The sequence below is a fragment of the Dryas octopetala genome, chromosome 4 (genome assembly GCF_963921425.1).
Source record: "Dryas octopetala chromosome 4, drDryOcto1.1, whole genome shotgun sequence".
NCBI classification, from domain to species: domain Eukaryota; kingdom Viridiplantae; phylum Streptophyta; class Magnoliopsida; order Rosales; family Rosaceae; genus Dryas; species Dryas octopetala.
The window spans coordinates 20851433-21799044 of NC_141369.1; the positions used below are offsets into that span (position 1 = coordinate 20851433).

General features: G+C 36.7%; 137 protein-coding genes, 5 long non-coding RNA genes, 5 other non-coding genes and 21 pseudogenes across 200 annotated transcripts; 83 read left to right on the forward strand and 85 right to left on the reverse strand.

The window, feature by feature from the left end:
- Positions 1-6734: 6734 nt before the first annotated feature.
- On the forward strand, positions 6735-13916 carry HK2 (histidine kinase 2). The gene is made up of 13 exons (XM_086238965.1): positions 6735-7058; positions 7793-8056; positions 8184-8702; positions 9156-9431; positions 9553-9722; positions 9858-10070; positions 10171-10357; positions 10536-10587; positions 10676-10905; positions 11007-11105; positions 11447-12111; positions 12790-13287; positions 13667-13916. Exons 1-13 carry the CDS (start codon positions 6750-6752, stop codon positions 13914-13916), a joined length of 3732 nt encoding a protein of 1243 aa, XP_086095091.1. The 5' UTR covers positions 6735-6749.
- Positions 13917-14002: 86 nt separating this feature from the next.
- Positions 14003-18552, forward strand: LOC147288002 (Carbohydrate-binding X8 domain superfamily protein). Of its 3 annotated transcripts, XR_015121632.1 has the most exons (6): positions 14003-14090; positions 14362-14402; positions 15263-15777; positions 16158-16409; positions 16841-16982; positions 18138-18552. XR_015121632.1 is itself a non-coding variant. In XM_086238966.1 (5 exons), the coding sequence occupies exons 3-5, from the start codon at positions 15711-15713 to the stop codon at positions 16873-16875; spliced, it is 354 nt and encodes a 117-aa protein (XP_086095092.1). In that variant the 5' UTR covers positions 14003-14090; positions 14362-14402; positions 15263-15710; the 3' UTR covers positions 16876-17179. The 3 variants fall into 3 exon arrangements, 2 of the variants coding, with proteins under 2 accessions (XP_086095092.1, XP_086095093.1); XM_086238966.1 differs by lacking the exon at positions 18138-18552 and having other exon boundaries at positions 16841-17179; XM_086238967.1 differs by lacking the exon at positions 18138-18552 and having other exon boundaries at positions 15263-15347; positions 16841-17179.
- A 5931-nt stretch (positions 18553-24483) lies between these two features.
- Positions 24484-27528, forward strand: LOC147288003 (scarecrow-like transcription factor PAT1). Of its 2 annotated transcripts, none has more exons than XM_086242296.1 (2): positions 24484-24591; positions 25533-27528. In XM_086242296.1, exon 2 carries the CDS (start codon positions 25657-25659, stop codon positions 27313-27315), a length of 1659 nt encoding a protein of 552 aa, XP_086098422.1. In that variant the 5' UTR covers positions 24484-24591; positions 25533-25656; the 3' UTR covers positions 27316-27528. The 2 variants fall into 2 exon arrangements, with proteins under 2 accessions (XP_086098422.1, XP_086098423.1); XM_086242297.1 differs by lacking the exon at positions 24484-24591 and adding an exon at positions 24606-24811.
- A 250-nt stretch (positions 27529-27778) lies between these two features.
- On the reverse strand, positions 27779-31639 carry ZAP1 (zinc-dependent activator protein-1). 3 transcript variants are annotated; one of them, XM_086242301.1, is made up of 5 exons: positions 31474-31639; positions 30032-30667; positions 29804-29894; positions 29556-29714; positions 27779-28718 (listed from the first exon to the last, which is right to left on the reverse strand). In XM_086242301.1, the coding sequence occupies exons 2-5, from the start codon at positions 30618-30620 to the stop codon at positions 28157-28159; spliced, it is 1401 nt and encodes a 466-aa protein (XP_086098427.1). In that variant the 5' UTR covers positions 30621-30667; positions 31474-31639; the 3' UTR covers positions 27779-28156. The 3 variants fall into 3 exon arrangements, with proteins under 3 accessions (XP_086098427.1, XP_086098426.1, XP_086098425.1); XM_086242300.1 differs by having other exon boundaries at positions 29804-29933; XM_086242299.1 differs by having other exon boundaries at positions 29804-29945; positions 31474-31638.
- A 1635-nt stretch (positions 31640-33274) lies between these two features.
- On the forward strand, positions 33275-35064 carry LOC147288005 (DGCR14-like protein). The gene has a single exon (XM_086242298.1). It carries the CDS (start codon positions 33461-33463, stop codon positions 34970-34972), a length of 1512 nt encoding a protein of 503 aa, XP_086098424.1. The 5' UTR covers positions 33275-33460; the 3' UTR covers positions 34973-35064.
- A 1337-nt stretch (positions 35065-36401) lies between these two features.
- LOC147288006 (putative serine/threonine-protein kinase WNK11) lies at positions 36402-38823 on the forward strand. The gene is made up of 3 exons (XM_086241392.1): positions 36402-36446; positions 37057-37568; positions 38212-38823. Exons 2-3 carry the CDS (start codon positions 37071-37073, stop codon positions 38614-38616), a joined length of 903 nt encoding a protein of 300 aa, XP_086097518.1. The 5' UTR covers positions 36402-36446; positions 37057-37070; the 3' UTR covers positions 38617-38823.
- A 1913-nt stretch (positions 38824-40736) lies between these two features.
- Positions 40737-43115, forward strand: LOC147288007 (Phototropic-responsive NPH3 family protein). Its single transcript, XM_086242571.1, has 4 exons — positions 40737-40837; positions 40931-41000; positions 41147-42289; positions 42363-43115. Exons 1-4 carry the CDS (start codon positions 40737-40739, stop codon positions 43113-43115), a joined length of 2067 nt encoding a protein of 688 aa, XP_086098697.1.
- A 764-nt stretch (positions 43116-43879) lies between these two features.
- On the reverse strand, positions 43880-45494 carry LOC147288008 (F-box/kelch-repeat protein At3g06240-like; annotated as a pseudogene).
- Positions 45495-45519: 25 nt separating this feature from the next.
- On the reverse strand, positions 45520-47538 carry TK1A (Thymidine kinase). The gene is made up of 4 exons (XM_086239858.1): positions 47230-47538; positions 46967-47111; positions 46420-46541; positions 45520-46286 (listed from the first exon to the last, which is right to left on the reverse strand). Exons 1-4 carry the CDS (start codon positions 47469-47471, stop codon positions 46013-46015), a joined length of 783 nt encoding a protein of 260 aa, XP_086095984.1. The 5' UTR covers positions 47472-47538; the 3' UTR covers positions 45520-46012.
- A 5055-nt stretch (positions 47539-52593) lies between these two features.
- LOC147288010 (uncharacterized) lies at positions 52594-57785 on the forward strand. Its single transcript, XM_086242314.1, has 5 exons — positions 52594-52828; positions 52937-53059; positions 53387-53613; positions 53965-55156; positions 57208-57785. Exons 3-5 carry the CDS (start codon positions 53392-53394, stop codon positions 57219-57221), a joined length of 1428 nt encoding a protein of 475 aa, XP_086098440.1. The 5' UTR covers positions 52594-52828; positions 52937-53059; positions 53387-53391; the 3' UTR covers positions 57222-57785.
- A 1596-nt stretch (positions 57786-59381) lies between these two features.
- On the forward strand, positions 59382-59462 carry TRNAL-CAG (transfer RNA leucine (anticodon CAG)). Its single transcript has one exon. It is a non-coding gene; the product is annotated as a tRNA-Leu (tRNA).
- A 432-nt stretch (positions 59463-59894) lies between these two features.
- LOC147288012 (Auxin-responsive family protein) lies at positions 59895-61170 on the reverse strand. Its single transcript, XM_086242259.1, has one exon. The coding sequence runs from the start codon at positions 61168-61170 to the stop codon at positions 59938-59940; it is 1233 nt and encodes a 410-aa protein (XP_086098385.1). The 3' UTR covers positions 59895-59937.
- Positions 61171-61769: 599 nt separating this feature from the next.
- LOC147288013 (Acyl-CoA N-acyltransferases (NAT) superfamily protein) lies at positions 61770-64166 on the forward strand. The gene is made up of 6 exons (XM_086241808.1): positions 61770-62033; positions 62302-62373; positions 62851-62938; positions 63127-63259; positions 63361-63399; positions 63880-64166. Exons 1-6 carry the CDS (start codon positions 61844-61846, stop codon positions 63958-63960), a joined length of 603 nt encoding a protein of 200 aa, XP_086097934.1. The 5' UTR covers positions 61770-61843; the 3' UTR covers positions 63961-64166.
- A 218-nt stretch (positions 64167-64384) lies between these two features.
- Positions 64385-64951, reverse strand: LOC147288014 (cytochrome b561 and DOMON domain-containing protein At5g47530 pseudogene; annotated as a pseudogene).
- Positions 64952-68760: 3809 nt separating this feature from the next.
- LOC147288015 (heterogeneous nuclear ribonucleoprotein 1-like) lies at positions 68761-74491 on the forward strand. Of its 2 annotated transcripts, none has more exons than XM_086239927.1 (5): positions 68761-69245; positions 69348-69469; positions 69811-70037; positions 70385-71582; positions 73919-74491. In XM_086239927.1, exons 3-5 carry the CDS (start codon positions 69816-69818, stop codon positions 73930-73932), a joined length of 1434 nt encoding a protein of 477 aa, XP_086096053.1. In that variant the 5' UTR covers positions 68761-69245; positions 69348-69469; positions 69811-69815; the 3' UTR covers positions 73933-74491. The 2 variants fall into 2 exon arrangements, with proteins under 2 accessions (XP_086096053.1, XP_086096052.1); XM_086239926.1 differs by having other exon boundaries at positions 68761-69236.
- A 3232-nt stretch (positions 74492-77723) lies between these two features.
- Positions 77724-80639, reverse strand: LOC147288016 (putative MO25-like protein At5g47540). Of its 2 annotated transcripts, none has more exons than XM_086241191.1 (11): positions 80466-80639; positions 80105-80266; positions 79833-79951; positions 79671-79745; positions 79255-79348; positions 79017-79076; positions 78717-78785; positions 78384-78482; positions 78194-78238; positions 77964-78066; positions 77724-77871 (listed from the first exon to the last, which is right to left on the reverse strand). In XM_086241191.1, exons 1-11 carry the CDS (start codon positions 80583-80585, stop codon positions 77759-77761), a joined length of 1059 nt encoding a protein of 352 aa, XP_086097317.1. In that variant the 5' UTR covers positions 80586-80639; the 3' UTR covers positions 77724-77758. The 2 variants fall into 2 exon arrangements, with proteins under 2 accessions (XP_086097317.1, XP_086097318.1); XM_086241192.1 differs by having other exon boundaries at positions 77740-77871; positions 77964-78007.
- A 6023-nt stretch (positions 80640-86662) lies between these two features.
- EMB2761 (threonyl-tRNA synthetase, putative / threonine-tRNA ligase) lies at positions 86663-91757 on the forward strand. Its single transcript, XM_086242308.1, has 8 exons — positions 86663-87011; positions 87551-87697; positions 87796-87943; positions 88862-89115; positions 89246-89623; positions 89922-90230; positions 90456-90656; positions 91053-91757. The coding sequence occupies exons 1-8, from the start codon at positions 86697-86699 to the stop codon at positions 91311-91313; spliced, it is 2013 nt and encodes a 670-aa protein (XP_086098434.1). The 5' UTR covers positions 86663-86696; the 3' UTR covers positions 91314-91757.
- A 4281-nt stretch (positions 91758-96038) lies between these two features.
- LOC147288018 (exopolygalacturonase-like) lies at positions 96039-97613 on the forward strand. Its single transcript, XM_086242435.1, has 3 exons — positions 96039-96170; positions 96380-96691; positions 96855-97613. The coding sequence occupies exons 1-3, from the start codon at positions 96039-96041 to the stop codon at positions 97611-97613; spliced, it is 1203 nt and encodes a 400-aa protein (XP_086098561.1).
- Positions 97614-98060: 447 nt separating this feature from the next.
- LOC147288019 (exopolygalacturonase-like) lies at positions 98061-99652 on the reverse strand. The gene is made up of 3 exons (XM_086241255.1): positions 99521-99652; positions 99111-99416; positions 98061-98992 (listed from the first exon to the last, which is right to left on the reverse strand). Exons 1-3 carry the CDS (start codon positions 99650-99652, stop codon positions 98237-98239), a joined length of 1194 nt encoding a protein of 397 aa, XP_086097381.1. The 3' UTR covers positions 98061-98236.
- Positions 99653-100578: 926 nt separating this feature from the next.
- On the reverse strand, positions 100579-103267 carry LOC147288020 (uncharacterized). Of its 3 annotated transcripts, none has more exons than XR_015121987.1 (5): positions 103064-103267; positions 102475-102523; positions 101749-101806; positions 101531-101640; positions 100579-101296 (listed from the first exon to the last, which is right to left on the reverse strand). It is a non-coding gene; the product is annotated as an uncharacterized LOC147288020 (long non-coding RNA). The 3 variants fall into 3 exon arrangements; XR_015121986.1 differs by having other exon boundaries at positions 103055-103267; XR_015121985.1 differs by having other exon boundaries at positions 103018-103267.
- Positions 103268-107606: 4339 nt separating this feature from the next.
- On the reverse strand, positions 107607-109022 carry LOC147288021 (exopolygalacturonase pseudogene; annotated as a pseudogene).
- Positions 109023-114226: 5204 nt separating this feature from the next.
- On the reverse strand, positions 114227-115638 carry LOC147288022 (exopolygalacturonase-like). Its single transcript, XM_086241368.1, has 3 exons — positions 115507-115638; positions 115097-115402; positions 114227-114982 (listed from the first exon to the last, which is right to left on the reverse strand). The coding sequence occupies exons 1-3, from the start codon at positions 115636-115638 to the stop codon at positions 114227-114229; spliced, it is 1194 nt and encodes a 397-aa protein (XP_086097494.1).
- A 2219-nt stretch (positions 115639-117857) lies between these two features.
- On the reverse strand, positions 117858-119049 carry LOC147288023 (polygalacturonase pseudogene; annotated as a pseudogene).
- Positions 119050-121304: 2255 nt separating this feature from the next.
- On the forward strand, positions 121305-122723 carry LOC147288024 (exopolygalacturonase pseudogene; annotated as a pseudogene).
- Positions 122724-126019: 3296 nt separating this feature from the next.
- Positions 126020-127435, reverse strand: LOC147288025 (exopolygalacturonase pseudogene; annotated as a pseudogene).
- A 5521-nt stretch (positions 127436-132956) lies between these two features.
- LOC147288026 (exopolygalacturonase-like) lies at positions 132957-136251 on the reverse strand. The gene is made up of 5 exons (XM_086240971.1): positions 136241-136251; positions 135865-135887; positions 134474-134556; positions 134064-134369; positions 132957-133945 (listed from the first exon to the last, which is right to left on the reverse strand). The coding sequence occupies exons 1-5, from the start codon at positions 136249-136251 to the stop codon at positions 133190-133192; spliced, it is 1179 nt and encodes a 392-aa protein (XP_086097097.1). The 3' UTR covers positions 132957-133189.
- A 2353-nt stretch (positions 136252-138604) lies between these two features.
- On the reverse strand, positions 138605-140020 carry LOC147288027 (exopolygalacturonase pseudogene; annotated as a pseudogene).
- A 4491-nt stretch (positions 140021-144511) lies between these two features.
- On the reverse strand, positions 144512-145923 carry LOC147288028 (exopolygalacturonase-like). The gene is made up of 3 exons (XM_086239267.1): positions 145792-145923; positions 145382-145687; positions 144512-145267 (listed from the first exon to the last, which is right to left on the reverse strand). Exons 1-3 carry the CDS (start codon positions 145921-145923, stop codon positions 144512-144514), a joined length of 1194 nt encoding a protein of 397 aa, XP_086095393.1.
- A 5388-nt stretch (positions 145924-151311) lies between these two features.
- Positions 151312-152747, forward strand: LOC147288029 (exopolygalacturonase pseudogene; annotated as a pseudogene).
- A 3298-nt stretch (positions 152748-156045) lies between these two features.
- Positions 156046-157461, reverse strand: LOC147288030 (exopolygalacturonase pseudogene; annotated as a pseudogene).
- A 5410-nt stretch (positions 157462-162871) lies between these two features.
- LOC147288031 (exopolygalacturonase-like) lies at positions 162872-166166 on the reverse strand. The gene is made up of 5 exons (XM_086240973.1): positions 166156-166166; positions 165780-165802; positions 164389-164471; positions 163979-164284; positions 162872-163860 (listed from the first exon to the last, which is right to left on the reverse strand). Exons 1-5 carry the CDS (start codon positions 166164-166166, stop codon positions 163105-163107), a joined length of 1179 nt encoding a protein of 392 aa, XP_086097099.1. The 3' UTR covers positions 162872-163104.
- Positions 166167-167819: 1653 nt separating this feature from the next.
- Positions 167820-168146, reverse strand: LOC147288032 (exopolygalacturonase pseudogene; annotated as a pseudogene).
- A 5531-nt stretch (positions 168147-173677) lies between these two features.
- Positions 173678-175113, forward strand: LOC147288033 (exopolygalacturonase-like). The gene is made up of 3 exons (XM_086240974.1): positions 173678-173815; positions 173914-174225; positions 174358-175113. The coding sequence occupies exons 1-3, from the start codon at positions 173678-173680 to the stop codon at positions 175111-175113; spliced, it is 1206 nt and encodes a 401-aa protein (XP_086097100.1).
- A 1628-nt stretch (positions 175114-176741) lies between these two features.
- Positions 176742-178181, forward strand: LOC147288034 (exopolygalacturonase-like). Its single transcript, XM_086241097.1, has 3 exons — positions 176742-176879; positions 176980-177291; positions 177426-178181. The coding sequence occupies exons 1-3, from the start codon at positions 176742-176744 to the stop codon at positions 178179-178181; spliced, it is 1206 nt and encodes a 401-aa protein (XP_086097223.1).
- A 2387-nt stretch (positions 178182-180568) lies between these two features.
- Positions 180569-182784, forward strand: LOC147288035 (protein GAMETE EXPRESSED 1-like). Its single transcript, XM_086240975.1, has 6 exons — positions 180569-181050; positions 181143-181742; positions 181819-181933; positions 182027-182213; positions 182303-182447; positions 182538-182784. Exons 1-6 carry the CDS (start codon positions 180569-180571, stop codon positions 182782-182784), a joined length of 1776 nt encoding a protein of 591 aa, XP_086097101.1.
- Positions 182785-185805: 3021 nt separating this feature from the next.
- On the forward strand, positions 185806-189981 carry LOC147288036 (uncharacterized). Of its 2 annotated transcripts, none has more exons than XR_015122007.1 (6): positions 185806-186708; positions 186804-186864; positions 187872-187948; positions 188065-188083; positions 188495-188578; positions 189525-189981. It is a non-coding gene; the product is annotated as an uncharacterized LOC147288036 (long non-coding RNA). The 2 variants fall into 2 exon arrangements; XR_015122006.1 differs by having other exon boundaries at positions 185806-186100.
- A 2308-nt stretch (positions 189982-192289) lies between these two features.
- LOC147288037 (uncharacterized) lies at positions 192290-193062 on the reverse strand. Its single transcript, XM_086242156.1, has one exon. The coding sequence runs from the start codon at positions 192861-192863 to the stop codon at positions 192486-192488; it is 378 nt and encodes a 125-aa protein (XP_086098282.1). The 5' UTR covers positions 192864-193062; the 3' UTR covers positions 192290-192485.
- Positions 193063-200064: 7002 nt separating this feature from the next.
- LOC147288038 (uncharacterized) lies at positions 200065-201249 on the forward strand. Its single transcript, XM_086241931.1, has one exon. It carries the CDS (start codon positions 200466-200468, stop codon positions 200871-200873), a length of 408 nt encoding a protein of 135 aa, XP_086098057.1. The 5' UTR covers positions 200065-200465; the 3' UTR covers positions 200874-201249.
- A 2238-nt stretch (positions 201250-203487) lies between these two features.
- LOC147288039 (F-box protein At3g07870-like) lies at positions 203488-206631 on the forward strand. The gene is made up of 3 exons (XM_086241460.1): positions 203488-204852; positions 206130-206187; positions 206280-206631. The coding sequence occupies exon 1, from the start codon at positions 203588-203590 to the stop codon at positions 204815-204817; it is 1230 nt and encodes a 409-aa protein (XP_086097586.1). The 5' UTR covers positions 203488-203587; the 3' UTR covers positions 204818-204852; positions 206130-206187; positions 206280-206631.
- A 462-nt stretch (positions 206632-207093) lies between these two features.
- LOC147288040 (F-box protein At3g07870 pseudogene) lies at positions 207094-208657 on the forward strand (annotated as a pseudogene).
- A 605-nt stretch (positions 208658-209262) lies between these two features.
- Positions 209263-211414, reverse strand: LOC147288041 (PTB domain engulfment adapter). 2 transcript variants are annotated; one of them, XM_086242467.1, is made up of 4 exons: positions 211116-211414; positions 210524-210605; positions 209792-209972; positions 209263-209541 (listed from the first exon to the last, which is right to left on the reverse strand). In XM_086242467.1, the coding sequence occupies exons 1-4, from the start codon at positions 211328-211330 to the stop codon at positions 209471-209473; spliced, it is 549 nt and encodes a 182-aa protein (XP_086098593.1). In that variant the 5' UTR covers positions 211331-211414; the 3' UTR covers positions 209263-209470. The 2 variants fall into 2 exon arrangements, with proteins under 2 accessions (XP_086098593.1, XP_086098594.1); XM_086242468.1 differs by having other exon boundaries at positions 209792-209950; positions 211139-211404.
- A 974-nt stretch (positions 211415-212388) lies between these two features.
- On the reverse strand, positions 212389-213808 carry LOC147288042 (uncharacterized). Its single transcript, XR_015122098.1, has 3 exons — positions 213738-213808; positions 213338-213411; positions 212389-212478 (listed from the first exon to the last, which is right to left on the reverse strand). It is a non-coding gene; the product is annotated as an uncharacterized LOC147288042 (long non-coding RNA).
- A 613-nt stretch (positions 213809-214421) lies between these two features.
- On the reverse strand, positions 214422-215324 carry LOC147288043 (uncharacterized). Its single transcript, XM_086242554.1, has 2 exons — positions 215220-215324; positions 214422-215093 (listed from the first exon to the last, which is right to left on the reverse strand). The coding sequence occupies exons 1-2, from the start codon at positions 215232-215234 to the stop codon at positions 214575-214577; spliced, it is 534 nt and encodes a 177-aa protein (XP_086098680.1). The 5' UTR covers positions 215235-215324; the 3' UTR covers positions 214422-214574.
- A 5309-nt stretch (positions 215325-220633) lies between these two features.
- Positions 220634-223789, forward strand: LOC147288044 (rho GDP-dissociation inhibitor 1-like). Its single transcript, XM_086239993.1, has 5 exons — positions 220634-221430; positions 221537-221603; positions 222787-223005; positions 223097-223221; positions 223443-223789. Exons 1-5 carry the CDS (start codon positions 221233-221235, stop codon positions 223518-223520), a joined length of 687 nt encoding a protein of 228 aa, XP_086096119.1. The 5' UTR covers positions 220634-221232; the 3' UTR covers positions 223521-223789.
- A 3164-nt stretch (positions 223790-226953) lies between these two features.
- Positions 226954-229049, forward strand: FLA7 (FASCICLIN-like arabinoogalactan 7). Of its 2 annotated transcripts, none has more exons than XM_086241173.1 (2): positions 226954-227178; positions 227981-229049. In XM_086241173.1, the coding sequence occupies exon 2, from the start codon at positions 228036-228038 to the stop codon at positions 228792-228794; it is 759 nt and encodes a 252-aa protein (XP_086097299.1). In that variant the 5' UTR covers positions 226954-227178; positions 227981-228035; the 3' UTR covers positions 228795-229049. The 2 variants fall into 2 exon arrangements, with proteins under 2 accessions (XP_086097299.1, XP_086097298.1); XM_086241172.1 differs by having other exon boundaries at positions 226955-227183.
- Positions 229050-230266: 1217 nt separating this feature from the next.
- On the forward strand, positions 230267-237884 carry LOC147288046 (fimbrin-5-like). Its single transcript, XM_086239562.1, has 15 exons — positions 230267-230524; positions 230837-230966; positions 231108-231278; positions 231503-231741; positions 231836-232007; positions 232117-232155; positions 232282-232350; positions 232475-232591; positions 234312-234523; positions 235391-235546; positions 235642-235841; positions 235974-236140; positions 236236-236332; positions 236600-236691; positions 237290-237884. Exons 2-15 carry the CDS (start codon positions 230880-230882, stop codon positions 237566-237568), a joined length of 2097 nt encoding a protein of 698 aa, XP_086095688.1. The 5' UTR covers positions 230267-230524; positions 230837-230879; the 3' UTR covers positions 237569-237884.
- A 228-nt stretch (positions 237885-238112) lies between these two features.
- Positions 238113-241509, reverse strand: LOC147288047 (ankyrin repeat family protein). 2 transcript variants are annotated; one of them, XM_086240404.1, is made up of 5 exons: positions 240906-241509; positions 239431-240190; positions 239140-239176; positions 238866-238999; positions 238113-238753 (listed from the first exon to the last, which is right to left on the reverse strand). In XM_086240404.1, the coding sequence occupies exons 1-5, from the start codon at positions 241429-241431 to the stop codon at positions 238345-238347; spliced, it is 1866 nt and encodes a 621-aa protein (XP_086096530.1). In that variant the 5' UTR covers positions 241432-241509; the 3' UTR covers positions 238113-238344. The 2 variants fall into 2 exon arrangements, with proteins under 2 accessions (XP_086096530.1, XP_086096531.1); XM_086240405.1 differs by lacking the exons at positions 238113-238753; positions 238866-238999; positions 239140-239176 and having other exon boundaries at positions 239427-240190.
- A 718-nt stretch (positions 241510-242227) lies between these two features.
- Positions 242228-243866, reverse strand: LOC147288048 (calcium-transporting ATPase 12, plasma membrane-type pseudogene; annotated as a pseudogene).
- Positions 243867-243926: 60 nt separating this feature from the next.
- LOC147288049 (Ypt/Rab-GAP domain of gyp1p superfamily protein) lies at positions 243927-248131 on the reverse strand. Its single transcript, XM_086240101.1, has 8 exons — positions 247892-248131; positions 246892-247605; positions 246404-246520; positions 245373-245551; positions 245193-245286; positions 244978-245055; positions 244743-244844; positions 243927-244455 (listed from the first exon to the last, which is right to left on the reverse strand). The coding sequence occupies exons 2-8, from the start codon at positions 247372-247374 to the stop codon at positions 244321-244323; spliced, it is 1188 nt and encodes a 395-aa protein (XP_086096227.1). The 5' UTR covers positions 247375-247605; positions 247892-248131; the 3' UTR covers positions 243927-244320.
- A 553-nt stretch (positions 248132-248684) lies between these two features.
- LOC147288050 (F-box protein At3g07870-like) lies at positions 248685-253882 on the forward strand. Its single transcript, XM_086240976.1, has 2 exons — positions 248685-248872; positions 253126-253882. The coding sequence occupies exons 1-2, from the start codon at positions 248685-248687 to the stop codon at positions 253880-253882; spliced, it is 945 nt and encodes a 314-aa protein (XP_086097102.1).
- A 9010-nt stretch (positions 253883-262892) lies between these two features.
- On the forward strand, positions 262893-266140 carry LOC147288051 (uncharacterized). 3 transcript variants are annotated; one of them, XR_015121919.1, is made up of 3 exons: positions 262893-264375; positions 265645-265724; positions 265878-266140. XR_015121919.1 is itself a non-coding variant. In XM_086241792.1 (2 exons), the coding sequence occupies exon 1, from the start codon at positions 262934-262936 to the stop codon at positions 264356-264358; it is 1425 nt and encodes a 474-aa protein (XP_086097918.1). In that variant the 5' UTR covers positions 262893-262933; the 3' UTR covers positions 264359-264375; positions 265878-266140. The 3 variants fall into 3 exon arrangements, 2 of the variants coding, with proteins under 2 accessions (XP_086097918.1, XP_086097919.1); XM_086241792.1 differs by lacking the exon at positions 265645-265724; XM_086241793.1 differs by lacking the exon at positions 265645-265724 and having other exon boundaries at positions 265937-266140.
- Positions 266141-279276: 13136 nt separating this feature from the next.
- LOC147288052 (uncharacterized) lies at positions 279277-280490 on the reverse strand. Its single transcript, XM_086242026.1, has 2 exons — positions 280355-280490; positions 279277-279868 (listed from the first exon to the last, which is right to left on the reverse strand). Exons 1-2 carry the CDS (start codon positions 280452-280454, stop codon positions 279468-279470), a joined length of 501 nt encoding a protein of 166 aa, XP_086098152.1. The 5' UTR covers positions 280455-280490; the 3' UTR covers positions 279277-279467.
- A 3517-nt stretch (positions 280491-284007) lies between these two features.
- LOC147288053 (glycine-rich protein-like) lies at positions 284008-284569 on the reverse strand. Of its 2 annotated transcripts, none has more exons than XM_086242028.1 (2): positions 284493-284569; positions 284008-284260 (listed from the first exon to the last, which is right to left on the reverse strand). In XM_086242028.1, the coding sequence occupies exons 1-2, from the start codon at positions 284567-284569 to the stop codon at positions 284008-284010; spliced, it is 330 nt and encodes a 109-aa protein (XP_086098154.1). The 2 variants fall into 2 exon arrangements, with proteins under 2 accessions (XP_086098154.1, XP_086098153.1); XM_086242027.1 differs by having other exon boundaries at positions 284008-284261; positions 284449-284569.
- A 2784-nt stretch (positions 284570-287353) lies between these two features.
- Positions 287354-287767, forward strand: LOC147288054 (uncharacterized). The gene has a single exon (XM_086242638.1). It carries the CDS (start codon positions 287354-287356, stop codon positions 287765-287767), a length of 414 nt encoding a protein of 137 aa, XP_086098764.1.
- A 192-nt stretch (positions 287768-287959) lies between these two features.
- TAFII59 (TATA BOX ASSOCIATED FACTOR II 59) lies at positions 287960-293252 on the reverse strand. The gene is made up of 13 exons (XM_086239801.1): positions 293087-293252; positions 292806-292976; positions 292378-292464; positions 292142-292243; positions 291947-292055; positions 291425-291528; positions 291199-291336; positions 291016-291111; positions 289876-289997; positions 289103-289235; positions 288886-289011; positions 288695-288806; positions 287960-288528 (listed from the first exon to the last, which is right to left on the reverse strand). Exons 2-13 carry the CDS (start codon positions 292929-292931, stop codon positions 288152-288154), a joined length of 1632 nt encoding a protein of 543 aa, XP_086095927.1. The 5' UTR covers positions 292932-292976; positions 293087-293252; the 3' UTR covers positions 287960-288151.
- A 2625-nt stretch (positions 293253-295877) lies between these two features.
- IQD33 (IQ-domain 33) lies at positions 295878-298584 on the forward strand. 4 transcript variants are annotated; one of them, XM_086241876.1, is made up of 7 exons: positions 295884-296019; positions 296164-296240; positions 296346-296690; positions 297023-297238; positions 297536-297646; positions 297728-298105; positions 298316-298582. In XM_086241876.1, the coding sequence occupies exons 2-7, from the start codon at positions 296169-296171 to the stop codon at positions 298409-298411; spliced, it is 1218 nt and encodes a 405-aa protein (XP_086098002.1). In that variant the 5' UTR covers positions 295884-296019; positions 296164-296168; the 3' UTR covers positions 298412-298582. The 4 variants fall into 4 exon arrangements, with proteins under 4 accessions (XP_086098003.1, XP_086098004.1, XP_086098001.1 ...); XM_086241877.1 differs by having other exon boundaries at positions 295878-296240; positions 297023-297223; positions 298316-298584; XM_086241878.1 differs by having other exon boundaries at positions 295878-296240; positions 297728-298159.
- Positions 298585-299065: 481 nt separating this feature from the next.
- LOC147288057 (eukaryotic translation initiation factor 1A) lies at positions 299066-300652 on the reverse strand. 2 transcript variants are annotated; one of them, XM_086240377.1, is made up of 2 exons: positions 300531-300652; positions 299066-299726 (listed from the first exon to the last, which is right to left on the reverse strand). In XM_086240377.1, the coding sequence occupies exon 2, from the start codon at positions 299719-299721 to the stop codon at positions 299284-299286; it is 438 nt and encodes a 145-aa protein (XP_086096503.1). In that variant the 5' UTR covers positions 299722-299726; positions 300531-300652; the 3' UTR covers positions 299066-299283. The 2 variants fall into 2 exon arrangements, with proteins under 2 accessions (XP_086096503.1, XP_086096502.1); XM_086240376.1 differs by having other exon boundaries at positions 299066-299738; positions 300531-300627.
- A 917-nt stretch (positions 300653-301569) lies between these two features.
- On the reverse strand, positions 301570-304934 carry LOC147288058 (golgin family A protein (DUF1664)). Its single transcript, XM_086241731.1, has 11 exons — positions 304762-304934; positions 304061-304194; positions 303636-303717; positions 303441-303511; positions 303219-303320; positions 303028-303117; positions 302589-302663; positions 302455-302487; positions 302271-302351; positions 302006-302065; positions 301570-301923 (listed from the first exon to the last, which is right to left on the reverse strand). Exons 1-11 carry the CDS (start codon positions 304814-304816, stop codon positions 301741-301743), a joined length of 966 nt encoding a protein of 321 aa, XP_086097857.1. The 5' UTR covers positions 304817-304934; the 3' UTR covers positions 301570-301740.
- On the forward strand, positions 304929-308824 carry LOC147288059 (lipid-binding serum glycoprotein family protein). Its single transcript, XM_086241730.1, has 6 exons — positions 304929-305484; positions 305788-305927; positions 306431-306782; positions 306938-307186; positions 307370-307495; positions 307582-308824. The coding sequence occupies exons 1-6, from the start codon at positions 305068-305070 to the stop codon at positions 307792-307794; spliced, it is 1497 nt and encodes a 498-aa protein (XP_086097856.1). The 5' UTR covers positions 304929-305067; the 3' UTR covers positions 307795-308824.
- Positions 308825-312609: 3785 nt separating this feature from the next.
- On the forward strand, positions 312610-315717 carry CPZ (Metallo-hydrolase/oxidoreductase superfamily protein). Its single transcript, XM_086241284.1, has 8 exons — positions 312610-313101; positions 313483-313645; positions 313718-313788; positions 314213-314308; positions 314382-314495; positions 314670-314738; positions 314879-314953; positions 315344-315717. Exons 1-8 carry the CDS (start codon positions 312724-312726, stop codon positions 315431-315433), a joined length of 1056 nt encoding a protein of 351 aa, XP_086097410.1. The 5' UTR covers positions 312610-312723; the 3' UTR covers positions 315434-315717.
- Positions 315600-319931, reverse strand: LOC147288061 (Beta-ketoacyl synthase). Its single transcript, XM_086241283.1, has 14 exons — positions 319747-319931; positions 319415-319644; positions 319177-319284; positions 318992-319063; positions 318770-318856; positions 318254-318405; positions 317942-318022; positions 317810-317843; positions 317629-317695; positions 317464-317540; positions 316966-317026; positions 316749-316831; positions 316422-316493; positions 315600-316273 (listed from the first exon to the last, which is right to left on the reverse strand). The coding sequence occupies exons 1-14, from the start codon at positions 319844-319846 to the stop codon at positions 316109-316111; spliced, it is 1389 nt and encodes a 462-aa protein (XP_086097409.1). The 5' UTR covers positions 319847-319931; the 3' UTR covers positions 315600-316108.
- A 1404-nt stretch (positions 319932-321335) lies between these two features.
- On the forward strand, positions 321336-325244 carry IBR5 (indole-3-butyric acid response 5). The gene is made up of 6 exons (XM_086240305.1): positions 321336-321651; positions 321851-322136; positions 322874-322973; positions 323150-323207; positions 323453-323559; positions 324664-325244. The coding sequence occupies exons 2-6, from the start codon at positions 321900-321902 to the stop codon at positions 324978-324980; spliced, it is 819 nt and encodes a 272-aa protein (XP_086096431.1). The 5' UTR covers positions 321336-321651; positions 321851-321899; the 3' UTR covers positions 324981-325244.
- A 585-nt stretch (positions 325245-325829) lies between these two features.
- LOC147288063 (zinc metalloproteinase-like protein) lies at positions 325830-330300 on the reverse strand. The gene is made up of 11 exons (XM_086240120.1): positions 330197-330300; positions 329316-329564; positions 328888-329097; positions 328485-328565; positions 328262-328348; positions 328041-328136; positions 327821-327874; positions 326657-327711; positions 326456-326504; positions 326310-326349; positions 325830-326216 (listed from the first exon to the last, which is right to left on the reverse strand). The coding sequence occupies exons 2-11, from the start codon at positions 329556-329558 to the stop codon at positions 326068-326070; spliced, it is 2064 nt and encodes a 687-aa protein (XP_086096246.1). The 5' UTR covers positions 329559-329564; positions 330197-330300; the 3' UTR covers positions 325830-326067.
- An 849-nt stretch (positions 330301-331149) lies between these two features.
- On the reverse strand, positions 331150-332214 carry LOC147288064 (mitochondrial pyruvate carrier 3-like; annotated as a pseudogene).
- Positions 332215-334725: 2511 nt separating this feature from the next.
- On the reverse strand, positions 334726-335082 carry LOC147288065 (uncharacterized). Its single transcript, XM_086239038.1, has one exon. It carries the CDS (start codon positions 335080-335082, stop codon positions 334726-334728), a length of 357 nt encoding a protein of 118 aa, XP_086095164.1.
- Positions 335083-335671: 589 nt separating this feature from the next.
- On the reverse strand, positions 335672-339642 carry LPXB (lipid-A-disaccharide synthase B). 5 transcript variants are annotated; one of them, XM_086241240.1, is made up of 9 exons: positions 338508-339602; positions 338063-338162; positions 337865-337970; positions 337560-337783; positions 337272-337344; positions 336678-336916; positions 336309-336535; positions 336025-336167; positions 335672-335885 (listed from the first exon to the last, which is right to left on the reverse strand). In XM_086241240.1, exons 1-9 carry the CDS (start codon positions 338741-338743, stop codon positions 335842-335844), a joined length of 1392 nt encoding a protein of 463 aa, XP_086097366.1. In that variant the 5' UTR covers positions 338744-339602; the 3' UTR covers positions 335672-335841. The 5 variants fall into 5 exon arrangements, with proteins under 5 accessions (XP_086097366.1, XP_086097364.1, XP_086097363.1 ...); XM_086241238.1 differs by adding an exon at positions 339626-339642 and having other exon boundaries at positions 335868-336167; positions 338508-338764; XM_086241237.1 differs by having other exon boundaries at positions 335868-336167; positions 338508-338764; positions 339100-339600.
- A 2539-nt stretch (positions 339643-342181) lies between these two features.
- On the forward strand, positions 342182-345432 carry LOC147288067 (GDSL esterase/lipase At2g42990-like). Its single transcript, XM_086239929.1, has 3 exons — positions 342182-342730; positions 343038-343530; positions 344761-345432. Exons 1-3 carry the CDS (start codon positions 342359-342361, stop codon positions 344952-344954), a joined length of 1059 nt encoding a protein of 352 aa, XP_086096055.1. The 5' UTR covers positions 342182-342358; the 3' UTR covers positions 344955-345432.
- Positions 345433-347379: 1947 nt separating this feature from the next.
- Positions 347380-349651, forward strand: LOC147288068 (GDSL esterase/lipase At2g04570-like). The gene is made up of 3 exons (XM_086239673.1): positions 347380-347813; positions 348157-348649; positions 349237-349651. The coding sequence occupies exons 1-3, from the start codon at positions 347442-347444 to the stop codon at positions 349428-349430; spliced, it is 1059 nt and encodes a 352-aa protein (XP_086095799.1). The 5' UTR covers positions 347380-347441; the 3' UTR covers positions 349431-349651.
- A 2913-nt stretch (positions 349652-352564) lies between these two features.
- Positions 352565-353668, forward strand: LOC147288069 (uncharacterized). The gene has a single exon (XM_086241909.1). It carries the CDS (start codon positions 352633-352635, stop codon positions 353302-353304), a length of 672 nt encoding a protein of 223 aa, XP_086098035.1. The 5' UTR covers positions 352565-352632; the 3' UTR covers positions 353305-353668.
- Positions 353669-355745: 2077 nt separating this feature from the next.
- ATZW10 (centromere/kinetochore protein, putative (ZW10)) lies at positions 355746-361257 on the forward strand. The gene is made up of 14 exons (XM_086240419.1): positions 355746-356464; positions 356641-356778; positions 356998-357171; positions 357409-357570; positions 358062-358295; positions 358375-358512; positions 358999-359091; positions 359458-359553; positions 359888-360016; positions 360129-360206; positions 360287-360445; positions 360535-360682; positions 360790-360872; positions 360959-361257. The coding sequence occupies exons 1-14, from the start codon at positions 355907-355909 to the stop codon at positions 361040-361042; spliced, it is 2274 nt and encodes a 757-aa protein (XP_086096545.1). The 5' UTR covers positions 355746-355906; the 3' UTR covers positions 361043-361257.
- A 481-nt stretch (positions 361258-361738) lies between these two features.
- Positions 361739-365187, reverse strand: LOC147288071 (protein disulfide isomerase-like 2-3). The gene is made up of 9 exons (XM_086240638.1): positions 364917-365187; positions 364129-364287; positions 363710-363823; positions 363271-363428; positions 363051-363150; positions 362786-362962; positions 362554-362699; positions 362207-362353; positions 361739-362116 (listed from the first exon to the last, which is right to left on the reverse strand). The coding sequence occupies exons 1-9, from the start codon at positions 365058-365060 to the stop codon at positions 361942-361944; spliced, it is 1320 nt and encodes a 439-aa protein (XP_086096764.1). The 5' UTR covers positions 365061-365187; the 3' UTR covers positions 361739-361941.
- A 2098-nt stretch (positions 365188-367285) lies between these two features.
- On the reverse strand, positions 367286-369570 carry LOC147288072 (triacylglycerol lipase 2-like). Of its 2 annotated transcripts, none has more exons than XM_086241631.1 (9): positions 369415-369570; positions 369179-369289; positions 368932-369072; positions 368728-368838; positions 368482-368625; positions 368357-368378; positions 368020-368115; positions 367782-367877; positions 367286-367605 (listed from the first exon to the last, which is right to left on the reverse strand). In XM_086241631.1, the coding sequence occupies exons 1-9, from the start codon at positions 369568-369570 to the stop codon at positions 367286-367288; spliced, it is 1197 nt and encodes a 398-aa protein (XP_086097757.1). The 2 variants fall into 2 exon arrangements, with proteins under 2 accessions (XP_086097757.1, XP_086097756.1); XM_086241630.1 differs by having other exon boundaries at positions 368020-368099; positions 368338-368378.
- An 860-nt stretch (positions 369571-370430) lies between these two features.
- On the reverse strand, positions 370431-372850 carry LOC147288073 (triacylglycerol lipase 2-like; annotated as a pseudogene). Its single transcript, XR_015121823.1, has 9 exons — positions 372581-372850; positions 372374-372483; positions 372146-372286; positions 371947-372057; positions 371735-371878; positions 371613-371653; positions 371237-371316; positions 371065-371160; positions 370431-370948 (listed from the first exon to the last, which is right to left on the reverse strand). The product of XR_015121823.1 is annotated as a triacylglycerol lipase 2-like (transcript).
- A 936-nt stretch (positions 372851-373786) lies between these two features.
- LOC147288074 (triacylglycerol lipase-like protein) lies at positions 373787-376431 on the reverse strand. Its single transcript, XM_086241207.1, is given in 6 exon segments — positions 373787-373972; positions 373974-374205; positions 374854-374963; positions 375390-375454; positions 375995-376067; positions 376207-376431. Coding segments are annotated over 6 exon segments (636 nt in total). The 5' UTR covers positions 376324-376431; the 3' UTR covers positions 373787-373933.
- A 3469-nt stretch (positions 376432-379900) lies between these two features.
- LOC147288075 (ethylene-responsive transcription factor 3-like) lies at positions 379901-381315 on the reverse strand. Its single transcript, XM_086239467.1, has one exon. The coding sequence runs from the start codon at positions 381018-381020 to the stop codon at positions 380304-380306; it is 717 nt and encodes a 238-aa protein (XP_086095593.1). The 5' UTR covers positions 381021-381315; the 3' UTR covers positions 379901-380303.
- Positions 381316-392686: 11371 nt separating this feature from the next.
- Positions 392687-397512, reverse strand: LOC147288076 (zinc finger CCCH domain-containing protein 3-like). 2 transcript variants are annotated; one of them, XM_086239836.1, is made up of 7 exons: positions 397030-397512; positions 396181-396350; positions 395929-395982; positions 394688-394804; positions 394282-394575; positions 393400-393660; positions 392687-393254 (listed from the first exon to the last, which is right to left on the reverse strand). In XM_086239836.1, exons 1-7 carry the CDS (start codon positions 397091-397093, stop codon positions 392904-392906), a joined length of 1311 nt encoding a protein of 436 aa, XP_086095962.1. In that variant the 5' UTR covers positions 397094-397512; the 3' UTR covers positions 392687-392903. The 2 variants fall into 2 exon arrangements, with proteins under 2 accessions (XP_086095962.1, XP_086095963.1); XM_086239837.1 differs by lacking the exon at positions 396181-396350 and having other exon boundaries at positions 397030-397511.
- Positions 397513-402102: 4590 nt separating this feature from the next.
- On the reverse strand, positions 402103-410311 carry AGO6 (Argonaute family protein). 2 transcript variants are annotated; one of them, XM_086239106.1, is made up of 23 exons: positions 410179-410311; positions 408616-408859; positions 408323-408528; positions 408008-408205; positions 407766-407902; positions 407570-407667; positions 407381-407478; positions 407119-407287; positions 406897-407013; positions 406685-406792; positions 406446-406508; positions 406193-406306; positions 405942-406107; positions 405739-405851; positions 405515-405652; positions 405316-405446; positions 404928-404993; positions 404008-404071; positions 403514-403625; positions 403344-403417; positions 402847-402941; positions 402724-402755; positions 402103-402627 (listed from the first exon to the last, which is right to left on the reverse strand). In XM_086239106.1, exons 2-23 carry the CDS (start codon positions 408835-408837, stop codon positions 402452-402454), a joined length of 2697 nt encoding a protein of 898 aa, XP_086095232.1. In that variant the 5' UTR covers positions 408838-408859; positions 410179-410311; the 3' UTR covers positions 402103-402451. The 2 variants fall into 2 exon arrangements, 1 of the variants encoding a protein (XP_086095232.1); XR_015121657.1 differs by lacking the exons at positions 402103-402627; positions 402724-402755; positions 402847-402941; positions 404008-404071.
- Positions 410312-433654: 23343 nt separating this feature from the next.
- On the forward strand, positions 433655-437639 carry LOC147288078 (inositol diphosphatase DSP1-like). Of its 2 annotated transcripts, XM_086240461.1 has the most exons (6): positions 433655-434107; positions 434209-434302; positions 436327-436384; positions 436489-436532; positions 436640-436821; positions 437109-437639. In XM_086240461.1, exons 1-6 carry the CDS (start codon positions 433863-433865, stop codon positions 437182-437184), a joined length of 699 nt encoding a protein of 232 aa, XP_086096587.1. In that variant the 5' UTR covers positions 433655-433862; the 3' UTR covers positions 437185-437639. The 2 variants fall into 2 exon arrangements, with proteins under 2 accessions (XP_086096587.1, XP_086096588.1); XM_086240462.1 differs by having other exon boundaries at positions 433661-434107; positions 436640-437639.
- Positions 437640-440311: 2672 nt separating this feature from the next.
- Positions 440312-441848, reverse strand: EFE (ethylene-forming enzyme). The gene is made up of 4 exons (XM_086240460.1): positions 441687-441848; positions 441338-441564; positions 440904-441237; positions 440312-440807 (listed from the first exon to the last, which is right to left on the reverse strand). The coding sequence occupies exons 1-4, from the start codon at positions 441789-441791 to the stop codon at positions 440514-440516; spliced, it is 960 nt and encodes a 319-aa protein (XP_086096586.1). The 5' UTR covers positions 441792-441848; the 3' UTR covers positions 440312-440513.
- Positions 441849-446979: 5131 nt separating this feature from the next.
- Positions 446980-452560, reverse strand: LOC147288080 (uncharacterized). 5 transcript variants are annotated; one of them, XM_086241213.1, is made up of 14 exons: positions 452317-452560; positions 451700-452242; positions 451244-451289; positions 451020-451080; positions 450728-450793; positions 450533-450618; positions 450325-450388; positions 449737-449949; positions 449102-449167; positions 448649-448728; positions 448439-448565; positions 447862-447917; positions 447550-447614; positions 446980-447262 (listed from the first exon to the last, which is right to left on the reverse strand). In XM_086241213.1, the coding sequence occupies exons 1-11, from the start codon at positions 452456-452458 to the stop codon at positions 448451-448453; spliced, it is 1482 nt and encodes a 493-aa protein (XP_086097339.1). In that variant the 5' UTR covers positions 452459-452560; the 3' UTR covers positions 446980-447262; positions 447550-447614; positions 447862-447917; positions 448439-448450. The 5 variants fall into 5 exon arrangements, with proteins under 5 accessions (XP_086097339.1, XP_086097335.1, XP_086097336.1 ...); XM_086241209.1 differs by having other exon boundaries at positions 451244-451407; positions 451605-452242; XM_086241210.1 differs by having other exon boundaries at positions 447848-447917; positions 451244-451407; positions 451605-452242.
- A 2137-nt stretch (positions 452561-454697) lies between these two features.
- LOC147288081 (ARM repeat superfamily protein) lies at positions 454698-457777 on the forward strand. Its single transcript, XM_086239706.1, has 2 exons — positions 454698-456637; positions 457235-457777. Exon 1 carries the CDS (start codon positions 454913-454915, stop codon positions 456608-456610), a length of 1698 nt encoding a protein of 565 aa, XP_086095832.1. The 5' UTR covers positions 454698-454912; the 3' UTR covers positions 456611-456637; positions 457235-457777.
- A 1732-nt stretch (positions 457778-459509) lies between these two features.
- Positions 459510-461622, reverse strand: LOC147288082 (ENTH/ANTH/VHS superfamily protein). Its single transcript, XM_086240977.1, has one exon. It carries the CDS (start codon positions 461247-461249, stop codon positions 459510-459512), a length of 1740 nt encoding a protein of 579 aa, XP_086097103.1. The 5' UTR covers positions 461250-461622.
- A 5038-nt stretch (positions 461623-466660) lies between these two features.
- Positions 466661-468243, forward strand: LOC147288083 (palmitoyl-monogalactosyldiacylglycerol delta-7 desaturase, chloroplastic-like). The gene is made up of 5 exons (XM_086240978.1): positions 466661-466948; positions 467105-467245; positions 467549-467692; positions 467773-467879; positions 468009-468243. The coding sequence occupies exons 1-5, from the start codon at positions 466661-466663 to the stop codon at positions 468241-468243; spliced, it is 915 nt and encodes a 304-aa protein (XP_086097104.1).
- A 1695-nt stretch (positions 468244-469938) lies between these two features.
- On the forward strand, positions 469939-471682 carry LOC147288084 (palmitoyl-monogalactosyldiacylglycerol delta-7 desaturase, chloroplastic-like). Its single transcript, XM_086239348.1, has 5 exons — positions 469939-470266; positions 470350-470490; positions 470595-470738; positions 470963-471069; positions 471197-471682. The coding sequence occupies exons 1-5, from the start codon at positions 469985-469987 to the stop codon at positions 471474-471476; spliced, it is 954 nt and encodes a 317-aa protein (XP_086095474.1). The 5' UTR covers positions 469939-469984; the 3' UTR covers positions 471477-471682.
- A 1262-nt stretch (positions 471683-472944) lies between these two features.
- Positions 472945-475257, reverse strand: LOC147288085 (glucan endo-1,3-beta-glucosidase 12-like). Its single transcript, XM_086239347.1, has 3 exons — positions 475052-475257; positions 473622-474944; positions 472945-473286 (listed from the first exon to the last, which is right to left on the reverse strand). Exons 1-3 carry the CDS (start codon positions 475137-475139, stop codon positions 473255-473257), a joined length of 1443 nt encoding a protein of 480 aa, XP_086095473.1. The 5' UTR covers positions 475140-475257; the 3' UTR covers positions 472945-473254.
- Positions 475258-478680: 3423 nt separating this feature from the next.
- Positions 478681-480410, forward strand: LOC147288086 (small ubiquitin-related modifier 1-like). Its single transcript, XM_086240007.1, has 3 exons — positions 478681-478890; positions 479835-479984; positions 480105-480410. Exons 1-3 carry the CDS (start codon positions 478801-478803, stop codon positions 480171-480173), a joined length of 309 nt encoding a protein of 102 aa, XP_086096133.1. The 5' UTR covers positions 478681-478800; the 3' UTR covers positions 480174-480410.
- An 876-nt stretch (positions 480411-481286) lies between these two features.
- Positions 481287-488012, reverse strand: LOC147288087 (G1/S-specific cyclin-E protein). Of its 2 annotated transcripts, XM_086242081.1 has the most exons (10): positions 487503-488012; positions 487277-487368; positions 486718-486862; positions 486337-486624; positions 486102-486249; positions 484077-485267; positions 483720-483958; positions 483562-483635; positions 482017-482449; positions 481287-481664 (listed from the first exon to the last, which is right to left on the reverse strand). In XM_086242081.1, the coding sequence occupies exons 2-10, from the start codon at positions 487330-487332 to the stop codon at positions 481632-481634; spliced, it is 2607 nt and encodes an 868-aa protein (XP_086098207.1). In that variant the 5' UTR covers positions 487333-487368; positions 487503-488012; the 3' UTR covers positions 481287-481631. The 2 variants fall into 2 exon arrangements, with proteins under 2 accessions (XP_086098207.1, XP_086098208.1); XM_086242082.1 differs by lacking the exons at positions 486718-486862; positions 487277-487368; positions 487503-488012 and having other exon boundaries at positions 486363-486386.
- Positions 488013-491654: 3642 nt separating this feature from the next.
- Positions 491655-494452, reverse strand: AUG2 (HAUS augmin-like complex subunit). Its single transcript, XM_086241970.1, has 6 exons — positions 494226-494452; positions 493734-493859; positions 493542-493646; positions 493090-493158; positions 492597-492710; positions 491655-492185 (listed from the first exon to the last, which is right to left on the reverse strand). The coding sequence occupies exons 1-6, from the start codon at positions 494346-494348 to the stop codon at positions 491835-491837; spliced, it is 888 nt and encodes a 295-aa protein (XP_086098096.1). The 5' UTR covers positions 494349-494452; the 3' UTR covers positions 491655-491834.
- Positions 494453-495428: 976 nt separating this feature from the next.
- On the forward strand, positions 495429-495495 carry LOC147288089 (small nucleolar RNA U49). Its single transcript, XR_015122198.1, has one exon. It is a non-coding gene; the product is annotated as a small nucleolar RNA U49 (small nucleolar RNA).
- Positions 495496-495662: 167 nt separating this feature from the next.
- Positions 495663-495806, forward strand: LOC147288090 (small nucleolar RNA snoR2/U65). The gene has a single exon (XR_015122197.1). It is a non-coding gene; the product is annotated as a small nucleolar RNA snoR2/U65 (small nucleolar RNA).
- Positions 495807-495866: 60 nt separating this feature from the next.
- LOC147288091 (small nucleolar RNA snoR77Y) lies at positions 495867-495949 on the forward strand. Its single transcript, XR_015122224.1, has one exon. It is a non-coding gene; the product is annotated as a small nucleolar RNA snoR77Y (small nucleolar RNA).
- A 788-nt stretch (positions 495950-496737) lies between these two features.
- LOC147288092 (Xanthine/uracil permease family protein) lies at positions 496738-502722 on the reverse strand. The gene is made up of 14 exons (XM_086242592.1): positions 502510-502722; positions 501174-501271; positions 500873-501049; positions 500136-500236; positions 499974-500049; positions 499420-499479; positions 499148-499335; positions 498966-499062; positions 498662-498748; positions 498383-498441; positions 498194-498285; positions 497771-497848; positions 497532-497692; positions 496738-497234 (listed from the first exon to the last, which is right to left on the reverse strand). The coding sequence occupies exons 1-14, from the start codon at positions 502583-502585 to the stop codon at positions 497022-497024; spliced, it is 1563 nt and encodes a 520-aa protein (XP_086098718.1). The 5' UTR covers positions 502586-502722; the 3' UTR covers positions 496738-497021.
- Positions 502723-506938: 4216 nt separating this feature from the next.
- LOC147288093 (Nodulin MtN21 /EamA-like transporter family protein) lies at positions 506939-511003 on the reverse strand. 2 transcript variants are annotated; one of them, XM_086241094.1, is made up of 10 exons: positions 510580-511003; positions 509904-510051; positions 509585-509759; positions 509002-509117; positions 508767-508826; positions 508363-508504; positions 507831-507897; positions 507615-507686; positions 507437-507502; positions 506939-507209 (listed from the first exon to the last, which is right to left on the reverse strand). In XM_086241094.1, exons 1-10 carry the CDS (start codon positions 510784-510786, stop codon positions 507075-507077), a joined length of 1188 nt encoding a protein of 395 aa, XP_086097220.1. In that variant the 5' UTR covers positions 510787-511003; the 3' UTR covers positions 506939-507074. The 2 variants fall into 2 exon arrangements, with proteins under 2 accessions (XP_086097220.1, XP_086097219.1); XM_086241093.1 differs by having other exon boundaries at positions 509904-510057; positions 510580-510973.
- Positions 511004-512358: 1355 nt separating this feature from the next.
- On the reverse strand, positions 512359-516303 carry LOC147288094 (Major facilitator superfamily protein). The gene is made up of 12 exons (XM_086241774.1): positions 516069-516303; positions 515840-515960; positions 515532-515732; positions 515330-515429; positions 515003-515115; positions 514636-514729; positions 514391-514547; positions 513931-514077; positions 513765-513838; positions 513448-513536; positions 513086-513200; positions 512359-512851 (listed from the first exon to the last, which is right to left on the reverse strand). Exons 1-12 carry the CDS (start codon positions 516277-516279, stop codon positions 512654-512656), a joined length of 1620 nt encoding a protein of 539 aa, XP_086097900.1. The 5' UTR covers positions 516280-516303; the 3' UTR covers positions 512359-512653.
- A 5874-nt stretch (positions 516304-522177) lies between these two features.
- On the forward strand, positions 522178-526041 carry GH9B8 (glycosyl hydrolase 9B8). Its single transcript, XM_086239253.1, has 5 exons — positions 522178-522522; positions 522617-522829; positions 522947-523147; positions 523273-523527; positions 525212-526041. The coding sequence occupies exons 1-5, from the start codon at positions 522295-522297 to the stop codon at positions 525872-525874; spliced, it is 1560 nt and encodes a 519-aa protein (XP_086095379.1). The 5' UTR covers positions 522178-522294; the 3' UTR covers positions 525875-526041.
- Positions 526042-529516: 3475 nt separating this feature from the next.
- LOC147288096 (Major facilitator superfamily protein) lies at positions 529517-531765 on the forward strand. The gene is made up of 5 exons (XM_086241884.1): positions 529517-529607; positions 529714-529837; positions 529923-530140; positions 530209-530756; positions 530859-531765. Exons 1-5 carry the CDS (start codon positions 529605-529607, stop codon positions 531751-531753), a joined length of 1788 nt encoding a protein of 595 aa, XP_086098010.1. The 5' UTR covers positions 529517-529604; the 3' UTR covers positions 531754-531765.
- A 256-nt stretch (positions 531766-532021) lies between these two features.
- On the reverse strand, positions 532022-533566 carry LOC147288097 (ribosomal protein L30 family protein). Its single transcript, XM_086241885.1, has 3 exons — positions 533486-533566; positions 532397-532604; positions 532022-532304 (listed from the first exon to the last, which is right to left on the reverse strand). The coding sequence occupies exons 2-3, from the start codon at positions 532586-532588 to the stop codon at positions 532173-532175; spliced, it is 324 nt and encodes a 107-aa protein (XP_086098011.1). The 5' UTR covers positions 532589-532604; positions 533486-533566; the 3' UTR covers positions 532022-532172.
- Positions 533567-534443: 877 nt separating this feature from the next.
- Positions 534444-539491, forward strand: LOC147288098 (pyrophosphate--fructose 6-phosphate 1-phosphotransferase subunit beta-like). Of its 2 annotated transcripts, XM_086239799.1 has the most exons (16): positions 534444-534681; positions 535016-535177; positions 535272-535393; positions 535605-535658; positions 535780-535886; positions 536035-536140; positions 536722-536785; positions 537243-537331; positions 537410-537541; positions 537652-537822; positions 537914-538029; positions 538160-538271; positions 538419-538503; positions 538796-538840; positions 538956-539024; positions 539155-539491. In XM_086239799.1, the coding sequence occupies exons 1-16, from the start codon at positions 534519-534521 to the stop codon at positions 539229-539231; spliced, it is 1674 nt and encodes a 557-aa protein (XP_086095925.1). In that variant the 5' UTR covers positions 534444-534518; the 3' UTR covers positions 539232-539491. The 2 variants fall into 2 exon arrangements, with proteins under 2 accessions (XP_086095925.1, XP_086095926.1); XM_086239800.1 differs by lacking the exon at positions 537914-538029 and having other exon boundaries at positions 537713-537822.
- An 866-nt stretch (positions 539492-540357) lies between these two features.
- Positions 540358-542235, forward strand: LOC147288099 (glycine-rich RNA-binding protein 4, mitochondrial-like). The gene is made up of 5 exons (XM_086242793.1): positions 540358-540574; positions 540662-540730; positions 540977-541083; positions 541164-541288; positions 541865-542235. The coding sequence occupies exons 1-4, from the start codon at positions 540430-540432 to the stop codon at positions 541275-541277; spliced, it is 435 nt and encodes a 144-aa protein (XP_086098919.1). The 5' UTR covers positions 540358-540429; the 3' UTR covers positions 541278-541288; positions 541865-542235.
- Positions 542236-542591: 356 nt separating this feature from the next.
- On the forward strand, positions 542592-545589 carry LOC147288100 (plant UBX domain-containing protein 4-like). The gene is made up of 4 exons (XM_086242791.1): positions 542592-543200; positions 543847-544135; positions 544756-544851; positions 544943-545589. The coding sequence occupies exons 1-4, from the start codon at positions 542707-542709 to the stop codon at positions 545333-545335; spliced, it is 1272 nt and encodes a 423-aa protein (XP_086098917.1). The 5' UTR covers positions 542592-542706; the 3' UTR covers positions 545336-545589.
- Positions 545590-546994: 1405 nt separating this feature from the next.
- Positions 546995-549037, forward strand: LOC147288101 (homeobox protein knotted-1-like LET6). Its single transcript, XM_086242792.1, has 4 exons — positions 546995-547282; positions 547465-547759; positions 548419-548669; positions 548772-549037. Exons 1-4 carry the CDS (start codon positions 547121-547123, stop codon positions 548979-548981), a joined length of 918 nt encoding a protein of 305 aa, XP_086098918.1. The 5' UTR covers positions 546995-547120; the 3' UTR covers positions 548982-549037.
- A 1929-nt stretch (positions 549038-550966) lies between these two features.
- LOC147288102 (chromatin remodeling protein EBS-like) lies at positions 550967-555337 on the forward strand. The gene is made up of 5 exons (XM_086239612.1): positions 550967-551374; positions 551691-552033; positions 552166-552234; positions 553491-553629; positions 554363-555337. The coding sequence occupies exons 1-5, from the start codon at positions 551302-551304 to the stop codon at positions 554387-554389; spliced, it is 651 nt and encodes a 216-aa protein (XP_086095738.1). The 5' UTR covers positions 550967-551301; the 3' UTR covers positions 554390-555337.
- Positions 555338-556388: 1051 nt separating this feature from the next.
- On the forward strand, positions 556389-560246 carry LOC147288103 (serine/threonine protein phosphatase 2A 59 kDa regulatory subunit B' zeta isoform-like). The gene is made up of 2 exons (XM_086240606.1): positions 556389-558018; positions 559515-560246. Exons 1-2 carry the CDS (start codon positions 556798-556800, stop codon positions 559902-559904), a joined length of 1611 nt encoding a protein of 536 aa, XP_086096732.1. The 5' UTR covers positions 556389-556797; the 3' UTR covers positions 559905-560246.
- Positions 560247-560554: 308 nt separating this feature from the next.
- On the reverse strand, positions 560555-561865 carry LOC147288104 (uncharacterized). Of its 2 annotated transcripts, none has more exons than XM_086241995.1 (2): positions 561753-561865; positions 560555-561153 (listed from the first exon to the last, which is right to left on the reverse strand). In XM_086241995.1, the coding sequence occupies exon 2, from the start codon at positions 561105-561107 to the stop codon at positions 560670-560672; it is 438 nt and encodes a 145-aa protein (XP_086098121.1). In that variant the 5' UTR covers positions 561108-561153; positions 561753-561865; the 3' UTR covers positions 560555-560669. The 2 variants fall into 2 exon arrangements, with proteins under 2 accessions (XP_086098121.1, XP_086098122.1); XM_086241996.1 differs by having other exon boundaries at positions 560555-561143; positions 561753-561844.
- A 165-nt stretch (positions 561866-562030) lies between these two features.
- LOC147288105 (Lycopene beta/epsilon cyclase protein) lies at positions 562031-567075 on the forward strand. 3 transcript variants are annotated; one of them, XM_086241310.1, is made up of 18 exons: positions 562031-562296; positions 562447-562564; positions 562662-562849; positions 562952-563059; positions 563503-563567; positions 563748-563853; positions 563957-564040; positions 564320-564466; positions 564551-564679; positions 564971-565038; positions 565373-565406; positions 565491-565575; positions 565743-565810; positions 565907-566020; positions 566137-566172; positions 566286-566372; positions 566549-566640; positions 566723-567075. In XM_086241310.1, exons 1-18 carry the CDS (start codon positions 562165-562167, stop codon positions 566817-566819), a joined length of 1758 nt encoding a protein of 585 aa, XP_086097436.1. In that variant the 5' UTR covers positions 562031-562164; the 3' UTR covers positions 566820-567075. The 3 variants fall into 3 exon arrangements, with proteins under 3 accessions (XP_086097436.1, XP_086097438.1, XP_086097437.1); XM_086241312.1 differs by lacking the exon at positions 566286-566372; XM_086241311.1 differs by lacking the exon at positions 565743-565810 and having other exon boundaries at positions 565902-566020.
- A 47-nt stretch (positions 567076-567122) lies between these two features.
- LOC147288106 (coiled-coil protein) lies at positions 567123-569015 on the reverse strand. Its single transcript, XM_086241313.1, has 5 exons — positions 568528-569015; positions 568003-568124; positions 567824-567915; positions 567572-567658; positions 567123-567494 (listed from the first exon to the last, which is right to left on the reverse strand). The coding sequence occupies exons 1-5, from the start codon at positions 568902-568904 to the stop codon at positions 567399-567401; spliced, it is 774 nt and encodes a 257-aa protein (XP_086097439.1). The 5' UTR covers positions 568905-569015; the 3' UTR covers positions 567123-567398.
- A 10705-nt stretch (positions 569016-579720) lies between these two features.
- LOC147288107 (lysM domain receptor-like kinase 3) lies at positions 579721-585846 on the forward strand. Its single transcript, XM_086239745.1, has 12 exons — positions 579721-580572; positions 581179-581212; positions 581332-581336; positions 581443-581604; positions 582241-582437; positions 582939-583028; positions 583452-583545; positions 583627-583778; positions 583864-583955; positions 584586-584724; positions 584865-584963; positions 585047-585846. The coding sequence occupies exons 1-12, from the start codon at positions 579957-579959 to the stop codon at positions 585209-585211; spliced, it is 1845 nt and encodes a 614-aa protein (XP_086095871.1). The 5' UTR covers positions 579721-579956; the 3' UTR covers positions 585212-585846.
- Positions 585847-588760: 2914 nt separating this feature from the next.
- On the forward strand, positions 588761-590411 carry LOC147288108 (RNAse II-like 1). The gene is made up of 3 exons (XM_086242267.1): positions 588761-589212; positions 589627-589773; positions 589969-590411. Exons 1-3 carry the CDS (start codon positions 588790-588792, stop codon positions 590356-590358), a joined length of 960 nt encoding a protein of 319 aa, XP_086098393.1. The 5' UTR covers positions 588761-588789; the 3' UTR covers positions 590359-590411.
- Positions 590412-592331: 1920 nt separating this feature from the next.
- Positions 592332-595398, forward strand: LOC147288109 (Ubiquitin fusion degradation UFD1 family protein). The gene is made up of 3 exons (XM_086240578.1): positions 592332-592678; positions 593212-594513; positions 594779-595398. Exons 1-3 carry the CDS (start codon positions 592496-592498, stop codon positions 595004-595006), a joined length of 1713 nt encoding a protein of 570 aa, XP_086096704.1. The 5' UTR covers positions 592332-592495; the 3' UTR covers positions 595007-595398.
- A 2355-nt stretch (positions 595399-597753) lies between these two features.
- On the forward strand, positions 597754-602949 carry LOC147288110 (ERD (early-responsive to dehydration stress) family protein). The gene is made up of 11 exons (XM_086239921.1): positions 597754-598067; positions 598688-598834; positions 599282-599417; positions 599662-599763; positions 600143-600262; positions 600402-600482; positions 600810-601150; positions 601272-601517; positions 601922-602246; positions 602366-602599; positions 602692-602949. The coding sequence occupies exons 1-11, from the start codon at positions 597754-597756 to the stop codon at positions 602947-602949; spliced, it is 2304 nt and encodes a 767-aa protein (XP_086096047.1).
- Positions 602950-604942: 1993 nt separating this feature from the next.
- On the forward strand, positions 604943-606935 carry LOC147288111 (Acid phosphatase/vanadium-dependent haloperoxidase-related protein). 3 transcript variants are annotated; one of them, XR_015121774.1, is made up of 6 exons: positions 604943-605129; positions 605260-605416; positions 605590-605640; positions 605943-606035; positions 606622-606744; positions 606787-606935. XR_015121774.1 is itself a non-coding variant. In XM_086240542.1 (5 exons), exons 1-5 carry the CDS (start codon positions 604993-604995, stop codon positions 606676-606678), a joined length of 495 nt encoding a protein of 164 aa, XP_086096668.1. In that variant the 5' UTR covers positions 604943-604992; the 3' UTR covers positions 606679-606935. The 3 variants fall into 3 exon arrangements, 2 of the variants coding, with proteins under 2 accessions (XP_086096668.1, XP_086096667.1); XM_086240542.1 differs by having other exon boundaries at positions 606622-606935; XM_086240541.1 differs by lacking the exons at positions 606622-606744; positions 606787-606935 and adding an exon at positions 606321-606547.
- A 476-nt stretch (positions 606936-607411) lies between these two features.
- Positions 607412-610097, forward strand: LOC147288112 (glycosyltransferase BC10-like). The gene is made up of 9 exons (XM_086240980.1): positions 607412-607678; positions 607874-607990; positions 608109-608209; positions 608362-608433; positions 608563-608644; positions 608739-608819; positions 608967-609026; positions 609190-609336; positions 609812-610097. The coding sequence occupies exons 1-9, from the start codon at positions 607412-607414 to the stop codon at positions 609977-609979; spliced, it is 1095 nt and encodes a 364-aa protein (XP_086097106.1). The 3' UTR covers positions 609980-610097.
- Positions 610098-611190: 1093 nt separating this feature from the next.
- On the forward strand, positions 611191-615061 carry EMB2795 (condensin complex subunit). Its single transcript, XM_086239434.1, has 13 exons — positions 611191-611477; positions 611610-611711; positions 611873-611990; positions 612309-612382; positions 612460-612520; positions 612612-612812; positions 612941-613233; positions 613359-613503; positions 613606-613853; positions 613941-613974; positions 614137-614279; positions 614578-614688; positions 614803-615061. The coding sequence occupies exons 1-13, from the start codon at positions 611217-611219 to the stop codon at positions 615034-615036; spliced, it is 2025 nt and encodes a 674-aa protein (XP_086095560.1). The 5' UTR covers positions 611191-611216; the 3' UTR covers positions 615037-615061.
- A 1073-nt stretch (positions 615062-616134) lies between these two features.
- On the forward strand, positions 616135-619533 carry HPL1 (hydroperoxide lyase 1). Its single transcript, XM_086239435.1, has 3 exons — positions 616135-616716; positions 617954-618335; positions 618611-619533. Exons 1-3 carry the CDS (start codon positions 616276-616278, stop codon positions 619249-619251), a joined length of 1464 nt encoding a protein of 487 aa, XP_086095561.1. The 5' UTR covers positions 616135-616275; the 3' UTR covers positions 619252-619533.
- Positions 619534-620541: 1008 nt separating this feature from the next.
- On the reverse strand, positions 620542-622947 carry LOC147288115 (transmembrane protein, putative (DUF1068)). Its single transcript, XM_086240679.1, has 3 exons — positions 622559-622947; positions 622192-622215; positions 620542-621365 (listed from the first exon to the last, which is right to left on the reverse strand). The coding sequence occupies exons 1-3, from the start codon at positions 622752-622754 to the stop codon at positions 621019-621021; spliced, it is 567 nt and encodes a 188-aa protein (XP_086096805.1). The 5' UTR covers positions 622755-622947; the 3' UTR covers positions 620542-621018.
- Positions 622948-626817: 3870 nt separating this feature from the next.
- LOC147288116 (uncharacterized) lies at positions 626818-629840 on the forward strand. The gene is made up of 3 exons (XM_086241530.1): positions 626818-627207; positions 627890-629295; positions 629482-629840. Exons 1-3 carry the CDS (start codon positions 626899-626901, stop codon positions 629681-629683), a joined length of 1917 nt encoding a protein of 638 aa, XP_086097656.1. The 5' UTR covers positions 626818-626898; the 3' UTR covers positions 629684-629840.
- Positions 629841-630310: 470 nt separating this feature from the next.
- On the reverse strand, positions 630311-633370 carry LOC147288117 (uncharacterized). Its single transcript, XM_086240982.1, has 9 exons — positions 633212-633370; positions 632546-632620; positions 632178-632267; positions 631794-631836; positions 631490-631596; positions 631155-631250; positions 630754-630944; positions 630524-630593; positions 630311-630424 (listed from the first exon to the last, which is right to left on the reverse strand). Exons 1-9 carry the CDS (start codon positions 633368-633370, stop codon positions 630311-630313), a joined length of 945 nt encoding a protein of 314 aa, XP_086097108.1.
- Positions 633371-636990: 3620 nt separating this feature from the next.
- LOC147288118 (cellulose synthase-like protein H1) lies at positions 636991-642477 on the reverse strand. The gene is made up of 9 exons (XM_086240574.1): positions 642052-642477; positions 641503-641842; positions 641119-641253; positions 640582-640701; positions 640170-640382; positions 639943-640081; positions 639381-639559; positions 638096-638446; positions 636991-637755 (listed from the first exon to the last, which is right to left on the reverse strand). Exons 1-9 carry the CDS (start codon positions 642345-642347, stop codon positions 637210-637212), a joined length of 2319 nt encoding a protein of 772 aa, XP_086096700.1. The 5' UTR covers positions 642348-642477; the 3' UTR covers positions 636991-637209.
- A 2610-nt stretch (positions 642478-645087) lies between these two features.
- LOC147288119 (Tetratricopeptide repeat (TPR)-like superfamily protein) lies at positions 645088-646805 on the reverse strand. Its single transcript, XM_086242266.1, has one exon. It carries the CDS (start codon positions 646803-646805, stop codon positions 645390-645392), a length of 1416 nt encoding a protein of 471 aa, XP_086098392.1. The 3' UTR covers positions 645088-645389.
- Positions 646806-650062: 3257 nt separating this feature from the next.
- LOC147288120 (alpha/beta-Hydrolases superfamily protein) lies at positions 650063-653724 on the forward strand. The gene is made up of 5 exons (XM_086240360.1): positions 650063-650318; positions 651211-651353; positions 651459-651588; positions 652146-652337; positions 653149-653724. Exons 1-5 carry the CDS (start codon positions 650124-650126, stop codon positions 653356-653358), a joined length of 870 nt encoding a protein of 289 aa, XP_086096486.1. The 5' UTR covers positions 650063-650123; the 3' UTR covers positions 653359-653724.
- A 6544-nt stretch (positions 653725-660268) lies between these two features.
- Positions 660269-663169, forward strand: LOC147288121 (putative WRKY transcription factor 31). 2 transcript variants are annotated; one of them, XM_086239572.1, is made up of 5 exons: positions 660269-660968; positions 661063-661161; positions 661263-661838; positions 661946-662059; positions 662157-663169. In XM_086239572.1, exons 1-5 carry the CDS (start codon positions 660525-660527, stop codon positions 662892-662894), a joined length of 1971 nt encoding a protein of 656 aa, XP_086095698.1. In that variant the 5' UTR covers positions 660269-660524; the 3' UTR covers positions 662895-663169. The 2 variants fall into 2 exon arrangements, with proteins under 2 accessions (XP_086095698.1, XP_086095699.1); XM_086239573.1 differs by lacking the exon at positions 661063-661161.
- A 1308-nt stretch (positions 663170-664477) lies between these two features.
- On the forward strand, positions 664478-668715 carry LOC147288122 (aspartic proteinase A1-like). Of its 2 annotated transcripts, none has more exons than XM_086239080.1 (14): positions 664478-664635; positions 664973-665343; positions 665454-665514; positions 665740-665834; positions 665913-666025; positions 666210-666378; positions 666508-666547; positions 666663-666727; positions 667198-667311; positions 667460-667524; positions 667657-667813; positions 667887-668006; positions 668147-668235; positions 668367-668715. In XM_086239080.1, the coding sequence occupies exons 2-14, from the start codon at positions 664981-664983 to the stop codon at positions 668449-668451; spliced, it is 1536 nt and encodes a 511-aa protein (XP_086095206.1). In that variant the 5' UTR covers positions 664478-664635; positions 664973-664980; the 3' UTR covers positions 668452-668715. The 2 variants fall into 2 exon arrangements, with proteins under 2 accessions (XP_086095206.1, XP_086095207.1); XM_086239081.1 differs by lacking the exon at positions 664478-664635 and adding an exon at positions 664672-664812.
- A 5177-nt stretch (positions 668716-673892) lies between these two features.
- Positions 673893-675214, forward strand: LOC147288123 (mitogen-activated protein kinase kinase kinase 18-like). The gene is given in 2 exon segments (XM_086242060.1): positions 673893-674946; positions 674949-675214. Coding segments are annotated over 2 exon segments (1320 nt in total).
- Positions 675215-681864: 6650 nt separating this feature from the next.
- Positions 681865-682407, reverse strand: LOC147288124 (dirigent protein 2-like). Its single transcript, XM_086240983.1, has one exon. It carries the CDS (start codon positions 682405-682407, stop codon positions 681865-681867), a length of 543 nt encoding a protein of 180 aa, XP_086097109.1.
- Positions 682408-683434: 1027 nt separating this feature from the next.
- LOC147288125 (dirigent protein 1 pseudogene) lies at positions 683435-684005 on the reverse strand (annotated as a pseudogene).
- An 899-nt stretch (positions 684006-684904) lies between these two features.
- On the reverse strand, positions 684905-685483 carry LOC147288126 (dirigent protein 1 pseudogene; annotated as a pseudogene).
- Positions 685484-687723: 2240 nt separating this feature from the next.
- Positions 687724-688324, reverse strand: LOC147288127 (dirigent protein 1 pseudogene; annotated as a pseudogene).
- A 694-nt stretch (positions 688325-689018) lies between these two features.
- Positions 689019-689546, reverse strand: LOC147288128 (pterocarpan synthase 1-like; annotated as a pseudogene).
- A 2997-nt stretch (positions 689547-692543) lies between these two features.
- Positions 692544-693068, reverse strand: LOC147288129 (dirigent protein 2 pseudogene; annotated as a pseudogene).
- Positions 693069-693769: 701 nt separating this feature from the next.
- On the reverse strand, positions 693770-696230 carry LOC147288130 (uncharacterized). The gene is made up of 2 exons (XM_086239977.1): positions 695825-696230; positions 693770-694398 (listed from the first exon to the last, which is right to left on the reverse strand). Exons 1-2 carry the CDS (start codon positions 696105-696107, stop codon positions 694016-694018), a joined length of 666 nt encoding a protein of 221 aa, XP_086096103.1. The 5' UTR covers positions 696108-696230; the 3' UTR covers positions 693770-694015.
- A 2719-nt stretch (positions 696231-698949) lies between these two features.
- Positions 698950-703632, forward strand: LOC147288131 (dihydrolipoyllysine-residue succinyltransferase component of 2-oxoglutarate dehydrogenase complex 1, mitochondrial-like). The gene is made up of 15 exons (XM_086239499.1): positions 698950-699125; positions 699535-699596; positions 699789-699866; positions 700058-700118; positions 700234-700258; positions 700604-700674; positions 700798-700872; positions 701198-701253; positions 701365-701409; positions 701526-701807; positions 701910-702004; positions 702356-702446; positions 702580-702690; positions 702942-703136; positions 703251-703632. The coding sequence occupies exons 2-15, from the start codon at positions 699561-699563 to the stop codon at positions 703440-703442; spliced, it is 1413 nt and encodes a 470-aa protein (XP_086095625.1). The 5' UTR covers positions 698950-699125; positions 699535-699560; the 3' UTR covers positions 703443-703632.
- A 131-nt stretch (positions 703633-703763) lies between these two features.
- On the reverse strand, positions 703764-709389 carry LOC147288132 (Helicase protein with RING/U-box domain-containing protein). The gene is made up of 16 exons (XM_086239498.1): positions 709268-709389; positions 708958-709056; positions 707610-708682; positions 707170-707292; positions 706995-707068; positions 706677-706740; positions 706418-706564; positions 706252-706337; positions 706019-706088; positions 705693-705818; positions 705190-705420; positions 704960-705064; positions 704728-704880; positions 704504-704592; positions 704318-704398; positions 703764-704172 (listed from the first exon to the last, which is right to left on the reverse strand). The coding sequence occupies exons 1-16, from the start codon at positions 709311-709313 to the stop codon at positions 704100-704102; spliced, it is 2640 nt and encodes an 879-aa protein (XP_086095624.1). The 5' UTR covers positions 709314-709389; the 3' UTR covers positions 703764-704099.
- A 2674-nt stretch (positions 709390-712063) lies between these two features.
- Positions 712064-713119, reverse strand: LOC147288133 (uncharacterized). Its single transcript, XM_086240984.1, has 3 exons — positions 712927-713119; positions 712408-712890; positions 712064-712326 (listed from the first exon to the last, which is right to left on the reverse strand). Exons 1-3 carry the CDS (start codon positions 713117-713119, stop codon positions 712064-712066), a joined length of 939 nt encoding a protein of 312 aa, XP_086097110.1.
- A 1488-nt stretch (positions 713120-714607) lies between these two features.
- Positions 714608-718374, reverse strand: LOC147288134 (L-ascorbate oxidase homolog). The gene is made up of 8 exons (XM_086239605.1): positions 717821-718374; positions 717556-717665; positions 716904-717174; positions 716675-716777; positions 716236-716581; positions 715396-715761; positions 715168-715246; positions 714608-715050 (listed from the first exon to the last, which is right to left on the reverse strand). The coding sequence occupies exons 1-8, from the start codon at positions 717959-717961 to the stop codon at positions 714838-714840; spliced, it is 1629 nt and encodes a 542-aa protein (XP_086095731.1). The 5' UTR covers positions 717962-718374; the 3' UTR covers positions 714608-714837.
- Positions 718375-720544: 2170 nt separating this feature from the next.
- Positions 720545-721608, forward strand: LOC147288135 (aquaporin SIP1-1 pseudogene; annotated as a pseudogene).
- Positions 721609-723882: 2274 nt separating this feature from the next.
- LOC147288136 (uncharacterized) lies at positions 723883-725731 on the reverse strand. The gene is made up of 3 exons (XR_015121908.1): positions 725571-725731; positions 724658-725117; positions 723883-724508 (listed from the first exon to the last, which is right to left on the reverse strand). It is a non-coding gene; the product is annotated as an uncharacterized LOC147288136 (long non-coding RNA).
- Positions 725732-728973: 3242 nt separating this feature from the next.
- LOC147288137 (arogenate dehydratase/prephenate dehydratase 1, chloroplastic-like) lies at positions 728974-732655 on the reverse strand. Of its 4 annotated transcripts, none has more exons than XM_086240863.1 (11): positions 732200-732655; positions 731654-731721; positions 731469-731561; positions 731019-731219; positions 730775-730855; positions 730581-730676; positions 730215-730292; positions 730050-730139; positions 729897-729964; positions 729550-729631; positions 728974-729185 (listed from the first exon to the last, which is right to left on the reverse strand). In XM_086240863.1, the coding sequence occupies exons 1-11, from the start codon at positions 732471-732473 to the stop codon at positions 729126-729128; spliced, it is 1191 nt and encodes a 396-aa protein (XP_086096989.1). In that variant the 5' UTR covers positions 732474-732655; the 3' UTR covers positions 728974-729125. The 4 variants fall into 4 exon arrangements, 2 of the variants coding, with proteins under 2 accessions (XP_086096989.1, XP_086096990.1); XM_086240864.1 differs by having other exon boundaries at positions 728974-729182; positions 732200-732651; XR_015121796.1 differs by having other exon boundaries at positions 729074-729182; positions 729849-729964.
- Positions 732656-739084: 6429 nt separating this feature from the next.
- On the forward strand, positions 739085-740947 carry ARASP (chloroplastic membrane metalloprotease). Its single transcript, XM_086242706.1, has one exon. It carries the CDS (start codon positions 739237-739239, stop codon positions 740602-740604), a length of 1368 nt encoding a protein of 455 aa, XP_086098832.1. The 5' UTR covers positions 739085-739236; the 3' UTR covers positions 740605-740947.
- A 9941-nt stretch (positions 740948-750888) lies between these two features.
- MYB101 (myb domain protein 101) lies at positions 750889-753611 on the forward strand. Its single transcript, XM_086240985.1, has 3 exons — positions 750889-751230; positions 751833-752859; positions 753265-753611. Exons 1-3 carry the CDS (start codon positions 750889-750891, stop codon positions 753609-753611), a joined length of 1716 nt encoding a protein of 571 aa, XP_086097111.1.
- Positions 753612-756017: 2406 nt separating this feature from the next.
- LOC147288140 (2-alkenal reductase (NADP(+)-dependent)-like) lies at positions 756018-760014 on the reverse strand. The gene is made up of 6 exons (XM_086241908.1): positions 759693-760014; positions 759352-759535; positions 759050-759216; positions 756949-757031; positions 756701-756827; positions 756018-756465 (listed from the first exon to the last, which is right to left on the reverse strand). Exons 1-6 carry the CDS (start codon positions 759930-759932, stop codon positions 756214-756216), a joined length of 1053 nt encoding a protein of 350 aa, XP_086098034.1. The 5' UTR covers positions 759933-760014; the 3' UTR covers positions 756018-756213.
- Positions 760015-761682: 1668 nt separating this feature from the next.
- On the reverse strand, positions 761683-761756 carry TRNAN-GUU (transfer RNA asparagine (anticodon GUU)). The gene has a single exon. It is a non-coding gene; the product is annotated as a tRNA-Asn (tRNA).
- A 3051-nt stretch (positions 761757-764807) lies between these two features.
- LOC147288142 (autophagy-related protein 8C-like) lies at positions 764808-767016 on the reverse strand. 2 transcript variants are annotated; one of them, XM_086239036.1, is made up of 6 exons: positions 766881-767016; positions 766714-766760; positions 765781-765836; positions 765636-765688; positions 765173-765291; positions 764808-765093 (listed from the first exon to the last, which is right to left on the reverse strand). In XM_086239036.1, the coding sequence occupies exons 2-6, from the start codon at positions 766748-766750 to the stop codon at positions 764999-765001; spliced, it is 360 nt and encodes a 119-aa protein (XP_086095162.1). In that variant the 5' UTR covers positions 766751-766760; positions 766881-767016; the 3' UTR covers positions 764808-764998. The 2 variants fall into 2 exon arrangements, with proteins under 2 accessions (XP_086095162.1, XP_086095163.1); XM_086239037.1 differs by having other exon boundaries at positions 766714-766766; positions 766879-766963.
- Positions 767017-772003: 4987 nt separating this feature from the next.
- LOC147288143 (Galactosyltransferase family protein) lies at positions 772004-775535 on the reverse strand. Of its 2 annotated transcripts, none has more exons than XM_086238981.1 (11): positions 775055-775535; positions 774613-774709; positions 774426-774490; positions 774122-774330; positions 773933-773996; positions 773749-773821; positions 773528-773648; positions 773104-773191; positions 772874-772999; positions 772615-772724; positions 772004-772499 (listed from the first exon to the last, which is right to left on the reverse strand). In XM_086238981.1, exons 1-11 carry the CDS (start codon positions 775162-775164, stop codon positions 772351-772353), a joined length of 1212 nt encoding a protein of 403 aa, XP_086095107.1. In that variant the 5' UTR covers positions 775165-775535; the 3' UTR covers positions 772004-772350. The 2 variants fall into 2 exon arrangements, with proteins under 2 accessions (XP_086095107.1, XP_086095106.1); XM_086238980.1 differs by having other exon boundaries at positions 774426-774499; positions 775055-775533.
- A 10639-nt stretch (positions 775536-786174) lies between these two features.
- On the forward strand, positions 786175-791667 carry LOC147288144 (Polynucleotidyl transferase, ribonuclease H fold protein with HRDC domain-containing protein). Of its 2 annotated transcripts, none has more exons than XM_086240363.1 (12): positions 786175-786525; positions 786622-786863; positions 786946-787044; positions 787184-787267; positions 787390-787476; positions 787767-787887; positions 788330-788514; positions 789005-789043; positions 789166-789668; positions 789752-790253; positions 790537-791195; positions 791384-791667. In XM_086240363.1, the coding sequence occupies exons 1-12, from the start codon at positions 786297-786299 to the stop codon at positions 791457-791459; spliced, it is 2826 nt and encodes a 941-aa protein (XP_086096489.1). In that variant the 5' UTR covers positions 786175-786296; the 3' UTR covers positions 791460-791667. The 2 variants fall into 2 exon arrangements, with proteins under 2 accessions (XP_086096489.1, XP_086096490.1); XM_086240364.1 differs by having other exon boundaries at positions 791347-791482.
- Positions 791668-792214: 547 nt separating this feature from the next.
- LOC147288145 (NEDD8-activating enzyme E1 regulatory subunit AXR1-like) lies at positions 792215-797474 on the reverse strand. The gene is made up of 15 exons (XM_086239956.1): positions 797350-797474; positions 796996-797168; positions 796757-796920; positions 796505-796615; positions 796050-796129; positions 795672-795822; positions 795477-795570; positions 794855-794943; positions 794652-794725; positions 794389-794551; positions 793558-793643; positions 793099-793182; positions 792833-793013; positions 792617-792728; positions 792215-792530 (listed from the first exon to the last, which is right to left on the reverse strand). Exons 1-14 carry the CDS (start codon positions 797385-797387, stop codon positions 792645-792647), a joined length of 1572 nt encoding a protein of 523 aa, XP_086096082.1. The 5' UTR covers positions 797388-797474; the 3' UTR covers positions 792215-792530; positions 792617-792644.
- Positions 797475-800677: 3203 nt separating this feature from the next.
- LOC147288146 (uncharacterized) lies at positions 800678-801201 on the reverse strand. The gene has a single exon (XM_086242568.1). It carries the CDS (start codon positions 801161-801163, stop codon positions 800786-800788), a length of 378 nt encoding a protein of 125 aa, XP_086098694.1. The 5' UTR covers positions 801164-801201; the 3' UTR covers positions 800678-800785.
- A 7034-nt stretch (positions 801202-808235) lies between these two features.
- Positions 808236-815313, forward strand: LOC147288147 (aconitate hydratase, cytoplasmic). The gene is made up of 20 exons (XM_086239263.1): positions 808236-808825; positions 809225-809332; positions 809424-809584; positions 809690-809782; positions 809999-810184; positions 810426-810587; positions 810675-810819; positions 810916-811058; positions 811141-811197; positions 811309-811388; positions 811469-811544; positions 811921-812106; positions 812250-812317; positions 812402-812520; positions 812699-812820; positions 813041-813139; positions 813229-813708; positions 814164-814262; positions 814355-814597; positions 814870-815313. The coding sequence occupies exons 1-20, from the start codon at positions 808537-808539 to the stop codon at positions 814936-814938; spliced, it is 2985 nt and encodes a 994-aa protein (XP_086095389.1). The 5' UTR covers positions 808236-808536; the 3' UTR covers positions 814939-815313.
- A 6562-nt stretch (positions 815314-821875) lies between these two features.
- On the forward strand, positions 821876-825237 carry LOC147288148 (putative GPI-anchored protein At1g61900). The gene is made up of 8 exons (XM_086241695.1): positions 821876-822103; positions 822632-822781; positions 823105-823704; positions 823912-824157; positions 824306-824317; positions 824564-824707; positions 824834-824878; positions 825099-825237. Exons 1-8 carry the CDS (start codon positions 822046-822048, stop codon positions 825167-825169), a joined length of 1326 nt encoding a protein of 441 aa, XP_086097821.1. The 5' UTR covers positions 821876-822045; the 3' UTR covers positions 825170-825237.
- LOC147288149 (uncharacterized) lies at positions 824382-825208 on the reverse strand. Its single transcript, XR_015121900.1, has 3 exons — positions 825107-825208; positions 824783-824866; positions 824382-824696 (listed from the first exon to the last, which is right to left on the reverse strand). It is a non-coding gene; the product is annotated as an uncharacterized LOC147288149 (long non-coding RNA).
- A 1899-nt stretch (positions 825238-827136) lies between the features above and the next one.
- Positions 827137-831533, forward strand: LOC147288150 (protein DETOXIFICATION 40-like). The gene is made up of 6 exons (XM_086239775.1): positions 827137-827742; positions 827844-828475; positions 830434-830490; positions 830600-830957; positions 831134-831220; positions 831337-831533. The coding sequence occupies exons 1-6, from the start codon at positions 827401-827403 to the stop codon at positions 831427-831429; spliced, it is 1569 nt and encodes a 522-aa protein (XP_086095901.1). The 5' UTR covers positions 827137-827400; the 3' UTR covers positions 831430-831533.
- Positions 831534-831725: 192 nt separating this feature from the next.
- On the reverse strand, positions 831726-834084 carry EMB2394 (Ribosomal protein L6 family). Its single transcript, XM_086239776.1, has 3 exons — positions 833930-834084; positions 832976-833284; positions 831726-832189 (listed from the first exon to the last, which is right to left on the reverse strand). Exons 1-3 carry the CDS (start codon positions 834070-834072, stop codon positions 831853-831855), a joined length of 789 nt encoding a protein of 262 aa, XP_086095902.1. The 5' UTR covers positions 834073-834084; the 3' UTR covers positions 831726-831852.
- A 6169-nt stretch (positions 834085-840253) lies between these two features.
- GLR5 (glutamate receptor 5) lies at positions 840254-846067 on the forward strand. The gene is made up of 6 exons (XM_086242215.1): positions 840254-841021; positions 841638-842980; positions 843229-843506; positions 843709-843740; positions 844434-844840; positions 845479-846067. The coding sequence occupies exons 1-6, from the start codon at positions 840766-840768 to the stop codon at positions 845890-845892; spliced, it is 2730 nt and encodes a 909-aa protein (XP_086098341.1). The 5' UTR covers positions 840254-840765; the 3' UTR covers positions 845893-846067.
- A 15500-nt stretch (positions 846068-861567) lies between these two features.
- Positions 861568-867783, forward strand: LOC147288153 (glutamate receptor 3.4-like). 2 transcript variants are annotated; one of them, XM_086240138.1, is made up of 7 exons: positions 861568-862032; positions 862552-862895; positions 863776-865115; positions 865361-865638; positions 866116-866147; positions 866243-866652; positions 866912-867783. In XM_086240138.1, exons 2-7 carry the CDS (start codon positions 862571-862573, stop codon positions 867371-867373), a joined length of 2847 nt encoding a protein of 948 aa, XP_086096264.1. In that variant the 5' UTR covers positions 861568-862032; positions 862552-862570; the 3' UTR covers positions 867374-867783. The 2 variants fall into 2 exon arrangements, with proteins under 2 accessions (XP_086096264.1, XP_086096266.1); XM_086240140.1 differs by lacking the exon at positions 862552-862895 and having other exon boundaries at positions 861570-862032; positions 866912-867782.
- Positions 867784-869267: 1484 nt separating this feature from the next.
- Positions 869268-872332, forward strand: SGP2 (Ras-related small GTP-binding family protein). The gene is made up of 6 exons (XM_086239575.1): positions 869268-869853; positions 870069-870192; positions 870291-870387; positions 870508-870547; positions 870682-870765; positions 871834-872332. Exons 1-6 carry the CDS (start codon positions 869524-869526, stop codon positions 871996-871998), a joined length of 840 nt encoding a protein of 279 aa, XP_086095701.1. The 5' UTR covers positions 869268-869523; the 3' UTR covers positions 871999-872332.
- A 125-nt stretch (positions 872333-872457) lies between these two features.
- Positions 872458-874104, reverse strand: LOC147288155 (hexokinase-1 protein). Its single transcript, XM_086239576.1, has 3 exons — positions 873936-874104; positions 872826-872905; positions 872458-872708 (listed from the first exon to the last, which is right to left on the reverse strand). Exons 1-3 carry the CDS (start codon positions 874047-874049, stop codon positions 872639-872641), a joined length of 264 nt encoding a protein of 87 aa, XP_086095702.1. The 5' UTR covers positions 874050-874104; the 3' UTR covers positions 872458-872638.
- An 815-nt stretch (positions 874105-874919) lies between these two features.
- On the forward strand, positions 874920-875707 carry LOC147288156 (uncharacterized). The gene is made up of 2 exons (XM_086240331.1): positions 874920-875243; positions 875519-875707. The coding sequence occupies exons 1-2, from the start codon at positions 874920-874922 to the stop codon at positions 875705-875707; spliced, it is 513 nt and encodes a 170-aa protein (XP_086096457.1).
- Positions 875708-877534: 1827 nt separating this feature from the next.
- Positions 877535-879180, forward strand: LOC147288157 (uncharacterized). Its single transcript, XM_086240330.1, has 2 exons — positions 877535-877993; positions 878803-879180. The coding sequence occupies exons 1-2, from the start codon at positions 877670-877672 to the stop codon at positions 878980-878982; spliced, it is 504 nt and encodes a 167-aa protein (XP_086096456.1). The 5' UTR covers positions 877535-877669; the 3' UTR covers positions 878983-879180.
- A 943-nt stretch (positions 879181-880123) lies between these two features.
- On the reverse strand, positions 880124-887248 carry HDG2 (homeodomain GLABROUS 2). Of its 3 annotated transcripts, none has more exons than XM_086239873.1 (14): positions 886865-887248; positions 886673-886752; positions 886227-886412; positions 885374-885618; positions 885150-885267; positions 884841-885029; positions 884178-884609; positions 883777-883878; positions 883306-883509; positions 882900-883074; positions 882487-882758; positions 881771-881860; positions 881209-881588; positions 880124-880889 (listed from the first exon to the last, which is right to left on the reverse strand). In XM_086239873.1, exons 3-13 carry the CDS (start codon positions 886329-886331, stop codon positions 881238-881240), a joined length of 2283 nt encoding a protein of 760 aa, XP_086095999.1. In that variant the 5' UTR covers positions 886332-886412; positions 886673-886752; positions 886865-887248; the 3' UTR covers positions 880124-880889; positions 881209-881237. The 3 variants fall into 3 exon arrangements, with proteins under 3 accessions (XP_086095999.1, XP_086095997.1, XP_086095998.1); XM_086239871.1 differs by having other exon boundaries at positions 881765-881860; positions 886865-887247; XM_086239872.1 differs by lacking the exon at positions 886673-886752 and having other exon boundaries at positions 881765-881860; positions 886865-887247.
- A 16432-nt stretch (positions 887249-903680) lies between these two features.
- On the forward strand, positions 903681-904839 carry LOC147288159 (vascular-related unknown protein 1). Its single transcript, XM_086242179.1, has 3 exons — positions 903681-904196; positions 904328-904399; positions 904513-904839. The coding sequence occupies exons 1-3, from the start codon at positions 903816-903818 to the stop codon at positions 904657-904659; spliced, it is 600 nt and encodes a 199-aa protein (XP_086098305.1). The 5' UTR covers positions 903681-903815; the 3' UTR covers positions 904660-904839.
- Positions 904840-911597: 6758 nt separating this feature from the next.
- Positions 911598-912264, reverse strand: LOC147288160 (late embryogenesis abundant protein At1g64065-like). The gene is made up of 2 exons (XM_086240986.1): positions 912228-912264; positions 911598-912178 (listed from the first exon to the last, which is right to left on the reverse strand). Exons 1-2 carry the CDS (start codon positions 912262-912264, stop codon positions 911598-911600), a joined length of 618 nt encoding a protein of 205 aa, XP_086097112.1.
- Positions 912265-913633: 1369 nt separating this feature from the next.
- LOC147288161 (syntaxin-132-like) lies at positions 913634-918016 on the forward strand. The gene is made up of 13 exons (XM_086239928.1): positions 913634-914003; positions 914811-914924; positions 915215-915271; positions 915742-915790; positions 916042-916130; positions 916227-916300; positions 916403-916445; positions 916526-916586; positions 916742-916767; positions 916853-916930; positions 917044-917124; positions 917201-917266; positions 917374-918016. Exons 1-13 carry the CDS (start codon positions 913986-913988, stop codon positions 917536-917538), a joined length of 921 nt encoding a protein of 306 aa, XP_086096054.1. The 5' UTR covers positions 913634-913985; the 3' UTR covers positions 917539-918016.
- A 2749-nt stretch (positions 918017-920765) lies between these two features.
- Positions 920766-923053, reverse strand: ICL (isocitrate lyase). The gene is made up of 3 exons (XM_086242155.1): positions 923021-923053; positions 920937-922539; positions 920766-920860 (listed from the first exon to the last, which is right to left on the reverse strand). The coding sequence occupies exons 1-3, from the start codon at positions 923051-923053 to the stop codon at positions 920766-920768; spliced, it is 1731 nt and encodes a 576-aa protein (XP_086098281.1).
- Positions 923054-927791: 4738 nt separating this feature from the next.
- On the reverse strand, positions 927792-929041 carry LOC147288163 (MYB-like transcription factor ETC3). Its single transcript, XM_086241327.1, has 3 exons — positions 928856-929041; positions 928318-928405; positions 927792-928196 (listed from the first exon to the last, which is right to left on the reverse strand). The coding sequence occupies exons 1-3, from the start codon at positions 928908-928910 to the stop codon at positions 928109-928111; spliced, it is 231 nt and encodes a 76-aa protein (XP_086097453.1). The 5' UTR covers positions 928911-929041; the 3' UTR covers positions 927792-928108.
- A 2706-nt stretch (positions 929042-931747) lies between these two features.
- On the reverse strand, positions 931748-933606 carry LOC147288164 (protein translation factor SUI1 homolog). 2 transcript variants are annotated; one of them, XM_086239207.1, is made up of 5 exons: positions 933466-933606; positions 932920-933026; positions 932593-932798; positions 932127-932180; positions 931748-932028 (listed from the first exon to the last, which is right to left on the reverse strand). In XM_086239207.1, exons 2-5 carry the CDS (start codon positions 932954-932956, stop codon positions 931984-931986), a joined length of 342 nt encoding a protein of 113 aa, XP_086095333.1. In that variant the 5' UTR covers positions 932957-933026; positions 933466-933606; the 3' UTR covers positions 931748-931983. The 2 variants fall into 2 exon arrangements, with proteins under 2 accessions (XP_086095333.1, XP_086095332.1); XM_086239206.1 differs by lacking the exon at positions 933466-933606 and adding an exon at positions 933160-933252.
- Positions 933607-933760: 154 nt separating this feature from the next.
- Positions 933761-936043, forward strand: APO4 (APO RNA-binding protein (DUF794)). Its single transcript, XM_086239283.1, has 3 exons — positions 933761-934010; positions 934340-934640; positions 934815-936043. The coding sequence occupies exons 2-3, from the start codon at positions 934384-934386 to the stop codon at positions 935563-935565; spliced, it is 1008 nt and encodes a 335-aa protein (XP_086095409.1). The 5' UTR covers positions 933761-934010; positions 934340-934383; the 3' UTR covers positions 935566-936043.
- A 96-nt stretch (positions 936044-936139) lies between these two features.
- LOC147288166 (polyubiquitin-like) lies at positions 936140-936953 on the reverse strand (annotated as a pseudogene).
- A 1871-nt stretch (positions 936954-938824) lies between these two features.
- On the forward strand, positions 938825-940597 carry LOC147288167 (peroxidase 27-like). Its single transcript, XM_086239284.1, has 4 exons — positions 938825-939055; positions 939453-939641; positions 939740-939905; positions 939989-940597. Exons 1-4 carry the CDS (start codon positions 938834-938836, stop codon positions 940393-940395), a joined length of 984 nt encoding a protein of 327 aa, XP_086095410.1. The 5' UTR covers positions 938825-938833; the 3' UTR covers positions 940396-940597.
- A 3233-nt stretch (positions 940598-943830) lies between these two features.
- LOC147288168 (Peroxidase superfamily protein) lies at positions 943831-945583 on the forward strand. Its single transcript, XM_086238972.1, has 4 exons — positions 943831-944175; positions 944279-944470; positions 944566-944728; positions 944947-945583. Exons 1-4 carry the CDS (start codon positions 943966-943968, stop codon positions 945360-945362), a joined length of 981 nt encoding a protein of 326 aa, XP_086095098.1. The 5' UTR covers positions 943831-943965; the 3' UTR covers positions 945363-945583.
- The last annotated feature ends 2029 nt before the right edge of the window (positions 945584-947612 follow it).

A 947612-nucleotide genomic window follows, 5' to 3' on the forward strand; every position in this document is an offset into this window, starting at 1 on the left:
ATGCCTCAAAATTGATTGACTCACCTTAACTTATTATGAGACTTAATTAATTTACGATAAGTATATTATTGTTGCGGTAAATTTGACATCATTAGACGATGTCTCAAAATTTAATTATTCAAAATTTCTTAATTTATAGCACTGTTATGATTTTTAAAGTTATTTACTAAATAATGTGACAATGTTTCACATATTAATTCAAATTTTTTGGTGATGGAGTGTAGTAAAACTTTTAATCAAAATATATATAAGAAGGCTTAATCAAGTATGACATAAATAGAAAATAGTATTCCTCCCCAAGTTATTCTCTTCACTGCAACCAAACAAATCGATCAAGAATCCCATCTCTGAAAGAAGAAACTTGTTGGAGCTTTTTCCCTTCTCATTTCTTCACTGTTGTTTGGCTATACCATAATTGTAGTAGTAGGAAAATGCTTGAAAAAGTCTCTTTATCTTCTTCTAGCTAGACTTCCTTTTAGCCAAAGGTAACGCATGGCCATTTCTATGTACCATTGGCATTGGCATCAATAGTGCGACATGGAGATCGATGAAAAGGAGCCCATTCATGCATGCCAAATACAATAAAAAACTTAAATAATTTCAACACAGACTTTTGACAACCACAAAATTAATTCACCATGAACTTAAGACTTTAGCATAGATTTATCTATTTAAGTTGGATGGGTCATAGCTGTGTTGGGAGACCAACCCAACATACTAAATTTGTATTCAAGTTTGAGTTGAACTTAAATCGATGAGGTTGATGAGTTCATAAAACATGCTCAACTTGTCAATTGTTCAAAACTTCAAATTGATTAAATTTTGAGTTTACTTTTTATAACTTAAAATTGGAAAGCTAAACCTTAAGGCTATATGCACATTTATGTTGTTATGGTTAGAAGTTTGAACCAACTCATTTTTGAAGAGTTGTAACCATTAGGGGTGTACATAACCCAATGCAACCCGACCAACCCAACCAAAATGGGTTTGGTTGGGTTGGTTTGGTTTCTAACACTCAATTTAGAGAAGTTGGTTTATAACCCGACCAATCCGACCTCAAATGAGTTGGTTAGCGGGTTGAGGTTCCACATAACCGATCAAACCCGACCCAATCCGACCAAAAAAAAATTAAATTAAATATTTACATGTCTAGTTTCTCATCTCACCTTGTTTAGAATGGTCAAAGACTCAAAGCAATAAGAACTTATTTCATCTTCCCTAGTTTCATGGCCTATGTTCTTTAATATCATAATAAGTTAATATTAATATTTTACATAACTTTATTCTTTAATATATTAATATTAATGTTTCACATATATGACTTTATTGTTTTACATGTGATTGTAATTGTTCCACCGTAAAAGCAGACATACACTAAATTGAGTATATGTGTAGAAAATAGAGACATTAATTTTATAACTTAAAGACAGTTTCATTCATTTCTAATTTGGACCTAAATTTTAATTATATTTTGAAACATGCCCAAACTGATCAAACAAACCAACCCAATCCAACCCTACTTTAATTGGTTTGGTTTGGTTCAATTGTTTCACCTTAATGGGTTGGTTTGGTTTGAAAAATCACCAACCCGAAAGTATTAGTTTGATCTACAATTTAAAAGCTAAACCGAACTAAACCGATCCGTGTTCACTACTAATAACCATTACTCGCACAAGTGCACAACATAGCTAGAGAGCTTTAATCCAAGAAAAAAGAAAAAAAAAAGAGAAAAAGAACTTGCTTCGAATCTTCGATATATTTAATTAGAAAAAAAAAGAAAGATTTTTAAAGTGAAAGTCAACATCATCGTCTATTCCGATTTGTTTTTGGCGCAAGAGACACATGGTCTGGATTCTCTTGAAGTATCACACATTCACACCCCTATACACAATTACAAAATTGCCATCAATGTTTACACCAACACAGCAAAGCCACGAGACTCTTTTGCGAAAAAGTGGAGAGACCTTTTTGGTCATTTTCAGCCGAAACGTGTTGTAGATTTGTCGGGTAGTAAATGGGTTTGTCTGTCGGGTCAGCTTTGGCCACATACGGTTTTAAGTTTAACCGGAACAGAAACGTTCAGTGGGACCCACTCCCTATCTCACGTTGATGACGTGTCGCGCTGAGATTCTTTCCTGGGTTTTCTCTCTCTGTCTTGAGGGTTTTTATAATGTGCGGTAAAAGTTGGAAAAGATGGAAACGTTATTTGTCAGAAGCAGCTGTCGTGGGCCCCCACCCAATTTCGTCACGACTCCCGAAGATCTGAGCTCAAAATCGGAGCCGAGGATTTGGACTTTGGCGTCTAGTACGCCGCTAACACCATGTTTCGCTCAGCAATAAAATAACCACAGAAGAGTTTTTTCTCTCTGTCTTTTTTTTTTTTTTAATATTATTATTTTTAGGAAAAAGAAAAAAAAAAGAAGCTTAAACTATAATTCTATTAACAATAAGTGAGAAATGTAATAATAGATAACAGAATATGCCACACCAGCCCTAATAATAATATACAGTTTTTTGGTCCTATACTCCTATGCCAATGCAATATAATGTATAATTATATGTAGACAGTTGTCATATGATTAAAAAATAGTGCACATCTCTCATAAGTTTAGCTTACCTAGGAAAAAAGTGAGAAATCAAGAGTTAAAATCATTAACATGAATGCCCACCAAAGTAAATCTTCATTGGGAGAAGAAGGCACATAGTGGTGGGTCTAAAGTCCAACTGGATAAAGTGATTTTGGAGCCTTAAATTTTTTGCCAAATAGAATGAGGAGGCATTTTAGATGTACTTGGTAGTTTCAGTCATTAGAAGTGAAAATAAAAGTATAAAAGATAAAAATAGTGAAGCATTTGATGCCATCACGTCAAACGGTCAAAGTGGCTTGAAGCATCTACTTTCTTCTTCCTTCTTTTTTTTTTATTAAGGATATCTAAATTTAAATTCAATCTTACTCACCATCCTATGTTTTTTTTTTTTAAATCCATCCTATCCTTTTTTACGACTTAATGAACATATGACACAAATCAATATTATGATAAAGATAAAATTAGGTTTTCAAAACAAGAGGTTTTATCTAATATGAGATGTAAATGTAGAATATGAGAGAGGCATTTGAATTTGATGATGCAATATTTGGAAGCTTATTGTGGAACGATCAAAGTTTATGGTGATCACATCTCGTATTTTTCGTCACACATTTTAGAATTATTATTTAAATTAAATTAAGTTAAGAAAATGCAGCCTAATAATTTTAATAATAGAACCAGAAAATAAAAAAGATTCAAATGGGTAAAAAGAAGGTACAATGGTTAATGGACAAGGTCAATGCTTCACAACTAACATACGCCCACTTGAGAGACAAAAGCTATGATGTTTAGTTGTATACTCCAAAATACAGAGTTGTACAATGCAAGGCCAAAAGTGTTGTACAATATAGAGTTGATGACTTTTTGTTTTTCTTTTCTTTTGTTTTTTTGTTTGGTTGAGTTGTGTCTCAAATATATGTCACATGATTATATAGACCTGTTATCACTTAAGCAAGTCTCTCAATGAATAAAATAGCTTCTAATGATGGTCAAACTAATCATGGTTTTGATTTAAGAGATTAATTTAAAGGCTGCTTTGTTTGAGTCCCATTATTTGTGCATTCTCATTATGAATTATTATTCCATTATATTTTACATTGGTGGGTAAAGTATATAGCCGACACCACATTTTCATAGATGCCCACATCATTAATATATCTTCCAAACACACAGCGGCAGATTAAGAATCTTCACACACTAGGGTACATCGTGCATGGTACCCATTAACTCATTTCCCGAGTAATTGCCGATTTTTTACCCATATGTGATATGTTGGTGAAATCATAATTATTAGAAATAACAATACAATAATCGCAATTTATTTTATATATTTGTGTCATGTTGTGGTAGTCTGGTAGATGACAGATACTATTTTAATAATTATAAGAAAAATAAAAGTAAGAGTGATTTTGTGAGTGAAATTATGAAAATTTATGTTATGTTCACGAAAAACCAAATCTGACTAGATTTTGGTGGTAGAAGCTCCTTAGAGAACAAAATTGTGTTACAAACAATTTGAGATGTATCTGTTATTGATGTTTAACTGATGACTTGTCCAGCATTTCTAACCCGGCAATTTACTCTGTTAGTTTCGTTTTGTTGTTTGAGTCATAGCATGCTACATTATAAAAATAAAAGGGCATAAATTTAATTTAGACACATAATTATATATGTTATTTCAACGGAGTCTATGAATTTTCAAATATTTCAAATATACACATGATTTATTATGTAAATTGAAAAATAAAATTTCGTCCATCAATTTATTGAAAGATCAGTTAAATGTCAGCTTGACTTTTGCTAACGGGGATTAATTGGCGACGTGGCACCAATTCATCATACATTTCCCGCCAAATGAGCAACACATGTCCACTTGACACAGGCCCACACACCCATCACCTCCTTCCCGCTCGTCGAACGCTCTCCTGACCATTTAGTCTCCAAAAAACATCACGTTTTCCCTCAAATTCGAATATAAATCTCTCACTTGTGTTCAACGAGTGAGAAAGAGATGATGAGTTTGTGGACCCGTGTCAGGGGTTAGGTGGACCTGTATCGCTCATTTGGCAGGAAATGAGCGACACGGGTCCACCTAACCCCTGACACGGGCCCACAAACTCTCACTTTCTCTATTATTATTAAATTGTGGGTCCGTGTCGCTCATTCGGCGGGAAATATTTGCTGAGATAGCGCCACGTCATCAAGTAATCCCGGTCAGCAAAAGCCAATCTGTCATTTAACTGATCTCTCAACGAATCAATGGACAAAAATTTATTTTTCAATTTAGATAATAGATCGGGTATATATTTGAAATATTTTAAAATTCATGGACCCGTTGAAATAGCTTATATAGTTATGTGTCTAAATTGAATTTATGCCAAAATAAAAATAAAAACAAGTAAATTACTACTTTACTAATTAGAATTTGATTTTGGATTTTATTTATAGAAAATTAGGATTAAATACCAAATATCAATAGTTTTTTAGTAAAGCAGCAAGACACTAATTTTTTTTAGTTTAGGTACTAACGTAGAGTAAAAAATTTTGGATTAGGTCATAAATCAGTTTGTTATATAGTTGTGACTGTCGAACAGTTACAGTTGTAATTGTCGAACATTTACAGTTGTGACTATTTAAAATTTATAAAAAATCAAATTTTTTAAGGGTTTTATAATTTTGATTTAGGTTTGGGGGATGAAGTCCTATAACCCAAAGACTAAACATTAAAATTTAAGCCTTGCAAATATTGAAAAAACAACAAATCAATAAAAAAGTTATGATTGTTAGACAGTCACAGTTCGATATAACCATGTTTTTTAAAGTTGGTAACTAAACTGAAATTTAGTACCTAAAGTGAAATGACATAAATATTTTAGTAGTTGAAATGAAAAAAATATTATAATTTGTTACCTAAAGTCAATGTACCTTTTTATTTATTGCATTACTCTTAAGAAAATAGAAAATAAATAAAAACTGAACTCTGAGTGGAAGCCTCTCCTCCTCATTGCCGCTTTTACTAAGACGAAAAACAGTCATCATCCTCTCTCTCTCTCTCTCTCACTGTTTCTCTATCTCACTTGTGAGTCCGTCCGTATATCTGCACTGCAGCAGCAGCAGGAAACAATACACCATCTTTAATCACTGAATGGTGCCGTCTCTTTCAACTCTTACAAAAGTAAAAGAGGCCCAGAGCAGAAAAATAAAGGAAAATTAATAAGCCAAACCTAAACAAATTGAAAAATGAAAAAGCTTTGGTTATTGTTTATGGTTTTTTATATTTTGGGTAATTTTTGATATTGGGTCTTGTTTGCTTTTGCTTAACCTTCCCCCACTAGATGATGAGATAATGATGTGCCCAACCTCATATCACTATGCTGGACACCAAACTGAAGAGAGAGAATAAGAGAGTGTGGGGTTAAAAAAGAAAAAGAAGAAGAGACACATCTATTTTTTTTTTCTCACTCTGATAATTGATTCCAGTTGGAATTTTATAGAAACCAACTCTGTCCAAACCTTTTTTTTTGGTGCAGAGTTTTTCTTTGAAAATGTTTCACTCTTGATGCTTCTTTTTGGTTGCACAGAACTGTGGGACAGTGGGAGGTAGGAAGAGCCAGATATAGAAAAAGGCCAAATATTTTCACTTATCTCCTTAATGGTCTTTTTCACAGGTTGCCCAAATAATAACAGGGGTCTGGTTCAGCTTGTTGTTTGGTATGATTGGTACCCTTCAATGTTCTCTAGAAAAGGTGTGGTCTTGATGGGTTTACATGCTTCACAGATGTGAAGAAATAAACTTAGTATTGAGCTTTAAAGTGGAAAAACAGAGGAGGCCTGGAGGAGTAAAAGGGCTTGGACCACTTGGCTTTTCTTGATTTGGTGGTTAATTGGAGTTGGGCTCTTGAAAGTTGAAGTGGGTTCCATTCAATTTCACTTCTTTGTTGAGTCTTCATGAGAGGTTTGGCATAAAGCATTGTGCTTGATGAGTTCGGTGAGCAGGTTCTGGTGAATATTGTACTGGGTTTCTTGCAAATCTGGTTAAACTTTCAGTCTGTGGTTCTCTCGGTGGCTTCATTTTGATGACTTGTTCTTCTGGAGCAGGAAAAGAGTTTGTGTCAAGTTTTCAAGGACCTGTGTGAAGTTACATAGGTGTGCTTTAGTAGCATGTATCTGAATTGCAGGCTCTCTGGCACTAATGGCATTTTACCTGCTAATTTCAAGTTGAATAAGGCAATGGAGCCTTTGCATGGGCCTAATTGTGTCAGAAAATGGAGAAGAACGCTTCTATTGCTTGGGCTTTTAGGTTTTATTACTATTATTTGGTTTTTCATGAGTTTCAATGATGGAACTTTGGGGATGAAAGAGAAGACTCCAGATATGCGTGGAGAGAAAGCTCGAGTCCTGCATCAGCATTTCAATGTCAGCAAGAACCAGCTTCTGGCTTTAGCTTCCTTATTCTCTGAATCAGATCAGGTGCTGTGTTCATGGCTCTTAAACTTGTATCGTTAAACTCTTGGTTCTTCTTTTTCCCTTCTTTTCAGCTGTGGCTTCCTTCTACATGGTGTTCCTTTTCAGAAACCGGCCCACTCTTGCAATGTGATCTTTCAGTTGCATGTGCTTTGACTTAGGAGTGAAGGGTAAACTAATTAGACAAAAGAGATGAATTGGAATGCTTGGAACATGGGACTGAATTTAGGAACTTCTTTCTCTCTTCCCCACTTCTGAATTTTGGATTTTCATTTTCCAATAGTTGAATCCAAGTCGATTTGTTAATCCTATTTGAGATGGAATTTGGTGTATGCTATCTTGTTATCTTTGTCCTTACCTTAAATGGGTTAATCCCATCCCTTTAGGAGTTTCTAGCTGTATGGGCAAATTTAAGTATTATTGTTAGTCCTACTGTTCTAGCTGTTAGCTTGATATTGTTGTTGATACATTTTCTGACAGTTTAAACTTTTGGGGTCCAATGGTTATCTAACATTAGTAACTATATTAACTGAATAGTAGATTTTTGATTATTGATTTTGCCACATATTTTTCCCTTCAGACAATAAGATGTTACTTTAAGCAATCATACGCCAGAAAGTGCCTGAGACCGTCTCTATGTATCAAGAGGAGAAAACTGCACAGTTACAAAAGAACATGCATTAAAGCTATTAGATGTTGCCTATTTTCAACTTCTTCTTACCAGTCTATGTGTATTGCAGATAAAATCATTTGAATGTACGAAAGAACCAGGACCTGGAATGCTGTTAAGTGATGGCATTTCCTGTGCTTTGAAGGTACTATGCTCGGATGAGCAAGAGTTTCAAAAGCGTCATAAATGGGTTGCAGAAAATGTAGAAGCCAAGGACCAATGCCTGATTCAGGATGATAACATCCGCAGGAAGATTGATCTATCATTGCTAGAGGACAAATCTGTATCACACACTCCGCAGTCTACAATTTCAGCTAGTAGGATTTGTGAAAAGGTAGAGGGCATGTGTCTAGTACGCATTTCATTTGTACATGTGTTACTAATGTAGAAAGTACAAATGTTTAACTCATAAGAGGTGAAACAAAATAATTGAATGTTCTGTTTTTGTTTGCTTTGATCAGAACAATTTGAGATCAGGGCCACAGGTGGAGTGTGCAAAAGTGGATTCTCAGATTTTATGTAGATTGGTAAAAGGGTGTTGGTGGATTTTTGTTGGAGTGGTTCTGTGTTACAAAATGTTTGGTTTTTCTTTGAAGTTGTGGAGGAACCAAAAACAGAAGCTGGTTCACGACTGGTCGTTGACTTTGCAGCAGAAAGTGGTTCAAGAGCAGCCACTGGCTCGGAAGAAGCAGCCAGAGAAACAGAAACAGCAAGCCCAAAGTCCTCCAAAGGTTGCTGGCAATTGGAGGAAGAAGCTCCTAATAGTATTCGTCTTATTCGGGATCATTGTGTCAATTTGGTTATTTTGGCACTTGAATAAAAGTGATTTTCTGTGGAGAGAAGAAACACTCTCCAACATGTGTGATGAGCGGGCCCGGATGCTGCAGGATCAGTTCAATGTGAGCCTGAATCATGTTCATGCTTTAGCCATTCTTGTTTCCACCTTTCACCATGGGAAACATCCTTCTGCAATTGATCAGGTAATTGTCATATCTACCTTAGGTTGGTCTTTAGGTTACTGGATTGTGCTTTCTCAAATCATCAACCTTATAAATAGTATTTTTATCGACTCATTTTAGTTACATCCTGACAGCCTTAATTGTGGATCAAAACCAATATTTTGATAAAACCCTATATTTATAGAAATTTGCTCATTAACAGGTGTGTTGCATGTGAGTTAATAGAGTATAATATTTTGAGTCTTCCGCTACTTCTTCGTCTTTTACTATGGCGTTTTTTTTACATCTTTAAGTGAGAAAACTGAAACTCCAACATGTCTTTGATTTAGTGATATTGGCTATTACTGAGATGGAAGTGGTTCTCAGAGAGAGAATCTAAATAATTTGGAAAACTATCTGCTTATGAGAATTTTGGTTGATGTGTAGTATGTTTTGGGATCCATTTAAAAGTGTAGTTGTATGTTCTTTCCACAGAAAACATTTGGTGAATATACAGAGAGGACAGCTTTTGAGAGACCACTTACTAGTGGTGTTGCTTATGCTTTAAAAGTTACTCACGCTGAGAGGGAACAATTTGAGAAGGAACATGGATGGACTATAAAGAAAATGGAAACTGAGGACCAGACTCTAGTCCAAGATTTTATTCCAGAAAGCTTGGATCCTGCTCCTATTCAAGATGAATATGCACCTGTGATATTTTCTCAGGAAACTGTCTCCCATATTGTCTCCATTGACATGATGTCTGGAAAGGTTTGCCTTTTTAGCTTTGTGCTTCCAGATTTATGTTCACAAGCAGTTCTTGCACAGTCCAAACCAAAAAAAAAAAAAGTAGTCCTTGCAAAAGCATATTCTAATTTTCATTAAAATATAGGAAGACCGTGAGAACATCTTGCGAGCAAGGGCAACTGCGAAGGGAGTACTGACTTCCCCTTTTAAGCTTTTGAAATCCAATCACCTGGGGGTTGTACTCACATTTGCTGTCTATAATACTGACTTGCCTCCGGATGCCACATCAGAGCAACGCAATCAAGCTACTGTGGGGTAATTTTGTAATTGTGGATTTTTCTTGATTTCTAGTACATGGCCATGACTTGTCTATTGTCTTTTGTTGTGAATTATTTTGTGTTTACTATCTAGAAGCTGAAATTGATCTTATTATGTGGCTTTCATAAATAGGTATCTAGGTGCATCTTATGATGTCCCATCACTGGTGGAGAAGCTTTTGCACCAACTTGCCAGCAAGCAAACAATTGTTGTCAATGTTTATGATACAACTAATGCATCTGCTCCGATCAACATGTATGGTACTGATGTTATTGATACTGGCCTATTGCACATTAGCAGCCTTGATTTTGGGGATCCACAACGCAAACATGAAATGCACTGCAGGTTAGATATCATACATCATCGAGTTTATATATCAGCCCAAAGATATGGAATTACATTTCTTTTTTTTCTCCAATCTAAATCAGTTTTCTTTTGCTTGCAGGTTTAAGCAAAAACCTCCTTTTCCTTGGACAGCAATCAGTGCATCAATGGGAGTCCTAGTCATTACCTTGCTACTTGGTCATATTTTTTATGCGGCCATAAGCCGAATAGCAAAAGTGGAGGCAGACTATTGTGAGATGATGGAACTCAAAGTTCGTGCAGAAGCTGCAGATGTGGCCAAATCTCAGGTATATTTTGGTCTTTTTTTTTTTCATTAGAAATAAGAGTTTCGTGGAAGTGGAAGATTTTCTCGTAGAAATTTATTTTTCACATTTCCAATTTCAAAGTCATATTTTTCTCTCCCCAATTCTTTATGACATGATATTTAAGTATGATCATGTTGCTGAACGTCTCTCTATTTGGCAGTTCCTTGCAACTGTTTCCCATGAGATCAGGACACCAATGAATGGCGTTTTAGGTAATTGAATCGTTCTTTAGTCAAACTGTTACTATTGTGCAAACTTTCAAGATTACCTAATCTGATAATAATTGCAATCAAAATCTAGGTATGCTGCAAATGCTGATGGACACCAATCTTGATGCAAACCAACGGGATTATGCCGAGACTGCTCATGTTAGTGGAAGAGATCTAATATCTTTGATAAATGAGGTTCTTGATCAAGCCAAAATAGAATCAGGCAGGCTGGAACTTGAAACCGTACCTTTTGATCTGCGCTCAGTGCTTGACAATGTTCTATCACTTTTCTCAGGGAAATCTAATGAGAAAGGGATCGAGGTAAAAACCAAATTGTAACCTTCTTATTGATTTATTCTTCTGTGGTTATTGATATCAGTTCTTACAAATTATGGTTCTTGGTTTTGTTTTTCTGAGAAAAGTTGGCCGTTTATGTCTCCAATATGGTCCCTGATGTTGTCATCGGTGACCCTGGACGCCTTCGACAAATAATTACAAATTTGGTTGGGAATTCAATCAAGGTTAGATATGTTTCTTAAAACCTGTTGTCCAATAACTTAATCCCTTTTCCCCCTCCCTATACTGAAATGGAAGGGCTAGGATGTCTCTTTTAAAGATGATGTTGAAGATATAACTGCTATGCTTATGATGTTCTTTAACCGTAATAACCTATGAATAACTATATAATTGGGACTTGTGGATGGTTCAGATACTCAGTCTCCATGAATTATGCTAAAAATCAACCCTATCAGATGATTATGCTTAGAGCTAGTCCATAATGTACAGTATAGTTTCCATTTTAAAAGTGTTACAGGTTTCAATATTTAATTGTTATGCTAATGTTTGTTTGTTTGAATTGAAGTTCACCCATGACAAAGGACACATATTTGTCTCGGTGCATCTGGCAGATGAAGTGAGGGGTCCACCTGATCTTATGGACGAAGTTTTAAGACAAGGGTTGAATTTAGTTGGAGACATCTCAAACAAAACTTATAACACCTTGAGTGGATTTCCCGTGGTTGATAGATGGAAAAGTTGGGAATGTTTTAAAACATTAAGTAGTGCAACAACGGAGGAACCTGATATGATCAAATTACTAGTAACAGTTGAGGATACAGGTGTAGGAATTCCTCTAGATGCGCAAAGTCGCATTTTCACGCCTTTTATGCAGGCTGATAGTTCCACTTCTAGAACTTATGGTGGCACTGGAATAGGATTGAGCATTAGCAAACGTCTGGTAGATCTGATGAATGGGGAGATAGGGTTTGTGAGTGAACCTGGCACTGGCAGTACCTTTTCATTTACTGGATCTTTTGGGAAAGGAGAAACAAGTGCTCTAGGTGCAAGGTGGCACCACTACGAACCAGCTGTCTCAGAGTTTCAAGGACTGAGAGCATTGGTAATAGATAAAAGAATCATCCGAACTGAGGTCACAACATACTACATGCAGAGGTTGGGGATATCTGTGGATATAGCTTCCAGTCTGGAATCAGCATGCTCATATCTATCTAATACTAGAAATACAAGGTGAATTTTACATTTTCAAGTATAGTTTATAGTAAGTTTTATATCCTGAAACAAATTGAATATTCAGGGTTTTAATATTCTTCTCTGACATTTAATTACCATAAACATGACAAAAAGATTAGTTTAAACCAAGGAAAGTTTGATTTAAGGAAGGGAAATCATCAAACCACTTGACAGATTTTTCAAATTTCTTGAATTTTTCTCAACTCTTTTCAAATAAAGGAGCTGACAAGAGATATGGAGAGGCATATTGCTACAAAATGAAATATCTTGATCCTGGCCCAAAAGAAGGGAAAAAAAAATATTTTTTGATTGGACAAAAAGAAAGTTTGGTATCTGTACCCACCTCAAAAGGAAAAAGAGGGCAAAGGCTACCTTGTTCTGCATCTAAACATTGAACTTTAATGTGGAAAACTAGATTCTTTATACTGCCATTTTGTTTAGGGGCTTTATAGCATCTGTTGGTTTCGTCTGAACTTTTCTGCTAAACAAGTTGGACTCATCCTGATTTCTTTTCTAAATGAGCCAACAAATTCGGTTTGAGGGTGGTACACCAACGGTTTCATGACAAGAAAAGGCTATCGATAGTTATTAAATTAATTTATGTAAAGTTTCTACTTATAACTATACAACTTGCTTTTCATGTTGCTAATGCGTTGTTGGCTATCTTGTGTGCAGTCTGTCCACATATTTGGCCATGGTACTTATTGACAAAGATGTTTGGAATAAAGAAATTGGTCTGGCATTCCATCAGTCACTTAAAGAGCACAAGAAAAACAACATCATGGAATCCCCCACAAACCTTCCTAAGATATTTCTCTTGGCTACCTCCATTAGCCCTGTTGAACGCAATGAATTAAAATCTGCCGGCCTTGTACATAATGTATTGATGAAGCCTTTTCGGTTAAGTGCCTTAATTGCTTGCTTCCAAGAAGCCCTTGGAGATGGTAAGAGGAGACTTGCAAATCAACCAACTCTTGGAAAGTTGCTAAGAGACAAGAAAATTTTGGTGGTGGATGACAATGTAGTTAATAGAAGAGTGGCAGAAGGTGCTTTGAAGAAGTATGGAGCAATTGTCACCTGTGTGGATAGTGGAAAGGCTGCTTTATTACTGCTTAAGCCGCCTCACAACTTTGATGCTTGCTTTATGGATCTCCAAATGCCCGAGATGGATGGGTAATCAATCTGTTTGCTCTTCATTCTCTAATTTGTGTTATAACTTTGAATGCAAAGGAAGCTAGAGAATGCATCCCATATAGCTAAGAACCCTAGGAAAGGTCTATTACCCAACCTGGTTGACATCATGTTGAAGACCGATGGCAGCCTCACTTGTAATTGATGAAACCAATTTTCGGACCATTGCCTAGTAACTTAGTTACTTAGAACCAGGATTTATTGTTTATTGGTCGATTGGTGGCTGATAAAGAAAAAAGATTAGTAATAAAATAAATATGAATCTTTTAGGTGTTGAGTGTCTCATGATGACAGGTTTCCCATGTAATAATCCCCATTTTGAGTATTGGTTGCAGTTTTAATACCGTCTATCATAATGCAGGTTTGAAGCAACTCGGCTAATCCGCTGTATGGAGGATAAGGCAAATGAGGAAATTGCATCTGGGGAAGCATCAGTCGATATGTTTGGCAATGTGAAAAATTGGCACACACCAATATTGGCTATGACAGCTGATGTGATTCAGGCATCAAATGAAGAGTGCATGAAGTGTGGGATGGATGACTATGTGTCAAAACCATTTGAAGAAGAACAGCTGTATTCAGCAGTGGCACGTTTCTTTGAATCTGGTTAATAGAGAGGGACTAATATGGAAGTGGTTTTTCATGGCAGTCTAACCAAGTGATTTATCTGTTCTAATTTTGGAATGATGCCCAGAGTATCAGGCTCTCCAACTAATCCTGACCACACCGCGATGACCTGGCTGAGAGACTAATTCTATCCATATTCTTCCTGTCTCCCAAATACGGTAATTGTTCAGCATTTATCTTCTCTTGATGATTTTTGTATGTGGATATGCATGTAAGCATCAAATCTGCATCATGCATTTTGACAATGCCTCTTTTCCTTGTATTAAATATTAAAAGTCTCACTGAAAAGGTAAGTAGGGAACTTTAATATAAATTCTACATTTCCCACATGTCAGAATATGGCATAGTATTGGCATTTGCACGCTGTTTTTCAACTATGTTAAAACTTGTTTAATCACAATGCCTTTTTTTTTTTTTTTGCCCTTTCAGGAATACTTTAGCTTCTGGCCGTGGGCAATCAATATGTTCATGTATGTATGTATACTCAGAGGCTGGCTAATTTGTTGTCTTCAGATCTATATTTTATGATCATCTCCCAAGGAAAATAATATAAGTGATGGCATTTCTGTACATACCCTCTGCTCTTTTTAGATTAGTGCTTTTCACTTTTATTTGTATTTGTTTCTTGATGATTTGTGTATTCTCCATTGAAGTAGGTCAGAAATAAAAAAGGTTATAATGCCAAAATCATCCATTTTTTGAACTCTGATGAGATGAATTGATCTTTCATCTTCTCAGAATTGGTGCAAGAATGCATGCAAATAAACCCAAATCCTTGGAAGTTGAAAGATTAAATTGTTCATTTCATTAGAGTTAGTAATGGCTGCTTTGACATTATATCATTATATTACAAATCTACGCATATAAAACAAAAAAACCAAAGCTGGTTTCAGAGTTCGTCTGACAATGGGGCAGCTTGTTTCTGTTGAACAATTTTGTAGGGGTATATATCACTGTTGATATTATGTAATGAAGAAGATCTTGTTGTAAAACGTGTCAGAACACTCAATGTAACATATTTTTTCACTATAGTATACATAATTGCTTGCTCAATTGACATTGTCACAAACTGATCTTGTGCCTTTTTCATTTTGTTTTCTTTTGTTTTGTTGTCTCCGTACAAACTTGCCATTCTGACAAGCTGGGATTTTTAAACATCATGTAGGGACTCCCAAGGATTTTAGAAAAATTATTACTAGGTTAAGTTAAGAATTTGAGATGAATGATCTATAAAACATGAATTGGATTTACCATTACAGCTGCTATGAAACTGAAAATTGGTAGATGAGCATATGCTTCCTATCACCTGGTTTTTTTTTTATTAATATAGCAAAAAGCTGCGCTTCAAAGAAGGGTGAAATATGGCGGCCACCAATCAGTTCCCATTATATATATCTACAGCATGCACCAAAAAGGTTCTGCACTTTCTTCTTGCAGATGGGTAAATTAAATTCTTGAAGTGGAGTTCATTTGACAGTAGTACCATTACCATTTGTTGGGATATGACAGCCTGCCTGGAGACCAATTATCATCAGATTCTAGCATGTGCCACCTGTACTGGTTTTGTTAATAAATTGATTAATTCATCAATTTGTGTTCTGCTAAGAAACTTTAGAAGTGTGGCAACTTGTTAAAAAGAGATCTCAAAAACATATTTTTAAAGTTTTGTATTGTATGTATATTGAGCTGGCTCTGGCCGTTAGGTTTTCATCTGGATAAGCTATTCATAGTGAAACTCTCTCTCTCTCTCTCTCTCTCTCTCTCTCCCACACACAACAATGTCTACTGTTCTGATAAGGATATTACTTGCTCTGCTCCTTCTCTCAGTAGCTCCACTCAAATCAGGTAAACTAGCCATACCTCTTTGAGTTTCATGTCCATGCATATAAAATCATTCTACATAAGCTAAAAGAAAAAATTCATGGAAAATGTAGAACTAGTTAGGAGCCATTTAGAGTAGATGTAAAGGATGATGAATCCCCATGCCTATTTCTTTTTGGCCTTTAGTCTTCTCTGTACATTTCCTTTCAGAAAACTCTAATAGGCATGCTGGGAAATTTACAGTCAAATTTAGGAACACTAGTATATTACCCTTCTAACATTTGCACTTACTCAATCAATATTTTCTATCTAAATTCTGTGTCCAAGAAAAGATTTTGGAAACTTGTCAAAGACAATGCTGATCATTTGTAGCATAGTGGTTTAATGTATGTGCATTACATCAGCTGCGGATTTTGAACAATGGTGCATAGCCGATGAGCAAACCCCAGATGATGAGTTGCAGGTAGCAATGGATTGGGCTTGTGGGGAAGGAGGTGCAGATTGTAGCCAGCTTCAGATGAACCAACCTTGCTATTTCCCAAACACAGTGAAAGACCATGCTTCCTATGCCTTCAACAGCTACTTCCAGAAATTCAAACACCAAGGTGGATCTTGCTTCTTCAAGAATGCTGCCATGATTACAGAACTTGATCCCAGTAAGCACTTAAACTAATTTCTTTGTAACACTTTCTCTTTCTTCCTGTTTCAAAAGAATCGAAACCCGTCTATCACATATGACCTCATTCTCACAACATGTATGTGGGATCCACAGGAGCTCGTAAAGAAATTGCTCCTTCCCCACTGTTTTTAACTTTTTACCATGAATCTTGCATACTCACATGGTGTAGAATGAAGAGAGGAGCATGTCCATGTGCCTAGAAATTAATTGTTGGCGGTTGGCCATGTGAGATTTGGATTGCCATATTTAGTTGGTTATATACACAGCACACACATATGCTGCCAAGCACACATCACACATGCATAGATAAATTATAAATGTAGTATAAACTAAAAACATTGTTGGGCAAACCCTTTTTTCTTCCATTTTTCAATTATGATAGTCATTTTTCAAAATGGTTGCCTGCAGGTCATGGCTCTTGCCACTATGATTTTACTCCCTGATTCAAAGGAAAAGCCAGATTCCAAATGCCCATGATGAAGTTTTGAGGTAGAGATTTCTGTTATGGAGGATATTAAGTCCTACCAAAATTGTACTAGTACTTGTTGTGGTATGTTAACAAGCTTGGTTTTTTCTTTTCTTATTGTAAGCTTACTGAAAACCCTACGAAAGTGAGGTTCAGGTCATTCTTGTCTCCTCTTTCCTTGGGGAACAAATTGAGAATGAACAAATCTGTAGCTTTTCAAAAGCGTACTTGTTGATAATAAGCAAGGGATATAGAACAATTGTTGTCCCACATTTTGACAACTCGAGCTTTTAATTACAATAATAATCCAACAAGATTTAATATCTTAGAGCATGAAATCTTGATTTCGAATTCTTATAATTACAACCTAGTTCCTCCACCAATCAGCATAGGCATGTTATGGTAGTGTAGGAACTGGTGTTGGCCACCATGAGCACAAATGGGAACAAGAAGGGATTAGGTGTTACCAAAATTTCAAACACAATCATGACTCGTTTGACATTTCTTAGAAAGCGCTTCTGCTCGGAAGGATGTATAAATTTTTATAAAAATTCTAAATACTTTCATGCAAAAGCACCTGTAAATTATGTGCTTCTCAAAAAATCATTTAAAATCGTTTTTATAACTTAGAAACACTTTCATTATATTTGTCAAATGCTACCAAAAACACTTTTATTGATTTGAAAGCATTTTTAATAGTTCTAAAAATAGTGCCAAACAATCCCTCATTCTCTCATTACATACCCTTTGAAAGTGATGGAGTAACGAAAAAAATTTAAGAAATTTGAGACTCTCATATCCAAATTGAAACAACAAATTTGAAAATTCTGATTGAAACTGCAATTGAAATGACAACTGAAACTACGTCTATGGCAAAAATAAATCTGCAAAATTGATTATAGAAATTGATTTCAATCGCATGCAACTGCAAATGAGAATCACTACGAAAATCTAAAATGGAACTAGAACTACAAATGGCGAATATCCAATTCTCAAATTAAATGCAAAAAACACAAAAAAGCAACTAGAATTTCAAATTGATCATAGAAACGTCAAACCGCGAGAAATATCCAAATCTCAAAGTTATGTTTTTTTTTTTTTTGCTCTGATACCTTCTAGTTTCTATCGTAGTTGTATTGGAATTCCTATTTAATTTACTTAATTCTACTATATATATATATATATATATTGTATAATCTAATGCAAGACGCGGGGTTTGCTTGTGGTATGTTTCTGCAGAGTTTGGGGGTAATTAAGAATCCTAGATGACTTGGCTACCTTTGGAGACCAAAGAGACCATCAGCAGCAGCAACAAGTCCATCATCAAAATTCAAGACTAATTTGTCGAAATCCTTGCAAGAAATTGGTGTTTCAATGCAAGTGTGTATCCAAGCGTTGGTCCACTTTCCTCTCCGATCCCTATTTTATTGGCCGCTTTCTATCTCTCCAAAGTGCTAAGCAATCCCAGCCGATCATACGTACTCTCATAAACAATAAAGCAGAGGAATTCCCTTTAGCATCAATGTCATCCTAAGCTGCAACTTTAACTGATGATCCGGTGGAGTTGTGCAAAAGATTCCCTCTGAGTTTCCTCCCTTTGAAGGAAGAACGAATTGTGTTAGCTACATAAAATGACTTACTTTTGTGCTGTGCATCCAAGCATTATCAACGTGATTACTACATCTGCAATCCATACACCAAGCAATGTAAAAGATCATCATCATTATCACCAGCAGCAATTAGCAAAACGGACAATTTTGTCCCTCAAAGTTAACTCATCAGTACAAAACTAAGAGGCAAAATTGTCCAATTTAGATTAAAATGGAACACTTCAAACAATTCGTGGACCAAAATGATACTTATAAAATTTGTAGACCAAAACAAAACTTAATAAATAATAAGTGGACCATTTATGTAATTACCTCGACGAGGATATTACTTGCTCTCCTTCTCTCAGCAGCTCCACTCAAATCAGGTAAACTAACCATGCCTCTTTGAGTTTCATGCCCAAGCATATAAAATCATTCTACATAAGCAAAAAAAAAAAAAATAAATAATAATAATAATAAATTCATGGAATATGTGGAATTAGTTAGTGAGCCATTTAGAGTAGATGTTAAAGATAATGAATCCCCATGCCTATTTCGGTTTTTGCCTCTAGTCTTCTCTGTACATTTGCTTTCAGAAAGCTCTAATAGGCATGCTGAGAAATTTACAGTCAAATTTAGGCACACTCGTATATTACCCTTCCAACATTTGCACTTACTCATCAATATCTTCTATCTTAATTAAGATTAAATATTTTCGATAAACACTTAAAATGATGGTCATTAAATCAAATTAGTAAATGGTTTCCGATTTAACTAATTTTTTATAAGGATAATCTTTCAACGAAGACATAAAATGTAAATAATTTTAATCATTAAAATATAATATGAAATAGACCCCACAAAAGATCTCTTGTTTATCCTTAAATGAATGTATATATATAGTATTTGCACAATGAACATGAACCCATTTCATGTTTGCATGCAAAATTCAAAGTAGTGCAGACTCAGTGTCTCCTTTGTCAATGGTCAGAGGTTGAACTTCTGTGAGTTCTTATGTGGGCTTTGGGCCTCCAAGGTGTCAGGACTTTTGCTCTTAGTTGGGCTTATTGGATCATTAGTAGAGGCTTCCCTTGACATGGCCCTAAAGGGCTTCGTTGGTTAGGCTCCAGCCTCTCACTGACATACTGACCTTTGTTGGTCAGGCTTTCCTCGACAACCAAATATTAGCTCAAAAGTTTCTGGATTAGGGTAAGTGATAACTGTGAGTGTGATAAAAGCTTAAGATTAAGCTAAATTCAAAGTTCGATTTCCTTCGATATAACCAAAAAAAAAAAAAAAAAACTAAATATAGCCCAAGATTTATAAAAAGGAAAGAAGGGGGGGGGGGGGGGGGATCAATTGTTCAGACACCTGAACATAAAAGTTGCAAAGATTAGTGTTGGCCAAGAAAACAAAATTAAAGAAAGAGAGGGTAGCAAGAGGGGTCTACATGTGACCCAAAATGCGCAAAAAGATTGGGGGGTTGGACCCAATTTTTTGAGTTTGCAGAGGGTGGCACTTTGGGAAGAGAAGATGAGGACAAAACCTGAGAAATGCAAAGCGCATGCAAAGTCTCATATATATATTATAACATATAATTTAATATAGTAAAAGACTTTTATTATATAAAGAATAAAGTATGAATAAATATGAAATCTACCGTAAAAAAATTAATTTTTCAGAAATTTCAGGCGGAAAAGATCGTATATTTTTTTTTAAGAAAAATAATATCTATTTTATATATTTTAAGTTGTACATTTCAATTTGAATTAAGGATTTCGCGTAATAAAGTGGTCAGTGATTAACAACATATACACATCTGGTCATATATGTAGCTGTCAATCTCCCAAAAGCCGTAACATGGTCGGCGTGATGACAGGGTGTGTGCACACAAAGTCAAGCTCTCTCATCATCATCATGGCCTTCCCCTTCGGTTCGCTCAATTCATTTGCTTCATACAATCATACTTCATATCACTTTGGAAATTAATTAATTTAGACACCAACTTATTGGACTTCGACTTCGACTTCGATACCTAGTAATGTCCTTGGTCTTTCCACTATCATGGGCCCAAATGTAGGAGGTCCTTACTTTTAGGTTTTAGGGCGTGTGCCTATGTGGGGTACAACCCTATAACTTACTTAGGCATGTTACACGAATTGTGAATATAAAATATTTATATTGTTAAATTGTGAATTTATCATTAATTAAGCTAATTATTGATTGGTAATAGAATTTCTTTTGATAGAGTTGTTAGAGCATCTCCAAGAGAAAAAACAAAATTGGCTCTTCAAATTAAACTTTGCTCACCTATGTGACAATTTGAAAAGTTATATTTGCTACCTCAAAAATTTTCATCCTAACAGACTCCATATTTGATGAGTGAAGTTCACTCAGCAAATTTGACAAGCCAAAATGAAGTCCCTAATTTGACCACCTCCTTTGTAGATTCTCTTGGAGTAATATTATCTGATGTGGCTCCTCAAATTAAAGAGTCAAAAAGATTTGAAGAGTCTGTTGGAGATGCTTTATGTACACAAAAATGTTAGTGTAAGAGCGAGCATCTCTAACATACTCCTCAAATTTGGCTCTTCAAATCTTACTTTGTTGACTTATGTAGCAATTTGAAAGCCAAATTTCTTATTTTAAAATTGTGAATTCCAACATACTATTCAATTTCATTAATTTTTTATTATTTTTTATCCTCATTTTTTTTTTTGACAAAATTTAAGATTTCATTAAATTTTAATATTTTAATATTTAAAGAGCTAAGTTCACTCGTTAAAATTGAAGAACTGACTTTGGGTCCCTATTTTGAAGAGTCCATCTATAGAAGTTGTTGGAGATGATTTATCCAACGTGACACAGCTAATTGAGCAGCCAAAGACATTTGCTGAGTCTGTTGGAGATGCTCTAAGACAATCCACTTTGACTAATTTTTATAGTTTACACATTTTTGTACGTGAATATGTGATTTAAATTCATGACTGTATTCTTTCTTTTGTTAATGTTTGTTTACTTGTCATATTTGGAAATCATATGGGCTAGCTTCATAGTTTACTTAAAGATTTGTTTAATTAGCTGATTTTTTTTTTTTGGTGAGATGTTCAACCGTTTATTCCAACAACCTGTAAAACGCAGAGAAATTATTCCAATATTTATGGAGCTCCCTCTTCCCAAATACAATGAGGCAATGAGCTACCTAGCTAGGCTGCTAGCTAAGGGTATATATGCCTATAGGGTCCACCCTCACTCCCTCACCATGTGAGACAGGACATTATTACTTCCAAATAAATGTTGAATAGTTTTGCTTTTCTGGCCTGGAAACAGCATGTTAATGTATGCATCTCTTGCCTAAGCCTTTTGAGCTCATGTACTGGTAATTCGGTAATAAGATGAGTTGTAAAGTCAGTCATTTTAAGTAACTTAAAACTTTTACGGACATAAATGTTAAATTTACTTGATACATATAATTTACAAGTAATTACATGTATCTAAGATCTACTTTAAGTTCATATATCTGATGAGAGAGTTGATCGCTATCTTTTCGTTGTTTAATGAAAGAAACATAAAACCATTTTGAGAAGATTAGAAGTCCTTTTTTACTTTAGCCTTAAGCTATGCTTACTTGAAGCAAAATATTACTCTCTGTCTCTGTCTCTCTGTCTCTCTCTTAGGAAGGACAAACACAAAATGCCAAATGGGCATCGAGAAAGGGTGATTGAAGATAAGACTTAGTGGGCCATTAGGTATACTCACTTTTACTTTTTTTTTTTTTTTTTGGTTTAAACACTCACTTTCACTTTTTTTTTTTTTTGGCCACTAAACACTCACTTTCACTTAGAGGAGACAAGGAAGCAACAAGATTCCCTTTTTCTTAGTTCTTTACTTCTTTGGCACATTTGATTCTACTGATTAATTAACATATTTAAAGGTGAGAGAATCACTTGTATGATAATATCCATGGATTCACGGTCTGAAATTCTTCTGGGGTTACCCAAATAACCCTTCTTATATATATAATGCATCCATTAATTAATTTATATATGGTTCTTCTAGAATAAGAATTTTGTGATTTCTGAAGTCCACATCTTGCAACTTTCAGAACATATAGTGTATTGTTATATTTAGCATGCGCATAAAGTGATCTGACAAAAAATAAGTACTTCAAATACCAATTCCCAACAATGAGGAAGCAAAGACAAGAAAAGAAAATGTGCTCCAATTTTCTATAATTGCTAGCTTTACGCTGTTTCCTCTCTTATTCCTTCTCTAGTGGGGTTGGATTAAAATGGCTTTATTAATTATAACATACTATGAACCAAACACCCATTACATCATTGAAAATTTGAAATAAATATTGCCCACCAAAGTGTTTTGAAATTATTATAAGCATGAATAAGCATGTATAAGGGCAACTTGGGCTTAAACAAGAATAAGCATATAATATAATGAATTAGATTGTAGATACAGATACTAATTGAGAGGCATATTTTTACAGATAGGATGAATGAATAAGACCACCAAGACAAAAGGGAACATGCATGTTAGCTGAAGTGGAAGGCACTACTTTCATATGTCATCTTAATTTATGACTTTAACCATAAGGTTGAAGGTTCTCTCTGCTCAACCGTTTGCGTCACTGTCACTGTCCCCAGATAAACTAGTTCAGGACTGAGCACCCATTTGCTTCAAACCCCCCAAAACCAAAATTACAATATTAGTATACCAAAAGGGCCAAAACCTAGTGTTTCTAAAACACAGTGGTCTATGTTCACAGCTTCAACCAAATTAAACTGTATTTTCGTTGGAAAATGAAGAGAATCTCACGTAGATGAGTTTTAAGTCTTGTCATTAAATAATGTATAGAATTTTGAATCTTTTCACTCGTTGTTAATTAATTTTGAGTTAAATACTCTAATTTTAGTATAGTATTAGACCTGACATTACATCCACATATTGGGCCGATTCGGTCATTTGTTGGTGACTCACGTGCCAATGTCACGCAATATAATTCATTCATGTACTTAGCTTAATTTGGTCTCAAGTGAGAGAGCTTGTTGGAAAATGTAGAATCCTAAATTAGGAAGTATAAGTCTTCATAACAATATATAAGATTTGGAGAGGACCTTTAAATAATGCCATAAATTAGATCAATGACCACCACAGCCAAGATTAGTTTAACCAAGTTTCAAGGTACCTTAGAGGACCCCAACTAGAACTTTTTGGTAAGTTATGTAGACATGTACTAGGAAGTTGCAGGAGAGGAGCACATACATGTATGGCTGGCTTACTTGAAGTGCCAATGAGTCAATGTCTAGACTCAGATAACACAGTTGGATCACTTGATCATGAACATGATATCAAAACCCTCTTGGCCATGATGTCATCAAGCTAGCTCTATGTGTATGTTATATGAGAGAGAAATTAAACCAGCTCATCTCTAATCACATGAACTGATGGATCATGTTACATGAACTGTTTTATATTTGTACCAACTAGTTCTAGATGCTGCATATTAACATATAATCAAAGGGTATTTTAGTCATCATTTCAAGCTAAGATGCTATAGTAGTATTCACATAAGATCTCAGTTGTACTATTTTAAAGCTGAAAACTAAGATTTTTTTTTTTTTGGTCAAACAAGCTGAAAACTAAGTCACCTTCTCTATTAAATTGGCATGCAAACTTTACCTCATATGTGAAGTACTATTAAATGTACAATAAATATTGTTGTACTATGATTATGCAAGTGCTGGTTAGGTTTCAACATCTTTTTTTCTTTTTTTCTTTTCTTATATTATATGCTGTTACGGTTAGGTTGGAGCAGATGATTGTTGTAGTAAAGGGTTTTTTGGTAATTTCAACTAGACCAAATATGCCATTAACTACTTGCAAATTTGCAATTTGCAAACATAACCCAGTGGTATTATTGTAGTTTTATAACAATTAGAGGGCTTTTGTTGATTCAGAATTTTTTATAGTCCCACGGGTGGGTTTTCTTCAGTGGACTCTGCTCTCTGTGTCTCTCTCACTCCCACTCTCAAAACTTCAAAAGACTCGGGTCTAGAGTGGAATTCCAAGATTGAAATTCCTCAGATAAGGTATTCCTGTCAAACAAAGATTTGATGTTGAAATTGGAATTATTCTAAAATTAAAGTTCTATCATTTACTAGGTTTTTCCTTGGAAATTCTCTGTTTTTCACTGATATTAGTGATTATGTTCCACTAGTCCTTTCCTTTTTGGGAAAATTTTGAGCTCTAAGTTGTATTGTCATGGATGATTCTCTATTACTGAAACTGGGTTGGTGATGTTTCTTCAAGGTATATCATATATATGAATGTTTTCTTTTTAGTGGATTTAATAATGCTCTGTTTTCATATTTTCTGTTTTTTCTGGACAGAATGAAGGTTGAAGCTTGAAATGGCTATTACTTGGCATATTAGTCTTTGTTATCCTTGTGTGTTGGGGTGTTTCTGAGATTTGGTGGCCTTTGTCTTTATGAACAAGAATTTTCATGTTTGTGAAAAGTACCAAAGTTTATCATTGGCTTGAAACAAATGGGTTTCTTATGAAATGAAAATTTATATTCCAATTTAATGGTGTTGGCCAAAGATTAAGCGCTTTGTGTTTGTCTGAGTAGGATGGGCTGATGATTTCCTGGATGAAATGTGGTCATTGTTTATTTCATATTATGGAGACCCAAGTATTAAGAAGGATACTTGAGAATCCCCCAATTCGTTAATTTCATAATCTTAAAATTAAGTCTTCTTTCGAATTCACCGTGGCAGTTTCTTCTGTGATGCATTTGGTTGGAGAGGTCTCCATACTTCTTTGGAATTTAGACTAATACTGCACCAGTAATTTCATGGTCATTATCAATCCAAATCTATGATTTGTGAAATTTTGAAATTATGTAATCATATCTTGTTCATGATTAAGTTTTGAGTTTATTATTTCGGATGAATCTATCATCATATCTGTGTATGCAGTGCCCTTTTGTTCTAGGTATCGGTGTAACCAAGGTCTCTTGTTGTCATACAGATACTGTTCTAGCAAGAGATTTTAAGGCTTCCTATATTGCACCCATGAACACTGAATAACACAAATAGAGAGACTTTTTGGCAAGCAGATTTTTAGTTCAAGTCCACAATCAGACTATTCTTCAATGCAAGCATCAAAGCAGCACAGAAGTTCAAGTATGTCCAACCGATTGTACTATCAGCCAATCCAAGAAGTAGAAGCCTACCGCTTGCCTCAGTTCCGAATTTTAGACCCCCAGCTGCATTACAATGAGAGCAGCCAAAGTACCCACTTCTCAGCTCAGAGCTTCCATGAACAATACACTTTGGAGTCTTCCTCAGCAAATGGCAGCTACACTGTTTACAACTCCCCATCAACTGTCAGTTTCTCACCTAATGGAAGCCCAATGTCACAGCAAGACTCTCATTCATACCCACCTGACCAGCACCATTCCCCTGACCATAACTATAGCTCTCCATTAAGTGTGTCCTGCATAACTGATGATACAAATGACTTCAAGTACAAGCTGAGAGAATTAGAAACCGCAATGCTAGGTCCTGATTCCAATATTCTTGACAACTATTGTAGTACCCTTCAGGATGGGACAAGCAATGCCCTTCAAGAAACGGACAGCTGGGGACAGATTATGGAAACAATCTCTAAAAAGGATTTAAAACAGGTTCTCATATTCTGTGCAAAAGCAGAAGCAGATAATGATCCCTTAATGGCACAATGGATGATGGATGAGTTACGCCAGATGGTGTCGGTTTCGGGTGAGCCAATTCAAAGGTTGGGAGCATACACGTTGGAAGGACTAGTTGCGCGGCGGGCATCCTCAGGGAGCAGCATCTACAAGGCTTTGAGATGCAAAGAACCAGCAAGTTCTGAACTCCTCTCATACATGCATATTCTTTATGAGGTTTGCCCCTACTTCAAATTTGGGTACATGTCTGCAAATGGAGCCATTGCAGAAGCCATGAAGGATGAAAACAGAGTTCACATCATTGATTTTCAAATTGGTCAGGGGAGTCAGTGGGTCACTCTAATCCAGGCTTTTGCAGCCAGACCTGGTGGACCACCCCACATCCGCATAACAGGTATAGACGATTCCATGTCAGCTTATGCCCGAGGAGGAGGATTAAATATTGTGGGAAAGAGGCTATCTAAGCTTGCGAAGATGTTTAAGGTACCATTTGAGTTCCATGCTGCTGCCATGTCTGGTTGTGAAGTTCAGCTAGAGAATCTTGGGGTTCGGCATGGGGAGGCTTTGGCTATGAACTTTGCATTCATGCTGCACCACATGCCAGATGAGAGTGTCAGCACCCAGAACCACCGAGACCGGCTTTTAAGGATGGTGAAGAGCCTGTATCCAAAGGTAGTGACTCTTGTTGAGCAAGAATCTAACACAAACACTGCTGCATTCTTTCCACGCTTTGTGGAAACATTGAATTACTACACGGCTATGTTTGAGTCAATTGATGTGACTCTTCCAAGGGATCATAAGGAGCGGATCAATGTGGAGCAACACTGCTTGGCTAGGGAGGTTGTTAACATAATAGCATGTGAGGGGGTTGAGAGGGTGGAAAGACATGAGCTTCTTGGGAAGTGGAGGTCGCGGTTCACAATGGCTGGATTTACTCCATACCCTTTAAGCTCCTTGGTGAATGCCACCATCAAGACACTGCTAGAGAACTACTCTGACAAGTATAGGCTTGAAGAGAGAGATGGGGCTCTCTATCTTGGCTGGAAGAACAGAGATTTGGTTGCTTCTTGTGCATGGAGGTGCAAACCAGGCACTAATTGATGCTTTTTCTTATTGGGACGGGCAAGGCAAACTTAGAATACAACATGTTTTTTCATCAGCTGTGTACACTTCATAATTGAAGTTGGCCGTTTTCTTTGAGACCATGTCATACCTCAAACCTTTTGGTTTGGATGGCTGAGAGAGAAACTGATTTCAGGAGCCATTGGGTTGTACATGGTTGTATTTTTATTTTATTTTTTCTGTTTTTCCTTTTCTGGAGGGAGTTTAATTTGAATACCATTAAATAAAGAAAATTAAAATGGTTTGGAGAATTCATTTTCCAAATTCACTTAAAATTGATTGAGTTTTAAGGTACATTAATTTAAAATTGTGATAGAAAATACATGGGCATCAAAAACCTCCAGGCAGGCTACTTCCACCAGTGGTTTGAACACGCTTTGATGATTTGTACAAAGCCTAAGCAACCATGATTGCTCTACTTTGGTTTCGGCAAACAATCACGTTCACCAAACCTTTAAGTTAAAGGATTTTGAGCCAAATAAAGTTTTACAAAGGTTTATGAATAACATTAGCAAAAACACTAAAACAGCTATCATATATCAGGTACTCCTGAGTCCTGCGTCCTATCTACTCTTTGAATTTATTTGACCCCATTTAAATAATTTACACTACTTATGATACTCTTCCGATCTTCTGTCGAACGCTATCGGCATTCCATCAAATCCTACCCTCCAGCCAAGAGTACCTTCCCCAAGGGCATCCTCTCTCCCAAAAAAGAAAAAGGGAAAGAAAGAATAAGATAAACCCCAAGCACCAGGCATATCCTGATGCATGAATACATTATTTAGGGCCTAGATGAATGTGGATCCAGCATCGCAGGTTAGGTTTGGACAGGTTCTGCTTTTGGCTTTGGCTTTTCTTGCTCTGGTGGATTACTTTCTGGACATAGATTGTCATGAACAACCATATCAGGGCAAGCGTTATTGCCTTCTGCTTTGTTTCCTGTCTCACCATTTTGCAGTTCATTTGCTCTACAAACAATCATATCAGGGGGATCACTTTCTTCTTTGGTACATGCTTTGCCTCTTTCAGAACCCATATCAGAATCAACAACCATATCAGAGCCAGCAACATCACTTACTCCTGATTTAGTTCTTGACTCACCATTAAGTTGCTTGTTTGGTTTATCTTCGTGTTCTGGGCTAGTATATACTACAATATCACGGCAGACAGCATTCCCTTCTGATTTAGTGCCAGACTTGCCATTATGAGCTGTCGGAAACACGTTCAATGCTGCTGCATTATGGGTGACAGTCCTTGTGGGGGGCATATCGTGATCATGTTGCCCCTCATATGTGGCTATCACCACTTTTGAATCATGAGACGCCCTCTCTACATGTTTCTTAACAGGGCATCCAGTATTTGAGCATCTATAGTAACTCCTACATAATGCAAGTGCAGATGCAGAGCAGAGTCAGAAAAAACCTTTAAAGCACAAAATTATACCAAAGATATTAATTAGAAAACTTCAAATGATAAGCAGATTCCATTCACATCCTTCTCTGAAATACACACCAAAGAAGACCAAAGTCCCAAACTAAATACAACCAAAGCTTACAGATGCATGGTGAATCAATCACACAGTTGCCCCATTGTGTAAGAAGTAATAGTATCTCATTCTTCTGATTTATCATCAAAGCAAGATACAAGACTCAAAAAGTAGGTGCAAGTTAAATGAAGGAAAAGAATGACTTAGTGATATATGCTTTTACTACATAGAAAATGGTTCCATGGAAGCTCAAAAAGACTCAGACAATAGTTTTCAAAGAAATTGTCTACGGAAGGCACTATGAGACACATTTGGCTTGCAACACCAGACCCTAACCTCAATTAAGATCCTTAAGTCCAGCTCATGGGTGACATAAAGCATGTAAATTACTCCACAGGAGATTACTGCAGTTGCAGTTTGATGATACAAAGCAGTTGCAATGATCCCTGTGAGTAAAATTTTCTTCTTTCCCCTTCCTTGGAAACATCAAACAGAAAGATTACAGGTTAAAATTCATAAACAGCTGATACAATCAGCTCGCACGGAGAAGCTCTTAATGTAAATTTAGTTTGAATCAGCAGTGAAACTATCAGACATGATTGATGCATTTTTATAATTCCAAACCAATGAGAAGAGTGGCAATTCAAGTACACACCTATATAAAGAGTCTTATAAATGTTCTCATAAAAAATAAAGAGTCTATAAATGTGAGCATTAAATTGATATATACCTTGGATTTGGATTGCCTTTTACTAACTTCTGCCCATATTTGCGCCATCTGTACCCATCATTCACGATATCAACCTCACTCGGAGTCTGAACAACAAGACGTGATTCACCAGCTGGCTTATCCACCAGAATGGAGTTTCCATTATGTTTTTCCTTCTTCCTGGTTTTTTTAATGGCAGTTAGACAAAGGTGAGGTGACTATATACCAGTGCACAAGAAAATTCAAAATAGCTAAACGCATTAACATACTGTCTTTTCGAGTCTGGATCGCCATCTCTTGTTCTATTCAATTGTGCAAGCACACCTTCATTATCTGCAACATTTGAAAGCCGAGGGGGGTCTACTGGCTCAATCCGGTTAGGTGTCTGGTCATACACATCTGACGATTTGTCTTAAAAAACAAGGTCATCAAATAAATCAAGCAAAATTTGTCACTGTAAGAACCAGAACTAGATAATAACTAAGTTACATTCTCACCTTGAGCACCCGTTAAAACAGGCTCTTCTGGTCTTTCTTCAACAATGGACACAACAAAACCAACAGCTACTGGGACGCTAACTTGAGCTTTAGGATGTTCATGCAGACCAAAGTAAACAGTATCTGTTATCTGCCCATTATGTGAGCGTTCCACTTGCTTCTTCACTGGACAGTTTGGATGCGTACATCTGTAGTAACTCCGTACATAAGCATTTCCCTTAACAAGTTTCTGGCCATATTTTCTCCAGTTATAACCATCCTCTAGCACTTTCTCACGTACTGTAGATGGGGTGCTTCCTTCTTGACCAGATTGCAAGGCAAGGGAACCGGTTTCAGGGGTTTGTGGTGCTTTCTCGGATGCTAATGAGGTCATACTTCCCACTTGATTTGATTGCAATGCAGGAACAGTGCCATCAGGCACCTGCAATGCTTTCATAGATTGAGCACTTCCTTTATGATCTGATTGCAATGGATGGATCCCATTATTAGGAGTTTGATGTGGCACATGAATTTCACTATCAGAACTCTCCTTCTTTGGTAATATATCAGAAGCAACTTTATCTGTCACATCTTTCCCTAAAGAAATCATGTGAACTTGATTCCTGAGATTGATTCTTGTATCCAACACAGAAGAGCCTGCAATTCAATTCACGGTGCCATCATCACAATTGACCTCGGTATCAAAAGAATACATATACCGCAGGTTTTTTGACTCTGATCATGTAAAATAAGTGCAAGAATGGCATGTTAAGAGCTTGATAGCACTAGAATATATCAGAGCATTCAGAAAATAACGGTCCAAGTTTCGTTCAACGAGGATCATGAATGGATGTGCATGTATACACATAACTGTGAGTGTGTCTGCATGAATATATATTGATTCAATTTGATGCATGTTACATAAAAAGTAGTAGTAGACGCAGCTCTAGTTCTAATACTTCAAAATTTGCTACTTTTCAAAAAGAGAAAAAATCAAAACTTGCAATAAAGGGAAAGACATGAGACACCATAAACAAAATTCCAAATTTTCTCCCTATTTTCAAGTAGAAAAGAAATTACCACCCAATAATTACCCAAAAATTTTGAATATAACCTTCACCAGAATCAAGGAAAAAAGTGACAATTTTCAACGAATTTAACTATTAAGTCAAACAATCCGACTAGTACTAGCTCAGTTCAGTAGAGTTTTTAGATAACGGAAACTAAAAAATGGGAAATCAAGGGCTCAATTACACTATTTTCACATTTTCTCAGCTGCCAAACAGAGCATATGCTAATTACGAGCTACAACTACAACAAATTATTTAAAAAAAAATACAAACAAAAAAGAATACATGAACCAAAGCACATCAGTTTATATCAATGATATAATAAATTAGAAAATAATTAGAATTTTAATCTGCAAACCATCAGTTTTGGGTTTAGGAGCTGAAAGCACAAACCCTATAATTTCGCGATCAGGTGCTCCAATTCCACGTGAGCCCGCCGGCTTAGGATTTAATCAGAGCCGTAGATCACGCCGGTGCTGGGGATTTGAGCTGGAGGTAGGAGTTGGGTCCAGTGAGAGATGAGTCGAAGAAGCTCTGAGGTTCCCAAGTCTAATCCATAATACAGTTAATACTACAATGGGGGGAGAAAGAGGGGGAGGTGAGATTTATTGCCTGTGGTGAGCTGCACGGGGGAATATTTGTTCCTTAGCTGTCTAAGGCTGTGATTGGCTTTCAGCCGTAGGAATATTTAAGGACAGAGAGCATGTGGGCCATTTCCTGTTTCTCTTTGGAGTTTAGACCCTGATAACGCCATTCGACATGAAATTGTGGCGTGGGTCGGACCAAGAGTATTTGGAAACCATTTTATTGTGAATTTTTTACTCAGAATTTTGGAAGAAAACTTAATGGGACGGTTGTATATGTTTACGTTTTTTTTTTTTTTCATCCCGACGTGATGGCTGATGTAGGGATGACAACGGGGTGAGTTTGCATCAGGTTTGCTAATATCATATTTGTCCCGTCGGATAAACGAGGCTTTCATCGGGAATATGAGTCCTTGGTATTGTCTTTTAATTTTTTTAATTTTTATTAAAATGATGTTAACTCAACATAAATACATAATATAACACAGATAAAATATACTAATACTCACCATATTACATTTATTAACATTCAATTATAAAATAAAACTATTAAATTTTAAAAATATAACAAAAATAAGAATATAAAATTCAAATATAATCATAAAATTATATTATATAATATATTTATTAAATTAAATGAGTATACGAGGTGGGGCAGGAAGTGGTATTACCATACCTGCATAATCGAAGCAGGTCTCCACGGGAATTAGTAGGGTTGGAAAATTTTGTTTTCCCTAATGATAAGAGCTAGACACATTCAATATATTGAATCAGTTTTTCTCAAAAATTGGTGTGCACTATAACCATTTTTTTTTTTTTTCATGCATCTTTGGATTTAATGTTTAATCTCACACTCGATGTAGGACCTAGAGCTTTATCTTCACACGTTAAATATTAGATCCAAACCTTGAGGCATGTACGACAAATAGACCATGAACCTTATGCGTTGAACTAAACCATAATCTCAAGTATAACCATGCACTAGAGATGCATACGCTCAACTCGAAACCTAAGACCATACGTTGAAGGGCATACTTGCACTTTGAATCTAAACTTTGAACTCAAACAGTAAAACCTCATATCTTAGGCCTTGGATTATAGACATGAACCCCAAACTTAGGATCCAAACTTTGAGCCACAAACCAATGGTATGAGCATCGTACACTAATCCCTAAGCACCATATTCTTGTCCTCAAGCCCAAATTTGATTTCCAATTTGCAACCACATAATAGAATTGAATTCACTTCCATTCATGTGACCTAACCATTCAATATGTGCAATTTTTTTGTTCTTGCAAGTCCGGTTGGAAATCATGTAAAAAATTGTGCAAAATATTTGAAGGAAAACAATGTTTGGCTCATTATTTGTTATAATTTGATATGTATTGACTTATAAAGAAATTAATTATTAAAGTAAAAAAGACAAAAGGTAAATACATGTCAAGGTAGGATTGCCTGATTGGTTTGCAAGGAGCCAAGCATTTTTTATTTTTAAAGTTCTACTCATTGGGGCAACAGTTGCAAAAACGGCTTTATTATAGGGACATACTTGCAGTCCTAAATATCTTATTAGACATTACGCGCTTACATACACCGCCACACATCGCACGCGTTTTCTTTCTTTCTTCCGTCAAAATCAGTCCAATTCCAATTGGGAATTTCCACACACAGCGAGCAAAGCTCAAACCCTAGCCCTAAATTTCGTCCTTACTTGTCACCAAAATCCTCAAATTCACGCTCCTCTTCAATCTCACCCTCTCATAGATCAGAAACCCTAAACCTAATTCAGAAGAAGAATGCTTCTCACTCCAGGTCACTCTCCTCGCCACCTCTCATCCCCTTCACCGTCTGCAATTTCTGATAATACCCTCCAAACCCCTAAAAATTCCACCCAAATCACTCCTAGAAACCCTAGAGGGCAGCCCACGGTCCTCGACGAAGACAGCTATGTAGCCGCAATCGAGAAGATCATCGAAAGGGACTTCTTTCCCGACATCTCGAAGCTCCGGGACCGCCTCGACTGGCTCGAAGCGATCAAGACCCGCGACCCGATTCAAATCCGCGATGCCCAATTGAAGATAATGGAGCGCCGTGGCAAGAGGGTAAATTCTCATCCCACCCCTGATGGCAAAACGCCCGGTTCGACTTTTATGCGTAATTTCACCCCTGTTGATGAATTAGATGGTAAAACCCCGATAACCCCGGGTGTTTCGAACCGGGGATTGTTCGGCGATGTAGAATCTAGCGACGGTGATGGTGGGGTCGAGGCCTTGTTGTCGCTCGACCAGTTTTTTAGGCGGTATACGAGCGAGGACAATGATAGTTTTTCAAAGATTTTGGAGAAGGTGAATAGGAAGAGGAAAGAGAGGTACGAGTATTTGACAGAAGGCGAAAAGGAGGATGTTAAGGCGATTGAGGATGTGAAGAGGGAGAGGATTACAGATGGGTACGGGACGTCTGATCAGCCGCCGAGTACATTGGAAGGATGGAAGTATACTGCAAAGAATTTGCTTATGTATCATCCTTCTGATCGGGGTGAGGCCCCGTTGACAGAGGAGGAACGGACGGTTAGGATGAAGAGTTTGGAGAAGGAGATTAATCGCACGAATACACGGTTTCATGGCAAAATGATGGATACGAGGCCAAAAGAGGATGGCACATTTGAGGTGCTTTATCCCACAGTTGCAGGTGGAACCCCGGTTCCTATGGATAGAGATGGAGATAAGTTGAAGAAGTATGATTTGGATGATTTGAGGAAGACTCCGAATCCGTTTTATGTGGAATCAGGGAAGAAAGCGGATAATGGGTATAGTTTTGTGAGGACACCCTCGCCTGCACCCGGTGTTGATGAATCACCGTTTATTACATGGGGTGAAATTGAAGGGACACCTCTGAGATTGGAGCCGGAGGACACTCCATTTGATATTGGGGGTGCTGAAGGGCCTCATTATAGGATCCCATGCCCGCCTGTAAGAGACGAAAAGGCTCACTCACTGTCAAGAGAAGCCGCACGAAAATGTAGGGAAAGGTCAAAAATGTTTCAGAAGCCACCATTGCCATCGCCTGTTAGAGGTGGCAGTGCCAGTCCAAGTGTGCGGACACTCTCCCCTGCTGCCCAGAAATTTGTAAGGAATGCAATTGCCAAGTCCTCATCTACCGTTGATGAAACTCTTCGTGCCAGTTACCGAGGTGCGAGTCCTGGGTTGGCTACTCCTAAAGGCGGAAGGAGTGTGTCAAGGCTTGGAAGAGATGTTAGTATGAGTTCAAGGTCACCTTCTGTAAAGGAGGGTTCTAATCCTCCTTGGTAATTTGCAGTTTACTTTCTTTTGGTGTTTCATTATGGTAATCAATGCTTCATTTGGCACTGGATCCTATCAGTATGAAGTTTAGAATTAGAATTTGGTATGCCTTTAGGGGCTGTTGCTATTTTGGGATTACTTTGTCAATAAAATCAACCTGCAAATATTGGCTTGCCTAACTACCTCAACCTCTTGAACTTCTATGAACCGGTCATTATAATTTAGATCATTTACTTGCATGAACTGGCAATTGAATTTTGCATCTGTGATCCGTGTCTCTGAGTCTTTAAAGGTCAGTCCTCCATTCTCACTTGTTAACTCATGGGTTGCATTTAAGGTCAACTACCTGGAAAGACTCTGGTGTAATTTTTTTTTGGCGCATGAAGCATTTTCTGGTGTATAGTCACCATGTTTTACCACCTACATCCCGGAAAACCCATCTGCCTTCAGAAAGATCTAGGCAAATTCATGTGCTTCACAAGGTCGTGTTTCAATTAAGGCAAAAAAAAAAAAGTTTCAGAAAGTCCGATTTAGTTTTGGAAAGCTTCGATTGTGGCACGGACACTACGTGAACTTCTGGTGTAAGGAGGCTCATTTAATATGGTCACCACTCACTTGTTCTAAAACAATCTTGAACCCTCCGCTCCAATTTGATGCTTTGATACTTTCACAAGCTTCACATGCCAAGTGATGCCAATTATATGTTTCCAGCTAAAAAGATTTTGTTTGTGGGACCTATTGAATTATTTGTTGAATTTTCTCAAATGAAAAAGAAACTATTCGCAACAAAATAAGAACTTTCAGATGAAAATTAAAAAGAAAATGGTGTCAATTTACTCTTGTTTCATAGGACAAGGACTATGGCCACTGAAAAACATACGATCACTTCTCCTAATTTAAGAGACAATAAGGAAATTTTTTTAAATTGGCCAATTTTTGGTTTCGTGAAAGACTTTCTCCCTTTTAATTATCAAATAATACTGAAACTCTAATCGAAAAACTCTTCTCCCTCGTCTAGTGTTTAAATCTTGTCGAGTCTTTGTTCAAGGGGGACTCAAACTTTACTCAAGGATTTAATAAGTTTCTAAAACTCCAAAAATAATATTAAATTCTTTACATGATACAAATTTTCCGAAAGAATAAAAACTAAAAGATAGACACACTGACACAGTGCCTCACGTCACGTTTGCTAAATAGGGAGGGAAGAATTAGAAGTCTAAAACGGCATGAAGTGGTCATGAACAGCTTGTTCTCCATAAGAAGAGCTGAAGAAAGTGGTCTCTGCACTCGTCATTTGACTCATTTCATCCACTTAACGGCGTCGTTTCTAGAGACTGATCCCTGTCTTCCCGGTGCCTATAAATAGCGCCGTCCCTTTAACACCATTATTATTCTCTCTTTGACTCTCTCTCTCTCTCTCTCTCTCTCTCTCTCTCTCTCTCTCTCTCTCTCTCTCCGCTTCGCGCTAAACAAGAATCTCAAGGTACTTTCTCTCATTCATCTTTTGCTCTGGTTTTCCTTCATTCATTGATCAATTTTCTATCTGATTCTCAAAAACTGTGTATTTTGTTATATAAGCCTCAGAAACTCGTTTGTTTACTTAATGCTTAATTTTTTAGTAATCACTCTTTATTCCTTTTGTATTCTGTTTTCTTGTTCTATATTTTGCTTGAATGTGTTTCTTTGTGTTCTAGTAGTCTATGTCTTTCGGTTTCTGCATGTATAATTGTAATTTGTACATGAATGAGATTGAAAATTACGCAATTGAAGCCGTAGTTCTGTAATTAAATTGATCAAGAGTCAGTTGTTCTTGACAATTTTTCAAATTATTCCTCCTCTTTTAGTTAATTATCAGATTGTGTGTTGATGATTTTGCTGTATCATAGCATAATTGTGTGTATCTGTGTAGGGAGCAAAAGAGAAATTCATTTTTCAGTGTCATGGCTGAAACTGAAAGTTGTATTCGTATTCGAGAAATTTTCTTTATTTTTTCAAATTTTTTTACTGATTTTTTGGCAAAATTAGAGTTAATTATTTGAAGTCCCTTGTGGCCACAGCTATTTCTAGCTTTAACTGGATTTGTACCTCATCAGATTGGTCTTTGAAGATGCCGGTGGAGAATCCAAATACATCTGATCGAGAACCGTTTGTGGAGGTTGACCCAACTGGACGTTTTGGACGGTATGATGATCTCCTTGGTCATGGTGCTGTGAAGAAGGTTTATAGGGCTTTTGATCAGGAGGAAGGTAATGAGGTGGCATGGAACCAGGTCCGGTTGAGGAATTACAGTGATGATCCAACGCTCCTGCATCGACTTTACTCAGAGGTTAAGCTATATAGAACATTGAAGAACAAGTATATCATTGTTTGTTACAGTGTTTGGAAGGATGAGGAGCGTAACATTCTGAATTTTATTACCGAGGTATGCAATTCTGGAAATCTGAGGGAATACAGGAAGAAGCATCGCAAAGTGTCTATCAAAGCGTTGAAGAAGTGGGCAAAACAGATACTTGAGGGATTGGAGTACCTCCACATGCATGAGCCATGCATCATTCACAGAGATCTCAATTGCAGCAACATCTTTATCAATGGGAATACTGGCCAGGTAATCATAGTTCATCAGTTGTATTCTGTGAACTTGTTTCTCCTGATTTTGTGACCTTAGATTGGGTCAACCATAGTCCCATCTCTTTTTCGTCAATACAAATTTCATAATCTATTTGGACTAATGAAATTTCTTTTCTATTCCCATACTAGAATTGAATTTTTTTAGCAGTAGAGGGCAATTTCTTTTAATGGTCACATGATCCTAATCTATGATAGTGTTTGAATCGTTTGGTTTTCGCATAACTTGATGATCACAAGGTGATAACTTAGATGTGGCTTCCAGGGTTATTATTTAGGCCTATTTTCTGCAAATGGTAAATGAATTTGGGTAGCCTATGCCACTAAATGAAGTAGGATTTCTTTATGTTTTTAGTGAGCAGACTTGTCCATCCTGTTCTTGGAATGCTACAATTCTATGTATCTACATTCTGCACTGCATCACCATAGTCCATAGTAATTTGGGTCTTCATGTCAATTACAACATCTAGATTAGTCTTATATGTTTTGATTCAAAAGTTGAATATCTAATGAAAACAACAAAATTCAGAATCTAGGAATACAAATCCTAAGTCATGTATAGCCTTTTCTCATGAACCCTCCATAAGTTTATGGCCTTGAACCATTCTGATTTTCGTTTATAGGTGAAACTTGGTGATCTGGGATTTGCAGCAATAGTGGGTAAGAGCCATATAGCACATTCGATGATAGGGACACCTGAGTATATGGCGCCCGAGCTATACGAGGAGGACTACACAGAGATGGTAGACATATACTCCTTTGGGATGTGCTTGCTGGAGATGGCGACAATGGAGATACCATACAGTGAATGTGACTCTGTTGCCAAGATATATAAGAAGGTCACAACAGGTGTAAAGCCTGAAGCCTTGAACAAGGTGACCAATCCAGAGGTGAAGGATTTTATTGAGAAATCATTAGCCCAGCCGAGGGCAAGGCCTACAGCCTCTGATCTTCTCAAAGACCCTTTCTTTACTGAACTCAATGATGCAGAGCCTGGCTCATTGCTTTCGACACCAATGGTCTCTTGAGACCTTATTTGATGAATCTAGCTAGGAGTTGGCTCTAATTTCTGAACTACCTCAACTGCTTGTTGGGGTTTCTGTTCAAGTGTATGCCTATAGTCTATAGGTTCTCTCGTAATGTCTCTCATCTGTAATGTAGATTGAGATAATCTGTGTATTCCCAGTAGTAGTTCTGTTTAGTTGGAATTTTACTGAAAATGAATTCTGGTACTATATTTTCATTACATTTTCAGAGGTATTCGAAAATTGAAAGGAAAAATGCACCAACTTTGACAACTGGGGAGACAACATTGAGTGTCATTTGTGTTTTTAGGAGGATAGTGTCAATTGAACCATCAGAACTTTATTTCTCATTTACATGGCATATAAGTTCAGATTGCTACTACTACATCAAAAAGAAGAAATAAGAATAAGAAGAACAATAATAACAACATCATTAATTAGATTATTTCTTAAAACCAAGTAATTTAATAAGTAGAGATCCTAGGATGCTGTCCTACTAAAAACTTCATAATTTCATGAGAGTGCTTTAGAAATAGTTGTTTCTCTCATTCTTAAAATCAGTGGGCTGCCCCACATTACTTCCCACAATATAGAATCCTCATATCACGAAAATAAAAACATATAATTTTCTCGGTTGAAAATAATTCTGCGATCCCTTGACAGATTAAAAGGAATGCATTGCTTGAGCTAGAAGCATCATAGCTGTACTTCAGTTCTTGAAAATTTTATGTCCTCCACTCCTCCCATATGCTATATAGATATTTGTTTGGGTAACCAAATTGTATACAAGCATATATGCATAAAAGAACAAACTGATAATACATTGTAACCAAAACCACAGAAATATAGGACATACTTCCTAATAATTTAAGAGAGAGAGTGTTAACTTTTGTTGATCTATTTCTTAACCATTTTAATTTTTGGTATTTAGTGGTTGTCTAACATATATATGCATACATACATTGATTTATAAAATGAAGTATAAGTTTACATGGGCATACTAAGCACAAGTCATTATTGGGATTGGGAGTTGTTGGGAAAAAGCAAGCAAAACCCCTTCATCCAAAGAACCAGAATATTGAGAAGCCGTGCCGTCTTGGGTGTTTGTTATGTTATGTTAATTCTACATCATATATAAACACAAAGCTTCACCCGCACTTCATCTTCCCCTTTACCATATTTTAATCGTTTTCTCAACTTCTAGTTTTAGTAGTTTACCTTTTCCATAATCTCATTCTTCCTTTTCTCTTTCCCAACACATCCTTTGAAAATCTCCATAGCATCCGATCCACCTCCTCCAAGTAAACTTTTCATGGGAGGTGGCATTGCATATATCATAGCTCTGTCAAATGATCTGGTCTGCCAAAGCCCACATCAACAAGGCCCTCATTTTTTGTAGTCAACAATAGCCACCCATTAAGTAGACTTTTCAGGGTGGCATAGAGTTTAAACTCTCAAATTATAAGAAATAAAGAATAATACTACATACACTGAATCGGATTCTAAAATTTTGGATTTCAAATGATGTGACAGTGTTTTGCCTATTCTTATTTTGGTCCTGGAGTTGGGGGGTTGAATGACCAATCGGACAGTTAGGATTTTCAACCAATTGGATGGTGTACTAGTTGGGGTGGAATGCATGCATAGACACAAAACTTGTAATGCAAGCCTATCACATGGAAAGGAGTGGAAGCTTACCATATTCTAGTGACCCAAGTTAAAATATTAATTCAACTTCTCAGTACTCGAGAACGTTTTTGAAGCCTTGAAATTTGGATATGTTGAGAGTGTTTCACTCGTGTGCATTTGACTTTGACTGGAAAATATAAGCTGCACGAATGTGTGTGAAGTGTGAACAAAATGTCTACTAAAACCATCTCTTTTCAATCATTCTTCTTTTTCATTCCCACTGGTTTGTCAATTCTAGAAGCCTTATGCATACACTATTTGTTTCGATTCTTGAGACAAGTTCCGAGCATTTTGTGGCAACTGGGCAGGCAAAAAAGCATTATATTATAAAGCACATGCATATCTATGCTTAGAGTAAAATCGACTCCCATTGCTTTCTCAAGTTTCACTTTCAGTAAATTTTGGCCTGAGAGAGCATTTTATGAGCTCTGCCAATGGAAGTTGCAAGCCCATTAAAAGATAGCACTTCTGTGGCATCAAGTCCTTTCTCTTCTCCAAACGTTGGTGCCTTGCTCAAGATTAAGATCATTTCATGGTAAGTTTAATGTTGACTCACTTGGGTGTCATCTATATTTGTTTGCATGCCTTTAAGCTTTTTTCTGTTCCTGATGTTTGAATCTTGTCTCAGGACCCAAGAGACTGGTTTGCCTGTTTCGGTTAGTGTTCGAGTCGGTGGCAAGATCTTCAACCTACACAAGGTAAGAGATTGAAAATTCTTATTGCATTTTCTTAATGAAAGTAGAGTGCTATATTATGCTTTCAACTTCTAAAATGTCCCATGTTCAACTTACTGCAGAATTTTATACCAAAGACTTAATCTTTTCACTTTATGATAATTTTTCAGCACCCACTATTTTCAAAGAGTGGGTATTTCAAGAAAATATTGGATGAATCAACTGAGCTTGAGTTACCACCAGACTTCCCTGGAGGCCCAGAGACCTTTGAGATGATTGCATTGTTCATCTATGGCTCCTCCACATTGATTGACCCATTCAATGTAGTAGCCCTGAGATGTGCAGCAGAGTTCCTTGAAATGACAGAAGATAACTGCTCTGGCAACCTCTGTGAGCGCTTTGATCTCTACTTAAACCAAGTGGTCATGCAAAGTTGGGATGACACATTAATAGTACTCCAGAAGTGCCAAACTTTACTTCCTTGGTCTGAAGACCTGCTAATTGTGAGCCGCTGCATAGAGTGTCTTGCCTTCATGTCTTGCATGGAGATCCTTGATCCGGAGAGAAGGCGTGACCATCCAGTACTCACATTGGAGGCGCTGAGCACCCGAAATTGGAGCTGTGAAATGGGGAAGGACATTATGAGTCAGGACCTCTGGATCAAGGACCTCATTGCTCTACCATTCGGGTTCTTTAAAAGGATAATAGGATCCCTGAGAAGACAAGGTATGAAAGAAAAATTTCTGAGCCCCATTATTATTTTCTATGCTAACAAATGGGTAATTTCTAAGAAGACACTCCAATTTTGGGAGAACTCTGGTCAGAGAAATGGGGATGATCACAAAGTTTCAGTGATCCTACAAGGCATTCTTGATTTGCTGCCCATGAGAGAGAAGGCTAGTCGAGCAATTCCCATCGGGTTTTACTTTGCAATTCTTTCTAGATCCCTTGAAGTGGGTTTGAGATGTGATAGTATGGCAAAGTTGCATCAGCAGATTGTATCACAATTGCACTTTGCCCAACTTGAAGATTTTATCTTTCCGAAAAGTGGAAGTGAGTCAATTTCTTCTAGCATGGAGGTGACTACAATGGAGAACATAATTTCAACATATGTATCATCTAACTTGGAGACAGATCATAGTCTTTCAGCAGGCAACTTAATTGTTGCAGAGCTATGGGATGCATATCTTTCCCACATAGCTCCTGATCCAAATATGGGGCCTAAAAGACTCATCGAACTCATTGAAAGAGTGCCGGTATCCTATAGACACAGTCATGATAAACTCTACAGGACAATGAACACTTTCCTACAGGTAACTACTTCATGATCAACTCATTGTTGACTCAAACTCATTGTTGACTCAGCAGTATTTTTCTATTCTTCAGGCACATCCAAGTGTATCACAAGAAGAGAAGTGGGCGGTGTGCAAGTACCTCAACTGCCAAAAACTATCACAAGAGACATGCATTGAGGCTGTGCAAAATGAATTGATGCCGCTGCGTTTAATTGTCCAGGCACTTTTTGTCCAGCAACTCAGCACACACCAAGCTTTCAAAGAATGCTCAGATTCATTCAGATATGTACACTGTGGAGACTTTTCTGGGAGCCTCTCAAGCTCTAGGTGCCCAAACTCCAAAAGCCAGAATCTAGGAGATAATAGTCCATACACAGATGATAGAGCAGAGCCAGCTGGAAGCAGACCCTTGAGCTTCTTGCTACAAAAGGACCTTGTAATTCAGAGACCTGAGTTATCAAGGAAGGAATATGAGTCCACTAGCTTCAGAATTCAGAGCCTTGAACAAGAGCTCATGTCCTTGAAGAGGAGCCTTCAATGGCAGAGCATTTCAAAGAAAAAAGAGCCAATTTCAACCACAGCACAGAGCATCAAATCATTTGGTAAGGAAAGTAGGTCACTGAGCAAAAAGAGCAACCCACTTGGCAATGTGACAGGTTGCATTGGCTCTGTGAATTTTGCTTCACAAAGAAAGTATGCCAGTCGACTACTGAAGGTCTTTCGCCAAATTTCCTTGTTTGGAAGTAGAAAACAAAAGAGAAAGCCAGGTGCTGCCCCCAGCCCATGGTCCAAACCAATGCAGCAGAATACTCACCAACATAAGATGTATGAAAATCAGAACTAGTAATGATCATAACCAAGGGGTGAATAATTGTTCATGTGCAATTTTCTTAGAAAAAAGTAGTTGCTGATTCACATACAACCAGGGCTTCAATATAAGAATGATATATATATTTGTGCATCTTGGCCAATTAAACGTTCATACATTCAACATGAGATTCATCAAATTAGTATATTTCAAGGAAACCATGGTAAGCCCAAACTCCCCATGTTTATACTACAACAGTTGATCATTGCTTGATTAAAATACATAGCAAAACCAAAGAAACTAACAAAATAGGCTGTGAAAGAGCTGTTGTTGTTGCTAATTAAGCAATTGGAGCTGCTTCAGAAAAAGGTGTCATGATAAGCAGCCTTGCACAAGAAATCATATACATCTTCAAAAAAAATTGTTCCTCATCGCTACCAATAACATCATATCCCAATAAGGAAGGAGGAGGCGATTAGAATATTGTATCATATGCAAATTAGAGACATTAACTTCATAAATTTAGGTAGCAACACCCATGCGTACATATGCAGAACATCACCATAAAATCAATTAGCTTTATGTTAAATTATTCCATAACTCAAAATCCCACCTACAAATACCTCATCCAAACACAGCCTTAAAAAGGACTAAGAAAAATGAGAAAAAGTAATAATACTAGATACATCAAACTCCTCGAGGTTTATACTTGATTTGATCATAACTTAGTAAAATGGCTTTAATTCAAACACCTGCTCCAGTTACTGGTGAAACTAAAGTCTCTAAGTATATTCGTCTTAATGAACTCGGTGGGCAAAATTCAAGCCAATGCAGCGCTCCGTTTACTAAGCACCCATGCCCCTCAATACGAACACACTCGAGGATTTCAACAGTCCTCCATGAACTCTAGTGTAAAGATGGCAATTTTGGTTTTCCACTCACCCACATGTTGGCTGTGAAAAAGAGCTGCTACTGTGGTTCCTAGGCAATTGGAGCTGCTTCAAAAATGGTGTCACTCTTTAAAGTTATTGGAAAAGCACCTCAAGTAATCACCATTCAGACCTGCAACAATTTTTCCATCATTATGCTGTTCCAAACAATTGAATATCACAAAGAAATAGAAAATGAAAGACTCAGAGTGTTGGTTTTGGGTGTATGCTCAATTGCCGGTTATTGGTGAAACTAAAGTCTCTGAGTACATAACTGCTTTAGACGACAAACTAGTAGGAGTATCAAAAAAAGTGTTATTTTTCTTTTCCTTGGGATTACATAATGCCATGCTGCGTCCTTTATGGCAAGACATCAAAACTTCACCATTCTCTAAAATGCATATTGGCTTCTCCCCAAAAATTACAATCTTATTAGGAATTTTCATGAGTTCAGTCCAAGATTCATTTACCCCATATTCCTTCATCACCCATATTGTAATTCTAAGATAGCAAGAGTTGTGATTCCACAAATATACACACACAGAATTTCTAATTGTCCCAACTCTCGCCGACTCACAATTTTTGGTCATAACATCAGGTAACGGCATCACCTCCTGAAATTTCTCCTCCACTAAATCAAAGGCAGTGATTCTTGCTCTTGAACTGCTTGAGCAAAGCCCTAACCAATGCAGAGAGCCATTTAATAAGCACCCCTGCCCACGCAGCCCATACAAGTCAACATTCTTGAGTTTTTCAACAGTCCATGAATTTTTCTTTAGTGTAAAGATGGCAATTTGGTTTCTCAACCTACGCGAACCACCCAATACAACCTTGTAATCTTCAGTGGTCCAATTGTAACCGAATCCATAAAACCTTGGACGAAACTTTTGTTTCGGTAAATTGTTGGTATCTTTAGTACTAGGGTTCCATAACAGAAAGCAGCCGTGGTCTCCTTTTAGACATATCAACCCATTGCAAGATCCCACAATATTCCTATACAATCAATAAAACGTTGTTCTGGGCACCATTCTTGTAACTCATGCATTCTGTCTGGAACAGGACCACCGCCGCCATCCTTCAATAGTGCTTCGTAGTCTATGGACCGGAGAGGATTGACTGAATACATGACTCTTCCTTTGACTGTGTGGCTCAGGTGCTTCCTAACAAAATGAGAATCGGAGGTTACAGCACGCCATGACTTGCATACACACCGAAATCTCAGTAAGGATTTGACTGGGAGCCTTGACAGTATTTCAACTATGATATCAGCGCCGTAGTTGCCGAAACCACAACATTTGAGCATGCAACCTGAGGGGACCAGTTGCTGCTTCCGCTTCCGGAGGCCGTCCCACATTGTTAGTTTTCGTTATAGGTGGTTGAGATTGCAGAATTTCAGAACCCTAAAAAGGCTAGCAGTGTCTTTATGCGCAAGCAATAGTCCCACTATATAAGTAGATAAATTGAAAATAATAACAGAGTAAAAAAATTGTGTTACATATGTCAATTGTGTTCAATTTTCAGGCCCAAATAAGCATATATACTCATTGTATGAAAATCAGAACTAGTAATGATCATAAACAGGGGGGTGAATAATTGCTCATGTGAAATTTTAGTAGGAAAAAGTAGTTGCTGATTCACATACAACCAGGGCATCAATATGAGAATACACATTTGCGCATGCTTGGCTAGTGTTACATGTTCATACACTCAATGCAAAGGGGTGGGAAAATTGATCCCACAAGAAAGAGACATTGGAGTTTGTAACAAATAATATGATTTCTTGCTAAAATTGTAATTAACTACAACTACAGAAATTAATCTTCATTCTATAAACATAATGAGAAGAGATGCATCTCACAATTCACAAAGTACATTTGTTAGGTCCAAACTCCCCATGTTTAGAGACTAGAACAGGCACAGCTGATCATTGCCTGATCAAAATACATATATAGGAAACCCAATGAAAATAATATAGAGGCTGTGAAAGAGCTGCTACTGTTGTTGCTAAACAATTGGAGCTGCTTCAGAAGTGTTGTCACTCGTAAATTTATGGGACTCCACAACACTTCTTGCAGCTTTCATGAGAACTTGTCCATTGACATAGTGTTGGCGACACACAGGCATGTAGACATCAGCCCCACCAATCAGTTCTGTCCGAGTCTCCTCTGTCTTCCTCAGGGTAAAGAAGGCTCGTTTTCCACACATTTCACATCGGGCTGTCAACTTGGTCACAGTATCAGCAAGAGGTACTACGTCAAGCACCGAGCCAAAGCTCCTCCTGCAAATAAGAATCATAAAAACCCATCAAGGGATTTAATGGTACTGAAAACCAGCTACAGAAGCTAACAACACAAGCATAACTGCTGGGCAAGAGTACCCAAAAAACAAGTGGGGATTTTATTGAAAATCACCTCAAGTAATCACCATCGAGGCCTGCAACAATTACAGTTTTTCCATCATGATCAGCAGCCTTGCAGCAGAAATCATATAGATCCTCAAAAAATTGAGCCTCATCGATACCAATAACATCAAGCTGTCAATATATCCCAAATTAGATTACATCATATGCATCAAATTAGAGACACTAACAGACACTAACTTCAGTAGCATTGAATCTAGATAGCAACACCAAGTTAGTACTTCTATGCAAATGAATAAGTGCCCTTAGTTTGAGCCACCCGTGACCCAGAATTTGTATCACATTTCACAGAGCAACCATCAAAACCCAGATAGATTTTAAGCAACAGACAACAGATACATGACTAATACAATTGAACCTCCTCATAATAAACCATCAATTAGCATAACACAACACGTTTCACATAAATCAAGGTCAAGATCAGATAGTGGGAAATCACTCATGTTATACAATAGACAAATATAATTAGGAAACAAAAAAAATTTGATAAACCCCAACAAATATTTCTACAATTCCCAAATTCCCAACTCCAAAATTACCTTCTCATAAGCATCTCCTCCAAAATTTTGCCTAAACGACGACAGATCAGGCAAAGCCCAGCATGGAAACTTCACCCCATCATGCGTCACAATCGAATCAATAGCATACCTCGTATCCTTACTAGATTTTATCATAGCCACATTCCTACACATAAAAAAGTGAAATTTAGCATCCCATCACCTGATTTTGATAAACAGATTTAATTTCTAATTAACAATTTTCACAGAAATAGCTCTGAATTGACCAAAAATTCGAAAATTACCGGCCACTGTTACCCTCGGACTTGATCCGGCGGAGGAGAGCGGTGGTTTTTCCGGCGAACATGGGGCCCATGATGACGTGGACCTCACCGGAGGCGGCGCGGCGGGACGGGTCGGTGTTGGCAGAGTCGGTGGTGAAGGGAATTGGGGACTTGAAGGAAGCCATTGATTTAGGGCAACAGCGAGATAGTGGATTTGAAGTGTGGAGAGGGAAGAAGAGAGGTGGGAAGGTAAGAGCTTTCATGGTGAGAATAAATAGAGAGAGGAAATGAGAGAAAAATGGAGCATTTTTTGAGTTTGAAAGATTTGGAGGGAAATCAGAAACTTTTGGTTTTGGAGGTAAGCTAAAGTTGGGTAACATTAGCTTGTTGAACACACCTCGCCAAAAAAAAAAAAAATAGAAATCAAATTATTGCATTAGCTTGTTTAGCACACCTCAAATTTTGAAAAAATACCCATTTTACCCTTTTGCCTATTTAAATTTTTGAATAAAAAAATTCCCTCCCCTATCTGGCTATCTCCAATTTCTCGAAGTAATTATCTTGATGAGAAGAAAATCCATTTTCTGACATCTCTCTCATTTTCTTTTCCATGCCTTTAAAACTTCTTTGCCATTTTTTTGGTCTTCCTTGCATTCTCAAGCTATCGACCATTATTGCTCATTTAATTTTTTTTTCTTTTTCTTTTGCGTATATATTTTGTATTGGAGTCATTAAAATATAGTTTTCATGAGGTAGACCGAAGCTATCTCCACTAGGTCCATGTATTCAATCTCCACACTTGAATGATCGGCTAAAAATATGAGTCAAAACTTGATGTTTCACAAACTTTTGTATAATCTAATAGAGTGAGTTCTTATAAAATAATTGTTTAGCCTCCAATTTGACCTTATATAAATTACTTGGTTAATTAGTAATTCAAACAAAGGTAACATGTAGTGTTTTACCTTCATGACAAGAAGTAAAAAATTAGATAAAACTTCACGATGAGTGATATAATTAAAACAAAAAACAAAAAAACAAAACTTGAAAACCTTTCTTCCTCACATAAACAACTTGTGCAGAGGATCGAACTAAAAAGAAATTATTTGATTTTTTAAGAAAGGGAATACAGTGGTCCCTCCCTCAAATTTTTCACAAGTGAATAAGAAAACTCTTATTTGTTAATTATAGATTTTATAGGCAAATGCTATGCTACAAAGTAAATAAAAAGTATAGTTGCATAAAGGTTGTGGAGAACTTACCAATTTACCACATCAGGTTTTCACTTTTCATTGGTTGATGAAGGAAAACTCTGTGAGCCTGCTGTCCAGTAGCTACTAGTAGACCAGCATTCTTCACATTACATGGTGAATGAAAAGTCATTGTCTCCAAGTCTCCAACACATAATTAACCAACTATATATTATTTTGTCTTACACCTCGCCAAACTTGCCCACCACTTTTCATATTCCTCCTTTCACAAATCTTCCTTGGGAATTTTGGAACGTTTTTTTGGTTGATAGTTATTGTGAATCTGCATGTATATAATTATTATAGATCATTTTGGTTTAATTGAAGTATGCTTTTATTTTATGGATGATTTTTTTATAGGGTGATATTCTTTTGTCATACTATAAATCTAAACTATACATTTAATTAAATGTCAACTTAATCAATAATCTAAATTCATAGTTTATTGATATAATGTATTATGTTGTTAAACTTGAGAAAATTTACCGAAAGAGTGTTATGTATAAATGTCCATTGACTTTAGGTACCAAATTATAATGTTTTTTCATTTTAACTATTAAAACATTTATGTCATTTCACTTTAGATACTAAATTTCAGTTTAGGTACCAACTTTAAAAAACATGGTTATATCGAACTGTGATTGTCTAACAATCATAACTTTTTTATTGATTTGTTGTTTTTTCAATATTTGCAAGGCTTAAACTTTAATGTTTAGTTTTTGGGTTATAGGACTTCATCCCACAAACCTAAATCAAAATTATGAAACCCTTAAAAATTTTGATTTTTTATAAATTTTAAATAGTCACAACTGTGACTGTTCGACAATTACAACTGTAACTGTTCGACAATCACAACTGTATAACAAACTAATTTGTGACCTAATCCAAAATATTTTACTCTAGGTTAGTACCTAAACTAAAAAAAATTAGTGACTTGCTGCTTTACTAAAAAACTATTGATATTTGATATTTAATTATAATTTTCTATATGTATAATGTATTGCGATTTTTTTATCAAAATAGTTAATATATTTAGAAAACCAATACAAGAAATGAAAGACAGGCCACCCCAAACAACAACAACCTACAACTAACACATGAGATAAAAAGGGCCCAAAAACCCCAAACCCAAAAAACCACAACAAAGAGCCACATTGATCTTAACCCCATCAGACACAACACAAGTTACACAAGGCATGCATTATTCCTCTTTAATTTGAACAACAAAACTACTAGTCTCTATATATATCAATGATGCATGTGATGGGACGATGCCTCAATTTCGATCCCATTATCAGGACATCATGTAGTGCTTATAGCCTTGGATATCCATGCATGTAATCCACTCATCACCAAAACCACCATTTGGATGGAGCGTGTTGTGGATAAAATTACCAAACTAACCTCGTCCCTTGCAACTTATTGTAAGATATATAGTCAATATATATGATATTGATAATTAAATTAAATTAAGGGGTTGTAAGAAGTAAAAAAAAAAATAAAAAACACAGGGAGTCGAAGAGAATACGTAGTTAAATATATTTTCCAAAGGCCAAAGCGACAAAGGGTGGTCATTTAAATTTATAAGAAAGGTGAAATAGTAATGTGAGAAATAGCTGGAGCTAGGCTAGCTAGCTAGAAAGACCAAATTAAGTCCCTTTCGTGGGGAACACGAATAAAGATGCTGATAATTGCTAACCATATTCCAACATCCAAATTAAAAGTTCCAAATTTAATTACTTTCTATGAGTATAACATTAATTGGCATGTGAGTGACAAAGTTCATATTATATATTATCTAATATAACCTGGCTTATGATGATCATAAGCTCCCATACCCAACAGTATGTTGGTTTTAATAAGGTGGAACTTAATTGTTTATTTATAAATATAACATGCATGCTGAGAATATATGGACCACCATATATGCATGCATGAATCATGATCCATATATATATATATATATATATGTACACCATATTTTGCATTTGTGGGCCTAAAAAGATAGCTCGAGTTGTCTTTCCAAAGTCAAATATATGGAGGTGAATTCACAGTGAGAATAACCGTGAATCCTAGCACCCTTCTTAAAAGTAAAATGCTTTGCTGTTGTTAATTAAAATCAAATTAAAAGACGTTTTATTCCCCCTAAATTTCAGTTTGGTGAGATTTGAATTTATGAGTATAAGCTTGCAAATATACTATACATTTCTTGTCATCCAAGTTAACATTTAATTTCGATTACAAAAAAAGAAAAGAAAAAGAAAGATATCTTAAATTCCAAATATACTTAAATTTAGGACATAATCTGTATCAAATTTTACATAAAGTTAGAGTAGTAAACTTACCAAATAATGCTAGGTGATTCACACCTACAAGCTCTAAAGCTTTAGATGGGGTTTTTTATTTTTTATATATAATATATATAGTAAATATAATACTATATAAAATTAATTTTTTTATCTTATATTTTAGGTTATAATACTATATATTTGAGCTTAACTAGCGGTTAAGCAAATTATTTAAGCTCAACTTAATTCATTCAACCATAATTCATAATGGGTTGATTTTAAGTCATATTTATATTTTACCAAATCGAGTTAAATTCGGATGCCGAACTCAAATTCAGTAAAAAGAGTTTTGGATGATCTCCCAATCGACCTAACTTGTCCGCCTCCTACCCCTAATTGTAGGTGTTGACTATTATCAAAGGATTTTTTCATTTATCTTTGACTTTTATATATATATATTTCTAGCAATGGACTTGTTTTATCTAACAAATATATCAATAATTTAATTTATGTAGTTGTTGGTTGAATCTTCTCACTTAAATATTATTTTCCTTTATTATAATTTATATATATATATATTTGCTGATTTAAGTTGTGACAATGAATCATAACATATTGTTTTCTTTTGAATCAAAATGAATCATAACACATCATGCAATCTACAAACTTTCTAGCAAACAAAGGAAATCTACAAACCAAAACTAAGGCCTTGTTTGAGATTGCGATGGAAGACCCAAAAACTGCTGTGAATGACAATTCTTAATCACCTACAGCGGTTTTGGTGTTTGATAAAAAAATTAAAAACTGTTTTTTCCCACAATTCTCAACTCCCCACAATAAAAACAGAAAGTAGGTTTCTAGGTGCTTTTGAAAGTTGCAGTGAATCACAGCAACAATGAATATTTTATTTTACCCATAATATCCTCATTGATTTCTATATTTTTAATTTGTATATTTTAAATTTAAAAATATGTCTATTGTTAGTTATATTTTATATTGTGATAATTAATTATAATATTTTATTTGCACGATTAAAATTATAATATACCTAAAAAAATAATAGACATACTTATTTAATAATGTTGTTCTTAGAAAAATTAATGCTAATAAAAATTTGTAGCCAAAAATTGAAAAAACAAGTAAAACACATTTTATTTTTACCAAACAAATAAGTGAAAGACACTTTTTGCATCATGTCTATTTTAATTATACACAGTCACAGCACTTTTACATTAACATTTACCAAACACTTTGATACTGTTTTTTGCACTCACAGCACTTTTAAAAACATACTTTACCAAACACTTAGCTGCTTTATTTTACAGTTGACTTTACTTTACAACTGACTTTACTTCACAGCTGTTTTACCTCACAGCTGTTTTTTCATACAGTAATACCAAACTGGCCTTAAGATGAAAAGAGACCAAGCAAAAGTCATCAAAATCAATGGCTAATGTTATGGTATTGGGTCCACTCCAATGTGGGTTCAAAATTTTTATGCACCTCGCACAAATGTGCAACACCATATAATGCTGGTTTTCTTTTCTTTTTCTTTTTTATTTACAAAAAGTAAAAAAGGAGTGAAGGGAAGGACAAGTAATGAGTAATCCTCCTCATTTGATCAGATCAGAGATCAAAAGCAACATTTTTCATTACCAAATCTCCGATTTTGTTTTTGACAAATTTTGTTTAGGCATTTCCCAATACACATTTCATATTCAAATCGAATTCGCATTAGAAAATCAATAAAGTCTATAAAAAGTGAAAAAAAAAAGGTGAAAAAATCTTCGTCTTCCCATTTACAGAGCCTATATATTCCTCGACCTCCCAACACCTTATCTTTCTCTCTCTATAACCTTGTGTTTCTCTCTCTAGAAATACACATTTTTTAATCTATTACTCTGTTTGGTAACTGAATTTGCATTTGGTAATCAAATAAGCACCATTGAAAGAACAAATAAAAAGGTTGGAGGGGGCATATATAGAGAGGAGGTTGAACATGCCCTCTGTTCTTATTCTTACAGTGCCTCCTCTCAGATCTTAGTTTCTTTCAAGATTTGGCATCTGGGTTTTCATTAATCGGTGGGTACGGTGGCAATCTGATTTGGGTTTTTAATTTTTTCTGAATTGGTTGAGGATTTGGATCCTAGTAAATTTTTCTGATTGATATTCTTTCTGGGTTTGTTCTAGGTGTACTTAATCCCGGGTCTAGTATTTGATCGGTGAAGGATCGGATGCTTCTAAATTGAATCCAGGAATACTTGTTTTTAAATCGGATTACAATCTGTGCGTTTGTAATATTTCAAAACAAAGGTACTGTTCTTTCTAGTTTGGTGGGTTATATATTTATCCGTATTTGATTCCAGTTGGTGAGTGGTTTATTGTGGATAAAAAGATTAGATTTTATTTGAGCTGTGGGCGTTGTTGTGAAATTGGATTTGATATTTGGCTACATTTCATTTACTGGAATTGATTTTCTCTTGTTTTTATTATACAATTGTATTGGATCCAGTATTAAATACCTCTTCTGTTCTGAATTGGGTTTAATATTTTGATAAAGGTTGCATCTTTTGTTATGAGATGGATTCAAGTGTGATGTGCATTTTGTGAATTTTCTCAAGCTTATTATTTTGGTTGTAGAGAAAATGCAATCCGACAGTGGCAAGTTGTTTATTGGCGGCATATCTTGGGACACAAATGAAGAGCGCCTGAAAGAGTATTTTAGTGTTTTTGGGGAGGTGGTAGAAGCAGTGATCATGAAGGATCGGACCACAGGCCGTGCTCGTGGTTTTGGTTTTGTAGTTTTTTCTGACCCAGCCGTTGCCGATAGAGTCATAATAGAGAAGCACAACATTGATGGAAGGATGGTAATCAAAATACTTTCTTTTGGATGAATGTAGTTTTATCCTTCAATTGCACTTTTATGTTCACTATGACCATGCATTATGCTTTTCTCTGTTAATCACTCCTTATGTCGAGGGAAGTTCATTTCCTTATAGGAATTACGGGTCTGAAATTGTAATTGCAGGAATTCATTTAACTGTGTGGTTCTGTATCCATTCAAATTCAGCAAGAGTAAATCATGCTTCCCATTCTTTTATCTTTCGTCAGTGATCAGTTTTGTTAATGCATTACTTTATTCTTCTAAGCTGGTCATTTTATTTTTAGAGCTTGTATCATTTGATCTCTGTTTTCACCGTTACATTCTCTTTTCTCAGGTTGAGGCAAAAAAGGCTGTTCCCAGGGATGACCAGAACATTTTGAGTAGAAACAGTGGCAGCATCCAAGGTTCTCCAGGTCCAGGCCGCACAAGAAAGATTTTTGTTGGAGGTTTGGCATCCACTGTCACGGAGAGTGACTTCAAGAAGTACTTTGAACAGTTTGGGACAATCACAGATGTTGTGGTGATGTATGATCACAACACCCAGAGGCCGAGAGGCTTTGGATTCATCACTTATGATTCAGAGGAAGCAGTGGACAAGGTTTTACTAAAGACATTTCATGAACTAAATGGGAAGATGGTTGAGGTAAAGCGTGCAGTTCCTAAAGAGTTATCTCCTGGTCCCACTCGCAGCCCTCTAGGAGGATACAACTACGGTCTGAGTAGAGTCAATAGCTTCCTTAATGGCTACACTCAGGGGTATACTACAAATACAGGTGGAGGCTATGGACTTGGTAGATTCAGTCCAGTTACTGGTGGTCGAACTGGGTTTCCTCCATTTGGTTCTGGTTATGGAATGAATATGAATTTTGAACCAGGGTTGAGTCCAGGTTTTGGAGGAAGTGCAAATTTTAATAGTAATGTCAGCTATGGACGGGGATTGAGCCCTTATTATATCAATAATTCAAATAGGTTTAGCAGTCCCATTGGGTATGATGGTGGTAATGGAGGAAACTCCTCCTTTTTCGGCTCGGTGACTCGGAATTTGTGGGGGAATGGGGGGCTTAATTATGGAACAAACTCCTCAAGTTCCAGTGCTTACATGGGATCAGGAAGTGGGAGCATTGGAGGAAATACATTTGGCAATACTGGAGTTAATTGGCGTTCTTCAGCAATTTCAGCTCAGGGTGGAGGAAATAATGTTTCTAACAATAGTGGGAGTCTTGGTTATGGAGCTGGCGATAACAGTTACGGTTTGGGAACTGGAGGATATGGAAGAAACAGTGTCACAAGTTTGGCCCCTACATCTTCATTTGCTGCATCAAATGGTGGTTTTGATGGGGCCTTCGCTGACTTTTACAGTAGTGGTTCAGTTTATGGAGATCCCACTTGGCGATCATCAAATTCTGAGCGAGATGGGTCTGGTCCTTTTGGTTACGGGCTTGGCGGTGCAGCTTCTGATGTTTCAGCTAAAAGTTCTCCGGGTTATGTTGGTGGTTATAGTGTTAATAAGAGACAGTCAAATACAGGTAAGAGACAGTTAACTAATATCTTATGCAACTTCTGTTTTTCATTTTTTGCAATTTTCTCTTTGTTGAAAGATAGGGAACTGTATTTAAATAAATCTTATGGCTGTCCATACAAAACCTCCAAACTTCTGGAATGCAGTGGAAACATATTTTGTGCAGAGACACTACCTACATAATCTGGATCCATTTTCTATTGGTAAACATAATCTCACCCTGAACTTGCGTGGCCTTTTGCCTCTGCATGGCTACCATAATCATCATCTAACTTGAAATGTTGCTCAAAGCAGTAATTCAAGAACTCTATTTTTTCCTCTAGCTGATGATCCATGGAGTTGGCTACTGTAGTATTGGATCTTAAATTTTTTTAAATATACAATCCTAGAGAAGAGTTATGCCCTAGTGCTTAGGTTTTTTGTGTTATGTTCCTTGTTAACTTTAACATTATGAATTATGAAAAGCTATAGTTAAGCTCGTGGTTGTGCATCATATCCAATTGAATTGTGTGATTGGGTCTAGTTAGTAGTTCAATGGATTGAGTGAAGCATGATATTGCTTATCTGAAGGTTGTACTCATAAAAAATATATATATATATATATATAAATTTCTTTCTTATAAACTTGCTTATCTTGCCTGATCGTGTCTAATTTGTTTTTGTTTTGTTTTGTTTTTTTTTTTTATAAAAAACTTATAAAATTGCTACCTTTCACTCTATTGTGCAATCCTAATCCCTTAATGGTTGACAGTCGACGCATCAAGTAGATTCCTCTTGTTGTTAGGAGTTTTTGACTTTGTCTCTGCAGAGATCCAGCATATGCTTTCCACAAAATAAAGTTGCTTTCTTCTTCTCCGTTCTATACAATCATTACCTAGTGAAAGTGTCTGTGATGCTCATAATTTCAGCCCAAAGGCAGTGTATTATCAAATATAAGTTTGCTTTTCTACATTTATACACACAATAAGTATACTCAATGGTGCATTGAAGTGAGTATACTCTTTAATGTGATGCTCCATGATTTATCTCTATAATTTGTGTTCATTTAATTCAATTAAGGAAGAAACTGAGAGAACTCTAGAAATCTAAAGAATTCTAAAATGAATATTGTTGAATATGCACATATGAATTCAGCTTAGCTTATGGCTAAAATGTGTCCGTCTCTCCTTCTCTCTTTGCCTGTGTGTGTTTACTTACATAGTGACAATATTTGTTAAATATATGTATGTATGGATACCATATTGCAACTATTGCCCCTGTATTCAACCTTTTCATAAACTCTTGCTAAGCTCTTTCATAGTCTGTTAGTTTAAAGTAATACAAATCACTAGTTGGGGCCCTAAAGTGGAGAAGGAAGGTATAGTTGGGATAAAAAGTATGGTTTTCTGTCCCATGGATACATATTCTAGTGCTGCAACTTGGAGTGTGTATCAAAGATAATTAACAACAAATGAAATAGAGGGATAGAGAATTTAGTCAATCATTGAGGTCTCATTTGGTGATCCTTATGGTCTAATTTGAGGTCAGATTTGTTATGCAGTCTTCCCATTATTGAATATATCACAGTTTAGACTATTGCAGCTGCATATTTCTTGTTTAATGGAATGCTGCAACATTTTTAAAAGGGGAAGCATTGTGCTGTTAGCATAAGCTCTCAGATGAGATACAGATTCTAGTTTTAGTGAAATTTTGTATTATTTAGGATTCATCTGCAGCCAAAGTACTATTTAGGATTCATCTGAAATTCAAAGTTTTACTCAATAAGGCTGTACCCATGAGTTGGCTAGTGGCAACACATCTTTGTGTTTGGTGTCAAAGAGCAAAATATTTATATTTTCTTGGCTTAAATATTCCTGGAAGTCATTACCATGAATATACTCCTAAAATGAAGCTGTTGGTAATACTATATACAGCTTTATTCTATATTGTATTGTCAGATAGATGATAACTTGTGGAAATTGGAATCTTTCATTATATATGACTGAATACATGTTTCTTATGGATTAATTATCAATATATAAGCTGATACTTAAAAGCTCCTTTCCTACTTTCTTTCAGGAATCGCTGCATAGGATCATCATTTCTGATATTACGACAATGTAGGTCAAGATAATCTGGTGAAGCAGGTGAATTGTGAATTTTGCACACCACCCTCATTTATATATCTCAGTAAAAGAAAGTTGGTTAGTAAGAGCTAACTGGAGTGCCCGTTTTGAAGAATTAAAGTTAGAGATAGAAGTTAAAATGGATTTTGTGTTAATGCTTGATTTTTGAGGTACCATTTTAGGTTTTTTTGTTTTGATCTTTGAGTGAGATGTAAAATCAGATTGCGGGATATAGTAAGAAGTGTATCATGCATCTCCGGGGAGGCAGCGATACCCAAAAGGAAAAAAAACAAAAAAAAAAACAAAAAAAGATAGACTGATATATATTTTTTCCTTAGAGTTTTATCAGTAACATCTCTGGCAAAGTTGTGGATTCTGGTCAGGGAATGCTTTTTTTATTCTTTTGTCCCATCTGTCTGGTTTGTTTATCTTTTTTGTACCTGAGATCACTGTTGATTTATTAGTGTGAAACGTTTAAGGGTTACCCATCTAGGGACCCCAATAAGTAATCGCATATTCTGATTCTTAGTCTTTGAGGATTCTTTATGCAACAATTTTGAACTTTTTTCTAGTTTCTATTTTCATTTCTTTGGTGAAATGGAGTGCTTGGTGGGAAAGCCTTTTCCTTGCACAGAATGAGAGCTGGCAAACGTAATATATTTTGATTATATTAGGAACATAGTAGGAACAACAATTCCAAGGTCATGCTCGCACACACACGCCCATAAGAGAAAGACTCAATTAGTACTCACATCTCTATTCCAAAGACAATGTCTTTTGGTCTTTCTTTTTTTATTTGGACAATGTCTTTTCGTCTTTCAAATGTTGAAATTTGCTTAAGATTAAGCTTGCTGCAAAACAACCGCCAACTCACCCCCATAATAGTTTTCCTTAGTGAACAATGCTATCATGAGTTTCTTGGTATGGACACAAATGTTGTTGATTAAAGAATGTCCATCATGAGTTTCAAATCCTGTCTACCATCCATTTCTCAAGGATTAAAAGTTAGGGCAACTTGTTTGGGGAGTAGAAAAGTCCCTTTCTTTTCACCAAGGAATGTCAAAGTGGCTTTGTGACCAGGCAAATTAAGAGCATATGTTGAAGTAGCGTGAATGCATTATAAACCAAAGCTATTATTTAACTTTAAAAAACTGTTGTAGAAAAGAACACAGAAAAATCTCATTGTATGATAGGGGACCCTTAAAGAGAGACCAACATTCCTGCTACTCTCATGCTCCTTTCTGCTTTCTATCATCGTTCTTTGATGTATCCGATGGGAAATTCAAAGAGCCAAAGTGGAGGGAGAGACTCGAATTTGACAGCCGAAAAGTTCAAAAGGAAAAAGAAAAGGATGGCAATTGCCACCTTTCTAAGACTTCATATCCTTTAGTGGTTGGAGTAAATAATTTCTAGGTGCAAATTCTATACAAGCAAACACATAAAATTCATGATATAAAATTGATGGTCAGCAACAATGCAGTATAGCCTATGAACTAGAAAAGTTTTATCACACCCAACTGCTATTTGAAAGTGATATTAGAAGTAGGGTGCATAACTTCAATCATAGAACACTTAACCTATAATACTTATGATAAGAGTTCCGACTTTGGTCTCCCCCTCTCTTTAGGGTGTACTATTTGAAAGTGATATTAGAAACGGGCTCATAACTCCAATGATAAAACACATACCCTCAATTAATACTTCTGATAAGAGTTCGACTATGGTCTCTCTCTCCCTTTTGAGTGTGCTATTTGAAAGTGATATTAAAAACGAGGCTCATAACTCCAATGATAAAACGTTGGCTCTCTAATACCTATAATAAGAGTTTGACTCTAGTATCTCCCTCTTTTCAGATTGCGAACCTTCGTTTTGGTCAGAGTGGTGAACTTTCTTTGAACATTTAACTTATTGATTTGGTTGCTTTCGAGATGACTGCATATTCAAATTCTGGTGGCAACTATCTACACGTAGCTGACATTAATCTTAGGTCCAAGTTGAATCACTTTGATATATTTCAAAGTTTTAGCAAGTAGTTTCCAAAGCTTGTTCACTGAGATTGTTGGCATTACCAAACCCACAAGAAAGAAAATTATATATATATATAAGTGTTGAAAAACTTCCTAACAAGTCAAGATGGCCGAGTTGGTCTAAGGCGCCAGTTTCAGGTACTGGTCCGAAAGGGCATGGGTTCGAATCCCATTCTTGACATGAGTATTTTTTCCTTGAATTTAAAATTCTTTTTGAGTGAAAGTGGTACTGGTATATAGACAACATGGTGCTCATCATAAGCAAAGCCAAACATTCAGGCAAATAAGAAAGCAGAAGTATTCATGATCATTAACAAAAAAAGAAAACTAAAAGCACATCATCTTTGTTTATGATCAAATGCCCTACACAATTGTAAGAAACATCTAAACCAAAATTTGGGTCTTCTTTAGACAAAGCACAAAGCATGTTGTCTTCAACATGTAGTAATTAGCTAGCTATAATTATGATCCATGAATTGCATGTGACATCAAAACATCACTAATTAAACACAATGGTTCGACCCACCCCCCCACCCCTCCCCTTTTTTATCTAAGATTCGACTATTTTAATGTAACAAAAAAAGAAATTTTCCTTGCATATTAATCAAACACAAAAAACAATGAAAGCCTATTGAGAAGCATTTCATTCAATCCATCTAATTTTGTGTAATATTGTACTCTCTACTGTGGATTCCACTGCCTTTATCAGACCCCCCAATGAGACCTTCCCTCCTCAGCTTCTCCTCCTTGGACTTTCTACAAAACACCACCCATGAATTCACCTCCAAAGCTATACAAACACCAATCAGAGTAGAGAGGCCCAAACAGTAGACCAACTTAGCATAAGACCTGCCTGCTCCCATTACCTCAAAACCCTGGAAAACATTCACAACACCCAGCACCACACAAGCATACCCAACAAAATGATGGTACGATTTCCAGTACCTCCTGAACTTGTTTGTAGTCTTGGGCCTGAACAACAGGGCCAGTGTCTGAAGCCCACCCAAGCAAAACGCCGCGAACCCGAGCTTCCGGTGCAGCCCATATTGGACCCCGGGTGACAGGTCCCCAAGCCTGATCCCAATAGCAAAGCCCACCGTCCCTAAGAAAAAAGCAAGCAGCTGGGTCGCCGCATGGACGTAGAACCATGTGGGGCCCAGCGTTTGTATGTGCCTGAGGTAGCGTGCTGTCACGGCTCCGATGGGCAGCATAATGCCCCAGGACACAGCATTTATGATGCCATGTACTGTTCTTAGTGTCCCAATGTTGGTGTGTTGCGTGGCGGCACTGGAGCCTGACATGACATCAAAGCTTGTTATGGAGGAGAGGTCGTTGGAGGTCGTTGGGTGGATGGTTGGTGAGTAGCCTTGGACGTACAGCCCGCGGTTCCACACGTGGTGGAGCTTTGTCTTGTTTGGCTCAAGTTTCAATGTTGCATAGATTTCAATGGCGGCGCCGCCGTGGACGGTGGCCATTTTGCCGCCGTAGAGGGTGGCGGAGGAAGAGAGTAGGCGGATGTCGAGGGGGCGGGAGAGGAGGGGGCTACGTTGGAGTTTGACGGTCGGGTCTATGATGTAGGGTAGTAGGACTATTTGGCCCGAACTTGGGTCCGGGAAGGCGATTAAGGCACGAGTCCCGGTCATTTCTGGGGAGGTCGGGTTGATGCCCCACCCGACCCACCCGGAAGGGGATATGAAAGTGCCAAAGAAAACAAGGTCTAGGGTGGCATTGTGGGAGTGGAAGGTCCATGCTATGGAGGCTTGTTGGGTGGGGAGTGTGATGCATTTTTGGAAGGTTTTTGTGGGTGTGGTGGTGGTGCAATGGGCTGAAAATGTAACATGAGGTAGAGAAAAGAGAGTGAGGAAGGAGAAGAAGAAAATGAAGAGCATGATGGGGGTGGTGGAAGAAGGGTACGTGTGTGAAAGAGAGAATAGGAGGGGGATTGAATTGGTTGGGAAGCTTTTGATCGATAACATTTATGGGTTTGGTAATGATGTGGTTGATGAGGTTGATGGGTTCGTTCATGATCATGGCTATGGAGCAATTATGAAAATTGTGTAGTGTGTCCTTAGCTAGCTTTGAAGGCAAGGCAATACTAAAGTGTTTGTTTGGTGGCTTAGAAAATGAAGGTTCAAGTGGATAAGTGGAGGTGGAAGTGTCTTTTGTGATGGATTATTTGGCCGGTTTCATCATCATTTTTGGGGTTATTTTTTAATGGAATAGTAAGTTGTGCTTGGCTTTGAAGCAAGGGAATGATTAATAAAGCTCTTGATTAATTTAATCTGCAGAGCAGCAGTGGCTCCGGTTGCTCATATATTCTCCGGCAGGCTGACCTGGGCCATTCCCTAGGTTTGGGGCCAGCCCAAGCCCAAGGGAAGTAAGGCACTTGCATTGGGCCCATTTTTGGAAATAGGCCCAAAAATGAGATTTTTGCTTATTATAATTTTAAATTTCAATATGTTGGAAACGAGGCCATTTTGTTGGTAATTTCTGTGATTGTGAGTCAGTTTGTGCGAGACTGACTGTGAGTCTGTGAGAGGGAGAGAGATCAAGGAAAGCAAAATGGAACAAGAGAAAGAGAGAGTGAGCTTGGAGGGAGAGAGAGTGATACTGGTGCCTTACATGAAAGAACACGTTCCAAAGTACCATGAGTGGATGCAAGATCCAGCTTTGCTCCAAGCCACTGGCTCTGAGCCCCTCACCCTCGACCAGGAGTACCAGATGCAGCTCTCCTGGACCCAGGACCCCAACAGTTCTCTCTCTCTCTCTCTCTCTCTCTCTCATATTTATGTGTTTTTGTAGATTGCTTTGTTTTTTCATAACGATAACTGAACTGGGTTATCTTGGTTTTGATAAATAATTGATAATTCAAGATTGTGCTCTTCAAGGTTTTATCTTTCAGGACAACAGTGAAAAGGGATCAATTTAGTTCTGATTAGTGATTGAGGATTATTTGTATAATTTCATTGTTATGTTCGTTGTTAACTTAATGATTAAATAATTGGAGATGGTTGTTGCAGAGCAGACTTTCATTGTATTGGATAAGCAATTGGTTGTGGGAGAATTCAACCATGGAGAGCCCCATGTGGAAGGTTAGCTAAATTTACACCCTCTTTTTTCACAAAATTACTATCTTCTTGGTTTTGGAGAAATTTTTTTTTTAAGGAAATAACTGTTTTGAAAGTAAAAGGATCACATTGATAGAGCAAAGTACATTTTTCTAGGAACGGTTGGTTGGATGCATTAGGATAATACATTCATGAGAAATCATGATTCTTCCCAAAGAGAAAAAATGCATTTCGGTTCTTAATTTCTTATATAACTGCAAGTGAACTGGTCATTGTCGAGTTATACCAGTTTTCGAGATATTGTTTGGTGAGTTCTTTTTTATTAGAAATTGAGGTCTTCAGAAAAAAGAAAAGAGAAAGAAGATATTGTCAGAGTAGTTGAGTGCCTATATCTGTCTAGTAAACATATTATATAAAAATTTATGTTATTAGCTTATCTACATGGTCGACTTTGTTTGTGTATTATGATTTATGATTGAGTAATGGTGTGTCCTTTGACAGCCATGGTAGGTGATGTGAATCTATATATGAATGACCTGGATGATCTGCAAATGGCAGAAATTGAAATAATGATTGCTGAACCCAAAAGGTACCTGCCTGAAGTGCTTGCGTTAATGCCAATCCCATCTTCCCTTCTTTTTCTAATTATTTATGCTCATGTTCATTTCACGAAATGCCAACACCAGAAATTTGTACCTCCTTGTTTTCACATTAGAGACTATTATTTGTACTCCATCTTGATCTAAATTTTTCATCATTTTGCTATTGCTAGAATAGTCGTGGTAAAGGACTAGGGAAGGATTCTGCCTTGATGATGATGGCATTTGCAGTTCTGAAATTGGGGATTCACACCTTCCGTGCTAAAATTGGAGAATCAAATGGAGCATCTCTTAACTTGTTCCGGAAATTGGTCTCTCTTTCTCTCTCATGCAATGTTGGCCTCTCATACTAGACATAGATTTGCAGTTGTTCTTCCATAAGGTTGACTAAACTCACATATGGTTGATGTAGGGCTTTGAGGAGACTTCTTATAGTGAAATATTCAAAGAGGTGAGCACAACTCATGTTTACGAAATATGCATGTGTGCACAGGCTTTAGTTGGTCTACGTGGACTTAGAGCTGCCTAGATCTTGCTTCTTAGGGTTGATATTCTTACTCCATTAATGACCTAGGAGTGGCTCAGCGTATTGTAATAATGGATATTTTCTTTACAATTTAACTTATGCACTGCCCAGCTTCACATTCAAAATTGTGTAAAGTTTCATGTTGTTGAAAAGGGGCCTGATACTTATATTGAAAGGAATAAGAACCACAGAGTATAGGGTCTATCAATTTGTGGGTATCAAGTCTGCCTTTCTAACTCTGATGTTTTAACAACTAGTTTTGACTAATTTCTTCAAAATCCACAAACAGTGGAAATTTAAATGTGAAGAGAAAAAAGTTCAAACCAGCTGGTTAATTCTACACCATAATTCAGTGTCGGAGCTGCATCTATTTATTTTAACATATTTTCCTGACATATATGACAGGTAACATTGGAGTTAAATGTATCAAAGGCCAAGCATGAGGAGCTACTGCATTTGATGGGTAGCTTGGTTACACATACTTAGCCGTCAAGCACTTATTTATTCATGCTATTTTTCTACATCAGAATCAACATCAACTCTTGTGTTAGTGCTTTGTATGCCAAAAGGCTTTGAGGTTTTCTAGACTGTACCATATGATGGAAGTATTAATCTTGCTAAACAGGGCTGCACAAAAATGTTAGAGCTATGAATAACATTTATCTCATATTGAAGATCATTCAGAATTGTTATTTTCCTATCCATTTTCACACTTTGTTTATTTACTTATTTCTTTTCCCCCTGCTGGCTTGTTTAATAAACTATTTGCTATAGTTATTTTTAACATTATCCGGAGAATCTAGTAGACTCTATTATGCATTGGAAAACCTTTCTGTGATCAACAACATAATACTGGGAAAAGAAGAAGAAAAACCAAATAAAGCACAGTAGTTCACAAATCTTTTTGTTCCTATCTCGTCAGAAGATCAATTGTTCCCACTGATTGAATATTTGGCCCTGAAGTTGGGTGAGTCTGAGGGATGCTGTTTGAAACTGAATTCCCAGATTGCCAGATATGATTGACTGAAGTGCCATTATCTAATGGGCCCAGAACAGCAAAGATGGTAATCTCGCCATTGGTATATTCTGCAGAGGTGTTCGAAACTTGAAAGCTAAGAGCTCTTGGCTGCATTGAAGGGTTGTAACTGGTTATAGGTGTTGTATAAATGGCCATACTCCCATTAGAATTTCGAAGAGCAACAATGGCCTGTGATCCAACCATGCCTGTCCCAGTTGGATTGATAGCCCATGCAATCCATCCTGTAGAAGCTTGAGTAGCTCTGTAAGCAATTTGGATGCTTCTGGTTGATGGAATGTAGTTCCAGTGGAGGTGGGCTTGTAGTGCCGGAAGGTCACTGCAGGAACTGAAGATTCTGTTGGTTGAAAAGGTGTAATCGGAGCAGGTTTTAGCAGAGGAAGTGAGTGCTAGAGGGAGGAAAATGCAAATTAGCAAAAAGGGTCTCGAGGTTAACTCCATGGATTATTGGAAATTAATGAAGGGCTTCTTCCTAAGACTTATTGGGGGCTAATGATTTCTGATTGTGAGTGGGTAAAGGACTTGATTCAGGCTCAACTTTGATGGACCTCTTATAATAAGAGTAGCTTGTGTCATTGAAATGTATAGGCTGGAGTCAAGAGTAGTTCACTGGTTTAATCTGCCTTTTTATGACAGGTGGGAAAAATACAGTACTCTCAGTGAGAGTTCTCTTTGTTTTTGCATGGAAGTCTCTTTTTTCCTATTATGTATAACAGGAACACCTTCTTTTCCAACCTAACACTAATTCAACCAGGAAGCATCAAGCATGGTCTAGAGAGTGTGTGGTGTTTCTTGTTTGATAAACCAACAATGACAGTAGCGGGAACCTTGCCTGAATTACTCATCTGATCTGATTGAAACCAAATGATACGTATAAACTGCAAGTATGAAGATGATTGGTGATTAGAATGAAGGGGGGAGACAACACAAGGCATTCATTCCTCAATTTCCTCTTTGAACTCCAGAACTACTGTGTGTGTCAGTGTGTGTGTGCGCGGGCGCGCTGTTTGACTAAGACTGTGTGTCTGTCTTAGTCCTGGAGACCAACCATATCCATATGTTATGTAATCCACCAACCGAAAATTACCTGAAGAAATTTTTCTATGTGATGATGACATGTGACTTATCTCATATATAGGTTTTGGATTCTTTATTATATTTGTTTTTCTTTGTTTCAATTATAGGCTTATAGCTATGTATTACAAATCTTATGTGTTATGAATTCATAGACATGACTCCACACACACTAATAAGTATTATGAAAAATTTCCTCTTTTACTTATATGCTCTCTTAGATTTATAATCTGCAATTTAGATTAGAAAAAAAAAAAAAAGTTAAGAATTTGGAACCTGTCATAACATGCCTGTGAATTTCATCATATAAGTGTTTCCTACATTCATATTGTGAAATAAGAATTACTCGTATATCTCATTAATTTATTATTTATATATATATGTATATGTGTGATATTGCTAAAAGGTTGTCAAAACTAAAAAGGCAAAGAGTCGAAGACATAATTATATTCACAGGGCCAAAGGGTAGTGTAGTCAACTAAATGTAAGAAAAGTGAAGTTACTATGTGAGAAAATAGCTGGAGCTTGGAGCTTGGAGCTTGGAGCTTGGTAGGGATGGAGTGAGATGGAGTGAAAAGGCTAAAGTCCCTTTCGTGGGGAGCACGAAGAAAAGATGCTGATTGTTAATCATATCCCATATATCCTCCAAAAATTACCAAATTTTTATTGGCCTTTCCATTTCAAGACCCTTCTTATAAGTTATAATAAGTTTTTATTGAAAGTGACCGTTAAAATGCCTTGCTGTTTTTAAAAGCGAAAAGAAGGTTTCTTTTTCTTTTCCAAATTCAGTTGGTGAGATTTGAAATTATCAATTATGAGTACAAGTATTTAAGTTAACAACTTAACATTCAAGTTTGATTAGAAAAAGAAGAAGTAATAATACCTTAATTTACAAGGGTAAAATAAGTATGAAGTTTATATTTAAATGGGTGAAAATTGAGATGAAGATTGGGCAAATATCTTAAATTCTTAATACTACACTATATTAAAGTATTGTAGTCAACCTAGCATCTGACCTCCACGTCAAGGCCTACTTCGATTACCACGTCACTCTCCTTCTACCCTGTACACTAAAACAAGGACACCAAGCATAAAAGGGGCATTGATGTAGTACTAGCCAAAGGCTTAAGTCAATAATCACACATTTTCATTCTATAGAGTTAGGGTTGCATATCTTACCTGGGGCCTAGCGTGCTCAATCTATAGTAATTATGGCCAAGGGTCTCATAGTCCTTGTCTAATTAGGGTTCCTGATAACTTATCGCCTAAGTCCTAGCTTCGGATAGGCTGCGACTCTTTGTCCAAGTAGAGCACACCTCCTCCTAGGCTAATTCTGACACAAGCTAGGCCTTATAGCCGAGAAGCTCATTCACTCCACCCTAGTTGCCTACGAACCTCACCACCAAGGACCCATGGGTACACAAGTGCAATCCTGAGCCGACACCAATACCGGGCCATCTCCAAAATGCCTCCCTCCCTAGTGCGTCCTCTGGGTGTAGGCCTCAGAGACTCCCCTATAACAAAGTCCTAAGCCTAAATCATTGGAGCTTGGGCCTTCCCTTAGTGCTAAGCTAATGGTAGCTTAGCCTTGCACATTCAGTGCACCAAGGCCCACTCAGGCCTCACACCTTCATGATATCGATCGCTCGTATCTATCAGTATCAACTCATGGTCCATCACAGACTACCATCCGTGTCTAAGCCAAGGCTAGTCTAGTCTTGCTTCCTAGGTCACCAAGCCTTACCGACCTTAGCCCACTAGTCACAAAGCTCGTCGTTGGGCCTTGGTTCTTTGGGTCTCGAGCCCATCCTTGGGCCTCGCCTCATCCACTAGACATTTCGAGCCTATGGACACGTTTATAGTCTCTTGAGCTTTTTTCTTAGCATGTCTAGACAAACAACTATCCAAAAATTACTCAAGCCTCGTTGTTTCTATTTCTACGACACATAATTCTGCTCGATCAATATGGGTATTAACATATATAATACAAAAGCACTCTCTTTTCTTTTTAATCCATTCTTAAAAAAAAAAAAAAAAAATTCCCTTCATTTTTATTTGGTTAAAAGTAATGGGCCCAAAAACATGGTTAGTTACTTAGATTTGAATTAATTTGCTAACCAGTTAGCTTTAGAGTATTTTTGTATATATATATATATTGTTGGATGGTAGACTTAGTGGTGATGGTGGTAAGGTTAAATAGTTAACAATGTTGGTCTTAATTTTTGGATTACAATGGTGGTGGTGTGTTTGTCTTTCTAATTTCATTTGGGTTCTCAAGTACTTATGATCTTTTCTTGAAATTTAATATTTGGGTTTGAATGTTTGATTGACCATTCTTGCATGTAAAGTTCTAAAATCTTACGAATGATGCTATTTACCACCCTCATGTTGCTCACTCCACAGTTTTAATAATTTCTGCTACAAATTAACTTTGCAGTCTTTGCATGAAATTTTTTTAAAGAATATCATTTGAATAAATAATAAACAGAAGATTTGGCAGCTATCATGGCCATGAGAACTTTTGTTTATTTATTAAAGTAGTGCCATAATCAACTTTTTTCTTCTACATAAAAGAGAACTACACCCTAAACTAGCCATTTAGACTAATCTGGAGAGCGATTTGGTTGTAATTTTTGTTTTAAAATAAAATAAAAAAGAAATTTGTGGTGGTTGAAATGAAAAGATGGATAGTAACAACACCCAAACTTTTATTTTGGGGGGTTTTAGTAGTACACAAATCTTATGTTCTCATATAATGACAATTAAATAACACTCGTGGACATCACATGCAATGCAAAAAAATTTAAGAATGAAAAAGCTATTAATAGAGAACAGATGAACTCATCAACATCCAATGGTTAAAAATCGTCCACATTATGGTGCATGCATCGTAAGTTTTTTCCACTTTGATCGCATGCAACCTACAAACTTTCTAGCAAACAAAAAAAAAGAAATCTACAAACAAAAGCAGGATCAAAAGAGACCAAGCAAAAGTCATCATTATCAACGGCTAATAGTATGGTTTTGGGTTCAATCTAGTGGTGTGATCAAATTTCATGGAGGTTGGCAGAGATGTGTAACATGATAGCAAATGGTGTTTCCTTTTTCCCAATAAGTATAAAAGGAATGAACGGCGAACGGGAGGACAAGTACTCCTTCCCATTTTATCAGATCAGAGAAAAACCACATTTTCGATCTCCAAAATTCTCCGGTTTTCTTCTTCTTCATAAATTTTGTTGAAGCATTTCACGCTAACACCTTTCCATAAATTTCAAATCAAATTCGCACTCACAAAATCAGAAAAAAAGCTTAAAAACGTTAAAAAAAAAAAAGTGAAAATATTTCATCTTTCATTTACAGGGTGCGTATATATTGCTCACAGACCTCTCAATACCTCCTCTTTCTCTCTCTAAAACTTCTGTTTCTCTCTCTAGAAATATACATTTTCTTAATCTCTCACCTCTCACTCATCTGTTTGGTAACTGAATTTGCATTTGGTAATCATATTAACCCCATTGAAAGAACAAACAAAAAGTTTGGAGGGGGCATATATGGAGAGGAGGTTGAACATGCCCTCTGTTCTTATTCTTCAAGTGCCTCCTCTCAGATCTTAATTCTCTTCAAGATTTGGCATCTGGGGTTTCATTAATCGGTGGGTATGGTGGGAATCTGATTTGGGTTTTTGATTTTTCCTGAATTGGGTGTGGATTTGGATCCTGCTGAAATTTGTGATAGAAATTCTTTCTGGGTTTGTTTTTTCTAGGTGTGCTTAATTCTGGTTCCACCATTTGATCGGTGAAGGATCGGATGCTTCTAAATTGAATCCAGGAATACTTGTTATTGAATCAGATTACAATCTGACAGTTTGTAACATTTCAAAATAAGGTACTGCTCTTTCTAGTTTGGTGGGTTATATATTTATCCGCATTTGATTCCGATCAGGTGAGTGTTTATTGTGGATAAAGGAGAGATTTTATTTGAGCTGTGGGTGTTGCTATGAATTGTATTGGATATTTGTCTACATTTCATTTGGTAGAATTGATTAGTTTTGTTTTTATTTTTTTTATTTTTTTATAGTATAGTATTGGATCCACTATTAAATACCCCTTCTTTTTTTTTAATTGGGTTTGAGATTTCAATAAAGTTTGCATTTTTTGCTTCGAGTTGGATTCAAGTGTGGTTTGCATTTGTGAATTTTCTCAAGCTTCAATTCTTTTGGCTTGTAGAGAAAATGCAATCCGACAGTGGCAAACTATTTATTGGCGGCATATCTTGGGACACAAATGAAGAGCGTCTGAAAGAGTATTTCAGTGCTTTTGGGGAGGTGGTAGAAGCAGTGATCATGAAGGATCGGACCACTGGCCGTGCTCGTGGTTTTGGTTTTGTAGTTTTTTCTGACCCAGCCATAGCAGACAGAGTCATAATGGAGAAGCACAACATTGATGGAAGAATGGTAATCAAATACTTTCTCTTGGATGAATGCACTTTTATCCTTCAATTGCAATTTTATGTTCAACCGTGCATTATGCTTTTCTTGTTGAATCACTGTAAATGTCTAGAGAAATCATTTCCTTATAGGAGTTACGGGCTGAAATGTAATTGCAGGAATTCATTTTACTGTGGTTCTCTATTCAACTAAATTCCAAATTCAGGAAGAGTGAATCATGCTTCCCATTCTTTTATCTTTCTTCAATGATCAGTTTTGTTAATGCATTACTTTATTCTTCTAAGCTGATCATTTGATTTGTAAAGCATGTATCATTTGATCTCTGTTTTTACCATTGCATTCTCTATTCTCAGGTTGAGGCAAAAAAGGCTGTTCCAAGGGATGACCAGAACATTTTGAGTAGAAACAGTGGCAGCATCCATGGTTCTCCAGGTCCAGGCCGCACAAGAAAGATTTTTGTTGGAGGTTTAGCATCCACTGTCACAGAGAGTGACTTCAAGAAGTACTTTGAACAGTTTGGGACAATCACAGATGTCGTGGTGATGTATGATCACAACACCCAGAGGCCAAGAGGCTTTGGATTCATCACTTATGATTCTGAGGAGGCAGTGGACAAAGTTTTGCTTAAGACATTTCATGAGCTGAATGGTAAGATGGTTGAGGTCAAGCGTGCAGTTCCTAAAGAGTTGTCCCCTAGTCCTAATCGCAGCCCTCTTGGAGGATACAACTATGGGCTCAGTAGGGTTAATAGCTTCCTCAATGGCTACACTCAGGGCTATGCTCCAAGTACAGTTGGAGGCTATGGACTTGGTAGATTCAGTCCAGTTGCTGGTGGTCGAAGTGGGTTTCCTCCATTTAGTTCTGGTTATGGAATGGGTATGAACTTTGAGCCAGGGTTGAGCCCAGGTTTTGGAGGAAATGCAAATTTTAATAGTAATATTAGCTACGGACGGGGATTGAGCCCTTATTATATCAATAATTCGAATAGGTTTAGCAGTCCCGTTGGGTATGATGGTGGTAATGGAGGAAACACATCTTTTTTCAGCTCGGTGACTCGGAATTTGTGGGGAAATGGAAATGGGGGACTTAATTATGGAACAAACTCCACAAGTTCCAATGCTTACATAGGATCGGGAAGTGGGAGCATTGGAGGAACTACATTTGGAAATACTGGAGTTAATTGGCGTTCTTCGGCAATTTCAGCTCAGGGTGGAGGAAATAATGTTTCTAACAATAGTGGGAGTCTTGGTTATGGAGCTGGCGATAACAGTTACGGTTTGGGAACCGGAGGCTATGGAAGAAACAGCGTCACAAGTATTGCCCCTACATCTTCATTTGCTGCATCAAATGGTGGTTTTGATGGGGCCTTCGCTGACTTCTACAGTAGTGGTTCAGTTTATGGGGATCCCACTTGGCGATCATCAAATTCCGAGCGAGATGGGTCTGGTCCCTTTGGTTATGGGCTTGGCGGTGCAGCTTCTGATGTTTCAGCTAAAAGCTCGCCTGGTTATGTTGGTGGTTATAGTGTTAATAAGAGACAGTCAAATACAGGTAAGAGCCACTTAGTTAATATGTTATGGAACTTCTGTTTTTCATCTTCTGTGATTTTCTTGAAAGATAGGGAACTTTATTTTAATAAGGTTTATACCAAACCTTCAATTTCTGATATACAGTGGAAACAAATGTTTAGCAGAGACACAGTCTAATTTTGTGCAGAGTAATTTGGATCCAGTTTATATTAGTAAAACAAAGTATCACCCGTTTCTTGAACTTGCTTGATTTGGCTATCTCTGCACAGCATCTACAAGCATGAACTAATTTGAATTGTTGCATCTGAACAATAATTCATGAATTTTTTTGTTTCCCTAGCTGATGATTCATGAAGTTTACTACTATAGTATTGGGTCTTAAATTTGGCTTGACATACAATGCAGGAGAAGAATTATGTTTTAGTGTGTAGGCTTTTTGGGTTATGATCCATTTTGTTAACTGTAACAATATGAATATGAAAACTATTGGTAAGCTTGTGATTGTGCTGCATAGTTCAATTGAATTGGGTGACTGGGTCTAGTTAGTGGTTCAATAGATTGAGTGAAGCATGATATTGCTTATCTGATAGTTGACTCTTCCCAATCCATGAATCTCAATGTGAAGTCCTTTATCTTATTGATTACATTGAATATTAACGGTTTTATCCTTCAATGGCTGGTCACATGTAACACATTGATACGGATTTGATTGTTACTTGAAGTACCTGGAATAGTCTTCTAGCTTATTTTTCCCCGTAATTTTTCATCAATTGCCCTTATTATGGATGATAAATTTGTTACCAGAGATATGGTGGCCTTTTTCAATTTATATCTTCTGTAAGAGGCTTTGGCAGCCTAGTGGTCAGGAAGTGTATTGCTTGAGAGCCTAAGGTTTATTAGGGGCTTTTATGCGAGTTTAGTTAAGGAATGGTGAAACTGTGGGACTTTTGCCACCCACCTATTGTGGATGGGACCCCTACTAACTTGAGTGTTTAGGGGCATGCTTAGTGTGATTTCATCATAGTGAACAGACCTAGACCTAGGCCTCCACACTCCACCTGGTCAGGCTTCAATTATACAACCACTCACTTTAATACCTCCTTAGTTACAAGCCCATGCTCCTAGGCTCAGCAAACTGTGCGACTTTGACATGAAAGAAAAAGGTTTTCAATGTTGGACTTTGGTGAAATCATTTTATTTGGCTTTTGTTGGTGTTGATGGAAGTTGTAGCTGGCCAGTGACCTTGTTTGTTACGTAACTAGATAGCTATCAACCCCTTGTAATCAGGGGCACGAGTCCCAAATGGCTATTGATTGTTCAGGGCTGAAGAGACAATCGACCATATTTTATCTTGTGACATGGTGTTGATGGGGCATTATGTGATCTCCTGTGTTCTAGTTTTGTGTGATGCTTAAGAATCTTCAGCTCCTTTGTTTGTGACTGGAAGATTATGCACTTCACATCAATGTTTTTTCCTTTCCGGAAGGAAAGGCATTATGATTCTTTCTGAGGGTGGAGCTCTCTTTTTCTTAAATTGAGTTTGCTTTCAAATTTTGCTTCAGCTGAATTTGAAGTTTTTTTTTTTTTCAATTGCTGTTCTAGATTTTGAATGCTCTCTCTCTCTCTCTCTCTCTCTCTCTCTCTCTCTCTCTCTCTCTCTCTCTCTCTCTCTACTCTACTCTATGCTTGTGCATAATTTGGGTCATAACTCCTGTTATTTTTTTATGAGATAATTATATAAAGTTGTTTTTATATGCTATGCTATGTATCTCTCTATTGTGCAACCCCAATCCCTTATGGTTGAAATATCAAGTAGATCCCTCTTGTTCTAAGGAGTTCTTGACATTGTCTTAGCAGAGGTCCTGCATATATGCTTTTCACAAAATAAAGTTGATCATTTTCTTCTTCCGAATATCTTTACTAGTGAAACGTTTCTTTGGTGTTCATAATTTCTGCTCGAAGGCAGTGCATCCTTAGTCTGTTAATTTAAGTAAAAATCACTAATGGTTTTTAGTCTCATGGATACATATTCAAGTGCTGCAATTAGGAGTATGCATCAAAGATTAACAACTAATAGATGAATTAGAGAGGGGCACAGAATTTAGTCAATCATTGAAATCTCATTTCGTGGCCGTTAAAGTCTCTTCAAATTTGAGGTCCGATTTGTTGTACAGTCCTGCCATCATTGAACAAATGACAGTTTAGATTATAATGGCTGCATATTGCTTGTTTAATGTAATGTTGCAACAGTTCTAAAAGATAAAGCATGTTGTTGTTAGCATAAACTCATGTTTTTCACTCGATTACTTATAATAATATATGTTGATGCTAAAGAGCTCCTTTTCTACTTTCTTTCAGGAATTGCTGCCTAGGATCATGATTTCTGATATCACAACATTGTAGGAGAAGATAATCTGGTGAAGCAGGTGAATTGTGAATTTTGCATACCACCCTCATTTATATATCTCAGTAAAAGAAATTTGGTTAGTAAGAGCTAACTGGGAGTGCCTGTTTTGAAGGATTAAGGTTAGAGATAGAAGTTACAATGGATTTTGTGTCACTGCTTGAGTTTTGAGTTACAATTTTAGGTTTTTTTGTTTTGGTCTTTTGAGTGAGATGTAAAATCAGATTGCGGGATATAGTCAGAAGTGTATCATGCATCTCCGGCAAGGCGGCGATACCCAAAAGAAAAAAAAAAAAAAGCAAAAAGAGATAGACTGATATATATATATTTTTTCCTTAGAATTTTATCTGTAACATTTTCTTGCAAAGTTGTGGGTTCTGGTCAGGGTATGTTTTTTTTTTATTCATTTGTCCCATCAGTTGGATTTTTTTTTTTGTACCTGAGATTAATGTTGATTTTCTAGTGTGAAACATTTAAGGGTTACCCATCTAGGGACCCCATGAATAAGTGATCGCATATTCTGATTCTTATTAGTCTCATAAGTCTGATAATTCTGAATGTAACTTGCTGTTGGGCCAGTCATTCTGGTGGGCCAGGACCCACTTCAAAACCTGGGCCAATTTTTGTGTGTAGGTCTCTCAGGCCCAAATATAGAAAAAGATAATGCCTAATTTGTGGGGAACTCTTCAGGATTTTCCCTTTTGATGGTTAGTCTTTTAGAAGTTAATGTGAAAAGAAAATTTTTGTGTGAATTAGTTGAGGGATGTGGTGGAACAAACAACATCATGATAAATTTGTAAGCAAACCGAAGTAGAACTCATCCAGGCAAAAAGGAAAGACATCCTTGTTTAGACAAACATTGGTTATGAACATGTAGTTCGTAGTTGCTATCGGGACCTTGATGCTCAAGTGAGTCATAGTTCAAACTAAGTTGGCAATCTTTAACATTACAGATTTACAGGTAACGCAATTTTAACCAGCACGAAGTGAAGTTAGCGAGTTTGAGTTTATCATTATTTGACACAAATACATATATGGCATAATTTGCTAGTATGAATAATAAATAGGTTGAATTAGTATCAAATACGAATGACTACATGATAAACTCATTTAATTGAATTGAATGAAAAACACGATTAATTTTTCATATTTCTTAATATGTATGGTATAAATTCTTGTTGAAATTTGGTCTTATTTTTAAGACTTTGCCAGATATAGGGTCAAGTTGATATTTAGTTTATGAGAAAGGTATGAGTTTGGCTTGGGATTAAGAGGGCTTTGTTTTAAGTTTAGTTTATAAAATATGTGAGTCAACCCGAATACACGACACAATCAATAAACGGATTGAGTTAGTGTTAAGTCATTTGACATGATTAATAAAATTGGTCAAGTTAATGATATTTTAAGAATTCCGACACAAATAAATGATACAATACGTACAAGTATGATCTGCTCATACAAATTGTCACTCCTAATTCTAATTCGACCCTTTCCCTTTCTTTTGGTTTCCTTTATATGAATTGTAGTTATATTATGATTTAAAAACCAAAAGACATGTGGCGAAAAAAAAAAAAACCAAAAAGACACATCACATGTGGACTGAACTTGTTTGTAGTTTTATAATAATCATGGTGCAACTGTTCTAACGTTGTCCTAGAATGGTAGACAACTAGAAGAGTCGAGTCTGGCAGTCTTTCATCTCACTGTTTACAATGTCTTACGAACTAAACTTCCCCAACAGCATCATCAGACGACTAAAAACTGAAATCAGCCAAGTAGCCAACAAATTATGATAATTGTTATATGGGTTAATTACAAATATATACCTCAACTATAAATCACTTGTCAACTGAGTATCTTATGTTCAAAAACTTTCATTTGGGTACATCAACTTCAATATTTCGTCAACTTAGTACCTCCGTTACTTTGACCGTTAGAAGGACCGTTAACTGCCTATGTGGCGCTGACGTGGCACAAGCAGATCCACCACTAAACGTTGACTTGTCTTTTAAAAAAAGCCACGTGGGCAAAAATTTATAAAAAAATCAATAAAACCCTTAAAATTATATAAGATTGAAAAAAAAAAAAAAAAACGAAGCCAGGCCCGGGCTCCCCTGCCCGGCCTCACCTCCCCACCTAGCCCCCTCATTCCCCCTTCCTCCCCCACCCTTCCCCCACCGAGGCCACCCCTTCCACATCCCCCGTCCTTCCCCCCAAACCCAGGCCATACCTTCCCCCCCCCACCCCACCCCACCCCACCCCGACCAGACCAGACCCGACCCACCTCCCTCCTCTCACTTTCTCTTTCTCTTTCTCTCTGCCTCCCCTCCCCTCTGCAACACCTCCTTCTTCCACCAATCCCCGCCCCTATCCTGCCCAACCCAGCCTCTTCATTTCCTCTCATATCACTTTCTCTTCCCCGACTCTCTGCAACTCTCTCTTACACATTACTCTTTTTTTCTTTTTTTCTTTCTTTCTTTCTCTCTCTCTCTTTCTCTCTCTCTCTCTCTCTCTCTCTCTCTCTTTCTCTCCGGCGAGTTTGGCCTCCTCCTTTCTCTGCAACTCTCTCTAGAATTTTTTCAGCCTCCTCCCCTTCTAACATTCTAGACCAGCACAACTACCACAAAACAACAGAAAGTTCACAAACAGAACAAAACGTCGTTGGCTTATCAGCTTCGATTCACGAGCTACGGTGGTCCGATGATTGATCCAAAGGCACCAACATGCTCAAAACAACGAGAGGATTCAATTGGGGGTGGTCCGACCTTGCATCGCTGCCGGGAACAAAAAGTCAACGGTGGAGCCCGACAACCTTTCCCTTCGAATCGCCGCCGTCACAGCTCAGATGACCAAATTGAAGGTGCCAAGAGACTCGCCGTGCCGAGGGGGTGAGAACCTAGTAGTGTTGCTGGGAGAGGGGGCGCCAGGGGGTGTTGGGGGTGAGGGGCGTCGGGGAAGAGGAAGAGGCTGGGTTGGGCAGGATAGGGGCGGGCTGGGGTGGGGGTTGCGATGGAGCTGACTGGGGCTGGGTGGCAGAGGGAAGGGCGGGGATTGGTAGGGGAGGAAGGGGGAGGGAGGGGGCTGGGTAGGGAGGTGAAGTCGGGCAGGGGGGCTGGTTTTTTTTTTTTTTTTGGTCTTTTTTTTTTCTATTTAATATAATTTTAATGAGTTTTTTTTTATTAATTTTGTACATGTGGCTATTTTTAAATGCCAAGTCAATATTTAATGGTGGGGTCCACATATGCCACGTTAGCGCCAACTCAGCAGATAACGGTCAGACTAACAGAGGTACTTAGTTGACAAAATATTGAAGTTGATGTACCCGAATGAAAGTTTTTGAACATGAGGTACCCAGTTGACAAGTGATGTATAGTTGAGATATAAATATGTAATTAACCCTTGTTATATTTTGCCAAATTGCTCTAAAATTTAACAATAGTGTCAGGCTTATAATTTAAAATATGAGTTCGGCTAATATGAAGAAAAAAAAAAGGAAAAAGAAAAATGATCACTCCTAAAATGAAACGAAGAGTGGTTCTTTCTCTGAAAATTTAAGTTAATTTGCAGAATAAAAGGAATTCTATAGGCTACTAAGTTCAATGCTTTTCTAAGGCTAATGCAGTTCTTGAAGCTTCTCATGCAAAATGAGAGTGCACTTATTTGGAATCGGTGAGAAATTGAAACCAAATGCATTTTTATTAGAATTTGAAAAATGATAAGCCCATATGTGGGCTACTCTGGGAACTCGAAAGAAAAAAAAAAATATAAAAACCCCCTCAAATTTTACAGTACATTTAACATGGAACCTCACAATTGTTACTAAAGCTGAGCATTGACGATATTTTGGGTTCAAGAATAGAGATCTCTTCAATAACTTGAGCTTTGTCTGCTTCAAACTGTTCATCCTCTGCAAGTGCAACAAAGTATTGTTTGATTTTAAAGTGAGTTCAAAGGATAAAGGTATGGACTGTAGTAGATTCGAAGAGAAAAAATGCCCACCTTTATCAATGTTGAAGTCACCAAGGAAACGGAGAAGCTTGGTCCTATTTGAGACAAGTACATTGACAATCTCAGGAGGCTTATTTTTGTTTGCAACAAATAGCTGTCAATAACAAAAAATAAAAAGAGAAAAAAGGGGGAGAGAGAGAGAGAGAAATTAGACTTTCAATAGATAATGCCTCAATTATTTACCATACTGAAGGGGTTAATTTTCTATATTATGCACAAACCTTGAACACATGAAAGGTCTCTAACTTGATTGTCTTCTTTGGATCCTGCAACATGTGATACCCAAAAAAAAAAAGGATTTAAAAAAGTACTGCATCAGTGTGTAGACATGAATCACATGATCATCCATGATGCACAAGTATGTGTCTATAGTTTGCATGGATGTACGTGAGAGAGAGAGAGAGAGAGTACCCTGAGAAGATTCATCAGGATTCTCATGTTATCCAAAGAGCACACATATTGAACCATCACATCAGAATTTGAGCGATCCAGTAACATATCTCCCAACAGCTGAAACAAATAATGTCATTAAAAGAAATAAAGCAAATATTCATATTCTTCCTTCTACAAGGGGCTCGTGGAGGGAGGATTAGACAAAATATGTCAGCTCACACCTCAACCTTGATAATATATACTCGATCAAATTAAATTAATGAAGACAGACAACGTGGTTCTCATGAACATATCCTAAAGACATTTAATGATACATGCAAGAGTCTCAGGATAAATATTATCTGTATATACCTTGATGGCCTGCCGTTTGGTGATGTAATTGGGAGATTCCAGCAACTGTGTATTATACTCTTGGAAGAACTGGAGCCGGTCAACAGTGGAGATAATTCAGATATTGACCATGATCGTTCTACTGAAACTTATAAAATCTAAAAGGCAAAACTAGCTTGAAGGTTAAGCATTAGCTGATGTTTTCCTGAATGCCAAACTTCTAAAAACATCTTTTGCACAATCAAATTAATTAGTCTGGAGTACAATGTTACAAGGTAGAAGTCACCAAACAACCAGAAGCATGTAGATTATAAATCTTACCCAGTCATAGTTTTTAGAAAGAAATTGGGCAACAGTTGATTTATGCCTGGTCATAAGCTCCTGTGCAAGTGTGCCAATGAGTCAGTGACCAAGCAAGTAACATTAGTAGCAGAAACATTGTTGTAAAGCATAAGTGTTTTTTCAAGACTTAAACAGCATAATAGTGTCAGTTCTTGAAATTTGATAATTGTGTAATAGACTAAAATAAAAGCATAATAACATTCAATACGAACTCAACTTTGAAAGTGGCCGCAGCATCTGATGCTATTTCAAAATTTGGAACTTGTATATAATCAAAAAACTTCTTCATGTGCTCTGATTCCAGGACATATCTGTGAATAACCAGACTCATTAATAAGAGAACCTTGAGAATACAAAAGGCTAAAACATTAATTTATCTAGAGATGTACATCCAGGTATTGGCCGGTAAGTATATCAGCAGACAGCTATTATTTTTCCTTTTTTCACCATAGCTCATAAGCAACAACCCTGCCTATTTATCTGTTTCCAACAACAAGATTTTGTCCCCCTCACAAATTGCCCCAAAATTTCACAAGTTACCAAATTGCTAGAAGAACCTATATCCTAACCAGTTGACACATATGTTGAACTTTAAGGAAACAAAATTTTTGAAAACCAATTGGTGTTGCTTACCTAGCAACGATCTGATGACGGATGCATTCCCTTGAAATTGCACCATAATATAAAGCAATATCACTGTCTTCATAACTACACAAAACCAACACAACTATTCTTCAACATTTTGATTCCACTGGCAATTCACATTTTATAACTTCTCCACAAATAAAATGATACCCTTGTATCAGAATGTCCATAACATCTATATTCCTCTCCAAGTACTCAGAAGCAATCAATCGTGACTGAAACCGTTGCCTTTGCAAATTCGCAATGATATGAGTGGCGTTTTTACGAGTCTGCAGCATAGCTTGAAAGAAATTAATTACTTAAACATAAAAGGGAAAGGGATGCAATTAAGTACACAAATTGATATATAAAACAGCAAGAAAGCAAATGAATCTTCTATTTGATTACAAGATACCCAGTAGCTAACCATGCTTAATGCTTACCCCCAGGTTGAGTTTCGAAAGGCAAACAATGAGAAGGCGGAATGTGTCCTCTTTGAAAAATTCCTGGGTAAGTTGCGCGCAAGCGTCTTTATTTGGCTCGCTTAAGCCATCCCCATACAGAACTGTTCTTATCTCCAGGATTGCTTTCGTTATTTCATCCATCTATACCAAAATGTAAAGTAAATGCCATCACAATCCATCTATATATATGTGTGTGTGTGATGTGCAATGAAACGATGCCATCAAGAAATAACTGAAAATGCATCCAATTTAAAAAACTCATCAAATTTCAACGTAAAAACAAATCCCCACATCACCAAATTAAAAAAAAAAAATGTCACCAATATAAAAAAAATTAGACCTTTTCTTTTCGCTTTTGCTCACGCATTTCCGGGTTTCCATGAACAAAGACGAGGAGGTCGTGCGTGTGCTTGACGAGCTCGGTGGGCGTGCGAGCCTTGGCCTTGAAAAGACCCTTCATCTTCAGTTTCTTTGCCGTCGGAAAAGACTCCTCATTGGTACAATGGTACCTTCCTCTTCCTCTTCCGTCTCCTACTTCGCATTTGGGGGTAGCGCCTCCAGAAAATTAGGGTTTCGGAGGAAGACAGGAAAAAAAGACGAGATTGGGAAGTTTAGATGGCACAGACAATCCATAACCGTTTTTTTTGGGGACGACAAGAAGTTGTTAGTTAACTTAGTTACAAATATAGGAACCGCGCCAAAGGGATTTCCCGCTTCAGCGCGTGCGCTCCACTACCCAATCAATTTGGGACACGTGGAATCTAAATATAAAAATCTTAAAAGATTTAGGGTTTTTTTTTTAAAGTCTATTTTTTAAAATTTACTATTCATCCGGCCCAAGCGCCACAGTAAAATACTGTAGCGGCCCACTTTTTAAAAAAGCGGTGCTACAGTAATGCCGTTACTGTAGTGCTACAGTGTTTTTAAAATGTCATTTTTCCCCTTCTTTTTTTTTTCCCCATTTCAGTACCAATTGGTACATAAACTACCCAAAAAAAAACAAATAATAATTTATGTATTTTCATGTTATAAACATGTTAAATAATAACCAATATAAAATACAAAAAATCAAGATGAGACATCCATAATCGTTTACATTTTAATAGTAAATATAATTGTTACTATCGAATAGTAACAATCACCTATTGCTATTGCCGGGCAGTAGCAATCAAGTATTATCATTATTTAATAGTAACAATCAGGTATTGTTATTGTTTGATAGTAACAATCACCTATTGAAGATAACTAACATATTTTGTTACTGTCATACAATAACAATCACCAAAATTCAAACCATAGAAAATTACAAAATTTAGATAGTAACAATCACCTGATTGCTACTGTCACATAGTAACAAATCATGTGATTGCTAATTTGATACTATCACACAGTAACAATCAGCTAATTGCTACTGTCATAGTGGCAGTTATTATTTATTGCCACTGTCGAACAATGACTATTCTCACTGTGTAAAAAAAAAACCTAGAAACAATATACATATACAAATCTTATGTATTTTTCTAACATAAACACATAAAAAACAAAAAAACTTAAACAAAAATCTTTGTTCTTTTTTTTTGTTCTTTTTTCTTTTTGGCCAATGTGACTGCAATTCCGAAGCATTGAAGGTGTCCTATAGCCAATAATGACAGCCAACAGCATGCATTTCTAAAACTCAAACCTGAAGAACAATAAACATAGTAAATTCAGTAGGCAAATACACACAGTTTAATTCCACTGCACTTGAAATTAAACTAAGTAGATTCTCAGGTTCAAGATCATTAATGTATCCACCAATTGCATCTATGTGTTCAAACAGCAAGCTGAATATGTACAAGACAAGCCACACATATACACATGCATAAGGAATCAACCAAAAACTCAACAATATTTTGGCATCTCCTCAGTAGTAATGTGAATAGACTATAAATATAAGTGAACATAAAACATACAATCACATTCAAAATTTCCTCATAAAAGGATAATGATAAAAGGTACAATAACTGTACAGAAACAAAAAAAATGTATAACTTGCAAGGTCATAAAGTTATTACTCAATTCCTTATGCAACTAAATTAAAATAGTGATTAAACCCCAGTGGCCAATTAATCAATCAGACAATCATTAACTCAACCATAACATATGTCACCTAAAAAAAAACACCCTAATCTATACATACTTTAGACAAAAGATCTAAACTTTTGAAGAAAAAAGCTAACCCGCCTTTGAAATCTTGAGCACAAGTCTGTAAAATTAACCCGAAGATCTAAAACAAAAGTGAAAGAATCAAACGAAAAAAAAAGGAGAAATGGATGGCGGTCTTACTGGTTGTTGTGGAGCGATTCGAATCAAATTTGATTGTGGGGGAGATGGGGGAGAGTTCAGAAAACCCGCAATCTTTCTCTCTCTCTCTATCTCTCTTTCTCTCTCACTGTCGGAGCTGTGAAGGAAATGAAAAGAAAAAAAAAGAGTTTTTGTGAAATTTGGTTTTGGGGATTCAGAGAGTAATCGATGGAGGTGTGGCATGGGTCACCATTCGAAGCTCTATGTTATCCAAGTGGATCTGCTTAAAGCCGATGACAACGACATCAAGTAGAGAACAAAAAGGGAGAGAGCAATTAAGCACGATGGCACCCATGGCCGTGCCCTCGCAGCGTCGTCGAGGTCTCTACAACATACTTGGTGTTAAGAAATGGGTTTTGGCTTTCTGGTCTTTGTAGATCTGCTGCAGAACGGGGAGAGAAATGGAGAGAGAGATAGAGATGGAGACAAGCAGAGAGAGGCAGATAGAGAAGGAGGGAGACAGAGAGTGAGAGACAGAAGGAGGGAGACAGAGAAGGTGAGATAGAGAGAGACGGAGTGCAGACAGAGAATGATAAAAGACGGAAGAAAGGACCGGTTTGGTATAAACTGGGCCTCCTTCAAAAACCAAAAAAAGACTTGGGTCTTAAAAGTAGTGAAAGTCTAAAATTGGACTTTATAATCATTTACTTAAAGATTTTTACTACCGGTAATAATAAAAGAGTGCTGCTATTTGCACACTTTTTTTTTTCTTTTTGCACACCCTCACCAACTTATTTTGTGAAATTACTTAATTGACACAAAAAAAATTTACCTTAAAAGACAACCCACATCATTTTGAAAAAAAAAAAAAAAAAAACTCTCCTCACACACTTCAAACCCAACACTCCTAAACCACAACTACACACCCCACCCTCAACCTCACCTCCAACCACAACTAAAACATACCCCACCCGTGACCCCATCTCCATCCTAAAATTGCCAACACCTACCTCCCGACATCAACCCGCCTTCATCGTCACCATGCATCCTGTCTCCACCATAGCCATTGAAAGTTGGAGACATGGCCTAATCTAAATTTTTTGGATTTGAATGTAAATCTAATGTTTTTTTTTTTTATCTAATTTCAATTGGTTAATCCATCCCAATACTTTTTTCATCTATTTGTGATGATTTGGAGTGAGGTTTTTTAAAGTGCAAGAGTGAATTTTCTGGTTATTCATTTTCGATAGACCAGTGTCGAACGACCTGCGAAACCCTATAATCTAAACTCGAAATTTAATCTTGAAACTCAGAAAACCCGCGCTCCAAATCATCTCAAACAGAAAAAAAAAGTCTTAAGATGGATTAACCAATTTAAATTTGATAAAAAAACCTAAATTTGCATATGAATAAATAAAAAATTAGCTTAAGGCATATCTATGGGTTGACAACAATGATTATGGTGTTATAGTAAGGTGGTGAGACCACCAACGGCGGATTAACAGTGGCGAGTTGATGGCGACTTCGACGGCTGAGTTGACGGTGGTGGAGACGACTCCGACTCTGATGTTGGTATACATGGGTGTGTTCTTGACTAGGATCGGACGGGCATGAGGTTGGGGGTGAGAGTGTATGTTGTCTGAAAGGGTTGAGTGGGTGTGTATTGTTTGAATGGATTGGGTGAGGTGTGTAAGAGAAATTTGGTAAGATTAATGAGATTTGAGGTATTTTGGTAATAAGAAGGGTGTGTTAAAGAGAAATTTTAAATTTTAAAAGATGGTAGAAGGTGTGTAGAAGAAAAGTGTGTGCAAAAAAAAAAAAGTGTGCAAATATCAGCTCTCTAATAAAAAAAGGATATACCTAAAATAGTGGAGCAATGTTTTTATTGTTGTATTCATATTGTTTAGGTTAATTTTTCTTTTGGTAAGAAACTTAAACTTAAAATTGCAAGTAGCACAATGAAAAATAACATCTTCAACTTCATATTGTTTTTGGGTAAACCCTAAAGCCTTTTATAGTTCTCGGATTTCTAGAATTCGAGTTGAATCATAAATATATAGTCCTCAACCTTCTATATATATTTTACGTGACTTTTAATTCTTTAACGTAACATATAAGATTCTATAAAATTGAAAGCCTTGAATATAGGGTGGTTTAAGATAGTTGTCTTGCTCGGCTATGACTCAAACGTTTTAGTATTGAAAAACATAAAGAGAAATGCTAGATGTCTTTTCTTTGTGCATTTTTATTCTCTTATCAATTTCGCAGTGCAATCTCTTGATCAAAACCATTTATTTCATAGACCACATTTTAAAAATTATTTATGTAAAAAATTAACCAAATCAGAAAGTACATAAAAAGATAGAAATACAGAGAAAACATAAAGAAAAGACAGCTAGCATTTCTTGAATATTACAAAGAACATAGACAAAGAATGTAAGTTCCATGATTGAATCGACAATAAGTTTTTTTAAGAGTTAAGCATTAGATGTTAAGTACTTGCTTGTGAGAGAGAAGGTTAGAGAGGGACAAACTAGTGTTGATTATATTAACACTACATACATGATTGACAACCCATTGAATAAAGTTGTCTATAATACAGTTTTCCAAAAGCATGTCATCATCATGGGAGCACTGGCAGATGCAGGGTGGGGTCAATTGACCCCATGAACCCAGAAATGCTGGGCTTGAGGAAATTTTTTTACCTTATGAAGCTTGGGTCTTGGTGGTAGGCACAAGGGCAAGAATGCAAGCAAGGTGTTTGTGTAAATGTCTAAAAGAGAAAAGACCAAAGAAAGGGGAAGAAAGGATGAGCCACGTGAAATGCATCATGAGCTTCTTAATCTGGACCCCATAACGGTTTATTTCTAGATTCGCCACTGCATGAGAGTACTATCCAGTTTTGAACATGTCCTAATTTAGTGGGAGTTATTTAGCTTTTATTTTGCTAAGTTTTTATTAAGTTGTTTGTTTTTCTTTTAAGTTGGTGATTCATGGATATGTCTTAAAGTTAAGGAGTGTTATATTTGCTTTCAAGTTTATGAATGGATTAAAGTTTAGTTTTAAAATTTTAGCTTATTATACAACATAAATAAAGATGTCATTATCGACATAAGGGCTTTTCATTAAGCATTAATGCTAGATCACATGGTGATCATAAAAAGGACCATTTATATGTCTTCACAATTAAGCTCACTTGCCATATAACTTTTCACCATAACTTGTTGGTACTTAATTTATGTGTATATCGTTGCTTATTGTAATTATAGGTGGATGATACCCTTTACATTGGAAATCATGTCTATAGTCCTATAAGTTAATGATATTCGACAATAAGTTTTGAGATAATATTGTTATCAAATAGCTTTCTAAAGTTGTGCACATAAAGAAATCGATCCTCGATTGTAAAGAAGTGTTTTTGAATAGATGTGGCGCTCAAGTGGGAGAATGTAAAAATCTTATTTGAGCTTACATTTATTTAGGAGTCCTAATTGATTAAAGATACAAGAAGAGAAGTTTTATTTGGTTATCCAGTTTCTTAAAGGTGAAGTAAAGTCTTAATCAATCAATAGGAGATATCTATCATATTAGATTATGGATTGTAAAGCTGATAAAAATAAGTTTTCTTTATGGGCTAAAAACCTTAAGACTTTCATTTATAAATATAAGACTTAGGTTCCTTCTCAGATACAACATACAAGCACAAAACCTATCCCATATTAGAAGTGCATAATGACGTATAGAGAAAGAAAGATCTTTGCTATCGCCGATATCATTAATGACTTTTCAAGGTTAGTACTTTTGTATGCATATTATTAAAACGATCTTACATATATAATCAACTGAATCTTGATAATCCATCTAAATATGTTTGACTAGTATTTGTGTAAAAATCTTGTTAATCTAATTTCACTTTTGTAATTCAAAATTTTTTTTCGGCCAATAATTCAAATGTTTTTAAAGGTGAATTAAACTTTAATCGGAATATGAATAACAGGTTTATCAAATTTAATACAAATTATACAATCCATAAATTCGTTAAAATAAAAAAAAAAAAAAAATATAATCCAAAAATTTCATTGATAAGTATTAAAGACAAGATTTGGCTCCGATTAGAAAACAAACCTGTGCAGGCCAGTGGTTAACTGTTAACCCACCTATCAAAAACTCAAGGCGTCCGAGAAAACCCAAAGCCAAACCTCCACCACTCACAAAACACACACTGTCACGCTCACTGCATCACACATTCACACACAAAGACCATAATACTCACTCAAAGAAGACCCAGATGTTTATTCTTCAGAGAATGGCCTTTTCCTCTTCTTTCCTCTCAGTCCCTCTCCTAAAGACCTCTTCTTTCCCTTCACATTTCCTTTCCCCCCTTAAACACTGCGTTTTGCCGTCGAGCAGCGAGTTCAGGGCTTTGGCTCTTTTCAGGAACGGGAATGGGGTCTCTACCTCTTCGGCTGTGGCTACTGATACTCAGGTTTCGACCCAAAACGACAAATTGAAGGAGACCCAGAAGGAGATAAGTGACAAACGCGAGAAAGTCGTACTTCCAACCAACGAGTCCTCTGAGAGCCTCCTCAGAATTCGCCATACGGTATGTACTTTGCTCACTGAATATTCTGTATCATATATTTTTTTTTTTTTTTGGGGGATTTATGCTGTTCTTGAGGTAGCTATATTGGTTTTAGTTGTTTGCCTAGTATGCTTGCTTTACTGTTATATTGAACTAGGAGGTAATGTCAGGTTGAACTTTCTGAATTTGTACATGTTTAGAAAGTAATTTTTATTTTAAATCTGTATGCTTTTGTGCCTCTACTTCCAGTTCTATGCTACTAATTGTCACCTAGATTGGTTATATCCAGTTGTGAAAAATGAGGAAGTGGGAAAGAAAGTAAAAAAAACCATGACCTGTGGATAATTGGATTGTTTAGGACCGGAGAAAAATGGTTGTACAGTGGTGGATAAGCTGGGGAAAAGTTTTTCGGAGTTGGGAATTTGAGAAGATATATGGGTATCTGTCTTTTGATAGAGTGTTAAGCTATGTTTCTTTTTAGTGAGTTCCTGAGAATATGGTGTGGGTGGTTCCTTTTCCGTTATTATGGGAATTAAGTACTTATATATGTTTCACTGCAGTGTGCACATGTGATGGCCATGGCTGTTCAAAAGCTCTTCCCAGATGCGAAAGTGACAATTGGTCCGTGGATAGAAAATGGGTTTTATTATGATTTTGATATGGAGCCTTTGACGGACAAAGAGTTGAAGAAGATCAAGAAGGAGATGGTAAGCGGAAATTATGTATCAGTTGCTCTATTTTTCATCAATTTTGGAACCATGAAAGCATTGGAAACTATTCATTAGCCTTTTTACGTCATCTGTAGGATCGCATAATTGGTAGAAATCTACCACTTATTAGAGAAGAAGTTTCAAGAGATGAAGCTCAGAGAAGAATAACTGCTCTCAACGAACCATACAAGCTGGAAATTTTAAATAGTATTAAGGAAGATCCCATTACTATCTATCACATTGGTAAGGGTTGTCACCATTTTAAGTCTCAAGTAGAATGCAAGGTGATAATTTAATATGCAAGAACTGTGCATAAATGTTTACAAATAAAGAAAAAAATCAGCTATTTTCTTGAGCTATACATACTCATTTAACAATACTAGGCAGGCACTTGATAATAATATTCAGTTTTAGCTCATCTGCTGTTAAAGTTTTGTTTTTGTTTGTTTCACTTGATGGACTTATGTATAGAATTGGGTGTATCTCTGTGTTATGTGCTATAAATGAGTGCTTTCTCCCATAAAAATTATGTGGAAGCCTTTTCAGTCTAATAGTGATGCCATTGTGTTATTCTTTTTAATTTGTAATTTGACACCAAATTTTGGTTTTGTTTGGCGGATTCACTTTTAAATAGTATGGGAAGGTGTTATTGCTAGTTCCTTTATTATTACTATTTTTTAAAATGGAAAAAGTATGGGAAGGTATTATCCATCCGATTCTGGATTCTTAATGTGTTGTTTAGTGAAGATCGGATGTGACATTTTGGGAAGTGGGGAATGACTCTTTCAGACCTTTAAATTTTTTTGGTTTATAGAGTCCTTGAACTGGCTTAATATCTAGGTGACTCAAACTCAAGTTCTGCATCAGAGTGGAAAAGGAAAAAATTGGTGAAAGAAAATAGAGGGCAGGGGTGTGATCAGGAAACAAATGTTGTTGGTGCAATTGTTCTCATTTAAAGTGGGTTACTGATTTGAGGATCTTATAGAGAATCTAATTGATTTGGCGATATGAATCTTTTGCTCAAGCTAGTTAAGTTATACATATGTTTATAGATATGCAGGTTTTCTTGTGCTGGGTTTTGATTTTGTTTGAGCTAGTTTGCAGTTAGATTAGACTGTCTATTATGTCACAATTCCTTACATTATACTAAATTCTTCTTAGGTAATGAATGGTGGGACCTATGTGCGGGGCCTCATGTTGAATATACTGGAAAAATTAACAGAAAAGCTGTTGAACTTGAATCTGTTGCTGGTGCTTACTGGAGAGGAGATGAAAAGAAACCCATGCTGCAGAGGATCTATGGCACTGCATGGGAGAACGAAGAACAATTGAAGGCATACCTACATTTCAAAGAGGAGGCTAAACGCCGAGATCACAGGCGCCTTGGTCAAGTTCTTGATCTGTTTTCTATACAGGTACTCAAATTGAATTGCACTGAATCTCTTTGTGCTGTTTACACAGATTTATCAGTTAGAAGTGCTATTAATTTCAATTATTTGGTATGAGATTCTTGCATCCAACATTTTTGTTGGTGAATTGTTACAGAATGAAGCTGGTGGGGGTTTAGTGTTCTGGCATCCAAAGGGTGCTATTGTGAGGCATGTAATTGAAGATTTGTGGAAAAAGATACACATAGAACGTGGTTATGATCTTCTGTATACTCCACATGTAGCAAAGGCAGATCTTTGGCAGATAAGTGGTCATCTGGATTTCTACAAAGAGAATATGTATAATCAGATGAATGTCGAGGATGAACTTTATCAACTTCGACCGATGAACTGCCCTTATCATATCTTGATTTATAAAAGGAAGCGTCACTCTTATCATGATTTTCCTATTCGTGTTGCTGAGTTGGGAACAGTATATAGATATGAATTATCTGGAAGCTTGCATGGCCTTTTTCGTGTAAGGGGTTTCACTCAGGTATGGTTTAGTATCTTGTTGCATACTGCTAGTCTATATTCCACACCTAAAAAGTCGGTCTATGCTTCCAAATGTTTCAATATTTTTGTTTGGAGTCATTTTTGATCTTTGTGACTAGAGAGAGACTGAAATCAGTTGGTATTATCTCAATATTACACATAGGTTTGCTGTGGCTTAAAGCACTTTGATGTATATTGCTAGTACATGCCACTGGATGACTGCATTTTGCACCCTCATCCCTCCTCTTTTGGCCTAAGATATGAAGTGGTTTTCATTTAACCTCAGCATCATTTTGCAGGATGATGCACACATATTCTGTCTAGAAGATCAAATCAAGGATGAAATCAGGGGTGTACTAGATCTGACGGAAGAATTATTGCTGCAATTTGGCTTCAGCAAATATGAAGTTAATCTCTCCACAAGGCCAGAGAAAGCTGTTGGAGATGATGATATATGGGTGAAAGCAACTTCTGCCCTTAGAGATGCTTTGGATGATAAGGGTTGGAGCTATCAAATTGATGAAGGTGGTGGTGCCTTTTATGGTCCAAAGATTGATCTCAAGATTGAGGATGCACTTGGAAGGAAGTGGCAATGCTCAACTATACAGGCAAGTCTTCAACTTGTGACAGGCATAATTTTAATGTGTTTTTATAATTGGCATAATTACCTCTCTCTCTCTCTCTCTCTCTCTCTCTCTCTCTCATTCTGTAAAATGTTCATTGGAGATTTTAAGCAATGTTTTGAGTTAAGCATATTACATGGATTTGTTCAATAGACCAAAAACACTTTTTAAATATTTTTCTCTTTTTTTTTTCACCCACAAACTGTACAGGTTGATTTTAACCTACCACAGCGTTTTGACATAACATATGTTGACTCAAACTCGGAGAAGAAGCAGCCTATCATGATCCATAGAGCTGTTCTTGGGTCCTTGGAGCGATTCTTCGGGGTTCTTATAGAGCATTATGCTGGGAATTTTCCATTATGGCTTTCTCCAGTCCAAGCTCATGTTCTACCAGTTACAGATACTCAGGTATGCAAAGCAGTTACACATTTTATGTTTCAAAAATGTCAAGAAGCCCTCAATGCATTCTCATAGGCTTCTTTGGGGTTGTCCCATGATATTTAAATGGCTCAACTTACATAGGATCACTATACTTATTCCTTCCATCTCATGAGTGATTGTCCACACCATGAATTATAAACTTGTATTTTCATTCAACAAAAATGGTTTTTGAGGGCTTACACTTCAACACTTTCAAAGTGATGGATCCATTGAAGATGGTGAATTTTTGAATTGTGGTGGGGCCATCTAAATTTCATTAGACAAGCAAATGAACTTTTATTTTTTCATTTGTCCTGAATTTTATTACTTAGGAATTGAGGTGATTGTCTTTGTATTAAAGGAAAAATTTAAATTCCTATACAGCTTGATTACTGCAAAGTGGTAACCAACAAACTGAAAGCAAATGGTATTCGAGGTAAACTGTGCCATGGCGAACGCCTGCCCAAACTGATAAGAAATTCAGAGATACAGAAAATTCCATTAATGGCTGTTGTTGGTGCCAAGGAAGTTGAAACCGGCACTGTTACAGTAAGATCCAGGTTTGGTGGGGATCTTGGCACCATGACAATTGATGATTTTGTCAGTAAAATCAAGTTTGCCTTAGAAAGCAGAGCTTCCATTTGAAGTGCTTGCAGTTGGCGAAGGGTGGTGATCCTATCGATATCAAAGGATGTCTAGTCATAGGGAAGCACAAAAATGAAACATATCAGTGGATAAGTTAAAGCAATTTTGTTACATTTTTAGTTTTATGTACCATAGTAGCATTGCACCCATATATTGTCTAGTCAGTGCAGATATGGATTCATTACATTGGAGGTTGATTTGCAGGGAGCTTGAAGTTGGTATCATTTCAAAAGGGGTATGAAAGTGTGAATCATGTCTAAATTTCATTTTAGGTTGCCCTTGTATTTGTATATACTACAGATACATTGACCAAACAATAATGTCAGGCAGAAGGCTGTTAACAGTTAAATTGGGATGCATTTGAAACTGGATAGCTTATTAAACATCTTTGTTTCTTCATACTTCTGTGGTACTTATTGAATGAAATTCCAGTTTTATTTCTTATGATGCGACTATGGTAATGTTGAAAGGCAATTATATATTTACGTTCTTGGAATATCCTACATTTGATTCAAGTGATCGTAACATTAGTTCCAACCATATCTTACATTTGATTAAGGGATCTTAACTTTAGTCGCTGGTACCACTGCACATGGTCTTAACTCTTTGTTATTAATTGATGTCGCACGTGACATGATAATTCATGTATGGGCATCCATCAAAGAACCTTAAGTTGTCACGGCATGACTTTTAAACTTTTAAGTTTGTTACTCTTTTTTCAGGGAAAAAATGAATGGTATTAACTTTACACGTGCTCTGAAAAACAAAAGTATTAGAAACAGTAATCCACAATTCACTTGGCCCAAAAGTCAAAACTTATATTTTAGAACGAAATTACCATCGAGCGCTTGACGCATCTGCCAGCTCAATACTGCAGATTGCAGATTTGCGTTCAATATTGCAAATACGTGCCGAGCGCGGTTCTTTTTACTCTCACGCTCGTATAGTCGTATGCGTGTAATGAGTCATTTAGGGTGATATTCTATTTTAAAATTTTTTTTTTCTTCAAAAATAAAAAAACAAATTTTAGTTAAGAAAATGTGTTTGATAGACCATTTTCAAAAACATGCATTTTTTTAAAATGATAAAACATCGTTTTTTTTTTTTTTACACTTCCTCATTTCTTAGCTATCATTATTTTTTAAATTTAAAAATTGTTTTCAAATTTCATACCAAACAAGTTTTCAAATTTTAAAAATTAATTTTGAAAACTCACATTTAAAAAAAAAATCTTAATTTTTTTTTTTTATAAAATTTGAGTAGGATATCAAACGAGCCCTTAGATTAAATATGTTATTGATTGTATTTCTAGTTAAAAGAAGATTGTTTTTTTTTTTTTTTTTTTTTTTTTTTGTCTTGGGAGTAATTAACAATAACTTTAAGGCTCAATTCCGTTACAAATTCCGTCAATAAGGGCGTTAAATGCTAGTATAGACAGTGTTAACATGAATTTTTTGAATAATGTAAACATTAAGTTTACACCACATGGATTAATGATGTCATATTTTATTTTATTTTTAAGGGATTAAAAGTTTTTGTTGTTTTCTTTTTAAAGTTTTTGATCAATAATTCAATATGACATTATAAATCCATGTAGAGCGAATTTGGTGTCCACATCATTAAAAAAATTCACGTCATCGTTGTCCAAAGTAGCATTTAACCGTTTTTCTTGACGGAATTTGTAATGTATGTATTATTTTGTAACTTTCTATTAGTTAGTATATTAATTTGAAATATTTTTTTGTTTGTGGACTAATCTGAAATACCCCTTATAGTTGGTAGGTGCATTTAGGGCTCACCAAATAGCCCAAGGCCCGAAGCCCACCCGAAGCCCGCCCGGCCCATTGGGCCCGAAGCCCGATTTGGCCCGACATTTGGGCCGGCCCGGCCCGGCCCGAAAATTTCTTGAGTTGGGCTTGGGCCATCCCCTTGAAGCCCACGGCCCGCCCAAAGCCCGGCCCGCTTAGGCCCGCCCAAAGCCCGGCCCGAAGCCCAAAGCCCAAAGCCCGTTTAATATCTTCAATAAAAAAAATATAGGATTTTGGCTATGTTATGAATTGAACTTGAGACCTCATAGAACAAATTTCAACTCTCAACCAACTGAGCTGACTAGTTTATTTGTCTAATTTGTGAATCATAACATATTTAATAGGTTTTTCGTTTGTTTACTCTAATAAATTATTAATATGCTTATTAAGTTATTATATAATTCTATAATATTAGTAAATAGTAATAGTGTAAAGTGTAAACTATACTATGTAATACCATAAATAATAAACTTTGAAAATTATATACAACATTACAAATTTACAACTATAATAAAACATAAATGTATATGTATATATACAACTTTTATAATACAACTATAATTAAAGTTATTAAACCATGATTGTTCATTAATTTAATAATTTGAACCGTTCATTTTATATGTTGATAGTCAAAGATTATCCTTACAAAAAATCGGCCAAATCGGAATTCATTTACCCATTCGATTATCATTAAAAAAACCATGATCATTCATTAATTCGACCATCGTTACGTCACTTTTACATATAAATACACTTGAAGAGTTGAAGAGTATAATTCTAATAACTTTCTCGTTGAAACCTTATTGTTTTCATAATTGTGAAGACCACAACGTGATTTCAACAATCTGAGCCGTTCATTTTCTATATTCATAGTCAAAGATCATCCTTACAAAAAATCAGCAAAATCAGAACTCATATACCCATTCGATTATCATTAGAAAAATCACGATCGTTCATAAGTTGGACCACCATTATCTAATTTCTACATTTCCAATTGAACTAATTTTTTGCAGGGATGATCTTTGAGTGAAAAACTAAAAAATGAATGGTTCGGATCATTGAAAACTTGGAAACACGATCGAGAGGTGAGCTTCTACATATAAATACACTTGAAGAGTTGAAGAATATAATTCTAATAACTTTCCGGTTGAAACATTGTCGTTTCCATAATTGTGAAGACCACAACGTGATTTTAACAATCTTAGCCGTTCATTTTTTATGTTAATAGTCAAAGATCATCCTTACAAAAAATTGGCTATATCGGAATTCATCTACCCATTCGATTATCATTAGAAAAACCACAATCGTTCATTAATTCGACCACCGTTATGTCACTTTTACATCTCTGATTAAGCTAATTTTTTGCAAGAATTCTCTTTGAGTGGGGAACTAAAACTTGAACGATTCGGATCGTTGAAAACACGATCGATATGTGAACTTCTACATATAAATACACTTGAAGAGTATAATTCTAATAACTTTCCCGTTGAAACCTTGTTGTTTCCATAATTATGAAGACCACAACGTGATTTCAACAATTTGACCCGTTCATTTTCTATGTTCATAGTCAAAGATCATCCGTACAAAAAATCGGCTAAATCGACATTCATCTACCCATTCGATCATCATTAGAAAAACCACGATCGTTCATTAATTCGACCATCATTATGTCACTTTTACATCTCCGATTAAGCTAATTTTTTGCACGAATTATCTTTGAGTGAGGAATTAAAATTTGAACGGTTCGGATCGTTGACAACACAATTGCATCGTTTGTTTATAAAAATATGTAATAAAATATATAATAAAACATATGTACATTTATGTTTTATTATAGTTGTAATGTTGTATATAATTTTAAAAGTTTATTATTTATGGTATTACACTATTACTAACATAATAGTATTATAGAATAACTTAATAAGCATATTAATAATTTATTGAAGTAAACAAACGAAAAAGCTATTAAATATGTTATGATTCACAAACTTAACAAATAAACTGGTCAGCTCAATTGGTTGAGAGTTGAAGTTTGTTATGTGAGGTCTCATGTTCAAATCACAACATAGCCAAAATCCTATATTTTTTTTTAACATATATATGTGTCTAAACAGGCTTTGGGCCTATTTGGGCCGCCCGTTTGGGCCTAGCCCGGCCCGGCCCTCCAAGCCCGCAAGCCAAAGCCCGATGGGCGGGCCTTGGGCTTGTGTATTAAAGCCCAAGCCCGGCCCGGCCCGGCCCGAAAGCCCTATTGGGCTTCTATCATTCAAGCCCGAGCCCGGCCCGAACCCGAAAAATTTGGGCCGGGCTAGCCCGGCCCGGCCCATTGCCGACCCCTAGGTGCATTTGTAATTAAGCCTAACTTTAATTAGTAGAATCAATAATATTACACTTACCACATTTTTATACTACAATTTCATACCATCTTACATGGCATTCATACATTGAACACTAAAAATTAAAAAATAAAACCTAAAAAAGAAAAAGGAAATACTCTTCCAGTAAAGTAATGAAACATTAGGTGAGATACAAATGTGGGAAAAAAAAAGAGTGGGACAACTAGCATTATTCTTAGTAGAATTTATGTGCCTTACGTTTGTTGGAGGTGAAAAAGCTCTTCCACACACTGTCGTAGTTTCTTATAAAAAGCAAGGCATACCTTCTTGTGCATGTGAATGGTTAGAGGCTCAGAAGCCTGGTTAGCAGTTAAATTAGCAATTCCACGACACTTAAAATTGAAGGATAATTTGACTCCAAACAGAAAACACAAAAAAAGATCACCAAAACATGAGGACCTCAGACATTAGTCCACATAAAATTAGGTTCAAGGATATCTTGGTATTCGATCAGCTTCCTCTGTTAAACTATAAAAGGAACTCATTTGAGAGTTATCAATTCAATCAATATTGGGAACTACATGGCTTCAAAATGTATTATGGGAACTACATGCCTTTTGTTCTTGGTTGCTTTCGCCATACAAGCCAAAGCTGCAGATTTTGATATCAAGAAGTATGGAGCCAAGGCTGATGGCAAGACGGATGACAGCCAGGTTTAAAATTGTTTACTACACACTTTGAGCTAGTCCATTCTTAGGAAAAGATAGCCTGACACTATACATTTAAGAGATGTACGTGGTGGTTTATATTAACAGTCTAATATAATATAATATAACATGTCAAACTTTTGAGAATATAGAATATAAGATTTTCTTTTTATATGTATTGTATTACTAAGGTTTTGATATGCTATATATGTTAGGCTATTCATAGTGCTTGGAAAGAAGCATGCGCAGCCACAACTCCGAGCACTGTTGTGATAGCGAAGGGAAACTATTTGGTTGGTCCAGTGAAGTTTCAAGGACCCTGCAAGGCACCGATTAGCATTCATGTTAAAGGCACCCTAAAAGCTCCACCCGAACCTGCAAAGCTCAAGTCCCAAGATGGGTGGGTTATTTTCCAAAACGTTGATGGCTTATCAGTCTCTGGTGGTGGCTCTTTTGATGGCCAAGGAAAGCTTGCTTGGTCCATGAACGATTGTGCCAAAACTGGAAAATGCAATTCACTCCCCATTGTAAGTTTGTCGTATGAGTTATGTTACTAAACTGTCCATCTGAACCATATATTTATATACGAATTTATCTGATCAATGGTACAGATTCACAGTCTAAGTCGAGAAATTTCTTTTTTATTTTTTTATTTTAGTTTTCTCAATTAACTGGTTTTCTTGAATCCAGAACCTACGGCTCACTGGGCTCACCAACTCCGAATTTCAAGACATAGCATCTTTGAACAGCAAGTTGTTCCACATGAACGTTTTGAACTGCAAAAACGTGACCCTTCGACACATCACCATCAATGCACCTGAGGAGAGTCTAAACACAGATGGAATCCATATCGGCCGGTCCTCCGAGATCAAGATCATCGGTGCAGACATCAAAACCGGCGACGACTGTGTCTCCCTTGGCGACGGGAGCCAAGGGATAACCATCGAGAAGGTGACATGCGGGCCCGGCCACGGCATTAGCATTGGAAGCCTAGGAAGGTACCATGACGAGCAACCTGTGACAGGGGTCACAGTGAGAAACTGCTCCATATCAAACACTTCAAATGGGGTCAGGGTCAAGACCTGGCTCGCTTCGCCGAATGGGGTGGCCACAGATTTGCATTTTGAGGACATTGTGATGGAAAATGTTAAGACCACTCCTGTGCTCATAGACCAAGAGTACTGCCCATATGGTCAGTGCCAGGCAAAGGTGCCCTCAAAGGTTAAGATCAGCAATGTGAGCTTCAAGAACATTAGGGGCACATCAGTAGACAAAGTAGCTGTGAAGCTTGCTTGCAGCAAAGGCATACCATGCCAGGGTGTCACAATTGGTGACATCAATCTGAGATACACTGGGAACAATGGCACTGTCACATCTGTGTGTACCAATGTGCATCCCACTGTGGTTGGTAAAGTCACTCCACCTGCTTGTGAAAAGTCCAGTGCTTAAGTTTATTTAACGTGATCTCATGGTTACATCTAATTAATGAGATGATTAAGGAAAAAATGAATAGGTATATTAGGCTATGAAATAATATGCAGACGCCCCTTCATGTTTGATGGAATGATGGGTGGTGAACCACATGCATATATGCAAATGCAACAGTACGTTGTATTATGTAGATTGTACTATATATTTTCATGGGGGAAAAAGAAAAGTTTTTTTAAATTCAAAATCAAATGTAGTATAAGTTTGTTCGAATATGGTGCTTAATTTGTCTGGATTCTTTTTTGGTGCTATGATAAAATAAAGTAAACAAAGATAACTAAAATATAACTAATTGATTAGACAAATAATATTTATGACTTAAAAAAACGTTAAAGGGAAAAAAGGGAATTTTAGAGGACCCTGCAAATTGCAATACACACACTTTACAAAAATGTCTTTTATTAATTTTTGTTCACATGGAGATGTGAACACGTACAAGCAATTTATTTACAAATTAGTGCTTTCTACTTCTTTGATCAAACACATGAGGTATCAAAGAAGAAAAAGAACAACACAAGCACTATATCTATAGATACAGAGCATTCCTAGTTCGTACCTACTTTCTCTGCTTCTTAATTAGATCATCAAACAGATGTAGCACAAGCAAGAGCTTGTGGGACGCCAGAAATTGTGGGCTTGACATTAGAGCATTGAGAGGTAATAGGGCCTTTGTCTCCAGTGTATTTGAGATCAATGTCAGCCAACTCCACATTGTCACAAGGCAAGCCATTACTGCATACAAGCTTCACAGCAAGTGGATCGGTAGATGTGCCCCTAATTTTCTTGAAGCTCACATTGCTGATCTTAACTTTTGATGGAACATCCTGTTTGCACTGATTATAAGGGCAGTACTGTTGGTCTATGAGGATTGGGAATTTCACATTGTTCATTACAATGTCCTCAAAGTGCATATCTGAGGCTGTACTTGCGTCAGGGGAAGCAGGCCATGTTTTGATTCTGATCCCATTTTCTGTGTTTGAGATGGTGCAGTTCTTGACAATGACTCCCTCCACTGCTCCTTCCTTGGGATATCTTCCAAGGCTTCCAATGCTTATGCCATGCCCCGGTCCACAGTTAACATTGGTCACTGTGACTTGCTTATTGCCTTCCCCAATAGAAATACAATCATCCCCAGTTGCAATGTTTGTGTCAATGATGCGGATCCCAGTTGAACGCCCAATGTGGATTCCATCAGTGTTAATGCTGTCTCCTGGTGCCGATACAGTAAAACGTTGGAATGTGACATTGTTGCACCCCAAAAGATTGACATGGAAATTCTTGCTGTCCTTCGTAGTTATGTCCTGAATTCTTGAATTTTGTATGGAGTCGAACCTCAGATTCTGCATATAATGTTATGTTGTCAGACCGTATATCTAGGTCATTGATAAGGCGATCGACTTGACGTATTAACTTGCAATACATGTTGATGAGCAAGAAGGTAAGATTAGATTGGCTTACAATAATAGATTTGCATTTTGTATTTTTGTGGCAATCATTTTGACTCCAAGCAAGTTTTCCTTGGCCATCAAAAGTTCCACCACCTGATAATGTGAGGAAGTCAATGTACTGAAAACCAACCCAAGTATCCGGTGTACTGATTTGATTGCCGTCTTCAGGAGCCTTCAATGTGCCTTGGACCTGAATCTCAATAGGACCCTTGCAAGGACCTTTGAAAGTTGCTTGTTTCAGCAGGTATGTCCCCTTCGGAATAACAAGTTTGCCTGCCGGCGATGCACATGCATCAGTCCAAGCCTTCCCCAGGGCCTAAACACAGTACAAAAATTCAAAATGTTTCAATGTAGCAAACAATTCTATAAATATCATATTGCCATTTTAATCAGAATTGCATAAGAATAATTAATGCTTACCTGGGTAATATCACTGTCGGGCTTTCCACCATATGTTGCACTTGTCACATCAAAGACACCGGATTGAGCTTTAGCTGTGGATGCTAACAAAAACAACAAAAAAACTGCCCAGATATTCAGTTTCAGACCCATATTGAATTTTCACTATATTATATCTCTCTCTTTTGTTTTTGTGTGTAGGAAGGATGATGAAACTCCATTTTAATTTCTGGTCAATTTATAGTCGGATTGGAAAGGTCAATACCATTAAAATATTCAAACATTACTAGCTATTTTAGTTCGAGTTCTTAATTAAGAAGGAGAACTACAATCAATGATAATAATTCGGAGGCGCCCCTTCATTGGTTGATGGAGTAATGGGTGGTAAACCGCATCTGTAGAATCTGTAGATGGTACCACACTATTATTATTACTATTCAAGGGAACAAAATAGAAGAGAAACGTACGTAAAATGTTTGCTTATTCAAGGGAGAGGCTGTTCCAAACTCACATAGCCAAAGCACATGCACTTTACAAAATGTTTCCTATTAGTATTGTATTTGTTACATAGAGATATGAACACGTACAGGCAGTTTATTTAAAATTTAAGAAGAAATAAATTAGTATTTTCTACTTCTTAAATCAAGTACATGAGCTAGAACATAAGCAAAGAAAGACACAAGCAATATATCTTAACACTCAGAACTTTAGTAGTTAATTAGCACTTTCTTTTCTTATTAATTAGTACTTTAGTAGTTTTATTTCCCACTCGGAACCACAACTTTACTCGTGGATGGTGATGCACATGCATCAGTCCAAGCCTTGGCCAAGGCCTATACATAGTACGTACAAATTGAAAATGATTCAATTTAGTTAGCTAGGAATTCTTAACACGTACTCAGAACTTTAGTAGTTAATTAGTACTTTCACTACAAGAAAAAACTTTACAGAGCACAAGCTTATATTTGTATCATTTGTTTTAAAAAGCACAATTAATCATGCTCTAATGTCTAATGCTGCAGCCACAATTATGTGCTTGTGACCGGTATTGGCATTACTGATAAAGATGAGGCGCAATTTTGATATTTGTGTCACACCCACAAAGACACAAATACAAGTAGTAATTGTGTCTTCCCTCTGACAATCACGTTGACAAACACGCAGACGTGGCCTGGCACGTTACTGTTATGGACATGGCACATCTACTACAAATGTGCCCAATGAGTTTATGTTTTAAAAAAAAATATAAATAAACAATATATATTTTTATGAAGACCATTTTGTGTGTTAATATTTACACCTTATTATTTTGCACTTACACAATATATATAGCACATGCTATACACTATAATAGTATCCTACAACTGGAATGTAGCACAGCTAAAGTTGCATTTCAAAATAGCATATTTTAATATTACGAAATTTATATTTTTTGTTGCTAAGTAAATTAAATTAATACTAATACAATATTTGTGAACATGTTAATTTAAATATACTATTAAATATAGTAAAAAATTACACTACAAGAAATATACTATTCCATGCAGAAAATTTCATAAGTTTCCCTACACTAATTGACAAAAGAATACAACGAAAGAGTAGAACCATCACCATGTGACCCTCTGAAATAGAGAACCCCCACATTGCCAAAATCCTAAAGATCTAATGTATACAGAGAAAACAAATTTAGATCCAATGCACACTAGAACTAACACTAACTCACTGACATTTGTGCATTTGTTGGTGTTTAGAGCACTAGATCCGCTGCCTTCCTCACAGCCTTCCATAATTTACACCCTACAGTTCACAGAGAAACAAAAATAAGAATAAGAACATACTCTAATAGGCGTTGGATACAAATATTACTATATTGAAGACTAATCTTTAATATTGAAGAACTAGAGTCTTAAAATATTCTAATTAAACTCTACATGTTCATGATACAATGACAGATTATGACAGTGCTCAATAAAACTTTGAATTAACAAATGAAATAAATTACAAACCACAGTATTGGTTATTAGGCCATACCAGTTCATTAACTCAATTCCCTCAGAGGCAAAGACTTTGCGGGAAGGGAGAAGACAACTCTTGTTATGATTTCCCCTAGCAACTGCCCTTGCATTTATGTGCGTTCTAGCCTTCACAGTATTTGAACAAGAAAGAGTAGTTAGAAAAAGGAAATTAATCACATTAGTCCAGAAGCTAACAACCCAATTGTAAGAAGACTCTTGAAACCATCTACTCACTTGATAATCTATGTTCAATATCATTCTTTTCAAAGAAGGGCTGCCGAACATACACAACCTGCAAAGAGAGTTCATATTGGCAAATTTTATGAATTTATAAGTCTTAAGAATTAAAAGAATCTCAAGAATTCAAATGAATGCCTATATGAAAAATAGACCCTAAACTCATAAATTTGAACAACTCAATAGTGCAATTATTGAAACAAGACAACAATCAGGCCAAGTATGGGAAGCATCAGCACTGAAAGTTTTGTAAATATGGGAAAGCATGGATAGCAGCATCAAAACTCCAAGTGTTTAGCGGTTATTGTGTTCATTTGGACTCAACATGACCAATCTTGTGTGTCCTCACTAACAATATGCAAACAAAGACAATATAAAGGTTTACTGAGTTGTAGAGCAAACCTACTATACTTTTCTTATTATTCATCATGAAAAACAACTAGAATCAATTCTGGGTACGTTCTATTAAAGATTTGTTAAGAAGTTGGATTACTGCAAATCTAAGAAAAATGAGTACAAAGACCATCAAAAATATGTAACTCTCCAATATACAACTAATTGCCTAATGTGGAAACCAACGGACAGGGAGTCAACATTATTTACTATAACCCAATTGGCACAACTCACAAGGGGAGTTTTACTCACCAAACAGTAGGCAACATAATTTTTCAATATTCTTAAATTTTCAATAGCAAAATCCCAAGAAAAGACAATAAAACTTACATGCATTGTGTGTCTTTCCACTACTTGTCACACCATAAGCAAAAACAACCTGCATTGTTGGTAAGTAAGCCATAAGAAATGAAAATTTAAAAAGAGAATTGAATATAAGTACTCATAGTTTTTCAACTAAAACTAATAGACTTCAGGAGGAAAGTGTGGCCTTAACACTGCTAATGGTGGATTCCTTTGCTTTTGCAAAGACCAGCCCTATACAACCGTATGTGATTCAACAACTTCAACTACAAACAATACATCAAGAGGAGGTATGTATATATGTCCCTTGTCGTTCTCAAACAAATTATAGATCCTTAACTTGAACATGTTAGAAATTTTTATGCCTATTTAATTGCAGACTTGGTGGCTCCACAGTTTTTATCACATCCTAGCTACCTAGGTCTTGGACTCTTTGGTTTTGATAGATTAATTGGTTGCAAACACTGTTTATCACATCCTAGCCGCCTAAGCAAAATCAAAACGTTTCTAATAATGCAAAATGAATTCTTTCTTTGGAATATGTTAATTTAGAAGAGCAGTATAGCCTACTATTAACACCTTCCATGAGTACGTGTTTAGCCATGACCTTATGCACCTCTTGTGGATTCGTATGGAGTCCAATGACTTTATCTGCAACAACCAAACCTTCCACAAATCCAACAATTTTCAAAACCCTGTAATTCTAAGTAAATGCAAATCAACTTCCAACACATTAACCATCCATTTTCTTTTGCGCATCCATAAATTAGCTTCACATATTCAAAATAATAAAAAATAATTATTAGAAAAATACCAAATGCATAGGTTGTGTAGCTGGAGTGTACTAATTTCTTATCTTACCACTGTTTGCGTACCAAGTGATCTGGGCGGAGCCGTCGGACTGGGTGGCTTCGATTTGCCGCCGTGGGGCGTCGTCGATGTGAGGGAAAGGTACCAGAGGGACCAGCTCGACGAGAGGAATGAGTTTTGGGTGGTGGGAAGTAGCGAAGCCGCCGGAGCATAGAGATCGCCGGCAAAGGGCTCGGCTCTGCCCTAGCTCGGGTCGCCGCAATCCTTGCATTTCTGGAAAATCAAAACAGATGGGCAGAGAGAGGAGGGAGAGGCGAGAATTTCGGCGGTGGTCTCGCCTCCATCAGCCGCCGGATGACAACGATATGGCCGGTCAAAGGCACGGCAAGAGAGAGAGAGAGAGAGAGAGAGAGAGAGAGAGAGAGAGAGAGAGAGAGTGAGGTCGGGGAGAGAGAGAAATGAGAGGCGGGGGAAAAAAATTTGGTGGGAACGTGTTTTATAACAAAGAGGCTTTTTATTTTATTTTTGTCGTTCTGTAAAAAAGCACATTTGATAACATTTGTGTTTCACTAGGAACACAAATAATACACTTGTGTCCATATCAACCATGACTTTAACACAATTATTTGTGCCTATTTTAAAAAGTTTGCAGATGTTTGTTGCCACGTGAAGGATGGTCAATTTGGACATAACCATAGACACGGAAATCATGTCCTATATAATAAGACACATATAAAAAAAACACAATCACACGTGCCTTATATAATAAAACACAAATATATTTATATTTGTGCCCTTATTCTCTTAACATGTCACAAATCTGTATTTGTGCCTTTTTTGTATGTGCCTCATGCCCCTTTTTCTTGTAGTGTTTCTTTTCTTATTAATTAGAGCATCAAGTAAGCAGAGAGGTAGAACAAGCAAGAGCATTTGGGATGTCAGTAATTGTGGGTTTGACATTAGAGCATTAATAGGTAATAGGGCCTTGAATTCCGCTATATTTGAGGTTAATGTCATCCAACTCTACATTCTCACATGGACAGCCACTACTGCACGAAAGCTTCACAGCAAGTTGAGTGGAAGATGTGCCCCTAATTTTTTTGAAGCTCACAATTCTGACCTTAACTTTTGATGGAACCTGAAGTTTACATTGATTATAAGAGCAGTACTGTTGGTCTATGAGGATTGGGTTGCCCACATTATTCATGAAAATGTCCTCAAAGTGCATATCGATCTAATGCAGTACGTACTTGCTGCAGGAAAGCAGGCTATGTTTTGATTCTGACCTCAGATTTTGCATACAATGACAAAACAATGGAACATATACATTATGTTGTCATGAATTTTAGTCATTTCCAATACAAGAAATAAGCAACAAAGTAGGCCTGTATTAAATTGGCTTAAAATGGCAATTGATTCGCAATTTTTGTTTTTTTCGTAATCGATCATTTTGACTCGAAGAAAGTTTTCCTTGGCCATCAAAAGTTCCACCGTGGATAAGTTTATCATGTTAGATAGAATTGAATTGATGAGAAATTGGATTGAATAGGAATTGGGTTTTTATTGAATCTGTTTACTAAACTATCTAGAATCAGAGTAAGAATGATATCATGTGGGCATTTGATTACTAAAATGCCCTTATTCTAAATAAATTATTTTATATACTAGTTAATAATATAAGGGTATAATGAGAAAACAATAAGGAATTGAATTTCTCCAAAATAAGGAATTAGATTACCAGTTTACCATCTCCCACCCAAGAATCCAATTCCTCCAAAATAAGGAGTTGACTTCCTAATTTCATGTGAGCACGGGAGTCCCACTTATGTTTTTATTCCCTATGGTTAGTAAACAAAGGAGTAATTCGTAATTCGTAATCGGAATCCAATTCCTTATTTTGATTCCGATTACGGATTAGTAAACATGCCATTAATGTATTCAAAATCAATCCAAGTATCCCGTATGGTCAAGTATGCCTTGGACCTGAAGCTCAATAGGAGCCTTGCGACTTGCGGGGACCTCTGAAAGTTGCTTTTTATGTCCCACTCGGAACCACCAGTTCAGTCGTAGATGGTGATGCACAAGCATCAGTCCAAGCCTTGGCCAAGGCCTAAACATAGTACGTACGTAGAAATTGAAAATGATTGAATTTAGTTAGCTAGGAATTCAAGAAATATCAGATTCGCATTTTAATCAGAATTCATGCACAAGCATAAGCTTACCGGCCCGGGTAACATCACGTACTGTTGGGTTTTCCATCATATGCAGCACTCGTTATATATAAAAACTTGATTCATGAGCTTTAGCTGTACGTGGATGCTATAATGTCAATGAGAACAAAAACATTGCAAAGAAATTCATCAATTTCAGACCCATTTTGATTAATTGATCAATGTCAATGGGAAGGGTATGTGATGAAACTCCATTTTGATTTCAGGCCAATTTATAGTCGGATTTGAAAGGTCAACACCATTAAAAATATTCAACCAATTACTAGCTATTTTTGTAGGAGTCCTTAAAGAAGTTGCATTGTAGTTCTACTTGTTTCCTATAATTGGTAATTAATTGTTCCAGCTAAGACAAGAGCAGGGTCTTGATTAACTTCTTAACCTCTTGTATAATATTATCAGTAGTGCTAGATATACCACATTTTTATACCATAATTTCATACCACCTTACGTGGCAACTTACATGGCATTCATACATTGGATACTAAAAAATAAAAATAAAAACTCAAAAAGAAAAAGAAAAACTCTGTCCAATAAAGTAATGACACGTGAGATGGTATAAGAATGTGGTATAAGAAATGTGGTAAGTATAGCATTATTCTAATATTATTGCCCTCCACCGCAAGACACCATGCCATGGCCCTTATTTCGATCAGTTTCTTTAGGCGAAGAATATTTCCAAAATAGGGATCCAATTATCAAAATCTGGGTCAAAATATTTGTCGAATGAAGAAAATAAAAACGATTTAAGACATTATATGTATCCTTATAATCTCAGAAAGCAACAATATCAACCACACTTTAACCATTACACATATAAATCGTTTACTGTACTATAATAGTAAAGTAGCTACCTTCTTGTTTTTAGAATGTCATCCTTGTAAAAGTTTTTTTATTTTATAATATAGATGATTTTCTTGTTTAATTTTTCTTTACTGGTTTTTTGCTTAGTTGTGTATTAATTATAAATATACAGTCCGTAAACAAAAAAAGAAACGGATTCATAACATCTTTGGGTGGTGTGTGGAGTTACATCCAATGATCTAAACATTAATTGATATTTCTTAGTTTTTGACTTATTTATTTGGTAAAAAAGGGAATTGTACTAGTTTATAATTGAGAAAATTTTAGCTAAAGTACTCCAACAATACCATATGTCTCTATTCAGAATATGAATTTTACTTTGTATCAATTGACCACTTAAACTTTTATTTTGTGTCAAATAATAACTTATTGCTAACCGTGTTACATTTTCGGTCCATTTCAAAGGCAAAATCGTCACTTCTCTCTCTCTCTCTCTCTCTCTCTCTCTCTCTCTCTCTCTCTCTCCAACTCGATCTCTTTCTCTCTCTAATGGTGCCCCTCCCAAAACCCACCTCCCCGCCACTCCCTCCTCCCAGCCTCCCTACCAAAACCCACCCTCCCCTAGCCTTCCCTTCCTCCCCCCACCCCCACCCCCACCCTCACTCTCTTTCTCTCTCTGTCACCCCCTTCCTCCCCGAACCCACCTACTTTGTCACTCTCTATCTTTCTCTCTCTACTGGCGCCCCACCTCCCAAAACCCACCCTCACCCTCACCTAGAAAGGGGGAATGTGGGGGTGGTGGGGGCGATTGGGATGAAGAGCAGTTGACTCTCAAACGGCAGAATTATTACACGGGTGAAGGTGTGTTGATAGCCGCTTAGTTTGATCAGGGGAAGCCTGCTTATATAGTTCGGTTTGATATTGTGCCTTACATACCTTTCCGGTTGTCAATGACTCATGACAAATAAATATGCCTTACCTATTTAAACTAGGAGAAAATAACAAGTTCCCCATAATTTACATTCCACTTAGATGAATTTTCAGATTCAGGTCAACTTGGGCCTGGTCCAAAGTCACACAACCGTACGTACTCCAAGCACCCTGCAAGGTGTCAAACACACTTAACAAAATGTCTCTTATCAATTTTTGTTCACATGGAGATGTGAACACAAAGAATTTATTTACAAATTAGTGCTCTCTACTTCTTTGATCAAACACATGAGGTATCAAAGAAGAAAAGAACAGCACAAGCACTATATCTATAGATACAGAGCATTCCTAGTTCATACGTACTTTCTCTGCTTCTTAATTAGATCATCAAACAGATGTAGCACAAGCAAGAGCTTGTGGGACGCCAGAAATTGTGGGCTTAACATTAGAGCATTGTGAGGTAATAGGGCCTTTGTCTCCAGTGTATTTGAGATCAATGTCAGCCAACTCCACATTGTCACAAGGCAAGCCATTACTGCATACAAGCTTCACAGCAAGTGGATCGGTAGATGTGCCCCTAATTTTCTTGAAGCTCACATTGCTGATCTTAACTTTTGATGGAACATCCTGTTTGCACTGATTATAAGGGCAGTACTGTTGGTCTATGAGGATTGGGAATTTCACATTGTTCATTACAATGTCCTCAAAGTGCATATCTGAGGCTGTACTTGCGTCAGGGGAAGCAGGCCATGTTTTGATTCTGATCCCATTTTCTGTGTTTGAGATGGTGCAGTTCTTGACAATGACTCCCTCCACTGCTCCTTCCTTGGGATATCTTCCAAGGCTTCCAATGCTTATGCCATGCCCCGGTCCACAGTTCACATTGGTCACTGTGACTTGCTTATTGCCTTCACCAATAGAAATACAATCATCCCCAGTTGCAATGTTTGTGTCAATGATGCGGATCCCAGTTGAACGCCCAATGTGGATTCCATCAGTGTTAATGCTGTCTCCTGGTGCCGATACAGTAAAACGTTGGAATGTGACATTGTTGCACCCCAAAAGATTGACATGGAAATTCTTGCTGTCCTTCGTAGTTATGTCCTGAATTCTTGAATTTTGTATGGAGTCGAACCTCAGATTCTGCATATAATGTTATGTTGTCAGACCGTATATCTAGGTCATTGATAAGGCGATCGACTTGACGTATTAACTTGCAATACATGTTGATGAACAAGAAGGTAAGATTAGATTGGCTTACAATAATAGATTTGCATTTTGTATTTTTGTGGCAATCATTTTGACTCCAAGCAAGTTTTCCTTGGCCATCAAAAGTTCCACCACCTGATAATGTGAGGAAGTCAATGTACTGAAAACCAACCCAAGTATCCGGTGTACTGATTTGATTGCCGTCTTCAGGAGCCTTCAATGTGCCTTGGACCTGAATCTCAATAGGACCCTTGCAAGGACCTTTGAAAGTTGCTTGTTTCAGCAGGTATGTCCCCTTCGGAATAACAAGTTTGCCTGCCGGCGATGCACATGCATCAGTCCAAGCCTTCCCCAGGGCCTAAACACAGTACAAAAATTCAAAATGATTCAATGTAGCAAACAATTCTAGAAATATCATCTTGCCATTTTAATCAGAATTGCATAAGAATAATTAATGCTTACCTGGGTAATATCACTGTCGGGCTTTCCACCATATGTTGCACTTGTCACATCAAAGACACCGGATTGAGCTTTAGCTGTGGATGCTAACAAAAAGAACAAAAAAACTGCCCAGATATTCAGTTTCAGACCCATATTGAATTTTCACTATATTATATCTCTCTCTTTTGTTTTTGTGTGTAGGAAGGATGATGAAACTCCATTTTAATTTCTGGTCAATTTATAGTCGGATTGGAAAGGTCAACACCATTAAAATATTCAAACATTACTAGCTATTTTAGTTCGAGTTCTTAATTAAGAAGGAGAACTACAATCAATGATAATAATTCGGAGGCGCCCCTTCATTGGTTGATGGAGTAATGGGTGGTAAACCGCATCTGTAGAATCTGTAGATGGTACCACACTATTATTATTACTATTCAAGGGAACAAAATAGAAGAGAAACGTACGTAAAATGTTTGCTTATTCAAGGGAGAGGCTGTTCCAAACTCACATAGCCAAAGCACATGCACTTTACAAAATGTTTCCTATTAGTATTGTATTTGTTACATAGAGATATGAACACGTACAGGCAGTTTATTTAAAATTTAAGAAGAAATAAATTAGTATTTTCTACTTCTTAAATCAAGTACATGAGCTAGAACATAAGCAAAGAAAGACACAAGCAATATATCTTAACACTCAGAACTTTAGTAGTTAATTAGCACTTTCTTTTCTTATTAATTAGTACTTTAGTAGTTTTATTTCCCACTCGGAACCACAACTTTACTCGTGGATGGTGATGCACATGCATCAGTCCAAGCCTTGGCCAAGGCCTAAACATAGTACGTACAAATTGAAAATGATTCAATTTAGTTAGCTAGGAATTCAAGAAATATCAGATTCGCATTTTAATCAGAATTCATGCACAAGCATAAGCTTACCTGGGTAGCATCACGTACTTTTGGGCTTTCCACCATATGCAGCACTCGTTATATATAAAAAACTTGATTCATGAGCTAGTACGTACTGGATGCTATAATGTCAATGAGAACAAAAACATTGCCATGAAATTGATCAATTTCAGACCCATTTTGATTAATTGATCAATGTCAATGGGAAGGGTATGTGATGAAACTCCATTTTGATTTCAGGCCAATTTATAGTAGGATTGGAAAGGTCGACACAGGGACGGATCCAGGATCCCCAACTTGGGGGGTCATGGTTAGGTAGAGCCTGGCGCCGCGAAGCGGTGGCAAAATTTTTTAGGGACCGGGCAGGTGATCGATTCTGGTGGTAGGGCTGGGTTAGTGGCACTGGGCAGCAGGGGCGACAACAGGTGGAGGGAAGGCCGGCGGCGAAATGCTGGGGGTTGGTCTTGGTCCAAATGAGAGTAATTAGTTACTTACTTCATGAAACAATATTAACGCATTGTAAGTTTAGTTGGCAGCAGGAGTGTATACACACTGATTTACTTCATGAACATGTGGAGGCGCTGGTGGGTTGGGTTGTGGAAGTGGAAATGTCAAGTGAAAGTGAGAGTGAGAGTGAGACACACTCGGGTTAGTTTAGTTAGCAGTAGGAGTGTGAGACACACACACAAACAAATAAAAAAAAGAAAAAAAACAGCCCGCTGTTGCGCTGCAGCCCTAAGCCGGCTAGGACTTTCATCGAACACCTGGGGGGTCGTCGTTCTTCTTTTTGGGGGGTCGCCCGTGTCGCCGTCCAGATGTCGCAGCCTTCTTGCTCCGCCGTCCGGGGGGTCACCCGACCTCCTAACCTTGTATGTGCGTCTGTCCCTGGGTCGACACCATTAAAATATTCAACCAATTACTAGCTATTTTTGTAGGAGTCTTTAAAGAAGTAGCATTGTAGTTCTACTCAAGGACGAATCCAAGATTTCAAAATGGGGTGGGCTAAACTTACCTTACGAGTGAAACTCTACCGTATGAATGAATTTCATTGGAAAAAAAAAAAAGTTACACCTCGTTAAGGGGAACATTATTAGCCTTACCCTAAAAATGCATATCTAAACAAAGGAAAAAAATCACACAAAAAAAAGATAGCAATACAACAATTATACATGTAATGCAAATACAATAGAACATACACTATCTAAGTTGGGCCATATGTTTCTTCAAATAGCAAAAATCATTAAGTATTGATACTATTAGAAAATTCTCTTTTAATGTGGATGATCATACAATAATAACTAGCTTGTAGACCTATAAGTATGAGTCACTTAGTTAATACCTTGAAAATGAATACCTGCACATAAAAGACATACAACTTAGAATTTTATATTGTTTTATATGCTCCCAATCAATTTTTAAATTAACCATTACAATAATCAAGTAAAAGTTTAATCGAAAAAAGAATCAAATCCTAATTTAATTATAAAAAATAATCAAAGCTCTAATTTTAAAATTGCAAAAATTTCTAATTTTAATAGATAGTTGAGCAAAAGAAAAAAAGTATAGAGATTGGGTGTATATACATATATAATACGTACCTTAGCGGCTTGGCACCCCTTGGACATTAATTGGAGGGTTGAGCTATTTGTGTAGGGTCGGGGAGATGAGTTTTGGACCTGCAGAGGAAAGAAGTTGGAGCAAGTGGGGATTTATGGGCTGTTTTCAAGGGGAGTGGAAGTAAGTAAAAGTAATTTTTTTTCAGTAAACAAAGAGGCAGTAGTTGCAGCATGTGAGAAGTTGCTCCTCAATAGAAAAAAAAAAAAAAAAAAAAAAACTTAAACTGTGGGCAATGGGCTACTGGGCTTGGGATGGAAATTGGGTGGGCTAAGCTACCTAGGTAAGCTAAAAAAACAAAAAACAAAAACATGGCATGGGCTGCAGCCCACAACGTGCATTCGTCCCTGGTTCTACTTGTTTCCTATAATTGGTAATTAATTGTTTTAGCTAAGACAAGAGCAGGGTCTTGATTAACTTAATTCTTAACCTCTTGTATAATATTATTGCCCTCCACGGCAAGACACCATGACATGCATGGCCTATAGTTCAGTTTCTTAGGCGAAGAACATTTCCAAGATAGGGATCCGATTATAAAAATCTAGGTCAAAGTATTTGTCGTATGAAGAAAATAAGAACGATTTAAGACATTATATGTATCCTTATAATCTAAGAAAGCAACAATATCAACCATTACACACATAAATCATTTACTGTACTATAGTAGTAAAGTAGTTAAGGTTAGGTCGGCATACCACAAAAACCGCATACCAACCCATAACCGATGCAACCGATTTGAACAAAATTGTTTCGACGAGTGACTGAAGCGCCGGTGACAGTAATCCAACCAATCCGACAGTGGGCGGTGGCGGTTCGAAAATCCCTAACCGTCGAACCGCCTCACCGGTGGTGGCAATGGCATTTCTTCTTCTTCTCTTCTCCTTGTGAGCATCACACAGCCACCAGGAACCAGTGAACCACCCTCCACCACCACCCTACAGCCACCACCAGGAACCTGTGAACCACCTTCCACCACCACCCCACAGCCACCACCATCCACCACCACCATCATCCTGAAGCCCGCTACCATCCCAGCCACCACCGATATCAACCGTTACCGATCAAAAACAACTGAAACCACCTGTCCGTACGGAAATGGCGGGTAGGAATTGGCCATTCCGACAGGGTGTTGGTCGGTCGTCGGTTGGGGGTTGGTGGTTTGGTAACCGTACTGAACCCAGCCCTAAAAGTAGCCACCTTCTTGGTTTTAGAATGTCATCCTTGTAAAAGGTTTTTTTTTTTTTTTTGGATATGGATAATTTTCTTGTTTAATTTTTCTCTACCGGTTTTTTTGCTTAGTTGTGTATTATACATCTAAAGGTGTGCAAACAAAAAAAGGAAACGGATTTAATTATAACATCTTTGGGTGGTGAGTAGAGTTACATCCAATGATCCAAACATTAATTTATAATTCTTAGTTTTATAATACATGTATGGTTAGAATTGAAACAAGCAAACACATGCATAAGAAAAAAAACCCAAATCCCTAATTTTGAAAAACTCTAGAGCTCACTCAAAATCCAATCCAACAAATGGCCGGGTTAGTCAAAACAAATCTTATTGATGGATATATGACAATGGTGAGGGTGTTTTACTATTATTTTTTTGTCGAAAAAGCAATGCATTAAAATATCCGAAAAAGGCACAAAAAAATACAAAGCTAGAGCCCAAAGGCCTATAACAAAAACAATAACTAACAAAAAACCCCAAACAAACAGGCCTGTCCAAGCAAAAGTCCTAACCCTAGGCTAAAGGGGTGGCTCAGAAAAACCACGCTTCCATGGATCGAAAGAAGAACCACCATGACGTGGAAGCTAGGGAGCAAATTAAGTAGCCCACAAAAGCCCTAAGATCTTGTCACATCGGCACCAAGCAGAAACCACCACCACTACTGAAGGAGAGCCAGAGAGGCACTGAAAGGCATAGAGAAGCCAAGGAGGATGGAGGTGCAAACATCCATGTTGAAGCACGTACATCGTCCAATGATATAGCGACTTATTCGCTTCTGCGACAACCACGATTCAACCATCATCACCGAAGATCAAAGGGTAGTCTCAAATCTGACGAAGATGATGGGCCGGGAAGAGAAGACTAGCAGAAGTAGTGACCACCTGATGCTTGGCTGCGAGAACTCGAGAAAGAGAACAATGGGGGGAGAGACCTCTAGATCTGAGCATCTAGCTCAAGCAAAATCACCATAAGACGGTGAAGAAATCACCACAAAGGGGTGAAGCAAACTCTCTAAAAGAGCGAACTGAGAACCAGGGAGTGAGATGGGAGGGAGAAAAAGGTGGAGGTGGGTGAGAGAAAGGCGAGAAGGGGGAAAGGTGGGGGGAATTGGGAGGATGAACGGTTGACTCTCAAAACGGCAGAATTATTACACGGGTAAGGGTGTTGATTGCCGCTTTTTAAGTTTGATCGGGGGAAGCGTGCTTATATATATAGTTCGGTTTGATATTCTGCCATAGATACCTTTCCTGTTCTTATGACAAATAAATATACCTTACCTGCTTAAACTAGGAAAAAATAAAAATTTTCAAAGAAATTACATTCCACTTCTTAGATTAATTTTCAGATTCAGGTCAACTTGGGCTTGGTCCAAAGTCATACAACCGAACTCCAAGCATGCACCCTGCAAGGCGTCCAACAAAATGTCTCTTATTAATTTTTGTGCACATGGAGATATGAACACAAAGAATTTATTTATAAATTAGTGCTCTCTACTTCTTTGATCAAACACATGAGGTATCAAAGAAAAAAGAACAACACAAGCATGCTATATTTAGAGATACAGAGCATTCCTAGTTACTACTTTCTCAGCTTCTTAAATCATCAAGCAGATGTAACACAAGCAAGAGCTCGTGGGACGCCAGAAATTGTGGGCTTGACATTAGAGCATTGAGATGTAATAGGGCCTTTGTTTCCAGTGTATTTGAGATCAATGTCAGTCAACTCCACATTGTCACAAGGCAAGCCATTACTGCATACAAGCTTCACAGCAAGTGGATCGGTAGATGTGCCCCTAATTTTCTTGAAGCTCACATTGCTAATCTTGACTTTTGATGGAACATTCTGTTTGCATTGATTATAAGGGCAGTACTGCTGGTCTATGAGGATTGGGAATCTCACATTGTTCATTACAATGTCCTCAAAGTGCATATCTGAGGCTGTACTTGCGTCAGGGGAAGCAGGCCATGTTTTGATTCTGATCCCATTGTCTGTGTTTGAGATGGTGCAGTTCTTGACAATGATTCCCTCCACTGGTCCTTCCTTGGGATATCTTCCAAGGCTTCCAATGCTTATGCCATGCCCTGGTCCACATTTCACATTAGTCACTGTGACTTGCTTATTGCCTTCACCAATAGAAATACAATCATCCCCAGTTGCAATGTTTGTGTCAATGATGCGGATCCCAGTTGAACGCCCAATGTGGATTCCATCAGTGTTAATGCTGTCTCCGGGTGCCGATACAGTAAAACGTTGGAATGTTACATTGTTGCACCCCAAAAGATTGACATGAAAATTCTTGCTATCCTTCGTAGTTATGTCCTGAATTCTTGAATTTTTGATGGAGTTGAACCTTAGATTCTGCATATAATGTTATATTGTCAAACTGTGTATCTAGGTCATTGATCAAACAATTTGACGCATTAGCATGCAATACGTGCTTATAAACAAGAGGGTACGATTAGATTGGCTTACGATAATAGATTTGCATTTTGTATTTTTGTGGCAATCATTTTGACTCCAAGCAAGTTTTCCTTGGCCATCAAAAGTTCCACCACCTGATAATGTGAGGAAGTCAATGTACTGAAAACCAACCCAAGTATCCGGTGTACTGATTTGGTTGCCGTCTTTAGGAGCCTTCAATGTGCCTTGGACCTGAATCTCAATAGGACCCTTGCAAGGACCTTTGAAAGTTGCTTGTTTCAGCAGGTATGTCCCCTTCGGAATAACAAGTTTGCCTTCCGGCGATGCACATGCATCAGTCCAAGCCTTCCCCAGGGCCTAAACACAGTACAAAAATTCAAAATGTTTCAATTTACCAAACAATTCTAGAAATATCATATTGCCATTTTAATAAGAATTGCATATGCATAATTAATGCTTACCTGGGTAATATCACTGTTGGGCTTTCCACCATATGTTGCACTTGTCACATCAAAGACACCGGATTTAGCTTTAACTGTGGATGCTAACAAAAACAACAAAAAAACTGCCCAGATATTCAGTTTCAGACCCATATTGAATTTTCACTATATTAGTTCTCTCTTTTCTTTTCTTTCTTTTCTTTTCTTTATACAAAGGATGATGAAACTCCATTGTAATTTCTGGTCAATTTATAGTCGGATTGGAATTAAAGGTCAGCACCATTAAAATATTCAAACATTACTAGCTATTTTAGTTTGTGTACTCCTTAATTAAGAAGGTGAACTACAATCAATGATAATAATTCGGAGGCGCCCCTTCATTGGTTGATGGAGTGATGGGTGGTGAACCGCATCTGTAGATGGTACTATATATAATATTATTCATGGGAAAAAAAAAATTAGAAGACAAACGTACGTAAAAAGGTTTTTTGTTCTTTTTGGCCCGGGTAAAAAGTTTTGTTTGATTAAAAAGAATGTTGTACAAGTTTCTCCAATTCTCCCTTTTATTATTATTATTATTATTATTTTTTTTTTTGCATCTCTGGCGAGCCGAAGCGCAAGATAAGAAAAACAATGAATTATGATTTATGTCTTCAAATAAAAGGGAGAGGCTGTTCCAAACTCACATAGCCAAAGCACATGCACTTTACAAAATGTCTCCTATTAGTATTTGTTACATGAAGATATGGACACGTACAAGTAGTTTATTTAAAATTTAAGAAGAAATAAATTAGTATTTTCTACATCTTAAATCAAGTACATGAGCTAGCTAGAACATAAGCAAAGAAAGACACAAGCAATATATCTTAACATACATAACATTAGTATCTAGTTATTGGATGGTATATTTATATTAGTAGGGTATAATATTAGTAACAATAATGCTAGTTGTCTCACTTTTTTTTTCTCACATTTGTATTCCACCTGATATGTCATTACTTTACTAGAAGGGTATTTCCTTTTTTTTTTTTTAGGTTTTATTTTTTAATTTTTAGTGTCCAATGTATGAATGCCATGTAAGATGGTATGAAATTGTGGTATAAAAATGTGGTAAGTGTAGCATTACTGTATTAGTAACATTCACTCATATTATGACACGTTTTGATTGGTTATACCACGTGGCGGTATAGGAACATTTAGAATGTTAGTTTTTGTGCGCTTGACATTATAACATTCATAGGTAATAGGGCCTTGATTACCGCTACATGTGAGGTAAATTAATGTCATCCAACTCTAAATTCTCACAAGGACAGCCACTACTGCTTGAAAGCTTCACAGCAAGTGAAATGGAAGATGTGCCCCTAATTAATGTTTTTGAATCTCACATGTCTGATCTTAAATTTTGATGGAACTTGATCGAAGTTTACACTGATTATAATTAAGTACAGTTAGTGGCGGAGCCTGGAAAACATACATATGGAGGCACATCGTTTCTTTATTGAGGCATTTCCACTTCAGTATTGCACGCCTGATTTCAACTTGCTTCAAAACCTTAATTAAAACAAAAAATAGCTTTAATTTAAATAGAAGTTGTTGCCTTTTAATCAACAAGAAAGAAACTTATATAATATTACAACAGAGAAACATAATAGGGACAAAAACATAGAGTTTTATATATCAGTAATGTTACACTTATTACATTTTTATACCATAATTTCATACCATCTTACATTGGACATTAAAAATTAAAAAATAAAACCTAAAAAAGAAAAATGAAATACCTTTCTAGTGGGACACAAATGTGGGATACAAATGTGAGACAATTAGCATTATTGTTTATATATATAAATGTTCTTGTAAATCAATACACTTTTCTTTTCATTACAATATGTCAGGAGTCAGGATCATAAAATTATCAATAATGTTAGTTGTCCCACATTTTTTTTCCCACATTTGTATCCCACCTGATGTGTCATTACTTTACTGGAAGGGTATTTCCTTTTTCTTTTTTTGGTTTTATTTTTTAATTTTTAGTGTCCAATGTATGAATGCCATGTAAGATGGTATGAAATTGTGGTATAAAAAATGTGGTAAGTGTAGCATTACTGTAAAATTATTTAGTATCACTATTATATATATGTCAGCGGGACCACAAAAATTTCAGTACCACAAAATAGGAGAGACAGAGTAGAGCTTGCTGTCCATAGAGAACATGAGAAGACGCTAGAGGAATTAGATGAAGAGTCTGAAGAATGAAAAGTGAACCTTCTAGAAAAGGGAAGTAGCAAAAAAAACGAATAAAAAAATGGAAGCAGGTGTGAGTCTGTGAGACCTTAAGTCAGGACTGATATTTTAAAGATTTAGTCAAAAAATCATGAAATCAATAGGTTATGTCTTTTTTCCCCCAAAAGTTGAGTGGGGGCCGTGTCCCCCCTGGTCCTCACGTGGCTCCGCCACTGATGACAGTACTATTGGTCTATGAGGATTGGGTTACCCACATTTTTCATGATCTATAATGTCCTCAAAGTGCATATCTGAGGCAGTACTTTCTGCAGGGGAAGCAGCCATATGTGTTTTGATTCTGACCCCATTATCTGTGTTTGTGTGAGTGCAGTTCTTGATTCTAGCTAATTGCCTCCACAGCTCCACTGGTTTTTCCTTGGGATATATACCTTCCAAGGCTTTCAATGCTTATGCCATAGTCTGGTCCGCAGGTAACTTTGGTGGCTGTATTTTGCTTGCTGCCATCGCCAATAGAAATTAATACAATCATTGTTTGTGCTACTGATATATGTTGATCCCAACTGAACGCCCAATGTGGATTCCATCTGTGTTAATCCTCTCTCCAGGTGCCGAGGTAGTAAAATGTTAGAATGTGACACTTGTGAGTTGTGTCGTTGTTGCAACCGAAAATGTTGACATAGAAGTATTTTCTGTCAAGTGAAGTTATGTCCTGAATTCTGGAATTGGTGATGAAGTTGAACCTCGGATTCTGCATACAATGACAAAACAGTGAATCATATTATGTTGTTAGACTCTGAATCTGGGTCATTTCCATATAGGAAATAAACAACATAGTAGGAGTATATATACTTTTGTTTTTGTCGCATTGTCGCAATCATTTTGACTCCAAGCAAGTTTTCCTTGGCCATCAAAAGTCCCACCCCCGGCCTGATAAGGTGGGCATGTTAATGTACTCAAAACCAACCCAAGTATCCGGTATACTGAGTTGGGTGCCGTCTGCTGGAGCCTGCAATGTGCCTTGGACCTAAAGCTCGATCAATAGGAGCCTTGCAAGGACCTTTGAAAGTTGCTTCTTTCAACTTGCCTGTCCCCTTCGGAAAGACAACTTTACTCGCCGACGAGGCTGCACATGCATGAGTCCAAGCCTTCGCCAAAGCCTAAACCCTGTACAACGTACATTCGCAAATGATCAGTTTAGAAAACACTTCAATTTATATCATATTGACATGTTAATCAGAATCGCATAAGCATAATGGTTACCTGGGTAATATCACCGTTGGGCTTTCCACCATACGTTGCACTTTTCACATCAAAGACATTGGATTAATTTATGATCGAGCTTTAGCAGTGGAAGCTAACAAGCAAACAGAACAAAACCATTTCCAAGATATTCAACTTCAGACCCATCTTGATTTTTTTCACTTAATTAATATCTTTTATCTTTGGAAGGATGATTAAACTCCACTTTGATTTCAGGCCAATTTATAATCTGATTGGAAAGCTCAACACCATTAAAGTATTCAACCAACTACTAGCTATTTTTATACGAGTCCTAGAAGAAGTTGCATTGTAGAAAACAAATAAAATGAAAAAATCATAGAGACATATGAGTAAGGTGTGTGTATAGGCCAAAAGCAACTCCAAACAAACACACTGTCAAGAGAATAGTTGCTGCACGTACGTACAGTCACCATTGAATGAGGGGGCTGCTATCCATCACATTAGGTGGGGAAGGAGACAATTTCTATCTAACACTAGAGGGGGTTATTGTAGTAGTGTGAGCTGTTCTTAATTACTTCTTAACCTCCTTTATACTGTCCTCTACAGCAAGACACCCCACCATGGCCCTTATTAGCTCAGTTCTTCGGTCAATGTACTTGTGGTATGATAAAAACAAAATGTATAAATTTAATTTAGACACATAACTATATAAGCGATTTCAACAGGGTCCATGAACTTTAAAATATTTCAAATATACACCCGATTTATTATCTAAATTGAAAAATGAATTTCTGTCTATTAATTCGTTGAGAGATCAGTTAAATGACAGCTTGGCTTTTGCTGACCGGGATTACTTGACTACATGGCGCTATCTCAGCAAACATTTCCCGCTAAATGAGCGACACGGGTCCACAATTTAATAATAATAGAGAGAGTGAGAGTTTGTGGGCCCGTGTCAGGGGTTAGGTGGACCCGTGTCGCCCATTTCCCGCCAAATGAGCGACACAGGTCCACCTAACCCCTGACACGGGTCCACAAAGTCATCATCTCTTTCTCGCTCGTTGAACACAAGTAAGAGATTTATATTCGAATTTGGGGAAAACGTGATATTTTTTGGAGACTAAATAGTCAGGAGAGCGTTCGACGAGCGAGAAAGAGGTGATGGGTGTGTGGGTCTGTGTCAAGTGGACATATGTTGCTCATTTGGCAGGATATGTATGCTGAGTTGGTGCCACGTCGCTAATTAATTCCCGTTAGCAAAAGCGAAGCTGACATTTAACTCATCTCTCAATAAATTGATGGACGGAATTTCATTTTTCAATTTACATAATAAATCAGGTGTATATTTGAAATATTTGAAAGTTCGTGAACCCCGTTGAAATAGTATATATAGCTATGTGTCTAAATTGAATTTATGCCAAAACAAAAATACGGATTTAGGACAGGAATATCTTAAATCCAGCGATGCACTTGTCTTTTTATGGGTTTCGTGTTACTGATCGAAGTTGACTACAAAGGGAGAGAGTAAGGCAAGAGAGTCGATGGCAATGAAGGTGGGGGTGTTAGTGGGTTGCTGTGCAAGGACAATTCTACAGCTCATCTAACTAGGTTATCCCAATAAGAAAAGTATACTTTAGATATTCAGGATTAATTATTTTGAGGTTGAATTTGAAAACTAAAATGACATAATTTTGAATATAAGGACGTAGCCTAGCTATCAGCACAAAAATATAAGCAAATATATGCAATAATTATCGATTTTATTATTAGTAGATCTTGAGTTTAAATTAACTAAGAATTTTTAGATTCAGGTCGATTTGTAAGGTTTATTAGAATAAATTCGTTAACTTTTCTTCTTTTGCATTAAATCCTTCATTTAATATAGTGATTTGTTTGTCTACTTTTCTTGGTTGTGAAAATCATTAAAAAAATATAAGAGAACTTCACTCTTACTGTGTGCAGTTATCAATTAAAGCCAATTTAATAAATATAAAAAAAATATTCCAAAAAAAGTAACCAACTTTATCTTTTTATTAAAACTTAATTTTTCTTTTTCATTTACGAATTTATTATTTTTATCTTTAGAAAGGCATATTAACATGCTCGACTTGGCATGCTCTTGTTGATGATGGATTTGCAAAAGCTATAAACAGCTCATATAATTACTAATTATAGGATATAGAACTTGAAGCCATCCAACTTTTTTGAAGGACCCTGTTAATAGCTAGTAATTAGTTGAATATTTTTGTGGTGTTGAGCTTTCCAATCGGACTATAAATTGCCCTGAAATCGAAATGGAGCTTCATCACCCTTCCAAACAGATACAAAACTAAAAAAGTGAAAAAAAAATAAAGATGGGCCTGCAATTGGTGAATATCTTAGCCTTGCACTTGTTCTTATTGGCTTTAGCATCCACTGCTAAATCCCAAGTGTTTGATGTCACAAGTGCAAAATATGGTGCCAAGCCCGGCTCTGATATCACCCAGGTAAATATCATTTTATGCATTAATTTCTGATCAGAACCCCAATCTGATATTTCTTGAATTGTTTGCTAAACTGAAACATTTTGGATTTTTGTACCGGATTTAGGCCCTAGCAAAAGCTTGGACTGACGCATGTGGATCGCCATCGGCGAGTAAAGTTGTTGTTCCCAAAGGGATATTCAAGTTGAAAGAAGCAGATTTCCAAGGTCCTTGCAAGGCTCCTATTGAGCTTCAGGTCCAAGGCACATTGCAGGCTCCACCAGATGGCAAACACCTCACAAAAAAGGATACTTGGGTTGGTTTTAAGAAAATTGACATGCTCACCATATCAGGTGGTGGAATTTTTGATGGCCAAGGAAAACTTGCATGGAGTCAAAATGATTGCCACAAAAATAAAGATTGCTCAGCTGTCATTGTAAGCCAGCTAAATCCTACCCTCTTGTTTTATTTCATGTATTGAATGCTAATGTGTCAATTAAGTCGTATGATCAATAATATAAGGTTCACAATCTGATAACATAACCTTATATGCAGAATTTGAGGTTCAACTTTATCACCAATTCCAAAATCGTGGGCATAACTTCAAAGGACAGCAAGAATTTCCATGTCAATGTTCTTGGGTGCAACAATGTCACATTCCAAGGTTTTACTGTCTCAGCACCCGGAGACAGCATTAACACAGATGGAATCCACATTGGGCGTTCAGTTGGGATCAACATCACTGACACAAACATAGGAACTGGGGATGATTGTATTTCCATTGGTGATGGCAGCAAGCAAATCACAGCCACCAAAGTTACATGTGGACCAGGCCATGGCATAAGCATTGGAAGCCTTGGAAGATATCCCAATGAAGAGCCAGTGGAGGGAATCACAATCAGGAATTGCACCATCACAAACACAGACAATGGGGTCAGAATCAAAACATGGCCTGCTTCCCCTGCAGCAAGTACTGCCTCAAATATGCACTTTGAGGACATTGTTATGAACAATGTGGGTAACCCAATCCTCATAGACCAACAGTACTGCCCTTACAATCAGTGCTCACAAAAGGAACCATCAAAAGTTAAGATCAGCAATGTGAGCTTCAAGAACATTAGGGGCACATCTTCTAGTCCACTTGGTGTGAAGATTGCATGCAGTGCTGGCTTACCATGTGAGAAAGTGGAGTTGGCTGACATTGATATCAAATACACTGGAAAGGAAGGCCCTATTACCTCTCAATGTTCAAATGTCAAGCCCACACTTACTGGCATCTCAAAAGCTCTTGCTTGTGCTACCGCTGTTTGATGGGATTTTTCACCTTATTATTTTGTATTCTGTTTGGAAGGGTGATGGAACTCCTGTTTGGAAGGATGTAAAACAGGATATATATATATATATATATCAAATAAAAATATTTTTTTACTTTGTGCGTTATAATTAATTTGGTGATGATATTGTGCTTCATAAAGCGACCTAATTAATTTTATGAATTGATAAGCACAAGACAAGCATAAAATTAATCCATTAACGCACAACTAGCATGTTACTCTCTTTCTAGACATGCACACTTCAAACCCAATTGGCCAATACTCTACAAGTAATTTAGTAGTAACTAAACAAATGAACTTAACGTCAATAAATAATCTTTTTGGTACTACTCATATGTTTAACCAACAACGCAATTTTAGATATAAGCACAAAATATATAGAAGGTTATAGCATGACACAAGTTAATTAATTAGAAGAATAATATAATTAAGGGATTAATGTCATTTTGCTCCCCACACTATTACACTTGTATTAGTTTGGTCCTTATACTTTTAATTTAGAAAATTAAAAATTCTAACTTTTTCAATTTTGTCAATTGAAGGTTATTCCGTCAATTTACATATTTTTTATTCAAATTTAGCGGGAAATGAAGAAGGAAAAAATGGCGCATGAGGGAAAAATGGTAAGATCAAAATGAAAGAAACCATTTTGTCCTAAAAGAGAACCCCACATGATTGGCACATAGTACTATGGAAACGAAAATTTGGATAAAAAATGTGTAAAAAGGACATCAATCCCTATAATTAAAGATGTATATATATATATAACAAGCCTCTCTTTTTACATACAATCTCTTAATCAATATTCAAATAGAAGGTTATAGCATGACTCTCTTTACATACAATCTCTTAATCAATATTTAAACAGAACGTTATAGCATGACACAAGGTTAACGTACCCTGCTGTTTCTTTCCGCGAATTCATAACCTTGACATATAATCACACTACATGATAAAGTCATAAAGGGCCTTATACTACTGCTCACAAACACAGTGGTATCTAACCTGTACATTTGACCTTCAATCGCACTCTACCAGGGCTCCACCCAATCCTCAAATCCTCATGCGATGACTCTAGAATAAATTTGATAACTTTTGTTCTTTTGAATTAAATCTTCCATTATTATTATTATTTTTTTTGGGGTGGTCAAACACATGTTTCATTGATTAAATTAGAAAATACAATAGATTGGCACAATAAGTTAGGCTTAATTGGAACTGGACTATGTAATTTTTAAAGTGACAAAAAGAGGACATTCCACAAAGCCAACCTGTCACAAATTACAAAAGCCCAAGAAAGCCCAAACGTAAAAAACAGTAAAACCCAAAATAAGGATACGACCCTGCCGCCGCCGCAATAAAATTAGTCGCCAGAGAGAAACATCCCCTACAAAGGAAGACCCGTGACAGCACCACACAAAATCCTCCATTTAATAATGAGTTGTTCGTCTACTTTGTTTGGTTGACTCTATACCTTTCTTTTAGGACAAGTCACTAGTGCCATTATATGAGGCTTTTACTGAAAGACCCCTAATAATCCTCCATTTAATAATGAGTTGTTCGTCTACTTTGTTTGGTTCGCCTACTTTGTTCGTGCAGACTACATATGCAGCTGCCGAATACTCAGTCAAAAATCTTCGAGCGCTCGGTAAGAACCGCTAAACACTTGGTAGGATTTATGGACTTCTACTTAAAGCATCCATAATTTTAATTAATAATCAAAGTATTAAGAACTTCAAAAATTTCAAGGTATAAAATATTAATAACTACTATAGTTTTCTCACAACTTAAAAGAGCATAACATTCATAGACAAAGAAATTGAGCTAAGAGCCATATATAGTTGGTGTATGTCTTGCGGGTGGAAGGAAATATATATTACAAAGAGAGGATAAATAAGTAATTAAGTTGCCCATGCCTTAAACGCTGGGCATGGTTTTGTTGGTAATGGATTTTCTAAAGATAAACACCTGAAGTTATTACTAATTATAGGATTCAGAAGCTGGTGAACTACAATCCAACTTTTTTAAGGCCTCGCAAAAAAAATATCAATATTTCAATGGTGATTACCTTTCCAATCTGACTATAAATTGCCTTGAAATCAAATTGGGTTTCATCATCCTTTCATTATCAAGGGTAAAAACATTTAAAATACTTTGAAGTACGAATTGAAATAATTTGGGATGTCTTAAGGAATGACTAGAGATGCTTTAAAAACGACTTGAGAAACTCTATGGTATAACTTGAGAAGTGTCAAAACATGATTTGAACTGTCACTAGATACAATTTGAAATGCACTAAGGATATAAACATTTAAAATCTCTCGAGTTATGAAATGAGATGTTCAACGAAGGATTTGGAATCGCCAAGGAACGACTTGAAATGCTCTAAGGAACAACTTAAGAAACTCAAGGGTAGGACTTGGGAAGCGTCAAAACATGACTTGTAATATTACTAGGTACAATTTTAAATGCAAAAAGGGTATAAATATTTAAAATCTCTCATGTTACGAACTGAAATTTTCAACGAACGACTTGCGATGCCCTAAGAAACGACTTGAAAAACTCTATGGTATAACTTGAGAAGTGTCAAAATATGATTTGGAATGTCACTAGGTACAATTTGAAATACACTAATGGTATAAACATTTAAAAGACCTCAAGGTACGTACTGAAATTGTCAAAGAACAACTTAGCATGTCTTAAGGAACAATTTGAGATGCCTTAAGGAACGACGTGAGAAACTCTAGGATATGACTTGAGAAGTGTCAAAACATGATTTGGAATGTCACTAGGTACAATTTGAAATGCACCAAGGGTATAAACATTTAAAATCACTCGAATTACGAACTGAAATTGGTTATATAATTCGGTTTGATATTGTGCCTTACATACCTTTCCGGTTGTCAATGACTCATGACAAATAAATATGCCTTACCTATTTAAACTAGGAGAAAATAACAAGTTCCCCATAATTTACATTCCACTTAGATGAATTTTCATATTCAGGTCAACTTGGGCCTGGTCCAAAGTCACACAACCGAACATACTCCAAGCACCCTGCAAGGCGTAAAACACACTTAACAAAATGTCTCTTATCAATTTTTGTTCACATGGAGATATGAACACAAAGAATTTATTGACAAATTAGTGCTCTCTACTTCTTTGATCAAACACATGAGGTATCAAAGAAGAAAAGAACAGCACAAGCATTATATCTATAGATACAGAGCATTCCTAGTTCGTACGTACTTTCTCTGCTTCTTAATTAGATCATCAAACAGATGTAGCACAAGCAAGAGCTTGTGGGACGCCAGAAATTGTGGGCTTGACATTAGAGCATTGAGAGGTAATAGGGCCTTTGTCTCCAGTGTATTTGAGATCAATGTCAGCCAACTCCACATTGTCACAAGGCAAGCCATTACTGCATACAAGCTTCACAGCAAGTGGATCGGTAGATGTGCCCCTAATTTTCTTGAAGCTCACATTGCTGATCTTAACTTTTGATGGAACATCCTGTTTGCACTGATTATAAGGGCAGTACTGTTGGTCTATGAGGATTGGGAATTTCACATTGTTCATTACAATGTCCTCAAAGTGCATATCTGAGGCTGTACTTGCGTCAGGGGAAGCAGGCCATGTTTTGATTCTGATCCCATTTTCTGTGTTTGAGATGGTGCAGTTCTTGACAATGACTCCCTCCACTGCTCCTTCCTTGGGATATCTTCCAAGGCTTCCAATGCTTATGCCATGCCCCGGTCCACAGTTAACATTGGTCACTGTGACTTGCTTATTGCCTTCACCAATAGAAATACAATCATCCCCAGTTGCAATGTTTGTGTCAATGATGCGGATCCCAGTTGAACGCCCAATGTGGATTCCATCAGTGTTAATGCTGTCTCCTGGTGCCGATACAGTAAAACGTTGGAATGTGACATTGTTGCACCCCAAAAGATTGACATGGAAATTCTTGCTGTCCTTCGTAGTTATGTCCTGAATTCTTGAATTTTGTATGGAGTCGAACCTCAGATTCTGCATATAATGTTATGTTGTCAGACCGTATATCTAGGTCATTGATAAGGCGATCGACTTGACATGTTAACTTGCAATACATGTTGATGAACAAGAAGGTAAGATTAGATTGGCTTACAATAATAGATTTGCATTTTGTATTTTTGTGGCAATCATTTTGACTCCAAGCAAGTTTTCCTTGGCCATCAAAAGTTCCACCACCTGATAATGTGAGGAAGTCAATGTACTGAAAACCAACCCAAGTATCCGGTGTACTGATTTGATTGCCGTCTTCAGGAGCCTTCAATGTGCCTTGGACCTGAATCTCAATAGGACCCTTGCAAGGACCTTTGAAAGTTGCTTGTTTCAGCAGGTATGTCCCCTTCGGAATAACAAGTTTGCCTGCCGGCGATGCACATGCATCAGTCCAAGCCTTCCCCAGGGCCTAAACACAGTACAAAAATTCAAAATGTTTCAATGTAGCAAACAATTCTATAAATATCATATTGCCATTTTAATCAGAATTGCATAAGAATAATTAATGCTTACCTGGGTAATATCACTGTCGGGCTTTCCACCATATGTTGCACTTGTCACATCAAAGACACCGGATTGAGCTTTAGCTGTGGATGCTAACAAAAACAACAAAAAAACTGCCCAGATATTCAGTTTCAGACCCATATTGAATTTTCACTATATTATATCTCTCTTTTAATTCTTTTCTTTTCTTTGTATGAAGGATGATGAAACTCCATTGTAATTTCTGGTCAATTTATAGTCGGATTGGAAAGGTCAATACCATTAAAATATTCAAACATTACTAGCTATTTTCGTTCGAGTCCTTAATTAAGAAGGAGAACTACAATCAATGATAATAATTCGGAGGCGCCCCTTCATTGGTTGATGGAGTGATGGGTGGTAAACCGCATCTGTAGATGGTACTATACATATATATTAGCCAAAGCACACTTTAATGGCTCCTATTAATTTTTGTTACATGTAGATATGAACACACGCAGTTTATTTAAAATTTAAGAAGAAATAAATTAGTATTTTCTACTTCTTAAATCAAGTACATGACAAGTACATGAGCTAGAACATAAGCAAAGAAATACACAAGCAATATATCTTAACACTCAGAACTTTAGTAGTTGATTAGTACTTTCTTTTCTTATTAATTAGAGCGTCAATTAAGCAGAGAGCCTTGCGAGGACCTTTGAAAGTTGCTTTTTATGTCCCATGCACTCGGAACCACCAGTTTAGTTGTGGATGGTGATGCACATGCATCAGTCCAAGCCTTGGCCAAGGCCTAAACATAGTACGTACAAATTGAAAATGATTCAATTTAGTTAGCTAGGAATTCAAGAAATGTCAGATTCGCATTTTAATCCGAATTAATGCACAAGCATAAGCTTACCCGCCGGGTAACATCACGTACGTACTGTTGGGCTTTTCACCATATGCAGCACTCGTTATATATAAAAAACTTGATTCATGAGCTAGTACTGGCCATGGATGCTATAATGTCAATGAGAACAAAAACATTGCCAAGAAATTGATCAATTTCAGACCCATTTTGATTAATTGATCAATGTCAATGGGAAGGGTATGTGATGAAACTCCATTTTGATTTCAGGCCAATTTATGGTCGGATTGGAAAGGTCAACACCATTAAAATATTCAACCAATTACTAGCTATTTTTATAGGAGTCCTTGAAGAAGTAGCATTGTAGTTCTACTTGTTTCCCATAATTGGTGTTGATGCAAATTCTCGTAAGGTAGATGCAACAACTTAGATATGCTGATCTGGCTGATCAAGTGCTTCGCTGGATGATGAAGTGGATGCTGGTTGAGATCTTCCTGTAGACAAAAACAAGATCAAAGGAGATGGACCGGTGTGGTACCAGCCAAACACACTCCGATGATGAAATCAGTGGTGGTGTTTGATGGTGGATGAGGAAGAACAAAGGAAGAACTTGGGAGAATGGGAAGAACAAGGCAAATGTTCTGGGTTATTCTCAGCAAGTTGGGTAGGCTCTTTTTTGGATGGAAATGCAAAGTGTTTAGCGTGTGTATTGATAGATTGCTAGATACCTCATTTTGTGCATATGTCTTGATATATATAAGCAAAAGGAAACCTTAATGAGTAAGATACCTGTATGTGAATGAATGGCTGCCAGAGACCCACGCACCTGGTCAGACCTAGTTGCATGCTCAGCTGCTTGCTTCCTCAGCATTGAATGCTGCATTGAATGCTCCATTAAATGCAAGGTTGGAAGGTCCAGGCAAACTGTCCAGCAGTCATGAATGCAAGCCTGATATTCTGTCTGTCAGAAGATTGTGTCAGGTGCATTCAAGTGTGGCGGTTCGTCCCATCGTGATCTTCCTGGGAATGGCGGCGGAGAGCCGAGCCGAGCCGATACGAACACATGTTTTCATGTGAAGACACGAAGTCCATGTGTGGTCGGATCGGGCATGGGATTCCAGGCCGAGCCGGTCCCATAGACTGGGGGTCTTTCCGAGCTCTAACTGGTCGACGCCAGAACCCGAAAAGAGGCCATCTCCTGTGCCGAGCCGAGCCGGACCGGGATGATCGTGGGAAGATGGACACTCGATCCCATGGAAGATCATCGGTTCGGCTCGGACCGAACATGGAGGGCCGGCGTGGAGATCCGGTCTGAGCTGGCAGAGGCGATGCCGAGTGGTGATGACGTGGGGGTCAAAGTTTTGACCACTGAGAGTCAACTCCGAAGTGGATGTTGACCAGCCACGTGTCGAGCTGTGATTAGCTGTTCGGATTGATGTGGATTTTCCCACAAACAATTGGTAATTAATTGTTCTAGCTAAGACAAGAGCAGGGTCTTGATTAACTTCTTATTGCAGCTTGCCCTCCACGGCAAGACACCATGCCATGGCCCTTATTTCGATCAGTTTCTTTAGGCGAAGAATATTTCCAAGATAGGGATCCAATTATCAAAATCTGGGTCAAAATATTTGTCGTAAAATAAAAACGATTTAACACATTATATGTATCCTTATAATCTAAGAAAGCAACAATATCAACCAGACTTTAACCATTACACACATAAATGTTTACTGTACTATAGTACGTAGTTTTATGGAAATTTCAGTTTCGAAGAAATTTTATGGAAATGTTTACTGTACATATATGGTTAGAATGAAGAAGTACAATTTCGGTTTCGAAGAAATTTTTGTTGGAAATTTTCGCTGAAATTTCGATTTAGACAAAATTAGAAAAAAAAACGACGGAAATTGTTATCAAAATACGAAAATTTTGAATGAAACTTGACCATATATATTTTTAACATATTATCTACTACATTGATAAAAAATATTGAAGAAATCAAATTATATAGTAGATTTCATGTGATATAAGGTAAATATAATACACGTTGGAGATAAATATTGTTAAACAAAATTAGTATAATGAATAAATGAAATTAGTATATTCTTTATATTCTATAATCTATAGACTAAGGCCCCGTTTGGGATTGCGGTGAAGGATCCAAAAACTGCTGTAGATGACAATTCTCAATCACCTACAGCAGTTTTGGTGTTTGGTAAAAAAATAAAAAACTGTTTTTCCCCACAATTCTCAACTCTCCACAACAAAAACAGAAAGCAGGTTTCTAGGTGCTTTTGAAAGCCGCAGTGACTCACAGCAATAATGAATATTTTATTTTACCCATAATACCTTCATTGATTTCTATGATTTTTATTTGTTTATTTTAAATTAAAAAATATGTCAATTTTTAGTTATATTTTATATTGTGATAATTAATTATGATATTTTATTTATAGGATTAAAATTATAATATACCTAAAAAAATAATAGGCATACTTATTTAATAATGATGTTCTTGGAAAAATTAATGCTAATAAAAATTTGTACTCAAAAATTTCAAAAACAAGTTAAAAAACATATTATTTTTACCAAACAAATAAGTGAAATGCACTTGCAGCATCATGTCTATTTTAGTAATTATACACAGTCACATCATTTTTATATTAACATTTACTAAACACTTTGATACTGTTTTTTGCACTCACAACACTTTTGAAAACATAGTTTACCAAACACTCAACAGCTGACTTTACTTCACAGCTGTTTTACTTCACAACTGTTTTTTCTCACAGCAATAACAAACTGGCCCTAAATCCTAATACTAAAATGTACATACTTTATAATATTTACTCTATACTGTTTATGATATGGTATATAATATTAGTGTTTAGGCCCTTTAGGATATTTTTAAGAGATAATTAGGCTTAGATACTTTAGAAAAACAGTTTTTAGATGGAGACCGGTGATGTTTTAAAATTTATAAGAAATTCATTTTAATTCATAATAAAGGCATTCCCCGATTTGAAGGGTATTTCCTGTCATTTGAAGGGTATTTCCCCTCCTAAGGTGTAGAATGTGCTTTGTAGAGGCTGCATGTTAGGTTTTAACTCCGAGATTTTAGACGGAGCCCAAAATCTTGGAGTTAAAACCTAACATAAAGCCGTGAAAGAAGTAAAATAAAATGACTTAATTAAAAACCCTAAATCACCACCGGTTTTAGTCTAAAAAAGACTTATAAAATGGACTGAACTCTAAATCTCCTTATTTTTAATTATTTTTTATGTAAAAATGTATTAGATTTTAAAAATAACTAAACGAAACACCAAAATGTTCAAAAAATCCTACCCCAATGTGAGAAAATCCTAATGTAAAAAGACATAAAAGACAACTCATTTACACACCTCATCTTCTTTCCTCTCTTCTTCAATCAGCCTTTTCATTTACACACCCTGCGCTGAGCCCTCCCATCGCCGGCCACCTCCTGGCGAGCAGAGACCACCGGCGAGCTCCCCTAGACGGCGCAGACCCCTACCATTCTTCCACCACACGACCAGGAGCCCCACACGCGCGAAACCAGCTCGAAAAACAGCCTGCCCCACCCCTCTGTCTCTGTCTGGTCCGATCGACCACCCAGACCACATACCCCATCTCTCTCTCTCTCTTTCCCTCTCTCCTGTCTCCCTTTCTCTGTCTTTGTCTGCTCTAATCGACCACCACGACCCCGACCCCAAGCCCAGGCCCTCTACCTCGGCTTCTGTCCTTTCTCCGGCCTCTCTCTCATCTCGGGTCGCAGTCCTTGGTTCCTGTCCAGCTTGAGTCGTCGCCAATCCTTAATCTCCGGCGCCGACTGCATTGACCAGCACCAACTGAGAGAGTGGGTTCAGGTGTGGCTGGGTTGATAAGCCAGAGAGAAAGAAGAGAGGGAGGAGACAGACTGATGGGTGGTAAGAAATTACCTCTGTACGCTTCAACTATATTTGGAGATGGTATGTAAGATTATCTTGTCTCACAGGTATTCAGTGGATGCTGTTCTGGATGCACTCTTGTCAAAGCCGCTTGCCAGTGGAAAGTTATTTGTTGGACGGAAACTTCGGGTAATTAATAATGTTGATATATAGTTTTATTGTCTTTTTTCATTGAAGCGTTCTGTTCAGAATTGCTGCTTTCTTACAGTTAATTATGTGAGAGAGAGAGATGGAGGTCCGAACACCCGTGCTGAAGTGCACATCGCCCAATGATCTAATGATCTAGTGACTTATTCGCTTTTGCGACAACCATAATCCAACCATTATCGCCGAAGATCAAAGAGTAGTCTTGAATCTGACAAAGATGATGGCCGGGAAGCGGAGACTAGTAGAAGTAATGACTATCCGATGCTTGGCTGCCATAACTCGAGAAAGAGAACAAAGGAAGGAGAGACCTCCAGATCTGAGCATCTAGCTCAAGCAAAATCACCACAAGGGGGTCAAGCAAACTCTCAAAAAGAGCAAACTAAGAACCAGGGAGTGAGATGGGAGGGAGAAAAGGGTGGAGATGTGTGAGAGATAGGCGAGAAGGGAGGAAGGTGGGGGGGATTAGGAGGATGAGCGATTGACTCTCAAAACGGCAGAATTATTACACGGGTGAGGGTGTTGATAGCCGCTCAGTTTGATCAAGGCCGAGGAAGCCTGATTAAATAGTTCGAGTTTTTTTTTTTTTTTTTTTTTTTTTTGGATTGATAGTTCGGTTTGATATTGTGCTTTGATCAAATAAAGTTAAAAATGATAACTAAAATATAACTAATTGATTAGACAAATAATATTTATGACTCTTAAAAAAACGTTAAAGGGAAAAAAGGGAATTTTAGAGGACCCTGCAATACACACACTTTACAAAAATGTCTTTTATTAATTTTTGTTCACATGGAGATGTGACCACGTACAAGCAATTTATTTACAAATTAGTGCTTTCTACTTCTTTGATCAAACACATGAGGTATCAAAGAAGAAAAAGAACAACACAAGCATTATATCTATAGATACAGAGCATTCCTAGTTCGTACCTACTTTCTCTGCTTCTTAATTAGATCATCAAACAGATGTAGCACAAGCAAGAGCTTGTGGGACGCCAGAAATTGTGGGCTTGACATTAGAGCATTGAGAGGTAATAGGGCCTTTGTCTCCAGTGTATTTGAGATCAATGTCAGCCAACTCCACATTGTCACAAGGCAAGCCATTACTGCATACAAGCTTCACAGCAAGTGGATCGGTAGATGTGCCCCTAATTTTCTTGAAGCTCACATTGCTGATCTTAACTTTTGATGGAACATCCTGTTTGCACTGATTATAAGGGCAGTACTGTTGGTCTATGAGGATTGGGAATTTCACATTGTTCATTACAATGTCCTCAAAGTGCATATCTGAGGCTGTACTTGCGTCAGGGGAAGCAGGCCATGTTTTGATTCTGATCCCATTTTCTGTGTTTGAGATGGTGCAGTTCTTGACAATGACTCCCTCCACTGCTCCTTCCTTGGGATATCTTCCAAGGCTTCCAATGCTTATGCCATGCCCCGGTCCACAGTTAACATTGGTCACTGTGACTTGCTTATTGCCTTCCCCAATAGAAATACAATCATCCCCAGTTGCAATGTTTGTGTCAATGATGCGGATCCCAGTTGAACGCCCAATGTGGATTCCATCAGTGTTAATGCTGTCTCCTGGTGCCGATACAGTAAAACGTTGGAATGTGACATTGTTGCACCCCAAAAGATTGACATGGAAATTCTTGCTGTCCTTCGTAGTTATGTCCTGAATTCTTGAATTTTGTATGGAGTCGAACCTCAGATTCTGCATATAATGTTATGTTGTCAGACCGTATATCTAGGTCATTGATAAGGCGATCGACTTGACGTATTAACTTGCAATACATGTTGATGAGCAAGAAGGTAAGATTAGATTGGCTTACAATAATAGATTTGCATTTTGTATTTTTGTGGCAATCATTTTGACTCCAAGCAAGTTTTCCTTGGCCATCAAAAGTTCCACCACCTGATAATGTGAGGAAGTCAATGTACTGAAAACCAACCCAAGTATCCGGTGTACTGATTTGATTGCCGTCTTCAGGAGCCTTCAATGTGCCTTGGACCTGAATCTCAATAGGACCCTTGCAAGGACCTTTGAAAGTTGCTTGTTTCAGCAGGTATGTCCCCTTCGGAATAACGAGTTTGCCTGCCGGCGATGCACATGCATCAGTCCAAGCCTTCCCCAGGGCCTAAACACAGTACAAAAATTCAAAATGATTCAATGTAGCAAACAATTCTAGAAATATCATCTTGCCATTTTAATCAGAATTGCATAAGAATAATTAATGCTTACCTGGGTAATATCACTGTCGGGCTTTCCACCATATGTTGCACTTGTCACATCAAAGACACCGGATTGAGCTTTAGCTGTGGATGCTAACAAAAAGAACAAAAAAACTGCCCAGATATTCAGTTTCAGACCCATATTGAATTTTCACTATATTATATCTCTCTCTTTTGTTTTTGTGTGTAGGAAGGATGATGAAACTCCATTTTAATTTCTGGTCAATTTATAGTCGGATTGGAAAGGTCAATACCATTAAAATATTCAAACATTACTAGCTATTTTAGTTCGAGTTCTTAATTAAGAAGGAGAACTACAATCAATGATAATAATTCGGAGGCGCCCCTTCATTGGTTGATGGAGTAATGGGTGGTAAACCGCATCTGTAGAATCTGTAGATGGTACCACACTATTATTATTACTATTCAAGGGAACAAAATAGAAGAGAAACGTACGTAAAATGTTTGCTTATTCAAGGGAGAGGCTGTTCCAAACTCACATAGCCAAAGCACATGCACTTTACAAAATGTTTCCTATTAGTATTGTATTTGTTACATAGAGATATGAACACGTACAGGCAGTTTATTTAAAATTTAAGAAGAAATAAATTAGTATTTTCTACTTCTTAAATCAAGTACATGAGCTAGAACATAAGCAAAGAAAGACACAAGCAATATATCTTAACACTCAGAACTTTAGTAGTTAATTAGCACTTTCTTTTCTTATTAATTAGTACTTTAGTAGTTTTATTTCCCACTCGGAACCACAACTTTACTCGTGGATGGTGATGCACATGCATCAGTCCAAGCCTTGGCCAAGGCCTATACATAGTACGTACAAATTGAAAATGATTCAATTTAGTTAGCTAGGAATTCTTAACACGTACTCAGAACTTTAGTAGTTAATTAGTACTTTCTTTTCTTATTAATTAGAGCATCAAGTAAGCAGAGAGGTAGAACAAGCAAGAGCATTTGGGATGTCAGTAATTGTGGGTTTGACATTAGAGCATTAATAGGTAATAGGGCCTTGAATTCCGCTATATTTGAGGTTAATGTCATCCAACTCTACATTCTCACATGGACAGCCACTACTGCACGAAAGCTTCACAGCAAGTTGAGTGGAAGATGTGCCCCTAATGTTTTTGAAGCTCACAATTCTGACCTTAACTTTTGATGGAACCTGAAGTTTACATTGATTATAAGAGCAGTACTGTTGGTCTATGAGGATTGGGTTGCCCACATTATTCATGAAAATGTCCTCAAAGTGCATATCTAATGCAGTACCTACTTGCTGCAGGGAAAGCAGGCTATGTTTTGATTCTGACCTCAGATTTTGCATACAATGACAAAACAATGGAACATATACATTATGTTGTCATGAATTTTAGTCATTTCCAATACAAGAAATAAGCAACAAAGTAGGCCTGTATTAAATTGGCTTAAAATGGCAATTGATTCGCAATTTTTGTTTTTTTCGCAATCGATCATTTTGACTCGAAGAAAGTTTTCCTTGGCCATCAAAAGTTCCACCGTGGATAAGTTTATCATGTTAGATAGAATTGAATTGATGAGAAATTGGATTGAATAGGAATTGGGTTTTTATTGAATCTGTTTACTAAACTATCTAGAATCAGAGTAAGAATGATATCATGTGGGCATTTGATTACTAAAATGCCCTTATTCTAAATAAATTATTTTATATACTAGTTAATAATATAAGGGTATAATGAGAAAACAATAAGGAATTGAATTTCTCCAAAATAAGGAATTAGATTACCAGTTTACCATCTCCCACCCAAGAATCCAATTCCTCCAAAATAAGGAGTTGACTTCCTAATTTCATTTGAGCACGGGAGTCCCACTTATGTTTTTATTCCCTATGGTTAGTAAACAAAGGAGTAATTCGTAATTCGTAATCGGAATCCAATTCCTTATTTTGATTCCGATTACGGATTAGTAAACATGCCATTAATGTATTCAAAATCAATCCAAGTATCCCGTATGGTCAAGTATGCCTTGGACCTGAAGCTCAATAGGAGCCTTGCGACTTGCGGGGACCTCTGAAAGTTGCTTTTTATGTCCCACTCGGAACCACCAGTTCAGTCGTAGATGGTGATGCACAAGCATCAGTCCAAGCCTTGGCCAAGGCCTAAACATAGTACGTAAGTAGAAATTGAAAATGATTGAATTTAGTTAGCTAGGAATTCAAGAAATATCAGATTCGCATTTTAATCAGAATTCATGCACAAGCATAAGCTTACCGGCCCGGGTAACATCACGTACTGTTGGGTTTTCCACCATATGCAGCACTCGTTATATATAAAAACTTGATTCATGAGCTTTAGCTGTACGTGGATGCTATAATGTCAATGAGAACAAAAACATTGCAAAGAAATTCATCAATTTCAGACCCATTTTGATTAATTGATCAATGTCAATGGGAAGGGTATGTGATGAAACTCCATTTTGATTTCAGGCCAATTTATAGTCGGATTTGAAAGGTCAACACCATTAAAAATATTCAACCAATTACTAGCTATTTTTGTAGGAGTCCTTAAAGAAGTTGCATTGTAGTTCTACTTGTTTCCTATAATTGGTAATTAATTGTTCCAGCTAAGACAAGAGCAGGGTCTTGAGTAACTTCTTAACCTCTTGTATAATATTATTGCCCTCCACCGCAAGACACCATGCCATGGCCCTTATTTCGATCAGTTTCTTTAGGCGAAGAATATTTCCAAGATAGGGATCCAATTATCAAAATCTGGGTCAAAATATTTGTCGTATGAAGAAAATAAAAACGATTTAAGACATTATATGTATCCTTATAATCTCAGAAAGCAACAATATCAACCACACTTTAACCATTACACATATAAATCGTTTACTGTACTATAATAATAAAGTAGCTACCTTCTTGTTTTTAGAATGTCATCCTTGTAAAAGTTTTTTTATTTTATAATATAGATGATTTTCTTGTTTAATTTTTCTTTACTGGTTTTATGCTTAGTTGTGTATTAATTATAAATCTACAGTCCGTAAACAAAAAAAGAAACGGATTCATAACATCTTTGGGTGGTTTGTGGAGTTACATCCAATGATCTAAACATTAATTGATATTTCTTAGTTTTTGACTTATTTATTAGGTAAAAAAGGGAATTGTACTAGTTTATAATTAAGAAAATTTTAGCTAAAGTATTTCAACAATACCATATGTCTTTATTCAGAATATGAATTTCACTTTGTATCAACTGACCACTTAAACTTTTATTTTGTATCAAATAATAACTTATTGCTAACCGTGTTACATTTTCGGTCCATTTCAAAGGCAAAATCGTCACTTCTCTCTCTCTCTCTCCAACTCGATCTCTTTCTCTCTGTAATGGTGCCCCTCCCAAAACCCACCTCCCTGCCACTCCCTCCTCCCAGCCTCCCTACCAAAACCCAGCCTCCCCTAGCCTTCCCTTCCTCCCCCCACCCCCACCCTCATTCTCTTTCTCTCTCTGTCACCCCCTTCCTCCCCGAACCCACCTAATCTGTCACTCTCTATCTTTCTCTCTCTACTGGCGCCCCGCCTCCCAAAATCCACCCTCACCCTCACCTTGAAAGAGGGAAGCTGGGGGTGGTGGGGGCGATTGGGATGAAGAGCAGTTGACTCTCAAATGCCAGAATTATTACACGGGTGAAGGTGTGTTGATAGCCACTTAGTTTGATCAGGGGAAGCCTTCTTATATAGTTCGGTTTGATATTGTGCCTTACATACCTTTCCGGTTGTCAATGACTCATGACAAATAAATATGCCTTACCTATTTAAACTAGGAGAAAATAACAAGTTCCCCATAATTTACATTCCACTTAGATGAATTTTCAGATTCAGGTCAACTTGGGCCTGGTCCAAAGTCACACAACCGTACGTACTCCAAGCACCCTGCAAGGTGTCAAACACACTTAACAAAATGTCTCTTATCAATTTTTGTTCACATGGAGATGTGAACACAAAGAATTTATTTACAAATTAGTGCTCTCTACTTCTTTGATCAAACACATGAGGTATCAAAGAAGAAAAGAACAGCACAAGCACTATATCTATAGATACAGAGCATTCCTAGTTCATACGTACTTTCTCTGCTTCTTAATTAGATCATCAAACAGATGTAGCACAAGCAAGAGCTTGTGGGACGCCAGAAATTGTGGGCTTAACATTAGAGCATTGTGAGGTAATAGGGCCTTTGTCTCCAGTGTATTTGAGATCAATGTCAGCCAACTCCACATTGTCACAAGGCAAGCCATTACTGCATACAAGCTTCACAGCAAGTGGATCGGTAGATGTGCCCCTAATTTTCTTGAAGCTCACATTGCTGATCTTAACTTTTGATGGAACATCCTGTTTGCACTGATTATAAGGGCAGTACTGTTGGTCTATGAGGATTGGGAATTTCACATTGTTCATTACAATGTCCTCAAAGTGCATATCTGAGGCTGTACTTGCGTCAGGGGAAGCAGGCCATGTTTTGATTCTGATCCCATTTTCTGTGTTTGAGATGGTGCAGTTCTTGACAATGACTCCCTCCACTGCTCCTTCCTTGGGATATCTTCCAAGGCTTCCAATGCTTATGCCATGCCCCGGTCCACAGTTAACATTGGTCACTGTGACTTGCTTATTGCCTTCCCCAATAGAAATACAATCATCCCCAGTTGCAATGTTTGTGTCAATGATGCGGATCCCAGTTGAACGCCCAATGTGGATTCCATCAGTGTTAATGCTGTCTCCTGGTGCCGATACAGTAAAACGTTGGAATGTGACATTGTTGCACCCCAAAAGATTGACATGGAAATTCTTGCTGTCCTTCGTAGTTATGTCCTGAATTCTTGAATTTTGTATGGAGTCGAACCTCAGATTCTGCATATAATGTTATGTTGTCAGACCGTATATCTAGGTCATTGATAAGGCGATCGACTTGACGTATTAACTTGCAATACATGTTGATGAGCAAGAAGGTAAGATTAGATTGGCTTACAATAATAGATTTGCATTTTGTATTTTTGTGGCAATCATTTTGACTCCAAGCAAGTTTTCCTTGGCCATCAAAAGTTCCACCACCTGATAATGTGAGGAAGTCAATGTACTGAAAACCAACCCAAGTATCCGGTGTACTGATTTGATTGCCGTCTTCAGGAGCCTTCAATGTGCCTTGGACCTGAATCTCAATAGGACCCTTGCAAGGACCTTTGAAAGTTGCTTGTTTCAGCAGGTATGTCCCCTTCGGAATAACGAGTTTGCCTGCCGGCGATGCACATGCATCAGTCCAAGCCTTCCCCAGGGCCTAAACACAGTACAAAAATTCAAAATGATTCAATGTAGCAAACAATTCTAGAAATATCATCTTGCCATTTTAATCAGAATTGCATAAGAATAATTAATGCTTACCTGGGTAATATCACTGTCGGGCTTTCCACCATATGTTGCACTTGTCACATCAAAGACACCGGATTGAGCTTTAGCTGTGGATGCTAACAAAAAGAACAAAAAAACTGCCCAGATATTCAGTTTCAGACCCATATTGAATTTTCACTATATTATATCTCTCTCTTTTGTTTTTGTGTGTAGGAAGGATGATGAAACTCCATTTTAATTTCTGGTCAATTTATAGTCGGATTGGAAAGGTCAACACCATTAAAATATTCAAACATTACTAGCTATTTTAGTTCGAGTTCTTAATTAAGAAGGAGAACTACAATCAATGATAATAATTCGGAGGCGCCCCTTCATTGGTTGATGGAGTAATGGGTGGTAAACCGCATCTGTAGAATCTGTAGATTGTACCATACTACTATATTATTATTATTCAAGGGAACAAAATAGAAGAGAAACGTGCGTAAAATGTTTGCTTATTCAAGGGAGAGGCTGTTCCAAACTCACATAGCCAAAGCACAAGCACTTTACAAAATGTTTCCTATTAGTATTTGTTACATAGAGATATGAACACGTACAGGCAGTTTATTTAAAATTTAAGAAGAAATAAATTAGTATTTTCTACTTCTTAAATCAAGTACATGAGCTAGAACATAAGCAAAGAAAGACACAAGCAATATATCTTAACACTCAGAACTTTAGTAGTTAATTAGCACTTTCTTTTCTTATTAATTAGTACATTAGTAGTTTTATGTCCCACTCGGAACCACAACTGTACTCGTGGATGGTGATGCACATGCATCAGTCCAAGCCTTGGCCAAGGCCTAAACATAGTACGTACAAATTGAAAATGATTCAATTTAGTTAGCTAGGAATTCAAGAAATATCAGATTCGCATTTTAATCAGAATTCATGCACAAGCATAAGCTTACCTGGGTAGCATCACGTACTTTTGGGCTTTCCACCATATGCAGCACTCGTTATATATAAAAAACTTGATTCATGAGCTAGTACGTACTGGATGCTATAATGTCAATGAGAACAAAAACATTGCCATGAAATTGATCAATTTCAGACCCATTTTGATTAATTGATCAATGTCAATGGAAAGGGTATGTGATGAAACTCCATTTTGATTTCAGGCCAATTTATAGTAGGATTGGAAAGGTCGACACCATTAAAATATTCAACCAATTACTAACTATTTTTGTAGGAGTCTTTAAAGAAGTAGCATTGTAGTTCTACTCAAGGACGAATCCAAGATTTCAAAATGGGGTGGGCTAAACTTACTTTACGAGTGAAACTCTACCGTATGAATGAATTTCATTGGAAAAAAAAAAAGTTACACCTTGTTAGGGGGAACATAATTAGCCTTACCCTAAAAATGCATATCTAAACAAAGAAAAAAAATCACACAAAAAAAAGATAGCAATACAACAATTATATATGTAATGCAAATACAATAGAACATACACTATCTAAGTTGGGCCATATGTTTCTTCAAATAGCAAAAATCATTAAGTATTGATACTATTAGAAAATTCTCTTTTAATGTGGATGATCATACAATAATAACTAGCTTGTAGACCTATAAGTATGAGTCACTTAGTTAATACCTTGAAAATGAATACCTGCACATAAAAGACATACAACTTATTATAAAAAATAATCAGGCTCTAATTTTAAAATTGCAAAAATTTCTAATTTTAATAGATAGTTGAGCAAAAGAAAAAAAGTATAGAGATTGGGTGTAAATACATATATAATACGTACCTTAGCGGCTTGGCACCCCTTGGACATTAATTGGAGGGTTGAGCTATTTGTGTAGGGTCGGGGAGATGAGTTTTGGACCTGCAGAGGAAAGAAGTTGGAGCAAGTGGGGATTTATGGGCTGTTTTCAAGGGGAGTGGAAGTAAGTAAAAGTAATTTTTTTCAGTAAACAAAGAGGCAGTAGTTGTAGCATGTGAGAAGTTGCTCCTCAATAGAAAAAAAAAAAAAAAAAAAAAAAAAAAAAACTTAAACTGTGGGCAATGGGCTACTGGGCTTGGGATGGAAATTGGGTGGGCTAAGCTACCTAGGTAAGCTAAAAAAACAAAAAACAAAAACATGGCATGGGCTGCAGCCCACAACGTGCATTCGTCCCTGGTTCTACTTGTTTCCTATAATTGGTAATTAATTGTTTTAGCTAAGACAAGAGCAGGGTCTTGATTAACTTAATTCTTAACCTCTTGTATAATATTATTGCCCTCCACGGCAAGACACCATGACATGCATGGCCTTTAGTTCAGTTTCTTAGGCGAAGAACATTTCCAAGATAGGGATCCGATTATAAAAATCTAGGTCAAAGTATTTGTCGTATGAAGAAAATAAGAACGATTTAAGACATTATATGTATCCTTATAATCTAAGAAAGCAACAATATCAACCATTACACACATAAATCATTTACTGTACTATAGTAGTAAAGTAGTTAGGGTTAGGTCGGCATACCACAAAAACCGCATACCAACCCATAACCGATGCAACCGATTTGAACAAAATTGTTTCGACGAGTGACTGAAGCGCCGGTGACAGTAATCCAACCAATCCGACAGTGGGCGGTGGCGGTTCGAAAATCCCTAACCGTCGAACCGCCTCACCGGTGGTGGCAATGGCATTTCTTCTTCTTCTCTTCTCCTTGTGAGCATCACACAGCCACCAGGAACCAGTGAACCACCCTCCACCACCACCCTACAGCCACCACCAGGAACCTGTGAACCACCTTCCACCACCACCACCACCACCACCCCACAGCCACCACCATCCACCACCACCATCATCCTGAAGCCCGCTACCATCCCAGCCACCACCGATATCAACCGTTACCGATCAAAAACAACTGAAACCACCTGTCCGTACGGAAATGGCTGGTAGGAATTGGCCATTCCGACAGGGTGTTGGTCGGTCGTCGGTTGGGGGTTGGTGGTTTGATAACCGTACTGAACCCAGCCCTAAAAGTAGCCACCTTCTTGGTTTTAGAATGTCATCCTTGTAAAAGGTTTTTTTTTTTTTTGGATATGGATAATTTTCTTGTTTAATTTTTCTCTACCGGTTTTTTTGCTTAGTTGTGTATTATACATCTAAAGGTGTGCAAACAAAAAAAGGAAACGGATTTAATTATAACATCTTTGGGTGGTGAGTAGAGTTACATCCAATGATCCAAACATTAATTTATAATTCTTAGTTTTATAATACATGTATGGTTAGAATTGAAACAAGCAAACACATGCATAAGAAAAAAAACCCAAATCCCTAATTTTGAAAAACTCTAGAGCTCACTCAAAATCCAATCCAACAAATGGCCGGGTTAGTCAAAACAAATCTTATTGATGGATATATGACAATGGTGAGGGTGTTTTACTATTATTTTTTTGTCGAAAAAGCAATGCATTAAAATATCCGAAAAAGGCACAAAAAAATACAAAGCTAGAGCCCAAAGGCCTATAACAAAAACAATAACTAACAAAAAACCCCAAACAAACAGGCCTGTCCAAGCAAAAGTCCTAACCCTAGGCTAAAGGGGTGGCTCAGAAAAACCATGCTTCCATGGATCGAAAGAAGAACCACCATGACGTGGAAGCTAGGGAGCAAATTAAGTAGCCCACAAAAGCCCTAAGATCTTGTCACATCGGCACCAAGCAGAAACCACCACCACTACTGAAGGAGAGCCAGAGAGGCACTGAAAGGCATAGAGAAGCCAAGGAGGATGGAGGTGAAAACATCCATGTTGAAGCGCGTACATCGTCCAATGATATAGCGACTTATTCGCTTCTGCGACAACCACGATTCAACCATCATCACCGAAGATCAAAGGGTAGTCTCAAATCTGACGAAGATGATGGGCCGGGAAGAGAAGACTAGCAGAAGTAGTGACCACCTGATGCTTGGCTGCGAGAACTCGAGAAAGAGAACAATGGGGGGAGAGACCTCTAGATCTGAGCATCTAGCTCAAGCAAAATCACCATAAGACGGTGAAGAAATCACCACAAAGGGGTGAAGCAAACTCTCTAAAAGAGCGAACTGAGAACCAGGGAGTGAGATGGGAGGGAGAAAAAGGTGGAGGTAGGTGAGAGAAAGGCGAGAAGGGGGGAAGGTGGGGGGAATTGGGAGGATGAACGGTTGACTCTCAAAACGGCAGAATTATTACACGGGTAAGGGTGTTGATTGCCGCTTTTTAAGTTTGATCGGGGGAAGCGTGCTTATATATATAGTTCGGTTTGATATTCTGCCATAGATACCTTTCCTGTTCTTATGACAAATAAATATACCTTACCTGCTTAAACTAGGAAAAAATAAAAATTTTCAAAGAAATTACATTCCACTTCTTAGATTAATTTTCAGATTCAGGTCAACTTGGGCCTGGTCCAAAGTCACACAACCGAACACCAAGCATGCACCCTGCAAGGCGTCCAACAAAATGTCTCTTATTAATTTTTGTTCACATGGAGATATGAACACAAAGAATTTATTTATAAATTAGTGCTCTCTACTTCTTTGATCAAACACATGAGGTATCAAAGAAAAAAGAACAACACAAGCATTCTATATTTAGAGATACAGAGCATTCCTAGTTACTACTTTCTCAGCTTCTTAAATCTATCAAGCAGATGTAGCACAAGCAAGAGCTCGTGGGACGCCAGAAATTGTGGGCTTGACATTAGAGCATTGAGATGTAATAGGGCCTTTGTTTCCAGTGTATTTGAGATCAATGTCAGTCAACTCCACATTGTCACAAGGCAAGCCATTACTGCATACAAGCTTCACAGCAAGTGGATCGGTAGATGTGCCCCTAATTTTCTTGAAGCTCACATTGCTAATCTTGACTTTTGATGGAACATTCTGTTTGCACTGATTATAAGGGCAGTACTGCTGGTCTATGAGGATTGGGAATCTCACATTGTTCATTACAATGTCCTCAAAGTGCATATCTGAGGCTGTACTTGCGTCAGGGGAAGCAGGCCATGTTTTGATTCTGATCCCATTTTCTGTGTTTGAGATGGTGCAGTTCTTGACAATGATTCCCTCCACTGGTCCTTCCTTGGGATATCTTCCAAGGCTTCCAATGCTTATGCCATGCCCTGGTCCACATTTCACATTAGTCACTGTGACTTGCTTATTGCCTTCACCAATAGAAATACAATCATCCCCAGTTGCAATGTTTGTGTCAATGATGCGGATCCCAGTTGAACGCCCAATGTGGATTCCATCAGTGTTAATGCTGTCTCCGGGTGCCGATACAGTAAAACGTTGGAATGTTACATTGTTGCACCCCAAAAGATTGACATGGAAATTCTTGCTATCCTTCGTAGTTATGTCCTGAATTCTTGAATTTTTGATGGAGTTGAACCTCAGATTCTGCATATAATGTTATATTGTCAAACCGTGTATCTAGGTCATTGATCAAACAATTTGACGCATTAGCATGCAATACGTGCTTATAAACAAGAGGGTACGATTAGATTGGCTTACGATAATAGATTTGCATTTTGTATTTTTGTGGCAATCATTTTGACTCCAAGCAAGTTTTCCTTGGCCATCAAAAGTTCCACCACCTGATAATGTGAGGAAGTCAATGTACTGAAAACCAACCCAAGTATCCGGTGTACTGATTTGGTTGCCGTCTTTAGGAGCCTTCAATGTGCCTTGGACCTGAATCTCAATAGGACCCTTGCAAGGACCTTTGAAAGTTGCTTGTTTCAGCAGGTATGTCCCCTTCGGAATAACAAGTTTGCCTGCCGGCGATGCACATGCATCAGTCCAAGCCTTCCCCAGGGCCTAAACACAGTACAAAAATTCAAAATGTTTCAATTTACCAAACAATTCTAGAAATATCATATTGCCATTTTAATAAGAATTGCATATGCATAATTAATGCTTACCTGGGTAATATCACTGTTGGGCTTTCCACCATATGTTGCACTTGTCACATCAAAGACACCGGATTTAGCTATAACTGTGGATGCTAACAAAAACAACAAAAAAACTGCCCAGATATTCAGTTTCAGACCCATATTGAATTTTCACTATATTAGTTCTCTCTTTTCTTTTCTTTGTTTTCTTTTCTTTATACAAAGGATGATGAAACTCCATTGTAATTTCTGGTCAATTTATAGTCGGATTGGAATTAAAGGTCAGCACCATTAAAATATTCAAACATTACTAGCTATTTTAGTTTGTGTACTCCTTAATTAAGAAGGTGAACTACAATCAATGATAATAATTCGGAGGCGCCCCTTCATTGGTTGATGGAGTGATGGGTGGTGAACCGCATCTGTAGATGGTACTATATATAATATTACTCATGGGAAAAAAAAAATTAGAAGACAAACGTATGTAAAAAGGTTTTTTGTTCTTTTTGGCCCGGGTAAAAAGTTTTGTTTGATTAAAAAGAATGTTGTACAAGTTTCTCCAATTCTCCCTTTTATTATTATTATTATTTTTTTTTTTTTTTTTGCATCTCTGGCGAGCCGAAGCGCAAGATAAGAAAAACAATGAATTATGATTTATGTCTTCAAATAAAAGGGAGAGGCTGTTCCAACTCACATAGCCAAAGCACATGCACTTTACAAAATGTCTCCTATTAGTATTTGTTACATGAAGATATGGACACGTACAAGTAGTTTATTTAAAATTTAAGAAGAAATAAATTAGTATTTTCTACATCTTAAATCAAGTGCATGAGCTAGCTAGAACATAAGCAAAGAAAGACACAAGCAATATATCTTAACATACATAACATTAGTATCTAGTTATTGGACGGTATATTTATATTAGTAGGGTATAATATTAGTAACAATAATGCTAGTTGTCTCACATTTTTTTTCTCACATTTGTATCCCACCTGATATGTCATTACTTTACTAGAAGGGTATTTCCTTTTTTTTTTTTTTAGGTTTTATTTTTTAATTTTTAGTGTCCAATGTATGAATGCCATGTAAGATGGTATGAAATTGTGGTATAAAAATGTGGTAAGTGTACCATTACTGTATTAGTAACATTCACTCATATTATGACACGTTTTGATTGGTTATACCACATGGCGGTATAGGAACATTTAGAATGTTAGTTTTTGTGGGCTTGACATTATAACATTCATAGGTAATAGGGCCTTGATTACCGCTACATGTGAGGTAAATTAATGTCATCCAACTCTAAATTCTCACAAGGACAGCCAGTACTGCTTGAAAACTTCACAGCAAGTGGAATGGAAGATGTGCCCCTAATTAATGTTTTTGAATCTCACATGTCTGATCTTAAATTTTGATGGAACTTGATCAAAGTTTACACTGATTATAATTAAGTACAGTTAGTGGCGGAACCAGGAAAACATACATATGGAGGCACATCATTTCTTTATTGAGGCCTTTCCACTTCAGTATTGCACACCTGATTTCAACTTGCTTCAAAACCTTTTAACTAAAACAAAAAATAGCTTTAATTTAAATAGAAGTTGTTGCCTTTTAATTAACAAGAAAGAAACTTATATAATATTACAACAGAGAAACATAATAGGGACAAAAACATAGAGTTTTATATATCAGTAATGTATCACATTTTTATACCATAATTTCATACCATCTTACATGGCATTCATACATTGGACATTAAAAATTAAAAAATAAAACCTAAAAAAGAAAAATGAAATACCTTTCCAGTGGGACACAAATGTGGGATACAAATGTGAGAGAATTAGCATTATTGTTTTTATATATATATATGTCATTGTAAATCCATACACTTTTCTTTTCATTACAATATGTCAAGAGTCATGATCACAAAATTATTTAGCATCACTATTATATATATGTCAGCGGGACCACAAAAATTTCAGTACCACAAAATAGGAGAGACAGAGCAAAGCTTGCTGTCTAGAGAGAATAGGAGAAGACGCTAGAGGAATTAGATGAAGAGTCTGAAGAGTGAAAAGTGAACCTTCTAGAAAAGGGAAGTAGCAAAAAAAACTAATAAAAAAATGGAAGCAGGTGTGAGTCTGTGAGACCTTAAGTCAGGACTGATATTTTAAAGATTTAGTCAAGTGAAGTTATATCCTGAATTCTGGAATTGGTGATGAAGTTGAACCTCGGATTCTGCATACAATGACAAAACAGTGAATCATATTATGTTGTTAGACTCTGAATCCGGGTCATTTCCATATAGGAAATAAACAACATAGTAGGAGTATATATACTTTTGTTTTTGTCGCATTGTCGCAATCATTTTGACTCCAAGCAAGTTTTCCTTGGCCATCAAAAGTCCCACCCCCGGCCTGATAAGGTGCAGGGGCGGATCTACAATGGGGTCAATGGGGTTAATTGACCCCATGAACCCAGAATTGCTGGGCTTGAGAGAAATTTTTGACCCCATGAAGATTGGGGTGTTACTGGCAGCAGTGGCAGGCAGAGGGGCAAGAGAAGCAAGTGTTTGTGAAAATGGCAGAGAGAAATGAAGAACAGCTGAACAGATAGGTGAGGAAGATGAAGGTGTCAAGTGTCACGTGAGATGCGTATGTTGTTTTTTGAATTCTAAACTTGCCAAAACGACGTGGTTTTGGCAAGCTAATTAAACCAGTCTGAGACCAGCCACACAGAAGACAGAACGACAGAAATTGAAAGTCTAAAACCAAGTCTGCTCCTTTACCCGTGCCGACGCCTGCTCTGCTTGGCTGCTTGGCTGCTTGGCTACTTCTCCCTCGCGACGCGATGCCCCTTGCTGCCTTGCTGGCCTGCTCGCTGCCAGCCTGCCTCGTTTCGTCATTTGGCGACTGCCGCTGCGCGGCTGCGCCTGCAGCCTGCTCACTTAATCTTGCCCCCATAGCAGAAGGTCTCTGGATCCGTCACTGATAAGGTGGGCATGTTAATGTACTCAAAACCAACCCAAGTATCCGGTATACTGAGTTGGGTGCCGTCTGCTGGAGCCTGCAATGTGCCTTGGACCTAAAGTTCAATAGGAGCCTTGCAAGGACCTTTGAAAGTTGCTTCTTTCAACTTGCCTGTCCCCTTCGGAAAGACAACTTTACTTGCCGACGAGGCTGCACATGCATGAGTCCAAGCCTTCGCCAAAGCCTAAACCCTGTACAACGTACATTCGCAAATGATCAGTTTAGAAAACACTTCAATTTATATCATATTGACATGTTAATCAGAATCGCATAAGCATAATGGTTACCTGGGTAATATCACCGTTGGGCTTTCCACCATACGTTGCACTTTTCACATCAAAGACATTGGATTAATTTATGATCGAGCTTTAGCAGTGGAAGCTAACAAGCAAACAGAACAAAACCATTTCCAAGATATTCAACTTCAGACCCATCTTGATTTTTTTCACTTAATTAATATCTTTTATCTTTGGAAGGATGATTAAACTCCACTTTGATTTCAGGCCAATTTATAATCTGATTGGAAAGCTCAACACCATTAAAGTATTCAACCAACTACTAGCTATTTTTATACGAGTCCTAGAAGAAGTTGCATTGTAGAAAACAAATAAAATGAAAAAATCATAGAGACATATGAGTAAGGTGTGTGTATAGGCCAAAAGCAACTCCAAACAAACACACTGTCAAGAGAATAGTTGCTGCACGTACGTACAGTCACCATTGAATGAGGGGGCTGCTATCCATCACATTAGGTGGGGAAGGAGACAATTTCTATCTAACACTAGAGGGGGTTATTGTAGTAGTGTGAGCTGTTCTTAATTACTTCTTAACCTCTTTTATACTGTCCTCTACAGCAAGACACCCCACCATGGCCCTTATTAGCTCAGTTCTTCGGTCAATGTACTTGTGGTATGATAAAAACAAAATGTATAAATTTAATTTAGACACATAACTATATAAGCGATTTCAACAGGGTCCATGAACTTTAAAATATTTCAAATATACACCCGATTTATTATCTAAATTGAAAAATGAATTTCTGTCTATTAATTCGTTGAGAGATCAGTTAAATGACAGCTTGGCTTTTGCTGACCGGGATTACTTGACTACATGGCGCTATCTCAGCAAACATTTCCCGCTAAATGAGCGACACGGGTCCACAATTTAATAATAATAGAGAGAGTGAGAGTTTGTGGGCCCGTGTCAGGGGTTAGGTGGACCCGTGTCGCCCATTTCCCGCCAAATGAGCGACACAGATCCACCTAACCCCTGACACGGGTTCACAAAGTCATCATCTCTTTCTCGCTCGTTGAACACAAGTAAGAGATTTATATTCGAATTTGGGGAAAACGTGATATTTTTTGGAGACTAAATAGTCAGGAGAGCGTTCGACGAGCGAGAAAGAGGTGATGGGTGTGTGGGTCTGTGTCAAGTGGACATATGTTGCTCATTTGGCAGGATATGTATGCTGAGTTGGTGCCACGTCGCCAATTAATTCCCGTTAGCAAAAGCGAAGCTGATATTTAACTGATCTCTCAATAAATTGATGGACGAAATTTCATTTTTCAATTTACATAATAAATCAGGTGTATATTTGAAATATTAGAAAGTTCGTGGACCCGTTGAAATAGCATATATAGCTATGTGTCTAAATTGAATTTATGCCAAAACAAAAATATGGATTTAGGACAGGAATATCTTAAATCCAGCGATGCACTTGTCTTTTTATGGGTTTCGTGTTACTGATCGAAGTTGACTACAAAGGGACAATTCTACAGCTCATCTAACTAGGTTATCCCAATAAGAAAAGTATACTTTAGATATTCAGGATTAATTATTTTGAGGTTGAATTTGAAAACTAAAATGACATAATTTTGAATATAAGGACGTAGCCTAGCTATCAGCACAAAAATATAAGCAAATATATGCAATAATTATCGATTTTATTATTAGAAGATCTTGAGTTTAAACTAACTAAGAATTTTTAGATTCAGGTCGATTTGTAAGGTTTATTAGAATAAATTCGTTAACTTTTCTTCTTTTGCATTAAATCCTTCATTTAATATAGTGATTTGTTTGTCTACTTTTCTTGGTTGTGAAAATCATTAAAAAAATATAAGAGAACTTCACTCTTACTGTGTGCAGTTATCAATTAAAGCCAATTTAATAAATATAAAAAAAATATTCCAAAAAAAGTAACCAACTTTATCTTTTTATTAAAACTTAATTTTTCTTTTTCATTTACGAATTTATTATTTTTATCTTTAGAAAGGCATATTAACATGCTCGACTTGGCATGCTCTTGTTGATGATGGATTTGCAAAAGCTATAAACAGCTCATATAATTACTAATTATAGGATATAGAACTTGAAGCCATCCAACTTTTTTGAAGGACCCTGTTAATAGCTAGTAATTAGTTGAATATTTTTGTGGTGTTGAGCTTTCCAATCGGACTATAAATTGCCCTGAAATCGAAATGGAGCTTCATCACCCTTCCAAACAGATACAAAACTAAAAAAGTGAAAAAAAAAATAAAGATGGGCCTGCAATTGGTGAATATCTTAGCCTTGCACTTGTTCTTATTGGCTTTAGCATCCACTGCTAAATCCCAAGTGTTTGATGTCACAAGTGCAAAATATGGTGCCAAGCCCGGCTCTGATATCACCCAGGTAAATATCATTTTATGCATTAATTTCTGATCAGAACCCCAATCTGATATTTCTTGAATTGTTTGCTAAACTGAAACATTTTGGATTTTTGTACCGGATTTAGGCCCTAGCAAAAGCTTGGACTGACGCATGTGGATCGCCATCGGCGAGTAAAGTTGTTGTTCCCAAAGGGATATTCAAGTTGAAAGAAGCAGATTTCCAAGGTCCTTGCAAGGCTCCTATTGAGCTTCAGGTCCAAGGCACATTGCAGGCTCCACCAGATGGCAAACACCTCACAAAAAAGGATACTTGGGTTGGTTTTAAGAAAATTGACATGCTCACCATATCAGGTGGTGGAATTTTTGATGGCCAAGGAAAACTTGCATGGAGTCAAAATGATTGCCACAAAAATAAAGATTGCTCAGCTGTCATTGTAAGCCAGCTAAATCCTACCCTCTTGTTTTATTTCATGTATTGAATGCTAATGTGTCAATTAAGTCGTATGATCAATAATATAAGGTTCACAATCTGATAACATAACCTTATATGCAGAATTTGAGGTTCAACTTTATCACCAATTCCAAAATCGTGGGCATAACTTCAAAGGACAGCAAGAATTTCCATGTCAATGTTCTTGGGTGCAACAATGTCACATTCCAAGGTTTTACTGTCTCAGCACCCGGAGACAGCATTAACACAGATGGAATCCACATTGGGCGTTCAGTTGGGATCAACATCACTGACACAAACATAGGAACTGGGGATGATTGTATTTCCATTGGTGATGGCAGCAAGCAAATCACAGCCACCAAAGTTACATGTGGACCAGGCCATGGCATAAGCATTGGAAGCCTTGGAAGATATCCCAATGAAGAGCCAGTGGAGGGAATCACAATCAGGAATTGCACCATCACAAACACAGACAATGGGGTCAGAATCAAAACATGGCCTGCTTCCCCTGCAGCAAGTACTGCCTCAAATATGCACTTTGAGGACATTGTTATGAACAATGTGGGTAACCCAATCCTCATAGACCAACAGTACTGCCCTTACAATCAGTGCTCACAAAAGGAACCATCAAAAGTTAAGATCAGCAATGTGAGCTTCAAGAACATTAGGGGCACATCTTCTAGTCCACTTGGTGTGAAGATTGCATGCAGTGCTGGCTTACCATGTGAGAAAGTGGAGTTGGCTGACATTGATATCAAATACACTGGAAAGGAAGGCCCTATTACCTCTCAATGTTCAAATGTCAAGCCCACACTTACTGGCATCTCAAAAGCTCTTGCTTGTGCTACCGCTGTTTGATGGGATTTTTCACCTTATTATTTTGTATTCTGTTTGGAAGGGTGATGGAACTCCTGTTTGGAAGGATGTAAAACAGGATATATATATATATATATATATCAAATAAAAATATTTTTTTACTTTGTGCGTTATAATTAATTTGGTGATGATATTGTGCTTCATAAAGCGACCTAATTAATTTTATGAATTGATAAGCACAAGACAAGCATAAAATTAATCCATTAACGCACAACTAGCATGTTACTCTCTTTCTAGACATGCACACTTCAAACCCAATTGGCCAATACTCTACAAGTAATTTAGTAGTAACTAAACAAATGAACTTAACGTCAATAAATAATCTTTTTGGTACTACTCATATGTTTAACCAACAACGCAATTTTAGATATAAGCACAAAATATATAGAAGGTTATAGCATGACACAAGTTAATTAATTAGAAGAATAATATAATTAAGGGATTAATGTCATTTTGCTCCCCACACTATTACACTTGTATTAGTTTGGTCCTTATACTTTTAATTTAGAAAATTAAAAACTCTAACTTTTTCAATTTTGTCAATTGAAGGTTATTCCGTCAATTTACATATTTTTTATTCAAATTTAGCGGGAAATGAAGAAGGAAAAAATGGCGCATGAGGGAAAAATGGTAAGATCAAAATGAAAGAAACCATTTTGTCCTAAAAGAGAACCCCACATGATTGGCACATAGTACTATGGAAACGAAAATTTGGATAAAAAATGTGTAAAAAGGACATCAATCCCTATAATTAAAGATGTATATATATATATAACAAGCCTCTCTTTTTACATACAATCTCTTAATCAATATTCAAATAGAAGGTTATAGCATGACTCTCTTTACATACAATCTCTTAATCAATATTTAAACAGAACGTTATAGCATGACACAAGGTTAACGTACCCTGCTGTTTCTTTCCGCGAATTCATAACCTTGACATATAATCACACTACATGATAAAGTCATAAAGGGCCTTATACTACTGCTCACAAACACAGTGGTATCTAACCTGTACATTTGACCTTCAATCGCACTCTACCAGGGCTCCACCCAATCCTCAAATCCTCATGCGATGACTCTAGAATAAATTTGATAACTTTTGTTCTTTTGAATTAAATCTTCCATTATTATTATTATTTTTTTTGGGGTGGTCAAACACATGTTTCATTGATTAAATTAGAAAATACAATAGATTGGCACAATAAGTTAGGCTTAATTGGAACTGGACTATGTAATTTTTAAAGTGACAAAAAGAGGACATTCCACAAAGCCAACCTGTCACAAATTACAAAAGCCCAAGAAAGCCCAAACGTAAAAAACAGTAAAACCCAAAATAAGGATACGACCCTGCCGCCGCCGCAATAAAATTAGTCGCCAGAGAGAAACATCCCCTACAAAGGAAGACCCGTGACAGCACCACACAAAATCCTCCATTTAATAATGAGTTGTTCGTCTACTTTGTTTGGTTGACTCTATACCTTTCTTTTAGGACAAGTCACTAGTGCCATTATATGAGGCTTTTACTGAAAGACCCCTAATAATCCTCCATTTAATAATGAGTTGTTCGTCTACTTTGTTTGGTTCGCCTACTTTGTTCGTGCAGACTACATATGCAGCTGCCGAATACTCAGGCAAAAATCTTCGAGCGCTCGGTAAGAACCGCTAAACACTTGGTAGGATTTATGGACTTCTACTTAAAGCATCCATAATTTTAATTAATAATCAAAGTATTAAGAACTTCAAAAATTTCAAGGTATAAAATATTAATAACTACTATAGTTTTCTCACAACTTAAAAGAGCATAACATTCATAGACAAAGAAATTGAGCTAAGAGCCATATATAGTTGGTGTATGTCTTGCGGGTGGAAGGAAATATATATTACAAAGAGAGGATAAATAAGTAATTAAGTTGCCCATGCCTTAAACGCTGGGCATGGTTTTGTTGGTAATGGATTTTCTAAAGATAAACACCTGAAGTTATTACTAATTATAGGATTCAGAAGCTGGTGAACTACAATCCAACTTTTTTAAGGCCTCGCAAAAAAAATATCAATATTTCAATGGTGATTACCTTTCCAATCTGACTATAAATTGCCTTGAAATCAAATTGGGTTTCATCATCCTTTCATTATCAAGGGTAAAAACATTTAAAATACTTTGAAGTACGAATTGAAATAATTTGGGATGTCTTAAGGAATGACTAGAGATGCTTTAAAAACGACTTGAGAAACTCTATGATATAACTTGAGAAGTGTCAAAACATGATTTGAACTGTCACTAGATACAATTTGAAATGCACTAAGGATATAAACATTTAAAATCTCTCGAGTTATGAAATGAGATGTTCAACGAAGGATTTGGAATCGCCAAGGAACGACTTGAAATGCTCTAAGGAACAACTTAAGAAACTCAAGGGTAGGACTTGGGAAGCGTCAAAACATGACTTGTAATATTACTAGGTACAATTTTAAATGCAAAAAGGGTATAAATATTTAAAATCTCTCATGTTACGAACTGAAATTTTCAACGAACGACTTGCGATGCCCTAAGAAACGACTTGAAAAACTCTATGGTATAACTTGAGAAGTGTCAAAATATGATTTGGAATGTCACTAGGTACAATTTGAAATACACTAATGGTATAAACATTTAAAAGACCTCAAGGTACGTACTGAAATTGTCAAAGAACAACTTAGCATGTCTTAAGGAACAATTTGAGATGCCTTAAGGAACGACGTGAGAAACTCTAGGATATGACTTGAGAAGTGTCAAAACATGATTTGGAATGTCACTAGGTACAATTTGAAATGCACCAAGGGTATAAACATTTAAAATCACTCGAATTACGAACTGAAATTGGTTATATAATTCGGTTTGATATTGTGCCTTACATACCTTTCCGGTTGTCAATGACTCATGACAAATAAATATGCCTTACCTATTTAAACTAGGAGAAAATAACAAGTTCCCCATAATTTACATTCCACTTAGATGAATTTTCATATTCAGGTCAACTTGGGCCTGGTCCAAAGTCACACAACCGAACATACTCCAAGCACCCTGCAAGGCGTAAAACACACTTAACAAAATGTCTCTTATCAATTTTTGTTCACATGGAGATATGAACACAAAGAATTTATTGACAAATTAGTGCTCTCTACTTCTTTGATCAAACACATGAGGTATCAAAGAAGAAAAGAACAGCACAAGCATTATATCTATAGATACAGAGCATTCCTAGTTCGTACCTACTTTCTCTGCTTCTTAATTAGATCATCAAACAGATGTAGCACAAGCAAGAGCTTGTGGGACGCCAGAAATTGTGGGCTTGACATTAGAGCATTGAGAGGTAATAGGGCCTTTGTCTCCAGTGTATTTGAGATCAATGTCAGCCAACTCCACATTGTCACAAGGCAAGCCATTACTGCATACAAGCTTCACAGCAAGTGGATCGGTAGATGTGCCCCTAATTTTCTTGAAGCTCACATTGCTGATCTTAACTTTTGATGGAACATCCTGTTTGCACTGATTATAAGGGCAGTACTGTTGGTCTATGAGGATTGGGAATTTCACATTGTTCATTACAATGTCCTCAAAGTGCATATCTGAGGCTGTACTTGCGTCAGGGGAAGCAGGCCATGTTTTGATTCTGATCCCATTTTCTGTGTTTGAGATGGTGCAGTTCTTGACAATGACTCCCTCCACTGCTCCTTCCTTGGGATATCTTCCAAGGCTTCCAATGCTTATGCCATGCCCCGGTCCACAGTTAACATTGGTCACTGTGACTTGCTTATTGCCTTCACCAATAGAAATACAATCATCCCCAGTTGCAATGTTTGTGTCAATGATGCGGATCCCAGTTGAACGCCCAATGTGGATTCCATCAGTGTTAATGCTGTCTCCTGGTGCCGATACAGTAAAACGTTGGAATGTGACATTGTTGCACCCCAAAAGATTGACATGGAAATTCTTGCTGTCCTTCGTAGTTATGTCCTGAATTCTTGAATTTTGTATGGAGTCGAACCTCAGATTCTGCATATAATGTTATGTTGTCAGACCGTATATCTAGGTCATTGATAAGGCGATCGACTTGACATGTTAACTTGCAATACATGTTGATGAACAAGAAGGTAAGATTAGATTGGCTTACAATAATAGATTTGCATTTTGTATTTTTGTGGCAATCATTTTGACTCCAAGCAAGTTTTCCTTGGCCATCAAAAGTTCCACCACCTGATAATGTGAGGAAGTCAATGTACTGAAAACCAACCCAAGTATCCGGTGTACTGATTTGATTGCCGTCTTCAGGAGCCTTCAATGTGCCTTGGACCTGAATCTCAATAGGACCCTTGCAAGGACCTTTGAAAGTTGCTTGTTTCAGCAGGTATGTCCCCTTCGGAATAACAAGTTTGCCTGCCGGCGATGCACATGCATCAGTCCAAGCCTTCCCCAGGGCCTAAACACAGTACAAAAATTCAAAATGTTTCAATGTAGCAAACAATTCTATAAATATCATATTGCCATTTTAATCAGAATTGCATAAGAATAATTAATGCTTACCTGGGTAATATCACTGTCGGGCTTTCCACCATATGTTGCACTTGTCACATCAAAGACACCGGATTGAGCTTTAGCTGTGGATGCTAACAAAAACAACAAAAAAACTGCCCAGATATTCAGTTTCAGACCCATATTGAATTTTCACTATATTATATCTCTCTTTTAATTCTTTTCTTTTCTTTGTATGAAGGATGATGAAACTCCATTGTAATTTCTGGTCAATTTATAGTCGGATTGGAAAGGTCAATACCATTAAAATATTCAAACATTACTAGCTATTTTCGTTCGAGTCCTTAATTAAGAAGGAGAACTACAATCAATGATAATAATTCGGAGGCGCCCCTTCATTGGTTGATGGAGTGATGGGTGGTAAACCGCATCTGTAGATGGTACTATACATATATATTAGCCAAAGCACACTTTAATGGCTCCTATTAATTTTTGGAAATAATTACCCATAACTACACATTTCCTATGTTTTTTAACTTGTAGTACCACTATTATTAATATATAATAATTAGGTTAGTTTTATTAACAATTAGGTTAGTTTGACTGCATGGGCTTTAGTTGACCGCAGCTGAGTGGGCTGCTTAGCAGCTGCGTGTGTTTCTTTCTCTCTCTCTCTCTCTTTCTTTCTTTCTTTCTTTCTTTCTTTCTTTCTCTTTCTCTCTCTCTCTCTCTGTGTGCTTGATCGAAGCCTGCTCGAAGCCTTCTAATGGATCTGCTCCGAGCTTGATCGAAGCCTTCTAGATCTGCTTTGACCACTTGTGGTACGTAGACTCCTACTTTGATTTTTTATCAGTAGAAGGTTCTTGATTCTGAAACTGCAATTTCTGGAACATTGGAAGTAAACTGAAACTGCAGTTTATTGGAGTTGTAGTTACTAACTGCAGTTTCTGAAACTGCAAATGAACTGAAACTGCAGTTTATTTGAGTTACAACTGCAGTTTCAGAAACTGCAAATGAACTGAAACTGCAGTTTTTTTGAGTTGTAAGCTTGCAGTTGTAATGTAAGTGAAACTGCAGTTTATTTGAGTTGCAACTGCAGTTTCAGAAACTGCAAATGAACTGAAACTGCAGTTTATTTGAGTTGTAAGCTTGCAGTTGTAGTGTAAGTGAAACTGCAGTTTCTGAAACTGCAAAGTAAACTGAAACTGCAGTTTTTTTGGAGTTGCAGGCTTGCAATTGCAGAACGATGTTTGTGAATGAAGATGAACAATTGTCGATTTGGTAAAGTTGAAGAAAGAGATCGATTTGGCAAAAAAAAAGAATATTAGGCGTGGTGTCCGCAAAAGAATATTAGCATTGTGGTAGTTGGTCCGCAAAGAAAGAAAGGGGCTTTAGGTGGTTTTGGTTAATAATTTGTGGTATCAGTACCTGCATGTTAACGCACTCTAATTTTTGTTACATGTAGATATGAACACACGCAGTTTATTTAAAATTTAAGAAGAAATAAATTAGTATTTTCTACTTCTTAAATCAAGTACATGACAAGTACATGAGCTAGAACATAAGCAAAGAAATACACAAGCAATATATCTTAACACTCAGAACTTTAGTAGTTGATTAGTACTTTCTTTTCTTATTAATTAGAGCGTCAATTAAGCAGAGAGCCTTGCGAGGACCTTTGAAAGTTGCTTTTTATGTCCCATGCACTCGGAACCACCAGTTTAGTTGTGGATGGTGATGCACATGCATCAGTCCAAGCCTTGGCCAAGGCCTAAACATAGTACGTACAAATTGAAAATGATTCAATTTAGTTAGCTAGGAATTCAAGAAATGTCAGATTCGCATTTTAATCAGAATTAATGCACAAGCATAAGCTTACCCGCCGGGTAACATCACGTACGTACTGTTGGGCTTTTCACCATATGCAGCACTCGTTATATATAAAAAACTTGATTCATGAGCTAGTACTGGCCATGGATGCTATAATGTCAATGAGAACAAAAACATTGCCAAGAAATTGATCAATTTCAGACCCATTTTGATTAATTGATCAATGTCAATGGGAAGGGTATGTGATGAAACTCCATTTTGATTTCAGGCCAATTTATGGTCGGATTGGAAAGGTCAACACCATTAAAATATTCAACCAATTACTAGCTATTTTTATAGGAGTCCTTGAAGAAGTAGCATTGTAGTTCTACTTGTTTCCCATAATTGGTAATTAATTGTTCTAGCTAAGACAAGAGCAGGGTCTTGATTAACTTCTTATTGCAGCTTGCCCTCCACGGCAAGACACCATGCCATGGCCCTTATTTCGATCAGTTTCTTTAGGCGAAGAATATTTCCAAGATAGGGATCCAATTATCAAAATCTGGGTCAAAATATTTGTCGTAAAATAAAAACGATTTAACACATTATATGTATCCTTATAATCTAAGAAAGCAACAATATCAACCAGACTTTAACCATTACACACATAAATGTTTACTGTACTATAGTACGTAGTTTTATGGAAATTTCAGTTTCGAAGAAATTTTATGGAAATGTTTACTGTACATATATGGTTAGAATGAAGAAGTACAATTTCGGTTTCGAAGAAATTTTTGTTGGAAATTTTCGCTGAAATTTCGATTTAGACAAAATTAGAAAAAAAAACGACGGAAATTGTTATCAAAATACGAAAATTTTGAATGAAACTTGACCATATATATTTTTAACATATTATCTACTACATTGATAAAAAATATTGAAGAAATCAAATTATATAGTAGATTTCATGTGATATAAGGTAAATATAATACACGTTGGAGATAAATATTGTTAAACAAAATTAGTATAATGAATAAATGAAATTAGTATATTCTTTATATTCTATAATCTATAGACTAAGGCCCCGTTTGGGATTGCGGTGAAGGATCCAAAAACTGCTGTAGATGACAATTCTCAATCACCTACAGCAGTTTTGGTGTTTGGTAAAAAAATAAAAAACTGTTTTTCCCCACAATTCTCAACTCTCCACAACAAAAACAGAAAGCAGGTTTCTAGGTGCTTTTGAAAGCCGCAGTGACTCACAGCAATAATGAATATTTTATTTTACCCATAATACCTTCATTGATTTCTATGATTTTTATTTGTTTATTTTAAATTAAAAAATATGTCAATTTTTAGTTATATTTTATATTGTGATAATTAATTATGATATTTTATTTATAGGATTAAAATTATAATATACCTAAAAAAATAATAGGCATACTTATTTAATAATGATGTTCTTGGAAAAATTAATGCTAATAAAAATTTGTACTCAAAAATTTCAAAAACAAGTTAAAAAACATATTATTTTTACCAAACAAATAAGTGAAATGCACTTGCAGCATCATGTCTATTTTAGTAATTATACACAGTCACATCATTTTTATATTAACATTTACTAAACACTTTGATACTGTTTTTTGCACTCACAACACTTTTGAAAACATAGTTTACCAAACACTCAACAGCTGACTTTACTTCACAGCTGTTTTACTTCACAACTGTTTTTTCTCACAGCAATAACAAACTGGCCCTAAATCCTAATACTAAAATGTACATACTTTATAATATTTACTCTATACTGTTTATGATATGGTATATAATATTAGTGTTTAGGCCCTTTAGGATATTTTTAAGAGATAATTAGGCTTAGATACTTTAGAAAAACAGTTTTTAGATGGAGACCGGTGATGTTTTAAAATTTATAAGAAATTCATTTTAATTCATAATAAAGGCATTCCCCGATTTGAAGGGTATTTCCTGTCATTTGAAGGGTATTTCCCCTCCTAAGGTGTAGAATGTGCTTTGTAGAGGCTGCATGTTAGGTTTTAACTCCGAGATTTTAGACGGAGCCCAAAATCTTGGAGTTAAAACCTAACATAAAGCCGTGAAAGAAGTAAAATAAAATGACTTAATTAAAAACCCTAAATCACCACCGGTTTTAGTCTAAAAAAGACTTATAAAATGGACTGAACTCTAAATCTCCTTATTTTTAATTATTTTTTATGTAAAAATGTATTAGATTTTAAAAATAACTAAACGAAACACCAAAATGTTCAAAAAATCCTACCCCAATGTGAGAAAATCCTAATGTAAAAAGACATAAAAGACAACTCATTTACACACCTCATCTTCTTTCCTCTCTTCTTCAATCAGCCTTTTCATTTACACACCCTGCGCTGAGCCCTCCCATCGCCGGCCACCTCCTGGCGAGCAGAGACCACCGGCGAGCTCCCCTAGACGGCGCAGACCCCTACCATTCTTCCACCACACGACCAGGAGCCCCACACGCGCGAAACCAGCTCGAAAAACAGCCTGCCCCACCCCTCTGTCTCTGTCTGGTCCGATCGACCACCCAGACCACATACCCCATCTCTCTCTCTCTCTTTCCCTCTCTCCTGTCTCCCTTTCTCTGTCTTTGTCTGCTCTAATCGACCACCACGACCCCGACCCCAAGCCCAGGCCCTCTACCTCGGCTTCTGTCCTTTCTCCGGCCTCTCTCTCATCTCGGGTCGCAGTCCTTGGTTCCTGTCCAGCTTGAGTCGTCGCCAATCCTTAATCTCCGGCGCCGACTGCATTGACCAGCACCAACTGAGAGAGTGGGTTCAGGTGTGGCTGGGTTGATAAGCCAGAGAGAAAGAAGAGAGGGAGGAGACAGACTGATGGGTGGTAAGAAATTACCTCTGTACGCTTCAACTATATTTGGAGATGGTATGTAAGATTATCTTGTCTCACAGGTATTCAGTGGATGCTGTTCTGGATGCACTCTTGTCAAAGCCGCTTGCCAGTGGAAAGTTATTTGTTGGACGGAAACTTCGGGTAATTAATAATGTTGATATATAGTTTTATTGTCTTTTTTCATTGAAGCGTTCTGTTCAGAATTGCTGCTTTCTTACAGTTAATTATGTGAGAGAGAGAGATGGAGGTCCGAACACCCGTGCTGAAGTGCACATCGCCCAATGATCTAATGATCTAGTGACTTATTCGCTTTTGCGACAACCATAATCCAACCATTATCGCCGAAGATCAAAGAGTAGTCTTGAATCTGACAAAGATGATGGCCGGGAAGCGGAGACTAGTAGAAGTAATGACTATCCGATGCTTGGCTGCCATAACTCGAGAAAGAGAACAAAGGAAGGAGAGACCTCCAGATCTGAGCATCTAGCTCAAGCAAAATCACCACAAGGGGGTCAAGCAAACTCTCAAAAAGAGCAAACTAAGAACCAGGGAGTGAGATGGGAGGGAGAAAAGGGTGGAGATGTGTGAGAGATAGGCGAGAAGGGAGGAAGGTGGGGGGGATTAGGAGGATGAGCGATTGACTCTCAAAACGGCAGAATTATTACACGGGTGAGGGTGTTGATAGCCGCTCAGTTTGATCAAGGCCGAGGAAGCCTGATTAAATAGTTCGAGTTTTTTTTTTTTTTTTTTTTTTTTTTGGATTGATAGTTCGGTTTGATATTGTGCTTTGATCAAATAAAGTTAAAAATGATAACTAAAATATAACTAATTGATTAGACAAATAATATTTATGACTCTTAAAAAAACGTTAAAGGGAAAAAAGGGAATTTTAGAGGACCCTGCAATACACACACTTTACAAAAATGTCTTTTATTAATTTTTGTTCACATGGAGATGTGACCACGTACAAGCAATTTATTTACAAATTAGTGCTTTCTACTTCTTTGATCAAACACATGAGGTATCAAAGAAGAAAAAGAACAACACAAGCATTATATCTATAGATACAGAGCATTCCTAGTTCGTACCTACTTTCTCTGCTTCTTAATTAGATCATCAAACAGATGTAGCACAAGCAAGAGCTTGTGGGACGCCAGAAATTGTGGGCTTGACATTAGAGCATTGAGAGGTAATAGGGCCTTTGTCTCCAGTGTATTTGAGATCAATGTCAGCCAACTCCACATTGTCACAAGGCAAGCCATTACTGCATACAAGCTTCACAGCAAGTGGATCGGTAGATGTGCCCCTAATTTTCTTGAAGCTCACATTGCTGATCTTAACTTTTGATGGAACATCCTGTTTGCACTGATTATAAGGGCAGTACTGTTGGTCTATGAGGATTGGGAATTTCACATTGTTCATTACAATGTCCTCAAAGTGCATATCTGAGGCTGTACTTGCGTCAGGGGAAGCAGGCCATGTTTTGATTCTGATCCCATTTTCTGTGTTTGAGATGGTGCAGTTCTTGACAATGACTCCCTCCACTGCTCCTTCCTTGGGATATCTTCCAAGGCTTCCAATGCTTATGCCATGCCCCGGTCCACAGTTAACATTGGTCACTGTGACTTGCTTATTGCCTTCCCCAATAGAAATACAATCATCCCCAGTTGCAATGTTTGTGTCAATGATGCGGATCCCAGTTGAACGCCCAATGTGGATTCCATCAGTGTTAATGCTGTCTCCTGGTGCCGATACAGTAAAACGTTGGAATGTGACATTGTTGCACCCCAAAAGATTGACATGGAAATTCTTGCTGTCCTTCGTAGTTATGTCCTGAATTCTTGAATTTTGTATGGAGTCGAACCTCAGATTCTGCATATAATGTTATGTTGTCAGACCGTATATCTAGGTCATTGATAAGGCGATCGACTTGACGTATTAACTTGCAATACATGTTGATGAGCAAGAAGGTAAGATTAGATTGGCTTACAATAATAGATTTGCATTTTGTATTTTTGTGGCAATCATTTTGACTCCAAGCAAGTTTTCCTTGGCCATCAAAAGTTCCACCACCTGATAATGTGAGGAAGTCAATGTACTGAAAACCAACCCAAGTATCCGGTGTACTGATTTGATTGCCGTCTTCAGGAGCCTTCAATGTGCCTTGGACCTGAATCTCAATAGGACCCTTGCAAGGACCTTTGAAAGTTGCTTGTTTCAGCAGGTATGTCCCCTTCGGAATAACGAGTTTGCCTGCCGGCGATGCACATGCATCAGTCCAAGCCTTCCCCAGGGCCTAAACACAGTACAAAAATTCAAAATGATTCAATGTAGCAAACAATTCTAGAAATATCATCTTGCCATTTTAATCAGAATTGCATAAGAATAATTAATGCTTACCTGGGTAATATCACTGTCGGGCTTTCCACCATATGTTGCACTTGTCACATCAAAGACACCGGATTGAGCTTTAGCTGTGGATGCTAACAAAAAGAACAAAAAAACTGCCCAGATATTCAGTTTCAGACCCATATTGAATTTTCACTATATTATATCTCTCTCTTTTGTTTTTGTGTGTAGGAAGGATGATGAAACTCCATTTTAATTTCTGGTCAATTTATAGTCGGATTGGAAAGGTCAATACCATTAAAATATTCAAACATTACTAGCTATTTTAGTTCGAGTTCTTAATTAAGAAGGAGAACTACAATCAATGATAATAATTCGGAGGCGCCCCTTCATTGGTTGATGGAGTAATGGGTGGTAAACCGCATCTGTAGAATCTGTAGATGGTACCACACTATTATTATTACTATTCAAGGGAACAAAATAGAAGAGAAACGTACGTAAAATGTTTGCTTATTCAAGGGAGAGGCTGTTCCAAACTCACATAGCCAAAGCACATGCACTTTACAAAATGTTTCCTATTAGTATTGTATTTGTTACATAGAGATATGAACACGTACAGGCAGTTTATTTAAAATTTAAGAAGAAATAAATTAGTATTTTCTACTTCTTAAATCAAGTACATGAGCTAGAACATAAGCAAAGAAAGACACAAGCAATATATCTTAACACTCAGAACTTTAGTAGTTAATTAGCACTTTCTTTTCTTATTAATTAGTACTTTAGTAGTTTTATTTCCCACTCGGAACCACAACTTTACTCGTGGATGGTGATGCACATGCATCAGTCCAAGCCTTGGCCAAGGCCTATACATAGTACGTACAAATTGAAAATGATTCAATTTAGTTAGCTAGGAATTCTTAACACGTACTCAGAACTTTAGTAGTTAATTAGTACTTTCTTTTCTTATTAATTAGAGCATCAAGTAAGCAGAGAGGTAGAACAAGCAAGAGCATTTGGGATGTCAGTAATTGTGGGTTTGACATTAGAGCATTAATAGGTAATAGGGCCTTGAATTCCGCTATATTTGAGGTTAATGTCATCCAACTCTACATTCTCACATGGACAGCCACTACTGCACGAAAGCTTCACAGCAAGTTGAGTGGAAGATGTGCCCCTAATGTTTTTGAAGCTCACAATTCTGACCTTAACTTTTGATGGAACCTGAAGTTTACATTGATTATAAGAGCAGTACTGTTGGTCTATGAGGATTGGGTTGCCCACATTATTCATGAAAATGTCCTCAAAGTGCATATCTAATGCAGTACCTACTTGCTGCAGGGAAAGCAGGCTATGTTTTGATTCTGACCTCAGATTTTGCATACAATGACAAAACAATGGAACATATACATTATGTTGTCATGAATTTTAGTCATTTCCAATACAAGAAATAAGCAACAAAGTAGGCCTGTATTAAATTGGCTTAAAATGGCAATTGATTCGCAATTTTTGTTTTTTTCGCAATCGATCATTTTGACTCGAAGAAAGTTTTCCTTGGCCATCAAAAGTTCCACCGTGGATAAGTTTATCATGTTAGATAGAATTGAATTGATGAGAAATTGGATTGAATAGGAATTGGGTTTTTATTGAATCTGTTTACTAAACTATCTAGAATCAGAGTAAGAATGATATCATGTGGGCATTTGATTACTAAAATGCCCTTATTCTAAATAAATTATTTTATATACTAGTTAATAATATAAGGGTATAATGAGAAAACAATAAGGAATTGAATTTCTCCAAAATAAGGAATTAGATTACCAGTTTACCATCTCCCACCCAAGAATCCAATTCCTCCAAAATAAGGAGTTGACTTCCTAATTTCATTTGAGCACGGGAGTCCCACTTATGTTTTTATTCCCTATGGTTAGTAAACAAAGGAGTAATTCGTAATTCGTAATCGGAATCCAATTCCTTATTTTGATTCCGATTACGGATTAGTAAACATGCCATTAATGTATTCAAAATCAATCCAAGTATCCCGTATGGTCAAGTATGCCTTGGACCTGAAGCTCAATAGGAGCCTTGCGACTTGCGGGGACCTCTGAAAGTTGCTTTTTATGTCCCACTCGGAACCACCAGTTCAGTCGTAGATGGTGATGCACAAGCATCAGTCCAAGCCTTGGCCAAGGCCTAAACATAGTACGTAAGTAGAAATTGAAAATGATTGAATTTAGTTAGCTAGGAATTCAAGAAATATCAGATTCGCATTTTAATCAGAATTCATGCACAAGCATAAGCTTACCGGCCCGGGTAACATCACGTACTGTTGGGTTTTCCACCATATGCAGCACTCGTTATATATAAAAACTTGATTCATGAGCTTTAGCTGTACGTGGATGCTATAATGTCAATGAGAACAAAAACATTGCAAAGAAATTCATCAATTTCAGACCCATTTTGATTAATTGATCAATGTCAATGGGAAGGGTATGTGATGAAACTCCATTTTGATTTCAGGCCAATTTATAGTCGGATTTGAAAGGTCAACACCATTAAAAATATTCAACCAATTACTAGCTATTTTTGTAGGAGTCCTTAAAGAAGTTGCATTGTAGTTCTACTTGTTTCCTATAATTGGTAATTAATTGTTCCAGCTAAGACAAGAGCAGGGTCTTGAGTAACTTCTTAACCTCTTGTATAATATTATTGCCCTCCACCGCAAGACACCATGCCATGGCCCTTATTTCGATCAGTTTCTTTAGGCGAAGAATATTTCCAAGATAGGGATCCAATTATCAAAATCTGGGTCAAAATATTTGTCGTATGAAGAAAATAAAAACGATTTAAGACATTATATGTATCCTTATAATCTCAGAAAGCAACAATATCAACCACACTTTAACCATTACACATATAAATCGTTTACTGTACTATAATAATAAAGTAGCTACCTTCTTGTTTTTAGAATGTCATCCTTGTAAAAGTTTTTTTATTTTATAATATAGATGATTTTCTTGTTTAATTTTTCTTTACTGGTTTTATGCTTAGTTGTGTATTAATTATAAATCTACAGTCCGTAAACAAAAAAAGAAACGGATTCATAACATCTTTGGGTGGTTTGTGGAGTTACATCCAATGATCTAAACATTAATTGATATTTCTTAGTTTTTGACTTATTTATTAGGCAAATAATAATTGATTAGACAAATAATATTTATGACTCTTAAAAAAACGTTAAAGGGAAAAAAGGGAATTTTAGAGGACCCTGCAATACACACACTTTACAAAAATGTCTTTTATTAATTTTTGTTCACATGGAGATGTGACCACGTACAAGCAATTTATTTACAAATTAGTGCTTTCTACTTCTTTGATCAAACACATGAGGTATCAAAGAAGAAAAAGAACAACACAAGCATTATATCTATAGATACAGAGCATTCCTAGTTCGTACCTACTTTCTCTGCTTCTTAATTAGATCATCAAACAGATGTAGCACAAGCAAGAGCTTGTGGGACGCCAGAAATTGTGGGCTTGACATTAGAGCATTGAGAGGTAATAGGGCCTTTGTCTCCAGTGTATTTGAGATCAATGTCAGCCAACTCCACATTGTCACAAGGCAAGCCATTACTGCATACAAGCTTCACAGCAAGTGGATCGGTAGATGTGCCCCTAATTTTCTTGAAGCTCACATTGCTGATCTTAACTTTTGATGGAACATCCTGTTTGCACTGATTATAAGGGCAGTACTGTTGGTCTATGAGGATTGGGAATTTCACATTGTTCATTACAATGTCCTCAAAGTGCATATCTGAGGCTGTACTTGCGTCAGGGGAAGCAGGCCATGTTTTGATTCTGATCCCATTTTCTGTGTTTGAGATGGTGCAGTTCTTGACAATGACTCCCTCCACTGCTCCTTCCTTGGGATATCTTCCAAGGCTTCCAATGCTTATGCCATGCCCCGGTCCACAGTTCAAAAGGGAAGGAAGGAAAGAAAAGGGAGAAAAAAAAAAGAAAGGAAAAAAAGAAAAAAAGAAAAGAAAAAAAGAAAAGAAAAAAAGAAAGGAAAAAAAGAAAAAAAGAAAAGAAAAAAAGAAAAGAAAAAAAGAAAAAGAAGAAGAAAAAAAAGAGAAAAAAAAAATTAAAAAGGTTTAGGGTAGATTGGAGTTTGGGGCCTTTGGTCAATTGTAAAGAAAATAAAATAGTTTGGGTTTTTATTTGGCTTTTTTGGAGTTTTATGTAGTTGTTTTTAAACCCTAAATTTGTAAACTCTAATATATTTCAATATAAAAAATAATTTAAAATACTCTAAAGAACCTAAACCCTAATATCATATACCATATCCTAGTTTGAGGTTTTTGGGCAATTGAAAAAAAAAAATGATTTGAGATTTCGTTTGGCCGTGTTGGAGTTTCGTTTAATTGTTTTTAAACCCTAAACCAATAAACTCTAATACCTTTTTATATAAAAAATAATTAAAAATATCCTAAAGGACCTAAACCCTAATATTCTATACGATATCTTAAATAATATAGAGTATAGATTATAAAGTATATAGAATTTAGTGTATATATTATAGAGTATAAATAATATATCAATTTTATTTATTCATTATACTAATTTTATTTCATAGTATTTGCCTCCAGCGCGCATTATATTCATCACATATCACATGAAACCTACCATATAATTTAATTTTTTTCAATGTTTTTTATCAATGTAGTAGATAATATGTTAAATAAACATATTGTGAAGTTTCATTCAAAATTTCCGTATTTTGATAATAATTTCCATCGTTTCCGTCGAATTTTTGTCGAAATTTAAAAATCTTCGAAATTTCCATCGAAATTTCCTCGAAACCCAAAATTTTATTCCTTGCCAACAACGCAATTTTAGATATAAGCACAAAATATATAGAAGGTTATAGCATGACACAAGTTAATTAATTAGAAGAATAATATAATTAAGGGATTAATGTCATTTTGCTCCCCACACTATTACACTTGTATAATTAGTTTGGTCCTTAAACTTTTAATTTGGAAAATTAAAAACTCTAACTTTTTCAATTTTGTTAATTGAAGGTTATTCCGTCAATACATAACTCTAACTGTTTAAAATTACTCGAGTTACGAACTAAAATTTTCAATGAACGACTTAGGATGCCTTAAGAACGATTAGAGATGCCATAATAAACGACTTGAGAATCTCTAGGTTATGACTTAGGAAGCTTCAAAACATGACTAGGAATGTCATTAGGAAAATTTGAAATATACCAAGCGTATAATTTGAAATGTACCAGGGTATATAACATTTAAAATCTCTCGAGTTACGAACTGAAATTTTCAACGAACGACTTAGGATCGCCTAAGTAACGACTTCAGATGCTCTAAGAAACGACTTGAGAAACTCAAAATTATGACTTAAGAAGCATCAAAACATGACTAGGAATGTCATTAGGAAAAGTTTGAAATGCAACAAGGGTATAAACATTTAAAATCTCTCGTGTTATGAACTGAAATTTTCAACAAACGACTTGCGATGCCTTAAGGAACGACTTGAAAAAGTCTAGTGTATAACTTAGGAAGTGTCAAAACATGACTTGAAATGTCACTATTTACAATTTAAAATGCACCAAGGATATACATTTAAAATATCTCGATATATGAACTGAAATACTCAAGGAACGACTTGAAATGTCCTAAGGAACGATTTGACAAGCCTTAAGGAACGACTTGAGAAACTCAAGGTATGACTTGGGAAGCGTAAAAACATGACTTAAAATGTCACTAGATACAATTTGAAATGCACCAACGGTATAAACATTTAAATTTCATGAGTTACCAATTGAAATTTTCAAGGAACGACTTTAGATGCCTTAAGTAACGACATGAGAAACTCTAAGTTATGACTTGGGAAGCGTCAAAATATGACTTGGGAAGCATCAAAATATGACTTGAAATGTCATTAGATACAATGTGAAATGTATCAAGGTTATAAACATTTAAAATAACTAGATGTATACGAATTGAAATTTTCTACAAACGACTTGGAATTCCTTAATGAACGACTAGAGATGCCCTAAAGAACCCTAAGGAACGATTTGAGAAACTCTAATGTATGACTTTGGAAGCGTCCAAACATGACTTAGGATGTCATTAGATACAATTTGAAATGCACCAATGGTATATACATTTAAAATTTCTTGAGTTACGAACTAAAATTTTCAACGAACGACTAGGAATGCCCTAAAGATCGACTAGAAAGCCCTAAGGAACGACTTGAGGAACTCTATGGTATAACTTAGGAAGCGTCAAAACATGACTTAAAATGTCATTAAGTACAATTTGAAATGCACCAATGGTATAAACATTTAAAATTCTTTGACTTACGAACTGAAATTTTCAACGAACGACTTCAGATACCTTAATGAACAACTTGAGATACCATAAGGAACGACTCGAGAAACTCTAGGGTATGACTTAGAATATCACTTGGTACAATTTGAAATGCACTAAGGGTATAAACATTTAAAATCTCTCGAGTTACGAACTGAAATTTTCATCGAACGACTTGGAATGCCCTAAGAAACGACTTGAGAAACTCAAGGGTATGACTTGGGAAGCATCAAAACATGACTTCGAATGTCACTAGGTACAATTTGAAATGCAACAAGTGTGTAAACCATTTAAAATCTCTCGTGTTACAAACTGAAATTTTCAACGAACGACTTGCGATGCCTAAGTAATGACTTGAGAAACTCTAAGGTATGACTTGGGAAGAGTCAAAACATGACTTGAAATGTCACTAGATACAATTTGAAATGCACCAAGGGTATAAACATTTAAAATACTTTGAGGTATGAATTGAAATTCTCAAAGAACGACTTAGGATGTCCTAAGGAATGACTTAAGATGCCCTAAGGAACGACTTGAAAAACTGTAGAGTATGACTTGTGAATCATCAAAACATGACTTAAAATGTCACTAGGTACAATTTCAAATGCACCAAATGTATAAACATTTAAAATCCCTCAAGTTACGAACTGAAATTCTCAAGGAATGACTTGGGATGCCCTAAGGAACGACTTGGGATGCCCTAAGGAACGACTTGAGAAACTCTAGGGTATGACTTGGGAAGCATCAAAATATGACTTAAAATGTCACTAGATATAATTTGAAATGCACCATGGGTATAAAGATTTAAAAACTCTCGAGTTACGAACTGAAATTTTCAACGGATGAGTTGAGATCCCTTAAGGAACGATTTGAGAAACTCTAGGGTATGACTTGAGAAATATCAAAATATGACTTGAAATGTTACTCGGTACAATTTGAAATACACCAAGGGTATAAAGATTTAAAATCTCTTGAGTTACGAACTGAAATTTTCAACGAACGACTTGAGATCCTTTAAAGAACGACTTAAGAAACTAGTAAGACTTGAGAAATGTCAAAATATGACTTGGAATGTTACTCGATACAATTTGAAATGCACCAAGGGTATAAACATTTAAAATCTCTCGAATTATGAAATGAAATTTTCAACGAACGACTTGAGATGTCCTAATGAACGATTAGAGAAGTCCTAAGGAACGACTTGAGAAACTCTAAGGTATGACTTTTGAAGCGTCAAAACATGACTTGCAATGTCACTATATACAATTTAAAATGAACCAAGGGTATAAAAATTTAAAATCTTTCGAGTTACTAACTAAAATTTTCGAAGAACGACTTGGGATGCCCTAAGGAATGACTTAAAAAACTCTAAGGTATGACTTTGGAAGCGTCAAAATATGACTTAAGATGTCACTACGTACAATTTGAAATGTACCAAGGATATAAACATTTAAAGTTCATTGACTAACAAACTGAAATTTTCAACGAACGACTTGTAATGCCCTAATGAACAACTGAAGATGTCTTAAGGAACGACTTGAGAAACTCTAAGGTATGACTTTGGAAGTGTCAAGACATGACTTAGGATGTCACTAGGTACAATTTGAAATGCACTAAGGGTATATCACAAATTACAAAAGCCCAAATGTAAAAAAACAGTAAACCCAAAATAAGGATACAACTCTGCCGCCGCTGCAATGAAATTAGTCGCCTAATAGGAACATCCCCTTCAAAGGAAGACTCGTGATAGGACCACCATAAATCCTCCATTTAATTATGAGTTGTTTGTCTACTTTGTTTGGTTGACTCTATACCTTTCTTTTAGAACAAGTCACTAGTGCCATTATATGAGGCTTTTACTGAAAAACCGATAATGACTTTTTTCATAGTCTAAAAATTTGCACCATATCTTGTTTTGACAATAAGTCCTTGCCCAAGCAGATCGATTTGTACTTTATCTAATAATCTTATAAAAAATTACTTCCAAGAACAAAATATTTGAGCTTTATGACTTAAAATCCACATGAAAAAAAAAAAAAAGCCCAATCTATATGCGTGTACACACCTGGAGGCGAGAAAAAACCTACCGAAAGCTCAACAAGAATAACGAAGGCTCGTTAGCTTTGTTGAGAGCTTGGCATATGCAAATGCATCTACAATTTTTAGGTTGCAGATGCATTTTTTAGGTTATCTTTTTAGATTGCCGATGACATGTTTTAGGTTGTAGATATATATTTTAGCTTGCAGATGCAGCTTTCAAATAGAGGTTTAGGTTGCAAATGGAGGCAAGAATTGCCCTAAACCCATGCATATGCAACTGCCGAGTGCTCGGCAAGAATCGCCGAGCACTCGATAAGAACCACCGAGTGCTCGATAAGAACCGCCAAGCACTCAGTAGGATTTTTGGGCTTCTACTTAAGTTTTAGGCCAGGTAGATTGTGGGTTATCTTTCTTTCTCATTATGGACTTCTACTTAAAGTACCCATAATTTCAATTAATAACGAAAGTACTACCAACTTAAAAAATTTTAATGTATAAAATGTTAATAACTACTATAGTTTTCTCACAACTTAAAAGAGCATAACATTCTTAGCCAAAGAAATTGAGCTGAGGGCCATATATAGTTGGTGCATGTCTTGCGGGTGGAAGGAAACATATATTACAAAGAGAGGATAAAGAAGTAATTAAGCTGTCCATGCTTAAACGCTGGGCATGGTTTTGTTGGTAATAGATTTTCTAAAGCTAAACACCTGAATTTATTACTAATTATAGGATTCAGAAGCTAGTGAACTACAATCCAACTTCTTTAAGGCCTCACAAAAAAATATCAATATTTCAATGGTGAATTAGCTTTCCAATCCAACTATAAATTGCCCTGAAATCAGATGGGGTTTCATCATCCTTCCAAACAAAAACAAAATAATAAATTGAATTAAACATTCAAGATGGGTCTGAAATTGATGAATATCTTGGCATTGTTCTTGTTCTTATTGAAATTAGCATCCGCAGCTAATTCCCAAGCTGGTGTGTTTGATGTGACAAGTGCTAAATATGGTGGAAGGCCCGGAGCTGATATTGCCAAGGTAATTTATATCATCTTATGCATTTCTGATCAAATTGCCAGATATTTCATATTTTGTTTGCTAAACTGAAACATTTTTCGATTTTGTACTGGGTTTAGGCCTTGGCGAGGGCTTGGACTGATGCATGTGCATCACCGGCCGCGAGCAAAGTTGTTGTTCCAAAAGGGATATTCAAGTTGAAAGAAGCAACTTTCAAAGGTCCTTGCAAGGCTCCTATTGAGCTTCAGGTCCAAGGCACATTGCAGGCTCCAGTAGATGGCAACCAACTCACAAAAAAGGATACTTGGATTGCTTTTGATCGAATTAACAAGCTCACCTTGACAGGTGGTGGAATTTTTGATGGCCAAGGAAAACTTGCTTGGAGCCAAAATGATTGCCACAAAAACAAAAATTGCAAATCTATTGCCATTGTAAGCCAACTCAATCCTAGCCTCTTGTTTGTTTCGGGATATTGTATGATGTCAAGTCGCCTGATCAATGACCTAGATTCATAGTCTGACAAAATAACATTACTCTCAACACTGTTTTGTCAATATATGCAGAACCTAAGGTTCAACTCCGTCACCAATTCCATAGTTCGGGATGTAACTTCAAAGGACAGCAAGAATTTCCATGTCAATGTCATAGGCTGCAACAATCTCCAATTCCAACGTTTTACCATCTCAGCACCTGAAAACAGCCTTAACACAGATGGAATCCACATTGGGCGTTCAACTGGGATCAACATCACAGACACAAAGATTGCAACTGGGGATGATTGCATTTCTATTGGTGATGGCAGCAAGCAAATCACAGCCACCAGAGTTACATGTGGACCAGGCCATGGCATAAGCATCGGAAGCCTTGGAAGGTATCCCAAGGAAGAAGCAGTCGCTGGAATTAGAATCAGGAACTGCACCATCTCAAACACAGATAATGGGATCAGAATCAAAACATGGCCTGCTTCCCCTTCAGCAAGTACTGCCTCAGATATGCACTTTGAGGACATTATCATGAATAATGTGGGTAACCCAATCCTCATAGACCAACAGTACTGCCCTTGGAATCTGTGTACACAGAAGGTTCCATCAAAAGTGAAGATCAGCAATGTAAGCTTCAAGAACATTAGGGGCACATCTTCCACTCCACTTGCTGTGAAGCTTGTATGCAGTAAAGGCTTACCATGTGACAATGTGGAATTGGCTAACATTAATCTCAAATACACCGGAAAGGAAGGCCCTCTTACCTCTCAATGCTCTAATGTCAATCCCAAAATTACTGCTGTCCCAAAAGCTCTTGCTTGTGCTACATCTGTCTGATGATCAAATTTGGCCGGAAGCAAAGAAAGTACTTAATTACTACAAATGTTATGTATACATATCTTGCAGGTGTTCTGTTTCTGCTTCTGTATAAGAAGTAGGTCACATGCAGTTCACATTGTATATAGATTACATCTTTAATAAAAGTGGGATATACTTGTATAGATAGGTGTCACCTCCATTTGCAATGGGACTTAAAATGTGATTAATAAATATGAATCAATTAATAACCGAATGGAATGGAACTGCAGTGATATCCATTTCAGAATTGTAACAAAAAGAAAGCTAATTTAACCACAATCAGTTCCACAAATTTTTATTTAATCATCTGGCCGGGTACACCAGTTCATTAAAAATTTAAACTGTGACAATGATGTTGGGGTTGTCCCAACTCTAGCCATATATGGCATGCACTCTAAGACTATATATACAGTAACATGACTTTTTTGTATCTGGAGAGATCACCTCACAAAGTCCATGCCACCATATGCAGGGCTATTATGTTGGAGGCAATATTGGTCGCAGTCAGGGAAGTTTGAACATGATCCTACTTTAAATATGTCCTCAGCTACATTGCCTACAATTTCAATGCGAAAAACAAATGCACGTCCAAATCTGTCTCTAAATTATCAACTACCTTGATTTTTGTGTTCTTCAAAGTTGAAAGTTAACATAGAGGTACTTTTAAGGGTCAACTATATTTTTAGTCCCAGTGTTTTTGCCTGAAATTATATTTTTGTTCTCGTAGTTTTAATTTTGTCAATTTGGTCATTTACAATCTTAGGACATTATGCACTAAACATGAAAATTTGTCTCAAATTGAAACTAATAATTTGTTTAAACTCGAGAGTTTTACTCTAAAATGCTGAAAATTATTATGTAATTTGGTGAGCCACAATTCTTTAGCAAATAAATAACAAGATTAAAATGAAAATTAATTTTAGAAAGCTCATAAGATGATATTTCATTCCCCCCAACAAAACTTTTCTTGAAAACAATTTTGTAAAAAAATTATCCTAAAATTGTAAACAACATAAAACACAATAACCAAATTGGCAAAACTAAAACCACAGTCACCAAATGTGATTTTGGGCCAAACATAGGAACTAATTAAAAATGTGGTGTACTTTTAAATATGAAAAAAGATGTCGGAGGTGAATGGGTAATAAAGTATCATAACTTTTTTTAAATTAAGAATAGAATATTATATTTTTTTCAAAAATTTCAAAGTAATAAATATTAATAACGATATGTTTTTAACAATTTCAAATAGCAGAACATTCTTAAGCCCAAAGAAACGGAGCAAACGGCCATAGTTGGTGCATGTCTTGTGGGTGGAGGGAAATATATATTACAAACAGAGGATAAATAAGTAAGAACCTGCCCATGCCTTAGCGCTGGGCGCTTATGTTGGTGATTGCTTTTCTAAAGCTAAGCACCTGAATGATTTACTAATTATAGGATACATAAGTTGATGAACTACAATCCAACTTCTTAAAAGCCTCACAAAAAATATCAATATTTTGTTTGTGGTGAGGTTCCCAATCGGACTATAAATTGCCCAGAATCAAATGGGGTTTCATCATCCTACCAAACAAAAACAAAACAATAAAGTGTAAAATTTCAAGATGGGTCTGAAATTGATGAATATCTTGGCATTGCTCTTGTTCTTATTAACTTTAACATCCACAGCCGAATCCCGAGCAGGTGTGTTTGATGTGACAAGTGCAAAATATGGTGCAAAGCCCGGCAATGATATTGCTCAGGTAAATATAATCTTATGCATTTCTGATCAAAATGACAATCTGATATTTCTAGAATTTGTTTGCTAAACTGAAACATTTTGGACTTTTGTACCGGGTTTAGGCCTTGGCAAAGGCTTGGACTGATGCATGTGGATTGCCAACAGCGAGCAAAGTTGTTGTTCCGAAGGGGATGTTCAAGTTGAAAGAAGCAACTTTCAAAGGTCCTTGCAAAGCTCCCATTGAGATTCAGGTCCAAGGGACATTGCAGGCTCCACCAGATGGCAACCAACTCACAAAAAAGGATACTTGGATTGCTTTTGACAACATTGACAAGCTCACCTTATCAGGCGGTGGTGTTTTTGATGGCCAAGGAAAGCTTGCTTGGAGTCAAAATGATTGCCATAAAAATAAAGATTGCAAATCTATTACCATTGTATGCCTACTCAATCCTAACCTCTTGTTTATTTCATGTATTGCATGTTGTCAAGTCAATTGATCAATGACCCAAATTCACAACCTCACAACATAACACAACATTATGCTCGATTGTTTTGTCAATATATGCAGAACATGAGGTTCAACTTCGTCACCAATTCCCGAATTCACCACATAACCTCAAAGGACAGCAAGAATTTCCATGTCAATGTCTTGGGGTGCAAAAATGTCACATTCCAACATTTTACCATCTCAGCACCTAGAAATAGCCTCAACACAGATGGAATCCACATTGGGCGTTCAACTGGGATCAACATCACAGACACAAAGATTGCAACTGGGGATGATTGCATTTCTATTGGTGATGGCAGCAAGCAAATCACAGCCACCAAAGTTACATGTGGACCAGGCCATGGCATAAGCATCGGAAGCCTTGGAAGGTATCCCAAGGAAGAAGCAGTAGCTGGAATCAGAATCAGGAACTGCACCATCTCAAACACAGATAATGGGATCAGAATCAAAACATGGCCTGCTTCCCCTGCAGCAAGTACTGCCTCAGATATGCACTTTGAGGACATTATCATGAATAATGTGGGTAACCCAATCCTCATAGACCAACAGTACTGCCCTTGGAATCTGTGTACACAGAAGGTTCCATCAAAAGTGAAGATCAGCAATGTCAGCTTCAAGAACATTAAGGGCACATCTTCCACTCCACTTGCTGTGAAGCTTGTATGCAGTAAAGGCTTACCATGTGACAATGTGGAATTGGCTAACATTGATCTCAAATACACCGGTAAAGATGGCCCTCTTACCTCTCAATGCTCTAATGTCAAGCCCAAAATTACTGCTGTCCCAAAAGCTCTTGCTTGTGCTAGCTCTGCTTGATGATCTAATTAAGAAGCAGAGAAAGTACTTCATTGCTACTTATAATGTTCTGTATATATATGTTGCAGCAATTGTTCTTTTTTGCTTCTGTATATGAAGTAGAAAGTACCAGTATTTTTGGTCTTTGTAAATAAATTGTATATGTTCATATCTTCATTTTGTCCCCAATGTGTGTGATCTGCTAGTTCACTACAAAATCATATAAAGAATAATAAGATTGGCTTTGATTAGTTGTGTTACCTGTCTCATGTCTTCCCTTTTTATGAGCACCAATTGATGGTATGTAACCCATCTCGGAAGCACCTGTGCCAGCCCTGAGTTGGGGCGTATATGCACAGTCTGTGGATGCTAAACTGTTCTATAAGAACCATTCTTGTGCAGCCTTGCAGAATGAGGGAAGAAGCCAGATGTAATGCACTTCTTTATAGTCTCAAAACCATTATTTGCTGACCCTCGAACTGCTCTCTAATATCCCTAGCGCGCTTCATTCTCCTCACCTGCATTCTTCGGGTCCCTGTAGCATTGCACAGCCATAGAAAACCTCTTCTCCTGATTCACACCCCCTCCTCACCATAGGCTTCCGGCATCCTGTAGTACTCACTACTCATTGGTATGATCCTCATCTGACCCCGACTTCTTCACAAGCTCGTATAATTTCTTCTTGTAACTTAATTCGCGCTCTTCTGCTTCCGTGAGCTTCAACGCCATCAAACTAGGATTCCTCATCTTCTATATCATCTCTGATTTCATCAATTTCTTCTGCTCCCTTTCTTAAGATACTCTTGTCTTGATACTAGTCTTAAAATGTTCAGCATTATTGGTTGTCCGAATACCCTCCTTTTCATCCTTTTGTGTTTCCGCTCTAATTGCTCCCTTTCTTGTTGATCACGCAACCTTTCTCCTTCTTCTGTATCCGAAGCTGTTCGTCTTTCAACCCGTCTCTCTTTTCCCTCAACAACAGTGGGCTGAAAAAAGCCCACCAATGTCATCACCTCATTAGATACCCATCTCTTCAGATCGCTCTAGCTCGCCATCTTCACTGAAAATAGGGTCTACAAATATATATTAGCCTATATTTCTTAAGAGTCGACTCAACATAGGCTACATATATTAGCCTATATTTTCCTATGCGGTTTAGGAATACCAACAAGCACCACGTGGCTGGCGCCCATTGGAAGAATGTTTACCCTTTTTCCTTTTTTCTTTTTCTAGTTTTTGAGAAAAAAAAAAAAACTTACCTTATTGAAATTGTGTGTTTTCTTTATCTTAATTTTTTTTAATGCAATTGGTTTCCGTAAATGCGACCCCTCCCTCTTCCTTCTCTTATAAAATACATGTAGTCAGTCTGTTTCTTGGTCTCAAAGTTAGATACCACTTTGCATGAAGAAGAACCCAACAGTCCAAAACTTACAGAAGCGGTGGTTCATAATCATATAGCAGAGCGCCTCCAGTTCGCATTCTCAAGCAAGGTCTCAAAAACTCCTCTCTCTCTCTCTCTCTCTCTCTCTCTCTCTCTGCGTATGTGTCTGCTTATGTTTTATATACTTTAATATTTTCTCACACCATATGGTAGTGCAAAGAAATCAAAGTGTTTTTTTGTCTGCAAAGAAATCAAAGCTTTATATTTTTATGATTGCACCCTTTGAGAGTAATAGACTGGCTTCTCTGTTTTCGGGAGGCTTCTTCAAATCCACCAATATAGAACTGAAAAGGTGAAAGATATTAGTCTTTTTCTTTTTTACTTTTAATTACTTGACAACTTAGGAGGGCATGTGTTATGGAAAACCAGACTACTAGAGGACTAAACATGTGTTACTTGACAAATTGAATGCCATTCAAGGAGAAAAAAAAAAAAAAAGAAGTTCAAATTGGATGTCAAACCATGTGGTGCATGTTTTCTTGGAATTAATTATTTGTGGTGCAATATTTTTCCCAGGAATTTTCTTGAACTCGGATGGGTGCAGTTGGTTACTTGTTTTGGTTGTAGTGTTATTACATATATGCAAATCAGCATATCTGTATTGTTTTGTCATATGAAAATAACTCTACACAATTATTAGAATCATATTTGTGACTAATTAACTTTGTTTCTATGAATTGGTTTATTCTTTTCTTGTTGTCTTTCTCTTTTGTGCATTCTAAATAAGCAATTCATTCAATTTATATTTTCCTTGTCTGCAATTTCTTTGAAACCCTTCCACCTTTCTATTCCTAGAAGCATATAGCCATATAGGTTATGTTTATCTGTGGTACTAATTAACTTATGTACATTCTGCTACTGGAACTGTAAAATGATTACCTTATCTGGAATTTGTAATGCAGGCTACTGGAGATTGGTGATTAACTAAATAAATTGGAGAATCTGTTTTGCAAGGAGGGAATTGCAAATGGACCAATTTAGGTTTCTTCTTTCCCTGTTGATCATCCTAACTCTATCAAGGACTTGTGTTTGTTTGTCATGGTTTTGGTCATCTTCTTCTGGAGAGACTGATTATAAGCCTACTGAAACTCTGGAAATATCTGGTGATGTTGCTGCTGAATTCTCCATGGACGCTCTCAATGATGAAAATGGGATTGAACGGCTTAACAATGCTAGACGAAAACTGGTGGGCTCTAAGTCCTGTTGGCATGATGCTTATAAAGGATTATTCGCAGCATGCCCCGAGATTGCTACTGATGACAATGATAAGAGAAAGAGATTTGCTTGGGATCTTAGCAATTGCTTTCGAAAGGAATCTGGAAGACCCCCTTTTCCTACATGCCGTGTTGGCTCTCCAATGAAAGCTTGCCTTGAAAAGCTGGACGAAAATGCTTTCGGAACTTACAGCGAATTCTACCTTGAAACCAACTCTATTTGCAATCAGTTACAGTTGAGTGTAGTATCTTTCTTTTAACCCATTAACTGTTAAAATATGAAGAATATTACTCTTTAACTTGAATTGTGATTTGTTCTTAATGCAGGTCTGATTTCTTCAGGCATCAAACAGAGAGATTGGTGAAAAATTTGGTAACGTCATCTGACTATGCTGAGGAAAAATTAGACACCATAGCAGAGAAATCAGAGAAATTATTGCAGAGCTCAAAAGATATACATGAATCTTTGACTTCAATTGACCAACAGACACAACAAGTGGCTCTTGTTACCAAGAATGCTAGTGAGCACATTGGTGATATAATGAAGCAGTCAGAGGCAGTGTTGGAGCAATCTGAGAAAATTGCAGCCTCTCAATTAGAGTTTGAGAAGGGACAAGACAAAATGAAGGAAAAGTTGGAAGAGGAGATGGCAATGCTTCATGAGTCTTATCATACTCTTGGTAAAGGAATTTACAGTTTACAGGATGAGACTATTGAAATAGAGAAGAAGATGAGCATAGTTGGAGACACTATGTCAACAAAGATGAGCAAGCTGCAAAGCAAGGCTGATGATATTGGAAATGTAGCAGGGATTTCATTGGAAAGGCAAAAAGAACTTCTACAAGGACAATCTGAAGCTCTTAATGGGCTTCAGTCTCTAACTAAATCCTTCTCTCAAGCCTTAGAAGAGAGCAGGAGCAATTTCATGTAAGTAAAGTAATTTTAAAACATCTATTCATGAAACTGTATATTACGAGTAATGTATTATTTCTTTATGTTGCAGGGATGTATTGCAGCAATTTGCTAAATTTGGCAGTGAACAACAGGAACAACAAGAAGAGCTTCTTCAAAAAACGGAGCATATTGAACGAGCTTCAAATTCCATCTTGGCAGCTCAGGTCACTATTTCTTTATGTTGCATACTATAATTAGTGCAGTCTATGCAATAGTTTTATTGTTTCCCTTAAAAATACTCCATTTTATTTGTGCAGGAAGCTTTTGAACAAAAGCAGGCAAACATGTTTGTTGTTTTGGATAAGCTATTCGCCTTGCTCAACACCATATTGCTTGAATCAAGATTATTTAAAACTTTCATTGTTTATGTCATATCAATGTTTATCATTTTCATGTTCACCAGCACAAAGCAAACTTACACTGTGAGACTCAAGCTTTACATTGGTACGTATACAATCATATATCTGTATTTTAAATTAAAAATGTTTTGTAAGTTTGTGACTAATTGATATATGAACAATTTTGTGTTACAGGTCTATGGATTGCATTCATGATTGAATTTTCAATCAGATTTTCAACAAATGGACTAGAGCAACAGACTAGGATAGTCACTATAGTTAGGATCCTTTATGTGCTCCTTGCTTCAGTTCAGATATTACATGCTATTTTCACGTACAGGTAAGTGAAAGAGAACTCAGCAATGATAAAATTACCTTTGATTTTTTTAATCTTCATTTAATATAATATAGATGTCTATGCAATTTTCAGGGACTATGAAATGCTGAACTACATTATGTTAAATAATCTAGCAGAAGAGGTTAGAAGCTTACGCAAAAATGCAGAGTTGTCATGGGAATCAGATGATGAATTAGAATGGTCTACATGGGTTGACACTGACATACCGGATGGCGTTGAGAACTTAAAGGACTCCAACAACTTGCAAGAAGAGATTGGAGATAATGCAAATGCAATCTCTTCAGTCACTGGAAGATATAATCTCCGCAGTCGTCCATGAACTATCTGTCCTCTTAAGAATTTTGCTTCAAACAGGAATATATTTAACAGCAATTCTACTCTCAAATGTCAAAAACTAGCTACAATACAAGTCTTTTTTTTTTTTTTTGTCGTGTATTTTTTGTTCACTTCCAGGATTCCATTTTTATGTAACATAATTTACAATAGAGAATCAAATATATATGTATTTATATGAATGCAGGCCGGAATGAAATTGAAGGCTTGAAACTCCTTTAATATAGATTTAATTACCATTTACTTGCTAATTAAGAGTTGAGACCATTATACTCCTAGATTTTCCAACTCAGATAATTAGCAGTGAACAAAAAAGTTGATCCCACAAACATGAAAGCACAGTCATTTTGTAAGTTATGCCCAGTAGGCAAAACACAACTTACAAAGTTTTTATTTTCTCACACCATCTCCCTTCACAATTCTCTTGAGTGAATCAAAGCTTGGAAAATGAGTGAGTACAAAGTCATAACCCAACGATCCATTTGCATCTTAATGATGGGAAAAACTCTTCCTGCAATTGGATCGATCATACAAAATACAAAGCACTGAAGTCAAGTAACATAATAATCTTTCACCACTTTTCGTAATCAATATTTGTTTTTAAATGCAATAATAATGGGTTTTTTTTGTCTGTACAATAATAATGGTATAGCTGAGAATAAAACCCTAGCCGCTAGAGAGAAAAAAAACCTCCAAAATTTTGTCTGTGGCAGCCTGAGGATTCTCAAGACTACCGTAGGCTAGTGATTTAGTTTTCTTAGGTTTTGAGTCTCTCTCTTGATCAAGGGTTAGTTTTAGTTGTTTTTATTCTTAAAGAAGATTTGTCTAGGATTTTTCTCTGACTTTTTGTCACTAGAGATGAACTCTAGCCAGTTTCTTGTTTGTGTGTTTTCATTTATTTTTTAGGATCAATGGTGCTTTCGATCTCGTTTTGAAGGGTGAGTGGTGTGGGTGCGATTGTTCGTGATCACACGGAGAGGTTGTAGTGGTTATGGCCTTCCCTCTTGGTCGTATTGCTTCCTCCCAACAAGTAGAGATTGAAGTTTTTGCACGGGATCCGATTTGTCTTGGGTGCTGAGTTTTCTTTTATTCTCTTGGAGTTCATTCAATTTTAGATGATGGAGGAGGATTTAACCTTTAACAGACACCTTTTGGAGAAGACTAAGATAGTTTTGAATTTAATTGTTTGAGGTTTGTTGTAGTTACGTGTCTATAATTGTAATGGGACAGCACATGCACTTGCTTGGTTTGTTTTATATTGTGTAAATCTTATTGGGTTGGTGCGGAAGCTATTGTATGGCTTCAACAGCAGCTTCAATTTGACTGTAACTCGTTTAGTTTTCTTCAATAAAAAAAACATAGCTGAGAATGTCGGCAAGTGCATGTATACTTCAGAATCCTTGTGGGGACAAAATGTCACCAATAGCATCATAAACTTTGAAATGCCACTGTAGAAAGTAAAATCGTGATTAAAAAAAGAAAGAAAAAACAAAGAATTGGGTAGCAATATGATAATTGGCTTATTTAATTGTATTCTTCATCAAGTGTAGGCTGTGTAGCTTAATTTGTCATTGTCGAGACTCTATTATTTCCATCATTCCTTGATAATCTACTTTATTCCCTAGTGTCATTTTCAGTCTGTATAAAAAGTGTGAAAGACTGGTGAGATAATTGGGGCGCTTAGCACTTCAAAATCGTGTTCGTTAAGCAAAAGATAAGATAGAATTAAAGGGCATGATTGGAAAGTACTTTAGTTGCATGTTTCTCTTTAGTGGTTATTAACAATGGTATCTTCCTTTACTTTCAGCATTATTATTGGTTCTTATATAGTCTGTCTTTGTTTTTTTCTTTGTCTGGAAGATTTGAATTTATGATCTCTTCTAACAAAGTAAAAACAAAATATCATTTTAATTACCAATAACTAATTGATAATATTTTGTCCTTTTTAACATGTTGATTGACAAACAGAAAATGTTATACGTGCCTATATAATTGTTTTATTCCATGAGACTTTTAAACCCTAACTCTATAGAAAACCATCAATAGATCGATGCTCTCTCTCTCAGATATGCAATACTTTCCCAGTTGAAACCCTGTTATCCTCCGTACTTAACTTATAATATGCTCACAATTGATGGCTCCAAACTGCTAGAAATTAAATAGGCTAACGATTTATATCAAACTTACAAGAGAGTACGTAGTTGGCTAATAGCATAAGTAGCTATTTTATTTTGTGTTTTACAATGTTTTCCATACTTGACGTCCTACCAAGCATATACTTACAGCCAGATTTCAACGTCAACAATTTCAAAATCCCATTTTTTTCACACATGTAGATGATTTACAACTTTTTTCAGACAAGCATATATTAATGTTAAAATATTAAAATAAAATAATTAAGCACTGAAAAAACTTAAAATGAGCCATCCGAGGTCTTTCTCTTCATGAATTTGATAGTACAAGCCATACCAAATAATAGGGTATGTCCAACTAGCCATAACACTAAGGATATATGATAAAGAATGCATGCCGTTGTTGTTGGACTAAATTTTGTGACGTTTTCTGTTTCCTGTTTTAATTTTTTGATGCACATGCACTTGGAACACATCCTTTGTCCTTATAATTGATCGTTAAATGTAATATACTAAATATCTACTTTATTTTTTTGTGGCTATGAATAAATAGACTGATAAGTTGTAGGAAAAGAAAATCTTAAACCAAATGATTTAAGCTATATACACTACTACAAAAAACGTAATAGACATCGGTCAATAGACAACGGTTTGTATTTTTGCCGTTATCTTAATTTACCACACAACGGTTTTTAACAAACCGTTATATTAAGGTATATTATCCCATGGTATTTGGTTTGATAATTTTTCCTAACAATTAACAGACAATAGTATTAGGGAATACCGTTGTGTTGGGCAAGTTTCAAAAAAATAAAAATTTTTACGGGTCTTTGTATTTGACAAAGCGCATATCTGCGTTAATAAAATCCTATAACGCCTTAAGTCTTTTGGGTCAAAGCCCTCTGACTTCAGCCACTTTCAGACACTCACACACACCGATCTCCATCTTCATTCTCACATCGATCTCCATCTTCATCTTCACATCGATCAGACTTCACCATCACGCATCTCCATCTCCATCTCTATCTTCATCACATATCTCCATCTCCATCTGCATCTCATACCGCATCGCCCATCTCTGCATAAATCGACTGAAACATTGAGAAAGCCACAAACCGACTGAAACAGAAAGCCACAAATCGCCCATCTCTACACTCCCTTTCATTTCAGGTACATTTGGGTTAGGGTTTTTTTGGGGTTCATATAAATCCAAAGCTGGTGTCAAAGTTGCCAACTTAAAAGTTACCAGGAACTGTTTAGATCTATATTGGTTAGGGTTTGAAATGTTTCGCTCATTTGAAGCTCGATTTGGAGTTGAAGATAAAAGAACAAACTTCAATTTGGAGATTTTGATCTAAGTTCAATTTAAGGTTTCTTTCTTTTTATTATTATGTATTCGATTTTGGGGTTTAAGAGCGGCTTTAAGGGCAGAGGGGTTTGCTTTCCAATGGGTTTGTGGATTTCTAGTGCCTGATTTATGTTTTAGGAGAGGGTAGGGCTAAGATTTTGACGATGGGTTTTTGCGTCATAAAATGGGATTCTGGTTGGGTTTGGGATGAGATTTTGTTTCTGTGGCTTAAAGTAGTTTCGAGTTCAGTTTTGTGGTAGATTTTGGTTCCAGTGATTTTGTGGGTGGGGGTCTGTTGTCATCTTTGTGCTTTGGAGGCTGGGTCTGGGATTTGTAGGCTGGGTCTGGGATTTGTAGGCTTTTGAAGGTGGATTCCAACTAAATTTAGGGTGGGTTTCAATTACTTACCTTGGTTTTGTGTAGAGCAAAGGTATCAACCCAAATCTCTCCACCCTTTTCCTTGTCTCACTCCGTCTCTCTCATTCTAATAATTGTTTTCAAATTCTTGTTGGATGGCTCTTTCAGATCAGCAGGTGGAAAATATAGGAATTGGAAACCAAGACAGCTGACTACTAGTTCTCACATGGTATGCTTATTGTTTGGTGTTTCAATTCACATGCACTTTTATCATTCTAAACTTCTATTAAGATTTATTGACATGTATTTCTTGGAATAAGTATTAAGCTGTTAACCAAACTCATTTTGATTAATTGATTCTCTAAGTACTTTGAAATGTGGTAACTTATTCACTGATCAGTTCTAATTTGCTATTGATGTCAAATGTATCCTTGTTCCATTTAATTGCTAACACGCTAGATTAATGTTGTTATTCTTTAGCACTCCAAATGCCACTTGCATGCATGCTGACTTGCAAGATAGATTCTTTTTAATTTCCCCCCTCCCCCATTTTTATGTTAAAGAAACAGTAGGCCACATAGAGGGGAGGTTCAATTACCAAAATCTTTTAGGTTATATGATCAACAAGCTTTTTGCATCATGGTGTTGCTTTTTTCTCTAGTCACTTATTTAGAGAAATGATAGAACAATAGAGTGAATTTCCTTTGTTGCAAAACACTTTTAAAAACTTAGGAAAACCTTATGATCTTGAGTCATGAGAGATTTAAAAAAATGGTTAGTTTTGAAAAAAAAAAAAACAAATGTTTGTGGAAGGTTTCCAGGATATTGACCAGTTAGTTGAATTATTAATTCATTTACTTTGTGATGTCCCTGGTTGGTGTGAAAAAATGTTCAGGTATTAAATTTATGGTACTTTTCATTTTTGTATATGTTCTAGTTCTAGGCATTATTATATTCATATCAATAACTTAGAAATGCTGCACCATGTGCTAGCTAGCTACAGATCTAATACATGCAATGTCAATGATGCTCACGTATATTACTATGTAGTACTAGATAGAAAGATGATCATAGTGAAATTTTTGGGTGGTGGCAGTTAAATGGGAATTATATATATATTAATAAAGGGTAATATAAGGTCCACTAAGTTACTCCAAATTTGATTAATATATTTCATCTTATGGTTATATATAGTTTGAATTTACTCATGTGTATCTCTGTCATGTGTGCTTGCAGTCAAAATTGGTAGGCCTGGGTATTGAGTAACGAAGCAGTTTGATGGGGATACAAAGCAAAGGTCTCTTTTCTTCCAGGTGTGTGTTTCATTTTGTTATACATATTTTCCTCTAATTTGAAGTTCTCATTCGTGGATATGTCGAGTACAGAGAGATGGACTAACTAACATGTGTGTTCTTCGTATTTTATGCAGATTGAACATAGAATATCTTGTAAGTACCGAACAAAAAAATTTAATTGGTTGGGTCATATATTTGATGTACTGCTCTTGCCACAATGTTTTCTCAAATTTTGTGCATGTTTGTCTTGAAATGGTTGATTCAGTTCTTTTTTCTTTGCATCATCTCTTTTCTTTATTTCATTTTTCTGAGATATATCTTTATTTCTTGAACTTTACTTTTGATTTTAGAGGTATTGGTTTCTTCTTTGATAACTGTGATAAATATCTTTAGAGAGGCATATAAGATTTTTTAAACTGACATTATTTCTCTATTGGTGCAAGAATTAACTATCGTAGTTGCTTTCTACACTCAAAAAACTGAAGCTTCTATTCCCATGCTATCTCACTGTAGTTTCTATTGTTAATATTTGTTATTTATTTCTTGAGTTGTATCTACTTACAGATCAGCACTTGCATTAATGGATTTTACTGTGATCAATTCATCCCAAAAGAGTCCCAAAATGTGGACTGAGAATTGGAGTGGATGGTAAGGTGCCTAAATAATCCTATTACTTTCTAATGTTTGGAACTATTTTTTTGTAAATCTGAATTGATTTATTGTATCATATCTTTTTGATCTGATTGTATTTTATTGGCAACGTACCTTCAAAACATTTTTGATTGGGTTTTACTGATATGAGGTTTGTTTATTGATTTTGTAAATTATATGGGTTTATTGATATAGGTTTACTGATATGTGCTTATTTATTTTGCTTGATCTTTATTGATTTTGTTTACTGATATAAGTTTATTAATTTTGTTTACTAGTATGGGGTTTGTTTATTGATTTGGTTTTAGTTGAATCAATATTTTGGTTGTTCAAAATGTTGTTTTCTTTTGTTTAGTCTTGGTTGCTCAGCTTCATGTTGACAAAAAACTGAGTTCGCAACTGGAGGTCCGGTCCTCAAAGGAGAGGTCCGGACCTCAAGCCTAGGTCTCAAACACCAATCTTACTGGAGGTCCAGTCCTCAAGGTTGAGATCCGGACCTCAAACCTAAATTTCTAAATCCAATCTTACTGGAGGTCCGGTTCTGAAGGGCTCAGTTCGGACCTCAAGCCTATCTTTGTATTCTATTTTCTTGTGGGATTGAATGCTGGATCAGAATGAAATTTTAAAGCTTGCATGATTATTCAAATAATAAGTTGGGCACTAGGAAAATTGACCAAACATGATTTGTGCACAGACTTTGTAGTGATGATCATTTACAAAAATTTCAAAAAAATAAAAATATTCACTTATCTGCAAATGAGAAACCCAATAATGAAAAAAATACATAGACCCAACAATGTTTGGTCAAGATACAAAAAGTTAGTGGATTTTTCTTCTTTCAAAACTCTCTTACTTGACCAAATAAGTGAATATTTGTATCTTTTTGAAATTTCTCTGAAGTTTATCTAAATATGACTTTGTGTGTGTTTGTGCTCTTTTACAGGGACTTTGTTAGTTTTCTTAGAACTTTGGAGTTGGGGTAGCTACTTAAAAAGGTATGGGAAGGAGGAAGAACAACACTTATACCCAAGAAGATATTGATGTGTAAATATACAAAATTATCAAGGATTATAATAGTGTTTTCAATTCTTCTATTTAGAGCTTGCATATGACTTGCATATTGCTTTGCATTGCATTGGTATCCTATTAGTTTTGTTTTGATTGTAGTTGGCAGTAAAAAGCTGGCAGATATGGATGCATATTCTTATGACTTAGGGGGGGTCAAGTTGGAAAGAAGTAAATGTGTTATGTTAAGCTAGGGTTTTTTTTTTTTTTTTTTGTGCCTCTTCTTTTAAGCTAGTTTGACGTACTGAATGTATTTTTTGTACAACTGATCACACTTATGGAATCTATCATGTAATGGAATCTTACATATATTTATGAAGTGTCTTTTGGTTTAATTCTGAGCATGAGCGTGCATTGTTATACTATAACTAAGTGCTGTATTGCATTGGTTTTCAATAAAAGCCAATGTACCAAAGCATTATATACATCAAAATCAAATCGAAATTATTATCTTACACAATGGTTATATGGTTAAAACCAGTTGTACTAATTAGTGTCATCCTACAATGGTTTTCAACAGAAACCGTTGTACCAAAGCATTATATACATCAAAATCAAATTAACATTATTATCTTGCACAACGTTTATATGGTTAAAACTGTTGTTTAAAGTGTCTTCATACAACGGTTTTCAATAGAAACCGATGTACCAAAGCATTATATACATCAAAAGTAAATTGAAATTGTTATTTTACACAACGGTTATTATACATAAACCGTTGTCGTAATGACTATTTCACCTCGTGTTTATACTTAAAACAGTTGTAAAATACATGCATTAGGGTATAGAAACCGTTGTCTCGCCTATTAGTACACATCGGTCTTTAAATAAAAATCGATGTCTAGATAAGTACGCAACAACGGTATCTCCTAAATCATTGGTTTTTGAGGGTGTATATACAACGGTTTTAAATTAAAACCATTGTGTTAATGTTTACAAGACAACGGATATTACCCGTTGTCTATTGGTACCCCAATAGACGTCGGTCGATTAGACGACGGTATTTTGGCAACTTACACAACGGATTTTATCCGTTGTATATTACGTTTTTTGTAGTAGTGATATACTAAATTATAAGGGTGGCAGTGACTACCACTACACTACTAGTACTAGTACACTTAAGTTCCCATTAAGAGTACTAGCAAATGAAAAAAGTTGGAGCAGTTGACTCTATCCTTGTTTCCCACTTATTATGGACAAAATTTCAGCCACATTGTCACTCTCTTCTCGATTCTTATTTGGTAACTTCTTCAATAAAATTTTATATGCTCCCTCATCATTACTAGTTACTCCTCAAACTCAAAGATGAGTTGTTCGATCTATAGAATATTTCGTATGTCATATAATTATAGTCAACATCGGTAATACAAAATCTAAACTTTTACGATTAAAAAATAAACCTATTAATCCGAAAGTAAAAAAAAGTCTGTATAGCATACGAATTGGCTTTTCGGAATGAATTATGCAGTTATTTCCTATTTATTTCCAACTGCATATATCCTCATAGTCATGGTTATATATGTAAGCTTATATGTTAGGTTCTTGGCATTGCATAATCGTCAAGTAATCTGCCTCTCCACCCATTGCCGATTGGTTTTGGATTGGATACTCTAATTCTATCATGGTATCAGAGCCAGGTTATCCGCGTGTAAGGCTCAAAATATCGCCACACGTGCGGGGGCGTGTTGAGAGTAATGTGGAGCAATGTCCCACATCAGAAAACTAGAGCTTAACATATGTGCTTATAAGTCTTGAACCTCTCCACCCATTGCCAATTGGTTTTGGGTTGGATGCTCTAATTCTATCAGAGTAATGATATTTAGACCAAATTAATTAACTGACCAAATAAGAAAGAACAAATGAGTATCACTTGGGGAGGTGGTCCTCATCTCCACATCTCCTCAAGTGATACCTCATTTAATCCTTCTCATTTGTTCAGTTAATTTGGTCCAAATAGCATTACTCAATTAACAACACCTACCGCACTTGTAGTACTCCCCCATTGTGTAGTGTATGCAAAGAGGTGTCTATACAAATCTAAATAAATATATAGGTATAACCTTACTCTACAACTTACAAATTGACAAATAAATTGGGAAATAGGAAAATTAGAGACTTCGATATCAAGACCTTCACAATCAGAACTCAAATACTATGTTAGAGATCACTCGACTCCCAAAAAACTTGAACTTATTATAGAACAACAATGTATGCCAAGCCAACAATCCTCCTTAATTTCCTCCTCCCCGCTCAGAATATTATTAATATAATCTTCATTATATATGTAAAATTAACAGTACAACGTACAGACAACAAAGTGCCTTTATCTATTTCTTTAATTCATGAAATAAAATATCCCAACAAGAATGTTTTATGTGTATATATATATATATAATTATATATCAACACTAATTGAAGGTAAAATAATAAATTTTCGATTCAATTGTGGCATTTGCAAATTAATAAGTTTAATCCAAAACAGAGTACTGGACTGAATAAGAGAATTAAACAATTAAGCACCATTACCCTTATGCATGCCAGTTTAAAGCCACAATGTTCTGATACTCAGAAGTGCAAAATTTATAAGCTCCACATTCATAGATGAAACATTATATATATATATATAGATGTATTTCACTAACATACCATGAACAAAAATATATTGGAAGAAACATGTTTACATGGATCACCATCTAATAATTAAAACTAGAGTATGATAATCTTTTGCCAATCCATGCAAGTAGCTAGTAGTAGTACTAGTAGTACTATATATAGTAGTACGTGAAGCAAAAACAGGATCTAGCAACAAATTGTTACATTAATTCATTGATTTAATTTCTTACATCAAGATGGCATAGCGCATGCTGTCACTCACCATTAGATGATTCATTTCTGTCATCTGCGCAAACTCAGCAGATGCCCAAACCCCATCAGCAGCCCCATGAACATGAGGAGGCTGATCAGAGAAGCAAGAAAGAAGAGAAAATGGCAGAATCACAACGCTGTACACAACCGAAAACCCTTTAATCCAACCCGAAGAGGACGATCTCATTCTACGATTCATAGGACGATCATCATGATGATGTGCAAAAATTGGCACTTCTGCCAAGTTATTCCCACCTCCAATATTATTATTCACCATGCTCTCATCAGCTACTCTGGGGGATTTCCTTATGTTCTGGAGGTTCTGCCTCATCGTTGCCAGCACATGCCACATGTTCGCCGGTAGCCGGGTGTGTAGATCACCCGCCGGGGTTCGCCGGAATCTGGATGTTGGGTTTGAAAGGTGAGGATGGAAAGGGGTTGGGAGGGCCAACTTTTTTTATATGGCTTTTGATAATGGCATGGTAGCTAGCTGGTGGTGGAGTTGCTAGTGCTAGTGTTTATCACAAAGCAGGGTTTTTATGGGTGGTACTACTGCCTTTTAAGGGCCTTCACATATATAATATTTTGTGCCTATCTCTGTGGGGTACTACTGACATATATCGAGGCCAACATTCCAACAGAGCTGCCTACTCAATTATAAATGCTAAGCCTTTTTATCACAAATAATTCTTTTAACTTTTATCTAAATATCAATTTGGTCCTTAAAGTACATTTTCACTCAATATAATCCTTCATCTTTATTATAATACATCAATTATTGTCTTTCTATTATAATATGCCAAATTTTTGTCAAAACTTGTCATGTGCGGTGCACGTGACCCTTTTCTGAAAGACAAAACAGTCTTCACACGTCCCACAACCACCCAAAGTGTACTCTTAAAAAAAAAATGTTAAAAATATAATAATTAAAAAACATAAGAAAAGAAATCTCCAACCCAAGTCTTAACACACAGAGTGTGTTCTGTGTGCTAAGACATTTTAATCTCTAAAAGAAGGTTTTGTGCAACAGACGTGACCATTTTGTGACCATTTTTTACGGCAATTGAAATAGAATTAAATGAAAAGGTGATCTGTGATGGTAAATATAGAAGATCACATTGACTACAACTGTGCTGTAAGAATCAAATTGATATTTTGATCAAACTTGATTTGTGATAAAAAGCCAATACTCAATTATAATAGTCTAGTACTACATATTTATAGCACAAAAAGGGAATTTAATTTTTGAGTTGCCTTTACAGTTCATTTGGTACAAACTGAGGGGGTGGGGGTCCCAGCTATAGATGGGTGTATGAGGCTTGAGAGACAGAAAAGTCATGAGTTGCAGATCGTATCAAATCAGATCATTGATGGACCTTGATTTTAATTAAAATATGATGATCAGAGAGAATTGAATTTCTACCATTTGATAACTACTGAACTTGATCTATATATTCTCTACGATCATGATGTGCATAATTAAGCAAGTCTCCTAGCTATCAGCAGGGTCCCAGATTTGGACTGTGTGTTGGAGAAGAATCAAATACTCTCAGCTTTAGTGTGTGATATTGATATATATTTCTATAGACAGCCCTGGTATCATGGCTAGCTTGCTATATATCACTCCACTTAATTAGTCTCTTACAGGTGTTATCAACATTATGTGTTCTCAACTATTTGATCAATGTACAAACCACTTTTCACATCGAAAATGTAAAACTTGCCTTACAGCTAGAAATTAGTATATATTATTCTAAGTTGGTTATTCTAATTTTTATCATCAGATGTACCTATTTAATCAATTATCAATATTAAAATTAATATTAATCTATATTTTAATATCTTATTAGATCAAAATTATACATATTTGTAAAAAAGCTTCTGTGTAATGGTGTATAAATATTTTTGTATAGCCCCTTCACATATAACTTTACTCTCTCTCATGATATATATATATATATGTATGCCAATCTCACCCTATCAAAGTGGGTATGAGAAGCTTTTTTAGTGTCACGTACTAGTGCCATTCACAACCTATGTCTTTAATCTATGTACCCATTACCCACGGTTTAATTTATACCGTCATGAAGATTGAAGAACCAAAACCAGGGTTTTCGATCTTTTTGACTTTTTAGTTAGTTGTTTCATTTGGGACAACATAATTTATAACAAAGTGGTTGACTGAAAAGTAATTAATTAGGTACAAACTACGGAGGAATTGTTCATGAACCTGCATATTCTAATTAGTTTATAATTAACTAACAAATTAAAGACCTTGTACGTTATTTGTGTTTTATATCTATATCCACAATATTGACTTTAATTAATATGGTACGTACATTGCCTTAATATGAACAAAAAGGGAAACTATTTCATGCCCTTTCTTAATTAAGAGTACATGTTCATGAATTTCCGAGTGTATATATTATCTTCTTCGTCTATATATATTAATTTAGTACTTGTAGGAAGACACTAGAGAATCATGAGTGCTTAACCAGGCCACATTACATCTCCAATCATTTATAATTTATAATTAAAAATGCCTATTAATGGATCCAACTTGGAAATGGTCAGTATGTACGTAAAGGTCAAACTTGTAGATAAGTCTGTCTTGATGATTTCTTTTCTTAATTTGGTGTTGGATTAAACGCGCTAAGTAGGTCTAGAAGAAATCGCATACTCATACTTCCACTTTTGACCCTTGTTCAATCGGTCAAACAAAATATCCTTCATATATTTATAATTAATAATTAAAAAATGTGGATTATACCTTAAGTATGGTACGTACATGGTAAGGCCCCAAGGCAACATCAGAGTGGTCTATATATACAAATCAAAGCTATGAAATATGTAGCCTTGTTGGTCCCCCCAGTTATTAGCATTAACATAATGTAGTCGCTTTCTCGGCTGATTGATTAAGAAAAAAGGTATATATGATATTCTCTTTTTAACTAATTAAAGGTCACTCCTTCTTTGTATTAATTCGTTAGCAATTTGCAAGTATAATGGTGGTCTTACCTAAAAGGCTAAAACTATATATATGGTATAAATCATACTTAACATATGCATTGGACATGTATAGTAATACCATTCATTAACCAACAAATTAAAATGAAAAAATAAATTAATTAATAGAGGAAAATCAAAGCCATGGGACATTAATACTATAGTATTTAGCAATAATGCTAGTTGTCCCATATTTTTTTTTCCCACATTTGTATCCCACCTGATGTGTCATTCCTTTACTGGAAGGGTATTTCTTTTTTCTTTTTTAAGTTTTATTTTTTAATTTTTAATGTTCAATATATGAATGCCATGTAAGATGGTATGAAATTGTGGTATAAAAATATGATAAGTATAGCATTACTGTATTTAGAAAATGCCTAGCTTTCTTTCCACCAACTATTGGGGTTTTTGTAGCTAGAGTGCGCAAGTCACTATGTATAGCTGCTTCACTGAATTGTGAGATTGTGGAGTTTGTAATTGTGAGATACTCAGACAAATTTCTTGTGTGTATATGGAAAGAAATTTGTATGATATTAAAAGATGACAGGTATTGAAATTTAATGATAATTTTTTTATGGTTCTAAATATATGTTATTTTTTGGGAGGTGCTATTGACACTCCTAAAATGTCATCCTACACTCCTCTCTTACTTTTTTATTTTTTTCAATTCTATTTATTAATACAGTTGTCAAATTTACCCTTACATTTTCATATTCTTTTTTATGTCAAGATTTTTTTTATTCTTTTACTAAGGGTTGTTCAAATCAAATCATTAATCATCAATTTAGATGTCAAATACATACAAAATCTCCCTTTTATATTCATCTGAATAATCTCAGCATAATAGCTTAATTCCTTATAATTTCTTATAACTTCTTAATTAATTTCATGCTATAAGATAAAATTAAACAATATATATGTAATTGAATGTGATTTAATGTGATTAAACGTGTATAGATATTGATTCTATGATGATCCATTTTTATATTTAGATAATATGATGCAAAGAAAAAGAATTATTAACTTTGAAAACAATTAAGGGTAAATCTGGAAATTAAATTAATAAAATAAGATTAAAAAAATAAAATTATAAGAGAAGTGTATAATGACTTTTTTAGAGTGCCAATAGGGCCTCCCTATTTTTTAACTAGATTGTTCTGTCATTTAATATCACCCCATGACATGTACAACTCAAAACAAATTTTTCTCCACCGATTGCCTTTGTCATTGGTTTTTGCAGTAGCTTGTTATTCTTGTGCATAACTTTGGTTTAGTCAAGGAAATTAAACAACTCTTTGGAGGTACGTTGTTGATGTTCAGACGAAAATTCAAAGAATTAAAGAGCTGTAATTGTTGATCTCAAAATGAACACCGAGAACAATAAGAATAAAGAAAAGGAAAGCCTTTGATGTTTCAACGCTTTGAAAAGTATATGTACGTACATTTGTTTTCTTATGTTCTTGTACAAGAAAGGGCTGTTCTATTGACACCTTATTATTTGCTCATATTGCACCCCATCTACTCGGGAGACTCACCCTACATTTTTAAGATTTGATTTCATCAATGTACCCCCATTATACCAACTACACCTTACTAACTTAAACTCATAAATACTCACTTTACCCATCCACTCCACCCCCTCCTCTCTATTTTGAGAGGTTCCTCCTTTACCAATTTATGATAAGGGAAAAGAAAATAAGTTTTATACATTACCATGCAGTCTTCAAATTAGCATGCAACTACCAAATTTAAACACTTTCCCACCCAGTTTCTCAACAACCAAACTGAACCCAGCCAAACAAGAAACAAAGCCAAAGCTTTTTCTCAACTATGCCAATGCTCTTGCTCTTCTCAAATATTGATTAAAAAATTACAATTTTTCCAACAACACAAACTCACCCCAACCAGTCCCACACCTTGTAGTGCTACATATGAGAAAGAATGAAGCTAAAGTTTTCCTTCTCCTGCATCATAACCAGGGACGGATGCAGGATCCCCAACCTGGGGGGTCAAACCCAGGTAGAGCCTGGCGCCGCGAAGCGGCGGCAAAATTTTTAGGGACCGGGCACTGCAGCAGGGGCGACGGCGTCACGGCTGGCTGGGTTGGGCACTTCGGCTCTGACCTCTGTGTGTGGCTGTGTGGCGACTGGGTTTGCTGTTAATGAATAGGATTGATTATTTGATATTGACGAAGAGCGGAAGTGGCTGGGAGCAAAAGCCATTCTGTTTTGTTTTAATTCCTAGCTCAAAACGACGTCGTTTTGAGTAGGAAGTTAAAAAAAAATTACACAGCCCACTAGCCCAGCCCACTAGCCCACTAGCCCAGTAGCCCAGCCCCTTATTCAGTCTTTTTTTTTTTTTTTGGCCACGCAGCCCACGCCCCCACGCAGCTCCTCTTCTCCTCTCTCTCTGTTTTTCAATTTTCAATTTCTCAGTGGAGCAGCGGAGCTTTCATGGCGTTTCATCACCTGGAAGGCTGGAGGCTGGAGCAGCGGAGCCCTGGAGGTCGCCTTCTTCACGTGATCACGTCGGGCCGTCGTCGGGGTCGGGGGGTCGCCTTCTTCACGTCGAGGGGTCGCCTTCTTCACGTCGGGGGGTCGCTGGTGTCGCCGTCCAGAGGTCCAAGCCTTCGTGCTCCGCCGTTCGGGGGGTCGCCCGACCCCCCAAGCTTGGCCGTGCGTCCGTCCCTGATCATAACTACGAGAATACTAAAACAAAATGGAGAGAAATGGTCTACTCAATACACTTGAGGCTTGTTTGTTGGGCAGAATATGGGCTTGGAATATGATAAGTTATATGTTTACCATATTTGGGCTGCAAATATGACTTTGGATTAGAAAAGGCATAATCCTACATAGTCCAGCCTAAGTTATATGTTGTAGGATAACTTATCCAATTAAAACTTGAAGGATTAATATTCCAATCGTGTGATACTTCAGCTGAACCTCTCGTGTGATACTTGCTCTCCACGAATTCGATTTCCAACAACGGTGGTCATCTCCGGCCACTCATCGCCAGCAAAAGTCATCTCCGACAAGTCATCTTCATGTCTCACTCTCTATCTCTATATTTGTCTCTCGCTCACTCTCTCTCAATCTTGTTTAATTCTCTCTGATACCAGTTGTTCTTCCATTGTTGCTATGTGATCCATCTTTTCACTCTTAGATTCGGGACTTGGTTGTGAGCTACGAAAGAGTTTAGGTTTTTCTTTTTTCTTTTTTTCTGAGGGTTTTTCTACTCTCTCTCTCTCTCACTCTCTATTTATGTCTCTCTCTTAAAAAAACATTGGTTACTTTTTTGAAAAACAAGACTAAAATAACATTATTTAGCTAATCGTGCCTTTTAGGCCCCGTTTGGGATTGCGGTGAAAGATCCAAAAGCTGCTGTGGATGACAATTCTCAATCACCTACAGCAGTTTTGGTGTTTGGTAAAAAAATTAAAAACTGTTGTTTCCCACAATTCTCAACTCTCCACAACAAAAACAGAAAGTAGGTTTCTAGGTACTTTTGAAAGCTGCAGTGAATCACAGCAACAATGAATATTTTATTTTACCCATAATATCCTCATTGATTTCTATATTTTTAATTTGTTTATTTTAAATTAAAAAATATGTCTATTGTTAGTTATATTTTATATTGTGATAATTAATTATGATATTTTATTTGCACGATTAAAATTATAATATACCTAAAAAAATAATAGACATACTTATTTAATAATGTTGTTCTTAGAAAAATTAATGCTAATAAAAATTTGTAGCTAAAAATTTAAAAAACAAGTAAAACACATTTTATTTTTACCAAACAAATAAGTGAAAGACACTTTTAGTATCGTGTCTATTTTAGTAATTATACACAGTCACATCACTTTTACATTAACATTTACCAAACACTTTGATATTATTTTTTGTACTCACAGCACTTTTGAAAACATATTTTACCAAACACTCAGCTGCTTTACTTTACAGCTGACTTTACTTCACAGCTGTTTTACCTCACAGCTGTTTTTTCACACAGCAATATCAAGCTGGCCCTTAATAGTTTTGTGCACCACCAAATATGGCATTGGCTTAGATTTATCTTTTCAATCTAATCACACACGTTAAACGTGGCCTTAAGAAACATCTAAAAGAGTATACCTAATCACACTTCAACCTTTGAATATTGTTGTGTTTATTTTTCTCGCTAAATTCTTTGTTCATGAAAAATGTTTATATCTGTATGATAGATATATATTTAACTTTTTAATCTTTACGGATTTACTTTTTCACGATTACAAAATAACTATTCTCACTATTATATATGTCTTAACGTATCCGTAACAATGACAAAATTCAGACAAAACCTGAATTGATTTTCGAGGAGCCTTTGGTTGTATCATCATCATTTGGGTAACGTACCAAAAATTCCAACACACATATATTAACTAAGAAAATATTAGGACAAGGACAAAAAGTTGGTGAACAACAAGGCAACGGTCGGCACTTGTTAGGTTGGCCCAATAATACGCCAACCCTCCTCGCTGCCCAAACCTTCTTGAAGCTTCCAGAGACGCAAAACGACCCCGTCCCAAATCAACAAAACCCAATACGCGTCGTCAACCAAGTGTCTCTTCTTTCCCCTGTCTTCAACCTAAAACATTAGGGCTTCTCTCCATTTTTCCCTATTCTCCCTCAATTTATATACTCCAGTAAAAATTACCACTACCAGCAATTCCAATTGTAAACTCAATTTTGAGTAGTCCCAAATACCTAATTCGATCTGGGGGAACAGAAAAAAAAAAGTTCGGGGGTTTCTTCAATTTGGGGAAAAAAAAGTTCCAAGGGTTTCTTCAATTTGGGGAAGATTCTGGGAAAGAAAGAGTGTAGGAGAGGATTTGGCATTTGCCTAAAAGAAGAGCTTTCTTTCTTTCCTCAGAAGAATCAAAGAGCTCGCCTTCAATCCAATCATGGATCCCCATTTCCCAAAATCCCCAATCGCTCTAATCTTCTTCACCATCTTCATCGTCCTCTGCTCCTTCACCACCGTCCGATCCGAGCAGCACCAGCCCGATCCCACCATCATCAGATTGCCCTCCGAGTCCAAACCCGCGGACCCCTGCGGCGGCGGGTCGCCCAGGTCCCCCACCACGTGCCCGGTCAATTGCTTCCGACCCGACCCGGTTTGCGGCGTTGACGGCGTGACCTACTGGTGCGGGTGCCCGGACGCGCAATGCGCTGGGGTCAAAGTCGCCAAATTGGGGTTTTGCGAGGTGGGTAGTGGGGGTTCGGCCCCTCGCGCCGCTCAAGCTCTGCTCCTGGTTCACATTGTTTGGCTCATCGTCCTCGGCGTTTCGGTCTTGTTCGGCCTTTTCTGATTTGTTTTTACATTTTTCTGGATCCGAATGAATTCATTGTTTTGGTTTGTTCTCGGGAGGCTTTGCTTGTGTTTGGTGGAGCTTTTTCCAGTGTTTGATCTCCAGTCAGAGGCGCGAAATGAAAACAGGGATTTGATGGCAGCTTTGGCAGAGCATTTGATGACAAGCCATTGATAACATCGTCTATGGCTGCCACTGGGGAATATCGTCGAACACATCGGGTTCAATGTAGATTTATTTTGGGTTATTGGAAGAACCCATCTAAGAGGAAATTATTTGTTTCATGGTACATGTAGAGTGTAGTTAGGTCATGATTATCGATCTTTTTGAGTTTATGTAGATAAGAATTTTCCCCAAAAGATTTTATTCATCATTATTTGATTTTGCGCTTCTGAACGTTTCAATTTTTTTTTTTTTTTTTTTGGTTTTTTGGTTTGTCTAGAAGTTTTCTATAAGGATGAAGCATATTCAACACTCTAATTGATGAGGGGGTTTAGAAAGATTTGTCCAGGGCTTTGATTTGAAGTACTAAACATTGGAAGAAACAGCATACATATAAACTTGAGGCATTTGTATAGATCTTTCCAGGAAGTTTTGAACTAGTAAACCTTGGAAGACAACGTACATCAAGAACTAACCCAACATTTTGTGAAAATCGAATTGAGGTCACGTTCACTTACTCCAAAGAATATAGTAGAATGAATAGGAGTAATTTTCATTTCACTCTAAACAATGAACCTACTCCAAAATCAGAAATTACATTCCGAATATGAATTTACTTCATTTTCATTATGATTCTAGATGCTTAGTAAATAACTTAATGAGAACTTTTCTAACAATTCTTTCTTTTCTCATTCATTTTCACTCTCATGCATTTTCTCTCTCATTCCATGTTAGTAAATGTGACATAATTGGATTGCTCTTGGGTTGGGATATAAACTAGCAAATCCTACATATAATTTTGGAAAAGAACTTTCTTACATCAGGGCCTCTATGTTGGTGGAGAAATTATTCTGTATAATCGATATATTGACACGTGGTATAATCAGTCTATGTGTTATAATATGAGTGAATGTTATTAATATTATACCCTATTAATATAAACACATCATCCAATAATACCCTTATAAGTTGAATTGGTTATACCACATAACAGTATATCATTATATCTTATAATTTTTCATGTTGGTGATCCCACATAACCAATCACAGACTCCCAGTTATTGGGGTATATTTTCTCATAGTTTTGCCGGGGGTCATCATTGGACCGGTTCGATATTATTAAGCTAGAGCTTGGGCCAAACCTTTGGAGACAGTGTTGGACCGAACTTGGGCCACGCGGACTGGAACATGTGGGATGGGTTGGCATGGCAATACGTAAAAGCCTAGTCGAGCTTACATAATATTTTGTGCTAGATTGATTCAAGTTCAAACCATGTCTACCTTAGACCTTAGCCCATGCCTCTACATAATAAAACTTTGATTATTGTAATTAATTAATAATTACAAGAGCTTATATTCTTCATGCCAGATGTAGATTCCATTTGAATGTTATTTAAATATGGATTTTTTTTTATAGGATAAGTCCTTTTTTTTTCTTCTTTTTTTTTTGTCCGTAATAATTTAACAATCACAATGAAGACTATGAGGCACAAAAGAAAAACTTACATGTAAGAAGTATATATATATTTTTTCTCATAAAAAATTGTCAAATAACTAATATGTGAGGAGGTCTTATGAATTGTGGATGTATACACTCGTTACATACAAGATTTTCTCGAATCACAATAACTCTTCTAAGAAAAAACGTTTTAACAGTCAATCCTTCTTGATACTCCATTGCAGTTTCAGTTGTTTTCAAAATTATAATTTTAAGAGCTCTATCTGTACTTGTAGAAGCTTCTTACTCCTTTTAGCACTCTCCTACATAATAAAATGAGGTGCGAATATAGTCTTTTTGGGCTAATATTTGTAGGTTGGGTTGGCTCATTCTTCTAGGTTGAGTTGGCTAATGGCTATGCTTCCAATTGCCAAAGATCCTCTTCTTCATGGTTTTGTCATTTGCTCAGGTTTGCTATCTTATTATATTATACAGCAGTCACTTTTTCAGTTTTTCCTAAACAAAATTTAATTTTGTTTGGATTATTTTAAGCTTTTGGGCTCCTACCATATTCATCAAAGATGTTCCTCCACCGGATTAAACCAACTCCTAGCCAGCTACATTGCAATTTGTATCTGTGTTTTAAATATAGATTGAAAAAGTGCTCCTTTCTTTTTAATACTACATCAATAGCCAAACTAGTGGGAAGTAGAGTCTATTTGGTTCTTATACAAAGACTTTCTGGCTGCTGGGTCAACATCAATAGGGCCAGCATTCCATTGGCATGGAACTAGATGCATATAATTTTCATTTTTCTGCAGTAAATCATGGCTATATTGTCTAAAATTCTAAATTGAACGGTCAAGATTGTTGGGACCATCAATTTCCTTTCCAAAGAGAAACCCAACTTTTCCCGAGAGCATTATTCAATTGTGGATCCCACACAACACAATTTCCTTGCAGTTTCCGTCTCTTTGAAAACTCATTTCACATCTTCTCATCAATTTCATCTCAAAAGAAATTGATCTCTCTGCTATAACAAACAATCTTCTACTTCTCTTTTCATCTCTGAGCATCCTTCCTTTACTCTTATATCTTCTTCTCCTCAAAAATCATGGACTCAGATTGTGGACTACAGTTTAGAAGGAGGAGGAGTAACCAACGAGGAGGAGATCAATCAGCAAGTGGCATGGAGAGTCTACCATATCAAATCATCCTTGACATATTTTCAAGGCTTCCCCTGTCTTCTCTGGTGCAATTCAGGTATGTATGCCGATCTTGGCGTATGTTAGCACAAGACCAACATCTTGATAATCTGTATAACTCCGACACAGCTGAGAACAGTGTTTGCCTCATCTTCCACTGTGATAACCCTATCAGAAACCAGCTTTATTTTGTAGATTACCCTTTTAACCATTGGGGAAAAGACACAGTAAAGAAAATTTACACACCTTTCTGTGCTTTTATGCCTGAGTTTGATGTGGTAGGATCATGTCATGGTTTGCTGTGCTTGTCTGATTCATTATACAATGATGCACTATACATATATAATCCATTCACCAGGGATTACAGAGAGCTGCCTAAGTCCATGCAGTATCCTAATCAAGAAGTTATATATGGATTTGGGTTTCATCCAGTGACTAAGGAATACAAGGTGGTTAAGATAATCTATTATAGGCATGCATATAGAGGCTCATGGCATCGCTTTAGAGTCCATCCCCCAAAATCAGAAGTTCAAGTTTTCACTCTGGGAAGCTCCACATGGAGAAGTGTAGGAAAAACATCTCACTACCTACATCACCGGCCAGCACAGGTCTTGGTCAATGGAAGAATTCATTGGGTCACTTGGAGACGAAGCTATCACCCAGGTCGCAAGCTCATCTCATTTGACTTGGCAGACGAGCAATTCAGGGAAGTTTCGAAACCCGAATTTGATGGCTTAAAGAGGTGGGATTACCATCTGCTGGTTTTAAGAGGTTGTCTTGCTACAGTTTTTTACTGCAGCTTTGGGAAATTGGAGATATGGGTTATGAAGGAGTATGATGTGAAGGAATCATGGGTCAAAGAGTTCAGCATAGGAAGCCACATACCAAAGGCATTGAAACAAGATGTTGACAGCTCCTGGAAGATTTCAAAGATTGCTATAAAACGAAGATTTGTTCGGGTTTTGTGTGTTCTGATGAATGGCCAAATCTTGTTGGAGTATAAAAGCAGAGCTTTAGTTCTATATGACCCAAATAGTGGAACTTTCAAGGATCTTGTATTTCAGGGGATGCCAAAATGGTTTCAAACGGTTGTTCATGTGGGCAGGCTCAATCAGATTCATACCCTTGTTAATATGTGAGGTTCAAAAATGATGAAATTTACGCTTCTTTCCTTGTAAGTCTGCTGATTGAAATAAATCTCTGTTATTGTTGCACAATCTTACTCTTTCCATAGACTATGCTGCCATCCATTTCTGAAGGTGTATAAGTGAGTAAATCCACAATGTACCACTGATCTTGGATGATCATAAAAGAAGTTCGATAGATATAGATTTATTATGGGTTATTGGAAGAACCCATCAAAGAGGAAATTATTTGTATCATGGTACATGTAGAGTGTAGTTAGGTCATGATTATCTTTTTGAGTTTATGTAGATACCAATTTGAATTTTCCCCAAAAGATTTTATTCATCATTATTTGATTTTGCGCTTCTAACGTTTCAATTTTTTTTTTTTTTTTTTTTTGGTTTTTTGGTTTGTCTAGAAGTTTTTCTATAAGGATGAAGCATATTCAACACTCTAATTGATGAGGGGGTTTAGAAAGACTTGTCCAGGGCTTTGATTTGAAGTACTAAACATTGGAAGAAACAGCATACATATAAACTTGAGGCATTTGTATAGATCTTTCCAGGAAGTTTTGAACTAGGAAACCTTGGAAGACAACGTACATCAAGAACTAACCCAATATTTTGTGAAAATCGAATTAAGGTCACGTTTACTTACTCCAAAGAATATAGTAGAATGAATAGGAGAATTTTCATTTCACTCTAAACAATGAACCTACTCTAAAATTAGAAATTACACTCCCAATATGATTTAACTTCATTTTCATTATGATTCTAGATGGTTAGTAAATAACTTAATGGAAACTTTTCTCGCAATTCTTTCTTTCCCCATTCATTCTCACCCTGATGCATTTTCTCTCTCATTCCATGTTAGTAAATGTGACATGATTGGATTGCTCTTGGGTTGGGATATAAACTAGCAAATCCTACATGTAATTTTGGAAAGGAACTTCCTTACAATGGGGCCTCTATGTTGGTTGAGAAATTATTCTGTATAACCGATATATTGACATGTGGTATAACCAGTCTATGTGTTATAATATGAGTAGATGTTATTAATATTATACCCTACTAAACAGTTCTGGCTGAAGATGTCTTCACCAGCCAGCTGACGTGAATGTGCTTGCTTGTTGATATATGCAATTGAGTGTGGTTGTTGGTTTATGTAGTTTTGTACATCTTTCTGCCTTCCAGCAGATGTATTGCTCTTCCTATATACTCATTTTTTTTTTACCTTTCTTCCAGATTGATCTATTATAAAATTAAGTATATTATGATTAAGTGAATTCAATGTTTCTATCCATGTTTGTTTTGGTTGAAATTGCAGGATGTGTTCAATCTACTTCCAAATCTCAATGTGGCTGAGTTAATCTAGGCGTTTGCAGGTATACAAGCGAAGTTTGAGTTATATGCATGTTGAGTGGTGTAAATGAATTCTCTGTGTAGTATTGATAGTGATTTTCTTGTATGTTTTCAGTGGAGTAATGCAAAGAAGAAACGAAGCGGTTACAGTCAAGCACAAATTGATGAGGTGCGGGTTGAATGGGGAGAGTTTGTGACCTTGACTTATCTGTAGCCCTGTTGGGAGGTATTAGGTTCTTAGGGTTTGCCATTTTGTTGATATTTAGATCAAGTTATGCTATCATGCCATATTTTGGTAAAGAAGGCAAGTGCTAGTACACGTGGTTCTGATTTTTGTAAATGTGGGCAGATTATTGAACAAGGGTGTAGATGTTCAGATTGTAGGTAAATTGCTGCCATGACAATAATTTGTAAGTCTAGGCAGCTAGGTTTTGGTACACATGCCATTGATTGTTATCTTGAACAAATATTGATTGCTTTAATGAATAGATTTTGAATGAATGGATTTATAGTTGAATGAACTTATATGGTTGAATGGATTTATGGTTGAAAATACCAAAAAAAAAAATGCAGGCTATATTTTTAATTGCAAAAATACCATAAAAGCAACGCCCTTTTTTCTTGTGTATTGTAAGAAGAGGCAAGGAAATGGTTGTTGCTTATGCAAAGGCAACAAGGATTTCCTTGCCTATTGTGAGAATAGGCAAGGAAAGGGTTGTTGCCTATGAAAAGTCAACGAGGATTTCCTTGCCCAAATTTCTTCTAGTGATATTAGGCAACAATAGAGTCGTTGTCTATAAATAGAATAGGCAATGACGATACTGTTGCATAATGTAATAGGAAATGAGGCCATTTCCTTGCAGTTTCCGTCTCTTTGAATACTCATTTCACATCTTCTCATCAATTTCATCTCAAAAGAAAATGATCTCTCTGCGATAACAAACAATCTTCTACTTCTCTTTTCATCTCTGAGCCTCCTTCCTTTACTCTTATATCTTCTTCTCCTCAAAAATCATGGACTCAGATTGTGGACTACAGTTTAAAAGGAGGAGGAGTAACCAAGGAGGAGGAGATCAATCAGCAAGTGGCATGGAGAGTCTACCACATCAAATCATCCTTGACATATTTTCAAGGCTACCCCTGTCTTCTCTGGTGCAATTCAGGTATGTATGCCGATCTTGGCGTATGTTAGCACAAGACCAACATCTTGATAATCTGTATAACTCCGACACAGCTGAGAACAGTGTTTGCCTCATCTTCCACTGTGTTAACCCCATCAGAAACCAGCTTTATTTTGTAGATTACCCTTTTAACCATAGGGGAAAAGACACAGTAAAGAAAATTTACACACCTTTCTGTGCTTCTATGCCTGAGTTTGATGTGGTAGGATCATGTCATGGTTTGCTGTGCTTGTCTGATTCATTATACAATGATGCACTATACATATATAATCCATTCACCAGGGATTACAGAGAGCTGCCTAAGTCCATGCAGTATCCTAATCAAGAAGTTATATATGGATTTGGGTTTCATCCAGTGACTAAGGAATACAAGGTGGTTAAGATAATCTATTATAGTCATGCATATAGGCCATGGGATCCCTTTAATGACCATAACCCAAAATCAGAAGTTCAAGTTTTCACTCTGGGAAGCTCCACATGGAGAAGTGTAGGAAAAACATCTCACCACCTAGATCACCAGCCAGCACAGGTCTTGGTCAATGGAAGAATTCATTGGGTCACTTGGATCAATTGGAGACCTTGCCCACATTGTAAGCTCATCTCGTTTGACTTGGCAGACGAGCAATTCAGGGAAGTTTCGATACCCGAATTTCATGGCTTAGAGTTGCCGGGTCGCTTTAAGGGGACTTACCATCTGCTGGTTTTAAGAGGTTGTCTTGCTACAGTTTTTTACTGCACGTCTGGGAAATTGGACATATGGGTTATGAAGGAGTATGATGTGAAGGAATCATGGGTCAAAGAGTTAAGCATAGGAAGCCACATGCCAAAGGCATTGAAACAAGATGTTGACAGCTCCTGGAATATTTCAAACATAGCTATAAAACGAAGATTTGTTCGGGAACGGGTTTTGTGTGTTCTGATGAATGGCCAAATCTTGTTGGAGTATAAAAGCAGAGCTTTAGTTCTATATGACCCAAATAGTGGAACTTTCAAGGATCTTGTATTTCAGGGGATGCCAAAATGGTTTCAAACGGTTGTTCATGTGGGCAGGCTCAATCAGATTCACACCCTTGTTAATATGTGAGGTTCAAAAATGATGAAATTTACGCTTCTTTCCTTGTAAGTCTGCTGATTGAAATAAATCTCTGTTATTGTTGCACAATCTTACTCTTTCCATAGACTATGCTCCCATTCCTTTCTGAAGGTGTATAAGTGAGTAAATCCACAATGTACCACTGATCTTGGATGATCATAAAAGTTAAATTACAGATGTAGATTCACAACTTCTAGTTATAGACAACGAAATCTATTCTATGCAGGAAATTGAAAGGTTTCCTAAAGTTTTCTGTATAATCACCATAAATCACCATCTTCAGCCATCATCAACCACTTCCCACCCAAGGAAAAGAGCTATCTCCAAACAATTGCCAACAAAAAAATTTACATTCATTATATCTTTGTACATGATTGTCTGCATGCCTTCAAAATCATCGATGCTATGAAGCAGCTAAAACCCGTGTGAGATGCTACAGATGCGTATTCGCCCTGAGAATGATAACTAAAGCTTCTAACTCCGCTTCATTCCAGTGCATAACAACTCTTTGTACCGATCTGTATATGGTTTTTGCTGATCCACTTGGAATAGAACCATTTTTTGGAAGCTCAAAACTCAGCCAGCCTTCCTAAATCAATTTTTGGTTGAAAATGAATGGACATTTGATTTAAAGCTTGTTTCATAAAAAGACTCTACATAGAAAAAGAACTGTTGCCATACTTTTTATTAGCTCTGTGCCGGCTTTTACTAGTACTTTTGCAATCTTTATCTTATCCTGCAATTTGTGCATGCAGGATGGTAGAATTGGACCAGTTGTTTCGGAGACTGTTATATCTGAGAGATGTGGAAATTAAAGATCTATCTGAGACAAATAGAATTATGTTCTGATTGATTATGTAGGAAGAAAATATATACAATTCTTTAAAATATTCTAAGAAACTTCATGACATATAAATGTGCTAGATATGAATATGCAAATCCGTCCCCTGATTTAAACAAAATTAAGTGCAAAGTATACTGTATACATGCAGAAGAGAGAACATTTCTCGTGTTGCCTAGCGGGTTGATGGGTTACCTCTGACTACCAGTACTTCTCAAGCGCTCCAAGATGTACTTTTCGCCTGTTAGGCACTCGACTAAGCCTTCAAGAATAACCCCAAAAAGATAATATCAAACATTCTGAAACTAGAATACAATGCTTGAAGCAAACTCACAAGTTAATGTTAAGAGGATATAAAACCTCAATGACACATCTTACTTCTACCTAAATGAATATTTGCATCCTAATGTGTGTCAACAGTGCACTGCGGTCACTGGTTGATTAAGAAATTATAGTTCTAATAGCTAATTTTGCAAAAGGAACTATTTCAATACGGAGAGATCAAATATTACCATTGGTATAATCTCGACAGTCATGATGGCCAACCCTCAAATTAGTTTCCCATGCTTTGTTGAATTCACATGCTATATCTATAGCACCTGCTTTGGGATATCCAACAAACCAGCATTTGCTTCTTGGCAGTTTCGACAAATTCCTCATAAGAACAACTCCTAACAAAAGGAACAGAGACCACTAAAATACCAAAAAAGAAAACAATTCAAACCAAAAATTCAAAGTCAAAGTGTATAAATTAAATCTAAACACAATCTTCAAATTATACTTCAGACATTAGGAAAGGTGACATGTGAAGATTTTTGTTCTAACGATTCTCATCAAAGCAGTCCCAAAATTGTTTGCACTGCATGAACAAAATGTTTAAATTCTATGCTTGTACATTACAAATTGCAGAAAGTGAAATGACCAAAAGTTTTCTTTGATTCATTTCATTTATTTATTATCAAATTCCCTGACAAGAAATTAAGTTGATCAGTTAGAATCACAACTTGCTTCATGCTAAAAGGAGAGGTGTACAGAGAGTGTATAACATCATAACCCTGACTATGAAACAAACAGTTGCAAGAATCAGAAAGGAGCATCTTTCAGTGCAAAGAGAACAAATTTTTTAAATATCGTGTTACATAGTTCATGATGATAACTGCGAAAACAGAAATAACAACAAAAATCTTCAGGATCAAATTTTCTAAATATTGTGTTACATAGTTCATGACGATCACTGTGAATACCTGGTATTGCTTTACCGGATAGAACTGCAAGTGCTGCATATATGTTTTCAGGATCTTTAGGCTGAAAATCAAAAACCAAGGCCTGCAAAAAGAGACTCAATGAAATTAGAGAATAAACTTTTGTATAGTAAGGAAACAGAATGACACATACTGCAACATGCTATAGCGAGTAAAAACCTATGCAATCCATTCAAAGCAGATACTTTATTCTAGAGTGCATAAACCACTGAAAACCATATCTTTGATATAAAGTCCTCAAAGATTCAAGGACCAAGGATGAGAAAATAAAACCCAATAGTGAATTGATATTTACAAAAATGAAGAATTTTCAATTTCTAAGAATACAGTGATCAAGCCAAATAGATTTAAGAATCTAAGAAAAACCCATGTTAGGATAAGAAGGTAGAAAAGCCTTAGAGAACTTCAGATATAATTCTATATACAATGCCCCAAAAGGAAGTAAAAATATTCACATAACCCACAAAGCAAAACAGGATTATAGTAAATCAAAGGCCCAGAAAAGATTCAATGAATTAGCCACCTTATCTAAAAAGGCTAAACTAACGAAGAAAGATACCAAATAGAAACCTACATGAGAATTGGAGGGACGAGAACCTGAGAGTGAGGTGGTGGTGGTGAGGAGGGTTTGATAACAACCATGAAATGCTGCACATCCCAGAGACTGAGAGAGTAAACAGCAGATGTGAGCAGCTGGGCAGGTCCCTTTGTGGCTCTTAGAGGCACTGCTGCAACGTACACCTCATCTCTGCCTCTCGCTACTGTTGGTTTCATAAGCAGTGAGGCCATTTGCTTTGGGAAAGACTGAACCAACCATTAGAGGCTCGGAGCGGTTGAAGACGAAGTTATGGACAGCAAAAAAATGTAAATTAACAGTAAAAATTTTTAGGGGATAATTCTGTGACTTGTGTCCACTGGGTTAATCACTATTTGACTATTTTGTCAATTCCATCCAAAAATTATAAAAGACCGAGTGTAAAGTAAGGGCAATTTTGGTGATATCAAAATGTTGTGAAAGAAAAAGTTGGGAGATGATGGTCCACGCTTTTTATATAGTTTTTTTTTTCAATAAGGAATTTGAAAGTGAATCGTTCGTTCAGCAAAAATGTTTTTGTGTAATCATTATATCATCAATATTACTAATTCAAATAAACTAATACAAAAAATCAGATGAAAGACATGAAATTTAATACTTAATGTACCATACCCGATTGTCCATGTTGTTACCACAATTCTCAAAAGTTTAAAAGTTCATACCACTACAAGAATTTCATCCGATTATCACCGTGTTTTATAGGGTCCTAAGCTTCATCTCACACTGTCAATAGTGCAATGGCCAACGGTTGTCTAAGTACACGTTTTCCATTGGTGTCGGACTAAAAAGTTAGAGTGATATTGGTGTTATTTAAGACCATTTACAGTTATGAGTTTCATTTCAATTTTATTACAATAAATTAAATTTAAAGTAAAATGATAATTTATAGAGGTAGAGTTCAGTTTAAATTAGAGATCAATAATTTATTTAAGAGATTATAAAATTGAACTCTAAAGTAAAATTTATTTTAATAAATTGGTTCACTATGTGAAAAAATATATTTCTACAATCTCTCTTACGTCGACATATGAATTACAATTGAATTCAATAGATTCCAAAATAATTCACAAAATTGAACTATTAAACTAAACTATAGAACAATCACTGCGGATGCTCTAAGCCCACCATTAGCCTAGTATCATCACTTGAAAATTGCTCCACTATTTTGTGAACAGTGTCAATTGAACACACATAAGTTTTTAAAAATTATGCGCCAATTGTTATTGGCACCCAATTTAAATAAAACCATTTCCTTATTGTTGAGATTTAAGATCCATACTGCACTTGTCATTTTGACTCCCAGTTGTAAGACTATAGGGCCTATCGTCATTTTCCTCATCATCTGAAACCAATGAAGAAAGTATCAAATTAAAAAATGGGAAAAATTTACAAATAGGACACATACTTTGATGGTTATTTCATTTCATGACATTAATTTTGCTTTGTGTTAATGAAGAACACATACTTTCATTTTGTGTCAATTAAGGATCATGTTTTTTTTCTTTATCTCAACTTTGACCCGACGTTGGACACATTAAAACTCCACCAAATTTAAAAAAATTATACTATATTTAAAGATATGCATCTCCTCTTTACAATCATATAAAGATCACCCAAATCGGATTTCTACAATTCCAGATAATTGGCCTTAAAGCAGGATACCTGAAACTGTCCGATTTTCTAAATTTTTTCCTAGAAATCCGATTGTAGAATTTCTAGTACCCTACTTTTGGGCCAATTATCTGAAGTTGTAGATATACGATTTGAGTGATTTTTATATGGTTGTAAAAAGGAGATGCATAGCTTTAAATCAAGTATAAGTTTGCTAGATTTGGTGGAGTTTTGATGGGTCCAATGTTGATTCAAAGTTTAGATAAAATAGGGTCCTTAATTGACATAAAATAAAAGTATGTGTCCTTCATTAATACGAATCAAAATTAATGTCCTGAAATAAAACAATCATAAAAATATGTGTCATGTTTGTAAATTTTTCCCTTAAAAAATTAAGAAAAAACCAAAATACACAAAAACACTTTTTTGCATCTTGATTTCCATCAATAGTATTGTAATTCTCCCTCAAACCCCCTTCCTATCATACCACCAAACTGCAATATCAGTACCAAATTTCAACATACCCAATTTCCAGATAGAGAGAAGTGGATCAGCTAGGAAACTTAATAAACTGTAAAAAAAATAAATACCTTTGGATATATAGCTTTATGGATTGCCTCAAATCCTTTCCAGGAGGTATACTGGTTCTTAGCCCTGCAAGAGCCTAGAAATCCAAATTAACCAAATAAATAAATGAAATTCAGGAAAAACTTCAAAAAATAAAAATACCAAAAAAGGGAATAAGAAAAAACAATTCCAAAACAACCCACCCAAATCTAGTCTACAAACCCTCCCAAAGAAATTGCTCACGTCAATAACACCATAGCTATGAACCAACACTGGTCATTAACTCAAAGCTAAGATGAAGGACAAAACAAAGAAATTAATTTTAAGAACAAGGCAAAGATATCACAAACAGCCCCCAAGAGTCAAGACCTCAAGGGAACGACTGGAGGGAGGGACTGTAGAAGAAGCTCTCTATTTGCTTACCAGTGAGGTGGGAGCTTTCTCTCTCAAGAACCAAGAGAGAAGCTCCTGCTTGGATATTTCCATTTTCCAAGGTGAAAGCGTATAAACAAATAGAAAGAAGCCTTCTACATGTGTAGCTTCCAGTACTTCACTTTGGAAGTAGGGATGACATTGTTAAAATAATTTGGTATCTCAATAACTCATTACATCCAGCTCGTACCCAATATGGGGCATTAAAATAATTAAAAAATATGGGCATGATGGATTTCAAATATTAAACAGAACAAGTCAGGGGATTAGCACGAGAATTAATAGAAAAGTCTGAAAAGAATTAGCATGAAACATTGTTGTAGTATACTGATCAGCATCATGTGCTACCATGTCACTTGATGCACTTTGCTAGAAAGGAAGATAAATAAATAAATAAAATATTTAAAAATAGTAAACTTGATCAAGCAGAAAAAATGTATAGGTGAGACTTGAATTGTGAAACAAGTAGTACCATGATCTTATTAATTACTCAAATGCAGCATATATAATTAACTTCATGATCGATCTTCTATCAAACATACATGGAGTAGCACCGTACAATAGAATTGATCATCATGCATAACTTGGAACCCAAACACCAACCCCCCCATATAGTACAAGCATATATGTCCAGTGCCATGCATGTATGGCAAGCTATCTAGCTAGGATTGGTGGGTTCCATACCCCATTCTTATTAACCTATATAATTAGACCACCAAATAAAGACACAATATTGATCGAATTTAATACACAAGCACAACCCCCAAAGAAGCACTAGTACACAACACATGCATACTGTCTTTGAGCATATATATTTAAGCTTAATTATTACTCAGCTGCCTCAACTTTCACCCCAACATGAGCTGGCTTAATCTCTTCCTCGTCAACTGCTGCAGTCGTAGGCTTCTCTTCTGCCTTAACCATCTCTTCTTTACTATCTTCAGCTGCCGGAGGAGCCTCAGCGGAGTCATCATGAGCATCAGTAGTAGTATTAATCTCCTTGGTCTCAGACTCCACAAGTGCCACAGCAGCAGCTGGTTCAGCTGGTTCAGCTTGTACCTTAGGATCATCAGTACTAGTCTTCTCCACTACTACTGTTGTTTCTTCTGACGTCACACCTTCTTCCTTGGCCTCCTCCTCTACCACCTCCTTTGTCTCAACGTCTTGAACAACCGGGGTTTCATCAGCTTCCGCAGCCACCACAGCCTCTGCCACCTCTTTTGGCTCCTCCGCTACTTCAGCTGGTACTGTTTCTGCTGCCACTACTTCTTCTTGATCAGCCTTGACTGATTCCTCATGATGATGAATTGTGTCCTCTACCGGGAGGGCTGTCTTTGCTGATTGAACCTGCAGGAGTAGTATAGTAGTAGTAGCATTCCATAATTAAATTAATTAAGAACTAGCCACTGATTAGTGAACCAGAACCAAAAACAAAAACGTTACCAGTAGTGCACACAAAATGAATCGTCTCACCTGAACAGTGGCCATGGGATTAATTCAAAGGAAAGGGAGACTGAACCACAAAGAAGATCGATTATTAATAATTAAGGCAAAGCTAATAAGAGTAAGAAGGCCAAGAAATTAGAAATGGTTGCGATGGATTGATGAAAGCAATGAGAGCAATGGGATGGTTTTTATAGAGGTACGTTGATGATCGAGACCATATTGAAAGGGTACGTCCCAGCAGCTAGCTAGTGAACTAGGGGGGTGGTGGGGGTACGTGCATGAGGGGCCACTCGAGGAATCTTGGGATTTGACACCTCATTGATCAATGGAGTTAGCATGTTAGGTAATTATTAATGTTAAAGAAAGGTTTAGATATTACCTAGGTTAAAACCGTTAAATTAACAATATTCATGCTTGGCTTCATCTCCTCTCCTGTTGGAGGAACTTTTCCATTCCTATCTCACAAATCCATTTTTTATTTATTTATTCGATCAGAATAGAATAAAAAGATAAAGATAAAAGAAAATACATGAATTAGTTTATGAGGTGGAGATTGAAAAGTTCCTCCACCAAAAAAGAAGCCAAGCATTTTTCTTAAATTAATTTAGTGGTTGTTATATAGTCTTTCTATTGGGGGAGGGCCAAATTAATAATGGAGGGTTACTTTTTTGAGAAAAACTTACATGTACCTGTGTTAGGGACATGTGATGTTACAATTCAATTAGAAAAAAGGGAGAGAAAGAGAGAAAGAAAGTGAGAAAAAGGAAGACAACCAATAAGAGAGGAGAGGAAATATCATGTCAGTGTAACATGGTTATAGGAAAGTTCTTCTCCATTTTTTTATTTTTTTCATCTAAGCCATCATTATCTTTTTTTTGGTTAAGTAAGCCATCATTATCTTTTGGTTAATGATATATCATCATATCCAGTCATACATGCATGCATATATCACCATTCCTTTTTACCTCTCTCACCTTATCCCTTTTTCCCATTGATTAATTTCTGCCATGCATGCATGTCACCATTGAACCTTCTCCGGTGTATAGTAAAGTAATGTTACACACTTACACGTATTATATTTCCTAATTATTTATCCTATTTTTTGGTACAAAATTATTTATTCTAACTGTAAAGGTGAGACCTACTCATATATATATAACTAAATTTTATCTATATAAAAAATGTGGTATTGACCATGCCAATATAAAATATGATATAAATAATTTTATTGTTGCATGTATCGAATAGTAACAAATTATTGTTGCAAGAAAAAGAACTCAATCTCTTTTCTCTTAAATTATTGTTCTTTTTAATTCCAAGGAGAATGGGTACGTATTCTCAAGTACTACATTCTAATTATTATTAGGCAGATATATCAAGATAACACAATCAACAAGTAGCCAAATTGTGAAATGTCATGCCAATTGCTTAACATCAGCCTAGTCACCAAAGGCAAGGCCGGTGTTAGATACAGGACCCTACCCACCAGGCCACCAATAGGCACGATGTGCTTCTGGGAAAAAACATAAAATTCTGACGTGGAGCATCCAATGGTCTGTCACCTTGTGCCTCCTCTATATATACTAAGTATGACCCAAACCTAGTGGACCCCAGTTATTTTGGACAAATTTTGACTCACAAGTTTTGGGACCCACTTTCCCTAGTCTCGTTGGCTGAATTGGAACACAGTCATACGTGCCATGATGTATCATACGTAATTCATGTTGCAACATATAGTTACCTCCACCACCTATCAAGCTAACATTCAATTTGGTATCAAACCAAAATGTTCACCAGCTTGATAATAGAATTAGAGTGTTGCTTTCATCAAGAGCATGTGGATAATCGCAGTCAGTGATTGATGTGAAACTTGGTGTAAAACATTAATCAATGATTAATAGGCGCATGTACATTTAACAGTAACTAAATAAATTTAAAAAGTAAACATACCAAAACGAAAGGATAAAAAATGTTTTGTATGCAATTTTAAGGTGTTTGAGGAGTTGGTTCGGAGATGTAGTTATAAAGTCAGGTACCCGAGTTCGAGTTTTCAATTCAACCCTTAGAGCAATGAGTAAAGGAGATAAAATCTTTTGTGAATCCCTTAAGCCCGACATTGATTAATTGTCTTTAACCGACCCAAGCGATTAATCTGGAGCACGAAAGTTAGTACAGGACACCCTCGATTATCAAAAAATGTTTTGTATTCATACAAATTTATCCTATAGAACTTTCCAATAGTTAAAACCAAACAAAACCATAATTGGTGTCAAGGTTTATTTGATAATAGAGTTTTTAGATTTTGTCTGTAGAGCAAACACATAACCATATGTAAACACTCATTTTATCTTTAAATCCTTTTAACAGTATATTTTCTTCTAATAAAATGTAATTTTGTACTATTAAATAATAAACATATGTGGTGCATTATTGGTATGGTAGAATGTCTAGAAAACTCGAGCAAATTCAATCTTTGCTAAAGTTTTCACCAACATTAATAACATTCTTTGTGTGATTTGACTCGAAAACCAAGTTTTAGAAACAAAATTCCTTGCAGTTTAAAACCCAAGAACAAATCGATCTACTCCGTGATGAGTGAATGTAATTGAAAACTTCGTACGCTAACAGGCGATGATGGCTTGGGATGGATGTTGTGAGATTGAAAGCATGATTGATTGAAATGGTACGTGCCGTTTCATTCAGATTTTGCAGAATTTCAGATCCTTGTTTGGGCGACGAGCCCAAAAGGCTATGTGCTCCCCCAACTCTTAAAAGCTCGCAAAGATGATGACTTTTAGGTTTTGGGTTGGACGGTGAGGTGGACCACCAAGTGGAGCCCACAAGAGATTCACAGCATATTGGGTCAATCAGAGAGTGCCACGTGGCAAACAGTCCACCGACCACGTGGTGGGATGGTGGTTCTCTGTCAGCGTTGGACATGATTTGGTCCTACTTTTGGGTTCAATTTGCGGGTCCACTTGATGAATCATGGATGTATTGACAGATTGGGGCTATCATCTTTTTTTTGGTTACAAAGGGAGGCTAAGGAAAGAGGCCTAGAGGGGGAGGGGGGGATCGAAACCCGGTGAGGTGGGGGGCAGCACAACTGCTTGGCCAACTGGCCTATCCCAAGTCCTCTTGGGGCTATCATCTTTATTGTGTCATCTCATAGACTTGGATCTACCGTCTACGTGGGGATGATTATTATTTGTAAAAATTATAAATATATGGGGTTTGTAGCTTTAGTCGTTAAAAGTAGGCTAATTTGCACATTTATTCCCTGAAACTAAAATCTTGTCTCACTTATTTTCTTTATAGTTTATTGTTTTAATTTATCTATATAACTATAAGTGTCTTATATAATTTGAAATTGTCAAATTCGTATATTCTACTGTTTAAAAAAATGACATAGCGTCTACGTAGCATGAAATGAATTGACAGTGAAATTAATGGACTTGACAATTTCTACAAATGTTAGACACAAAATAAATTTACATAAGATAAATTGATATAATAAACTTTAAAGGGGTAAAGTGATATGAAACTATAATTTCAGTAAGCAAATGTGCAAATAAGCCATAAAAGTGTATTACTACATATATTGGAGATTTCAATTTCAAATCTCTTCTCAAGTTCAACTATTATCTCAACTTTTGAAATTCTAATTAATGTTATAATATTTTATTTGTTCATATGTAGACTCAGTTTGGATCTCATTTATTTATAACAAGTAGAATATTGTCATATCATCTATCACATGAGTTGATAATCGAAAATTAAGAAAATAGTTAATACCTCTAATATTATAATATAAATGACCATAAGCTAGAGCAGTAAATGTACACATATTCTTTGTCACCTTCTTTATTTCTATTTCACCTAGTTGATTTTGTAAATTACATAAAACTATCCACTTTTATCTAACACAGCTAATTTTTCTCCACATACCTCTTTCTACCTAACATTTCTTAAATTACGCACAAATTTAATATATGTATTTATTTAACATGAAGAAAAATGCTAGGGAATAGGGATACCACGTACACTTTTGGTACTATATGTGTATCTTCTATTTTATAGAGATGAGACTCACTAGTATAAGTGAACCCACCTTTGTTAAAGATGTAATACACATGTGATACAAAAAATGTGTTACCCAAAACATTACTCTTAATATGAAATGTAGTTCCATGGCCAAAAAAATATGAAATGTAGTTACACCTTTTTTTTTTTGTAAATTGCAATGTAATTGAGGGGTTCAAAAGGTTCTCATCTGTGAAAGTCATTGACTATGTTGGGCTTCGGCCCTCCATAGTACCAAAAAACAAAATTATGGGCTGCAGCTCCAAGAAGGAGACTATGAGGCCCATAAGCCTCTTAGAGATTGGGTTTAAGGCATGCTATTGTATCTTCACCACAAGCCTTTTATGCGACCCCGAATTACTTGGAGGGGAGTTGGTTCTAACCTTCCAAGGAGTCTGGCCCAGGTGTCTTTTCGTTGAACATGGAGCTCCGAAAAATAAAAAATGGTAAAGTGGCTGTAAAACGCCCTCTTTTATGTTTGTTTTTTTTTTTTTGGGAAAATGCTATGCATCTCCCTTCTTTCCTTTTCAGTCCCATTCCCTCCATATCTTTTTGCATCTTATTTAATACAAATAACACAAACAAAACTATTGCTCTCTACATAAATAATAAAGCTATTTGTATTATCTGAATTAATCATCAAATATATATTCTTTCTAATATGAGTGAAATCCACATGTGTGGATTCACATAAGTGAACTCTACCTATATTAAAAAGATGGTATACTAAATAGTCAGTTAATACGATACAAATAAAGTTTATTTGTATATTTACCCTTTGAAACTATAGTTTCGTCTCACTTTACTTCCTTAAAGTTTATTTTCTCAATTTACTTCATAGAAGTTACTCAGGTGTCTCACATAATATGAAACCATCAAGTTCGTTAATTTATCCCCTGCCATGTCAGCAATTCAAACGGTAGAATGGATGAACTTGATGATTTCGATTTATGTGAGATACAGAAGAAACTTACATGGGATAAATTAAGACAATAAACTTTAAAGGGGTGAAATAAGACAAAATTATAATTTCAAGAGGTAAAAGTGCAAATACCCTTACAAATAAAACTACTTGTCATTACTTATATGTACACCAAATGGTCTCATTTTATATTTTTGTTCTTAGAACCGGCCCCGGCCCAAATTGAATTGTAATTTTAATAGAAATTATTTTGAATATTATATTATAATAAATGTTTAAATTGTAATTTTTTTAAAAAAGGAAAGAAAAGAAAAGAGCAGACACATTTATGCGTGGAGAGTGGGGACTACATTTCTTTGAATGGCATGTTGTTGGACCACATGCAATCAGTCTAATAATCTCTCATACAAAATACAATACAAGGGGATGAGCTGCAAGAACACACACATTTCTATTCCCTATTATTCACTTAACATTCCCCAAATCTTTATCAGCTTCTCTGACAGTCTCGTGTTATGCTAGAATGTAAGGCGCATTAGTGACCTACACGTTCTCTCTCTCTCTCTCTCTCTCTCTCTCTCTCTCTCTCTCTCTCTCATATATTTCGGATCACCACAGGACCTTTTCTCACTCTGTTTGACAATTTATCCTCAATCCCACCTATCTCTCTCTGCCCCTTTGAGAAATTCAACATTCAACAACAACCCACCCCAGAAAGCTAGGGAGACAAAATCCAGTTTCTTTTCCTTTTGCTTTATTCCCTCTTTTGCCTTCAGGGTTTTCTTTGTTTTTGCCTCTCATTTTCTCTTTGCTTTCATACAACAAATTCTTTCATTTTCTGTCACTTTTGTGCCAATTCTCTCACTGGGTTTGTTTTATTTTCTTTGTTTTTGTAAAGCAGACTCTTTGATTCTGTTTTTGCTGTAATGGGTTTGTTGGGTTCTTGTGCAATTGGTTATAGCTAGTTGGGTTTCTTTGTGACTGTTGATGAGGTGAGGTCTGTTGGTTGCTGGAGCTATCTCAAGTTCCAAGGACATGGGGGGAGGAGAGAAGAGTGAGAAAGAAGTGGAAGAACATCAAGAGGAGACTGATTATGAAGGAGAGGGGATTGCCAGACAGAGGAGTGAAACTTCTGTCTCTGCAACTGAGGATGAGGAAGAAGAAGAAGGAAGCAGTACTAAGATACAGTTGGGCCCTCAGTGCACTCTTAAAGAACAGATTGAGAAGGATAAGGTGTGTTTCTTTTCATAAAAGATAGTATCTTTCCTCTTATGTAATTCTTGTTTTGGGTGGTTGACTTATTTTTTTGCTACTCTGGCGGTTGACTTTGGTAATTCAGGATGATGAGAGCTTGAGGAGGTGGAAGGAACAGCTTCTTGGGAGTGTGGATTTTGAGAATGTTGGAGGTATCAAATTCCATTTCATCAACTCAGCTTTATGATTTCAGTATTTCACTACAATTGCATTTCAGAATTGTTAAATTTAATTATGTCAATTCCCCTTGACTTTAATTTTTCACTGTTGATGATTGCCAATGATCAAAGTGGTTAACTAATAGAACATTTAAGTGTAACTTTTCCCCTCACACTTTTTCTTTGCACTTGGTTTTTTGTGCCTTGTCCTTTTCCTGCTTAATAATGATTCCTTATCTTAAGAGTACTTGCATCTTAATATTTGATCATTAGTTCAGTCGGTATTTCCCTGTTATGCTTGTTTACAAAGAAAAAATCACGTCAGAATTCGAACATGTTTCCAGTTTTGACCTTTACAATTCCACCAATTGTTATGTTGCTAATATATGGAGATAAAAGGCTAAGATCATTTTAGAGCATTGTTGGGCTATATGCCATTATGCCCATATTTGATTATATGAACCTCTTTTTGATGTAAAAGGGTCCTCTATTCTATCATGTTAGGTGCCTACAGTATACAAACACATTTGCAACATTTGGAATAATTATGAATAATCTGCATTATATTCCTTTTAATCTTGATCATAACATGAAAGAATATCAGTTCTACATTACCATTCACATAACTCAACTTTCTCAAAAACTGTTCATTTCATGCTGCTGTTTGTGAACACTTCAGAGCTATTCTCTTCCCCATTTTTCTGCAAATGGTCTATCTTGCAGCATGAGACCGTAATATAGACTTGATACTAAATCACCCATAATTGTGAAATTTTGAAAATTAATGATTTTTCACTTATTTGTCATTTCACTAAAAACTTGTTGCCCCTCCAATCTTGTACAAGTTAAAGAGGAAATTGTCAATTATTGGTTTTCTTTTATTTTTGTCTCATTCTGTAACCAACCTCGTGGTTACAGTCGGCCATATTTATGAGGTTATATTTATTGGAGAATCCTAAAAAAGCAGCATGGTTTTATAATTTGATGGTGGGGCTCTATATTTAGAAATAGGAATTTGGCTTTCTGTATTCCAGCTCTCTGTTTCTATTGTTTTACACTCTGTGGAGACTATAAATTTCAATAAAAGTATGCCGTATTTCATCTCTTTCCTCTTTGTTTATATTTTTTCTTTTGCCCTTTGCATATATATAATAATTGTTTGCCTCTTTTACTACAGAAACTCTTGACCCAGAAGTGAAGTTCCTTAGCCTGTCAATCGTCACTCCTGATAGACCTGACATTGTTCTTGAGATTCCAGAAAACGGAAAACCTAAAGGCTCATGGTTCACACTGAAAGAAGGTAGTCGTCACAACTTGAAGTTTTGCTTCCAGGTTAGCAATAACATTGTGTCTGGCCTCAAGTATACCAACACTGTTTGGAAAACTGGTGTTAAGGGTAAGTAAGCTATATCTGCATCCTAGATTAATCCCATAAAATGAAACATCACGCAAATGAATTGATCCATTCACAAGGATTTTAATTTCAGTGGACAGCACAAAAGAGATGATTGGAACCTTCAGTCCTCAGCCAGAGCCTTACACACATGTGATGCCAGAAGAGATCACCCCTTCTGGCTTGTTTGCTAGAGGATCATATTCTGCAAGATCAAAGGTAAGCCAAACCAGTTGAAGTAACTTAATCTCACTAAGAGTGCAGTATTTGCATTCAAGTTTTCAGTTCAAAATTGTTGGTTCCACAGCCACTATTTTGATAATCCAAGAGTGCAGTATTTCCCAAGTTACATAATCTTACTATAATTAAACTGATTGAAGTAATATAGTCATCACTACAGAGTCTCATTCTGTTCTCTCTATCTGTCTCTGGTTTTGCAGTTTCTTGATGATGATAACAAGTGCTACTTAGAAATCAATTACACCTTCGATATCAAAAAGGAATGGGCTGCTACTTAAACAGATAATTTCCCAGTGAGCGGTAGCATATCTCTTTCATTTGGCTGATGTTCTTCCACCGCAATTAGTTTAATATTTTTCCCATTAATGATTTCCAATTATTACTTACTTCCATGGTTATGTTAAGTTAATTACTAGAGTTTCTGCATGTGGTTAATTTTCATAACATTGGATTGCAAAGAAAGAGAGAGAGAGTGTTTATGTGAGGGGATTCTTTGGTTACTACTTACTGCCTGTAATAAAGGTGAGCTTAGATTATGTTTTTAATACTATGCATTTGCCTGGTTTGTGGCGTTGCTATCTAGTTGTGGTTGCAAAGCATTGGTTGATATTGCTTGTCATTTTGATTCAAAAGTTGTCTAACTCAGATATTGACAAGACTATGTTGAAATAATGAAAGAAATTTGAATATGGACCGTGAATGATAAGACAAAGGATGGGAAACAATGCAAATTAATTAGGGGTGAGAAAATTGAATGCACTTGTAGTCTTGCACAAAAGGATTGGCTGCAGTGGCGTCTGAGACTCCATGTTATCAGATTAGAGGTTCATTCATTCCAGCATTTTCTTGCAACACAATATTTCAGTCAACCGAACAATTTTTGTATGTGACACGGTCACATGTGAGTTTTGTCTCTCACAATATGTATGTATATTCTATCATATAATGGTAGGTCATGTATACATGCCGAGAGAGAGAGAGAGAGAGAGAGAGAGAGAGTATGTATATTCTATCATATAACGGTAGGTCCTGCATACATGTTGAAAGAGGGAGAGAGATCACACATGCATGTAACTGCCGCATACCTTAATTATTTTGGCCAACCTGTGTTGTCAAGCTATCAAACAATTAAAATGCATGGTAACCCTCACGTTACATGTGTCATTAAGCTCATCAAATAGTTAAGATAATTTCAGCTGATCTTAATTGATTGCAGCTTTAAGAAACCATAGTTGCAATGGGTTGGTCACAGGTGCTTCAAATTCACACTCAAACATGAGTTGTTCATGAGTTTTTAGAATGCACATGCAATATGCTTCACTTTCAAGTTTCAAATACAGCAGTATTAATTTTCTAGTATGAACACAGCAGCAGGGTTCAAAACGGTCACTCTCAATCTCACATTGTGTTGGCAATTGTCATGCCCCTTGTTTTTTAATAATGGAAGGTGCATAAGGTTTCAAAGATCACTACCACAGCTGAAAAGAACCACCAAATTTTTATTAGAAAATAGAATCACTAAATCAGCTTGATTGTGCTATCCTAGCTGCCTTCTACACCTGACAATTACACACCATCCTCTCACCTCTTGACTCATCTCATATGCTTGTCCACATCTCATGTCTTTGCATTGATCATTGTATTTCTACTTTCTTAATAACGTACATGAGAATGCAAATGGGTTAACTTCGTCTAAGTGCAAAAGTAATGCAAACTTCATGTTCAAATTATATGAAAAATATAAACCATTAATTAGGATTATCTCATCGATCTAATATAATTTGAATCAGGTTAGGCAAAGAGTTTGATGTCTTCTAATATAATTAAAAATATTTAGTTAACAAAGACAAACGGATCCACAAGATTTTTATCATATTTGTTAAGCTTAATTAATCATGTGCGAAAACACTAATCCTAGCCAACTAATTGGTTAGATTATTAAAAATTGCCATCACACCCTCCCATGTAGAAGACAAATCCCACCTCTCTCTCTCTTATGTCAAAGTTGATACATTTAAATGATTAATTGATTTGACCGCAAATACCAATGATTTTCACATGCCTTTAAATATCTTAGCATTTATATACCAAATTTTATAGATTCCAAATCTATAAAATATAATCTCTTTTGAGCTGCCACATTTAATAGATCATAATAATAAATCAACAATGTGAATACACAACAAAATTAATCGTATAGGTGGGTTAGTATGAGATGAGTTTTTCTCCTTGTAATCCAAGAAATGTGAATGGCCAACCATTAATCCTCAAAAGGAATTGTTATATAATCAAACATTTTTTTTTTAAATTCAAGAAAGGAAAATTTATTATAATGACAATGGAGCAGTGTTTAATTTCCTCTTGTTCAATGATGTCCATGGTTGGTTCTTAATATATAGCATAATTAGTAATAATTTTCAATTATTCTAATTAATTATGGTTATGGGGTAACATTAACAATTCTTTCTAAATGGTTTTAGACTTTTAGTTGGCATGTGAATGTGATCCCCCAAATTAAATTGGCATATAAAAATTCACAGTCTAGCATAGAGTGGTGGGGGTGTGTGTGTGTCGGCGGGAGTAAGACAGTAGGACATCACGAAACGGTGTCGTATGCCTTCTACGATGGGCCGCTAAGCTAACATTAACGGCGTGGCGTAGTTTTCTCGTGAGCGAGTGCGCATGTTTGCCGAATCATTGGGTACAGTTGGCACCGCACACGGCACACCAACCAGACAGCCAATGCCCGTTGGCCCAATTCCCTTGGTGGGCCCCCACTATGCCATTCTTAATCCTCAATTTCTCCCCTACGAGATTTTGATTATATTTTCCAGTATCTTCAATTATTATTTTTCTTTCCAGCTACCAACACAATTACCGGTAGAATCATAGAAGTTTCTCATAATTAATTCTTTCATTAATTACTGGTATTTCTTTACATAATGTTAAGAAAATTATTTTATTTTATAGGTTCCAGTTTTTTACAGTATCTTTTGCTTTGTCCTTTATAAATTCATTAGTAACTACTATTTAGTAATTGATCCTAACAACTAGCACCAGGAAAAAGAATCCCATGAAAAGGTGAAGAAGTTAAATTCTCTTCTTCCTTTTGACCAAGTCCCAAGTGTACCATACCAACAAAACTTTGAATGAAGTCCATTGTATGAAAAGAGGTACTCCATAACCATAAATCTTATAATGAAGGTAAAACCAACCTTGCCATGAGAAGATACGGTAAATGTATCCATCTACTTAGATATCATGATGATTATGCATATTTACGAACATCCAGTTCATCTGTATCACCAAAGACTTGGCCGGTATCAATGGCTTTAGCTACTCTTTCTACATCTTTTACTCTTTCTTTGCCTTGGAGTTAGTTGATGTTGTGAGTCAGTGCCTTGTCCTTTTCCAAGTTCCTAACTTGGATATTACCATCCAGTAAATAACAGCCACAACCAGTGTACTTCTACTCCCAGCAAAGAAACAAAAAAGCCCAATTACGAATTTTTAAGCAAGAGTGCAAACTACCCATGAGAAGATAATTTCATGAGAAAATCAGGCAGAAAATTTTGAATGATGGGGTAGAGTGAAAGTTTAGAGTCTCAATGCATTAAACAACTGATTAGATGAATGTGATTTAGAAAGCCCACCCTACATAGACTCTTTTGCTGATAAAGCTATTCCAAATTTCCAATAAAGGATTTCTTTATTTTGAGAAGCATCCTCAGTTTAAATACAGCCTTATATACACTATACACCCACTCCATCTTTGTATCTCCTCACCACCAGCTGGTACCATCCCAAATTCCCCACTGCATCTTTTGTTTTTATCTCACCAAGAATACCATCTTCACTTTATATAGTCTCAGCTCATTTCAGTCTTTACTGCATTATCAACCTCCTCAAGCACCATTTCTCTCTGAGTTCCTCTAGGTGAGGTCAGTGTTCTTTAGTCTCTGCTCAGCTCAGGCTGCACATTTCTAATGTTTTTGTGTGCAATTTTTGGCTACTTCTTTGAGATTGTGATGGTTTATTGCTTGCTTCATATTCTATGATATTTTATATATGGGTGTTAGTATGGGTGGTAGTATTAAGTTTGAGCTGATCTAGATCTGATATGCTGATGTGTGACTGTCGACACTTTCTCTTGTTCTTCTAGAAAATTTTTGACTTGGGCTTACTGAGAAGCCTCTAGTGAGGGTGAAAAGCACGAGGTACAAACACATTCTAGCCTTTCTAGGGAAAAATGGCATTTTGATCTAGTTTTTGCCAATTTGTAATTTTTTATATTCAGGGGCAGAAGCAGGGAATTGGGTCATATTCTAAGTGATCTTCGCCTACATTTCTTGTCTCAGGTTTCCTGTATAACAGATTTGTAGTGCCATTTACTGTTGCATCTGTTCTTTTAGTGTACATTAGATCTTTTATTAAACTGCTCTTCCCACTTTAATGGGCAATTTTCCATTTTTTAAAAGTCTTTAAGTTGTTGATCAAGATCTAGTTTTTCTCAATAGAAAGGCTCATTGTGTTTTTGAGCTCTAATTATTCTTGCAAAGATTTGGTGAGCTGGGTTTTGTGGAAACACAGTTCTATTGCACCGAGAAAGGTGAAAAAAAAGTTCGGATCTTCGAATTCAATTGGAAAACTTCTACTCACAGTGTGATTAATTGGCATTTTACCACTGGACATGTCTTAAGCTGAGATTTAAAAACATAATTGGCATTTTTTCTTGCAGGAATTTGGAGAGCCTGGTCACCATACAAAAAGGTTTCACTAAATTTTTGGATAAGATGGAGATTCCTGTGGTTTTCATTGCGCTACTGGTTCTGTGTTCTTCATCAGCATATGCTCAAAAATCTCCATCTATAACCCCTACTCCAGCCCCAGCACCGGCACCCGATTTCGTGAACCTCACAGATTTGTTGAGTGTGGCTGGCCCATTCCACATCTTCCTTGGTTACCTTCAGTCCACCAAAGTGATTGAGACCTTCCAAAACCAAGCCAACAACACTGAGGAAGGCATAACTATCTTTGTACCAAAAGATAGTGCCTTCACATCTCTTAAGAAGCCTTCTCTGTCCAATCTTACTGCTGACCAGCTCAAGTCATTGGTTCTATTCCATGCCTTGCCACATTACTACACTTTTGCTGACTTCAAAAACCTCAGCCAATTAAGCCCTATAGCTACAATGGCTGGTGGGCAATACTCTCTGAACTTCACTGATGTTACAGGCACTGTGCACCTTGACTCAGGATGGACAGACACAAAAGTGAGCAGTAGTGTGCATTCCACTGACCCTGTTGCACTTTACCAAGTTGACAAGGTTCTTCTTCCTGAGGCAATCTTTGGTACTGACATACCTCCAACCCCAGCACCAGCACCAGCTCCAGACATTGCTCCAGTTGCAGATACTCCAACATCTGATGGAGCTGAAGGCTCATCTCCAGGATCTTCACCAGGAAAATCTTCTTCTTACAGAATCATCAGCTGGGGTATTTGGGGTCACTTGGTTTTGGCAGTCTCAGGTGGGCTGGTCTTGTTCTTGTGAGGAATGAACTGCCACCTTTGAAATCCATTAAGTTATGTTAAGAGGGAATATTGGTATTTTGCTCAATTGCTTTGATTTGAAGCCATTTTTTCTGGACATATATGTGTTACTGAATCTCTGTGTATGGGAATTGGATTTCTGTTATCTAAATGAGTAAATGGCATTTATTTGATCTATTTTTTATACAGAGAATGGTTGTATAATTCTAAAGCTTATGGTTGATCTATTTTTTATGGTTATCTAAAGCTTAATTCTTGTGTTGCTTCCCAAATACATAGTATATGTGAAATTTTTATTTTATGTCGACTGCCTACTGCTTCTTCTAAGCAGAGTGAGACTGGAAGTCCCAGATGGTGCTGACACCGATGTTTAGCAGCATAAAAGTAATAGGAAGATGTTTGTGGCAATTACCTAGGAAGTAGCTTTTTCTAAAGAAGCAACTCCTTCTCTCCAGTGAGCTGATAAAAAACTAAAAGACTTCCTCTGCACTGTGATTTCAATTTATGGCCTAAGAACTTATCAGTTCCACAACCCTATCACAACAAGAAAAATTTACATGTAACAGGTGCATACACCATTCCTCCTACTATGGATACAGAACTAGCGCGATGATGCGAGAGAGAGGTTGTGTCCACTTGTGTGCACCCACTAAATTTTTCCAACATCACAACACTCACATTTTCAAACTTCCGCATCATTAGCCCAAACCATAGGTTCCAGTCCAGGCCCAAACCGAAACTATTCTCCCTCTTAATTATGACCCAAGAAGTTCAGCTGGAAATTTGATAACCTGAATTGAAGGAAGACTGACACATCAAACAGCTCTGGACACAGTTATACACTGCAGAGTTGGTCAACTATTTAATCACATCAGCTAAAATATGCATATTAAACTGTTTACAAGTTACCCTTTCATTATAAATTTATAACCTTTTTATTTTTGCCAGTAAACTTGTAACATTCCAATTTGTTTCTTTTTATTGGAACAACTTTCATACAATTCTTATTTGTTTTGAAATGTTAGATAATGTATAGAAAACTATTGTTAAGCTTACATCGGACTAGAAATCAATAACACATACTTATCATGAACAAATTGGACCTAAAATGTTTCAGTCATGCTTAAAAAATATCAAGTTCGTGTCATAGTTGAGAATGAGTTGAGAAATATCAAGATGCGCATGAAATCTCGACCCATGTCATTGATAATCTTAAGTAAAAAATCCTCAAGTTTGAGATTTCATTTTTAGAAAACCAAAAGGAGTGTGCTTCTTTATTTGTCATTTTTTTGGATTTGACATTTTCTATTTTGTTGTATCCCCATTTTGGCATAGGCTTCGCATTAATGCCAAACAGACGTTCCCACGGAAAATTGAATGGAGGGTGGGTGTTGTGTTCCATATTATTAGACATTGATTAGTAGAGACATATAGATATATAGACATATCACATAAACAAGCAATCATCTTGGCCTCTCCTCCTCTCCTCCTCTCCTCCTCTCCTCTGCTTTTGCATTTTCCTTTTCCTTATTGCCTTCCCCTGGCTCTTCGCGCGTCCTACGCCTACACGCTTTTCTCTCCTTCCCTCACTCTTTGCTTCTTTCTTTCATCAAACACAACACATAACTCTCTCTCTCTCTCTCTCTCTCTCTCTGAACAACCTCCAAACTTGCGCAAAAACAATGAGAAAGTCCTTCAATTTCAGTATTATGTTCTGATTCTCTCTATAAGGTACTCTCCCTCCCTCCATTTCTCTTTCTGATTACTCATATCCCGACGTGGGCTTTGATTATTTTGTTTGTTTATTTCCATTACTGCTTGATTCGATTACTGGGTCAATCCTGGAAACGCGTTTTTTGATGATCATGCACGTTGGTTTGCATCTATGACATGGTTCCTCAATTGGATTCTCTTTTGTTTTGACATACATGGATCTAGTTTGCGTTTCTGTTGTTGTACGGTTATTCATTCCATGCTAAGTTGTCCAACATTGTAATCTTGATGGCTATTTAAAATATGTGATTTTTGTTTCGGGTCAATCAGTTTTAGCTTTTGTACTGGGAATTCAGAACAAAGAAAGAGAAAGATGTCTGCCTTTGAGGGAGTTATTGTTTCTGATACATGGCTGCAGAGCCAATTTACTCAAGTCGAGCTTCGCAACCTGAAATCAAAAGTAAGTTTTTTTATGATTTGTTATGAAATGTATGCATTTTGTATTCTATTGAATTGATAGGCTATATATGTTGTTTGGAGAATGTATGTGATCAAGCAGAAATTTTGTGCTGACAAGTGAAATGGGTTGCATTGGTTTTAGTTTATTTCGATAAGGAATCAGTCTGGTCGCGTTGCAGTGAAAGATATACCAGCTGTTTTTTCGAAATTGAAGGCTTTCAGTGAACTGTTCACCCAAGATGAGATTAAGGCTATCTTAGAGGAGTCGTGCAAGGATAATGGTGAAGAAATTGATTTTGAGTCTTTTCTTCGGGTGAGTCTTTGAAGCATGAGGTTATGTCTTCCTTTTCTTGTGCATTTGGATTAAATTTTTTGTAATTGGTGGATGAAAAATGCTTTAGCTAAAATTGAAACAGAATCAAAAAGTGGGATCTTTTGAATGAACGGACCTTATTAACAGTTTGGTTCCTTTTGACTACATTCATGTTCTCATATTTGTTGGACAATGAGAAATTAATGGGATTTGCTAAATGGTAGGCACACTTGAATTTGCAAGCCCGCGCAACAGAAAAATCTGGTGGTTCAAAAAATTCTTCTTCATTTCTCAAGGCAACCACAACAACTTTTCACCATGCAATCAATGAATCTGAGAAGTCTTCTTATGTTGCCCACATTAACAGCTACCTGGCAGAAGATCCATTCTTGAAGAAGTATCTTCCACTGGATCCATCTACAAATGCTTTATTTGATCTTGCAAAAGACGGAGTTCTCCTCTGGTAGGGGCACTGGACGGACTCAACAATTTTCTACTCAATAGTGTCAACAACGGACATTTTCAAGTTTGTTGATTATTTTAGTTTCTTTATGTAGTAAGCTTATCAATGTAGCTGTTCCCGGGACTATAGATGAGCGAGCTATCAACACTAAAGCAGTCCTTAATCCATGGGAGAGGAATGAGAACCATACCCTTTGTCTTAACTCTGCAAAGGCTATTGGCTGCACTGTGGTTAACATTGGCACACAGGATTTGGTTGAAGCAAGAGTAAGTTGAGCCCTGCCAGCTACCCATTGGAATCTTCTTGTTACTTTTCTCACATGTTCTATGTTTGCTCACTTTTTCTTAACATTTTTACCATATGCTTATTTTTCAGCCCCATCTTCTACTTGGCTTGATTTCCCAAATAATCAAGGTATGCAGTACGGATTTTTTCCCTTCTTGCCTTTGTATCTCATAGATAATAGAAACTACAATGATTCACAGCTTGTTATCAAGGCTTAAACTATTATCTTGTCTTCTCATATGGTGGCATTATCAGATTCAACTGTTAGCCGATCTCAATCTGAAGAAAACTCCACAACTTGTGGAATTGGTGGATGACAGCCAGGTCACAAAGTTTTTATTTGTTTCCCTCTATGCTTAATTAGATAAGGGTGGATAATCTCTGTTTACATTTTTTATGTTTGTGGATGAACATATAAATTTACTTCAGCTATTATGTTAATTGGCAGGAAGTGGAGGAGCTCATGGGCCTAGCACCTGAGAAGGTTCTACTAAAATGGATGAATTTTCATCTGAAGAAATCTGGCTATGAAAAGCAAGTTACAAACTTCTCTTCTGATGTGAAGGTAAGAGCAAGCTGACCAGCTTAGTAATGATAAGCATTTATGCATAAACTTAATAGCAATGGTGTTACTTATGGCAGTGCTAAAATCTATACATTGAAATGTCAGTCAACATGTCACCGATAAGGGGGTGGAAGGTATATCCTTCCACCTTGTTGACATCTCGGAAATGTCTGTGAGATATTGGTCCTTGTCAATATAGGTGACAATTTGAGGGGAAAAGCCTCATTTCCATGGTATTGTGCTGAATACCCACCCAAATTTTGGTAAATGGTATTTCAGGAAGCTTTTAGCTTTACCCAGTTTCTCTTTCAATCTCCTGGCCTCACCAGCAACCACAATGGGTGGGAAGGTGAAGGTCTTGAGGATCATTTTAGCTTCTTCTGATCCGGGTATTCAGGGAGCTGCAGGCCATTTGTCCTTTCAGCTTTCAACGGTCCATTTGGGTTGGGCCGGAAAGGTGGGTTATGTTAGTGGTTTGGAGGACTTTGAAGGGTCGGCTGATGGATTAGAAAACTTGGAAGAGCTGAAGGGGAAGTGAGGAATCTTCCAGAAAAGTAAAAACTAAATGAATTTCAATTTTGCACGTTACATACTGTGTTCAATTCCTACTTGTCTACACTATGTGATTGAGCAAATAGCATTGTTCCACAAGCCTGCTTTCCTGAATGGCTCTACAGCCCCCATTAACAGGTCTCGTCATGCTTACACTATGTAGGATGAGTTTTTTTAATGGTTTCCACACATATGTAGGGTACTGAGCTGTTATGCACAAATTTATACATTAGAATTTTCCTCATACCATTGAGGCTTGAAAGCAAAAATGAAACAAAGATGTTTTTACATATTAGTATTCTAGTTTCATGGCTGTATCTGGCAGCAGCACACACCTCTTTCCACGCTAGATGTCATATGTTATTATATTTATCATACGGATCTCTTATTTTATTAAGTTTTAAATGTTTGATTGATGCATTATTAATTAGTTTAGTATTTCCTACAGTTTCATCAAAATTTCAATGTTTAAAAGAAAATTTCTGTTGTTTATGTAATTTTTACGAATATATCTATTGATATTAGTATTCCCATAAGTCCAGACCACCGATATTTCCACCAACATTGACGTTTCATCCTTGCTCATGAGTGATGACTTGGCTAGTTTAGTAATGGGAATAGTTTATTTGATTTAATGTATTTGCATTCACTTTTTCATTAAAGGTAAACATTCTTCTCCCCCCTAAGTATAACCATAAATAACATAACATTAGAGGGATCTTAGATGCTTTTCTTCCCCATCAATTCTTTTTCTTGACAAGATATAAAGTCTATCCCAGCCCCTCACTTTTTACCACCTCAGCCAAAGCCTAGGTATCAGCAACTAAGATTTTTCTTATCATAGATTTTCCATCTCAGAAATAACAATGCAGCTTTGGACTACACTTCCATTAAATGGTGGGAAAATTGTAAAAACATGGTATTACAATTGTATTTCTAGTCTCCTATGAACTAACCTCGAAATTATCAATTATGAGGGAGAAGCTTTTATGTGTATCATACATCATATTTCATTTGAGTCACTGTACAGCTAGAATTTGTTTCTTACAAATAAAAGCAAATATACTGCATAAAAACTTGCATCTAACATGTTTTTCTCTTGTTTTAAAGTATGATGTAGAGTTTTTTCTTGGCTTTGTGATTATATAATAATTTTATGCATTTGCAGGATGGAGAAGCTTATGCTTACCTGCTTAATGCTCTTGCACCAGAGCACTCAGGCCCTGCCGCCTTGGATATGAAAGATCCTACAGAAAGAGCAAACCTGGTTCTTCAGCAAGCAGAGAAATTGGATTGCAAAAGATACCTCACTCCTAAAGACATTGTTGAGGGCTCACCAAATCTTAATCTTGCGTTTGTTGCACAAATATTCCAGCACAGGCAAGAAACAGTACTTCTCAAGTGTTAATTTAAGCTTGCAGATTTGAAAATTCATTCTCCCCCCCCCCCCCCCCTTTTAATTTTCTTTCCATATTACTTGAATAAGTTTCATTTTGAATTGAGATAAATTGTCAATTGCAATCCTCTTTACTGTGGAAACAGGGCTGATGTGTGATGTTCTTTTAGAACTTAGGTTACTGTTCCTTGCGCTTATAGTATGTACTAATTGTAGTTTATGAAATCATTTTCATCTACTGGACTTAGCATGTCATCAATGTCATGTGATTGATTTTGATTTCTATTTTTGTTTCTCCTTCTAAGAGATTGATTCCAATTTCTAATCCTTGTCCATCATGGACTCGGATTCCTGAAAAAAAGAAAAAGAACCGACTATGAAATTAAAATAAATTAGAAAGGTACTGTGAAACATAAAAGAAGACTGATGGACCCTGGTGCGGAAAATTCCAGCAGAACCAGAAATTACCAGAATATCCTTTCTTTTGCTTTGACTTCTTGTAGCCTGCATCATTGTGATTCTATTGTTATATCTTTCATTTGATTAAGCTATCATTATGAGTTTATGACATAAAGAAAATAATACTTCTGGTGGTCCTGTTTACCCTGTGGGTAATGCAATGAGCCACATAGACTTGACCAAAAGGAAAGAAAACAAACTGATTCTGGACTTGCTACCCTTGTGCTACCTAGTAAACACACTATTGTATTTGTTTCTTTATTCTCCTTCAATATTACTTAGTGGTTCTGATTTTTCAATTTCCAAAGTGTGCAGTAATTTGAAACAGTGCCCAGTGCCTCTTTGTGCAGCTTAGTTATACTGTATTAATTGTGTGCGGGTTTCTCTTGCAGGAATGGCTTGACTGCTGACAGTAAAAAAATGTCCTTTGCTGAGATGATGACAGATGATGCCCAAACTTCTAGGGAAGAGAGATGCTTCCGACTGTGGATTAACAGTCTTGGAACTGCTACCTATGTCAATAATCTTTTTGAAGATGTCCGAAATGGGTGAGATTTTTTTCCTCCTCCCCCTGACCCCCTAGAAGAACATCCATGTTAAGCCTGGCTAATCCATGATTGATATATATCCCTTGTGCATGCAGATGGGTTCTTTTAGAAGTGCTTGACAAAATTTCTTCAGGATCAGTCAACTGGAAGCAGGCAACAAAGCCTCCGATAAAAATGCCATTCAGAAAAGTTGAGAATTGCAACCAAGTTATAAAGATAGGGAAGGAATTAAATTTCTCCCTTGTGAATGTAGCTGGGAATGATATTGTGCAAGGAAATAAGAAGCTCATACTGGGTAAGTTTGAAGATTTTTCCTTTAGGTTTTTTTTGGTCTTGGTAGTACTGCAAAAGTGAATTTAGGCAAGCTCATTGTTTAAGTGGCTCCATTTTAATATAAGTCGTAACTCTACTTCCCTCTTTTCCCCAGCATATTTATGGCAGTTGATGAGGTTTAGTATGCTTCAACTCTTGAAAAACTTGAGATCACACTCCCAAGGAAAAGCAGGTAAAGAGATTACCGATGCTGACATTCTAAATTGGGCAAACAAGAAAGTTAAGAAGGCGGGTAGAACTTCCCAAATGGAGAGTTTCAAGGTAATTAAATAAACAATGACCTTTTAACTGACAGCTTTGATCCCATGATTAGTGATTTAATGTTTATGGTTTTCTATTGAACTTTCAACTTTTAGGATAAAAACCTTTCAAGTGGAGTTTTCTTCCTCGAGCTTCTTAGTGCTGTGGAGCCAAGGGTGGTCAATTGGAGTCTTGCTACCAAGGGGGAAACTGGTATGTCTTTTTTTGTAGTTCATGAACAATGTTGTTTTCTTTTATTGAAATTAGTTGTAGACATTGAACATTGGAAGTTATATTGTGCTTGCTTAAAAACTGAATGTATCAAGCTCCTAGGTTTCTGGCTTTCTTGGGATCAACTTATTGAGATGGACATGTATATAGAATGATACTCATATAAAACAGTGGGAAAATTTTCTCACTTCATTGTCATGTTTTTGTTGTTATCGTTGAACTTTTCACTTAATTATCACAATATTGCAGAGGAAGATAAGAAGCTGAATGCAACGTATATAATCAGTGTTGCCCGAAAGCTTGGTTGCTCCATTTTCTTGTTACCAGAGGACATTATAGAGGTAAGGATATCAGAGTTGACTAAAATATTTATAATATACTCACCTGTGTCGCTTTGACTGAGATTTATGCAAACATCAATTACTTTGTGTCCTTTGTTGGGCATGATTAGGTCATTTTTATTTGTCACTATAGGAAGTATTTGGTTATGAGGAACAGTCTAATTCCAAAATTCCAGATATGGAGGAGTATTGAAACCTTCTTTTTCTATAATACTTTTTTCGGAGAGCAGGATTTAAGCCTCTATTATATTTCTACTCTAAGAATCCTTAGTTTTCTTGATAAATATTTGAATGCTAATTGGTCCAGCCAGTTGAACTTGCTGCTCTTTTCCTTCCAGGTTTTTTTTTTTATTTAACTTTTTGTCATATGTTATATTGAGTAAATTGGTGGTCAAATGCTTTCTTTCTCATCTGTTTGTTTGTTATACTCAAACCTATTTAAAGCAAAGAAGACCACTAGGCTAGCTGATGTTTGTGAGTTGACCTGATTATTCAGTTGGACTAGATTCAAACACAACCACAATTTACATTCTGTGATGGATTATTAGATTGGTTGGTTTAACATCCAATTGCACTGTCGTGTGCTTTGGTATGACAGGTAAACCAGAAGATGATCCTTATTTTGACTGCAAGCATAATGTACTGGAGTCTGCAGCAACCAGGAGCAGAATCGGAATCAGCCCTTAACAGTCCTGATGACTCCCCTACAGCTGCCAATGATGGTGAGAACAAGGCAGTTTTGGCTAATGAATTCTCCAATTTGTCTCTTGATGCTACCTCCCAAGAGATAGGAAATGAGGAACCCTCAAAAGTCGAAAATGAGGAATCCTCTCTAGAAAATAAAAAACCATCCGAAAAGGTTGAAGGACAATCCTGATGGAGAATGACAGGATATACTTTTTTTTTTTTTTTTTTTTGGTTATACAGAACAATAGGAATAAGAGGAAACTTGATTGCAGTTATCAGACTCTCTTGCTCTTCACGCAAGTGAAAGTGCTCATCTTTTAATGGGCTTGTAAACCACAGGGAAAACAACAAATTCTTGTACATTTTTGTTAGAGTTTATTGTTCCTAGGTATATTCATTCAATGGGTATTGCATTAATTTTGTTGAATAATGTGAAGGGGGGAGAGCATTATTTGTTATCCTTTTTTACACTAGTTTTGTCAACTATTTTCAACTTAAAGCTGAGATCTTGGTCCTGGTTATTTTGTACTACAAGGCATGTGCATTGTGTTTGCTCTAGTATAAAGCCCATTGTTGTTTCATTACTTTTCCAAAATATCAATACCACAAGTGTATAGAAAGTTGATGGTACGGATTGGGATTCAGCCATCACGTGACCATTATTCATATTGTTTTTTGGTCAGAGACCATTTATTCATACACATAATTGTAAAGACGCATTGCACAGCCAACCAAGAGGTAATCACTAAATTTATATTTAAAATTACTGTTATGAATTACACGATATTTTTAAAAAAATCTGTGGAATTATTATATGCTCGGAGGAACAGAAGTTACCAAAAAAAAACACAACTAAAGCACTCTGAAGCATTCAACTTATAATTTCCAGTTACATCTTCGGCACATGTATAAGTATTTTATTCATAAAATATGGAAAAAAAAAAAATTAAAAAAAATTTGGCTAACCTACATTCTTTCTTGTTCACTCGGCACGAGGGTAGCAGCATAAGGGAATAAAGATGTTCTAGGACCATTATGGATATCTTTAGTAAGATCTTCATCAGATTTTTCTTTTTCTGCAACAACCATAAGCAATTCAAGGCGTTTGTCAAAAATCAATGCACTCTCATCTCTCTTGTCAAGCTCAGCAGCTTCAGCTTCAAGCCATTTTTCTCGTAAGTCATCAAGAAGATTGCGCTGGTCTGTATTGAGCTCAGCTCCTGGTGCACTTGGAACAGTGGTGCGAAGTGATGAATCCCCAGATGGTGGAGGCAGTGTCAACAACATTGCTCGGAATTCACGAGTTTCAGCAAATGTCTCAAAATTACAAGCTATTGTATCCAGACAAAATTCCCTTATCTTCAGAACACCATACCTACACACGATGCCATCATTCATGACATTGTAACATGGCTAACAATTACTATAGCTATTGATCAAAATATCATAGGAGAAATTGGGGGTTAGGGGATAAAGGAGCACCATACATATCTGACAATATCAACCAATGGCACAATTCTGCAGGTGAGATATTTTCCAGGTGCGGCAGTAGTACATCAGCTACAGCACGCTTAAGAGGAAATAATAAGTATCTAGAAGCAGCATCAAAAATTTCCCCACCCTGCTCAGTTAACGATCAGTATTAGACCCAAAAAATAGTAACAGAAACTCTCTTTTCAGCAAAAATAAATGTAAATAAAATGTTACAAGATTTTTGTTCTCCATTAGAAGCACCAATTAATAATGTAAAGTTTAAACTACCTGATCAGGGTCTATATCCGTCAATCTGTCAGTGTACCTGAACCAACCATGGAGTTGAAATAAGTTGCATGACAAACAATCCGAAGATCTAAAACATGGTTGATCACAAAACTGTACAAGAACAATGCTGCCTAGCCAATAAATATCTGGTTATTGTATTAATCAAATAACTACCAGAAATAATTATAAACAACCAAAATACCAAATTTTCAAAGTAGAGAATAATTTCTGCATAATATTGTAATTCATCTTTGACATTCTAAATTGTTTTTAAGGAAAAAGAAAACTTACATATACTCAATCATTTTCTCAAACGCTTCTGTGCTCAAATCATGTTCCTCAAGACATGGAAGGGTGTCAATGGGTGCATCATTTTTTCCTTCATGGAAGTCCTTCATACGGGATAATCTTGCTTTAAAATATTCCGATCTTGATGCTAAAACCACTTGGTGGCATCGAAAACTCTTTCTATCAACTCTTACACAAACATCTGCTAGATCATCTACAAAATCACTGATTTGCATTGTACTAACACAAGATATTAATTCTTTGACGCCATTGTCTAGGTTGGGTTCCCTGGTGGAGTTGGCAAGGGAAATCTGAAGGATCTTATGCAGGGCAGCGGGAAGCCGATCTTCTTCAGGAAGTGATACACCTTGTAAGATGAACCGTTTTTTAGAGCTGTCTATGTCTTTCAATGCTTTGTACTCAGAAAATTTTTGGTGAACCAGTTCTTTCTCGAGAATCCTTTGTAAAGATTCACATTTACATACTTTGCAGATCCTCACAAGATCCTCCATATCATCTACAGAAACCTCTAGTCTGTCGGAATAAAAGAAGTGGATGAGGCTGTACAAAGCAGGATATGACAACTTTTCTCTTACAAATCTTACTTTTCTGCGTTGTTTCCAATCAGTCACAAACTTTTTTCTGAAAAATGATGACCGAGCACTTAAGATGACTCTATGAGCTTCGATGGCTCTACCTTGAACGAAAAATACCACATCTGGAGGGAAGTAGTTGGTATTGGATCCATTGTTGGATGGAAGACCTACTCAGGGGCATCAAATGGTGAGTCACGTTAACATACATATTGTTATTGAAAGAAAAGTATGTAAGACCAAATGTGCTGACTGACATCGACATTGATGAAAACATAATAGGCTTTAGCTTAAGCTACTAGAACAGGAGTAGGACTGATCAAAGTTTCCACAGCATCACTACTTTAGTGTGAAGACATCCGAACAAAAGTATGGAATTTAATTCCACCATTTCACACATTCAGATTAAGTTAGAGCCAATAACATCGTCTTCCCTATATTTCTGAAATAGAAACACAAATATAAAGAACCTTTACTTGTGCGCCTCTTCATTACTAAATCAGAACACATGAGAGTGTCAACACTCAACATATCTTATTCAAAATAAGCCAATCCTCGCACTATATTGATCAAGAAATGAACTAAGAAGCATCCTTCTTCCTTATCCTAACACTACATTGAAATTCTCATACCCATGTACTCATACATACATACTAAAAATATGAAATTATATGCCAATACAAACAAAGTCTCCAACTTTCCACAACCCCTTCAGCTATAGACACTGTATCTTAACAATCAACAATTCAACACCAACCCATTTCTTCTTGCTGAATTCGAGTCCGACCCATTTAGCCTCGCACCCCAACACACCAAATCCAAAACAAATTCACACCAATACATAAGAAAATGCGGGTCTCAATTTCACAATAAACAAGTAAATACCTGAACTTTGAAACTGGGTATTGTCAGCTTGCTCCAAGTAAGCCCCATTAGCCTCACAGCACAAGAACGTCTCTCTCAAAGCGGCCTGCAAGGGGCTCAGAGGCGGCGGCCGGGCCTCGAACGCCTTCAGGAGCTTCCTGACCTTCAAATTGAGCGCGGCGTAGTGGCAGCGGTCGCCGTCGAAGGTGTGCTCAGAGCAGATGGCGCCACTCTCGAGCAACATGCGCGCGGCCTCGAGGTGGCCGGCGAGGCAGGCGTAGTAGAGGGCCACAGAGTCCCACTGGTCACGTGCGTTAACGTTGACGCCGGACTCCAGCAGGTACGTGAGGCGGTCGACGTCGCCGGCACGTGAGGCCTCGAAAACGTCGCCGTTGGGGACCTTCTTGAGGGGGATAGAGGAGGAGAAGTCGGAGGGGTCGAGGTCGATCCCGTCTAGGTCGGGATCGATGGTCCACGGGTGCCGCTTTGGGGTCATTGGGGTCGGGTTTTCGGGGGGCTTAGCGGGTTGTCGGGGTTTTGGGTGCATAGAGGTGGTGAATGGCTTTGGCCAAAGTCTGCATTTTTTTTTTTTTTTTTTGAGAAGTGGAAGGGAAGAAAGCAGTGGCAGTTGGGGGTTGGAGGGAGATTTCGGTTATGCCTAATGTATAGTACTGGCCCTACTGGGTGTAGAAAATCAAAAATATCTTCTTTTTTTTTTTTTTTTTTATAATTATCCAAAAATTAAACATATTAACCACCAAATTTTTTTGGAAGATTGAATGGTGGTCATGAGTGTACATTTTCTATAAGAGGCCTACTATTAAATTCCTTAACATGTGATCTACTACATTAATTCTTTCCCATGCTGTTCATTATACATTGAATACTTTAGCATACTGACATCTGTTTACATGAGAAATTTTTGCGTACAATTTTGTTCACACAAAACTGATCAAATTTAAGGAAGAACTCCTAATACTTGTAATATTTATCCAAGAGGGTGTTTCCTAAAATAGGTGCATGTGCTGCTTTTGCATGTATTTTTCTACATTTTCCATCATAGGATTGCAGTCTTGTACATGCCTAGTGGCATATTCAGATGAAGAGGGTGAGATTGTGCTACATTTTGTCACAAATTACCATTTATGAGGAAATTACAGATTTGGTCCACTAATTATATAGCTAGTTCAATTTTGGTCTACGAACTTTTTTAAGTTCGGTTTTGGTCTATTTAATTTATAACAAGTTCTGTTTTGGTCCTTTCCGTTTATTTGGAGTGGACGGACGTTTATGTAAGGGGCAAAACTGCCATTTCACCATATTAGCATGTGTCAGTTGGGGGGTCAAAAGGAGTCAAAGGCTGTTGTGATTCTGAATTGTGCCCCTTCTACCACAGCCTCATTCTCCAAATCTTCATCTGGTTTGAGTATCCCACATTCAGTAGCTATAGCTCTTGCTGTGTGCACATTGTCGCCGGTTATCATCTTAATGTTCACTCCAGCAGCTCTGCAAGCATCTACTGCTGTTCTGACTCCCGGCCTGCATGGATCCTTTAACCCCACAAGACCTAACAATGTCAGCCCACTTTCTTCAAGCTTCTCATGAACTCGTCCATTCTCTTCTTCAGGAATTTTGTGGGCAAAGGCAATGCACCGCAGGCTTTTGGCTGCCATGTTCTGAATAATTGACTCAACATGCATTCTTTCCTCATCATTTATGGCTCTCACTGCCCCACTTTGACCATAATAATTTGAGCACATGGCGAGTATCATCTCAGCAGCTCCTTTCCAGTGGGTTTCCGTAGCCTTTTCACCATTCCTCCTGATCAAAACACCGCTTCTCTTTTTCTGTGAATTGAAGGTTTCTACATGGATTATCTCACAGCCTTGTTTCACTTCATCAATATTCATACCCAAATCAAACACAGCCCAAGAAAGTATTGCTTTCTCAGTTGGGCTACCAGAAATCTCAGGGAGGGATGAAGAATTTGGTTTACAAACACTGCCAGTTGTGTTTAAACCAACAGCCTGTTGGAGCAATTGGAGAATGGTAGGTGCTATATCTGAGTGATTCTCTTCTGTCATTACTTCTTTACCGAGCCAGAACTCTGTAACCTTCATCTCATTCAAAGTAAGAGTGCCTGTTTTGTCTGTGCAGATTGTTGTGGCTGACCCCATTGTCTCACAAGCAGAGAGTTTTCGAACCAAAGCATTGTCCTTCATCATTTTCTTCATTGAATAAGCTAGAGTCAAAGTGACAGCCAGAGGCAGACCTTCAGGAATTGCCACAACAACAATCGTTATTGCTGCAGCTATAATACCAACAACCCCATTCATCACATCATCAAACTTCGTTTTACGGCCATTGAATTCCTTGTTTCCCATGTCATCTGTGGTGTTTCCTGTGAAATAACGAATTAGAGAAACCACAAGAACAAGTAGAGCCACTGCCAAACCAACCTTTCCAATATATGAAGTCAACTTGTTGAGGCGAGTTTGTAATGGTGTCTCCTCATCCAAATCACGGCTTATTGAGCTCATCATCTCCCCCCACGCGGTGTTCATGCCCACAGATGTCACAAGCATCAAACCAAATCCATCTGTTACCCTTGTTCCAGATAACAGAAAGAGATTGTTTATAGGCTATCTCACCAAAATAAACCATGCTAACTCACCAAAATAAAGCATTAGTAATCTGCCAATTTGCAAGTATGAGAAAACCTGGGATAATGCACCATTTAGCTGTCAACAAGAATCACAACAGCCTTTGACTCCTTTTGACCCCCCAACTGACACATGCTAATATGGTGAAATGGCAGTTTTGCCCCTTACATAAACGTCCGTCCACTCCAAATAAACGGAAAGGACCAAAACAGAACTTGTTATAAATTAAATGGACCAAAACCGAACTTAAAAAAGTTCGTGGACCAAAATTGAACTAGCTATATAATTAGTGGACCAAATCTGTAATTTCCTCTACCATTTCTGCATTTAATTAAAAACAAGGAAGAAAGCAAAGAGCCCAAGTTGAGATTGTGCCACATTCTTCCACAAAACCAAAGACAAGCCATCTGAATTCTGAACCCCTTTGAAGCAGATTCCCAGGAGAAATTGTATTTCATTCAGTGACATTTAATTAAAGACACAACATCAAAGCAAAAATTACAGGGCATAAAAATGTGATGCCCGAATTTGCAGTGTATCTAACCGCGTATATGGTAACAGTTAACAAATTTACATTGCTCACCTCCTACAACATCCTAATAGACAACAGAAACTCTCTTTACTTGGTTGTTCCTTTACAGGAACACACACAAAGGCGGGGTTACAACAAATTCAGTTTGCTTCCCTAGGGGAACAGGAACGAAGAAGCCCCCCAACTAGGTTGTCTCACATTTTGCAGCTTAACCAGCTTGATCAGCTGGATACAGCATATGCTAATTGTCTTCCAATTTTAGAGAATTTAGCCGTCTAAATCTCTGATCAAGCTCTGCCATCACTGCTGGTTCTTGCTTTTTCCTTTGCTTTGATATATTGTTGGTTGTCATTGAACCTATCTTATCAAATGCCACCTGCATGCGTGTGAACACCAAATTAGAAGAAAATCGTTTTGACACCTTATATTCACAGATTGGGAAAAATAATGCACCTTCTCCAAATTCTGTTAACCCATGTCTCAGCAATCCATTTTAACATCAGTTATAAATTTATGATTGATCTGTTCTCAATTACTGGGTAATGATTCATGCCAAACGATTTACTTGCTAATTTTACATACATGTTATGTCAAGTTTCCCTCTACTGCATCATTGATAAGAAAACAAAAAACAAAAATGGTGACTGCACAGAAATGTGTTACCGTCAATAACTCATCAGGATCAAATAGGTGATGAGTGGTTCTCTGCAGAACACTGATTACATCACCAACATGATGGGTTAGAAGCAACTGCTCTTCCTTCATCTGCAATAGAAAATCACAAAATCAATCAAACTTCTCCTGTTCTAGTGTCTAATATTTCAACAGAACATTAAATGATTGATAGTCAAGAAGCAAGTGAATCTGCAAAAAGCAAAAAATTTAAAGGTCTTATTACCTTAAAGATTGCCAAAGCCACATGAAATAGAACTTTTGCCCCCTCATAGAAAAGGACATCCCAGACCCTTAGAGTAGTCTTTAAAAATAAAAAATAAAAAAAAAGAATGAGCCCCGTAAAAGTGTTAGTCCCAGGAACAACCTCAAATTAGTCACTATCTTTCTATTGGAGAGAGAGAGAGAGAGAGAGAGAGAGAGAGAATCAATTGCTTTAACCTCTGAAGGCAAGCTCTTCGAAAAGAGGCACAGAAACCACTCGGTGGCAACAAGGGAGACATCAAATTCCAATGTTTCCAAATGTGTCGCTATCCTGCATTTTTCTTCCAATTTTTAGAAGATACACAGGAGAAGGGAAAACATAAGACATTTCAGGCTAAGTCACCAAAAGGAAAATACCTTGGGCACTTTTGAGCAAGGAAATCCTTGAAAACTCTTTGTTCAACATGGCATCCTGATAAATTATTTGTATAGCAGTCACTAACCAAGACATTTTCCAAGAGGACGGCTAGCATCCAAAATGCATCTTCCTCTGTTTTCATCACAAGCAATAACAATGCTGCAACATAATTTAAGCCCTGCACCAAGAAAGCCGAACCATTCCAGATAAGGAAGTAAACATCAGCAGTGAAAGATGAATTAACACGTATGAGATTAAGGCAAAGGAGAAACCATTGTGGTGCTTTAAATCAATTATCTCGGAAAATACATGAAATAAGATATTCTCTACAGCAATTAGAGAGAAGTGGAGATGAACCCCCAAGCATTTTGTGATTGATAAATTTTTCCAGTCAATCCTATTGAAATATTTTACAGGACAGCAGTATAACTCATACTTCAGTGGGGCACAAATAGGAGATAGTGAGATAAAGTGTTGCGATGGTTGGGGAAACAACAGAAAGGTACTGTTTTTCTTTGATTAGTTACTACATTTGGGTAGAGCAGTTGGCAATTTCAAACGCAGGATATCTCTTTAGAGGAGAAGTGTGACTACTAGATTGATTCAACATGAAGAATACAAAACATTGCTGCTTAACGATTGGATTTGAAAAAGAAAAATAGAACAAAAAAAGAGGGGAGGGAGGATATCATTTAAATGTATTTTATTTGTGTAGATTAAAGGTAAGATAAGGAGGGAAAAACGGAGGGATGGGCAGAATCTGAACCAAAATCACTTGTAAAACTTACATCTGTGAAAATGTTTGAGGATATATCTCTTGAAACACAATATGATTGAAAAAAGTAGAATTTTGAACATGCTTCAATTTTTGGAACAAGATTAATGTCTGGGCCATGAAACATACAACAGAAGTATTTCCTAATAATATCAGTTTGTAACATTATAAAATGCTTTGCACATTCATGCCCATGATAGTTAGATAACTTTAAGAGTGGCTCATGCATATTATGAAAAGGTACAGCAGACTGACCTGACAATAGCCAACCTCAGAATCGCGGAAAGAATACCCAACAAGGACACGTCGGAGAGCAGCATGACCCTCTGGAGTGTCTAACCATGGGTGACCAGGGAAGGTACGGGGCAGGTCCTGCACATAAAGTTAAGGAATGAATTGCAAGAAGTGGTGGGAATATAATGGCAATCCAGATATAGCCTATCAGGAAAAAGTAATGGAAGATTTTCCCAATGGATTTGTATAAGCAGAGAGCAAAATGCTAAAACTAGAAATTTCCAAATTATTACCATGAATCACAAGATCAGCCACAAAAGAGAACTAATATTCTAGCATAAGGCTAATGTTTTCCTAAATCCATCCTGCTAATTACTTAATTCTCAAAAGGAAGCTAAACCCAAGAAGATCATACATATATAAATCCAAATTCCTTGATCAAAAGTTAGGCAAGATCCTACATTTGCCACAACCATAATTGCAATCCAAAGAGAGGCAAAGGAACTCACATGATCAATCTGCTTTGTGGCAGCTGTGACCTTGCCCTCCACTGCCTTTGTCAAATCATTGTAATAGCTCTCCGGAACCGTGGACTTCTTCTTGGCTGCCCCAGATAAAGAAAACCACACCTTAGGCCGGAGAACAGGCGGAATTCCCTTCCTAATCAACCTCTTCAAAGTAATGGCATTGGCCAAAGCTGAAAACTTGAGCGAGGATTTAAGGGCAATCCCTTCAGAAATGGAAGGCTGCAAGTACCAATTTGCACCTTTGTTGGCCTCCAATGACCACCAAACCCTTCCTTGTTGCCTCACCTTCTCTCTCACCTCATTCAACACATTAACATCATCCACATTCCCTTCTACTGTGAACCCATAAAGGTCTTGGAACTTTACAGTAAGATTAGCCCTCTTGGCATGGATGCTGGGTCTCAAGATTGGTATTTGTGATTGTATTTCAAAGGAAAGCTCTCTTTTGTGCCGAGTTCCATACATTTCTTGGGTTATGGTGATAGATCAAGAAGAAGAAAGGGAAAGGAAGAGCGAGAGAGAGAGAGAGAGAGAGAGAGAGAGAGAGAGAGAAAATATGTGGTGAGAGGTCCTTGTCAAACAAGAAAAACCCACCAGCTAGAAACCATGAAGTTTCTATATTGTAGCCTGAAAAGCTTGAAATTGAACAGGACTGAAGGAGAGGCTGCAAAGTCTCTGCTTTCTTCAACTGGGTTCCTACAGATTTGATGATAGATGAGTCAGGCACAAGATAGATCACCAACAACTTACATTTGTGATGTCCATGAAAGTCCCTTTTGTGCCATTAATATACTCTAGCCAACAAAAAAATTTCTTTTTTTTCTTTTTTACTTGTGGGCTTTTTTTGTAAAAAAATAAAATATTTTCAAACAAAAAAAAAAACCCAGAAAAACAAATGAAGTGGGAAAAGAAAAAACACCCAGAAAACAGATATTTCCAGCAATGTAAATCCAGAGAGAAAACGAGGAAAGAAAGTGAGTACCTGAAATGGGGTTTGATTCAAAGAATATTCTAATTTAAGAATAAAAGGATGGAGGATTAAGAAAAGTGGGTTACAAAGATCAGCAAAGTCCGAATTTTGGGGGATAATTTAAGCTTGCAATTAGAGGGCACAACAGAAAATTGGATGGTCTGAACTGGGCTCTGCTTCCCTGGTCAACAAAGAGAAAATAGTGAAGTAGGAAGAGGTCCAATTTGTAAAACAAATTAGTTTTGTGGGTATTCTGCGTTCAAACTTATTTCTATAAATATATTTTTGGAACGCTATTGGAGGCTTGGAGCGAGTAGGTACTAGGTACTGAAAAGAAACACACATTCACACTGTACAGAAATAAATTAGTTTTCTTTTTGCTGTTTTCTGTTTTTTTTGTTATTTTTTGTTTTTGAGAGAGTTTTAGTTATTCCCGCACAAAAAAAAAAAAGAGAGTTTTAGTTACAAATAAATAAAAATAAAATAAAAAGAGAAACATAGGAGGAAAAATTCATGCATTTGGTTCTTGGTTTTTTGTTTTTTTAGACATGGATTTGCCTTCAATGTTGAATGTCCTACACATTTGACTTTTTCTCTTTTTCTTCATCTTACTTTGTTACTTTTATTAATCACAATCTTAAATACCTCCATCTAAAAGCAGAAACTTTTCTAAAAGCAAATTAAAATCTGAATTTAAAAAGAAAAACTCAAAGAATAAGTCAATAGGATTGGAGCAAGGTTTAAGTTACCTCATTTACATCCAAACAAGTAGTTGAGTTCAAGATTGAGGACAAAAACAGTCGACATGGTTGGGAACTTGGGAGTTGGGAAGGGCATATCCGTAATTAAACAGCGAAGATGGGGGCATTTTCAGGCAGTGTCATCTAACTGTTTCATGGCCCGCGAAATGATTGCCCGAAGTGCTGGGGAGCTGGCATTTGTGGGACCTACTAAAAGTGGGCCACTTCCCTTTGAGCGCGCCAAAAACGAAGGGTGTTATCACGTGCCGGTGTCTTATATAATGATCTGTGTTATCTGACGTGTTCGGACATGGCACTCTTATCTTGCATACGAACGATCCACACGTGTGCCGATGCAGTTGCATGGATTCGGAGTAGGGACCAAAGCACAGGATCCTTGCTCTTTGCAACCCAAATTTAGCATCACCATATCAGGACATGTGTATGTGTTTAGTGCTGGGCTGGCTTGCATTGTTACAAATACAAGAGCTTTGGGCCGGTTTACGGTGGGTCCCAATGCTGCGGTTTATTACTCGTTTTATTCGATAAATAGCTTTTTTTTTTGGCCTGCGATAAATTAGTATTTTTTTTTTTTTTTCAACCATGACAATCAAACATCTTCAATTACACGTGCTATCACCTACTTCTTTCCTTCACTACAAAGACAAAAACTAGTGTTGCCTAAGAAAAGTCGCCATCTCAGCAATGTATTATGTAGTAGTACAAATGTACAATGCAACACATACTCAATTAAATAGATATCAATGATACAGGGCATGACCTATTGTGGGTATGATTGCTTTGCTAGCTACCACCAGTGAAGGCTGAAGCATACTAGAAAGTGATCATGATGCAACCCAATGATCATTAGCATCATAAATAACACTTTGGTTTGCTTTCTCATGAAGGAAGATTAATGCATACAAACTCTTGTTTTAGATGATTTAATATATCCCTTGCATGTTGTTGCAGTTAGATGATCCATCCCCTCATAAATAACACTAGCTAGTACTCATTCTGTAAAGAAAATTGTGAACACTTTGCTTTTATCTCAAAGATTTTCAAAGAAAGAGAGTTTGCCAAATTTTTGGTTAAGTTTTCAAAGCAAGATGCCAAGTTTTTCCACTCTGCTTTTTGACATTGGGTTTTGCTTTCTTGGGAACAAAGATTGCATGTATGCTAAGTTACAAACTCTGCTTTTAGATCAATCATCCACACTCTACCATCTCTTTTGTAACATATAATCATTTTTAAATCTAGGATTTACTACTTTACCATCCTATATTGTTGGACAACAAATCAGTGTGAGCCGACTAGTAACTATGGTCCAGCATCAATATCTTTTTTTCCAACTTAACCACTTAAATCCAATTGAGTTTGGTCAAGTCTAATAAACTCATTAAGTGTGAGATTTTATCTCAAAAAATTTCAAAAATATAAGTAGTGAATTACTTAACTTATTTATCCGAAATTATTATGTCACCTTTCTAAGGTGAAATTAATTCATCACCTATGACTTATGTTAAGCCACATCTCAATGCTAATTTAGTTAAATTTCATATGGATGCAATTCTAAATTACAATATTAATTCTTGTAATGATAATTGTGAAAATTTTGCATCTTTATGAAAGACTTCCAATGTAGGGTGTCAAAAAGAGGTAATGGTTTTCTTTTTGGTTAATAGGTAAATGGTAATTTCTCTTAAATAATCTTTTCCCAGATAATCTCTATCTTCTCAAATATCAATGCAAGCCAAATATGAAACAATATTAATAATTCTATTCTATTGACCTGGCAAGTGGTAATTTAATTAGGAGCATCTGAACGTGACCAAGTGTATGACAGCCCTTTATCGCCAAATATGGTCCAAGACATTACCCTTTTTATTTGCAAATCGAATTGAGAAAAATATCAAAAAGAGCTATTTTTTAAAGGGTACGTGAGCCCACGACCCTACCATGTAATGTTTGTTATGAACATTAGTTTATAGATAGTATCTACTACGTACTGTGCACTAATTAATTAGTTAATACAACTTTGTGTACGTGGTGTTGTCCCCAGCCCAATTCAAACAAATTTAAGTTGTTCAACCGCTCTTGATTTCACTTCTAAGCGTATGCTTCATTCGATTGAATTGAAACTTGGTCTACTTCCAAAATTTAGTCTTACAGAAAACTAGTAGTTGACAATGGGTACTAGATTAATTAATTTAATTGACATTAGAAAATAAATATTGAACGGTTCTATGATTTTTATCATCTCTTTTATTTTATTAGGAAAAAAACTTATTACGTGTTCCATTTACAACAACTAACAATGCATTTCCCATATCCATTACAATTTACTTCATATGACTAGCACAGACCCAATAAATGTGAGAGACAGTTTATACCACGAGTGTAGCGATCTTTTTGGCAGTGTCTTCAACCCATTTATCTGTCTAATCATCACCTTTTAATTTTTCTTTTGAAAAAATTGTATTACTTCGATCAACAACATACCAGAATCTAAAATTATTTGTCTTACTTTTCTAACTATAGTACTGGTCTCCAACTACCTATTGCTTTAATCATATTCATCTTCACAATTTTATAAGAGTACCCAAACTCAAATCTCTCATTTCAGAATTTTTTTTTTAATGATTAGTAGTAAAATAAAAAGAAAAATGTTTAATGACCTATCTATTTTTTCCCAACTTTTGTTTTCCAACTTAGAGTCGTCTTACTTAGAGCATGTGCATTAGTTTTAGCTATAGCTTTTAATTAAAACCACAAACTTGTACATTAGTAAATGTTATAACTAAAACTCATTTATATATTTAGCTTTTATCTTTTAGTTTTCAGCATGAGATCTAACTGTAGGACATTCTCCAATCAGCATGCGCTATATCCTCAATTTCTCTCTCCTATTGACAACATCTGTGCACATGGAATCCAGCCTTTTTTTTACTTTTGAGCTTGCAATAGTTAAATTTTTAACCATTGCAATTTTAATAGCTTAGCTAAATGCTAACCAACGTAGATGATTTTTGAGCTAACCAAGGCACATGCTCTTACACAACATTAATTCATTCGAAAAAAAAAAGAAAAAAAAAAAAAAGAAGAATGAATGTATTAATGTTATGTGAATTAGAAATAAATAGTTTGAAAAGATGTTGGAGGAAATAACATCCTCCAATAAACAATTTCAAGGCTCTATTAGACTATGACCTTGGCTTTCCTAAAATTGCATCGGGTCTACATTCTCTTTTGAAACTGTTATTGGGCGTGGGTACGTTAAGGAACAAGCCCATGCAATTGTTCACATTGGTAACGGGACATAAATTGGGTCATCTATATGAGGTCCAAAAGCTGCTTACTAAAGACTTTATCTGCTTGGACTAGTTATTGGGCTCGCCTTCATTATTAGATTCAAGATAGTAATATTGGAAAAGCTTGTACGCTTTTGTTGCTTGTGATGCAAGTTTTCCTTTTGGTTGTTATAATATTGATCTGTTAGTTCTTCCTAGCTCTATCAAGTTTGAGTTTGACCTACAGTCAGCCGCCATGAGAGGTGGTGTTACAAATACTATTGATGATCATCACTCAAAAACGATTGAAAAGGTCATCAGTATCATCAGCACCTGATATTGTTATGGGCCGAACAAGTTTGTAACTGTTAGTACATGGGTAATGAGACCTAAATTTGATCATCTATATGAGGTCTAAAAGCTGCTTTACTAGAGACTTTTTCTGCTTGAACAAGTTATTTGGGCTCACCCATATTATTAGATTTACGAATAGGAATTAATTGGAAATCAAGTGGAGTCAAACTTATTATGGTTCCCAACAGGAAGCAAAGGTTTGTATGTGATCAAGAGTGGCACCAGATAGAGAACAAACACAATGCCTATCGTTACCTTCCCAATCTCTCTGCTCTCCTTCCATCTTCCTTCTTCTCATATTCGAATTCGCCAACAATGTTTCATTTTTGTTTGTTATCTTTAAATTTCAGTTCTCTCAGTCTCAGTCAGTCTCCTTCGATTTATATATGTTTCTCATCTAACAGTTAGTCTTCTTTTGTTTTATTTTTATTTTTAATTACAGATATCAGATTAATTGTTGTTTAATAAGTTCACTGGATTGAGGGATTTCTGTGTTAATTTCTAGCGTAAGGTAAGTTTAATCACTTCTCTGCATTCGGATTTCGGATTTTCTGTTAAATGAATAAATTGTTAATTTCTGTTATATGCATAAATAAACCCGATTACTAAGTTCTAAATCGTTGAGGAAAATGCTAATTGTCCCAAACATTTTTTCCATACTTGTAGTTCCCAACTGATGTGGCATAAGTTATTTGATATGGTTTACTTTTTTGTTTTTTTGTTTTTTAATTTTGTCTTATAGAGCCAACTGCAATGGTTAAGAGTGTTAAGATAAATAGCATTTTCCAATGGTTAAATAGTTAATTAAAACTGTTGGCCAAAAAAAAAAATAGTTAATTAAAACTGATCAGTATCCTCGCAGCAAATGCAGGCGTGTGTGCAAATCTTGGCGTTGTTTACTCTCAGACCCCAAGTTCACCAAATACCTATTTTCAGGAACACCCACTTGCCTTTTACTCCATGTTTGGAATGACAGAGCCTCCCACCACTTCCGCTTGGTTGACCTTTACAAGGCCTCAAACCCAAACCCAAATGATATCAAACTTAAGGAGTTTTCCGTAGCTTCTGGTGTAAGAGTTGTGGGTTCATGCAATGGTTTACTATGCCTGGTGGATCTGCGTACAAACGATGGCTTTTTTTATATATCCAACCCCATTATTACTGGTGAGTCTTTAGCTCTTCCAAGACCTAATAAGATTATTAGTCTTCATTCCTTTAGTTCTGGGTTTGGTTATTGTCCTATCTTTGATGTATACAAAGTGGTTGTAATTACCACTCCAAGCGAAGGATTTGAATCTGAAGAAGAAGGAGAGATCATGGTTTTAACTGTTGGCTCTCAGATATGGAAAAGCATTGGGAATTGTGTATACCCTTATCTTGGGGGTATATGTAAATCATATGGGACTTACCTTAATGGCTTTCTTCATTGGACTGCTCTATGTAGTAAGAGTGGTGCCTTCATATGTGCCTTTGACATTGGTAGCGAGCGTTTCCAACAGTTTCCACTACCGCCTTGTCCTTTGGAACAATCTTTTTACAATCATTCAAATGAATTTTTGCGAAAACATTTTTTTAGACTTGGAGTCTTGAGAAATGAATTACCACCTCATCAGCTATAAAGCATGTGAAATAAGGAACTAATGGATGAAGTCCTGAATCAGAGGCTGCTTCCTTAAAAAGAACCAAATTAGACCTACTCACAACAAGCTCAGTGAATTTTTCAAAATATAGCTGCAAAGGCAACAAAAAGAAAAGAAAAAAAAAAAAAAAAAAGGTAAACAAGCTCCGTAGATGATATGTGCTTACGGTAGTTTAATGTCAACAGGAAGTCCATCATCCTTTTGTTTCATACTTTTTGCCATCAGAAGGAGCTGCAAGTAATATAGACAAAGCACAAAAATTCAGTAAGTAATGTTGGGATGAGTACTTTTCTTACTTAAGGTAAGTTGTAACATAATCTCTTGCAAATGCGGATGCTTATGCTTATTATTTTTATCAAAGCTCTTTTGAATACTTGTTCAAATTAGAAGTTATTCATGCAAGATGAGACTTTTGAACTATAGTTAAAAACATCTAGATTGAAGTTTAGCTCATGGTGTGGAATTACCAAAAAAGCCTATAAATGCTGACTGAATCCTTCTTTGCCACTTTGAACTCATAGTTTGATAGGAAACTTTGAGTTCAATGACAATTTGCAACTGAGTGCAAGTCTCACTTACACTGCAGACTCAATGGCCTTCAAGTTCAAAAGTAGTAAAGCGCTACGCAGACCCATACAAATGGGTCAGACACTATGCGGTGGAACTCTCAGTGGTGGCTTAACCTTTTACCTTTTCTTGTGTGGCTGTCTGGGTTTGTGTGATTCTCATTGTGCAATGCAAAATGGCATATTTTCTTCTAACTAATGCAGTTGGATAGAGCAAAAAAAGGGGTGGATTTGAAGCTTCTAAAAATTGTGGAAGCCATCTTCTTAATCCTATTGGAAATCAAACAATGCAAGGGGCTGTCTTTGCAAACATTAAGCAATGCATCGGCTAGCTGAAAACAAGATTTTGAATACAAATTGATTGACACAAACAACTACAAATGAATAACGGATGATATTTTCAAGCATAAATGTAGAAAATATATAGTCCTAACCACATCATTCACCTTTTTCTAGCAACATATATTCACCTATGGCAGTACAAACAAAAGCCAAAACATATTTACAAACAAAACCCATTTCGAATTTCACCCAAAAAGCAAGAGCGTGCCAAACTGCCAACTGAAACTTGTGGGGGCACTCAACAAAGATCAAAGAAAGAAAACGCACACATTTACTTCATTACCTGTGCTTCGAGAAGTAAACTTCGGTTCAGAGTCTTCAGACTCGCTAATAGAGCTAAAATTGAAAAGTAAGTGGGAAACTTACAGTGAAAATGAATATTCACCTGCTCTAGCCTCTTTCATCCATCCAGCACTAGCGTGTAAGCTTCTTTGTTGCAGTATTGTGATTTGTGATGGCGTAGGAAGTGGGTAAAACGACGGTGTGCTGTTAGTGTAAGACGACATAAAACGACATAAACGACGGTGTGACATTGTGATGGCGGTGCTGTATAGGGTTGGGCCAAAAGTCGGGGTAGGCCCAAGATCATAAAACGACATTCCAGTCTATTATAAAAGAGGGCTGCTATTTGCACACCCCTTTTTTTCTTTTTGCACACCCTTTTTCTCTTTTTTTCTCCTATACACCCCACACACTTACCTCAAATTCAAAACCTCTCAACACACACCCAACCCATTACCAAAATACCCTCATTTCATTACACACCCTCCCCTCTTTCCCTCTCTTTTTTCTCTCGTTCACACCCCCTTCCCCTTCCCCTGTTTTTTTTTTTTTTTTCCTTCTTCTTCTCCAACCCTCCCCCAGCCAGTCCCTCCACCCAACCCACCCAGCCCCTCAACCCCTTCCCTCTCCGACCAACCTCCCTGCATGCAGCACCGGCCACCCTCCTCAATCCCTCTCTCTCCTCCCCGCATGCAGCAGCACCACCTCACTCCCTCCCCCCGTTTCACCCGACCCACCCAGCCCATCTCTCCCGCACCCTCCCTGCACCACCTTCCTCCCTCTCTCTTCCCCGGCAGCACCACCTCCCCGTCACATTCTCTCTCCTAGCTCCCTTTCTCTCTCTCGCGACTCCACCTCCCCGCAACACCACCTCTCCTGCAAGCTCCGCGAAGCCCAACTGCCGGCTCCAACTCCTTCCAGCCACCTTGTGCAGCACTGAGCTCAAACACCCGCCCGCCCAACTGCCTGGTCGCATCGTCGATGGAGCAGCTGGGCACTTCTCCGGGGTGGAAGCTCAACGGTGCGACGCGGGAGTGGCGCTGGCAGCAGCTTGGCTCTGTTAGAGACAAGACAGAGAAATGGAGAGAGGAGAGAAAATGAGGAGGTGACCGGTGGTGGTCTCACCTCTCGCCCAAGCAGAAAAAAAAAAAAAAAAAAAAAGGTGGCAGTGGTTCGGCAGACCAGTGCCGAACCCGTCTGTTTCGTTCGACAGGTAACCGCCGAACGAACCTAGTTTGTTCGGCGGTTACCTGTCGAACGAAACCGACGGGTTCGGCACTGGTTTGCCGAACCACCTGCCACCCTTTTTTTTTTTTCTATTTGCTTGGGCGAGAGAGAGAGAGAGAGAGAGAGAGAGAGAGAGAGAGAGAGAAAAGAATGTGGTAGTGGTGGTGGCTGTTTTGGTGGTGCAGGGGCTGGGGGGGTTGGTGCAGGGGCTGGAGGCCTAGGTGGGTTGGGTGGAGGGGGGAGGGGGAGGGGGAGGGGGAGGGAGGGAGGGGTGGGTCGGGTGAGGGGTTGAGGGGCTAGGTGGGTTGGGTGGAGGGGCTGGCTGGGGGAAGGTTGGAGAAGAAGAAGAAGAAAAAAAAAACAGGGGAAGGGGGGTGTGAACAAGAGAAAAAAGAGAGGGAAAGAAGGGAGGGGGTTTATTGTCTTTTTTTTTTTTGAGTTTTTTTTTTCTAATAGGGGTGTGCAAAAAGAAAAAAAAGGGTGTGCAAATAGTAGCTCTCTTATAAAAACAAAATGAGGTGTCTTACCGAAAAAGCCCTCCCCGCCTGAATTGATTTAATAGCCCGCCTCATTTGAATTTGAGATTGAGGTGCGATCAGTGTGAGAGCTCAGAGAGTTGAGATTGAGGTGCGATCAGTGTGAGAAGCTCAGAGATCTTCTTCCATGGAAAATTTGGGTCCATGCCTTCTGAACAAAGAGGATCACGATGAATCTGTCTACGATCACAACGAAGCCCTCTTTGGGCCGCCTTCGCCGAACGCTCCGCCCAATCCTGAGCTGCCGGTGCCTGAGGCAGTGCCGCCGGCGAATCCTCCGCAGGTTCAAGCAGAACCAGAGCCTCTTGATCAAGCAGGAGATGAATTTCTCGCTGATCTGACCTTAATGGCAGCCACCAACTTCGACATGGCCTTGGACGGCAATACGCTGAGGGTCCGTGATAAAGAAGCTTTCAGGACTGCTGTTCCCAGATTCTTCGGCTACAATCACAACGTCTTTGCAACTGATCTGCGGGACAATGTAAGCAGTTCACAACCTAAATCTTATTTCCTAAATTTTATTCGCTTAAATTGTTTAAATTATAAATTTATAATTACACTTGAACTTTAATTTGTTAGGGTTTTATCCTTGAGCTTGAATATCTGCTGATGCTACCCCCGAAGAAAAGAATTACGAGGGCACTGGATGGTATGGAGTTTGTTTCTAAATTTGGTTTGAATTGTTTTTAACTTGTTTGTTGTTTTATGAATTACAGAAGGCATGGCTTGATCCTCAGCTTGTTTGGTGATGCACTGATAGATTGATGAGAAGGTAATTAAAAATACTTGTTTCTCATAAATTTGGTATTTCTTGATGGTTGATGTGCTTGATCGTGTGTTTTACATTTTCTCAGCCCAAAAACCATTATCACCCCAATTGGCCTTGTACTTCTCTTACTTTTTTGTCTGCATCTTGAAAGCCATTTTGCATTTTCATATGCTCATTAAATTCCATCTTGTCTCTGTGCCTGTGCCTATTATATCACTCACTGTGCAGCACCACCTCTAGGCTCTAGCTCCCCATTTCAGATGACCTGTCATTCTGACCAATAGAGCAACCTTGTCTTAGACCTTGGCACCTCTCTGTGCTAGTGTTACTTTTTAGTGTAAAATACAATTTTGGTCCTTAGTTTTGTCCTATATTTTTTATTTTCCTATTTTAGTCTCTTATGTTTTATTCTAATTTTCATATTTTAGTCTATGTGTAACTAATACACTGACACATGGTATAACCAATCTAACGTGTAAGAATATTATTAGACAGCATGTTTATCTCTCTTAGGCAGTGATGGAGCCATGAAAACATACCTATGAGGGCACCATCGTTTCTTTATTGAGGCATTTCCACTTCAGTATTGCACACTTGATTTCAACTTGCTTCAAAACTTTTTAATCAAAACAAAAAATAGCTTTAATTTAAATAAAAGTTATTGCATTTTAATCAACAAGAAAGAAACTTATATAATATTACAACAGAGAAATATAATAGAGACAAAAATATAAAATTTTATATATATGTCCATATAATAGAGATTGACATTTAAAGACTTAAAGTCTCAAATGCACAAATAAATCAAGGCTACAAGAGGAAAACGAAGAGAGAAATCATTTACTTATTTCAATAGACCATTATATTGCATTGGAAATTTGGGAGAGATAGAGCAGAGCTTGCTGTCCGTGGAGAATAGGAGAAGACACGGGAGGAATTAGATGAAGAGACTGAAGAGTGAAAAGTGAACTTCCTAGAAAAGGGAAGTAGCCAAAAATAGAATAAAAAAAGGAAAGCATGTGTGTGAGTCTGTAAGACTTTAAGTCAGGACTGATATTGTAAGGGTCTTTTAGTCAAATAACTATGAAAACAATAGGCCAAGTCTTTTTTCCCCAAAAGTTGAGTGGGGGCTCGTGTCTCCTTGGTCCTCACGTGGTCCTGTCATTGTTTTTAAGGTATAATATTAATAACATTCACTCATATTATGACAGATATATTAATTACATTACATAGCGTTGTATCAGTTACACTAAAAAATCTCTCTAATTTTAGGACATTTTTGTATTTTTGTCAATTGAATCAACGGTTTGATAGTGTGAGACATATGTGCAACTGTGCAAGGGCTTAAAATTTCACCTTAAATTTAAAAAAGAAAATTGCTCATTGTCGTCACTTGTCTTCCTCATCCCCTGCTACCCGGCCACACTCCACCCCTCCTCTCCTCCACTGCCATAGCTACTGTTTTCTTATGCCCCCATACAAGAAAATAAACCAAAATCCAAAATTTTCCTTTCTTTTTAATGTTATATTTCTTAGCAGCCGAACAAATCAACAATAAATTAATAACAGCCTTCACACAACCAAATAAAATGAAAAAAAAAAAAAAATCCATAGCCTCCATATCCTCAAATCCAATGCCCACAACCATGAACCAAACCTACAACCATTAATACATTTGCAGATCAGCTAAACAAACTGAAAAATGATATTGACGAATTATTGGGCAACAAACTTAAAAATTTTAATTTATTAAAACCACCTTTGAGCGAAACCCAGTTCAAGAATAACCATCTCAAATCTAAAACATTTCTAGATTTCGCACTGGGAAGGCCGAGTTAGATTCACATTCATATGTTAATATTACTTAAATACAGATTTGCTCCCAGGAACACAACTTTAAAAATTAAATTGGGACATTTCTTGATAAGCAAACCCATATATAGGAGCTGATTCTGTGTTTACTTAGTGAGAGAAAAAGAGGCGAGATTTCATATGTTCATGTATCATATAGTAGTTTGTCATGTGGAAAATATAATATAACTGTACTAACATTGACTTTTTGTCTTTGGAAAATGCAGGTAACCAGGTATTTCAAGGTCCACAACTTTTTCTACTGTTTGAATATAAACATATAAATAGTTGTTATTATAACAACATGTAAACATGTAGATTCTTCTCTTCCCTATCCATATTACCACTCAATCATTCATTAGGTGGAATACAAAGAAGCTTTCTTCTTTGTGCTTTTGTATATTTCTTCCAACAATGGATGAAAGTAAGAGTTGTAAGAGTTTTCTTCTTTGTGCTTTTGTACTTTGAATGTTAGGTACTAAACAAATGGAATCCAAATGTTAAGTTTCAGTCACTTATTATATTTTTTTTTTTAATATAGTTGTGACTAGTAAACAATTATATTAGAGTTTATAATAATTAGATTTATAAAGATTCAAAGATCAGGATTTAGACCTAAATATTAAAAACTACTATTTACGGTTTGAGTTTTCTTTTATAATATTAGGTGAATGTTAGAATACCCATACTAGTGTTTTTTTTTTTTTTTTTTTTGTAATATTCATAAATATTTAGTGAATGTTCGAATGCTCATACTACCATTCACGGTTATGATAGCGTCATATTATGCAGGAAACCATGTCTCTCTTGGCATAACATCAATATATGACATCAAAACCTATGCTGCCACTCTCAGCGTACTTCAAAATCCTAGTGTTTCACGAGACTGTCACATTGAGGCATTTGACCAAACACCCTAACTGCATATTCCGAAGTGCAATACTTAGCGTACGTACACTTGGATCAAACAATTGGTAACTAAGACATCGGGCTCAAGCCCAGATACCATCATGCGAGTGTGGGCTTGTTGGTCGGATTGAAATTCTTGGTGGGTGTTCTTTGGTTGTGAGTGAGAGTAGAGAATGTGCAAATGGGTTGTCTTTTGGTAAACAGGTTTTGAAGAGAAAGACAAAATTTGGTTTTGGCCAATGAAGCGAATCGCGTTTACCAATTGTTCGAGAGATGACGTACCGATATGTTTAATTTTTTTAAAAAAATTTTGGTTCTTAGGATGTAATTAAACTCTTAAGTTTGCACTGGTGCAATCTTTACTCTGATCCTTATTTTATTGGCCACTTTCTACGTCTCTAAAGTGATAAGCAATCGCTAATAACGTGTGCATTCATCTATCTTTTTCAAATGTTTATTAACCATTAAAGTCTACTCATTAGATTTAGGTGTTGGATTGAAATTCTCTAAGCCCATAAATGAAGGCTTAACCATGTTCCCGTTGAAACATTAATTTAGAGTTTTTGTGAAGTGGTGAACTCATATGTCTAAAACAAATAGAATTATTGGAATATGAAAGGGTGTGCTATGGAAAAAAAAAAAATTAATATTTGTACCATGTGTATGATATGACCACATAGTGTTACGACTAGTGACACTTCTCTTGGCCCTGTGAGTTTCTATGGAAGCTTAAGGTTTCTCCTAAATTAAACACTTTCTTATGGCTTTTTTTCCATGATCATCTTCTCACCAATGTTCAACGCGTTCGGCGGAATTTAGCTGCTCATGATCTTTGTCCTTGTTGTGGTACTGCTTCTGAAACTCTAAATCATCTCTTTCGCAATTGTTGTTTTGCTCTTCCACAGACATTGGAGTTTATGTATCCCCTGGCCTCTCATTTTTCTCTCTAGCCTTTGGTTTTGCAGGAAGTGGAGGTGCTCCAAGGTTTTTTTCAGAAAATTTTGTGTTTCCTGTTTGCCCTCAATTGATTCTTCTTCAGTATGCTAGGGAATGGATGGATGCTATTAGATCTATTTCTGCCAATATTTTCCAAGCAAGTGATTTTTATCAGTTGGTCTGCTCCTAATATAGGTTGAGTGAAATTGAATGTTGATGAGTGTTGTTATGGTGTTCATAAACATGTGGGTGCAGGTGGTATAATTCGTGATAGTGCTTGCAACTGGCTTAAGGGTTTTTCCTCCAATTTGGGTGTTGGGAGTATTTTAGAAGCGGAGCTATAGTGGATTTTTTAGGGTCTCAATCTTGTGTGGGATGAGGGTCGCATTCAAGTTCTTGTTGAATGTGATATTTCTACTGCGGTTAAGCTTCTTACGTGTCCAATTGGGGTTTGCCATCCTTTTTACAGTCTGATTAGTTTTTGCAAGGCTCTTCTTGGCAGGGATTTGAATTGTTCTATTGTTCAAATTCTTAAATAAGCGATTTCTGCAGCTGATCACATGGCTGGGTTGAGTGTTGGTCTTTCCTTAGGTTTCCATTTGTCTAGTAATCCTCATTCATCTATTGTTTCTATTTTGGATGACGACCTTTTAGGTCGGGCAAAGTTCGTGTTGTGCCCTTGCAATTTTTGTTTTTGATTTTTTGGAATTAAGCCTGCGTTATTACCAAAAACAAAAAAACAAAACAATACTAGTGGCACCAATTTTTTTTTTTTTTTTACTTTTGGTTATTAATGACAACTAATGTGACAAATGAGATATAATTTCTTATTTGTTATAATTAAATAAGATCAAAAGTAAACGTAAATATGCCACAAATAAAATATCATCAAATGAATTGAGATCTAAAAAATTAATATATTAGTTGATGAGGCGGATCCATAACATCATATTTTTGACACAAGTTTTCAATGGGGCACATTTCATATAAGATTTCAACGATCCGAATCGTCTATTTTTTAGATCTCCATTAAAGAATCATCATTATAAAAAATTAAGTTAATCAAAAATTATTTACCTAAAAAGATTAAATGGTCAATAAAAGAACACTTGAAATATTGATAATTTAATCTTATATGATAAAAGGTTTTTGATTTACCTAATTTTTGTAAAAATATCTCTTAATGAAGATCTAAAAAATAGACGATTCGGATCGTTGAAATCTTATATAAAATATGCTCTATTAAAAATTTGTGTCAAAAAGATGATGTCATTGATCCTTCTCTTAGTTGATACCTTACCTCTAGTACAACTCTCCCAGAAAAAATCAATTCCCAAATCTATACTGCATAGCATAGGGGTGTAATATATCTGGTGGTCGTTTTACCCATTTGGGCCTTCTTTGGAGCTGGCTGGGCTTGGACCCAGTGCATTGCTCAACACCCTTTCAGATGATAGGCCTAGTATGGGTAGTGTTAGTTTCCTTGTTTTGGGCTTCGGCCTGCTAAGAAACTTAGGATATATAGTTCGGTGATGCTGGTAGTATCGATATCTTGTTCTGTTTGAGTTTTGGGGCAAAGAAACCCTAGGTGCAAGTTTGATTGGCAGCCGCTATGAAAGACGGTACCATAGGAATCCGCAGGTCAATAACATTCGAGTCATCCCTTGGAGTAGTACCCGCCTCTCGTATTCTTCGCTTAAAAAGATGTAAAAGATCATCATCATCAGCAATTAGCATTGATGATCTCCCTGGGACGTTATTGGTTGAAATCCTTTGTCGACTTGCTTGCCAAAAATTGGTTTTCCAATGTAAGTGTGTGTCCAAGCGTTGGTGCAGTCTCCTCTCTGATCCTTATTTTGTTCACCGTTTTCTGCGTGTCCAAAGTGAAAAGCAATCGCCAAAAATCCGTACTCTGATAAACCCCAAAGCAGATGAATTCAATGGAGCATCTGATGATCCGGTGGAGGTGTGGAGCAAAAGATTCAGCCTGAGTTTCCTACCCCCTCGGAAAGAAGGGGAAAAACTAGTTGTGGTAGCAACGTACAAGGACTTAGTTTTGTGCTGTGTAAGCAATGAAGAACAGTGGGATGATCATGTTGATCATTACTACATCTGTAATCTATACCTCAAGCAATGGGTTGCTCTTCCTCCCACCCAAGCTCGTCCCCAAAGGGTCGAAGGAGTACCGATAGGTTTCATCTGCGATCCCTACTATAAGGTAGATACACAACAACAACAACATATCATTAAATTTAATGCTGCATATAGGTTCAAGGTTGTGAGAATTCATCCTCTACATCATTGGACTTTTAGTCACTTACCCAAATGTAGGGTGGAGATCTTCTCTTCGGATACGGGTGAATGGAGAGACTCTATTGTATCATCCCCACCAGTGGCACCAGTGGGTTCTGAAGATATCAGGTTCTATCGTGCCTTTGCTTATAATGGAATGCTGTATTGGTCGACCAATATTAATATTCTTATTGGGTTGGATCCTTTCATGATCAACAACAATAAAAGTTGTTCCAGTAATGGTGATGATTATGAATATCATATCATTGAATGTGATACGCCTTGGTCTGGATACGGCTTATTTACAGTTCATTGCCTAGGCGTTTGCAGGCGAGGGTGTTTGCGGATGTGCCACCTCCACAAGCCTACCAAGAGTCTAGTGGTCTGGGAGTTGAGTAAAGAAGAACAAGTTGCTGCTGCTGCCAATGGCAATGGCAAATTCTGTTTGAAACACAGGACAGTTTATTCACTGGATCCGAAAATGTTTACGGATATTGGTCCCAAGATATATGATGAACTGTTTTCGTTTGACCCAAATGATGACGATATCTTATATCTACGTTTGCATTACAAATCTCCATACTATTTCAGGTGCAACATTCGTACAAGAAGGTGGTCAAAGATAAAGATGCAAGCAGAATTTACAACACCTGATCGCTGTTTGTTCTCATTTGTGCTCCCATGGTGGCCCACACCAGTTCCTACACTACCACAGCATGCCCATGGCAATTGGTGGAAGGACTAGCTAGCTAGTACTAGATTGTAAGTCTATATATTATGTGTGTAAATTAATCTAAACTTAAGTTATCTGATGTATATGTTGTACTTAGCTTCAGCTAACATTTCTGCATTTGTATATGTTTTTGTGCTTATGATACTTCATAATTTATTTTTTCCTTTTAATTATTATTTTCTGGGCTAACTGCTTCTTTGATTGTATTATGGTAATGGAGCATATCATTATTTTTTTGGTAAACGAGCATATCATTATTAATAATAAAAGCAGAAATATTTATATATTTGGTGATGGAGGCTTGAGCAAGTCTAACTTTTATATATTAAGTTGGAATATTGGACTTGCATAGTTTTGGGTTTCATTTTTGTTATTGCAATTGGTGTTGATCTGTTTTGGCTTTGCTTGTTTGTTTCATATTGCTTTATATATGCAGCACTTCTATCCAGACTTAGCCGTTGTTTTTGTTTTGTATCAGATCATTAATTTCTCTGGTTTGGCTCTTTGCTATACATTTTCCTTCTTTATTATTATTATTATTATTTGCCTTCTTCTTGGCCTTAATTGTTTAGAAAATCAAGGTGTGGTTTAGTGTAATTAAGGAAACCATGTGACTCTTGTACAGTTTTACTGTCCAGAGACAAAAAGAGCACTTCATCCCCCTAAAAAACTTTACTCTATATATATATATATATATATAGGTGGCCTTTGGAACAAGTGTGTGTGTAAGGGCTGCTCGTGGCCTGTCAGGGGGATGGGATCACAGGTTAGGTTTGATTTTGAACAGTTCGTCTGAGATGTTTGTATCTATATTTTTGCCTTCCTAGCTCCATGTAAAAATTGTAAATAGCTACCGTTTGATGAAATGAAGCTTTAATGTAATGATTTTGAATGTTGTATAACTTTTGTTAATTTGTTGGAGTGTTAGCTGCAGAAGCAGAAATAGCTTGAAAACCTTGCTCATTTCGAGCATAGCCAACAGTAATTGCATTATATATATGATTGCAAACTATGGTTTGGCATCAAGTTAAATATTTTTCTAGCATCAGATATATTAGCACATTTTGCATACAAGTCCAATGTGGCAGTTGAGACTATGAAATCAGATTGGAATTTTGTCTTTATAGAATGTTCTGAGTGCCTAACCTGTATGCTGATAATAATGCACAGGACCTGAAAACGCTAGCATAGGTAGATTAGCTCACCTCCATTCCTACTTTCTGCACCTCATTAAATATTGTTTTATTCCCCTAACAAACTGATCTCATTCTGATTTGGTATGGCCATTATATTCCTAGAATGGGTTTTGTTTTCTGGTTGGCTGTGAGAGGATGGCTGGTCACTCTTGATAGCATACAAACCTTAGCTCCCTGTGCTGGTACTTTTTGTGTCCTTTGTAATATAATGTTTTGAGTCTCACAAACATTTATTTTTTTGAGTGCCCTTTTCCTAATGGCACCTGTACAGTCTTAATGCAAACGTGCATATCACATTTGAGTTTGACTGATTGTAGTTTCCTTTTGTATCCTAGACATCTTGCTCCTGGTCTGGCAAGCAAATTTTAGAGGGTGTGAAATGGTTGTCTTGCAGAAACAGTTTATCATGTGTTGGATGGAACGGAATAACAGAGTGTTCAAGCATGAATCAAAGTCTCCTCTGGCTGTTGTTGCCCTTCTTATGCCTGTTTTTGTGGTGGGGTTGTTTTCCATTTGTTTTTCTGTTGGGTGTTTGTTTTATTTATAGGTGCTGCTTTGGCTTTTGATCTTGTAGCCCGTTGCAGCTTGGTGTGGTTGTTTTCCCTTTGTTTTCTTGTTGAAACTTTTATTTTGTTCAATTTGGACATAATGCTACTTTTGTCAAATAATTAGAACAAATTTTAGTCATGTGCTTTGCACATGTCTTATACCCAAATCAATTAAAATTAGATCCCCAAAACAATCTCTTTCATAACCATACATGCTTTCAGAACAAACAATTGAATTCGGCACCCATACTCATTTTCACATAAAAGCGGCTTATGATATCGTCATTATGCAGGAAACCATGTCTCTCTTGGTAACATCAATATGTGACTGCACATTCCATATTGCCATATCAATATTTGACAGCAAACCCCCATGTTGCCATAATATAAATATATGACAGTTACCCCATGTTGCCACTCTCAGCGTACCTGAAAATCTTAGTGTTTCACAAGACCGTCACATTCCGAAGTGCAATACTTAGCGTACGTACACTTGAATCAAACAATTTGTAACAAAGACATCGGGCTCAAGCCCAGATATGATCATGCGAGTGTGGGCTTGTTGGCCGGATTGAAATTCTTGGTGGGTGTTCTAAGATGATCATGTTGATTGTTACTACATCTGCAAATTCTCTACTTTGACTCACAACCAAAAAACACAACCGATAGGGTTCATCTGCGATCCCTACTAGAAGGAAGAAGAGGTAGATACATAACAACAACATATCAAATTTAATGCTGCATATAGGTGCAAGGTTGTGAAAATTCATCCTCTACATCATTGGACACGTAGTCACGTACCCAAATGTAGCGTGGAGATCTTCTCTTCGGATACTGGTGAATGGAGAGACACAATTGTATCATCCCCACTGGTGGGTTCTAAAGTTATCAGGTTCAATCGTGCCTTTGCTTATACTGGAATGCTGTATTGGTCGACTAATACTAACATTCTTCTTGGGTTGGATCCTTTCATGATCAACAACAATAAAAGTTGTGATATTCATATTAATGATTATGAATGTCATATCATTGAATGTGATACGCCTTGGCCTGGATACGGCTCCTTTAAAGTTCATTGCCTAGGCGTGTGGAGGCGAGGGTGTTTGCGGATGTGCCACCTCCACAAGCCTACCAAGAGTCTAGTGGTTTGGGAGTTGAGTAAAGAAGAACAAGTTGCTGCTGCTGCCAATGGCAATGGACTAAAAAAAACCTATTCTTTTTTTGCTACAATTAATACCTATGGATAACCATGCTTGTTTGGACAGGATACGCATAACCATGCTAGTTACGTACTTTGTGTGCATTTGTGCACGCAAATGTAATGAGTTGGGTTAATAAAACTCAGAAAAAGCTAGATGAGTGGAATAAAATCCCCATTTCGAAGTGACTCCCTTTGGTTGGTTACATGATGTTTTCTTCTGATATTCATTCTGCTCGTATAGTTTTCTTTTGCCTCTTTTGAGGTTTTTAGTCTCCTTTGTTTAGAGCTTTGGGCCTTTTACTTGCTGTTTGTAGACGTTTTGGGCTTTGGTTAATTTTCTACCTCCTTTCCTGGGCTGGACTTTGTTGCTTTTGTGCCTTATTTTTTGTTTGGTAAGAGGGAATTTTGTGCCTTATTTTGGGTTTGATAAATTTTTATTTACCAAAAGTAAAATTATAAAGAATTGCATATTTATCTCCCTTCCACTATGGTAAACCCATTTTTTGTGACCCAAAACCCATTTTGGGTCACAAATAGTGCTGTGACCCAATTCTCACATTTATGGTGCTGTGACCTATTTTGGGTCACAGTGTTTTATACATATTTAAAATATGCCTAATATTGATTAAGTGATATTTAATTGATAATTTTAAATTTAAAGTATAATAAAAATGATTCTAGTGATCTTATTTTAATGAGATCTTTAAAATAAGGTCAATATTGAATATATTTAAAATAAGAAAATTTCATAAATTAGACAACATAAGCCTTACAACATCGGGACTTCAATAACCACAAACAAGAAAAACAACACGATGATTTAAAGGAAAAACAAGTACAACATGATCACTAAAAGAAAAAACAAGAACAATACGATGATTTAAAGAAAAAACAACAACAACAACTGCATTCGACATGACAGAAAATGAATCGAACTTCTTATTCACATATAATAATTATACAAATATATAAATATGCTTGATAATTGGATAAAACAAAAAATAATCATGCAAATATATAAATGCATAAAAACTTACCACATTGGCATCATTTGCACCGCTTGCACGCATTCGCTCGGCCTCCAATAAGCAAGCATAAAATTTGTTGCAATCACGCGCAATATCTTTGAATCGTGCTTTAACACCGCCAACCTTACGAATTGTTTCACCCCCCATGTTACGCTTGAAAATTTGATAAATTTGTTCCCAAAGCATGACGGCTCTATTTTGGGCACCAAGACAACCGTCGGGAGACCTCTCTAGGTATGCCATCACTAGGGCTTCATCTTCAGCTACCACCCAAGCACTTCCTCTTGGAGCCATGACAAAGAAAAAAAAAATTTGTGTAAATTTGGTAAACAAAGGTTGTAATTTGTGATGAAACCATATGAGTGTTGTGTGATATATATAGACCCATTTGAAAATATAGCTGTTGGAGGGTTTGGGGAATTTTTTAAAATTTTTTAAATGATTTATTAAATATTTGTTAAAAAAAAAAAGGATTTGGCCGATCTGGACCGTTGATTATCAACGGTCCATTCATCTCAGCCTTTGATTCATTTTCCGGCCCATCTAAAAAAAAAAAAAAATGAACAAACCACAGCAGCCGTTGATCACCAACGGTCATCTCATCTGGACCGTTGGTGACCAGCCCAGCACGCCACGCGTCAACAGCCAAGCAAGCCAGGCGTTGCAACGGTCATCTCCAGCCTTCAGCCGACAATTGCGTCAGCAGCAACAGGCGCGGGGCCCACCTAGCTTTTTGCCCATCTTTTGCTTCTCTCTCTTCACGTGGGTGGCTTTGCTGATTTTGGGTCACACACAAAATGGCTCACACTGAAACCCTCTTTTGGGTTACACCCTCTTTTGGGTCACATTTTCCGGCCCATAGTGTTAAGGTGTGACCCATTTGTGACCCAAAATGAGTTTTGGGTCACACTTTCCGGCTGCATAGTAGTAGGCCTTATATTGTTAGAAAAAAGTTTTTGCGTGTCTGGATGGGAATTAAAATTTTTGAACTTTGATTTCTGATGGACTTTGGATTAGACAGATGCATACATGTGCATTGATCACGTGCACATGTATAAATATATATACAAGATCAAGTTTAATGTGAGTGAATTAAGAGGATGCTATTAATGTGAAACATAACTAAGATCCAGTTTAACCAAATATTTTTAATCAAGTGCAAACTTCCGAGGCATTCTTGTCGTTGAAGATTCAAAGTCTCATTTCCACGTACATCACCATAAATCATAATCAAATTGATACTACATTAAAATATGAACTATAAATTATAAATTAGATTTATATATGTATGCAAATTAACCACAACGTCCTTTTGTTCACAGCTAAGGACTAAAAGATATAATATATGTGCAACACAAAGACACGTATAACTGAGAATTGAAGGCAAAAGTCAAAGTGAATAAACAACATGGTCGATCTCTCCACTCTCCAGCTAACCTCGGGCGCAATATAAGGCGCATAGAGGTGAGCTTTCAGCTTTGCCTCCGACATGGTTTACCAAACAATTAGTAATTAAGTTGGTATAATTAATATTGTAATTAACAAAGCTATTAATTAATATATTATCAATGGTTTATCCCACCCAAAACACCAAGATGTCTAGCTCAAAACCAGTCGATATTGGAATACAAGGGTCCACTTATCAAGCCTCATGAAGAAATGAAGATGAGCATCATATAATATAGAAATATAGAATGCTAGCTGCACATTACGGCTCCACCTGGTACGCCTGCCTCAATTTTTTCAAGTCAAATGGCTTTTCACTCCCCAAGGATGACCAAGTATATAAGATTAATCTAAATTAAGATTAATGTTAAATTGTTAGATTAAAATCTGAACCGTACCTATGTCAAAACGTAATATGTATATATATATATATAAGAATGCTTTAAAACTAACTGCTTAGTAAGTTAATACAAAGCTAACCACCCTGTTAAGCCCACCGCACAATTTAATCTTAAAATCTAAACCGTCTATTTTTTAAGCCATATTTCAAAGATTATCCTTGTAAAAACTCTTCAAAATCGAAAGTTATTTAGTCATTTGATTATAAAAATATTTATTTATATGCTTTTATTGAAAACACTGATCGTCTATTTATTTGATCTCAATTAGATGACTAAATGATTTCCGATTTAGTTGAATTTTTGCAATGATGATCTTTGAAGTATGACCTAAATAATTGACGGTTCGGATTATGAGATTAATTATGTGGTAGTCCCAAAAGCATGGTTAGCTTCGTATTAATTTGCTAACCAATTAGTTTTAGAGCACTCATATATATATATATTTGTGTGTTACTAAACTTTTTTACAAGAGAATATTTTCACCCAAATTGGCCAAAAGTGATATTTAACACGCATAATGCACCACGTGAATGTTTTATATATGATTAGAGATTTTTTTTTTTTTCGCAATACACCTTGACATAAAATATTTATGTTGTTAGTTTGAAATTGGATAATTGGTTATATATATTGACTATTGACTTTTGATTAAATATGTGGCAGTACTCTACCAAATACTAACCATTAATTAGTACTATAATTTAAAAAAAAAAATATATATATATATATACATAAATGATCATCTGCTCACCATAGAGTGAAGAATTCTCCGCTCACCTAACCACCTGCTCATCACCGAGAGGAGAATTCAATAATCGGGATGATATATTTTTTAGGTTCATTCTTAATGATTGTCCTTGTAAAAAATCAGCTAAATCGATAATTGTTTGGTTCTCCAAACTTTGCAGACAAATACAATTCGTCAGATAAAGTTGAAATGATGTTGACAGTAATACACTGGCTAAACAGTTTCTGATTGGCTGATTTTTTGCAAGGGTGATCTTTAAATGATGCTCTAAAATATGAATGGTTCCGATCATTGAAACTAAATTAAAAAAGGGCCGGGCAAAATAATTGCGTCTTTAATTTAGTTAAATGGTTGTTGGTTTTCAATAATATGGATAACTACTCAGCGTTTATAATTTTATAAGGAGCAAAAAATAAAACTAAATATTATTTTAAATGTAATAATCCTCAAGAACATGCCTCACAAACAAACAACAGTAGCTAATTATCTAAAAAGCAAAAGTGAGAATGCCAAAGTTTGTTTTCTCATATTTTTTTCTTTTGAGTGCTCCTGTTTTGATCATGATTCATGATCATAGAAATCAGATCTCAGAGGAATATTGGACTACTTTACAAGCAATGCGTGATCTATATATCTGTGCGTGAAGAACTATACTAAAGATTAAAACATATGAAAAATCTCGTTTCCTTAAGGGATTCTTCAAAAAAAATTTATTTAACAGAATTTTTATGGGGCTAATTTTATATTATATTTTAACAATTTGAGTTGTCTATCATTTAGGTTATTATTCAAAAATTATATCAACAAAAAAATTAGACAATTCAAAAACTAATTAAGATATCTAATTTTGATTAAATTAATAGATGAATATAATATTATCAAAAAATACTTAAAAAGATGAGCATTTAATCAAACGGTTAAATGATTTTAATTTATCTTATTTTTTGTAAAAATAATTTTTTAATAAAGACTTAAAAATAGATAATTTTGATCATCAAATTATAATGTGAAGTAATTAAGTTGCTCAACAGATCTATTATTTACCTTAAATGAAGAATATATCCCTGGTTAAAAAGAGCTGTACATATGAAAATGCTAAAAGAAAAGGATGAATAATTCATAACGAGAGAGAGAGAGAGCTGGGAAACCAGACAAATCTTAATTATTTCAATTTTCTATGAATCAATCACCATTGGAGTACTTGTATGAATGGTTCACAAAATACATTAATTTGTTGCAACTCTTTCTCACTACCAATCCCTGTTCCCATATTTGTGAAAAAAGAAAGAGAAAAAAAAAGTGCATACATGCATATAAATAAAACAGGAAAATAAAATAAGAAGAAGAAGAACAACAAATGCCTGGCTTTCCCATGTACGCCGCTAAATCCGTTGCCCGATCAATGAATTCTCCACCGAAAACACTCCGATTAACTGATGATCATGTGGACGTCGAGAGCTAGAGATTACCAAAAGCAAGCTACATATATATATATCTCATTATTTGGTACCCACAAATTAGTTTCTTCTTCTTCTTCATAACTTTGGTCCACCTAGCTTGTGGCTCAAAGAAAACCCAAAAACATGGACCACCCCGAAGTGAATGAACCGAAGTGTGTATGTGTGTGAAGGAAAGGAGTTGGTCAATACTCAAAACAATGAAAAATATTTATATAAAAAGGGAAGGTAATTGAAAGAGATGTTGGAGAAGTTGTTCCCAAGAAGATGATGACGAGCGTTTCCCGTTGAATGTTAATGTTGTTTTCAAAGATGAAGGGAGAGGTGGGCCAAAAGACCAGGAGGCTGGAACGCCCTTTTTGTTTCACATGTTGGGGGTTTTCTTTTTGTTTTCCTTTCCTGCAACACACTCCAAGATTCATTAGGTTTAGTGCCCTTTTTAATGACTAGCTTTCTTTTGCTACCTAGCTATTTCAATCTTTTTAAATTGGGTTTAAATAATTTTCTCAACAAAACTAGCTTGATTTAGGAAAGGCCGGAACAATGTAAATCCAAGATTTCAACCAATAATTAAATAGCATCTTCCATAATTAAAAGCTTTGAGGGAAATAGGGGACCCTTATCATGTCTTATATATAATATGTACATTTATACATGTATAATCTATTAGATGTTTGAAGTTTGGACGAATTGTTTATTGAACAAGGCGTGACAGATCTGTCCACCCTTTTTCTTTGTCTTGGTCTAATCCACCTCTTTTCAACATTTGGTTAGAATTTTGCTAACAATTAACTTATGTATTGATGGTATATACACCATATATAAAATACATATACATTTGGTCAATTAACATTATTTTTCTTTAGATATTTTTAACATGTTATATATATATACATTTAAATAAGAGCCCACCACATCAATGGCCGTACATTTCCCATTCATACCTCTTAATAACACTTACCAATTAAAAGTACTTCAAAATTAAGTTGACTAGGGTAGATTCTGATCAGACAGGCTCATATATAATTATTTCATCTTCTACAAATGAAACCTTTTAAGATGGGCAATGACTGCAGGGTCAATCGGCACCCACCCCCTAAAAAAAATGGAGAGAGAGAGAGAGAGAGAGAGAGAGAGAGAGAGAGAGAGAGAGAGAGAGAGAGAGAGAGAGAGAGAGAGAGAGAGAGAGAGAGAGAGAGAGAGAGAGAGTTGGTGATTACAATTTACAATTCAAACCAAACCTGATTAATTGATGAGCGACAGAGAGGATGGGAGAGGAGGCATATATCACATGCCACACTGTACATGTAACTGCACCGTTGAAAAATTGAACTCACTTATTGGTCAAAAAAAAGAAAAATTGAACTCACTCACTTTTATCTCCTTTCAAGTTTCAACCAAGCCCATAAAATTTGTGTCCTTATTGGCAGGACCTCATGGTGATGGGGTCGCTCACTGTTGCAACATAAAAATGTTGGATCGATGTGTACTGATGTATGTTTCATTGTATTACGCATAAATGGGCTATTTTTCTTGCGCTAGCTAGATTTTCATTTTCTTGCATATAAATGGTAAATTGGGCATTTTGCATTTTTTGGTGGATACAATAAGATGTGTTTAATTTTATATATATCATTGTTCTTTTGCAGTTGCAGGACTTCGATACGGACACATATATGTATATTTTTCTTTGGTCAATATACATGTCTATATATCAGTTTACAAACTTATATCGAATATGAAAAAGTAAACGGATCAAAATAAAAAATTTTACCACAAAATATTTCACGCACGTTTGCGGTTTGCCCCTAATTAAAAGCAACAAGAAACCAAAATTGACTTGATTGTATGGATCATGTGTGCATTTCAACAATGAAAGATGTTGGGGTTGGGCTAAAAATTAGCACCGACATGAATACATGATCATCCCCTATTTTTCAACAAATAAAAACAATGTTCTTTTACCGGCAGGTGCCGGTTCCGGTGAGGATTGGGACCCACTGATTATTTGATCACCAACCCCCTCTCTGAAAATTATATGATCACCATTCATCGATTTATAAGATATTTAGTTTTAGGGTGAAATTATAGAGAAGTGTAAATAAAGTTGATTTCTATTATAAACCCACAAGAGTAGGTGAAGAGAATCTAATCCTTGTCTAAGGCATGCATTGAGCCTACAAAACTATGCCCTGTCCATATATGCATGGGCTACAAGCCTAGTCAAAATACGACTTGAGGATGCATGAGTAGTGTTCTTTTCTTCCCCTTAATTAACCAAGAGACAGTTTTTAATTCCCTTGTTATTGGTGAGATGCCATGTTGCTATCTCTCGCACCAAATATTTGAAGTTACTTGATGTATATTTTAATTAATATGATGAGTTGTTCTATTTTCCATATGAGATTATTTAGACTGGGACAATTTTGATTGAAAAGTGAATATATGGCCTCATAATAAGCCTAAGGAATTGGACCAGGATCTAATTAATTCCCTTAATAGCAACGTCTAAAAGAAGCGACTAGCTCAACCAAAAATTATAAAAGAAAAGATGCATATGCATATATAAAAAAGGTGCGTGTATATATTATATTTATAAGTGAGTGAGTTACAGGGGTCATTTAATTGCCTAGGAAGCATACATAGAACCCAAGAATGCAGCTCACTCATATTTTTCTTTACAATTTATCATATACTTGGGCAGTATTTAATACGTAGCTTTTTATTCTTCATTCTTATTAAGCTAGCCCTAACTTGGTTCACTTCGGTTTCCTTCTTGCTAGGATTAGAAATTGCCATCTTTCTCTCCACCTTCGCCGCCACTACCACCGCCATATCCGCCACCACCACTACCACTGCCGTATCCTCCACCACCTCCGCCATTACCACCTCCGTATCTGCCACTACCACCGCCTTTACCACCTCCGCCATATCCGCCACTAGCTCCACCTTTACCACCTTTACCACCTCCTTGTCCGCCTCCACCTTTACCACCTTGTCCTCCTTGTTCGCCACTACCACCTTGTCCACCTTTACCACCTCCATGTCCACCACTACCACCACCTTGTCCTCCACTACCACCGCCGTATCCACCACTACCACTGCCTTGTTCGCCTTCACCTTTACCACCTCCATGTCCGCCACTACCGCCTTGTCCACCACTACCACCTTGTCCACCTTGTCCAACTTTACCACTTCCATGTCCACCACCTCGTCCACCACTACCACCGCCGTATCCACCACTACCACCACCTTTACCACCTCCATGTCCACCACTACCACCACCTTGTCCTCCACTACCACCGCCGTATCCACCACTACCACCGCCTTGTCCGCCACTACCACCTTGTCCACCTTTACCACCTCTATGTCCACCACTACCGCCTTGTCCGCCACTACCACCTTGTCCACCTTTACCACCTCCATGTCCACCACTACCACCACCTTGTCCTCCACTACCACCGCCGTATCCACCACTACCACCGCCTTGTTCGCCTTCACCTTTACCACCGCTATGTCCGCCACTACCGCCTTGTCCACCACTACCACCTTGTCCACCTTTACCACTTCCATGTCCACCACCTTGTCCTCCACTACCACCGCCGTATCCACCACTACCACCGCCTTGTCCGCCTCCACCTTTACCACCTCCATGTCCACCACTACCGCCTTGTCCGCCACTACCACCTTGTCCACCTTTACCACCTCCATGTCCACCACTACCACCGCCGTATCCACCACTACCACCGCCTTGTTCACCTTCACCTTTACCACCTCCATGTCCACCGCTACCGCCTTGTCCACCACTACCACCTTGTCCGCCTTTACCACTTCCATGTCCACCACCTTGTCCTCCACTACCACTGCCGTATCCACCACTACCACCGCCTTGTCCGCCACTACCACCTTGTCCACCTTTACCACCTCCATGTCCACCACTACCGCCTTGTCCGCCACTACCACCTTGTCCACCTTTACCACCTCCATGTCCACCACTACCACCGCCGTATCCACCACTACCACCGCCTTGTTCACCTTCACCTTTACCACCTCCATGTCCACCGCTACCGCCTTGTCCACCACTACCACCTTGTCCGCCTTTACCACTTCCATGTCCACCACCTTGTCCTCCACTACCACTGCCGTATCCACCACTACCACCGCCTTGTCCGCCACTACCACCTTGTCCACCTTTACCACCTCCATGTCCACCACTACCGCCTTGTCCGCCACTACCACCTTGTCCACCTTTACCACCTCCATGTCCACCACTACCACCACCTTGTCCTCCACTACCACCGCTGTATCCACCACTCTCACCGCCTTGTCCGCCTCCACCTTTACCACCTCCATGTCCGCCACTACCACCGCCGTATCCTCCACTTCCTACGCCTTGACCACCTCCATAACCACCACTACTGGCACCGCCACCTCCTTCTCCATGGTGGGCACCGCCATGACCACCGCCATGGTGATTGTCATGACTGTATATGTCACCTACTGCTGCGTCCTCTGCACAAATGAGATTGCAAAGTGCAATGTAAGAGCTTGTTTCAGGAGAAGGGAATGCTAGCTAGAGATGCTATATCTCTATCCATAAAAAAGATAGTATATATATGTGTGTTGTGTATATAATAAATTACTAATACTTACGAGTTTCTGGCAGCAGCTTGGCCTGAGTTCCAACAGTAACATGAGGCTCGCCTGCGTAGCCACGACACCAGCTACCGCGTCGACCAAGGGCGTCATAGTGAATGCAGTCGTCTACTTGCTTATTCGTTCTCTCTGCTTCATCCACTGCATGCAAATACAGTGAGTATTCCATTCAAACATACATTTAGAGAAACTTACGCATACAAACAATTTACACATGCAAACCGTTACAATAATAATGTCAAGCTCCCCCATAAAAAAATAGAAATAGAAAATTAATTGATTAATGCATGTGCCTTTACCACCGTGCAATAATCAAAGATTTTAAAATTTTGTAACATGCACATTTTTAGTACCCCGAAATTAGAAACGAATAGGAACAATAATTAAATTAATGGAAGGTTTAGAGAAACCTTGATTGTCAGCTGCCACTAAGGAAATGATGAGAACAAGTGCGAGCAGGAGACGCAGGAAAATATGGGACTTGAAATTCATTTTCCTCACCAACATAGTACCACCGCTCATACGACACACAGAAAGAGAAATATTATTTGATCAGCTAGCTACGAGTAGTAGTAGTAGTAGTAATAGTGTGGGGAGTGAGGCTTTCCTTGGCCTTATTTATAGTGAAGGAGGGGTTAGTAAAATACAAAAATGACATTAAATTTGGGGTACTTAATCGCTTAGGAGTTAGGACAGAGATCTAAACTCTGGACCACTGACTTGGCTGTAGAACAAACTGGCACATAACCTGTGTGCATGTGCATACCATATCCCATGTACTGAAAAACTGTAGACAAAGACGTGTGTACAAGTTGTGCTCAGCAACAGGGTCAGATTGCTGGCATCTGGCCAGAACTGCATGAGCTTTATTAAACCCAATTCCTGCTCTATCCTTAGGATGAATCTGACAGGGGTTTCAGTCCTTGGGATGAATATATATAGTTTTTATTATCATCTGCTAACGATCAGGTGCATGGTTAATTTCACAATATTTAATGAAAGGAGAGCTAGCTGGTTATATATGATGGTGCTGAGTCATATATATACTCATAGATATATAGCTAGCTACGAGTTAATTTTTGACAGCTAGCTAGCTATAGCTACGTACCTCCAGAGAAGTCCTCATCACATTGAACTAATTAGTTAAACAAAAATTTGTAATTGATCTAATTAATTAAGTCTCAATTTAAATTAACAACTTGAATCGATCATCATGTATTGGGCTATAGCTGTTCTTAAAACTACACTTGATATAGAGACATGGGGAAGGGAAAGGTGTCTGCTTAATTAGCCTAGCTTTTGCATATGCAAACTGGTCCAATTCGTGGTGATGGAGAGGGATTTAATCCCAAGTCCTTAATTCGCACATCTTATATATATATTTGTTAATCAGAAAGGAATATGTGTGGGGCTTGCAAACTCTAGTGGCTGGTTAAGAACATTTACCGGCCCCTAAACTTAATTGAGGTCTAGTTTGAATATATGTCATCTCCCAATATGGTTTATGATCGAAAAACAAAACACAGAAATGGACATTAGTTTAAAAGCTAGATAAATAGGAGAAATGGGAGAAAGTTGGGCATCCTAGATAGATAGTCATAACTATCTGAACGAATTTAAAAACTAAAAACTAAAATCCATTTAAAATTGTAAGTTTACGTTTACTTTAGTTTTTTTTTTTTTTTTGAATCACTCTCTCTGATCTCTGCCATGTCTCTCCTTCTTGTCTTTCTCACCCACAGTTTTCATCAATGTTACATTTCTGAGTCTTGATACCAATTGTTTTTGCGATAATATTAATGCTTCACAAATTCAAGACATGTGATAATTGGTTATTGAAATTTATGATAAATGGAGTATATTACTGTTTTTACATTGAGCAGTCTGTTTATTAAGGTTTGGGCCCTTTGGGCCTTTGGCTGGTTACATGTTCTCGGACTCAGTCCGTAAGTAACACATTTTGGGCTTTGGTTGGGAAGTGGCCATATAAGACAAACCAGGCCGAGCCCAAGCTATACATGTTTTGAACCTTTTTTTTTTCTAGCTGGCTATTTTCTTTCTTTCTTTTTTTCTTTTTCTTGGGACTCATGAATTGGAAAGACCTTAGTTATGGATTTTATAACTATGAGCATAACTAAATTTTAAAGCAAAATTTAGAACAGTGTATAAATATATGCTTCATATATAACATAATGCATCATGCATGTACAAACTACAAAGTGTAGATACTAGGGTCAAATTCAGGTGACTTAACCCTATGTCATGCACTCATGCATGCATGCAGCAGCTTATTCATATTTTTCTCCTATACTCTTTAGTCTCTACCACAGTACACTTTGAACCAATTATTTATTTGGCCAAAAAATAAAAGAAACTATTATTTATGTTCATAGTTTTCATAGCTGTGGTCCAGCTTCGAGACCTAGGGCATATTATGGCCTCAGTTTCCTCCGCCACCGCGTCGACCGCCTCCTCCATAGTGACCACCACCACCATGGCCTCCACCACCATGGCCTCCTCCACCATGGCCTCCCCATCCATCAGGCTTGGTTTGAGAAGTGTCGTCTTTACCACCGCCACCATGGCCTCCACCACCATGGCCTCCTCCTCCATGGCCTCCTCCTCCATGGCCTCCACCACCATGGCCTCCCCATCCATCAGGCTTGGTTTGAGAAGTCTCGTCTACCGCTTTTGATTCATCAGCTTCAGTTCCAGCACAACAGTGCCTGGGGCCGCATCCATAGAAGCCATAACGATGGCAACAGCCGCCGCATCCTCCTCCTATGTACTTTTCATCATCTACTGATTCTTGCTTCGTCTTCTCTGCAGCCCCATCCACAACTGCACCACGCACATACAAATTAATAAATCAGTCATAGGTATATATAAATGTATATGTATACATATATATTATTCCTTAGTTAAGTATATATATATATATATATTAATTCGAATATTTGCAGAACCTACATGTAATTTACGAACTATATATATATGACAGATCGCGTAAGGACTCTGTGAATATTATAACACATTATTATGTATGTCCAAAAAGAAATAGTACGTGTAACATATTATTGATAGCTATTGAAAACCAATTAATTAATAACAAATTCAAATCTCTTGTACGTCATTTCACCAGCACTCATACATATATATATATATATATTTATATAATATTATAGAATATGTTACACGTCCACCTTCTAATTAATATATGGCATAAAATCAATTTTTAATAGTACAATATAAAACTTAAGAAAGGAGAATACATATATATATATATATATATGCATGGATGATAGTGTCACACTAATATTAATTAACCTTTTGTCTCATCTTTGGATTTCTGATCAGCTCCCACAGTGGAAGAGATGAAAACAACTGCAAACAGAAGGCCTAGCAAAATAAAACCCTTGAAATTCATGATTTCTCTAAACGTGATAGTACTAAGAAAATATTCTCAAATGCAAGAAATTGTGTACTAGGAGAAGTATGGAATGCATGTATATATAGATATATTTGGCTTCGCTCGGTGCCATTAATGTATAGTGGGGGGGACCAAGGATATACATGTAGAGTATATGGTACAAAAAGACATGTAGCTAGCCTAATATTATAGAGCTGTATCATTTATTATGCAGAGATCTTATTTGGCTGTATTGAAGAGTACGTTCGTTGACCAAATTTGGATGGATACACAGATAATATATATAGCTTTCAGTTTCGATTCTTATCACTTTCAAGCATGTATTCTTTGAATTTGATGCATGCAAACATGCATGTAGTTTAAGCTAGTAAAGACATGTGTCTAGGTTGAGCTTAGCATGCATGCAAAGGAGTACCAGTGCTGTGGCACGTGGCATGTGAATTTGAATACATATGCAGGTATACTAAAAAGCTAGTAGTATAGAAATTGTGTTCTTACACATATAAATGAGATCAGCTCGATCGCTCGTGTTGTTTTCCAAACCTATATAGTATATATGTCTTCATGTTATTAAAGCCACGTCGAATTAAGACCCAGATTAAATGTTAAGTTAGATAGTCCCCATTTAATTTACTAAACCAAATTAATTTGTATTACTGTATAAGTCTCTCAATTAGCATGTTGATCAACGGGTGATTAATTAATTAGTTAGTTAAGTATTTTTTTTTTTTTTTACATTAATTGAAGGAAAACGACCTGAATCTAGCTTAATTCTAACAATTATCCCACCACCTCACCACGATTCCTAATATACAAATTGTGTTAGAGTTGTGTGGTTTAATATAAACCAAAGGTATGAAGAATTAATTCCACATCAGAAAGTTGATTGCACAGCAATCTACATTAATTTAAAGTTGGGTGCTTTACCTAGCTTTCTAATTTGTTCTATTATTTATGATTAATTAGTTGTTTCTTACTAAGTATTTTGTGTATTAGAATATGAGATAGATAGACTCTCATCATAGAATTGATATAACTTGGCATTTCACTGACCTTCATCCTTCTAGAACTAATCTATTTAATCTAGTTTTATATAATTTATGGATATTTTCTTTTTCTTTGTTTGTTTACGACTGTCAGACTGTGTGTGTTTATCTCTTCTTATGTGAAGGCTCTCAAAAAGAGGTCGATCTCTTTCTATTTCTAGAGAAAGAAAAAAGATCTGAATTAATTGAGCGTAGTCGATGTCATTAAGACCACATACATGCATTGCTCCCGCGTAGCTGGTTGTTGGCCATCAAGTTATAAATTAATTGTCTTTCAATTTATTCAGTCTTATCTCAATGATTTCGTTCAAAAGAAATATGGGAGGTAATATTCGGACTAAATTTTTCTACACCTACACTCCTTAAATTAATTTTTATATTTTTATATCTTTTTATTACTTTAATTTCCAAAACTATCCTTTATCCTTTTAATTTTCTATACCCATTTTAGCTCCACCTACCTGTCAGTTTTCTACCTCCTGTACATTAACAGTACTGCTCAGTTGGGAAGAAGATTTCTCTTGCTTTGTTGTTTGGTCTTTGAATCAATTAAAGCAAAACCTTTTGTTGGTGATGAAGAAGACGAAGAAGAAACCCTTTCATCTTTGTGCTCATCCATTGAGATTAGAATTGCAATAATAACAATTTTAGAAGAAACCTTTCTCTTCTCCATGATAAAACCATGTGCAAATTAAAATCGATGTCGTATTTGTAACAAGAACATGAAGGACTCTTTGCTCTTAATTCTTTTGGTGCAAAAACAAAAAGTCTTTCACAACTACTAGATCCATTCATCTTCGTTAAAAACTTCAAATACAAGATTTTTTTTTCTTGGATTTTAAATGAGATTGTGGACCTTAAAAACATGGGTTCTATGTGAGAATGAAGCTGATCTCCCTAACCTTGAGATTTTGCTGCATCTTTTCCTTCATCATCCATGGTTAATCACAAATAAGGAGGACTGTTAATTAATTGATGAAGTGTAAACAAAGGAGGACTATGTTAGAAAGGGATTGAGAACATAAAATAACGTTAAAGATGAAGTTAATTAAAGAATCGGATATTAAGGGTAGTTTTGAAATTTCAAGTAATAAAAAAAATAAAAAATAAAAAATATTAAAGCAAATTAATAAAAGGAGTGCAAGTGTAAAAAAGTGGAGTGCCAATGTCGCCTCCCTTTAATATTACGTGAGTTCGAGACCTGCATGTGATATGAATATCTCTCTCATATATCATATCCAACCGGGGATATATAACTATTTTACTGTTTAATTTTTTCAGATTAATTTTTTTATTGTTTGAGTATAAAATTTTCACTATTATACCACATTTAAATTAATTAATTATTTGACCGACTCAAGAGATTAGTCTGATACTCGAAAGCTGGTCTAAGACACTCTCAATTACAAAAAAAAAATAATAATAATTATTCAAAAAATAAACTCGTGTAATAGATCGAGATAATATATATATATATATTTAGAAATTTTAGACCATGAAAGAGCATGGTGTGCTTTCCTTATATATTGGCCATACACCAAAGTCTACCGAATTGAATGTCTCAATTACGAAGCATTAAATGAAAAGGTATGGTGGATCGTGATCATCGATCGGGATGTATTTCTTATTTGAGTCATAACACTGGAATATTATAAGGACGTTGTAACATATTAACCGGATTCTCGAGTTAAAAGTTAACTTTATTAGTTGTATCGTGTGCTCAATCTTGCACTTTCCTTTAAATATCTAATACATTTCGAAAATTGTATAAAATTTGTAAGGGCTTTTATAATTCGTATATTTATCTTTACACCCAATGTTAAAGTTCAATATCGTTTGGTATGCAATTTAATTGAAATTTCTTACCGCAAATTACGGCAAATGATCGAGAGTGTGGTGGTGACTCTAAAGGATATCTGACGTGATGTCATTCCATATTCCCATATATCATAGATTTATTGTTATGTTATTGCATGAATTAATGTGCGGAGCAAATTATACACATATAAATGTGATTGTATTGTTGGTCAATCAATTTCATAAATCATAACCATGTTCCGAAAAGATTAATATGTACCAATTACAGTGCATCAAATACTCGATCATCATCCTAGTTTTTTATTATCGATCAACTGGATGTGATATATAACATAATAATTACTTATTAATTATAAATAAATGAGATTCAGAAATTAAAAATAAAATAAATGAAATTCGGAAAAAGATTAGGGTAATTGATGGGTAGAATACACAATAAGTAGGTGAATATATATGACCAAAGAGCACATACGTACTAATCGTCATCATCATCATGAGATGAGTACGCGTCGGTAGTGTGATCGATCGATTTTATTATGCCTCTTGTGAATCAAATCTTATTCATACAAAGAGGCCGGGGAAATATTTGAAGCTTTGAGCACATTACATATATCCATGCGTGGATCTACTAATTTATAATCTAAACACATGCATGCATGTACTAGTGCAGGGCCTTAACTAGGCCCTTAGTTGTGAGGTTGTGCATCAACAGCCTCACCAGCATGATTGCAGCACCTTTCGCAGCCTCTTCTGTAGTAAGACTGCCTGCAGCAGCCATAGTAGCAACGCCCTCCTCCTCCACCATATCCGCCACCGCCACCACCGTAGCCGCCCCGGCCACCGTTTCCACCACGCCCAGGGTGATCTCCTTGGTACCCTCCATTTCCACCATACTTGGCATCATCTACGCCAATTGTAGTACCAGCCTCCTCAGCTGCAACTGCACATGATTAATGAACGTTACATATATGTAGAAATAACATGCAAAATTAATACTTACTGAACAGAAAAAAACATCATGCAAAACTACATCTTGTTGTGTGGTCCATATAGTATGTAATTAATGTATGTTGTTACTAATAATTGAGGGATTAATGTACAAACAAATTAAGCTAGCTCGATCTCACCATTTTTGTTGTCTGTAGAAGTAGTGTGGGCAGTGAGCAGGTCTCTTGCGGCCACTTCCGAGGAGATGATGAGAAGAACAATGGCAAAAACACCCAACAAAACGAAAGCCTTGGAACCCATTTCAATTTGATATCTTCAAATTAAGCTAGCCAATTATATTGGAATATTGATGAGGAAGAAGCAATATCCTTTGTCTCTATTTATAGGGAGAGACAGATCGACTCACAGAGACTGAAAGAGATCGAGATCAGAGAACCCCACAGGCCACACCGCACCACTTCCATTGTGGTTGGGGGTTGGAGATAGACTTGCCACTTGCCACTTCTCTTACAATTTATTCACTTCAAGTTAATTGGGCAGAGAAAAATTAATTCAGATCCATATATATTATATAGACGATTAATTTTGTTTTTCTTTGTTTTATTTGTCTGTCTATTCATGAAGGTCTGATGACTCTGAACCCATTTAGTTAGACAGTATTCATATACTAGCTGCAAGGTAGAATCAAAGTAATTGTAATTTGATATAAGTATCCATAATTTACTCTTGTAGGAACGCCATGCAAAATTAATTGTAGACATATATGATGGGGTATTCATGCAGTGACAATATATTGATCAGAGATGAACATGTCAAGTTGCTTGCATGTCAGAATTAATTATTTGCATATATGGGACGCATTTTGTCCCACAAAATTAAGTGGTCACGTGTCTACCTTTCCTATGATTTGTGGATAGGATCAATAGTGCTGCGAATGAGACAAAAATCATATAATATATATATATAAATATAAATAAAGGCCGGTATACTTTACATTGTAATTTGATGATCGAAATCGTCTATTTTCTAGGTCTTTATACAAAGATCATCCTTATAAAAAATTAAGTAAATTGAAAATCATTAAGACATCTAATTGTGATAGAATAAATAGACGAATATATGAATTTTATTAACACTTGAAATGATGGCCCTTTAATCAAATGGTTAAACGATTTTCGATTTATCTAATTTTTTACAAACTTAAAAAATAAACGGTTTTAATCATCAAATTATAATGCGGAATAGATCCCACAATTCATACGTATCTCATCATATTTAAGTTGAGATATATCTCAACAGAAACACCTCTATATATATATTTATATATATTTCTTTCAAATATTTGTTACTTCTCATTTGATCCCCCCCTTTTTTTCTGCTGTGTCTGATCTGAAGCTTGCAAATTAATATAGTGATCATAAAGAGGAAATTAAAAAAAGCGTTGTTTTGCCCCGCTACTGAATTAGAAAATCCTTCAAAATAATATTACAAAGAAATTTAAGGAATTTATAAGAAATAAATCATAAGGCCTCAAAATTGTGGTCTTTTAGGATAGTATACTACCCTCACTTGTATTGGGTATTTATACCAATTAGAAACTTGGTCAAAAAGAAAAAAAGAATAATTAGGCCTGATAGATAATCGAAGTGATACTTTAAAGCGGTGATTAGATGATGGTTTCACAACTTAATTTTCTTCCTTTGGGGATGATATACATGGACAGAAGTGCAAATATGAAAAAGGGACAATCATAAACAAGCAATGCTTTTTGTTTATTGTTTGTCTCAAAACCGAAAGTATGAGAGGAGGTTAATAACAGGCACACACAGTAAATGCAAAATCTGTGGGTTTCTAAAAGGTTATATTTTGCATAGTACTCCAGTATACCAAATTACCAATAGATCGTTAGCCAGATTCGTCTTCTCTCAGTTTGTCCAACGCGTCAGTTCAGCTGGTTATGACTTTGTGGAAGTAGTCAATTTCTTCTGAATTTTGACTTTCTAGACTTGGCTAGCTAGCTCTAGGCTCTAGCTAGGCCAATTGGATTTGAATAGGACATATATGACCACCGACTCATCAGGAATTAATAATAAGGGTTTATTTCATATTTAGTACCTAAACTTTGACCTTGTCTTAATGTGGTACCTAAATTTTTATTTGTCCCAATTGAGTACCTAAATTTTTATTTTGTGTCTAATAGGTACCAAAATGAATTTCTGTTAAAATTGTCAACAAAGTTAGGGGCAATATAGTCAAAGTATATTTTAATTATTTTCTTTATATGTTTAAAATTATTATAAAAAAAACACAACAATCAAAAAAAATAAAAAATTATAATTAAAATATAAATTTTTTGAAGTGACTATATTGCCCCTATTGTTGACAATTTTAACAGAAATTCATTTTGGTACCTATTAGACACAAAATAAAAGTTTAGGTACTCAATTGAGATAAATAAAAGTTTAGGTACCACATTAAGACAATGATCAAAGTTTAGGTACTAAATATGAAAAAAAACCCTAATAATAAATAAAGGTCACTTTGTTTGAGCCTTGAGCGTCTCCCATTTTTCAATTTTAGAGAATTTGACTTACACCTCCAAAATTTTTGAGGAAAATGTTACCACAATCTAATGTATGATATTGTAGACCATCAATGTAAATTATTGATTAAATAAATTCTTATTTGAATGCATAGTTTAAATTAATAGTTTAATAATATATTATATTTTTAATGAAAAAAAAACTAAAACGTTCTAATTCCATTGACTCAAGTTTAGCATCATAAGGAATGAGCCCGTGGCTACAAGCCCACTAAGCATATAGTTGGGTACAGTCAAATTAAATTGGATGGTCTGTTGACCAAGGGATTCATAAAACCTATGGATTAGAGAAACAAGGGGCTAAAAAGACAATACATTTTCGAACACTCGAGTACATAGTTCCCCATGCTGCCATGCATATATGATGGATATATGGGTCTATAAATACCCACATTCTTACCTCTTCTTTTTACCAACCAGAACACAAATCAAGCTTAATAATTTCTTTGTGAGTTGTCAAATCTCAAGCATAAGAGATCAAAATGAGTGTAGAAGTATTGGATGGAGCCACCATTGTCAACTTTGTGGAAGATGAAGAAGCATTCAGCCTCTACGTGCATGACCGTTTCACCAACCTTGACACCGACCACGATGGTCTGCTTCATTATGCAGAGATGCTGAAGGAGCTTCAGTCCCTGAGGGTGTTCGAGACCCACTATGGCCTTGATGTGAAGCCAGACCCAGATGAGGTTGCTCATGTCTATGACTCCCTCTTTGTGCAGTTCGATCATGACTCTAATGGGGCAGTTGATTTGGAGGAGTTCAAGGCCGAAACCAAGCGTATGATGCTTGCTATGGCCAATGGGTTGGGGTTCTTGCCAGTCCTAATGGTCTTGGAAGAAGATAGCTGCCTGAAGAAAGCTGTGGAAAGAGAGTCCACCAAATTGACTGCTTAATTAAGCTCATTACTAAATTGTACTTGTCTACTTGAGAGAGAGGGTGATGCATTGTTTTGAAACGAGTTAGATTTTGTTTGATTTTTATGTCTAATTTCCTTTTTGTTAACTTGGTTTGAATGGTGAAATCAAGTTTGATTAAAGTACTTCAATGAGAATTGTGTTGTATCACAAGTTCGTAACACTAGAAAATGACGAGACAATAAAATGCTGTCACTTAAAGGGTCAACACATCCAAATTCCAGATGATGCAAATGTTTTAACAAATCAATCATGAATTTATAGGAGTTTCTACTGCATTTTTACAAAAATTTCTTCCTGAAAATCTTTCATTCTATCTTTTACTATGTACACCTAATCAAAAGTTTCAAGATTTCAACACAGTTACAGAAACAAAGACATCTCAGGAGCTGGAATGAAGGAGAAGATGTCTTCACCAAAAAACTCAAACAATGATACCAGGAGATGCCCAGAATTCAAGTCATCCTTCCAAACCTGAGTGAGGATAGCTGATTTCTTTAGAGACTGACCAGCAGCCCTGTCCCTTCTACCTCTGCTGTTCGAAATGCTCTCATCAGGCATCTGTCCAGAAGATGATGAGGGGCCTGCATTGGTATCACCTGAAGGAGCTGGAGCTGCTGTGTCTACTTGCATGGGAGATGGTGAAGAATTAGTTGGCACTAAACCAGTCGGGCCATCAGTCGCAATTTTCTTCAGGGGTGGTTGCTTTTCCATGTGCTCCACACTTCCCTTGCGTTTATCTTGATGACGTATAGGAGAAGAAGAGTAGAGAATTTAGCTAAACAATAACTAACCTTGGAAACTAAGAAATGAGATTCATTTTAAACCAAAGCAGTGTAACCACTCATTGAAAGTGTACATTGAAATGGCATAATTTAAGGAAACATAAATCATTAAATCTCTTACTTGACATAGGGATAATGACTCTTTTATTGGTCCTCCAAAAGGATTGTGGTGCTGGAGATGGCAAAGGTGGGAAGATCCTGAGCCTATCATATATGCATTGACCTGCAGCATTCTGGAACAAGCATGCTATCATTAGCAAGCCTTTCTAAAGATTTCTCCAACTGTATGAACAGGTATAAAAAGAGACTCACCAACAAGGCTCCATAAACACGCCAAGCTTCATGCCTCTTCATCTCATTCTTTTGCTTCTCAAGAAGCAGTTCTGGTTCAAGAAGTCGCAGATATGACTCCAGATTTGGCAGTACAAGAAGACGAACCTACATTGAAAAACATTTACAGGTTTACATGCATTTTATGGTACATAATTGTAAATTATTTTTCTTAGTTGCAAGGAGCATGAGGTATTACCACACTGGGCCCTAGAGCAGCTAAACCTTGGATTGCACCATAGTGTTGAGTCAATGTCCGTTTTGGGTCCAAAAATGCGTTGACCAAAGTTTTTGTAAGCCGTGACTGGAGAGTATTATAGACATGCCCAAATCTGCGAAAAATTCCAAAACTTCAATTCCATAGGTAAGATGTCAAATATACACCAAAATATCTGTATGGCCTTACAAGAGGAAAAACAGAGATCTGCCTCCGCGGTATGTAGAGCAATATTTTCAAAACCAGAGCAATTTTGCTTAGCATATTAGGAAAGGAGACAGATTGATAACATTGAGTGTGCTAGTCCAGTTTCACAAGAAATAGAAACAAGCGATCTCTTCTAACAAATATAAAATTGAGAAAAAACCTAAGATTATCCAGAACCTAAACAGAATGTGCACTCAATATCCATTAGGTAAGGTTGCCTAATACACCAGGCTCTTAAAAGAACCAAACTGGGTCTGGACATGACCAAGGTCAAGTCACATGAAAAACTAGGAGGGTCATCTGGAACTGAAATACTAACAAAGGTTAGTCATAAAACTTCAAAACATGAACTGCATAACAGTTGATGCTTATTAAGTTAACTGAATAACAATGTTACAAAATGAATGCAGAAGTTAGCACATTCCACTTGCAACTACAACGTCAACAAGAGATGTCGGTTCAAAGTTCAAAAAAAGGAGAGCATGTCAACAGAAGGATAAGCATGAAGATAAAAAGAGATTAAAATTAAGCAAAATAGCAAGCCTAACCTTTTGCAGATTGAAGCAACCAGGTTTGCTGTGAAGTCTCTAAGTTCCCAATGGTTGTCAGACCTATTGCCTAACCTTTTCGCAACAAGGCATGTAACCACAGATGGCATCAATTGGTGTAGCTGACCAAAAAAAAAAAAGATGCCTTCTCAGATTAAAAATCCCATACAAGTGACACATTTTATCCTAATCACCACCTTACAGCTTCAGACCCATGATGAACAACTAAGTCCAAACAAGAGAACCTCTCTCTCTCTCTCTCTCTCTCTCTCTCTCTCTATATATATATATATATATGTATGTATGTATAGCATGGGTTCAAAGAAGATAAACCATGTATAGAAACAATGAATGTGCAGATTTGTTCATTTATCGCAAAGGAACTGAAAAGGACAAGGTTAAAAAAAACATAGTTGTGGGTGGAGGCATGGAGAAAAGACATAATTGACAAGTGTGCACTCCAGATAAGGCTGCACTGTGGAGAAATGATCATGTTGTGCTTAAACATTTTTTAGAAAAGAAAAATAAAAAACTTCCCAAATTCAACCTTGAGCATTTTCCAGAATGTTTAATGTTCCGTAAACTTTCTTGAAAGAGTGGAAAATTATCTTTTGGATTGGAGAACACCTAAATCAAATACCACAACCTTCAGCCCACCACACCCCCCCCCCCCCCCCCCCCTCCCAAAAGGACAAGAAGGTTAAAAAAACCATAGTTGTGGGTGGAGGCATGGAGAAAAGACATAATTGACAAGTGTGCACTCCAGATAAGGCTGCACTGTGGAGAAATGATCATGTTGTGCTTAAACATTTTTTAGAAAAGAAAAATAAAAAACTTCCCAACTTCAACCTTGAGCATTTTCCAGAATGTTTAATGTTCCGTAAACTTTCTTGAAAGAGTGGAAAATTATCTTTTGGATTGGAGAACACCTAAATCAAATACCACAACCTTCAGCCCACCACCCCCCTCTCCAATCATCAATCCAGAAAATTACAGAATGCAATTTCCTACACAATTGTATAGATTTGCACATAAACATATATAAAATAAATGAATAGAAATGAACAACGAGGTTTTCCTAGGAAAAAATGAAAAAAAAAAAAAAAGAAAAAAAAAAAAAAGGGAGAAAGAAACACTTACATAAGGTTCTATGTGTATGTGAGGATTCTGGAGAAGACTCCGAACAACTCTCATTAAAGCAAATAGAAGTGGATAATCATTCAAACCACGAGAAACCTGATATTAATTAAGAACAGTTGGTATAAGTAACAACTGGCTACATATCATCCTCTGGCTATAAGCAAAAATGTCAAGATTTACCACCTCATCAGCTATAAAACATGTGAAATAAGGAACTAATGGATGAAGTCCTGAATCAGTGGCCAAACTCACTAATGCTTCTTTAAAAAGAACCAAATCAGACCTATTCACGACAAGCTCAGTGATTTTGTCAAAATATAGCTGCAAAGGCAACAACAAAAAAGAACACGTAAACAAGCTGCAAAATAAAAAAGTAATAAAATATAAAATCAAATGGTTAAGTATGTACCTGAAGCTCCCTAGATAATATGTGCTTAACCGGTAATTTAATGTCAACAGGAAGTCCATCATCCTTTTGTTCATACTTTTTGCCATCAGAAGGAGCTGCAAGTACTATAGACAAAGCACAAAAATTCAATAAGTTAGATTCCAAACTTAGGCTAACAAGAATAGAAAAGTTGTAAAGTTTATTCTAGTTCCCCATAATATATTAAAAAAGAATTATCAGTGAATAATAGATTCATTTCATCATACAATTTGTGTAGATTGAATTGCACAAGACAAAAATGAAGCAGGTGAAATACACACAAAATTATAAAAAGGGTCTCATGCAGTGAAGATATTAGCATTTCATGTTTAACCCTCAGATAGTGCTATAAACGCCACGAAATTTTTGTTTTTTGTTTTTACAGCTTATTCCCTAGAATGCCAAAGGCTTAACATTTTCATATTCTGGAGTTAATTATACTCCTAAATTGGAAGTGTGTGTTAGCAACAATTATTGGTGCAATCCCTACACTTAGAAACAAACCTTCTACAGGTGCATTTTCTGGAATTGCAGGTTGTACACCTTCTATAGCGAGCCAGTGACAAACAATTCCAGTATCAAGTGGTGCTTTTGGTAAAGGAGCTTCAATCACCTACAGTCAAACCGAAATATGGGACTTTAAAAGACAACATAGCAAACGAAGTAGAAAGTGCAAACAGAAAACTCAGTAATTCTTACATCCTTAAAATCCACATCCTTGTCATCGATGTAAAACAAATCCCTATGTCCAACAGCTCTTTTGAACCGCAGAGGACCGCTGGAAACAACACCATATAGTGGCTGGCGCAAGAAGAATAAACAAAATGAGATTAAAGAGAAATTCCAAACAAAAAATTTGATACTGCAGAAGTTGCAACATGAGTATGTTCATGAAACAGCCTCAATCAACATAAATACTCATTTGCAAGACTTACCTCAACGTTTCTTAAGTTGAGCGCACCATCAACATCATCAGCTGTCAATCTAGTTCTCCTCGAGTGACGCATGCATTTAATAGCCTCCTGTACTTTCATTAAAAGAAAATTAATCAGGGTCTTCCAGTGTCTAAATTGAGTAAAATAACTAACTGCATCATCTCCTTGAAGTTTAGGAGCAGCTCCTGACCAGCATAGACCCACTAACCAAAGCAAAAGCAACTAACTTTCAACTATGTAATCACTAGCATCATTTTGATCACAGTTAAAGCATCCTTGCAAGTAGAAAAACCACATTGTACTTAAAACTCTCTTTACCCCACTAAACTTTACTCTGCTAGACAATACCAAACCACGCAGCATAAACAAAAAACAACAATGAAAACACAAACCCATATCAGAATTACGGAAAAAAAGTCAAGGATTACCTGCATAATCTCACGCAGGCGATATTCGACGTCGGGAGCGAGAGCGAGTGCGACATCTGGAGACAAGTTGTTGATGCCAATGCTCTGTGCAATTACCTCAATGTTCTCTTTAGGCACAATGCTCATTCTTGACGCTCCTCCTGACCTCAGTCACAACTCACAGCAATTTCTCTACAAAACAAGCACGTACAGTGAGCTATACCAATCAAACAATTCAGCTTGTTTAGTCAAAATTCAAACTTTGTCTCTCACTATAAGATTAATAGATTGCTTTTTCCTACCTGGCTATCCCTCAAATTTTCTGGGCAGACAAACAAACCCTAATACGCACAATTGAACCGTCAGCGTGAGGAAGAGTCTTACGGTTGCAAACAGAGAAGTAATGGTTTCCGGCAAAGGGATCATGTATCGACCCGAACCAGTTTTTATGGAGCACAATGCTTTCGGGGTTCGTCCACATAAATTGACTTCGGGTCCGGATTCCCGAGAATCGTGTTTTATTGGATAAACTATTCGGGTCGGGTCTTGAAATACGGCTCCAGCTCCATGAGACATGGTTTCAACTTTCAAACCGCATGGGTTAAAGTTAGGTGAAATAGACATTGGGCTAGGTTGGAATACTAAAGAATCAACGAATAGACCGAAATTGACGGTTGGTTTATCGACAAACGACATTTGCAGTTGTTTGAAGGTGTTGGTGTTGGTTCGCTTATCAAACCAACATTTCGGTTTGCGGTAGCGGTTTGAACTAGCCTAAACCAGCGGTTTACCGCTACCGAATCGATATTTATATATTAATATAGTATTCAATTGTGGTCGTTAGATGGAGGGTGCATGATAAAGATCATGCACCCTACACCACCACATTCTAAAAAATTCTATCTCAACTCTCTTTTCTCTCAGACCACCACAATCAGGCACCACCACCACCACACCCCTCTTATCTCAGCCTCCTTTCTTCTCTATCTTTTCTATCTCTTCTCTCTCTTCTTTCTCTTCAATCTATTCGATCTTAAACTGTCTCTTTTCTCTTTGTCCATCTCAACCACCACAACCAGACGCCACCACAACTAAAATCCACCAAAACATCCAAACGCCACCACCACTAGAGGTAAGACACCCCTAAACCCAATCGATTGGATTAAGTAGTTAGTGTTTGAAAATTTTAGGGTTTTCAAAATTGGGGATTTTAGGGTTTTTTTTTATAAAAAGATGAGGCTTTTGGGGTTTATGGATTGGGGCTTTTAAGGTTTAAAATCAATTCAATTGAATCAATTCATTATCAAAGGCCCTGCCAATCAAATGGGTTTAGGGATTAGGGCAAAGTGTTTAAGAATAATGCAAAAAGGGTCATGTATCCTTGGGTTGTTTGCAACACTTGCAAACATGAAATGCTTGCCCATCCTAATTAGCACAATGGGACAATTGGGATTAGGAATCACAAGAAAATGTGTACAAACAATCCTACTTGCAAGGGTAATGTTCTTAGTAAAGGTCAATCCATTATTACATAAGACAGTGTGGGGGCTTCATTGGTTTCCCATACATTCAATCAAAAAATGCATGAGGAAAAGGTTGTTAGGTTTGTGATAAGGGATGAAATGCTTTTTAGGGTGGTTGAGGGAGCTAGGTTTAAGGACATGATCTCTGACTTGTGTCCCAAGTTTAAAATACCAGATAGGAAGAAAGTTGATGCAGGTGTCTTAGACTTATTCAATGTGGAGAAGGCTAAAATTATGAGTGTTATAAATGATCAAATGATTAGTATCACCACTAGTACTTGGACAAGTATCCAAAACATTAACTACATGGTGTTCACTGCCCATTTTATGGACAGTGAATGAAAGTTGCATAAAAGGATAATCAACTTCACAGATCACAAGTCACAAGGGTGATGACATATGAGGTGTTTGGAGAGCTGCTTGAGGGGTTGGGGGATTGACAAGGTATTTAGCATTATAGTTGATAATGCTTATGCCAATGATGTGGTTGTAGAGTACATGAGCAAGAGGTTGAAGGAAATAAATACATTGATGTTTGATGGCATGTATTTGCATATGAGGTGTGTTTTCCACATACTTAACCTTATAGTTAAGAATGGGTTAACGGACCAATCCGACCGACGATGTCGGTAAAACCAACTTTCGGTTAACCAACATTGTCGGAGTCGGTTCGAAATGGGTCATTCCGACAGTAGTTGGTCGGTAGACGATTAGGGCCTATCGGTTCGGTAACCGAACTGAACCCTGCCCTAAATCGACATGTGAATTGGAATATTTGACGGATCATGTCAAATTTGAAATGTGTTTTTTTAAGAATACCCAAATAAATTTAAAAATTTATTTATTTTGGCCAGAAAATTTTGAAAATTTATAATTTAATTGATGAGACAATATTTTATTTATTTATATTTAAATAATTTTGAATCTTATTCATCTAAAATATTATTATATCATTTGATAATTAATAAAAAATATTTATCTCGTTATGGTTACGTAGGAGACTTTTTACAAATCAATCACAATTTACCCAATTAAATATTGTCCATATTTATGACCTTACAAACATTTGATAGCCATAGATCCACTCATCCACCCAAAAAGTTGATACTTGGCAAGCATCACACATCTGTCACATCCTAATAATCACAAGCATCTAAGTTACTTCATGCTTAGTTTACAAAAAATAAGCAAATAAAAAAAAGCTTATGCTCTTTTTCCACTAGGCAGAACAACACATGAGGAACTAAATTGCTATAAATTTAGGCTGACCACATTTTCAGCTTCTCAAACCGTTCCTAAAGTTATTGGCATGATTTTCATGTAGAAGTGTAGAACCAAAAGAAAAGAAAAAAAACACCCAGCAATTTACACAGAGCCCAGAGGGCACAAGAAGTAACCAGAAAGGAATTGACATAACCCAAATAGCAAGTAAACTTTATCAGGCCAATGTGCTGCAAGCCATGTGCAAAAAGTAGGCGCAAAAGCAAAATAAACCATGCCCTCATCATATCAATCCTTTTCTATCTAGTCTTCACTTTTGATCAGCTTCTATTATTTTTGTGATTAAAAGTACAGATACAGCTCTAAAGCTTTCAAAACTCTGCAAATCTTCCGACTTAATTCTATCTAACATGTGCTTTTCCTCTAATCAAATATGTCTTAGTTGTTTGCCCAAACTTTCAAAACAATTCCACAGAGATGAGCTTACTATGGTTGGTATAATTGAGTATGTCAGTGCAATTATCAACTTTTTCCCTGAATTATATATGTTTTTTGGAAGCCTCAGCTCCTCTGGATGGCTTCAATATAATTGAAAACAACTTCCTTTGAGCATCATCTTTTTTGTGCTTGCTCAGTTGAGATGGGTATCAATGGAGGTTTGGTCAGGAGTGTGTTTTCAAGAAACAGGTCCATTGGGACTCATGAGAGCAATGTGAGTCCCATCCCATATGTTCCATTGAATCATAATTCAACCCTCCCCCCAACTTTTTCCTGTCCTAATTATAATATCATTTGGGTTTTTGTTTGATGGCTTCAGGTAAGGAGCAATATGACAGAAAGGAGAAGATGGAGCTCTGTTAGATCATACCTATGTGGGGATGAGTTTAATTCAGTCATTGCAGAGAAGGACTCAGCTTCAGTTAGCTTTGAGGCTACTGTCACACAGCTCAATTCAGTCCTTGTAGAGGAGGATTCTTCTTCTGTTAGGAGTTCTGAGGCCACTGTTACACAACCCATGCCAGAAGGCTTAACAGACAAGGATGGCAACCAAAGAGAAGTATCTGAAGAAGGTATTGAAGTGGCAAAGAAGGATTCAGCATCCAAAACAATGTCTGAAGAGCATGCAGCAATCATCATCCAGTCAGCATTTAGAGGCTTTTTGGTAGTTCCACACCATGAGATAAATTCAATCAGATATTCTTAATCATAATTCAAAAATCTCATCTGGCAGAAATAACTTCTAATTTCAGCAAGTATTTAAAGATCTTTGAATACTTGCTTAAGAAAACTCAGTCATCCCAAATTTGTTTTTAGAATGATAAATTTATTATTCATTAAAATTAATGATTTTATATTTAAATACTTGCTTAAGTAAGAAAATCCATAGATCTTTGAATTTCAGCAAGTGATCTTTAAATACTTGTTCAAGTAAGAAAATCTGCTTTACTGCACTAGAAATTGCGGCTAATAGTCATTAGACTGCTTGAATTTCAGACTAGGTGGCAAAATGAAGGAATTAAATCAAAGGATGGTAAGCAGGAGCTTATTGTAGGCTTTGTAGCACCAGAAAGTCCAAGTATGGAGTCTCTGGGCACATCAGTTGAAGCTCAAACGGGAAATTCTGTGGAATTTTACTCAGTTCAAGAAGAAAAATTGGCTTTTCAGCCCCGGACACAACAGAAAGCTAGAACTCAGGTGCTAAAGCTGAAGGTAGCAGAAACAACTCTAGCTTTTAGTTCATAGAACTAAATATTACATGGCCAGCTGAAATCTTATGTTTAATTTCATTGAGATTTAAGAGAATGATTTAAAGTAGAAACCTAGAAGGCATGACAGATTCAAAGTAGTGCAGATAATCAGTACACAAGAAAGTAAATTCTAGCATCAAGTCATCCGTATATCTACATACAATTCTTGAATACACATATAATTCTTAATGTACGTTGGTGAAAGTTGGTGAGTTCCCCAGTCAACTCAATGTTATTTTGTGCCAAATAAAATTTACAGGAATGGGATGATAGCACAGTGAGTAGCAACATATCAAAATTGAGGATTCAGAACAGACTGGAAGCAACAACCAGGCGTGAGAGAGCACTAGCTTATGCTTTTTCACAACAGGTACATCTGAAATTTATTCCTGTAAAGGGTCCTAGAAGATTTTGGAATGTTTGACTCAGTACTATTTGTTTCTAATGGTAGCTAAGGATCTGTTCAAAGAAACGGCATACCAAATCTGATGGCACAGAACAGAATATGGGTTGGAGCTGGCTAGAACGGTGGATGGCAACGCGCCTTCCTGAAGGCTCCTTGGCCGAAAGCCATATAAGCAATCAGCAGGTTGAGCCAAGTAACACCAACCAAAGATTTATGATCAGAAGGGGATTATTCGACGGGGCAGGTGAAGAAAAAGAGAGCTGTGGATCTAATGAAGTGACTGTCCCATTTGATACCTTTTCAGTAACAACAGCAGAAGAGAAAGATTGCTTCAACCCAACTGAAAGCAGGTTTAAGGCTACAAAAAGTGTATCAAGGCGAAAAACCGTGCCAAGCTTCATGTGTGGGAAAGAGTCTCCCAAGGTAAGGATGTGCCCAGTTGAGCTATAACCCAAACTGAGTTTGTCAAAATAGAAGGTTAGAAAAATGCAGACACTAGCATTTACCATTTGAGCATTGGTGTTCAACCTTCTGCCAGACTGAATGATTACTGGATTTGCTTGACTGCATTTTTTTAAGAACAAAATCACAAGTTCAAGCTTTCATTTGACTATGGCTTCCACATTGGTACAGGTAAGCAGGAAGGATTATCTAAGGGAGGCTGAAAAAGATAAATTGCACAACACAAAGCACACAGGGAGAATCAAGTTCAAAAATACTTCATTTTAACAATTTCAAATTTCCGACTACAATCTTTAAAATCTGCCACTGTAAAAGTAAATAAGATTCTTGTTACTACTCGGTGCGAGTTTTGTTATGTGGATTCAGATGGTGTCATTGATTTCCTATGTTAATGTTAATGATCAAACAACTATCTTCTTTAGTTAAGCAATGGAGCATGAGCTAGGGTTCCCAAAAGGTTCACCTTGGTAGCTGAATTGTAAATCATACCAGCTAGAATGGAGCTGTCCTGCATAGAACCTATACGAAGTTGAGTATTGTGTTTGAATCTTTCGCACCAAATTATGATTTTCACACATCAAGTGGTGCTAAGTGGCCAAAATAGGAGATGCCTTGAAAAAGAATAAGGAAAAGACATTCTGCTATCTCCAGAATGGATTATCATTTGAACAGTACAGATGCTCTATTGATACTTCAACATATGCAGAAAAATGTGCGTCTATCAGATACAATTTTACGACAATCTAACAGAGGTAAGAAATATAATTTAAGACTCAAACAAAAGTAACTGAAAAAACCTCATCTCCAACCAGGGACCAACTAAATCATAATGAATCCAAAGCAAAAATACTCGGATAAATTTTGTAACAGCAACATCAACCACATTATAAGAGGGAAATAAAATAAGGCAAACAGAGAAAATGAAAGAAGCACCAAACCAGAAGCAGTTATTCATAGAAGAGGGCAAACATAACACATACATTAATAATAACAGATGTTACATGGAAAGTGAACAATTCCCCATCTGGAAAAACCATAAAGTACCAGCTGCCAATCCAAGTTTGACTTATATTGGTGTCAATAACCAGAGTCCGTAAAAATATAAAATATAACATCGACATAGAGTTGATCGTCAAACCCTAAATCTTATCAATATCTTCATCCTCAAACTCAATGTAATCGTCACCACCACCTTCTTCCTCATCTTCAAGACCACCAGCAATACCCTCATTAAGGCGAGTGTTCTCTGGAAGCTCACCATAGGCCTTCAGGAGCCTAGCCTCATCAGGCATGTACTTGAGGATTACATCAGCTTTGTCATCCTGATAGTCACGAAGACCAACAAGAATGATATCACCAGCAGCAATCCAAACCTTCTTGTGCATCTTACCACGGATATGGCAAAGTCGCTTGGTCCCATCAATGCACATGGCTTCACACCGACCATTTCCCAGCATCCGAAGCACTTGGGCATACTCCTGTCCATCTTCCTTAAAGACAAGCTCACGCTTTTCATCATCGGCTTCATTCTTTCCCCTCTTTCTGTTCTTTCCTCCCTTTCCCTTGTTCTTCGGCATGATTACTGGTTCAGATTCTACAACCAAAGTAAACTCAGCACTTGAATAAGTCGATAAATTATTTAACCAGACACCAAAATTTAATGATTTACTACACTCAATCAGACCAACATTTTGAGGGGAAGAAACAATAAAGCAACTCAAACCCTTCACCTCAAAACAACTAGGCCCTATTCCGAACTAGGTGGGGTTTGCTACACGTTATCTTTTTCACCATTAAGGAACAACTCAAACAATTTTCAGCTCCATCAACTTGTTTTCAGGAGATACGAAAAAACAATTAAATTTTGCAAATCTCCAAAGATTATGTTCAGAATCAAACTATTGAATAAACCGCACTTAACACAGAAAAATCAAATTAAGTCACACCCCAACTGACAATCGCTTAGGAAATAACTTATTTTATAAACAAAACAACACCAATGAATAAGATACTAAATTCTAACACATAATAGATCCTAGCTCTGTTCAGCAACTTATTTCGATTTGGGGAAAAAAGGTTAAAAATTAATCATCCAAATACAAATTAATTTCATGCAACAAAAATCATCCAAAATAAGGGGAAAAAGAGAAAAAAAATTCAATTTTTTATATCAGAAACTTGCACATAAATTAGAAATGTGTAAATTTAGGAAGTGAAAATTTGCTGAAATTAAACACGATAAATTAGATCAAATTCTCAGAAATTATCCGCAGAGCCCTAGCGATTTACATGAAAATTACAAACGAAGCAAACCCTAGAATCAATAATAGTAGTAGAAGAACAAATATCGAAGAAATGAATAAGTTTTAAAAATAAGAGAAAGAACCTCTCTTTTGGAAAAGGTAAACGGTGAACCCTGAAGAATTCGATGCAAGAGCACAATCTGGAAAATCAAGCTTTGGAATGATAAATCAAAGCCCTAGAGCTCATTATGTACCTCAAAAGTCGAGTCGGTCCATGTTAGGCCGAACTGGGCTTACTTCGACCCGAAAGTGACAGATTTGGGCTGGGCATTAAACTGTCCAATGATAGGAGCCAATAAGCTATGGGCCAATAAAACAAAATGCCCGTTGGGGCTCCACTAATAGAAATTATTATTTTTTTGTGATAAAAGAAATTAAATTTTATTTCGATGTCCAATTCAAAAAATTATTATCCGAGTAATCATATACAAATGGCTAAATGGGGGTTACTTATTCCTGAATGAAAATAAAATCATATGCTGATTTTTTTTTTCTTTTTGGTTTTTCAAATGTAGGCAAAGAATTTCATAATAGAAATATTTTGGTCCAATGATATTCTGAGGCATCCCTAGATGCTTGTGATTATTCACTTATTTCTTTGTCTCATAAGTTTGTTACTTATCTGCTTGGTTGTATAATGTATTATATGAAACTGACAGTTTTTATTTATTTATTTAGAGAATGCATCAAATCAAATTGAAAAGCAGGATTATGAAAATTATATCTTCTTCTACTTCCTACTTTTTAGCTTATGCATTTTTGGTTTTCCTTTGGGTCCATTTAAAGGTTTGAATATAACACAGGAAACCTTAAGAAACCTCTGAACCCCCTTGGTCTCATTGGCATCCACCTCTACCTTGTGGCTAATTGGGGGCATAAAAGAAGGTAAGAGGGATGAGGTTTCTCTTTCTCTCACTGTCAACATGACCCTGAGATGTGGATCATAGACACAAGGGACATGAATATGGTATTCTTCTCCTGTTTGAACAGGGACAAACATAGCATACAGTGCTTATTGACAGTTGCACTTTCTAAACCAAAACACATTGATTAAGTTAAAGGAATGTCATCAGAAACACCGATGATTTGACTTGATTTTGTACATGTACAGCAGTGGAGCCATAACAACAACACATTGCAATCACTGTATTTTTCCTAAGCAGAGAAACAATGTAAATTGAAACAAATGAGTGAGTCCCAGAAACCACACATGTCCAAGAATCAATAGGAAATAGGTCGCTCTATAAAATCAATCATACACGAGAAATAAAAAATGATTTAAAAAAATAATAATCACGAATCAGAGCCCATTATGTCCCGGGTCAAGGAAATCCCAATTGGATATGTCCTGTGTATTCTTGTTTTCATTGTTGGAACTTTTTCCCCAGGGATGTTGCTGGGGTCAGTCTTTTTCATGCTTGTCATTGATTTCTCAATCATGCTTGGCTCTTTAGTTTCAGAAATGAATTGGAGGCCCTGAGTATTAATGGTGGAAATTGGAACATGTCACTAGTGAATAAAAATAGTATGATGTGGAAGACAATGAGGCTCAAAATACCTTGAGGGATTTATCCTCTAATGCCATTGTTGAATGCTTTGCTAGCTTAGCAGAGACGTCCTGCACATACACAACTAAGATAACTTAGTAACTGAATGAGGAGAAATAGATGCACTGTAAGCCAGTCTCATTGATTAAAATTGTAGTAAGCAGAAAGTATCAGACCATACTGGTTATTAGAAGAAGAGGAAGGTATGCACATAGAAATCTCCTGTAGCTCGTTTATTAGTCACTTTTCAAATAAACACAGATAGAATATTCTGACCTGAAATGGTTCACTATCCTGCCGACCTTTGAAGCCTTCAGCTGCTTGGCATAGATACCATAGACCTGAGTTGGTCATATCCTGTATGATGAAACAAAAGGGGATAATCAATAACTACAAAAACTAAAAGAAATTAGAAAATGCAGAAGGTAATCAAAGGTGATTGCATAACCAGAAATATAACCTGTTTGCTCTCAAGAAGATCAACCTTTCCTTCCTGTTGAGCCAATTAAAAAAATACAACATAAGTAACCCTACAAGCTTATAGCATATGCCCGAGTAAATAAAATAAAAACATATAAGAGAATAGCAACTCACCAACCCAGAGACCATTTGATGAATTATTTCAACATCAAACCCAATTTGAGAAAGGTTTGATTTCACCTCCTTCACCTGTATGAAAATGAAATGGCAGATGGATATAAGCATATTTATTGGTGTGCTATCAGCATTATCCCCTCTTTCCTTGAATTACTAGATGTTTCTCAAAGTCCAAATAGCACTATGATGCTGATGTTATCAAAAAAATTTATTTCAAAAGATCTACCATAAAAAAGGAAATGACATGTATCTTGCTTGTAACAAAATGGGAGGAAAATGGATCTCCTATTGTTCCTAATGATTCACCCAAGGAAGAGAAAGTGCAAAACAACTTATCATTTTATCCCATTTCAATTATAAGGTCCCATAATCTTGTGTACACATTGATGTCTTATTTGCGTTTAAGTATGCAAAATGCAAATAAATTGTTCCATACATCATTTGCAATAAGCTGAGTTGTTTCCTTCTGTTCCTCCATCTTCCAATCCAAGTTTTCCAGCTTCTTTGTCAGATGCCTTTTTGTACACTAAAAAAACGATAGTCAAGATAGCAGTGTGCTGCAGACACCTTTAAGGATAACCATCTGGAAAAGACATAACCACACCATGGTCAACAGATCTGACTTACAGCCAATGTTTCATGCACATGCTCTAACTGTTTTGACACGGTTGCAACAGCATTTGCCATATTATGCTTTGTTACAAACATTACATCAGAAAATGACCAGCCCTGCACAATCCCACAAGCATACCTGTAAATCAGCAATAGTGCACATCGTTGCAAGTGAAGAACTCAATAGAAAGTGTTATTGTGACCACAAATTCTCAGAGTTCAGTCTGTACATCTTACCTTCCACCACATGTAACAATATCCCATTGCACCAAGTGCAGCAGCTGGCACTAAGTACGAAGCATAACTCCCTGTAATGACATGATATGTGTGAGCATATATAATATAAATTAACTCCTCATGAGTCTCAAACAGACACTATCTGTGAAAGAAAATCATGTCATTTATTGTAGTAATTAAATTGAATACCATTACCACTAGATGCAGAATTCCCATTATAGATGGTTACAGGGCCAGATGAGGTCAACTCCCTGATTTCTTGTGCCAATTGTTGAATCTGAAGGTAAAAAAGAAAACACATATAATTATAATTATTATTTTATACAAACCCTGCAAAGATGAAATGCACCTACGAGCATGAAAGAACTAGAGTCATTGGCTAAACAGTTCAAAAAAAGAACAAAATAATAACAGGGCTGCTAACCAAGCACCTTTGAAAGGGTTCAAAAGAAAAAAATAGCTCCTCAGTGTAGCATTTGCCAAACTAAACTAAACTTGTAGCATTTGCCATGTTTTGACAATTACAAATCATTAGTGTCCAATATGCACTGTGTCTCTCCCAAACTATGAATCTATTCAAGGATAAAAAAACCCCAATTGAATTCAGGAAGTTGCAATACCTGAGCTCTAATAATTGCAACATCACATCTGTCTGACAAGATCTCAGCTTCATTTACACCCTTCAGTAACTCCTGAAGCTGTGCAATAACATCAGACAATCGTCCACTCCTCAAGATGATAGAACTGGTCAAGCCTAAATTGAAAAAAAAAAAAAAAAGGAATAAAAATCTTACTAGTTAGAGGAAAATAGTAATAGATGGAAAGGAACAAGGAACCATACAGTACTTTTGCCGAGGCAAATGACAAAAAATGCACTTCAATGCTTATTCTGTTTATTTGTCGTTTTAGAATTTGTTTCCTATTTTCTGTGTTGTTGCTGTTTCAGACTCTTATCACATACCTGTTTTTCATTTCTTTCCTAACGAAATTGCTAATAATTAGAAAAAACAAAGGAGTTATACTTTTGAAGTACTACGATTATTCCTGATGAAATGAACAAGAACCCACAGCCGCCAAAAGCCAATCCTGAATTATCATTCAGAGAGCCAACTGAGTTGCTATTTTTCCAAATTTCTCAAAAATTTAAATCAATTTTCAATCAAGTTTATATCCTAATGTAACCCAATTTCTTTTCTCATTGAAATTTCAAGAATTTGAATTTAAAAAAAAAAAAAGTGAGCAAAGATGATGATGATAATGATTATAAGAGAGAAGCAAGGGTAAAGAGGAACTAATATATATATTTCGAAAAAAGGGTCACCTGCTCCAACGAGGATGAGAACCTTAGAGTTTGAAACCCCAGTGTGTAATGCCATTTTTTCTTGCTTGGCCTCCTCTCTCTTCTTCCCCGGAAAGATCCTTTTTAATTCAACGAACAACTCAAAACAGTAAAACTATATTGACCCCGCCAAGAAAATACAAGAAAAGTTTGGGGGTGTTCTCGACATTTCACAGCTAAGACTTTCCTTTAAGTCTGTTAAAGCTCTGCGCTTTTTACCTGTTTCTCCCTCCATCGCCAAAATCAGTATTTTTTTTTTTTTCTTAGTCTCTCTTACCAGAGACCTCAATGGCACCGCCAACCATTTTCTTGCTTCTTATAGCTTCGTTTTTTATTCTGACGCAGACCCATCTCCAAGTTCATGCCACAGACCAAGCCTTCACGTCCATGGTCATATCCCAAAAAGGTCTTGATTTTCTCAAGGACTTGCTCATATCCAAGGCTGTGTCTTCCATAATTCCACTCCAACTGCCTCGAATTCAGAAATCCATGCGAATCCCATTTGTGGGAAACGTTAATATGGTGCTCTCCAACACCACAATCTATGGAATCGATGTTGGTTCCTCGTATTTCAAGCTGAGCGATGATGGAATTGCCATTATTGCTTCGGGGACCACATGCACTTTGAGCACGAATTGGCATTATTCATATAGTACTTGGCTTGTGCCTGTTGTTGTTTCAGATGAAGGGCATGCCACTGTTCAGGTATTTGATCTTTTCTTTATTTGTTTAGTTCAAATTCATTGTCTTTGGCCTTATATGAATGGATTAATTTCATTTTGGTGGTATGTTTCTTGTTAAAAGAGTGATTGAATTTTATAATATAGTTATGACATGACAATTTGTTCCCTTTTCTGAACATTTTAACGAATTTGAGTTCATTTTGGAAACTGAAAACTAGATGAGCTTTGGATATCATTGAGCCTTGTCTGTTTGCTTTAAGTGTTTTTCTGCTCATTTTTGTGTTCTTTAACAAAGGGTGTTTGACAAGTGCTGCTTCTGGGTAAGGTTGAAGGCTTGGAAGTTGGGCTTACATTAGGCTTGGGGATCCAAGAAGGAACTCTGAAGCTTTCCCTCAAGGACTGTGGTTGTTACGTTAAAGAGATCAACATAAAATTGGATGGAGGAGCCTCTTGGCTTTATCAAGGGTATGTAAGTTTTCTATTTGGTTGTGGGGAACCGTTTACTCTTTCAATTGATATTCCCCTTTTGTCCCTGCATCAGTTATTATTTTGTTTTGCATATCTAGAAGCTAGCAGTTTGCTTTATTGCTCTTTACCAGAAAACCATCTTTGCAGTGACCATCTTCTTAAAACTTATACTTATGTGGAACTGGTCTTTTTTTGTATTTTTGTTTTGGTATTTCATCATTGGAAAACCTTTGCTTCCATAAAGCTAGAGAAAGCCAAAGTTGAGTGTGTGCTTAATCGCTCTTTACCATTGGCAAGTTTAAGAAAACCACTTTTCTAGGATGTTTGCATCATCACTGACTGGTTATGCTCAGTGGGTTCAACTAATTGTCTCAAGATTTGCCAGTTTTTTTATTTCCTTACGATTGTGTACTGCATGACTTATGCACCTTTTAGTTGAAGAGTAGGATCAGGATTTTGATTTCCTTCTGTGAATGATCGCTTTCCTTGTCATCCTTTAGCATGATTGATGCATTTGAAGAGCAAATAGGATCTGCAGTGGAAACTGCTATTACCAAGAAAATTGAAGATGGGATTTTAAAGCTTGATTCATTTCTGCAAGCTCTTCCAAAGGAGATCCCATTGGATGATAAAACTTCTTTGAATGTAACTTTTATGAATGAGCCGGTATTGAGTAATTCTTCCGTGGGGTTTGAGATTAATGGTTTATTCACTGCAAGAAGAGAGGCTTCAGTCTCTAAGTACCACAGTAAGGATTCACAACCACCGGTTCCCTGCTCAGATCCATCTAAAATGCTTGGAATTTCACTGGATGAGGCCGTGTTTAACTCTGTAGCAGCAGCATACTTTAATGTAAGTTTGGGAAATATTCGTGGAGTTAGTTCAGAATTGTGTTTATATTCTGTAAAAGCATGACCATCTTTAAAGTATATATCATTCAGTAATATCCTGCTTGCCTTCTTGTAGTTTATTTTTGTTAAAAAAAATAGTGGTCTATCTTTGGCCAGGCAGAATTTATGCAATGGATTGTGGATAAGATACCAGATCAGTCTTTTTTGAACACTGCTGGATGGAGATTTATTATTCCCCAACTATACAAGAAATACCCAAACCATGATATGAACTTGAATATATCCTTATCTTCTCCTCCAGTCATGAGGATCTCAGAGCATACTATTGATGCTACCATTTACGCGGACCTGACAATCGATGTATTGGAAGAGAACAGAGTAATACCAGTGGCATGCATCTCATTGGTAAGTTTATCTATGGAAAATTTGAATAGTTATATCATATGATAATCTTAATTTTTTACTCTGTATTTATGTTTCTCTGTTAATTATGATAATCCTTACTTTTCACTCTGACTAGTTTATGTAATTTATGCATGATAATCATGCTTGTCTTCAAATAGTAATAAATATTTTAAGTTGTTTCAGGTCATTCGTGCATCTGGTTCAGTTAAAATCTCAGGCAATAACCTTGCCGGCAGCATGAAATTGGATGACTTTGCAATGTCGTTGAAGTGGAGCGATATTGGCAATCTTCGCTTGTATCTAATTCAGGTGCGCTTGCTTTATAGAAAGCTCACTCAAATCAAAATTTAGTTCCTGCATGAATTAAATAACGTTTGGTATGTCATACATTGCAGCCAGTGATATGGACAATTGTTCAGACTGTTTTCTTGCCATTTGTGAACTCACACCTCGGAAAAGGATTCCCTTTACCAATCATTCACGGTTTCACCCTTCAAAATGCTGATCTAGTCTGCTCAAATTCAAGAATCATGGTTTGCAGCGATGTAACGTATGCAGAATTACAGTCACACAGTCTTAAATGGCTTCTGACAATGTCTTCCACATAACTCGTATGCTTACATTCCACATAACTCGTCTAAGATGTCTTCAAAATCCATGAAATGCTTCTGAGGATTCAGAGCATCAGTTCCCTCTTTGTATAGCATTGTTCAGTATGCAAGATTCAGATGCAACAGCACCAGTGTACATGTTTATGGTTATACACCACATTTTTCTTTGGCATAAATTCAATTTAGACACATAACTATATATGCTATTTCAACGGGGTCCACAAACTTTCAAATATTTCAAATATACACCTGATTTATTATGTAAATTGAAAAATGAAATTCCGTCCATCAATTTATTGAGAGATCAGTTAAATGTCAGCTTGGCTTTTGTTAACAGGGATTAATTGGCTACGTGGCATCAACTCAGCATACATTTCCCGCCAAATGAGCAACACATGTCCACTTGATACAGGCCCACACACCCATCACCTCATTCCCGCTCGTCGAACGCTCTCCTGACCATTTAGTCTCCAAAAAACATCACGTTTTCTCCCAAATTCGAATATAAATCTCTCACTTGTGTTCAACGAGCGAGAAACAGATGATGAGTTTGTGGACCCGTGTCAGGGGTTAGGTGGACCTGTGTCGCTCATTTGGCTGGAAATGAGCGACGCGGGTCCACCTAACCCCTGACACGGGCCCACAAACTCTCACTCTCTCTATTATTATTAAATTGTGGGTCCGTGTCGCTCATTCGGCGGGAAATGTTTGCTGAGATAGTGCCACGTCGTCAAGTAATCCCGGTCAGCAAAAGCCAAGCTATAATTTAACTGATCTCTCAACGAATTAATGGACATAAATTCATTTTTCAATTTAGATAATAGATCGGGTGTATATTTGAAATATTTTAAAGTTCATGGACCCCGTTGAAATAGCTTATATAGTTATGTGTCTAAATTGAATTTATGCCTTTTTCTTTTCTTTTGAAGCTTTTTTTTCTCTCTTAATGTAATTTCAGCGATAATATTGCAATTTACTTGCTATGTTTATAATTAAATAGTATTGTCATCTTCTTGACAACAACCCCCCCTTTTCATTTGATTCAAAGCATGGAGTTATTCTTTTTCTCCAATAAAATGCTGTGTAAATTACTCTTTATGTTTATTATTTTTTTGTCGAAACTCTTTGTGATTGATTAATGCTTTATTATTTACTTTAATTTTTTAAAAATGTTTTTACTTTCAGCAAACAGAAAGGACCACAAAACATGCATGAGGATTGAATCTTGTAATTTATCTTACCCTTAGAGTTTATTGGACTCAAAAATGATATGGTACTGTGCAGATGACCGAATAATGAACAATTTTGTTCACTTTTGACCATTTAGACTAGGGCTGGGTCGGTTTGACCGAAAAATCGAGATCAGATCCGAAACCGGCTCAATTGATGTCGAGAATAAACGAGCTGGAGAGGAATCGAACTTGTATGTTCGGTTTAGGTTCCGGTTCTGGTTCTCAGATCTTAAAACTGTCGGTTTACCGAACCGAACCGAGTATATATAACATTTAATTTAAATATTACATTTTTATACATTTCTATATCCTAAAATGCCTTTTTATAGCATATTTATATACATTTCTATAATTTATATAAAAAATATATAAATTTATAAGCCCTAAACCCTAAACTCTTTCTATACCCTAAACCCTATAATTAATAATTTATATGTTTTTAAATTTATATAATACATTTTTATATAAAAACTAATTAAAAAATACCTTAAACTCTAATATTATACCATATCCTAAACAATTATACCATATAACTATAAACTAAATTCTAAACCCTATATCATATTCATATATCCCATACTCTAAACCCTAAATTCACTCTATTGTGTATTTTAAAAATTTTAAATCATATACCTTATAAGGCTTATATCCTATACCAATATACCATATACCCTAACAGTCTAAGACTATAATTAATAATAATTCAATAATTCATAGTTGGTATATAACTAATAACTATAGTCTATAGAAATGTTTAGTATGTTATAATATGATATAGTCTATAACTAATAACTATAGTCTATAATCTATATAAATGTTTAGTGTATAACTAATAGCTATAGTCTATAATCTATATAAATGTTTAGTCTATAATTAATAACTATAGTCGATCTCTATAAATGTTTAGTATTGATAATAATTAAATAATGGGTAAATTACACGCAAGTACCTCAACTAACCACCTATTTTCACTTGAGTACCCCAATAAAAAAAAGTTGCTCAGAGGTACATCAATTATTGATTTTGCACACACAAATACCTCCGTCAATTTTTCGTCTGAAAACTGTTAACTGCATACGTGGCGCGCTGACATGGTTTTTTAAAAAATGCCACGTGGACAAAAAAATAATAAAAAAATTAAATAAACTTTAAAAACTGAAATAATGATTAATAAAACTAAAAAAAAAAAACCTGCTCGCGCAGCTCCAGTCTTCCTTCCTTCGCCTCCCCCGCGTCGACCACCAACCCAGCCACCTCCCTCCCCTTCTCTGGCCACCAACTTCATTTCTCTATTTCTATTTCTTTCTCTCTTTCAGTCACTCTTTCTCTCTTGCCCACCACGTGTAGCTCGGATGCCGGACCTGCCTGGTGGGGCAGGGCCTAGGCTGGGTGAGGCAGGGTGAGGCTGGGATGCGTGGGGCTGATCGAGGCATGGCAAGGCTAGGCGTGGCAAAGTTGGGAGCGGCTGGGCGTGGCTGGGCGCAACGAGCAGATATGGGCAAGGCGAGGCTGGGGCTGGGGCTTGGTGAGGGGGCTTGGCTGGGTGGGGAGAGGCGGGGCTAAATTCAATTCTCGGACTTCAATCTGGTCCCTTCGATTTGCAACCATGGTTGGAGGTGTTTGCAGAATAAGAAGAAGAAGAGGGTGGAGGGCTCGATGCTGGTTGGGTGGCCGACGCGATCTACAGTGAAAGTGGTAGGGAAGGGTGGAGCTGGTGGCCGACAGGGGGAGGCGGAGGGAGGAAGGATCGGGGATGCGAGGTTGCTGGGTTCTTCTTAGCTCTTTTTTTTTATTAATTTAATTATTGGGTTTTTATTTTTATTTTTTTTAGTTTTCTTAATCATTATTTCAGTTTTTTGAAGTTTATTTAATTTTTTTTTTATCCACGTGACATTTTTTTAAAACCATGTCAGCGTGCCACGTAGGCAGTTAACGGTCTTCAGACGGAAAAGTTAGGTACCTGTATGTGCAAAATCAATAATTGAGGTACCTCTGAGTAACTTTTTTTTATTGGGGTACTCAAGTGAAAATGAGTGGTTAGTTGAGGTACTTACGTGTAATTTGCCCTTCAATAATTCATAGTTGGTATATAACTAATAACTATAGTATACAGAAATGTTTTATATAAATTATAGATATGTATAGAAATGTATTATCCAAATTATATAGAAAGGTATTTTAAAACACCAAAATACCCTAAACCCCAACCCCCAAAATACCCTAATGTCTAAATTACTAAAATACTATTTTTTTTCTCTTTCTTTCCCCTCCCTTTTTTTTTTTATTCTTTTCTCTAAAACCAAAAAGGTTTGTCTCCTCCCTTTTCTCAGTTTGAATATCAAGAAAATCTGAAAGAAAGTAAGAGAGAGAGAGAGAGAAGAAGAAGAAAATTCTTGATTATGTTATTCTTAGAACAACACAACAATTACAAGGACTAAAGCTTATATAGCCTTTCTAAGCAAAACTCATGTAGCTAACTAATCTAACAGCTTAATAGCTGTATTAACAGAAATATACAAGTATACATACAACTCACTAAGCTGACATGACACCTGTATAACACTATAACTAGACAATAAAAGAAAAAGGTATTTATTTATTTTTAACCATGTTAACATTCTTTGTGTGTGCGCACTGCCCCCTTTTCTCTGAAACCACTTTCCTCTCTCACTCTCTCCTTGCGAGCAACCCTGCCCTGCCAAGATTCACCGTCGCCGGCCACCTCTGGACAATCCAAGGCCACCGGTCGACTCCCCAAGCCGGCGCCAACACAACCCAGTCGCCACCCATCCCGGCCAACCACCCCACGCAGCGAAATTGAAACTTCAAGCTGCGCCCCTCTCACCGAATTTCTTCAAATTTCGACCACCGATCATCAAATTTCTTAGTGGGTTTTCTTCCTCTCATCTCAAGCTTCAATCCCCTTATTATTTTACATGTTTTAGTTAAGTAATTTGGAAGTTGGAATTTTGGTGTTTGGTGTTTTCTTCCTCTCATCTCAGACCACTGCTCAACCCACCGGTCAAGGTCCATTCCGAGCCGAGCCAGCCGAAAAAGCCGGTCAACCGAGTGCCGGTTTACCGACATGCCGATATCAGACTTGATATCCAAAATGGCCAACCGAGGGGGTCCGGTTGGTACACCGGTTTGAGGTTCTCAATTCGGTAACCGTACTGAACCCATCCCTAATTTAGACTATCCATTCACTCTTTCTTTTTTTTCTTTTTTTGGAGAAAAATCATTCACTCATTATTTGAAAGAGTAATGCTACATGTAACACATGTTTTATGCCATATCGATATTACGTTTTCAAAATAAAAATGTGACATCAATATGGTACAAAAATGATTTTGAAAATGTAATATCAATATGGTACAAAAATGTGATACAAATAGTTAAAAATTAAAATCCATGATTCCATGTTTTTCTTTGACCTTGTGCTGTCAAAACGCAGCGTCTTACCCTCTCTGAAACGCTTTGTAGGCCCGCTACAGAACAGCTGAAACGCACCGTTTAACCTCTTCTCCCTCCTAAATTAGATAAGTTCCCTCGAAATATCTCTGCAGTTTATAGTTGTACTCAGACCAACAAAATCTACACCGTGAAAAACCTCTCTAAACCCCTCTCTCTTGGCTTCTCTTCTGTCTTTGGTTCGCTATCTTATGAGCTACTACTCTCTCAAACCCACACAAAAATGCAAATCTCTCTAACCATTACACCCTCCAAAGCCCCTCTAATTTTCCCATTCCACCAACCCATTTCACATCCACCAAAAACCCAGAGAGCTTCGCTGAAAACCCATATAAATCCTGTAAATTCCCTTAAAGGGTCGCCATTTTTACCGGGAATCGGCCGAGTTATCGAGGATGACGAGTACCGGATAGCCCGAAACCAGGTTCTCCGGAAAGGTGTGGACTTGGAAGGCTATTCTATTGAGGGCATTTCAATTGGTGGCCAAGAGACTTGCATTATCATTCCAGAGTTTAAGTGCGCTTTCGATATCGGCAGGTGTCCCGCCAGAGCCATTCATCAGAACTTTGTTTTCATCACTCATGCTCATCTTGATCACATTGTGAGCTTCTCCTGCTCTGCTCTTTTGGGCACCCATTTTTAGTTTGCTTCATTATGTCCACATTTGGCGTTGCCAGTGTTAATAGCTTTAGCTTGGTTCAAGTTTTTCAGTTAGTAATTGTGACAATACTATATTTTTGAACATGGGTGTCCTCTAATACTATATTCTTGAACATGGTTATTGTGACTTTGTTATTCGTGTTGTTTAAGTTATAGTTTAGGTTGGTGTAAAAGAAATTTTGGTGTCTTTCAAGTCAATCATCTATCCGTGTTCTGATGACTAGCTGTATCCACTGATTGATTTTAGCTTTCTCACACCGTGAGCCATTTACTTCAATTGGAAAAACGCTAGTATGTGCTTAAACTGTGTTTATCGTTTCAGGGTGGGCTTCCAATGTATGTAGCCAGCCGTGGTTTGTACAGCTTAAAACCTCCAACAATATTTGTGCCTCCTTGTATTAAAGAGGATGTGGAGAAGCTATTTGACATTCATAGGACCATGGGGCACGTGGAATTGAACCTCGATTTGGTTGCATTGGATGTGGGTATGTAGCACTGGTTTTTTGGGCTTATTATATCTCTTCATGCCAGGAATGATATTAAAATTTTGAATTCAGGTGAAACTTATGAAATGCGGAATAACCTTGTTGTCCGGCCATTTAGGACTCAACATGTTATACCCAGCCAGGTATGTTTCACCAAATTATTATTCATCTGCCCAATTTGCTGAAATATTTCCAATAATACAGATGCAAATACTCAGAGTGCTAGGAGTAGCTTATTTTCAGTGACACATCTTCTGCACAAGTACTCCATTAAAAATTTAATGGGTTATGGCTTCTGACTACATGGTGAAGATTATTTTGTGGACAGCCATTGGTCCCCTTAGCTGAGTAGCATTGCATTCATGCAGAAGGTCTTGGGATCATATCCGCAGTGTCCCAGACACATATGACTTAGGATTATAATTTGTTTACTAGTGAGGCCTGTTCCTTATTTATGTTGTGGCTTGCTAATATATGATGGGCTAGTATAGTAAGTGTTTTGTAACCTAGAAAAGCTCAGAGTCTGGAACATGCCATTACTCTATTTATTCATTGTTTTTATTTCAGGGTTATGTTATTTACTCGGTTAGAAAAAAGCTGAAGAAGCAGTATTTTCATCTAAAAGGGAAACAGATTGAGAAATTGAAGAAGTCTGGTGTCGAGGTTTGTAATGGCTGCAGATAGTTTTGTTTTCATCTTCAACAAACTGATATTGATTTTGAACTTTCCTTTTTAGATTACAGACACTGTATTGTCACCAGAGGTGGCCTTCACAGGGGATACAACGTCAGATTACATGCTGGATCCACGCAATGCTGATGCCTTGAGAGCAAAGATTCTTATAACTGAGGTGTGAAGAAGGATATATGAACCTTTGAAAAGGGAAATTCTTGACATTGAAATGCAGTGATTTATATTAACATATGATATTTTAATGTTCTTCATTAACATGAATACACACAAACACACACAATGTTTCATAATTTGGTGAAAATCAGTTTTGATGGGTGAAGATCTTTGGCAGGCAACTTTTCTGGATGAAGGGTACAGCATTGAGCATGCACGACAACATGGCCATACTCATTTACACGAGGCATGTGAACAATTGGTTTTTATATTCTTTCGGACTTTTGAGACTAATAAATAGACTGCATGTTTGTCATATGTTTGACTAATTACTGCATCTTTTATCATGTTAATTATAATTATAACTTTAGTCTGTTACAAATGCAGATCATTGAAAATGCCCAATGGATAAGAAATAAGGCAGTTCTGTTGACTCATTTCTCCTCCCGCTATCATTTAGAGGTAATTACTTATCTCAACTAAGTCTTGTTGTTTTTGTTTGTGATGGTTATCATCGAATGAACCTAAGAGGATGCTTAAGAATAAATGGAAAATATTATCTTGTTAAACATGTTTTATTATCATACGAACAATTTGAATGTGAGGTCTAGATTGAGAGTATGATCAACCCAAAGAATAATATTGTGTAAAATCAGTTTAAGAAGTTGATTAAAAACTAACTAATTTTGTATCCTATGCGAGCAACTCTTGACACGGTGTATCTAATATTTAAAAACTCAATTGCTGGGCACTACTAAGCTTCAATTTTAGAGAACCATCGTATGTTGGATGATCATAGTTCCTTCTTTTCAGAAACTACTGAATGATTGATTCTTTCTCCCTCAATTGTAGGACATTCGTCAAGCCATGTCAAAGTTGCAGTCAAAGGTGTCGGCTAAAGTGGTCCCTCTTACAGAAGGTTTCAAGTCTATGCACTCCTAGATTCTCGGATTTTTGGGCTCATTTTGTCCTCTATTAGCATATGCAATATGTATAGAGATAGAGATAGAGATAGAGATAGAGACAGAGAGATGTAATCAATCGACAGTGGATCAGTACTAGGTCGTGTTTGAATTAGCTAAAAGTATCTTTATCAATACAACATGGATTGGCCCAAGATGTAGAACCATTCATGAGTGCTAACATAAAAATGTAAACGGAAGTCAGAAGATTTCCAGTGTTTGGCAAACAAGCATGTCTACCTATAGAAAATGGACAAAATTACATTTATCAGCACCAATATTTCTTTCGATTTATTACTTTTTGGTCCAACAGAGGTTAATTGGGTCCGTTCCCCTTAAACCCAAGTCATATGCCTGTGAATTAGTTCTGTTAGTGAGGATAAGTTTGTCAAGAAACCCTACCTAATGTCCAACCAATAAACCACGTTTACAATTACCCATGCAGCCCAAACTTTCAGCTCCTACTGCCAAGCTCATCCAATCCAAAATTCAAAATTAAGGAAAAACAATATAGCATAAAATACAACTGCCGCTTGGTGTTCCGTCGGCTCCATTTCTAGACGATGTGATTTTGAGCATTGCAAGATATGTTTGCATTTGGAGAATGATGTCCATGGTACACATTCTGGGCAAGAAGATATAACCAACCAATTTGTCAAGGAGCAGATGTAAACAGCAGGGATGCATTTGTTCCTCCAAAGCCGAAAGAGTTTGACAAAGCAGCTCTTATTGGCATGTCCTTTGAAGCTGTCAGAGGCATGAAAGCATCCTTAAATAGTGGATCTGGTTTTGCGAGATTAAGCGTTAGTGGTGCAATGCCCTGCAATAAAACAGGAAAGCAACAAATCAAAAAGAAAGGCCAACATAGCAGTCAGTTATGTTTGCAAAAGAAGCTATATAATATCAGTCAGTTATGTTTTCAGTGGATGTTTGATTCAATCTCAGTCATCAAAGCAGCAGCAACTTACGTGGTGTATGGCCAAAATAGAAAATATTGCTTCAACAGCTCCAGCTGCACCAAGGAGATGACCAATAGCTCCCTGAAATTTAATTATAAATGAATACCTGTTCCAGGTTTATATAAAAGAACTTTATGTGGGAGTTCTGATGCTGCCAATTTTAGACCTGGAGCAGTAACTATCTTTTGCACAAACAAAGCAAACTTTCAAGCTGATATCATGCTACAATATGAAGGGTAACTAGCCATAATGTTCAACTGCACAAGTTAAATGTTCTATAAGCTAAGCCATTTTTAAGTACTTAAAAAGTTGCAAACACTTAACCTAAATGTTTACCTTTGTGGAGGACAACGCTAAAGCACCTGAGGTTGCATGGTCAAAGAAAAAGTTTTTGATAGCATTGGCTTCTACCATGTCACCTGAATAATACATAAAAATATAGATAATAAAATAAAAAACAATATGAACCACATCTATACTAGTTTCACGACAAACTGAAGTACCAGCTGAAAACACTAAAGTGTAGCAATTTATAAAAGTCCAAATGATTTACCCAAAGGTGTTGATGTAGCATGGGCATTTACATAATCCATTTGTTTAGGATGAAGACCTGCCTGCAAGTCAAAAACAAGTGCATTACTACAAACCCCAATTATCTCCACACGCATACTGACCACAGAAAATTAAAGTATTTGTTCAGGACACCTATTAGATCACACCACAAACAACGAACTATCTTTGGGTGTCAAATTAGGAACAGTTTAGTGCAATCATTATGAAGCTTATATCTACCAACTTAGTCTTTTTATGCATGTCAAAATTATTATGCAAGCCAACAGTAGATGCACCATGATACTTCATCCATCCTTCCATAAATGGTTGTCTAAACTGCCCTAGATATGTGCTGCTGCCACTGCAGACAAGTACCAAATTTGATTTCAAAGTTCGATAGCCATGTAAATTTAATTATCATCCTTGGATATATAACTTGTACCACTCAGATGGGAAAAATGATTTTAAGAATGTGCATACATGCCCATCAAGTTTTTACCTGTCTAAAGGCACGTGTCATGGCCAGAATGGCGCCTCTTCCATCAGTATGTGGTTGAGTAATGTGATATGCATCACCTGTACAGAGTTGCTATCTTCAGAACTCATAAATTACCAGAAAATTACTGAAAAGATACTTAAAATTTATTGTGCTTATGATAAACACCTGACATCCCATAACCACGAACTTCTGCATAAATTTTTGCTCCTCGACTTTTTGCATGCTCAAGCTCCTTCATCACAAAATATTAACCCAGCAGCAAATACACCAATTAAGAACATGAAGAAACAAGAAGAAAAGAATTTAGAGAGAAACAAAATATTCAGGAAATACATGTCTCAACTACCTCCAGCACCAAGATGCCAGCACCTTCACCTATCCTGGTTTCAAAGTAAAGGTTAGATAACAGGAAGCATCAAGAAACATAACAGCAACAGGCAAATTATGGAAACAAACCTTTCTAAGAACATTTACTTACACAAACCCATCTCGACCACAGTCAAAAGGCCGTGAGGCTTCATGTGGGGAAGAATTGTACTTTGTAGTCAAAGCCCTTGACCTGGAAATTGAGAAGAAAAATCTTTTAGACAAGATAACAATAACATTAACAGGGAAAAGTCTGGGTACAATTGTTTTAGACGAAGAGTTAGGAGAAGATATTGAAAGATGCATCAAGTAGGGTTAATGGGTTATACTTGCCCATGAAAGAAACTGTGCAACTACTACCTAAAGAAATGAAAAGAAAGAAAGAAGAAAAAAAATGCCTGTAATGTTATATGTCACAATACACCTGCAAAATCCTGCTATTGATAAAGCATCAATGCTAGACTCTGTGCCTCCAGCCACCATAACATCAGCATCTCCAAATTGAATCATCCTTGTTGCGTCACCCAGAGAATGTGCACCAGTAGCACAAGCTGTTACTGCAGCATGGTTTGGTCCCTATGTTAAAAAACAACACCAAATGGTTCAATGGTTAGGTGCCAACTTCAAACTTAAAACAAGACCAGCGTGACAACAAATGATCTACATCTCAGTCTACGTGGGTGTTTTTTATTTTTTATTTTTGAAAACATACATCAGAATTTAAGTGTTCTTGCAACCAAACTCAAGATGCAGATTTTTCCAAATCACTTGGCCTATGAAATCAGAAGCATCAAGAATACAAGGCACCATCCAAATACCTGATTGGTGCATGGGTTGTCCATATGATGATGGAGATGGAGTTACATGCTAGCCCTTTGTCCAGATAAAACCCATATCACAAAGAATAAAATGTATTTCAGTTTGCAAGTTGTTTACGCACCTGGAATCCATATTTCATGCTGACATGACCAGCAGCCATGTTGATTAATATCCGTGGGATGAAAAATGGACTAAGCCGACGAAGACGCTGGTTATATAAACAGAAATAGCACATATCAAGTTAATTGTTTCTGCCATTTCCCAGGCCATAACATAGATATTATGTGAAGTTGGAAAAAAGAAAAAACTGTTTCATTCCATTACAGGGTAGTAAAAAACCAACCTTCTCACAAATCATTTGTGCAGCATCCAATATGTCACTGATGCTTCCAATTCCCCCACCAATTGATACACCCTGTCATTCTTAAAGTTAAAAATATACATCACCAAACATGAAAAAAGAATCAATTTCATCAATTACCCACTTCAAAATACTAAAAATTCAGTATTATTTCATATTAAAATTACCGTTCTTTCCTTGTGTTCGGGCTCGGTGGGCATCCAATTAGCATCTTTAAGTGCTTCATCTGCAGCACATAGCGCATACCCTATAAACCTCGCCATTGAACGATGCTCCTGAAAGAACATACACACACACACACACACACACACACACACACACACACACATTGTAGTAACAACATTGCATTATAGATACTGAAAAATAGCATGGTCAAGCATCAGAACGGTCCAAACTGAATAATACCTTAGAATTGAGCCACAAGTCCTCGTTGAATTCACCTGGGTTGGTTCCACAGGGCACAATTGCAGCGACTTTAGACGTGAGCTGGTCGAAAGTGTGGAGTTGGGTCTCCGTATCGAAGCTATTCATTTTGAGGTCTTGAAGGGTCAATGCCCTTATGCCACAATCGCCTTGTATGAGCCTCCTCCACGTAGTCTCCACCCCACACCCCAATGGAGTCACCATGCCCAAACCTGCAAACCCATGTTCACCAATAACCAACACACACAGTGAGATATTTATACACACAGTGAAAGAGAGAGAGAGAGAGAGAGAGAGAGAGAGAGAGAGAGTACCAGTGACGACGACTCTGCGAGAATGAACAGAAGGAGGGGGGTCAAAGAAAGAAGAGGAAATGCGACGAGTGAAGAGTTTACGCCAAGCAGGAGTAGCCATAGCTTTTAAAGCCCCAACAATGGCTACTCTGGGACTCAACTCTCAAGAAGAAGCTGACGAAGACGCTACCAAGCTGAGAAGGTAATAGTATAAGTGTATAACAAAGTAGAGCTCGTGTGTTTTAGTCTTTGAGATGAAAATTACTCGGAAAAAAAGCTCTCTCTTTTGTGCGTTTGTTTTGTTGAGAAATCTTATTGGGCCTGGTTAATTGGTTGGCCCAAGTCGTCCGTTTACTTTAGGCCTATGGGACAGTGGACTTACTTGGGCCCTCCCATTATACATAACAGCCCATTATATATATTTATATTTTCTTTTCCTGTCAGACAAAGACTATAATTTGAAGTTAATGAATTGATTTTCTTTCTCAAAAAATAAAAAATAAAAATTGGGACATATAACTTTGTTAATAAAGCATTTATTGATAGTATAGATTCGCATTAGAGTTCAGCTTTCCTTCTCCTCTTCCTTTTTTTAATCCCTTGAATTTGAAAAAGAAAAATTGAACTAAGATGGTAAAGTGCAATACAATAAAACACATTGAAATATGATGTAGTGAAAGTGATTCATTAACTTACTACTAACAAAAAGTGACTCATTAACAACCGTCAGAGATGGAACATTACAAAGTTTAGTTCTATGAAGAAAATTTAAAGAAAACGGGGGATAAAAGTATAGGACTTAATAGATAGAGGAACAGTACGCACACTAGCGCGCTATGCCTTATGCAATTGATCGGATCATATGACTTTGGGAAACCAACCTGGCACATCAAATTCCGATCAACAACTTGGAGGTATGGCTGAGTGGCTTAAGGCATTGATTTACGGCATTGGTTTACTAAATCGATGTACAAGAAGAATGTATCATGGGTTCGAATTCTGTCGGTAGTCAACTCCAGCGTGTTAATTTAGTTATCCTCGTTAAGCCACTCACTTGATGTCTAGTTTCTCAATTGGTAGATGGTTTGGTTTCTTTTCCCCCAAATCAATAAAGAAGGGAGAAATTAGTTGATTCAGAGACTCAATAAAAGTCACTTTCTTGTATTTATTCTCTATCACACTATCGAGAAGGCTTTAACTTTATTGACAAAAAAAACTAAACCATGCTTAATTACATTTAGAAGATACACAAGTAACAATACAAATTTGATAAGATACACAAGTAACAATACAAATTTGATATATATATAGAGAGAGAAAGCTCAATGCCCTATGTCAACCTTGAACAACAACTATCTTGACTAGTACTAATTGACCATGCCATTGTCCTTGTGAGTTCATATCCAAACAAAGAAAAACCAAAAGATTTGGAAGTGGTCATGAGCAGTACAATCCAGGTGGCATTATGTAACTGGATAAGGTGTAAATGGGCCCCAAAACAATTGGTGGTCCAGAGGAACAACATGATTGGGTACTAATGGGTGGGGCTTGGGGAAGCCTTCTGGATGATGATCAAGAAAAAAGAATTCTGGGCTTTTGTGTTCTGTACACAACAACAGCAACACCAGCAGCAGCAGCAAAATTATTTCCCAAGAAAAAAAAAAAAAAAAAAAACCAGTGGCAAAACCTCAATCTCTTTCTATCCATCCACGTCGTGTTCCAAAGTAATCAATATATAAATAAACAACGCGCTGCGTTGATCTCATGGCTTTGGCTTTCTTTCTTGCTTTCTTAGTCTCCCACCGTTAATAGACAGCTTTGTCAGTGAGACACCCCAAAGCCAAAGCAAAGCTAAAACGCCAATCCGAGAGAACTCAAAGGTCTCAAACTCATCATCAATCTGATAAAAGAAGAAGAAGCTTCCTCGTACGCCCTCTACTTCACTCTCATCTATCTCTGTCTCTCCCTGTCTCTTGTTTTTTTCTCTTCTTTTCTTTTCTTTTTCCACGTTAGGCTTTAGCTAGACACAATCTTTAAGACCCCCACTTCGATTTTTCGCACTCTGTCCCAATCCGCATCGATTTATCTGTTTATTGATCTGGGTCTTGGTTGTTTTGTGATTTAGAAGCCCTTTTCTCATCTGGGTCGGTGCCTAATCGCCGTCGTCTTAGGCTATGAGGAAGAGGGAGAGAGAGAATCCATGTGGGGTTTGCGGCCACTATCACAAATACGAAGAAGGAGAGGTCTGTGGGATATGTGGCCATCGAATTCCAGCGTCATCTGAGAAAACAGCGATCCATATTAGCGCTTTTCCTTCTGAGATCTTGCCGGAGTTTCTCTATTTGGGTAGCTACGATAACGCATCACGCTCTGAGCTTCTCAAGACCCAGGGAATCTCTCGCGTTCTCAACGTAAGAGTTTTCTACCTTGATTTTCTTGTGCTTAGTTTTGAAATTGTAAATGCAAGAATGCGTTTTCGGGTTTTGCTTTTCTGTTTGAAATAAATCAGTTCAATAAAGTTTTCGACTTTCGAATTGGAATTCGTTTCTATATGTTGATTGTGCTAATTGGACGTGCATTAGAGGTTGCCTACAATATGATGGATAAGAGAGACTATCATAACTGCAGCGTGACATGGGGAATGAGGAAGGGATTTTGTTGCATGGTTTATGAAAATAATAGGGAGTTCAATAACAGAGCTTCATGAGTCATCCATACTTTCTTAAATCGAATGCTTGTGATTAAAGTTAGCATGTCTATTAGGTTAAAGTAGTTGAGTTGATTTTGAGATAGTTGAGTGGAACATGGAGAAGTAAATAGCAGCATCAATCAAGGACAAGATGGGTAAAAGTCATCTGCAGTGGAAGATTTGTGATTTCACTAAGAAAGGTAGATGATGGCTGTGTTTAGGGTTATGAATAGATATGGACCTGGATAATGAATTAATGATTTACTACTTTACCTGAACTAATCGTAACGCGGTCCTCACGTTGTTTTTTATGATTCGTATTTTAAGAATTAACATGCGATGTGTGTGGAAACTATCTTTATATATTTTTATTGGTTTGTTTGGAATAGTGAATTAGTCAGTCTTCAACTAGTTGAGGTTTCCCATTCTTAAGTAATCTTTGTTTCCCCGAATATGCAGACGGTACCTTCTTGTCAAAATCTCTACAAGAACTCCTTCACCTACCACTACCTCCAAGATGACAAAACTTTGTCATTTGAGGATGCAAATCAATTTTTAGGTGTGTACTTCCTTTTTTGTGCATAATGAAGTCATATATGTTGATTAAAGTGTTCCAGTTCTTTATATGGTTTTGATTCTGGGAATGGTTTTAGTAATATTTGGCATAAGGATATTTCAATAATATTGATTTCTTAATTTAATGTCAGTGTTGATTAACCGTGCTTGATCTTGCAGAGCAATGTGAAAGGGACAAAGCTCGTGTTTTAGTGCACTGCATGTCAGGAAAAAATAGGTGAACTACAGAAAATCATGTTTTTCTTTTTTTATATTTCTATCATTTTCTGGGTATAACCATAAGCTTGTACTGGCTTACACACACGTCAACTCTAGAGTCCCTTATAAAGAGCGCATCACATCGCCAAAATGCAATTAATATATCGCTTGGCCACCAGCCTTTTGGTTCTACTATAGTTTAATTGTAGGAGATGATTTTTCTTGTTTATTTTATGAGATTTATATTTATGATCTTTCTGACAGGTCGCCGGCTATTGTAATAGCTTATTTGATGAAATCCAGAGGATGGAGACTTGCACCGAGTTTCCAGTGGGTAAAAGAACGAAGACCAGCTGTTGAATTAACTGAAGGTATGCACATTTTTGATGAATCTGTTTCAGCTATCTTAAAAGGAGCGTGCAATTGAATAATAAGTTTAGATATTGGAACATAAATGGAATTGGAGTAATGAATGTCATGTTTCAAGCCAATTGATTTTAGAAACATTTTTGATGAATCTGTTTCAGCTATCTTAAAAGGAGCGTGCAATTGAATAATAAGTTTAGATATTGGAACATAAATGGAATTGGAGTAATGAATGTCATGTTTCAAGCCAATTGATTTTAGAAACTGGTGTGATTGTATAGAGAAAGATAAATGCTGATATAGTGGACTGTAGTGGGATGCAATTGTTTGATTTGGTCGGATGGGGTGATTGTGATGAGTAGATACTTTTTGCACCCTGTTTTTCCACATTCCATCTAGATGGGACTTCTGCATGTTCAGCACTTGAACTTTTCTAGGTTTTTCATTATATAAGAAAAACTTTCCAGTATGTCTTTTTTTATTTTTATGTCACCGTGAAGTACTCTGGAAAACTTGCTGTCCTTTTTGGGGTTGGATATCTTCCCTTTTACTTTCACTCTCTTTTTCCAAATGTTAGGAGTTAAAATCTTCTTGCCATCCTAAATAAACAACAGTTATTTCATTCTTCTGCTCCTGTTTTGCCTAATGTGGACAATTGAAAATAAGTTTGAGCCATGAATTGTTTAAACTTTGGAATGACAAGTGCATCAAATTATAATTGTTAGAAAACTACAGAGATCTGAAGATTAAATCTCTGTATTATGGGATGAAGACACCCGAGTCTAATTTAAATAGAAAACATTGACCATTTTCACGTTATGTAGTCAAATTTTCATTAAGGTTGAATCTAGGACTTCAAGATTTTTTTGCCTTGCACTTTTTTATTAAAGGAAAAAAGGTTCCTCCTTCTCTCCTTATGTTTGTTCCCACCCCCTCACAAGAAACAAAGACATATCCATGCTTAAAGAAGCTGAAAGCCTTAATCTCAGGGTAGGATCCAGTTGTTGTTCCGGTCTTTATACATTGTTTCTGTGTCGTGCATGAGGGTATTGTCCACTTGTTTCAAACAATTATAGATCTCTGACTTCCATTTGTGTTTATGGATGTAGCTTATTACCGGCAATTGCAGGAGTATGAGGAGAAGATATTTGGATCAGTTGATAATAACAACCCAACCCTGCTGGCCTTCCCACCAGTAGCTGCACCTTCGTTTAGCTTTGGCTTCCCAAGAGCTAATGATCCAGTTCCTATCCCTGCATTCAACAATGTCGGAGCTATCTCCATTTTTGCCCGGCCTACCTTAGATATTCCTCCACAGGAGTTTACATTTGGAGCTGGCCAGACTCAAAATAATATATCAGGAAGCCCTTTCAATGCCAATCCACAAACTTCAAATGCTAGTGATATTCCAATGGATAGTTCTTGAATTTCCAGTTTTTAAACTAAACCCCTTTTGCGGATCAGCTGTTGGAGGGAAGTCTTGACTCCGATGAGTTTTATTTCTATCTGGACGTGATGAGTTTTATTTCTATCTGGACGTAAAGTGGGAGTGGCTGCTCAAACTTTTTAGTTTACAAGATTTGTCAAGGTGCTAAAGTATGGAAGCCTTTTTTTTTCCTTAGAGTTTCAGTTCTGTAAGTGGATCAATTTTTTTATTCACGCATGGCCTAATACAAAGTTATCTTCAGTATATACTCTTATAAATTTTATCCGCTTAACTTTGGTGTTTTTGCCAACGCACAAGCAACTCTGGCCAAAATATTCTGCTTTTTCCAAAAATTTAATTCTGGTTGCACTTTTGCAACGGTTCCAATCCTTCCTCTATCTTTGGTAAAAGCATGTGATGAAAAAGAAAGGCATCGCTAAGTCATGATTGGCGAACAGTGAACTTAACAAGACTTACTTTTCATATGCCTTTGGCGTTAAAGAGGACAAGCATACGCCAAAACCTCATTTGTGTTTTGTTTTTTAATTGCTCATTGAGGATAGATGATCTACCATTCTTAGTAAGGGACATTGGGTTTGGAGTGATCGATTTCCCCATATTTTTTGTCAAATGTTTAACCTTTCTTCTTAGAGATTCCACTGTCTCTAGGGCTTTAAAAATTCTTGTTGCAACAAAAGCCATGGCATTGCTTGAGTGAATTGTTAAACATTGAAATTTACAATCCGATTCTTCATTGGAATCAGCCACCTCCTTGTCCAATGCCAAGAGATCCAATAGTCGAGCCATATGAGAGAAATGAGAGCGTTCTGATGCAGTGAGCAGAGTCTGAATTTAAAACAGCCAATTTTATTTACAATGTTTTACTTGATATGTTTCCATGTCAGGTGTACAATCATGGATACGTTTTATGAAGTATTAACACCACAATGTTCTAATCAAACATATTACAACGGGAAATGTACAACTAAACATGCAGCACAATACAATGGAGATTATTTATAGCAGACTTTCTATTCTTTTCTTGTTACAAATCTTATAGTCTGGGAATTGAATAGATACTCCAGGACTAGAAAGTAATACATGTCTCAAGGGAGGACTTGGCAAGCCATAATAAGCCTGGATCATCCCGCTTCAACACTAGATAAGTTTCTGGTTTTCCGATTTCATCCACGACATTTTCGTTGAAGCCAATCAGAAACAGAAATTCCATGGCAGCTGTAATGACCAAAAATAAAATTAAAAACTCATTACTTAAGTGATAAACATTCCTATTAAACATTACATCCCAATGTAAGAGAAGCAGCAGACCTTTGTAGTTTGCTACATTCCTTTGGATTAAGGGATTAGCCTGCAATGTATCATTCATCAGCTATTAGCGGAAAGATTTAATGAGGAGACTCCAATATTAAAAGCTAAATTTAATGAAAGATATTTCAGGGTAACAATGTTTGTACCTTGCGCAGTCTTCTGTATTTCATCTCACCTGGGTGTTCAAGCACATTCCTGCCAAAAGATATTAATAAGCCTTGATCAACAACTCAATGCACAGATAACCTAACAATGTGTTTCTATGTATTTCGGGGGATTCTTGAATTCTAAGTTGTCTCAGAGGATGGAGAAAGGTACAAGTTTAAAGTTAAATTAGATTAGTGTACCTTATTATCTTAAAGAGAGTTTGAAGAACTGTGGTAGCCTGTGTGGGATTAACCTCAGCTTGAAGCATCTCAATGTTCTTCTGCAAACGTTTACAAGCAACTGTAACAGGATCTTGAATTCTTTGAACTTCTTGATCATCCGGATCTGGTTCATCAATCTGCATTCTGGATATGTCCTGTGGATGCACCAGATTATCATCAGGATCAGGTTCTGCCTGAATGACTCCATCTGATTGATATTCATCAGGATCAGGTTCGTTATAAGTGTTCCCCACATGGGCTTCATGTTTGATAGTTTCAGTAACTAACGAATCAGCCTGATTTGGTCTTATGATATTTCCATATGAACAATATCCCAAGTCATCGGGATCAGGTTCATCCACATTATGCCTTTGTTGAATCCTGCTTTCCCAAATCTCCATCTCCTGAGAGTGTAAATTTTCAGGTTCAACTACAACATCATGCTTCAAAGAAGCTTCCAGATCATCAGGATCAGGTTCTTCACTAGACTCCGTCGCTGTCAACTTCCTGTAACTTATCAAATGAGGCACAGGTTGAGACATCTCAGACGCACTGAACTCTTGTCCAAATATGGCCCTGCTTCCCGTAGATTCTGAGTAAGACTCATGAGTGCCCTGAGAATCATCAGGACTGGACTCAAACTTGTTTTGATTGCCAGAATGATCATTGGGATAAGGCTCCAGATCTGGTTTGCTCTGAACTTTGTATAAACTTTCAATTGCTAGGTCCTTTTTTCCTACAAAATCCATATGGTTGGTTTCTTTATGCATATAGAACCCAGAATCATCAGGATGTGATTCATGTACTTCAGACATGCTACCATGAGAAGCAGTTGCTTGACGGTGATAAGCAGCAGCCACTGAAGATGTGCGAGCACTCACCAGCTGACCTGACATATTTCCACCAAGCTTCTGTGAAGAATTACTATTGTCTCCAACATAGAAGTTCTCTTCGTAATTCTCTGGATACCTCACTCCACTTAGTGTGTGACTTCTTGATCTCGTCCAATCTAAAGCATCAGCTTCTTGGTTCAACTGCCCAGAAATAATACTAAATCAAATGAAGGCCACTGCAGTGGAAAACAACAACGGAAACCTAACATGCACACTCCCACAGAAAAACATGTTTGCACTACATTTTTACCTGTTTATCCAAAGCATAAAAGTTCGCATCATGTTCAGAGTATACCATGTGAGCCTGAAATGAATATAAGAACAGTATAAGGACCCTAAAATCATATCACCATATAATGTAATCATTCAATCATGCATTAACCACACAATGATTCTGCACCCATATAAATACAAATGTGCCCACACAAAATATATGCACACACTGAAAATTTAATAAATATATAGCTTACAAGCTCATGCAAAAGAGTTTTCTTGATACTTTCGTATTTCCTGAAACCCTTGAGGTCATCAGTTCGAAGACGCAGAGATATCTCCTCTCCATGATTCTGCAACAGTAAACAAGAGTCAACAAGAAGTGAAAGTAAGAAAATATACTGCTGATAATTTCATAATTTTTTAATATAGTGCTAATAATTTCATAATTTTTTTTGTTTGCTTAGAGTGTGATTACCTTGTTGAAGCCAAGGATGCATTTGGGACTTATGCCAACATAACCGACAGGGGCCATCTCAGTCATGATTCCCACACGCCAACGATGCTGTAAAAAGAACAATGAAAAGATAAATCATCAGCGGTGATAGCAGAATAACCATGGAATTCAATTTATCAGAGCACATGAACAGCATACTAGATAGTCTGTTTATACAACTGTGAGAATATGCATTCAATGATACCTTGTTCATGACAGCAACAATTCCAGGATCTGAAGCAAGCATGTGCATTATTTTCAATGCCTCTGATGCAGGAGGGTTCAACTGCAGACAAGTAACAACCAAGAATTATGTCTAATTATTAGGTTTTGTAACTTTCAGACTAACAAGTATTAGTTAAGTGATCTGGAGTTAAAAGACCATCTGAATAATACATGAATTAAAGATGCCAATCCAGCAGAAGATTGAATTAGTACATGCCACAGGGCTAATATACAAATATGTCCAGTTCTAGCACTAAAGCTTTGTGTCTACATAACTCATTAATGGATTTGGTACTACCGAGTAACTTAATAAAACAGTGTATTTGTCCCTTCCTATGTCTTCTCTTCATATATAATTTTAGTAATTAGGAAATAACACGCACCTCAATTCCTGGAAGTTGAAGTGTTCGGAAATCACAAAAGATATAAGGTCCTTGTGGAAGTTTCAGGGAAGTGCGAGGCCTAACTGACATTCGTTGCCTCAATCTCTTTTCCTCTTCATCAAATCCAGCTATCCTCAGGTTTGCCTTTGCATTTTGTAGAACTTCATCAACCTCATTCTCCAACGCTCCCATCATTCTGATGGATTTTCCCTAAAAAATAACAAATCAATCAGTTATCAAGCAAGAACTCTGAAATTTTAGTTCTGAAAATTCAATCTATGGCGATAGCAAGTAACAGCCACTCTTCATAAAATAACCAAACTTCATAAGCAATGGAAATATCTGGACAATTTTTTCTGTCTCAGGGAGGTGTAAAATCATATATTTGACGGCATGGACTGAATACAGAATAATTCTAAATACGATACCTCAACAATGGAAGTTTCTTGTAAACTCAAGTGCTCATGCTCATCAGAGAAAGGATATAGCAATTTTGAGCTTTTATTGGGAAACTGTGGAACAATTAGCCTCATTGTATCTGCTTTGACATTAGTTAACTTTTGAAGTTCTTTCCCGAGGTCCTTGACAGTAGCACCTTGATTGATCTCCACAATAAACTTCTTTCCTCTCCATGTGACCCAAATGTTGTGTACACTTTTTGGATCTTGCATGTTGTCCTGCAAAACGAAGTGTGAGAAAAGCTGTTTGATTATCCAAAAAGAAAAGTTGCAACTTCTGAGAAAATACTAATGTATGAAGAGCTACCAGGAACCAAAATGACCTAATACCTATAGAAGATGCATGCTTCAATTTTCAAATTGTATTTACTCAAATGCAATAATGATCCAACTATACCTATCTCTTCATGTGTACGCTTGAATTTTCTCAAGTATGAAGAACGGTGAAGTTAAAAGTATCAGTCTTGCCAATAACCAGAAGAACAATAACATTTCTTCAATTCCACCATTAAATTTGAATTATAAAGAAAACCCAGATAAAATTTTCAACTTTCAACGGAAATAAAAAGCACCCATAAGTTCCGACCATTATCCCACTGAGAAAAAAGGAAAAAACCAAAACCCACATAAATTCACCTGGAATTTCAATGAAAATCAGCTCAAACTAAGAAAAAACGAAATGAAAAACAGTTTCCAAAGAATCAAAATAATCCATAACCATAGAAAATTGTTAATGGACGACTAAATTGAATTGTAGAAAGAACTTTAAAACTAATTAAACCATGATCAGAAGATTATGAAAGACTAATCCACAATTGAGGGAAGGCAGAATCAGAATTTGGATGACTTACTCTGATTATGATCGGACTATGTGTTTCAGAGAAGCGGATTTCTGAATATTGCTTTGTCCTAATATCAGCTAAATTTTTAATGCGTCAAAAAGTATAAGAATTTGGACGGTCAATTACTTATATAGGCATGGGAGCGTAGGATAAGAGTCAGCGTACGTTAGTGTTATATTTGGGAGACACGCTACAATGAACAGCGGTGGGTCATTGGCCCTATGTTATGTACTTACGTATGCGCTGTCGCACGGCCATAGATTTGGGAGAACAGAAATGCAATGCAGCCATATTGACTGAACGATTTTTCTAGATTTTCTTTTTGGATTTTTATTAATTTATTTAGAGCTTCCTTTTTTTTTTTCTAATTTTTTGCAGCATTTTCTAGCAGCATGTTCATAAGTCATAACCAATACAAAGAGTTGTTAACTTGATATAAATCATAATTTGGCATAATTTGTAAATTATTGTTTAATTCTCTAATCATTTAAGTTTTTTGGGTCTAATAAATTGTCTAACATGTAGGAGAGTTTTGTAAGCAGTAATAGAAACTTTAATTCTCATTCCTGAATTTGTTATTAATTGCAAGTTCTAAAACGAGTTTGCACCAATATATTTCTTAATCTGTTTGCATTTGTTTGTTATTTTACATATAAAATAGAGTTATATATGTGAAGAAATATTCGCTTTATATATATTATTTATCTGTTATTTGAAAATTTAAACTTTGTTGAATGTGGTGGTGGTTTACAGCTTCAATAGTAAATCATTTGTAAAGCCACATCTTATAAAATGTGCTTCATAAAGTTAAACATAATCCAACATTAATCCATGAGAAAGATTAGGTTTAACACTAATTAATACCCAATTTATATGACTAAAATCGGATTGTACTGCCCAACTTGAAACCAGCATGCCAAGTTACTAGTACTACATAATAACTTGAATTGAGATTGTCTTCATTATTCTTCTGCAGCAGCTTATTGGTATTTGGAGGATAGGTCATGCCTGGAAAATGTGGGAGTAGGTGATTAATTCATCAACTGTATTTTCAAAACATATAAAATAAAAACTTACTGAGCTTTACGTGCAAGTTGAAACATGCCAGTCACAGCCATCCCAATACTGACACTGAAAAGATTCCAGTTCTTCTGCAATCTCAACATGGACAAATTATAAGGAAAAGAAAATCTATCTCGAATAGTACTACAAATTTGCTCTATTAATTAACATTTTGAGGTTGGATAAAAAAATTAACAATTTTGAGGTTTAGAATGAATTACTGGTGTAATCACTGTGCTGTATCTTGCCCATACAAGTCCACTGCTTGAAATAGCTGGACAGATCATCAAATGGGGATGACAAAATTTTATATACAATAAATTTTAATTGTCTGCAAATTTGGCAAGAGAGAGGCCTCAAACAAATAAGGGAGTCATGAATCATGATCTGTCAACCAACCTGTTTGCTGAGCATAGGATAACTGCTCAGGTGGTTTTGAGGAGTCCAGAATATTTGCAATGGTTACACCCCATTTAAAAGTTGGGGCCCAAAAATGAACTGCAAAAATTAGGTGGTACAAAGTATAAACCTTTATTATATGTAGCTATATAGCCTATATATGATCTTTTACAGTTTATTATCAAGATAAATATTGGGAAAAAGGGTATTAAGGGATATGCTCAATTTCAATGGAAAGAAATTAGTCTTAATCTTTTGGCTGGACTGAAAAAGAAGGGAAAGAAGATCAAAAAGTGATAATTTCTATGCAATTAATTCTCTTTGAAGAAAATGGTAGTTTCTAACTTAGATTGTTATTGTATCCCTGAGAAAACATCAAGTGATCATCAACCTAATCAATAATCTGGATCATTATCTTTAATTTCAATAACTTTCAAATCAAACACCATCCAGTTTGCATAGTACTAACTAAAGAATATATGAACTCAATTAAACAAAGAAGTAAACAAACTGGTTTTAGGTCCTGCTGGGTGGTTCCAAAATGCCTGAAGCTTAGAATTTGCCATGAAAACTCTGGGCCCTTCTTTCTCTTTGACTGCTTAAAAATGTGCAAGCTTGCTAGAGTACCAAGAATTTTGTATAACTATATATATTCAACTGAAAGATATATCATATACGATCATATTCCACCACTTTGGAGTTTTGACTGCAAAGAAAGCGACTGTAATATTAAACAAAAAATGAAATCCCTGGCTCTTTATAATTGGTCAAAGCTATTAAAAATGGACACTACTTGGGTCACCCCTTGGGGTACTCCAAGGTCACCCCTCTCTCAAAAATAATAATTTCGATAATGCCGATGTATGATCAAAACCGTTCACTTTTTAAATCACCTATTATAGATCATTTCTGCAAAAAATCAACTTAATCGGAAATCGTTTGATTATATAACTGTTGTTGATTAAATAGAAAAAATCAACGGTTTGGTCAAAAAATCACTCTTTAATTGAAAACCATCAATTTTTTCTACTTAATTGACAATAGTTATATAACCAAACGATTTCCGATTGATTTGATTTTTTGCAGAGATGATCTATAATAGGTGATCTAAAAAGTGAACGGTTCCGATCATACGCCGACATTACCGAAATTGTTATTTTGGGAGGGGAAGGGTGACCTTGGTACCCCCAAGGGGTGACCAAAATATTTTCCATTAAAAATTTGTAGATCCCCTGATTTTGGGTACTACAGCAAGCAAGTTATTAATTCGTTGAGGCCTTGAAGACCTTTTAAACTCTTTTTCATGATTTATCCTTGTTATTAAAGAATAGAAAGTCTTACATCTCTTTGGTTATAACATGCTTTTGGGGTTTCATGAATCGGTTTATGTACAAAAGTGCTCGCCTAAGGGACAATGCATCTAACCTTTGGATTTAACACAACGATTAAATTAATAAACATTGAAGTGAATCCAGTCCTTACATCGGTGATTGTATAACAATCTCATGTGAACAAAAAGGAAAAATGCACAGAGACAAAAGGATATTATTTCAATATAATCAAAATCAAAAAACCAAATTGCACCATTTATTGAGCATCATTAACTAATCAATAATATCTTCATCTGTTAAAGGCAGAGCATTTATAAGGAAAAGTTGTTAAACCTCCTTAATTAGGATTGATTTAAATTAAATGATTGATTGCAATGAGCTTATAGTTACCTAGTAATTACATGTAATTAACTTATAATCCGGCTGTGATTGAATCTGGTTTTGAAATTGATTCATCTCATGAATCAATCACAGCCTGTAATTCATTTTTCAAAAGTTTCTAAGTTTTATGTTTTTCCATCATACTTACTATATACATATGAGACCAAATTTTTATATGAAAAAAAAAATAGTGGTACTTTTTCTATTGATTTTTTATGGCTGACAGCTGGATTGCTAACTGAGATGAATGGATGAATTTCCTTACTATAACTTTGGCTCTAATTTATAACATTTCCTTTTATAGACTATAGAGTTTCAAGGAGGTTTTCTTTTGTTTATGTAAGTTTTGGTTGCATAGTGCACCTCAACATTTACTCATCACTTTGTTGATCAACCACATTTTTAATAGAGAGCTTCGATGAACACCCCCCCTGCATCGATGTTCAGGCTCACAAGTCCTTTGCCATGGGTTTACCTCCTGTTTTTGGCAGTTGTGTGGATTCTTAGGGCTGCATCCAGGAATCCCACCTCTTCTAATGGCTTCATATCTAATATTCTTGCCATATACTTCTCTACCCAGAATTGCACACATAAGGAGAGTGCCTAAGCACATAACAGTGATTGCCTTGGAGGACACACCCATGATTTTATCAATCAGGCTAATAATTGCTAATGCTCTGAAATTGCATGGCTGAGCTTTCTGTGATTTATAAGGAGAGGTTTGTCCAAAAATAGGCTTGCATGCATTAAAGAAGGCCTTACCATAAAAAACGAAAGAACCTGAAGCTTTTGTTGGTTTGCTAATTCAGGCTAATGATGGTGATGTGATGTTCTTAAAATTGGATAAGTTAATCTTTTCTCTTTTGATTCCTGTTTTTAAGCATATCTATGTTTTGTGCTTTTCGGTCATCCTTGATTACTACAGTGGTAGTAGGGACATGCCTAAATAAGATTATGGATGACTGGATTGCTAACTGAGATTAATGGATGGTTATGCTTAAACTTTGGGTCTAATTCGTAACATTTTCTTGTTAGGATCACATTTCTAATAAAGACGATATATGGTACGAATAGCATTATTCTATCTAAAATGATCATCATGCATTTGAAGGAGTACTTCTGAATCATTAAATGAACCAACAAGAGAACATAATTTCTTTATGAGACCCATCTCACACTTGATCAACAGCTAGATAAAAAAATAAAATAAAAAATATATATAAAGAAGGACTCGGACAATGCTAAAACAAAGAATATGAAACAAATTAAAGCGAAAATAAAAGCCTGCAAGTAGTGGTGTAGAAGCAGCAGCTAGCCAGCCAGCCCCATTGGCTATATATATATATATATATATATAGCTCTGGATCAGTGTCCCAGTACAATGAGATGACTTTGGTCTTCAATCATTTCGGGCTCTGGTGTCTCTGCTGCGAGGCCAGCTGGCTCAAGTGTGCCTGTTCTAGCCGAGAAAGTCACTGCAACCCTGTTCACAATCTTGTAAGTGTCATCAAAATCATCGTCTGTATATTCATCACTGTGATCATCTTCCCTGCATTGGTCCCCTTTGTTTGGTTCGCCGCTACAGCTATCAAGAGGACGAACGTTGTCGATTTGCTCGCTGTGTTCCTCAGTCTCTACAGCCGCCTCCGCCACGTTGATCAGGAACATGCTGACCAAAAAAGCGCCTAGGCAGAGCAGAAGCAACCCTCTCGACACAGCCATTGTTGTTAATGTGCAAAGGAGACAGAGGCTTAATTGTCAAGGCTTTTTGTTTCTTGTAGTGGGTGGATGGAGGACTCTTTGTGCAATTTTAGAGTTGTGGGGTTGTGGAGTGGTTTGATAGTGTAAATGGGGTTGAAGGAGTACGGATTTTAAAGAGAGCTTGTTTACTATACAAGGAGTGTTTGTTTGAGTTGAGCTAGTCTTAAGGAGGCTTAGTTAGCATTTAAAGGGCGAAGAGTAGACTGCGCTATATGTCTGCCTTGTTTTGTGAATCATGGGATTTTCAAGCTCTGCCACTCTAAGCTGACATGTCCCATTGTCACACATGCCTCTTCTGCGCAAGCACTTCACCATATCTATATAATTTGACTAGGTACAACTGCATCCTTTCATGCAAAGTCAAGCAAGATGGCTAGAGCTTTTCATCCAATATGTTGGTAATTGGTTGAATTCATATATAAATCTCTTTTTTAGGCCTGTGGACTGATCGGATTTTGGCATGAATCCGATTATTTGTTATCTTAACGAATCACATACGAGTCTAAAAGTTTAATCAAATATAAGATATGGGTCAGTCCAGTCCGTTTACATTCCTTGTGTGGATTCATTTTTACAAACTTATGAAAGCATTTGTCAAAAGAAAAAGCTATTTATTTTCCCTAATTCAATGCAAATTTGCAATTTGATGTTCCATGATCAGATTTAATAGACAGCGTCCTTCTGACCCTCAGTAATAAGGAAATTAATCAAGAAGGATGTTTAAATAGGACTATCAGAGTGAAGGATGCAACGAAAGTCTCCACCTATTTCAATCAAACCAAAAGATTCATTGGCAACATGATATTAAACATTTGGATGACAGTTTTTTACTAAAATAATGACATCCCATAAACAATAATTATGGCTTCACATAGTGCAGTATTGTGGATGCTGCTATCATACTTGGTGTGTAATGGGGAAACCTCCATCTTTGATGCTGCTCTGCGAAGTTATCTAAATTTCCACCCAAAGCACATAGGAGTCTGGTAACCTTTTCAGCAGCAACAATCTGTTTTTCTCGGAGGCCATCGTCATGCATCAAGTTCCTGTGGTGGATCATACACTTCGTTCATGTGCAACTTATGTAAATATCAAGCTTTGTACTTATAAATTCCCAGTATTTCAATATAAAAAAATTAACTAAGAAGAAAAAAGATTATGCTTATATCAAAAAGCAAAAAACTTACAAAGTCAATGAGGCCAGCTTTGTTGGAGTGCATGATTGAAAGAGAGCTTCAGGTATAATAGCTGAATCCAAGAGAATATTTGGGAGGGAGATGTAAGGTATCTTGGCTTTATAACGAATAATCCACTCAGTTAGGAAATGAGCTCGATAGGCTACTACACATGGTCGCCGTGCAAGCTGCAACTCCAAAGCAACTGTTCCAGAAGTACATAATGCAACACTACTTGCCTGCAAGGTATGCACCTCAACTCAATATGAGTAACAAGTTTGAGCAAGGTATGCACCTCAACTCAATATGCGATTAAAACTTAAGACTAAAAGGCATAATCCTAACCAATGAGTATTCATCTACACTATTTTTCCCCCTTACACTGAATGCATCATATTTTTGGTGCAGGGATCCTCCTGGAATCAATATGGCAGGCACAGGCCACTTGTTAGTGATTCCAGTGACAAAGTTCGCCACATGCTGATTTGGAGCAACATGGATGACCGTTACTAACTCGGGAAAGGACACTTTTAATAATTCCATAGTGTTTGCGAAGATGGAAAGCATTCTGGTGACCTCTTGTAATCTGCTTCCAGGAAGCAAGGAAATGACTGTGGCTCCTTTAGCAAAATCAAATACAGAAAATATTAAAAGGAGATTTTAATAATGATAGAGAAAGAAAGCATGTGCACACACAAACACAGACAGGTGTGTCAATAAAGAGTTCAGGGAGAATGAAATTATCAGACAAGATTAATGATTCAAATATTATATGCCTTAAAAATGATATGGGAAAAACTACCTATAAAAGGAGAAGAAATGGAAAAAAAAAAAAAAAAACAACGGAGAAAGTGTAGGTTCAAATTCAGGAACATTTCAATGAAAGGGTTCATTGTGAAGCCCAATTCTTAGTCTACAATAAAGCAATTACTAAATTCAAAAATTTGATTACAAATGAACTTCATTGGATTTTACCTACAGGTATTGCATATTTCCTTCTGAAATCTTCACAGTTTCCTTCTATCTTCCATTCATGTGGCGAAGTATCCTTCCAGACACAACATTATGTATTAGTACTAAATCAGCTACAAGTCAATTTGAACAGCATATATGGTTATATACTATATTGTGATATTCATTATTTGCAACTGTTTAGAAGAAAGAACATTACACCAGTGATCTAAGAAATCCAAAGTACGATATGTAAGAACTAATAACAACTATCCAATACTTTTATTCCAAAAATATATGACAAAATCATACCAAATTTAACTCCCAAACATCCTCCAGAATGGGGTGGCCCACAAAGGTTGCAGCCAATCCATTTGATCTGCAAACTTCTTCTTCATATGGAAGTATACACAAGACGTGATCCACAAATTCAGCTAGGCCTCTGAGTCGTGCTTCACCTCCTTTCCAAGCCCAAAATGATGGTGCTACATAATGAAAGTGTACTGGAACATCGAATCTTTGCTGATTGTATCTAGCTGCAAAAAGCATGTCCCGTTTTCCAACACCATAGTATCAATAAAGTTTGATTATAACTCCGAGAAGGTGGTGCATATTACCCCTTAACTGCTTTAAAAGACGGAAAGAGAAACCCTTGGAATCCACTGTTACAACAACATGAGGTTGAAACAGAAGAGCAGCCTCTATTGTCTCCTGCAGCTTCACCTGACACAACCATGTTCGAGTATTAAAATGGCCAAAAAAATGTATTTGTCATAGACTTATGTAAGTGAAAGTATTATGTAGCACACACTCACTCTGAGCTTATTTAGATGAGGCAATAACTCCAATAAACCCATCACCGCAATATCCTCCATGGGAAACAGAGATTTTAATCCTTGCTTGGACATCATGAGCCTGAACATATATGGAGAGAAAACAAATACCTCCAACAATGTCAGCATGGTGTTTAACCAAAATCATTCAAACAACAAAATTTAAAAAACCACAGTTTTGTCAAAGTGCCTAAATGTCATCGATGTGAAGATATTCTTTAATTAAGAAAAGGAAAATTGCACAAATAATTAAATGCTCACTCATTATTCATCCAGCTCAAAAATTGTTGGAATCAATTTGCTATGTAGAAGTAGAAATAGTCAATGACTAGGAGACTTGACACAAAAGAAGCTACTAACATAACTCCATGAAAAGGGTTTCTGAAAATAATTACAACCAAAAGACTGCTGGGAAAGTATAGCCTACCCTCCAACACCAGAAAAGCAAACAGGAACAGGACAGAGCTTCTTTATAGATGCCATGAGACGAGAGCCAATGGTGTCTCCAGATACCTCTCCAGAAACTATGAAGACCCTCAGCTCCCCATCTTTAGCAGCTATGTCCATTACATCTCTGCTTGAAACTGATATATATCTTCTCAGTAGCCACGAGAAACCCACAATACTCCTCTCATTCACATTCCATACTTTTCTGAACCACATCTCGAATATCTCCTAAGCATTCTGGTCCATGGTCACAAGAAAAGAAGTGTTCTGAAAACCTTAGATGCCCATGCTCACAAAATTATTCATATGACCAATAAACTAGTTCAATTCAATTTTTTTTATTTCTTTTTCTTTTTATATAGTAACCAAATCTTATGTAACAATGATGGATTGATGGAAATAATCTAAAGATACATCGTTTATTAATTGTTAACCTAAACTATGCGAGAGTTATTAACCATTAGGCATTAATTTCAATGATTAGAAAGACAAAAGACAATTTCATATACTTGAAGTGTTCAAAGCATTGTATTTTACTTCATCCGTAGACCAGGCTATAATCCCAAGCATACCCTTGACATATTTTTGTAACATGCTGCATTCCTGCTGGCTGAAAGGTTAAACTGCGATTATATAGAATGAAAATCATCTAAAATGCAGTGAAAATACTGTTATAATAATCCAAGTCATAATCATTGCACCCTTTCTTTTTTTTTTTGCTTCAAGTACTTTTTTCAATAAGCTAAAAACGAAATATCTCACTCAAACTAGGCAATGAACAAAATAAGCAGTCAGTAACTAATAATGCTTTAGCAAACTTGATAAAACAGAACAAGAAAAATGAGTATAAAAATGAAGTTAGCTAAAGCTACTAAGCGTTAAACTTAAAAATTCAGTGTTGTAATTAGGCATTCAGCTTCAGATAAAACCTTATGTAAATGAAAGCAGCCATTAGAACCCAAGAAAAAGAAACGCTTTTCTTCGAGAAATAAGCAGAAATATTGAATCTAATGCCAACATTGAAAAAACCCCACTTAAAGTGTTAGTTATGTAAGTTAGGAGAAAAGGAGAAGGCAAATTTGCAAATAAGGAACTTACAGTTGAGGAGAGGCAGGCAGTGGAAGAAGGCAAAGGGTTCAGAACGCTACCTGCTTCAATATTTGGGTACAGCTTTTAGCTGGACTTCGTTGAAGCCCAACTTAAAAGTTCAATATGGCCCACAATCACATATTGGGATTGTTTTGTTTTTTGGGCTAATAGGTTCATAGCTCTGGACTTCTTGTGAGTCCCGACCAGAGTGGCCCAAATTGAAAAAAGAAATTTTAAAAAAAATGAAATTTTCGACTCCTCATGTACATTCACGTAATTTTATTTATATTTTCAATAAAAACTCATAAATTCACCATATTATATAAAAGGTTGAACACATTTGAAGACACTAAATAATAGATGAGAAACCGAAAGGTTTGCTTCATATGCTTATCGTAAGGGCCGGACCGGGTTGTCTTTTGGTTTGGTTTTTACCGAACCGACCGACTACCGGCCGAATTTTTTTAGTTTGGTATACCGATTTTTACAATTCGAAAATCGGAAATCCGAAATAAAAAAAAATCTAAAAAAAGTTGGTAAACCGACCGATTATCGAAAATTATTACCGAAAGAAACCAAATCGATTATTACCGAAAAAACTGAAACAATTATCAAAATTTAGTTATATATGCTTATATAATACTATTATGTTAGTGATACAATAAATATTAAACTATAATATCTTAAACAATTATAAGAAAATATAATTGTATAATGTTATCATATTAATATTATCAAAAGTATGAATTAATATATAGAGTCATTCTCTAATAAAGTGAATGTTATTATTTTTAGGAAAATAAAAATCTCATCTTTAGGTAAGTAATGCATATATAAATATACTCATATTTATCAATATATATACATACTAAATTAATAAGATATGTACTAATACATATTATTAAACTAATTATACTAGTATATATTATTACTAGGGTAAAATACTAGTACTATACTAAACTACCAATACTACTCGTGCAAATATATATTCATCAAGCATTATATTTTATGCATCATATTTGATTAAATTTTAATTTATATTGGTATATAATAATTAGTATTATTATAATTAAACCGAAAATATACTAAAGTAAATCGAAAATGAACCAAAAATATGTCGAAGTAAATAAAAAATGAACTGAAAGTATCCGATACCAAAATTACCAAAATCGAAACAAAAACTGAAATTTAACAAAAATTATCGAATAGAAAAATATCGAAATATTTAATTTTGATTTGGTAAGCTCTAATACCGATCTAAACTGACGGATGAAAAGCACTAAGCCGGTCCTGATTGGAACAGTTTGGCTTTTAAAATATGAAAGAGATATCATGGATTATTAACCCATTGACAGAGTAATGTCAGAAAGTTTCACGAGGGACCAGATGATAAAGTCCCTTTACTTCTACAAGCGCTGCAACTGCAAGGTCGGTTCAATCCCCATTGGAATAAATGAAGGTAAGAAGCCATAACTCATAAAGTCATAAGAAAGGTTTGTTTAAGATTTAAAGAGTATCTGACCCAAAAAAAAAAACAAATTTAAAGAGTCCTTGTAATTAAATTTCACATCAGAAAAGCTCCATAAATGAGCATATATAATTCATATGAAATGAACCCAGCTTTCTCTCACTTGGCGATACTTAATTTAACTAGGAGGACCTGTCACAGTGTCACTGTCCCTGTCCCTGTTCCCCTTAAATGTTACACCTACTCCCTTTTTCCAGATATTTCTCCATCTCAACGATGATGGAAACTCAAAAGCTAGTTGGGAATTTATAGTTACCTTCCTAACACGAGGACCGCACCCATTACAATTAATTATAAATTAATTAATCATTGGTGAGCTCCCCCACCTTGGTTTAAACTAAACACTGAATTTGATTAACATTATTAACCCAAAAAAAAATTTGTTTAAAACCCATTAACATGTGCTATATCTAGCCTTGAGAACTTTAAACATGTGGGATTAGGTCCTATGCAATGTACTAGCGCCACTCCTTTGCTTGTAGTTGTAATTGTTTCCTATGAGTTAGTTTATGCTACCAACACTATATGATATATAAATCCGTTTAAGAGTGGAAACATCTATACAGTTATAGGTTTGTGGATTAAATTGAATATAAATGATTATATTTAATTTATATTTAAAATAAAATTTCTAACTTGATCGAAGGAAAAAAATGAATTAGACATAAGGAGTTAATATCTAAAACTTAACCCTTTAAATCTTTACAAAAATGGCGGAAGTAATGAAGATAAATTTTACATATCATCCCCTTACTAATCCATATTCTTCTTTAAAATTATAAGACATTTTTCGTCTTCTTTCTTCAAATATTCAATCCAATTTCGGACAATAAACTTAAATCTAAAAGTTTTTTTTTTTTACCAATTAAATCTAAAGATTAAAATTGTGTTTGTATAACATACAAATCATCTTTATTCCCTTGATTCCTAAAAAGTGACAGAGATGCAAAAGCAAAATCCATTAGATACTAGGCCCTAAGCTCTGCCTATACAATTAGCTAGGTGGACTCCTATATATAGTCCTCTACAATTAAGTAATTAACCTGCATTACACACTCAGACCCACCAAACTTTTCTCTACGTGCAAACCCCATTAAAACCTCAACTCCTCTCTCACAATATTATATCAGAAGCTAACCCATCTGAGTATATCTTTAAGCTTGCAGTTGCTACGAGTCACTGACACAGAGTCACAGAGAGTAGCTAGACTAGTAATGGCATACAACTTGTTTATTACATGGCTCTTGTCGGCTCAAATATTCCTACTCCAAGTTGCAAAATCTGGGGCTAAAGTCCCAGCCATCATTGTGTTTGGAGACTCATCTGTGGATGCAGGAAACAACAACCACATTTCCACAGTCCTGAAGAGTAATTTCAAGCCCTATGGGCGTGATTTTGCTGGTGGTCAGCCCACAGGAAGGTTCTCCAATGGCCGCGTTCCTCCGGATTTCATTTCCAAGGCTTTTGGGCTCAAACCAGCCATTCCTGCCTACTTGGACCCCAAGTATGGGATACAAGATTTTGCCTCTGGGGTTTGCTTTGCTTCTGCTGGAACTGGCTATGACAATGCCACTTCTGATGTACTTGTAAGTCTCCTATATATTATACTTGTGCATATGTGCACATTTTAATGATACAATGTGAAAGCCCCTTTCTCTCATTCCTATATATATTTACATGCACCATTTCAGTATTTGGGTTTGTCTAACCATTCATATTGGCCTAATGCACTTGTTATATTCTTTATGACAATATATATGAGTCGGGCAAAAAGGTAATGTAGCATGACTCAAATGGTTTTAAAGCAAAAATTCCCATTCATGTTCATACATGCATGTGCATGTACAAATTAAACTAACATGCTTATGTATATTGTTACTTGTTTCCATGCAGAATGTGATACCTCTGTGGAGGGAAGTGGAGTACTACAAGGAGTACCAGAGCAAATTGAGAGCCTATCTGGGGCATGGCAAGGCAGACAGAATTTTTAGAGAGGCTTTATATCTGATAAGCTTAGGAACAAATGACTTCCTCGAGAACTACTACATGTTTCCCCGGCGGCGAATGCAATTCACTGTCCAACAGTATGAGGATTTCCTTGTTGGACTTTCTGCAAATTTCATCAGAGAACTTTACAGTCTTGGAGTCAGAAAGATATCCCTAACTGGGGTTCCTCCCATGGGGTGTTTGCCATTAGAGAGAGCCACAAATTTCATGGCTCCTCATGATTGTGTGGAGAAATACAACACTGTGGCTGTGGAGTTTAATGGGAAGTTGAACAGCATGGTGGCAAGGCTGAATCAAGAGCTTCGAGGCCTTAAAATGCTGTTTACAGGAAAAATGTATCAGCTTTTCTATCAAATCATTAGAAGACCTTCCTCATATGGTATGTTTATAATTTGCTATTAACTATTTCAGATTCATATTAGGTTGATCTTAGATTAATGCTTATATAGAACTTTAATGTTGATGCAATATCAAGATTCTGACTGCCTTAAATATTTCTGTCATGAAAGCATCTTTCTTTTTTGGCAAAGTTACAATTAAAACACATTCATTGGCCTTGTCACTTACTCTCTCTGCTCAATACATATCCTAATAGGAGATAATGAACTAATTAGTTCCCTAAGCAAGATTTTCTTATCACACTCTACTCAAGTTAATTATATAGTTTGGAATTTGGATGATCTAAACGCAGAAATTATATATTCAGCTTTGACTAATATTACATGTACTCCATCTGATCCTGTTGATTCTCTCATGTATATATACATATGTAGAAGATTTTAAGTTTTTTCATATATACAATCCTAAAAAAAAAATTCATTTAATATTACAGGTTAAATTGTAATAGGGTTCCAAGGGGGGCAAATAAATACCTGTGCCAATTTGACTGACACAGGGCAAATTAACTTATTACAAGGTTAAACTTGTAGTCGATCTGGAGGGCTCAAGGCCCCAAGACTAACCAGATTTAGCAGATAGTAACTATCCAACTGGCTAGTTAGGGGCCTGGTGGTGTCTGATCAAAGTGCATGAAGTGGGTATAAAAGTAGTTGATAAGTTTGGTGAGAAACTTTAATGGGAGCTTAAATAAGCATGCAGTCAATTAAACCAAGTCTAGTTGGGCACATGGCTTCTGTTTGCTGCAGGCTGCAGAATCATTGTGTCATTATGGCACCTAATTATTCTAAAATCAAACTGAAGGTGGATAAATATCCTGCAGTAACGGCTAAGAAGTACTAGAGCACTAGCTGTGGACTGCATTGGTATAAAGCAATGTGAAAATAAGATAACCAATTTAATGTGGACTCGTCTTGTAAATAAAATTGTCCGTCCCTGATTAAGATTTGGCTACTCTACTAATGATCTGGTACTAAGTTCTGTTTATAGAACCAAGTGGTCATTTTGTTTCAGTTTACTTTTACCAGCTAAATCGTTTGTACTTGGCTTTACCAATTACTGTTATAGGGTTTCTTTTTTTCTTGTTAAAGGGCATGAGAAAACAGGAATTGGCCTAAAACTCACTCACTGCATAATTAAGTTGTTTCTGTTCCCATTACTACTTCTCCAATAATTGCTTTAATTATGGAACATTTTTGTCCTTAATTGACAGGATTTGATGTTGCTGAAGTGGCTTGTTGTGCTACTGGGAAATTTGAGATGGGTTACCTCTGTAACCAGCAGAACCCATATACCTGCACAGATGCAAATAAGTATGTATTTTGGGATGCCTTCCATCCTACAGAGAAGACAAATCAGATAATCTCAGACTATTTAATTGGTGACCTTCTAGAAAATTTTAAATGATTTATTATAGTTTTTCTCTCTAAAGAAAAATTCTTCAGAAAGTGACCTGTAGTTATTCTAAGTGAAGCTGCATTCTATGTTACATCATATATGTACTATTATCAATATCATTTCACCCCATCAATAATTTGTTTCTCACAAGTCGTTTGATCTGATATGTTATTACATTAGGTTTTAAAGGGGGAGAATAGAGACTAGCTATTTGTGTGTGTGTGTGTGTGTGTGTGTGTGGGTGAGGAAGAATTGTTCTTCGTTTGTAATCTTCTTCTACTTCTTCGTTTACTGGATTCAAATCATCATCGTATGTGAAAGTATTCCAATTTGTGTAATTGATCTTTCTGTACTCTCCTTAATTTATTTATCATGTGATTTTTATTTGATCTTCGAAACAGAGGATTAAGGTCTTGAAATCCCCAACACTACTCCAACAGTACTGTCATTAAGTCAATTGTCAACCACCACCCACCATTGGCCATGGTTTTACATTTTTTATGATTTTCTTTAGGAGAGAGTGTACTTTTGTTTTTTTACGAGAGAGAGAGCTCGAGAACTCTCTGTCATTGTCATTGTAAAGATAAATCTATATAATAAAACTGAATTATTTTTTAATTTTAAAATTTATCTCCGGCTTCGAATGGCTGAGATCGTTTCGACTTAAATCCAATAGTCAGTTATCTATTTTCTAAATTTACTTTTCCGCCTATGAGAATTGGTTTGTCGCCTCTCTCTCTCCTTAATTAGTTTGCCTTTAATTCTCTCTCCTTAATTAATTTATCCTTAATTTCACATATATTACGTTGAACAATTAGGCTTGTTTGTATTTGTGATTTGAGAATAGAAATAGGAGGAGCCTATTAAACGAATTATACTTGTCAAAATATCGGTCTTTGCGTAATAGAAAAAGTCGCTTCACACTTCCTCTGAAGTTTTAGAGGCTAGTACTTTATATAATATATTAGCATGAATTTGAAAATTAAAGGTTGACTTGTTATGAGCTAGCCTTGTAGGCTGGGCTAAGGGTGAGAATTGGATGGGCTATGGGCTAGACAAAAGAAAACTTATGTGAACACTAGTAAATGATCAAGAGATGAATGTGGTTCGGGCAAAAAGACATTATTAATTGCATATCAATAAGCAAACTTACCCAAGGTCCTAAAAATGAGTATTATTAGTTGGACGGTTGGACCATCTCAACCGACTATTTCTCTACTAGATGGTATAGAGAATATTTAGTTAAGATTATTCAAATAGTTTTTCTCTCTAAAATTAAGTGTTGATAAGTTGATTAGCGCTAAAGCAAATATCTAAAGTGGTGGTTGCCTTGTGTGCTCACCAAGTCTATTTTTAGGCGTTTGAGTGAGTCCATCTGTGCACATCAAATGTGCATGGCCAAGGACTAAACAATAATAATAGTGTAACCAAAAATTTGGCTTTAGGGGACAATGAAAGTTTTGTAAAGACATAATGAGGTGTATGTATTAATCACAAGGCTTAGCACCTCCAATTCTGTTGGAGAGCTTTGATTATAAGGTCAATTTAAAAGAAACAACTGGTCACTTTCATGGGCGGTTGCAACCATATGACATTGCTCACATTAACTTTGTCCCTCTCTTTCATTCAGTTTCCACATTTGTCTGCAATTTTCGGTGGTAGTAGTTGTGAGGCTGAGTGTGTAGTCCTCTTGGCTATGAGTTTCAAGTTTTCAACTTAAAAGCAGAGGGCCATACATCTAATTAACTTCTGTTAAATATATATGGACCATTATTTGTGATCATGATGCATGAGAAGCTGTCCAATCAATATGAAAGAAGATATCGATGTACTAAGAGTCAGTCTTCGGTGGGGCTTGCCCTATTGGGGCAAGCCCCATACAAGATTTATCCATGTACTAATGGTTAACTTGAAGAACCTTTAAGAGATGTGTCATCACAAAAAAGAGAAAACTTAATTTTCTTTCTTGCCTGTGATGCCAGGTCCCTTATAATAGGGACGTACAAGTTTTTTTCATCTTTAACAGGCTTCTTGGGTTTATGTTCCACATATTATAAGTTAATTAGTAGCATCCAACGTGTAAATCTACAATTTATAAAAAGGAACAACATTAACCCCCCACACATTTATTGATACAGCAATATAGGTCCTTTTGAAATACAAGATATTCTATGTATGTGCAAAATATCTTTCTGCCTCTAATTAATAAGTATCAAACTATCAATTGACCTTTGCAATGCAATGGACCAATTAAATGGTACATCTCTCTCTTGTGAAACAAAGATTTTTGTTTTTGTTTTTTTTTTTTTCTTTTAATTTGTCTAGAAATCCCCTTCTAGACCAACGTCAGTAAAGTGTAAGAACCAATTTAAACTCCCAACAACCTATCTCAACTCCAATGCTCATTAATTCAAACTTGTATTTATTTTCCAACCAATATTTATACATGAGAAAGCCCCCTCCTCACCCCATTGTCCAAGGTTGTTTCAGACAGACATGGCATACTCGCACATTTCATGGCTTCTTCTAACTCAACTCCTCCTACTACTAGTCCCCAAAATTGTTGGCACCAAAGTCCCGGCAGTCATCGTGTTCGGGGACTCCTCCGTTGACGCCGGGAACAACAACCAAATTCCCACCATTGCCAGGAGCAATTTTCTGCCTTACGGCCGTGATTTTGCTGGTGGCAAGCCCACCGGGAGGTTCTCCAATGGCAGAGTGCCTACAGACTTCATCTCCCAAGCTTTTGGACTCAGACCAACCATTCCTGCCTACTTGGATCCCACATATAATATCTCAGATTTTGCCTTTGGTGTCACCTTTGCTTCTGCTGGCACTGGCTATGATACTGCAACTTCAGATGTGCTAGTACGTCCCAAATATTTATTATAAAGTTTGATATATATATTGTCGGTTCATTTTCTAATGATTTAAGTTTATGGGATCTGGTAATCTTTTAACATAGTACCAAAGTTCTAATTGCAAAAACCAATGTTAGTTTATTTATAAGGTTGGGAGATGTCTTAAGTTTGAATCTCCTTTCTCGTATAAAAAAAAATTCTAATTGCAGAAGGTCCTGAGTTTGAAACCTTCAATCATCATGCACGGCTGCACCTTTATTTATTTTTTTTTTTCAATTCATCAATTTAGGCCTTGTATTTCAGCATATATATATATGTACTGATGGTTAATTTGCTACTGGCTTTTGCAGTCTGTGATATCACTATGGAAGCAATTGGAGTACTACAAGGAATACCAGAAGAAACTGAGAGCTTACACTGGAGAAAACGAAGCAAACCAAGCAATCAGAGAAGCTCTGCACATGATGAGCTTAGGAACCAATGACTTCCTTGAAAACTACTTCTCAAACCCTGCAGGCAGGCAATCCCAATACACTGTCCCAAAGTACCAAGATTTTCTCACTGGAATTGCAGGCAATTTTGTGAAGCAACTGTACGGCCTCGGAGCTCGGAAAATATCCTTAGGAGGACTGCCTCCAATGGGGTGCTTGCCACTGGAGAGAACCACTAACGTCATGGGTGGGAATGACTGCAATGCAAGGTACAACAATGTGGCTCTGGAGTTCAATGAAAAGTTGAGCAACTTGACCATAAGCCTCAATAAAGAGCTTCCTGGGCTCCAATTGGTGTTCTCAAACCCATACTACATTTTTCTGCATATGATTAGAAGACCCACTTTGTATGGTAAGTCATCGATCAGAGACTTTAGACTCTACTTAATTGCATGCTCTGTTGCACTGTGTTTTGATAATTTGATTGATTCTTCATGTACTTTACAAAATTACAAGCATCATTTTTACCCAGACACTATGAAAACTAGAGACTTGAGAACACCATACGTCTCACTTTAGCATTTAAGTTCTCACATTCTTTAATTTCTTGGTAGAAGCTAGCTAGTAGTCACCAGTCACATCCTTTGGGTGGTGGATATCATGTGATTTTTAATTTATTTTTTTGATTTTTTGTTGGTTTAATTTAAACTAGGGAATTTTTTCAGAATTTTATATACTTAAAAGCAAGTTGTTTAAAATTTAATTAAACATCTCATATCAGTCACTATTCTAAGTCTTGCATCATAGTATATAAATTTTATGAGTCTCTCTGCATCAAAAAATATTGTACCTCTTCATTTATTGCTAATTAGTTTTTGGTCGAATATTTGAACCATAACAAAGGGTTAAAATTCATGATATTTTGCTACCATGTTCTTGCAATGCTCTGCATTCTCGATCCTCTGCTGAAATGAAGAACCTTAATTTTGTGATGGACAGGATTCGATGTGACATCAGTGGCTTGCTGCGGTACAGGGATGTTCGAAATGGGCTACGCATGCAGTCGAAACGCCATGTTTTCATGCACGGACGCAAGCAAATACATATTCTGGGATTCTTTCCATCCTACTGAGAAAACAAATCATATAATCGCTGAATATGTGGTGAAACGTGTACTGGCCCAGTTTCTTTGATTTCACTTAATTTCAAATTGAAGTTGAAGCTAGTTACCCAAAGTCTCTGCTTAGTGTCATTACTCATTAGCTACCCAATATCTACTAAGCATGATGTTGGCCCAAAAATGGCATAAATTAATTAAGCCTGTCAACCACCATATATGTTATGTACCTGTAAATTGGCACTGCTAGGATTGGTTATAAATTAAGAGGCTGGTTTTTGGCTGCTATGGCCTATATATGGTATGGGTAGTTTAATTTGAAGAGTTGGGACATAGTTTATCTAATATTATATGCCTAATAATTTCTGCTTTTACGGATGTGGGATGGGTCCCATAACTTTTTTTTGTTTGCTTTTGCTAAGAAAAGAAACATATGAGTACATACAAGAATTTAAATTTAGAAAATTTTGGTTAAATTTCGCCGAAATTTTAAATTTGTTGAGATATGAAAATTTTAACACTAAACCAACAAAATTTCATCTGAATTTTGATGATTTCGCTGAAATTTCGATGATTTCGCTAAAATTTCGATAATTTCGCCGAAATTCTCGAAATTTCAACGAAATTTTCGACTGGGTGGGATTTCTGAGTTTTGGGGAGGCTGTAATTTGGGAGGAGCTGAAGATGTGGAGGAAGAGAGGAGGGGCTAGGTTTCGATGGTATGGGGCGACAGCAAGGGGCGACAGCAGGGAGAAAGAGATGAGAGTGGGCTGGTGGTCGGCACAGCTGAAGGGATGAAGAGAGAGAGAGAGAGAGAGAGAGAGAGAGAGAGAGAGAGAAAGGGTGGGCTGGTGGTCGGCGCAAGTGGGGGATAGAGTTACTGATGGAGGAAATGAGAGAAAGGAAGAAGAAAAAAAAGAAAGAGAAATGGAAGAGAGATAAGAGAGAATGAGATCAGGGTGGGTAGTAGGTAGTGTGAGTTGCGTGCATCGATAATGTGGAGAGAGAAATTAACATAAACAATTTGATTCTGGGTTTTTAAAATTCATGTTAATAAATTTACAAAAGTGTTCATCATTTCAAATGCTTATATCTCTCAAACCGTAGTTCCGATTGATGCACAGTTTGCGCTCACATGTTCGTGTGTTCGAGACCTTTCCAACAAGCCACAAATCGAAGTCCAAAGTCCAATAGTTCAAAAAAAGGGTCAAACTAATTTAAAACAAAAATTATAAAATTAATCTAAAATATTTTATTTCACAAATAAATATTTAAAATATTTAAAATATTTTCAAAATAAAACTTGGAAAAATACAAGTTCTCACAATCTACCCCCTTCAAAAGGGTCTCACAATCTATCCCCTTCAAAGAATTTCATCCTTGAAATTCTCAATAAAAGTAATAATGGAACAACTTAAAACAAGCACAAACAATAACAATCTAGAGCTCTGAAAAGTTTTTTTCATTTATGAAAAACTGGAAAATAAATTACACAAGCTCTGAGGTGTTTGTTTAATCAAATTTATGTAATGAACTATTTTTTTAACAATATTTGCCTTCAACACACATTATATTTATCTTATATCACATGAAACTTACTATATAATTTGGTTTCTTCAATATTTTTTATCAATATAATAGATAATATGTTAAATAAACATATGGTAAAGTTTTATTCAAAATTTCTGTCGTTTTGGTCTAATTTATGTCGAAATTTAAAAATCTTCGAAATTTCCGTCAAAATTTCCATCAAAATTTTCTCGAAACCCGAAATTTTATTCCTTGAGTATATGACACAAAACTAGACATTCACCTAACATTAGAATAATCAAAATTAAAATAGAAAGAGCTTGACACTACATATTTAAATTCTGAATTTTCGAATTGAGAAATATCAATAATTCTCACTATTTCTTAGATTTATGGACCAAATTCAATTCAATGAGATCTTTCTTTCACATTTTTTTCCATCCATGAGAGAGAATTCTTTTACAACCATCAATGAGAGAGATCTAGCTAGGAAAATGCCCACAATTGAACATAGAACTATGTCACATAAGGCAATTATTGATGAGGGCTTATTTATATAGTTTGGGATGTGCAGTACAAAGTTAGAAGTTATCTTATATAGTTTAGGGTTTAATTTTTGATTTGTAAGACAAGAATCAGATTAAAAGTCAAATAATGCCAAAAACAAAGAGTCAGATCCATTTTCCAATAAGGTTGATTGGTAATGTCCAAATTGACGATCATCAATTTGATGTTTTAAGTTGACATTCATACATGGCCTTGCCTTGAACAGAAAGGTAGGGAAAGACGATAAAATCAAAATTTTTCATATGCAAAAACTTGGTTGCATGTGAATTGAGATCTCTCCTAGCTAGTTAGCTAGCTTGCTACAATGTCCAGATGAACATCAAAATTATCTACGTATGTACCCCACTCCTGTTTTATTGCTCTTTGGACTGTCGAATATGTTGAGAGGAAATCAATAATGCTCTAGCTCACATAATAATTACTTGTAATAATTTATTCGCCATTTTGCCAATGGTTAAAATATCCAATTTTCCCAGATAAAAAAAAATTATTGAATTTTTCAGCATCTCAAAGCTCACAAATAGACATTTTTGGAATAAAATGCTCACAATGAATCCAAAGTAATAAAATTCACATGTGGGGGATTATAAAATTTAAAATTTATTTAAGAGTGGAGAAAACTTAAGTGTTATATACTTATGTATTTATTTATTTCATCATGTGCTAGATTATGTGATTCATGTGATGAAAAAAATATAGACAATTAGTAGTATAGCACCCATTATATGAAAAGTTGACGTACTCAAATAATTTTATTACCCTTATAATTAAAAATACTTTAATCTGAATATGGAAATTCGAATTAAAGACCTTTCGAATAGAAATAATACAAGACAAATAGCTACTTGATGTTTATATCAGTGTTTATCTAAAAGTCAAACCTTGCCATAAAAAAAAAAAAAATTTAATATTTTTTGTTAAACAGATATGTAAAAGAATCTTATAATTAGTACTTGGTATGCAAAAAAAAAAAAAACTTATCAGGGTCCATGTGGCGCGTGAGCCCACAACATTCACTTTCTTACTTTCCACGAAACAAGTCCAAAGAGAGAAATGACTCAAATGAGATATAAAGCGGCAAACCGACCCGTCAAACGTTGAACTAAACTCATTCGCATTCGCATTCGCTTTCGCTTTCTCTTTAAGCAAACTCCTCCTCAACAACAACAACAACAACAACCATGAAGAAGCTCTACAAGAAAGGCCAAGTGCACCCATCGCCGCCGCCGCCAACAACCGACCCCTTGGCCTTGCTTCCCGCCACAATTCTGGTCTTGGCCGCCGCCCTCTCCGCCCAAGACAAGGAGGTCCTGGCCTACCTCGTCTCCTACACCAACAACAACAACGACAACAACAACAACAACAACAACAACAACAATAGTCCAGCCAACGCCCACAGTACCTCTAAGCCCACCCAAAATAGCAAACCCATCTACAAAGTAGATGGTGGATCCCACCACCACCCTCCGACGTTCCAGTGCGACTGCTTCAGGTGCTACACGAGCTTCTGGGCACGGTGGGATGCTTCCCCCAACCGCCAACTCATCCACGAAATCATCGAGGCTTACGAGGAGAAGTTGGCTGAGAAGAAGAAGAAGATGAGGAACTCAAAGGTCAAGAAAGAGAGGAAGAAGAAGAGTAGTGGCCAAATTGGTCAAAATGGTCCAAATGGTCAAATTGGGGGTTCTGGGGAATTGGGACAGGTGGAGGAGGAAGAAGTGATCAGTACACCCCAGCTGGTGGCTGTGGAAGGCTGTGGTGGTGTTGAGGTTGGGACAGTGGAGAAGGGGTCCATGAGGAGGCTGGTGAGCTTCATTGGGGACAGGATTTGGGGTGTTTGGAATAGGGTTTAGTCTTGTCTTCAACCCAGATAAGAGTTTCTTTTCCCATTTTGTACATTAGTTTCCCATTTTGTTTAAACAGAAAACAATGGGAATTACCGAATTAGTGGGTTCAGTTGGGTTTTCTCCATTTTATTCCCTTTCTTTGTTTTCTTAGTTTTTTCCCTGTTTGGGTTTTAGTTCTAGATTGTTTTACTGGATTGCGTATAATTTCCAATCCAAGTACTGAATTTTAGATTATAAAATGGAGTCCCTCTTGTAAATGCTCTGTTTTTCTTAATTAGTGAGATTGTTTTTAATGTTTAATTAATTGATCTGCAACATGTTTACTGCATTTATCTTTGAGTAATAATGTCGAGCAATGTTGTGACTGGAATTTCAATTCAGAGAGTTTAACTTGCAGCATTATTTTCGTTTTTTTTTCAATGGCAAGCGTTATTTATTATTTTTATTATTATTATTATTATTTTGAAATTTAGTTAATTATTTTATAAATCAACTGTGTTTGGGTTGAAGCTCAAATGGTCAGAGGTCAATATTCATCAGCGTTGAATTGATCAACCAAACATACAAGTATACAACAGCACACAAATATATGATTGACTATTCCACGCTTGAAAATGCCAATCTCGATGTTTGGCTGCTTGCTCGGACCATTGGTCCAAGAAAGCTGTTTCCCGTCTAAATATAAAAATAAAACTATACGAGTATATGTCTATATGACAATTAATTTGAAAAGAGAAGGTGAGGAGAGCTGGAGAGGATCTTTTAATATACTTTAAGTGTTTGCTAGGAAATGATTATGCTATTTTCTATCAACATGTATATTGGTCTAAAGTTATAATTTCATACCCCAAAAAGAAAGACACTTGTTTTAGTCAAATTTTTGTTTTTAGGTAAGTGCCTAATAGAGTTTGTTAAGATTAAATTTTCATTTAATGAGTTCTTATACTTTAATTTCATAAAGCATACGAGCAATTTGAATTTTGTCACAAGATACTTCAAGTTTGACTAGCTCTTATTGAAACGCTCGTGAGCAATTTGAATATTGTCACGAGATAGTTTGCGTTTGACTAGTTCTTACTAAAACGCTTGTAAACAATTTAAATTTGTCACGAGATAGTTCGAGTTTGATTAACTCTTCCTAAAATGCTTGTAAGCAACTTAAATTTTGTCAAAATGGTTTGAATTTGACTAGCACTATCGAGCCTGACTTGTCATGTAAGACCTATAGTTTTAGCTTTAAAAAAAAATGTTTAACACTACTTATCAACTCGTTCTACATACAAATCTGAACTCAAGATTATAAGGAAATATTCAAGCAAAATTAAGCAAGCTTGAAATTAGCTCAACTATGTAAATCAAATCAAACATCAACTTTGTAATACTCAGTTCGATACTTTAGTTTCAATTATTCCTTTAATTAGATCATTAGTGAAATTTTGTAACACATTAGAGCATCTTACTAGCAAATTGCTTGAGTGTTTTTGTCGGATTTTGATATTATCGGTTGATTTGATAATGAATTTACACCTCTACCATTCTCAATACACACCAATATACCATATTGCCAAATACATGATACTATGATAGATAGAGCATACTTAGCTTTATAAGCAACCATGTTATTGCGGTGCTTCAACTTATTAGAGATTTGGACCTCTATGGTAGGGATTGCCGGCGTATATAAACAGATTCTTGATAAAGAAATTGAAGCATTTAACTCAAAAAAAAAAGGCTTATTCACACAATTGCCCCATGTGAGATACACTTTTTTTCACTTTGTCCCCTGAAACTTAAATTCTCTCAGTTTGCCACCTGAACTTCACACAGTTGTTGCAAAAGACCCTATGCCGTCAACTCTGTCAAGTTTTTCATTAAAATAGCTGACGTGGCACCTATTTGGCATGAGTGAGACCCTTTTTTAGTTATGTAAGATCCATGTGAACAAAAAAAATAATAAAAAATAATTTTTAAACTAAAAAATAATAAGATCCATGTCAATTTTTTATAATTTTTTTTGTCCACATGGATCTTACATAACTAGAAAAATGTCTCACACATGCTATATTGGTGCCACGTCAGCTATTTTAACGGAAAAATTGACAGAGTTAATGGTATAGGGTCTTTTGCAACAACTGTGTGAAATTTAGATGGCAAACTGAGAGGATTTAAGTTTCAGGGGGCAAAGTGAAAAAAAGTGTATCTCACAAGGAGCAATGATGTGAATAAGCCAAAAAAAAAAAAAAAGGTAATAGGTGAAGAAGTACACGACATACAAGCTTCAATACATTCTTGGGCTTTGCGACATTTAACCATTAAAATATTTTAAGTCCAAACTTGGCCCACCAAGCCTGGTAAGTAGCTCTCTTCGAGGGACGTCCACATAGGCAATAGGCCCAAAGCTAAACCCAAAACTTCCCCGCGAACGGTAACAGCCCCAAACTCAACACCATGTCACCACCAACTGACCAACACTCCCGGCGTAAGTTATCACTCTCCGCCTAAAACCTCCCCAACTCCCACCTATTCCTTCTTCTTCTTCCACCACTCCGATACAAACTACATTCCTCCACTCCCACCTTGTACACTCCTTGCCGTCCGATTCGCCGATATGGACGCCCTGTTCGACTCAATCAACGTCCGAGAGCTCCTGTCGGCGCAGGACCTCAGCGACCCCACGACACCTCTGTCCGCACCGGATCTCCGCCTCCTCATCCAACGCCTCGACTCCCACTCCCTCCAAATCAAATCCAAAATCCAATCCTACCTCCTCTCCCACCACCAAGACTTCGCCAACCTCTTCGCCCTCTGCAACGACGCCGTTTCCCACTCCCACCAAATCTCCGACGACGTCGTCCGGCTCCTCGATTTGATTTCCGACCGCCCGGTCGAGGCGGAGATCGGGCAGATTATGAAGCAGATGAGCGCCAAGACGAAGGAGGCGAGGGAGAAGAGGGTGTTGCTGGAGTTGGTGAGGGCAATACTGGAAATAAGTGAAAAATTGAAGGGTGCTAGAGAGGCGTTGAGGAATGGACGGCTGAGATTCTCCGCTGAGGAAGTGAGGGAGCTGAAGAAGGCTCTTAGAGTTTCAGATGATGATCGGGTCGATGAGAAAGAGCCGGTGGTGTATAGCTTGCTGAGGAAGGAGTGGTCAGAGTGCTTCGAGGAGGTAAAACGAGACTCCTTTTCTGTTTGGTTGACGAGAAAATAACGAAAATGAGATAAAATTTAATAATAAGATGGTGGAATATTGTCGTTGTTTCAGTGAAACGTGATTGTTTTATTGTTGATTTTTATTTGAGCTTGTGATTGTGTTTTTTAGAGGAATTCGGTTTGGGTTTGTAGATTCAAGAGGTGCTAGTGAGGTTCATGGAAAATGCGGTGCGTTTTGAACGTGAAGCTAATAGAATCCGAGTCAAGTATGCACTAAGCATCAATGGAAACGATGGGATTGAGCTCCGTACAGTTTTAGAAGCTTTGGATGTAAGTTAAAGTCAATACCCTGTGTTCCTTCCCCTTTATATTGACTATAAATTCGAGTGGTTAACTTACAGTTAGAGTACAAGTAGACGCATTTGAAGCCTTGTAATGTTTTGAACTAAACGAAATTCAGCAATTCAAATTATTGTTGGCCTTATGGAATGACCACAATGGGCCTTGCAAGGATTTATGTTTTCTGATTTTATGAGGGCGATTTTGTAGGTGGTTGGCATTTTGGATTATGGGCTTGCTAAAGTAGCCGACTTGATGATCAAGTATGTTATCTCTCCAGCTCTAAATTTTGGAGCACCAGTGTCCTTTGTAGTAGAGTTGAAGCCAGACTCACAAGTAATGACAGAGGCGATACTAAACATTGGACCATCCAATGATCCTAAGGTAAATTTTACATGCAATCTTGTCTAAATTTTTATTGGTAGAACATGTATTGTGTGGGGGAAATAGGTTCAGCTCAGTTTACTGTATTGATTTATTACTATGCATTGTCATCTCTTGCACCATATTCATAACAATAGGAAAAAACATCAGTTAGTTTATCAATTTAATGTATTCCACAAATTAGTACTGTCTGGGTTCTGTAATTGTTGCATTGACATTTTTCCTTTTGATATTCAGATTGAAAAAATGGATGGTGAGGCTATCTATTCTGGGATTATTCAGGTTATCAAGTTTATTAACAAATACATTTGCCTTCAAGATGGTTCTTGGATTCAATGCTTTGGAAGATTGACCTGGCCAAGGATTTCAGAGTTAATTATTTCTAATTTTCTTTCTAAGGTTGTTCCTTTTAACTCTTCGCCATCCTCCTTTCCCTTTCTATTAGTTCATTTGAAATCTATTGTGCACTATTTAATTTTAGTATGATCCCGCAAATAGGTGGTTAATCATGGATCCTAAATCCTACCATTAGGCCAATCAATTCTATTTCAGTTTATACATACTGCAATGAAAAAAATATATAAAAAACTGATTGTGTCTTGAATTTTTTTTTTCTACGTTTGCTTCATTGTTACGGACCTTATGGTTATTGGCATGTTGGTTGCAACTTGCATCTAGTTTTTGGGAGTGCCTTACATGGAACAAGGTTATTATTAGCCGTTTTTGAGGTCTTGTTATTAGTAAGGGGTTACATTTTTGCTGCCACTCTAAGCAAAAAGTATAGGAATTTCACTGAATACTCAAAATTTACTTCATTATTGTATTTGTTAGTTTTGTTGCTTGCATATCTGGTTCATGGCATTTTTCATTTTGCCTGATTTTTGTTTCAGGTTGTCCCTCAAGATGCTTCAAAACTTGCTGACTTTCTGAAAATCATTAAATGTACTTCTGAATTTGAGACTGCTTTAAGGGAAATGAAGTTTATTTCAGCATCTGATAACCAAGATAACCAGTTAAGCAATTTTGCTGAAAATGTCGAGGTTCACTTCGCAACCAGGAAGAAGACAGAAATCTTGGCAAAAGCTAGAAATCTACTTCTACAATGTGATTTTGCTGTTCCTCAAGTAAGCTTCTAAGACTAGCTTGAATACATTTGTAGCTGTGTTGATATGTTAGCCTCTGAATAATATATCTTTTCCACAGGAGTATACAAAGAATGGTAAGAATGACAGGATTGCTGCCAAAACTCCTGAATATGTTGATTTGCTATTTCTGTCGGATAGGTGTGTGGTGTCTAAAGCAGCAATTGAACTGATGAAGCTAGTGCATCAGACACTTAAGGTATTTGGATCAAAATATATAATAATTGGATTTTCCCCTTTAAATGTCGCAGAACTGAAAAATAAATGACTTTCCTCTATGTTTTGATATGCAAACACTAATTTGTGGCTCAAGGCTGGCAGGTTTTTTTCTTTTGTTGTTTGAGTCATGACTTTTATATCATCTAAGTCAGGCTGCCAGGCACGATCAACTATAGTTTCTCCAACATTGTTACAGATTGAAAAGAACGTATTCTGGAAACTGTAGATAAGATGTGAAAGAACCCAAAAAACAAATGCCAAAAAAATTATTAAAATTTTAAGGTCTATAAAGTTATAAAAATTGATATGCTGATCCTACAAGGTATTGTAGTAATAAGGACTTCATGATTTCATTTTTCATGATAAAAGCATTTTCTCTTAAGTTGCACATATCTTTCCTTAATGATTCTTCACATAAATTACCATTATTTTAAGACCACGACTGTGATTGGTATGGTATGTTCAGGATGTTTGCTTGTCATCCCCAAGAGTTGCTTTGGAGTTCTATCGTGCTGCTAGGGATGCTCTACTTCTCTATCAAGTTGTGATTCCTGTCAAGGTTAGTGCATGAAAACCAGTAGTATAAAGCATTACCTACTAAACCTTTTTGTGTTTGCATTTGCTAAACGAAGCTAAGAATCTGTATTACCCCTTACGTTGTTTTCTTATGAACTTTACAAACCACAAAAATTATTCTTAGTAATTTAACTGAAGTAAATTCTTTCTTGTGATTGAACGTAACATCCTATCTCAGTTTGTAGCTACTCTTGTAAATCTTTATCGAGTTTACTTATTTGGTTTCTTTTCACTTCTCCAGAGCTCTGTGATGATGTCTTAGTTTTGCATATTTTAATATTTGGTGATTTTTCATACACAATTTATGCATAATTTTTATATTAGTAATCTTCTCTCTTCACTTATGAAGCTAGAGAGGCAGCTTGATGGCATCAACCAGGTTGCTGTTCTCATACACAATGATTGCCTTTATCTATCTCAGGAGATACTTGGGCTTGCATTTGAGGTATGCATGAGAAATCATAATGAGCTGTTAATTTGTAGAATTTATTCTCTCACAACCATCGCATGCATCTATAATTACTCTAATATGATGTGTCCCAATATCCAATACAAAAATGATTTCCTAATATGTGCCAAAGAACGGCAGTCCACTATTTCTGGGATACACAACTTAAAGATCCCAATACCATGATTTTGTATTTTTTTTAATAGTGGAATTCATTTAATCTGAACTGTTTCTGAAGAAAAAGGTATAATAAAAAGGACGTTTAACTTTTAACTTTCATGTAACATCTAGATCTTTTGTCGGCTCATACAATTGTACTCTTTTGTCACAGTATCGCTCAGACTTTCCGAGTTCCATCAAAGAACATGCTGTGTTTGTTGATATAGCTCCAAGATTTCATCAACTGGCAGAGGAAATACTTCATAGGCAAATTCAACTTGTTATTAATAGTTTGAGAGAGGTAAAATTTTGCTGAAATGTTCCAGTTCATATGAGATTCAAAAAGTTATGTAGTTCATTTTATGAACTTGCAATTTTCTGTTCACGTGTCAGCAAATTTTGTTATTTATCAGGCACTAGATGGCGCTGACGGGTTCCAGAATACCCATCAAATGCACCACTTTCAATCTGCAAAATTTAGTATAGATCAGGTAGCCTTTCTGTAAACTTTAATGACACTTTTTGGCCTTTCTTTTTTCTAGTGAGTTATGGCTAAATATATCTTGATCAGGTTGTTTTTATTCTGGAGAAAGTACGTATTATATGGGAGCCACTCTTGTTGCCTTCAACTTACAAGAGAAGCATGTGTATGGTTATAGAGTCAGTTTTTTCTAGGATTGCAAAAGACATACTCCTGTTAGATGATATGGCAGCAGAAGAAACATTAGAGGTACAATCTATCAGCCTTCATATCCAGTTCTTGTACTTTTGATGCTTATCTTTCAGCAGCTATCTAAAACGTTGTATCTATGTTCCTAGCTCCAAAGACTGATTCATTTGATGCTGGAAAGCCTAACTTCTTTGTTGGAGTCCCTGGCTGCTCTCCAAGTAGAGAAGTCACAAGAGGGCATCACATGCACTCTTGATGACCTCATACCATCATTATGTAAAATTCGTAAATTGGCAGGCATGTATTCTGTCTGATGCTCAAATTTCACGATTCAGTAGAGATCTATTAGATGTCCTGCAATAGATTCCTGATGCCCTTTTTCATTTTGTGTTTAATTTCTTCAGAATTATTAGATATGCCTCTAAAATCCATCACAGCAGCTTGGGAAAGTACAGAATTGCGCCGCTGTGGTTTTACATCGTCAGAGGTATGATTTCACTAGACCACATTCTTTTGTTGGGCTTCCTGTTCTATGAATTTGTCACCGTTTTTATAAGCTCTGTATTTTTGCAGGTAGAAGATTTTATCAAGGCCATATTTACAGATTCATCATTGAGAAAAGAATGCTTATGGAGGATAGAAAATATCAACTTTTAAAAACCCCATCCAATTTTCCAAGAATCTCAACCAAAGAATGGTGGTTTTTTTTTTTTACTTGGATGTCCAAGGAGAAATTCTGTAATAGGTAGAAGCGGGTGTGCTTAGAAGCTGTAGAATGTATAGGAGATTCGCATTTTTCTACTGTGGATCCAACAGGAGGGGTTAGGTGCTACGTGGTTAATATCCAATGGATCAGATAACAAGTTGCAAAATTTGTGAGTTTTCACTGATTAGGCAAAAACGTAGTTCCTCAGACGCGTTTTAGCTCAGCCATGTTTCTCTTTTTGTTATCTTCCCGTGTTTTTTTCTTCATAATTTAAGAAGTTTCCGGACTAAAGCAAGCTAAAAATGCACAAATCCGAAAAGCAATAGCAGTCTAGTATCATAGACAAGGGGATGACTCGTCTAACCCTGGACCTATTCCAATATTGAGAGAATGGAAAAAAGCCTTTGGATTGAGACAAGTTATGGGTTCAATCTCACTCATATATCCAAAAACTAAAGTACTCATCCAGGTAGTGGAGAAATTATAGAAAAAAGCCTTTGGAATGAGACAAGGTATAGAGGTTTAATCTCACTAACCATTTGTGGGCCCCATACATAAATTTCGAGGAAGTGAGTCGCAGAGAAGAATTGCTCCAAAATATGGCGCTCCTAAATACTACTTTGCTATGAAACGACGTTCCTGAACAATGAAGTAATGAACCCTTTCAAGGGTATCATAATATATCTTGGGAACAAAGAAGAGAACAAAAGAGAGCCCTCGCACTCTGTTTAAAACGTCATTTAAATACAGAAACACTGACTAGCAAGACCAACATTCGCTTGTAATGTCCTCCAAAATCAATCTTAGCCTGATACACATTTTCTCTCTCTACTACAATTCTCTAAACTTATCACAACTCATCCTTGCTCTTACTATCTTCTCCCATGAGTTCTTCAAGGGAGAACTCGTCCTCTTCAATGATCTCTCCATCTTTACCATCCCATGCTTCGATCTTCACAATGTTTGGGGTGCCTTCCAGAGGCAAGTTTCCTTTTCCTCCACGGCCAGCCTCCTTCACAAATTCTCTGAGAAACAAAATTGCATTTATTAATTTGTTTTATTCATTGCAAGGGTAAAGGGTGTGGTTCCAGATCAGCTAGAGGCAGAAGACTTACATAATCTGATCAAGCTCGAATGCACTTTTAAGTGGGGCATAAGCACCTTTTTTCACATTTAAGGCCACTAATGCTGGATATCCGTATCCACCAACACCTACACGATTTTCAAGGTCTGGCTGCTTACCAGCTGCTACCCAGACATAGCTGCAATATACATGAACATTCAATTTCAGTAACAAAGTATTCAGTGTCTCAAGCCAAACAGTTTTCATTGGAGGTGCTTTATCCATTATTGCAGATATTTTCACTTTAAATTTGAGATGTACGCAATATCGCAGATATAATTTGATATTTAAACACAGAGAGAGAGAGAGAGAGAGAGAGAGAACTCCCAAAAAACTCGCCTATAGGGACTCCTTTTGAACTTCTCTGCAACGGATAATAACTGCTGAATGTACTTGTTCCTCCCTTCTGCCTTGGAATCCAAGATATCAGGTAGGAAAGCCACAAAACAAATGGCAGCTGAACCACATTTCTCTTCCATGACATCCTACAAGGGAAGATCATGGCAAAGCTTTAGTCCCCCAGTTATGGTTTCACACAGGCTAAAGTATTGGTAGGAAGCTAAGAGCTTACAGGTCCATTTAGCTCAGTCACTTCAGGAGGTGCCACATTTGTTTCCAGTTGTTCAAGAGCAAATGATTCAATGGCTGAAGCAGACCTTGCACCCTCATAAGGAAGTGGGCTATCTTTGTCAGCTCCAAATACCAATATGGTTGGGAATCCTTGAACATTGAACCTGCTCATTAGAGACTGGTAATGCAACTCATTAGAACCATACAATAAAAGAAATAAAAACATGATAATGATACTCCCAGTCACCGCCTGAAACCAAAGTTACCTTATCTGCATCACAGTCAACATGTCCCAACTTCACCTTCCCCTTCAAGTTTTTAGCGGCCTTCTTCCACTCGGGTGCCAATCTTTTGCAGTGCCCACACCTTTTAAATTGGAAGGATGTCAATAATTTTATACATAGGTGCAATTTATACTCATATAATAGACTGATGGATCATTATCTGAAAATAGCTTATAAGATCATACTAATGAAAAACACTCACCAAGGTGCAAAGAACTCCACAATCCAGAGTTCTTTACTTTTAAGCACCAGTTCATCAAAATTCTGGGAATTTAATTCTATTGAAGCATTAGGCTCAGATTTTTCACTTGATCCTCCTGTTGCTTTTCCATTCAATCGTTCCTTCAATAGCACCTTTATCTGTACTAGACCAACACAATGTCACATATACTAATACTTCACTGCATTCTATGCAAGAATATTTTATAGCCAAGTGAGACAAATATCATGACTATCCAACCATCCCATGAATAAGTTAACTAAGGCAAACTAAGACATTGGGGAGCAGATATGAGTGCAAGAAGCTATCTCTATTCATAAAAGCATCCACAAATGATACTGAATTCAATTTCAACCAATATTACAAACAAAGAAAGAAATTAGTAAAATAAAAAGCATTTGTACAAGAGATTATGACAAACCTGTTGAAGTGCAAATTCTGCAATGGGTTTCACCTCCCTTGCTCCCTGATAGTCAACTGGAGGTTTTCCCGGTACAAACACCTTTATTGTTGGAAATCCTCTAATCCCATATTCCTATAGAGCAATCAAACACAAAGACACCCCCACACAAAATTTAGGTATTAGTAAACAACCTGAAAATATAAACCATAAAATCTTCAGATTGACTTCTCCATATACTATGAAATTTTCATAAAACAGGGAATGATTTTTCATGCAAGACCGCAGTTAGCAATGCCAACTAGCTTGGCATTCATAGGACTGAAATCCACCACCACAATCCAAATCATTTTAATTCTAACGTATTTTTATTTGGAATCTTGGATAGCACAGGCAAATAGTAGATCCGATTAACTTTTTAAAGAGTAACTGGGGAAAACCTGAGCAAGGGACTTGTGCGCATCAGCATCAAGAGCTGCTACTGTAGCCACACCCTTTAAGACAGTAGCCGCCTTCTCCCATGTAGGTGTTAGAGCTTGACAATGTCCACACCATGGCGCAAAGAATTCAACCAGAACAACTCTGTTCGAGTCCAGAACCTGCGGCCATCCCAAAGGATTCAGTTCAAAGCAATATCAGTCAGATTCTGTAATGATCCAATGTTTTATTGATCACCCAAGAGATCACAAACGAAAATAATAATCACCTTCAAACAATTTCTTAATCTAGCAAGTAAAATACTATCTTGGGAGTAAACAATTAACCCAATAAGTCAAAACTTGCTAACCCATATTAGCATGAATGCCATGAAATTAAGCAAATGCATTACTTAAGTTCCATCCAATGCAAAATTGACTTACTTTTTCCAAAACAAAAATCCCCAAGAAACCATAAACCAGATCTAAAGTCCGCACAGTCAAGAAGCAAATATAACATAAATCCCATAAATTAGTGAGCTCAGTAAACACTTAAAGTCTAAAATCAATAAAGGAAAGTACTTTGCTTTGCTTTTGGAAGCCAAAAATCAACAGGCATGTTTGCTTTCAACAACAATGAAATTTTTTCTTTTGATCGCCAACAACAATAGAATTACTTCTGAAATGAAAACAGAATCAACGCCCAGTTGCTTTTTTAATCAAAATGGTGACAAATTCCAAAACATAATGCAAAATAATAAAGAAGTTTGAAAAGGGTACGCAACAAATATTGCGAAAGGTTCAAAATTTACCTTGGACTTGAAGTTGGAGGGAGTTAGCTGCAGCACTGGTGATGATGGTCCGTACAGTGCGTCACAGACACTGAAGACGAAGAAAAATAGAGATAAGAAGGTTGACAGAGCTCGGAGTTGATTCTCTCTCATTCTCATTCTCATTCTCAATCTCTCTCTCTCTCTCTCTCTCTCTCTCTCTCTTTCTCTCTCTCTCTCTCTCTCTCTCTCTCTTTCTCTCTCTCTCTCTCTCTTCCTCTCTCTCTGCGAGATTTGTTCTACGAATCAGAGCAGAAACCTCTCGAGACACCGAAGACAAAACCCCTCCCTCCTCTGCTGGTTTTTGGGCTGGAGGAGCTACGTGTGTTGCCCAATGGCAGATTTACACGTCAGCTAGCCATAATTTCTCATGAAATTTATTGGCTTTTTTGTTCCTTATTATATTTTCGTGATGGGTAGGACTAATGGGTTACTCTTATCTTGTTCATAAAGCAATAAAAGTATTATTAATTTTTTATTCGGTTTTATTTGGTCTTAAATAATAAATACTATGACCTATTGAAAATAGTTGTCACAGACCAAAAAAAAAAAAAATAGTTGTCTTCATTTCTCTCTCCTACTAAAATATCATAACTAATATTCCAAAAACAAGTAATCATATGATAAATATTTGGTATTATGGTTTGCATCAGTTATGCATACATAAATATTGGTACAACCCAAAGGCATATCCAACAAACATTTTATATTTCTTTATTAAATTTGAAAAGCTAGAAATAATTTGTTGTTTCCTTTCTTAGTTACTCGTCTTTCTCTTTGTTTGACACCGTTGATTTGTATAACTACATCGGTTTTCATTGATGTTGTAAATCAGTTTGCTAAGGCTTGCTACACAACTCCATGATGGAATTCTTAATCTCATACTACAAAAAAATAAAAAATAAATCTCATACGATACAAGAAATCAATAATTAAGATAAAATATATATATTTGATTTTCCATATGAAAATAAGTGATTATAGATCAAAATTTATTAGAATGCATGACATTATCGAATCGTCAATTTAAATCATTGATTAGTAAAAAAAAGACCGAGATAACATTCTCCATATTTAGCCTAAGATGGATAAGGTGATCTAAGAAACCAAAAATCTTTACTCTCTTTTCTAACAAACTGAACGTAACATCCTCCGATAAAGACTGAAAGAGGTTCTAAAACAAGAAAAAGACGAGACCAATCAAGGCTCTCATACATTTATGAAATAACAGAAAAAAAAAAAACAAGTTTCATCTACACGTACGAAATCCGTGTGATGCATTCTCTCAACTCCCAACTATATATATATATATAAACAAGCACACAAACCCACCATTACCAACTTCAGAGAGTGAGATAGAGAATTAAAGATACACATTATGAGAAACAGAACAAAGAAGCTTATGAGGATGGAGAAAGCCATCAATTTAGTTCGCAAGCTGAAGAAAATGTTGAGGTCCTCAGTTGGTAGGACACTTGATCACCAAGTAAACACAGCTTCATCACCTTCTGCTATTCACTGTGAGGAGCTTTTCTTGCCATCAAAAAGGACAAAGGGTCATCAAGCAAGAAGCAATGATGCTGATGATCCATTTATAGCAGCTCATATTGCAGCACAGAATCATTTTACTCTAAGGCCAAACATCTATCTTTGAGAAGAGAGAAAAGAGAAAAGAGAGCTTTTTTGGTCCTTTAATTTAGCTTAGCCAGATCTGCTTGTCTAAATAGTCTTGTGGATGTAACATGTACTTGAATTCCAAAGCTAGCTAAACCCATAGTTGTTCTTTTTCTTTTCATAATTATGGAAGGTAAAAAGTGAAACCCAAAGCCAGGTTCTTACATTTCTATTACAGTGCTCATCTAGATGCAAATAATATGTGATATTCTGTTTTGTAATTTATGCCAATCCTATTCAACCTCTAAAGCCACATAGTGGCATTTGTAAAGCATGTTCAACCTACCAACCACAAGGCTTGTACTCCAACTTTAATTATATGCTATTTTGTTTCAATTGCCAGATCACCAAGTAAAAACAATATTATTATCCACACAAAATGGGGCACAATTCTTTCATACAGTGAAGTTCTTCAAGATGTCTTCATACTAAGAAACCTACCCCATTCTCATAATTTAACACAAGTCTATATCAGTACCAAGGGGATAAACTGCATAGTAGGCATATATTATGTGGATTCTGGATGTGACAAAGGAGTTATTTATACTTTATTTCTGATAAATTAAGTTACATTATAAGAAAGCTCATATGTAGAGGAGCATATACATATATATATGATCATATGTAGAAACTAGAAAGTTACATTATAAAATAGCTTCTAGAATGTGGTTAAACTCTCAATGGAGCCTGAAGAAGGCCAGTAGAGGATCATATACAACTTGATGGGCATTCACACCCATAATAAAATCCATATGAGCATACTCCTCTCTGTACTGTACTACAAGCTTGTCCCTGTCATGATCTCTCAGGTTGTCAAGCAAAATCTTCACGTCATCAACGTCAGAAAGTGTATCCTTCCCTCCATAGCTGAGGAAAAGAGGAACCTCTTTTGGAATGTTCGTCATGTTGTACACAGGAGGAGTAGGCTGCCTGTAGTGCTTCATGTTGCTGTCTTTAAAACCATAATCAAACTTTTCTATGGTTCCCTTTCTGAGCACTATCCAAAATAAAAACGAAGCAGAAGTTGAAATTTCATAAGAGTTGAACATAATTGGAGAGGATTTCTAGGAACTAAAGGTTACAAAACAAATACTACTACAGCTTTTTATTGTGCTTTAGACCTTTGGCTGTTACAGCTCACCATTACTGAACCCGGAAATGAAGGAGACTTACTCTGAGCCAAATGCATAGCATTCTTTGTTGCAGTGGACTGGGGTACATGATTAAGTAAAAGATCTACGCCTGAAGAACTGAGGCAGCAATTTGGGCCTATTGATTGCAAAAAATAAAAAAAACAAGGCAATCAACAGTGGAGGAAAAAACTTCAAGTTAAAGTGTTTATGAGCAAGCCTAACAATGTGATTTTCTCCACACAAAAAAAAAAAAAAAAAAATCCTAACATTGTGATTACCCGTTATAATGGCCATTAAGTTGGAGCAGTCAATTCCCAGTCTTCTGCAGACAAACTCCAAAAGTTGGTGTGCAATCTGCCTATTGGGATTTTGAGAGTAAAAAGAAAAAAAAATTAGTGACCAAGAATCAGATGGATTAATATCATCTCCCAACATTTGAAATATTTCAACCCTCTAATCAGATGGATCAGTAACTTGGGTTTCACTCCTACTTATGAAGAAAATATCCAAAATTTGTACCAAATTGAACTGAAATTATGTTATAGTCTGCATGTGCCATTACTACTGATGCAAGCTTGCTTAAGCCACTATCTCACCCTTTTGGAAGAAATTCGCGGAAACCCAACGAATACAGTTCCTGTTAAATAAAACAGATAATATTTTTTCAGTTATTCTATTTTCCTAACAATGAATTTCAGAATCCATATTTGAAAACAAAAGAGTTCATTGAGTTGTGTTACTTCAGTTAAAAATGTTTCACCAACAATTCTTCCCAACTGTGAGGGCACATGACCCAGATAAGCAATTGGACTAAGCAAAGCAGCTGATCTTAGCATGTCTAACAGCTTTTCTTGGGAAAAGGCGGCAAGGGCAACCAAAGTTCCCTATAATTCAATACTTCAAGTCTCAGTCATATATGTCAAACAAAATTCTAAAACTTGAACTGTGCCTATAAAGACCAACCAACAAAGTACAATTTTTTTTACCAACGAATGCCCAACATAGTGCAATTTCTGCCCTGTTTGATTGTGCACATAGTGGAATAGAGCAGGAACATCATAAGCAGCCAGTTCATCCCATGACCATTCCCAGTAAGCCTGCATATTATAGAAGATAATAGATATCATTTGTAAAAGACTATGATGCATTTGGCATTGTATGTGATCAACATTTGTAAAACCAAAGTGAACCGGATCATTAGGACTAAGTGATGTGTGTCCACGGCTAGAGTTTGTCCCACGAGCGTTGGAAAGCCATACATCAAAACCATTATCTGCCAAGATAAATGCCAAAGCTTTATCTGGCGGATTGAGTACCCATGCTGCAGCATCCTGTTACCATTCACAGTTGTTGTTAAGTTCCTTTATGTCATGTATGTACCAGTAATGTATACATGCTCAAATATATAGTTCTAATATATGGAGCCTAGGTACAAACCATAAAGATCCCATGTTGTAACAATACAGGTAGCTTATGTGCTTGCTCATTACCGGACCGTCCACTTGGAATCCTCTGCAAGCCAAGGATATAACCATCTTCTGTTGTTACCTGAAACCTCACCAGAAGTTCCATGAAAAAAGACAACAAAATTTGGTCAATATTGACACAGAGTGACATATATAAACTGAAAAGACAGAATTTAAAGGCAGGCATTTTCTGAAACTTAAAATTACTTTATGTTCTTGGCAAGTATAGCCTTGTGTCTCCACCATTGATTTGCAAATACCATCATCCAGATTGTTGATTGAGTGCAGCTTAGTTCTTGTTGCTGCAACTGCTGAAACACAAAGTAGAGCCACAACCAGTAGAGTGGTTGAAGGGTTGGCCATTTGGAGCTTAGTTGTCTCTTAGTGCAACAATACTCAAAGATTTTGCTGTTTATAGCAAATAACTCCATTTGCAAAAATATTAAGCCAATAAATTGGACTATTAAACAAAATATTTATTGCAGAATCCAGCCACATTCTACCATATTTGGAGTTACCTTTTTCTTTGATGAATTCGTAATGAGAATAAGCAACCCCCCAAAACCTTAACTGGTGACAGGTCAAACTTTGACATGTTTTCCTTAACGGTTGTAGAAAATTGAGAATTGGATAAGTTTTATTGATCTCCAATTGCAATTGAAGAAGTATTAATAAATTTTATTCATTTCCATTTAAAGGAGGTATTTATAACGTTTACAATGATAAGTCAATTAGGCTAATTATAGCAAATTACAATTAAGATAATCAACTAAGCTAATTTCATGTTGATTACAATCAATTGAGCCTAAACTCAAGTAACAGAATAATATTCAAAAACTTTTTTTTTTCAAAAACAAAAAAACATGTTTTAGTCAAGAAAACATGTTTGGTAGATCATTTTCAAAAACAGGCCTCTTTTTGAAAATGATAAAACATCGTTTTTCTCTTTTTTTTTTTTTTTTTTTACAGTTCCTTCTTCTTTAACTTTTTATGTTTTCTGTTAGTGTTTTCATTTAAAACTGAAGTTTTTAATGAAACTGTTTTATGTGTTTTTAACAAAAGCGTTGCAAACAGATGCACTCGCAATGAGCCCTAAACTGTCAATAAATTGTACCAGTGACCCACACTTAAATGGGTTGTGAATCCTCAATAGTAACAGCCATCACACTTCAATTGGACCAGTAACCCACACTTTTAATGTTATTAGTATTGGCAAGTGAAAATTTAGTATGTATAGAAAACGTTAGTATAACAATTTATTCAATGTATTCTAACAATTTAGTATAATGACTTTTGTTGGTAAAGAAGGATCAGGGTACAGTATGATTAGATACAACTCTCTCATGGTTGTGCAAACCAAAGAGAATGAATAGCAAAAAGAAAAACAAGAATGTTGGCTTTTTTTACAAGTGAAATTGTTCTCATTGAAGTCTAAAGAAAGCCAGGAGAGGATCATACACATCTTGCTTAGCAGTTTGGCCCATGACAAAATCTGCATGAGCATAATCATCTCTGTACTGAACCACAAGCTTATCTCCATCATGATCTTTGAGGTTGTCCAACAACAGATTCACATCATTGACATCAGAAAGAGCATCTGCCCCTCCATAACTGAGGAAGAGAGGAAGGTCATTCGGAATGCTTGTCATTTTATACGCCGGAGGAGTGGGCTGCCCATAGTGTTTCATGTTCTCATCCTTGTCATTGTAGTCAAACATTGCAAGTGTCCCATCTCTTATCACTGTCCAGAAACCACAGGACTGAATTTGAGTTCATAGCATTGATTTACTATTAGCTGAAGAGTTTACCATGGTAAAAGCACTAGTGGTTTGTGCATCAGAAATTAGAAACACTTACTCTGAGAAATATGGATCATGTTTTTGGTTGAAGATGGCTGAGGCTCATGGTCTAGAAAAAGATCGACTATGGAAGAATTTAAGCAGCAATTCTTTCCTACAGTTGCCAAAAATTCCAAGTCAATAGAAGAATGTTGAAGTGCTTGTAAACATATTAGGGGAATGTGTACTACCTGTGAAAGCAGTCAACAGGTTCGTACAGTCAACACCTGGTTTCTTGCAGATATTCTTAAGAACTTTGACTAATGCCTCCCTATTCCATTGGGGAAACATAAACAAGCAATATAGTTCATCAAATTAACAGGTTTGAATATTATGTTTGGAACTGGGATTCTCTTTGAGATATTGGAAAACCATGTCAATGGATCATGTTTTATGCAAATAAATTTGAATTGGAACTCTTCAAGTCTTGTAGCAAATTTGTAAGTTATATATAACATGATAGAGCAAGTCCTGATCTTAGTACTGAAAAAGTTCAGGTGAACTAATTTATAGCAATAGCGAGTTTCATAAGGTTATAAGGAACAACTGAAGAAGAATGGTTCTTACGCTCTTGGATTAAATTCTCGAATATCTGCCCGGTATAATGCCTGTTTTAAAATAGATTTAAAAAAAGAGATGAATTCAGTTGGACAATTAAAATAGATTAAAAAAAAGGGGATTGCTCTTACCTCAGCAATAAAGTTTTCAGCAGCAGTTCTTGCAAGGGGTGAGGGCATCTGAGCAACATAAGCAATCGGGCTAAGTAAGACAGCTGATCTCAACATATTGAGTAGCTGGTCTTTGGAGAAAGCACCAAGAGCAATCAAAGTTCCCTAAAAATAATTCCATTACTTAGTATGAGACCATATAACCCAGAACAGAAGAATTTAGTGAAATTCACCAGTGAATGTCCAACATAGTGAGTTTTCTGTCCCGTTTGATCATGCACGTACTGGAATGTAGCAGGGAGATCATAAGCAACCAATTCATCCCATGACCATTCCCAATAAACCTGAAAGAAAAGGAGGAAAATGATGTAATATGGAAAACAAACTAAGGTGGTGAGAAAGAGGAGATACAGGAGAATGACATGTGGTTACCGAATCATCAGGACTGAGTGATGTATGGCCGCGGCTATATTTGGTTCCACGGGTGTTGGCAATCCACACATCAAACCCGTTATCCGCCAAGAGGAATGCCAAAGATTGGTCTGGAGGTAGCAGCAGCCATGTTATCCCATCCTGCTCACCACACCATATAAACTCTTACATCTTATCAATTTACTGAACCTATTCAAAACATCAACTTCCTGGTGCAGAATTACTCACCATAAGTAGTCCATGTTGTACAAGTACCGGAATCCCGTTTCCTGATGCCTCCTGTGACTTTCCCACTGGAATTCTCTGCATCTGAGAATATATCCATCTTGTGTTGTTACCTGAAATCCAAATGCAACTGCATTAATTATATCACTCAGTGTTCACTCTGAATCCCACTTCTTGTAAACTGAACAGCAATAAAATCAGGCACATTACTGTATGCTCTTCACAAGCATAGCCTTGTGTTGCTACCATTGATGCACAGATACCATCATCATTGGGAGATGCAGCCAATGCAGAAATAGCATCCACCCCTTTTCCCGAGAATAACTTGGTTCTAGTTCCAACTGCTGACTCACAGAACAGAATCACTAGAATAATAATAGAGGTTACAATGTTGGCCATCTTCATATGTTACATTATTTTTAAGGTTCTGACATTTTTTATAGGTGGAGAAAACCAGATAAAAACAGAACGGGGTATTCACATGAGGACCTCAATACCTCACACACCTCTTTTCGTCAACAGATTGTTTAGTGGTTTATACCATAAAGTTAAGCAAAGGCATCTAGTGGGGCCCACCCTTTTCATAATTTAAAACCACTAAAAAACTATATCAACCTTAGATTTCGTCGCTGCCACGACCCCATATTTTAACAATAAACTCCTCGATGATTTCAAGCCCAAGAAATGCTCATTCATTCCAGAGAAGTATACTTTGATAATGTTCCTTTTGTCTCAATCTTAAGAGTTGAAGACGTACTGCCAATGGAGGCATTGAAAGCTAAAACCCATCGCTCTCGTTTCACACATGGTTAACAACTAAAAAGAGTTACTACATTTATGAAGTACTCATTGTCGCATCGTAACAGACTATGTATCCCTCACAAGGCTCCTTTCAAAAAACACTTCACAAACATAAACAAAAACAATGTCGAAACTTGAGCAATTCTCTTATAAGCATAAAAAAATTGCACTTAAGAATTAAGATAAGCGTTGAGGTTGGTACCTTTGGATTGCCACTGCGATTGTTTTTTAATTTAGAAAGTTGGTAATGCAATCATGCAGTAGTTATCGTATGTGCAAATATTTTATGGTTGTAAGAGAATTACTAGTCAAAACTCATAAAAGCCCGATCCTATGCTCTTTGATGGAGAGAAACTATCAAACTAACAAGAGCTCAAACATTTTGTTCCTGTATGGCCAAGCAGACGCAAAAACCTCTTTATCACTAACATAAATCTCTCACACAGGTTGTGCACAAATTTAATGAAACCGAAACAATAAAAATAAAATGCATGGGTGGGTCAATTTCAAGCTGATTGTGAGTATAGGCAGTTTCCCTTGTGTACTACCTGGGAGCAAAAGTAGATTCATTGAACTATTGAAGCATATCTTGATTCATAATAAGAAAGACAATACTAAATCCAATTCCTTAGATGATTCTGATTCATTTATATATCGTTATAATAAATATCAGTACAAAAAACCTCCTCAAACAGGACCAAAACTATATGAACAATCATTTTCATTTCCCATCGGGATTTCTCATCAAACAAAAACATGTCATTATTTATCCTTTGTAACAAGATTGATGGGATTCTCTAAAATTATGTGAGGCATGAGTGTCCTTTATCTTTTCACATGATTTGACTGCATTATCAGTTGTTGTTCTGGGTCTGATTAATGGTCGTTTGAGAAATTGGAATTGCCATGCTCTAGGTTCTATCCGCCTAAGCAATTGCCACCTTTTAGGTTTAATTTGCCCTAACAATTTCATCTGCTCCTTCCTGAACTGCCTATTTGCATACCACCGTCCACCTCGCCAACCCAAAGCATAGCTGCAGTTCAGTAAAAGAGATGGAAACGTAAGAAACTAAAAGGGCGGTCAAAAAGCTAAATCTGAGTCATCTTAAAATCAAAAAAGAGGCAAATAACAATATACAATCAGGCAAATAGACAAATACTTATCAGTGATAGGTATGACTTAAGAGCATGACTGATTCAAGTACATTACTGTTCATATCATCTTGTTCCAATCTTCAAACATCTCTGTGCCTTTCTTTTTCTATTTTTGGAAAATAATGATTTTCCAATTTTAATTATATTTGACCAATATACTTTAAGGACCAATGCTAGGGTACAAGAAAGCGAAATTTTATCTCATATGTCATAAGAACTAAATGATATCACTTAATTCTAAGTCCAAGAGCACTTCAATCCTCAATGATATCAGTTAAACCTCTGAGAAAAGCTATCTCAAACTCGTTAAGTGGCCACTTTATGTAAGACTCATACAACTCCACAACCCTCTGGTGGAACTAACATAATCCTTGTGAAATTATTGCTGACCATGAATAGTAACTTTTATTATTCTGGTGAATGCTACAAAAAGCTTAAACCACAACAACTCTGAATAGTTCAAATTTGTAGTTTCATAATGAAAAGCAATTATATTCGGGACAGGAAATTAAGATTTAGGAACAAACCCGACAACTAAAGTGGTTCCGGCAGTGGCTATGCATGTAGGAAGACTAGTACTTCCAGAATTAATGATCTTTCTAAATTCTGACTCTTCAATATGCTGATTATTTTTCACCTACCACAAAAACAGAAGCAGACAAATGTAACAAACATGACCACGTATATAAGAAGGGGAGAGCTGTATAGAAAGAAAAAAAAAAAAAAAAAAGTCAAACCATCCTTAATGAACCTCATAATGACATAATCAAGTAAAAGTAGGTTTCAAGTTGCAAGAATAAAACCAAAATCAATCTACAAAGATTCAGGCAGAGAACTTGCGCACATGATGCATTATCCCACCATCAAAATTATCATTAACAGAAATGGGATTAAAACAGAAATACAACAACAGATAGTAGAACAAATATGTTTCTTTTTCTTTTCCTTACAGGGCGATTCATAGCCCAAAAGCATTTCTATGAAAGCATTGAACAACATAGTCTCTGTTAAAAGGTATAGAGAATTGCAAGCAAAGTGTGAACAACTTCAATACTGTGCTTACAGCTTTTTCGATAGATTCAAGCCTTTGATCAACTTTTGAATCATGTAGGTGGCGTATAGTATACCCTGCACCCATCACAGTTGTATATTCAGTATCATATAAGGCATTCATTTCTAACAATGTTATTGAGAGACAATAGTAATAAGGGTAAAGGAAGATATTTGCACCTCAATGCATTACAGAACCAAATGTTTTAGATTATAATGAATCTTTTGTAACTAATTATGTCAGTTTGTAAATTTATCAAATATGTTTGGCCACATTGCCCAATGCTCAGGTTGAATTCAGGTTCGTCCAACCAAAGTCCGACCCCTAATGTTTTACAAACACTTAATTTGCCCCTATTTTGTGAGGGTGACAAACAAATTACACCTCAATGTCTGGCCATATTTCAACCCTCAATTGAAGTGGAGTGCCAAAAATGGCACTAAATTTTGTATATAGTTTGCTACATTTATATCCATCACACTAAATTTTGTTGCAAAATACTAACCATTTACTCACACCCTTTGTTGGTTTGATGATCATAAACGAACATAAATGCAGAAAACCAAACAAAAATGAGAATTAAAGAGCGGCCAAGGAGGAATTCACAAATAACTCACCAATCCATGCTGTGGCGACTGAAGCTATAGAAGTTCCAACAGTAAATACCACTTTATGCCTTTCAAATATATCCTAAAACATTCATAAAAAAAAAAGCGTTTAGAAACCCCACAAAACTGCATAAGCCAACGATCGAAACGAAACAGAACCCGTGAAAATTAATCGATACCCATTAGAGGAAAACCCAAAAATTAGAAAAAGAAGCAAGTACCTTGGTCGAAAAGAAAGTGTCCTGAACAGCAGCCCATGATCTCAGAGCTTTCTTCCTGAGCTCGGTCACGGCTTTAGAGCGCGTGATTAAGGTCTCTGAGCCTCTAAATCGCTTCATGGTGCATTCTACTACACACCCAGTTGATCAAATCCAACAGCCCTCCGAGAAAGCTCGAGTCTTTATCAGTCAGAGAGACTCGGAGTCTCAAAGAGCTCCTAACTTGGCCACGAGGTAAAACCTGTGAATGATTTGGACCGTCCATCTCAATGGAATAATGACCTGATTTTTGGCCGTACGATTTTTATTTTTTCCTTTCTTTTTATTTTTTTTATACCAGTTTTATAAGCTGAAGCCTGAACTGTTTGAGGTTGGGCTGAAAAGCCCATTAAGATTCGGGATTGGGTCTCTTGACCCGTTTCAACCCCCAATTTGTATGTGTTACCTGCTAGATAAATGATAAATCTATTTGCACCCAATTTTTTTTCACATTACAACCAATAGATTTTCATAAAATTAGTTTTATCCTTATATTATTCTTTTATTCTTAACAAATTAAATATATGTATATATTATTTTGGGTTACATTGTATAGAATCAAACCCTAAAATTCATAATCATAAGTTATTACCTCACTCACTCTCACCACTTGAATTAACCCAAAAGACTTCAATATATAAAAAAATACTAAAATTGTGTTTTTTTTTTGTGCTTATACAATAGGGCTCATTTGGCTATACAAGAAAAAATATTTTTATTATAAATGTATGTAATATGTATATATCTTATAGTTTTACTTCTCTAATTACGTGGTATATACCACGGATGTGGAAAACATTTAGAGGTGTTCTTGGCCAATGCATAGCAGATTGGAAAAGAGAGATGGAGTGAAAGCAAAATTGCTAAATGTTAAAGGACAAATCACTATCTGCACTTTCCTTTTCTTTAAAGAAAAACATATACTATATTTTTATAAAAAGTAGCAATAGACCAATAGTCATAAAAAGACGAGTTTGAATATAAATGAGGGCCAGTGCTCGGTGCTCAGTTGCTCACCACTCATTGTTTTTTTGTAATAAGTCGTCCATTTGACTGCAACAAACTAACAAAACACAATTTTGGGCTCCATTCCAAGATGAACAAAGTTTCATGTGCATGGCTACTCATTACAGAGATCACTTGAATTTTCTAAGCTCAATCTTATTCTCAAATGACAAAACATTAATTTGGATTCCTATATTTAACTGACTGTATATATTTTTCATTTTCATCGCAATAATATAGGAGAAATTAAAGGGGCAATGTCACAAATTGTTTTCTTTTTCTTTAATAACTTTAGGGGCCTTCAAAGCTTCTTACGGATTTTATTGCTTCCTTTGGTATGAATGTATGATATCATTTATTCATGACAAAGTTATGAATTAAATAGACTCCACCGTATAAATCTTGTGTGAAACTTAATTTTGATGATTAAGGTTTAGCAATGATGATTATAATGTTTTAGGTTTTATTTTGCAAGATTCTTGCGGTTGTCCTATATTTGCTTGAATTAGAAATTTTGGACACGCTTCCATTTTAGTTGTAGAATATAAAGTGACCGGTTTATGACTATTTATATTTTATCATACTAATTAAATATTAGTCTAATAATATTTTTCTTTACAATATTAAAGAAATCTCAAATTTGAATTCATATATGTTATATTAAAAAGACAAAATAATGTGAAAACTAAGAATCATCGAGAGAATCTCACATCGGAAGTTTATAAAGTCCTAGTTAGCTCCACTTATTGTCAAAAAATGATATTAATCATAAATTGAGACGTCTTGTATGAGCGTATAAATATTCAAAAGTTCACGATACATGTGGTTTTCAAACTATTATTCTACATATATCAAATTTATCCTACACATTCTATTATTATAATTAAAAGAAAAAAAAATATGTTAATAAAGAATTGATGTAACAAAATCATGGAGTTTTCCACTAGAGATAATTGGCTCACAACAAAACTAGGAATTTCTAATTGGCTAAGTCTTCTTCTTACAAGGAGGGTATCATTTTAAACAAATAGGACGTGATAAGAGCAATTGCCACGTCTCTCCAACAACCACACACCACCAATGAAAGAGCAAGTGAGAGCAACAAATACAATGGAAATGGAATCAAAGGACACTCCGACGCAAAAAAGAATCCAAACAACATGAAGCAATTTTAAGTTTTACTCCAACTCCAACAAAACAAAAGAGAGATGCATGTTCCTAAATCCTAATCAAACAACACTATGAAACATCTTTTCACTTTGGAGTTGGACTTTGGAGTTAGAAAAGTAAGAGAAGGGTCCTCTTGGAGGTCTTACAATTATGAAACTCACATGCATGGTCCAAGAGAAGGGTCCTCTTGGAGGTGACTGAAAAGAAAAAACATGGGGGGGAGGGGGGGGGGGGGGGGCTATTCCCACCAGCCAAAAATGCTGAGTTCACCACCCCACTAATTTTTTACCCTTTTTTGCCCATTTTGCCCCTACATAAAAAAAAAACCTCACCCTCCAATTTTGGCCGGCCACCCTCTCCGCCGCCTGCGCGACCCACTCCTCCCCTTCGCCGGTCAACCCCGCCCCTCCCCATCGCCGGCGCGACCCACCCAGCCCTCCCAGCCGCCCGATCTCCCTTCTCTCTCTCTCTGCCATCTTCTCTCTCTCCCCTCTGTCTGCCTCCCTCCCTCACCGGACCACCATGGGTGGCCGGCGCGACCCCATAGACCTCCAGATCGGGGGTGGGGGATGGGTGCGACGGGGGCTGGGGCTGGGGGGTGCGACGGGGGCTGGGCTTGGGGTGAGGGGGTGCGGGCGGGCTGGGGATGGGTGCGACGGGGGCTGGGCTTGGGTGAGGGGGTGCGGGCGGGCTGGGGATGGGTGTGACGGCGGCGGGGCTTGAGGTGAGGGGGTGCGGGCTGGTTGGGTAGGGGTGGGCTGGCTGGGGGCGGGCTGGGGAGGGGAGGGGATCGGTGGGGGAGTGGTGGCTGGGTGGGGGAGGAGGAGAGGAGGGCAAAATGGGCAAAAAATTAGGGGGGTGGTCAACTCAGCAAGCCCCTCAGCAAGCCCCCCCCCCCCCCCAACACCAAAAACATGCGAGTGAAGGCCAAGCTTTCAGTATTATTCTGTGAAACTAGCTAGGGAAGGGTGAAGGGTGCAGTGTGCTGTGTGCTGCAAGGCCTTGCCTTGGGGTTTGGGGATATTGATATTTGATACTCAACCAGTTAACGTTTGTGTTGAAGAATCTGAATCACATGTGCAATTAATGGTTCTTATCAAAAACCCTCTCAACATGCATTCCCTCGCACCAAACAAAACTGCACCATGTGACCACCTCCTCTTCTTCTTCCATAATTTCAAATCCCATTTTTCTTTTTCTTTTCTCTTTTGGTGATTATTAAAGTACATGGCCATTCTTTACAAGTTCACACCCTAAAGAATAATAAAGTCACTTTGTTTTTATCCAACACACATTATTTTCAAGAATAAAAAAGAACTATCTTCTTTTTTTATTAATTTAATTGTATTAATTATGTACCTGTAATTAAATAAATAAATAATTTTAGTTATCTCTAACATATAACATGGGAACTAAATAAATAAATCTTAGCATACAACTACAAGTGAATCCAAAAATTAAAGAACAAGCAAAATGGAAAAACTTTCCTTGCATAAAATTAGAGCTATTTCTTTCAAATTTAGATGATGTTTTGTACACAAAAAATAAAAATATGGGTACTGAGAATCTGATCAAGAAGAGGGCAAAACCCAGATCAGATCTAGTGCTGGGTAACAAGATCTATATTAGCTTCAACAATACAGAGAATTAATATTCCAAAACTCATCAAGTTGAAGAAAACCCAGATGCTATTCTACACCATAATATTCTAACAAGATAGAATTAAAAAAATAACAAACAAAACAAAAAATGAAAAAGCTCAAGTTCTTCTCAACCACCAAGTACCAAATTTTCACTTTTTTTTTTTTTTTTAAGATTTTCCTGAGAAAATAAGATAGAAAAAAACAAAAGGAAAAGGGGGAACCATTATTCGGATCCATGTAATATCAGAGGCACAAAGCGGTGGCTTGAAGATCATCATCATCAACATCACCGGATAAATCGAGGCCACCACCCATCGGGGGCGGCGGAAGGTTGAGATCGAATGGCAAGACTCGCCGAAACGACGACGTTAGGACGCAGTCGTCGCCGTCGTCGACGACGGAGGAGGAGGAGTCACAGTCGCTGTGGCAGTCATCGGGTGGAAGCGGGTGCACGGGTCTACGCTGCGGCTGCGGCTGCGGCTGAAGCGGGGGCTGCACCCTCAGGGGATGGTTGGTGGGCCTGGGCCTGGGCCCACTGAAGGACTCGACGGTGCTGCTGAGGCTGCTGGAGGTGGGCCTGCTGGCCTGGATGACGTCGATCTTGGAGCAAACGCGGTCGTCGTGAAAATCGGTGCGGTGCTGGTGGTGGGGGTAGAGAGGGAGGTCGGCGGCGGTGGGAAGAGGAGGGAAGTTGGTCTTGGCCTTGGGCCCGCGGAGCGATCGAGCGGCGGCGTCGTAGGCTCGAGCGGCGTCCTCGGCGGAGTCGAAGGTGCCGAGCCAGACCCGGGCCTTCTTCCAGGGGTCTCTGATCTCGGCGGCGAATCGGCCCCAGGGTCGCTTTCGGACTCCGCGGAATCTGAGTTCTTGGGCCGCCGCGCTGGGCTTGGGCTTGGGATTGGGCTTGTTGCATAATTGGTCTCCTGCTGCTGCTGCTGCGGTGGCTCTGCCTCCTCGCCGCATGGGGAATCAAAGGAGAAGAAAATAGGAGGTGGTAGGTGTTGAAGAAGAAAGAATGAATATGATGATGGGGTTGAGCTTCTTTCTCTCTCTTCTCTCTCTCTCTCTCTACCACCTCCTTGGTGAGGGTTGAGGCTTTGTTTGTAGAGGGGATTGAATGGATGTTATGTTAATCTTGTTGTTGGGTCTCCATTTCTGGGTTTATCTGTGGTTTTTGTTTTTCAGAAACGAAGATCACTTTCTCTCTTCTTCTTCTTCTTCTTCTTCTTCCGGATTGAATTTTCTGTCTTTCTTTCATGGTTTGTTATCATCTTGCCTTTTTTATTCCTCCGCAAGGGGAATGCGGAAAAAGAAATGACCCAAACGCCATTGCTCAACAAAATACGTGGAATTTTCTGCTTTTTTCTTTCTTTTTTTTTCTTTGACTAAATGCCCTTTTCTTTTTGTTTTTGGCCAAAATGCCCTTTTCTTATGCACTTGTTCCCTCCAAACTCCAAGATTACTTAGACAAAAAAAAAAAAAAAAAAAACCTCCAAGATCACTTGAAAATAACACTACATGTAACTAATGGGAAAATTTTAGGTGATATTCTCATACCATGTCATTATATTAGGGGTACATTTATTAACATGAAATAAGAGTGGCATTCACATTTCACTCAAATCATATGTTTATTTATATTTAAGAATCAAAAAAATAAGTGGAACTCATTTCAAAATTAGTAATCATATGGACATTTTTTTTTTTAGCAATCACACTCCTTGGAGAGGGAGTTGATATCAACTCTCATTGCATGTGGAGTTATTGTTTCATACCAAAATTGCCCTTCAATTTTTATAACAATCCCAAAATACTCATAAAAAATCAACCTTAGAAGATGTATACTCATCTATTTTGTACATGGGTATTTTGGTAAATAAATAAGATTGGATTCCGATTTATGATTATTAATAAACACATAAGTGGAAATTAGCTACATTTTCATTTTGATTCCATATGATTAACAGACAACTTAATGAGAATGGCTCCTCCCCACTTCAATTTGTTCTCCCTCCTATTCTTCTTATCTCCCGTTCCAAACTTGACCAACGTACTACATTCAATCATTCAGTGAAAATCATTTATTTGTATTTCAGTTTTTATTTGTCAATTACAATATACGATTGTATTGAAAATAAATCTTTCTTTTAACAATAATGCTAATTGTCTCACATTTGTATCTCATCTGATGTGTCATTACTTTACTGAAAGGATATTTTTTTTTTTTAGGTTTTATTTTTTAATTTTTAGTGTCTAATATATGAATGTCATGTAAGATAATATGAAATTATGATATAAAAATGTGGTAAGTGTAGCATTATTGCTTTTTTTAATATGCGTTATTGTTTGATATATTAATCATTCCACATCAATACCACATTGTTGTATTAATGTTTATACTTTTACCATTATATGTATATTATATCATGCAACAACAATATACATATGAGATATGTGATAAATTAGATGAAATATAATATTATAGGATGAAATTTTTAAAAACAATATATCTCAATATAAATAAAAGGGGTTATTCAATTAATTAATTAATAACATTATATAGTAATTTTATATTTTTAGAAGGATAATGATACCCTTTCCATAAACTTGAAAGAAAATATTTACAGACCATTATAAGGTAATTTTGAAGCTTTGCACACCATGTACCATTACAGTGGCACAAATCCAAAAGATTACGTGTTCTAACTATATTTGTCCAATTCTCTTGCCGAACAATTAATTAGACAATTTCCTAATATTACACAGTATTATCCTTTCATATTTACTAAGAATTATTTAAGGGATAATTTTAGCAAAATGTCCAAACTATACCTATTGTCGCAGTTGAAGATGTGACATTTACTTTGTTCCAATTAAGGATCTCAAACTTTCTATTTGGCTCAATTAAGGGTTTTCAATCAAAAATACCAATTGTGAGGGGGCAAAAATATCTTTTTACCTAAAGAATTATAAAAGATAAAACTAAATGAAACTTAAAAAAAAAAATCCACAAACCCTCCCACACCCACACCCACACCCAGGCCCGATCCTCCCCACCCCTACCTCCTCCTTTATCCGGTCAGCGGCAGTCCCTACCACCGACGACGCAGGCTCGATAAGAAATGCTCCACCATCTCCTCCCACAAATTCGATCATCAACGACAATATCTTGTTGTCTCTTTCTTCTTGTTTTTTTAAATGGGTTTTGTGTGTATGGTTTGGGGAAAAAATGGGAATTTGGAGTGAATTTGCAGAGAAAGATAAGAAGGAGAAAGAGTGGGAGAGGGAAAAGGTTTAGGGAAGAGGGAGAAGCCAGTAAAAGGGAGGGGGTTGCCAGCGTAGAGGGTCGCCAACAGTAAATGACGGGCTGATCGGAGAAGGGAGGAGTTGGGGAAGGGAGGGTTGGGGCTGGGACAGGGTAAGGCTGGGGGGAGTTGGATGGGTGGGCATAGAGAAAGAGAAGAGAGGCAGAGAAAGATGAGAGATGAGAGAGAAAATGAGGCAAAAAGAGAGGAGATGGGCGAGGCTGGGTAGGGGAAGGTGGGTCGAGGCTATAGGGGAAGGGGGAGCTGGGTAGGCGGAGAAAGAGAAAGAGATGAGAGGCAGAGAGAGGAGATAGGCGGGGCGGGACGGGGCGAAGGAAGGTGGGTGGGGGAGCTGGGTGGGCGGGCAGAAGAAAGAAAGGAGAGATGAGAGAGAAAGTGAGGCAGAGAGAAATGAGATGGGCGGGGTTAGGTGAAGAAGGTAGAGATGGGGTTGCGAGGGTTTGTGGATTTTTATTATTTTTTATCATTATTTTTATTTTTTAGTAATTTTTTATAATTAGTTTTATTTTTAATAATTTATTTTTGTATAATTATTTTTAAGTAAAAAAACATTTTTGCCCCCTCAAAATTTATATTTTTGACTGAAAACTCTTAATTGAGCCAAACAAACAATTTAGGATCCTTAATTAAAATAAAGTAAATGTGACATTCTCAACTGTGACAAGAAGTGTAGTTAGAGAACTTTGGCTAAAATTATCCCATTATATAATTACATTAAAAGTAGAAAAATTGGATTGATATCCATAAGATCAAATGAACCTGCCATTTCTTTTTCAAAAAGTAAGCAAATTTTCTATTTTATTATTTGATATATTAACCCAATATTTTATTTTTCTATTGTTTGATATTGGTATATTTTTTCTTCTGCACCCACTTTTTTTAATTCATCAAACTTTTCAGTCAAATATTTGCATCATTTTAATGTACCAAACATATATGGGTTTAAAATTTTTGGTAGGTTTTTTAAATGTAAACCATAATAGCTTCTCAAAAAAAAAAAAATGTAAACCATTATAAAGATGAAATTAGTAAAATACAGAAGGTTTCCATCAAAGCTGAACAAGCTCATCACTTCATACCCGTGACTCAAGAATTATATGGCCTTCTAGTAACTAGGGAATAATTAGGAGTAGATATTTAAAAGACAATGGTAGGTAAAATGCAACTAAGAGAGTAGTCACAAAGGTTGGAGACTGAATGGCAGCATATTCTTTTGCCCAAAAAATGTGCCGAAGATGATGATGTCAAATATGATCTATTTTTAATATAACAAAAAAATACAAAGTGATTGTCTATTAGAAAAATAGAGAATAAAGAACGAGTACACAAATGAACATGTTGTATTGTTGAAATCAAATATTAAGCGAGGGATCATTCGTATTAGTAATGGCGGTTTAAAGTTGTAAGACTTTTTTTTATTATCAGAAACAAGTCTTTACAAATATTCTATATTATAAAAAACAAGTCTCTAGACTCTCTACAAATATTTTATATATTCTATATCAGAAACAAGTCTTAACATTGAGGATTTGGGGTAGGCAAGTTGGCCAAACAGTTGTGCTGCCCCACCTCACCGGTTTCGATCCCCCCCCTTCCTCCCGGCCTCTTTCTTTTCTTGACCTTTCTTTGTAACAAAAAAAAAAACAAGTCTTAATATTGATGGTTTTTTTTAACATATAAATCAGTTATCGATATTTGTAACTGTTTTTACATACTTAAGTGACAGGGTCACCTTATGGCTTTTACCCCAATCAAGTACAAGTGAAGCAGCCAAATATAGCCTATATAGGAGTACGCGCGTGTGTATCAGTCGAATAACTAGATCTTCAAGTTGACACTCCATATTTCCTTTTTTCTTTTACTCCTTTCTACTTATATTTCTACTTATATTTCCCTCCAATTTTATGAATGAGCTAATTAAGTATTCTATGTTATTAACTTATTATAGAATTTATAGACATGCAATTTTACAATCCATTTCTTAGACGAGTGTGTTCCACATCACACTTTTTTTTTTTGGTATGCACATCACACTATTCTTTTTTATAAAAAAAAAAAAAAAAAAACACATCACACTATTCAAAAAAGTTTATAAGCTTATAATTATTTGAAAGATACAGGCTTCATCTAAAATTTAAGAGTTGCACTATAATCTTATATTGTGATCAAAATAGTAAGCTTATACGTTAAGTTTATAAGCTTATGATTAGTTGATGTGTTCTTATATAGTAGGTGTTTCAATAATTATGATACTATATAAAATTATAATGCATGTAAGTGTCAATAGTTAATGTGTAAAAAATTAGTTCAAACCAAACAAATATAACACTTGGAATTGATGATTCTCATTATTGTTTTTTTTTTTTCGTCAAATCTCATTATAGTGTTTGAATATAATATACATGAAGAGTACTTTCAATTTATATTAAATGATATTAAATGATATGAGAGGTAATATTGTCAATTCAAAAATATTATAAACTCATCTCAATAGGATTCATGGTTTCTATATAAAATTTAAAAAATAACGAAAAAAAACTAAAAATTAAATAGATGCATATGATAGAATTAGAGCATCCAACCCAAAATCAATTGGCAATGGGTGGAGAGGCCCAAGACTTATAAGCACATATGTTAAGCCTTAGTTTTCCGATGTGGGACATTGCTCCACATTACTCTCAACACGCCCCCGCACGTGTGGCGATATTTTTGAGCCTTACACGTGAACAAATTGTATTGGGTGACGTGGGAGCACGTGTGGCCGTTGGGCCTTACACGCGAATAACCTGGCTCTGATACCATGATAGAATTAGAGCATCCAACCCAAAACCAATTGGCAATGGGTGGAGAGGCCCAAGACTTATAAGCACATATGTTAAGCCTTAGTTTTCCGATGTGGGACATTGCTCCACATTACTCTCAACAGCATATACTGATGGAAGAAGAAAAGAAGGTAAAAGGGAAAAAAAGCAAAATAAAATAACCCCGTGAGAAAACACAGGGGCAATTTGGTCAATGAGCACCAATGCATATTATGCGTCATACACTACCGACCAGGCCCCAACACCGTAATGGAGGTTTGGGTCCCACTACCACCACTGACCACTCTGACCGTTTAGTTAACCATTTTCGAGACCACCCATCTGACAACTTTCCCTTATATTTATATAAATATTTTTTGTAAAACGTTACGTCTTCATCGACGATTTATTATTTACCAGTAATCACTAATCACCTCTCTCCAAGATCACGAGTCAAGTTCGAGCCCATGTTGCTGCTGTGCCACTACGCTTACATGCTCCTAACATTAATTTACTGTTTTTTTTTAAAGAGGTATAATTTTTAAAAAATTGAATTTCAAATCTTGAACTCTCTTCTATTCAAATATGATATAAGGAAAGTGCTATAAATCGTAACGAATGATGAGAGGATGTTATTCGATAATATGAATTGCTTATTTTTTTAGATCTTTCCCCAATGATCATACTAGTAGAAATTTAAGTAAATTAAAAATTATTTAGTTATTTAATTATCGTTACAATTATTTGAATATTTTATCGAAACATTATGTTCGTTTATTAATTTGATCATAATTAGATAGTTAAATAATTTTATCTTTCTTTGATTTTTGATAAAAATGATCTTTAAAACAAAACTTTAAAAACCAAAAATTTATTTTGTTAAATTACATTCTATGATGGACTAAAAAAGAGTGGTTAGTTTGTTATTAATTGACTAACTAGTATATGAACTTATGAAGAGTACTCAGACACTAAACAATAAGTATATTAACAAAACACAATTGTTGGGCCTTGAAGGTAGTCGGGTTGGAAGGATTGTAGAATTTGTCCATGCATTCAAGTTTTATCTCCTTCCTCTAAATAAAAAAAGAATATATATTAACAAAACACTAACTACTTTTTTTGGCCTTTCCCCACAATACCATGTTATAATTTACAAGGAGGTTTAAGGTAGTGAGCAAATTTGCTCTCTAATTTATATGACTCGTTTATTTATTTGTCTACATTCAATAGTGATGTCTTACTTTTTTTTTTTGCCACGAATAGTCAGTCTTATATTAAATATTACAAAATTAACAAAAAAAAAAAATTAAGAAGCATGCGCCACTGTTAATTGTTTAAACTATAAAGATTAAGTGTGAAATACAGAAATAGGATTAGTCTAGTTAGCCGAAGACAATAACTCTCCCCTACACACTTGGGTTCGAACCCTCACCTTTCTTTTCTTGTACTAAAAAAAACAACTATAAAGATTAAGTGTATACTTCATTTTATAAATTAGTTTTACGTCAAATTGAAGCCACCCATAACCTACCAAAAAACAAAACCATCCATAACCAAGTCCAAGTTCATTCATTTGTAATTGGAGTTGTAATGAATCTTCACCATTTTGTGAGTAGATTTCATGAATATGGTTTGTCAAGTTATGCCTAATAATCCTAATTAAAGATATAATTACGGCTACAATACAAGTAAGAGGCACCTGTCATCCAAAATCATCACACTGATCAAGACTACCTAAAATGAACCGGGACCACCCGGTTAAAACAACCGGCCGGCTAAGTCCAGTGAGTGAGACACCAAAAACAAAACCTAGGCGGGCTTCTCTGAGCCACACCTTACGCCAACCGACAGCTGTAGATGCCCCTCCCTATAATCCACTCCCTCAAACCCATCTGTCCATTATTTTAATCTTAATTGAGTTTTGAGTTTGACTACCACCTCTTTTCCTCTTGGGTCACGTGTTTTTATAACAGTGAGTCTATCATGTGGTGTTTCAATTATATAGATTTTTTTTTTTCTAAAATAATTAGCACACAACTTTGTTTTAAAACAATAATACTACATACAAATTACTATTTTAATTTTTATTTAGCAACTAAATACAGGGAGGTGGATTTGAATTTGGACGATTTTTAATAAAAATAGAAACAACATAAAACAAATAGAATAATAAAAAGACCTAAAACTTATGAAATTGGTTATCAAAATTTGACAAATGTTTTACTTGTATTTCAAATTGGTGTAGATTTCCTACTGGCATAATGATGATGTAAATATATATGACTTGGTACATTTTTTGGTTAAATACTTAAGTCACTTTAGACACAAGTAACATGTGCAATAAATTCCCACCAACTAAACAATAATAATTCACACTATTACTTTTTGTTGATCATGGTCTAAAGACACACGCTGATGCTGTGTGACCATTCAATATTTCATCAATTCATATTCCCTGTTTTGTGAAATTTGGTTGGCATTATGAGTAATTTTGCTTGGTAAAATAGTAATACAGACTACAAAGTTCCATTAAAAAGTGGGTGCAAAGATATATTCTTGTTAGTAAAATTAACTTTTACTAACCAGAATATAAACAACGTGGCAAAGCATGGACCAATTATTATTATTATTATTTTTTCTAAACTATGCTAAGCAAAATCAGTGCATAACCAATTATAAGTAATTGCTTCTAAAATAAGCTTTGGGTGCGTAGGACGCACCGCCGACTTGGTTGGCTTGCTTTGATTGGGTTCGCCACAGGCGCACGGTAACAGAGGCAGGGCAGGACAGCTTTATTTTTGGGGTTTAGTTATGCGGGAAAGTAAATGGGTATTGTACGCAACCTGCGTAAAAAGAGATGTACGGGTGAGTTGCTTGCGCCAATGCGCCTAGTGGTGAATCGTGATTAGGTAGCGGGTTTGGTCGTTGTTACATCATTCATCAAACGGACGGTTGAGATGAAGAGAGAATGTGACTGGTGATGGGATGATTAAATGCGCATGGTAAGTGTGGGGCCCACCCTTTTTTGGATGCTAGATATTTAGATGGAAATTTCAAAATTTGATGCCGCCCGGTCACGTGACTTCCGTGCATGTGACCATGCCTGTAGGCAAACTGCAAAGCATCATAAATGAAAGGTTAAAAAAAGACGGCTGTTATTTACACATTTTTTTTCTTCTTCTTTTTGTACACCTTTTTTCTCTTTTTTTCTTCTACACACCCATACATTCACCTCAAATTCAAAACCTCTCAACACACACCCAATTCATTACCAAAATACCCTCATTTCATTACACACATCATCATTCTAACACACACTAGCACACAATCCCCATCATCTCTCACAAGCTCTCCCTTTCTCTGTCAACACACACGCATCACCACGCACCACCACCTTGCACCACCCAGCACCACCCCACACCTCTCTCTCTCTCTCTCTCTCTCTCTCTCTCATCTTCTCTAAATGGCGCACAACCACCACCACCACCGCCTTCTTCTTCCCCCTACTTGAGCCAAAACAACCACCACCACCACTACTTCTTTTTCCTCTCTCTCTCTCTCTCTCTCTCTCTCATTTCCTCTCTCCTCTCGCCTAAGCAGACATAAAAAAAAGGGTTTCGTTTAAGCATAAAGAAGAAGAAGAAGGTGGTGGTGACTATTTTGGCTTAGGTAGGGGGAAGAAGAAGGTGGTGGTGGTGGCTGTTTTGGTGATGCTGTGGTAGTGGTGCATGCATAAAGAGAAAAGGAAGAAGGTGGTTAGTGGTGGCTCAGGTAGGGGGAAGAAGAAGAAAAAAAAAAAAAAAGGGAAGGGGGTGTGAACGAGAGAAAAAAGAGAGGAAAAGAGGGGAGGGGGTGTATGGTCATTTTTTTTATAGGGGTGTGCAAAAAAAAAAAAATGTGTGTAAATAGTAACTCTCTAAAAGAAAGGTCTATATAATAGAGAATTCTATTCGCGTATATAAAGTTGCTCAACACACCCTTGAAATATATATTACATGTTTCAACCCTTTTATTTTCTGTTTTATTTTTAGTCTTCTGATCTTCAATAACTTTTATAGTGTCATGCCATGTAGCCATATTAAATTAGTAGAAACAATCATTAGAGGAGGGTCGGTACGAAAAGAAATTTACGGATAGTATGTTAGGTGATTTGAATACTCTTAATTACTAGAGTTATAAGTTTTCATTAAACTAGAGAAATTTGAAAAACAACATAATAGTGTATTAAGTGATTTCCAGACTGTGACTAGAGGCACATGATATGATATCATGACCAAGTTCTATTAGTCACATTAGCATTAGCCAAGGAGTAAAATTTCGATGAAAATTTTAAAGGAAATTTTCGCGGAAATTTCGATTTCAATAAAATTAGACAAAAACGATGAAAATTACTATCAAAATACATAAATTTTAAATGAAACTTAACCATATGTTTATTTAATATATTATCAACTATATTAATAAAAAATATTGAATAAACCAAATTATATAGTAGGTTTAATGTGATATAAAGTGAATATAATGTGGGCTGGAGGTAAATACTGTTAAAAAATTGAGTCACTAATTAATAATTATATAAATAACATCTCAAATTTATTTATATTACAATATTAAATCATGAATTAAATGAGTATTCAAAAAAAATATATTAGAGTTTAGAGTTTAAAAACAACTAAACGAAATCCCAAAATAGCTAAACCAAACCCCAGACTCTTTTTTTTCTTTCTAATTGCCCAAAGACCCAAACCCCTTCTTTCTTTCTTTTTTTCCTTTTCTTTTTTTTCTTTTCATTTCCTTTCCTTTCCTTCCTGTTTCCTCCTGTGACTTCTTCTTCTTCAATCTTCAACTCCACTCTCATTTCTCTCTCCCCAACCGCTCATCTCTTTCTCTCTCCCCAACGACCCAACCTCATCTCTCTCTCTCTCTCGCCCCCTGCCGCCACCTAGAAATCCTAGAAAGCCCAAAGTTCCTAGAAGCCCACTGAAACCCATAAATCCCACCCCAATTGATATTTTTGTTGAAATTTCAAGAATTTTGGCGAAATTATGGAATTTTGGCGAAATTATGGAATTTCGCGGAAATATTAACGAAAATATTTTGGTATATTGATAAAATTTTCCCCTCCCCAAAAAACGAAATTTTCCTCCTTGGAATTAGCTCATTGCTTACCATTGGCCTTTGGGGTTTTTTTTATTTTATTTTATAAATAATATGGGGAGAGGACTTTTGGACTTGGAACCTATTTTATATTTGGAAAGAGAAATATAATTATACTAATAATTAGTTAGTTTATTGGACCTTGTTTAGTTATGTAAGTGTTATAAAATAAACGTATAAAGTTAGATTCACTCTCTATTTATTCAATAACAGTTACATAACCATACGATTTCGATAATTTTTAAAAGGTGATTTAAAAAATGAAACGTTCCGATTATGAGTATAAAATGACATAGTTTTAATTTATTAGTATGAGATTAACACATAAAGAATTAGCAGAAGATTCGAATAAAAAAGAAAGGTATTGATTACCAAGTACTTTATGATAAATTCTTGGTTTTTAATGTCTTTTAAACCTCATTTCATTTCTAAATTTTCTTCTAAGGCAAACTTAAAAAAGTAGTTTTTTTTGTTTGGACCTCAATGCCTTATAGCCCTCTTTCTCACCAAGGAAAAAGCAGAAAGAATTGCCATGATAGTATATCGGATTTCTGATATCGGATTTTTATTAGAACTCTCAGCAGATTTTAGCAAATATGTTATTACAGAGAAATAATATGTGCCTCCATTTGAGAAGTTCACTACCAACACTTGGAACAGTTGTGTCCCAATCTTAAAACTCTCTAAACTCATCAAGCTATCTGAGAAAGTGAACCCTGGGCCTGGCCCAGAAAAGACCCATATTTGGAATGTTCATTGTTCTTACTGCCAACACTTAGAACAATTGTAACACACACTAAAAACTCTCTAAACTCATCATGCTATCTGAGAAAGTTAACCCTGGGCCTGGCCCAGAAAAGACCCATATTTGCAACAAGCATTGTTGACTCAATAGCCCTTTTAACTCGAAACAAGTCCTTGACTCAAGACCCAGTCATTAGCTCAAGAGACCCACCTAACCCACTGCCATCAAAGACCATACAAGCTCTGGAGGCTATGCATTTCTATTTCTGCACCATTCACCATTCACCATTCACCATTCACCATTCATATAACCCACTGCCTAACTACTCCTGACATGCATTAAAACGATATGACTCAACCAACCAACACCACGGGTCCACGGCCGTTTGATAACCAAAAATAAGCACCATGGCCATTTCTTGTCAGTAGTCACCACATAAGGCAAGAGGTTAAATTTTAACACCAGACAGCAATCAGAGTGGAAATTTAACTAAAGCAAAAACTTCCATGGGACAAATAAAACATCTAGCCAAAATGGAGAAAGATATCGTCCAAATACGGAGAAACACTTAGAGAAAAAGGAAAAATAAAAAGGGAATCGTACAATTTTTCCACCTGCGTTTTATTCACCACAAAAAAATGCCATGCCCCCCCTAGCTTTTGCTCATCAAATCCATCTCCAAAGAACATATCCCACTCCGCAGATTCGCAGGTGAAAAGGGGGGGCAGGAGATAAAGTGTAATAAATATTCCCTTAAGGTACTAGTATAATATAAGCAAAATGCACCAAAAAAAGAAAAAAAGAAAATCTGGCCTCAACCAGATTGTTCTTGTACAGGTTCCGAGGAGGATGGTGAAGGTGGCAAAGAACCAGCTTGTTCAGGGGAATCTTCTGGAATCTTTGTATCTGAATTCTGATATTTGTTGTTCACAGGTTTTTTTACCCCATCAGGAAACTTTGATGATATGGAGGGGGAAATCTCAAATCCATGGGCCATTGACCAGCTTCTGGGATAACTTACGAGAGATGATGAATCAAGCACGGACAGAGCAGGCATGCTGAAACTATAGTTACCAGATTGTTCCGCAAAGGGGTGATCAAATCTGCAAGTTGGTCCGTACTTGCAGATTCCATACATACTGTAGTATGAACATACAGGTTGCCCCTGCATATAACAAAACATTAACAGAGCGGCTCATAAATGAAAAAAGTAATGATAGAACAAACATTCTCTGATTTGCTTCTAAGAACTGAGCTTAACACTGCACAAATCAACATGTACATCACAATGAACAAGAAATAAAACTTACAGGTCTTGAGGGAAGCCCAAGTAGGTTTGTAGCTGATTCTGCAATCCTTTCTTTTGGGTGATGGTACTTGCAATCTACTCCATATTTGCAAGTCCCAGTGTTCATAAAATACCGGCATTCAGGTTGATCAGGCCTCTGTGGGAGACTTGGACTTGATAACAAGTGGACCTGCCCATTGGAAGCTGACTCTCCCTGAGTTCTAGAGTTGTAGAGGAGATTGGATCCAAGAATACTAGTGGAAGAAACAGGGCTCATGTTTCCCTATTAACAAATAAAATCATAATTACAAACAAAGAAAAATTTAGCACAACAAAAAAGAATCTTCATGTCCCCAGTAAATTCAATAACTGATATCACCAGGTAAAATGCCTCCTATATGAGAATCCATATTAACTTATAAATTAATCTGTATGTCTTTTTAGACATGCTAATAATACAGGACAGATAGATGTAGGACATTACAATGTTAGCCTGCAACTTTGTGGTTTAGAATTCTTGAACAACTCAAAATTACATTCCAACATGAAGGGGAAAAAAAAGGAGTAGCATAGTGACCATGACATCCAGTTAGAGTATTTTCGTAGTAATCAATGCATCAGTGTCAACTCCGCTAGATGATAAATGTGGAACAGTCCTTGCAGCATACTCCCAAGCTGTGAACCATGACAATTTTATTTCCAAAAAAGAAAAAGACGGAAAAGGCTATAAAGCAATTTGTTTTTCTCATTTTTTTTCCTTTTTCCTAAGAAACATCCAGCTCTAACACAATTTATAATACCACAACAAAAATAGTGTTCCTCAGAATTAAAAAATGTATGGTACTAGTAGGAACATGAAAAATAATGTCAACCTTTTGTTCTATAAATGAGATAATACACTGACCACATAGGTGTTCCAGCCATGGGCAGGTAGGCCATGAGGTGGAGAAACAACAACAGGAATGTAAGGTTGTGGAGTTGCTAAGCGTGGGCCTCCTGATATATATGGCGCTCTTGGATATGACCATGCAGAAAGTCCACCTACATAAGGTAGACCTGAAGAAGGCACAACTGTTGAGCCTGTAGATCCAAAAGCAGGTAAGACAGTTCCAAGTGGAGGCTGGGGATGGTGAAACTTGCATGCAGGTCCAAACTTGCATGATCCTGTTCGCATGTAATAAGGACATGATTTTTCTTCCTGAAAATAATCAATCTAAAAATTGTTAGAATGAAAAGCACTCCTGTTCTCTGAAAATCTAGCAACAAATTGAGAACAATTTGCACTGTAGTGACAAAGAAAAGGCAAGGACCTGATGCATGGGGAGTCCTAAAATGTTGAATAAGACTGGTCCAGCTCCACGCCTGTCCCTTGGATGATGGAATTTACATGTTGATCCATATTTGCAAGTCCCTGTCTTCAGAAAATACTGCCACATATATTTGGAAGTAAACGCTCACAAATTACAAAGGTTGCCAACAGAGGGAAGCCTATGAAGTTTATAAGTAAGAGATGACAAGTATCTGAGTAAGAGTTCATTCTCCATGTCTCACAGAATGTCAAACAGTTGTGGAAAGCCTTTTTTTTGGTATTACCACTTTATTGTCAAATAAGATCTGATATGTTTCGCATTGGTGTTAGCACCTTACAAAATCTGCATATTAAATACTTCACTGTTCATTTCTTTATTGAGAACCATTTTGTGGCATAAGTCACATAACCTAGATTTTATTTTTTATTTTTTAAAAAAGAAGAAGAAGAAACAGAAGCAAAGGAAGGAGACAGGGGAGGGGATAGCATTGGCACAAAATGCATATATCTGCTACTACTGAACTTAATCTAGCATGAAAAGTTACATTATCCAATGGAAACCAATATCCCACCTCATGCAGACAGAAACATTTTAAATAAAAAAGGAAAAAGGTCATATGTTTTGACCCCATGTTAATTAAGACAGGAATTATGCCTACTAATAGTAAATAAATTTAACAAATACAAGTCCTAAAGAGCAAAAAAGAGCAATTGCTCATAACCCAATATATATAGAAGATGTATGAAACAAATGACCATAATTGGAATGTAGAACAAGCTTGTTATAGAAGTCATTCAATTTGCATGTTGCTTCTTATCCCTTAGAGATTCACACACCATCATTCTCCATAATAGTCTGCACTTGGATAATTTATTTGATATATTTTTTAGGACGAATAACCTTGTTATATCTTATTCAACAACTGGCCACTTTAATGCTTCGCTTGTTCACAGGTGGCAGGCCCACACCATTAGGATCAGCAAATTCTTTATATGATTGTTCAAATTGTAAATTGTGTAATTTACTAATTTATATATGCAATAAGCTTACATAGACTAGAAAAAGTCTATCCAATGAAGACAAAAATACTCCATTTACTCTCTTGTTCATATTCCTAGAAGTTCTAATCTTATATGACATAGTAAACATCAGTAAAGAAAGCAGGCAAAAAAAGAGGGGGAAAAGTGAGTAAGAAAGAAGCTTCTCAACGAGAACAATCTCAAACGAAATGAAAATCTTACCCCACAGTCAGGTTGTCCAACTCTTTCAGGGAGTTCTCCACCATACTGAGCACCCTGCACATACAATAACGTACCAGAAGGTTTCGTTCACTGAATTTATCACTTGAACCACACTTAATAGTTAAGAGCCAGAAAAGACAAAGAAATAAACTGTTCGAAAGCAATCAATAAAACCCCTTCTCACAACACCTCAATCAAAATGCAATCACCATATCAAAACTATGTATATCAGTTAAAAAAAATCTTAATCACCTGTGAAGCATATTTAGGGTGATTAAAACGGCAATTACTTCCATAACCACACAAACCAGTCCTCAAATAATATATGCAGTCAGGTTCACCAGGTCGATCAGGGTATGGGTTTGATTGAACCACACCGCCCCCATCTTGATTATCATTGATTGTCAACCGCCAAAGCGCATCTACAATGAACACAAGCAATATATGTATAAATTACATTTCGAAATCGAATGCTTCAAATTTCAAAGCCTCAATCTGCATTGTATAATCTATCAGAGCTCCTCAAAAGCATTAAACCAGAGTAGACAAAGATTACAACTTCTAAAACGTGATATTAATATCGAAGTTAACTAGGATCAACCGAATCTTCAATTGATTCAGAAAGCAAACGCTAAAGGAGGAAACTTTGATAGTCTAACTTCCAAAGGAATCAAAAATTTACAACTAAACAATATGAAAAGAAAAATTCTTCAAAAACCCAATCCAAATATGACTTGCATCAACATCATCACAGTTCTTGCCAACTAAAACCCACATGTCCAAAAAGGTAAAGTTTTTAATCAATTGAAACAAAATTCTAAATTTTCAACTATACTATGCACAAATACAAATTCCTTGAGAAGCCACAGTACGCATTTCACCTAACTTTAAAGCTCTTTAAAACCGTTAAAAGAACACAACACAACAACAAAACAAAAAATCAGATAATTCAATAATTTCCCAAAGTAAAACCATACATAAACACATTGCACCATCATGATCACAAAATCTCATAACCACAACATGAGATATATACAAGCCAATGAAAACCACCATCAGATCGTTATACTCCCAAATGGGTAAATCAAAACGCGGTGCTACCTTCAACGTTGCCATCGGATTGATTCGGAACAGCATTCTTCTGAGCCTGCCGAGTGTCTGGCATCGGTAGCACAGAGATTGTGTACACCCCACCCCTTTGTTTTTGCTTTGCTTTTTCTCAGCTTCACCAATCAAACTCAGAAAAAAGCTTCAGAATCTCTCAGGAAAAAACCACCGCAACCCAACTCCCAAATCTCGAAATTGTTTATAGAAAATATGAACAAAAATCTAAATAAAGGCTGCGAATGTGATCAAAGAACAAAGACTGTGAAACTGAAGGGAATAGAAAAAAACAAAAAGCTTTTTGGAACATAAAAAAAGGGACTGAGAATCAGAGAGATATGTCTCTGAAATCTAAATAAAATTATGACTACAACAATGTGTTCCAATTGATATAAAATTTGCTTTTTAAATTTAATTTAATTTAATTTGTCTGCTTGCTTTTTGCCTTTTTTTTTCCTTTCTAATTATAAGTTTATAACAAAAAAGGCTTAGGAAAATGTTCGGGATCTTTGAATGTGAACCCGAAAATATAATAATATAAGTAATTTCTTCTTCCGCTCGTGTACGAATAATTAAATAAGCTGCCTGCGTGAAAAGACGGTTATGCCCACCACGTGTCAAGCTATTATTAGGGTGCGTTTATTTATAGTAATTGCGTTGTTAATGACTTTGATTAATGCAGAAGCATGTTCTTGAATTAAAGCGCAAAAGCCCATGTCGGTTTTGGTCCCTAACAACTACTTCGCTCTCAAGTGATAAGGGTGTTATTGTCTTTTACTCCTTCAAGAAGATATAAATTGATTACATCATCACCGTTGATTAGAAGGGCCGTGGTCAGATGTTGACCGTCAGATTTGGAATCGTAGTGGTATAGGTGGGGAAGTTTCCTTTGCAAGGGTAGATGAGATTTTTAAAGGACGAAAGTATCCCTGGGAATGACAAAAAGTTCCTTGTAAGAGTGACGCAAAGGGCATCTTTGTCTTTCTGGAAGAATTTGCACTTTTTTTATTGAATTTAATATTTTATTTTGATGGATTTGGAGAAACGTGAAAAATCGTCGCCGTGCAAGGTCGGAATAGGTGTTTCGGCAAAATGACAGATAAAAGTGTGGTAATAACATTTATTCATACATCAAGTGAATTAGTTACATCCATGATCATACCACGGTTACACATAGTAATTCTTTGACTCAATAAATTTTACTCAAATTTTTTACCAGATGAGATGTAGATTTTAGACCACAGATATGAAGTTCAGAAGTGGTTGGGGGACCCACAGATACAAGACTCAAACTGGGATTCGCTACGCCAAGGGGTTAGTGGGGCCGCTACTATATATAGTTCTTTTTAGTAGCAAGAATGACATATATAGTTCTTCTTTTTTTTTGCAAGCAAAAAGACTAATTTAATATATATAAGGATGGCTAAAATCTAAGAATACATCATCTACCTAAACATAAAAATTAGAAAACATAAGGGCATTTAACAAAAAAATATACGTCGTCCGATTTCAAAGAGTATAATAATAAAAGAAATTGAAATGATCAAAAATAAAAAATAAAAAATAAGATGGGGCATAATATATCATGCATAATTTTTTTAAAAAGAGAAAAAAGTTTTATAGATGGGTATATACACTAAATGTATTTATATTATAAAAAATTATGATTAAATACCAAATCTAAATAATTTTTTGGTATAGCATGAAAACTATATAATATTTCAATTAAATTACTAAATTTAAATGTAGTTTTTTAGATTAGGTCACAAATATGTTGGCTTCATTGATTTGAGCCTTTTTTTATTTGACATTTTTGTCCTTTGTCCCACATATGATGAGTGTTAGTTAAAATTTATAATGTTTTAACAAAATTATCTTTGAGACTTTTATATTATCTTGAAAAATTTGCTAATATAGTCTCAACTTCACATTTAGTTGTGACAGTACGACACTCACAACTTCAAATTTAATTGTGACTAAACGACAGTCACATCTAAGTTGTGAAACAGTCACAGTTAAGTTGTGACTTAATTGAATTTTTTTTTTTAAATTATACTACAATATAGCATAAATAGAGGTCAAAATAATACTTTTACTCAAAATAATATATAGTATACTGGTGTGAGTTGTCTCTTTTAATTTACCAAGACAGTTACAGTTAAATTGTGACTGAATTGATTTTTTTTTTTTATAAATATAATATAGTATAAATTAATGTAATATTTGTGATGTAATATTATTATTATTTTTTTATTGTAGTGGCATGAAGTAATATTTGTAAATTTTAATACATTTTATTTTATTATTTTGTTTGATTTTTTAACTAGTACTTAATTTAAAATTTTATTTAATTTTGATACTTAAACTAAAAAATTATTGAAATTTAATAATTAAAATCAATATAACTTTTATATTACATAACAAATTACATAATGGGATATATAGACACATAAAAAAAGATGAAAGGAGATTCACTTGTGTGTGAATCCCATTTCATTAAAAAAAATAAAAAATTCTATCACTCTTCATCACAATGGATATAACCAGAGGATTAAAAATGGAGATAGTTCCTGAACGTGTGGAAGAATGTTGTGAATAGTTTCTAAAGTGGCAGAAGGCAAGAAGCCGCAGAGCCATAATAAACATTATTATATATATTCGAGAAGGGTATACTCGTCAAATGAATCGCCATCAGCCATCAGCCATCAGGCCCATCGCTATGATTGACTGAATTGATTTATTAATAAGAGGGTCTCCCATCAAGGGTACGATCGTCTAATAAGGTAAATTTTAGCCCAAGAAAACTCTTTGCAGGATTCACACTACATTACACAATGTGGGTCCCAGCGAAAGAAGGACACTCAGATTCGGCCCAGTGGGCCACAGCATTTGGCAGTACCAAGTTCTAATTTAATATTTCCGATTCCGAGAAAGCCCTTGGCGTTGTGGTCATGACTCACTGTGTGATTGGGTCCCACTCCCTGTGTCCCATAAGCCCTGGTTTTCTCAGGTTCGGCCGCGCACAGGCACAGCACTACACCCATCACTCTTTTTACGTCAACTTCATTTCTATCAGGAAATGAGAAAATTCTCAACTCAACTTTTGACCACCTCTTTGGGATCATATTTCATTTCCACAATTCTCTAACAAGTCAAGTCATCAAGCAATCCTATGTTGAAATCGTGCAAAGTCGTTTCAACGAGAGAAATTTTGCATAAGAGTGAGGAACTACGTATAATTGTGGTTAGATTGAATATTTAAGTTTCAAAATTAATATTAAATTATTATCACTGTGTTTTAATATAAAAAAGTTTTTGATAGGTTTGACACAAATAATAAAAGTGTTTATAAGTTATTAAAGCAATTTCAACTGTTTTTTGAGAAGCACTTAACATTTACTTCTAATTGTTTTTCCAAAACATACTTATAACTTTTATAAATATATGTATGTTCTTCTAACAAAAACACCTCAAATAAAAGCATTATTGAACAAAAACGTTTCATGTAGAAGCAGTGCCAAACATGAAGTAATTTAAATTATTGATTTTTTTTGCCACTAAATTGTTGAGTTTATTAAGTGCTTATTTATGCTCAAAATTTGTTCTTTAAATTCTCTACGTAATTACCATTTTTATTTTTATTGAAGATGAGAGATTAACCGAAGACCTATCTTAACAAATAAAAGAAAAATGCCACTAAATATAACTAGTTTATTATTGTGATAACGAGTATAAACAGAGGAAAGTTCTCAACAATTTTGTAATCAAAATTCTTGGGATGCGTTTGAAGCATATTTTCTTGGCAATTGCTAAACAATATGGCAGTTGAATGTCATTGTCTCATACTTCACTACTTCACAATTCACATTAAACCCCCACCGCATCTCAACGACTCAACCTCTAAAGTTGGCAGGTACAACATGCATCATCACATAAATTTGCAAAATATACATATACAATGAATTTGTAGCACTTGCAAGTTAAAATTAAGAAAATCTTACAACTTATATTTCAAACTATTAATGCCCGGGGTGTTTTCTAGTTAGCTAACTGTCACTTTTGTGGTTTAAAAATAAAAAATTTACAGCAAGACACGTGTCGTTTGTTTATCAAAGTCCCATCAATGGATATAAGATAGTCCTTGGATTGGGAAGGTCTCTTGGATGTTGAAAGGTCGAAAGGTATGTGGAAGAAAAAAGCAAAAGGCAGAAGCAGGAGCATATGTAAGACTGTAAGAGAGGAGCATGATGACAAACATAATTAGTAAGAAACAAGTTGGCAGTTCGTCAAGCAAGTTAAAGCTACTATAATAAATAAATTATTAAAAGCTCAGACCAAAAAAAAAAAAAAAAATTATTCGAAGCCACTGGTCATAGTAGTAGGCAAGGCGACAGTAGCTAGACTGAAGTCGAACATCGCCTTCACATTACTAAATAAAAAAATGAAATCGCATTCAGATTGGTGGTTTGGATTTAGGTATATGATTATTATGGTCCTGTCCTTTTAGACCAGATGTCCTAAGAAAGCTAGGACAGGCACCCCATATTCGGAGTTCACAAGGGGACAAATTGTCATGCATAAAGGCTGGTCAAACCTGGCTTTGTCAAGGTCCATTATGCTAGCTACCATTAACCAAAAGAATTTGAGGGAGTTAGGAGTTGGCTACTTAAGCAAAAGTAGGAATTTAAATAATAAAAAGGGTTGAACAGAATTGGCACAGCAAAGTGCATGAGAAAATAGTGATACCTAGACTTTTGACACAGCAGGGCGAGAAAATCGTAGAAAGCCCACATCCTCTTTCTGGCAGCTGAGAGCAGGGTTCCAATGAGTTCCCTCACTAGTCACTATCACAGTATCAACCAGTAAAAAAAAAATGAACAATTATATATCACAATTCATATAGGATGATCCCTATCAAGTATTGGAGTTCCTAGAGCAAAATTTTATGATAGCTCTTGAGTATCACCACAAAAAAAAGATAGCAACAGACCCTTAAAAGAACAAACACCAATAATGAGGCAGAAGTAAATAATTCAGAGATAGTTCCATAATGATAAATCTGTAGAAACCCTGAGATTAAGTCAATATAATAATTCCAAAAGCGTTTCCCAAAGGTCAGCAATCTGGGTTCCAGACATTTGAGACATTTAATAAGTCTTTGTCATACCCAGAACAAGAGAGACAAATACTTGAGATCAGCATGCCTCAAGAACCTCCTGTACCATATAAAGCCTAAATAATTGTCCGCAACTAGATAAATAAGAGGTTGCTAATCTATCTGTATATCTATCTCTCCACCCCACCTAAAAGCAAACTGGGGTTGTTGTATGTATTATATATCCCTATATTGCCAGAGTATCTATGGAGTCAAAAAGCTAATCGCATTAGCAGCATTTACAAAAAAGCTAGCAGCAGCCCCTCAACAGAAGAACATGGAACCCTGGACATTCTCATGCAACCTAGGGAGCTCTGGAACTGGGACACTCTCTGATGATGTCACACTGCCCTTCCCCGATGAGGTCTCTGATAGATCTTCAAACTTCATGAACTGCCCTATTTGTGCCGCAGCAAGGTGGGCATAGCATATGGGAGCCACTGAAAAATGGAAGTGACAGAAAGAAGTAAGGCTCTACAGAAAAAGAATTTAAATAAAGACAGAAGATTTCAGAAGCACAAAAATGTTTAATTTACCAATGGAGATTGCAGTTGTACTCCTTTGGTACCTGAAATAAGTAAGAAAAATATATATATAATGTTAATTGAAAGGTTATTCCAACTAAGTCATATGGGAAGTGATTGAAATGAAAAGCTTACACATAAGAAAGGGAATGGATGAAGTTTTGCAAATCATCAGGAGAAAAGCCAATCTCATCAAGCAAGACATGATAGTGCGCTGGCCTTGAAGTTCCCTGTTATTGGAAGCAAAACAAAAAAATTAAAGCAAATAAGTTAAAAACTTGAGTTTGGGGAAATAAAATATGTTGCTCAAACTGAAAGGGGATAGATAAATAATGCAAGACACTTCGTGATGAATATCCATTCTAGGAATTTGATAGAAACAATTTTCCTATTTTCAGTCCCATATATCTAGCAAATATGGAGCATCATGATTATTATCTATCAATTCTATCACATAACAATTGATTACAGAAAATTTTGATAAAAGTTCTTCACAATCAGCTGCTGGTTCTTTTCTTATACAGCATTACAGCTGTAACAAAGATGCTTCTTAAAAAAGATTAACAATTCTGTTACAAGTAGCATAAATTAGATACTCTCATTTTCTTTTGGAGAGAGAGAGAGAAGCTTACAATCATCCCTGCCTGCGAACACATGTAGAAATCATAATTCCTTGGATGCACAATTTTTGTGTCCACAACTGTCCCTGGAGAGAGAGAGAGAGAGAGCATCAAACCCAGCTGGATAAATGATAAAGTAATTGAATCCCAAAAAAAAAAAAAAAAAACAGAAAGTAGCAGACCAGGGGGAACATTATCAGGGGAACCAGCTTGAAATAGCTTTGTGTGGTGATTCTTCTGAGCCACAATCACAGTAAACTTTGGCACATTAACCTCCCCAAGGTGCTGGTAAGCCTGTAATAATAAAAATTGACTATCTCAATGTTGAGTAAAAAAACAACAAAATTCAGCAGCATACATTTGATAGTAGGTCCTATAGACAAGCCACAGTCCATTAACGATGCACTTGGCAGAATAGGGCTTATGCAGGAGCAAGGCAGTAAGCACTGAAATTCTGGGTATTTCAAGAATTTCAATTCAATGCATCACTGTCTTAAATACAATAGATTAACAAAATAAATATAGTCATTTTTCCCTTGAGTGGATATTTCCAACAAACAGCTTTCTTAATTCATACATGATTAATTTGTGAAATTACAAATGTAAAATTGGGCACATAGCTCAGCAGCAAGTCTCTAATCATCCTTCAAATCAAGGATTAAATTCAGAACAGAACCTTGATGATTTGATCCAACTCGATATTCAAGACTTGATTAAATTGAGATTCGCTGACTCCATCCCTAAAATAAAAATAAAAAATACCCTTGAATATTAAAAAGGACAAGCCTTTACAAGTGCCAGAAAGAATGTGTAGAAACCCAAAACAAAAAATTTGATACAATGATGCAAACAAAAGATGTACTCATAAAATTGCAAAACGAACTGATAATATTTTCTGCTTCAAAATAGATTTCAGCTGAGAAAAAAAAAAAAAAAAACTAAGAAAATAGAAGACTTTCAAATTAACATTGTAGAGCCCCTAGAAGGTTATACAAGCAACAATATTCCTCAAAAAAGTGAAATTGATGGATACAACAACAAAAATATGCCAGATACATCTTTGAGTAAAGAAGATATATGATATCACCATCATTAGGCAACAGAAGGCATCCATTTCACTTTATGGAATTAGTTTCACTCCATATTTACAGCTTGCAAACATAGTACAGGACAAACCAAAGGCTCCAATGAAGGTTTTGACGGAGCTGGAATAGCCAGGTTGTCACAAATCAAAATACAATTAGGATGAATTGCCTCCAACTGACAAATACTAAATTAAGTAATTATAAAATTCATAATTTAGACTATAAAATGAATTCACAATTTAATTCCCGTTATACAGTTTAAAAATTACTACATTTGGCATGTATCCCCCGAGACCACAAAACAAAAATCCAGAAAATACCTTAATTAAAACCATTCAGAGGATTTTCCAATCATTTAAGAACTAATACAAAAGATACTGCAAGACTATGATTGCTATCACTGTCAGGTTTCCTTCGAAGGATGTCATTTATGAGGAACCAAAACTGGTTAATGAGCATTTCTTTTCAAATACAAAAATGGCCAATATTGATCAAGACGATGTTGTGATACCTGAAGATAATAATCTGAGATGGTTTGTGCCCCTTGCTTGTTTGATAGAAGTCAACAAGAAGTTCCCTGTAACACAAGGAAGTTACAGCCTTAAGAAGCAGTATGCAGGATTGTTATTTTCAAATAAACGGAGTTCACAAGTCTTTACTTAATTTATTTAAAATTACATCACAATGAATACAAACTGTAAATATTATAATTGTGTCTCGTTTAAGATTACAAGCAATTAATAAACCCACAACTAAAATGTAATAGATTTGGGAGTGAAATCTTTTGAATACTCTTAATGGGTTGGGTTCCATATAAGAGATTTCCTCAAGTACTGACACAGGCTATAATCCTAAGCATCTGATCTACTGGTACAGAATTAAATTTCCTGGTTAAATACCTGATAATACCATCATCACGTCCATTTGCCAGTGGCTTGTATAGAGCATCAATCATCTCCACCTTAGGAGATTGTGTTCTAACAGCTGCTCTGTACCTTGAAATAAGCGGCCACTCTCGGGAGCCAACCACCTGAAACTCCAACAAATTATTAAGCACAGATTGGTAGATATGTTAGAAGAAACTAGAATTGTAATTACCGCAGCAACAGAAGGAATATCAGATCGACCAGGAGACCCATGAGATACATCCATCCCCAAAATCATTGTAGGAGTAGCGTTCACCAAAGGAACACGTTTGGAATCTTCTATTGCCAACAAAGAATTTATCCCTCCAAGCTATAAAGGAGAATAAACAGAAAAAATCAAATAGTGTCTATGAATTAGAAAAGTAGAGATATAGATTTCAAGCTTTAGATTCTTGCCTTAGAATTGATTTTAAGAAGTACATTAGTAAGGTACTGATCATTAATCTTGGTAGGGGAAATGCATTGAGTGACAATCCCAAAGTCACTAAGACATTTTTTCTTCCAAGGCCCTACAATGCAGAAGAGCATAAACTGATTATATGATCAAAGCAACAGAGAGCTGGAAATTTGGAATGCCCTTATAAATAACAAAGCCATACCATAAATATCAGAATTTTTTCTCTCTGGTAAGACGCAAAGAATGAAATGAGGTTGTTTTGTAGCCTTAGCTTGCATCTGCTCAAACATCCTTTCAACTCTTACAACAGGGCTTTGTCTTCTAGACTGCGGATCTTCCTCAACTAACGTAGAGGGGCGCTCAATAAGCTGCATAGATGTGACACACAGAGAGACATCAAAATCCGCACAAGTCAAAAAATTAAAATAAAAAGATGGCGTAAGTGTAACCTACAATGCCCTTCTTCCTCCCACAGTTGATAAGCTCCCGTGAGATATGACTGGTATCACAGCGTGCAGAGAAGTTGACAACAATCCAAACGTCAATGCGAATAGGGTTCCAAAGTGTCTGGGAGAATAGGAAATTAAGAGCACCATTAATCTCAGTTGGCTATTCAAATTTAAATTAAATGAGGGGATAAAATCAGAGAAACATCTTTCTTGGAGAGTAACTGATTGATGACTTTTATAAGGTGTATAAACAATACCTTGTTGTTGAAGTTCCATCGTCCATTACGAGGGATGCAATCATCACTATTACCGACCTTTAACTGTTCATCAAAAGAGAGAATGCATTAGAAAGAGGACTGATAGTTAGATTAAGTACAGAGAGCATTCTTTACACACTTCCTCTCTCTCTCTCTCTCTCTCTCTCTCTCTCTCTCTCTCTCTCTCTCTCTCCCCCTCTCCCCAGACACCCAAATATAAGGTGACAGTTACTGTTTACCGTTGGAGTCTGAAGAACACGGCCTTCAACCTGAGTCAGTTGCTTCTCGATAGAAATACCACATGTAGCAAGCACAGGATCATCATCATAGCGGTATGTTTTTATAGCCTGCAATATTAAATGAGCAATAAGAATATTGCAACATACAGTTAAAATAAAATTAAAAAAAAGAAAAAAGAAGAAGAAGCATTTTGGTGACATGCAATACTTACATCAGTCACAATTCGCATTCTTTCTGGAGGCTTCTGCCTTGATTTTTCAACTAAGGATGCCCTCTGCATTGAAGATAATGCTTTTGTATACCGTTGTAGCGAAACAAGCAAACAGAGCTAAAACACCAGAGGGGGGCAAGAAATCAAGATCTCAGAAAAGAGGGGTTCCAACAAGATTAGACTAATAAAAAACAATTTAATAAGCATAAGAAATTTGCAGACCTCCATTGGCACATAGTTGGGCCTTTTAGGCTTGCCAACATCAAGGCACGGCAGATATGCAGAATAGGTGAGTTCTATGCCACAGTGTTTAGTGAAATACTCATACACAGTAATCTCCACAGTCTGCCCATCACTTGTGCCATCACCACCTTTTAATTTCATAGGGAAACTTGAAGAAAAATAAAACAAAAGCTAGAAATTTTTCAGCTGGGAAGAACAGAGAAACCAACAGGGGGAAAACTATTTTCAGGAGATACCATACCATTGCTGATTGCAGGGCTTTTCGCTCAAGCCTATTATTTTAAATTCCATGTTACGGTGTCTCGTCTTAATCCTCATATTTTTAAGCATTCGCTTGGCCTAAAAGTTACCATGAAATTAAATTTGACAAACTAAAGTTGATGCTGAAATCTGAACATTTAGGAAAAGATTTAGCAGTTTTATTTCTTACCTTTGCCCAGTCAATCTGGCGTGGTTCTCGTACATTCTGGTTAGCTATCAGAAAATCAATCACAGGCCCAGGCGTCATGATCATTGTTGTAGATACATCTGCACAAAGAAATGTAAACAGTAATAATAACAAAACAAGCAACAACAGTACTAGTCAGTTTTAAAGACAACAAAAACCAAATAACAAAATCTGGTACCCATATTCAAGGACAAGCCACCCTGAGTTGGACGAAAACTAGAATGAAAGCCCCGAACACCAGTTACACCTGCTCCAACATCAGTAAAGTTTCTGGAGTCATCATGAAAGAATGACTGTCTTACTAGAAGACATCCCCTGTGCATGTTTAATGGCCACAGTTAAAGAAAGTTGGAGCTCACAGCAATACAAGTACAGTTAAAAAGAATGTAGTCAATACATGAGAGAGTGAGAGATAGGTACCTGTTAGCTGCTTGCTGCCGTAGAATGATGTCAAGCACTCTCAATGCATCCTGAGTATTATCTACATCGGCTCCTTTAAGAGCAAGAGAAATTGACTTCAAAGGTATTTTGGCAGCATAACTTAGCTCCACCTTGAATGTTTTTGACTGAAAAGTCTGTCTTGAGCGTTTTTCAGTCCCTTCGGGGCTCCCGTTTTCACTAACACACGAGGAAAAAACAATGCAGGTTAGACAATACAAATGAATGTTTTGATAAGTGACCAGAAATATGAACTTTTAAACCAAGACCAGGAAAAGGTGCAGTAGAAGGACAAACTGCTTTGCAAATGTCTCCTCCAGCACAACTGTGAATTCAAGCTTGTTCTGTGGCAGAGGACCCACTGTGTACAGAGCTTTCTCCCCATCGTATGCATACTTTTTACCAGCAAGTTCTGAAGAGTATGTTTGATATAGCCTATCAATCAGTTTTCTCCCAATTCCCTTGCCTTCAACAGCTCTCTTATCTTCTGAAGTAATATAAACCTGAAAAACGTAATGCATTATGAAATTGGTAGTGGATACAATAAACTCCATGGAAAAAGAGGAGTGACATAAGGAGGGTAACCATACAGAATACTGGTAAAACACAGCATCTGGAACAGTCACAGAAACTTTGAAGTGGTTTGCAAGCAATGGTATGCGTCGCCCAGTAGTTCCAGCCCCACGCCTACTCATGATAGAATACTTAGGAGGAGGAGCCACTAGTTCAGGCTTCAAATTGGGTGGTATGGTGGGCCGCTGGCCCAAAGGTTGGTCCCCACCTGCATTCCCAGCACCTGCTACATTCTCCATCGTTTACTTGAATTAATATGATCTGCAAGGCTTAATGCAAGAAAAATTAAAAATAATTAGGTGAAGAATGGAGTAATTCTCATCGTCATGGAATTCGTATAGAAACTAATGGAACTTTATGCAAATACTGAGATTGTGAAACAATCATTATTCACATAACGTTACATACCAAAAGCGGCCAGAAAACACCAAAGCAGAAACATAATAAATTTCCTAATAGATCATTAAGTCATATGATAATGATCGAGGTATTATTTGGCTAGACTATAAGTGCTCTATTAATTGAAAAACTCGAAATCAAATCCAAAAGAAAAAACCAAACCCTAATAATGTAAATACAATACTTGCTAAACGTGTGTTAGATTGACGTAAAATAAAATTTTACAAATATGGAGATGGCTATATTAGGATGGATAGAAAAACTATTAATAAATACCAGATTAATAGCATTGATGCTAAAGAAACAATAATACCAGCAATAGAAGAAACTGAAAACAATTATAACTTAGAAACTTTATAGATTAAATAAAGAGAACTGCTGAGGAGTGTAGAAAAAAAAAATTACAAAGAAACAGAAATCGGAAAACATATAAATATACAAATATAATTATATAACGAAATCTCTACAGAGCTCGAAATCTACCTAACAACTCAAACTTAAAAGTACGTTAAAATCAAAAGATAAATATTATTTATAAAATGGAAACTAATGTAAGGTAAGCGACATGCAATGTATAAGCAGTGCGAAGAATAGATTGCAAGAAAAAGAGTAAACAAAAATCAGTAAATAGTCATTATAGGAAATTCAGGATAGATTATTGGCTCCGATGAACAAACACACACAAAAAAACGCAAACACAAACACAAATTGCTTGAACTCGAAGCAAAAATAGCTGGAAGCTCAGAGAGAGCAATGTAGCAAGCTCCAAACAATTTCGCCCAAAGGACTACAGTCTGAGCCTCATGGAAGAGAAGCAAACTAAATAAAGCAGAATAATAAACAAAAATCAATAAAATAGTCAGTATAAGAAATTCAGGTTAGATTATTGACTCCGATGAACAAACACACACACAAAAAAACGCAAAGACAAGCACAAACTGCTTGAACTCGAAGCAAAAATCGCTGGAGACTTAGAGAGAGCAATGTAGCAAGCTCCACGCAATTTTCGCCCAAAGGACTCCACTCATTCAAGCGAAGTTAATACTAAGAAAGCAAAGAAAAATCCCCAAACATAAACTCTGAGACGAAACGAGCACTGATCGAAGCATGAACGGAATCGAGAAATGCTGAGCGAGAAAAGAATAAAAAGCGAGAAAACAAAGCTCGAGTGAAAATCGTACCGTCGGAGATGAAGAAGGAACTTCGTCTAGGGTTTGAGACGCACTGAAAGTGTGGGTGAGAATGAGAATACCAAGAGTCCTCCCTCTATTGGCTCTCTTTGGCTTCAGAGAGAGCGAGCAAGAGCATGGAGGGAAATAAGCCCCTTGAGGAAAAATGTTAATGCCGTTGCTATTTATATTTGGCAAGGAAATAAAAGAGTAGCCGAATCGTTTTCCACTGGGAAATTATAAGCTATTTTGTGAGTAATTCAGGGGAATTGTTGCAGCCGTTGGATTGGATTTTATTTCAAACTTGGCATCACCACAGTTGATCAAATTGTAATGGGGCCACGATTTGCGACACTGTAGCGATGGGAGAAACGGAGCACGCACAGCGGATCATATCTCGCTCGTACAAATTTTCTAGTCGCCGTGGAGTCTAATTCCGATGGTCACGTAGCCAAGTGTAACGGACAATTGGACAAAGGGTTCCGTACTCCCGTGTAATTATGGTGGAAGGTTAGGGCTATTTTTGTCATTTTAACATACAGTTGCATCGCTGGGAGCCCGGGAAGAGTCTGAAATTCTGATGCACCTCATGAGGTTCAAACATTTTAATATACAGTTGCATCGTCTGCAATGAGGTTCATGAAATTCTGATGCACCTCATTAGAGAGAGCCGTCAAACATTGATTTGGTTTATTATTTTGACGGTTGATTGTTGACCAGCACAAAACTCGTGAGATGTTTGTTGGGTGCCTAAATGGTCAATGCGGTATTGCGCTAATGGGCATTGGCAACAACAACAACAACAAACACTAAACAACAAGAAGAACAAATAATATTAAAATCTGTTACTTTGATATTAAAACACTAATTAAATACACTTGTGTGATGCTAACGACCGAGTCTTGTGGTGCAAGTCTGAGTAGGAGCAATGGCTCACAAGGGCCATAAAAGACTGTACGGATTGCAGAGCAAAAAATGAGCGTGGAATTGCAGAGCAGGACTTGAGCGTGGGCCGTCCACTACCTGCCTAAACTGCTGCTAGTACGACGAATTAATGCCACCTTCGCATGAAGAATATACTGGATATTCTAGCTAACAACGGTTATTAGTTATTACATAATGGGCTGCTGCTGAAATAGTAGAAGCATTGGGCCTGGAATAAACAAACAAGGCTGATGGGCCAGATGGGCCAGATGGGAAAGGTAGGTCAATCCAACATGGGCTGGATCAGGGCCTTAGTAGGTCCATACACATTAGTAGTTTTGTTACATTTTTTATCCTTTATCCATTTGTATTTTAATCTCTTCTCTTGTCTATGACCAATCATTACAAAAAAATTATGGGTTTTACTTGATCGATCTATGTGATCCAATATCTACTTATTGATACATAGGAGAGAAATGGTGGTGGATATCGTTGTAGATGAAAAACAAAATAAGGATTCAAGACAGAGAAGATGTTGTTCAAGTGTAACAGGAAGATGCTAAAGAAGCTTACACAAAATTTTGCATAAATTAGTTGGATAGACAGTTCTGTATTAATTCCCTTGTTCAAATTTAATCACTTTGCAGCATTTTGCAAAGTTATTCCATATTTTGGCAATTTACTGTGATCATGCAATAAAACTTGCATAAAAAAAATGAAGAGCAGATTTTACACCATTTCAGGTAAAAGCCAGAAAACTTTAAACTAACCTCAAGCTAGCTAGTACTCCATCCATACAGGATCATTTTCTCAAACTAGCAATGAAAATACTCTCAAAAAAACAAAAACATATATACAAGCTTTCATTATCTAACGAGGTACAGGACATTTCATTCCTACATAGTCAAAGCATGCATACAGCTAGTTTTAAGATGATCGAATACCAAAATACCAAAACATACATATTTGAAATTAACATATACACAAAAAAAAACACACACATTTTCATATCTTTGCAATCTATGTTACACACCGTGGTTGGAGATATATAGCTCAGGAGGGATAGAAGGGGGAGAAGAACATCCACGAACCCCAAATGGGATGCTTGCATATTGACCTTTTTGAAGGATCCTGAGAGCTATCTCGGGCTTGCAAGGTCAAGAAAACTCGAACATTCTTCGTGGAGTTCAAAATAAGAAAAAAAAATATAAAAACAAGAAGCTCAGAAGAGATATCGCCATGACTCTTACTAGTACATCATTCTCTTTTCTTTTCCTACCCTAGAAACTTGACCTAGCCGGACCTCATGCACCAGTTGCTTAGCCATGAGACCCATGAACAAAAGTAGTAGCAAGAGTACTTCAACCACCAACAGAGCCATGGCTCTTAGCTAGGGTTGACAAGTGTTACTGCTGGAACAGTAGTAGTGTCATGAAAGGTGAAGAAGTGGATGGATGATGGAGCTACTTATATTGAGGACTGGTCACAGCATGAAATAAAGGCTGGTGGGTATAATTAGGTCTTTAATGGAAAAAAAAAGGTGATGTGTCATTTTCAAGATAGGAGAGAGTCCAGAGAGAGAGAGAGTATGTGCATAATGATAGTTTGTTTTCTTGGGATTCGAAAATATATCGACTCGATCTATTTCCAGATTGGGAGGTTTTTTGTGCTTTTGTCTTTGTTGTCTTAAACCTCCTATTCTGATTTCAAGATTTTACTGTCTTGCATATATATTTCTACATTTTCTTGTGCCAAAGCTTTGCAGAGTACGTACATAGTCAAACTACTAATTTTACTAAATTTGTTGTCTTTCATGTATTAAAATAAAAAATATGATTATTGAATTTGGATGAGTTGCAAATTGAACACATATATTGTTGAAGGGTAATGTGCAATTCACAGTGTAGTGTCCGGCAACAAAACATGTAATTAAGATATTTGATTGTCCAATATATATATTGTTCGACAGCAGAGAAAATTTGGTATTCTGTAAATGTATATAAGAAATGCCATTTGCAGCACTTTAAAATAAATTTTCCTACACGTACATTCTACCCAAATAGATCAAACAATTAGGAAAAGCAGTCATTTATTTGGATGTAAAATTTGTATACTTGAGATACACCATATATGTTCAGTAGTAGTACAAGAATGAAGAATGCAAGAGAGCTTTGACCATTCTCATATACATATACATAAAAAGAGTGGCCTTTGACCGTTGAATTCACCCGCCTCACTCTCTCTCTCTCTCTCAGATGATATATAGATAGAGAAAGAACATGAACAAAACCCAAGGAGTTTAGCTACAGATGGGTGTTCTTCAGCGAGCTCTTCTTTATTCACACTGTTCCTTTTGTCCATTTCTGCAACCTTCCAAAATGACAGAAGAAAAAACAAACCCCCAAATCCTAATTCTCATGTCTTATGTAATTATTATACATACACCCTTGCTCTGCCATCTGCATATATGCAATGCAGTCTCAGAATTGGGGTCTGCCCCTGCCACATTGTAAAGTCAATCTCAGATGGCCTCCCCATTTAATGCTGCTTTCAACTTTTTCTTGCTAAATTTTTTATATCATTTCAAATTGAAGGAAAAAAAAAAAAAAAGAAGGAAAAATCACGGGGCATGAACAATTTTCTTTATCTTTTGGTTTGGCCAAATGCATATATGGGGGACCTGGTCATTACTGGGTACATTTTCTCAGACCCTGCGGCAAGCATTAATTTCTTATACTCGAGTGCTCCAACTAACCCAACTTTAATATCTTCAGCAAAAATTTGAAAAAACAGTAAATAAAAAGACACAACTTTATATATATATATCTGATTCAAACCCGTGAATACAACTGTGAGAGATCATCATGAACCTTTTGCGTCATGCTGTGTCACTTACGTTTATGGGGGACCTCTTATCTTTTTAATATCATCCATGCTGTTTGGTATAGGTGTATATATACAAGTATAATTGTGTAATACAGACTCACAGTTTCAGCAGATTAATATGAGCTGCAGTTGCCAAATTTGGGTTCAATCTGCTCATTCTCATTGTGATGAATCTGATGATGTGGTAATGTGGTACGACCATTTTACACAAATTTTTATCTATAAAATGAGGCTGAATTACATAATAACATGAAAAAAACTTACTAATAAGAATATGAGCTGACTTGTCATTCTAAGAGATAATTTCTATTTTGAAATTAGAGAAATTTTTATGTGATTAAGTATAAAAGCATAGATGACATCATATTATTAGGTTGGAATACCAAATCAGCCATACCCATGTTGCAAATAAGTTTTTTTCTAATAACATAGATGATATTTATGGTTAAAAATTAGAGAATTAATAAAAAATAGATTAAGGCATCAATATGACGCAGAGAACAAATAGAATGGCCAAGATTGTGTTAAATAAAACTATGTACATGGTGTGGGATATAAGGTAATTTTGTTATGATAAAAAGAACATGATTACAGCCTCAAACCTCAATACCTAGGGGTGAGTTTGGTTCGGTTCAGCTCAGTTTTAGGGCTCAATCACAACCGAATCGAATACAAAGAATCGGTTCGATTTGGTTCCACTAGTAAAAGGTTTCACAACCAAACCAAACCAAACCTACTCCTATCGGTTCGGTCGGTTCAGTTGGTTTGGGCTGGAGAATGATTGAGTAGAGCGTCAGAGCGATGGTCGCAAGAGGTGGCTCGTAGTGAGACTGAGAAAGAGAAGGTCGGGCTAAGACTGAGACAATGAGAGGGTGAGCGATTGAGAGAGTGAAATGAGAATGACTTAAGGAGAGGCTGGAGGGTTAGGGATTTGGGGGGGTGGGTTTCACTAATTTCGATTTGTGGGGTGGGTTTGATTCGTTTGAATGAGTGAGGTCGTGAGGGTGAGGTGAGGGAGAATGAGTGAGGGAGAAAGAGAATGATTAAGCAGAGCGACGATCGCAGGTGGCGACTAGCAGCAAGACTGAGAGAATGAGAGGGTGAGCGACTGAGAGACTAAAACGAGAGAATGACTGAAGTCTAAAAGAGAGCCTAGAAGGTTAAGGATTTGGGATTTGGGGAAAGACAAAACGACGTCGTTCCACTAAAATGGAGGCCAATTGGTTTGGTTCTAGTTGGTTTTTTGAAGATAAAAAGCAAACCGACCCTAATGGATGGTCGGTTCGATTCGATTTTTGGTCAAAACCTGACTTTTTCGGTTTGGTTTGGGTTGGTTCGGTCGATTTTTCATTTTTCAAATCCACCCCTATCAACACCCTTAATATGCTAGGTTGGTAATGTAAAACTAGAAATCATATTGTTCTTTTGCTATTTTACCACTCATAATGATTGAGTTTAGAAAAGGGAAAGAGTTGTTGCTATTTCATCTTAATGGTTGAATTGTCTTCAGGGCCTTAGCCAAAATGGGCCAATGTGAACTATGTAGGATGGGCTTCTAACAAGTGCTATATTACAGGAGCTTGCCGGTCTGCTTGGTTGGTTGGGTCCATTTAAAAGTTGTGGGCCTAATACAAAATAGTGGGCTAGGTCAAATATGTTGATTGGATCAAGAATTTGTTAGTATTTTATTTTTGTTATGAGTAATTTGTTAGTATGGTAATTGGTAATGGATGTATATTCTTCTATAGACTTTTATATACATTTTGCACTTTGGTACAATGATGTAAGTAGTGAGGTCCTTACCACCTTACTTGGACAACTTGACTTGAAAACAATATACTTTTAAATACGAGGATCAAATTATCAATGCATGAATCATGTTTGTTGATTATATTATTGATTACACTTTACATATCTAATAAAAAAAAAAAACTACTTTTTATAGATGTGATATTGACTCGCATAAAAAAAACCCACAAGATCAATTCTATATGTGGCGTAAAACATGATCAAGAATCTAACTACGAATAGTTTTATATTTCAACTTCTATAAGTAATATGTAATATTCTTTTATTAGATAATTTAATATATTTAATCAAAATTTCGTATAATTAACAATTCAAATTGATAATATGATGACATAAGATATAAAATTATGAACTTTTCCCAATGTCTTGCTCATGCTTCTTATCCACAATTAATCAAGTCAATAGCTGTTGGGTGAAGCATGGCATAACTCACAAGGCACACTAGTCATATTTCTCACGAAACCCATAGGCCATATCCAATGGTGCTACAAATGATAATAATGTACCCTGTACCCACTTCCCCAGTTAATTCCCATGGTCAACTCATCCAGCTCAGCGTCCGTACAAGCAACCACACAGTTCAAAATTATGAGGACACTTTTTCAAAGTTATGGGTGGGCTGTGCGCATACATAGATTCCCTACGCAACCCTCTGCCTTTACGTATTTTTCTGGGCTTTCAAACTTTTATAATATGATTTTGTCACTCTATTATATACTTTTTGTGTATTGGGGTAAATGATATATTTGACCAAGAAAAAATGGGGGTTATATAATCAAAAAGATTAGATGCTGAGAAAATTTGGACATGTTCGAATTTCGGCAACACGTATTGTCTCTTTGCTGGTACAGTTATTTTTAGGTCCATAATATTTGCGTGTCTTGTTAGAACAGATTGTGATCGGCCTAACAAGCAGCAAGAGTCGTGCTTCAGGGTTTGAACCTTTGGAGCAAGAGCTAGGATCCACTATCCGCCCATGAAGCTGGTTAATTTCCCATAAATAATCTTCTTTGATATATTTATATACCTTCTTGCTGTGTTGGTTCGTCTACATTCAACATTATTAATATTATCATCCATTTGTCACATTGTGAGAATGAAAGACACTTCATGTATATTACACTACACAATGTAATGTAGGTACATTTTTAGGTTAAATAGTTTGACATGTTATGTGATGTATATATATATAAGTTTATCAATCTATATTCGATGTTCATAAACAAAAATCCATTTATTTAATAATTCAAATTGATAGTTTAACAATACAACATGTTAAACTATTCTATGTGTGTTGCAAAATTTGGTGGCTAGCTAGCCCTTGAAATAATTGAAACTTATAATGTCAAACAAAGATTTCTTTGTGGTTCAATCTCTTTGTTGATTGTATTATCGATAACCGATAACGGTGGATGAAATGTAATATTTTTTTAATTATTTCAACTTAAAACCTTCTTTGGGTGCAGCTACCAAATGGGCATTATCAATGGCAAAGTTGGCTTTGATCATCAATTATGGATGTTAGACCTAATTTCCAGGCAACCATTCATTTTTGTGGATCCATAATTATACAGGCAGATTGGCCAGAGCAAAAGCTAAAATTGCACTAATCATATTAAACAAGTTATTTATGGTAGTGCCAAAACCGCCCCAATGGCTAGTAATTGTCTGGCCGGTACCGACCTTCGAATATAAACCAACCAAGTTGCGCATATGAGAGGGACCAAGATAGAGAGGATCATTAATTCAAACAAAAAATATTATCTAATTAAGAGTTCATAATGTTTGTATGTACTGTGTTCGAAACTACTTCGTTTCGTTTTACAACTTGGACCCTAAAATGACGTTGTTTTTAGTATAAAAGATGATTGCTCAACGGGATGACTTCTTGAAGCTTCTCAAATATCTCATCGAAAATGCACGACTTTGTTAACTATGACAAATTTTGATTTTGGAACAATTGTCAATGCCATAGTGAGAAAAGCAATTTGCAACTTTACAGAGATTGACACATCTCTATTGCTTTGTTGTATGGAGGTTGACAACTCAAAACATTGATATAACACTTATCTATGGTGGAAGCCTGTTGATGCAAATTCTCGTAAGGTAGATGCAACAACTTAGATAAGTTGATCTGGCTGATCAGGTGCTTTGCTGGATGATGAAGTGGATGCTGGTTGAGATCTTCCTGCAAGAGAAACAAGGTCAAGGGAGATGGACCGGTGTGGTACCAGCCAAACACGCTCCGATGATGAAGTCAGTGATGGTGTTTGATGGTGGATGAGGAAGAACAAAGGAAGAACTTGGGAGAATGGGAAGAACAAGGCAAATGTTCTGGATTATTCTCAGCAAGTTGGGTATGCTCTTGGGAGAGTGGAAATTTTGTGTAAGTGTTTTGTGTGTAGATGCGTAGTCCTAGTTTTTGCACATATGACTTGATATATATAAGCAAAGGAAACTTTAATGAGTAAGATACCTGCATGTGAATGAATGGTTGCCAGAGACCCACGTACCTGGTCAGACCTAGTTGCATGCTCAGCTGCCTGCTTCTTCAGCATTCAATGCTGCATTGAATGCTCCATTAAATGCAAGGCTGGAAGGTTCAGGCAGACTGCTCCAGTAGTCATGAATGCAAGCCTGATATCCCCTCTGTCAGAAGATTTGTGTCAGGTGCATTTAAGTGTGGCGGTTCGTCCCAGCATGATCTTCCCGGGAATGGCGGCGGAAAGCCGAGCCGAGCCGATACAAGTACATGTTCTTATGCGTAGACATAAAGTCCATGTGTGATCGGATCGGGCATGGGATTCAAGACCGAGCCGATCCAGTAGACTGGGGTCCTTCCGAGCCCTAACTGGTCGACGCCAGAACTCGAAAAGAGACCGTGCCCTGTGCCGAGCCGAGCCGAACCGGAATGACCGTGGTGAGATGGACACTCGATCCATTGAAAGATCATCGGTTCGGCTCGGACCGAACATGGTGGGCCCGGCGTGGAAATTCGGTCTGAGCTGGCAGAGGAAATGCTGACCAGTGATGATGTGGAGGTCAAAGTTTGACCATAGAAAGTCAACTCCGAGGTGGGTGTTGACCAGCCACGTGTCGAGCTGTGATTGGCTATTCGGATCGATGTGGATTTTCCCACAAACAGGAGTCCCCCAACTTCCGATCCGAGCAGACAGTGGTGGATTGGAAGTTGAGATGTAAGGATTTTCCCAAAGATAGCACTTTGTTTGATCCGAGCCGAACCCTACAAATCTATGTTCCCGAAGATCCGAACACACGACGACTTGTGATTGGCCAAAATATCTCAGGGGCAGGTGAAGGGACGTTTGATTTCTGCATGGGGGAACGTAAGGGTCACCTCATTATGGGTATTTTTGAATGCTTGACAGGTGTCAAGATCTGGCACGTGAAGCGCCAGAAATGAAGGGTTGAGATCGGTTTGCATGGGGGTATAAATTGGCAGTTTCTCTCTCTGCCTCTTCACTTTCATCTTCAGCTTCTTCCTTTCTCTGCGAAACCTCCCTCTCTCGCCGCGAATTTCAATCTCTCACCGCCGTCCGAGAGGTTGTCCGATCCCGATTTTGACCAGACACGGTCGTGGGCGAGGTGGTTCCTAGTGTGTTAGGGGCGGAGACTTTGGGCGGAGGAAAACCAGTAAGTGATTCTCCTCTTTTTTGAGTTTTCTGCATTTTCGGGTTTTGGGTGTGTGTTCTTGAGAGTTCTTGAGAAAAACCACTTTTTGATTCAAAAAGCAAGAGAGAGAAAGGTGAGAAGGTGTTTGTAATGTCTGAGACTAACTCGAGTGGCCGGCTCGGCTCGGGAGAAGCCTTTGAAGGAGATAGTGAGGCTGAGATGAGCCGAAGCCCGTCTGCGGGTGAGGCCGAGCCGAGCCGAAGCCCACCTGCGGGTGAGGCGAGTTGGGACGGTTTGTCTGAAGAATTGGACGAGGCCGGCTCGGCACTGAACCGCAACCCAGGTGGAGAGCGCCGAGCCCGGGGGGACCAGGAAAACCCCGAGATATTGAGTTCCGATCGGGAACAAGGGACGGCCGAAGGAGGCGACGAAGAGCCTCTTGACGTCGAGCCGATCGCCACCATCCCGAGCAGACTCACCTCAGGCTCGGATGAAAGAGACAGGGGTCACGAGGCAACGACCTCGGCTCAGGGGGTGACGGGGAGTCCGATCGACCCGGACTTCTACGAGGAATTGGCGTGGAAGGCCGATCAGATTCCTAATGAGATGACAGAGTATCATCTCAAGGACTTGAGGGGTAGGTACTCGGTTCCCGAGTCCGTACAGATGAGACTGCCGAGCGGGGGAGAGATACCGAGCCGACCTCCACGAGGATGGGTGACAATGTACCCCGAGATGTTTGAGAATGGGGTCCGGCTTCCCCTGCATCCCTTCCTGCAGGACTGGCTCGCGACGATCGGCGCGGCGCCGCACCAACTGAACCCAAATGTATACAGGATCATCTTGTCCATGCATATCCTGTGGCACAAAGTGCACAAGTGTGTACCACACAAGGATGTCCTGTTCTGCTCCTACGCGCTGAGGTCGAAGAACACTGAGCTCGGCTTCTACAATCTGCAGGCCTACTCGGGGCCGTTGTTCTCGGGCAACCCCTCCTCTCAGAAGACTTGGAAGAGGAGATACTTTTTTGTCTCCGGGGATTGGGAATTTGCCGATCCGAGCGATGTTACCCCGGCTCGGGTCCCCAGAGCCTTTAGGATCCCAGGTGGGCATTGGAAGTTTGAGGCCGGTCCGAGAGCAATCAGTATATATTTTGTAATGACTGTATATATGTATTTCGTGGCTAACTCTTTTCTGTTTCATCCTTGCAGTCAGCTGGGGCAAATATAAACTCCGAGGCGAGCTGAAGGATCAGATCGCCGTGATCAGAGACTCACCGGCCGAATACTTGTCCACCAAGTTCCTGCTCGGACCGACTCAGATCAGGTTGAGTGGGATCTCCTGGTTTGTACCCAGGTGGAATCCGAGGGCAGAAAGGGGAATGGCGCCCACCGAACTGGAGGCTCGCCTGAGGAGGAAGGCTGCTCGGAGTGTCCAGAGGAGGGCCGCGGGGCGGGCCCCTGCCGAGCCGGTCCAGGCTCCTGTCCCAGCGGCAGCTCAGCCTAGATCTCCTGCCACGAGACCGACTCGGCAGGCAGAGAAGAGGAAAGCTCCCCAGGCCGAGGCCCCGGTGGAGAAGAGAGCTCGGGCCGGGCCCAGCGGTTCTGGTGCCGAGGCGTCCGGATCGGGGCCCCGAAGGCGGTGGAGGTAGACCCTTGCCTCGAGCCGTTCGTCACGGGCTTTAAGCGTGTGATGACGCCGAAGGCGCTGGAGGGGCTGTGGACCGGTCACGGCGAGCCGGGCTTCAGCCACCAGGCTTTGATCACATCCCGCCAGGCTATGATGGTAAGTCCTTTTACTTCGGATTTTGTCTATCCGCTCGGTTCGGATTAGTAACAGATATGTTTTCCTTGCAGCTCGCCATGAGGCAGTTCGAAGCTGCTAAGGCCGCCGTCGATGCCGAGGCGAAACTGGAGAGGTTTCGGGCACGGGTCGTGGAGCTGAAAGAGAAGTTGGCCGAGGCCGAGCGGACGGTCAATGCCGAGCGCGAACGGTCGGAGGGTCTGCAGTCCAGGCTGGCCAGGAAGGAGGAGGAGGTCGCTCGGCTCGGCAAGGAGCTTGCGTCCTCGGAGCAAAATGTGGCTGACTTGAGGCACTATGTCGGCGATCTCCAGCGAGACGTCGAGGCGGCCGAACGGAGGGTCGAAAATGCCGAGCTCCGACGTCGAGCTGAAATACCGAGCGCCCAGGCACTTGCCGATGCCCACTTCGAGGGGTATAAGGAGCTTCTGGACGAGATCAAGTCGAGGAGGCCGGACTGGGATGTCTCATTCCTTGGCGAGTCCGATGACGAGGGGGAGGATACCCAGGGGAGTCACCAGGACGAGCTTCCTCCTCCCGATCGCCAAGTCCCCGCTGAAGCCGAGCCGACTCCGGAAGATCCTCCACTGCCCACGTACGAGCCGACCCCGATCCCCCCGGCCCCCGAATCCGATCCCAACGCTGAGATGCAGATCGGCGGGGTTGAGGTGGTGCAGCTCGGTGAGGAGACGCCCGAGGAGTCCATCGAGCCGATCCTGGAGGGCCCTGCCGAGCGATCTGCATGATGGCTTATTTTGTTTTTTATATTATCTTGTTTTTGTTTTTTGTTCCCGAGCCGAAGTGTGGCTCGGGTTTAATTGTTTTTGGAACAATTTGTATTTGGTTTTATGTTATTTATTTTATCAGTATTTTCTTTATGAGTCAAGTTATTATCAGTTCAGCTTGGAAGTTAAGCTAAAGACATAACCAATAACACATGAAAGTGATAAAAGTGACAATAATAAAAACCAAGACATTCTGGGATCGGCCCGACATGCCGATCGCAATGAAAATGAATGGTAATGATAAATTAGAACTTGTCTTAGGGTCAGCCTTACAAGTATACCTAAGATAAGTAGGTCTATAAGTATACCCAAGATGGGCTCGGCATACCCATTGAGATATTTAGGAATTTTGTTTTTTTTTTTTTATTTTGTTGAGAAAAATATTCAAACCTACTTTCAGATCGGCTCGGCATGCACGATGAAAGTTTTGGTTGGAGTGTATATTTTTCTTTTAGAAATATCCTGTTGAACGTTAGGACTGTAGGAAGTCACTTCGGCTCGGACAGGGATTTTTATAGACCTGATAAGTCTGTAATATGTCGAGCATCGGGCCGGAAATGGCGCGCCAGCTCGACACATGAGTTTATAGACCTGATGAGTCTGTAATATGCCGAGCATCGGGCCGGAAATGGCGCGCCAGCTCGACACATGAGTTTATAGACCTGATGAGTCTGTAATATGCCGAGCATCGGGCCGGAAATGGCGCGCCAGCTCGACACATGAGTTTATAGACCTGATAAGTCTGTAATATGTCGAGCATCGGGCCGGAAATGGCGCGCCAGCTCGACACATGAGTTTATAGACCTGATGAGTCTGTAATATGCCGAGCATCGGGCCGGAAATGGCGCGCCAGCTCGACACATGAGTTTATAGACCTGATGAGTCTGTAATGCACCGAGCGTCGGGCCGAGAATGGCACTTCGGCTCGGCACATGGGTTTACTATTTTTTCGAAGGAAACACTTAGATCTTTCCTCTTTGCTGGAAGTGTATAGGAGTAGAGTCCCCAGTGTTTGCTTTGAAAAAATAAGAAGAAATGAGTCAAAATGTGTTCATCTCTTCATTGATTGGAATGGGTGTTAAGTCGGACAGTTCCCGATCCTAACTACATTTTACTGGTAATAAGTCTTCAAGTGTTCAGCGTTCCAGCTATGCTTGAGAGGCTTCCCAGCCAGAGTGGCCAAGTTGTAAGTGCCAGGCTTGACTATGCCTGTGATTCTGTATGGTCCGGTCCAGTTCGGATCGAACGAACTCTCTTTGATGGCAAGGGGATTCTTCTTCATGACGAGACTGCCCAATCTGAAGCTTCTGGGTCTGACCCTCTGATCGTAGTATTTGGCTACCCTCTGCTGGTAAGCGGCTCGGCAGAGATTTGCGTCGGTTCGCCTCTCCTCGATCATGTCCAGGCCGAGCCGAAGTCCGGTGTCATTGGTCTCGGGATTGTATGTGCCGGTCCGGAATGAAGGAGTCCCCATTTCGACCGGGACGACGGCGTCAGTTCCGAACGCCAATGCATAGGGTGTTTCCTTCGTCGAGTTGCGATAGGAAGTTCGATAAGACCAAAGCACCTCTGGCAAGAGTTCAGGCCAATTCCCCTTAGCATTATCAAGCTTAGTCTTGAGGGTCTTCTTGATGATCTTGTTGATGGCCTCGACCTGTCCGTTTGACTGCGGATGGTAAGGCGCGGTGAAGCGCAAGTTGATGTTCAGACGTGAACAAAAACTCCTGAACTTCTTGCAGTCGAACTGTTTGCCATTGTCCGCAATGATGGTGTGCGGCATGCCGAATTGGCAAATGATGTTCTTCCAGACGAAGGTCTCCATTCGTTCGGCTGTGGTTGTGGCTAGGGGCTCGGCCTCGGCCCATTTGGTGAAGTAGTCGACTACTACTACGGCCATAGTGACTTGCCCTTTCGCCTTCGGCATAGGACCGATCAGATCGAGTCCCCACTGCGCGAACGGCCAGGGGCTGGATATGGAGGTCAGAACCTGGGGAGGTTGATGGGGGACCGCGGCAAATTGCTGGCATCTGAGACAAGCGCGAGAGAGATGATCTGCGTCTTTGTTCAGCGTTGGCCAGAAGTAACCCTGTCTGATTGTCTTGTAGGCAAGGGCTCTTCCTCCAGAATGGTTTCCGCATATCCCCTCGTGGATTTCTCTCAGCACATCCTGACCTTCTTGGGGAGTGACGCACCGCAAGTAGGGCAGGGAGAAACTCCTTTTGTAGAGCTGACCATTGATCATGCTGAACCGAGCCGAGCTCGTCCTGATGAGACGTGCCTTGTCTCTCTCCGGGGGAAGGATCCCGGAGACCAAGTAATTGATGATCGGCGTCATCCAGTTCGGCTCGGCCTCGGTCTGCATGACGGTGACTTCGTTTTCGGCGGTGCTAGGTCTGTCCAGGATTTCAACTGGAACGTGTCTAGCGGATCCGGTGTCTGTGGCCGAAGCCAAACGTGCCAAGGCGTCGGCTCTGCAGTTCTCTGCCCTCGGGATTTGGGATATTTTGTACTCATGGAAGTTCCCAAGAAGCAGACGAGTCTTCTCGAGATAGACAGTCATGCTAGGTTCTCGAGTCTCATACTCTCCCAATATCTGATTGACGATGAGTTGGGAGTCGCTGAAGATGTTCAGTTTGGTTGCGCCGAGCTCCTTTGCCAGTCTGAGTCCGGCGATGAGAGCCTCATACTCTGCTTCATTGTTGGATGCTTGAAATCTGAAGCGAAGGGCATACTCCATCACAACTTGTTCTGGGGAGATCAGAACAAGCCCGGCTCCACTTCCCATGGTGTTGGAAGATCCGTCCACATAGAGGGTCCAGGTGAGGAGGTCAACCTGGCTGTGATCGCCGTTTGAGTTCGGATCAGACGCCGCTGGCATAGCGTCGGTGCGCGGTGGATCCTCCGTCGAGGTGGTCGACTCACAGATGAAGTCCGACATGGCTTGACCTTTGATGGCCGTCCTGGGACGGTAGATGATGTCAAACTCGCCGAGCTCGATTGACCACTTGATGAGCCGACCCGAAGTCTCGGGTTTTGCCAGGATTTGTCTGAGCGGCTGATCTGTCAAGACAACGATTGAATGAGCCTGGAAGTAGGGTCTCAGTTTCCGAGCCGAGCTGACCAGGGCGAGAGCCATCTTCTCGAACCTTGGATATCTGGTCTCGGCATCGGCGAGAGCTCGGCTCGTATAGAAGACGGGGTGTTGTACACCGCCGACCTCCCTCACTAGAACTGAGCTGAGAGCCGAGTCAGAGACAGAGAGGTAGAGAAAAAGTTCTTCACCTTCTTCTGGTTTGGATAAGATGGGAGGTTCCCCCATGTACCTTTTCAGATCTTGAAAAGCCTGCTCGCATTGGGGGGTCCATTCTATGCTCTTCCCTGCTCCCTTAAGGCTTTGAAGAAAGGGAGGCACCGGTCAGTGGACTTCGAGATGAACCGGTTCAGGGCGGCGACTCTTCCAGTCAGACTCTGGATTTCCTTGCGTGTCCTTGGAGACTTCATGTTGATCAAGGCTTGGATCTTCTCCGGGTTGGCCTCAATCCCCCGTTGGCTGACCAGGTAGCCAAGGAACTTTCCTGACCGAACCCCAAAGACACATTTGGCTGGGTTCAGCCGCATCTGATACTCCTTCAGGACTCCGAACATGTCTGAGAGGTCCCTGACGTGATCGTCCGCCTTGATGCTTTTGACCAGCATGTCATCTACGTAAACCTCTACGGATTTGCCGATGGAGGATCTGAACATGTGGTTGACCAGCCTTTGGTAGGTGGCTCCGGCGTTTTTGAGGCCGAAGGGCATGACCTTGTAACAGTACATGCCGCGATCCGTTATGAAAGATGTGCCTTCCTGGTCGGACTTGTGCATCAGGATCTGGTTGTATCCAGAGTAGGCGTCCATGAAGCTGAGGAGCTGATGTCCTGCTGTTGCATCGACGAGCTGATCTATTCTGGGCAAGGGAAAGCTATCCTTGGGACAAGCCCTGTTCAGATCGGTGAAGTCCACACACATCCTCCACTTCCCATTGTTCTTCTTTACCATGACCACGTTGGCAAGCCAGTCGGGGTAGTTGACCTCCCGGATGAACCCGTTGTTTTGCAACTTGGTTACCTCTTCAGCCATGGCGGCGTATCGGACCGGATCGTATGACCTCCTCTTCTGACGGACCGGTTTGCATCCTGGGTCAGTGTTCAGCCTGTGGGTGATCACGTCAGACGATATGCCTGGCATGTCATCGTAAGACCAGGCGAACACTTCCGCGTTGGCACGGAGGAAGTCAATTATGGCGGAGCGCTGCTCGAGGCTGATCTGAGTCCCCACTCGGACGAGCCGATCCGGTGTCTCGTCCGAGATCGGCACTTCCTCCCAAGCCTCGGCGGGAAGGGGCCGAGAATCTGAGCTCGGCTCGGAAGTGAAGTCGAATGTCTCCGCCCTCGGCCATCTGCCCGAATCGGCGATGGAGTCAAGTTCCTGCGAGTTCGGCAGCTGACCCTTCTGCTTGATCGAAGCGGCGTAGCATGACCGAGCCGAGCACTGGTCTCCTTGAATGACGATGCAGTCGTCGCCCACCGGACATTTGATGAGGAGGTTGGCGTAATGGACGATGCAGTCAAGGTCGACCAGAGCCGGTCTGCCCAGAATGATGTTGTAGGCTGACGGCCGCTTGACTACAATGAAGTACGTCATGCAGGTCTTCTTAATCGGTCCCTTCCCGAGCGAAAGGGGAAGATAGATGTGTCCGAGGGGCTGAACCACTTCTCCCCCGAACCCGACCAAGGCAGGTGTATCGGTCTCCAACTTATCCTCGCAGATGCCCATCTGCGCGAACGCAGAGTGGTAGAGGATGTTGACTGAGCTCCCTCCATCGACGAAGGAGCGCGCGATGGTTGTCCCGGCCACCTCAGCCACTATGACGACCGGATCATAGTCGGGGAAGATGATCTCGTTTGCCTCGTTCGGCTCAAAGGTGACCGGCGCCCAGTCCTTTCGCTGTCTTTTGGAAGTGCTGGGCTGACCTGCCTGGATCGACAGGGACTCGTGAGCTTGAGCCGCCTGTCTGACATACTCCTTCTGGGATCGGTTCGAGCTCCCCACGAAGGTTGGTCCCCCGCCGATTGATCCGATGGCAGCATCCTGGACCTCGATGGTGTTGGTGGGCTTCCTCGGCGCGGCCTTGGGTATCCTAGGCCCACCGGCCAGGAATTGATTGATCTTACCCGCCCGGGCAAGAGTCTCAATCCCGTCGCGGAGGGCGTAGCAATCACCCGTAACGTGGCCGTGATTGGAGTGGTATTTGCAGAAGACGCTCTCCTTGATTTTGTCTGGGGGTGGTCCCTTGATCTCCCTTGCAACTGGGAGTTGATCCTTGACCTTGGAGTAGATTGTCTCCAGACCGGCATTGAGGGGAGTGTACTCCGTGTACTGGACAAACTTGGGTCCCTTACCCAGAAGTTGGCGTGGCTCCTCGGTCCTGGTCTTCTTGGATTGGACCTGGGGTTTGGGACTTGCAACCTCTTCCTCCTTCCTCTTGGCCGAGGTCGGCCTGGGATTCAGGGCCTCCACCTGAGCATCCCACTCCTCAGCCCGCGCCCACTTAGTGGCTTCGGCAGAAAGCTCATCGTAAGTGGAGGGAGGATTCCTCATTAGGTGGGAGCGGAGTCCCCCAGCATGCAGACCTTGCATGAGGGCATTCTTTGCTGACCTATCGTCGCAATCGTCGCACTTCGTATACTCGATGTTGAAGCGGATCAGATAGGCCTTGAGGCTCTCCCCTTCCTGCTGCTTAACGAGCGACATATCGTTCAAGTTGTAGAGTCGTTCGGATACAACCCGATATCTCGCCAGGAAGGCCCTTCGGAGGTCGGAGAATGAATCGATGGAGTTCGGTTGGAGAGTTCGGAACCATCCCCGAGCCGAGCCCTTCAAGGTCGAAGGGAAGATTCTGCACTTCGTGGCTTCAGATGCCTGGCGGGCCTCCATGGCGTATCTGAAGCTGTCAAGATGGTCGTAGGGATCCTTGGTCCCATCGTACTGATCCATCTTGGGGGGTTTGGTGTCGCGGGAGACCTCAGCATCCAGGATTCTGCTGGTGTACGGGAGGGGGAGTTCCTCTCCGTGGTCGGCCCTACCGATGTATCCCCTGGAGACCTCGACGTGGCCGAGCCGATCGTGGACGCTCCGGATTTGGTCCTGGACCAGAGTCCGGACAAGATTTTCCACGTCGAGCGGGGTCGGCTCGGCCGCATTTTCCCCCGAGCATTCGGCCTGGTTACCGAGTCTCTCACTCACCGGCTGGCGAGTGATCCTCTCGCTCACCGGTCGTCGATCCGACATGATCATAGTCGATCCCAGTCGGTCGCTCACCGATCGCCTTCCTGAGTGAGCTCCTGATGGGGAAGGATCCTGGCCGATGATGGGGCCGAGCCTATCCCCAATCGGGACCCTGGTTTCAGCCGAACCGACTGGACTGTTGGCCCCCAACCTTGATTGGGCCGGGGGTCGTCGGTTTGTATTCGGGTCGGCACGGTCTCCGCCCGAATTCCTGGGGACACGTTTCCCGAAAGCCGCCTGTTTTCGTTGAAAAAGACGGTGGGCGTTCAGGCACTCGGCCTGTTCAGCCGGGGGCATGTCCTCGAAGCCCGGGAAGACGTGATCCGAGTCCTGCCGATCGGTCTGGTCGTTCGGCTCGGCAGGAGTGCTTTGCCGAGAAGGAGATGGTGAAAGGATCTCCTGCTCGGTTCGGGTTCGGCGCGATTGGAAACCCGATCCCCCACTATTCTCGAGCCGAGCACGATGGCGTGCAAGTTCGCCGGCCAGCTCGGCCTGCTTCGCAAGCAGCTCATTATTCTGCTTCAGGAGTGCATTCTCTGCGGCTAGATGTCGCCGGCTCTCCTTAAGGAGTTTATGGGCAGCTCGGATTTTCGAGGGACCTTTGGACTTTGATGTCCTGGGGAGTTGTGCTCCCCTCGTTTTCTCAGGCGTCTCAGGCTGATGTTGTTCATCATTCTGAGATGTTCCTGAGGAAGAGCTGGTGTCCCGAAAGATGGTAGTCATGATGACTCGCGTGAAGGAAGAGCTTAGCGCTTGCGGTGATGAACACAACGGTTGAAGTCAATTCCCACAGACGGCGCCAATCTGTTGATGCAAATTCTCGTAAGGTAGATGCAACAACTTAGATAAGTTGATCTGGCTGATCAGGTGCTTTGCTGGATGATGAAGTGGATGCTGGTTGAGATCTTCCTGCAAGAGAAACAAGGTCAAGGGAGATGGACCGGTGTGGTACCAGCCAAACACGCTCCGATGATGAAGTCAGTGATGGTGTTTGATGGTGGATGAGGAAGAACAAAGGAAAAACTTGGGAGAATGGGAAGAACAAGGCAAATGTTCTGGATTATTCTCAGCAAGTTGGGTATGCTCTTGGGAGAGTGGAAATTTTGTGTAAGTGTTTTGTGTGTAGATGCGTAGTCCTAGTTTTTGCACATATGACTTGATATATATAAGCAAAGGAAACTTTAATGAGTAAGATACCTGCATGTGAATGAATGGTTGCCAGAGACCCACGTACCTGGTCAGACCTAGTTGCATGCTCAGCTGCCTGCTTCTTCAGCATTCAATGCTGCATTGAATGCTCCATTAAATGCAAGGCTGGAAGGTTCAGGCAGACTGCTCCAGTAGTCATGAATGCAAGCCTGATATCCCCTCTGTCAGAAGATTTGTGTCAGGTGCATTTAAGTGTGGCGGTTCGTCCCAGCATGATCTTCCCGGGAATGGCGGCGGAAAGCCGAGCCGAGCCGATACAAGTACATGTTCTTATGCGTAGACATAAAGTCCATGTGTGATCGGATCGGGCATGGGATTCAAGACCGAGCCGATCCAGTAGACTGGGGTCCTTCCGAGCCCTAACTGGTCGACGCCAGAACTCGAAAAGAGACCGTGCCCTGTGCCGAGCCGAGCCGAACCGGAATGACCGTGGTGAGATGGACACTCGATCCATTGAAAGATCATCGGTTCGGCTCGGATCGAACATGGTGGGCCCGGCGTGGAAATTCGGTCTGAGCTGGCAGAGGAAATGCTGACCAGTGATGATGTGGAGGTCAAAGTTTGACCATAGAAAGTCAACTCCGAGGTGGGTGTTGACCAGCCACGTGTCGAGCTGTGATTGGCTATTCGGATCGATGTGGATTTTCCCACAAACAAAGCCTAAATCACAATTTGGCACTTTCTACTTTGAAAACCTTGACAAACTCTTGGTTATGATGGCTTAGCAGGCATCTTTTTTCGAAAACGATATTGTGGGATAAAAGTGACCACTAAATATTTGTCGGGTTCCAATAAGAATTTGACATGTTCAATAATAATTTTTACATCCATAAGTAATTAAGTTTGTGGAGCCGAAAGAGTTTTGAAAATGATCCACAATATTTCTTCAATTTCACTTTCCATGGCATGCTACTAATTAAGGATATGTTAACTATGATCAATTATGTACCTTATTGGCCTGGGGGATATTATATGGGCATGTAATGTTCATTTCCATGTGCATGTCTTAGTCATATACTTTTTGGACGGATTCAATTGTTGGCACCTTAATTTTGTTTGTAATGTTGATTTTAAGGAGTTGTAATGATAGAATATACGATGGCCGGTGTATCATGCATATATGATGGTATACATGCAATTGATCATTCTGTCTTATTAAAATTTTGTTTCAATGTGTATACATTATTAGTTATATATTTTACGTATTGGATCAGATAATGAGAGTGCTGATATGAACATAGAATACATACCCATGTTATAGGAAAAAAAAAAAAAAAATTCCTTATGTATAACACACTTTGCCATGCTATTTACTTTCAGTCTTGAAAAATAAAATGGAACTCACAGTTCATGACCTTCACTTTGTCTGCAAACACTCTGATCAATTGATATATTTGGTCCATTAGAAATGAGATATGTTCAGCAGCTAGACTTAATGACCCATGACTCATATCCATGTCATCAATTTGGAGTTTAACCTTTAAAATCTTTCAAGGCTATTGGGCATTGGTCGAGATGGGTGGTCCTTGTCCATCTATTATTTGGTCCATCTAATGCATATAGCTATCCCATAAAATTCATGCCTTCTATTATTTGGTCAAAAGTGGAAATGGGGTTTGAAAAGTTGAGCAAAATTTTAAAAAATTTAGTAGGAGATAACTTTTAAATTCACAAAAACTCAGTCTAATGTCAGCAATGACCAAAATAATACACCGACTTGAATCATTCAGTTGATAGCTCCAAGCCTCCAATCCTGTGACTTAAAGCCCATCTTACCAAAATTAGGAGTATCTCTGAATTTATTAATTACTTAATCAACAGATTCAACACCCAACTTTAAACGAAAATGACCAATGTTCAAATTGGGTAGTTATTGGAATCTATTTTTACTCATGTAGCAACCCATTTTCAGACTTAATTTCTTGAAATCTTTCAAGTCCCCATGCATTATTGGATCCATCAGGACCATCACATGTATTAGTGAGGGAATAATTGTTGAGTTAATTACACTTACATCTCTTGAGATTTATCGTTTTTTCACATATATTTTTGGGGTTTTAAAAATTACACATACAAGCTCTAATGTTTCAAAACTATTGTATATAACCCCCTACAAGAGAAAAAAATAAATAAACAAAAAAAATATTTGTATTGATGTTAAACCTTACACCTTGAGTAATCTTATTAGGCCATTTCATCTCTTAGCATGCTTTTTTGCATAATTTCTCATCATTTTTCGTCTCACTAGGGGGTTATATGCAACAATTTTGAAACCTCAGGGGGTGTATGTGTAATTATTGAAACTCCATGAGATATATGTGAAAAAATGATAAACCTCATAAGATGTAAGTGTAATTAACTCATAATTGTTTCATGAAGCTACTTTTTTAATATTAAATTTGATTCAATCTTTAATTTTCTTTTTTTTCTTTTTTAAAAAGTGAGATTAAATAATTTTTATCTAAGGACCATGAGTTTTCTTCATCATTATCTCATGCTTGAAAAATTAGGCATTTACTTACTCGAAAATTTTGAAAATGAATGTGGTTGTTGGGTCAAAATGAAAGAGACAATCGTTGACATAATTTGCATGACGATAAAATAATATAAGAAAATTTAAATTTGTATCTTAAATGATGTGATAATGTTTGATAGATTCATATTTGGCAACAAGTAAAACACTTATAACAATACTATCAAATAATTAAGATCCAAATTTGAAACACAAATTTAAAATCCCTAAACATTATTCAATAAATATATCTAATGCAGCAAAGCAACCAAGTCGGCAATGAGTGTAAAACAGAATGGGAGTGACCGAGTGAGTGACTGAGTGTGAGCCTTTCTTTCTGGTTCACTTTTTGTGCACTTTGTGGCGTGGCACTTTGCACAAACAGACGAGATAAAGTACGTGGCGCACGGGCTCCGCACAACACGCTTCTTGTCCTCCTCTTCCAAATTAGCATATTCCTTCGGATGTACTCTTTATGCCTCTATGGCTCTATTCCTTCCAAAATATTCATCATGAATCTGTACCACAATACTCATAAAAAAATTCAAATCTTTCATTATACAATCATCGAAACTGCCAAGCCAATTGATTCAATATATAATAATAACAACTTTCCTTGCCAAATTTATTTATCAAATTATGTATTATTATATTTATTCATTAAAAATACACAAAATGTAACGTGAATCTATATTTAAATAAATAAAATAATGTCATATCAATTGATAATTAAAATGTGATAAACAAATTTAATGAGTATATCAGTATTTATGTTTGGAACATTATCAGTGTTCTATGTACTTGGAAGGGGCAAGGGGCAAGTCTTGCCCCAAGTATTGCCTGTGATTAAACAAGGTCATCAAATCTTGATTGGAGACTTGGAGGCATAGTTTAACAAGGAAATGGCCAAATAGGATGATGAGTATAACTAATTTTTATAGTTAAGACCTCAAAAAGAAATAAAAATAAAATAATTGTTATGTGATTTGAATATGTTCCATTGCATTATTGTTATAAGTTTGTAGCTCATACGTATAAGGAAAACCAGTTCTATTTGTGCACTTACATCAATATGTGCACGTATATCGATAACAAAAGTTGCGTGAGTGAAATTATTGAATCACATTTACAGTTCACATTGTAAATCATCTTATATTTTTTATTGGATCTCTAAAATTGAATTCTTTTTTTTTTCAAAATCTAGAGTTCTAGATAAGAAAATAAGTCTCCCTCTCTTAAGAATATTGTTAAAATACAAAATTATTGGCTAGACTTTTTCTATTCAAAAGAAGTTAATCGATTGAGGTTTGAGTATTAAAGAAGAGAAAAGTAGGAATAGGAGTAGGAGTAGAAAGGAAATAATGAATAGTCTACTCAATAATTAAGATTGTTACGCGCGCTTCCATAACTGGCGCCCAGATAAGAAACACGGCGCCCAATCTGATATTTTTCATAATTTTTTTTGGTCTGAATACTTTTGATAATTTCATAATTTCATTGAGTAAGATCCAAGCCGTTTCCATTTATTTTTCTTGTCACACAGAATTTTCACAGCTCTCTATAAATACAGTTAACCACGCACGGCTCATTTTAACAACCTGCGCCACCCGACTTTCTCTCGTCTCTCTCCGAGTCACTTTTTCAACTGTCTGTCATCCAAAAAAAAAAAAAAAGAATCGCAGCTCGAAGCTAAAGCAAAGGCAATAGGGAATATCCTTAGCGATCCCCAAGCCCCCCCTCCCGACTTTCTCTCTCTATAAATACCACGCTCTCTCCGTCTCCGTTTCTCTCTCTGTATAATTAAGCTAATAATGAAAGTGGAGCGCAACCATCACCACCAAGAAGAAGAGAGCGAGGAGACGATGTGCAGGACCATCGAAGTCGTCGGAGGAGTCCAGCTGTCGCCGGCGGCCGTCATCGCAGCCGAAGACTGCGCCGACGACCTCTTCATTCCGCCGCTCAACTTCGCCATGGTCGATAACGGCATTTTCAGGTCAGGCTTCCCGGAGTCCGCCAACTTCGCCTTCCTCCAAACCCTAGGCCTCCGCTCCATCATGTAAGGCTTTCCATTCATTCTCCTACTATACACTCCTCTGTGCTCAGGTTTATTGTATTTATGTGTTGTTATTAATTTGTGAACATATATTATACATGTAGATGTCTGTGTCCGGAGCCGTATCCACAGGCCAACATGGAGTTCCTTAAGTCCAATGGGATTAAGCTTTTTCAGTTTGGGATTGAAGGCAATAAGGTAATTAATGCCTACTTTTTTGTGTGCTCAATTTCGCTCTATTCGATCGTCGCTCTAATTTGCTGCTTAAGTTGATTATTGTGGATCACTGCGTGCTGCTTCTTTTGCATTCAAACTAATTGGCTTTTTAAAAGTAGCATTAGGCCTTTTTTCGGGAGTTTAACATTGAGGAAATTGATGCAAGTGGGATATAAATATAATTACTTTATCACATTCAAAGAGATAAGAAAGTGTTTGGATTGGTGTACTAATAAAATAGAGGTGTGGAGGCTCCTACGTTGCCTGACATTTGGGGCACTTATGAGTTATGACTCATAAGAGGCATTGGACAGATAGAAAAAGAAACTAGTTGGGTTACTTGCAATTACTCTCATTTCGTCTTTCCTAAGTTTCTCAACTAGCTATTAGACTTTTTGGTTTTTCTCTCGGTAATGTTGAAAATGTCTCAAGGTTGAATTCCTCTGTCTGATAATTAAACAAATAAAGACTTAGAGTTCAATTCATTTTATGAGTCTTTTTTAGACTAAGACTGGTAGTGATTTAGAGTTTTTAATCAAGTTTTTTTATTTTTCTTTTTTAACAGCTTTATGTTAGGTTTTAACTCCGGATTTTAGACGAGTTAAGAATTTTGAGCTCCACCCAAAATTTCGAAGTTAAACCCTAATATGTAGCCTATACAAAGCCCACTCTACACCCTAGGAGGGGAAATACCCTTCAAATCGGAGGAGATCTTTATTATGAATTAAAAAGATTTTCTTATAAATTAAAAGAACTTTATTATGAATTTTAAAAAAATTCTCATAAATTAAAGGACTTTATTATGAATTAAAAAAAATTTCATATAAATTTTAAAACACTCTCGGTCTTCATCTAAAAACTGTTTTTCTAAAGGTCCAAAGCCTAATTATCTCTTAAACAAATTGCTCAATAAATCCATAAAATGTTACATGTATTCTTCATGTCCGAATAATACTCCTTGTAAAAAATCTTTTGTGGTTGAATCATAATAGCTATCTGGCCGAAAAAAGAAAGAATTGTAGTAGCTCATTTATTATGGTCATCCTTCTTGTTGTTTGGTAAGATCAATAATTTGCATAATTTTGTTAATAATGGAATTTTTATGTTTTTTCGGGGTTACATATTGATTGTTTTGGTTTGGAATTGTATGGTAGCTAGTTCTCTTGTCTTGACATATCTCACAAGAATGCACGACCGTCGTATAGAAATAATGCTTCATGGAATCCTTTCAGTTTCAGACATATGGCATGTGTCTGTTGTGTTTATGTGATCTACAATTATCACATGCGTTTATTCTTTTCTTTGTTTAATGGATGAACCACCTAAACTGCTTAGTTGCAGATTACTAGTATATAATGAGAGTGCGGTCTGAATAACACATCTATTTTTGTTTCTATGGATATTTTTGACAATTTCCAATTACAACAAACTTAGCAGAAACTAACTTGGACCACTTAATAGACCTTGTGTCATCTCAGTTGTTTCAAATTCAAGTATGCTTACTTTGAGTATCATTGTCTGAGGTGAAGCTTATAGTGCGCATTGGGAAATATTTTTTCAAATGCTTTCTATGACCACCGTACTGACGATATACATATTCAGGAGTCTGTGTACTTGCCCATGTTGTTACCCTAAATCTTGTGTGCGAAAGTACTTCTCACTCTAGGGGTAGGTAAACCATTACAACGTACTGTGTTGCATCTAGCTCTTGAATAATTAATTCGTTAGATTTTCATGTGCAAGTTATCACAACCTAGCTATTTGCATTTAGTTAAACATATAGATCGAGGTTGGAAATTCTTGGGGCGTGGATCAGAAGAAAAAAGAAGGACCAGAATGGTGTGTAATAATTTCTACTTGAACAATTCATATAACCTGGCTATATCAAATTATCGTATGAAACATATATTAATTGATTATGAATTGCATGAATGTTGAACATAGTTCCTAATACGATTATGAATTGATATCCAATAAAACTGATATTCAAAATTTGCACATTTCAGGAGCCTTTTGTAAACATCCCGGAGGATACAATCCGCGAAGCTCTAAAAGTTGTCCTTGGTACGTACTGCAAGAAATTAACAAATTTTCGCTTATGTTCTGACTGAACCAGAATTGTAGCTCTGTGATTTTCTTACAGAAATTTACTTGTCTCTGCAATGCAGATATGAGGAATCACCCTATCTTAATTCATTGTAAAAGAGGGAAGGTATGCGCACAATTGTTTCTTTTGTATTTATTTCCTGATTTTAAGTACTCAATTACTTTTTAAGTCGTAGATCAGTAGATGGTTGCTTACTGTGATCTTATTTTCAGCATCGAACTGGTTGTCTTGTGGGATGCTTGAGAAAATTGCAGAGATGGTGCCTCTCATCTGTTTTTGATGAATACCAGCGGTTTGCAGCAGCCAAAGCTAGAGTTGCAGATCAGAGGTTCATGGAGATGTTTGATGTTTCTAGCATGAAGCATCTACCGATGCCATTTTCATGTTCAAAGAGGTAAATCAGCCAGAGTATTATTGAATGGCTTTTTGCTTCTTTATTTAGTCGAAGAAGAGAATCCTAGGTTCAACTTTAAAAATAAATAGGAGAAGGTGATGAGTTCCTGGTATGCATTTCAGTGGAAAAGGAATTATTCTTCTTTTTTCCTTATTCTTATTGAGAATAATAAGCAGCATCCTAATATAATAGCACTTTGTGTGCTGAGTGTTACAAGTTACAACTTCTGTTTCCTTACATCTCACTCCACCTCTCTTTCCATCTTTTCCATTTTTATTACAAAGCAGCAGTCTCTATGTGTTTGCTGCTATATGCAACAATTGTGGCGGTAGATGTATCCGGATTTCTTCCCAAAATTCATAGTTACCTTGATTTAAAGGTTTATGTTGATGCTGAAAACACGAAAGCAAATCAAGATTGCAGCTCTTCTTCTTCTTCTTCTCTGATCCAGTTGTTTCTGCCAATGATTATGATGAAAGGCGATGCAGCTAGATAAAAACTTAGAATGGCATGGCTACCCATGAATCCTGATTGGGCTGTCAAGAGTACAAAACTATAAATAAAACTTTCTTCTACAAGAATTTGACTAAGACGCATCTTTGATTTTTACCACCCAATCTCCATGAATATTGTACTGATATGCTAAACTTTGAGAGTTCATATAATGCTCTCATAATTTAGCTATGTCGGGTCCAGAAATTGTTATTGAAAGTCTTACAATTGTATGTCTTATTTCACATCATTTCATTTTTTTTCTTCTTTTTAAAAGAAATGAAGAAGCAAATGAATGAGCAAGTTCTAATTCAAAGGAATGTTTACACATTCATGTCCTGCTTTGCAACCACTTGATTGGAAGTCTTGTGTTGAGAAGCCTTTCTGATGTTTGTCAATATTGTCAGAGTTTTATGCAATATTCTCGACCAAAACAAAAAAAAAATAGTACAAATATTTGTACTTGTGTTGAAGAATTAAAATTTCCACAAATTTGAAGAATCTCTTCCATCAAATCCAAATCACACAAAACTTCGTTACTGCTTATAATTTATTTATGGAATCTGAAGCAGTCCCAAGAATTTGGTAAAATCATGATATTGTGTACCTGACAAATTTGGAACAAAACAATGGTATTCTGGTCAATTAATCAGGATTACATAATTATGCCGCATGTATCCTATGTTTAGGCTTAGGCCCGTTACGTGTGTCATCCAAAGTACAATGATACATGTAAAGCCCATTTAACATGAACAAACAATGAGTGGCCAAAAAAAAAAAACATGAACAAACAATGAGTGAACTCTTGGAGCAAAGATTAAACTTGAAAATGATTTTGATAATTTGATAAGTGTCAATTAAAGAAAAGTTCATTCAGATGAATTTACGGGAAATATCTACTTTGGTTTTCAACAAATATTTATTATGCAACTAAATAAATATACTATATTATCGAATAAAAATGCTTCGTATAAAAACACTACTAACATTAACATGTCTAAGTTAAACTTCCAAAGATTCCTTTTATGTAGATCATGATGGCAGGTGTGTAGTGTGTCTATTTGGGGTTTTTAATTATATATTAAGAGTTTCTACTAACAAAGAGAAGGGAAAAAGGATCTAGTTGGTTGTTTTTTAAGGTTAAATCCTTAAAGGTGTCATTACCTTGGGGTACTTTTCTTGTCAATAATGCTAGTTGTACCACATTTTTTTTCCCACATTTGTATCCCACCTGATGTGTCATTACTTTACTGGAAGGGTGTTTCCTTTTTCTTTTTTAGGTTTTATTTTTTAATTTTTAGTGTCCAATGTATGAATGCCATGTAAGATGGTATGAAATTGTGGTATAAAAATATGGTAAGTATAGCATTACTGTTTTCTTGTTGCTTCTTAATTATTAAGTTGGTTTTACAAAGCTGGTAAAGCTTTATCTCAAGAACATAAATTAGCATAAAACTTGATTATTTATAAGAATGTTTGTTTCAATAAACTTCTTTTTTGCTCTTTTATGTTTCTTTATGTGTATTGTCATATGCAGCGTCAATCTTTCTTAGATTCTGAGATGATTCCAAGTTTCTTAACTAAGATTAAAACTTAAAAAGAGGTTTGATCTTTATACGTTTTCTCATTCTATTTTATATACTTTATTAGATTCTCCACTCACACTAACACGAGTTGAATCCTTGTGTGGACGCTCAAGTTACTATGTCATAAAGGGTCATTGTTTTGGACCACATCATCATCTTGTAGTTGTTGGGGAATATGATATGTTAAAACAAGTCTCTACATAATTCTTTGCTTGGTTATTAACATTTTTATTGCTCTGACAAACTTCTAATCATATATTCATTAAAAAAAAAAAAAAAAAAAAAAAACTTCTCATCATATTAGATTGTTAAAATGGGTTATTCTGTAACATTTAACATGTTACACACTCTCATAAAATGTTATAACACATAATTATGTAATATACGATAATAATAGAGTATTAAACTCAAAATTAATTCACACCTTATCAAAAAAGTTCATCTGGATGAGGACAATCCTTTATGTATGTGGAGTTGTGGACCCTTGTTGGCAGTCGGTTCATCAATGTTTGTGGATGCCAAGTACACCCAATGAACGATTGTTCCAAGAAAAGCTCATTAAAAATGGGAGAGTGACATCGACCACTAGCTGCCTACTTGGAAAACAGACAGTACATGTTATGTTTATTGGCTCTTTCTGTTTCAAAGATAAAATTAAGTAACCTTTTCTCTGGGAACATAAATTATATATAAGCTCCCTTAATTGGAGTCAGACTGTCAGCTATTACCTGTTCATGTGCTTCCTCTTTGCATGATATTAATAATTAATCTTGGAAACAAATCATACCTGATTAATTAAAAAATGCTTCCTATAATTTATTGCAGCATATCAATCTAATTAGTTAGAGCTGCCATTGCAGGCTTCTTTTGGTCAATTTAATTAAGTCAAAAGCACTTGTTTTAATTCTGTTGGCACATCATGATATCATTGGCACAAAGGAAAAAGCTCCTTTTAGTGCAACTTGAACTATAGATAAATAAAGGGTTATATATACTTTTACCATCTTGAAAGCATCCTCTTTTGTTTAATATTTTCTCTTAATTATGCTTTGGAAAACTTTAGCTTTAGCTGTTCAACAAGTCGGCATGGCTTGCCCCAATAATCCAATATGGTCTTAGCCTCTTTTCTTTTTAATTTATCTCTGTTTTCACAGATTTTAGAGTACTTGTTTTCTAAGGTGACAAGTTAGTGATTATAAAATTAGTATCTTCTGGTGAGAATCCAATTAACCACAATTGGGTTTTCAATGCTTGGGGATCTGCACACATAAGATCTTTAAGTCTAAACCCCATATTTTCCCTTTTAAGCAATGTTTTTATAAAACAAAACAGCTTATCATGAGATCCACATGAATATATATATATATATATATATATATAATTATAACAAAATGGGTACAAAAACAGCAAACTAACAAATTTTCTTGTCATATTATACTACTATAAAGTAGTAAACTTTGGTTAATTGACTCCCACAATATATATATATATATGTGTGTGTAGTAAACTATGTCTCTTACATAGGAAACCCTTCATATCTACTTCACACCCATTAATTTAAACACACGACAACCTCCTGATCATCTTCTAGTAAAAATTAATTGCATGCTGATCTTAAGCTGTTGCAATTGGGCCCAAAACGACACTAGCTTCCACAGCTTTCATGGCTTCAAATCTTGGTTCCTTGGCCTGGAACTTGAGGCCAGCATAGAGCTTCATGTAGTCTTCAAATACAAATTTTGGGTACACTTGGTTTTTCTCCTCTGCTTCTTTCTCCACCAGAGCTGGTGCTGGGTAGATCACAGCATCACTGCCTGGGTTGTAGAATGAAGCTATTGACATTCTGGTGCCATCTGTCTGTGCAATCACTCTGTGTTCCACACTCTTGTACTTTCCATTGGTAATCACCTAGTAAGCAATATTCATTCAAATTAAATTGGGTATGTAATTCACTGTATTCACATAAATTCATTTGGCATTTTGGGAAATTGGGAATAGTAGTACCTCAAGTTGGTCACCAATATTGATGACAATTGAGTGGCGCATGGGGGGCACATCAATCCACTGACCATCTTTGAGGAGCTGGAGACCACTGACCTTGTCATCCTGGAAGAGGAGGATGATGCCACCAGCATCTGTGTGGGCTCTGAGACCCTTGATGAGCTCTGGGTTGGGACATGGAGGGTAGTTGCTGACCTTGGTCCCAAAGGTTGGACCTTTGGACCCATAGAAGGCCTTCTTAAGGTACCCTTTTTCTAGTCCAAGGTTCTCACACAGCAGGTCTAGCAGCTCCTCTGCTAGCTTCTCTAATTTCAATGCAAAATCCTTCATGACCTTCCTGCATTATTATTTGCTCCGAGTCAGATGTCACATATTTTTATTACGCTAATTTATGTATATGAAGAAATTGGGTATTCTTATACTATGTGATTTGGTACCTGTACTCATCCTCGAGATCTGGGACTTCAGATATGTTTGAGTGAGGAAGATGGCGCAAGTAGAAGGTGCTCTCCCAATCCATATCACTGACCTCGGTCTGAACAGCCTCCAGACCCTTGCTGGCCACCAGCTCTTTGAATCTTTGCTCCATACACTTCCTGTAGTGCTCTTTTGTCAACCTTTCCACTGTGTCCAATAGCTCAATTGGTATCCCATGACTCACTAGCTACAATTGTGAACCCAAAAATTATAAGATGAGCATCTTCATTTTGATGATGAATATCAAATATAATGTGAATTTTCAATAGAAAGAAGCTAGCTAGCTAGCTAGCATCTAATATTAATTACCTCAAAGAAACCCCAGTTCTCACAGGCATCTTTGATTTTTTCCATTGTGGCTTTTCTTTCCTCACCATTGAGCTTCTCCATGTTGATGACTGGGAAGTTCTCCATTTTTTCTTATCAACTCTCTCTCTCTCTCTCTCTCTCTCTCTCAGCAAGTGTTGGTTTAATTGTACATGAGAAGTAGAGTTTGGGGTGTGGCTATTTATAGGGGTTTAAAGTGGCACTGAGGGTACTATAGCATAAAAAAATAAAAAAAGAAGTTGTAGTGAGGACGCAAACTAGCTTCTATCTGTTAGGTTTCTGCTTGGGGAAAATTTGTAAAGAATTCTAAATAGAATAAAATCATATATATTAGGCTATTAGGCTTTGTATTGATGACCCACCATCTTTGTTTGGTCCAATCCATGGGGTAAAGGTCGATCATTTTGCCTTGTTCTACTTACTCTCCTCTTTGTACTAGCAAAAAGGAAAATATAAAAGAAAAAGAAAAAGAGAAAACCTTCTGTCCTGTTTGAGTCTTTGGCTGATTTCTCTTCTTTGCAGATTTGACCAAATCCAATAAGTAAGTTGGCTTGGCTGACCCATTCACTATTTGTTTGGATGTTCTGAAAATGATCTAGCTAGGAAGATGCCTAGCTCTTGCTCTTGCACTTCCCAAACTGCACCTCTCCAACCCCAAAATTAAGTTAGGTTATTTATCACATGGATATTCATGTGTGTGTCTGTGCATCTATACTTTTTTACCCTTAATTTGTCCTCTCTTTTTTTTAGTCGGCCCTTTGTCCTCCATTGGAGATAATAGAGGTGCAAATCACATATATGGAAAATGATATGCTACAAATCTATGGCTCTAAGCTCTTAGCTAGCTTTGCTCACCTTAATTTAACAAACAAAAACAATCTTATTTACCTGAATTTGTACCTATTATAAAACTAATTAATGAATAATGATGGTACGTCATGCATGCATGCATTTGGTGACAAAACGTGGGCGGCTTCCATGCTTAATTTAGCATCATATATCACAATAAGTACATGCATTCACATTTCTGTTAAATTATATATATATATATATATATTAAGATTTAAGGTAACATATATATGCTCTTTTAATCCTAGATTAATTATCAAATATCATTCCCATTAGGAATTTTTTTATAAATATTATTGTCAAGTTGGATATGTTAATTCCAGGTTTATCAAGAAGAATACATATATTACAATTAGTTTGCAACAAGCCATCAACTAAAGATAAAGTTAATGTAAACTGAATCTTTGTGAGGTCATTAATCATGCACTAACCTGGATATCATTAGAGTATATGATCTCTTCTTGTACTGTCAATTAGTTTTGAGTTTAATACTCTAAATTCTACGTTATCACATAATTAAATTTAAATGGAATTCTCACTTCATTATCCCAATCACCATCTTTACACTAACTTGGCTTCATCCGTCCCTTGAGGGACAATAAGAGGTGTGCAAGGAATATTCGCATATTAATTGATTGCTGTCTACTGATTACTTCACGCATTTCAATTTGATCTTTAAACCCTGACTCGCCATTTAACTTTCCTTGTTTACAAAAAACATGGACCAACAACAAAGCAACACTAAAGGTGATTCCATTGCACCAAGACATTTTGCCTCTTAATTTATAAAACACCCTTTTCTCATAATTTTTCTTGTAAAGGACCACCAAACCAGCCACTCATTACGTCTTTCATTGATTGAAAGAGATTGAATCCCACATTTTTTTTAATTAATCCCAACTTATTTCTTTAATCTGCCTCATCATTTACTTCTTAATTACTAGCTATAATCAAACTCTTACTAACTAAGACCAAGACAAGGACACTTTTGTAATGTCTGGATAAAAACCAAACGAAGACAACTAGCTATTTGGTCCACTATGTGGGGGACTACAATGTGAATGCCACAACACAACTTTATCCTACTGATCTAAGAGATTAAATTAACCATATAAACAAATATTTCTTTACTTTTTCTTTTTTCTTTTTTCTTTTTTCTTTTTTCTTTTAAGGGAAGTTATACTCAGAAAAGACTAACTTTTAAGTTTTAACATTAAAGGAAAAGGTTGAGTCAGTTCCCATATCTCCACATGCATCAATTCACTATATTTACCTATCTCCCTTTGAGTAATTAAGTAACTGATGTGACTTTAGCCCAATTGGATTAATGAGTCCATCTTGCTTGAAACCCGTTAATTAATTAATTTATATATTTCAATTATCACAATCAAAGTTATAACTTTGAGGGTCTCAAACTTTCAAAAATCTACCTTAATTTTAAGATCACGGTTGATCAGTTTGAGAAGTAATGAGAATATGAGACACATTACACGTGATATTTGTCAATATTACTATGAGATCAGATAATTTTTTATATATACATGGCTCTGATGTTAGAAAATGATGTCTCCATGCATTAAAAAAGACCCAAAATCCCAATTGGGCATTTGGGTTTTTTTAGTGTGTAAAACAATGGGATTCAAAAGCAACTAACTTTAACATTGATTTTAGGGATTAATGCCATTTTTCTCTCCAGACTATTACACATGTATTAATTTGCTCCCCAAACTTTTAATTTGAAAAATTAAGGACTTTGACTTTTTCAATTTTGTCAATTGAAGTTATTCCGTCAATTTACACATTTTTCATCTAAAATGTCGGGATGATTAACCAAAATTTAGCGAGAAATAAAAGAGGAAAAAATGATTAGATCTAAATAGAAGGGACTACTCTGCCCTCAAAGATTTGGATGAAAAATGTGTAAATTGATGGAAGAAACTCAATTGGCAAAATTGAAAAAGTCAAAGTCCTTAATTTTCTAAATTTGAAAGCAAACTGATACAAGTATAATAGTATGGATAGCAAAATAGCATTAATCCCTTGATTTTAAATAACTTGTCCATGACCTCTCATGACACTCACTCTGGTAGTGGAAGACAGTTTGATCCATGAAAATAAAGACCCCCCTTTAATTAGGGTCCTCTCACAATCCAATTCACCCTATAACAATATTTTAATGCATACTTTGATAAAGTAGTAAAGTATTGTTATTAGTTAATGGGAAGCAATGGCTACATGTATGGTCGGTAAATACTGTGGCATTACTCAATGGATAAAGTTTGGTTTTGGGACTTTTGGCTATTTGATTGAGTCAAACCGTCCAACCCCATTTGGAGGTTTGTACAAACCACTTCTGGAAAACAAAAGCATTGCACATTCGCACATGCCATGCATCAAATAATTGGTAGCTACTTGCAATTAATGGTAGTGATCATTAATTGATGAATCGAATTTACGTGGCTCTTACCACCGCATTGTTTTTGAATTTTAGTGCCAGGTACAGTCCACTCTGAAAAATATATCACAAGAAGAAGTTCCAAGATAATGTTCAAGCTAGCTAGCTTCCCACCTTGTGGAACCAGATTTTTCAGTTTATTGGAATATTTGTTTGTTTTAATTCAGGCACAAAATTCCAGTAGGAATGAGACAGATTAAGGGTAAGAGAAGAACGTGTAGCTGCTGCTGCATGACTTTCATGGGGAGCACATGCATGGGAACAAAATTAATCCATATTGTCCCTATATGATGCTTAGGTTGCCATCAGATTTTCTCCTAATGCCCCCATGAGGTTTATGTGCATGATAATCTTGGCATGCATAAACCTTGTGAGCCATTTGATTGTTTTAGTGGCTGCGATGAAAATGAACTTAAATATCTGATAGAGATGGGAGATTGAATATTGAATACCTCTATCCAATAATGCCAAGGATGTGGTACAAAATTGCAAGTTGTGGACAGCCGACACACGAGAGATTTGAGGAGAAGTACTTTTGGGTTTTTGACGGGTTGTGGGTATGACTCATGTTGTTGAGTGGGTAGCTAGCTAGTAGCTAATAGGCTTGGGAAAAAAAACTGAAAAAGCAATTAAAAGGTGAAAAGGAGAAAGAAATAAAGGAATTAAAAAGCACTTTTAATTCAAGAATCGAAAACCGATTGCTGCACAAGCTTCTACAACCGCCGGTAACACTCATGTGATGGGCCTCATGGCTATGCAATTAGTCAGTTCAATTGAAAGTAACGTTCAACGGCTCATAATTATATATCATTTGGAATGGTCTAAAACAAGTTTAGAGCCATATATTATATGTATATGTAAGTCTTGGTTCAAATCTATGACTAAAATACTAATGACCAATGACCAATGACCACTGACCACTGACCACTGACTTGGTAAATGTAAAAGTAGTACGAGAAAACTCCATCCCGGAGTTCACGCCATACCAAACTCACGTTAATTTGATCAACGTACTGCTTTCTTGTGGATTCGGACTATCCATCACAATTCACATGCTCTTTTTTTTTTTTCTTTTTTTGCGTCAATATTCTCATGGTGAATTTAATCCTTAACCCCCACCAATATACAGTCCAAAACAGTAGTTAGAATGAGGTTTCTGTCTAAACACAAATACAAACAAAGTCGCGGCTGCCCGCAATGTGTTTGACCAACTGTTCCAAATTCCAATTTTCATAATACATATACAAACATGGAAAATCTAAGAGGCTTCCTGGAAGCCTCGTCATAGTACATTTTGTTTCTTTACTCTCTTCTCGGCCTATCACACTCTGCCACGTATGCATGTATAATAAATTTTGCAAAAGAATCCTCATATTTAAAATTGACATGACCTTAGGGAGTCAATTTCTTGACTCTTTTGATTCGAGATGTATATATTATTTCATGGGGACAAAATAAGGTTCAAGAAGAGTGGTGGGGGGACCAAACACTGCCATAGCCGATGAAAACTTAGACATTAGAATGAATGCAGATTGAGTGAATCTATCAATCAATTAATCAAGCTTTCATTGGTAAGAGTTTTCTTCATCAGTGTTGCAATTGAAAATTATGCATGAAATGAAATTTGATCTTCAAGCCATGTTTGTATTCTACGCATAAAATGAAAGCCCGTGAGCTGTAGCTCAAGTGAGATTGAGGTGGGGTTGGTAAGTAATGGATCTTAGAGAAACATTATTCAGAACCAAGCCCAGGCCCATTATTAGCCCAACATATCGGGTTCGCAAGCCCACATTTGTTTCTCTTGGGCAATGGCACGGTATAGAAATAGAACCATACTGGGCTGACTAGAGGCTTGGGTCCTAGCGTTTTGAACTAATGCTTCTAAGAGAGGGAGATAGACTACACAATTGCATTTAAATAATTATAGAGGAAAAAGAAAAAGGTGCACAGGGAACATCCATTGCATTTGGATACAAAAATTAGGCATCACGAATATGTGTGATAAGACATACAGTGGAGCAATAACATTATTTTGCTCTATTTATTTTCTTTGCTTTTGAATTTTTGTTGAAAAATATTAGTGGGGAAAGAAGCAAAACGCTTCCCATCAATCATGAGATTAATGCTGGTCATTGTACTCACTACTCAGTTCATGCTATGCTATAAGTTATCTCCAAACATCAAATGTGTCTTTGTTTGATAGTCTTCAAATCAAATCTTAACAAAAATGTTGCTCCATAGTCCCTAGCATATCCTGCATATGTAGAAAAACTTCAAGTTATGGTTATGCTGAAATGTCATTGGTAGAAGGATTGAAGCAATCAACTAAGCCATTAGCTATGTTTTCTGCTAACAAAGAACTAAATCCATTATATGAAGTCAAAATGACAACTAATTACACAAGGGAGTAGATGTTTTCTTGGTGCTTTGACAGAACCACTTAGTTTTACATTTGAATGTAAAGAGATGATGAACCACCACTGCTAATCAGAGTGTGGCATATGAAATAACTATGCACAAGCCTGAGAAGGAAATTCTTACTAGACACCAATAAGTCCTTGAAATCAGCTTTAGAAGACTTTACCAATGTTTGCACTCTGTAAAAGCTTGGAAAAAAGAAAGAAAGAAAGAAGTGTCAATATGTTGTCAGAAGATCATCCAAAAGCATAGAGGGCCGATAAAAGAAGTATACAATAACAAGGGAACATACTTTAGTACGAACATGCAAGGAATTATACAATGCAGTAAACTAGGCGAACATTAAAAATATGGTGCCACATGAATTGTATAGACAAGATGGACAACAAAAACATTCGATTACTATCATCAGAACAGTTACATATTTATGTGAACCTGAAGCATGGAGACACCTCACTCCCCAAATAAAAGATGCTTTTTCCAAGAAACACCTGAAAGTAAATCACCTAATTTTGTAAGGCTCACAGGCAAATTTGGCTAAAAATAACCTTTAAAAAGTTGTAAGAACATTATATCTGCTCAAACAGACCCTTCCCCCCCCCCCCCCCCTCCCTCTCGGGGGTCCCCAAAGCAAGCAATTAATAAGTTTTGACTTACTAAATTAGTAGGGGTAATGGATGAAAAGAAAGATAGAGAAAAATTTTTTATGGGAATCTCCCAAAACCCATTAATCCATAACTGCCCTTTATCCATATTATCATCTGTATAGAACAATGCACCAAATCAAAATTAATCATCTGACACCTCCCTCAAGCACCACACATGCCAACCCACCAAAATTTGAAATTTGCTTATTAAATTCTTAGATCAATTTGTTGGCAGAGCGGGAGATTGTCTCCTTGAGTAGTAAACTGACAAATTTAAATTCATCATGGCATGTATTTTTTTTTTTTTTGTAAGATCATGACATGGAATTTGAATGAACAACAATATAACTATTTAGACAACTTACCTCTCTTATGATCTACTTATAGCCTATTTGTAGCATTAAATGACGATAGCTACGGCCACGAAAAATACGCTGCCACAAATACTGAAGCAAGTTCGCGAAACCCATCTGCATTCTCTCTTGGACAAGCCTGTAATGAATGACAGCATCAGTGGCCAGCCAGAGCTTTCATGATCCTTTTTTAGCATCCACAATACAAGATAGATAGCTTACCATCTTACAAGACACCGTTGAATGCCTCTAGATATAGGGCGAATGAGGGATGGATCCCGCTGAGCATAGAGTAAACCAACCTAAGTGATAGGAAAGAAAGAATGAGCATAATATTTGCAATGCATATTTATTGGAAAATGAACGAAGACGAATTAGCCTATCACACCTGTCCAAATTCTTGATCCTAAGGAAAACAAAATACATATATCTTCTATCTATTTTTAGAATTTATATTCAATAAAAAACTTGGCAACAAGTTTAGCAATAAGAATTCAGGAATCCACCCAAAAATGTACAATAACTAATATATCAAATACTCAAATATAGAGATGCTAGTGTTGTGAATGCACTACTATGAAAATCATTAAAAATATGCCAGGATTGGGAGAACAGTGCATAATCATTGAAATCCATGAAAGCAAAAAACATATCACTGAAGAGAGACTTATCTACCTCCATCAACGCAACAGCAGAAGGATCATCGAAGATCTCAAGGCTACAGTCAGCTAGATAATTAACCTGCACCCAGTTACATAGGGATATAGAAAATCGCAAACTACCCAGAGGACAAAAGTACTAATAACAACATTTCGGTTTCATATCCAAAGAGAAAGAGTGGACAAAAAAACCTACTAACAATAAAGTACATTTATAATGATACAAGACGATGCATTCTCCAACCGTAAGCTAAGGAAAAGTATCTTCTATTTGTTTCTTGAGCCTATAGTGAATTACAAAAAGAGTCTGAAAGGGCATAACAAAAACTTTGAAGATAGATCTACCAAATGAGTAATACCCACAGATTTTGTTTATGGAGTGGGGGAGGGGGGAGGGGGGAGGGGGGAGGGGGGAGGGTATTAATGTTGAGACCAGCTATTTATGAGGCAATATTACTTTTGTCATCAAAGTTGTACATTTACAAAAGAAAATCATATAGAACTGAAAAAATAAGTCTAATTGTATAAAATACATAAAAACTTAGTGCAGCCACCACATAACAAGTAATTATCATAAATTTTTAGTGAAATATTCAGTTAATTCTTCCAATTTCAAAACAGAAACACAACAGAAAACCATAGACTACATACTCCAAATTCTGTATTGACTAGAGACTGCACAAAATCCATCAGCTGAATCTTTGCCCATTCAACGCACAAGGTGGGGTCATCCGTTGCTGGAGGATGTCTCCAGGGTGCACCAAAGCGCAATCTATCTTTCGAAATACTTCTGTTTTGTGCATCAACAGCAAACTTTTGCAGGAGTCTCAATGCTTTCTCCATAGCAGGATTCACTACAGTAATCTAAATGAATAGACTTGAAGAGCAAGTAAGGCAGCGCAAAGTGCACAAAGAATCAGAAAATTAAGAAAGTGATCAACTTAAGCACCTAAAGACTACGGCAAGAATATATTATGACCAAAAGAAAGAGGCATAACCAAGGTTATTAACAGGCCAAGTTAATCTGCAAGCCTATTGTACATCCATCTAGGAAATGTTTGATGCAATGAAGTGACCATTAATCTCAATTAGGTGAATTTGCAGGTAATATATCAAGTGAAACTTCCATTCATTTATCAAAAAAAAAAAAGGCAAATTGCAAATAGGACAATAAGGGTTCAAAGAATTGAAAAGATAACTGAGAAGAATGCATACTTCATGCTCCCTAGAGAAACTTACTTGCAAATATGCTAAATAAGCATCCACGATGTCCTCAAAAGTGCCATCTTTGTTGTTCACAAACCTTCAGATGAACAAAAACAGTATTAGCATATACTATTACCATGTAGCATCAATTATATATGAAATAAACCATGTAGCACCAGTATATGCGATGGTAACAAGAAAAAAAAGGGGGAATACAAAAAGAAAGAAATATCATCCTTACTTCTGATAGTAATTGCCCTGCTTGAGTGCATATAGCTCAAATAGGTGTCGTGCGTTTGGGCCAAGCACCTCAGCAATCACCAACCACTGCAATTTTGACAAAAAATAGGGCTAAAACTCACTAAGAAGTCCAGTATTCCAGGAAAGTAAGACAAAAAAAATTAGTACAAGAAAAAAGTGAATCATCAGTAATTACTTCTGAATGACTGAAGTAATCAGTAACCATATGCATTTTAGCTTCCTGGGGATTCCAGCCAAAGGTCTGCAAAACAAACAAGCAAATGTACCCGTGCTTCATGCTTAGTGATTAAGCTTTTTTTTTTTTTTGAGAAGATAGTGATTAAGCTATTAATATATGCATCGCAGAAAGAATGACTAGTGTTTCTTCATTTTACAATAAAGTAAAGACAACTGCACACACATGTAATGTCATTGCGTACACTCACAGATCATAAAGTTATATAGTTTCAGAGCTTCAGTTTGACTACCTCACGAGAGACAAATATGTCTGGAAATCCAAAATCCATGTAAGCTCGGTATGAATAGTAACTGATGCATAGTAGTAGGAATTAGAATTCCGAAACAGACAAGAAAAATAACCCGAAAAGTAGGGAATTTTAAAATCTTAAAAGGTTAATTCTTAATTTGTGATGCATGAATCAATAAGTGATGTTGTCAAAGAAACACACAATTGACTAGGAATAAACCTCACCTATCAGATGTAACGAGCACAACAGGAAGGCACCTCTCATTTGCACCTAAAGCAATTATTCTCCATATTAGACTGTCATGATACAGTGATCCACGGACTGATGAATTCTCGTCTAATAGAATTGCATTTCGTAAAACTTCGATATTGTTTATAACTAGCTTAGGCTGCTCATTATAATTTGAAACATCAGTCAATTAGAGATTCGCAAAAGTACCAAACACTAATCAAAATCACACAAATTTACACCAGCAAGTCTTCTGCTTTCAAGCAAATTTTACACGTGAATAGCTTAAGCATAACACCTTGTATACTGAATATAGCTTATGATTTAGCACACTATCAAAAATTTGAACTTAATTACCTGGAAATGATCAATTTCAGCAGCATTTGACAACAACTCCAACAACAAACAAGGCCAATCCGTACACGAATTTGCTAAAGACCTCGAAAACCCACCTGTCCGATTCAAATGTGCAATAGCATTAGCCCTCCAACTTTGCTGCATCATAATCACCTCCTTGGCCAATCTCAGAGCCACGACGGCCTCCCTATAATACGAAGCCTCTTCCAGTGACAAATTCGTCCCCTTCTCTCTCAGACCCAAAACCCCATCAATCTCTTGGGCATTACATCGAGCACTTAGAGCGAAAACCGCCCGATCCCACAACACTGAGCTCGAAACCTTATCGGACACAGCATTCTTGGAAGCGTTATCGCCCTCAATAACGCGGCGAAGCGCGGTGTTAAGCCCGTGCCATTTGCTGAGAGTAGAGAAGACTTGGTGAGAGCTAATGGTACCCAGCTGCACACCCCTGTGAGCCATGGATTCGAGGCAGTGTTCGAGCTTGGTTCGGCAATCGGACAAAGTGGGTGGTGGGCAATTGGACCAAGAAGCCCAAGGAAACGACTGATTGAATCGTGGGTGGTGGTCTTGGATGCACTCGGCGAAGTCTACGTAGCCTGTGAGGTGTGGGCCTTTGTTCCACTCGCTGAGCAGACCTGAAATGAAGAAGAGAGTGTTAGAGAGGACCAAGTTAAAGAAAATATTGCAAAACGATGAAAAGGGTCATTACGTTCGAGGATGAGAGTGGTTTTGCCGACGCCTCTGGGGCCGTGGAGGATTAGAGGCTGAGGAACACGGTGGTGCTGAGCGTGGTTGTTTAGCACTGTCTCTAACAATGGCCTTGGTATAATCCTCCATGGTTTGCTCACCATTTTCTTTTTCTAGTTTTTCTGAGATTTGTTGTGCTCAGAGTTTCTGATGCTCACTGTGTGTTCTTTCTGGTAGAAGCAGAGAGGGGTATTAGGAGGGTTTTAGGGCGGCCTCCCCAAGCTTATGGCAGAAATGTTTGTGCTTCATTGTTATATTCATGGCATTTTTCCATAACAAAAAAATACAAAAAAATACAAAAAACATTTTCTACAAGTAAGTTTTTCTTTATTATATCTGTTTTGGGCCTTTTGGCTACGAACAATTTTTGCTTAATGCTTTTTTCGGGCCAAAATGGTAACAATTTTTTCTACATAAACTTAGTACAACATATAGCAATGTTAGTGTGTCCAATTCATTCAAATTTATGATAATCTTAAACAATACATTTAAAAATTATATCCATATTATAGTTTAAATATATTAATAACACCATATCAGCACATAATGTTTCAATCATATGTAAAAGATATAATACAGAAATGAAATATCAAAACATCTATGACAATTATGAGAAGTCCACACATCACATTAATCGCCTCAGGTCAATAAATTTATGGGTAGTGTCACTTTATATTTGTGTCGAATATTAGTTAATTTTAATTTGATCATGAACATTTTCCTGATCTGTTTATAAATTTATAAATAATTTTATTCAGGTTAACTCATATATATATTATGAATTAAAAATTAATTGAGATATTTTTATTTATAAACCAACCTATGATAGAGTATCTCTAAAATACAGTTCCATTTCACTTGATTCATACATTAATATATAGTTGTGTTTGACATAAATTTAACATGTTTATTATTTGTGTTAGCATATTGTGTTATATATGTGTTTGTACTAAAAAAATGATGAACTCAAACTCATTAACTTCATATTGAATTCAAGTCTATCAGAATCTAATTATTTGTGTCTAATATTAACCCAACATGGTAATTATTCAGATTAATAGGTTGAGTCATATATGTGTTTATGTCAAGTAATCATCAACTTAAGCTTACTAAATTCTTATTGTATTAAAGTTGTGTTAAAAATCGTCACTTCAAAACTACATGCTCTCTCTCTCTCTCAATTTTTTGGAACATGGCAATATGGCATGTTGTAGTTAGGGGTGCAAAATTGGGTAGCGGGTGGCCCAGTCCAGTCAAATTTATAATATGGTAAGGCCCACACGACACAAGCCCATTTCTGTCTATTTACCTCAAGTTGGACTCTTTTTTTTACGTCCAAGGCACACATAAAAATCCCACCTTTATTTTATTTTTTCTGGAAATTCCCTCCTTAATTTACCCCCTCTAATTTTATTTCTATTTGCAGGCTTGACAAATGAAAAAAGGGAAAATTCGACTTGGACAGTTGGACCACGAAGCTACGAATTTAACCAGGTTTGAATGCACTTCACAACATCGCTTTTATTATTTTTATACAACAACCCAAATTTAAGTCCCAATTGCAGAATATTTCAATCCATCATTCAATTTTGGAGGAAAAAGTTAACATAAATCACAAATCAATTAAATGTTCATTTAATATCTATACAAAAGATCGATCTAGCACCCTTCCCAAGGACCCAAACCGTGTGTTGTCAATTTGTCATAGATCAATGGTTTATACAACACAAACTTCGAAGTAAACATAATTTAGGAAGTAATAAAAAAAAAGGCCGATAATAAAGAAACCTACAAATTGAAAATAGTAAAATACCCAGACCAAAAGAAAAAGAAACGGTTGATAATAGAATGAAAAAGCCTACTAATTAACTTTACAACCACTATGAGTCTATGAGGCTATAACAAAACAAAAACACAACACTAGGAGGAAGAATATTCCATTTCATAATCTTCATAATTACATGTCTAGACAAAGTGGAAGACTTTGAAGTGATCCATTGTAGTAAATTACGTGAGCATCAACTACTAATTTAGTTTATTTATATACTATATGCAGGAGAAATGCCAAAAATGTAGTTGAATCTTTTCCACATTGTGGTGGCTGGTGATTACGATAAAAAACAAAAAATTGTTTCACAAAAAAAAAAAAATTGTATAATAAGGCATAGAAAATAGAAGAATAGAAGACTGAAGGAGGACGAGGTGGCCAGTGGGCCAAGGCCAGGCCCATTCCTGCGGTAGTTAGCTGGTCCATGGTTTAAAAGTCAAAAAATAAAACTGGGTCGACTGTTTCCCTCTAATAAAAGACCGACTCTCACAGTCTATACACAATTACACAGAAACTCCTTTTCATTTCTGTTGCTCTCCCTCTCGATTGCTTCGCTTCGCTTTTCTCCACCCTCGTGTCAGACACCACTCCCTCCTCTCCTCAATTTTCCCTCCACTTTCCTTTCCTTTCCTTCCAAGCAAACACTCCTTCATCTCTCTTTCTCATGTGTTGTTCAACGACCAACCCCGACCCCAACCCGATCCCGCCCTAACCGGACCCAAACCCGCAAATGCAGCGCACCACCGCCCCACTCCAAACCCTCCTCGACCTTATCAACGAAACCCTTTCTCTCCTCCTCCGCTCCTCCCTCGCCGTCAAGTCCTTCCTCGGCCGCTGGCAGGCTCTTCGCTCCAAGCTCGCCTCCGTCAACTCCTCCGTCGCTGACGTGTCCGACTCTCCCCACTGGGCCGAGAACCCACTCCTCTACACCCTCCTCCCCAACCTCCTCTCCACTCTCCAGCGACTCAACGCCCTCGCTGACCAATGCACCGACACCTCATTCGCCGGCGGCAAGCTCCACATGCAGAGCGACCTCGACATGGCCTCCGCCGCCCTCTCCAACCAGCTCCGCGACCTCGACTTGCTGCTCAGATCTGGCGTCCTCCACCAGTCAAACGCCATCGTTTTGTCGCATCCGGGTCCCGGGTCGGGTAAAGATGACCTGGGCTTCTTCATCCGGGACCTCTTTACCCGGATACAAATCGGAGGCGTCGAGTTCAAGAAGAAGGCTCTGGAGTCTCTGCTCCAGCTCCTCAACGACGACGACAAAGCCGCGAGTCTCGTCGCCAAAGAAGGAAACGTCGCGTACCTGATTCACTTACTCGATTTCCACAACCAGCCTTGGGTTCGAGAACAAGCCATCTTCGCCGTGTCTCTCTTGGCCTCCGCAAACGACGAGTCGCGCAAGGCCGTGTTCGAAGAAGGGGGTTTAGGCCCATTGCTGAGAATACTCGAATCAGGGTCTTCACCTTTGAAAGAGAAGGCGGCGATTGCCGTCGAATCCCTCACCGCCGACCCAGAAAACGCCTGGGCCGTTTCGGCCTACGGCGGCGTATCGGTGCTGATCGAAGCGTGTCGATCTGGGTCTCCGGCGACGCAGACCCACGCAGTTGGTGCCATTAGAAACGTGGCCAATGTGGAGGAGATCAAGACGACTTTGGGAGAAGAAGGGGCTGTGCCAGTACTAGTCCATTTGCTGCTCTCAGGCACCACTGCTTCACAAGAAAAAGCGGCTAATTGCATATCAATTTTAGCCTCTACGGATGAGTATTTTCGAGCTTTGATAATTCAAGAACGTGGGTTGCAGAGATTAATGCATTTGATCCAAGATTTATTGAGCTCAGAAACATTGGAACACGTTCTGCGAGCTATTGCTTCGCTCTCAGCTTCAGAGTCTTGCGCTCGAGTCCTGTCATCTTCAACCTTGTTCCTTGTCCAACTGGGCGAGTTCATAAATCACGGTAACACAATCCTACAGCAAATATCAGCTTCATTGCTTGCTAGCTTATCGACTAGTGTCAGCGATGGCAATAAGCGAGCCATCGGCAGCTGTATGGGGTCGTTGGTGAAGCTGATGGAGTCGCCAAAACCGGTGGGGCTACAAGAATCGGCGGCGCAAGCCCTGGTCTCGCTTTTGACGGTCCGGTCGAACCGGAAAGAGCTGGCGAGGGACGAGAAGAGCGTGATGAGGCTGGTGCAGATGTTGGATCCCAAGAACGAGACGGTGAGTGGGAAGTTTCCGGTGATGGTGGTGGCGGCGATACTCGGCGGAGGGAGCCAGGGCTGCCGGAAGAGGCTGTTGGCTGCTGGGGCCCACCCTCATTTGCAGAGGTTGGCGGAAATGGAGGTCGCCGGAGCTAAGAAGGCGTTGCAGAGACTCTCCGGGAATCGGCTCAAGACCATCTTCTCCCGGGCATGGAGGGAATAACCAACCGCGAAACCTGCCAACAAAAAGGTCAGTTTCGGGATTTGGTTTTTTTGTAAAGGATGTTTGACTTTAGGGCTTTAGGACTTTGACTCTGACGTGTCATTTGTGCAAGCCAATGAGAGTGTGCCAAGTCGGCTTGGCAGCCTGGCTGTCCTTCTCCAAAAGTAGCCACCTGGTTGGCCATGGAGTCAAATGACAATTCTGCCCCGTATAGGATATTAGATTGTTTGTGTTGGTGGGCCTAATGCTTTTTGGTGCCGACGTGTCGAGTCACAGGAATACTATTCCATGTGACTGGAATGGATGGTATCTTGTTGTTAAGTCCATATTAACAACTGTAAATGTAAGTCCATCTAGAAGGTCCTTGTTACATTCACGGATAGATTAAATGTGGACTTGTGAAGTCATTGAATTGAATGTCATGTTGCGGTGCGGTGGTAGGCAGACCATGGACTTTTAGTGACACATGGCAAAGTCGTAGCCAAAAAGGGCAAAAGATTAAAAAAAAAAAAAAAAAAAAGAGTGGTGGCGTAGTAGTCCCCATATAATTCGTACTAAGATGTTGTCGTCACTTTTTTGGGTCGTAGATTTGGCTGACATTAATTTGTTGGTAATTTACTACAGGAGGAGGGGAGGTCATTTGGATTTTCTAACCGTCCAAGAATGAGAAGCTACTACTTTGCTTGGACAAGCAACAACAAACACACAAATCCTATACCCAACTTTTTTTTATCTAATTTATATTATACCTCAAAAAAAAAAAAAAACACCACTTATATATATTTATATATTAATCCTAGTATTAATATTATATTGGCAAGAAAGAAAAGGAGCATGGATGCGGTTTTTAGGGAGTATCCTCGGTTTTCTATTCCTTTTTTTAATTTTATTAATTGATTCACTCGTGAAAGCTGTAAGAGAGAGAAGTTCATTTTTCATTTTGATGATTGTCATCTTTTTGTTTTGTTTTTTTTTTCTTTGTTCATTACCCACTTGTGACTTGTTTTTTTGTTTGATAATGTACATCCTCCCAGAGAAGCCTTTGTTGTTTTATATTTGTAATGGACATGGGTTTTAGACTGTGAATTAGAAAGTGTGCAACTGTTTCTGTGTGTTTTTGTTTTTTGACTAATGACAGTAGCAGTACTACTGGGTGTTGTGATGCTATCTTGTGGTGATGTTATCTGAACCCTCCATTCCAATTCTTGTTTGTGTACCATATATGATGATGACAATGTTGATGATGGTGGTGAATGTTGCTTGATGTGGATATGGACCTTTTTTTAAGTTGGGAATTTGGGATACATCAACATAATATTATGATATAGTGAACCCAAAGCTTTAGGAGCTAGATTTTGCTTTTTCTTTTTTCTTTTTTTCTATCTTTGTGAGCAGATAATGGGAAGATATCAATGGCAATTTGGCAATGATGAAAGTCTTTCGTTTCTGAAACACTCATGAGTTGGCTCTTTCAACAGATTTGGTGGAATAGTTGATGGACCCCTCTTCTCATGCTTGTTTAGTAATTAGCATACATGATAAGCAAAGGACTGAAAATCCAGTCTCCATTTGCACAAGCTTGTGAGGCTTGAGCTTCACAACCAAAGTGGAACTTAATTCCAATCACAATTACAGTCTTACAGAGATGGATGGCTGTGATTTATTTACAAGAAGAAGACAGCATGCATATTTCATATTTGTTGGGGTGTGGAGTGGGTCCTTGAGATTTTGCGAATCTTGTAAAGGTTGGAAAACTGAAAAGAAAGAACATTGGAATGACAGGAAGGTAGGCACGGCGTAGATGTAGGGAAGGGAGGGGACTATGAGTCTATGACTAATGAGAGAGTGGGGGCAATTTAGGTAATTGGGCCAACAAGTGCGGGTCCCAAGTAGAAGAAGAAGTTCACAGCGACCTCACATGGGAAAGATAGATAGATATATATATATATATATATATATGCAGAGGCTGAAGAGTAAATTATTAGTATAAAGTTATATTTATTAGATTAAGTCTCTAATATTATTCATAAGATGTGTGGTCCATTTTTCCTTCACAAGTTCACATGCTATTGTTTTGTAGGCTACACGACACCCTACCAGTCTAGCAAGCTACCAGCACATTGAAATTGCATCTGATGCTATGCTATGCTGCTAAAGAAAAGTTTGTGACTTTTTCTGACTCATATTTTCCCGTGACAACTACCCCTCTCTCTTTAAAGCAACTGCGTAAACTAGCTGTAAAGCTTCCTTCACACCCTCTCTCTCGCTCTCTCTCTCTCTCTCTCTCTCTCTCTCTCTCTCTCTCTCTCTCTCTCTCTCTCTCTCTCTCTCTCTCTCTCTCTCTCTCTCTCTCTCTCTCTCTCTCTCAGGCTCTTTTCTGCCATTTCCCGCCAACATTGCACGGTTACAATGTCAGTTAAACCGTGCCTTCTCTGCCCCATCCCTCCAAATATTTGATTGTTTCTTTCGTTCTATTTATTCCTTTTGTCCTCTTCAACTTGAACTAGAATCTAAGATCTTTGGTAAATGCTTGCCCAAAAAAAAAAAATAAAAAAAAGATCTTTGGTAAATTGGGGGTGCAAAATAGCTTCATCTTATGGAGGGAGCAGTTATGGGATGTGAATCTTTTTCCAACTGTAAATAGGATCTAAGATATTTACTAATTTGGAGGTGCAAACGAACTTGACTTGTGTAACGAAAGATAAAACTCGACTCACTTTTTTTGGCGACTTGAGTTTGAATCTAGATTTTAGTTTTCTACATACGGGCCATAGTCGTTGGGCTTATATGCTTTGACATAAACAGATGCACAACAAGGCCCATGTTTCATTCTTTGGTGCAACAGCACTTTTGTGAATCGAAAGAATTACAACTCAATTACACTTGGAATTGACAATCATCATCCACTCAAATGCTTGGTAATTATCTTGTTTTGCTGCTCCAACCAGAGTCTTTGTTGATGCAACAGACTTTCTTCATTCAGTAATTCATTACACATTATAGGTTCACTCGTTCCAAACGGGTCATCTTTTTCATTAGGCAATGCTCCTCCTCTTGTGCTCTCGTTGTCGTTATTTGTTGGTGTCGTTGCACTATCACTTGTACTCTGTGCACAAAATGTTGGTGCCTCTGCCATTGTGCTCTGTTTTGGATCTGGTTCAAATAATGTTAGTGCCAATGTGTCATCACTGCTACTCTGTTCTTGCTCGTGCGCACAAAACGTTGGCGCCGACGTGGAAGGGAATGAAAACAAATCATCCACTTGGAAATTTCCCAGGCCATCAACGTTGGTGGTGGTTGCAAAGCTCTCTGCTTCCGTGGAGAGGTCTTGAAGAAACGGATTGTATTGGTTTTGGGTTGACGTCAATGAAGAATCTTGAAACCACTTGTCCACGTCATTGATTGAAGATGAATTTTGCACCGTCTGATTTGCAGACTCAAATAGAACAAGCTCCCAAATATCTTTCGGAGGCTCTTGATCGTTTTGAATGTCTGTTTCTGGCTGTGGCGGAGGCCAGTGATCAAAAGATACAAGATCAAGACATGAACTCGAATTGGAATTGGAATTGGAATTGGAATTCGAATTGATTGTTGGTTGGTTGAGATCATTCGTTGCACTCATTAAATCCTCCAAGGACGTGCAGGCCGAGCCGAAAAGGGACCCCCTCTCGGACTCCTCCGCCTGATCCTGTAGGTCCGAGGTGGTCAGACCTTTCGGATTAGGCGGAGGAAGCTGCAGATGCAGCGGAGATCGACCGGGAAACGAAGCCTGGTCTTTCAAAAACTCCTGCAACGTCTCGAGGAGCTCCTCCGAGACCTTCTGCACGCTCGGGTACTCGGAGGTCCGCCCCACCCCCATGCTCTTACACAAGCCGTAAAACGACGAAAGCTCCTCGAATTGCTTGGAGGCTTTGACGCAAGCGTGAAAAGCATGGACGCAGGATTGGTATTGCAGATGGAAAAAGCTGTCTAGAAGAAGCGCCAAACCGTCCGATATGTCCCGGTACAGATGGTACGTCTCTTGGACGATGGCGTGTAGAGAGATTAGGACTAAACGGTTGGTTTTGGCAGCACCGGTTGGCGTGGTGGCGATAGCCCGGTCGAGCAATTTCTGGCAGTAATGGATCCGGTCCAGCATCATCGGGGGTTTGATGTCGCGGCGGTGGAGATTCCCGGTGAGGAAGCAGTCGAGCCTCTCGTCGAGGTAGAGCGCGAAGGTCCTGACAAAGGCGGTGTAGTCCCAGGGACTATTGGAGTCGTCGCGAAAGTTGGAGAGGTTGACAATCTTGGCGCCGCGCTTCATGGCCTGGACGACTTGGATGGGGAAGTAGGGGTCGCCGTCCTGGAAGATGCGGAGGACCAGCATCAGGGATTTCAGGGCCACGATCCAATTGCGCGTCTTTCCCACGCGCCTCGCGATGGCGCTGGTGCACGCCTCCGCGTAGCCCTTGTTGGACGAGATGAGACTCAGGATCTCGTTCACGTATTTTTCCTCGATTGGAACGACGTCGTGGCTCGTGGCCTTGAGGACCGTCACCTCCAGGTTGGCCGCGTTGTTGCTGCTGTTGGAGACCTTGGCGAGGCTTATGCTAGTCTGGTCCTTCACTGCCCCGATTGCCTTCTTCAGCTTGCTCGGCATTGTTGTTGTTTTCTTTCTTTTTGGGTTGATGATGATCGAGATGAGAGAATGGGGATGAGGCTGGTGAGGTTTGCAACAATTCTGGGTGCTGGAGGAGGAAAAGGCTCGTGATTTTGTGGACGTCACAGAGACTCGCAATTGTTAATTGACTCAGTCCTCTCCAATCGTAACCATTTGCATGCATGCATGCAGCGTTTGTTAATATGCCTTTATTAGTTTTCTGGACCGGTTTCCAAGTCATGCGCTAGCTACTAGATCGAATAACCTAAACTTAGCTCGCAACTCTTATCAGAAAAACCTGTAAATCTATTTATATATGTAATACGTACAGATCGAAGCAGACATGCAGTTGTAACTAGAACACTGTTTGAACTTTTCTTTTTTTGGCCAATGAACACTGTTTGAACTTTGAATATAGGTTTTTTTTTTACATTTTAATGTATGTGGTCTTGTAGAGTTGTAGTCTCGTGTATATTTCATAAAACGCCCAAGAATCAGATACAAACAGGCTAAAGTTTTAGTGGCTAAAGGCCCAAAATAACTAGACACAAAATACCATGGGCTTAGTGATTCGGGCTAGATCATCTAGCAGTAGCTAAGAAGTGCAAACTTAATATTTGGTGGAACATTAATTAGTTTAAAACTTTAAATAGATTCTCAGAGCTCTCTGCAATGAAGGTGGTCTCAGAGTCTGAGACTCTGATCAGCTATGCCTACCCAGGAAATATTAATAACACTTTAATACAGTCACCTTCAGTCTCAAACTCTGGCCTTTTGTACTTCTTCTCGATTGAACAAGTGTGTGAATTTTTATTTTTGTAATCACATTCAGAGCCAAGTATTTGGGTCTATGTAGCCCGTTGGGCTTTCATGTCTTTGAGAGATGACTAGATGGGTTAGCTAAAATTTTCATTACATTTTCATGTGACCAATTTCGTTACTTTTTGGATGAAAGTTAGCGTTTATACTGTTTTGGTACAAATTGAAAAGTTTGTGGACCAAATTAACACTTTTTATAATTAGTAGATCAAATTGAGATTCACTGTCAAATTCGTGAACTATTTTTGTATTTAACCCTAAATATTTTGTAAGATTTTTAATGCTAGTTTTTCAACGTTTTAAAAGCTTTAATTGATTGTTTACTCTTTCCTACTTGGTTTATGATTTATTTCCTACTTCTATAAGGCTTGTTATCTTTAAAAGCTCTAATATGTGGCTTTTTCATTAGTCAAGTTAGCTAATATATTATACATTCTAAGGTTTAGTGCATAAACATTTAATCATATATGATAGTTCTTCATGCATAAACATATATAGTTTGAATAGATTATTCTTTGTAAATCTATTCAAGCTATCGATTTCATTCATTCATCTTACATTATTGGTTGAACTCAAGCGTCAAGGTTAAAGCTGAGTTCGTGAGCTCTTGTCTTCAGGGTGTTAGTAAGAAGGTTTTCCTATAATTCTTGTGATCAAAGAGTTATAGGTGGCATGAGGCCAGTTTACTTTTTAGAAGGAGTCTAGTTAGGGTTTAGATTGAGTTACTAGATATATCTTTTTAGGTTATCATAGTGGATTGTTTATCTGGGTTAAGTCTCGCTGTTTTTACCTAGTAAAAGGTTTTTCTGAATCAACAAATGTTATTTGTGATTGCTTTGTTTTGTTGCTTTATTTGTGATTGATTTGTTTTGTTGTTCCCTTAGTTATATTGTTTTTAATCCACTATTTAATTAATCAACTTGATAAAATTAAAATTGGGTAAATTTTTTATAAAACCTATTTATCCTTCTAGGCTTGTTTAGTAATCTAACTAAGGGAATTTTTTATTAGCTTTGTCATGGCCGAATTACTAGTTGCCTAGCTTTTTGGGCTTGCGCATGCAGTTACCCAAATGGGGTGGACCAAACGGTCCAAACAGCAAGAAATCAAAACCCGAAGTAATTCTATTCTTGCACAAAAACAAACACAACACCTTCAGTCTGTATTCAGAAGTCAAAACAAAATTTATGAATGCAGGGATGAAAATGGTACACCACAGAGTGAAGACAATGGATAATCAATCAAATCAAGCATATTCATTAATGCATATGTCAGATGTTTGATCATTGAGGAATGAAAATGGGGTTCGTTTCAATATATACCTCAGAATTAAGAGTGGGACAAAGTCGATCGATGGTAGGTTGAAGTTGAGTACTAAGATCCTAAGAATTAATTAAGACAAAATCAATCAATGGTAGCTAAGAGCCTCAGAATTAAGAGGAAGCTTGGTAGGTTGAAGTTGAGTACATTAATTAATGACATAGGCACTGGAAGAAAAGGCCCGCAATAATTCATGGCATGTGACTGTATGCAGAGTACAAGGCAATGGACCGGAAGGCAAGGATAATCTATTTGCATTCCACCCACCAAATCTAAGTCTTGCCCCCAAAAATGACTTGGGTGAAGGCCGTAGTTTTTACTATAAACACAATATTAAGAGGAAAAATATTAAATAAAATTATATAAAAATATAAGTATAGCTAGCAAGAAATACAATCACCCTCAACTCAAATCAGTTTGTGCTCATCCAAAGATAGAGGATCATGGACAACAAGTTGTTACCGAATTTATGGCATAAGCCGAATGCTAATAATACAGTTGCATCTGATAGCTTGGGCTTAAGCCGCATTTATGGCACAAGCTTGGTTCTGTTATGGGTTGTCGGTTGTTAACTTGTGATCAAGGTATTATATTACCTTTTTTTTTCCTGAAATCGAAACACATCTTTAACAATTTTTAGCGAAGATTTCTCCGAAATTTCAAAATTTTTTTCCAACTTCAGAAATTTATCGAAATTTTCTATTTTCTTCAACTTAAGAAATTCAACAAAAATAGCTCAAGACTCTAAATAATTTACTGAAAAATTCTACAAACTCGTATTGATAAGTACTAATTTCCTATGGCCTTAAAAGAGTCAAATTTATTTAAAAAAAATTATGAAAAATCCTACTATCATAATTTAATTCTAAAAAAAATAATCTCCAAATTCTTGAATTTCATTTCTAAAATTCATTTCCACACAACTAAGCTCTAGAACCACAACCATATGTCTAATTTAGTTAAAATAAACTTAAAGAAATTTCTAATTCTTTTAAACAAACCTTAGAACAAGTTTGAAAAATTTAAGTAACAAAATTACTATAAGCCAAAATTTAGGTTGTTACACTCAATGAAGATAAAGCTTGGCTGGCTAAGAGGCATGAGAAAAACTGAAGGAAAGATTAAAAAAAAAAAAAAAAGACTGAAGAGAGAGGCATGGGGAAAAAAAAGTAAAGAAAAAAAAAAGGGGGGGTTTGGGGCCCTTGGGCAATTGGAAAGGGAAAAAAAAAAGTTTGAGATTTCGTTTAGTTATTTTAAACCTTAAACTGTAATACATTTCATTATAAAAAGATAATTAAAAGTATCCTAAAGAGCCTAAAATCTAATATCCTAAAGAATATAGAGTATATAGGATTTAATGTATAAATTATAGAGCATAAAAAGTATTAGGGTATATAGAGTATTAGGGTTTAGATTTTAGTGTATAATTAAATTATTAGAAAATTAGGATTAAATACCAAATTTCAATAATTTTTTGGTATAACATGAAGACCATATAATTTTTCAATTGAACTACCAAATTTAAATGTAGTTTTTTAGATTAGGTCACAAATATGTTAGACCCTTTGATTTAAGCATTTTCCATTTGACATTTTTATCTTTTGACCCACATATGATGAGTGTTACTTAAAATTTATAAAGTTTTGACAAAATTGCCCTTGAGACTTTTATATTATCTTGAAAATTTGCTAATGTAGTCTCAACTTCAAATTTAGTTGTGACTGAACGACAGTCACATTTAAGTTGTGAGACAGTCAAAGTTAAGTTGTGACTTAATTAAATTTTTTTTAGAGAAATTATACTACAATATAGTATAAATAGAGGTCAAAACAATACTTTTACTCAAAATAATATATAGTATAGTGGTGTGAGTTGTCTCTTTTAATTTACCAAGATAGTCACAGTTAAGTTGTGACTGGATTGCTTTTTTCTTTTTTAATATAATATAGTATAAATTAATGTAATATTTGTGATGTAATATTATTTTTATTTTTTTATTGTAGTGGCATGTGGTGTAATATATGTAAATTCTAATACCTTTTACTTTATTAATTTGTTTGACCTTTCAACTAGTACCTAATCTAAAATACTATTTAATTTTGGTACCTAAACTAAAAAGTTATTGAAATTTAGTAGTTAAAATCAATGGATCTTTAAATTATACAGTATAAATAATATACTAATTTTATTTAACACTATTTGCTCCAGCGCACATTATATTCACCTTATATCACATGAAACCTACAATATAATTTAGTTTTTTCAAAGTTTTTTTTATCAATTTAGTAGATAATATGTTAAATAAATATATGGTAAAGTTTAATTAAAAATTTCTATCGTTTTCGTCTAATTTTTGTCGAAATTTAAAAATGTTCGAAATTTACTTGAAATTCGAAATTTAATTACTTGCTTGCGATCCAATTGAAAACGAAATTAAAAGAGAAAAAAATAACCAAACAAACAAATTAATGGCTCACCACATATTCTGGCTCCTCAGTCCTCTCCCTCAGCTATGCCCCATGCCCCTATCTGTATAAAAGCAGAATTCATAACACATTAATTACTATCGTGACCTACAGAGGGAACATTATTTATTTATCTTTTATTTTTGGCCAGGATAGAGGGAACATTATTAATTCTGCTAGAAAAGACATTATCAAGGTCACTCTAGTACTGTATCCAGTTGATATGGGTGCATAAATTCCAATAATATATAGTGGATTATAGTAAATTTTAGTGCGTCTTAAGTCGATGTGAGTGAAAAACATGGGCGTACATGGTAGAATTTTCTCATCATTAATTTAATTGTTATATGAATTTGTCACTATAGCCTAAATGAGGGTGTGAAATATGTCATTTCCTTTCTTAATTTGATGAGGTGAGATAAGTCATTTTCATGAATCATGAATTCATGATGAAATGAATGAATAGTTTTGTGATTTTATTGGAGCAAAGCTAGACTTCCGTTTTCCACTTCATCTCAAAGTTCATGCTTTTGTGAGTTGCAATATCGTTGAAGCCAAGACAATTTCCGTTTTCCAACAACTAACGTAACAAAGAATGAGTGGCAAACTGGCAACGGCCATACACATAAATACACCTTCCTCCATCATTTCATTTCCATGCAAATCTCAATACGTTGAGTTTAATTAGCCAAAAGTAGTCGCTAAAGATTATAATTAGCAACAAAAAGAAAAGTCAGTTGTCGCTAAAGATAGATTCAGAATAATTAATTAGTAACAGATCGAGTTGATTAGGCAAAGGCTGTAGCAATGCGAGATTGTGACCGTTGGTTGGTGCTGTGGCGGGTAGAGCTTTTGGGGAGGCAATGGAACTTCGTGGATATAGCCACTGTGGTTAGCTTTTTGTATTTACATTACCTCACACTTTTAGCGCCGTTTCACTTCACCTGGACTGCGTTTTGGGTGGCCACCGCACTCTATTTTGTGACGGGTATAGGTGTCACTCTTTCTTTCCATAGAAATCTTTCTCACCGAAGTTTCAAGCTTCCTAAATGGCTCGAATACTTTTTTGCCTATTGCGGCACTCTATCACTTCAGGTGTGTCTTTTTTTTTTTGGCCAGGCACTTTAGGTGTGTCAAATCTGCTGATTCTAGCAAAATAGATGTTGTGACATTTTATTTTTTATCTATCATATTATAAAAAATTATAAATGTCATACATTTAATATTACGATTGTGTTTTTTGTTTTGTAGAGAAGTGCAATTGAATGGGTGAGTGTACATAGAGACCACCACCGATTTGCCGACACATGGAAAGATCCTCATAGCCCCATTAAGGGACTCTGGTTTAGTCACATTGGTTGGACTCTTGATTACCGTACTCGGTTTGGAAGTGTATATGAAATTCTTTCTCTTTCTCTCATGACGCCCCATACTCAAGCTAAAGAAAAACTTGTCTCTCTCCGTTATAGGGAATGCATGTGACATCACAGACAAGAGAAAGAGAAAAAAAAAAAAAACTTGCATCTCTCTCTCGATCTCTCCTCTTTCTCTTTTTTTTTCTTTTGCATGTGATGTCACGTCCCCTATAACGGAGACATGCAAGTTTCTCTCCTCATGCTAACATTCCAAATTTCCAATAATGATTTTATTGAACTAATTCTAATTAATTAATTAAGTTTAAAATTTAATTTGCAGTATGATGCACGAATGAAGAACGTTGAAGATTTAAAAAACCAACCGTACTATGTATTTCTTCATTATACGTACGCACTTCACTCGATTGCTCTCGGAGTTATATTGTATGCTGCAGGAGGAATGCCCTTTTTGACTTGGGGAATGGTAAAATTACTCCTGCTGTTTTCTTTGTGAGTGAAAAGCTACTTCTATTTTTACAATTGGTCGACCTTTTGTTTTTGCAGGGTGTGAGGACTGTACTTTTTTTCCATGCTATTTTTGCAATAAATTCGATTTGCCACAAATGGGGATCGCAAGCATGGGACACTGGTGATATGTCTAGAAACAACTGGTATCATAGATTCTATGCACTCTAATTACTACATATATATATATATATATGTGTGTGTGTGTGTGCATGAAAAATATTTGAATTAATCGGTGTAGTAATGTGATGAATATATTTTGATAATTTAATTAGGTTGCTTGGATTGTTGGCACATGGAGAAGGTTGGCACAATAACCACCATGCTTTTGAGTACTCAGCTCGGCACGGTATAGAATGGTGGGAAATTGATGTTACTTGGTATGTTATAAGATTTCTTGAACTTGTTGGTTTGGCAACAGATGTGAAACGCCCAAGCGAATCCCAGAAGAAACGAAAAGCTTTACGCAACAAAACCAGCGAGGGAAAGCTTGAAACAAAAACCAGTTAACAAGTGAAAGCTAGCTAGCTAGCTTTTCCAATAAGAAAATAATGGAAGCTCGATCAAATTAATTAATTGGGCTATGAACATTTTCGCTATACATGTTTTTGAAGATATGTAGCTTTTTATGTTTTAGTTTCTCTTTGCTATCTGTTATATATGAAAAATATAGGGCACTAGATAGAGTTGAGAGTGACCCAGTTACTTGGTGGCAACAGAAATGGATAACATGCATGCTTGGATTCTGTTGTGGGCAGTGGGAATTAAGTGTTTGCCGTCCTGCCAACTATATATGATTAACCAATTAATCCATATTTATATAATCTTTTTGAGAGAACCAATTAACCAGCTTGGTGCATATCATATACATATAAATTTGAATTGCAGTCTCGATAGGGAGATGCCTTTAATTTGAGGTTGGGGCCATCAATTAATTAATCTCTATATATCAAAGCTTAATTACACATATATAACCTCGATCAGTACCCATTGATCTCAAATTCATTACTAGATGAGTACTATTCGATCTTAAGAAGCGTTATCGCCACTTATGGATAGGGACTAATCAACGGATGGAAGATATATATATATTCCCATGGCCAGCTGCTTACTTCAGATTCCTCAGTCCTGCAACTGTAAAATATATAATATATATTAAGTCTTGTTCTTTGAGATCAATGGGCAAAAGGAACCTGCATGCATGCCCTTTCCATGTTCCTACTAGCTAGTTAGCTAGTTCCCTAACTTCCCTTACAATAGGTATCTAATTAATTAGGATCCGTGAGAATGAGACCAACCCTTATCGTTCCATGGACGGTTTGTATACCTGTCAGCTTGATTGAATTTGCTTATAAGTTTAGTAATTTTTCAGTGCAACTATTATATTGACACGTAGTCTTACAACAATACACGTATATTTTTTAATTAATACTATATCCTAAAGTATAAACCAATGATCTATATATGTATTATAACACATGTGATATGTAGATTAACACTACATAACAGTATGACAGTACGTCAAATATAATTTTTTCTCATAAGTCGGTCAAATTTTGCCTATAGACTATAGTAGTCAATCATTTTCTGGGGGTTGAAGATCGAATTAGTTACCAATTAAGTTGACAAAGTAATAATGTCCTGTGAGTGTAGGTGGTGGCCCTATTAGCTAGTAATGTGTTATTAATTTTGCTTACTAGCTTCTAGGTAATTAACAAATCCAATGCCCGCTTCTGATCTTTGGTTTGCATAAATGCATGCAGATCAACATATGGATTATGGATATGGTGAGTAATATATCTTACCATTAATTAGTAAATTTGATGATCAATTTGTTTTCAGTGAATAATTAATATGACTGGTTTTGTTCATTTAAATCTCAACTGCCTTTGAACCTATAATTTATTTGTAACAAGTGAAATGCTAATTTAATAAATGAGAAAACTGGCAAGTCTTGGTGGTGGGGAAAGGGCTCAGGGGATATGCGTGTGGCTACGTCTATTTGTTCCCTTTTGGGGCCAGCTTAGTTTAATTAGGCCTTAGGCCTTAGGCTTTTCGACCTCTTCTTTCTCTCGTTAATTGGGTCTTTTCATTGGCAGTTGAGTAGTCCTTTTCTCCGGACAACTTGTCATTACTATATTCCAGGACTGGCTTTATAATGCATGAGCTTGTTCCTTCATTTCCATGCAAAAGTTGCTACATATATACAAAAGATCGAGCAACAAAACTAGTAGATAGTAATTTTGTTGCAATGGCAGATGATTGGGTGGTGAAGTGGAGGGTACAATTTCTGGGGAGGGAATGGAACTTCATCGATATAGGCTCTGTGGTTCTGGTTTTTGTTTTGCATTGCCTTGCAGTTTTAGCCCCATTTCATTTCACCTGGTCTGCATTTTGGGTTTCCATGGCACTCTATTTTGTCACTGGTGTTGGTGTCAATCTATCTTTCCATAGGAACCTCTCCCACCGGAGTTTTAAGCTTCCCAGATGGCTTGAATACTTTTTTGCTTATTGTGGGGTTCTCTCATTTCAGGTCTGTCACTGAAATTTCATCATATGGGCCAATTTTATTTTCGTAAAAAACGTACATAATTAAACTTCTTAATTTGTTTGCAGAGAAGTCCGCTTGAATGGGTGAGCATTCACAGAAGTCACCACCAATTTACCGATACATGGAAAGATCCTCATAGTCCTGTTAGAGGATTATGGTACAGTCACATTGGTTGGATCTTTGATTATCGTTCTCGGTTTGGAAGTGTACGTACACATGAAACTCGATCCGTACTCTCTTTCACATGGACGTACACCAACATATATTGAAGCAAACTTTAATGTTGATTTTGTTAAATGAAATTTTGCAGTATGATGCACGGTTAAAGAACGTTGGTGATTTAAAAAAGCAACCATATTATAGGTTTCTTCATTACACGTACCCCTTTCATGGCATTGCTCTTGGACTTCTACTGTATGTTGTAGGAGGACTACCCTTTCTAGTTTGGGGACTGGTAAATTTTAATTTCCTCTTATTAGTTACACGAAATTGAAGGCCTATCTTGTTAACATCCAACAAAGATTAATTTCTAGTGACTTTACTGTTAATCATGTCCAATTATTCTTCTACTACAAGATTCAATTAGTTGGTTACATATAAATTTCTCAAACAGTACGTCTAGCTACTTTTTCCCTTTTATTATAGCAATTAGTTGGTTTTTGTGTTTTTTGTTTGCAGGGTGTGAGGTCAGTAATTTTTCTCCATGCTACTCTAGGAATAAATTCGATTTGCCACACATGGGGAAAGAAAGTATGGGATACTGGTGATTTGTCTAGAAACAACTGGTATTGTAATTTCTATACACTCTAATATATATGTATATTTTCTAAGGATGTGTATGGATTGGTGAAAACAATTTCAAATATAAATGGATATACTAGTAAATGTGATGAATTTGATTGATTTAATTAGGTTGATTGGAGTGATGGCACATGGAGAAGGTTGGCACAATAATCACCATGCTTTTGAGCTCTCAGCTCGGCATGGTCTAGAATGGTGGGAAATTGATGTTACTTGGTATGTAATAAGATTTCTTGAACTTGTTGGTTTGGCAACAGACGTGAAACTTCCAACAGATGCTCAGAAGAAGCGAAAAGCTTTATGCAACCAAATCAGCAAAGGAAATAGTGAAACAAAAGTCACCAACGAAAAAGCTTTAGACAACGAAAAATTGGGAGCTCAAATTTATTAGGCTATGAACAAATTGTCTTTTAAGATAGATTGGTTTCTATGTGACTGTGTTTTTTTTTTTTTTTTTTATGAAATATGTCACTGTGTGTTTTAGTCAAATAATTTACAGAGATTCTATATGAATAAATTTATGAGGATAATAAGTTGTGAAGCTGTAATAATGTAAATTTGTATGCATCATTGGGTGAATAAAATAATGTTTATGTAGATTAATTTGTACGTATGAACAATTGATGTACTGTTATCCATAAAGCTCTCCCAAGTCTCAACTAACATTTCTCTCAGCCCAAGAGCTTAATTCTATGTCACTTGTTTCAACCAATCCAAGTTCTGGCATGTCTTGTAATTTTTCCAACAAGTTGATCACTATTTCAGCTAATTAATTTACCTCTCTCTTTGTATCTGTGTGAGTGTGAAAGAGATATGTTTACAGGGACATAAAGCTTCAATGGGAGAGAAAAGGGAAAAAAAAAATTAAGAAGGATCAGAAAGGCGATATGTCTAGAAACAACTGGTACTATAATTCCTATATATATGCACTAATTTTAGAATTTAAATGGGTATTAGTAAATTTGTAATGAATTTGATTGATTTAGGTTGATCTGTAAGATTCAGTATGAGTAAGTTATGAATTGTGAAGCTATAATAGTGTATAATGTTTATGTATATGTGTATGAACATTAATATTATACATTATGGTTGTGACATAATCTAAGATGTTTGTGCATATATGATGACACTATGTACATATCACCCTATGCATGTCGTTCTTCTCACTTTGAAAGAGAAAAAAAAAAAAGGCCAAAAAAAAAAAAGTGAAAAACAATCCATGATATCATCGTTGGATGCAATTGAGTGGGTGGTCCCAATGGCACATGGAAGAAACATAAGTTGAAAGAAAAATGGGTTCACTTTTGTGTCCTGTGAAAGACCTTCGTTTTTTAGGGAGTAAAATATAAAAATTGTGGGTACCTTTTCAGTAAGATGCATCCTACTGGCTGCGAATTTGTTGTTATATACGTGTAGGTAGATACACAGAAAGCTATGGTTTCACAGTCAAATCAATTATTATTGTTTGCTTATTTGGTTTTCACATGGTCACTTGTACACTAAAATACCAAGCCACTGATTTGGGAATTGCTCCATGCACATTGGTCCCACTAAAGTATTAAACCAATATGTATAATAAACAGAGTTGGTGGCTTACATTTGACAAGCTGCTTGTTTTAGGTTTTTTAACTCTTAAATTTTACATTATACATTTATAACTAAAAACAAATCCAATTTGTTGTTTGTCCTTTTTTTTTTTTATGTCAGAATTTTGCAGTTTGTCATGTGAAATCCTGCACACATAACTTGGCTGTTGGCACAACCCCATGACAGGTCCCATTCTCCACAACTCAATTTATGTCGGCAATATGATAACATCATGCTAATCTAGATTGAAGGATCCAAAGTCATTCACAACGTTAACAAAAATGATAGATTCCATTCCCTTAAAGTATTAATTAAAAATCACAAAATACAACTATGTAACAAAAAAACTGGAAAACTAATAGGATATTGGAACGTATATAATTAAATATGAACATAATAGTTAAGTTTAAAGGTCTAAAAACACCGAGTACCAACCTAAACTAGCTGCTCAAAAATACGTACATAAAAAGTACCCCCAAAAGAATTTAAAACCAATAAACCCACTACAGAAATTAGGCTACACTTGCCACAAAAAAGGTTAAACAAAACCCTCATCGCTTCTTCTACTTTCTTCTTCAGTCTTCAGTTAGTGGGGAGCTCACATTTCCCAAACTCTGCAAAAACAAAGACCAACTTTATTTTAGTAAAAAGAATACCAATTAAAGGCTTAAAGCACAATCAATGCTCTTTAATTACCCTTGGTAACATCAATGTAAACAGTAAAAGACAAATCAATGTAAGACATGGTCACGTGACCACCACGCGGTTTTATTTGACCTCGGGTGCGGTGCACCACTTTCCCAACAGTTTGCGGACCAGAGTCAAGCCTTCACACTGGCTCGAGTACGTCTATCAAGCGCATTTTACCAAAACAATATACTAAATCTCTATCATACGACGCTATTTAATAATTAAAAAAATGAGAGAGAGGGATTCATAGAATACGTACTGGGTAGTTGAGAGACTACATAGGCCGCTCCGCCAAAATAACACGTGCCTGCCCCACGCGCCTTCTTCTGGTAATAACTGTTGAACGCGAACGAGGCGTGGGCCTCAAGCGTGTCGGGATCGTAACACGTGGCACCCGGCTGAATCTGATTGCAGTCAGCTCCTCCTTCACCGCAAGCGAAATCTAGACCAGCCTGCAGCTTCTCCTTCCCCGCTTGACCATTCGCCACACACCACGTGTTCCCCGTCAGACTCTTCGACACGTCACCACCCCCGGTGACCGGTGCCGTCACATGCTGGTTACCACTCACTGGCGAACGACGGTCGTGATAATTTTTCAAGCCTTGGACGGTAAACGGGATGTCGTAAACTTTCTTTTCGTTGGGGAAGAAGAGGCCGTAGTTTCTCTCCGACGTGGGCCCGTTTTTCTTGTCCTCGTTGAAAAGCGCGAAGAGATAGACGGTCATCTCCGCTTTGGGCCTCAAGGGGGTCCCACCTCCGGTTAAAATCCGACGGACCAGGTTCCCATTGTAAGCAGCTGCGTTCTCTACGCTGGCACCAATTTCGATGTCGTCTCCCTTTGAGGGCCAACCCGTTTCGGAAACGACCATGTTAATGTCGTCGTATTTCAAAGCCGACATGGCGGCGAAAACGGCGTCGATCTGGGCGTCGAAGAGGCTGAAGTAGCGTAGGCCGTTGCCGGGGTCGACCACGCCGGGGTTTTCGCGGAACAGAGCGTAGTCCAAGGAGATGACGTCGGAGTTGGACTCGTAAGCGAAGTAGGGGTAGGCGTTGACCATGAGGTAGGACCCGGTTTGACGGAGGAAGTCCAGCATGGGTTTGAAAACGGACTCGACGAGTTCGGGTCGGAAGGACCCGGCGGAGGACGGGTACGAGTTCTGGAGGGCGCTGAGGGCAATGGGAGAGGAGACTTTGATGGCGGAGTGGATGTTGAACTTGACGAGGGCGTTGTGGATGTTCTTCATGGCGGGGATGAGGAACTTGGTGGTGCTGTGGGTGTCGACGAAGACCTCGTTGCCGACGGCAATGGCTTCGATTTGGGTGTTGGGGTGGTAAGCGACGACGTTTCGCTGAACCCAGAGGGTGGCGAAGGACTGAGATTTTGCTGCTTGGGAAAGAAGCTCGTTGGGTAGATCTACGGTGACTTTGATTCCGGTTCCGGATAGGGCTCTGAGAACAGCCGGGTCGGAGTCGAAGACCTTGACCCGCTCGAAGCCCTGAGATTTGAGGAGCTGCGCCACTTTATATGCTGACGGGAGGTCGTCGGCGATTCGGCCGTAGTTGACTCCGACTGAACCCGCATCTGCAAATGTAGCACAGAAACATGAAAAATATATCAGAAACTAAGATAAATGAAGACAATGTGAAAGCGAGAAAGCATAGGAAAATGGTTTGAGCTTGAGATTTTACCTGCATGAGATGAGAAGATGGAAAGCAGGAGCAAGAGTGAGAAGGAGAGGGTGAGGTGGCGTTCCATGCTCTCAGTGAAGCAGAGCATGAGGGTGAGGTTCTCGGTGTTCTGGGTTTTAGGGGAAGTGGGGGAAAGTGAGTGAGTGAGTGAAGCCGAGGGTGGTTTTATGGATCAGAGTGAAGAGAAAGAGAGAGAAAAGGGAATAACGTGGGGATCGAGATGGCGGGACCCACGTGTACGACAACGACAATAGCGAAGGCCCATAACGGACCAGTCGACCACCTTCTCCTCTCCCGTCTCCAGTCCTTCACTTGGGCTTATGGCCCACGTGGGCCCACTCCTCACGTCCCCCCACAAACTCGACCGTTTTAAGCTTCACCGAACATGGGATAATTCTGTATAATAAATTAATAATACTAAATAAGTAATTAATACTCCTAGGGCTCATCAAATTTTGAGAGATTGAGTGTTGGCATGTATTTGCTTTGCTTCCACTTGTGGTACTGTATGTATCAATTTGCTGGAAGCCTGGAACAGAAGAAATGTATGTAAATGTTCATAGGATGCCATGGGGTCCATTAAACAATGTTTGGTGAATCTGGTCATGATGTTCCCTTCATTTTTTCTTTATTTAATCAACTATTTTTAGACCGTTGGCTGCTACAAGAAATGGGACTGCTTAATTTTTAGACCGTTGGCTGCTACAAGAAATGGGACTGCTTAATTTTGGGAAAGAATCCCAATAATGCAATATCATCTAATGTGTGTGGTAGACTGTACAAAAAAAAGAACTAGTAGTACATCACCATTGATTGTCGACGTACTATGTATAAATAGTTAATATATGACATCACTAGCAACACCAACTTAAGTGAAATGAGAATAATAACCTAAAACAATAGCCATAGTTGTTTATGCAAATCATCCAAACAAACAAGTATATTATGTATATATGACTAATTTCACCCACTAGCTATTGATTTAATAGCATTTCCTTTTATAATGTTGGAGATATTAAAATTCGATTATTTCATGTCAATTCAATTATTGACATAAGGTTAATAAAATTTGAATTGAATTGATATTGACCATCAACCATTAACCATTGCACATGTTCTTAATTATGAAATCTCAAATTATTTTTTGACATTCCATTTTCAAGACAACGTTGAATAATTAGATGAACAAATTGAACCATTCTCTAATTAACTTTAGTTTGGTTACATTGTGAATTATTGAAATCGTCCACCGATCATTAGCCTAGCTCATATTCTCACTTACCTTCTAGGTGAAACCGTTGACCTATACTTTCGAGCATGGCCCATGAATGAAAATCTATACCAGCAATTTTAATTAAGTAAATATCTCTCCCATCTTAGAACGTGTAAAGATCTTTCCCTTTCTTGCTTTTATTGTATAAAGAAGAATGAATTATCTTCCCTTTTGCCCTCATTATCCATTAAATCCTATGAGCTCTTACTCAAAAGCCAACTTATGCATATCAAAAAGAAGAAAAGCACAATAACCAACCTACAAGTTCGGCCTTTTTTGATATGTCCAAGAGAGAGCCCATACAAATTTAACATATATCAGTATCAATATTATAAGAGTACTGCTATTTACACTTTTTTTTTTTTTGCACACATTTTTCTCTATTTTTCTGCTAACACACCTTTTATCCTTTTTTAAAATTTGATATTTCTTTTTACACACTCCTTTCATTACCAAAATATTTCTCTTCTAAAACACACCCACCCCACCTCTCTCTCATCCCTCCCTTTCTCTCTTTGGCTTTTCAAGCCAGCGATACCCTTACACAGAAAAACAAACAAACAAACAAATTTAACACCCACACGGCCACACCCACATCCACATGCACGCAGCCGCGTATGTCACCAAATTCGCCATTAGCGAACCTCCTCCTCCCTCTCCATCTCTTTTTTTCTTTATCTTCCTTCTCTTTATGTTTCTCTTTCCTCGTACTTTCTTTCTCACTCACCTAGCCCCATGTCCGGATAGAAAAGGAGGTCGGCGAAGTCAATAGAAGCTTCTAATCTGGAGGCTGGTGGTAGGTCGGGTTTGGCAGGGGCGGTGGGTCGCGGGGGGAGGGGAAGAAGGAGGGGGTGGCGGGGGGAGGAAGAAGGAGGGGTAGGTCAGGCTAGCTAGGTTGGTGGGTTTGGGAGGGCGCAAGTGAAGGGGAATGAGGGGGAGGAAGGAGGAGGGGGTCGATGGGGTGTGTTTGCAGAGAAAGACATAAAGGGAGAGAGGAGAGAAAGAGAAAGGGGTATGTGTTTTTTCACTGAGAGCTGTTATTTGCACACATTTTTTCTCTTTTTTCTCCTATACACCACACACTTACCTCAAATTCAAAACCTCTCAACACACACCCAACCCATTACCAAAATACCCCAATTTCATTACACACCTCATCTTTCTCTGTCAACACACACCCACACACCTCTCCAACCTTCTCATCTGTCTCTCACCCCATCTTTCTCTTTCTACTCTCCCTCTTTCCCTCTCTCATTTTCTCTGTCAACATACACCCACACACCGTGACACCCCCCAACCTTCTCCCTTTCTTTCTCTGTCTCCTCTTCTCTGTATGAAGCGCATCACCACCACGCAACACCACCTTGCACCACGCAACACCACCCCGCACCACTTTCTTTTCCCTTTCTCTCTCTCCTTTTTTCTGCATAGCGCGCAGCACCACCCCGCACCTCTCTCTCTCTTCTCTTCTCTGAATGGCGCACTTCCACCACCAACCTAAGTAGACAACAACAAAAAATTTGGTGCAAGCGGTTCGGTGGACCAGTGCCGAACCCATCGGTTGTGTTCGGTAGGTACCCGCTGACAAAGCTGGTGTATTCGGCAGGTACATGTGAAACCGACGAGTTTGGCAGTAGTCTACCGAACCACCTGTGCCCAATTTTGTTTGGCTATCTGCTTGGGCGAGAGAGAGAGAGAGAGAGAGAGAGAGAGAGAGAGAGAGAGAGAGAGAGAGAGAGAGAGAGAGAGAGAAGAAGGTGGTGGTGGTGGTTGTTTTGGCTCGGGTAGGGGGAAGAAGAAGAAGAAAAAAAAAGGGAATAGGGGGTGTGAACGTAAGAAAAAAGAGAAAGAGAGAGAGATAGAAAGAAGGAAGGGCTGTTTGGTCTTTTTTTTGGGTTTATTTTTTTTAATAGGGATGTACAAAAAGAAAAAAATTGGAGTGGAAATAGCAGCTCTCTTTTCACTTTGATTTTTTTTTTATTTTTTTAAAAGAAGTGTTCAAAAAGAAAAAAAAAAGTGCAAATAGCAACACTCTATTATAAACTGTAGCAACAGCAAAGGCCGAAGGGAATATGAGAAGGACTTGTTGTTTGTTTGTTTCTCGAAAATTGATGACAGAATTAAAAATATGGGCCGGTCAAATGTTGTCATCTACTAGACCTCGACCCAAAAGTTTATTGGGGTCAGATGAATCTTAAAAGCTCTATTGGGCCATCTAATGGGCCGAGTGAGTTAATAACCTTGGCATTTGAGTCATCTACGGACTTGTGTATCCCATCACAGACCAATCATATTTATACACGTATCCCCCCGCTATTGTACTCAAGTACTCCAAGAACCTTCAGCGCTAGTGGCGTAGACTGTAGTTGTACTTGTACCACCAAAGAAAAGCAACACCAAGGACAAAGAGGAGAGAAAACCCTAATTTTCTTTCAGAGAGATAGACTAAGCGAAGAAGAAGAAGGTGAAGGAGAAGATGTCTGGGGTTGCAGCGAATCAGCAGCAAGAGGAGGACAAGAAGCCCAATGATCAGTCGGCCCACATCAACCTCAAAGTGAAAGGCCAGGTCTTTTTCTTTCCCGTTTCACAATAAACACATCTGTATTCTTTAGGGTATTTGTTTTGTGGTTCTTTTTCGGATTCTGATTTTTGCTTGTTATGGGTTCTGAAAGGTTGTTTTTTTGTTTGGGTAAGCGTGTTCATAAATTTTTGGCTTCTGAGAGAACGGAGGTCAATTGTCGTTGCATAGTGTTTTAGGATTTTTGCAAATACTTTTCTTTTGTGTGGTTTTGTTTTTCCTGATATTATGCTATGATTCACTGTATTACTGTTTGTTTTCTCTGAAAGAAAGATAACTGCGTAACATAGTTGCTGTTTGTTCATTGGGTTCATCTATCATCAGGGCTAGTTGCTAACTTGTCTCTGGGTTAGATTGATATTCTGATTCTCTGGGGTCTGTTGTCATTAATAGCTGGAATTTTGGGGGTCTGTTCCATTGAAGGGTTAAACATCTGTCTCCTTCGAAAAACTTTGCTGTTTTATTGTTATATTTGTGGTCTGGTCTACCATCCGTTGTCGTTGTTGCCGTATGGTTGTTAATATTTTTTGTTGTTTTTTCCCCATTATGATGGTTTTGTTTCCTAAAGGTATTTGAATATGTGTGCACTATTTTTGTCATGGTAATGGGTGATGTGTTTGGTGTATTGGAAATCTATCATATGAATTTAGTTTCTGCTCTAATTTTTTTACTTGATTAACGGTTTAGTTTTATGGATTTCTTACAACTTTTTTGAGGAATCGTTTTTTTGTTCCATTCAATCCCCATTGTCGTTATGGAGTTAGAGACTTCCTTCTCGGTCATTCCATAATTATGGAATCATAATCTGCAATTTTATTCGTTCCATTTTCTATGCTCATTCTCTCTCCCCCTCTCCCCCAATTAATTCATGTTAGGATTGTTGTAATCCTCTAAGACAAAGTTTTTTATCATAATTTTGTATCTTATTGCAGGATGGGAATGAAGTATTTTTCAGGATCAAAAGAAGCACTCAGCTGAAGAAGCTTATGAATGCATATTGTGATCGGCAATCTGTGGACCTCAATGCAATTGCCTTCTTGTTTGATGGCCGTCGCCTGCGAGCAGAGCAGACCCCTGACGAGGTCCCTTCTCCTTCTCATTCTCTTTCTCCCAGGCACACACAAATTCGCCTCTTACAAACACATGAATGCACTTAATTTCTGCATACATTGATAATTGTTTGTATTGTTTCCTTGCTGCAGCTAGAAATGGAGGATGGTGATGAGATTGATGCAATGTTGCACCAAACTGGAGGAGCAGTACAAATTTGATAATATATCCTCTTATGAAAGGAAGTTGCTATTATTATATAGACCAACTGTGTTCTATGGATCTAGGTTATGAAGCACTAGGTTTTAGCTTTGTCTAGGATCTCTTTAACTACATCTCTTTTGAATAGGTTGCTCATTCCCAAAGATCTTTGTTAAAAATTGAAATTGTTGTGGGATTGTGAATCTAAAGTATTTTGTTATGGTTTCAAACTCTATCACGCTCTGCATTCTGGTTTTTATGGGTTTTGTTCAGTTTACCATTCCTGGTTCATTGAACCTCCTTTGGAAGAGTTGCAAAATTCAATCCACGTCGAATTTCATATGATTAATTGGATGTGGATAGTTGTTATACAATTCAGTTATGATATGAATTCTATATTCCTTAACAAATCAAGTGTGGATCAAAGTCCATCTAAATTTGTAGTAATCCGATTTGATATATAATTCATTACGTACCCTTAAATGTATAAATTTTTTCAATTACTTTATAGATGTGGATGTGGCGATTGCCATGGTTCTCACTCTATAGATACGCTCGTGGCCTAGACATTGCTCTCAATTACTGTTCTTGAGTTTTTGCACTTTATAATTAAAGTTTTCTTAAAAATGAGGTGGGATGAACAGAAAGGAATAATAATAGAAACAAGTCAACTTTTATATTAAGAGCAATTAAGAATTTAAGATTACAAATTACGCTTTTTTATCAAATTTTAATTACTCTAGAATTACTTAATAGTTAATATAGATATGGTATTAATTTAAGATCTTAAATACACTTAATTTTTAGCTAGATAAATTTAAAATTGAAAACATAAAGTAGATGCAAATAAATTGAAAGATGAATTATCACATGTAAATCTCTTAATAAACCCCAATTTTAATATGATTTCGATCTGGAGGTTTCCAAATTCTGATCAAAATCAGATTTGAGTCTGAATATAATAATCACTGACATTTTTTTTTCTTTTGTTTTTTTGTTAATAACAGCATTCATTTGCACGCAACATTCCCTCAATCAACAGCACTAACAGACCAACAAAGTGAACAAGCAGCTTAAAGAAAGAAGAAATTATGTTTTCTTTGACACGATGAGTTAACCCAAAGTCATGTCCATGAGAAATAAGAATCCGTTGAATACAAGATGAACCAAGTCAAAATTCCTTATGATTACAATCCCTACCCTGAGGATATACAGGCTGCCCCTAAATGAAATTAACAAATGGAAACAAGAATAAAAAGAATTTACCAAAATGAAGCTCTTCCTATGGCAAGTAATACTAGCATGAGCACTACATGCACAAGTGAAACACCTGCATGCCCTGTTCCTATGGTAGTAACAAGTAGTTACATCTCTTTCATGTTTCCCTCCAAATGCATCTCTTACATTGTTAAAGGTGTTTTTACTCTATATGACAGAGCGTGTCTTGATTTTGTTATCCTCCAAAAACTATACAAAGCTTATTCAAGGTCAAGTTTCCTCCTCACTTGTATCTGCAGAGCCAAAACAAAAATAATATGTTTAAGAACATGTGTGATTCTACAGAATTATCTGCTCAAGAATTGGAGATACATGGAGACTTAGCAACTGAGGAACAATAAAATCACTTTTTCTTAAAGTCATTGGGAAAAACAGTTCTACAAATTAGAATCAGAAAATCTGTAGATACATAACACCCAAATTGTACAAGTACTGTGCATCTGTTTGTGTGGGTGTGTTTGCAGTAACTGTGAAACGCGTGTATGCAAATGTTTGTGCATGTGCCAAACAAGCGTGTTCCTGTACTACAATCCTGTGCAGGAAAGCAAAACCCATAATCCAAAATTCACACATTAGACTACTAACCTCATTTTGGGTCTCAACAGTCGGACCGGTGCATCTTGACCATCTTAAATCTTCACGCTGTGATCTCTGCTGGGTCTCAACAGTCGGGCTAGTACATCTTGAACGTATTGAATCTTCGCACTGTGATCTCTGCTGGGTCTCAACAGTCGGGTTAGTATATCTTGAACGTCTTGAATCTTCACGCTGTGATCTCTGCTGGGTCTCAATAGTCGGGCTAGTACATCTTGAACGTCTTGAATATTCATGCTGTGATCTCTGCTGGATCTCAATAGTCGGGCTAGTAATACTTGAACGTCTTAAATCTTCACGCTGTGATCTCTGCTGGGTCTCAAATGTTGGACTAGTACATCTTGAATGTCTTGAATCTTCACACCGTGATCTCTGGGTTTGTCCCAGTAATCTACTGAGAAACTCTTGTATATGATTATAAATGCTGTTACCATGACATAAAATAATCATTACATGGGCAGGCTTATCGAAACAATCATACAAAGGTCTAAAATTTTAAAGACAATTATTTAGAATTGCAGACCGGAAGAAATGGATATTATTCGTCATGCTATGAGAAGGAAGCCAGCAATGGAAGTTTAAGGAAGTTAAAGTCAACAAAATTATCTTACCACTTTAATTTTTTATATTTAAAAATACTATTTAAAAAAAGGGGGAGATAGACTTCATATTTTATTATTTTAGAACGAAATAGTTAATAAATAGTACATAATTTAGAATCTGTAGTGAAGCATTCTTGTAGACTCGGTTTCCCATCAAAACTATGATGGACATAATAAATCCAAGCTGGAATATTTAGCTCTATCAAAGATCAGCAAATCTGAGTTACCAGCTCCTTAAAGGATTCTCAATAGGTCTCTAAGATCAATTTGGGGAAGCCTTGTGGACCAAGGAGAAGACAATATCCAAGGATAGAGGACAAAGTAAAGCTTGTGAAACAGAAGATGCGATGAAGACTATTGTACAAGTCAAAAAATGCCTAAAAGAAAAATTTCTAGAGTACCAACCCAAGAATCTGGGAGGACAAAAGCTTACTGGGAGAATATTGGCCAAGGAAAATATGCCTTCACTTATCTTATTAGGCTGTTACGAGTTCTCATGGTCAATCCAAAGTACCAAACCCAATTCTAAAAAATCTTATTCATCTTTATCTTGTAAACAATTGCTAAGTGCTAACCTGAGATCACACCATACATATACAGTATGCTACTCTCAAATTTTCACTTTGGCCTAAATATCTAATTGATTTAATGGCAGTGTAAACAATTAAGAAAATCCCCAAAAATCCAAATTTAATAATTGCTCCAATGTGAAACTAAAAATATAAGTGCCTCAGTACAGAGCCATATCTGACTTCAACCATGAAACTTTCTAAAGATGCACAAATTCACTACCACATTCTATCCTAGCCATCAAATAAGGTCTAATCATGGCCTAAGCAACCATGACATATGTGTGCATTTAAAATATACAGAGCAGAAAATTGCAGATCACTAAGAGAGATGAAAGTAGTGCTAAAGAAAACTATAAGCACACCTAAGGCGATGCCTGTTACAAGCTGTGAAGAAAGCGACAAAACCGTTCAATATACTCCTGACAGCACGGAAAACCTGAAACACAAAAAGTGATCAATAAAACCATTTACCTGACAATGTCATGCATCAGAAACTGAAATTGTATACTTATCTTACAACCTGAGAGAAAAGGTCATTCCAAAGTGAACGCCACATGGAAACTTCATACGTCCTCACTGTTGCCTGAGAGGCCGAAGCAAACTGGAATATGCTGCTAATAAACTGCCATATGTCTCTAAGCATATCACATATATAGGCACAAAGAAAAGCTATGAAATTGGCTAGTGCAAGGACCACACGAATTGGAGCATAGAGCATTTCCCAAAGTATCCTAAACATAGGGTAAACGATGGAAGTTGCTGCAATACAATGCAAACAAGAGCACATGCGATTAATACAAGAATTTTGTATATTGTATGATGTCACTCATAATATAACTTACAAAAATTGAGTAATCTAAAACATTTGATGACCTACCAATGCTCCAGATGGCTGAAAGAAGAAACCATATTGGAAACAGTAAAACCTCTAGGAGTTCCCCCACTAGATCGCAAGAAGACCCTATCAGAATCCAAATGAATGAAAAAAGGCTCTCTAATACTCCAATAAACACAGTCCATACTGGAAGGAGGAATCCAAAACACTCCAAAAGAGGTTCTACTGGCTGAGCAAGAACTGAAAGAAAGGATCGAGTGGTACTCCTGATTGTCAGAAACCACTGAACAGCCTTCTGAGAGTTATGTAGAAATAGCATTGTTCCCAAGTATCTGATCCTTGTAATCATCTCCCAGGTCTCTATCCAATCAAATAGAGGTCCAAAAAGGCGAGAGGCAGTTACCTTGAGAACTGGAACATTTTTGTATAGGTCATAAAATCCTATTAGAACAGTGACAACTGAGATCAGCACATATAAAGCTCTTGCCAGAGGGCACATCCATGGGCGATAGATATGGCAAAATCCTGGGTAAGACTGAAGAAAGATAGCCCAAGACGGAAGCCCAGTCTCTAGCAAAGTCAGTAACCGGATATCAGACATTATTATTTCTCTTAGTTTAAATGGGAGGTCGCGATCATTGAACCTGAACAAAATCAACACATCGCTGTACTGGGTAGCTTCAACAGCATCTTCACAGTCACTGTTATAGCTATTCACAGGCACTGGTATGGCTTCAACAGCATCTTCACAGTCACTGGTATAACTAGTCACAGGCACTGGTATAGCTTCAACAGCATCTTCACAGTAGGTCTTCAGAGTCCCTGGTATAGAATCTTCCCTGTACTGGGTAGCTTCAAAGGTATCTTCACAGTCACTGGTAAAGGCCTTCACAGCCACTGCTGTAGCATCTTCTCTGTACTTGGTAGCTTCAACAACATTTTCAGAGTCACTGGTAGAGGTCTCAGAGTTTGGCATTTCCTCAGAATGAATATCAACTCCAACTCCAGTACTAATCGGCTTGGTTACTTTCCTTCTCTTATAAGGTCCAGTAGGTGGGGGTGATGTATGAGGAATACTGATCCCTTTTTCACTGGTTGCAGAGTATACATTAAAGTTGCTTCTTATGCAGTGGAGAGAATTTTCACCAATAGACAGATTATTATAGCAGATATTTTCGTCATCATCAACTGGCATAGTTACTGGATCTTCTTCGGCATCATAGAAGACCTCTCCTGGAAAAGATAGAAAAAAAAAATCATTGAATGCTCATTTCACTTGGTATTTGAGAAATACAATAGCTCCAGCTGCCATCAAGTAGCAACAAATAAAATCTAACACTTTCTGCAGATAAAGAATTCTCAGAATATATATTCATCCAAATTTTGTAATAAACCAGAAAAGTAAAAACGTCCAAAAGCAAATTCTCTCTGTGCTTCATGGGATCCATGAATTCAAGCCTTTCAGGTTTGTATGTCAAATATAGCAGGGACAGGGTGGCAGCTGCTACTTATCACTTTTGTCATTCGGTCACATGCAACAGCAACACCCATGTAGAGACTACTTTGAATGCTCCCACCAGTTCTGGATAGAAGTCATGTAAAGATTGTGTCCAATAATGTTTCAAAAACTTAAGGTGTGAGGCATCCAATGTTAAGCTCCATGCTTGCATGGAACATGCTTACATAACAGCATGTTATTTTACCTACAGCACTTTATTTAACCTAATAAGAATTTGCTTCCATGTACATCAATTTTTAACAGGTTTTATTAATTTCATGTGTGGCAGCCAATACTGAGTTGGACTACAAGAGAGATAGTATACAGGGGAAAGATTGGAAATTACATATTTAAGGTGGAATCCCTTTACAGACCATCCAGGCACTCAGCCCTCTGCTCTAAGAGGATTACCCACGTACCTATTAAACAAAGTCTCAGATGATCTCACATTCTAAGTGAATGTATTCCTGCTTGTGTTACAATTTTCTAAACTTAATATCATCAAGCAGATCATCAGAAATTGTTGTTTTCCTATTCAAATGAGGAATCATGAGGGAAAAGAACACTACCTATGGCAGAATTCAGATACTCTTTCAACCGTAGCTTCTCAGAGTCTGTTCCAGAGAACCATGAAGACATACAGCTTGCAGCTTGAGAAATACTGTCAAATTCCCATCTTTGCATGAATTTAGCCTCTATAGCCAGCGACGTATGAGTCTACAAGGGACAAACAAAACCATAGAACCAACAGCACTTACAATGTACTACAAACAACAGTTCAAGGATATTAAGAGGGGATGATACCTGAAGCTCATTGAAGTAATTAATACCTCGAACATTGCTCCATGCAACTTCAAATACAATAAAACCGTACAAGGTCCTACGCAACTCCTTGCTTAAAAGCAAAGAATTCCGCAGTTTCTTTACAGGTAGCAAAACCCTCTTCTGAGACAGTGTTTGTGCATTGGATTTGATGAACGAGAACCACCTAACAAACTTTTTTGGTTTACCAGTGCTGGGTCTGGAGCAAGCATCCTTTCCTTGCTTTCTCTCCTTCCGTCCTTTAGTGTTAGCAAAAGGAGATAACCTTGACTGAAAAATTGAACCAAACTAAACTTTATCCCACCATCCCAATTGAATTAAAAACAAATAAGTTCAACATTATGGAGGGGTGTACTAAGCGACCTTGGTAACCATCAATTGCCAGAAGTGTTGTGCTGACCGTGATCCTAGGTCCCTCAGCCATGGCCGATTGTCCACCAAGATATAGAATTTCTTACTTTCAGGGGCAAGGAAAAGGCTGAGGTCCGAAAGGTAAGACTGCAAGTCTCTGCAATCATACAGTACAAACACTAAACTTTACTATTTATTTAAAAAAAACAAAAAACAAAACACGAAAACAAAAACAGCAGTACAGCATATTCAGCAGATGAACAAACAAGCATAATGTTTTCTCTGCGTTTAGCATTACTATATTACAATCCCAATTCACAACATATTCACAAAACTAGAGCTGGAAATTGAAAAACAGCATCAAGCCAACTTCACTTGTCAGTTGACCTGGTTGTGAGTATCAAGCAATTAACTTTATGCCATAAAACCCAAAATTAAGGTTGATAAACTACTTCTGGCACATACTCAACCTGCTTGTTGCCTCAAAACGGAATGAACATTGAGAATTAAGAAAGTAATAAACAAAAGGATTCGAATTTAGGTAGTAAAATACGATTTTGAAGAATGTTACCCAATTTGCAAACTCGTCAGGGGGAAGATGCACCGGCGATCGTCAGCATTCCCCATCAAAATCACGCTTTGTGCTCAATTTACCACCAATCGCTGCTTCAAACAATTCACAATTATATAATTATTATAATGCACAATCAAACATATAAACATATATGAATGTATGCATCATGTATGTATGTATGTATGCATGTGAGAAGAGAGAGAGAGAGAAGGAGAGAGAGGACCTTGTTGTTGATGAAGAAGGGAATTCCATAGAAAGAAGAGAAAGCAATCACCGGCGAGCTTCATAACAAAGACAAAGGCACGCCGAGAGAGAGAGGATGACGAGAGTCCACGCTGGACGAATCAAGGGTGAGGATTGGAGGACGGCAGCAGAGGAACCGCATAAAGGCCGTTAAGATTTCAGAGCAAGCTTTCCTTTTTATCTTTTTTTTTTTTTTTAATGTTTGATTAATTTTTGGTCTTTATGGGTTGCTTGGATTGGGAGGCGAGAAGAGGCGAGTCGTGGTGAGTCGTGTCCGATGGAGGAGAGGGGAGAGCGGTTGGACTCGTCTCTGGAAATTTATGAGGAAGAGGAGGCGGTGAGGGCTGAAGAGGAAGGGAGGCGGAGGGTAAATTGGTAAATTCCAGCTGCGGATCTCAGGCTTCCCGCCAGCACCTTCATTGTCCTTTGCAGATAGGAAAACAATGAATTGGAAAGTCACACAAATTTCCAAAACACATCCCGGAAACGGAAAACTAACCAAAACTTGCAAGTAACCGCGCGACATGCGTGTCCCGAGATATTATCGCCTGTGTTCGTTTACATCTTATTTACCGTGTCTACGTTTTTTCTTTTTTCTTTTTTTTTTTAATAGAACTATGTTAAAAAACATTGGGTTTAAAAGCGCGTGTCTGACACTGCTTTGCTGAGTGTACGTGGTACAGTGGTACTATATTTGGATAACAAAGCGAGTATCAAGTAGGTGCCTAGTATATGCTCATGAGTCATAATTGTTCCTTGCATGCTTGACTTTAAATTTATGAGGGTCCATTTATGGTAACCAAGCTTTAAATGCATATGGCAAAGAGGTTGAGGTTCGATCCTAAATGCTTTTTTGCATTCACTTTGAAATGTGTGATGGAATTTATTTAGAAAATTAAAAACCAAATTGATCTTGGATATTATAATCATAAATATTTATATAAATGATATAATTAAAATATTATGAACAAAATTGAATCACACTTTTGAAGATTTTACCTTTTATTGTGTGATGGTGTGTCTACATAATCTCCTTAATTGATCTTGAATATCATAGTCATGAATATTTATATAAACAATATAATTAAAATATTATGAACAAAATGGAATCAGAGTTCTTAGGGTTTTACCTTTGTTGTGTGATCATGTCAACGTAATCTTCTTAATTATTGTCACGAGTGTGATATAGATAGTAGTTCACAAAAGTCTTTCGATGCGTGAGATTTCTAAAAGGTGTTAATACAAGAATCTTCACAATGACCAATTTCAGTGAGTAAGAATCGCAATAGAGTTTTGCTACAAAAATTAACTACCGACTCTTAAATGACATATTTATAAGGTTGTGGCCGGATCCCTATCGGGTTTATTGGGCTAATTAGGCTTCTCCTAATCCAATTTACACTTAATTAATTTAGTCCATTAACTAATTTAATTTATAGTTCATGTTAATTATTTATTTAGTTAAATAAAACTAGTCCATTAAGACACGACCTAATTAATTTAATTAATTTTTAATTGACTAAACACCTCCCTCGTATCAGATAACTTCTCTTAAGTGTGACTTCTAAGGGTTTTTTTTCTTTTTATAAATATGGCAACGAGAAAATAAGTTTTCATTTCAATTGGAAATTTTTTTAATTAATAGACTTTTCTAATTTCTCATATTCGAATTATTATTATTGTTACTATTATTTAAGCTTCCATTAATCATGATTGATAGCAATTAATGACAATAAATTTGTGAACCTTTTGTTGTTACTTAAAATGCAATAAAATTCTTCTACCAAAAGAACCTTTGACAAATCCTATTTTGTTGTTGTTAATAATCTAATTATCCTCTGCATTGGCAAATATTTCTTGAGTCATATATTGAAGGTTACATAATACATAATCCTTCTTTACATTGGATGAATTCTCGGCCTAATCAAATATATAGATAACATATATTAAATAAATTAAATATGCATAATGTCATACAATAAATTTGGAATTAAAATATTAAGATCAGAATAAGATGCGCTGTAACCGCACCTACTTCTGGGCTTCCTCTTGTTACAACATGACCCCATCACCACGATAAGGAATTACAATCATTAACTGTGGGCCCCTCAATCTCTTTGGCCTCATCTGATCCGAGCAATTTCTGTGCAATGATTTCGTGGTAGGGCCCAACGAAACCTTTTGTTTCGTAATGGGCTTTTAGAAGGCCGTGTATAAATAAATACAAGAGGACAAAAATATCTCATGTGGATAATTCATTCATAACGAAGAGAGGCCATGCATCAAGCATGATGCATGTTATTGAGTTGGATGATTCATCATTTTCTGAAATTTGCAGGCCAACCAGGCTCAATAGATCTTATTATACACTTATGGGAGAATATTGTGCGCTGATCTATAATATTCTTTGTAAATTAGTATATTTAATATGGGTAACAATTTTCATACTTCTATTTTGTACGTTTGCCACTGTTTTTTTTTTTGTTTAATCATCAAGATATAAAAATAAAATGAGTGCAAACTTACAAAATTGGGGTGTGAAAATCATCACCTTTTAATATTACCAATTTGTTTAGCTCCTCAAATTGCCAAAAAATCTTAGATTACAAGAGAAAAATAAAATAAAATATTTAATATTGATGAATAATTGGATCATAGCCTACGATTTTAGGCTTCATGAGAACTCTAAGCAAGATTTGATGACACATTCTAATGGAACACTATGCTGGCAGGTTTTGGAAATTGAAACTTTGAATATGGTGTTATATACATATAATTGTCTTTCAATGAGCATGAGAGGTTGCTTTGGTTGTAATTTTGTGACATTAAATTTGGACCACTTGGTAGTTCATTCATTCCTTAGCTAAGAAGGAAAATTGATGATGGTTGACGTTGATATCTAGATAGAGAATGCTCTCAGTTGGAGTTTTAAATGGTTGAATTGCTTTTTCTAGTATGGCTACATTTTCCACTTTCAAAACTCATTCATTGACCTAGCTAGCATTACATTCGGTCATTCAATAGTTTATTTCAAAACTCTGCACCGAATTTGAATTTTATTTCAAGTGAGGTTGAATGAATGGTTTATTAATGTGTGAATGAGTGCTTGTGTAGTTGTGTTGGCTCTCCTCTCTTTGGGGGTCTTACTTTCACAGTACGTGTACCTTTCAAGGCCCGTAGATGTGAAAGCTGCATGCAAAAATCATATATTAATAAGTCGGTGAGGCGCTATCTTGCTTCTACGACTTCGTCTGTATGACTGTATTTATATGTTATATGTGTTTATATGATAGAATTTTGGGAGAAAAAATGTTTTTGATCCATGTGTTTTGTTATTTGCAATATGAAGACAATTTTAATAAATTCAATTTTTAATTTTTGTTTGAAAATTAAATTGAAAGTTTTTTGAATAAAATTTGCGAGTTTAAACAAGTTATTAGTCTTAATTTAAGAAAAAAATCTTATGTTAAGTTATAAAATGTTCTAAAATTGTAAACAATACAAAATGCAAGAACCAAATGCGAGTTTTGAAAACATAAAGACTAAATATGTTTTCGAAGCAAAACATGGGGACCAAAATTGGTTTTTTCCCTAAAATTTTCGATATAACACAAGGCTGAAGATGTCTTGCAGACCTAAGCTGCTAGACACCCTAAGTTAGCTAGTAACCTTTTGACATGTCAGGAATAAGGGGAACATGTTGTATGCTTTTTTTCTTTTTCTTTTTTTGGGTAATGAACATGTTGTGTGCTTATTGATTGGTAAGTTAGCTAGTAACCTTTTGAAAATGTCACGAATAAGGGGAACAAGTGTGGCGCACACAGCATAGCAAGGTTGACTTTATCGCATTCCATGCAATGCCTGCCCAATGGAACAGAATAAATGTAAAATAAAGGAATGCCCTTTAATGCGGTTTTGCTATCCATAAATTTACAATTGACAAGTTCAAGAATTCTGGCGAGAATGCGAGAAAAGAGTTCCTAGGAGCTCATCTACCCTTCATAGGAATCAACCTACTGAAAAATGAAAGGGCCAAGAGAACCCTTCAATAGTTCAATTTTTGTATTTTGGAGAGTCAATATGTCGATGAGTCACTGGCTTATCTGGAAAGAAATTTTTCAATATACCAGACTAACATATATTGCTGCACACATTAATTAATATGAATGTTACAACTTACAAGGTGTATAATCATTTTCGAAGTTTTTGCAGAGTTCTATTACAATGACTATTTCACAAAAAAAGCAAACATTGAGTGACAACGAAATTCAGCTTTTTGATCAAAAAAAAAAAACGAAATTCAGCTTTTTGACTAACTACCGTTTTTTTTAACTGAAGGAGGCCATGACAATCTCCTATGGCTAGTTCCATCCATCTCACTATTTTCATCCTCTGCTTCTTGATGCTCTATTTCTGGCTTCCTTGAGCTTCTGATAGCTAAGTCATCAAAGCTTGGTTCAGTTTTCCAAGGAGGTGGGGTTACACACCCGGAATCTCCTGCTACTCTTCGGGAGGACTCCTTGGCTGGTGTCATAGGTGAAGATGTATCCGAATGACCCACTCTGAGATGTTGAAGTGTTGCAAATGACTCCCTCATAGCAGACATTGCCTCAAAGAACCGGGTGCATGATGCTAAGGCAACAGGAATTGGACGAAGCATTTCCTGCATCAATTAAACAAAATGAAGATCACATCACGCAGCAGTAGTTTCCCATTAAGCGTAACAAATTTATTGAACCTAGTTTAAAGAAATATTATTTAAGTTGGTTAAAAACCAAGGAGACATTTGAAATTTTTGTGGGAATGAAATCATTTGACCTGCTAAACCATGCCATGAAACTACAACATTTATGACTTCATTGTTGAAGTTTTGAGAAAATATCTATTGAAGATATTACCAGAAAATTGCAATAATATCATACTCACATAGATGCCAACAATCAAATGTGGAATAAACCAAACAACAAAATAGAAATATAATCAAAGCTTAGACAAATAATGGAACAAAAACTCAAACATGCGATATGCATTCTGGATTAATTTGGAGACAAATGAAAAGCTTCTACAAGCATACCCCCCATACTGAAGGAGGCTCCTTAAATGTCTGACTCCACTGGAAATCCGCAACTGATGCTGTCAATGCCCCATAATCACTAGCAGCCTTCATCAGTAACTCAGAGAATTGTTTCTGCACAGATCCAGGCAAAAGATTGCATGAGCATTAAGAAAACATTTTTTTCACTTGATGAGAAATCCAAATAACCAATCTTTAGCTGTCTTCCAAGATGTATATTTCCACAAATGCTAAACAGATTTCATTCATATTTTTTTATGACTAGATTTACAATTCAAAATATGATTGTGTCTATCACAACAATTGTTTTGATGGATCTACACTCTTAAAATTCGACAATATGACTTGGATTTAGTGACAAAGGCTCTTTAGACTGGTCAAAAGTCAAGATGGATCATATTTGTAGCCTAGAATGTACATTACATGGTTTCAAATAAGAAATTTTTCTCCAACATAAGAAAATTTACACTGCCGAAAATAATGCACAACCAACCTGATACTCTGCTTCCACTGGAATGCAATCAAGTGAATATGGTTGTTGAAGACGAGCTATAATGCGATCCTGCCAGTCATTTTACCCAAAATAAAGGAGTATTATTGAGACATAAACATATATATAAACAAATTAAAATATTTATGCCATAAACAAAAAAGCTTATGCAGGCGGTATAAAAGAGGAAACTCAGGGAATGTCCACCATAATATGGAAAAGACAGTTAATGTCCAACACTGAAGAATGCACAATGTATAGAATATGCAAACAACATTCAAAGTTAAATCATTATGTGATTAGACAAAAACACACCAATTCAATATTACAGAAATTTATGGTGCATATTAACCCACAGAGAATTATCCACCTTTGTTCTTAGCAACACTGGAACAAAAAGCATATCTATTTTGAAGAATGAAAGAATGCTCAACAGAAAATCACATAAAATTTACCTTATTCTGAATCACATCTTTCAAAATGGTAGTAATCCTAGATAACGTTTCGCACTTCTTTTCCATTTCACTCACATGTGTCAAATGTGCTACATTTTTATCATCCTAAAGAAAATTTGATACCAAGTCAGTTCAACAACAGGTAATGTAGTAAACTGAAACCAGGGAAGAAGAGGCTCCAAGATAGCTCACTTTTCTCCCTTGAAGTTCAACTTGCAGATCTGCTATTTTTCTTTGCACACTGGTAAGTTCCCTTAGAACCCTTATCAAGTCATCACCCTTTTCACCAGTACTACTGAACAAGTTCTGAAGCTCTTCCTACATCAGAAAATAATTGAGCTTTATTGAAGTTCCAAACACAAACAATCCACATTATAACTGACCAAATGATTAGCCTTACTCTGGCACAAACATATAACATTGCACAAACTCATTTCCACTACACAGTCTACACTTATACCAATACCACCCTCTTGCTTCTTCAAAGCATTTTAAGTTCAATTGGGTATTCAAAATTAAGCTTAAAAACATGAAAGAAATAGGAAAAAAACTAAAATGTGGGGGGTGCCAAAGCAAATGGAATTCATGGTGCTAAAAGCAAAATGAGTGGAGCTAATTCTAGGCCAAAGTGAGCAAAAAAGTAAAATTGGACATGGTCGAGTGAAAAGGAGAGTGAGGCTTTACCTGGGTAGGAGGAGCGGACACAGAGAAACCGAGATCCGAAGCGATGGAGAGAGCATCGGACATGCCTCCGATGCGTCTCAGAGGCTTCTTTCCGACCCAGGTGCTGTCAGTCCCCATCGACATTCCAATACCACCCAACCAAACACGCCCTTTCCACCAACAACAACCCACAATTTCTTTGCCTTCGTCACTTTCTTCTTGCTTTCAGAGACAGCAATGAATGCGTAGAAAATCAAATTTCAAAGCTCTGCAAGGAGGGCTCTGGCCGGCCGGATGGACGTGGACCCAACTTTTTGACCCATTCTACCGGTAGGCCCAATTTATTTGACCCGTCCTTATTGGGCCGTCCCGAAGTCGCTTCGGAAATAGCGCCCAAACCTCCCAAAATCAAGCACATAACTTTTTTATGAAACCCCATGTCCAATTTTTTCTTAATTTTCCACTTTTACCCCTAAAATCAAATTATACAAAATAACTACTTACTCTAAAAAAATTTGCAGAACTTCACTCCAACTGAGAAAAACTTTCAAGAAACGACCCTATATGTTCATTGTATCTATCCTTTTTATCCAGTGACAAGTCATATAGATTGTCGATCTCTCTCATCATGCTACATATAATGATATAAAACATATAGTACTGTCTCATGTAAATTTTTCTCCACCCTAATCACCGCTTCCCCAATCCACCAATCCCCTCCACTCCTCTAGCCTCGTTGTCACTTGTCAACTTTTGAGAGATCAAAGTGCGTAGACTAAGGGTAGAGGTGGGGTTCTGAAATATTTTTTTTAGGTTCTAAAATTATTTTCAATTTTAATTAGTTTTTTTATTTAATTTGATTTGAGTGGTAAAAGTGGATGATTTATGAAAAAATTTGAATGTGTGGTTTGAAAAGAAAATTGTGGGGTTTCTTTAGAATCTCACTTTTGGAAGAGCTTTAGTTGTCTATAAAAAGCCCACAAGCGGAATTGGGGCTTTATTGGGCCGTCCCGAAGTTACACAAGAAAAGAGCCCAAACCGCCAAATTAAAGCCCATTCGCGGAATTAGGGTTTAGAGCTTTACTTTTCTATATAAATCCCCTCTCTTCCGTTTCTAAAGTCACACTCTGGTGGTTAATCGGTTCGACCAGTTGGGTCAGTCTGGCTTCTCAATTGGGGTTTTATAGTTAGGGTTAGGGTTAGGGTTTTTCAAGTGTTTATCGATCCCAATGAGGAAGAATGCCCAAAGTGATAGGAAGTGCCGTATGACACTTTAAACAGCGGCGGCTACACGCAAAGAGCCACCCGCTCCCATCCGCCGATGTTCATTCATTGGTCGGGAACAGGTGGATTCTGTGTGCCGCCGTGTGTGTGATTTGGAACGGGATTCTGAGGGTTTTCCTCTTTTTTTTTTGCTTGAAATAATTGATTATTTGATCTTTTGTTGACTATAATAAAGGTTCTAGCCACGTCGCCGGTAGCTCACAGAGCATTGACCGGCGATGCTATGATTGAACCGAGATCAAACCCTTTCGCATGCTGATAGGAACCTGTGGATCTGATTAATTGTGGTCTACAGAGCCGATTTCTGCGATTACATCTTATTATTAATTTTATAATTTTTTCCTTTTTATTTGTTAATCTTTTTATAAAAGAAAATTGGAGCCAATGAGGAATTTTGTTATAGTTGGAATTACCGACTGAATATCATTGATGTTAAATTGACTGGCTTTCTGAGGCTTCCTAAAATTGAACTTGCTGAATTCTTATTTCTAGAAAAGATAAAATTTTACGTATTTTTGGATAAATAATAAATTAATTTTCCTTGAGTGATGTTTTAGTTTTCTTTTCCCCAATTTATACCATTAATAATTAATTTGGGGCAATATAAAAAATGGTGTGGTTTAATTTTAAATATGAAATAAACAAAATATTTATGATTGAGATTGGAGTCGAGTAGGGCTATTAAGAGTGTTTTAATCTAAGTACGACAAAAGATATTTGTTTTCATAAAAATGAGTAATTTTATGAAATTTTTCTAATAAATTTGGGACATACATAATTTGTTAGAATTGCTGGGGATTTTGTATTGGATCATAAACTTGGAACCGTATTCAAGAATTATAATAATTTTAATTAAAAATTTTGATGGTTTTGCCAATAAATTGGGCAAATTACATTGCAAATGTGAAATGAAAATGTGGCAAATTGAGTTCAAAATTTGTTCCTTTCTACTAGAGCAAAAAACATAAATATGAAGAAACAAGTGAGATGGCAACCTACAAAATTACCATTGATTAATAAACTGGAGGAGGGTAAGGAGTAATGGTACAAACAAGAACAAGTGATACAACACAAACAACTCATACTGTAATGTTATTGATTCCCAAAATGTGAGAGAACTTATTTTTGTTAATAGAGGACCAAGGCACAAACAAAAGTTAAACAAAATAGACTAGCCCATTGGCCCCATACATGCTTGGACCTCAAATATGTAATTAACAAATTTGCTTGTGTATTACATTTCAAAACTTGGGTCAGAAAGAGAAAGATTATATTCATTCCATCTGTATTATTTGAGTCTACAAAAAGCATGGATCAAATGATCTACAATCCTAATCTGGACCAATGAAACAAAGGCCCACCAAAAAATAGTGAAGCTGAAGAAAATTCGCATTTGCTAAGATTATCCTTGGATATACTACCACCCTAAGGAAGCTGATTAATCATGTTAGAATTGCATTGGGATGCAAAAGGAGCTTTGCTGAATTGTTGGTTTCAACTTTCATCAAACCTGCTTGCCAGCCTGCCTGCTTGCTACGTTGGTGGGAAGAACCTGTTGAGATTAAATGGCAAAGTATAGAACTCTTCATTTCTGTTGTCTCCTCTAAATGTTCTGAACTTCACCCACCATGGCATCCCTCTGTCTTTCTTTGATTTTTCTACCTCTATTGTGTTGTCAAGAAAAACTGCCACCATCAACCCCACAGTTGGAGGAGAAGAGAAGATGGTATTTAAAAATGCATTGAACTGCAAGCGCACAATAATGTAATATTAGAACAACAATATAATGCCTAAAGACTTGCCAAAAGGTCCAAAACCAGGGCAAGCCTTTCAATATTAATGAAATTCAGCCCTATATAGTCTAGATTTTAATCCAAAGTAAAATGATAAATTCACAGAATGGTCACATAATTTCTTTTACTTCAAGCAAGATCAACACATAGGCATCCTAGAAAACGGTAACAATATAAGGTGCTTCATTGACAGATCCCATTATATCTAGACCTTAACCAGAGCACTAGAGTTTGTGAGGATATTACTCACCCATCCGGCGTTGGTATGGACGAGACCATGGTGCAGGGGATTCCAATATTCATTGAAAAAGTGGGGGACAGAGATCCCGAGGAACAGTGAAAGCCCAGTAATAATGAGGTTTCTCATAGAATTCATATTTGTGAATTGGAGAAATGACAGTCCAACTGAAGCTGCAAAGAGGAAAAGAAAGTCTGTGAAGAGAGTGAAAGAAGAAAATAATTAATAATCTTGCTTAAGCTCATACATACCCACGAGGCCAAAGAGAACGCAGTATAATGCAGAAAATATAGGGAAGGGTATAGATGCAAATACAGCTCCAAATTTACCTGCAAAAGTAGTAGAGAGGAAATGAACCATGAACAATATTTTCTGAATCCCAAATGAGAAACCACTAACGCTGACTACATATGTAATCTTAGCGTGAAACCTGAATACTGTATCTAAAATACAGAGGAAAGATAAAACGAAAAAAGAAATAGTACAGACTTGATTTCTTGTCAGACCATCAAAATTTTTAATTGGAAAAGAACACAACATTCCTTCCAAAATTTTCTTTCAAGACCAAGCCATTCTATGTTTGACATATAAGGAGATTGGTTAAGCAGCAAGGAACTCCCTTGCTCCCAATCATGCCCTGAATTTCCTTGAGTCTCATGAAGTTAAATGCTGACCTAAGGTTGAGAAGAATATCATGAATCCCGCAGAAATTTGAACAACTCTACGACTTCCAACTCGGGTTAGTCCAAGAAGTCCCACATTTTCCCTGTTATACATGATCCAGATCTCAATCAAACTAATTTAAAAATGGAAAAGACCACAGCTTAAGCTTTGCACCATTTTTTTCTATTGTGAGGTCTTACACAGAAACAGCAGAGCCAGTGCCAGTTCCAAAAAGCCCATCAAGCAAAACACCAATTCCCTGCCGAAATGATCAAAAAACTATTCAGCTCTTAAACTATGCACATAGTGAATATAGCACCACTGTTATATCTCTAAATGATTTGATAGAGCCAATTAGGTTTTCTTCAGTCTTCATATTATAATTTACAATTAAGATCTCCAAGATGCTAGCATGATGTATGGCACATTTACCGAAAATCCATAATAACGAAAGTCACTAGTGTTTCAAACTAGTTCACCTGCCAGCCAATACCCCGGCTCAATACATAAGCAGGAGGAGGAGTGGCAATCGCCAATCTTGATGCTGCCTTGTATGCACCGGTTGACTGCAATATATAAGTAATTGTCAGGACTCCAAAAGTGCTTTTGATGAGGCAGTTGGTCCTTTGCCAGAGACATGTTAAAAGAGGAAACTAACATATCCCAAAATCTAAAGCCGCATAACAAAGACGACAGACTAAGGCTGTTGTGGACTGAAGCAATATTGCACATTATCAATAAAAGACACTACTCTGCAATACTTCCAAAAAATTGAATAAATACCTCAACCATTGAAACAAGAACTGCTGACATCATTGCAAATGAGTGACCTGCCGAAAATGTAGGTGGACCCCACTGCAGAGGATATGGAAACTTGAACCTGCAATGGCATAATCAGTAAGATCTCAAAACCAGAAAAAGTTCAGAAGACACATTATGAGAAGGCAAATTCTTCTTTGGCATACCATGGGGCAGTAGATATGAGATTTGCTCTGTCTGTACGACAGCTGATTTGAGTTCTAAGGGGTTTGTCTCGGTAAGCCCCACTGGCAGTTAAGATAAGGGAATAGATCCAAATGATTGCGACACAAATCAATACTGGAAACCGTTCAAAAATAGGGACAGCTCTAAATGGTCTCACATGCTTCAAATACTGAAAATAAACATATCAAAACTTTATGAAGGAAAGAAATGATTAATAGAGGTGTCAGCTCAATGATAATACAAAAGCACTTACTTGGGACAACCCAATGACCAACAACAGCATTGGAATTCCAATTTCCACACAGTTTCCCAACTGAAACAGATATAGAATTATATACTTACATAATTTCTAAAGAGAATGAATAAAAAAATTACATAAGTGGAATATGAGGTATCCATCCAATACAGTAAAAAGAATGAGCTAGAAGAAGTATGCTTATTCAGAAATGGTCACATAGTTCAGTTCTCACCAGGTTTTAATAGTTCATGGTTGAAATAAAAAATTTCACACAAGGGATAGAAAATATTCAAAAGTTCATTGAAGGGATAGAGATTCTGCAGGAAAAGATGAAATATTTAAAAAAAAATTCAAAAATCATTTGGGAAAATATTCTGTGGCAAAAGGTGAACTATTTTAAATGCTGAAAGCCTTAATGTGACCCCCTTGAGGTTAATGCCAGATCCTTTAACATTCTAGAATGAATGGATCAAATTTTTGCTTTTAAAGAGGAACTAACCACATGACATGGAAGCTCCTTTGGGGTCAACCCAATGGAATGATAAATTGCCTCTCATAGAAAAACTCACCGCAGGAAACCCTCGCTCAAACAATCCCAAGCCAACCAATCCAACAACAGGTGCCATGCCAAGTGGACTGAAAAACCTGCAAAATAACCCATATGATGCTGAACCAATCAATCACAAAGTAGATGCTTAAAAGTTTCATTAAATTTTCTCCTATCAACATACCTTGAGAAGAGACCCCAAACTTGGCTATAACCCAGGATGATTTGTATGCTTGAAGCTACAATTAGAGCTCCTTGAATAGCACGCATTGTTTGTATAAATCTCTGCAAACCAATGACATGGGAAGATCTCTTTCAATACCCTACCAAATAAGAAAGGTGCTTAAGTACAATTGCTGAATAGGAAATAAAGGCATAAATATCTGATGGGATTGAGGGTTACTTTGACATGAATGGTTATATCAAGGTCACAAAACTTGGGAACCACATGCACTCATTCTGCCTCCATTCAGTCTTAAAAGGACTCATATTTGCATACATTTAAAAATAAGACCAATTGCTTGCTTATGCAAAGATTTCTCAACCAATGTAAAGCTCCTTGATATCATGCATTTTAGTTATTTAACTTGACTGATTCTGGCAGTGATCACATTTTGCAGGGTAAGCTTGCAAGTAAGCTTCCTTTCTGTATATTCATTTCAAAGGCAGATCCTTCCCAGCATACAGAAAAGTAAGCTGCCATCAAATATCAAATTTTAGGAAGCTTGGGCCCCATTGAAACCATGGGTTACTACTAAAGGTACTAGCCCCCAAAGCTAGTCACTAGTCAATCAGAAAGCAAATTCTTCCTTGATTAGTGCATTCATGGAATTGTGGATGCATCTATTTATTTCCATTTTCCACAAGGTTCCCAAAGACACTAACAATGGGGTGAAGGAAAGTACTAGGAGATTTACTTACTTCATGTGGCTCAGTAATCCGTTGCAGTTTGGAGTCGCTTACAATATAAGCTATGGGAATGACATAAGCAAAGGAGCCTCCAACTACAGCAGGCAACCTGGTCCCAAAAAGTGCTTGGAGAAGTGTGTTAATGCCAGCTACAAAGAGGAGTGTCTGTATGACTCGTGCTTTGTCACCCTGGTTGTGAGCAAGAAGATGGTTTTTTTTTTTTTTTTTAATAACAGAAAGAGGAAAATTTTATCAAAGTGACCAAACATGATTGCCAATGTAAAGTTGTTAGTTTACTAGAAAACTGGCTTACATCACTTCCACCCATTGCAGGTACAAGAACGGAAGGGATCATTACACTTGTACCCAGCATCACAATGTAGTTCTGAAATGCTAGAACTATGGTTTCAGCTGCAAGTCAAAAGCTTAATTATTAGTATAAATAAAAGATAAAGCAATCAAGTTGCATACTTTCTCACTCCCCTAATAAATCTTTCCTGCAGAACAGTTTATCTTCTTTTTCATTATGCCAAGTTGTCTTGAGTTGAAACTAAACCAACCCTAATAATGCACATATTTACCTGTGGATGCCATGTCCAAAACATGATTATTAACAATTTAACATGTGCGTGCCAGTCACAATCCAACAAAAACAATGGAGAAGCTTTGTCCTGATGGGTAAAATGGTAATTACGATACACCATTAATAAAATCTTATAGAGTAGGACCCTGATGGCTACCAAACCTCTGTTTGATAGCCAAGAATTGAGGAGATAAACCCATTAGACCATCTGGGACAGTAGCACTTATAGCTACAGCTCCAACTCGAGTATTTCCTATTAAGTTGCTGTACATCACAGCGCAAGTCTTTAAATAACTTGTAATGATGTCACATTAACTTACACCAACCAATTACAAATTTAATATTTTCTCAGCAACCAAACAGGCATATACATTTTTTTTCTTCTGAATAATAAAACCGCATGCCCTACCAGTCTCGATATGATAAATGTTCAAATTCCAAGATTTTCTCATTACTTATAGAACAACTAAGACACTCAAAAATCAAGATTTTCTCATCACTTATGGTGTCAAGTTTGTAATGCCACATTGCTTCAGTTCATACTAGCTGAAGAAATACCAGTAACTATAATCTCAGTACCATAAAAGCTACTAAGCAACCACAATCCCATATCTCTTCCACAGTGTTCTTTGGCATTAAAAACCCATACCCAGGTAAAATAATCTTGAGACAGAGAGAGAAAAAGGGAGAAACAAAAAGAAAACCAAGGGGGTTCTAACTAACGGCTGAGTCCTCTCCGAACCGCAGGAGATAGTTGCCCATCATACGGCTCACCAACTTCACTTGCCTCTATGGGAGGCTCGCTCCGGGCGGGTTCGGATCACATACAATACGCGGCTCTACGAAGGGGTGGGTTAGGAACGTTTTCAATATGATTCTTTTCCCGTATTTGTTCTATGAGAAATGCAAGACGAAAAAGGAACCCGACTGGGAAATGCGAGTCTGTTTTGTCCACTTACTTGATCAACCTACTTGAAGAGCCACAAGCCCATTTCTCATTCACACATTAGTGTACAGATAATGATTCAATGAAAAAAACATTTTTAGAGAGAAAGAGAGAGCGTACCCCAAGGAGGATTGGAATCTATGCAGTACTCAAGGTCTTGAAGCTGTTCCATGGGAGGGTGGGTAATGTCAGCCATTGGTGAAGCCCCTGAGAGAAAAAGAGTGCTCCAACAAAACCCAGAAGCCCAAAGAAGAAGAGCGAATAACAAAGTAAAGTACAGATATAAAGTGAGAGCACTAAAGCAAGTGAGGAAAAAAAATAAATAAAGGCAGAGAACGAAAGAACAACATGCAAAGCAAAACAAAGCCTCTCTGTGACGCTCTCTCTGCTGTCGTCGGCTAGCCTGTACCTTTAAGTAGGTTTCAAGATTACACATTTGCCCCCATTTCTGCTTCTAAACTTGCCAAATCGCCATCCAGGCCCCACATCTTTCTGATGGAATGACGTTGAAAAGACGCTTTTATCCCTATTTTGGTTGTACGGCAAATCTTTTGATAAGGTTTTTGGGGGCCCAAGAATACTCTGTGACTGAGTTTCAGTACACAGTGTACACTATAACATCATCACCGTTCATTCATTATTTCATTTTTTCTAAGTGTCCATCACTGTAGCAGTGACTCACTGAGCTGAGCTGAGCTCAGCAATGGGTTAGATACAGATTTTTTCATTTCTCGGGCCTATTTTGACATAGTGGTACAACATTTGTACCAAAATACCAACATGTCGCCTTAAATACGAATAAAACTTTTATGTAACAATATATACGTTCGTTTCTCATTTGCAAAACTCAAGGCTTTTGATTGGAGTGAAGGTTCCACCAATCAATAATTTATAAGTTGAATAACTTTGATTAGCAAAGTTCTTTAACACACTAGGAAGGATGAAATTTTAGGGGTTTAAAGGTGAAAGCAAAGTGGAGCTCTATTTGTACTTTTGGTTATAAGAGAAGAGAAGGTCATTGTTGGTAATATAGAGTGATGGTTGTAGGTAGGTGCAAGGCTGCAAGCTTACAGCAAGTTGTTGAGATGCATTATGGTTGATTTCAGGTGTATAGTTACTAGTGAGGTTGATGGGCATTTAATGACACATTGGGGAGTCTTTGTTTTTACTTGTTACATACTTACATTAATTGCTTTGTTCCCACTTCCGAATGGTTATTGTCTTGTGCTTCTTTTTGGGAAGGAAAAGCGTGAGAATATGTGCTGAGCCTGCTAATGCCTGCTGGCCCTTGCTCAAAGAAAGTATTCTTCTAGCCTTCTAGGTGACTTTAATATTAGGTGACATGTTACCAATTTATTACATCATCACACATGGAAGAAAATCCAAGACTGAGGGTTCTTTTGAAGAGGGCAATGAGGGTAAAATGTGGGAAAGAGAGGTGCAAATTGATGGAGAGAAAATGCAAAGTCAAAGGAGAGGAAGGGTGGTGAGGCTTTACGTGCGGGTGTTTAGGGTTGCTTTCGGCTGAGACTTGTTTCCTCTGCATTATATTCTCAGTTTCCCACCAGGAGCATGACAATAACATTCCCCCACAAAATCCGATTCCCATGGAATTTGAAATATGAAAAACAACAAACCCAATCCAACCCATTTCTAAAACCATATCACAGTGCTCTTCTTTCGTTTTCAAATCCCACGAGATAAGAATCTCTCTGTCTCTACCTCTCTGTTATGGACTTGGCTTGGTTTGGATGCATTCCCAGCCTAAAAATGAGGGGGGCTCCAGTCTTTGGACCTTTCTAAAATAGATAACCTCAATAATTTGGGTATTTGTAACTTCTTTTATAGTCAACAAATCACCGTATGATATATAAATAAATCTAAGAGCAAATTACAATTTAGTACCTCAACTTTACATGTTATTTTAACTTAGTATTCCAATTTTGAAAATTTGCAAAAAAGTAACTCAACTTTCATTTTGTATTAACTTAGTACCCCAACTTTGAAAACTTGCAAAAAAGTACCTCAACTTTCATTTTGTGTCAAAATAGTACCTCCGTTAGTTTTTCTGTCAAAGTGGCAGAGGTATTTTCGTCTTTTTCTTAAATTTTAAAAATAATAATTTTTTTTAATAAAAAAATTTCTTAAAATTTCATAAAAAAAATTTCATAAAAATTCCTTTTTATTTTAAGAAATTTTTTTATTAAAAAAAATTATTATTTTTTAAATTTAAGAAAAAGACAAAAATACCCCTGTCACTTTGACAGAAAAACTAACGAAGTTACTATTTTGACACAAAATGAAAGTTGAGGTACTTTTTTATAAGTTTTCAAAGTTGGGGTACTAAGTTGATACAAAATGAAAGTTGAGGTACTTTTTTACAAGTTTTCAAAGTTGGGATACTAAGTTGAAACAACATGTAAAGTTTAAGTACTAAATTGTAATTTGTTCTAAATCTAATAATGTAAAAGTAAAGTCGTCAAAATTTAAGTGTTAAAACTATATTATATGCTCTACTTGTTGGTATAGTAGAATTTTCCCAATAAAAGAGATTGATGTGCGGGTGTGGATGGTATATTGTATATATATGTTTGTCTTTTGCATGTATCATTGATAGTACGTTATTGTGCGAAACATTGAAGCATAAGATTATCATGTCGTTCCAACATTTTTTTAGTGGGTTGCATGTGTACTATAAAGCATGCATGTGTCTGTAACAACAGATGCTGTTCCCTTCTTGTAAAAACAAAATAAATTAAATAATCGTCTAAATTCCTTCTTTAATGTTTTTCGAATTTGGAATAACTTGTTTAGCTTCCAAAAGCCAACCATCAAATCCTGTTTTCTTTGCTGTAGGAATAAAGTCTATGCATCAATGAAAAAGAAGCACTGTTTATAGCCACCACACCAACGAGTAACCCAGGGCTAATACTCTCCTCTGTCGAATTCCATTTCCAATAAATAAAAATTGTGGAACAAATGTACAATAAGGAGAGTAATGGTTTGTCCTCCGTACCCATCTATGGCAACAATTATTATCAATTATTTACTCCAAAAAGAAGACAATTATTATCAAACATTAATGGAATAAAGTCAGCTCAGGAATACAGATGAGTCTTACGGTCTTACCGCACATTGCTTTATGCAACTGAGTTTTTGTTTTTGTTGGGGGTAAATACTTTCTGCAACTCAGTTGTCATTCTCTCTCTCTCTCTCTCTCTCTCTCTCTCTCTCTCTCAATTAATCAACAAGGACATATCTGCCTTACACACAGAGAAAGGCAATATTCGAGCCTTGAAGGTTTTGAATTTTGAATTATATAGGTCCTATTTATTGCAGAATTTCAAGAACTGTGGGACGCAGTCACGCAGGTGATTTTATTTTTATTAAAAAACTTTTTCTTTTTATTTGTTTTGCGGCCACAAGGTCCGGCTTGGCAGTTGGCAGGTTAGACTGTTTAGGCCTTCCACTATGCTAAACCTATTTTTTGTGACCCAAAACCCATTTTGGGTTATTTGTGCTGTGACTCAAATTTTCACTCTAATAGTGTTGTGACCCATTTTGTATAAGTCACAGTATTTTATACATATTTAAAATATAATTAATATTGATTAAGTGATGTTTAATTTAAAATTTAAAATATAATAAAAATTATTCTATTGGTCTTATTTTAATGAGATCTTTAAAATAAGGTCAATATTGAATATATTTAAAATAAAAAAATTTCATAAATTAAACAACATAATCTTACAACATCGGGACTTCAACAACCATAAAAAACAAGAACAACACGATGATTTAAAGAAAAAACAAGAACAATACAATGACTAAAAAAAAAATGTGCAAATTTGGTGTAGTAGGGTTGTAGTTTGTGATGAAAAATTATGAGTGTTATATGATATATATATATATATATATACCCATTTAAGAATATAGCTATTGGAGGGTTTGAGGAATTTTTAAAATTTTTTGGCAATTTTTTGGTTACTATTTCTATTTTAAATGATTTAAAAAAAAAAAGACTCGGGCGATCTGGACCGTTGATTATCAACGGTCCATTAATCTAGGCCTATGATTTCTAACCGGCCCATCTAAAAAAAACAAATAATCGCAGCCATTGATCACTAACGGTCATTTAATCTGGACCGTTGGTGACCAGCCAACAAAGCAAGCGCAGCCTACAAGAAAAGCAAACCCAGTTGATTCCCTTATGTTCAGCCGACAAGAAAAGCAAGCGGGCCCACCAACTTTTTAGCTGCTTTTCCCTCTCTCCTCACGTGGGTGGGCTTTTGTTGGTTTTGGGTCACAGTCATTTTGGCTCACACTGAGACCCGGATTTGGGTTACACTTTGGGTTATTCCCTCTTTTGGGTCACATTTTCCGGCCCATAGTACTAGGGTGTGAGCCATTTGTGACCCAAAATAGATTTTGGATCACATTTTCAAGTGGCATAGTGAAAGGCCTTAGAGAGGGGATAGAAAAATCAAGTGGAAGCTAGAAGCCTAGAAATGAAGAGTTTATAATTGCTAGCTGCTATCTTGAAATGAAGTGAAGAAAGCAGGTGTCAGTGCATACAATTTAAGAATGAAGAGGTTGAGTACTACAACCAAAAATCGGTACATCAAAATATCAAATGAGGTGTGCGTGTGCATACCTTTTGATAAAATCAAAAGAATTTGTATCTTTCATTCCGTCTCTTTATCGGGTCCAATATACACGGTGCAACAAACAGAAATTAAAATAAGCAGACATCCAAAAAGTCGACCAAAAGACGGGGCTACCCTCGACGAACCAATGTGCCATAATAGTGATAGGGCACCCTGAAAGAAAGAAAGAAAAACAAAGAATAAATTTGGGTCCCATTTTCTGTGGTTAAAAGATTTGATAAAGTATTCTAAAATGTTGATGGAATCCTAGGGGTGGTACCACACATCATACTCTTACTAGATCCCACTGCTGTTACATTTTACACTATATTTCTCATCCCAATTAGGCAATTACTAATCAAATCATGTGAATGATAATTACATCCAAAAAGGGATGGTACCTCCATGTATAGAACATTTGCAACTTTGCTGGTTTTCTCAAGCTGCAGTCCACGTGCTAAGAATACCTGAAATCAAGCACACGAGTTCAGAAGTCCAATAACTGCTGGAATATTATCAGAGAGATAGAAGCAAGTCTATAATTCAAATAAAGAAGATAGAAAAAGTTCAGAACAGCACCTCTGCAAAAAAGGCCAGAACACTGAGTAAGAGCATAACTGAAAATGAATAAAAATCTGGGAAAACAAATTCCTGAAAAAAGAAGCATAAATATATAAGAGATAAAGGAGGGTTTTAATCACTAGGCAATCAGTGATAAAATTTACATGCAGTGTGGACTTTAAAACATACAATAATATTATGAAGCACAGCATTGCAACCATGACATCAACTTACCTCAAGGACAAAAAAACAAATTCCTGCAGCAGGACTGGCCAGTACACCAAATGAAAAGACTGTCAACCTGAAAATTGAACCAAAAATTTATCTAGGTATTTTAGATTAAACTTCCTTTCTAAAAAATCCTAGATAGCACTGGGATGCAATAAAATGTTGAGTTTTTTCCTCAAGTATAATGTAATTTTAGAAATGCAACACATAGTTTCTTAGATGCTTTCTATCTTTTGTAGCCTTGATTATCAACTAAGGAACTGGAACTTCTTAATTAAAGGTTATGCCTTGTGTATACAACCCATCAGAGCTGAAAAATGAATTAAAGCTACCTCAAGGATCTCTAACATAATGAGATAGTATGACTATGTTCCAGCATCAATAGTTTGGTGGAGAAAGATGAAAGAGCACATTATCATCCATTTCATGATTGCTTAAAGTTTAATCAAGTGAAACATAATTTCAAAAAAGCAGATTATGTTCATTATCCACTTCTTACAGGACTTAAATTTACGAAAAAAGTAATCAATAATCTTACAGCGGCTGATCAGATTTCTTTGCTCCAGCCCTTATAAGGCAGTAGCTAATTCCACCAGTTATTGATGAAAGTAAACCGGCTAAGATTGCATATATATGGCTGCTCCCACCGAAACTTGCATTCTTTCCTTCCCCATTTTTATCTAATCCACATGCATAATCCATAGTTAGTATTGCAGAATTCTAGGAAGAGTAATATTTTCCATTATTGCATGTAGAAGGCCCGCACATGCAGAAATTAAAAAGAGAGGATAAGCCTAGCAACAGCACACACGCACGTTACACACCTAAAATTATTTCTTTATGTTTAGACATAGACCAGAGAAGTTTGATAGAACTCTTAGTACATATCCAGAGCATCCACATACAGTGTCTGATAAAGATGATGTCAACTCACTTATGTACCTTGTGTAGTAAGCTTTTGTCGAAAAATAAAGAGCACACCAAAGAAACTGCACGCAAGACCTGGAAAATGGACATATGACAAAACATCACGCCCTGACTAACAAAAGGTAATCTAAGAAACTCTTCCAGAAGCTAATAACTTCACAAAGGGCATATATGCAATATATTAGATATCATGCAACATTACTTCGAAACTAGAGTAAGAAGCAACAATTATAAACATTATACACAATACCTCCAAGGTCTGCAATTTTATACTTCTCATGTATAATAAATCTTGCCACAACTGAAGCCATAATTGGGGTGGTGAAGCTCAAAGCAATCGCCTGAGACAAAGGTAACCTTTGAATGCTGAAATGAAAAATGAGCCAACTTCTGGTTATTTTTGTGGTGTTTACACTTTAAAGAATCGAGTTCTAAAGGGCAGAGCTCACAAGCCATAAGAGAAGCAATTCAAGCATAATGTAGAGGACAAGAAGAACATCCAACAAATAAACAAACTGAAAAGTTTAAGTTAGACAAATACTTTGAATGCTCTAAAACAACAGCTGTTCCATTGGAGCCAGAGGATGAATTAGTATTTGATATGGAAGGATCTTACCCTATCCTAATTTTATGCTCTTCATTCATAAACAAATAATTTTGCTGAAGGTAACCTCATTTTGATTAGTACATACAAATTTCGCAAAACTACATGTACATGCATATGGGTAAAGAAACTTGCATTTGCAGATTTTCAAAAATGGAAAACTGCTGCAGCCCAGGAGGCAGGTATCATACCATGGGAAAAACAGGCAAAAACATACAACGTTACTTACCAATAAATGAAACTCATCAATGAGAGCAATCCCATAAGGGATCTCGAAATCAAAAGATTGTACATATATGACAGCCCAGATAATGGGTGTCCGCTCCTTCTCAACCATATATATGACAATACCAAGATGATTGTACATCTTGTAAATGCAACCTCAAGCAAAGGAATGGAGTGAACTGCCATAACAAAAACAAAAACATAAAATTTAAAGAAAGAGGAAAAGAGAAAGAGAGAGAAACTATATAGCGGAAACATGTTATGAGCATCATATACCACTAGACTTACAATTGAGTCATGAATAGAATGCAGCACTTACTAACCAGAAAAAACATCAGAAATAACTTCCATGACAAAGTAGATGGTAGATGAGATGGCCATACACATTAGACCAGAGTATCTAGATCCACTCCATACCCACGAAATAAATTGTGCTACTGGGGATATCTCCATTTCACGTGATTTTGTTGCCTGTTCCTATAAACAGACAACCGATATCAATTAAATCAACCAAACAGTCCAACCCCCACCATTGCAGAAGTAAACCATAATTTTAATTTCCTTCAACATTCCATCCAAAACGACCAAACAAACGCAACCGAAACTAAACGGCCTCGGCCTCTCTTGTGCTAAGACGTTCAACTATTTGCTCTTTTGGCGTCTCTTGCCGACATTTATTTGCCAATTTGAACACTGCCAGCTTTTCTTTTCTTTTTTATCATTCTTAATCATTTTCTAGCATTGGAAGCATTAGACTAAAAGTTCAAAATTCAAAAGCAAAAAAAATTATTCATAATCTAACTTCCTCAGTTTTCGCAGCAATCAAGCAGGCATAACACACACACTCACACTCACACACAGAGTATCAAAAGCCACATAAATAAAACCCTAGCAATAATATTATTTACATACAAGTCAAAGTCGTCGTGAATCGTGATCAAACAAGAAACAGAAAGGAAAACTGAGATAGTAGATTAAATTAAAATGAGGGGATCTTACCCTAGGTTTTCTTCGGGGATAAGAGATAGTGAACATGTTAATTTTGGGCTTCTCAGCCTGCGTTAAAAGAGGGGATATCTCCATCTCCTCCGTCGCCGAACCACCATCAGCTTCAACATCAGCGTCCGGTGCTGAATCTGCTGACACGTCGCGCACGATCAGCTCCAACTTGTGATCTCCGTCGCTGCTCTCGTCGGTCGACGCCATTTGCGCGCATCCGAATTCTCCAAAAACCCTAAGCTCGGGAATTCAATCTCATTCTCCCGGAGAGAGGAGAAATGAGAACAGTTTCCTCACCTCCTTGACTAAGTATTTGCTCACCGTTTAAAATAAATACTGACACGTGTTTAAAAAATTAATTATAAATTAACTCATAAATATTTTATTATTTATTATTCCTTTTTTTTTTTCCCCAAAACCCGTTTCCCCCTTTTCTTTTTTTTTCTTCTACTCCTTTCTCTCCATAACAATAATAATTTATCTGATTTTTTTGTTTTTGGTTTTTCACTATGAACAATGACTTCCACCATTTAAAATTTGTTACTGGGTTGAAGACTTTTTTGGTCCAAAAGGGGTTAAGGCTGAGGTTGCCTTATTTTGTAGCATCCCTTGCTCTTTTCTGACGCATGGTGGTCTTCTTGCTGGCAAGAAACAATTTTGATTCGGGTCTTTTCTTATCTATATCTAGCCTGCAGCTAGATTTTTCCATTTGGGCTTTTTGTTTTCCTATTGATTTGTCTTTCTCTACTTTCTCTCTTTGCTGGTGGAGATATTTTGGTTCATTCTTGGGATGGTTGGCTTCTAGATGTTCTGGGTTAACTCATGGTTGCAGGTGTTTGGCTGGGCTGGGGATGAGAGATAGAGAGAGAAAAGGGGCAATCGGGTTTTTGGGAAGAAAAAAATAATAATAATAAAATAATAATAAAATATTTATAGGTTAACTCATGTTTAGCTTTTTAAATACATGTCAGTATTTTAAATAGGAAGTGAGCATACACTTTAGTTAAAGGGGGTGAGCAAAATTGCTATCAGGAGAAATGACCATTGACCAATGCTATGCCAACATTGTGGCATTCTTTGGAAAGCGACATGTAAACGGTCAAGTTGCCAAGTTGGTGCCTCTCTACACGTGGCAGCACAGGATTGGTTCCCAATGTAAGATGAACGCTCATTGTATGTTCGACAGTTGTAATCTCCCGGGCAATGTAAACTTTTGCGCGCTATCAGCTTGGCGTCTTTTTTGCTTTTTGGGCTAAAGGCCCAAGTCATGTGTAACATAGCCTTAGAGGAGAGAGTCCAACACATGTCATGTGTTTTCATTAGAAACCCAAAACGAGAGATAAATTTAACCCAAATCCTAGCAAATTTAAGTAGAAACCTAAACAATCTACCGAGCGCTTAACCTATATCAGCAACATAAAACTTGCATGTACAACCTAAAACATATCATCTACAACCTAAAAAAATACATGTTCATGCTAAAAAGATGCATCTGCAACCTAAAAATGTGCAGATGCAGATACACTGCATGCACCGAACACTTGGTAGACTACCAAACTCTCGGCTCAATAGTGTATTTTTTGTCTACATACGTGCGTACACAGACAAATTGGACTGAAACTTACTTTTTTAATGGCTGGGTTTGTAATTAAAAATCTTTCATAATTTTTTTTTGATAAATAAATGATTTCAAGTCAATAATTTTTAGCAAGCAAATCACATTTTTGTCCAATCCCATTTTGTTGAGTTGCTTGTATGTTTTTCCTCAATAAAATTTCAAATTGGGTGTGCAACCATATCAATTATAACAACATGAAAAACATAGTTGAAAATTTACAAAGAGTATACTTCGTGATTTAAAAAGGTGGTACATGCTCCGAGTCTCAAGAGGTTGCTATTATAAGACGTGAGATTTCTCCGAGTGATGCCTTCTTATGTTTGGAAACCATATTTAAGAAATAAGAAAATGACTTTTTCCCCCCACTTTTTTTTCCCACGATCAGCTTCAAAAATCCCCTGCTGCAGATCGAGAAATTGTTACGTGTATCCGAACTCCGAAGTGATCAACATATGGTCACCTGTCTCTAGCAATGAAATCAGAGTTGAGTGACATTTCTATTTCCTCAAGGGAGCGCCCTTTAGTTTCAACTATAAAGTAGTTAGCAAATATTGCTGCCAACAAGGAGACTCCACCAAAGGTACCATAAACTGGAGCAACTCCAAATTTCTCCACTAAGTCGAGGAAAAATAGACCCACCAAGAAGTTGCAAACCTGAATTACAACGACATGAACAAGTACCATTACAAATTTAACATGAAATCAAAATGGTTAGAAAATAAGAAGCAGAAAATGCAAACTATCATCCAAAAATAAGTGTGGACATAGCCAGGTAGGTCAACCCTTCTCACTCCCTACATCAATACCAAAAGAGGCGTGGAAATAACCAGGCAGCTAGCCATGGCACACAAATTTCAAATAGCCAAGGAACAAAAGCCAAGTGCTCACCCAATGAGCAGAAAAACTGAATCCCATGATCTTCCCGCGTGACCTGTTGCTGCTAAGTTCTGGTATGATCAGACCAGTGACTGGGCCAGCTCCAACTGCAAAAGTGAAAATGTACCTACAAAATTGTGCAAAGAGAAAGAACATCAATAACCTTCTCTTCAAAGAACAATATGTGCCTAACAGAAAGCATTAACAGGGTGTTAGTTGTCCTTACTCCGTAAAATAGAAGAATTTCCCTCCATTTCCCCCCCAAAAAAAGAGTAACAACTCAAGATGACAAAAATATGTTAGAGGGGTCTGCCAATTTATTGCAACAGTGATATGTGGAATCTTATATGCTGCAGAGAGAACAAAATTCTTACATGACCGTTCCCAGTATTGATAAATTATGACTGAGTTGCTCATCTAGTGGAAAACTGATAGCATAAACCACAAGAAACATTGAAAGTGCCTGCACAAAGACAGAATTTCTTAGTTAGACGTGTTGTTGGTAATAAAAAAAAAAAAAAGATATATTTTGATTGATATTGTTCCATTTGTGCAATTTCAGACTCATACAACACAGAATCCCCCTCCTTTTCAATTTATGCATGGTGCCATCCCCCTCTCAAACTTCCCAGCACTATATGCATAGTAATTTTCTCATTGTCCCCAAACATTAATTTCAAGTACAGCTCACCATTCCCAAGTAACTTCCAATCAAGAGCTTCTGCCTCCCTTGCTTATCAATCAAGTACAAAGCACAAAGTGCCCCTGAGATGAAAACAATTGATGTGAATGAGGGGTTGTTCAAGAAACATATTTCATCTACAAACATATATAGGCATCATATTCGTATCTCAAACCTGCAAAGTTGGTAAATCCAATAAGCAAGCTTGCTAAAGCGCTACTTGTAATTCCAACATCTTGAAAAGTCAATGATGAAAAGTAAAGAACTCCATTTATACCGGCAAACTGTTGAAGTACAAAAAGGGCACCTCCAATGAATGCAACTGCAATCGTACACAAAATAACTGAGTTCTCATAAGTGAGGATTTGTATAGTTTGTGAAGTATGATTAAATGCCTGCATATAATTGGGAGAAGCATGTCACATGTACCAATCAAAAGAATTTTCCAACACAAAATTTCTTATATTCATCAATCACACTTAACTAAGATGAGGCAAGTTTTTCAACCCTAGTTCCGATGAATTTTTTGTGTAGTGCAAAAGGTAACACTAAATGGCTAGTTCTGCAAGTCTTAAATGATCTTCAATATAAAGTTGCCTTTAAAAGATGACATCCGAGGTCCACCTTGATACAACCTCTAGAGTTTCGCCCTTCCAATAGCTCCAACCAACTGCTTTCCAAATCACTACCATCATTCTTGATGACTGACTGAAATTCTTCAATTGCCTTATCAACTTCAGATGCTCCCCAAACATTTTTGATAACTACTTTAGCATTGTTCAATCTCCCAACCTGCACAAACAACAGATCAAAGCTTCGGGAACAACATGCCAGAAAACAAAACTCCATATTTTCTATAATAAAAGATAAATAGTCTTACCTTGCATAGCCAACGGGGGCTATCTACAGAAAACTGCATTCCAAGTGCGAGGATACATCCAGGGACACTTGCAATATAAAGCATTGTCCTCCACCTAAAAAGAAGATACGTCAAACATAAGCCGACAGTTTCAGGGATTAAATTTATGCTTCATAGCATTAAATGTCCCAACCATGGGGAAAATAATGAATTATGCTTCCAAAATCGATACATAAACAAATGTTATCTGTATCACCAAATGTTGAAAGGAGATGCCTATATCTGTAAGTTGTGACCGTAACAAAGTCAATTTGCATAGTGGTCAAAAACAAATGCAGAAGTCAACTGTTTACACTCTCACAAACCCAACTAGGAAACAGAACCTCACCAATGCGGATCATTTTCAGAGGGAATTCCAAGATATAGCGATGAAATAATCCCAAGACACGTTCCAATTTGACACAAGGTTCCCAATGAACCCCTATATTTTGTTGGAGCAATCTGCAAGTTATACAGTAGGAATAGATGAGTAAACTTCTCTTCAGAATCATAGTGGATGCAATGCAGAAAAAAATTTACAACTTTCTAGTGAGCACTTATTTACCACCAAGATCCACTATAGCAAAATAAATGATTTCAACTGCATAGTGTTATCATATTGGACATTTCCATAAGCAAAATATGCAAACACAACTAACCCGACGTTAAGTATTACCTCTGATATATAGATTGGAACAAGAACAGTGTTAACACCTATGCCAAGGCCAACAAGAAATCTTCCCCCAAGTACTTCATCCAACGAAAGGGCTTGTGCACTGTCACAAAATGAGAGGTATCAATCATCATTCGACATTCATCAACAAATTTTGAAATGCACACGAAATACAACTCGCAATTCTAATATCAATGTCAATTACCTCAACAAGGCACCGAGAATCAGAGGAATAGTGGCAATTTGAAAGGTCCTCCTACAGCCAAGTTTATCGACTATCGAACCGCCGCATATGCTTCCAAGAAATGCACCCACAATGAATATGCTCACTACAAGTCCCTCAAGAATTGAGTTACCTTCAAACCCTAGTTCGCGGGCAATCGAAACAATAGGACCATTCATCACTCTGCAAAAACATGCTCATCATCATCACCAACTCTAAAACAATTACAATGAGCTGAATGCTCTGCTTCTTGCAAGTTACAGAGAGTGACTGTGAAGTCTGTGACTCACCCAATGTGATAACCAAACAGAAAATTGGACATGGAAGCTAGAAACACGTGTGGAAAAGCAGGTAACCATCCCAAATCAAAACCTTCACCATTCTTTTCTCCTACACATAATTTCTCACTATCTGCAATATTTATATCATTAATTAAAAAAATTATAATTAATACTATGATTATTCATATTATCATGATTTGAAGTTATGAACAGTATAAGGTGTGAGTGAGTAGAGGACCTGGATCCCGAGTCCCAAACTCGGGTGGGAGCTGCTTCTTTGCCGCCGAAACTTTGTTACACTTGTTAAGGCGGAGCCGAATACCGAAAGGTCCGAAACGAAACGCTTTTGGTTTCGGGGGATAGTGATACACGAATTTCGGGTTCGAACCGGCGGTGACGATCGTCGGAACCGGAGTGACCGGTTGGTAAAATGTGGTAGCCGCCCACATTGGATCACTGTTAACAGAAGAGACGAAGTTCGCATTTCGATGAATGGGGTCATCGTGATCTTGAGAAGAAGAAATATTGTTAATGCGACTTGGTCATGGGCGGGACCCACACCAGATTTTTGCCTTAACTATCTAATATCTATGTAATAAATACCACGTGTGATCGAGAAGTGCAAGGAGTACCCACTAGCTTTATTGATCGAGTGGCAATAGTTTTTTTGTTTTTTGCTTTTTGGGTTTTCTGCTCCTCTTTCAATTGGGTCCGAATAAGTGTAATTTTGTAGCCCAAGCTCAGCCCATTATGACACAATTTTTCCCTTATAAACCAAGTAACTTGGGCCTCATTAAGCTCAATTTCAAAAAGTCTTTCCTAGAGTTCATTTTGATCCGATTATTTGGCTTCCAAACAGATTTTAACTTAAATTTTGAAGAAATTTAGGTAATCATCTAAAAATTAATTAACAATAGGATAAATAGCCAAAGACCCTTATAAGCCTCCACACGTGTGGCATCACTCAACACATAAACAACTTATACTCATATTTAGTGACGTGGAGCACGTGTGGCTAATTGGCAATAGAAGTAGTCAAAGAACCTTATAAACCACTATGTAATATTATAATTTTTTCAATTTAGAACATCACTCCACATTCCTACAAATTTTACATTTTTTTGTTACAAGTAATGTCACAATGGAGTGCTATTCAAATTTTGGATGTAAGGATAAATACTCTAAATCAGTGGAGCTACAATTTATTGACAACCATGAACTTTGCAACAATCATTTCACTTAATCACACTCTCAATGTTGCATGTTTGAACTTTGGTGTTGAATTATGAATTCAAAAGAATACGACGAGAACTGAATGGCCCGAACTCTCGGGTTGGTATTTTTTCAACTAGTTTTTTTGTATAACTTCTTAAGTTCTTAGTATCAAGTGTAAATTGAAAATTCTTGGATTCTAAGTTTAGATCACCTAATCGTAAATATAAAGTATAAAGTTTAAACTTAATTTTGCCTCAAATATGATTCTATGTTTATGCTTTTGAAGTTAATGCCTAAAATAACAACCATTAAGATTTAGAGTCAAATATTTTAGATTTAAATTAATTTACATTGAAACAATGCTAAATTTTGTAGCCATGCACAATATAAACACAAAATCCATAAGTAGAGGGGTGTCAAAAGAAATTAGAGGGTGTACATTTCAGAATAGAGAAAGTCAAACATGTGCTATTAATTGTTGATATTTCCATTTTAATAGTTTTGGGGGAAGTTTCGCATTTTTTGTGTTTGAAGACTCGAATTAGAAATCTTAGGGCTTGTTTGGTATCCTACTCAAATTTTTTTTTCAAAAATGAAGATTTTTTTGTTTGATGTGAGTTTTCAAAATCAATTTTTAAAATTTGAAAACGTGTTTGGTATGAAATTTGAAAACAATTTTTAAATTTAAAAAATAATAACATCTAAGAAAGAAGGAAGTGTAAAAAAAAAAATGATGTTTTATCATTTTAAAAAAAAAGGCATGTTTTTTAAAATTGTCTACAAAACACATTTTCTTGACTAAACTTTATTTTTTTGTTTAAAAAAAAAAATAGTTTTTAAATAGAATACCAAACAGTCTATTCAAACAGCCCCAAGGAATAAAATTTCGGATTTCGAGGAAATTTCGAAGATTTTTAAATTTCGATAAAAATTAGACGGAAACGACGAAAATTGCTATCAAAATACGAAAATTTTGAATGAAACTTTACCATATGTTTATTTAACATATTATCTACAACATTGATAAAAAAATATTAAAGAAACCAAATTATATAGTAGGTTTCATGTGATATAAAATGAACATAATGCGTGCTGGAGGCAAATACTATTAAATAAAATTAGTATAATGAATAAATAAAATTAGTATATTCTTTATACTTTATAATCTATACACTAAACTCTATATACTCTATATTCTTTAAGATATATATATAATATAAGATATTAGAATTTAGGCCTTCAGAGTATTTTTTATTATTTTATATATAGAAATGTATTATGGTTAAAGTTTAAAAATAACTAAACGAAACCCCAAACTTTTTTTTTTTCAATTGTCCAAAGACCCCAAACCCCAATCAACCATAGATTTTTTTTTCTTTTCTTTTTTTCTTTTTTTTCTATTTTTTCTTCTCTTTTCTTTTTTTTCCTTTCCCTTTTCTTTTCTTTTCTTCCCGTGGTCTCTCCTTCAGTCCTTCCCTATCTTTTCTCTCTTTCCTACTGTGTTGCATATAGGCTCAAAGCCACTGTGTCGCATGCTCCAGCCGCCATGATATATCATCTATTTCATTTCTCTCACCTTCTCTCCTGCGCCAATCTCTCTCTCCCTCCCCGATGGCCCGATCTGATCTTCATCTTCTCCATCACTCTTCTCTCTTCTCTCTCTTCTCTTCCTTCTCTCTCCTCCCTCCCAAATCACTCCGGTGGCCGGATTTGTAGGAGAATGTAGAAGACAGATGGCTGGGTTCTTGAGCGACTGGGTTTTTGAGCGAAATTTCAACGAAATTTCACCAAATTTCGGTGAAATTTCACCAAATTCGATAATTTCGACGAAATACTATCGAAAAATTGACGAATTAGTGTTAAAATTTTCATACCCTAAAAAAACAAAATTTTCGGCGAAATTTTACCGAAAATTTCGAAATTTTACTCCTTGAAAAAAGGAAAGCAGCCCTTAGTTTTGTCACTGTATGCATAATTTCCCGCGATGTCGGCGAGGGAACAAGCCCAGGTCCACTGCAGTCGGTGCTTCCATTTGACCGTCTCACCCGGTTTCGCTTTTGACCGGCCAGTCACCGCAAATAGAGGAGCTGAACTTGGGGAGGCTCAGTTTACTTACACGTGGAGGTTACACCGACAACTAGTCTGGGGAGTCAAAACCAAGTCTTCCCACACATTTTACTTTTGACTTTGACAATTTGGTGATGTTGAGTCCACTAAAACTAGTAAACTACATACTGCAGCATGAACTTTAAAGTTTAATGGTAATGACAAGCTTAATAACAAAACATGGATTAGAGTTGTAATTATCATTAAGCATTTAGCACTACTAAAATAATGGAATTGCTCTGCTTTTTAGGAACATGCCCAGTTATAGATTTTGAAATCACTTTTCTTAAATTTGTTATTATTAGTTGCCTAGTTGGCTTTCTACAAGCTACATGATTATGAATTTATGATAGGATGCTGTACAAGACCACCACCACCGTATCATTCTTTAATTGATTGCTGTGATCAAGAATAACATCATTGAGTCGCACTTTTGCCTTTGCTTTCCAATTGTGTGAATGTGGCTTTTTATTAGTGCATGTTAAACTATATACTTATTTTTCTATGTTTGTTAATTTGAATTATTAATTTTGTATATATGTATTAACTAAATTAAGAAATTGACAACATATTAACATAACATGATATATGTATATACAGGCTCCTTCTGTTGAGGTATACCTCAACTTATTTATGTTGAGGTATACCCTGTTGGGGCGTACACGAGTCTTTTTGTGTCAATCCGAACCGTTCATTTTTTACATCTCCATAAATAGATCATCCTTGCAAAAAATTAGCCAAATCGGAAATCATTTGCCTATCTAACTTTGATCAAATAAATGGACGAACCAAATATTTTCGATGAAACCGTCTATTTGTTTTATCAAAGTTAGATAGGCAAATGATTTCCGATTGGGCTAATTTTTTGCAAGGATGATCTATCAATGAAGATTATCCTTGCGAACGGTTCGGATCGACACAAAACGACTCGTGTGGGCTCCAACAAGGTCATACCTCAACATAAATAAGTTGAGGTATACCTCAACAGAAGGAGCCTGTATGTATATATATATATATATATATAACAAGTAAACACTTTTAATGGGAAAAAATAGAAAAATTATTTTATTGAAATAAAACCGAACAATTAGTCCAAGGAACATGATGGGCCTTTGGCCTTTTGTTTTTTTCCCGCGAAACTGGAATGCTTCCCTCGTAAAAAAAAATAAAGAGGGTTTTTGCTGGGGTTTTGATATATGAGAGTTATTTGGGCATTTGTTCAAGTAAATAGGGATATATTTGGAAGCTTGAAAAATTCATTAAAACCAGCCCAAGTGCTTCCCGTGTTTTTTATTGGCAGCACTTCTAGGAGGAAGCACCTCCCATGTGCTTCTTCCAAAACCACTTTAAGTGCTTATTTAATTGGTTTAAAGCACTTCTCTTTTTTTTGCCAAACATCATTTTTTAAAAAAATAAGTGCTTTTATTATTTTAAAAGCGCTTTTGACCCTCTTAGAAGCAGTGCCAAACGAGCCCTTAGTCTTGAAGTGAGATATTGGAATGTGAGTTTGACACTTTGATATTTTAATTAACATAAAAGTTTATTAAGTAGAATTTGTGGACCACAAGGTCCACAACAATTCTAGGTTTGGGAATTCAAGCACATGATTAATGCATGTTCAATTAATCATTTATAAGTTAGAGCGTTTAATTTAAACAACTAAACTACCAACTCACTGAGCAAAGACCAAACCAAACTGAGTTTGACATAGGTTGAGATCCACTTAGCTGATAATTTAACGTAAGATTAAGAACACTCATAACCTCACTCTAATTGGGGCAGAGGCAGAGTGACACAGATTATAATATTATTTAAAAGACTAACATACAGATCCCTGGCCAAAACATTTATGATGACAACTTGGCATCTCCTTCTCCAAGAGACTGATGGCTATGTACAAGACCCACAAATGACAAATATATATAGTTGGAGAAACTTCTAAGCAATACCCCATGCCCCCATGGCCTCTGCATCACCACTACTATTTTACTCCAACAAATTAAGTATGAATCATTGAATCTTACAAATCTAATCCTCCGATCCAAGCAATCTGTAGAAAATTCATAGGCTTTTGAGCCACTCAATCTATAACACCCTTTTATTGGCCTTGAATCATGTGTCGGGGCTAAACAAATGGCAAACCCATTTGCCAAATGATATACTAACTATAACATTCGTATCCTTTCACTTTGCTGATGTTTTATATTATTTTTTAAAGACTTAATTGTATTTTTACCATTTATAGTTTTAATTGATTCTCATTTTATTATTTAAATATTTATTTGTCATATTTTATCCCATACAACTATTTTTTTGTGTTTTACTTTACATTTTTTTGTGAATTTCATCAACGTCAATATTTTTGACGATTTAGCTAACAAAATAGACGAAAAAATATAAAATGGGATTAAAAAATTGTTGTAAATGGTAAATTGAAACAAATAAATATATAGGTGGTAAAGTGAGAATCAATTAAAACTATAAATAATAAAAAATATAATTAAGCCTTTTTTAAATAAGAATAAAATGATTATAAATATATATATATATTATATGTCAATTCTTTTGATTACATAGAAATAGACAGGTAAAATGTAAAATATATATAATCCATACAAATTTTTTATTTATTAATTCTACACTATTTCAACAAGTGGTGAATCTACCAAAGAGCAAAATGGGTAAATTCCATAAAACTCATTTTTTTTTCCTAGGTTGGAGGTATTTGACTCCTCTTGATTTGATCCTTCAAATTAGGGGCATTGTATTTGTAAAAATGACAATTAATTGTTTTGTGACATTGTCAATTGAAAATTTGAAATGACAATTGACACAAAGAGCAGTACTCTATATATAAGCCTTCCCATACATGCCATTCTCTATATGACATATGTGGCACACAAAAAGGTGTCAAGTCGTTGCCAAAATCACGCTTGTGTGGGTCGAAAAAGTCACTCATGTGAAACTCACATGCATAGAAAATATAGGATCGACACCTATCACCCCTAAAAGTTTTCAAAGTGACCCATTGAGACTCTGCTTGGAATCAAACCAACTGAGTGAGAGTACTTCACTTTTCCCCCTTTTCCTTCACTCCTTGTCCAAAAATAACAAAAGGGTCTTTAGGAGGAGGGAAGAGGACAATGGAGAAGAAGAAGCCACACCATTTTGGAGCTTCAAAAACACAAGGGTGGTATCTTCTTATCCTCACCGTTTTGACCACCACCACTGCACGACCCACTTTCGACTACACAGATGCCCTCACAAAGAGCCTCCTCTACTTTGAATCACAGCGCTCTGGACGCTTGCCGCACAACCAGAGAGTCATCTGGCGTGACCATTCTGGCCTTACCGATGGGCTCGAACAAGGAGTAAGTCCATGTCCAAAAATGTCATTTCGATCACTATCTCACAACCCCAAAATTAATAGCAAGTGTTAATGTTTTGTTGCTTATTTGTGTATAGGTGGACTTGGTAGGAGGCTATTATGATGCTGGTGACCACGTCAAGTTTGGGCTCCCAATGGCATTCACAGTCACAATGCTCTCTTGGGGTGTCATAGAATTCCGGCAGCAAATCGCCGCCGCCGGCGAGCTCGAGCATGCAATGGAGGCAATCAAGTGGGGCACTGATTACTTCATCAAAGCTCACACGAGCCCAAATGTGTTATGGGCAGAGGTACTACATTAATTTGCTGCATTGCTAGCTTAATTAATTAGCACACACAAATTTAATTATTCCCAAACTGTTTGATGGGAATATTATTATATTGATATAATTGTGATATTGTCACAGGTGGGTGATGGAGACACTGACCATTACTGTTGGCAACGCCCGGAGGACATGACAACATCAAGGCAGGCTTACAAGATCGACCAGACCAATCCCGGGTCGGATCTCGCCGGAGAGGCCGCGGCGGCAATGGCCGCCGCGTCCTTGGTATTCAAGAAAACAAACCCACATTACTCCCACCTACTCCTACACCATGCCCAACAGGTACAGCTTAATTAGGTTGTGTGCTAATTATTAATCTAGTAGCTAAAGGATTAGCTTTTATACTAATTAGTACAAAGTTTTTATTTAATTCTAAAGTGGGTTTTTTTTTTTTTTTGTTTAATTAGTTGTTTGAGTTTGGGGACAAGTATAGGGACAAGTATGATGCGAACATGGCAGTGGTGAAGAGCTACTACGCGTCGGTGAGTGGGTTCAAGGATGAGTTGTTGTGGGCAGCTTTGTGGCTATACAAGGCCACCGACAATGAGGAGTATTTGAAGTATGTTATTAACAAGGCCAATTGTTTTGGTGGCATTGGTTGGGCTATAACTGAGTTTAGCTGGGACGTTAAGTACGCTGGCCTTCAACTCATTGCCTCTAAGGTAAACTCTTTTAACACACGTACTCAAAATTTTGTCAAATTAACGATTTATAATTACTTAACATATTTAGAATAAAAGTACTATATTATTATTACGTTTGCTCATCACATTTCATAATATCTGTCTAAATCAGACCTTTGTAAAAGATAAAAGAAAAATATGCACGGCCAAGCTCCCACAAGTGCTGGTGTGGGAGCTAGTGAGTCTCACAACTTTTTTGCGAGAGTTAGAATTTCATTGTACACATCTTTTTTATTATTATAAAAGATGTGATCAACAATATACTCCTTAAAACATGTAACATAAAACAAATAGTCATTAACTACCTAATTTTACTTTTATTACCTTTTTTTTATAAAAAAAATGTGGTTGTGTGTGTACTAGCTAGGTCATAAGTGCCTCAATTTTATTCTCTCAAATCTTTTTGGGATTTTCCTTTTCCAATATTCAACCACGAAATGAGAATAAAGCTTTGAATACTTTTTTACTTTGTAAAGTTGGTACATGGAGTGAGCCCCAATTAAGGCACGTAACTAGGGTTTAACCAAAAAAACAAAAAACAAAAAAAGAGGGGGAGATTGTCTTCTGGCACAAACCCATGTGCAAAATGCAAATGATGCTTTGCATGGTAGTACCTTTAGGTTGTTCTGAGGAAAGGCATGCCACTTGTCACATCCTAAGTGGTCATGGACAGTACAAAGGTGATCCCGCGATGCCTGAGTAGAGTTTGTGCGAGTAAAGACCGGAGATGGAGAGAGAAAGAGAGAAGAAGGAGAGGAGAGAGAGAGAGAGAGAGAGAGAGAGAGAGGGGGATACCACAGCTGGTATACCTGGGCAGGTAAGTCCCTCTCCGGGAGATGATAGCCTGCATTTAGAACTGTAGATGTCATCATGACTGTAGTAGTAAATAGCGCTGATCTAAACAGTTATGTATTGAATCTTCCAAGTGGGGCCCGGATTGATGTTACATCATGTGGGTGGCCCACTTTCTGAAACTGAGTGGATTCAATTCTTTCATTTAAGGCTCTTCGTCTGTTCGATGAGGCACAGCCTCTCCAGCTTGTTTATCACAAGACCCACATGTGTTGGAATGACAATAGAGTCTAATTTCCTAAACAACATAATCTGATTAGTGATTAAAAATAAATTTATTTAAGAGACTCGTTATTTTTTGTATTGTAGACTTGTAGTTCAATAATTCCAACATCAGTGTCTAATTTTCTAAAGAGCATATTAATGCTTACAAAATCTCAAACTCACTAAAGATCGATGTATATTAAGTTTGTGTGAAAATGTCACATTTGCCACCCTTAATTCCAAATTTGAGTACGTTGCTGGTTCAAACTCTGAAAACCCCCCAGAAACCAGAAAGAAACAGAAAAATAGTTCTAAATAGTTGATGCTAAAAAATAGTACGTACAAATGGGTGACATGCAGTGGTCTAAAAGTAGGATTTATCAGTCATATTGGTTTACATCATATAAGTCCATATTTTGTCCCTGTGCACCCACCCCTTTAATTTTGGATGCCCATATATAGTAACTATTTGCATTGAGCCCATGCATGTCTAATTATATATGAGCTAAACCATAAACACACCGATTATCAAATTTTATTTCTTAATGAGTTAATGATGTGACAGTATTTGATTCAGTATCTCATTTTCTGAATTTATCTTCTGCAGTTGCTCCTTGAAGAAAAACACAAGAAGCATGCTCACATACTCGAACAATATCGATCAAAAGCCGAATACTACATATGCTCATGCCTAAACAAAAATAATGTGAGCAATGTGGAACGGACACCAGCCGGGCTATTGTATGTCCGGCAATGGAACAACATGCAGTACGTTTCAACAGCCGCATTCCTTCTAACAGTGTACTCTGATTTCCTCCAAAACTCAAACCAAAAACTCACCTGCCATGGAGGAACAGTGGGCCCCCAAGAACTCCTCCATTTCTCAAAATCACAGATTGATTACATTTTGGGCTCTAACCCATTGAACATGAGCTACTTGGTGGGCTATGGCCCAAACTACCCTCAAAGGGTGCACCATAGGGGTGCCTCTGTTGTGTCATATAGAGAGAACAAAGGGTTTATTGGGTGCACCCAAGGGTATGACAACTGGTATGGTAGGCCTGAGCCCAACCCAAATGTTCTGGTTGGGGCCTTAGTGGGTGGGCCTGACTGTCAAGATAATTTTTTGGACCAGAGGGACAATTATATGCAGACTGAGGCCTGCACATATAATACAGCACCATTGGTTGGGGTTTTTGCAAAGTTGTCAGAATTAGAAGTCCAAAAGGTAGATGATAGTCAAAATTTGCAATTGGTTGGTTCTTATTAGATATATAGTATGGAAAGAAAACAGAGTGCTGGGGTTCTTGATCTATATAGAAGCCCTTTTTTTTTGGCTTTGTAATGGTGGCTGAACTAAGGTGGTTCAACCCCATTTTGTACCCGTCATTGTTTTAAGTGTTTATAATACTTAAGCATAAAGCTCCATATTGATACTTTAAAGTTTAAACACTTCTTCTAGTCTAAAGGGGTATTTGGCATAAGAGGAATGATATCAACCTTCTCTAATTTACTTTATCCACCGACTTTTTTCTTTATTATTCTTATTTTACAATGTAAATTTATGATTGGAACCGTTTATTTTCTAGATCTTATTATGAAAATCATCTCTACAAAAAATCAACCAAATCAGAAATCGTAATATAACTGTGATAAAATAAATAAATGGTTTTAATAACAATTTGATTCACTGTTTGTTTATTTGATAACGATTACATGACTAAATGAATTTCGATTTAGTTGATTTTTTTAAGAGATGATCTTTAAATAGTTATCTAAAAACTGAACAGTTCCGATCATGAAAATACACTTTAGAATAAAAATAATAAAAAAGAAGGTCGGTGAAGAAAATGAATTGGAGAAGGTAGATACCATTTCCCTTGACATAAAATACAGTAAGCGGATACAGATTATATAGAGGGGATACAAATTCTGCTATATATATTGGATGATATACAACTATTTTTTAACTTTTGTGTCTTGACGAGTGTATTTTCTACTATTATGATATAGATTTTCCACCATCAAATATAATTGTATATTGCACAACCACTGTTTTAAACGTGAACTCATAGAGAACATATGGAATCTTTGTTGCTAAAAAGAAAAAAGAGAGGTGGGTATATAAAGCTTAGGTTGTTTGCTTGCTAGTAATCATTCAGATAATGTCATATTTCTAGCAAGTACATGAAAGAGACAACACGTGAGGAATTTCTCTTTCATTTGCCACTTACTTGTTCATTGAATATGAAATTGAAATCGACCAAAATCTCAATTGGGACAATCCAAGATTACAGATTACAGCCTATCCTTCCGCATATTAATCTTGTCCCTAATTGATGTGATACTCCATGTGTCCTAAGTTATTGGCAACCTCTCTATTTTTCTTTCTTAGAATACAACTAAGAGTGTATATAAATTTTATGTTTACCAGAAATGCAGACACCCACCACAATTTTTGAAACATGATATGCTCTCCCTAGTACATCCTTTTCCCTTAAAAGATGCATAACGGGTGAGTTTTTTTCAAAGCCTTTAAGAGCAACCAAAGTTCTATCTAATTAAAAACCTAAATTCCCAATTAATACTAGCTTGTTTGCCAAATTTTGCCAAAGCTCCACCTAATCTCCAAATCAAAGCCACCCAATTTTCAAAAATAGCCTTTTGATTCTCTTTTATGGGACCCAATTGGTCCGATAATTTAGTGTTGATATTATTTTCAACTTAATTATTTACAGTATTTTAATCTCAATAAATTATAATATAGTTTAACAGATATCTCACTTAGTATATCCAACGTGGTAGAGTGAGTTATTCAATATGAACAATTGGCACTTGAGCAAGAATTCCTAACATCCTCCCTAGAATGCATAAGAGTCCTCCTCAAAAGGCTTCTCCACACCATAGAATTAGGAGGCCCCCTTATGGACCACTGAAGGTCTGTTCAGTGACAAGTTAATAGTATGATTACACTACTGAGTGCTAAATGATAATTAGTAAATCGGGCCCCCATAATCAATATCCAGAAGAAATCGCCAATAATCTAAGATCAACACTAACATTACCTGGTCAAAAAGATATTCCCGCCTGCACACGATTCTGTGTCATTTGCAGAAAGGCAGTCCATTTTTTGCTACAGGGAAAAGTTGAACCTATTATTGCAGTGTTTTTGTTTTATTGAAACCGACATTATGACACAGTACATCAAGTGTCATGAAGATGGGAACTTGGAAAGGTTGAGTGAGTTTTCAGTGGGGCGTGCCCAGTGAGGCATGTCTCACATGAGTTGGGATCCACATGATGAGTGAGTCTTCAATGGGGCGTGTCCCAGTGAGGCATGCCCCATAGAAGATGAGTTCCTCAAATCAAGCACGTAATGGTATATACTGTAGATTTTATTATATTTTATTCAAAGTACAATCTCATTTTACCACTTCAAAAAAAAGAATAATGCTATACTTACCACATTCTTATACCACATTTGTATACCATATGACGTGTCATTACTTTATTGGACAAAGTTTTTCTTTTCTTTTTTGGGTTTTTATTTTTATTTTTTAGTATCCAATGTATGAATGCTATGTAAGTTGTCACATAAGGTAGTATGAAATTATGGTATAAAAATGTGGTATATGTAGCACTACTCCAAAAAAAATTATATCAATTTATCAACTAAATTAAAAATTTGTTACAATATATCATATATAACTTATTTTTTCTAAATTTTTGTTAAAAATTAGGATGTTTTGATCTTTTTAAATAAGTTTTTTATTGTGCCAAAATAAATAAAGTGTATTTTAATTATTTTTTTCTAACAATAAGAACTTGTAAAAAATCAAAACACTCTTATTTTTAACAAAAGTTTAGACAAAATGAGCCACATGTGGTATATCGCAATAAATTTTTAATTTAAGCTGAAAATTAATACAATTTTTTTTTAAGTCGTAAAGTGAGATTGAACCTAAAATTCAGATGAGTAAAATATAAAAAAACTTACAGTAATGCTACACTTACCACATTTTTATACCACAATTTAATACCATCTTACATGACATTCATACATTGGACACTAAAAATTAAAAAATAAAACTTAAAAAAGAAAAATGAAATACTCTTCCAGTAAAGTAATGACACATCAAGTGGGATACAAATGTGGGAAAAAAAAAGTGGGACAACTAGCATTATTGAAAAACTTATACTATACACCAAATTGTGAGAAGGAATAAGTTTAGGGAATTTTTACAATTTTCATAGAATGCGATCAGCATGAAAGAAGTGCGAGAGGAATTGTAAACTCAACTTAAACGTCCTACATTAAAATTATTTGTGTAAAAATATATAAACTTATTTGATAATGTTCAAGTGATTAAAGAGTTTACTCGAAAGATCGAAAGTGAGTTGTGAGAGTTTTCATCCTTATGCAATTACCAAGTTGGATATTTTGAGTTAATACCATGAAATGCAATGGAGTACAGCGTACAGGTTTGTCAGCGACCCCCACTCAAATGAAGACAGTCTGTGAGCCATTTGATTTTCCGTAACTCATCTAAACGTATCCTTGGCATGTGTAAGTGTCATATCAGTCCCACATATATCATAAAAACTCTGCCGTCTAGGTGTCATACAGGTTAAATGTTTTTTCCATTTCTCACCTCTCGAGCTTCTAATGATAGAAGAGATAGGTCCATAATTAAGAGTGAAAGAATGTCACTTTCCTTTCTTTGGTTGCTAGCATAAAAACCACAAAACACATTCAAGTATTTTGAAAGTGTGCACATGATTTTGCAATTATGCAGTACCTCAGCTACTCTTGACCACTAGAAATTGTGGAGACCATGGCAAGCTGGCTAGTAATCCCCACATTTATAGTACTATATATACCCATCCAACGCCAATCATACATGCACTTTCATGCTAGTACTGCACTACTGCTCTCTTTTAAAGTGCTGACTAAGGAGTAAGGAAGAAACAGTACACAGTTATCTCTCTCTGCTGAAAACATGGTAGCTACCTCTACTTCCTCTTACAACTCCAACAGTATACCAAACCTGAAATATCAATGAGTTTTCCCTTTTTTTTTTAACAATTTTTTTTCCTGGATTTTAACAGGTTTTGGTCTCAAAGAGTGGTGAGAAAGATGGTACTGCAAATGATGGAACTGTGGTGGATTTTCGAGGGAACCCTGTGGATAAGTCCAAAACTGGTGGATGGCTTGCTGCAGGGCTTATCTTAGGTGCTTTATTCAACTTGACCCAAATTTTATTTATTTCATCCAATGTTTATTGACTAAAAGGTTTCATGATCACTATGCTGTGCAGGAATTGAACTCTCTGAGAGGATATGTGTGATGGGCATATCTATGAATATAGTGACTTACTTGGTTGGAAATTTGCATATATCTTCAGCAAAATCTGCAAACATTGTGACCAATTTCATGGGCACTCTGAACCTCCTTGGCCTCCTTGGTGGGTTCCTAGCAGATGCTAAACTCGGACGGTACCTGACTGTTGCACTTTCTGCAACCATAACTGCTCTTGTAAGTTCTGAGCCAATTTGAATTACAAGTCCAACTCTGTGTATAAGAACTGATTTTTCTTGCTTTAGGGGATAACTCTGTTAACACTAGCCACATCCATTCCAAGCATGAGGCCTCCTCCATGTGATGACTATAGAAAGCAACACCATGAATGCATTGAGGCCAATGGAAAACAATTGGCCCTACTCTATGCTGCTTTGTATACCACAGCACTAGGTGGTGGTGGAATCAAATCCAATGTCTCAGGTTTTGGGTCTGACCAATTTGATGTCACAGATCCAAAGGAAGAGAAGGCCATGATCTTTTTCTTCAACAGGTTCTACTTTGGCATTAGCATTGGGTCTCTGTTTGCTGTTATTGTGCTGGTGTATGTGCAAGATAATGTTGGCAGAGGGTTGGGTTATGGAATATCAGCAGGAACAATGGGGATTGCACTTGTTGTGTTGCTTTGTGGGACGCCATTTTATCGATACAATAAGCCTCGAGGCAGCCCTTTAACTGTCATATGGAGGGTAATATTTTTGGCTTGGAAGAAGAGGGGTTATTCTTATCCTTCTCATCCAAGCCTTTTGAATGAATACCAAGAAGCCAAGACCCCACACACAGAGAGGTTCAAGTAAGTATAAATGAAGCCATTGCATAAAACCATCAACTTTCTCATTAATGTTCTTCAATGGCAATAACAAGGTTTTGTTTCCTACGCATGTGAATAACCTAGATGTCTTGATAAAGCTGCAATCCTAGATGAATATGCTGCTATTGAAGGAAACAGAAACAATCGTTGGATAGTATCCACAGTGACACAAGTTGAAGAGGTGAAACTGGTTTTCAAGCTCATGCCAATCTGGTCAACATGCATCCTCTTTTGGACGGTCTACTCTCAAATGACTACCTTCACCATTGAACAAGCCACCTTCATGAACCGAAAAGTAGGCTCCTTTGTCATCCCTTCAGGTTCTTTCTCGGCCATTCTCTTCATCACCATTCTGCTCTTTACTTCCCTAAACGAGAAACTCTTTGTCCCACTTGCTCGAAAGCTCACCAACAAACCCCAAGGACTAACAAGCCTTCAGAGGATTGGAATTGGACTCATTTTATCAATATCTGCTATGGTTGCTGCCGCAATAGTAGAGATACAAAGAAGGGAATTTGCTGTCAAACAAAATTCCAATATAAGTGCTTTCTGGCTTGTCCCACAATACTTCCTAGTGGGTGCTGGGGAAGCTTTTGTCTATGTTGGACAACTTGAATTTTTCATCAGAGAGGCACCAGAGAGGATGAAGTCCATGAGCACAGGGCTTTTCTTAAGCACCATCTCAATGGGGTTCTTTGTTAGCAGTCTTTTGGTGACTGTGGTGGACAAAGTGACTGACAAGAGCTGGCTGAGGAGTGATTTGAACAAGGGAAGGGTAGAGTACTTTTACTTGCTGCTTGCAGTGCTAGGAGCAATAAATTTCTTGGTTTTTCTTGCCGTTGCAATGAGACACCAGTACAAAGGCCAGCAGCACAGCAGCCCAAATGACAGAGACAAAAAGGAGCTTAAGAGCTCACATGGCATGATAGTTGAAGAGATGACTGAGAGAATACGAATTGAGGCAAAGGAGGGACCCTAGTATGTATCCAAAAAGAAAAGAGAACGTGTATCACGGTTATCAATCATTATTAGATATTTTATCATTTTTTTGTCTGTGTAATCTAGAATGCAATGTAATAATAGATTTTTATTTATCCAAAAAGAAATGTACAACACAAGAACATATCCATGATGCAGGTCTGAAAATCAGGCATTCATCAAATCACCGTATTGCATTGCAAGGCCTACTTCGTTGCAAGATTACTTTTTTCCATTGTTGATGCACCTAGCTCAAAAGCACTGTAAAATTTCAGACAAAAAACTAACATAGAAATTGATGGACTACTGGATCCAAATTGGCAGCTTACAAAAAATACACCACTGGAAAATCCTTCTCCTTGAGCAAGAGGTCCACATCCAAGAAGCTGAGAGCTGGCCTCTAACCAATTACATAGGCTATTAAGAAGAACCATTTGCAGAAGCAGGTAGGTGATTTATGGTCAACGGGGGACGTAGAGCTCGGTGGTTTGCGTCCTTCTGTTTTCGAGCCTTAAACATCTCTTCTGTCTCAATCACGATTAATCTCTTGACCTGCAAGGAAATGTAGCATGCTAACGTTATAAACTATAGACAGACAAGATATATCAACCTATGAATGAATCCACTGTGAGCTCATATCAAACCTGTTGGAGCATTCCCCTAACTGTAGGAGTGTTCCATCGCATGACAGTTCGGTTACATTTGCGGAGACGTAAAGCCTCTAAAGTACGCCTGTGAAGTCTCCTGGTTCCAGGAATTCCCCTCACCAAAGTTATATATAGATTAGGGCTCCATGCAATAGGGACATTGGCTTTAAAAGCCTTGAAAGCATTCATGTCTTCTCCTTCAAACCTACAAATCCCAAAATAATGCTTAACCAATAACTTCCATATGTGTAAAATTTACTAAATATACGACTGCATCAGAATGAAGCAAACCACGCAAATAAGATAATCATGAGAAATTGCTAATACAGAAAATCTATGCAAAAGCAGGGCCAAAGCTCTAGACTCTCTCTGTTAAACATAGCCTACTATTTATGCATTGAAGATTTCCTCTTTACTAGAAAATGGTGTAGGCCTTGCTTAAAATTAAAAATCGAAAAATACATTAATTAAGGATTTCAAGTATGTTCACTCTGAAGATCAAGCATGTTGCTACAACTTAAAAGTCTCATCACAGATCGAAGGAGATAAAACAGATAACTCACATTTCCCAAACAACTCAGCATCACAGAAATCTACAATGGCATTCAAAAGATGAAAAATAAGAAGAACCCACTTGAAAACCAAGCTCAGTAACCTTAAACACTAATTTCTATTACTTTTCACCACAAACCACTTCAGGATTCCAACAAAGCTACCATATCCATGAATAATCCAGTGAAAAAAGTGTTCGCTAGCTAAATTACCCAAACTTGGTTTAATATCCAGTCCAAAAACAATTATTGATTTGTCCTTTAAAGGTTGTTGGGAACAAAGCCCGTTGTTTTCAGAGCCCAATCTTCACAAGAATGAATTTTTATTCTTATTTTCAGCAATACCCAAAATCAGATACTTCAATTTTTAAGCTCAACAAATGCACGCAGAGGATTAACCACACAACTAAATCCAGTCAAAAACTCAATAAAAAGAGAAAAAGAAAAAGAAGTATATTAACGAGTTCAATGAGAGATAGAGAAAGAGGGAGAGGAGCGAAATGACCTCAACTATGTTGTACAACGAAGTTGGTACCTGTGATAACGGCGGCGAGGGCTTGTGCCTTCTCTGTGTTGTAGAAGGCGACTGAGTGGTGAAGTTGATACAGTACTTCTAAGCTCCTCTGCTCTCTAAGGCCTAGATGGCTACCTTTTAGTTTGGGCCGATACCCACCCAAAAGCCCAACATTTTTCAACCCAAAACTAACACTAATTTAGTTCACTTTTTATTTTTTTTTATTTGGTCATAATGTTTACTTGTTTAGGGCCTTAGGCTTTACTTTTTCAATAAAAGAAATAGGTTGTGTAATAATTTATTATGAAAATTTGGAGTAAATATCAATTGAAGATTTTGTTCATAAAAAAGTAGTGAAAAGTTTTTTTTTTTTTTTTTTGCAAGTAGTGAACATGCTAATTCAATTTCATTTTATGGGTATAAGTCCATAATCTAAATCTCATAAACGATAGTTGATTAATAAAAAAAAAAAAAGTTTAGATGATAAACAAAAAATAGACAAGGAATTTGATGTCAAAAATCATTCACAAAGTGGAGAATTTTTTGAAGTCGATCAATATGCTAGTCTATGAATTCAATTTAGTGTTTATTTTTATGTGACTACCATGTAATTATATTGGAATGCACAAAAATTTAAGATATGGGTTTAAGACTTTAAATTTAGTCTTTTGAATATGAGGCTGGGAATTAGGGCCATCATTTACCCATTTTCTTCTTCTTATTATTATTTATTAGTTTATTAAAAAGAAAACAAAGTTAGGTTTCCAAACAAAAGAATTACTCAAATAACACGTGGTAACAAAAGAATGTACTAATAAAACGACAGCGGTTCACCCTCATTTGAAGACCCGCGAATCAGAGCCGTTGAATAGCACTCCTAACTAACAAGGCAACCTGACCCTAAGTTGGCGGATACCACAATATGATTCTGTAACGAACTCTCCGCTTCAAAAGCCAAAAACCAAAACCATCCCCACTTCACACCCATCTCTCTGCTTCTTCCCCTCCCTCTCTTCTCTCTCGCTTTCTCTCTCCTTCACACTAACGGCCCATCATGTCTGCCAATGGCGGCAATAAGGAAAAGCCTGGTCGCTTGGCCTCCGAGTACAGTGAGGTCCAGACCAGCCGTCTCAACGTTTCGCTTCCTCTTCCAAAAGTTCTCACATCCTCCTTCAGCGTCGTGGATGGCCCAAAAAGCTCCGCCGCCGGAAATCCAGGTCTCTCTTCAATCGTTCAATGCATCCACTGTACCAAAAAAAAATGATATGAACTTTTAGAAAAGAAAAAACAAATTGGAATCAAGGCCGGTTCTGAGATTCTGGGGTCCGAGCCGAACCATAAAAATGGGGTGCTCAACCCTTCATCTACTCCCAATTTAGGGGCTCCAAACTTTTTGGAGACTCGTGGCGGTTGCCTCATTGGCCTACTTTCAGGACCGGCCTTGATTGGAATATATTATGGACTATTTTTTTGAAATCTGACTAGGCCTATATATAATGTGATAATTGAATTGATGGTGATTGTAATATAATGTTGTTCATGTAATTGCAGATGAGATTGCGAAGTTGTTTCCCAATGTATTTGGACAGCCTTCAGCAATGCTGAAGCCAGCTGGTGACTCTTCATTGCCAAAGGATAAAGGTTTGAGGATTGGAGTTGTTCTCTCTGGAGGACAAGCTCCTGGTGGACACAACGTCATTTGTGGGATTTTTGGTGAGGGGTCTTGCTTTGATTCTGAGTTTCAGCCTTTTGATTTTATCAGTTGAAGCTTTGGCTTTCAGGTATTAATTCTTGATTTTCTGGCTAGATTACTTGCAGCAGCGAACAACTGGAAGCATAATGTATGGATTTAAGGGTGGTCCTGCAGGGATCATGAAGGGTAAATATGTTGAATTGCATGACGAATTTGTCTATCCTTACAGAAATCAGGTAGTCTTTATTTTGATATTATGATCTATCAATCAAAGTTCTGCACTCCTTTCTTTCTTCTGCGGCAAGAAATCTTTGATCAAGTACATTGCTCTTGTATAGTGTTTTCGCTATAAATGACAATGATCTAGTATTACTCTCAGTGAACTTTGCAGCATGCTTGACAGCTTCACTTACGGAAATTGTGATCTCACATAGACTCTTTTGGCAGGGTGGCTTTGACATGATCTGTAGTGGCAGAGACAAGATCGAAACTCCTGAACAGGTTACTCAATTGCTCCTGAAAAATTGTTCACGCTTTTATCAAATTCATATCTGTACAGATTTTCTTCTCTCGGATCAGATTTTAGATATATGGTAACGGAAGTTTGGGTATATGCCTCCAGTTTAAGCAAGCTGAAGAAACAGCAAAGAAGCTTGATTTGGATGGGCTTGTGGTCATTGGCGGGGACGACTCAAATACTAATGCTTGCCTACTTGCTGAAAACTTCAGGTATGATGCATGCTTCTTCAAGTTAATCTTCTGATTTGTCTATGCATTAGTGCAATTCCGTATTTTTAAAGAGATTATGCTCATACGCTTTAATATTTTGGGTTTATGTAATCATGTAGATATCTTTCTTATGCTCTTAACCTTGTAGGGGTAAAAACCTGAAGACACGGGTTATTGGATGTCCAAAGACCATTGATGGTGATCTGAAATGCAAAGAGGTCCCCACAAGTTTTGGATTTGACACTGCATGCAAGGTAATCCTTATGTTATCTTCAGTCATATTTGCACTAGTTTTTAACAAGGTTCTGTCATTGTACATTGTGACACAACCCAAATTTATGTCTTATGCATCATTTTATTTTTCACAAATATCCCTTTTGAATCCTGTTTTCAGTCCTGAGTATGGAACTGATTCTAGTCATGTATGAAAACATCAAATTTTCTAAAATTTTGACTTTTTGGGTGGTGGTTATAGGGTAAAAGCTAACCAGAAACTTTGACAAACATTTCCTCTATCCTTCTTCCTTGAATAAGTAGTGCCAGACTTTCTTTAAGTCACTTTTTATATCCTCTATGTTTATTCTTTGTTGTTCTGATTTTTCTTTTTATTTCAGAAGCAAGCGAGTATAGTATTCCCCTCCTTTTGTACTTCAATGGACATGTTTTCTTCTCTTCTTTATAGCTTCCAAATACAGCCAAGATAGTGGGGAAGAATCTAATTTCCTAATTAATCTAGCTTGAGCTTAAAGCAGCTAAGCATTATGAAAAGAACTGTACATTCTTTACTCATGAATTGGATCATTCATTAATGGACTTCCCTGCGCTTAACATGCAGTTATATTCAGAAATGATTGGTAATGTAATGACAGATGCCCGTTCAACTGGGAAATACTACCACTGTAAGTGCTCTGGTTGCAAAAGAGTGAATCATGGTTTACAAACTTATCATGGTTTTGCACGTTACATACTTATTTTTATAGATTAAGGAGTGTTACGAAACAGTACTTTATTTCAGTTCATCATATCCAAATGCAAGCAGGCTTTCCCCCTTCTCCAAGCCAATCCTGAAAGTTGTGATTTTTAAGTTCTACCTTCATTAGTATACCATTGGTTAAGTTGGGAAAGAAAAAGTGTCATTCTTCACCTAAACAAGCTAGGTGGATTACTCTATAGAATCTTGTTTTCTCATTTTTTATCCAATTACGGAAGTATCACCTCTGTTGCACAACACAATTCTGTAACATGAAGTGCTTAGCCCCTTGTCATGCATATGAACTTCGACCATACCCTTGTCATGCATATGAACTTTGACCATAAATATCCTTGATTGTACTCCTAATTTGTCTATTCCTACAGTTGTAAGGCTTATGGGGCGTGCGGCTTCTCATATAACATTGGAGTGTGCTCTGGAGACTCGTCCAAACATTACGATTATTGGGGAAGAGGTATTTTATGATATCCTTTTATGTAAGGCTATATATGTTGGAACTTTTGTGACTTGACAATATTTCGTTTTTCTGCAGGTTGCTTCCAAAAAGCAGACACTCAAGAGTGTAACAGACTACATAACAGATATAATCTGCAAACGCTCAGAACTTGGTTTTAATTATGGTGTCATACTTATACCAGAAGGCCTGATTGATTTCATTCCTGAGGTTTGGTTCTGAAAAACAGATGATATAACTTGATCTATTCTCATGATTTTGACTGCTGGGCTTTTCTTAAAGTTTTCTTTTTGTTTTTGGTTTTACCATATAACTTACAGGTACAGCAACTAATTGCAGAGCTTAATGAAATCTTAGCTCATGATGTTGTTGATGAAGCAGGAGCATGGAAAAAGAAACTCCGGAGCCAATCTCTTGAGCTTTTCGAGTTTTTTCCTCAAGCAATTCAGGAGCAACTACTGCTTGAAAGAGATCCACATGGGAATGTGCAGGTATATTCTGTTTTTCATCATATCTTTTCCCCATACTGTTGGACTTTTTTGGGTCGTATTTGTTGAATCGTACACAATGTTGAACATTTAGGTTGCCAAAATAGAGACAGAAAAAATGCTTTTTCAAATGGTAGAAACTGAACTGGACAAACGGACGCAGCAGGGTAAATATAAAGGGCAGTTCAAAGGACAGACCCACTTCTTCGGGTACCAACATATTTGTTCATCTGTGGTTCATTGAGGTCTCATCTTTTATATGTTCAATTGATGAGACAATAGGTCATATTGTTGTATATTTCCTTCCGAGTATCAGATATTTTATATTTGTACTTTGCAGTTATGAGGGTAGATGTGGTTTGCCTTCGAACTTCGATGCAAACTACTGCTATGCATTGGGTTATGGCGCCGGAGCCCTCCTGCATGCCGGAAAGACAGGGCTGATTTCCTCTGTAAGTTATCTTTGTTTCTGATATCAAGTTATCAACTATATTTGTCTAAATCTTTTTTTATGATTCCATTCATTTTTCTTCATCAAGCTTGCTTCTTTCTTTATTTGAAACTCACAAGTGTTTTACTAATGTAAATTGTATATCCAGGTTGGAAATTTGGGTGCTGAAGTTGAAGAATGGACAGTTGGTGGAACAGCATTGACTTCTTTAATGGATGTGGAGCGGAGACATGGTACAACTATCACTTGCCTTTTCACCATTTAATTTAGGCTAACTACTCCCTTGAATCTTTTATGTTCTGTTGCTATTTCTATTACTAGAATCGTCACCCCAAAATCTGAACCACCACCTAACAACCCAGTTTTATGATGAACTCAACATGCTTAGTGACAAAATCATGATACTAAAGCATTATGGCATAGATTCTAGAAATTTAGTTGAGCTGATAATCCCATATCGTATGGATTTCCTTTGTTATGAACCCAATCATGCATATTAAAATTTTTAGAGTTTGATTTTTGCAGGGAAGTTCAAGCCTGTGATTAAGAAAGCAATGGTGGAACTTGAAGGTAACACTTCTCTGAACCTTTCATGACCTAATTGCCTCTAACATAAATTGAAGTAGCATAGCCAGCACTCTGCACTACTTGGCACTTACTTCTTTCTTTCCTGGTTGAATATCAGGTGCACCATTCAAAAAATTTGCGTCTTTGCGGGATGACTGGGCTCTTAAGAATCGTTATGTCAGTCCAGGTTTGTTACAACCCTTATTTGGCCATTCCAGTATGGAAAATAGCATGGATTGTGCCTTGCCTTAGACATGGAGTTTGATAGAATATAGATGCAGGGTTTTTGAATTTACTCTATTTTCACTTTTGATCAGGTCCAGTTCAATTTGTTGGCCCAACAGCAAATGCTATCAGCAATACTCTAATGCTGGAACTTGGAGCACAAGCATAGGAAGAAGGAACATCAATGAGTCCTAGTCAGTATTCAGTTCTATCATATTCCAATAACAGCTTCAGTCAAGTTGTACATTTGGCCCATGCGGCAGATTGGAAGACTCAATTAACCAAAACTTCCAATTTTCCTTGGCTATCGATTGAAGAATAAGAACCCATTTGAGTTATAATTGTTGAATAGGTTTCTTTTCCTTATCCTTGTTATATCTATAGCTTTTACCTATTTTGTTGCATCAAAGGACCAGTAGTTCATTTTGTAGTCATCATTAGTGTGAAGGGTAATAAAGTTGGCTCTTCATTGCATTTGCAATTTCAGGCACAAAATGATAACCATGATGGTAAATGGAGCATTGCCACTCTCAATAATGATGTTAATTTGTTCCACAGAGATGGGCTTTAACGGACATTCAGCATCTAACTTGCAAACTTTTTAATCTTTAGAAAGTAGACACTATCAAAATGGTCAAATGTTTATGGAAAAATTCGATAATATAGTCACCGCATATTATACGACCGCGTCTTTTATTATAATGTTGATTTTTCATCTTCACACCTTGGTTGTTCTGTAGATGACGTGGCATGGACTGCAATCAAATGAGGCCCACAAGTCTAAATTTGTGGGTCTAACGCTTTGGGCTTGACCTTACACAAAGTAGAAATTATTTTGTGTGTCCGTAACACTACGTGGTATTATAATACGTGGATGATAATTAATTTCTAAAACCTTAAAATCTAGAAAAAAAACTTTTAAAATCGTCCACGTGATATAATTTGAGTAAATTGGTAACACCACGTCATTATACCACGTGGTGTTACAATCACATACAATGTCTTTGCCTTGGTTTTTATTTTTAGTCCGGTTTTCAGCTTTTAGGTTTGGATGTGCTTTGTGTAGGAAAAATTATTGTGTGTGACCATAACACTATGTGGTATAATGACGTGGTGTTACCAATCTATTCAAATTATAAAACGTGTATAATAATTAATTTTTAAAATCTTAAAATTTAGAAAAAAATCTTTAAAATCGTCACATATTATAATTTGAGTGAATTAATAACATCATATTGCGTGATATTGTGGTCGGTCACGTACAATCATTTTTCTACACAAACCACATCCAAACCCAGAAGCTGAAATCCGCGCAAAAAATAAAAACCGAGGCAGAGGCAGAGGCAGAGGCTAGCGACTAACGAGAAATGAGGAACAACACTTTGTTGACGTTCCTTGCTAGAAGAGCATCGACAACGACAACAATCCAAAACTCAAGTTTAAGTTGGCGATGCTACTGTTCACCACCGTCTTCCTCCTCTCCTCCCCCAAACAATAAACTCTTCGTTGGAGGTCGCTCAAGTCTCATAGTCGTTGAAAGCTTTGTAATTTTCTCTTTTGGATGTGTTTCTGTGGTGATATGGGTTTTGGGTCTTGTAGGTTTGTCATGGTCATTGGACGAGAAGTCCTTGCAAGACGCTTTCTCTTCCTTCGGGGAGGTCACTGAAGGTAAAGTCTCTTACTTTATCAACCTAACTTGGTCTCCCAATCTGCATATGATTCATTAGTCATCTATGTATTCGACAAAAAGCCTAACTGATCACAGACTGTTATTCTTTACTGAGTTAGAACTTATACATAGTCTGACTCAAACTGATCACATGTTTCACATTGTAATACCAAGTTGAATTGCTTATACATTAAATGGTAAAATCAACTATATAATCTTAGTCATGTGCACGTTTTGTATTGTAGTGAAGATATTGTATGACAAAGACTCCGGCAGGTCTAGAGGCTTTGGATTTGTTAATTTCTCTAAGGAAGATGATGCCATGTGTGCAAAAGATGCCATGGATGGAAAGGTGAGGCAGAAATAGTAATTGTCATGTACTAAAGTTTATTGTTTAAAAACATCTTCTGATAGATGTAGTTCTGCTCGCAGGCATTGTTGGGTCGGCCATTGAGGATTAGTTTTGCTCTCGAAAGAGTTCGGGGCGGACCTGTTGTGGTTCCTCGCCTTCCAAACATTGGAGGTCCTGCGAGTCGCTATAAGTGAACTCCTATATGGTAATTTATGCTACATGTTAATGGTGAAGACTAATGATGTTTTAGAATGTTGAATATTGATTGGTGAATTATTTGATTCTGTTAAGAGGAACTCAGTCATCTTATAAATTTTTAGCAGCACTATGAGTTAAACTTGCAGTTGCAATGTTTTGTTCAAATCTTAATGTCAGGTAGCTCAGATCAGTGTTTCTCCTGCTACATAAGTGTTTAGAAACTATAACAATTAGAATGGTGGTCAGTAAATTGGAATTAAGGTTTTCCTTGAGCATCCATCTCTCAGTGCTTGCAACTTTGCTCACATACTCAGTTGTGCACATGCCACACAAAAACAGGCCCCTTATAGACTGTCTTCTCTACCTCCCATTCATTGCTTAACAATTGTAACTTAAATACACATTTAAGCACACACAAACACACATATGCACACACAAACACACTTGCACAAACCCCCTACCCCTCTCCTGCTGAGACAATTCCACAACATTGTTTTCTTTGTCATGATCATAATTACTTCCATTGCTGACTTAAAAAAAAAAAAATTAAAAAGTTCCTTATGTCTGATTTTCCTGTTTACAGGTGAATGACACCATCACAACAAGTGGAGTAGAGTTTTTAGTCATTCTTGATGCTTGTCTTGTCAAAGTTCAATTCTTACCTAGTTGGGTTAATTCACGCCAAGTATCGAATGAACTGGGCCATTTATTTCAGACTTTTAAGCCTCTCTCGTGGATTATAAGAAAAGAATATATTCAGATTTATCTCTTGGTTTCAAGTGTTCTTTTTGGGAATCTATGAAACTCATTATGTGTAAGGGAGCAGGGCATTAAGCCATTCTCCTGACTGAGAAAATTAGTGTTTGTGATAGTTATTTCCGTTCTACAGATTGCTTGAATTCTTGTGGATTCACAACCTATTTGATCATATATATAAGTTCTTTCTTTTTCGTTTGAATGCATGAGTTCAAACTAAACTTATATTTGTTACTTTAGAAGGATTCGAATTTTTGACTTATCGTACTTAACATAATTTCTTGCCACTTGGTTTTACTCCGAAAGGCTTAAACTTAATTCACCCTTACATTGTTTCTCTACAAGTGTATAATACAATACAACATGGCCTTAGGGGCTTCACATGAAACATTCTTTGACGGGTGCACTGCAGTACGGTGCGTCTCATTTCTTCTCTACTCGTCTCCTGCTGCCTATAATACGACACGCCGTCCAATGATTCATGTGACAAAACGACGTGGTGTAGATGGGACAATGCAACAGCGCCGATATATAATGAGATAGAGCATAGAAGCTTTTATATGTAGCTCCCAAACTCTCTAGTCTTACAAAGCAATTAAGGAATCCCAACAAGACTGAACACCACCACTGCCTCTGAACCTCTTTCCCTTCCCTCTCAACGATTTCACCATGGAAGCCGAAGCTCAAGAAACCCTGAATCCCCAAAGCGAAGCCCTAATCAACTCCTTCTGCGAGATCACCTCCGCCTCCAACCAAGAAGCCCAATTCTTCCTCGAAAGCCACAATTGGGACCTCGACGCTGCCGTTTCAACATTCTTGGACAACAACGCGAGCGCAGCCGCCGCCACCAACACCGCCGCGCACCCAATCCCCGTCTCCCACTCGCTCTCACCCTCGCCCTCACACTCGCCTAACTACTCTCCCTCGCAGTCGCCCCCGCGCTCTCGCTCGCCGTCGCCGACTCCGTCCCGCGCTCCCTACCAGCTCCGATCGAAGCGCGCCGCCGCGTCTGGGTCCCACAACAACCCCGATAGCAGCAAGCAGCCTGCCGGTCGTCCACGTGGCGGCATACGCACGCTTTCTGATCTGAATCAGCCGGCCAAGGGTGGGTCCGACAGTGACTCCGATGAGCCCCAAGAGTACTACACTGGTGGTGAGAAAAGGTACCGTCTTTTTGAGTTTCTTGTTTGGTTCCCGAGAATTAGGAGGCAAGATGATTTGTTGCTCTATAACCCTATGTTTGGGGACCCAGAAAATAGGACAAAATAATGAACAATGTGAAATGTAGAATCTAATGCTTTGTGTTGTTTTACTTTACCATATCAACTCACTCCACTGAGAAGAAAAAGGCAAAGAATTCGTCTGAACTAGGTTGAATAACATTACCATAACGTAGTTTACACCCACTCTTCTTTGTATCCCATGAAAGCCCACTTCTGCACTGACTTGCTGGTGTGAATGTTCTATACGCAATCCCACCCTTCTTGCAAAAGTTAGTACATTTAGCAAAGTATGTAATTCTCAGCCTGAAGAACGTTGTAGAAAAATTACCCAATTGTAGGAAGCCTTAACAAGAATCAAATTTTTGTGGCTGAGGAGTCGAATTCTGGGTACTAGTCTTAAAATGTATTCCAATCATTGCCAAGTTAGTTGTTATTGACCTGAAGTTTTTCTGTGAGCTATCTTTGGCATTTCATTTTGTGCAGATATAAACCCTGTACCACGGTTTATAATTTGTAATTGTTATTAATTTGTTTTAGTTAAATGTATTTATTTGATAGTCTTAACATGTTCTATTGTTGTTTCCAGTGGAATGCTTGTCCAAGATCCTACCAAAGGCAGTGATGTGGATTCAATTTTCAGTCAAGCTAGACAGTTGGCAGCTGCACAAGGACCTATGGATCACCATCAACCTTCTTCAAGCTCAAAAAGTTTTACTGGAACAGCTAGACTACTTTCAGGTGAGACTGTTCCAACTGCTGCACCTCAGCCGCCTGAAGTTGTCACTCACACCATTACTTTCTGGAGGAATGGGTTTTCTATAGATGATGGTCCGTTGCGGAGGCTTGAAGATCCTGAAAATGCACCGTTCTTGGAAGTAAGTTTTAATGAAGCTTTTTCACAGTGGCTTGAATTACTCTCAAACTTTATAATTCTTTCTGTATAAAATTTGTTTTGGTATTTTGTTCAAGTCTACCAGCTTCTGTTTCTAGTCCGTTCATCTCAACTTGCTTCAAAGGTGAAACGTTATTGCTTGGGATCTGGATTCTCTGCTTAGTCAATTAGTGCTTGACTCTTTGTTTCTAGTTGTCACATTGTCAACACATGTAATGGCTCCTGGAAATTCATGCAATAAACTAGAAAGAAAAAAATGTCTGAAAACAACCATCGCATTTTTTTATAAAATCCTTATATTTATCTTTCTGAATGAGACAACCAGAGATAAAAACAGATCCATATCTCTTATGGATTAGTAGAACAACATCTTTTAAATATACTCCCACATAGTTTGCTCTCATTGTTTTCATAAGTATGTTGGGGCATAGCACATTGGTAGCCAGAATAGAGGAGTTTCCAAATGCACCGGATAGCACAACACCCCCCCACCTTTTTCTTCAAAAAAAAAAAAGGGCCATGTTGGTCAGTTTATTAATTGTCATGTGTTTTCTTTGGTTTGATCTTTCTTCTGACAGCAATGCAATGTTATTGTGAATGCAGAGCATCAAGAAGTCTGAGTGTCCAAAAGAGCTTGAACCAGCTGATAGGAGGACTGCTGTTCATGTTAATCTTATGAGACGGGAGGAAGACTATCCTGTTTGTTTTTAGCTCTCTCCTATTCTCCTGTATGTATGCTATTCATCTGCATCTGGTTCATTCTTTCTGATTCATTCTTGCATACTTGCAGGAACCAGTGAGGCAGCGCACTGCTTTTCAGGGTGTTGGAAGAACTTTAGGTGGCAGCACTTTTACCTCTGAGTCAACTGCTGCTGCTCCTCCCACTACAGCTGGTCCTCCCCTTACAGGTGCTCCAGCGCCATTAATGCGCTTAACTGTGGATCAGTCATTACCGTCAACCTCTATCCAGCTAAGGTTGGCAGATGGCACACGTATGGTGTCTCGCTTCAACTACCACCATACAATCAGAGACATCCATGCTTTTATTGATGCATCAAGACCTGATGGAGCAAGAAGTTACCGACTGCAGACGATGGGGTTCCCTCCCAAACAGCTCAGTGATCTAGACCAGACAATAGAGCAGGCTGGTGTAGCCAATTCCGTTGTTATCCAAAAACTCTAGGAGGTTGCACGCATGCTTTATCAATCCCCAAGCCAGATTTAAGTACATCTATCCAAAACAAAGTTCTGTTTTTCTTTTATGAATTTCTGTCATAGATAAGAAAGTTGAAATGATTCATGAAGCCATTCAACAACCAATTTATGCTTTTTGATGCAAGAGATTATCAGTTTGCAAAGCATTGGAAGTGCAGTTTGATAAGTACATTGTGGACGATTGGAAATTATCAATCATTCGGTGGCTTATGAGAGTATTCATTTTATTATTGTTATTATTTCTAATATAGTCCAAATGAGATGCTTTTCATTTTAACACTGTTTTTGCCATTAAGCCGGTGGCTAAATTTTAACCCCCATTCCGGAAAAAAAATTGTGTTTTCCTTTGTATTCAACTTTGAAAAGATTTTCATGGCCAAAAAAAACTTTGAAAAGATTTGCTTCCCCTCCCCTTTCGAGGTTTCAACTAATTTTTATAATTTGTCCAACATATAGGTTCTGAAGAACTTGTATACATTCACTCTTAATTTATTGGTTTTTGGTTAAGGTATGCCATATCGTAATATTCAACTTGTAGTGGGATGAAATGCAAGAATAAAAGAAAGACTAGAGATGGACGAGAGGGATGTTTGGACTTTGGACTGTCCCACTAACCCTCCCACAGCTCCCCGTTTAAACCTACTTTTTTCTATTATTAAGTTAACATGAGCAGGAGTTAATTACGCTTGAAATAAACGAGACTAAGAGAGAGAGACATTAATGGTTGGATGGATGGGAGACAGATAGAGTACCATCAATGACTGAAGTGGACGGTTTGACATTTGATTTGCCATCAATCACCTACACCAGCAGCAGAACAGGGCCAATAGGCCTTGGCTGTTTAGCATGAGTTTAATTTTTTTCTTAATTTAATTGTTAATATTAGTTTTGATCCTCACCATAAAACCATATTAATCAGCTAACCACCTTTTTCTCTCTTTCTTTTTCTCCCTCCCTCTTCCCACTGAGGACTGGAGGAAGTTTGCAGCTGAAGTGGCATGTGTATATATATATATGTATAGAGTACAATAAACGAGAAGATTATGATAAGAAATTTTGTTTCATCGGGAAGGAAAGGTTCTCAGTAGATGAGGATTCGTTGGTGCAGAGGACACGTTAACTCCGCGTGCACCCCTCCCACCTCTGCGCAATATCTTAATTCAACTCTTAACTCTATCTGTCTGTGTCTCTCCCTATGCAGTATTCTACACCAGTCTACGTATATATATATGTAATTGTGGAATCCTAGAGTCTAGAGAGAGAGAGAGAGAGATAGGGTACTGTTTATGTAGAGGAAGAAAAAGTAAACTAGGCATATATTTCCGAGGGATATGTAAATCTAACTTTTACAGATTTATAGCAGTCAAGAAGGAAAAGAATTAAAGAAACAGCTAGCTACCCTGCCATGATCATGTTTCTGACTGCAGGCTAAACCAGTGGAACTGTTACTGTGCAGTGTGCACCCTTTGGCTTATTCTTTCTGTGTATAAAGGTTCTACCAATTGCAGGCCAAACTCAGAGTTAGCTAGAGATGCAGGGTTAAGCAGCTGGCCTTCTTGTGTGTGTGTTAGAGAGAGAGAGAGAGAGAGAGAGAGAGAGAGAGATGAAGGGAGGGACTAATTGTAATAGTAATAGTGGTACTAGTTACAATGGTCTAATAGGGTTTGAGGGCAACAGTAGCAACAATATTAATATTAATATTCCTTCTAATTATAACCAGCTGGAGGATGAAATTAGGGTCTCTGCTCATGCCATGAACATGATCAATGTTATGCCCCAAGAGCAAGATTGTGGGTCTAGCAGCACCAACCAAACTCATCATCATCATGATCAACACCAGCAGATGATCAAAGCTAAGATTCTGGCTCATCCTCTCTTCCCTCGCCTCTTGGCTGCCTATGTCAATTGTCAAAAGGTACTGATCGATCACTACGTACTGAGATCATAATAGACTACATTTTTTTTTTCTTTCTAATTTTTCATTTATTTGGTGGTAGGTTTTACTTACCAGTACTCTCTAGCTAGCTGCATGCCCTTGCTATCTGATATATGTTTAAAAAACTAAATTCATAATGATTTTGTTATATAATTTATTAGGTTGGGGCACCTCCTGAAGTGGTTGGTAGGTTAGAGCAGGCCTCCTCTTCGTTATGTGCCATGAGGATGATGAGGGTTAATGTTGCAAGCAGCATAGAAGAAGGAGCAGCAGGAGGAGGAGATGATGATGGAGACCCTGCGCTGGACCAGTTCATGGAGGCCTATTGCGAGATGCTCATTAAGTACCACCAAGAGCTCACAAAACCCATCAAAGAAGCCATGCTTTTCCTCTCCACAATCCACTCCCAGCTCCATGCTCTAACCACACCTAACAACTCATCCTCACATCAGTCTGGTGATCATGATGACCCTCCTAATTAATTAAGCACCAACACCCCTCGAATTAAGACTTAATTTAGACCCCTATTTATAAGACTACAGATCCCAATTAAGGATAAATCTAGATACATAAGAATATCCACAGAACTAGCTAGCAACATACGCAAACACTACTAAACAACCTAGCTTAACACACACACACACACACGTATATATATATATGTCAAAAGCTCAATTAATGCTAGGTACATGCATGTCTACCTAATAGAGATCGAGACATTTCTTGAAAAATCAAGTTTTCACCATGTTGTGTATGATGGATTGGTGTTCATCCAAAATCATCTGCATGTACATGGTCATTTTTAATTTGTATGGCAAGTATATGTATATATACGAGGTCACTTCTCAGTCAATCAGACCAGTTTTTAAGAATTTTAATGGTTCATGGAGTTGACTACATTCCTAGGTAGCTAGGTTACATTATTTGACAACTAATTTTTGTGCTTGTGTGACCATATGCTTTACCATGACACTTAATTTTCAGTTTTCACATTAGAGAATCATATCATGAAACTGAAACTCAAGTCTTTTCCCGTCTAAATGCTACTAATGTTCATTGATAATAATTTATGGTGTCTAAGTTGCAATCTTTATTTTATTTTATTTTATTTCCAGCTAGTAAAGGTGATTGTGTTGGTGGGAGTGAGTGTTCAGAATCAGAAGATGTTGATGTGAATGCGAGTTACATAGACCCTGAAGCTGAAGATGGGGAATTGAAAGTTGAGCTTCTGCGCAAGTACAGTGGATATCTAGGCAGTCTCAAGCAGAAGTTTCTGAAAACGAAGAAGAATGGAAAGTTGCCTGAGGAAGCCCGACGTCAGTTGCTTCAATGGTGGACTGCACATTACAAGTGGCCCTATCCATCGGTATCGATATATATATATATATAATTGTTGGTTAGTTGAAATGGTACAAATAATAGTAGTACTCACATATATATTATATATGTATACTCTCTATGCATGCAGGAGGCTGAGAAGGTAGTTCTTGCAGAATCTACAGGTCTGGATCTGAAACAGATAAATAACTGGTTCATCAACCAAAGGAAACGCCATTGGAAGCCTTCAGAGGATCATATGCAATTTGATTTCATGGATGCTGCAACTACTCATCATCCTCGTACCCATCACTATACGGACAATAATGTCATGATCTGGAATCCTTTTCCCTTGGATTAATGCACATCCACTCTCCTTTGACAGCAAATATGCTAATTAATTAATTATCTCATATCACAGCTAGCTTCTATGTTAATCATGTTTACATCAAACTTTTTGACATTTTGAGGCCGCTGTATATTAATCAATTTGATTAACTGCTGGTGCATGTGTGTTTCCCCGTTCTGCATTTCAATTAAGGTTATGATCCTCACCAAGTTTTAAAGGTTATGATCCTCATCTGCATTGAGTTGGAGAAAACTCTTACATAAAAACATCTCTTCTCTTATCTTATATTTACTTTTTATGTGATCTGATATTGTAATCAGAATATTATACAAGCTAGAAGAATTTTTCTTAGAGTTGGTCCCTAAATCTAATAAAATGTAGGTGTTTAGGGGCAAAATTATGTAATTTTGGTCTGGTAAGCATTTGAGTGATAGCATGGCCGAGGCTCTTGTTCTTTTGCACAAGGCCACAACACAAACATAACAATAGTTTCCAACTGAAACGTGCTGTCTTCTATTTATCGAGCTTTATTTTACTGAGTCAAAATAGTACAAGCAAAAAGAGCCTAACTGGGCTTAGGCCCATGTATAACAATGTCAATTTATAACTTGCCATAAACGGACTAAATGGGTTGGGTTGAGGTGAAAATTAAGGCCCGAGCTAAACCTCCGTGGGCGTAGTAGGCGTTTTGATGATGGTCATGTAGACGACATAACATATTCACTTATCATCGCGACATAACAGATTCACTTATCATCGCATCAATACTATACTTTCTTCTTAATAATGATGATCCCAAATTAGTTGATTTACAACATTTAATAACTACGAATGATTTGGTGCAACATCTCAAGTTCCTCGTTTACTAATTAAGTATGTCAACATTTAGTTCTTATAGGAACAACCTCTCTTCTTCATCAATATTCCATCCTATTCCAAATAACTTGTCTTGAATTCTTGATGTTCTTTCAATTACGTACCTAGTAAAAAAAAAAAAAGAATTTTAACACATTTTCATGCATGCATGAAAGGTATAAATAGTGTTTTTCTTAATGAAAAATGGTATAGATAATATATAATTTTTTTAATGAAGAGGCGTATAAATAAGTTACAAAAATGTTATTCACACTCTTAAATTTTCTTGTATTAGAGTGTAAGAGGTGAGAAGTACAGATAACACCCCCATAAATAATATATAGTAAGAAGAATAATAGAAGTAATAACAACTATTAAGCTTTTGTTTTTGGTAAGTGACTATCAACATGTGGCTTGCACAACATATGTCTCTAAGTCATTAATGGTATCTTAATTACTTACACAACTCGTGAGTGTAATGAGAGTTAACAAATCACATTTCACCTTTACGTTAGAAGAAATTATTTTGTATAACCGATAAATTGACACGTGTTATAACCGACCTATGTGTTAAAATATGGGTGAATTTTATTAATATTATACCCTACAAATATAAATATATCGTTCAACAATACTTTTACACGTTGAATTGATTACACCACATGACGGTATATCAGTTATACTCAATTATTTTTTGTATATTAGAGAATACTATTGGCACTCTCAATCTCATTTTTTGTCAATTTTATATAATAAGAAGAATAATATAAGTAAGAACAGCTATTTAGATTTTCTTTAGATTCCTTACTTTTTAAATTTATAACTTTAAATTCTAAATTCACTAAATTTTATGTTTAATTGGAAAGAAATTGTAAAGAGCACAAATAACACTATGACATTTTATTTTCTTTTTCGCAAACCTATATGGCTATATTCAAGAATATGAAACATGATATGCTCTCTCAAATTCCCAATTGAACATATAAAAAGAAAGAATAATAAAGAAAACCAAAATAGTATGGTAGGAAAAAGGAAAAAACAAAAGCAAATAGAAACATTTATAATTTATTTCAGCATATAAATGTGCATGAATGAATGAATGTATGGAAAAATGGATGATGGGGATGTTGGATGATACATGATGATGTGTCATCCATTCTGTTCATCCTCGCAAGTCGCATCCGCCCAAGCAAAAGCTCTCTCTCTCTCTCTCCCTCTCTCTCTCTCTCTCCGAGCACTCCACTCTCCTCCCATCTTTCCCAGTTTTGTGCAAACCTTCTACTTCTAGGGTTTCCTTCCACGCCATAAAACCTTTACCATCTAAAGCCCTCCATCTAATCCCCAAAACCCTGCTTCAGCAGCTCACTTCATATAACAATCTCAGCTCATTTCGCTCACATTTTCCCTAAAATCAGCTCCTTTGTCTCTGTCTGTTTGTGTCTTTGAAATCCCAGAAAGTTCCAGCTGCACAACTTTCATGGCCAAGACCAAACCTGGCAAAAAGGACCTTGACTCTTACACCATCAAGGGCACCAACAAAGTCGTTCGAAGTACTGTCTTTATCTCTCTCTTGAAAACCCAGAATTTATTTTCCAGTTTTAGCTTCTGAGAACCAAAATTGTCTCATTTTCATTAAATCTTGCTCTTCGAAACCCAAGATTTAATTTTTATACATATTATGAACTTGTTTATCAAACCCCAAAAGTACCCAGATTCAAATTTTTGAATTTGAAGCTGAAAACCCAAAACTTGTATTATTTCTTCAATTCTTTTGGTGCTAAAGACCCAATCTTTGTATCATTTTATGCGTTCGTGTTTGTCTGCTATGCGTGTCATTGATTTCGATTGATTTTGTTGTTGCCACAGCTGGTGATTGTGTGTTAATGCGACCATCGGACTCCGATAAGCCTCCGTACGTGGCGCGTGTGGAGAAGATTGAAGCTGACCACCGCAACAACGTTAAGGTTCGGGTTCGATGGTATTATAGACCGGAGGAATCGATCGGAGGGCGGAGACAGTTCCATGGGGCCAAGGAGCTGTTTTTATCAGACCACTATGATGTGCAGAGTGCACACACTATAGAAGGGAAGTGCACAGTGCACTCCTTCAAGAACTACACTAAGCTTGAGAATGTGGGAGCTGAAGATTACTTTTGTAGGTTTGAGTACAAGGCAGCCACTGGAGGGTTCACACCAGACCGTGTGGCTGTGTAAGTAATGTGTCTTTGTTTTTTGGGTGTCTCTCTGTTTACACACACCACACACATACATACATTATATACTTAAATTTGATTGGTGATGATTGATTTTTGAAATTGTGTTATTTTGCTTTTGGGTTGAAGGTATTGTAAATGTGAAATGCCATATAATCCGGACGACCTTATGGTGCAGTGTGAAGGATGCAAGGACTGGTAAATTTTGTTGCACACCATTCCTTTGTTTTATGCTTGGTAGTATTCATCCATTTTAAAGTTGTTAATCATTGAATGTTTCTGCTTTTATTAATATGGATTTTGTTTTTTAGTAGTTTTCTTAATTAAGCGGTTGTGTGGAATAGAAAATGGAAATTGTGACTTCTAGTGCCATATAATTCTATTTGTAGAAGGTGTTGACTGTTAAACCAGTTTCTATGCATGTATTGCAGAATGGGATGAAATGTTTGTCCAAATATCAAATTTTCTCGATGGCAAACGCATTGAGTTTCACATTTATCTTATAGGAGTTAGTGAAGCATGTGGAATGTTGCATGAAGATTGTTAATTTAAAGCAAATCTTCAGGTCTTATTGATCAAGTTTGGGTTTCAGTACGTATGCACTGGTTCAACTTTAGCAGCTCTCAACACTTGAAGTTATTCCTATTTTTTTCCTATATAAGCAGTGAGCTGTATTTGTGAGTGGGGGGCTCATCTGATTCCTTTCCAATAATCAGACTGGCCCTCTCCTCTTCCAGTTTGCAGACAAATCAAGGTTATAAACGTTTGCTTATGCTTAACATAGTCTGCATCTTTTGCAGTAGGTATTCTTTTGGTATATTAAGTTTGATTACTGTTTAGTGGATGTTTGAGAACTTGATCTAAGGCAAGGCATTAAATCTGGATGGTTATGGAAATATTGAAGATTTGAGAATATGGAATTATCAACGAAAATAAAGACAAAATATCAATATCGATAGAAATTAGGTTGAAACTTTGAATAAAATGTATGCAAGAAAAATATTGTACTAGAGAAATTAGATTGTAATTTTTTTTGCCTTATTTATGTTACTTCTTTTGAATCCCATCAGATCACTTGAGCAATATAGGATCAGATGGAGTGCACTGTGAACAAAATAGTGGTTGGTTGCTTTTAAGAGACTCTTCAAAAATAGTGGTATATTTGCTTTTCATCTTGCACATTTAAGGTCCACCATCCGTCCAATGGAGTTTTATTTTACAGTGTTGATGCCTCTGCCTCAGTAACATAATTTTCCATTGCCTAGGAGTTAGGTCAAGTTACATGTGTGTAGAAGAATTTAAATTGGTAATACACTGTAATTTCTATCTTTAATATAGTAGTTATCATTTGACATCATGATTATATGTTGGTGTTTTTGTTTGAAACTAACAATTATGGAATTTTATAAATGGTAATAACAGACAGGCTTCCTGTATTACATACACCTTTGCAGGTTTCATCCTTCTTGTATGGGTATGACCATTGAAGATGCAAAGAAGTTGGAGCACTTTTTGTGTTCTGACTGTTCCTCTGATGATGATGCTAAAAGGTCATTGAACACATTCCCAGTGTCACCATCCATTGAGACTAAGGTGAGAATTCTGTGTGCTTTATGCCTCAGTTAATGCAGATTGAAAATTGGAAATATTGGGATTCTACCTTTTTCGTCAGCTGGGAAAGGAATTGCCGTTAATCTTATATGCCTTATCTTTTAAAGCTCAATCAGAAATTAATTTACATAACAATAAACTCCACTTGTGTGGATGTTGGAGATGCTGTCTTTACTTAAAATATTTGGTCTTCCTTACTCGACGTTGTTGAATGATTAGAGGGAGAGAGAGAGAGAGAGAGAGAGAGATGGTGAATTTGCCTTGCAGATTGATTGAAAACAGCTTCATTTGGATGAGATTTCCTCCTGGAGTTGCCTAAGTCATATTTGTAGTCATTATGATATTGTGCTCACTATTGAAATTAGTTAATTAGGTAATGCTGTTAAAACTGCGCATTATTGGAGGTTAAATTCGTATTTTATCTTGAGGATTATTTCTACATCGGATCATGATATGGAAATATTGTCAGTATTTTATTCGAGAGAGTTTTATTATCATGGAGGTGTAGAGCTAACTGCTTCATGTGTTATATTTTCTGAAGCCTTAACCAGACAATTAATAATTTGCAAAAGCTATTTTTGTTTGAATACGATTCTGACAGTTTCTGATGTAACTTTGTTTAGATTATATCAATATCATCCTATTAATTTCCTTGCTTCAGTGAAGGACCATTTCTTATTAAGAATGATGGTATTCTGTTTTAAATTTATTCTAGGTGGAGCCAAAGCGCAGGAAGAGATGACCTATTGATTGAGATGCTTAATGAGGAGGTATCCAACTTCTTTGGCATTAGCTGCTGTGTTGTGTGTTGTGGAAATGTACAGTGCAGAGAAGATACTGTGCTTGCACAATCCAAAGGCTTTTTTTTTAGTTTATCAATGTTTGTATGTGTGCTAGACCTAGGCGAGATGACTTTGTGATCTGTGTTGCCCTTGCAAGAGACAGTAAAATCATATTTAATCACAGAACACATGAGAACACATCAAACCAAACATTTAGGAGGAACCTTGTATTTGTTGTGATGTGATTATTGCTGGCATTACCACTAGTATTCATGCAAGGTATTCTGCTTTAGTTTTTTTTATCCTTTTCGGGGCCCTTGTTTCATTGTCTTTCTGTTTTGGGGTGAGAATAAAATAGGGAGGGGAGGGGAGGGGAGGGGGTTCTTCTAGCAGCTCTTGATAGAGTTGCATCAGTGGATCAAGATCCAGAGATGCAGCTTTGGAATGGGGTTCAGCTTGTGCGTCCAAAGGCGCAGTGGTTGCAGTTGCAGGAGTAACTGGAACAACCCATTCGGCGTAACTGGTGGGTTTGCTCGCGCCTGTGCCTTTGTAAACACATCAGTTGTCAACTGGGTTGATCTTACTGACTGGTGGAACTGGATTCTATTCTATGAGCCATCCAATTTTCCCAACAAGATCTACTACCAAGTACCAACACAGACGTGTGAATGTGCTACTGTACTACCTGTTGGAAGATCATCTTGAATTGTCATTATCATGGAAAGCAGGTTTTGTCGACCTGTTTGATAGTTAGCAATTCAGATTCATAATTGGTGCTGTATGTTATTTGTGCATGTCTCAGATTTTGAAGCCCTCATTCTTGTAGAGTCGCATCTTGGTACAAAGCTCTATAGACTAGTCATTTGAATTAAAGTTATGCTACAACTTTACCTCATTTTATTAGCTTCTTTCTGTTGTGTATTGCTGACTCTGTGGCACTGTGGCTTCATATGCTTGCTGAGAATTGGATTATTCTCAGAAATGAGAGAACACCCCAGGTCTAACAACCAAATGCGATGAGATGTGTAAGAGGGCTACTATCCAAGTTGATGATTGATTCTCCTACCTGGGCCAGACCATCTAATATATTTCTACTTATACTAAATTTTTGTTCATTGTACATCCCTTTATATAGGGTTTGATGGTTTAGACCGCTAATTATCTGGTCCTAATAAAATAACTTGATCTTCTTTTTTTTTTTTTTTCAAAATATAAATTAATATAATAAAATGCGTATCTACCCTGTAGTCCCCTAAAGGGTATTCCTAAAAAGGAAAAATAATTAGAAATTTTTTAAGGGTAGAAGTAATTTCCACTCCATGATGCACCCCAAAATTGATGAGGTGGGTTTAAAATTTGCGGTAGTGGTTCACTGGCTCCATGCCAATCTTCCATTGGTGCAGCCTCATACACGTTTGTATATCACTAAGAAGGCCGTTCACATTTACAGATTTACTAAATAATATAATTAACATTTAACACTTTTTAAATTTTTTAAAAAAAATTACAGTAAAATTGAAATTGAAATTTCTTAATCTAAATCTATACATTCTTTGTTTTTTTGGGTCGAAAAAATCTTTACATTCAAATGGATCTTGTGCCTTTGCTAATATTGTTTCTTCCTTTTCATTTTTATAAGGACAAGGATAAATAAAGATGTAATAAATTTATTTTGTAGGAGGATAAATAGACATTTTACAATTTACTTTTTAAAGGGTGTTCGCGTAAGTAGCAACACAATAAGCCACCTGGCCCACCTGGCCCCCCACCGCTTCCCATTTTGGCATTTCCCATGTTGTCCTTCAATTTTCATTTTCTTCATCGAAAGTTAAAAGGAAAGTTACAGTCCTGCATTTAGATCGGAAAAAGAAAAAAAAAAAGTTACAGCGAGCAGAGAGATTACGCTTTTACTTAGAATAATTTAAATTTTGATGCTTTTTGTTGAAATTAGGCTTTTGGCGTCTCTCTCTCTTCAAATTAGGTGCGCAAATGGATTAATTAGGGTTTATCAGTTGAAGACCCAAGTTCCAGACTTCCAGCTCAGATTTCTAGGTTTGTCCTCTCAATTTTTCTCTCGGTTTCTCGCACTTTCTCGGATCCCTTTGCTCATATGGTCAATGTAAGTCGATTTCTCGTTTGCTTCTCCTCAATTTCTTCATGACCCACTATTTTTCCTTCAATTTAAATCATTGTTCGAAAATTATGAGGATTTTGTGCACAGAAAGATTCATCTGGGGCATGTTCCTCTGATGCGGTCTTTATTTCAATGTACAAATTGTCACCTTGTATGATTTGTATTGTCGGGGTATGAGAATGCCATTGATTTGAGCTAGAAAGCTTAATTGCCGTTCACAAAAGTTTGGTAGATATGATCAAAAACATATTGGGTAAAATACCTCGAAAACCCTCAAAGTCATCGCAAAGCGATGCATATAATGACGGAGGGGTCAATGTGAACGGACCCAATTCAATTAACAGCTCGAAATCTACTTCGTCTTCATCAAAATCTTCAAATTTGGGTTCAGGAGCTTCGCGCTCGAGCAATGGAACTCTTGCCCCACACTCTAAATCCAATCAGTCGAAGAAATCGGTTCCCATTGCGATCCAAGTCGGTCCTTTGTTGTCTTCTGGAGCCTACGATGCTTTGCCGAGTTTCAGGGACGTTCCAAGTTCGGAAAGGCAGAATCATTTCATTAAGAAATTGAATATGTGTTGTGTTGTGTTTGATTTTAATGATCCCTCCAAGAATCTCAAAGAGAAGGACATTAAGCGGCAAACTTTACTTGAACTTGTTGATTACATTTCATCAGTAACTTCGAAATTCAATGAGGTAGCCATGCAGGAGATTACAAAGATGGTGGCAGCCAATTTGTTTCGTGCGTTTCCATCTCATCATGATAACAAGCTTCCTGAAACGTATGACCTGGAAGAGGAGGACCAAATGATGGAACCCGCATGGCCCCATCTTCAGATTGTGTATGAATTTCTATTAAGATTTGTAGCTTCTCCAGAGACAGATGCCAAGCTAGCTAAAAGATATATTGACCATTCATTTGTGTTGAAGTTGCTTGATTTGTTCGACTCTGAGGACCAAAGAGAGAGGGAATACTTAAAGACCATCCTCCACCGCATTTATGGGAAGTTCATGGTGCATCGACCATTCATTAGGAAAGCCATCAACAATATCTTTTATTGGTTCATTTTTGAGACTCAGAAGCACAATGGAATTGCGGAATTGCTTGAAATTTTAGGCAGCATAATCAATGGTTTTGCTTTGCCTTTGAAGGAAGAGCACAAGCTGTTCCTTGTTCGTGCCTTGATTCCCCTTCACAAGCCCAAGTGTGTATCTATGTACCACCAGCAACTCTCATATTGCATTACTCAGTTTGTGGAGAAAGATGCCAAGCTGGCTGATACCGTGATTCGAGGACTGCTCAGGTATTGGCCCATAACTAACAGTTCGAAGGAAGTTATGTTCCTTGGTGAATTGGAAGAAGTCCTGGAAGCTACCCAGGCATCAGAATTTCAGCGCTGCATGGTCCCTCTATTCCGTCAAATTGGTCCCTGCCTCAACAGCTCACATTTTCAGGTACTATTTTAAATAATATCTTTATCTTTTACTGGCTTTCTTGTTTGCATGCACATGGATATATTGTTTGCATTATTTATTAATAACTTTTTATTCTCCATTTTATTTTGCAGTTTTACCTCTCATGGTTACCCATTTTCATTATCTTTTTTCCAGTGGAATATTTTTCATCATGATGAGTTTTAGATTCTCATCTGGATTGTTGCCTTTTCAACTTGCCACCACGTTGGTTTCATGGCTTGTATTAGTTGTGTTAAAGCTTGAGGATTTTGATGTTTTGTTGGGCCTTTTTCTTCAAAACCCCGTAAATATTTCTCTTCTTTGATGTGAAATCAAGTTTTTGTGTACCTATTCACGAGATGTTCATTGGCATCGGCTTAGTATTTATGTATTACTAAACCATTGGAATTGAGTTCCTAGATGGATGGTGATTGCCATAGCAACATCCAATTACTAACCTACATTTCCAATGCATTAACTGTTCCTGATAACCTTGTGCCTCTCATCCACCACTTCTAATTATGAGAGTGATTAGTTTATCAATACAGCAAACTATTTCCTTCTAAAGGTTGAGTAGGTTGAGTACTATGCTAGGAGCCTAGGACTTTTCTCCATAGGCTTGAAATTTCCGCGTCTTGAATAGATAGTTTGATGGACTCAGGTACATCACACACACATCTAACATAAAACACATTTGGGGAATATCTAGATAGTATCATTATTCAATTTGTAGCCAACACAATTACTGCTTCTTTGCAGATTTATCTGCACTACTTGGTTGACTGAAAATTATGATGGATTTCCCACCTTGGTCAGAACTGTTGGGATACATTGAAGATTGTGGTTGGAACCTGGGTTGATCTGTTGATATACCTGTTGTCAACATTGGTTGAGACAAGTTGTCCAAGTTCCACCTTGATGTTATGGTGCGTATGTGAAAAACTTCATAATTGCTTTAACAAGTTGTGTAAGTACTGAGATTTATCTCAGTTGGAGAACAAAATGGGATCTGAGTGGTAGTGGGAGTTTAGAATCTTTTGAAGTTGAGGACTTTAGGTGTCAATTGTTGGTAAGTTTTGCTAGCGTACAGTTTGTGAGGCAGATATGCATTTTTGTTGCTCACAGGTAATGGTGATGAGTGTTGCTAGGGATCCCAAATACATGTGTTAGTGTCTTATAAATCCATATCATGGCCCACTCTAGACTCATTTATTTACAACAAGTAAAACACTTCCATATCATTTGGGATATAAATTTTGTGATCCCTATATGTAGATTCCATGTTCCTCATGAAGGAATTTCTGATTTAAGCACCTTTTCTTACTCAGATGGAATACACTTGTGCTTGTAGTAAACTGGAAAGTAAATGGTTTTATACCATGCAAGATTGAGTGAATGTTCGTGGTTTTACTACTATGATAGTATGATCTGAATTTTGGATTATCACTTTAGTTTTACTTAATGCAATGTTGTCTTAACTTCTTTTCCACTGGCAGGTAGCTGAACGCACATTGTTTTTGTGGAACAATGATCACATAAGAAATTTGATCATACAGAACCGCCAAGTGATTCTGCCTATAATCTTTCCAGCTTTGGAGAAAAACACACGGAATCACTGGAATCAAGCTGTTCAGAGTTTGACACTGAATGTGAGAAAGATATTCTCAGATGTCGATCAAGCACTCTTTGATGAGTGCTTGGTCATATTTCAAGAAGATGAAACTAAAGAGAGAGAAACACACGAGAAGCGTGAATTGACCTGGAAACGTTTGGAAGATGTGGCTGCCTCCAAGGCTTTGGGCAATGAGGCCGTGCTTGTCTCAAGGTTTGTCTCCTCTGTTGCCATTGCTAATAACCAAAAACCACGGGCTACTTCAGGCAGTTGAGACCCTTGCGTTTTGCAAAGTTTGAGTTTGCCCTAATCAGCTGTCATTGAACGAAACTTGGTGGGACCAGCCTCACTTCTCCCGGGCTTGTTGTAATTATATATGCTGATAAACGCAAAAGTGGGGGTTATTGCGGATATTGCAATTGCTCCTTGTTTATGGGTCACTCAATTTCTTTTGTACCCTTCGGCCATGGAAGTATGTGTATTATAAGGGATTTGTTATATTATAGAGATGAGTTATTAAAATTCCTACCTAATAATATTTGTTGTACAACGGTACAAAAAGTTAACTGTTATTTTTCTGTTTCTGTTTCTGTTTCATTTCTCTTGGAAATTTATTGTAGACCTTAGTTACTTGATCGACTTGATGGCTGATTGGTTGTATTAAAAGACCCACAGGCCACAGGCTTAATAGGTCTTTTGAATCCTTATCATGTATCATGCCAGAACTGGTAGATTTTGTCTAATAAGCAATTGTTCTGAATCTGATCTTTGGTGCTGTGATTTCTGCCTACTATTCTTACAGTCTCGCTTCTCTTTTGCTATGCTTCCCTCAAAAGTACTTGATGCAGAAACAAATCTTGTTCATAAGAAAATAGTATACCACATTCTGATTTGACAAATTAGTGTCCACTCTAGCATCTGACATGGGTCCGAATCTATCTTTTTAATTCTTAAAAATACATTAGCTCTGGTAAAATCACAAGAGGCAAGCAAGAGAAAAGAACATATGTATCATGCCAAAATATGCAGTGCAAGTCTATTAATCATCACCATATGCTCGGAAACTGTAACGCTCTTGGTATGGTCCATTGAAGAAGAGGTCAGCCTCAAACCACTTGGGGTAACGAACAAGATCTCCGGCCACGAATTGCATGTACTGCTGGCTTCCTTCAGGCACAACTCTCACCTCTCCTTCTTCAATGTAAACTAGCTGGTCGACCTGCCAGTCCCATGGCAGCTTGCACTTGCCGGTCTTCCACACTGACCATCTTGAAACCCCAAGCTCTGCTACTCGCTCTGGCGACACTTTGCGTTCCACTTTCACTTGGTACAGTTCCTCCAGAGATTTCTCTATCCGCATTGCCTTCAATTTCATACCACGACCTTGCCCATTACTAGTACTCCACTTACTGCAATCTCTGCTGCTTCCGTTGACAAAGATTGAGCTGAAGGTTGGGGCCATGATCACACTTGCCATGTTTATAACAAATGTCTTATTTTGTGGGTTGGTTGCCTGTAACTGGCTGTTAGGAATTGAAAACAATGAGGCATTGCATAATTGATCACCACCAACATCATGATCTCTAAATTAAACATGTGCCCAAATCCAAAGACAGTTCAAGAAACAACAATTTATGCAAAAATGCTTCACATTTGTCCGGAATTCTATGTAGTTAACTACTAGGAGGAATGATTTAGCTCAACAACACACTACTCAAAAACAGTTCATTACAAAAATTTTAATTTTTCAATCAACAAACGGAGAACACATTGGAATAAGGAAAACAGGTATTTGGAATAACCCTCAAAAACCCTAACCCCAAATTTGAAACAAATTATGTAACTTTGATTCTCAGAATGCTTTTTTCTTTCCATATTATGTGATACCCAGAAAACAAAAACCTCCAGGCAAGTGAACCCAACAAGACTTTCTGGGTTTTATTGGGAAAAGATGTTCCATTTCCTGGTTCCGAAACAGAGTATTTATAGATGCTTCAATTACAAAATTTCCATTTTCCTTTCCCACCCCCAAATGAATAAATAAAAACCCCCAGAAACCGAAGAGGCACTAAGAAACATGATTTGGAAAGTAAAGCAGAATAGCAAAGTTGTGGGTGTTTACCTGTTGAAAAAGAGACTCAGATTCGAAGGAAAAGAGTGAGTCTGAGCAGCAGAAGCCCTAAACCCCCAGAGTCCAAGGTTTATCCAATTCAATTACTTACAACTTACGAGGACTTTGATTGAGTCACTTACCCGTGACCCTTCTTCCTCACCCATAGTTAACTTTTGACCGGGAACCGGATCTTTCAGTTAACTTTCTTTTTTCTTTTTCGAGAAGTCATTTTAGTGACAAAAAAGGAAAAGAAGTCAGTTTTGGTCGTTATTAGTTAACGTGTCGAATCCTGGGACGGATAGATTGGGCCTTCAGTGAGAAGCTGAGAAACACTGAAACCATTTGAGAATGAATGTTAAGACGTGTGGAATAGTGAGATGAGTTTAGTGATAAATTGCTTTTATACATAATTTTAGAAGAGATGGTGTTGCTTCAGGTTCAACACATTAATGGATTGTTTCAGTGCCCAAAGGCGAACCCACTGGCTCAGAGAAGAGCTCGAGCTCGTAGATGCCTCTGCCTGCAAACACAGGCCCCTCCCTCCCTAACCCAGGTACCCTTTTCTTTAATTTTTCAGATTTCATTTCTTTGTTCCACATATATAATATTCTTCTTCTTCTTCTTCTTCTTTTTTGAAAGCTTGAATTGCATCATTGTGTGCCAACTGAGTTAAATGAGTGTTTAAGTTACTAATATTTGGCAGAGGATAATGGAGAGTATACCAGTGAGTGGGGAAGTCGGTGGTGCTGGTGGGGCATATTCATATAGTGCCTTAAAGAGATTGGACCAACTTTGGTCTAGTATTTGTTCTGCTCAAACAGGTGTACATGTTATTTCATTAAAATTTTCTTGAATGGGTTTGTGATAAGTGTATGGAAATTTCTTGATATGTTGGTTGTTTTGACATATATCTTGTAGTTGTGGAAGAACCAAAGGAAGTGGTTTCGAGTGTTCCTAGTTTTTTTAGTAGTTCTGAACTGGCTGACAAAGCGGTAGATACATTTGATGTGTTAATTTGTGGTGGAACTTTGGGAATCTTCATAGCTACAGCTTTGTGTGCCAAAGGTCTTCGAGTAGGCATTATTGAAAGAAATGTGCTGAAGGGGGTAATATACTGTTCTGTAAAGTTTATTTTAGAAATTTGTGGCATCAAGAATTACTTGTTGATTATAAGTGATGCAAATGATATTTTGATAATGAATGATCAGAGGGAGCAGGAATGGAATATCTCAAGGAAAGAGCTCTTGGAACTTGTAGAAATAGGAATTCTGGAAGAAGATGACTTTGAACAGGTTACTGCGACGAAATTCAATCCTGTAAGTTATTTGGCATATAAATTTCTAATCAGATCTGTTCGTTTGATCCGTAATAGTTAGGTGAACTTATCATCTTCAATTCAGGGGGCTCTTCCCTACCTACAATTGGTGTCTTGAACACTTGTGACATGACAAATGCACCTGACATCAGTTTCGTTACTACGAAAGAGTGCACACCAAAAAGTGCTTATTATTGCAATGAGTACACCAGAAATTATTTAACTCGTTCACTTTTCATAAATGTATAAACAAACCACATCTTTAAAGCTCAATTTGCTGGTAACACCAAATGTAGTATTTCCACAAAGGAATTTTCATGCTCAGAAGGTGCATAGAAGGGAAAAAGACTAGCAATCTACCAGTTCTGTCTGATGTCACCTATTTAGTCCTTTTATATCCAACCTACTTCAACCATTTCTTTTGGCATTTCATGAACTGCACAGAACAGATGCGGATTTGAGGGGAAGGGTGATATCTGGGTTGAAGACATTCTTAACCTTGGCGTTTCGTGAGTTATCTTTTCTTCTTGTAATTGAATATATTTTATTTATCAGAGAAAGTAACTTCTAATTTATCTTGTCATCTCTCCAACTAGTAGAGGGTCTGTTAGCCTGATAGGATCATGAGTAATGGCAGGAAATCAATGAACTCATTTTTATTTCTGAATCGGTCTTTTGTATCATTACAGACCAGTAAAGCTTATAGAGGTTGTGAAGAATCGTTTCATTTCTCTTGGTGGAGTCATATTTGAAGGCTACAGCATGTCCAGCATTTGCATTTATGACGATGCAGCTGTGAGTTTCTTACAATTTCCAAATAGTTCATTCTAGTGCCTTAAATAACATTGAATAATGAATTATTGAATAACATGAATTCCTCTTATTACTTTTCTCGTAGGTCTTACAACTCACTGAGGGAAACATTTTGTCATCTCGCCTCATCATTGATGCAATGGGGAATTTCTCTCCCATTGTGAAGCAGGTAGGCCTTTTTTTTTTTCTGCATAATGGATGTATGAGTGCACATTTGGGATAACAATATTGTGTGCATGCATGCATGCATTTTTCAAATAGGCAACTATTCCTTATAATTTGAAGATTGAAAGAGTATAAAATTATAGCTGCCTTCATGTTAGTAATAATTATAAGAGAATGATGACCTAATCACGAGTTTTTGATCCTCATGCATCAAAGTTAAGTAGCAAATTAATATGTACCCACAATCAGGCCTAAAATTGACTCAGTGTGGCTAAGTTGGCAGATAAGATGCGGAAGGAAGCCAGATGGTGTTTGCCTTGTTGTTGGATCTTGTGCTCGTGGATTTAAGAATAATTCTACCAGTGATGTTATATTTAGCAGTTCGTTGGTAAAGAAGGTTGGGGCCTCAGAAGCTCAATTCTTTTGGGAGGTAATTTGATACTGTAGTTTGCCAGTAATGTCAAAAACGGGATTCTTGCTTTTCAGAATCTAGCTTTTTCTAAACATTTCACAGGCATTTCCAGCTGGTTCAGGTCCTACGGATCGCACAACTTATATGTTCACTTATGTTGATCCTCAACCCCAATCGGCGAAATTGGAAGAATTATTGGAAGAATATTGGAAACTTATGCCAGAATATCAGGTTAGTTAGTCCTTATATCTGTTATCCAAGATCTTGCACATTGCACTTCCTGAATCCAAAGAATGTTTCACATTTTTAAATGTCCATTAGGGTATCACATAAAACTTGACATGTTAAAGATCCATAATTTGTTTAGGATTTAGTCCAGCCCTTAGAGAGGCCTCCGGATGAAGCCTGATGCAATTTCATGCTAAAAGTTAGAATAGGGTTCCGGTTCAAAAATTGTCTGGATGTTACTTAGATTTTACCTTATACTCAAGTTATAATTATTCATAAATGCATAATCTGTAGGGAGTCTCTCTTGATGACTTGGAGATACAGAGGGTTCTATATGGTATTTTTCCTACATATCGTGACAGGTAATGATGCAAATATTACTTGAACTGCAATGAGATTCTATTTTATGATGCTAGAAGTATTTCAGGTTATCAAATTTGAACCATTTTAGGAGAATGCATGTTAATTGAAATTTATTTAATATTCTTTACATTTAATCTGATAAGAAACTGGTGAATCTGTAATTTAACTGGCATTTCACAATCCAAAACCTGATTACAGGAAAGACTCTAAAGAAACTCTATCATCACTATTCCAAAAATGAAAAATATTCTTATACTTCTCTTATACACTGGAAATTATTTTCTTTCTATCTGACATCTTTCAATTCTTAAATGGGGACGATGAACTCGACAGCCCACTGCCAGCAGCTTTTAATCGTGTTTTACAGGTGGCATTAATTATACACTTACAAAACCTCCCATAAATTATGGTAAAATGCCAAAAACAAACGTGATAAAATCATTCTCTGCAGTTTGGTGATGCCAGTGGAATACAATCACCTGTTTCATTTGGTGGATTTGGAAGCTTGACTAGGCACCTCAAGAGACTGTCAACAGGTATGTAAATTATATGCAATTCTTTTTCCTTTTTCTAGTATTTTATTGACTCTGAACTTTGTGGAAGAAAATGAAATGAACTCTCTTTACTTTGTTCTCAAACATTGATAACAATTGGGTTATTATGAGCATGAACTATATTCCATCTTTCTTGCCTTGGTAAAAAGGAATATACGAAGCAATCAGTGGCAATTTTCTTGACTCGTACAACTTGTCCCTGCTTAATCCTTACATGGTTGGTAACTCGCTGATCCCTGACCAAGTGGTAATCCTCGATTTTTAAGTTTTTTTCATGATTATCTGAATTTGAGTTGCAATCTATGTAGCGCAGCCCAACTTAAGTTCTTCATGGTTATTTCAAAGAGCAATGTCAGCAAAGCAACAGTCTAATGTGTCACCAGATTTTATCAATGAGCTTCTTTATGTCAATTTTCAAAGTATGCAGGTAGGATTGTCTACGTGGAATAGTAGAACCAAGTTTTGTCTTTATGGCTTATTTATTTTGCTTCCCATGCATATGCTTTCTTTCTCGTTTCCTAAAGAATTAATGTGCTTCTTCAGAGGCTCGGAGATCCAGTGCTAAGACCATTTCTTCAGGTGATTTTCTTGCATTTGATTGGATATGTGAATCCATTGATCAGTAACTTGATGTCAGTGGTCATGGTAGGCTTTGTTTCAAATTATAACTATGGAAACATGTATTGTGACAGGATGTTGTACAGTTTGGGCCTCTTGCCAAGACATTAGGCCTAGTCATGTTAACTAAACCTCAAATTATTCCATCAATATTCAAGCAGGTAATCAATTAGTCAAAGAACTTCTTTTCTTTTCTTTTTGGTTACGGTTAGGGTATACAATTACTATATTCAATCAATGAGTTAAGAATTCCATCAATACTCAGATATCTTTCTTGTAAATTGTTCAATGATTTTGATTTTCAGACCAACTAAGTGTGAAATTTCTTCTGTTTTAGGTTGGAATTCCTGTGCTTCTTGACTGGTCTGGACATTTTTTCATGCTGGGATACTATACGTTTCTCTCAAGTTTTGCTGACCCTGTAATAAGGTAAATAATTTTCCATGAGCCTGGTAAATACCATATATAACATAATGTATATCTCACAATCACTTGTTGCATATTTCACAAGGCCTTTCTTAAGTACACTTCCGTCCAAGAATCAGTATGAGTGGAAGCGACGTCTCGAGGCTTGGAAATATGGCGCTGGCTTAGATTACAAGCCATGAGGAACCATTTAGATTTGGCAGACAAAAATGGGAAATCTAACTGTAGAACAACAAGCAGCTGCATTTGGATGGGTACCTGGTTTTCCACTTGAAAATTCAACTTGGAGGTCTTTGATAATGGAAGGGTTTTGTGGAACCCAGAAGATGATTAAAATATATATATATATAAATAGATAAACTTCAGGGGGACTATGATGTACAAAAACATGTCTGAATAATGTCTATATTCACATCAAACTACAGCTTTCTTGAATAACTATGCATGTGGATTTGAAAGTATGACTTTGAGTACAACTAAAGGGCTTCTCAAAAAAGGACCAAAGAAATTTTAGTCATCTTATTATAAGTTTATAACACATAAAGCAGTTTACATGACCCTTCTCAAAATATTAAATATAAAAACAACTTATATCACTTATACAACAACCTCATGGCCCCCAGGAAGGCCATCTACTCGTACAGAATTATTCTCATAACTTTCCCTTCAAACTTCATAGCCACAGCCATCAACAACACCCCTATTAAATATTTACATGGATCAAAACCAAAAGATAAGTAACACTAATATCAATTGGATGTCTAGGCACCCCAAATTTTAGAAAGCTCCTTTATGATAGACTTCTCTTTTATATCTTCTTCCTTTTCGAAGTGCCATTTCCTTGACATATCTTCAACCTGAATTTAAAAGCTCTAAGTTAATTCATGGGCAAGTTAAAATTTATGCAGGAAAAACAAAAGGCAACCCGACATACCCAAGCTTTTAAGGGAACCAGTTGCTCCCGAATCATCTCCAGTTTCGGCTCAACAAGGTCTCTCCCTTTGGTTCGGACATCATCACTCTGTTAATGTAAATCATACTGAATGTATCAATGTAAAATTTTCATCAAATAGTGATCAAACTCAAAGGCCAGTCAGCAGGAGATAGTCTCTTTCTAGAAGAATGCATACAACCTAATATATTCAACTTAATTTTATTTTCCTAAGCATAACATATTTGTACTTACACTCTCCAACTGTAATTTTGAGATAGCCAGTCCGAATGCCAAGGTGGCGCCACCAAATACTACTGCAGTTGCAAAAGCAAATGCCTTTCCAACTACAGAGAAGCAGAAAAGCACTGCATTAGGACTTTAAACATAGAAAAACAAGTAATTTTGAGAGATTCATAATTCATTGGACCTACTGTGTGTAAGCCCTTCAGCTGCAGCCTTCAACTTTTCAGGGTTAATGGGGGTATGCCTGTCTCGACGCAATTCATTCGCCGTTGAGGCTGACACCGAGCTCTCTGATTCGGGCAGTTGCCACCTGCATTCAGTATTGTAACATATTATAAAAACTGGAGCAATGCACCAAAGCAAATTGAAATCCATCTTAATTTTAGCTCACTATATACTGATTAGCTCCTTCATATTCATTTCTCCCAGACAGTATTGGTATTCAATTTCCACATAATGCATCATAAAGCTTCAAAATTTTGCAAAAGTACAATAAATTAAAGCAACGTTGAGCATTCCCTAACATACCCACATAGCCAAATTTTGCAAAACCACAAAAAGTGAAAACAACTTTGAGCACCCCCTAACATACCCACAAAGCCATATCCACCAAAAGAGTCCTAGAATCTCCAATTACCCACATTTTCCCAGCAACCAACCAACCAAACCCAAAATTGAGCAATCAAGAAGGTAAAAGGAAAACTAAAAAGTACCTTCTGGGGCCAAAAGTGACCTGGGGCAGGGAGAGGTAAGCCCTGAGAGGGTTGAGAGCCTCAGAAGATACATGAAAGCCATTCTTGGAATCAGACTGAAGAACCCATTTGGATGCTGTGTCGAAAGACGACGGCGTTTCAGAGGGCTGGTGGAAGAGCTTAGAGGGCAAAGAGTGCCTGAGCACCTCGGGAAGCACGTCGGCTTGGGCTTCCTGCTCAATCGCCAAGGAAGAAGCTGAAGAAGGCGATGACGGGGACTTGAGCTTCTTGTGGGCTGGGCCTTTCTGGGATTCTACAAGACGGCCCACCGCCTGTTTGGATTCCTGGAAAAAATATGCTGCCTCTTTCCCGGCTAATCTTCCCGCAAGAAAACTCATTTCTTAAATTTCTTTGAATTCTTTCCCTCTATAAAATAAAAGTAACTAAAAAGTGTAGGCTTGGTCTGCGTGGCTGACTAGTGACCAGATTGCTTACCCTTATTCAGGTATGTGAATGTGTCATACTGATTTTTTATTTTGTGCTGCCGTCTATAATTGTATATATAGTTCCAAGCTTTCCTTGTCACTCAAGTATTCAAGTTTGTAACCTTAATAAAATAAAAAAATCAAGTTTATAAGGTCATTTCTTTTGAAGATGAAATCTATGATGAAAATCGAACTCTTATTGGAGGTGTGTAAATAAAATTTTATGTTGTTGTCATATAACCTTTTACCCATATAAATAAACATGAACTTGTTAAGGGTGATTTATAATTAGGAGAGTAAGAATCATATCTTGAATGGTTTGTAAGAATTGAAAAGGAAAATGTTTGAGGCCTTACTTGTAAAGAGGTGTTTCTCTCATTTCTTTGTAAAATTTCATTTGGGATGGCATATATATTTGTAGGGAAATGGTTTTGTGCCTTATCAGGCTATTTTATTAGTATATATTGCCAAGAACAAACACCACTTAAAGATTGATGGTTTAATGGTATTAGGCTACTAGTTCCTTTATGATTTGAAGGGGAAAAGGAAAATATTGACCCAACTGCATGCACGTCTTCAGAAAACCCAAAGAATGAAAGAGAATAAAAATTAAGGATAATGATAAAAGCTCTTTAATTTGTCAACACCCTTGGAAATATTTGGGGTCTTAAATTCTTAATTATGGCCTACATGAGCTATGGAGTTTCTGGACTATAAGTTGATGGCCATGGACATAATAATAAGAGATTTATTTGATTGTACGTTAAACATCAAAACAAGAACAGTACGTCAATTATAGCGGCTAACATTGGATAGATTACAATGTTTATTTATTATTTTTCTCTAACCATATCTATTGACAAGATAGAGCATTCTTCTTCTTGCACTGCACAGCAAGCACATAAGCAAATCCTCTTTCTTGCTTGGAGGTGAAGTTTCTTTTGTTTTATTATTGTGTAACTAAACAGTAGAAATATTCCACACTCGCTCGATCGTCATTGTCTCAACAAAAAAATGATTGTTATTTGCGAAGAATCTTATCAAAGAAACCTTAAGGAGATCAATATATATTGTTTAGACTATTGACTCGAGTCTGATAAAGTTTAGATCGTATTTTCATTTTACGCCAATCCAAATAAATATATTTTCACAAATAACCCCATATTTTATCTAAACTGTTGAGTTAAACTATCCTTATATATTTACAACTTTGATTTTCGATCTAACCATGGGAACAAATCTATAGGGCTATCACATTTTTTGGCCAAATCTTCCAACCTTTTCGATCACGTGCAGTTACAGTTCACTACGCCAAATCAAAAAGATTGGATTGCTGGTTTTTTCATCATCTAATCAATTGAATGAAACCTGAAAGTGAACACTTGGTTGTGTATATTTTTCCAATCCGCTTTCACTCGCTCTTACTTTTTATTTTTTCGGTAAAATTAAGACATTTAACCCAATAACACAACACTAATCTGAAACGCGCAAATATAAGCTTAAACAATCAATTATCTTCTAAGAGTCTCACAGTCATAGGAGAACAAATTTGATTCTCAACATGTTTATGCATACACTTTTCTTTTTCTTTACATACATCATACATCATACATGACACATGCATATGTTTATATATCGAGCTTGATCGAAGTACTCACCTGTAACCCAGTTAATTAGGGTTTGGTCATCACGTACGTACGTTTTCCATTTCATTTAAATTAAGTCCAACCGGCCGGTCTGAGCCGGTTATTTGATCAACATGCCTAGCTTGGTAATTGGTTGGTGCGTGGGGTAAGGCAGATAGTTGGTCCCATTGACTTGATATCGATCATATTATATACGTTGGTCTAAAATATATTTTTATTTTTTCAACCACGTAATAATTTGTTCAACTAAAATTATAAGTGCAAATTTTACACGCGCACACACAGTACATATATAAAGGCTAATGCTGGTGGTGGTCTGCATAGTGCATACCCAGTTGGTGCACTTACATACTGTGGACCACACCCACCTCGATCCACATTAAGCCACACCCACACCTACACGGCTACACCAAGCTCTATAGTTCATATCATTTCCTCTACAATTAATTCCACAGATGAGTACTAGCAAGATCTCTGCTTTCATGGTTATACCTTGGCACATAATAAATTATAAATTATAATTTAATTCATTACCCCTCTCAGGTTCAAAGAAAATTAAAACATGCATATATATATATATATCAGATTCAAAATAAGGTACAACTTGACACAGCTAGCTGCAATTAATATTATTTCATGCGGTTGAATTATGGAGATGTATTGTGGTTCATGTGGTCCTGACTCCTGACCCTAGCTAGCTAACAGTAGTCAACATATATTCCCTTGCCTTGTGTAAAGCTAGGCTTGATTGCATGGTGGTGGTTGTATGAAGTAAATGGGTATTTATACTCTGCATTCAAATTTGGGGTCTAAAAAGCACAAGCAGCAGCCAGCAGGCACTCATTTAGCTGACCAGCTAGCCCAGTTTAATTATATATGTACCTTATTAACAAGTACTGGTCACTTGGCCACAAAAAAAAAGACACAAGTACTGGTCATTGTCCCTCACTTAATGCCTAGCTTCTATGATCTGATCACAATGATCATAATTAAGCAACTCAGCCTCATTCAACTAAAATTAAGTAACTACCCCTGCAGATGAAACTTCAATACATCTAGCAATATCATGATCATCTTGTATTCTGTGCACCAGCTAGCTGTTCGAATTTTGCTCAATTCCCAATGGTAACATTCAGCTAGCTTTATGAAATCCCTATTTTTGTTTGGGTGAAGATATGCAATTACCAAAGAAAACCCAAGAATATATATCTACTAGATGAAATAAAATGAAAATTTGATTCCTTATTTTGCGATGAAACCAATATATATTGCTTCATTCATAATTCATATATATGCATCCAATTAAGCTCCCAAAAATTAATCTAAGATTATGTATAGAGGCTAGTATATGGTACATATACATAGCATGATCGATCAACCTAAAACAAGCAAAACAAATGGAAATTTAACATATAAATCTCTGTATAATGTGGTATATAGCGGTCATAATAAATTAAATACAAAGCCTGCAGCAAGAAAATATACAACAGTCAATTATATATGGAAATCTAAGTGGTCTTACATGGGTTTTCATCAAATGGATATCTCTTCACAATCACCTTCTGTACAACATCTCTCGGAGCTTCGTAATTCAAGGACTATGATCATGATCATCTGGTATATATATACATATATATCTAGAAGTTCGATCTCCAACTTGTAGATATGTATATATGGTGATCAGCTAACGAGCTAGCACATACGATCTGAACTTAATTGCGTCTTGAGCAAAAACTTGAAAGATGGATCGTCCGATCATCGCTTGTTGTGTAAGGGGTTGGATCCTGTGGGAACCTTTCGCTTCTCTGAGTCCAAGTCCTTGGCTTGATGACTGGTAGAAGGAGCACTCACTTTGGGCCGAAAGCCTTGTTGGCTTGTTGCAGATGAAGGGCTGGGAAAGCTTGTGAATCGTGTGGCATGAATAAACCTTGGAGCAAACAAGAGGACAAGAACAAAAAGGAGGCACACCTGAAAGCGATTCATGTTCTAATTTTTAACAAATGACTGGCTCTCGATCTCTTCGTGAGAGTTGATATATGCAGCTAGCTAGCTAGTAGATGAAAAGGTACACCCTATTTAGCTCAATATATATTGCCTACCTAGCTAGCCAGCTGGTTATTATATATATGGTTGGTCCATTTTATACTAATGTTTCATGTGCAAATTATATAAGTACATCAATCTGAGATTTGGTGTACATGTGTGTGTGTGTATTGGCATGTATAGGATTTGAGCACCAAAATACACATAATTGGATCACAGAAACCACTACCGTCCATTAGTGATGGATCCACTGGTGATATATTGACAATTATGGGATCAGATCAGCTGTGGGCTACAATGGCGGTCGCGGGGGTCGGTGGTGGGGTCACAATTCAATGACGATAGCGACGCATAGGAGGAGCCATACACAAACTCGTATGTGAAATCTTGGGAGGGGTCAGAGGGGTTTGCTGCGTCTTTCAAACTCTTTAAAAGACCAAAATACCTACTGCACATTTTCACATTGGAGCTAACGAATTTACCAATTTAATACTTCACAATTCACATCTCTTTACTCATTAGTACTCTCTCTCTCTAGAAATACTTCGGGTCTATGCCCGGCGAGGGGCATTATAGTCATAGAAAAGTCAATGGTCTAATGCCGACTCCTTTGATTAATTTGTCTAAGGAACAAAATATGAGGCATGCATGTGTACGGATTGTTTCATAATGTTTACTCTGACTAATTTTTGCTTAAATTTCTTAAACTTTAACTTTTTAGTGTTTCTCAAACAAAACAAAAAAACTTTTACTTTTTATTATAAATGTGAACGAGTAGTATTTGAATTCTCTACTTGTTTTAATTATAATTTTTGTAATATGAATTTAACAAGTTATGTTACCTCATTCACACCTAAAAAGTACTACAAATTTATTGTATCATTAAAATCAAGTAAAAAGAAGTAGAAAATCCAAACCTATATGAATAAATTAAGGAGAAAATCCAAACCTATACAACTTCATAATGCTATTGACAGTTCACATACTAAAACTACATCTTTTGCAAAGATAGAACTTACTTAGATGATTAATGTAAATTTCATTTTTACAAGAAATGAGACAAATAGTTTCAATGACAATATAATCAAATACACTTTTGTTATTCAACGTAGAAATTTGTAACTCAGTGGTAAAGAGGATTGGAATCCCTGTCTCTCATCTAATTTAAAATTTTAATTTTTCTTCAATAATTAAAGAGACAAGGTGTGGCCGTGTGGGTTGTAATTTTGGGCAATTTGAATAAACCCCCAATACAATGCTTCTCGAAGAAAGATTTTAGTCAAGCCAAAGACATTAACCTTTTTTATATTTCATTGTGTTTAATCCAAACAACCAAATTAATCAGCCAATTATATATACATTTAACGATATAAGTCATCATAAGTGGGTCACTTTTCAACTTTGTGGAATATTCATGTCCCAAATGATGCAACTTTGAATGGTACACAATATATTTTTGTTATATAAAAGTGAAAAAGTGACAGAATTTTGCTTAAAGAATAATCGTAATTAATTCATAATAAACAAAACTATATATAAACTTTTTGCACGGGCAGCAAAAAGTTCATACTTTTCACATCAAATTCTTTTTGTTTTGGTACTTATTATTATTATTATTATTATTATTTAAGTATGATATTCCTCCTCTACTAGCCCCACAATTCTGGTTCCATATGTTATACTGTTCAAACTAGCAATTAAGGGGAATTCAAATTCTAAGCAATCGAAAAAACCCTAGCCGCCATCCCAAAAGAAAAAACTCTCTCCTCCCCTCAACCTCTCCATGGGGGAGGGGCGGCCCTTGTGTTCTCACAGACTGCTCCTCCCCTCGCCCTTCTCTCCTTTGTTTTTCTTTTCCTTTTTTTGTGTTTTTATTTTTGTCATTTGGGATACTCTCATCCCAATAAGTGAGAGCGTTTTCATCTCTCCTTGTGAGAGTTTCTTCACCTCTCTTCGTGAGAGTTTTTCAGATTTTGTTTGTTTTGGTTTGTTTTGTGTTTTGATGCTTTCAGGTTTTCTCTGGCGCTCATCACAAGGTGTTAGGGAGTCATTATTTTCACCGGTACCGGTCATATTTCCACCAGTTACTATTGCCACATCCACCACTTTGCGCTATTGTCAGCCTCGACTTAGAGATGTTGGTAGGATCGTGAATCCAAACGCGACTAGTTCGCTAATTCCTACGGTGCCTCTCTGGCTCCGTTTGATGACTATAGTATCTGCTCGATGCCGATGTTATGAGATCTTCGAATTTCTGTGGGATTTTCTGCTCCACTTTTGTGGGTTTTTGTTTTCTTGTAAGCCTTTGGGCTCATATTTTGTATTCTCTCTGCCTTTTTGGCTGTTTTAATACAATGATATGCTTTATTCTCAAAAAAAAAAACTAGCAATTAAGGGGTTTATTTGAAGCAGATTCAATAATCAAGAATGAGTCAAACAATTAACATATATATAGACAAAATTGACCTGCACAAAAATGGCATGCATGATTATTTATGAATATTAAGTTGAAGAAATCTTTAAATACATTAAAGATAGATCGATCAACACCTAACAATAAAGAGGCAAATCTAAGAATTCATCATAACTAGGGATACTTTATGAATTATATATAAGCAATATATACATTTATGGGAAGTGGGAAAATAAAAATAAATATATATTACGATATTAATTCATCGTGGAAGCTTAATAACAGACGACTGATAGAGCCATAGAGGTCAAGGGATGACTTTTCCGTTTTGTACGGCATTGAGGTGAATTAAGTGATTCTCTTTCTTTCCAAAATCCAAACCTAACCATATATAAATATAGGTGTGTGGTAGCACATATTTTCCGCGTTCAGCCCACATAAATATTCACTTTCAAAGTTGTGTTCATAGCCCTACTAATAGATTATTAACACCGACTTAGTTATAAGCTAGAGATGGATTTGATAATATTAGAGTATTCAACTCAAAATTAATTAGCAATGGTTGAAGGATCTAAGATTTTATAAGCCTAAGGCGTGGACAAATTATGTTGGATGACGTGGGAGCACGTGTGGCCGTTGGGTCTTACACACAGATAATCAAGCTCTGATACTATAATAGAATTAGAGCATCCAATCCAAAATCAATTGGCAATGGATAGAGAGGCCCAAGACCTTATAAGCACATATGTTAAACTCTAATTTTTCGATGTGGGACATTATTCCACATTACTCTTAACAAAATTAACATATAGTTTAGAGTTTACGTGTGTATTTTCAGCCATATTTCTCAGAGCACACTAATATAATAAGTCAATAATATTCCAATCATGCCCCCACGTACACCATGGTGAATTAATATTTAATGAGGGCTGCTATTTGCACACTTTTTTTTTTCTTTTTGCACACCCTTTTTGAAAAAAAAAAAAAAACTCAAGAAAAAAAGACCATTTGGCCCTCCCCTCACCCACACACCTCATCCCCCCCGTACACACCTCATTCCCATCTCCCCCTCCCCCCCCCCCTACACACCCTATTTCTCATTCTCATCTTCATCTCTTCTTTTTTTTTTTTTCTTCTTCACCGTTTTTTTTTCTTCTTCACCGTCGAAGCCCACCCCCACCTTTTCTCTTCTTCTTCTTCCCCCCACCCCAACCACCTCCCCCCGAGCCCTCCCTTCCTCTTCTTCTTCTTCCCAAACAGCCACCACCACATTCTTCCCATCTCTCTCTCTCTCTCTCTCTCTCTCACCCAAGCAAACAGCCAAAGGTCCAAAATATAAAAAAAAAATAAAAATAAAAATTGCAGCGGGTTCTGCGGACCAGTGCCGAACCCGGTGATTTCGTTCGACAGGTACCCGCCAAATAGAATAGGATTGTTCGGTGGGTACCTACTGAACGAAACCACCGGGTTCGGCACTGGTCCGCCGAACCCGTTGCAATTTTTTATTTTTTTATTTTCTTCTCTCTGGCGATGGTGAGCTAGCTGGAGAAGAAGTTGTGGAGTGGGCAGGAGAGAGGGGGTGGGTCGGGTTAGGGTGGGGGTGGGGGTGGGAGGGAGGTGGTCGGGGTAGGGGGAAGAAAAAGAAGAGAGAGTGGGAGTAGGGAATGAGAGAGCAAGAGAGAGAAAGGGAGAGAGGAGAGAAGGGCAGGGAGGGGTGGGGTGGTCGCCGGTGGCTGTAGGCTTCTTGGCGATGGGTGTGTGCCGGAGAGAGGAGAAGTGGGGAGGGAGGTGGTCGGGGATGGGTGTGTGCTTGTGTGTGTGTTTTTTTTTTCTGTTTAGGAAGGGTGTGCAAAAAGAAAAATGGATGGGGTATAAAGTTTTTTTCCGTGAGTTTTTTTTTTAGAAAGAGTATGCAAAAAGAAAAAAAAATGTGTGCAAATAGCAGCCCTCTATTTAATATTTATCTCATTACATAAATACAGACATGCATGCATATATGTACATGGTAATGCCTGCGACATCCATTAATGCATGTGTATTAATGTGATGATGATCACATGCATTGATGATGCCTGGCCTTTAAATTACTTACTCAATCTTGGCCGTTTAAATTTGCACGATGCTACCTGCTCTCTGAAAAATTATTCAATTCAATACTCTCTCCCTCTCTCTCATATAATTGACTTTCAAATCATTAGTTTTTCTTCTTTAAGAGAAAAAAAAAATTTTTTTCTTTTCTTTATTTTAAGAAAACAAAATCACTATCTTCGGTTTGTGTCACTTGTCATTTTCAATGCATGCTGAATTCTTAATCACCATCAAATGGGTCATTGAATTCATTGATGTGTAAAATAAAACAAATTAATTAAGCTCCAGAACCCCCTTCCGGGTTTTGCCGTCAAAGAATTCTCATAAAAAAGTCAAGCAAACCATTCAGAAACACAATATTAACATAACAATTTCTGGAAAACTTCTATATTGCCTGCAAATTCACTATGACTATTAGAACTATATTTGATAGAATCATGTATGAATATGTAACTATATTCTGATTAATTTATTGTACGATAATATATATGTTTGAGACTATAAAAATAATTAAGAATAATATCATTTATAATTAATTTTCATGAACCTCCTAAATGGAGTAACAAAACTTCATTAATATATATAAATATAATCACTTAAAAATTAAAATTCAATTCCACCATCGCCACCACTCGCAGTCGACAGGCTCTCACCAACCCCACCAATATTGTTCTCACAACCACAGCCTTAATGAGCTTCACCCCAGTTCATATTAAAACGAAGAATTAATTAATGAACTTGATCGAGCCAGTTGAGCAATTCAAAATCATGAGTAGTGGAAGCTTTGTAAGAAGAGGTGATGATCGATATGACAGTGAAGGGTGACAAACAGTGATTTGGGCCTTGAATTCTAATGCTATTCGCTATTGAGCCCCTTGACTTCCCAATGTGGCATCAAACTTGACCTTCTTACCATTTTTATGTAACCCACCAAACTAACAAGTATCCTTGCATTTCTATTCTCTACTCATCTATAGTCATAAAGTTGTCTATAAGGTTAATTGGGTATGGCATCAAATCAAAGAGACCTTAAAGCCTTAAAAGGCATCATTTACAATTTGTGTGCTGATTGTCCAAAACTCACTTGAGTGGCTTGACTTCTCCCTCCCTTATAATAATAATACTAATACTTTGGACTTAATTTCTTCCAATATGAATGTTGTGGATACCACATTTGGTCAACCCACCTCCACCACCTTTTTCAATTTCTCAAGTACGTGATTTTAGCTCACGTTGAGGGCTTGTTAGATAGCTAGTTGCTACTTACAATATATTGTCAACCATTCTATGATTCTATAAATCCTATAAATATTGAGTTGGGTCCATGATTTTTTTTTTTTTTTTTTCTATATGTCAATGGTAAAAAAGGTTGAACCATATATTTATTTTCTATAAAATAAAGGTACTCCTTATATGTTCTATGATTTCTATCAGAATCTTACATGTGTTTTGTGCCATTAATGGCAACCAGTGCATCACCAACAATCTATGTGCCATTAGTGGCTGGAACAGATAAGAACCAATTGTATCGACAGGTTACCTAATAACAAGCTATTGCAATAAGCAGCATATTGGGCCCAGTTGGCTTGATTGAAAATTTGTATCATTGTCCAGTCAAGGCCCGCGATGGTCCCACAAGGCCTATTTACGTTTGGGCCACCCCTGTCATCTCGAGCCCAATTTGTTGGGGCATAATAGATGGGTTAGTTGTGGCCAGCATTGTGCACCAAAATTGACCTCACTTGTCACAAAGTACCTTCTATGGTTCACTATAAGGTGCACAATCTTTTACCTAAAATTTATGTACATACTATGTAAGTGAAAATTGTGCAATTGGGATATATTTTCTTACTAATTTATTAGGTCAAACTGTCAAAATTTGAACAAAAATGATTGTAACTGTCGAATATATAATAATATTTTTTTATTTTTTATCAATATATTGTTATTCAAGATATTTGAATTCAAGACTTATTGTGATAAAAGGGGATTTGATATCATCTATTAGAACAAATAGTCGTTAGCCCGATTATATACATTAGAGATAATAGGAACACAAATTCAACCAAAAATTTACTTCATCAATAAAAAAATTGAAAAGATACTATTCTATGTACCATTATATACAATTATAGTGAACTTTGTAAAATTATATACATTGAGAGCCAAGTTTGAAGTGTGTGTGGGATGCCAAACATTAGACAATAAATATGTATATTCATCCCTTCATGAAAGGAAAACATCCCTGGTTATCTGTAATCAATAGTACAAGTTTTTTTTATAAAAAAATAAGAAAAGAAAATTATTATACGACAATGTTCTTGAGAACTCTTCCACATACGACGTGTACCAAAATGTCGTAGGCGGCTCTTACTGGACCGGCCGTCGCTGTAAACTCGCGCGTAGTGTTCCCCGAGTCGCTGACTCAGTCACTCTCCCCCAACAAAAATCTAACTCAAAACCGCGGGAAGGTTTTTCACTTTACTGTTAGCCAGTCGAAGACGCCAAGTACGACTGTACGACAATGAAACCCTCATTATTTCAATTTATTAATTAGTTTAAATTCATCTGTCTAATCAGACTCAGCAGCTATTCCAATCAAAATTCAAAACCCAGCGCAGAAATAATCAATAATCAAAGAATCAGTCAACGGTCCAAAAACCCAAGAAGCATTTCTCTCCTCTCCGTTCCTGTTCAATTTGAATCTGAAACCAAAAGCCCAGTTCTCGAATTTGGGTTTTCTGTGATATTTGGGGTCCGATATAGATCGACCAGATGAAATTTCGAATTGGGTTAGGGTTCATTGTGCTAATCTCGCTATGTTTCACAGCGAAATCCCAGTGTAGCAGAAGCTGCGATTTAGCTTTGGCTTCTTACTTCGTATGGGAGGGCACGAATCTCTCATTCATCGGGACGGTTATGGAGTCAACCGATACGATCATCGCCAGCTACAACAAAGAAACGGTGGCCAACAAAGACAGTGTTCAATCTGGTATCAGGATCAATGTTCCTTTCTCATGTGAATGCGTAAACGGTGACTTTCTCGGCCAAATGTTCGAGTACGAAGTCGTTACCGGGAACACGTACGAGAAGATTGCGACTCAGTACTATGCCAACTTGACGACGGTCCAGGCCATGGAATGGTTCAATATTTATGGCTCAAGTAATATACCGGATACGAATACCAAATTGAATGTGTCGGTGAATTGTTCGTGTGGGGATAGCTCGGTTTCCAAGGATTACGGGTTGTTCATCACGTACCCACTTAGGCCGGGGGACACTTTGGCTTCGATTGCGGAGAACGAGAATCTGGATCAGACTTTGCTGCAGAATTATAACCCGAGTGTGAATTTTAGCCAAGGGAGTGGTTTTGTGTATATTCCGGGCAAAGGTGTGAGTTTTTGTTCCTGATGGGAATGTTTCTTATGTTTTGAATTGTTGAATTTTGATGCATACATGTGAATTGTGAAGTATCTAACTGAATTTGCAGATTTGAAAAAATAAAGAGCATTTTATTGTTTTGGATTTGAATAATGGTTGCCTATCATTGTTTGTTAAATTAATCCATGGTGCAATATTAATGACTAGAGCCGGATGGTGCCATCAGAAAAGGAAAGGTTTTATATGATTGAATTAGAAGTGTCACATTCTAGGAAGTGATAGGCACAAATTTATGGGAAAGAAAATGTCAGTAGTGAAATTGAAAATCCAATAGGAACAAATTTAGGATGAACTTAAGAAAGATGGTGGGAATTTCACCATGTTTTTCGGGGTACTGGGTATGCCTATTTTTGTTGGCCAGATAATAGATTCATTGTCATTTCAAAGAGGCATCTTTAATTGTTAATCTTAAGTTTGTTACTCTCTGTCATGACTAAAAGGGATAATGTTTAATAGAGTGCTGGGTGGTGTAATGCCTTTCTTGTGGTTCTGGATCCATTGGGATAAAGTATAAACTTTCCTCACCTAAGTTCTTGTTTCTTTTCTTATATTGCAGATGCAAATGGAAGCTATTTGCCTTTGAAGTCAAGGTAGCTTCTACTACCTCAACCCTCATATTAGCTGAACTAATATTACATCTTGCTTCCAATTTTGAGTCTTCTAATGTTGTAATATTTATGAGTTCTATTTCTTTTTGTCCCTTTTGCAGCTCAGGTGGTATTTCCTTCTCCAAAAGTTGGTTTGGTGTTCAGAAGCCAATGTGTGAGGGTTTAGTAGAAACCCAATGCTACTTTGAGCTCATATTTTGCTTTTGTATAAGCAGGGCTAGCAGTTGGAGTCATTGCTGGCATATCCGTGGCAGCAGTTGCTGCAGTGCTGTTATTGGCTGGTTGTATATATTTTGGATTTTACCGGAAGAAGAAGGAGGACACAAAATTGCTCTTAGTACCATCTGAAGATCAGTTTTCTCAAAATGGGCGTTGTATGTTAATTACTCCTCTCCCTCTTTCTTTTTTCTAATGAATGAAAGAGTTCTTCATAGATTTTTTGGATTCAAGTTGCTTTTAACTTTGACTCTTCACAGAAACACCAGTCAGATAGCTGACTAAGCCCTGCACTTTATAATGTCATCCTTCTCATTTAACATTCATTTATTCTCTTTAATGTTACCTTTCGCCTTCCTTTCCAAACAACAGTGGGTATTATATTTAGGTTAATATTACTTCTTCTACCTCCTCTTTTTTCCCTTTTGTGGAAGAGTTTTACTGTAACAAGACTGCTGCTTTTCTAAATGTTAGTGGATCATGTTTCTTGAACAAATTAGCAACTTTACTCTGTCTAGTATCAGTAACACTGACCCATATTTCAATCAAGTTTGGTGATAATTTGCTCTTGGAAATCCCATTGAACCATCCCTGGGAAATTCTTTTGGTGTGTTTTATTTACAAGAACTGTTACTGAAAATATCCCACGTAACTGCCCTATGTTTTCCACCCTTTCTTGCACATATTGGAACAAATTCATTTTATGTTACTTGTTCTTGCTCTTATACTCTCCAAGAGTGTGGCATCAAATGGATATTTGACATGACTGCATCGATTTTCCCTTCTTGGCCTAGCCCTTGGGATTACCCCAGATAAACCTTCAGAATCAAACGGTGCTGGTGCTGCTCGAGGCATAACAGGCATTACCGTGGACAAATCAGTGGAGTTTTCATACGAAGAACTTGCCAGGGCTACTGATAATTTCAGTTTGGCTAATAAGATTGGGCAAGGTGGTTTCGGGGCTGTTTACTATGCAGAGCTGAGAGGCGAGGTTTGTTTCCTTTAATATTTTCAAGTATCATACATGGCTTTACAAGAAAAGTTTCTCAAGTAAGGAAATTCTGAGGGGAGGGGAGGGGGGGGAGGAAGGCTGAATAAGGGTTTTTTTTTTTTTTTTTTTTTTTTTTTCATTTGGTTGGATGGTGAAAACTTAGATATATAATCAAATAACTAGCATGTTTTTGAGAATATACTTATCAAAACATATAAGGTCCAAGACCAGAACTACATCATAAAAGACATAGCTGAAACCTAAAACTTATTCCTGGATTATACTCTACTATGCTCGGAATTTTCTAGTTGAAGAGAATTAAGCACCTAGTTAAAGATAAAGTGCTTCCGTTTACATTCCTACTACAATTTCATGAACTAGGGGATTATGAAACTATATTAACACCTATTCTACTTTGCTCTGAATTTGCTTGTACTATATATCTTCTCGCTGTTTATTTCTTCTTCAAGAAGTCCCACCTCTATAACTCTGTCTATGCAGAAAGCTGCAATCAAGAAGATGGATATGCAAGCAACAAAAGAATTTCTCGCTGAATTAAATGTTTTGACACGTGTACATCACTTGAATCTGGTAATGAAATCTTTCAAAGCATTGAAATTGTATATGAATCTTGCATCATTATGAAGTAGTTGTTGTTTTCTTTTTGTTGGTAAATATATTCAAATATATTTTATCTTAGCATATTTTCTGAAAGAACTTCTGGAATCAACTAGAAGAGCTTTTGTATATGTCTATTCTTTGACAAATTTAAAAAATGCTCTCCTATCTGTTAGCATAGTGTTACATCGTCCAGGTACCTTAAATCTGATTTTTAGTTTATATAATTAGTATTTTGAATAAATTTTCCCTTGGAAGAATTTATTATGAGTTAGCTGTCTATTGAAAACTAGTTGTGAGGTTATACTAGTAATAAAGTAATAGCTGTTTGTTGCCATTGCCTAACTAATCTCTAAGATATGTGATTATTTCTAATCCTCTAGACAATCAATGCAGGTGCGCTTGATTGGTTATTGTGTTGAGGGCTCTCTTTTCGTAGTCTATGAATACATTGAGAATGGCAACTTAAGCCAGCATCTGCGTGGTTCAGGTTAGACGGTGCATGATGAGGATTTAATTGCTGTTTCGTATGCAGGAGAGAATGGTAATAATACTGTTTAATTTAATCCAGGGGGGGACCCGCTACCATGGTCTAATAGAGTGCAGATTGCCCTAGAGTCAGCTAGAGGTCTTGAATACATTCATGAGCATACTGTTCCTGTTTATATCCATCGCGATATAAAATCAGCCAATATATTGATAGACAAGAACTTCCATGCAAAGGTTACTTTAGTGCCTCTATTGCCTTTATGGACCTTTGAAAGTTTGTTCACATAGTTGCACTGAAATTTTCTCTTTTTTATTGCAGGTTGCAGATTTTGGATTAACTAAACTGACTGAAGTTGGAAGTACATCACTCCCCACACGTCTTGTGGGAACATTTGGATACATGCCGCCGGAGTAAGATATTTTTTATTTTAATTTTTTTTTTTATCACTTTATCTGTTACCTGACTAGCAAATTTTTAGCAATAACATATTGCCTTTGATCCACTTTGGGGGTATGGAATCTTCTGGAAGGACCTATTATAAGCTTGTGGCTATTCTAATTGACTATTTTCTAGCCATCATCCCCTGGCCAATAAGCTGATGGCTGAAGGGGCCTTGATATTGTGCATTTTATAGTAGAAATTTCTAACTTTAGATAAATGTCCCGAGTTTCAGTCCAAACAAAAAAATGATTAATATGTAGAGTAATTCCCTGGGCATGCTAGTATGTCGAATGCCATTAGAAATTGCTAGTTTGCCCCTGCCCGTTGCTTTCAGAAGTACAAGAGGCCCTCAATGGTGTATGGGTTCTTAGGTGCTGGGATATCTATTCTGTTTATATCTGGGAATATTGATCCTTTTGGAATACTGGGAATGCTTCGTTCTTCCAGCCCTTTTTGTTTTTCTTGAAAGTGGGTATATTTGATGAGTTTTCCGTTAGTGTCAACTGTTGTAATAAACTCCTTACCTAATTGGGGAAAAAAGGAAAAACTATGTTACATTCTGTGTAATGTGCATTGACTTCTACCATGCCTGCATGCAGATATGCTCAATATGGCGAGGTTTCTCCCAAAGTAGATGTATATGCTTTTGGAGTTGTCCTTTATGAACTGATCTCTGCCAAGGAAGCTGTTGTGAGGGCAGATGGTTCTGGTGCTGAATCAAGGGGCCTTGTTGCTTTGGTTGATTTTCTTGCCATCTCTCTACTTAAATAAGCCAATTTAGCTTTTATCAAGTTTATGTTGGGTTTCTATCTGGCATTACACATAACCTCTGGAAAGGCACATGAGCATATTTTTATTGTTAATTGTACTTTTTACAGTTTGAGGATGTCCTTAACCAGCCCGATCCTAAAGAAGACCTCCCAAAATTGGTTGACCCTAGGCTTGGAGACAACTATCCACTTGACTCAGTCCGCAAGGTAAAATAAGTTCTTAGAGAAAAGCACATTATAATCTCTCTTGATATCAGTTTTAAAATAGTAATGGTGGTTTTCTGGTACAGGTGGCCCAACTGGCCAAAGCATGCACGCATGAGAATAAAGAACTGCGTCCCAGTATGCGATCTATTGTGGTTGCGTTAATGACACTTTCATCCTCAACGGAGGATTGGGATGTCGGATCCTTCTACGAAAATCAGGCTCTTGTCAATCTAATGTCAGGAAGGTAGAATCTGGCAGGGTGTTAGAATGTTGCTTATGTTTAGGAAGTTTCTTTTGTTGTAAAAATACCGAATCTAAGACATCAGACATTGTACATGCATGTAATTGAGTCATTTGTAAAAGGTGTATATCATTAGTGTATCAAATGAAGAGGTAAAAAGTTACTTTAGAATCTTTCCCTCCGGAATTTAGGCTTTAGTTGCAAGTGGCAACGAGTGTGATGGGATTGTGGAGTTTTCATCTTGTTAAGGTTAAGAAGAAAACCATCTTAATTTGTCATATACAGATAGCTATCCATTCTCATGTGAGAAAATTAATTTTATTCCAAACTCAGGTGATTTGTTCTAGATAGGGACATCAAAGAAAGCAGAAGAAGCATATCATGGTGGTATTAAATGAAGTCTTCTTTTGCTTGTTCATTGTTGTTCTTTGGGGTTTGGTCTTTGCATTGTGTGCCAAGTCTTTGAAAATAATTGGGGCTAGGAAATCTTGCTTACTGGCTCCAACACAACTCGTGCAGACAATGTAGCCGACTTATTATCCATAATGATGACTTCTTTGATTTCCAAGAATGTGTTCTGTTCGAAAATGTATATTCTTTTGCCAAAAGCAACATGAATCATGATGATTATGAGTTTGCAAATTAGAAGTATGTCATTTGCCATTTCTAAAAATTTTCCATTTCATTAATTTATGCTGCATAAACTTGCGGCCAATATTATGCACCGCATGCAACAACAGTGTCACCTCGCAGCATTCGATTTCTTGGGCCACAATATATACCATGCCATGCTGGTTATTGACCAAATGGTCCTTGCCGACTGTCATTAGAAAGGTGTGTGTCGCACTTTTATAGTTTTATTAGGGAAGTGATTGATATAAAAAATAATTAATTATAGATAAATCAATAAAACTTTTCACAATTATATTTTAATCAATGCATTTTTTCATAATTTTCAAGACCTAAACTTTAAGTCATAAGCTTCAAAACCCTAATTTTAAATCATAAATTTTATTTTTAAACTCTAAACCTCATTTATATATCTTCACGTCATTTATAAACCCTAAACTAAATTAAGGATAATGTCATAATTTGACGTCAATAAGTAATGAAAAAAAAAATGGACAAATTGGTATTTTTTAATGCACTAAAGTACATGACATCATCAAGTGAATTGAGATTTGTGACTAAAATGAAATATAATTTTAAAACTTATTAGTCTTTATAGAAAAAAAAAATTTTATTTAATATTAAAATATAATTTACTATATAAAAATGTTGTATCCTTAATATTACTCGTTATTATTTGTGGTTTAGACTCTGCTCCTAGAATGGGTCAAAAGCTGACTAGCTGGCATGGTATGGAATCTGAAGCCAGATCCCAAATCCATAAAAGTCAGCGGAATTATGAGTTTTCTTAATTACTTTAGAGTTTAGACAACTTGGCAATACGCCTGCACAATTATTCCAACTCATGGTTCACGTTTGGTGACTAAAAACAGTTTAACGTGATTCACCTACTCAAAACCCAAAGTCTCTTACACTGAAGGAGGCATTTTTTAAACCCGACCCTCTGCCTCCCATCGTCGGACCGCCCCTGTCCATAAGCCCATAACCATGCTATCTTTCTTTTTTTGGGCATGGGAAGCATGCTATCAAAGATGCATGATACTAGTGAAATTTTTATACTTCCAAGAGAGCACTATTAGTCTACTACTCCTTTGAGGATAATGTCTCAAAATTATTGTTTTGACATTTTTTTACCTGTTAGTTTAATGGATTGTGTTTGAATAATTAAGCCTTTTTTTTTTACATAAAACACTACTCATTGCTATGTCTACTTAAACCTAAGTGTTTTTTAAGCTCCGAATTTATCGTAAACAAATTAGATAAAGAACTTACCATTGATGAACCACATATTGATTATATTTTAATGTAACTTTTCATTATCAGATCATGTATCTTAGCCTAATTAACTCTTTTGAAAAAAAAAATGTCGTACTTTTGACCTAAAAGATATTTGATCACGAATCTTAACTATATTATTATAAAAAGTGTCATGGTGGTTAAATTCTTGGTAAATCCATACAAGATTTTGTTTCATAATGTAAGATCCGCGCTAACCCTCTCTTTTATTAGAATTGAAAACACTTTTATACCTTAAACAAATGCAAATTAATGTGATTATACATTTGTATACGGTAGGAGATAAATAACTTTTGCACCCACTGATTATATATAAGATTACGACATATTACTAAATTAGTAGGTAGCCATGCATTTTCAATTATTTGCTAAAAAGAGAACTCAAATTCAAATACTCCACCCTAAAATCATCTTTTTTTTTTTTGGCCAACACCCTAAAATGATCTTTTTAACTCACAAAAAACTTACATTTTAAGATATTAAGCACGCCTTAAGATTTTCTTTTTATTGATTACAAGCACGCCTTAAGTAGTTATATACACCATCTCTCTTAAAAGATATATATCTAATCTACAAAAATAAAAATAAAATAAAAAAATTAAGGCATAAATTCAATTTAGACATATAATATACTATATATGTTATTTCAACGGGGTCCACGAACTTTCAAATATTTCAAATATACACCTGATTTATTATGTAAATTGAAAAATGAAATTTCGTCCATCAATTTATTGACAGATCAGTTAAATGTCAGTTTGGCTTTTGCTAACAGGGATTAATTGGCGACATGGCACCAACTCAGCATACATTTTCGTTAAATGAGCAACACATGTCCACTTGACACGGGCCCACACACCTATCACCTCTTTCCAGCTCGTCAAACGCTCTCCTGACCATTTAGTCTCCAAAAAACATCACGTTTTCTCCCAAATTCAAATATAAATCCCCCACTTGTGTTCAACGAGCGAGAAAGAGATAATGAGTTTGTGGACTCGTGTCAGGGGTTAGGTGGACATGTGTCACTCATTTGGCGGGAAATGAGCGACACAGGTCCACCTAACTCCTGACACGGGCCCACAAACTCTCTCTCTCTCTCTATTATTATTAAATTGTGGGCCCGTGTCGCTCATTTGGCGGGAAATGTTTGCTAAGATAGCACTACGTCGCCAAGTAATTTTGATCAGCAAAAACCAAGCTGTCATTTAACTAATCTCAATGAATTAATGGACAAAAATTCACTTTTGAATTTAGATAATAGATCGAATGTATATTTGAAATATTTTAAATTCATGGACCCCGTTAAAATAATTTATATAGTTATGTATCTAAATTGAATTTATGCCAAAAATTAAAGCTATCGATTTTTTCAATACGTACGAGTCAAAAGTCAGATTTCCTCTTCTGCCGTTCGTCAGCAACCATTTCTTCACTGATTTTCACCATTTCCAAAAATTACAAACATACAATTAGGTCGCTATATATCGCCAAATTATATTGCCCAATTTTCTTAAATTGATTTTCGCAATAATATTGGATTACGTCATCAATGACCGAGCCCACAGATATACACATATATATACGTACACCTGGTCTGCACTGCAGTTTCATCTACCAGAGACTTCTCTTCTCTAGCTGACTTGCATATATATATTCACCATGGGAGACTTGGGGGGAGTAGAAATATTAGCCGCTGCAGAAGATCATCAAGCCCTTGTTCTTCGTATGAACGAGTCAGAACAAAGCTCCTTGACCAAGTCGACTCAGCCGAGTCTCGACGAGGTGGAGAAGATTCTGGGCTACGAGTTCAAGAACAAGGCGCTATTAGAAGATGCGTTCACCCATTCTTCCGTCGTGCCCGGGAACGAAGTAAGATCGTTCGAACGGTTGGAGTTCGTTGGCGACTCGGTGCTCAATGTCTTGATCAGCACGGAGCAGTACTGGCTGTACCCGGACTTGAATCCGGGACAGCTGACTCGGCTCCGTGCCGCCAACGTGGACACCGAGAAGCTGGCACGTGTGGCGCTCAAACACGGGTTGTACTCTTATTTGCGCCACAAGAAGCCTAAGCTTGACGAACAAGTAAGTTGGTGACAATTAATGTTTTCAATCCTTGATGATGATGATGAATATTATTTTGATAACTACTATGTGGGTTTTGTTATTATCCTCTTTTATTTTTTTTTTCTAATAAAAAACTGCAGCTTTGGTTCCAAAAGTTGATCATTGACCTCTCATGTACATGATTAATAATTCTTTTTTAAAAAAAGGAAATAATTGTTTTTTTTTAATTAGGATTTGTAGCTTATTGATAATTTGGTTGGGATTAATAATTGTACATGCAGACATGAAATTAAATTCCAAAAATTTTCATTTTTTTTTAGGTTTTGAAATTTCAATTGTTTTAGTGTAAATTTCCAACGAAATCAAAATTTTTTTTTGAAATTTTCATATTTTTAAATTCTTGAAATCCAAAATTTAATTCCTTGCATGTAGGTACAAGAGTTCGGCCGAGAGATAGTGGACTTTCCACTACATTCCAATGGTCTCATAGAACCCCCCAAGAACCTTGCAGATATTGTTGAATCCGCAATAGGTGCTGTTTATATGGACAGTAACTGCTCACTAGACACTGTGTGGAAGGTATGCATTCTCCAAAAAAAAAGAGAAAAATGGGTTCATAATTTAAATAGTGAAAGAACAACTCGAATGCTCAAATACGAGTTAACTTAGATGATCTCTTTTTACCATTTTAGATTATATTGCATATATACTTTGTTATTGTTGTATTTAAAATTTTGACAAATTAATGAGAATTTTTGTATTGTGTTTTTCAAGGTGTTTAAGCGTTTGTTAGAGCCTATAATAACTCCGGAGACAATAAAGAGACATCCAGCTGCAGAGCTCCATGAACTTTGTCAAAAGAACAATCTCAGACTTAGGTTTGTTGACTTATGGAATAAAAGCAAGGAGGTTTATGCTTTCATAGATGACCAACTTGTTGGGAGAGGCGTCTATAGTATTAAGAAGGAAGTTGCACAAAACAGAGCAGCAAAAGATGCCTTGGACAACATTTGGAAAGTATTAGGTGAAAAAAAGAATGTTGATAATACTGAAAACCAAATTGTCAGTACTGATCATGCCTTTGGCCACGGCCTTGGGCGGTGGTTCATCCTTAATTGTTTAGTAGTGGGGTCACTAGTCTATCTGAACAACAATATGAAATGAAATAATCTTAAATTCTTAATTAAAAGAAACATGTTTGTATTTTACTTGTGAAATAGGGCATTGATGTTGCACAGCGAATTCTAATTAATTAATGTGATAGTCATGAAATTCTACCTACCAAATATATAAAATGGTTCATGGAAAAATTTGCATTTGTCCCTTTTGCCTATATATGGCAATTACGATGTAGGACCATAATGTTTTCTTTTGTTGATTCTTGTTGGCGATGTCTCTTATATTCGTATAAGAAACAATATGTGTGAGAAACATGTTGTTTACAATGGGTGTAATTTTTTTTTTTTAGTTTCTGTGCATGCGACGGAGGCATATAATTCAATTACATGATGGTGAACTATTATATCCTATGTACAAGCAAAAGAGATATCGGGGGTGTATGCACCATGATAGACAAGTCTTTTTCTCAAAGTACAATAAAATATCATATAAAGACGTCTTTTTTACAAAGCACAAGAGAATGTCACAAAGGAGATAGACTCTCCTAATTTCGTTGTTTTTGTTGCTTTTCAATTTTTCACTGTGTTCAAAGAAGGAAAATATAAATCATATCATATCAAATGAGTTGATGTCACGTAAGAAGTTGGGAAGTAAAAGATCGGAATAATTGTTGGTACATTTTTTTATTTTTTATTTGGGAGTTGGTATATTAAGTGTTTTCCTTTTATTTTTCTTGGGTACATGGGTCAGCAGCCAACATTGAGCAAAGAGCCATTTAGAGGCCGGTCCAATTTTTTCTTCTCTCTTAGATTAATACTTTAATATTTTTTAATTTTTGACTAAGGTCCAAAAAAATTGTCCATATGTTTTTAATTTAAAAAATATCTAATATTATCATAAAATTAATAATATTTAAATCTTAATATTATAATATTAGCATATTATCATATTATAATATTATAATATTATCTTAAAATTAATTGTGGGATTTAAATTATATTAATCTAAGGTCTAAAAAATAGAAAATAATCAAATAAGAAAAAAAATTCTTTAAGGGTACATTTCAATTGTACCAATTAATTGATGGTTTGTCGGCGTTTATGTTATGATTTAGCTCCAAAATTTTGGGTGGAACCCAAAATTCCGTAGCTAAACCCTAACATAACGCCTCCACCAAGCTCATTCTATATCATAGGAGGGGATTGAGTGAAAAGATGAGGATTTACCCTTAAAACTGGGGGAATGAAGCAGCAGGGCCGAGCGATCGGCGGCGGAAACCAAGCGTTCAGATCAAGTGCCCATGTTCGTTGGTACGGACCTAATCGAATATATATATATATATATATATATACCAACCCAGGTATTCGTACAATTGAAATGTACCTATATATATAAACCTAGGTATTAGTACAATTGAAATGTACCTATATATATATAAACCTGTACCTATATATACTTTTTTTTTTTACTTGTTTGATTATTTTCGATTTGTAGGTTAATGCATTTTTTTTAGATTTGTATAATTTATATGGATATTATCTTTTATTATTTTAAATTATAAAACATAAAAACTAGATAATCTTGAATGTTTTAATTAAAAAATGTAAAAATAAAAAATATCCTAACGGATATTATTTTTCATAATTTTTAAAATTAATTCATACTAATTATCTTAATTTTAAGAGATAATTGAGTCAAAATTTTTTAAAAGTCTATTTTTGGACCTTAGTCTAAAAAATTGAATTTAAGTACAAATCTAAATTTCTATATGGTTGTAATCCGAATGACTCTTCAAAATTGGACTTACTTCTAATTAACTGTTGAGCAAATGAAATTCTATTTGGGCCTTCTTAATATATAATCTTGTTTGGGCTTGTAGGCCCGTGAAGCAGCCAATATAGACGCGTTCCTAAAGGAAAGGCCCAGATCCTTCTGGAATCGATGAAATCTAAAGTGAAAATTCCTACGAGGCTGGAAGCCTGGAACCAACAAACAAAACAAAATCCAACAGTCAGAAAACCAATTTCCCATCCCATTCTTCATAAGAGTTTTCTTGACCAACACGAACTTCGACTCTGAACTCTGAGAAACAAAAACCACGCCAAGCCAAAGACGATCAATCAAAGCAAAACCACACCAACCCTCAAAGAACAAAGAACAAAGAACAAAGCGAGAGAGAGAGATGGATTTCGAGCTGAGGAGAGCGAGAGAGAAGCTGGAGAAGGAACAGAAGGAGAGGAAAGAGAAGGCGAGGCAGAGACTGGATAGGGAGAGAAAGGCTAAAGAAGAAGCTAAGAAGCAAAGGGAGGCCATAGACACTGAGAGATCCAGACGCATCTTCGATGCCGCCCAAGCCCAACTTAAGGTTCGATACCAAAATCCCATTCCAATTACTTTGGTTGTTGAAATGGGTCTTTGCTTGATTTTAAGCTTGTTTAGATCGGTGGGTAGAGTTCTATTTTGTTTTTGATTGCATAGTTTGATGAAAGTTTATGACTTTATGCATATAATGTTTTGGGAATCGATGCCATTGGAATTGAATAGCTAGTCCAATGTGATTCTTCTCTTTTTGGCTCATAGGAACATTCTGTGATTAAAATACCTGGGAAAATCACAATGGTTATAGATTTATGAAGGATCCCACGCATGGTCTAAACTTACCCAAATATGTATGGCATAAGAAATTTCTATTATATTCTCCATATTGGTATGGGCATGCTCCCCTTAATCTAGGTTTTTCAAAAAAAAAAAAAAAAAAAAAAAAAGACCTCTCTTTTGTAGGCGATTAGGACATGCCCCACCTTTGGACCTAATGTGATGTTGCATCCATTCTAGAGGGAAGTCCAAAACCTTTCAGTTTATTGGTTGCTTTTGTGTTAATACTTACTATTTTTTCAGGTTGATGAACAAATGCAAGAAAGTTTACTTGTCGGGCGAGGAATCATGTTTTACCGTGCATTAGAAGCTGTACCTTGCCACGGTAGTGGAGATAAGATCAAACTGCCACCTTCCTGCTTCAAGGAACTGTCAGAACAAGGTGCTTTTGATCATGGGCCCTTGTTATTTAAATTGTCAGTAGTTCATCAAGAGGGTTCTTCAGACATGATTGATGCTGACAAGGAAAAGAGTAGGAGCACACATTCGGGTGTTTTGGAGTTCACAGCAGATGAAGGTCTTGTTGGGATTCCTCCTCATGTGTGGCAGAATTTATTTCCATCAGATACACCAACGGTTCCTTTGATAGAAGTCCGCTATGTGTGGCTGCCTAAAGGAACTTATGCAAAACTTCAACCCCTTAGGATAGGTTTCTCAGACTTGCCCAATCACAAGGCCATCCTTGAAACAAGCCTTCGCCAGCATGCTACCCTTTCTGAAGATGATATATTTACTGTCCACTACGGGGAGCTGGTATATAAGTTACAGGTCCTTGAGTTAAAACCCTCTTCAAGTGTATCTGTTCTAGAAACAGATATTGAAGTTGACATAGTTGGTTCTGATAATGCTTCAGAGAAGACGCATGAGAATGTCCTAAAACCACTTACATTTGGAACATCAGAATCTGGAGTGGTTGACGAAGGACACTACTCGTATTACAAGTTCTCAATAGATAATGATACTTGGGAGAAAATTGCTTCGGGAGATGCCAAAGTTGAGGTGAGGATAGAATCAGAGACAAATAACGGGGATACTGATATTTACATTTCCAAGCATCCTCTCATATTCCCAACCCGGCACCAGCATGAATGGTCATCCCATGACATTGGTTCGAAAGTTTTGATCCTTGGCTCAAAAGATAAGAGCTTGGGAGCAGGAACTTACAGTGTCGGTGTTTATGGCTTTAAGGGAAAGACTAACTACCATGTATCTGTGAATGTTCAAGATGACAGTAATCGGAAGGTAGGTCAACAAGCTGTGTCTTCCTCATCATCCATGGAGATGGATACTGTAGAGTGTAAGAATTGCAAGCGTTATATACCCAGTCGGACTATAGGACTCCATGAAGCCTATTGTAGCAGACATAATGTTGTTTGTCAGCATGCTGGTTGTGGAGTTGTTCTTAGGGTTGAAGAGGCCAAAAATCATGTGCATTGTCAGAAATGTGGCCAACCTTTTCATCAGGGAGAAATGGAAAAGCACAGGAAAGTGTTCCACGAGCCACTTCACTGCCCCTGTGGAATTGTGCTTGAGAAGGAAGAGATGGTAAGGAATATTTTTCTCCCCCTTTCCCCTTTCCTTTCAGCATCATTGCATTTCATTGACTGTATTTCATCTTTGCACATATATCACTGTTTGGCATTTAATTGAATTCATGGTATTTCTTATGAGCTACAAAGATCATTTGCATCTATTGTTTGCCTGAAATTTTAGAAATACTAGGGGGGAAAATGAAAAGAAAAAGTTGATATTTTTGTTAATCAAATCATCATTCTATAGACATCTTAAAATTTTCTCTTCATGTTGGCAGGTGCAACACCAAGCCTCAGTTTGCCCCCTGCGCCTTATTGCATGTCGATTCTGTGGGGACATGGTTCAAGCTGGAAACTCTGCTCCAGATGTTCGGGACAAACTAAGAGGATTGTCTGAGCATGAGAGCATTTGTGGGTCGAGGACTGCCCCATGTGATTCATGCGGGCGTTCCGTCATGTTGAAGGACATGGACATCCACCGGATTGCTGTGCACCAAAAGAACTAATACCAGATGTGATATGAGTTACCAGTATGTGTCTTTGCCAAATGTAAATGCTTCAATTTATTGACCTGACTGAAAGAAGGGAATCAAAAAGGAAGAGCCAGCCCCGATTGTATTCTATGGATCAATTTATTGTATCCTTTGTGCATGACATCTTTACCAAGCTATGTTGGAGAGAGGAAGTTACAAAGAATTAAGAAAAGTTAAATTGAATATGAAAGATATGGTGTGGATCATCTGCGTTAGAAATTGTTGAAATAATGGGGAATGTAATATTGCTGAAATTTACACTTCCAATCTAAATAACTTGGCTTGAAAGCCTGGAATGGAAGATGGCACCGGGTGATAGCTGTATATGCATTGATTGGTCATTTATGATTTTCTTTCCCGTTTCATTCATCAGTTACTTTCATAGACTCAGAACTGTGCTGGTAACGATTATGGTTCTTTTTTCCTTTGGTAGTACAAGAACTTGCCTGTAATGGTGATGTCAGGTCAGATTGATGACATGGTGTCACAAGACTCACAACCCATTCATATTCTGCCAGCTCTAATCATTTTTCTCATGTGGTTTATAGCTGGTAGAATATGATTGGGTTGTGACACCAGGTCATCCATCTGAGTCTTGACCTTGGTTAACTTTTTTGCCCCTTTTCTTGTAATAAATTGGATCATGATTTTCTGAGTTAACATTTTACCCTTTTAATTCATTTTGGCGACTTAATCAAATGTAACGATTAATCAACTCCTTTCCTCACTATGTGAACTGTGGAGTGTATCGATACATTCTTACAGGAGTCATGAGGTTTAGTGGGGACTGGGGGACTGGGGTACTGCTATTACTAAAAGCATTAAAAGTACCTACACATTTTTCACAAGTGATAACTACGATTATTATGTCTTTCTTGACAATTACGTTAGTTTAGCATCTGTATCTCGCCATTCAAAATGAATGTGGGGTTTTCTGTTATGACTTAGAGACTTGCGTTAGACCTTGGACCTGTTAACTGTGGATATTGGTTATGCACACAGGATGACACTGTCAAATATAAAGTGAATCAGAATCTATTGACACATTAAATTTGTTATTTAAATAATGGAGTGTTTTACGATATGCGTAAGATATGCCATATGCGTAATGACACATTATTTAATAGACATATTTGATAAATTTGACGAATCTAGCATTATGAGTCGTAAAAGCATGGCCATTTTGAGTTCTAAAGGTATGGCCATTTGTGAATGATTTTCTTTTCTCAAGTTACATATCATGATACATTGCTAAAAACCATGCCACCTTCATCAATGGGGCAAGACAGGAAAGAGCCACTAAAACAAAATCTCAAAGCACAGGGCCTACCCATCTGACCAAATTTTTTATTGTCCCTCTCCAATAGTTTTTCGGTACTACTTTTTCCTTAATCATGTAAAAGCAGGAGCAAATAAATCCAATTTTTGTGTTTGTTTTTGCTTCACAGTCTAGATCATGACCCCAAAAATGCACAGAAAAAAGTAGCCGTTGTAGAGTGACAGAGACATACCCCTTTTGATTACGTAAAGCGAATCAGAGAGAGACACTTTAATGCACCTTCCCACTTGCCGACAATAAAATCCAACTGGTCCCCGGGATTATAAAACTAGTCTCTCTCTTTCTCACGCACATTTAACATTAATCTATTCCTTTATCACCGAATTAGCACTCGATTATCCATTTAATACAAAATCAAAATATTAAATGAAGAAATAAAGAAACCGAAGCGACTGTTAGTAACATCATCATTCATTCATTTGATTCATTTCCCTTTTTACCGAATTTTCAGTCGTTTTCTCAACTCACACTGTGTCTTCACCGGACAGCGAAAACAAAATGTTGATGCTTCTCTGACATCTTGAACGGAAACGCTGCGTTTTGCTCTTGCTGAGGACTTGAGTTTGCTTTGCTTGCCTTGTCAAGAAGGAGGACTGAATTCAGTTCTTATAGCAGAGTAGAGGTAAGACTACTTGTGTTTTTGAATCTTGAAATTGATCTAATGTTGATGAAGATACGTAGGACATTTAAAAGATTATGATTTGGTTTTATGTAAGTCTAAAATCTCTGACTTTTGTTGCTTGTTTGGTTTCTGAGAAATGGCGGGTGTTTTAGTCCATCACTTTCTAACGGATGTTTCAGTTTTTGATCTTTTAGAAGTTCAGTCTATTCACTGTTTGGTTCTAGTAAACACTTTAGAGGCTTAATGCTGTTTGGATGCTGAGAAAATTTCACGAGAAAGATTACTGATATTGATTGTAATTTTACTAAATCAATTATCGCTCTTTATTGCATATATATATATTATTTTCAAAGTTGATAAATGAAATTTTTAGCAATTGAAAACCCATTGGCCCTCAGGTTACTGAATTACACTGGAATTTTTCGTGGTATTGATTCTCTTTTCGCACATCATCTTGGCAACCAAATATAGGATTTATGAAGACCAGAAAATGAAAATGGATGAATTGTGGAGTTCGGGTTCATATTTAGTTTCTATTAGTGCGATTTGGGTTTATATTAACAATTATGCTTTTCTTTTCTCCGAAAATTTGTGTTCTTTTTATGTTTCTATGCAAAGGAATCAACATATTATTCAACACAACCTGTCGATTGCTTTACTTGATATATTCTTTTGACTACTGTAATTGCTCAAAACTTACCCTTTTATTCCTCCAAATTTGCAGAAGAATCATTCATATATATTTTTTTCAAGCAAGATATGGCTTCACTTGGTGATATATCAGTTGCAGCAGCTATCAATATTCTGACTGCATTTGCTTTCTTCGTGGCATTTGCCATTCTTCGGCTTCAACCTGTCAATGATAGGGTCTACTTCCCAAAATGGTATCTTAAAGGGTTAAGGAGCAATCCATTAAGTTCAGGAGCATTTGTAAGCAAGTTTGTGAATTTGGACTTCAGGTCATATGTGAAATTTCTGAACTGGATGCCCGCTGCATTACAAATGCCAGAACCTGAGCTAATTGACCATGCAGGGTTGGACTCTGCTGTTTACTTGAGGATTTACTTGATAGGGTATGCTCTGGCAAATCATCTTTTTCTTTTTAGCTGTTGCATTTGACGATGTAAAATACTTGTAGTTTTTTAGTGGGTATATCTACTTGACAGGGTCGGGCTCTTATTTACAATTCATTTGTTTTAATGCTAGTATATTTTTTATGAGAATTTTGATATATGTATATAAGAATTGTCATTATGTAAACATTTTCAAAAACTAATTAGCAGCTAGTTATAATGTTTGTAAAACCAGAGAAGATATAATGCATTTATGCCAATCCTTTAGTCTCACATGCGGTTGTTTGTTTTGTTTACTATTTTTATGTGATTTGAGGGATTAAATTATTACTGACAATCAGTGATGACTGAGGTTTTGAGTTGCATTTTAAATTTTTCTTCATCGGATGCGAATTCAAGCTTACAGACATCAGTACAGATAATTTCAATGGCTTATTGCAAGTCTTTCTTATATATTGTCAACCCATATACTGTCTAATTACTCTTCTCCTTGCATAAAATGCTTTTTTTCATTGGTTGAATATAGTATTTGAACTGAATAATTCTCTTCTTCTGGCTCTGACTTATCAATTATTTGTCTTCTTCAACTCATTATGTGTTTTTTGCCCATTCAAGTGCAGGCTAAAAATTTTTATTCCCATCTCATTCCTGGCTTTTGCAGTCATGGTCCCAGTCAATTGGACCTATGGCACCCTAAAGAATTCGAATGTAGTTTACAGCAACATAGATGAGCTTTCTATTTCAAATGTTCCTGTTGGATCTAGTAGGTATGCATACATTCTACACTAAGCTCATTGCACCATTTTTCTTTAAATTTTGTTCTCAATTTTAATATATAATTAGCATTTTAAATTAATATGTAAGTGCATGCAAAAGAATGATGCAACTGGATTGATCTGGCTTGTTGAGTGTATGTTATCTTGGCCCTAGGTTCTTATCTCTTGTGAGAACTGAGAATGCCTTGTTTCTTGCCACTCAAAATATGGTAAAAATAATCACTAACCAAGATACTTGTTTAAATTGGTTATTGTTTGTACTATTAATTCGGAGATGGGCTATATAAAGAATCTCTGCCAAATAAACTAAAATGTTAATCTATATGCTTTTACATGTTCATGTATATAGAGGTGGACTATCTGATATTACTGTGTACGGAAACTTGTTTGCATTCCAAGGAAATCCACCTTCTGACCATTATTCAACATTTGATGCAGATTTTGGACTCATTTAGTAATGGCTTATGCTTTTACTTTCTGGACCTGCTATGTATTGAAAAGGGAGTATGAGATAGTTGCATCAATGAGGTTGCATTTTCTTGCCTCAGAACAACGGCGCCCTGATCAGTTCACAGTAAGATCAAGTGATCAACTTGATGTACTATTAAGCTGATGTGATAAATAAATTGACATTGAAGCACAGTAGTGCAGACATAACACCTACTAAGGCGGGCTGGGGTCAAGTAGACTATTTTGAGTTCTATATACCATCCAGTTAGATTATTTTGAGTTGGAATTGTATCAAATTGATGTCGTTTAGGCATTTATTTTTACTTCTATTGTTCCTAACTGTTGTGAAATATACGAATTTGGTATAGGTACTGGTTAGAAATGTGCCACCAGATCCTGATGAGACAGTTAGTCAGCTTGTGGAACATTTTTTTCTGGTCAACCATCCAGAGCACTATCTCACTCATCAGGTTTGGTCCTATTGATTTTCCTTGCATCCATAAATAATTAAATACAGATGCATACACAAACAACGTGCATCCTACTTCGAAATTTCAATTTCAACAGTCCCTGCACTGCTTTAAACAACTCTAAAGTGTTATAAATTAAGTATGATACTTATCCAGTCATAAAACCTGTAAACGTATAATTATGAAAAATTCCATTATAGTCGAATTTGAAATGATTTTTATACCTTTAGGTAAATTGAAGTTATGTTTTAATTTCTTGTAATAGTTCTGCTTACTGGTTTACAATGTTAGCCCTTTCAATGCTTATTACACAGTATTTTCTTATTCCATGTTTTTTTTGGTTTAGTTTTTACTTTCTTACTGAAGTATTTGAATGCAGGTTGTTTACAATGCAAATAAACTTTCTAAGTTAGTCAATGAGAAGAAGAAAGTTCAGAATTGGCTTGACTACTATCAACTTAAATTTTCGAGAAATTCATCCAAAAGACCATTTAAGAAGGTATTCCATTCCTAATGATATAGTACTATTCTAATTCCTTTCTTATTCCTTCTCTCTTTTCTCTTTTCTTTTCTTAAAAAAAAAAAATGATTATCTCTCATGCTATATCTCCCTTACGTTAACAATGTCTTGTGAGCAGACTGGATTTCTTGGCCTTTGGGGTAATAAGGTGGATGCAATTGATTTTTATACATCTGAGATCGAGAGGCTATCAAAAGAAGTAAGTAGCACTTATGAATTTCTGAACTATTGTTTAATTATTCCGCCTCACTTGTTCTATGTTGCCTCTATCTGATACTGAAGCAATGACTTAATTAGCCAAACTGGTTTGTCGACCATCATGCACTGTGATTGATGCACTACTCATTAATAATCAAAGGTATATTCTGAGAGGGTTTTTTAGTAAGCAAATATCAGACTAGAAAGGGTTTTCAGTTCACATAGTGCTCCTACAAATTTAGTAATGGCATGTTAGGACCGAATTGTGCATTTACTGAAACGCTTGTGATTAATTGTGTTCATTCTTTTTCAAATGTACTATTGACAGATATACTCAGAGAGAGATAGGATCACAAATAACCCTAAATCTATCATGCCAGCAGCATTTGTTTCCTTCAAAACTCGATGGGGAGCCGCTGTTTGTGCACAAACTCAACAATCCAGAAATCCAACTATATGGTTGACTGAGTGGGCTCCAGAACCCCGGGATGTTTTTTGGGATAGCCTGGCAATACCATATGTTTCACTGACAATTAGGAGGCTTATAATTGCTGTTGCCTTCTTCTTCCTCACCTTCTTTTTCATGATACCCATTGCATTTGTACAGTCTCTTGCAAACATTGAGGGTATTGAGAAAGCTGTCCCCTTCCTAAAGCCCATTATTGAAGTGTGAGTACTTTCTTCCTATATATCTTCATTTGCATTAATGTATCTGATTGACTTTTCCCAAGCTGGATGCCAACACTTAATTATTTTATATTTTACTAATGGCATCCCATTTTTCATGCAGGAAATTCATAAAATCATTTATCCAAGGTTTCCTCCCTGGAATTGCATTGAAGATTTTTCTTATATTTCTTCCTTCTATTTTGATGATAATGTCCAAATTTGAAGGCTTTAGCAGCATATCATTTCTAGAGAGGAGATCTGCTACTAGATATTATATTTTCCAATTTGTTAACGTATTTCTTGGGAGCATAATCACTGGAACTGCGTTTCAGCAACTAGATAAATTCATCCACCAATCTGCTAATGAGTACGTCCTTGTATTTGCACCTTAACTTATACTTGCTTCAAAATCTTAGGTTTTGTGAAGGCTTATTTGTTTGGGTTACTGTTATCTGTAATATGTGAAGGGCTTCATGCATCATTAGTTTCATACATTTACATTATGCGAGATTGTGAAAAATGCAAATCAATTAATTGTCATGAACTATTGAACAGCTTATTCAGAAAGTCATTTCTTGCTTCCATTGAGTTAAATTGCGTCTCTAAATTTTATACGATGCTGTACAACTTGTGACTCATCTCTTTTGTGCATAATTTATACAAGCTTAATAGGTCTGCAATGAATATAAGCTTCATCTGCTCTGTATGTGATGTCAAGTGCTGCTTTCATGTGAAAAGTTTTGACATAATATTCATTGGCTATTTCTGCAGTATCCCGAAGACAATTGGTGTTTCAATTCCAATGAAGGCAACCTTCTTTATAACCTATATAATGGTTGATGGGTGGGCTGGAGTTGCTGGGGAGATTCTAAGGTTGAAACCATTGATTATGTATCACTTGAAAAACTTCTTCTTGGTGAAGACTGAAAAGGATAGGGAAGAGGCGATGGATCCAGGAACCCTTGGTTTCAACACTGGTGAACCTCAAATACAACTCTATTTCTTACTTGGCCTTGTTTATGCTGTGGTGTCCCCAATCCTACTTCCTTTCATTATAGTATTCTTTGGCTTGGCCTATGTTGTTTATCGTCATCAGGTAAAACGTTGCATTTCCCCAAGAGATGGGTTTTGTTATTTATTGGTTAAATAGTAATATTCATGTATGCATTCTGACTGAGTACTTCCGCTAATGAAGTTTGGTTCCATGAAATCCAGATTATAAATGTCTATAATCAAGAGTATGAGAGTGCTGCGGCATTCTGGCCTGATGTCCATGGGCGCATCATAACAGCACTAATCGTCTCGCAACTGCTACTGATGGGGTTGTTAAGTACAAAAGGAGCTGCTCAGTCAACTCCATTGCTCATCACACTCCCAGTGTTGACCATATGGTTCCATAGATTTTGCAAAGGCCGTTATGAACCTGCTTTCATTAGATATCCATTACAGGTTTGTTGGCTTCATTTGTTCTAATGAATTATAAGTTACACTTTTCTCATCTTTTGCATTGTTGTTTAATCTTTTTCTATGGTGGGTTACAGGAAGCAATGATGAAAGATACATTAGAACGTGCAAGAGAGCCAAATCTGAACCTAAAAAGCTTCCTTCAAAATGCTTACATGCACCCAGTTTTCAAGGGTGAAGATGATAGTGAGAGTGCTGCATCCATGGAAGAACTGGAGAAGGAACCCGTGGTTGTCCCAACGAAACGCCAGTCTCGAAGGAATACTCCATTGCCCAGCATACATAGTGGTTCTTTAGCTTCATCTCTGCCCGAAGATGTTCAGAAGATGATCTAGCGTTAGAGTGTGTGCAAGTGCAACTCTTTGTTGACTGTACATTTTGGCTCAGAAGGTTGACATTTCTGAAGTTGGGGTGGGATTGTAAATGGCAAAAGGATTAATAGCGATTAGCATTGAGCTTATCATATATATTTCAATGTGTAAAAGGGTCTTTGGATTTAATGTCATGTCAAAGACGTAGATTTTTTCAGAAGATTTTGTAGTTATTGCAATTAATAGATTTGTTTTTTGTCCTTACATATTATTGAAAAAGTAAACTCATCAACTTTTAAGAATTATAAAATCTTTGTATTTTTTTTTTCCGGTATACAAATACTCAGTATCATATGCAATGCAATGGCTACCTTGTAGAATTTTCGAATGTGTATAGGAACCTTTTCACTTTGTCCACTTGCATGGTAAGTAGAATTTCTTGGCCAATGCTAGTAACTTTACTTCAGAAGGAGTAAAATTTCGTTTTTTAGGGGTATAAAAATTTTAACATCATACCAAAAAAATTTTGAAATATTTCGTCGAAATTTTCCGAAATCCTCGAAATTTCGGCGAAATTTCGATGTAGTGTTCAACAAAACCAAAACCAGATCTATATGGGTGGGAGTCGCGGGATGGGAGGCGTGGGTTTTGGGCGCGGACGGTGGTTCTGTGCGAGGTGGGGGAGGAGGCGAGCGAGCGGCGCGAGGCTGGCTAAGGGCGGAGGGATGAGGCGAGCAGCGCTAGGCTGGCTGGGGAAGGAGGGAGGAGGCCAGCAGTGGGTTTTGGTTGCGGGAGGTGGGTGCAGATCTAGTGGCTGGGGAAGGAGGGAGGAGGAAGGAGAAGAGAGAGAAAGAGGAAGGAGAAGAGAGAGAAGACTACTGGAGGAAGAAGATGAAAAGGAAAGAAAAGAAAGTGGAAGTCACGGCCAACGAGGGAAGAAGAGGAAAAGGAAAGAAAAGGAAAGAAAAAAAAGTGGAAGTCACGGCCAACGAGGGAAGAAGAGGAAAGAAAAAAAAGAAGAGGAAAGAAAAAAAAAGAAGAGAAAAGGAAAAAAAAAAAGGAAAAAAAAAAAAGAAGAGAAAAAAGGAAAGAATTTTTTTTTTTTAAGGTAGATTGAGATTTGGAGTTTTTAGACAATTGGAAAGAAAAAAAAAAGTTTGGGATTTTATTTGGGGTTTGATCTGGTCATTTTGGTGTTTCGTTTAGTTGTAAACATAAATTATGAAAAAGAAATTTATCTCATTATCATGAAGTTTCATTTCCTTAATGTTTGGTTTTCTAATTTTGATAATTTGTAAAATTGAAATTTTAGATAAACCGTTGTCGTCGCTGCTGCCATCGGATTGGTTCTATTTTAACCCAATTCGGCTTAATTTAACTATCAAATATCATTTCCAAGTCCATTTGAGTAAACTTGTTACTTTCTGTTGCCATATTGGTGATTTATTCGTGTAATTTTATCATGTAATTATTAATTAGTGAAGTATTTTTTTAACAGTCTTGTCTCTGGCGCGCATTATATTTATCACATATCACATGAAATCTACTATATTATTTGATTTCTTCAATGTTTTTTATCAATGTAGTAGATAATATGTTAAATAAACATACAGTCAAGTTTCATTCAAAATTTCCATATTTTAATAGCAATTTTAGTCATTTTTGTCTAATTTTATCGAAATCGAAATTTTAATCGAAATTTCCACGAAAATTTCCGTCGAAATTTCTATCGAAAATTTCTTCGAAACTGAAATTTTACTCCTTCTTCTTACTTAGAGAACTAAAATTCCAAAATTCTTTATGTCTTGCTTCTTAATAAATCCACCATTTTAATTTTTTTAGAAAATGGTTGGAGTTGGACGGTGCATTTTTTAATGGATAAAGTAAAGAATAATGCAAAACAGACAATCCGATTCCAAATTTCCAACTCATAGAAATCAGCTGTGGCCTGTGGGCCCTGCCGCCAACCTTTTTGACTCATAGAACTCGGTGGCCCTCTTCCCTCCCTTTTGGTTCCACGGCCTAAAAGCTGAGAGAGAGAGAACCAATTAATTAATTAAAAATAGAATGGACGAGGTGATGACGGCTGCGGATGCGACGACGTCGTCTTCACCGTCAACGACGGCGTTCCCATCGAACCTCCCTCTCTTCTCCGCTTTCCTCGCCTGCGCTATCGCTCAGTTCCTCAAGCTCTTCACTTCCTGGTCCGTACACTTGATTCACCCTATCCCAATCCCAATCCCAATTTTTTATTTTTTTTGATGGCCCAATTATTTGGTTTAAAGTAGGAAATGTGTGAAATTGAGTGTGGTTGGTGCTCTGCTCACTGCTCAGGTATAAAGAAAGGAGATGGGATTCGAAAAGAATGCTGGGTTCCGGCGGAATGCCGTCGTCGCATTCCGCCACGGTGACGGCTCTGGCGGTGGCCATTGCCCTCCAACAGGGCACTGGAGGACCCGCTTTCGCCATTGCCCTGGTCTTAGCCTGCATTGTATGTACCAAATTTTCACCCTTTTTCTTTTCTTCATTATTTGCTTTGGAATTTTTGTATATGGGACTTTTGAGTTCACTTGGATATCAAGCATAAACCTTTGCATGTTATTCACTCTGTATGCAAATCTGTGAAATGGGTCACCATGTGTTTGTGTGATTGAGCATTTTCAGGTAATGTATGATGCCTCAGGAGTGAGACTTCATGCTGGTCGGCAAGCCGAAGTAATTTCTCCTTGCTTATTATGCTTCAAATTTTGGAACTTGTTTTGTATGTATGGAAATTTTTTCTTGCCGGACAGTCATAGATTCATAGTCATGCTATGTTATTAGACTGTTAGTTTGAAACACTGATCAGGCACTTTCTTGTTTGGATATGTGTTCAAATTAATAGTCAAACATAACAACCTATCAGTGACTGTTTGGTAAGAGGATATTACCCTCTCTCTCTCTCTCTCGTTCTATTTATATATACATATATATATATATGTTTCTTTATGTATTAATCACATTGATGATTGTCACAGTTGCTGAACCAAATTGTGTGTGAGCTTCCTTCAGAACATCCTTTATCCAACGTTAGACCTCTGCGTGATTCACTTGGACATACTCCATTGCAGGTTTGTTGTACTACTCTTGCTGCCTAACACTTGAGTAAATCAGAGAAGCATGTTATCGTGATATTAATGTTATGAATTAAAGCTCATTGCAAAGCAGACCAAGCACTAATCACATTCTGCATGCTGGTCCTCAGCATACCAAATTATGCGAACTCTGATTAAAGGAAAAAAGGATTTTTTTTTTTTTTCTCAATTCATTTCCTACTCCCAGAGTACATGTTCATTAAGAAATGACATTTTGTTTCCAAGTAGCTGGCCAATGATACTTTCAGTTGACTTGTATAGGTAGTGCATGCAATACTCTTGCTGTGTCTGGAAATGATAATATTGGCACATGTTGGTTCCACTGGACAAGGCTGGAGTGTTACTCATCGTATATATGGCTTGACCACTTATATTATCATTATGAAGTAATATCAAGGTCTAGCTTCTGAGAAATACAGGCTTAGATATACATAAAATTTAGTTGAATGATTTCTTTGATAACAATTATTATAGCTTTGTTGAGGGGAAGCTTTTTGAGCAAGATATTCATTATCGTAATCTTCAGGTTTTAATGATCATTCTTTATTTGGTTTGGTTTCAGGTTATTGCTGGTGCTGTGACAGGATGCATAGTAGCGTATTTAATGAGTATTCAGTAGCACCAAATAAGATATCTTGTTACCAAATACTGATTCTTTGAGCTTCATAGTAATGGGTTGTTGACTAGATGCTGTAGGTTATGCCAGGGCAGAGAAAGAGCTGATTTAAGATGAATTCCTAATTATTGAAAGTCTGTAAAGTTGTTTAGGGGCTTTCACCCTGATGATGCCAGGGGACTATATTTCTTTGATGGATTTGAACATTGTTGTGTACACAGAAAATACCTTTGCTAAATAAAATACACCCTCTTGTGAAACTCTTGATGGATAAAGTACAAAAGAATCTGATATCCTCCAAATTTTCATTCTGTATGAAATTCCAGATGATACTGTTTTAAGTTGTGATTAATGATGTTCCATGTCATGGATTAGAGGGTTAACTTAATGATGTAAATATAATGAATAATGCAAAAAAAAAAAAAAAAAAACGAGGACCATGAAGATTGGAAAGTGTTTCTTAAATGAGGAGGGGACATGTTTCATTGTCACCGGGTTCTTAACAAATAACAGAATTAGACAAACAGAAAAGCAGAATGCAGTTTCAGCTGTCCTCAAAAGTTGAAACGTTTCCTCAGCTCTCTCTCTCTCTCTCTCTCTCTCTCTCTCTCTCTCTCTCTCTCTCTCTCTCTCTCTCTCTCTCTCTCTCTCTCTCTCTCTCTCTCTCTCTCTCCACATGCATTACAAAAACACACTGACACAGAGATTGCATGAGGAAATGAGGACAAAATTAACCATGACACGGAAGAGAGCTTCATCATCCATGAGTCAGCTTTTGAGGTTGGGTTCAAGGCTCGTCATCATTCTCAGTGTCTGGCTATGTGTATTGGCTTTCCTTAGAGTACACCATTGTCAGTTGAAGCTCCAATCCTCATTCTTAACTGCTCGAAGAAGGTCCTGTGTTTTCATTGATGATCAGTTTGAGAGCCCTCCAAAGGTTGCTTTTCTCTTCCTCGTTCGTCGGGATCTCCCTCTTGATTTTCTCTGGGGCACCTTCTTCAAGGTTTGTTTGCTAGTATTAGTTCCATTTATAATGGTTGCTTCAAAACTGAATAAGAAACAAAAAGCAAAAATGAAAATTCTGATATGGGCACTTACAAAATCATATTTCAATATAAAAAAGAAAACGAAATGAGTTGTGATCAGAGCCAAAACTTAGAGAGAGAGGTTATAATATGTTTTGTTGTGAGCTTTACAGAACGGTGATGTGGCAAATTTCTCCATCTATATTCATTCAGAGCCTGGTTTTGTGTTTGATGAATCAACCACAAGGTCTGCTTTCTTTTATGGTCGACAGTTGAACAACAGCATTCAGGTGTTTGATCTTTTAGCTTCTTTGAACACTTCCACAAACACCGCTTCAATTTGTTCATATGTTACTTGGTTCTGTGACACATTGTTCTCTAAGATTGACTGGCAATTTATGTTGGCAGGTAGTATGGGGAGAATCAAGTATGATAGAAGCAGAGCGCTTACTACTTAAAGAAGCTCTGTGTGATACAGCCAGTCAAAGATTTATCCTTCTCTCAGATAGGTAGGTCTTGATCTCTTTTTAACTGACCTCCAACTATAATTCAAACTGATTTGCTAATTTGACACTATCACACTAGTAATACTTGTGTGAATTCAGAGTTTATTACTTTATTCTGAATCTAATTCTTCTTAGCTGCTTATTCTATTCTGCAGCTGTGTACCTCTGTACAACTTCAGTTACATTTACAACTATGTAATGTCTTCTCCAAAAAATTTTGTGGATAGGTATTTGGGATATCAGCATAACCAGAATGATGAATTTCTTTGACATATCTTCAGTTAAATTTTGTGTTTCCTGTACACATGGAAGAAAGAAACAGTGAAGCTGAATTTTTTGTAGTCTGTGTTTTATAGCTTTATTGATGTTAAAGGACGTCGTTATGATCCAAAGATGTCACCTACTATACCTGAAGAGAGATGGCGAAAAGGATCCCAGGTTTTTTATCTTCCTATTTCTTAAATTGAGATTGAACAAATAGTTCAACTGTTCATTGAACCACTACAATGAGATAATGTAATGTCGATCTCAGTGGATAACCTTGGTTAGAAGACATGCAGAAATCGTTGTGGATGACAAAACTGTTTTCCCCATCTTCAGGAAATTCTGTAAGGTATACAGGGAGGCATTATCTGGTCTTATTTCCACTTTTCTGAATGTTTATAGTCTATAATAAAGTAAAGACTAATTAACTGATGAAGTTTCTTTTAGAATGATGTATTTGTTAGCTAAGTCAGTTGTCATGACTTAAAAAATGCAGACAGTTCGGCATTATCACAATTGTATCCCCGATGAACATTATGTGCAGACATTACTGGCAGTACGCAGAATGCTTTCTGTTCTTCTCTGTATTGAATTTCAAAATTAAATTGTGCTTCTTTTGGGAAGTTTATTGAGATAGGTGATTTCTGTCATTTGCAAATATTTGTTTAGAATTTCATCTTGGGATTTAATTCAAATTCTTCATTTGTCTTTGTAATAAGATAAGAGGACTTGACGACGAGCTTGAACCAAGAACATTGACCTACACATCATGGAACCAGTCAACCATAAGAGGGAAAAGAAGATCTTCGCATCCTATAACGTTTGATTATGCAGCTGCAGGTCCTCAAAAACTAAGAGAAATAAAGGTGAGTTGTTGTGCCACATTTAGTCCAGTCGTTAAGACACTTAAAATATAAGCAACAATGTGCCACACAAAACAAGTCCGTTACACTTGTACTGCTTTTATACAAAAACCTGAATTAAAATGGCCTAGATATCTTGTTTCCCTTCTGTGGATCCAAACTTCATGGTCTCTGCAGGACTATTGGGTTCTGCAGTGTGTGCATATCATGATATGGAAAAAGTGTTTTCGTTTTAAGAAGGCAAGGTAGTGTAAGGAAAGACATGACTTGGGTTTTCCTGAGACGTATAGTTTGCCGATGAGAAAGTTGTGGGGGTTTCCTCGTTACCTAAAAAGAAAAAGACATATATAAGGGCAAGCAACATCAGTCCTAGCTAGGCTCAATCAATTTCTGATTTAGGCCTTATACAATGTGTCCCTTGTTGTATTCATATATGATACATCCTTGAGCAATTGCCTTGCTGTTTAATCTCTCACAGGACATTGAGCAGGTGTACTATGAGTATGAACACCGCACTGAGTTGTGCCATACAAATTCCAAAGTCACTCCTTGTTTCTTGTTTGCAAGAAAATTCACTGTTGGAGCTGCTATGCGCATTTTGAGAGAAGGTCTGGTTGGTCCTTTTGATGCTGCTACTGCAATATAATACCAACTACATGGCCTCTGAAAACGGGAAAAGAGACAGACACACACAACTCTTGCGGCATAACTCATAAGCAGTTGCCAGTTTGCCACTAGAAAGTAGAAAGAATGTATTGATTGTACAAAGCAAAACATTCACAGCACGCAAGCAAACTAGAAATGCATGGTTGTACTTGCACACTTGATACATCAACAAGAAAATATAAAATATACTATGTTGACAATTTTACCATTCAAATTGAAGCAAGGTGACATGAGTGCCTATTTCTTCAATCATTCTTCTTCTTCCTGTTGTTGAGATGGAGGTGTGGCAACAAAACATTACCATTTAACATACACACATGTCTATATTTTCTGATAAATTGTAGGTCTTACCAGAATGATTTTTGTATTGAAATCAATTGATTTTTCGTTAGAAAAATATATTCCCTATAGTTAATTAATAATGTACTCGAAAGATATCAAATTTCAATATGCAAGTGAAATCAAACTGCTCTCTTAAAACATAGTATTGGAAATTTGTCCACTGCAATAGTTTCATCAAACTGCTTTATAGTCTTATAGATCAATTGAGTTGGTCAGTAGATTGCTTGTACGAATTAATAGGATTCGGAACAATGGAACCGTTTATGTTACTTCTACTATTTTCAAATTTAAATTTGAAAATAAACACTTGAAGTGTTCTATTTAATCTTATATAATAAATGGTTTCCAATTTATCTAATTTTTTGCAAAGATGATCCTTTAATGAATACTTAAAAAAAACGGTTTGAATCGATAAAATTCTATATAGAGTGAGTTCCATTGAAAATTTGTATAAAAAATATGATGTCATGAATCCGCCCCTCGTATGTATTACTATTCGTATCAATACATTCGTATCTTATTACACAAACAATTGTATCCTTCAAATTAAAGTTGTGGGAGAAAATGTTTACCCTTTAATAAATGAAATATTTTTCTTTTGTATTACAATAAAATAAAATCACAATTTCCCTTTTTGGGTAATATCAATATGTGAGGCAATTAAGAAAAGTGTACAGAGTGGATGGTCATAGTCCAGGGACTTAAACAAGCTTTGTGTGCATGACAAACACCGTAACATTTCCATACCCCCACAAAAATTTCAAACACATCAGTTGGAGGGAAACCTCTTCGTCTTCATCTCAACACTTCCATTCTCTTATCATAATTTTCCCAACTTCAAACCCTAATTCCCCAAATCAACTTTTTCAATTTCAATGGCGGACACTCTAAGCCCTAACCCAACAACGGCCCAGAAGCAGAGGCTCCCAATGGCCGCTCCAACCAGCCCCTTCTTCCTCGGCTCCAACGACGACAACCTCGAGCGTGCTCAGGCACGCGCCGCACGCGCCGCTGCGATCCGCAGAAAGTCCATTGCAATCAACGCGCCGCCACCGCATGGCGACCCCGATCCTTGCCTCGGCAAGCAGCAGATCCTCGAGCTGTTCCACAATTGCATCAAACTCGCCAGCGAAAATGTCCATACTCGCCCACCCTCTCTTTTCTCTCTAAGACTTTATGGTTTAGCTTTAGTACTAGATTTTTGCTGGTGAATACTTAGTAACTCAGTCATCAGTCATTAGAATTCGGTTTTGATCTTTTGGCTGCAGAAAATCAATCAGAAGAATACATGGGAGCTGAATTTGATCGACCATTTGACAGAGGTCATTAAGACTGAAGAGGAAAATGATGTGGAGACCAATTTTCAAAAGGTAAATTTCGTTTGCAGATATTCTGGAATAGTTTTAGAACTTGAAACTTATCGAGACCAATATTTGGTAAAAACATTTTTGAAGTGAGTGGACAAAAGTTGCACAAATTTGATTGAATATGCTATGTTCTCATAGATATGTATCACTTTCTATCTGTGCAGGCAAGCTGCACTCTCGAAGCTGGAGTCAAGATTTACTCAATGAGAGTAGATTCAGTACACTCCGAGGCATATAAGGTCCTTGGTGGGATGAATAGAGTAGGCCAAGAAAATGAACAAGGTTAGGCTTGCTATCTGCTATAACTTTGCCCCCTTTTTGTTTCTTATTCAAATGTTTTCATTTGCAGGCCAAAAGAAAGTATTTTGATATTTAAAATAGTATTCTAGTTGATTCTGAACAATTTTTAACCCGAGGAGAAAGTAAATATTATGAAAGTTGTAGTTTCAAGAATTTGAGCGTCTTAGTCAATCTGCAGTTTCATGGTAGAGACAACGTATAGGGTAGCTGTACTTACCTTGAGTAGTACTTTCAATGGTTCGCATTGCATTTGTGTTTAATTGAACTTGTTAGTCTCTTGATGCTGTGTTGTTATGTTAGATACTGTTATGGAGGATGCCAATATTGACAGTGGACAAGATGTGGCTCAATCCAAGAAAGAAATGATGAGAAAGGTTGATAGTTCTCTAACTCACTAGAGGGATTTATTAAACTTCATATACTAAGTTCTGACACAAATCCATAAATGCAGATGTCACCTGCATCAACCCTGGAATCATCTTTTGAGGCTCTAAATTTAAAAAAGTTTGATGGTAATCACACATCCTGTGCTATCCTTATTACTAGTTTAGTAGCGTAAGAGGCAAGGTCAAATTTATAATATGATTTTGTTTGTATTTTCAGTTGCATTTGCAGTTGATCCACTCTATCATCAGACATCTGCACAATTTGATGAAGGTGGGGCAAGGGGTCTTTTAATGAATAATCTTGGAGTATATGGTGGATGCAGAGTGCTCTTTGACTCATCAGAAGTACCAGGGAAGTGGATATCATGTGATAATCAACGTGATAGATCAGATACAATTGATCTTTCTTTTGCCAGTGGTGAGTTGCATTTTTGGTAATATATTGTGTTCCAGTTTCATATCTTCTTCCTTTCAAATGTCAATGTTCATTTTTAATAACAGTCATTCTTTCCTGTTTTTTGTTTTTTGTTTTTTGTTTTTATATAGAATGTGTTGAACAGATGGTCTTGAACATGCGAATGAAAGATGAAATTTCACCAACTCTCAGGCATATAATCGATCGATTTGATGAAAATAACAGAAGGCCGTCCGATATATATTCATCAACTCCGGAATCAGCAGGGCAAGTCGATGATGCTTATAATAATGAAGTTGAATTTGATGGTGATGGTGATGCACCTGAAAACTGTGGGGCCTGGGATTATGATCACGATGACCAAGCAAGCATGGTGGAGGAGGGCCTTAACTGTGCAAATTCAGCTTTCCCTAGTTATCACGAGGTTTTTGTAACATACTATCCATATCATTGGTTGTGGATTGTATATATTTAGTTCATTGGCCTCCTCTTATTTTATGAATAAGTGAAGAATGACTTTGTTCCCTGATAAGTTGTTAACTTTTGAAGGAAAATGAACCGGCTTATTTCCATGACCCTGACAGTGAAGACAGACATGAGAAAGTTGATGGGTATTTGTTTTTAAGTCTTGGATTTACTTCAAAAGAAAATGCTTGGGCAGGTCCTGAACATTGGAAGTATCGAAAAACTAAAGGTCTGTTTCAGTAGATTATATCATCAACCAATATGTCATATGTGTGTGTATATTCTTGTGTTTAAATAGTATGGTAACATATTGCACAACATGTATGTTTAGGTTCCGAGACGGATCCTCCCGCAGAACCACAATTAACTGTTAAGCGACAAAGGAAAAAAATACAGCCTGATATTGATTTCACAAAAGCCTTGGAAGAAGGAATATCAGAAGATATCTTTGCTCCTCCCAAAAATCCCAAGTCATTACTGCTACCTGCCACTAGAGCACCCTGTAATACGAAACTTCCAGAGGATTGCCACTATCAACCAGAGAATCTTGTCAAGTTATTTCTTCTACCTAATGTAAAGGTAATGCTAGTCAACAATCATAGTACATATGTTTTTGTATTAAAATGAAGTTCTTTCTTTTTCATGATATGGTTTTATGGGTTGCAGTGCCTTGGAAGAAGGAGAGGCAGGAAGTCCTCAGGTAAAAATTCTCTCATTGATAATAAATAGAGATGACCAATAAATTACTTTTTTGAATTCTCATTTTTCTTCGGATCCTTTGACTCTTTATGAATGATGAAATGTGCAATTGATATGATAATTTATTATGATGCGCATTGTTAAGCCTTCCTTGTAATATCAGATGAATCAAGGCAACAATTTGATGATTATGCACAATTTGAATTCGGGGATGATGATAATGACTTTGGTGGCCAATATGATGATGGAAATGTTCATAGTGATGTGGAGGACTTCAGTAGCACACTTGTTTCTCAGCCCCGCCAGGTTGGTTCCTAATCTTTCAGCTTCATGTAATTTGGGTCAGCCCTTGCATTTGTGCATGAGTCTGAATCCTTGTGTCAGGTAGCCTATGGCTTGGATTTATTGTGGTTTTACAAACTTTATTTCAACTCATGTACCTTTCGGGTTTATGCTTGGATTTTGTCTGGTTTTATAGATATTCCCGATGGAGATGGCAAGGGCTGCAATCTTAGGAATAGTTTCAGTAAATAATTTGAATCCCTTTTAAACAAATATTTGCAGTTTTAGCTTATGCTTTACTTCCTACATCCAAACATTACAGGTAAACAAAATTGAAGTCCAGTATGACAAGACTTCCAAACAAGTTGATGTCCAGGCTCTGAAAGAAACCCTTTGGAACCATGTACAAGAATCTGTTCAATCGTCTATCCAGGTGTGCTAAAAAGCTTCATACTTGGCATCACTATGTTCTGTCTATGGCATTTATCTTAACATATTTATTTTGAGATGGTAAATGCTGATTATTGGTATTTCTGTTTTTGAAAAGGGTCAAGAAGAACAATTGGTATCCTTCAAGCAAATCTTGGCCAACTTTCCTAGTGACTGCATTGCTGCTGCAACTATCAATGACATCTCCCCTCATCTGTGTTTCATATGCCTTTTACATTTAGCCAATGAGCATGGGTTGAGCATCCTTGGCTCTACCAATTTGGATGATCTCAGCATACACCTTTCTTGTAATGAGGCACAGGGGCAGGCACGTGCTAGTGAAACATTTTAGACCATCTTGTCTGTACTTTTCTGTACTGTCCTATGGAGCTTAACTCATCTTGTTTTTTACTAACAAGTAAAAGAAAAATGTGTCCAAAGTGTACCTTACAAATCTTGTTGTATCAATTTCGTGGTGCTCTGCTCGTTCTGATATTTAGATCAAGTATGAGAAGACTATACATGTGACAAATCAAGAGCCAAAATTTACCACATTTTTTCCCCAAATTTTGTGAAATACATTGTTTTTTTTAGCATAGGTCATTATGTTGACATATCAATAATACAATGATATGTATAGTCACTGTTTGTGGAATTCATAACATGTACAATTTAGATTATGTAATATCCATGTGACATAATTATGATTTCACTAGCAATGACATGTTATTGTATTATTGGTTTCTCATTTTGAAGTTTTTGTGGATCAAATATGTACACGTGGCCCCCCTACAGACTACAGTGATTGAAAGTTCCACCAAATTAACATCGTTTAAAGCGCTCGTCAGAATTAAGAAAGCAGGACATGTGGAGTCTGGAGACAACCCAATCCGATGACAATGTTGCAATGAATTCGATGATAAGATTATAAGCAATGAATTCGATGAGCTGCCCCCACCCCTCCTCCATCAGCCACGCTTCTCAAAACGTGTCGCTTGTGCTCCATCTTTACTGCTTTAAACACACATCATCTGCTCATTTCACAGTCCGGGTAAGAACAGTAACTTATTATCATACCTCTCCTCATCAGTTGAATTATATTTTACTGAAACAATCATATATACTTACCATCTCATTAATTATATACTTACACAGTTGTATTGTAATTAACATATCTGTTAAATTATAATATGTAACACGTGACATTGATCCAAACCAATTGAAAAAACTCTTCACCCTGATCCAAACCAATTAAAAAAACCTTTTTTCCTTTTTGTCTGTACTCGGAAATGAACATCATTGGTCCCTCAATTCATGAACTTAACAAAAATCCACTTCCGATTGGCTTAGTCACAAAAAGCCAAAATGAAAGAAAAGAAAAATACTTGAAATTCACACATGATCAGTGATAAATAAAAATAAGCTCTCTGTTTTTCTTGTCCACCCAACATCACTCTCAAAACTCTCAAAAACATTTATAACCAAAATCTCACAAACCTCACAACTGAACTAAGAAACTAGAAACCAGAAGCAACTCTCTCACTCTCTCAAACACACACACAAAATCTCATTCATAATCCAAAAAGAAAACATGTCTTTCATGATGAGCATAACCCCTGGCGTCCCATCATCATCACCATCACCATCACCATCATCAACCTTACCGTCACCACCATCATCACTGCCGGTCCGTACAATCCCGGGAACCTACGGCTGGCCTTTGTTGGGCCCAATCTCGGACCGGCTGGACTACTTCTGGTTCCAAGGCCCAGAAACGTTCTTCAGAAAACGCACCGAGAAGTACAAGAGCACGGTGTTCCGTACGAACGTCCCTCCCAGCTTCCCTTTATTCTTAAACGTGAACCCCAACGTTGTGGCCGTTTTGGACTGCAAGTCCTTCTCTCACCTCTTCGACATGGACTTGGTCGAGAAGAAGAATGTTCTGGTCGGCGATTTCATGCCCAGTGTCAAGTTCACTGGGGACTTGAGGACCTGTGCTTACCTTGACACTTCTGAACCCAAACACTCTCAGGTACACATACATAGTACCATATGGGTATCAATTACTAGCTGATTCACAGTATTGGGTACCTGTAGATTCACTTCAACTTGTTTTTGGTTGACATGAATTTTTGATTGGGGTTTTTGCATTGTGGTTAAGGAATCAAATAACATGCCCCAGTGGTTTATTAATTGTCATTTTATAAGAAAAAAAAAAAAATACTTGGATAATTTGGCTGGAAAGAATGGTTTTCTTGAAACTTGAAAGGTCCCACATGGTCCAAAATGTGTAACATGCCAATGGCATACTCAGCTGCAATGTCCTTTCCTAGATCTAGTGTTGTGTCTTTGTCATGCTTAGAACTTTAGCTATGTACAATTCTTTGTGGTCCAAAAAGTTATACCTCCAGCTCAAAAATCTGCAATGTGAATGTGAGATATATGGTCTTGAATTTTCATGGGTTAAGGAGAGATAGATTACTCAGTAAATGGCGATTGATTTACCACAGGTTTGGCCTTTCTTTGTTTCTCTGTTTTTTTTTTTTTTTGGTTTTTTGCCATTACCCGGATTTCTTTTTTCATTTCATTTTCCATGCAGGCCAAATAAAGACTTGTTTTTTCTCTCTTTTTTTTTTTTTTTTTGTATGAATTCATATCATTGATTAAAAGCTCGACAATAATAACCCACAAAAAAATGCTCAACCATATTCTGTCCATGAAGATTTCAGCTAAAGATATAGTTGTTGATGAGATCTCGCTATAATTTTCAGACCAAAAAAGTCTCATAATTTGATTATGTCTGCTTGTTAACAATTATTAAATGGCCTTTGGGCTTGTTGAATGAATTGCACAGTCAGACCCAAAAAATGGTTAATTATCTACTGTCCCTTCAGATTTGTGAAGTGCCAATGCACTCTGATATGTCCTTGACCAAAAAACCAAACTTAATTATGACGGTGGTTGAAAAATCTTATTTAGTCATGGGTAGGAAGATTGTAGAATGGTTTTTTATATTTTTGTTGATGCAATTGCATGGTAGTACAGTTCGAAAGTTAGCTTTTTGGAAACTAATTATTTTAAGCTGTCTTGGCATGACATAGCTTAAATAATTAAGATATGAAAAGACAATTAATGTATAGAAGACTTGGTATTAATTGGTACATATATTAACAAAAGTTTTCACAAGGGATGAAATCTACAGTGGGTTTGACTCAACTCGAACCATGCAAAAATGAAGTAAATAACAATATCTTCTTCTTAATTGACAGATCAAGAACTTTGCCTTTGACATATTGAAACGAAGCTCCAAGGTATGGGTGCCTGAGCTGATTGGCAACCTCTCCACCATGTGGGACACAGTAGAAGCAGATGTCTCTAAGAATGGTAGCTCCAGCTATTTGGTGCCACTCCAGCAGTTCATCTTCAAGTTCCTCACCAAATGCTTGGTTGGTGCTGACCCTTCAATCTCACCCAAGATTGCAGACTCTGGCTACGCCATGCTTGACCGTTGGCTTGCCCTCCAGCTCCTCCCCACCGTCAAGATCGGCGTGCTTCAGCCTCTGGAGGAGATTCTCCTTCATTCTTTTGCATACCCTTCTTTTCTCGTCAGTGGAGACTACAACAAGCTTTACGAATTCATACAAGAACATGGTAACTTGAAATTCTTCTCTCTTTTTCTTGTTGATATCGCGTTTATGTTCAAAACGACATTGTCTTAAAATTTAAAAATGAACCTTTTTGAGTCTAAAATTAAAATATTATTGGGTTTTTCAACATTTATTATCATATTGCATTACCATGTCTTTATGGGACTCAATTAATACAATTTGGCTCTGTTTTACTTAAGAGATATGATTTACAATGTAGTCATTAATTTTGTATGTTTATAGTATAATTTGCATTGAATACAATGGCAATCTTTACAGGCAAAGAAGTAGTAAAGAGAGGTGAAACCGAGTTCGGACTGAGTCGAGAAGAAACAATTCACAACCTTCTGTTTGTACTTGGCTTCAACGCGTTTGGTGGGTTCTCAGTGTTTTTTCCAAGTTTAATAAGCACAATAGCAAGTGACAAGACTGGTTTACAACAAAAAATAATCCAAGAAGTGAGACAAAAGGCCGGGTCAACTCTCACCTTCGACTCAGTAAAAGATTTGCAACTCGTTCAGTCCGTAGTGTACGAAACCCTCCGGCTCAACCCGCCGGTTCCCCTCCAATTCGCCCGGGCCAGAAAGGACTTCCAACTCAGCTCCCATGACTCGGTGTTTGAAATCAAGAAGGGTGAGTTGCTTTGTGGGTATCAACCACAGGTGATGAAGGATGAGAAAGTCTTTGATGAACCGGAGACTTTTAAACCGGACCGGTTCATGAAAACCAAAGAGCTACTGAGCTACTTGTACTGGTCCAATGGGCCGCAGACCGGTTCACCAAGCGAGTCCAACAAACAGTGTGCGGCTAAGGACTATGTGACCCTCACTGCGTGTTTGTTTGTTGCTTATATATTTCAAAGATATGATTCAATCACTGGGACTGCTACCTCAATCACAGCCGTTGAAAAGGCCAAGTGAGAGAGTAATGCGATCACAGTCGTTGAAATGTAGGAAGTAAAAGGTGATGGGATGTGATATTGCTGATATATGGTTTTTGTTTTTGTAAATTTGGGTGTCTTGTAGTTAATTAAAAGAGGACAGATATTTGAGGGAAAAGGGCAAGTTGGGGTCCCCAGATTTCTTAAATAAAGTGAGTTAGAATTGATGAATGAATTTATAGGTGAGGTTGAAATTAGGGTTTTTTTTCATATTTAATACTTGAATTTTGACTATTGTCTTAATGTGGTACTTAAATTTTTATTTGTCCCAATTGAGTACCTAAATTTTTATTTTATGTCTAATAAGTACCAAAATGAATTTCTGTTAAAATTATCAACAAAAGTTAGGGGCAATATAGTTATTTCAAAAAATTTATATTTTATTTTTAATTTTTAATTTTTTTTTGTTTGTTGTGTGTTTTTTTTTAATAATTTTAAACATATAAAGAAAATAATTAAAATATACTTTGACTATATTGCCCTTAATTTTTATTGACAATTTTAACAAAAATTCATTCTGGTACCTATTAGACATAAAATAAAAGTTTAGGTACTCAATTGTGACAAATAAAAGTTTAGGTACCACATTAAGACAATGGTCAAAATTTAGGTACTAAATATGAAATAAACCCTTGAAATTATGGAGTGGGTCATGGGCGGTCCACTCTACTTCTTTGCCTTTCTCTATGATATGATTTGACATTTTGACACAAATGAGTCCACATGCCATTCACATTCATGCATGGCTTCTTGAATCTTCAACCTCTTTCCTGTATTATATTTTGTGTACAGATCGTGTGTCTCTTTGACAATCTCTGTGTGTGCACACCATTTCAATAAGTTTGATGATCTTCCCACATCTCTAATTTAATTTCTTCCCAAATTTTATGGCAAGGAGTATTGAGAAAGATGTGTAGCTAGTTCTCTAGTAGAAAGGCAAGACCCACACAATGGGAGAGCCTGGTGACTGTCTTTACCAAAGAGCTGGTAGCAGAGGGTTGCCTTGGATGAAGGGCCCGTTGAGTCCAGTTTTCCCTATGTCAGAACCAAATGTAACTAAAGAACTGAGCTTTGGATAGGGGTAATTGGACCTGTATTACACAGAATGAAGTATATTGGGTAACCTACCTTGTTAATTTTTTTCCCCAATAGTTTCCAGCCTAATGGGTTCTACACCCTACACAAACTCGGTTCAGGAAGTGAACTTTCCTAGGTGTAACACACCATTCATACCCACTATTGCTAGCTTGGATAGCAGCCTTCCACACCACTCACCAGAGCTGTTATTTAAGTGGATCTTTAAACCAAATACAGAAAAATTCAAATTACACCGTGTCATCAGCTGCTATTTTGATCTAAAGATTACATCAATATCTATCAATCAATCAAGCCAGGACTTAGGCAACCATGCACACTGACATTTAATGAAGAATTGCTGCTTACAGTCTTACAAGTGGAACATTCAACTACAATTTGAGTTGAGAAATGAGATGATCGGGGGTTCTTGCCAACACTGATTGCTTTTGGAAGTCTAAATAACAACTAAGTTTTCTGTACTTTTAAGTTTTAACTTGTAAATGGTAACAAATAATTCAGTTTGGTAAATATAATTTATCAGATTCTTGCATATCTTGCCATTTAAGGGGAAGAAGAATAGCCTAGTAAAAGTTTATCACTAACCAAAAGAGTGAATACCATGTTGAAGAAGATTAGCCTTTGGCTGTTCCATAAACGCCATGGAGAGTTTCTACACAGTCTGGACGTTTCCTTGCATCTGAGCTTGAGACTTGGCGAGCCCTTCTTTCCATCCTTTCTGACGAGCCCTAAGCTCCCATATTGCTGTCAATTTCCTCTGTGCCTCTAATGTTGCTTCAGCTTTCTCCCTTGCTTCTTCACATGTTTCCATCCCCGAATTGCACTTGTCTGCTTCTTTTTGATACTGGGATGCAATCTTCTTAGCCTCCAGCAGAGCCATATCAGCTTTTTGTTGATTTTCCAAAGCTTCAGCTTCCCGAAGCTTTAACTCCTCAGTCAAAAGATCCACAAAATTCTTTTCGGTGTCCTCATTCACCTGTGGATCATGCTTTGCACAGTCTGCATAATATATGCCATAGAAATTAATATGCAGTGGGATGCATGTAAGGATTGAATGAAATCTGAAACTTGCATGTCTCCCTAAATGCTACTTAAATTCCCAAAATCAAACTTAGGAGAACCACATTTTGTAATTTGAGGTATAAGAAAGAAACAAATAAGCATCAAAGACAGAAATCCATCCTCCAAAGTGAAATCAACAACTTTAAAAAGAACAAAGGGAGTTAATTAAAAAAAATGAAAGCCCCCATGGGGGGTCATTCCCAAATGATAATTGCACAGGAAAAATAAAAGGCCAGAATCCGGTGCCGGTCCCATGAAAGGAGACTACCAGGCAGGGGAGCTCTTGATGCAGTCTTTACTTCAAAGATTGGAGTGTGGAGAAACCACACACAATCTACACAATCATTTCACATGATGTTGGGAGACAGAATGCATGTATAGAAGGATTTGAAAAAAATAAAAGTAAACATGAAAGTTTTCAATAGAAAGCCTTGACATTTCTTCCCCAAAAATTTGTCTATTGAAGGGATCTGAAAGTGAAAACTTTTGAGAAGTCATCATTGGGCTTGAATGATATTTTCCAGTAGCCATTCAAACTGATGTAAATTGTAAAATGCCAAAATTATTACAGTCCACAGAAAGTAGCACTTCAGGGAAATTAATGATCTAACATAAACATGAAACAATATGTTGCTTTATGCCAAGGAGGAGATATAAAGTAGTCAGTTATCCCAAACCAATCAATCTAGAACATCAGACACACATATGAACACATATACATGCATACATACAAATATAGCTAATAAGTGATGAAGTAACTAACCTTCAAATGAAATGTTGCTGAGTCCTGCAGAAGAAGAAGAACAAGCCAAGATGAGTATACATCTGACAGTAATGCCAATGAACTAAGAACACAGTTAATTAGCTCACTAAGTAACAAAGTAATTGAACACAAAGAGAGTCCAAAAATAACGTCAGCCCAGAAAAGCTATCTACGTTTTGAGATGAAACACAATAAAGAAATGGAAACTAATGGATCGAAATCAATGAACTTGGGAAAATGGGCACTAAATCAATACGAAATGTGTGAACCCCAACAAATTAAAAAGGAAAAAAGATAAGAGATCTTATCAGATCTGCTAAGAATGGATGATGGGCAAGGGTGAAAGAGGATGAAGACGAGTAATTACCAATGGGGATGGAGAGGAGAGGCTGAGAAGAGCAATCACAGGTGCAAGGAGGACAAGACGAAGAAGAAGAGTGGGAGGAGACGGCGGCTAAGCCCTCCATGAAATGCCAGTAGAGAGGTGGCCCCACTATGTACCCGGCTATGCACACCCCCACTATTACCAGAACCACCTTCAGCACTGTCGGACTCATCGCCATCTCACTCTCGTCTCTTCTTTCTTCCTCAGCTAATGAGATCGAATCAGAAGACTCAGGAATTTGGTGTCGGCAACGTCGTCGTTTTAAACGGTTTTCACAGCCCGACAGCACTAGTTTAGTTGGGGAAGTAGATCAGAGATGGGTTCGCATCTGCTACGGTGTGCGAGTCTCTCTGTCTGTCTGTGGGGCTGTGACCGCGTTTTTATTATTTTATTTAAAAATCACTATTTCAGAGTTCACACTGCCAGTTGGTTCGAACACGCTAGGTCGCGCAGTGGTTTCATTTGCCAATTTGGTGTGTCTTGAATGTAAAAATGAAATTAGATTTTTCCAACAAACAAAAGAAAATCAAATTAGATTAAAGGACTGTTAATTGATAAAAACAATAGGAACAACAAATAAATATGCTAAAAAACTATCGAAATGGATCTATTTTTAGGTGTTTGTGTTGAGCTTTCGAATGAAAAAACCCAAATTTCTAGCATTCAGATAGTTGACATTCTAAAATTTAAATATTTGTTAGTCAAAATGCACCAATTCTATAGAGAGAATGTTAATTACATGTTTTTTCTTATGTTATTTGTGGAAATAGTAATACACAACTCAACAAATTAACATAAATAAATTAAAGGAAAAAGTTTGTTAAAATATAAAAAGTACAGTTTTTATTAATGAGAAAAATACTATTGTTATTGTCATGTTAGTCAGCAGTACCAACAATAGTAACAATTACAGACCGAATTGATTTCATTTCAATGTAAAAAATAAATTTATTCATCAAAATATGCAATAAATTTATAAATGTTGGATAATTAACTATAAATTAAATTTATTTATTTGGATTAATTTCAATTCAATTCCTCAAGTTTACTTCAAATTTCAATTTAGTAGCTCATGTTTAAAATTTTGCAATGACATACCTCATCTTTTCAATTTGTTGCAATGTCATACCTCCGTCAGTATGACTGTTAAAAGATCTGTTAAATGCTAATGTGACACTTACATTTATAGTTAATTATGGAAAAATTATGGGCAATTTAGTACCTCATGTCAATTTAGTTAACAAATCTGATAACAGGCTATGTCAACAATACCTTATGTCAATGGCATACTTAATTAACTATATGTTACAATGTTTAACATATTGTTTAACATATAGTTAATTATGGGCACTTTAGTACCTAATGTTTAAAATCTTACAATGTTATACTTTATTTTTCCAATTTGTTACAATGTCATACCTCTATCAGTATGACTGTTAAGAAATATGTTAAAAGTTGATGTGACACTTATATGACACTCTCACAATGCTGACTAGATGTCACGTGGTCTGACAACATGACATATCATGTCAAGTGATATAAAAAATAATTTAAAATCTAAAAATTTAAAAATAATTATGTAGTATGATGTGTCATGTTTCTTGATTTTTAATTATTGTTATGCTATGTGGCATGACATAGCCTGTTATCAGATCATGTGGTATCTAGTTATCATTGTGGGAGTGTCATGTAAGTGCCACATCAGCTTTTAACAGATCTCTTAATAGTCATATTGACAGAGATATGACATTATAAACAAATTGAAAAAATGAGATATAACCAAGGGTTTAAATTTCGAAGTTTTCGGCGAAATTTCGTTTTTTCGGGGGTCCGAAATTTTAACACCAATTCGACCGAAATTTTAACACCAATTCGAGCGAAATTTCGGATACCCTAAATGCAAATTTTTTTGAATTTGAGGGAAATTTCCACGAAATTTCGCTTAAATTTCGTCGAAATTTAGGGAAACTTCAACGAAATTTCCCTCAAATACCCAGTAACCCAACAAACCCCAGCCCCCAGCGCACCAAATTTCCTTCACTCCCTCACTCCCTCAAATACCCAGCCTCACAATCTCACCTGCATAGTCGTCGGCGCACACCTCCATCGAAAGCTAAGGCCCGATCTGCAGTGCACACCTCCGTCGGCGCACACCTCCTTCGTCTTCTCTCTGTCTCTTCTCTCTCTCTCGCCTCTCTCCTCCATCGTCTCGGCTTGCAGCGCCGTTCTTGGGCGTCGCTATCTTCTCGGCGCCGTTCTCGGCTTGCAGCGCCGTTCCGGCCACCTTGAAGCCCCCTGAAAATCTGAACCCAGTTTGTGCGAAGCCGAAGTGCTGCTACTCTGCCTCTGCCATCAACCCGTGACTTGAGTCTCTAACTTTACAGACATAATTATTAATTGCAAACAGTAACACACTTTGATATTTTCATATTGTTGGTTTTATTAATCCTTTATTGGGTTTGGATAATTTCAGAAAATAAAAATAATATCTTATTAATTTTAATTTTTACTGAACTTGAAGATTATAAATAATTTATAATTAATGCTTTATCTTTCTTTATTTCTAGCATTAACTAATAAATTCCATCTAACTTTCTAACAATCGGTATGAAAAATTGAAAATAGTGTTGACTGTGTTGTATAAGTATAAGTGTATAACTTGTATACTTGTATTCATTGTTTTTTTAATTAGAGTTTTATAGTTTTTGTTTTTTTTTTTTTTTTATTTGGTCGAAAACAGGTTCCTGTGGACTTATTCTTAGACTTTACTTTGATTTTAGAAGTTTGACTGTTCAATATTCTTATAAGAATTCGTTTTGAATTTTTGATACATTATTATTTATTTTAAAATCTTTTATGCGGTTGTTCTGAAAATTGAACCATTTAATAGTCAAATATAAAATATCCTATTAAAAAAGTAGTCATATATAAAATAAAATAAACACTAACATAATAGCTAGCCAACTTCGATCTCCACATTGCAATTAATTACTTTAATCTCATATTTTGAACATTCTGAATAAGAATTAGTCCTGATTCTGTGGGCTGTGGCTGTACCGCTGTAGTTAGATTTCATTTTCAATCAAGTTTCTAATTTCTATAGTTAGGTTCTATTTTGAATTAGGTCCATCAGTCCATGTCTTAAGGCCGTGACTGTGAGTAATAGTCTAATAGACTAATCTAAAGTTCTAAACTCTAAACTGTCTAATAGACTTAACTAACAGTGTAAATGTCTAAATTAATGTATCATGTATTGATGTATATGAGTATATCTGTATGTATAAGGTTGAGTATATCATTTACCCACTTTTAAATATTATATAACATCAATTGATCAATATCATATTTTGGGTCATGAGAGTTTGGCACAAGAAGAAGAAGATTCATTATCCACCACTTTTGGCTCTATGGGGGTAGGAAGTGACAATTACAATTATGGGCAAAACCGTCCAATATTCTACCTACCACATCTGCCTTACTTGGTTGAGTCTGATAGTAACTCATTGGCACAATAAGAGACAAACTCTTCAAATGAGTATGCTTATGGGCAAATTCAACCACAACAGGTTCCTGATCCATATGGTTGACATGTTGACAATTACATGCAAAATTATGCTGGAGAAGTATCTTGGGATGATTATTCTTCACATTACACCTATAAGACAGTGGAAATTTTGAACCTCCTAGAAACTCTATGTGGTATTGATTACTTTTGTAATTCATGTGGCAATATTATAGTAAAAATAAAATTGAGGTGTTAATGTGTTATTGAAGTAATTATTAATTAGTGAAGCATTTTTTTAACAGTATTTGCCTCCAGCGCGCATTATATTCATCACATATCACATGAAACCTACCATATAATTTGGTTTTTTTCAATATTTTTTATCAATGTAGTAGATAATATGTTAAATAAACATATGGTGAAGTTTCATTCAAAATTTCCGTATTTTGATAATAATTTCCGTCGTTTCCGTCGAATTTTTGTCGAAATTTAAAAATTTTCGAAATTTCCGTCGAAATTTCCATCAAAATTTCCATCGAAATTTTTTCGAAATCCGAAATTTTATTCCTTGGATATAACATTGTAAGATTTTAAACATGAGCTATTAAAATAAAATTTGAAACAAATTTAAGTTATATCCCTACTTATTTTAACAACAATACCACCGAATTCCCAATGAAAATTATGAAAATAGAGTTTTAACAGAAAGTGGTGGGAAGTATTCGACCCAGTGACTCTGTGCCCTTCACTGAACCATCGTATTGCAGAAACAGAGAGAGAGGGTGAGACTTAGAACACGACTACACGAGGTCTGAAAATGGCGATGGATGCGATAAGGGAGGTGCAGATCTCGCTTCGAAGAGAAGCGAAGATGTTATCGTACGACCCAGACGATACGCCGTTGCCGAATCTACCTTCCGTGGAAGAGACCATAGCGGAGGTGGATCCGTCGCCGCCGTACCTTCGGTGCAAGCATTGCAAAGGGAGGCTGCTACGTGGCGTACATTCATTGGTCTGCGTCTTCTGCGGCAGAGAACACTGCAAGGACCTCCCTCCTGACCCCATCAGTTTTCGCAGCACTTTGGGCTACCGATGGTTGCTCCAGTCCTTGGCCCTAGGTGGATCGGTATGCGTCTCAATTTTATATCTTTGCTTTGCTTAATTGAGATTGAGAGGAGGAAAAAGGGGGATTCTGATTGTGTTTGGTTGAAGAGAAAATGAGGAAGAAACGGAATTTGAAGTATCGATTTTTGTTGTTGTTAAATGAACCGATATTTTTTTTTTTTCAGTTGAAAATAAGAAAAAACATGAATTTTGTGAATTATATGGTCTTGCTGTCTCTGGATGATGAAAAAGATTGAAGCTTTTGAAGGTCTTAGTTAACTAATTTGTTTTACGAGCTCAAACGGAGTAATGATGTTGAAGTTTTATTGGTTTCCTTATTGGAAGCTAATTTTGTTATCCTCTAATGCATAAACAAGTTAAAAAATAAGAAATTGAAGGAAATTTTGGTTTACGCAGAAATTTAGATTAGAATGGGGCATTGTATATGATTTTGCATCATTATCTACTTGGTACTGAAGATTATAAACAGATCAAACTTTCATAGGTGCTAGTGTGCTACACCTATGTAGTCCATTTTTCAGCACCCATATGCCAGAAATTATAGTTTCATGTGGCTATTGTTTTGTTTGCTAGAAATGAGGATTCTTGTCCTCTCATCAATGTGGACTTTAGGCTTTGAAATTAATTTTGTGGGATTTCTTAAATAGAGGATACTTCCTAAAATTTGGGGCATTGGTTTGCAGGAGATAGTGGACCTACCCACTGAAGCAAATGAATCAAACAGAGGACAGACTGCGCCGAAGGATGAGTTATCGTTGTCTGATCTTTTAAATATAGAAATAAAATGGACTTCTAAGTCAGAGCAAATTGAGACTGGTCTCTCAAATGAGACACCCCCTCAGCCCAAAAGTTTTTTGGGTTTGGCTGGAGTCAATCTTGACAACTTTTTCTCTGAAGGAAAGAAAGATGCTGCTTCAAATACATCTAAAGAGCTGTTCGAGTCGAGCACACAGAGTGCCAGTAAAGAGAGTATTGCTTTCCAAGGTCATGAAAATCTTAGTTTATTTGAGAATGTACAGCCTTCTGAGATAGCTGTGCCATCTACTAAAGGCGAGAGTGGTAATGCTTTCGAAGGTCATGAAAAGCTTAGTTTATTTGAGAATGTACAGCCTTCTGAGACAGCTGTGCCAACTACTAAAGGCGAGAGTGGTAATGCTTTCCAAGGTCATGAAAAGCTTAGTTTATTTGAGAATGTGCAGCCTTCTGAGACACCCGTGCCGTCTACTGAAGGTGAGAGGAGTAATGCTTTCCAAGGTCATGAAAAGCTTAGTTTATTTGAGAATGTACAACCTTCTGAGACAGCTGTGCCGTCTACTGAAGGCGAGAGTGGTAATGCTTTCGAAGGTCATGAAAAGCTTAGTTTATTTGAGGATGTACAGCCTTCTGAGACAGTTGTGCCATCTACTGAAGGCGAGAGTGGTGATTCCATTTCTGGTTGGGTGACAAGTTTTCAGTCTGCTGCTTCTGAAAAACTTCCTCAAGAATCAAAACCAATTGGCCCCTTCGTGGATTCCACGGTTGATCTTTCTGCCCACATAGACACAGTATTTGGATCTATAGGAGGCTCAACTAGCGGAAAAGGAAACCAAAATATGACTGGGTCTGCATCTATGAGTAGTGACTGGTTTCAAGATGATCTATTGGGTAATTCCAACTCCGGTTTTGCTGGGTCTCCCAATCAGTTTGAATCGCTTGTTACGGTGCAGGGTGGCGGAATAGCTGAAAATGCAAATAACCCTTATTCTTTTGGTGTTGATTTGATTCAGGACAATCAATGGCCAACCACTAGCAACAATGCTCCTGATAATAAGACTACTGATGAGGATAATGATTCATTTGATGCTTGGAATGATTTTACCAGCTCAAATAGTGCACAAAATTCTTCTATTAGTTCTTCAAAACAAAGTATTAATCAGATGATACCTGTTGACCAGACTTCAGTAGTGAATTTGTTCAGCACAGCTAGCAACTCAGACAACTTGGATTTTGGTAGCTTTTCACAACTGGATTTCTCTGCAGGAGCATTTAACAGTTCCCAAGGTTCTACAGTAGTAGATATAACACAGGCAGAGGCTTCTGTTTTAGACAGGTGCGTTCTCTTTCGCTACCCATCTGGATGTTATTATTAGCTTCAGGCTCCTTTTTTGAACCACCATGGAACTTATCTGGATATTATATTTTCCTTTTGTAAATGCAATATACTAAGCTTGTGGAAAATGCTTTTATCCGTTCTTTGAACAACCTATCTTAACCATATTTTCTGTTGCATCTTTAGGGTGGCTGATGCGAGCGCAAAAGATGAAAGAAAATATGAAAATGTCGCAGAGGGTGGAGATGTTTCCAATGCAAAAGCAGGGTCTAAGTCTGAATATGTGGAGAAAATAATGTCACAGATGCATGATCTCTCTTTTATGCTTGAGAGCAATCTTTCAATCCCTCCCAAGCAAGATGGATTACATTCACTTTCTCAAGATTGAGACCTGAGTTTATGAGTTTCTGTCATGTAATGTTTATTGTTCATCCTGTATTCTAGTTCCATTTGTTCCAATTTTTGTATTTTTATGTTTTTATGTACAAATGTTAAGCCAGATTAGAAAGAAATGAGAAATGGTCTATTATCGGAATTGCACTGAACCGTGCGTGTATAAGGCACATTCTATCACTAGCCTCTTTTACTTTTTTTTTTTAATTTATTAATTATGTTCTTAAATTGGTTTTTAATCGATTTCATCTTTTACAATTTCACCCTTATAAAACATTGAGGTTTTTATTTTATTTTTTTTATTATTATTATCAGAGGCATTGATAACAAAAGTTATTTTAGACAATCACAATTTTAATAAAGCATGTAACACCAAAGAAAGTGCTTGTCTTTGTAATAACAGAAACAGAGATGTTCTCTGTCAATAAAACATCATTAAGCATCTAGGGTTGGTGGTCTGTTCTCTCTCTTCCGCATTGAGAGTCGGTGGCACAATCCCACCCGCAATGGGTACTGCTCCCCTGAGCTACGTCTCAGATCTGAGGCTTTTGGCTCTCCTTGCTCCTAAATTGTTACTTTCTAGTGCCCAATTACTAGCATGGCTTGCTGAAATGGTTGCTATTCAACCTGTAATCAAACGACCAAGTAACTCTGCAGTTGGTGGTACATGAGTCTGGTGCCCATTTGCAATGTTCTGATATAACTGTTGCAGCCACGACAGGGCTGTTGGGTCACCCTGAAAAGTACGTAGAAACTAGTTTCAATATGAATACTCAAAGTCTCAAAACAGCTATTGAGTACATATAGTGATGATCACAGTATTTGAACAACTTACAGAGAGAAGGCTAATGATCTTAGCATCTTTTAAGCCCCTAGGGATACAGTACCTTAACCCATCACTTGGCCTGCGAACAAAACTTGAAACCAATTATTAATAAATAGGTGCTGCATGTATGTGCTTGTAATTAATTGGGGTTGGCTTAATTTGTAAACAAACCAATGTAATTATGCCAATGCATGCGTTCACCCCTTAAGAATAACTACTTATAAATTATTACTAATTACCTTGGATATTCTGAGAGCCTGAGATAACAATGAACGATGAGTTTAAGCAGACGAAAGGAAGGTTCTTCAACAAGTTTATCGACCATTTTTCCCAGCACACGACTCACTTCAAAAAATCGATCCGCGAAAGAACAACAGTAGTTCAGTCCCTGCTCAATCATCAAGATTCTTTCAACTATAAATGTGGCCACCTATATGATTAAACATATAATTAAGTGAGTAGTTTCTCTCATAATCATGTAAACATTTAAAGCTAGGTACATCAATCATTATGATTATGTGCCTCTCCTCATTAAGTTGCTTAAAATTTTAAGCTTACCATTGGGGGATATGATAAATGGTGCAATATAATTACCAGTCACAAATTTTGCAAATAATTATAAACTTCCTCACAAACTTACAGTTCTTGACAATTCAGTGCCGACTTCCATGCAGTGTATGCAGTAGTAAAATACTTGAGTTTGGAGAAGGAAGTGAATAATTTCTGCATCATTATCCTGAACAAGGGAATAGAAGGGAACCAAATTTTAATTTCATTAAGTCATAATGAAGACTCAAGTTTATAGAAATTAAGAATAAATTCTAAAGAAGAGTGTCCTGCATAAACTTATAAAGAATTTAATCTTGTATATATCCACATTCTTTAAGAATATATGCAAACTCTCCAGAATCCAAATTGTTAAGCCAAAAATGTCTTTGATGATCGATTTAGTATGATAAATAGGTATATACAGACCTTTACAAGGGCACCGATGACACCTAAGCTAGATAGTCTTAGATACTCATGAGGCTTTTCCTGGTTCTCAGTGTTGAGGAGAGGGTAGAGATACAATGGCATGTTAGCTGCACACAAGATAAAATTAATTCAATTAGAAGCATCATATATATGTCCTTATAATTAAAATTTAACCATGAAGGAGATATACCAAATCCAAGAAACAGATCAAGCTTGGAGCTAGATCGAGTAATGTATATATATATAATATATTATGTCCAAATTCAAGTAATTAAGCTCTCTACTTTTTAACTAACAGAATTACCTTTGATAAATGGCATTCTTGTCTCTGGATTAGCAGCTATGCACTGTTAAAAAAAATAATCCTAATAAATATTATTTATATACACAAAAGTGAGGGTAACGTTCTATTGCTAGACTATGAATCTTGACCAATATGCTTCAGATTCATAGTCTAGCTGTTTGCAGACGAGAACATGTAGTACGTGTAAGTAGAAAATTTCATTGCAAGAAGAAACAATAGTACACATCAATATATATAGATCAAAAATCATAATAAATTATGATGAGATTGACAATTGACATGAGAATTAAAAACGAAAAAAACAACAAATTAAGGAAATATTTCCATAAAGAATATATATTGTACGTGGTGGACATATATATGGAGCTAGCAGGTAGCTATAACCTGAAGTAGAGCTAGAGTATTGCAAGCTCGATTTGATACTTCCTGTGTAAGATGTGGAGTTGAGAGTAAATGGTACACATCAATTAATTCCTGACATAATGAAAGGAAAAAAAATATATCATGAACTTGCATGCATATATATATATATGAGAGAGAAATTTATTCAAGTACGGACGTTCGCACCTTGTGAACGTCTTATACTGAGCACTTGGTGTATGTATGTTAAAGGCTAGGGCTCGGTGTGAGTGCGAAGGTCCACACTTTATTGAGCTTGATAGGAGACATATATATATATATATATATATATGAATCAAAATTTATTAATTGAAAAAAAAAAAAAAAAACCAAGTGAAGTCGAGCCGCCATACCTTTAAGAGCGCAAATATGGTACCAAAGGAATGCCACAACAATGGAGCCAAGTTTACTTCACGAATTTCCCTTATCTGAATTTTCAGAGAGAGAGAGATTAATTTATATGTGCATATATACAGAATCACAGATACGCAATTACTTTATGTATATAATATACACATATTATACAACCCAGAAGCTCCTTATCCTTAGCTATAAATATTTAAAGTTTTAAACACTTTCCAAAGCTAGATAAAACTCAAGATTATGTATGGAAAACCCATCATTATCTTCTAATTAAAACCCAAGGAGCAAAAAATAATTAATTATCAGTCAGTAGGGAATTAATAACCAAACCGAGGGGCAAAAAATAAAACATAATCTTTGGCTTTGTTGTACCAACTGTTGCATCTAGTCCCTCTAAATTGCACCTCTCATATGAACAAGAAGTACAGTACGTGAGACTGAACCATCAAAATTGCTCTCAAACTATATATATATATATATATATATATATATGTATATCGACGTACGTTACACTCAAAATTTGAAAAACACTACATGCAAAATGATGCCAATAAAATCAATATCAAGAAATATATATAACATCGATCAACAAACAAATAAAAAAAATCAATAATCTACCGAGAAAAGAAGGAAAATAATATGTAAAATTAATTAACCTTAGAGAGGCGTTGTAGTGCGTGTTCTCGGGTACGACTATCGTTGAGCTCTTGGATCAAGAGCTCCACAGACCCGGACGTGCTCGGACCCGCTCTACCTCCTCCTGCATATGATAGTTGTTGATAATCGCCCATCAAAGATTCTGGAAGGTTCATCATTCTCGGACAAAACAATAACTAGCTCATACAAATAAACCAAGCCCAGATCGTACAAACAAACGCAAAGCCAGTTCAGATCTCTTTTTCTTGTGTTTTGTTTTGTGAGTGTGGTTAGTAGTGGAGAAGAGTGAGCGAAGATTGTATATATATGGAGGCGTTTGGTTGGGACTGGGACTCAGACTCACTCATTCACATGCCCTCTAAATTACTTATAGCATGCCAAAGGTGGCCCTCTTTGGTTTTTATTTTTTTCCTTTTTTAGAAAATTAGGGGTTTTTATTTTTTTTCTTTTTTAAACAAGTCTTTTGAGTAAATGTTTATTATCTGATTTGTATCCAATACATTTTGCCGAACTCTCGCATCATACAACGCAGGAAAATATGCGCTCGATGCATTGTATTAGACTCTCACACACAATATAGGAATGCGTCTGATGCACTGTATCAAACTTAATTGTCTCACACACAACGTAGCTAGTAGGCCCACGTGTGGATTCTTGTAAATCTTATATATTGTACGTGTTTTGAAACGTATCAAACTTCAAAGAATCTCGCATCTATATATAAAGGTTGGCCGATCAATCATTGATTAAAATTTAATTACAACAGAGGATATCCTAATAATTAACGGTTCAAATTTATTGTGATGATGAGATGCAATATTTCAATATTTAATTGATTTTAGCAATTAATGTTTTTGTTTTTTTATTTAACTAATTTATTATATAAAAAAAAATTTTCAAAAAGAAATAAAAAGTTGCATTATAACATATGTATTAATTGAAATTTTTTTTTCCTCCTGATTTTTTCTTGGATCAATAATATTTATGAGTGAAATTAAAGAAAATAGTCCAATTTAAATTGGGTCTATAGTAACTGTGATGGTTCATGTGAAAGGACTTTGCGTTTCCTGATTTAACGTGTCACGTGGCGACATGCAAAGATATCAGCCAACTGTGACTTTTTATTGATGTGTACATGCATCACACGCTGCACTTGTTTCTATGATGATTACATGTGGCAGCGAATGGTGAGGCCATTGTTTGTCTAAAGACACGACACAAAGAAGACAGAGTGGAAATGATTTTCAATTATAATAAATATAAAACAACCCTTTTTAATTTTTTCTGTGTTTACTTTATTTACTTTCTCAGTTTCTCTTGTGGAAATGTGTTTTCCGCACACTCTTCTCTACTATTATAATTTCTATTTGGAAAAAAAAAAAAGTGTAGTCCAAATTTTTATTTACTTTCACTTGTGAAGATTTGGACAATTTTTATAATGAAAGTATAGTCCGGATTTCTTTTTGTTATAATCTGTAATAGCCAAGATAGAAAGTAACAAGTTAAATTCGATCTCTTGCTAACTTGAACTTAATTTATTATGATTTTAACAAATTTATTTTCAAGATTAGTAATGTATCGATTCTCAACAAACTAATTTATAGTATGCAATGATTAAGTAGAATATTTGGTAATACCACATGTTGTTTGATCACATAATATATATGTTAAGATTTATTCATTGAAATGCTATTATTTTATTAATGCTAGTGTTGTTATAAATGAGTAATACTATATAAATCACATTTTCATATCACATTTAGACTTGTTGTGTCACTCAACAATTTGGTCATAATGTAATGTGATAATATAATGATTGGCTATCTTTAGTATTACTCTATAAATATCTTATAATAGTTCTTTCTTTTATATATTTTGTGTTTGGTCATTAGTGACTGGTGGATTAAATAAAAGGTCAAGATTCAATAGGGTCATTTAAGTTGGGTTTAAGTGTTTTAACACTTTAACCCAATTGAGAGTCATCATTCTACACTTAACTAGACTCAAAGCATCTCCTTTGAAATAAACATTTAAAACATGATGCACTTGACAGAACTCCTTAATTTGAAATTAACATTTAAAACACATACAAAATCCTCAGCTCTGTCAATCACCCTTAATCATTTTATATTCAGATTTCTTCTTCTTTTTTTTTTGGCTAGGCTTAGTACTCGTAATTGTGCCTGCTCCATTGTCACCGCAGCTACCGGTTTTTTTTTTTTTTATTTGTTTTTTTTTTTAAGGAGTGGATAAGCAATGTAGATCGAGATAGAATTAACAACACTCTTTATATATCAAATCTAACAATGAAGGCAGTGTCCAACTACGTACAGTGATTCATTTCAATTAATGACTTGAAAAATAGAAGTGAACTATGCAATTCGAAACCATTATGAACTATGCATACACATGTTAGAAAGTTACATATATAATGTTGCAAGAGGTGGTGACTGGTGAGGGTATGTTTTGTATTCCATAGGAGTCCATTGGATGGTGAGGGTTAGAACCCAATAGAATGTAAACCAAGACTCACAAAGGAAGGCCGGAAGCCAAGTAAAAGTCAAACCATGGTGATCATGATCACAATCGCCAGGGCTCTCTGCAATGTGTTAACTTTAGCATGGATTTTTTTACATAGAGGAAGAGAATGCTCATCAGAATTTGCCATGATTTGAAAACTTCAAAACAGAGATAGAGGTCTACTTCGGAATATGAGATATAGGTGAGGTCTAATGATCGAGTCAGTACCACCAACTGGGTTACTATATATAGTCTATAATCAGCATTACAGCTGTAACACTGCTACCAAATTGGTAGTTTAAGACTTCAATTTAACTGCCTCTTTATTATCTCATGTACTTACTACTTAGGCCTGGTGGCATAAAATAAAATCATACCAACACTGAAGGTTCAGTAGCATAGTATTTAAGCCTTCTTTTTCCTTAGAGATGGGGCTCATTTACGTGGAACCGACACGAGTGGTTTTTAACTCTATTATAGTGATAGTATGTCACATAAGCAGTTAAAGTGGTTCGAATAGTTTTATCTTTTTACTTTTTATGTTTCTAATTAATTTTTTTTCTAAACAATGCAGAGACTGTCATAAATCAAAATGATGCCTCTTTTCACTTTGCATTGCTTCGGTAGGTAGTCCTGTTTCCATTTTTTTTTCTTCCTAGCAGTAGATTAATTCAGTTATTAATCATATCTATCCTCAACTCATCTCATCATTATTGATCAACGCTACGCAGCTTTAACTCAAGTGTTATTGTGATGAGATGAGGATGTGATTGACCTTGGGACCCAATCTCAAATTCTACTGTAAGTATCTAATTGAATTATGAAAACCATAACAATCACTAAATTGTGTTATTAAATGACACATATTATAAGATTATTGGTATTGAGGTTGAAAATATCCTCAAAACTGAGAACCAAGTATTTCCCAGAAGTAAATGTCAGTCTTAACTAATCCAATTAAATTGTTCATTTGCAATGTGCCAATGACATATTGATTTAGTGGCATATAGCATCAGTGCATCACACACGTACATTCTTGATATAGGTGGCCGGGATTAAATTTTAAGGTACACTAGTTTAGACCAGTTAATGTTAACATGTGCACATCATTGGCTCAATAGGGCTCACCCTTTTTGCCACTAGCTAGCTCCTACTCAAGGACTAGAAAAGATACACATGTAATATAGGTCTTTGTTGTTTGGTGTCCCTCCAAATCTTTGATTTTGCAGAAATTGAGACCAATTAGCCCATGAAAAATGAATACAATGAATACTCTAAATAAAAGAGTATTTGCTCTAACTTATAGAGTTCCCATATATACTATAAATAAGTACATATATGAACAGAATTGGGTACTCTAACTTGGAAATATATCCTACCCTTTACAAAATGGAAGCCAAATCCTAGCAAATCTTTGGGTTTAATTAGGGATTAAAGGGTAGGGTAGTAAACTAGTAATGCTAGACTACTAGTACTATCACCATAAGGTAGTGTAGAACAGTAATGTGAAGCCAGCAGACTTAAATATGGTGGATAGTGGAATACCATATTTCCCGGTACCAAACAGTCCTTTCAAAAATGGCCAGAGGCATATCACCAACCACACACTGGATGCAACCTCTAATGGGCCTGACCCAAGCCCATCATGTGGTGGTGGTCGTAGGCCCAACAAAGCACTGGTCAGCGCGGTCAATTGCACCAGCAAAATGGTTGTGGGAGGCACAAAAACTGGGGAGTTGTCGAAGGTGAATCTGCCTGCTTCAGTGTCCTCGGTGCCTTCATCACTTGAAGGGGTAGATTGGTCTTTTCGTGTGACTTCGAAGACTGTCTCGGATATTCCTAAGAGCTTAAGTATGACACCCAGAAATCCAAATAGCCATGCACTCATTGTGGTGATTCTTCCCATTCTTTGGTTGTTCCACCATGCCCGGATTGATAGACCAGTTTGAAGGTACTCTGATAATGTGTAAATGCTATATGTGACAAAGAGAGCTATTGGAATATAGAAGGTTGGTTCTTGGTCCTGCATTAATTACACATTTGGGGAGGTTAGAAGAGTGAAAAAGCACTAAGCAACTGCTTTATATATAGATTATAGTTTGTGAGATGTACTAAGAAGTGAACTGTACCACATTTGTGTAACCCATTTGTACTTGTAGATCTTAATCATTGAGGTATTTTTTTGTTGTTGTTCTCATCAAATTTGATTGATCAATCATGTAGTGTGGTTTGGTTTGTACCCATGTCTACTTTTGAAAAATAGCACGAGCAATTCATGATTTATGAATTTGAAAAAAGCGTACTTTATGGGAAGATATTGTAATTTGCATTAAACCATACAATGCAAAGTGGTACGTTCTGACCTTGGGCAAGAAATGTGTGTTGGTGATGATACTATAAGCCGGCAGAGCAGCATAGCATAGCTCTGGACCTGAGCGTAGGCCCCACGAAAGGATCCAGAAGTAGGCCAGGCACTGCCTAAACTGGAGGTTTGCAAATAGAGTACCAAAGAAGGGACAATTTTTGCTGAATAGGATTTCAAGTAGGCCTGTGGCCCACCTCTTCTGTTGGGCCATTGAAGCAGGCCCGCCTGTAGGTGCGCACCCTAGAAAGGCTGGTGGGTCTAGCGTACAAGTAATGGATTTCCAACCTTTGTTATGGATCGAAAGCCCAGTTAGGACATCTTCTGTCATGGATCCATGCATCCATCCCACCTAAACAAGAACAAAAAGTAAGTTGAAACTTTGATTGTGTCATTTTAAGATGGGAAAAATTTACAAATATGACACATATTTTGATGGTTATTTCATTTCAGGATATTAATTTTGCTTTGTGTTAATGAAGGACACATACTTTCATTTTGTGTCAATTAAGGACTATGTTTTTTTTCAGTTTTTATTTTAACTTTGGCCCGACGTTGGACTTATCAAAACTCTACCAAATTCAAAAAAATGATACTGGGTTTAAAGATATGTATCTCCTCTTTACAACCATATAAAGATCACCCAAATCAGATCTTTACAACTCCAGATAATCGGCTCCAAAGTAGGATACCCGAAATTGTCTAATTTTCTAAATTTTTTCCCATAGGTCTGATTGGATAGTTTTGGGTAACCTACTTTTGGGCCAATTATCTGGAGTTGTAAATGTCCAATTTTAGTGATCTTTATATGATTGTAAAGAAGAGATGCATAGCTTTGAACCAAGTATAAATTTGTTAAATTTGGTGGAGTTTTGATGGGTCCAATGTCAGACCAAAGTTGAGATAAAAAATAGTCCTTAATTGACATAAAATAAAAGTATGTGTCCTTCATTAATACGAATCAAAATTAATGTCTTAAAATAAAACAACCATCAAAGTATGTGTCCTATTTGTAAATTTTTTCCTTTTAAGATTATATACAAAAATGTTCTCTTACTAGACAATCTTCTAGTCTAGCAACATAAGATATTATGTTCATGTTATCAGACAATAAATCTAGATAGTTGATTAACTTGATTCTATCTTACATATGTGATCATAATTTAATATAAATATTTATGTTGTCAGACTATCTCTTTACCTATATATGAACACTTCATATAATTAAGTTTATTTGTTATCTTAAACTCACGTTGTTTTGGTCATAAACACAAGGTTGTCAATACCTTTATACCCCAGTTGGTTCGATACTCATATTCAACACCTGCAACTTGGTATGCAGCCTCCAGAGATTTGGAAAGCGTGTCTGGACATTCTGTCTTCCCCATCAAGGCATCAGCAGCTGATTTGGTGAATTCCTTCGAATTTCCAAAAGTTTTAAGCAACTCTTCATTGGCTGATTCTTCTGCCATTGAGTTTAGATGTGTTAATAACTTGGGGTCCGTTTGACATTGTTTTTTAGAATGAAGCGCTTCTACTAAGAAGTACATACAGATTTTTATAAAAATTTCAAAGTTGTTCATGCAAAAGCATTTGGAAGTGCTTCATGCAGGTACTTTTCAAAAAACTTTTTAAAAGTGCTTTTATAACACAAAAGTACATTTATTTATTTTTGTCAAATGTTACCAAAAACGTTTTTATTAATCTGAAACTGCTTTATTGCCGGCCAGTTCTAAAAACAGTGTCAAACCGGCCCTTAATATACTCAATAAAGATACTAATAAATTAGCAGCTAGCAAAATATAATCAATATAGACATAATTAGATTTGATTCATTTGATTACGTACCATTAATCATGAATTTGGGATTTGTTTGCCCAATTTTGACATCATTGGGGGATAGACCATAGATGACTTTCCGTCTATGAACACATCCTGTTCCCGCATAGAAAGGTCCCTGAATTCCTGATATTCCTTGTGCCACATACTAACATAAATATATACTAGCTTGTTAATTAGCTAGCTACGCAGTAATTAAAGTACTATATTAATCATGTTCTTCATAATTAAAGTACCTTCCACAAAACTACCATCTGATTTCCAAATGGGTCATCTTTGAGTCCGTCGTAGAAGACTTGTGGACACTGAACAAATGCATTTTCGTGTTCGTTCTCGGATCCGAGCAGCATGCACATTGCATGAAAAATAACGTCTGGGTTGTTTGCGAACATGTCGCAGTCGACGTTCAGCATGAAGGGAGCATTTGTCATCAACCCAGAGACTCTAGTCTGCATAACATATATAATTCAACAATTAATTATTGTTAATTACAATTAAGTAATTAAAAGGACTGATTTATACTTGTATTGACGTTGTGTTGAGACTTTAACCATAGCATAATATCAACACAAAAACATAAGCATAATATCAACACAAAAAATATTAGCAGAGAATGCGTGGTCGTAAACAAAGATATGAAATACAAACCAAAACGTTCATGGCCCCGGCTTTGGAATGATGTGGATGCTTTGGCCTCTTTTCTCTTGATATATAAACTAAGTGCGGCATTAATGCATTTGAATCTCCCTCCTTGTTCTCCCATACAACCTTTTGGGGACATACCAAAAAAAAAGGAAGGAGCTAAATAAGCACGTTAATTAAAAGTCAGTTTGGTTATATTTCTATTTTCTGGTTTTATTATTTTTATTTTCTAGATATATTCCTTCGAATTTGGATTCTCTATTTTACTTTTTTTATATTTATAAAATTTTACAGTATTAGGACAAAACAGTGACAGCAGTCACGGGACATGTCGTTTCCACCATATGTATACAGTATATATATATCTTGGTGCCAATAATTACTTAGAGATATTACTAATACACTAATACATATAATTTCCACCATATGACCAACTGAAAATAAATTAATTTATTGGCTTGAGAAAGCAACTTAGAGAGTAGGCAAAAGGGGCAGACAATAGTCACAATACAAATTAAAGATTCAGTAATATTTGTTGTATACCTTGATTATTGTTGGATGATTATTACGTTGTATATTTGAGAAAGCTGCAAAGTCTTGGCTAACACCGTCACATGGAAATGGATTAGATTTGCTCACCGCATCCTCAATCTTGCGGCTAAGCTGCTCATACTCACTCTACAAAACACATATCAAGACAAACAACTTCATTGCCCATCAATATATTTGTACGCTATGGATTGACATACATATATTATACAAATAGATCTAATCGATTTTTTTTCTCAATAATACAGTGGACAAAATCGTACGTGGCAGGCTAAGACCTTTCCTTTTGTGTGTCAAAAAAGTTACAGGCTAAGACCATGCAATCATTAAAATTTGACTGAACCACTAAACGTACTCCAACCGCAAATAATTACTTACCTTCAACATCTTCCATTCTTGCTTGAACTCCCTTGAGTTATTACTTGAAAGTGTGGAATTGTTATAGGAGAAGTATCTGAAAGGAGCTCTAACTTGAACATTATACTTCTTGCAAAATGGAACCCAAAGCTTAGCAAACTTTGATGCTTCCACAAGTGAGTAAAAGGTGAGAGGGGAGCACCCATCATCAGATACATAGCAAGCCAATTTGTTTGATGGGTAATCAACAGCCAACAGAGACAGCACAGTGTTTATGGTAATGATAGGTGGTTCAAGCTCTGCGTCTGCAGTGGTCACAAACATGTCCACTGGAGGAAGCTCATGCTCATGCTCAGCCACCCTAATAATCAAAAGTAGTACTTATAAACATTAAAGAGTCCCACGTCGGAAATAATAACACAAAAATTGTTCATGTATATATATACATTATATATAATACGGATCTTCTACTTGTTTTTGCTTGACTGTACATAGTAAAAAGTTTCAAACACTTAAAAATAAGTATAGTAGAGAATTCAAAATCATATAAAATACTGGTGTACGTTAAACCTTTGTAAGAGGCGGTCTGGATACGTCTTATGTTCTACAATGGTCCATTTGTTGCTGATGGTGATGACCCAATTGAAAGTGAACCAGAGCTCGCATAGGAATGCGAGTAACCAAGCGAAACCATGGTTGTTGTTGAAAGAGAGAAGACGATAGACGAGGAGTGAAAGGAGGAGGAAGAGGATTATGAACTCCATGACTTTGTGCACTGTGCTTTTGTGGTCAAATCGTTCATGTAGAGGGAGAGAGTTTGAGTTAGCCATTTGAAAAATATGAGAGAAGAACTGAGGTTTAGGCATGTGCTTAATTTGCAGGGTAGTGGATATATATATAGTGGGCTAGTTGGTTCTGAGTCTGTGATTGCTTGTTTGTTGTGTATGTGGCATGGGATTATTTTGTAGTGATATGGTGATGAAAGGCTGAAAGTACATCCATCATGTGTACGTAACATGTGTTACCATTTGAACCTATAATTAAAGAAAAGAAGAAAACAAATCAGAATATGAATTTTTTATTGCCTTGGAAATTAAAAATATATAAAGAATTAACTGAGCTTGCAGCCTTGCAGGCCATCATGGACGACTATAATTAAACACATGTTCTGCCCCAGTCTCAACAGAGTGAGAAACATATATAGCCACTGCAGTACTAATATAATCATTGCCATTGGCTTCCCTATAGTTTCTAATAGGAATATATATATAGTGAGCAAGTGACAAATTAGATAGATTTTAAGGGTGTCCCAAACTTAGATTTCATTGGATTTTAAAAGTCCAATGAAATTTAGGTGTCCCAAACTTAGATTTTAATGGATTCCAATGAAATTTAGGTGTCCTCAACTCAGATTTTAATAGATTCTAATGAAATCTAGGTGTCCTAAAAAAGTCATAGATTTCATTAAGAGAAGGTTTTAATGGATTTGGATTGATTTAAATGCATTTTTTACACATAACAAATTCCATGAGACTTCCACCCAATTCCTTTGAATTTTGATGAATTCTATGAATTTTAAAATCCATTAAACTCTTTTAAAATCTGAGTTAGGGACACCCCTTAAGTTAGAGATACAAATACAATTATTGACATTGTTTAAGATACTTATAACTAAAAAGATAGATAAATTATTGCGTATATCCGGCAAACAATGTAGTACATGCTTGTCCAAATCACAATGCATAAGACCATCTCATAATGTAGTATTTTTGCACGGTTACATTCACAGCAAGAGTTCAGCTGTCATAGTCCACCTTCTTTGAATAGAAGAAATAGAGATGAAAAATAAATAAATAAATATAGGCAGACAAATTTGCGTTCATAAAACAAAATGTTAAGAGATAATGATAAGTGGGGTGAAACCATGCATGTATCTAGAAATAACTAAAAAGAGTGAGATTCAGAAACGTGACAAGGCTGCAATCTCCTTCCACAAAAGAACAAATGGTGTTCAATTATTTGTGCGGAGGACCACTGCACATTAATAATTTGTGGATGATTTACAAACCAAATTCAAACACTCACATCAAGAACAAGGAAAGATGTCGATAGAAATATAGAACAGAACATAATTTTAAAGACTTCATATTATGGAAATTAAATGATAAACACACACATCAAAAGTGTTATATTTGTTTAGTATATTGTATATACTGTCAGGATAATTTTTTTACGACTCCTCTTATCTGATGCATTCATTGAAGAACGCAAATCAATTAGGTTTTTGCTTTCATTAATATTTTTAGGTTAATCAACTTCCAGTGGCGTAAGGGCTGATGTCTCTCTCTTCTAAGAAGACCGAGGAAATCTTAACCTCTATTGTTTCCTTGTTTGTTAGTGTCTGGAGCTTTTCCCAACAGACAAAAGCAGAGGTGCTGGAACAAAAAATAAAAAACAAAATAAATATTCTTACGTACTTATATAATATATAATGGTAACATGAATATAAAGTAAAGGAAAACAAGCAAATGAAAGTGACAACTCCCTGCAAAGTTGGAAATGAGACTGAAAGCTTTGGCCGTTTGGAGTTTGAACCAAATTGATAGACATCATCTTATAATCTTATTTACTTTTGGCAAATAAATATATTACCTAAAGGTATGTAACAATTAAGGGCCAAGGTGGGTTTCTAATTTGAAATTTAACAACTTTTTTCAATTTCTACAGGTCTGTTGAAAAATCAAACTTTGTATAGTTACAATTTCTTACCAAATAAAACTCTATAAATAGATTTATGATACGTATTCATCCTAGTAAGTCAACATAGAACCATAGATACTCTTCTTTTCTAGAAAGGTCCCCCCACTTCTTCTCATCTCTATATTTGCTTGGTCACTAATGGCCAAGTGTCAAGGTCGTGATTCTATTTTCTATTTACACAAAAATTGTGATTCTAAGTCTTTCACAAAAGGTTAGGATAGCTTTTTGCTTTCTTTTCGTGCCAATTGTTCCAGGCATTAAATATTGATAATGACCATATTTTGGTTTATGTTCAGCTAATGCAGGATCATGCATACGTTGATGCTAAAATTCACCAACAGTCGGATGACTTGAAAAATACAAAAATGTTGTGTAAGAGTAAAACTAGTTATCCATTATCCATAAAAAAATGAACCCAAAATGGAATTTAAAAAGCTGTTGAATATTCTAGCATAGTCTACACTACTGCATGGATGTTGCAATCTAAGTCCAATCAGAAGAGGGTCTCACGCTCTTACCATTTTTTTTTTTTCTAATTAATACTATTTTGCTCTCCAAACTATTACACTTGTATCAGTTTGCTCACAGACTTCTAATTTGAAAAATTAAAGATTCTGACTTTTTCAATTTTGTCAATTGAGGTTTTTCCGTCAATTTACACATTTTTCATCCAAATCTTTGAGGGCAAAATGGTCTCTTCCATTTAGATCTTAGCATATCATCCCGATATTTTAGATGAAAAATGTGTAAATTGACAGAATAACTTCAATTGGCAAAATTGAAAAAGTCAAGGTCCTTAATTTTTCAAATTAGAAGTCTGGGGGGCAAACTAATACATGTGTAATAGTCTGGGGAGCAAAATGACATTAATCCTTTTTTTTTCCTGAGGTCCAACGTAATCTGATTGACTTCAGAAATTTTTGCTACATTCAGTTAATTCATTTGGTCTGAAGTACGCTGGTAGTCATCTCAGTGAATTCATTCAGTTGATATGGATCTGCTTTCTTCATACTTGCCACTTTTTAGCAGCAGAAATCATACAGTCTGGTTTAAATTTGGAACTTTCTTATCATGAAATCCACAATCTTCTGATAGCTCAAGAAAAGCTGTTCTGTTTCACCATTGTAGAGATTACGTGGCCATAAATTCTACTTTACATCAATCATACTGTAGGCTGGAATTTTACGAATTTGGGCATGCACCATTGCTTTCCTTAGAGCAGCAGCATGATCCCATCTCTCCTTCCCAGCATTAATGTTTGACAAAACCACATACCGTCCACAGTGTTGTGGCTGCAATTCAAGCAGTTTCTGCCCAACTTCATTTCCCAGCTCACTAGTCCCGTGAATCTTACAAGAACCCAAAAGAGCCCCCAATACAGAAGCATCAGGCTCAAAAGGCATGCTCTTGATAACCTCAGTTGCCTCCCAAAATAGCCCTGCTCTTCCCAGGAGGTCAACCACACACCCATAGTGTTCCATTATCGGTTCAACCCCGAAGTCATTCGACATTGATCTAAACAATTCCAAACCAAACTTCACCAGCTTTCCACGAGCACAAGCTGTGAGAACTGCAACAAATGTAACCTCATTAGGTTGCAACCATTCTATCTTCATTTTTCCAAACAAGTCCAAAGCCTCCTTCTCCCTACCGTTCAAAGAAAGCGCTGAAATCATGGCATTCCAAGTACAAACTTCTTTAACTACCATTTGCTTGAAAACATTTGCAGCACTTTGCAAACAACCCGTCTTCCCATAAAGATCTACCAATGCAGTGCCCATAAAGACAGTCAATTCAATCTCATTCCTAATAACATGCCCATGAATTTGCTTTCCATAATAAAGAGATCCCAATCCATCTAAATTAGCACATGAAGAAAGTACACTAACATAAGTAGCTTCATTTGGCTTTACAAAACAACCCATCACATCCTCATTCATCATCATCTTAAAAAACTGAATTCCCTCTCCGAAACACCCATTTCTCCTGAAACCACTAATAACACTTGTCCACGAAACCACGTCCCTCTTGGACATACTTTCAAAGAGCAAAACAACAGAACCCATATCCCCATTTTTCCCAAACCCATCAATCATCGCATTGCACGCAACAACACACGGTTCAGCAATTTCCTCGAACACCTTACGAGCATCACACAAATTACCAAACTGAGCATAGAAGCCCACAAACGAGGTTTGTATAAATGGGTCATGCAAAACGCCCCGTTTGACGACTTGGGTGTGGAGGGTTGTGCCCAAATGGGGAGAGGAGGAAGAGGCTGCTTTGATAAGCGGAGGGAAGGTGTGGCTGTTGGGTGGGGCTTGGTGGGCGAGCATGTGGGTGAAGAGGAGGAAGGTCTTGTGGGGTTGACCGAAACCGAGATGGGCTCTGATCAAAGTGTTGTAAAGGAGGGTTGTCATCCATTTTGAAGCTGAGGGTTTAGGGTTTGGGTTGTGGAGGAGGTGACCGTTGGTGATTAGGCGGGAATGGACTTGTTTGACTTGGTTTGGGTGTTTGAGGAAGCGTTGGAGGACTTGGAGTAGACACTCGGGTGAGTGTGGCATGTGACCAATTCATGTGTGTGAATGTGAAGTTCACGGCGTTTTGTATGAGTAATGTTTGGACTTGGGACCTTAATAAAATAAAATAAAATAATATGAAATATAGTTTAAAATCTGAAGAAATTGTGGTAGTTCTAAACCGCAAAATTTACTTAAAAAACACACATGTCAATATATTATTGAAAATCACATAATATACGTGACATGATGGTGAAAAATTTCTCATCCTATATTTTTCTTATGCTTATATATGAAATTGTCATTTTAATATGTATAAATATTGAATCATGAATATAAGACCATATAGTTTTGAATACAAACACAGTATCAAAACTAAAAAGATCAACAATGAATCTTATTTTAATGGAAACTAGCTTTTGTCCAATTAATTATTTATAGAGCAAATTATAATTTAGTACCTCAATTTTACACTGATTTTCAATTTAGTACCCCAACTTTAAAAATTTGACAAAAAATACCTCAACTTTCATTTTGTGTCAAAATAGTACCTCTGTTAGTTTTTCTGTCAAATAAACCATTAATGCTGACGTGGCAGGAGTATTTTTATCTTTTTCCTCACATTTAAAATATAATAATATTTTTAAAATTTTTTGAATAAAAAAAATTCTTAAAAAAATTTTAACTTTAAAAAATTTAAAATTTTTTTGGAGCCCTCCCTTCCCCAGCCCACCCCCCTCCCTGCCCGACCCACCCCCTGCCTCTCCCCCTCCCCAGCCCGCCCCCCCTGCCCGACCCGCCCCCTGCCCTCCCCCCTCCCCAGCCAGCTCCCCTCCTCCCCAGCCCGCCCCCTACCCTCCCACCCTCCCCAGCCAGCCCCCACCCCCCTCCCTGCCCGATCCACCCCTTCCCCTTCTCCCTGCCCGACCCACCTCTCCCCCCCACAAGTCCCGTCGCACCCCCAACCCCCAGCCCCCGTCGCACCCCCTCCCCCCAGCCCCAGCCCCGTCGCACCCCCAGCCCCAAACACCTGTCGCACACCCCTCCCGGACGGCGAAGGAGGAGGAGCTCTCCTCTGCCTCTACGTACACGGATCGAACCGATCGACTCTGTTTGGAGCCCCGTCGAAGAGGGCAGGGGGCGGGTCGGGCAAGGAGGGGAGGGGTGGGGGCTGGCTGGGGAGGGTGGGAGGGCAGGGGGCGGGCTGGGGAGGGAGGGGGGGCTGGCTGGGGAGGGGAGGAGGGCAGGGGGTGGGTCGGGCAGGGGGGGCGCGGGCTGGGGAGGGGAGGGGAGGGGTGGGGGCTGGCTGGGGAGAGGGGGAGGGCAGGGGGTGGGTCGGGCAGGGAGGGGGGCTGGCTGGGGAGGGGAGGGGTGGGGTGGGGGCTGGCTGGGGAGGGGGGGAGGGCAGGGGGTGTGTCGGGCAGGGAGGGGAGGGCTCCAAAAAATTTTTAAATTTTTTAAAGTTAAAATTTTTTTAAGAATTTTTTTTTATTCAAAAAATTTTAAAAATATTATTATATTTTAAATGTGAGGAAAAAAACAAAAATACCCCTGCCACGTCAGCATTAACGGTTTATTTGACAGAAAAACTAACGGAGGTACTATTTTGACACAAAATGAAAGTTGAGGTATTTTTTATCAAATTTTTAAAGTTAGGGTACTAAATTGAAAATCAGTGTAAAATTGAGGTACTAAATTGTAATTTGCTCTTATTTATATTTCAACCGAAGCACACCAATCCAATAGGGATACATAAAAATCCTAAAATAACAATGATATTAGCATTGCTTACAATAGGATTTAAACCCAAAAACTACCCTTCCCCCACTCTTTAAGATCACTTGAATGGGTTCATGGAATACGATATTAGCATTTCATTTGTTGTATACTTTGCACTGGTTATGTTGAAATGTGATTATTTGCAAGATAGCTTCAGTGCTAGATTATTTATTTTTACATAATAAGAGTTTGATTTATGGTTCTTCATGTTTTTTTTTTCTTTTTAATTAGGGAGAGGGGAGATCAAATTTGGGTGTAGAGTCAAATTTTATGGCCCTTCCAACTGGGTAAGCCCAACAAAAATAACTATTAGAAAAAAAAAATAATTTGAGAAGCCATCCAAAGTATAAACTAAGGAATATTCATGTAATATTACTATAAAAGGAAACATTCCCAATTCATTGAAGAGTGGTGTTATTCTCACCCACTTATCTTATTTTTCCACCCCTCTTTTTTTAAAAAATTAATTATAATTTTTCTCTTTTATAAATTTACTAAAAGGGCATGCTAATAAAAAAAACAAAAAACTAAGGCTGCTTGGTAGAACACAAGTGCTAAAAGTATAGAAACATGGATCCATCACTTTCAACACTTTCTTTTACAAAATTATAAGAATCTAATTGAGCTCATGGATGAACTTCTAACCACTACACCCATTGTCTACAAATTTCAGTACGAATATTTGTCTTTTCATTGATTTAGGATGACGTAGAAGTTCAATTGAAATCGAGTACTATTCCTTTCATCCAATTTGATTGGACAATTATTTTGAAGAGAATATCTTTTCTCTTCTTCATAATAGGTGAATCATAGTATATAAAGGATAAAGAACGAGAATGAGAAGGATTAATAAGGGCAGTTTGGGAATAATAGAGGGTGTGATGAATAAATTTGTTTTTTGTTCAAAAAATTTGTGGAGGTGTGAATAAGGGTGGGAATGGGTCGGTTTTATCGGCGAACCGACCCATTATCGGTCAGCCGATAATTCTACTAACAACCGATCTACCAAGTTGGGTCGATAATACCAACCGACTCATCAAAATTGGTTCGGATGTTAATTTTGAAATTAATCAAATATTAGTCTAATAATTTTAACCGACCCACCTATATCAGCCATATTGGCCTTATCGGCAACTGACTCGCAACTGACCTATAATAGATAGGTTGGTTGTTGGTTGTCAAAATTGCATTATCGGTCTTGTTGGATCGGGTTAGTTATTTAGCCAATATGCAACCGACCCGACCTATTCCCACCTCTAGATGTAAAAATAAGGTGGGTGAGCAAATATGAATGGAGGGTGGCAATAGTGCCACTCTTGATTGAATAAATCATGGGCCGGATCCTCCTCCAGTCCTACAGGAAATAACAGTCTATTAGCCCAAGCCTCATCAAACAGAAAAACAACAGTCCAAAATGTCCACAAACGACGTCGTTTCAATTAGCCCCGTGTCGCATAATTCGCATTACCGTGGTCTCCTTTTGCCCAACACTGGATTGACTCGCTCACTCTGCCTCATGAGTCATGACGTCCTTATCTCTATTTATATAGTCCTTTTTTCGTTTACTGTAAAATTGAGTGAAGAATGTTAGCAACAGTTGCTAGTAATCTCAGATCATCAGCTTCCAGAGCCTTCTTCTCCACAGCTCTTCCAAACTCCACCGCCACCCCCTTCTCGCTCGTACGGACTCTCTCTCCCTTCGTTTCTCGCTTCTCAGTCCGCTCCATGGCCGACTCTGCTGCCCCCTTCAATAAAATCCAAATCCACAGAGACGATACTGTGAGTACTTTCGCTCTTGTCATTTTCCTCTATTGCTATTGCTATCTGTTCTTTCTTACTACTTGCATTACCCTTTTGCTTCCAAAGTTCTTTTTTTTTTTTTTTTGGTGTATTATTGAGGTTGTATGAATTTTTTTTCTGGCCGTTTCAATTGATGGGAAATGGGGACTTGATTTTTTACATCGAAATTTAGATGTATTTGGGTGGAATTGAAATGGGTTTCTATATTTTTGTTGAATTTCTATGTTGGAGTGGAATTGGAGCTACTTCCATTAAACGGTTTATGCGTTTGTGGTGGATTTTTTTTTTAAGAAAAAAAAAAAAAAAAAAAACTAAATTTTATGCAAATATGATCGGGTCGTTTAATTTGCTTGGGTGCTCCAAAAACACCCTTAAGGAAGCCTAGGTTGATTATTGAAAGGTAACCCATTTTGTGACCTCCCACTGAAGTTGTGTCTCAACTCTTTAGAGGCTTGTGTAGCATATCTATGATTTGCTTGATAGCATTTGCAAATGGAAGACAATGTTGAGCAACTGCCTCACTTCCTCATCATGCTTTCCAAGTTTAATTCTTAGAATTTGAATTTCACATGTTTGGCAGTTTTGTTTTATTGAAAAAATTAAGCACACAAAGTCTTGCCATGTATCAGTTAATCAAACGTGCTACGATAAAACAGCTTGCCTGCCCCGTAAAAGACAGTATTACAGCTGAAGTGCAGCTATGAAGTTGGTTGTTTTGACAGATCGTATTTATAGACCATTTCACTATTTCCACTGCTGGTGAATCAAACCTTTTGAATTGCACTTTTCATGATAATGTGTTTTGATTGTTAGTAACTGCTACTGAATTCTGTTTCTGTTCTTTGTTCCCTTCTTTTATCTAATTGACCAGGCATTTGATGCATATGTTGTTGGCAAAGAAGGTGCTCCTGGGATTGTTGTACTTCAAGAGTGGTGGGGTGTGGATTTTGAAATCAAGAACCATGCTGTGAAAATTTCAGAACTTGTTCCTGGATTCAAAGCACTTATCCCAGAGTAATTCGTTGAGCTTACTTTGCCTTTTGTTAATATTATAAGATGGTGGTTTCATTATGTGCTGCATTCAAATGCTAAGTATCTACTTACTTTATTTTTTTCTAGCTTGTATCGAGGAAAGGTTGGGTTGGATGTTGCAGAAGCACAACATTTGATGGATGGTCTTGATTGGCAAGGTGCTGTAAAGGATATCCAAGCTTCAGTTAATTGGCTGAAAGAAAATGGTTCAAAGAAGGTGTGTCATGTTTTACTTCTTGTTTAAATTTATAGTAATTGTCTTAAAAGCTATAATTTGGGGATGGTCTAATGATGTATATTACTCCATATATGGAAATTAGAGAATACGGAGATGGGAACTACATGGGAGATGTAGAAGAGGATGATGAAATACATTCATGTGCATTAGTGGACAACCCTTAAACTTGCCGATAAAAGAATACAACCCGAAACTTTGAAAAAAATTTAGTCTGGAAGACATTGATTGAATTATAATAGTTTTTACTTTTATAGTTCTGGATAACTCAGGAAAAGTGTAATCTCAAAATAACTCAGAAATCCGATACTGGTAAGAGCATCCATTGACCATTGTAATGCATGAATGACAACTGTTTTGACTCAATTGAATTCTTACTAAAATGCCATTTCCACAAAATATTTCATAAATTTCTGTCATGTTCTACCAAATCAGTCCTCCTTGAAATTGCTGAAATTATGGAGATGTCAATCAGTTATGATATGAATTCTAGAAAGTAAATTCGTTTGCTAAATTAACGTATTGCTTAATCAAAATAGGTTGGTGTTACTGGATTTTGCATGGGAGGTGCTCTCTCAATTGCAAGTTCTGTTTTGGTCCCTGAGGTTGATGCTGTTGTTGCATTCTATGGAATACCATCATCAGAGCTTGCTGACCCTGCCCAAGCTAAGGCTCCTGTTCAGGCTCATTTTGGAGAGCTTGATAATTTTGTTGGCTTTTCAGATGTGACGGTATGGACCTTTTTTTTTTCTTTGTATTTTTCAGTCTCAAGTATTTCTGGTGCCGTCTGTTATTGTATTAAAATTGTTTTTCTGGGATCATTTGTTGACGCCTCATGGTTGTGATTCTGAGGATCATGCTCATTGGATTGTATAGTTGACTCAACATAAGTCTAGACCATTCATATGTGAACCCACAGAATGAGTGGTCTGGATATTTTCATTTCAAGAAGTGAGGCGGGGATGTGGTCCTGTGATTTTGATATACTTTTTCCCTGCGGTTTAGCATTTCCATTTGTAAGAAGCTCTACTTGCCATTCATGTAGATATGAGATTATGATATTGGAATCTTTCTTTCCCTTAATTAGCATTTGTGCATGCACAAGCAGCCTTAATTGAGCTTCGTAGGTTGCTCAATAATCAGCATTATTGGAATCTTGCTTTCCCTTTATTCCATGTACTGGTATTTACAACTTATTGTTAGAATGACCTTATTTTGAAGGTGATGAAACGTTTTTTCCTCTTTAAGTGCCTGCCTAAATCACCATCAAGATTCAAAAAGTCAAATCATTGTAGAATCAGCCATATAATCCTTCCAAAGTAGGAGAATTATAAATAGAGGATGAGGAGGGGTGGTATGAATGTTTAAGTTCATTGTGAACTCATAAACACTAAATTCAAGTATCACCCTATGAAAGTTAAATATTGGTAATGCATAATTATGAGTGATGTTACCGCCATAATGGTTAAATTTGTAGATTACTTGGAGGACTATATCCCTTGAAAGAAATGACTCATCTTGTCGTTGGGATTTGATTTTCAGGCTGCCAAGTCTTTGGAGGAGAAGCTAAAAGCATCAGGAGTCCCATATGAAGTGCATATTTATCCAGGCAATGCTCATGCTTTCATGAATAGGTCTCAGGAAGGTGTGAACAGGAGGAAGAACATGGGAATGCCTGATGAGGATGAAGCTGCAGTTGAGCTTGCTTGGTCTCGCTTCCAGTCATGGATGAGTCGCCATTTGTCAGCTTAAATTTTACTAGTTTTATATATCCGACATATGCTACTTGCCGGTTGCTACTATAAGCAGTAGTTGGGTGTTTCATCCAGACTTAAGGCGTTTAAGTAAGGTGTATGCTTGTAACTACCCAACTTCCGGGGTTGGCTATGCTATATTGTCTTAGATTGATGAGCCTCTGGTTTTCTTTGTAGGTCTATTAGTCTTCCTGGAAATAAGCTTCCCTTATCAGATGTTTTCCTGTGTGAATGTGACGCAAGTATCTAGATTAAGTTGATTAACATATACTGATGAAGAGATAATGGCTTCTTGTGTGGCCCAAAGACTTGTTTGCGTCCACTTGAGGCATTATCAAGATATTTAAATGTTTTTAGATGGGAACCTTGGCTGAATTGTTAATTTTGGGGCCTGAGAAAATGCATGTGAGCAAGTTGATGAAATGTTGAATAATGGAGTATCATACTGTTGAACTAATGCCTTGGACTGCATACCAACTTTTTAGTTGTGTCCAACCTCATACAAATTCAATATTAACCCAATGGATAGATGACCACATCTTTCTGTGAGCGACTTTTAATCTCACTGCTGCTAGGAATTTAAGGTGATTTTGGCCACAAATTGGTCAAACAAAAAAGGTGATTTTGGCCACAAGTCACAGAGGGAGAGGGAGAGAGTGATTGAGTGAGTGGACTATTATCAACTCTTTGTCTAATATTGTGATCACTTGATTTCATCCAGTGGCCAATAAGCACCTCAAAATAAGAATGAGGCCACAACATCAACCCAATTGAAGAGAACCAACCTTCTCTAACCCTCTAAAATGAACTCCATCTATGGATCCCTGAACTTTTAACAAACTCCAACCCTACGGAAGTTGAACCTACTTACAATAAAACCCCCTCAACCCATATATACTTGGTTCGAATTCTCTGCTTATACCATTTTATAAATTTTAGTAAACTTCACTACCTTAAGCAATATCAAGTAAATTTCTATTATATATGTTCCCATTGAGTTCTTAAACTACCCCATCTATGATATGTTTTCATCCAAGTGCTTGTATATTATACGTATTGTGTTCTTAACGTTTGCCAAAATAGAAAAAGGAAAAGGAAAATTATAATGTATAATGTATATAATGTGAGTGTGGACCGTGTGGTATGATGGTCAAGTTGTCTAAGCAAAGCACAATTATTGAGTAGATATATGAAGACTTTTTAATGCTAGGGGCCATAATAAGAACCTTTTTTTTTTTTTTTTGTGACCAAGTGAGTACCGTGAGTTCTGATTTTCTCAATATTACTATTTAAGAATCTTATTTTTTGGGGTTTATTATGTCTAGTCATAACTAGTGGCTATGACTTTAATTTCTTCATTCTTCTAATCCTTTCAACATCAAATTTAAACCCTAAAATTAAAACTCTGGAAATCATTTTTTTTGTCTGACACATCATATCAGTGACTGAAAACCTTACTAATAAAACCCACTCATTATTCTTGGGGTTGCTTGTTTGTACAAAAAAAGACACCAACTCTCATGGCATATATGGTTGGGTATGACTTAACCATCATCAATTTAAGCGCCGAGGTTGAGCAGAAAATGTGGGGGACAAGTTAATTTGTGTGGTTAGGTTGACAATAAATGATGGGTTTCCCTTCTTTCATTTGTATATATATTGACCGTAGGAAATGCATGCATTATATATCAGATCAGAGATCTCTTCATAGATATTTATATACGAAAATATGCACTTCGGCTTTGGGAACTGACTTTCTTATATTTTTCTTCATATGTTCCTATATCTATATCTTTGCTTGTTTCATTGGTCATGGACTCATCATCAGATTGGCTTTGAATCTTGAGAGAAAAAATTTATTTAGAACTTTGACAAAAGTGATATGATGGATATATATATTAATTACTATTTTTGCCTCTACATTATTATTTAAATTAAATTAAAAAAATGTGTTTAATATCTGCTGATAATTTAAATTTAGAAGTTTTGAAAAATGAAAGCGATGCCTTAATGGTATAGAAGCATACACGTTGGTCCCTCGTTTACAACATGATGTATAATGAAATGAACTTTGCTAGCTGTACGTGTGAGTTGTGACAAATATCTTTTATTTTCTTCAGGCAGTCCCCAAACTGATCAATCGGGCAGTTTATTTATTTTAATTAATTTTCTTAATTAATCAAATAGTTTTCTTATAATTGTTAATTTAATAAGGCATTTGCGTCTGGCGTATCCACACTGCACCTTTATGATGATCAGATTTGTTTAATTAGTCTTTGAAAAAGGTGGTAGATACACGCATAACCTGAACAGCATCATAGTCCAAGTCTTCTCTCCAGCAGCCCAGGCTGCCCCAGCTAATAAATCCAATATATAATTCATGATATTCGTTTTCATGTTCCTTAATTTTCTATATATTTATTTTTTCTACTGCTACTATGGTCTGCTAATTTTCAACAAATCATATATCTGTAGTCAGATATTGGAACGTTGATAAAATGTCACACTGCTAGTTGTTCCCTCAACTTTCTTTTTGGTAATTTCATTGTTTCTTTATAAATATTTAGGAGGTCCCATACATATATCATATATGCATCACTTTGCAAAAAGTAATGTATTATATATGTAAGCTTCAAATGGAGTAGGTTACTAGGTTTGGCTTAATAAACCAATTCCTCCATCATTTACTAGCTATTACTTTTTACTTCCTGATTATTTTGGTGTTGATTTTGTTCTTATATATTTAAAACTACTTAATTTGTTTTAAACTTATATCTTAATTTCTACGTTGTTTAGAATTACTATTTGCTAGCTAGTACTTTACCCTAATTACCTTTGTCAACTAAAATTAAGAACCCAATTAAGTTAATAAATCCAGAGTTCAGCTGACCTTAGTTTAAAATTTAAAATTGAAAAGATTAACATCAAGAGCCCCCTCACCTACTGTGTAATTGTTTGAGTACTGCATGTGTGTTTGTTTTGAGTAATTTAAATGGGTACTGTGGAGTGGTTGTAAGAGATATATCTTGTTACGCTAGCAGCAGTTGAAACAATTTAGAAACTTTTTATAATAGCCGTCGGTTTGAGAACTGACTGTAATATTATTCTAAGACTATATTAAATCAGTAATTAATTATAATTAAGCTATATATATATATATATATGCATGCATACATGGAATATATATATATAACAGCAAAAGTTAACTAACTTAGGCAAGCTATAGCTAGTCAAGCAATTATTCTAAAAGCGATTCTGAATTAAGTTGGCTTTTGAACCCAAAGAGAGAAAAAATGTACATATCTAGCTAGCTACAACAATAAAAGCATGCAGCTGTTGCATGAACTTTTGAGAAGCTAGCCTGCAGTAGGCCAATATGGCACTTCACAGTTCACACTTGCTTTGTTTTTAATAGATTCCACAATTGTGGCCCATACATGTACGCAGGCATGCACGTTTTTTCTATTGCAAATTGTCAATCATTTTGTATACAAGAAAGAAAAAAATGGCTTCCATAAGCAATGAGCTCAAGTACTTTACTGTTTTCGGACTTATGATCAGAATTTCTAATAAAATATATAGAGATTAATTAAACAATCATTATATGTATGTATATGGCATGCACTCCCGTTTAGAAACATTCAGTAGTGGCTTATGATCACAGCTGTTTTTTAATTTCTATATATTCAAAAGACTTTTTAAAGTAACTAAAACATATATATATATATATATATATATATATATATAGAACAACTGAACAAGCTAGCTACAAGAGAGGAGTACGTACTTCTACTTTGGAGTGATGACTAGAAAGAACTTGATTAATTGAATCACGTTTTATTCGACATGTAATTAAGTAATATCCGTTGTACAACTTTTTGAACCATGGATATATATGTTGTACAACTTTTTGAACCATTATATTAGTTCCCTTTGGACAGCTGCCTAAACCCTTTTCCAATTGGGCCCTATATACTCTCCTTTTCCACATATCTTTTGTGTAGCTTGCACAAAAAGTATGCATAAATTCATATATAAACTGCTCTTTGCATACCAACCAAGTTACTAGTTGGATCGAGCTTTATTTCAAAGAAGAGGCTGGTGTTTGGTCCCATGACTCCCCTATATAGTGTTACTTTTAGTGAAGGAAACTAGTTATAATTAAAGCTACAATTTTCTTTGTTTGCTGTAGAATTTATTACAACTCACATGAATCACGTCCAAGTACAGAGAGAGATCAGAGAGAAGCAATTGGGACTTGGGAGTGTGAATTAATGAAGATCAAGGGATGCAGCTAAGCTGGTATAGAATTATAGATCGATAGAGGAAAAGATTGACTACCCATTTGCTCTTTTTGACGACTTATTACTTGCCCTTTCAAACAATGCGGCCCCTTTCATTGACTGCTTAATTGGAAACCCAGCTTCATCATGCAAGAGAGTAGAGAGATCATGGCCGGGCAACTAGCTCGATCCACATTAATGGCATGGCAAGTTGGCAACCATTATCAATTTCATTTACCAAACATATATGCATTATTATAATTAGCTTTATTTTAATTTAGAATACATATAAGAAATTAACAACATTAATTGTTGCCCCATGTTTAATTTGTTATTCAACAGCACAAATTAACAAGATAATGAAGAAGATTTCTTGCATCAAATTAAAGTTTTTTGCATTTTGTTGAAGGAAATTTACAAGCGACGATGACTACGATTAAATTAGTATTACTTTTCAGTACAATTTCACTTTTTTTACCATAAAAACTTAGAAACAGAGATTTAAATTCGGGACATCACCAACATTATAAAAAGAAATACTAGAAGATGGATAGCTAGGTAATAATTTTGACTTTCTCATAATTCTGACTTTGTATTTCTCCAACTACCACACCCAGAAAAATGAACTTCCCTTTAATTTGTTTATAATATTTTAAAATTTTACTTCTCTATCATACAGTGATACAGATATACAATTGCACGCGTGTGTAGATGTAGTCTAATTAATATAACAAGCCAATACTTCCCAATCAAAAAAGAAAAACAAGCCAGTACTTGCGTATTTGACATGCAAAAGATCTTTTGCAATAATCTTCACTCATTTGATTTTAAATTACAAAATGAATCATGTTCATGATTTTACCCACATAAAACCATTATAACATTGTTTTCTATCCAAAATCCAAAAAAGAACAAAACAAAGTCAAGACTCAAGACTGATGGAACATTATTTTTTTCAATTTTATTATTATTATTATTATCTGTTTTCTAAGGCTCTTAGCATCTTATTGGTTCGATCTGGTGTCTATATAATAAACAATAATGTTAATTGTCCCACATTTTTTTTCTCATATTTGTATCTCACCTAATGTGTCATTATTTTATTGGAATGGTATTTCATTTTTCATTTTTAAGTTTTATTTTTTAATTTTTAGTGTTCAATGTATAAATGTCATATAAAATAGTATGAAATTGTGGTATAAAAATATGATAAGTGTAGTATTATTATATAATAAAAGAGGTAATTAGGTCCATCGGAGGGGACGGAGTCAACCCGTCAGCCTCGGTCCGAAATCCGAATGGAGCCCATGGTACGTGTCCTAGCTCTTAAGTCGGAGTGAAGAAAGAAAACAAGAAGAAAAAATGGTATGTGGGCCCCAGCAACCAGTCGGCAACTCATGTGGGCCCGCCCCATGTCCCATATCAAAATCAAAACCGTTGACTCAGACTTCGCTTTCCACGAGCAAGAAACGCCGGCCCAATCGGGACTCTTAAGTTTTTTTGGAACGCATCAATCTCTCTCTCTCTCTCTCTCTCTCTCTCTCTCTCGCATCGAAGCCAAATCAAACGACTGTCCTCACGCGGGACCCACTGTCCCCTCTCATCCGTCATCACCCCTAATTTTTTTTTATCGAGTCAATTTAATATCCCTCTCTCACTCTGCTCTGTATAATACTAATTTACCTGGAAACTCATGAAAAACTAATATTATCATCATCACAATTAAGAGAAACTTGTGTATGTATGAAGACGATTGACACATCACAGTCACTAATTCATTTTTTATTTATTATTGGGACGGTTTCCAAAATGAGAAAATTTTATATCTCATGAACTCCCAATATATATATACGTATATTATATATATCTATCTCTCACTATGTATAAAAATGAGAGAAAAATAGATAATAAATATATACACATATTATATGAAAATTTTACTAATGATTAGACAAGTATGAACCGTATGATTACTATTTTTTAATGAAATATCACATAATTTGTATTTAATTGTAGGTTTTTTAATTAATAATTGTAGGTTAACCTCTCTTTTTTAGGAAAGACATTGCATATATTACAAGATCATAAATGATTTTCTCACAAATAGATTACCATGTAGATATCAAAATTCCATGTAACTGGACCACCTGGTCATTATTAGACAAATATGATAAATGCTTTGTCGAGAAAAAAATCTTGAATGTGGTAGTTGTACCATGTGTATGATGTGACCATTTAGTATTACGACGCTATATATTCTATTTAATTTAAAAAATTAATAAACATTACTTGAAATAAAAATACATGGCAATATATCATTAAAAGTCGCACAGAGAAGAATCCCTCTTTCTCGAGTCTTTTATTTGCTAAAACATATATAGTTTTACTAATACAAAATAAAATTTTCCACAATTTGTTTTCATATTTTTCATTATGAAGATAAACTTAAAAAAGAATAGTTGTTGATGACCAAGGGTTACTCATCATGTGATGTGACCATATAGAGTATTAGCCATCACTCATTCATGTGATATTTAAAGCCATATTCAAGTGGCTAGAAATGGCATTAATTTCCCTTTTACCTTCCAATGTGAGCATCCCGTTGCATCCCTATCCTATCAATTTCCCACACTAAATCTAAAACCTCCTCATTTTCTCTTCTTCATCCCCAATCTAATACAATATTCAACATAAAAACAACAACACGCCACACCACCACTTCTACTCTTGCACTTGGGTCTTCTTCTAAAGTCCAACCCCCCCTTTTATTGCCGAGTCCATTGCACTCTCTCTCTCTCTCTTCATACACTACACACATACACCTGCACCTACACATACACACACTTCTCTCTCTTTCTCTCTCTATAATTCTCTTGGATTTATGGCCAAAGGAAGTGGACTCTCCATTGATTCAGATCCAATTGGGTTCTCTCTCCACAACCCTATAGTCCTCAACTCCTTCCAAGAAGATCATCATCACCGCCACAACCACTACAACCCCTGCAGGAACAGCAATAACAAACTTGCTATTGATTCATTTTTTATGGACACCACAATTCAGAGGTCTCCTCCTCCTCCTTCTCCTCCTCCTCCTCCCCCAACTCTCCAATTCTCAGTCAACCTCAACTGCACCGGCCACGACGACCACCGTGACTCCTCGCCGGGACCCTCCAACGAAAAGCGTAAAGTCATAGACGAGAGGGATTTCTTCGCTGATCATGGCAAGAACCATGAAGACAAGGCTCATCATGCTGCAGCCTCAGACCACGCTGCTGATCAAAAATTGGACTTGGATGCTCCAACCCCAATGGAATTCAACGTAAACGTAAGCGACCCTTGTAAACATTTTGATTCAAATAATCATATTCATTGAATGTATTATATATGGTTTTAATTTTACTTGTGCTAATTATGTATAGACTGGCTTGAATCTTCTCATCACAAACACTTGTAGTGACCAATCAGTGGTGGACGATGGTATTTCGTCCAACATAGAGGATAAAAGAGTTAAAAGTGAGGTAATTAGACATCATATTCAATGTGAAAAATCTGAATCGTGATTAAATAGAATTAAACTCTTGGATTAACTAATTAATTCTCATGTCACTGATTATTTCAGCTGGCTGTTCTTCAAGCTGAGCTGGAGCGAATGAACGCTGAGAACCAACGCTTGAGGGGCAGGCTCAATCAGGTCACTTCCAACTACAACGCTCTGCAGCTGCATTTGCTGACTTTGATGCAGACCCAAAAGGCTGAACAGAACAGTGCTGCTGCTGCTGAAGGTCATGGAGTGTTTGAAGGGAAAGTGGAAGAAAACAAGAAGCTGAGTAGTGGCAATGGACCAACGCTAGTGGTGCCGAGGCAGTTTATGGATCTTGGGCTGGCTGCTAATGCCGAAGCCGACGAGCCTTCGCAGTCTTCTTCGGACGAAAGAAGCCGAGAAAGGTCTGGATCGATGGGAGAAAATGGGAAGAGTACTACTACTGGGCATGGTGATGAGGGGCTTGCGTCGTTTGATCAGGAGAAGAAGGAATTTGGGAGAGGAATTGGAAGAGAGGAGAGCCCAGATCAACCGTCGCAGACTTGGGGGCCTAACAAAGTTCAAAGGCTCAATTCTCCCAAAGAGGTTGATCAAACTGAGGCTACAATGAGGAAGGCACGAGTCTCAGTCAGAGCTCGATCTGAGGCACCAATGGTACGTACCTCCATCTCTTATAGTACAAATACTTGTATCTTACTAAGACATTAACTTTTAGATCAACGTGTTATTTTTAATTCGACAAATTTGTTGGGTACGTTCAGATCACTGATGGATGTCAATGGCGAAAGTATGGCCAAAAGATGGCAAAGGGAAACCCATGTCCTCGTGCTTATTATAGATGCACCATGGCTGCTGGTTGCCCGGTTCGAAAACAAGTAAGCTCTCGTTTCTTGTAAAATCATATAATCAGCGTAATTTCACATTCATAATCTCACAACATAACATATCATATTAACATGTATGAATGAACAGGTACAAAGGTGTGCAGAAGATCGGACTATCCTCATCACTACATATGAAGGCAATCACAACCACCCATTGCCTCCTGCGGCCATGGCAATGGCGTCAACTACTTCATCCGCGGCGCGGATGCTACTCTCTGGGTCCATGCCAAGTGCAGATGGCCTAATAGACTCCAACTTTCTCACCAGGACCATCCTCCCATGCTCCTCCAGCATGGCCACAATCTCAGCCTCAGCCCCATTCCCCACTGTTACATTGGACTTAACCCAATCACCAAACCCCTTACAATTCCAAAGGCCACCAGGCCAATTCAACATCCCATTCCCAACAAACCCATCTCAGAACTTCACCAATGGCCCTGCAGTCTCTTTGCTGCCCCAAATTTTTGGGCAGGCACTGTACAACCAGTCCAAATTCTCTGGCCTCCAAATGTCCCAAGACATGGACAGGTCCCAATTGAGTCACCAGCTACAGCCTTCTGGAGTGCACCAAGGGCAGCACAACTCATTGGCTGACACTGTCACTGCTGCCACTGCTGCCATTGCAGCTGATCCAAACTTCACTGCAGCTCTAGCAGCAGCCATCACCTCTATTATTGGCAATGCTCAGCCAAACAACAACAGTAACAATAGTGCTACTACTACCAACCTCGCAAACAACACCAACAATGGCAATAGCAACACCACCAGCAACAGCAATAGCAATTGCAACAATAAAATTAGCAATTCCAGTTTTTCAGGGAACTAAAGCAAAGCTACTTTTTTAATTTTGTTTTTATATAGGATCTTTTTCCTTTTTTGGGCTGGGAGAAAGTGAGAATATACTTATTTTTTCTTTTTTGGTGGAGGGGGATTGATTAACCATAGATTTTATATTCTTTGTCATTTCGAATAATATGTCCAAATTGTATGTTTGTTCAAAGTCCCATAAAGATGAAGGAAAAAACAAAGAAAGAGGAAAGAGTGCAAATTGGTTTTCCATTTTTGTAAGTATCCGGAAATAGTGGAACTGTTGTTTTGTCAGCCATGCTTTATTTATTGCAATGTTCTATGAATAGTCGAAGGAAAAGAACAAAGGAAAAGGTAAAGCAAAATGAAAATGGGGGAAAGAAGAACAATGGATTTTATTCTTTCTTTGGAGTCATGTGTATTTGGTGGGCAGTCGAGAAGGAGTCAACAAAAACGTCTCAGAGTGATTCAAAAGGATGAGAGTCATGAGATTAATTTGACACGTTAACAAAAGGGATTAAGGGAGAGAGAGAAAGAGACCTTTTGGTTTTTGCTCGTCATAGATTATAATTTGATATGACCTTATGATATGAATGGTGAGTATGGATGAACTATACGCGTGCTGTTTAAGATGAGGGTTTATATGATGTTGGAGATGAGAGTTGAGATATGAACCCGAATGGTGGTTCAAATATAAAGATCAGGATTCTCTATCCATTTGTTTACCTATTTTTTTACCATGCTTTTAATTTTGGTCATCAACCCTCTCATTTTTTTTCTCTCTCTCTACTCTCTCTTTAATGAGCAAGATTAAAACATGGTAAGGAATCCTGATCCCAAATATAAAATGGTAAGTGTGGAATGATTCTAAACTTACACCATCGATTCTAAGTTTTGATTACACATGATGTGTGTGGTTTATAGAATTATAGGTGATATCATGTATCCGAGGTTTGCCTTAAGATTTTATACAGGAGAAGAGAGTGAGTTGTGAGAGGTTTTTCTCATTACTAATAAAAGAGAATTCAGATAAGGATTAAGTTGAAGATTAGGAAGTTAGGATTAAGGGTTAAGACAAGAGATAAGTTCATGGTTATGAATATCAATAATATGAGAAATTTTTTGGTGTGACTATAACACTGCCATTTTTATTCACTAAATTGTCATGGTGAACTCAATTATTGAATAAATAAAATACTGCCATAGTACATAGAATCTAGAAATTTAAAATTTAGTTAGTGCCTCTAATACTACTCTATAACTATAATTGACAAAGCATCATGCATACGTGAAAATGAGTCTACAAAAGTAAGCAACCCCTATGACTAAAGTCTTGGATTCAAAATGGGCCGCCCAGATGTTCAAGCCTAAGGTCCAGCAGGATGAACAACTATTCTGGCATTATTCGTGGGCCTTAACCTTTTGAGTCGCGTAAAGGCGCCACTAATATCAAGACTTCTAGAGTTTCAAAACAAGACTGGTAGCTGAGCCAAGAATAACGGCAATTTTCAGTTGGCTCCACTAGTAACCAATTGTAGTGCGACACATCAACATTGCCTGAACTCACAAAAGTGAAATTCCTTCCTAACCGTCGATGAAGCGTATCTGAGTCCATCGTCGGTTGTAACATGAAAGAGAATCTACACCGCAATGCTGACGAACCTCCCCCTTTCTTCTTTTTGTTTTCTGACTTGAGAGTTTCCTAGTTGTTTCAGTTTTCGTCTTCTGCTCCTTCGTATCCATACTCAGAATTCAGACATGTAAGTAACTTTCAGTTGAAAATAATGTCTGATAATTATAGTCTACATTAATGCTTTTAAATCGGTTATTTTTGCACATGTTTTAGATGGTTTTCGTTTAAAGTATCTACCGTTCTTGCTGGTTGAGTGCTAGGTTTATTTAAGCTCCGTTTGGTTCCCGAGAAAATATTGGAAAAGGTCAAAAGAAAATAAATTTTAAGTTTCACTATATTAATTATCTGGTTTCCTGGTAGTTTTCCAGTAATCAAACAGAGACCCTGTTAATATTTTGTCAAAGTTTTTTCAGTACTTTATTTGAGTGATCTTTGAGCAACGAATTCCCATGCTATTTTTGCAGTTTCTCAAATGGGTACCAAGTTTAGGGCCAGTTTGGTCACTCCCTTTCTCTTTCTGCTTCTATCCCATGTGGTGCTTTCCACACGCAATGATGGGTTGGTCAGAATTGGACTTAAAAAGTTGAAATTAGATCAAAAATTTCAGCTCCATGGAAGAAACATTGTTAATGAGCAAATAGCCCCTATTAGGAAGTATCATCTCCGTGGTAATGTTGGGGATTCTGAGGACACTGATATTGTTGCACTAAAGAACTATATGGATGCTCAGTATTTTGGTGAGATTGCTATTGGCACACCTGCTCAGCAGTTTACCGTGATATTTGACACCGGAAGTTCAAATCTCTGGGTGCCCTCGGCAAAGTGTTACTTCTCAGTAAGTTTATTAAGTCTTTTTCCCTTGCTATTTGTAGTCTTTTTTATATTAAAGCTACTTTGTCAAATGAAGTTTTCTTGCAATTGGTTTGCTTTGGAATTGGATTGCAGGTTGCTTGCTTTTTTCACTCCAAGTATAAGTCCAGCCAATCAAGCACATACACAAAGAATGGTATGTTCCTATTGGTTCAAGGCATTCTTGTTCCGATAACAGTATGGTTGTCAAGTTTCCCTTTCCCTAAACCCCACTCCTTCTATATTTTTTTCTTTATAAACATTGGATTATTAACAAATATTGGAAGTCAAGGGGAAAAAACTGATTCTCCATAAACAATGATGTAGAAACTAATTGTAAGAATCTTTATTTCCTTAGCTGTGTTTTCATTTTACAATGTAGGGAAATCTGCGGCGATCCATTATGGAACTGGTGCAATTTCAGGTTTCTTCAGCCAGGACCATGTCAAAGTTGGCAATCTTGTTGTTAAGAATCAGGTAAGTTTTGACAGAATGTATGTTTGCTGATTTTCAGTGTTTTGTATTTTTACACTTACTATTACTACTGGTTATTAGGATTTTATTGAGGCAACCAAAGAGCCTAGCATCACATTCTTGGCAGCTAAGTTTGATGGTATACTTGGACTTGGATTTCAAGAGATCTCAGTTGGAAATGCTGTGCCTGTCTGGTAAGTCAATGCTACTTAGCTCGTAAATATACTGAATCAGTTGATTGAATTCATAAATGTAAAATGATTAAAATCATAAAATATGCTAATTATTTTTTTCCATATTAATTGGCTAAATGCATTTTTAAACAGAACAAATTGTGTCAGGTGTGTAATTATCTTTTTACTTTTGCTGTTATAACAGGTATAATTTGGTCAATCAAGGTCTTGTTAAAGAACCAGTTTTTTCATTTTGGTTAAATCGCAATATTGAAGGGGAAGAAGGGGGTGAGATTGTATTTGGTGGGGTTGACTCTAATCATTACAAGGGTGAGCATACATATGTTCCTGTGACTCAAAAAGGCTATTGGCAGGTTGGCAATCCAAATTATTACCATATTTTATAGATTTTTGTACTTGCTATTTTCTTTTCTTCTTTTTTTCTTATTTCATTCATTCTTTTTGTTTGTTTGTTTGTTTTTTTTTTTTTTTTTTTTTTGCAGTTTGATATGGGTGATGTCCTAATTGGCGGTGAAACATCTGGTAATGATATGGAACTTGTTTTTGAAACATTACTAAGTTGAGACAGTAGATACTTTCTATGGTCTTAGCCAGTTTGCTTGGTATGGTATTGAAAAATTCTTATGTCACTTTACAGGATTTTGTGCCAGTGGTTGTTCAGCAATTGCTGATTCAGGAACCTCCCTATTGGCAGGGCCAACGGTATGCATTCTAGGCAAACATACAGTCATAACAATTTTTTGGAAATCATCCTTTATTCTTGTATTTACTAGTACAATTAGCCATAAACCTGTCCTTTTGGGTGAATAGTCCTAGTTGTCTATTGTTTTAAGTTCCAATCCGCTTCCTATAAGTGAATGTTGCTAAGGAGTCTTCTAGCCATCGAGCTAGAGGCCTATGAAGTTGCATAGGCATTTGCCTAGTTGATATAACGGGTTTAAATGTCATCTGTATTGTCTTTTCATACATTCATCTGATTTGGAGTGAATATATAAAGCTTTTTAATGAGAATTAGGCATCATGCACCTTGTTTAGAACCTGGGATATTGCTATCTAAGGCATCATCTGTTGCTTTCAAAAGGTTCCACTTCACTGTGATCTTCTCATTTATTTGTTTTAATCTATATATAGAAAATTTGGATTAATGTTATTGCATAATGTCACTTTTTCAGACTGTTATCACTCAGATCAATCATGCCATTGGAGCCTCTGGTGTTGTAAGCCAAGAATGCAAGACTGTGGTTTCACAGTATGGGAAAACTATACTGGAAATGCTGCTAGCTCAGGTATATGGTTATCTGTGTTTTACCTTTTATTGTGCATTTCAGTGATACAAGTGGGCAATGTTTCTACTGATCTGTTTCTTTCTTATTCCTATTTGCTGTAAACCCCTTGCAATGAATTGATATATGCTTTCACTGGCATGTTTTATAGGCACGACCCCAAAAAATCTGTTCTCAAATTGGCTTCTGTACTTTTGATGGAACTCGCAGTGTGAGGTCAGATGCAGTTCACCCTATTTTCTTAAAGATGTTGTACAAAGGACAGTAGTAATACTAATATATGAGTGTAGTAACCACTTGTGACACTTCTTTTGTCATCTTAACGTAAATGTGTCAACATCTTTACAGTATGGGCATTGAAACTGTGGTGGATGAGAAAATAGAAACAACATCTGATGGTCTGCATGATGTTGCGTGTACTGCTTGTGAGATGGCTGTGGTATGGATGCAGAATCGGCTAAGGCTGAATCAGACAGAGGATCAGATCTTGGATTATGTCAATGAGGTAAATTACACTTCTTATTCATGTTTCTGTGAAAAGCTCCTTGCTGCAAGCTCATGCAGATTTTCACTTGCAGCTCTGTGAACGTCTTCCTAGTCCAAATGGAGAATCATCAGTTCAATGTAGCGCTCTATCCTCCTTGCCCAGTGTATCATTTACCATTGGTGGTAAAGTATTTGACCTTGCTCCAGAGCAGGTATGGTGTCATGACATCAATCATAAATCATTTGGCCTTGCTTCCGAGCAATTGGATATTATATTTCCAATAGTCAATTTGAATATTATCATCCCACTAGTTTAATATATATTTTTCTGAATGTTGGTTTTGTGGATCAGTATATTCTCAAAGTGGGGGAGGGAGTTGCAGCTCAATGCATTAGTGGATTTATAGCTTTAGATGTGGCTCCTCCTCGAGGACCATTGTGGTATTTACCTCTTCCTATCTTTGCTGAACACTTCCATTACAAAATGGATTCCCTTTAATTGTTTATCAATGCAAAAGGCTTGATAACCAGATGATTCTTATTTTCTTTTCTTTTTCCTATATGTGATGCAGGATTTTGGGAGATGTTTTCATGGGTCGATATCACACTGTGTTCAACTATGGAAACATGACAGTTGGATTTGCTGAAGCATCTTAATTCTATCTATATTTATTCTCTGTTTGCCTAACTATGTAAAAAATCTCTGCTGACGATACAGAAAGGTGGTTACAATGGAACTTGTTTATGTGGTGGACCATGGACATGAGCCTTAATCTTGTATCTGTAAATAAATCAAGGCATGGTTGTTAGTATCTGTACAAGAAAACTGGGTATTTGTGAAATATTATTGCCTCATAAGGTGATTTCAGACCCACAACATATTTGATTGAAATTGATATATGGGCATTATTTTCTTTGTAATACCTAAATTTTCTTAGCACAAACAGAATGTGGTTTTCAAGGTTAGAATTTTGGATCTGGCATTCTGTATTTGACATGAAAATAAAATAACACGACACGAACAACACGAAGACCACTTGTTTACATATGAATTGGAACCCTCACCTAAAATCTTAGGCCCAGGTGGTCATTGCAAATCATTACGTGATAATTTGATATATATTGATTTGAATTTTGAGTTCACAAATCATCATCATAATCATCACTCCCTAAAACGTTCTAGAAGGTATAAAGATGTGAATTCGTTTTCATTGAGGATTTGCCTACGTAGCAGAAAGAGTCACACACTGAAAGCTCTTTTAGGTCTCAAAGTCTCTAACCAAGTTACAAAGTGACACATAAACAAACGTGCTATGTGCGCTGGGCTTTTGTATATCTGTCTCATCACTCATCTACACACCAATTTCTATAACGGCACGTTCAAGCAATTGCAAAACGCATACACAACAACAACATCCATCAATCTCTATTCACTATTCTCTACTCATTGAAAAGTCGGCTAACAACCTTATCATGCTTTTTTTTTTTTTTTTTTTTGGCCACAACAACCTTATCATGCTAAAGCAAAGCAACACTCCATTTATTATTCATCCCAAAGACCAACTATGATAAACTCAAACAATTTTTTTTTTCTCAAATTATAATTATAGGAACAGTTAATATGTCAGTATTTTAATTAGAAATAAATAAGGTACAAAATACTTCAATATGAACAAATAAAGCACTATCATACTAGTTAGAATTATAATTAATATCGGTTCGTCAATGGTAAGTGAATGAGATAATGAGTTATAATTAATATCAGTTTAGAATTCGATTCTTTTTTATATAACCAAAAAAACTAACATACTAATTGGGTATAAAATGAGCTAAATATGCACCTCCTAGTTCCTTGTGTATTACTCCATGGAAGAATTTGGGAAGCTACTTTTTGTATATCACTAGCTTCCCTACTCAAATTCAAAACGTTTCCATGACATTTGCATGAGTAGCTCCATTGTTTCTCAACTTTCTCCTTATAGTACTCCTTCCTTGAGCCCACCTCATCATCATGCTTTGCGTTAAAAATGAGTGAGATAAGTGGGATGGCAACCTTTATAACCAATTTTAATTTCTTTCCGAGAAAGAATAATTACTAAGCATTTTATCTTTGGAAACTTCCATGATGTAAATCATGTAATCTTTGAAATACATTCTTCAATTAAGGTAAAATCAAGGTAGGACCCAACCCATGCAAGTGCATATTTGTCTCATCTATAGCCAAATAAAAAGGAAAAGGTGCAAGCTAGCTAGCTAGCTTTCAGTTTGAGTACAATTTAATTACTATTAAAGTTGGAAAATACATATAACTTATTTAGAAGAAAAAGAAAAGCATTGATCGATCTGCATTCATTTTCTTTATCCTCTGCTGTAAGGAAGGCAAGAGACATAAATGAAATATAAGCCACAGCCACCTACATGCATGCAATGTAGATACATATCATTAGTTAAGTGTTCCAAGGACCACGCACGCAATTACTCTTCTTTTATTTCAGTTTTGCATCAAATGCACGAAAGCCACACACCACATACCACACACCACACACCACACACATATAAAAACGTACGTGCCCTTTTGATTTGAGCTTCAACAACGTTAATGTACGTGTTCCCTTTCCAATGGTTCATTTTCAGCCCCACTTTTCTTCCCCAAAACAAGGAAATCTCGTATATTTATCAAACACAATTGCATATATGAATTTTCCTAGTGAAAAGTGAAGCAAATTTTAGAATCATATCATATATATCATATGGGCAGCTAAGCAAGGTTCTTAGCAATCTTACAAGCCACGCATTAGTTTACAAAGACTCTCTCACTCACTTTGGTCCAACTAACTGAACAAGTTTGACAGATCAGATTAGATGGTGGTGGGTAAGTTGTGTGCGTGTGTGTGCGGTAGCCATTGGGGGACTCTTAATTAGAGTCGTTGATGGCCTTTTTACTTTGGAGCACAAAAAAGTACTACTACTAAACCCCACCTTCTTATATTTATTAGCGTGTGTGTGAAATCGATCGGGTTGTTTACTCTTGGAATCGGTTTCAACCTCTCTACCACTTGTTTTGCTTGCCCTTTTTCTTTGAATTAATTCCTCTCTTTAATTCAACTCTCTTCCAAGTCCCAAACCACCGCCACCCCTTTTTGGCTTTTCGCTTTTATTAGTTCGTCAAGGTTATCTACCATCTTGTGTACTATTAATTATGAGGTACAACACAAGTTTTGTTGTTAAGAATTTTATAATTAAATACAAGAGATAATTAGGCCTGAGTATTGTAGAAAAACAATTTTTAGATAAAGATGCAGCGGTGTTTTAAAATTTATAAGAAAAATCTTTTTAATTCATAATAAAATTCTTTAATTTATATTTTTTTTTAATTCATACTAAAGTTTTTTTAATTTTTAAGAAAATCATTTTAATTCATAATAAAGTCTTTCCCCTTATTTGAGGGGTATTTCTCCCAATTTGAAGAGTATTTTCCTTCTTAGGGTATAGAGTGAGCTAACATAAAAAGCCATCAAAGAAGAAAATTAAAAGGACTTGATTAAAAATCCTAAATCACTATCGGTCTTAGTATAAGAAAAACTCATAAAATGAACTGAACTCTTATGGGGATTCCTCATTTAAGGGTAAATAAAAGATTTCTTGTGGAGTTTATTTCACATTGTATTTGGATGATTTGAAACGTCTACACTGTAGGTCTTTATTGAAAAATCATCATTATAAAAAATTTAAATAAATCAGAAACCATTTACCCGTTGATTAAATGATCATTATTCAATGAAAAGAGTCTGTAAATACAATTGTCTGGCATTAAATGAGTGACTCCATATCAATAGATATATTAAGTGAGATATTTTCTTAAGTTTCAACCGAAACCTTTAAAATAAAACTTCATACTCATATAAAGTTATTAAGCTTGCTTTCATCCTGTATTAAATTTAGGTGGTTCAGTTACGCACAATATCAGTGCAAAGCTAGGAGTTGTAGGACATGGACCACAACTTATATAGCATGGTAGTGCATGTACTTTGGTGCACGGTGGAGGTTGGTGAGGGACCTTTAAAGTTCAATAAAACATCAACATGAGGCTTCAAGCAACAAAACGTAGCACATGAATGAATCAAACACGTGTGGTTTCGTAGTGTTTAATTTAATTAAGGGTTTATTTCATATTTAGTATCTAAACTTTGACCCTTATCTTAATGTGGTACCTAAACTTTTATTTTTCCCAATTGAGTACCTAAACTTTTATTTTGTGTCTAATAGGTACCAAAATGAATTTTTGTTAAAATTGTCAATAAAAATTAGGGGCAATATAGTCAAAGTATATTTTAATTATTTTCTTTATATGTTTAAAATTATTAAAAAAAACACACAACAAACGAAAAAAATTAAAAATTAAAATTAAAAAATAAATTTTTTGAAGTGACTATATTGCCCCTAACTTTTGTTGATAATTTTAACAGAAATTTATTTTGATACCTATTAGATATAAAATAAAAGTTTAGGTACTCAATTGAGACAAATAAAAGTTTAGGTATCACATTAAGACAATGGTCAAAGTTCAGATACTAAATATGAAAAAAAAACCCTTTAATTAATTGATTTGAATGACACTTTTTCCTTTTTCGTCCATGATTATAACTTTTGCAGTGCTTTATTTGGAATGGTATAAACAAATTCACACTCATGCTCATGCTAGCTAGGCTAGTTTCTTTTGAGGTGTGTCTATTACATAGTGGATCATCTTCTTTCCTTTGTATAGAATCTATACAAGAAATTGGGGGTGATTATTTTAGTATTGAGTACACCCACGTCCATGACGGTATCATCGCTAATCATGATTGCTTTACTTTGGGGACACAAATTTTCTTATGTAAATCGACTCTGATATGTAATTAATTAACCTGGAAATAAACTTTTAATACATGCTTTAGACCATTTGTTGTGTGTATTAATCCTTCTGTACCCTTTCAACTGAAAAAACAAAACTTAAGCACATTCTTGATTAGCAAAACAAACAGAGGCACATTCTTTTGATTTTTTATGTGAAAGTGAGACTAGTCACAAATTTCACTGTTTCAGAAAAATATGGTGGGGAAGCATTATCAAATATCAATCTTTTTTTTCTTTTTTTGGCCAATATCATTTATCAATCTTGGTCAATAAAAATATGTAGCTTAAATTGAGAAAGAAAAAGCTGGGCGGGTGGATCCCAGAGCACAAAAATCATGAACATTCTCCTTGGAAAAGTTCCATTGATCAGAGAGCTAGGGTCCCAAAAAATCATTATACTATTATAGAAAAGAAGGCTTCATATTGTAGTGTGTAAATTGGTCAAACCCCACATATATGATATATTATCTTAACCTCCCTTTTATTAACTTTGATAAATACCCATATTGGCATATTCCAATATTCCAATATTCCATACATATTAAGTTTTTAACTTGTAGTACATGTCTCAACCAAAAAGACTTCAATTTTGACAAGACTTTTATGCAACGTGGCACATGCTTAAATTCAACCATATACCAAAACTGAAACTGAAAGTGATACTAAAATTCAACCCATTTTGGTGGTTCAACACACCCCCCTAAACCCCTCTCAATAAGTCCCCAATTTTAATTTCCAATCTCCACGTCCGTACAAATTAGAGAATCCAGTTGGGGATTATCCAATCCAAGCTAACTCTATCCAACCTCTCCCACCCATCACACTTACACCAACCCAAAACCAACTGTGCACCCCATTTCCCACTTTGCAGTTTGCGCACTCTTCAAACCCCAATCTTAACACGTGTCCACTTGCCATTTTGCCAAGTCACAACCGTATTGGAGGAGGCCAATGCCGTCAACACCACCCAAATTTCGACACGTGGTGCATTGAAGTTAAAGCAATTGTCAACCCTTTTGGCTGTAGATGGAGAGAGAGTGAGAGACCCAACCAACCAATTAAACTAACCTTTAAATATCTTACCTTATACATATGTGAAATGTGAGTGGGTGAGTCCATATATAAAGGCAAGCAAATAGGCATCTTAACCAACACAAAAGTTTGTACATTCTATTATTAGGCTTCTTATTAGCTCTCCCCAAATGGACTGGACTAGAGGCCACAACATTGGCCATGGCTCATCGGCCACCGTCTCCTTAGCCACCTCTAGCCGGTCCGGCGATGTTTTTGCAGTCAAGTCCGCCGTGATGTCCCGGTCCGAGTCCTTGCAAAGGGAGCAGAGAATTCTCTCTTCCTTGAGCAGTCCTCATGTGGTAAGCTACATGGGATGTGACATTACTATGGAGGACAACAAGCTCATGTACAATCTCTTCTTGGAGTATGTGCCCTGCGGCACTATCATCGATTCAATTCGCAACCACGGAGGCCGCCTCGATGAATCAATGATCGGATACTACACAAGGCAAATTGTGAAAGGGCTAGACTACTTGCATTCACATGGTTTGGTACATTGTGACATAAAAGGTAGGAACATCTTGGTTGGTGAAGAGGGTCCAAAAATTGCGGATTTCGGATGTGCCAGGTGGGCAAATCTGGCGGCAGCTGTGGCGGGGGATGAGGCAGTGCCAATTGGAGGCACGCCGATGTTTATGGCGCCCGAGGTGGCCCGTGGGGAAGAGCAGGGTTTCCCCTGTGATGTCTGGGCTCTTGGGTGCACAATTATTGAAATGGCTACTGGGGGATCAGTACCATGGCCTAATGCAGCTGACCCAGTAACTGTTCTTTATCAAATAGCATATTCCGGCGAGTTGCCTGAGATTCCGAGTTTTCTCTCAGAGCAAGCAAAGGACTTCTTGGAAAAGTGTTTGATGAGGGACCCAAAAGAGCGTTGGACGGTCAGCCAACTTCTAAAGCATCCATTTCTTGGGGAAGTTGTTAGTTCAAGTGCAAAGCAAACCCAAGAATCCAGTACTTCATGTTCTCCAACAAGTATTCTTGACCAAGGCATATGGAATTCACTTGAAGAATCAGAAACTTTGGGCAATCTTGTTCACAAAAGTTTTGGAAGTTCCTCTGCTGATCATAGGATCAGACGGTTGTCTTTGTTTTCAGGGGTTCCCAGGTGGTCTTGTGATGATGATGATGATGATGATTGGATCACAATCAGAGGGAATGACTGTGAGAAAAGCAACCCAATTGTGAATCATCAGCTGAAGCTGAGGTTGATATGATTGGTGGGCTCACAAGGGGTTTGGTTAGCTGTAGCATGGAACAACTGGAAAGCCCTGTAGATAGTGAGGAGGTTTTAAATTTCTTAGATAGCAACATTAGTGGTGGAGTTGATGTGGATATTTTAGGAGCCTGCAAATGTAGGAAAAACAGTAGTAGTGTAGCCTTGAACAATCTCATTTTTGAGAGGGACAGAGACAACAATTTGTTATTTCCTTCAATATCAAGTTTTTAGTAATCATAAAATTCATCCTTTCCACTATTTCTTATGTTACTTGTATACAAGTTTTAATCTTTTTGAATTGGTGCCTGGTGCCTGGTGCTGGTGAGCGCTCTCAAATGGGGGGACCCATATGTTTGGTCGGTCAGTCTGGTTTAATCCCATGACATAGAGGAGTTACAATTCTTGGTATAAAGTAAAAACCCATCATACCCTCTCCTCAGTTTCTTGGTTTGGTAGGTAAATTGGGGTGCCAAACTGGCCCTTTTTATTTCTATTCTGCCAACCGCTGCATAAGTTGGGTATAGTTCCTCAAATGCAAGGGGGGCTACCAGATTGAACTTTTATTAAGTCATTATTTAGGCAACTGTCAGAATAGATGGGCTACTTAATTTGATAGACCAGAACCCCAACATTTACAGCTGGAATCAGATTTCTGCTCCCCCTATGTTGTAATAAATATTTATGATCAGCAATAGTCTTCTTCCAAAGAATATAGAAGAACATAATTAGTTTATTAAGATGTGCAGAACAGATTGGGTGGCTATGGTACTTCCAAATGGAAAAATTAGCCTAAAGTTTTACTCTCTGGCCAGTGACTGAAAGTACATAACTTTCTTCATAATTAAAGTACCTTCCAGAAGTGACCAAAAAAAAATAGTACCTTCAAGAAAACTACCATCTGATTTCCATATGGGTCATCTTTGAGTCCATCGTAGTTGACTTGTGGACACTGAACTAATGCATATTCGTGTTTGTTCTCGGATCTGAGCAGCATGCACATTGTGAAAAATGATGTCGATGCTTTGGCCGCTTTAATTTCTCTGGATATACAAACTAAATGCGGCTTTAATTTCTCAGAGTACAAGGAACTATATGTATTTCTATTATTCAGATACTTCACTGTTCTAAGTGGTCTGTGGCTGTGCTTGCACAGTGAATTATTTGACTCCAGCGTGAAATTATGGGATGTGAGACTAGGAGAAGTTATCTGCAGCTTGGATGAACATAGGTATGGACTTTACATAACCATATGAGAAGATAGTTGCTTCAAATTTTGTTTGCTCAGTGTTTGACTGTGTGTGTGCCAAATTCTCTTTGCTAAAAAAAAAAGGGGTTCTACAATGATTTTCAAATGACGGTAAGTAACAGACCCATAGCATTAGACCACACCATATTATGACTCCCACACCATATAAAAACATTTAAAAAATACATGACTCCTACACCATGTGTAACACTAATTAATTATATTGGTTCTCATTGAATCTACCGGGCCACAATTCATTCCTTTTGCTTTAGCCAAACTGGTGAGTTTTTGGCCGGTGGAGCAGTTGATGGATATCTCTGTATATGGTCAGTGAAGGAAGGCGAAGTGGCAAAAAAATATAGTGGAAAAGGAGCTATTATTGATGTGGGATAAAACAAGAAAGGGTACAAAGTTTCTGCCTGTTTTGACAGTAGGGCTGTGGCTTTGTTCAATTTCAACATGTAATTACTTTGTTTTATTTGGGTTTCGGCCTGCCAGTGAGGGTGGGTTGCACCACTAAGAATGTAAGGCTTGAGTAAATGAGTGCTCGCGTCCGACAATGTAGAAAGTTACGACCTTGATCTGGTCCATTGAAATCAATCATAAGCTTTGTGAGTGGAGATTTCAGCTTGGCTTTCAATTTCCAAATCCGCAACAACACTATTTAGTTTTCATCAATTTCTCAATTATAAATAATTCTCTCATTATTTTCTCTTTACAAGTTAATTTTCATTGTTAATGAAAAAATAATATAAAATTATCAAGTTGTGTACATTATATATATATATATATTAAATGTTCATATAATTAGTATGAATATATAGTCACATTCTTTGAGTGAACCCCAAAAATTATATTCATAGAAATTTATCAATTGCATGATGGTGTGGTGTGGACTGGGTACACTAAGAGAGGTCTTTTTTATCAATCAGATAAAGCCATTGTATGTGGGACTTTGGGCTGGGTAGTAGACTGTAGTATTTTTTTTTTGGGCAAAAAAATGGCCCATACATTAGGTCCATAATTTTCTCCCACGCATCACGCATGCATACAACCTTTCGGGGACCAAAAAAAAAAAAATCTAAATGACTAAATGACTAAATGAGCATGTTAATTAAAAGTTAGTTTGGTAACCTTTTTTCTGCAACAAAAGGTCACTTGGGTATCTTTGTATTGTGCCCATAATTAGCTAGATAAATATTACTAATACATATATTTTCCACCATGCATTTCACTAACTGGGATAAATGATAAATCAATATTGATCACTCCATCAGTTTATATATACCTTGTTGCATTAGGATTTCTTAATTAGCTAGGTAATTCCTTAATTTGCTACTCCTATTTAAATTTTACTTTGTGTCGAAGCACTGTATTATACAGTCAAGGACCCACATTGTATTATCCCTTGTTAATACCCAATCATTCTCACTAGGTACTCTTTTATATAAGGACTCACGTTGTTTCAAACGAGGAAACACATCCTTATATATTAATGTCGTCTTAAGTATCATATATGTGGAGTTCTATCTCGTCTTACAGCAAGTACCAACTTCCTAGTGCAATCAATTTGCAATTGATGAACTGCCTCGATAAACTTTTCCTCTTTTTTTGCAGTTTCTGTCCAATGTGAAAAACTAAATTGAATGTTCTTAATACTCTCATTTATCACTTGTAAGCCATCATTCACTATTAAGTTTAAAATATGTGCAGAGCAGCGCATATGAAAAAGTAAAGTTTCCATCAACTAATTGACAGGTGTTCTGAATCCATCTATAATTTAATAAACAACTTAATATACTAGCTATATCTCCTCGGTCCACATAGTTTAACAAGTTAATCACATTTTAGATAATAAGTAACCTGCAAACACAATATATAATTATACATTTATTAGTTTTTACCCACCAAAATAAAGAACAAGATACTAATAGTTAGGCCCCGTTTGGGATTGCGGTGGAAGACCCAAAAGCTGTTGTGGATGACAATTCTCAATCACCTACAGCAGTTTTGGTGTTTGGTAAAAAAATTAAAAACTACTTTTTCTCACAATTCTCAACTCCCCACAACAAAAACAGAAAGCAGGTTTCTAGGTGCTTTTGAAAACAGTAGTGCTAGATATCCCACATTTTTATACCATAATTTTATACCACTTTATGTGGCAACTTACATAGCATTCATGCATTGGACACTAAAAAATAAAAACAAAAATCCAAAAAGAAAAAGAAAAAGAAAAACTTTGTCCAGTAAAATAATGACACGTAAGATGATATAAAAATATGGTATAAGAATGTGGTAAATATAGCATTATTCTTTTGAAAACTGCAGTGAATCACAGCAACAATGAATATTTTATTTTACCTATAATATCCTCATTGATTTCTATATTTTTAATTTGTTTATTTTAAATTAAAAAATATGTCCATTGTTAGTTATATTTTATATTGTGATAATTAATGATGATATTTTATTTGCACGATTAAAATTATAATATACCTAAAAAAATAATAGACATACTTATTTAATAATGTTGTTCTTAGAAAAATTAATGCTAAAAAAATTTGTAGCCAAAAATTTAAAAAACAAGTAAAACACATGTTATTTTTACCAAACAAATAAGTGAAAAACACTTTTAGCATCATGTCTATTTTAGTAATTATACAAGGTCACAGCACTTTTGCATTAACATTTACCAAACACTTTGATACTGTTTTTTGCACTCATAGTACTTTTGAAAACATATTTTACCAAACACTCAGTTGCTTTACTTTACAGCTGACTTTACTTCACAGCTGTTTTACCTCACAGCAATTTTTTCACACAGCAATACCAAACTGGCCCTTAATCCATGAAACACAGTATATCATTAATCATCCATTCTTTTTGTGGTTGTTGCTTCTTGGTTGTATCCCTAGTGTTCCCACCCATCTCTTCAAATGGGCCCAAAAAGAAAATTAAAGAGTAAAGAGTGAGCAACTAATTAAAGAGAAAGAACTAATATACATTTATTAGATTTCAAATTTATCAAATCCTAAAGAATCAAAAGTTAATCCATGAGGTCTAACAAACTCAGTTAAATATTAATCCACAGAAACAAGAATGTGAATCACAAACTCGGTTCAGTATTAATCCACAACAACAAGAATGAAAAATGATTCACATAATTAAAAATTACCCCAAAAGCAATCACCAAGCACCCAAAACACTGCAAACCACAGAGACACCTATATACCCATCCAATGTGAATGTGCCACTGCCACCGGTAGAACATGAATACCAATGTTGAGCAAGAGAGAGAGAGAGAGCTCACAAATATTCCCTACTTTGTGATCTCAGTTGGAAGCAGCCCTCTGTGGCTTTGTGTTAAGATTTTTTGTTTTGTATATTTGGATACGCATGGGTATTACCCAAACCCACCTTATCTCTATATGGGTTTTATAAAAATCCCGTACCCAGCCCAAACCCAATAATAATGTCCTAAACCCATCCCTAATGGAATAAGGGCTCGTTTGGTACATCGGACTGTATTGACTAATTTCTGTCGGATAGTATTAATCTGTTCCGGAGAGTACTGACTGTTTATCCAGAATATTATCAGGCGTTTGGTACTGTTCCGGATAAACAGTTTAATTAAGTTATACTGCGTTTGGTGCTCCGTCGGATAGCAGCAGAATAGACTATTTTTTTAATTCTTTGATAACTTAGTGAAAATTAAAATTCATATGACACAAATTATTTTTGGCAAGATTCATACGACAAGATTTTTTTTTTCTTTTGTTTTTGCCAAGATCTATAGGACAATAGGACATGGGGAAATTCATTCTCATAATTGTAGAACTTAGGATCATACGTTTTACATAGTATATAAGCACATCTTTATTGAAGAAAAAATCATAACCTAATTCCCAAAAAAATGTAATAAAATGATCTATTGAATAAATTTAAAAGAAAAAATAAGAAGAGATAATTAGACATCATACATAGAAGAGGAAATATCTAAAGAAAGAAAAGAATAGAGAAGAAACATATTGGAGAGAGTATGAGAGAGAGAGAGTGAGAGATGGATATTTGGAGAAAAGTGAAGAAAAGAACCTGTGGAGAAGATAGCTGAGAAAACCCTAGAGAGAAGAAGATGAAAATAACGTCTGTTGATTTTCAGCGTGTTTTTTATTTTCCCAATTTAAGCGTGTATTATCTAATCGTAGGTGTGTGTTGTATTAGTCAGTCAGGTAAGGAGAGTATTAAAAGCCCAGTCCGGTTTACATAGTCAGGTAATTAAATAATACAAATAGACATCAAACAATTGACATAGATTATTTATTCCTATCCAGAGTCTAATACGATGTACTAAACATGCCCTAAGTGTTGCGGGTACCCACACCCATTTGTCAAGTGACCAATCCTAACTGTGTATAGATAGGTCTTAATTTCTCTGCTTCTTCTCTCGTATATCTATCTTCTGCTTCTGCTGTCTGTGGGCTATCAGTTTTATATCTAAGTAAGTTTCTGCAGCTGCCATGAAACGCAGTACGATATACCAATTGAAAAGATCACGACTAACTCCAACATCAAAATTCATCAACAGTAATGATCTCCACGAACTTGTAGTGATTGAAATCTTTTGTCGACTCCCTTCAAATCGGCTTTTCAATACAAGTGTGTCTCCAAGCGTTGGTGCAGTCTCATCTCTGATCCTTATTTTCCTCGCCGTTTTTTATGTGTCCAGAGTGATAACCAGAAGCCCATTGTCCGTACTCTTATCTTGGAAGATCATAAAAAGTAGAGAGGGGAAGTTTTGTCCATGCCGCTGAGCCTCCACGCGGAGCTTCCATGCAACCTTGTCTCTCAGTTTCCTCCCTTGTTTTCAAGCTGCAGCCGTTGGTGATGATCCAATTGTCGTAGCAACATTTAATGACTTAGTTTTGTGCTGCGCATCCGATTATCTTCAACGTGATTACCACATCTGCAATCCATACACTAAACAATGGGTTGATTATCTTCAGATTTTATATGTATGCTGGACACTGATATATGAAAATTTATAGGATTTTATATTGAGAATGAACTAAATTTAGTTATTTGGTGGAAGCTTTATAATATTATGTGATAGAGTACTTGATCTTATATTCACGATCAAAGTGTAACTCTCGTATCCTCGTATCTCCAAATTTCCGATCTCATTTTAGAAAAAGAAAAACAATTACTTAAAAAGCTTTGTTACTTGTTTCTATGATTATGACCTTTTAGTCTTGTCTTCAGAAAGATATAATGGGAATGCTTATTTCTAGACCTTTTTGTTAATGGTTTTATTTTTATTTTTTCTTTTGAGAATGAATGCCGAGATGATTGAATGACACCAAGGTTATGGAGCAAATATAGGCCTTGTTTGATTTTAGTTAGTTCGAATGATGTCTGGGCTGGGATAACTCTGCCCATAATAGTTTGTTACTCTTCTGGCCACCTGTGTAACAAAAAGAAGAAGAAATCTGCATATAAAATGATTAAGGGTGATTCAATGGCCCATAATGGTTTGCAATTTGATAGTTCACTACTTCTATCTTTCAAGACATTGAAATCACTGAAATTGGACACTGGTCTACAATTTCATTACAATGCAGAGCATCTTATACACCCCTCAGGGGGACTGAAGCAACCTAATGGTGCACCTAATGACAGAGTATTGAGTTCTATTGTCATAGTAAATGGTCTCCAATGTAGCATAGCCCCTTACAAACCTGAATGTTCCGGTCCCTGACACCACCGCGAGCTCTTTAAGCTTCTCAAACTGGCGGCTGACGCCTTGTATCTCAAGGGTGCTACCATTGTATTCCACATTGGTGAACGCAAGTGACATTGAAACATGCACATTAGAGCCGGACAAGGCTGAGGCCACCATGATGCCTTGGGCTCGACCAACTTGGGCTGAGTGGCTATCAGGGGTTTCTGTGATGGGGTCATCAAGGGCAAAAATGGTGCCAAATGAGGTGAAAGACTGAGGCTTGCCTTGGATGCCAGTGATTGGGACAACACTGGCATTGGGTCCAGATGCCAAGTCTTGCAAGTAGAACAATAGCATGGTTTCTTTAGGCCTTTGAGCCTTGGCTAGAGATATGAGCATGACCAGAACCAATAAGGACATGGCCAGTTTGGTGGGGCTTGAAAATGGGAATAATGCCATTCGTGGAGAGATCAACAACAAATTGATGAACAGAAAAAGAATTGGCCGGGTAATCAATTTTGTTTGTACACAAGGGTTGGTGCACACAGTGGTGTTAATTTATACATGAATATGAAAGAGACGGTTAAACTTGACCATTTCTCTGTTAACTGTTAAAGTAAAATGTTGATTGAACACATGAATATGCTGTTGTTTTGTGAGACGTTTCTAAAGACATGATGGGTGTACCATGTGAGAAGGTGAACTTAGAGCATGTCCTTAGTACCGTTACCCTTTGAATATTCAAATTAATTTGGGATCAAAAAAATAAAACATAAACGTGAAGCAAAGAAAGAGCAAAAGGCTACAGTATTGTAGCGAACTAATTGCGTGTATACGGTTGTATATATCGTTTTTTCTAATAAGTAATCACCGTCTTTTATAATAAGTAATCACGTACATAACTAAATACGTGAATGAATTAAGTGGAAGAGAGGTGTATACACCGACTACGTACAAGGCAAATTTTTCTTCAGTTGAAGGAAAATTTTCCTTTAATATTGAACTCAAGCATAATTGTATTTGTTGGATTAAATTATTCTCTTTTATTCATTGGAGTGTTTTTATTGATAAGCTGCAAAATTGCAGATCAAGAAAGATGAGGCCGGCCTCATCATATTTTGTGGGACGTTTCTAAGATATATTAAACTAGGCCAATGTGCATCATGTGAGAAGGTTGAAATTGGAGCATTTCCTTAGCGTGACCCTTTGAATATTGATGGAGATAAGTGCATGTATCTTATTTCACAATAAACTCACATGACTTTTTTTTTTTTTTTGGGTCGAATAAATTCACATAACTAGTATGTGAGTGGTTGTTGTAAAAGAAAGATGGTGTATACATCAAAAGTCAAAACGTTCTCTAGTTGAAGGGGTTAGTCCATGTGCACATATTCACTCAAGTATAAATTTTGAGATTAAATTACTCCCTTTTATTTATTGGTAAGCAACAAAATTGCAAATAAAGAAAGATCAAATGAGGGCATGTCTAACCCATAAACACCTTGTGTTGTTGCACTTGCACTGTAACATTGCATCTTACAACTGAGTATGGACTTGTCAGGTCCACGAAGTAGGTCTCAAACGTAGCATACCCCCTAGCAAACCTGAATCTCCCAGTACCTGATACAACTGAAACCTCTCGAACATGCTCGAATTGCTTACTGGTTCCTTGTATCTCTAATGTGCTGCCATTGTACTCCTTGTTCGTGAACACAATCGACAACAAAACATGGGCATTAATCCCATCCAATCCTGATGTCACAGACACGCCTTGTGCCCTGCCAACCGAGGCTGAGTTTGGGTCTGACCCTTCAGTTATAGGGTCATCAATCACCAAAACAGTCCCAAATTGATCATACCTCCAAAACTTGCCGGCAATGCCTGTAATTGGCATGTTTGTGGCATTGGAACCACCAGAGATGTCTTGAAAGTACATGGAGAGATGAGTTTCTTTGAACTCATGATGATGATGACTGGCCTGGGATAAAAATGTTGTCATGCTTACAACCAATAGTACTATTATGGACATAGCATGCAGTCAGTTTTGGTATGAAGTTTAATGCCCTTGGTGTATAGTAGATGGGGATAATTGAGCAAACAAGAGGTGGGTTAGGAAGATATATAATTATATAAAGCAGCTTTTGAATTTGCTTTTGATTGCTTTTGCTTTTTGATTTGATTTAAGTACTTACGGTTATGGTTGATTGGTTCTAATATATGCATAGCTCAAACAACTGTTTTTTTTTTTTTTGGTCGAAAGCTCAAACAACTGTTGCACATGCAACAATTGCTGCAAACACAAGTCCGCTCTAGCTGCCCTGCACTAGGATAGCATGTGGCTTGTTGCCATGTTTGTCTTTTAGTTAGTTTAATGAGTTTGATTGGCTTGTTGGATAGGTAAGCCTTAATTGGCTCAATGTATTTAAAGAGAGTTTTGCTCAGTTTTGTAAAAAGATTAATTGAACAGTACTGAAATAAAACATGAATTCTGAATTCTCTCTCAAAGCTTGCCTTGGATGCCAGTGACTTAGAGCATGTATAAATGTTTATTCTTTGACTGTGGATCAATAAACAAATTAAGAAGTTGACCTGAAAATTACAAACCAAATTAAAGCATGTAATAGAAACATGAACTGTTGGAGGAAAGATCACACAACTCTAATATATTGTAGGAAGTTATAAAAAGCATAGAGAATATATAGTTAATTGATAAATTTCATATTTGAATACGCCATATTGTTGGCTTATTTAGAGTTACAAATATACCTCTTCATGAAATGACACAACTATTGAATTAAACTTCAAAGATGTATCTAAATACTAAGAGACACAACTAGTACCCTTTAGAAAAGATCATGACTGCCTGTAGAAAAACTAAACTACAGAAAATACATTATTAATTTTAACATGAACAACTAGAGGTTCATTATTTAGCCCATGTGTAACCCATGAAACATTATATCTTCGAATACTTTTGGTGTTGCACTGTAACGTTGACTCTCACAACTGAACGTACAGATGAAGTTGTTTGAACCACATCGTACGTCTCAAACGTAGCATATCCCCTAGCAAATCGAAATTTTCCGGTACCTGATACCACAGAAACCTCTCCAACTGCCTCGAATTGCTTGTAGTTTCCTTGTATCTCAAGAGTGCTACCGTTGTACTTCTTGTTTGTGAACACAACTGAAAAATAGATCCCAGCAGTGAGTCCATCCAATCCTGCAGTCATATCCAAGCCTTGTGCCCGTCCAACTAAGGCTGAGTTGGGGTGTGACCCTTCGGTTATGGGGTTGTCGAAGGCGTAAAGTGTCCCAAATTGAGTGTAGGTCCAAAGCTTGCCCGGAACACCTGCAATTGCTGTGTCTGTGGCATTTGGACCACCAAGGATGTCATGAACGTACATGGACAGATGGGTTTCTTTGAACCCATGATGATGATCATGACTGGCTTGGGTTAAAAATGTGGTCATGCTTACAAAAACCAATAGCATTATGGACAGAGTAGTCAGTTTTGGTATGAAGTTTAATGCCATTGGTATAGTAGATTTGGGGCTAATTGAGCAACCAAGAAATGGCTTAGGAAGATAAAGCAGCTTTGATGAATTTGCTTTTGGATTTTTAGTGCTTATGGTTGGTTTCTATTTATAATGTAGATTATATATGAACAAATAATTGATTAGAGCAATAATTGCTGCTAGTCAAACCATAATTTTTATATTTGAGAACTGTTTAAGCAAATGCATCATGGACAGTGCCGGCTCAAGCATAAGGCCAGCAAGGCATGTGCCTAGGGCCTTATGTTGAGGGAGGCTCATATTAAAAGTATTTGGCACACTATTAGAAAAAAAAATATTTAAATATTTATAATTAGCCAATTAGGCCTCAGGATTTAGAAAGAGGCTTTCCACTTTTTTGTTTAATGTTTAGGTGTGAGATTCTTCATTATTTGTTAGTGGGACTTTTGATTTTTTTTTATTCTCTTAGGCACGAGATAAAACATTAATAGATGAATTAATTACTTCATGAATGATCAGGCCAAAAAAAATTGCTTCATGAATTAAAACAAAGGAGACTATCAAAATTTTTAGAGATTATTTCCACTCCAAAAAATTAGCTTCAAGTTTAGCCTACCCGAGAGTGAAATTATGGATCCGTACTTGCTTGAAACTATGTAGATCACTTTTTTCTTGACAAGAAAATGATACTTCTTATGGATAACATACAAATGGGTACCGTTTTAGATTTTTGTTGCCAAATAATATTTAATTTTGATTAAAATTTGTATTAAATTGGATTTTGATTATAATCTTTTGACTTTTATATACATCTGTGTGGTATATATGTTTACAACTATAAGGAAAATATAACATTATCTGCAATTTATGACAATAAAATTAGGTAAAACGAGTTAAGTTGGGCCGGTTCAAACTCGAAAATTGGAACTTGGGTTTGGACCAACCAATCATACTAGCTCTCTACATGTTTTGTATCAAATTGGCCCGGACTTAAGAGTGAAGGAGAAGATCCAAGCCCATCTCCATCTGCATTAATATAAGGCCTATCCATCTGTTTTGAATTGGCCGCAAGCATGTGCCATGAAAATGCATTAAATTATGCCGCTGGGAAATGTGCGAGATTACAGATGAACAAAGCTAAGGCCATAGACAGTTGATGAATAGCTGAGTTGGAAGGACTGTAAAATTACTTACAATACATCTAAGTTTGATCTCCCCTCCTCCGAAAAAAAAAAAAAAAAAATGAGGCAATGGTATAGGGTTGACCTACAATTTGCAAATTATAAACCATGGCATATGATGTAAATAAGAACCAATAGTACTATTATGGACATAGTAGTCAGTTTTGGTATGAAGTTTAATGCCCTTGGTGTATAGTAGATGGGGATAATTGAGCAAACAAGAGGTGGGTTAGGAAGATATATAAAGCAGCTTTTGAATTTGCTTTTGATTGCTTGTGATTTTTGATTTTTGATTTGATTTAAGTACTTACGGGTTATGGTTGATTGGTTCTAATATATGCATAGCTCAAACAACTTTCTTTTTTTTTTTTTGGTCGAAAGCTCAAACAACTGTTGCACATGCAACAGTTGCTGCAAACACAAGTCCGCTCTAGCTGCCCTGCACTAGGATAGCATGTGGCTTGATGCCATGTTTGTCTTTTAGTTAGTTTAATGAGTTTGATTGGCTTGTTGGATAGGTAAGCCTTAATTGGCTCAATGTATTTAAAGAGAGTTTTGATCAGTTTTGTAAAAAGATTAATTGAACAGTACTGAAATAAAACATGAATTCTGAATTCTCTCTCAAAGCTTGCCTTGGATGCCAGTGACTTAGAGCATGTATAAATGTTTATTCTTTGAATGTGGATCAATAAAGAAATTAAGAAGTTGACCTGAAAATTACAAACCAAATTAAAGTATGTAATAGAAACATGAACTGTTGGAGGAAAGATCACACAACTATAATATATTGTAGGAAGTTATAAAAAGCATAGAGAATATATAGTTAATTGATAAATTTCATATTTGAATATGCCATATTGTTGGCTTATTTAAAGTTACAAATACACCTCTTCATGAAAGGACACAACTATTAAATTAAATTTAAAAAATGTATCTAAATACTAAGAGACACAACTAGTACTCTTTAGGAAAGATCATGACTGTATGTAGAAAAACTAAACTACAGAAAATACATTATTAATTTTAACATGAACAACTAGAGGTTCATTATTTAGCCCATTTGCAACCCATGAAACATTATATCTTCGAATACTTGTGGTGTTGCACTGTAACGTTGAATCTCGCAACTGAACGTATAAATGGAGTTGTTTGAAGCACAGCGTACGTCTCAAACGTAGCATATCCCCTAGCAAATCGAAATTTTCCGGTACCTGATACCACAGAAACCTCTCCAACTGCCTCGAATGGCTTGTAGTTTCCTTGTATCTCAAGAGTGCTACCGTTGTACTTCTTGTTTGTGAACACAACTGAAAAATAGATCCCAGCAGTGAGTCCATCCAATCCTGCAGTCATATACAAGCCTTGTGCCCGTCCAACTAAGGCTGAGTTGGGGTGTGACCCTTCGGTTATGGGGTCGTCGAAGGCGTAAAGTGTCCCAAATTGAGTGTAGGTCCAAAGCTTGCCCGGAACACCTGCAATTTCTGTCTCTGTGGCATTTGGACCACCAAGGATGTCATGAAAGTACATGGACAGATGGGTTTCTTTGAACCCATGATGATGATCATGACTGGCTTGGGTTAAAAATGTGGTCATGCTTACAAAAACCAATAGCATTATGGACAGAGTAGTCAGTTTTGGTATGAAGTTTAATGCCATTGGTATAGTAGATTTGGGGCTAATTGAGCAACCAAGAAATGGCTTAGGAAGATAAAGCAGCTTTGATGAATTTGCTTTTGGATTTTTAGTGCTTATGGTTGGTTTCTATTTATAATGTAGATTATATATGAACAAATAATTGATTAGAGCAATAATTGCCGCTAGTCAAACCATAACTTTTATATTTGAGAACTGTTTAAGCAAATGCATCATGGATGGCTGGTTGCCAACTGGATTTACCACATTTTTTGGGGATGCTCTTAGTCTTACTTATCAGTTATGATGGATATCCACATTAAGTCATGTGGATAAAATCTTCAGATCTCCTCTATGATGTTTCATACTATAGCCTCCTAGCACGACCCTTTGGTTTTGTCATTATACTATTTTAGTTTAGTTTACATGCTATTCATGAGTTTTATATAATATATTAGTTTTAGTTTACTTTGTGTGTAACCAGTCATATGTGCCTTTCTGCCCTCACAACATGCTTGGGTTCCACTCTCTAAAATTGAATTCTATATGACAAAAAAATCACAAATGACTTTCACATAATTATGTAATTGTGTTGAAATTTGCGTATTTTTATTGGAGGCTGAAAAATTGCAGATAAAGAAAGATGAGGCCACATCAAGGGTTGACCTGCAAATTATTACAAACAAGAACTGACTGCCAGGCCATATGTCTAATGTACACGTACCCATAAATATGATCTTCTAGTAGTGTTGCACTGTAACGTTACATCTTAAAACTGAGTAAGCAGTTGACATGTCCAGAAAATACGTTTCGAAAGTAACATATCGCCTAGCAAACCTAAACTTGCCAGTACCCGAAACCTCTCTAACTAGCTCGAATTGCTTGCTGTTTCCTTGTATCTCTAATGTGCTGCCATTGTACTCCTTGTTTGTGAACACAAGTGACACCAACACAAGGGCATTACGCCCATCCAATGCAGAGGCCACAGACACACCTTGGGCCCGGCCCACTAGGGCCGAATTCCTGTCTGGGCCTTCGGTCATTGGGTCGTCCGTGGCAAAAACTGTTCCGAATTGAGTGAAGGTCCAAGCTTTGTCGACAATGCCTGCAATTGGTATGCCTGTGGCATTTGGACCTGCAGAGATGTCCTAGAAGTACAAGACCAGTTGGGGTTCTTTGGGCTCACTTGCTAGGGCTAAAAATGGAGTCATGGCTAGAACCAATAGAAGGGTTAGATTGTTGAGCTTTGGTATGAAGTTTAATGCCATTTTGGTAGATAGATGATGAGGAGCTTTTGAAATTGCTGCTTTGTGATTTTTAGTCAGGGTTATGGTTTCAATTTATAGTATGAGGGTATGAGCAAAGAGGAACAATTGTGTCCAATATATAGTCAACCATATATAAAGCACTAAAGCACTATAGTCTATTGCATTAATATGCATGGCCCGGGCTTGAAAGTCCAGGCAGGGATGTAGGGGGTAGCTAGGACAGGCTATAGTCTACTGCATTAATATTGCTTGTCCAAAAATATTTTTTTCTGCGTATAACACTATGTTAGCTCCTCCAATACAACCCATACAGTCCTTACGAGGGTAAGTTACCCCAAACCCAAGCAGAGGAAAGTTGCGAGACTGTCATTGAGGATGAATTTCTTGGAGATCGTATGATTGTCCGTATAGAGAGAGAACTTGTTGATACAATCGATTGAGATTCGGTAATCAATGAGTTCAATGCCTTGAAGACTCCGTACAATTTAAGTAGGTTTTAAGGGTAAGGTTTATTATGTTCCTCCCTTACTAAATATATTTTTCTTTGTTTATTAATAAAATTCACTTGTAATATTTTTCTTTGTTTATTAATAAAATTCACTTGTACCGCCAAGTTTTATTAAACTAAATTTTATTAAATTCATTATATATGTTTGTGTGATTGTGTAAGGTTAACATTTTCTCTAAAAATTTGAAAAATGTCATTAAAATAAAGGAGATTTTGTCAAAATTTTTAGAGATTATTTTCACTAAGAAAAATTAGCTTCAAGTTTAGCCTACTCAAGAGTAAAATCATGGATCTGTGTGCCTGCTTGAAACTATGTAGATCACTTTTTTCTTGACAAGAAAATGATATTTCTTATGGATAACATACAAATGGGTACCGTATTTAGATTTTTGTTGCCAAATAATATTTCATTTTTATTAAAATCGGTATTAACTTGGATTTTGATTATAATCTTTTGACTTTTATATTCATCTGTGTGGTATATATGTTTACAACTATAAGGAAAATATAACATTATCTGCAATTTGAGTGGCGAAGGAGTAAAAACATTAATTAATATTAAGATAAAACAAGAGTTTGATACTTCTATTTTAACAAAAACAAATCGAAAGAAAGACCACACAAACGTACACATACAAAACCAAAGCATGCGCCGGAACCAAATCTTCATTACAAAATAAAGCTTGGAGGTTTATACTGCTGGATATCCAGATTGTCTTTAAGTCATATGCCGTATAAAATCTTTAATCTCCTCTATGATATTTCCTTGGAGAAGAATCAACGTTCTTTGGTTTTATCTATTAGTCTTGCTTCACATCTTGGGCACGAGGGTTATTCCAATTATTGCTAATTTGACTCTTCACTATGATCCGGATGGGTTGTCGGCACGTGGCTTTCTATCAGCCTTGCATTTCGAATTAATGTAGAAGTTTTTTTCTTTATTTGATAGCTAATGAAGAGGTATTTTTAGTGGCCAAAAAAAAAAAAAGAGGTATTTTTGGGTCAACCAAAAAAGTATACTCTTTAATCTATGACAATAAAATTAGGTAAAACAAGCTAAGTTGGGCCGGTTCAAACTTGAAAATTGGAACTTGGGTTTGGACAAAACCAATCATACTAGCTCTCTACATATTTTGTATCAAATTGGCCCGGACTTAAGAGTGAAGGAGAAGATCCAAGCCCATCTCCATCTGCAGTAATATAAGGCCTATCCATCTGTTTTGAATTGGCCGCAAGCATGTGACAAGAAAATGCATTAAGTTTTGCCGCTTATCGGAAAGGTGCGAGATTACAGATGAACACAACTAAGGCTATGGACAGTTGATGGATAGTTTAGTTGGAAAGACCGTAAAATTATTTACAATACACCCAAATTTGATCTTTCTTATCCCAAAACAAAAATAAAAATGAGGTCATGGTATCTCAAGGGTTGACCTATAATTTGCAAATTACAAACCATGGCATATGATGTAAATAAGAACAATATAATAAAGGCTTTATTACAAGTCACCCACTTGAATTATGACTCTATTTGTACTTCACTACCCAAATTAAAAATTGAATCAATCAGCCACTTAAATTTAAAAAAATTTGCAATGTCATGCCTTCATCCAATTCCATCAGCTTTTCCGTCATTTTTCAAGGGTTTTTTGGTCATTCAAAGCCTAATCCCTAGCTCCACCTCTACCACCATCTCCATCCACCCCAACCTCTCTCTCTCTCTCTCTCTCTCTCTCTCTCTCTCTCTCTCTCTCCTCCTCAACAAACCCTTCTTTTTTTGGAAACATCATGGATTCAAGAAGCTCTCCTCCAACATTCTCATTTTATGGGACCCGATTCCGAGTCCAAATCTAAACCCCAATCCGGGTTTTATATTGCCACCGTCGTCGATTCTAAAAGGAGGAGGGAGGAGAGAGAGAGAGAGAGAGAGAGGTTGGGGTGGCTGGAGGTTGGTGGTGGCGGTTGAGATGAGGATTAGACTTGGAATGACGAAAAAATCCTTGAAAAATGACATAAAAGTTGACGGAATTGGATGGAGGCGTGACACTGCAAATTTTTTTCAAGTGGTGAAGTGCAAACATGGTCATAATCTAGGTGAGTAACTTGTAAAAAAACCTATAATGAATAAAAGAGAAATCATACAAGTGGGTCCTAATACTATTACAAAAATGGCACCAACAAGGGGATTCGTCAAGTGATCAGGTTAGTGGTTTGCTCCCATGTGGTATGAAGTTTAATTCTTCAAAAGTGCCTATCTAGCTATTTGCTAGTGTTTCTTGCCTCTTAAAAATTGTAGGCTTTAGAAGGGGTCTCAGTTTTGAATCCGACTCCCCCCAAAGATTTCCGAGCATTAAAAAAAATAACACTATTACAAAATGGAACAAAACAAGATCACAAATAACAATACTCAAATATAATAAAACATTTGTTCATTATTTAGCCCATGTCTAAGAGTCTAACCCATAAACATGATCTTCTACTTGTGTGTTTTACACTTGCACTGTAACATTGCATCTTATAACTGAGTATGCAGCTGTTTGGTCCACGAAGTAGGTCTCAAATGTAGCATATCCCCTAGCAAACCTGAATTTCCCAGTACCTGAAACCACAGAAACCTCTCTAACCTTCTCGAATTGCTTGCTGGTTCCTTGTATCTCTAATGTGCTGCCATTGTACTCCTTGTTTGTGAACACAATCGAAATCAACACATGGGTATTAAGCCCATCCAGTCCTGATGTCACATACAAGCCTTGCCCTCGCCCAACTGAGGCTGAGTTTGGGTGTGGCCCTTCGGTTATAGGGTCGTCGGTGACAAAAACTGTCCCAAATTGAGTGAAGCTCCAGAGCTTTCCGGCAACACCTGCAATTGGTATGACTCTGGCATTTGGACCAGCTGAGATGTCCTGGAAGTACAAGGACAATTGGGTTTCTTTGAGCTCACTGGCTGGGGCGGCTGGGGCCAAAAGTGCAGCCATAGCCAGAACCAAGAGGTTTGGTATGAAGTTTGATGCCATTTTGGTAGATGGCAGTGATTTGGGCAACCAAGAAAGTAGGCTAGGAAGATGAGGAGCTTATTTTGAGTCATGGTTATGGACCTATGGTTCCTATTTATAATATGAACAGAGAGAGACAAATCATTGTTGCCCAGTGTCAACCATGCATAACCTCCATTCATTTTTATATGACAATCTGAGAATTGTTTAAGCTAAGCACCATTGCCAACCTGTGTGTAACATACATCATTGCTGGGTTTAAATAGCATATTCTATTCGAAGTCTCTGCAGTGCGTTGGACGTATATAAGAATTTCTTGTTTATGCATTTGACTAAAGTAATGGACAGCAAGTTATTAGTCACATAAGTTTTCAAGTCATTTTGCTATCAAATTTAAATATTACTAATTTGACTCACTAATCTATAACAAACGTATAATATGATTAATATCTACTATCTAGTTGGTCCGAATAGCTTAAAAAAATAACAGGAAAAAGAATCCTAACAAATATATTATCTTCTTAAGTTATTAACTGACAAAAAACAATCATTCAGAATGAGCCTACTTAGCAGTTTCACGACAAATTGGGGAGTTCTGAAAATATAGTTTGAGTTTCAGCAGCAACAGATGCTTAGTAAATAGAGTTGTGTAACGTCAAAATATATAAATCGAGTGACGCATCAAACTATTCTCCACCATTTTTTCACCATGATCAGGTAAATAATGCAAATGATGATAGTATATCTGCTATTTATTAATAGTATTATCGATTACTATGAACAATCTTTATCTAAAAGAACCAAAAATTAGTTCAATTGCTGCAAGATTTGACTACCTTTATCTATAAACATTGGTCTGATTGCATAATTGCAGTCATTTTCTTTTCTGCCTGAATCCCAGATCTAAAATACCTTCATAGAGGTAGATATTGACAAAGATGACTCACAATTACTAAGTAACCACTCCCTTACATGTTCTTCTTGCCATCAGTGTGTGATACGCTTTGGTCAATCGACTGTAACTGGTTCCGAAGATTCTGGTTGTCTGCCAACAAGCGATCATATTCCATAAGGAGTCCATCACATTGCTTTCTTAGGGCCTCTACCTCAGCTCCTGCCACCTTTACCGTCTTTGCTTTCGTCTCACATTCAGATTCCAGATTCTTGATCTTTGTCTTCAAAGTATCCTTCTCTTGTACCAAGGCCCTAAGTTCCTCTGCACTTCCACTTTTCTCCTCTGGAACACTTTGGTTTTGTTTTTTTGCAGACTCCATGGCCTTCCTGAGTAATCGAAGTTCTCTTATGTAATAGTGCAATCTATCTATCATCAGTGACAGAAACAGAAAAAATCCTGCATTTGATAAATTGAAATCAATTTCGAGGATATGAATGATTATTAAACAAATCAAATAAATAAAACATGCATTCTGATACATACCATTACCCTAGAAACACATCTAAACTCATATTATAAAAAAACATAGGCATAAAGATGTCTTAGTGGCCCCCACATGAGTTGGCCAAAGATTTTTCCCAAAAGGAGAGAGAGAAAGTTCCTAAAACTAGAAGAGAGTATATTTATAATGTTAAGACAATCTAGGCACAAGGGAAACCAATAATTTTTTCTGTTTGAGGCCTTACTCAGCCTCTGAACTGGTTGTTATAATGTTTCATGCTCAAGCTGATGGAAGTAAAACACACAAGGCAAACATTCACATGCTTCCTATGCTAGCTACGAACTCTCCCCAAGTATAATTGATCTATTTATTTCCAATTTCATGACATATGAGCTCAACCGATCAAGAGGACCAAAACCATGCCACATAGTGAGCACCTACCCAGTTAAAGAGAGAACTCATAGCAAGTACATCCCCTGTAGTATAGAAACTTGGAACTGATAATAAGCATTCATATGAGCAAGTTAAGAGTTTCACAGTAATTAATTTTTAACAGACATGCCCAGGTTGACTAAACTAAAATGGGGTTATTAGAAAGAAAAGAAAAAGCCCTCATATGCTTGCTATCAATTCTCCCTTGAATCAATACATTCACTCTCTTCTAGTTTTGAGAAATATGCCTCAAGTAGGTTTAAAAGGGCTAGATAGAATTGTCTGAATGTCCAACAAGCACCAAATAGTATTTGTTGGCTTCCAAGTTCCACCAACAGCCCTGAAAAAACTAGCAGGGAGCATCTACTGAGAGAGCTTACAGCAGGCATATAAAGGAGCTGTTTCTCACATGTCCCACTATATTGATAACATTGAAATGTTCCAAATTAGCACAAGCAAAGTCAAACTTAAACTGATTGGTATAGCATAGTTGAGGTATTCATGGCACCACAAAACAGATTGGACAAAAAAAACTGAGACAAATTCCAAAACATCCAAAAAGAACAATAAAATCCACACTTGCACACTTCTCAATTGAAGTAACCTATATCAAACATCAAATTCTGCTACCCAGAATAGCACAACACACAAAATTCCCTCTTTCTTTTTTTTCCTTTCATGTCAAATTTTCAATAAATAAGTAAATGATAATTTTATAAGTGCTCCACCAGTTTTATACGTGACACAAACAGGTTTCATCACTAAATAGTTTACTATAATACTGACACAAATTGCCAAACATTCTATTAATTAATTTCAATTCCACATTTAAGAGCACACCCAATTCCAATAACTCAAAATAAAAATAAAGAAAGAAAACAAAAACTAGACTCGCAATATATAGCCATGAATCCGATTTTCGAAAGCTAATCAAGTTTAAGAAAATACCCATGAGAGACATTTCGAGCATTTTCATGGACATGAGAATCTCGTCGGTAGGGTTGAGCGAACCGGTCTCGGTGGTTCGGTTCTTGATGTCGTACAGATTGTACAAGTTGGCTGAGAGCACAACGAGTACAGTCCCACCGACGGTCTTCACCATCACTGGGCCTCTCCCGCGCTTTAGCTTATCCAATCCCATGATCACGAGCTTCCTCAGAGGGCTCTTGAACAGCAGAGTCAGAATCAGCGCCATTTGGCTGAAAATCACCGTGTATAGAAGCTGCAACATCTTTACACCAAACCCTAGATCTGAGACGACGACTAAGAAGAAAGACTGAGAGAGAGAATCGTGGATTACTGAATTTAAAACGCTCTGAGTCGGTGTAATGGTGGTCGTTTCAGCGTAGACTCGTAGTTGGTACGGGGTGTGTGCTTTATTCTTTAAGCGTGTGTACCGACTGTGTACTATTGTAATTCTCTTTCTTTTTCTTTTTCATTTTCTTCTTTTCAAAATGCTATCTATCTTCTCATTAGTCATTTCTATATTTTCCTCCGACTTTCTTTTATTATGTAAGTAATATGGTTTTATCATTAGAATCAGTCATTTTTTAAATCATTCTTTAAAAATTATTTTTATAAAAAATTGACCAAATATAAAATTGTAAATACAACAGTTTCAATTTGAATTGGCCTTAAAACACTAAAAACTGCTGATAAATTTCAATCTTAAAATTGCATAAAAAATTATAATTATATAAATATTTTTCATCTTTTTAGTTATATACACATAAAAATAAATATATAATACATCAACAAAAAACACACAAAAATTTAAATAATTTAGAATTACGTTCATGCTAGAAATTATTCAACAGTTTGAATTCGGCCTATAAAATCAAATGATCGAAATAAGTTTCAACCAACCCAATAAGAAAAAACATAAATATCAAATACCAGTATACCACTGGCAGACCCTAGTATTTTATAATTTAGTCTTAATTATTTATAATTTTTCTGCATGTAAAGTGTAAACGATGAATTACATAATTTTTTTTTTTTTTTACATGAACTACATAAAGTTAAAAGTTTGTGTTTTTTTTTAAGAGACATAAAGTTAAAAGTTAGAATGGTATTATGGCTATCCTATATGGCTATATTATATTTTTAAATTTATTATGAAAATGTTGGCTATAAGCCTATAATATATTATACTTAGTAACCTTTATTAAAAAAAAAAAAACAGAATACATATTAGACCCGTCACCATCAAGGAATAAAATTTCGAGTTTGGAAGAAATTTCGATGAAAATTTCGACGGAAATTTTCAATATTTTTAAATTTTGACAGAAATTATACTGAAATGACAGAAATTGCTATCAAAATATGGAAATTTTGAATAAAACTTTACCATATATTTATTTAATATATTATCTACTAAATTGATAAAAAATATTGAAGAAATCAAATTATATAATAGGTTTCATGTGATATAAGGTAAATATAATGCGCGCTGGAGAAAATACTGTTAAATAAAATTAGTATAATGAATAAACAAAATTAGTATATTTTTTATACTGTATAATTTAATTATACACTAAAATATAAACCCTAATACTCTACATATTTTATATACCCTAATACTTTTTATACTCTATAATCTATACATTAAACTCTATATACTCTATATTCTTTAGGATATTAGGTTTTAAACTCTTTAGGATACTTTTAATTCTTTTTTATATAGAAATGTATTAAAGTTTAATGTTTAAAATAACTAAACGAAATCTCAAATTTTTTTTTTCTTTCTAATTGCCTAAAGGCCCCAAACCTCCCCTCATTTTTATTTTTTTATTTCCTTACTTTTTTTCCCATGCCTCTCTCTTCAGTTTTTTTTTTTTTTTTATCTTTCCTTCCTTTTTTCTCGTGCCTCTCACCTAGCCAAACTTTGTCTTCACTAAGTGTAACAACCCAAATTTTGGCTTATGGTAATTTTGTTACTTAAATTTTTCAAATTTGTCTTAAGGTTTGTTTAAAGAAATTAAAAATTTCTTTAAATTTATTTTAACTAACTTAGACTTTTGATTGTGGTTCTAGAGTTTAGTTGTGTGAAAATGAATTTTAGAAAATGAAAATTCAAGAATTTGGCAATTATTATTTTTTCCAAAATTAAATTATAAGAGTAGGATTTTTCATAATTTTTTTTAAAGCAATTTGACTATTTTGAGGTTATAGGAAATTAGTACTCATCAATACGAGTCCGTATAATTTTTCGGTGAATTATTTGGAGTTTCGAGGTATTTTTGGTGAATTTCTGAAGTTGGAAAAAATAGAAAATATGAAAATTTTGATAAATTTCGATAAATTTTCGGCGAAATTTTCTTGAAAAATTATTTCGGTAAAATTTTTTATTTCAGCACCATAAAAAATGAAATTTTCGATTTCAGCACCCTAAAAAACGAAATTTTCGGTAAAATTTTGTCGAAAATTTCAAAATTTAATACCTTGGTTACCATTCATTCATTAATTGAAAAGTCAAATTTCTTTTTTTTTGTTTGTGAATAATTGGGTTAAAGGTTGACATTTTATTCTCCGAAATAGCAAATAAAACAAAAATCTGAATCATATATTTTCTTAAAATATCTTTAATCCAAGAGTTTTAGTAAACAATAATAACACAAAGGGTAACCTTATAAAGAATGAACTGTGGCCTAGTAGCAAATAGAAAGATTTAATTTTGTACGAAAAAAAACAAAGATTTAATTGTCATTAAAAAAAAGAATTAAATAAAAAAATAATTAAGAATTTTATTGTGATTCTCAATTTAATTTATTAATTATAAAAAGTGTCAATTTAATTTTTAAATTTCTCAAATTGAACTAAAATCGTACAAATGTTAATTTTTATTTAAAAAATTAACAGAACTAGTCATGTGCACAACATGTGATTATATTTTTTAGGAGTATTTTAATTCATTCATCACATTTTGACTTAAATCTTTTTATGAAAATTAACGTTTGTAATTAATAATTTTTATAGTTAATTGACCAAATTAAAACTATAGTAAAATTCGTGAATCATTTTTATATTTAACTAAAAAAGAAAAGAAAGATTCATTCATTATGAAAAAAAAAGCAAAAAAGAAAATAGAAGGATGGAAACGCACGTTAGATGGTCGGCGTGAAAGTCGGTAGAAAGTAGAAGCTCATACCATCCCTCTCCGTTTGGAATTTACACTTCTTCTTCTTCTTCTTCGTCGTCGTCTCTGTGTTCGCAGCATCTGGATTCCTATTCTACTTTCTGCCACCAGGTAACCCTTACTCTTCGCATAAATTTGGGTATGTAGAACAGAAAAGATGTGTGATTTTAGACTACGCAGTCTTGTTTTCTCGATTCTATTCTTCTAGTAAGTTTGGATTTTAGGTTTAGACGTTGATGATATTCATATGGCGTAGTTGAATCTTCAATCACAATCCTGGTCTTCTATTTCAACCTTTTCTATCTGCTTCCTCAAAATTTGGACTGCATCGATAAAACAAAATTTCATATCCTACTTCTGTACTATTATATGAGGCTCACAGCTCAATCCAATCCGGGATTTTATTTATTTTTTATTTTTTTCAAATACCGTTGCGATTTTGAGTTACTACCGGTGCTGATTTGGAACATAATTTTGCGATCATTTTGTTTTCTTTTGGTGAAAAATTCGAATCTCTCAGGTTAGGTTCTGAAGAATTGAAGAGAAATGATTTGGGGGACGATTCGCCGTAAAGCAGCTTCGGTATTTATTCAAACTTTCGCTAATTTTGCTTTGTCCATTGTGATATTTTGAGCCCAATGTGCATGCTTCATGTAGTTTTAGTTTTTCACGAATATTGGAATTGATTACTTCTTTTTTATTTGTTTTATGTTGAGTAATTATTAAAAATTGTGTTGTAATTCTTAAGTTGTTTATGTATATTTCAATGGACAGTCTCAGTTGCTGGGACAAGCATGGAAAGTTAGGCCTGTAGCACCCACTCCAAGCTGTTACCGGACTGTTCCAAAAGAGGTACTAAAAAAATTGGGCTTCTGTTGCTCTTGTGCTTTTTATTTATTGAAAATAAGTTCTTTGATGAGGTATTTGGATGTGCCGTGGAAATTTCATATAACCTTATTTCCTTGATATTGTAGAAATTTATTGTATATTAGTGTTCATCTGTATTGCTGGAGAGTCATCTAATAGCCTTGAATCTACTGCAGGCTTTATTGATTGGGAAAGGATTTGAGTGTGTTCAGAGCTCAAGCTACCACATTCTTTTAGGTAATTTTAAGGTTTAACTAAAAGTTCTGCTTGTTAGGGGCTCCTTTTACCTATGTGTTTTTTTTCCCTTTTTTTTGGATGGGATTATTGATTAGTTCAAATTCCTACCCTGCAGGTGGTCATGTTTCAAAGCCAAGCAGGTTACTGAGCTCTTGTCTTTTTTTTTTTAATGATAATTGACTCCCCTCTTTCTTGAAGATCTATTTTTTAAATGAGCAGGAATATTCAATCATAGATATCAATACTATAAGCTCTTATGAGCTTGTTATGAAAATAGTTTTTATGGGCACCACCTTGGTTGATGGGTCCTTGAACGTGGACATGTGCCACAACTGACATCCTTAATCTAGGATGAGAATCAGAATGTTTGGCCAAAGTCTGAACTAAAAATGGCTGAAAGAAAGTGATCATGAAAAATTACACATGTACTTCTAGTTCTGAACTTCGTTCCTATCTTATGATGTCTTATGTTTTCTCTGTTTCAGGGAAGCTACTTCACCATTTCAAACAGAATCTTTTATCCGATTGAGAAATAGATCATTTTCTTCAGACAGTGGTATTTAGTGAATACATGCTCTTCCAGTATCATCTCCTGGTCATGATATATGTACATGCATTTGGGGATGTGTAGTGTGTATATGAGGCATGCATTTTAAATTTTAATTGTTGAACTATGCAGGAGACTTGGTCGAAGCTGTTGTTCCTTTCATGGGTGAATCTATTACTGATGGCACTTTGGCAACATTCCTAAAGAGTATGTTACTGGAACTGCCTTGTGATGCTTTCATTCCATCAGTCTTCTCTTTCTTTCTCTGTGTGTGTGTATTTAATGCACATAATTGGCAACATTCCTAAAGAGTATGTTACTGGAACTGCCTTGTGATGCTTTCATTCCATCAGTCTTCTCTTTCTTTCTGTGTGTGTGTGTATTTAATGCACATATGATAAATTATTTTCATGACTCATGCTGATGGCACTTTATGCGGAGAACCTTTGGGTATGTGAGTGTCTCTGTGTGTGTATTATACTGTGTACATAAATTGAATTCATTGAGACTCATGCTTATGATACATGTGCAGAACCTGGTGACAGAGTTGCAGTTGATGAGCCTATCGCCCAAATTGAAACTGATAAGGTAGATTTTGTGATAATTTTTCTGTTTGTAAATTTTGTAGTTCTGAAGTACCGAGAAGGGTTTTCACAAAGTCTATATATTGATTTATATATATTTTCTGTTTGCCACTAGGTGACAATTGATGTGGTTAGTCCTGAAGCTGGTGTTATTCAAAAGGTAATATTTCAACAACATTGCTATATAAATGCCTTGAAAATCATCACTATAATCACTTGTTCTGCTTTAACTATACTGATCTTTTATTTTTACCTTGAACATGTAATTGGTAGTAGTTTGTGGCTAAGGAAGGTGAGACTGTAGAGCCAGGTTTCAAGATTGCAGTCATCTCGAAATCAGGTGAAGGTATAGAACAAGCTGCTCCATCAGAAAAGGCTGCTGCTCAGCCAGAACCACCCAAAGAGAAGGAAAGTGAAGAAAAGCAAGTACCCAAAGCAGAGCCTGCTCCTGTCAAGGATTCAACAGCACAACTCAAAAGTAGAGCACCTTCTCCACAATCACCACCTAAACCCATGGCTTCAGAACCCCAGCTTCCTCCTAAGGACAGGGAAAGACGAGTAAGTTTTAGGATTTCTTGTCCATGTAAGAAAATATTATTTTTTGGGTTTATCGGATGATGAGGGAATTTAATAAGTATAATCTGGTTTTCTCATCTATAGGTTCCTATGACAAGACTCAGGAAGCGGGTAGCAACACGCTTGAAAGATTCTCAGAATACATTTGCTTTGTTAACCACGTTTAACGAGGTTGATATGTAAGTTCTAATAATCTTTTATATTCCACTTGAATGAGATTTCACCATGTCTCCTTTCAAAAAAAAATTATCTTGTCTCTCAAATCTGCTATCTAACCAACTTTCAGGCTTAACCATTTATGCAAGTGTGCAATAATGATAACCATTCTGTAGTTGACATTGCTCTCAAGTTTTTTCACTGAAGTTTTGCCTATAGGTGGAAAGAAATTAAATTTGTAAATGTCATAATTCTGGCTTTTAAAGCACTTTTCAAGTGAGCAGATTCTTTAATGTTATAGATTATATGTTGGGATATGAGAATATTATGTTGTGGCTCTCTTTGTTGACCAATTGATTTGGTGTCTAATGCAGGACTAACTTGATGCAGCTACGTTCAGACTATAAAGACGCCTTTGTTGAAAAGCATGGAGTGAAATTGGGATTTATGTCGGGCTTTGTGAAAGTATGTGTTTAAAGTACTGTCATTTATCGCCAACGAAAGATATGAAGTACAAAGTACTAATAAATGTTTGGAAACTTTTGATTACTCCACCTTTTGTGCATGTGTGCCAATTAAGTTTTATCTTAATTTTCAGGCCGCTGTTAGTGCACTTGAGCAGCTGCCAATTGTTAATGCTGTCATCGATGGGGATGATATCATATACAGAGATTACGTTGATATCAGCATTGCTGTTGGGACACCGAAGGTATGTCAGTATTCTCTCCATCAGAGTAATAGTGAAAAAATAGAGGACATGGTATGATATTAAAGATTATAAAAGGTGATTAGCTGTGTTTCTATCTGGTAGGACATATATTGAGACCCTGTTTGATTGAAGCATGCAGTTGTCACTTAAATGATATGCTCGAGCTTTTTTGAGCATATCATTACAGAGACAAATTCCTTTTATTCAATTGTCACATGAAAACTAACCACAGCCAAATTCCTTTATTCTAGGGTCTTGTTGTTCCAGTTGTCCGAAATGCTGGTGGTATGAACTTTGCTGACATCGAGAAGGAGATCAATACTCTGGCTAAGAAGGCAGCTGATGGTTCTATATCAATTGATGAAATGGCTGGAGGCACATTCACAATATCAAATGGTGGTGTATATGGAAGCCTTTTGAGTACACCAATCATCAACCCACCACAGGTATGGCTCTATAGTCCTACTCTATATTCTGGTGGAACTCTGTAGCAGAGTCTCACAGCCAACTTCATTTATTTATTGATCTATGTATTTATTTATTGTTGTTTTCTTTGGCAGTCAGCAATTTTGGGCATGCATTCAATAGTGAACCGTCCCATGGTCGTTAAGGGCAATGTTGTACCAAGGCCAATGATGTACATTGCATTGACATACGATCATCGTCTCATTGATGGAAGAGAGGCTGTATTTTTCTTGCGCCGTATAAAAGATGTCGTGGAAGACCCTCGCAGACTTCTCCTTGATGTTTGAAGAAATCATTGCTGAATTCTGATTTTGGACCCATACATAGAATGCAATATAATCTGCCATGTCTGAATTCTGAAGCCGCTGTGGTTGGCAAGTGTGTTTGTCAATGTTTTTTTGGTTGGAGAGTTAGAATACTCTAAAGGACAGGAGGATCAATAATCCAAAAGTTTATTTCCCTTTTCTCCCCAGTTAATTTTAATTGCTTAAGCTTGACTGGGAATTTTAATAAAAAGCGTAGGATTGACAGATTCTTCTGTCAACGAAACTCTTAGTTTTAGTACTTTTCCTTGACAAAAACAATATAATCCAGAAAATTTTGATTCTGTGTAAATATGTTCTATTTCCTTACGCCTTTACTAAAGTTCTATTTCCTTATGCTTTCCAAAATATTCCATTTCTAGCAATAATGATTGAACGAAACTCTTGTTCTACATTTTTAATTAAAAAAACAAATATAATCCAGAAAATTTTGACTCTGCAATATGTTCTATTTCCTTATGCCAAGGCCTTTCAAAATCTTCCATTTCTAGATTCTTCGCAGCTGCAATGCTTTACATCTCAAAAATGTAATGTAGATAATAACTCCCCCAAATATATATAAGCGGTAGTTGATACTGTTGACTGTTGGAAATTATTTGCTTCATCTTGGGGATAATCTGCTTAGGTGACAAATAGGAATCTCAAGTCAGCCTCAGTCAACCTTGTCAAAGCCTCTTTAGAACCACCAATGGTGCTGTAGAAGAATGCACATTGGACGGTGTAAGAATAATTGTTGTAAAAAAAAAAAAAAACAAATTAGTACTAAGTGGATTCCACCATTGACGGTGTTGTGTTGGATCACTTTAGACAAGAAAAACCAGCAGACAAATCAAACTTACGCCTCAAACGCTAGCTCTTTCTTCTCCTGTAGTTTCAAAATCCTCTCCTCAATTGTGTCCTCAATGACAAATCTCACAATTCTGCAACGTAGAGGACAATATTAGACCCCTTACAGAGGAAGAAAAACCATGTCGAATGAATATTATAGGATCTTCAAAATATACAAAAGGGTGCAAAATGTGCACCTGATAGGTTTGTACTGCCCTATTCGGTGGATTCTATCTTGTGCTTGCCGCTCCACAGCTGGGTTCCACCACGGGTCCATCAAGAAAACCTAGAGAAGTCCAACACATGAAGCCATCATTTGCATGCATGAAATAGAACTTTGCAACTAAGTTAATATGCATGAAATAGAGCTTTCAGTGGTACGTTAGAACTTTGCAACTAACTTTAAAAAGGCATTACTCACATGTGATGCAACTGTAAGATTAAGAGCAACACCTCCGGCTTTCAAGCTCATAAGGAAAATCCTGCAGTCTGGATCCTCAGTAAATCTCTTTATAGCAGCATCCCTTGCAGGCATGGTCATGCTTCCGTTTAACTGAACACAATTGATACCGGACTGCAACAATTTCTTTAAATTAGTATCAGAACTTTCTTACTGCACGAACAGAAAACTGAAGTACATACTTTAGTTTTACCTTTTGCAAGGAGTAGTTAATAAGATCCAAGAATGATGTGAACTGGCTGAAAACAATTCCTTTTGCAGAGCCGTCCCTTTCAATCATGAATCTAATTTCTTCCCTCTAGAGCCATTCACATAGCAGTAAAGAAAAATATGGAGAAATTGAGAAACATAATGTGCACACTAAGAACAGTATAGCATGGAAGAATAAATAAATGGTGATATACGATGAATCAAATGACATACCAAAGCCTCTATTTTTGTGCTAGTCTGAAAATTGTCAAGCTTAATTCTGTTCAAAATGCTCGAGGATCGAAACCCCTTAATGGTAGTTTTAGTAGTTTGATTACCAGCACCTAGACTTGTAGTAAGATCAACAGTGAGTAACTTTGAACATGAAGGGCATGAGGCTTGTCCAAAAGAAGTAGAAAAATCAATCAAGCAAGTCTTGCAAAAGACATGCTCACAAGCGGTAACCTGGAACATCAAAGAAAAAATTTTAGAATGAAAAATAATAACAGAGCAAAACCAATAAAAAAGGGGCAGGAGACTCAGCATGTAACTGACAACTTAAAGCATCAAAACAATAAATAATAAATTGGAGTAACCCGTATTCTTCTTTTTCTCAGATCAAAGTAAGTTTTGCTAATATCACGCTTAGCTAACACCCTTCCAACATAATAGTGACCATGATTGGGATTTAACATGACAAAGACATCCATTTAGTGTTGAAGAAAAGATCAACTAACCACCGAATCTTCTGCTGGTTCATGACAAACGCCACATACTTGCTCACTGTTATCATTATTAACCTTGCTTCCATTTCTCAGTGCAGCAGTTGCAGAATACACCACGAGGTAAGGATGATCAACAGACTGTAGTGTATAGAAGAAAAATGAGCCAAATGACAAGAACAACCTATAGAACTACCTTACCAGTAGAACCTTAACCTTTAAAAAAAAAAAAAAAAGGAGCAGCACTAACAGAAGTCAAGCGACAGAAGCTTCACTCAATGAAAGCAGTATTATCTTATATTTGAGAAAGCATACTTTTACATTTCAATGACTACACTCACCTGCCGCAAGCGAGTGAGAAGATCAAATATGTGAGCATAATTATTCATCAAAGTTCCCGCATCAACATATCTGTAAAGAAGAAAGCATATTACAGGACAATCCAAAAAAATTTAGTACACAAATTCAACAGCTATAAATGGCCATCAGCCTCAAGATAAACATTATATGCCAAAAGAGGCAAAACACTGCCCAGAGGAGTTGTATAAAACAGAGGAAGAAAAAGGTGGCATACGTGTTAAATAATGCCTGGCTATCATTATATAGGGACTCATAATAATCTTGTTCTTTGATATCCATGGTATCCCGCCTCAATGAAACCTATGGGTAGCAGAATGAGAAAGGAACATATAAAAATTAAGACTCAAAATTGCAGAAAGCCATATAGCAACAAAACTTACAATTCTAGGAGGAAGTGCAAGATCAGCAGCTCGGCCCTTTTTAGTTCGTCGCAGCAGTATGGTCTTTAAAATTTTGTGTTTGAGCAAAAACATGGCCCTTTTTCCTAAGAAGCCATTTCCATATGACTGTACTGGTGTCGCCACATTCTTGCAAAGATCAAAGATTACAATACATGTAAGCACATAAATACTTCTGTAGGTATATCAAACATATAAACAAATTAACAAGTAAAAAGAAGAATAATAACTGCAAACTCACTTTATTCCACCAACAAAAATGTCTAACAGAACTATGAGGGCAATTCGAACATTGTGTTGTGGAACTGCAAATGAGCACCAGGGTCACAAATATGTATTACAGTAGAATACACATTTAAGCCAACAGATAAATCAAATAAAAAAGTAGATAGTATGAGGAATGGAGAAAATGTATCCAACAATGAAGGTATGCATGTTATTCACAAGCAACCAGCACTACATCTTGACAGAACTCCCTTTTCATTTATGTCTAACAAAAGAAAATGTATCCAACAATGAAGGTATGCATGTTATGAGTAACATTATCCTTAGACCATACCTATGATCAAGAATTCTGCAATCACAGTCCTTACAGAAGTAGTACGAGTATGGGACTAATTGCAAGAAACGGATCTGCATAAATGGAATTGCAACAATATAAGCTAGATGGCGGAAAAAAAAAAAAAAAAAAAAAACTGATTATAGTCAATATATCTAAAATATAGTGAGCTTACCAAAGAGTAAAGTTCTCCAACCCGGTTCTGAAGGGGTGTGCCACTTAGAGCCCATTTGTATGAAGACTCTAAAGAAAAAACAGCTTTTGCAGTATTACAACTCCTAGCTTTTATACAATGTGCCTATGTTTGAACAAGAAGTCAGAGACATTCATTTCAAAAGAACATAGGTGAAATAAGTAAAGAAAAGTAAGTACTGAAAAAAAATTGATTGAAAGAATTGTTTGTTTGGCTATAAAATAAGCATAAATAGATTAAGCAAAAACATGAACAGAAATCAAGCTAAATTAGAGAAAAAGAGGATATAGAAAATATAATTTGATGAAAGCCACTTGCAATTAAAATGAACTGAAAGATGCTGGTTATTATTCTTTATTTCAAAATAAACATAGCCACAAATTTTCCCCAATACCCTACCACAACAAGTCATGTAGACGCACCTCATCCAAAATGATGCGATTCCACTTTACAGCATGCAGAGCTGATTTCTCTCTGCTCAAGCCCTGTCCAACATCTGCTGAATCCACATCCTCTTCCTTGCGCAGCTTTGATCTCTTCTTGCAAGCTCCATTCTTAGTACCTCCACTCTCACTGATTTTGTCTTCAGCAGACTCAAATGTCTTCTTTGGCTTCTTTTTCCTCTGTTGCTTAGACTGCTTCTCGGTTCTAACAGCATGAGGCCCACAAAAATATCTCAAGTGAGTTGACATTGTCTTCTCAAGAAACGACTTGCCACAATAAGGGCACTTTTGTTTGGGAGGCATCATGTACTTCCTGTAATCAGCCTCAACAGTGGAATATGTAGTAATGACAAAATCACATTCCGAGAAATGTTTGGAACTCTTCTCTCTATTGGCCCCATGATACACCAAAACCTTTGTGCATCCTTTCTTAGTAAATCGCTCTATCTCATTTACCCATTGTCTCACAGCAACCATAGGACAAATTACAAGGGTGCCTTTGATTCCAGGAAAGCCCGTTGAGGAACCTGGTTCACAAATGGTCCAGTTGACTTCTCGTTTGGCAAGGACAAGCGCAATCGCTTGTATAGTCTTCCCCATCCCCATCTCATCTGCAAGAATTCCTCCTCTAGTTTCAGACTCTTCTTGCCTCAGACCCCAGGCCAACCATTCCTTTTGGTACCTCAGCAAAGGTAAAATCAAATCAGATGGTGCCTCAGCAACTTCACTAATCACACTATTCTGATTGTCCAGATCAAAATCTTCATTTAAATTCTCATCAATCCATTTATTATGCTCCTCTTCCCAGATATGCCACATCAAAATTGGCTTATCACTTTTTGACCTCTTTTTATTTTTTTTCTCCTTCAACCCAAGAAAGTCAATTTCAACTACTTCTTGTTGATTCAATGGGTGTTCATCCCCACCTTCAAAATCCGCTACTTCCTCTTCCAAACTTGGTTCTCCTCTTTTCTTCTTTTTCTCCACCTTCCCCTTGTTGGCTAAAGGCTCCTTGATAAATTTCATTTCCTCATAATTTTGGTACTCTTCATCTGCATTGATATTTCAACTTATGTCAATAACACATACAAGCTACCAATAGAACAGACTCCAACATTTCATTAAAAACCCATTGTTTGTTTAGATGGAAAATATCCCCTTAGAGTGGGGAAAATAGGAAACCAAACCCCCCCCCCCCCCCCCCCACCACCACCACCCCAGTTTATCATTTAAAATTATCAACCAAAACAAACAATCATAGTAAACAGAACTAAAATCTTGAAAGGAATATCGATTATTCTGGGGATAAAGAAACAACTTAACTTGCCTTCTTCACTATCAGAATCGGAAGACGGTTCATAAGTTTCTTCTTCAGAGCTTTCATTGCTCTGGCTTATAACTTCCTCTTCCTCAAGTTCCTCGTTTTCTGCTTTAAGAGTAGGCATCAAATCAATAAGCATGATTATATTCAAATTAAATTATCATCTTAAAAACATTTCTCATATCCTACTCAAACCAGAACTAACATTCAACATTTTCAAATTTTCTCCCGCAACTTTCTCGGTAACCAAACAGGCCAAATCCTAATAATAAAAAAACAAAGAGAAAAAAATAAACAATGGAGGATGAAGCTTTACCGTCGGTAGAAGGGCCAGGGACTCTCTTGCGAGAACGAAGCTCCATTGATGCAGAGAGGAAATTAGGGATTTCGATCGATCACGATTGTCAAGGTTTAATTGAGTGAGAGGTTACAAGTCGAAGACAAAACAACAAGTGTCGCGGGAAAGTGGCCGTCTTATATAGTGCTGAGCAGCGGGAATCCACGTTGCCTACACCCTCTGGGCTGCTTACAATCTGCAACGTCTCAGGCAGCAACCGTACGTATCTAGACCGTCGATCTGTGGGACCCGTAAGTTTTTAATCTTGAATAAACGGTCGAAATTCCATTAGTCAGGACTCAGGCGAACCGGTTTATTGCAGTAAGAGAAACGCCTCCTTGGAACTTGTTCCGAAACGTATTTTTTAAAAACAAACGTATTGTATACACGTATTTTATAATTATAGATATATTGTTTACATACTATATCCAAAAGACTACAAATTAAAATTCAAAAAAATATAAAAACCAAAAAAATGTTAAAATACTATGCTATGTCTGAAAAATTCCTATGTCACTAAGAAGTATTAATTAAGAATTCATTTAAACATAACACGTCGTACTTTATGTGCACTTTCAACCTACATGTTAAAAATATATATATATACTAAAAAATTGACTAAATTTGGGAATGGTTCAGATATCATGTTAGACAATTATTGACTTCAAAAATTTTAAGATGTCAAGAAAATGTACAACAATATATATCAATTTAACATAGATAATTAGGAAGATAGAAAAAGAGAAATTGAGATTACGAGAAAGTGAGATAGACTAAGACTAAAATTTTCAAATTTTGACCTAAAAAAGAAATACCAAACGAGGCCTAGGAGAGTCAAAAAGAGTAGGGGTGGAATCAGTGTGGAAACAGTGCGGTAATTGAATTGATTTCACAAAATTGACGATCGAACCGCCTAAGAGCGGATGACATAGAAACGGACTGGTGCTGAACAATGGTTGTTGGTTACCGAAGTTTTGGGTTTAGGGGTTGGTCGGCAGTCGATTGGTGGTGTAGTACTGATTTTGGTATTTCGAGGGGGAGTTGTTTTCAACCCATTACTAATATTGTCAATGGCGAAAACTGACATCAAATAACCAAAATTGACATTTCACAACCAACTACTGAACCAATCGGTTCAGAAGTCGGTTGTTCGGCACAAAATGCCAGCCCTAAAAAAGAGTGGGAAAGTACCATTTAAAAATCAGATTTTTAAACACTTTTTTAATGTAAAGATTAATGGGTTATTGGGCTTTTATTTGTTTTCTTTACTTCTTTTTTATGGGGGCCTCAAATAAGAATGTGTTGGACGTCAAAGGTTAGTGGGTCATTGCACTGTATAAAATGCTTTTAATCTATATGAGGCCTTTGTTCTATAGGAGGCCCAAAGCCTATGCCTTGCTCGCTTGGGCTTGGTTGGCCTAAACACTTGCTGACATTTCATATGCTCATTGGTTTCTAAATGTTGATGAGCCGCTTCTAAGTGTTGGTATTAATCACTACAATTAATTTTCGATGAGATCGATGAAGGAGAGAAGAATGTATTGGGATGGCCTGGAGTGCTACGTATGATCAATGGCCTTGCTAAAACAATATTGCTAAAAGGATGTTATCATGGCATGTCATTTAAGTCTAATTCAGTAAATAAGAAGTTGCAGTTATTGAGTACACTAGTTAAAAGACTTATAAAATTGTTCATCTGCATTCAAATTCGACCTCTCCTCTTTCTAATAAAAAAACCAAAAAAGAGTTAAATTCAGCAACTCGGGAGTTCTTCTCTTCTCAATGCTTGTAGGATTTAGGGGTCACATAATTGGGGGAGCAAGTGGGAAAGCAGTTAGCTTTTGTCGGAGCAAAACAATGTACTGGAAGGTCTGTGCTACTTTCAAAAGCTAAAGCTACCTACATAATTGATTTACTTTCCTAATTTGTAAAATTTACTTTCTGTGGCAATTATTTGTTTATTGCATGCGAATGCAACTATTTTTTTTTTTTTTTGCCACTCATGCGAATGCAACTATTAAATGGGTATATAAGTGTGATATAAAACCAAGAAGAAAAAGAGATCACTAGATCAGTCATCTTGAAAGTTATCACTTTTTTTTTTTTTTCATTTTTTCTCTATTAATCCAATAATTTATGACATACTAGTAGAAGGGTGCATTCACTTTTTTCAGTTTTCACCATTACTTGTTCTTAACAAGTTCAGGGGCCTCTGGAACCAGCTGCATGTGCAGGTTTAAGGACTGAGACTTCTATAAGATTAAATATAGTACTTAAGCATGGGTAGATGGGGCATTTAATTCCCATCTACAATTCTTTCAGTGATAGGTGTGAAATAAATAAGCTTGAGATTGTAAGAAATCCAAGAAATTAAGTGATAAAATTCTCATCATGGGTGATGAGGCACTGTGAGCCGTTAGCTAGATATATATTCATACATTTCCGAAGAGAAGCTGTGGGGTGATCATTTTGTGTGATCAAGTTATATTTTAGAAGTTGATATATTTATGTTTAATGTGTGATTGTGATATGAAGAGTGAAGACTCAACCATCTTAAAGTGAAGTTCTGCATTGATAATTACATGAATGAGTAACCTATCAATGTGCCTAAATACAGTAATATTAAATACTGCCACTCTTAAAATTCAATGCTTTCATAGCTTATAATTAATCGACTAAGAAGACCATTTTCTTTTTCGTTTTCTGGAATTACAATCAATTGGGAGATCACGACGAATTCAAATGCAGAAACTGCTTCTAATTAAGTTTTAAGTTTTAACGTCCACCACCTCCACCAGACCCACTTCCAGATCCTTGGCCAGCACCAGCACCAGAACCACCTCCCACTCCAATCCCAATCCCAATCCCAATTCCGAATCCTCCACCGTGGCCACCACCATGACCTAACCCTGCACCCAAACCACCACCAGCTCCTCCGCCAGCTCCACCTCCTACACCACCACCTGCACCAAAACCTCCTCCATGCCCCGAACCTCCGCCCACACCGCCGCCTCCGCCTGCACCTCCACCGCCTCCGCCTCCAACACCTCCACCAGCTCCACCTCCTATACCGCCACCTGCACCAAAACCGCCTCCATGGCCTGAACCACCACCTACACCGCCGCCTCCTCCTGCACCTCCACCGCCACCTCCTCCAACACCTCCCCCAACACCACCACCTCCAGCTCCAAAGCCTCCACCGTGCCCAGAACCACCACCAACTCCACCACCGCCTCCACCTCCAGCTCCGCCGCCACCACCACCACCAAGGCCTCCTCCTGCTCCACCACCTACACCTCCCCCAGCTCCAAAGCCTCCACCATGCCCAGAACCCCCACCAACTCCACCACCGCCTCCACCGCCAGCGCCACCACCACCACCACCCCCAAGGCCTCCTCCAGCTCCTCCACCTACACCTCCCCCAGCTCCAAAACCTCCACCATGACCTGAACCACCTCCAGCCCCACCTCCTCCACCACCGCCAAATCCGCCGCCGCCTCCAGCTCCGCCACCTGCACCGCCCCCAGCTCCAATTCCCCCACCATGACCTGCACCACCTCCTAGGCCTCCACCTCCACCTCCACCACCACCAAAACCTCCTCCTCCTCCTCCTCCAACTCCACCACCAATGCCACCACCCCGAGGTCCCCTACCACCACCACGAGGCCCACGACCGAACCGGCCACCACAGGACCGCCGACCCCATGGGCAATCATCGCCAAATCTAGTTTTGTCAACCTTGCCATCACCTAGAGTAGTGATTGCACTCAATTGGAGGACAATGTAGAGGACAAGAAGACTCAAAGAAAGCCATTTTGGAGAGACACCCATGGCCTTTGTTATGCTAATGAATAATTAAATTCTGAGGTGTCTTGTTTGTTCAAAAGCTGTACGATATATATAGGCTTTCACTCGATCACTAGCTAACCAAGTATACACTAAACAGCCTTTAATGGGTGCATGTTCATGGGACGCGTTGGGGCCGTTGGGGAATTGGCGGGAACATTAAATGGGAAATAGTACTACTGAAAGTCAAAATATATAAGTTGCATCCACCAGTTGAGCTTTGACTTATGTATACAGTAATTAATTCTCACTCTGCATGCATAGATATACTTCTTATTATGGCATGTACTTTTTATTAATTATCGCATGCATATATCTAGTGACCTAATATTTATAAGCCTGTGTTAACTAATCATTAAAGTTAATTATGAACTAGTTTTAATTTTTATCGAATTGATCGTTGTAGCATCTGTATTTCATATATGAACATTCTTCGTAGGCTATATGGTTCATCTAATTTTGTGAGTAATTGGGATCTAAAAGGCTAAAAGCTAAAGCGAAATGAAAGATGCGAGATTCATGTAGGATGTTAATCATCCTTTGAAAGATAATTGTCTCACATTATACAATTTATAAGGAACCTAATATTATGTTTGGAATTTTTAGGTTGTTTCACATTTGATTAGTTACTTTCTGCCATTTTTTTTAACATATATATATATATGCTTCCTTTAAAGAAGTTTGACATCTTCGATCGTATCCCAAAAACCTAACTAATTTGTGAATTTATGTAGAGGCATCAAGGCATGACCGACCGACCAAACACATTGAAGTTGGTCAACTCTAATACTGACGATCGACCATCATTAATCTTTTACGCACCAAATCAAATTAACTACACGTACGTACCTCCTACTTTTGCAATTTGCAAATACAAGTGGGTGTAGCTAGTGGAGTGTGGCCTGTGGGATCGATACCCATATCTCATCAAGTCATCATCTATATATATGGATATATATGTCAATTAATTTGTCGATCGGGCCGGGACACAAGTAGGGTCGGACGTGCATGGCAGCACTGCTAGTGGGTTGGCCACCGCCAACTGATTAGCAACAGTAATCTCACACTGATTGATTAATGGTTTGGCTAAGTGTCGTACTAAAGTTATATAAGCTCTATATATTGACATTAATTCTCTCCATGTTTAAATTTCTAGATTGGATAGCTCACTATATACGGTGAGAAATTCATTGGGATAACTTTTTTGTCGAATGGTTGGTTAACTAGTTAGGTAGCAAGTAATTTGACAATGGTCGACGCATATCATAATAATTTCCACAAAGCTGATATATAAGCCTTAATTTGTTACCAATCCAAAGACCATGTAAAAGGGTCCTTTTTTAAGTGATAATTAACAATACAAAATCAAAATTTTTGCACTAACTTGCAGATCATGAGCAGATGTTAATTACCAATGTCAAGGTTCAGAGGAGCAGAATTGGGCTAAAGATTTGCTTTCTGGCTAAAAAAATGTTAAAAAATAATACAAGATCCATGCAAATTACATCCAATGAGTTTTGATTTGGATTACACAGAAAAGAAACAACTCCTGCAATAAGAGCAATCTACCTTCTCAAAAGAAAAATACAAGGGTGAAAATGGCTCGAGTTAAGCCCTGACTACATCTTCTCTCCTAGTTCACATCTAAGAAAACCCTGAACAACCACTCATGACAATTATGCATTCCAAAGATGCTGGTTTCCTTATAGAGGCCGAGTTCGACGGCCTAATGCCCGGCCACATAGAAGAGCATTCCTTGGGATTGGATATTCATCCCTCCATGAATTTGCCGGGGAGTAGACGCGAAGATAGAATTGCTGGCCTAAGTACTGGCGAACCCAGTTCTCAGACCTTATATTCCACATTCCCACATTGTCCAAAGGCATGTAAATTGCAGTCCATGAGTTGGGATACACCTAACATACATATAAAAACAATCATGAACACATACTCTGTAAGTTAAAAAGTTTTTAAGAAACTGCATTTTTGCCAAACATGGTAATGGAATCCAACAAAAGAATTTCTCAATGTACCTGAACGGTGCAGCGAGAAATCGTGTCCCTCAAATTGTATCTTAATCTGCTTGCAGGAGTCCACTCTCCACCATCCATTCTGTCCATATCAAAATGACCATGGTTAAGATATCTAAAAATCAAATGTTCTCATCATTGCATCCAATTTTGGATTTTTGCAGTGTTGAATTTCTCACATTGCATAGCAGTGCAAAATGTTTGAACTTCCGATTAGGCAGACAAACTTACCCCACAACAAAGAAATTATGGCCATCAATGTGCCATGACTGCACTGTGTCTTCTGCATTCTCAAACACTAGTTCAGCAAAGCCTCGGAAATCAGCATGCATGACAGAAGTCTGGAGATAAGCACCGCCACCTGTGGGGCTGTCTGAGATGCTTCCGAGGTAGAACACCCCGGAGATCTGGAAGTAGTCAGCAAGTTTGAGTGGCGTGTCAGGTTGGACGAATGATACACTATTCACAGCATATTTCTGCTTGCCATTAATCATTGGAGCAGAGTTTTTGAGCCTGATTGTGCGGGTGGTGTTGATCAATCCATAATGATATGAGCCTTGGGGGTTAGGTCTTGGTCCACTTGCTGACAAATTCCGTCTGGTTTTTTACACATGCCATTCCAGATAAGTACGAGAATATATTATCTGGGTAACACAGAAAAGGCATAGCACATAGGTCTTATGATTTTCACGGCACAGCACATCAACAATTCGTTTTATGTTACAAGTGATGTATAATAGGTCTATTAAATGGAAAAGGTTAATTTTTTTTATGCATATCATGTTCAATGATACTTGATAGTTAATAGGTTAAAATTCTTGAATTAATAAAATGCTGAAGTTTGGAAATTTGATATATGTTTAATAGTATAGTTCATAGTAATAGCTTAGGTTGCTTGTGCTGAGTGCTGACTCCTTAATTATACATGTTAGTGCAAACAATGAAACAGCACGAGTTTTTTGAATGAATTCTATATGACTAAAGCAGAATCAATGTCAGCCCAATGAAAACTGGCACTACCGTATATAAGGTATTTGCTTCCTAACGGAAGACAGTGATGAAAACAAGTACCTGAGAGATCGGGCTTGTTCAAGAGACCAGTCAATCTGAATTGTTGGTCCACCAGGGGGAGGACCGGCAACGCTTCCTGCTGAGTTACTGTAATGAAGAATGGAGGTTGCAGTGAGCACTTGTGAAGTGAAACGCGTAGAGACGACGATGTAGTAATCCTGTGCTGGTTGATCAGCAGTAACCAATACAGAATAAGACTGCCCCAAATGAATGTCAAGGGAATTGTAAGTGTTTTGAAGCGTGTGGGTGCCTTCCACCTCTACCAACAGCATCTTGTGCCCCTGGATTCGGAAATTGATGGTAGTTGTAAGCCCCACATTGGATATCCGAAACCTGTAAGTCTTGCCTGCCCAGCAAGTATGACACATAAAGCAAGTTACATTAATACCATGACCACAAACAGATGGTGCTCATACCACTGATTGTATTGACTAGTTACCTTGATCAACTGTAAATGTATTCCCATTTGATCCACGGCCATTGATGAGGAGTCCATCGGGGAAGGGAAGATTATTCCCACCATCTAAAATTGCTTTCAAATCCTGTAAGATTCAAAACAAGCCCATCAATTAACAAACACATATCACATGGCTCATTTTCCAATTTTCTGCTACATTAAACATATGTATGTATTATAATTGACATAAAACTCTAAGCATGCTTCTTACAGTGTGATTTTTACTGAACCAGTCTCCTGCCAGTATGGTGAAATCTCCAGCAGGAGGAGGGAAAGGTACAGGAATCACCGAGCGGCTTGCAATTTTGATGCCACCAAACCCTCCTGCAGCCTTGTGAAATGCAAGTGAAGGAAAGTAGAAGTAACTGCCAATTTGATCCTTGACCTGGAGATTATAAGTGAAGTTATGTCCTGGTGGGATAGGGCAATTTGTGCCGAAGACCCCATCTTGCCATGAGTTCCTTCTCTGCTGTACACCATTCCTGAACAAGAATTGCAGGACTTAATGGTTAAGTCCAACTGCTAATTCAGGGTAATCTTAGTAATGGCATTCTGCTAATTAAAGGGTCTAGTGTGCCTACTCAAAGCTGACTGAATTTTGCCTTCCTATTAATAACTTTATCTGATTTCTAAGGTTGTAGTCCAAGATTACAAGTATGACTACTGAAATAATGATTCTAACTTAATGATAATTTTTCTTAAGCCATAGTAACTAAAATAAAATACAAAATATCAGGTCAAATACATAAAATATCAGGCAAAATACATAAAATAATTGGTATTTAACAATAAAAAATATATCTTTATAACAGAACAATAAAATTATATCAAAAGGGAACAAAAAAAACAGAGGAATCACTAACCAAGAGATGAGAAAGGGTTCGTCCAGGCTATTAAAAACGCTGATAATGAGGTTATCATTGGTGACCGAGTCGATCTGCGGCCCTGGAAATTGCCCATTTATCAATATCCCCTGCATTTTGTTTGAGAACTCATGTTAGCAACCAGTCATTGCTCTTTTCATCAACCAATAGAAACTGCCCAGAACAGAAAAACTGAACATAAACAAAATGTGTTTGTTTGTGTGCTTGAGAGAGAGAGAGAGAGAGGAATGATAAAAGTAAGTACCTTTTGTTTCACTCCAAGGGGATAGATATCACCATAGGTGACATTCCAGTTGAAGAACCTATATGGATCTTCCCCACTTGTGCAGGTTACAGTAAGCAGGGCCACCAGTGCAATACAACATACACTTGTGTACAGTCCCATCTCTCTCTCTCTCTCTCTCTCTCTCTCTCTCTCTTCTTCTTCTCCAACCCAATCTTTTAAATGTGGGTTTTTGAGAGCAATGGAGAAATGGGACTGAAATGCAAATAAAACCCTCCAAGAAGAGAAAGAAAGAGGCAATAAACTCTCTTTCAGTAGTCTTTCTCTTTCTCTCTGTAAAGCCCTCACCCCTCTGCTTTTTCTTTTCTTCTTTTGCTTTGAAAGCTTTTATCACTTTCTTGAATAAAGAAAGAAAGTGATATATAGAGGACTCCCAGAAGTGCTTGTCTGCAGCTAGATCTCCTTGGCTGGCCCTTCTTGATGGGATTTGGTCCTCTTTAAGTAAGCCAATTGTGATTGTTTATTAGCTGTATTAGCTGTATCTGCTGCAGCATATCTGTAACCAAAGAAATAAGTGTTCTCAGTCACTGCTCAGTCCACACCGCGTACCTAGGAATGGGTGAAGTAATCCAAAGTCTATGGCGTTTACAAATTTAGCCTTTTTTAATAAATATCTTAATGGTGTACTTGTAAATACAGAGAGCTTCATTAGAATCATTAGGCTGTTGCCGCCTGTTGGGATTATCATAGAGTTGCAGAACAAAGTTATTTGCTAGCTTGGTTGCTTTTTTTCTTTAAGCATATGATTGGATTGGAGTCAAAAGAGTTCGAAATTTATCATGTTCAGTTTGTGGCAATCTTTGACCAACAAAATGAAGATCATGGTACATAAAAATCATAAAATGTTCAGTATGAGTTTTACACTTTTACATACTTACATAGTTACATGTCTTCTTCAAGTCAAAAACAAAGTAAAACACTTGGGGTGGTACTGAAATGGTATTTTATATTAGCATGAGCCTTGTCTGTGATACGCAGACAATATATTAGTGATTCGTTACTCCTTCTGACTTCACATATTGAATTCAGAGCTGCACAAGGAAATTAGAGTGATGTGCATTAATAATGGATTACAAATCTTACTAACTAGAGAAGATTTTGGTTCCAAACATTAATATAACAGTAAGCTGAGTACATATTATTATATGTTATATGCTTCTCTTTCAAATTGAATTACTACCCAACATGTACTAGACTCTTTCTTGACCTTTAGCTTTTCAAGATTTTTTTGTAATATTATTTTAGAGAAACCCACCGACACAGCTAATAATTTTATATTCCATTGATAATCTGAAGTTAGTCACCAAGACATATGTTTCTGTATGATAGGGTCTGCTCCCTGCTTAAATCCCACTTGATTAGAATAATCAGAGACCAAAAGCATATGGTGTTGCTATGATTCTTAAACCATTTGATGTTAATATGAATTGTAATGAGTAATAACAAAAGGGTTAACCTCATGATATAAATCGTAAGAAATCATTAAAAAGTGTATGATGATAATCATAATAGTATTCATTACTACTTTTACAAAGTTACAAGAAACCTCTTCTTGAATCTTGATGATCGTTGATGACAGATCTGCCCTCCACAAAATCCAAGCATTGCAGTTATATTTCTAGTATAAATAATTGGCAATTATTGGTTACACACTTACACGTTTTCTTTCTGTCAATGGCATCTAATGGGACTGCCATGGGGATATCTTTTGCTGCCCAGCTCCACTAAAGCTTATGACAGGGTAAGGTTGGTGGGCCTCTATACCTCACTTATGCTCCTTTGTTTTGGGCTTTCGGCCCCACATATTGGCCCAAGATGGATGAGATTGTTGTTAGTAATAGTAAAGAATGAATCCAAGCCCACAAACACCACAAAACCAAAACCAGTGAGTCAGTGACAATGAACACAAGCAAAAAATAGAATTGAAGGCAACTTGTGACCCAAAATATGTGGGAGCATATTACTATCTTAGCCATGTACCTTAGTGATCATTTAACTATAAAGTCCCCTAGACATTTCCACAAGGACCTGTATATATCTACTCTACCGGGATTGTTTTCCACCCTTGGAATACTAGACCAAGGGGCAAGACTTGAAGCAACCAAGGTGATTTGCATTAGAAAAGGGACTCATAGTTATGGCGTACAACAGACCCAATTGCACAATTATAATAGGGAAGGATAAGAGTCGAATTTTTATCACGGATGTGAGATAAATTGTCTACCACTAAAATGATAAACCCACACTATCCTTCCACCAATGTTTGACTCTGACTATTGGCCTCTATGATCTAGTAAGTTACACTTTTTTACTAACAATAAAGTTATTACGAATCCGTTACATGTTCAATGACTTAAGCAAAACTGGGAATCCAGTCTTCCAGATTCTTTAGCAGTTGAGAATTGAGTACTTGACCTTTAGTTTCTCTGAATGTGGCTCCAATTCCTGTCAACATCCAAATGGGATAAATTTTATATGCCTTTGTAGACCACCCTCACTATTAAAAAGATTAAGCGTTTAACTCGTGCACTCCTCTTGTTTTGGTAGGTAAGCAGGGGGAGAAGGAATGGTAAAAAGCGTGTTTTGTTAATGCAAAAAGTGCCTTCTACCAGCAAGGCCTGTGTTTGACATTGATGTGGTTGTTTTTTTGTAGGAAGGCTGAGTTTTTTAGTTTACATGTTTTTAGGCTTTTAGCTATACATTTGTGGGACATATCATATATATAGATCCAAAACAGAGGAGACTAAACAACACTACCAAGTCACAAGGATAAGCTGATAGTACTGATTATACATGTATTGCTAGGGAGAGCAGAGAGAGAGAGAGAGAGAGAGAGAGAGAGAGAGAGAGAGAGAGCAAAAGAAGATAGGATGGGGGTCATCAAGGTTGCAGTAGGAGATGCAATTTTGACATCCATGTGGGTTTTCAGTGTTCCAAGCATAGGAGTTTTCACAAGCATCATAGCCTCATTTCTTGGTGTTCAAGCAACGACTTTGGCAGGACTCTTCATCAGCACCATAGTTGCCACTATTCTGATGCTGACATTCGGCTTGATAGGCAAGGCCTTGGGTGGTGCCAGCTACAACCCCTCTACCACTGCCAGTTTTTATGCTGCAGGCCTCGCCCCTGACAGGTCTCTCCTCTCCACGGCGGTCCGGTTCCCGGCTCAGGCAGCCGGTGGAGTAGGTGGTGCGAAGGCAATCCTGCAGGTCATGCCAAATCAGTATAAGCATATGCTTAAAGGGCCTTCTCTGAAAGTGGATTTACATACTGGTGCCATAGCTGAGGGGTTGTTCACCTTTTCTATCTGCTTTTCTGCGTTTGTTATTATGCTTAAAGGTCCAAGGAATCCAATTTTGAAGATCTGGTTGCTTTCCATAGTTACAGTGGGATTGATTATTGCAGGGAATGGGTACACAGGGCCTTCCATGAACCCTGCCAATGCTTTTGGCTGGGCTTATGTCAACAACTGGCACAACACTTGGGAGCAATTCTTTGTTTATTGGGTCTCCCCCTTCATTGGAGCAATTATGGCTGCTTGGATCTTCAAGACTTTGTTTCCCCCACCAGAAAGAAAGCAGAAGAAAGCCTGAAGAGACAGATTGGCTTGATGTTTATGTATATTTTTCCCATGTATGAATGGTTTTTACTAGTGTTTTTAGGACTCAGCTTATGGATTGATGATATGATCTCTCCAATTTACAAAGAAATAAATGATTTGCATCCAAAACAGGGAATTGTCAAGCCAACCCATCTGTTCTATTGTATTCTACAGTCTACACTACACCCACTATATTCTCTTTTGAACCAATTTTATGGCTTTTATGATTCAATGGGCACCATGATAATGATGTGTCCTAGTCTGCAATTGTTATTTCCCATACACATTAAAATTGTACAATATATTATGAATAGAAAAAGTGAAAAACCCATATGATACCCTTATGTCTCTGTCCAGCCAACTAATCTATAACAACGACGCTTTGTCTTTATGTGAAAAATCTTCAATATTGCTAATTGCTTAAATCACAGGCAGTTCCTTTCTTTGGTAATAGAGTTACTAGCAGTTATAATCTTAACAGTGTTTTCAAAGGCGATCTTCAGGCGCGCCTCAAGGCGCGAGTCATGGCGAGGCGGCAGCCGATTGCGCACGACGTCGCCGGACTGTGTAAAAGGACTGAAAGGCGACGGCAAGGCGTTGAAGGCGGACGCCTCGCGACCACCTCTGCGGGATTTTTTTTTTCAAAAACTCAGTCCCAAAACGACCTCGTTTTGGGCTGAGAGTTTAATAAACCCCTTCAGTCCATCAGACCTTGCCCTATCAGCCATTCTCTCAACTTCTCTGTTCTAGGTTCTCTCTTCACGACGACAAGGCGGCTGGGTGGTCTCGGACGGCGGCCGATCAAGTCATCTCTGTTCTGCGCAGCTAGCCAGCAAGGGGTCTCCGCCTCTTACACAGTCCGGCGAGTCGGCGACAGAGGCAAGGGATCTCCGCCTCTTACACAGTCCGGCGACAGAGGCAAGGGGTCTCCAGCTAGCCGGCCAATCAAGTTTCAATCTCTCTGTGCTCAGCAAGGGGTCTCCGCCTCTTACACAGTCTGGCGACATTCATCTCTGTGGCACAGCTATCATGTATGTTTGTTTTAACTTTCTTGATTTCTTCTCATCTGTGATCTGTAATATTGAATTGAATTTGTGATTATGTGATTATGTGAATAACTGAATATTGTGAAATTCACGGAATTGTGAAGTGCAGTGAATTGTGATGTGTTTTGGGCAGAGTATTGTGAATAGTGAAAACTGAGTATTGTGAATTGTTGTGAATAATGAATATTGGGAATTTTTGCTGGTATTATATTTGTGATTCTGTGAATATTGTGTGTATTCGCAGATTAATATGCTGGAATTTTTGCTGGTTTTTGTGAATGATCTTGTTAGATCAATATGCTTGTTTGGATTTCTATTTAATTTGAACAATATTATTGAATTTGATATGTAATATGGATGATTTTTATTTATGAATGACAATTAATGCTATTTTTAGTTATATAATTGTTTTTATAATTTTTTTATTATTATATTTTTTTATGCCCGAAAGGCTTACGCTATACGCGTCAAGGCTTACGCCTCGCTTTGCGAGACTGCAAACGCCTCACGTGACGCTTTTGCGTCTGAAAACACTGAATCTTAACCAAGAACTCATCTTTTAGACATAAAATTGGAAGGGAAGAAATTACGCAAGTTATGTAAAAGGTAATCAACGAATAAGAGGAATCCTGTCCATTCATTTATGGGGTTTGGCGGGTGGGTTTGTCAGAATATGAATCTAGTCCTGATGAGATACAAATGTTCCTTTGCATTTTTTGGTATTTGGTACAATTTAAATTAACACCTTAAAATGGCTCTTTATTTTCCCAACACGCCTCACACTCTCCTCTATTCTGCATGGTAGGCTGGCTTTGCAGGCAATGCCTAATAAAGTGCACTGCATATTGTTATTTATAATTCAATTTTCCAAAAGATGCATTACAGATATCACAGTTCTGGAGTAGTTTTTTTTTATCATCCAAGCTTTGGTGGTTGAGTGCCTATTAGGCTATTCTCAAGGTCGAGCTTTCAAAGGCTAGTAAAGAGAGAAGCATATAGAAAATTCCTAATTGGGGTCTTCATGAAGCAGTCCATTGTAAATTTGTGGTGTGAGTAAATTGGAATGAATATGAAGTCCATTGGCATCTAAGGGTGTGAGTAAATTGGAATGAATATGAAGTCAATTGTAAAACAACAGTAATTTTCTTTTCTGCAAAATAAATGGTGCATCCCATTTCTGTGGGTAATTTTTTTGGCAAGAAGCATTATTCAATTAATATTCAATACCATGCCTGGAGTAAGGAGGGTTTAATGAGGTTAGAAGCCACAAAAAAAACCTGTTAAACCCTCAAAATTACACAAAAGTGAAAATAACAAGGGCTTCAATTGGACTTTCAGCACTCTAAATATGTTTTGAAAGTTGCAATCAAGAGATTAGTGGAAGCAATACTCAGATAGAATTATTGATAATACACACTTTGACAGTAAAAAAGCCAGGAAATTCAGAACTCAAAAGGAAATTAAACTCTCTCGCAAGGTTGGAAATGAAATACACAATATGAAAACTAAAGCATAAAAATCAAACATTCATTCTCACACAGCTAGAAATATTAAGTTGGAAATATACTAGACTGCCACCATATTGCACCTGAGATTTGTGATCTGCTCAGGAAAATAGGAGCAGCCGGTGTGATCAGGTGTACTTAAACACATGACCACAAAGGACTTGAAGTTGCAAAGGGGAACTCTTCAGTAGAAGATAGGAGCACTCTAGCATCAACAGCAGTGACATTGAAACCACACATCAGTGCTGCTAAGAGATCCTAAATTCCAAACCAGAAGATACATCATGGCTTTTATCATGATCATTGGGCATCAACAAAAGCCATCAACAGATCAGTGTGAACCGTCTTGAAGGAGTAATATTTGATGGGTCTGTAGGAGTGTTTGATAAAATAGTACTAGTGGGAGAACCTAAGCTGCAATTCTTGCTTAGCATGTGCCATGTGAGGTCACCATCTGACCTGAATTTGCCCAACTTCATCTGACCAGTACCAACCATCTGCCCATCAACCAATTTAACATGTGATTCATCCATAGGTTATAGCCTATTTAATTATCAAAATGGAAAATATAATAATCAATCCGTACGAAACTAAGAACAAAAAGATAGCTTTGATCTGCATTATAATTGGCCAAGATCTATCTTACCTGGAAAATGAGGCTCCAAAGATTGTAGAGCACTACAAGCCATGGTGCAGATGAGTTCTCTAACATGACACTTCCCATTTGGTATGCAACTCCATTAAGGTGTTCAATGAGTTGGGGATGGAGCACCAACTCTTGCTTGACATTTCCTTTTCCTAGTCCACACTCCTTGGAATTAGCCTCCTCCAGCCACCACCACCACCTCCCTTCCCTTTCGTGCTGATAGAACAAGACCGGCGTATTGCATGGCTTGAATTCGGTTGAGAGAAATCCGTGAGAATGCAAACTAATAACAGGCACATTCATGGGTCTTAGGAAGTTACAATGGTGCATTTCTTGGCTGCCGATTACATGATCCAAGCCTTCAAATGAAAGTGCATTCAAGTACTCGAATTGAATGCTATAGAGCTTCTCCATGGTAACCATTTTGTGGAAATCAATCAAAGTGACATTCTCAGCTCCACTGAACAAACCAGATGCATATCGGTAATCAAACATTCACATTGTGACAAATTTATATTAACCTTTTGGTAATGTTTAAGAATGGAATGATGGGACATATAGCAGATTACACAAAATATATTAAATGCATGACAACATGATTAAACTATAATTAGTTTACTATAATTTCGGTTAAAGAAACAAGCTAGGAAGAGTTATTTCTTTTAGAACCCTTGAAAGAACACCTCTATTAATATACAAATTAAACATTATTTATCAGTAAAACATTATTCAATTCTCAAAATAACATATATACTCCCTGATAGCTAGGCTGATACAAATCTTATCTCCCATTGAAGCAATCGGAATATGAGATCAAATAAAACAAGAAAAAACAACAAAACCAAATAGAATGTGCATTAAAAGACAAAAACTAGCAAGACCTAGAGACTAGAGAGAAGGGGAAAGTAAGTACCATGGAGCTCAAGGAATAAAGAGAGGTTGAAGATGCATGAACATGCTAAACCAGTTATAAAGAGAGAGGCGCGCAGTGGAAGAACGAGAAGGCTGAGACAAGCCCTTCATGAACAGTGCTCTAAAACCATCACATCTTTTTTTTTTTTTTTTTTGGTGACGTCTATTCCGACCATGAACAAGGTTTAAATAATAATCAGCACAAAAAAAAATTAGGTACTGTTCGAGGTTCATTGAACCTGGCCATGAATAGGGATTGCACACACACACTTACCACTTTATGGACACGTTGATAATCCCAACCATGCATGCGGCATGCCTCGTAATGCTTCATTTTCGCTTTAATTACTGAGAAAAAAGAGAGAAGATTATGATGTATTGGACGGCCATGATCATCGCTCACAGCTCGGCTATACTAGCCCTTTGGTTGCACTCAGACGGCGTACACTTTAAGCACACGTAATAAGGAATTAATATACTGATATTATTTTTGAGTTATTTATACTTACATTTTTTTAGATTTATCGTATTTTTACATATATTCTTAGAGTTTTAAAAATTATACATACACTCCTTAAAGTTTTAAAGTTGTACATAACCCCCTACACTAAGACGAAAAATTATAAAAAATATGCAAAAAAAGCTTCCTAAGAGGGTGAAATGGCTTAATAAAATTACTCAAATATGAGATCCAACCTCAATATCTTCTTCTTTATTTATTATTTTTTTGTAGGAGGTTATATGCAATAATTTTAAAATCTCAGAAGGTGTATGTATAATTTTAAAAACCTCATAAAGTGTATATGAAAATACAATAAATCTCAAATATGTAAGCGTAAATAACCTTTTTTATTCCTATCAAAAATCAAATACAAATATTCAAAAAAAGGATTTCTGGGTTTTTTATTTTATAAATTAAAGTGGCTTGTAAGAATCGAGTATTTTCCGTACATGTGGGAATAAAATATTCTATCATTAAAGTTATAAGCTCTCATAAAGTTGCTTGTATAATTAGATTAACAAATTGTTAAATATGGTCCCTTGTCAATAAACAGAACCATAATATTACTCATAAGTCATAACTCATAAAAAATGGAAGAGATGTTGAAATCTTGGAACATAGTTAACTAAAATAATACAATACTTTGTTAATTTTCTTTTCTCTATTGATATAAAACTTTGGCAAGTGATTGTATCTATCCATAGATATAGTCTCGATTCAAAGAGGGTACTTGAAACACGTTTGATACAAGTACATCAACAATTGATGAACTAAAAAATGTATTAATTAAATTTATATTAGCTTGTATTGTAGCCATGTATAATGTAACATTATTTTCATGAAAAAGACAACCCTGGGTGACAGAATCTAAACAAGGGTGGAATAGAATATATTTGTGTGGCTGTGGGGGCCGCTCACTAAAGGCACAATAATTTAAACCAACAGAGGATGTCAACACAGTACTGATACCTTGTATAAAAGTTTCCATCAATTATTGTGAATCGACTTTGAATAACCCTCATACTTCTCCTTCTTTCAACACTTATTAGTTGCATTTTGCATTTTACATTTTAAATTCTTTTTCTTAGACCCCAAAACTAAGATGTATAATTCTTGTATATAATTTCAGTTACTTCTTTAAAAAATGGGTTTCCTCTATTATTATAAGGACAATATTTGGGTCACTCCCAAAAGGTATTTCAAGGTCATCACATCTCTCCAAATTTCAATTTTGGCAATGTCGGTGCATGATCGAAATCGTTCATTTTTTAGATAACCAATTAAAGATTATCTGTGTAAAAAATCAAATCAATTGAAAATCGTTTGATTATATAATTGTTGTCAATTAAGTAGAAAAAATTGATAATTTTCAATTAAAGAGTGATTTTTGACCAAATTGTTAATTTTTTCTATTTAATCAACAACAGTTATATAACCAAATGATTTCCGATTGAATTAATTTTTTTACAAAGATGATTTATAATAGGTGATTTAAAAAATGAACGGTTCCAATTATGCACCGGCATTATCAAAATTACGATTTAAAAAAAAAAAGGTGACCTTAAGGTACCCATGGGTGACCCAAGTAATGTCCTTGTTATGATTCGCACCACATCACAGGGCATAGACCACCAACTTTGAACTGCTTTTGACAATTCTTCCTTTGCAAGCAAAAAGTTAATTAACTTACTAGAACAAAAGAATATAAGGAACGCATAGTGATACTCTGAAGTTTTAGACTTTTAGTAGAAGACTTTGAATTCTCACCTCTCTGGCAGCCGATGAAATGAAAATTACATCCACACATAAGAGAGCATGATGTTTTCTTGTCAAATCATCTGAAATAGTATGTTATCAAAATCCGTTATTAAATCACAAATTATAGGACAAACATTTTTAAAATCATAATAAAACAGAACTTGTCAAAATACAAAAGAATCTTTATCCGAAGGGAAAAGAAACCCAAAACCAAAAGGCTTATTCACACTATTGCCCCCTGTAAGATACACTTTTTTTCACTTTGCCCCCTGAAACTTAAATCCTCTCAGTTTGCCACCTGAACTTCACAAAGTTGTTACAAAAGACCCTATGCCGTTAACTCTGTCAATTTTTTCGTTAAAATAGCTAACATGACACTTATATGGCATGAGTGAGACCATTTTTTAGTTATGTAAGATACATGTAGACAAGCAAAATTATAAAAAATTGACATGGATCTTATTATTTTTAGTTTAAAAATTATTTTTTTTGTCCACATGAATTTTACATAACTAAAAAAGAGTCTCACTCATGCCATATAAGTGTCACGTCAGCTATTTTAACGAAAAAATTGACAGAGTTAACGGCATAGGGTCTTTTGCAATAACTTTGTGAAGTTCAGGTGGCAAACTGAGAGGATTTAAGTTTCAGGGGACAAAGTAAAAAAAAATGTATCTTACAGGGGCAATGGTGTAAATAAGCCAAAGCAAAATCATAGTTCTCTTCCATGACACGTCTATCTAAGCACGAGAACCATGAGAACCAACCCATTTGTGTTTTTTGTGAAAGCTGCATCGTCCATTATGGAACCCAGCAAAAGTCCAAAGACTTTTACTTGCTTCTTTTTACTTTTCAGTAAAGGAATCAATTACCTCCACAAGGGTGGATTATCTACTAAGATTCTGACAGCATGTTACGTAATTATACATCCTAAACTCCATTTGTCTCCCTATATTGTTCTCATCTTCATTATAGGTTTGCCTGCACCAATTTGAATCAAATCTTCATTATATTGTGTCTCTGTTATTACTACTATCACTACCATTTCCTGCTGTGCTTCCATCAATTATTCGGTATAACTCCCAGTATCTCATTAAAGAACACTCGCTACAAAGATGATCTTAAACAATTGGAACAACCAATATGGGGAAAGAACCTTAAACCAAATCATTAATGTGCGTGTTCAAGCCTGTGCGGGAATAAATACAATATGATTTCGGGAAAAATGATTTGGAATTGTCACAGGCTTGAACAGGATATATATAAATGTAAGAACACAAAAAAGGAGACAGGCAGCTATAGAGTTGTATCCATGAGGTAGCAACCAAGCACCCGAAGGAAAGTTGCAAATTCCTGCTAAGAAGTTACAAACATTGTAATACAATTCTCAGATGAAGTTAATGAACTATGTCTATAAATTGTAAACACAGGAATTTAAAGCTGGATTTGGGAGCAAAAAAACGTGTTCAGACAACAAAATTGTGAAATACTTACATATTAAACATTAAACAGAACCTAAATAACTTGAAATATATAAGTTTCTCTTCCCACATGATACCATTTATCTTAACAATTACTTAAATACAAAAACCATTGTAGCTTAAAAGGAAATTTGATCATTCTACGAGTATGACACATCTTCAACATGATTTGTAGGACAGTTCTCCAAATAAAAAATTTGCAGGTCGAACTTGGACAACAATTATTAAAGAAAACAAACCTGCAGATGTCCCAAAGCATTTTGTGCACGGGGCTCTGCCATAGATGCCTCAAAATCAATATAGAAAAGGTAGTCGAAATACCTGAAACGTGAAGTGCAAGATAATTTAACATGTCCTGCATAGCTTAGATCTATATCACACCTATTGAAAGAAAAAACATGAAAAGTGCATGTAGTACTAGTCACTAATCATGCCATGTGCGTCTGTGACACTGCAGTTCAACAATTTTCTTTTTCCTAGTTTCACTTCTGTAATCTATATGTATCAAAGGGATGACAGAAACTGTATAATAGAACACCTGATAGCAGTTGCAATACAGTCTTGTACTGATTTTAATGAAACTCACTTGGCAGTCCCAGTGTTGGAGTCATCAACTACTCTTAATGGCCGTTTTCTCTGTGGCCGACTCTCAATCTGAAGTTGAATAGAGATAGAGTTTATTATCAAGCTTTTCATATAGAAATATACACCAATAAAACTAATAGTTAATACAAGTTACCTTTGTCAAATTTATGCCCCTCAAAGCAAACACTGCCAAGGCTTTAAATAAGACTCCAGGGCCCTCATCTAAAGTAAATACAATGCTTGTCTGGAATGAAGGAAAATATTAATCAACTTTGGAACATTTAAAAAAAGTTTAGCTTGGGGTAAATGAAAATCTTACCTTAAAGGGCTTATTGGTTCTTGGAATAATTGGATCTCTTGCAAGTACCAGAAAACGAGTAACATTGTCAAGGTCATCCTGTATAAGCCATGGAGTTTATGCTAAATTGTACCAATTTTTTGCAAAAGCAGAATATTTATATAACTAAGTGCCTCTGGGAAGTTGTGTAAACAGGTCATAATTGATATTAATCACAAGGCATGAAAGGTTCATTTTCTTAGAGGCCTAAAGTATTTTGCTCTGTGCATTACCAAACAATAAATGATCTAAGCTTCCATGCATTATTTTTATCCAACGTCATCACAACAAGTAGAGAGTAAAACAATAAGTTACAGACGTTAGACATATTTAAGGGCAAGACCATACCTGGATTCTTTCTGCAAGCATGTTGAGCCCATAGATTTCTGCTGCACGAGCACTTGCAACAACACCAGCATCCCTCAAGCCATTTGAGGCTACATACTAAACAATATTATGTGAGTTAGGTAACTTAGGTTAAAGAAATTCTGGTATGTAGGAGAAACTGAAATTAAGTGGTAAAAAGAACAAATGAAAGTCACCTGAGCAGCACCAGCTGTATCATCAACGTTTTCTCTGGAAACACCTAATTTACTGAGGACATTATCACTTAAGGCAAGTGCCTGAAACAAGATTTCCTAAATTTTAAAACTGCAAAGCAATAATTTGAAATCCATTTATTAGCCAGCTTTTCTATGTGAACAGAACTAGTCTCCGGTATGCAACAAATCCCTTTCCTTCTTGCAAACCCAATATATAATTAGAGAGAGGAAATCAAAGATTGACCTGTGAATGGCTTAGGACACGTGTCAACTGTTCCACTCTGACACCGGGAAGCGCTAGAAGGCACAGATTCATAGTCAACTGCACCTCACCAATGATGTGAAGCCTGTGACGAAGAAGTAAATCATAGTTGCGGTGGATGCTTCCACCTGAGGAATTCTCAATAGGAAGAACTGCTTTATCAGCCAGCCATAATTCCACAGCCTGCCATAAAATTCAAAGTTGCAGGATGAGCTCAGGGAGACATCATTTTATTGCCTACAATTCTATAACATATACAGGAGTCCACATTCATCCAAAAAATAAAAATGTATACAGGAGTCCACATCTTTTGAAACTGAGTCATTAGCAAAAAAGTTGGAATAACTCATTAAATAGTTTCTCTGAGTGTTGCATAAAGCAATATAGAACGATTGGAAGTCTGTAGTCCATCCTAGTCCCATAAAACAAAACCTTAAAAGCATCTTCAAACTCATCACAGGGAACAGTTTGACATTTAGGGTAAGCCTTGAGTGCAGCATCCTCAGTGTATGAACCTGGTATCCCCTGCACCATTAATACAACCAAATAAGTGATGACAGCTGATAGAACTGCAGCAGCAATTCCATTGATTTTTTTTCTCGAAATTAAAACCACACCTTGAATGATATTCGGACCTTTGAACCATCATCAGGAGTAGCAGAGAAATCAGATACAGTTAACGGTCCTGCAATCATGAAGCTTGTCAAGTAGAGGAAGCTTTTCAAAACTAACATAACAAAACGTAAAATGGACGAATGGTGATTTCCATATTGCACAAGAGATTGAAAGGTCCTATTTTCTTTCCCTTCTATCAACAAAATATTCACTAAAAATTTCTTTAACACATCCATTAAAATCCAGTATTGCATTGTAGGACTATTCCAAACATTAGTCTCCCAAGTTCCCAACAAAACTATACCTCATCCTATCAGGACGCCAGCATCAAAAACCAAAACTTCATCCTCCCACAAAAAATTTCAATACCAAAGCTACGCAAGCACAGCTAAAATTACAATACTGAATTTTTACTCAACAATCTGCGAGCGCGCGCACACACACACATGCACAAATACACACGAATAGCTTAACAAGTCATGCATTAAGCAAAATGAAACAAATTAAGCTAATCAAAGAAGTAAACAAGTTGAAATAAGAAAACCCACTTGGAAAAGAGCTCAAATCCTTATGCAAACTCTTGGAAACATTGAGCTCTATGTTATCAACAACCCTCTGCAACTCATTGGTTGGCTTGGACGGCTTGTTGTTCTCCACAGACCTTATTGTCCTGTGAACCGGTAAGCCCGAAAGCCCATTAAAGCACACCCATTTGTTCACTTTCTCCGACCGACCCACCCGATTCAAAGCCAGCTCAGATGGCCTAGACCGCAAGTGTTCGAAACCCAATTGAGAAACACTGCTCACGCACTTGATAGCCATTAGAAACTTGGATGTTTTGCGGATGACAGAACCATCTGAAACGAAATATGCTTCAATGGAGTGTTGGAGAATGTTTTGGGAAATCAAGAGAATTTGTCTGAGAAGATTGCCTTTGTGTTTGGCTAACTAGTCATTCATTAGTCAATCTTGGTGGGCGTATTCAGTGGACTCAAATTCATTTTAAATGAATTTAAAAGTCTGGAATGAAATTGTTGTATACTCATATTCAATTTAAAATTTTAAAGATTACGTACAAATTAGCTGTGCTTGCGTAGCTTTGGTATTGAAAATTTTTGTGGTGAGGATGAAGTTTTGGTTTTTGATGCTGGCGTCCTGATGGAATGAGGTATAGACAAGATTTTCATTTTCTTATGTATATTTGTTATACTGGATTAATTCGTTATATATATAGGACAAAAAGATTTCACACTTGTTGCAAAAAAAAGAGTTGGGCCACAATGACAAAGGGTCCAACAGGGTTCAATGTGTTGCCAGGCCGGCCCAACCATAATGGGTTCTTTGCAGACTTCACCATTCACTCTCACTGCCAAGACATCAGAACTGCAAGCGCAAATATTTTTGGCTTGTACAATCGCAACAATTAGTATGGAGAATCTACTAAGCCATGGGAATTGTTCTTTTCCAAAGACGATCAGACAATTTGAGTATTTTGTCTATTATACTTGTTTTAAAAATGGTTAGGATGCAAGCCTAGCTTGATTATCTGCAAAACAACAAGGTTTTAATTAGTATATTATCTCCATATATAGTTGACTCGATCTGTTTTGATTTATGTGGTTTACTAGGCCTTTTTCCCTAGTTAATTATCTTAGTCAGTTGAAGAAGCTAGTTTCAATTGGTCATCTATTTTATCAGTTTCACAAAATCCCATAGTTCCATTTGTCTTCAGATTATATTCCTTAGTGCATGGCATGCATGCCTGCAGGCACTATATATATATATAGATTTGTGATCGAATTCTTTTTTTACTTTACCTTTCCAAGAATTCTTAGATGTAGATTCTTATGAAATAAAAAGTCGAATGAGAAATTCTTGTATATGTCGTTATTCTCATAATAACAAATTAATGTTTACATGATGCATGTTCATGTGGTAAAATAAAATGTATATACTTATAATAAGCAAGAGATTACATACACCATGGCCTCTAAAATTAAGAAAGCTGAATTTGGGTACACACTACACACTAAACAAAGTTTTAAATAATTACATATACCATGCTTAAACTACCCAATGTGTCTATGGCACTGCCAAATCAAGGTTTTTTTGATCATGCTGCTGACTGGCTAGTAGGCCTAAGTGCAGAGAAGTTTTGTTTGTCTCACACAACCTTTTGGCTTTTGCTCGATTAATCATCGAATCGGGTTGTACCTACTCACCCACCTCTAGAAATCCTCACATACTTTGGATTTAGCTTTAGGACTTTCATTCACATTGGACATATAGGTGGGTGCCAATTCATAAGAAATTAAAGTTGGTCAATTGAGTCGGTAACATAATTGATTGATCTCCTTTCAATTTTTGTCAATGATTTGCAATATTGTGAATGCCGTCTAGGTCATCCCAGTGGCTGTGGGTGCATGCCTTTGAGTTTTGAGCTTAATTGGGATTATATTCCACAGGGTACGTACATCACTAGACTTGGGCAATCCTGCCATTATAACTCACCAATTTTTTGGTTGAGATCGATAACCCACCTATTTTTCAAAAGTAATATAAAAATATTCCAAACAATGAAATATTAATGCATGTTTGTAACTGGACAAGGTAGTAGACTAGTAGTTGGGGAAAGATTCGGTGTTGGTATAGAAATAAATTTAGCCCTGTACAGTTGGGTGACAATTCACAAACTGCGCGCAACAAATTAACTATGAACTTTTGATGCCGCCTCCATTTAATTTGTACGTTTAGTCTATATTCTATATATTAAGAAAAACAATTCAGATATATCTGGTTTTTCTTCATAAAACAGGTCGGGTTAACACCACATATACTGCTGCTGACATGGAGTTACCGTAACTCTCAAAAATGAATCCTTGTCTGACACGAAGGCATGAATTGGCGTACACGTGGAGGGCTGGTAGGGTACGTACGTTTAAGAAATTAAAAAAGGGGAGTCAAATTGAAATTGAGATTGGCATGGCAGGCAGACGTACATAAACACAAAAACCGTTTCAACTTTTCAAAGTGGTGGTTTTATGTCATGACCACCATCTGCTTTGCCTTGCTTCCCTTTGGGCAGCAAATGCTAGCTAGCTGTGTGGGGGAACCCAAAAGCTAGCTCAGTCCTCAATATAAGGCACCTCATATGTGCCATCCATTATGTATCAAAAATTCAAGAAACCTCTCTCTCTCTCTCTCTCTCTCTCTCTCTCTCTCTCTCTCTCTCTCTCTCTCTCTCCATGAACTAGCTTGCTAGTTCAGTTGATCAGAGCAGCAGTTATGGGGAAGACGATCGAACGGTGGAGCAAAGAAGATAGTTGTGAATTGTGATGGAGAAAGGTTGTGAAATACAAAAGAGAATGAAGGTATTGGCGCGCCTCAATTTAAAGACGTGGTTATATTGAGTTGGGTAACCATGTGATTTGATTGAGCCGCGTCAATATCTCCTTTTGCACCTCGATCTCTCTCCATCCAATTTCAACCAAACAAAACTACTACTCTTATATGGTATTATGGTATGTGCTTCTTCTTCATCCCCCTTCTCTTATCCATTTTTTTCATTAATTACAATCTTTGAAATTGGAATACTAGCTAGTGGCTAGTGCTAGCTGATCGATTTTCTTTGTTACTGTAATTATTTCTTTAATTTGCATAGTATGTATGTATGCATATCAACCACTGTAAATTAAGATATCTAAGCTAGAAGGGAGGATATGAGTTATTTGACCTTAAATACCAAATGAAATATATTTCATATAACTCCCTATGAATTTTATTAGACCCATAAATGATATTATTATAAAAATCTTTTGGGTCTTCTAATATCAATAAGTTGATTATGTCTGTCTTGTCTCCTTGTTCAATCACAAGTCTTTTCTTTGACAGTTTTGACTTTATATGTAAGACGTCCCTTCTATATCAACCAGTAAAGAAATGATGCCTCCGACATATATCCTCAACTCCTCTGCTAGGGTTTTACTCCTAGTTACTCTTCATGTGCAGAGATCAGAGAGAGCTCAAAAAGAAGAGAGAGAATTATTTGGCAATTTAATTAAAAGCTGAAAAAAGCATGATGTAGGTGAGATTGTTATGAAGAGAGTAGGTAGAAAATTAAGGGGGTACTGCTTTCAGGTCGGCCATTCCCTTCTCTCTCTCCAGTCTCCACTACCATTATCTATTAATTCCATTAATTATCTAGGAAATGGAAGCATCCATTATATATTTAAAAGTTAAAACTGAAAAGGAAATCAAAAACAAAAGAAAAGAAAGAGTACGTTCATAATAACTTAATTTAATACGACAATGATATATTAAAGTAGCTAGCAATATATATAAGTACAAAATAAAAAATCTTGCATGAACCTTCTAATAATAAAAAATTCGAATTGTTTAATTTGAAATCAATTAAACAAGCTGCAATTGCATGGTGTGAAGATTACTCTAATAATTAGATGATCATTAGAATGCTTTGACAACCTCATCAAACTATATAGTGGGGCCAATACATCAAAATTGCATGATTTTATCTAGTCAACTCATCATACATTCATGAATCATGATCCTCATGCGGTCATGCCTAGTTAATTATATATATATATATAAATGGAACTCTAAATTTAGAACCACATTCGATTAAGAGTAGACTTAAATAATGATTTAGATTTACAGTTTAGTATTATTATATTGTTGTATTATCATATATATACTATGGTAAAATAATATTATTTTTGTAGTTTAATTATATGTGTATTATTTGATGTGGCATTTCTCTGGGACCATCATATATAAACTGTACCCCAACTTTGGCTATTACCAAGCTCTAACATATAGAACAAAACATAATTGTATTTAGAACATTTGTACTGGAGAGGTTTATTTCAATTTTATGACAATAAATTGAACTAAAAGTAAAAAAATGACTTAAAATGGTAGAGTTTATTTCAAATTGGAGATCAATAGTTCATTTAAAAAAATATATATATGAACTTTGAAGTGAAATTTGTTTTGATAAGCTGACTCATCATGTGAAAAGTATATATCTATAGTTTCTCTCATGTCAACACATAGACTGCATTATATTTCTTTGTCTCTTATCTTAAATTTTTGAACTGAACTATTGAATAATTATTATAATTAAAATTACAATTCAGTTTAATAAATATCAAAATAATTCACAAAATTAAATTATTGAACAAGATGCTTTTAGATATAATTCTTTTTTTTTCCTAGAACTGACTAAAATTAATGACAAAGGAAGGAAAACACATAATTCAAAAAACTTAAAAAATGAAAGAGACTTGGTAGAGAGGGAGGATAGACATATATGCATGTAGTTGTATGGCTGGAGGAGTAGTACTGTCAACTGTCAAGAAAGGAATCGTTTCAGATGGATCAATTAAGAAGCTAGTGGCAACCATAACTGCAAGGTGAGTAGGGCCTACGACCCTTTGCTCTCAGTTTCAGCTTGGCTTGCATTAAATATTTCCATCAATACCCTCCCCTGTCTATTACCAAATACCATGTACTAGCTTAACCCTGGTTAGGAAGTTGTATGTGTCATAAGACTGATATACCCATGAACATATAGGACTGTCTTATATATAAATGTCTTCTAAATTAACTAAATTGCATGCAAGAGTGATTCGTACATTTATAGTTTCAAAAACATTTGAATGTATAAGTTTATTTTCGATACAGTAAATGTATCACATACAATCAATGTCAAAGAGTAGTTGCTATTGTAAGTATGGATTCAATCTCAAAATTTCTGACTTTATATACTACTGTGGATATCACATGGGTGGATGAAATAAAATGTTTTGGTTGCTCAAGATTAATGTTTATTTGTTGTTTTTTATGTGGGTTTATAATTCAAAATGCATTAAAATTCGGAGGCCTCTAAAACATATAGTACACTTAATGTTATGTGTAAACTATTAATATTTAATATGATTTCAACCATTATTGATACCATTTAATTTTCTTAAGGAAACAAGTACGTGTTCACACTCCAGTACTTTTGTATTGCATTGATGTCATGGAAGCATCATCAGTTGCATCAGTAGGTGACGGTGGGTGGGTCAAGAAAACAGAGGAGCTGTTAGATTTATTATGTGCCAGTTTGACAAGGACCCATATATGAGCCATTTTGAAATTTTGGCGATTTGATTGAATCCCACTTTTCTCTGCTCCATTTGTCCTGCTTCCTAACAAAATCAAAATCAGAGACCCACTTAGCAGATATGTTTGGATTTGGGGCAGAATCATGGGCATCTTTGATTTTTTTAATCCTTTTACTTTACTTTCCTTTTTGAACCTTTAAGTAATCTTTGTGGCAATGTTCAAAGTCCCATTTTAAAAACCAAATCGTCGCTTCTTCCTTTCAAAAGCTAACTTTTGCAAGCAAACATTTTGTTGTATCCGTCTTGTTTATTCCAAACAAAAGATCCTTTTCTGTCTAATCTTTTGCTATTTGAAGGAAATGACTATCTTCTAATTGATTAACATATTTTTAATGACTTCATTAGATAGTTAATTAACAAGTTTAATACTTTTCTTTACGTAGTTTACAGTTTTTCATATCTGCACTAGGAGACAACTCGACAGCTTCAACTTCAAGTGTGCCAAGAAAGGCTCATTTGAAAGATAATTGGGTTGGACCTACGAACAAAGCCCAGTACGTCCTCCTTTTTGTTTTGTACACTAGCGCATTACTCTTCATGCTGAACTAAAAGAAACCATCGGATAACAATTGGGAGAAGACCCAAAAAAGAAGATGATATTGGAACTACCTTTGGAGGTGGTACCTTTGCATGAAACAAGCATAGATGGGGGGGTTTAGAATAATGAAAATCAAAGGGGAGTCTTGACTCATGTACATTGTGCACAACAAAAAAACTTAGGGGTGCCTACCAATTTAAGCATGAAAAATGATTACTCTTCCCACTTGAAACTCATAAAATTATTATTTTTCGTTAATGTTTTTCTTTTTTGCCCACATAAATAAGAGTTCATAGATCAAGTAAACAGATACAAAGTAAGGCAAGCCGAAAATCAAAGGTCCAGGCCAGTCCAACAAAACAAAGGGCCCAAACTATCATCTGAGGCCCAAACCATACGGGAGGCACTTATCTGAACATGATCTTTTCAACACGTGTCAAGGAATTATTGGTACCCAAGAAGAAAAGTCAAATAGTTTATCTATCTTCCAACCCCTTTGGAGTTTGGATTCTCTCTGAAAGACCACCAGCCAATCTCATGTACACACTTGGCCACATTGGATCACGACTCTGCTCCGCCGGCCAAACCCGCCACCGGGTTCCCGCGACCCGGATAAGTAGGACCCGATTTTTTATGGATCACACGTTCCAAAATAGGCCATCTAAAAGGCTCAGACACGACACACGAATGCAAAAAAATAAAAATAAGAGGGAGTAGGCAAAGACAAGTAGACAGCTTAGTCACTTGACTTCCCCTCCACAAACCCAAAAAATGAGCCTGAAATTATGAATTATCTAATCCCTACATCACAAAACGAAACCTCACCTTCTTAAAATCCTATCAGAAATTCCAAGAAACCATGGTAATTAGCCTCTCATCTTCTCCGCCCACTTCTTCTTTGTCTTTCATCAAGCTAACCAATTCCAAGTCACCCATCTCAGAGTTTCCATCAAAGCCCAAAACCCACCTCCCAAAACCTCTGTCTTCTCCCATATGTTGTTCATTTTCTTCATCAGAGCTTAGTTTTCTCTGCAAGGACCCGGTTTTCTCTGAAAGGGGGAGGTACCCACATGGAAGGAGGTTCAAGTTCAGGTCTTGTGCTATTCCCGGGTTTGATTATGGGAACTTTGAGAGTGCTCAGTCGGTTTTGGAGGCAGCTGCAGTGTTGACTGCCATAATTGTCGTTCATGAGAGTGGTCACTTCCTTGCTGCTTATCTGCAAGGCATCCATGTAAGTAAATTTGCAATTGGTTTTGGTCCAATTTTAGCGAAATTCAATGCAAACAATGTAGAGTATTCAATTAGAGCTTTTCCTCTGGGAGGGTTTGTGGGATTTCCTGATAATGATCCAGAAAGTGGTATTCCTGTTGATGATGAGAATTTGCTTAAGAATAGGCCAATATTGGATAGAATAATAGTGGTTTCAGCTGGTGTAGTTGCCAATATAATTTTTGCCTATCTTATAATCTTTACTCAAGTCTTGTCAGTTGGTTTGCCTGTACAAGAGGCCTATCCTGGGGTTATTATGCCCGAGGTTCGTCCCTTCTCAGCTGCTTCCCGAGATGGGTTGCTTACGGGTGATGTGGTCCTTGAGGTTAATGGAATCCAATTGCAAAAAGGAGGGCCTAATGCTGTTACAGAGGTTGTTGATGTAATTAAGAAAAATCCCAAAAGAAATGTGCTTCTTAAGGTTAAGAGGGGAGGGCAGGATTTTGAAATTGGGGTCACCCCTGATGAGAATTATGATGGAACAGGCAAAATTGGAGTACAGTTATCACCAAATGTTAAGTTTACAAAAGTTAGACCCAAAAGTATTTCGGACACTTTCAATTATACTGGGAGAGAATTTTGGGGCTTGTCATATAATGTTCTGGATGGCTTAAAACAGACTGTTCTAAACTTCTCTCAGACAGCAAGTAAAGTTTCAGGTCCAGTTGCCATCATTGCTGTTGGTGCAGAAGTTGCAAGGTCAAATGTTGATGGACTCTATCAATTTGCAGCCTTGCTTAATCTTAACCTTGCAATCATTAACCTTCTTCCACTACCGGCTTTAGATGGAGGTTCCTTGGCTTTCATCCTCATAGAGGCTGTTAGGGGTGGGAGAAAGCTCCCTCTAGAACTGGAGCAGCAGATTATGTCATCAGGGATAACACTTGTTTTTTTCTTAGGATTGTTCCTTATTGTTCGAGACACGCTTAATCTTGATTTTATCAAAGACATGTTGTAATTGCATACAAAATCTTGGAAGTTTGAAATACAACTTGGGTTCGAGGAAATCCCTGTGAACCTGGTAGATCATGTGATGTCTCAGAGGGAGGAGAAACCAAGAACTTTGGGGACGCTTGACATAATATGGGTGCTTTTATCCAATACAATATGTTGGAGGTACTTGTGGCGTCTTCTTTTTCTCAATTTGTTTCACAAAATGTGGTTCTTTATGATCCTGTAAATCATAAATTTTTTTACTAATGATGTTGGCAACATTGGCATAAAATGTGTACTTTAATTGCTTGTTCTACCGTATAAAAGTCCATGAATATAACTGTTATAGTCAGTTCTTTTGTGGTGAATACTTGGTGACTGAGCTTGTGCTGTAGGGGGGTAGTCTTTGAATAATATATTTTGTTGGTTGCACTCTAACAGATATTATCAAAAGACTGGGAGGATTGTTTTCTTCATATTTAAGATTTTAAAAGTTTTGATTGCTCTACTTACTCTTTATTTTCTGTTCTCTGTTCCTCCTTTCCTGAAGATGATTTTGGATATTTCTTCTAATATTTTGTTCTTGGTTCTCTTTGAACTCTCATAGTCCTTCGGAGGTTTATGAGATTTAAATTTGATGGATTAGAGACCTATATTGGGATTTGGCTTTGTTAAATGTTACTAGGCAGGAGAGTCATAACGTTTTTTGAGGTGTAGTTTTCACTCTTTTGTATTGCATTAGGTTTTAAACACAGTGCCTGCAACTAGAATTCGTGATGCAGTGGACTCCTGATTTTGAGGGTGGGATCTATGGATGGAGGTTTCTCCTCTTTTGGAGAAACCAATATAGTAACTTTTACTGTGTTCAACACAATAAATAGTTAGATGCAAAACTGTCCTGGTATAGAGATTTTATATACAGATCAATAGATATAACTTTAAAATTATCCATAGTGTTGGCTGTGCTAAGATTGGTTTTGCAAGTAATTTTCCTCATTATAATGCAAACGACACCATATTCTGGTACCCTCATTGGCCTTTGGATCATGGAGTCATCACTAGTGTTGCTAAATCCGTGAAATTTTATGTTCTGCAAGCCATTATGCATCATGCATGAGACTTTAGATTTGTGAAAATATCTTTGCGTTACCCTTTGTTTTCCGGTGGTGGTACTCAGAAGAAGATCTTTGCAGTGTGTGATATGGTAAGCGTAATAAAGCTTAATGGTGCATACAAGGCTACAAGCAGTGAAATAGGATCCTATGCCCATATTCTTAGTGTTGAACTGTTGATATTATGTTTATGTGCAAAATGTTTTTGTTTAAAAAATTAAGCGCCTTGGATGTAGGCGCATTTACTATTCAAGATTTAGAATTTACTATGCAAGAAACTACTATTCAAGATTTAGAATTTACTATGCAACAAACAACTAATGACAAATTAAAGAAGAGAATGACCTTTCTTATCTTTGAAATTTTATTACAAAATCATTACAATTGGCGGCACAATACTTATTGAGCTAGTATGCATGCCAATTATGAATTTGTTGACTAATATGAGCGTGAAAATTAAGGATCAATAAACAATGTTAATCATTGTATGTGGCTCCAACAATATATCAATAAATTCCAAGCGCATGTTATGCGCGTGTTGATTAATAGATAACTGGATATATTTGTTAATAATTTTTTTATGAGAAACATAATAAATTTTGTTGGTTTATCGTTGTTAATCTTGTTTTGATATCATAATAATTTTTTTTTTTGGTGCAGTGGCGGCCGAAACCCAAAATATCATAATAAATTTTTTCGATTTATCATTATCATTATTTCCGAAACATAGATTGCGAGAATGTGACAATAATTGTTTGTATTTAACACTGTATATGTCTTGCGGATCCATTAGATGGACGATGAGTTACATGTTGAGCCTGCTCAACTTCCCCTTCAACAATGCCTGCAGTGTCTGATCGGTCGTCACTACATCATTTTCCTCTTAAATCCACTATTGGTTTATGTTATCTATTGATACATTAGAAACTAAAGATTGGTTTAAAAGATCAATAGCTACCATGCAGTCACTTTTAGGCTGATGGTTGTAGAGAAAGGGGTGGCAAGGTGACTACCCAAACCAAATTTTTAGAATGGTGGAGTTTGGAGACAAAAACTGTCCAACGCTGCTGGCAATTTCTCCCTCCACCAATGTTGCAGGTAGTTGCAAATAGAGACTCACCATTGTTTTGAAGATAGTTGCTGTATTCATGAAGAGCAACTTGAATTAAAAGAATGCCTCCATTGACTTTAGTAATTGTCTGTGTGCAATCTGATATTATAATAGTATTAACAATTTTATGATAGTACATCAGTATTTGAAAATCAAAGCAAATAATTAATTAATTATTATAAACCCTTTATACATTGAAATCAATTGAAATACAGTGTATAATGATATAAAAGAAAACAATGAAAGAAAATACATTTGTAGATCTTAATGCTTTAATCTCTCTTGTCATTCGAAAAATTCCCTAACTTTAAAAGAAAAAAAAAAAGGAACGTATATGTAAAGTGGTTGTAGCTGTTGCTGCTGATGTTGAAGTTGGATTGTTCTTCACCATTGGTGTTGATGGTTCTTCTGTGTTCTGGAAAAAAAATACCAATAAATACTTGGTCCATAATAAAAATGAAGCACCCAAATCTTAACAAAAATATATAATTCAAATAGTAATTCAGCAGATGGCAACAAACATGAGAAATCAAATATCCATGCCAGAAATGAGAAATCAAAACCCAAAATAAAGACCCCTAAAATCATAAAGAAAATAGAAAAAACAAAAAACAAAAAAATAGTTGAACACACAGACCTGATGCCGATCGATTCTAGTATGGTCCTGTTATTGTTTAGATTTTCTCGATTTATTTGGTGTTGGGATGGTGTAGAGAGAGATGTGAAGCAGGTGTGGTGCATGAAAGATCAAGAGATCTGAAGTAAAAAAATAAAAAATAAAGACAGACAGATCGGAAGCATGTGGGGGAGAAAGAGCAAGAAAGGGAGAGAGAGATCTGAAGCAGATGGGATGAAACTATGAAAGGATCAAGAGCGCTCACTACCAAAAAATTGGCCAATAGGAACCAATTTTTAGCCACAGATAAAATTCTGTGACAAATTTTGTTAAAGTCAATGCTATTCTCTTTATTAAGTTCAAAAAACCCACTGATTGATATGCAGGCGTGAGAATAGATCTCACAGATCTTTATATCTATGTCTATAGATTAAAAAATTAATTTATTCAATTATAATATATATATATTTTTTATAACTTTTTATATATATTCACAATATATATAAAACTAATATTATAATCAAATTATAATCCTGCATTGGTAGAGAGAACATGTGAAGATAAAAGGATATTAGGATAAGAATTACAGTATTACAGTATTACACAGAGACAGAACAGAACAGAACACCATAGGTCTGCGTCGGCGTCGGCGAATGAAAGAAGAAACACCAGAGGTCCAGAAGAATAGGTACCGTCGGCGTCGTCTGCCGTCGGCTGCGCAGGTCTCTCAAGACTCTTTCCACAGGGATGAAGAAGTAGAAGGAATGAAGAAATGAAGAAGATACAGATCAAAGAAGATGAAGTAAAGGAGTCATCAAATCTAGAGAAGTTCCACCGATTCTTTCCATTGGTGACATTAGTCGAGTAATAATGATATTCTCTGTGCTAGAGTTCGCATTTCTAATCACTGTCAGACAACAAGTGGACGGTTGAGAAGTGTGTAACAGAGCTAATTTCGACTAGGCCTAAAATATCACAGATATATTTCCTATGTGATTGTTTTTTTGTTTGCGTGTGATATACGGTGGGTGTAATGAGCGGCAACAATTAATCCAAAAAATTGCCGCCTATTTTACAATCTAATTGGCGCCTATTTTACAATCTAATTGCCAGTTAATACTTTAATAGAGTCACAGAAGTACAATACAAATTAAAAAAGCTTATTCTAGAACTTCCCTACACAACACCCAAAGACTGATAAATAGAACAAACTTATCCCTTTAATTTGACAATAGAAATACAACACCCAAATACAAAGTCCACCTCACCCTTCTTCTCTGCTGCGACGGTGGTGTGTGAGAAGGAATTTGTGAACTCAGCTCTTAGTAAAAGGCAAGTACTTCATTACCACATATGAGATGCTACTTATTATTTAGCTATGAATTTATATGAACTCTTATTAACTGCTAGCTTGTTCATATCCTTGTATAGATGCATGAGTTTGTGGATGATGATCTTGTTTCACTAGAGGCCGACACAGGAATGCTGCTGCCACTAAACCCACTAGCTGATATGCATAATGGGGAGCTACTCAACGTTCCAGGGAATGGGACTGAAGATGATAGCGCTGAAGAAATCGAAGATGGTGATGGAAGTGAGCTGTGTAAACGTCGAGGGCAACCCAGGGATGTATACAGACCCATTCTCCCTCCCAATGTTGGTCAGTAGCCAGATGGATGATACTATCTATAACCAGAGTTTGCCAAGTATATATGATTAGACTTTTGAGTTGGTTAAAATTCAAACTTTCTTATGGTGGAGATTTCACTATCTTTTGGTGGAGCAGTAGCTTTATTTTGGTGGAGATTTAACATTCTTTTGATGGAGCACTCTGGTGGTTATAAGTTTCATTTTGGTGGAGATTTAACTATCATTTGGTGGAGCAGTAGCTTTATTTTGGTGGAGATTTAACATTATTTTGATGGAGCAATCTGGTGGTTATAGGTTTGATTGATATATGTCCAAGGCTTTACAACTATATATAATTCACTTAAGGTAGTATGAATTATGTAGGAAGTTGTATTGTTGCCTTGTCATGCAGCTCATGAATATGTTAATACAGTAATGAATGCTTACAATTGTTGTACCTGTTGATGGTGGAGATTGAACATACTTTTGTTTAAGATATGCAATGTCTACTTTTAATACTGTAGATTATAAATATGCCATTAAGATGGATGACATTTTTTAATATGTTGTACTGTTGATTTTGGTCAATTATAATTCCCTGAATGTCAATGTGGGTTAAATTAGCTCATCAAAAATTAAATTTTGTCACATTTCTATGGCATATTGTTATTAAACTGGATCCAGGAAATAGGTAGACTTTTAAAATGCTGCCATGGAATATGTGAAAAGAATAGCCCCCATTTCACCCGTAAAAAAATGCAATATTATTAAAATATTTTGAATAGATCCATGTATTTGTTTAAATATAAAAATTAATAACTCACGGTTTACAAATGAAAGCAGTAAGTCCAGCATTCATGCCATATTATATTATTTAAAAAATAATTAGTTTAATATAATAATGAATATATTTTATTGATATTGATGTACACAACTTTCAAAGAATTTTATATTTAATTATATAAAATATCCCACTGTTTTACACAAGAAGTCAACAAATGTATCCCACTGTTTTACACAAAATGTGAGTGAATGGCCTATAGCCACCCAAGTAGTACCCACTGACCCAGTTTTAGTAGCTGTTTGTAGCTAACTGGGTTAGACACGGATAACAGTGGAAAAGTTGGGTAAAGCCCACAGATGTGGACAGTGGCTGATGGCCAATTTTTTGGTAGTGAGCTCTCTTTTTTTCTTTACTAAGAACAAGAGATCAAGAGATCTGATAAAAGGGAGATCTAAAGGGTGTTCAGACATCTACTCCTTCACAATTTTGAAGCGGCCCCACCATTTGGAAATATCAAATGGTCCAAGGATGAGTTATTTATTAACACATATACCTTTAAGTCCCATTTCACACGCAAGTGTGTGTTCCAGTGCTGCTCCACACTTCCCCATAATCTGCAATGAGAACATTTTGGTGTGTCAGTGTGAGTATATCTATTGTTTGCAGACAATAAACTACAATAATGTCACCATTCTAAAATTAGTTTAAACCTTAAGTGGCAAATGATAATTAAGACAACTTTTGAATCCTACATTTGCCTCTTTCAGTTGGAATTGTTGTGGGAAAGGAATAAATCTCCCACTAATTTTTCAATTTGGTTACCATTTTTGTGTAACTACTTATTAGTCAACTATTATATAAATTAGTGGAGCGTAAAGCAACTATTAATTCAACTAAAATTTTTTAAAACAACTAAAATATTAATTGGTGACTCCAAAAAATGTCATTTGTCACTAACTTCAATTTAGTTTCAATTCAAGGTGGCTATAAGGGGTATTTGTTGTAGTGCGTGTGGCTCACATCATCATCATGTGGGTCTAGACATTCATCAAAATGCACCATAGACGAAGTTTTTGTCCGACTTTCCATTGCACTTAGCTTTGTGTATTAACTTAAAATAGGAAGGATTCTTATAATTGATTTTGGATAGGTTGAACATGAATTTGGCATCTGTTATGCCGAATCGAATTTATTTCGTGCTCATAGATTTTGAATTTTGAAGCATGTAATTCTTTTTCATAGTAAGCCAAAAAAGTTTCATTTTCCATAATTATACAACTAACGACTCATTTGCAATTCTATAACAATGTTATTGTTATGATTAGACTGTCATTTAGATACATTATAATTTTTTATGCGGTGACCGAAAGAATAGATAAAAGTATTAAATCTAGTTATAATTAATATAGTCAATATGGATCTAAAGTTTAAAAGAAAGACATTTATTTGATAGAAAGAAGAAAACAGTTGATCGATACTGACAATGGTTCCCCATGCACGCGCGATTGTTAGTTTATATATTGTGTATGTGCGTGTCTAAGTTTTAATAAGAAAAGACCAAATAATCGTCAACAATTAACAATCATGCACTTGTACGCACATAGATGATGACAAATATAAGCAATGATGAGAAGGTTACATTTTCAAACGAAAAAATGATAGAATAATCAGGAATTAATATTTGTTAGTAATTTTATCTATAACATTATTACAGTAGTTGGGGGAACAATTCTTGTTGAGAAACCTTTGATTAATTTTGTCGACAGGAGATGAGCTGATAAAGTTAAAGTTTAAATAAGGAAAAGTACGTAGTTGATAATTACAGTGAAACATAATTATAGGGTTATAGTTCTATAATTTTAGGATAAAATAATAGAAAGAATGAGCTTACGATTGTGCTTAATTAACCAAATTGAGTTTCGCCCAAGTTTTTTTTTACTTGCGTGCCAACCAAACTACTCATCTTGTTTTCAATTCATAACTTTTACTGTTATAATTATATATCGGAATCGCATGTAAGGAAGAAGAACTATTATTTTGAATAACTCAAAAACATGTAGAAACATTAAATAGATTGAAGTATAATTTATATGGTCAAAATGCATATAAATATTAAAGGAAGGCTTATTCACACTATTGCCCTGTAAGATACACTTTTTTTCACTTTGCCCCCTGAAACTTAAATCCTCTCAGTTTGCCACCTGAACTTCACAAAGTTGTTACAAAAGACCCTAGGCCGTTAACTCTGTCAATTTTTTCGTTAAAATAGCTGACATGGCACCTATATGGCATGAGTGAGACCCTTTTTTAGTTATGTAAGATCCATGTAGACAAGCAAAATTATAAAAAATTGACATGGATCTTATTATTTTTAGTTTAAAAATTATTTTTTTTGTCCACATGGATTTTACATAACTAAAAAAGGGTCTCACTCATGCCATATAGGTGTCACGTCAGCTATTTTAACGAAAAAATTGACAGAGTTAACGGCATAGGGTCTTTTGCAATAACTTTGTGAAGTTCAGGTGGCAAACTGAGAGGATTTAAGTTTCAGGGGGCAAAGTGAAAAAAAGTGTATCTTATAAGGAGCAATGGTGTAAATAAGCCTTAAAGGAAAGGGATTAATTATTTGACAGAAAGAAGAAAAAAATATAGACCCTTATTAATAATGAAACAAAAGAAAAGAACTGAAAGAAAATAATTACTAAATATATTCAATTGACAAATTAAAATTTCACTACTTATTCAGAGTCTCATAGAAATTTGCAGTATTATATCGACCTGCTAAGGCGGCATGATATATATGAGCCTTATAAATTTTAAAATTATGAATAAAATTATATTTATGAACTACAAGCATACATATATATTTCTAGATGAGATTGGCATGATATATATCCATGCATGTCTGACCTCTTTCATATGTGTGGTTATCAAATGTGATGCATGTAGAACTACTGATCCGCTCTCATACATATATATATGCTCGGTAGCTGCTTGTAAATTTACATTCTTTTTCTACATATATTTTATGAAACGAAGTAAAATAGTTATAAAAAGAATTGAAGTTAAAGTTAAAATCCCTGGTAAAAAAAAGTTAAAATTAATTAGTGGTAATTTTGTTTTCTAAATTTAGTTTGACAAAGATAACATATATTTTGTTCTTTTAAATTAATTAGGGAAAATTACTAGTTATAAACATGTTGTTTTGTTTTGTGCTGGCGCACTTTGAAGCATGCAATCCATTTTCCGTAATAAGCTAAAAATTTCAATTTCCCATAATTCTATAGCTATATATATTTATTATTACACCGGTTTACTGACCTAATCATGGTAAAAACTTTTAGAAGTGCTTGGATAACAAGAGAGTACAAAGTCATTTGACATTTCACTACGCTGTTCTTTTCGCTTCAACACAGATAAGATAAAAGATTATTTTGTCATACATAATTAATTTAAGGGCTAATTACAAAATAGCCCTTCCAGATTTAGTGTCATTTTCAATTTTTCCTATAAAGTTTCAATTTTTTCAATGTGGTGGATATAGTTTTCAATTTAAATCAATGTACAAACTGAAAAAAAAAAAAAAAAAAAAGACTCAATTACCCCCACCCTCCCTAGCCCCATCTCTCTTTCTCTCTTTGGCTCCCCCGTCATACCCCCAACCCTCCCAGCCCCATCGCATCCCTCTCCCCACCACCGCCAGTGACTCCCCCCTCCCCCGGCGGTGACCCTTCTCTCCCCTTTGCCCCATATCTCTTTCTCTTTTTCTCTTTTTGGCTCTCTTTCTCTATGGCTCTCGTGGCGGCACACTATGAGAAAGATTGAGTACTACATTGAAAAAACTGAAATCTTATGGGCTGGGAAATTGAAAATAATAATAAACTTAGGAGGGGTATTTTGTAATTAACCCTTAATTCAATCTAGGTGCATGAGTTCAACGTGTATATGACAACTGTGAATCACGCGCGCACGCAATCCATTTGCATAATAAGCTAAAAACATTTTTCCTTTTGCATAATTATATAGATATAATTATATAAATAATAATAATAATAATTATACGAGCCATTACAGTGACATAATCTCGACTTTCAAAAGTAATTGTATAAGAACACTAAAAAGCCCTTCGACATTTCATTATACGTGGCGTTGCGCTTCAACTTGAAAGATATTTTTGTCATATATCATTAATTAATTCAGAGGTGCATGAATTCAATGTATATCTGACCACTACGAGATGTGGTCAGCGCAATCCAGTCTTTTGTTTTTATTGTATAATATAATCTAATTAAGCCATAAATTAAATTAGGTCAATGAAATTTCTTCCTCAATATTCCTATTGTCAAAGTTTTTCTTAAAATATATGTTTGACCAAAGAGAAAAAAGAAAGAAGAGAAACTGTGATACGTATGATAAAACTTTTCTTTTTTCTTAATCAAAAAAAAAAAAAAAACAAAGCACAGATGAAATGTGTAGAATGGTGTTCTAGAAGTGAAAGAAGGGAAGAGTGTGGTGTATCCTTAGCTATTTAAGGGTGGAGATAGAAAACGCGTCCATGGAGACGTACCACTTAGCATGCAACCCGGAGCGAAATGGAAGCTCGCACCTCTAAATAAACCCTCTCCATGGGCTCTCTCTCACGCACACTACTCACCCCACCCAACTTTGGTCTCAGCACACAGCACATACCCTCTCCTATTCGCCTATTCCTCTCTTTCTCTCTTTTTTCTCCAAAAATCTGAAATCCCTCTGTCTAACAAAACAAAAGGGTAGGAGCCAATAGAGACAATAGAGCGCTAGCGCTTCTTGTATTTGTCTCTCTCATTCTCTCCTCTTTCCTGTATTTCTCTCTCACATATTGGGAGAGGAGAGAAAACTCTCTTCCAAACCTTAATTCCCAGCTCCCCTCTAGTATCTCTCTCTCTCATTTCTCATAGGTACATACAAAGTCCCTTATAAATTCAAGAAAAAACCTCCTTGACAAAAAAAATAATAATATATAATCAAGAAAATAGCTTGTGGGTTGTTGTTAGGTAGCCAGCAAGGCAGAGAAAATGATCAGCAACGGCAGCGGAGGAGATGGAGCACACAGCAACGAGGCGGCAGCCCAGAGAGGTGGTGGTGGTGGTGGCTCGGCACGTGGGCTGAAGAAGGGACCGTGGACGGCGGCGGAGGATGGGATTCTGATCGAGTACGTGAAGAAGCACGGGGAAGGGAACTGGAACGCTGTGCAGAAGAATTCGGGGCTGGCGAGGTGTGGGAAGAGCTGCAGGCTCAGGTGGGCCAACCACCTCAGGCCCAATCTCAAGAAAGGCTCTCTTACTCCTGAGGAGGAGAGAATCATCATCGAACTTCACGCTAAGATCGGCAACAAATGGGCTCGCATGGCTTCTCAGGTAATTCATCATCAGCACCATATATATTTCTTCTTCTTCATTCTTTTTTTTTTTTTTTTTTTCAATTACCTCTTATATATATATTCTCTTTTTATTTTTATCTGTGGAACTTTTTTTTCTCTGCTTCTTTTTCCTTGTCCCTTGACTACCTGTTTTATTTTGATTTTTCCTTTTCTTTGTTCATTTTGATTCTGATTGTGACCCCAGTCGCTTTCATTTTCCTTGGCCTTTGGCTCTCTCTCTCTCTCTCTTGCCCCTTTTCATTTCTCTTTCTTGGTCTTCTTGGACCATCTGTCTCAAGTTACATGGTTTTCATAGATTCCATTTGTTTATTATGAAATTGTAAGCATCTTAGTCTCTGAGATTTGATCACTCCTTTTTTAATTTTTTTATATTTTATTATGATGTTGCTGATCTAATTTTTTGACCAGATTCGCCACCAACCCCCTCCCTTGATTTTCATTTTTGGACCAACCTGTTTAATTAATTATGCTTGTGTCTGTGTTTTAATTTGGTTTGACCTGAGAGTCCTCTCCATTAATTTCTTCAATATTTCCCCGATTCCTGTGTCTGTCACTAATTAATTTTTGTATCATCATCAGTTACCCGGTAGGACGGACAATGAGATAAAGAACTACTGGAATACGAGAATGAAGCGACGCCAGAGAGCCGGTTTACCCATTTACCCTCACGAGCTACAACAAGAAGCCGCCGCCTTTCACCACCACCAACAACAACAACAACTCCACCACCATCAGCAGCAGCAAAGACTACAATCCTCCTCTTCCTCTTCATTTTCTTCTCTCCTCTCCTCCTCTCACCCTCATCGCAAGCCCTCTAATAATTACACCTCCACTCCCTCCTCCCTCTCTCTTTACGACCACATCACCGCTTTTTCCTCCGACCATGCCGCCGCCAATAACCCTCTGCACCACAACAATACTTCCCTTTACACCTCCAACGCCGCCTCCATGGCCCAATTCAACGGTGGCAGCAATGGCGGCTTTGCCATGCCTCTATCCCCCGTTTCCCAATTCGGGTCATCACCCTCCCCTCTGTTCAATCAGAGCAGTGTTCCAAACCAAACCCTTTTGACCCCATCACTTCAGTACAATTCTGGGGGGTTTGGTAATTACAATCTTAGCCTGAACTCGATGATAATGGGTCCTCCTTATGAGCCATCAAAGGCTCATGTGATTCCCGGGTCGGAACCAGAGCTCCCTTCGAACCAAACACCGCCCTACTCCAGTACCAGACCTTCTTCATCCAATGGAGGTGAGGGTCCCATGTTGGGGGCTTCAGGCATTGCCAATATCAAACATGAAAATAGGATTAATGCAGCAGTGTCGGGCCAAACTGGCAATAGCGGTCTGTTGGATGATGTGTTGGTGGAGGCTCAGAATCGGTCGACTAAGAGATCAAGAAGTTGTGACGATGAAAGTTCGTCGGGATTGTCAGCAAAAGTTAAAGGTGTGATGGAGAAAGAGTATTCTACTGATGAAAATGATCAGGAGGCCGAAGATAATGTGCAGGTCGAATCATCAGCTTTGAAGATTCATAGATCCGAGATTAATAGTTCTGGTCAAAACCAGAGGGATGATAGATTGAGCTCCTCTCCTCCATCAATTGGTAAGAAGATCGATATTAAAATTGTTGCATGCATTCTTGTTTACAGTTCATATTTAATTTCAAATTAATTAATGTACTTCTTCTTCATAATAATTATTTAGTTCTTATTGTGGTCCACATATATTTTTGGTGTTATTAGATTTTTTTGTATGTGAAAGTTATATATAATTTGCTCTCATATTATGCATGTGGGTTTTTTGGTAGTAACACAGCATGACATGTGCACCGTAAATCAATAAGCTAGTCGCATGTTACACGCGTGGTCATTTATAGATAAATTAGATATATTTTTAATAAATTTTTTCAATATATATATCATTAATTATTTCCAAAATTTAAATTGCGAGAATGTGGCGCAACAATTGTTTTATATTTAACGTTGGTTTTGAAACTGCGCGCGCGCAGGCGTGAAAGCAAGTGAGGAGGAGCAGGATCCATTAGAGGAGATGGACGATGACTTGTTGAGCCTGCTCAACTTCCCCTCAACAATGCCGGCAGTGTCCGATCAGTCGTGGTACTTGGGAAGCAGTACTACAACATCTAACCGGCCGGCATCATCATCTTGCCCAAGTACAAATGAGAATCATAATTATGTGGGTCTAGACATTCAGCAAAATGTGCCATTGGAGACGTTGCTGGTGAAAAATACCAGCACTTCCGCAGCTCCTGATCATCATGAAGTTGAGCCGAATAGTACCCAGCTCGGATCCTCATCATCATGTTACTGGAACAACATGCCTGGCATTTGTTGAGAATTAAACATCTGCGTGCATTAATTTCAATTAATTCCCTTCATTCAAGAGAGACTAGCTAGAGATAGTGATCAGTGTCCATATGATCAGTACTACTGAGGACTAGAGCTTAGTCATGTGCATATGGTTGAGATATTAGAGTTTTTAACTTACTAATGGATTAATTATGTGGGTTTTAATTATCTTTTTAGCTACTTAATTAGGTTTCATTAGGGCTAGCTTTTTCTAGCAAAAAGAAAACAGTTAATTGTTTGATTTAGGGTTAATGAAAACCTTCTCTCTTCTATTTTAGTTCAGTGTTTAATTATGCCATGCATGTGTGATGTGTTGTATATATCATCATTAATTAATGTAGATCCTAGTTTTAGGTTCGACATGGATATTAATTTGTTTAGGTTGTCTTTAATTAAGTTCTCATAATTAATTCTGGAGAGTTATATGCTTTTAATAGGAATCAACCCAAATTGCGTAAAATTTAGCGACAAGTTGCACATATTTAAACTTTTGGTGATGATAAAGCGGAGCCGTCAGCAAAAGTTTCAGTCTTTCATCGACGTCTCTGGCAAAATTAACGACTTGCCCATGAAATCACGTTGTCTCTATACGTTTTTGTGACGACTTTTTATCAATGGTGACGATTCCCCACTGGCCTCCCTAAAATCCAAATTTCTCCTAGCTAGTTGTGGGTGCACCCGCCAACCATGCACCAGCCCAAAATTTAAGGGCAAATATATATGAAAGATCCAATTGACAAGTAGACCCACATTATCACGAAACTTGGCCAAAAATAGCACTGCCAATTTGCTAAATATAGGGGACCTAGGGGTAGTGCTTTGCAGCAAGGAATGGTGGGTGTGGGTCATCCTTTAACCTTAGTGCCAAAAAGAAAATAGGAAAAATGAAAGGTTCACGCATACCCTCTTTCCCCAATCATCGCCTACTTCCCTCACTAATGTTGTAATGTAATGCAACATATAAAGTATTCATAAATGTGAGAGGGAAGGGAAGTAGGGAACACACGTCAGATGCTGCATGCATTGGATTGTGAAATTTGTAAGTGAGTGACCATATATGCCATGCACGCAAACATTTTTCACGTTCTATCCCCTTGTGCTTTTCTAGCTACTTCGATCATCATAATCATAACACATCTATCTATCACATCGATCTTATAGTACTAAAATTTTTAAAAACCTCATTCCATATAAAAATAATCTTATCCAGATAAAAATAACCTTAGGCCAACCTCGTTGAATGACATTGAATCTAGTCTTTAACATATTTAATGCAATCATAATACTATTTAACTAGTTTTAGTAATTGACCACGTACGTAGACTAGAATTAATGTTTTTTATGGAAGAAAAGTAGTCAAGGGTCCGCTTTGAATTAGTCAGATTGCGAATGAGAGTTGTCCATGGAAGCATTAATAACTATATATATATCTGGTATGGTCGGTTACTCGATTGCTTGACCATTTCAAGTTTTTGGTTGAAACATGTGGAATATATTGACCAGTGCAGTTGGGTAAAAGGTCAATGCTTACTTGACCATTGAATTCATCCTTATTCAACAGTAGTTGGTCATTTATATATGAGATCGATGGTGAGAAATGGTACTGGTACTTGCCGGAATTGTGGGAGTTGAATAGTGGCATGAGGGAAGTGCATGAATTAATAATGTAGAGCTAGTACATTCGCACAAATTGATAGCTATGTGTGAATGGTTTTCTAGGGACATAGAGATTGCATGAGCAAAAGAATATTGGTGGTATTGATACTTGTCCATGTACGTAGCTAGCTCTCATCATGCACAAGGGAAGGCAATTTCCACACCACCCCGTTTCTAGCCATTGAATCCTCCACCTACAAACCTTGTGTGTGCCTTTAATTTCCTACTTCTCTAGTCTACTGTGTATAAGGCACTACTAGAAAAATGCTCATTAATTGGACATAAGCAAACGGTACAAATATGTTTTCATGACACCTTTTTAATAATGAGCACAAATATAATTTTTTGACATACATAAATTGTGCTCGCCATATGTGGCCCTCTTAAAGTGGGCACGAGATTTGTGCCTAAGATAATGTGCAGACTATCACCAATCAGCATCATGGATTATTGCGGCCCTGTTCTAAACTTTTTTTATTTTATTTTTGGCCATCTGTTCTAAACTTTTTTACAACGACAAAGATATGTACGTGTCTTAGTCTAATAGATTTGACAACCCCAAAACAAAATTAATATTTATGCCTTTAGTTACACACAAACGTGCACAGAGTATGAGATCATTCAGTCCCCTGAGATGATCGAATTCAAATTCCAGCATATTTGAATTATAATTTATTATTAGTTCTAAGAAATTATAACTATCATGCTTTTAAATTCTTTCAAGCTTAACAATTAATTATTGAGACTGAAGTTTCTCAACAAACAGCCAGATACTAAATAGACAAGTTAATTAACATGGCTTAGAAATCCAATTGATGTCCAATATAGGGCCATCACAATTCACAAGTACATTATTCAATATAAATATATATATATATATATATATATATATATACAGCCAGGAATGGAATTGGTTTTAGTACTTCAGCAAATTACTTGACTTGGATTACTACTTTCCCGATATTAGAGCTGGTGAAGAGGGACCCCAAGCTCTCCAAGAATGTTTCAATTCCATGAAAGATTTTGATCTTAGATCCAATCTTGCCTTGGTTGAGGAGGCTCTCCATCTCCTTTGCAAAATCCACAAAACGATCCGAATATGAACCCAACATGTACCCTTCCATCCTCACCTCCTTGCCTATCAAATTCAGCAGATTCCTCACTCCCTCTCTCTCAGTCCAAACCTGCACAAAAAATTGACAAGCATTGCAATTGGGAATTGAAACCAGACAAACAAGCACATGTACATGCATGCCTACGTACATATATATAACATGTAGATATATAAACCCTAATGTGAATGACCTGTCTTTTTATGCATGTGCAATTAAAACATGCTTACATAAACATAATTTTTGTGAATACGAAGATGACAAATGGTAGTAATTAATGCATATAATGGTGCCATATATATTGTACCTTATTGTACCCAGATATCATGCCACAAAGAGGGATCTTTGCATTCTTGTTGACATGGTTGAGGACGGCCTCAAGCATTTTACCGCCAACATTGTCAAGGTATACATCAATTCCATTTGGGAAATACCTTCAATTAATTACACACAAAAACAAATTTTTTTCACAGTTTACTATTCATGCAATGATAAATATGCTTCTCAAAACTAATTAATCATAATGCTAAGTTTGGCTAATTAAACAATAATTACTTGCTTAAAGCAGCGTCAAAATCTGTCTCTGTGTGGTAGTTGAATGCATCATCGTATCCAAATTCCTCCTTTATGAGTTTTACCTACATAAATTATCAACAATCCAAACAAAATTTTTTGTAAGAGTACTGCCTCCTCATACAAGTAAAACTTAAAGAAGTTTTAAATTTCATAGGTTTACTGTTTACATCATTGTAATTGAATGCATCAACAGCATATACATGAAATTAATTATACAAATCGTGAACGCTGCATTATTTTCATTCAATAATTTTCTATTATATAGCGTTCGTTTTAGTGTATGTATGCATATTCTGAAGCTTGGAACACTTTCACTTGCCCCTTTATTATTATTGAGGAATTTATACATTTTATACATTTACACCTAATTATTACCTCGATTTTTTAGTAGTACTACATGTCCTTTCTTTTACATTAGACTGCTGAATTTAATTTGTCCTAATTTGTCATGTCGATGGGCACCACTGATTTTTTTTTTTTTTTGTCAAAGATAATTCATAAGCCATAAAGGCAGAATAGAAGAACATACAAGAGAGGGCATGAGGGGGGATGGAACCCAGCCCTCAGGCCACGCAAAAGAAGAAAACAAGAGCTACACTTAAAAAAACCAGCAAAACAAAGGCCAAGAAATTAAGCAAAATAAGAGTGAAGATAAATAACATCAAAATAACGGGCACCATTGCAAGCAGTTTTTCTAGATTAATTTGAATTGCAGATTCTGAACTTTGCATCATCTTCGTATTTATTGGTTGTTATTTGTGTGCCTATCATAAAGAAAATAAGTAACTTAATTAGTGCCTGTTTGATATTCTACTCTAATATTTTTTTCAAAAATTACAATTTTTTTTTTTAATGTGAGTTTTCAAAATTAATTTTTAAAATTTAAAAACTTGTTTGGTATAAAATTTTAAAATAATTTTAAAATTTTAAAAATAATAGTAGTTAAGGAAGAAAGAAGTGTAAAAAAAATATATATATTTTATTATTTTTAAAAAGAGACCTGTTTTTAAATTTTTTTTTTAAATTTATTTTTAAAAATGATCTACCAAACATGTTTTTTTAATTAAAAATTAAAAATTAAAAATATAATTTATTTATTTATTTATTTAAATTAATTTTTGAATAGAATCCCAAACAGTCTTTAACTTTTGTTTTTTTAATCATCCTGGCCAAAATGATAAGAAAGTCACCTTGGTTGGTGTTGACAAGACATAAGACCAGACTAGTAACGTGTCAATGCACTAATCAATCCTCTCGCGGAAATTGGGTGAGAGTGAGACCCACTAATAATGGTGAATAATGAATATCTCACGCACCATTCATATTGTGACTTGCGAGGAACACGTGTATTCTGCCATCCACCACACACACACAAAGGAGTGGCAGGCGTTTCTCTAGTGTGAAGAGTTAATTCATCTGCTTGATAGATCATCGATCATGGAGGATTTGAGCAGGCATAGTGGAATAAACACAGACATCACTAACCCTTACCAGCAGCTTTAGGCCAAGGTGTATAGACCAGAGGAATTAAGGACTAAACTTTGTTTAATTGTTAGGTGACTATGTAAGTGATAATTTGGTGATATATTTTTTAGAGTAATTTGCACATTTATTATCCAAACTTTAGGTGGTGTATGCAATTATCACCTAAACAAACAAATTTTACTAATAGTCATTTAGACTTGACGCTGTGTAGCAATGTGCCATCTTCATCATATTTTGTCTACTTTTCTGTTAATCATAAGGGTGTTGTCGTAAAATCATATACAAGAGTTTAAAAAAAAAATAACTTTTTCTCATAAAAATATTTATGGTTAAATACAAAAATAGTTTATAAACTTTATACTGATTTTTAATTTGTTCCACTAATTATTAAAGTGTTAATTTAATCCACAATTTTTTCAAGTTGTCCCAAAACAATACAAATGTTCTGAAAATTAACAAAATTGATCATATAAAAATGTGATAAACGGATTGAAATGCACTTTAAAATGTAGTCACTTGTCGTGCACATAACTACTTTCCTTAAAATTTTTCTATATGGAAGTTAAGCACGTACTAATACAGTAATACTACTTACTTTGTCGTCTGATCCAGTGCTTCCCACGACCCTACAGCCTCGGAGCTTGGCCAACTGTCCGGCATACATTCCAACACCGCCAGCTGCGGCTGAAATGAACACATTGGACCCTGGTTTTGGGTCTGCTATCACCTCAATTCCCACCCATGCTGCAAACCCAGGTACCCCTATATATATATATATATATATATCATCGATCATTATCATTCATTAACCAATTAAACATGCACCTATATAATCACAATAATACATAGGATTTGAAATTGGGAAACCAAAAAAGAAATTAGAAATTAGGTAGGTACCTAGCAAACTGACATATTCAGGCAATGGAATCCCAGCATTTGGATCAATCTTTCTTATTAAAGACTGGGATGGTACCACGCAATATTCAGCAACAGGTATGAAAGCACTCAACACCAGATCACCTTCACTATAGTTACTGTCCTTTGACCCAGTTACTCTTCCAACCCCAAATGTTGATAGTACCTGAAATATATGGTCATTAATTTTTAAGTTTTAACAAACACCATAGTGCATATAAACATATATCTATATATGCAACTTGATTAATTAAGACAAAAACCAAGAAATTAATTTGGACTCTAAGTGATTTTCTTTCTATCTCAAAGTTACAATTCATAACCTCGTTAAGGTTGTACTGGGGAGAGTATAGGCCGTCTTCTCGGCCGGCCATTCGGCTGCGTAAATAGGGATCAACGGCGAGGAAGAGGGTCTCAAGGACGACATGTCGTTCGGGGATCGAATCAGGGGCTACTGAGAGTTTGATACTGCGGAGTTTGAGGTGCTCTGAAGTTGGAACACCTTCGGGTGCGTAAGAGGCCATGAACCATTCTCTGCTTTCCACTACTGATGATCTACCCATTCTAGCTCTCTGATCTTTTCTCTAGGTTGAAATTAATATAACCCTTTGTTATTTGCTTCTTGTTGTGGATAATATATTAATGTCAAGCATATATATGCCTGTAGATTCCTTTTATGTAAAGACATAGGCATATACCTGTACCCCATCTATTCTACTTAATTAGTAAGATGTACGAGCTATACCAAACACATGACAGGACCCAATAGTCCAAAAGATTATTAAATTTGTTTGGTATCAACACTAGTACTTGGCATGATCAATACATAATTCACCCTCATCTTTTAATTATCTCAATTATTAATTTGACTTAAGATGTTTTATTTGCAATGATGCAAGTCGATAGCTATATATATGTTTTTAATATTTTCGTGTATTTTCTTACAAATTAAAAGTTTTAAATTTATTTATTTCAACAATTATACCATTGAAATTATCTCAATGAGATCTTTAAAATGGCCCAATATTTAATATTTTTTAATAATTTAAATTAATATCTAAATTTAATAAAAAATCATAATTCATATAATAAAAACGGCTCAGTACAACTTAAACTTAAAAACCATACATGGTACAACATAGAATTAAAAACATTGCCCTTTTTTATCATTGGAAAAAAATGTGGCCCTTTTTTTCTTATCTTTGATGCAACAAAAATTCACAATTTGTGAAGAAAGAAATGAATACTACAATAAGCTCAAGAGGGGTAATACACAAATGTAGGGGATGAAATGTTGTGAAAATAACATGAGAGAGTGCACATATATATAGGATTTGTAAATATGTTAAAGTATAAAAAAATAAAATAAAAAATAGGTTAGCAATCGCTCGGCCACTGTCGAGCGTTCGGCTAAAAGCTACGCTCGCGCAGACGCTAACCAATGAAATTTTAAAGCACTTCCTCCTTGGTCTCACCGTGTCTCAGTTCCAAGGAGGTCATTTGGCAATTCATGTGTCAATTTTTTGACACATTTATTGATAGGTTAGTTGAATAATCAATTATTGACCTCCCCATTACAAGCATTTTTTCTTCCACAGTATCAATATAATGATCTGATCTCCCCTATTAACCTTGCATTGCATATGCTCTGAGGTCCCTTACTTTTGAAGTAAGAATTAAATTGAATTGGCAAGAAAAGGCAATGAATTGCATTTTAAGCATTCTCTGTTCAAAATAGAATATCAAATCGTGAATTCACAACTCTACCAAATAATAGATGATGTGAGCTCCTCTCATTTTGAATTGGATTCTCTAACTTCTCATGATATTGAATAATTCATATTTTACGCCAACAAGTACCGTACATACTCAACATCAAACTAGTATTAACTATTAAGCTCAATGGCACCTAAATATATATTGGGGGACGTCTTATGTTAAAAATAAAATGTCACTTCGAGAATTCATAGCTTTAGTTAAATAACAATAGATAATATTTTGGGCTCTTCACTAAATATCAAATAATTTTACGTTGTATGTTATAACTTATAACTTCTTATTTTCAATGAGGTATCATGAAACATTTCATTAAACCAAATTTAGTGAATAACTTCGATAAATGCAAATTTAGTATATACAAGGTGATGATTTCAATTCCTAGGTTCTTATCCATAAGACAAATCATTTATATTTTTTTCTCACAACTAAACCTTTTTTTTATCCGGTCAAACTCTCCAGTCTCCAGTTCACTTAACCCTATTAGTTTTGATGAAAAGGCATAAAAAAAATAAAAATAAAAAAAAAAAAAAAAACCGCTAGAAGGAGGGTTCGAACCTCCGACCTTGTGGTTAACAGCCACACGCTCTAACCAACTGAGCTATTCCAGCTCGTTAATGTAATGTACCATTCCTTGGATTTTAACGCAAACATAACGACGAGAGGCCAAAATGAGTTGCTACGTACGTAACTACGTGTGCGTGTTGGATACTTGGATATCACTCTAATTACTCCTTAGTAATGACTAATGAGTCAATGACAGCTTTGTTTCTATCTCAATTACATTAATTATACGTAGTAAATAAATTATCCTGTTGTATATTTATAGAAGGCTTTCAAAATTTTACCATCTACATGTACTAATGTACATCTTTCGTCAATGGAATTAAGGCCATGATTTTTAGGAAGCAATCAAGAATTAATTAAGATACGAAAGATTTCCATGGAGGAAATTAAAATTAACGCGTAGTGCTACGTGGGTTTTTAGCCCAAAAATCGCATAGAAATTTCTCGGGAAACATCCACTAATACTACCCAACTCTATATATACAATATACCCCTCAAGGCTAATTCCACTTATTTGCATTGCAATCCATTCTCCTATACTAGTAGTCTAGGCTATTGCCATTGCTCACAAGTCACAAATCTCCTCTGTGCTCTCCTCATCTCACCACTTTTCTCACATCAAGGTACTCTCTTTTTCTCTCTATGTTTTTGCTTCTGTGTATGTTTTGTAGGGATAATGGGTTTTTCCCTTTTAGGTTTTCTAGTGAAAACCCATTTGTTTATTTTGTTCTAAGATTGCAGACTTGCCTCTCAATTTTTCATTTATCAGTTTTGTATTGATTTTCATGGGGATGATCTCCCTTGCATCTGTCATTTTCACCACTCCTATATATTCTTTGCTACATGGACAATGACAATTGGGTTTGCTCTTTCACCAAAATCTGTGTGATCTATCTTTCAGCAGTACGTACTCTAGTTTCATTTGACCATTATGCTTTTCTCTATTGAAACCAAAAGATGTGTATATGTGTTATATTTTCGTTTTTCAACATACAGATTCCATCAAATGTAATTCTGCATCCCCTTTTTTATTGAAACCTCATATTGATATACATTTTAGAGTTTATTATGTAAATCTATTCCCTAGATAATTAAGAAAATTGATGGTTTGAAGAAAAACAAAACGCTTCTGGATGTGGCTTTCATGTCAATCATCCTTTGGTATAATTTGCACAAAGAGTTCTGCATGTAATCATCTATGAAATCCATCCCTATATTGCCTATATGTACCAAACAAAATTTTGTGATATATGCTACTATACATATTGACAAATGTTTTAAAGTTGAGTTTTTGAAATATGTGCATGTTCACAAACCAATATCATGGTCAAAAATTAAAATCTAAACGGAGATTTCTTTCAATTGACAAAAATTCAAAGGACTAGCTATGGACGACTTCGAAGCTTGCTTTGGATGGGTAGAAGACAGCTATAGCTGTAACGAAGAAGCACAAGAGTACGAACCTGGACAAGAGTACGAACAAGTACAAGAACAGGAACATGTTCATGAATACGAACATGTGCAAGAACAGGAACATGTTCACGAATACGAACATGTGCAAGAACATGGACAAGAACATGAACCGGAACAGGAAGAGAGACAAGAAGAGGAACAGAATGAGCAGACTGAAGAGCAGAAACAGGAAGGGAGGAGCAACAGGAACAATAACAGTAGCAGCCACCGCAGCAAGCACATGGCAAATGTAAAAGCAGTAGCTGCAGTCGGACTTGACAAAGCCAAGGAAAAGCTCAAGAATCGTACCTCCAAAGGAATCAATTGGGTCAAAGACAAGTACCACAAGAAAGTCTCCAAGTGATCCAGTATATGCTTGCATGAGATGTGTAGGCTCAAAGTGGAGGAATATGAATAGGTTTAATTTCCATTTTGCAAAATAAGATTAGATGACAGAGGGAATATATTTTTCTTTTTAAGTTTGAAATTAGATGGATGCTTAATAATTATTTGACATTCGTATTTCAATTTATGCTATCCCTTATTCCTCGTTGTGTTGTATGCTGCTTTGTTCTTGTCTGTTCTGGTGGTTCTTTATCCTTGCACAGTTGCCTGCGGGCCTCTTACTTCATCCAATTTAACCTCAAATTAATCGGTATTACATGTGCAGGTGTAGATTTAAGGTTCTAAGTTCGAATTTCTCCTTTTTATAAAAACAAAAATAAAAATTCTAAGGTGCTTCGATAATATTTAAACTCCAATTTTACTCTCCTCAATCACTTAATAATTGTTGCAGTTTCCTTACTAACTTCTTAACAAAAAAGACTATACTTTCCTTTTTCAGAAAGAAATAACATTGTCACCAAGGTCATAACCCGATTTCACATTTTCACCATGCATTAAGCCGACTGGCCTAAGTTTTTTTTATTTTTTTAGAAAGAAAGCCGATGGGCTGATTATATATTGCGTTTCAACCAAATAGTTACATTACGGTTCAAGACTGGCACTAGCCAACTCGAACCCTCTTCAATTTTTTTTTTTTTTGGACACTAAGGACCTTCTTCAGTTTAGTCACAAAGTTTAGTCACTAGTTTTTCACTTTTAAGTTTTAACGTTCAGTTTTAACTGAAGGCCAACTTGTGACTAAACTTTTAATTAAAAATAGAGAAGGCATTTTCTTACATATCTCATCTCCCTCTTTTCTTTCTTATTTTCAGCTGATTTTTCCCACATTTCTTTCATATATTTTTTTTCTATCTACTTAAAAATAAAACTAAAAATACAAATATACGAGCAAACATAACCATTAACCACCATTTCCCTACCGAAACAAGCTACCATTAAAAAAATTCTGGCCAAAAAGAAAGAGAGAGAGAAACAATTCTCTATCTCCCTAATTTCAAATTTCTTCTTCAGTATTTGAGCCTAGTTCATTTTTTAATGTATAAAATTTTATTCTTCTCTAAGAAAACAAAACTTTAATTTTCTTTCTGAAAAAAAAAAAAAAAAAAAACTACGCACCAAAGTCCTCTTGCAGATGCAGAGGAGTTTGATGTTGGCATGAGTTCTCCTTTTCTAAAAACAAAATTTTGTTGACGAGTAAAAAACTTTAGAAAAAACAAAAAAGAAGAGAACCAGTCACAGATCGTAGAATGATGTATAGCATAACCATCATATCAAATTTGCAAAAACATCCTCATTTAATTACAGTATAGAAATGGTCATTAATCCAAAGCTGAAAGCGTGTCTCAGTAAGTGCATCAACAGAACGAGCATCAAGCTAATAAACCGAGATAATTTACACCTCTTGTAACTTTTTTATTTGCCGGAGTTTTCAGAATGCCCCAAATGTGTTCTCGCCGCTGTATGTCATATAAAGAAAACCATCTTCATCCTTATTTTCCTCATAAATTGCAGACATCATAGCCGCTGCAACAAAACAACAAACATTTATAAAACTGAGTATATACAAAACTTAAAACAACAGCAACAAAGACTTTTATCTCACCTGTGGGTGGCAAAATATTCTTCACAAAAATGAAAATAGCCTTCTCAGGACTGAGCTTGATCCTCTTCCGGACCACATACACAAACTGACCAACAGTCAGATCAGCAGGCACCAGGTATCTACATTCAAGCAAAACAAGGCACAAATAAATCTATTATTTATTTTACCCAAAGTTCATAACATTTGGAAGGAACAGAACCGTATCTATAATTGTCAAGTTCTTACTTCAAATGACTTAATGTCTTTACATGATTAATAGAAAAAAGTTATGGCTACAAGAATCCACAAAATGCACATGGAACATGATCACTTGTATTAATTAGAGCTCAAAAAACATCAGCATCACAGACAAGATGGGCACTATTTGTAAGATATCCACACTCCAGAGATGCCACAGATAGAAGCAAAGAAGAAAGCAACTGTCAAAACATATATGAGATGAATATATTAGCTAAGAACTCACTTTTTCTTGTCAATTTCAGGCACACCACTCTTTTCAGCCCTTTCAACAACCACCTACAGCAGACAATGAATCACAAAACAAAATTAGAAGAGAAAAACACACACAGAACAACAACAACTGCAATTACAAGAAAGAACAATCATACTGGTATTCTGTCAGGATACTTCTCTCTGATGCGAGCAGCTTCTGCCTGCCTCCTTTCTGGCATGCATGTAGAAAGAAACAGACTTTAAACTTCGACACAGATTTAAAATAAATAAATAAATAAGTGTATAAAATTGAAAATTGACAACTGAATAGCAAAAAGTAAGACTTTCAGTCTTTCAGAGTCTTTGTGCTAATCAAAAACAATCTGGTTGATTGGCAATACAATAGTTCTTCCACCAAGTACTATAGATAAAACATAACTTAAATCACATTATGAGAAAGGAACAACTAAGCATGTAAGGGCATAACAATCAACATTACGTAAGTGAAAAACAAGAGTCAATCTGCATACATTACACATATTAACCATACAGGTAACTTGCTGAGATTTGATAACCATGTTTTCCAAACAAAATATGTAACTGTGTTCTATATTCATTTATCAACAAATTCTCAGCAACCAAGCATATACCGAGATTACTATTGGCAAATGCATATACCAAGATTTAATGACCAAGGTTTTCAACATAGAATTTGTAACTGTCTTCTATTTCCCTTTTTCAACAATTTCTCAGAAACCAAGCATTTAACAGAGGCACTAGGCTCAAGAGTCAAAATTAACCATTGCAATTAAAACGCAGATGGGAAAATACAAAATTCAAGGGTTTTTGGCTTGTTGCTGCAGGTTTTAAAAAATTCATGCAACCACTATAAAATTCAACACTCTAACTAATTCATTATTAACAATATTATGAAATTAAAAGGCAACAAAATAGAATTAAGGATGAATATTTCACAGAAGCCTAGCAATTAACTAACTCACAATGTCAAAAATACAGGGGTACCTAAATCCGAATGATAAACAACCATACAAGAAAACCAAATAAAATATAATTCTTTTATAATTTTTCTTGTAAAACAGAATACGAACCTAGAGGGTGCTCCATCTTAAACGAGCTGTTGGCCATGGCAACGCTTCTGCAAACCCGAAAAGACGAAAATACAAAGTAACGAAGAATTAGGGTTTCAAATCAGTGGGGCGATCAATTGAATCAAAATTTTCATAAACAATTAAAAGGAAACAAAATTATTGCTTACCAAATTAGAGAGGTAATTATGGGTATGATGGAGATCCCAAAAAGAGGGCCGAGATAGAAGAAGTAGAAAAGGACAAATTGCCCTACCCTCCGAGCAACCCTCGTTGGCGTGTGTACTAATACTATATCAAAAAGTTTTTCATTAATAAGAAAAAATATAAAAAAGAGTTCTTTTTTTCTTTTATGGCACTTCTTAGATAAATAACATTCCAAATATAATTTACTTTTTTTTTTCTATGAAAAGCCACAATCATCAAATTTATAAATTTACTCATTAAATAAAAAAATAAATATCAAATAATAATTCAATAGGCGATGTCCACATATTCGTTAGATTATAATAAGTGTTATAGTTATTATTGTTATCGTTATTGTTGTAACGTATTGTGATTACTATCCAAGTCATGAGACTGTTTTCATGACATAAATAGCAATGATAGTTGTCAAAATTATTATTGTAGTATTCGTTTTGGTACAAAAAATTATTGTTGTAGTATTTGACAGTGCTATTCAAGTCATGAGATATCATCAAATGACTTTAAATGGTCGTAGCACAAAAATTGTAACAAATTTTAGAACTTTATCATTTTAAATCATTTCAATATAAGGGTAAATATGTAATTGAAAATTTGGTAAAAAAACGAGGTAAGTACAAGGGCAAGAGGTAAGAACACTCAACTCATGTATTGAGAATTCTTCATGCAAGAAAACAAAACATTGAGAATCGTCTAATTTATGGTTCATGGTCTTTCTTTGGGCCGGAGGTTTTATGATCCGAGCCCTCGACCCGAGTTGAACCGCTCATCTCAATAGCAGTCCTGCGATCTAGTGTTGAGCCCAGGCCCAATTTTTCATAGGTACAAGTAAACTATATTTGATTGTCTTTGACCGCTCTATGTGAAACATTATCCAAATATTTCATTACAATAACATATAGGATTGGCTCTACAGCCTCTACTCAAACAAATCGTCACACGTACACTATCCTCAAGCTTTCAAAATTAACCGAATTTTTATCATAACAAAGCACTATTTGTACCACAGATTTGTCAAAGATAAAAGTAATTAAACGCATTAGTAATCGATACATTAAAAGTTGAGATACGGTCAAGACGTAATTTTGACCAAATATCGATCCTATCATGTAGTATAAAAGATTTTATTTATTATGTCATATATAGACAGAATTTAATATGTAATAACACGTAAAATGACCGATAAATAATAAAAGACACGTTTTAATATGAAATTGGTTAAATCTCTCTCATGTATCTCATCACAATCTTGACTTTATGATGAGGAAACATTTTACATCATATCAAGGTTTGTTGAGATGCGGTCAAGACATAATTTTAACCAAATCTCGATCCTATTATGTAGTGGAAAAAGTTTTATTTATTATGTCATGTACAAACGTATAATCTAATTTATAATGACACGTAAGATGACCGATAAATAATAAAAGACACGTAACATAAAGTTGGTTAAATCTCTTCCCTGTGTCTCATCACAATCTTGGCTTTATAATGAGAAAACATTTTACATCATATCATCTCTCTCGACTACAAGTCTACATCTTATCAAGTTTATATACTCTTCTAGAGTACTGTACAATACTGTTCTAAAATCGCATCCACATACAAAATGACATAAACTCATTAAATGAGACATGCAATAGCCCCCACCCTCCCCAAAAAAAAAAAAAAAAAAAAACCTTCACAACTAAAGAAAATCAACCACTCATCGATGATGAAGGATTGAGGTTGAGATGCAGAATGGGTTGCAAGAAAATTTAGTCTCAAATTGTGGGTTTCATTTCAGATCTGCAGAAATAGATCAGGAGTCAATGTTTCAATAAGTTACTTAAATGAAGGTATGTGGGTCTTTTAACTTTGATTTTGAATTAAAAAATTTTTTTTTTCTAAAAGGTTAGTAGTCTTGTTTTATAACAGCAAGCTAATTAGAAGTTGCAACTCTCAATGGCCAAAAAAAAGAAAAAAAGTTGGAACTCATGCATGTCAATTATCTATTTAGGTTATCTGATTGTCTACTCTTAACTATCCTTAATTCCCAATTGGTGATCTATTAGAAATCCATGAGTTATAATGTATTAGCTTAGATTTCTAATAGATCAATTTAAATTTAGAAATCAAAGATATCAAAGTGAAGAGAGAATCCAATTTCAAGAATCTTTGCAACAATCCAAGTCATGTTAGAAATTTGCATGTATGTGTACAGATGTATTAAACAAAATACTATTGTTTGTGTAAAATACTAAAATATTGTACTATGCCCAAATATTTTATCATATATTTAAAGAAAATATACCGAATAATACACGTACAAAACGAAATTAAATACACGGATGATAAAAAAAGGGTGAGAATTGACAATTGGAATTGGGTTTAAATGCTATGCTGCACCCAAAGAAAACACATAGCAGTATGTATAAGGTATGGGACTGGTTAACTAGGCTACTAGGGGTCATGCTTGTTTGGCCTACAAAGTTAATGCACAGAGAGACCTTTCCCAAAGAACTGCAGGCAAACAACATTTGAGGGCACTCAAACACTATGCAGTAGTGGGGAAAGTTTGAAACTTTGAATTGAATCACAGTTCATGGGATGATGGGTAGGATATATAGGAGGGTATAGTAACTAGTAATAAGGTACCAAACCAAAACAAAACAAAAGTTCTTCTCTCTCTCACTGTGTGTGTGTGTGTTTGATACAAACATAAATGCGGATTGAACAGAACGAACATCGGCTCTTGGCCTACCCCATGCATCCATAAATGCCACATTAAAAGCCCCAGATTTGTGTCCGTGAACCTTTTTTTTCCCGATTCTTATACCTCCTTAAATTAATATTCCAACTTCCTTTGTTGTGAGGTGGTTGGAACTTTTAATGCAACTTCTTCAATGCTACCACCACTAGCTCCCTCTCTCTCTTTCTTGGGCATTACCTTCTTAAAGACATTCACTCCTTCACTCTCTATGCCCTTCCCAATAGCAATTCTCTTCTTATTATTATTATTATTGTTATTATTATTATTATGTATTTATGTTCATCTTCTCCCCCACCACCCAATGCCCATCCCCAAATTTTCCTTCTCCTCCCTTCACCCATCTCTCTCTGTCAGTCCTCCAATGAAGCTCAAATATTGAGTTACAAGCACCCCATTACCCACTTAAACCTTTAATGTGTTTTCTTTTCTGTGTTGGGTTTATGATATACAATCTAACCTTTTAACCTCTAACCTCATATGGTTTGGGAGTGATCATTTTCTGCAGCTTACAATCTTTTCTCTCTGTTTTTTGTGTGGGGTTTTTATAAAAATGAAAAGGGGTTTGTTTGTTTTGTAGCATATTTTGTGAAATAGATACATATTACATATATGGAAGCCAAAGACAGCAGCAGGCACTAGGCAGTGAGAAATGGATCAGTTTAACGGGATATTGGTCCGGTTCAATAAGAAAACAGTGCTCTAAAAGTGCTTGGGCTCTGCTTTTTGATTGAGCCGTGCCAATATCACGTGCCACTGCTCCTTTATTGTTCTAACCTTGCTGTCCCATCATCCAAGATTCAAAGGTATATACTTTCTCATTTCTGGTGTTTTGTTTTTTTACTTCGGATAAATTCTTGCATACAACCGTTTATATTTCCTTCTTCGACCCCATTGAAGGAAAACCTCCCTCAATCTCACATGACTGGTCACATGACTAACATGGACTTGAATGTGAGAGACGAGTATGCATATATGGTATACAAGATGGTTGTTGAGGGAGAGTTATTTTTCATTGTTGATCTCAACAATCTGAGGGGAGTTGCAATTTTTGTCTAATAAAGTTTCTCCAAGTTCTTAACCATGTTTCTCTCACTGCTAAATGCTAATGTTTCTCTCACTCAGCTGCAATAATGTTTAGAAATCTGACTACTGGGTTTACACCAAATTGGCCATTTTATTCCATGTAGACAAGTTTTGTTAATTTTTCTCAAATAACTTAAACAAAGAAGTTCATCATATTAAAAGAAGGTACCAAGAAAATGATAACCACAACAATATATAAGGTATTTTGAATAAAGTGCCATTTTTCTGCATAAAAACAGTGTGCATGAGAAAGCATACATATTTAACCTTTTATATGCAATGCATTGGATTGGCCTTGTCTTCCTTATGTTCATATTTTAGGTTGCTGGAAGGTTGAAGGTTGAAGGTTGAAGGTTGAAAAGGAGCTGAAGAAATCTTGTGCTATTTTTAGATACTAAAACTTATGGGAAGTCTGGAGAGATTAAAAGATATTTACTAATTATGTACATCATTCTCCTGTGGCCTATGTATATGGCATTTAAGTCAACTCATTATTCTGCATCCTAAGTGAAAGAAATGCATATTTTCCAAACATGATTCTTGGTGTGGGAGGAACCCAAGTAACCCAATCCGATGTGCCTTATTGTGGTAAAACTTTCAAGGCTTTTACTTTTAGCTTAACATTTCCTTATAAAACACCTTCTGTAATTTTGTACAATGTCCCAAGCAATTTCTAATGAAGCAATGGAGTTGTACTTGGTTAGTTGGTTAATGGGGAAGTTCCCATACTGTAAAGTCCTGGCCAGGGATGGGCTAATTTTCATGAAGTAAATGGAGTCTTCTTCAATTTTCTGACTTTTCTTTGTTAGCATCTAAAGAAAGTTTGATCTTTTTCTTTTTACCTGTTGTCCTTGTATAAAAAGAAATTTCCAGGTGTCAATTTAAAGCATATCAAAGAAGCTTGAAAAGCAACGTTTCAGCTGTTTCTTCTCCAATGGGTGGGTTGCCTTTCAAGTTTCATCTATGTTTATGTACCAGCAATAACTCATAATTACACGTACAATGTAGCAACTTGAACCAAGCCAGTTATAACTTATATCTAAATATCCTTTCATATTGGAAAAGAAAAAAAGAATCGTCAGATTAGTCCTTCATGTGCCCTATTTGATTTCTTTGAATGTTTGATATTTACGTAATACGTACGTAATAGAGAAGGGGCATTACTGATAGTGTGACCCCACGACTTACAAGCTCATAACAGGAGGGGTAGGGGCAGAGTGTCAGATTTGTCACGAGATAAATGGGAAAGAGATGTATAGAAAATAATATGTTCGATTGTATTCATATATACTAGTGAAACGAGTGAAACAGGATTGTACAAGAAAGGCAGTAACAGCTCCCACAAGGATATTGCATTTATTGTGCACTTGATACCATAGAACTGTAACTTACAAGTTGGCTCTTCAAGCCTCAAAGAATTGTATGGGGTCCTATTTGCCTGCTTCAGTGGCTCATATCCTCTATAAAATGGAGGTGGTCCACATAGCAAGGCTCTCTCTCTCTCTCTCTTAACTCTCTATACTCAGCACGGAAGGGGGGGAATAAACTAGCACACCTTACTTCAAAATCTTCCTGAGGTTGGAAGAACTCTAAGCCACCACTTAGAAAGAAGCATTCCACAAAGCATTCTCACCTTCCCCACACCGCCGATGGACTTCCTTAATCCTCTCAGCAGACCTACAAATCCCGCTGCAACTCCAATCAAACGAAGCAACACATACGTTGCCTGCCTGTGCCTTCCACTCACAATCTGCAGCAACAAGTCATGTTAAGTACATTAAGTCCGTTGCCTGCTTGTCCAAACTATGCCATTTTCTTTTTGAGTCATTACTAACATGATCATTTTGAATGAGAAGTAGACTTACCAGGTGGTGTGCCACAACATAGTCTCCGATCATCAACATGCTGCACATCAAGTCCAATAAACCAAGATCCCAAAGAGACATCCTCATTGGCATACTTGTGTAGGACATGCCTGAAAAATGCATTAAAAATGAGCATCACAAATGCAAGAAAAGAAAATCAGATATTTCAAACAGAAGAAAAGCAAATATTTCAAGCAGATGCAATGATACATGTATCTCAATAGTCAATATCTGTCCTTAAATAAAGATAGAAGCTTACTGGTTTATCGATATATATGTGGCCAAATCTTTTGAAATGGCATATAGCTGTCCTGTCGCATGACGGAAATACTTGTTTCCAGATTCACCAAATTTCCAATATTCAGGTTCATGATATCTCACTCCCCTGTATGAGCAAATAGACAGTCAAGAACTCATGGTCAATTACTTTCTCAAGAATTATCTGGAAAAAAAAAAAAGAGCCACCACTTATACGAAGTAACAGCTTACTTTTGTGATAGAACAGGACCAGATTTCATGCATCCAATGTACAGACGCTTTTTCTTTCGGTGTCTGACTAGTGTTTCTCCTAGTGTCGCTGCAGCAATTTGGAAAAACATGGGTTTAATGAGACAAATGATTGCATAATATAGACATGAAAAATTATGAATTGCTCCGACATGTACACCCCAAGTTAGCCATCCGGTGATATCTTTAAAACTTAAAAGAACATGGAGGTTTTGGCAAAGGGTGAAGAAATAGAGATTATAACCTGCGTAATGTGGCCTAAATTACTGATTTTGTAAGCCTTGCATCCATAAATTGCTCAAATGGGAAAAAACTCCATGTCCTAAATTCTTTCAGTTTTTATGCCATTGCGCACAACAGTATCATAGTACAAATGTTTATTATCATAAACAAAATATGAACTTACCAATATTTACGTGGACATCATCATCAACTTTGACATAAAAATCTGCATCCCACATAGCAACAGCAGTAGCAAAATATATCTTTGTCTTGGCCGACAATTCAAGGTACCCTTCAACATGGTCCTGCACAAGAGACATAGACATTAAGTCATAATGTCTCTAGCAAGCATACATGTAGAATAAAGGGGACACTAACAGCAGAAGAAAAATTTAAAGACATTACCAGCCTCAGGATATCTCCATGCTTTTTGTCCTCTGCTTCAATAGCTCTGTCTAGAATACCTCCAGATGTGGCACTGGACCACAAAGTGAAAATGTATATTAACTATAGCTGCAATGAATTGTGTTCTAGCAGACCACAAAATGTAACATATCCAAAAAGCATGAAAAAAGATTTAAACACTCACCTATGACCAATGACAAAACGAATAATGATACCCTTCTCGTCCTCCAGCTTCTTTCTTTTCTCGCCTATAATTCATGAATTTTCAGAAGCAAAAGTAATCAGATAACAGATTTAGACAAGTAACAAGAATAGCATAGATAGAGTTCATTAAAAAAATGCAATGGAGAGATCAGGGAATCAATTTATGAACCTTGTGGCATCCATGTAGCACGAACTGAATCTCTTCTTTTCCGGCTGCTAAAAGCAGTATTGATTCCAATAACCATTAAATACCTTCTCTTCCCAGATGAATCGATCTTCACCTCTCCTGATACAGGAGCGCTACTACGTACAGACTCCTGTGTGGCCCTTGCAGCAGCTAATTCCATCTCTAGATTTGAAATAGTCTTATCTAATGTGCTAATTCAACATACAAGAAATACTTTTCAATTAGGAAACTTAGAAGAAACCAATGTTACATGATATTATGTGCTTGTCTTGTGAGCATAACTTACTGAATAGCATTATGAGTCTTGAAAACCGCCCCAAAAATGTCCTTGGAATCCCGCTTTACTTCCTTCTGATGCAACTAAAAGGACCAAATCAGAAAAGCACAAAATAAAATTTCAGATAAGGAACATGAAATAATAATCCAATATAGTAAACAAAGAATATGAAATCAAGTAAGGGATGAGACATTACAGCTTTTGGATTGCAACCCTCTGAAACTAATTTTAACTTTTCTTCTTCCATAGCTGTTCTTCGTGTGATACCTCTACTTTCAGGAACAATCCACATCCTGTAACCAATATATAAATTCCCATTAAAATTTTATGTAGAACACAACATATGAGATCACAAATTAATCAAAAGGCTTGAAAATTCAGAATCACCCAGATAAAAAGAACATACAATATCACAAATTAATCAATATTTACAACTAGCATCAATTCAATAACGACCATTTGATCATAGATCTCAAAATAGAAACTTATGAAATAAACAATCTTCAATTGATTACAACTCAGGAAAATGGCTGGAACCCATTTCAGGAATTAACGCATTAATTAAAAATCAACAAGCAAACACCTTTCAAGAAGTTGCACAAAGTGAAACTAAAAGTAAGATTGGAACACAAGCATACCTATTGGTGAAGAGCATTCCAGCACAGAAGCAGCTCAAACAAAGAAAAAGGGTCCATTTTTGTGATATAACACTTCTAGAAGATGGCTCTCCTCTGCTTTTCGAAGACATCTTCCTCCCAATTCCCTTCAACTTCCAAAACTAGTAGCTTTATGAAGGAAAACCCATGTAGAAAATACGGACCAAATGGACAAAATCGAATAGACCCCGGAAGCAGACAAAGGGCCAAGTGCTTAGAATATTGAAGAGGAACCAGAGAGCCCACGTTTGGAAGTGGGCTTAAGGTACAAGATTGAGGCAGAATAAGTAAAGAGAATCAGAACAGAACATAACAGAGTGCTCTCTCTGTTTTTAACTTGTCAATTGTATTGTTCCTTTCTTTATCCTTTTGGCTTTGCTCTGATGCTCTCTCTCTCTCTCTAGAAGACTAGAAAGTAGAAACTCTTCTTCGCAGGCAAGGGACGTTGAACAGAACTGAGAGGACTCACTAACCGCCCTGTACTTAAACCTAAATTACCAAACGGTCCTATGTCAGACCTTCCTTACTTAATGAGCTGAGTAACAGTTCCGGAAGTGACATTATTGCCCTTTAACATTTTTTTTTCTCTTGATTAATTTTTAGTTTTAATTCCCTCTTCCCACATATATTGTGTGGGACCATGCAGACAGTAGGCATGTTCTCATCACTGGTAATCACATGGAAAAGTGTAGTACTTAAAACGACATAGTGGCATGTGTATATTGGTTTTAATAAAGACAACCTCTATGTTAGATAACAGCCTAACAGGTATGAAATATATTTTTAGGGTTCCTTTAAATTCTTGAATTTTGATTTAGATTTCAAATCTATACATTTGAAATTCTGTTGTTTGAATAAAAAATTTAAATGCGAAGATTTCAATTTTAAAAAATTTTGTTGACAATTTAGGAATTTACACATATGATTAAAAATAAAAAAATATGAAGTATGATTTTTATTTTCATATATTTACCAATATAAGATAAATATTTAAAATAACAAACACAAATTCAAGTTTAGCTAAGATGGTTGAGGGTTTTATTTGTGTGAATAAGGTTGGGAATTCAAACCCTAACAACCACACTTTGGAGATGGTGGCCGGAGGTGAGAGAGAAAGAAAATGGGGTGGCGGAATTTCAAATAACTAGTTTAAGAAGGAATTTGAAATTCATGAATTTAGATTTCTAAAATTCATCCTGAATTTAGACCAAATCCAAATTCATTCCTTAAATTGACCTTAAACAAGAGGATTTGGATTTGAGGTCCTAATCCTCCCAATGAAATCCCTCCATCCAAACGGGTCCTTATTTTTTATTTTTTTTGTTTGTTACAAGGGAGGCCATAAGGGAGGGTCACTTAAACTCGAATCTTAGGTGTAGGGGTAAGTACTTTTAACCACTAGAACTATAAGTCTTCACAATATACGTTTATTGTTAAAAATTTAATACCAAATTTAAAATGTAAAAATAATATGATAATTGTGAATTATAATTTCTCTTACTTTTACTCATTTTATTACACTAATCCTCTGCATGGGCATCTCATATGATGATTTTTCTAGCATATAATTATTAGATTATCTTAAACTATAAATAGCTCGATAGAGTATAAAAAAAGATTATACAAATTACATCAAAGGATTGATAATGATTCTCAAAATCGCATAACATAAAATGATATTCATTATCCCAATTATTATTAGGGTTATAATCTATTATGTCAATTTATAATTACCAACTGATTTGACTATGGCGTTATAATTTATTACTTATTGTATATATTGAGATTCAAAATAGTCTTAGATATTAGCAAATGAAATATTGCCATAGACAATAATGAGTATATATAGTATTACACAACTAATGACACAAATAATGGATTATCTACTCTTAATGGTGTTGATATTTGATTCAAAATGAATTAAAGAGTAACTAATAAACGTAATAGTAAGTAAAGGTCTATAAGACTATCTAGAATTGGGACAACCTCGTGATCCTTAGAAGCTATTAAGCTGAACATGCATGCACATAAAAGTCAATATATATAGTTGACTGCATGATCAAATTAATTGGATGTATACGTATATCATATATGGGTCAACTTGTTCTCATATCGAGCGCGTTGACATTGGCCACTGCCATATATATATATATATATATATATATATATATGTATGGTTTTGTTAGTTGACTTGAATAATGAACGTGGGGCCACTGCCATTGCCTAAAGCAAATGTACCCAACCGCATGTTCATGTTAATTAAATAACAATTACTTACATTAATTAAATCCCCACATCGATCTCAAGTTGCAGTACTATACTCATAAATCTGTACTATATTTGTTTGAACACAACTTATAATGCATTATGGTACCCTAGGAGTTTGTTGCATAGATGATTGCCGTTTAAGGTTTTATATATATCGACTTCGTAACATTTCCTAACACAAGAGAGTAAACTCTACTTTTTGACAATTCAATAAACTATTAGTCTAATTAATAATAACATTTTTCTCTAGAAGATGTCAATAACTCAATATGAAGTTCAAATCCATTCTCCACGTAAGAAAAGAAATACACACGCACCAAAAAAAGAAAATAAGAACTTTAAAATTTGAAATATTGTATATGCTTATTATTTTATTAATAAAAACATGATACGAGAGTTGAACTATTGACTATAATATGAGTAAGTATTCTAAACCCTTCATAAGTTGCGTTAATTTGTATGCAACATTAATTTTTCTTTCATTTGTAATATTGTCGGTATCTTATAATTAACATACTTATATTATTAGGCATGCAGTCGAAAATTTTGGTGAAAATTTATGGGTTAATTGGGTTAGACGGCTAAAATTATCAAGTAGTGATATGTATGTAAAGGTGTACAATAAGCTGAGCCATTTAAAAGCGGTCCATTCGTTTTTCGTACCGTACTCGGGCCAACTCATTTAATAATTGGGCCGGGCTCAATTATTTTAAATTTTAAGCTTAGCCCGACCCATGGCTCAGCTCATAATGGGTCGTGTCAGGCTCGTGCAAGACCAGACCGGCCCAATTAATTATTTTAAGTTTATATTATTATTTAATAAATCAAAGACTTAATTTTAAAATTAATCAACAATGTCAATATTAATAAGAAATAAGTTTGTAATTTAATATATAATTAAATTTAAGTTTTTTAGAAATATTTTTATTTATGAAATAAAAAATTAGTCTTTAAATTAAAAATAATAATTGAGAAATTAATTTAAACGTGTCAACCCATAAAGGGCTCGTGCCGAGCAGGCCCAACATGATAGAAAACTTTGGCTTAGCCTAGCCTATAAATACGGACCCGACCCACCCACTTAATGATGGACTGAGCCTACTTTAAACGAGCCATGTCTATGCTGAACTTGAGCCTGTCCGGCTCGTTGTACACCTTTATATGTATGTGCAAAGGAATTTTGGAAGTTTATTTATAGTATGATTTTGAGTCTTGACAAATGATCGATGATAGGCTAATTGTTTTGTTTAGTTCTCAAGGCGGCATACGGCAACTCTAATAAAGCTTGAGAATTGACCTTAATTAATTAAGGACCAAGGTTATCCCATTAGTAAATAATAACTCTTAACCTATCTAATAGGACAATTGTAAGCTCTCTTGAACAGAATCAACTAACAGTTGCGCCTGCAACATATGTATATTCTAAACTCATTCACATTTTGAAGCAATATTTTGGATCTTGAAGCTACTACTGGATCAAAATTCTTATTAAATTGCTAATGAATATCCAAAAAATTATTTTTTAAAAAAAATAAAATGATTCTCAATTTACTTTTATTAATGCACATAGAGTAAGTTTAAAAGATAAAAACTTTCATGTAACGAGTGTATACACTCTCACCAGTTGAATCAAATCTCTGGCTGGTGACCCCTCGCAATCGATCACCAAGTGTTTGATAAAAAGCGTGAGTGGTTGTCTAGTTGAGTGGGAAGTGGGAGGCTGGGAGCAGCCGAGCCGAGCACCAGCATTCTTTTCACCTATGTCTTTTTTTTTTTTCCCAATTTGTAGCATGACCAAAACGACATCGTTTTGAGCCAGGCAAAAAAAAAATTAAATTAAACAGACGCTCCTTAAGCACAGCTGTGCAAACCCGAGCTCCCCCAAATTCCCAAACTTAACCATTAACCAAATCTCCCCCAAAATTCCCAAAACCCACACCAAGCCGCAACTACACCCAAGTCTCCATCCCCAGTTTTACACTATGATCACCTGAGATAAAATTAGTGGATCCATCATTGATTCTCACTATTTATATTTTTCTCATTACGTGATCAAGACAGATGAATACATCAAATATATATAGTTGTGACTTGTGACAGACAAGTTTTTGCCAATACTAACTAGCTAGTACCAAAAAAATCCTCCTTAACCGTGGTTCATGAACCATGAATTGAGACTTGGGAGGGCTCAAGGCACTAATCAATTATTACATGAAAATATAAAATAAATGAGAACAAAGAGCTCTAATGAATAATTATGAGAATCTCTAAGCTCAAGTGATAAGAAAGAAACCTGGTTTATACAAAAAGAGAAGCCAAAGCAACAAGATAGGCCGGCCGCTGTGATTTACATCATTCATGAAAAGTTTGCTACGTGCACGTGATCAGATCTAGCACCTCAATACGTGGCACAACCTCATTGGCTCCACTTTTCGTTGGACCTTACCCTGTCCATTAATCATGATTCATGTGACATGTAGTGTTCCGACTCACGTGGAAACTGCAAAGGGTCCCTGCATGGGGTGGGGCCCAAGTCGCGAGGAGTCCTCACGTGTGACGTGTCATTATTTGGTGTGCGCACCTAAATTTTACGTTTCCTCCAGGCTTCATTCAAGCCAATGAAAATTTGAAAAACGACATCCTCTCTGGCTTAGTGAGGGCAATATCGTCACTGACGCTAAATTTTAATGTGTTGGGATTAAGGTTCTCGGAAACATGCGCCTTGGATTTACCTCAAAAGTATTATTATTAAGACTTAGAATCAAGGAGTAAAATTTCGGTTTCGAGGAAATTTTTGATGGAAATTTCGACGGAAATTTTTGCGGAAATTTCGATTAAAATTTCGATTTCGATAAAATTAGATAAAAACGTCGAAAATTGCTATCAAAATATGGAAATTTTGAATGAAACTTTACCATATGTTTATTTAACATATTATCTACTACATTGATAAAAAACATTGAAGAAATCAAATAATATAGTAGATTTCATGTAATATGTGATGAATATAATGTGCGCCGGAGACAATACTGTTAAAAAAATACTTCACTAATTAATAATTACATAATAAAATTACACGAATAAATCACTAATGTGGCAACGAAAAGTAGCAAGCTTGCTCAAAGGGACTTGGAAATGGTCTTCGATAGTTAAATTAAGCCGAATTGGGTTAAAATAGAACCAATCTGATAGCAGCAGCGGCGACAACTGTTTACTTAAAATTTCAATTTTACAAATTATCAAAATTGGAAAACCATTAAGAAAATGAAACTTCATGATAAGGGGATAAATTTCTTTTTCATAATTTATGTTTATAACTAAACGAAACACAAAAATGACCAGATCAAACCCCAAATAAAATCTTAAACTTTTTTTTTTCTTTCCAATTGTCTAAAGACTCCAAATCTCAATCTACCTTAAAAAAAAAATAATTCTTTCCTTTTTTCTCTTCTTTTTTTTCTTTCCTTTTTTTTTTTTTTTCTTTTCTCTTCTTTTTTTTTTCTTTTCCTTTCTTTTCTCTTCTTTTCTTTCTCCATTTTCCTCTTCTTCCCCCGTGCCCTTCCTCTTCTTTTTTTTTTTTTCCTTTTCCTTTCTTTTCTCTTTTTTTCTTTTTCTCCCTTTTCCTCTTCTTCCCCCGTGCCCTTCCTCTTTTTTTCTTTTCTTTTCCTCTTCTTCCCCCACTGGTCTTCCCTTCCTTCAGTCCTTCCCCAGCCACCAGATTTGCGCCCTCCTCCCGCGCCGCCCGCACCACTTGCGCCGCCCGTACCGCCCGCACCGCCCGCGCCTGCTGCTTGCCTCATCCCTCCTTCCTCAGCCAGCCTTGCGCCGCTCGCTCACCTCGCACAGATCCACCGTCCGCGCCCATCGCTCGCCTCCTCCCTCCTTGCCTAGCTAGCCTCGCGCCTCGCGCCTCCTCACTCGCCCAGAACCCGCGCCTCCCACCCCGTGACTCGAAAATTTTGCCGAAATTTTGGTGAAATTTTTGAAATTTTTCGAAATTAATTTGGTATAGTGTTAAAATTTTCATACCCTTAAAAAACGAAATTTTACTCCTTGCTTAGAATTAATTGGCCAACAAAAACTATATTATGAAAGAAAATAATTCAGATTTAAGATTCAATTTTTGTTGGAGGTCACGATGCGGGTCGGTTTGGACTATTAAGTTTTAAGCTCATCGGATCTTGGATGGTGAATTGGTGAGTGAACTTGCTATTATTTATTAATTAATTATGTTTTGATAAGTTTAGATAGATTCAAAGTTCAGAAAATATTAATTTATTAGTGTGTTTTGATGAGTTTAAAAAGATTCGAAGTTCAAGAAATACTCATTTTATTAATACGATAAGGGGTGAGGCAATCATGTTAACTAGCGTGCTTACCCAAAAAAAGAATCATGTTAATTAGTGATTCATAAACTAATGCTGTGAAGTGTGAAGTTTGAAGTTTGAAATTTTTTTTGGCCATGTGAAGTTTGAAGTTTTTTATTTTTAAGAAAAGATTAAAAGAAGTGTCAATTTTTTTAATCTTTTTTTATTTGTTAAGATGGATGATTTCAAATTTTGAACTTAAACATTCCATTCTTCAAATGAGAAGTGGGGTTATTAACTAGGACCGAAAAAAGAAGTGGGGTTATTAATTGAACATATTTTCAACTACTTTAAAGTTTCCTTAAAAAAAAAAAAACATAAATTCAATTTAGACACATAACTATATATGTTATTTCAACGGGGTCCACGAACTTTCAAATATTTCAAATATAAACCTGATTTATTATGTAAATTGAAAAATGAAATTCCGTCCATCAATTTATTGAGAGATCAGTTAAATGTCAGCTTGGCTTTTACTAATGGGGATTAATTGGCGACGTGGCACCAATTCAGCATACATTTTCCGCCAAATGAGCAACACATGTCCACTTGACACGGGCCCACACACCCATCACCTCTTTCCTGCTCGTCGAACGCTCTCCTGACCATTTAGTCTACAAAAAATATCACATTTCCCTCAAATTCAAATATAAATCTATCACTTGTGTTCAACGAGCGAGAAAGAGATGATGACTTTGTGGACCCGTGTCAGGGTTAGGTGGACCTGTGTCGCTCATTTGGCGGGAAATGAGCGACACGGGTCCACCTAACCCATGGCACGGGCCTAGAAACTCTCGCTCTCTCTATTATTATTAAATTGTGGGCCTGTGTCGCTCATTTGGAGGAAAATGTTTGCTGAGATAGCGCCACGTCGTCAAGTAATCCCGGTCAGCAAAAGCCAAGCTGTCATTGAACTGATCTCTCAACGAATCAATGGACAGAAATTCATTTTTCAATTTAGATAATAGATCGGGTGTATATTTGAAATATTTTAAAGTTCATGGATCCCGTTGAAATAGTTTATATAGTTATGTGTCTAAATTGAATTTATGCAAAAAAAAAAAAAACACACTACTTTAAAGTTTGGAGTACGGAGTTTCTCTTTTATCAAAGAAAAAAAGTACGAAGTTGCTCCACTAGAAAAATAGTGAGTTGTTTATCATCTTTTGGGATGGCATTTATTTTTTCTTTATTTTTTGTGTATTTTTTGCTTTTTAGTAATTTGTTCTTTTCATATTGTCAAGAAAATGATCTTCTGTCTTTGGCGATCAAAGAAATAAAAAATTATGGTTTTTCTCACTTTTCATAATTGAATTTTACGAATATCTTAATTCAATGGATTGTTTTAAGCTAATTTGTTACAATTTAATTAATAAATCAAGACAAAATTAAACTTTTTGTTTTAACGGTTAACAAGCATTTTCAGAATTATTTTTGTCATTTCACGAAGACCTGGTCCTTACCCATCAATCATCATTCGTTTTCACTTTTCAACCCCTAAATTTATTCTCATTACTAAAACTTATATTTAATTTTTTTCTAAATCGAACCTAAAAAAATGATATATAAATTTTGCTTGTATATAGAGATCTTGTAAAAGAAAAAAAAAAAAGGTGCGGTGTTGAAATTGGTTGAACCCAACATCTTGCTTGTAAAAGGAGTCCCTGTCGCTTTACAGCAACACTTCTGAGTTGCTACGTCTCTCTAAGCAACCCAAAGCTGCCATTCCACGAGACCATCTATCATCTATTTGATTGGTACAGACCATTTTTCAGACCAACAAAACTGCACATCTCACTATTACTAATGGAGTAATGGGGGAAGTCTTTATCAAAAAGCCAAAGGGTACCAAATTGCAGAAGAAAAGAGTTTCTGCCATTTGCATAGATGTGTGTATATATATATATAGGGCCCTTCTAATAAAGATTCCTCATTTAGTGTTAAATGAGGGATCACCTTGTGGGGCCCACATGAGTCATTTTGTATTAATCCGAACCGTCCATTTTTTACATCTCTATTGATAGATCATTCCTACAAAAAATCAGCTAAATTGAAAATCGTTTACCCGTTCGATTAAGCAGTCAAAGTTTAGGTGTTTATAAAGGAATTTGTTGTTCGTCCATTTGTTTTAAACTTTGACCGCTAAAATAAACGAATAAATGATTTCCGATTTGGCTGATTTTTTGCAGAAATGATCTATCAATGTAGATGTAAAAAATGGACGGTTCGGATTAACACAAAACGACCCGTGTGGCCACACAGAGTGATCCCTCATTTAACACTAAATGAGGGATCCCTTATTGGAAAGGCGTTGTAAATATATATATATATATGCTTTTATGAATATGAATATATGATAGACTCCTTTTTAGTACGAATGAAGGTACTTTATTGAATTGAAGGGGCTTACTCTTCAAGAAAGGTGCTTATATATGATAAGTGTATGATTGCCATTGTCCACGGCTTTAATCAAATCTTAACTTCTGCATGAAATGGAGAAGATCAGATTTTGTTTAAGTACCACCTAAGAGAGCTACATGATAGAGAAAGTTTATCATTCCAAGATGCTAATTGCTAGTTTGACCACTCAAAGTAGTCCATAAAAATGTATATTAGAACAAATTTATAGCATTTAGTCTTAATTTGTAATTTTTCTATTCAAACTTGTTAATTGAGTAGTAACATGTTTATCACATTAGAATAATCAACGTGTTAAGTAATCATCAATGATTTTTCAAATCCAAAAAAGAGGGAGATCGAATTGTTATTTCAATCTTCTCCTTTGATGAACTTGAAAGAAAAATAAAAAGGAACTCCAAAAAGTGGGTGCCATACATTAACACATGCTAACATTTTTTTTTTTCTGAGTTATTAACATTTACTAGTAGATTATGATTAACAATATAGATTTTGCTTGTTGAACTTCCTTTTTTTATATTGTTTTAGTTGAAGTGTCCCACTTTTTAGCAAAGAAAAAATGGTGCAATCTAGTAGTTGTGCTTTCAGTATATACTAATGTTTGTTGAAATGGACTTATTAGCTCATTTCTTATATTATTCAAAGCATCACATTCCATTTATCTCTCTCTCTCTCTCTCTCTCTCTCTCTCCCTCTCTCTCCCAACTTTATGCTCCATTCTCCATTATGCAAGCCCATGAGCCATGAACATCATATGAGTATGGTCCCACAGCCATACTACTGGGCCTCCTTAAATGCCAACATTAATGCCCCATCTAGAGTGGGCCATCATCTTCCAGCCACTGCTTTCCGTCTGCAGGCCCATAAAACATGTGGTCTTTCTGGCAAGCCTAGCTAGCTCGTTTAATTTAGTTTTTGCTTGTGGTATTTTGATCAAAAATTAGATTTTCAATTGTAAAGCAAGTGGTCCATCAGTGTGGAGACTACTTGGGGTGTCAGATCATCATATGCCAATAAAGAAACAAGTAATTAAATGTGGGAATAACTAACTATTTATATACTTACACATTTTTGGGGACATCTGTTTTGTCTTTGGATGAAGGAGGAGAAGCAGTGAATTGAAGAGGACAATGAAATGAAAGACTAATGGGAGCAGAGTTTGCTGGTGTGGGCAGCCACCCATTTATTCCAATTCAATGTCATTTTCCACTTGTAATTATTTCAACTGTTCAACACAAACGAAAAGAATACATATTGATTGGGAGGTTGGGCAATAAAACAAAACGATAGACTCATACTCTCTTGTTTGATTCATAAAACATGATTTGCCCGAAAGGCACAAGAACCACTGTCCATAAGAGATTCTCAGAATATAATCATCATTACCAAAGTGCTTAGAGATTTGCTATATATGATCTTTGGTTATTGCAAATTGTACATGCTCACATATGAGATTCTTAACCGTTGATTGTTATGGACAAGATCCACTTTGAGATTTTGGGAGTTCACGCAAATCATAAATATGGGATTTGCGATTTTTCATTCAGGTGATTTTATTTTATTTTATTTCGGTAAAGTATTCACAAAAATTATATAATATATAAAAAAATTATAAAATTTGATGGCTTTAAACATTTGAGGAGTCAAGCCGCTTGACTCATTTGTATATCCTTAAAGTCGATTTTAAATATAAAACTATCTTCAACAATAAAAAGAACTGAGTGTCATTCATTAGACTAAATAATCATCGACGAAAAAGTTTTTTTAAATACTTGGAACTTGAAACTTTATCATTCTCTTTATCTACTAATAATTTTCATTTTTTATGACTAATTTTCCCGCACAACTAGTCAGTTGTCCAAGTATCTGTAAGATTATTGGGCCCAAACATATGCAACAAGTTTGAACTCTATTCCTAGTACACTATACACCATACGGCCCAATGTACTTTGTAAGATCACTAGGCATAGAGAGCAGTTGTCGTATTACATGAAAAGTGCCGAGTAACGAAACGGTCTGTCGTGTGGTGAAGCGAACGTGCCACGTAAGCCCACCTGTACTCACCAGCGTGCCGCCGCAAACCGTCAACCTCGCTCCCTCTGCTTCAATCGCCGAAACAGAAAGCAGAGCTGCTCACAGCAAAAAACACAGAAAACAGAAACAGAGCAAAAATGGAGAAGAAACCAAAACAAATGAAGATAATAATAGCTGCCCTGGTTTCTCTGTCAGCTCTCTCAGTCTTCTTCTTCGCACGATATCGAAGACGCCGAAACCCAAAGTGCCCCCAAAGTCAGTGTTATTTACGAGCCGACCAGAAGCCACAGTTCGGATTCAAGCGAGTTTTAGCTGATAATTCTTACTCTCCATTCAAGCATTTGAAGCTCAATGACTCTCATGACGGTACACTTAGCAAATTTGATTGTTTTTATTAGATTTTCGTTCATTAATTTTGATTTTATTGGAAAATTCATTGAAAATAGCGAAATTTGGTGATAGATAAGACTTCGAATTCGCATCCTTACGTGGCGGAAATCACAGAATTAGTGGAAAGTCCTCGGCTTGAGTTGAAATGTATTACAGAGGATGTGGATTTGAAAATGAGTGATTCGTACATTTGGGTTGAGACTGAGTCGCAGTTAAAGGAGCTTGTTGAGGTTTTGAGTAAAGAGCAGGTCTTTTCGGTTGATACTGAGCAGCATAGCTTACGATCCTTTTTGGGTTTTACAGCTTTAATACAGGTATATCATTGATAATGAATGAATGAATAAATGTATGTATGTATGTGTGCGTACTTTTCTAATTTTGATGATATTTGAATAGATTTCTACTGAAAGGAAAGATTATTTGGTGGACACGATTGCTCTGCATGATTGCATGAGCCTCCTTCGGCCAGTTTTTGCGGATGCTAGGATTTGTAAGGTGATTACTTTATGTGTATTTGTTGCTGATTTGGGTACAAAGTGTAACTATGAATGATATTTGTAATGTATTAGCTTTAATATGGTAGAATTGTGATTGTACTGACATTGTTGATGGGAATTTTATGCGACGGATGTAGGTGTTCCATGGGGCAGATAATGATGTTCTCTGGCTACAAAGGGACTTCCATATTTATGTTGTTAATATGTTTGATACCGCAAAGGTAAGCTCCTTATAAACATTATGAAAGAGAGAGAGAGAGATATATATATATATATATATATATATATAACAACTTGAGGCAGCTATTTTTCACTAATTTTTATTCTTTTTGTTACACTGCAGGCTTGCGAAGTGTTGTCAAAACCACAGAAGTCACTGGCTTATTTACTTGAATCGTACAGTGGAGTAGTCACTAACAAATTGTTACAGGTTTGGCCTTGAGGCTGTCTTATTGTTACTAATTGGCCAACCTGACTTTCATTTACCCTATTTCAAGATTTTTTTTTTGTATTTTATAGAATAAATCTTTTCAATCTTTTACAGGTTTCGAATCTTTAAATGTGGCAGTTTCATATATTTAATAATAACCATGGCTTCTTACCAACATCTTTACTTCTGATTTTGAAATCTATGGAAATTGCTTAATAAGGATTTGAGATGTAGCAGTGCTCATAAGAGTCCTGATATTGCTTCATATCCATTCTCACATTGGTTTGTAGCGTGAAGACTGGAGGCAACGCCCCTTGTCAATGGAAATGGTGCAATATGCTCGAACAGATGCACACTATCTGCTATATATTGCACGTTGTTTAATTGCTGAGCTAGAAATGCTGGATAATGGTACGCCTTCTTTCTTGTGTCATAGCTTCTTTTCAGGCGTTTGCTGCCTCATTTGTTTGCGTTGGATTGGTTAATGAAAATGAAAGGTTATGACATATGAATTTTATCAACAAATTATAAGCAATGACATCCAGAACCAGTGAATGCCAGTCTTCACTCTTCAACATTGTATGTTCATGTGAACCTTCTTGTGAATGTTTTTCACCGGAGAATCATAGCCTTAATAAGAAAAGTTTGTAGGATTGATGTGTTTTAATTAATCTTTTATGTGGCATGAACTAAGCTAAAAGGCATTGCATGTGTTATCTATTATCTAACTCTTGCTTAGACATGGTTTCCAATTGATAACCTTCAAAACTATATCTACTCTTTCTCTTAGTATCAAAATTCAAAATATCTTTTTTTTTTTTGATGAAAAATTCTAAATATCTTAATGTATCAGAAAACACTTGTCCCAATGACAAATTCCATTTTGTTCTCGAGGCTAGTCGGCGTTCAAACATGGTATGTTTGCAACTGTACACTAAAGAGATAGAAGCTTCTCCTGGAGAGTCCTCTGCGTCATCAATATTTAGCCGTCTTTTGAGTGGCCAAGGAGGCATTTCGTCAGTTTCTTGTGAAACCCAGGTTTGCTTCTTTTGATATTCTTTACAAAGGCTGTTGGAAGTGCTAGTGTATATTCAATAAAGTATGCTAATGCAAAGGAGCATTTGAATCAGCTTTCCACCATTTTTTGCAATTGTTCAGTGGCTTGAGAGCTTTGGGGTTTTTGTTGGCTTTGTTTAGGGTCTTTGGTAATTCTGGTTTAAGTTCCCTTTTATTGGGCTGGCATGATAGTTTTGTTAAAAGGACCCAAGAAAGCTTTGTGGAGGTGTCCTTATGCGTGTTTTGGTGCACTTGTATTGTGAGGAACTGTTGGGCTTTTGAGGAGGTCTAGCATTTCGTTTTGGAATTGAGCTCTATGACTGGTCTATTATGATGCTTCCATCCTCTTTTGTTAATTGTTAGATTTATTTTACCTGATCTTTCTGGAATCCTGTACACCTATAATGAACTTTTATTAGTTAGTACTCATTAAAATAAGTATATCATGCAAAATTTTGTATTCTGTTTTCAGGATGCTGTGAGACGATTTTGCACATGGAGAGATTTGATGGTTAGTATTACCTTTATCTGATTTTATAGTTGATTATTTTATCTTATAATGTTGCACCGAAGTTGTACTAAGATTGCATTCCAGATACTTAAGCATTCATGTGGCATTTACTTCCTTTCCAGGCTCGTGTACATGATGAGAGCTTGAGATATGTAATATCAGATCAGGCTATTGTTGCCCTTGCAGATAAAGCCCCAAGTACCCCTGCAGACATACTAACCACTATTGCTCAAGCTGATTATAATGCGGATTCAAGTTTCAATTCTAGCCTCTCATCTCCATCCCCTGTCGTTTGCAGTCATTTGGATGATGTTCATTATCTGCTCCAGAACAAAATAGGCAACCCTGATGATGCATTTCCCATGATCCTTCAGAATTGCCTGGGTCCAAAGGGGAGTTGCCCACTGTCTATATTCAATTATGCTTTACTGGTTAATTGTAATATGAAAGTTACACTAGCTTCTAAACAAAATGGGGTCAGAAATTCAAAGCAAGTAGCTCGAAAGGCTTCTCGAGAGCTGTTTGTTCAAAAATTTTCTTGCAAGTCTCCAGTTTATCATAATTGCAGGATCTATGCAAATGATGGGCGGTTGCTTTGTTACTGTGACCGCAGGAAGCTTGAATGGTTGGCAATCATATCTCTTCATTGTTTTTACCACAAAAATGTGTTGTATGCTTGTATTTGACATGGTCAACCTATTCTTATAGGTATCTTCGTCGAGATTTAGCAAAACTTGTTGATGATGATCCACCTGCAATTATGCTTCTTTTTGAGCCCAAAGGCCGTCCAGAAGATGAAGGCAATGATTTTTACATTCAAAGTAAGAAAAATATATGTGTTGGCTGCGGTGAAAGAAATCATTACTTAAGGTACCGGATAATTCCGTCATGCTACAGGATGCACTTCCCTGAACATTTGAAAAGCCACCGTTCTCATGATATTGTCCTACTATGTGTGGACTGTCACGAAATTGCTCATGCTGCTGCTGAGAGGCATAAAAAACAGATTGCTGCAGAATTTGGGATTCCACTTTTTGTTCGTAAAGTGGTTGATCCTGAACAAGCTCAAGCTATATCTGGGTCATCTGTGCCAGCAACAGATTTTGAGGAGGAGGTAGGTGTATCTCCTTTACAATTGCGAACTGCTGCTATGGCTCTTTTGCGTCATGGACCAAGAATGCCATCCAAGCGCCGTGAAGAACTGACTGAGGTACACAAGCATATATTTAGCTCTTGATTTGTTCAAAATTACTAAAATGGTATATCAGTTTGCTATAGCCAAATAAAGCAAAAGGCAGCCAATGCTACAACTCTCGTTCTGAAAAAACGTAGGTCTGGTTAAACTTTATTAAAATGAATTCATTTTGTCTTACGTAGCATTCAGAATAAATATCCTTTTACTGCTGGTCTGCTAATTTTAACTTTACTGGTTTTTGCTGGTCTTAATTTTAAGGGCTTATGTGTATATGAATTTAATTTTATTCTCTTTGCAGACTGTTATGAGATATTATGGAGGGAGGGAAATATCTGAGGAAGATCTAGAAAGGGCTTTGCTAGTTGGCATGAATCCTCAAGAGAGAAGACGACTTGAGAAGAAGAAAAGGCTCTCTTTTAAGTATTCTAGTGGGAGTATTCCATCAGATGTGGAGCAGGAGAAAAATACTGTTAGCATGTCCACATCTGCCATTGTGAATGTGTTAGAAGTTGATAATCTGCACGATTCTTTCACCAGTAAAGCAGAAGCATTTAGCGGAAAAGAAGATAGAGAACTTTTAATGGTGAAGGATGTTGATGTTGGCAACTCTTATTATGGGATTGATGAAAAAGCTTCTGCTGATGTTGAGAATAACATGATCTCAGATATAAGTGGAATTTCTGATACTAAATATGTCTCTGTTGTAAATGCTGATGGTAACTGTGAGAGTAGAAGTACACCAAATGGATCAGCTGACTTCTGTGATGATGCAACTTCCCAACATAAACCAAAAATCTCTCTCTTAGGACATGGTCCACATGGTAAGCAAGTTGTGGATCACCTGTTAAAAAAATATGGCGAGGATGGTATTAGTCAATTTTGCCAAAGGTGGAGACATGTATTTGTTGAAGCTGTTCATCCTCGTTTTCTACATGCTGGTTGGGACATTACGCACAGGTACATGCTTGTACTTGTGGTGCTCTCTCTCTCTCTTTCTCTCTCTCTCTCTCTCTCTCTCACACACACACACACACACGTTTTTCAGCTTTGTTTTCCATTTTAGACATGTTTGGAGAGTTTTGCTGAAAGTTTGTTCATTTGTGCCAAGGGGTTGATATTGGCCTAATGGGCACTGTTTTTTTCAGTGGTAGGAGGGATTTTGGTGAATTTAGTGTCTACAATCCTGCCGAGAAAGCTTCTGCTGCTACTAAGATTTTATGAATCAATGGTGCGGCTGGTGACAGCAATTTGATTCTATTTTATGCCAATCATACTCAGATAGAGAATTTGTTTGCTCTTCCCTCAATCCTCATGTGAAGAGTGGGAGTCTACTTCTAAAGCTCCTTTGTATCTTATTTGTTCATTTTAATCGTTCCTTTCCTTTCAAAGGAATACAAATATCTCTATTCATTTGAAATATTTTGTAGAATTTGCATTAGTTGCATAAAGAACGGTTGTTTCCAAATTAACCAAGCTTCTAAATATGATTATAAGGAACCAGATTCTCTAATAAGTTGGACCTAAAAGTATATGCACACACCTACGTTTAGAAAATTGAGATCTTCATAAAGAATTTGATACTCAATTAAAATAGTTGATTGTGGAGAGTGACTATTCTTTTAGGCCCGCTTTCAATTTCTATGAAGAGAGTTACAGACAAAATAGAATGTTGGGTTTGGATTTTGAATATCCCGGAAAGTCCTCAGCCAAGAATATTCTCCATTTCTATCTATACATCCAATAAGACCAAGCGAATGCACGAGATAGACATCAAAGAAATGTCTATTTATTTTATTTTTTCAAACCAACGAATTGTTATTGTAACAACGTTGCTTTATTTTTTTCCAATAGATTTACTATCTTTCATTAATGAATTTTGTTGTTGTTGTGACTAATAGCTCTGCATCAACGAATCAAATGTTCAGGTATCCAACTATAGGTAACTATAATGACTCGAGCCCAAAAACAGGGAAAGAGAAAGTAATCAGATGTTCCATTTTATAAACTAAATTGAAGTCATTGTTGGCCACTAGCTACTAATTTCAGACCAAAAACAATACTAGCAACTTTTTTCCCTTTTGGCTACATGTTTCCTTTTGAATCATCTCTCTCACCCACACACACATTCAGGACAGTGACATAAACAACAAAACTTCCAGATCATGAAGCCGCAAACTAGCCAATCGTGCCTCACAACAACGGGAATGAAGCCTCCAATCAAAATGTGCCATAACTAATATGTAACAAAACTACAAGACCAAACCTTTGCCTGCTCCCAATCATAAAGGTTATCTGCAAACGAAAACCAAAGGTTAGTACGTTCCCAACAGAAATTATAAACGCTAGTTATGCATGTTTTACCAAAGGTGAAAACTTACAGTCCATATCATTCGGCTTTAGATACTGCTACAGCGACAACAATTGAGACTTGTGATCGATGCCATTGAAGATGAAAGTCCCAGACATGGGTACAAATTGTCTTGTTATAAGCTGTTGGTAAAAGTGTTAAAGTAACGTTATTTTAAGCACCATTTGGATACAGCAGGAAAATCAATTCAGAAAAATAAACGAGGAAAAGCTAGAATTACAGAAACCTTAATCACTTCTTGAGATGCAATTCCTCCTATGAAAGCAGCAACTCCATGGAGTTCTGCAGCACCAAATCGGCACATCTCATTGATAAGGTCCTCAGTTAATGTTACACCATTGCAACCCAAATCACTTAGAAGGCCAACAGCTGTCGTCTTCAACCGAGATATGTCCTCATCCATCACACTATCGAGGGAGTGAGCATGCAGGAATTAGTACAATTTTACAAATTTAGATACAATAAATGGCCATTAACAATATCAGAATTTACCCATCAAATTGCCCAGGAAAACTGTTGTAATTGGCAGAAAACCGATCAACAGCTCTAAGCAAAATATAAAATCCACCAGCTACACTGTCATACAAACGAAAAGAAAACAGTGAATTTGAAGCAAGACAAATCCTTCTAGCTATACAACCTGGCTGCATAACTTGCATTTGCTTCTCACATGCAAAATTTAAGCAAATATTTTTAGGGGGAGAAAAAAAAAAGTCCCCTCTTCATAACTAAAGATAAAAAATAAAAATCAACCAAGAAAAAACACATATGGCAAATGGTTCTTCTACTTGACAATTGAAAAGTTTCTGAACGAATAAGAGTCGCAGAACACCCAAGTATAAATTTCCACTGCAAATTAATTATACATTCTGCAAAAGGATTCTGAGACCTTTATGGAGTTTGATCTGCAATAATAAATCCAAAATCAAAAACATTAAACTCATATTGTACCTGAAATCCTCATCTGTTAGATACTTCTGTAACTCTGGTAGGAGTGGAGAATTGAACTCATCTTCAACACGGCGATACCTGCAAACCTACAAAGTAAAGATTAGTGTTCAATGGAAGTCAACTGGGCAAACATCAAGAGAATTACCTAATATATTTCTAAAAGACTAAAACAGTGAGGTCCTAATTTGTAGCTATACACGCATATTGCATTCTTAGCTGTAAGATATTTCTGTGAGAGAGATGCCTTTGATCTAATTCAAACTATCATTTTGGTAACTTATGACATCAACTTGTAAACCTCCATTTCTTATGGTCTAAATTTATCCGGATACAAGGAGGGAAATTCATTAGAGAACTACATGCTATCACTCAATTAACTGCTGCAAATCCTGGAAAAATATTTGCAATTAAATTAATTAACAGAAGAGGGGAAGGTGACAGAAAAACTAGAACAAAATCATTATGAAAGGAGTACATAGGATTTAGCAGAGACAGAGAGGGAAGTACATAGAAGTTCAAGTCAATAATAATCTTACAATTGACCATTTAGCCAGAATGAATCAGATTTTCTAACACAGTAGATATGATAATGAAAGAAAAAAAAAAAGCTTTAAATAAAGTACTGGACAAGAAATATTTATAGATTAACCAGGCCCTTCAGATAAAAGTATTTTGAAAATAAAAAAGGGTATCCAACATTCTGTGAAACTAGGACCTTATGAGCCTGTCTGGATCCCCCCATTTACAATTAAAATAAGTACTTTGCAGTTTGCAGTAATAATGAAGCAATACATATAAATTACACAAAAAAGAGGAACTCAACGCACTTACTTTGAGTTTTCTTGCATTCTTGCACAAACTTCTTATGGTTGCCTTTGAGATGCTATTCGGATCTCTACCAATTTTCTTCAGAATCGTCCTAACCCTTTGCTCAATAACAAGAAAATCAGCCTCAGCCTTGGCTTGGTAGATTTTCTGCAAAGCTACATAGAGCCTGCAAGAGAGTACATAAAGCTCTTGTATTAAAAAAATTCTTTTTTCTAAGCACAAAAAAGAAAGGATAGAATTGTATTATGGAGAGATCAGTCACTAACTCAGTTGAAGATGTCATATCTGGTATTGATCCCTCAAGGGGTGCCTCGCCACCACCTTCATTTTCTATGAATTCCTGCATAGTGAAGAGTCCTGATTATACATTTCCTATGCATTTACATGTTAATAACTTTACTGTGACAAACACATCAATGTTAAGCACACTATATCCAGTTGCCACAGATGCAATTCTGGTTTCACAAACCTTCAGCGCTGCCACCATCACCCAAAAATCTGATGAATTAGAATCAACTTCAGCACAGCTATCACTAATTATTTGTCGCAAATCTGGACCTGAGACATAAAAGGAGAAAAATTAACCACCTGTTCAAATGGTATTCACTCATCAATATTCAAGGCTGAACACAGTTTAGAATAGCAAACTCCAAAGAAGTGTAGTGCAATGCCACAAAGCTTTTAAGGAATTAAAGATGTAGGAGTCTTCCAACAAATAAGGAGGATTCCATTTATCTTTTTATTGGGTAGTTTAAATTATATGAATGATGGGTGAAGGTCAAGATGGTTAAATCCGCTTCTTCCCAAATCAATGCAAGCAAAATGCCAAGCCAACCCCACCTCCATAGGGCTGAGAGTAGGCTATAATAGTTTACCAACCATACCTGCCACACTGATGCAGGTGCACTACTCGAGTGCAATTTGCAGCTCAGTAATTAGCAAAAACCATTTGTAGAATATTTGCCAAACATGATGAAACAATCTGATTGAAAAACATAAGTGACGACTATCACCTATCTTGATAATTTCAATATGCAACAGGCTCTTCTACGAATTTATACTAAATCAATGCTTAAAAAATATATACTTACTGATTCCTCGAGGAGCAAAGACTTTGAAGGAGTTCTCATTGGCTTCTTTGTAGTTATCTTCATCCATTGCAGTCATCCTAGCTTTGATAAGCTCCTAATAAATTCAAGACCACAAGGAAAATCACATTGCTAGTTTGCTACAAAGCATATAAAGAATGAAAAAGAACAGAAAATGTACGAATCAAGCAAAGAAACCTTGAACTCTTTTTTCTCTTCCCTAGTTGATGGAAGTTCACCACCATGACTTTTGGCCCACTCCTGTGCCATCTTGACAAGGATGACAACATATGGTATGTGCTTGTGGGCGACAGGATCTGACACATCGAGATCAATGGTTTCTGCAAACCTATTTTCAATAAATCCAAAATTAGAATCTTGAAAATTAAACAAAAGGTGTCTAAAACTAGGCAACAACACAGATAGAGGCTGAGAAATCAGAATACCAGTCATCAGTTTAAGCAGGCAAAAGCCAACTAACAAAAAGACAACATGCAAGTACTTATTTATCAGAAATCCAAAAAACTAACACTTAAAAATGCCTCGTATAAGAACATGAAAAATAGAACTCCATACCCTCTAAGCTCAGGCCATGGATTATTTAAACGAAGGTCATCCAGAAAATGATCAGGCTTTGACTCAACCACAGTATGTTCCTGCCCCCAAAAAACAAAGAGAAAACCGAAAACATAGCACTATTTAGATTCAAAGAAAAATATTTACAATCATAACTTTCTAAGATCCATTTGCACTTCGCCATCTAGATACTAAAAAATTTCCACTAACCAACCATATCCCTATAAGTAAAGTTCCAGAACTTGTTCTTTTTATTGTGAAGTACTCAATCAGAAAAATGCCCATGATCATTAAACTATCAGGCTTCAAAATAGGACACAGCTGCAGAGGAACATCATATCTCATCCCTCACAATTTCCATTACTCTCTTCAGCTGTAGTATTAAAATTTAAATCCTCACTTTCCAGAATACCAATATACAGAACCAATTTCAACAACAGATTTAAGCACATTACCTTCAAACTGATACGGACAAGCCCAGTGAGGCCATAAGAGCGAGCGAAGATCAATTTAACATTTGCCTCCCTGCAGATTCTATCAAGCTTTAGCATTGAATCTTCCGCCAGCTGATTGCGCAATTTAAAAAAACCCCGTCAAATATATAGCTATTAACAAGTGTGACAATAAAATTTAAAATATAATAAAATCCCAAGAAATTATGTACTGAACCAAAATCTGTGTAAAACATTGGCATCCCTACTCCATACCTGAGTGGCAACAACCAAAGTAAACTGAGAAAAGAATGATGGGTTTGTCTGAATCAATGCCTCTGGGTGTTCTTCTATAAACTTGGCCTTAACAGCGTCATTTAGCTCTTGAAGAAATTGAGTCACACATTTGGCCTTTGATTGCCCAACGCTTGATTCATCAACTACCAAAATCAAAGTAACATGATTATAGGACACTCAAAAAGGGTAATTATACGTAGCAAACAAGCGAAACATACCCATAAAGTTATTTCCAAGGTCACCCAATTCCACTTTCGATCCATCAATCACAGTGATGCTTCCAACCCCACCAAGAACAAGATTCTTCAAGGTTTCAGAACCAGTAGGACCGCAATTCAGTAAGCATACGCTGGCTTTCTCAAGGGCTGCCTGTCCTTGCTCGCCCCAGATTCTGCAATTTCAATTGGGCACAAAACTTTATTAAAAAATAAATAAACAATTTACAGGAAAACAAACAGAGGCTATAGCGGGAAAGCTTGAACAGGTTGAGTATGGAGTGTAGGAAATTAATGGGAATGGCGGAGGACAAAACGATGAATTGGGGGGGAGAGAGAGAGAGAGAGAAAGAGTACCTGAGCTGGCGATCGTATTTGATTTTGGGTTCAGCCATTGATGCTTTGCTTTCTTTCACACTGGGAACGAAACAAGGCTCTAATAATTCGCTTAGTAGCTACGCAGAGCTTCGCACATTGATGCGGACAAGTTCACAAGTATTTGCTAATGGCTACTACATCAAGCCACCTATACGACGTCGTCTGATATTTACTTCTTTTTTATTTTGGGGTTTAATAGTGCGGAGGGAAACGAAATTGAAATCATGTATCACCGGGTTTGTTGGGTATCAGGTTTGGACCTCAATTTTAAGCCTGATTCGAACGGCCCACATTTCATGGGCCTAGCCCAGCCACTTTCTTAAATCTTTTTATGAAGTGATGAAAAAAAATTTGATCAAATAAACAAACTTTTGTTTTTGCTCATTTTTGTTAGCATCTATTTTCTTGGAAAGGGTTAGCCATAGAAAGTAGGGGTGGGCATTTTAACCGCGCACCGCCAAAATCGGCCGAACCGCACTACCAAAAAATTGCGTTGACCAAAAAAAGTCAACACCGCCAAAAAAATCGAATCGCACTAGTTCTTTCCGGTTCTGGTTCTACACCTTATTTAACCACACCGCATACTTGCAAAAAATATATTTTTTTTATATTTTTATACATATATACACCATTTTATATATATTTATACCATTATTATATACTTTTTATACCCTTTTTGTACACATTTTTATACACTTTAGACCATAAACCCTAAACCCTAGTAAAATATTAGAATTAATATTAACGTAGCTATATTTTAGGGTTTAGACCCTAAAATATATTTTATATAACCCTATGACCTATTTTCTATATATATAATATAATAATAAATTAATAATGTTTTAGTATATAATTTTAGTTATACCCATTACCCTATATAATAAAATTAGGATATTCTTTATATTCTATATAAAAAAAATTAGTATATTATTTATAATTTATACTCTATATACTAAAATTTTAAATTGTTTATAGTTCTAGGGTATAATATATAGTTATATACTATATAAGTGTATAAGGTATATGCCATATAAGGTTTATAACTTGTAGTAACTAGTAAGTCAGTAACTTTGTTTTAAGAAGGTTCTTAAATTGTAGTTGTAGTCATTGGTTGTATACTTGTATAATTGAATTTTTTTTTAACTTTTAAGTTTTAAGTACTAAGCAGGTTAAACAAAGTTTAATGTGTGAGTTTTTTTGGTTAAGTTCATTGAATTAACGTGTAAATTTGTTTTTTTTGTTGCCAAAACTTGTTAATTAGGATGAGTTTGCATCATTAAATAATTGGGCTTAAGCTTAAAAAAATAAATGTGAGGCCCAAAAGTGATAATCTGAATAATAACCCATTAGGCCCAGAACCGCGGTAGAGAACCGCACCGCACCACATCTTGAATAGTTTGATTTTTTTATTTCTTTCACGGTTTTAAGCACCGAACCGCACCGTGTATTAATATCCGGCGTGGCGCACGGTTCCGGGGAAAAAGTGAGTCGAACCGCACCGCGCCCACCCCTAATAGAAAGAAAGACAACATCTAGGGAGAAGGTAACAAGAACTTTGGTAATAAGGAGGTAACAAGAACTAAAGAACAGAAACTATGGAGAACTACTTGAAAGGCCTCAACTAGCATTAACAAGCATTCCATACAATCCTTGCTGCAACTTTGCGAAATGGAAGGGGAAAAAGTAAACATGACATGATTCACCAAAAAAAGTTGGGTTGCTTCTGAACTGCAATACATAGTTCAATTATCTCAAACAATAGAATGTCTGTCTAGAGCAAACATACATGAGCAACTAAGCATGTTCCAATCCAAAATGAAATTTCAAACACACTGTAAGGATGACAGGATGCAATCTATGTGATACTTGAAATGATGTTGGAAGCAAAATTGATCACTATGACAAGCAAAGGCAAGAATAGCACAGTTACAATATACATATGCATGAATCCAACTTGCAAGTGATGCTGCATTTGAGCATGGGCAAGAACCACCAAAGATTCAAGCACACAATACCAAGCAAGAAACTCTATAGAATAACAAGAACATGCAAGTGAACATGCCCCACTAGTCCACTACCAAAGATTCATACACAGTACCAAGCTAGAAACTCTATGATGTAACAAGTAAAAACATGGAATTGATGTAAATAGCAGTTAAAAATTCAATGAGGTATTGAAGTGAACAACAGAAAAGCCCTCCTTCTTTATCAGTAGATCAGTACTACCTATTTAGACTGTTACAATAATTCAATTTAAGGCGTAAACAAGATGAACAGTTAAGTCAAAAATCACAATTAAAGGAATTTTAACATAACATTATGAGCCCATCACCAAAATCTCTTCGATCCCTTCATTTATGTGCCAGAATAAAGAGAGAATTGAATGACAGAAACAAAATTAGTTCAGAATATCGAACAGTAAAAGCACATCCCAATGTAGCACCAAATCAGAAATTAAAGAACTACTATTGCAGCGTATGCTTGAATGAACTCTACTAAACAGTTCAGTTAATGAGTCCACCAGTACAAAATATGACAAACCCGTATCGTTGTGTCCAACTAAAGATGAGGAAAACCTTCTAGAGAGTCTGAAAGAAAACACCTAATAACCATTCATAAATTAACGACATCTACAAGCCTACAACAAAGGAAAGACATTGATGGGCAGAGTTGCAACAGTCTTTTCCTTTCCTATCTTTCTCTTTTTGCAAGCAACCAAAGCAGAACCAAACTTATTCACAATTCACTACTAGACTTGTTTCACATTGCACACAGCAAGAGCATGCAAGTCATCAGCTACTATCAACGATGCAAGCAATCTATTCATTACTAGCCTTGTTTCACATTGCACACAGCAAGAACATGCAAGTGAACATGAGCTACTACCAAGGATGCAAGGATACAATACCAAGTAAGAAACACTATCAAAACAAGTAAAAACATGGATTGATGTAAATGAGATACTGCCTACTACCATACCAAGGAAGCCCTCTTTCTTTATCAGTACTCCATACTCCTACCCATTTAGATTGTTTCGCGATGAAAACCATCCATGGAAAACAGGACACATCATTTAACTTTGATTATCACACGATAATTCAATTTACGCACTAAACGATAGGAAGAATTAACTAGTCAAAGATCACAATTACAGTAATTTCAACATAACATTATGAACCCAACACAATTGAATGCCAAACACACAATGAATTCATAATATCAAACAGTTAAAGCGCATCCCACTGTAATACCAAAATAAGAAACCAAGCTTCAAAAAAGTGCATCTGTCACCGAACATTTTGGTAAATTTTATTAATAATGGCAGTTGTATCTAAGAAAATTTCCACCAAAGTGCCATCAACTACAAATAGAAATTAATCTACAACAGGGTCCAATAGATTCTATCTATTTTCAATCAATGTGCAGCAAGAAAGTCACTACTAAACAAATCCATCATCGGATCAGGCGCATCAGGGGTCGGGCTTGAGGGCCTGTAGAACAGCACCGACTTGGATGCCACTAGCTTCTTTCTCTGGGGGCATCTGGGGCCGTAGATCCTGCCGGAGAAGCAAGGGAAGCCGTCGGCGACGTTGACCTGGGGCACACCAGCATCGGAAACTGGGGACGATGGAGGAGATGTACGGATCTGGGAGATCCAGTTGAGTCGGTGGGATCTGGCGGTGCTGATTCGCGAGTCTCGAATTCGGGCCAGCGCGCCGGGCTTTAGGTATTTGAGAAAAGGCTCCGCCCGGTTAGGGTTCGACCGGTGAAGGACTCGGGATCGACGGTTCATGGCGAAGAGAGAGAGAGAGAGAAGATGGGGTTTCGGTGTTTCAGAGAGAGAGAGAGAGAGATTGGGGGGATTGGGGGGGTAGGTTTTGGGGTTCTTAAGGAGGGAGGATATGTGAGAGAGAGGCGGGAAGAAGTGGAGGGAGAGTGTGTGAGTTTCAAAAAGAGAGTTTTTGAGGCGCGGAATGAAATGAATAATAGTAGGGCTTATATGTTTTTTTTTTTTTTCTTTGCCCTTGCTGATTCGTTTGCTTTGCACGAGATGGTGACGCGTGGCTGTGTGGTCCGGTTCGGGCAGACTGCATGTCTGCATCTCTAGTTCTAGTGAAGGTTGGTTCGGATGGGTTTTGCATTTTGAGTCATATTAGAAATTAATTGTAACATATATATGTATTAATCTTAATAAGCATAGATTTGAACTTGTTCCTTAATATATGTTGTTAGATCACATAAAATGAACTATATATGGATAAGTGAAAGAGCACGAAGCTGAATGTGGAAAAACAATAGAGTTTGTTGTCATTATTGAAAAATTAGAGTCGAAACATTAAAGGTTACATTGATCTAAATAAATAAAAGCATGCGTAATAGCATTACTTAGAATATGTGTTATGTTCAAAATCTCAAAATAATGAGACAATTTAAAATAGGAAAAAAAAAAAAAAAGACACAATCACAATTACTACAGCCAACACTGTTAAAAAAAAGGCACAATGGCCAGTTCGGATGGACTGTTCATTGCCTCAATAGGAGCAGAAAAGTTTGTGAAGATTTATGGACTCAACCGGTTTGACTTTATTTTTGATATCTGTATTGATGTCAGTCCCAAGTTTTTTATCATCCAACTCCATCTTTTAATTTCTTTCAATATCTTAAATAGATATATATATATATATATTCAATTAATAATGAATCATTTTATATCAATTCAAGTTTTTCTTTATATTGATAGTGTTTTCTGAGAATACTTAATTACATTGTAGGTTTTATGCAACTCATTGAGAAACAAATTTATATTTGGTTATCATGTATTAGAAAAATAAATTTATTATAATTAACATATCATGTAAAACAGTAAAAGTAATTAACAATAACTTTTTCTTTATGAAATCACATTTAAAGTGTTAACAAATATTGCACAATTTGGTGACCTTATTGGCACATGTAATTGACACGACATCATTCACCTCTAACTTACTTGTTCACCTTTATAAACTATAGTTGTTTTATTATAAATAATTTAATGTATTAATTTAGTATTAAATAATGCACTTTTAATAGTTTTATTAAACAAATAATATTTGTAGAGTTTCAAAAAATTTCATCAAACCTCGTGAGGACAGCTTATAAAAAAAGAGGCAATATATTAAATTAATACTTATTATATACTTAAAAATAAGTATAAAAAGTTATTGTGACAACCGGCCAATTGACCCTTCTATAACCTAACTCTTATGAATCTATTGTAGTTATAAATTTTAACATTAGGTATTTCGAGCCTATATGAAATATTCAGTTAGAAAAGCCATAAAATTACTCATCATGTACCTAAGTTCAATCATTCATTCCTCATTAATTACAAAAAAAAAAAACCCACATAAAATATATGTCACGTTCACAAAATTCATATACATTTTTTAAATGGATAAAAAAAAAGAGATTTTTTCATTTTTTGATAAATGGTAAAAGAGAAGGGAACTCAAAATGATCAATTCCATAATACATCAAATCTATCTAAATTTGTACTATATTTATCAACTTCATTAATTGTCAATATATATATTCTAAAAAAAAAAATCATTATTAATAATTAACAAAAAATGCTTCACTATCATTGAAAAAAGAAAAGAAAAAGCTATAGGGTCGGTTGACCCCATTGCCCCCACCATGTGTTCGCCACATGCTCACAAAGCAGGTTTTTATCATTAAATTTTCAAACTCTTTACCAAGTTAAGTGGTGCATTTGATGTTGTATTTAATTATAAAATCTTCTGATCTCTTTAGGTGGACTTGTGTAGAAATGGACCTATGCTCACTAAACAGGTAATAGTTTTGTTGTTCCTGCATTTGGTGAAAGATCGATCTTTCCTAATTGTTTCTGATTTGATCTTCTGAATTTCTTATTCAGGCATACCGTGGTGGAATGATAATTAAGTACGATGAAGTACAACCCTTATCACAATACCATCATTTTCTCTACTAAGCGCGGAAGGATTCACTATTGGAGTGCTAATGAGAAAATGTAGGTGAACTATATATGGCTGTAATCATAAAATATATGAGGGTCACGGTCACGTACGGATTCAGATTTTGAGGTTTTCAATATGTGCAGGACTTTCTGCGCACCATTATTCTTTGTTTCTCATGCTGTGGATGCCATAGAGGTAGTACGTACGTACTGGTATTATTGTTTTCAATTTGTTTTTGCATCTCATTTCTTTTCTAGGTGCTTGATCTGCTGAGAGGTACAGTTTTCCCATGTGGAGCTTTTTAGTTATCAAAGTGATGGTGCTGCTTGTATTGTTTGCTGTGCGTTTGGACAACCGAGAATTTTTGTATTTAGGTATGTACACAGCATTTTGAATTGATGGTTACAAAATTTTCACTGTTCTGCTCACTTTTTTATTGTATTTTATGCTTTCAGTCACAGCGACCCTGACAGTTACTTGTTTCAACTTGTTAATTAAGCAACTTAGCCATTAGGGCTTGGAGCTATGCAGCAGCTCAAATTATTTTTCCTTTCCTTTTTTGAGTTTGTCTTGATGGTGTACGTGCCTTTGGCTTAAATTCAGACTCAGCCATTTTTTAGTGTCTTATCGGATCATTTATGGAAAAACGCTGAGAAATGAGGAGGCCAAGAAAGAAACCAATAGAAAATGATAGACATATATGTCAAACTTCAGTATGTTTTCCTGTACAATAGTATGACATAGTTTGACAAACTGAACAACATGCAGGAAGTAATATATATATGATTCTTTGGATATCTTTATTTATTTTTTATTTAAATATGATAAATGAAACTGAGCTGCATGTCCCCGAAAGCTCGCAAGAGAATTCCAATTATCCAACATGAACAATTTAATTATTGTTCTATAATGAAATATTAAGCCATCTTAATGGGCTCCATGAGAAAATGCGACTTTACTAATTATCCTAGACTACCTTTTAGGCTTTTACTTATTATTTTTTTGTTTATTACATCAATTAATTTTATTTAACAATAAGGTAAGTTGCAGCTTAGGTAGCTTATTTTGAAATCTGATCAGTTGTCATTTTATTTATTTATTTATTTTTCTCTTTCTTCTCTCTCCCCCCGTTATGTCTCTCTTCTCCTTCCTCTTTATCATCTTCTTGTTCTTCTTGTTTTTCTTCTTCGCAGAGCAAGCACCTCTGGGACGAACACCACTACCACGAGCAGCGCTGTTGTCAACGGCCTTGAAAATCTCAATGTCGACCAAGAAGCAATGGATCTGCTCCGAGCTCGATCGAAGCCTTTTGAATCTGCTCTGACCACTCTGGCTTCTCCTCGATTGGACATGATCACAGCTCGTGGTAGAATCCTACTTTGATTTCTTATTAGTAGAAAGTTCTTGATTTTTTTTTTTTTTTAAGCTCAGTTCCTAAAACTGCAATTTCTGGAACGTTGTATGTGAACTAAAACTGCAGTTTATTGGAGTTGCAGTTACTAACTGCAGTTTATTAGAGTTGCAAGCTTGCAGTTGCAGTTACTAATTGCAAGTGAAACTGCAGTTTATTGCAGACTTGCAGTTGCAGTTACTAACTGCAGTTTCTGAAACTGTAGTTTATTTGGAATTCCAAGCTTGTAGTTGCAGTTACTAATTGCAACTGTAGTTTTTTTTTTTTTAAGCTCAGTTTTGAAACTACAATTTTTGGAACGCTGTAAGTGAACTGAAACTGCAGTTTATTGAAGTTGCAACTGCAAATCATGTGTCGATGCAGGTGAAATTGCAGATTATGTGTAGATGCAGGTGAAACTGTAGATCAAGTGTAGATGCAGGTGAAACAAGGTTGCGCACAGATCTAGTAAGTTTGTAGCATGTGACCCGTAAAAGAAGAATAAGATGTTGAATTTTTATAGAATATGGCCCACAAAAAAATAATGGAGCTTTGAGTGTGTTTGATTAAGAAAAAAAATTGTTAGTACCTGTTTATTAATCGACTGAACCCGAGCCTGATTTCTGCAAGTGCCAAAAACTGCATACATATATTACATCACCAGTAATTCACCATGCACCTTCGAGATCGATCAGGCTCCCATCTGGCCGTTGGCTTTTCAGCTCTTTAGGATGGACTTATTCGATTCTTTCAAAAAAGAAGAATAATAGGATGGTACCACACTACCACTTGTCAAAGTCTGTGGAATAAACCTTTTTTGTATGATATTATTTATTTATTTTGGTTTGATTTTGTGCATGAGATTATTAACATAAAATGCGAAATATTATAAAATTGTCAATTATTAGGCAAAGTAATATATTAATGGAGATTGGAGCCTTTGCAAGTCTGGGCCTTTGTACCAATATATATATATATATATATATATAAATGGGTAGTTCTATTGATTGTGTGATAAAAAAAATAGGGTTTTTTTTTAACGTCCATTTTTAAAAATTTACTGTTCATTCGGTCCAACAGTGAAAGTAAATTACTGTAGCGGTTTACTTTTTTAAAAATCCAGCGCTACAGTATGGTGCTACAGTATTTTTTAAAAATACCTTTTTTTTTTTTCATTTTAGTGCCAATTGGTACATAAATTACAACAAAAAAAAAATTTCATAATTTAAGTATTTTTCATTCTATAAACATGTTAAATAATAACCAACATAAAAAATCAATATTAGACATCCATAATCTTTTACGTTTTAATAATAAATATAATTGTTACTATCGAATAGTAACAATCACCTATTACTACTACCTGGTAGTAACAATTACCACCGAAAGTGTGAAAGTTTATGTTTACACTTACATTGATAAACAATAACAATCATAGCCTCACTTACATATTGTTACTGACATGCAGTAACAACCATAGTCTCACTTACACATTGTTACTGTTTGTCAATAACAATCATAACCCCATTTACATATTGCTACTGCTTGTTAGTAATAATCATAATCTCACTTACTATATATTGTTACTGACAAGCAATAACAACCATAGTTCCACTTACATATTGTTACTAACAAGCAGTAACAATAACAATAACAATAACAAGTGAGCCTCACTTACATTTTCAATTTTAAGTAAATAATTGACAGCAAATCTTACATATTCAACTACTTAGTATAAAAAAAATCAAAATAAGTGAGATTTCATGTCCTAGAAACATAAAAATCATAGTAAAATTAAGCTTGTTACTGCCAAGCAGTAGCAATAACAAGTTGTTACTGACAAACAGTAACAACTAAAGCCTCATTTACATTTTCAATTCTAAGTCAAAGAATTGACAGCAAGCCTTGCACCTTTAAAAAATAAAAACATTTGGCTATAACTAAAACTGCCAGAGGCCCAGAACCACCTGATTTTTTATTGTTTAATATTTAAAAAATAAAAACATAAAAGCATAGCACCTAATATTCTCATCAGTTTTTTCACGCTTTCTTAGCAACCAAGCAGGAAAAATTATATTAAAAAAATAAAAATATGCAAAATTAGATGAAGAAATCGATCAAATCTAATATCATACCCACCAAAAGAATCAATATAGCAAAAAATGAATCAAAAGATTCAAAACAAAAGTCATACACCTATAATCAGAACACGTACAAGAAATAAAATAGAAAAAACCAAAAAACATTATGATTTTCAGATCCAAACAAGGCACAAACAAATCAAGGAAATCAATCCCCAAAAAACAAAGGAAAATTGGATTTAGTGAAAGAGAGATGAGAAGATTGCCCTGCTTGTGACCATCGCCTTTATGGACAGTGTGGCACTGAGGCTGAGCGCAAATGGTCTTGATGATTTTCTCTTTGACCTTTGAAGAGAGAGAATGAGGAGAAAATGAAAAAGGGGGTGGGAGAGAGATGGAGATAAACGAAGAGAGAAACGAAGAAAGAAAAAAAGGATCGGTTTGGTATAAACTGGACTTCTTTCAAACAAAAAAAAAAAAAAGACATAGGTCTTAAAAGTAGTGAGAGCCCAAAATTGGACTTTATAATCATTTACTTAAAAAAATATTACCTTATATCTTTTCAAAATAAATTTGTAAAATTATTATCTTTACCATTATAAAATCATAAGAAGGATTTAATGTTACAGGCTTCATAAAAAAATAAGATTGTTTAAAATACCCTCTATCTAACAAAACAGTCACATTAAATTAACATAATAAATGGGGGTATAGTTGTAAAATATAATCATTAAAATAAAATTTTAAAAATAAAAAAGACACTCCATTATTTTAAAATGTTGAAAAAGTGGTAGGAAGTTATAAAACAATAAGAAAAAAATAAAATAAAAAAATATAGTAAAAATACCAATTGACATGTGCAGAGGCGTGTGCCAAGAGACTAGTTTAAATTAATATTATGAAAGTCGAAGCATAATCAATTATTTATTATTGGTTTAATGTTATTTTCTCCTAATTATTAGAATGACCTCAAATAATGAGGGTGGGTGGGAAGGGGGGTGGGAATGGGGGATAGGTCTATTGTTAGATTCCTCAAATTTAACAAATAAACAAATATTAGATGAAGTCAAAAGTTTAAATTCCTCTCTCCCAAACACAAAAGAAAGTCATGAATTTTTCACATAATTTTGCCGAAATTAAACAAATATTAGAAGAAAAATTAGAAACAAATATAGAATGGATCTAAGAAAGCACAAACTAAAAATAGAACATATTTGTTTTAAATGAAAAAAAAAAAACTTATAAGATTGGTCTACATAGAGAGAGATATTTAAGGTAAGTTTTGACAACTTCCATCGAGATAAGAAATGAGCCAAACACTGGTATCTTTGATACGGAGTGAGGTGGAAATACCTGATTGGATAGTAGCACCAACAAATGCTCCCGCATCTCCCACCCCATAGAACTCCCTGATACACAGTCCCCTCACTTCAGGCTTCAGCTCTCTCAACGACTCAACCCAACCCAGCCCAGCCAGTCGTCTACTTCTAGAAGCGGCACGCAGCCCTAGGTCTCTCTCTCAGGACTTTGCTCTCCACACGCCTCCATCCCTCTCTCTCTCTCTCTCTCGCAATCACACTTGCAGAAACGGTCATAAAGCAGTTGCTCCTTCCTCCATTACTCCTTTGTTTTCTTTTTCGACTCTTCTCTCTCTTCATCAAATCCTTATCCCCAATCCTCTGCAACTTTTTTTGTATATGAATGCGTGATCGTCGTCATGTATATAACGGCCTCTTCCTCTGCCTCTTCGCTCCTCAGAGCATCTAGGGCTCGACTTTTCTCTTCGCCTTCCTCCTCAACTCTCTCTAGAACCTTCGCTGCATCGCAGCTCAAGCCCTCCTCCCACCAGTTCACCGCTCAGCGCTTCCTCAGCTCCACCTCCGCCGTTCGCTCCTTCTCTCGCTGGAGCCACGGCGTCCATTGGCGCAACCCCTACACCCTCCGCTCTCAGATCAGAGCCATTGCTCCCGTGATCGAACGGTTCCAGCGCAAGATCGCTACTATGGGTACGTCCCGGAGTTTTGGTGTTTGGATTTTTGTTCGCTTTTGATCTGATTATTTTCCAGTTATATGCTTGCTTTTGAGAATCTGGCTTGGTTTTGGTGTTCTGTCAACTCTTCTCAGTTCAGCTGATATATAAGCAGTAGTTGCATAAACTGTTTGGCTGAGGTGAAAACTGAGAAAATGATACGAGAATTCTATAGTTCGATCTAATTTTCGTCTTTATATTCATTTCATACTTATTGTTATCAAATTGGTGTGACGTTTGGTGCAATAGGATCTGAATTTTGAAATAGAGAAATTGAAATTCTTGGCTATTATTTTAATATTTTTAGAAAGTATTTTCAGAAGATTCTTGAATGATTGGAATTTTGTATACTGACTGTTCATCTGTGTGGTTGCAGCTCCTGAAAACCATCCTTTCAAGGAAAATTTGACAAGTCTCCCCAAGCCCGGGGGTGGCGAGTATGGGAAATTCTACAGCCTTCCTTCTCTGAACGACCCAAGGATCGGTAATTTTCCAGTACTCGGAATTTGAAGTCTCTTTTTCTTTTTTCTTGTAGTTGTGCTTATTAATGATATCCTCTTGCCTATGTGTAACAGATAGGCTACCATACTCTATAAGAATCCTTCTTGAATCTGCTATTCGCAATTGTGACAACTTCCAAGTCAAGAAGGAAGATGTTGAGAAGATTATTGATTGGGAAAAGTCTGCCCCGAAGCAAGTCGAAATTCCTTTCAAGCCTGCTCGTGTGCTCTTGCAGGTAATTCATGACTTCATTGACCCTTCGCAGGGTCATGAATTTAGTATACAAAGTTATTGTGGTAAATGTCTTCTTTTCCTAATGCTACTACTACTTTGTTGTCAGGACTTTACGGGAGTTCCAGCTGTCGTCGACCTTGCTTGTATGCGTGATGCTATGAACAACCTTGGGAGTGATTCTAAAAAGATCAATCCTTTGGTATGTGGCGTTCTTATTATGTGCATTCACAATCTTTATTAAAAAAGTTAATGTGACAGTGGTTTGGTATCAGTATTTTCATGTATTAACTCATCTAACTTGTAAATGCAAATTTAGTATATAATTTTGCACCCTTCTTAATACTGTGCTCACTGCATGCACTCTTTCATTTGTGTTAGTACATCTTTTTTTAAACAATACTCCACTCTCGTGTAGGTTCCTGTAGATCTTGTTATTGATCATTCAGTTCAAGTTGATGTTGCAAGATCAGAAAATGCAGTGCAGGCCAATATGGAGCTTGAATTCCAGAGAAACAAGGAGAGATTTGCTTTTCTGAAATGGGGTTCAAATGCTTTCCATAATATGCTTGTTGTTCCACCTGGTTCTGGCATTGTGCATCAGGTAAAATAGTTTGGAAGCAGACCAAGTTCAGATGACAGGACATATCGGTTTACATATCTAGCTTTTGTTACATAACGATAATGTACAATTGTGTTGTCCCTTATGTTTCTACTTATCTGGTTCTTATCTTTGTTTCATTTGATAAATAGATATATACTGAACTGTATGTAACATTTGAGTCTGCATATATTGAATCTTCTATGGATTTGGTCTGGAGTTAGTTGACATGTTGTAATTTCAGGTTAATCTTGAATATCTTGGAAGGGTTGTTTTCAACACTAATGGCTTACTCTACCCCGATAGTGTGGTTGGAACTGATTCCCACACAACCATGATTGATGGGTTAGGAGTTGCTGGTTGGGGAGTTGGGGGTATTGAAGCCGAAGCCACTATGCTTGGCCAGGTAATGTAAAGTCCTGAAAATTATATACTTCTTAGTATCTCACTGAAAATTTGCTTCTACTAATACTACGTTCTTTGAAATTGACAGCCCATGAGCATGGTGTTGCCTGGAGTTGTTGGGTTCAAGTTATCTGGAAAATTAAACAATGGTGTTACTGCTACTGACTTGGTTTTGACTGTCACACAAATTCTGAGGAAGCATGGGGTTGTTGGCAAATTTGTTGAATTCTATGGTAATTTAATTCTCATTAGATGTACTTTAAAATTGCATTTTTTATGTCCTGGTTATATATGATGGTTCATACATTCATGTTTGTGTGTGTCTGTAGGGGATGGTATGGGTGAGCTACCATTAGCTGACCGGGCTACTATTGCCAATATGTCTCCTGAGTATGGTGCAACCATGGGGTTCTTCCCTGTAGATCATGTAACCTTACAATATCTCAAATTGACTGGTAGAAGCGATGAGACTGTGAGTATTTTACCAAATCATAATAATTAGTTTCATGAATATTCCTTTTTTAGAAATATGTGACCTCTTTATTAAATTATAGGTTGCAATGGTTGAAAGTTATCTCCGGGCAAATAAACTGTTTGTTGACTATAATGAGGTAAGATCCCCTATGTTCTTTCTCTTTGCTCAATTTTAATTTATCTGAATCAACCTTTCAAATTTTTGCTTGAGATACCTAATGATCTTTTTTGGTTTCCTGTTATTTCAGCCTCAAATAGAAAGAGCATACTCATCTTACCTAGAATTGAACCTTGCAGATGTTGAGCCCTGTGTCTCAGGACCTAAGAGGTTTAACTTCTTCAATGTGTAATTTGCACTTGTTTCATAATATTTATTGTATATTCATGTATTACTGGCATTCTTTGCAGGCCTCATGATCGTGTATCTTTGAAAGACATGAAAGCTGATTGGCATGCATGTCTTGATAACAAGGTTGGGTTCAAGGTGAGTTGTGAACCTAGTGCGACTCTAAAATTTCTCCATTATTGCTTGTGTCTCATAAAGAAAAAATAAAATAAAATTATTCCCAATGTTGCTGATCCTAGCATAAGTCCTTAATTTTATACTCAACTATCTTGAATTAATGGTATTATCAATCCCTGCAACTTGTTCAGCCTAAGATTTTTTAAAAACAGTAGCTAACTAGCTAAAGGGCCACCTATTGTTTGTAACTCATCATGGCCACTTCTGTTCTATACTATGTACTAAAGACACTGCAGTTGTAGCACACTCCATTTTTGTTAAATTTATTTGATGGTAGTGTAGTTGCAAAACCTATTTATTGTGTTTCATCCTTTCTAAAGATCTTACTAAAATGTAGGGATTTGCTATACCAAAAGAGGCACAAGATAAAGTGGCAAAGTTTTCATTCAATGGACAGCCAGCAGAGCTTAAGCATGGTAGTGTTGTGATTGCTGCAATCACAAGCTGCACCAATACTTCAAACCCAAGTGTCATGCTTGGAGCTGCTCTTGTTGCAAAAAAGGCTTGTGAACTTGGTCTAAAGGTGAGGCATGCCTACAGTTCTCATCAAGCACCCTCCATTTTTTTCTCACTTTCTTTCTTCCTTTTGTCTGCAATTTGGAGTATGCAAGTTTGTCTTCTCTTTTCTCTTTGTAATGATTGGCTGTTTATTCACCAATGACTCAGGTCAAGCCATGGGTAAAAACAAGCCTTGCCCCGGGTTCTGGAGTTGTTACAAAATATTTGCTCCAGAGGTAATTTTCTATTGGTAGAGAATGAAAGATATTACTGTACATGATTAATACAAATTATCTATTGATTTAATCTGTTTGATGCAGTGGACTGCAAGAATATTTTAATGAACAGGGTTTCCATATTGTTGGATATGGGTGCACAACCTGCATTGGGAATTCAGGGGATTTGAATGAAACTGTTGCTTCTGCCATAACAGACAATGGTAATGTTGAAGTATTAATTTTCATTACCTTTGCACAAAGGTTATATAATTTCTATAACTCAAGCATATTCATTTATTACATAAATTATCATTTAATTTACAAGAACCCATGTCCTATTTACTGTTTGATACTTATCTCTAGCTTGTGCATCTAAAATTCTCTCACCTTCTGTTGCAGACATTGTAGCAGCTGCTGTGCTCTCTGGAAACAGGAATTTTGAGGGACGTGTTCATCCATTGACAAGAGCTAATTACCTTGCCTCACCTCCTTTAGTGGTTGCTTATGCCCTTGCTGGCACGGTATGCCATTCTTACTTGCTAGAGTGCAATTTATTTATTTATTTTTTCATGTTTGTGGCTTTATGTTTCTGCTTTCGCAATTCAGCTTCATCTATAGACAATAGTTACTACCTTACATTATTCCTGCAAAAAACAAAGAGTTAACTTCCGTGCTTCATCTTCTTTACATCCATCAAATGAACCATTCACCCACACGAGTTAACTTTACGTCATTTTCCAGGTTGACATTGACTTCGATAAGGAGCCAATTGGAACAGGGAAGGATGGTAAGAGCGTCTACTTCCGGGATATCTGGCCTTCTACAGAAGAGATTGCTCAGGTGAATGATTAAATGTTTGGATTTATTTTGATAAATTGTTGACGAGACTTTAGCAGTATATGAAACACTCGTGATTGCATATTTTGCAGGTTGTGCAATCCAGCGTGTTGCCAGAAATGTTCAAAAGCACTTACGAGTCTATTACTAAAGGAAACCCCATGTGGAATCAGCTATCAATTCCAGAATCCAAACTGTACTCATGGGACCCTAATTCAACCTACATTCATGAGCCCCCATACTTCAAGGGCATGACCATGGACCCTCCTGGAGCTCATGGAGTGAAGGATGCCTACTGCCTGTTAAATTTTGGTGACAGTATTACAACAGATCACATCTCACCAGCAGGAAGTATCCACAAAGACAGTCCTGCTGCAAAGTACCTTCTTGAGCGTGGGGTGGATCGCAAAGACTTCAATTCTTATGGAAGTCGTCGTGGCAATGATGAAGTGATGGCAAGGGGAACTTTTGCCAATATCCGCATTGTTAACAAGCTTTTGAATGGAGAAGTAGGTCCTAAAACAGTTCACATTCCTACAGGAGAGAAACTCTATGTGTTTGACGCAGCATCAGTGAGTTACTTTCACCAAGTATTTGCACAAGATTTCATTTTGTTTTCTCTTCTAAACTATTTGCTAGCGGGGATTTGGAATACTCTTGATTGCCTGTTTTTTTTCTTCCTTTTTTTGCTAACAAGCACTGATTTGTTACCGTACTTACAATATTTGCTGTTTGCCGGTGAATTTCCTTTCCTGAGTTCAGCAAAAAAATCCCACTTTCTGCAAATGGCATCTTTTCATTTTCCACTTTAAAAAAATATTCCTAATAAATTTGATTACAGCACTCATCATTATTGAGGGAATTGGAGGCACTAATTAGGCATTTTCCTTTAAATCGAGCTTTATTATCATATAGAAGTAGAACATAGTATTCTTAAGATGCGAAGTTTCACTTTATAACAATGTAATTAGTCCAGACAGAAATCATTCAGTAAATCTTTGCAATCAATCTTCTATTTCTATTTCAGAGATACAAGGCTGCTGAGCAGGATACCATTGTACTGGCTGGTGCTGAGTATGGAAGTGGAAGCTCCAGGGATTGGGCTGCCAAGGGTCCAATGTTATTGGTGAGTTCTTTTATGCGGCCATTTGAATGAGTTTGTACATTTCCATTATGGTCTTTGTCTCGTCTGGTTGAGTAACTTTTTGCATGCAACAGGGTGTTAAAGCGGTGATTGCTAAAAGTTTTGAGAGAATCCATCGTAGTAATTTGGTGGGAATGGGTATTATTCCACTTTGTTTCAAGTCGGGTGAGGACGCGGATACACTGGGATTGACTGGTCATGAACGTTATACCATTGACCTCCCTAGCAATATTAGTGAGATAAGACCCGGCCAAGATGTGGCTGTCACGACGGACACTGGAAAATCTTTTACCTGCACAGTTCGCTTTGACACTGAGGTACTTCCTACTCTCATCGTTCCTATATTATAGTTGTTTTTGTATAATTGCCATCATGTTATGAAGAAGTGAGGCATACTGTATTTTTTGTTCGCAAAATCCTGGGATAATACCCATCTCTACCTGATTTTCTTCTGTTAATCCTAAATAACACTGCAGTGAATTGTTAACAATTCTGCTTGTTTTGAATGTGGTTTAGTCAGCATTAGTTTTTTTTATTAAAGATCTCTTTCTAGGTTCATAAATCATAACGTGTTTTGGTTGGATTGCAGGTCGAATTGGAATACTTCAACCACGGAGGTATTCTTCCATACGTTATCAGGAACCTGAGTAAGCAGTAATTGCATCGCTGTTCAGAGGACTTGCTCCACATCTGCGAGCTTTTTCAATTGTAAAATGTGAGGAAGCGAATAAAGTTTCTAATAATCGGAAAAAAGGTCCCTTTCAAGGGACGGAGGCATTTTTTGTGATATTCATTTTAACACTGCCCAGATTGTGCAGGCATGTTGGTCGAACTGTCAACAGAGTAAAGTTGGTTTCGAGTAATATAAAAACCTTTTCCGATTGTTGCTTGTTCTAAAGCATTTTATACCTTGGGGTTTCAAGGGCACCATGATTATAGGCAGTGTTACGCCTTTGGACAACAATCATCTAATCAATGTGATTTTTGTTCATGTCTCTCAACAGTAGTGGCTCAAATCAACGTGAATTTTGTTTATGGCATGCTTTTATGATATCCTTGAATTACATAGAATGCTGGTTACAGGCAATTTCTTTTTCTTTCATTAATGAATGGCCATGGACAATTTCTTTCATTACTTGTGAGCGTTATTATACCAATTATTACGTGGTGTAGTCTTTGGAATTTCGCAGTTGGAGGTATAGAAGAAAGCAATACTTCATGCCTCAACCATATATGTTGCTTTTGTGATTGGCTCATCAATGAAATCGTAAACCTCTTGTGGTCTTCCTAATGTCCGCGCGGTATTTTTTATCAATTGTGTAATCGATTAAGATGTGTAATTATATAACATAGATTCCTGATCAATAATTAATGTAAAACTGTTCGAATTATTCGAAGCTCCAGTGTACAGATATTTTAGCAACTTTTATGACTATTGTCGGTGGTCTGTATGTCCAATCCAAGCGTATTGAAAGGTTCATTCTATAATTCTGAAGTCAAGGATTGGCCTGCCACCACGTAACAAATCATGTAATATTCAAAGATTCCATAGACACTTAAACTCAAGAAACAAGTAGATGCTGCTCAAATTCATCCAAAAAATCACCACCATATGCTGCGTGTAAAATTGTCAATTAGCGAAATCCAACAGAAATTCAAGTACTTGTATATCAGTTTAGAAATAATTGGTTGTCTATTTGATTACTGATTATGGTTGCTCTTGCTCCTCACGAGCTGTCATTAGTTATACGGTCTACTTTTTTTTCTATTTCTATGAACACCCCATCACACTCCTTTTAGAAAGGTCCAAACACCAACGGCCTTTAACAATAATTTGATTGGACCTCAAGCAGAATTATTAATGTATTTGATGGTAAATGGTCACCTACTCGTCCCATTTTCTCCTTAATTTTGTGCAGCATTAATAAATCTTGAATAAATGAACCACATATAGTCTATTTTTGCTAAAAATAAAGATGACAAAACTGAAGTGAACCACATATATACGTGAGAGATGGATCCTCTCCTTCTCTTCCTCTAACATACATAGTTTTTTTTTTTCAAAAGCTAGAGTTTTAGGGTACTTTGATTATGATGAAATGAAATTAAACAGATGAGATTTTAAGTTTTGGGAATGAGGGAAAAAGAGAAGAAAAAAAAGAAAAAAAGGAGATGAGCACCTGACTGATCGAATAGAGATAATTAATTCTAGGGAAATACAAAAACTGACAGATGTATATATCATTCTTCATAAGACTATAAGAAAATGTGAGCAAACCATGAATAATTACAAATTGGCAGAGTTGAAGTTAATACTAACTCAAAAACAGTACTACTAGAATCAATTATATGGTGGTACCAAATAACTAATAACCACACCAAATTTGTACAATCAACATTTTTGACAATTAGTAGAGAGAGATAGAGAGAAGCATGCATCAATCTTGATCCTCTGGAATGCTCTCTAAAGCTGGCCTCGAGCTACTACTTATGCTTTCATCACTAACCCTTCTTCCTCTGGACTTAAATGCACTTAACAATTGCTCCACAGAAGAGTTGTCTGAATCTTTGTTGTAATTGAGTAGCTGTTTTAACTCCTCCTGAGTCACCACCAGTTTGATCCTCACAACCCCACTTTTAGAATCACCTGCAGAACTAATTCCTCTGCCACTATGATCTTCATGATCTTCTTGTAAATTAAACCTTACAGTCTTCTTCTTCTCACCACCAGAAGCAGAAGCTGCACCCCTCTGTTCCAAGTTGGATGGCATTTCTGTTTTTGTGTGTTTGATTGCTTTTGCTTTGCTTACTGGTTCATGCTTCTCATCTTGTGATGAAACCCTGTTATTGCTTCTCAAGCAATTCCCCATATCTGAGAAAAAAAAAGCAAGAGACTAGTATTTCAGAGAGAGAGAGAGAGAGAGAGAGAGAGAGAGAGAGAGAGAGAGAGAGAGAGCAATTAAGAGATGGAGAAAATTAGCACATGCTGGTGCGTTTGTTGCGCCGGGTATTTCAAAGGACAAAGTGGGATGGATTAACATTAATTAATTAATTGATTATTAATTGCTTGCTTGAGAGTTGAGACCAACACTAATACACTATACCTCACATACTGATCCATATATTAATATCCATATATTATATTAAGGGTTAATTACAATTTAGTACCTCAACTTTACCTCCTATTTCAAGTTAGTACCTCAAGTTTAAAAAGTTTCAATTTCATACATCAACTTTCATTTTGTTTCAACTTGGTACCTCCGTTACTACTACCGTTAGGAAGTCCGTTATCCGCCTACGTGGCGCACGCTGACCCAATCACTAAGTGTTGACTTGATTTTTAATAATTTCCATGTGGCAGAATAATAATAAAAAAAGAATAAAATATTTAAAAATTAATTAAAATATAAAAAATTGAATTAAAAAAAACACAACCCTCATCCCCTCCCCCAGCCCGACCCACCCCCTTCCCCCTCCCCCTCCCTGCAACCCATCCCCTCACCACAACCCAACCCTGCCGGTAACGTCTTTCTCTCTCTCTCTCTCTCTCTCTCTCTCTCTCTCTCCTCATCCTCCTTGGCCGCGATGACGATATGTTGTCTCTCTCCCCCGATGCCGCTACCATGTTCGAGATCTTCCTCCCGAACCATCGCCAGTCGTTCCCTTTGTTCGGCGGCAGCGTCACCTCGAGTCAGAGACGGCGGCGTAGTGGTCCACTGCCTCTGCGAAACTCTAGAGAAACACCGACGGCGGCCAGTCGTTCCCTTTGTTCGGCGGCAGCGTCACCTCCAGCAGAAATTGAGAAAAAAAAAAAAAAATACCCATCTCGCCCAGCAACCCAAAATAAAATGGAAAAACCCCATGATCTAGATCTTGAATAAAACGAAAAACACTGCATCGGTAACCAAGATCAACCCCAAAACCATTCTCTTATCATTTTTGCCCATTTATGTCTTTTTCTTCATTTTTTGAGGGGTTTCTTCAATTTAATGTAATTTTTTTATCTTTTATCAAAAATTGTTATTTTTGTTGGATGAATTTTGATGGGTTTGAATTGTTTGGGTGTACTGCCAATTTGGAAGCTTGAAAGCACAGAGGGGGAGGGGCTGGGTTGTGGGGAGGGGATGGGTTGCAGGGGAGGGGTTGGGTTGCGGGGAGGGGAGGGGAGGGGAGGGAGGGGTTGGGTTGCGGGGAGGGGAGGGGAGGGGAGGGAGGCCGGGGTTGGGTTGCGGGGAGGGGAGGGGATGGGTTGCAGGGAGGGGGAGGGGGAGGGGTGGGTCGGGCTGGGGGGAGGGGATGGGGGTTGTGTTTTTGACCAAAAAAAATAAAAAGAATTTTTTTTGTAAATGATTTTTCTGTTTTTTTAATAAATTTTTTTTTTACACGTGGCAACTTAGGTGTTTAATCAAAGTTCAAATGGATGAAATTATGGTGAAAAGACGAAAATATCCATGCCACATCATCAAAGATAACGGGTCATTAACAGAAAATCTAACGGAGGTACTAATTTGAAAGAAAATGAAAGTTGATGCATGAAATTGCAACTTTTTGAACTTGAGGTACTAACTTGAAATAGGAGGTAAAGTTGAGGTACTAAATTGTAATTAACCCTTATATTAATATATAGCATAGCAGTTTGTTTTATGTGAACTTTACATTATTGTAGCCGTCTGTTTTGCTTTTAAAAAACTTGGTCAACCAGTAACATGGTTTATCTATATCCAAAGGGCAAAAAAGGTAATAACATAATGAAACATCTAGAGCCGAAAGTATCTGCGTTGATACTACAACGTTCCTATTAGATTAAAGATTCCTTACAATCAGTCCAATTATATGCACATGTCTTGAGCTTTAAACTTATGCGTAGTGACAAAAATGAAAACGATTAATACTAAGTTTAAATATTAATTATGTCCCCTCTAATCTAATCGGTAATCAATCACTACTAGATAAACGGTGCAGCTGAGTTAGCCACTGTACATGACATCACATATATGATGTTTCAAAGTTTGTTGTTAATGGTAGCTCCAATTCGATCTACATATATTCGTTGGTTTCTATTATTTATTTGATCCTAATCTTATTAATTCTTATCTAGCTACTTGTGATGAGTGGTGACGATGCATGAGATGATTATGATAAACCCTACGTACCAATCAATACCAATAGTACCCAATTTCGTGAACGTAAGATATGTTCCTCCATTTGGAACTAACACCGTCTTAATTTGCTTGATACGCATTTATTAATTTACACATCTTCACCTGCAAATTTTCCTTCCCAAATCGATCGTCTAGCTTCACCAACTCTCAACTACCTTATATAACAACTTAAGCATATATTATATGTAGCAACCGTCCATGTATACCAAATTCATCGATCTAAGGAATTGAAGTTGCAAGTGCATGCTAGCTCATAATTGATGATGATCTGGATTTTGCTCATAACCATGATCATGGTGACGCATAGAGAGGAAAACTTAATTGACTTGCTAAAGTTGTAAGTTTTATACCGACTTATTAATTAAGAACTTAAATGTTTAGAGTTCTATACTTTTTTCATTGAATTAAAGTTTTATTTACAAGAGGTTGTGGTTCAATCGCATTTCTCCACTTCGTTGTTAGTTTGCAATTTATTCCTTCATCTCTTTTTTTTGTAATTTAATTTATATATGCCAAGAGTAAGATAAGTTTGATATATATTACTAACTTAATTCTAATAATTTAATTAAGTTTTTAGAGATTGATGGGCGTTTATAACAAGTAAAATGATTCAAGTCATGTCTAAGTTGTCTAACAATTAATAACATATATATGTGGGTGACTGGGTCAGTGAAATGTGTTGGACACTAGACATTACGTAATGAGAAAGGGTGGTCGGGTTCACTGCATGTGATGGAGATGCTCTGTTGTGTGCAGTCTGCATGGAGAGGTGGGTTCACTGCATATCATGTGAATTCTGGGCACCAATTTGATCACAATATCTCTCCATTGGTATTACGTACCATGATTTCTGGGTGGTTGAAAACTTGCAATTTGAGGCTCTTATTAGTCTTTAATACGCGTCAAAACAGTGCCTACACATATAGCACCATCTCTCACATGGAAGCAGGTCCTATTTTCCTATTTTATTATCATTTCTTCCCAAATGTTGGAGCCTTGTTGGGGGCATCTGTAGATATATTTATATTTATGCCAAGTTTATTCTCTTTGCTGTGGTTTCACATTCATTTTAATCACAAATAATGGGAGACAACCACCAAGGCACCAAGCCCCAAATTGATGAACATTATTTTATGGGGTTTGACTATGTATGTGACACTGACTTGTGCTTCACATTTTATTCAAGTATATTAATTAAAGCACCGAAGACGAAGAAATACAGAATATGACAAGAATATATAAATGGATTTTTATTAGACTTTGCTTTTGTGGATCCGCCATGCTGAATTTAGGAACCCAATTAAAAAACAGTTTGGAATCTTTTCTTTTTTCTAATTAAAAGTTCAAGAAGCTACTTACATACATTAATATGTAAAAGTTGAAGGATCATTTTCATAAAACTCATCATAAAAAATGCAATAAAAATATTTAATCAAATTTATGCATAGGTTTTTTTTTCTGGTTAAAGGAGAAAGAGAATCAAATTTGGATGTAGAGGAGACAATTTAATAGTTCTTTCAACTGGCTATTCCAATGACTACACCATTTTTCGTTTTTGTTGGTAAATTTAAGCACAATTGTGTTGAATGAAAAGAATAAAAGGTCCATTGACTTTAGGTACCAAATTATAACGTTTTTTCATTTCAACTACTAAAACATTTATGTCATTTCACTTTAGGTACTAAATTTCAGTTTAGGTACCAACTTTAAAAAACATGGTTATATCGAACTGTGACTGTCTAACAGTCATAACTTTTTTATTGATTTACTGTTTTTTCAATATTTACAAGGCTTAAACTTTAATATTTAGTCTTTGGGTTATAGGACTTCATCCCCCAAACATAAATCAAAAGTATGAAACCCTTAAAAATTTTGATTTTTTATAAATTTTAAATAGTCACAACTGTGACTGTTCGACAATTACAACTGTAACTGTTCGACAGTCACAACTGTAGAACAAACTGATTTGTGACCTAATCCAAAATATTTTACTCTAGGTTAGTACCTAAACTAAAAAAAATTAGTGTCTTACTACTTTATTAAAAAATTATTGATATTTAGTATTTAATCCTAATTTTCTAAAGAATAAATGGGATACATATATATATATATATAAGTTTTTATAAAAAAAAACAAAGGTACGTATGTAGCATTTACTACATACATTAATTTCCTGAAATCGTACGGTTCTTCTTCCTTTGGCATCCGACGGGTCAAAAGCCGCCATGCCGCACTAAAACGCAACACAACTTAAACTATACAAGCAACCCCTCACGTGCCCACTCTAAAGGCTTGGGTTCCCAGCACGTGATCATCTCTGACATTTACCGTAACACGTGCTTCCCTCGTGTGAACTCTGTAATTGTGGGAGAAGAGGAAGGAGCAGTGGGAGAAGAGAGAGAGAGAGAGAGTACATTTCTTTCTCTCTGGTCAGTCTCACTTCACTTGCTTTTCATCCCTCTCTGCCATTTTCATTTGTTTTCAGACTCTCTTAGCTCTAAACGTTATTCTCAGATGTTAAACTTAGAAACTTCACACTTGCTTTTCTTTCACATTATTGATTTGAGCACATTCTGCTGGGTAGACACTGAACAAGTGCAAGAATGAGACAAATGGTCTCTTATCGTCTACTCCTTCCACTTACTCTACTTTTGTTTCTCTGTAAGTGTTTTAGCTTATCTCTTTCTTTTGGCTTTACTAAATTTCCAATTTTTCTGTGATTTCATAAAGTTACCAACTGGGTTTTCTTTTAATTGCGTAAATGTTACATTATTACCTACATAAGGAAGTTTCATACTTCCCTGTTATTGCTTCCCTGTCAGCGTTAATATTTGGCATTTTGAAAATTTTACTACCAGTAATTGTTATTCCCTTTCTCATTTTATTTGTTTTCTTTTATTCAATATCTGTACATTTTCAGTTGCTTCATTATGTATAAGCTCGATGTTGGAGAACATTTTATTGGTTTTGATGGGTACATTGCCATTTTATAGGTTCAGCACATTAGATTATGGTATATTGTAGTTTCATAATGTTCTATTCATGATAGTATTACTTCAACTTGGATTGGCAATTTGGCATGATAATATTATTTCTTTGAAGGACTGCTCATGTATAAGACTGTCTTGTATGTTTTATGACTAAGTTGGGTTGTTCTACTTAGTTTGGGTTCTGTTAATCTCGGTGCAGGTGTATTTGAGTCCCATTGTGGCTCAGTTACGGATGCCAAAGCCATAGCTCCTGATGTCTCATCCACTGTAAACCCTCAGCCATTTCTTCCTTTATTAGCCCCTTCACCATTGACACCATTCACAAATAGCACCGTCCCGACATTATCAGGTATGACCGTATGAGGTAATACCTTTTCCAGGGCTGCAGGGCATATTGTTAATTTATAGTTTTCTAAGAAGATAAAAAATAGTCTGAGGAGTTTATCTATCAATTAGAGGTTGAAAGCATCCTAAAAAATTGTCCAAGTTCCCAGTGAAGAATCTTCTAATATAATTCTAATAGGGTGCATACTTTGAATGGTTCACTTAGTGTAGAAATTCACCATCATGGGTGACGAGAAGAATAATGGAAATGCTTAACAATTAGACACTTTCCTGTAATGGAAAATGCAGAGAACACAACCTAGACTAATGGTTCTTTATATATTTCAGGATTATGTACATTAAATTTTTCAGCTGCCGGAGATATGATGAGCATAACAGCAACTGACTGCTGGGCTTCCTTTGCACCCTTATTGGCCAATGTAGTATGTTGTCCTCAATTTGATGCCACTTTAGCGACTCTTATAGGGCACTCCAGTAAATACTCTGGGATGCTCGCTTTGAATGTAACTCATGCAAAGCACTGCCTCTCAGATGTTGAGAAGATCCTAGAGGGTCAAGGAGCAAATGAGAATATTCAAAAGATATGCTCAATTCAACCAGAAAACCTCACTGAAGCCTCTTGCCCTGTTATAGAGGTTGATACGTTTGAGAGCACTGTGGATTCCTCAAAACTACTTGTTGCTTGTGAAAAAATTGATCCTGTCAATGAGTGTTGTGGCCAAGTTTGCCAAAATGCCATATTAGATGCTGCTAGAACTATAGCCATGGTTGGTATGCCAGCTTTGGAAGGGGTCCATGTCTTACCTGAACACTCAACTAGAATTGATGCTTGTAAGAATATTGTCCTGCGATGGCTGGCCAGTAACCTCAGTCCTTCTTCTGCAAATAAGGTTCTTAGAGGACTTTCAAATTGCAAAGTAAATAAAGGTCAGCACAAAAATGGGAAGAAGAAAGAAAAATAAGTAACTTGTACTTCATTTGAGTATTCGGAAGAATATGATCACCACTGCAAGAATGCTTAATTACATCTAATAGACACGTCATTCCATTGTTAGGTTAAGGACCAATTTATACGGAATTATAAACCCTTTGTTGGCTTATAGATCTTCCATGTTGTTTTCTTATCTTGTTCAGTGTGTCCTCTGGTTTTCCCCAAAATAACAAATGCTGTGAAAGAATGTGCAAATTTGATAAGTAACCAGACAGCATGCTGCAAGGCGATGGATAGTTATGTTTCCCAGTTGCAAGAACAGAGCCTCCTTACAAACTTGCAGGCCTTGAATTGTGCAACATCACTTGGAGTGAAGTTGCAGAAAGCTAATGTATCCAACAATGTTTATAATCTTTGTCATATAACCCTCAAGGACTTCTCTCTTCAAGGTCAGTGTTGTTATATTCTGTTAAATGAGCGAATGTTATATATCTATAATCCTTTTGCAATTTTTTTTTTAGGAAAACTGATACTGATTTATGTATTTTTTTCTGAAATATTATTTGCGGTGGTGCATTTTACTATTGGAGGCACCAGTTGGATCACAAGGTAGTGCTTTTATTATGACTGGAACAAAAACTTTTAATTGAAAAATTGCAATTTTACTGTAATTTTCTCCTACAATATGACAAAAAAGGATATTTTTACAAATGTTCTGCATAGGACTTTAGGACTAAACAATTACACTGGGCATTCTACTTTTTTGCCTTTATTAAATCCCTTAAAGATTCCTTTTCTTTCTTCTACTGTGTTCCTTGGACTAAATTTAGTCCTTTCCATTTATAATTTCATTAGAGTATGGCTGCCTCCTGCCAAGCTTGCCTTCCGATGCAACGTACGATGAAACTTCAGGAATCAGCTTCATTTGTGATCTTAATGACAACATTGCGGCTCCTTGGCTGTCTTCATTTTCTGAACCTTCATCATCCTGCAATAAAAGTATGCTAGAAATGTTATACTTTACTTTGTCAATTGTATTTCGTTTCCATATCTGTGGTTATTTTCCTGGCACACCTTTTATGCTGCTTGTCCATTGACTTGTTCCTAAACTTCATGGTATTGCAGCTACCAAACTTCCAGCAGTACCTAAAGCAACATCTGCACAAAGTGGTGAGTGACTTTGATCTATATTGGCATATTGCTATGTTAAAACAATCCTTTTGTGAGATAGAAACACAGTATGTTCCCCCAAATCTTGAAATTGGTCCTTTATATGGAAAACAATATATGACAGCGGAGAACTGGATTGTTTTAACATGGGCAAGTTTTTCTTAGCATAGCTTGGTTGCAAGGCTTCCTCCTGTGACAGTTACATATTTATGCATGGCAGGTCTTTACATTGAGAACTTGATGCTCCCTTTGTTGTTTTCCTCCTTGGTGATTCTCAAGATGCTTCTTTGAACTTGCTAGTTGAGATTCTTTGGTTTAGTCGTCACAGATATCTTTTACATACCAATTTTATGACTCCGTTGTATATCTGATGTGGGGGGAAGAGACTTCTGTAAGAAAAACTCATATGAACTTGACATAATTGGTCCAAGACTTGGTTATATGGTTCGGCATAGACTTTTTTTTTTCCCTGAGGTATGTGCTGTCCTGTTATCATAGATTCATAGCATAAAACAATAACAGGGTTTCAACTTCATGTAATAATACATGTAAAGCAGATAGAGTAATGAGAAAGATCATGGTCTTCCTATCACTGCAAGATAAGTGGATAAGCTGTTTCACTTTTTCTTTCCCTCCCTTATTATTTTTTCTTTTTTAATTCCATAAAAAAGCATATCATAATTTCCTTTTAAAAGCTAAAAGACTTGTGACTTAAAGAGTTAAAGACAAGCTTTTAGTGATGCACTTGTGTTTGACTACAAATGAATTGATTCACTTATTTGGATGTAAGCAGCATGTTAAACCCTAAAACTGTAAATTAGAATACGTCAATTGCGATAATGATATGGGAGATATTTGCCTCCCTTAGTGGCCAGAATTGTACTTCTATTCCTTTGATAAGGAAGTTGACTACAACCCAGGGGAGGGGTTGGGGTTTGGAAGGGGAATGCCTGTGTAGCCTACAGAGTACAGACTGATTTTCTTGGGCCTAGCCCTTTTCTTTTTGTGGGCCTGTGTTGTGGGCTTTGTAGTCCTTTTAGACATTCTTTGAATTTGATGGGCCTTGTAAGTGGATCCTACCTCTTTTTTTGGGCCAATGGATCCTATCTCTAATAAAGATGTGATCCATGTAACTACATATTTCATATTTCCATTACATCATGTTCCCAATTAATTCAAACTTTAAAATACCCAAAAAGTACCACTAATCAGGGGCGGATCTACAATGGGGTCAATTGACCCCATGAACTCTGATAACTTAGCCTATGCGAACAAACTTGACCCCATGAAACCATGGTTGATGCTTTAAGATGGAGGGGCAAAGACGAGTTGCAGGTGTTTGTGAAAATGCCACAAAGAAAAAAACTGAACTGGAGAAGAAGAAGAAAGGCTGAATCACGTGACAAAGATGTGGGGTTTAGGATTTCACTTGTTAAATGGCCAAAACGGTGGTCTGTTCCCACCACTCTCATAGCCACTCTCCACCCTCCCACTTCTTCCTCTGACATTTCCTCCCACAAAGCTTGGGTTTCACCTTTGGGTAAGTCTCTGTAATTTTTTGTTTTCTATTTCCTTGATATTGATATTTGATCAATAATGTTGCATGTATTTTCTATTTTTATTTTATTCAAGAGTTTACTTAAAAAAATCCATACAGGGAATGTAGAAAACAACTTAATGCAAATATGTGTTCACATTTTTATGGTATGCCCCCTTTAAACATCTTTCTCTTTCTCTATTTTTGAATAGGGTTTTCTTTATGCAAATATTTATGTGCCTTTTATTTTTCGATATGTTATTCAAATGAATTTGTTAACTTCATCATTATAATCTTACTTGGTAAAAAACTTACATATTCTTTTTCATTCACACTTTTTTGCTATGATTTTTTTATTGTATGATAGATGACTTTAAGTAACAGAGCACAACACTTGTAATAATTTATTTTTTTATTCCGTTTTGTTTGTTAATGACTGCTTGGTTATAATAAATTTTATTTCTTAGTTGATGTAAGGAATATACTATAATTTTTATTCTATTTTCTTGGTTGATGTATTTGTGTTTGTTCAGAACAAAGTGAGATAAGACTGAATTTCGAGCTTAATCTTGACCCCATACCAAATCATTCCTGATCCGCCACTGCCACTAATTCAAACTTTCAAATATCCAAAAAGTAACCACTAATTCTACTTCCGTCCAAATGATTCACACATGGCGCCAACTCATAAGAAAAGAAATTTTCAGACAAAAAAAAGAATAAGAAAATTTGGAAACGCTATGTCATCGACTCATCTTCCGATATCATACAAACATTAAAGTGTATACACCTCCGTAACCAAGTTGAGTTCCCCAACTCTGTGAATGGTTAGCTCATAGTACCAGAACTGACAACTTCCACGTCGACTCTCTCCCACCTCTCTCATTTTCTTCCCCTGGCCAGACCTCACCCATTAAAACCCTTGTTTGTTCGACCTCATTTACATATATTCTTCCAAATCCTATATCTCCGAACCCAAACACTCATGGGTTCTTCACCAAATGACATCCACCAACCTCTGCTACCGCCACCCATATCAGCATCATCTCAATCCTTCACCACAAAACTCCATGATGACGACTCAAGCACCGAGCTCGAAAGGGTCTTATCCGACACCCACAGGCCATTCTTGCAGCGTCTCAAACCCGCCCTATGGATCGAGCTCAAGCTCCTTTTCTTCCTCGCCGCACCCGCCATCGTTGTTTACATGATCAACTACCTCATGTCCATGTCCACCCAAATCTTCGCCGGCCACCTCGGCAACCTGGAGCTCGCCGCCGCCTCCCTCGGAAACACCGGCATCCAACTCTTCACGTACGGCCTCATGGTATGTCAAAACCAATAACTGTTAAATATCCTACATATATATATAGTCGGGTCCTCGAAAGTGTTTGATATATTTTTTTCATTTTTAATTTGGAAAAACAGTTAGGAATGGGAAGCGCAGTAGAAACTCTATGTGGGCAAGCATACGGTGCCCACAAGTACGAAATGCTGGGCATATATCTCCAAAGATCAACAATCCTTTTATCTTTAACAGGCCTCCTCCTCACTCTCCTCTACATCTTCTCCAAACCGATCCTAATCTTCTTAGGCCAATCATCAAACATCTCATCTGCAGCGGCCATCTACGTCTACGGCCTAATCCCCCAAATTTTCGCTTACGCCATCAACTTCCCAATCCAGAAATTCCTCCAGGCCCAGAGCATCGTCGCGCCCAGCGCCTACATATCAACCGCCACGCTGGTCGTACACGTGGCGCTGACCTGGGTGGCGGTGTACAAGATGGGGTTGGGTTTGCTGGGGGCGTCGCTGGTGCTGAGCCTGTCGTGGTGGATCACGGTGGTGGCGCAGTTCGTGTATATCGTGAAGAGTGAGAGGTGCAGGGAGACGTGGAGTGGGTTTACGTGGCGGGCGTTCAGTGGGTTGTACGGATTCTTCAAGCTATCGGCGGCGTCGGCGGTGATGCTGTGCCTGGAGACTTGGTACTTTCAGATTCTGGTGCTGTTGGCTGGTTTGCTGGACAACCCTGAGTTGGCTCTCGATTCTCTATCAATATGGTAAGATAAAGGTGCTCACAACAACTTTTGTCGTTTTATTAATCACACGCTGGTCGTTTTATGGTAGATATTTCTAGGACAACACTAAATTATAAAATAGTGCATAATGAACATTTAAAATTAGTTATTTGGACCTAGAATTTAATAACAATGTAGACACAATTAGTAGATGACACTTAATTTTATTTTGTCCGATCAAGCTTTGAGTTCAAAACTCATAAACAAATAGTTGGTTAATTAAAAAATTGCGTATATGAATGTTTATAAATTAGAGAAATTTACAAATTTGGTCTACGTATTTATATCTAGTTCAATTATGATCCACGATCTTTTTTAAATTTAATTTTAATCTACTTATTTTATACCTAGTTCAATTTTGGTTTACGTTTTTTTTTAAGTTATGATTTTAAATCCTTTTGGTTGTGTTTTCTTTAATTATAATTGAAATATAAGTTATATTTTATAATTTCTTAGTCATCAGAACTAATTTGAAAAATCTAAAAATTTTTTAAGAAAAATTGGTAGTTTTGGATACCCTACTTTGGGGCTAATTATTTTGAGTTTTAGAACTCCGATTTGAATGATCTTTATATGATTGTAAAGAAGAGATGCATAGTTTTAAAACAAATATATGTTTGCTGAATTTGGCTGAGATTGGATAGGGTAAAAGACGAGACAAATTTGAGAAAATAAATCTGAACCTTTTTTGAACAAGTGAAATTATTAGTGGACTAAAACAGAACTTAAAAAAGATCATAAACCAAAATTGAACTAAGTATAAAATAAGTGAACCAAATCTGTAATTAGCTCTTATAAATTATATGACCAAAAATGTAGCTGTGTGTTATTAGTTCAGCGAGTCAAATTCAAATATTTGATTCCCATATAAAAAAATGTGGTTTATATAGACTTTGTTCTCTTCATTTGAATTTTGTTTTCATTCTTGTGGATAAGATTGATTGAAACGGTGCATGCATCCATCCCACTCAAAGTAATTTAAACATTAATTGTAGAGTTTGGAAGAACCTCCTAGTTAGCTAGCTAGTGGTTGATAGGGAAGTTAGGACATTCTTCCATCGAGCGTTTATATATGTTACGGTAGGCCACAGCCCACGGCCTCACTAAGTGTCCTAAATTTAAATTTTAATGAATTTTAAAAATTCAACAAAATTTAGGTGTTTTTAATTAAAATTTTAATGAATTTCATAAAAATTTAAGTATTCTAAAAAATTTATAGATTTTATTAAATAGTTAATTTGGATGAATTTGGATAAATTTTATTCAAATAACAAAAGTCACGAGAATTTCAGCCGTTTTTAATTTTGATGAATTTTGTAAAAAGTCAATAAGAATTCATAAAATTTATGAAATTTGTAAACTCTTTTAAATTTTATTAAAATCTCAATTGGAACACCTTTAAATATCATATTTATTTCTTCAGGTGAATGCCCGTGTGAGACCAACAATATTAGTCAATTAAATGTATTTGTATCTTTCCTCTTAATTATCAATGTCAATTTGGCAACATGATCGATGCATATATGTATGGACTGTATGGTCCACAGAAGTCCCATCATGTAGTTGTCTATCCTTGAACCACGCACTGGCCAAAATATATGGTCAGCTATGATATGAGCTAACATCTTGGAGAAAGTCTTGGGTGGCTATGTAGATGGATAAATCTGGTATCGGGCATCTCTCACATGAGGTGGGACCCACAATCAACATCTCTCACATGATTGTGGGTCCCACCTCATGTGAGAGATGCCCCAATGGGACAAGCCTCGCTGAAGACTGAAGACTCACTCCTATGTAGATAGATGGTTGATGTTGATGTCCTTGTTTATATATTTCATGTGTGAGAATAACTTGCTCTCTTCATGTTTTGAACACTTCCAACCTTTTATAATTAATTAACTTATAATTACACTATTTATGTGTCGGTAAATCGATTGCAGCACAACAGTATCTGGATGGGTCTTCATGATCTCAGTTGGGTTAAATGCAGCTGCAAGGTGATCACTTTATTTAATTAAACATATGAATTCATTAATGAATATATATCACATTAGGACTGTAACTGTTGTAGAGCTTAATTAATTTGAGTACTGTTTTAATGAGTAGTGTGAGAGTAAGCAATGAGCTTGGAGCTGGAAATCCAAAGTCTGCAGCATTTTCTGTGGTAGTGGTGACTACAATCTCCTTCATCATCTCTGTGATCGCAGCCATAGTCGTGCTTGCATTGCGTGATGTTATTAGCTATGCCTTCACTGGGGGCGAGGTCGTGGCCGCTGCCGTCTCAGATCTCACCCCACTTCTTGCCCTCACCCTCCTCCTGAATGGAATTCAGCCAGTCTTGTCCGGTGTTGCTGTTGGGTGTGGATGGCAAGCTTTTGTTGCCTATGTGAATGTGGGGTGCTATTACTTGGTTGGAGTACCACTTGGTTCGCTTCTTGGATTTTACTTCAACTTTGGTGCTAAGGTACCTACTTACCTACCCTACATCAAACTACATAATGCACTAATGCTAATACGAAAAATTATTCTATGTGTCGTCAATATATAACTTCTGAGAACAAAACATTAGACTCACTCATATGTTGTCAGAGAGAAGTTTAATGAAAATGGTTGTGCTAATTGTGTGTGGTATTTGTATAGGGAATATGGTTGGGGATGATTGGAGGTACTTTGATGCAAACTATCATTCTAATGTGGGTCACTTTTCGGACCGATTGGAAGAAAGAGGTAAGCCACTACTACTAATTCCCTCATGCAGAGCGACCAGGTTATATTATGAGAGATCTTAGGCTAATTAACCCTATTATTATTAATCTGAAATGAAATTTTGAATTGAACTGTAGGTGGAAGAGTCAAATAAAAGGATGAACAAGTGGGACGTGGAGCCAGTGAAGAACTTAAAGAAAGAAGTTATACATGGAGCATCAGCAATATGATCATCATCTTTCTAATTCCTGCTACTGGAGTCAAAACTTTCCTGCAACTGTTGTTCATCATCGGATAATTTTAGGTTCCTTAAGAATTAGGATGTTATAAACACCATTGGTTTGCTATAAACATCTTCATCTGTCAATCAAAGCACATCTAGTTACTTTTGGGGTTGAAAGTCATTGCATGATGAACGATAAATATAAGCGTATAAAGAGCTGAAGATTTCAATCAGATTTTTTTATGTTGTTAAATTGAAAATGGAATGACCAAGGTCTCATGTGATATCTGGGACTAACAAGCATAGTACTGGAAAAATGAAGCAGCAGCTAGCAATGAATTGTTCAAAGTAATGTCAGTACAATTGATACTTCTGACGCATATTGACAAGCACAAATGTGAGAATACAAAAATGAAACAATGCAAGGCTATTACTTCTTCTTTCCTGCTTTGCCCTCCTTTCTTCTTATAATTTCATCAGCATATTTCACACCCTTTCCTTTGTATGGTTCAGGGGGTCTCCATTTCCTGATGGATGCAGCAAACTGGCCAATAGCACTCTTGTCATATCCACTAACAACGATTCTGGTATTCTCTTCAACCTTCACTTGTATGCCGTCAGGAATGTCCATCCTAACTGGATGGGAGAACCCAAGACTTAATACCAAGATCCTTCCTTCTAATGTTGCTCGATAACCGACACCAATTAATTGCAGCCTCTTCTCAAATCCTTTTGATACTCCCACCACCATATTGTCCGTAAGTGTCCTAAGCAAATAATTCAAACAGGCACATAAGGGCCAGAGAAAGAGACTCATAACTTTAGGTAAATCTCAAGTGAGACTTGTATTCTATGTGTCCTAACATACCTAAATCTAAATCTCTATGTTTCTTAGTTTAAGCTCCTATACCTAAATCTTAATTTAACACAGCTGGGCTTGGGTATTGCCAAAATATAGGGGGTGGAGGGAGGGTGTTGTGCTTCATACAACCATGCCAAATATAATACGCGGCCAAGTCGTATAATAAACATAAGGAATCTAAACAAATGAAGTAGCATTCTTGAAAGCCCAAGGATGAATAAAAAATGCCATACCCTAAAATTGGCATCATTGGAAACTTAACAATGCATATTGGTACGAGTTTGTTCCAAAACTTACATGGTCTATGTGTATTTTATCATGTCTCTTTTTTTGCCAGGGTATTTTATCATGTCTTTCCTAATAGAAGTTTAAATTCATATATGCATGTAAGAGACATGTCGATGGATTGAGAGAGAGTAACAAGCAGATTTCTCAATCAAAATAATGCCTGATTTAGATGTAAGTTCAACCACCAATGACTGAAAGATTATTATTATTATTATTTTTTTTTTTTTGCACAAAAGAAAGAAAGCAATATGACCAATCTATGAGAAAGCAGAGATCCAATCACAAATTAGAATATTGAAGTAACAAGCGATCACCATAAAACATACATTAAGGAACAAACCATGATGAATAAAAAGACTAATTTTTGTTCAAAGTACTTGGCTGAAGGATGGAAGAAAGTTACCTGAAAAGCCCATGCATTTGATTGGCCCTTCTAGTCTCCAGTGCCTTTCTGACCCTCAGAAACCCAGAATCCTCCCTCTGAACCAGCACTTCTCGTGGGTAAGTCATCGAAAGTTGCCCCAATGGGCCCTTTACTTCCAAAGCCTGACCTTCCAATGTGATTGACACATTGGATGGAACTTCTATTGGTTGCTTTCCGATTCGCGACTCCTTACATTCTACGGTCTTCTTCGTAAACCCAACATGAGTTACGGGAAAGCTACAAACAGAGAATACATTTCTCTCGCCCAAAAAAGCAGACCGCAAATTGCTGAAACATGATAGAAAAAGAGTTCTTCAATACATCAAAAATACTCCACTCTACTGGCATTTCAATCCTTTCATCTTGCAGTAGTGACAAAAGCATTAGTTGTTTTCCTCAGGACCCCAATATTCAAAGAAAGAATATCATGTATCCCTACAACCAAGGGACTGAAAATTGCACAAACACTGATTGAGATATTTTGCAACAATTTAAAATTTCAACAATTCAATTTTTATCTTTAGACAACACATACAAGCCCCAGTGCTGCACACAGTGACCAGTGCCTATAGTGCATTTGAGGATAAGGCTGACTACCTCCCACTACATATGTGGCTTTTGCTTCAAAAATTTCTACTTTATAAAATAAATTAACTGAAAAAAAAAAAAAAAGAAAAGAAAAATAGTTTAGCCCACCCCAAAATCAAATCCAGCTAGGCGTCTGCACACAACCCACTATGCCATTATACTTCAAATGGGTAGAAAGATTCAAATTTTCGAAAATATCAGCAAAGATTCTGACTCATATGCCCCAAAAGAGAAGGAACAGAAACAATGCTTGAATTGGTGAAAGAGAAAAGTACAAGTAAACATGGCAGTAGAAGCAGATATAATGAGATGGTGAAGAGTAAAGAGAAGGGTGAGGACGATGACCTGGTTTGGAAAGATGAGGTGATTGAGGAAGCCATTCTCAAGAGCTTGATTGCATCAGCTGACGCTCTGAACTGCGAGACCTTTGCTTGCTTCTGTTGACGATGAAAAGAGCGGAAGGAAGGAACTTTGTTATCCATTTCCATCACTTGCCAGAATGACAAAATTACCCTCTGAACATGGGCTTCCCATTCCCAAGCCCAATAATTCACAAAATCCACGTAAGAACTAAGAAGGGGTAGCTATCGATAATGAACTTTTTTTTCTAAGACAAATTAAGAAATATTATTTCTAACTCTTTTTTATTATTGATTATAATATTTTACTGATGCAATTCATTAAAGTACCTTCATTATTGAGAATAGAAATCAACTAATTTATGATATGCATATTATGAGTTTATATAGTGGGATTATCTGTAAAGATGCTTAGTTGATTAGACAACAAGAAATAAAGTGAGTAAAAAATTAAGTTCTAGCCTAATCTGTCTCTGTACACAGATGCGGAGCATAAAAACTACACTACCGAGCGCTTGGCAAGATGCTGAGAGCTTGGTAAGGCGAGCGCTTGGTGCATGCAAATGCAGCTGCTTGTAGATGCATATTTTTGTTTGTAGATGTAGATTCTCAATGATCGACTTATGATGCCCAAAAGAACGACTTCAGATACTTTCAAGAACAACTTGAGAAACTCTAGGGTATAACTTTGAAAACGTCAAAACATGAATTAGAATGTCATTATTTAGAATTGGAAATGCACCAAGAGATTAAATATTTAAAATCTCTCGATTTACGAATTAACATTTTTAACGAATAACTTGAGATTCTTTAAAGAACGACTGAAGATACTCTAAGCAACAACATGAAAAATTCTAGGGTATGACTTAGTAACTATCAAAACATGACTTTAAATGTCACTAGGTACAATTTGAAATGCACTTAGGGTATAAACATTTAAAATCTCTCGAATTACGAACTGAAATTCTCAAGGAACGACTTCAGATGCCCTGAGAAACGACTTGAGAAACTTTAGAGTATAACTTCGGAACCATCAAAACATGACTTAGAATGTCATTAGGTACAATTTGAAATGCACCAAAGGTATATACATTTAAAATCTCTCGAATTACGAATTGACATTCTCAAGGAACAACTTTAGATGCCCTCAGGAACGACTTGAGAAACTCTAGGATATGACTTTAGAAAAGTCGAAACATGAATTGTAATGTCAATATTCAGAATTTGAAATGCACCAAGGGTATAAATATTTAAAATCTCTCAAGTTACGAATTATAATTTTTAATGAACAACATGAGATGACTTAAAAAACGACTAGAGATGCTCTAAGCAACAATTTGAGAAATTATAGGGTATGACTTGGTAACCATCAAAACATAACTTGAAATGTCACTAGGAACAATTTGAAATGCATTTATGGTATAAACATTTAAAATCTCTCGAGTTACGAACTGAAATTCTCAATGAACGACTTGGGATGCCCAAATGAACGACTTTAGATGCCCTTAGGAATGACTTGAGAAATTCTAGGGTATGACTTGGAAACCGTCAAAACATGACTTGGAATGTCACTAGGTATAATTTGAAATACACCAAGAGTATATACATTTAAAATCCATCGAGTTACGAACTGAAATCCTCAAAGAACGACTTGAGATGCCCAAAGGAACGATTTCAGATACCCTTAGGAACGACTTGAGAAACTCTAGGGTATGACTTCGGAACCATTAAAACATGACTTGGAATGTCATTAAGTACAATTTGAAATGTACCAAGGATATATACATTTAAAATCCCTCGAGTTACGAACTGAAATTCTCAAGGAATGATTTAAGATGCCCAAAAAAATGACTACATATGCCCTTAGCAACGATTTGAGAAACTCTAGGGTATAACTTCGGAACCATCAAAACATGACTTGGAATGTCATTAGGTACAATTTGAAATGCACCAAGAGTATATACGTTTAAAATCCCTCCAGTTACGAACTAAAATTCTCAATAAACGACTTGGGATGCCCAAAGGAACGACTTCAGATGCCCTTTGGAACGATTTGAGAAACTCTAAGGTATGACTTTGGAAATGTCAAAACATGAATTAGAATGTCAATATTTAGAATTTGAAATGCACCAAGAGTATAAATATTTAAAATCACTCGAGTTACGAATTAAAATTTTTAACGAACGACTTTAAATGCCTTAAAAAACGATTGGAAATGCTCTAAGCAACGACTTGAGAAACTCTAGAGTATAACTTAGTAACCGTCAAAACATGACTTAGAATGCCACTAGGTACAATTGGAATCCACTTAGGGTATAAACATTTAAAATCCCTCGAGTTACAAACTGAAATTCTCAAGCAACGACTTGGGATGCCCAAAAGAACGACTTCAGATGCCCTCAGGAACGATTTTAGAAACTCTAGGGTATGACTTGAGAACCGTCAAAACATGACTTGGAATGTCACTAGGTATAATTTGAAATGCATCAAGGGTATATACATTTAAAATTCCTCGAGTTACGAACTGAAATTCTCAATGAACGACTTGGGATGTCCAAAGGAACGACTTCATATGCTCTCAAGAATGACTTGAGAAACTCTAGGGTATGACTTTGGAACCATCAAAACATGACTTGAAATGTCATTAGGTATAATTTGAAATGTACCAAGGGTATATACATTTAAAATCCCTCGAGTTACAAATTAAAATTTTCAAGGAACGACTTGGGATACCCAAAGGAACAACTTCAGATGCCCTCATGAACGACTTGAGAAACTTTAGGGTATGACTTTGGAAACGTCAAAACATGAATTTGAATGTCAATATTTAGAATTTGAAATGCACCAAGGGTACAAATATTAAAAATCACTCGAGTTACGAATTAAAATTTTTAACGAACGACTTTGGATGCCTTAAAAAATGACTGGAGATACTCTAAGCAACAACTTGAGAAACTCTAGGATATGACTTGATAACCTTCAAAACATGACTTGAAATGTCACTATGTACAATTTGAAATGCACTTAGGGTATAAACATTTAAAATCTCTCGAATTACGAACTGAAATTTTTAAGGAACGACTTGGGATGCCCAAATGAACGACTTGAGAAACTCTAGGGTATGACTTTGGAACCATTAAACCATGACTTGGAAAGTCATTAAGTACAATTTGAAATGTACCAAGGGTATATAGATTTAAAATATCTCGAGTTACGAACTAAAATTCTCAAAGAACGACTTGGGATGCCCATAGGAACGACTTCAGATGCCTTCAAGAACAACTTAAGAAATTTTAGGGTATGACTTTGGAAACGTCAAAACATGAATTGAAATGTCAATATTTAGAATTTGAAATGGACCAAGAGTATAAATATTTAAAACTACTCGAGTTACGAATTGAAATTCTCAAGAAACAACTTAAGATGCTCAAAGGAATGACTTGAGAAACTCTAAGGTAAGACTTTGAAATGTCAAAACATGAATTGAAATGTCAATATTTAAAATTTGAAATGCACCAAGGTTATAAATATTTAAGATCCCTAGAGTTACGAATTAAAATTTTTAACGAACGACTTGAGATGCCTTAAAGAATGACTGGAGATGCTCTAAGCAACGACTTGAGAAACTCGAGGGTATGACTTGAAAAACTCTAGGGTATGATTTGGTAACCGTCAAAACATGACTTTGATTGTCACTAGGTATAATTTGAAATGTACTTAGGGTATAAACATTTAAAATCTCTCGAGTTACGAACTGAAATTCTCAAGGAACGACTTGGGATGACCAAATGAACGACTTCAGATGCCCTCAGGCACGACCTGAGAAACTCTAGGGTATGACTTGAGAACCATCAAAACATGACTTGAAATGTAACTAGGTACAATTTGAAATGCACCAAGGGTATATACATTTAAAATCTCTCAAGTTACGAACTTAAATTCTCAAGTAATGACTTGGGATGCCCAAATGAATGACTTCAAATGCCCTCATGAACGACTTGAGAAAATCTAGGGTATGACTCTGGAACCATCAAAACATAACTTGGAATGTCATTAGGTACAATTTGAAATGCACCAAGGGTATATACATTTAAAATCTCTCGAGTTACGAACTGAAATTCTCAAGGAACGACTTGAGATGCCCAAAGGAATGACTTTAGATGCTCTCAGGAACGACTTGAGAAACTTTAGAATGATTAGAGGTGACAATTTCAGACACGACACGATAACGATTCGAATTTAGCGGGTTTAGGTCGGGTATAAATGAGTGTGGGTCAAATTCAGGTCAACCTGCCAAACAACTCACATAACCCGAATATGACCAAATAACCCGTTTAGTTGTATAACATGTTTTAATATTAAACATATAAGCACTTTAGTAGCAAGGAATACATTATAGGGTTCGACCTCAGGACCTCAAGGAAGCTTAAGTAATTCTTGTGAACTTATTCTTCCAATGTATATATTTATACACATTTTAGATATTAAACGAGTTACATGGGTCGTGTCGTGTCACCCGTTTAATAAATTGGTCATGTTTAGGTTTAAGTTTTTTGACCTGTTTATTAAATAGGTTGTGTTCAGATTGAGTGATTATTTGTAATGTTTGACCTCGACCCATTGTTAGCCCTAAGAATATATATCATATGAAGAATATATATATATATATATATGTATTAGGATTTTGTTATCCACATTTTTATTGAAAGAAGGCTAGTCAAGCTAGAATGTTGTAGACTTGTAGCCCAAGCGCCCTTTCGTTTCTTACTACAACAGAGGAGACGCAAGACTCTCTACATAGGGCCAGTTTGGTATTGCTGTGTGAAAAAACAGCTGTGAGGTAAAACAGCTGTGAAGTAAAATCAGCTGTAAAGTAAATCAGCTGAGTGTTTGGTAAAGTATGTTTTCAAAAGTGCTGTGAGTGCAAAAAACAGTTTCAAAGTGTTTGATAAATGTTAATGTAAAAGTGTTGTGACTGTGTATAATTACTAAAATAGACATGATGCTAAAAGTGTTTTTTACTTATTTATTTGGTAAAAATAAAATGTTTTTTACTTGTTTTTTAAATTTTTGGCTACAAATTTTTATTAGCATGAATTTTTCTAAGAACAACATTATTAAATAAGTATATGTATTATTTTTTTAGGTATATTATAATTTTAATCGTGCAAATAAAATATCATAATTAATTATCACAATATAAAATATAACTAACAATGAACATATTTTTTAATTTAAAATAAACAAATTAAAAAATATAGAAATCAATGAGGATATTATGGGTAAAATAAAATATTCATTGTTGCTGTGATTCACTGCAGTTTTTAAAAGCACATAGAAACCTGCTTTCTGTTTTTGTTGTGGAGAGTTAAGAATTGTAAGAAAAAACAATTTTTAATTTTTTTACCAAACACCAAAACTGCTGTAGGTGATTAAAAATTGTCATCTACAGCAATTTTTGAGTTTCCCACCGTAATATCAAACGGGGCCATAGTCTCACCAGACACTAATGGCAAAACATGGGAGCGGCTCTATTGCGGATGGAAAAATTTGCGGATGAATAAGGGTGTAAAATTTTAGCCGTTAGATCTAATGAATGGCTTAGATTAAAAAATAAAAAAAATTACTTTTTTATTACTTTTTTTCCCCTTCACCCCCTCCCTTTCTCTTTCTTCTTCTTCTCGCGACATCAGCCCTTTTCTCTTTCTTTTTTTTTTTCTTCTTCTTCTTCTTCTTCTCGCGACCTCACCCTCTCTCTCTGATTTTCATTTTCTCCGGCGCCTTTCTCTTTCTTCTTCTTCTCGCGACAGCAGCCCTTTTCTCTTTCTTTTTTTTTTCTTCTTCTTCTTCTTCTCGCGACCTCACCCTCTTTCTCTGATTTTGATTTTCTCCGGCGTCCCTCCTTCTCTCTCTCTCGACGTCTGGGGTGGTTGATGGTCGAGACACCGCCGCAAAGAAGTCAACGCTGCCGAAAAAACCCTTGATTTTCCCTCGCCGTTGATCGGATGAACAAGCTGAGGGCCCCAATGGATTCACTGTGGCTTGGGGAAGAAAACCCAGTGGTCTGCCGACTTAATTCGCCGGAGAACGGCCGATCGACGCTGAGGCGATTGGTTTAGAAAGAGAAAGGAGGGTCACGGGTGAAGGGGAAAAAGTAATAAAAAATATATTTTTTTATTTTTTAATCTAAGCCATTCATTAGATCTAACGGCTAAAATTTTACACCCTTATTCATCCGCAAATTTTTCCATCCGCAATAGAGCCGCTCCCGGCAAAACATAACTCAAGAAAATAAGAAAAAAAGCAACCTGAGGGTATGACAATGCAAAGTGGACCCAGAATCACTCCCTTTCAAAGTGTTATTCTCGTTTTCATAAAGTGGAACGTAAAGGTCGACAGATCCAAAATTCCAAATTCAATTATTTAAACACCACAAATCTTCCTTCTTTTGGAATTCCCCATTTCAAGTGTACTGATTGATTTTCTCAGCAAACCCACCAGAGAGTCCTTCAACAGTTGTGAGCTCTGCTTGGCTTCACTGTTGTAGTGTTGTCTTTGGAAAGTTGGAATTTTTTTCAGCTTGTTGAATTCATCCATGAGCGTTATCCTCAAACAAAGTTTGATTCTCAACTGGGGTCACCAGTTATTCTCCTCATCCTCATGAAGCCCACTTCTAAAGTTTTCATCTTTATCCTAAACTAATTGAATACCCATGAGTTCATGCTTTCACAGCCATTTTCACTGGGTACATGAAGCATATGACGCAGAGGTTTTAGGCAAAGTTTGAGTCTTTATTGTGAGGAATTGGAAGCTTGTTCAAATATGAGACATACTGTGGTTTTGCCACTGCATATTCTCATATGGGTATTCTTCACTGGCTCTTTCTACTGCCAAAGGCCTTCTGTAGTGAACATTGGAGCAATTTTTACTTTCAACTCTGTTATTGGTAGAGTTGCAAAGACAGCCATGGAAGCAGCAGTCTCTGATGTCAACGCAGATCCAAGAATACTCAATGGGATAGACCTGAGGTTGTTTATGGAGGATGCAAATTGTAGTGTGTTCTTGGGATCCGTTGAAGGTACCTTGCTGTTTAGCATTCTTCTTTCTGTATGTGAATATCATATCTTGTTACTTTTATAGCACTTGTGGTTGTCCTTTTCTTGGGTGAAATTTGAAATTATAGCAGTTGTAGTGTATTATAAGTTGATCAACAATTTGTATAAACTGATTTTAGGCGATTATATAATATATTCCGTATTTATTTATTGAAGTTTGTCAAGCACTCAAGCATACATTTCGATTTCCAATTTCCTATTTGAAGTTCATCTCAGTTTGCTGAAGACTCCATATTATGTAGAAACCTCTCATAGTTGCAGAATTGTAGTTCCATCAAAATGTGGAAATTTGTTACTGATTTTCTCACCTCTTCTTTGATTATTGGCTTTGAAGTTGAACTTTGTTCATCTCCAATTTTAAGATGGCACTGCATCTGACTGATTAAAGTTTTTCACCATTATAAGCCCTTTCATGTCCATTTTCAATGTCATATATTTCTGCCACACTGTATATCTCCATATTACATGATAATATTCTATACTTCTTTTCCTTTCCTAAGAAGTTTGAATTATACTTCTAAATTCAGATTGCAGTTGATAAAATCGACATTATCTTAATAGCTCACTTTGTGGGAGCAGCTTTTCAGGTACTTGACAAAAATGTAGTGGCCATAGTTGGCCCACAGTCCTCTGCAATAGCTCATATGATCTCTGAAATTGCTAATGGTCTCCAAGTACCTCTTATCTCATATGCTGCCTCTGATCCAACTCTGTCTGCTCTCCAATTCCCCTTTTTTCTGCGAACTACACAAAGTGATGCCTACCAAATGGCTGCTATGGCTGATTTAATTGAGTTCTATGGGTGGAAAGAGGTCATTGCCATCTATGTGGATGACAATTATGGGAGGAATGGAATATCTGCGTTAGGTGATGAACTGGAGAAAAAAATGTCAAGAATTGCCTATAAGTTGGCTTTGCCTATCCATTTTAATATAAGTGACATCACAGATTTGCTCCATAAATCGAAATTGCTTGGCCCTCGCGTCTATGTTGTTCATGTTGATCCTGACCCCAGGTTGAGAATCTTTACCATCGCCAAAGAACTTCAAATGATGACCAGCAATTATGTGTGGTTTGCAACAGATTGGCTTTCTACTACCATAGACTCATTCTCTCCAATGAATCGAACTTCACTCACTCTCCTTGAAGGTGTAGTTGCACTTCGTCAACATACCCCACAGTCCAATCGAAAGCGTGCATTTAAGTCTAGGTGGAGAAAAATGCAGCAAGAAGGTTTAGCAAGTTCTGAGTTGAATGTCTATGGCCTTTATGCTTATGATACAGTTTGGGCAGTTGCACATTCCATTGAAAATTTTATAAATGAATACGAAAATATATCATTCTCTTTGATTGATACATTACATGATATGAAACCATCTCAAATTCAGTTAGGGAAGCTTAAGGTCTTTGATGGTGGATCTCTTCTTCGTAGGAAGTTATTGGAGACAAATATGAGTGGTTTGACTGGTCATGTTCAATTTGATCAAGACAGAAACATTGTAAAAGGTGGTTATGATGTCATTAATATTAACAAGATGGCAATTCGTACAGTTGGTTTTTGGACTGATTATTCAGGTTTTTCAGTTTCCCCTCCAGAAACTCTTAAAAGGGGAAGTAGCTATTCCCCACTGGATCAGAAGCTTGAAAATGTTAAATGGCCAGGTGGAAGTACAGAAAGGCCACGTGGTTGGGTGATTGCAGATAATGAAAGACCATTGATAATTGGAGTGCCAAAAAGAGCAAGTTTTGTTGAATTTGTTACGGAAGTGAACAACAGCCATGAAATCCAAGGATACTGTATTGACGTGTTCGTTGAAGCACGAAAGTTAGTCCCATATGATATTCCTTACAGATTTGAACCTTTTGGGGATGGTCAGTTCAATCCCAGTTATGATGAACTTGTGAAGATGGTTGCAGAAAACGTAAGTTAACTTTACAGGTTTTAGAATTGATATATTCAAAGAATGTTAAAATGTGGCTCTGGTTTTTGGGGTGAGACAACCTACCAATACATGGAAACATGATGTAAGTATCAGTTAACATGCGTAGATAGCCCAAAAGAATCTACATGTCAAGTATGAAGTGAAAAACTAAGATGGATGACATGACCATAATAACTATCTCATCCATTTGATCTAACACCTTCCTTCTAATTGAAAATTTGTGACAGGTATTTGATGCTGCTGTCGGGGACATTGCAATTGTGAAAAACCGAACAAGGATTGTGGATTTTTCTCAGCCCTATGCTACCACTGGGCTAGTGATAGTGGCACCCATTATCAATTCAAAGTCAAATGCTTGGGTGTTTCTCAAACCATTTACATGGGAGATGTGGTGTGTCACTGCAGCTTCTTTTGTGATGGTTGCCGTGGTTATATGGATTCTCGAGCATCGAGTCAACAATGATTTTCGAGGTCCCCCTAAGAGGCAGATGGTTACAATGCTTCTGTAAGCCTTCTGTATGTTTAAATGAAGTCCGTTACTATTCTTCCTGAAAAATGAAAATTAATATATTGAGTGTGTTATCATTACCGCAACATAATTATTATTATGCTATTTCTCTTCACTAAACAGTTTAATGTTGCAATTAAAGAACCACTTTTACATGGGAGACCAGGTTCTGACATCATTCAACTGTTTCATATTGCAGGTTCATCTTCTCAACACTTTTCAAGAAAAATCGTAAGCAAATGTTTGGCTTTGCAATCTGATATTTCTTAGTTTTCTCTTGTTTCTTAAGGCTACATATCTAAGATCAATAAATTAATCATGAAGTGGGTGTAAGGTGATAGTGTTGTCTGATATATTGTCTATCTGAAGCCAGAAGCTGGAGTCTTGCTCCACACTGAAAATAAACAGAGCACCCTGTGCTTTCTTATCAAGTTCCCATGCCACTCAGTAAACTAACAAACTATATCAACTGTTGCTGTTCCAAAGTGCCACATGATGTTATCATTTCCTTATCTAAAATGTATCCTTTTTTGAGTTATTTTGGAAGTTTCAACTTTGCACAATATTAATGTTTCATTTATATTGCTATAATATAAAGTTCCTTTCCACAGATGACTTGGCACAAATCATCTTCTTGCACAACATGGAATGTTCTCACTTATTAGAAACATGAATCCTAAAATTTGCATGTTCTTTCTTAAGCTCACTTCTATTAGATTACCAGTTTTCCTGTTACATATTGTTTATGAATATTTTAACAGTATGTGATCTCTTCTGATAAGTTTATATTCGTATTGAAAGAATGAAGAAAATTAGTCTGCAGTGTTTCTATTCTACCATCACTTGGATTATGATATTGATTTATAGCAATTTTAGGATCCACATCACATTTTAGTAAAGTATTTACTTTTTCATCAATCACAGAAGAAGATACTGTGAGCCCACTTGGGCGGATGGTGATGGTGGTATGGCTTTTCCTATTGATGGTGATCACATCAAGCTATACTGCAAACTTGACTTCAATCCTTACGGTTCAGCAGCTTTCATCACCCATCACTGGAATTGATAGCTTGATTGCAAGCAATTGGCCTATAGGGTACCAAGTAGGGTCATTTGCTTATAACTATCTGACTGAAAGTCTCTACATTCCTAGGTCAAGACTTGTTCCTCTAGGCTCCCCACAGGAGTATGAAAGAGCACTGCGACAAGGGCCAAATGATGGAGGGGTGGCAGCTATTATAGATGAGCTAACTTATGTTGAATTATTTCTTTCAAAGCCATCGGATTTTGGGATTATTGGGCAAACATTTACCAGGAGTGGATGGGGATTTGTAAGTATCTCTGTCTATAGATGTGTGCATACATGCTTGATATTTTCGAGAATACCATTAACTGCAAATGCACATGCTCTCTTACATTAAATATTACATTTCTTTATTTCAATTTTGGACCAGAGTTCTTTACATCTATATCTATGCTGTATACTCTAAAATAGAGTATCTCTGATATAGTTTGAACATTTGTGATGTAGGTTTACACTTCACATAGCGTAAATCATCACATCATTGGTGGGAGAGATTTCTGGAATGAATATTGAAATGGAATGGAATTAAAAATAAATAAATAAAGGAATGTAGAGAGTTATATGGTAAAGTAGGAATAATTGGAAATTGGTAAGGAATATAAGTGGTATTATCCATAATTTTGGGAGCATGGGCATTCCCTTCCATTCTAAGGATCACTCCAATGAACCAAACACTTCCAAAGTTTCTAAATTGTGCCCTTGGAATTCATGATTTTTTGGTGCATCTTTATCATGAGTAAGACATGATTGCTTACCTGAAGACAAGATGGTTGCAAATTTCAACTAAGATCATGAAATTTAAGATGATTATTGTTTATGAAATCTCATCTACTGATGATTCTTTTTGGCCTTTTCTGATTCATTTTATTTGCAAATATGAATTAGGCGTTTCAAAGAGATTCTCCCCTTGCTGTTGACATGTCCACTGCAATCTTGAAACTTTCTGAGAGTGGAGAGCTTCAGAAGATCCATGAGAAATGGTTTTGTAAGATGGGTTGTCCTGGTGAGAAGATTAAGGGCTCTGAGCCTGCCCAACTCCACTTGATTAGCTTCTGGGGTCTATATCTATTATGTGGCGCCTTCACTGTCACTGCATTTGTACTGTTTCTGCTAAAAATGGTTCACCAATTTGTCCGGTACAAAAAACAGCAAGCAAACCCTCCCTCTCCTTTATCATCAAGCTCATGGAGCACCCGATATTCTCAGGTCATACATAACTTTGTTGACTTCATTGATGAGAAGGAAGAAGCTATCAAGAGAATGTTTCAGCGTGACAATGCTCAAGGTCAGGTCAGCTGATCAGTATCTAGATATGTTTGCAAAGCGCTAGAAAGAATTAGCTTATTTATGTTAGTCCAATTTGAGTATTCTGATAGTTAACAGAGTAGTTTTATTTATTATTATTATTTTTTTGTTATTTGATCATGTAGTCTATGACAAACAAACTCGTAGAGCATATATATATACCTTCTTCCCTTAATGCTCCGTTGAAAAATACTTTTCTCAATGACCAAAATGGCATCATGGCATGAAATCTGAATAAAATTTTTTTGGGGGTGTATAAATCTAGAGATAATTAGGTTTAGGTCATTTAGAAAAATAATTTTTAAATAAAGATTAAGAGTGTTTTAAAATTTATAAGAAAATTATTTAATTCATAATAAAGTCTTTTCTCAATTTGAAGTGTATTTTCCTTTATTCGAAGGATATTTCTCCTCCTAGAGTGTTGAGTGAGTTTTGTAGAGGCTGTATGTTAAGTTTTAACTCTGAAATTTTTTACAGAGCCCAAAATTCTGCCAAAAATTTCGGAGTTAAAACATAACATAAATATGTCAAATTCGTCCAAAATCTTAGAATTAAAACATAATATAAAGCCGTCAAAGAAGAAAAATAAAAGGACTTAATTAAAAACTTTAAATTACTATCGATTTTTGTTTAAAAAAGACTCATAAAATGAATTGAATTTTAAGTTTTCGTAAATCTATTAGATATTACCGGTCCATGAGAGTTTCAATATCTACGAGTCATATACTGGTTATATAAATTATGTGTGCAGAATTGGTTCCTTGGTAAAACAGCCAAGCGTTAGTAATTCTTTGGTGTGTTAACAATGAAGAAACAGAAGGATATCTGTGGATTGATGGCTTAAGAAGGTCCTTTTCCCTCCTCTAGCTCATACCTCGTGTGTCCCGTGATAAAGTGGCACTGTCTGGAGAATCTACTTTTGGCCCTGGAAACTATCTGGCAACAGTGACAAGGTATCAATCACACAAGTGGCTTGGCATAGCAATTAAACCAATGAAAGTGGTTTGGGTAATTGCAAATTTGCAAGTGATGTTGTTTTGCCATTTGTTCGTCTCTCCGTGGGTAAAAAGTTAAAAACCGACCTAAGAACAGGACTTGTTTGGCCCTTTTATAGGTGGGAGCTCTCAGATATTTTGTTGCACCTGGAGGTGACATTGCCCACTTAGAAAATGGATCCAAAAGTATGGCCAAGAGTCGTGTCTACAGTATAATAGCTGGAACAAAAAGAAAAAGAAAAAGGGTGTGTGTACATGGAACACATTGGGTTCCTTTCCTTCAAAGATGTCTGTCTAAAAAGACAGATTTTTTAAATTAGTTCTTTTTATGAGTGCTTTCGTTTCTGGTTTCTTCATCTTAATTTGATTGCTTTGCTGAAGGTTGTGCCTTTAGAGGAGGCCTTCGTTACAGATATTTTGGTTTCTTTTATAACTATAATTGAGGTGTGGAATGGAATAGAAGAAGAATACCCTCAAAATGAAGCTAATAGGTGGGGGGGTCACAATATCCACTTTCCAGTCCAATATTCTATATTTCTTTTTCTGTCATGATATTAGTCTAATCAACTGCTCTGAGTGGAGGTGGCACTGTAGCCAACTAGCCAAGTCGCAAGTGTGATCAACTTCCAAACTTTGGAGAATAAGAATTCTCTTATATTTGCCATGGCTAACAACCACAAAGTAACTCAAAGAGAGATTTTGTCTTAAGCAATCAATTTTTAAATTTATCCAATTGCCAATTATTCTGGGTCCAAACTCATTTTTGTCCTACTACCTTCATAAAAGAATGAAAAAAAAAAAATGTATAACAATATAACATTATCCAATTTTATTTTGCTGGGCAATATTAATGGCTGATAAACTTTTGGTACACCCCATGTGAATAGACAGTAACTTTGCTCAGGTCCCCTCGAACTGGAATAAGAAGATTCCTTATTCGATGACAAAATAGTATGGCAATGGCAATGGCATTGACTCAGTCATTGACTGCCTTACTTAAAAGCTAACTGTTTGTGGGAAAATCCACATCAATCCGAACAGCCAATCACGGCTCGACACGTGGCTGGTCAACACCCACCTCGGAGTTGACTTTCTATGGTCAAATTTTGACCTCCACATCATCACTGGTCAGCATCTCCTCTGCCAGCTCAAACCGAATTCCCATGCCGGGCCCACCATGTTCGGTCCGAGCCGAACCGATGATCTTTCAATGGATCGAGTGTCCATCTCACCACGGTCATTCCGGTTCGGCTCGGCTCGGAACAGGGCACGGTCTCTTTTCGAGTTCTGGCGTCGACCAGTTAGGGCTCGGAAGGACCCCAGTCTACTGGATCGGCTCGGTCTTGAATCCCATGCCCGATCCGATCACACATGGACTTTATGTCTACACGTAAGAACATGTTCTTATATCGGCTCGGCTCGGCTCTCCGCCGCCATTCCCGGGAAGATCATGCTGGGACGAACCGCCACACTTAAATGCACCTGACACAAATCTTCTGACAGAGGGGATATCAGGCTTGCATTCATGACTACTGGAGCAGTCTGCCTGAACCTTCCAGCCTTGCATTTAATGGAGCATTCAATGCAGCATTGAATGCTGAAGAAGCAGGCAGCTGAGCATGCAACTAGGTCTGACCAGGTACGTGGGTCTCTGGCAACCATTCATTCACATGCAGGTATCTTACTCATTAAGGTTTCCTTTGCTTATATATATCAAGTCATATGTGCAAAAACAAGGACTACGCAACCACACAAAAAACACTTATACAAAAATTTCCACTCTCCCAAGAGCATACCCAACTTGCTGAGAATAGCCCAGAACATTTGCCTTGTTCTTCCCATTCTCCCAAGTTCTTCCTTTGTTCTTCCTCATCCACCATCAAACACCACCACTGACTTCATCATCGGAGCGTGTTTGGCTGGTACCACACCGGTCCATCTCCCTTGACCTTGTTTCTCTTGCAGGAAGATCTCAACCAGCATCCACTTCATCATCCAGCAAAGCACCTGATCAGCCAGATCAGCTTATCTAAGTTGTTGCATCTACCTTACGAGAATTTGCATCAACAGATTGGCGCCGTCTGTGGGAAGTGACTTCAGCCGTTGTGTTCATCACCGCAAGCGCTAAGCTCTTCCTTCACGCGAGTCATCATGACTACCATCTTTCGGGACACCAGCTCTTCCTCAGGAACATCTCAGAATGATGAACAACATCAGCCTGAGACGCCTGAGAAAACGAGGGGAGCACAACTCCCCAGGACATCAAAGTCCAAAGGTCCCTCGAAAATCCGAGCTGCTCATAAACTCCTCAAGGAGAGCCGGCGACATCTAGCCGCAGAGAATGCACTCCTGAAGCAGAATAATGAGCTGCTTGCAAAACAGGCCGAGCTGGCCGGCGAACTTGCACGCCATCGTGCTCAGCTCGAGAACAGCGGGGGATCGGGTTTCCGATCGCGCCGAACCCGAACCGAGCAGGAGGTCCTTTCACCATCTCCTTCTCGGCAAAGCACCCCTGCTGAGCCGAACGACCAGACCGATCGGCAGGACTCGGATCACGTCTTCCCGGGCTTCGAGGACATGCCCCCGGCTGAACAGGCCGAGTGCCTGAACGCCCACCGTCTTCTTCAACGAAAACAGGCGGCTTTCGGGAAACGTGTCCTCAGGAATTCGGACGGAGACCGTGCCGACCCGAATACAAACCGGCGACCCCCGGCCCAATCAAGGTTGGGGACCAACAGTCCAGTCGGTTCGGCTGAAACCAGGGTCCCGATTGGGGATAGGCTCGGCCCCATCATCAGTCAGAATCCTTCCCCATCAGGAGCTCACTCAGGGAGGCGATCGGTGAGCGACCGACTGGGATCGACTATGATCATGTCGGATCGACGACCGGTCAGCGAGAGGATCACTCGCCAGCCGATGAGTGAGAGACTCGGTAACCAGGCCGAATGCTCGGGGGAAAATGCGGCCGAGCCGACCCCGCCCGACGTGGAAAATCTTGTCCGGACTCTGGTCCAGGACCAAATCCGGAGCGTCCACGATCGGCTCGGCCACGTCGAGGTCTCCAGGGGGTACACAGGTAGGACCGACCACGGAGAGGAACTCCCCCTCCCGTACACCAGCAGAATCCTGGATGCTGAGGTCTCCCGCGACACCAAACCCCCCAAGATGGATCAATACGATGGGACCAAGGATCCCTACGACCATCTTGACAGCTTCAGATACGCCATGGAGGCTCGCCAGGCATCTGAAGCCACGAAGTGCAGAATCTTCCCTTCGACCTTGAAGGGCTCGGCTCGGGGATGGTTCCGAACTCTCCAACCGAATTCCATCGATTCATTCTCTGACCTCCGAAGGGCCTTCCTGGCGAGATATCGGGTTGTATCCGAACGACTCTACAACTTGAACGATATGTCGCTCGTTAAGCAGCAAGAAGGGGAGAGCCTCAAGGCCTATCTGATCCGCTTCAACATCGAGTATACGAAGTGCGACGATTGCGACGATAGGTCAGCAAAGAATGCCCTCATGCAAGGTCTGCATGCTGGGGGACTCCGCTCCCACCTAATGAGGAATCCTCCCTCCACTTACGATGAGCTTTCTGCCGAAGCCACTAAGTGGGCGCGGGCTGAGGAATGAGATGCTCAGGTGGAGGCCCTGAATCCCAAGTCGACCTCGACCAAGAGAAAGGAGGGAGAGGTTGCAAGTCCCAAACCCCAGGTCCAATCCAAGAAGACCAGGACCGAGGAGCCACGCCAACTTCTGGGTAAGGGACCCAAGTTTGTCCAGTACACGGAGTACACTCCCCTCAATGCCGGTCTGGAGACAATCTACTCCAAGGTCAAGGACCAACTCCCAGTTGCAAGGGAGATCAAGGGACCACCCCCAGACAAAATCAAGGAGGGCGTCTTCTGCAAGTACCACTCCAATCACGGCCACGTCACGGGTGATTGCTACGCCCTCCGCGACGGAATTGAGACTCTTGCCCGGGCGGGTAAGATCAACCAATTCCTGGCCGGCGGGCCTAGAGTACCCAAGGCCGCGCTGAAGAAGCCCACCAACACCATCGAGGTCCAGGATGCTGCAATCGGATCGATCGGCGGAGGGCCAACCTTCGTGGGAAGCTCGAACCGATCCCAGAAGGAGTATGTCAGACAGGCGGCTCAAGCTCACGAGTCCCTGTCGATCCAGGCAGGTCAGCCCAGCACTTCCAAAAGACAGCGGAAGGACTGGGCGCCGGTCACCTTTGAGTCGAACGAGGCAAACGAGATCATCTTCCCCCACTATGATCCGGTCGTCATAGTGGCTGAGGTGGCCGGGACTACCATTGCGCGCTCCTTCATCGATGGAGGGAGCTCAGTCAACATCCTCTACCACTCTGCGTTCGCGCAGATGGGCATCGGCGAGGATAAGCTGGAGACCGATACACCTGCCTTGGTCAGATTCGGGGGAGAAGTGGTTCAGCCCCTCGGACACATTTACCTTCCCCTTTCGCTCGGGAAGGGACCGATCAAGAAGACCTGTATGACGTACTTCATTGTCGTCAAGCGGCCGTCAGCCTACAACATCATTCTGGGCAGACCGGCTCTGGTCGACCTTGACTGCATCGTCCATTACGCCAACCTCCTTATCAAGTGTCCGGTGGGCGACGACTGCATCGTCATTCAGGGAGACCAGTGCTCGGCTCGGTCTTGCTACGCCGCTTCGATCAAGCAGAAGGGTCAGCTGCCGAACTCACAGGAACTCGACTCCATCGCTGATTCGGGCAGGTGGCCGAGGGCGGAGACGTTCGATTTCACTTCCGAGCCGAACCCAGAATCTCGGCCCCTTCCCGCCGAGGCCTGGGAAGAAGTGCCGATCTCGGCCGAGACACCGGATCGGCTCGTCCGAGTGGGGACTCAGATCAGCCCCGAGCAACGTTCTGCCATCATTAACTTCCTCCGTGCCAATGCGGAAGTGTTCGCCTGGTCTTACGATGACATGCCAGGCATATCGTCTGACGTGATCACCCACAGGCTGAACACCGATCCGGGATGCAAACCGGTCCGTCAGAAGAGGAGGTCATACGATCCGGTCCGATACGCTGCCATGGCTGAAGAGGTAACCAAATTGCAAAACAACGGATTCATCCGGGAGGTCAACTACCCCGATTGGCTTGCCAACGTGGTCATGGTGAAAAAGAACAACGGGAAGTGGAGGATGTGCGTGGACTTCACCGATCTGAACAGGGCTTGTCCCAAGGATAGTTTTCCCTTGCCCAGAATAGATCAGCTCGTCGATGCAACAGCAGGACATCAGCTCCTCAGTTTCATGGACGCCTACTCTGGATACAACCAGATCCTGATGCACAAGTCCGACCAGGAAGGCACATCTTTCATAACTGATCGCGGCATGTATTGCTACAAGGTCATGCCCTTCGGCCTCAAAAACGCCGGAGCCACCTATCAAAGGCTGGTCAACCACATGTTCAGATCTTCCATCGGCAAATCCGTAGAGGTTTACGTGGATGACATGCTGGTCAAGAGCATCAAGGCGGACGATCACGTCAAGGACCTCTCAGACATGTTCGGAGTCCTGAAGGAGTATCAGATGCGGCTGAACCCAGCCAAATGTGTCTTTGGGGTTCGGTCAGGAAAGTTCCTGGGCTACCTGGTCAGCCAACGGGGGATTGAAGCCAATCCGGAGAAGATCCAGGCTTTGATCAACATGAAGTCCCCAAGGACACGCAAGGAAATCCAGAGTCTGACTGGAAGAGTTGCCGCCCTGAACCGGTTCATCTCAAAATCTACTGACCGGTGCCTCCCTTTCTTCAAAGCCTTAAGGGGAGCAGGGAAGAGCATAGAATGGACCCCCCAATGCGAGCAGGCCTTTCAAGATCTGAAAAGGCACATGGGGGAACCTCCCATCTTATCCAAACCAGAGGAAGGTGAAGAACTTTTCCTCTACCTCTCTGTCTCTGACTCGGCTCTCAGCTCGGTTCTGGTGAGAGAGGTCGGCGGTGTACAACACCCCGTCTTCTATACGAGCCGAGCCCTCGCCGATGCCGAGACCAGGTATCCAAAATTCGAGAAGATGGCTCTCGCCCTGGTTAGCTCGGCTCGGAAATTAAGGCCCTACTTCCAGGCTCATTCCATCGTTGTCTTGACGGACCAGCCGCTCAGACAAATCCTGGCAAAACCAGAGACTTCGGGTCGGCTTATCAAATGGTCAATCGAGCTCGGCGAGTTTGACATCATCTACCGTCCAAGGACGGCCATCAAAGGTCAGGCCATGTCGGACTTCATCTGTGAGTCGACCACCTCGACGGAGGATCCACCACGCACCGACGCTATGACAACAGCAGCCGATCCGAACACAATCGGCGAACGCGGCCAGGTTGATCTCCTCACCTGGACCCTCTATGTGGACGGATCTTCCAACGCCATGGGAAGCGGAGCCGGGCTTGTTCTGATCTCCCCAGAACAAGTTGTGATGGAGTATGCTCTTCGCTTCAGATTTCAAGCATCAAACAATGAAGCAGAGTATGAGGCACTCATCGCCGGGCTCAGATTGGCAAAGGAGCTCGGCGCGACCAAACTAAACATCTTCAGCGACTCTCAGCTAATTGTCAATCAGATTCTGGGAGAGTATGAGACTCGAGAGCCCAGCATGACTGCTTACCTCGAAAAGACTCGTCTGCTACTTGGGAACTTCCACGAATACAAAATATCCCAAATCCCGAGGGCAGAAAACTGCAGGGCCGACGCCTTGGCACGCCTGGCTTCGGCCACAGACACCGGATCCGCCAGGCATGTTCCAGTCGAAATCCTGGACAGACCTAGCACCGCCGAAACCGAGGCCACGGTTATGCAAACCGAGGCCGAGCCGAACTGGATGACGCCGATCATCACCTACTTGGTCTCCGGAATCCTCCCCCCAGAGAGGGATAAAGCACGTCTCATCAAAACGAGGTCGGCTCGGTTCAGCATGATCGATGGTCAGCTCTACAAGAGGAGTTTCTCCTTGCCTTACTTGCGGTGTGTCACTCCCCAAGAAGGTCAGGATGTGCTGAGAGAAATCCACGAGGGGATATGCGGAAACCACTCTGGAGGAAGAGCCCTCGCCTACAAGACGATCAGACAGGGTTACTTCTGGCCAACACTGAACAAGGACGCAGATCATCTGTCTCGCGCTTGTATCAAATGCCAGCAATTTGCCGCGGTTCCCCATCAACCTCCCCAGTTGCTGACCTCCATATCCAGCCCCTGGCCGTTCGCGCAGTGGGGACTCGATCTGATCGGCCCTATGCCGAAGGCAAAAGGGCAAGTCACCATGGCAGTGGTAGCAGTCGACTACTTCACCAAATGGGCCGAGGCCGAGCCCCTAGCCACAACCACAGCCGAACGGATGGAGACCTTCGTCTGGAAGAACATCATTTGCCGGTTCGGCATGCCGCACACCATCATTGCGGACAATGGCAAGCAGTTCGACTGCAAGAAATTCAGGAGTTTTTGTTCACGTCTGAACATCAACTTGCGCTTCACCGCGCCTTACCATCCGCAGTCGAACGGACAGGTCGAGGCCATCAACAAGATCATCAAGAAAACCCTCAAGACTAAACTAGATAATGCTAAGGGAAATTGGCCTGAACTCCTGCCAGAAGTACTTTGGTCCTACCGAACTTCCTATCGCAACTCCACGAAGGAAACACCCTATGCATTGGCGTTCGGAACTGACGCTGTTGTCCCGGTCGAAATGGGGACTCCTTCATTCCGGACCGGCACGTACAATCCCGAGACCAATGACGCCGGACTTCGGCTCGGCCTGGACATGATCGAGGAGAGGCGAACCGACGCCAATCTCTGCCGAGCCGCCTACCAACAGAGGGTAGCCAAGTACTACAATCAAAGGGTCAGACCCAGAAGCTTCGGATTGGGCAATCTCGTCATGAAAAAGAATCCCCTTGCCATCAAAGAGAGCTCGTTCGATCCGAACTGGACCGGACCATACAGAATCACGGGCATAGTCAAGCCCGGCACTTACAACTTGGCCACTCTGGCTGGTAAGCCTCTCAAGCATAGCTGGAACGCTGAACACTTGAAGACTTATTACCAGTAAAAATGTAGTTAGGATCGGGGACTGTCCGACCTAACACCCATTCCAATCAATGAAAGGATGAACACATTTCTACTCATTTTCCTACTTATTTTTCGAAGCAAACACTGGGGACTCCACTCCTATACACTTCTAACAAAGAGGAAAGATCTAAGTGTTTCCTTCGAAAAAAATAGTAAACCCATGTGCCGAGCCGAAGTGCCATTTTCGGCCCGACGCTCGGTGCATTACAGACTCATCAGGTCTATAAACTCATGTGTCGAGCGGGCGCGCCATTTCCGGCCCGATGCTCGGCATATTACAGACTCATCAGGTCTATAAACTCATGTGTCGAGCGGGCGCGCCATTTCCGGCCCGATGCTCGGCATATTACAGACTCATCAGGTCTATAAACTCATGTGTCGAGCGGGCGCGCCATTTCCGGCCCGATGCTCGGCATATTACAGACTCATCAGGTCTATAAACTCTCGTGCCGAGCTAGCGCGCCACTTTCGGCCCAATGCTCGGCATGGTACAGACTTATCAGGTCTATAAAAATCCCTGTCTGAGCCGAAGTGACTTCCTACAGTCCTAACGTTCAACAGGATATTTCTAAAAGAAAAATATACACTCCAACCAAAACTTTCATCGTGCATACCGAGCCGATCTGAAAGTAGGTTTGAATATTTTTCTCAAAAAACTGCATTCCTAAATATCTCAATGGGTATGCCGAGCCCATCCGAGATGACTAGGGTCTTTAAATTTTTACTTATCTTGGTTATGCTTATCAAGCTGATCCGAAGACAATTTCTAATTTATCATTACCATTCATTTTCATCGCGATCGGCATGCCGAGCCGATCTCAAAATGCCTTGGTTTTTATTATGTTTTTCACTTTTATCATTTTCTTGCCCATGTGTTATTAGTTTTGTCTTTTAGCTTAATTCCCGAGCCGAACTGACAGCAACTTGGTATCATAAAAAGAAATACTGATAAATAAGTAACATAAAACCAAGTACAATCTGTTCCAAAATTAGTCAAACCCGAGCCACACCTCGGCTCGGGAAGAAATATAAAAACAAGACAACATAAAAATTAAATAAAGTCAGCCATCATGCAGATCGCTCGGCAGGGCCCTCCTGGATCGGCTCGGTAGACTCCTCAGGCGTCTCCTCGCCGAGCTGCACCACCTCAACCCCGCCGATCTGCATCTCATCATTGGGATCGGATTCGGGGACTGGGGGAATCGGGGTCGGCTCGTGTGCAGGCAGTGGAGGATCTTCCGGAGTCGGCTCGACTTCGGCGCGGACTTGGCGATCGGGAGGAGGAAGCTCATCCTGTTGACTTCCCTGGGTGTCTTCATCGTCATCGGACTCGCCAAGGAATGAGACATCCCAGTCCGGCCTCTTCGATTTGATCGCCTCCAAGAGCTCCTGATACCCATCAAAATGGGCATCAGCCAGTGCCTGGGCGCTCGGCACTTCAGCTCGACGTCGGAGTTCGGCATTTTCGACCCTCCGTTCGGCAGCCTCGACGTCTCGCTGAAGATCGCCGACATAGTGCCTCAAGTCCGCCACATTTTGCTCCGAGGAGGCAAGCTCCTTGCCGAGCCGACCGACCTCCTCCTCCTTCCCGGCCAGCCTGGACTGCAGACCCTCCGACCGTTCACGCTCGGCATTGACTGTCCGCTCGGCCTCGGCCAGCTTCTCTTTTAGCTCCAGGATTCGTGCCCGAAACCTCTCCAGTTTCGCCTCGGCATCGACAGCGGCCTTGGCAGTTTCGAACTGCCTCATGGCGAGCTGCAAGAGAAACAAATTCATCATTAGTCCGAACCGAGCGAATAGACGAAATCCGAAGTAAAAGAGACTTACCAACATGGCCTGGCGGGATGCGATCAGAGCCTGGTGGCTGAAGCCCGGCTCGCCATGATCGGCCCACAGCCCCTCCTGCACCCTCGCGGTCATCACGCGCTTGAGGCCCATGACGAACGGCTCGAGGCCGGGGTCTACCTCCACCGCCTTCAGGGGCGCCGAACCAGATGCTCCGGCACCAGAACCGCCGGGCTCGGCCCGAGCCCTCTTCTCCACCGGGGCCTCAGCCTGGGGAGCCTTCCTCTTCTCTGCTTGCCGAACCGGTCTCGGCGCAGGAGATCTAGGCTGGGCTGCCGCTGGGGCAGGAGCCTGGACCGGCTCGGCAGGGGGCCGCCCCGCTGCTTTCTTCTGGACGCTCCGAGCCGCCCTCCTCCTAAGGCGAGTCTCCAATTCGGTGGGCGCCATTCCCCTCTCGGCTCGTGGATTCCACCTGGGCACAAACCAGGAGATCCCGCTCGATCGGATCTGAGTCTCCCCGAGCAGAAACTTGGTTGACAAATACTCTGCTGGTGAGTCCCTGATCGTGGCGATCTGATCCTTAAGCTCGCCTCGGAGCTTGAACTTGCCCCAGCTAACTGCAAAGACGAAGCCAAAAAGAGTTAGACAAAGAAAAAATGCAATTATTAACAAGACGTAAACGAATTGTCCTCGGATCGGCCCCAAATTCCCAGTACCCACCTGGAATTCTAAAAGCTCTGGGGACCCGAGCCGAGGTGGTTCTGTTCGGATCGGCGAACTCCCAATCCCCAGAAACAAAGAAGTATCTTTTCTTCCATGTCTTCTGGGAGGAGGGATTCCCACCGAAAAGTGGCCCCGAGTACGCCTGGAGGTTGTAGAATCCGAGCTCGCTCTGCTTCGACCTCAGCGCGTAATTGCAGAACAGGATATCCTTGTGTGGCACACACTTGTGCACTTTGTGCCACAAGATGTGCATGGACAGGATGATCCTGTATACGTTCGGGTTCAGCTGGTGCGGCGCCGCGCCGATCGTCGCAAGCCAGTCCTGCAAGAAGGCGTGCAGGGGAAGCCGAACCCCATTCTCAAACATCTCCGGGTACATGGTCACCCATCCTATCGGGGGTCGGCTCGGCTTCTCCCCCTCGGTCGGTAATCTCATCAGCACAGAGTCGGGGACTGAGTACCTATTCCTCAAGTCCCTGAGATGGTACTCGGTCATCTCGTTGGGGATCTGATCGGCCTTCCATGCCAGTTCCTCATAGAAGTCCGGGTCGACCGGACTCCCCGTCACCCCCTGAGCCGAGGTCGACGCCTCATGACCCCTATCCCTTTCATCCGAGCCTGAAGTGAGTCTGCTCGGGATAGTGGCGATCGGCTCGACGTCGAGAGGCTCTTCATCACCTCCTTCGGCCGTGCCTTGTTCCCTGTCGGAACTCAATATCTCAGGGTTTTCCTGATCCCCTCGGGCTCGGCGCTCTCCACCCGGATTGCGATTCAGTGCCGAGCCGGCCTCGTCTAACTCTTCGGACAAGCCGTCCCAACTCGCCTCACCCGCAGGTGGGCTTCGGCTCGGCTCGGCCTCATTCGCAGATGGGCTTCGGCTCATCTCGGCCTCACTATCTCCTTGAAAGGCTTCTCCAGAGCCGAGCCGACCACTCGAGTCAGTCTCAGACATTATAAACACTTTCTCACTTTTCTCTCTCTTGCTTTTTGGATCAAAAAGCTCTTTTTCTCAAGAACACCAAGAACACACCCAGAAAACCCGAAAAACACAAAAACTCAGAAAGGAGGAGAATCACTTACTGGTTTTCCTCCGCCCAAAGTTTCCGCCCCAAACACCCTCGGAACCACCTCGCCTACCGCCGTACGTGGTCGGATTCGAGATCGGACAACTCCAAAGGCGACGGTGTGAGAAAGAAGTCTGCGGTGAGAGGAAGGGTTTTCGCAGAGGAAGAAGAGAAGGTCTGAAGATGAAAGTGAGGGAAGAGAGAGAAAACCACCACTTTTATACCCCATGCAACTCAGATCTCAGCCCTTCATTTCTGGCGCTTCACATGCCAGATCTTGACACCTGTCAAGCATTCAAAAATACCCATAATGAGGTGACCCTTACGTTCCCCCATGCAGAAATCAAACGTCCCTTCACCTGCCCCTGAGATATTTTGCCCAACCACAAGTCGTCTTGTGTTCGGGTCTTCAGGAACATGGACCTGTGGGGATCGGCTCGGATCAGGTAACACATTATCTTTGGAATTGTCCTTACACTTCAACTTCCAATCCACCGCTGCCCGCTCGGATCGGAAGCTGGGGGACTCCTGTTTGTGGGAAAATCCACATCAATCCGAACAGCCAATCACGGCTCGACACGTGGCTGGTCAACACCCACCTCGGAGTTGACTTTCTATGGTCAAATTTTGACCTCCACATCATCACTGGTCAGCATCTCCTCTGCCAGCTCAAACCGAATTCCCATGCCGGGCCCACCATGTTCGGTCCGAGCCGAACCGATGATCTTTCAATGGATCGAGTGTCCATCTCACCACGGTCATTCCGGTTCGGCTCGGCTCGGAACAGGGCACGGTCTCTTTTCGAGTTCTGGCGTCGACCAGTTAGGGCTCGGAAGGACCCCAGTCTACTGGATCGGCTCGGTCTTGAATCCCATGCCCGATCCGATCACACATGGACTTTATGTCTACACGTAAGAACATGTTCTTATATCGGCTCGGCTCGGCTCTCCGCCGCCATTCCCGGGAAGATCATGCTGGGACGAACCGCCACACTTAAATGCACCTGACACAAATCTTCTGACAGAGGGGATATCAGGCTTGCATTCATGACTACTGGAGCAGTCTGCCTGAACCTTCCAGCCTTGCATTTAATGGAGCATTCAATGCAGCATTGAATGCTGAAGAAGCAGGCAGCTGAGCATGCAACTAGGTCTGACCAGGTACGTGGGTCTCTGGCAACCATTCATTCACATGCAGGTATCTTACTCATTAAGGTTTCCTTTGCTTATATATATCAAGTCATATGTGCAAAAACAAGGACTACGCAACCACACAAAAAACACTTATACAAAAATTTCCACTCTCCCAAGAGCATACCCAACTTGCTGAGAATAGCCCAGAACATTTGCCTTGTTCTTCCCATTCTCCCAAGTTCTTCCTTTGTTCTTCCTCATCCACCATCAAACACCACCACTGACTTCATCATCGGAGCGTGTTTGGCTGGTACCACACCGGTCCATCTCCCTTGACCTTGTTTCTCTTGCAGGAAGATCTCAACCAGCATCCACTTCATCATCCAGCAAAGCACCTGATCAGCCAGATCAGCTTATCTAAGTTGTTGCATCTACCTTACGAGAATTTGCATCAACACTAACAGAATTGAATGCACAAACAAAATAGTTTGCAATTATGCATCATGCATGCCTTAGCCATTTATTTTTTCTGCTTCCCAACAACCACGACTCTTCTTCACTCTTCAAGGCCAAGCCTTAGCCAACTACGATTCTTTGATGTGCACACAAGCCACAAGTATTATAAATGTTCCTAGAAAGAAAAAAAGAAAAAAAGAAATAATATTAAGGGCGCTGACAATCCACATTTTGGCACATGCCTTGTTTTTAACTGTGCGTAATTAATTTTAGATTGTCATAATGTATATACAATTTGAGTGTATATGTGTAAATAATTTTAGATTGTCATAATTTATTTATCACATGTGTATACAATTTGAGTGTCCATAATGTCTATCTTTCTGATCATGTAGTACTCTATTATATGCTATACAATAATAAAAAATTATTAAATATAACCGATATACTGTTATGTGATGTAATTAATTCAACGTATAAGAGTATTGTTAGATGATATGTTTATATTTGTAGAATATAGTATTAATAATATTCATCTATATTATGATATATATGTTGGTTATATCACGTGACAATATATCGATTATACAGAATAATTTCTCACGACCGACATATGACTTGCCCTAATTTTGTGCTTTTTGATCCATTCTAATGGTAGTGAATAGTTCAGTGTGATACATAAAAATGATGTGATGATTATGTGGGTGCAATGCTGGGATATCGTCCCGGTATTTGACAGCTTCATTTGGAATTTGAATCCCAGTCAGTACCCCACAATTCACAATCCTCTGTGTCAATTTTTCCAGAGTCTGAGTATGCTGGGCTGCTATACCGCACATTAAAGTTGACAATATAATCACTCATACAATACAAGTGGGGTTACGAAAATGACTGAAATTGAAATGTCATGTTGAGCATTTATTCTTATCGTCCTTTTTGCTGGTGTGTTCATACATTTCAAGAACTTGGCGTGAAATTCAATTCTCAATCTCATTTATTGACTAACAATTTTGTGCTCAAATTAATTTGTCGTGTGAAACGTTATACTCCATTTGATGTTCTATCACAGTATCACTCTATCTCTATCCCAGATTTGAAAATGAAAAGGACTGTAGTACTATACTTTAGTGGTTCTTTTCTTTTTACTTTTTACGTATCTTCTTTTTTGTTATATTGAAGGCCTGAAGGGACTTGGACCCGGACCTTTCCTAATCCCAAGTTATTTATCCCACTCAACTCACTTCTTGGGCAAATTTTAATGGCTTATCTGGTTACATATTTCTACCTATAACAGAAAAAAATGACACAAATCCACTTTTTACAATTTCATGGTTAAATATTTCTTTTTTATGCTTATTGTCCTGCATACACAAGCAGAATCCACATGTTTCACTCTCACATATTGTTCCCATGTTATATAATATAGATGCTTTCTCTTTTCTTTTTCTTTTTCTTTTATAATCGGGGAAGAATCAGTTCAGTGAGAGCTATTTGCTTGTTGAGGTGTGAACTGTGAAAGTACGGTAAACCACCACTTGCTTCCCATCTTTTTGGCTGACGTGTATTGATCACAGCCTTATATAATGTGAAATTTGTAAATATCCCCAATTATTTGATACATTGATAGTTTTGATTAATACAATAATACCATAAAATATTTAATATAATAATGTAAAGGATGTAAATAGCCCAAGATGGAAGAGAAATGATTCTTTACTTGAGCTTGGAAGACTGTTTTCAGCTTTGGGTTCACTTTTTCTGCTATTCTGAGCTTGGAAGGTGCTCTCTTCTGTGTCTTTGAAGCAGCATATGCATGTACGGCCTTTAACTGTTCAACGCTTTATCCAAGTTCGGCTTCGGCCTTCAGGTAACCAAAAAAGCTATATATCTTCCACTCAACTTCTTGTACAGCTCTGTCATTTAATTATACTTTAATCAATCTCTGCATGTGGTTGTCACGCCAACTTGCTCATATAGTTTAATACTTTTTCTTGTTTGAGTTTTCTGGCTTGATTTGGTAATGATGGTACAGAGTACACTCATAGGCGTATATAATAATAATAATAATAGGAGTTTTTGAGCAATACCCGTGTTGAAACTTGTTCTTATGGTTCCCATGGGAGTATCAATTTCTAGAATCCATGGTGGCCCAGCCCGGATATTAAATACTTTCTAGTGGGTTTTTTATTGGGTATTTGGTGTAGAATCTTAGTGTTCAAGGTAATTCTTTGTATCTGAATTAGGTTCTGAGAATTTTTGGACCCATGTTGCTGTGAGTAGAAACTATTTTGTTTCTTTTTGTTTGTGCTTTTTTTTTTTTTTTAAATTCTTCCATCTTTGAGAACTGGCTTTGTGGTGGTCATCTTCAATCTGCCATTACTGACAGGTTGTAGACCTCTGTAGACATGGAGCTCTTCTTGATTAACAGGCCTAGCCGTGTATTTAAGACAAGAACACTGCTTGCATTGATCTTGTGCATGTGGGTGCCCATGGAAGTGATGGCTATGACCGGAAATGCCACCGGAAATGCCACCCTTTTGTCTCCAAGGCCGACTTCTCTGAATGTTGGAGCTCTGTTTACTTTCAATTCAGCTATTGGAAGGTCGGCCAAACCGGCAATTTTAGCCGCAATTGATGATGTTAATTCTGATTCAAGCGTTCTTAAGGGGACCAAATTGAATGTTATTTTCCATGATACAAATTGCAGCGGATTTCTTGGAACTGTGGAAGGTATTTCCTGAAACTCTATTCTAGAGTACCTATGGAACTAGAACCCCTTCTTTCATAGTCTACCAAGTTGCAATTTCCTTTACTTTTGGGGGGTAGATAAACCAAACTTCTATTAATTCTAGATTAGAAAACAGGCTTAGAGGATGTATCTATTCTGAATTTGGGACATATTTTATTTATCAAATTAGTTGCATTGCAATGCTGAATTTTCATTTTCTGTTTTGTTGCCTTTGACAGTTCAGAATTCTGGCTTCACATGCCTTCTAAAAATTTAAATTTTGACTTCCATAAATTTCAATCTTTGTTGCTGTAGATTATAGTTTTGATAGGATATCTTTAGTCTGCTTGCACTCTACTTCTTGTTTGCACATTGTGTTTTCTAGTTTCTTTTTGATTTTTTTTTTTTCCGGCTTAAAGCTCTAGTACTGTACAATTATTGCTAAGAATGCTAAATAGATCACAATCTTGAAAATACAAGTCCTAAATAAGCCATTTTGATCCTTGGTTAAGGAGAAGTCACATGATGTCCAAAAGTTTCCTCCGTGTATTTGTCTTATGATCTGTAAACAGTTTGTTTTGTATAATTCTTCCTGCTTGAGTGCTATAGTTTGTATAAGTTTCTTGATGTTCTGTTCATTTGCAACATTGAGTTTATTGACTGTTTCTTAGAGAGATATATCACATAGGACTTTCATTTAAGTTGATCACACTCCTGAATTATGCATTGCTACCCATCTAATCTCTTGCCAATTTTCAACACCTGTAAGTGATAATCAGCACCTTTATAAAGCCATGGATGATAAAAGAAATATATTATAATTGTTATCTGTGCCTCTCTCTCTTAAAACAAAAAGTAACAATGGTGTCTTTCTCCATATAGCTTTGCAGCTGATCGAAAATGATGTGGTTGCGGCAATTGGCCCACAATCATCTGGAATAGCTCATGTCATATCCCACGTTGTTAATGAGCTCCATGTACCACTTCTGTCATTTGCAGCAACAGACCCCTCCCTTTCTGCTCTGCAGTACCCGTATTTTGTTCGCACCACACATAGTGACTACTTTCAAATGTATGCAGTTGCTGATTTGGTTGAGTATTTTGGATGGAGAGAAATAATTGCCATCTTTGTAGATGATGATTGCGGCAGGAATGGGATATCTGTACTGGGTGATGCCTTAGCGAAGAAGCGTTCCAAGATCGCTTACAAGGCTGCCTTCTCTCCTGGAGCCCCCAAGAGCGATATCAATGACTTGTTGGTGGGAGTAAACCTGATGGAATCTCGGGTTTATGTCGTACATGTCAATCCTGACTCTGGTTTGACAATTTTTGCCGTTGCCAAGGCTCTTGGAATGATGACCAGTGGCTATGTTTGGATTGCAACGGATTGGCTTCCTTCTCTTCTAGATTCATTAGAACCACCTGATCCTTACACAATGAATCTTTTACAAGGGGTTGTTGCTCTTCGTCATCGTACCCCAGATACTGATTTGAAAAAGAGTTTTACGTCTAGATGGAACAAACTAAAACACGAAGGGAGTTCAAGCTTCAATTCTTATGCACTCTATGCATATGACTCTGTTTGGCTAGCAGCCCGTGCCCTTGAAGTTTTTTTCAACCAAGGTGGGAAGATATCTTTCTCTAATGACCCAAGGTTGAAAGACACAAATAGAAGCACACTGCACTTAGCATCACTCCGTATATTTGATGGAGGCCAACAATATCTACAGACAATTCTTAAGATGAACTTCACAGGTCTAAGTGGTCAAATTCAGTTTGATCTGGATAAAAATCTAGGTCATCCAGCATATGACATTCTCAATATTGGTGGAACTGGATCCCGTAGGATTGGTTTTTGGTCAAATTCTACTGGTCTCTCAACCATTGAGCCAGAGATCTTATATAAGAAGTCATTCAATACTTCTACCAGCACTCAACACCTTTATAGTGTTATATGGCCTGGTGAAACTACAGCTATACCTCGGGGATGGGTATTTCCCAACAACGGAAAGCCACTGCGAATTGGCGTGCCTAACCGTGTAAGTTACAAAGATTTTGTGTCTAAAGACAAGAGCCCTCCAGGGGCCAGAGGATACTGTATTGATGTCTTTGAAGCTGCTATCAACTTGTTACCTTATCCTGTGCCACGCACGTATATGTTGTATGGAGGTGGCGAGAGAAATCCTGAGTACAGCGAACTTGTATCTCAGGTTGAGCAAAATGTGAGTATCTTGGTTTAAATTTTAGCTTTTTAATTAGAGGTGAACAAACTCACCTTTTTCTATGGTTTGTCTGCTTTGGATTAAATTTAGATGCTAAAAACTTTTAACTTGTATATATGTATTATAGTTGTTAAAAATCCTAAATTTAAACCTACAACAATTTGATGGCCTTAGTTTGGGACTTCTTGCTGCTTTGGCGTTCAAATTCTGGTTGCTATTTTGATTTGCAACTTTCCTTTTTTCAGAAATTTGATGCAGCTGTTGGGGACGTGACAATTACTACTAATAGGACAAGAATAGTCGATTTTACACAGCCTTACATGGAATCAGGACTTGTTGTAGTTGTTCCAGTCAAACAGGTTAAATCAAGCCCTTGGGCTTTCCTCAAGCCATTTACTTATCAGATGTGGTTAGTCACCGGTTGCTTCTTCCTTTTTGTGGGAGCCGTTGTTTGGATTCTTGAGCACCGGATTAATCACGAGTTTCGTGGTCCACCGAGCCAACAACTCATAACTATTTTTTGGTTAGTATGCTTTACATCATTAAGGCTTCTTATTTGTTGCTTGGATTGAGAGCCTTCTGACCCATATATGATTCATATAAGGTCCCATGGTGTCTCTGGAAAATAATATGTCCAAACCCCTAATTGATGGACCTGGGTGTTTCCTGGGTGCCTATGAAACCACTTTGTGAGACATGAAATGTAATAAAAATTTGGATGCATTATGAAGCATGAGTCTGACATAGAAAAGTGCAAATTTTGGTATGATGACGAAATTGATGAATAACTTCAGATTTCTCCAGTTGACCATAATGGAAGTAAGAATATGAATTTTACAGCTGCTTGTTAAAATATTGTAGGATTGTGTAATTAGATAAGTGCCTATATGAGAATCCGCCTTGGTATGGTTATTACCAGGCACAACCTTTGCTTTTAGATTTATTGACAATGTTTGATATTTGAGAGAGTAATTTTACTGAAACTGCTTTTGCCTTGCAGGTTTAGTTTCTCAACAATGTTTTTCTCACACAGTAAGTATTTCATGCATAATCTTCATTGATATATCTCATGAATGTAATTCGTATAAGGACCTTCTAACATCCTTTGCTACTTGGACTTGGCTCAGGAGAGAACACTGTGAGCACCCTGGGACGGCTGGTGCTGATTATATGGTTGTTTGTGGTGTTAATTATCAATTCGAGCTATACAGCTAGTTTGACATCAATCCTCACAGTGCAGCAGCTGACATCACGGATAGAAGGGATTGACAGCTTGATATCAAGTAATGATCGAATTGGAATTCAAGATGGGTCATTTGCATGGAAGTATTTGGTTGATGAGCTCAACATAGCAGAATCTAGACTTGTTAAGTTAAAAACCATGGAAGATTATATTAAAGCCCTTCAGGATGGACCAAAACGTGGTGGGGTATCTGCCATTGTTGATGAGCTTCCTTACATTGAACTGTTTATGTCCAACACCAATTGTGCATTCAGGACTGTGGGGCAGGAGTTTACAAAAAGCGGATGGGGATTTGTAAGTATTAATTTATGTTGGACTGTTAAAATAAATGCTTGAACGAGTGATTCCTGTGGCAATTACTGGACTGGCTACCAGAAGCTCTGTTTGGCAATTACCTCAAACAAAAAATAACATTATGGTTAAAATTTAATCATGTAGATAAAAAAAATAATACACATTCACTATTTCAATTTTTCCATAAATGATGCATCTGTTGAATTCACAAGAAAGCCACAATAGTGAATTTGTTCTCATATTCAGTTCCTTGTCTCAGGCATTCCAAAGGGATTCTCCTCTTGCAGTAGACTTGTCAACTGCCATTCTTCAACTCTCAGAGAACGGTGACCTCCAGAAGATCCATAACAAATGGCTTACACATCATGAGTGCTCTATGCAACTCAATGAAGTTGATGCAGACCGACTATCTCTGACAAGCTTTTGGGGCCTGTTCCTTATTTGTGGCGTTGCATGCTTCATTTCTCTTACTGTGTTCTTCTGTAGAATCTTGTTTCAATACCGCAGATTTAGCCCAGAGGCTGTGGATGGGGATGTTGAGGAGATAGAACCTGCTGGCAGATCTAGACGCTCACTCCGGTCAACTAACAGTTTTAGGAACCTGATGGGATTTGTAGATAGGAAAGAAGTAGAGATCAAGCATATGCTTAAGCGAAAGACTAGTGATAACAAACAAGAAGCTAGCCCAAGCTCTGATGGGCAGCCCCATTCACCCCCTTGAGGAAACTTTGCTTTCAGATGGTTGATTTTCCTAGGTGTTCCCTCTGGTAAGTGGTAAGTGGTAAGTGGTAACCACACTGTTAATCAAAATTATCTATACCGCTTACCAAAAAAATTTATGTATACCAATGCATTATCTCCTTATGCCAAAAGTTAGGCAAATAGAATAACATTACATGGATTATAGAAAGAGAAGTAAAAAATAATGAGAAAAATCTTGGTTAGTTGTAGACCCTTTTGTATTGTACAATTATGATTCTACTCCTTATTTTAATTGAAGGATAGAGTTGCACAATTTGTAGATAAAATCTGTTTTTCATTTTCCAAGTGGAATGAAATTTCCCTAAAGAATCTAAGTACAAGAATGTTTGGCTTGAAACCTATCTACTAGACCTTTTTGCAATGGACTTTTCTTTTTGGAGATTCATGTATTAAATCATGAACCTATAGACTTAAGGCCCGTTTGGGATTGTTGTGGAGGACCCAAAAGCTGCTGTGGATGATAATTCTCAATCACTCACAGCAGTTTTTGTATTTGGTAAATTTTCAGTTTTGGGTTTTTTATTTTCATTCCTTTTGGTCGAGTTTTCTATGATTTTAATTGAAGTATAAGTTATAATTTATCATTCCTTAGCCTTATGAACCAAATTGGATGGTGAGAATCGAAGAGAATTGAAGTTGGATGAATTTTGGAAAATCTGCAAATTTTGGATAATTTCAGGTACCTACCTTTGAGACCAATTATCTTGCATTTTACCCGTCCATTTTGAGTGATCTTTATATAGTTATAAAGAGGAGTTGTATAGCTTTAAAATGAGTATAAGTTTGTTGAATTTGGTGAAAATTTGATGAGTCAAAAGTAGGAGTGAAGTTGAGATAAAAATTAAAAAACATGAGGTTTGAAGTTGAAGATATAAACAGTAAATTAACATAAAAAGGCCAAAATAGCCTTATTTTTAATAAAAAATGTGACAGAATTGGACGGAGGTCTCACATTGAAATTTTTTTAAAATTCAAGTGGCACATTGAGTCAAAAAATTTACTAGGTGATTAAGTAAAAAATGGATTAAATTTCATGTGGGTAACATGATAAAATCCATTTTTTTATATTTGCATTAAGGATATATTATGAATATTTGTAAAATAAATGAGGTGGTCAATTCAGCATTTTTGAGTGGTCTGCATAGTCTCCCCATTTGTCCTTTTCTTTTGTATGAAGTTTGACCATGTAAGTTGATGTGAAATTGGGCTCAATTGCATCTATCCCTTCCTTATTGGACTCTTGGTTTGTAATGTTTCTCTTTTCGATGCAAGTTATATTGTTGAATAAAAAAATACATATGCAAAGCTTTAATATTCATTTGCATTTCCATTTGGCTTCCCTTGCAATTTGCAATGACGTACATTAATAAGTTACAAAATAAATGATCCCTCTTTAACTTGAATTTTAAAAATCGGTCATCAACTACATTATGTCATTAATCTGAATATATGATTTAAGTTGTCTTACAGTTACAGATATGTAAAAGTAGTTGAAGATTCTGAATTAATTAGCCCATGCATGGAAAGGTTGGTTATGACATACTTATCGAAAGTTGATGGGCCTGAGCCCTGAGGGGTCCTGTAACAATTCTGGTTATGAAGAATAGTTTGAATAAGCGACTTTTGATTATAAACCGTAAGTTCTGGATTTAATTTTTCTGATTAAAAAATCAAGACATGAGCTGAATTACAAACTCGCTTATCAGTTATCAGTATCACACGTTAATATTTAAAAAGTGAAAAAAAAAAAAATAGTATTATACATTTATACTATTATCAGAAAGACGGCAATTTGGACTTTTTGGATTTTGTCCATATTAGTACCGGTCAACTGTCCCGTTAAAGTAGTCACATTGATAGGAAAAGGTGGTTGCAACTGAAAATTAAAAAGAAAAAAGAAAAAAAAAGGAAAATACTAAAAATACCCTCAAGTAATGAAAATATGAAAAGCAGTAGAAGGTAGCTTTCATTTCCATGGCCAAAACACAAGACAGAGAGAGCCGCTCACTTGTTGTTGAGGTCATCCGTCCATCCATACAGAATTTCAAGACCGGTTGACTGTCAATTTATTACTTCGCCGATAGAGAGAGAGAGAGAGAGAGAGAGAGAATGACCGTCAACTTCACCATCAGGCGCAGAGTTCGACGCCGCGTTTTGGTCCTCCGCCGCTGCATTCGCCACGTCATGGATCGCATCTTCTTGTGTTGCTTAGGGAAGCCGGTTCGGTACCGGATGCTGCCGATCTCCGTCATGTCTCCGCCGACTCCGTCGTCTGCCTCCGCCGCCTCCAACACCGCCGCTGCTTTCTCGTCGTCGAGGGACGTCGTGACGTCGTCTCGTAGGTCCAATCATCGCAAGCATGATAGCGTGGACTCGGATTTGGTGGCCTTGAAAATCAGTCTCTTGGGGGATAGCCAAATTGGAAAGACTAGCTTTTTGGTATCTTCTTCTTCTTCTTCTTTTTAATTCCTTTGCAAATTCATTTCCCTTTTTTTCTAACAAATTGGAAGACTCTTAGAATTTGAGAACGTCTTGATATGAGCTCGAATTATAAAATAAAATTATAAGAAAAAGGATAATTTTGATTAACTTTTTTATTTTCCGATTATTAATTCTCATGATTGAATTTGTTGAGTAATGTTATTTGGATGAAGGTAAGGTATGTAGGGGAAGATGACAAAGAAGGAGATCAAACACAGAGCACAGGATTAAATTTGATGGACAAAACATTAATGGTTAGTGGGGCACGGATTTCGTATAGCATTTGGGAAGTTGAAGGTATGTATAAAATTATAATTATATGCTGATGATAATATATTTTCTTGGTTTTACAATTTAATTTTTCATTTGGTTTATCCGTTTATATTTTTGTGCAGGTGATTTAAAATCCAAGGACAATATTCATGTTGCTTGCAAGGACTCTGTAGCAATTTTGTTCATGTTTGATTTAACAAGTCGCTGTACATTAAATAGGTGTGTGTTAAGGTTTTATAAAAACATTTATTAATTGCTGTTTAATTATAATTAGCATTCTTTAGTCTTGAGTACAAACAAACTTATAAATCTAAGAAATTCAATTTCTGTGATTTGCAGTGTCATAACATGGTATCACCAAGCAAGGAAATGCAATCAGGTAAACATATCAATCATGCATTACACAAAATGCATCAAATTTCCCAACAAAAAAGAAATGCATCAAATTTTTGTCAATTTAAAATTATTATTATTATTTTTATGTTGACATATGAAATTTTGTTGTTTTTGCAGACGGCAATCCCAATATTAATAGGTACAAAGTTCGATGATTTCATTCAACTCCCCCTAGATTTGCAGTGGGCAATTGCAAATCAGGTAAGCATGCCTTCAATAAACAATAGCATAATTTTACTCATCCCCAATTTTATTAATTTTTCTATCAGCCTAATCCCAAATATTTGTAGAGCAAAGAAAAACAGAAAAACCCAGTTGCTGAGAAAAAATAGATTTTTTTTTTTTAATTTTATGGGTTTTTCTAATGATTTTTTGTCATTTTTATCTTGTTTTTTTAGAGAGTTTAATATTTATAATATACAATCATTGTTCGAGCTCAAAACTAAAAAGTTAAGATTTAAAATTTAATCAAATAATAAGTCGTGATCAACGATTCTATACTCTAAAGTATTAACCTTTTCAAAATTAAGATCAAAAGTTCAAAGAGTCATAAAAAATTAGTGTCGGTTCTTTTAAGCCATGAACAAAATGTGCTTAGTCAAAGAATACCAATTAGTAAGGGCCCTATCTCGATGGGGTGAGCTTGAAGTAATCTTTATAGAAAAAACCCGGATAAATAAAGGTCAAGAAAACTTGGAGGCATCCAGGTCATTGCTTTCTCAAAGAGCCAAGGTAGCTAAATTCTATTATTCATTCGACCAAAAAAAAAAAATCCTATTATTCTATGCAAATTTAAAAAATAAAAATCCAACCAACCAATTTAAAACTTTAAACATCTTTAATACAAAACTTGAAGTAAACCACGGGTGGCCAAAAAACTCATTGCCCAACTACTCAGGTAAAGGGCTCCTTGGTCCCCCCTATTACCAATTGATGAAGAATTCAGACCAGCCACCCACTTTTGATAAACAATGGGTTCGATTCAATGCCTACCCATTTAAAGAAGAGTATGGATTTCCCAACTAGATATTGCTCTAGTGATTTTCATCGTTTTCTCTCCACAATATTAGAAAAGTCTCAAATTTAAATCCCCATCCTCCATATACGTATTGGTACCCTAACGTACGAGTGTACCACAAGATTTGAACAGTTTATGGATCTTAAAATGTTCCCAAGCAAGAACCAATATAAGTAATGCATAAAACCCTTTGAGCAGTTTGAGTATCTTAATCGAATTTGGAGTCTGATTTCTTATGTTTACTGTGGCAGGCAAGAGCATATGCAAAGGCCCTCAACGCTACGCTATTCTTTTCAAGCGCAACCTACAACATAAACGTGAACAAGATCTTCAAATTCATCACGGCCAAGCTGTTCGACTTGCCATGGACAGTGGAGCGAAATCTGACCATCGGAGAACCCATCATTGATTTCTAGAATTGTTGTATTCACTTTGTAGATAAGATAGCAGCATCTCTCTGATCTCACTAACCCCGAAGATTTGAACAGTCAACTGGTCCCTGTAGTTGTCCTAGTCATACAGTCTAATGACAATTTGGTTTTTTTTTTTTTTTTTTCCTTTTAATCATTTGGAGGAAGGCAGAGGCGGAGTGCCCACATCTCCAGCAGTACATGAATAAGATTTTGTTTAACAATTGTAGAGAGTTGGAAGAAGAAAGAAAACACTGAGTTTTCTCGATTACGAATGCATGATAGTGCAAATCATAGTTAAAAACTGCATATCTCAGAGCAATGACTAAAGTCTTGACGATAAAGAAATGCCAATAATTATTTATGAAAGGTCCATGAACGCCCTACAGCAATGGCAGACAAAGCTATCGAATGGTTTAATAGAAGAAGAAATTAAGTTGAAATGTGAAGCAGATGGTGCTAATAGAAATCAAAATGAGCTGTTGAATTCAACACTCAACTGTCTGTATAGTTATTAAAGCATAGGAAGCCGTAATCTTAGTGGCACTCCAAAATTTATCTTATTTGACAATATAGAACAAAAATTGAAACTTTGAGACGATGATTCAACCTAAAAATGAAATTACTTTTGAAGCAAAGGTGGCTTTTACTCAAGTTTCACTTCTCTTGTAGGGGGATCGAGCTGCAGATATGTATATGGCTCTGTTGGTTCCTCCCTGCAGAACAACACAAATGCTTCAGAATCACAAAGGGCAGCATAAAATGCATCGAATGATGTAACCTTGCATCACTGCCAGTACATTGGAACAGCACCCTAAAGATCCATATCGTACCCGGGTTTAGATCGCATGCATTGATAGAAGAGCTTAAATGGTCCTGGAACTGTCTTAAACGGGTTTCCCTCAAAACAAGCCTACACAAACAGACGAGATCAACTGAGGACATTGGAAACAAAAACACTATCAATGTTGATTTCTAAAAATTCAAACCAATTAGTCCTCTCTTGCAGAAAACCAAAATCAGTAACAACTAAAGCCTTCTTAATATCACATTTTGCAGTAGCAATGCAAGGCAAAGAGAGTTGAATTTTTCAAAGTTACTGATAAATAAATCAATGTATACTCTCTCCAAGTCCTTTCCTAACCCGATTATCCCTTAATATCACAATCAAGCTTAAATATAAAGACTCGATGACACATTCACATTGAAGATAAATCCTCTTACTTTTGAGATTCTTCTTTCCTCACTTCCACAAACCACAATCTGCAACTACTTCTCCCTCATCCCTGTTGAGCTATGCGCCTATACTACTGTTGCTTTTTTATTTAGTAAATGTGATTCAATACAAATACATTACTATATTAGGGAAGAGGATTGATTTCAATTCTCGACTATGTTGGATGAGACAATTCTTTTAATAGCGAAATTTAATCAAATATGTAAACTGGTAGAAGACTGAGGAAATTGTTTCAATTGAAACTCCCAACTTATATCAAGCACAAACATGAAGACCCATTACAAGTTTACAACCCATCACAACCCAGAACCCCTTGAGAGTTGTACAGAACAAAAAATGGAAAGAATTTAGGAAAAAAAAAAATCACGACCATGCGGTGAAGGTGTTTTCAGCTAAAAATCAATCATATTCACTTCCTCATACCCAAAAAACATCAAACCAATTAAAGCCCAAATCTTTTTACCCAACCGACCCACACACACAGAGAGCAATTAAAATGATAATGAAGCAAATACAAAACCAAAAATTCCAACCCAATGATGAATCTAATTCCTACGGCAAGAAAGTTAAAGAATTTAATTAAGAAAAACAACATTTGTGTGATGAAACTGGTAAAAGATAGTTGAATATCTTAAAGAAGCGTCGGAGATGTAAATTTCAAATTGAATAAAAAAAAAGAGAGGGGGAGGGTGGGTGGATTTGTTACTTGGATGACATCCTCAGCTCGGTCATTGCAGCGATGGGCCTTTGGTTGACGATGATCTCCATCTGGCATCCCCCATGGGCTCTCTCTCCTTGGCACTGGTCGACTCTCGCTCATCGTGAACTTCAAGGCAATGCAATTCAGGCTTTAAGCTTTGCTCTTTGTGTTAATGTACAAGAAGTGAAGAAGACATTGATGAAAATAGAACGGCGTCGTTCCCTATAGTAAACTGTCTTGGGTGAATTTATTATTTTTTTTTTTCGCTAAGGGTATCGAATATCGATGCAGGCAAATAAAGGGAATTTACCCTTTTAACCTATCAATTCCGTTTTTTTTTTTTTAATTTGTTCAAGACCCATCTTTTCTACAGTATAAGCGATCGACATATTCTAATTATAATTCAATTTCTCACCATCTCTCTCAACTTGAATTAATCCCAATAACTTAAAAATTTATAATTTGTTTACTTCTAAATAAAATATAAATAAGGAATCAAATTGAAAAAAAAAAAAATCGGCTATATTGTTTGGTTAAACAAATCGAATTAATCAAAATTCAATTTCATTCTATTATATGGTTAGTCATCGTACTATTAGTTTGAGATTGTATTATGAGATATGCATTTGTAGAGATTTGAAGACCAAGACTTAGGATTGAGGGTTTGAGATCTGAGGTTCAAAATTTAGATATTATTTTAGAAGTATGAAATCCTAATTAAACAAGAGTTAATAAGAATAGAATGGATAAAAAGATCACCTTGAATTGCCATTCTATTATTTTTGGTGCATGAATAATAACCAAACAAGTTGGAATGTACTTACCAAATTAACATGACCTAATAAGAGCGAAGGTTTGTGTGCGTGGGTGAGTCAAATGGTCCCGTATAAATTGCACCCCATGTTGAATTGTCAACGTTCCTAGCTAGATCCTGTTTTTACTATCATTCTCCCCTGTCCCTCTCGCAAACATACATAGCTAAACCAAATTATGGGAGTTCTGGTGAAGCTCATTGATGCATTACTCTTCCTCTTGTTCCTGGCCATCGCTTTCAAAACGCCATTGATAAAAGCGCAAGCATGCCTCCCTCCCACCTTCTACCCCGACGTCCTCGTCGACCTCAGAAAGTGGTACGCCCAAGAGTCCGATGACTATCTCATGACCTATATGCCCGATTTCTACGTCGGCATTATCTGGGTCGAGCTTCTCCTTCAATGGCCTCTCGTGCTCGTAAACCTTTATGCCATCTTGGCTGCCAAGCCTTGGTTCAAAACCACCTGCTTGTGCTATGGCATCTCCCTCTTCACGACCATGGTAACTCCTCTTTTCTCTCATCCAATTAATGTTACATTATATTTTAAGTGGTCTTAGGCGAAAATTTTACAATGCAGCTACCATCGATCATTACATATAGATTTTTCACCGTTAGATGTGTTTGTATATCATGCAAATGCGTACAATTATATGTTTTTTTATGTTATAGAAATCATGTACTAATACATGCAAATTCATGACATAGCTAGCTTATTGTCAATTGATTTTGAGTTTGACGATGAATACTAATAACTTCTAAAATACATAAATTTCAGGTTCCTATATTTGCAGAACTGACAGGGTCAGGAAGAGCAACGGAGAAGCTATTGACGGTGTACTATTCATTCTTGAGTTTGGGAGTTTTGGCCATACTGCGTGGGCTGCTTCCCAATTCATCATCAAGCAAGTACTCCATTCCAACCATTGGCAAGAGACCTGCTTCCGGTAGAAAGAAGAGAGTTTAAAGTACGACTCTGCAACCCAAAATTTGTAATCATGTTCCATCTCATCCTGAGATTAATTTTTGTATTTCATATCATGTTGATTATTGCCTCAGCATGCCTAGTTAATTAAGAATATATTTATTGTATTTGATCAGGAACAAATGCTGATTTCGTAGACGGGTATATATGCTTTTCCAAGAACAATCTATGTAATGCATTATTAGATTGATATTTTTCTCTTTTTCTACCAATGAAGGTATAAAGTTATTGATGTGGGATTTTTTTTTTCTTCTCCAATCCTATTTGGGATTTATCCTTCTTGGCTTTTGTTGTTCTACTAATAGACTAATAGTACTGTGTTGGTGAGCTATGTTTCTTTTGGAAAACAGTTTGATACCTTCAAGATTGTACATGTAAATATGATTTTACATAATCAAATCATCTATATGAACAGTTTGACAACATATCAGACTAAACTGTGTGACAATAAAAAATTGCTATAAAGATGTTAGTGATGGATTATTAAACAAATCGAGATTAACATAAGAAGTCCTCCTTGGTGCACCAAACCAATGTATATATAATATATAATTGACAGAAGACTTACCAACTAACTTTCCAAGATGGCATCTCACCCAATGTTGCCAAGACGCCATTTTGCCATCAAACTGTTACACCAGAGCAAGCAAAGGTCCAGAGAACCAGAAAGGGTAGCAGGGTATTAACTATTGAGGCTCAAAATGGGTGCTTTTGTGAAGATAATCGATGCCAGAATTGGAATAATTTAATAGAGTAAGTTAACCTTATAATGTGAAGTAAATTCTTAGATTAGGAATCACTCCATCCAATGGAGCCTTTTACAGTTTCTGGCTTGATGAAATTGCAGGTCTCTGTATTAACAGAGCTCATAGGGTCCGGCAAGGCATCTGATAAGCTGTTGGCGTTGTACTCCCCATTTCTGGGGTTAGCTGTCCTGGCCATACTTCGTGGGCTGCTGCCACCATCCACCACAACGGCAAGAAAAAGAGTGAACCCACCAAAGTATACGAAAATGATTTAGATGTAAGATGATTGAGGAAAAAAGAAAGTTGGAGCATCCAAATTTGTAACATTTCTTATCAATTATGTATTTCAAAGGTTTGTTATTCTTCTGGTGAGTGTCAACACTTTAGTGTCTCGATAAAAAGACATAGATTACAGCGGCCGATCTTCAGGGATCTCGCCGTTAGTGAAGGGGAAGGGCTTGGGGCTGCTGGGTGGGGAGTTTAATTTTTTTTTTTTTTTTCATCTAAAATTAAAAATCACATTTAATCTTGATCTGAAAAAAAAAAAAATATCATTTAATCCCAACCATTCAAAGTGACTAGATCTAATGGCTTAGAAATTGTGTCTAAACTTGTGTCTTTTCTATGGTACCATGGATCTACCCCACAAATAATATATTATACTATGAGAGTAGATATGTGATATTTTATTTTTGACACAAATTTTTAATAGAGCTTTATTTATATAGGATTTCAACAATTTGAATAATTTATTTTTTAAATTTCTATTTATAGGATCATTTTTTTGAAAATAATTTACCTACAATAATTAAATGGTCAACAAAATAAATATTTAAAATATTGACCATACCATTTAATTTTATATAGTGATTGATTTCAAATTTATTTAATTTTTTTTTTTGAAGAATGATATCTTAATGAAAATTTAAAAAATAAATGACTCGAATCATATTCATAAAATCATAACCCGTTAAAAACTTGTGTAAAAAATAAAATCCTGTAACCAAGCATATAAAAACCGACACGTGGCTCAAAATGCCGGAAATTTTGACTGCACCAAGATTCCAAGAAGCAAGAACCCAATTTGCATCCATCTCCATTCTCGTACAGAGAGTAGTTTCACAGAGCAAACAGAGAAGCTCCAGAGAAACACAGACAACACACTGAACAAGGAAGCAAGCTCTCTATACCCGTCAATATGGGTGCTTTTCTGAAGCTTGTAGATGCCATACTCTTCGTCTTCTTCCTCGTAATCGCGGTGGCGGCGCCGTTGATCGACGCGCAGACGTGTCTGCCTCGGAGCCTCTTCCCAGACACGTTGATTGAGCTCAACAGCTGGTACGCCCGCGAGTACGGCGATTACCTAATCACCCAGAAGCCCCATTTCTTTGTTGGGGTCGTTTGGCTTGAGCTACTCTTTCAGTGGCCTCTCGCGCTTGCCAACTTGTACGGAATTTTGGCTTCCAAGTCTTGGTTTAACACCACCTGCTTGATCTATGGCGCTTCTGTCTTCACCACCATGGTAAAGCTTTCTTCTTTCTTTGAATACATTAACTTATATTCAAATTGTTTTAGATCTCTTTTTCTCGTTTTGGATTGGTTAAATACTTAAATGTCATATTTTCTTTATTAAATATCTTCCAAATGAGTAATTTTTACTGTTAAGGATTTAACACTGATTAATTATGATATCAAATAAGAGGGTTGGTTTAATGAGTCAAGGTGTTGATGTTTATTTGGGTTCCGGTTCTACAGGGGTCAAAATTCATACCAGTCATCTAAAAAGTAGAAGAAACAAATGAATTGAAAGATGTTGAATAAGTGGGTGGCTGAGGGGGACAATATAAGCTGAAAATCACACATTGCCTGAGAAATTAGACATCTAATACAATTTTGAAAGTTAAGTTACTTGTTTATCTGTTGGTAGCATCAATTAGATTCTACCAAAATGGTGGAAAAGCTGGTCATCTCCTCTGATGAAGCATTTAGCCAATCTGGTTGTATAGTTGGATTCCCCCAGAACTCACCCAGCATATATTATCATACTTTATTTTGTTATCCTCATTTTAAGCATGCATTGGATTAGAAACGAAACACCACTGCAGGTTACTATATTAAGGCCACATGACTAGTGTTAATAATTATCCTTAAACACTGGGCCTAATTATTTACTAATGGTGATGAGAATTATAATGAGGTTGTGAGAGGTGGAGTTCTTCTGGTTTCTACACCACATATTTTATATTGGAATTCTATTTCAGATCGGATTTTGTCTATCTCTTTTTTTCAACTTTGTTTTCTTAACATTTTTTTGTTTTGTGAAAATTTCAGGTTACTATATTATCAGAACTGATTGGTTCCGGCGAGGCTTCTGATAAGCTGCTATTTATGTACTTTCCTTTTCTGGGGTTGGGTGTTTTGGCCATACTGCGTGGGCTGCTGCCACCATCCAACACTACAACTTCAACTATTGGCAAGAGACCTGCATTGGGTAGGAAAAAGAGGGTTTGAGATACAACTCACCGACTCAGATTTTCTAATTCGTCATTATATTACGAGTTTCACTCTTATCATTTTCTGATTACAATGTTCATGTGTTGGGACCTAATGTATCAATGAAACTCTTATTATGGATGATTGGCGGATTTTGGCAATTGGATTCATTAATAGTCATTGAAGACAAGAGAGTAACATGGAATTCTTTGATAAGATGGTTTCGTCTTGATCCTAGTGCTTGTTTATTGGATTTCCTTTCTTTCCATTTTAGTTATTTATTGTCCCTGGGGTGTGTGTGGCTTGATGTTCACCTTTTAGAGATTGCATTTGAGAACTCTGCTTAAGTGCTCCCTTCATTTATTCAACAAAGATGAAAGATCCTTCTACGATGGAAATTGCAGGTCTTTATCTTTTGGCAGTCGGGATAGTCTCTATTCTGTACATATTTTGGTTTTGAGTATAAAACTGGCTGCCTTTAGGAAGATTTCACCTTCTTATTTTTTGGGTATGAAGGAAGATTTTACTTAGGAGCTCTTTGTAAGTACTATGTGCATAGCCCCCCCCTGCTGGTGGTTATAAGGAGATTGTACGCCATTCATAAAAGGCTCTTGGAGAACCTGAAGTATCCATGCTTTTTTACTCTTTTAGGGGACCTGTTTTAACATACTACTAAGTAATCAATGTGGAGACAAGAAGAGTAGCTTGCCAAAAAAAAAAAAAAGTGACAACAGAGGAGGAAGCAATGACAATGCGGCAGAAGTTCTGTAGTGGTATCTTCTCCAGGCTGGCTTGCTGTCAATTTCTCAAGTATAATAAGATCTAAGAATTTTTAAATGGTCCGAAATATTTTGCCCCATATGCCAGCTTTTACTGTCATGTTCATACTTCATACGCCTATTAAGTATTACACATTATTCATGCTCCTCTTTGACTTCATTCTCATTCATTTTATATAGTTTTATAGCTTGATCTCATCACCTATTGTATATGGTTTCTAATTTCTTTCACCACCTCCCACTGCAAATTTTAATCAAAACTTCATTGCATTATGATTATAGAACTCCACAGAGCATTCATTGAAATCATCTTGCTACCCATTTTCTCACTGGAAAGGACAAATGGTTATTGACTTACTGTAGACTTGAAGTATTGGGAGTCTTAAAATATGACATTTAGATGGACATGGAATTTACAGGTTATCACAATCAATTGGAGAAGATCAAGTACTTACTCGAACAAAAAAGCAAACCCATAAGTTGTAGAAGACATTTCTGATATAATCACCCCAAGTATCACCCTAACCATTAATGATTAGCCAAAAGGTTCAGCAATTCATGAAGTCTTCCTGCAACATATCTCCATCCAAAAAATGAAGCCTTTTGTGCCCGCTCGTGTGAGCAGTGAGGACACCCGACTCAAAATCTAACTCTACATTTTTTCGGATTTTAAAATTTGAATCACATAATGAAAGCTAATAATTGGCATAAAAGACTTCAATTCCAGAATGGCAGTGACCTTTAATCACCCTCCAATCAACACAACATAAATCAGTCATGTAATGCACAACCAATTTAAAGTTTTTTGATAAGGAAACCCAAAAAGGCCTGACACAATGGAAGCAAAATCCATTTAAGAAGCTTTTGATCGAAATGGAAAGAAGCAAAACCTTAATGATCATCCTGAGTATAAAGTTCAAGGAAGGTAAAAGGAATCACTTCAAGCCTATAAGTAAGGTCTTAAGTGCTTAATTTGCCTTTACTTTGTTGGAGGAAGTCAATACCCGAACCCCTAATCTCTTAATTAGAAAATAAAAAGATCATGTAATTAAGGTGCGCTCTTGACTTCTCTCCTCCTCAGTAAGCCGAAATTCCTCACCACCAAGTCTGTGTTTTTATCTTTCCCTCTTCCTTCCTCCCTCAACCCTGCAACAAAACACAAACAATAAGCATTGCACTCCAATTAATATATAATTAGGATGAGTACGTTTGAACTAGTACTGTTATCTTGTCTAACATGTTATATTGTGAGATTGTTTACTCAAACAAAAGTCTATTTAATGCACAATCTACATATAGAGTGTCACAGGTTGCCTTATAAGAAAACATTATTTCTCGGAAAATGTTCTCTTGTTTGACATGTCTGACAACGTAATTAAATATTAACAGTTAAACAACATAATATAAAATATGGCACACTGTTTGGTGATAAAACATTTCTCAAGTTGTGTCATGTGTAACTTACCTACGAATTAACTGAAGTTCATGCGGAATTCATGCATTGTCGGGTGACAAAGAAGCCTTAATCCTCTCAACAGTGCAAGAGATGAGATTGTTAACAGTTGCCACAGAACCAAGAGAAAGTTTTGCAGTTGGGACTGAGTCGACCAAAATCTGAAAAGCAACAGTGAGAAGGGATCCACCACCACCAGGCTCTGCATTGTTATTCCCATCCGGGAGTATAGCAAAGCCTGAAGGAAGAAGGGCAACATAGTCCGGGTCACTCCCATTGAGCACCACATTCATTGCAACTATATCGACTGGAGCATATATCACAAAAGAAGCAGTTGGGTCGGTGCAGCTCTCTTGAAGTATCAGCATGTTGCTCTGGCTTGAATTGGCACTCTACATACAAATCATGTTAATTAATTTCATCATCATGGGTAAAGCTAATTTATTTGCATGTCATTTATGATATGATCATGCATGAGGAGCAAGAAATATAATTTGGAAGACGAAAACTGAATATGAATTGGGAAAATTAAAGCAATGAAAATAAATAAATAAATAAATAATGCTACATTTACTCGTAGTAGAGACACGCAGTTTCCAGTATCGCGCCCATTAGCAATGTGTGCCATTTCTTGAACAATCCCACCATTGGAAAGAATATCCCACTGCACCACAAGTGAAAGGGATGGAGAAAATGTTATAATTAGAATAGGTAATAGGTCCGATCTTATCGATCCCAATGAATGAAAAAATAAAAACATTTTCATTTCGGCACATATATATATGTTTAGATGAGAATAATTTCTATATATGTATCCTTATTAATTATAAATTAAAAACTTTACATCTTCACTTTTCTCCCATTGACCATAAGAGAAAATTTGATTTTTTGATTTTTCTATGGAAAATTTTTCATATTAGGTTGTATAAATGTACATGGTTGCTATATATGCTTGTCCGCGCGTTAATGGTAAATATTTGTATGCATACAATATATACAAGAATAGCGAAACACATTTGCTTATATCAATGCATAACTTTAAAAGCTTTAGTTGGAAAGTAATTTCAGAATTAAAGAAGTTCTAGTAATGGTTCATGTACTAGTTTTGGTACATTATCTTGAGATACATGAATGTAGTAATTTAAGAATTCTCAATTAAGCATGTGCAAAATGTACGTGCATGCATTTAATTTTGTTTAGGTATTATATATAGTTGGTAGGTTAATTATTGTGAGAATGAGAGACGATAATAAATTTAGGGTTTGAAAATAAAAGGAATTGATTGCGTACCTCACTTCGGGAGTTCTCATCACGGAGGAATTCAAAGACTTTTTTGGGAGAAACTGGAAGCCAGAAGGAAGTTGCGGCGCTGAGCACGATACCTGGAGGCCTTCCCGGGTCATCTACGCTCTTTCGGGTCATCACCCGAACATCATCCGCCCCAGTTCCGGATAGCTGCGTCCATATGAAGGTGGTCGACGCGCTCACTCCGTTGCAGAAACTCATCACCATCCTCTCTGCCAGCTTTAACATGCTCTTTCTCCCTTCTTGATTTGTAATCACTAATTAACCATGCATGTACATTTAACAAAATATGATCTTAATAATAAATAATAAGGGTTAATTATCGGCCAAAATCTAATGTAGAAATTAATAACAATTTAAGAGGACCAAAATAAATCTTTAACAGTTAATGATATTACCACCAACATCACCCGTGGGGATGTTTGTTGCCATGGCACTGGCAAGACGTTCACATTGACGGTCCAAGGTGGCCACCCATCGTTTGGCCCCAAATGCTTGGCCAGAAGTAACCAGCTGCTTGTATAGATTGTGAACACCTTTTTCATCCACTTCTACATGCTCAACCCATGTAACCTAATATATATTCCATGCACAAAATTAATTATTTTTAAAATTAAACAAAATAACCATACCCTCTCTTTTTCAAAAATAGTTCCACAACAAAAAAATGTTTACATTGTATCATTGATATATTTGTGTGGTTTAAATTCACAGTCTAACCAAACAATAGAACAAGATAACATTACCCGTCTCTTACTTGATCATCATCTATAATTGAAACATGCACATAAAAGTGTTAATTACCTTAGAGTATCCATTTGGCATTTCTTGGATTAGACAACCAGATGGCCTTCTTTGGCATGCTCTTATTTCAGAAGTGGGGCGTAAGTTGTCCAAGGAAACATCAACCACAGCCCAAGTTCCATCGGCATGCTGCTTACAGTACCTTACATAATAACTCTCACGGACTGGAACAAGTGGTGATGGTACTTGGAATTCTGCCGTCATCTACAAAATCAAGAAGAAAAATTAACAAGTATGCACATTTGTGATGAAACTAGCTTTTACATAATGAATGCATATATTTATTATTTGTCTCTCTTATCATGTATTACATTATATAATAAGAGTAATACACATGCATATATTAGATGTATATACATCTTATACTGCAAAATGTAAGTGTAACAACATTCGAAAAATGTAACATATACTGAATTAGTGACAAAAGAACTTGAATTGTACTATATACATATATATATATATATTATGTACCACTTGCAAGGCTCCATTGTAATTTCCTGCTACTCCAGTTGATAGCACTTCCATCGTCATAGCTCTTGACACAATGCCAGAAAACACGGTCGCCCATTGATTCTAAATAATAATAAAAAAATATATATATTAGGGTTTACGTGCATACGTAAATGGATGAAATTTACGAAATAAAATTCTCTGATCGATCTGTTTATATTTTTCGTACAAAAATAATTTAAAATGATTCGTTTTGAGTTTGAAATTTAATATTAGAAAGATAATTAAATGAAACTTTAAAACGACATCATTCTAAAATCGTCACGTGCAAAAAATATAAGCAGGGAATCTAAACTCTTATTGTAGAGATTAATAATGTTGAAAGTTTGTGATATGTACGCAGTTTTAATAATTAAGCCTACCACATCCATGAGAATCTCAACAAGGTTGATGTGGTTCATAATGACGACGGCAGTCTCGCGAGAACCTTCACATCTGAACCCATGTGGTCTCACAACACTACGAGGGAAAGTCCGAATATATTCATCTTCGTTGAGCACGGTGGTGGTGCCATCAAGGCTAGTCATCCACAAGGGTTCACCCAGTTGGGCCAGTCTGATTAGTTCCTCCATGGCTGACACTGCAAGCTCAATGATCATTGGTTTGTCTGCCTCGGTGGGTGCACCAATCGATCTGAGAAGGTCTCCTGCTCCGTACATGTCTCCTCCGCCGTAGTTTCCAACCCCCCCAAGGTCAAGTGGACTGCGAGGAGGAACTGATGGTGAAGATATAAGAGGGTAGTTCACCACTGGCTTGCCCACATATTTCGCAGCTATTGCTGAAATACGATCAATCTGGAGAAGATAGGAAACTAATTAATGAGTTGATTATCAATACCAAAACAGGTTTATACACAAACATTCGATGTATCATTTACGTTACATTAGAAAGAATCGAATCCAACAACCTTTTCCGAGGACTTTATATATTCAATGTATCATTTTGTAATAGCAAAATAAGTAAAATATCCACCAAATTAAGAAATATATATTCCAAATTCACAATTGGATCATGAATTTCTCTACCTCTTCTCTTAACCGAGCATTCTCAAGTCTCAAATGGTGCTCGTCAAATGACATCTCGCCGATGGCCGTTGGGCCTCCACAGTTGGGGCATGAGGCATTGCTTAGGGCTTCTCTGTACCTCATGTTATCAGCCCGAAGCTTTTCGTTATCATTCCGAAGGTTTGTGTTCTCATGGCGCTCATGTTGTGTCTGTTTATTAGCAACAACAAAAAAAAAAAAGCCGCAGTTAAATTAAGCAAAGCAGAGTGTAACCACAGACATCAACTTTAGTCACCAAACAAAAAAAGATATGAACTTTAATTTATATACCTTCATTTGGGTGCGCTTGTTTTGGAACCAAAATTTGACTTGCAATGGTTCCAAGCCCAATTCACGGCTCAGCTCCTTCCTTTGCTTGTCATCTGGGTGCGGACACTCCTTGAAGAAACTAATTAAAACAAAAAAGATTGTTAGATTACGGTGAACTTAATTATTAATTAATTAACAAGGTTAAATAATTTATTGTGTTTGGGTTCATTGGAGTTTATTATTACGCTTCCATTTCTTGGATCTGATGCTGAGTGTGGCGGTGGTAGCGCTTCTTTTTGGGGCGTTGGTCTTGGTCTTCACCGGAGCCGCCACCCTCCTGGTTTTCGCTGCCGGATTTGGTGGCGCTGTCGAAGTCATCATCTCGGCCGAGTCGGGCAATGTCGCTTTCAGATGTGTTGGGAGCCGCCATGTCCATCATGTTTGGGTGGTGGAGATGACCACCACCACCACCAGCTTCCATCATGTTTGGCTGGAACATATATATACAGAGAGATCTTTAAGATTGATTCCCAAGTAGGCTTTTTTTATGATTTTGAAATCTAAAAACACAATGGAAGATTAACATGTCCACTCATATATATCATCAACAACAAAAACAAACACAAAGACCCATTTACTGTACATATGTGTACAAGAAAACATGTATGAGGTCGAGTATGTCCGTTTTGTCAAAATAGTAATTGAAAAACAGAACAAGACGCGTTGAATTGCTTAGATCGAGAAGAATTAAATTTTCTTTTCAGAAAGAAAACTTTGGTCGACCTCAGGTCAAACCATGTACCTTAACTGATAGAATAATATTTTTAATTAAATATAATTAATTAATTAGTGGTACCTTTAATGATATTATGGAGAGAGAGAGAGAGAGAGAGAGAGAGAGAGAGAGAGAGAGAGAGAGAGAACAAAAGTTAAGAAAATGGATCTAAAAACGTACCAATTAGACAAAATATGAAAAGCCAATTTGTGTTCAGCCAAATAAGTATTAGATCTAGAGCCAATTTGCTAGATAAACAAATTGGTATATGTATATATAATATATACCACTAGACAAACAGCTAGTGAAGCTAGCACACAAACCTGACCAAGAGTGAGTCCTGAAGATGATCCAAACCCACCAACAGTTCCATTAGTTCCGATCATCGAGGGCATATTTCTCGCCGGAATCATAATGCCGGCAGGCATATTTTGAGACCCAGAAACGTCCCTTATAAAGGGTTTGAAGGGCTTGAGCAGCTTTGGATTAATTCAGTGACAGTGAGAGTGCTGTAGACAAGACAAGACTAATGAGAATTTTATAGGTGAAAACAGACAAAAGCCAGCGAAAATATATGGGTTTGTTGTTAAGCCTATCTGGTTTTGTACGTGAAAATAGAGAGAGACGGAGAGTGTGTGTGTGTGTGTGTGTGTATAAGCGAGGAAATTAGATTAGATTAGATAGGGTTGACAAATGGGATACGGCTTTTGACAGACCAAAATTAGACTAAACCCAAATGAAAAACGCAAAACAACAAAATGTAACGCACACGAATATCTCGGAGACTCCACCTGTGCCCCCTCACACTTTCTATAATTTCAAGTTTTCAACACCCAAGTTTTCTAACACCTGACAACAACAAAAAAAGACAAAAAAAAATGCTAGAAACATTAGAAATGAACGTTATACATGATAATACGTGCAAAATTGAAGTTGGAAAAATACTGGAAAAAACATATACCAATATGTATGGTGTCCAGCTCAGTTGAAAAGCCCTAGAAAGAGGGGTGCTTTAGATCTGATTTTGGACTGAGTTGGTGCCGGGAAACCACTGTTTGGTGAGACGAGAGTGGTTTTCCGGTGTACGACTTTGGTTTGGAAGAAACTTGATAATAGGGTTGAAGTTGAAGGAGGAACAAAAGATGAGAACGGATGCTGAAGAAGAGAGAGAGAGAGACAGGGAGAGAAGGCGAAGGAGTCTCCAACTAGTGGATCAGAGGAAGGAAGGAGAAAGGGGAAGGGTGGGGGCCGAGGGAGAGAAAAGTATGGCAGGGAGAGGAGTAATTGCAGAGCGTATTGAGAGGGTGCAATTGCATTTAATGGTGGGAGAGAAAGGTGTAATTGCTATATGAGAGAGAGAGTGAGAGAGAGAGAGAGAGAGAGAGAGAGAGAGAGAGAGAGAGAGAGAGTGAGAGTGAGAGTGAGAGTGAGAGAGATGTAATATAGAGAGATATAGAGAGAGAAAGTGAAAGAGCATTTGGGGTTTAATTTTCCTCTAGGAGAGTGTATATATGGTGCAATGGATGACGGCTACCAAACCCTCTATTTTTCATTGTTTGCCAATGTATATTTGCTGCCTAGTATATTTGAATTTTTACTACCCACTTCAATTCCTACAAATTATGTTCGAATCTTTAATTTCAACCGTACTTCTTTTCCTAATTAGGATAAAATCGGATTCCCAATAGTTAAGAAGGGAAGATAATTTTACTGCGGTATATCAAAATTGTAAGTTGTTGGTGACTTACGAAAAATTAACTTCAACACTTGAACTTGTCTGTATGTACAAATTAGTCAATAATATTTGATTTCTCATGTGCTAATGCAAAAAAAGATAGAGTACGTATTGAAGAATGAGCAAATTTATTAAAATATGAGCTTTGTGCTTTAATATCAGTCGTCCACATACTTGTATACATTTTCCGGCATAGAATGTGTAAATTTTGGTATGCATAAAATTTACAATAATAACGTACAATCACGAGTCGTCCGCGCATGCTTGAATAACGTGCACCGAGAAAATCTATTGAGTTATTATACTTAGATTGGAACATTGATGAAGTTAGTGAAAATGAAATCCACCACATTAAATTGTTATTAATACGTACACACACCTACGTGCATAAGCGACCATCATCATTCACTTTGATTATAGAGGAGGTATAGAGATCCGAGCTTTGTCAATGTACGTCTATCTCCCACGTACATATGTGTAAACAACTGTCACTCATAAATTGTTCCTGCGAATCTCATTTTGAGGCTTACAAATAAACAGTTGTATGTATAAATTAGTCAATATAATGTTTGATTTCTCATGTGCTAATGCAAAAAGAGAAAGAGTATTGAAGAATGAGCAAATCTATTAAAATATGAGTACGTTTTGCTATAACATCAGTCGCCCACATACTTGTATATATTTGTGTAGACCGTAGAATGTGTAAATTTTAGTATGCATTAAATTCACATTAATTACGTACAATCGCGAGTCGTCTGTGCATGCTTGGATATCGTGCACTGAGAAAATCTGTTGAGTTATTATACTTAGATTGGATTGATAAAGTTAGTGAAAATGTGATCCACCACATTAAATTGTTATTAATAAGTACGCATACCTGTGTGCGTCAACGACTATCATGATTTACTTGATTATAGAGAAGGTATAGATATACGAGCTTTGTTAACGTACGTCTATCTCCCACATACGTGTAAACAACTGTCGCTCATAAATTGATCCTGTGAATCTCATGATGAGACCGGCTCATACCAATAAATGGTTGTCAGTGACTAACGCACGCGTGGGCAACTGGTGTACCCTTACAAAATCCATTGAGTTATTATAATTAGATTGGATTGATTCATAAATATAATCCACCACATTAAATTGTTATTAAGATTTACGCACGTGCATGAGAGACCATATTAGAAGTATTGATAATAGTTTTTTAATATATGATTTGAGAATATATGATGAGTCTTACCTCTTTCATCAATTTATCCCAAAGAACTAACAAGAATTTACAACAATGTTGACTAAAACTTTTCCTCAAGAGTTAATTTGTTAATATACGCATCTTTATGATACGTATAAGTATAGTACGGTTCTAACTTTTGTAAAACAAATACGACATGATACAATATATACGAGTATCTACGTCTCTGTATTGGAAGTCCAAAGCATCGGCCCGTACTAGGTACAATCTATTTAACCAACAAACTTAATGAAAAGCTAGATATGGAAATTTGTAGAAGAAATATATCCTGAATTAAATGAACCAAATAAGGTTCATTTTTAATAATGAATTAATATGAAGTTTGGTTTACGCATATAATATCATTGTCAATTTTAGCTCCGGAAGCAAACAAATTAATACAAAGGATAGCCTATAGTATAAATGTTCCAATGCATAATGCCTGTATTAATTTGTAGTAGGTGAAAGCTATAAAATAATACATCTGAGTATGACTTCGATGTGAAGCAGGACAGCAATAATTATCTTTGTCAAAATTAACCAATTTGTGCAAATATTTCACAACACTAGAGCAATATTATATATATGGTTAAGTTAATTCGTATTAATTTGTGTAAAATTAATTAACTATAATATGACCTATAGGTTTGAAAGGCAAAACTTGCTGGTTTGACCATGCCATGTCGGACCCTTTTAACACATAGCAATTATGGAAACAAGAAAAGAATGATTTGTACAGATAAATTAACAAGCTTACAAAATATGTGAGATAATAGTCTTACTCAGACACGATGAATTAATGAAGGCTAATTTTATAATAACACTAGGGAAACATTTGGGTATGACCGTAATATCATCACCTAATATTACTAATTTATGTGGTATAATATAATTAAACGATGAGTTTATAAATTTAGGATTTAAGATATTAATAAAAAACGCATATTATTAATTTTTAATAAATTGATTGCACCATCACATGTGTCACAATATTGTCGTAAGTTATGTCCTCATTTCTAATATTTTTTATTAAATAAGATATAAGCGTCTTAGATGAACTGAACGTACTTTTGTTGTGCCTGTATCAGTTCAGTCCATTTCGTACTCATGTCGTGTTTATTTTAATTATGTTGTACCCTTATTGTGTTCATGCCAACTGGTCCCTTTGACACCTCTAATGTGTGTGATAGATAATCTAGATTCCAGGGTTTGTGCGTATGTTATAATATGTGAGTGTGGACTCCTGTGTAGGTCTCCCTCATCCTCACCCACACAAGCTATGGTTATACACTTATACATATCTTATGGCTGGGGTGGAAAACTTCTGTGATTCTTCTCTCTCTCTCTCATCTCTCCCACTGCAATCTTCTCCTTGCAATAAATGAGACTGAGCCACGCAGGCTGTGCATGGCAAATGCCATTTACTACGTTCATGCCTCCCTTGCATACCTACCCCCTTGGATTTCACGTAATTTACCAAACATCTCTTGTCCATGTTTGTCCTATTCCTATACACATCTGTCTCCCTCCTCCTACCTTCAATGCAATGCAATGCTTTTTCTTTTTAACTAATTACCGGTACAAAGATATAAAGTCAATAATTCAAAATGAAAAAGAAAATAAAAAACAAACTACTTTCTAGATCCATTTACACATATGTAGTTACTTTTTATAATAAGAGTACAAATACTGTTTGTATCACAATGTTCGTTGCATTTTAATCAGTTTAGGAACTGATATGACAGAGTACCAATATACATATATGGTGTTGAGATAGTTCATTGTCACATAATTGATACATACGGCGCGTGAAAGAGCGTGAAATAATGGAGAGTATAATTGTCGGTTTCGCGTTTCGTTGGCCTCGAAATGTTGGCCTTTGAAATTTGAACCAAAGTCAAACGCTGCGTTCCGTTCGATACAAAACTAGACTCCAGCGTCATAGGCAGTCGCGGCAACTACTATACTGGGGGACTGGAGGAGGTGTTAGGTGGGTTCCACCGTTGAGTGTGTTCATACTTGACAGAGTTGCAAAGTCAAAATCCCTTTGGTAAAATTGGGATTGTTCATTGTTTAGCAGTCATTGGGAATTTGCCCCAATCGTTTTTTCTTATCGATCGACTCCCATGTGGAATGAATCAGAGCCCTGCATTTTTCTTTTTCTTTTTTGCTTTTTATGGGGAATTCATAAGTTTGTGCATGGACCATAGCTGCATAGGCATTTACAAAAAGAAATATGGAAATTTAGGTGGTATCCATGAAGTCAAACTTATAGGATGAGGGCTACAACACTCTCTCACAACATACATTCCTTTTTTGTATTAACAAAAATTTAAATTTGTGTGTCAATAATATACACATTATTTGTGTTTACATTTAATGAGAGAAATAAATACACAAATTGTATACACGTGTGACAAAAAAGATTTATTTATTTTCATCTCCATAAATCTATTTTAGATATTTACAATAAATGTGAGACTTATGAATAGGGATGAAGGGTGAGGTAATGAGTTAGGATTATGATTGGTCTAGAGTTTGATTTCTTTTAAAAATTAGCCAAATAATATAAGGAACTAAATTGGATTAACATATAAATTAGCCAAATAATTGGATTAACATGATAATATACTAAAATTTGAGGTTTTCCAATAAAATTAAAATAGATGACTTTGGTATGTTTGTAGAAATAAATTTCAAATTAAACCTACAGGTGAGTATGTAAAGATGATGACACCAACTAGCAGATGGTATATATAGTGGTATATATCTCTACTATATTAGAGAAGTCCAAGTTCCAACTCCAGATCATGGAAAAAAAAAAAAACAACTAAAGATGATGACCTATAAGGCTTTTTTGGTTCGCGAAATTGATTTATTGGGAAATCAATTCCTATGGATTTTTCAAGGGGGATGAAATGTAAGATTTTCATTATTGTGCTTGGTAATAGAAAAGTAAACTAAGAATTACATTTTTATTTCATTTCCCATGTTTTGTTTGTGCATCATACCCTCATCTATTATATAAGGGAGACTTAAAGTTCAGTTTATTTTATGAGTTTTTCTTAAACTAAAACACGTAGTAATTTAGGGTTTTTAATCAAGTAATTTTATTTTTTTTCTTTGACGGCTTTATGTTAGGTTTTAATTCCGAGATTTTGGGCGGAATTAAAACCTAATATGAATTCTCTACAAAACCTACTCTACACCTTAGGAGAGAAAATACCCTTCAAAAATCGGGGGAGGACTTTATTATGAATTAAAAAGATTTTCTTATAAATTAAAATGACTTTATTATGAATTAAAATAATTTTTTTTATAAATTAAAAGGATTTTATTATAAATTAAAAGAAATTTATTATAAATTAAAGTAATTTTCTTATAAATTTTAGAGATAATTAGGCTTGAATCCTTTATAAAAACAATTTTTAGATGGAGACCGGAGGTGTTTTAAAATTTATAAGAAAATCCTTTTAATTCATAATAAGAGGAAATTACAGATTTGGTTCACTTATTTTATACCTAGTTCAATTTTGGTCCACGATCTTTTTTAAGTTCTGTTTTGGTTCACTAATTGTTTCATTTGCTAAATAAAGGTCCAGATTTGTTACTTTAAATTTTTTAGGTTGTGTTTTATTCGATTATAATTGAAGTATAAGTTATATTTCATCATTTTTTAGTCATAAAAACAAATTTGGAGTATTAAAATCTAAGAGCATTAAGATTGGGTGAAGTTTTAAAAATTAGCAATTTCGGGTGCTCTACTTTGGGGTCAATTATCTTGAGTTTTAGAACTCTAATTTGAATTATCTTTATATGGTAAAGAAAAAATGCATATTTTTAAAACAAGTATATGTTTGCTGAATTTGGGTGAGATTTGATGGGTAAAAAACATGCCAAATTTGAAAAAATAAATCTGAACCTTTATTGAACAAGTGAAAAAATTAGTGAACTAAAACAAAACTTAAAAAAAATTGTGGATCAAAATTGAACTAGGCATAAAATAACTAGACTAAATTTGTAATTTCCTCTTCATAATAAAGTCTTTCTCCGATTTGAAGGGTATTTCCCCTCTTAGAGTGTAGAGTGGGCTTTGTAGAGCCTGCATATTAGGTTTTAACTCCGGAATTTTAGCCGCCCAAAATTTCGGAGTTAAAACCTAATATAGAGCCATCAAAGAAGAAAAATAAAAGGACTTTATTAAAAATCCTAAATCACTACCGGTCTTAGTCTAAGAAAGACTCATAAAATGGACTAAACTATATGTCTCCTTAAATTTTAAAACACCCCTAGTCTCCATTTAAAAGTTGTTTTTTTTTTTTAGAATTTAAGTCTAATTATCTCTATATATAACGAATGAAGATATTATAATTGATTTTTTCAAATATTATAAAGGGGCATATTTGTCTAAAAAAAGTGAAATAAATTATTTCCAAAAAGGAAGGAAAATAAAACCCAAGTTGGAAAAAGTGATTCATTTTTCTCTTTTTGGGTGCATCAGATTCTCATGAGCAAATAAACAATTTCTCATCTCTACACTTATTAAATGTGGGAATGTAATTAATTTCTCATTCTCAAGTCTCTAAAATTTAAACAAAATGAACCCATAGTGCAATTTGTTCCAAATTATATGGAAGGTAATAATTAACCTTTTATAATTTGTACAAACTACAAAGACATTCATGAAAAGAAAAACTTTCAAGCAACCCACTTTTTCCTGTCATTTTGTTGTTGAAAAGCTCACTTCAATTTTGTCCTCACAATGACTTCTTCTAAAGCCATCTCTCTAATCCTACACTGGCGGTAGTAATGCTACCGTATTAGCCAGGGATTAAGCCTTAAGGCAAAGTCCATCGGGTTTTTGACCAATTGAACCAATCAACGTCACGGGTCCACCGCACCTTATCATGGGATAGCGACATCTTAATATTCACTGTACAAACTGGGGTCCCCTAATCCCAATGGTCCACGCTGTTGTTCCATCCCCATTCTCGAATTTGGAGCCAATATCGGACGGTCCACCTTCTGCCTTGTCCATTTCATCTGTCCCCTTCTGATCATCTTCAATTTTTTTTTTTTTTTTAATTTTTGTCCATCAATTTCCTTTTTCAGCTCTCTTTAAACCCCAGAAATATTATGGCGGTATAGAGGAAACGTAGCTAGAGAGGAAATAATAGCTCAAACATCTCTTTCTCTCTTCCTTTTCTTTTCGAATTTAATTTTTGAGATTCAGCAACAAGAATGCAAACAAATTAATTAACGGTGCATAGGCGCGAATGATAACGAATGATCAAACTTGTTAAATACTAAAAACTCACTTTTAAGTTTTAATTAAGATTATATCGGGTATAAACCAAATTTTATTAAATACAACGAACACAAAGCGTCCAATATTAATAAAATTATGTGAAAATATTTGTTGCATATTTATCAACTGCACGAAATTGTGTATTAATGCCGGATGTCGTGCTCGACAGATACAAACTAACCCGGTCAAAGAGCAAGGCATCAATAATTCATACTTTTGAGGTGATTAAATTTGAAGAGACTATGCATAGGCTGATTATTGAAGATAATGATCGAGTTCATTAATTTTACATCATTGTCATACAAAAAACGAGGTTAAGTATCCACATATTTTCATTTCAATAATTGATCTCTTCTACATCATGAACACATCCATCATTCCAATTCTTCACCTAAAAATGTCGTTAAACTTTAATTAAAACATGGCCAGGTCACAATTATTTACGTCTCTCACAAACATTATTTTCAACTTTCAATTTATGGTAATAAAGTTGGGATTGTGTTCAATACTGTTGGTTATTTAATTTTGAAATTGAGAATAACGGAGAGAAATGAAAAGAAAATTGTGGAGTGTTTGGTATTCCCTTGAAAAATTGTGTTAGAAAAACTGTCTTCCTTATTTTGTTTACAGAGAATTTTTCCTTATACATTTATAAGTATCTTAGATAAAGAAAAAACAAATCTCAAATATGTGAATAAGTCAAATAGGTGATGTGGAGCATGTATATCTACTCAAATTAATATGTTGTGAACTTGCTTTGATACTAGCAAAGAAATTGAAGTATATATATATATATATGAGTGCTCTAAAACTAACAGGTTAGCAAGTTAATATAAAACTAACCATGCTTTTGAGCCCACCACATAATTAATCTCATAATCCGAACTGTCAATTTTTTAGGTCATATTTCAAAAATCATCATTGCAAAAATTCAACTACATCATAAATTATTTAGTTATTTAATTGTGATAAAATAAATAGACAATCACTGTTTTCGATAAAAGCATATAAATAATTGTTATCATAACAAATGGCTAAATGAATTTCGATTTTGGAGATTTTTTACAGAGATGATCTTTGAAGTAGAGCCTAAAAAATAGACGGTTCAAATTTTGAGATTACATTGTGCGGTGGGTCTAACATGATGGTTAGCTTTGTATTAAGCTGCTAACTAGTTAGTTTTAGAGCATTCTTGTATATTATATATATATATGCAACTTAAAACTAAATGAAAATTGATGAAAATGTTCTTTGATCGATGAATCCTCGTTGCCCAGTCACCCACCTGCTTTTCAACCAAAAACCACCGAATTGGGTAGGTGGTCGATTTTTTTTGGTGGTTCGGTGAAAAAACCCAACCCTAGTGGTCACTGGTTCAACCGTTCAAGGCTTCAAGCTTCTGAAGTTTTTTTTTTTTTTTTTTGGCCAGGCTACATTCAACCAATCAAGGTTTCAAGCTTAATTTTGAAGCTTTTTTTTTTTTTTGGTCAGTTTGTAGCCTGGGCAAAACGATGTCGTTTTGAGCCAGCGTGTTTAATTTTTTATATATATATCTTGCCCAAAACAACGCCGTTTTGAGCCATGAATTTAAAAAAAAAAAAAAAGCAAAACCATAAACCAGCATAACAAACCCGAGGCCCCCCAATTCTTAAACATAACTTCAAAGTTAATTCAAACCCTAACATTCCCCAAAACCAACACCCAAGTCCCAACCCACCGCCAGTCACCTGCCCTTCGTCGTCGCGGGTCACCTGCCGACCACCCCTACCGGTCACCCCACTTTGAACTTTTACACCATGACCCCCGGGTTAGGGATCTGGATCCGCCATTGCACATATCCAGGGCCGTCCCTGAGAATATTGGGTCTCTGTGCAAAAATACATAAATGGACCCTTTCATTTCTTAAAAAAAAATGTATAAGACATTTATATTTTTCAAAATTAAGATTGTGTTATATGAATGAAGGGAAGTTAAGAAATGAGTTCTTTTATTATGCAAAATATTCTTAAAATAAAAAAGTATGGCTTATATTATTATTATTATTATTATTTGTCCAAACAAAATGACATGATTTTTAGTTTTCCAAGCATCAACTCTTTTGATTAGAAAGAAAAGCCTGAGTTCGCAGGGTAGAAGAAAATAAAGAGCTTCGGTGTTGAGGGAGAGAAAAGAAGGAAGAGACTGTTCTTAATTTTTTTTTCTTGATTATAAAATGAGTGAACAAATGGCAAGTTTTAATTGGCTGGGTCTTGCCACTCAGCATGGTGAGGTAGCAGGAACTTACCCACTGAAGTTTTTCTCCATTAAGGGAACAAGTTAATTAATACATCAACATAAAATGTACCATTATAAAGCATAAGACTAAAGCCACATCTAACCCAAAAACTAAAGAGATTAACTATTTTTTTTTTTTTGGGTCAATGTTGATTAAAAAAAGGCCCAAGAAAGGGCAAAATGATAAAAATAAAACAAAACAAAACAAGAACAAAAGCAATCGCACAGGCCCACCCCCCTAATAGCCGGCCCTACACATATCGTGCTCCACATTTACATATGCATAGCAAAAAAATTGTGATGCAATGATACCAACTCCTGCCCATACAAGATCTTACGTGCTGGCATTTACACCACAGTCGTTGTCTATGCAATTCTACAAACTTTCCTATATTTGCACTTGTTTTAATACCCCTCTTTAGCATCACATCTTGTGATCAATAATTCCTTGTGGGTCTTCTCTTTATACATCCATAAAATTCATTTACTCTTGTGTTGTGCACTTGTGCCCATCAATGTTATATAAGAATTTATTATTCGTGATGCTTTGTATAACCCAATTGAAATCTGAAATATATCTTTGTTTACGTGTCTAATTAATTAGATCACAACAACTTCCAATGTGTTTATAACTTTATTCCCAGGCGAAAAGACATTCGATCCATTGAATGCGTCATCTCGGTCCTAAAGATTTATGGCTAATGAACTTTATTATAAATTAAATGCATCTTTCCTGGCCAAAAAAAAAAAAAAAAAGGAAATTTGGATCAATAAAAATAAATTAGTCATAAAATTTATAGCATTAGTGCTCGAACACTTAAACGTATATTTAAAGGCTCAAACATTGTATATCACTATAAATGAGTGACATCCCAAAAATAAAAGAATAACAGACAAACAATTACATACACTTAGGTTCAAATGCTACTGCTCAACTTTTTTATTTTATTTATTATTTATCAAATGGTGAAAATTTCATTAAACATAAACATTGGTTTTAAGAGGTCAATCCGTCAATAAAAATATAAACCAATCCATAAACCAATTCGGTTTCTCCTCCGACCAATAAAATATACCTCGTGCCTGTAGAACAAAACAAGCATGCGGATTGAAACTTAAATTAATATAGACCAAGAATAAAAATATCAAAAATTTCTTAAATATTGGTACTCAAATATATGAATATATCAACGAATATATCGATTTCAGTAGATATCGGTGTAAAAAAAGTTAAGTTAGATTTTGTTCTTTTGTTGGTTTATTGTTGATTAATTAGAATTAATGGATGAGTTTTGATCTAATTAGGGCTGAATTTGGTTTGATTTCATCTTATTCCTCTTTTCCTTTTCAAATTTTGAAATTTTTTATATAATTCTGCCGATATATACCGATATTATCGAAATTTTTTCAACATATACTGATCTTTTGTAGACATATACCGATATTCTATCGATATATATTCATATTTTTTTGACATATACTGATATTTTGTCGAAATATACCGATATCAGAGAAATATTGATTACAGTCTATTTAACTATTGATAGATGAAATTACGAATATCTCGGCGGATATATTAATAATATCATGGATATTTTCATCCATGATCTAGACTAAAAATTTCAATTCGATATATTTCATACCCTAAAAAATCTGTTCGCAATGAATATTTTCACAGCTCTATTTTTATATTTTCTTAGATATACATGATTTCTTTTTCACTTAATCAACAACCTTTATCCTTAATACTATAAAAAAGTTGCAATTAAGAAGCAAATGGGAATCTTCATCCATAAATTTGTATTGTGCATATCATGATGCCACCTAGGCACAGATGGTGGTCATATCCAATCATCCACACACACACACATAGCAAGTCCTGCCAGAAAAATGTCCATTGTTTGTAGGCCCAGCTGAGATCATATCAGGGCCCATATATATCTGTCTCGGCCCTTGGTGCAGGTAGCCGTACCTTAGGGCAAACCCAAGTTGGCCACCCTTTAATTTATTTGGTCATCACCATTTGACTCCAGCAAGATCAGTACTGTTGGAGTAAACCCTAGCTAGAACAAGAAGAACATGCAACCGTTCTTATATATTGATGAAGAGGCCAAAGTACGAAAAAGCTTCAGCAATTATATCATCTTTTCTTGGTGTCCTCTAATCTCCACACAGCTACCATTAAATAAGCCGCCTAATTAATTAGTCAGGTGATCAAACTTAAATACTTTTCATTTTCTTCAGAATTGAAGTAGGGAGCACAAGTACTACTACTACTACCATTAAGAAGAAAAAGCCAAACTTAGTATTTAGTGATTTTTCTTGTTGGATCAAACCTTAATAAAATAAAGGGTTAGATACCATTGGGTCCCTGTGTTCATTTCACACTTATTGGCATTGTTTGTCTCAAGGTCTCGTTACAATTGTTTGCTTCATTAGTGCTACGTACGTACAATAAGGAACAAAGTGATAATAAATTCATCTCCTCCTCCAATTTATTGATAAATTAATGACTATACATCTTGAAGACGAATTATAAATTGGGTGTTCTGCTTCTGCTCTGAGATCTGCTTGCATATGTATAAGCATTAAAATCTGCTGGGCATCCTGTGATTTTAAGTGATTTTTTTTCATGTGACCTTTACATTTATGAGACCATATCCACAACCTTCTCTATCAATATTATATATATATGTATATATATATATAATAAAGGAACTTCTAGCTAGTAATTAAGAATTTAAGAATGTATATATTACATCTACATGTAGAGCTTATTCTTTCCCTTCACATTCTTTCTCCTACCCATAAATCAAGTTTGTACTTTATTACACACACACACACACACACACATATATATATATATGATAGTAAACATATATATACGATTTATATTTGTCAATGTAACTCATCCTATCACAAGTTCATAATTAACTTTTCTTGTTTGTTGTATAATTGATGCCTTTTATTGTGTATCTAATTTGTCTCCATGCACACAATATTGCATGCAATGTTGTTTCACTAGTTTAATTGTGTCAAGTGTGTCATTCTTGCTATTTGACCCATCACTACTTTGACAAACTGTGGAATGACAATCAATTTATAATGAAAGTTATAGTTGATCAAGATAGGGAGAAGCTTTGAACTGGGGCAGAGAGAAGTGTTGAATCAGGGCTGAGTGAAGCGTTGAACTGGGGCTGGGAGAAGCTTTGAACCAGGGTAGAAAGAAACGTTCAATGTACCAAGGCTGAGAAAAGCTTTAAATCAGGCATAAAGAAGCATTAAACTAGGACTAAGAAAGCGTTGAACTGGGGCAGAGGGAAGCATGGAACCAAGGCTGAGTGAAGTGTTGAATTGGGGTTGAGAGAAGTGTTGAACCGAGGATGAGTGAAGCGTTAAACAGAGTTAGGGAAAATGCATTGAACCGGGTAAAAAAAAAGCGTTTGAACCGCAGCATGGAGTAACGTTGAAAGAGAGAAGCTTTGAACCAAGACTGAAATAAGCATTTAACTAGGGCAGGGAGAAAAGCGTTTGAACCGAGAAAAAATGAAGCTTTGAACCGGGGTAGAGATAAGTGTTAACCAAGGCAGGGAGAAACGTTGAACATGGGCATGGAGAACCTTTGAACTGAGGCAGAGTGAAGCGTTCAACCGGGGCATGGAAAATCTTTGAATAGGGCAGAGAGAAGCGTTGAACTGAGGCAGATAAATGCTTTGAACCGGGAAAAAAGAAGCGTTTGAACTGGGGCATGATGCAACGTTGAACCGTGGCTGAGAGAAGCTTTGAACCAGAAAGAGATAAGCTTTTAACTAGAAATAAGAGAAGCATTTAACTAGGGTAAGGATAATAGCGTTTGAACCGGGGTATAGGGAAGCTCTGAACAGGAGTAAAGAGAAGTGTTGACTGGGGTAGGGAGAAGTGTTGAACATGAGAAGGGAGAAGTGTTAATCGGGGATAGGCGAAACATTGAAGCGGAGCAGGGAGAAGCGTTGAACCAGGCAGGGAAAAGCTTGGAAATGCGGCGTAGTGCAGCCTTTAAACCATTGCAAAGGGAAGCGTTGAACTGGGGCAAAAAAAGTGTTGAATTAGGACATGGAGAAGCGTTGAACCAGGACTGAAAGAAGCATTGAATCGGGGTAGGGAGCAGCTTTGAACCGGTCAGAAAGAAGTGTTTAAACCAGGGTAGAGGGAAGCGTTGAACCGGGGCTGAGTGAAGTGTTGAACCGGGGCTGAGTGAAGCGTTGATTTGGGGATTAGATAAGCATTAAACTAGGGCAAAGAGAACTGTTGAACTGGGGCAGAGTGAAGCATTCAATCGGGGCTGGCCGGGAGAAGTTTTTAATTGGGAAAAGAAAAGCGTTGAACCAGGGCAAGGAGTAGCATTGAACTAGGGCAAACATAAGCTTTGAACCGGGGTTGAGATAAGCTTTGAGATGGGCGGCAGAGACAAACATTAAACTGGGGCAAATAAAAACATTGAACCGAGGCTGAGTAAAGCGTTAAACCAAGGTGGGGAGAAGCTTTGAACTGGGGCAGAGAGAAGCGTTGAACCAAGGCTGAGTGAAGCATTGAAACAAAATAAGGAGAAGCTTTGAACCGTGGTAAAGAAAGGCATTGAACCAGGGCTAAGAATTACATTTCATTCCCTATGAATTAACAACACTTGGGAAATAACAAATACGTACAATTATAAAATCTCAGATTTTTTTTTTGTCAAATACAATCCTAGAAATGGACGCACTAGCACCTATTATATAAGAGTGTGGATTCAATTATTTAGGATGTGCAAAATAATTTTGTTCTATATTTGAACCTATCAAATTATCGATGTATGTTTGTCCTTTCCTTCTTTTTTCATATTTGAAAAGAACTCTCCTGGCCAAAAAAAAAAAAAAAAAGAGAACTCTTAGGATGAGCCAAGGTTACTGTTTACCCTACCTGAAACTGTATCGTCCTTAACATGAACTGAAACCTTAAAATTGAGCTTGGGTCTTGGGCCCTATGCATTTGTATAAATATTACTTTGATCAGGTATCTGAGGCGGGCCCAACCCAACAAGCGGTCCATTTACTCTTACCAACAATTTTATCAGTAGAAGATGACCCAACAACTTTGTCAGTTAAGCAAAAGAGAATATTTATTATGGTAGCCCAACTATTTTTATGCTTTGGATTGTTCTATATAGTAATCTATTTTTTAAGAATGAACCTATTTTTGCAAGTCTGCTTAACTTTCCAACCTGCTTTGAAAATGCTCACAATGCTAAACCAGAAAAGTTCAACATGTTAAATTAGTTTGTGATAAGCTGAAGGTGCATTAAACTTAAAAGCCTGAAGATGTCCCAACCAAGCATTGTTAAATCGCATTTCGTGACAACGAAAAGCCATCCCAATTGGTTCTATTTGGGGCTCGAAAAATTCCGAATTTCAGATCTTTTTCAACATTGTAGATAGAGATTTCACTAGACCAATAACTAATTAGTGAATAAATAGTAGAACTTAGGTTCAAAATCGTAAGAAACAATTAACCTTTATGGCATAATGGTCACATTCAAGTGAATGCATATTTCTACAAGGAACATTTATTATAGGTAAATTACGTACAGTGAGCCAGTGAGGTAGTTGTCTAAAGACCGAACTGGCAAACTACCAGAATCAGTCATTCAAAAAACATGCGTTTATGTTTGTCTCATATGATGATGCTGAGACATGAAATTGGTGAATAGCAACAACTGGTGAATGGTATTGATTTTCCTGCATCGCCATACACATTAAGGTACCTGTTTGGTTCACACATAAATGGGTCCACTATGTTCAAATGTATATTTTGTCATTGTTGTGCAGACGATTAGTATATGAAGCCTTAATATTAAGTCCCCAATGAGACCCAAACTAATCCCATCGATTGTTTGCCACTAATAACCTCAGGTTCAGATATAATTAAGAGAGCACATGTTTTCCATGAGGAACTGTAATTTGTATTTATGCTTGACAGTGGTCCTCAGTCCTCTTTCGTTAAACGTCGTTAAACGAATATTTTTCCTGTCCTAATCAAGTTTTGTTTGCATATCATTTAACCCATTGTTCTGTATGGCATTTCACTTGAGTGGTTGTTGTTTGATTAACCATTACAGATATATATGTGTGTGCGCGGGCAATGGTTTTCCATGAGAAATTTTCACTTTTTTCTTTTCGGTTATAATTCTTATTCAAGTCTAAATAAGACGACCAGAACTTTGACAGTCATATATATCTCATATTCAAGTTCTGTCATGTTAGAGAAAATTTAAAGTCTGTTATGTCAATTTTCATAACAGCATGACCTTGAAAATTCTGTCCATGAAATGAATTTGTTGACACTTTTGGCTCTCATCCTGCAAAACCTGCCTAACATATATAGAAGCAATTACGGGTTCCATTGGGAATTGAAAAGTAAACCCCACCGACTTTTGTAAACATTATAGAAGACTTGAAACTCAAAACATATGGGAAATTTTAAAACATGTAAAGATATTGGTTTTGATTTTGTCTGGTGACGTAAGCTCACTAGAACAGATCACTTGAAGTTCACAATCAGGGGACCTGAATTTGTATCAAATGAGTCCAATGACCAACTAATGTTGCTTGTCTTGGTTAGGTTGTTGATAAGTGGGAGTCAAATTTTGGCCAGCATAGGATTTGTGGCTAGTGGGTCACATATATAATGGCAAGCTGCAGTTTCAAGGTCTAATTATAGTGTGCATGAATTTATCAGGTTTCAAAGATCCAAAATTCCAACTTGGGCTGCATGTTTTTTTCCCTAAAATCCAAGCCTACTTGAAAAAGCTTAATTTCTTGGGCCCTAAATTGTAGCAGATCTATGAGACCCTTGCAGTCCAAGTTTTGTTTTGGCTTCCTATTGACTCATTAATTGAGATTAGTTGAAAGGTATGTCATAAGTCAGTAACAAAGAAAATTGTTACCATATTGGTGTGTGTGAATGTGAAAATCCCATTTGATCACAACCACAAAGGTCAACTCCTCCCCCCTCATATTATTTGTATTTTTTCTCTGCACGTTCTCTCTCTCTCACCCTCTAATTGGTTTCATGATGTTGCAACTGCAACTGCTGGTTTTAACTTCCTCAACTCTCCCTCTGGCCCACACTTCAGATTCTACATCATGGGTTCCCCTTTTCTCCATTCTTTAGTCATCTCTCTCAGTTTATAAATCACTCTTTTAGAATTAATTACACCCCCCCTCCCCCCTCTCTCTCTCAACCCAAAGCAGGCAAAAAGAAATCTAGCTAGCAGCCCTGCCCCTCTCACCCTTTTATCTATTTTCAATTTCCTTCTATCTTGTACAACAATATCAGCTAGATTGATGATGGACAAGTTTTGCAGTTCATCCATGATGAATACTACCAAAGCTGTTCCTTGTAAAGAAACCACATACTCATGCACTGCTGAAGAGGAGAGTGGTTGGACTGCTTACTTTGAAGATTTTTCAAACAACAACAGAGATATTGATGATCAAGAACAAAGCTTCAGCTCTAGTTTTGGCTGCACCTCTTCTCTGGTCTCTGATGCTGCTTCTGCTGCTGCATGGCATAAAGCTTCCCATAACAACAACAACAATCACAACCATGTTGGGGGGTCAGCACCCAATGTGCCCAAAAAATTGAGTTTCAAGAAAACAAGAACCAAAAGAATTTGTGGAGATGATTTGGAGGATACTGCTAGTTCTCCGGTGAACAGTCCGAAGGTCCGACTGATGAGCTGCCTTGTTTAAATAAATATGATTATGAATTGTTCCTTTTCGATTTACATACATGATTACTTTTTGGGAATTGACTTTCTTTTTTGTGGTCGATCTTTTATGATGTTTGTGAATAGATTGGTGATTTGAGACCAGTTGATCATATAAATCCCAGAAAGATAGATGACCATGTTCATGATAATTCTTTGGTATTCCTTCTTTTCTTGTACATGACATGAATAAGATGACTGATTTTGGTTTTGTATGGATTGGTTGATTGACAAATTAATTAATTTGTTTGGTGCTGATGGTGATTTTGTAGGGTAAAGAGGGTAACTTTGCAGAATTGCAGCAGCAGGCAGATAATCAAAAAACAGATTGTTGTGGGAAATATGATGAGAGTACAGACTTAAACAAAAGAGGGTTGTGTTTGGTTCCTTTGTCTGTGTTAGTCAACTATCTTGTTTAATTTCATGTTTCTCAATAAAGAATCTATATCTCTCTATCTGTAGCTATCTCACTCCCTCTCTATAAAGGAATTATTCCTGTAGATATATATGTTTATATTGTTTTGTAAAATATGTGATCATCAATCTATACTTAACTATCTCTGGTTTCTTCTGCACCAAACAAAATATTTTGCAGATCATATCTTCCATTGTGTATCTATTCACAAGAACAATGAGTCTATGGCCTTGTTTTTTCTTTAATTGGCAACAGTAAATTAGGAGCCTGTTATGGCCAATCATTAAAATAGTACTCTAAATATATTAATCAAAGTTACCAATTACGTACTATTGACAGTTTAATTTGGAAGAAGGTGATCTTTCATGACACTACGTGTCTTATTAGTTATTAGGAGGGTGTGTAAGTGGGCTGACAAGCAAAGTAATGGCTATAAATAAACATAAAATTATTATTCTTCTGTGAAGTTTCCCTTCAAAGATTACCCTATACAAAGTAGCAGATGAGAGCGATTGTGTTAATTCTTCAGTCATCAAACAAGGCCGGCCTTTTATGCTAGTGACATTTCTATTCATTGATCCACAATCTTTATGTTGTAGGGTGCAAATTAGGACCACATGTAAGATATTTATCAATTTAATCAATATATGGTGTGAATTCACAGTTTTAGTGACATAACATGTTAAATACTTTATAAGAGAACATTACTCATCTAAAAATATAAGAATGTTTTATAGATGTACAGTGAATTTAGACGACACATTCGGTCAAGCGTCAATCTAACCAATGATGTGTGAGACTATTTGACAAGGGAAGATGGCGAGAAATTTAAACAATTTTGATATATTCTAGAGGCAAAAAAAAGAAAACAAAAACAATTTTGATATATCCTAGAGACTATTATATATAATATTTGGATATTAATTATTGAGACATTATATAAGCAATTAAGGCAATGAGAATCGCAACAGAATCCTAAGGGATGTAAGTTCCTTGTACGCTCAAAGAAAACAATTTATATATATAAAAGGAAAAGTAGATTGATAGGTTTAAATATGAATTCATCTCCAACCTCTTGCAGCCCATTACATTTAAAAATACACAGAAACGGCTGCAATAGAAGACCCCTCCATGTGCACGAGCATTAAAGGCAGGTGAGACCGCACAACAAGAGCTACCTAGCTTGCATAGATTTATTACACAAACAGACGACGCATTAAGCTCTAAGCTATATATATATAGTATATCCCACCATTTATTCTCCTCCTGGTTGACTCTTACTTAATTTCTCTGTAACATTCCTTTACAACCTTTTTCTTGGGTCTCCAATCCGATTCTTCTATGCATAATTAAAGGTTCTGGTTCTTCTATGCATAATTAAAGTTAATATGTTGGAATAGGATCGTTTACTAATCTTTTATGTGATGAAATTACGCACGCGTACTTTCAAGTATGAACCATTTTAATTGATCATTTTATAAATTATCTATTTAATAAAAATGTGTCTTACATGTGTGGGTCTCATATAATTAGGTCTTACATTTTATTTACATAAATTATTTATAATGCGATCAGTTAAGATAATCCACAAAGTAGTCAGTTGAGATTATGATCTAACATTACTTAATGTCCAAATAATATAATTTTGAATCTAAAATTTAAGTGTTTTAGATTTAAGCCTTTGAAAAAAAAAAGTTAAGTTGAGTTTCTAATTATATTATGTTAGATATAATCAACACCAAAAACATCGTAGAAGGATCCTAACATGCTATACCAATGTGTTTCGTTGGTATTTATGTGAAAAGGGTGAAGGGACGTTCATTAATATATTGATGTTAATTAATCTTTACAACAACGACTCAATTATTTGAGAAAAATAGTTATGTTTTTCTCCGCAACCAAACAAGTCATTAATGATGGTGCTTTTTAACGACAAGAATGCCAAAAGTGAGTGACACTTTTAGGCTATAGGCTATAGGTATGTTTGTCGCCATGGTCTAGGAATGAAAGTGCATGCCTCAACTTGTTCATCGCTTTATAATTAGCGTAGGATAATAAGGTTCTTGATGCATTTGTCAACTTGATATTAAACTTCCTCAGTTCCCCTTTTCCATTGTCTATTAATTAAACTTGATATTGAACTCCTTAAACTTCCTGAATAAGGTTACATCGATCAATAGTCCTATAGAAAAAGTTATATTAATTGAAAGAATCATAAAAATAATAGGTACAAATGTACAATGCATTTGCGATGACCATACATAATGTAATATTTTGAATTTGAAGTACTATTGACTAGACTAGGTACAATGAATCATATGGAAGCCATGTATTTGTTATATTTCTTAGCACACAAATACACACTTTTATGTATTTTTAATATGTATAAATTTTTTTAGAAGGGTTGGATTTTTTAACAAGAAAAAAGCAGCCTATTATATATATTTTTTCTCTTTTAAACTTAGAATATGGTCAAATATGGATTTCTCATAGATTCATCACACCAAAAATTAAACTACTAAAGCCATTTTCACCTAAACAATGAACTGTGACTAATTGACTATATATATATATATTAATATATAGTCAAATAAGAATAAAGAAAATCTCTTTTGAGTACCACTAGCTATTTAGTTATAGTAAAATTCTACCCCAATGCAACACCAAAGAACATTATTTGAATATCTATGAATCTGAAAAAAAGGCCATGAAGAATAAAGAACTCAAGTAGGAAAAAGTAGTTTTTAATTTTTTTACTAAACACTAAAATTGCTGGAGGTGATTAAGAATTGTCATCCATAGCAGATTTTGATTCCTCCACCGCAATATTAAACGGGACTTAAGTATCATTAGACTAATAATGAATTGATATTTATTATTAAAACAATATTATGTTGAGATTTGGAATTTAAATTTATTAATATTAAAATTTATATTAAAAAGATAATTAAATGAAAGTATTCAATAAAAAAACATTAGATGAAAGTATGAAGCGATGAATGGAAGATTGGGTCCTGACAAAGATTGAAAGCCAAAGGTTTGCTATTGGTACGTGTGGATAGTTGGATTAGACAACTAATGTGTTTATGGAAACAACCTTTTTTATGTTTAATATGCAACCCTATCAAATTATCATAAATAGGAATGGGATAAGCATCAGCATCCAATCGAAAAGACAAATCTTTTTTTGTTGGTGGTGGTATATATCAACAATCTTGGCGAACCTATATGGCAATTCATATTGATCGATTATTATGCAAATCAAAGTTAGGTGGTCAATCACATACATAGTTAACGACCACTAATAATGTGATTTGATTGTAGCTAGGGTGGTGGATCAAAGGTCTAACTCAGCTTAATTAAAGCAGTAACATCATTAGAATAAGCAAAACATGTATTCTAAAAGACCTCCTTTCAGTCTTTCAGATTATATTGGCTTTTTCACTCTTTTATTCGGACTTTGCTTGTACATAGAAATAGTTACCCATGAATTGCAAAGTGTTACATTTCTAGGTTGTTCACATGGATTTCGTTTTCTTCATGGTAATTAATCAATTAATGGGTCATGTCATGCTCATAAATTTTCTTCTCAACGTTTATATCGATCTTTTTGAATGTAGGCTTTTAGCCGAGACTCTGTTGAGAAATAGGCAAATTTTAATTGCAGGCTTTCGGCTTTCCTATTAATTTGTGAATTTCTTTTATGACATTTCTATAATATGTTATAGGTTAATTAATTAGTAGTTTCATGAACATATATATTCTTGGTCTCTCGGTTTCGGACTCTCTCTTTTCTGCTTAGCTCTGAAAAGAGAGAAAAGAAGAAAAGCTTGAGTGAACAAAATGTGATTCTATTAAAATGAACACTGTGTTACAATTAATGAACAAGCTTATAGGTTTTATACAAGAATGATTAAGGCAACTAACAAAACCAATTGCTAACACTAACAGAACCAATTCTGTTCAAACAACTAATATCACGTATCAGCTAAACATTGGCTGACTAAAAACTAATTCTTTAACACTATAAAACCAATCATGCACTAACAGCTGTACATCAGCTTATATCTTCAACAAGCTCAAGAATCCATGAACATATATATTCGATCTGGAGTAGTGCTTGGATACTCATAAATGAGTATAAACTTATCCTCATAACCAATCACATGAGCTTATAATGGGGTCCACCATGAAAGAGAAGGTGGTGGGCCCCATCATGAACTCATGTGATTGGTTGTGAGGACAAGCTTGTTACTCATTTTTGAAAACCTAAACTTTTTCCTATATTCTGTTTAAAAAAAACAAAAGAATATGACCCATTTTCTTTAACCATGTTGCTTCAAAGAAGACTCATGACATGAGTCATGACCTATTAAAGAAAAATAAAAGAATTAAAAAGAAACTGAGAAGGAGCATGGCTCATGGCTGCGGTGAACCCGACTTTTGGAAAAATATAAAAAAGAGAGAGAAAAAGGAGACAATATGAGAGAGATGAAGAAGATAGGTTTGTTCTTTTGAAGGAATTTTTTTTTCTTTTTGAAATTTATCTTTCAACTAATACTTAAGATTTAAAGTGACAATTATAATTCTACAAAAAATAACAAAATTCTTGCAAAATGACTTCGGAATGTCAAAATTAAAAAGAATCAATATAATTAATTCCAATTAAAATAATTTTTTAAATTAATCAACTACATTTATGAGATTTAAACTCAAAACTTCCTACTGTAAAAAAAAAAAAAATAATTAGGTGTCATCTACTAAATTAAATGGTTATTGGCCAAACTAAATTAACTTGCTCAATCTCATAAGAGTTTACAAAAATTTTGTATTAAAGTGTTATGAGAATTATTGTATATGATTGTTACATATGATATTTTTCTAACCTATATAAATATGAAATCCACATCTATATGACGAAATCTAAATACATTCGAGAGAGACGTTATATTTCATGTCACATAAATTTATAGTATAGTACATATGGAAGAAGAAGATTTTGCAAAAGTGAGACCAACATGAACATGATTTGGACCAATATCTGCAGTGGTGCCTAAGATGGTTCCTACTTTTATGTACTGCGTGATTATCGGGCACGTCCATTGTCTGCTTAGAAAGACCAATATATATAAATATTAAATACACTCTAAAAATAAGAAAAAACAATTCTCTATTATATAAAAAAAAAAAAACCATGAATGCAGCTGATGGAGTAAATGATCGTTGATTGAATTGAAGGACGTCATGTGCCACTTTTCAACCAAAATAAAATAAAATTGTCATGTGCCACATATTCACCAATTTGTCACTTGTATAGTTGTATTTTGGTTTTGCATTGACTTTTCAGATAAAAACATGATTATCCACCTCTCAAAAAAAAAAAAAAAAAAAGATTCTCAATTCTAGTACGTCAATACCCCTGTGAATATAATGATGGATCATTTAGGGCCCTTGACTAGAAAATTAAAACTTAAATTCAATTATTTTCATTACAAAACTAAATTTAATTTAATTTATTTTTTTGAGTACTTGAAATGTTTAATTATCAAGTAGTAACATAAACATGTTAAATTATGAAATTAGATTATTAATTGGATTAACTCTAACTAAATATAAGTTCATATTCACAATCTGAGAAGAGAATATTATCTTTGAATATTTTGTTCCTCATCAAGGTAAGCATGAATTGCAACTTAAATTGTTCCGTGAATATGCTTGCTTTTCTCGCAAACATAAACAAACTCTACAATCTATATTAAACTAAAAAATCAAGTTGAGCATATAATCTGATTACCTAATTTCGTATCTTTGCAACCTTATAAAATAATACACATTTGTGTTTGTGTATATATATATATATATATAGAGAGAGAGAGAGAGAGAGAGAGAGAGAGAGAGAGAGAGAGAGAGAGAGAGAGAGAGAGAGAGAGAGAGAGAGAGAGAGAGAGAAGCTTGTGCCGGCTGCAAGGAATAAGAGTAAAATTTACTCTACATTCATTCATTTTCCACCCAATTCAGGTCTGAAAACTAATTATGTTTATGACGTGAATGAAGACCAACGAATCGTTACTACTAACAGCCTCACAGGTGTGATTCTTCACCTCACAGCCTCACAAGTATTTGATATATCTATGGGGTTGGTCAACAAACTATAACATATAAGTTAATTTTCATTATTTCTCTTGATTGAAAAATAAGATGAGTAATTAAGTATGTAGCCTATAGGTTCATCTTCAATTGCATTCCTCTTGACGTTTTTGTCTTTCATTGTCCACGTTCAAGTGTCCAACCAACTTTATATGTTGAGCACATTTAAAAAGTATTTTTGCTTCTTTAGCCCTTAAATCTAGGTTCCTTTTTTGGTTGTTTTGCTAGAAAATGCATTCCGAATCTATGGATTTGAAAACTCTATAATTCTAACCAATTACCAATACCTCGGTACCATTTTTCTGGGTATTGTCTTAAAACCATAAACTAATGACAAAAGTTGAAGGCATGGAAGGAAATAATGGGACGTGCTCTGTTTTTACAACAGAAGAAAGCTCATGATCATAGCTTTAACTCATATATAGGGTGTACTGTTCCAGAATATACAAAGTAGCAAGATGAGCAAATATGAAGCTAGCATGGTTTGAGTGAGCATGTGTGCATAGGTGTGGCATGGTGGGTGCATGGTGGCATGCAAAGTGGCACGATGGCTATGCGATCCGTCGAGTTATCATGAATCATCAGACAACTAGAAAGGACTTTACAATGATAAATAAGCAATTGAGCTTGTTTTCTCTAACATTCTATTTATCATATATCTTACATATTATATTATCAAACTCTTAATCTGGCATTATAGAATTTTAGCAATACTCCATATCTGACAATATAATCTGTTAAATTGTCTAATATGAAAACATTTTCTGTAATACCAATACCATCCCAATCATAATTTTATAACTTGATTTTGGACTTGCATTCAGAATCAATATTCTTACTTTGGATGTAAAACCAGATGTCACATGTGCTAAAAGTAGTGGCATGAAACTTGAAGATCTTGAACAAACTCACTTTGCCATGTAAACTAGTAGTTGAGGTCAAGTTCAAGCACCCACTACTGATATCCTCCATGAAATGGGGGTTTGATATTAACTTATCGGCCATAAGGTCCACAGAGGCAGTAATGTTGAGCTTGCCTCTGGCAGGCACAAGCTCTTGCTCAATTGGAACTCGGGCTACAATGGTGTCTCGGTAATGAACATAAGCTGTGGCGTTCTTGTACTTGAAGCTCCCATAGTTCCTATTCTCTATTGTGAAGACCATGCCCAAGGTGACATTGAGTGTCACATTTGGGAAGAGTGAGAACTCAATGTTTTCAAGGCCAACAGGCTTGGCACTGATTTCAGGCTGTTTGGGCTTGAAGATTGTGAGTGACAGTGTTGTGAGGACAAGGAAAACTATGACTAGGAAAATTGCAGTTGCACGCAGATTTTGAGGCCTCTGCTCGAAGTTTTTCCGGTGGTCATGTTTGGTTTCTGCAAAAAGTTTCGAGGCTTAATAAGCTTGATAAGAGGCCTAGTTTACCAGCAATGGAGATCTCAATTGGAATGGTGGTGATCATATTGATTAAGATCATATTATAGGAGGGAAAATTGCAGAAAGTTTTGTGTTAATGTTGTTATTTAATTGTTGGATTTTTGTTTCCTTCTTGGATATGAGATTAAGTTGAATGCTAAATATGGTTGATATGTGATACATAGTTACTTGTTTAATTGAATTGGTTCACTGAGACTGACAAGATGAGATTTTGCAATCCAACTTTGAAGGCCCTACAAAGATTATTAGGCCTTTAAATTCAAGTCTTTCGTAGAGGACAGTATAGAGTTCCATGTTTGACATCCATTTTGATTTTTTTTTTTTTGTTCGGCCATCCATTTTGATTTTTGATGATTAATACATGTGAACAATTATGTATACTAAGCTCAACACTTTTCCAATTGGGCCTCTACAAGCTAATGTGATCATAAATTAAGTAATTGGGCCAGGCTTATATCAACTATAATAATCCTCACATGGGCTTGGAGTTGGGCTAGTCCATTCTTAACTTCCCCTTTTCTGACTTTACTGGGTTCGCAAGGTCCGGATTCATTTGCTGTTAATCTTTTTGTTGTTTTGGGCCGTTTGACTCCCATTTTACCAATTAAATAAATAAACATATATAGTGGCAATCTATATATAGATTGTAATGAATTTTTTAATACGCCAACAAATTTTCATGAAATTCAATAGATGTTGCGTTCAAGACATTGCTTAAAATTATTTATAAAAGGGCACTAACTATATTGTACATTGAAGGGACTTTAATAAAGTAACCAGAACTGCAATTTCTTAGGTAAAAAGTTTTTATTCGTCAGAAATAGAATATTGCTAAGATCACTAAATAAAGTGTCAGTGTGTCTATGATTCAAATTTTAACTCATTGTAAGATTTATTTATTTTCGAAAAATAAGATATGAGTTAATTGCATAATAGTCCACAAACTAAATTTTTTATCAAATTGGTTCACGAAATGTCAATTGTATTTCAATCTAGTCCAAACCATTAATTTTGTTCACGTGACCAAAATAGATGGAAAATCAAACGGAATTGACGGTTTGGACCAAACCCAGACACAATTAACATTACTTAAACCATTTTGGTACAAATTTAATTTTTAAACCAAATGAGCACGTAAAAATTTATAAACCATTACTGCAATTAAGCCATAGGCCCATAACTCATAAGATATTAGCACTTATAACTCCAAAAACGTTGTTGTCACAAATAAATTAGTATTAAGGGTAACTCTCTTCCTTGTGCGAGCAATAGACCTTCACCACTAAGCTAATTGAAATACTATTAGTTTAAAAAAAAAGAGCTTCAAAAAACAAATTGTATTTCCTTCTTAATCTTGCGGAACTTGTTATGTGGGGAAAGGCCTATCAGTTTGTCCGAAGAGACCAAAAATGAAACAGCTCACAAACATTGGGTGGTGACTCTTCACCCCTCAGACTGTCAGACAGCAAAGCCAAACCTCGTTGTGAACATAACATAAACAACGTCAAATATTTCTAAATTTATTGTTAAAATTCGTATGTAACGCCTCTTTTGCGTGGTCGTGTGGGCTATTCTCTCTCTGTCGTTTCGGCTCTGCCATTACTCCATACACTGCCGGCCAAACAGCAAAGCCTGTCACATACTCACATACCAACAACAACTGGGTCACAGTTCTGTAGCTCTCTGTCTCCAACATCTTCGAATTCTACTCTCTCGCTCTCTCTGGACTTTTGATTTTGTTCAAAGATGAACGACCTGCTTACGGTAATTGGGTTTTATTTGAATTCCGAAATTGTGACTGTTTTGCTGTGATGGTTAGTTTGGACTGTCTTGGAATGGTAATTCAGTTTCATGAGTAAGATTTGAATGCTCTGAATTTGGGTTTATTTGCTTTGCTTAAGAACTGGGTTGGTGCTGTTTGGTTTGGGATGGTACTTCTTTTAGTGGCGATGACTTTTTTAACTGTCTCAAGCTTTTGTTATCTGTGATTTCGATGTAAATTTCAGATTTGTTGAAATACCCACTTGTAATTTTAGACGAATTTTCTAATAGATGAATGGGAGATCACACAACGTTGAGTTTCACTGAGATTTGCTTTACCCTTTAGTTACTGGGATGACTGACTGAAAGGGAAAGTAGTGTGGGGAAAACAGAGTTCTCAGTTCTCTGCATAGTTTCTTTCAAATTCTCAATTTAGTGGTCCATTTATTCCGATGGCCCCATAAAATGAAAAGTCTTTGATGTATGATTATGTTTAGTCTGGATTTTTCTTGGCAACCGGACAGAGTCTTTGCTGATTCTTTCACAAAGACTTCATATCCATTGGTTTTGTTTTATTAAACAATGACAATACCATTGAAAACAGATCTTATTTCAATCAAGTGTCATTGACATATCAAAATCTTGTTGGCTTGAAAATTTTCAATATGTTGAATTGAATATGCTTTCAACAGATTGCTAATTTGTAAGTGCTTTGCATCTTCCTTTGACATATCATTACATGAAAATTAATCTTGTTCTTTCTGCATGTTGTAATCAGTGCTTATATTGTGTAATTGTGCTCTGCTTTAGGATTCATTTGTCGGTGAGGCCAATGGTCAGCCTTCCAGAGAAAATGATATTGAAATGGGAAGGCAAGTTCCACGTAGCAATTCCGATGCGGGAATGGAAACTTTCAATAAGCAGGTCTTTCCTATCCACAAATTTCTTATTTCTTTGCGTTGCAGACTACATATGTAAACTGGAATCCAACCCATTTAATCTACTTGGGCAAATTATTTTCTGAAGATATGATGAAAATTAAGTGATACAAGAAGAAAGAAATCCTAATTCAAAAAACATGTATTATGTTTTCTTCTCACACCCATAAGTCTAACTATATATTTATGTGGTTAAAATTTGTTTTTTGTTTACTTTTCATTCAACATCTCCTCACCTTATTTTTTCTTGCTCTTGTTTTCTTTTTTGTAATTTAGATACAAGATGTAGAGAAACAGGTGGATAAGCTCTCCGGGCTTCTTAAAAAACTTAAGGTACACATATGTCTCATCCATAGCTATGTTTTAGTCTGTATTGCCATGCTTATAAGCCTTTTCTTTTCTTCTGGAATTTTCTGTCTGATTTATCTAAATTTCATTGGCTTTGGTTCTGTATTGACATGGCTATCTTGTACGTGAATTTGGTCTTTATGTTAGAACCTATGACCTTTCATACACTTATGGTGCTCTTCAATGATAATTTTTATTTCTAAAGAAATCTATTCCCTTATTCAATAAAAGAGCATCCTCATCTCCGCCACACATATTTGACAGATACATTGTTTATCGATTTCCCAATATTTTGTACTATGAACATAATTGGCTTTATGGTTAAGACTAAGTAAATGATGTTGGGCTTGGATTTATTTTGACAGTTGAAAATAACTGTAAAAGAACACTATGAGAATGTGTGTTTGTATGCTCAAGGACAGTGAATTGGACTCTTACTGTGGACTTTTTTATAGGATGCAAATGAGGAGTCGAAGTCTGTTACAAAAGCATCTGCCATGAAAGGTATAAGCTATTTTCCAACTCACTCTTAGTTTGAAAAGCTTGTACTAAAAATGGAATCTCACCAACATTATTGTTCTACAAAAAGTTAACTGCGGATCAGCATGTGGCAGAGCTGCTAAGTGTTTCATGGTGCATTATGTTTATGATTTTTGATATCTCTGTTCTGCCTGCTTGAGCATGATGTTTCAGGTCCTTTTTGCTGTAGTTCCACATTTGTAATACTCTAAGACCACTGTTTTTCCTTTCTTCAGCAATCAAAAAGCGGATGGAAAAAGATATTGATGAAGTGGGAAAGATTGCACGTGGTGTCAAAGCAAAACTAGAAGCAATAAGTAAAGATGTAATACTCTAATAATTCTTCCTTGATTTACTCACATTGTCTAATATTAGTTAGCTGTTTTCGGGTTATCTATTGACTCCCCATATCCTCCCACAGAACTTAGCCAACCGACAGAAGCCTGGATGTGAGAAGGGAACAGGAGTTGACAGATCAAGGATGAACATGACAAAGTTTGTAGATAGTGCTTATATTTTATATATTATAGTAATTAACTCCTTATATTGGATTAATAATCTAGTAAGTTGATTGGTAAATTATTTTTTCTATGGCAGTTCCTTGACAAAAAAGTTTAGGGAGATAATGATTGAGTTTCAGGTAAATCTACACTTTCTGCTTGTTATCCTTGGACCCAGTTTTCTCCACTTTTTTCTTCTCATCAATGTATTATATTCCAGACACTCAGACAAAGAATCCAAGATGAATATCGTGAGGTTGTGGAAAGAAGAGTCATTACAGGTTTGAATGCCTTCAAGTTACCAAAACTACAAAAAGTAGAATTTTACAAATTACATTTTAAGATAATGGCATTATAGTTCTATCATTGTATTTCTTAATGGGTGATCATATCTTTACACATTGTTCTTTCTGTTTGTCTGATCATGACTAAGCAGTTACGGGAACCAGACCAGATGAAGAGGTGAGCTGGATTCCTGATTTTTGAATTTGGGCTTCAATTTGTTTTGAATGTGTTTTTAATCAGCCATATTTATTGAATGTGTTAGACAATTGACAACCTGATAGAAACTGGAAATAGCGAGCAAATATTCCAGATGGCAGTTCAAGAAATGGGACGAGGACAGGTACTATTCCTTTTGATTTTTTATCTGAATGTAATTTCAGGATTTCCCCTTGTTTTCCACTTTGGAAGTTTACCCTGCAATTATGAGAATTAAATTAGGTACTCTGATTCCAGGTTCTAAATACTTTGGAAGAAATTCAGGAGAGGCATGACACCGTGAAAGAAATTGAGAAAAAGCTTCTTGACTTGCACCAGGTATGTGCATCAAGACATAAGGTCTGGACTACCTGAAACTAACCTGTCTGATATGATTTTGTGTTAAAATTTTCAGATCTACCTCGACATGGCAGTCTTGGTCGAGGCTCAAGGAGAGATTTTAGATAACATTGAATCTCAGGTTTGATTCTACTCCTGCATCCTTGAACAGGCATTCGCATATGCATATATGTGCACTGCATGTGTAATTGTGTGTATCTGTTATGTGTTGATGGGAATCTTGTCCAGGTTTCAAATGCAGTCGATCATGTTCAAAGTGGGAACACTGCACTTCAAAATGCAAAGAAACTCCAGAAGAACTCCAGAAAATGGATGTGCATTGCCATTATCATTCTCTTACTAATAGTAGCTATTATAGTTCTCAGTGTCCTTAAACCATGGAAAAGTGGCTAGGGTGCTTCAGTCTCCCCTTGTCTCTTCACCATGTAATATAGATATGGGTTGGTTGGGAGGTTATTAATTATTAGTTTCCCACTTTCACCTCCGTGACGAGTGAGGAGTGAGGAGAGTGAGTGTCTTACTTCTTTGGTTGTCATTTTTTTTGTTGCTTTCTTCTTCCTTTTTGGCTTTTAAATGTTTTACTTTGTGTGTGTTTGTTTGGTTTATTGATGGTGGTGTTCATTTTGGATTGAAAACGATTGTAAAGTTGTGGTTGGCTTTGGGTGAAGCACTACAATTTCTTTGCAGTGTTGACAATTTGACTCTTTCTGCTTATTTATCATAGTTAATAAATGCGATAAATGTAGTACTCATAATAAATAAAGATTCATTGACTTTAGGTACCAAATTGTAATGTTTTTTCATTTCAACTACCAAAACATTTATGTCATTTCAGTTTAGGTACTAACTTTAAAAAACATGATTATATCAAGCTGTGACTGTCTAACAGTCATAACTTTTTTATTAATTTGTTGTTTTTTCAATATTTGCAAGGCTTAAACTTTAATATTTAGTCTTTGGATTATAAGACTTCATCCTTCAAACCTAAATCAAAAGTATGAAACTTTTAAAAATTTTGATTTTTTATAAATTTTAAACAGTCACAATTGTATAACAAACTGATTTGTGACCTAATCCAAAATATTTTACTCTAGGTTAGTACCTAAACTAAAAAAAATTAGTGTCTTACTGTTTTACTGAAACACTATTGATATTTGGTATTTAATCATAATTTTCTAAATAAATAATTATTTTTTTGAATATTGTTTTCTCAAATATACGAAAAAAAAAAATGTGTATTTTATTAATAACATTAAGTGGCGTACATAATTTTTCTTGTGTAATTTAAAAATAAAGAGGAATTGACTATAATAAAATATTCATTTTAAGACTTCTATTTCATCTAATTAATTTCAGTTTTTAATTCATGAAGTTATTTTAACAACAATTATTGTTTTTATTAATATTTGTGTGATTAATGGCCTACATTTTTTTTTGGTGGGTAATGAAGAAGATAATTGAAATGGACTCCAAGCCTAGGCTCCACTGCTTCGCAAATTGCAAATGAATCCATGCAACCTAAACGAGGTGCAGGTGACATTTTCTAATGAATGAATTCTTAGATACACCGGTTATATAGAACTTCTCACTACATGTATGTACGGCTCTTGCTGTTATAACATGTATATATTGTGTAAGGAAAAAAAACTTACCTATAACAGATATATGAGTTGACTTGGTATCAATAGTTTCTATTTTAAAATTAGATAAATTGTTATGTGATGAAGTATAAAAACATAGGTGTCACTATGTTATTAAATTGAGATACTAAATCAGTTATATCTATGTTACAGGGAAATTTCTACACATAATAATAAGAGCCGAACGCAGAGAACGAGATTATATATAATTAGGGTCACAACCTGTATTCTAGCTTTGTGTGTTATGCCTTTAACCCAACAATTATTCTCCTCCGTTTGTCTTCCTTCTCTCATCCTAAGATAACTAACCCAATTCAAACCCACAATCCCACAATGGTGAGTAGAGTTCTTTAAGATGGATGGTATTGATTTCAAACTAAGATTTCCATTCGTAATTTGATTTCTTTATGTGTTCGTATAAATTGAATAAAGAAAGACAATATTTCTATATATGTGTATGCGTGTCCACACATGAGCATATATGTGCATATAGATACACCTGCCCACGTATCATTTAAGAATCAAGACATTTTATGAAGATCATGTATGCCATTATAACTTGCAGCTAACCAAACCCAACTCCTTAGCACCTATATTCTTTATTCCTTGGAAAATGTCTTAGAATCCAATCATGTTTTTCACCATTTTATTTTCCAACTTGATCACACAAAGTGGGGTTCATGATATTGTGCGATTCATATAGGACTTGTCTATACCAGATAATTAGGAAAAAAGTTGAGTTCTATAGTAGTTTCCTTACATTTTTTTATTTATATTTTATTGGAAGCATTTTCCTTACAACTTAGGTTGATTATATATATATATATATACATTTCATTTTTGTTAATTTTTTAATTAGGTGGTTTTTTTTTTATTTGGTTACAACAATATTAGGTGGATTTTTGAGGTTAGTTGTATGTTGGGCTGGGTTGGGCTCAATGTTTTGGGTTGAGGACCTAATATCGGTCTTGACTAAGCCAAACAAAACCACAGACAGAGAGAGATTGACCAACTGCATTTTATTCATGCATTCTTTGATTTCCCTCTTATCAGACAGGTCTAACCTACTCGTCATCACTTGAATATGCATATTTTCTAAGGCATCAAGTATTAAATAAAAAGTCCTTTGCTTAGTGCAATTTTGGGAAACACATTGAGTTTGAGTTGTATTATTTTTGTGGGGTATGTACAGGTGACAAATGCAGTGGACCATGTACAATCTGGGACAGTTGCTCTACAAACGGCAAAGAGCTTGCAAAAGAAGTCAAGAAAATGCATGATAATCTCCATTGTGTTGCTCTTGCTTATTGCAATGATCGTCGTACTCTCTATTCTCAAGCCATGGAAGAAGTAAATTAAACACTGCAAGGTTCTCAAAATAATTACAAGGTGCAGCTTTTTGCCCCCATTTGTTGTTCAATTTTTTTTTTTTTGTGGGGAGGGTGAGAGGGATTGATTTTCTGTATTTTACTTTTATGACACAATATTCAGAAACAATCCAAGGTGTTATTTTTGCCCCCAATATTTTAGCCCATGATCCCATTGTTGAATTATTTTCCAATGTGAGCCCAAGATATTTCTGTACTTCACCAGTAGAATATATTAAACTCAGAAATATGTACTACCAACTGGTCATGATTAGGTTCTGGCCATTTGATAGATGCAGGACAAACACAAAACTGTAGAACAGACAATGAAAATGATACTATTTCAAACTTAGGGGAAAATATCCCATTACAGTACACACACAAACAAGTTTGGTCCTCACTTTAAACACTACAAAAGAAGTACTACAATGCACTAGGTAGCAAAAAAGGAAAATATACCCAGAGAATGTCCCAACAACCTATTATGTTATTGCAGCACATTATTCTACCCACAATGTCCCCACAATATATGAGCTGGGTAAGGTCCCATGTAGTAGTACCCTGGATCATACTCAATTCAAGTGATTGCTCTATCTCTCTCTCTCTTCCTCTCTTACATTCTTGCCTTGGCAATCACAACATTGCCTTCACTCAGATCACTTGCTCCTGACCTAGTCCATGACTCTTTGAATTGCTCTTCAGTCACTCCTGCAAAACAAAATAAAGTCAATCACCAATCTCTTTCATTATACCAAGAGAACAAGAAATTAGAATCATGGCTTACCTTTGCCCATAGCAGCAGTTGATGAAATGCCTCCCTGCACTGTCTTGAGGTACCTGTCATAGAAATTTGCACCAGACCATTTCTGATGAGCAAGTGTGTCAACCCCATTGTTCCTCTCCTCCCTCTGGATCCTCTCAACATAAGCCAGCATTCCCCTCCTCGCATAGTCCCTCGCGAAAGTGTCGATCACAAGTGCATCAGCATGGAAACCAGCCAATGTTATGAACTGCCAGCAGTACCCCAACTTGGCTATCCTGGGAATGAAGTCTCTCATTTGCTCATCACTCATTCCAGAGGCATCCCAATTGAAAGATGGTGAAAGATTGTAAGCCAACATCACCTCTGGCTGCATTGACTTCACCCCCTCAGCAAATTGGGTGCACTCAACCAAATTGGGGCTCGCTGTCTCCATCCAAATAAGATCAGCATGAGGAGCAAAAGCCCAGCCACGCACAACGGCTGCAGCCACAGACCCTTTGAACCTATAGAACCCTTCTCTGGTTCTAGCCAAGTCCCAATCCCAGAACAGGTTCTTGAGCCCCAACCTCTCAGCAACCTCACGCGCTTGCTCATTTGACAAACACTTTTCATGACTAGAATGGTTCATCCACTCATTCAATCTCCTCCTCTTATCATGCTCCCCAACATTCATGGCCTTGATTGCATCTGTCACACACTCAGAAAATGTCTTCAACTGTGCCATTGAAATCCAGCTGTCCTCAATTGCCTGCAGCTCAGCTCCTGTTTTCCCAGCAGCCATTGCCTCAGCTAGCAATGTAGCCAAACCCTTCCCCTTAAGATTCGGGTTCGTTGCGCCCAATATGAACTGGTGGTCTCTGGTGTCCACATTGGTCTGGATCAAAGTAGCTCCAACTGCATCAGTTCTAGCCACCAACACTGTCTCAGTCCCCATGACATCAAATTGCAGCCTTGCAGCCACAAGCCTATTGATATGTTCACTAACCGCAACAAGAACCTTCCCAGCCATGTGACCACATTTCTTGGTCACAGAGGACTGGTCCTCAATGTGAACACCAGCAGCGCCGCGCTCCACAAAAAGCTTGCAGAGCTTAACAGTGGCTGTGGTGCCACCAAACCCAGTATCCCCATCAGCAATGATTGGCTTCAAGTAATCAACATAAGGGGTTCTAGCCCTCTCTTCTCGGCTCATGCTCATCCTTGCCTCCTTTTGCTTTCGGTCATGGTATTGCTGTGCGAAAAACAAGTGCTCCACTTTGTTTGGGACAGTGTCATAGGGGTAGTCAGCAAGGTCCGGACCCGGTTCATTGGTGCTGGTATGAGTAGACGAGCACTGCCAACCGGAGACATAGATGGTGTCCAAGTGCTTGGCCATCATGGTCACTTGGACAGGGTCCAGTGCACCAAAAGTTCTTGAGGATGTGCCATTGGCTTGGTGAGTTTTGAGGGTTCTCCAGAGCTTTTTGGCCATTTCGTTTGAGCCATAGCTTTGTCTGAGGCTGCCTCTTAGTGCCACAACGTCTCTGGCTGTGTATGGTCGTCTTGTTAGCTTGAACCTCTCAGAGCTCCACCATGCCTGCACCTCTGCTACCTCTGCTTCAAACCTTCCTTCTTCTTCCATTATCTGTTGATCATTACAAAATTCTCATCAAGTACAAACATGTGGAAAATTCTGACTAACAATAGGCCATTTGTGTCATTTAACTAAACAGTCAGGGGTACTTTTGTGATTCAAATTGAATTTTTCTTTAAACCAAATTTTGATTTGGGGATAACTGGATAAGGAGAATTTATAAGTCCGGAAAACGGGTGGGACCCACAAATAATAGTCGGTCTTACCACAGATGATTTTTTTTTTTTTTTTTTCGCGATTGATTGAGACACTACTTGTACCAAAAATGGAATTGAACCCCTATGTAGAAATATGAAACAACCAAAACTAGGCAAAACCAATTGCATGAAAACACAGAAAAAGTGCTTGAATGCTACAATAATGTACTAGAGAAATATATAGCTAAAGTTAGCAAATTCCTAGTTAGGAACAAGCAAAGAAAAAGGGAGCTAGCTAGAAAGGGTTGGTCATAAATAGGCCTAGGTAGGCTTACCATTGAAGGCACTGATGAGAAAGATGCAGCCATGGCTAGCTAGAACTGTGTGTTGGTATAAGAGCTTTGCTAAAGGACTATGCTAGGGAGAGAAGCTGATTATGGGAAACCTCCTCCCAAGTGCCCTCTATTTATAGCATCAGTGGGGCAATAACAATTCTTGTGACATTGCTAAAACTATGCCCTTGTGGATAAGAAAACAACAAAAACCAAGAAATTTCCACTGTGCTTCTCACAATAATTATTTTTTATTTTTATTAACTGGTAATAAATATTTTTCATTGTTATCTTGCAGAAAAAGAGCGAAACTTGTCCGATGGGAGCTGCATTTGCAGGCACGTAGGGTGATGCCATGCACTTCTCTCTAACCATCCTCTGTCACCATGCTTAAAAATTGTCTTCTAGCTTCCATTTCTGGAATGATCGATATCACAATTTTATAATATGAGTGTAACTGATTCTGTTTTTCTGTTTTGCCCTTTTCTTATTATTTTAATTATTCAACTGCCTCAGATGGGCCTAGCAAGCTGGCTAGCTAACCCACTCTTAGTGTGTATTAATCTTCAACTTGCTTAATTAGTTTCTGGTTTATATATGAACTAATCTTTTGCTATTGATAGCCTTTTGATTAATGTTCATTATGACAGCTCTTATTGCTTTTGCGCTCACATCATTGTAGAAAAAAGGCATGTATCAGATAAAGCGGGTTGATGAGTCTGACCATGCATTTTCGCAGAATCATACATACTACCTATGCATGAGATATTTGTCCTAATTTAGCCAATAGGGTTGTCAATCGATTTATATTATCAAAAGACTTCGGTATTAGTATTAGCGCATGTGATTATCTACTTTATATTCCAATAGATCATTCGTATACAATGTGCGTGTGATTTTCTTTTTTATATTCACGTTAGAATTAAGTTTCATAATAAATTACACGTGAATTTAATCATTTATCTTATCTAATTCATTCTTAAACATCAAACAAAACCATAACTCTAATATAAGCCACTTTTCTAACAACTTCATCGATTCATGAACCACAATGAATTGGTGCACTGCACTACCAAAGCACTGTAATTAAATTGATGTATGAATTTTTCTATGGTTCTGCTGCACAACATGACCTTGTGTATCTCGATCATACTCCCTCGATCAAGATCTCAAATAATTTAGGGACTTGGCTACTTAATTGGGGTCGAATTGGGATTACCTAACAACCAAGACCGATCATACATATTAGCTGGAATTAATAATTTTTAGATTTCTACATTTATATTCTTACGAATTAATTATAATTTGACGCTTATGAATGATTCCAATAAAAAAAATTAGTTATTAATAAAAAATACGTGTCAAATTGTAATTAATTTATAAAAAGGAATGATTTCTTACACTAGATTAATTAGCAGTTGAGGCCTTGAGGGCCATAGTATAAAAGAGAATTAAAATCAATTATATTAACCAAGTTCTTAGTTCTCCCTTTTTTCCCTTCAAATATTACCCAAAGCCTTCATAACCCACCGGTCTAGGTTTTGCCTTAATTTTCTGGGTAATGAGTGTTAATTTTTCTCCAGGTGGCAACCATATGTGACACAGCAATGACAGATGTAGCTAGAGAAGTGTAAAAGGCTAGCTGTAATATGCATATGTGTCACTACAGTTTGGAGGCATAGAGAGAACAAGTGGCAATCATGTTTTAATTTGTTCTCTCTAGCTAGAGAGAACAAATTAAAACATGATTTTGGGTACCCTTTTATTAAAGGGGGATATGATGTTTGTTAGATTGACGATGAAGGAATTAGGGATCGATTTGGAATCCCAAGGAGGTGAAGTTGGATAAGCCTATCTATCTCCTATATCCTAACAAGTTGACAATCTTATCCTGATGATCATGAAATAATTTTCTCTTGGTACCCTTCAAAGCTCAAACTCTCCTATCTTCTTTTACATTTTCCATTGACCAAGCTGTAAAACTTTGCATGCATACGTCATGCCATACATGACTACACAAATTGGTGTTCACAATTAAAATTTGTTGTGGCAAATATATATGCAGTCTACGTACGTAGGTTGGTTTGGTGATATGCATATATAGAAAGAATGGGATAACAGAGTAGTACGTCATGGATATATATGGAGGGAGGGGATATATTTGCACCGTCTAAATGAGGAGGAGGATATTATTTTATTATTGGACCAGATAATCAGGACGCATGCATATATTATGAGATAACTTTTACTGTATTGCATGCTAGCTAGCTAGAATATTATATAAAATAAGGTGTTGGAAATCATTAATTAATTATTTAAATCAAATAAAACATATATACCTATGTATATATTGCATGGTATATATGTATGAGGCACATTGAGTAAGCTAGCTGGGGAGTTTATTTTGGGATTGGTGCATATATTGAATAATTTTTTTTTTGGTGGAGGCATATATTGAATCATTGAAATATATAATTGTGTCTCTGGTGGCCGGTGGTGGGTGAAATGGAGTTGGGCTGCGACTCAAGTGGTCCTCAATTACTGCTGCTGCCAATCAATCTTGGCAGGCTGGGTGGCTTAATTGGCTACATTTTGAGCACTTCGAGGTGAAAGAAACTGCTTATCGATCCATATATCTCACATATCTTTGGAAATAATTCTCTATTTCTTTTTCAATTCTTAATTATTTAATTCCCTCTATCACTTCTTCGTTATTAACTTATTATATACAAGGATTCGATCAGCAATTAATGTAATTGATATTTGATATGGTACGTACTAATTCATGTAACAGTGTCACATAAATTAAGTTTAGCTAAACAAAACAAGAATTATAATGTGTGTTATCCATCTAGAATCCAGATCCAGATCGAGTACATGCATCTGACAATGTTGAGGGTGTCATACATTGAAAAATTATATTTTTGTGCAAGTGCTTGTAAAGGTATATTAGATCTCTCAACTTAATGATAATTAGTTTTGAATTGAATACCTAAATTTCTTTATTGTATCAAAATCAAGTTTATGTTTTATCCCTTATAAAAGTCTTAAGCCTCTTAATTTTGGATTGTATGGCTAGATTTGTTGGATGTATACCAAATACCAAACACAGAAGGCGGTGCTTGGAATTGGGTTTATAATATATGAAGAGGGAGTAGGGTCGTTTGCAACGCGCTTAATCATTTCACATCGCGCTATGCATCACCATGCATGACATGGCCCAGCCCAGTCAAGGTCATGGTCTGGCCCGTGACCTCTAAACCCAATGGACCTCAACCAGACTCCACACTTCTATTAGAGGGCCGAGCCTAGACCATGATTTACATATATGAATATTTAATTATAAATTTATTATGTACAAAATTTACATACTTATTATATATAATGAATGCATGTTTTGATATGAATAATGCTATACTTACCACATTCTTATACCACATTTTTATACCATCTGACGTGTCATTACTTTATTGGACAAACTTTTTCTTTTCCTTTTTGGGTTTTTCTTTTTATTTTTTAGTATCCAATGTATGAATGTCATGTAAGTTGCCACATAAGGTGGTATGAAATTATGATATAAAAACGTGGTATATGTAGCACTACTATTTTGATATATCAGACTATGAACCAAAATCATTGAATAGGTGAAATTATGTCTCATATTTATTTTGACAATCTAAGTTGTCTCCATTCATGTGCAATAAATATAAATTTATATAATCCCTTATTTTTTGATATAAACATTAAACACTAGCATGCGCACATATGTGTATCTAATTATGATCCCATATAAATTTACATAGTGGTTCTTTATGCATGTGGGCCTCTTTTAAAATTGCATCCATTGATTCCCATGATTCATTTCCATGCTTACTTTCATGGTTCCTGATCATTTTGCATATGCTTCTTTATCTTTATGATGCTATCATGCTACTGCTTACTCTAACTAACGGTCTTCCATCGTCCATCACAAATTATTTACAAATATAACATGATATTGATAATAAATAATACAAGTAAACTGTAAAAGCATAAAATATCTAGTGCTTTTTGCTTAATTTATACCTAGTGTTTCTTAAAGGTGCCTTTTGTACATATTCCTTTCCATGTTGAATTTCTTCACACACTTTGCTTTCAAAACAAAAGCAGAGAATACACCGACACCAAACTTATGTGTCACCTTACTAATTCTCATAAAAAGTTTTTTAACTCTTCTCTAATTTAAAAAAAGATTAGCATAGAATGTGGGTAACTAAGCAAAGAAAAATTGATTTTGAGTCTTTGACATTGAGACTTCAGTTTACTGCATTCATTCTCTGAGAAAGGAATAAACAAAACTGATATGTGATATGTTTAATTATTTTATTCATGCTTACCAAATGTGCTGAATTGGAAATTGAATTGAAGTTGGTTTTCTTTTTCTTTTTCTTGTTGCCATGACTAGGAGCCTTGGCAGATAGCTTAAAGGTGTGCACTGTGCAGTACGGCCAATCCACAAACCAATGTTTTATTGTGTCCAAGATTTTGACTGGTGAATTCTGGCCATGTAACTGCATTATCCTCCCCCTTATATTCCCTTTTAATAGTATTCTATAGGTTTGTCAGAGTGTGCATGAGTTTCCTTCACATAACACTATATTTTATTTCAATTAGGTCAACAAAGTGCTGAAGATAACAAAAGCACCAGAGGCAGAGAGTAGGCTGTGCTAGCTATGCACACAAAGTAACTTCACAATGTGCAGTTGGACATAGTGAAACAATTGCACTTTTGACATGAAGCAGCTAACCAACCAAATTTACTTCCACTTAGAGTTCAATTATGTCCACATAACAGAGGTGAAAAAAAAAAAAAAAACTCAAAACCCAAACATCATCAAACCAATAACTATTGTACAAGTGGGTACTTGCAGAATACCCCATTTGATTGCAAGCAAAGACCTCATACTACACAGTTTCCTTTTTCTTTAAGCAAAGAAAACTGGCAAAATCCATGCATATAAGTACAACCAAACATTGTTACAACACCCCCAAAATTTTCTTGCTCTTAGTAGAGAGAAGGAGAGAGACACCATTCATGTTTTGGCACTTGGTTCATTCACTTGTTGAGTATCTTGAAGTCCAGTACTTTTCAATCTCCTCTGCTGTTCTTCCAGGAATTCTCCCAGCAATCAGAGACCATCTAAGGGATAACCACACAAACACACACACACTCTCTCATTAGCTCATCCAAATTTCAGGAAAAGTCGAATAAGGGAAAAAGTGGGACAAAATTAGACATAAGTAATGAAAGACCATCCCACCTTTCACCAACCAGGTTAAACATCCTAGTGATTAGAGTTTCCTCATCTTCTGAAAAGTCCAGCTTGGAGTCTTGACTAGTAGTTTCCTCTGCAACAGAGATAAGGGCATCTATTTGTGAGTAGATCCAAAACAAAAATCCCCCCAAAAAAACAGTAATTATGGAAAGAGTGCATGCATCATGATTAATGAAAAGAACTAAATAATTAATAATTTCCAATAGAGTTACCTAGAAAGAGAAAAAGACCCAGAAAGTTAAACATACTATACATCTAAAATTCTCACAGAATGAATTGTAAAGCCAAGATTTTTATGGTGCATTGAAACGAGATTTCAAAAGGTTGCCTATTAAAGTATCATAAGAAGTTGAAAATTGGACAACTAGTTGAAATAAATTGGAAAGAACCAATAATTCTAAGGGGTCCTCTAGAATTCACAGACAAAGTAATCAATGGTGTGATCCAAATCAGCCCATAAAGTAGAGGACTTGAAGAATCAAGAGGCAGAATGATTTGAAAACATGTAAATTCAAATGGGTACCTCTAGAAGTAGAATCCAAAGAACTGTTATCAGAGGAGTGATCCAAGTCAGCCATTGGATTTAGAGTTGAAAATACGAGACCAAACTGGAGCCGCAAAGTTTCAAAACTGGTTAAGTTAATAGTAAAGTAGCCACTTAGCCAGTGCAGGAAATGTGTTTTTGAAAATGAAGGCAGTTACTAAGTAGTATATATAGGAGGAAGATTCCTAATAAAATAATGTTCTCCATAGATGGGAAGAATGGGCGGTGAGTGATGAATTTGAAAGAAGACTGGTAGTTGAAAGAAGTGGGTTCTAGTTCCAGTCCACCTTTGATAGGTAGTTGAATACTTAACTGTTGGTTGGCATGGAATTTTTGCAGATTGGAAGCCTTCAGTATTTGTACTCATACCTCTGAGTGATTACACCAGGTGAAAAATAAGAGTGAAATCTAGGGTCCAAAGTCCAACCCTTTTTTATATGATTGACATGTTAATGATTAGATCATTCTGAGCAATCAGATTTTATGCATGGGTCATTAGAGAAATTACTGTGTGTGTGACTTTAATACCCCGTTAAAGGATAACATCAATTCATTCAAATTATAATACGTGTATAATAATTAATTTTTAAAATCTTAAAATTTAAGAAAAAAACCTAAAATCTAGAAGAAAAAAACTCTTAAAATCGTCCACTTATTATAATTTTAGTTAATTGGTAACATCACGTCATTATGCCACGTGGTGTTATGATCACGTACAATAATTTTTCTTTTAAATGAGTTTTAAATTTAACCCATTTAGATCACTTGGTTTTTGGGGTTTTAATCTGCAAGGTTCAAGAAGTTTGGGTGTGAGTTATGTGTATTCAAGTGGTGCCTTGTAGGCAAGTGTTTGGTGAGGATGAATTAACAAGTGGATTAGCTTGGCCCGGCTTCAGCAGTAATTAAGAAAAAGCCAAATGAAATAAACAAAAAACAAAAAACAAAAATGCCTATGGTATGACCGTATGACAGCATCATTGTTGATGGCCATTAAAAAATTGCAAATTTCTCCAACTGGATTTTTGTCGCCGACTAAATCTTTCTTTATTGTTTGTCTACAAGACTACAAGAAATCTGAAAGAAACTCTCACGCGCCAGTTGGAAAATATGTAAAACCTGCAAAACTCTATCCATGGACCATGGATAGGGATGAAGGAATTGTATAAACAATACCCCTATCTTATCATATTTCTGACATATTATTAGCCGTACACAATATCATATATCAAATTATTTAATAAAAAAGGTATAACAAACTTGTAAATGTGAAAATTAGAATTGCATTATTTTGTACGAAATAGGTTACTATTATTTACTTTATATTCATGATATCTGGAAAATTTACTATGGGGAGTTAGGCAATCAAAGTATCGTAGAAATTTGTCCCTAATTTATATTTTAATAGATTTTAGAATTTATAGAATCTATCAAAATTTAAGAAAATTGGTTAAAATTTTTTAAGAATTTGTTATGTACGTGTTAAAAATGTGTTCAAATTTATCCAAATCCATTAAAATTTTTCACTATATGAAACAGTAATGATACACTTACTATATTTTTATAAAAAATAAAAAATAGAACTTAAAAAAAAAATATTTTGTCCAGTAAAGTAGTAACACATAAGATAGTATACAAATATGGGAAAAAAATATGGGACAATTAACATTATTGCTAAAGGAAATCCAAGACGTTTTGAGGACACCTGAATTTTATTGGAATCCATTAAAATTTGAGTTGAAAAAACTTTAATTTTTTTTAATATATTAAAATTTGAGTTAAAAATATTTAAATTTCATTAGACTTTTAGAATTTAATAAAATTTAAGTTGGGACACTCATTCAAAACGCACTCACGAGTCACGATACTGTGCTGTAGTATACGTGGTTGAAGGAGTGCACGACATAAACCAAACAAAAAGAGCATTTGGACGGCCAGTGTAGCCTTCCAAGTTTCAACACTCTAAAATGGGCAAGCAAATTATCGTTTGGTGTATGTGTATTATTATGTGGGGAGATAAGCAATTATTATTGGAGGGGTTGTCCTTTTCTAAGAATTAAAAGTGGCAGTGTTATTTGACTAACACAAAACTGGATAAGAAGAAAAGATATAATTTTCAACACGAGTTCCTTCTCAGACAGAAAAAAACACACAAGTACCTTATCTTTAGTTGTTTGAAAAAAAAAAAAAAAAAATAGCAACTCATTCTACATTGTATTCTAATAATCTAAACTACTCATTTTTCAGATGTGGTCTTACGTGTCAAGCCCATATGTGATCCAACCCAATCAAAATTCAAGTGGGTTTCTGGGTTTAGAGATTTTTTCCATTAGAAGCATACTAACTCAAGAAGAAAAAAAGAAAATAGAAGCCAACATTCGAATTGGGCCTAAGAGTTGGACCAGGTCAGACCAGCTGTAGAATCAGTTCTACAGCTGTTGGACCATATTTCAGTAATATCAACTGAAATGTTTTTTCAGCAATATCAACTGTAATATTACACTTTGTAACATTCCAGTTAAGACAGCAGTATTAAAATGTAATTCGTTCAAAATAGATAATTTGATGGCTTCCACTAAAAATGTCTTCACGTCAATTAATAGAGTTTTTAATGGTCTAACACTATTTTACTTCAATTAATAATGGTAAACAAAAAATAACCCCTCAAGTGGAAAATGGCTTCCTCTTCTCAGAAACAGAAGCCATTTTTTCCAGAAACTGAGATTACTTTTTAAAGCCACTAAATTTACTGCCCATCAGAATTATTTAAGTTCTATATATGCACCAACCTCCCTAGTAAGAAGGGCTGCCACTGACTGGAAAGTACAAATCAACAAGCAGATCTATTGGTCAATTACAAGTGTGTGAACTCCGTATAGAAAGCATCAATATATTATTCTGGGTAAATGTATTCGAATGATCCTTCGACATAACACAGAAAGCAGCAGAACTAGAAGAAAAACAGAACTATTGTATCAGACCTTTATAAGGTGTACATATAACAGAACAGATTGTAGAAACGCTTGATTTCAGATCATATAATACTTGCTACTGAATGTTGAGGAGGTGTAAACAACATAGAGTAACAGATACTGGGGTACTGCTGCTATTCAAAAACCATGAATCTTGATATGTTCCTTCTTAACAATGCCGGCCTATTCAAAAGGACATGAGAGGTTGACAAGTTATATACATGAACTAATGGCATACTATATAGTGGGCAACATAACTGAAAAACAGACACAACCATTACCTGAACAAGGAAGGAGGAAACATTCTTTCTTTGATCCCCCTGAAGTTGTATGACCTGCAGCCATGCAACAATGTCATCTAAGGCTTCATTTCCAAGGACAACAAACCAAAGCTCTATTATTTGTACAGCTTTTGGTTGATACCTACTGAACAACAATGCTCATACTACATGCCAAACGTGAAGTGCAAACAGAAAATGTGTGAGGTGCACAATCACTCTATATTCAGAAGAAAAGAAATACATTAAACATGCAATAATTCTCCTTTCTTTCACAGTTAAGCGGGGGAAAGACCCTTCTCGGCACAGCACATTAACAACAATAATTGTTTGCCTAACATTAATGCATCATGTCTTATATCTACTTAAAAATCAAAATCATGGTACCAGAGGCATGCCAACAGTACAGTATATTGAGAGATTATTCAAAAAGAATGCATCTTGATTTTACTAAAGGAGGGAAACAAACCTGGCCTAACTCAGGATCCTGGACAACAGTACCATTACAGCAGAACTCTTTCTTGAGGTCCTTTAGTATCTTGTTGTAGCTGTATTCCTTCTTCAACCCTTGCACAGTAGTTAGGCTTTTTCTCCCGTTACGTTGCTGTACACGGACATGCACGTACTCTTTTGTCCCAGCACTTGAGTCCTCAGCATTTGCGTCAGCGAAGGGATCTGCTCATACATACCACAAAGACAAACCACCACAGAGGTACCAATTTAGATTGCTTAGAAGAACTATGCTTCTATAAATCATAGATCCTAAACGAATTAGCCTCAAAGAATAGAACCTTACCATAAGTAGATGGAACCTGGGTGTCGAATTCAGACATGAAACTTGCTGTTGGAAGTAGAAGATCAAGTAACCAACAAAGGATTCTTTTTTGAAATATCGAATTAAATCTGCTCCACAAAAGGACAGAGCAAATCCATCAGCCAAATCCAGAAACATATGATAGGAATAATTTACCCAAATCAAAATCACTATTTGATATTTTCATGGTATTATGGGCCATACGGCAACCACAATAATTACCAAAGTACGGCACTTTAATTGATCGAAAGGCACTGCTTCCATAATACCCCACACTTCTTCAATTCTATAGACAACATACTATTCAATTTCACCCGCAGACATTAAAAAAATACCCACCATGACCCAATTCCAAAAACAACCTAGCTTGCCAAATTGGCCATAACCCTTTAAATTAAAAACAGGAAAGGCTAATAATTTATATGAATCAAATCAAATCAAATCAGAAAGAAATTAGATGTAAATAGGCAATAAATCAATTCCCATTCAAGAATAACAAGGACAGACAAAAGGTAAAAAAGAACGTACCTGGGTGCAAAGACGGTGAATCGGAGCAAGGGATAGAGAGAAACAGAGACGAGGAAAGAGACGAATTGGCGGAGGGTTTTATATATAGGATAGAAAAAGTCGTCTGAACCACACAAGTTGGATTCTGCGTAGTTCGTAGTTCGTAGGATGTTAGCTACAAAAAAGCCTGTGTTAGTGCGTTGGTTTACTTTTTATACTAAAACGCACCGCTTTTGTCGTTTTAGCAATTTGGCTGAAACGCAGCGTTTGCTTTTCATCGTAGTCGTATGCCAATTGCCAAAGCCCTAGGCCTCTAGACCCCTCCTCTCTCTCACTCTCGGAGCTCCTCTGCTCCAGTTGCTTTCAGATACACAACCAGGCCAATACCCATTTTTTAATTCCCAATTTAATCGGCAAAAAACCAATATCCCCAATTTATTTTTAATTTTCTTATCAAATTCTGAGCACTGTTTACCTTTTCTATATATACAGACCTTGACCCAATCTGTATTTTTGTCATCTCTGTTTCTCTATCACTTGCTCGGATTCATAGTCGTTGCATTCAGGTACTTTTTTTTTTTTTTTTTTTTCATTTTGTTCTTGTTATTGTTTAGGTTTTCTTTTTCTTTTTCTTTTGGGTTATGTTTGATTGATTGCATATTTGTATCTAATTTCTTTCTGATTTGATTAGGTTGATATTAAATATTAATCTGTAATGCTTGTTATTACACAAACTCGAGGATTGAAGTAGAATTGTAATAGTATCATGAAAATATCAAATAGTTGTTTTGTTCTAAAACATTTCTGAATATGTTATACTTATCTTGACCTTGTAATGTTTTGCTATGTTTTCTGGACTTGACTCATTGGCTTTTGTCTACCCCTTGTGGAGCAGATTTGAGTTTATGTTTAATAAAATTTTGGGAACAAAAGGAAATTATGGCACTGTGGAAGAAATTGTGCGAGAGTTCCAGTTTCAGTTGCAAAATCATGTACAGCTTTTCAAGGCATTACAGCTCGAACAAGGTGGACTTAAGAAAGCTAAGGCCTATGATTCAGAAGAGAATCCAAAACCGGGCTAAGGATTACCCAGTGAAGGGCATGGTACCAGTGGCCCAGGAGGTCCTTAATTCCCGGAGGCTACTTTTTCAAGGCGTCTCTACCCTCCTCAAAGTGATCCCGGTTATGGCCTGCAAGTAAGTCCCCAACCCACTAAGGTGTGCTTTTTTTGTTCAATTTACTTTCTTTGACAGGCTATGTTTTCCAAATTAGAGTTAATCTTATGGAACTTCCGTTCTCCCTACTGCTCTAAATGGATAATTTCTGTGACTCAAACGAAAAGACCATTTTTTTCATCCCTACCTTTGCAGGTTCTGTCCAGAAGTATATATGGGCGAGAAAGGCCACTTAATTCAGACTTGTTGTGGTTACAAACATCGTGGCAAGAACCGGGTTCATGAATGGATAATTGGTGGTTTGAATGATGTACTTGTTCCAGTAGAGGCATTTCACCTGAAGCACATGTTCCAGGATGTTATTAAACACCATCAAAGGTTTGACTTTGAACGTGTTCCTGCAGTTGTTGAGCTATGCTGGCAAGCAGGGGCAAATGATGAAAATCAAAATTCTGGAACTTGGAACTCGGAAAGTGATTCTGTTGGTGTTGATGGTGCTGAGTCCTTGTCACCTGATGACCTGATTCTGATTGCCAGTGGAACTTTGAGGGCGTGGGAAATACTTAGAAATGGTGTGGAGAAGTTGTTGATGGTTTATCCAGCAAAAGTCTGTCAACATTGTTCAGAAGTTCATGTTGGGCCATCTGGGCATAAGGCTAGGCTTTGTGGAGTTTTTAAGTATGAGAGTTGGCAAGGAACCCACTATTGGAGAAAGGCAGGAGTAGATGATCTTGTGCCTCCAAAGATTGTATGGCGGCGGCGGCCTCAGGATCCTCCAGTGCTTTTGAACGAAGGGAGGGGCTTTTATGGGCATGCTCCAGCAGTAGTAGAACTATGCACACAGGCAGGTGCCATTGCACCCTCAAAGTATCATTGTATGATGAAATTGCAGGGATTAACTGTGAGTGTAAATCAAGGTTTGTGCCATCCGAAAGATCAAATGTAAATGCGGTTGGTTCCAAAGTGGGAAATTGAAGCCCAGCCGAAGCTCCCTTACGACCCTCAGATAGTCAGATGTATTTAGAATGACTTAACTGTTATGGCTGATGATGTGAAGTGGGAAATTGAAGCCCAGTAGAAGCTCCCTTATGACCGTCCAATCTTGATTCTTGACACTGATCATAGCCATCAGATGAACGACGGCGGAGTCCAAGATGGGTCCCACGTATATATCTTCTTTGATCCCCTGATGATGGATCCAATCTCCGTTTTGTGTTTAACCCAGATACATTAGCAATGAATTGAATAATGAAGATTCTTTGAACGATCAACCAATTTGTCATGAAGATTGCAGAGTGAAAATGACAAGAGCTGAGAAAATGTGTAGTTTAGTGTTTGCGGAGGGTTGTTTTTTGTATGGAAAGATGTTCCAGAAAACAAAAAAGCAAAGATGTAGGAGAAAGAGTGAAAGCATGGAGTTAAAGTGTTATACATTGGAAAGTAAAACTAAGCCCTCTTGTATATGATGATATTATAGATAGTTAACACAACATAAGAAATAATTGACATACTTAAACTATTCTAGTAGATTTTCAGTAAGTACGTAGTCTAAATTTTGATTTCAGCTCCATATCAAGATCCGCTGCGACAGACAGTCCCCTCAAATGCATATATGGAATCTCCATCTTCCACACCATGCCGCCTTAGGCTACGATTGTCACGCATGGTCCTCTGCTTGTGTATGAACAAATAATCATCAATTGGAAGTAATTTTCTGGTCAAAAGCAATTGCCTCATATCATTAACTGTGCTTGAGTCCATCAGTTTCAAAGGAATGCTTGCACCATTTAGTAAACTTGAGGAAGTTTGTACCACCAGGCTCAATTTTCTTGAGGGAGGGACATCTTTTGCACGATTCATGGTCTTGAGGAGCACAGTGATTTCGGAAAATTCACGTATGCCATACTCGCTCAAGTTTCGGAAATCTTCTTCCAACTCAATCCCAGAAAAGAAGAGTGACATTCTTTTGATGGGTGTACCCATCAATAATGTGGATTTTTTCTTTAAGGCTGCGCACTGTTTCTGTTGTATCCACCTCTATGTGGTGTTGCCTTGCTGAAAATTTTACGATAATCTGAATCTTAGTAGAATGGTATAAAGGAGGTTCCATGCATTTGATGGTGAGGTCGATTTTTGTACCTTGAGTGACAATTGGATAATCTTCCATGTCTAGTCCATCTACTGACTCCCATCCACATACTGCGAGGGTTTGTGAAGCCACTGGGACTCCCAAGAGTTTGTTCAATCTTCCTTTTGATTTCAACAACAGGTTCTTTGAGACCCACTTAATTCTATGCTAAATTCATGTCCCCATGTATCAATGGTGACCCTCATAGTGTCACTGGTAAGTGTCCTTCAGTTATGCTTGCTCTATGAGATGGATTTTTATTTTTAATTTTATGCGATATTTAGATTTTAGGGAATTCAAAATCACTTCATGGTGGCTGGTAAAGGATGGTTTTTAATGAGTTCAAAAATGAGGGATCAAATTTTGATCTTGGAGTCATGTTAAACTCATGAGTGGTCCCATCATCCCATCTGTATGCTGAAACTAGAAAGCATTCTCAATTTTGATCATGATGAGCATATATGATTCATGAAGGATACATTCCCCCCCAACACACACATACACACAGAGACACACGCCACAATTAACTAATTTTGTAGAACTTGCAGAGGCTGCACAGCTTATTATATACAAAGTCAAATATGGCCCAGTTTATAATTTAATCTGGACCATGCCTGGAGCAGACCAATCCTAATATAGCCACTTGGTCTATTTTGGTTCCACAAATAGAAAATTCACACATTTTACTGATAAAATTAAAATTCATATTTTGAGTGTGTGTGTGTGCCATAGTCATCTTTTGTCAGCCTGTTACCAAACTTGTGAGACTGAGTCTGAAGTATACTAGACATTAATAAACATTGTGACACGACCTAAAGAATATTGCAAGTTGGATTATCTCAAAGCCTGCCAATTTTGGTCTTTGACTTTGGTTCATATGCATTAGAAATGATATATAGTGGCAATCTCATAACATAGATAATATACAGATAAATATTCAAACATGGCTTTTCCTTTTTGGTCTGAAATACCCAAACATGCTTAAGTTAATTAGAAATTAATTATATTAACCCATGCAGTATTTGTATTTTGGATCTCGTAGATGAAAATGTTATACTCAATATCTTCGTAAAATGTCATTTTATGCTCCACAGGGCATCATTGTCACACTTTCAATAATTTGCCATTTAATTAATCAGATACCTAATCAGATACCTAATCAGATACCTAACTTGGTTAACACTAGCTTTAACAGGTACGCAATCGATCTGTAATGATCTCATATATAACTATAATTTCTCTGTTTGATTATTCTCACGAAATTTCATCGACTTCGTGGGATAGCATGTTTAAAGCAAATTGCACTATTCCATTTACAAACCTTATCTCTAAACCCTGGATCATTGCATGAAGGTGCATGTTATTTATAAGGTCAACAGATCTAGCTTAACCATGCGTCGTTTTATATTTTATTTTGATATATAAGGCTATGCAGGCAATTACCAAGTTGTTAACATGGGGCCAGTTCTTAATTCTTCATCCCAAATTGTTTTCAGATTTTCAGAGTGAAGGGACATGATGCTCACCTTTTAAAAAATCGATCACCTCAACTTTCATTAAAGACACATCCAATATTATTTCCTATACATGTTGGACTTGCAATTTTATTGGGGTATATATTTCTTAACTGTAGTTTTCTGCTGCCTTTACGTGATAAGATAAAGAGTTGTTTCACTTCTATTTGCAAGGTGAACATGAAAGCTAGAAACATATATATAGAATTATAGATGTACGTACAAGTGAAATAAATTTAGCTGAATAGGTCTGGAAACAATAAATTAGAATTAAGGTATTTGCATAGAAACTGGGTTCGTGGGTTTGTAAAACTCAAAGTCTCTCTTTTTTTATACTAGTATTATTATTTGTTCTTTTTATCAGTTGTCAACTAGTTATTTTATTTTATTTTTTGGAGAGGAAGTTGTCAAAAAAGAATATAAAGTTCATAAATAACTCTGTGACAGTTTGTTGATGACAAATTCAAAGGCCTAAGCATGCTTATAAAACCCAGGCATATGTCTCATACCAATATCTCACTGCTAATTACTAGCAACAGTACTTCAATCAATACGACGTCTCTCTAAAGACAATGGCTATTCAAAAGCTTGTCTCAGTTTTGTTACTTCAACTCCTGCTTGTTCTGTTGGCCTTAGACTTAGGCAATGCACAGAGCTTAAAAGTTGGGTTCTACGATAAGACATGCCCACATATAGAGGCTATTGTGGCACAGGCTACTTATAAATTCATTTCTCATGCGCCAACTCTTGCTGCTCCTTTGTTAAGGATGCAATTTCATGATTGTTTTGTTAGGGTATGTAGTTATAATTGGCTGCATTGCTTTTCTCCTACATAATTATTGATCATCAAATCTTGATTAGGCAATACGTACTTGTGTGTTTGATTATCTTATCTATATATACAAATCATGCATGGTGCATACAGTAGTCCATGTAGAGAAATTAATTACTCTCTAGCTACTCATTAAATTTTGAGTACCATTTTATTTGTTACTTGCACAATGTGTGTTTGATTATCTTATCGATATATACAAATCATGCATGGTGCATACGTACAGTAGTCCATGTAGAGAAATTAATTACTCTCTACTCATTAAATTTTGAGTACCATTTTATTTGTTACTTGCACAACAATCAATTACTGAGGACCAAATTTTGAGAAGTTCCGACTCATTAAATTTTGGTTTGCAGGGATGTGATGGTTCTGTGCTATTGAATTCCACGGCGAACAATCAAGCCGAGAAAGATGCAATCCCCAACCAAAGCTTAAGAGGGTTCCAAGTCATAGATGCTGTAAAATCTGCAGTAGAAAAGCAGTGTCCCGGTGTTGTTTCTTGTGCTGATATCTTGGCCTTGGTAGCTCGCGATGCAGTAACAATGGTAATGAAACTTGTTCATCCACATAATTCAATTTTATTAAAGGTTAATCATAAATAGTCATGATATATTGGTTTAATGAATGAATATTTTTCTTTCAGATTCATGGACCATTTTGGGAGGTTCCCACAGGAAGAAGAGATGGAAGAGTGTCATTAGCCTCGGAGGCCTTAAGAAACTTACCACCTCCTTTTGCTAACATAGCACAGCTCAAAGCAATGTTTAGTGGAAAGGGTCTAACTGTTAAAGACCTAGTGGTTCTATCAGGTGAATATACACATCTCAAAAGTACATTTTTGTTTTTCTTTCAAGAAACTCTAATTAACTTGAGCTACTTTTTTTGGTCTCAGGAGGACACACCATTGGCACATCTCATTGCTCATCCTTCACAAATCGCTTGTACAATTTCACTGGTAAAGGTGACACAGACCCCAGCTTGGACCGAAATTACGTAGCTAAGCTGAAGATCAAATGCAAGCCAGGAGACACCACTACCCTTGTTGAGATGGACCCTGGAAGCTTCAAATCATTTGATGAAGACTACTACACTCTTGTGGCCAAAAGAAGAGGACTCTTCCAATCTGATGCAGCTCTTCTTGATGACACCGAGACAAAAGATTACGTGACACGCCAAGCCATCACTCATGGATCCACATTTGCACAAGATTTTGCTGCCTCAATGGTGAAGATGGGCAAAATTGGAGTCCTCACAGGCAAAAATGGTGAAATAAGGAAGCAATGTGCTTTTGTTAATTGATGATGATGCCAAAGTTTATACTTTTGTTCATTTTGTTTCAGCTGGTGATTGAATTTTCAAGTATGTAGATGTTTGCATAATGATCTGTAATGCATGTCGTGTGTACGTGTTCCAAAAAGTTGCAGCCAATTGGGCTGCCAAAGGCATGTGATTTTGCAGTCACGTGGAGCCTTCACCACGTACAGCCTGTAATTTTACAATTATTTTCGGGAAAATAAATAATTGTGGGCCATTTCATTTTCATAAAAGATTTCAGGTGCAGAAGAAGATAAGGCTTAAATATTCTGTTGAGACAAAATAATGCTTTGTATACTGTTTAAAGGGTCAACTTTCTTTAACCTGATCTCATTGGGTTCATTATTATATTCTAGACCGATCTGGTTCACCAATGTACTGGTAAAAATTCACAATGAAAAGAATTACATATTGGTAAATTAAAAAAAAAAAAAAAAAACCTTGGATTTTTTAAGAAGCAACAAGGCTTTCACTTAAGAAATTGAAAATAGTACAATCTTATTTAAGGAGCTCACACGTTATGCCATTGCCATCTAGTGGGAACAAAGAATCAATAAAAGCAATAGTACTTCGTTCCAAAGGACATAGTATTATAGCCAACCTCTCTTTATGCTAAAAAGTTTGATTCCAAAGTAGATGACAGGCTATCAAGAATTTATCATCTGGTGGCATGCGCCACTTTTGATTCTTTTCTTAACTTTAGTTTTCATTACTTAGAATATCAAAACCTTTAGAGGATTCTCTATACTTGATTGTTTTTCAATGAACAGTACGTTATAGTGGTATATCTTTCCATGAAAAGGAATCTATAAAGAATCAGATGTTACATTGGAGTATTGGACTGCAACTTCTCTATTATGAATATATACATTTCACGTATTTATCTCTTATCACGTAATTTAGCACTTGATGAGAAAAACATATACAATGACTGTATACATCCGTTATATGAAAATTTTGCTAGCTCTTTACATTGCCTTATTGCCCCTATACTTGGCCCCAAACTTGAAAGCTAAATGTACAGGGATGAAGAAGTGACTGCCTGCAAATTGCATCAGCTAGGACATTAAAATACAATTTGGGTTTTGGCCTTGTTACTGATAGATCAGTAGGAAAGCTGTCAAGGGACTCAATTCGCCCAAAACAAAGAGAGTCAAATGGTCTGAGACACTGATGCTTCAACAGCTTTGACCCTCCAAGATATATTCAATTCAATTATGTCCTTAATCAAATACATCATTACAGATAATAGTCCTTAATTATGCCTTAAGAAACTCTAGAACAAGACACGCAACAGATCGAAGGTAGGACGAGTCGACTCTACTGATCTTGTTCTTTCAAATTCTGTCATTCAATACATTAACAATGTGTTTGGATGAAATAATTTTAATTTTCACAGAAATTTATAAATTATGGAATTTTAAATTTCATCATTTAAATTTCCATCAGTTGCATTTTTTATTGTTTGGATATATATATGTAGAATTTAGAAAATTATAGAAATTACAAATTTCATTGTTTGGGTAACAAATGTTGTTTGAAAATTTAAAGAGTGTAAGGAACATTTAAATCACTCACCCATCTTTCTTACCTCACCTACCCGACCACATCAGAATTGTCTACCTGCCCCAAAATATATGGAATCAACTTTACTTATCTTTCTACCTTTGATGTAAGCATTAACAATAGAACAATAGGTGATAGAATTAGGCTTCAATGTATTAAGGTCTGGCCTTATTCCTTTTAACTGGAATTCGATCATCATACCACTTGTCCATCTTCAACAATAGCTTTCTTCTGCAGAATCTAAACTAAAAAAGGCTAGACATTGACTGCAAGTGATCCACATATCTCCTTTTGAGCAACAATTTCCAAAACAATTCTAAAGCTATACTCATTCTGAGGGTACAAATCAGCCATATATATATATATATATATTAGTTCTGGTCCTCTACCTATATTTGAGAGTGAACGAAGTGGTTGATTTGATGAAACACTGAGATATATCAGTGGGTGGAGGTGGACGTGAAGGGTATTTCTTCTGAGGGTTGGAATCAGCTACTTATGTCTCAATTCACCCAATGAAAATTCATAGATTAACCATTGATCAAATCATATCATAAATTAAAGAGAAGAACCTATGGGTATTTGTATTGAAATAAAATTAAAATACATGAGAATGAAAACAAACCAGCAAATCTCTTTAGAATGACACCATGGTAATTGATCTAGCTGCTTTGTCGTTGTGCTTTAGGAGGCTGGGCTGCTTTAGGATGTAGAGAAGCAATTATCTATGTTTGTTTTTTTGGCGGGATGGACAAAAGAATTCCTGCTTGTTTTTTTTATGAGTAATTTTATTTTTTTAGAATTCCAAAATTTTTTCCCACTTGAAAAAAAGAATTCTTGCTTGAATAAGAATTGTAAAATAACGCCTATTTTATTGGAAATTAAACTCATGATTTCAGCTCTGCAAATCCCACAAATATTTCCCTTGTAATTTATGAATTTCCATTATTAATTTGGCCAAACACAGAACTTTCAATTTTCTACATGTAAAATACTGACTTTTTTTGAAATTCCAAATTTTTTTCTTGTAGCCAAACACACTGTAATTGCATTGAAAATAGAAACATTACAAATCAAGAGTCCAATAAGAAAGGGATAAATGCAATTCAGCCAAATTTCGAGTTAATTACACTTATACCCCCTGAGGTTTTAAAACTATTGCATATAACCTCATACAAGAGAAAAAAATAAATAAATAAAAAAGAAAATATTTGTATTGAGGTTGAACCTTATATCTTGAGTAATCTTATTAGGCTATTTAATCTCTTACTATACTTTTTTGCATAATTTCTTATCATTTTTTGTCTCACTATAAGGGGTTATATGTAACAGTTTTGAAACCTCATGAGATGTAAGTATAATTAACCCCATTAATAATTAATATTCTGTTTTTGTATCGAGGCAGCAACGTAGGTGGCAGCTGACATCCAATTATTGATAAGAAAATTGGACAGTTGAGATGATAACATAGCTGGTATCGATGATAACATAGCTGGTATCGGAGCAGTTGGCAATTTTCACCAAATCCAAGTTCATTATATTTGTGTAGAGCCACCACCATTGACTGTTAATTTGTTAAACTTGGTACCAAGTTAATCCAATCACTTCCCAGTTCCCAATGGAACATATAATCTCTAATTACTGAGAATAAGGACAAAGTAGTTAAAATTGTCGTACGCTAGCTTCAGACATAATCCATCATCAAAACAAAAAGCATTGTTATTTGGATCTTTCTTCTTCACCTTATGAGGGACAAGCCTAACAGCTCATATTTGTTATAATAATAAAATATGATAAAGCATATATTGTCTACAAGAGTACAAGCACATGTTTGTTGGCTAGGTGGACTATTTTAGTCACCTTTGCTTTCTTATCTTTCAGCTCAAGTTGAGGTCTTTAAATTTCCATACAGTTTGGGAATTACAAGCACATTGACCAAAGTTGCTTCCTCCAACTAAGTACCACTGATCAAGCTCAGTTTCATTGGAAATGGGAGGCATTCGTTGTTCTGGGATTATAATTCTATGTCTTTTGGTAGTCATAGGCTCCACTGAAGCTCAGTTGCAGTTGGGTTTCTACACCAAGACCTGTCCAAAAGCAGAGAAGATTGTGAAGGACTTTGTTAGCGAGCACATCCACAATGCACCATCACTTGCAGCAGCCCTCATCAGAATGCATTTCCATGATTGCTTTGTCAGGGTCTGTGTCTAGCTATCTCTTTCCCTTTAACACATTAATTAAATTCTCTAGACTCTACACCAACAGTGTGATATTAGAAACTAATTCTTCATTTGCTTAACAGGGTTGTGACGCATCTGTTCTTGTGAACTCAACTTCGAGTAACCAATCTGAAAAAGATGCTCCTCCAAATCTGACACTCAGAGGCTTTGACTTCATTGACAGAATAAAGAGCCTGCTTGAAGCTGAATGCCCTGGAATCGTTTCCTGTGCAGATATTCTTACTTTGGCTGCAAGAGACTCTATTGTAGCAACAGTAAGCTCTTGAATCACCATCAAATTTAAAAGCAAATCAAACCCACTCAACTTATGAGATTTTCATCTTTTTTTTTTTTTGGTTGGCGTGGTAAGGGAGGTCCATTTTGGAAAGTTCCAACAGGAAGAAGAGATGGGTTGATCTCAAGGTCAGCAGAAGCCTTAGCCAACATCCCACCCCCAACTAGCAACTTCACCACTCTCCAAACACTTTTTGCTAACCAGGGTCTTAATCTACAGGACTTGGTCTTGCTCTCAGGTAAAAAGCTAAACTTTGTTACTTACCCTTGCAATGTATGTATTATGTTCTCAGACTGTTAATCTTTATAATTGATTTGTTAGACTATTAATTCATTATTAAATGTATAGTAACAAATTTGCAGTTTTACATATCATAACATGTAAGATATTATTGGCACTAGAACAACACTCATTCTGGGCCAGTATTTATGAGTTGGGTTTGATCAATTGTTTCAGGTGCTCACACCATTGGTGTTGCTCATTGCTCATCATTTTCAAACCGTCTTTACAATTTCACTGGAGTGGGTGACCAAGACCCAGCTCTAGACAGTGAATACGCAGCGAATCTCAAGGCAAAAAAGTGCAAAAGTCCAAGTGACAACACCACAATAGTTGAGATGGACCCTGGAAGCCACAGGACATTTGACCTTAGCTACTACACCCTTTTACTTAAGCGACGAGGACTTTTCCAATCTGATGCTGCTTTAACCACAAGCTCAACCACCTATAATTCTATCCAACAACTCCTCAAAGGTTCACTTCAGAATTTCTTTGCCGAATTCGCCCTGTCTATGGAGAAAATGGGTCGGGTTAATGTCAAGACGGGTTCGGCTGGTGAGATTAGGAAGCAATGTGCACTGGTGAATAGCTAGGTTTAATGAAATTACTATCAGTCATGTCTTGATGTGATAGTGTTTATGTATGTTTTTTTTTTTTTTTTTTGGGTATATCGGTTTGTGTGAATAAGTGAGGTCCAAGTGTTGTTTAATTTCTTAACGTCCTCGGACCAAATTAATATTTGAATGAAAATTGAAGAACCATTTGTGATAAAAAAACATTTTCTATATATAATAACAATGGCTAAATTATTGTAGTAAGGGGTGCATTAAGGAGAAAACTTTTGTATCTAGTGATTAGCCACTTAAAAAGATCATTTGTTAAAATTCTATAATAAAATAATAGTTTGAAAAAGACATTTCTTTTTGGTTTCAATAACTACCATGTATTGAAATTGAAAAACTTTATTTCAATTCTAATTTATGGAGTTAGTTAATCCTATTACCTCAACATGACAACATGAAAGTTAGTATGACTAGAAAATCGTTTTTTTTTTCACTATGCGCATCATATAATCATGTTTGCTTAATAATGTTTGAGTCACCAAATGATGTGTCAGTATACACGTTAATATTTTATTTGTAATAACTAAATTAAAAAAAATAAAATATTACCATATCATTTCGTAAATAAAATTTATTAGACAAATTTAATGAACATAGAAATAACAGATTGTGTAGCTGCAAGAAATAAAATTTCGGGTTTCGAAGAAAATTTCGAAAATTTTTAAATTTCGACAAAAATTAGACGGAAACGACGGAAATTGCTATCAAAATACGGAAATTTTGAATAAAACTTTACTATATGTTTATTTAACATATTATCTACTATATTGATAAAAAACATTGAAAAAATCAAATTATATAATAAGTTTCATGTGATATAAGATGAATATAATGCGCGCTGAAGACAAATACTGTTAAATAAAATTAGTATAATAAATAAATAAAATTAATACATTTTTTATACTCTATAATTTATACACTAAACCCTATATATTTTATAATCTATACTCTATATTGTTTAAAATATGGTATAAGATATAAGAGTTTAGGCCTTTTAAAATATTTTTAATTATTTTTTTATATAAAAATATATTGGGTTTAAAAACAACTAAACGAAACCCCTAAACAGCCAAACGAAACCCCAAACATTTTTTTTCTTTCCAATTGCCCAAAGGTCCCAAACCCCAATTAATCCTAAATCTTTTTTTATTTTTCTCTGTTTTCTTTCCTTTTCTTTTATTTTCATTTTTTTCTTTCATTTTCTTTTATTTTCTCTTTTTTCTTTTCTTTTCTTCTTTCTTTCTTTCTTTCCTTTCTTTTCTTCTTTCTTTCTTTCCTTCCTTCCTTTCCCATTTCCCCGTAAGTCTCCACTTCTCTTTCTTTCCTTCATTTTCCCATCTCCCCGTAAGTCTCCACTTCAACACTTCTCTTTCTTTCCCTTTTTTCTTCTTTCTTTCCTTTCTTTTCTTCTTTTTTTCTTTTCTTCCTTTTCCCTTTTCCTTCCTTTTCCCCGTAAATCTCCACTTCTCTAGTGGCCACCGTCCCTCTCAATCTCTCATTAGTTCAGTGATTCAGTCAGCAGTAAGCCAGTAACTCATCCTTCATTCTCTAATCTCTTCTCTCTCCTCCATTTCCCTCCCCGATCTCCCACTCTTCTCTCCGCGAGCCGATCTCTTCCTCATCTCTTCTCTCTTCCCGGCGACGAGGCCGGCTCTCCTTTTCCTCCCATCTCTCCATTTGGTTGCTGTCTCCCTGCCTCCAGTCGAAAATTTCGCCGAAATTTTGAGAATTTCGGGAAATTTTTGAAATTTCGGCGAAATATTTCGAAATATATTTAATATAGGTATAAATTTCTATACCCCTAAAAATCGAAATTTTCAGCGAAATTTCGTTGAAAATTTCGAAATTTAAGACCTTGTGTAGATGTAGTCATGAATCCTCCAATTCATTGACAATGTAGTCAGAGAGAAACTTCATTATCACTGGAATAAGGAAATGTGACATCCTCACCTTCTTCTCATTGGCTCTCTCTCTCTTTTATCTCACTCTCTTTCTCTCTCTCTCTCTCTCTCTCTCTCTCTCTCTCTCTCTCCTCTCCTTCTTCTCTCTTTCTCTTTCTGCTGTGACACCAGTCTGTCCCTGTCACAGGACATGCAAGTTATTTTTATGTAGTTATCCCATCAACATCTAGGAAAAACAATTGCATATCAATTTTTTTTGAAGTTAGGAAAGGGGGGGGACTATTTAGACTAATTTTATATGTTGAGTTGACCACCCTCT

Coding starts and splice junctions, on each gene's coding strand:
- HK2 (XM_086238965.1), top strand. CDS start 6,750: ATGTATCTGAATTGCAGGCTCTCTGGCACTAATGGCATTTTACCTGCT. Junction 8,057..8,183: donor CTAGTAGGATTTGTGAAAAG/GTAGAGGGCATG, acceptor TGCTTTGATCAG/AACAATTTGAGATCAGGGCC. Junction 13,288..13,666: donor CAAATGCCCGAGATGGATGG/GTAATCAATCTG, acceptor ATCATAATGCAG/GTTTGAAGCAACTCGGCTAA.
- LOC147288002 (XM_086238966.1), top strand. CDS start 15,711: ATGTCTACTGTTCTGATAAGGATATTACTTGCTCTGCTCCTTCTCTCA. Junction 15,778..16,157: donor AGTAGCTCCACTCAAATCAG/GTAAACTAGCCA, acceptor GCATTACATCAG/CTGCGGATTTTGAACAATGG. Junction 16,410..16,840: donor GATTACAGAACTTGATCCCA/GTAAGCACTTAA, acceptor GGTTGCCTGCAG/GTCATGGCTCTTGCCACTAT.
- LOC147288003 (XM_086242296.1), top strand. CDS start 25,657: ATGCAAGCATCAAAGCAGCACAGAAGTTCAAGTATGTCCAACCGATTG.
- ZAP1 (XM_086242299.1), bottom strand. CDS start 30,620: ATGATTTCTTTAGGGAAAGATGTGACAGATAAAGTTGCTTCTGATATA. Junction 29,946..30,031: donor TGTTTTAACGGGTGCTCAAG/GTGAGAATGTAA, acceptor TTGTTTTTTAAG/ACAAATCGTCAGATGTGTAT. Junction 28,719..29,555: donor AAAGGCAATCCAAATCCAAG/GTATATATCAAT, acceptor TGCATTATGTAG/GAGTTACTATAGATGCTCAA.
- LOC147288005 (XM_086242298.1), top strand. CDS start 33,461: ATGCTTCTCACTCCAGGTCACTCTCCTCGCCACCTCTCATCCCCTTCA.
- LOC147288006 (XM_086241392.1), top strand. CDS start 37,071: ATGCCGGTGGAGAATCCAAATACATCTGATCGAGAACCGTTTGTGGAG. Junction 37,569..38,211: donor TCAATGGGAATACTGGCCAG/GTAATCATAGTT, acceptor TTTCGTTTATAG/GTGAAACTTGGTGATCTGGG.
- LOC147288007 (XM_086242571.1), top strand. CDS start 40,737: ATGGAAGTTGCAAGCCCATTAAAAGATAGCACTTCTGTGGCATCAAGT. Junction 41,001..41,146: donor AGATCTTCAACCTACACAAG/GTAAGAGATTGA, acceptor ATAATTTTTCAG/CACCCACTATTTTCAAAGAG. Junction 42,290..42,362: donor CAATGAACACTTTCCTACAG/GTAACTACTTCA, acceptor TCTATTCTTCAG/GCACATCCAAGTGTATCACA.
- TK1A (XM_086239858.1), bottom strand. CDS start 47,471: ATGAAAGCTCTTACCTTCCCACCTCTCTTCTTCCCTCTCCACACTTCA. Junction 47,112..47,229: donor TCCGAGGGTAACAGTGGCCG/GTAATTTTCGAA, acceptor TTTTATGTGTAG/GAATGTGGCTATGATAAAAT. Junction 46,542..46,966: donor GAGGAGATGCTTATGAGAAG/GTAATTTTGGAG, acceptor ATATATTGACAG/CTTGATGTTATTGGTATCGA.
- LOC147288010 (XM_086242314.1), top strand. CDS start 53,392: ATGCAATCCGACAGTGGCAAGTTGTTTATTGGCGGCATATCTTGGGAC. Junction 53,614..53,964: donor ACAACATTGATGGAAGGATG/GTAATCAAAATA, acceptor CTCTTTTCTCAG/GTTGAGGCAAAAAAGGCTGT.
- LOC147288012 (XM_086242259.1), bottom strand. CDS start 61,170: ATGCTCTTCATTTTCTTCTTCTCCTTCCTCACTCTCTTTTCTCTACCT.
- LOC147288013 (XM_086241808.1), top strand. CDS start 61,844: ATGGAACAAGAGAAAGAGAGAGTGAGCTTGGAGGGAGAGAGAGTGATA. Junction 62,034..62,301: donor CTGGACCCAGGACCCCAACA/GTTCTCTCTCTC, acceptor TGGTTGTTGCAG/AGCAGACTTTCATTGTATTG. Junction 63,260..63,360: donor TTAACTTGTTCCGGAAATTG/GTCTCTCTTTCT, acceptor TGGTTGATGTAG/GGCTTTGAGGAGACTTCTTA.
- LOC147288015 (XM_086239927.1), top strand. CDS start 69,816: ATGCAATCCGACAGTGGCAAACTATTTATTGGCGGCATATCTTGGGAC. Junction 70,038..70,384: donor ACAACATTGATGGAAGAATG/GTAATCAAATAC, acceptor CTCTATTCTCAG/GTTGAGGCAAAAAAGGCTGT.
- LOC147288016 (XM_086241191.1), bottom strand. CDS start 80,585: ATGAAGGGTCTTTTCAAGGCCAAGGCTCGCACGCCCACCGAGCTCGTC. Junction 79,952..80,104: donor TTTCGAAACTCAACCTGGGG/GTAAGCATTAAG, acceptor GCTATGCTGCAG/ACTCGTAAAAACGCCACTCA. Junction 78,483..78,716: donor CCAAACGGCAGGCCATCAAG/GTATATACAGAT, acceptor TATTTGTTTCAG/CTGTTGGGAGATATGTTACT.
- EMB2761 (XM_086242308.1), top strand. CDS start 86,697: ATGTTTATTCTTCAGAGAATGGCCTTTTCCTCTTCTTTCCTCTCAGTC. Junction 87,012..87,550: donor TCCTCAGAATTCGCCATACG/GTATGTACTTTG, acceptor GTTTCACTGCAG/TGTGCACATGTGATGGCCAT. Junction 90,657..91,052: donor TACCAGTTACAGATACTCAG/GTATGCAAAGCA, acceptor ATTCCTATACAG/CTTGATTACTGCAAAGTGGT.
- LOC147288018 (XM_086242435.1), top strand. CDS start 96,039: ATGGCTTCAAAATGTATTATGGGAACTACATGCCTTTTGTTCTTGGTT. Junction 96,171..96,379: donor GCAAGACGGATGACAGCCAG/GTTTAAAATTGT, acceptor TATATATGTTAG/GCTATTCATAGTGCTTGGAA. Junction 96,692..96,854: donor AATGCAATTCACTCCCCATT/GTAAGTTTGTCG, acceptor TCTTGAATCCAG/AACCTACGGCTCACTGGGCT.
- LOC147288019 (XM_086241255.1), bottom strand. CDS start 99,652: ATGGGTCTGAAACTGAATATCTGGGCAGTTTTTTTGTTGTTTTTGTTA. Junction 99,417..99,520: donor CCGACAGTGATATTACCCAG/GTAAGCATTAAT, acceptor TACTGTGTTTAG/GCCCTGGGGAAGGCTTGGAC. Junction 98,993..99,110: donor CAAAATGCAAATCTATTATT/GTAAGCCAATCT, acceptor CATTATATGCAG/AATCTGAGGTTCGACTCCAT.
- LOC147288022 (XM_086241368.1), bottom strand. CDS start 115,638: ATGGGTCTGAAACTGAATATCTGGGCAGTTTTTTTGTTGTTTTTGTTA. Junction 115,403..115,506: donor CCAACAGTGATATTACCCAG/GTAAGCATTAAT, acceptor TACTGTGTTTAG/GCCCTGGGGAAGGCTTGGAC. Junction 114,983..115,096: donor CAAAATGCAAATCTATTATC/GTAAGCCAATCT, acceptor CATTATATGCAG/AATCTAAGGTTCAACTCCAT.
- LOC147288026 (XM_086240971.1), bottom strand. Junction 134,557..135,864: donor TACTTTGTTGCTTATTTCTT/GTATTGGAAATG, acceptor TCTTTTTGTTAG/CATCCACAGCTAAAGCTCAA. Junction 134,370..134,473: donor CCGACAGTGATATTACCCAG/GTAAGCATTAAT, acceptor TACTGTGTTTAG/GCCCTGGGGAAGGCTTGGAC.
- LOC147288028 (XM_086239267.1), bottom strand. CDS start 145,923: ATGGGTCTGAAACTGAATATCTGGGCAGTTTTTTTGTTGTTTTTGTTA. Junction 145,688..145,791: donor CCAACAGTGATATTACCCAG/GTAAGCATTAAT, acceptor TACTGTGTTTAG/GCCCTGGGGAAGGCTTGGAC. Junction 145,268..145,381: donor CAAAATGCAAATCTATTATC/GTAAGCCAATCT, acceptor CATTATATGCAG/AATCTGAGGTTCAACTCCAT.
- LOC147288031 (XM_086240973.1), bottom strand. Junction 164,285..164,388: donor CCGACAGTGATATTACCCAG/GTAAGCATTAAT, acceptor TACTGTGTTTAG/GCCCTGGGGAAGGCTTGGAC. Junction 163,861..163,978: donor CAAAATGCAAATCTATTATT/GTAAGCCAATCT, acceptor CATTATATGCAG/AATCTGAGGTTCGACTCCAT.
- LOC147288033 (XM_086240974.1), top strand. CDS start 173,678: ATGGGTCTGAAATTGATGAATATCTTGGCATTGTTCTTGTTCTTATTG. Junction 173,816..173,913: donor CCGGAGCTGATATTGCCAAG/GTAATTTATATC, acceptor TACTGGGTTTAG/GCCTTGGCGAGGGCTTGGAC. Junction 174,226..174,357: donor ATTGCAAATCTATTGCCATT/GTAAGCCAACTC, acceptor CAATATATGCAG/AACCTAAGGTTCAACTCCGT.
- LOC147288034 (XM_086241097.1), top strand. CDS start 176,742: ATGGGTCTGAAATTGATGAATATCTTGGCATTGCTCTTGTTCTTATTA. Junction 176,880..176,979: donor CCGGCAATGATATTGCTCAG/GTAAATATAATC, acceptor TACCGGGTTTAG/GCCTTGGCAAAGGCTTGGAC. Junction 177,292..177,425: donor ATTGCAAATCTATTACCATT/GTATGCCTACTC, acceptor CAATATATGCAG/AACATGAGGTTCAACTTCGT.
- LOC147288035 (XM_086240975.1), top strand. CDS start 180,569: ATGGACCAATTTAGGTTTCTTCTTTCCCTGTTGATCATCCTAACTCTA. Junction 181,051..181,142: donor TCTATTTGCAATCAGTTACA/GTTGAGTGTAGT, acceptor TTCTTAATGCAG/GTCTGATTTCTTCAGGCATC. Junction 181,934..182,026: donor ATTCCATCTTGGCAGCTCAG/GTCACTATTTCT, acceptor TTATTTGTGCAG/GAAGCTTTTGAACAAAAGCA.
- LOC147288037 (XM_086242156.1), bottom strand. CDS start 192,863: ATGTGGCATGTGCTGGCAACGATGAGGCAGAACCTCCAGAACATAAGG.
- LOC147288038 (XM_086241931.1), top strand. CDS start 200,466: ATGGATCCCCATTTCCCAAAATCCCCAATCGCTCTAATCTTCTTCACC.
- LOC147288039 (XM_086241460.1), top strand. CDS start 203,588: ATGGACTCAGATTGTGGACTACAGTTTAGAAGGAGGAGGAGTAACCAA.
- LOC147288041 (XM_086242467.1), bottom strand. CDS start 211,330: ATGGCCTCACTGCTTATGAAACCAACAGTAGCGAGAGGCAGAGATGAG. Junction 209,973..210,523: donor ATCCGGTAAAGCAATACCAG/GTATTCACAGTG, acceptor TTGGTATTTTAG/TGGTCTCTGTTCCTTTTGTT. Junction 209,542..209,791: donor CTGTCGAGATTATACCAATG/GTAATATTTGAT, acceptor TTATTCTTGAAG/GCTTAGTCGAGTGCCTAACA.
- LOC147288044 (XM_086239993.1), top strand. CDS start 221,233: ATGGGGGGAGGAGAGAAGAGTGAGAAAGAAGTGGAAGAACATCAAGAG. Junction 221,431..221,536: donor AACAGATTGAGAAGGATAAG/GTGTGTTTCTTT, acceptor TTGGTAATTCAG/GATGATGAGAGCTTGAGGAG. Junction 223,222..223,442: donor CATATTCTGCAAGATCAAAG/GTAAGCCAAACC, acceptor CTGGTTTTGCAG/TTTCTTGATGATGATAACAA.
- FLA7 (XM_086241173.1), top strand. CDS start 228,036: ATGGAGATTCCTGTGGTTTTCATTGCGCTACTGGTTCTGTGTTCTTCA.
- LOC147288046 (XM_086239562.1), top strand. CDS start 230,880: ATGTCTGCCTTTGAGGGAGTTATTGTTTCTGATACATGGCTGCAGAGC. Junction 232,351..232,474: donor AATTGGTGGATGACAGCCAG/GTCACAAAGTTT, acceptor GTTAATTGGCAG/GAAGTGGAGGAGCTCATGGG. Junction 234,524..235,390: donor GCACAAATATTCCAGCACAG/GCAAGAAACAGT, acceptor TTTCTCTTGCAG/GAATGGCTTGACTGCTGACA.
- LOC147288047 (XM_086240404.1), bottom strand. CDS start 241,431: ATGCACCCAAAACCCCGACAACCCGCTAAGCCCCCCGAAAACCCGACC. Junction 240,191..240,905: donor TACCCAGTTTCAAAGTTCAG/GTATTTACTTGT, acceptor GCCCCTGAGTAG/GTCTTCCATCCAACAATGGA. Junction 239,177..239,430: donor GAGAAAATGATTGAGTATAT/GTAAGTTTTCTT, acceptor TGGTTGGTTCAG/GTACACTGACAGATTGACGG.
- LOC147288049 (XM_086240101.1), bottom strand. CDS start 247,374: ATGTATGGAACTCGGCACAAAAGAGAGCTTTCCTTTGAAATACAATCA. Junction 246,521..246,891: donor CCACAAAGCAGATTGATCAT/GTGAGTTCCTTT, acceptor CTTTATGTGCAG/GACCTGCCCCGTACCTTCCC. Junction 245,552..246,403: donor CTGAGGTTGGCTATTGTCAG/GTCAGTCTGCTG, acceptor TTCTTGGTGCAG/GGCTTAAATTATGTTGCAGC.
- LOC147288050 (XM_086240976.1), top strand. CDS start 248,685: ATGGTTGGGAACTTGGGAGTTGGGAAGGGCATATCCGTAATTAAACAG. Junction 248,873..253,125: donor GAGCGCGCCAAAAACGAAGG/GTGTTATCACGT, acceptor GTATCCTCGCAG/CAAATGCAGGCGTGTGTGCA.
- LOC147288051 (XM_086241792.1), top strand. CDS start 262,934: ATGAAAGACGGTACCATAGGAATCCGCAGGTCAATAACATTCGAGTCA.
- LOC147288052 (XM_086242026.1), bottom strand. CDS start 280,454: ATGAATTTCAAGGGTTTTATTTTGCTAGGCCTTCTGTTTGCAGTTGTT. Junction 279,869..280,354: donor ATCCAAAGATGAGACAAAAG/GTTAATTAATAT, acceptor TGCGTGGTGCAG/TTGTGGATGGGGCTGCAGAG.
- LOC147288053 (XM_086242027.1), bottom strand. CDS start 284,569: ATGGGTTCCAAGGCTTTCGTTTTGTTGGGTGTTTTTGCCATTGTTCTT. Junction 284,262..284,448: donor TTCTACAGACAACAAAAATG/GTGAGATCGAGC, acceptor AATCATGTGCAG/TTGCAGCTGAGGAGGCTGGT.
- LOC147288054 (XM_086242638.1), top strand. CDS start 287,354: ATGAGTGTAGAAGTATTGGATGGAGCCACCATTGTCAACTTTGTGGAA.
- TAFII59 (XM_086239801.1), bottom strand. CDS start 292,931: ATGAGCATTGTGCCTAAAGAGAACATTGAGGTAATTGCACAGAGCATT. Junction 291,337..291,424: donor TATTATCTAGGGAGCTTCAG/GTACATACTTAA, acceptor TTGCCTTTGCAG/CTATATTTTGACAAAATCAC. Junction 291,112..291,198: donor CATGTTTTATAGCTGATGAG/GTGGTAAATCTT, acceptor AATTAATATCAG/GTTTCTCGTGGTTTGAATGA.
- IQD33 (XM_086241875.1), top strand. CDS start 296,169: ATGGGTATCAATGGAGGTTTGGTCAGGAGTGTGTTTTCAAGAAACAGG. Junction 297,647..297,727: donor CTTATGCTTTTTCACAACAG/GTACATCTGAAA, acceptor TTCTAATGGTAG/CTAAGGATCTGTTCAAAGAA. Junction 298,106..298,315: donor GTGGGAAAGAGTCTCCCAAG/GTAAGGATGTGC, acceptor ACATTGGTACAG/GTAAGCAGGAAGGATTATCT.
- LOC147288057 (XM_086240377.1), bottom strand. CDS start 299,721: ATGCCGAAGAACAAGGGAAAGGGAGGAAAGAACAGAAAGAGGGGAAAG.
- LOC147288058 (XM_086241731.1), bottom strand. CDS start 304,816: ATGGCATTACACACTGGGGTTTCAAACTCTAAGGTTCTCATCCTCGTT. Junction 302,352..302,454: donor ATCTTCTTGAGAGCAAACAG/GTTATATTTCTG, acceptor TTCATCATACAG/GATATGACCAACTCAGGTCT. Junction 302,066..302,270: donor AGGATAGTGAACCATTTCAG/GTCAGAATATTC, acceptor GTGTATGTGCAG/GACGTCTCTGCTAAGCTAGC.
- LOC147288059 (XM_086241730.1), top strand. CDS start 305,068: ATGGCACCGCCAACCATTTTCTTGCTTCTTATAGCTTCGTTTTTTATT. Junction 305,928..306,430: donor GCCTCTTGGCTTTATCAAGG/GTATGTAAGTTT, acceptor GTCATCCTTTAG/CATGATTGATGCATTTGAAG. Junction 307,496..307,581: donor TTCGCTTGTATCTAATTCAG/GTGCGCTTGCTT, acceptor CATACATTGCAG/CCAGTGATATGGACAATTGT.
- CPZ (XM_086241284.1), top strand. CDS start 312,724: ATGCAAATCTCTCTAACCATTACACCCTCCAAAGCCCCTCTAATTTTC. Junction 313,646..313,717: donor TTTGGTTGCATTGGATGTGG/GTATGTAGCACT, acceptor TTTTGAATTCAG/GTGAAACTTATGAAATGCGG. Junction 313,789..314,212: donor AACATGTTATACCCAGCCAG/GTATGTTTCACC, acceptor TTTTTATTTCAG/GGTTATGTTATTTACTCGGT.
- LOC147288061 (XM_086241283.1), bottom strand. CDS start 319,846: ATGGCTACTCCTGCTTGGCGTAAACTCTTCACTCGTCGCATTTCCTCT. Junction 318,857..318,991: donor CACAAATGATTTGTGAGAAG/GTTGGTTTTTTA, acceptor TTATATAACCAG/CGTCTTCGTCGGCTTAGTCC. Junction 316,832..316,965: donor TGCTACATCAACACCTTTGG/GTAAATCATTTG, acceptor TGTATTATTCAG/GTGACATGGTAGAAGCCAAT.
- IBR5 (XM_086240305.1), top strand. CDS start 321,900: ATGAGGAAGAGGGAGAGAGAGAATCCATGTGGGGTTTGCGGCCACTAT. Junction 322,137..322,873: donor GAATCTCTCGCGTTCTCAAC/GTAAGAGTTTTC, acceptor CCGAATATGCAG/ACGGTACCTTCTTGTCAAAA. Junction 322,974..323,149: donor GGATGCAAATCAATTTTTAG/GTGTGTACTTCC, acceptor TTGATCTTGCAG/AGCAATGTGAAAGGGACAAA.
- LOC147288063 (XM_086240120.1), bottom strand. CDS start 329,558: ATGCAAGATCCAAAAAGTGTACACAACATTTGGGTCACATGGAGAGGA. Junction 328,566..328,887: donor TTCAACTTCCAGGAATTGAG/GTGCGTGTTATT, acceptor ACTTGTCTGCAG/TTGAACCCTCCTGCATCAGA. Junction 326,505..326,656: donor ACTCTCTTTAAGATAATAAG/GTACACTAATCT, acceptor ATCTTTTGGCAG/GAATGTGCTTGAACACCCAG.
- LOC147288065 (XM_086239038.1), bottom strand. CDS start 335,082: ATGGCTGTGTCGAGAGGGTTGCTTCTGCTCTGCCTAGGCGCTTTTTTG.
- LPXB (XM_086241240.1), bottom strand. CDS start 338,743: ATGTGGTTCAGAAAAGTATGGAATGTGAATGAGAGGAGTATTGTGGGT. Junction 337,971..338,062: donor CTCATCTAAATAAGCTCAGA/GTGAGTGTGTGC, acceptor TGGTTGTGTCAG/GTGAAGCTGCAGGAGACAAT. Junction 336,168..336,308: donor AAGCTGGCCTCATTGACTTT/GTAAGTTTTTTG, acceptor GATCCACCACAG/GAACTTGATGCATGACGATG.
- LOC147288067 (XM_086239929.1), top strand. CDS start 342,359: ATGGCATACAACTTGTTTATTACATGGCTCTTGTCGGCTCAAATATTC. Junction 342,731..343,037: donor ATGCCACTTCTGATGTACTT/GTAAGTCTCCTA, acceptor GTTTCCATGCAG/AATGTGATACCTCTGTGGAG. Junction 343,531..344,760: donor TAGAAGACCTTCCTCATATG/GTATGTTTATAA, acceptor CTTAATTGACAG/GATTTGATGTTGCTGAAGTG.
- LOC147288068 (XM_086239673.1), top strand. CDS start 347,442: ATGGCATACTCGCACATTTCATGGCTTCTTCTAACTCAACTCCTCCTA. Junction 347,814..348,156: donor CTGCAACTTCAGATGTGCTA/GTACGTCCCAAA, acceptor TGGCTTTTGCAG/TCTGTGATATCACTATGGAA. Junction 348,650..349,236: donor TAGAAGACCCACTTTGTATG/GTAAGTCATCGA, acceptor TGTGATGGACAG/GATTCGATGTGACATCAGTG.
- LOC147288069 (XM_086241909.1), top strand. CDS start 352,633: ATGAAGAAGCTCTACAAGAAAGGCCAAGTGCACCCATCGCCGCCGCCG.
- ATZW10 (XM_086240419.1), top strand. CDS start 355,907: ATGGACGCCCTGTTCGACTCAATCAACGTCCGAGAGCTCCTGTCGGCG. Junction 358,513..358,998: donor TAGTGCATCAGACACTTAAG/GTATTTGGATCA, acceptor TGGTATGTTCAG/GATGTTTGCTTGTCATCCCC. Junction 360,873..360,958: donor GTGGTTTTACATCGTCAGAG/GTATGATTTCAC, acceptor GTATTTTTGCAG/GTAGAAGATTTTATCAAGGC.
- LOC147288071 (XM_086240638.1), bottom strand. CDS start 365,060: ATGAGAATGAGAATGAGAGAGAATCAACTCCGAGCTCTGTCAACCTTC. Junction 363,429..363,709: donor CAGAATTTGCACTTCAACAG/GTTTGTCATAAT, acceptor GGTCTAGTACAG/ATAAAGGTGCTATTGAAGGA. Junction 363,151..363,270: donor GTGGAGTTCTTTGCACCTTG/GTGAGTGTTTTT, acceptor CCAATTTAAAAG/GTGTGGGCACTGCAAAAGAT.
- LOC147288072 (XM_086241630.1), bottom strand. CDS start 369,570: ATGGCCAACCCTTCAACCACTCTACTGGTTGTGGCTCTACTTTGTGTT. Junction 369,290..369,414: donor ATACTTGCCAAGAACATAAA/GTAATTTTAAGT, acceptor GTGAGGTTTCAG/GTAACAACAGAAGATGGTTA. Junction 367,878..368,019: donor CTTAATGGCCATTATAACGG/GTAATCACAATG, acceptor TGCAATCAATAG/GCCCAAATTGCTGCCTCAGT.
- LOC147288075 (XM_086239467.1), bottom strand. CDS start 381,020: ATGCGGCGAGGAGGCAGAGCCACCGCAGCAGCAGCAGCAGGAGACCAA.
- LOC147288076 (XM_086239836.1), bottom strand. CDS start 397,093: ATGCCAGACACTCGGCAGGCTCAGAAGAATGCTGTTCCGAATCAATCC. Junction 395,983..396,180: donor ACCCTAAATATGCTTCACAG/GTGATTAAGATT, acceptor TTGTATGTGCAG/GGTGCTCAGTATGGTGGAGA. Junction 393,255..393,399: donor TTGGGCTTCCCTCAAGACCT/GTAAGTTTTATT, acceptor TGTTATATGCAG/GGGCAACCTGTATGTTCATA.
- AGO6 (XM_086239106.1), bottom strand. CDS start 408,837: ATGGAGAATGTAGCAGGTGCTGGGAATGCAGGTGGGGACCAACCTTTG. Junction 406,793..406,896: donor GAATGCGAATTGTGACTGAT/GTAAGTATTGCA, acceptor TTAATATTGCAG/GCTATAAAAACATACCGCTA. Junction 403,626..404,007: donor AGTTGGATCAAATCATCAAG/GTTCTGTTCTGA, acceptor TTATTATTACAG/GCTTACCAGCACCTTGGGGA.
- LOC147288078 (XM_086240461.1), top strand. CDS start 433,863: ATGAAAGTGGAGCGCAACCATCACCACCAAGAAGAAGAGAGCGAGGAG. Junction 434,108..434,208: donor CTAGGCCTCCGCTCCATCAT/GTAAGGCTTTCC, acceptor TTATACATGTAG/ATGTCTGTGTCCGGAGCCGT. Junction 434,303..436,326: donor TTGGGATTGAAGGCAATAAG/GTAATTAATGCC, acceptor TGCACATTTCAG/GAGCCTTTTGTAAACATCCC.
- EFE (XM_086240460.1), bottom strand. CDS start 441,791: ATGGAGAACTTCCCAGTCATCAACATGGAGAAGCTCAATGGTGAGGAA. Junction 441,238..441,337: donor GATCTCGAGGATGAGTACAG/GTACCAAATCAC, acceptor ATAATAATGCAG/GAAGGTCATGAAGGATTTTG. Junction 440,808..440,903: donor ATATTGGTGACCAACTTGAG/GTACTACTATTC, acceptor ATTGCTTACTAG/GTGATTACCAATGGAAAGTA.
- LOC147288080 (XM_086241211.1), bottom strand. CDS start 452,458: ATGGTGAGCAAACCATGGAGGATTATACCAAGGCCATTGTTAGAGACA. Junction 450,794..451,019: donor ACATATTTGTCTCTCGTGAG/GTAGTCAAACTG, acceptor TTTGTTTTGCAG/ACCTTTGGCTGGAATCCCCA. Junction 448,566..448,648: donor CAACGGTGTCTTGTAAGATG/GTAAGCTATCTA, acceptor CATTCATTACAG/GCTTGTCCAAGAGAGAATGC.
- LOC147288081 (XM_086239706.1), top strand. CDS start 454,913: ATGCAGCGCACCACCGCCCCACTCCAAACCCTCCTCGACCTTATCAAC.
- LOC147288082 (XM_086240977.1), bottom strand. CDS start 461,249: ATGCCGAGCAAGCTGAAGAAGGCAATCGGGGCAGTGAAGGACCAGACT.
- LOC147288083 (XM_086240978.1), top strand. CDS start 466,661: ATGCGAGATTGTGACCGTTGGTTGGTGCTGTGGCGGGTAGAGCTTTTG. Junction 467,246..467,548: donor ACCGTACTCGGTTTGGAAGT/GTATATGAAATT, acceptor TTTAATTTGCAG/TATGATGCACGAATGAAGAA. Junction 467,693..467,772: donor CCTTTTTGACTTGGGGAATG/GTAAAATTACTC, acceptor TTGTTTTTGCAG/GGTGTGAGGACTGTACTTTT.
- LOC147288084 (XM_086239348.1), top strand. CDS start 469,985: ATGGCAGATGATTGGGTGGTGAAGTGGAGGGTACAATTTCTGGGGAGG. Junction 470,267..470,349: donor GTGGGGTTCTCTCATTTCAG/GTCTGTCACTGA, acceptor ATTTGTTTGCAG/AGAAGTCCGCTTGAATGGGT. Junction 471,070..471,196: donor GATTTGTCTAGAAACAACTG/GTATTGTAATTT, acceptor TGATTTAATTAG/GTTGATTGGAGTGATGGCAC.
- LOC147288085 (XM_086239347.1), bottom strand. CDS start 475,139: ATGCTCTGCTTCACTGAGAGCATGGAACGCCACCTCACCCTCTCCTTC. Junction 474,945..475,051: donor CATCTTCTCATCTCATGCAG/GTAAAATCTCAA, acceptor CTACATTTGCAG/ATGCGGGTTCAGTCGGAGTC. Junction 473,287..473,621: donor TGTAGTCTCTCAACTACCCA/GTACGTATTCTA, acceptor TTGTTTTTGCAG/AGTTTGGGAAATGTGAGCTC.
- LOC147288086 (XM_086240007.1), top strand. CDS start 478,801: ATGTCTGGGGTTGCAGCGAATCAGCAGCAAGAGGAGGACAAGAAGCCC. Junction 478,891..479,834: donor ACCTCAAAGTGAAAGGCCAG/GTCTTTTTCTTT, acceptor ATCTTATTGCAG/GATGGGAATGAAGTATTTTT. Junction 479,985..480,104: donor CAGAGCAGACCCCTGACGAG/GTCCCTTCTCCT, acceptor TCCTTGCTGCAG/CTAGAAATGGAGGATGGTGA.
- LOC147288087 (XM_086242081.1), bottom strand. CDS start 487,332: ATGGGGAATGCTGACGATCGCCGGTGCATCTTCCCCCTGACGAGTTTG. Junction 483,636..483,719: donor GGAATGACCTTTTCTCTCAG/GTTGTAAGATAA, acceptor TTTGTGTTTCAG/GTTTTCCGTGCTGTCAGGAG. Junction 481,665..482,016: donor CTGTTGAGACCCAAAATGAG/GTTAGTAGTCTA, acceptor TTGGCTCTGCAG/ATACAAGTGAGGAGGAAACT.
- AUG2 (XM_086241970.1), bottom strand. CDS start 494,348: ATGTCGATGGGGACTGACAGCACCTGGGTCGGAAAGAAGCCTCTGAGA. Junction 493,860..494,225: donor TGTCCGCTCCTCCTACCCAG/GTAAAGCCTCAC, acceptor TTTCTGATGTAG/GAAGAGCTTCAGAACTTGTT. Junction 493,647..493,733: donor TTGAACTTCAAGGGAGAAAA/GTGAGCTATCTT, acceptor AATTTTCTTTAG/GATGATAAAAATGTAGCACA.
- LOC147288092 (XM_086242592.1), bottom strand. CDS start 502,585: ATGGCTGACATTACCCACCCTCCCATGGAACAGCTTCAAGACCTTGAG. Junction 500,050..500,135: donor GTTTGGGGTCTCTTCTCAAG/GTATGTTGATAG, acceptor GTTATTTTGCAG/GTTTTTCAGTCCACTTGGCA. Junction 499,063..499,147: donor CTCATATCTACTGCCCCATG/GTATGCCAAAGA, acceptor ATGCCATTGCAG/GTTCAAGTTTCCATATCCTC.
- LOC147288093 (XM_086241093.1), bottom strand. CDS start 510,786: ATGGCGTCGACCGACGAGAGCAGCGACGGAGATCACAAGTTGGAGCTG. Junction 510,058..510,579: donor ATCCCCGAAGAAAACCTAGG/GTAAGATCCCCT, acceptor GTCTGTTTATAG/GAACAGGCAACAAAATCACG. Junction 509,118..509,584: donor TTGATGAGTTTCATTTATTG/GTAAGTAACGTT, acceptor TTTTCATTTCAG/CATTCAAAGGTTACCTTTGT.
- LOC147288094 (XM_086241774.1), bottom strand. CDS start 516,279: ATGTGGGCGGCTACCACATTTTACCAACCGGTCACTCCGGTTCCGACG. Junction 515,733..515,839: donor CTGTTTGGTTATCACATTGG/GTGAGTCACAGA, acceptor ATGTTTTTGCAG/AGTGATGAATGGTCCTATTG. Junction 515,116..515,329: donor TTCCAATCTATATATCAGAG/GTAATACTTAAC, acceptor TATAACTTGCAG/ATTGCTCCAACAAAATATAG.
- GH9B8 (XM_086239253.1), top strand. CDS start 522,295: ATGGAGAAGAAGAAGCCACACCATTTTGGAGCTTCAAAAACACAAGGG. Junction 522,523..522,616: donor CCGATGGGCTCGAACAAGGA/GTAAGTCCATGT, acceptor ATTTGTGTATAG/GTGGACTTGGTAGGAGGCTA. Junction 523,528..525,211: donor TTCAACTCATTGCCTCTAAG/GTAAACTCTTTT, acceptor TATCTTCTGCAG/TTGCTCCTTGAAGAAAAACA.
- LOC147288096 (XM_086241884.1), top strand. Junction 529,838..529,922: donor TGCTGCAGGGCTTATCTTAG/GTGCTTTATTCA, acceptor TATGCTGTGCAG/GAATTGAACTCTCTGAGAGG. Junction 530,141..530,208: donor CTGCAACCATAACTGCTCTT/GTAAGTTCTGAG, acceptor TTCTTGCTTTAG/GGGATAACTCTGTTAACACT.
- LOC147288097 (XM_086241885.1), bottom strand. CDS start 532,588: ATGAATGCTTTCAAGGCTTTTAAAGCCAATGTCCCTATTGCATGGAGC. Junction 532,305..532,396: donor TTAGGGGAATGCTCCAACAG/GTTTGATATGAG, acceptor ATTTCCTTGCAG/GTCAAGAGATTAATCGTGAT.
- LOC147288098 (XM_086239799.1), top strand. CDS start 534,519: ATGTCTGCCAATGGCGGCAATAAGGAAAAGCCTGGTCGCTTGGCCTCC. Junction 536,141..536,721: donor GATTTGACACTGCATGCAAG/GTAATCCTTATG, acceptor CTTAACATGCAG/TTATATTCAGAAATGATTGG. Junction 537,823..537,913: donor ATCCACATGGGAATGTGCAG/GTATATTCTGTT, acceptor TTGAACATTTAG/GTTGCCAAAATAGAGACAGA.
- LOC147288099 (XM_086242793.1), top strand. CDS start 540,430: ATGAGGAACAACACTTTGTTGACGTTCCTTGCTAGAAGAGCATCGACA. Junction 540,575..540,661: donor CAATAAACTCTTCGTTGGAG/GTCGCTCAAGTC, acceptor TGGGTCTTGTAG/GTTTGTCATGGTCATTGGAC. Junction 541,084..541,163: donor AAGATGCCATGGATGGAAAG/GTGAGGCAGAAA, acceptor TTCTGCTCGCAG/GCATTGTTGGGTCGGCCATT.
- LOC147288100 (XM_086242791.1), top strand. CDS start 542,707: ATGGAAGCCGAAGCTCAAGAAACCCTGAATCCCCAAAGCGAAGCCCTA. Junction 544,136..544,755: donor AAAATGCACCGTTCTTGGAA/GTAAGTTTTAAT, acceptor TTGTGAATGCAG/AGCATCAAGAAGTCTGAGTG. Junction 544,852..544,942: donor GACGGGAGGAAGACTATCCT/GTTTGTTTTTAG, acceptor GCATACTTGCAG/GAACCAGTGAGGCAGCGCAC.
- LOC147288101 (XM_086242792.1), top strand. CDS start 547,121: ATGAACATGATCAATGTTATGCCCCAAGAGCAAGATTGTGGGTCTAGC. Junction 547,760..548,418: donor CTCATCCTCACATCAGTCTG/GTGATCATGATG, acceptor TTTTATTTCCAG/CTAGTAAAGGTGATTGTGTT. Junction 548,670..548,771: donor ACAAGTGGCCCTATCCATCG/GTATCGATATAT, acceptor CTATGCATGCAG/GAGGCTGAGAAGGTAGTTCT.
- LOC147288102 (XM_086239612.1), top strand. CDS start 551,302: ATGGCCAAGACCAAACCTGGCAAAAAGGACCTTGACTCTTACACCATC. Junction 551,375..551,690: donor CACCAACAAAGTCGTTCGAA/GTACTGTCTTTA, acceptor TTGTTGCCACAG/CTGGTGATTGTGTGTTAATG. Junction 552,235..553,490: donor TGTGAAGGATGCAAGGACTG/GTAAATTTTGTT, acceptor ACACCTTTGCAG/GTTTCATCCTTCTTGTATGG.
- LOC147288103 (XM_086240606.1), top strand. CDS start 556,798: ATGATCAAAAACATATTGGGTAAAATACCTCGAAAACCCTCAAAGTCA. Junction 558,019..559,514: donor TCAACAGCTCACATTTTCAG/GTACTATTTTAA, acceptor TTCCACTGGCAG/GTAGCTGAACGCACATTGTT.
- LOC147288104 (XM_086241995.1), bottom strand. CDS start 561,107: ATGGCAAGTGTGATCATGGCCCCAACCTTCAGCTCAATCTTTGTCAAC.
- LOC147288105 (XM_086241310.1), top strand. CDS start 562,165: ATGGTGTTGCTTCAGGTTCAACACATTAATGGATTGTTTCAGTGCCCA. Junction 563,568..563,747: donor ATTCTTAACCTTGGCGTTTC/GTGAGTTATCTT, acceptor GTATCATTACAG/ACCAGTAAAGCTTATAGAGG. Junction 566,641..566,722: donor TTTGCTGACCCTGTAATAAG/GTAAATAATTTT, acceptor ATATTTCACAAG/GCCTTTCTTAAGTACACTTC.
- LOC147288106 (XM_086241313.1), bottom strand. CDS start 568,904: ATGAGTTTTCTTGCGGGAAGATTAGCCGGGAAAGAGGCAGCATATTTT. Junction 568,125..568,527: donor GTCACTTTTGGCCCCAGAAG/GTACTTTTTAGT, acceptor TACTGAATGCAG/GTGGCAACTGCCCGAATCAG. Junction 567,659..567,823: donor CAAAATTACAGTTGGAGAGT/GTAAGTACAAAT, acceptor TTACATTAACAG/AGTGATGATGTCCGAACCAA.
- LOC147288107 (XM_086239745.1), top strand. CDS start 579,957: ATGAAATTTCGAATTGGGTTAGGGTTCATTGTGCTAATCTCGCTATGT. Junction 583,779..583,863: donor ACAAGAACTTCCATGCAAAG/GTTACTTTAGTG, acceptor TTTTTATTGCAG/GTTGCAGATTTTGGATTAAC. Junction 584,964..585,046: donor CACTTGACTCAGTCCGCAAG/GTAAAATAAGTT, acceptor TTTCTGGTACAG/GTGGCCCAACTGGCCAAAGC.
- LOC147288108 (XM_086242267.1), top strand. CDS start 588,790: ATGGGAGACTTGGGGGGAGTAGAAATATTAGCCGCTGCAGAAGATCAT. Junction 589,213..589,626: donor AGCCTAAGCTTGACGAACAA/GTAAGTTGGTGA, acceptor CCTTGCATGTAG/GTACAAGAGTTCGGCCGAGA. Junction 589,774..589,968: donor CACTAGACACTGTGTGGAAG/GTATGCATTCTC, acceptor GTGTTTTTCAAG/GTGTTTAAGCGTTTGTTAGA.
- LOC147288109 (XM_086240578.1), top strand. CDS start 592,496: ATGGATTTCGAGCTGAGGAGAGCGAGAGAGAAGCTGGAGAAGGAACAG. Junction 592,679..593,211: donor CCGCCCAAGCCCAACTTAAG/GTTCGATACCAA, acceptor CTATTTTTTCAG/GTTGATGAACAAATGCAAGA. Junction 594,514..594,778: donor TGCTTGAGAAGGAAGAGATG/GTAAGGAATATT, acceptor TCATGTTGGCAG/GTGCAACACCAAGCCTCAGT.
- LOC147288110 (XM_086239921.1), top strand. CDS start 597,754: ATGGCTTCACTTGGTGATATATCAGTTGCAGCAGCTATCAATATTCTG. Junction 598,068..598,687: donor TTGAGGATTTACTTGATAGG/GTATGCTCTGGC, acceptor ATTCAAGTGCAG/GCTAAAAATTTTTATTCCCA. Junction 601,151..601,271: donor CTAAAGCCCATTATTGAAGT/GTGAGTACTTTC, acceptor TTTTTCATGCAG/GAAATTCATAAAATCATTTA.
- LOC147288111 (XM_086240541.1), top strand. CDS start 604,993: ATGGACGAGGTGATGACGGCTGCGGATGCGACGACGTCGTCTTCACCG. Junction 605,417..605,589: donor CCCTGGTCTTAGCCTGCATT/GTATGTACCAAA, acceptor GAGCATTTTCAG/GTAATGTATGATGCCTCAGG. Junction 605,641..605,942: donor ATGCTGGTCGGCAAGCCGAA/GTAATTTCTCCT, acceptor TGATTGTCACAG/TTGCTGAACCAAATTGTGTG.
- LOC147288112 (XM_086240980.1), top strand. CDS start 607,412: ATGACACGGAAGAGAGCTTCATCATCCATGAGTCAGCTTTTGAGGTTG. Junction 607,679..607,873: donor TCTGGGGCACCTTCTTCAAG/GTTTGTTTGCTA, acceptor TGAGCTTTACAG/AACGGTGATGTGGCAAATTT. Junction 608,210..608,361: donor TTTATCCTTCTCTCAGATAG/GTAGGTCTTGAT, acceptor TCTATTCTGCAG/CTGTGTACCTCTGTACAACT.
- EMB2795 (XM_086239434.1), top strand. CDS start 611,217: ATGGCGGACACTCTAAGCCCTAACCCAACAACGGCCCAGAAGCAGAGG. Junction 613,975..614,136: donor GAGAGGCAGGAAGTCCTCAG/GTAAAAATTCTC, acceptor TTGTAATATCAG/ATGAATCAAGGCAACAATTT. Junction 614,689..614,802: donor CTGTTCAATCGTCTATCCAG/GTGTGCTAAAAA, acceptor GTTTTTGAAAAG/GGTCAAGAAGAACAATTGGT.
- HPL1 (XM_086239435.1), top strand. CDS start 616,276: ATGTCTTTCATGATGAGCATAACCCCTGGCGTCCCATCATCATCACCA. Junction 616,717..617,953: donor CTGAACCCAAACACTCTCAG/GTACACATACAT, acceptor CTTAATTGACAG/ATCAAGAACTTTGCCTTTGA. Junction 618,336..618,610: donor CGAATTCATACAAGAACATG/GTAACTTGAAAT, acceptor CAATCTTTACAG/GCAAAGAAGTAGTAAAGAGA.
- LOC147288115 (XM_086240679.1), bottom strand. CDS start 622,754: ATGGCGATGAGTCCGACAGTGCTGAAGGTGGTTCTGGTAATAGTGGGG. Junction 622,216..622,558: donor TCTCCTCTCCATCCCCATTG/GTAATTACTCGT, acceptor CTTCTTCTGCAG/GACTCAGCAACATTTCATTT. Junction 621,366..622,191: donor CAGCAACATTTCATTTGAAG/GTTAGTTACTTC, acceptor TATATTATGCAG/ACTGTGCAAAGCATGATCCA.
- LOC147288116 (XM_086241530.1), top strand. CDS start 626,899: ATGGCGATGGATGCGATAAGGGAGGTGCAGATCTCGCTTCGAAGAGAA. Junction 627,208..627,889: donor CCTTGGCCCTAGGTGGATCG/GTATGCGTCTCA, acceptor ATTGGTTTGCAG/GAGATAGTGGACCTACCCAC. Junction 629,296..629,481: donor GAGGCTTCTGTTTTAGACAG/GTGCGTTCTCTT, acceptor TTGCATCTTTAG/GGTGGCTGATGCGAGCGCAA.
- LOC147288117 (XM_086240982.1), bottom strand. CDS start 633,370: ATGATGAACCTTCCAGAATCTTTGATGGGCGATTATCAACAACTATCA. Junction 631,251..631,489: donor TCATCGGTGCCCTTGTAAAG/GTCTGTATATAC, acceptor TCCCTTGTTCAG/GATAATGATGCAGAAATTAT. Junction 630,945..631,154: donor GCACTGAATTGTCAAGAACT/GTAAGTTTGTGA, acceptor TTAATCATATAG/GTGGCCACATTTATAGTTGA.
- LOC147288118 (XM_086240574.1), bottom strand. CDS start 642,347: ATGCCTAAACCTCAGTTCTTCTCTCATATTTTTCAAATGGCTAACTCA. Junction 640,383..640,581: donor CCGGGGCCATGAACGTTTTG/GTTTGTATTTCA, acceptor TATGTTATGCAG/ACTAGAGTCTCTGGGTTGAT. Junction 637,756..638,095: donor ACACACATTTCTTGCCCAAG/GTCAGAACGTAC, acceptor TAATTAATGCAG/GACCAAGAACCAACCTTCTA.
- LOC147288119 (XM_086242266.1), bottom strand. CDS start 646,805: ATGCCACACTCACCCGAGTGTCTACTCCAAGTCCTCCAACGCTTCCTC.
- LOC147288120 (XM_086240360.1), top strand. CDS start 650,124: ATGTTAGCAACAGTTGCTAGTAATCTCAGATCATCAGCTTCCAGAGCC. Junction 651,354..651,458: donor TTCAAAGCACTTATCCCAGA/GTAATTCGTTGA, acceptor ATTTTTTTCTAG/CTTGTATCGAGGAAAGGTTG. Junction 651,589..652,145: donor AAGAAAATGGTTCAAAGAAG/GTGTGTCATGTT, acceptor TAATCAAAATAG/GTTGGTGTTACTGGATTTTG.
- LOC147288121 (XM_086239572.1), top strand. CDS start 660,525: ATGGCCAAAGGAAGTGGACTCTCCATTGATTCAGATCCAATTGGGTTC. Junction 660,969..661,062: donor CAATGGAATTCAACGTAAAC/GTAAGCGACCCT, acceptor AATTATGTATAG/ACTGGCTTGAATCTTCTCAT. Junction 661,162..661,262: donor ATAAAAGAGTTAAAAGTGAG/GTAATTAGACAT, acceptor TGATTATTTCAG/CTGGCTGTTCTTCAAGCTGA.
- LOC147288122 (XM_086239080.1), top strand. CDS start 664,981: ATGGGTACCAAGTTTAGGGCCAGTTTGGTCACTCCCTTTCTCTTTCTG. Junction 665,344..665,453: donor CGGCAAAGTGTTACTTCTCA/GTAAGTTTATTA, acceptor ATTGGATTGCAG/GTTGCTTGCTTTTTTCACTC. Junction 666,728..667,197: donor CCCTATTGGCAGGGCCAACG/GTATGCATTCTA, acceptor TCACTTTTTCAG/ACTGTTATCACTCAGATCAA.
- LOC147288124 (XM_086240983.1), bottom strand. CDS start 682,407: ATGGCATTATTCCCATTTTCAAGCCCCACCAAACTGGCCATGTCCTTA.
- LOC147288130 (XM_086239977.1), bottom strand. CDS start 696,107: ATGTTGCAGCTTCTATACACGGTGATTTTCAGCCAAATGGCGCTGATT. Junction 694,399..695,824: donor GCTCGAAATGTCTCTCATGG/GTATTTTCTTAA, acceptor TATCAAATGCAG/GATTTTTTCTGTTTCTGTCA.
- LOC147288131 (XM_086239499.1), top strand. CDS start 699,561: ATGATTTGGGGGACGATTCGCCGTAAAGCAGCTTCG. Junction 699,597..699,788: donor TTCGCCGTAAAGCAGCTTCG/GTATTTATTCAA, acceptor TTCAATGGACAG/TCTCAGTTGCTGGGACAAGC. Junction 700,119..700,233: donor AAGCTACCACATTCTTTTAG/GTAATTTTAAGG, acceptor CCTACCCTGCAG/GTGGTCATGTTTCAAAGCCA.
- LOC147288132 (XM_086239498.1), bottom strand. CDS start 709,313: ATGGAGCTTCGTTCTCGCAAGAGAGTCCCTGGCCCTTCTACCGACG. Junction 707,069..707,169: donor TTGGAGAACTTTACTCTTTG/GTAAGCTCACTA, acceptor CCATTTATGCAG/ATCCGTTTCTTGCAATTAGT. Junction 706,089..706,251: donor AGCCAGGCATTATTTAACAC/GTATGCCACCTT, acceptor TCTTCTTTACAG/ATATGTTGATGCGGGAACTT.
- LOC147288133 (XM_086240984.1), bottom strand. CDS start 713,119: ATGGGTGTCTCTCCAAAATGGCTTTCTTTGAGTCTTCTTGTCCTCTAC. Junction 712,891..712,926: donor TGGTGGTAGGGGACCTCGGG/GTGGTGGCATTG, acceptor GAGGAGGAGGAG/GAGGAGGTTTTGGTGGTGGT. Junction 712,327..712,407: donor AGGTGCAGGAGGAGGCGGCG/GTGTAGGTGGTG, acceptor GAGGTGTTGGAG/GCGGAGGCGGTGGAGGTGCA.
- LOC147288134 (XM_086239605.1), bottom strand. CDS start 717,961: ATGGGACTGTACACAAGTGTATGTTGTATTGCACTGGTGGCCCTGCTT. Junction 716,778..716,903: donor GGTTCAGTAAAAATCACACT/GTAAGAAGCATG, acceptor TGAATCTTACAG/GATTTGAAAGCAATTTTAGA. Junction 716,582..716,674: donor TACATTTACAGTTGATCAAG/GTAACTAGTCAA, acceptor CTTGCTGGGCAG/GCAAGACTTACAGGTTTCGG.
- LOC147288137 (XM_086240863.1), bottom strand. CDS start 732,473: ATGGCTATCAAGTGCGTGAGCAGTGTTTCTCAATTGGGTTTCGAACAC. Junction 731,722..732,199: donor GGATTTGAGCTCTTTTCCAA/GTGGGTTTTCTT, acceptor TCATGATTGCAG/GACCGTTAACTGTATCTGAT. Junction 731,562..731,653: donor AGGTCCGAATATCATTCAAG/GTGTGGTTTTAA, acceptor TTAATGGTGCAG/GGGATACCAGGTTCATACAC.
- ARASP (XM_086242706.1), top strand. CDS start 739,237: ATGGTAATTAGCCTCTCATCTTCTCCGCCCACTTCTTCTTTGTCTTTC.
- MYB101 (XM_086240985.1), top strand. CDS start 750,889: ATGATCAGCAACGGCAGCGGAGGAGATGGAGCACACAGCAACGAGGCG. Junction 751,231..751,832: donor GGGCTCGCATGGCTTCTCAG/GTAATTCATCAT, acceptor TATCATCATCAG/TTACCCGGTAGGACGGACAA. Junction 752,860..753,264: donor CTCCTCTCCTCCATCAATTG/GTAAGAAGATCG, acceptor GCGCGCGCGCAG/GCGTGAAAGCAAGTGAGGAG.
- LOC147288140 (XM_086241908.1), bottom strand. CDS start 759,932: ATGGGTAGATCATCAGTAGTGGAAAGCAGAGAATGGTTCATGGCCTCT. Junction 757,032..759,049: donor GCACTGGATCAGACGACAAA/GTAAGTAGTATT, acceptor TAATTTATGTAG/GTAAAACTCATAAAGGAGGA. Junction 756,828..756,948: donor TTTGACGCTGCTTTAAGCAA/GTAATTATTGTT, acceptor AATTAATTGAAG/GTATTTCCCAAATGGAATTG.
- LOC147288142 (XM_086239036.1), bottom strand. CDS start 766,750: ATGGCCAACAGCTCGTTTAAGATGGAGCACCCTCTAG. Junction 765,837..766,713: donor TAAGATGGAGCACCCTCTAG/GTTCGTATTCTG, acceptor CATGCATGCCAG/AAAGGAGGCAGGCAGAAGCT. Junction 765,689..765,780: donor AGTATCCTGACAGAATACCA/GTATGATTGTTC, acceptor TGTCTGCTGTAG/GTGGTTGTTGAAAGGGCTGA.
- LOC147288143 (XM_086238980.1), bottom strand. CDS start 775,164: ATGTCTTCGAAAAGCAGAGGAGAGCCATCTTCTAGAAGTGTTATATCA. Junction 773,822..773,932: donor CGTTTTGTCATTGGTCATAG/GTGAGTGTTTAA, acceptor TTTGTGGTCCAG/TGCCACATCTGGAGGTATTC. Junction 773,649..773,748: donor ATGGAGATATCCTGAGGCTG/GTAATGTCTTTA, acceptor TCTCTTGTGCAG/GACCATGTTGAAGGGTACCT.
- LOC147288144 (XM_086240363.1), top strand. CDS start 786,297: ATGGAGAAGAAACCAAAACAAATGAAGATAATAATAGCTGCCCTGGTT. Junction 787,045..787,183: donor CGGATGCTAGGATTTGTAAG/GTGATTACTTTA, acceptor CGACGGATGTAG/GTGTTCCATGGGGCAGATAA. Junction 791,196..791,383: donor GGTTGGGACATTACGCACAG/GTACATGCTTGT, acceptor TGTTTTTTTCAG/TGGTAGGAGGGATTTTGGTG.
- LOC147288145 (XM_086239956.1), bottom strand. CDS start 797,387: ATGGCTGAACCCAAAATCAAATACGATCGCCAGCTCAG. Junction 795,571..795,671: donor AAGAGAAAAAAGAGTTCAAG/GTTTCTTTGCTT, acceptor TGAATTTATTAG/GAGCTTATCAAAGCTAGGAT. Junction 793,183..793,557: donor CTAACAGATGAGGATTTCAG/GTACAATATGAG, acceptor TTTGTATGACAG/TGTAGCTGGTGGATTTTATA.
- LOC147288146 (XM_086242568.1), bottom strand. CDS start 801,163: ATGAACCGTCGATCCCGAGTCCTTCACCGGTCGAACCCTAACCGGGCG.
- LOC147288147 (XM_086239263.1), top strand. CDS start 808,537: ATGTATATAACGGCCTCTTCCTCTGCCTCTTCGCTCCTCAGAGCATCT. Junction 809,783..809,998: donor CTAAAAAGATCAATCCTTTG/GTATGTGGCGTT, acceptor ACTCTCGTGTAG/GTTCCTGTAGATCTTGTTAT. Junction 812,821..813,040: donor CTTATGCCCTTGCTGGCACG/GTATGCCATTCT, acceptor GTCATTTTCCAG/GTTGACATTGACTTCGATAA.
- LOC147288148 (XM_086241695.1), top strand. CDS start 822,046: ATGAGACAAATGGTCTCTTATCGTCTACTCCTTCCACTTACTCTACTT. Junction 823,705..823,911: donor AAATTGCAAAGTAAATAAAG/GTCAGCACAAAA, acceptor TATCTTGTTCAG/TGTGTCCTCTGGTTTTCCCC. Junction 824,708..824,833: donor TTCATCATCCTGCAATAAAA/GTATGCTAGAAA, acceptor ATGGTATTGCAG/CTACCAAACTTCCAGCAGTA.
- LOC147288150 (XM_086239775.1), top strand. CDS start 827,401: ATGGGTTCTTCACCAAATGACATCCACCAACCTCTGCTACCGCCACCC. Junction 827,743..827,843: donor TCTTCACGTACGGCCTCATG/GTATGTCAAAAC, acceptor TTGGAAAAACAG/TTAGGAATGGGAAGCGCAGT. Junction 831,221..831,336: donor GGACCGATTGGAAGAAAGAG/GTAAGCCACTAC, acceptor ATTGAACTGTAG/GTGGAAGAGTCAAATAAAAG.
- EMB2394 (XM_086239776.1), bottom strand. CDS start 834,072: ATGGAAATGGATAACAAAGTTCCTTCCTTCCGCTCTTTTCATCGTCAA. Junction 833,285..833,929: donor ACCTCATCTTTCCAAACCAG/GTCATCGTCCTC, acceptor ATCATGTTTCAG/CAATTTGCGGTCTGCTTTTT. Junction 832,190..832,975: donor CAAATGCATGGGCTTTTCAG/GTAACTTTCTTC, acceptor TTATTTGCTTAG/GACACTTACGGACAATATGG.
- GLR5 (XM_086242215.1), top strand. CDS start 840,766: ATGAGACATACTGTGGTTTTGCCACTGCATATTCTCATATGGGTATTC. Junction 842,981..843,228: donor TGAAGATGGTTGCAGAAAAC/GTAAGTTAACTT, acceptor AATTTGTGACAG/GTATTTGATGCTGCTGTCGG. Junction 843,507..843,708: donor CAGATGGTTACAATGCTTCT/GTAAGCCTTCTG, acceptor TTCATATTGCAG/GTTCATCTTCTCAACACTTT.
- LOC147288153 (XM_086240138.1), top strand. CDS start 862,571: ATGGAGCTCTTCTTGATTAACAGGCCTAGCCGTGTATTTAAGACAAGA. Junction 862,896..863,775: donor ATTTCTTGGAACTGTGGAAG/GTATTTCCTGAA, acceptor TTCTCCATATAG/CTTTGCAGCTGATCGAAAAT. Junction 866,148..866,242: donor AACAATGTTTTTCTCACACA/GTAAGTATTTCA, acceptor GACTTGGCTCAG/GAGAGAACACTGTGAGCACC.
- SGP2 (XM_086239575.1), top strand. CDS start 869,524: ATGACCGTCAACTTCACCATCAGGCGCAGAGTTCGACGCCGCGTTTTG. Junction 870,548..870,681: donor AAGCAAGGAAATGCAATCAG/GTAAACATATCA, acceptor TTGTTTTTGCAG/ACGGCAATCCCAATATTAAT. Junction 870,766..871,833: donor AGTGGGCAATTGCAAATCAG/GTAAGCATGCCT, acceptor TTACTGTGGCAG/GCAAGAGCATATGCAAAGGC.
- LOC147288155 (XM_086239576.1), bottom strand. CDS start 874,049: ATGAGCGAGAGTCGACCAGTGCCAAGGAGAGAGAGCCCATGGGGGATG. Junction 872,906..873,935: donor GAGCTGAGGATGTCATCCAA/GTAACAAATCCA, acceptor CTGTTTGTGTAG/GCTTGTTTTGAGGGAAACCC. Junction 872,709..872,825: donor TGCATGCGATCTAAACCCGG/GTACGATATGGA, acceptor GTTGTTCTGCAG/GGAGGAACCAACAGAGCCAT.
- LOC147288156 (XM_086240331.1), top strand. CDS start 874,920: ATGGGAGTTCTGGTGAAGCTCATTGATGCATTACTCTTCCTCTTGTTC. Junction 875,244..875,518: donor TCTCCCTCTTCACGACCATG/GTAACTCCTCTT, acceptor CATAAATTTCAG/GTTCCTATATTTGCAGAACT.
- LOC147288157 (XM_086240330.1), top strand. CDS start 877,670: ATGGGTGCTTTTCTGAAGCTTGTAGATGCCATACTCTTCGTCTTCTTC. Junction 877,994..878,802: donor CTTCTGTCTTCACCACCATG/GTAAAGCTTTCT, acceptor TGAAAATTTCAG/GTTACTATATTATCAGAACT.
- HDG2 (XM_086239872.1), bottom strand. CDS start 886,331: ATGCCTGCCGGCATTATGATTCCGGCGAGAAATATGCCCTCGATGATC. Junction 884,610..884,840: donor ATGCTCGGTTAAGAGAAGAG/GTAGAGAAATTC, acceptor TATCTTCTCCAG/ATTGATCGTATTTCAGCAAT. Junction 882,759..882,899: donor CCCCACGGGTGATGTTGGTG/GTAATATCATTA, acceptor ATGGTTAATTAG/TGATTACAAATCAAGAAGGG.
- LOC147288159 (XM_086242179.1), top strand. CDS start 903,816: ATGATGGACAAGTTTTGCAGTTCATCCATGATGAATACTACCAAAGCT. Junction 904,197..904,327: donor CTCCGGTGAACAGTCCGAAG/GTCCGACTGATG, acceptor GTTTGTGAATAG/ATTGGTGATTTGAGACCAGT. Junction 904,400..904,512: donor ATGTTCATGATAATTCTTTG/GTATTCCTTCTT, acceptor GTGATTTTGTAG/GGTAAAGAGGGTAACTTTGC.
- LOC147288160 (XM_086240986.1), bottom strand. CDS start 912,264: ATGATCACCACCATTCCAATTGAGATCTCCATTGCTG. Junction 912,179..912,227: donor AATTGAGATCTCCATTGCTG/GTAAACTAGGCC, acceptor AACTTTTTGCAG/AAACCAAACATGACCACCGG.
- LOC147288161 (XM_086239928.1), top strand. Junction 916,587..916,741: donor GGAAAGAAGAGTCATTACAG/GTTTGAATGCCT, acceptor ATGACTAAGCAG/TTACGGGAACCAGACCAGAT. Junction 916,768..916,852: donor GAACCAGACCAGATGAAGAG/GTGAGCTGGATT, acceptor TGAATGTGTTAG/ACAATTGACAACCTGATAGA.
- ICL (XM_086242155.1), bottom strand. CDS start 923,053: ATGGCTGCATCTTTCTCATCAGTGCCTTCAATG. Junction 922,540..923,020: donor TCTCATCAGTGCCTTCAATG/GTAAGCCTACCT, acceptor AATGATCAACAG/ATAATGGAAGAAGAAGGAAG. Junction 920,861..920,936: donor AACTGCTGCTATGGGCAAAG/GTAAGCCATGAT, acceptor TTTGTTTTGCAG/GAGTGACTGAAGAGCAATTC.
- LOC147288163 (XM_086241327.1), bottom strand. CDS start 928,910: ATGGCTGACTTGGATCACTCCTCTGATAACAGTTCTTTGGATTCTACT. Junction 928,406..928,855: donor TTTGGATTCTACTTCTAGAG/GTACCCATTTGA, acceptor TCTCTGTTGCAG/AGGAAACTACTAGTCAAGAC. Junction 928,197..928,317: donor TTTAACCTGGTTGGTGAAAG/GTGGGATGGTCT, acceptor GTTATCCCTTAG/ATGGTCTCTGATTGCTGGGA.
- LOC147288164 (XM_086239207.1), bottom strand. CDS start 932,956: ATGTCTGAATTCGACACCCAGGTTCCATCTACTTATG. Junction 932,799..932,919: donor CCAGGTTCCATCTACTTATG/GTAAGGTTCTAT, acceptor ATGTATGAGCAG/ATCCCTTCGCTGACGCAAAT. Junction 932,181..932,592: donor AGGATCCTGAGTTAGGCCAG/GTTTGTTTCCCT, acceptor GCATGGCTGCAG/GTCATACAACTTCAGGGGGA.
- APO4 (XM_086239283.1), top strand. CDS start 934,384: ATGGCACTGTGGAAGAAATTGTGCGAGAGTTCCAGTTTCAGTTGCAAA. Junction 934,641..934,814: donor ATCCCGGTTATGGCCTGCAA/GTAAGTCCCCAA, acceptor CTACCTTTGCAG/GTTCTGTCCAGAAGTATATA.
- LOC147288167 (XM_086239284.1), top strand. CDS start 938,834: ATGGCTATTCAAAAGCTTGTCTCAGTTTTGTTACTTCAACTCCTGCTT. Junction 939,056..939,452: donor TTCATGATTGTTTTGTTAGG/GTATGTAGTTAT, acceptor TTTGGTTTGCAG/GGATGTGATGGTTCTGTGCT. Junction 939,906..939,988: donor AGACCTAGTGGTTCTATCAG/GTGAATATACAC, acceptor TTTTGGTCTCAG/GAGGACACACCATTGGCACA.
- LOC147288168 (XM_086238972.1), top strand. CDS start 943,966: ATGGGAGGCATTCGTTGTTCTGGGATTATAATTCTATGTCTTTTGGTA. Junction 944,471..944,565: donor GAGACTCTATTGTAGCAACA/GTAAGCTCTTGA, acceptor TGGCGTGGTAAG/GGAGGTCCATTTTGGAAAGT. Junction 944,729..944,946: donor GGACTTGGTCTTGCTCTCAG/GTAAAAAGCTAA, acceptor CAATTGTTTCAG/GTGCTCACACCATTGGTGTT.